Source organism: Hypanus sabinus, chromosome 22 (genome assembly GCF_030144855.1).
Source record: "Hypanus sabinus isolate sHypSab1 chromosome 22, sHypSab1.hap1, whole genome shotgun sequence".
Classification (NCBI taxonomy): domain Eukaryota; kingdom Metazoa; phylum Chordata; class Chondrichthyes; order Myliobatiformes; family Dasyatidae; genus Hypanus; species Hypanus sabinus.
Genome location: NC_082727.1, coordinates 49,705,918 through 50,628,116, shown reverse-complemented (window position 1 = coordinate 50,628,116; position 922,199 = coordinate 49,705,918). Strand labels below are relative to the sequence as shown.

Genomic DNA, 922,199 nt, shown 5'->3' with positions numbered 1-922,199 from the left:
AGAGATGGTCTTTGGAATGCATATGTGCTGGTCCCTATAGACAGAAACACAAGCAGATAAAGTTCTTTAAATGTCATTTGGGATACATTACAGCCTAAGGCATAGATTATAAAAGCAGGGAGGTCATGCTGGAGTCACAGCAAACAATAGTTAAGCCTCAGCTTCAGTAATATGCACAATTCTAGTCACCACACTACAGGAAGGATATGATAGCACAAGAGAGTATGCAGAGGAAGCTTACTTATATGGATACTGCCAGAGCTGAAGCATTGGACTCATGAGGAGACCTGACCAAAATGGGGTTGTTTACTTTGGAATAACAGAAACTGGGAGGAGGGTAGTATGGAGGGGGTATTTAACTGAAGTGCTTTAGATTCTGGGAAGACTAGATATGATGAAAAGGATATGATCTATTTTTCTTGATAGATAGCAAGGTAATAAGCAGATGAACATTTACAATAGCTGGTTGAGGATTAGAGGGGATCTTTTTGCCCAATGAGTCATGTTAATTTTGAACCTAACTGCCTTAAAGTATACTGGAGACAAAATGGCCTTACATTTAGAAGGGTGTCTGGAGAGTCCTGAATAGAGGTCCTTGCGACCTGCATTGATATAATGACCCTCGTTTTGTTAATATTCCATGGTTGAAAATATGGAAATAAGAGATGGACTGTTCTGAAGCATGATGAGATTGAAAAGCACACTGCTAAATTAGACACATCAGACAATTCATTACAGTAAAGTTAAAAACTGACCTAAGCCATGCATTGTGGGACATTGCCTAGGAATGCATGGTGGACTAAAAAGGCTAATTACCACACAAAAATAGCATGCAGTCATCACCAAAGTGGTGGAAGGTGTAATCAAAAGCTCAATCAAGCAGAACCCACCCAGAAATAATCTACTTAGTTTGGGTTTTACCTGGTAAACTTGTGTGAATATCCTTGTCTCAAAGGTAGCATTTGACTGAGAGTGGCACCAAGGAGCTTTGGTAAACCAAAGTTACTGTACAACTTACTGCTTGAAAGCTTGTTGGAGGTAAAATCTCTTCACATTTACATCTGGCATCAGTGAGGTTAGCAGTTTGTTGGTTCAAGGTATAACTTGCATAAGGAAGATAGTTGTGGTTGCTGGAGAATCCATCTCCAAGGCATCACTTAAGTGGGGTTGGCCCAACCATATTTACTTTGTTTTCAGGTCAGAGGTGAGGTATATTGTCACAAGTCTGGAGATGATTATCAGAGCTGGCAAAGATCACTAATAATCAATTCCATTCTTCAACTTTTCGGGCGATGAAGTATTTCATGCAGAAAGAACTGATTAGCGTTCAGTCTTGGATTGATAATTGGAAAAGGGCATTTGTGATGCACAGCTGCCGGGCAATGATAGTTTCTATCTCATGAGATCGAACCACTTGCACTTGATGTACAATCATCATCATCATTATGTGCCATGTTGTATGATGTGGGTGATTCCGGTCTTTCATCTGTACTGTGATTATTCTTAGCAAACTTTTCTACAGAAGTGGCTTGCCACTGCCTTTTTCTGGGCAGTGTCTTTACAAGGTTGGTGGCCCCAGCCATTATCAATTCTCTTCAGTGATTTTTTGCCTGGTGTCAGTGGTCGCATAACCAGGACTTGTGATCTGCATCAGCTGCTCATATGACCATCCACCACCTGCTCCCATAGCTTCACATGACCCTGATCAGGGGGTGCTAAGCAGGTGTTACACCTTGTCCAAGGGTGATCAGCAGGTTAGCGGAGAGAAGGAGCACCTAACAGTTCCTATGGTAGAGATATAGCTCCACCCTGCCACCCAATGATGTACAATTGCATGACCATTACTGAATGTCCTACTGTCAGCATCTTGGTGTTTCCAATGATCAATAAATTAACTGAATTATTACAATATTACAGAAATTCTACACAATCCAATACTTTGCAACCTGCTTGATTAGCACTTCATTCATCAACGTCTGTGTCTACTCCCACTGCCAGTAGCACATCAAGACAAATATTTATAAAATATTTCCCTAAGGTACTGAAAAGCATATCCCAAACTTAAGACCTAAGACATTAGCAAAAAGGATGAAGGCAGCTGGTGACTGGGAACACAATAGAGCTGCAAGTTACCAGCCAAATCACTCCCCATTTTGACATGGAAATAAACCACAGTTCACTTATTTTCACTGGGTCTAACTACTGGATCTCTCTATCTTACAATATTGTGTAAATACTTCCACTCCAAGAGTTACAAGAAGGCAGCTCACACCAGCTTTCTGAAGGACTATTAGTGACGGACCTTTAATGCAGGACCTGACAGTCATCTCAATTCTTTCAAAAATACCGAATGGAGGAAAGGATTAGATGACCAATATGTTAACTTAGTAATTTCTGAAATAAACTATCAAATGCCTGAAAACCGGACAGTAAACGCATAAGTTATAGCCGAACTGCTGGGTAAGTTCAGCAAAAAAGCTCTTTCATATTCATTGGTTGTTTTAACATTCTTCTCTTAAATATTTATTTAATACAATATTTGATTGTTGGGCATTTTTCTATTAAAAATCATTTTCTTTATAGCTAGCTCAAATAAAATAAACATTTGAATAAACAATATTAGTAGAAGCTTTTATTATTACACACATGGTTGAATTTCAACAGGTGGGCCTAAAAGGACCAACTAAAATACCTTTAAGGCTCTATTGATATAATTGGGATCTGTTGACAATTTTAAGGGGGATTGAACAGGGAATATGCTTTCCTCATGCCAATTCAACACAGAGATATATTAAGAACAGAACTGGTCTGAAATAAAATGACCATATTTATGTATATTTACTTGAAAGGGTTAGCAATCCTCCTCTGCCATGGTATCATCTTCCCAACTCTACCATGGAAACAAGGGCCTTGTTTGGCGTATTTTGATAAATGGATCTTCGGAGTCTAGTCAGGGAGGGAGGCAAAAATCCCTAAACACATGTTTATTCTCACTGTTTTGGTAATTAATTGCATTTCCAAAGCCAATTGTTGAAATTGGAAACAAATCTTCCCTGCAGCGTTGTACAACAATAACTTTCAGTGTCCCAGGTAACAGCGACAAAGGATGAAGTGGAATGTGCTTTGTGGATGAGCTTTTACGCAATCCCTTTGAAACTAATGAAAGTGCACTCCATCCTGCTAGATTAGATTCTCAATCACGTCTCTTAATAGCAGAGTATTTCTATTCTGGCCCCAGGAACTTCTGAATCATTGTTTCTGCAGAAGTATACAGAAACTGAATTTTGGCAGAATTAAATGAAAAAGATAAAATATGTGTAGGAGTAATTATGGGAAATATCAAGGGTGCTGTGCCAGTGATATATAAGTTATTATTAAAGAAAAAAGACCATATGCTTCATGTTCCACATGGGCCTTCGATCCATTATGTTTAACCCTATCAGCATAATAGAGCAGCAGAGTGGTGTAGTGGTTAGCACAACACTTTACAGTACAGGCAATCTAGGCTCATTTCCCATCACCACCTGTAAGGAGTCTGTATGTTCTCCCAGTGACCGTGTAGGTCTCTTCCATGTGCTCTGGTTTCTTCCTACAGTCCAAAGATGTACCGGTTGGCAGTCTAATTGATCATTGTAAATTGTTGCAGGATCAAATTGGAGCTTTGTTGGGCAGTGTGGCTCGAAGGGTGAGTGGTCCTATTCTGTGCTGTATGTCAACAAACAAACAAATAAATAAATGTCTTCCATTTCTTTCTTTCTTACATGTCCTACTTGTCTTTAGGTGTATCCATGTTATTTACCTCAGCTGTTCCTGTTGTAACTCATATATCAAGCTACACTCTGTGGCCACTTTATTAGGTACCTCCTGTACTTAATAAAGTGCCCACTGAGTGCACAGTATTGTGCAAAAAATCTTAGGCACACATATATAGCTAGGGTTCCTAAGACCTTTGCACAGTATTGGTTAAAACAGGAAGGTGTTTGGGAAACAGAAACAAGAGTACTTAGCTTTGTATGAGCTCAGTAATATTAAGAGTTATTTGGTAACTGGAGAAATGTAATATACAGTACTGTGCAAAAGTCTAAGGCACTGTAGATGTGTGTGTGTGTGTGTGTGTGTGTGTGTGTGTGTGTGTGTGTGTGTGTGTGTAAAACTTTTGCACAGTACTGCATGTTCATGGTCTTCTGCTGCTGTAGCCCATCCAATTCCAGGTTCAACGTGTTGTACATTCAGAGATGCTCTTCTGCGTACAACTGTTGAGTTACTGCCTGCTTATTTGAGTTACTGTCAGCTTGAATTAATCTTGCCATTTTCCTCTGATCTCCCTCATTAACAAGGCATTGTTTCCCACAGAACTGCTTCTCACTGGATGTTTTCTTTTTGTTTTTCACACTATTTTGTCTGAGCTCCAGAGACTGTTGAGTGTGAAAATCCCAGGAGATCAGCAGTTTCTGAAAGACTCAAACAATCTTCCCTGGCACTAACAATCATTCCATGGTCAAAGTCACTTATATGGTATCACATTTCTTCTCCATTCTGATGTTTGGTGTGAACAGCAAGTGAACCTCTTGACCATGTCTGAGTGCTTTCATTCATTGAGTTGCTGCCACATGATTGGCTGATTAGATACTTGCATTAATGAGCAGGTGTACAGGTGGACCTAATTAAGTGGCCACAGAGTGTACACTCTCTGGGTAAAATAACTTGCCCAGAGTTACCCATTAGATTTATTTGTGACTTTTTGAGATTTTGGATTTTTTGTTTCGTAGTCCCACAAGTGCAAAAATCTCTCCGTTTTTATCCACATTCTGGTACTAAATGAAATATTAGTCCAACCCACAGATATCTATTTATCTGAAAGGACTCCCACTCTATTCAGTTGGTAAATCTCTCATTTCTGTCTTATCTGGAGAACAATCAATATTATGGGCTTTCATGTTGGCTCAATATTGAAAGGAAAATTTGAAACACAATCTCATTGTGAAGGAGGGGATGGGAAGGAGATGAGTTTTAAACTTTTTACTCTGTATGAATCACAGCAGAAAGAATATATATACTGTATATTTTGGGTAACAATGATTAGGGGATCGTATGTTTTCTGTTTCAGCCCATGCTTTAACTATACAGTAGTTCAGCTGATATTTATTGATTTATTTGTTTATTGAGGTACAGTGTGGAATAGGCCTTTCTGGCCTTCAAGCCACACTACCCAGCAACCTCCAATTTAACCCTAGCCTAATCATGGGACAATTTACAATGACTGACTAAACCGTCAACCAGTTCTTTGGACCGTGGGAGGAAAGTGGAGCAAAAAAAGATGCAATCACGTAGTCACTTTAGTACACTTGGGTCATCCAAAGAGTCTGAAAGTCAGTGATGACTTATTACACCTGTAATATGGGAACCACAACACCCAGATTAACACAGTAAATTCCAACATACAATGGGATAATGACCAGTAATTTGTATTTAAGATATTAAATGTATTAAACATGGCAAAGTTGTAGGAATAATTGCTCTACACTAGTGGGATGAACTATACTAAATATTTGTATGCAATTCCAATGTTTCATCAATGCTAGCATGCAATTCTAGATTCACCATGTCTAGGTTTCACAAAGAGAAATATAAATACACAATATTTTCAGTCCTCCCAACAGTAGATGTCAGTGTTAACATTCATACTCCAATATCTGAACCTCTAGATGGCACCACAGCTACACTCTATTTAAATTTTACATGCAATTTATCGCCCTTGCACATTTACCTGCAGGAAAGTACTATTTTAATTTTCTTCTTTCCTTACCACCTTCTTTAATTACTCCTTTTGATTGCAGTAAAGCACCTTGTTAGTTTGGGCTTATCATCTCATTATTGTACTGTCATTGCATATGGATCTCTTTCATTATCTTTGAAAAATTGCATTATCCTTTATAATTACCATAACGCCAATATAGTGCAGCATGACCAGACTTTTTCTTGCAGAGTATTTTTTTTCCTTAGGCTTACATTTCCGATCTGTACCCTTTGTCATCTTAGAGATCCTTCCATATCCCTATGCTGGCTTCATGATCTTCAAGTGAACTGCACTGAGAACATTAAAGACCATTGGTTGCAATAGTGTGTGTGTGTGTATGTGTGTGTGTGTGTGTGTGTGTGTGTGTGTGTGTGTGTGTGTGTGTGTGTGCGTGCGTGCGTGCGTGCGTGCGTGCGTGTGTGTGTGTGTGTGTGTGTGTGTGTGTGTGTGCGTGCCCAAAGGTATGAGGAACAAGGGATGGTGGGGTACAGTTCCTTAAAGATTTGTGAAAGAACAAATGATAGGACAGAAATAGTTTGAGAGTTTATATATTTGTGGAGACAACTATGTGAAAATGAAGAATGTGAGAGATAATTTTTTTCTGGGAAAATTGGATGTGAACACATGCAGAAGAGGATAATCATCCTTTGAGAAGCATTTTCAAGAAACAGCAAACTTCTTTTCTTTAACTGCATTATTTGTGAAAACACTTTCCAAGGATTCCTTCAGGAAACTGCCTCTCTCAGACACCAGATTATGAGAATGCAAAACCCTGCTCTATAATGGGAAAGATTCAACAAATATATTAGATCTGTGGAAGATTAGGTCTGGGATACTGAGTTTATAGCTGTGGTCTCGAGCAAGAACAAACTCAGGTCTCAAAAGGAGAGTCAGCAATACACGCATAAACACCAAAAGATGAATTACTATGGATAAAATTCTTGCTAATTGTTTGTCTCCCTTTTTTCTGTACCTCAATCATTTGTCTCTGATTAGTTCAAATTTCATACAGCAAGTCACAAAAGGAAAGTGGCAAAATAGTTAAAAATGTCACCGAAGTTACAGTGTAATGTTTCAAAATACTTACAACTTTATAAAAGAGCAAGACTGACACAAAGAAAATTCTTACAGCCACACGTACAATAGCAATTTCTATATTGCAAGTTACACATAGTGTTTTCCAGTATATGAGAGTCACAGTGTAGCTGAAATGCTGACTAAATTACAAGCTACACTTCTCAGCTTGAAATTACAACCTTGAAAGTGCAGATTTTAAAATAATTAATATCAGGAATTTCCACACAGCTCATGCTGGATCTGCTATTCTAATCTTAATCAATATTGCGTTCTGTTGTGTTTGTAGAAACTAATGAGATTAAAAGCTATAGAGTATTCATTGTTAAAAGCTACTAAGTATACTTAAAAAGATGATGAATAATATAAAGCATGAGCTTTTGAACATTTTGTGAGTTTACTTTGAAAGAAGGAAATAGTAAATATACATTTAATAATTACATCAGAGTTTATCAATTTACTTTTCATATTAAGCCTAAACAGTACATCTTAACTTGCATTTAATTGACTTGAAATTAATATTCAAAAGCCTGCAATGCATTATTACTGTGCAGTAAAGTGGATAAAATGGTTAAGAATGGATAAAGTCAACTCATCACAATAAAGCAAACTCTGAAGTAAGAATAGGGATGAATAAAATCTGTCTTCTTGCTAATTTGTGAAAATTAAATGCTGGAAATATGATTTGTAAGTTAATAAAGACAAAAAAACTTATTTTTACAAGAGGGTGTTTTACAGGCTGTGGGACCCTAACGTTAGGAAACAGATACCAAATCGTGAAGTTGGTTGAGGCAGGCAAAGCATCATAGATGGAGCTGTAGGACACTTACATTACTAAACAATATTCTTCCACTGTTTACATAGCCATTACTATTATTCATAATTAACTTAACCATTGAACCTATGCCAAAGGTAGAGCCATTTAGCTTGTTGCGCCAATGACCAAACGTCTGTGCTGAGTTCTGAATTCTGTCTGTCCATATTCCTGTTAATCTCTCATGTTAGCTTGGGAGTAATGGACTCTGTCTTTAGAGACACTGGGGTCATCAGAGTGCTTATGATCCCTTGGTCTTCTTTCATTTTATGCTTCATTCATTTCATCACTCTTTTTTTCTCCTCTTTCTATCTTTTGCTTCTTTCTTAAGATAAAGTCAACAAAAACTGCAGATTACATTTGAAGGGTTGCAGTCTGGTAATCAGTCACTTCACATTCTGTTTTTAAGTTGTGCCTTTTTCCACTGTCTCACTTCAACTGCATCTCCCAGTCGTACCTTCTAACCTGATGGTTTGAATATCGATTTCTCCTTCCAGTGAACAAAATTTTGCCCCTCACCGTTCCTTTGTTCCCCACTCTGATCTTTTACTTCTTCACAGCAGCCTATTACTTCCCCCTGGGTCCATTCCTCCTTCCCTTTCTCCTATGGTCCACCCTCCTCTCCTATCAGGTTCTTTCTTCTCCAGCCTTTGCTCTTTCCTACCCACCTGACTTCAACTATCACCTTCCAGCTAGTCTCTTTCCCCTCCCCCCACCTTTTAATTCAGCTATCTCCCCACTTCCCTCTCAATCCTGGAGAACGGTCTTGGCCCGAAACGTCAACTGTTCACTCTTTTCCATGGGTGCTGCAAGACCTGGTGAGTTCCTTCAGCGTTTCGTGTGTGTTGCTCTAGATTTTCAGCATCTGCAGACATTCTCATGTTTGTGATTCCCCCCAATCTTCATGTCTAGATAATGTATTTTATGATTCCCTCTTCTTTTTAAATGATCCAGTGTGTAAAGCTTTAACGTCACCCTCCCACTGTCGCTCAGCTCACCTATCACCACTCATATGCTATGTTATTAGACTCAAAGGGCCTCCCACCCACAAGTAGGTTCATGCCTTGTCCTGAGATACTATAGACAACAGATGTTGGAAGCTGGAACAACAAACACTCTGCTGCAACAGATTGTTTTCTCATTTCTTATGCTGATTTACAAAGCACATAAACAAAAATATTAGAGCACAAATATACGTAATATCAAGCAAAATAGTGCAGACTTAAAAATTGAAATGTTAAGAACCCTCAGCAAGTTGGGTAACACCCACAGAGAGAGAAAGGCTGAATTTCAGTGGACTGTCCTGGATAGTGACCACACTCACTCTTTGGACTTCTGCCATTCCAGTCAAGATTGACCATAGGAGCATGAGATATTGGACCATAGGAGCGTGAGATATAGGATGAAGATAAGGCTCTTTGGCCCATTGAGTCTGCTCTGCCATTCAGTCATGGTTATTTTTTTTTCCCCAAGTCCATCCTCGCACCTTCTCCCTGCAACTCCTAATCCCCTTTACCAAACAAGTATCTTTTCACCTCTACCTTAAATATGCCCGATGACTTGACTTGTACAGCCCTCTTGTGGCAATGAATTCCTCAGATTCATCAACCTCTGGCAGAAAAAGATTCCTCCTTATCTCTGATTTAATGAGGCCCTTTATTTTGAGGCTGTACCTCAGATCCTAGACTCGTCTATAAAAGAAGCATCTTCTCTATGTCCACACTATCCAGGCCTTTCGATTTTCAGTAGGTTACAATAAGATTCCCCTCATCCCCTGAACTCAACTGAGTATGGGCCCAGAGCCATCCAATGTTCCTTATATGCTAAGCCTCTCATACCCAGGATCATTCTTATGACTCTCCTCTGGACCATCTCAGGACCAGCACATCTTTCCTTGGATACTGGGCCCAAAATTGCCCACCATCTTGTGCCCCTTATATAAAAAAAGATGTGTTTGCAAGATGGCCACTGGTCAGACTGTTGTGGGAATCCTGCTGTGAGTGGCAAGGGGGTGGTAGGAGCTGATCCCGACACCTATTTCCTCCAAAACCATAATGGCGACTCAACACTTTGCTGTTGTGGAAGGCCTTTGAATCATTTTTAACTTGTCTTTTAATCAAAGGCATTTAGAATAGGATTAAAAATTAATAAGTAATACTATACAATTCTTCTAAATAGCTTACCTAAATGTTAAAACATTTTAAATAGGGATGCAGTTAATAAAAAAAAAACAATAGTCAGTTTGCTTCTAATTGGATTACAATTATTTACCTTCCTTTCTCCACAGTTGCTGCCTGACATGATGACTTCTAGAACGTACTGTTACTGCGATTTTTGCAACTTATTTTCTGCTTAGACAAAAACATATTAAGTACAAGTATTACCTTGATAACACTTCTGAAATATATTCATACATTTAGATGAAGAAAAACAATTTCACAGCTGGAATGTGACAGGAAATTCTCTTTAATTCAATGGATTATGCTTTAGTGCATTATGGGAAATCAGACACATGCATGCAAAATTAATTCAGAAACACAAAGTAAACATTTCCAGTTCATAACAAGTTTTTAAAGAAAGCTCTTTTGTTCATATAAAAGCTCTAATAGAGGTTAAAATTCACAATGTTTATTTGATGGGTGTATTTTTGAAAAAAGTGCTTTCTTAAAGATGTTTGTTCAAATTATTGTTTCATATGATAGTAGATATCACATACATGTGCAGTCCAGGGCCCAAACTCTCTTGGAACCCAATACTTACTTTTTGTTTCCCATTCTGGACCTGACTTGGTATTATATCCACAGGAAATTCTGCAATTGCTGGAAATTTTGAACAACACGCACAAAATGTTCGAGGAACTCGGCAAGTTAAGCAGCTTCTATGGGGGTGGGGTGGGGAAATAAACAGTTCTGATGATGAATCTCTGCCTGGAACATTGACTGTTAATTCCCCTCCATAGATGCTGCCTGATTAGCTGAATCCTTCTGGCTTTTATGTGTTGCTATTATATCCACCCTATCAAATTTACATTTCTTTCTCAGTCTTGCCCTGGTAATTTCACAATCCTTCTTATCTGATATCTTTCTCTGTGCACCCAAGTTCTGAAGTCCTGCTTCCAACTGTGTTGCTATCAGCTACACAGCTCCTCCGGATGTCTGTTATATGTGACCCAGAAGCCATGATGACCCTCTGGCTTACCAGCCATGTCACCGTGTCCAGGTGGATAAAACTCTCCGTGCTGCCCATGTCAAACAGGCAGCTTGTCCCGCACCCTTCCACCAGGATGTCCATCATTGACCTTGTGAGCTGGTGTGGAGCACTTTGGTCAAGGGTCACGGAGGCCAGAGTTGAATCGCTGTCTTGGTCCGGCGCGGTGGGGTGCCTGGTAAGCACCCGTGGGTCATAGGCGGTGCGAGGTGGCACCGATCAAGATGGCCGCCTCCATGTCTTGCACATGGTGGCGGCGTGCAGGCAAGATGACGATGGCCAAGATGGCAACCCCCATGCCTCACAAGCGGCGCTGCTCGATCCCCGCTCGATTCCGCAGCTAGAGCAGGTAGCTTCACGGGCCAGGCAGCGTTTTCAAGGGTGCTTCCTGAGTCTGCAGAAGTAACACTTCGCAGACTCGAGACTGGCAGCAGCCGTGGTCGATTCGCCAGCGGGTTAAACCATAGAACCATAGAACACTACAGCACAGTACAGGCCCTTCAGCCCTCCATGTTATGCTGACCCATATAATCCTTAAAAAACAAGTACAAAACCCACACTACCCCATAACCCTCCATTTTTCTTTCATCCATGTGCCTGTCCAAGAGGCTCTTAAATACCCCTAATATTTTAGTCTCCACCACCATCCCTGGCAAGTCATTCCAGGCACTCATAACTCTCTGTGTAAAATACTTACCCCTGATGTCTCCCCTAAACTTCCCTCCCTTAATTTTGTACATATGCCCTCTGGTGTTTGCTATTGGTGCCCTTGGAAGCTGATACTGACTGTCCACCCTATCTATGCCTCCCATAATCTTGCAGACCTCTATCAAGTCCCCTCTCATTCTTCTATGCTCCAAAGAGAAAAGTCCCAGCTCTGCTAACCTTGCTTCATATGACTTGTTCTCCAAACCAGGCAACATCCTGGTAAATCTCTGCACCCTCTCCATAGCTTCCACATCCTTCCTACAATGAGGTGACCGGAATTGAACATAATACTCTGAGTGCGGTCTCACCAGAGATTTGTAGAGGGTTGTGGGGTCTGCAGGGTCCACGAGGCCGTCGGGAGATTGTGTGCCTGGAGAGCGTCAGAGTTATGCAGAGTGGCATCCGGCGTGTCGGCCAGCTCAATCGCAGAACGTAAGGTAAGATCGGCGAGTTCCAGCAGCCGCTGGCACACGTACACTGACCTGGTCCCCATGATGAAGGCGTCTCTTGCTAGAAGCTCCGCATGCTGTTCGACCGTCAGCCCCCAGCAATCACAGGCCCGCACGAGTGTCTGTAGGGCCCGGACAAACAGCGCTTGACTCTCCGGGCCGTTGCTGCTGTGTCGCTAAGCGATGTCGTACATAACTGGTGTTTACCAGCTGCAGGTATTATCTTCTGTGGGTGGTCATTGTGCCGTCGTAGCTCGGCTGGTCTCTAATCATTGAGTAGACCTGTGGACTGACCCTGGAGAGGAGAACTCCGTGCTTCGCGACAGACTCGGTCACTTCAATCTCCTCCAGGTATGATTTGAAGCAGGCTAGCCAGAGTTCGAAAACGTTTCTGGTCTCAGGTGTTCATGGGTCAATGTTCAATTTGTTGGGTCTCAAAACATGTTCCATGCCTTAAAATTACTGTTAATAAAATTGATGCACTATCAATTACTCCAAAAGACTGGAAGTAGAGTAAATACTGAAAGGCTTTTATAACAGTAAAATGGATCCACATCCATGCTGTATGTCTGTCCTGGACTGTGAGAGGAGCAATGACACAATCGCCTTTATTCAGGGGTCTGTGAGAGGAGCTACAGGAGCAGTCAGCAGAGGGGCGTGTCCTGCTATGTCCAGACAGATAACCCAGTTACAACCTATATACATGGTTTACCACACATAGACACACAGGAACAACACACACAAAATGCTGGAGGAACTCGGCAGGTCAGGCAGCATCTATGAAAAAGACCCTGCTGAGTTCCTCTAACATTTTGTGTGTGTTGCTTTGGATTTCTAGCATCTGCAGATTTTGTCCTGTTTGTGGGACAGACACAGAAAATGGCTCTTACAGTGTATATGCTAGCAAGAGATTGGTTACTGCATATTAGTCTTCCAACTCCTTCCAACACTGTTGAAGTTAAATGGAGGAAACTCAACTTCCAAGACAATGATTTTCTAAGTCATTTGTCTATTTGACATCTATTGCAGCAGGAATTGTTTTATGAAATCACAATAAAGGTTAATTATCTCTTCCTCTCGATCAGCGCTGCCGGAGGAAGACGCAGCAGTCTTGGGCCTTGGACAAGGTTTCATCAGCACTGTTTGTGGTTTACACACATTTTTAGAGAACTCTGCAGTTGGTGTTACACGTGTTTCTGGTTACACTTTTTTTTTAATTGCTATTTTGCACAATTTCAGTCAGGGCATTTTGATGTGGACTAGTCAATTTACAACACAGCGCTAAATTAAACAGAATTGAACTAAACTACACATTCCTAGACTGTTTTAAGGACTCTGCGGTTTGCTGGTTAATACTCTTTGTGTTACTCACTTGTTTTTTTGTTGTTTGCCCAATTCATTCCTTCTTTTCGCGAGTCGGGTGTTTGATGTTTTCTTTGAAGTGTGTTTCTTTGTTTTGTGGCTGCCTGCAGAAAGATGACCCTCAAGGTTGTATACAGCATACATATTTTGATAATAAATGTACTTTGACACTTTGAACTTTGAATCATAGATCAGGCTGAATAAAACCATTTCTAAAAATAATTTAACTGTCTCCTAGATCAAGATCCAATACATAGCTAAAAGGGTTCTTATCGAGGCAATGTTCACCTGAACCTGCCTCATCTTTTTTATGAAGGGTCAAAGGTTGTAACTACTGTATTGTGTATGAAAGAATCAATAGAACTTGGTTACAGTTCTGCTGCAGTAATTCCATGATGTAAATCGTTCAATAGAATTTTGAAAATGTAAAAAAAATCACAAAATTTATTGTTGTCAGTTTGAATCAAGATGTAAGCATTTGAAGAGCAATAATATCCTGCAATTGAAATATGAAATCAGGTTGTAGATAATTGTGAAAGACTTAAAGTTTTGTAATTGTCCTCTTCTGCCAGCAAGAGTATGGAAAGTTTACTATCCAAAACTATTTGAAATTATTTTTTTCAGGATTCTGAAAAATAAAATTAGAAGTACCCTTCTGCAATGAAAATCAAAAACTACAAAAGCTGGTTATGTGAATGAAACAAAAAGAATATAGTCCGCAGATCATGCAATATTGGATGGGAATGATGTAGAGGCTTCCAAGCAGTAGGTAAGATGTGGGGTTGAGATTGCAAAGGGAATGGAAAAGTCTTGTAATAAGGGTAATGTAATGGGGGAACTCAATATGCAAGGGGATTGTGGAAAAGCAGGTTGATGTCAGATCACAAGAGAGGGAATTTGTTGAATTCCTGTGAGCTGGCTTTTTAGAGCAGCTTGTGCTTGAGCTAACTTGGGGAAAGGCTATCTGAGATTGGGTGGTGTGTAATAACCCAGATCCTATTAGGGAGCTTAATGTAGAGGAACCTTGAGGAGGCAGTGACAGGATGAATTCATACTGCAATTTGAAAGGGAGAAGTACAAGTCACATGTATCAGTATTGTAATGGAATAAAGGGAATTACAGAGGCGTAAGAAAGGAGCTTGCCCAGGTAGATTGGAGGGAGATACTGGCGGGGATGATGGTAGAACAGAGGTGGCTGAAGTTTCTGGAAATAGATCACAAGGCACAGGATAGATACATCCCACAGAAGAAATTATTCTCAGATGGCAGGGGTGGCCAATCACGATTGACAAGGGGAGTTGAGGACTACATAAAAACCCAGTGAGTGGGAAGTTGGATGATTGGGAAGCTTTTAAAATTCAACAAAAGGCAACTAAAAAAGTTATAAGAAGGGAAAGGATGAAATATGAGGGCAAACTAACCAATAACATAAAGCAGGATACTAGATAAAGAGTAAAAGGGAGGTGAGAGTTGATATTGGACCACTGGAAATTAATGCTGGTGAGGTATAAATGGGGGTCAAAGAAATGGCAGATGAACTTAATGGGTACTTTGCATCAGTGTTCACTGTGGAAGACACTAGCAGTGTGCCAGAGGTCCGTGAGTGTCAGGGAGCAGGAATGAGAGCCATTGCTATTACAAAAGAGAAAGTGCTAGGCAAACTCAAAGGCCTTAAGGTGGGTAAGTCACCTGGACCAGATGGTCTATATCCCAGAGTCCTCAGAGAGGTTGCCAAAGAGATAACAGATGCATTGGTCATGATCTTTCAAGAATCACTTGATTCTGGCATGGTCCCGGAGGACCGGAAGATGGCAAATGTCATTCCACTCTTTAAGAAGGGAGGATGGCAAAAGAACAGAAATTATAGGCCGGGTAGCCTAGCCTAGCAGTGGTATAACCTGTATGAAAACAAGGAGATAATGCTAAGGCTTTGTAAGGCACTAGCCAGGCAGCACTTGAAGTATCGTCAATAGTTTTGGGCCCTAAATCTCAGAAAGGATGTGTTGACGTTGGAGAGAGTCCAGAGGAGGTTCATGAGGATGACTCTGGGAATGAAGGGGTTAACATAGGAGGCGCATTTGGCAGCGTGGCCTGCACTCACTGGAATTTAGAAGAATGCAGGGTGATCTCATGGAAACCTGTTGAATATTTAAAGGAATAGACAGGGTGGATGTGGAGAGAATGTTTCCTTTGGTGTGGGTATCCAGAATTAGAGGGCACAGCCTCAAGGGGCAACCATTTAGAACAGAGGGAAACAGGATTTTTTTTAGCCAGAGAGTAGTGAATCTGTGGAATGCTCTGCCACAGACTGCAGGGGAGGCTAAGTCTATAGGTATACTTAAAGCAGAAGTTGAAAGTTTCCTGATCAGTCAGGGCATCAAAGGGCATGCCGAGAAAGCAGGTGTATGGGGTTGGATGGGATCTGGGATTAGCCATGATAGAATGGCAGAGCAGACTCGATGGGCTGAATGGCCTGGTTCTGCTCTGATGTCACATGGTCCTATGGAGAAACAGAATTACACGCACAAAATGCCGGAGGAGCTCAGCAGGTCAGGCAGCATCAATGGAAATGAACAAATTGTCAGCGTTTTCGAGGATTTCCAGCATCTGCAGAATCTACTAGCTTAAGAGAAACAGAGTTAAGATTTCAGGCCCACAACAGATAATCTAACAAATCTGCCAACTGTTTGAAGTTTTTTCATGCATCTACAATTATACATTTACATTATTGATTTAATTGTTTAATTTCTTTGGGCACGTACCCAGATGCCGATGATTTCCTGTACTACCTTTCTTCTAACCTATAGAATGGTAAGAGTGGGTGTCTCTTTATATTGTGATTCTGATAACCGTGACATGTAAGAAGGACAAATTCCAGAACAAATCCTAAAATGAATGTCAAGATTAATTAGCTGGGAGAATTGAAGCCAGATTTGGACAGACTAATACTTTTAACACAGTTATTATGTTAATAATAGGTATGTTAAAAGTATTAGCCCAATGCAGCGGAAGCTCAGACATCCATCCAACTTAATGTAAGGTACCAGCAATTTTCACCATAAAACCTAGCATACAAGTTATTGTAATGGGATACGTGTGAAAATCCAAAATTTATCTGCAGAAGAAAAATCATTAAACAAATAACCATCCCTTGGAGTAGGTTCTATACAGAAATAATGGAAGCAGTTCACAGCAATTTATCTGAAAGTAAGATTAATGAACAACAGCTATCCTCTTCCACATTTCCCAAGTGGCTATTTTTCATGTGCAACAATTGCAAATGTTTTTCTTAATCTATTTCTAACTTATTTGTTGCGTATTAAAGCACTGTACAGTTTTGTCATTATGGAACAAATGTAGAAGTGTTAATTTAAATGAAGATCAACTGTAAAAACCATGCTGATTTTATCACTCTGCCCCAGAGGCAGCAAAGTCAACCAGAGCATTACAATTCCAATCTACTTAAATTAACAAGCAACATGGTCTTGGGATTGAACCTTGGACTTTGCGATTTACTGTAAGTTAATTACGCACTGAATGAAATACAGATTAGAAAATAATTGTGAAGCAAACAAAACTAATAAATTAAAACTTTCTAAAGCACAGGAGATTCTGCAGGTGCTGAGAATCTTGAGGAACACACACACACACACACACACAGAATTCTGGGGGAACCAATCAGGCAGCAGCTATGGAGGGGATAAACTTCCAATTTTTTCAATCTTTAGAGAAGTTAATAGAAAGCATGAACCTGAATCTCTTGAAGATGAGCACAGTATTGCAAAAGTTCCTTTGAAGAAATATATAGATAGCAACAGCAACCTAAAAGAAAGTAATTTCCAACAGGCTGTATCATCCTGGACCATGCTCACTGTGGACCTCTGTCCAGAGAATACAGGCCAATAGCTGTTAGCTCCATACTTAACAGGGATCTGGGCAGGAGGAGCGGGCTCTGAGCAGTGAATGGGTCTCATGCAGTATATCCTGAGTTCTGCCTCAGAAAGCCCATTCTGCACTCAATTAAACATTTTTGAAGATCTTATAAAAGAACCAGGTATGGTTAAATGTAAAATGTAGACTGAAGCAGGCAGCATATAACTGCTTCTTTCAGTAGACACACTTGTGGTTCCTTAAGGTTGTCATAGCCAGGGCAGGTAGTGGAGATAAGCTCCTGCTATCTTATTAAATGCTCCCAATGGCGTGCACCCTAAATAGCCTCTGACAACCAAGTCCAACTCCTGGCCTTCATTTGTGGCTTGGCTACTAAGCCTGGCAGATGTGCTTCTACCGTTAGGAGAAGGCATCTTAAAGCCAGCCGCTTCAGGCAGATGGAACTCGTCGGCCATGGTTGGCAGCTCCTCTGGAGGAAGACTCTGTTTGCAAACCTGCGCTGCCTTGCAGCTACACCCACTCATGGGTATGAGTAAACCCTGAAGACAAATCCAGAGCTGTCGTCCTTAAGGCAGTCCTATGTTGAGTTCAACACTGACTGGCAATTCCTGCCAAGGTGCTGGTGCCAAACTGCATCGGTTTCTACCATTCCTTTGGATTCATCAGCTGCGAGGAGAGAGGGAGCTTGTTGCATGGGCATCAGATTGCTTTCCATATCGTACTGCCCTGGCTTTGCGTTACCGGCTTGTGGGTCACATGGATAGCTTGGACACAATACCCATGGACGAGAGCCTCAAAAAAAAATACTCCTGTGCAGCTGGGTGGCAGTGAAAATGTGAGAGAGAATACGTTAACAGGGAAATAACTTGGGGCATGGGAATTATGGGGTTGATCTGAGAGCTATGATAGACACAATGGGTATATTACATCAGTACCAAGGAGCGGACATGGAGGATAGGGAGATCAGGTCCGAGTATATTGATATGCTAGGGCATTTTGAGATAAAGGAGGAGACAATGTTGGGTCTCTTAAAGAGCATTAAGGAGGCCAAATCCCTAGGGACTGATGGGATATACCTCAGGTTATTGAGAGAGGCAAGAGAAGAGATTGCTGGATCCTTGTATCCTCTCTAGCTATTGTGGAACGAGCTTCCAGTAGAAGTGGCAGAGGCAGGGTTGGTATTGTCATTTAAAGTAAAATTGGATAGGTATATGGACAGGAAAGGAATAGAGGGTTATGGGCTGAGTGCGGGTCAGTGGGATTAGGTGAGAGTAAGCGTTCGGCACGGACTAGAAGGGCCGAGATGGCCTGTTTCTGTGCTGTAACTGTTATATGCTTATATGTGAAGTCCCAGAGGACTGCTGAGAAGCTAATGTTGTTCCGTTATTCAAAAAGGGAACAGGATTAACCCTTGAAGCTATAGACTGGTGAGTCTCATGTCAGTGGTATTGATGTTACTGTGGAGAATTCTTCAGCTTTTTTTTATTAGTTTTTTTATACATTTTACAGATTAAAAAAAACCCAAATCACAATGAGGAACATTAATACAGTGTAAAATTAAGCATACAATGACAATATGATACAGAGAAAGAGAATTTAAAAAAAAGCACCTAAATTGAAGACAAGTAAACTTAGTATCCTCCCCAAGCCCCACAACACAAAAAAAAAACTCCAGACCAACCACAACACAATATAGAGAATATAAATCAGGACCATCAAACTCCCAGACTGTGAATACACTTAGCAACAGAGGATAGTGATGCCTACTACCAGAAAAACAAAGAAGGAGCTGAAAGCAAGGGACCGAAAAGAAGAAAAACCCTAGTCAAGAGGAAGGTTATAAAAGTACTCGATAAAAGGTCCCCAGACCTTATGGAACATTAGGTCCAAATTAAGAACTGAATAATGAATTTTTTTGAGGTCCAAACAGGCCATGATATCATTAAGCCATTGAGCATGAGTGGGCGGGGCAACATCTCTCCATCTAAGGAGGATCAAGCGTCTAGCCAGGAGAGAGGCAAAGGATAATATTCGGCATTTGGTCGGACTCAGGCGTAAATCTGTCTCGCCCCAGAAACTGAACAAAGCAATTAAGGGGTTTGGTTCTAGGTGCTGATTCAAAATATACAATAATGTAGTGAAGACATCTTTCCAAAATTTCTCCAAGCTAGGACAGAACCAGTACATATGAATGAGAGAGGCCTCGCCCCTCTTGCATTTATCACAGAGCGGACTAATGTCAGGGTAGAATTGAGATAGTTTAGATTTAAAACATATGGGCTCTATGAACAATCTTAAACTGTAAAAGGCAATGGCGAGCACAAAGAGAGGTTGAGTTAACCGATTTGAGAATCGAGTCCCAGCTCTCATCAGATAAGGAGGTATTTAAATCATGCTCCCATGCCATTTTAATTTTATCCACAGGGGCCCATCTTAAGGCTGCTAATTTATCTTGGATAATTGATATTAAACCTTTACCTAGAGGATCAATGGAAAGAAATAAGTCCATAGCATTTTTTGCAGGCATTTCAGGAAAGTTAGGAATTAAAGAAGCAATAAAGTGTCTAATTTGGAGATATCTAAAAAAATGAGCATTGGGCAGATTGAACTTAACAAAGAGCTGCTGAAAAGAAGCGAAGCGATTATCAATGAAGAGATCTTCAAAACGTTTAATGCCCTTCCTATACCAAACCTGGAATGCTGAATCGTATGTGGTAGGTAAAAAAAGGTGATTATGTACGACAGGACTGGAAACGGAAAAACCATGGAAACCATAGCATTTTCTAAACTGAGCCCATATACGCAAAGCGTGTCTAACAAGAGGATTAGCTATTGATCTGGACAGACTGCTAGGGAGTGCAGAGCCAAGAAGTGCAGAGATAGATAATTCTTTAGTGGAGCTCAACTCCATTGCCATCCAATTAGGGCACTTGGATTGGCCATGGAAGAAAGACCAAAAGGTAGCACAACGTATATTAAGTGCCCAATAATATAAATGAAAGTTAGGTAAAGCCATGCCACCCTCTTCTTTAGATTTTTGGAGATGGATTTTATTAATTCTAGAGCGCTTATTCTTCCACAAATATGACAAAATAATAGAGTCTAAGGAATCAAAAAAGATTTAGGAATAAAAGTTGGGATAGATTGAAATAAGTATAAATATTTGGGGAGAACATACATTTTAACAACATTAATACGACCTACCAAAGACATAGATAGAGGTGACCATTGTACCAGACTCTGTTTTATAGTATATGAAAGATTGGCAAAGTTTTCACGAAAGAGATCTTTAAACTTCCTTGTGACTGTAATTCCAAGATAAGTAAATTGATTATGGACTACTTTAAAAGGGAGATCACGAAATGTTAATTCTTGTGCCTCTTTATTAATTGAGAAAAGTTCACTCTTATGTAAATTAAGTTTATAGCCAGAGATCTGGCTAAACTGGTCAAGAAGTGAAAACATTGGAGGTAAGGATGTAGACGGATTTGAGAGAAAGAGTAATAAGTCATCAGTATAAAGAGAAACTTTATGTTCAACACCCCCTCTCCAAATCCCGGTCAATTCAGGACAATTTCGAAATGCTATCGCCAAAGGTTCTATAGCCAAATCAAAGAGAAAAGAGAAAGGGACTTAAGGGGCATCCCTGACGGGTGCCACGTTTGAGATTAAATACCTGGGATTTCTGAAAATTAGTTAAAACAGAAGCAGTTGGACACAGGTACAGCAATTTGATCCAAGAGATGAAACTTTGTCTGAGGTCAAATTTTTCTAAGACTGCAAAAAGGTAGTTCCACTCTATACGATCAAATGCTTTCTCTGCCTCGAGGGAAATAACATATTCAGGAATCCCAATTGGAGGTGAGTATAAGATATTAAATAAATACTGAATTTTAAAAAAAGGGAGACAGTTTTTAATAAAACCTGATTGGTCATCAGAGATAATGGAGGAATCTATAAGCCAAAACTTTAGCTAAGATCTTTACATCAACATTGAGCAAAGAAATCGGCCTATATGAGGAACACTCTGTTGGGTCTTTGCCCTTTTTTAATAGAAGAATAATAGATGCCTCATTGAAAGAGGGTGGCAATTTGCCATAATTAAATGAATCAGATAATACAGAAAGTAACTGAGGAGTAAGAAGTGAAGAGAATGATTTATAAAATTCTACAGGGAACCCATCAGGTCCAGGAGATTTCCCTGAGGACAATGCAGAAATTGCAAAAGATATTTCTTCTGATGATATAGGTGCATTAAGTTTGGCTTTAGAATCAGATGAAAGTGAAGGAATATTCAGATTCTTAAAAAATTGATCAGCAGAGATATTGTCATTCGAAGATTCAGAGGAATAAAGCCGAGAATAAAAATTTTTAAATACGTCATTAATTTCTAAATGATCCGATGTAAAGTCTCCGTTCTCCTTCCGGATCTTTGTAATATGTTGTTTGGCTTTGGAACGCCTCAGCTGATTGGCTAGAAATTTACCAGACTTATCCCCATGAATGTAAAAGCAACTCTTACTTTCGAGAAGTTGGCAATCGACAGGTTGAGTAGACAGAAGATTAAATTTAGTTTGGAGTTCAACACGCTTCTTGTATAGTTCAAGGTTCTTAGTTTGATCTGGGATGACACTTCAGGTGATGTATTAGTGTTAAAATAAGAGGTTATCTGATCCTTAATAAATTTTTAAAAATCATCATCCGATAATAAAGTTGAATCAAACCGCCAGTGTTTATTCTTCTGAGGGAGACCAGGAAAGTTCAGCGAGAGAGTAATTGGGGCATGGTCAGAAATCAGTATACTCTGATAGTCACAAGAGTAGGCCAATGGGATAAGTTGGTTATCGAGTAAGAAATAGTCAGTTCTAGTGAAGGTATGGTGAACATGTGAAAAAAAAGAATAATCTCTCTCAGTAGGATGAAGGAAACGCCATATATCAGAGATACCAAAATTAGAGAGAAACGATTGGATAGCTAAGGCAGATTTAGTAGGTGATCTGGTAACAGAAGACGATCGATCCAAATTAGGGTCTAAGCTACAGTTGAAGTCACCACCCAATATAAGAGAGTATGAGTTTAAGTCTGGTAGTGAAGAAAAAAAATGTTCAAAAAAGTTAACATCATCAAAGTTGGGGGCATACAGGTTTGCTAGTACAACTGTAGTGTTGTATAGTTTACCAGAAAAAATAATAAAACTGCCATTTGTATCAGATATTTTATTATGGAGTTCAAAAGGAATATTTGAGTTAATAAGAATGGAGACTCCCCTAGCTTCAGCGGCAAAGGATGAATGAAAATGCTGACCTGCCCACTTTGACAGAAGCCGGGAGTTATCAAAACAACGAATATGAGGTTCTTGAAGGAAAGCAATGTCAGCTTTGAGTTGTTTAATATGTGAGAATACCTTCCTCCTTTTAACAGGGTGATTCAATCCCTTTACATTCCAGCTCACGAATTTAAGTGCATTAGCCATTATCAATTACTAATGCATAAGAGGCAGCAGGCATATAAAAAGTCAAGCAATACGATAGCAGTCTGGGAGCAGAAATGTAAGCATAGATTCGTGAAATCAAAACATAAACATGTCCTGAGCAATAAAGACAAACAATAAATACAGTGAGTGATGTTGGAACTGGAAAATCCACCCCACCCACACAACCCAAAACTAGACGGCTACCAAAAAAAGCAGCTAGCTCTACCAAAAAAATTAACCCAAATATAACTTCCAGATCTGTGTCATTAACAGCAGTTCCATATAAATACTATAACAAATAGTAACTAGTTTATGCACTAGAAAACATAACTACAAATTGGAACATCTTCTGCAGAAATATAAAATTTAATACAGAGAAAATTGGAATTAAACCAAAACTAACCTACCCGTGAAAAATTATGGAAGAATGAAGTAAGAGAAAGGGGAGAAAAAAAAGGGAGGAAGGGGAAAATTATAGATTCAAGAAGAGTACTTATCAACCATTTACAGAGAGGAAAAAAAATCAAAGATTAAAAGAAAAGGTGAAAAAAAAACAAATAAATAAATAAAAAATAATCAGCAGTTAAACTGTGAACCAACAAACAGAGAGGCCTTCAAAAAAGACTTCAAACCTCCAAAACAAGTTAGAGTCAATTGTAGAACTCTATAGATAAAGTTATACAAGAATAAAATAGATTACACAAGTACTATTTAAACGTCCATAGGGGAACATTATGCACAGAATGTCTATTTAAAAGGCACACGAAATCCAGGGAGAGATTGTCAACAGCCCTTAGAGTTTCAATAAATAGTGTCTGAGTGATTCAAGTAAAGTCTGAGTCCGGGAAAAGTAATCTTACTACGAGAAGTACTTATCCACCATTTTAGGTGGTCCGATTGGGTTCCGAAGATGGCTGGATAGCCGGAAGACTTGCAACAAATGCCTCAGCCTCCTTCACTGACTTAAACCACTTATATTTTCCAGTATTAAGCGAGATTCGTAAATTGGCAGGAGTGCGAAGAGAGGGTTTAAAACCATGATCAAAAAGCACTTTCATTACGCCTTTAAACTCAGTGTGCATCTTTAAGGTCTGGGGTGCAAAATCTTCCACAAAGCGAATGATTGTATTTTGGAAAGTAAAAGTACCTCTGCGACGTGCCTTCATAATCAAACGGTGTTTTACCTGGTATTGATGGAAGCATAAAATTACCGGTTGCCGGCGGGAGCCCAGAATTCCGGGGGGAATGTAGACTCGGTGTGCCCTTTCGAGCTCGGGCATATTCGGAAGCAAATCTTTCCCGAATATCTCACAGAGAAATTCGGCGAAAAGCTTCACGGTTGATCCCTGTTCAGTGGCCTCTGGCAACCCAAGAATTCGAAGGTTGCAACGTCTGCTCCGATTTTCGAGATCAACCATTTTAGAAAGGAATTTATTATTTTTTTCTTCTAGGCTGGAACAGAGAGTCTCCAAGTATCGAACACGACTTTCTAAATTTTCAGAAGTCGAATTGATGCGAGATAAGTGTTCAGCATGTTTGTCCACTCTATCATTGATCCGATCCAGTTTGGCTTCCAGCTGTTTGAAAGCGGTTCTAAATTCCTTTAAAATATCGTCGCGGTGTTGTTCCAACGCAGTGAGAGTCTGAGAAGGCAGAACTGGAACTTCCTTTCTCCCGGTTTTAGAACTCTTGCTAGACATTGTAAGGTAGATGTGTTCCCAGGCAAGTAAAAGAAACCAAATAAAGTTCCTAATTAAGGTTTAAAAAATGGAGACATTTAGTGCAAAGATAGCGAAAATAATGGAACAGAAGTTCAGAGCAGCTAAGCAATCGCCATCTTACCGGAAGTCCCGAATTCTTCAGCTATGTGTGGGGCAAGTCATGTCTTACTAACTTGATTGGATGTTTTGATAAGGTGAGGAGGGTGATTAATGAAGATAAAGGTGTGGAAGTTGTCTATAAGGCCTTTGAGAAGGTCCCTCATGGGAGGCTCATCCAGAAGATGAACTTGCATGGGATCCATGGTGAATTTGCTGTTTGGATTCTGAACTGGCTTGCTGATAGAAGACAGAGTGTAGTGGTCTCAGGGACTTATTCTTGCTGGAGGTCTGTAATTAGTGGTGTTCCACAGGGATCTGCGCTGGGCCAAGAAATGGCAGATGGAGTTTAACCCAGTCAAGTGTGAAGTACTGCACCTTGGTCGGTCAAATATAAAGAGATAGTACACTGTTAAGGGAAAGACCTTTAACAGCGTTGATAAACAGAGGGATTTTGAGGTCCAAGTTCATAGCCACACAGGTTAAGATATATGGCCTGCCTGTCTTTATTAGTGAAGCACTGAGTTCAAAAGTCAAGAAGTTATGTTGCAGTTTATAAAATTCTAGTCAGCCTGCATCTGGAGTATTACAAACAGTTCTGGTTGCCCCATTTTAAGAAGGATGTTGTGGCTTGGGAGAGGGTGCAGAAGAGGCTTACTGGGTTAGAGGGCATGTGCTATAATGAGAGACCGGACAAACTTGGGTTGCTTCCTCTGGAGCAGCAGAGGCTGAGGGGTGATTAGATAGGGGCTAATAAAATTATGAGAGGCATAGATAAAACAGACAGACAGTATCTTTCTCCCAGGGTTTGAAATGTCTAAAGCCAGAGGGCATGCATTTAAGGTTAGAGTGTGTGCAAAGGATATGCAAGAGCAGGTTTTTTACAGAGACAGTATTGGGTGCCTGGAATGCGCTACCTGGGGTGGTGGTAGATGTACATTAGGGACTTCTAAGAGATGCTTAGGTAGGCACATGAATGTGAGCAGAATGGAAGGATATGGACATGGTGTAGGCAGAAGAGATTAGTTGAGTTGGCCATTTGACTACTAATTTAATTGGCTCAGCACTACATTGTGGGCCGAGGGTCTGTTCCTGCACTGTACTGTTGTATGATTTATGTTCTGACCTGAAATTGCCATTTTCCACAGCGTTGATGACTTTGCAACGATGTACAGAGTTGCCCATTCATACTCTCTCTGGCTTGGGATACAGCTGACAGCAATTCAGCTTCTCACTGTGCTGGATTCAAAGTAATCACTGTACAATGTAATCACTGCATTTATTTTAATTCCACCTGAGTTCTTCGAAATGGTTTATTTGGTTATCACTTTTGAAGTATTACAATGGTTTACTGCTTACTTCAGGAAGAGTGTTATATTTCAAAGCAAATGAACCCAAGTTAATTTCAATTGATATAACCATGAGATATTTCATAAATAGGTAACATCAGGGCAATTTCAATGTCTGTTAATCTCTTAAAAATTAACAAAATTTTTTAACGCTTTTTGAAATATGTACAGATCTCCTTACAACATTCAGAAAACAAGTTCCCCTTGCACTGAATAAGCATAAGAAAAGTTTTAGTAAGTGAATTGTGTGATCAATAATAGTAATGTGCAGTGTACTCAGACCCTCAAGGTTTCCTATCAGTAACAAAAAAAGAACAAAGATATTCTGGTAGTATCAAATATGCTGTATAAAAGTCTTAAGCACCATCTATTTTTATATACTTTTGGATGGTATGGCCTCTACAGAGCTGTCTGGGATTACCTGGAGAGATAGAAGCAAGTGAGACAGCCAAAATTTGCAGAACCATTGCAAGTTCTCCAAAATGCTTGGAACAAACTACCAGCCAATATTCTTATAAAACTGCATTATAGCGTACCTAACAGATCTGATGCAGTTTTAAAGGCAAAGAGTGGTTATACCAAATATTGATTTGATTTAGTTTTTTTTTACTGTTTACTGCTTTAATAGTAATTTTTTTGATTCTTAGCAACTTTTCACCTCATTATTTTTGAAGGTATCTTTGTTTTACAGAATTGTTTTACATGTGCCTAAAACTTTTGGAAAGTGCTGTACCTCCTTGGGTATCATCATATATAAATACAAATTGAAAAGTTCTGGACAACAAATGTCAATAGATTTAGATGTAGCTTTGATGGCCTAAAATTGTAATGTTGCTGTAATCTATCCCAATCGTAAACTAGTTCAGAACATTTCGGAGGCAGGTCGTCTTGATCCACCAACTAACAGGGGGTTATCTTCTCAAATCCTCATTTAAGTATAACCATGATGTGATTTTGTCTATAGAAACAAGCCATGTAGCCCTCTAAGCTCTCCCATTATTCAATAAGGTAATTCTACATCACATGTCCTTTTTCCAAACCATTCACTCATCCCCTGATTTTCTTCAGCCTGATTGATCTCAACTTTGAATAGTCCCTATTACTGAATACGTCTCAGAACGTAGAAATGGTTTGACACAAATGCAGAGCAGCAGAAAGGATTTAGTGGTGCGCGATCACTTTAATGATAAACTGCAAAATAACAAGCTTTGAAGGGCCACTAAACAGCAGAAAATGGATACTTAACATGACAGGGCCACAAGGTAAATGAAGACTAGGAGAAACTGACTGAGGCTTGCTGGGTGGCTCAATGGGTGAACAAGGACTTTGGATGAGAGTAGGGTTTCAATAGGCAGCAGACAACGAGTTAGAAACTAGTGACAGGTGACTTCTGTTTAGCTGGGTGGAGAATGGGAGGTGCCTGCCTGTACAGACCTGAGAGGACACCCACCCCTCCATCAACCCCACACAACTGGCACCCAGCAACCCAGGATGATCCAGATGGGTCTGGTGGAGCTCCTCAATGAATGATGCATCCAAGATAAAACTGGATGACATCCAAGCCCTCTCCTCTGTACGCTTCCCAGTCAACCAGGTACTGCACACCCCAACCACAACCATGTGAATCCATCAACAGATGGACCATGTATGTGAGACCACCTTCTACCATCCTTTTTTCCAGAGGTGTAGACTCAGTTGAGTTGAGTGGTCTGTGGCCAATAGGCTTCAGGCCGGACACGTGGAAGTTAGGTGCGATACCAAGGGGTAGTGGCAGCTAGAGATTGTACGTTACTGGATTGATGCAGAAGGTGATCTTGAGAGTACTGATAAACAGTGGTGAGAGTTTACGCAACTTTGTGCGTGGGCAGATCTCAGCTGGCCTGGCAACAGGATGTGTGGTTGGCCCTCCATTCCCTCTTTCAAGCATTCCAGCAGCGGCAAACCAGAGCCCCAGTGGATGAGACCACCACCAGTGGGGATGATAACCACGAAGCACTTCAAAGGGTGATGTAGCCATGGCAGAGGTTGTGTGTAAATTGTGGGACAGTTTGGCCCAGAGCAGATAGTTCTTCCATGTGGATGGGTTAGAGGCAGCGAGGTATCACAGAAACTTCTCTACTTGTGGATTGGCTCTTACTGACTGACCTGTTGGTCTCGGGATGATGGGCAGAGAACAAACTCAACGAGATTCAGAGGAGGTAGCAGAAGGTTTGCCAGAAGCAGGAGACAAATTATGGGTCCTGGTTTGACAAAATTTCCTGAGGGAAAGCGTGGAGGCGAACTATATGTGGGAGAAGCAGGTCCACCGTCACAGCAGCTGATGGATGTTTGGGGAGAGCAATGAAGTTGGCTGCCTTGGAGAACTGGTCCACCACTGTCATGGTCACTGTGGCCCCTTTGGAAGGTTGCAAAGCCATGTTGAAATCCATGAGGATGTGGGACCACAGACATCTAGAGTCTGGTAGGGGTCATAGAAGAGAAGAGGGCCAGTAGTTGGAAGAACTAGACTGGGCACATTGATGGCAGGCAGCAATGAACTGATGTACATTCATGATCCTGATGGACCAGCAGAACGGGTGCTGCAGAAAATACAGGATCTACCTTGCACCTGGATAGCTAGAGAGGGGTGAGGAGTGGACCCACTGGAGTCCCTCAGAAGGCACAGTCACCGGCATGTACATGCAGTTGTCAGATGTGTTGGCCGGAGTAGGCTTTTGCTGTAGAGCCTGGCGGATCTGGTGCTCAAGCTCCCAGACGATTGGGGTAGGAATCTGCGAGGATGGAGTGATGGGCTGAGGATCGATCCCCATTTCAGTTGGGTTGAACTGTCATGACAGGGTGTCTGCCTCAGTGTTCTTGGAGGTGGGTCTATAGGAGATGGTGAAGTTGAATTACTCGAAGAAGAGGGCCCAGCAAGCCTGATGTGGTTTGAGTTGGCGGATCCACTGAATGGATGTGAGGTTCTGGTGGTCCATCCAGATCATCAAGGACTTGGCGCTTCTCATCAGCCAATGTCTCCATTCCTCCAAGGCCCACTTAATGGCAAGTAGCTCCCTCTCCCACTCCATAACAGCGCTATGTAGAATTGAAGTTGCATGAGAAGGCGGCACAAGGGCGAGTCTTCCCATCTGTTCTGAGAGAGAACGGCCGCAGTGCTCACGTCAGAAATGTCCACTTCTACCACAAAAGTTCTGGAGGGGTTTGGATGGTGAAGAATGGGAGCAGAGATTAAGCATCTCTTGAGCTCCTTGAAAGCCTGGCCCACAACAGCAGACCAGGTTATCTGTGATGTAGGTGATTTGGTGAGGGAGGTGAGAGGAATGGCAATCTGCCTGTAGTTCCTGGTGAAAATTGGAGAAGCCAAAGAAGTATGGTGGGGGCCATTCAATGATGGTGCATGCTTTCTCTGGGTCCATGATTATACCTTAGGGTGAAAAAATGTAGCACAGGAAGGAAATGACTTGGGTGAGGAACTGGCATTTCTCTAACTTACAGTACTTTGTTTTCCAGACAACGCTGTAGGACTGAACAGGTGTGACAGACCTGGCCTTGGGGATCCTTGGAGAAAATGGGGACGTCATCGAGGTAGAAGAAAATAGAGACATGTAGCATGTCTTGGAGGATCTTGTGAATGAAGGCTTTGAAATGGCTGAAAGTCTGAAAGGCATCATCAAGTATTCATGGGGGCCGGAGGGTGTTATGAACACTGTCTTCCTGTCATGTGGTTTAGATTGGATGCACTTTGCAGTTCCAGCTTGGTGAAGATCTGGGGTCCATGGAGTGTAATGGATAAGTGAATGTGCTATCCATTAAATGAAGAGGGTATTGGTTCTTAATGTTTATTTTGTTGAGTCTTTGGTGTTCAATGCAGTGAGAGCGACCCCCATCTTTCTTTTCAACAAAGATGACTGTGGTCTTTCTCCCTAAATTGCTAATGGTTTAGCTAAGTCAATTATCTCTGTACCCACCTGAACCGTTTCTTCTGCCAGCTCATTCCATGTACTCCCCACCCTCTACAGCACTGTGTAATATTCTTAGACTGTGGATGTGTGTGTGTGTGTGTGTGTGTGTGTACACACGCAGACATTGTGCCTAAGAACTTGTGCGGTACTGTATGTGAAAAATTTACCCCTCAGGTCCCTTTTAAATCTTTCCCCTTTCACCCTAAGGCTGAACACCCTGGCTTTGAACTCCACTTCTCTGGGGAAATGACTGTTATCCATGCATCTCATAATTATTAAACACTCTCATAAGGTCACCTTCACTCTCCTACATTCCAGGCAATAAACGCCCAGAATGGCCAGCCTCTCTCTATAACTCTGGCCTTGGCAGCATCCTCGTAAATCTCTGCACTCTTTCAAATCTTCTCTGAAACAGGAAACCAAAACTGTACACAATACTCCAAGTGTGAGATCACCAACAACTTATAAAGTCACATTTTGAAGGCAAGAGACAGTAAAAACACAGGTATGTATACATTTTTCAAAGTTTACTTTGAATATGTATAAATCAGGACAGTATGTAATAGAGAAAAACTTGTTTTGCTCCTAGCATTGCTTAAATTGCTTTTTTATATGACAAGAGATGTGAGAAAGGAGGTGATGTTGGTATGTCCCCTGTGATTTAACACAGTACCTTAGGTTGATTATATATTTTGCAGCTACAATGCACTGAAATGGAGGAGTTGGATATTAGATCAATAGCCATATTTAGCATCAGAATTTCAGTGATTAATCAATGCTTTTTTGCTTTAATATAATCTAGAAGGAACAAATGCAAAGCTGCTTTGAAGCATGGCCGATAATGGAAAAACCTGTGTTGAATAATAATTATTTTGAATGTGAATATTTGTCTTTTCAGAATAAAAAATGCCATTATAATAGCACAAAATAGTAGCCCATACAAAGTTAATGGGTTCATGTTTGCTATGCTGGGGACGGTGATATTCAGAAAAATGGAATTAGAACCTAATCCAATTAAAAACAAAAGCAAGAAGTTAATAATGTGAGAGAATGAGGGGAAATTAATGGAACCTAAATACTAACCGTAGTGCACCATGCTGCTGAATAATATAGGCAAAGAAAAAAAATCAAATACTAATTCAAATTGACTTCTCCCTTCGGAAAATTCATGCTAACCTAAAGAAGGCTCAATTTTATGTAACTTAAAAAAATCTTTAATACAGTTTTACTATTACATTAAAATAAAGGTATTGATCTGTTATGTAGAAAGTTAAATATGCATTATTTTCTTGAAGCACTTTTCCTAAGGTATTCAAAATGTTGGTAATTTTACCACCCAAATATTGACAGAGACAAACAATTCTGCTTGGGTGTTAAAGATACTTGAGTCTGTGAAATACATACTCAGCACATTCCAGTCTAACACTACAGCAATGATTACTTTTAGTGGACTAAAGTGCAACTTAGCCAATTATTAGAAAACAAATTCAATTAGTTCCCGTAACTGAAACCATATTGAAGTCTTTATAAAACCAAGCAAGAGACCACGTTCCATGCCACAGCTGGATTAGATTATAACATGAGTCAACATCATAAAAATGAGACCGACTTCTTAAGATGTCTCATTGTTTGGCAGTACCAACTAATATGTTACCTGAGGAGTAACAGAAAGTACTGGAGAAATGGGAATTCATGGACTAAGAGGGAAAGCTTAATTATGTATTTTTACTGAATGTATTGGTTTAGCCGAAAAGCAGACATGCAGACATATAAACCCAGTCTTATGTTTACATGGACAGTAAAGACTCTCATTTCACATTACTGGCATTGTTGAATTGGATTTAAAGACTTTTCCAATTTGTTTACACATGACCATGAGACATTTTTATTCCTACATTTAAAAAAATATGTTTATTATATATCTTTAATGGTATAATATATCTTCTGAGCTCACTCAGAAAACTAAACTGGACAAACTGAAGATGGGGAAAATGTTTCAAACATTCTAACCTGTTGTAGATAAAGTATCTGCCAGCTCTAAGGCCGATCAACTAAAGGATGCATGATTTCCTAAAAGTGAATATTAAATACCCTGTCAATGTAACTTCCATTACTCTGACAGACCAAACAATAGACTGATGTAATTTCAATTACCTCATGGTTAATGCTTGCCAGAAGTGCACATTATGTCTTAAATTATTTCTAAGAATGGAAAACTGAACTGATTCTCTTTCTGAGGAATATGAAATAAACTTAATTATACTTTGACATTTTGCTTCACAATAAGCCTAACTGAAGTGTATGTATCTTTGTATTCTTCTTGAATTAAATAGCTGAAAATACAAAGAAAGTGTATTGGATCCAGTTACATTTATTGTAATTAAGCAATCTTTGATGTTTATTTCATGATTCAGTACAATATAGATTTTAAAGTAATCTTTTATTCACAAGCAAATAACTTATGACAGTGCACATGGTAAATGAGATATGTGAAGACAGGAGCTTATCACTTCTTCACTTGCCAATCTGTGATTTTCTGCCCATTAATTTTAATGCCAGGAAAGTCACAGGCTAGCAAGTACAGAAGCAGAATATTTAATCTAGAGAATCTATCATCAGTCAATCATCTTCATGTCACTGTTCTTCACATCAGTACCTATGTATTCTATTGCTATGGCTTCTCATCTGTCTCTCTGAATAATTCTGTTTTGATTCTCTTTACCTTCTTTAGCAGAGGCCACAAATTTTACTATTTCCTTCCAGCTTGGTACTGGAGATTGAAAGCTCTAAGGCAAATTTTCATTGAAGGGTAAAAGGGAAAATATAGGATGCAATGATTGATGTCTTTTCTTTCCCATATATCATGTTTCTTGATGCTTGTGAGCTGTAACCTACTTGCTCTGATTAATTTTCACCTTCAAACTGAAGCCCCGATTTTGGAAATATCCTTCGTTATTTGAATACTGATCTACAATCTGACACTCTCTTACCACCTGTGACAGTTCCTTACCACTTCAAACATAACCCAGTGGAGCCAGGCTATTCGGCCCATCAACTCTGCTCTCCCATTCAACCATGGCTGATTTATTATTCCCCTCAACCTCATTCTCCTGCTATCTCCCTGTAACCATTGATACCTTTGCTAATCAAGAAATTATCAACCATCGCTTTAAATATACTTAATAATTTGGCATCCATAGCCATCCATGGCACTGAATTCCACAGTTTCAACATTGTCTGGCAAAAGATATTCCTCCTCAGCTCTGTGCTAAAGGGATGTCCTTCTGTTCTGAAGCTGTGTTCTGGCACTGGCTTATCACTGCATGGCCATTATAATTGAAGCCAGTATTTCTCTACACCATTTCTTCATTATTCTTTTTCACTCATTACCTGTAAACATTGTTCTACATGGTTTTCTCATGTTTGTAGTTGTTGATTATTATTGGCTGTGCTTTCTGAGGCCTGCATAAACTGGCCACCCACCCATACCATCAGCCACCTCCGCCTCATCTATGGAAGGACCTTCTGTTTCCACATTGGCCTCATTAGCCACCTGAAAACATAGAAAACCAGAGCTGAAGAAAGTTACCCTCGTTATCCTTGAAAGAGTGTCCACATCCTAGTGATGCAGAGCAGTTCAGGTACTTTTCTCCCACTGTACACAGTCATCAGTTGTGTTGGGATCCCACAATTTCATGGAGGAGTTTCTTCTCACTATTTTCGCTACTTTTTGCAAGTTTGATTTTTGACCCACCTAATAAACACCCTGGCACTAAAGTGTGAAGTGACTCCAGCTACTTTTTCTTTGATCATAACCCACGTACCTAATAGATGCCATGTCCACTTCCAAACTCGTGTCTCATTTTCGATGAGTGGACAAAGTCCATGCAGATATGATCAGCTTCCTTTAGTTCTCTGTTAATCACCAATGGGTGCAATTCTTCATTCTCTGCATTTTCAATATTTCTCTGGCTCATTGATTCCTAATAATGTACTCATCTATACTCAAGTGACTAAAACTGAACTACGTCTTATCCACCTTCAATATCTTAATCACCAAGATACCAATCTCTAACTACTTACTAATTTAACTTCCCACTTCCCCTCCTCCCTCTAATCCCACACTTCTCATCCAGTTTCCTTAGATATTCACTTCCAACCTCCAAACACAATCTACCCATTATAAGTCTCCAGTCACTGATAATGTGTCCATCTACTTCCTGCAATTTGCATTTAATAGTGTTGCTCTCACTAAGTTAGTTGCTCACTCTTTCCGCTGACATGTCCCACTCTCATATGTTTTCCTCTGGAGCTCAAAAAGCCAGAAACTAACACAGTTAGTGTATGATACTGGATTCGAATGTAACATAGTTACGTTTCTTGTAACCTTTCCTATACGTGCTTGTGATTTTATTGATGCACCATCAATAACTCACACTGAGACGTAAAGGCGAGATATCGGCTTTTATTGACTGGAAGAAGGAACCAGCAGTGAGTGACCACCATACTACATCCTGGAGACTGAGAGGCCGGCCCCAGGCCTCGATCGCCTTTATACAGGGGTCTGTGGGAGGAGTCACAGGAGCAGTCAGCAGGGGGCGTGTCCAGACAGGCACACGTAGTTCACCACATTTATATAATCTCCCATATACATGTAATTGTTCAGTAAAATTTCTTGTAATTGTAGTTCAGTTGATTCTGTATTTTTCTAGAAGCTTTTTAGTTTTTCTGTAGCAGGTGTCCTTACTTGAAATTGATAATTTTAAGCTTCTCTGTATTTAGCCAAGTTTCTCTCAAGAGCAAGATTTAATCACCTCTGATTGCTCCAGAATTAACTCTGAGGGGAAGAGTATTCAGTTTTCTTTAATAAGATGCATGTTCAAGTTCCTTTCAGTTCTTCTTCTTCAACTAGAAGTTTGTAGACTGCTTCATCTTTTAACCATTCACCACTCTTTAAAATGTTACATACTTTTTCTTTTCTCCCTGCTGCTGGACTCTACCAGCTCTCACTGACTCAAACCCTTGAAATATAAGCCTTGTAGTTTCTCTGTGATCTCTAGTCACACTGCCCAAAACTCATATTTCCACAAGACCAACTAACTCAATCCTAACTCCACAAGTTCTGATGCAGTGTCTCGATCCAAAGTGACAACTATCCCTCTGCTTCCACAGATGCTACCTAACCCATTGAGTTCCTTCAGGGGTTTATTTTCTTTCCAGATTCCAGAATCTACAATCTCTTGTATCTACATCAACCCCATCAAGTTCAATGATCTTTAATAATTGTTTATTTATTTATTATTATTAGTTATTTCTTTTTGTGTTTGCACAGTTTGTTTTTGCACATTGGTTGAATGCCCAAGTTGGCACAGTCTTTCATTGATTCTATTATGGTTATCATTTTATTATGGTTTTTGTCAAAACACTGGTCTAAATCCTTTCAGCTGGGCTCAGTTTTAAGCAAAAGGCTGCACCTCTGTTCCCTACTTTACTCCCTATACACTCACGATTGCATGGCAACATTCTGCTCTGGCTCCATTAATGAGTTTTCAGATATCACCATAGTCAGCCATGTCTCAAATAACCTTAAATCAAAGCACAGGAAGGAGATCGAGAGCTTAGTAGCATGGTGCCAGGACAACAAACTTCCCACCAGTGTCAGAAAAACAAAAGAGATTAGGATAAACTTCAGAAATGGGGAGGTGCATATGCTCCTGTCTTCAGTGATGATGGTGAGGTTCAAGTGCTCGAGAGGGTCAAGTTTATAGGAGTGAATCAGAAGCAGGACTTTTGTGACAGCAGTTCAACATGAGAAATATAGAAAAAACAGAATTACAGTAAGTATATAGGTATATTAAATAGTTAAGTTTTATATATTACATTGTTAAAATAAGTAGTACAAAAACAGAAATAAGTTTTTTTTAAAAAAACTAGTGAGGATCACTAATAGCCTGTTCTGGTCCAACCATGTACAGTAGATGCCACAGCCAAGAAAATTTATCAATGCCTCCCTTTCCGCAGGTGGCTAAAAAAGCTTGGCATGTCCCCATCAACAGCTGGCCCAGGAGTGAGCTTGGATCACTCTGGGAGCCATAAGGAGAAGTCGAAGCCCAGGCAGAGGAGATTCAATTTTGATGCTTGTACAGCTGACCCGGGTGCAAGGTTAGATTGCTCTGGACGCCAAGCTGATTTGAAGAGCTTAGGAGTGGTTTCAGGCTGGGTGACGAAATCCAGGCCCGGAGCGAGTCGTTGGGCAATGTGTGGCCTAGGCCCAGGGCATTTCACAGTAGTGGTGCCTGGGTCTTGGTGCAAAGTGCAATGTGCTGTTTATACAATTGAAATGGCTGCCCAGATCAGAGGCGAGAGCCAATTTTGCTTGCTCACCGCAATGTCCACTCTTCTCTCCAGGGCACCGGAGCTTTTTTGCCGTTCCGTTGTTGGATCAATTTAAACGCTAGCCCAGATAGGCTGAAAAGGCAGGCTGTCAGTCAGAATGACAGCCAAGTTGGCTCGTTCTCTGTGATGGTCGTCTCCCTGATGCTGAGGTTATGAAGACTGCTCAGCTGCTGTACCCCATGCCCACTAATATGATGAACTGAGAAGCAAGGCTTTGGGCCTACTCCGGGCTGCTCCAGGATTCGGATCTGATGACTCATTTTTAGTTTGGACTGCTGTTGTTTGCTTCAATTATTAGTGCATCAAGTGTTTGTCTTTTATTTCTAATCTTTTTTTCCCCTTAAATTGTGTTCTTTTGGGTTTCTTGCTTTGTGGCTACCTGTGAGCAAGCAAATCTCAAGGTTGAACAATTAAGACTCTGATAATAAATTTACTTGAATCAGCACTTGCCAATTTTTATTGATGCACCATAAAAACATCTTATCTGGGTGCATAACAACTTGGTATGGCAACTGCTCTGTCCGTGACTGCAAAAAAACTGCAGAGATTTGTGGACACAGCTCGGTACATCAGCTGGTCTCTATACTTCTCACTGCTTCAATAAAGCAGCCAGCATCATCAAGGACACCATCCACCCCAAATAACTTCTTCTCCTCTTTCCAGGTGAAGATGTAAAAGCCTGAAAGCAGATACCACCAGGCTCAATGATAGATTCTACACCGATGAGACTATTGAATGGTTTCCTAATGTGATAAGATGAACTCTTAACCCCACAATCTTCCTCATTATGATTCTACATCTCAATATTTGCTTAAGCCGCATTTTCTCTGTGGTAGTTACACTTTATTCTGCATTCTGTTATTGTTTTACCTTGTACTGCTTCAAGGTACTGTGTAATGATGAAACACTATGTGCTACGTGAGCGGTATACAAGACAAACTTCTCACTGTATTTCAGTACAAGTGACAATAATAACCCAATTCCAATTCCCTGGCCTCCTCAGAACATTGGGTCAACGCTGATCGCAAAAGATCTCATGAAACATATTCTCTCTCACAGCAGTTCATTGAAAAAAAGAATCAATAAAATCAAATGTGTCATTCTCTTCATTTTTTTCCTCTTATCTACTTCCATGGGACTAGTCTTCAGTGGTTTTGCTTCCCTTACTCAATTAACAAGACTGTTTCCATTCGAAAAAGCTGTTGTTTTCTACATTGTTCTTCTGAAGGTTTTCTTGAATTTCAGTTCATGAAATATATACATGTTCATATCCTCTTTGGCATTTGCCTAAGATGTATCTTTGCTGCCTTCTTATTCTATATGCTATAACTTTAAACACTACATCCGTGCTTACAAATTGTTCCATTTTTGTATTCCCTTTGTACATACGTTCAAAGTATGTTTATTTCAGGTACCATCACTATTCTCCCAAAGTGATGTTATTCCTTCATACATTCATCCCTTTGCAAATTACATCTCAATCCAGACACTCCTGTTCAGTCCCAAAGATGTGTTTTGATGTCACGGTTGCAATTGTTCTGATGAGATATTAAACTTTGGGTCTTTCTGCTCACAGACATCACAGATCTTAGACAGCTATTTCAAAGAGCTGTGGAGTTACCTCCATTGTTCTAGTCAGAAGGAACCTCTTAACCAACACATTAAAACATAAATTATCTGAACAGTATTACATCTTCATCGGTGGGAGATCGTTGTACACAATTTCTTATCATCTTTCCAACATAACCTTAGTGTTTAGTGCTTTGACGTTTCCTTGATTTATGAATGATATTTTGTAAGTGTATGCCTTTATTCCTATATTTCAAAGACATGAAACAAGATCAGCATGTTGGTGATTAAGTGCAAACATATTCTGATTCACAATGACCAAGAGAGTTCCTTTCTTTTGTGAGGCTGCTGACACAAAGTCAGAGGATTTTGCAGTCAGAAATGAACTAACAACATACTCCACTCAATTACACAAAATACCTTGCAAAACTTTTTCAACAGGAGCTTGTGGAAAATGACAATCAAATGGTTCAGCTAAAACTAATACCATTCATTTAGTCAAACTGACCAAACCCTATATTTTTGGAAACAATCTTGCTTTAAAATTATCATCAGTGCACAACAGACAGTCTGTAAAATAAACTCATACATCTGAATAAAAATTTGTGTAAAAAATCATTACAATGAACTGCACCTAGCATCATGCATTAAAGTAGGACCTGAATATTTCTCCTTCTTCTTGTAAAGCTTAATGGCAGCTGGCAGACCAACATAAGGAGCATTACCATCACTTACTAAGTTGGAGTGTGGAGCAAAGAAACAGGAAGTATACCCACTAAATCCTTCCCCCAAACATAGTTAGAAGTCTGGCATGGAATCATTGTCACCTACTTGCCTTTTCCCATAACCCTTAATTCCCCTGAATTATGCATTCACCTCCCAGTTTTGCTAAGACATTACTACATTTATATCTTTTATGCCATTAACATTAAGTAATTGCTTGGCAAGAAAGTCTGCCACCTCATTTCCTTCAAGCCAAATGAAATGTATACAGAAGCCTAGACTGTGCAGCCTCAACAGATGTTGTCCGATCTCAAGATGAATGCCTTGCCCACTATATGAAGTACACAATCTGATTTTATAGATGTCAAGACCGAGAGTGAATCAGAGTACATAAGTATGTCATAATGGTGCACTTCTTCGACCCATTCCAAAGCAAAAATGATAGCAACTGTCTCAGACAGATATTGCCTGAGGTACTACCTGTGCCACTGGTACATAATCATTCTTCATCTTGATCTTTTCTTGAAAGCTTACACAGCTAAAGGGAAAAACCAAGGAGACTGACAGAAAGGGGTATTTTATTACCATATTCCGCATGAAACAACACAAGATTTTGTGCCCATTCATTTCCCATCCCCTCCCCTAAACTGAAGACTTTATGAATGCAGTGCTCTCAACACTCTACTAACGTTGCCAATATTGAATGACCAACTTTAAGTCCTCTTACATTAACTCAGTAAAGAATTGCTAACTGTAACTTGTGCAGATGTACTTCTTTGGTCTTCTGCCTGCTCTGGATCTTTTCACTTCTAAACTGCACCCACACCTCAGTGAACTCTGCGCCTGCCATGATGCAGAGCACTTCTTCCGCTCTCTCTGCCTCCATACCTACTTTGGCAAGGGCTCTCCAACCCGTGCTAATGACCCCTTCTCCCTTCTTCAACTCTCCTCTTCCTGGACACCCCACTCTGGTCTTCTGCCTGCTCTGGATCTTTTCATTGCAAACTGCCGAGTCATCAACCATCTTGCCTTTACCACTCCTCTCTCCAAGTTTAACCTCACTCCTTCCGAACGCACGACTCTCCACTCTCTCTGCACATATTCTAGTCTCACCATCAAACCCACAGATAAGGAAGTGATACTGTAGTAGTCTGGAGGACCGACCTCTACCTTGCGGAGGCCAGGCAACAACTTTCAGACTCTTCCTCTTACTTACCCCTTGAGCAGAATCCCATGAAGGAGCACCATCACTGACCTTATTAATTCTGGGCATCTTCTATCCACTGTCATCAACCTCATAGTTCCCTTACCCCACACTTCCTATTTCTACCTCCTACACAAGACCCACAAACCCGACCGTTCAGGTAGACCCATTGTTTCAGCTTGTTCCTGTCCCACTGAACTCATACCTGCGAACCTCAACTCTGTTTTATCCCCCCACCAGTTCAGTCCCTTCCCACCTACATCCGTGACACCTCACATGCTCTGGATCTTTACAATGACTTAAAGTTCCCTGGCCCTAATCAATACATTTTCACCATGGATGTCCAGTCTCTGTACACCTCCATTCCCCATCAGGAGGGCCTTAAAGCTCTCCACTTCATTCCAGACAACAGACTCAACCTGTTCCCCCTACACCACCATGCTCCTCTGTCTGGCGGAACTTCTCAATAATTTTTCCTTCGGCACTTCCACTTCATTGAAACCAAAGGATCCCAGCTATGCCTGTCGTTTTGTCGGCTGTGTGGAACGGTCTGTGTTCCAAGCCTACACCGGTATCACTTCCTAACTTTTCCTGTGCTACATCAACAACTGCATTGGCGCTGCCTCTTGCACCCACGCTGAGCTCATTGACTTCATCAATGTTGCCTCCAACTTTCAACCTGCCCTCAAGCTTACCTGATCTATTTCCGACACCACCTTCCCCGTTGTTGATCCCTCTGACTCTATCTCTGGAGAGAGGTATCTACTGATATCTTTTATAAATCCGCTGATTCACACAGCTGCCTGGACTGTACCTCTTCCCACCCTGTCACTGGTAAAAATGCCAACCCCTTCTCTCAGTTCCTCCGTCTCCGCAGCATCTGCTCTCAGGATGAGGCTGTTCATTCCAGAACTCTTAAGAAGTCCTCCTTCAAAGAAAGGGGATTTCCTTCTTCCATCATCAGCACAGCCTTCACCCGCATCACTTCCATTTCACACGAGTCTACCCTCACCTCATCCCCCTGCCACCCCACCAGTGAAAGGGTTCTTCTTGCCCTCACATACCACCCCACCAGTTTCTGTGTCCAGCACGTAGTTCTCCGTAACTTCTGCCATCTCCAGTGGGATCCCTCCACCAAGCTCATCTTTTCCCCTACCCCCCCCCACATCACTTTCTGCTTTCCACAGAAATTGCCTCCTGTGAGGCTCCCTTGTCCATTCGCCTCTCTCCACTGATCTCCTGGCACTTACCCTTGCAAGCGGAACAAGTGCCACACCTGCCCCTACACCTCCTTGCTCGCCACCATTCAGGGCCCTAAACAGTCATTCCATGTGAGGCAACACTTCACCTGTGAGTCCATTGGGGTCATCTTCTGTATATGGTGGTCGCAGTGTTGCCTCCTGTATATCGGTGAGACCCAATGTAGATTGGGAGACCACGTCACTGAGTGCCTACGCTCTGTTCGCCAGAAAAAGTGGGATCTCCTGGTTGCCACCCATTTTAATTCTATTTCCTATTCCCATTCCGACATGTCAGTCCATGGCATCCTCTACCACCACGATGAGGCCACACTCAGGTTGGAGGAACTACACTTTATATTCTGTCTAGGTAGCTTCAACTAGATGGTACGAACATTGATTTCTCAAAATTCTGGTAATTGCCCCCCTTCACCATTCCCTTTTCCTTCTCTCACCTTATCTCCTTATCTGCTCATCACCTCCCTCTGGTGGTCCTTATCCTTCCCTTTCTTCCATGGTCTTCTACCATCTCTTATCCGATATTCCCCTTCTCCAGCCCTTTATCTCTTTCACCAATCAACTTCCCAGCTCTTTACTTCACCCCTCCCCCTCCCAGTTTCACCTACCATCTACCCCCTTGTATGTCTTCCTCCCCTTCCCCCACCTTCTTACCCTGAGTTCTCATTTTTTTCCTGTCCTGATGAAGGGTCTCGGCCTAAAACATCAGCAGTTTACTCTTTTCCATAGATGCTGCCTGGCCTGCTGAGTTCCTCCAGCATATAGTGTGTGATACTTAGATGTAAAGTATGTCATCCACTTCTACCAGTAATGCCAAAATTGGGAATGATTTAAAAGCACCACAACATAATGGTTGAGCTTGAACTTCATCTAGGGGCTTTAAGACTGCTGGTGAGGCTGACCCATAAACAGCACATCCATAATCAAAGACAGATCTGATTAAAGCAATTCCATGACCTCCTACTCGCACTGCAATCACACCCAACTAAGTTCCTGAGCACATTAAGGGCTTTTTTTACACTTCTCTAGAAATTTATTCACATGCACTTTCTATATTAGATGCGTCCATCCACATCCCTTAAAACTTTACCACTGATTCTTGTTTAAGACTTTAACCATGTAACTTGAGAACAATTGTGGGTGTAATCTTCCTTTTAGTAAAAACGAATAACTTGAGTTTTTGCAACAGAAAATTTAAACCCCTATCAACATCCCCATTCCACTACTTCGTTAATAGCTGCCTACATTTTCCTAACTGTAAAATTTATATTATTGCTTCTCTTCTGCGTGTTTCTTAAAGACAGTTGCTTAACTTAGCATATTTGCAAACACTCATCAGTGTAACAGCCCCAAATGAATATCCACACTCAAAGGCATAGTCCCTTATGTAGCTAGACCATAGCAATACTCAGTAGATGGTGGCAGCGGGTATGAAAGAAGCTGAGCTGGAATAGTAGAGTCCTCTGCTCTACTGAGAATACATTAAGGCACCAGTGTAAGACACTTTGGAAAGTTTTGTATAAAACACTTCTATCAAGAAGCGGCCTACATAACCTCTACCCAGAGTGAAAACCACAACTGGCCCCTTTCCCACCTGTTCAACCTTCTGAGTTCAGTACCTGAACTCAATGGAGAAGATTGTATTTTCAACCAAAAACGTTACAAGGATGAATATCTTGGTGGAGAGTATCACCATCACAGTCTTCTATTTGATTCACTACACTTGGTACTAAGAAATAATTGAGATGACTAAATATATCACATGCAATGGGACCATGTTGGCTATAGTACTTAAATCTCACACTCCGGAAGTAGCTGAGCATGCAGTCTAGCAAGTCCAGTACAGTCTTGGCATTGGCAACTACCGACATGGAGAATTACTCATGAATGAACTTTTACACATAAAGGACTATCACAAACACACACACAATAAATCCCTGTGAAGGTGGTGGGAAGATGGGGTGAAGGTGGATGTCTGGGAAACGATTGAGATGTGGATAAGGGCAGCATCAATGATAGAGGAGGGGAAATTCCATTTTTTGAAGAAAGCGGACATCTCTGATGTTCTGGAAAGTACAGCCTCATCCTGGGGAACAGATGCCACAGTGCAAATATAAAGCAGGTATACATACACCCACTTCCTCTTCTCTTTACCTACCACCCATGAGCCTCTGCAATCAGCACATTTTTCTCTAAAACTTCCATCATCTTCAATGTGATCCTACATCAAATGCATCTTCACCTCGCCACCCATTATCTGTTTTCCATAGGTATTGCTTTCTCTATGATTCCTCTGTCTCTTTCTGCTCCTTCCCCACTGATCTCCCTGCTGGCATCATGTCAATTCATCTCCTCCTTCAAGCCACCTGTCAACTTACTAATCAGCCCACCAATACTTTTGTCCAAATAATCAGAAACAGAACTGAATCCTGCAGAACATCACTGACCACAGATGTGCATTCAGCATAACATCCCTGTACCACTACCCTCTGGCCTCTGCCAATTTTGAATCTAGAGAATCAAGTTTCTATGGATCCTGTGTACCTTAATCTTCTGGATAAGTCTGCCATGAGGGGCATTGCCAAAAACTTTACTGAAGTCCCTGTGCACAACATCCACTGCCCTATCGTCATTTTTGTCATTTCCTCAAAAAAAAAACACAATCAAGTAAGATACAACCTTTATCACACAAAGCCATAGTGATTATTTAGATAATTATGAGGTGTTGTATTTTGGTAAGACAAATCAGGGCAGGAATTCCACAGTAAATTGTAGGGCCCTCAGAAGTTGTTGAACAGAGGAACCAGGGGTGCAAATCCATAGCTCGTTAAAAGTAGCAAAACAGGTAGATACATTGATGAAAGTAATTGGCATGCTTATCTTTATCAGTCAATTTACTGAGTATAGGAGTTTGAACATCCTGTTTCAGCTGGTGAAGATGTTGGTAAGACCACACTAGAAGTACAGGGTAAGAGTTCTGGTCTCCCTCTTTCGGAAAGATGACTTTAAACTGAAGAGGTGCAACCAAGAGTGTGACTGGGATAGAGGGTTGGATTATAATAGAGGCTGGATAGGAGACAGAGTGATGACCTTATCAGGATTTATAAATCATAAGGGGCATAGATAAAGTAGATAAAGTATTTTCCTCAGGGGAATGGGAGTCCAGAACTAGAAGGCTAGCTTAATGTGAGAGAGACGAGTTTTAAAAGAAATCTGAGTGACATCTATTTCACCCAGAGGGTGGCTAATGCATGGATTAAGCTGCCAGAGGAAGTTAAGAGACAATTACAATTATTGCATTTAAAAGGCAACATTGGCTATTCTTCAGTCCTCTGGGGCTTCACCTATGGCTAAAGAGGATGCAAAGATCTGCATCAAGATCCCAGCAATCTTCTCTCTTTCTCTCTCAATTATCCCCTCAGACCCTATCATCCACATTAACGTTCTTCAAAAGACCCAGCTGGTTCTCTTTCTTGATATCAACATTCCCTAGAATATCAACATAATTCACCATGACCTCACAATTCTCCATGCTCACTCCTCAGTGAATATCAATGAGAAGTACTTGTTGAGTGTCTTTCCCACTTCCTCTGGCTCCAGGTGTGAACTCTCTCTTTGTCCTTCTGTGGTCCTATTCTCTCCCTAACTATCCTCTGCTTTTTAATTTATTTATAAAATGCCTTGGGATTCTGCTTAACACTACTCACAATGATATTATTACTTTACTGCCTGTGCAAGGAGAGTCATGTAAATGAGTATGTGTTTAAATAGCAGTAAGAAGCAAGTATATGGTTTCATAATGGAGAAAAGATAGTTTTCTCATATTTTAATTCTAGTGTCTCCTGTTAACAGCACAATGTTTCTTCAGTAAGAATGAGAATTGTAAAAGACTATTAGCCAAGAAACAAGGTATATTCCATTTTTTACAAGTGCATTTATTATCAAAGTATGTATGTTGCAGACAACCCTGAAATTTGCCTTGTCCACAGGCAGCCACGAAACAAAGAACTATGGAACCAATGCGTTCAAAGAGAAACACCAACACATCCCCCCTCACATGCAAGAAAGATCAAGCAAACCGCAACAAAAAAGAGCAAAAACACAAAATCAAAAAGCATATTCCAGTTCAGCTCAGTGTTCGTTTTCTGCAGGCTGCCCCGATTCAAAGTCGCCCAAAAATAGAAACGGAAAAAAAGAATGATCGGAACTAGAACACATCATAAAGCCTAATCTATAAAAATTCATAATTACAAATGTGATGGATTATAATAACATTTTATTCATTGAAACAACGGAAGAGTTTCATGTCCAGCCATCTTGCCAAATTCAGTTCAACCTTCATTTTATTTTAGAGTACAATTCTTTTTAAATCATCTTTCATCTGAAAAAATAATATGCTGTTACAAATGTTGCCTTAGGTAAAGGAAAACAAATACAATCTATTCAAATAGTGGATCTAAAGACAAGAAACAAATGAAGGTTGGAAGTTAATCCTTATTCATAAAATGTAATATTTAGCCTTGATAATAAGCTCCCTTTGAATTCAATAAATTCAAAGGAATAACTAAATTGGTGATTAATTTTGATTAGCTGTGCAATGTTAAACCACGTTCAAGTACTATAAGTACTTAAAATTGCACATCATGACTACTAAATGTGAACTTGCCTTGTGATTTGTAGTTTGCGCTACTGAATATCATTTAATATATATACAATTATTATATCATTTAAAATATATACAAGTATTAATGTATTGCACCAGGTAAACATAAAATAAGTAAAAATTGCAGCACCGCTTTAGCACATTAACTTAAATATGCTGTACAAGATTTCAAAATAGTTTGAATTTTTGAAGCAAAGCTGCATGTATTTTTTCAAAACGTAAGCGGTAGAGCAGATTCAAAAAAAAATTACCATTGCCTAGATTATTGCTTATTGGGTCACATGTTATTTTTGGAAAGGTTTGTATCTATACCTTGCATCATTCGTTCTATTTTACAATGATTTTTTTTTTGCTTGATGCTTCTAAGCTTTAAAAGATTCATATAAATCACCACAGCTGGAGTGTATTAGGACAGAAGGGTAATTTCTACTATATCCTCTCACTGTGTCTCCATGTCCCTCTGTTTTCATAGTTGTTCAAGATGCCATTAGATACCTCTAAGCTGTAATGGTCATTGTTTTCTTCAATGTTCTAATTCTCTACAAAAGTGAAGCCAGTCCTGACAGACAAATACAGATTTCCCTAAGTGTAGGAGTGAAGACTCTTCCACATCAATTACTTATGTTTGAGATTTTGGATCAGAATGAGAGATTTTTGGGTATTTTCCTAAAGCTAACTAACATGAAAGAGAACCCAAATCTGTTACTGTATGAGGAGAGTACAATAATCTAGCTTGTGCCTTGGTTTACAATTAGTTAGCACCAGGGATTCAATATAAATGTAAAGCTTCTACTACGGTACTTAAACTAAATATATACTGATAATACCCAAAAAAATGCTAGAGGAACTCAGCAGGTCAGGCAGCATCTATGGAAATGGATAAAAAATTGATATTTTTGCCTGAGACTCTTCTTCAGGACTAATAATGTATACTGAGCATACTTGCTTTCATATTTATTTATTGAGAAAATTGTTATTGACTTATTTCTTCGTGGATTTAGTTAGGTATTTTTAGACTTTTAAATATTTTTGTGTGCAGTTTTTCATGATTCTATTTTATTTATTCATTTGACTGTGAATGCCTACCATGGGGTCGTATATGGTGATATGCATATACTTTGATAATAAATTTAACTTGAACTTTGATTTGTAGGTTAGAGAGAACATCCCAGAACTTATCGACCTGGCTCTGAGAAAAAAACAAGAAATACATTTGCGTTGTCTTTAACAAGATTGAGCTTGAACTTCATTGCAATGGATAAATAATAAAAACCCTGAACTAGTAGACATGCATTATTTCTAATAAAGATATAGTTACGCCGAGTGCACCAATGGGCTTTTATGCAACAGCATAATAAAGAACAAACATTTTTCTGAAGTCTGAAACTCCAGACAAACTCACAAAAAAGTAAATTAGACACTAAGGTTTTAAAATTTGAAAGGGTGGAGTTTCATATATTAACATTTTATGAAGTGTGGTAGCTTCAATTATATCAATTCTCTGGTAGCTTTAGTATAAGATCTTCCTATCTTCCTGATGCTTTATGAAAATAGTCATTGTTTCTGCAGGATTTGGTCAAGCAGTTTCTGGAAAGAATGAGAATAAATTAATACCACTGAAAATATAAACATCACTAATACTTAAATGAATAATGAGTTATTCTCTCGTGGTTGCAATACCTTTTTGAAAACCATAGCTCGCAATCGATTTGTTTGGGAAGCAACTCTCTTCTTCTCTTCCTCCTTTTTCTTCTTCACCTCTGGCAGCTTGTTATAAATTCTAACACACAGTTTTGAAATGAAAGCAGACATTAGAAATCATCAACCTCTGTGCATCATATATTGTGTAGAAAAAAGTATATTAGTTGTACAGGCAGATGTTATATGTCAGTGGGAAATGACAGCAAGAAAATAGACTGAGAATCAGGGCTTCATTTTAATATGATGCAGTTCTGTTTCATTTGATTGAGAGAGTAGCTCAATAAACCTCAAGTTTATTGAAAGTCATGATTATAATTGAATATTTTCTCCACTATGCCATTATCATAATTCATTTGACTACTTATTTTTTTCTATAGCATGCTTATATTTTCTTCTGTAGCTCATTTGACTTGCTGCCCTTCTGAGATGCCCCTGAACTCATTTCTGCTCTGTATGTGCATCTCGTTGATAAACGCCTCACCACACATTCTCACTCTCATTCTAAGCTGAGAAGAAAAAATAGTTTGATGTACAGTATATGATGTTTTGCTGCCCCTCACACCAGCAGCATAACAGGCAGCAACTAACCACTACTGTATATGGTGTTGGCCATAGATTTGTCTTCTCATTGCTCGAATTGAATTGACTTTGTTACTTACATCCTTCATATACACGAGGAGTAAAAATCTTTACATCTCTGTCTAAATGTGCAATTTATAGTAATTTATAATAAATATAATGTGCAACAGGACAGTCAATATAACATAGAAATACAGTTAAATCAGTATGAATTAAGCAGACTGATGGCCTGGTGGAAGAAGCTGTCCCGGAGCCTATTGGTCCTGGCTTTTATGCTGCGGTACTGTTTCCCAGATGGTAGCAGCTGGAACAGTTTGTGGTTCGGGTGACTTGGGTCCCCAGTGATCCTACAGGCCCTTTTTACACACCTGGCTTTGTAAATGCCCTGAATAGCTGGGCTGTCCGCACCACTCTCTGCAGAGTCCTACAGTTGAGTGAAGTATAGTACCCATACTAGGCAGTGAAACAGCCAGTCAGGATGCTCTCAATAGTGCCCCTATAGAAAGTTCTTAGGATTTGGGGACCCATACCAAATTTCTTCAACCATTTGATGCTTTTGTCAAATTGCTTGTTTTTAGATTATTGATACGGTGTTTGTATCTTCCCCTTGGACATATTTGCCCAGTCTGTCTTCCCATTAGTTGTATTAATACTCTGTAGAGAAATACTGTAATTAATATACTATAACATTATGTGGTTAAAACTCTTTTTTTTTTTATGTATTCACATGATAAAATTTTAACAATGAGTTCATATGTAGATTTAAACTTTGCATAGTATTTTAAAAAAAATGACTGCATAGTTGCTCCAAACATAACAGCAGCAGCTCAGTGTGAGGTTAGAGATATATGAGACTCGCTGGACCATGCGTTGCTGAGGGGAGTGGAGTGCTTTATATTAAATTGTTCCAGACTAGCTCCAGAGTGATCTTCGCCAACCATATAAAATCGGGTGATCGTGATTCCCACTCAGGCCAATGTGACAGGCACAGAAGATAGGCGTGCAAGCTTCTGAGTAATCCAGTTAGCAAGCTTATCAAAATATTTTGGTGTATGTCCTAATGCCATGGATGAAGCTACCCTTTACTTAAAAGCTCTTTAATAGATTGGCAGATTGATAATTAAAATAGAGCATGCACAAGAGGGAAAGCATTTTTATTAGGGAAATAAGAATCAATTCCAAGACATGGATGATGAAGCTGTTTTTATGTCCTTAAGTTCAATGACTTTACAAATAAATGCGTATTTAGCAAATAACTTAAAACTAAATTGCCCTTACTTTTATCTTCCTTCTTAAATTCCTCAGTATTATCATATTAGAGGTCTTGTCATGGGCCCAGCGCTTAAGTCCAATACATAAAAACTCGGCAGCGTGTCTCCTTCCCTAGAAGTTTGCAAATATTTGGCACGACATCTAAAGATTTGGAAAACTTCTATAGATGTGTGGTGGAGTGTATATTGACTAACCAGATCACACCAATGCCCTTGAACAGGAAGTCCTCCAAAAGTAGTGGACGCAGCCGAGTCCATCACAGGTAAAGCCATCTCAACCTTCAGGGCATCAACACAGAGCATTGTTGCAGGATAACAGCTTTGAACACCATGCCCAGGTTATGCTGTCTACTCACTGCTGCCATCAGGAAGAAGGTACAGGAGCCTCAGGGCTCATACCACCAGGTTCAAGAACAGTTATTACCCCTCAACCATAAGGCTCTTGAATCAGAGAAGATAGCCTCATTCTACTTCACTTCCCCCATCATTGAAATGTTCCCACAACCTAAGGATTCAATTTCAATGACTTCATCTCATGTTCTTGATATTGATTGCTTATTTATTTATTGTTATTATTATTACTTTTTTTCTATCTTTTTTGTCTTTTGCGCACTGGTTGTCTGCCCTGTTGGTGTGTTTATTTCATTGATTCTATTATAGGTATTGGATTTATTATGCCAGCAAGAAAATGAATCTCAAGTCTGTATATGGTGACATATAGGTACTTTGACAATAAATTTACTTTGAACTTTGAACATTGAACTTCAACTAGAAACGTAAACCATTCATGTCAATTGGTTTTCATCTGATGTAGAAAATGATACAAATTTTGGTGTGATTTACAAGGTAATATTTTCAAAAAAAATGTTTAGGTAAACTATCAAATGATAACCAGAACCAAATTATAATCCATTATAATCTTTGTCCCTCTTACCATCCATAACATCTGTAGCTTCAGTTTGATTTATTATTTTCTATTGCAATTAAGCATTTAAGCAATTAAGCATGAGGGAAATTTGTAGTCAAGTTTTGGACTGTTTTACTAGCCCTATATAATAAAAATATTATTATTATTGCAGTCCATGAAACAAAATGTGATTCTTTAGCAAAATCAACAGCTAGATTATTAAACTCCTGGTATTGAATCTGTTGGAGGAGAATGAGGATTGGACTAAAATTCACTCTTGTGGAACTTATGTGGGGAAAAAATTAAGAAACACAAAATTTATTTTGTTTTAATCTCATGTTTCTTGACACCTGTGCAGTTGGCATGGCTTTGTGTTAAAGAAAATTGTGATATACACCATTATCCTCTATATAGTATTGGTTTTCTTAGAGGAAGATTTAATGCAGTTGAAGTAATTCAAAAAAGTTTCCTAGTTGAATTCTGAGAATAGGGTAGGTGATCCAAGGAGGACAATTTAGGAAGGCTAAGTTCGTATATTCTGATAGAGAGTGAGAAGGAATGGTTGAAACATATAATATCCTGAGTAGACAAGACAGGGTGACTCTACAGTAGATGTTTCCTGTTGTGGAAGCGTATCTAAAACTAGGGGATCTCTGGTTAAAAACAAAGCATCTGAGATAGCAAATTTCTCCTGTCATGAGACTTTTGTACCTTCTTCCTCCAAAGGCCTGTGGAAGCAAAGACCTTATATATTTTTAAGGCAGTGTTGGATAAATACTTGAAATGTGAAATGTTACCACTGGTAGACGGGAAGGTGGAGTTGTGGTCACAATCAGATCAGCCATCGGATTAAACAATGGAGCAGGTTTGAGGAGCCAAATGGCCTATACTTGCACTTAATTCATAAGTTCCTAAAGCCTTCACCTTCAAAACTATAAGATGAAAACAGAAGATGAAAATACTGGCACTGTTTCTGCAGTCGGTGTGGAAGAAATTTATTTATTCTCTTCAACGAGATGACATTTTCTCATGGAGCTTCTCTGAGCTTTTCATAACTGATTTTCACTCCTCAGATATCTGCTCCAATGCACCACTGTTTAATAGCATCTTTGGCATGTGAAACCAGGTCATAAAATAGTGAAGCTCTGTCACCAATTTGAATGAGAAATCCTAATATCTATCTACAGAGAGTTTAAAAAGCATTACAAATTACATTTAAATTACATATGGAAATCAACTTTCTCTGCAGTTCTCCAATTTCACATAATTGCCTAAAGTTTTAAGTGCAGCACTTCATGACAATAAATTTAAGGAATATATTAGAGGAGGAGTTTCAACTATTTGTCTTAGTTTCCTTTTATTGTTGACACTGATGTAGTATCGTATGATGTCATGCAACTTAAAATGTTATACTGAAGAGTATATATTTCACTACCTGAATATTAATTGCTGAAGAGTGCCAAGGCCGTGAAAAAGCAGGGTCTCGATGCTGCCTTCATAATTATCTCTATAACTCACATCAAATATATAAGTGATGTACTTCAGAATAGAAAACAAAAAAAGCAACACAGATACAATGGCATACTGCTCTATCATAACAACTGAGACCCGATAGCTTTGGCTGAACAAATTATCACTCCCACTATGATTGGTTCCGCCACCATCAATCTTCTCTGAGCAATTGAAATCACTGGAAACTAAACAGAAAGACAGACCAGCCACTTCTCTGACATTCTCGAGGATGAATTCCAACACACACTGAGCTCTACTTATTCAAGCTCCTAGTGCATCTTTGACTATAAAAAAGCACAATTCCAGTTTATAGGATTTTGCTAAGAGGATTATATATTTCCATTCTTGAAGACATCAGTGCTGCCCAGGGATTCTCCCAAAGGAGAGGGAACTGAGGTCAGAACTGGAGCATTCTCTTCTGTTGAAAAAGAGGTGGAAGGATTTAAAGCAGGGGTTCCCAACCCGGCTATTGTGTATTTTATACTTAAGTAATATTTGCGTAATCTTGAGTATACTGTGTGTGTGTATATATATATATATATATATATATATATATATATACACACATATATAAGCATTCTTGTGCATTTAAATATGGCTTACATGCATAAGTATGTGAATTACATATATCCTCACACTACTACAAGATATGACCATGCCTTGCTTAAAGTAAACTCGAAGAAAGGCCTGAATTCACAGATTCCTTCGAATTAGTTTAATATTTTGAAGTTACAAAACACATCACTGGAGTCCATGACCTTTGGTTACTAGCAGGGGTCCATGGCATAAAAAAGGTTGAGAACCCTGATTTTAAGGTGACACTTGTTCTTACTCCTCTCTTAACGTGAGCATGTCCTCATTAAGAATAAAATTAATCTGTTAGCCCAATACTGAATCCAATTCAGAAAACAACAAGGTTAGAAAGCCAAGCAGAAATACTCTTATTGTTGAAACCTACTTAGCCACTGTTGTAAAAGTACCAACTGCCCAGCCAGGGACAGGCGAGTCACACCTGTGCTGTATTAGGTTAGTGAACAGTCAGGTCACAAAAATACAGACATTTTCAGGTTAGTTTCCAGACATACATCTTTTTCATATTCAGACTAACGGTTACAGTATAAAAGCTTTTCATTCTTTCCATCTACTCTTCCAAGCCTTTTGTCATATTTTGCCAATGTACATTGCAGACAGAAAGCAAGCAAATAATATTTTGTTTCAAATAAACAAAATGGATAAAAATATAACATTTGTGAAAATATGGACACAATTTTATAAAGGACACATCCTAAAAAATTTGTAAATTAGTTTCCTGCAAAGTCACAATTGTGTATGATTTGTAAATCGTTTCTAGTCATTCAATAAAAATTTCAAGTTATAAACTGTATCAAAGGCAGATTAGATTAGTGTACATGCAGTAGATATGATTAAGGACATGACCCACTGTAAGTCAATTATTTATTTTTAATTTTCTTAGCTAAAGCAAAGACAAATTTATATGAATGTTATTACTTTACTGAGTTCTGTTCAAAAAGTTTGCAGATTTGACATCTTGGAACATAAGTCAGTACTCAAAAGCCATGCTATTTCTGGCAACTGTTGCAAACCCTGGGCTTCAGTCACTAAAATGAATGAATCCACAATAAGAAATGTTCAAATACTGTATATTGTTGAGTTGCCAGCCCTCTAACTCACACTTCTGTGAGCAAAGCACTTTGCCAGAAATAGAACTGCTGACATTGTAAAGCTGAATGAAAGTTTTAAAATAAATTGCACTCAGGGTGTCTTTACAGATTAGAAAATGTTCTTGATGCACCATCAATAACTCAGAGACGTGGGTTAAGGTAGGCTTTTATTGGCTGGAAGAAAGCACAAGCAGCAAGTGACCATCACACAACATCCTGGAGACTGAGGAAGGATCTGTGGCTCCAATCGCCTTAATACAGGGGTCAGTGGGAGGAGCCACAGGAGCAGTCAGCAGGGGGGAGGGCGTGTCCAGACAGGTATATGTAGTTCACCACAGTTCTAAGAATAATCTCAAATTACCTTTTGGATCTCATCTGCATTTCTTTCTCTGGAATCATCCTCTCCTTCGGTTTGTATAGATTATCTAAAAATGGAGAGATGTGCACTTAATAAAATGCCATGTTTAATCAGATTGTGTACAATTGTACAATTTCAACTTGAAATTTTGTCCAGTGAAAGGTCCTTGTCACTCCACAACAACTTCTGTTTATGCAGTCCAAAGGTTTCAAGATATAATAACTGCAAGGAGTTTTTTAAAGTTGGAAGGGGAAAAATCAAGGTTTTGGGCTTCAGCAAGGGAATTTAAGGGAACGTGATTGATGTATTATCGATTGCCATCAACAATGAAGCAAAGTTTGGAGCATGATAGACAGAATATAAAAGGTAGAGTGTAGCTGGATATAATAGAGCTATGGGACTGGAAAAAAGCTGTATAAGTGGAATTAGAAAAGCTGATAAAGCAATTTCTGAAGAAGATAAATATTTTGGATTATATCTTTACTGGAAAATGTTGCTTTGTGCAATAGCTTACTGAATAAGCATAGATTGTTCCACTGATACTGTAGTGAGATACATCGTAGCTTACGCTTGATAAATTGCAAAATGAACCACTGGAGAGAAATATAATTGGGGAATGGGGTTGCATAGCGACAATGAAGGCCTCATAGGCAGAATATTAAATATTACATGTAGTTAACTATGATTCCAAGCTTCTGACTAAGATTAAGGGTAGGTAAGTAATCTGTCACTGTGGAAAAAAACAAATAGAATTAAAAATGTTGGATCGATGAAAGATCTCCCATTGATTTATGTTACAGTTAAATCAATAGCAATCACAGAAACATTTGTATAAATTGTTTATGACTGTACAAAGACAATCAGTTTGTAAAAGAACATAAATATACCATACTAAAATGGTGACTACAAATAAAGTAATTAAAAAGGATCTAAGTCATACATCAAACCACAATCAATGCTCTGAAAAGAGTTTTGGCAAAGATGCTGCAATTTTGAAGTGAATGAATTGACCAGTGAAGCAGTAAATTTTGTTGAAATAACCAATTTTGCAAAGGTGCTATCCTCTCACCAGTTTTGGGACTGGGACCAATATCTCAGGCTATAACTCTATCAGCACTAATCAATTATAAACTTCAGCCTTCCTGTGATTGCACGTCAGTGTCCGAGAACTTATTGAACACTAAATCTTACGTTTTCTCTTTAGTAATATGCTTGATCTAAAGGCTGTAAACAGCAAAAACTTCCTTTTTACTATCTTACAACTGAGAATTCTTCAACATCTGCAAAGGTGAATTAAACCTATTGCTGTGTGGCACATCAGAAACATTTTCCTTGTGAGCCCACTGCTGGGAAATCCTGTAGTACTAAAATCCCACAAAACCAGAAGCTACTAAATTTACCTTATATAATGCAAGCTTCTTATCATCATTTATTCACTACATGCCTTGCATGACATAGGTAATTATGGTATTGACCGTGATTGTTCTTGGCAAATTTTTCTATAGAAGTGGTCTGCTTTCTTCGGGGCAGTGACTTTACAAGACAGGTAACCCCAGTCATTATCAATACTCTACAGAGATTGTCTGCCTGGCATCAGTGTTCACATAATCAGACTCTTACCACCTTGGAGAAATTCAGGCAAGGCAAGTGGGGCATAATTTACTGGGGAATTATGCTGCTGGGGGTTAAGGGTGGGTAGGGGTTAGCAGTCAGGAAGGGTATGGTGTTTAGGTTGGCAGTGGCTGGTGGATGGCACAATAGGCAATTATGTGTAATTGTCACTTCATGAGGTAGAGATCAATATTTGGGATGAAGTGCTTGGAGATATTCTTGGGCATATGGGACAGCAGATCAGTGGATAGAGTAAAAGCTGGGCAAAGGTTGCAAGCTTTGCATGTAGCCTCAGTGAGAGGGAGGTAAACAAAGCTGACTAAGCAGGAATTGGGTCATAAAGTTAGCCTGGGATATTCTCTACCAGCTTTTCTTTTAGACACTGAGATATTCTCTTTTTGTTACTTATTGAGATACAGAATGGGATAGGCCTTTCTGGCCCTTTGAGCTACACCACCCAGTAATCCCCCTATTTAATCCTAGCCTAATCACAGGACAGTTTACAATGACCAATTAACCTGCCATCCAGTACGGCTTTGGACTGTGGGAGGAAACTGGAGCACCCACAGGAAACCCATGTAGTCATGGGGAGAACATACAAACTCCTTCCAGACAGCGGCGGGAATTAAACTCAGGTTGCTGGTACTGTAAAGCATTAGGCTAACCACTATGATACTGTGCCACCCACTGCTGCAAGCCTATGTCTGGTTCAGGTCACATATTCTCATTTTAAAGCTAAAGGAATAATGCTACCACTGTTGGAAACTCTAGCTCATATCTGGTTCCTCCAAGTCTTAGCACATCAAATGCACAGAAAAGTGGAACTGAAGATCACAGACTTCATAACTTACTCTCTAAATACATGGTTTAAAGCAAGGTCACACACTAAGGAATTAATGCAATTGACAATTTTAATTTGCGAAATGCAAACACCACAGATTGGTAATCCCTCAGTAACTGTGGCAGGGACAAAATCCAGTTCTCATGCAATATTTTTATTGAATCGCACAAACTATGCACGTGCTGATGAACAAGCAATAAGAACTATTAGTTTTTAATATATCCTATTCATCGGCAGCACTTTCAGTCATGACAAGTTAATTAGGCATTATGTGGCTTGAAATTGACCTAAAAGCAAGCCTCATTTGAATTTCATTTGATTGGGTTGTCTGAAATGATATTTCCAAAATCTTTCAAAACTGTTTTCACCACTACTGATGGCTTACCGCCTGAAGCCACTCAAACAAGGGGCTAAAATTGAATGATTCATACATGTCATAATACTACTGCTAGTGGAGCTGCTGTTTCACAAATCCAGTGAATTGGTTTCAACCCGAGCTCCGGTACTGGTCGTGCGTGTCCTCGCTGTGATTGTATGGGTTTCAACCAGGAGCTCTAGTTTCCACCCACATTCCAAAAGAACAAATGGGTTGGTAAGTAAAATGGTTTGATCCATTATTTTGCAGAGAAGGGATTAAAACGGTCAGCAGCTGATTGGGATGTGGGGAGAAGAGATCACAGAGAGAGGAAATCAGTGGAGGAATGAGATTGTTTGGAGAGCTAGCATAGAGCAGGTGGGCTGAACAGTCTCTTGGAAGGAAATATGAAATATAATTATGTATGTCTGCTGCATAATGTGTAGATAGAGATAAGTATAAATATTCTATCAAATTTAAGTGTTCTAATCTGAATTCAGTTGCGCTGAAAAATTATGGAAGCATATTATCCATGGACAACCAAAGAAGATTACCAGATAGATTAAACATCAAAAGCAAACCTTTCAGACTGAATTGATTTTTTGCTCAAACAAGGAATATATTGTGCAATATTCTACATTTTCTCTCCAATATACTAGTCAGGCTTGCAATTTGAAATAGCTTACCACTCAGGGGGTGTGGTCTAGTGCACTGACGTTTTTTAAATGGGGAGGCTAATGGTCTGATCCTTTTCCTTTGTGGCTGCATGCATTCCTGTATCTGGACTCTCCTCTGCCTTGCCTGAACTTCGAGGTCCTGCAAACGCTTTTGTGATCGAAAGATAAAATCAGGCTTGTACAGCTCCAAAGCCTCCTAGCGTGAAAATAAAATGCAAGTGTTATGATTTGTATGTGGTGTCATACAATAAAGAAAATATAACAACTTTCTTCCGACAACATCTTCTCTATATAGACTAAAGAAAAAATGAAGGTATGCAGGTGTGGCTAATATGGTGACCGCAGAGTATTTTGGTAAACTGGATCATCAGTTCCATGTTACATATGAACATATAATACCTTTTCAGTTTTTATTATATTAATAAAATACTTCCTCACCATTAACTTAGATATTCTCTGAGTTATTTTCGTTAAATGTGTGGAGGAGCAACACCATATATTCCATTTAGATAGCTCAAATCTGATGGCATGAATATTGATTTCTCCTTCCAGTTAAAAAATTTCCCTCCCTCTGGACTCCTCTATTCCCCACTCTGGCCTCGTATCTCCTGCCTATCACTACCCCCTGGCCCCCTCCTCCTTCTCTTTCTCCTATGGTCCACACTCTTCCTATCAGATTCCTTCCTCTCCAGCCCTTCACTGTTCCCACCCACCTGGCTTCACCTATCACCTTCTAGCTCTTTCCCTCCCCCCCCCCCCCCCACCGCTTGTTTATTCTGGCATCTTCCCCTCTCCTTCCAGTCCAGAAAAAGGCTCTTGGCCCAAAATTTCTACTTCTTATTTATTTCCAAAGATCCTGCCTGGCCTGTTGAGTTCCTCCAGCATTTTGTGTGTGTTGCTTTGGATTGCCAGCATCTGCAGAGTCTCTTGTGTTTATGCCTTATGCATCTACCAAGATGATAAATTTAATAACTTGTCCAAATGATGACACCCTTCTAATGCTGTGCAGACTTTCATTAATGCTTTGAAATGTCAACTATATTAATCAGCACAAGGCAGAATTACAAGCAAGAAAACAGATGCTGTATTTTTTGAATGCTTTGATTAAAAAATATCTTCAGAAAAATAACTTCAGGAAATAATATGGTGAAGAAAACATTACTAGGCATTTTTGAATTTGCCAATATTGATTACATTCACAGTTAACATGTACACGTGGAGCAGTCTGTGCCCTACATGATTAATAAGGTACCAAGTAAAATTTAGATGACATAATATCAGGAAATGAATGTAACCCTTCCTTTTCCATCTGGGAAATGAGTCACTGCCTATTACACAGTGTTCAGCAAGATCAGTGGGAACTCCCACAGCATTATTTACCCTGTTGCATTAAAGGAATCCACTTGAAATAAAGAAAAGGTGAAAGGCAGAACAGTTGTTCTGCAATATTATTAAGTATTCAAGCTCTCAGCTGGATTTTTTTTAAAAAACAGGATTACTTCATATGTAACACCATCTGTTTACGCCTCAGTGTGAAATCTGACAGCCCAGTCATTAGAGAGCAGCCAGAAAATGATGAAACAGTGGGAAAAAAATCAACTATCCAAACTAATTATGAAAATCAATAAAGAAAATTTGAAATCAATGTAACTTGCAAAATGCTTCAGAAAAGCAGACAACTTGTGAATATTTATCCAATAGGTAACTCCTGATCCTCACCTCCATATTAGAACCCTCAGCCACCGACCTTTGCTTTTGGACTTGTAACCCCCAACTAGATCACATCACTCCTCCCCTGCAAATACTGTTTAGTCTACCACCTCTCCCTGACACCGATTGGAATACTTGATTAGGCTGCCATAACCCATAGCTTTTTGCTGTCAAGATCCTTGACAGCCAAACCCTTTTCTAATCACCTTATGACCCTCAATTTAGCTGCCTAGTTTCGGAGCACCTCATTACTTCCAGGATCCAATAACCTATGACCCCCATATGGGGCAGCACAGTGGCGTAGTGGTTAGCACAAGGCTTTCCGGTACCTGCGACCCAGGTTCAATTGTCCCTGCTGCTTGTAAGGAGTTGCTATGTTCTCCCCATGACCGCGTGGGCTTCCTCCGGGTGCTCTGGTTTCCTCCAACAGTCCAAAGACACACTGGTTGGTAGGCTAATTGGTGATTGAAAACTGTCCCATGATTAGGCTAACGTTAAATTGGGAGATTGCTGGACAGTGCAGTTCAAAGGACCAGAAGGGCCTACTCCGCAGTCTCTCTCAACAAGCAAATAAATAAGCAGATAGATAAATAAATAAACAGACAAATAAATAAATAAATAAATAAATAAATAGATGAATAGATAAATGAACAAATAGATAAATAAATGGGTATAGATAGATAAACAAACAAACAAATAAATTTAAAAATAAATAAATAAAATGAAACCATTCCAAATCTATATTCCACCATTCTGAGCTTCAGGCAAAAGCCTTAGCCCCTCCAGGACTAATTTGGATGCACACAAAACCTGGATCTGATTTAGAAATATTATTTGTGGGATAAATGTTGCCGAGAGCTCGAGGGTTACCTTAAAAAAACACCAAAGGATCTTTTGTCTCCACAGAAAAGAGCAGAAGGTATCCTAAATTAAAATCTCAAATCAAATGCAACACTTGTAAGAGTGCAGGAGACTTTCATGTGCACTAAAGTGTCAGGCTAGATTCTTGTGCTTTCATCCCTGGAGGGAACTTCAGCCAGGAGTTTTTGATTTAAACTTGAATGGTACTAAATGAGCCTCAGGTAATGCATTAAACTGAATTCTTTTCTCCCTTCTTAAATGGATGTATAATATCCCATAGGACTTTACATTGAAGAGTTGGGTAGAGCTTCTGGTGGAAAGGCCAAAGCTATCAAAATGAATATCTGGAAGTATTACATCATTATTATTTGTGAAAGCATACTGAGGACTAATTGACTGCAGTGATTCCATATTAAATAACAGCGGCTTCACATTAAAGGCATTTTGTTGGATGTGAAGTGTATTTATACACCATGAAGCTTTTGTATTTACTCAGTTTCTTTTATTTAGATTTGTTTTTCTTTCCTTTTTCTCTCTTTCATTCACTTTAGATTTATCTGATAATTTACCATTCTGCAGATGAAGAAGGGAATAATTGAAGTTGAGACAACAGCATACATGAATCATACAATATTTTCTTTTGTAACATACAAAACATGCTGGGGGAACTCAGCAAGTCAGGCAGCACCTATGGAAATGAATAAACAGTCGAGACACTTCTTGAGGACTGAGAAGGAAGGGGAAGACACCAGAATAAAAAGGTGAGAGACAAGGAAGGAGGATAGCTAGAAGGTGACAGGTGAAACCAAGAAGATGAGAAAGGTAAAGGGCTGGAGAAGAATGAATCTGATAGGAGAGAAGGTTGACCATAGGAGAAAGGGAAGGAGGAGGTGGTCCAGGGGGAGGTGATAGGTAGATGAGAAGAGGTAAAAGGCCTGAGTGGGCAATAGAAGTAAGGAGGAGTGGTTGGGGTGAAGAAATATTTTACCAGAAGGAGAAATTGATATTCATGCTATCAGGTTGAAACTACCCAGATGGAATACAAAGTCTTGCTCCTCCACCCTTTCTGTTCTTCATAGATGATACGCAGACTGGCATTTATAGCCCATCACTAATTGGTCTGGAACTGAGAGACTTCCGAGGCCATTTCAGATGACAATTAATCAAATATACTGCTTTTCATATTGTCTACTTCTCTGAAGGAAAGCTTTTTGCAACTATTTTTTCATTTCATGGCTACTATTACACATGTGTTCTTTTTTCCCTCAAATTCCTGTTGTATTTAAATTTGCGCAGATGGTATGGAGTAAATTCATGTCTTTGGATCAGTAGTCAAGACCTCCAAATGATTAATCCAGTAAGCATAGCATCCGGAGTCATAGAACACTGCAGGACATAAACAGATCCTTTAGCCCATCTAGTCTGCGCTGAACCATTAATCCCCTTAGTCCCATCAACCTACATCCAGAACATTGCACTGCATACCCCTTCTATCCAAATTTATTTTAAATGTTAAAATTGAACGCCCATCCAGCACTTGCACTGGTCGCTCGTTCTACACTCTCACTGCCCTCGAAGTGAAGAAGATCCCCCTTGTGTTGCCCTTTCACTTTTCACCCATGACCCCTAATTCTAGTCTCACCCAACCCCAGTCATTAAAGCCTTCATCCATTTACTCCATCTATACCCCTCATAATTCTGTATACTCTATCATATCTCCTCTCAATTTTCTTTCTGCGTTCTAGAAAATGAAGTCCTAACCAATATATCGTTAAATTTTTGTTGCCTTACTGATATAGTCCAAGTCTAATGATGATGATTGCACAGATTTATCCACTCCCTGTGCTAACTATCGCTCACTGCCTTGCCCTATGCAACTGTCCACATAGTGGCTCTATTTAGTATGCAAACAGGAAGATCTTCTTTGAGCTTGTTATCTGTACTGTTCAAAAACAAAAGAGAAACCATTTCTAGAAGGGATTTTGTAAGTTCTGCATACAATAATCATAGAATTCCAAAAGCTTTTATGCAATATTTTCATCAGATCACAAATAATAGATTACTGTATGGGACTGTAACTGTACCAATGTAAATATACATATTGAATGCTAAATATTAGTTCTTTGTGTATCAGTAATCTTTTTTTAATCTTTAAAGAAAATAACAAACTGCTTAAAGAGTAATAGGTTTCTCTTCTTACCACTTCCTAGAAAATGATTTTCTAACCAAACCAAGTCACTTCTGTGCAAAATAAAGGCAGATATTTCTTCACATATAAAGAAGGAAATAAATCAAAGAATGAGTCATACTAGGCTGCTTTCATGTCTCTTAGAGACCAGCTTTAAAGTTGCCATGCAACCCATTAGCTACATGTCATGCATGCCGATGGAGACCAAAAAAGGATAAGGAGTAAAAAGCACCTTTTCAGCGAAGCCAAAATGTCCAGTTGCGCACAGAGATTTGCAATTCTATCAAGCAAAATTATAGCACTGATCTGATTTATGTAAAAGCTGAATTAATATGATTTAAATATATATTGATCAACAACAGTCAATTCATTGATTTAAGAATTTCATTACATCATTCTGTCTTCTCTACCAACATATATTTTTGCAGAAATGTGGTTTTATTTATCTTACAAGATCTCTGTCTACAAGATGTGAAGAAATTGGTGTATTACCTCATTCAATTTCTTCCTGATTCTCTGAAATTCAGTCTTGTGGCTCAGAAGCAATATTATTTGTTGAGCTGATAAGTTTCAATTCTATTCATCAACAAAGTACACTTCATTCACCTATTTAATTTCATTACCTTCCTCCAGACTCTTTAATAATATATAATGTCGTAAATTGAGAATGCAGACACTTCAATTTCTTCTTCATTCTCTAGAATTTATAGGGTGGTGTGAGGTTTGATCAAATGTTTCTATAGAGTCTAAAAAGCAATATTATTTGCAAAGCTGAAAAGTACATGCCATTACTAAGTGCGCGGCACTGATAGAGCCAGTGAACATTTCCCAGTCATCTTCATAATTTTGAATAATTTTATTATTAATGGCATGAAACATTGAAAATAAATTATCTGATTTAATTTCTGGAAGTACTTCTGTTTGTATGCACTCAGTGGTCACTTTATTGTGTATACCTGTTCATTAATGCAAATATCTAATCAGCCAATCATGCGGCAACAACTAAATGCATAAAAGCAAGCAGACATGGGTCAAGAGGTTCAGTTGTTGTTCAGACCAAACATCAGAATGGGGAAGAAATGTGATCTTAGTGTTTTTGACCATGAAATGGTTGTTAGAGCCAGTCAGAATGATTTGAATATCTCAGAAACTGCAAATCTCCTGGGAATTTCACACACAACATTCTCCAGAGTTTACAGAGAATGATGCAAAAAAAAAACATAAAAAAAAGAAACACCCAGTGAGCAGCAATTCTGTGGGTGAAAATGGTTTGTTAATGAGGGAGGTCAGAGGAGAATGGCCAGACTGGTTCAAACTGACAGGGAGGCCACAATAACTCAAATAACCACAACAGTGATGTGCAGAAGGTTATCTCTGAATGCATAACATGTTGAACCTTGAAATGAATGGACTGCAGCAACAAAATACAATGAACGTATACTCAGTGGAGATTTTAATAACTGAATATATTTTGCTCAAGTATTGTCTGCAGGTTCCCTCAAATGACTTTCATATACTTTTAAAGTTTACTTTATTAAATGCAGTATCTGCATTTTTTGTTTGTGCATGATGCTTTGGATTTCTAGCATCTGCAGATTTTCTGGTGTTTGTGAACCAACAGGATGTGGTTTACCTTGAGTAATCAAATATTTACTTCAGTTTTCAGGGAGCAACAAATTGCTATGAGCAAGACTTGTTTGGCATGTTTAATTACAGTTATGTTTAGTTGGCCTTTGCTGGTGTGACAAGCTTCTGGTCTGAGCTGAGATATCAAGCAACCAACTAGTAACTCTGATGAGTTTGCCATGATGAGTTTGAAATCCAGTTATCTTGGTTACCTGTATGTGTATTTCAGCAGCTGACAAAAAAATGGAAGTGACAAAGATGTACCAATAAAGCTTGAAAAGTGAGTAGAAAAGTAAACTGCTTTAAAATATACTATAGTGCAATTGTAAACAAAGTTTCATCTCAGTTTTGGCAGCGAGCATTGATATGAATTTAAAACACCCTTGCTGATACAGAAATCAGAACATTTTTTCAGTCATTTAAATCCCATTTCAAATGGAAGATGTAGAACATTAGAATTCCAAAGACTCCTCCAAGGGCCAACAGGGGTTTTCTCTACAGATATTTTGCAATCAAGGAGGATGTATTCCTGCAGCAGCCAGTTATCACTGTATATCCCAAAAGAGCATTTCTGCTCCTTCAGAGCCTGCAAAAAAAAAAGAATTTCTGTTGCCACTTGATAGCTTCCCACTAAGTCAAAATGATATTTGCCTTGTGATGATATCCCTGAGAACCCACATGTATATATGGAAAGGATCCCCATTAGTTTTATGTAGGTGGCCTTGATGGCTACAGAGCAAATTGTGCAGTTTGAAAGATGGAGGAGAAAAATGATACACTTGATTCTGCTTTCCTAAAATTCCTTAAAGGATATTGAACAGAGGTTATGGAGAAAAATAAAAGAAAGTCTGTGGGAGTCCAACTGCACCTAATGGAACGTGAATATGCAAGATTTTCTTTTAGTGACTCCTTTCAACTTTCCATGTGAACTCTTTAACTGTTTTTTTTTCCACATAGATATCACAGTCTGAAATAGCGGAGAGTGGGAAGAAATGAAATTGAGCACAGTGGAACCCGGGGATTTGAAAGCAGAAGGCTTTTTTTTTCATTTCCAGTTTGTCTTCTTTTGTCCATTGTTCATTTATGTATATTTTTCTTTAAATTCCATTGTATTTCTTTATCTTTTCAATCAATGCCTGCATGAAAATGAATCCCAGTGTAGTATATAAAAACATACGTGTACTTTGATAATCAATTAGCTTGAGTTTTGTTTTATTAGGTATAAATTGACCAACCATTTTCAGCCTTTCGCTGACAACCCATCCCAATGACCTCTTGTTTAACCAGGGCAAACCTCCCCACTAGCTGGCACATCATCCCTCAGACATATCAAAGCCAAATCTTCGATAAGTGTGAATGATAAGTGCAGCAGCAGGCAGACATCTCCCAGGGATAGGGTTGATAATTCAGGATCTAGCTCAAATAATTATACCATCACCATCTCCAACATCCTTGGTAGATGTCAAGAAGCTGAATAATCTGCCATGTTCACCGCCATGACATAAAGAAGCACTGAATAAACAACAACAGCACACAATGGGGGATGACCATGTCAGCTGCTGCCCAGGTCTCAAAGAGTAGCCTCACGATAACCAAGTAAGGTTCATGCACCTCAGTGAATTACACTCACTTGATCTCAATTAGTAAGGACAGACACATAAATGTCACTGTCACTTTTATATTAAATTCCTATTTACCTCTGACTTGAAGTCAGCATGATTAGTGACCCAAGGAATGATATATAACTGCTCACAGGTGGCTGTGTGTGACATTACCAATCAATATGGCTGGCTAATCCACACCCAATACATGCAAATTCAAAGTACGTTCATTCTCAATATATGTCTGCATTATACAACCTTGAGTTTCATTTCCTTTACAGGCAGCCACAAAGCAAAGAAACCTCAAAATAACCCACTTAAAAAGAAAGACCATCAAACCTCAAAGCATAGAGAAACAAAAATGTGCAAACAATAGAAGTTAGCAAATAGCATTGAGCACTGAAGTTCTACACAAAGTAATGGGTCTACATTTGAACAAGAAGGGACTGAGCTCAAAATATTGACTGTCTATTCCCTTCCAAAGACACTGCCTGGCTTGCTGAGTTCCTCCAGCATTTTGTGTGTGCTGTGATTAAATTTTCTGTGCAGAATGGGGAAATTGCGTGTGGTATTTTGATAAAGCAAACACATGCATTTTTGTGTGTTGCTTGGATTGCCAGCATTGACAGATTTTCTCTTGTTTGTGGTATTTTGATATCCAATGGCAATGGTGATGGAAGATGCTGTGACTGCACCACTTGGGGAGGGGAGGTGAAGAGTAGTGGCTGTACATTGCAAGTGTGGGGTGGGGTGGGGGGATTATAGATGGGTAGAACACAGGCTGGCTGAAGGGATGGTAGTTGAGGTGAGGGGGCTACAGGGACTGGTATGTTATTGGGACATGTGCACCCAAGAAAGAAGATGAGCATTTGAATCACCATGCAGATTCTCTAAGGTGGCTCTGCATTTTTAAGATCATGTTGTCCGAGGAGGCTTGACAATTGGTGCCCTGGACCAACAGGGTTCAAGTAGTCAAGCATTTCTCAAAGCGAACATCATCATATGTAGCCTTGGCATTGTTTTATTCAGGAATGCATTGTCTAATTGCATAGGACTGAAAAAAAAAGAGGCAAGTGATATTATTTCAGGCACATGTAATTTAAAGCCCATGAGTATAATAATTGTATTTACCATATATTATCAGCAAAATAAAACAGATATGTTTTAACACTAGTCAGCAGCCTGCGCCCAAACTCCCGTTTATCTAATTTTCCTATGCATACTGACCCACATAGGTTCTTCACTGATCTCACCGATTAAAGCGTTGAGCAAGATTGAAATCGATGTGGTCAAGAGCGGAAAGGTAGTGGGCGCTCAGCGCCGTCTGCCAGCATTTGATCTGTCTCCCTCTCCCCAACACTCGCTGCTGCTGGAGGAGCGTGCAGGAGTCTTGGGTCTTGGACATGCTTTGATTGGCGTGATTTGTGGTTTGGGCTCATTTTTAGAGAACAGTGCAGCTCGTGTTATTTGTATTTCTGGTTTCTGGTTACACCTTTCCCATTGCTACGGCCTACAGTCAAAAAATGACACAGCGCTAAACTGAACTGAACTGAACTACACTGAACATTCCTAGAGTGCTTCAAGGATCCAACATTTTCTATTTAATATTCTGTGTACTATTTGCTTGTCTGTTTGCCATCTATATGATTTGTTCTTTTTTTGTACATTTGATGTTTGATGCTTTTTCTGAATGGGTTGCAGGACTATCTGTAGGAAGATAATTCTCAGGGTTGTAGACTGCATACATACTTTCATAATAAATGTACTTTTGAACTTTCATACTATGAAGTAATCTATTCCAATCCCAAGAACTTCTTAGATATTTGTGTTTCTCCAACTTTGCACTCTTGATCCTATTGGTGTCCTATTAATGATACTGTAAGTTGTCTTGTGATGTTTTACTCTTGTTCATGTTGTGTGAGAATTCCAAGATCATAAGTTATTTTATGCATGCATAAACCGATAGTGAGAGGGACCAATTACGGTTGACTAATCATCATCATATTGTTATTGGTTTTGTTTGGCAAACTTAATGCATATTGGGAAATTGCTTTACATATTACAGCCACTTATCAAAATCAATAAAAAGAAGTGGTCCATTCATCAAAGTTATCATCAAACTTATTTCATAGATTTGTACTAACCCAGTGTAAAAAGAATAAAGAACCCATTTACTCGCTGTATTTCTCTAACAATTTTTATCCCTTATTTCTCTCAGTTTCTGCCAATATACAATCAGGTATCCTGCGGTGCCTCACATCAACACAGTTTAACAATTTGCTGATGACACTAAACTGAGTGGAAAAGCAAATTGTACTGAGGATGTGGACAGTCTGCAGAGGGATATAGATAGGTTAATTGAGTGGCCAAGGTCTGGCAGATGGAATACAATGTTGGAAGGAATAATAGAAGAGCAGATTATTATTTAAATGGTGAAAGGTTGTAGTATGCTGTTGTGCAGAGGGACGTGGGAGTGCTTGTTCATGAATCACAAAAAGTTGGCTTGCAGGTGCAACAGGTTATTAAGAAGGCAAACAGAACGTTGGCCTTCATCGCTAGAGGGATTGAATTCAAGAGCAGGGAAGCCATGCTGCAACTATACAGAGTACTGGTGAGACCACACCTGGAGTACTGCATGCAGTTCAGGTCTCCTTACTTGAGGAAGGATATACTGGCTTTGGAGGCAGTGCAGAGGATGTTCACCAGGTTGATCCCAGGGATAAAAGAGTTAACCTATCAGGTGATTGAGTCACCTGGAACTCTACTCTCTGGAATTCAGAAGGGGATTTTACAGAAACATAAAAAATTTTGAAAGGGATAGATAAGATAGAAGTAGGAAAGTTGTTTCTATTGGTAGGTCAGTCTAGAACTAGGGCCAGCGCCTTAAGATTCAGGGGAGAAGATTTAGGACGGAGATGAGGAGAAACTGTTTCCCCAGAGAGTGGTGAATCTGTGGAATTCTCTGCCCAGGGAAGCAGTTGAGGCTTCTTCACTAAATACATTTAAGATACATTTACATAGATTTTTACATAGTAGGGGAATTAAGGGTTATGGGGAAAAGACAGGTAGATGGAGCTGAGTTATGGACATATCAGCCATGATCTTACTGAATCACGGGGCAGGCTTGATGGGCCAGATGGCCTACTTCTGCTCCTATTTCTTGTGTTCTCAATAAGGAGTATTGGCAGGTGATTCCACTGTGGTGGCTGGAAGTGTGTGGAAAGGGCAAGGTGAGTGGAGTATATCACAGAATCACTTACTGTTTTCCACTGAGATTCACTGCATTGCAGTCACCAGCAATAATCCTGACTACTTCTTTAAAGTGACAAAGTCAGTTATAGTCTATCAGAAACTTGTTTCTCTATGCCAAAGTTCAAAGTTTAAAGTAAATTTATTATCAAAGTACATATACAGTATGTCACCCTATACAGCTCCGAGAATCATTTTATTGTGGGCTTATTCAATAAACCCATAGAATAATAACTATAACAGAATCAACGAAAGACTGCACCAACTTGGCCATTCAGCCAGAGTGCAAAAGACAATAAGCTGCGTAAATCCAAAAGGAAAGAAATAGTTATCCCCTTTGGTTCAAGAGCCTGATGGTTGAGAGGTAGTAGCTGTTGCTGAAACTGGTGCTGTGAGTCCTGTACCTTCTTCCCGATGGCAGCAGTGAGAAGAGAGTATGTCCGACCGAAGACTTAATGCACATTGGGACTATCTCAATGGCTCATTTAGCAAACTCATCCCACAGTGTATTTAGAAAAACAAATTGTTTTAGGTGCATAGGGGTAAAATAATTGTAAGAACATAATAAATATCAATTTAGTTGTGTAAAACACACCTGATAAAAAGTACTTAATGGTCCAATTGAGTAATTTCCTAAAATGCATGAGGGTTCCCGAACAATTCCGCAAATGAAGTAGCTCCTTTAGCTTATTTTCTTTAACTTGATAAACTGCTTATAATATTTAAAATACTGTTGTCTTTCTTTTTTATTCAATATATCACATCCAAAAGACGTGTATCAATTTTACATATGCCACATCTGTAATATGAATTTCTCTTCTCTTATTGCTATCCAATTATACTTACAAGGCTTCAAGGATCTTACCTGCAGCGTGAGTACTTCTGACAAAATTTTCTTATGCTCTGTAGTGAGCTCTGTATCAGTATCAGATACTGACTCAATATCTTCCCCTTCATTTTCAATAGAAGATCCCGTAAACTTTGCCGTCATACTGAGGGCAAATTTTTCTTGGCTTTGTTTCAAAGCACTTTTCTTCTTTCCCCGTAAATCAACATGACTGTTGGAAAATTTCATATCAGCTGTGAAGAAAATCTCACATTAATTCATGCAAGTACTGTCATGTCAAGTCAATATGTAGCAAACATAAAACAGTTTGAAATACAACATCCTTGAGAAAATGCTGTCAAAGAGTGCACTTAAGTCACAGAAAGAAAATTCAATCCTCTGTTAAGAAGATAAATTTCGATAGTTTACTTAGAAATGGTACGATTTTTCTAGGAATTTATATGATGAGTTGACATCCAAAAATTAACCACAAGAACAGTAACATACTACCAAATGCCTGTTGACTTCATTACATACTGAATTCCTCATCCACCAAATTCTCAGGGAATCATAGTTGTGCTGTTGGTGAATGTAAAGGGGAAAATTTGCTGATATTTTCACAGAGCTTGATTGCTTAGGCAGGATTTGGTGTTTTTAGCCAGGGAATGAGGGAAATAGGAACTCTGTCTAGGAATCAGTCAGATTGAGAGGCTTGACTACTTATCAACAGGAAAAGCCTAGAAGAAGTTTGGTGGAGCCCAGACCTTCGGCATTCAGAGGTGCAATGCCTGAGCCCAGGAATGGGAATACCCAGTCTGGAGTGGGGGGAGAAACTTGATTGATGCCATATTTGCCAAAATGTCAAGTAAAAGAAGCATTTAATTAAATAGAGATTGGATTCTTATTGAAAACAATCTCATGAATAGACAATGACCATGACTGATTTTCCAGAATCCCCAAGGATACTAAACTCACCCATCTGATTGGTTATTATTTTTGTTATCTAGTTGCTGCCAAGCAATGGTGTTTGTAATTTGCAGTTTCCAATTTTCAACTGGCTACAATCGTTAGTAATTCTAATCATTGTCTATTATAATAAATAAGATTATTTGATCTTATACTTGAAGTATTTTGAGCAAAATATTTGCAGATCCTAGAATTACTAACACAAAAACAGAAGAATTCTGGAACCACTCAGCAAATAAAGAATGATAGCGAAAGGAGAGAGTACAGGAAAAATGCCTGGTGGTGGAATCCTATTGCAAATGAATGCAAATGCCAGTGGAGGGGAAGGCAAGGACCAGAGAAAAAATCTCTATTCTTGTTCTGGCAGGGAAGTGAGTAAGTAAGAGATGAACCAGCCAAATGGCCTGATCCTACTTGTTCCAAGTGTGGGAGTAGGGGGTAAGTCATCAAGAGGACTGACAGCTTTATCTTCAGTCATTTTCTAGAGTACAATTTGAGATTACGTGTACATTTTGCCAAAGGAAGATAGCTGAATTTTCTGCCCATGGTTAAAAACTCTCCTACAATCCTTATTGTTTTACCATAGTTTCTCCTCCATCCCACAGATTCTCCCTTTTGCAGGGGATATTTATTCTTAGTGTCTCTTGCTCTTTGACTCTTGTATCAAACTTGTTATTTTATACTATTTCCAAATGCTGTGGATTGAAATAAATCCTCCAATTACTTCACAAGTTCAGGAAACACAGTGTTGTTGGCTTTCTTTGAGGGTACCAGATTAGTTAGCATGTGATAATTCCACGAGCAAGTCTTCAACAATTGAAGAGACTTCTTTTAGTCCTATCTAGTATTTTACACATGATCCTCTATTTCCAAAACAGCACTTGCTTAAAAGAATAGTTCTATTCTCTACCTAAATGCTGTGGAATTGTCAAATGTTCGATTGAACGCTGCTGTACATCCAAGGATTATAGTGTTAAACAGCATGGAAACAGGCCTCTTCGCCCAATGAGTCCAAGCCAACCATCTATTTAGAGGAATCATTCATAAACGCAGATTTTTAAATCCTGTCTGCATTTGTGCTATTATTATGTTTCAGCAATCAAGACTTCTTGTGTTCAGATTTCTTGTATTTTATTTTGCTTATCAGCAGCCCTTAACAACCAAGGTATTTTTACTGAGCATGACATACAAGTTTCCGGACTCACTGTGCTCCAGAAATCATTGAAACTTTGACATTTCAGCCACCGTCTCCTCTGTATCTGGGGGTTTAGCAGCTTTTGTGGCCTGGGATGAGTATCCTTGATACCCAGGAGATTCAAAGCATGATATTTTATATCATGCTTGGTATATCATTGGGTCTTTCCCCTTACTATATTCTCTATTTACTGAGTTATATTGGGAAATCATCAAAGTGTCACTGTAAATTATTAATGTAAATTGGTGATCACGGCACTAATAAACTCCAGAAGAGACCAAGAGCTTTAAACTACAGAGCAATACCCACAAAACACTAGAGGAAATCGAGAGTTCAGGCAGCATCTATGGAAATGAATAAACAGTTGATGTTTTGGGCCAAGACCCTTCTTCATAAAGTCATAGAGAAGTACAGTACAGGAACAGCTCTTTGGCCTATCTAGTCCATCCTTTAAAACCGTTTAAATTACCTACTCCCAATGACCTGCAAAGGAAGAGGGAAGATGCCAGTGTAAGGTGGGCGGTGGGGAAGACGCACAAGCTAGAAGGTGATAGGAGAAGCCAGGTGGATGGGGGCAGGATGAAGTAAGAAGTTGGGAGGTGATAGGTGGGAAAGGTGGACTAGAGAAGAAGGTATCTGATAGGGGAGAAGAATGGACCATGGGAGAAAGGGAGGATGGAGGGCACCAGGGGACGTGATAGCCCAGTGAGGAGAAGAGCTAAGAGGAGGCCAGACTGGGGAATTAAAGCAAGGAGACTTCCCTCCATAATTCACTTGTTCATTCGTCCCTCCATACTAATTTGCTCTTGGTACTTACCCCTGCAAGAGGCAAAAGAGCTACACCCAACCATTCTCTTCCTCACTTGTCATCATTCAGGGCCCCAAGCAGTCCTTCCAGGTGAGGCAACACTTCGCCTGTGAATCTCTGGGGTCATCTACTGTATCCAGAGCTCCTAATGAGGCCTCATCTACATTGCTGAGACTCAACATAGACTTGGGGGAGCACTTTGTCAAGCACCTTCATTCCATCGGCAAAAAACAGGATTTTCCAGTGGCCAACCATTTCAATTCCAATCTTCATTCCCATGCCAACAAGTTGGTCCATGGCTTCCTCTTCTTTTCAGCCATGATGAGGAGACTCTCATGTAGGAGGAGCTACACCTGATATTCTGTCTAGGTAACCTGCAACCTGATGGCATGAACAGCAATTTTCTCCAATTTCTGGTAATGTTCCCCCTCCCCCTTCACACTTCTTTATTTTCCCATTCTCTCCAGCATTGTGTGTGTGTGTGTGTGTGTGGTTTGCGTTCTTATTTCTTCTACTCACCTGCCTATCATCTCCACCAGGGGCCCCTCCATCTTCTTTTCCTCCCATGGTCTACTCTTCTTTCCTATCAGATTCCTTCTCCAGCCCTTTCCCCTTACCACCCTCTCACTTCCTAGCTTCTTACTTCATACCCCAGCTCCCACCGCCGGGCTTCACCTATCACTTTCTATCTTGTCTTCCTTCCTCTCCCTCCACCCTTTTATTCTTGTGTCTTCCCCCTTCCTTTCCTGCCCTGATGAAAAGTCTCAGCTCAAAACATTGACTGTTTATTAATTTCCTTAGATGCTGCCTGACTTGCTGAGACCCTGCACCATTCTGTGTGTGTTGCTCTGAATTTTCAACACCTGCAGAATCTCTTGTGCTTTGAATTACCTGTACATGCTAACACTTTAGTTAAGACTAAAAACAATTACTGCATTTACTACATCACATGTACAATTACATCATGATATCAAGTGACTATGTGGAATTGAACTGGTTTACTACCTACCTAAATGCTGGGGAACATTCAAATATCCAAATTCAAACAAGCATCATAATGATTCCATATAATACAATATAGAAGTAGGCCCCTTGTTCCAGTACAAGGCTGGATCCTCAATACCCACCCCAACTAAATCCTCGTACGCTTATGTCTGTGCAGCTAGATTCTGCTCGAACTCCATCTACGAGTTTGCAGATGATACCACTGCACTGGACTCTGTTCTCAAATAATAATGTGTCAGAGTCCAGAAAGGAGCCTGAGAGCCTAGCGACATGTTGTCATGACAACGGCATTTCCGTCAATGTCTAACAAAACAAAAGAGGCAGCCAATGACTTCGCAGAGGGGGTGATGCACATGCCCTTGTATACACCAACGCTGCTGGAGCTGAGAGGGATAAGAGCTTCAAGTCTTTGGGAGTGAACATCACTCATAGGCTGTTCTGGCCCAAACCTTGCTGATGTCATGACCAAGAAAGTTCATCAGCATCACTATTTCCTCAGAAAATTAAAGAAATTTCACTGTCATCAATTGTTACTATGTATTATTCAAAACATCTGATCCGGGGTCAGGGGAGGGGCATCGTGGGTGGTGGGGCTCGAGAAGACGGGGCTCTATTGTAATCAACTGTGGATTGATGGCACAAGTTTTTGGCTTTTATTATGTGATTTTGATACTATTTGTGCTTGCTATCTCATGTATTGTATGTGACTGTTCATACTGCGCTTTGTAACTTGACCCCATAGTAACGCTGTTTCATTTGGCTGTATACATGAATATTCAAGGAAGGTTGAATGACAATTAAACAAATTGAATTGAATTGAATCATGCTTGGTAAGGAAACAGCTCTGCCCATGACTACAAGAAACTGCAGAAAGATATGGTCAGCTCATCATGGAAACCAGCCTTGCCTCAATGGACTACACTTCTCACTGCCTCAGTAAAGGATAATTAAAGACTCCACCTATTTCAGCAATTCTGCCCCCCCCCCAAACAATCAGAATGAGCATACAGTCTAGCCAAAGGGTCTCAGCTTGTAACGTCATCTGCACTCTTTTCCACAGATGCTGCCTGGCCTGCTGAGTTCCTCCAGCACTTTGTGCGTGTTGCTTGAACAGGCAAAAGTCTGAATGCACGTACCACCAGGTATTATAGCACAAACGAGAAGCAACACAGATAAATTGATGGAACAATAACAGTTTATAGTGACACAGGTACAGGTTTCCCCCGCTATCCGAAAGTAGAGTGTTCCTTTGAAACCTTTCATAAGCCGAAATGGCGTAAAGCGAAGAAGCAATCACCAGTAATTTATATGGGAAAGATTTTTGAGTGTTCCCAGACCCAAAAGATAACTTATCAAATCATACCAAATAGCACATCAAACCTAAAAAAAAGGCATGTACACGCATACGCACACACCCGCCCGCACAAGGCTTTATGGTCATGGTAGTCTTTCTCGGGGTAAACACAAGTCTAAGGCAGGCGCCCTTTTTCTATATAAAGTAGAAATGACGTATCTACAGTGTAGTTTCACCTACCAGAGTCGGGAAGATTTAGCCAAAAACTGGTTTGTAGAAAAAAAATCAGTACGTACACGCATGCGCGCACACCTGCTCGCGCAAGGCTTCATAGTCATGGTAGACTTTCTCGGGGTAAACACAAGCTTAAAGCGGGCGCATTTTTTTGTAAACACGAAAATCCTCTTCGGATTTCTTTCAGCTAGCGAAAACAGGTACTAATGGAGGTCTTTCGTAAAAGCAAAGTGGCATAAAGCGAACTTCTGTAAAGCAGGGGACACCTGGTGCAGTGATGGAGAAGGTGCAGTGCAGGTAGATAATGTAATGTAATGTAATGTAGATAATGAAGGGTAGACTGCCCTTCAGTCTAGTGTCTCAGGTTTTTGTACCTGCTACTTGATAGATGGTGTGTGGGAGTGAATTTGAATATGCTGGCTGCTTTCCTGAGGCAGCAACAAATGCAGGCCGAATAAAACACTTAGATACCAGACAGACACTAGTAATTTGTTCATTTGTGGTAATTCCGGCTGCTTCCATGCATATTTGGAATATTCTTTATGTGACAGCCAAAGCTTGATCCCAAATCAAAACAAAACCATTAGCATAGCACGTTATACTTGCATGATGCGCCCACAGCTCCAATTATTGCCCCAGAGTCAAATTCCCTATATCGATCCTTTATTAGCAACTACCCTTATCCCAGTGGTCAGCAAAGATATGACCTCTGCAGCCCCCAGCTGCAAACTATCAAGAAATGAGCTTCAATACGTAATTTAGTCCCTTTGCTTTTACCGCGCCCCCACTCATGTGACTTGTTACAGTAATAAACATGTAACACAGAATTGAAAGCAGTTAGAGAACTTCCACACTCTGTATTGATGAAGTTAAAATCAAGAAATCACATTGACTTACACTAAGCAGTATTTGATAATAAAAAGTCTGAGTTAAAACTCACTCACTGAAGTCACCTCTGGGCTTCCAGCATATCATGAGACCCCACCCTACCATTACTGATCTCCCATCCATATACCTATAACCCCAATCAGAATGCAGTGGGAGATTAAAATCCAGGATACTGCATCACATTTTGGAGTAAGATTCCAATCTATTAAATTCTTGATGTTGACCAGGTTGCTGTGAGTAGCTGATGATTAGAGGCCCGAGAAGAGGGAAAGTTAATCTGAGAATCATTGAATGTAGAAGTTCTGCACTGACGCTGTAATGTAAGTTATATAAATGTTAAAATCTACCTATAATCATCCTAGTGTATAAAGACACATTTAAGTATACATACAGTATATTCAAATGAGGAAGGTTTGACCACGCTATAGGACAGTACAACAGCCAAGTGACAGTACAACATATTGTACCAATTTTTCAAAATCCTTTTTTTCATGTATTAAATGTTAATGTTCTCACATTTTATATGCAATCATAAAATGTTGGCTACAACATTGATTGCAACTTGCATCTGGAAATGATGACTCACTGGTGCTGTTATTAAGAATTAATTGATTGAGCATATGTGAACCCTATGATTCTGACAACATATGCAAACATATTTTCCCAATTATTTTAAAGATTAAATGAAAAGTCAGTGATAGCGACATAAACAAATGAAATATACTGCATCTGAAAGATGGCTCCCTACAAATCATTGAATTTTGGAACACTGAACCCCTGTGCTGAACTGTGTACTGATTTATTTCAACAGTTCAGTGTTTTCAGTTGTCCTTTAAAGGTCTTTCAGATTTTAGTGTGTGACATTGGCATTTGAACGTGCAGCATGTTTGTTTGGCATTCCTCTGCTTGCTGTTTTAATGGAGGCACTGATCCATTTCTCCTGATCTCCTCAATTAGAATCCGTTAAAACTGTTCAGCCACGGTAAATAATCACCTGCTGGTATCAGACCCAGCATGTTGTAACATTTTAGAATGATGAACCTAATGTTCTCATCATGAGACTTCCGAGTGCTGTTCAGGGGGAGACTTCAATGATTAGTGTCTGCGAACATTAATTCCAATATGGTCTGCCACTCAAATCCATAACTCAATATTTTCTGGATTTAATTATTGAGATACAGCGCAGAATAGCCCCTACTGCCCCTTCAAGACAAGCCACTCAGCAACCCCACAGTTTATTCCTAGCCTAATCATAGGCCAATGACCAATTAGCCTACCAACCGGTTTGGCTTTGGACTGTAGAAAGAATGCAGAGAGCACACGGTCACAGGAAGAATGTACAAACTCCTTACTTGCAGTGACGGGAATCAAACCTGAATCATAAAGTCTTGTGCTAACTATTACGCTACCATGCTGCCCCAAAGATCCACTGGCAGTTCACTACAGAGACAAGAACAGATCTATTGATGATGCAGTTAACATTGGTCTGAACTTCATTGTACAGTGCCTCGACTCCCCCGGTACATAAACCGGGATTCTCTTTCTTGATTTTATTTCAACCTTCAGTACCATCAACCCTGAACTTCTGCAGGAAAAATGCTCTAAGTTTAACGTACCAAGTTCCATCCGCAGGTGGACCACAAACTTTCTCTATGACAGGAAGCAGTATGTGAGATTAGACAAGCACATCCCCACATCCCGCACAGTCAGCACTGGAGTTGTGTTGTTTTCCCTCTCCTATTTCCTCAACTCATTAATGGCTGCATCTCCAGTGATCCATTGGTTAAACTGATAAAGTTTGGGGATAGCACCACTGTCATTGGACTAATTGCCCAAGGTGACAAATCCAAGCACCACCAGGAAATAAACAAGCTAGTGCCCTGGTACACCATCTTGGAGCCAAATGCCCTCAAAACTGTGGTGAAGCATATCAACTTCAGGAGAAACATTTCTCCTCCCCACCCTCTCATCATCATCAACTCTACAGTTAGCACCGCTTCAACATTCAGATTCCTGGGCATCATTGCTTTGTATGACCTCATGTAGGAGAACCATATCTCCTTCCTCAACAAGAAGGCTCAGCAGAAGATGCACTTCTTGCAGCAGTTGGTAAAATTCCATCTTCCCCAGAACGTCTTGGTGCAATTCGCTCCTGCCGTCACAGAGAGCATCTTCTCATCAGCCATTACTGTCTGGTTTGGTGAAGAATCCCCTCACAACATGTAAACACTACAGCGAACTGTCAGGTCAATAGAAAGAGTCGTTGGCTGCAGTCTACCACCACTGCAGGCCATGTTTGTGTCCAGGACAAACAATTGGCAGAAAAAATTATTGAGGGCACTACCCAGCAAGCAAATTGCCTTTTCCAAAAGCCTCCTACTGGAAAGTGCTGTAGGGCTATTACAGCAAAGCTTTATGCTTTTTTAAAAGTTTCTTTCCCCAGGCGGTTAATCTGATCAACAATTCCAGTAAGACCCCTCCACCTACATCTATCCATTACCCCATTCTTGATTGTAAACACTACATTGTAAACACTTTGAACCAGTTTTTATAAAGCTGTCTACACTGTAAATACATGCTGGTATTTATGTATTTATGCACATTTTATTCTGTATCCATACCTTAACCTCCAAGTTTTTTTTATATAATTATTTATTCTTTATAACTGTTGAATATTGTTGTTTTCTGTTGCATGTCACACCAACGCACCACAACAAATTCCTAATGCATGTACAGTTCTGTGCAAGAGTCTTAGACACATATATATCGCTAGGGAGCCTAAGACTTTTGAACAGTACTGTAGTAATTTTATGTATTGCGCGGTACTGCTGCAGCAAAACCCCCTCACAAGTTTCATGACGTATGGGAGTGATAATAAACCTGATTCTGATATGGGTCTTTATCATGGGCTGAGAATGGGAAGAGGGCAGGTAGAGGGGAATCATGGTTGAGAAAAGGGGTAGGAAGAGGGGTGGGAGCAGGAAGCACCAGAGAGACATTCTGTAATAATCAATAAACCAATTGTTTGGAATCAGATTACCTTTCCTGAAGTCTAAGGGCTGGGTGTGTCTGCACCCACACCACCCCCCAACACTGGCACTGCTTCTCCCATCCTATCCCATGCCCCTCCTGGGGTGCTCCACCCTCACCATTCTGAACATCCTTTGCTCCCACCACTCCAGTCCATGTTAACAAAAACAAAACAGTGCAAAACCAACAGACACTCTAGCAATACATATGTGCCTAAGACTTCTGCACAGTCCTGTAAAAGTATAGGGTGAAGAAAGTTGATCCTTGATCCTTCAGTTCCGGTCTCCTCATTATAGGGAGGATGTGAAAGCATTAGAGAGGATGCAGAAGAGAATTACCAGAACACTGCCTGGACTAGAGAGCATGTCTTATGAGAGTAGATTGCATGAGCTAGGGATTTTCTCTTCAGAGCAAAGGATGTTGAGAAGTGACTAAACATAGAAGTACAAGATGATAAGAGGCACAGATCGAATGGACCGCCAGAGACTTTTCCCAGGACAAAAATGGTTAGTAATGGCTATAGAGGGGACATAATTTTAAGGTGAATGGAAGAAAGTATGGGGGGGTGGTGGGGGAATGTCAGAGTTAAGTGCTTTACACAGAGTGGAGGGTACGTCAAATGTCCTGCCAGGTGTGGTGATAGAGGCAGACACATTAGGGGCATTTAAGAAAGTCTTAGATAGGCACATGGATGGTAGAAAAATGGAGGGTTATGTAGGAGGAAAGGGTTACGTTGATCTTAGAGTAGGCTAAAAGGTCAGCACAACATCATGGGCTGAATGGCCTGTACAGAGCTGTAATGTTCTACATTCTATGTTTTATTTTCCATATTCATCCAATTCATGCAAGTTGTGAAGAATTGAGAATCAAGTATTTATATGTGTTGCATCTCATTAGCAACAAATTGGAAAACCTGAAATTAATCTACAAACGTTTGTATTTATTCATATTTTTTCTTTAACTAATTCTCGAAATATGTCTCTATGTTAGTCACAACCTTGAGATATATTTCATGTAACAGTATTTTGCATTTAAGCAGTTTTCTTGAAAGTAGCAAAAGTTATTTATTTATATACAAACTATTTGCAATAACATAAAGTGTCCTACAGCTTCTTCACCGAACAATTACCAGAATATATTGATCATGTTGATCAGATATTAAGATATTAAATGACCAAAAACATGGACCAAAAATAAGTCCAAGGGTGCAACAATTGAGGAAAACAGAGAAGTTTAACAAGGGGATTCCAGAATCTAAATCTTTGTTAGTGGAAAACATATAGTAGTTGTGTGAATAAAATCAAAGATTCTTAGGAGCTGAAGTACTTCAGCAAGGGCCCATCTAATATCTTATAAAATTGAACATTAAACTATGTCTTTGCAGTTGAAAACTTTATTTCTAAAACCATGAATTTCTCTCTGGTTTGTAAACAGGCTGACCAGTTTGACATCTCTTTGCAAAAGATTTCTGTTCTCAAGCACACTTTAAAGCTATACCATGTTCTTCATAACTTATCTTCATTTACCTGACATTTCTTTAAATTGCATCTGTTATGTATCAAGGCATTTCTTCAGTCTATCTATATTCATTTGTGTATATTTCTACTTCTTTATTTCAAGTTTTGTGTCATCTTCAAACATTGAATTTATTGCACCATCCAGTTAATTAATAAATTTCATAAAGGGTCCAATTCAAATTTAAGTTACCTATTCAATATTCTGAGTCAAAATTCTGAAATAGTTTTCACCACTACACAAAGCCTAACAAATTAAATTACAAAATATTTGCTTACACCACTCTTCACACATTGCCCCACAGAGTTCAATATTTTTTCCACTTCTTTCCTGGACATAGGCTACATGAAATTCAATAAAGCATTTGAACATCTGGCTGTAATTATTCCAATTATATCCAACTCTATCCTATTCATATACTTCCTCATCTCTCTTCTGACTGAAGTAACTTCATAACTAACTGCCAACTCCTCAAAACCTCTGGTGAGAATCATTATTTTCAATTGAAGCATGCTAAATATTCTAGTGAAGGTAGATAATTTCAAATGCCACTCACAATTAGAACTCTAATTCACAATCATCTTGAGAGGAAATAATTTTTTTCTAATATTATTGTTCCTGAACTCAATTATTTTAGCCTAATTGTAATACAGGGATAACAGTGAACTAGTCTAAATTATATAATTTACAATATGAATAATAGAACAAGACTCAATAAAATATTAAAGGATCAGCATCAAATACATTAGTGCTAAAATTTAAATTCAGTTCACATTTGAAAATTTAATTCAACAGTTGGTGCTCAGTTTGATTTGTAAGATTAAGCATTTTTAAAATTCGTATCTACTTTTTATTAACTTTTTAGTTTACTCATTCAAAGTTTAAGTTAACATTTTAAAACGTGTGCAAAGAAATCACAATACAATCCTGCCATAGACTGGAAGACCACTTCGTGGAACACTTCTTCTCTATCCGCAAAAAGTGGAATTTCTTGATGGCCGACCATTTCAATTCCTATTCCCATTCCCATTCTAGCATCTCAGTCCATGGCCTCTCCTTCTGCCACAATATGGCCACTCACATGTTGGAGGAACATCAACTCATATTCTGCCTATATAGACTCCAGTCTGATGGAATGAAAATCAATTCCTCCAACTTCTGATATTTTACACCTCTCCTCTTCACTCTCCTTTATTTCCCCACTCTGGCCTTTACCTCTTCTCCTCATCTGTCTGTCACCTCCCCCTGATGTGCCTCTTTCCCTTTCTCCCATGGTCCATTCTTCTCCTGTCAGATTTCTTCTTCTCCAGCCCCTAGTCCTTTCCACTTATCACCTCCTAGCTATTTACTTCAACCCCCTTCCCTACCCACCTGGCTTCACCTATCATCTTCTAGCTTGCACTCCTTCCCCTACCCCCCACCTACTTATTCTGGCTTCTTCCCCTTCCTTTCCAGACCTGATGAAGGGTCTTGTCTGGAAACACCATTTGTTTATTCATGTCCATAGATACTGTCTGACCTGCTGAGTTCCTCCAATTTTGTGTGTGATACAATGGACAAGTGAAAATATAAAATATACTGTACAGTTAATATAGCAGCTTCTGGATATCTTGAATGTGGAAGATCTACAGTATCAAATTATTCTCCCTTTAGTTTCACCTGAAGCTTGATTGGTGAAATTTTTGGCTTTAAGTTAGAGGGCTGAGTTTTCAAAGTGCATGTCAGGGTGATATTCCAATGCAGATGGCTTTCCACACTGATGCAGCACAGTCTTTTGGATTAACTGTAAATGTAAGGTCTTATCTATTGGAAGAGATAGAAGATCCTTTTCAAATTGTGTTTGCCCTGTACCTAAACCGGTATTGATCCCTCAGTCAAACAATGCTGTTCGTAGGAACTTCCTCTCCACAAATTTTTTGCTTCATTTCCTATGATACAACAAAATCTACACATCAGAAGTATTGGTGCCATTATCAATAAAGCATTTTTCTATAACCTCAAGAAATATGTGATGTAAATTAATACAAATCTGTATTTTAGTCTCTGTTCTAAAATGGGGACAATGTGTCTTTCCTACATTTTCAGCCCTTACTTCAGTCTTTCAGCAGTTGGAGTTTCCATTTTATATCCAATGCAACTACTACATTTTAAACCATAAACTCTTCAATGGAGGTTTAGGTGCAGTTGTATTTGAAATTTACAAGAGTCAAGGTTATGCCATTACAATCAATGTAGAATTGGCACAACCAGCTCAAATAATCTGGGTAGTATATATGTTGGTGAATCATACTCAAAATCATATGGTTCTGTTCCCCACATCCTTGAAGACCCAGTTAGAAACATAAAAAACCTACAGCACAAAATAAACCTTTCAGCCCACAATGCTGTGCCAAACATTTACCTACTTTAGAAATTACCTCGGGCTAGTATAGCCCTCTATTTTTCTAAGCTCTATCTATCTATCCCGGAGCCTTCTAAAAGGGTCTATTGTATCTGCCTCCACCACTGTTGCTGACAGGCCATTCCATGCATTCACCCTCTGTGTAAAAAACTTACCCCGACATCTCGTCTGTACCTACTTCCAAGCACCTTAAAACTGTGTCCTCTTGTGTTAGTCATTTCAGCCTGGGAAGAAAGCCTCTGACTATCCACACGATCAATGCCTCTCATCATCTTATACACCTCTATCAGGTCATCTCTCATCCTACGTTGCTCCAAGGAGAAAAGGCCAAGTTCACTTAACCTATTCTCATAAGACATGCTCCCCAATCCAGGTAACATCCTTGTAAATCTCCTCTGCACCCTTTCTATGGTTTCCACATCCTTCCTGTAGTGAGGAGACCAGAACTGAGCACAGTACTCCAAGTGGGGTCTGACCAGGGTCCTATATAGCTGCAACACTACCTCTCGGCTCTTGAACTCAATCCCATGGTTGATGAAAGCCAATACACCGTATGTCTTCTTAACCACACAGTCAACCTGCTAAGCAGCTTTGAGTGCCCTATGGACTCATATCCCAATATCCCTCTCATCCTTTACACTGCCAAGAGTCTTACCATTAATACTATATACTTGACCTTCCAAAGTGAACCACTTCACATTTATCTGGGTTGAACTCTTTCTGCCACTTCTCAGCCCAGTTTTGCATCCTATCAATGTCCTGCTGTTACCTCTGACAGCCCTCCACACTATCCACAACACCCCCAACCTTTGCGTCATCAGCAAATTTACTAACCCATCCCTCCACTTCCTCATCCAGATCATTTATAAAAATGTATAAAAATCAGGAAGAGACGGGGTCCCAGAACAGATCCCTGAGGCACACTAGTGGTCACCAACTTCCATGCAGAATATGATCTGTCTACAACCACTCTTTACCTGTGTGTACAAGCCATGTCCCCTTGGATCTCATGCCTCCTTACTTTCTGAATAAGCCTTGCATGGCGTACCTTATCAAATGCCTTGCTGAAATCCATAAACATACATCTACTGCTCGACTTTCATCTACGTGTTTAGCCTCATCCTCAAAAAATTCAATCAGGCTCGTAAGGCATGACCTGCCTTTGACAAAGCCACGCTGACTATTCCTAGTCATATTATGCGTCTCCAAATATTTATAAATCCTGCCTCTCAGGATCTTCTCCATCAACTTACCAATCTTACCTGATGAGTTCCTCCTCATCAGGCTCCATCCATAAAACTAGCCATGGCCCTGGGGTCAAAGCAGTAAGGATCCATCAACTGTGAAAGTTCTTCAAATTTTCTTAAGTACACAGGAATTATTAGGTAAAATTTGAAAGATTTTGCATTTAGAAAATAAATCATTTACTAAGAAATTGTCTTAAAAGATTGGTCACAGTATAGTTTTTAAAGTCAGTTTTTGTCTTTAGAAGGTGGGGAGTTGCACATGTCTGCCAAAAATAAAATAATATGTTTACAGTATTAAAGCTGCACCAGATTACCATTCTTACTCAAGAGAAAAATAAACTTTGTTTTTGTTTAAGCAGCAAGATCAACGAAGATTTTGTGTTTTCTGAAATTCAAATGGGTTGGGAACTCAAACTGTTATGTGCTCAGACCAAAATCTAGTGCACTTTGCATATAATTACCAAATTGCATCTGTTGCAAAACTTAGACTACTCCATATAGTTTGAGGAAAGCACTATACTCGTACACACCTGATTCCCTAATGAGGTCAGAGAACGGGTACTGCACTTCACGGCGACATGGTTTATGCTTCTGTTCCATAATAAAATCATTTGTTCCTTTATTCATATTTAAAAGAGAAATAAAGAGGTAAGAAGACCTTTTGGGTGAACTTAGTGTTTCTTTTTCACTGGAACATAAATGTCCATCATATTGGTATGCAGTTTTAGACACTTTTTGGACAGCTGATGGTTGTTGCAGACTGTTATCTCTGGTTCTGGAGGATATATCTGGGATTTCCTTATTGAACATGATGTAAGAAGCTTCTTGTTTTGTGCTACCGATGAATGAAATTAATTTAAACATGCCATCACCACCATCTGCTGATGAGTTAGCAGAAGTGCAGTGCAGTCTTAAGGACAGAGATGATTTCTGTATTAATGCAGATCCGTTGTCATTTGTAAGAGAGCAAAGATCAACCAAAAGAGATTTGTCGAAGTAGTAAGTACTGTTATAATACAGTGGTGTGACAATGAAATGTACGAAGGAAACCGCAGGATGAAAGAGCTGAGAAGAGAGATTGGTTTTGTCTTCATTGTTGCTTGGTACCATGGTATCATAATGCTTGTTATTAATTTTTAAAGAGCTCACTCTATCTGCTGCTGAAAATAACATTGACTGAGACTGGGAACTCTCTTCTGTAAAAGTATATCCATTACATGGAAACTCATTAATGTTATCTGTCAGAGAATGAATGCACACAATATCTTCAGAACACTTGAAATTTTTTAGGACATTCATTGATCTCTGATGCTGAGTTAAATTATTCTTCTGCAAAGAAGCACTGAGAGTTGGCTTAGAAGGTTTATTAACTGGGCTCACCAGTCTTCGGGCGGTAACTGTAATGTAAGAAAACCCATTCCTGGATTTATTCAAAGTTTTATCTTTCCTGAAAAGCACTGTGGACTCAGGAATACCTTCTGCCTCTGGCATTGTCAACGGTGTCGCGTGTCGTGTGTTACTGAGAAATGTGTTTGGGTATTTTATTGATTCCTGGGAGTCTTTACCCTCAGAATCCTGGAAACAATCAGGCAAAACATCGCAATCTTTTTCTGCTTCCACTCTGATTATCAGCGAGACTAAAGATGATGGATTATTTTCTTTTCCTTTGCTGAATGTTGCATGCTGCAGAAAAGAAAAAAAATGAATTTATTTTCAGTATCATGATAAGAACAAGATCATTTTAGTATTTTCTTCTTTTTTTCTGTACGGTGCACTAAGTTTCTTAAGTGTTTTCTAGCTTATATCTTATTCATTGAAAGAAAATGGCTATTAGTGTGTTAGTGAGTCAATCCCATTAAAGAACACAATAACCATAAATTAAAACTGTAGAGGCTCTTTTTGTTCAGCTAGGTGGCATTCAATTACAAGGAATTACCCTTTCACATGTCAAACTACTTGGCCGTAATTTAATTGAATTATGTATAATTTGAGACATAATCTGTACAATTATTAATGTTGCAACAGGGGAGAAATAGCAGAAAGATAGGGGGGCTAATGCATCTCGTAATCCTTTTAATTAATCTGTATTTGCTAATGCATCTAGTAATCCATATAATTGCGGAAGAAATTAAGTAACAGTGGAATACATTCAAAAGTAGCTAGCAAGTATAAATATCAAGTCTTACGATTTGCATATCATGTACACTGCAGATGTTAAATTATTCCTATTTCATCAATTTTCCTTTATACATTTTAAATACTCATCTTTTAAAGGTAATGTGCTTTGATTTATAATTGCAGGTATACAAAAAGTATGGTACTATTTTTCCTTGATCTCCCTTTGTGTGGAACTAGCTGAGAAATTCAGAGTGCTTGCCTTTCCTCTTTAGGCTTTTGTAATATTTCATCATGTAGAAAGTGACAATGAACTGAAGCGATTGTCCATTGTTTAAATTGTCTGCTATATTTTGCCTAAGTAATCATGTTTATGATTATTCTGAATCTGGAGGAGAAAAGACAGTGTGGTTGTCAAGCAAACAGAAGGGGAAAACAAATCCTTGAGTTTTACTTTGATGATAACTAAATGGCAAGTTTGAGACATGTTGCTTTTTGGTCAGAAGAAGATCACCAATGCAGCTGAAAGATTGCTCCTGACCTGTCACCACATTTGGACTAATGATACTTTTACTGCAACATTAGCAATGCTATTTCTGCATTGCAGCACAGCTATTGCTTTTCATTTCAATTTGGCAAACCAAAGCAGCAGTATTTTGCATCAGACAAGAGAGACACATGCTGATCTTTGTGAGATGTTTGAGTAGGATGCAATTGACATTTAATTTTAAACCCTCCCAGAGTATACCAAAATGTTTAGTGCTTTGTAACTAGATGGACCACTGCATTCAATTAGCCAAATATTGAGGTATACTTATCTCTGAGATGCAGGGTTGACAAAGATTGATTCACTGTTAAATAAATATTCTTATTCTGTGCAGATTGACATAATTTAAGAGTAGCATTAAGTGTATATAAGTGTTGACCACAATTTAAATGCTTACCATTATAAATGATATAAAACTGGATAAAGATGGGTACAGTACTGCAATGGGATATCAGTCAAAAGTACATTAAAGCAAAATATCCTGCAATTATTTTACTTGTAAGTTATCTCATTATTTTATATATGTTTTTCATTTTAGGTTACCCAATCAAAACTTCATAATGCACACAATATATACAAATTTGTAAGGTCAGAACACCAACTAGGATTGTCCTCGAAAAAAACCATTTGTGAAGAATATGAACACAGAAGTTTGGTAGACAGTCACAGTGTCTTTTCTTCTCCAGATACTGAATAATCACTTGATTACTTGGGCAAAATAATTTGTGAACAATGGACAATTGCTTCAGTTCATAGTGATTTTCCACATGAGAGAGCTGCATTTTCTTGTACTATGTTTCTGGTGTCAGCCATTGCAGAGAGAGCGAGCCAGGAAGCCTGTAGGCTCACAGATTGCATTCAAGTGAGCCTTGCAGGGGTGTGAGTGCCTGTACAGATTGAGGAGTTACTGTTTTCACTTCTCTTCTGCTTCCACTAATCTTCAGGATGGATCCAGGAACTGTAGATTATACAGCCTGAAAGAGACTTGGCATTTGCCTCCACCCCAGCTCTTTGTCTCTGTTGCTCTGGTGAAAAAACTGTGGAATGTTCTGTACTACTTTAGTTACAGTCCACCTTTACCTATTACAGGCGTAGGCTATAAATGATGAGAACATCCAGAAATTCTCTGAGAGTTTCATAGCTGTGCGATCAATTCACATTAGGTTTCTTCCCCTTTAATCTTTTTGGTTTTCTTGCCAACTAATATTAGCCAAATGCAACCATGTGGAAAACCTTCAGCCAATTTGTTCATTCGTGGCCAAGTGCTGACTCAGATCCAACCTACTCTTTTTGTTTTGATTCTATACATCCTAACTTGCTTTTCATTTTCATGAATAATCGATTGGACCTTTATACTCATGCCCAAAAGTCTACTTTTAGGGAGATTTAAATAATTTCAAGTAAGCTCTCAATCCAACCTTAAATAGCAAAAAATGAAACTGAGGTAGGAAATGGGCCTCATACAATAGAAAATATATTGCATGAATTTCAACAGTATAGTTACTGTTTTATAATATTTGGCACAAGATTCATAGTGTCTTCTAAGTTCTGGCAATAAATATTTTAAAATCTACTCTGCAATTTAACTGAGTAATATTTTAAATATGGTAATTAGTCCTAAAAAGTTTCCTAAGGTTGTCATAGCCATGGTGGTAGTGGGGATAAGCTCATACTACCTATAAACTGCTCCAAATGGTGTGCGTCTCTAACAGCCTCTGACAACCAAGTCCAACTCTTAGCCTTTAGGTGTGGCTTAGCTACTAGGCCGGGAGGAGCCCTACTGATGAGAAGGGGCAAAGGTAGACCACTGGTGCCTCAAAGCCAGTTGCTTCAGGCAGGTGAGTTCGTCAGTCTTGGACAGCAACCTGCCTAGGAGAAGGAAAACTCTGATTTTAAACCTCCGTTTCTTTGCGGCCATACCCACCCATGGGAAAGGCTTCGGGAGTAAACCCTGAGGAAGAAATCCGGAGCCGGCGTCCCTAAGGCAGTTTGATGTTGCTTACAACTTCACTCTGGCAACCTCTGCAATGACACTGGTGTCAAGCTGTATCGGCGCTTGCCCTTCCCTTGGACTACATCAGTGATGTGGAGAGGGAGAACACGCTGCATGGGCAACAGTTAGTTCTTCAAATCTCCCCGCCCAAGCTTGCATCCTGGAGAGGACACAGTCTACCAGAGGCACAAACTCATCATCCCCTGGGATCGACGGCTGCCTACTTGTCCAAAAAATCAGAATTCAGCAAAGTTTTCTAGACAAATCATAGTTAATTTATTTAGGCTATATTGTCTTTGCAGTCTTGGAAGAAATTATCTAAGTTTATAGTTGTCTATAGTGGTTGTATGCAGTTTTGACTACCATCCCCTATGTTAATGCAAAGTGATTCACATTTTACAGTTCTGATCTATCTCTATCAAGTTCAAGGAAGGGAAACCAGCAGAAAACCATAAAAAATACTGCTCAAGTGTAATTGAACTCCTACCTACACATGACATTTTATTATCTGTATTCAATCTGAATTTTAGTCAATTGCAAATAGGGGCTCTTGTGAAGTTAGCATTTAAGAAAATGTGATAAGCTGTAATGTACTGGCTCATGCTAAACCTTTATAAAACACTGGCTCAACTACGAGACAACTAAAGTAGTTGAGCCAGTACTGGACTCCAGCCCGGTACCATACATTAGAAAAGATATAATGGACTTCGTCTCAATGTAGAAGGGATCCTCACAGCATGGAACTGTATTGGTTAGCACAATGTTTTCAGTACCTACAACTCGGGTTCAATTCCCACTGCTGTCTGTAAGGAGTTTGTACGTTCTCCCTGTGACCACGAGGGTTTCCTCCGGGTACTCTGGTTTCCTCCCACAGTCCAAAGGTATACCGTTTGATGGGCTAATGGGTCATTGCAAATTGTCCCATGACTAGGCTAGGGTTAAATCAGGGGTTGCTGGGCAGTGCGGTTTGAAGGTCTGGAAGAGCCCATTCAGCACTGTTTCTCAATAGATAAACAAACAAACAAATAAGGTATAGCAATTCCACAAATGATGGCCTTCACTCTTGCTAGCAGAATAATAAAGCTAAATCTTTTTTTACTTGGAATATGGGGCCTTGCAAGGTAAATTGTTAAGTTTACAGTGAAAAACATAGTTCTGCATGCCAACCATACAGATTACTTCATTACATGGAGGTAGTACAAAGTAAAACAATAACAGAATATGGAATAGAGTGTTACAGACCAAATGCAGTGCAGGCAAACAATAAGCTGCAAAATCATAACGATGTAGTCTGTGAGGTCAAGCGTCGACCTTTTTGTACTAAGGACCTGTCCAATAGTCTTACAACAGTGAGATAGAAGCTGTCTTTGTACCCAGTGGTATGTGCTTCCAGGCTGTTGTATCTTCTTCCTGATGGAAGGTGGGAGAAAAGAGAATGTCTGGGTGGGTGGGGTCTTTAATTATGCTGGCTGCTTCAGAGAGCCAGCGAGAAGTGTAGGCAGGGTTTCTGTGATGTGCCCAGCTGTGTCCACAGCTCCCTGCAGTCTCCTGTGGTCTCAGGCAGAGCAATTGCCAGACCAAGTCACAATGCATCTGGACAGGAAGCATCAATAAAAACTGGTGACAGTCAAAGAGGACATGCCAGATTTCTTTAGCTTCTTGAGGAAGTAGAGACATTGATGAAATTTCTTGGCCGATTCATCAACACATTTCGACCAGGACAGGGGTTTTGGTGATGTTCACTCTTAGAAACATGACATTCTCAACCCTCTCAATTTCAGCACCATTGATGTTAGCAGGAGCACGTGATCCATCCCAATACTGAAGTCAATGACCATCTCTTTCGTTGATATGGAGGGAAAGATTGTTGCCATAACACCACATCAGTAAGTTATCTACCTCTTTCCCGTACTCTGACATTTGAGATTTGGCCACTGCAGTCGTATTATCTGCAAACTTGTAGGTGGAGTTAGTGTAGAATCTAGCCACAGTCATGAATGCATAGGGAGTAAAGTATGAGGCTGAAGGTGCACCTTTATGGGACACCAGTGTGTGGGACATCATGGCAGAGGTGTTACTAATGTTCCTACTGACTGAGCTCTGTTAGTTAGGATGGCAAGGATCCGGTTGCAGAGGGAAGTGTTTGAGTCCCAAGTCTAGATTCAGGAGAAGCTGGAACTGTAGACAATAAACTATTATTTAATGCTAGTGTCTTTAATGTTCAAAAGCTCCAGAGGTGAGTGTAGGTCCAGGGAGATGACGCTGGCGGGGGGGGGGGGGGGGTGGGTGGAATCTGACAGAAACAAATTAAAGGAATGATAATTCAGACAGCGTAGATAGAACAAAAATGTTCCTATAAGACCATAAGATATTGGAGCAGAATTAGGCCATTTGGCCCATCGAGTCTGCTTCACTATTTCATTATGGCTGATCCAATTAATCCCACTTGCAGAGTGGTTAGTAATTAAAGGAGAGTCAAGGTAAATGGAAAAACAATTAAAAATGATACAATGAAGAAATTTTTTAAACAGTCTGGACTTCCCACTGCCAGGGAAAGTAGAGGAGGCAGAATCAATTCAAAAGGGACACGAAGAGTATCTGAAAGGTTGAATGGGACCTGCTGGAGCGCTCTTACATAGAATCAACTTCTTTCTGTGTTATAATCATTGTCTTATTCTCTAAAGCTGGACAGTAATACTTCACTAAAATAAAATCAGACATGTTATCGTCCTTGACATTGAGCTGATCACCATATGGAAAATGAAATGAATTTACGTCAAGCCAAGTTCCAGGAATTGATCACTGCATTTAAAACAGATTAATATACTGATACTACAGTGCTGCTGGAACTGATTGCTTAGTACAGAAATTCAACAGCAGGCTTACTCTTAAATAGTATTTAAGTAAGTAAGTAAATTTATAAAGCAAGTATTTTAAATTATTTTCACGTCAAATGATATAATAAGGCACTGATGTGTGATCTCAAGTCTAAGCTGATCCAATCAGGAAATTGGAATTGGATCAGTCTGAATCAGATTTCAAAACTGCTTTGGTTCCCCTTAACGTCAAGTAATCAGCTCCTTTGAGTTTGAGAGTACCTTTGTGGTCTATTAATCAGAGAAAAAAAAAAGAAATATTGAACTGGAAGGATGAAACTTCAGTTGTTTTTTCCCAAAAAGCACAGGTGTGATTCATAATATATGTGCAGACTTATAATATATTCCATACAGCTGAAATTTGATCCTAAAATTAAAATGTGTAAGAGGCTTATTAAAAGAGACAAATAAATTGCTCTCCATGCAGGCAGGGGAATCTGCAAGCAGAGACCATTGATAAAATCCTGCACATCCTTTCCACACTTCATTAGAAGGCAGACAATTTTAGTAGATCAGAGGAGACAGCCACACTAGCAACCGCTGCAGATTGCAACTCGCTTTCAAACCACAAATCACAGAAATGGTCTTCTGTGTGTCAGTGCTGAAATTTTCTTCAACAAACATGTGGATCAGAATTCTGTAATTTTCCTCTGTTATATTTTCCCAAATTGGATGCATTGTATTATCGCTATAGATGTCCTTTTATGGCTCCTAAGTAGACTTCTTATAGGATTTAGAGGCTGAGATGGCTCTTCAAATTATGCATTGCTTGCTATTCAGAAACCAAAGTAATCTGCTTTTTCCAATTACTTGTGGAAGATATGTTGCATGTCCCTGTATTAAGGACTAGTATGATCCCAGCCCTTGCAAACCTGCATAGGAATTCACACAGTAACTCATCTTTCTAGGCCAGGTCTATTTTATAGAATTCTGATCCAAACTCAACTGTACCTTCAGTTGAGGGGTTCCCAGCCTGGGGTTGGGAACCTCGTTAATGGTCAGGGTCAATGGCGTAAAAAAGGCAGGGAATCCCGATCTAGCTCTATTTACTAATATCCGGTAGGGTAAGCAGCCGCTCTACAAATATACTTGTGTGGTCCTTTTACTTAACCAAATATACTGTATATATTTTTAAACCATTTTATTTCTTTCTCACAGTCCTCAATCTATGTAATACATCTTACTTAACTAACATTTTCCCTTTTCCAACATACTATGACTCAGTCTGTCCATCAATCCATTCAGTCATCACTTCTTTTATTCATCTTCCAACACTTAATTAAGACAGAAACCCCCAGCAGTCCAATATTGATTATTAGGACTGTTTTGCATATAGAAAAATTGAGTCATTGTGTCACAGACATGGAAACAGTTCCTTTGGTCCAAAAGTCCTCACTGGCCATCAAGCACCCATTTTTACTTAATCCTGCCTTAATTTATTTTTAAAAACAAAAACACAAAATGCTGGCAGAACTCAGCAGGCCAGACAGAAAAGAGAAAGAAAGATAGGGCTGGGGGGAGATTATAGTGAGGGGAGAAGAAAGAGGGAGAAAGAGAACCCCCTCACTATAATCTCCCCCCAACCCTATCTTTCTTTCTCTTTTATTTCCCATAATTCTCCACCTTCCCCCTAGCCCATTTCCCTCCAACCTATCACTTCCTAGCTCTCTACTTTATCCCTCCCCCCACTTCTTATCCCCCCTTGACCATCCCATGTTACTTCACTCCTGATGAAGGGTTTCGGCCCGAAACGTCGTCACTACCTCCTCCCATAGATGCTGTCTGGCCTGCTGAGTTCTGCCAGCATTTTGTGTTTTTGTTTTTATTTATTTCCAGCATCTGCAGATTCACTCGTGTTGCCTTTAACTTATTTTTATTCTTCTTATCGTCCCATCACTTTTTCCCTAGACTCTAACATTCGTATACACACCAAGAATATTTTCACAGTGGCCAATTAACCTACCAGCGTGGAAGGAAACAAAAGCGCCTGGAGGAAACCCACACCCACACAGTCATAGGGAGAATGTATAAATCCCACTAGAGAGCTCTGGATCTCAGGATTGAATTCTAGTTGTTATACTGTGCTGCCCTTTAGTTGAGGTTACCATCATTCATATTTTATAAGTACATTAGAAATTGGATCAGGAATGGACCATCTGGCCAGTTGAGCTTACTCTGCCATTCAATAAGGTCCTGGCTGCTATGGCTGCGGACTCAGTCCCACTTTAGTAACAACTAGAATGTTGTCAACTCATATCACGGAAACCAGCCTCCTTCATTTTACACTGTCTATACTTCTCACGGCCGAGGCAGCATAATCAAAGACTCCACCCACCCTGAACATTCTCTCTTCACCCCCACCTTCAATTGGGTAGAAGATACAAAAGTGTCAAAGTACATTGCAAAAGTCTGAAGGACAGCTTCCATTCCACTGTTACAGTATAAAACTATTGAATGTTTCTCTAGTTCAATGAGATGTTCCATTGATGTTACAATCTAACTCATTGTGACCTTGCACCTTATTGTCTACTTGCACTGCATTTTCACTGTACTGCAATATTTTATTCTGCACTCAGTTATTGTTTTACCTTGTACTGCCTCAATTCATCAATGTAATGATTGAACTGTGCAAACGGTTTGCACGAAAAGTTTTTCACTGTTCCTCAGTACGTGACAAAAATAAAGCAGTTACCGATTTACCAAGTGTACTAATCTATACATTAGTACATGAGCCACTCTCATTCTACTGTATTCCAACAAATATAGTCATAGGCAACTCAGTTTCTCAATTTCAGATTCACATGACTCACTGCAGATAAAATGACTAATCATTAGTCTGAGAACACTTTCGTTAATGTTATGGAGCACAAGGATCTAGCTTTTGTGTAGTGATTCATGTATTCAAGTTGCAGCAGCTTGAATTATTTTGGAATAGTATACTCCTAAGCTGTGATGGCATTAAGGAAAAATGTGTATGAATTTAAGGGTATTAATGGATTTCCCAATTATATTTTGACAAAAAATGGCAAACCTATTGAAATCTGGGCAAGTATTTGAGAAACAGAACTTTGTCCCATTAAGTCCTGTACATGCATGACTGAAAATGTGTATCATCAAGTCACAAATTATTATCTTGTCACTGTTTCATAATGATGGAAGATATGATGATGGAATGGATAGACAGTTCAAGTTATATATGTAAGAGTAGGGAAAAAATTAATTAGATAAGGAACATAACATAGATAGAGGAATGTGGGAACAGAATAAAACAACCTTAAAATTATAAATATAATGATTAAAAATGCAAAATAACAAAATTCTACATTGCAAACTTGCCACAAATATTTTATGTTATTAGTTTTTATAAATCTTTACCTCAGATGTAGGTGCTCTGGAATGAGGATGTGTCATAAAAATAAAATGCTCCAGATTATTCTTAGCTTCTTCAGATAAACCTGAAATATTAAAGATATTTAGAATATTACAAGTTTTATTTGGTGTTGATTTAACAGCCTAAACAAAAAAAAATAAACTATTAACAAGTAATAGCATAAATACACAACACAAATAAATGTTCTAATACTGCACAGAAAAATGAAGAAATAAATGTGGGAATACATATTTTCGTGCTGAAATTTTGTTTGTCTTCCAAGAAGACTCGATTTACTAAACTAACATGTTCACAGCACTCATGTAAATTTGAGCACAAACCATTGAGTGATGAAGGAGAAAGGTTGTTTATGCAGTGAACTATAAAACTACCAAAATGGTTTTGACATCGTGATAGTGACTTTCTAAAAAACATCTGAAGGGTCATAGGTTTTTCTTATAAATAATTTAATATTGTGTTTGTATTCATGGATGGACAGGCAATTTCACAGATGTTAACAGAGTAACCCGAGTCCCTTCTGTTTAAGGCTACAAAAGAATCAAACAGAAAAATAGTGACCCTAGATACTGTGAAGTAACATCCTGGTATCTGGATGGTGCAGCATGTAATATACGGAGACAGCATATTAATGTACTGGTGCTTCATCTGCATCACTGATTTTCTATATATTGAGTTACAAAGCTCAGTCAATATTCCAAAGATGGAATGGGAGACAAACCAAGGGGTTCAATTATACTCCTTCTTTACTCACGCCTTAAAAAACCCTTCAAAACAATGAAAAAAAATATTCTAGTTTGCTTGGGGTTTAAGTTTCTATAACTCCACAATATGCAGGTTCCTTGATAATAAGTCACCACATAAAATTTCAAAGCCTGATGATTTCTGAGAATATAACTTCATTATCTCATGTTTTATTTAACTCCATTGTCATTGTGATTCACTTAAAGAAAGAAAAATAATGTGATTAGTGTAAATAGCACTCATAACAAAAGATAGTTTACAAAAAAGAAATTCCAAAACTGACTGCTTTCAGAATGGTCAGTTGATTGTTGTATTAATATGAGTTCTAGTTCATAGCAAAATAGCAGCATTTTTATTTCACTGACCATAAACGTATAAAAAAAGGTTAAACTACATTATTGTATACTAAGAACAAAAATATTTGAATGCAGGGACTTTAAATGTTCACAATCTCTGTCTGAAGCATCTGTTTAAAGCGTCTTCAAAATCTGTTCTCACCAGTTTCATAAAATGATCTACAAACTATCTTTCAGGAGCTCCAGGCAAGAAATCTTTCTCTTCACATCATGATGTCATTGAAGATAACGTTCACTTCAGGTGACAATATAAAATGTGTGATCTTAGCTCTGCCACTCAATTAAGCACCTGTAAAACGTTGCTTCCATTGACTTTACCAGAAGGGAGGGTTGATGGGACGAAAGCTTAAAGAAAGAACTGTTTAAATGAGCTGGTCAAACTGATATTATACATTTGACCAAGTTCACAGTCAATATTAGCGGCTTACATTCTTCCATGCAATATTCATAAGGGTTAGCCATATATTTGTAATGATTTATTTTTTATATAAAGAATAAGAAACACTTGCATTTTTCAATTTCAGGATAAAGTATATAGACAAGGAATTACAAATGAATTAACTGCGGTACTTTGAAGAAGTCTTAGGCACATATATACATATAGCTGGAGTGTCTAAGACTTACACAGTTCTGCTGGGAGCAAAGGATGTTGGGAATGGCAAGGGTGTAGTGCTGCGAGAGGGGTGTGACATGTGTGTATGTGTGCCTATGTACTTTGTACAATACTGTAAAGAAAGAGTAGGACTCTTGAAGGATCAAAGGAGAAAATCTGAGTGTGGAACCTGGCGACATGAATGAGGTCCCAAATGAATACTTCCCATCTGTATTCACCAGGTGAAACAATGTGAAAGACTGCAAGTTCAGGGATGGCGACATGGATTATCAGGTCAGTGTTAAGATGGAGGAAGTATCAAATATCTTGGGATGCATAAAGACTGATAAGTACCGAGGGCTAGATGAGATCTATACCACTTTGCTAAGGAAAGCAAAGCGGGAGATAGCTGGCAGACATTTTTATTAGCCATAGGCAAGGTACCACAAAATTGCAGCAGATCTCGAGGATTTCTTTCCTTAAGACGTGCAGCTGGGATAAGAATAGCAATTACAAACCAATGAGCCTAATGCTAGTGGAAGGAAAATTATTGAAGAAAACCTACTCATACTCAGCTGGGCCTTGTGTGGGGAAATCCTGCCTCACTCATTTATTTATTTACTTACTTATGGAAATACAGCTCAGAATAGGCCCTTTTGGGCCTTCAAGCTCTGCTGCCCAGCAATCCCCTGATTTAATCTCAGCCTAATTATGGGAACAATTTACAATGACCAATTAACCTACCAACTGGTATGTTTTTGGACTGTGGGAGGAAACCGGAGCACCCAGAGGAAACCCACATGGTCATGGGGAGAAGGTACAAACTCCTTACAGGCAGCAGCAGGAATTGAACCCAGGTCATCTGTACCTTAAAGCGATGTGCCAGCCATTATGTTACCATGCTGCTCACCCATTAAAAATTTGAGTTTTTTAATGAGGTAACTCAGAAGACTGATGAAGCCAGGTTGGTTAGACATGACTATATGAACTTTATTAAGACATTTGACAAGATTCCACATGGTAGATCGATCCAGAAATTTAAGACACATGGGATCCAAGAAGATCTGGTTAACTTGATCTAAAATTGGATTGGTGTAAGGAGACAGAGAGTGGAGAGACAGAGAAAGGATATTTTTCTGACTGAAAGTCCATGACCAGTTGTGTACTATAGAATTCAGTGCTAGGATAAATTATTGCTGGTGATATATGTATATTAACAACTAGGATGTGAATGTATACAACATCTGAATAACAAAATTTCTAGACTCCTATGTATTGACTTTGACTCCGCCTTCAATACAATAATTTCTAATAGACTTATGCCCAAACTCCTAGTCCTAGGCCCTCCCTCTGCAACTGGATCTTTGACACCCCGACCGACAGAATCAGAATCAGGTTTATTATCGCCAGCATTTTTCGTGAAATTTGCTCACCGTCAGATCACCTTCAGTAAGAAGAAGCAGTAACACCTTGAACACAACTTGAAGTGGGTGACCCCTAAGGGTGCATCCTCAGCCCCTTACCTTACTCCCTACAAATTTACAAACATAGCCAGATTCCACTCTAACTCCATCTACAAGTTTGCAAATGTTACCACCACTGTGAGTCAGCGCTCAAAGAATGCTGGGACAGTGTACAGGAAGGAGATAGAGCCTAGTGGCATGGTGCCAAGATGGCAATCATTCCCTCAATGTCAGCAAAACAAAGAGCTGGTCATTCAGGAAGAGGGGCAAAGTACATGTTCTCGCGTACATGTGCCAAGGTGGAGCTAAGACCATAAGAGATAGGAACAGAACCAGGCCATTTGTCCTATTGAGTCTGCTCTGCCACTCCACCATGGCTGATTTATTATCCCGATCAACTTGATTCTTTTGCCTTTTCATAACTTTTACCACCCTTACTAATTAAGAACATATCAAATTCCACTTTAAATATACCCATTGCTTTGGCCTCCACATCTGTCTGTGGTAATGAAATCCACAAATACACCACCTTCTGGCTAAAGAAATTCCTCTTCTTCCTTCTATTCTGAGACTTTCCTACTATTGGAAACATCCTCTCCCCATTCACTCTGTCTAGGTCTTTCAATATTTTGCAGGTTTCAATGAGATCCCCCTCATCCTCCTGAACCCCAGTGCTTACAGGCTCAGAGCCATCAAATGCTCCTCATATGTTAACCCTTCCATTCCTATGATATTTTTTGTAAATCTCCAATGTGAGTACATCCTTTCTTAGATATGGGGCCCAAAATTGATCACAGTACTCCAAGCGTGGTCTAATCAATGCCTTAAAATGCCTCAACATTATACCATTCCACTCTTGTCCTCTTGAAATGGGTGCTGAAATTGCATTTGCCCTCCTTACTACTGACTCAATCTGCAAGTCCTGATTTTACTTTCTCAAAGAATTCCAATAGATTCGTCAAGCGAGATTTCCCCTTCTGAAAACATGCTGACCAGCCTATCTTATTGTGTGCTTCCAAGTTCCCCAAAACCTCATCTTTAATAATGGGCTCCAAAATCTTACCCACTGAAGTCAGGCCACTGGCCGACAATTTCCAGTCTTCTGCCTCCTTCCCTACTTAAAGAGTGGAGTGACATTTGCAATTTTCCAGTCCTCTCGAGCCATTCCAAAATTTAGTGATTCTTGAAAGATGACTGCTAATGCCTCCACAGACTCTTCAGCTACCTCTTTCAGAAGCCTGATGTATAGTACATCTGGTCCCTGGTGACTTATCTACCTTTAGACATTTCAGCTTCCCAAGCATCTTCTCCTAATGAATAGTGACTGCACCACTTTTGCCCGACACTATCAAATCTCTGAATACCACTCCTTGATTCTTTGACTCTAAAACAGAAAATGGTGATAACAGTCAGCAATTACTGCAGTGTATTGCGGAGAGAGAAGTAAAGTTAATGTTTAAGATCAACGGTCAGTGCAGTGGCACACTTAATGGATCTGTTACCTCACAGCTTCAGTGACCCACATTCAATTTTAACCTCCGGTGCAATTCTGTGTGTGTTCAGTGTTCACCCTGTGACCGCATGGGTTTCCCTCATGTGCTCTAGGCTCTTCCCATGTCCCAAAGACATGTGGATTGGTAGGTTAGTTGACTATTGTAAATTGTCTCCTGCGTGATGGTGGAAGAAAATTGGTGGGAAAGTGGGGAGAACAAAGTAGGAACAGAATAAGTGTTGCTTGATTGTTGGCGCAGACTCAGTGGACTAAAGGGGTGCATTTCTGGACTGCTCAAGTTGATGTCTCCTCTGAAGCACCAAGCCAAATCAAGCTGACTGTTGCTGGAGCTTGAACCAGTCACAGGAAAGCAAATTCTGCATTTGGTGCCATTCTCAGGATGAGCTGAGTTTCAGATGCCACCTCTTTATTGGACACTTAATGGATGTCATTGGATCTACCTCTGGAATTCAATGCTATCCAGATCTAACACGATAAAATCTCTGATTCCCACACAAGAGATTTGGAAAGGAAGGTAACCCATGCTAGTTATATTTAATGATTTTCCTTTAACTTGGTGTGTGTACTTAGCTTATTTCTGTTATCATTTCAGTTTTTCGTCATTAAATCACTTTTGTGCCTTTTTGCATCAGAGACATCTCAAAATCTCTTACAAAACTCACAGGCTTCGTCTGAAGTGACAACTCTTCTCCCAGATTTTCTTCCTGCCAAAACTGTGAGGCATTACTGAGGGGCAACCTCAGAGGTACTGTAGCTGAGACCCATTTATCACTAAAGTCTCGCCATTACTGAATGGGTTGCCTGGCCTTATTTTTCTCCTATGTCTTACGTTCTATCTGAATTTTGAGTGAGCAGACCCTGGACAATGAGATCTGCTCCAGGTTAATATGAGAGTGGGCTTGATAAGGACAGGAAGTAGTGTGAATACACTTATATACATTTTCAGCGTGTTGAATTTATTTCTGTCCCTGCAAATGCTGGCTGATCTGTAATTGGCCGAGTGTTGGTTCGAGCAATTTCTGTTTTCCTTCCAGCATCTGTAATACTTTGATTGTGAAGTACATCTGATATGTAGGAAATGCGGCAGTTTGTTTGTGGGAGATGAGCCTGGAGCACAGCCACTTGGGGAATTGTAGTAATAGGCCTCCGTTAGTCTTGATAGACCATGGATTTGCACCTTGGAAAGTTTCCAGGGCGCAAGCCTGGGCAAGGTTTTTTTTTATGGAAGACCATCAGTTGCCCAAGCTGCAAGTCTCCCCTCTCCACACCACCAATGTTGTTCAAGGGCAGGGCATTAGGACCCATACAGCTTAGCACTGGTTTCGTCGCAGAGCAACGTGTGGTTAAGTGCCTTGCTCAAGGACACACACGCAGCCTCAGCCAAGGCTCGAACTAGCGACCTTCAGATAACTAGACGAATGTCTTAACCATTTGGCCATGTGCCAACACACCACTCGGGGAATAAGCCCCTTTAAAATGATGTTACTAGATCTTTTGAAAAAGGATCGATAGGGGCTTGATTTAACATCTTATGAGAAAGATTGTGCCATGGAATACCAACTGCTGGACTGAATATTCTTGCAAAAGATTTTTTTTGTGTGCTCAAGCTTCTGGAGTGGGATTTAAAGGTTAAGACCTAAAGATTAGCTTTATTTGTCACATGTTCATTCAAACCATACAGTGAAATGCGTTGTTTGCGTCAAAGCAACAAAGGATGTGTGGGGCAGCCCACGAGTGTCGCCATGCTTCTGGCGTCAATGTGGCATGCCCACAACTCACCAACCCTAACCGTGCCTCTTTTGAATGTGGGAGGAAACCCACCCAGTCACGGGGAGAATACACAAACATTTTGCAGCATGAATTGAACACTGATCGGTGATCACTGGTTCGTAAAGCAAAGTGGTAATCACTACAGTATCGTGCCGCTCAAACGTACAATCTTCCTGATTTCAGGGTACTCCTAACTAAGACAACACTAACACAATGAGTTGAGTAATGATAGTGTGGAAATGATAGAGATAATTATTATCTGGCTGCATGACAGGAAAGAGGTCAAAGAGCTGTGCTGCCACTGTAATTGAGGCTTGCAGAGGGTATTCTATATCCCACTACAGATTTGTTTTCTCTACCCCTTCACCCCCATCATTCTCCACTCTAATTATAAATAATGACCATATGTTCATGTTATAATTACAACTCCTTTCTAACATTATCAAAACCTCTAAGGGCCTCACCACCCAGTTTGAAAACCTACATAATAGAGTCGAGAGAGAGAGTGCCATTTCCTGAGTAATGTTGCAAATTGCCATGGGAAAGAGGCACACAAGGAATTATGTGCAAATTGAAATTCTACTCAAGTCCAAAAACAGCTAAGAATACGTACATTTCATAGCATTGGTTTTCACATTTTTAAATTACAGGATAAACACAATAATTGTTCATATTTGTTTTAATATCTATTGAACAAACATAGTATTATATCAATAGCAGTTCATTTCTAGGTATGTTTGACTCAGCATTGGAGTACTAATTGGCTCATTTTATCTTCTGCAAGAAATACAGTAGTACAGTCATATCAAAGTAGTTTATGTTTGGTCTGTATAAATAAATCTGAAGCAACATTTATTAGTGCCCCATGTGTAAATATAAGTTGCAGCAGTGAGTGACTTGTATATTAAAGAATTTCCAGCACTTTCTTTTACTGTGGTGAAAACATGATTGATTCAGGATGTTTCAGTCATCTATCTCATTCCTTCATCTGCTGTACTACAACTGATGTAGGGCCAAGATAACGAGCCTCCCTCTGCAGCCTGACTTAATTACACTAACATACGAAGAAAAATACTGCGTTTATGCAGAAGATATGCAGAGATAATAAAAATAGAACAATTGAATAATAGAGTACAATGCTACACTTATCAAATAATGTATGTTTATCATTAACTGCTCCCTACACAGCTTTGCTACATGACAATAATAATTGCTGGTACATCCTACGAATGGGATACAGTGTTACCTAATTCCAATTTACATGGCTTTTTTCATATAAATGACAAGATGAAATGTAATTCATATATATTATTATAGTTTAAGGATAATATTTGCTTCAGCTGTTTGGAATACCAGAGCATTGGGTTATGGACTGAAATTTTTGATGGACTCTAGATGAATGTCTCTTTGGGGGCTTTTGCTATTGCTTGCATGGTAAGGGGGTGCCTTTGCTGGTGCAAGAAGGGGGAAGAGGAGGGTCAATGCTTCTGCTGCTGCTTGCTTGTGGGAGGGTGGGAGGGGGCTTTGGAATTCTGATGTCTCTGTCATTCATTTGCTTTTTTTGTTTCACGGGAGTCTGCAAAGAGTAAGAATTTCAGGTTGTATACTGTTTACATTCTCTGATATTAGATTGAACTACTGGCATGATTTGTGATCATGACAATGAGAAAAATGTGATACTGTGAATTAGGTTAGCAAATTTCTCTACAGTCTAAAGTCAGGAGATTAATATATTCAGGACAAAGGCTGTATCATCAGGTGTTTTTAAAATACCATCCAAGAAATGTGTAGTTTGTTCAAAGATGGTGCAAATTCGATGTGATACAGAAAATGATCAAACTACAGAGTATTTTATTATAAAAAAAACTTTAAAAATGGACAACAAGATACAAGTAGCTACTGATGACAACAAATTACTGGGGAGGTAAGGTAGCTTCGTGGTTACCATAACACTATTACAGTGATAGAGTCTCAGGTTCAACTCTGGCACTCTCTGCAAGGAGTTTGAACATTCTCCCCGTGACCATACGAATTCCCTCCAGGTTTCCTCCCACAATCCAAAGATGTGCAGGTTAGTAGGTTAATTGGTCACATGGTTGTAACTGGATGGTTCGACCCCATTAGATTAGTAGATCCTGTTACTGTACTGTATCTCAAAATTAAAGTAAATACTCTTCTGAACCTAAAGGACCATTGAATTGGAACCAACATCATAATGACACAGAGAGCTTAGAGCACTATTTTGATGCCTAAATACATTGTGAAATGATGCTCTAATCTGAGCAAAAGTTAGAATCAATGGAATGTGAGGAACATTATGGATCCAGAAGCCTCGAGCTTCAAAGGCTGACATTCTTGACTGAAGTCCTGTGGATAGCAGAAAGGCTTTGGAGTGTTAGGAGATGAGTCACTTGTGTCTGGACATCCAGACTTTGATCTGTTCTTGCTAGCATAATATTTATGAGGTTGTCCTAACTGAGTTTCTGGCAAGCATTGCAGAGGAGGAAATCAGCATGATATCAAATCAATGTTTGACAGCAATAATAATGAGAATGAATGGATCAGGCTTTGGCAGTTTAGTGTTCTTGGAGATTGTTGGTGCTTGGTACTAGTGTGCTGTAAGTGTAACTTTTTGCTTATCCGATCAAGTATGAAGTTAGCTAGATCCTAATGAAAGCAGGAGTTGGCTGTTTTATTTTCTGCAAAGTTGCAGATGAAATCATCAGTGAATTTCCACACCTCTGGCCTTATAATCTTATGTATAGGCATCTGTTAGTTTCTGGACACCATGGATTTGTGCCTTGGAAAGTTTCCAGGATGCAGGCCTGGGCAGTTGCCCATGCTGTAAGTCTCCCTTCTCCATGCCACTGATGTTGTTCAAGGGAAGGGCAATGCCAATACAGCTTGGCACCAGTGTCGTCGCAGAGCAATGTGTGGTTAAGTGCCTTGCTCAAAGACACAATACGCTGCATTAGCTGAGGCTCAAACTAGCGACCTTTGGATCACTAGACCAACACCTTAACCACTTGGCCACGTTATTTATTTGGTGAAGCAACTGAAGATGGTTGGCCTATCACACTGCCCTGAGAATTCCTGAAGCAAACCCTTACAGATACAATATTGATCTCCAAAAAACACAACCATCTTCCTTTGAAGTGTATGTGTTTTCCTCTTTGCTGCCCATTGACCCATTGAGTTCAGTTTTGCTGGGGCTCTTGATGTTGCTGTCAGTCAAAATTTATCTTGATATCAACTGCCATCACTCTCACCTCACCTCTGGAATCCAGTCCTTTAAACCATGCCCAGGCCAAGGCTACAATAAGGCTTTCAGCTCACAAACAAATTCAGACAAAATAGTCTACTACACACTTGCTTAACAGAATGTGGACTATTCATCATTGTAAGAAACATAAAAATATACATTAATAGGAAAGAAACAGAATAAATGATAAATCAGGAAGTTTACAGTATTCATAATAGAGGGATAAATACAGAAGAAATGTCAAGAAAAGGTGAAAAATACCCATAACACTAGTGGAAAAATAGTAAATATCAATGTTTTAATGGAAACATTTCCTGTATTGTAACAAAATTCAGTTTTCACATAGTTTAGCAATCTCTTCAATCACTGCAAAAATACTAATTAATTTATCTTCACTAATGCATTAAATCTGAAAAGATTATCCCATACAAGTCATCTCGGATTGAAATTATAATCTGTTAAAGTAATTGGTTGTCTCTTAAGTGGGATCATGCTAGTAAATGTAAGGTACTTGACTCAAATTGATTTACTAATGTATTCATAGTCATTTCCTCGTTTGATACAGTACAGCTACAATATCCACTGAATGGACTGGATGGCGTCATTAGGCAGAGGCAGCAGCATTTTCATTTGATTAACTCATCATGGTGCACAGACGTGGCAGTCCTGTCAGTTCCTTCAACCAGAACATCAAGTGTCATCTGTTCTGTATTCCAAAGGAGTTCTTCACCAACATCCAGGTTTCAGTGTACATTCCACTATTGGCAAATATCAAACTAGCATTTGGGAGGCTGAATACCATGATCAAAAGTCCCAAGATGGCACACCTTGATGGCTTCCCGATCATCACAGGGGTGATCTTCAAAGCCAGCTTGAAGAGGTCTCTGACAAACTACAACCAGCCTATCAAATGCAAAACCAGAGAAGCCAGCGCTGTCAATCACTGTTACACCACCAACCAAAATGCTTACTGTGCCATCCCACTCCCAGCCTTGGCTGAGTTCAATCATCTGGCTATGCTTCTACTCCTGGTAGATAGGCAGAGACTGAGCACCACAGCACCAGTGGGTATGATAGCAGAATTATTTTCAAGAGAGGTGTAAGAACATTTACAGAACTGCTTTAAATTGGTTGACTGGGCTATGTTCATGGAATCGTCTTTGGATCTGAATGAATGTGTCATGCCCATCACCAACTTCCTCGGGACCTGTGTGGTTGAGTGTGTTCCTTTGAGAACTTGTATTTTCCCAAACAAGAATGCCATGGATGGATCAGCTGAATTACAGTCAGCTAAGGGATAGACCTGTGGTGTTCAAGACTGGTGATCCAGAATCCTACTATAAATCCAGGTATGACACAAGGAAGGCCATCACCAGAGTGAAAAGACAAGTCCAATTGAAGTTAAAGAAACAGTTGGATGCATAACAGTTATGACAGTGTTTGCATGCCATTATTTCCCATAAGGTGAAACATAACAACATAAATGGCAGCAATGCCCCTCTCCCTAAATCGCTCTGTACTTTTATGCATGCTTGAAGGGAGAATAATTCCATGCCTGTGCAAATCGCCTCAGTATCTAGCGACTCCATGATTTCTATCTCTTTAAGGTTATCGTCAGGATATCCGTCAAGGGGGTGACTAACAAGGCATTAGGTCCTCATAGTGTACCTAGAAGGATATTGAAAATTGGTGCAGACCAGCTGGCTGAAGAATTCAAGGACATCTCATTGCAATTAGAAGTTTCCACCTGCTTCAAAGGAGAATCAATCATACTGGTGCTGAAGAAGAGTAGGTTGAGTTTCCGCAATGACTATTCTAGTCCTCTCAAGAGGAATGCCAACATTGCATTTACCTTTTTTTATCATCAACTCAGCCAAGTTATCCTTTAGGGAATCCTGCACAAGGACTCTTTGTACAATCCCTTTGTACCTCTGAACTTTTGAATTTTCTTCCTTGTTAGAAAATAGTCTATGCTTTTATTCCTTTTTCTGAAGGGCATGACAATATACTTCCCTACACTGTATTCCATATGCTACTGTTTTGCCCATCCTTCCAATCTGTCTAGGTCTTTAGCAGATGCCCCACTGCCTCAACACTATCTGCTCCTCCACATGTCTTTTTATCATCCAAAAACTTGGCCAAGAAGTCATCAAACCCGTCATCCAAATTATTGGCATACAATGTAAAAAAACAGATTCAAATTCCGATTCCTATGGTACACCGGTAGTCACTGTCAGCCAACCAGAAAAAGTCCCCTTTATTCCTATTCTTTGCATCCTGACAGTCATCCAATACTCTATCCATGCTAGTACCTTTACCATAATACCATAGGCTCTTATCTCATTAAGAAGCCTCTGTACAGCACCTTGTCAAGTGCCTTCTGAAAATTCGAATAAAAACATCCACTGACTCTCCTTTCTCTATCCTGTTTGTTATCTTCTCAAAGAATTCCCGCAGATTTGGCAGACAAGGTTTTCCCTTAAGATAACGATGCTGGCTTTGGGGCTTTGGCCTATTTTATCATGTGCCCCACACCCAAAGTACCCCGAAACCTCATCCTTAATAATAGACTCCTCTTCCCAACCACTGAAGTCAGGCTAACTGACCTATAACTGACCAAACTGATGGCATGATTTCTCAAACTTCCAGTAATGGACCTCTATTTTCCCCTTCGCCATTTTCCATTCCCATTTCCCCCACCTCGCCTCATCTCCTTACCTGCCCATCTCCCTCCCCCACTTTCTTATTACGACTTCTCATCTCTTTATCCAATCCTGATGAAGGGTTTCAGCCCACAAAGTCAACTGTTTACTCTTTTCGATTGATGCTGCTTGGCCTGCTGAGCTCCTCCAGCATTTTGTAGGTATTACTTGGATTTTCAGCATATTTTCTCTTGTCTGTAGCCTACAATTTCTTCTTTTTCCTTCCTCCCTGCTTTCTTAAAGAGTGGAGTGACATTTGCAATTTTTGAGTCCTCAGGAACCATTCCAGAATCTAGTGATTCTTGAAGGATCACTGCCAATTCTCCACAACCTCTTTAGCTACCTCTTACCGAACCCCGGGTTGCAGGTCCCCTGGTTCAGGTGACTTATCTACCTTCAGACATTTCAGCCTCCCATGCACCTTCTCCTTATTAATAACACACAGGCACTCCTGAATTTCAAGCATACCATTGTGGTGTATTCCACAGTGAAGACTGATGCAAACTGCTTATTAAGTTCCATCTCCCATTTCTGTCCCCCATGACTGCTTCTTCAGTGTCATTTTCCAACTGTTTGATATCTACTCTCAGCTCTCTTTTACTTTTTATATATCAGAAAAAGGCTTTTGTGCTTATATTACCTTCACATTTAATCTTTTCTCTCTTTATGACTTTCTTAGTTGCCTTCTGTTCATTTCAACAGGCTTCCTAATCCTCTAACTTCCCATTAATCTTCGTGATATTTATATATCCTCTCTTTTGCTTTTATGCTGTCTTTGACTTTCATTATCAGCCACAATTGTGTTATCCTGCCTTTAAAGTACCCCTTCATCTTTGGGAGGTATCTATCTTGTGCATTCTGAATTGCTCCCAGAAATTCCAGATATCGCTATTCTGCCATCATCCCTGCTAGTGTCCTCTTCCACTCAACTTTGACCTGCTTCCCTCTCGTGCCTCTGTAATTCCCTTTACTCTACTGTAATACTGATATTCCTAACTCTAGCTCTCTCTCTCTCTCTCAAACAGCAGGCTGAATTCTATCATATTCCATTATATTATTATCATATTAATACTCCTAAGGTTCTTTTACCTTAAGCTCCCTAATCAACTGTGTTTCATTAAACAACACCCAATACAGAACTGCCTTTCCCTTACTGGGCTGAACCACAAGCTCCTCTAAAATACCAGCTCATAGACATTCTACAAATTCTTCTCTTGGGATTTAGCACCAACCTGATTTTCCCAATCTATCTGCACTTTGAAATCCCCCATGAATATTATAACTTGGCCCTTTCTATGCCTTTTCTATCTCCATTGTAACTCATATCCCACATCCTGGATACTGTTTGCAATCCTGTATACAACTTCCATCAGGGCCTTTTTACTCTTGCAGTTCCTTAACTCACAAAGATTCCACATCTTCTGATCTTATGTCATCTCTAGCTAAGAATTTGATCTCAATTTTTTAATCAACAGAGCACCCTTTATCCTTTGTCTACCTGCCTGTCCTTTTGATATAATGCGTATCCTTGGATGCTAAGCTTCCAATTATAATTTTCTTTCAGCCACGACTCAGCAATACCCACGTCATACCTGCCAATCTCCAACCACATCATCTACCCTATTCTTATACTGTGTGGTTTCAAATCTAACACCTTCAGATGTACTATTCATCCCTCTTTTTGATTTCGCACCCATGTTGCTTTTCAATTTAAAACACTGACTGCAATTTTGCCGTCCTCTACCTGTCCTTCCTCACAGTCTCACTGCATAATGCATCTACTTGTAGACCAAATGTCCCTTCCTCAGCCCAATCACTCTGGTTATCCTCTCCCTGCCAGATTTGTTTAAACCCTCCCAAACAGCTCTAGCAAACCTGCCGAAAGGATGTTGGCTCCCCCTGGATTCAGATGCAACCCATCTTTTTCGTACAGGTGATACCTAACCCAGACAAGGTGCCAATGATCCAGAAATATGAAACCTTGCCCAATGCACCAGTTCTTCAGTCACACATTCATTTGCTTTATCAGTCTATCTTCACCATTACTAATTCGTGGCATAGGCAGCAATCCAGAGATTACTGCTTTAAAGTCCTGCATAATTCCCTATATTCCCTCTTCAGAACCTCCTCCCTTTTCCTATCTATGTCATTGGTACCAATATGTACCACCACATCTGCCTCTTCACTCTTCCCCTTTAAAATGCTGTGGATCTGATACCAGACATCCCTGACCCGAACATCTGAAAGGCAACATACCATCCAGGTGTCTCTTTGACGTTCCCAGAATCTCTTGTCTGCTCCTCTAACTATGGAATCCCCATCACTATTGCTCTATTCTTTTCCCTTTTCCCTACGGAGCCACATTGTCAGAGATCCGGACCCTGCCCTCCCCCCAACACCCGCCTCCCAGCAGTATCCAAAGTAGTAGTAGTATACTTATTATTGAGGGGATATGGCCACAGGGATACTCTATACTGGCTGTCTTTTCCCTTTCCCTCTCAGTCATGCAGATACCTGCCTCCTGCAACTTAGGGGTGACTCCCCCCCTGTAGTTCTATCTATTTTTTCCTTATTCTCCCATATGAGCTGAAGATCATCTAGCTGCAGCTCTGGTTCATTGTACATGGTCTCTAAGGAGCCACAGCTTGATGCACTTAATGCTGATGTAGTTATCAGGGAGACTAGAGGTCACTCAGAATTCCCACATCTCACACAAAGAACATGCTACTGACCATGAACCTATTCTCACCACACTAGCTATGTACTAATAGACAAAGAAAGAGAAAAAGAAGTTTACTAGAAATTTATTTGTTCTCGCCTAAGTCTGTTGAGTCAAAACCTGTCCCCTCTAACACTATCCACTCCAACAATGGCCACTCCACTTACACCTCACTACTTTTTATCGGTCTTTTCTAAGCGTCTAATAGATGATTATGATTGCAGCCCACCAAAAAGTTCCAAAAAGCCCCAAGCTGTTTTTAAACCTCACGCAGCCTCAGCCAAACGAGTGACTGCTTGTGATGATTGCAATGCACTGAAAAAAAAATCTTGGAGGATCTGTTCTGGGCCCTTCCCTTCTGAATAGTCCATGAACCCATGAACAGCACCTCATTAATGATTTTGTGACTATTTATATATTTCTATAACTTCGTAGTCATTTTCCTCTTGCATTTACAGTTGTCACAAAACAACAAATTTCATGACATCTGTCAGTGATAATAAATCTGAACTCCCATTTCACCAAAACTGAAATCCCTTATCTTACATTCCTTTACAATGCTCAAACTTTAAAATATAGGTTTTATATCAATCATCATTTCCTCATGTACTTTAACTTGATTTTGGTTCAGACATCTTTTCTCCCTTTTGTAAATACCCTTTTCCTTTATTCAGACTTCTCAAAGAAATTACTTGAGGAGGTAATAAAATTGAATGCAATTGGTAATGCGGTTGTTAGTAAGAGAGTGACACTGAAAAGCCACTTTCTTGCACTGTTTATAAATGTGCACATTAAGTTACTTAAGTGACGAGATACTTGACTGGCATATTCAAATCAATCTTTGTCTGTGATAATGGAATTTGACTTGAAACTTAAGTCATTGCACTACAGGGGTCAGGATACGTACCAGAGAGTTTTTTGGCTCCTAAGTGTATTGGCTTATTTCACCAAGTTTTATGGGCCAATGTGATCAGCTATGTTCCTTTTAGGTCTCTCAAAGGAGCTTTCAATCTCCCTTATCCTGATCAGCAGCCTTCTTCTTTCTCTCCTGGTTGTCAGCCTCCAATCCCAGTCATTATAGCCCCAACAAATTTCTGGTCAGTTTCCTAATCTGCGATGGCAATCAAGGTAACTTCATCCATGCTCTTTCAGAAACAAGTTTGGAAAAGATTAAGGGAAATAACTTGCATGAAAACTAATGGTTAATTCCATTTAAATTACCAATTCTGGTTAATATGCCCTATAAAGTGATGGAGAATGGAGTACTGCAGTGAATCACAAACATAAGAAATTCTGCAGATGCTAGAAGCATCTATAGAAAAGAATAAAGAGTTGATATTTGAGGCCAAGACCCTTTATCCAGTTCCTTAACCCAGTCTCTAAGGAGCTGCAGCCTGATGCACTACATGCAGATGTAGTTATCAGGGAGACTAGAGATTACCCAGTATTCCCACATCTCACATGAAGAACATGCTACTGACTATAAACCCATTCTCACCACACTAGCTATGTACTAATAAGCAAAGAACAAGAAAAAGAAGCTTACTAGAAACTTTCTTGTTCTAATCCAGGACTGTCCTGCAGGTCCTGATGAAGGGTCTTGGCCTGAAACACCAACTGTTTATTCTTTTCATAGATGCTGCCTGGGCTGCTGAGTTCCTCCAGCATTTTGTGTGTGTTAAATATTGAACCTTTAGATTGATAATTGTTTTACCAATATAATGGTGAAAATAGCACATGACTCTTTCTGTTCTTTTCCTTCCTGGATTAAAACTTATTGATGAGGCTATTTTAATGATAATGGCAGCCTTAAAACAAGAAATGTGTACAAACATGGCCTTTCCTTTGTTTCAAAATGAAGTATATCTCATCTTGGCAGATACAGAGGTTTGTAATTCTGCAATTGCATACCCCGGATTCTAAAAATATTCTAGTCCCTGCTATTTCAGTCTCGAAGAAAGTCACATTGAAAGTCTCATCAAAAGAAAATTATAGCTCGAGGCCTGGAACACAGACCTATTCTGAAACTCTGTCACATTCGCCTTTAAACATATTGGGGTGGTATCTTTTATTGCTAGTGCAAAAATCACTGAAAGTGTTTAAAATGCAACTCTGGCTTTTTTTCTCTACATACAGCTATAATGCAAGCAAGTAATTGATGCAACATAAGGCATGTGCCATTGCAATCATTTAGAAATGGGGAGTCAGTATTTTTGTGCCTTTTACAGCAATCAAATCAAGTAATGCTTAGATTCTCCCAGTGGGTTCAGCTTGCACTTCAAATGACACCATTGATTTTATGAATACTTCAGATGAACTTCATGGATATCAATCTATAATACAAGCATCCAATAAAAATAATTTGATGAATGGGAAGTCAGAATAGTTTTCCCCAGATGTAGGATTAACGAGTTTCGTAGAAGAAGCTGTATTTGTTTCATTCCAGTAGTCAAACCTACACTGGATTCTTCTCAAGCTAGTCTTGCAATATTCAGGGTCCTGAAGCAATTTCTGCCAGATGAAATGAAAGTTGTAATCGGGTAATCAACCATAATCTCAGCTCCCAGCTTTGTGAAACATCAGGTGCAGCATTTCACTCAGTACTTCGAAAATTCTAATGAACATTTTCAGAAGGCTGAAGAGTTATAAAAGGCATAGTGAGGAGATCATGATTGCCGCATTAACAGTTCTCGATGACAGGAAGGTAAGGTCAGAGGGGAGGTTCTCTGTCTCTACTGAGAAATAGAATATGCTGCATAGAATATGAGGTACACAAGAGAAAGGGACATGAAAGTAGTACAATTGAATGGTGCTTAAAATGCCATAAATTGCATTTGAGCATTACGCTTAGCTGTTACATATATATTAAACATGTTGTGCTATTACTAAACAAATATAGCTATTTTGCTGTTATCATTGTGCTTCAGATATACTTAATGTTATTTTCAATATTGAAAAGAAATACCCTAAGTATGTAATGAAACTAATTGTGAATTCTGACTGAATGACTACTGCACTAATAATAAGCTGTAACTATAATTTTATTTTTCTATGATTTTTAAGAAATTGAAACTTGTTTATTCATAAGTACACAGAATAAAGACCATAAGACATAAATTGTCGTGTTTCAATAGTAACTCTTGAAGAGAAATGAAACCATTTTAGAGGATTATATTGCAACCAAAGAAGCAAAGCCGCTTATTACAAAGATTTCCAGCATGGCAGTTATTAGCATAATGAAAACGAGAAGACACTGATCAGAACCAGAAAATTTCTCAAGAGTAAATTTGACTGAATTCAGAAATATGTAGTTTTAAAATACAGTTTTTCTTCCTAGAAATATGATTTTTATACATCATTAATTTATGAATCAGGATTATTACTAAAGTTTATAACTCTGGCCATATATTATGCCTTCTAAATGGACCCTTGATATTTTATAATAGATGTGGAATTTGTAACTTATGCTCCACTTAGATTTTTTATCAGGCTACCAGATAGTCACTTATCCAAGAGTGGATTAGCTGTCCAAGCAAGACCCAAAATGATGTATGAGCATCCCATTCTATTTGCATCGTTCCTTCATATTCCTTGGACAGATCCATTGATGAATCTTGCATCCATATGCAAGATGTAGCCTTTAGCTACAAGCCTACTCTGATTTGATGACCACATTAAGGGATACATTTCGGGCATTATGGCAATTTCACTAGGAAATTTTATGTATTATGTCCTCTGTGGTATTCATTTGAAATTGGACCAGTTCCAATTTGATCTTTAGAAAGAGCTTGAGCTTTGTTGAATATTCCTCATCAAGACCATTAACTAAGTCCATGGCTTGGGGAATGGAGATTATAATTCTGCCCTCAAGAGTCTGGAGTTGGATGTGGAGAGAGTGTGGGGCACATCTTGGCAGGAGAAGTTCAAGATTGCTCTATTCTCATGTACATGAATAGGCTCTGTGCTTCTTAAGTTCTTTTGTGCTGGCAGATGCATAGGGATCACAAACGGATTGTTGTGGAAAGGTATGATTAGAATCAATGCTAGAAGCAAGGAAAATCGATCACACTTGAGCTAGCAAGCATACATTTAGGGCTTCAGCTGGTATAGTTGTCTTTATCCTTGCATTTAAAAGAACAGATAGATCAAGAAGGTGCAACAGCAGCGATATTTCTTTAGGAGTTTGAGGAGAATTGGTATGCCACCAAAGTGACTCACGGATGTACTATTCTACATTCTAATTAGTTGCATCACTGTCTGGTATGGAGGGGCCACTGCACAGGATCAGAAGAAGCTGCAGAAAGTTGTAAACTCAGCCAGCTCCATCATGAGCAGTAGCCTCCCCAGCATCCAAGACATCTTAAAAAGGTGATGCCTTAAAAAAGGTGGCATCCATCATTAAGGACACCCATCACCCAGGGCAAGTCTTCTTCTCACTGTTACCGTCAGGGAAGAAGTACAGGAGCCTAAATGCTCCACTCAATGATTCAGGAACATCCACTTCCCCTCTAGCATCAGACCTCTGAACCCATGAACACAACCTCAGCATATTTTCCCTCGTTTTGCATTACTTATTTAATTTTGTTTTCTTTTTCATATATATATACTGTTATTATAATTTATAGTTTTCATTATTATGTATTGCAAGGTACTACTGCTGCAAAACAAATTTCACATCATATGCCAGTGATATTAAACCTGATTCTTATTCAAGAAAGGTGTGCACTGCAGAAATTTAACCTTCATCATCATCATTATGTTCTGCGTCATATGGCATGTGCGATCAAGGTCTTCCATCTGTCATGACCATGGTTGTCCTTTGCAAATTTTTCTACAGAAGAGCCTTCTTCTGGGCAGCGTCTTTTACAAGACAGGTGACCCCAGCCGTTATCAGTACTCTTCAGAGATTGTCGGTCAGTGGTCGCATAACCAGGACTTGTAAAATGCACCAGCTGCTCATACGACCATCCGCCACCTACTCCCATGGCTTCATGTGAGCCTGATCAGTTCTGTGGGAGTTGGGGTGGGGGCAAACAGGTGCTTCACCTTGCCCAAGGGTGACCTGCAGGCTAGTGGAGAAAAGGAGTGCCTTACACCTCCTTTGGTCGAGACGTACCTCCAACCTGCCACCCCAAATGTAACCTAAAGGAGAGCAAATATTTTAGGCTAAAACTTAGTCTCTGTTGAATCATTTAGATGCAGATCTCCAAAGGAAAATCAAGGGATTAAGAAGGGTTATAAAAAAACAAATTACTCAGGAAGACTGGATACACAGTGACAGGCACTTGATCTGACATGTAACATTCTGCATGCTTGGGTCATGTGTCTATATTGCTTAATGTACGTGTTACACAAAGGCATGATAATGCACTGACACTGTCCAAGTTGCCAGCGTTTTATAAGTATAGAGAATACAAGAAATAGGAGCAGAGTAAGACAGATGATCCTGTGACCCTGCTGGACCATTTAAAAGATGTGATTGATCTCATCTTGGCTTCAACTCCACTTCCCAGCCTTTTCCCTACAAACCTTGTTTGGTCTCTGTGCTACTTCATTCTATGAAATTTGTGGCCAAAATTATTCTTGCATTAAATAAAGATGAATTAATACAATTCCATAAAAGTTATTAATTGAATTACTCAAAACTACTTACATATCTCTGAAGGAAACATTTGTCATATGGACTTCGTCGTGCATTAGATGAGAAAACTGACTAAAAGCTTACTTGGCCGATACTCTCTCTCATGCTAGGCTGACAGCCCTTGGTATTTTACATTTTTGGAATAAACTTATAGCAATTTGACTTAAAATAGTTTGTATACAGGGAGGATCACAAACCCGTTTGCTTTGTTTTGCCATCTGTTGTTTGTATTGGTCCTAATTAAACATTATCTTTAGCCAAGGATAACACACACAGCTGCAACTTAGAGTTTAGCTTCTACTCCTGCAGTTACGCCTCAAGCATTGCACAAGGGATAACTGTTACAAGAGTGCAGCCTGATTCATTTGAATGAGTAAGAAGCTACAGGTAGTTTACTTACAATACATTATTTTATTTGTTTTGTATCTAGTACTTTATAGTACTTTAATGTGTTTTATGTTAGTCTATTTGTAGATACACTTAGTGGCCATTTTATTAGGTGCACCTTTTTAGCAAATATCTAATCAGCCAATCAGGTGGCAGCAACTCAATGCATAAAATCATGCAGACATGGTCAAGAGGTTCAATTATTGTTCAGAGCAAATATCAGAATGGAGAAGCAATGTGATCTAAGTGACTTTGACTTTGGAACGATTGTTGGTGCCAGATGGCATGGTTGGACTATCTCAGAAACTGTTAATCCCCTGGGATTTTCATGCACAATGGTCTTTAGAGTTTATAGAGAATTGTGTAAAAAATAACAACAAAGAAATTCAGTGTGCGGCAGGTAGTACTGTGGGCAAAAATAACTTGCTAATGAAAGGAGTCGGAGGAGAATGCCCAGAGTGGATCAAGCTGACAAGAAGGCAACAATAACTCAAATAACCATGCATTCCAATAGTACGTGTGCAGAAGAGCATCTCTGAATGCTCTAGTCAAACCTTGAAGTGGATGGACTACAAGCAGTAGCAGACTGAGAACGTACAGTCAGTAGCAACTAATTTGGTACAGGAAGTTTCTAATAAAGTGACCACAGGGTGTATATTAGTTTAAAAATAAATCAAAAGGTTTGACAGTGCCAAACATTCAAAAGGTTGTTCATGTACAGAACATGCCCCCTAAGATCTAGTCACAACTTAGGATCACTCAATTTTGTGGAACATCTACTAGGCCAGGCCTTCATTTCCACAACGTTATTGCAGGTGGGCCAGCTGCGCAAATTGTTACATTTGGGTAATGACAACTGAAGATCAATAAAATGTTATCCATTCTTGAGCTTCCACCATATTCCTTGTAGGATAAGGAGTGCTCCATCAGAAGAATAAGGAAGTGTCCTGTGAACAAGGCACACGTTTAAGAATTTAGGAACTTCTAAATAAACTTCTAAATAGACAAAAGCCACCTGTCATTTATTTCAAACAATACTTGCGAATACATATTAATGACAATGAGATTGTTGACTGATCAATCCCTAATATTTAGTTTGCGGAAGACTCAACTGGTTCCAAAACCTTTCTATACAACCTAATATCTAGAATGGAGTAGATAGCTAGCTGAAAATCTCATAACATGTTATGACTCAGTCAGGAAATAACTTACTTATAATAAATAAAAATGATAAGAGATTCAAATTGCATACACTTTCTATACAATCCCGTGATTTTAAAGGTAAAATTATTGCATGACTTTAAACTGAGGTTTAATTTTCTCGTTCAAATGGATGTCAGAATCAGAATTGGGTTTATTATTATCACTGATATCCTGTATGTCATGAAATTTGTCATTTTGTGGAAGCAGTACATAAAAATTACTATAAGTTACAAAACATAAGTATTGAAAAAGAGGAATAATGAGTTAGGCTATATGTTTAATAATTCAGAAACTAATTGAAAGAAAAGCACAGGAGCCAGGATACTTGTCTGGTCTCCAAATGACATCAGATGCAATCTCTACTGTATAGGAGAGAGGTCCGGTTCTGTTCTTCATCTTTTGATCACCTCTGTAGTCCCTCACCAGGACTGCTTGTCCAGGAGTGAAACATCAAACCTCCTTTTTTGAGGAGTCTTCAATTCGCCTTAGCTGTTTGTTCTCTGTACTCCTTCTGAGATAGGATTTGAGGAGATCCAAAAATGAGAAGAAGGGACAACCCAGGAATGGTATAGCTGCTGAGTAGTTGGTTGTGGAGTGTGCTGCATTATGATATACAAGGAGGGAATTAGCATGCATCTGATTCAGTGTCAGTGTAATGTGTTCTACAGACATTGCTTGCCCTGCGCTCTTGTAAGTTTCCATAAGCTAAGCGATCTCTCAGTGCATCATTAAGTTCATCACCGAACTGGCTGATGATGCTCAGGCAACTTCTTCAATTCAGGCACATAAACTGAAATGGATTCACCTTCCTTTAGATTCCGCTTATGAAACCTAAAGCATTCTGCAATCAACAATAGTTTCATTTCTAAGTGTTTCATTATGTTCATGATTTCAACAAAGCTCATTTCAATTAGTTTGGTTGGAGCAGTTAAACTGAGCAAACTGTATGCTTTCCCACCCATTGCACTAAGCAACACTGACACTCATTTTTCATCAGCTATTTCATCTGCTTCAAAATACTGTTCAATTCGTTCAGTTTGCATCATCTAATTATCTGTTGTGTAATCGAATGTGTCTATCTTTCCGATGTAGTCAGCCATTTCTGCTTTATTTATTACTATTATTATTATTATCATCTGGTAATCGACCCTTATGGTCATACTTGATGCTCATTGATTCTCTATTTTCTGTCTTTTTTAAAAACATGAAGGTTTCTCTCCCCTTCCAAAGAAAAAAGTGCTGCTCTTCAGCAGGTAGATAGTCATTTCGGGTTCATTTAAAAAAACTTCCTCATCACCTCTGTTATGTTTGGTGACTCCGGAAACTATTTGAATAATAAACTGGAGTCGAGATACTGATACTGGTCTGCTTAGATTTCCTTTCCTTTGTTTAGAGAGGTGCTCACATATGATGTGGTAGCATAATGCTGTATGTCATTCGTCTTCTTCTTACATATAACCCATAATGAATTATGTAAACAAAGAATGCTTAATCAAATGATATATTTACAATATTATTCAAATATTACTGAAATACTAAATACACCACATTATTGTGCATTGATCATTCAGAAACCTAACAGTGGAAAGAAGCTGTTCCCAAAATATTGAATGTGAGTCTTCAGGCTCCTGGGCCTTCTCCATGTTGGGAATAATTAGAAGACAGCATGCTCCAAATGGCAAAGGTCCTCAGTGATGGTTGCTGCCTTCTTGGGGTATCACCTTTTAAAGATGTCCTCGATAATGAGAGGGTTGTGCCCATGATGGAACTGGCTGTCTACAACCTCAAATCCAATTTCAGAAGGAGTATACAGCCTCCTTCGATCCTGTGCATTGGAGCCTCTGATACCAGGCAGTGGCAACCTGTCAAAGTGCTCTCCATTTCTACAGAAATTTGCCAGGGTCATTGGTGACATGCCAAATCTCTTCATGGATATCATCTACAGAGCAAAGGTACTCCGGGTGCATGTTAAATTCTTGCAATAAATGCTGAAGATTTATAACTGGATAGTCAACCTAATGGTACTGTTCCTGGAATATTGCCAAGATCGTTCTTTTAATATTTAATATGAAATAGATGGATTGCTTTTAACATTCACAACAAAAAGTAAGGGGTAATTTTGTTTGCCAGGTAGTTTAATCATTGGCAATATTTAACTTGTTACACCAATACAGAGGGTAAAGATAACTAATTTATTTCTTTCTTTTTCATTATCTCAAGACATTTCAAAATTCCTTTCGTTATTGAAGCACTTTTGGAGAGTAATCAATGTTGCAATGTAAGAAAAAGGCTGTCAATTATACTCAGGGAGAGCTCGCACATAGGAATTTGACAATGACCAAATAATCTTTTTAAATTATGTTGACGTGAGTCAAACTCAGAAAATTATTCTGTAGTCTAAGTAGTACGTCAGAATCTTTTACATCTACCCGAAAGGTCAGAAATTTTGGTGAATTATGTTACTTATTCCTTAGTTTAACAGTTCAGCTGTATGATGGTACTGTCAGCAATACAACACTCCATTGAAGAAGAATCAACCAAGATTTGTGCTCAAGTAGTTATGGAATAATTTAACTCCAAAACCTTTCAATTCAAAGGCAAAACAGTAAACTGTTCAGCTACAGCCAGCATAATATATTGAAAAGGTTGTGCTGTAATACTTATCACATCATATTTATATTCTGCTTTGATCTGGACAAGTAATTACAGATTTGCAGCTCAAATTCTCAGTTTTTTGAGATAAAAATATGTTGAAATGAAAATTGGGTAGTAACTGTGAGGTCAGTGTAATTGATCAGTGAGAAACTGGTTAAGTGGGAGAGTCATTCGGGAGTGGTGATTTTGTACAGGGTTTGGTAAACAGAGTGAGTGGTGACAGTCTTTTTTTCCTTATTATAAGAAATTGGGGATGAAAGATATGGAAGATAGAAAAAGGTATGCTCTTCCTTCAGGATGTTGGAGATCAGGGATGATGTTTGCCAGAAGTATTTCCATCTGCAACTCCTGTGCTATTTCATCAAGCACTTGGACTTAATATGAAGTATACAGGAAGTGGAAAATGTTCTGTGCAGTATCTTTAGAGTTAGTCATTCCACATGTACAGAAATAACGGGTTGGGTGACCACCAGGTAGAGTACTAAATGTAGACAGGTTGTGTAGAAGTCCCATGTGGTCAGTCCCCTTGCACACGTGCGCAATGTTCTAATTAGTGCTGTAGAATGGCCTTTCAGAGGAAAGCTGCAGCAGCAACCACATTCATAGTTGGCTCTAATATACAACAGGGGAGGGGAAAATCTAGGTAAGCAATAGTGGTGGACCTGTTGGGGAGGGGGCCATACAGGTGTTTCTGTGATCAAGTGGGAGACTCCAGAATGTTGTGCTGGGATTAGGAACATTTCTGACTAGTGTGAGGTGATACATTTTGGGAAGTCAAATGGGGTAGGACATATACAGCCAATGGTAGGGCACTAAGAAATACTGATGAATAAACAGACCTTGGGGTTAAAGTCTAATTCCTTGAAAGTGGTAACACAGTTAGATAGAAGAATGAAGAGGACATCTGGCATGCTCATTTTTATTGGTCAGGGCATAGAACATAAAGGTTGAGACTTTAAGGTGTAACTTTATAAAAACACAGCTTTGACTGCTTTTGGAGTAATGTTTGTAGATCTAGTTGCCACAGGAAGGAAATGGTTGTGCAGGACAGAATTCGGGGGAGAGTCTCAAGTGTATTTCCCAGACTTGAGGACTTCAGAGAGAGATTTTTCTCCCTGGATTGCAAGATGCTGAGGGACAACTTCATAGCTGTATATATAGTTATAAGAGTCAAAAATAGTGGAGGTAGTGCTGGGGAGAATATCAAAACTAGAGCATATACATACGGTGAGAAAGAGAAGATTTATGTAGGATGTAGTGGAAAGTATTTTTTGTATAAAACATAGGTACTGATGTCTGGAATTCATTGTATCTGATTTTAACCCCTCCTTTGGCAATCCTGGCTTTTAAGAGCTATGTAGACAGACATAAAAGGAGGCAGATCTATGGCCGACAAATGGGATTATGTATATTGGCAGAAATATCAGTATGGACATAGTGATCCGAAGGACCGATTTCTATGCTGTACAAGTCTATGACTCTCGGCCTGCTCAGAACCATCATTATAGATTTGCTTCATTCTCGGAGAAAGTTAAAGTGTCAGCCTTTGCTGAAACGTCCTCCACTGGGATTCAGGTGAATATGTTGAACTTGCTAATTGCCTTTGAGCTCTGTTACAAGCCTTTAGTAGCTCTGAGCACTTCTTAAGTGATTGAAGCTTAGTGAAGGTCACATCCTTTGCTTCTAAAGGAAAATTCCCTGCAATACATTCATCTGACTATGTCAAAAAATGACAGAACCCTCTGCAATATTTGTTATTAGGCTAATTACACATCAGCAATTCTGCTTTTAGACTTGTAAAGACAATTTGGAGAAATTTTTGTTATATCCTCTTTCACACTATCAGTTTATTGTGAATAAGTGATCAACTGCACACGTTTGTTAAAAGATGTATAACCATCATATCAGGCTTAATGAAATGGCTCCTATCATCAGTACTTCTGTGTTCTAAGTGACAGCTTATTATGCAGTCACTCCCAGTGTTGCAAAGGGACAGGCAAGGTATGTCACCAAAGTGCCATCAGCCATTTTAGGAACGTGTAAACATCCAATATTTAGGCATCTTTAACATGAAATTTATTTGATAATTTATGCATTAAAAGGGTCATCTGATCAAAACTGGGTTGGCAGCACTACAAAATGAAAAGATGGATATGTGCAATGGAGTCTGTTTCTGTGCTGGTTTCTGATTCTTTAATTAAATAGAAGTGCAGTTCAAGCGCCAGTCACTTCTACTTCCTTGTAACAAAAAGCTATGGAATAGGGTGTAGGAGCAATGTATCTATTTTTTGTCTGTCTGTATTGTGTTTTGTGTTGCACATTTTTATTACGGGTCATGGTAATTTGTCATGTGAGTTGGGGCACGATAGACGCAAATGAGTCTAACCCAATAGTCACACTTCGGCCTCGTTAGTTTTAGAGAAAACCAGGGTCGGATTTTTTTGTTGACTACTAATTACATTCATTTTGCTTATTTCACTAATTCTGCTAGTTTCGCTGATGTTGCTGTAGAGATTATACATCTGTGCTGGTTTTGTACTAAAGGATCGAACGTACCTCTTTCGAGTCAGAACTCGGTTATTTGGAAGCGCATCGCACGGTGTCAAAGCACATCATGCAGTATTAAATCCCTTACTCAATCTCTCAGCGGTTTTTGTTTGGTGTTCAAGTAACCACAACATAGAGAATTAATTTTAGCAAAACCCAGGAATTATCTTTCTCACCTCCTGGATTCAGACACAGGCACATTTGTTTGTTCTTTGATCTACATCAACGATGCCTCAGTGTTGCCGTTTAATGCAGATGGACCCAACCAAAGATAGGCAGGAACATTCAAAATTTGATGGGAGAAATATTCATTTTGACATAGCTTTCAATACAATGGCATTAAGTAGACTACCCCAAACTCCATAGAAGAATGACAGTTCTTGAAATGGCCAGTAGGTCTTTAAATTTGCTGGTTGCCTGGCATACCTAGCAGATCATATGTAGACTGCTGAATGTACAGTCAGTGCCCATTTTATTAGATACACCTGCTCTTTAATGCAAATATCTAATCAGCCAATCAGGTGGCAGCAAATAAATATATAAAAGCATGCAGACATGGTCAAGAGGTTCAGTTGTTATTCGGACCAAACATCAAAATCGGGAAGAAATGTGATTAAGTGATTTGAACTATGGAATGTTTGTTGGTGCCAGGGAGGTGGTTTGAGTATCTGAGAAATTGCTGATATCCTGATAATTTCTCATACAAAGGTCTCTCGAATTTACAGAGAACGGTGAGAAAAAAACCTTTTCAAAAATGCAGTGAGTGTCAGCTCTGTGGGCAAAAATGCCTTGCTAATGAGAAAGATCAGAGGAGAATGTTAGACTGGGTGATCCTGGTAGGAAGGTGTCAGTAATTCAGATGACCACCTGTTACAACAGTGGTGTGCAGAAGAGCATCTCTGAAAGCACAGCACATCAGACCTTGAAAAGGATGGGCTACAGCAGCTTTTAGGTCCAGGAGGTATATATTGCAGTAAAATTGCAATAATCAGCTGTCTGATTATTCAGAAAGGTACTGATTCCTTTCACAAACTAAGGTCCTAGTTCCTTAATGCCCCATAAAAAGTTGGAGCTCCAGTTCCCACACTCCCATTAATACACCAGAACACTAATTCCCACAATGGGCTGTTTCCTCTGCTCCACTTAAACACAACAGTGTCTTAGTTTTACCAGTCTCTTTGAACTCACGGGAGCCCAATTCGCACAGTGCCTCTAGATCACAAGGAACTGAAGGTTGATGCATTGAACCATCAAATAGAAACAAAAGCAGGAATTTGCTAATTAGTTTTCATTTCCAAGGCAATGGTTTCATATGAAAACACCACAATATTTTTTTAAACACTAGATCAGAAACACTATAGGAAAACAGTCATTGAAAAATCAAACATGATAGAAATTGGAACTGAAACAAAGTACTACACACTCAGCTGGGCATGCTGCATTTAGTGCAAGCAGAAAGAAATATAGTTTTAGGTCAATACATGTTTTAATTTGCAGAGTAAGACAGGACTGGAAAGAACAAAGGGAATGATCTTTCTGAGGTTTCATAACAATTTTTTCAAAGCTGTCTAGTTAATAATTAATTTGCAGAAACTTACTCACATTTCTCTTGGAACATAGGCTACTGACTCCCAGAAAGTCACTGATCTCATCTTCCTTCATAGCAATCTCTACCCCAAACTGCTCATCATGTCCATATATAAACATGATTAAATGGACAGACTCACAAGTGTCCACATTTCTGGCATCATTACACAGGCTGCCCGTGTCCATTAGGATCAAGTTTAAAATACTCTTAATTGTATCTAAGACTCTGAATAATCTTGCTCCTCTATATATTGTTGGAGCGTCTATCCCCTTACATCCATTATCATAATCTTAGATCCGTAAATGCTGTTTTGCTTAGTGTTCCTACAGCCAAGCTTATAAGAAATAATGATGTAGCCTTTTGCTCTTCTGTGCTAAAAATCTGGAATACTCTTCCAATTGAGATACACCAGGCTAGAACTGTGGAATGTTTCAGACACTTCCAAAAACCTACTTTAAAATGTTTCCTTCTTACAGAAGAATTTAGTGCCTGTTGATGTTGATTACATTTATATGATTTTGTATATTTGATTACAGCTTATTCTATATGCTTGTCTTTACTTAATGTTTTTAATTTTGTCACATATTTTTATGACATTAATTTATCTTTTTATCAATGTAAAGCACTTGGAGCCTGCATCTTAATGTGTGAAAAGAACTATATAAATAAAGTTATCATTAAGTGAATAAATGACTTTGAAGAAAAGTCCACGAAGAACAGCCCTGAGCACCCTGCCATTGGTATCTTAATTCTCTATCACACACCCTCTCTTTTGGCACATCACACTGTTCTTCTGAACCTGAAATGGACTGTTATCTTTCATTAGTATACATTGCAGTTCTGGGGATTCAATATTGAATTAAGTAAGTTCAGATTTTTTATTCCCTTTATCAATTACCTGGCTATCTCACCTGACCAACACTGACCTCCAACCTCTTGCAGATATTCTCATTGCTCTCTGCAATTTAAAGCACAGTTTTTTTTTCCTCACATCTCTAGCTCCGATGAGTGGTCATTGTCCTGAAATACTGACTCATTTTCTTTCTCCAGAGGACTCTCCCTGGTCTGCTAAGTTTTTCCAATGTTTTATTTTTACTTCAAATGAAAGGCATCACTGCAGTTGAACACTGGCTTAACCAAATTTAGAATATCGCATACATTTCTGGAATCTCAACATACTTTTGAAAATATGACACTTACAAACCATGGTGTAAAACTGTAATTTATGTTACTGGTTATACACATGCAAAGATCATTTCCAGTATGAGGTTCAGCCTCACTGATTGGAAAAGTTCTTGTCTAATCACAAAAGTTTTACTAACCTCCCAAAAGTACATCAAGAGGTAACACTCAAATTCTATTCTTCGTCATCAAGTGTAACTACAGGTACATAAGTACAGATGCACGTGTTCACAATTACCTCTAGCTCTTTAGCCCATGATCAGTTTAGGCTGCGTTTGGAAATTTTTGTCACATTTCATTACTTCATTAGAGATGTCACCCAAACTCTACTGCCAACTATAAGATTTGTTGTAACTTTGCTTCACCCCAAAGGATTGTAGGCATATGTTGCTACAGTCCTGTGATATCTGATCTTGGGTGTAGCCTGGAGGGTTGTTCTGGATCTCTTTCATAAAGAACATGGCTTATGATCTGCTCTAACAGCACTTCTCTGCCATCTCTCATCACTGTTAACACAGAGAAGAGTCACAGGATAACCCTATATTCAATACTTTTCTGAAAGTTGATGAACAGGAAGAAAACAGTTAATTCCACAAAAGCAAATAGCTCATAACCCTACAACTAGTGAAGGACTCCCAGTAACAGTAACTAAAACAATCACCAAAACACTTACAACCACGGCTCAAAGGGAAGCTTACTCATTTTATCAAGAAGCAAACAGTTCTCAACCAAGTATTCTGTCTTCATTCTATTCTAGACTTCTAGCAACAACAAATGACAAAAATGTTAACACCATTCAATGGAGGTTGACAGTCCAACTTAAAGGTGCATTACTGCCACCAACTGGACTGGAGTGTGGTGTAGAGAGTTGGGAAATAAAGCCCTACTAGTTCTTTATCAACTGAAAACTAAATTACCCCAAAAAGCCCTATGGATTTTAAACGATGAAATACAATATTGCAAATTAAACTGAAGTCACTTCCACAACTTAGTAAAGTTTTAAAATGAAAACTGTCTACCTGGAAAGCTAGTAGTGTAGCTTGCATTTGCTTTCTTTCAACCTTGTATGTTTCACATTGTAAAATAATGTGTTCAGCTGTTTCATAATGATGGCTAAGTGGAAGGTCTATATCCACAGATGAACTTAACTTTTAACAGCTTTTTTGGCCAAACAATCAACCTGCTCATTCCCCCCAACACCTCTATGTGCAGGAACCCACAAGAAGGGGACATGTAGACCAATATTTTGGAAATGAAATAAAGTTTGAAGATTTTCCAGCAGGAAATCACACCTACTGCTAGACCTGGTTTAAGACAAGTTAAAACCGAAAAAGAATCTCAACGAATTATAACTTTGCAAGGAGTGATTTCCTCCACCCACTGTAAGCCGATAATGATGGCAACCAGTTCTACAGTATACACTGGTAAATAGTTATTAGGATGTTTCTTTATTATTACCTGTAATTCAGAAGTAAAAACAGCAAAACCAACGTTTCCCATTAAATTATCTTTTGATCCACCAGTACAGATGGTTAACATATCACAATAATTCTCCTTAACATACCGATGAACCAACAGACTCTCGGGCATATCAGGATCCCTGGTTTGATTAAATCATGCGACCGAAGCTCAACTAAAGCCATTGGAAAAAACCATGGTGGGGTTACTGAGAAAGCAACGGTGGGACAAATCACATAATCCAACAAACCCAGATTCCCCGTGTGATGAGAACTCATCCACCCAACACTAAAAACACTCTTCTTGTGATGATCCCACCAATCTTCCAACACACTCTTAACCGGGTGATCATTCCTCTGCCCCGTCAAGTTAACCCAGTATGTTAATAATAACTTCATCCTCCGCAACTGTAAGGGTAATTGTAAAGCTGAAACAGGAGATGACCTTACTGCACCACAACACATTCTTAAAGCCTGAGCTTGTATCACATACAAACATTTTAAACTTGAAGATGAAGCTGTTCCATAAGCCTCACAGCTATAATCAACTACTGATCTAATTAAACAAATATATAAAGTCAACAGAGATTTTTGTGTAGTACCCCAAGAATACCCACCTAAGGATATTTAACACCCCTCTACATTTGTCAATTATCTTACTGATATAGTGCTTCCATGTCAGTTTATTATCCAACCACATGCCAAGAAATCTTACCACTGACACTTCTTCAGGAGTTTGACTACACAATTTCAAATTAAGTGCAGGTCTATCGATCCTCTTTGTAAAACATATAACTTGTGTTTTAGCTACTGAAAGCTAACCCCCCCCCCCCCATTTGCCCACTGTTCAATCTTATGAATTACTAATTGCATCCTATACACAGTTAAATTGAATTTTTTCCTCTGGTACATAATTCTCCATCATCTGCAAGAAGTGATTTACCCACCCCAGTGCCTATCTCGGAGAAAATATCATTAATCAGAACATTAAACAATATAAGGCTGTAAAGACTGCCTTGTGGAGTCCAATTCTCTATCTGACAGAAGCCAGAAAATATCTTTCTTATCCTTACCTGCACAGATCATCGAAATAAGGAGCTCAGACAAAATTATATAGCCTTCCTCCCACTTCTAATTTCCATAATTTAATCAAAAGATCCACCTTACAAAACATATCATATGCTTTCTGTATATCAAAAAATACTGCTATTGCAACTTTATTTACCTGTGCTTTCCTAATATCATCTTCCAGACATAAAACAGAATCTAATGTCATGCTACCTTTCCGAAATCTGCTCTGATAAAATGCTGTATCACCTCTTTTTTTCAAAATATAATGCAACCAACCACTCTATTACCATACGTTCCATAAGTTTACACAAATGGGACATCAATGATACTAGTCTATAACTAGAAGGATCTGATGGGGGGTTTCCAGGTTTTAGAATAGGCACTACTATTGCCACTTTCCATGAGGAGGGAAGATGGCCTAAGTTCCAATTATGATTCAGAAATTTTAATGTCATCTTAAGAGAGTTGTCAGCCATATGTTTAAACATACAAAACCTTCTTCTTCTACCTAGTCTACTCTAAACAGAGAAATCAGAAAAGGACTGCTTACAGACCTAAATTTACTCTAAAGCAGGGAGTTCTCAACCTTTCTTATGACACAGATACCTGTTATTAACAGAGGGAACCGCTGCTCTAAAGCAGTTGTACCCCTGTCTTTCTTCTGCAAGTAAAGCAGTGTTCTGAGTTATGGTTTTCCAGTTCTTTAATGATCTATTATGCATTCATGCAATTAATATTTTCCTTTTTTTGTCTGTGAGTGATTATGATTTAGGCTGTTAGGTATCTAACCTTGTTTCCACTCTGTTATCCTAAATGAGTTTCTAATCACCACCATGAAAAACATCCAAATATATGCAAAGTAAATTGATTACTTGGAGGAGGAATCAGTGCTATTTCACCCATGCTCAAATAATAAATGACTAAAAAGAGATAGGTATCCATGCACTTCTTTGGCATTAAACATGTATTAGTGACTTTCTAGCTAAACAAGGTTCAAAGGAGTTAAAATTGTTAATGTTAAATTTACTCAACTGGGATTAATAATTTCATTTTTATTTTACAATTTCACAAAATGTTTACTAAGCTTTAATTCTTTCCTCTTTAACAGATGCAAAGACAAGAATGGACCCTATCCTCTCTGCTACGTTTTGTAACATGTTAAATGTTAAGCTAATTCAAAGGAAGACACAGGAGACTGAAATGTGAGTCTTACTTCATTCTTTACCTTAAGCGAGGTGCACACATATCATGTGGTAGCATGATGATGTATGCAATTCACATATTTATATGTAAAAGCCAGAATGACCTACTTAAACAAACAAGAATGCCGAATCCAGTAACATATACACAAGAGTATTCAAATATTACGGAAACATTAAGCACACAACACTCCTCCCTACCAGGCTATAAGCTCCAACTCAAAATAGAATGCATCTCAACTATATACACAGCACACACAAAATTCTAGAGGAACTCAGCAGGTCAAGTAACATCTATAAAATGAATAGATAGTCAACATTTCGGGCTGAGACCCTTCTTCAGGACTGAGAAGGAAGGGGGAAAATACCAGAATAAAAGGTGAGGAAGGAGGCGAGAGGGAGTAGCTGCAAGATGATAGGTGAAGCTGGGTGTGTGGAAAAAGTCAAAGCTGAATAAGAAGGAATATGATAGGAGAGGAGAGTGGACCATAGGAGAAAGGGAATGAGGAGGGACCACAGGGAAGTAATAGACAGGTAAGAAGAAGTAAGAAGTCAAAGTGGGAAATAAAGGAAGGGTGTAGAAAATTTGTTTACCAGAAGGAAAAATCAATATTTATGCCCTCAGGTTGGAGGGTACCCAGATGGAATATAAGGTGTTACTCCTCCACCTACTGGGGGACTACTTCATCAAGCATCTCCACACCACCCGCTGACTGGGGGACCACTTTGTTGAGCACCTCCATACCATCTGCCACAAGCGGGGCTTCTCAGTGGCCAAAAATTTTAATTCCAACTCCTATTACCATTCCAATTTATCCTAAATCCTACACTTTTCCTGCTTAAAACATAGCCACTTTTCACAACTAGCTGCATGATTAACATACCAGAGATTTTCTTAGATATGTTGCCTCGAACAGACTGCTGCTTTCATCAAGTTCATGATTCTTCTGAGCAGTATATCCTTCTTTGGTCCAATATGCTTTCCAACAGATTCTGGCACCAAAACCTGCTTGCCCTCTGTTGGGCAATGGTTCATGGTGTACAGCATGGAGACAGCTGTGGCATTATCCAATACCTTTTTATAATTTGCTTCTAGTTGACTTTATTGTAGAAAATATGGTGGATGAATCTCCAATCAGGCTGTGGTTGTTTCAGCCAATCACACCCATGTAATCCTGGTCTTCCCATTTTTACCATATGCAAGCTCAATGTGGCTTGTTGGTTGTGTACTTCAGTGTTACAAATGTCATTCCCACAGAACTTATCTTTTCTCCAGTGTAAGTTCTTAGTATGATATCTGCAGGCCTCAATTTAGTGTCTTTGAAATGCATTCAAACTCGTTTTGTGGAATGACTGAAACAGCTGAACCTGTGTCCAATTCCATTTTAATTAATTTGTCGTTTACTCCTGGTGTAAGCCATGTTGCTTGTACAGTATATTATTAGTTTTCATACTGTAAATCTTAAGGCTACACAATCCTGTGTCACTGTTGTGAAGATCAGATTTTTCAACAACAGCATGCACATTTTTTTTGAAACTGTAAGTTGACTTTCTAGTTTTCCTTCTTCCCTATGTAGTTGTTCTACCTGACTTGCTCTTTGTATGTGTCCTACATTGTTGCATTTTCTGCAAATTTCACCTTTAAACCTATATTTGTATGGTGCATGTGAGTCCCTGCCACAACAATAACACAATTTGCTTGGCCTGGCCAGTTGCTATTTTGACACTGCAATTTTGTCCATGCACACTTTCATTTGACTGCAATTCAATTCCATCTCTGTTTGTTATTTCCATTGATGCAGCAATTTCAACTGCTCTTTAAAATGTAAGCTGTGCTTTAGTTGGAACCATTTTTGAATGCTTTCTTGTAAGATCCCACAAATGAAATGATCTCTTATTGCAACATTAAGACTATCACCAAACTGATAATGATAAGTTAATCTCTTCAATTTAGCCATGTACGCTGAAGTGGACTCTTCGTTTCAATTCTGCTTATGAAACCTAAATCATTCTGCAATCAGAAATGGATTCAGCTCTAAATGTTCCTGCATTACTTTGGTAATATCCGCAAAGCTCATTTCTGCTGGTTTGGTTGGAGCAGTCAAACTTCTAAGCAAACTGTATGCCTTTAAACCCAATACACTTAACAAAATTGGTACTCAGTTCTCATTAGTTATTTCCTTTGCTTCAAAATACTGTTTAATCTATTCATTATATAAAATCCAATTATCAGTTATGTAATCAAACACATCAATCCTTTTGATGTAGCCAGCCATTTCAGCTTTTTTATATGATAATTATTACACTGTATCATTGTTCATGAACCATTTTTTCTGCCTATTTTATAAGTTGTCTGTCTCAGAGCATGCTATGCTGCACTGCTTTTTTTACTCGCCGTTCATCACCGCCTTTTTTTTAGTTCAAACATCTCGCTACGCTTCAATACGTCAATAGCTGTCTTGGATTCATTTTAAAACCACCTCTTTGCCAATGTTATGTTTTGTAACTTCAAGACATTGAAGCGATTTAAAGGAAGACACAGGAGTCTGAAATGTGAGTCTTAAATTGTTCCTTAAGCGAGGTGCACGTATCATGTGGTGGCACTATAAAGTGTAATTCACGTTTTTATACATATAGTTTAAGATTTAATGACTTATTTAAACAAACAAGAATGCTTAATAAAGCAACATATACTGTATATAAGATTATTCAAATATTACTGAAATATTAAATACACAACACTCTCAGTTTAAAATGCTTTGAAACAAGTACAAATGCTCATAAGTAGACAAGTAAAATATTCATTGTTGCCCTAAAAGGTGAACCATTCCAGAAATAGTTATGACAGTTTGAGTAACTAGCTTCTACTGTGAATTGAGAAAGCACTAATTAGATCAACCATGTGCCTGCACAGCTGGTATTATTTCAGGTACATGTGTGATACAAAATTTAATTGGGGTAGCTAATTACTTTTCTAGCATCTATCCCAATAACAGATGTCCTTCACTAAACTGGTTCCACCAATTGTGTACCAAATGAGTCACTTATAAATAAGGATTTTTATAGGGCAAATTTTCTTTACACGAGGAAGAAGAAGAAACAAAAAGGAAGGACAAATTTCTTCAAGTTGAAGCAATCATGTTCTTTTTCATAAATTGTGCAATTCTGTTTCAGAAGATGGTATTGTAATGCAGAAAAAAATAAAACTGTGTTTATGGCCATGCTGTTATTTAGTAATACTGACAACACTGTAAGTTTGCATTTAATGCAGCATTTTAAACATCACTGTGAAGATTTGATCTACTTTTGAAATCACTCAAAGTGACATAGGGTCATTATCTTGCTAATATTTTTCATAATCAGTTAATAAATGTACAAAAATAAAATGTTAACCATAAACTGGAATGTCATTCAGCACCATCACAAGTCTGCCTTTGAATGAGCACCACCTGTAGCCATAGTACAAAGAACCGAAAATAACGAACAAATTTCTGAAGCTACCAAAATTGTTTCCAAAATCAGTTTTGGTGTTTTCAAAAAAAATATTATTTGCCACATTGTAATGATTTAAAGAACTTCAAGTTTCTGGGCATCAATACCTTAGAGGATCTATTATGCTCCAGCACATCAATGTAACCACAAAGAGGATGCAACAGTGGCTCTGCTTTGTTAGGAGATTGAGGAGATTTTTTATGTCACCAAAGACTCCAGGAAATTTCAACAGATGTAAGGTGGAGAACACTCTGACTAGTTGTGCATTCTGACAATGCACAGACTCTCAAGAGACTGTAGCGGGTTTAGATTCAGCCAGTTCCATCACAAGCACAAGCCTCTTCACTGCTGAGGACATCTTCGAGAGGCATTGTCTGAAAGGTGGATTCATCATTAAAGACCCTCAGCATCCAGAACGTGCCCTATTTGCATTATTACCATTAGGGAGAAGGTACAGCAGCATGAAAATTCTCATCCATGTTTTAGGAGCAGCTTTTTACTATCCCATTCAGATTTCTGAATGGTCCACGAACACTTCTATTATTTGCAATTTGCACAATTTGTTTATGGATGTAACTTATTGTTATTTTTGAGTCATTCATAGTACTGCAGCTGCAAAACAAGTTTCATGACAGCACAAAAAATACTGGAGGAACTCAGTGGGTAAGGCAGCATCTATACAGGGGAATAAACAGTTAATGACTTGGGCTGAAACCCATCATCAGCACATCATAAGACCATAAGATAATGGAGAAGAATCAGGTCACTTGGCCCATTAAGTTTACTCTGGAATAACATAGCTGATCCAATTTTCCTCTCAGCCTCAATCTCCTGCCTTCTCCCCGTATCCCTCTATGTATTCTTGACCAATCAAGAATATGTTAAGCTCTGCTTTAAGAGAACATAAAGACTTGGCCTCTGCAGCTGCCTATGGCAAAGAATTCAGCAGATCCACCACTCACTGGTTAAAGAAATTCCTCCTCATCTCCATCCTAAAAGGACTCCCCTCTATTCTGAGGCTGTGGCCTCTGGTCTTAGACTTTCCCACCATAGGAAACATCCTCTCCACAACAACTCTATCAAGGTCTTTCACCATTCAATAGGTCTCAATGAGGTCACCCCTCATTCTTCTGAATTCTAGTGAATACAGGCCCAGAGCCATCAAACGCTTTTCATCAGCATCTTGGCCTGAACGTTTGACTGTTTATTCCCCTCAATAGATGCTGCCTGACCTGCGGAATTCCTCCAGCATTTTTATGTTACTCTGGATTTTCAGCACCTTCATGATTAAAATTTCATGACATGTCAGTGGTAAACTTGATTTTGATTATTAAGACAGTGACTAAGCAGAATTTTTATATTAATAAAGCAGAGGTGAAGAATCATGAACAGCTTACTTCTAGATGTATTATAACAGCTCCACAACTACCTACAGTATGCTTTGCAACTCTCAGCACAGATCATGTTTAAGTCCCCATGCTTCATGATCAGTAAGGCACCGATGTAGTACTGGAAAAAGCCCGCCAAAAAATTACAAGCAGTAAGTTAGCAACATAAGGGAATGAAATGCAAAATTGTAATCTGCACCACATTACATAATAAAAAAGGGCATCTTTTCTCATCTAATTAGAATAAAATTTTAAATAAGTTGCATGCCTGGAAGGGGAGAAAAGTAAGTAAACCCAGCACACTATATTCGATAAAATTCTTTAATTATATTTATGTTTACATTCTGAGAGTTTGTCAATCAAAAACTGAAACAATTAAAATCCAAGTGTAGAGGAAAAACTGAATGTGCCTTGAATTTATGATCAGGAAAAAAACAAAAATTGATAGCTATTAGCTAATCTTTCCACTACTACAATTTATAGAGAATTCCAAATTCAGCAGAGTTGTGTGAGAAGTTGTAGAATAACAGATGTGCATCTAATGAGGATAATAAGAGAAAAATGCCTTAACAAAATAACATTGTCTTTCCTCCTTCCATTTCTCCTATGGTCCACTCTCCTCTCCCATCAGATTCCTTCCTGACCAGCCCTTTATCTTTCCAACCCACCTGACTTCACCCATCACCTTCTAGTTATCCTCCTTCCTCTTCCCACTTCCTTTCCGTTCCTGAAGAAGGGTCTCAGCCCAAAACATCGACTGTTTATTCATTTCCATAGATGCTGTCTGACATATTGAGTTCCTGCAGCATTTTTTGTGTGTGTTGCATAGTATTGAATGTGTTGGTATTTTCAGCAGCCTGAAAACTTGTCTATGAAGCCAATGGAGCAGCGTGCAAGAACGGATATTAACTGAGGGCAGAGACCAGGGCATATAGGGAAGGGCTGTGTTTCAAAGAATTTGGGAGCTGAACCAGTTGATAGATAAAGTTTACAGAACTAGAGTCAACTATTTGGAATTATTGTAGGTAAGATCAGTGATCAAGTGCTTGGGAGATGAGTTTGTGGCTGGATTACCAGGTAAATAAATGGGAAATGTTGGTTCAGCAGATCAGCAGTTTGAAAATGATCAGACGAGATCCTTGAACTTAGGAAAAGGCTGAGTATTCCTTTTTTGTTTGGGATTAGTGTAATGGTATATTTGGTATTTGGTGCATCGAGAGACAAGTAAGTTTGAAGCCAAGGAACTGCCTTGGCACCTGACCAGCTGTTCTCTTTCAACTTGGGCTAAAGTAGACTTCACTAATGTTGTCGAAAATCTGCTTCTGCATGGACTAAGTACAACATAAATCGTGTATATATTAATGAAAAGTGCAGAAACCCTGTACCAATCTGCTATGCATAAATCACACACACACAAACAAAATATTTGTATCCATTTGATGATGACATCCCAACCTTGAGGAAATTGGACCCAGCCATTGATTCATTCTAAGATGGATGCCATTTTGCTATTGCATTTCACACATATAATTATTTGCCGTAGAAGTTGAATCTAAAGTCCTTAATCTACCACTTTTATTGCTAACACTCAATAAAAAGTATATTGTACTGAGAGTAATGATTATGCATAATTTAAAGTGTTCTTTCTAGGACATTGTTTTAATATTATAATTCCTCCTTAGTCATTTTAATGCATTAAAAATGTAATTGCCATTAGCCTCAAGCAGGAAACTGAAGATTGACACTTTCCTATCATCAGCACCTTGATCAGCACTTGAGGCTCCTTGTGGCACAGTGTTTGGCTTTTCCAGTCCATGTGTCTGGGGTTGCAAGAGAGAGGGTTGGGGTGGATATTTTCATCGAGACACCTACACTCCACCGCATTCCTGCATTGCCCCTCCTGCACCACAATTCCCTGTGATGGTGGAGGATTACAAATACCTGGGAATACAAATTGACAATAAACTGGACTGGTCAAAGAACACTGAGGCTGTCTACAAGAAGGGTCAGAGCCGTCTCCACTTCCTGAGGAGACTGAGGTTCTTTAACATCTGCCGGATGATGCTGAGGATGTTCTATGAGTCTGTGGTGGCCAGTGCTATCATGTTTGCTGTTGTGTGCTGAGGCAGCAGGCTGAGGGTAGCAGACACCAACAGAATCAACAAACTCATTCGCAAGGCCAGTGATGTTGTTGGGTTGGAACTGGACTCTCTGACGGCGGTGTCTGAAAAGAGGATGCTGTCCAAGTTGCATGCCATCTTGGACAATGCCTCCCATCACTCCATAATGTAATGGTTAGGCACAGGAGTACATTCAGCCAGAGACTCATTAAACCAAGATGCAACACTGAGCGTCATAGGAAGTCATTCCTGCCTGTGGCCATCAAACTTTACAACTCCTCCCTCGGAGTGTCAGACACCCTGAGCCAATAGGCTGGTCCTAGACTTATTTCCACTTGGCATTATTAACATTATTATTTAATTATTTATGGTTTTATATTGCTATATTTCTACACTATTCTTGGTTGGTGCGACTGTAACGAAACCCCATTTCCCTCGGGATCAATAAAGTATGTCTGTCTGTTTGTCTGATTCCATCAGTTTTCTTTCATCTCCATAACAACCACCTGTTACCTGCACAAGTTAAGTAGTAATACTTCTTTGAACGAAAAACAAAAATCATTTCTTTAACGCAAAGCTAATCTAATACTGTGATTACTTTTTCAAGATATCTGATTTGAGTTTATTTCAAAATGATTCACCTGCACTTCAGACAAATAGAAGAATCAAAACAAAAATTAGTTACACACAAAATACTGGAGGAACACAGCAGGTCAGGCAGTATCTATGGAGGAAATTAAATAATCGATATTTTGGGCCTAGACCCTTCATCTGTACTGGAAAGGAAGAGAGGAGAAGGTAGGAAGCTGGAAGAAGATAGGTGGAAGGAGGAAAGGGCTGAAAAAGGAGGAATTTAACAGGAGAGGAGAATGAACCATGAGGGAAAGAGAAGGAGGAGGGACACCAGAGAGAGATGATAGGCAGGTGAGGAGAAAAGTAGGAGTAAGAGGAGAGCTAGAATGGGGAAAGGATAAAGAGAGAAATGCTTGCAAGTTAGAGAAATGGATGTTCATGCTGTCAGGTTGAAGACTACCCAGATGGAATATGAGATGTTGCTGCTTCAGCTTGAGAGCGGTCTCGTTGTGACAGAGTAGGTCATGGACCAACATGATGAAATGAGAATGGGAAATCAAATTGAAGTGGGTGGCCACCAGGAAGTCCCGCCTTCTGTGGTGGGTGGAGCAAAGGTGCTCGATGAAGCAATACCCCCTATCTAAGTTGCGTCTCACTGACGTGGAGGAGGTTGCATTGGGATCACCTGATACAGAAGATGACCTATCAGATTTCAAGGTGAAATGTCGTCCTACCTGGAGGATTGTTTGGGGCACTGAATGGTGATGAGGGATGAGGTGAAGGGTCAGATGTAGCATTTGTTCCACTTGCAGGGATAAGTGCCAGGAAGAATAGTGGAAAGGGGCAAGTGGAGAAGAGAGTCACATAGAGATCAATCCCTATGGAAGGCAGATAGTGGCGGGGGGGGGGGGGGGGGAGGGAAAATGTGTTTAATGGTCGGATCCCATTGAGGATGGTGGAAGTTATGGAGAATGGTGTGCTGGATATGGAGGCCCATTGTGTGGTAAGGGCAATGGGAATGCTATCCCTATGACAGTGGGAAAGTGGATGAAGGCAGATGTGCAGAAAATAGAGGAGATGTGGGTAAGAGCAGCATAATGGTAAAGAAAGGGAAATCCCATTCTTTGCAATATCTCAGATGTTCTGGAATGGAGAGCATTATCCTGAGAACAGACACAACAGAGAAAGAGGAACTGAAAAAGAGAATAGCATTTTTACAAATTTCTTTAAATACAAGTTTATAATTAGTTATTTTGTGCAGTTTGATAAAATTCTGAATATTGATTTTTATTTAATTGAAAAGGCATTCTGTAACACACATAAATCCGATGCTGCCCAATCCACTCTTCAGGTAAGACTTATAATGAAGTATGCATATGTTAGAGCATAGAATAATACCGTACAGCACAGGCTCTTCATCCCATTATGTTCTGTACTCCACGATTTGATCTATCCCTTCCCTTCTACACTGGACATTATCTCCATTTATCTTACATCCATATGCCTCTATAAGGGTCTCTTAAATGTCTCTATTGTATCAGCCTCCACCACGAGTCCAGGCAGTGTGTTTCAGGCACCCACTGCTCTTTGTATAGAATACTTACCTCTGATAAGTCCACTCGCTTTAAATGGATTTAAGATCCACTTGCACTTGATCTTTAAATTTTTTATATAACAGTAATTCCTCCACCAATTTGTTATACAGAATTCATATCAGAGTCATAGCACAGAAAAGACCCTTCAGCTCTGAGCTTGCCTACTAACACTAATCCTACCAAAATCCCATTTTATTCTCCTTGCATTCCCCTCAATTTCCACCCAGATTCTACCACTCTCCGACACACAAGGGGCAATTTACAGTGACCAATTAATCCTTCAGTCTGAGGGTGTGATAGGAAACCTTAGCAGCTTAAAAGAAACCCACTTGGTTACAGGGAGAACATAAAAATTCTATGCAACAGCACCAGAAGTCAGAATTAAACCCAAGTCACTAGAGATGTGAGACAACAACTCACCTGACTACACCACTGCACTACCCAAACAGAGAAACAAAGTAAAGTATTCAATATAGTTTGTTCTGATATCCTGAAGCGGAAGTACTTCTGTAAAAATGACTAGTTTCCCTTATAACAAAGCACTTAAATGAAAAACACTTGTATAATATATTAAAATCTTATGAACATAAGGAATTTCTTTTTAACTGTATCTGCTATGAAAACCCTAACCCTAACGCTAATGCGAGAGCTGGGGAGCAGCCAATACCCGCCAAAAGAACATCTGCAGGCATCCTGACCTCTGCAAGGAACTGGCAGCTGTTGGTGAACCTCGAAAGGCAGCTGAAGTTCCCCAACCATACCGCAGCCACCACCCTGCGACCAGACCTTGTCCTTGTGTCTGAGTTTAATAAGCAAGTGGTGCTGCTGGAGCTGACAGTCCCATGGGAAGATCACTTGGAAGAGGCCTTTGAAAGGAAGCTCTCCAAGTACACAGGACTGGTCAGCGACTGCCAGCAGGCTGGATGGAGAGCGAGATGTCCCCCAGTGGAGGTTGGTTGTAGGGGATTCACAGCCCATTCCTTAGCCAGAGAGAGCCTACAGCAATTTGGGCATCGAGGGAGAGAGGAAGAGAGCCATCCACAGTATTACCGATGCGGCAGAGAGGGCCTTAAGGTGGCTGTGGCTCAAGAGAGGAGAGCCAAAGAGTCATGTGTAGCTAGCCACCTGGACACAAGCTGGGGTCTGATCAGCCCTGGCTGGGTCACCTGGAGGAGGGTGTATGATGATGAAAGACCTAAAACACCCAATAATTCCAGGAACATCACTGAAGATGTGTCCAGAGGCATCAGTAGATGTATGTACACAACACCATTGTATTTTGGTAGTAGTTTTAAAGTACCAGGATTTTTAAAAAGTCATGGCAATCAATGCCAAACATTTGACTATTGAAGAGATTTGCAACCCTCTCACTATCTTATTAGCACTCATTCTTGATTGAAAATGAGCTGAAATTTGCTGTTACATCTGGTCTAAATCATTACATTTTGAAATTTATTGATGAATACTTTATTGAACAAAACCACTACAAAATATCGATTCCAAAATTTTCTAATGGATTGCAGCTAGGAGAAATCTGTGTAATTGTTCTCCCAGAATTCGTGTTTCCCCACAGTTACTGACCCATCGATGTTCCTTGATCTGCTACTATGCTTGGTTACAGTTGCCAAGATACAATCAGTACAGATATACATTTGTCAGCTGTTAATTATTCTTGGTTATCTTCTTTCATCCAGCATCTCTGAGAGTTTAATATACTGTGATTGGAGAGCATCTGAAGCAGCTTCCAGTATTATGATTAATCAGACATTTCTGTTGAGTTCTGAGAGTTTAGTAAAATGACAGGAGATCTCGATGAAACTTAAGAGAAATTTTATTTGAAGTCTCAGCTGTCTGAATCTAAAGAGACTGACTCCTCTGGTTGACTGTACGTGCGGGGCATAACCTCGGACTATGGGATGAATGACATAGGATTGAGATACCAGAAATTCTTAATTCATAGCATGGAATTGGAATTACTTTGCTGTTGGAATTGATTGAATATTGTCACGTGCACCAAAATACTTTGATTTACACGGACATCGAGGAAGTGAGAAGAAAACAATGCAGAATATGGTGTAGCAGCTACAAAATAAGGTCCAGGTAAATAAATAAAGTACGAAGAAAGTCAATCAAGAATTAGTCTTTAGCATAAGAGTTATCCATTCAAGATACTGCTAACACTGGAGTAGAAACTATCATTGCTTACCGGTGGGGTACATGCTTTCAAGCTTTTGCACTTTGTCACTGATGGGAAGTCCTCATAGATTCCCTTACATTCTACCCATTGTAATAGCATATTCCCTTTAATAAGGTGACCAGAATTGTACATAATATTTAATGTGTGGTCTAACTAACATTGCATGCATTCTGTGAGTACCCTCCCTTATCCTAAATCCTATGCCTTATAGAGAAACATAGAAAACCTACAGCACAATACAGGCCCTTCAGCCCACAATGCTGTGCCGAACATGTACTTACTTTAGAAATTACCCATTGCCCTCTATTTTTCAAAGCTCCACGTACCTATCCAGGAGTCTCTTAAAAGATCCTATCATATCCGCCTACACCGCTATCGTCAGAGGCACATTCCACACACTCACCACTCTCTGTATAAAAAACTTACCCCTGACATCTCCTCTGTACCTACTTCCAAGCACCTTAAAACTGTGTCCTTGCATGTTAGCCATTCCAGCCCTGGGAAAAAGCCTCTGACTATCCACATGATCAATGCCTCCCATCATATTATACACCTCTATCAGGTCACCTCTCATCCTCCATTGCTCCAAGGAGAAAAGGCCGAGTTCACTCAACCTATTCTCATAAGGCATGCTCCCCAGTACTCCAAGTGGGGTCTCACCAGGGTCCTAAATAGCTGCAAAATTACCTCTCGGCTCTTAAACTCAATCCCATGGTTGATGAAGGCCAATGCACCAAATGCCTTCTTAACCAGAGAGTCAACCTGTGCAGCAGCTTTGAGTGTCCTATGTACTTGGACCCCAAGATCCCTCTGATCCTCCACACTGCCAAGAATCTTACCATTAATACTATATTCTGCCATCATATTTGATCTACCAAAAATGAACCGCCTCACACTTATCTGGGTTGAACTCCATCTGCCACTTCTCAGTCCAATTTGCATCTATCAATGTCTCGCTGTAGCCTCTGACAGCCCTCCACACTATTTACAACACCCCCAACCTTTGTGTCATCAGCAATTTTACTAACCCATCCCTCCACTTCCTCATCCAGGTCATTTATAAAAATCATGAAGAGAAGTGGTCCCAGAGCAGATCCCTGAGACGCATCACTGGTCACCGACCTCTATGAAGAATATGACCTGTCCACAACCTCTCTGCCTTCTGTGGGCAAGCCAGTTCTGGATCCACATAGCAATGTCTCCTTGGATCCCATGCCTCCAATCCTCTGGAACCTCTCCCTTCCCTATTGATGATGCAAAGATCATTGCCAGAGACTCAGCAATCTCCTCCCTCACCTCCCACAGTAGCCTGTGGTACATCTCGTCCGGTCCCAGAGAATTATCCAACTTCATGCTTTCAAAAAGCTCCAGCACATCCTTTTTCTTAATGTCTATATGCTCAAGCTTTTCAATCCACTATAAGTCATCCCTACAATTGCCAAGATCCTTTTCCGTAGTGAATAAACATTTACACTAATATATTTGAGCTATTCTGCTACCTTTAGGGATCTGTGGATATACTTGCTAAAACTCTCTTCTTCCTTCACAGCACTCAAAAACATTCTACTTCTATATTTATGTACTACCTCAGATCTCTGGATTAGATCCGCTTTGTCACATTACATCTTCTTAATTGCATTATCTGTTAATTCTCTGGATTAAATTCCATTTGCTACTTTAAATGTCATTTCCTACAGATGTACCATGGAGAGCATTCTAACTGGCTGCATCACCGTCTGGTGTCTGGGAGCATGGGGGTGGGGTGCACAGAGGCTACCGCATGGGATCGAAATAAGCTGCTGAGAGGTGTAAACTTAGCTCCATCATGGGCACCAGCCTTCATAATATTAAGGAGTGATGCCTCAAAAAGCTGATGTCCATCATTAAGAACCCCATCACCCAGGCCTTGTCTTGTTCTCATTGCTACCATCAGGAAGGAGGTACAGAAGTCTGAAGACACACACTCAATGATTCAGGAACAGCTTCTTCCCATCTGTCATCTGATTACTGAATGGATATTGAACCCATGAACACTACTTCACTACTTTTTTATTTCTACTTTGTACCACTTATTTAATTTAACTATTACGTATTTACTAAAATTCACCATACTTTTTCTATAATTATGTATTGCATTATACTGCTGCCTCAAGAACAACAAATTTCACGACATTTACTGATGATATTAAACCTGATTCTGATTCTTGCCAACTAAGCAGACCACTGTAATGTTCTTTTATCTCAAGCTTTCTTCCTCATTAGCAACAAATTTCTGCAATTTTGGTATCATCACAATATGCTTTAAATCCTTGCTTTTAAGAATTAAGATCCTTCAGTAATTGTTGTTCAGTCCAACATGCCATTCCATTCCATTCCACAAAAATCCAACAAACATAATCCTTTGCTTCTGCCACTTTGCGTTGGATCTAATAAGATATTATTTTCTGACTAGCCTTGTCAACAGTATTGCTAAAATCCACACAGTGGTCCACAAACATATTTCCGTCATCAAACCTCCTTGCTATATTCTCAAAAGAAAAGCAATCATGTGGTTTAGTCAAACTTGTCCTTCTTTTAATTAAACCGTGCTGTGTTAATAAAATAGAACATAGTACAAGCCCTTCGGCTCATGATATTGTGCCAACTTTTTAACCACTCCAAGATCAATCTAATAATTCACTCCCACATAGCCCTCCATTTTTTTTAAATCTATGTATCTATCTCTTTAATGTCTCTAATGTATTTGCCTCTATCACCAACCTGGCAGCATACTCCATGCACCTACTTCTCTCTGTATAAAAAAACAAACTACCTCTGACACCTCTACTACCCTTTCCTCCAATCACCTTAGAATTATTCTCTCTTGTATCAGCCATTCCTGCTAATACATGATAAGGTGCAGGCTGTCCATTCCATCAATGTGTCTTAACAATTTAAACACCTCTATCAAGGCACCTCTCAAAACAATTTTTATTTTCTATTATTTTACTTGTCAGTAATTTTTCATGTCTCTTTAAAAAAAATCTGAATTTCAGTCCCATCGTTTCTATGTTTAGAAGCTTTTGGCTGCATTAAGCCACATGTGCCTGACAGAACTTTGTACTACAGTTTAACATTGGAGATCCCCATGGACTTATCCAGCTGGGTTTTGCTGATGCATAGCTCAAATTGAAGAGAACTTGCTCACTGCTCTACTCTCTCTACAACCATGACTGTGTGGTTAGGCATAGCTCAAATACCATCTATAAGTTTGCGGATAATACAACCATTGTTGGCAGAATCTCAGATGGTGACGAGAGGCCAAATACCAGCTCGTTAACAGGGCAGTCCCAAAAAATATGATAATGATTTGCATTTTGATTTCCACAATTTCTCCAGCAAACAGGGAGGTTACTATCATAATGGGATTTCTGAGAGCGTGTAATAAAATATCTTATCAAGTTTTTCCATCCAAACTCCCTCCATTTCTGTGAACTTGTACACTTCCATTGATATGAGGGGGGATACACAATGCCCTACAAGACATCTTTAAATGTGAAATACCCTTGGAGAGTAAGACCATATATTTTGGATATATACCTCAAGAATGGTTGAAAAGAGATAAATATTTCATGAATATATTGTTGGTGGCTGGTAAAAAGACTCTTACTAGGAAGTGGTTATCACAGGAGAGCCCAACTTTAAATACATGGAAATTACAATGGGCATTTACAAAATGGAGAAGATAATAGCATCTGTTAACCATAAGCTGGAACAATTTGATTCATACTGGGAAAAATGGTTTAACTACATAATGCCTCATAGGCCTGATTTTATTCTCACAAATCAATGAATCTGTTGTAAAAAAAGATCACTCCCTACTTGTACATAGTTCTTTCCTTTTGCTTGTTTATTCTTTCCACTCTTTTCTATAAGTGTATACCTCAGATAAATACTTTGTGGAGATTTGTGAAATATATGATTATATGATATATATGTACAATGTCTGAAATACATCTAATGGAAATGTTTGTTTGATGATGAACTTCAATAAAAAAATAAATTACAAGAAAAACCCAGCTCTTTAAGTGGTGTTGTAGCAACAACAATGTTAGCAAGACCAAAGAACTGATTGTGGTCTTCAGAAGGGGTGAGTCAAGGGAACACAAATCAATCCTTGTAGAGGGATCAGAAGTGGAGGGAGAGATCAATTTCAAGTTCCAAGTTCCTGGGTGTCAATATCTCTGAGGATCTAACCTAGGCCCAACATATTGACGCAGCTATAAATAAGGCAAGACAATGGCTATATTTCATTAGGAGTTTGAGATTTGGTTTGTCACCTAAAACACTCGAAATTTCTTCAGATGTACTGTGGAGAGCATTCTGACTGGCTGCATCATCGTCTGGTATGGGGGAGGAGGGGGGTGGCAACTAAACAAGATTGAAGTAAGTTGCAGAGAGTTGCAAAGTAAGTCAGCTCCATCATGGGCACTAGCCTCTGTAGCATCCAAGACACCTTCAAGGAGTGGTGCCTCAGAAAGGTGGCATCCATCAGTAAGATCCCCCACCACCCAGGACATGTCCTCTTCTTATTGTTACTGTCAGAAAGGAGGTACAGATGCCTGAAAGCACACACTCAGAGATTCAGGAACAGCTTCTTTCCCTCGGCCTCCTAATTTCAATGGGCATTGAACACATGAGCACTACCTCATTGCTTTTTATTTCTGTTTTTGCACAACTTATTTAACTATTTAATATATGTATGTATATATTTCATGTAATTCACTTTTTTCTACGTTTATTGTGCTTTACATTGTAATGCCGCCACAAAGTTAATAAATTTCATGACGTATGTCAATGATATTAAACCTGATTCTGATTCTGTAAAAGCGGGCTAATATTGACTTGTGGCTTCATGCTTTTCAAATAGAAATTCTCATTTATTTTCTTTATTAATTTAGACCATACACTTGAAAATGTATTTAACTTTGATTTGAACAGCTTTTTCCACAGAGGAAGTACTTGGCAACTTTCCACATACTGTAAGCAGAACAGTTCAGAGTCACAAGTAGATTTAATTCAGTTTTGGTGGTGGTAGGATAACAGAATGTTTAGTTATGGTACATGGGCTTTAGCACTTTCAATGGGACATTGTCAGTGTTCATAGATATTACTGTATTCAATACAGTATAGAGCAGCTCTTAAATGTCATGTGGAATAAAGCAAGTCAGGAATTGAGTGATCGCATTATAACACAACCATAAAATTAAGCAAAACCATGTTACAATGAAATACATTTTGAACATGATAATGTTCTGTCAAGGTACAAAATAGCCTTACTCATTAAGATTAGTTATTGGAATTAATGTATGTTTTGACAGAATTTCTGCCCAGATTGTATTTGTAAAATTTTAGATACACATGGAAGAATTTGTCTCCATAAAATGATAATTCTGTATTAAAGGTAATGCATTTTCAAATTAAACATCATTTCATTTTCATTGAAAAAACATGAAAGATAATATAAATGAAAAAGTAACGGCAATGGTGAAAATTTAGAAAAATGCTTGGTTGGAATCTGTTGAGAACAATTCCAGGCATTTGCATACGACACTAAAATACTAAAGCATTGTCAGCCTGCCAGCCAACTTTTGAATACTAATGCATTTTATTCAATTTAAGAATCAGAAATATAATGAAGATAACCAAATCATCTTTCAAGCTGTTTTATAGTTGGATTCATGGTTTAATTATTGGATCCTTTTGTAATTAGTTGCTTCTAATGACAGGTTTCAAAGCCAATTACATCTATTCAATTGAAGTTCCAAAAGCCACATACAATTTTCCATTTCAAAGTTTTTGGCTTGAAGACAATTTTTATTCTTCTTCTTGTTCTTCCTTTCTTCTATCTTTAAAATATTTATTTTCTCTGAAGTATGTCTCAGAAAAGAGTTGGTTGTATTTTGATCCCTCCCAAAGTTACCTTTCTTGACTTCTGACTCTAAAGATGAAGGGCTTACCTAAAAGATTGTGTTCAAAAGTGAACTACTTCCTCACATAGTTTTACATTCTATCAAGAGTGACTACTAACTCCTTTGAATGCAGATGTTATTCTATCTTTATATTGTCCAGCAAATCAACTTAGCCACTGATGCCACTATTACTTGGGTCAAAATATGAACAAACATTGAAAACTGGAATAACTACTCTTGAGATTAAGACAGTGGTTGACCAAATGAGTCTTCAAGAATCCCTGATAAAACTGAAACCAGATGGGAGTTACAAGAAATATTTCCACTGCATGGAGTCTCATAGAAAGGAAGATGATTGTGGTTGTTGAAGATTTCTATAGAGGTTCCAATGCATTGTCGTAGGCGTCTTACAGAGCAGACTCCTAGACCCAGCTACTTTCAGCTGCTTTGTCAATTTTCTGACCTTCCACAATGTTTATTGGTTATGTACTGTTCAATTCCATTCACAAATCCATTCAGTGTGGCCAGCATGGTAGCATAGCGATTAGCCTAACACTAATCAGCCCCAACTGTAAGATGGATGTTCCATTCCTTCTGCTGCCTGTAAGCAGTTTGTGCATTCTCCCATGATCACGTGGATTTCCACCCATATTCCAAAGATATACGGTTATGGGTAGTAAGTTGTGGACATGCTATATTGGTGCTGGAAATGTAGTGAAGTTTGTATGCTGCTCAGCAAAATCCTCACTGATTTGGTTTGACCCAAACAACACGGTTCACAGTACGTTCGATGTACATGTGACATATAGAGCTAATGTTTACATTTTCTTCTTCTTTGTCTCAGAAAGTGAACCAGTACATGTCAGTATACGGTAAGACACAGGCAACAACCAAGCCTGTGGCAAATTGGATTTATAATCACCACCTGCAGCTTCTTCCCCACTGCCATCTGATTTCTGAATGGATACTAAAACCATGAACACCACCTCACTAATTTTTTATTTCTACCTTTTACGCTACTCCTTTAATTTATCTGTTATATATATATATATATATATATATATATGGATAAGTCACTGGGACGGGCTACTGTGGGAGGCAAGGGAGGAGATTGCTGAGCCTCTAGTGAAGATATTTGCATCATCAGTGGGGTTGGGAGAGGTTCCAGAGGATTGGAGGGTCGTGGATGTTGTTTCCTTATTCAAGAAAGTGAGTAGAGATAGCCCAGGAAATTATAGACCAGTGAGTCTTACTTCAGTGGTTGGTAAGTTGATGGAGAAGATCCTGAGAGGCAAGATTTATGAACATTTGGAGAGGCATATTATGATTAGGAATAGTCAGCTTGGCTTCGTCAAAGGCAGGTTGTGCCTTACAAGCCTGATTGAATTTCTTGAGGATGTGACTAAACACATTGATGAAGGAAGTGCTGTAGATGTAGTATATATGGATTTCAGCAAGGTATTTGATAAGGTACCCCATTCAAGGCTAATTGAGAAAGTAAGGAGGCATGGGATCCAAGGGGACTTTGCTTTGTGGATCCAGAACTAGCTTGCCCACAGAAGGCAAAGAGTGATTGTAGACGGGTCATATTCTGCGTGTAGGTCAGTGACCAGTGATGTGTCTTAGGGGTCTGTTTTGGGATCCCTACTCTTTGTGATTTTTATGAATGACCTGGATAAGGAAGTGGAGGAATGGTTTAGTAAGTTTGCTAATGACACAAAGGTTAGGGTGTTGTGGATAGTGTGGAGGGCTGTCAGAGGTTACAGCGGGACATTGATAGGATGCAAAACTGGGTTGAAAGTGACAGATGGAGTTCAATCCAGATAAGTGTGATGGAGGATGAGAGATGACCTGATAGAGATGTATAAAATGATGAGAGGCATTGATCGTGTGGATAGTCAGAGGCTTTTTCTCAGGGCTGAAATGGCTAGCACGAGAGGGCACAATTTTAATGTGCTTGGAAGTAGGTACAGGGAGATATCAGGGTTAAGTTTTTTACACACAGAATGGTGATTGTGTGGAATGGGCTGCTGGTGACGGTGGTGGAGGCAGCTGTGATAGGGTCTATAAGAGACTCTTGCATAGGTACATGGAGCTTAGAAAAATAGAGGACTATCCTCTTTTGGAAGAGGACAGCGAGGCTTTGAGAGGAAGTGCGGCGGCGGCCATTTTCAAATTGTCCAATTGCGTCTCAGATCGGAGTTCTGAGAGGCGGGACTGCGCAGGCGCGTGAGGAAGCCTGGGAAGGAGGGAAGATATAAAAAAGGAGAGACTGAGTGAGGTAGTTCTCTTTTGGAAGAGGACAGCGAGGCTTTGAGAGGAAGTGCGGCGGTGGCCATTTTCAAATTGTCCAATTGCGTCTCAGATCGGAGTTCTGAGAGGCGGGACTGCACAGGCGCGTGAGGAGGCCCGGGAAGGAGGGAAGATATAAAAAGAACGCAGCCTTAAGAAGCGGACAGCATCGTTTGCGGGCAGCGGAGTGAGCCAGGAGCAGAGTTTAGGGCTTGGGCTCAGGGGGCTTAGGCAGAAGAGGGCACAGTAGGCTTATCTTTCAGTTCTTGTTATTTTTCAGTTTTTCGGGAAGTATGAGTGTGAGGGCAGCTTGCTGTTCTCTACGTCGGATGTGGGAGGTCCTGTAGTCTCCGAGCCTCCCGGACGTCCACATCTGCGCCAGGTGCACCGAACTGCAGCTCCTGAAGGACCGAGTTAGGGAACTGGAGCTGCAGCTCAATGACCTTCGCCTGGTCAGGGAGAGTGAGGAGGTGATTGAGAGGAGTTACAGGCAGGTGGTCACTCCGGGACCATGGGAGGCAGATAGGTGGGTCACGGTCAGGAAGGGGAAGAGGCAGGTACTAGAGAGTACCCCGGTGGCTGTACCCCTTGACAATAAGTACTCATGTTTCAGTACTGTTGGGGGGGACAGCCTTCCTGGTGGAAGTGACAGTGGCCGGGCCTCCGGCACAGAGGACGGCCCTGTAGCTCAGAAGGGTAGGGATAGAAGAAAGAGGACCATAGTAATAGGGGACTCGATGGTCAGGGGTTCAGACAGGCGGTTCTGTGGAGGTGATCGGGAGTCCCGGATGGTAATTTGCCTCCCTGGTGCCAGGGTTCGGGACTTTTCTGATCGTGTCGAAGATATCCTGAAGTGGGAGGGTGAGGAGCCAGAGGTCGTGGTAGGAAAGGGGAAGAGGTCCTGAAACGAGAGTATAGGGAGTTAGGAAGGCAGTTAAGAAGAAGGACCACAAAGGTAGTTATCTCGGGATTACTGCCTGTGCCACGCGACAGTGAGAGTAGGAATAGAATTAGGTGGAGGATGAATGCGTGGCTGAGGGATTGGAGCAGGGGGCAGGGATTCAAGTTTCTGGATCATTGGGACCTCTTCTGGGGCAGGCGTGACCTGTTCAAGAAGGACGGGTTACACTTGAATCCTGGGGGGACCAATATCCTAGCGGGGAGTTTTGCTAGGGCTACAGGGCAGACTTTAAACTAGTAAGATGGGGGGGGGGGGCGGGAATCAATTTGAGGAAACTATGGGAGAGGAGGTTAGTTCACCAGTAGAGCAAGTAAATAGACAGTGTGTGAGGGAGGAAAGGCAGGTGATGGAGAAGGGATGCGCTCAGCCCGAAGATGTAGGGGAGAAGAAAGAAAAGGATAATAAATTTGAATGCATTGTTAGGGATGAAAAGAGAGGAGGGGTGGAGAGTATCTTACATGTATCTATTTTAATGCTAGGAGCATTGTAAGTAAGGTGGATGAGCTTAAAGCGTGGATTGATACCTGGAATTATGATGTTGTAGCTATTAGTGAAACATGGTTGCAGGAAGGGTGTGATTGGCATCTAAATATTCCTGGATTTAGTTGCTTCAGGTGTGATAGAGTAGGAGGGGCCAGAGGAAGAGGTGTTGCATTGCTTGTCCGAGAAAATCTTATGGCAGTGCTTTGGAAGGATAGATTAGAGAGCTCCTCTAGGGAGGCTATTTGGGTGGAATTGAGGAATGGGAAGGGTGTAGTAACACTGATAGAAGTGTATTATAGGCCACCTATGGGGAGCGTGAGTTGGAAGAGCAAATGTGTAAGGAGATAGCAGATATTTGTAGTAAACACAAGGTGGTGATTGTGGGAGATTTTAATTTTCCACACGTAGACTGGGAAGCTCATTCTGTAAAAGGGCTGGATGGTTTAGAGTTTGTGAAATGTGTGCAGGATAGTTTTTTGCAACAATACATAGAAGTACCGACTAGAGATGGGGCAGTGTTGGATCTCCTGTTAGGGAATGCGATAGGTCAGCTGACAGATGTATGTGTTGGGAAGCACTTCGGATCCAGTGATCACAATAACATTAGCTTCAATATAATTATGGAGAAGGACAGGACAGGACCTAGAATTGAGATTTTTGATTGGAGAAAGGCTAACTTTGAGGAGATGTGAAGGGATTTAGAGAGAGTGGATTGGGTCAAGTTGTTTTATGAGAAGGATGTAATAGAGAAATGGAGGTCATTTAAGCGTGAAATTATGAGGGTACAGAATCTTTATGTTCCTGTTAGGTTGAAAGGAAAGGTTAAAAGTTTGAAAGCACCATGGTTTTCAAGGGATATTAGAAATTTGGTTCGGAAAAAGAGGGATGTCTACAATAGATATAAGCAGCATGGAGTAAAGGAATTGCTCGAGGAATATAAAGAAAGTAAAAGGAATCTTAAGAAAGAGATTAGAAAAGCTAAAAGAAGATACAAGGTTGGATTGGCAAATAAGGTGAAAATAAATCCAAAAGGTTTCTACAGTTATATTAAAAGCAAGAGGATAGTGAGGGATAAAATTGGCCCCTTAGAGAATCAGAGTGGTCAGCTATGTGTGGAGCCGAGGGAGATGGGAGAGATTTTGAATGATTTCTTCTCTTTGGTATTCACTAAGGAGAAGGATATTGAATTGTGTAAGGTGTGGGAAACAAGTAAGGAAGTTATGGAACCTATGACAATTAAAGAGGTGGAAGTACTGGCGCTTTTAAGAAATTTAAAAGTGGATAAATCTCTGGGTCCTGACAGGATATTCCCCAGGACCTTGAGGGAAGTTTGTATAGAGATAGCAGGAGCTCTGACGGAGATCTTTAAGATGTCATTAGAAACGGGTATTGTGCCGGAGGATTGGCGTATTGCTCATGTGGTTCTATTGTTTAAAAAGGGTTCTTGAAGTAAGCCTAGCAATTATAGACCTGTCAGTTTGACATCAGTAGTGGGTAAATTAATGGAAAGTATTCTTAGAGATAGTATTAATAATTATCTGGATAGACAGGATCTGATTAGGAGTAGCCAGCGTGGATTTGTGCATGGAAGGTCATGTTTGACAAACCTTATTGAATTTTTTGAAGAAGTTACGAGGAATGTTGACGAGGGTAAGGCAGTGGATGTAGTCTATATGGACTTCTGCAAAGCCTTTGACAAAGTTCTACATGGAAGGTTAGTTAAGAAGGTTCAGTCATTAGGTATTAATGCTGGAGTAATAAAATCGCTAGATGGGAGATGCCAGGGAGTAGTGGTGGATAATTGTTTATCGGGATGGAGGCCGGTGACTAGCGGGGTGCCTCAGGGATCTGTTTTGGGCCCAATGTTGTTTGTAATATACATAAATGATCTGGATGATGGGGTGGTAAATTGGATTAGTAAGTATGCCGATGATACTAAGGTAGGAGGTGTTGTGGATAATGAGGTGGGTTTTCAAAGCTTGCAGGGAGATTTATGCCGGTTAGAAGAATGGGCTGAACATTGGCAGATGGAGTTTAATGCTGAGAAGTGTGAGGTTCTACATTTTGGCAGGAATAATCCAAATAGAACATACAGGGTAAATAGTAGGGCATTGAGGAATGCAGAGGAACAGAGAGATCTATGAATAACAGTGCATAGTTCCCTGAAGGTGGAGTCTCATGTAGATAGGGTGGTGAAGAAGGGTTTTGGAACGCTGGCCTTTATAAATCAAAGCATTGAGTACAGAAGTTGGAATGTAATGTTAAAATTGTACAAGGCATTGGTAAGGCCAAATTTAGAATATTGTGTGCAGTTCTGGTCACCGAATTATGGGAAAGATATCAATAAATTAGAGAGAGTGCAGAGACGATTTACTAGGATGTTACCTGGGTTTCAGCACTTAAGTTACAGAGAAAGGTTGAACAAGTTAGGTCTCTATTCATTGGAGCGTAGAAGGTTGAGGGGGGATTTGATCGAGGTATTTAAAATTTTGAGAGGGATAGATAGAGTTGATGTGAATAGGCTGTTTCCATTGAGAGTAGGGGAGATTCAAATGAGAGGACATGATTTGAGAGTTAGGGGGCAGAAGTTTAAGGGAAACACGAGGGGGTATTTCTTTACTCAGAGAGTGATAGCTGTGTGGAATGAGCTTCCTGTAGAAGTAGTAAAGGCCAGTTCAGTTGTGTCACTTAAGGTAAAATTGGATAGGTATATGGACAGGAAAGGAGTGGAGGGTTATGGGCTGAGTGCGGGTAGGTGGGACTAAGTGAGATTAAGAGTTCGGCACGGACGGAGGGCCGAGATGGCCTGTTTCCGTGCTGTGATTGTTATATGGTTATATGGCTAACCTTAGGGAACTTCTAAGGTAAGGACATGTTCGGCACAGCTTCGTGGGCTGGAGGGCCTGTATTGTGCTGTAGGTTTTCTATGTTTCTATATATCGAGCATAATTAAGTTTTTTCTCTATTATTGTATGGTACTGCCGCTGCAAAGTTAACAAATTTAACAAATTTAGCAAAATTAACAAATTTCATGACATTTTCCAGTGATATTAAACCTAAATCTGATTTTGAACTTGAACATTACAGTTACAGCAAGTAATTAGGAAAACTACTTGTCTTTAATGCAAGGGGATTTCAAAGTAAAAACGTCAAAGTACAGTCATATGAGGCCCTTGTGTGGCTGAATCAGGAATATGGCATACAACTCTTATCCCCAATCTAAGGACAGTTATACTTATGACTGACGGAGTACAGCAAAGGATTACCATACTGATTTCTGGAAATTCCTACACCAGAGTGCCCAGTGAAGACAGATTAGGCAGACTGGGTGAGTGGTCTTAGAAAAATGAGATGTGACCTCATTGACACATAGATAGTTCTTATTGGGATTGATTTACAAAAGAGATATATTCCTAGAAGACACTTTGATATGCAACAGACTGTAAATCAAAAAGGCTAGACAACATATACTGTGGATATTTCATTTCAACATATTTGTCTGCCCAGTGAGTGCCACACTATCCATTATCATGAAAAATAGCCTTGTGAATTGATACATATACCGCAGGGAATAAATAATGCTGTAGTGAAAATCTGTCAAGGATACATTTGAAAATTGAGAAATTAATGAAGTACTGATGAAGGTGAATAGAAGGTTTGCAACAATGAAAGCAGATATGAAAAAGTATATGTATTATGAAAGGGTGAATGATCTCTTTTCTCCTGAGAGTGGGGATCTGATAGAGGCTTTTAAAATTGTGAAATGTTTTGACAGGTGATCCAGAGAAAATGTGTCTGCTTGTTTGGGAGAAAAACAACTAGGAATACTCTTTATCAATTAGTTTCAAGAAAAGTCTCTTCAAGATTCTCACTCACGGCTGCAAAATATACTGTTTCTGCCTGTGGTTGTTGTATAAGTAGCCTTTTTAAATTCAAAACCCAATTCCTGTTATTGTTTCAGCAGATTAATTCTTGTACCCAGGCATTTTCTCTTTGATTTTCCCACCTGTCTCTATTCGGCCACCATTCCCCATCTCATCTTGTTCCATCGATCACTTACCACCCTCTGTCTCAGCTCTCCCTCTCTCTTCTATACACTGGCTGCTTTCTCTGTATGATTTCAGTCCCAATGCAGGGTCTCAGCCCAAAATTGCAACCATCCCTTTTCCTCTACAGGTGCTATCTGACCCATTGAGTTCCTCCAGCAGTTGTTCTTTTTGCTCTAGTTTCCAGCATCTGTATTCACTCCTGTCACAAAGTTCATTGACTCAGTGCGCACATGAATATACACGGACTATAAACTTTGGACAGATTACCTTCCTATCCAAATTCCTCTCCAACTTCAATGAGATATCCTTCATCTGGTCCTACAAAGAGAACACATTTTTCAGGATTCTAATTCTTCCCCTCCGAGAATAACATGTTTGTCAATGGTTGCCATATCTCTTTCCAACGACGACTCTAAATTTACACAAACTCCCTCTTTTCCAGATGCCTGAAAACCCAGTTCCTGTAGTACATTGAACAACATCTTCATACAGAGACTGGGCAAGACTATCCTTAAAAGAGAGGCTGCAAAAAGATCTTTTCAACGAGGTGACCATTGTCACCACTTGCTATTTTACATGATTATGGCCGGTAAAGTCATCCTGCTGAAAAATTTTAAATGTATGCAGAGGTGATGTCTGATGAGAACATAACTTCTCTAGACATAAAAACAAATATTCAACTGCATATAACCTGTTGTATGTCTATCCCACACAAGAGAGCAAGTGGGAGCCTAACCATGTGCAAAGTATGCACAAAATTGAGTAATAAGGTATGAATTGAGTAGATTTGGTATCTCAATTCCTTGTCATATTAAAATCCATGATGTGATGCCAAACAAGTGTTCATTGATGCTTCAAAGATTTCTTAAATAATCCTCAATTTTTTAAAACTACAGTTATTCTAAAAAGGGGTAAGAAATTCAGCAGTGTACCAGAAATTTGGCTGATGGCCAAACAATTGTTTAAATTTCTGCAGCTGTTGAAGAGAAAGCAGAGAGCTGCAATATCTGACAAACTGAATATGGACCTGGTGGCAAGTACAAGTGAAGCATGAACAAAGCTCACTCAGGTGTAACACCCTGACTGTCCCTGCACAACATCCATTCAATGGTCTTTTCCTGCTCTCCTTGCTTTGTTGAATATTATTGAGTCTGTTCATACCTTCACATTAATTTAAGTTTGGATATTGACGTCCTGCTAATGGAGGCTCTGCATGTGACCATTCTGCTAACAGCTAATTGGTTACGGCTGTTTGCACTATGGTCTTGTAAGTTGTTGGTTGCTATAATGTTGTCTGCTATGGTATTGTCCTGTGCTTTATGCTTGGCACTGAACCACAATAAATTGTGAAATGTTTCACATACTGGTGATAAAATGATTCTGATTTTTTGTCCCTTTCTGTATTTAGCAGTGAATCAAAGCTTTCAAAATTAATTTACAGTTTAATGCAAGATGCAGCTCTCAGCTGTTAAACAACACGATTTACTGAGACTTAACACAGCTGCTCTTCTCAGCTGTTAAACAACACTGTTTACTGAGACTTAACACAACTGAAGAGTGTTATACCCGAGCACAACTTTTGATTTGTCATCTACTGTACAGGATAAAATCAGACAATTATTCTCACATGTAGTGATCATTAGCTTATAATCACTTGGGACCCATCTAAATCGATGACTATAACTTGATTCCAGTTATTCACACTATACTTAGAAAATTCCCAGAAATCCAACAGCTGCACTTGGAAGGATGAAATCCTGTCAAAATGACCTATAAATCTGTCTACACTGCACTTTAATTCAAGAATTGAAAGGCTTCTTAAAGAAGAAATATGATATACAGGAAACACATTCAGACAGTAAGTTGGTGCAACTCTGACCAAAGCAAGTAATAAATATTAGAATGCATTATTCACAGCTGGAAAAGTATTCTTCAATTTGTAAACTAGTGGTTCTTTGTATTTTTATTAGTTCTGCTGTGCTTGAGACTTAACTGTTATCCAGATATATAATGTGTTAACCTGTCCTAATTACTCCCAGTCCTGTCTGTTTCTCACCAGATACAACTTTGCCAACTGGACCCTGAGAACTAATGTTTGAGTTAAAGTCCCATAAAATTTTTAGTTGGATAACCTCTTTCCTTCTGTACCTCTGTTTGGCCTACTTCAATTCTGCACATGCCTTCATTGTGGACTCCACCCGCCTTTGCATTTCCCATGACCATCCTCTCTCCTCCATCTTCCTTGCACACAAACTCTGGCCGTTAAATTTTCAACTTATTGAACGTGTCTATATATTTTTTAAAAAATCACCCATCGGTTCCTCTAAAGCCTCTTTGAGCTTAATGTAGTTACCAGATTGATAATTCCTTCTCTCTCTACTTCCAGTATGTTGTCACGTCTAAGGTACTTGAAATTATCTATACGTTTAAAGCCATTACATCAGGAAAATTGCAAAGGGGCAGTAAAACAAACCCTTACTGTTCTTTCAAGGTGTTGACGGGGTATGACAGGTTCATTGAATTCATTCTGCATTGGACGATTCAATGCAACTGGGCTCTTTGGCTCTTTCAATTCCAATAAGAATAAAATATGCAAGGACAAGAGCAAGTCTCTCAATCTTGCACCACCTTTCAAAATTATGATTATTATGATCATCTACCTAACCTGGAATATATTCACCCATTTGCATTACAGCTCTCTAACAAAAAGAATTCCAAATATTCAGAACTTTTTCAATCAGCGGATATTTTTTCTCATTTCATTTCAACAAGGCTACACCTTGTGACCAGTACCTCTAGCTTTAGATTCCTCAGGCCATGGAAATAGCTTCTCAGTTGCTAGCCTGTCAAACCCCCTGCATAGAGTACATCAACGAGATCTACTCTCATTCATCTAAATGAATTTCATGAACATTCATGAATTTCTCATCAAAGAACAACATTTTCACCCACGGATCATTATCCTCCTGCAAAATCCATCTTTCCTTGGGTATCAAGATCAAAACTGAACATATTAAATCACATTTGGTTTCACTATATAATAGATTTTCTCATTGTAATACTCCAGCTTCAGTGCAAAAAAACCAACATTTATTTGCCTTTTGATTTGCTGTGTGTGTCTCATAATTTTATCTTGCACAAGCATATTCAAATCCATGAATGCCAGTACTTATGAAAAGCAAAATTCAACATGTTATATACTTGTTCTGCTGCCTTCCTCCCCCTTTGTTAATCCAGTTACAATCACAATTCAGACTACTTTTCCTCCTAACATTGTACACTACTGTGCAAAAGTCTTCAGCACATACATATAGCTAGGCTAACAAAAGACTTTTGCAGGGTACTACAGTAATCTTATATATTGCACTGTACTGCTGTCACAAAATAAAACAGCTTTCATGGCATGTGAGTGATGATAAAGCTGATTCTGATAGGGGTCTCTGTTGTGGACTGAGAGTGGGAAGGTGGCAGGGAGAGGGGAATCATGGTTAGGAAAAGCAGAAGGGAGAGGGGTGGAAGCAGGAAGCACCAGTGAGACACTCTAGTAATCAATAAACCAATGTTTGGAATCAAATTACCTTGCCTGGTGCCTCAGGGCTGGGTGTGTCTGCACCTGCATCACCCTCCACCTTGGCACTGCTTCTCTGTCATCTATTGCACGTCCCTCCTACGGAACTCTGCCCTCGCCATTCCCAATATCCTGTGCTTTCACCAGAAGTTTTAGGCACTCCAGCTATATATATGTGCCTAATATTTTTGCACAATACTGTATATTAACAACGTTTGATTTAGTCCCTTCAATTAAGCAATTGTTCCAGATTATAAATAGCACCAGACAAACCATTATGATTGTTCTAAAACAATTAATTACAATTTGATGGCCCACAAATAATACATTTATATTTTCTGTTTACTGTCATAACCAGTCTTCAAGGTATACTATGCATGAACAGTAATCTTGTGCAATGATTATTAATGCAGACATGTTTATTTATGATATACAGTACTACAAATCAATACATTTACTTAGAATTAGTTCATTTATAGATATTGCTAATATCTGGTTTATCAATAGGTGTAATATTTCTGATATCAACTCAATGGCCACTTTATTATGTACCTGCTGTACCAAATAAAGTGGACACTGAGTGTATGTTCATGGACTTCTGCTGCTGTAGCCCATCCACTTTAAGGTTTGATGTGATTCAAGATGCTCTTCTACACACCACTGTTGTAACATGTGGTTGTTTGAGTTATTGTCACCTTCCTATCAGCTTGAACCAGTCTGACCATTCTCCTCGGACCTCACTCGTTAACAAGTTATTTTCACCCACAGAAATGTCACTCACTGGCTGTTTTGGTTTCTCGCACCATTATCTGTAAACTTCTCAAGACTGTTGTGTGTGAAAATCCCAGGTGTGCAGCAGTTTCTGAGATACTCAAACCACCCTGTCAAACACCAACTATCATTCCACAGCCCAAGTCACTAAGATTACATTTCGTCCCTGTTCTAATGTTCTGTCCGAACATCAGACCCTCTTGACCATGTCTGCATGCTTTTATGCATTGAGTTGCTCCCACCTAATTGGCTGATTAGATATTTGCATTAATGAGCAGGTATACAGGAGCACCAAATAAAGTGACCACTCAGTATATTTATGCAAGCTTATTTTAATTTACTTATATTTTAGCAATACATGTAGAACAGTTTATTGCTTAATCTTGTATGCTGTATATGTGTGGTGAACTACATATACTTGTCTGGACACGCCCCTCTGCTGACTGCTCCTGTGGCTCCTCCCACAGACCCCTGTATAAAGGCGATTGGAGGCACTGCTCCTCCCTCAGTCTCCAGGATGTTGTGTGGTGGTCTCTTGCTGCTAATCGTGGCCTCTTGCAGCTAATAAAAGCCTATCGTTCACCTCCCATCTCCGAGAGTTATTGATGGTGCATCAATATGAGAGTGAACCATGTGTTTTAACTCTCAATACATCTATGTAACAAACACTTATTTGTTTAATGCAGAATGTCTGCAACAGAGGTTCCCAATATTCTTTATGCCATAGACTCCTACCATTAACTGTGGGATCTGTGGACCTCAATTTGGGAACCCCTGGTCTGCAAGAATTTCTTGTTCATAGCTTAATCTAGTATTTGCCTTTTGAATAACAGTACTGAAGACCCAGCTGAGTCACTGCCAATATTTGGAGAGCCTCCACTCTCAAGAAACTCTTCTGCACATCTTCATTCTTTCTGTCGTCTTCAAGGTATAACTCAGAAGGATGCAGCCTGGAATCATGCAGCCTCAGCAACAATCAAAAAGCTTGATACCATTCCGAGCAGAACAATAAGTTTTGATTGGCACCCTATTCACCTTAAGCTTTTCCCCATCAACATCAGGCACAATGATTGCAGAGAATTCTGTCCATGTGATACATGGCATTTGGAGACACAAGAGGAGCTATTTCTCTTCAAAGTTAGCATGCCTTGAAGAAAGTTCATAGCGAGGCATTAAAATGGAGCAGATTAGAGACAAAAAGTCAAATTGCAATTGATCACTTTGGCTATTGCAAGAGCATTGCTTTTGGATAATCATTTCCTAGCCTTGGTAACATTGCAACCACATTTTTATAACAACTATTTTATCATCAATTCATTTATGATGCATTTAGTTAAAGACTCTTTAATTTTGATGTTAACCAATTTTTCATTTTGACTCCATTTGCCGCTGCTGTTATATACTCTGCCCTGTTCTATCACATTCCACTTATTATTTTACATGTCAATATGCTGTACTACCAACATGTTGACTCTGTTTAATTTATTATTCAAGAGAGAGTTAGATAGAGCTCTTATAGATAGCGGTGTCAAGGGATATGGGGAGAGGGCAGGAATGGGGTACTGATTGTGTATGATCAGCCATGATCACAGTGAATGGTGGTGCTGGCTAGAAGGGCCGAAAGGCCTACTCCTGCATCTACTGTTTATTGTCTATTAATTTTTTTTTACTTCGTCAATCCCATCATATTAAGGCTGCTTTGACAGTTTTAGTTATTTGAATGCCCAAATTATGCAATATTTTGCCCTATTGCTGTTGTCTGCTGGAAGGTAGGATCAGCCCATGAGATAAATACTAAACAGGCTTACTAACTCAGTTTAATCAGCGCATTGATCCCAGCATGATTCATATGAAGTTGATGCTAATGAAACAGCTCCACATTCCCCAAGTATTGATGCCTGTATCTTTTGAATTAAAACCCATTTCTCAAGCGCCACTCTGAACCATTCTTACAGCTCTGATTTGTGGAACCATATGCCAATAATCCTGACTCAACCTATTAGAGAACTTACAGTCATTCCACCCATCCACCTTCTCCACTACCCAAAATTAACTTGTTTCTCTTTTTCTCACTTCCCAAGATGCGTCCTAGACCTGAAAAGTTAACTCTTCCTCTTTCCACGTGTAGTGTCTGTCCTTTTGCATGTTTTCAGCAGTTTCTATTCAAATGTTGTTAACCTTTTCTTGTTTATTTAGCATATATAGATATAGATTTTAACTATTTTGCTATTTGTCTCTCTATATATATATATATATTAGTTCTATTAAATTTATATTAAAGTAGTGCAAAAAAATAGAAATCAAGTATTGAGGTAGTACTCATGGGTTCAATGTCCATTCAGAAATGGGATGGCAGAGGAGAAGAAGCTGCTCCTCAATCGTTGAGTGTGTGCCTTCAGGCTTCTCTACCTCCCTCCTGATGGTAACAATGAGAAGAGGGCATGTCCCGGATGATGGGGGATCTTAAGGATGGATGCCACCTTTTTGAGACACCACTGCTTGAAGATGTCCTGGGGACTATGGAGGCTAGGGACTATGATGAAGCTGACTAATTTTACAACTGTCTGGCTTGCTCCAATATCAGACAGTGATGTAGCCAGTTAGAATGCTGTCCAGAGTATATCTGTAGAAATTTGTGAGTGTTTTCAAACCAAAATATCATTTTTATCCTCAGTTAAAATTAATCTTTAAACTCCTTTCATGTAAAATCATATTTATATGAATAAATATGTCATATTTCCTTTGACTTTTTATAGAAATATTTCCATCCTAAGGGTGCAAAAGTTTGGTCCAATTTATTTATCATTGGTGATGATTTATTGTTGTTCTGTATTGGCATCAATCAGGTCTTCAACTAATCATTTAACTCCAAGTAAAATTTTTGGGGTCTGCCATAATGTGCATTGTCAGAAGCAACACACACAAAATGCTGTAGGAACTCATCAGGTCAGGCAGCATTTATGGAAATGAATAAACAGTCGACGTTTTGGCCCAAAACCCTTCTTCAGGACTGGAAAGGAAGGGGGAAGATGCCAGAACAAAACAGTAGGGGGAGGGGAAGGAGGGTTGCTAGGTAAAATAAAGGGCTGGAGAAGAAGGAATCTGATAGGAGAGGAGATTGAACCACTGGAGAAAAGGAAGGAGGAGAGGACCCAGGGGGAAGTGATAGGTAGGTGAGAAGAGATAAGAGGCCAGAATGGGGAATGAAAGAAGAGGGAGTAGTAGGGAAAGTTGTATCATACCAGAAGAAGAAATCGATGTTCTTGCCATCAGGTTGAAGGCTACCAAGGTAGAATAAAAGATCTTGCTCCTCCACTCTAAGGGCGGATTGATCTTGGCACAAGTGGAGGCCATGGACTGACATGTTGGAATGGGAATGGAAATTGGAATCAAAATGTTTGGTTTCCAGGAAGTTCTACTTTTGTGGGCTGAAGTGGAGGTGCTGATAGAATGAATACAATTTACAATGTCTCTCACTGATGTAGAGGAGGTCAAATTGGGAACACTGGACACGATTGATGACCCCAGCAGATTTACAGGTGAAGTGTTGTCTCGCCTGGAGGACTGTTTGGGGCCCTGAATGGGGTGAATGGGTAGGTGTGGCACTGAGGCCACTTGCACAGACGAGTGCCAGGAGGAAGATTAGTGGGGAGAGACAAATAGTCAAGGGAATCACAGATGGAGTGAATCCTGAGGGAAGTGGAGAGAGGGGTGAGGTAAAGATGTGATTGGCAGTAGGATCACTTTGGAGATAACGGATGTTGCAGAGGATAACGTGTTGGATGCTAAGGCTCACGCGGCGGTAGGTAATGACAAGAGGAATTCCATCACTGTTAAGGTGGAGTGAGCGTGGATGTTCAGGAGATGGATGAAATGTGGGTGAGGGCAGCATCAGTGGTGGAGGAAGGGAAACCCCATTCTTTGCAGAAGGAGGACTTCTCTGATCTGCCAATTACAATTGAGCATTTAACACTATCACCCCCTGACTGTGTGGCTAAGTACAGCTCCACCACCATATATAAATTTGCTGATGACACCACTGTGGAGGGCTGTATCAAAGGGGGTGATGAATTAGCGTACAGGAGTGAGATTGAAAACTTGACTGAGTGGTGTAATAGCAACAACCTCTCAATCAATGTCAGTAAGACCAAGGAACTGATTTTAGACCAGGAGAGGGAAACCAGAGGTCCATGATCCAGTAAATATCAGAGGATCAGAGGTGGAGAGAGTCAATAACTTTAAATTCTTGTGTGTCACTATCTCAGAGGACCTGACCTAGATCAATAATATAAATATTATTGTGAAGAAAGCATGACAGTGCATGTACTTCCTCAGTCTGTGGAAGTTCAGTATGTCATTGACAACTTTGGCAAACTTCCATAGATGTGTGGTGGACCATGTGCTGACTGGCTGCATTACGTCTGGTATGGGAACACCAATGCCTTTGAGTGGAAAATCCTACAAGAGCTATTTTATTTGGTCTAGTGCATCCCAGGTAAAACCGTCCCAACCATCAAGCATATCTTCATGAAATGTTGCCATAGAAAAGCAGCATCCATCGTCAAAGATCCTCACCATCCCAGCCATGCTTTGTTCTCTCTGCTGCTATCAGGTAAAAGCTACAGGTGCCCCAGGATTTGCTCTATCAGGTTCAAGAACAGGTACTACCCATCAACCATCAGGTGCCTGAACAAAAGGGGATACACTCATTTAAGGACCCTGTTATTTTTGCTATTTATTTATATCTGCATTTGCACAGTTTATAGTTAACAGTTCCTGGCGTTTACAGTTTACTGTTCCTGTTCTAAAGATTTGCTAAGTATGCCCACAGAAGAAGAATCTCAGGGTTGTTTGTGGTGACATGAATGTACTCTGATAAATAAAGTTTACTTTGAACTTTGAATGGAAAGCCACATCCTGGGAAAAGATGTGGTGGACAAGAAGGAACTGAGAAAAGAGAATAGTATTTTTACAGGAGACAGGGTGGGAAGAAGTATTATCAAGATAACCATAGGAACCGGTATGTTAATAAAAGATATTGGTCAACAGTTTCTCTCCAGAGATGGGGACAGAGAGATCAAGAAAGGGGAGGGAGATATCAAAATTGGACATGTGAATTTAAAAAGATAGAGTGGAAGTTAGAGGCAAAGTTAATGAAATTGATGAGCTCAGCATGGGTGCATGAAGCAGCAGCAATGTCAACGTAGCAGAGGAAGACTTGGGAGCATTATGAGGGAAGGCTTGGAACATGAACTGTTCTACACAGTCAAGCATAGCTGGGACTAATGCGGCTGCCCTTGGCTACCCCTCAAGTCTCGAGTAAGTGGAAGGAGTCAAAGAAAAATCTGTTGAAGGTGAGGACCCATTCTGCCAGATGTGGATAGTGGTGGTGGGGAGAACTAATTGGTTCTTTTATTGAGAAAGGAGAGGAGAGCTTTCAAACCTTTTTGATGGGGGTAGGAGTGTATAGGGACTGTATATCCATGGTGAAAATGAAAGGGTCAGAGCCAGGTAATTGAAAGTTACTGAAAAGATGAAGAGCATGAGAAGTGTCAAGGATGCAGGTGAGAAGGGACTGCACCAAAGGGGATAGAATGGAGTTGAGGTATGTTGGCATGAGATCAATGGGCAGGAGCAGGCAGAGAAAATAAGCCTACCTGAGCTGTCAGGTATTCAGGTAGAACGAGCTGTGCAAGGTAAGGGAACCGTGAGTTTGGGGGCGATGGATGAGTGTTCTCCAGAGTGTGTGAGGTCAGTGATGGTGTGGGAGAGAGTTTTCTGATGGTCCGGAGTGGGGTCCTCTTTGAGGGTAGGTATGAGGTGGTGACTGTGACTTGCCACCTGGCCTCAGCAAAGTGAAGGTCAGTGTGCTCCATTTGTCTGCAGGTTTGATTGGTGAGGTTGGGACTGGTGCAGAGACAGTGGACGGTAGTGTGTTCAGAAGGTGTAAGGTCAGAGAAGGAGAGAGGAGTGCTGAAGTTGAGATAGTTGATGTCTCGTTGGCAATGCGAGATGAAAAGATCCACAGCAGGCAAAGTACCAGAGTGGGGTGTCCAAGCAGAGGAGGAGAGTTGTAGTTGGGAGAAGGGGCCCTCAGTGGGACGGAATGAGGAATTCTTCCCAAAGAATTGGGACAAGGTGTGGAATCATTGCAAAAGAGGTGTGAATTGTTCCCATTTTCATTCGCTCATTATTACTTCCATGCTCCACTTTAACTCCAGTGAGAATTTTGTTTATACTTGCTAGAAATGAGTTTTGTACTGCAGAGTTAGAGTTTTATTTTTGAATCAAGTATAAATTATTTGCTGAACTTGCTGCCTCTGCAAGTATAATTATGTAACTGATCATATCCATCCATTTCAAAACACTTTGCTGAAAATCCTACTTGCATTCAAGATGTTTTGATGAATGACAATAAATATATATTTTTAAAAAGTAAGTCACAATTTGTTAAATTACACAGTGTGCAGCTCTTGTCAGCATACAACAAGAAGGAAGTAATAGCAATGAAGAGAGTGCAGAAGAGATTCAACAGGCCTGGAATGGAGGACTGCAGCTCTGAGAGATTGAATGGGGAGTCTTTATTCTCTTTGGAATATACGACACTAAAGAGTGAACTTATGGGAGGCTTTAAAAAATTATGTGGAGATTAGAGAGAATATATAGCATCTTTTCTGCAATTTAGGTGGGGGTCTAAATCTACAAGGTACAGGTTTAAGGTAAGAGGGGACAATTTTAAGGCAGACATGAGGGGCTTTTCCATACAGAGTCGGTAAACTGGCAGAAGCTGCCAGAGGAGGCGGTTGAGAAAGATAAAAACTACAACATTTAAAATGCATTGGACTGGTAAGAAATACATGGATATGGGTGTAATGTGTGCAAATGGATTTAGATAGTGTAAATGGACATCACAGGTAACATAGGAAAGGGCCCATTTCTGCAATGTACAATTCCATGTGTTTTCGAAGTACAATATGCTCAGAATTAATTTGCACATATGAATGCACAATTCATCAAATGATAAATGTATATCAACTCTTCTATGTAAATTTCTATTGCTACAACTTTCATTAATCATAAACAGAATTTGAGTCAGCCAGATTCTATATGCTTTAATAGGGAATATTCAAAATATAAGTATGTATGTGCCTAGTATATCAATTACCAGTTAATGTAGCTTCTCCTAACACAAAATTGTTTCATATCAAATGTTTCTGAAAGTTATTATGGATTTAAATAGATAATCACATTATCTAAGCAGTTGTCAGTATCAATTACACTGTATCTATATTCAGATTCAATGACCACCTCCACAAAACAGTTTCCTTGCTGAAGTAATGAAATGGAATGTATTACTGCCAACTTTTCAGACTAATCTGCTACCTCTTTGTTGTCATCTTGGCTACTGTGTTTTTCCAATATGAATTCCAATTGGATAAAGTCAGAACATACAAAACCATTCAAACTATTGTCACTGATATCATAATTCAATCCAGGAATCAAAATTGGCTCCATAAATATATGACTAAAACCTTGTAGACATTTTTGTCTCCATTGTATCACAGCAAAATTACTTAGACATTTATTTTCATATTTCAGTTTAAAATAATTGGCAAGAAATTATTTGTCTTAATCTGATATTTGATTTAGAAAATTAGTTTTTATCTTAATTGTCAGGGTAAGATCAATACATGCTTGTTTTACACAGACTAGATTCTTGAAGTCAATAACAAAAATACTGAACTACGAACAAAAAAAGGGACCCAACAAATTCCATCAGTTTTCTACTGGAAAAATATGTCAAGTATATCCAGACTTATTGTAAAATACTGCGTTGAAGAGAGTCTAAAGCAAAATGGTGATGTAATTTACTAAATGTAATTTGTAAATGTCAAAATGTAAGATTTTGCAACCAGTGCTATCTTTCCAGTTAGAGAGATCCATTTCCTGGATCATTGAGATCTCTTCTGGGGGAGGTTTGATCTGTACAAACAGGATCAGTTGCACCTGAACCCAAGGGGGACCAATATTTGTTTGTTTGAGCTCTTGGGTAAGGTTTAAACCAATCTGGCGGACAAAGGGGGTCAGGATCGGATGGAATGTAAAAATGCAAAGAAAGCTTGGAGTCAGACTGTCAGGCAGGGCAGGCAGATGATAGGAGAAAATGGCATCCAGCAAGGTGAGTATCGGTACATTAGGGATGCAGAGTCAAAAAGAGTAGCAAATACAGTACTCAACATGTTATATCTCAAAGCATGGAGTATAAGAAATATGGTGGCTGATTTTGTTGCACTATTACAGATTGTCAGATATGATGTTGAAACTTGGCCGAGGGATGGTTGTAATTGGGAGCTGAATGTTCAAGGTTACGCGTTGATTCAGAGAGATAGGAAAGTAGGCAGAGGGGGTGGTGTGGCACTGCTGGTAATAAATGGCATCAAATCAGTAGGAAGTTGTGACAAAGGATCGGAAGATGTTGAATCCTTGTGAGTTGAGTTAAGAAACCACAAGGGTAAAAGGACCCTGGTGGTGGTTATGTACAGGCCTCCAAACAATAGCTGGGATGTGGACTACTGATTACAATGAGAAATAGAAAAGGTGTGTTTAAAAGGCAATGTTATGATAGGCATGGGAGATTTTAATATCCAGGTTGATTAGGGAAATCAGGTTGGTTAAGAGAGTCAGTTTGTTGAATACCTACAAGATGGCTTTTAAGGCAGTTTGTCATTGAGCCTACTTGGGGATCAGCTATTCTGGATTGGATCAGAGGTGAGTAGGGAGCTTAAGGTAAAAGAACACTTAAGAGGCAGTAGTATGAGAGAGGAGCTGGCCAAAGTAAATTGAAAGGAAATGCTGGCAGGAATGACAGCAGAGCAGAAATGGCATGAGTTTCTGGGAAAAAAGAGGAAGATGCAGGATAGATGTATTCCAGAATCAAAGAAATACTTAAATGGCAAAATAGTATAACTGTGGCTGAGAAGGGAAGTCAAAGCTAATGTATAAGAAAAGAGAAGGCATACAACAAAGCAAAAATTAGCAGGAAGATAGAGGATTGGGAAGCTTTTAAAAACTTACAGAGAGCAACTAGAAGAATCATTTGGAGGGGAAAGATGAAATATGGAGCAAGCGAGCAAACAATATTGAAGTGGATAGTAACAGCTTTTACAAGAATGTAAAAACTAAAACAGAAGTGCGAGTGGATATAGGACCATTAGACAACGAGGCTGGAGAAATAATAATGGGACAAGGAGATGGAAGATGAACTAAATGAGTATCTTGCATCAGTTTGCACTGTGGAAGTCACTAGCAGAATACCAGATGCTGAAGGGTGTGAGGGAAGAGAAGTGATGGTCAAAAAGCTTAAAGACATAAGGGTACCTAAGTCTCCCGGACCAGATGAACTGCACTCTAGGGTTCTGAAAGAGGTAGCAGTAGAGATTGTGGAGGCATTAGTAATGATCTTTCAAAAATCATTGGACTCTCGTATGGTGCCAGAGGACTGGAAAATTGCAAATGTCACTCTACTGTTTAAGAAAGGAGGAAGGCAGCAGAAAGGAAATTATATACTATTTAGCCTGAATTCAGTGGTTGGGAAGACGTTCAAGTCAATTGTTAAGGATGATGTTAGGGAGTACTTGATGACACAGGACAAGATAGAACAAAGCCAGCATGGTTTCTGTAAGGGAAAATCTTGCCTGACAAACCTGTTGAAATTCTTTGAAGAGATTACAAGTAGGATAGATAAAATGGATAAAGGGTTCAGAGGAGGTTTACAGGGATGATTCCAGGAATGAAAGGGTTATCATACAAGGAATGTTCGATAGCTCTGGGTCTGTACTCATAGGAATTTAGAAGGGTGAGGGAGATCTCATTGAAACCTTTTGAATATTGAAAGGCTAGACAGAGTAGATGTGGAAAGGATGTTTCCCATGGTGGGGGAGTCTAGGACAAGAGGTCACAGACTCAAGATAGAGGGGTGTCCATTTAGAACAGAGATACAGAGAAATTTATTTAGCCAGAAGGTGGTGAATTTGTGGAATTTATTACCACAGGCTGCTGTGAGTCCAGATCATTGGGAGTATTTAAGGCAGAGCTTCATAGGTTCTTGATCAGACGTGGCATCAAAGGTTACAGGGAGAAGGCCAGGGAGCGGGGCTGAGAAAGGGAAAAAAATGATCAGCCATAATTGGAGCAGACTCAATGGCCAAATGGCCTAATTTTACTCCCATGGTCTTATGGATTACCACCCTTGAGGTCTTGCTTCTCAGCTTCCTTCCTAACCCCCTGTATTTTTTTTTTCAGGATCTCCTCCCTTTTTCTACCTATGTCATTGGTACCAATATGTGCCATCACTTATGGCTGCTCACCCTCCCTTTTCAGGATATTATGGATGTGTTCAGAAGCATCGTGGACCCTGGCACCTGGGAGGGAAGCTACCACTGGCGTTTTCTTTTCGTGTCCACAGAATCATCTATCTGTCCCCCTGGCTATAGAGTTCCCTATTTCGACTGCCATCCTCTGCAGTTCCCTACCCTTCTGAGCCACAGGGGCCAGACTCAGTCCCAGGGGCACAGTGCTGTTGCTTCTCCCAGTCAGGTCGGCTCCCCCCAACAGTACACAACATGGAGTTCCTACCATTGAGGGGGATGGCCACGGGGGTGGCCTCCACTATCTGATGTTCTCCCTTCCCTCTCCTGATGGTCACCCATTTATTGATCCCAGACAGATGAATTACGGTGGACTAATTCTGCTCCTGTGTTTTATGGTCTTATTTCCCCGATCTGCATCCTTATCCTGCTTTTTTGTGCCTTTAAAATAATTTTCCAATTGTGCAACAAATAACATTATAATTGCTGTTTCACAAGCACGTTGTGATCAAGCATACTTTTTTCCTTAAAACAAGTATAACATGTGAAAGAAATTCTTATAACTTCCACTTTCTCTTCCCTGGTAACTGATGCACCATCAATAACTCACACTGAGACGTAAGGCGAGATATTGGCTTTTATTGACTGGAAGAAGGAACCAGGAGTGAGTGTCTATCATACAATGTCTTGGAGACTGAGGCCGAGCGTCAGGCCGCAGATCTCCTTTATACAGAGGCCTGTGGGAGGAGCCACAGGAGCAGTCAGCAGGGGCGTGTCCCGCCAGGCACATAGTTCACCACAGTAACATACAGGGGTTATGACCTCCAAAGGATTTGCAAGTTAGTGGAGGCAACAGCTCACTATTCTTTCAAACTGTTCTTAGTTACAGGTATCCCTGTCATTTCTGGTACTGGCTATCCCTGATAGTTCAAAATAATTTTTGTTCACATAAATCAAATTATCTTGTATTAGCACTAAAATGGCACCAATACTTTTTATACAATTTGGTTTGATTTTCTTTTCTGGGAATTAAAACAAAATAACTTTGATTTCATAAAATGAATTTATTACACCCAGGGTCTTGTGAGTATTGTAAATACATTCAATATCAACATTGAAAGATTTCAATGCTCTCCAAACACAAAAAGAAACATAATTCTGATAGCCTTTTCTCACTGCTTATTCTACCTGCATTGCTGCTTTGAAAAAGCTGCAGGGTCAGTTTTTGCTCTGATTTTACGGGTACTGACTGAAAGATTGAGATGAGTGAAAATGACTGTAGGGTAGGGTAGCAATGGTGGTGAACAACTGTAGTGGGGATTGAAATAATGCCAAATGTGAAAGGGTCATTTACAGAGTGATGTAATTCAGCCCAGAAATGATTTTGTTCCTATTTCACATTGTATATGAGTGAACTTCAAATACACTATTGAGGAAAAAGAAAACAACAAGTTACAAAATTTTGGAAGATTTTACTCTTCCCCCAATGAATTAGATGCCATGGTAGCATAGTGGTTAGCACAACGCTTTATAGTACAAGTGACCTGGGTTCATTTCCAGCCACTGCCTGTAAGAAGTTTGTGCATTCTCCTCATGACCATGTGGGTTTCCTCTGGGTGCTCCAGTTTCCTCCCACAGTCCAAAGATGTACCTGTTAGTAGGTTAATTGGTCATTGTAAATTGTCCCATGATTAGGCTATGACTAAATTGGGGGATTGTTTAGCATTGGCTCAAAGGGCCAGACAGACTTATTCTACACTAAATTAATACATTAATACATTAATAAATAAAATAATAAATCAGTAATATGACATTACTAATACAGAAGGTGTGTATCTGAATACTTAATTTATAATATCAATTTCTCTTAGTGTTTAAAAGTAACTTCTAATATCAACATTGCTAATCAAAAAATTCAACTAGCCAGTAATTTCAGCAAATAATCTCTTATTGGTTTTGCTTTCCATTCAGAATTTTAAATTAGACAGCCAGAATCCCAAGATAAACCAGAGAGTAAGGGTACTATATGGTAATATAACTGCTGTGCAATTATTTAGTAAAATTCTGTGAAATTATGCAATGATGCTTCCCAACTGAAGGAAGATTGATGTTTGAGATTTCCCAATTGGGATTCACTAGTCTGATGCTGCTGATAACATTTAAAATCATAGCAGGTTGTAAGAGAACAGCTAATTAAGATGTTAAAAATTTGTCAGATTTGGCAAAGGGATTGAGAAACTAATTATAGCTGAGCAAGGACTAAGGAAAACAGAGTAAAGTGGGATCCATAATCTGAGGGCATCCCAATATGCAGAAATGGCTTACGTTCAAATCAGAAGAAAAGAAAATAAGATTTTCTACATTCAAAAAAAGAAATTCCAAAAACACCTGTGTAAATTAATTAGATGGTGGCCATGTTAAATGGTTAAGTCTTCAATAAATATGCTACCTGTTTCAATTTGGGAAAGTAATGAACACAGTACAGAAGATGTCAAACTGAGATACAAAACTGTAGATGCTGGTATCTTGTGCAAGAAGCCAACTACTGCAGCAAGTTCAACAGGTCCAGCAGCATCTATGCAGGGAAAGGGTCAGTTGACATTTCAGTGAAAAACCCTGTATCGGGACTAAAAAAATACCAAGGTTTGAAATTACAGTGCCCAATCAATGTGCTATATTTCACAATTAAGAGAAGTTAAGACCATAACTTGCATTATACTTGCACGAGTCACTGGAAGGCAAATATTCTTCTGATCAGTAGAAAGTATCTCAGTTCAAACCCGCATTTGCAGTTATGTTGCTTTATTTATCTTAAATAAAGGCTAGATATGAATCAAAAGTGTAGTAAGCAATTTCAAGTTTAAAAGTGAATTTATTATTAAACTATATGAGAGAAAATGAGGAGGTGATATCTAGGAGCTACAAGGAGGTAGTCACCCCTAAAATGCAGGAGGCAGGTACCTGGCTGACTGTCAGGAGAGAAAAAGGAAATAGGCAGTCAATACCCCTGTGGGCATTCACCTCAAGTTCAAGTTAAATTGTCATTCAACCATATATAAATACCAATGAATACAGCCAAACGAAACAGAGTTACTCCAGGACCAAGGAGCACAACGTAATACTAACAGTCACACACAGCACAAGGCACGTATCGCACATACAAAGTAGCAAGCACAAATAAGGTATCAGTAAAATACAGTCATATAAAATACAGACCCTGAGAACTATGAGTGCTGCATCGTGCTGCTGTGGAACACAATACAACTTCTCTTCTGCCAAGCAGACACCAGGGAACAGCTCCAACTCCAGCTTGAACACAGCACCACACCACCTCTGGTGCTCTGCACCAACTCCACCTCTCTCCTGGGTGGCTGTAAAGAGGTGACACTGCAGCTTGATGCCCAGTATTCACTGTGACCGAGACCACACAGCTCCCCCACCGTCCGCAAATAAATCAGCGAATCAGACTTGCAGCATTCCACAATATCCAACAGGGTCTTGCAGTCACAGGAAAAGCAACTGAGACGATCACTCACTGCTCAACCGCACAACACCTTCGTGCACAGACCCGCACAACACCTTCGTGCACAGACCCGCGGGGAGCCACAGCGACCGAGTCTCAGGTACCCGGTCTGGCACTGCGGCTCAAAGGGGGAGCAGAGGCGTACTGCAGTGACAGGGAATTCCATAGTTACAGGAACAGACACGAGCTTCTGCGGACGTGAAAGAGACACGCAAATGGAATGTTTCCTCTCAGGTGCCAGGGTCAGGAAAGTCTCGGATGGGATCTATGGCATTCTAAAGAGGGAGGGTGAGCAGCTAGAAGTCTTGGGACATATTGCCACCAATAACATAGGTAAGAAAAGGGAAAATGTCCTGAAGAGAGAATTTTGGGAGTTAGGTAGAAAGCTGAACAGCAGGACTTCCAGTAATCTCTGAACTGCTGCCTATGCCACGTAGGATGATTTGGCAGTTGAATGTATGGTGGAAGTACCACCATAGGGGGCAGGCCCTCAGGTTTCTGGGTTATTGGGACCTCTTCTGCATGACCTGTACAAAAGGGATGGATTAAAACTGAGGCATCCAATATCCTGAGGGCAGGTTTGCAACAGCTGTCAAGGAGGGTTTAAACTAATTTGGTAGGGGAATGGAGTGATAAGGCTGAGGAATGGGGCAGTTGGTATACAAGCAGATGCAGTGTGTAATGACACTATCAAGAAGAACAGGCAGATGATAGGGCAAAATTGCAGTCAGTGAGATGAGTTGCAGTGTAGCATGGGGATAAAATTGAAAAAGGAGAGAAAAACAGGACTGAAGGTGTTATATTTGAATGCATGCAGTATATGGAATAAGGTAGATGATCTTGTAGTGCAGTTAGAGATTAATGTGCGTATCACTGAGTCGTGGCTGAAAGAAAATTATAGTTGGAAGCTTAATATCCAAGGATATTCATTGTTTTGAAAGGACAGGCAGGTAGACAGAGTGGTGGCATGGTTCTGTTGGTAAAAAATGAAATCAAATCCCTAGAAAGAGGTGACATAGGATTGGAAGATATAAAATCCTTGTGGATAGAGTTAAGAAACTTCAAGGGTAAAAAGACCCTGATGGGAGTTATATACAGACCTCCAAATAGCAGCCAGGATGTGGGATACAAATTACAATGGGAGATAGAAAAGGCATGTAATAACGGAAATGTTATGATAATTATGGGGGATTTCAATATGCAGGTAGATTGAGAAAGTCAGATTGGTGCTGGATCCCAAGAGAGAGAATTTATAGATGCCTATGAGATGGCTTTTTAGAATAGTCATCCAAGGGAAAGGCTATACTGGGTTGGATGCTGTGTAATGAACCAGATTTAATTAGGGAGCTTAAGGTAAAGAAACCCTTAAGAGGCAGTTATCATAATATGATAGAATTCATCCTGCAATTTTAGAGATAGACCGAAAGTCAGATGTATTTTTATTACAGTGGAGTAAAGGGAATTATAGAGGCATGACAGAGGAACTGGTCACAGTTGATTGGAAGGGGACACTAGCAGGGATGATAGCAGAACAGCAATGGCTGGATTTTCTGGGAGCAATACAGAAGGCACAGAATACATCTCAAAGAAGAAGTATTTTAAGGGTAGGTTGATGCATTTGTGACTGACAAGGGAAGTCAAAGACAACATAAAAGCAAAAGTGAGGGGATATAATAGCAAAAATTAGTTAGAGATTTGGGAAGCTTTTAAAAAGCAAAAGAAGACAACTAAAAAGGCATGGGGGTGGAATGTTAAACATGGAGGTGAAATAACCAATAATATGAAAGAAGATACCAAAAGTTTTTTCATAGAAACATAGAAAATAGGTGCAGGAGTAGGCCATTTGGCCCTTCGAGCCTGCACCGCCACTCAGTATGATCATGGCTGATCTTCCAACTCAGAACCCTGTACCTGCTTTCTCTCCATAACCCCAATCTCTTTAGCCACAAGGGCCATATCTAACTTCCTCTTAAATATAGCCAACGAACCGGCCTCAACTGTTTCCTGTGGCAGCAAATTCCACAGATTCACCACTCTCTGTGTGAAGAAGTTTTTCCTCATCTTGGTCCTAAAAGGCTTCCCCTTTATCCTTAAACTGTGACGCCTCGTTCTGGACTCCCCCAACATCGGAAGCAATCTTCCTGCATCTAGGCTGTCCAATCCCTTTAGAATTTTATACCTTTCAATAAGATCCCACCTCAATCTTCTAAATTCCAGTGAGTATAAGCCTCGTCGATCCAGTCTTTCTTAATATGAAAGTCCTGCCATCCCAGGAATCAATCTGGTGAACCTTCTTTGTACTCTCTCTATGGCAAGAATGTCTTTCCTCAGATTAGGGGACCAAAACTGCACACAATACTCCAGCTGTGGTCTCACCAAGTCCTTGTACAACTGCAGTAGAACCTCCCTGCTCCTGTACTCAAATCCTCTTGCTATGAATGCCAACATACCATTTGCCTTTTTCACCACCTGCTGTACCTGCATGCCCACTTTCAATGACTGGTGTACAATGACACCCAGGTCTCGTTGCACCTCCCCTTTTCCTAATCGGCCACCATTCAGATAATAATCTGTTTTCCTATTCTTGCAACCAAAGTGGATAACCTTACATTTATCCATATTAAATTGCATCTGCCATGAATTCGGATATATAAAGATTAAAAGAGAGGTGAGTATAGATACTGGACTGCTGGAAAATGATGGTGGGGAGGTACTTATGGAGGACGAGGAAATGTCTGATGAACCGATGAAGTATTTTGCATTAGACACAAGTATATGCTGGAAGTTCAAGTGTGTCAGCGCAGAAGTGAGTGCCATTACAATAACTAGGGAGAAGGTGCTGGAGCAACTGAAATGTCTGAAGTTAGATAAGTCACCTGAACTAGATGGACTTTACCTAAGGTTTCTGAAAGAGGTAGCTGAAGAGATTGTGGAGACATTACTAATGATTTTGCAAGATTGACTGGATCCTGGCATGGTTCTGGAGGACTGGGAGATTACAAATGTCTCTTCACTCTTAATAAAGGGAGGAAGGCAGAAGAAAGGAAACTATAGGCCAGTTAGCCTGACCTCAGAGGCTGGGAAGATGTTAGAAGTTGATTATTAAGGATAAGGTCTCAGGGTACTTAAAGGCACATGAAAAAATAGACCAATCAGGATGGTTTCCTTAAGGGAAAATCTTTATCTTGTCTGAAATGGCCTACCCAGCTGCAGCTGTATCAAAGCCAGTATGCTGAGAACAATATCAAAAATGTTCACCTGTCATCAATCTCAATACTTGGATACCTCATAGTTCCCACACACCACATTTCCTGTTTCTACCTCCTACCCAAGATCCACAAACCTGCCTGTCCAGGTAGACCCATTGTCTCAGCTTGCTCCTGCCTGATCGAACTCATTTTTGCATACCTTGACACTGTTTTATCCTCCCTTGTTCAATCCCTTCCCACCTATGTTCATGACACTTCTCATGCTTTGAATTTTTTCAATGATTTTAAGTTCCCTGGCCCCCACTGCCTTATTTTCACCATGGATGTCCAGTTACTATATACCTCCATCACCCACCAGGAAGGTCTCAAAGCTTTTTTTTATTCCAGACCTAACCAATTCCCCTCTACTACCACTCTCCTCCATCTAGTGGAATTAGTTCTTACTCTCAATAAATTCTCTTTTGGTTCCTCCCACTTCCTCCAAACCAAAGGTGTAGCCATGGGCACCTGCATGGGTCCCAGTTATGCCTGCCTTTTTGTTGGCTTTGAGGAACAGTCCATGTTCCAAGCCTATACAGGTATCTGTCCCCCTCTTTTCCTTCGCTACATCAATGACTACATTGGTGCTACCTCCTGCACACATGCTGAGCTCATTGACTTCATTTACTTTGCCTCCAACTTTCACCCTGCCCTCAAATTTACCTGGTCCATTTCTGACACCTCCCTCCCCTTCTTGATCTTTCTGTCTCCATCTCTGGAGACGGCCTATCTACTGATATCTACTATAAGCCTGCAGACTCTCACAGCTACCTGGACTATTCCTCTTCCCACCCCGTCTCTTGCAAAAATGCTATCCCATTCTCACAATTCCTCTGCTGCATCTGCTCTCAGGATGAGGCTTTTCATTCCAGGATGAAGAAGATGTCTTCCTTTTTTAAACAAAGGGGCTTCCCTTCTTCCACCATCAACTCTGCTCTCAAATGCATCTCTCCCATTTCTCACACATCTGCCCTCACCCCATCCGTCCAACACCCCACTCGGGATAGGGTTCCCCTTGTCTTCACCTACCACCCCACCAGCCTCCATGTCCAACGTATAATTCTCTGTAACTTCAGCCACCTCCAACGGGATGCCACTACCAAGAACATCTTTCCCTCCCCCCCTTTCTGATTTCCACAGGGATCGCTCCCTACGTGACTCCCTTATCCATTCATCCCCCCCCCCCTTCCCTTCCCACTGATCTCCCTCCTGGCACTTATCCTTGCAAGTGGAACGTGCTACACCTGCCCTTACACTTCCTCCCTCACCACCATTCAGGGCCCCAGACAGTCCTTCCAGCTGAGGCGACCACCTGTGGGTCGGCTGGTGTGGTATACTGCGTCCGGTGCTCCCGGTGTAGTCTTTTATATATTGTTGAGACCCGACACAGACTGGGAGACCGTTTCACTGAACACCTACGCTCTGTCCACCAGAGAAAGCAGGATCTCCCAGTGGCCACACATTTTAATTCCATGTCCCATTCCCATTCTGATATGTCTATCCATGGCCTCCTTTACTATCAAGATGAAGCCACACTCAGGTTGGAGGAACAACACCTTATATACTGGCTGGGTAGTCTCCAACCTGATGGCATGAATATTGACTTCTCTAACTTCTGTTAATGTCCCTCCTCCCCTTCTTATCCCATCCTTGCTATATTTTGCTTTTCTCCCACCTCCTTTTTTTTTGTCTCTTTCTGCCCTTCACTCTGCCTGTTCTCCATCTCTCTCTGGTGCTCCCCTCTCCCTTTCTTTCTCCCTAGACCTTCCATCCCATGATCCTTTCCCTTCTCCAGCTCTGTATCCCTTTTGCCTATCACCTTTCTGGCTGTCAGCTTCACCCCACCCCCTCCGGTCTTCCATCATTTCGCATTTTCCCCTCCACCTCCTACTTTCAAATCTCCTACTATCTTTCCTTTCAGTTAGTCCTGACGAAGGGTCTCGGCCCAAAACGTCAACAGCACTTCTCCCTATAGATGCTGCCTGGCCTGTTGCGTTCCACCAGCATCTTGTGTGTGTTGCTTGGATATATCCTTGTTCTTCCAAGCAATTCAATCTCGCAAAGTCCTCATAACGCCCTGGTATCAAAATTGAGAGGGATATATTGCAGCTTGTGAAGCAACAATCTTTGTGTAGTCCTTTGTGGGTCTGTAGGCTAATGTAGTTTTTGTGTTGTTTTACGTAGCCTAGTGTAGCCTTGAGTTGTCTCACATGGTCTAGTGTAGTTTTGTGCTGTTTCATGCAGCACCATGGTCCTGGAGGAATGTTGTTTCATTTTTACTGTGTATTGTACCAATAGTTTATGGTCGAAATGACAATAAAAAGTGACTTAACTTGACCTGACTTGACTTAATAGAATAATGCTTTGCAGCCTATTTCCCAGATTTACCAAAGCAGAAAGTGAAACAGCATAGAATGGACTAGGGATTTTAATGTCCATCATCAAGACTCAGTCGTAGCAACAAACTAATTTGTGGCCTGAAGAACATAGCTGCCATAATTCGATTGTACCAGATGATTAAATGAGCCTACACCAGGGGTCAGCAACCTTTACCACTGAAAGAGCCATTTGGACCCGTTTCCCACAGAAAAGAAAACACTGGGAGCCACAAAACCCGATTGACATTTAAAATGAAATAACACTGCATACAACGTATTTTTTTTGCCTTTATGCTATGTATAAACAAACTATAATGTGTTGCATTTATGAAATCGATGAACTCCTGCAGAGAAAATGAAATTACATTTCTGCATGCAACAAAAACATTTTGAACTCCGAAAAAAAGACATTGGGTTGAAGGTTACTTTTAAGTAAAATACTCAATGTCTATTTGAGTCCTTCTTGTATTTATGAAAAACGCCAAACTTAAATTTTCCACCAGCAGAAAACCAAAAATAACGTCAGCCAGCTGTCAACCTGAAAAATAAAAGGACTATTTCACTGAACAATGAAAAAATATGAATATACGTAAAATAATAGGCAATTAAAATATTTATCATACTTGGTTAATGGGATTTCTGCTCCTGGACCTCAGCGCACAGCGTCTGCACATTAGGGCTGACGTCACCTTCATCTTTACACAGGATCGCAAGCTGTCATCTGTGAGGCGTGTGCGATGTTTGTTTTTAATAAAGTTCATGTTGGAGAACACCTGCTCACATACATATGTGGATCCAAAGATCGACAGGACTCCAAGCGCATACTTTTTAATGTTTACATAAATGTCAGGGATAGCATTCCATGTTTCGAACACAAGTTTGTCCGGTTTGAGGAGGTTTTCAATATCACTCCATTTGTGATTCTGAGCAAGAATGGCCTTCTGACGGGCAACATCTTCAAGGTCTGCTGTCAAGCGTCTAAACCTGGACACCCATATGTCTTTGTCGGCTATGTCGGCCAGTTCCATCTCAAGATCAGGTTGACTCACACCTGCCAATGCAGTCGTACTCAGTAGGGATGGATCGATGCTTAGGGGAGTGACCGGGAAAGATAATGTGTTTTTTTCCTTTCTGAACTCACAGAAGCGTTTCCCAAACAATGTTTGCATTGTGATGATTGCAGAATGTAAATACTCCGAATTTATCATGTCGTGACCTTGTTTGAACTCTCTCAAATTGGGGAAGTGAGACAATGTGCCTTTCTGTAAATCTCTGGCAAGCACTGTCAACTTGCGCTCGAATGCCAAAACATCCTCCTACATGTGTAGGGCTGTACGTCCTTTCCCCTGAAGCCTGTGTTCAGCGTGTTCAGGTGCGCTGTCATGTCTACCATGAAGTGTAGATTTTCCAGCTACTTTGGCTGTTCCAGCTCAGGAAAGGTGAGCCCTTTGCTGCCCAGGAAAGTATTCACTTCTTCCAGACACGCGACAAAGCGTTTCAGCACCTCCCCTCTGGACAGCCAGCGATAAAAACATGTTGTAGCGGTGTGCTACACGCAGTCAGTAATCAGTCAAAGATAACTTTATTCGAACTAAACAGCCTTGCTTTTAAGCCTCCCTCAACCCACCCCCCATGGGCACAGATGCACCAAAAGACACGTACTCACAAACCCCCGTAGGCTATCTCCCTTAGCCTGAACGCTGGCTAATTGTGAGCCGGTTCGGATGTGCCAGGAAATGGGTCGCCACAACGTTTTATTTAGATTGTACAAGATCACTATAATCTTCAAATTTAGAATTACATTTCAAAAACTAACAAACTAACATAAAATACATTTTAATTAAATACTCATCATTTATTTTCCAAAGCAACAGGGAGCTGCAGCACAGAGATGAAAGAGTCGCATGCGGCTCTGGAGCCGCGGGTTGCCGACCCCCCGGCCTACACACATGATAAGCCTATTTGTCATCATTGTCACTAACCTAAAGCTGTATTTTCCCATGACAATGTTGGTAGGATGGCATAGTGGAGCCACTAGAAGTGCATCTGCTTAATAGCTCCAGTGGTTGGGTTTCGATCCTGACTTCTGGAGATGTCTGTGTGGCGTTGGCACTTTCTCTATATAACCACATGGGTTTTCCCCCAGGAGCTCCCGTAAATCAAAGACACGTATGTTTGTAAGTTCTTCGGCATGATAGAAAATGGGACTTTTGTGAGATCAGTGTAAATGGATGATAGGTGCTCAGCGTGGACTACAACTAAAAGTAACTACGATCTTTGCCTTCACACTTGGCATATGTTCTACCATGTTATGTAGGACTTGTGTCAATGGGACACATTAAGAACATGCTTGACAGCACAGCACTGGGCAGTAGAAGTATATTCCATGGCATCTTGAGTCTATGAACTATCTATTTCACAAAACCTCATAAGTGATTTATTACAAAGTGTTCTGTAACTGTAATCTATGGATTTTGAGTTATGCAATGACAACTTGTTTTAAGGCAAGTTATTGCTTTTCATGCTTATTGGCCCTGGATCAGTACTTCATCTATGCCGGCCATACATCTGGAAACATTTCAATTGCGAATATGAGACTGCACAAACAGTACATCACCAAACCCAATGGAAAGTGGTTATTGTTTAATGATAGTCACTTTCATGTTCTGATTTGTGTTTAGTCAATTTCTATCAAATCTAATTTTTTTTCTGTAAGGATAAACAGCATATCATTTTGGAATTATTTTTTATTTTTAAAATGTTTATTAGAAAAAAATCATATAGCAATAAGCTTTAAGATTATTAGGTCTGAAAATAATAAGATTGTAAGCAAAACTATCAAAGAGACTTCACAAACTTCTAAATTATCAGAGAAGTTCCTGCTGGTATGAATAATAGGCAGACATCACATGGTTCCCCAGTATCAAACGGTAATGATGCCCACTCTTTCACTATAAGGAAATTCAGCTACTTTTCTTGCAAATTTCTTCTGAAACGAAAGAGAGATGCCCATACTATATCTGTAGTCAGGCTTGACCAACCTCTCATGTCCCCAAACAAAAGGGAATCATCATCTGGTGACAAGTACAGTTAAGAATTTGTCTGTTTAATCTTGGTTAAAAATTGTTTTTTGCATTATCTGTAACTATCACGGTGAGGTACTAAAACATGGACCAACTTCATTCTAAGTGAACCACATTGTGCCACCAGTGTATGGTGCAGCTACATTGAACAGAATGGTGGAGCAACATTGGTTTCATTGGAATGAAAATTGGTTGCTCTGTATTTATTCAGAGTTACATTGGCTGTCCTGTTTTGAATAGGTCTCATCGACATTGCTTTGGTGAAAAAGGCAGGGCTTATACAATGACAAATTCAGACATTATGGTTGCTCTGCAGAAAGTCATACTCCTGTCCCAAGAGCCAAATCAAATTTTATTCTTTCATCAATTTTAAGATTGAGAGTTATAACTCTGGTTATAACTTAGATATAGTGGACATGGTGACAGCTCCAAAAATAAACCTTAAGATTTGCAAGTGCTATTAAAGCCCAAGCATCAAATATAACTCTATCAGCCTGAGTCAGTACACAGTAAAATTAATAAGATCTACTGTTTCCTGACCAGCTTCTTTGTAAAAGGATTATGAAATCTTTCTACATTAATATCTCACACTGAATTATTATGGAGGGAGAGAAATATGTTATGCTAATAATGAATACAGGCTTTTCAATTGCTTTTCAGAAATGAATTGAGATGATATTTTAACATTGATTATTAATTCAATTAAAAGGTTAATAGGATGTTCCAGGATAAAAATAGTCTTACTGATATTTCCTTAACTACTTTGGAGGCAGTAGGAATTTAAAAAATACACTAAAGTGAGGCTAATAGTCTTGTGTATAAAAATCAATAATTAAGTCACCTTATAAATTCAACCATTATGAACAATCACTGAGAAACTAATTTAATATTTCACATGAAGCTGTGTTCATTTAAGAATTGACTTTAGTGAGATATTTGTCTACTTACTTTTATTTTCAGTTCATTCATATCTTGTACCTGATGCTAAACAGTACTCTCTCAAAAAGCTGCTTTACAGAAGTACAGGATTAATTCAACTTTCATCCCTGTCCCTTTGTATTGAGATATTTTGCTAGACCAGGTTGGAAAGTTGATAGCTTAAGGAATCAAACTTCAATCCCTCACTTTGTGATTTCCAACATATCATGCCATTTATGCAAATTTAAATTTGATTGGTGTGTGATATTATTTCCTCCAAAACTTTTTAATTGTGACATTTCAAGTTATAAGAATTGGTAAACTCTGTTTTTCTATGTTGCCAGCATCTTCTATCTGGGAGGAGGAGTGATCATGTCAAATATAACCACATAATTGGAACTAGTAATGCAGCAATCACACCCACCATTCCTAAACCTCTGATATTCTAAATGTCAAAACTCTGAATATTCTTTTTTTCCCCTTTGGACACACATAGTGTATGCCATGAAAAGAATTTAAAACATTTCTTATATCTTAGGCCAAAAAGGTTGTTTGAAAGCAATTAGTAAAGTTGGTAATGTTTTGTATTAAATATTTCAGTCAGTAATACTGTAAATAGATTGTTTAATTAAGTACTCTTTGTTTAAATAATTAATTATGGTTACATATATGAAGTACATAAATGGCACATCATAACACTGACGCATCATACATATAGGCCTCACTTAAAGTAAACAGAAGTTAGGCCATTATTCCCGGCTCCCTTTTTCCCTTTCAATTAATTTTATGTTTTGGAGTTACAAATCATTGGCGACAAGGTATTTTACAAATGAACTTGAGATGACTACTGAGTTGTTCCAGCAATGTGAGGTATTCAAGTTAAAGAAAAGCAAAGCGAGAAACAGTCAAGTTATTTTTAAAAAACACCGCGCAGCATATGCATCTTTTGAAGGGACAGACACAGTGGAATTTTTCAAAAACAGAAATGGCTGGCTACCTCGGAAAGATAGATGCATTCTGTTGCACAAGAAATAACTGCATATTATAAACTGAGCAAATTGAGCAGTATTTTGAAGCAAATAATATAAGTCAATGAGAAGTGACTGATAATATTGCTGCGTGTATTTGACTTAAAGGCTTAGATGCTTGACTGCTCCAACCAAACCAGCCAAAATTGGCTTTGTCGATATTGTGAAAGTAACTCAGAAACATTTAGAAGAAAAACATTGTTGATTGCAGAACATGTTAGGTTTCATAAGGGGAGTCCATTTCAGCATACATGGCTGAATTGGATTAGTTATCTGAGCATTGTCAGTTCAGTAATTGCCTTAATGGTGCACTGAGAGATCGTTTCCTTACAAGAAAGCATTCAAAATCAGCTCCTAATTGAAGCTCCACTTGTATGTAAAAGAGCAGTTAAAATCACTGAATCAATAAAACAGCAGACTGAGATGCAGTCAGGAATGAAAGCTTGAACAATGTCTAAACAGAAACCAGCCTGGCTAAACAAATTGTGTTACTGGCTCACATACACCAGACCAATGCAAATTTAAAGGTAAAACTTGCAGAAATTACAACCAAAGTAGGACACATACAAAGAATACAAAGTGCATGTCAAACAGACAAAAATAAATGGAGTGCACAGGGACAAGAAAAAATGAAAAGCCAAATTCCAGTTTCAAAAAAAAAACACTAGTCTGCATGCTGTTGATGAAAAGTCTGATAATGATGAGATTGATACAGGACTGAGTAGCCTTGAAATTTACAATGTGAAAACTAACCGTAGACAAGGACTATGCTTACAGCAGTAGTGAATGGAAAATTAAATAAATGGAATTGAAGACTGGCTCAGCTGTTTCAGTCATTCCACAAAATGAGATTGAATGACATTTCAAAGATGGTGAACTAAAGCCTGCAGATATCCAGCCAAAACCTTATATAGGAGAGGAAAAAATGCCTGTGGAAATGATATTTGAAACACAGCAGTAAAATACAACAGTAAAACCAACAAGCCACATTGGGATTTTATATGGTAAAAATAGGAGGGCTAGCATTGTGGGGTTGTGAATGGTTGAGAATACTATAGCATGTTTGAAATTCCATCCACCATTTGCATGTCTCACACCTTGCAATAGAGTTAACTAAAAGTGAACTAAGAAAAGTATTAGGTGATGCTAGAGCAGTGTTCAGGGATGGTATTGGAAAACTCAAACATATCAAGGGTAAAATAATGTTAAATAAAAATGCCACACCCAAGCTTACAAAGCCAATCTGATGCCCTCTGGTTCAAAAGCATGATGGCTGAAGGGTAATAACTTCCTGAACCTGGTGGTATGAGTCCTGAGGCTCCTGTACTTCCTCCCTGATGGCAGCAGTGAGAGGGGAGCATGACCTGGGTAGTGGGGGTCCCTGATGCTGGATGCTGCTTTCTCCAAACAGTGCTTTGTGTAAATGTGCTCAAGGGTGGAAAGGGCTTCACCTGTGATGGACTGGGCTGTATCCACTACTTTCTGTGGGATTTTCTATTCAAGGGCATTGGTGTTTCCATACCAGGCTCTGACGCAGCCAGGCAATATTCTCTCCACCACACATCTATAGAAATTTGACAAAGCTTTAGATGTCATGTCGAATCTTTGCAACCTTCTAAGGAAGTAGAGGCACTGCCATGCTTTCTTTGTAATTGCATTTATATGTTGGGCCCAGGACAGGTCCTCTGTAATGATAACACTGAGGAATTCAAAATTGCTAACTTTTTCCAGCTCTGGGTATCATTTCCCCCGATGAGGACTGGATTATGGACCTCTGGTTTATTCCTCCTGAAGTCAATGATGAGCTCCTTGGTCTTGCTGACATTGAGTAAGAAACTGTTGTTATGGTACCACTCAGCTAGATTTTCAATCACCCTCCTTTATGCTAATTTGTCACCACCTTTGATGCAGCCAGCTGCAGTGGTGTCATCAGCAAGCTTAAATATGGCATCGTAACTGTGCTTAGTCGCACAGTCATAAGTGTAAAACAAGCGGAGCAGAAGACTAAGCACAAAGCCTTGTGCTGCACCTACAGTGTGCTGATGGAGATTGAGGAGGAGATGATGTTGTCAATCCAAAATGACTGGGATCTGCAAGTGAGGATATTGAGGATCCAATTGCAAAGGAGGTATTGAGGGCATGGTCTTGCAGCTTATCGATTAGTTCTGAGGGGATGATAGTATTGAATACCGAGCTATAGTCGATAAAGAGCATCTTTGCTGTCCAGATGTTCCAGGGTTGAGTGAAGAGCTGAAGAAATGGCTGCTTCTGTGTGTTGGTAGACAAATGGTAGTGGGTCCAAGTCACTTCTCAGGCAGGAGGCTTCTTATCCTTCGCCATACTATAGGTACTGCCTGACCAGGGGGGGAGAGGGTGTGGGTGTGTGTTGCTTTGGATTTCCAGCAACTGTGTCCAAGATCTTGCTAGCCTCAAGTATCGGGAGACAAAATCCCTTCTCCTTGAACCTTGGCAAATAATAATGTCCCTTGTGCAGCAGAGTACTTAAGACTGTGATATGCAGCATTGACCAAGCATATCCATCTATGATGATCTGGAATCAAGAAGCTTAGACTTGCCAGTGTTCTTCACCACCACAGGTATGGTGTGCAACTGGACTTCAGGAAATGTCACATGTACAGTATGCCACCAATACACTTGATTACATTTGAAAGTTGGCATTAGATGTTTGGTTCTAGGTAGATTCTTGGAAGATATGACTTCTCAAAATGAACTTTCCTTCCCTTTACCCTTCATAGTGCTCCAGGTAATTAATCTTCCCTTTAGAACTGCTGCTCCTGTTCCTTGCTGTGCTCAAATCCAGTTTGAGCACTACTAAAGTAATTTTGGGAAAAAAATAAAATGAAAATATTGTTCAGTACTCACCCAGACACCTTGCAACTGTTTCTCAGGTTCTAAGATAAAAACAGAGATTGTGACAGGATGTGCCCAAGTGGGGAGAGGGAGAGGGGGGGGAGAGGGGGAGAGGGGGAGAGGGTGGGGAGAGGGAGAGGGGGGGAGGGGGAGAGGGAGAGAGGGAGGAGAGGGGGAGAGGGGGGACAGAGAGAGAGAGAGAGAGAGAGTGAAATGGATCAACAGTTGACTGACTTCAATGTGAAATGTACAGAGAATAAGGGGTATAAGTAAATGCTAGCTCAACAGTGCGATTAACTAGAACTGTCAAACCAAAGCCAATGCCAATACAGTGGCTCAGATAAGGTAGGTTAATACTAATAAATACTGCTACTTAACTGTCTTAAGCTACACGGTAGTCTTCTTTCCCGAAACTAGGACACTGGTAAGTAGGGAGCATAGATGTTGCTCTGTTTTTGGTCAAGTCTCGACAAGATTGGAACAAGAAGGAGGGCATCAAAGAAACATTAATTCGCTGAAACGTGCATACTCATGAGCATGAACATTGCACCCATTCCACAGCCTGCCTGCAAGAGCACACAGTCCCTGCTGTAGATTCTGTGGCTGTGACAGACTGTGCAGTCTGCCCAGCACAATCCTAACAGATTTGATTTGATGCAAGTGATGTACACGTGACAAATACCATAGCTACTCGTATTACTGGCATTTCAGTCTACAATAAAACTATAGATAGGTTAAGGCCTTGATGATACAGTTAAAATATCATTTCCTTTGAGTGACCCAAGTGTTCTCTAAAGAAATAGGATTTCAGCAGGAAGCTAACAAATGAACATTGCATTAAATAAATCTGATTCTGCATCGGAATCATCGGGATTTACATCTCTTTATCCTTGCGTGCCTGGGCATTTGGGTGCACTGAAGCAGAAGTTCTCATTACCTGTGATTTGTTCTATTTTACCATGTTCACATAAAACAAATGCTTCAATTTGAATATTTATTCATGCAGAACTTAAAAAACACAAGTACTGTCTGAGAGAATTTTAGAATTAAGCAGTTTTATTCAAACACAGATTAATTTGTAATTAACAATTACAAAATGCATACTTAAAAAGTTCAGTAACATTTTTAAGGAAATTTTGGTGTGGACTTTGCTGAAACAGGGATAAATGTGTTTGCTAATGATACATTGTGATCCAGTCTATCAATGCAGCAGCAGATAAAATACCCTCTGCAACATGAGTTTTACATCTTGTCTTTCTGGCACCATGCTTCCTTTAAAATGAATTTCTGAAGTACATTTGCACAACTAAATGACCTCATTCTGCTGTCAAGTCGGTTTTAAAAAAACAGCTTCTCCATACAGTCGCAATGGAGATGATATCTTGATAAAATAATCTGACAGTGATTTAAAATTGGCCAGAGAGTACCCCAAGATTCTGGACAATATGTTTTCTGGAGACGATATTGTCTGATTCTAAACTCAGTCCGGATATTAAGTAAAGATAATCACAAATTCTTTCATTTCAAATATTAAAAAATTCAAATAACCATCATATTATGATTATTATTAATTCACTCTGAAGGAAATAGAACCACCAACATGTTGATTCTTGAAGTTAAAACATAATAATTTCAAAAATATCAAGGAGAATAATACTGCATGAGCTATAAATCTCAAACGAAAAACAGATTATCCTGAAATTATTCAGCAATCAGACTATATCCCTCGAGAAAAAAAAGCAGAATTAATATTTCAAGTTGATGACCTTTCTCTCAATAGATACTATCTGACTTGCTGACTGTTTTGAATTTTTTAAAAAATTTGTTTCTATCAGAGTTAAACGTTCCTTTAAAGCAATGTCGTTTACAAATTTAATTGAGATCAGCATGTAGGGAAAGAAGAGAAAATATGTAAATATTTGTCACGAGCATGAATATAGTTATCATTTAAGTCTAAAAGGCACAAAACTCCATATCATAGTTATTATAAGTAATGTGTGAAACAAATTTATTTCTGGAAACCTTAGCCTTGGCTATTAACCAAGTCCATCTCGCTCAACTATTTCACAAACCACTACAGTTCATCATAAAGGACCTCTGGCCTTTTATAAATTTGAGTTTCAGGCAGTGAAATCAAATCTGATTGAGTCCTTCTTTCCATTGCATAATTATGTACATCAGATGGGAATTGAGCCAACTGAATTGGCTAGGATTTTATTTCTGAACGTCATGAGAAATAAAGATTAATGTCCGGTAATGTGGCTTTAATAATCTATTTCTAAATGTAGTTAATTTTCAAAAGAGGTCTGTTAAAAAAAAGGAGAAATGAGAGGGACATTATTGTCCCTGAATCTATCATCTATCATGTTCATAGAAGGAAGACTTCTTCTGCAAAAGGAATCCAAAAATAATGTCAATTCTAAATATGTTTTTTTTTGTTCTCATGGATACATAAGTAGTTGAATTTTTTTCTGTGTTTATTTTATATCAATTACTTGGCTGTGTAGACTGGTACTACTTTTGAAAGCTACTGTATATGAGTAAGGAATTTCAGTATAACGCCAATGTAAAGATTATAAAAATCTAGCAATTGCTAGGCATGCTAACTGACCAATTCTACCGTCATGGCACTGTCCCATTGTAAATAACTTATAAGACTATACTTGCAATAAACATAAAAACTCAAGGAAAAAAAGATTTTAGATGAGCCTATAACTATCCACAACTTCCAACTTAGTTCCCACATAGAACATATTCCAGTACAGTACTGGAATTGGCCTTTTGGCCCACAATGCCAGTGCTGATCAAGATGCAGATCCAAACTGACCTTTTTGCACGTGGTCTACACCCTTCCATTCCCTACATGTTCATGTGCATATATAAACACCTCTTAAATATTGCTATTGTATACTGTAGCTTCCACCAGCGCACTTTGCAAAGCTTTCCAAGCACCTACCACTTTCTACATTAAAAAAAATCTAGCCTCGTAAATTTCCTTTAAAATTTCCCTCTCTTATCTTAAACCTTTGCCATCTAGTATTTGACATTCCCACCCTAGGAAAATGATTCTGGCTACCTACCCAATCTGTACCTCTCATCATTTCATGTACTTCTGTCAGTCTGTCCACCCAGCCCCCAAAGCTCGAGTCTGAATACAAATTTGTCCAACCACTCCTTATAATTGAAATCAAGGCAACATCCTGATGAACCCGTTCTGCACCCTTTCCACAATCTCCCCGTAATGTAAGAGTCAGTACTGTACAATTATTTCAAATGTGGCCTTACTAAACTTTTAGACAGTTGCAACATGCACCTGCAACTTTTATACTCAACATCCCAACCAATGAAGATACAGAAACACATTCCAAATAATGAACAAAATCATTTAGGAAAAGTTGAAAACTATTTCAGCTGGTGATAAGAAAGGCCCTATCACAATCTCTGTATCTTAATGAAAATAATATATTTTCTATACAAATCCTATTTCACAGCACACTTGCAGTTAAGTATGGACTGTGAAAGCTGAACAGAACCTAATCATACTCACATTGTGAGCCAATCATTTCTAAGCAGTAACTTTCATTTCCCCCTGTTATATCTGAATAAAACTTAGCATATCAAAAAGTTAATTATCACATGAACTGCATGTTTTCAGGGCCTCTATTTAGCACAAAGGTATATTTGCTCAGCAAGATGAAGAAACTTATTTTCCAATTCACTTTATGTTTTTAGTCATTCCGGGTTGTCAGGCATAAATCACATTTATATGAAACTTTTTGTGCTGTATGCATCCAGTGCTGTTTCTGGGCTGAAATATTCTTTGTAAAAGTCCTATTAAATATTGCATTTCAGACAATGATAACTTCGTCTTTTACTGCAGATTAATTCTATAATCTTAGTTCAGAATAAGCGTTTCACTTTTACTAAAATAAATGGCTTGAAATTTTCACATCTTTCTATGCTCATATAAAGGAAATCTAGCAGAAAGAGGACTTTGTTTTGGTTAGTTGAAATGATTAAGCATGTTATGCAATAGATGCAGAAGTTGATCTCATTTTGTGTTAGATCTCCAAGCAACTTTGGGGATGTTGATGATATATGAACAGCAAGCAAATGCTGATATACATGATAAACAATTATTGTACTATCTAAGAAGTCTGTATAAAACAAAAAAATCTGCAAATAATTGCTCGAGAAATGATTACTGCTTGCTAGTTTTTTTTAGATTTTAAAGGTAAAAACATATTATTTTACTATGTATTATCATACACAGGTATCTCATGCACTCAGTGCCACTTTATTAGGCGCACCTGCTCATTAATGCAAATAATCCAATCATGTGGAAGCAACTCAACATGTAAAAGCATGCAGATGTGGTCAAGAGGTTCAGTTGTTGCACCGATCAAGCATCAGAATGGGGAAGAAATGTGACTAATGACTTCGACTGTGGAATGATTGTTGGTGTCAGGTAGGGTGATTCGAGTATCTCAGGAACTGCTGATCTCCTATGACTTCCTCACTCAGCATTCTCTAGAGTTCACAGAGGATGGTGTGAAAAATTAAGAACGGTCAATGAGCAGCAGTTCTGTGGGTGAACTTGCCTTGTAGTGAAAGAGGTCAGAGAAGTATTGTACTGGGTCATGCTGACCATAACAGAAATAACCACATCTTACAACAGTGATGTGCAGAAGAGCATCTCTGAACGCACAAGATGTTGAATCTTGAAGTGGATGGGCTACAGCAGCAGAAAACTATGAACGTCCACTCAGTTGCCATTTTACTTGGTACAAGTGGTCTCTGATAAAGTGGCCTCGAGTGTATAAGCAAAGACAAACATCGCCAAATATTACATTTCTGTCCAATTTCCTATTTTGAACAAGCTTCAGCTACAGGAGAAACTGTACTGAGGCTATGTGTACAGCATAGTTTATTAAGAAGTACAAAAGACCAACATCTAGATGTAAAATGTAGAGCAGTGCAGCAGATAAATGGATTGATTGTTTTTTACAATGGCATTGCAAAAACATACGGGGAATGATATTTTCCTTATGTCATTTGATTTCCCACACATTTACTGCTTCTTTCTCTTGGTATGCACACTATCCTAATCCTACCTATACATTTTCACTATTATTCTGCAGGCTCCACATTAACCCAGTACTTCTCCTTGTGCTCTGAAAACTGGTGCAAAACAGAAGGGAGACTCTAAGAACAGCAGGTTCAAACTCACACTGCAAAAAAATACACTTTTATCAATGTTATTATAAGAAGAACCGCATGCACCTTTTGGAGAGGCAATGATGGAACCAGGCATGGACAGTGTTTGCCCATTTTTCTTCCTGTACTTTTGTTCATTTGACTTCATTCAAAATCACACTTAGACAGCCTGGTACTGAAGGATAAATCCATCCATGTCTCATGTTATATGGCATATAACATGTTATATGCAACTGCTCTTGGGAAAATCCTACCAATAATTTAGCCCAATTATTTAGAAAGGAATGATCAATCCTCATTTTAAGCTGTGTTATAATTGATTCCAACTTCTGCAAGCACCAGCACAAAGGTTAGAATCCAGACTTATAAACAGAATGTGTGTTAAATGGATATGCACATCATAGCTGTGTTCAATTAAAAAAAATCAATGGACAGGAAGCTTTTAATTTATTTATTGAGATACAACATGGAATAGATGCTTCCAGCCCTTCACACTGTACCAGCCAGCAACCACCGATTTAACCCTAGCCAATCACAGGATAAGTTCAATGACCAATTAACCTACCAGTTAGGACATTGTTAGACTGTGGGAGGAAGCTCAGGCAATCATGGAGAGAACATACAAAGCCCTTACAGACAGTGGCGGGAATTCAACCCAGGTTGCTTCTACTGTCACACACAAAATGCTGGTGGAACACAGCAAGCCAGACAGCATCTATAGGGAGAGGCACTGTCGACATTTCAGGCCGAGACCCCTGAAACGTCGACAGTGCTTCTCCCTATAGATGCTGCCTGGCCTGCTCTGTTCCATCAGCATTTTGTGTGTGTTGTTTGAATTTCCAGCATCTGCAGACTTCCTCGTGTTTGCTTCTACTGTAAAGTGTTGTGCTAATCACTACACCACCATGCTGCCCATAGCCCCAGTTTCACTAAAGAGGACAGAGATAAAACATTAAGGGCCAAGCTTTATAGCTTTATGTGTATAAAAAAATAAGTGCCAATTTAACAAAACTCTCTACTACTATCTAGTTCTGGCACACAGCATCAGTGTCTACCCATGGATGGTGTGGAATATCTCAATTTTGGAACTGTGCTTGGAACAGATCATGGAACTCCTGTGATTATTTCCCTGTAGATTAGTAGAATAACTAAGGAACAATCTGATTGCAGAGAAGATCATGCAATAGGAATGGAATATGTTGCTATATGTTGTTACCACTATTGTTTCCTATCAATTACCTTATGTACAGCCTAACTTCACTTTATGGACATACAATCAATCTTTTTACATAAGCTATCTTATGTATTTATATTTACGGTGTGTTTTTTATTGTTATTATTGTGTTCTTAATCTTTTGTGATTTTTTTTGTGCTGCATCAGATCCAGAATAACAATTATTTTGTTCTCCTTACACTTGTGTAGAGGATATGACATTAAACAATCCTGAACCTTGCATCTCAATTCAAATGACTCTCTCAAGGTAGTCTTGGTGCAGCCGTTTTTCAGATGACCTGCTGTTCAGTGAAGTGCTGTGAATCATACTCCAGATTGATGATTGCTTTCTCCCACTTATATTTATCATCCTTGATGTTAACTGTATCGTCATAAGACCATAAGATATAGGAGTAGAATTAGGCTAGGCCATTCAGCCCATCAAGTCTTCTCCACCATTCCATCATGGTTGATCAACCCCATAAACCTGCCTTCTTGCCATATCCTTTGATGCCCTGACTGATCAGGAAACGATCAATTTCTACCTTAAGTACACCCATGGACTTGGCCTCCATCATAGTCTGTAGCAGAGCATTCCACAGATTCACAACTCTCTGGCTAAAGAAAATCTGTTCTAAAAAGTTGCCCCTCAGTTTTGAGGCTGTGACCTCTTGTTCTGGATATCCCAATAGGAAACATCCTCTCTATATCCACCCTATCTAGGCCTTTCAACATTCAGTAGGTTTCAATGAAATCCCCCTGCTTTCTTCTAAATTCCAGTGAGTACAGGTCCAAAGCTGCCAAATGCTCCTCATATGTTAACCTCTTAATTTCCAGAATCATCCTCATGAACCTCTTCTGAACTCTCTTCAATGGCAACACATCCATTCTGAGATACGGGGCCCAAAACTGTTGACAATACTCCAAGGGTGGCTGGACTAGTGTCTTATAAAGCTTTAACATTATCTCCTTGTTTTTGTATCTTATTCCCCTTGAAGTAAATGCCAGCATTGCATTTGCCTTCTTTACCACAGACTCAACCAGTGAATTAACCTTCTGGTAGCCTTGCATAAGGACTCTTAAGTCCCTTTGCACCTCTGATGTTTGAACCTTCTCCTCATTTAGATAATGGTCTGCATTATTCTTTTACCAAAATGCATTATCATACATTTCCCAATGCTGTATTCCATCTGCCATTTTTTTGCCCATTCTTCCAACTTGTTTAAGTCCTGCAATTGCATTGCCTACCTACCTACCCCTCCACCTATCTTCATATCAATCGCAAAGTTTGCCACAAAGCCATCAATGTTATCCAATTAATTCACAAATCATTTACCTTCACTCTCAGGATGAAAATCGTCATCCATATTTTGTTTTCCATTTCATATTAACATGTGCATGACACAGAAAGCTACAACAATAAACGAAAAGCTGTTGGAGGAAGCCATTGAACCTAACCAGCCAGCGAGTTCATTGTACAAGGTCTCAATTGATCTGCAAAATGACTTTTCAAGTCAATCTATGGTCCTAATTGAGGTGAAACTTGGCAAATGAGAATACATTGCCTTGAAGGGGCATTAATCAGGTTGCAGCAATAGCTCTTTAAGCAGTCAGTTTTTCATTTATGTGTACAGTCATGTGTATAGTTATATGTATAGGGGTTAACAAAGGAATATTTTAATATTAAAGTGTCATAGCAAAACCACCTAAGGAGACCATGGAACAGCTTCACACTGTGGTCCTTGCCGTTTATGGAGAGAGTGCACATGTTGACTTTAGCTTGGCATCAGCTATCTAGCACATTCGAATATGCATCGTAGTTTATTCCATATTGAGAGTACCTAGGAAATTAAGTGCTGTGATCACTTTGGCTCTGATACACTGCAGTATGTTATTAGTCTGTCTTTCAAAACAGTCTTTCAAAACATACTTAAAGAGGATACATTTTCTAATGAACCATTATTGTGAGAAATTATGATACACTATGGAGTGCAAGAATATCAGTGAACACTCCTCTTAGTTTGTTTATCTTAGCTAAAACTACTCCATTTTTACCCCCGCATCATGGTCTTTCAGCCTTTTGTTAATACTGCCCAGCTTATAGCCAGGATGGAGTGGCTGAAAGCTAAAATAATTTCCAGTTCATGCTAGAGATGACACTTCTTCTCCTCTTTCACCACCACCCTACACGCTCCCCCTGATCCTCAACTTGGAGATTATGTGGTGGTTGATGAAGTAATAACAGCCCCACAAAGGCAGACAAAAACACTGGCAATAGGATCCCAAAAAAACATGACAGTCATGACTTTATTAATTTTGACTTTTCTTAAGTAGAAGCAAATGCAACAATTCAAGATTGTCTTAAAATTACAATAACTATATCTCAAGACTCATGCTGGAAAATGACCCCAGTTTTATTTTTGATAATGAGATTAGGAAGATGAATGCAAATTTTTGCTGTTTCCTGCATGGTGCAAGCATTTTACTTATTGACTTATTGCAACACTCTAAGAGAGCATTCAGTCCATTATGTCCATGACGACTCCCAAAAGACCAATCTCACTGGCCCCATTTCTCCCTCCTCATGTCTCTGAAGCCCTGCAATTTACTCTCCCATGCCCATTATCTCCCACTTGATCCTCTGCTAACACAGGAAAGTAATTTACAGTCATCAGATAAACTGCCCCAGTACATCTTTGCAAACATGAGTAAAATGTCACTGGATTGCATCATCAATAGCTCATCTCTGATGTCTTCTAGTTGGATATGACTCTGATAAATTTAGACTACTTTTATCTTCTGACAGTGAAATCAGTACAGATACCCTACTAATTCCAAACATATTTGTTGTGACTCTCAGAAAAAGCCACCAGAGAGACATGCTGATGGTAGAAAAAAAATATTTATCTGGCACACACACAAGTTGACAGTATTTGGAGACATTCTGGAGAGTGGCTCCCTGATGCCATGAACATCATATTTTAATATGCTGAAGATCGAAGGTAACAGCAGAACAATTCTATAGTTACAATGTATTCCTAATGTTCCATTTGAATTACATATAATTTCAAAACACATAGATCTTCACACCAACAATCCATATACCCAAAATGACTGTTAATCACTGCTGTCTCTGAGCTGTTTTCATGCATATGCAGGCATCTTGGGTTAGTGGGGTGTTTCTTGATCAATGGGGTGTTACCTGTTTTGCATTTGACCCCAGTCTGCTGCTGCAGGAAGACCGTTGTTCTGAGCTGCATTTTAAATTCAATATACGATTGTCATTCAGACCGGAAGACTGGTTGCTGTTGAAGTTGATATTGACTATATACTGTAACTCCAGAATACACCCTAACAATATTTGTGTTTCCATTTGTGCTACAATTATGTCTGTAACCTTGTACTCTCTGTAAATAAGCTCACAGATTATGTAAATAATTGGTCTGCTTTGTGTATTCTTGGACTGCATGTTAGACACAAATCTTGCCGGCTAGTACATTTTGTTCTATGTGCATGGAAGCCAATGAAGTAATAATTCAACTTCCTTTTTATTTGCCATAGCAGCCTCCAATGAAGTAGCAGGTTTTAGTTTAGAAAGAGAACTAGCAATACTTGACACAGGAAGATATTTGCCTTTCATCTTGAATCTGTTAACTCTTAGCATCATATGGTAAGGAAACAGTATGTCAAAATTCCACAGGTTTGGCTATAAAATGTAAGATACATTCATGAAGGAACAACATCTCTGAAAAGGTGCTCTGAAAACAGTCATAGAGAGAGAAAATTATTAATATTTAGATTTGTCCAAGAATATTCCCTTTGTTTTAAAGCCCAGATTTGATCTTAGCCATTTTTGTAGGCTAAGTATAAAATTGTATTTCAAAGACATTATTTATTTTCTGTTCCAGTGTTTACTGGTGACAAGGGATTTTTGTGGGATTCATCTCTGAAGAAATAAGCGATGAAGGATCATAGATTAAAAACATTCCTGCACTGTTCCGAATATTTATAATTTGCAATTAACTCTGATAGCTTGATTGAATCTGATATGAACATGTTACACCACAGACTCCAATTATTTCTCCAGACAGCTTAGTAGATTTATAGAGTTTTATGCAGCATGGAATCAGACCCCTTGGCTCATCTCATCGAAGCTGACCAAGATGTCTACCTGAGCTAGTCCTATTTGTCTGCATTTGGCCTACATCCCTCAAAACCTTCCCTACCCATAACACAAATTTATTGACAATATACTTTTTGAAAAACCTTCAATACTGCACAACATGCATGTTTGTGACATTTGCTTTTCTCACCTTCCTAAAGAAATGAAGTAAAAATCATAACAGCATTCGTTTACGAGGTTTTTTTTTCATAAATAAATACTAATTAATCTTCTAATTATTTGCTGAAGTATTCTAAGAAGATAATGCTGTATTCAGATATAAATTCAGCAATATCGTGACACCAGATAACTGGGAGCAATTTCAACAGAAAATATTATGGGACTTCTGCATACTTGGCTGGTGGCAATTTTTATTTCAGATTGCATGAATCATGAAAACTTGGTAACTTGACTTTGATTCCCAACTCTAAGGTCACTGAGTACCCGTCAGATAATTTTAGCTGGAAGAGGTTCTTATCAGTGTTGGAAACAAGGAGCATCCCACCCTGGGGGAATCTGATTACACTGCTATTGTTAACAATGGCAGTAATAACGAAAATCTGAGAGAGATCTGATGAGAAGCTCAATTGCCTGAAACATTGGCTCTGTTTATCTCTGCACGGATCCTGCTTGGTTTGCTGTGCCTTTCCAACAATGTTGTTATTACTTCATTTCTCAACCAACAGTAGTATTATTCTACTTCTTGAGAGAATGCACTTTGTCTAATGTGTAAACAAGTTTTAAAGAAAGCAAATGAAACAAGAACTTTGTAATTTGTTTCTGGACGGTTTTAGTCTGTCATATATTTTTCTTTGGATTTAAAAATGTCATGCGGCTGCAGTAATTTACTTCCATAAGGCTTTGAAATCTGGGAGCAATTATTTTTGACTGCCACATGCCTAATAATTATACTCCTTATTACATGGAAATGGCCATATATAATACAAATATTTGTAATATATGTCTGTGGACAAAAATAGGAAAGATGACAAATTAGCATGGGGGGAATAGAAATACCTTGGGGGTTATTACTAGGCTGTCATTAATTAAAAATGTTTTATGTTGTGTATTGAATAGTTCAAACTAAATATGCACGACGCCTTCCTTGAAGGCTCATATAAAATAGTTGACACAAACATGATTGACATACACAGCCAAATGACTATGTTGTAAATATTATGTAAGTAACACTCATTGAGATACAATATTTTTATTTTTATTATGTCTCAAGATGGTGCAATGGATCATCCGCCTGATAGCAATTCAGCAGCATGAAGGAAATAGTGCCAACCAACTGTTAATTCCTCTCTAGACTTCCTCCTGAGACCTAACTAAGGACCAACAAACTAAACAGATGCTGAAGGCACTGGAAATGTGAGATTAACAATGCTGTTAGAATTTTGAGTGTGTGACCTGTTGTCAGAATAAGCCAATTCGAGCGCAAACTGGAAGGCTGGTTATCTGAATTGTGTGTGTTCATTGCTGAGTGCTGAGGGTTGCAACAAGCCTAATGGAAGATCAAATGAACACCAGGCTTCATTGAAGCAAATGTTACAGATCAAAAGCAGAAGCTTTAGAGTAGAAAAGGAAAATTAAGCTGAAACCAGATGCTCAGTTTCACCCTTGTAGACTGGCTGATCATCCAATCTGGGTTTGACTTTCTGAAGGAACTGGAAACAATATGAAGAAGAGTAATGACTGCAGCACACAAATCTGGATGAAGTTCAATTTTCCATTGAGAGACTTGTGCCCCAGCACAGCCCAGACAGTAAGAGAGCACAAGACCCTTTCCTGCGTGTAACCATCTCTGCTGACAGAAGAGCATTGTGAGACCCCATCTACAGACACAGTGTATGCCAAAGTTACCTCTGTCACTAAATGTTAAATACCATCACAAGCATTCAAAATCACATAGTATCTGGTTAAAAATTGCTAAAACAATTTAAACTAATTTTACAAAATTCCAAAAGTACACACAGTGTATGCACACATGAAGACCACTTATGAGCCAATTATATTATTAGAACACAGAAAACCTACAGCACAATACAGACCCTTTGGCCCACAAGGCTGTGCCAAACATGTCCTTACCTTAGAACTACCTAGGCTTACCCATAGCCCTCTATTTTCCTAAGCTCCATGTACCTATCCAGGAGCCTCTTACAAGACCCTATTGTATCTGTATCCACCGCCACCGGCGGCAGCCCATTCCACAAACTCACCACTCTGCGTAAAAAACTTACCCCTGACACCTCCTCTGTACTTATTTCCAAGCACCTTGAAACTATGCCCTCTCATGCTAGCCATTTCAATCCTAGGAAAAAGCTTCTGACTATCCACGTGATCGATGCCTCTCGTCATCTTCTACATCTCTATCAGGTCACCTCTCATCCTCTGTCGCTCCAAAGAGAAAAGGCCGAGTTCACTCAACCTATTCTCATAAGGCATGCTCCCCAATCCAGGCAACATCCTTGTAAGTCTCCTCTGCACCCTTTCTATGGTTTCCATGTCCTTCCTGTAGTGAGGCGACCAGATTTCAGCACAATACTCCAAGTGGGGTCTGACCAGGGTTCTATATAACTGCAACATTACCTCTCGGCTCTTAAACTCAATCCCACGGTTGATGAAGGACAATGCCCCATATAGCTTCTTAACCACAGAGTCAACCTGCACAGCAGCTTTGAGTGTCCTATGGACTCTTACCCCAAGATTCCTCTGAATCTCCACACGGTCAAGAGTCTTAGGTTAATGCTATATTCTGCCATCATATTTGACCTACCAAAATGAACCACCACACACTTATCTGGGCTGATCTCCATCAGCCACTTCTCAGCCCAGTTTTGCATCTTATCGAAGTCCTGCTGTAACCTCAGACAACCCTCCACGCTATACACAACACCTCCAACCTTTGTGTCATCGACAAACTTACTAACCCATCCCTCCACTTCCTTATCCAGGTCATTTATAAAAATCATGAAGAGTAAAGGTCGCAGAGCAGATCCCTGGGGCACACCACTGGTGACTGACCTTCATGCAGAATATGACCCGTCTACAACCGCTCTTTGCCTTCTGTGGGCAAGCTAGTTCTGGATCCACAAAGCAATGTCCCCTTGGATCCCATGCCTCCTTACTTTCTCAATTAGCCTTGCATAGGGTACCTTATCAAATCCATATACACTACATCTACGGCTCTACCTTCATCAATGTGCTTAGTTACATTCTCAAAAAATTCAATCAGGCTCGTAAGGCACAACCTGCCTTTGACAAAGCCTTGCTGACTATTGCTAATCATATCATGCCTCTCTAAATGTTCATAAACCCTGCCTCTCAGAATCTTCTCCATCAACTTACCAACCACTGAAGTAAGACTCGCTGGTTTATAATTTCCTGGGCTATCTCCACTCCCTTTTTTGAATAAGGGAACAACTTCCACAACCCTCTAATCCTCTGGAACCTCTCCCATCTCCATTGATGATGCAAAGCTCATCGCCAGAGCCTCAGCGATCTCCTCCCTTGCTTCCCACCGTAGCCTGGGGTACATCTCATCTGGTCCCTGTGCCTTATCCAACTTGATGCTTTCCAAAAGCTCCAACACATCCTCTTCCTTAATATCTACATGCTCAAGCTTTTCAGTCTGCTGCAAGTCATCCTTACAATTGCCAAGATCCTTTTCCATAGTGAATACTGAAGCAAAGTATTCATTTAGTACTTCTGCTATCTCCTCAGGTTCCATACACACTTTTCCACTGTCACACTTGACTGGTCCTGTTCTCTCATATCTTATCTTCTTGCTCTTCACATACTTGTAGAATGCCTTGGGGCTTTCCTTAACCCTGTCCACCAAGGCCTTCTTATGGCCCCTTCTGGCTCTCCTAATTTTATTCTTAAGCTCCCTCCTGCTAGCCTTATAATCTCCTAGATCTCTATCATTACTTAGCTTTTTGAACCTTTTGTAAGCTCCTCTTTTCTTCTTGACTAGATTTACCAAATAGCCTTTGTACACTATTATTCCTGTACCCTACCATCATTTCCCTGTCTCATTGGAACATACCTATGCAGAACACCATGCAAATATCCCCTGAACATTTGCCACATTTCTTCCATACGTTTTCCTGAAAACATCTGTTTCCAATTTGCTTCCAAGTTCCTGCCTGATAGCCTCATATTTCCCCTTACTCCAATTAAACATTTCCCTAACTTGTCTGTTCCTATCCCTCTCCAATGCTATGGTAAAGGAATAGAATTGTGATCACTATCTCCAAAAAACTCTCCCTCTGAGAGACCTGACACCTGACCAGGTTCATTTCCCAATACCAGATCAAGTACAGCCTCTCCTCTTGTAGGCTTATCTACATATTGTGTCAGGAAACCTTCCTGAATGCACGTAGCAAACACCACCCCATCTAAACCCCTCACTCTAGAGAGATGCCAAACAATATTTGGGAAATTAAAATCTCCCACAACAACAACAGCCTGTTTATTATTACATCTTTGCAGAATCTGTCTCCCTATCTGCTCCTCAATGTCCTTGTTACTATTGGGTGGTCTACCAGGCTTACAACTTCAAGATGCAATTAATCATCATGATAGCCAAAACCTGCCCCATGTATAAGTAGCCTTCATTCTTTAAAGTAAGTCTAAGACTAAGTTTATAGTCAGTTGCACAATACATGTATGCACAGGTGCAATGAAAAACCTTGCAGAAGCAACATGGGCACGTAACATCACAAAAACAACAATCACAAGAAAAACATAAATTATATACATTTTTACCAGAAAGGAAACAATTATAACAATAAAAATGTCCAACTTAGTACAAAGTGTCATGGTCTTGCTAACTGTAGTGATTAGTATTTCACTGGCTAGTTCAGGAATGGAAAGGTTGAAGGAAGTCACTGTTTTTGAAGCTAGTGCTGTGGAATTTTTGGCTTTGGTTGCTGCAAAAAGATGGCATGGCCCAGCTGGTTGGATTTTTGATGATGAATGTTGTATTCTTGAGGTAGAACCTCTTGTAGATTTTACCAATGGTGGGGAAGGATGTGCTCATGATGTATTGTGCATAGTCCACTACTCCCTGCTGTGGCTTAGATCCCTGAGCATTTGAACTGTCAGACAAGACAACCATGCACCCAGTTGGAATACTTTCAACGGTACATCTATAGAAAATTGTTAGAGTGTTTGGTGAAAAGCTTAAAAGCATAAAAGGGACAGGTCATTTAATAAGTTAATGCCCGGGAATTTAAAGCTGCTGACTTTCTCCACCACCAATACCCCAATGTAGGCCAGAGCCTGTTCACCTCTTTTCTCTTTCTGAAATCAATAGTTTTGCTGATGTTGAGCAAGAGGTTATTATTACAGCATCACTCAATCACAGGGGCGAACCTGCCGTAAAAATTGCCAAATGCAAACAACACTAATATCAGAACATGCTTTTTAGTTGCCTATGCTTTTGCACCTGTCTAACTGCAAAACGTCTGATTTCAGAAGCTTTTCTTTTACGCACAAGGCTTTGGTCCGTACCTTGAGTAAGCTGGTCTTCACCCCTGGTCCTCAATCTATTTTTGTTGTTTTGAACTGATGGAAAGGCAACTTCCATTTTCTTGTTCTGTTGCAAACAAAATTAGAATCTGATTAACATAGTATATTTTTTCATTAGCACAGCAATTTGATTCAATTTTAATTAAGGCTTTACTGCATTTACTAATTGTTAATTTAAAAAAAACAGAAAGTGGATACATTACAAGAAGCTCTCATTAACTTGAAATTTGTAGTTGTATGGCTATTTAATGACTTTAATACTTCTGTTCAGAGCCTCCTCCTGTCAGTTATTCCTAACCTTCAAAAAGAAAGTAGACTCGATAACATGGTGCCATTAAAAAACATTGCTTTCCTGAGAGAAGTATAACCACGGTCATTTCTAAATCATTTTATATCACTGGAAATTCAACTAAGCATTTCTGGAGTGATTTGTACTTGCATGCTTGGCACAGTTTTAGCATCAGACTCACATTAATGATGCCAGGCCCATGTACAGCCAACCTGTGAGAAATAATTTTTATTTATTTTATTTTTTGAGATACAGCATAGAATAGGTCCTTCCTGCCCTTCAAGCTACACTGCCCTGCAATCCCCCAATTCAATGCTAGCCTAGTCATGGGACAATCTACAGCGACCAACTAATCTACTAACCCATCCGTCCTTGGACTGCAGGAGCAAACTAGAGCACCCGAAGGAAATCCACACTGTCATGGGAAGAATGTACAGACTCCTTACAGGCAGCAGTGGGAATTGAACCCAGATCAAATAATCAGTGATCACTGCTGAAACAATCATGCATTCATCACACAGCCAGAAGCTAAGACCTGTGCTCGACTTAAGTCCCATCTTCATTCACAAACCTCAAGTTACAATTTGCCAAAACTGGCCCCTCAATTGCCTAACAACCAATCAGCACATCCCTAATTCTAAATCCCAACAATCTGATACCTTAATTAGCACATGTCCCAAGTCACTGGCTATCAACTCCTCACCAGCCCTTCCCCATCTCCCAAACCTGACCTTAATTCTAGATGGCATATTCTTCTTTGTGTACTCTCCAAATTCTATTCAGTTAACTCCAAGACCCAGATGAAGTCTGCAGTAAATCTTACAGCACTTGCAGAAGTCCAGACATATATCTTCATAGGTAGCAATATAGCCAGGAGAGAAGGATTGCAGAAAACATTCAATTAACTTCTTTGGCATTTTTTTTGTTTTATGACTCATGGATAGAGTGAGCGCACGCATGCTTTCCACCCTCAGGTTGGGCGAATCTAGAATTCGAGGTTTAGGTGCGAGCTGAAATATTTAGAGGGAATATGAGGGTCAGTGGGTAGTACGAACGTGGAATGAGATATCAGCAGAAGGATAGATGTGGTTCAATTGTTTCCATTTAAGGGAAGTACATGGATGAGAGCTATCTGAAGGGCTATGGTCCAGGTCCAGGTAGAAAGGACTAAGCAGAAAACCAAACATGGACTAGAAGGGCCAAAGACCCTGCTTCTATGCTATAGTGCTCTCTGACTTTATCTTTTAGAAATCAGGTGATACAATTTCTCAAGCCATTAGATCCAAAAGAGATTAGAAAACCAAACTTCAGCTTTTTATGAACATCAGGCGTGAATTAGTGTTAGGGTCCGGTCCAGAGCCCGCCTTCCGGGTCTTGCTCCAGTCTGAGGACTCCGGACTCCAGGCCTTGCAGCCAGCCCTCTTGTCACCCGGAGCCATTGGATCATCTTGGCTTAAGGAGGTACACCTGTCACCTATTAGGGGGCAGGTGTTTATAAGGGGCTCGGGGACTGAGCCTAGTTTGTGGGGGGTTGTCCTGCTCGGAATCTGGTTCTGCTCAAGTTTGTCTTGTTTTCCTGCTTCTCTCATGTGTTCTGGTTCTGCTGTATTTGCCTTGGCTGTGCTGTCTGCTTGCTTCTCCCTATTTACTGGTGTATCCTGGTTGTCCTGCTGCTCACCCTGGACCCAGTTCCCTTGCCTCTGTTGGGCAAGCTAGGCTGTTGTTGTTGCCTCTTGGGTGGTTCTGTCCCTTTCCTCTGTTGGAGAAACCAGGCTGTCTGCTATTGCCTACAGGTGGTACTTGGTCCCCTTCCTAACCCTCACCTCAGATGGGTTGTACCCCACACCTGCCCAGGTGTCTGTGCCTTGCCCAGGCCTCCGTGTTCCTGTCTGGGAGACACTCCTGCCCAGGAGTTATGCGCCTGCCCCAGGGGGTTCTTCTGCCCTGCCCTGCTGGAACTCTGGGATCTAGCCCTGCCTGCATTCCCCCTTGCATGCCATGGCATCCCCATCCTGTCCTACCCCTAGTACTTCAGTGCCTGTGTCCTGCATTTGGGTACATTCCATGTCTGCTCCTGACAATTAGATGGACTAAAGAGCCTGCTTCTGTGCTATAGTGCTCTATGATTCTGTTGAGGACTCTGTCTTTAGGAAATCCGCTGATGCAATTTCTCAAAAAAGCCATTGGATCCAAAGGAGATTAGAAACCCAAACTTCAGCTTTTTATCACCTCTAATGAACACTGATGATAGCATGAGATCTCTAATCATTCAAAGGTAGAAATAAAATACCCCACAATTTTCATGATCAAACTGCTCTAACTAGTTACGCAGTCAAGCCTGTATCCAAAGCAGAAATCTGAAAGATCAAGTTCTACTTAATGGTTTCAACTCCAACTTCTAATTTCAGTTGGTATTTCCTGCATTGTTAAAACGAAGGGTTTTTAAATTGCCTTTTAAACTAAGCCTTTGGTTGTCTCTTTGGAAATATTTCCTTGGCACCATCTAAGAAAGAAGAAAAAATTCAGTTGTTTTCTGGCCAATGCAATGTTTCTCAACCAACATCAAAACTGATTAGTTGTTTGTGGGATTAGGTGATGTGTTTACGAACACATCCAGTGGATGTAGTGTACCTAGATTTTCAGAAGGCATTTGATAAGTTCCCACATAGGAGATTGGTGGGTAAAATCAGAGCTCATGGCATTGGGGGGAAGATATTGACACGGATAGAAAACTGGTTGGCAGATAGAAGGCAAAGGGTAACGGTGAATGGGTGTTTCTCAGAATGGCAGGTGGTGACTAGTGGGGTGCCACAGGGATCGGTATTGGTACCACAGCTATTTATGATTTACATCAATGATTTAGATGAAGGCATTGAGAATAACATCAGCAAGTTTGCTTATGATACTAAGCTGGGTGGCAGTGTGACATGTGATGAGGATGTTAGAAGAATTCAGGGTGACTTGGATAGGCTGAGTGAGTGGGCAGATACTTGGCAGATGACGTTTAATGTGAATAAGTGTGAGGTTATCCACTTTGGGAGTAAGAACAGGAAGGCAGATTATTATCTGAATGGTGTAGAGTTAGGTAAGGGAGAATACAAAGAGATCTAGGAGTACTTGTTCATCAGTCACTGAAGGTGAATGAGCAAGTGCACCAGGCAGTGAAGAAGGCTAATGGAATGTTGGCCTTTATTACAAAGGGAATTGAGTACAAGAGCAAGGAAATCCTCTTGCATTTGTACAGGGCCCTGGTGAGACCACACCTGGAGTATTGTGTACAGTTATGGTCTCCAGGGTTGAGGAAGGACGTCCTGTCTATAGAGGAAGTGCAGCATAGATTCACGAGGTTAATTCCTGGGATGTCCGGACTGTCTTACACAGAGAGGTTAGAGAGTCTGGACTTGTACACGCTGGAATTAAGGAGATTGAGAGGGGATCTGACTGCAACATATAAGATTATTAAGGGATTGGACAAGATAGAGGCAGGAAATATGTTCCAGATGCTGGGAGAGTCCAGTACCAGAGGGCATGGTTTGAGAATAAAGGGTAGATCATTTAGGACAGAGTTAAGGACAGAGTTCTTCTCCCAGAGAGTTGTGGGGGTCTGGAATGCACTGCCTCAGAAGGCAGTGGAGGCCAATTCTCTGGATGCTTTCAAGAAGGAGCTAGATAGGTATCTTATGGATAGGAGAATCAAGGGATATGGGGACAAGGCAGGAACCGGGTATTGATAGTAGATGATCAGCCATGATATCAGAATGGTGGTGCAGGCTTGAAGGGCCTACTTCTGCATATATTGTCTATAATAATAAATGGTTGTGAAACTAAATAGGATATTTATAGTGTATTACATAAATGCAAAGTCTTCTCACTGTAATGTAGATTCTTCTCAAGTGCTGGAAATGTACTAATTTCAAATAAATGCTGGCTGGATACCAGAAAAGTTGATCATCATTAATTAATATTGCATTTTCAACAAAGAGGCTCAAAGGATTTTATTTTGAAAAATTGCCAGGACTTGAATTTCAGAAATACATTAAAGTAAGCTAAAGGTCATTTCATGAATAGTTAGAGTTATAGTGTCAAATGTCGTGTCAATTTCCTCAGTGGTGTGCCTCAGGAGTTGGTACTGGTCCTACTGGTGTTTGTCATCTATTTAAACAATCTGGATAAGAATGTACAAGGCATGGTTAGTAAGTTTGCAGGTAGCGTGAAAATAGGTGGTATCTTGGAAAGTGGAGAAGGGTAACAAATTTCAGGGGAATCTTTATTAGGTGAGAAAGTGGGCCAAGAAATGGCAAATGGAGTTTAATTCGGACGAATGTGGATGTTGCATTTTGGAAAGTCAAATCCGCATAGGACTTTCAGAGAGAGAACAAGCTCCTGTGGAATGTTGTAAAGCAGAGTGACTCAGAGAACATAGTTCCCTGAAGGTGGAGTCACAGGTAGATGGGGAGGTGAAGAACTTTTTGGCACAGTGGCCTTTGTAAGTCAGAGTATTGAATATAAATGTTCGGAGTACAATCGTGAGGCTGCACTCATAATCGTGAGTATTATGTTCAGTTTTGGTCACTCTACTTTTGGAAAGGGTGCAGAAATATTGGTAAGGATGCTACCAGGACAAAAAGGACTGAGTTATATTGAGACACTGGATGGTTCAGGATTTTATACCTTGGAGCATAGGAGACTTATAGGTGATCAGTTAGAGGTTAGAGGCTGAACATGGGGTTGAGAGGGTAAAAATAAATCAGCCATGATCAAATGGGGAGCAGACTCAATGAGCTGAATGACCATGTTCTGGTCCTATATCTTGAGGTCTTATAGTTTTATAGATGTGTATAAAATCATGAGGGGCACAGATCGGGTCTTTTTCCTTGAATAGAAAAGTTTAAAACAAGAAGACATCAGTTTAAGGTGAAGGGGGAGAAGAATCGAGAGGAATTTAGGAGCAACTTTTGTGCACAATGGGATCTAAGAATGTGGAACAAGCTGTCAGAGGAAATGGTTGAGGCAGGTATAATAAAACACAAGTACATGGATTGGAAAAGTTTAGAAGGTTTCTGACCAAAGGCTGGCAAATGGGACTAGCTTAGATAGGTCACCTTGATTGGCATGGACCAGTTGGGCCAAAGGGCCTGATTCTATGCTGGTTGACCTATGATTCCATACCAGGCAACATCCCTATAAATCTTTCCTGCACTCTGAATTTGTACCATATTCTTTCTCGAAGTGGCAACCAGAACCATATATAATACTCCAAATGTTGTCCAGTCAATATTTTGTACAGTTACAACATGACAGTCCAACTCCTATACTCAATGCCTTGGCCTTAGAAGGCAAACACGACGAATGCCTTCTTCATTACTCTTTCTACTGGTGTCACCACTTTCAGTGAACTGTGGACTTGCACTCAAAGTCCCTTCTATACACTGATGCTCCTAAGGTTCCTTTTGTTTACTCTATATGACTGACCAGAATTTGACTTTCCAAAATACATTATATTGTAATTTTCTGGATTAAATTCCATCTACCATCATTGCACCCAACTTTCCAGCTGATCTATTACCCAAGTATCCTTAAATTGCATTATTGTGATCAATTTGTTCTTAAGCTTATAATGACACCCACTTACATTCTCATCCATGACAATTGCAAACAAAAAATGTTCCCGTCCCAATCCCTATGGTACATCTCTGTTACAGACTTCGTCAAAAGGGCACTCATCCACTACTACTCTCTGCCACTAATCATCGAGCTAATCTTGGATCCAGTTTTCCTTAACCCTATGGACCAGTCCACCACGCAGAAGGTATTGGTGCAAGGCCTTCCTGAAGTCCATGAAAACCACATCTGCAACTCTGCCTTCATCAGTTTTCTGAGTTACCTGTTCAACAATCTCAACCTAATTTGTGAGATGGGATCTCCTCTGCATAATACCATACTGACTTCTCCTAATTATCCAGATCCTATACATTGGCTAGTCCAGTCCATATACTGGAAGTATCCAGTCCCTATACACTTATATCCTCCATCAAGAAATCCTTAAAGCTGACTGCTTCTTTCTTGACAACATACCCAACCAGTTCCCTCCACCATCACCCTCCAATGTCTGGTGGAACTGGTCCTCAGCCTCAATAATTTCTGTTTTAGCTCCTCCCATTTTCTCCAAACTCAAGGTGTAGCCGTAGACACCCACATGGGTCCTAGCTATGCCTGTGTTTTTGTTGACAGTGTAGAATAGTCCACATGCCAAGCCTTCCCAGATTACTTCCCAATTCTTTTTGTGCTACATTGACAACTTCATTGGAGCTGCTTCAGGCACCCATGCTGAGATCATCAATTTCAGCAGCTTTGCCTACAACTTCCAAACTGGCCTTAAATTCATTTGTCCCATTTCTGGTACCCCTCTCCCCTTTCTCAATCTCTCTAAATGCATCTCAGGAGACAAACCGTCTACCAATATATTTTATAAAGCTACCAATTCCCGTGGCTATCTTGACTATAACTCTTTTCTGTGTAAATGCTGCTCCCTTTTATCAGATCCTTTATCTCCACTGCATCTGTGACCTAGGATGAGGATTTCCTTTCCAGGACATCTTCAAAAAACGGGGCTCCCTTCTTTCTCCATTAATGCCGCCCTCACCGGCATCTCCTCCATTTCCCAGACATCCACGCTCTTCCCATCTTCCCGCTTCCTTAAAAGAGGTAGAGTTCCTCTTGTCCTCACCTACAATCGCATGAGCCTCCACATCCTATAAATCATTCTCCACAACTTCCACCAGCTTCAACAGGGCCCCACCACCAAACACAACTTTATCTCCCCCGACATCTGCTATTCGCAGAGATCACTCCTTCCAAGATTCCCTTGTCTATTCATTCTTCCCCACTAATCTCCCTCCTGGTTCTTATCCCTGCAAGCTGCAGAAGTACTACACCTGTCCATTCACCTCCTCCCTCACCTCCATTCAGAGCCCCAAACAGTCCTTCCAAGTGAGGCAACCCTTCACTTGCTAATCTGTTGGGGTCATCTGCTGTGTCCAGTGCTCCCGGTGTGTGAGACCTGACATAGATTTGGGAGCTGCTTTGTCCAGCATCTCCGTTCCATCAGCAGAAAGTAGAATTTCCCACTGGCCAACCATTTTAATTCTTATCTCCATTCCTATTCCAACATGTGTGTCCATGGCCTCCTCTTCTCCGTGATGAGGCTACTCTCAGGTTGGAGGAGCAAACCCTCATATTCCATCTAGGTAACCTGATGGCATGAACATCAGTACTCTATCTTCTAGAACTTTCTCCTCCCCCTTCCTTCTTTCTCAGTTCTCCACTCTGGCCTGTTACCTCTTCTCCTTACCTGCCTATCACCCTCCCCCATGTCCATCTAGTTTCCCTTTCTCCCATGGTCCACTCTCCTCTCCTATTAGATTCCTTCTTATCCAGCCTTTCTCCACCTATCACCACCCAGCTTCTTACTTCATTCCCCAACCCCACCCCCCCATCCATCTGGCGTCACCTATCACTTTCTATCTTGACCTCCTTCCCCTTGCCCCACCTTCTTATTTTAGCATCTTCCTCCTTCCTTTCAGGTCCCGATGAAGAGTCTTGGCTCGAATCGTCAAATGTTTATTCATTTCCATAGATGCTGCCTGGCCTGCTAAATTCCTCCAGCTTTTTCTTTGTGTTGCTCTGGACTTCCACTGTCAACTGAATCTCTTGTGGTTATCCTCTCTTAAAAATTCCCTGTTACCCTAAGTGAATTAAGTCATGTTCATCAAAATCATCTCCAACAACTTCCCTACCACTGACGTAAGGCTCACTGGCCTACACATTCTCATTCTGATTTCTTCTGCCCCTTTTTCGGCGATGGAACAACATTCCCCCGTGGCTAACAAAAATTGAAAAAATCTGTCAGAACTCCAGCAGTCTCCACTCTTTCTTCCCTTTGCATTCAGTGTTAGATACCGTCAGACCCTAGGGATGTCATCCACCCTAAACCATGCCAATTCCCCTTTCCTTATATAGACATGTCCCAGAACTTCCTTACTTCACCAGCCTCCACATCCTTCTCTCTGGTGAATACTAATGTAAAGTAGTCATTTCGGATCTTGATCATATTCCCTCCATCCATGTTTAAATTACCCCTTTGGTCCCTGAGGGATAACTACATTCCATTTTGAGATTGGAAATTTAATTTAAATGGAGACAATACTTCACTATAATAATCAATGATTATAATGGTGAAGAATTGTCTCCATTTAATATCCACAATTATAAATGTAATGGTATAAAAAACAAATTAGAATGTCGGCTGAAACCACAAATGATTCTCTGTCTACAGGAGAACATTATTAATATTATTCTCAATATCATTGAATTACAATCTGTACTTTATTTCTAGGCTTACCTCTGTGCAGTACCATACTGGTGTATTATTATCATATTTTTCATTGTTGATATAAGTTGCAAAACATCGCTTGGGTAATTGATGGCATTTTACCGTATCAGATGTGACTGGTGTAATATACTGTTTCCTTTGTACACAGGAGTCTTTTATTTGTACTTTCTCAGTTCTTGCACCAAAATCAATTTCAGCATTGGTTGTTCTGTAAACTGTGGAATCTTGGGTTCTCTGGGCAGTGGTTGCAAAAGGCTTATCTGAATAGTTCAATTTAGACATGTACTTTGTAGAACCTGAATAACACTGATTCAGTCCTTCGCTGTAGCCAAGTTTGTCATTTACATTCTGGTTGTTCAGACTTCCCGTGTATGTAATGTAATCACTCGACAGTTCTGGCATTGATACACGTTGTGAAGCTGGTGAAGCAGCTCTTTTTCTGAAGTCCCCTGTGACCCCTTTTTGTGTCTTTTGTGCCTGCAGTGAAATATTTTCCAAACTAATGTTTGCCATAAAAGGCCTGGATGGCAAAATCTTCACCTGAGACATCATAAAATCCCAGTAGCTGCTCTTATATTCTTCACTTTTGTAAGATGTAGGCACACATTCAATAGACAGCTCCATTGTTCTGAATTCATGAAATAAACATCAGTTATTTTAGAATATCACAGGTTCATTACAGTATTTCATATTCTGCTTTTTTGATGATCTGATCAGGAAGTAAAATTCTTTCAGGTAGAGACTCAGCTCCAGTGTTCAACCCAGATACAAAACAGGAGCATCTGCAGAACCTAAGAATGAAGAACACATTGTATTCCATTACTGATAAATGCCAACTTTGTTAATGTGATCAAATGCAACAAAAACAGATCATTCCTTAGGGTCATTCCCTGATAAATTACCATGTTATAACTCTAACAAATACACATACCTTCATTTCCAATGCAGGATGTGGCTTTTATCTGCTGAACGAGAGAACAGTTGATGCAAATAAATGTTTTATAACGCGAAGAAGCTTTGTAACCCAATCTGCTCACTTGCTTTGGGATTGATTACGCTATGAAGGCTTTATAGCTTTGCTCAGTCTGCATAAGCATTATACAAGTTGACCCAATAAAGTATATAAATTGTTTTCCAGCTTTGACTACACTTAAAACTTGTTTACTCATCATACGTTTATAACCATCGGAAAATTTTCAAGTCATGCGGGAAATAGCCAAGAAAGTCTTCCCTCATAATGAACAAAAGACAGCTCTGTTAGAATTCAAGGCAGAGATCACATGGGTTCCATTCAGAATGGAACTGTTATCTTTTTAGGTTGAATTACTTCTTTATTTTATTTTGTGTTGCTATTTTCAATCCAAACATGCTATATATACTACAGTTGTTTTGCAAAATCATATGAATTTTGATATAAATATCTTATTTATTTTATAAATAGATTTGCTTTTAAATTCTTTGGTAATTCCTTACCGACTAATATTACTACGTGCAGTTTATTTATTTGCTTCAGGGGTTTGCTTCTGATTTAGCAAGACTTAATTTTTCTGAACACTACATGAGTGCAGTGGAGATTGGCAATGGTGCTGCTGGGACTCAAGGGACTGAGTTAAGGAGAGAAGTTAAGCAGGTTTGACTTTATTCATTGAACTGTGGGAAACTGAAGCGATAGAGGTGTATATAGTCATGATGGGTACAGATAAGGAGAATGCATATCCATATGCCAACCATAAACAAATGCATACAGTCTTTATCCCAGAGTGGAACTCAGAAACCTAGGTTTAGGGTGAGAGGGGAGAGATTTAATAGAAACTCGAGAGGCAATATATTTTGCACCTTATTCTGGTGGTCAGTATATGGAATAAACTGTCAGAGGAATTGATTGAGGCAGGTACATTAACAACATTTCAAAGGCACTTGGATAGGAACATGGATAGGAAATGTTTAGGGTAGGGGGTTTTTCCAATCATTTTTTATGCCATGGAAACTTTCCATTAACCAAGGGGTCCATAGACCCCAGATTGGGGACACCTAGTTTCGGGGAATGCTGGCAAATGGGAGGGTCTTAGACAGGAATCTTGGTCAGCTTACACCATTTGGACCAAAAGGCCTGTCTGCACGGCAAATGACTCTATGAATCCATAGTCAACCAGATAACAAAATATCTTCAGTCCATAATGGTCTAGGTTTTGTTCTAAGCAAGAAACACGTCTAAAAGAAAAGCAAGTCAGATTGGAGAGTTAATATTTCAGATCTGCAACATTTTGATGTTCATCTCACTGACAGTTCCTCAGAGACTTTTGAAGACTTGTCAGTTGATATAACACCCGGCTTGCTTTTGTTCAAGGCCTTCTACCAGCATGAACAAAACAAGCATTAGAAAATACTGAGGATGGAAGAAATCTCACCAAAACACAATTGTAAACCACAAAGTGAGAAACATAATTACATGTAAACTGACTTTAGTCATTTAATCTGATATCGCTATGGCTGGTAAGGTCAGCAAGGATGTAGTGCAGAGGCTATATAACGCACGGGTGAGGCCTCACTTGGAGTATTGTGAGCAGTTTTAGGCCCCTTATCTAAGAAAGGATGTGCTGACATTGCAGAAGGCTCAAAGGAGGTTCACGAAAATGAAACCATGAATGAAAGACTTACTATATGTGGTGAACTACATATACCTGTCTGGACACGCCCCCTGCTGACTGCTCCTGTGGCTCCTCCTACAGACCCCGGTATAAAGGCGATTGAGGCCTGAGCCCGGCCTCTCAGTCTCCAGGATGTAGTATGGTGGTCACTCACTGCTTGTTCCTTCTTCCAGTCAATAAAAGCCGACATCTCGCCTTTACGTCTCAGAGTGAGTTATTGATGGTGCATCACTATATGAGGAGCATTTGATGGCTCAGGGGCCTGTACTCACTAGAATTTAGAATAAAGGCAAATCTCATTGAAACCTGTTGAATGTTGAAAGGCCTAGATAGAATGAATGTGGAGAGCATGTTTCCTGTAGCTGGGAGTCTAGGCCCAGAGGGCATAACCTCAGAATAGAGGGACGTCCACATAGAATGGAGATGAGGAAGTATTTCTTTAGTCAGAGGGTGGTGAATCTGTAGATTTTTTTTGCCACAGGCAGCTGTGGAGGCCAGGTCATTGAGTGTATTTAAAACAGAGGTTGATAGACTCCTGATAAATCAGGACCTGAAAGATTATGGGGAATAGATAAGTGAATGAGTTGAAGGGAAAACAGATCAGCCATTATCAAATAGCAGAATAGATTCAATGAGCCAGATGGCTTTATTTTGCTCCAAAGTCTTATGCCGTTATGGATGCTCTCCTGTTCTCTGTATCCCTTTGGCAGTAGTTTGCGTGAGTTTAGGTTATACTGTTGGAAAGGCCCAATCAAGTAACAGCAGTGAGGAGATAAATACTGCAGCTTCTGTGAGTTGGTGATGTAGGGAAGAATGTTTAATGTAGTTAAGAGGTGCAAATCAAGTGGTGCTGTTTTGATTTGGAGGGTCTTGGGCTTGCTGAGCATCGCTGCCACGGTGCTCATCCAGATGAATGGAAAGTATTCCAACACAATCCTGACATTTGCTTTGTAAATGTGTGTCAGGAGGGAAGTTAATCACCACATGATACCAGCTTTAAACCTGCTTTCACGAGACAGCTTTAGCTGATCTAGTCACCTGGGTGTTTTGTTTATTTTTGCTTTACTCTTTCTTTTGGGTTTCCCCTGCATTTTGTAAAAAATGCATTAACTTCCTTGGCTGAGTGCCAACTCTAACTGTACTGAAGCTCTTTGACGAGAGGAGCAGCTGGCTCTGAAGTGCAGATATTCAATATTATCATTTAAATATTGTCTGTTCCTATCACCTCTGCTGTACCCATTGCTTTTAGTCATTTTTTTATCATGTTGATCAAATTGAATTGGCTAAGACTTGCATCAATGATGCTGGGGCTGGGGGTCAAGAGGAAGCTGAGATGGATAATCTTTTGGCACCAAGCTGAAATAGTTTATATTTGTCATTATCACCTACATGTCAGTCCACATCATCATCAAGGATAGATATGTTCTTGGGGTTTTTATTTCCAATCAGTAGTTTAATTGTCCACTACTATTTATAACTAGACATGGTAAGACTGCGGACCTTTTGATTTTATTGATTAGAATACGGTCTTACAAGGTTAAACCTCATCCGTGTTATAATGCCTGGTGCTACTCTCAGTATTCTGCACCTCTCTGTCCCGATATATGCTAGCAATATCAAAACCCAAGTGCGGAGGAAAGACAGACTTTGATGTAGAGACGGTGGTGAGAGTTTATTCATCATAACCACAAAAGAACATCAGTGGCTCGGCTGAGCAACATCGAAAGAAATAACATTCTCAAAACTAGGACCCCACAATTAACAGTAATCAGGTGTCCACTTAATTACTACAACTAACATGGAATCCCCTAGCCTATCAAAATAAACTTAAGAACCTTAAATAGAAAGCACCAGGAGACCACATTGCAAACAGCGAATCACTGGAGAAAAACACAAGGAACTCTAAACAATTAATGACTCCCCTTAAACAACAATTACCCAATTCAGGGGCTTTAAAAGCCTCAGAGCCCGATGTTCTCTGGCACCCCACGTAGGCCTGAAGAGCTCATTACATTCTCGTTGATCTCCTGGCCTGGGAATAGTGTGGAAAAGTTGGTATGTTGGACCATGTTTCTGGTGGGATACTGTACATTCTTACAGCAGCAAGTGATCCATAGCCACTGGTTGATGCTCAGCCTCAGCTGTCAGCTCTGAACTGAATCTATCTAATGTAGCCTGAGTGTGATGCTACAAACCATGATTAAAGGGTTCTCACTGCAGAAGCTGGGACTAGGTACTGGTCACTCCTAATAACCTTATCATGCAGAGATCCATCTTCTACAAATATGTTAGTGGGGATGAGGTCAAATCGGCTAATTCCTTGGGTTAATTCATTCATCACCAACTGCAGACACTCAGGCAACTATGCTCTTCAACACTTGACTGGAGTTCTTGCTAACAAGCCACTGTTGCTTATAGACATTCAGAGTTTCCCAGCCAGAGTGCATTCTAAGCCCTTGTGTATTAATAAATCTTCCAAGTGCTGTTCGATATGGAGGAGTACTGATTCATCAGTTGAGAGAAGGGGAGGTGGTAATCAAGAGGTTCTTCTACACAACCTAATGCTAAGAGACTTCATGGGGTTTAGAGTCAATGTGGAGGACTCATACCTCCTGCATGTACACTCAGTGGCCACTTTATTAGGGAATTCCTGTAAGTGGCCATAGAGTTTATGTCGGTGGTCTTCTGTAGCTGTAGCCTATACTCTTCAAGCTTTGAAGTGTTGTGCATTCAAAGCAGCCCTTCTGCACACCACTTTGGCAATGTGTAGTTATTTGAGTTGATGTTGCCTTCTTGTCAGCTTGAACCAGTCTAGCCGTACTCCTCTGACCTCTCTCATTGACATTGACAAGGTGCTTTTGCCCATAGAACCGCTACTCAGAAGATGTTTTTGTCTTTTGCACCTTTCTCATAAACTCTCGAGACTGTTGTGTGAGAAAATTCCAGGAGATCATCTGAGATACTCAAACCACCCTGCCTGGCACCAACAATCATTCCATAGTCAAAATCACCATTCTGATATTTGGTCTGCACAGCAGCTGAAACTCTTGACCGTGTCTGTATGCTTTTATGCATTAGATTGATGCCACATGATTGGCTGATTAGATATTTGTACATAAAAATGTGGCCACTGAGTATATAGCACCAAGCTGTCTCGTATTAGGTATTGCTGCCCTGGGATAAAAGCACATGCTGAAAATATTCATAAAATAACACTGGATAACAATTTTTTTTGTTAGTGTTGCTTCCTTGGAGTTTTGTTGTGATTATGATAAACTGCTTGAAGCCGAACACAAATATAATTTCGGACTACTTGTATCACATGGAGCTTCGGGGAAACAAGAAATTAACTTTTATTGAATATAATGTGTTTAATTACATAACACTGCTGATGCTTTGTAATAGTTCAACTTAGATAAAGTGTTTAATTGATGATTTTCATTTGTGCTCAGTGTCTGAGGTTTTTTGCATAAGTGTCCAATGATAATCAGCCAGCATTAATGGATTCCAATTGCTCTGATACTGTTTGTCTACAACCACAAAATCCTGGAGAAACCTTTCACCAAGCTTGTCACTGACAGTGCCGAGGCTTGCAGGAAAATGCAGAGTGGGAATGCAGAAAATAAATCTTTAGTGACATGCTGCACTTCATGGTTTTGTATGCTTGAAGCATGTAGTTTGATGGTCTGTAGTTGCCAAGAATCTTTTCAACAATATCCTTGTAAGCCTTCCATTCGATTTTCTCCAGTCCTACTAGCTCTTTGAGCTGCCTATCATTAATGACCTGTTTATGAACCTACAAAGCTACATTTCTTAATCTTGACATGGGTTATTCTAACTTGAACTATGAATTGAAATAACAGGTATATGCAACATTTTTTTTTAAAAAGTGATGCGTGAAAGAGAAAATTCATGGTGATTTTCACGATTAGCAACCCAAAATCCATAAGATACACCCAAAAGTATTCAGGGAGCAATTCAGTGTAATCAGTTGAATTACCTAATTGCCCAGGGATCCCACAACACCACTCTCTCTCTCTCTCTCTCTCTCTCTCTCATTTATCTCCCATTCACATAAAACAGTCACCTTAATTCTTTATGGATATTAATATTGATTGGTAATGACTAACACAGTATTAAACACATTTGCTTCTAAATGCACTAACTTTATTTAGCCAATTTTAGTCTGGAATATGGTTCAATGTCATAAGCTCAGTTATCTTAATATCTTGCTTAATAGCAAAAACTACAAAATTGCCCAACCCACCTCAGTTTGGAACTCAGTCAACCATTTCCAGACTTTCATGTTTACTGCAGGGATGCAGGTGTCAGGTGTTCTGATTAAGTTTATTTTGTAGCTACTGTTTGAGGTAGTCTTCACGTTAATATTGCAGCCAAATTCATGCCATTTATTTTATCAGTGTTTTTATTTAGAAGTTGTCAAAAATTAAATGATAATCTGTTCACAAACAATGTTTAGTGTCAGTTTGTGGGAAATGAATTTGAAAGTAGCCAGTCTATAATCTCCAAACCACCCCCACACCCACCCCGAATTTGAAACTTCTAAAACACCTAACCATTATATAAAATGGCACAATGAAGGATCTCAGAATTGACATGTATCTTGAAAATGAAAGAGGCTGCCCATTGAAACACTAGCATGCAATCCCATGGCCGCTTTATTAGGTACACCTGTATGCTTGCTTATTAATACAAATACCTAATCAGCTATTCATGTGGCAGCATTCAATGCATAAAAGCATGCCTACATGGTCAAGAGGTTCAAATGTTGTTTGGGCTAAACATGAGAATGGGGATGAAATGTGATCTAAATGACTTTGACCCTGGAATGATTGTTGGTGCCAGATGGGTGGTTCAAGTATCTCATATAAACTGCTGATCTCCCAGTAGTTTAATGGACAACAGTCTCTAAAGGTTACAGAGAATGGTGCAAAAAACAAAGAAAAACATCCAGTGAGGGGCAGTTCAGTGGGTGAAAATGCCTTGTGAATGAGAGATATCAAAGGACAATGGCCAGACTGGTTCAAACTGATAGGAAGGTGCCAGTAACTGAAATCAGAATCAGAATCAGACTTTAATCGCCAAGTACCTGTGCACATACAAGGAATTTACTTCCGGCAGATGTTGTCTCTCTGCTCATAACAATAATAATGATAAATATAAATGAAAATATAGATTATACATACAGGTAGTGCAATCCAAATAATAGTTAGCCGACAGTTAACCGGCAGTTAACTGTTCAGCAAAGTGACCGCAGTAGGGAAAAAACTTCTCCAGTGCCTATTAGTCTTAGTCTGGAGGGATCTGAAGCGCCTACCAGATGGAAGCAGTTCAAACAGTCCATGCGCAGGATGGGAGGAGTCCTTTATGATGTTCCCCGCCCTCTTCTTCAACCTGGAAGAGTACAGGTCCACAATAGAGGGCAGGGAGGCTCCAATGATGCGCTCAGCAGTCCTCACTGTGCGCTGTAGTCTGGTTCTATCCTGCTTGGTGGCGGCTCCAAACCACACAGTGATAGAGGTGCACAGGACAGACTCAATGACTGCAGTGTAGAACTGCAGCAGCAATTCCTGAGGCAGACCATATTTCCTCAAGAGCCGCAGGAAGTAGATCCGCTGATGGGCCTTCTTCAGGATGGAGCTGATGTTCTACTCCCACTTCAGATCCTGAGAGATGGTGGTTCCCAGGAACCTGAAGTTCTCCATGGTGGACACAGGGCTGCTGAGGACTGTGAGGGGGGACAAAACGGGGGGATGTCTCCTGAAATCCACTATCATCTCCTTTGTCTTGAGCGTGTTCAGCTCCAGATTGTTCCGACTGCACCAGAGCGCCAGTTGGTCCACCTGCTGTTGACATGCAGACTCATCACTGTTCTGGATGAGTCCGATAACGGTGGTGTCATCTGCAAACTTCAAAAGTTTCACATAGGGGTTGGAGGATGTGCAGTCATTGGTGTAGAGGGAGAACAGCAGTGGAGAGAGGACACACCCCTGGGGGGGGGGGGGGGCGCCGGTGTTGGTGATTTGAGTATCCGAGGTGACCTGTCCCATCCTTACCTGCTGACTTCTGTTGGTCAGGAAGCTGTAAATCCAATCGCAGAGGTCAGGTGGCACAGTGAGGGGAGACAATTTGGAGCAGAGGGTATGAGGGACGATGGTGTTAAACGCCAAACTGAAATCCACAAACAGCATCTGAGCATAGGTCCCAGGACGATCCAGATGTTGCAGGATATAGTGCAGTCCCAGGTTGACTGCATCGTCTACTGACCTATTTGCCCGGTAGGCAAACTGCAGGGGACCCAGCAGGCTGCTGGTGAGGGTCTTCAGGTGGTTCAACACCAAGCGTTCAAAGGATTTCATGACCACAGATGTCAGTGCGACAGGTCTGTAGTCGTTCAGTCCTGTGATGGTAAGCATATGTTACAATAGTGGTGTGAATTTCTAAATGTACAACACATCAGACCTTGAAGTGGATGGATTACAGCAGCAGAAGACCATGAACGTACATTCAGTAGATACCTAACTAGGTTCAGGCTCCTACAAAATCCTACCTTGGCACCTCACTGTGGCGTTGGAGTGACACGGGTCGAACATCAGCGAAGTACGGTGGAGATTCATTCTCTGGAAGGTCTAACCTAGCCGTGAAGGTGATGTTCCATCAGTATACTACTAGACTAGATCTAGTAGTAAACTTGTGGGTAGCTAAGTCAAGGAGGTAAGCATGCCTTTGCTACTTTGTAGGTTATGCCTCTTCAGGCAAAGGCTGCACCCAGTGAGGATGCCGGCAACAGGGCGTCTGATGGTGTCTGTGGCAGATGAATCCAAAAGGGTCAATGGTACAGCCACCTTGGTGGCATGCAGAGGAACCAGCGTGCTGGTCAACGGATGGCATCACTAGACTAGTTAGTTGTCACTGCGGGGCAGCTTCCTTATCCGGTAATTCTGTTACACGCCTGTGTACCACTTAGCATCAGATTTGGAAGCCCAGAGAGACTGTATGATGGGGGCATGACACCGTCTTTCTTATTACTGTGCAAGGCGTGTTGGAGTAGAGTTTCTGAATTGGCCCATAAATGTGCCTGCAGAGACTAAACTCTCAGCATAGTCAACATCGAAATCGATGGACAGCTGAAGAACAGAGGAATTAGGTTCAGGAGGTACCTATAACATGATGACCATGTACACTTCGTTGTTATTTACCTTTAATCTTCAAAATATGCAACATGTTGATACTTAACAGATGAAGAATGTACTCCAATTTCTGGCAGTGATTGCATGACCATGATTGTGATATTTTTAATATTATTATCAAGTTAATCTGCTAAACCAATTTTCATTCATTGAGCAGAAACCCAAAAGTTCCCAAGGGCTACATTCCAGAATGTTTGCCCCTAACTCTCACATTGCATGAAGGATGACCTTTCATGAAAAAAATATAAAGGAAAATCTGAAAGATCCTCACAGCTGGTGGACAACAAAATCTAGGGAAGATGGCCAGTCCAGGAAATTTCCAAGCTCACCACCCTTAGTTCAAAGCAACTTGATGCTGCCCCCAAGTGGCCGGTTGGTTTGAGAAATTAAAGAAAATAAAATCTTATTGTCTTTAGGATCCTATGAAACAATTATTGTTGTCAGAGAGGCATATTTGATCTAAAGAGTTATTATTTTGCCAACTACTTGTCGTGTTCCAATGACGAATCAATGTGTGGATCTCCATGAATACAAAATCCATCTCATTTTCTTCAAAGTCAAGCTTCTCAGGAAGGAGATGCAAAAGACAGCAGGTGCTGGAGTCTGGAGCAGCAATCTGCTGGAGGAACTCAGTAGGTCAAGCACATCTGAGAGGGAGAAAGGAATTGTTGGTGTTTCAATTGGAAATCATGAAGCAGGATTTCAACCCAAGACATCAACAATTCCTTTTCCAAGTCAGATGCTGTTGGACGCATTGAGTCTCTCCAGTAAACCGTTTGGTGCTCGATTCTCTCAGGATGTCATTTTTTTTAGGGATTACATTTGCCTTTGCAAATGCCTGTTATTCCAAATTGCAGACAATTATGGGAGCTTGTAGCAGTCAGCTGCCTGCCCTTTGAAAGCTTGAGCTCATTATGCTTGTCTGCTTTATAATAAAAAGGCTTGGCTCTTCCTGCTGCCATGTAGCAGCCAAAGAAAGAAAACTTTCATCACTGTATTAGGGCAATCTGCCCTAATTGGAACATAGTAGAGTGAAACTAGGAAAAAATCTGTACTACCAAAATTTTTTCTAATTCACACTTCTATTAAAATCACACTTTGGGGAAGTAATGAAAGGTATAGTCAGCATTAATTAAACTCCCAGTTGGACCAACGAAGTACAAGTTCTCATAGCTTGCACAATATTCCATCAAGATACAGTGCAATATTGTCTACCTGTAGTGCCCAGCTTTCTCTGAATCACAGACACAGGATTCTTTCTTTCTGAGTGTTGGTCCGAGGCTTTAGTAAGGTGTTCAATCCTATTTCCAGGACAAATCTCCCCTCCCCAATTCCTTCTCCCCTCCCCAATTCCTTCTCTCTCCCCTCCCCAATTCCTTCTCTCTCCCCCCCAATTCCTTCTCTCTCCCCCCCCAATTCCTTCTCTCTCCCCCCCAATTCCTTCTCTCCCCCCCCCCCCCCCCAGTCCATTTCGGCCATCTTCACTCCGTTGCAGCTAGCAAAGTATCAGCTTTATTTTCCACTTAATGACAATTACATAGCATCTTAGCTATTGGTACTGAGCTGCTCTTGTCTGGAGAACATGAAATTGATTGCCCCTTATCATTCACACAAGAAACTCTCTCCAATGTTTCTGAAAACTAGGCCTCATCATTTAAGTATTTCGATGTCTTAACTATGGGTTCTAATTATGTTTTATTGCCATTGTAATAACAAGCTCTTCAGCCTGCCATTGAGATCTAGATGCAATAAGAAATGTCTTAGAGTTGGCCCGTTGTTTATTTTTCATTTCAACATAACTATATAGAACTGTCTATATTGACTCCAATTTATTATGCCCTGCAACCTTGGGTCTTAAAGTGAGCTTACTTCCCAATGCATCACTGTCACTTAGTAAAGCTGAAAAAATGCTACATGAGGTATTGTCCCTTATCACATACCAGTCTGCTCCCAGCCTGTAGTTATGTTTATTTCTCAAAACAATTCCTGACTGAAAATCCTGTGATCAATTCTGGAGATTTACAGCTTCAGTTAATTCATTATCAATCTCCTTTTCTTATACTTTTTTTACATTGTTATATACCCCATAACTGGGTGTCAGACCAGCAAAGACATAAGTATCCATTGGAGTCTGGTGGTAGCAAAACTAAAGGTGTTTATTAGTAAAATAAGCAAAACAATACCAATAATGCAAATATACATATAACACAAGTTAGCAGTAATAAACCTAAAAGTGTAGAAATAATAATCAATAATAAACAAGCTCTATCGATGTCTAGGGGTAAATGAATTGTCATAGGAAAGTATAGAGTTCAGTTCATAAATGCTGAGGTAGTTATGGTTGTTGTGTTGAAATCATTGGAGAGAGAGCAAGCCAGATGTTACAGCTACAGCAGTCAAACCTTCCGTTGCTTTCTTAATCCGTTGTATTGTTGTGGTCATTCAGTTATGACCCCTCTGTTCTTCAGCTAGACCGTTCTTCTGTGGTGGATTTGTCACTCTGGCATGAGTGGACACACACACATGTCCCCACCGGCCCTGCTGTAACACTGTGAGCTTTACTGACCGATCTCCTGGTTCGGTCTCCAAAGCCCCCACCTTTCTGTGGGTTCACAACACTCAGTCAGTGTCCACTGGTGTGTCTGAAGGATGTCTCTCCAGACCTGTCTTTTATCCCCACTCACGGGGTCTCAGCTATCCATCAACTCTGAATGACCGTGTCCATCAAATCAGGCCACTCCTGCTATCTCCTGAGGAATGTTAACAAACAAAGTAAAGTCCTTGTAGTGAAAGGTAAATAATCCAGGAAGAGTTAAAATGCAGTAAACCAACAGTCTCTCTCCCCCTCTTATCTGTAGCAGATGTTCTTGCCTGTGTTTCATCTCTCTCTCTCATGAGCAGCATAGCAACAACAATAGTTTGAGTTCTCAGAAGGGGGTTGGGAATGGTTAACTCTACACCCCATTGTCCATCAGGTCTGTTCATCACTCATAACAACATTCTTAGAGAACTTCAGGGATTAGCTGCTCTTGCAGCAACTTCAATAATTGACAAATGTACAGACTGTTCTATTGTCTAATCTATGATGATTGTCCTAATCCTCTGACTCCCAAACTGTTCAATAAGATCATTTGTTCTTGGCCTCAATTCCACTTTCATGCCCAAAAATCTATGCATCTCAGCCTTGAATACATTCAAGGTCTCAACCTTCTCAGATCTGCAGGGTAGAAATTCCAAATACTTAAAACTCTCTGAGAGAAGAAATTCACCCTTATTTCCTTGTAAGCTGAACTATCTACTCAGTATCAGCCCTGGGAGGGCTCCCTTGAATCCTTTACTTTTTCAATAGGATCAACACTTATTCTTCTAAACATCAAGTATTTTAGCCAGGAATCAGTCTTATTACAACACAAAAGGAGACCATTCATCTTATCAGATCTTTGCAGGCTCCCAAAAGAGCTTCCTATCCCTCCCATTCGTTCATTCGTTTCCCCCTGAAGTCTTGCATTTTTTTCTCTCTCTCAAACACTAGTCAACTTTGATTTATTTGCAATTTATCTGAGCTAAAGGCCATTTATGGTCAATTAACCTGCCAGGACTTCTTTGAGATAAGGAAATAACTGGAGCAAGCAGGGAAGCTCACATAGTCTAAGGGAGAAACTGTAAACTCTACACTTCTCACCCAAGGTCTACACCATTCACCCATAACGCTGTACCATTGAGTCCCAAGATGGACTACAATGCTGGGAATCCTGTTTTTCAGCAGCTGCAGTCTCTCTTACCTCTCTAAGTCCTGATGAGGGTCTCGACCCAAAATGTTGACTGTTCACTTCCCTCTGTAGATGATGCCTGACCCATTGAGTTCCTCCAATATTTTGTATGCAAATGTGCTTTGAACTGCCTCTAATGAAAACATATCCTTGCGCAAGTAAGGAGAACAAAACACTTTGATGTAGTTCAGGTGTCTCAGCAATGCCCTGCTTAATTTTAGTCGGACTTTTGTACATCAACCACCTTGCAATAAAGACTACAAATTCCAAGTGACCCACAAAGGAAATGCATATGAACATAGTAATATAAGAAATGGTAGCAGGACTAGGCCATCTGCCCTGCGATCTTGCTGATATGGTTGTGAACTAAGCTCCATCTACCTGCTTTTTTTTACCATAATCCTTAATTCTCCTGCTATACCAATATATCTATCTGCTTCTTAATGAGACCTGTATTTAATGAGGTAGCCTCTACTGCTTTCCTGGGCAGAGAATTCCATAGATTCACTACTCTCTGGGAGAAGAAGTTTCTCCTCATCCCTGTCCTAAATCTATTCCTGCAATTCTTGAGATAATGTCCCATAGTTCTAGTTTCATTTACCAGTCAGAACAACTTTTCTGCCTCTATATTATCTGTCCTTTTCATAATTTTATGTTTCTATGTTTCCCTTCATCCTTCTGAATTACAGTGAGTATAGTCCCAGCTGACTCAACCTCTCCTCATAAGTTAACATCCTCACCTCCAAAATAAACCTCATTAACCTCCTTTGTAACACCTACAAAGATGGTATGCATTTCTTCAAGTAAAGGAATCCAGAACTGCATGTAGTTCTCCAGGTGCACCACCAGTACCCTCTACAGTTGCAATATAACCTCCCTGCTCTTAAAATCAAAGCTTTTAGCAATGAATGGCAACATTCCTTTTGCCTTCTTGATAACCTGTTGCACCTGCAAATAACTTTTCGTGATTCCCAAATCCCTCAGCACCACAGCATGCTGCAATCTTTCACCATTTAAATAATATCCCATCTTCTATTTTTTTCTTCCCAAGTGGATGACCTCTTATTTACCAACATTGCAATCCATCTGCCAGACACTTGCGCACCTGTTCCTGGCTGTCCAGTACACTCATTATATCCTCAAAGAACTCCAGTAAGTTTGTTAAAGAAGAATCCATGCTGTCTGTCTGATGGAACCACTTCTATCCAGACATCTTGCTATTTCTTCCTTAATGATGGCTTCCCCCACCCCCACCCCCAAACTGTTGGTTTACTTGGATTTTCAGAAGGTCTTTGACAAGGTGGCACACATGAGGCTACTTAACAAGAGACCATGGTATTACAGGAAAGATACTAGCATATATAGAAGATTAGTTGACTAGCAGGAAGCAAAGAGTGAGAATGAAGGGGGCCTAATCTGGTTACTACTGGTCTCTAATGGTGTTCCATAGGGATCATTGTTGGGAAGCCACCTTTTCATGTTATAGTCAACAATGTGGATAACAGAATCGATGGCTGTAGCCAAGTTTCCAGACAATACAAAGATAGGTGGAGGGACAGGTAGTGTTGAGAAAGCAGGGAGTCTGCAGAAGGACAGACAGATTAGGAGAACTGGCAGATGGAATACAGTATAGGAAAGTATATGGTCATGCACTTTGGTGAAAGGAATGAAACCATAGACTAGTTTCTAAACATTTGCTTCTAAACTCAAAAATAAGAATTGCAAAGGGACTTGGGAGTCCTCATGCAGGATTCCCTGAAGTTTAACTTGCAGGTTGAGTCTGTGATAAAGAAGGTAAATGCAATGTTAGCATTCATTTTGAGAGGACTTGAATATAAAAGCAAAGATATAAAGCTGAGGCTTTATAAGGGATTGGTCAGACCATATTTGAAGGATTGTGTGCAGTTTTGATCCCCTTATCTAAGAAAATATGTGGTGGCATTGGAGAAGGTCTAGAGGAGGATCATGATAATGATTCTAGGAATGAAAGGGTTAATATATGAGGAGCGTTTGATGGACTGGGCCTATACATGCTGGAGCTTAGAATGAGTTGGGGGGGGGGGGGGATCTCATTGAAACCTATTGAATATTGAAAGCCCTAGATACAGTCAATGTGGAGAGGATGTTTTCTATAGTGGGGGTGTCTAGAACCAGAGGGCAGAGCCTCAGAATAGAAGGACATCCATTTAGAACAGAGAGGAGGAGGAATTTCTTCAGCCAGAGGGTAGTGAATTAGTGGAATTCATTGCCACAGATGGCTATGGCAGGTAAGTATATTTAAAAGAAAAGTTGATAGGTTCTTGATTAATCAGGGCATCAAAGGTTACAAGGAGAAAGCAAGAAAATAGGTTTGAGACAGATAATAAATCAGCCACGAGGAAAAGGTGCAGCAGACTTGAGGAACTGAATGACCTAATTCTTCTCCTGTGTCTTGTGGTCTTAAGGGTAGCTTCTAGCATTTTCCAGCTACAGATGCTAAGCTAATTGGCCTATATTTACCCGCCTTTCATCTACATCCATTTTTTAAAACAATAACATGATATTCACTGTCTTCCAATCTGCCGGGATCTTCCCAAAGCCCAGTCAATTTAGTTAAATTATCATAAATAGTCTACTATAACTTCTGCCATTTTTTCAGTTCACTGAGATGTATCCCATCAGCACCCGGGAACATGTCTACCTTTAGGCCCAGGACTTTGCTAATTCAGATAAAGTACCCTCAAATTCATTGAGCTTTTTGAATCTAGTGACCTTTGTGTCCATTGCATTTGACTTTTCTGTACACCACTCTGACTTTTTCTAACTTTTGTTTTTTTTCATTGCTTCCCTGCCTGGATTCCCAACCAACTAGCATATTCTTTGCTCAACAGCACTAGCAAGCAATCACCCTGCGATATTGATCCCAGTCCTGCCCAGGAATAGACTATCACTTTGTACTGGTTCACCTCCCCAGAACAGGTTCCAATGCCTTAAGAAACTGCATTGCTCCCTCCTGTACCACTGCAGAAGCCACATATTCATCTTAACTATTCTGCTATTTCTACTCTGGCATCAGTAGCAATCTGGAAATCATTTCTTTTGAGGTCCTCCTTTTCAATTTCTCTCCTAGCTCCCTAAATTTGGCTTGAAGGGCCCCTTCCATTTTCTTCCTATATTGTTGGTACCTGCATGCACCATAACAACTGCCTATTCAGCTTCCCCTTCCCGAATGCCCAGCAGCCATTCTGAGACGTCACTAACCCTTGCATCTGGGAGACAACAGAGCAACCGTGAATCCCATTTTGTGGCCACAAAAGCTATTTTCTGTTCCTCTTGCCACGGAATTCCCTATAACAATAGCTCTGATGCTCTTTTCCTTGCCCTCCACTGCAGCAGAGCCACTTATGATCTTGGCTGCTGCTGCCTTCCCTGATGAGCCATCTCCCTCAACAGTATCCAAAGAGTTATATCTGTTTTGGAGAAAGATGTATTTCCTGCCCTACCTTCCTGCTACTGCATATGCCTTTTGATCACCTTTCTTTCCCTAGGTCCTTAAACTTGAGTGTGATTGACTCACTGAATGTGTTATCCACAACATTCTCAGAAAACGGATACTCCACGTGAATCCATGTTCAGTTCCAGAGCCATGATGCAGTTTGTCAGGAGCTGCAGCTATAAAGGATTCTCAGTGTTTAAATAGACTCAGAGGCCACATACACCTATACACCTGCTCATTAAAGCAACTATCCAATCATTCAAACATATGACAGCAACTCAATGCATTCAGACATGGTCAAGAGATTCACTTGTTATTCAGACCAAACATCAGAATGTGGAAGAAATGTAATCCGGGTCACTTTGACCATGGAATGGTTGTTGGTGCCAGGCAGTGTGGTTTGAGTATCTCAGAAACTGCTAATCCCCTGGGATTTTCATCCACAACAATCTCTGGAGCAGCGGTTCTCAATCTGGAGTCCATGGACTCCTTGCTTACTGGTATCGGTCCATAGCATAAAAATAGTTGGAAACCCCTGCTCTGGAGTCTACAGAGAATGGTGTGAAAAACAAAAAAAAACATTCAGCGAGCAGCAGTTCTGCGGGCAAATATGCCTTGATAATGAGAGGGGTCAGAGGAAAAGGGCCAGACTGGTTCAAGCTGACAAGAAGCCAACTGTAACTCAAATATCCACACATTACAATAGTTGTGTGCAGAAGATCATCTCTGAATGTACATGTCAAACCTTGAAGTCGATGGACTACAGCAGCAGAAGACCATGAGCATACCCTTAGTGGCCACTTAGTAAGTACAGGAGATACCTAATTAAGTGACTGCCAGGTATTTATCTACATATTATTACAATGTTGATATTATGCTAGGAATCCATTTTACTTTGGCTCAAGTGTGCAGACCTTCATCCTTGTATCAACTGTAGAAGCTGGACCTTGATAGGCTTGTAGATATTGGAGTTCAGAACAAGGATATGCGACTTGTATAAATGTTTACGGTTTTGTGCCATCTTGATAGGATAGATGTTCAGAGGATGTTTCCTCTCACATGAGGGATTGTTGAGGAAAAATAAGGGTCTTCCATGTTAAGGGTGGTTTTACTTTTGATTTGTCTAGTATGGAGTTCAGTTGTCTTGAATGTTGACACAGGGGTTTGAGATGCTTGGATCTGAGGCAGCAAAAATCAGCTGGTAGAGGAACTCAGTGGATCAGGCAGCAACGTAATAGTTGACATTTTGAGTCAATTGCCTGCATCAGATGCTGACTGGTCCACTGATTTCCTCCAACACATTGGTTTTTCTTTTGGTTCCAAATGATGATCTGCAGAGATACCAATAATGAGAATGACACCAAACAGAGAGGAATCCGGTCCCAAGGCCTTTTTTTCACTGTTCAGTGCTGTACTTACTGGTATGCAGAACAGCCTTGAATAGATAAATGAATTAACAGGTGCCTATTATATTTATAGTTAACCTTAACTTAAGCAACTACTTTGAAGGAATCCCAAGTGGCACCTTATTAGCATTAATTTGTCAATGGTAAATTATTACGATACAGATCTCCAGCAAGGCATGTTCTCGGGTCTGATTGCTGAGTTATAAAGCTAAAAATTCTTGATGGTGACAACAGCTAGTTAAACTCTATAAGGCAATATTCATTCCTTGCTGGATGGTGATATGGATCAATGTCAAAATAGTCTGATGATAATTCTTTTGGAGGAACCAATGCACCAGACACTTGCATAATGGAACACTTGTGAGAATAAAATCTATTTACTTGCGTCTGTATTTCTAGAGCTAGTCTCTGATCAAGGACACAATAATGTTACATGATTATAAAATCCCTTCCTGCCATGTGCAGCTTTGAGCAATCTTGATCAGTTATCCTCTTACAATGATACAGTATTTCAGTAGTTTAAATGTGTGATGTTCACTACAGCTGAAGGGAATATTAGCCATAGCCCAGGAATATTTTGTCACATCCCTTTATCAGTTGAGACTCCCATCACATCCTCAGACTATGTTGGCAGCTGACGCAAATGATGCATTTCACTGTTTGTTATGATGTTTTGATGCATATGTGACAAATAGAGCTAATCTTTAGATCTTTAATCTTTCATTCTCCTCGTATCCAGAAATCCACCAATCTCCGTTTCAAATGTAATTATTTATCAAGACTCCACAGCCTTTCAGAATAGAGAATTTCAAAGATTCACCCACCAGGAATAATGAAGGCAATTTTTCTCATTTCTTTTCTAAATAGCCCGTGATTGATCTAGACTCCTCGGCCAGGGAAAATATTCCCCTGTATTTATCCTGTCATGCCCTCTAAGAATTTTAATAAGGCCATCTCTCAGTCCTCTAAACAGTAAAGGATAGAGGCCTAACTTACTTAATGTGTCCTCATATTGAAAACCTGTCATCCTAGGGACCAGTTTTGTCACGTTATATTTATAGTAAGTTTATCTACTTTTGGGAAGGCCCATCAATACTGTTTACAATACTGCAGGTGCAGCCTCACTGGTGACTTACTTAGTTTAGTAAGAAAGCTTTACTCTTGATCTGAAATTTCTCAAACAACTAAGGTTAATATACCATTTGCCTATTTTTATTATGCGATATCAAGATATATATAAAATAAAAGTACAATTGATCTATTATAATGGATTTATTAAAAGGAAATCATCCTTGACTAATCAAATGGAGCCCCAGTTACACAAGTACAGGAAGAAGGTTGGCAAAGTGGATTCCTTAAGATTGTAAGCAACATCTTGAAACATGATGTCGAACATTCTCCATTATTGAGGTATTATTAAACCTCAGGAGTGGTGAAGAAATCTGGGTTCTGAAGGGGGGCAAAGGAGCTACATGAACTTTAGAGAAAACAGCAATACTGGAAGATCTAAACACAAAGTGCACTGCAGATGCTGTGGTTAAATCAAGACGTATAAAAAAGCTGGGGGATGAACTCAGCTGGATGCTGCCCAACCTGTTGAGTTCATCCAGCTTTTTTGTATGCCTTGAATACTGCAAGATCGATGCCCTGCCTCATACTAGTGAAGGAAAGGTAGAGTAAATTCCTTTTCCTGGAATATAGTACACCAGATAGTTCATTAATGATGCAGGGAGAGTAAACAGGTCAGCGTCAGCCACCCGAAAAGAGTATGAGGGTATAATGTTGTGTACAGCGGTCAGCATGATACCTGAGGGCTGAGTAGTGTAAGCAGTGGGTATGGGTTGCCCTCACAATGTCACATATCTCTATGTTGATTGAATCAGAATCAGGTTTATTATCACTGGCATGTGACGTGAAATTCGTTACCTTAGCAGCAGCAGTTCTCAGCAATACATAATATAGAAAATAATAATAATAATAATTAAATCTTATTCAGTATACTTTATACAGTATACATATATTGAATAGATTAAAAACTGTACAAAAAACAGAAATACTATATATTTTTATATTTTTGGACTACTTCGTGTCCAAGGGTTCAATGTTCATTTAGGAATCGGATGGCAGAGAGGAAGAAGCTGTTCCTGAATCACTGTGCCTTCAGGCTTCTGTACATTCTACCTGATGGTAACACTGAGAAAAAGGCATGCCCTGGGTGCTGGAGGTCCTTAATAATTTTTGCTACCTTTCTGAGACACCGCTCCCTGAAGATGTCCTGGGTACTTTTTAGGCTAGTACCCGAGATGGAGCTAACTAAATTTATAACCCTATGCAGCTTCTTTCGGTCCTGTGCAGTAGCCCCTTCACCCCCATACTAGACAGTGATGCAGCCTGTCAGAATGCTCTCCACAGTACATCCATATAAGTTTTTGAGGGTATTTTTTGACAAATAAAGTATTGCCACTGTCTTGCCTTCCTTATGACTGCATCGGTATGTTGGGACCAGGTTAGATTCTCAGAGATCTTGACACTCAGGAACTTGAAACTGCTCGCTCTCTCCACTTCTGATCCCTCTATGAGGATTGGTATGTGTTCCTTTGTCTTACGTTGTGATTGGTGTGTGTTCCATTGAGATTCCACCTGCTGTTGACCTAATGTGGTGACAGGCAAGTTGCAACGAGTCCAGGTCCTTGCTGAGGCAGGAGCTCAATCTAGTCAGGACCAACCTCTCAAAGCATTTCATCACTGTAGATGTGAGTGCTACTGGGCGATAGTCATTAAGGCTGCTCAAATTATTCTTCTTGGGCCCTGGTATAATTGTTGCCTTTTTGAAGCAAGTAGGAACTTCCACCCATAGCAGTGAGAGGTTGAAAATGTCCTTGATTACCCCTGCCATGGATAACTCACTCTATGGGGCTATTGGTCTTCAAAATGATCATGGGAGTACAATGGAGGCATAAGAGACATGAGATCCTGGAAAATGCAAGATGATCTCAGCAGGCCAAGCAGTATCTGTAGATACAAGGATAGTCAACATTCTCTGCCTCAGCACTTACACAGTGTCTCAAATCAAAATGTTGACTACCCTTTTGCTTCTACAGATGCTGCCTCACCTATTGAGTTTCTTTAGCAGATAGCTTTTAGGTCAAGGTAATCTGTGGGGATAGGTTCTTCTAACTTGAACACTTCTTGACCTCCTCCCTTGAGGTATACAACTTTGCCAATGATGCCAATGGTGCTAGGTCTCATTCTAAGTGCAATAGGATCATCACATTGTAAGAAATTTCACTGTGTTGAAACGACACTGGAACATGAGGGTCTCTGTGAAAAAGTGGAGCAGACTGAGTACTCACTCCATAATTCTCTGCAACACTCGGAGTGAGTCCCTTTAAATGTGCCTCTACCAATTAAGCACTGCTTTGGAAATCAAATGGTATGGCTTACACGCAATGGAATTTTGTAACCTAGTTTCTACTAGCTTTGCTCCAAAATGGTGATGCATGATGTACATTACTTCAAATGTTGAAAAGCAGAAAAAGCCTTCAACATCTTTGGGTCCCTAACACTCTTCAGTTCTAGGACCATCTGGACTGACTTTCTGGTTTGGGAGAAGGTAAATAAGAAGGAATGAGGAATGTAAGTGGTAGATGTGGACAGTTGGTCCACTTGGGAAAATCCAGAAGATCACTGCTAGCTGTAAGCCAGGCAAATAATTTTCAGTCAAGTATCTTTCTTTGGATAGACAGCAGCAGATGTTGTTTTGAATGCTATTAATCTTAGAAAAAGCTAACAAATTAACTTAAAGATGAACTTACAAAAATAACCAGTTATTTTTGATCTTGTAATACAAATGACATGGTGGAGATATGTACATCTCTACCAAAGGACTCCTTCCCCCGCCAGTCTGCAGGTCAGCCTTGCGCAAGGTGTAGCACCTACTTAGCCCCCCTCCCCAGTCAGTATTACATGAGGCTATGGGAGTAGGTGGTGGGTGCTCAGCAGTCTATGGCAATGAATTCTACAGTTTCACCTGGTTAAAGGAATTTTTCTTCATTCCTGTTCTAAAGTTGCGTCCTTCTATTCTGAGGCTGTGCCCTCTGGTCCTAGAAAAATTCCTCTTCATCGCTGTTCTAAAGAAAAGTCTTTTCATTCGGAGGCTGTGTCATCTGGTCCTGAAGTATCCCAGTATTGGAAACATTTGTGTATCTCATCTATCTAGGCCTTTCAATATTCATTAATTTCAATAAGAGCCTCCCTCATTCTTCTAAACTCCAGTGAGAACATTGAGAGAACTGGCGGGCTGAGTAGATACACTTGCATCTTAGACCAGGTAAAAAGAGGGAGAGGGTGTTGGAGTAGGACCCAGCAATCTGAAGGCTGAAATGTTCTTTTTCAGAAGAAAGTAGAGCACCCAGGCTTCAAGGAAGTGCCTTGTATACCTAGCTGGCTTCCTAATTTGATTGTGTTGGAAGAAATCAAAGTTTTTCTAAAGTTGCTCAGCAACAATGAGCCAAAGGACTAGGGGTCCAATACTCTTGCAAATTTCCAATTTTCCATTTAGGGAGTGGTATTATCCCTTGTGGCCTAACACTAAATTCATGCCATGTTACAAAAGGCTCTGACATCAAGAAGTGTTCAGTTGTGTTCAGGAAGTTTGTTAAAAAATAAAACAGCATTCTGAAATTAGTTTCCAGATCTGGTTAAAAACATGGTTAGGTAGCATTAAGAGGATCCTCAGAGTCCAATAACTTTTATTTATGTTCAAGGTTTAGTAATTAATGAATAGCACTGAAGTAGCAAACCCTTACCAAATGGAACTATTATTGATTTCAGAAGAAGGTGAAAAGCATGAAATTATTGATAAGTAAATAGGAAGGGTAAAAATATAGACACAAGTTCAATTCCCGCCACTGGCTGTAAGGAGTTTGTATGCTTCCCCCATGATTGTGTATGTTTCCTCTGAGTGTTCCTGTTTCCTCCCGCAGTCCAAAGACATGCTGGTTGGTAGGTTAATTGATCATTGTAAATTGTCCGTGATTAGGCTGAAATTAAATCGAGGGATTGTTGGCCATGCAGCTCAAGAGGTCAGAGGGGCCTATTCTGCACTTTAACTCAATAAATAAGTAAATTGAAATTTAAATAATTTAAAAGCAGAATTCAGCAATATTGAATATTATGAATTAAAAGAAAATTGTTCAGATTTTAACACAGATATAAATCATTCTTTGTTTACCTCAACAAATGAAACATTTACCACTGTCTTTCCACTGAGAAGGTTTGCTTTGTCATATGCAAACCAGTCAAAGTGGCATTCATGAAGATAGGGTTTTTCCTAGGTTGTATTTTAGCTAGCTTCTGAAAACACACAGTAGCCTAATGCTGTCACCTACCTCATCTTCAAACAAAAGACCTGAACTGAAGACCAGTTCTCCATGGCAACAACAATACAATCATGAACTTAGTTAAATAAGGTTGAAGACTGCACCTTACAGTACATCATGCAATACAATAATATTCAAAAGCTAAGACAAGAAAGATTTTATTGAGGCTTGATTTCATTTTCATTCTCCTCCTCAACACAGATTTCAGTGAGAGCTTGCAGCTTTTTAAGGACACATTACAATAAATTTTCAAGAAGTGTTTAAGAAAGATATTCAGTACCTATTAAGGTAATTACTTTTTCAGTAATTGTCTAATGTGTATTTACAACAGTGAATAGAATACTTCATGGATGTCCTGGATTTCTTCTTTCATCTACAGTCTACCATAAAAATGGTTCAATGTGTTGACTCAATGTGTTTACTTAATGAACCATTTAAATGAAAGCGCAATATAGAAAAGGAGAAATATTCCAGGTGAAAATACTTCGGTGCATTAAGTACATCTACATAGATAACTGGCTACATTCTTAATTTCTTAATGCTATGAAATAGCTTACCCATGTGAAGTCCCATTCCGTCACTCTCCACATTTAAGATTTGGCATGAAAATATCAACCGGCATGCAGAAAGGCACCAGCACTTTCCAGACTACTTCCAATAATTAGAAATAATTTAGGGATTTAATTTTTTTGGAAAAAAACTAAATCCATATGTAACAAATACCTTCTTCTTGCGAGAACTCAATCACATATGAAAAGCTTTTTAAGAAGTTTGAAGTTAACAGAATGTGTTTTGAGGACCAAGTTCAATCAGTCATGCATTCATAACATTTAAGGTTCATTTAATGATTAACACTGAAAAGCTTGTTTGCAGTGCAAAGATGTTTTAAGCTTTTTGTTTGTACTATTTTAAAGGATAGTGCAACAGAAATTAATTTTCTGAAGTTGAAGCATTCATTTTTATAATCATATGTGCCTAATTTTCCTAATTTTTGTCATTTTGTCAATGATAAGTAAAGTAATGATCATGAATTCATGACTTATTAAAGTCCTACTTTATCAATAATTGTCAGATGCACATTACAACAATGAATGGAATTCTTCAGAAGTCCTTGATTGCTTGGTTATCTGCCATCTGTAATAAAAACCTATTTTGATTCCATGTGTTTATTTCATGAATCATTTAAATGAAATGCAATAATGCAAAGGGAAATTAGTAATCAGTGTAATTCAATAAAAAGAAAGAAAACAATCTATTATTCCTCTACAGGTTCACTTTGTATGTTTTACCTTCCCATAATCATACCATTTCATTCACTTCAAAAACAACAGATGTTTATGTTTTTCAAAATTTTGCAAAATAACTTGTACCATAGAGGCTCTAAATTACAATATTTAAGTGAGAAAGAAAATGGAAAGTTACAAATCTGTTAGTAAATTATCTAAGTGGAGAAATTACGGATATGAAGACAGAACTCAAGTATATTAAATTTTTTTAAAGGTTCAAAGTGAACACAATGTGCTGTAGGGAAATAGTTGGACTGTACAACTGAGGATAAAGAGAGCATTAACAGTAAATTTTCTATTGATTTTTGGAATGTGGTAATGACTGACAAGGCCAATGTTTACCTTGTACCCTTAAGAAAATGATGTGAACATTTGGTGAAGGTGTCTCACAGTTCTGCTTGATAATGAAATTCAAGATTTTGCATTAGCAATAATGGGACAGAAATACAGTCAGTGGCCATTTCATTAGGGACAGGAGGTACTATTTCTGTATGCTCATGGTCTTCTATTGCTGTAGCCTATCCACTTCAAGGTTCGACATGTAGTGTGTTCAGAGGTGTTTTTCTGCACACCACTGTTGTTTGAGTTACTGTCACCTTCCTGTCAGCTTGAACCAGTCTGACCATTCTCCTCTGACCTTTCTCATTAGTAAGGCATTTGGCCCACAGAATTGCTGCTCGCAGGATGTTTTCTGTTTTATTCACTATTCTCCATAAATTCTAGATAGATAGATAACTTATTGAGCTCAGAGGAAATTACAGTAGCATTACAAGTGCACAGCTATACAAATATTAGAAGGTAAATAAGAAAAAATAAACAATTGTTATGCATGAAAGCACATGGAGATTGGCAGATTGTGAGATAGTCAAACTACCCCGTCTGGCAGGAGCAATCATTCCATGGTCAAAGTCACTTAGATCACATTTCTTCCCCATTCTAATGCAAATGAAGAACAACCAAACTCTCAAGCATGAATACATGATTGTCACGCATTGAGTTGCTGCTACATGATTGGCTGATCAGATATATGCATCAATGAACGGGTGTCCCTAATAAGTGGCCACTGAGTGTACATATCCAAGTGTGTAGAGGTGAACCCCCCTACTTCCATTTTTATCTGAAGTGTTATTTCACTTGTGTAGTGCTATTAATACCATCTTTGGTGAGATGGTGATATTATCTTGTGGATGTCACACGTGGCAGCCAAAGTGCATTAATTGTTGAGAGAATTAATGTCTTAAGCTGGACGTCGGGTTTTTTTAATTAAGTGGATTGCATTGTCTGAATGATGGCAAGCATTCTGAATGTTACTCCAGCTGTACTTATCCAGATAAGTGGAACGATTTCATTACTCCCCTTACTTCTGCTTTCATCTGCAGAAAGGTGTTGAAAAGTCAATGGTGAGATCCTTACTGTACAAAACAAAGTCTCTGGTTGGCACTTATAGCCACATTCCTTATGTGACAATTCCAAGTTTGTGAGGAATTCAATAAAAATAATGTTGTTCATTCTCAATTGCTCATGTTTATGTTACTGCTATTAGAGCTGGTCAATATCTGTTGGTTGAGTGGTAAGAACGTTTATGATGATCAGATATACAGATACAACAAATCATTATTCAATCAATATGAACAAGTAAGGAAAAACCTCCATGTTTATCAGATCATCATAATGCTCTGATTTTTATATACATTTGAGACAAGCGTACTGATTGAGCCTAACAGATAGACAGGTAACCATTTTAGCCCCCTCCATTAACCCTATGTTGTTCCCTTCACCCTGCACATTGCCCTTTATTCTTTTCAAACCCCTACAATTACTTATGGTTCCCACGCATCTAGTCTCCTTCCGCCCTCATCTCCTAATTCTCAATATAACTAGTTAATACTCCTGTACAAATGTGCTTATCCAAATGTTCTCAAGTTTGGTTCGGCTTCATCTGCCAACACTGAATAAATAATCCCCTCTCCCACAATGAAGACTAACATGCCTTTTGTTCTTCTAATTGCATCATGATGATTTTTAGTGACAAATGTACAAGTACACCCAAATCCCTTTGAACAGCAATACTACCCAATCTTTCACCATTTAATATTCTGTTTTGCTTTTATAGGCACCAAAATAAATGATCTCATATTCTTTCCACATTATATTCCATCTGTTATTTACTCACACATTCATTCAGCTTATCAATTTCATTTGAGGATCTTTTTAGTGTTCAGTATTTACAGCAGACTTTAATATGACATTTTGTCTCTTCAGTCAAATTGTTAATATCTGGGTCCAAGAATAGTGCTATCCCTTTAGTCTCATCCCATCAAGGTTTTGGTTATTCCCAGGTTTTGCATTTTCTCCAATACGTTTATCTTAATCTTTGCCTACACATAACCCTAAATTTCATGTGCTCTTAACTCATTAAACAGCCTCCAGAAATCCACCATTTCCCTTTCTTTTAGTTTAGTGGCCACATTCACAAAGATCACCAAGGGTCAATCAAACATAGTTTTCTTTTTATAAATCCAGGGCATCTTTATTCAATTGAATATTTTTCTTTTCCTACTGGTGTTTTGTTACATCTTTCATTATAGATTTTCACATTTTTCCTATGACTGACATTAGGCCAGTAGCTCCCTGTTTTCCCTCAAAATATTTGGATCACATTTGTAAAAGGAACATTTAAAGTATCCACTGTCCCTAACCCCACTTCTTTCTTAATTCTGGGATGTAAATCATCAGGTCTTCAGACTCTATCAGCTTTCAATAGATCACACCTATAGATTGAATTGTTTGACCAAGTTATTTTCATTCTCAATAGAATCTTTGTTTATATCTGTTAGGAGTTTTGCATATCTTTGTTTCTGAAGGCAGGTGCAATGTAACTGTTCAATTTCTCTGCCATTTGCTCACTCATCTGTCTGTAGTTAAGTTTCCATATATGTCCTGACTAGTCTTCTCCTTTTCCATACCTATCATAATGAGTACAATCTGTTGTATGCTTCTTGCCAGTTTCCACTCCTATTCTTCCTTGCCTTTCTTAATTGATTTCTTGTCTTCCCCCTTTGTAGAGTTCTAAAATGCTTCCAATCCTTAGATTTGCTATTTCTGGCAAACTTAGAAACCGCTGATGTTGGGTTAATAGTGTATTTAATTTTTCTTGTCACCAAAGATGAATCAGTGCCAGCTTGATGAATACAGCTTCAACCTCTGCATGTTGCAGCATGCAGGACTAAATGTGGAATTCTCCAATTATTAGACAACATGCTCTTTTTCTATTTGTATCTGAGCTTGTCAATTCTGTCTATTATCATCAGTCTGATTCTTTTTTTTTCTGTTTTAATATAATCTGCACTGCTGGACACATTCCTCAGCCTTACACATTATACAGGAACTTGAAGGTCCACGCTCAGTTTTTCGAAACAGCTTCTTTCTCTCTGTCATCAGATTTCTGAATAGTCCAATGAGCCTTATGAAACTATGTTGCCACTCCACTTTTGCACATTTTATTTATTCATAGGCAGCATTTATTTATTTATTGTTGTAACTTATAGTAGTTCTTTATGCCTTGCATTGTACTACTGCTGCAAAACAACAAGTATCAATGATAATAAATGATATTGTGGATGAACGTGACGAATATTGCTGTGTTATCACAGACTGGAATTAGTAGGGTTGCCAGTCTTTGATTTGATTCATTGGTTTTGACATCATTTAAGTCTTTATGCAGCAATTTGCTTCTGTTACTTAAAGCACACATAGTTCTGCAGCTTCACCAGATTAGCACATCATTTTCAAGTTCAGCTGCTCTTTGTACTCTTGTTGAACAGTGATTAATTTCTGAGTTTGTTACCAATGGTACAGTAAAAAATGTATGTACTGATTAAAGACAATCAATACATTTGGAAACCATTCTGGTTCTTCTGATGACTTGCAGTCCCTCAGAAAAGGTCAGTTTTGACCAATTTCATCTGTGACATTTGTAAGAATTAATTCTCATTTCATTGAAGATAAACTGATGAGTTATTGTAGAAGACTGAATGTAGAAACAAGATTCTGTGTTTAATTTAGGAAAGAGATGGCTAATGGTACCCCACAAGGATCAATGCTACTCACAAGGCCTTCATAAATCAACGTACGGAGTACCAAAGATGGGATATTATGTTGAAGTTGTATAGAGCCCTAACGAGAAGTATTGTGTACAGTTTTGGTCATCTGCCTACGGGAAAGCTATAAACAAGGTTGAAAGTCAAGTCAAGTCAAATTTATCTAAAGACCACATTTAAAAACAACCCACATTGACCGAAGTGCTGTACAAACCGTAACAGGTAGCTAAAATCACAAATACAAGAAACATAGATATAAACAACAAGGCACTCAGCTTATAGGCACAAAATAAACAGTGCATGAGCCTAGGCCCAAGGCAAAAATCAGCCACATCAGGAAGATTCAAACGCTAGGGAATAAGGGTAAGTTTTGAGCCTGGACTTAAAAGAGTCAATGGAGGGGGCTGATCTGATAGGGAGGGGAATGCTTTTCCACAGTCTAGGGGCTGCAACAGCAAAGGCATGGTCACAGTGCAGAGAAAATTTACAAGGAAGTTGCTGGGTCTGGAAGACATAAGATAGAAGGGAAGATTGAGTAGGTTCGGACTGTATTCTTTGGAAACATGAAAAGATTGAGAGGAGATTTGATAGAGGTATGAAAAATTATGAGGGGTATAGACAGTGCAAATGCAAGGAGGCTTTTCCCATTGAGGTTGAGTGGGATTATGACCAGAGGTCATGGGTTAAGGGTGAAAAGTGAGGTTTAAAGGGAACATGAGCGGAAGCTTCTTCGCTCAGAGGGTTGTGAGAGTGTGGATTGAGCTGCCAGCACAAGTGATGCATGTGAGCTCAATCTTAATGTTTAAGAGAAGTTTGAATAAGTACATGGATTGTAGGGATATGAAGCACTCTGGACCTGGTGCAAGGTAATGGGAGTAGATAGTTTAAAGGGTTTAGGCATGGACTAGATGGGCCAAAGAGCTTGGTTCTGTGCTGTACTTCTCTATGACTCTAAGTGCTATTCTTCATATTTACTCATAAATTGGAAGGTGTTTCATTAACAAAACAGAGAATCAGATTTGCTAATGTCACAATGATAGGTGCCATGGTAATTTATGAAGATGGGAGCATATAACCTCATTTACAGATTAATTAGTGACTGAATCAGTGGATTTTAGCAGAGGTGATCAGGTTCCACTCATTTTGTATCAAACAGGATAGATCTTAATGATCGTTAAATGATGAAAGCTAGTTTCAAAGATTATTAAATTATTGTGGCCAGCTACATATCAAAAACATTAAGGGAATTGAGCATTTATATTAGTGTGGTGAACTACATATACCTGTCTGGACACGCCCCCTGCTGACTGCTCCTGTGGCTCCTCCCACAGACCCCAGTATAAAGGCGATTGGGGACTCCGCCCCGGTCTCAGAGTCCAGGATGCAGTGTGGTGGTCAATTGCTGCTTGTTCTTTCTTCCAGCCAATAAAAGCCGCTATATCGCCTCACGTCTCGGAGAGTTATTGATGGTGCATCAATTAGTGATCTGGAAAATAGAGGGAAATATTTTTTCTACCTTTTATTCAAGAGGTGGTTAGACTAAATCCATTGAAGTGCATACAGTTTTAGGCCTTAGAAATACTTCCCTTTCAAGTAGTGCAGCTCAGATTCTTCTGAACAGCAGATAATCATGGTTTTATAATTTATTTAAACTGGTTTTAACAATTCTGAATTATTTTTAATGGGTATATGTTTTACTGTTCGTAAAGTGCTTAGGCATGGATTGTCATTAACTATTAAAGCAATTCTATGAATGCCTCCAAAGCAGGAATTGTTTTATTGGCAACAACACCCAGCGTTGCTGCAAGCACTTTGCTGAAGTGAGGTTTCCACTTAAAAATAACTAATGGACTTGCTTTAGCATGCTTCTTTCTGGATAAGCTGTATTGGCAGCAGCCGTGAAGTATCAATCAGATTCTGCATTCCTTTGAACTGGTCAGTCCATTCCTTTTGACGACAAGTCTCCACAAGCCTTGTTTATAACAAATTACCAATTTATTTCTTTCTTTCTCTCCCCCCTCCTTTCCCTCCCCCCCTCTCTCTCTCTCCTCCTCTCCCTCCCTCTCTTACACTCCCTCCACCCTCCCTCCTTCTCTCCCCCCTCAATTTCAGTTTTTGTGTATATTATTATCTATTAATATTAATATATTAATAATTTTTAAACGATGTGTAACCACCTGGAGTATATTTATGACATTCTGAAGTGCACAATTAACCAATCACAGTCATTTTATGAACTCACAGAGCTTACAATGTTACTCTGTAAGTGAAGCTATTTAATTAATCTGGGAAAAGGCTAGGAATTGTCAAAACGATTGCCAGAGTCTTGATATCCTAATATTAATTTTCATGAAAAGTTTCAAACTGCTTGTTTTTGTTTAATTAATCAATGATTCTGTATGATACTGAACTGCTCAGAAATGATTTTTTTTCAAACCTCATGAAAGAAAAATACTTAGTTCAAGTATTTTATACTAAGATAATTTGCCAGATTCTTCTATAAGTAGGTAAAGATTTATCCTACAATTAAATTTACCAATAAAACGGAGCTGTCAATATTCCATTGCACCAAAATACATTGAAAAATGTGTGTTGCATACTGTTCATTCAGATCAAATCATTGCACAGTACAGTGAGGTAGAATAAGGTAAAAGAATAATAAAAACAGCCTGCAGAGAAAGGGCAGTGCGGGTAAACAATAAGGTGCAAGATCATAATGAGATAGATTGTAAGGTCAATAACTCATCATATTTTACTAGGAAACCATTCAATAGTCTTATAGCAGCAAAGTATAAGCTGTGCTTGACCCTGATGTTATATTTTTAGACTTTTTTATATTTTGCCCATTGGGAGAGGAGAGAAGCACTGCTTTACTGATGCACTGAGAGTTCACGGTAGAGTCCATGGAGGGGAGGATAGTTTCTGTGACATGCTAATCTGTGTCCAAAGCTCTCTGCAGTTTCATGTGATCACATGAAGAGCGGTTGCCATACCAGGCAGTTATGCATCCCGGTAGGATCAATAAAAAGTTGTACAGGGCGACAAAGACATGCCAAATTTCTTTCAGTTTGATGCTGCTGGACTTAATTTGGTAGCCTCTTAAAGCATGGAAGCTCTATCACAACTGACAGTTGGTGGGTGATGAGATTTTGGACTGATACTGTCTCTTGGCATCTCTGATAGATTTACAAAGGTTGTGTCTTGATTCCTGGCCTAAATTCCAATATCCATTGTATAAATACATTAAAATTATACCATTAAATTGTAAATGACTAAAAATCACAAACTTGTCTAATCAAGTTCTTTCTTGAAGCAGATCATCTGAATTGTCTGCCTATTTTTTCATGACCCCAACTAAACAGCAGCAGGCATCCAAGTTTTAGCGCTCCAATTCCCGGAGTATGGTTCCCTTTGAGACTCAAATTGCCAGTTATTGCCTGCCACATTCCTTCATGGAAAATCTGTACTTAAAGGCCTCGTGCGGCGTGTTCAGTGCTCAATTATAGGAATTCCATTTATAGTGCTGCTGTTTGTGGATTTTGTCTTTGGATTTCATTTGTGTCATCTTGTTTATTTTGAGTCTGAGTCAATTCCAGACCTTACTCTTCACTTGGGTTTACTATCTCTTGCTACAATTTAAAAGATGTTTTACATTTAGGATGGCCAGAAGAATCAAACAATGAATGTGCTATTTCAAATGAGTTAATTGGTGCCAGTTGGACTGTGAACACTATCAGAAGAACAAGGTTAGAGTATTTACAATTTTCCATTCCTCCAGGACCATTCCAGGATCTAGTGATTCCTGAAAGAACATTATTAATGCCTCCACAATCACTTCAGCTACCTCTTACAGAATTCTGGATCAGTCCAGCTGATCCGTGTGATTTATCTACCTTTGGACCTTTCAGCTTCCCAAGCACCTTCTCCTTAATAATAGCAACTACACTCACTTCTGCCCTGTAACTCTCTCAAATCTCTGGCATACAGCCAATGTCTTCCAGATGCATATTGAAATTACCCTTGATTTTATCACAACACTTCCCTTTTGACATTCCTTTTCCATCTCCCATTGTAACTTGTATCCCAGATCCTGGCTACTGTTTGGAGGCTTGTATATAACTCCCATCAGGATATTTTCCCTTTGTACTTTCTCAATAGTATCCACAAGGATTCTATAGCTGCTGATCCACTTTTTTCCAAGGATTTGATTTGATTTTTACAAACAGAGCCACCCCACATTCTCTGCCTACCTGCCTGTGTTTTTAACACATTATGTATCCTTGGGTATTTAGCTTCCAGTTATGACCTCCTTTCAGCCACAATTCAGTGACGTCCACGTCATACCTGCTCAATTCTAACTGCACTACAAAATCACCTACATTATTCCTTAGACTGCATGCAATCAAATATAATACCTACAGTCCTGTATTCATCACCCTTTTCAATTTTGCCCCAGTTCTACATTTCAGCTCATCTTACTGACTGTAATTTTGTCCTATCATCTGCCTGTCCTTCCTCAGTGTCACTCCACAATGCAATGAGTTCTATACCAACTACCCAATCTCCAGCCCTATCACTCCAGTTCCCACCCCCAGCTAAATTAGTTTAAATTCTCCCTAACAGCTCCGGAAAACCTGCCTGCAAGGATATTGGTCCCCTCAAGCTCAGGTTTAACCTGTCCTTTTTGTACAGATCATAACTTCCCCAGAAGGAATCCTAATAGTCCAGAGATTTGAAACCTTGCTCCCTGGAGTTCTTGCTCAGACATTCATTCATCTGTACTATCATCCTGTTCCTGACTTGATTAGCATGTGGCATTGGAAGTAATCCAGAGATTACTACCTTGGAGGTCTTGCTTTTTAGCCTCTTCTCTACCTCCCTATCCTCACAGCGCTGGACCACTTCCCCTTTTCTACCTATGCCATTGGTGCCAATGTGCTGGTCACCCTCCCTCTTGAGAATATTCTGCAGCCACTCAGAGATACCCTGGAAACTAGCACCTGGGAGGCAACACACCACTGTAGCTACAGAATCTCCTGTTTGTCCTCCTAAGTATCAAGTCTTCCATCACTATTGCTCTAACCTGACTTTATCCTTTTCTTCTGAGCCCCAGAGCTGCTGCTGCTGCGCCCTGTTAAGTCATTCTGCACCCCCCACACACACCAAGCAGTATCCAAAGGGGTATACATGTTGCTGAGGAGAATGGCCACAAGAGAGCCCTACAATAGCTGCTTATTCCTCTTACTTCTTCTGCGGGTCACCCATCTACTATCTGAAGACTGCATTCTGGGTGTGATTCCCTTCACTAAAAGTCTCATCTATGAAATTTTCAGCATCCCAGATGTTCCAGAGTACATCCAGCTCCACGTCCAGTTACTTGACATTGTCAGTCAGGAGCCAGCATTGGATGCACTTCCTGCAGAGGTAGTCATCAGGGAGTCTGTTAGGTACCCTACAATCCCAAATTTTTATAGAAGGAGCATTTCACTGCCTTAATTACCATCCTGCCTAAAGCTACAGCTTTCTTTGAGCTATTTACCCAGTTGGTTCAGTTAAGTTTCAGTTCAGGTTAAGGTTCAGTTCAGTTAAGTTAGCTTAACTCTGGATATTGACAGTGGGAAACATTGTGATGATAAAGTTTTTGAACATCAGGGGCTAATGGTTGGTCTTTCTCTCCATGGAGATGGTTGATGGTTATTGCTTAATATTGTCTTGTTCAAATGTTACCAACCACTTATCAGCCATGTTTTCCAGTTCTTTCTGTAGATATCATACTCTAAAGAAAATGCAAATATGATTAAGTAATATTCAATCATCAACTAAGGTGCCCACTTCTGCTATCAAAATTAAGCTGGTGAAACTATTAGGGGACATTGTCTGAAGAAGCACCTGCAACCATGACTTCAGAATGGGATGATTGACCTCGACAACTACAATCATTGTCTTTTGTCTGAGGAACTCCAGTCAGAGGTGAGTTTTCCATTTGATTCCCATTTAACCTAATTTGATGAAGATTTGTGGTGCCCAGAATGCAGCCTTGAGGCTAGGGTAGTCAATGTGACATTGCCTCTGTTACTGAGATCTTGTCAATTTAATAAAGTCTGGAACAAAATGGTAATGGCAAAATCCAGACTGAGTAATGCCGAACAACTTATTGTTGAGTAAATGCTATTTTATAGTATTGTCGATAACGTCTTCAGTCATTTTGTTGAAGATTGATGGCAGACTCATGGACCAGTAATTGATCAGATTGAATTTGTCCTTCTTTTTATACACAGAACAAATGTGGACATTTTTTCATATTATTTTTGAGATGACAGTATTGTAACTGTAGCTCACATAAGATGCTGGGGGAAATCAACAAGTCATGGAAATGAACAAACAGTTGCCGTTTCAGACTGAAACCCTTCTTTAGGACTGGAAAGGAAGGGGAAAGACACCAGAATAAAAAGGGGGGGGGGGAGGGGAAGGTGGATAGCTAAAAGCTGACAGGTGAAGCCAGTTGAGAGGGAAAGGCAAAGGGTTGAAGAAGACTGAATCCAATAGAAAAGGAGAGAGGACAGTGGGGAAAAAGGGGAGATGACAGCACCAGCGGGAGGTGACAGGCAGGTAAGGGGAAGTAGTAAGAGGCCAGAATGGAGAATGGAAGAAGAGGGAAGAGGGAAGAGGAAGGGGGAAAAATACCAGAAGGAAAAATTGATGATCATGCCATCAGGTTGGAGGCTACCCAGATGGAATATGAAGTGTTGTTCTTCCACCCTGAGAGTGGCCTCATCATGGCAGAAGAGGAGGCCATGGGACTTTACATGTCGTAATGGGAATGGGGATAGGAATTAAACTGGTTGACCACCAGGAAATTCCACTTTTGGAGGACAGAGCTGAGGAGCTCGAGCAGGTGGTTCCCCATTTTATGTCGGGTTTTATCAATAGAGAGGAGGCTGCATCAGGAGCACTGGATAGAATAGATGACCACAACAGATTCACCGGTGAAGTCCTTGCCTGGAAAGACTGTTTGGGGCCCTGAATGAAAGTAACGGTGGAGGTAAATGGGCAGATGTAGCATTTCAGTTGCTTCCAGGAGTATGTGTCAGGAGGGGGATTAGTGGGGAGGGATGAATAGACAAGGGAATCATAGAGGGAGCAATCCCTGTGGAAAGTGAAGAGTAGGGGGGAGGTAATATGTGTTGGGTGCTAAGATCCTGTTAAGGATGGTGGAAGTTGTGGAGGATGATGTATTGAATATGGAGGCTTATGGCCTGTTAAGTGAGGTTAAAACCAATTCTATTCCTGTCAAGGTGATGGAAAGCGGGGTGAGTGTGCATGTTCGAGGAACGGAGGAGATGCAGATCAGGGTAGCATCAGCAGCGGGGGAAGGGATGCCCTATATTTTGAAGAAAGAGGACACCTCTGATGGCCTGGAAAGGAAAGCCTCATCTTGGGATCTAATGCAGGAGAGATGGAACTGAGAAAAGGAAATAGCATTTTTACAGGAGGCAGGGTGGGAAGAAGTCTAGTCAAGATAGATGTGGGAATCACTATGTTTATAAAAGATGTCCAGAGACAGTTTGCCTTCAGAGATGGAGACAGAGAAATCAAGAAAGGAGAGGGAGGTCTCAGAAATATACCAAATTAATTTAAGGGCAGGGTGGAAGTTGGAGGCAAACTTAAAATTCACAAGCTCAGCAAGGAAGACTTGGGGAGCATTACCATGGACGGCTTGGAACACAGACTGTTCTGCAGTAAAACTATATTTGGATAGGTTTATAGGTAATGTAGCTAGATCTAGAGTGCAAGTCTTTTGCACTACAGCCAAAATATTGCATGTGTCATACAGGGGTGTTGTATCAGGACCCAAATGCAGGACGCAGACGCTGCAGTGCTAGGAACAGGGCAGGGTGAGGGACTGGGAGCAAGGAGCCTGGACTCCGAGCCTGAGACTGGACAAGGACCCAGAACCTGGGTCTTGCCTCAGGCTTGGACCCCAAAACCAGGCAAAGAAGTGACGAGGCTTGGCTGGAGGCTTGGGGCTGGGGCCTCGGGGCTCGGCCGGAGGCTCGGGGCTGGGTCCGAGGCTTGGCTGGAGCTTGGAGGCGGACTAGGAACTGTACATAAAAATAGAGCCGCGACTCATCTTTAACAAGACACGAACATGAGACTGGACAGCACATAGACATAGAGCCAGGACTTCTCCTTCGACAAGCCTGATCTCATCTTTAACTCTACACCAAGGTGGGGCAGGACAGTCCGTCGGGTAACAGCAGAACGGCCAGACTTACCCGACGGAGGCAAAGACAAGAAAAGACAAGACAGATTCCCCCCGCAGGGCAACGGCAGAACGGCCTGACTTACCCCACAGAGGCGTGGACAAAGCAAGACAGATTCCCCCCGCAGGGCAACAGTAGAACAGCCTCACTTACCCCACAGGGCAAGGACAGGAAGAGACAAACACCAAAGAATGACAGACAGTTCCATCTCTATATCGGGGCTACTCCAAGTAGCCGTTATGGCTGGCAGCCTTGGCTGGCCATGGAAACAACCGGATCCCTACCTAGCTCGGAGTGGCTGACGGCCACCCAGCTGGCCCGGGAAACAGCTGAATCCATACCGCAATGACAGCTCCGACTACTGACAGTAAGGCTCCAAGAAGCAATGGTTCTCCAACGCAGCTTAAAGATGGCAAGTGGCCATACCAGCCTTCCACCAGCCATTTGCTCCATGAGAATCTTGCGAGGGAGGCAAGGTGAGACAAGATAACCCCACCCACACTCAATCCCAGGGCCACTTATATTCCCAGCCAACAAGATGAGCATCAGGTGTTTATGATTTAGTCCAACCGAATCAAGGGACAGCCGGAGTCCGGAGCTCACAGACCGCGACCCAGAATGCAGACCCCAGACTGGACCATGACAGCATGGTCTCGTAGCCTTATTCTATTCAGTACTCCAAGATGCTTAAATAATCACAAGAAACTCAAAGCAAAGGAGACAAAGCAAATCATTCAGATTGAAGATGGATGCAAATTTTTTTTAGTCTTGTCTTTGGCACACATGTCTTGGATACCTTCTCAAATTGTATTTTTTAACTGACCACTTTCCTGGTTAGATGTAGCTGAACTGCAGATCTCTTGATCTGAATTGATGCTTATGGAATCACTAAGTTTTGTCAATTGCTTTCTGCTTTGCATCTTGTAGTAACGCAGTTTCATTAGGTTGGTTCCTCAATTACACACGCCAGCTGCTGTTCTCAAAGTTTACTGCACTCCTCACAGATCAAATATTGTCAATTTTTGTCATGACTTCATGTTACTGAAAATTGTGATTTTCTAGGAATGCATCCTCCCCAGGAACATGAGGGTGCACCATATATTGCAAAAGCTCGGGCCCTGTGGAACCCCTTAGGCAAAAGTTTTTGATTCACCATTAGCAGTGAACCATTAACTTTTGTTTCTGGCAACCATATGGCATGAATATTGATCTAGTAAGTAAAATTCCTTCCCCTCCCCTCTTCCATTCCCTACTCTGGCCTCTTACCTCATCTTACCTGCCTATCACCTTCATCTGGGTCCACTCATGCTTCCCTTTCTCCTATGGTCCACTCTCCTATCCTATCAGGTTTGTTCTTCTCAATCCCTTTAACTTTGCTATCCACCTGGCTTCACCTACCTCCTCCTAGCTGTCCTCCTTCGCCTCTCTCCACCTTTTTATTCTGACATCTTCCCCCTTCCTTTCTAGTCCTGAAGAACAGTCTTGGTCCAAAACATCAAATTTATTCCTTTCTATAGAAGCCATCAGAATTGCTTATGTTTATGAGTCAAACTTGGTGTAGGTTTGCTATTTGGACCTACTGTAGATCCTATGGGCTATTACTTCAATTAAAAGACTGCCATTGTGCTTTGGGTTTGGTGGCAAGGGAGGAGGTGCAGTTCTTTAACCTGTGGGCCAGATGATTTCCCTCTTCTTGAATAAAATCAAATTTTCACTGCAATTGTGAACTTGCCAGCATTAATGAAACTCGCAATTTTTTAGAAACTCAGTTACTTACTTTCTTCAAATTGTTAGCCCAACCTACTAATTTACTATTGTAATAAATTAAAGATCTGCAATTGTTTTAGAAGCTCAGTGTGAAGTAATACCACAGCCTCCTGCTTCCAAGGTCAAACTATATGAAAAACACTGAAGTATTATTGAGGTACAAGGCCTCGTCTCCTTTTCCTCCATCTCTTCAGCACACCATAGAATTCATGCTTGAGAATCGTTTTTTTTTGTGTGGAGTCAGCCCATGAGGAAAAGACAGTCTGACACTTTGTAAGACACCTTTCCAATACCTTTCCAATAATTGGAACTCAACATAATTGAGTATTTCCAGGCAAATTAATTGTGTAAAGGTGCAGGAAAATAGCTGTCTGAGCTCTGTAAAATTTCCCATAATCCAATGACTTTCATGGGGATTTGAGACTGATTGCAATGTGTAGTGTATGGACAAGAGATATTTGTGGAATTAAAGGAAAATTAATTTCATAATTTTGAATAAAGCTTACACCTTAAATCAAACTTGAGTGATCCCAGAGTTTGAGGAAACCATGAATGCAAAATCATTGATTTCACCGAAGGAGTTGTCTGTCTTTGTCCTTCTTTGCATGCTGATTGAAATACATTGCTTATCAGACAATTTTCACAGCTGTACCATATCATAAATTGCTGTTATAGATGAATATATAGTGCTTTATGTCATTGTGTTAATAGGTCATTACATAATCTCATAATCTGCATTTTAATGGAAGCATTAAACTACTTAATTCTTTGTTGTAGGTTAATACCTCCATTATACTCGTGCACATAAAAATCCTTATTAACAATCAGCATTTGCAGTTATTGAACAATATCACTATTACTGCACCTCACTTATTTTATTCATTTGATCCCATTTATAAAATCACTTTGTTTCCTCTGCAAAAATAAAGTCCATTGCATGTTATTAATTTTGAAGAAGTTTTTGAAGGGCTGAACTTTCTGTTGCAGTAGGATTAACTGACTGACACAAAAGTAAAATCAATTGTTGCTACATCTTGCAATTCTTTGTGGGTGCTGACATATTAGTTGGAAACTGTGGTTGTCTTTCAGATTAATGAATAGTAAGATAAAAGGACCCAATCACAAATTGATAAACATACTGAGAAATGCTTTTTAAAAGTCTACGGAATAGTTGTGGGTGGTGGAGGCAACCTGCTCATGTTACTTGTTTCTCTTTGGCATAGGAGGTATTGAAATCCAAGATCTACAGATAGGTTATCTGTAATAGTTTATTGGAAAGAAAAGTGGCAAACCAATTATCAATTCAAATTTTCAATCACTTTGCAGTGCTTTTTGTGAACTCCTGCTGAAGAATCCCAAATGTATTATAATCTGGTTGTCATGGAGATATGAGGGGAGAAAGACTGAAAACTGTATTGTTAATTCAGTTAATCAAAGGGATAGTGCAGTCATTTTTCACATTTATTTATATCTGAATTTGACAGTATTTATTGAAAATTCCAAATTATCCCAAAAAGGGAGCATCTTCTTAAAACACTATATCGCTGTCCTGGTGACTGTACTCATGAAAACCTTGAGTGAGAAACTCTAGGATCTAGACCAAATAACAAAGAAGAAGTGGCAGTACAATTCCAGGATCAGGGGGTTTATAACTTGGAGAGAAGTATCGTGGTGTTACCATGCATCTTAAGTTCTTCTCTTTCTTGTTGGTATAAAGCAAAGGATTGGTGATGCTATCAAAGTAGCCTTGGCAAGTAAACACAGTGAGTTATTACAGAGCTCAATGGGGTAGCAATCAAGTGTCTTCAAGCTCATTGATCTTTGTGAGTCTGCACTCACCCAAGCAAGATTATTCCATGTGCTCATGACTGAAATAATTCAGAATGTGATATATCTTTGGGTTTTCAGAGGTGAGTCACTCACCACCAGATAATCAATCTCTCATGTTCTTGTAACAAACTATAGATGTAATACACACAAAATGCTGGAGGAACTCTGCAGGTCAGGCAGCATCTATGAAAATGAGTAAACGGTCGATATTTTGGGTTGAGAAAAGAAAGGAGGAGATGCCAGAATAAAAAGCAGGGGTTAGGGAAGGAGGCTAGCTGGAAGGTGATAACTGAAACCAGGTAGGTGGGAAAGTTCAATGGCTGGAGAAGAAGGAATCTGATAGGAGAGGAGAGTGGACTGCAGGAGAATTAAAAGGAGGAGGGGACCCAGAGGGAAGTGATAGTTAGGTGACAAGAGCTAAAATGTCAGAGTGTAGATAGAGGAACAGGGGAATGATGAAAAAAACTATGTATGTGGCTGTTCCAGTTGTGTTACTGCTCATTGGTGACCCTCGGGATGTAGATGATGTAGGAAGGAAGGGGTATATCAGCAATGGTAATGCCTTTGAATGATAGGTGGATGATTTGACTCCTCTTGAAATAGTAATTGTCATACAATTTTGAGGTCCACATGCTACTTGAGTTTGTGGTAAAGTGAAGGATATATACCACGAAATGAGGTTATACAGTATCTCATGGGGAAATAGATTCTGCTACTGTTTATTGTAAATGACATTCTAGTTTTGAGTTGCCAGATCTATTATATTTACGAGGACTGCAGAGCTACACAACATGGACTTTAATGATTCTTTCCCCCCACTGATGCAGCTCGCCCCACTGAGTTCTTCCAATAAATTGTTTGTTTCATCATCTGCAGTCTCTTGTATCTCCAAACTCTTTCCAGCCAAACATTTGACTTCCCAAAGCTCATTTCTTTTATGGCATACCTGCATTTCATCTTTCTTTTTTAAATCATGTCTGCGGTTGAGTGATACATACTGCACATCTTCTCATTTAGCTTTCCTCTCTGTAATGTAATTTTATGAATGTACACTGCAAGAAACATGAATGATAAAAATACAATAACATGGAGTATGAAGCCCAAATTAATTGTGAGATAAGCTATTGAAGGACCTAAAGGAGAATTGACATTGAGGGAGTAAGAGATGGAACATTTAGTAAAAAATCATTACTGCAAGGAACATCCAATTACATCATCAGAACCATCCAACATATTCTCCATATAAATGTCAGGCCATTTTTAAATAGACCATGCGATTTATTGGTTTGAACACCAAAGAAACGTGCGCATGAAAAGTAGCTCTTTTCAGTTGTACTTGCTATAATAAGGTCTTCACTAAGATTCAAATAGCTGCTCCCTTTATTGATAAATAATAATTTTCTAGATGTTAATATGTTAATACAAGTAATTTTCTTGCCTTTTTTCCACCTTTTAACAGAACTTATCCTGTACTCAGGCCTGTTAGGCATTAATGTCAATATAAATCTTTTGGAGTTACTTGTATTATATTTAGTTCAATAATTTGGAATGTTATGGTGCTAGTTACTAACTATATGCTTCAAAAAGCATCGTGTTTTATTCACTTTGGAAATAAACCCTTTCTTCTGTTTCTTTGAGTGGGAATTGCAACTTGTATTTAAGTCCTAATGAGCTAAGGATTGTGAATTAGAAATTTGAAAACAAACAAAATGACAGAGGCTGTCTGTCTCCTTAATAAACTGGTGTACAAAACTTGTTTTGTTGACAGTGGGAAAAGAACCAAAAGAACTGCAGAAGTGGGCCCAGGCAAACATCACAAATAAGTGATGTATTATGAGCAGACACTCATTTGCTTGTGCATTTGGAAACAAAAAAAGGATTATGAAATTTTTGCCATGCAAGCCATGCTCCTATTTTACAGTATACCATTAAAACTGCAAAACTATCTTTGGAGCTACTGAGATTCATCTCAAGATAATTTCAGTTTTATTTTGCCTGTGGGGTTGAATAATCTGAGCTTTTGAGATATCACTAACCATAAAGTAATTAATGTGGTTGTACTCTCTCTTCAGATTCAATTAGCATCTAAGAGAGACTAACAAAAGGAACAGCAAGTTGAGTGATCCATCATTTGCTTATGGCATTGAGTCATATTTCATAGACAGTCTGTCAGATGACATTGTACAATTACATTTCTCTCGATTCTAGGGTGACTAATGAATCCTATGTGAGATCCACAAATTTTACCTGGGTATGAAGTCAGGCTTGACAGGGCTTTTAGGTGTATTATTGAATTATTGGATACTCCTGTCAGTGAAATGAAGCACTTTGTGCTTTCCTGGATGCTTCACTGCCAATCTGAGAGGTGTTCAGTTAAGAATTGTTGTAAAGCTTTACAACTTTAAAAGGAGGTATTCTTTGAAAGGTTCTGTACTTGTGCAGAGTTCTCAACAACTTGACATCTTCAGTTGGAGAAAACAACGGCTCAGAGTTGAACTGTTATCAGCAAAATCTAGGTCAAGGTAAAAATACACAAAAATAACAATGTAGTTCAAAAGCAAAATACTGTATTAGTGGAAGTCTGAAATTTTAAAAAAGCAACATAAAAGCCTAGAAGGGTCTATGAAGGAAGAAATTAAATTAATATTTCAGCTCAGTCTATTTGGAGGTTCAACTTCAGCTTTATTCTCATTCAACCACATACTCTACATGTTTACCACCAAACATAACAACATTGTTCTGGACCAAGGTGCACAACACGGTACATACAACTCACACAGAACACTTCAAGTAAAATTGGCTGAAATAAATTAACAAATAATAAGATGTATTCCAGAAGACTGACAGTTAGCATAAGGTGCATTTATGACACAAGTTAAAAAATAAACAGTTAATGGTGCTTCATATGTGATTAGACCTGGGTGGTGGCAACACATTCAGTAGTCTCACTGCCTGGGGGAAGAAGCTATTTCCCATCCTAACAATCCTTGTCCTAATGCTATGGTACCACCTGCTGATGGTAGGGGTCAAAGAGATTATGGGAAAGATGGGAAGGTTCCTTGACAATAGGAAAGACCCTGCGTTGGCAGCACTCCTCATAAATATCTCAGGTGAATGGAAGGGAGACCCTGATGATCCTTGCAGCAGTCTTCACAATCCTTTGTATGCCCTTGTGGTCAGTTGCCTTGCAATTTCCACACCAGATGGTGATGTAGCTAGTCAGGATGCTCTTGCTGGTGCTCCAGTAAAACTGGTGAGAGTGGGGGCTGGAGCGGAGGCTTGCTCACCTCATTCTCCTTAGGAAGTGAAGATGCTGCTGCGCTTCATTGACTAAAGAGGTGGTATTGGAGGACCAGATGGGATTGTCCATTCTGTGCACTCCTAGAAATTTGATGTTCCTAATTCTCCATGCAAGAGTTGTTTACTGTATGTGCAATAAGGAGTGATCAGCCTGCGCCTTCCTAAAGTCCACAATCATCTCTTTAGTCTTGTCCATGTTGAGACTTAAGTTGTCATGCTCACACCGTTCTACAACCTGCTCTACCTCCTCTCTGTACTCAGTCTCATATTTGCTGTTGACGAGGCCAAGCACTGTTGTGTCATCAACAAAATGGATGACAGTTTGAGTTTAGTCTAGCAGTAGAGTCAGGCATTAGCAGCATGAACAGCAGTGGGCTGAGCACGCAGCCTTGGAGTGTGCCGGAGCTCCTCCTGATGGGGCTAGAGATGTTGCTGATAACTTGGACTGACTGTGGCCTTTCTGTCACAAAGTCCAAGACTCAGATACAGAGGGAGGTGTTGAGACCCAACGAGGACAGTTTACCCACAGGCTTCTGAGGGATGATGATATTAAACGCCAAGCATCCAGGTGTATGAAGCATAATTAGCCAGGTGGGACAGGATGGAGTGGAGGTCAGAGGCTATGCCATCATCAATGGACTGGTTTTGAGTAATAAGCAAACTGGAAAAGGTTCAACGTAGCAGAAATATGAAAACTAATTTGATCCATAGCCAACGGTTCAAAGCACTTCATAATTGCAAAGGTCAGTGCTGTGAGACTGGAGTCGTTAAAGCAGGTTACTGTCACCCTCTCAGGCATGAGGATAATGCTGGCTGCCTTAAAGCCTGTGGGGACAGTGGACTATTCCAGAGCGATGTAGAAGATGTTGGTTAGAACCTTTGTTAACTGGGCTATTCAGCCCCTCAGTCCTGCCCAGATATGTTACCAGGCCCCGCAGCTTTACATGAGTTGACTCTGGTTTCAACTCATTGCTCTGTACATCAAACCATGAGAGAAAGACATTCAACCTATCAGGAAGAGAGGCATCACTGTCTTTGAGGTACAGGGTGAACTTGTGGTCTGTTATGGTCTGAATGCCCTGCCACATGCACCTTGTCTCTCTGGTATCACAGGACTACTGTATATTCTTTGTGACTAATACTGTATTGCCTTCCTAATGCTGCAATCAAGAGCCATGGGAAACTGACAAAGAACAGGAAACAATGTCAGAAGCAGATTATCGAATGTTTGCATTGGCTTGAGGACCCAAATGCTGACCCAAATATCTTCTTATGTTCCTAGTGCAGCTGCTGTAATGGGAAGAGGAGAAAAAAATAAGCAGAAGAAGATATGGAGATTAGCTCTGTGAAGCAGAAAATGGTTAGAATGATGGGTCTCCCCAGAAGGAGATCGAAGTGAGCTGCATGTACTTGTGACTCTAAGGTAGAAGCTGTAAGGAGAAGATCTTCAGAGAAAATGAGGTGGGCAACTGAGAAACGATGACACAATTTGTGGAGGAAGATATAAGGTGGTGTCAGAACTCCCATTCAGCTTCTGCAAGTTAGATAGATGTCCTTTTGCCAAGTAACCACAGCTCTGCTCCTATCATTATTTCAATTTTGTTTCAATTTGAGGTCAAGAATGCTACAGTCCAGTATAGGCAAAAAAAGCTGATATGTTGACACATACCTACTTTGATAATAAATTTACTTTGAACTTTGTACGTATCAGTGGGCTGATTACAGTATTTCTCTTCTGTGTGTAAAGCTAAGTGCTGTAATTTGTATATCTACCCATCATTAACCAGTGGCAGTAGTAAAGATGACAAGATTGGGATTGATATGAAGTGAGAGTAATGCTTCCTGATTGGAGAGGTTGGGGTAATGGGAGCATTAGAGGAATAGAGGTGATTGACATAAATGGAAATGAGGAGGTCATGAAAGACCTGAGGGGGTGCCAAGGGGAAGTTGTAGGGCACAGAATCTCAACCTCAGAAGAAGAAGAATAGCCCTTAACTCGGCAGTGGAGTTATCAGGGCACCGTCTTTTGACGGTGTTTCCATAGCAAGCTATTCTTGTTTTTATGAGGCTGAGTTGCTAGCTCAACGCTCAACCCAACTTGGATTCGAACTCGGGAACCTTCGCTCCAGAGTCCGGCGCTGATATTATTGCACCACCAAGTGGGACAATCTCAACCTAACGCATTGACTAAGTCTCTCATTCCACTGATGTTGCTTGACCTGCTGAGCTCTTCCAGTGTTTGTATCAAAATGAATTGACTTTATTATTTACATCCTTCAGATACATGAGTTAAAATCTTTATGTTACGTCTGTCTAAATGTGCAATTTATAATAAATAGTATGTACAACAGGACAGTTAATAGAACATAGAAATACAATTGCATCAGCGTGAATTAATCAGTCTGATGGCCTGGTGGAAGAAGCTGTCCTGGAGCCTGTTGGTCCTGGCTTTTATGCTGTGTCACCATTTCCTGGATGGTAGCAGCTGGAACGGTTTGTGGTTGGGGTGACTCGGGTCCCCAATGATCCTGCCGGCCATTTTTAATACCTGTCTCTGTAAATGTCCTGAATAGTGGAAAGTTCACATCTACAGATGCACTGGGCTGTCTGCACCACCCTCCGCAGAGACCTGCGATTGAGGGAAGTCAAGTCAAGTCAAGTCACTCTTATTGTCATTTCGGCCATAACTGCTGGTACAGTACATAGTAAAAATGAGACCACGTTTTTCAGGACCATGGTGTTACATGACACAGTACAAAATCTAGACTGAACTACGTAAAAAAAAAACAACACAGAGAAAGCTACACTAGACTACAGACCTACACAGGACTGCGTAAAGTGCTCAAAAACAGTGCAGGCATTACAATAAATAATAAACAAAACAATAGGGTAAGGTTCAGTCCAGGGTCTGGGTATTGAGCAGTCTGAGAGCTTGAGGGAAGAAACTGTTACATAGTCTGGTCGTGAGAGCCCAAATGCTTCAGAGCCTTTTCCCAGATGGCAGGAGGGAGAAAAGATTGTACAAGGGGTGAGTGGGGGTCCTTCATTATGCTGTTTGCTTTGCAGATGCAGTGTGTGGTATAAATGTCCATGATGGCAGGAAGAGAGACCCTGATGATCTTCTCAGCTGACCTCACTATCCGCTGCAAGGTCTTGCGATCCGAGATGGTGCAATAATGTAGGCAGTAATGTAGCTGCTCAAGATGCTCTCAATACAACCCCTGTAGAATGTGATGAGGATAGGGGGTGGGAGATGGACTTTCCTCAGCCTTCGCAGCAAGTAGAGATGTTGCTGGGCTTTCTTTGCTATGGAGCTGGTGTTGAAGGACCAGGTGAGATTCCCCGCCTGGTGAACACCAAGAAATTTGGTGCTCTTAACGATTTCTACTGAGGAGCAATTCTATACCAGGCAGTGATACAACCAGTCAGGATGCTCTCAATTATGCCCCTGTAGAAAGTCCTTAGGATTGCGATTAACCAACATGAATACATTATATATTCATAACCATATAACAATTACAGCACGGAAACAGGCCATCTTGGCCCTTCTAGTCCATGCCGAATGCTTACTCTCACCTAGTCCCACCTACCTGCACTCAGCCCATAACCCTCCATTCCTTTCCTGTCCATATACCTATCCAATTTTGTTTTAAATGACAAAATCGAACCTGTCTATACCACTTCTACTGGAAGCTTGTTCCACACAACTACCACTCTCTGAGTGAAGAAATTCCCCCTCGTTTTACCCTTAAACTTTTGCCCGCTAACACTCAATTCATGTCCTGTTGTTTGAATCTCCCCACTCTCAATAGAAAAAGCCTATCCACGTCAACTCTATCTATCCCCCTCATAAATTTAAATACCTCTATCAAGTCCCCCCTCAACCTTTTACGCTCCAAAGAATGACCTAACTTGTTCAATCTTTCCTTATAACTTAGGTGCTGAAACCCAGGTAACATTCTAGTAAATCTTCTCTGTACTCTCTTTATTTTGTTGACATCTTTCCTATAGTTCAGTGACCAGAACTGTACACAATACTCCAAATTTGGCCTCACCAATGCCTTGTACAAATTTAACATTACATCCCAACTCCTATACACAATGCTCTGATTTATAAAGGCCAGCATACCAAAAGCTTTCTTCACCACCCTAACCACATGAGATTCCACCTTCAGGGAACTATGCACCATTATTCCTACATCACTCTGTTCTACTGCATTCTTCAATGCCCTACCATTTACCATGTATGTCCTATTTGGATTATTCCTATCAAAATGTAGCACCTCACACTTATCAGCATTAAACTCCATCTGTCATCATTCAGCCCACTCTTCTAACTGCCCTAAATCTCTCTAATCTAATTGAAAATTAGATTTTTATAATTGGATAAATTGTACCTGAGAACAACAGACTTTGCAGCTGTTTTTGTTTCTTGGTTCAAAACCAAGTAATTTGTTAAGAGTCAGAGTCATAGAGCCAAACAGGCCCTTCAACTCAATGAGTACATGCCAGTTATATCGTCCACTGAGCTGGATCCAGCTTTCCGTGTTCTGTGTTCAAATCCCTCCAGGCCCTCTTCTCCATGTACTGTACCTATCCAAGTACCTACTCTTCAATGATAGTATTTTACCTGCCTTAACCACTTCTTTTGGCAGCTCATTCCATATGCAGTTTTTGCCCTGCTTCGTTCCCAAAGAGGAGGTATATCAAGGTATTGCTTGAGTAAGGTGACTCAGGAAACCTTCCTGAACATACATTTCACAAATTATATCCTATTCAACCCCTTAACTCTCTGGGTGGCCCAGTCGATACTGGGGAAATTAAAACCTCCCACTAATACAACCCTAATATTCTTACAACTATGAGCAATGTCTCTCTACATCTGCTCCTGAAATCCCTGCTGACTATTGGGGGGGATCTATAATACAGCCCTTCTAGAGTGACACTCCCCTTCTTTCTTCTAAATTCTACCCATATGGCCTCAGGAAAGTCATCTCTCAGTACTTCTGTTACATCCTCCCTTAACAAAAAGGCAACATCCCTCCTTGCTTACCTGTACCTCTCTCATGCCAGTAGCATCTCTATTCTGGGAATATTGAGCCATCAGTCCTGTCCTTCTCTCAGGCATATTTCTGTTACAGCTATAATATTACTAATATTCAAATCCATACTCCAAGTTCAACTGCCTTACCTGTTAAACCCTGAACATTGAGAATTGCCAGTCTAGAAAATTAGAAAACTTAAGTTTGTTCAATTATCATTCAACTGCACATGAATACCCATGATTACAGCCAAATGAAACAGCCAAGGTACAAAACACAATACCAACTGTCATACATGGCACAAGCCACATATAGCACATATGATGGCAAGTAAACATAAAAAAGTATATTTATCCCATATCCATGTCCTGTAAGTTGATAGTGCATGGGTGTTGTCAGCAAGAACAAACAGTTCTCAGCAGTCCACTGGCAAATACACACACACATAACCCAGCTTGTCTTCCACTGAGCAAATGCTGGTGCGCAGCACTGACAGGAGGGGTTCAGCTCCCAACCTAATATGGACACTGCACGACACTGCCTCCAGCATCTCTGCTCTTGGACTGCTGCAACAGGCAAGCCCACGGCACGAGGCTTAGTCTTTGCTACAACTGAAGCCAGGCAGCTTCCCTGCCATTGGTCTTTTCAATAAACCAGTAATCTGGACTTGCAGTATTTTATATTACCAATATTTAACAGGGTCTTGCAATCACAAGAAAAACATCCAAGACAATCATTTGCTGTTAGACTGCAGATGCCCTTTACACTCCGACTCCAATGCTTCTCCAAAGCAGGAAGCAACATGGTCTGCATTAATCCAGCTCCTCCATTATTGTTGAAGAGGTAGACCAGCAGTGCTTGATGTTCTTAATGTACAGCAGCATGTTGCAATCATTAGAAAGGCATTTAAAAAAGAGAACAACACCTCTGCTTGACCCTGGGAAGAATATTGCGTCTGAGCATACTGCCATCTTACTAGAAGTCTTCTGTTTTAACTCCCCCAGAGTAATCCTACCTCAGAGGTCCTGCTTCTTAATTCTGTATGTGACTCATAATATTCATTCTGAAGGGCCTTCTGCCTCATTCTATTTAAGTCATTTGGACCAACATATACAATGACATCTAGCTGTTCACCCTCCCCTTTCAGCATGTCTGCAGCTACTCAGAGACATCCATGACCTTGGCATCTTGGCATCTCATGTACTTAAAGAATCTACTGCCTGTTCTCCTCTCTATTGAGTCTCCTAGCACTATTGCCATGTCTGATTACAATATCAAGGAATATGTGGATTCTGCAACCAGCTGCACAGAGAAGTGAATTGAGGATTTACTGTCATGAAACATATCAGGGTGAGGGCCTATCAGAAGTCTTGGCTTACTGCAGAGGTCCGTGCATGCCTGAAGGATCGTGATGTTGCCTTTAGTTCAGGGACGTGACAGTCCCTCAGGGAAGCAAGAGCTGTGCTTTCCTGCTCCACCAGGAAGGCGAAACGGAAGCATTCTCAGAGAATATACAACCACTTCTGCAGTACCAGAGACACAAGGCGCATGTGGCAGGGAATTCAGGGAATTACAGTCTCCAAGTCTACCCTGCGCGTCAGTGACCAGCACACTCCCTGAGAGACTGAATGCCTTCTACACCCAGTTTGATGCCTAGAACAAAGTGCTGGAGAGAAAGGCACTTATTCTCCCCCTCCACCCCTGCCCCCTCCCCGGGGAGCCGACACCCTCTGGCTGAAGCTGAGGTGAGGAAGACCCTGGCCAGAGTCAACCCAAGCAAAGTTGCGGGGCCTGATAATATAGCAGGCTGGGTTCTGAAAATCTGTGCAGCCCAGCTAACTGAGGTGCTGGTGGATATATTCAACATCTCTTTGGAATCATCCATTGTCCCCTCTGTTTTCAAAGTGGAAACTATCAATCCAGTGCCAAAGAAAGTGACAGTAACTTGTTTAAATGACTATCGTCAAGTGGCATAAACACCACCACATGAAATGCTTTGAGTGGTCAGAGAGTTCATTAAAGCCTTTCTCCTGGCTACATTGGACCCTTTCCAGTTCACTTATTGCTTGAATTGATCCACTGAAAATGCAATAGCCTTTGCTCTCTGCTCTGTCCTGTCCCACCTGGAAAATAGAGTCTCATAGGCCAGGCTGGTATTTATAAAGTTTAGTTTGGTGTTCAACACCATCATACACCATAAGCTGGTGTGGGGGGGGGGGGGGGACGACTTGTCCTTGGTGGATCTCAACACTTCTCTTTGTAACTGGATCGTAGACTCCTTAACAGAAAGGCCACGGTCAGTCCACACGGGCAGCAACATCCCTAGTCCCACGCTGCTGAGCAATGGCGCTCCCCAGGGCTGTGTGCTCAGCCCGCTGCTGTTGCAGGATTCAGCTTAAACTGTGTCATCAAGTATGCAGATGTACTGAGAGGAAGTGGAGCAGCAGGTGGACTGGTGTGAGAAGCCCAACTTAAGTCTGAACATGGAGAAAACCAAGGTAATGAATGTGGACTTTTAGGAAGGAGCTGAAGAACCATTCCCCTCTGTGTGTACATGGCTGCTCCGTAGAGAGAGTTAAGTGCACCGAGTTCACATCATGGGTGACCTCACCTGGTCCCTCAGTGTCACCTCCCTGAATAAGAAGGCACAGCAGTGCCTCCACTTCCTAAGGAGATAGAGGCAAGCAAGGCTCATCCTCCCCATCTTAACTGTGTTTTACAGGAGCACCATTGAAAGCATTCTGACAAGCTACACGGGAGCTGGTACGGGAGCAGCCAAGCACTGGACTGGAGGTCCCTACGAAGGACTGTAAGAAAGGCTGAGAGGATCATAGGTGTCTCTCTACCATCCATTTGGGATATTTATCAGGAGCACTGCGTGTGCAGGGCCCTTGTGTTATCCCACCCATCCATCCACCATCCTCTTTAAATTTCTACCTCCAGGCAGGAGACTTTGATGCATAAGGATGAGAGGGGTCAGGTCAGGAAACAGTTTCTTCCCTCAGGCTGTTAGGCTTCTGAACTCCCTGTTGCATCACATTCAAAGTGTCACTGATGAATCTGTTCTGTACCTTACAATATTTGTTTTATGCACTTGACCTTGTTTATTTATGCATGATTCATTTGTAGATCTTATTCTGACTTTCCTCAGTTATTTTGAGTTCTGTGCATTACCGTGCTTTACACCCTCATCTGGAGAACCATTGTCTCATTTGGCAATATACTTGTATTCAGTTAAATGACAAAAAACTTGGCTTGAGACTTGAGACCCCGGACTTCTGAGCCTAAGATCTGGTCACAATGCCAGAGATCTGACGACTGCTGCTAACCCCTGAAAATTCTAATCCCCCCACCCCAACAGTATCCAAAGGGGTTACTTGTTAATAAGATGGAATGGTCACAGGGGAACCCGGCATTAACTGCCTGCTTCCCTTACTTTTCCTAGTAGTCACCTACCTATCTATAGCCTGGGTGTGACCACTGAAATGAAGGACTCCTCTTTGAGGTTCTCAGCCTCCCAAATTATCCCGAGTGTATCCAACTCCAGCTCCAGCTGCAGTTCCTTTAGGAGTTCCCAACCTGGGGTCCATGGACCCCTTGCTTAATGGTATTGCTCCATGGCATAAAAAAGTTGCGAGCTCCCTGCACAGTCGGTCCATAGCTGAAGCTGGGTGCACTTCTACAAATGTAGTTATCAGGGAGATGTTGAGGTTTCCTAACTTCCTACATCTTACAAGAGATGTAATGCACATTGCTAGAGATGTCTGGCTATATTTCTGGAAGTTTTCTGTGGTTCTCAGATTCTCATCCAAAATGAACATGTCTCCTGCCAGCACCACTATTCAACATCTTGTTTGGGTCCCTCTGATCCTTTGGGAGCACGTTACCACCCTCCTCCCATCACTGCAGTGTCCATTCAATCATTGGTAATATTCCCAAATATATGTAAGAGTGTTTCCTATTAAAACTGCCTGCGAGGATCACAGATGTTGTTTTCATACTGACGACAATGAGAACTGAAAACACAACAATGAGAATGTTGTGCTGAAAATGAATATAATAGTTTCAGTGTGGCATTACACAGAGAAATATGACAATCCTCCTTTGTGCACCTCCTGCACAGAACTGTTCTGTGCCATATTCTTCTATGTTCTACGAAGTTCTCTGCCTTGATGTAATTTTCAGAAATAGCATGAAGGTGATTTGCAATGCTGTTTTAACACCAAATAAAAGGCACAAAGCAAATCCTATGACATTATGCCTCACTGGATTCCTTCATTGTTGAAAGATAAATGAAACTTTCTGATCTTAGCTAATAATGATATTTTCTCTGCAAAATAGCAAGAATAAAAACTCTGAAATTTAAAGCAAAGAAATAGACTGTTACCTCCATGAATGCTATCCTCAACTGCATATCTTTCACTTCACACACATTTGTCCTCACTCCATCCTCCCGCCACCCCACCAGCGATAGGGTCCCTCTTGTCTTCACCTACCACCCCACCAGCATCTGTGTCCAGCACATAATTCTCCGTAACTTCGGCCATTTCCAATGGGATTCCACCACCCAGCACATTTTTCCCTCTCGCTCTCTCTCCGCTTTCCACAGGAATCGCTCCCTATATGACTCCCTTGTCCATTTATCTCTCCCCACTGATTTCCCTCCTAGCACACCCTTGCAAGCAGAACAATTGCTACACCTGCCCCTACACCTCCTCCCTCACTGAATTCGGGGAGCCAAACAGTCCTTCCAGGTGAGGCGACACTTCACCTTTAAGTCTATTGGTGTCATCTACTGGTCTCCCGTGTGGGCCCCTGTACATCGGTGAGACTGGATACAGACTGGGAGACAGTTGCACCGAGCACCTGTGGTCCTCCAGAAATATCAGGATCTCCTAGTGGCCACCCATTTTAATTCCACTTTCTACTCCCATCCTGACATGTCATTTCAACTATCGTGATGAAGTCACACTTAGGTTGGAGGAGCAATTCTTTATACTCTGTCTGGGTAGCCTCCAAACTGATGGCACGAACATTGATTTCTCGATCTTTCAGTAATGCCCCTCTGCCCCTTGGCTTGACCTTCCTCTTTTTAAAATTTGTTTTCTTCTTTAAGTGTAATCCCAAATAAGTGGCTGTCCCAATTAACCTGAATCCACTATATTTTCTTATTTGTGTGATCTTGTTTGCAGAATATTTTTGCAGCTGTTTCAAAATAAAGAAACCTACCTGAAAAGAAAGCAAAAACACAAGAAATGAAACAAATTTTTGATGTTGATTTCTTACTAAAGATACTTTTCATTTTAAAAAGGGAATTAAATTTTTAGTTTTATAATTATTTGAAGATTATATATTTACTGTTAAGCGTTTGTACCTTTTAAGCACATTTAAAAAATCTATACCAGAATACTTAGTCAAGTTTAGAGGCTTCTGTGATGAGAAACTCCGAGATATGACTTTATAATGAATGAGATGATCTTTGTACTTTACATCTTGGTATCAGTATATTATGTTAATTATTAGGAATGTTATAAATATTCAAATTTAATACAAATTGTAAAGAAATCTTCCTTGGTAGTTGAAAAGTGAGATTTTTATGCTCCCTTGTGAGACAATTAGTTTCATTTCCTTAGTAGATCAGCACTCAGTTGTGTAGCTGATAGTTTTATTGCACTTAGCACTCTGATTGATTTGTCTGACTTGTGAAGCAAAGGTTGCAGGAGTAATTGTCAGTGCTTACCTTTGTTTCTGATTGCAAAGAGTCTGAATCCCTGAACTGCTCATTTTCTGACTTACTACCTGCTGTTGGATCAAGTCCTTTAGTAGTCCCTCTTCGTGCCATTAGAAGCTTAACCTCCTAGCATGAGCATCAGCAGGAATCCTCCCCGTTCAGAAATCCAGGCTCCGCAGAGACTTTTCACATTGTTGATTGGCAAGAGAACTCAGAGTAAGGTTCTGGTGCAGTCTGGAACTTGGGGAGGTGGGAGGATAAGTCCAAGAATAGGGAGGGCCTGAAGTGGGAGAAGGCTCCAAGATCTCTTGCATATGGACTAACACTTGGAAGATTTGGCCCTTTGCCTAATTAGCATTTCATACCTGTCAAATGTTCATTCTTTACCTAAGCAATTTTAGGTATTGATAATGATTATCATGTAGCTTTAAATGTGCCTTTTGTTACATTTTGTTACATAAAGTCCTTGTTAACTCCTTAATAAAATTGCAGAATAATTTACTCAATCTGCTAAAACACATGAACCCACACAGCAGAGAAGCTACCAAGGACTATAAACCTGAGAAATACAGTATATTCTAGTCTTCTGGTATTAATTTGCATTTCGCCAGTGTTGTAAAAAGTCTCATTACAGAGGAAACATCGCATGATTGATATGTGGTGAAGCACAATTTAAAAAGCTCATATTCAAGGACTGTGGAATAACTATAATAATAATTACTAACAACTCTCAATCACTATTCTATAATACAAGTCTACGTGGCAAAAGATTTTGGAGCAGGTAGTCAGTCAAATGGTCAGTGGTCATATGCCCGAAATAAAAACTGCATCATAAAGGGCACAGTTTTAAGGTGCTTGGAAGTAGGTACAGAGGAGATGTCAGGGGTAAGTTTTTTACCCAGAGAGTGGTGAGTGTGTGGATTGGGCTGCCTGCGATGATGGTGGAGGCAGATACAATAGGGTTTTTTAAGAGACTCTGGAATAGGTACATGGAGCTTAGAGAAATAGAGGGCTATGGGTAGCCTTAGGTAATTTCTAAAGTAAGTACATGTTCAGTACTGCATTGTGGGCCAAGGGGACTGTATTCTGCTGTAGGTTTTTTATTTTCTATATTCTATGTTCTAAAATGTTGCATGCAATCAACATCTGTGCAAGATAAATAACAAAATTTACCTAGAAGTTAGCGGACATGCAGAAGGGGGAGGAGGAGAGAGAGAGAGAGAAAGAATAACGCAAGTAAAAAGAAGAAATGAAAGTGCGGGAGAATTGGAGAGAACCAAATCAGAATTCTTGCAGGGTATTAAAGGCATAAGAATGAATTAAAGCTATAGCAGAAAATAGATTATTTTAAATCTTTGGAATTGCAGGACCCTGCGCATGTGCATTTTGTTTGTTTACAGTTTCTGCACTCCTCAAGTTCTCACCTCTTGCATGCCCTCCATTTGTATCAGTCAAATACTTGCAATTGAATGTTCAGTTACCTGAGCACCAATACCTGCAACTGATGATTTATTTCTTTGCTGTCACTTTGACAATTCTGCTTCAATTCTCTCCAAATGACAATGAGATAACAACAAGATCATATGTTTCTTTCAGTGAAGTGTTGTGTATTTAATATTTCAGTAATATTTTGATTAATCTTAAATATTTTGATTAAACATTCTTGTTCGTTTAAATGATTCATTAGGGTTATATGTATAAATACGTGAACTACATACATCATCATGCTACCATGTTATATATGCATGTCTTGCTTAAACACAAAGTTAGACTCATATTTCAGATTCCTGTAACTTCCTTTGAAGTGCAGCAAGACATTCAAACTTAAGAAAACACAGCAAGGAACTGGAGGTAAAAAGCTGCAGCACAGCATGTGCAGAGATGGTTGAGTTAAAAAATAAACAGTGCAGCGTGTGTTTTTCAGAAGCGAAGACATGATCCAGGTTTTTTTTAAGTTAGAACTGGTAGAATTTATGGGTACATAAAGAATGAGTACTGGGTGATGATAATCATTTTAAAAAGGAGCAGAAATGGTTGGTTTCATTGGCAAGATCGTCGGGTTTGAGTTCTCAAGAAGTAACTGTTTCATGTACACTGAGCTAGTTGAACAATATTTTGAAGCAAATGAAATAACCAATAAGAAGCAAGTAATAATTTTGTTGAGTGTATTGGGTTTAAAGGTATGCAGTTTGCTTCAGATTTTAACATCTCCAACCAAACCATCCAAATTAAGCTTTGCTGATATTATCAAAGTAATGCAGGAACATTTAGAACCAAAGCTATCGCTGATTGCAGAACACTTTAGGTTTCATAAGCATAATCAAAAGCAAGGGGAGTCCATTTCAGTACTGGTAGCTGAATTAAAGAGAACATCTGAGCATTGTCAGTTTGGTAATGGTCTTAGTGATGCATTTAGAGATCATTTTGTTTGGGGAATCACACAAGAAAGTATTCAAAAATAGCTCCTAGCTGAAGCACAACTTACATTTAAAAGAGCAGTTGAAATCACTGTTTCGATGGAAACCGCAGACACAGATGCATTTGAGTTGCAGTCAGGAATGAAAGTGAGCATGAACAAAATTGCAGTATCTAAGCTGAACAAACTGTGATACTGTTGTGGCAGGTGCTCACATACACCAGATCATTGTAGATTTAAAGGCAAAATGCAGAAAATGCAACAAAGTAGGAAGCACCTAAAGAACATGTTAGTCAGGCAAAAATAAATGGACTGCACAGGGAAAAGAAAAGCTAAAAAGTCAAGTTGCAGTTTCAAAAAGAGCACTAATCTGCATGCTGTTGATGAAAAATCTGATAATGATGAGATTGACACAAGACTAGCTAGCCCTGAGATTTACAATATGAAAACTAATAATAGACAAGCAACATCACTTACACCAGAAGTAAATGTAAATTAATTGAAATGAAAATGGTCACTGGCTCAACTATTTCAATAATTCCACAAAAAAAGTTTGAATGGAATTTCAGAGATACTAAGCTGAAGTCCGCAGATGTCCAACTGAGAACTTACACTGGAGAAGAGATAACTTTCTTGACAGTGAAATACAATAACCAACAAACCACATTCATCATGTATGTGGTAAAAACAGGAGGACCAACATTGTGGGGATGTGATTGTTTGAGACAACTACAACTTAATTGGAGATCCATCCACAATTTGCATGCCACATTCCCTTCAATGCAGCTATCTGAAAGTGAATTAAGAAAAGTATTGGATAAAGCCACAGCAGTGTTCAAGGTTAGCATTGGAAAATATATCAAGGGTAAAATAGTGTCAAATGAAAACGCTGCTCCCATGTTTTGCAAAGCTAGTCTGGATTCTTATACCATCTGTGATAAAGCTGCCAGTGCTTGGAGAATGAAGGAATTCTTTCCAAGTGTAAAGGGAGTTTCTTCTTTTTTCTTTGTTACTGTGTATGTAATCAAAATGGTTTCTTTGTTTTGTTAAAAGTCGGAATGCTTCTTTGTTGCGAGAGAGTGCTGGAAGCTTGTTTGAGTTAAAATTTACTGATAACGAGAATTGTATTCCTTTGTAAACCAATTGGGATTAATGTTGTTCTTTTTTCTGAGTCTGTAAGCTATTGTTGGCGGGCTTTTGGGGAGATCGGCGCAAGGGGGTGAGAGAGAGAGGACGCGATGCTGTAAACTGGGCGAGGAACGGACCCCAAGCGGGGGTCCGAGGCCAGGAGGTACTCTGAGGAGAGGAGATTAAGCTAGATGTGCTTGGTTGACCACTTCGGATAGTCCTAAGCTGCGAGTCGAGGAGTTCAGAGGGGATCGAATGGTGGCCAGAAGACTTCAGTAATTGAGCTCCAACAGTTGTGCATTTGTCCAACGGTTTGGACTTTGATAAGTTTGGCGCCTTTTCTTTATTTTTTTTCTCATATATACTGTATCGTTATTAATCACTTAGTTATAGTAACCTTTATAAATTGTACTCATTTAATCGCATATGGTGTACTGTCTGTTTTTGGGCGAGGCGGGGACATCACACAGCATCCACACCAGCTGATTACCCAGTTTGGCGGGGCCGAAGGCTGCTCCCCCGAGACGGGAACGAGGTGAGTGAGCCTGAGGCGACCCAGGGGGTTACACAAGGTTGAGTGAAGCCTAGGGGCAATGCCAAGGTCCCAGTAGCCAAGAAGAATGTATCGCGATTTCTGGTGATTTTAAGGTTACCATCAACACTCATGTCCATTTTCTGTCCATAGAACGATGTTCCACTTACAGCAGCAGCATGAATACAGAAAATGTTTCTTGGAAGACACAATTAGAAGATCGAATTCTAGGGGATAACTAATCATGGAAATGCTGATGGATTGTCCCATTTGTGCTTAGAAAAGGAAATACCAGAGTAATTTACAAAAAAAGACACCCTTCTTGAAGTATTCTCCCTAATGCAAATTGAAAACTCACTATTACAACAGAAACGATCTGAAGGAAAACCAGAAAATATCCTATACAGTCTCAGGTCAATATGGCTATGCAAAATGTTCGGTTTGCTCAGCAGAAACTCCAGTTCCCCCATTTTTACCAGTGTTGTTATGACCTTGTTTTTGTATAGTGCCTATAAAATGTATTCAACCCCCCCGCCCGGAAGTTTTCGTGTTTTATTGTTTTATAACATTGAATCACAGTGAATTTAATTAGGCATTTTTGACACTGATCAACAGGGAAAGGCTCTTTTGTAGTCAAAGTAAAAACAGATCTCTACAAAGTGATCTAAATTAATTATAAATATAAAACACAAACTAATTGATGGCATAAGTATTCACCCCCTTCAAGTCAGAATTTAGTAGATTCACCTTTGGCAGCAATTACAGTCTTGAATCTGTGTGGATAGGTCTCGATCAGCTTTGCACAACTAGACACTGAAATTTTCCCCATTCATCTTTACAAAACTGTTTAAGCTCTGTCAGATTGCATGGGGATCATGAGCAAACAGCCCTTTTCAAGTCCAGCCACAAATTCTCAACTGGATTGAGATCCAGACTCTGACTTGGCCAGTCTAGGACATTAATGTTATTGTTTTTAAGCCATTCCTGTGTAGCTTTGGCTTTATGCTTGGGGTCATTGTCTGACTGGAAAACAAATCTTCTCACAAGTCGCAGTTCTCTTGCAGATTGCATCAGGTTTTTCTCCAGGATTTTCCTGCATTTTGCTGCATTCATTTTACCCTCTACCTTCACAAGCCTTTCAGGGCCTGCTGCATGAATCATCCCCACAGGATGATGCAGCCACCACGTTTCATGGTAGGGATGGTGTGTTTCTGATGATGTACTTTGTTTGGTTCATGCCAAACATAGCGTTTAGTCTGATGGCCAAAAAAGCTCAATTTTGTTTTCACCAGTCTATAAAATATTCTTCCAGCTGACTTCAGAGCCTCAGGTATGCCTTCTGGCAAACTCTAGCTGTGATTTCATGTGAGTTTTTTCAACGGTGGCTTTCTCTTTGCCACTTTCCCATAAAGTTGCGACTGGTGAAGTACCTGGGCAACAGTTGTCGTATGCACAGTCTCTTCCATCTCAGCCACTGAAGCTTGTAACTCCTCCTGATTTGTCAGGACTCTTGATGGGCTCCCTCACTCGTCCTCTTCTTGCACAGTCACTCAATTTTAGAGAACGGCCTGCTTTAGACAGATTTACAGGTGTGCCATGTTCTTTCCATTTCTTGATGATTGACTTAACTGTACTCCAAGGGATATTCAGTGACTTGGAAATTTTCTTGTATCCATCTCCTGACTTGTGATTTTCAATAACCTTTTTGTGGAGTTGCTTGGCATGTTCTTTTATCTTCATGGTGTAGCTTTTGCCAGAATACTGACTCACCAGCAGTTGGACCGTCCAGATACAGGTGTATTTGACTACAATCAATTGAAACAGCTTGACTGCACACAGATCTCCATTTAACTATTTATGTGACTTCTGAAACCAATTGGCTGCATTGGTGATGATTTAGTGTGTCATATTAAAGGGGGTTGGGGAGAATACTTATGCAATCAATTATTTTCTGTTTTATATTTGTAATTAATTTAGATCACTTTGCAAAAATCTGTTTTCACTTTGACACGGAAGAGTCTTTTTTTTGTTGATCAGTGTCAAAAATGCCAAATTAAATCAATTGTGATTCAAAGTTCTGAAACAATAAATCATGAACCTTCAAAGGGGGGAGTGAATATATTGTGTAAGCGCATTGAGTTGAAAGGCATACAGTTTGCTTCAAAGTTTGACTGCCATAACCAAACTATCAGAAGTGAGCTTTCCTGCTATTGTAAAAGTATTGCAGGAACATTTGGAACTGAAGACGTTGCTGACTGCATAAGTGGAATCAAAAAGAGGTGAGTCCATTTCAGTGTAAGTGACTGAATTCAAGAGATTGTTGGAGTATTGTCAGTTTGATAATGGGCTAAATGCTGTACTGAGAGATCGTTTAGTTTGTGGAATCTTAAAAGAAAACATTCAAAAATGGCTCCTAACTGAAGCACAATTTACATTCAGAAGAGCAACTAAAATTGCTGTTTCAATGGAAACAGCAGGCAGAGTTGCAATTGAGATACAGTCAGGAATGAAAATAAGAGTGAATAAAATGGCAGCATCTAAACAGAAACCAGCCTGGCCAAGCAAATTGTGTTACCATTGTGGCAGGAGCTCACATTCGCAAAACAATTGCAGGTTTAAAGACAAAACTTGCAGAAAATGCAACAAAGTAGGCAACATACAAAGAGCATGCCAAGTAGACAAAAATAAATGGACTGCTCAGAGAAGAGAAAAAGAGAAAAAGTCAAGTTGCAGTTTCAAAAAGAACACTAATACGCATACTGTTGATGAAAAATCTGATAATGATGAGAGTGACACAGGATTGTGTAGCCTTGAGATTAACAGTGTGAAAATTAAAAATAGATAAGCATTGAGGCTTACACCAGAAGTGAATGGTAAGTTAATTAAAATGGAATGGGACCCTGGCTCATCTGTTTCAGTCATTCCACAAAATGAATTTGAACAGCAATTCAAAGATATCAAATGGAAAGCTGCAGATATTCAACTAAGAACTTATAATGGAGAAAAGATAACTCCAGTAGGAATGTCATCCATAACAGTAAAATACAACCATCAATAAGACACACTGAGTTTGTATGTAGTAAAAACAGAAGGACCTGTATCGTGGAAGCATGATTTGCTGAGACAACTACAGCTTGAATGGCAATCCATCCACAATTTGCATGCTACATTCCTTGCAATAAAGTTGACTGAAAGCATAACTGTCTCCATGCTGAACACCATGAACCATTGCCCAACAGAAGTCAATCAAGTGTTAGTGCCAACCTCTATGCCCTGGCAGGAAAGGATATTGGACCAAGGTGTGACCATGCAGCACAGAGGAATTGTGAAAGTTACGAAAACAGTGGTCTGACTACAACAGTTTTTGCAGCCAACAAATCTGAGGAAGCTTCTGATGTGTTGATCAGGCTTTTTTTTTGCAAAACGTGGCTTGGTTTTAATCTGGAAGAGAGTTCAAGGAGCTTCAGAAAGTTGCAAGCATTCAGCTTTGTGGGTATAAAGATCCAGAATCTACCCTGCATGCATTATAGTTATTGCATGAATTTCAAGTGGGATATAAAAAAGGTGCTTGAAAAAGTAGATGCAAAGAAAAGGCCCAGCTAGAGGAATGCAAGGCCAAAAAGAAAGGAGTTAATGCAGATACCAAAACAGAGGATCTGGCAGATGATGTTGTGGATCAGGAAACCGAGAGGAGATATCAGATCTTTTGAAGGATCAATTGAAGGATTAATAAGAGAACTCCTGTGAACTAAATGCACCTTCCCAAGATCAAGATGCACAAACTAGAAGAAGAAAAAGGAAGGAAAAAGGTGTCCAGAGCTGCCAGAGCTATTCTCAACTTGCCTCAATGTCCTTAATACCAACAACTGTCAAGAACTGAACATCATCTAACACAACCAACCATTCCACATAATCATTCACTTCAGCAATGACACAGAGTAACTGGAGAATTTACCATCTAATTATTACAGTGCAGTGAGTCACTTAGACTATCCAACTGCACCTCCCAAACAAATGTCCTATACACAGGAAGGATAAGGGCAGAAAGTGCATGGGAACATATCTCTCCAAGGCACTCAACATCATGATTAAGGAGTAGATCACAAGTAATTCATTATCGCCAAGATTTTAGCCCTCCTCAACAGCACAGTGGGAAAATCTTCATTGAAACGATTACAACAATTCAAGAATGCAGCTGATCACCTCCCCATAAGGACAACCAGCAATGAGCAGTAAATAATGGTATTGCCAGTAGCATCCACATCCTTAAAATGAATCCAGAGAAAAAGAAATAAAGTGTTGTCAGTGATGGAGTAGTGACGAAGAAAACAGCATGATAAAGATGTCAACTGAGAAAGAGTTAAGAAGGCTGGTTAATGGGAACACATCTATCCAGTCCATGTTTAAATAGAGGAATGATACAGGAGAAAGTAAATAAAACATTGCTGGAGCAATGAGACACAGAACACAGTCAATGCTGTGATAAAGGAGAATATGTGCAGAGACTGAAGAGCTGAGAACTCATGATGGTGACAGTGAAGATATAGTCAAGAGAGGCAGAAGAACATTTATATGACTGCTTTGAATTGGTGAATTAGACTATATTCAGGGATTCATCTTCAAATCTGAATGAATATGACACAACTGGCACTGAAGAACTGTGTGGATGTGTGTATGTCTTTGAGAACATATGGAGTCCTACCAAACCAGTAAGTCCAGGATGAATCAGGAGATTCACAGTATGCTGGGGGCTAGATCTGTGGCTTGCAAGACTGGCGATCTACAAACCTAAAAGGAATCCAAGTATGACCTATGGAAGACAATTATGAGAGCAAAAAAGGCAACTCTGATTAAAGCTAGAGATAGAATCAGACACACAACTATTGTAGGATTTACATGCCATTTGTTCCTATAAGGGGAAACCTAACCGCACAGGAACCTGAGGATTATTTCAGCAGTCAGACTTCACTCCCCGATGAGCTCTCTGCCTTTTATGCACACTTTGAAAGGAACAGTTAGACTACACCTCTGGGAATCCCCACAGCTTCTGGCAATCCTGTGACCTCTGTCTTGGAGGTCAATGTCCAGTCATCCTTCAAGAGGGTGAATCCTTACAATCAGCAGGCTCCAGCAGTGTACCTGGATGGGTACTGAAAACCTGTGCCAAAAAACTGGGTGGAGTATTCAAGGACACCTTCAACCTTTCACTGCCTCAATCTGAACTTCCCATCAATCATTCAGGAGCCCAAGGTGAGCTGAATCAATGACGATCACTTGTATCACATTTATCTGCCATAATACAGTGTTTTCAGAGGTTGATTATGACTAGAAAAACTCCTGGCTGAGCAACAACCTGGACCCACTGTAATTCACCTACCATCACGACATATAAATGGATATAAATATAACAATGAATGTTGTAATTATTCAGCAGGTCAGGCAACATCTATGGAGAGCCAAATAGAAGCAAAGTCTCAGGGTTTTAAACCCCTTTCTGAAATTACATTGAACCAAAATATCAACCCAACCCCAGCCACCCTCCACAGCCCTGACAACAAATACTACCCATTATGACGAGCACATCAACCATTTCCAGCCCTTTCACCACATGAAGCTTGTTCTGACATAGAATGGAAAGATTGGTTACCACAACTAAACATGCCTCAGGCTTATTGTTGGGTCTCATTTGATCACTAAAATACTTTCAGACTTTAGCTTCAACAAAGCCCACTGAATTATTGTTCATCTTCCACCCGGACATGCAGCATTTGTGTTCCTCCAGCAGGTTGCTTATTGCTGCAAATCCCAGCTGCTGCAGTTTCTTGTGCCTCCATTTTTCACTTGATGGGTTAACCCCTTTCTCCAAAACTGAGTATAGCCTCACTAATTGACTGCTCTTCATGTGATAATTAGAGCAATAACTCCATTGAATTTATAATAGCACCCTCTCTAATGCATGCATATGAAAACTGCATTTAGTACTCCAGGTCTGGTCTCAGCAAAGCCATTTATATTTGCAGCAATAACTATTTACACTTGTACTCTAGTTCTCCTGTAAAAGTGCAGTTAATTTTTATTTTTATTCCTTCTTATTTAGAGATAGAGCATGGAACAGGCCCACGACCCACCTACTTAACCCTAGCTTAATCACAGGACAATTTACAATCACCAATTAACCTACTAACTGGTACGTCTTTAGACTGTAGTAGGAAGCCAGAGCACCCGGAGCAAACCCATGTGGTCATGAGGAGTAGGTACAGGCAGGAGTAGGATTTGAACCAGGGTCACCTGTACTAAGGTGTTGTTCTAACCACTGTGCTACCATGCCATCCAAAAGGAGAATATGTGCTGTAGACTAAGGACCATAGAGTCCATGAAGAGGACAGTGAAGATATGGTCAAGGGAGGTAGAGGAACTTCTGGATTGTGGGTGGTAACCAGAGAGCCCAGAGCAAACCCATGCATTCCACAGGGAGAATATGCATACTCCTTACAGAGGATGCCAGGATTGAACTCTGAACTCCAGTGCCCCAAGCTGTAATGGCATTGCATCAACCGCTACACTATTATAATACAACATTTGTTCAAATAATGCCTACCTAAATGTATTTTCTTTGTGCTTGTCCAAGTACACTCAAATTATTCTAAACATCAACATTTACAATTTCTCACAACTTTAAAGAAACCTCTGATTTCCTGCTCTTCTGATTGAAATGAATAGCCTAAAGTGCTCACATTTTCTCTTCTACCTACCTCTTTCTTGCTCATTCACTTAATTTGTTTAAATACTTCAGCAGGCATTTTACATTCTTCTCACATCTTATTTCCCCAACTAGTTTTGAATTATCTGTATATCTAGACAAACTACATGGTCCTTTCATTTAAACAGTATAGAATTCAAAAGAGCTGGGACTTCACTGATCCCCTGTGGCAATCCTTTGGTTACTGCAGAAACACCAAATAGTGCATTACTATCTCTGCAGATTGATAATACTACACATCAGCAAGAAGCTCCAGGAGAACTGTAGTCTGTTAGAGCCAGATCTGGAGGGAGTATGCATTGACTAAAGACTTTGCATCAAAGTACATTAAAACTGGAAAGCTCTTTTGTACTTTCACTTTATATCTTCATTATCAAAAAAGATTGTAAAATGCATGACTTAAGTTATATTAAGTGTATAATTGTACTATGAGAACAATGCATCTCCCTGTAAGTAGTTTTAGACTAGAGTATTTACATAGGATTGAACCAGTTACCTATCTGGGAGTCATCATCATCGTCATGTGCTGTGTCATATGACGGACTGAGGTGATCATGATCTATCCATGATAATGATTGTTTTTGCCAAATTTTTCGAGAGAAGTGGCTTGCCATTGCCTTTTTCTTGGCAGAGTCTTTACAAGACGGGTGACCCCAGCCACTATCAATACTCTTAGAGATCGCTTGCCTGGCATCAGTGGTCAATTAACCAGGACTTGTGATATGCACCAGCTTTTTATACAACCATCCACCACCTTCTCCTATGGTTTCACATGACCCTGATTGGGGGGATAAGCAGGTGCTACACCTTGCCCAAGGGTGACCTACTGGCTGGTAGAGGGAAGGCAGTCATATAAGAAAGAAATGATCTGTCCATCCCAGTACTTTCTTTTTTTTTATTTTTTTATTAGTTTTTCAAAACATTTTAGAAATTAAAAACCCCAAATCCCAATGAGGAACATTAAAACAGTGCAAAATTAAGCATACAATAACAATATGCTTCAAAGGAAGAGAATTTAACAAAAAAAAAGCACCTAAATTAAAGACAAGTAAGCTTAGTGTCCTCCCCAAGCCCCACAACACAAGAAAAAACAACAGCAACTCCAGACCAACCACAACACAATATAGAGAGTATAAGTCAGGACAGCCAAGCTCCCAGACTGTGAATACACTCAGCAACAGAGGATAATAATACCTTCTACCAGAAAAAAAAAGGAGCTGAAAGCAAGGGACCGAAAAAAAAACCTAGTCAAGAGGAAGGTTATAATAGTACTCGATAAAAGGTCCCCAGACCTTATGGAACTTTAGATCCGAATTGAGAACTGAATAATGAATTTTTTTGAGGTCCAAACAGGCCATGATGTCGTTAAGCCATTGAGCATGAGTGGGCGGGGCAGCATCTCTCCATCTGAGGAGGATCAAGCGTCTAGCCAGGAGAGAGGCAAAGGATAATATTCGGCATTTGGTCGGACCCAGACATAAATCTGTCTCGCCCCAAAAACCGAACAGAGCAATTAAGGGGTTTGGTTCTAAGTGCTGATTCAGAATACATGATAACGTAGTGAAGACATCTTTCCAGAATTTCTCCAAACTAGGACAGAACCAGTACATATGGATGAGAGAGGCCACGCCCCTCTTGCACTTATCACAGAGCGGACTAACACTAGGGTAGAATCGAGATAGTTTAGATTTAGACATATGGGCTCTATGAACAATCTTAAACTGTAAAAGGCAGTGGTGAGCACAAAGAGAGGTTGAGTCAACCGATTTGAGAACTGAATCCCAGCTCTCCTCAGATAAGGAGATATTTAAATCCTGCTCCCAGGCCATTTTGATTTTATCCATGGGGGCCCGTCGTAAGGCTGCTAGTTTATCTCGGATGATTGATATTAAGCCTTTACCTAGTAGATTCATGGAAAGAAATAGGTCCATAGCATTTTTTGCAGGCATTTCAGGAAAGTTAGGAATTAAAGGAGCAATAAAGTGTCGGATTTGGAGATATCTGAAAAAATGAGCATTGGGCAGATTAAACTTAACAGAGAGCTGCTGAAAAGAAGCGAAGCGATTATCAATGAAAAGATCTTCAAAATGTCTAATGCCCTTCCTATACCAAACCTGGAATGCTGAATCGTATGTTGTAGGTAAAAAAAGGTGATTATGAGCAACAGGGCTGGAAACGGAAAACCCCTGGAAACCATAGCATTTCCTGATCTGAGCCCATATACGCAAAGTGTGTCTAACAAGAGGATTAGCTATTGATCTGGGCAGACTACTAGGGAGTGCAGAGCCAAGAAATGCAGAGATAGATAATTCTTTAGTGGAGCTCAGCTCCATCGCCACCCAGTTAGGGCACTCGGGTTGGCCATGGAAGAAAGACCAGAAGGTAGCACAACGTATATTAGCTGCCCAATAATATAAACGAAAGTTAGGTAAAGCCATGCCACTCTCTTTTTTAGATTTTTGGAGATGGATTTTATTAATTCTAGAGCGCTTATTCTGCCACAGATATGACAAAATAATAGAGTTTAAGGAATCAAAAAAAGATTTAGGAATAAAAATTGAAATAAAGATTGAAATAGGTATAAAAATTTGGGGAGAACATACATTTTAACAACATTAATACGACCTACCAAAGACATAGATAGAGGTCACCATTGTACCAGACTCTGTTTTATAGCATATGAAAGATTCGCAAAGTTTTCACGAAAGAGATCTTTAAACTTCCTTGTGACTGTAATTCCAAGGTAAGTAAATTGATTATGGACTACTTTAAAAGGGAGATCATGAAATGTTAGATCTTGTGCTTCTTTATTAATTGGGAGAAGTTCACTCTTATGTAAATTAAGTTTATAGCCAGAGATCTGGCTAAACTGGTCAAGAAGTGAAAACATTAGAGGTAAGGATGTAGATGGATTTGAGAGAAAGAGTAATAAGTCATCAGCATAGAGAGAAACTTTATGCTCAACACCCCCTCTCCAAATCCCAGTCAATTCAGGGCAGTTTCGAAATGCTATCGCCAGAGGCTCCATAGCCAAATCAAAGAGAAAGGGACTTAAGGGGCATCCCTGGCGGGTGCCACGTTTGAGATTAAATACTTGGGATTTCTGAAAATTGGTTAAAACAGAGGCAGAAGGACACAGGTACAGCAATTGAATCCAAGAGATGAAACTTTGGCCAAGGTCAAATTTTTCTAAAACTGCAAAAAGGTAGTTCCACTCTATACGATCAAATGCTTTCTCCGCATCGAGGGAAATAACACATTCAGGAATCCCAGTTGGAGGTGAGTATAAGATGTTAAATAAACGCCGAATGTTAAAAAAAGGGAGACGGTTTTTATTAAAGCCTGTTTGTTCATCAGAGATAATGGAGGGAATGACGATTTCTAATCTATGAGCCAAAACTTTAGCTAAGATCTTTACATCAACACTGAGCAGAGAGATCGGCCTATACAAGGAACACTCTGTTGGGTCTTTGCCCTTTTTTAAAAGAAGAATAATAGATGCCTCACTGAAAGGGGGTGGCAATTTGCCGTTATTAAACGAGTCAGATAATACTGAAAGTAACTGAGGAGAAAGAAGAGAAGAGAATGATTTATAAAATTCTACAGGGAACCCATCAGGTCCAGGAGATTTCCCTGAGGACAGTGCAGAAATTGCAGTAGATATTTCTTCTAATGACATGGGCGCATTGAGTTTGGCTTTGAAATCAGATGAAAGTGAGGGGATATTCAGATTCTGTAAAAATTGATCAACAGAGATATTGTCATTCAGAGATTCAGAGGAATAAAGCCGAGAATAAAAATTTTTAAATGTGTCATTAATTTCTAAATGATCCGATGTAAAGTCTCCGTTCTCCTTCCGGATCTTTGTAATATGTTGTTTGGCTTTGGAACGCCTCAGCTGATTGGCTAGGAATTTACCAGACTTATCCCCATGAATGTAAAAGCGACTCTTGCTTTCGAGAAGTTGGCGTTCGACAGGTTGAGTGGACAGAAGGTTAAATTTAGTTTGGAGTTCAACACTTTTCTTGTATAATTCAGGGTTCTTAGTTTGGGCATATATTTGATCCAATTCTTTAATCTGGTTAATGAGGTCTAATCGATCTGCACGGGATCTTCTGTTGAGATTTGCTGTATAAGAGATTATTTGCCCCCTCAGATATGCTTTCATGGCATCCCAGACAATCTGGGATGGCACTTCAGGTGATGTATTAGTGTTAAAATAAAAGGTTATCTGATCCTTAATAAATTTTTAAAAATCATCATCCGATAGTAAAGTTGAATCAAACCGCCAGTGTTTATTCCTCTGAGGGAGACCAGGCAAATTCAGAGAGAGAGTAATTGGAGCATGGTCAGAGATCAGTATACTCTGATAGTCACAAGAGTGGGCAAAAGGAATAAGTTGGTTATCGAGTAAGAAATAATCAATTCTAGTGAAGTTATGGTGAACATGTGAGAAAAAAGAATAATCTCTCTCCGTAGGATGGAGGAAACGCCATATATCAGAGATACCATAATTAGTGAGAAACGATTGGATAGCTAAGGCAGATTTAGTAGGTGGTCTAGTAACAGAGGACGATCGATCCAAATTAGGATCTAACCAACAATTAAAGTCACCACCCAGTATAAGAGAGTATGAGTTTAATTCTGGTAGTGAGGAAAAAAATCGTTCAAAAAAATTAACATCATCAAAATTGGGGGCATACAGGTTTGCTAGTACAACTTTAGTATTATATAGTTTGCCAGAAACAATAATAAAACGGCCATTTATATCAGATATTTTATTATGGAGTTCAAAAGGAATATTTGAATTAATAAGAATGGAGACTCCTCTGGCTTTAGCGGTAAAGGATGAATGAAAATGCTGACCCGCCCACTTTGACAAAAGCCGGGAGTTATCAGAACAACGAATATGAGTTTCTTGAAGGAAAGCAATGTCAGCTTTGAGTTGTTTGATATGTGAGAATACCTTCCTCCTTTTAACAGGATGATTCAATCCCTTTACATTCCAGCTCACGAATTTAAGTGCACTAGCCATTATCGATTACTAATGCATAAAAGGCAGAAGGCATGTAAAAATCAAGCAATACAATAGCAGTCTGGGAGCAGGGATGTAAACATAGATTCGTAAAATCAAAACATATACATGTCCTGAGCAATAAAGAGATATAATATATACAGTGAGTGATGTTGGAACTAGAAAATCCACCCCACCCACACACCCCAAAACTAGACGGCTACCAAAACAAGTAGCTAGCTCTACCAAAAAAATTAACCCAAATACAACTTCCAGATCTATGTCATTAACAGCAGTTCCGTGTAAATACTATAACAAATAGTAACTAGTTTATGCACTAAAAAACATAACTACAGATTAGAACACCTTCTGCAGGAATATAAAACTTAATACAGAGAAAATCGGAAGAGGACCAAAACTAACCTGCCAGTGGAAAAATTATAGAAGAATAAAGTAAGAGAAATGAAAAAAAAGGATAAAAAAAAGGAGAGGGAGGGGAAAATTATAAATTCAATATGAGTATTTATCAACCATTTACAAAGAGAGAAAAAAATTCAGAAATTAGAAAAAAGGGGGTGAAGAAAAAAGTATAATAAAATAAATAAATATAAAAAGAAGGAAAAATAGATTGGCAATTAAACTGTGAACCAACAAACAGGAAGGCCTTCACTGAAGACTTCAATCCTCCAAAACAAGTTAAAGTTGGTTGTAGCACTCTGTAGATAAAGTTGTATAACAATAAAAAACAGATTACACACACACCAAATCCAGGGAGAGATTGTCAACAGCCCTTAGAGTTTCAATGAATAATGCCTGAATGATTCAAGTAAAGTCTGAGTCCAGAAAAAGTAATTTTACTACGAGAAGTACTTATCCACCATTTTAGGAGCTCTGATCGGGTTCCGAAGATGGCTGGATAGCCGGAAGACTTGCCACAAATGCTTCAGCTTCCTTGGCTGACTTAAACCATTTGTATTTCCCAGTGTTAAGCTTGATTTGTAGATCAGCAGGGGAACGAAGAGAGGGTTTAAAACCACGATCAAAAAGCACTTTCATTGCACCTTTAAACTCAGCGCGCATCTTTAAGGTCTGGGGTGCAAAATCTTCAACAAAGCGACTGGTTGTATCCTGGAAAATAAAAGAACCTCTGCGACGTGCCTCTATGATCAGACGGTGTTTTACCTGGTATTGATGGAAGCACAAGATTACTGGCCGCGGGCAGTTGCCCAGAATTCTGGCGGGAACATGGACCCGGAGAGTCCGTTCGAGCTCAGCGGGTTCGGAAGCAAATCTTTCCCGAATATCTCACAGAGAAACTCGGCAAAAAACTTCACTGTTGATCCCTGTTCGGTGGCCTCTGGCAATCCAAGAATTCTAAGATTGCAGCGTCTGCTGCGATTTTCGAGATCCACCGTTTTGAAAAGGAGTTTGTTACATTTTTCCTCCAAGCTGGAACAGAGAGTCTCCAAGTATCGAACACGACTTTCTAAATCTTCAGAAGTCGAATCGATGCGAGATAAGTGTTGGGCATGCTTGCCCACCTTGTCGTTGATCTGATCAAGCTTGTCCTCCAACTGTTTGAAAGCGGTTTTGAATTCCTTTAAAATTTCGTCTCGGAGCTGACCGAGCACAGCCAGGGTCTCGTCTGAGAGAGCCGTAGCTTCCTTTCTCCCGGATTTAGAGCTCTTGCTAGACATCGTAAGTTAGATGTGTTCACAGGCAAGTAAGAGGTACCGAAAAAGTTCCCGACTAAGGTTTAAAAAATGGAGACATTTAGTGCAAAGATAGCGACAGGAACGGAACAAAAGTTCGGAGCAGCTAAGCAATCGCCATCTTACCGGAAGTCCTCCCTAGTATTTTCTTTAGTTAAAAACATTGTTAGTTTTATTTCCTCTAGTATTTTAGAAAATAATATATATAGTGTCAGAAATGTTGGTTAAGGAATCTAAGAAATTTAAACCTTGTGGCTGAAGATTAACTTAATAGACAGATTTGTGCAGAAAGACAGTGCTGGGCATAATTTAAATTAAGATTGTACTCCATGGAACAAATAAAGGAGGAAAGCAAAAATCTGCAGATGCTCCATTATCTGGGATGAACTAAATACTATAGACGATGATCACCAGGTCTGGCAGCATTACTGGTAAGAGGAACAGAGTTAGCATTTCAGGCTGAAGACCTATCATCAGAACAAATAAAGACACCCATGCTACTGAATTCCCAGGCATGTAGCTTGTCTAAAGAATGGAAGTAATGCACAGATGTATATACACCCTACATTAAACTGGTTATGCAAGACACATCAAAGCAGATAAAAGTAAAGATGCTACTAGATCTCATTACCCATAGGTTGTGGAATTCCATTCTACAATACTGCTCTCAAAATAAATTCTGGGTAATATATTAGTTATAATATATATTGCAAGTATATACTACCAAATATATTACAATAATTTATTTATTACACCGCAGAACAGGCCCTCCCAGCACAATGACTCATGTTGCACAGCAACCTACCTATCTTTAACTTTAGCCTAATCACAGGACAATTTACAATGGCCAATTAACCTAGTAACTGATTCATCTTTGGATTATGTGAGGAAACTGGAGCACCTGGAAGAAACTCATGTAGTCACAGGGAGAATGTACAAACTCCATATGGACTGTATGGGAATTAAAGCCCGAACTTAGACGCCTCGAGTTGTAATAGCATAGCGCTAACTGCTACATTACCGTAGCCCCCCAGAAATGAAAGATTCAATCATTTATTGCTTCTTGTTTGGCTAGTCACCTGGCGCATTGAGCCATATAATTTATAGTGACCATTTTTCAGCCTGAAAATAACTTGATATTCTCAGTACTTTTGTTCTTAAATGGCCCTCTAACCAAGCTAATGCATTTACTTGAATTTCATCACGATGCTCTCATACTTCACAGCAGGTTCGGTGTTAATTACTCTGCTTTCAGTTAAAATTCATATAAGAACCACAAGAGAGATGGAAATCATTGGAAAGGTATAGCTTGCATGAAGCTACACCCACCCTACATAGGTTTTCAGAATGAAAGCAAGCTTCCTAGACAAGTGTAAGCAATCAGTGCTGTGCAAAGTTTCAGGACATTACAATGAGCATTGCCAGATGAACCTAGTGGTCTTCTTTTGCTAATGCCTGCCATTGTCACTATCTTCCTTAACTTATTTGCCTCAGGATGATTGAAGAACTCCTCCAGGGACTTTTACAGGAACTCAATGAAGGAAATGAAGAACATTGATTGTGTGTTGCTCTGTGTCTGCAGCATCTGCAGAATCTCTCAGGCTATTGATTACTATTTGCTTTTATTCAACAGCTAGCAATTATCAACCTCAATTTCAATGATACCAATCAGAATGAGCAAGCATTTGGGTTTGCCACTCTGACAGACTTCCCAAAGGATATTATTGACTCCATATATGTGCTAATTATAGCATCACCTGGTCGCCCAAGAGTATCTGTCACATTCAGTGATACCTAATCAATGCCCTGCTAAAGTGTAAGACTTCAAGGCAGTTGCATTGATGCTGATGTTACAAGGTAGTCCATCCTCCTAAACATCTGTATTACCGGAAGCAAGAATGAACAACTAACCACTCAATGGAAGGTACACTCACATAAAACATAGCTGATAATACTTCTCAGAAACCAGAGGTATAAGACATAGCCATCTGAGCTCTAGTGCCTTACCAGAGCTGAATGTGCCTTTTAGTTCACTCAAGCAGGAACCTCATAATAATAATGTTCATACAGTTATATAAGGCAGTTCAGCCCACTGCATCTGCATTGACCATCCAGCACTCATCTTCATTAATCCTACATCAATTCCATTTTCCCTCACATATCCCTGTCAACAGAGGCAATCCCACACCAACTTTCCTACACTAGCAGTAATTTAAAGTTCCAGTTTGGTTTACCAATCCACACTCCTTTGACGTGTTTGAGGATATTGGAGTACCTGCAGGAAACCCATTTGGTTAAAGCAGTGTATGTAAACTCAACACTATCACAGATAAGGTCAGCATCAAACCCAAGCTTCTGGAGTTGTGAAGCAACAATGCTAAACACTGCAACACTACGCTGCCCCAACAGCAAAACTTATGCCTGCAGGAGGGACAATGCTAGGAGGGCAAAGCCACCATCAGTAATTCTGAAGGTAAGGAGGTTTATTAGGAGAAAGCAGAAGTAAAAAAAGAAACAGGAAGAGCATCACAATCTGGACATGGTTTTGTTTTGGAAATCTATTTACATTCCATAACTTTTGTTCTGCTCTTCCATTAACACCTTCCCTTCCCCCACATATGTCTAGCCAACAATAAAACTTCCTTTTCAACCCACAATTGTTCAGCTGCTCATAGCCTCCTTTTCAATGTCACACAACTGAAAAATGCCACTTGCCTGACAGCAACCATATAGGTTGGAAGATCATATTTCTATAATTCACAAAGTATTCTAATAATGTGTAACTCACCATTGTGCAATACAATCATAGCTTTTCTTTGCAGAACACCTTTCTTCAGTCCATGAGGGTGATAGCATTATTTAATTTCTCTTTACCCTCTGATCTCTCTGTTTTTGACCTCCTATATTGCCCTAATATCTCAATGTAACCTCAAGTATCTGTGCCACATTGTAGTCCTTGGAATACAATACTAAATATAAGAATCCCAGTTAACCACTCTTTTTCCTATGGGCCTGGCTATATACCTCTGTTCCACTTAGTTTCTTTTTTTCTCTCTGCCGTCTGTCTCTAGCTTGCATTTTTCAAAGAAACTGTTACCTTGATCTTACCACTGACATTTCCTCCATTCCCTCCCACCAACTCTCCCTTGTGGTTTCTTACTTTTCCAGTCCTGATGACATACCTTTGACCTGAAACATCATCTCTGTTTGAAAGGCTGAGTGCTTCCTGTATTTTAAGCTTTTGTTTCAGATTTCTAGCATCGGCAATTTTTCACTTCAATGACTTGTTCCTTGCCATGTCCACAAGATACAACTGCTTGGCCTTGGCAGAAAGGAAAGCTTGCTCAGATGCTTTTTTCCAGGTCATTTCCCATGTTTTGAAGACTATAAAATCCTCCAAAGACTGCTTTATGTGCTTCTTTATCAGAGTAGGTTCAGAACACAAGGCCACACGTAGACTCACTGAGCTAGAAAACAAATGAAATGAAAGTTCTCTGATGCATATTCCCTTTTACCCTTGTTGTCTTTTGATCCAGCTATTACTTTGTGCTAGGAACAAGTTGAAGAATTCACTGCTGGAGATCAGTAGATGCCAATTGGTCAATCATATTTGTTGGTGCTAATTTGGTGGGAAATAGTAATGACTGATTTAGAATGTTGTTAACAGATACATTACAATCATCTCACATTACTTTTGTGCTACCAGATTTGGGTTTTTTAGATTTCTTTTTCTTTAATATCAAGGAATGTATTCAGCATACAACCTGAAATTTGTACTCTTCACCGACATCCATGAAACAACAGACCCCGTAGAATGAATGACAGAACATCAAAGCCCCTAAACCCTCCTATCCCCACCCATCACAGAAGCAGCAGCAAAAGAATCAACTCCACCCCCCCACTCGTGCCAGCAAAAGCACCGATGCCCCCACCAAGCAAGCAATAGCAAAAGCCCCCCAAATAGACCTTGACCCAGAATCCAACGAAACTACAGTCCATAACCCAGCACTTCAGTATCTCAGACAGGCTTTCTCTCTCCAGCAAGGGAGAGTGAGGTCGTTCTGCAACGATGCAAATTCACCAACTCTCAGTACGCGTTGTAATTAAAACCCATTCATAAACAAAAAACTAGGCTGAGATTTCCAAGACAGTAATAACGACAGCTGTACATCAGAAGTGTTACCTTTCACATGACATTAAACTGAGGCCACACGTCCCTTCCCAAGTGAATCTAAAATATAGCAAGGAATGATCTTAAATAATAATTATGGAGAGAACTCTGGCTTTCTAGTTAATGTTTATCTCAATCAAAATAATTATGAATAGAAATGTAAAGATATTAAATGCATTGTGAGTTATCATAACAATTTACTGTCATTCTGGAAATCCAGATCGCACTTCCCAATGTGAGATTTGTTTGCGTATCAAACTATGTCATTTCTTGTTTCTATCTAAAGCATTCCTTGTGATGCCATGGATAGAAATTAGATTACCTTATCTCTGCCAAGGCAATTGCTGGTCACTCCAGAGGTAACAAGACAGTGCAGGGTCTCAGTAAGGCCCAGAATTACTACCCATTGCCCTGCAGGCCCAATCCTTCTCTGTTACAAAACTGCCCTACCTGTAATCACCATGGGCTTGAATTCCCTCCATTCTCTGACCTCTCCCCAGACTTCCACTATCAGTTTAAACCCTACCTCTGTCTACAACCCCTGATCTTCACATCCACTCCCCGATTGGTTCAAACACCAGCATTCCTGTATCTGATCTTTTTCTCAACTCCTTCAATACGTCCAAGACCAGATACTCACCCATTCACTGATTACTAATTACCTTGCCTTCCGAGTCATCTAGGATACAAGCATTCTCTATGCTCCAACCACAAGCCTCTAATCAACTCCATAGTGTCAGAATCAAATCACGTTTATTTTCTCTGACTTGTATGTTGTGAAATTTGGTGTTTTGTGTCAACATTAAACCTTAGGCATAAACATTACTATAAATTACAAAATAAATAAATAGTGCAAAACAAAAGAATAATGAAGTAGTGTTCATTGGTTCATGGATTATTTAGAAATCTAATGTTCCTAAATCACTGAGTAAGAGTCTTTAGTCTCCTGTAGCTCTTCCCTGATGGTAGAAATGAGAAGAGGGCATGTCCCAGATGCTGAGGGTTATTTAAAGATGAATGCACTATCTCTTGAAGATGCCCTTGATAGCGGGGAGGATTGTGACAATTGTGGAGTTGGCGGAGTTCAACCCTTTGCAGCCTCTTGCAGTCCTATGCATTGGAACTTCCATACCAGACTGTGATGAAACCAGTCAGAATGTTCGCCACCCTTCATCCATAGAAATTAGCAAGCATTTGGTGACATAAAATCTCCTCAAACCCTAAAATGAGGTAGAGCTATTGATGTGCCTTTTTCATGACTACATCAATGTGTTGGGCCCTGGATAGTCCCTTTGAGATGTTGATACCCAGGAACTTGTAGCTGCTCACCCTTTCCTCCACTTACTTCTCAATGAGGGCTTGTGTGTGTACTCCCAACTGCCCCATCAATTCCTTGGTCTTGATTATGTTAAGTGTGAGGTTGTTGTTGCAACGCTATCACACTCCTGTATGCTTCCTTTTATGAATAACAGTGATCCTCCAACCCATCCCCAAATAATCCCTCCAATTTTTCTGATCCCTCCACATGTACTAATTTCCACCCCCCAGCTACCTGTCTGATCACTGGCCTTAACCGCTATCCTCTCCCAGTAATTACATGGTCAACTCAATCATCACACTCCTGAAATGCCATATCCAATCCCCTCAACTTTTGATTGGATTTGCCTCAATACTACTTACCTAATAGCTGCTTTTTGGCCTTAACTTCCTTGCTTACAGCTGCAACCCCCCCCCCCCCCAATCAAAATCTCTTTAATCACTTAGCTGATCACTGATCATAAGCTGAGGCTGGTCACCACTGGTCTGCCCACCACCACGACCATCTCACCCTCCCCCACCTGGACAACACACTTATCCTCAGTTATGCACAAAGCTCATTCAGTACGGGAGTAGGGTCATGACCTGAAAGATTGTAGGTGCACCAGGTTTCCTGTATAACAATTTTAAAAAGCATATAGATCTTAAAATACTTTCAAGCCTTTCCAAAACTTGAGAAAGGTTCTACTTAATTGCAAGATCCGTTTTTTAGTATAAAAATGTTGAAATACCTTTGAGACATTAACTGCATTTTTATTTATTGATAAGCCTGATAGGCTAGCCATTAAACATGAATAGGTCCATTTTCTATCTTTCTGACTTTTAAAATCTTATTTATTTGTAAAGGAGTAATGTCAGAACCTTCATGCATAATTAACAAATAACATTTGAATTTGAGAAACTCTGAAATTCTGGATGTTGGCTTACTTTTCCAGGAACTTTCTTGTGACTTCCCAGAGTCAGAACTTATTCTAAGGTTGGATCAAAAGCCTCAACTTACTGTTAAGACCCAATATTTACTCCTTAAAAACATACTGTAGGAATCATTCTAAATAAATAGTTAGGAAATCCAAATATCATCAGGATTTTGATGTGAAAATTGATGTGGATCAACCTTCTTTACAGGCTGGAAAAGGATTCCTAGGAACTTGCTTCCTGTGAGAGTTCCACTGGGCATGTTTTTACTGACCTTCCACACACTGCTAAGCTGCCTTACTACCTGATCTTACCAAAAAACAAGCTACTGGAGCAGGTCAGGCAGCATCCATGGAAGCAAAGGGATAGTCAACATTTTGAGCTGAGAAGACAGAGAGTGTTAACGAAAGATAGCCAGTAAAAAGGGGTGAAGCAGAAGGGCAAAGCAGGAGCTGGAAAGCTGTACTGTAGGTGGACCAGGGTGAGAAGCTATTGAAGGACAGATGGAACCGGGAGGAAAAGAAAAGAGTGGAGATTCATTACCTCCTCAGATTATACTTGCCTCCACAGATGCTGTCTGACTCTCTGAGTTCCTCTAGCTGCTTGGTTATTGTCCCAGATCAGAATCAGAATCAGGTAACTGACATATGTGTGAAATCTATTAACTTTGCAGCAGCAGTACAATGCAATCCATTATAATATAGGAAAGTAAACTGTGAATTACAGTAAGTATATATGTGTACATCAAATAGTTAAATTTTAAGAAGTGTGAAAACATAATTTAAAAAAGTGAGGTAGTGTCTGTGGTTTCCATATCCATTCAGAAATCAGAAGGCAGAGGGAAAGAAGCTATTCCTGAGTTGCTGAGTGTGTGCTTCAGACTTCTGTACCGACTTCCTGATGGTAACAGTGAGAAGAGGACATGTCCTGTGTCTACAGTCATATGTTAACGTTTTACTGTCGTTATCCATTCTGGAGACAGGAATAAAGAGGGTGGTGTCAAAAAAATCCAAGAACAAATCAAGATAAGTTTATAGATTAAATATCCCTCTCAGCAGATGTAACATTTTAAATTGACATTTGTTCGGCATTTCAAAAACTCATGCTGAACAAAGAAAAGCACTAGATAAATGGCCTTTGTTTTGAACTTGGTGAAATCTCATTCTGATTCTAATCGTCCTTTTGGTACTGAACATTTTTTTTTAAAAGCTTAGTTTTATTATACAAATCATATACAGTAATTAGGTCTCAGTGGATACAGACCAAAGGCAGGGAATATAAATTATTGTAAATAACTATTCCCGATGTGGACTCAATAACAGACTTGTAGTTCACATAGTTAAAGGCAGGGAACATATACACAGGAAGAAGAAAGAGGAACAGGGCATTTGTCCCTTTGTGTCTGCTCTGCCATTGAATAAAATCATGGCTGATCACTTACCTCAGCATTCCTCTCCTGTGTTTCCCCATATCCCTTGATTCCTTTAACATTTAAAAATATGACAGCCTATGTCATGAATATACACAAAGACTAAGCCACCATAACCCTCTAGCGTAAAGAATTCTAAAGATTCAGTACTCTACGAATGAAGGCATTTGCCTCTCATCTGTGGCAGAATAGCATACCCCATTTTTGAGACCTTGATCGCTGCTTCTAAAACACTTGTGCAGGGATTAACACCAATTATGCATCTACCCTGTGAAGCCCCTTAAGAGTTTTGTATGTATGCAAGAGAACTGATGTGCCAGATACAATATCTACGATTTGTCTTTCCTTGATTCACTGGTAGAATTCAATGACTTAATTATTTGTGTACTGCATTTGTGTATTGTAAACTCATGCTGAAATGTAAATAAAATCATATTTACACATGATATGCAATAACTTGAGTGGATGAAAAATCTGGACCTGCAGCCAATGATTTCCCTGCTAATGTTTTCAAAGATAATCGTTCCGAGTCTGAAGTCTACCCCAATCAGGAAATCAACAATTATCTAAATAAAATGTGCAGTTATAATGAACATTTCAAAGAAAAAAAAACATGGGAAAGTAATGGAGTGGACCTTATGCCTGCCCCTGATCCCATGCCAGAACTTAGAGCAGTTTAATTTGAATATTTGAGTAAGTATTCATTATTGTGTTAACATCACCTAAGTGTAGGCTATCTGGGTAGCATAAAGTATTCACCACTCCCTTGGAAGTGTTCATGTTTCATTGTTTTATAACTATGAATCATGGAGGTTTTAATTTGGCTTTTTTTACAATGATCAACAGAAAAAGACACTTTCATGTCAAAGTGAAAACAGATCTCTACAAAGTGATCTAAGTTAATTACAAATATAAAACACAAAACAATTGATTGCACAAATATTCACCCTCCTCCCTTTAATATGACACACCAAATCATCACTGGTGCAGCCAATTGGTTTTAGAAGTCACATAATTAGTTAAATAGAGATCTGTTTTTAAAGACCATGTGCATTCAAGGTGCTTCAATTGATTGTAGTAAAAATATATCTGCATCTGGAAGATCCAACTGCTGCTGAGTGAGTCTCCTGGCAAAATCAACACCATGGAGACAAAAGAACTCTCCAAGCAACTCCAGGAAAAGGTTATTGAAAGCACGTCAGGAGATGGATACAAAGAAATTTCAAAGTCACTGAATATCCCTTGAAGTACAATTAAGTCAATAATCAAAATATGGAAAGAATATGGCTCAGATGTAAATCCGGCTATCCTCAAATACTGTGCAAGACAGAGACTAGTGAGGGGGCCACCAAGAGACCTGACAAATCTGGAAGAGTTACAAGCTTCAGTGACTGAGATTGAAGAGACTGTGCATTCAACTGTTGCTTGGGTATTTCACCAGTCACAGCTTTATGGGACAGCGACAAAGGGAAAGCCACTGTTGAAAAAAACTCACATGAAATCTTGGATAGAATTTGCCTGAAGTCATGTGGGAGACTCTTAAGTCAACTGGAAGAAGGTACAATGGTCTGATGAAACTAAAATTAAGCTTCTTGGCCATCAGACTAAACATTACATTTGGTGTAAGGAAAACACTGCACATCATCAAAAAGACACCATCCCTACCGTGAAACATGGTGGCGGCTGCATCATGCTGTGGGGATGCTTCACTGCAGTAGGCTGTGGAAGGCTTGTGAAGGTAGAAGGTAAAATGAATGCAGCAAAATACCGGGAAATCCTGGAGGAAAACCTGATGTAGTCTGCAAGAGAACTGTGGCTTGGCTGAAAATTTGTTTTCCAGCAAGACAATGAATGCAATCATAAAGACAATGCTACACAGGAATGGCTTAAAAACAACAAAATTAATGCCCTGGAGTAGCCAAGTCAGAGTTCAGACCTCAATCCAATCAAGGATTTGTAGCTAGACTTGAAAAGGCTGTTCACTCATGATCCCCATTCAACCTGACGAGTTTGAGCAGTTTTGTAAAGAAGAGTGGGGAAAAGTTCAAACAACAACACACACAAAATGCTGGTGGAACACAGCAGGCCAGGCAGCATCTATAGGGAGAAGCACTGTCGATGTTTTGGGCCGAGACCCTTCGTCAGGACAGCACTTCTCCCTACAGATGCTGCTTGGCTTGCTGTGTTCCACCAGCATTTTGTGTGTGTTGTTTAAATTTCCAGCATCTGCAGATTTCCTCGTGTTTGATGGGGAAAAGTTTTAGTGTCTAGATGTGCAAAGCTGATAGAGACCTATCAACACAGACTCTAGGCTATAATTACTGCCAAAGATGCATCTACTAAATACTGACTAAATTGTATTTTATATCTGTAATTAATTTACATCACTTTGTAGAGATCTGACATGATCTCTGTCAATCAGTTTCAAAAAAGCCCATTTAAGTCCATTGTGATTCAATGTTATAAAACAACAAAATGTGAAAACTTCCGGGGGGAGGAGTGAATTCATTTTATAAGCACTGTATTGCTGCTATAATGAAGTATATGTTGGGTCAAGATAGAGCCAAGGAAAAAGACAGTAAAAGAGCAGGAATTCCTCTCAATTCATAAGAAAATATTAAGTTCAAGTCTACTGATGTCATAGGCATACATATGGTGTATAGAAGTATACAGTTATACACTCTGGAACAAAGAATAAAGGTATTAACTATTTTGAAATGGGGAGTAAATTCATAAATCAGAGGTGCAAAGGAACTTAAGAGTGTAAGGTTCCATAGAAGGTTAACTTGCAGTTTGAGTCAGAAGTAAGGAAGGCAACTGCAGTGTTAGCTTTCATTCAAAGAGGATTAGAATATAAAAGCAATGATGCAATGCTGAGGCTTTATAGGGCATTGGTCAGATCACACTTGGAGTACTGAGCGTAGATTTGAGCCCTATGAAACTATGTGTGGGCATTGGAGAGGGTTCAGAAGAAGTTTGCGAGAATGATCCTGGGGATGAAAGGGTTAATACATCAATAGCTTTTAATGACCCTAAACCTGCACTCCCTGGGGTTGAGAAGACTGCAGGAGGTTCTCATTGAAACCTGCTTAATATTGAAATACCTAGACAGAGAGGATGTGGAGAGACTTTGTCCAGTGGTAGGAGAATCTGGGACCATTGGGCACAGCCTCAGAATAGAGGGACATTCATTTAGACCAGAGATGAGAAGGAATTTCTTTAGCCAGAGGGTGGTGAATTTGTGGAATTCATTGCCACTGAAATTTATTAAAGTGGTGGTTGATGTTCATGATTAGTAAGGACCTCAAAGTTTACAAGGAGAAAGCAGGAGAATGGGGTCAAGAGCGATAATAAATCAGCTATAATTGAATGGCAGAGTTGATTCAATTATAGCTGGGTCAAATAGCCTAATTCTGTTCTATGTCTTATGGTTATATACACAAAAGTTGAAGTTGAGGAAGATTCCAGGAAGTGCTCGGAGTTTCTATGAAGAAGTGTAGACGCAGTATCCAGACTGTTATTGAGGACCTTAAAAAACTGTACACCAGATGATCAAGGAAGACGTGCATAAGCAGTGGAAGGAGCATGTTACCTAACAAGTTCGCCATCTGTTCATCTATCCTCAATCTGCTGCCCCTACTTGTGGAAGGGTCTGAATTATTTACACTAGATATCTGAGAACCCACAAACTGGAGTGGAAGCAGGTCATCCTCAGTCTCAAGGGTCTGTCAAAGAAGAAAATACATTCCAATGTATTGGGATGCTAATGCCATGCTGGGATACTGGGAAAAATTAAACAGAAGTATAATCTGACATTCATTAATTTCTAAAAGGCACAAGTGACAAAGACATAGTCAGTCATATGCTTTTGTGGATAAGTGAGGAAGAAAAGGACCTTAAAACAGCTGGGATATAAGTGGGTTGGGAAATGACATAGTTGACAAGATCTTTGAAAAATTCTGCACAAACCTCAAATGAAAATTGAACTACTGGATCCACAGATACCAGCACCAAAGCTCTTGGCAGGATCAATTGAACTTGTTGAGGATTTCCTTACAAGGCTGAGAATTGCAGCTATTAAATGTAAGTTCAAGGAAATGAATAAAAGGATAATGAAGCAACTCACCAGGGACTCAGCATACCCAGGTATACAGATAGTGCAAAATATAGGTACAGGTAGAGCCGGCACAGGCAAGAGCCATGGGATGCCAACTGCTTAAATAAACAACATCCAGATCAGTTCTGGGAAAGGAGGCAAACAACAGGAACAAAAGAATTTTAAAAACTGTGTGACAGGTGTCTATGCAGGAGCAGTAGATTTACCATAGGTACATAGGGGGAAAACGCCTGCATCGGCCACTGAGATAAAATGTACAAATCAAAACTGAAAGCATAAAAGGAAGATTAAATGGATTGATACAAAAGATACAAAATCAAGAAATCTTTGCCATGGCTAATGATAGAACATCTGAGAATACACAAAATACTTAAACCATATGTTAGCATAGATTAATTGAATGTGTCAGTACAGAAAGAAGTGAAATATATGCAGGTGAAAAAGGGGTAAGAAACAAAACTAGTTCAGAAGTTCAAGTTCATTGTCATATGAATATACATATATATGAAACCAAATGAAACAACATTCCTCTGGACCACATTGCACCCACAATACATATATCACATACAGCACATAAAACAAAATATTACCACAAACAATTCAAAATCCATGTGAAATACACAGCACAGATAAACAGTAAACAGATCACTGTCCTAGTGACCAGATGTCAGTTGTAGCAGAGTATTCATTAGTCTCAAAGCCTGTGGAAAGGAGCTGTTACCCAGTCTGGCAGTCCTAGACCTGATGCTCCTGTACCTCCTTCCTGATGGTAGAGGGTTAAAGAAATTGTGGGGTGGCTGGTAAGAATCCTTAACAATGCTTCACGCACATACAACGCTCACGGTAAATGTCACAAAAAAAGGTGAGGGAGACCCTGTTATCTTCTCAGCTGTTTTCACTATCCTATGTAGGGATTTCTGTCTGATGTCTTGCAGCTTCCATACCGCACAATGATGCAGTCTCGATAGTGCTCCTATAGAAAGTTTTTAGAATGGGATTGTGGAGCCTTGCATGCCTCAATTTCCTAAGAAAGTGTAGACATTGTTGCTCCTTCTTGACTAATGAAGAGATGTTGCAGCTCTGTGACATTTAAAAGATGGGTATTAAAGTCAAGGTCACTAAATCTGAACTCCTATGTGTTGACAGGGAAGTCCGACTGACTTGTAATGATATCCCTAGACCTAAAAGGCATGGATCAAATGATCATAGGGGACTACTACTCAACTCCAACTCTGTATCAGTGGGTCATTATTTTAATAGAGAAAGTACAAATTGTACCTCTGAGCTTGCAGTCTGAAAGCGAACACAATATAATCTGTAGATTTAAGTCTTAAGATATAATTTAAAGCATAGCACACTGAGAGGAAAACTTGCAAATCTGGCAAAGTCAAAGTTGTTATACATAGTATTCCCCAGCTTTATTCACCAGTATGCATCAACAATAATTGGTATACTTAATATTTAGCATTATATTAAGGTTTTATAAATGCAAGGGTCAGAATTTTTCCTTTTATTTAGCTCCAACCAGCAAATGGAGATAAATTAATTACGCTGTTGAAAATTTGCGTTTTGGACTGCCTGGAGCAATGCACACCAGTTTAGTGAATTTGTTATTTTTCTCTATAGAACTTGGTACACCTTGATGTACAGATGTTAATGACAGTATGCAATGCTGAAAGAGATGGCAAATCTCAATTATTTCCCTGGTGAAACAAAACCACTGAAGATACTATTTCTCACATGAAGTAGAAAGAAGAAAAATGTAACAACATTTACTATTGTAGGTAAAATTGACAATACATTTTAACCAACATGTTGAGTTGAACTCATGCAGGAAACTACCTTAGAATTGATATTTGGCAATTTCAATGTAGTAATCCCTTATAAATAGGTGTTAGATTTAATTCTTCACGCATAGATTTCCTGTCCTTCTTGGAATTCACTGGTGAAACCAATGCTCAAGGTGAGAGCCTAACTGCATTGAACAGTGAGTCAAGAACTCATAGGTAAATTAGGCAACTGAAAACAGTAGTCTCCTACTTGCTTTTTAGAGTGAAATATTATCTTCAAAAAAAAGTTTTGTTTCTCAGAAAATTTTATAGTTTTTTTGTTGGAATTGAAGTTTACTTTGTGAACTTTACCAATCTGTTTGAACACTATGGAAGTACCCATTTGAGAAATTTGTATCTTTGCATTGCCACAGAATGGTGTGTAGTATTTCTGCTGTGTTACTAGGAAATCCAGGGAACTGGAATTGACAACATCAATTATCATTTCAAAAACAGCAGGAAATCACTCATGTATATACCTGCAATTGCAGAGGAAAGAATAGACAAACAAAAGAATCCCTGCTTGTAAATATTGCAATAGTTTTTTCTGATATATGATGAACACCATTGCTACAAGAAAATGGAAACATTGCATGGGATGATTCAGATCTGATAATGTTTACAGAAACATGACCAGTTGGCATGGATCTGGCATCCATGCCTTCTCTCATAGCAATGGGATCTTTCCAGGAATATAAACAGAAACTGCTGGAAATATTCTGCAAGACAAGCAAATACTGAAATATTAGCACAGTCTGGCAATCAGGCAATCGTTAATGCATCTGCTTGTAAAAGCCAATAATGAAATCACCTTTGCTTATGCTAAGGGTGATCAAAGGAATTGGTGGCCATGCGGCCAGCACTGGGTGACTTCTCATGGCTGCAAGGGCATGCCGGTTAATCAAAATACTCAGTACTCACTCTGGAGTGTTTACCAATTAGAAGCAGCTGATCAACAATGAGGTCTGGTCTTTGATGCTGAAACATCCCATGATGTCATTCTGAGGTATTTTCCTAATGATTCCTGCCTGATTTCTTCTAGAAGATTTGTGCACTAGAAGATTTATTAGCAGTTTTTTTTTGAAGAGGCAATTAAATGTGACCTATTGCTTAATTTTTGTACACTTTCCTTTGAGGTAGGAAGTTATATGTTCAAATTCCACTCCGGAGAGCAAGATTACACACCGTTGGGAAAATGAGAAGATGCTGTACATTATTAGGTGTCGTTTCTTAGGTCAGTGTTAAAATAAACTCTAGTCTAGTATAAGAGATCCACATATACAAGTAAATGGAGTATAATGTGGGAATATCCCTAATTCCTTGACCAACATTTATTGTCCAATTCAGAAAAAAAGAATTAGCTGCAAATTATTGTATTGCATACTGTGGGAGCACTCTGCATACAGATTTGCTGAAAAATTCATTGGTTGTAAAATAACAGTGTTGGCCTGAGGCCATCACAGGTATTAATTAAATGCAATTGATTTTCTGAATTTTATATCAGGGCATGGAACTGCAATAACACTGTGTAAAACTAAAAATTCAAATATCCACAAGCACACAATCAAATTCAAAAAACCAATGCCCTGCACTGGGAAATTTGCCACATGTATATAAGTAGTAGAAATTGAGAGTTTGAAAATTGATTTTAAGAAGCTTTGAACTGAATTTCAGAAACATAATTCAAAAGATATATAATAGATGTTGCATGCTTAGTACAAAAAAACAGGATTTTTTCCCTTTCATTTTTGCCTAATTACAGTATACATGTAGAGCTGAGTGTACTGCATTTTGTTTACCCTTGCGAAGACTTTTAAGTTGCACTGTAGTTTTAATCGGAAATATTAAGGTGATGATACAGCCAAGACATATTAAGTTGTATCTCTAGCAAAAACTTTAGATTGCTGAATGACAATATTATCTGCAGCAATTTGAGAAGCAAAGGAGTTCAACTTCAGGTGCATGAGGCTATTTTTATGGAAATCATTATGCCTTTCTGAAAATACTCTATCAGCAAAAGTGGGTCCCATATTTAAGAAAGGATGACATTAGAGAGGGTCCCGAAATGGATTATGATAATGATCCAGAAATTAAAGGGATAACATTTGATGGCTCTGGGTTTGTAATCACTAGCATTTTGAAGAATGAGGGGTGATCTCATTGAAACCTAAGTGAATATAGGAGGGCCTAGATAGAGTGAATATTTCCAATAGTAGGAGTCTAGACTAGAGGGCACAGCCTTCAAATGAAAGTACATCCCTTTAGAATAGAGATGAGGAGGTGTTTTTTTTAGCCAGAGGGTGGTGAATCTGTGGCATTCAATGCCACAGACAACTTGGAGGCCAAGTCACTGATTATGTTTAAAACAGAGATTGATAGTTTCTTGATTAGTAGGGGCTTCAAAAGTTATGGTAAAAAGGCAAGAGAATGAGGTTGATAAGAAAGTAAATCAGTCTTGATCAAATGGCGGAGCAAACTCAGTGCTGAATGGCTTAATTATGCTCCTGTGTCTTATGGTCTAAAATTAAACCACAAAGAAGCTAGCAACAGAAACAAGAAAGGAAAAGATGAACATCTGCAGAAAGATGATTATCAAAATCATCCTTTGATGCCCTTCTGGCTGTCAATAGCAAACTACTGACCTCTGAAACCATGTATACCACTTGGTTCTAAGTTCCATGCTTGTGAAAATCATTGCTTTAAAACCATTAATACTTGGGTTTTTTTTTGCCACTTTGGTAGTGAGCACTGAGCTGAAGAATTATATGTAATTAAGGCCAAGTAACATATTTCACACTTTTGTGATTTGAGCATATCTCAGGAAGATTCTGCTTGCTAATGACATTTCCACTTTGGCTTTCATATTGCTGCTTGGTGGACCATGCCAGTCTCAAGTATTTCACTTATTTATATTTTGTGAAAAAGCATATTGCTTGCCTAGCAGAATTTAGTATGCTAACATCCTGCTTGCAGGTGGCCCTGCCTGAATGAGTTTAGCATGAAGCTATCAATATTCAGAAACTGTCGCCACTGCGGCTACCAAGTTAAAACAAGTGGTCAGGAATAAACTGTATAAAATTTGCCTTAGATAGTCATTTAACAGTTTCATTAAAGTTCTGATTTTTTCTTTCTTTATTTAATCCTTATATAGATAAAAACAATTAAATGCTGTAGATGAAAGTATAGCTCTATTCTGCATTATGCACGGTTATTACAAAATGACCTTCAAATCATGAATCTATGGTGTCTAATAGGTCAGAATTTATTAACTGAACTGAAAATTTATTATTTCTGTATTTTCTCTATAATTAAGTGGCTTATTGATGTTCATACTTACTATTCATAGACCACACATCTAAGAACTAATATGTTTTTAATCCAATAGCAAACATCTAGGGTGCCACAGTAGCACAGCAATGTTTTTCTAGCTGGGGGCGGAGTTCGGAGTTCAATTTAGCATCCTCATTAAGCAAGTTTGTGTATTCCATCCAGTGTGCACATGGTGTGGTGAACTACATATACCTGTCTGGACACGCCCCCTGCTGACTGCTCCTGTGGCTCCTCCCACAGACCCCTGTATAAAGGCGATCAAGGCCTGAGCCCGGCCTCTCAGTCTCCAGGATGTAGTATGGTGGTCACTCACTGCTTGTTCCTTCTTCCAGTCAATAAAAGCCGATATCTCACCTTTACGTCTCAGAGTGAGTAATTGATGGTGCATCACATGGGTTTTCTCCAGGCGCTCCAGCTTCCTCCTGCAGTCCAGATACATACCAGATAGGTTAATTGGTTAATGTAAACTGTCCCATGATTAGGCTATTCTAGGCTAAATAAAAATAAATATATGTTAAAATACCCCGTAAAGGTGCATAAAAAGGTCCCTTGGGACAATGTTAAAAATCCATTCTACCTTCTAATTTTCGCAATATATACTGAGAACTTGAGATAAAGAGTTCTTGAAAGTGAGTCCATAGGTTGTGTCAACATTTCAGTGATGATGCAAGTAGAATTGAATGAACTTATCCCTTCCGGTTCAAAAGCCTGATGGTTGAGGGGTATCAGTCCTGAGGCTCCTGTACCTTCCTGATGGCACCAGTGAGAAGAGAGCATGATCGGGGTGGTGGGAGTCCCTGATGATGGATGCTGCTTTCCTGCAACAATGCTCTATGTAAATGTGCTCAATAGTAGGGATGGCTTTACCCATGATGAATGGGCTGTATCTATAATTTTTTGTAGGATTCTTCACCTAGTAACATGCATTTTCAAAGAGGTCATCAATCCTCACTCTTTTCAAATTAATATTTAAAATGATAAATGAAATGTAAGAAGTATAATTTTTACAATGAAAAGTCTGGCTTATAGCACATGCCTAAAGAATTAAGAACTTAAAATACTTCAAACCTGGAGTGTAGCCTCAGAAGCTTCAGTCCTTAATTGGCTTCAAACCACCAAGGATCAAATATTATTGAGAGCAAGTTGATGGATTGTTTAATGTCCTGAAGGCCGAGTGAACAGAGCACTGATGGATGCAACTTAAGTTTGCAAGACAGCAGTCTAAGATGGTAATGCAGGACACATACCACAGAAAGAAAGGCTGCTTTGCAGCAGATAATTTGCTTATATCATAGCAAATTCGATAGTGTAATAGTTGAAATGACTGTCAATTCCATGACAATCCAAATTTTGTGTATATTGGTGCAGAGTCCCATGCACCCTGATATCTTACACTTATTCTCATTGCATCAAACATTCAGTTGTAAACACTTAACAACTCAACTGTAGTCACAGTCATCAAAATTCTTTGGTGATTCTTTTACAGCAAAATTACTATGAGCACCTAGTGTTGCTGGGTTATGTATTGTCAGATTATCTTAACTACAATGCCATTATGTTCACTGACTCATCACATGTGAATTCCTCCTTTTTTTCTTAACTTTAAAATAAATACAGTATTATTATCTGGGCTTCATGGTCTACAAGAGTACAATCAAGTGACAGAGGTTCTTCAAATCCAGTTACGTTTCTTTTTCCTCTTCTGAGGAAACTCCATTCTGAAAATGAAAAAGGGTAAAGATAGGATTGTAAAGACAGGTGGGAAGAAGGTAAAAACGCATCATTTGTAGTTTGTCAACAGAGTGATTTTGGGAAGAGAGAGAAGTAGAAAGAGAAAAGGAGAGAATAGTTATGAGGCTCTCACCATCAATTCATCCAGTGCCACCATTAGGCATTGCCTCTATGATATTCTTTCACGAAACCTATTTCCACCTTCACTATTGTCATTAATGTGTGTACATGGTCTTGTTTTACTCCATACCCTACCGCTGCCTCATTTTATCAGACATCTAAACTACTTTGGGTACAGCCTATCTGTGACTTTAGGTCCTTATTACCGGCCATCTGATTTGGCCATACAGGGAATCAGTTGTTTCAAATGCTACAGTTTTCACATAAGATAGGAATAAAAACAACCAAATCACCCAGAATCAACCTAACTGCTACATTGAGATGGCAAAGTTACCTCTAGACCAGTTGGCTTCCTCACTACCATCAAGGGAATAACATCTAAATGCAATTCTATTCAATGATAAGATTGTATGTACATAATCATCCTTTTCAGCAAGTGTCCTAGATTCCTCTATCAAAATCCTTGGATTATAATCAGTGCCACTAGCAGGACTAACTGAGCAGACATGCTGACATAGTATTATACAACTAGGAAAAAAAAAATAGCTGTGTATCCTCAATATTGAGCACAGACCCATATAGTCACATGACATTATCAATTCCAGGCACGGAAACCTCCTGCTGTTTACCACCTGTAGCTCAGCTGATAAATCAATACTCATCCATATTGAATAACAAATGGTTTAAGCACTAGTGTATGAAGGGCAGAGGATGCACTCTGTGTGAGAGACTTCAATCAAGTCAAACCAAGTCACTTTTTATTGTCATTTCAACCTGTGGTGAACTACATATACCTGTCTGGACACGCCCCCTGCTAACTGCTCCTGTGACTCCTCCCACAGACCCCTGTATAAAGGCGATCAAGGCCTGAGCCCGGCCTCTCAGTCTCCAGGATGTAGTATGGTGGTCACTCACTGTTTGTTCCTTCTTCCAGTCAATAAAAGCCGATATCTCGCCTTACGTCTCAGAGTGAATTATTGATGGTGCATCACAACCATAACTGCTGGTACAGTACACAGTAAAAACAAGACAATGCTTTTCAGGACCATGGTGCTACATGAAACAGTACAAAAACTACACTGAACTACGTAAAAACAACACAGAAAAAAAACTACATTAGACTACAGACCTACCCAGGACTGCATAAAATGCACAAAACAGTGCAGGCATTACAATAAATAATAAACAATTTCATAGGCACAGTAGAGGGCAGTAAGTTGGTGACAGTCCAGGCTCTGGGTATTAAGGAGTCTGATGGCTTGGAGGAAGAAACTGTTACATATCCATCAATATCCATCACCATATGCCTACAGAAGATTGAGAGCCTTGTGTCATTCCAAAATTGGTTAACAGATCCCACCATGTTAACCAATTCCAATTTAGAAACTTGGAAGTCATTTGGCCCAGTCGTGTTGGAACTTACCAACAAAAATGTTTTGTTGAAATGAAATTTATTGTTTTACAATCCAATACTACCAGAGGATTTTGGGTAGCATTAAATTCAACACCAAGACTTGATTGAGACATTGAAGTACTGTAAAATATAAATGTTAGGCCTGGTTGAATGAAAAATGTAAGCGTGAAGTTATATTTTTATGAAATTCTGGAACAATTTCTTTGGGTTTCTGCATCTGCATCACCTAACCGAAGTTCTGTTCAAAAACAGGGTTGTAGCATTTAAATGAGATTGAGCAGTTAAAATGATCTGATCGAATGTAAGATGATTTTCCTTCCCAACCTATATTAAAACAGATAATTTTCTATCATAAAGTGGCAAAATTCAGCAACTGTATTGAGAAAAATGACTAGATATGCATCAGTTTCAAAGCACATTTTTATATGCCTCTTGATGTCAAGGGATGCATTGATCCACCACTTAATGTTCAATCAAACATCTAGCTTGGAACTAGAAGCAATTTCCCAGTGGAACAAAAACTGTTTGCTAATTAAAAATAGAATCTACAACTCACTACCTAATCAATTGACAGACCAACTTTATTCCACCAACTCAATCAACAGCCCTACATGGCTTGAAAATGTCACCTTAATATGATAGTAATTTAACATTTCAAAAATATAATCTTCTAAAAATCAGGAAAATTCTTAAGTCTGTAATCCTTTCACTTGAGATGGGAAAGATTTAACAATGATACTCAACGTCATTGTACAAAATTTCTTTCTTTATCTGCATTCAACCTTTCACTCCCAGTCTCTATCTCCTAACTCCACCTTTCCTCCTCCTAGCTTCTTCTCCCCTTCATTCCTCATCCCACCTGGATCTACCCATCACCTTCCAGCCCCTCCCTGTTTCTCCTATACACTGGCTATCCTCCCTCTATGCACTCAGTCCTGATGCAGGACCTCAACCAATTCATCAACGAATCCCTGTCCCTACACAGATTCTGCCTGATCTCCTAGGGCTGTCCAGCAGCTTGTTTTTTTTTGCCGCAGATTCCAGTATATGCAATGTCAAGTGCCTCCAAACTCTCAACGGTCCTGGCATTTACTGTATACTTACTTCGGTATCCCAAAGCGCAATACCCCACACTTGTTTGGATTAACGTGCATCTGTGACTTTCTGCCCATATTACCAATTGATCTACATCCTGCTGTATCCTTTGATAACCTTCCTCACTCTCCACAAGTCTGACAAGTTCTGAGTCATCTGCAACACATACGTCCTAAATTTTCACCCTGTTGTCCAATTACTGGTTGCTGCAGAACACTGTCGGTCACAGATCCCAAGTCAGGTTACCCCTCCATCACAACCCTCTGTTTTCTATGGCCAAGCCAATTTTGAATCTAAATTACAAACACACATACTTTGAAAATGAAATATTAGTCTGAAAATTTGTTCGACATTTTTTGATGGGTCTACTGCAGAGTACAGAACTCAGTGGTATTAAAATGAAGGGAAACAGTGGTTGTCCATTGTAACTGACAATAATATGAAACCTGTGAAAGAATGGATCCAGGTTCTCAAATTGTTTAAACAGTTGATCCTTATCTAGTATTGAAAGCAGTTCCACTCTGTCAACCTCAGAAGTCCGGTTCCAATGGTATGAACAAGCATCACAAACTGGGGAACATACACAAAATGCTTGAGGAACTCAGCAGGCAAGATAGCATCTATGGAAGAGTACAGTCGATATTTCAGGCAGAAACCATTCAGCAGATGAGATTTCCAACATCTGCAGATTTTCTAATGTTTATGATCTCAAACTGGGGTCTTCGTTCACTGCAATGGATAACCATGATGTCTTCCGAGCCTTATCATCCCCTTCGCTCTCCATGGAGTGTTGCATACCGCCTTCCTGGCCTCTGGATTTTGCTGTCGATCTCATCTGCCCACTCCACTGGAGCGGGCTTCACATGCTAGGACAGGCATATCGGCTGGCTACCCTCACCTGGTTTAGTCTGCTTATTGAAGCAGTGTGCCAGGTAAGAGTTATTAATATACTTTGAAATGTGCTCACACACAGTATATAACATTAATGAATGTCCATATTTAACATGAGAAGCAGGAACAGCATTTGCAATACTGTCCAGCTGGCCAAAGATGACTTAAAACTTTTCTTCAACTTGAACCCAGCAATACCAGACATTTTTATTCCTGCTCTCCAACATAAATCTCAGGGTTTGCAACTTATTTCATCCTTCTTCTAGACTAAATGGCTAAACTTATCCATGGGTGCATTATTGACTGGCGCCCATAAATACAATGCTTCAGGATCTTTCCAATGTGTTATATCAACCTCCAATACATATGGGAGTCAGTATGTTAATTTTATTTATTTTAACAAATCATTTGATCTCCACTCATCCAGACAGCCTGCAATAAGGTGACCCTGCTGTGAAAATTTGCACGCTGGTTTTCTGAAGAGCAGGGAGATTATAGATCAAGCCAATGTGTTTTAATTGAAAAAATATCATTATCCACTCAGATGGCATGGATTTTGTTCAGACTGCTTAGTTTGTTTGTCACCATCATAAGATTAAGCAATTGATTACTCAGTAACCCATTAATACAATGGCTTGACTTTAAAGTAGCTCACTGCAGCAAATTTTGACCCCCAGAGTTGTCAAGGTTATTTCCGTACAATCAAGGCTCTCATCAGCAGCTTTGGCTCATTCACATATGCAGCATCCAAGGTCACCATCTGCAAACAAACAGAACGAGATAGAATGCCCAGTGTAATCATACAGCAAGCCACTAGAATACTAATGCACTACTTCAGGTGCAGTTGCAGATGTGTGCCTGTAATAGCTGATGATCATACAATCTGCTACATAGAATCTGCTGTAATATTTTCTTGTGAAGAGAAAAGGAACATGTCATTATGTCAATTCTAACATTCTCAGGCACTGGCTGAAAATTAAAAGGATGAAGTACTTTTGAGCTGCAATCATGTAGCAAAATACAGCAGCCAATTTTGCTCAGCAAACTCTCAATCTGAAGTGAACAAATGATTATAGAAATGAAGAGTCAGCTACAATGTCAGTAAAATATTTTTATTGTATGAATTTTAATACAGTCACTTGGAGAAATAAAATTTTGCTTTTAATGTCATTGTCAATATATAACATTGAATCATTTAGATGTGTGTTCAAATTTCTGGACTGAGCTACAACTTTTATTACCAAGCCATGTTTGTGTCCTGTCTATTAGCAATGCAAATGAACAGACATCCAGAGAAAATATCGAAGGGCCAACAAGAGTGCTGGATGGCACTGAGGAATAGGGTCCTAGCAATACGTAATGCAAAAGGGATAATTGTACTAACTGATCAGCTAATTAATTGCCAACTGAAAAGAGACAGTACTATAGAAGTTTCCTTGACAGTAATATATCATTCTCTGCAAGCAAAATCTATCATTACTATTTCATGATCAGTACTTTAATTTCTTTGATAAAAGGTGCATATCTCATTTACCTATAGATAAAATAATTATCTTCTTTATGTTACTTCTGATTGATGACTTAGGGATTAGATTTTTAAATTGATATGATCTGCCCCCTTCTAGAAACTGTTGGTTAGGTAAATATTTTGATCAAAACTAAAGGACCAAGTCAAGTGAATGTCACTCATGCTGCTCTATAAATCTGGACTTTTACTCTATGGTTAAGAATATTGTTATAAGCTGGTGAGTCTGCAAAAGGTTAAGTGAATCTATTGCAACAGCTTATTATATATTAAGTCTCAATATTGTACATATTAGTAGCTTTTCTGTTTCACACACTTTTATTTGAAATTCAATATGTAAAGGCATAGTAGGACAGTTGAAAAGAGTGTTAACTAAATCTTAGGAAATGTGTATTTCAGAAAAGGCTGGGGATAAAGGAAAACATTCCAGCAGAACTGTCTTGGAATCAATCAAGCTTAATGTTGTTGAGCCTAAGGGATAGTTCCAATAAGCAGAAGATGGACAGTTTTCTAACATACAGTATCTGTTCTAAAATGTGACAATCTTCCACAAGAAAATGGAAGTGGATGGACAAAACAGTAAGAAAGAAATGCAGTTACTGTCTGAGAATATTGGCTTTGCAGATACTCAATAATGAGCATCGATACCAGGGACAGAGATTCAGCTCCATCAACTCGATGGTCCCTTGACTGAATAGCTTTCCAAAGGGAAGTCTCAACAACAGCTACCATAACTTGAGAAACAGACATTTCTACAGAAGTAAATACAGTGGATTCCAATTAATTGTTCAAAGTTCAAAATAAATTTATTATCAAACTGCATGCCTGTATATGTCACCATATGCAACCCTGAAATTTGTTTTCTTGTGGGCATGCACAGTAATAAAAAAAAAACCCACAATAGGATCAATGAAAGACCATAGCCAACAGGATGGACAAACAACCAATGTGCAAGAGATAACAAACAAAAGAAAAACATAATAAATAAATGGGATGAAGTGTCCTTGAAAGTGAAACAGTAGGCTGTGGGAATAGTTCAGTGATGGGGTGAGTGAAGTTGAATGACGTTATCCTCACTGGTTCAAGAGCCTGATGGTTGAGGTGTAATAACAGTTCTTAAACCCAGTGGTGCGGGTGCTGAGGTTCCTGTAAATTCTTCCTGATGGCAGAAACGAGAAGAGAGCATGGCTTGGATGGTGGAGGCCCTCGATGATGGATGCTTCTTTACTGTGACAGCGCTCAATGTAGATGTGTTCAATGATGGGGAATGCTTTACCTATGGTGAACTGGGCTGTATCCACTACCTTTTGGAGGATTTTCTGTTCAACGGTATTGGTGTTTCCATACCAGCCTCTGTTGCAGCCTCTCCACCACACATCTACACACAGTTTTCATAGTTCTAGACATCAACAACAGTGGTGTCATCAGCAATCTTGAATATGGGATTGGAGTTATGCTTTGTCTCTCAGTTATAAGTATAAAGCGAGTAGAACTGGGGCTAAGCAAGCAGCCTTGTGGAGCACCTGTGCTGATGGAGATCATGGGACAAGTTGTTGTGCCAATCCAAACTGACTGGGACCTGCAAGTGAGGAAATCAAGGATCCAATTTTACAAGGAGATATTGAGACCAAGGTCTTGAAGTTTATTGGTTAGGTTTGAGGGGATGATGGTATTGAATGCCAAGCTGTAGTCAGTAAAGAGCCTCCTGATGTATGCATCTTTGCTGTCCAGATGATCCACGGTTGAGTGAATAGCCAATAAAATGGCATCTGTTGTGAACCTGTTGTGCCGGTAAGCAAACTGAAGTGCATTCAAGTTATTTCTTTGGATGGAGTTGATACATTTCATCACTATCAACAACCTTCATACAACGCTATCAATGATTGCATTCTTCAAATCTTCATTTTCATTGTAATGTTCAAGATGATTGTTGATACTTTCAAAATCTCTGTAATTCCCAACTTGCTGACATAGTGAAGTTGTTTAATTTTCACTTCCACCTGTTTCTGGCATATGCAAGCCTGAATGCTTAAAACCACCGTAAGCAAAACAGTTATGTGTTGTCTTCCTGCTTATTTCTCACCTGACAACAAATTACTGCGTGTAAGCAAATGCGACTGACAGTATTTGAAAACTGTTCACTCTAAGCACAGCGTTGTTTCTAATGACCATGCCTACATGCTTTTGATGTTAGCTAGAAGCTGTTTGGTAATAGATTTCTGCCCCAACTAAGTGGCATAGTGTCTGAGGGAATCTTGGCTATTTTCTCGATTAGTTTTTGTCCTTTAAGCGTTGTCCCAAATAACTGGCTTCCCTAATAAACCAATGGCCCAAATAACTGGATTTCACTGTATATTTTTCCAATGTGGGATGCAGGCATCATTGTCAAGTCCAACATTTATTATTTAATGTCCTTTAGAAAGGTATGATAATTTGAAGGAATTTCTGTAATACCAGTGACGATACTTGCAACATCTAAGCAACCTTCCATTTTCTAGCTTTTGTCATACTCAACCACTCATCATTTCTCACCTGGTTTTAGATCACACTGCAGCTTTGCCTATCCAAATCCACTTTTCTGTAGTTATTTGTGTCTCATACAGTAGCTGTCAAACTAGATTCCCAGATTCCACAATTAATCTGTTCCTGGTTGCAGATAAAAAAAAATCTGACAGCAAAGGTCATGCATTTTATTCCTGTGTATTTTTTCTCTTTGCACTGAACTGTGGTATACAGTGTGGTTATGCATAACTTAAATTATATGTTGCTTGTACCTACATGCCTGTGATGCAACTGAAAGATTTCATTGTACTATACCTCACCATGCTTGTGCAGATGAAAATAAACTCAGTTTGACAATAATACTCACACAGGGATTTTCAGCGCACAATACATTTCTCTACTGCCCACATGTCCACTGTTGACGCAATGGAATCCTTTTGATTTCAGTATCTCACAGATACAGTGCAGCGGATTGGAACATCTAGTAGCGGTGCTGCTTCAGTGCTCCAGGAACCCAGGTTCAATCCTAACCTCCAGCACAGTCTGTATGGATTTCTCCCTGTGACCACTCAGATTTCGTCCAGAGGAAAAAGTCAATCTCACTGTGTCTGAAATTGCATTGAATAAGGAGTCAGAAATATGCCACACCAGATAAAGACACAGACTTCTTTGCCTAAAGACTTTATACAATTTCATGGTAGTCTCATGATTACTATTACCAATATGTGACTTTTAAGTATTTTTCTCAATATATTTAATTAAGTTAAATTCCCCAGTTTGTGTGATAGAAGCTGAACGCATTCTCAGAATCCTCTGATCATATTTAATTGTGTCCCACCATGCCCAGTAAAAGGGAACAATGAACACAATGTTCAAGTTCATTTGTCATTCAGCCACACACATGACTATGGCCAAACAATGCACAGAACCAATAGTCACAAACAGCACATATAATTATGACAGCAGGAAAAACATACAGTTACAAAAAGTACATAATATAAAAAATGATGATATAGCTTAAGTCCCTGATAGTGCATGGATGAAGTCCTGGAGCCAGGCTTCTGCAAGAACAGCCTGCAGCAGTCCCTCATATTGCACAGAAATGAAGAAATGAAGAAATCAAGAAATGAAGGCAATCCAGCTTGTCTTCCACGGAATGAGCACTGGAAATCAGCACTGGTGGGACAGGGCCAGCCTCCAACCCATTGTGGAATCCAAAGGCATATGCCAGCTCTAGTGTCTTTTTTCCCCAGCAGCTGCAGAGCCTGTACTTGATGGAATTTAGAAGAATGAGGGGGTATCTCATTGAAATCCACTGAATATTGAAAGGCATAGATAGAGTGGACATGGAGAGGATGTTTGCAATAGTGGAAGAGTATAGGACCAGGGGCACAATGTCAGAGTACGAGGACATTCCTCCAGAACAGAGATGAGGAGGAATTTCTTTGGCCAGAGGATGGTGAATCTGTGGAGTTCATTGCCACAGATGGCGAGCAGGCCAAGTCATTGGGTGTATTTAAAGCAGAGTTTGAACAGTTCTTGATTAGTAAGGGCATCAACGATTATGGAGAGAAGGTAGAAGAATGGGGTTGATAGGGAAAATAAATCGGCATGATTGTATGGGGGAGTAGACTTGATACTCCTACTCCTATGCCTCCTGATCCTACAGACCTGAAGTCATCCAGGCAAATGGAGAATACTGAATGACAGCTTCTTGTGCTTTTCTCCATTTGAATCATTTCAGTTGATTGCAGACAATGGTGTGTCAGTTGCTTAATGAAATTTTGCCCATGCTAAGCTTCTGCACAAAGCTAATAGCTCCTTGATCGGGTTACATCACAGTGGTTAGTTCCCTACTAATACAGCAAAACAGGTGAACTGTTGACTGGCAGAGCAGAAAGCTGAAAGGGTTCTCAAAAGAAGAATGTACCAGGCATTCTGAAAATAATTCTAATTCCACGCCAGCAATGAACTAGCAATGTTGTGATGCAGGATTTTGACTCAAAATGTCAACAATTGCTTTCCTCCCATAGATGCTACTTGACTTACTGACTTCTTCCAATAGATTGTTTATTATTCCAGATTCCAGCATCTGCAGTCTCTGTATTTCCAATGAAATACAGTACAATGTATTTCTCCCTCCTGCCATCTGGCAAAAGGTACAGAAGCATTCGGGCTCTCACGACCAGACTGTGCAACAGTTTCTTCCCCCAAGCCATCAGACTCATCAATACCCAGAGTCTAGACTGCCATCCACATCATTTATTATTATATTGAAACTTGTCCTCTGCTTTGCCTATTGTCTTGTGTATTATTTATTTATTTATTTATTAGTTAATTATTGTACTGCCCTGAACTGTTTTGTGCACTTTATGTAGTTCTGTGTAGGTCTATAGTCTAGTGTAGTTTCTGTGTTATTTTACTTGGTCTAGTGTAGCCTTGAGTTGTCTCACATAGAATAGTGTAGTTTTGTTTTGTTTTATGTAGCACCATGGTCCTGAAGAAACGTTTCGTCTTGACTTGACTTGAAAATGCAAGGATCATATATCCAATCCCTGGCCAGACGACCATTCAATTATATTTAAATTGACTTTGTTTGCTTACAGTCATTGACAACATGTCATCATTTGCCATGCATTGATTTCTCTGTTCAAAAGACACAATTCCACAGACAATAAAACAGAACAGTACAGTTCAGTTCAGGCCCCTTGGCCCACAGTGTTAGGACCATAAGTCAAGGCAGCTGAATTAAACCATTTGGCCCATTGAATCTGCTCCGCCATTCCATCATGGCTAATCCATTCCCCACCCCCCCTCAGCCCCACCCCCTGGCCAACTCCCTGTATCCTTTGATGCAGTGTTCAGTCAAGAACTTATCAAGTTCTGCCTTAAATACACCCAACAACCTGAGTTTCGCAGCTGTCTATGCTAACAAATCTCACAAATTCACCACTCCCTTGCAAAAGAAATTTCTCCACATCTCTGCTTTACATGGATGCTCCTCTATCCTGAGGCTGTGCCCTCTTGTCCTACACTGCCCCACCACAGGAAACCTTAGATGAGTAGCCCAAAACTGTTCACAATACTCAAAGTGAGGCTACACCAGTGCCCCAGAAAGCCTCAGCATCACATCGCTGTTCTTGTATTCTGGACCTCTTGAAATGAAGGCTAACATTGCATTTGCCTTGTTCACCACCAATTCAGCTTGTCAGTCCCTCTGATTTTTGGGTTCCCCCTTGTTTAGAAAATAGTCTGCACATTTATTTCTACTACCAAAGTGCATGACCATGTATTTTCCAACATTGTATTTCACTTGCCACTCTCATGTCTATTTTCCTAATCTAAGTCCTTCTGCAGCCTACCTCTTTCCTCAACATCACCTGCCCCTCCACCAATCTTTGTATCATCTGCAAAGTTGTCAACAAAGCCATTCCATCGTGTAAATCATTGATATACAGTAGAGAAAGAAGCAGTCTCAACACTGACCCCTGCAAAACATCGCCAGAGAACATCACAGCCAACCAGAAAAGGATCCTTTTATTCCAATTCACTGCCTCCTATCAATCAGCCAATGCTTTAACCATGCCAGTAATTTTCCTGTATTACCATGGGCTCTAAACTTGATAGGCAGCCTCATGCATGGTACCTTGTCAAAGGCTTTCTGATGTTCCAATAGGCAACATTCACTGCAACCCTTTATCTATCCTATTTGTAATCTCCTTAAAGAATTCCAACAGGTTCAGTGATAGTGCAAGTGAAGTTATCCCCATTGGTTCAAGCCTTGGTTGAGGAGAAATAACCATTCCTGAACCTGGTGGTGTGAGTCCTGAGGCTCCAGTACTTTCTTCCTGATGGCAGCAAGAAGAAAAGAGCACGGCCTGGTTGGCAGGGATGATGGATGCTGCTTTCCTGCAACAATGTTCTGTGTAGGTATGCTCAGTGGAGGGGATGGCTTTACCTGTGATGGACTGGGCTGCATTCACTACTTTTTGTAGGATTTTCCATTGAAAGGCAGTGGAGATGATAGTGCCAGCAAACAAGGCAGCATCCTTCACATAGTTCATGAAAATACTTCTTCTTTCAAATATGATTCTACTACTGTTGGAACCCATAGTTTACATTTTGATGGTGTGTTTTCAGGCCGATTAAGCGATCTGGTGCTTTGCTGTCTCTGAGGCTTGGAGCGAAGTGTGCAGCTTAGAGACAGGGTGTGAGCACATGGTCGACCCCATTTCTCACCAATCTCACTAATTAAAGTGTTGAGCAAAATTTTAGATCAACAAAGATGTGAGCAGAAGGCGAGAAGTTTAGTGCTGTCTGTCTGTGGTCTCTCTCTCTCTCTCTCTCTCTCCCTCTCGCTCCATGCTGCCAGAGGATAGTGTCAGAATCTTGGCAAGTTTTAATCAAAACCGTTTGTAGATTGAACTCTGTGTTTCATGTTATATGTGTTTCTGATTTCTGGTTACTTCTTTTTTTATTGCTATTTTGTGTGATTTGATCAGGGCTGGCATATTGGGTCTGTGGCCTGCAGTGAACAAACATCACAGCGTTAAATTAAAATGAATTGAAGTAAATTGAACATTCTGAGATTGTCTAAATGACTCTGTGGTTTAATGTTTTATATTCTGTGTTTTTTGTTGATTTTTTGCCGTTTGCATGTGTGGTGTTTGACGTTTTCTTGAATGGGTTCCATTGTACTTTGAACTTTGGTGCTTCCATACCAGGCTATGATGCAGCTCATCAATATACTCTCCAGCATATATCTATAGAAGTTTGCCGAAATTTGAGATGTTATGCCGAATCTTTGCAAACTTCTGAGGAAGTAGAGATGCTGCCATGCTTTCTTCGTAATTGAATTTATGTGCTGGGCCCAGGACATGATAACACTGAAAAATTTAATTTGCTGATCCCTCTCCACTTCTGATCCCCTGATGAGGATGGGCTCCTGGATCTCTGGTTTCCTCCTCCTGTAGTCGGTAATCAGCTCCTTGGTCTTGATGACATGACTAAGAGATTGTTGTGGCTCTAGTCAGCCAGATTTTCAATCTCCCTCCCGCATACTGATTTGTCACCATCGTTGATTTGGCAGCAGGCTGAAGGTAGCAGACACCAACAGAATCAACAAACTCATTCGTAAGGCCAGTGATGTTGTTGGGTTGGAACTGGACTCTCTGACGGTGGTGTCTGAAAAGAGGATGCTGTCCAAGTTGCATGCCATCTTGGACAATGACTCCCATCCACTCCATAATGTACTGGTCAGGCACAGGAGTACATTCAGCCAGAGACTCATTCCACAGAGATGTAACACTGAGCGTCATAGGAAGTCATTCCTGCCTGTGGCCATCAAACTTTACAACTCCTCCCTCGGAGTGTCAGACACCCCGAGCCAATAGGCTGGTCCTGGACTTATTTCCACTTGGCAAGATTAACTTCTTATTTAATTATTTGTGGTTTTATATTGCTATACTTCTACACTATTCTTGGTTGGTGCAACTGTAATGAAACCCAATTTCCCTCAGGATCAATACAGTTTGTCGGTCTGTCGTATGACAGTGGTGTCATCAGCAGAAGTTAATGTCGCATTGGAGCTGTGCTTAGCCACACTTTTATAAGTGTAAAGCGAGTAGAGCAGGGGGCTAAGCACATAGCCGTGTAGTGCACCTGTGCTGATAGAGATTTGAGAGGAAATCTTGTCGCCAATCTGAACTGACTGGCATCTGCAATAGAGAAAATAGAAAATCCAAATGCAAAAAGAGGTATTGAGACCAAGGCCTTGAAGCTCAATGATTAGTTTTGATGGGATGATAGAGGCAAAAGGAAAAATTAATTAAGGTCCATAATATTTTGAGGATCCCAGAAATAGTGTATATAAAGGACCCATTTCCCTTGGCTGAAGGATCAAAAAGTAGGGGAAATAATTTTATAATACTAGGAAGAATAGAGGGGAGGTAAGGGTGGTAATTGTCTAGCACTCATTTCCTGAGAGGGTGATGAAGTCAGAAACTCTCACCATATTTTTAAGAAGTGACAGTGTATGTACTTAAGGAGCTGGAGCCTGCTGCATTGCAGTTCAACTACTGAAAGGTAGGGGTAGATTGGGTGGTACCTTCTTGGTTAATGGGATATGATGAGCTATTTACTCACCATGTTGTAAGTTTTTACGATTCAATGAAATGCACATTCAAATGCCCTCTGTACACCCCTCATAGTTTTGCAAAGCTCTGGATCATGCTCTGGAATTGATCCAGATTATTGATGACCGATATACTAAGGAGTCATGCTGACTCTGCTTCATAAGATTACAATTCTCATCTGCTATTACTTACGTAATAATTAATTCTACCTTAGATGTTAGGCTAATCAGCTTATAGCTAAATCCTTTATCACCTCTCTCTGTCTTTTTGAATAGGGGTGTCACATAAACAGTTTTCTAATTCTCTGGCTTTTCTCCATAATCCATGAAGTTTTGGAAGATTATAAATATTACCATGATTATTTCAGTAGATCCTAGTAAACCCGCCAACCAGACTCAGTGAATTATCAACCTTTTGCCCTGTTACTTATCATATTCCAGATTCTGCAGCCTCTTGAACCCATTTATTACTATCCAGCCTCTTAGCACTTACTCCATCCTACCCTTCCACAATATCCCCCCCATAACATCCCCCCAACTACCCCCTCATTTATCTTTTCTTATCTGTCTCTAGTTATCATCCACCTGACTTCACCCTTCTCCTCCCCCACCTAGGTTAATTGACTCATCACCTCCTTCCTCACTGGGTTCCACCCATCAATTGCTAGCTGCTGCCTTCCCATCTCTCTTATTCATTAGACTGGGAATCGTTCCTTTACATTTTCAGTTCTGCTGCAGAGTCTCAACCTAAAATATCAATTATCCCTTTGCCTTTAAAGATGCTGCTTGACCTGCTGAGTTCCTCCATCAGTTTTTATTTGCTCAAGATTCCGCCATCTGCACTCTCTTATGTCTCCATTTTAGTTTCATTTGTTTGTCAAATGGTAATTTTCTAGATGTGGTGAAGGTATTTAATTCCTCCCCAACATTATTCAGCACTTCCCAGGAAGTGCACTTTGTGAGTGCATTGCACAAAATAATAAGCTACAATAAATCCACAGAATTCTAATTACTCTTTTTCTGTTTGTTTATGAGTACATCTGAATCTCTATTTTGTGTTGTGATTTCAACTAAACTCTCATTAACTTATAAAAATAGGCAACTTAGGCACAATGAGATCATGATGGCTCTTAAACCTGAACATCATTTTTACAAACTTGAGGAAATCTGCAGATGTTGAAAATCCAAAGCACACATACAAAATGCTGGAGGATCTCAGCAGCATCTATGGAAAAGAACGAACAGTCGGAGTTTCTGGATGAGACCTGAAAAAGGGTCCTGAAGAAGGGTCTCAGCCTGAAACGTCATCTGTTTACAATTGATACAAAATCATTGAAGTATTATTTATTGATAAAATGTCTGCTAAGTTCAGAGTCAAATCAAAAGTTATAGAGTACTACAGCACAAAAAACAGGCTCTTTGGCTCACCTAGTCCATGCCGAACTGTTTTTCTGCCAAGTCCCATTGACCTGCACTTGGACCATAACCTTCTACATCCCTCCCATCCATGTACTTAGCCAAACTTCTCTTCAATTTTGCAATCAAACCTGTATTCACCACTTCCGTGGGTGGCACATTCCACACTTGCCCTGCTCTCCGAGTGAAAAAGCTTCCCCTCAGATTCCACTTAAATGTTTCACCTTTCACCCTTAACCTGTGACCTCTGGTTCCAGTCTCACTGAAACTCAGTGGAAAATGACTCCTTGAATTTACCTGATCTATACCCCTCCTAACTTTGTATACCTCTATCAAATCTCCCCTCATTCTTCTACATTCCAGAGAAAAATTTCCTACCCTATTCAGCCTTTGCCTATAACTCAGGTATTCAAATCCAAGCACCAACCTTGGAAATTTTCTCTGTCCTCTTTCCATCTTATTTATATCTTTCCTATAAATAAAAGACCAGAAGTGCACACAATTCAGTACTCCAAATTTGCCCTCACCAATGTTTTATACAACTGCAACAGGAGATTCCAATTCATGAAAGTCAATACCTTGATGCACGAAGGGTAATGTGTCAAAAGCTCTCTTTATGACACCATCTACCTGTGACACAACTTTCAAGGAATTAGAGATAGCTATTTCCCAATCCATCTGATCTAGATCCCGTTCCAAGCTTTGAAAATATTCCTCACTGCCCACTGTGCTTCTAAACTTGCTGTCACCCAAAAATTTGCTGATCCAGTTTACCACATTATCAAACAACAATGGACCTAGCACAGATCCCTGAGACACATTACTAGTCACAGATCTCCAATAAGAGAAGCAACCATTTACTACCACTCTTTGCCCTTTCCCACTAAGACAATGTTGAATCCAATTTACTATGTCATCCTGATTTCCAGGTGAATGAACCTTTAGGTACAGCTTTCCATGTGAGATTTTATCAAAGGCTTTGCTAAAGTCCATGTAGACAAAATCTTAAGATTCAAGGTACATTTATTATTGAAGTATGTATGTAGTGTACAACCCCAAAATTTGTCTTCCCCACATAGTCATGAAACAAAGAACAACCATGGAACCAATCCATTCAAAGAAAACCATCAAACATCAGTCCCCCTCCTCCACCCTGCCCATTACCTTTCCTTCATCAATTTTCCTCAAAAACCTCTATAACATTGTTTAGATATGTCTTACCACCCCTGTCTCCTGAATGATCCAAAGGGCATCCTGGTCAGTTTCCCTAAAAGAATCTGTAAGAAGCTGCAGCTGGATGCATTTCTTGCAGGTGTAGTGGTCAGGCATACCGGAGGTCTCCCAGTCTTTCTACATTCTGCAAGAGGAGCACTCCACTGCTCTAACTCTCATTCTCACCACTCTAACTGTGCAATAAGAAAGGAAGAAACTTACCAGAAACTTATCTTACCCTCTGCTTCTCCTTGTCAATTCCTCTTGAGCTAAAGCTTTGTCTCCCAATTCTAAACCCTGGTCTACTTACATAATGGGCATTCCAACATTGGCTACTATGGTTAAACCTAACTTCTTTTTATTGGGCCTTGCCAGTTGCCTAATAACCCATATGATCTCAAGTTCCTCAGACAGTCTCAAAAGGTCCTGCTCCATTTTTAAACCTGGTGCATTTCTCTCCCACAAGTAACTGACCTAAACAATCTCAAGCTCCACAGAAAGACCTTTCAGGCCTGGTTCACTTTTTAAGTCAGGTATCTGACACACTCAGTAAGTCACTACACAATAAGTTTCATGCCAATTCATCTCATGCTAATCTTCCAAAAATATTCCCCAATTTTTTGTGCAAGTTTGTTGTGGTTATTCCAGTGAATATGGTAAAAGACCAAAATACCAATAGAAAGTATACTGAATTCTAATAATAAATAGAGTATAATTGTGTCTGAAATACTTGTCCTGTTAACTTTGGAGCTAAAGCTTGACTCCAAGCACTATTCTGCTTTAGCATTAAAAATATGAAAGTATCTTTGGCAAATGTAGATAACTCTCTTCCCTCAGTTGAAATATTTTTTTATTGTATCCTTTATATTATACAAAATCGAACAGTCATTATAAATAGAATAAGGTGCATGCATTGTGCCACTGAAATATATCAGTATGTACAATATGTGTAGCTAAAACCATGGAATAAAAACAACAATTCAAATTCAAATATCTTCTGTACACCCCTTGCACAATTGCAAAGTTAGTACCAAGCTTTGGTAGTGGTATAAATTATTTACCTCCAATATATTAAGAATTAAGAACTTTTATCATATTCATAATGATAAATGTAGAGATATATTTCACAAAATTAGATCATTAAGATCAGATGGAAAATTTTCACTTGCATTTTTAAAAACATATAGACATCTGATTACCTAATTTTGATGTAAAATTAATTTTGGCTAAGCATAACTGAATGTATCAATTTACACCTTGAAGTTACTAGGTAGAACGATTAAGACCCAATACAACTGGAGTGGCTTCAGATGTGGCAAACTATTTATGAAAGATTTGTGTATATTGTTTATGGATGTCAATGGAAAGGACAACTTAAGAGATGCTACTGCATCTTTTTGATAAATTATCATTGTGTGGGACTCTAGTGGTGGAACATTGTGTCTGATGAGTTACTCTGAGAACACTTCAAGCTGAGAGCAGCAGCTATACTTGAGATGGTAAGAAAACTCAAATGGGATGTGTGTACTGTAGTTGGATGTTCTTGGCAACATATTGTGAACAACTAAAAGAAGCAATGGGGAAAGCTTGGGATAAAGCTGCCACCTTTGCTCTTGTGTGGGGGAAGTTAAACTTACACATGAGCAAAAGAAGGAAAATTGACTTTTGAGTAAACTATATTTTAAAAATACACTGAATTATTTCCAAATTTCAACACTTTCACCCCAATGCAGCAATATTTCCATTGATATCTGTTTTTGGTTTTATGGTACTTTTAACATTAACTGAATTACATTGAATTAGACGGATTCTAACAGAAACAATATTGTAATCATTTTCTGACCTATTACTTTACTGCTCTATCAACTCATATGGAATTTCAAAGAATATAAGTGGAAGCAAGACGTCCTTGAGTCAAAATACTTAGAAAAAGATAAATAAGTGTAATTCTGATTAACCAAAACTTATGATTACAAGGTCCATATTTATTTGGTATACTTGTTGCCATTCTGGACATAAATTTTGCCTGCTTTATTAAAGCACTAAGTACAATCATTGCTACTTTTTATTCATGTATTGCTCAGAGTTCTTTCTTGGAACTATTTCTGTTTTTGTACATAAACTATATTTTATTCACTGATAATGGTACTGGATTTCATGCTCCCTTTTACTGAATCATTATCTTCATTATATTGGGGCTGAGGCGGAAAGATCAAATTGTGCTATGCAATTTAGAATTGATCAAAGGAAGGGAATTGAGCATTTATCCATTTTATGCTTATTGTGACATCCTGAATAAACATTTTTAATAATACCTAATCAACTATAATGTGAGAATTTTCAAGTTTATATACTACATGTGGCTCTTTCAAAACCGCCACAGAGGCATACCTAACTATAAACTTCCATTGTCATGCATGTTTTGACCTCAATTGAAAATAACAGGCTGTTATAAGACAATCAAGGATAAACCTTAGCATAAGTAGATGTAAGTAGATTTGCAGCTTTGTTTTCTATTGATCACAAAATCATTTATTAGCAATTGGTCTGTCTACTCTGTTACAATATTTCCATAAAAAAACATTTGACTAATTTTTAATCTTCAGTATACATGGTTCATGAATTAGCAATCTTAGAATTCACTTCTTATCTATCATATATATTTACAAAAAATTGGATGGGCAGAAAGACACATCTCTGATTCACAGATGACGTGACTCAGAACAATAGGCTTCAACGTCTCATCTCGACGATTCATGTACCTGAGGAATTAGTGTCACTTGTGCCTCCTGCCTGAATGGAACTCCAATCACAGAACAGGCCGGTAACTCACTGAGCTGGGGAGGTGGGTGACAACCAGGTCTTGCTGTCACGGGCCTGCCAGACCTGACATAACAACCACAGATATCCTTCGTCTCATGCCCACATCACTGGTCTTTGAGCATGAAGCAGATGCCTGGACTGTGGATGTCATCAGTCCATGTCGTTGGCCTTTAAACACTAACCTGACCCCTAACAAAGCCATCCCTATGAACCAAAAAAACCCTTATCTAAAAGCAAATATTTAGGCAATGAACCTGTGGGTGCAATTGCTCACACAGTCAGGAGATGCACTTTAAATAGAAGTTTTTTTTAAATTTCGGGTTTGTTGTTTTCTAAATTTTTATTGTCCCTTGTTGATACCTACTGCAACATCTTTTTTCTATTGGAAGAGTAGGGAACTGTATAAATATTACATTATCTACAGATAAATTAGCCTTTTTTTATTTGGAATGAGGATAAAATCAAGAAGCTATAATTTCTAAGATTAACTGCCAGAAGAGGTAGTGGTTTGGCATTGCAGAATTTCCTATGATGCTTTGGCAACACTGAATCAATCAAATGACGGGAAATTTTATTAGCCTTAAGTGAATCACTTTGAAAGAATATTTCAATTGTTAAAACTTCAAATTTTAAGTGAAATTTTGTTGTAATTTTTAGAAGCTGTGTTTAGCTTTGGAGGGTTGGGAGAGAGCAAAGTAGGAAGGAAAATGAAATGATGACTGAAAACACTAATTACAAATGTATCTGACGTGAGCTTTTAATTTGTGGTTTGGATTCTGATATTTGTTTAAATATTATGCATTTTATAGAGTCACAACATCTGCCAAACTTGCATTGGCACCCGAAGAACCATCGGAATCCAAATGGTACATTTTAGTGTGAAGAATACAGCCGAGCTTCAATGGGTAAAAAATCCAAACAATGTTAATAAGCTTACACACACAATACTGGAGGAATTCAGCTTGTGATTGGACTTAGTAAGCTAATATATGGTATGCATTTCTGCTCAGAAATTTTACTAGTCATCATTTTGAATTAGACTTTTCAATTTTGAACTGAAATTTCTTCACTTAGAGTTTTAAATATTTGGAATTCTCTACCCTCTATTCAGAGTTAGCCACTAATTGCTTTCAGAATTACAGTAATGGAAATCAATGAGAAACAAGCAAAAATCAATTTAAAAAAATTCACCTTCCTTTTAACAGTTTTTGAAGTGCTAACTGTAGGGAAACTCAATTAAAAACTATATATAGCATGAAAATACACAATCATCCAGTATATGAGTGCTTGTAGCAGCAAGAGTAGGCCACCAGGCTCCTCGAAACTTCCCACATTCAATGTGAGCATGGCTGATCTATGCTAGTGTCAATTTCTCCTCTGCTCTGTGCCAGTTACACAAAGCCCTCAATTCCAACATTTCATAGACATGGATTCAGATTCACATGCACATTGAAACATACAGTGAAATACATAATTTGGATTAACAACCAACACAACCTAGGGATGTGATGCGGTAGCCTACAAATATTGCCTCATATTCCGGTGCCCACAATGCTCGGCAGAGCAACAGAGGACACAATAAAACAACAACAGCAAGATAAGCCTCTTTCCTCCTTCCTACCTATCCACACACATAGATGGTCCCTCAACTCCAGTATAGATCCCCAGCCTTTAGTTTCCAGGTTTGGCCATCTTATGGACTTCTGATTGACCTTCAGCGCTGATCTTTGGTATTGGCTCCTAAACTAGCTGATAATGCGATCCTGAACCACAAATGAACTCCAGGCACGCTGACTGATCGGCCCTCATGTTTCCTCCTCATGTGGACTTTGAGCATAGAGTGGAGGCCTGGTCTGTGGATTCCTTTGTCACCTATCCATGTTGCTGGCCTTTGATTGTGGAGTGGAAGCCTGGACTACGGATGTTCTTCGTCACCCATCCATAAAGTTGGCCTTTGAGTGTGGGGCAGAAGCCTGGACTGCGGATGTCCATTGTCACCTGTCCACATTGCTGGCCTTTGACTAGGGAACATTGAGTATGGAGCTAAGGCCTGATGCATAACTCTTCTATTTCCCTGCCCCTAAATGCAGAATTACCTCTAACATCCCCATATCACTGTCGTTAAACCCTAACCTGATTCTAAACTCCCCTCTCTGTCCCCAAAATCATCCATATAGACAACTAAATCTAAGCCCCGATATTGACAGAGATTGCAGATCAGCGCCACCTTGAAAAAAATATATTTAATCATCTTTACCTTAAATGTATCTAATGGTTTAGGCTCCCCCTCCTTCAGGGCCAGAAAATTCCAGAGATTCACTACCTTCTAAGAAAAGAATCTTCTACATTGCTGAGTTTAAAGGAGTAGAACCTTATTTTGCAGCTCTGTTCTTTTGCCTGTGACTCTCTCATTCTAGAAAACATCTCAACCTCTATCTCATCATGCTTCGTTAGGACCTTATATGTTTGAATAATGTCACCCCTCAATCTTCCAAACTCCAAAGAATACAAACCAAAGGTATTAGTATGTGCTAAATTGAACAAGACAACATTTATCCAAAATACATTAATGCAGAAACATAAATAAAGCAAGCACAGATACAGAGATGATACCTGGCAGCTAAAAAGTGTTTGTGGACTGACCAGAGGAGATAACTGATGAATAAAGTGGACTGGTGGCACTTGACAGATTAAACTATAACAACTTGTGCTTTGTTTGCCTTCAATAAAACTCTTCAAGGCATTTCACAGGAGCATTATCAAATAAAATGTGATACAGAGCCATATATTGGAACATGATGATTGACATGTTTTAAATAGATAATAAAGCAGAGGTGACAGGCAATGCCATTCAGGGAAGGAATCCCATAGCCTAGGTATAGATAGCTGAAGGCATGGCAACCATTGATGATGTGACTAAAACAGCAGAAAGTTTAAGGAACAACACACACAAAATGCTGGTGGAACACAGCAGGCCAGGCAGCATCTATAGGGAGAAGCGCTGTCGACGTTTTGGGCCGAGCCCCTTCGTCAGGACTAACTGAAAAGAAAAATAGTAAGAGATTTGAAAGTAGTGGGGGGAGGGGGAAATGTGAAATGATAGGAGTAGACCGGAGGGGGTGGGATGAAGCTAAGAGCTGGAAAGGTGATTGGCAAAAGTGATACAGAGCTGGAGAAGGGAAAGGATCATGGGACGGGAGGCCTCAGGAGAAAGAAGTGGGGGGGGGGGAGAGAAGCACCAGAGGGAGATGGAGAACAGGCAAACAACTAAATATGTCAGGGATGGGGTAAGAAGGGGAGGAGGAGCATTAACGGAAGTTAGAGAAGTCAATGTTCATGCCATTAGGTTGGAGGCCACCCAGCTGGTATATAAGGTGTTGTTCCTCCAACCTGAGTTTGGATTCATTTTGACAATAGAGGAGGGCATGGATAGACATATCAGAATGGGAATGGGATGTGGAATTAAAATGTGTGACCATTGGGAGATCCTGCTTTTTCTGGTGGACCGAGCGCAGGTGTTCAGCGAAACGGTCTCGCAGTCTGCATCGGGTCTCACCAATATATAAAAGGCCACACTGGGAGCACCAGACGCAGGATACCACACCAGCCGACTCACAGGTGAAGTGTCGCCTTACCTGGAAGGGACTAGAAAGACTTCAGCTTTACACAGACTTTACAGAGAAAAGTGAAAAATGTAAACTAGGTGGAACTTAAGTATAAAGCAGAAAATCATTAGCTCCCAGTTCAGCTGGTTTATATGTCTCCTAGTGCTCCAAAATATCTTTCATCCTTCACATTCTGTTCTCCCACCCAACAACTCACAGAGCTACAAATGTGTCTTAGCATATTTCAGTCTTTAAATTGCAATCCTGGTGCTTCCTCATTTCAGACCCATCTCCAATGCTCATTGTCTTTGATACATTGGTTGCTAACTCTTCCCGATCCTTCCAACACAAAACAGGATGTTATCTTAATGTTCCCAATATTCTCTCAAAGTGATCTTGCCTCAAGGGTCTTCTCACCACTATTAGATTCTGAACATACATAGACCCTGTTCCCAATTTCAATCACGCAGATATAAAAGGTCTGTGTCCCAGATAACACTTCTTGGCATTATATTCTAAAGGGAAATTTTTGCATATGCAGATATTGCATTTACTGTTTTATATAATGACATTTATCAGAAGCATTGTATGTGAATGGCCTGAAGCATTGTTAAAGATCCCTACCACCCACCTCATAATCCCTTTGATTCACTACCATCAGGAAGGAGGCACAGAAGGATCAGGGCTAGGATAACAGCTTCTTTCCCAGGCTGTGAGACTAATGAACACTCTGTCAGCACTGAGGTCTTGTTACTAGGACAGGGAGCTGTTTATAGTACAGTTTACTCTCTATCTCTGCTGTGTACTTCACATGTATTTTGAATTATATTTTATTAACTTACATTACTTGTAATATTTTGTTTCATGTTCTGTGTATGATACATGTATTGTGGGTGCACTGTGCTCCCCAAGAGAGTTGTTTCATTTTGTTGTATGTATGTACAGTCCGATGAAAATAAACTTAAACTTGAAATTTAGAAATACATTCCTAAAATTGAAGTTAAAATCCAACAGTATGCATAATAAATCATTAAGTATTGTAAAACAGTAGTCATCCTTTAATATTAGGCACACTTGTACACTGTATAAACCAAATGCATTCTCTGATTCATTCTAGACAAATTGATTTTGCGCATAAATTATTTTTCAAAGAGGATGTGGTCAATGTATTGCGAGTGCACGTGCGGATACCGTTCACAGTTGCCCAGTTCACAAACCGTGACACCTTCATGCAAATCCTGTAACCACCACTTTGGTCCAAAACAGCTGAATTAACTTATCTTATCTGATTCCATACACACAATACTTGCAATGGAACCTATTCAAACAGATATCATTAATGGTAATGACCATACTTCCTGCACTTTATAGAGTTCTATCACCTTAATAACATTCTCTGTAGTTATCAAAGTGTATTATTTAGTGGTTTGAAACCATCCCCCCCCCCCAGCAAAATGGATGATGTCCTGTATAGACATTGACTGTTACTGTCCACCATTGTTGAATTCAGAATTGTCAAGGACAACGTAATTGCCAAGAATTTCTCCTAGCTATGTGCATATTTGATCACTACGACAGATAATTTTCAGCCATTTCCAGCATTATATTTCACATTTCCAATATTCGGTATTTTCTTTATGTTCAAAGTTTAAAGTTCAAAGTAAATTTATTACCAAAATACATATATTCCACCATATACAACCCTGAGATTTGTTTTCTTGTGAGCACGCTCAATAAATACAATAACCATAATAGAACCAATGAAAGACCACACCAACAGGGTAGACAACCAGTGTTCAAAAGACAACGAACTGTGCAAATACAAAAAGAAGAAAAATAATAAGCAATAAATATTGAGAACATAAGATTGACAGTCCTTCAAAATAAGTTCATAGGTTGTTGGAAGAGTTCAGTGATGGGGCAAGTGAAGTTGAGTGAATTTATCCCCTCTAACTTCACTTGCTCCATCACGGAGCTTTCCCCACAACCCATAGACTTATTTTCAAGGACTGTTCATCCTATGTTTTTGATATCATGCCCTCTGGTTCAAGAGTGTGAGGGGTAGTAAGTGTTCCTGAACCTGGTGGGTGAGTCCTGAGGCTCCTATATCTTCTCCCTGATGGCAGCAGTAAAAGAGGAGAGCATGACCTGGATGGTTCAGATAACTTTAGATTTTCCCGGACACACCTTTATTGATTCACGCTTTTCCAGCCAGCACTAACACCACTTGCAACGACAATTTTTAAATTTTTATTCTCCCCAATTATCCCCCACAAATTAAACTTGCTTTTATTTATAACCTTTTTAAAACATTTTCTAGTTCAGGTGAAGCAAGACCTGGAACCAGATATCAACCTCCCGCTGTTGCTCCACCCTTTTCCTCCACCATTCTAAACAGGTTATCTCCATCGATGGTGTTGACCCTTTGAGTTCCTCCAGCGCCTCATGTGTTAATTAAAAATACACTTCACTTACTGTCAAGGGCATTGTCTTTGAGCTGTGGAAGATCATTGTCTGAATTCAAAAGTAGAACAATTAATGACCGCTCATTGGAAACTTTCTTCCTCTTTAGTGACAGTTGATTTGCGTTTCCTTTTACGCACTCTGCCCGACTTTCTGATTATTTTCATTATTCTGAGTTTTGTTTCAGACTTCTAACACCTGCGACGGATGTATATTCCAGTCTATATCCTTTATTAAAGGAATACATCGTCATGAGTATTTTTTCCTCAGCTCGGTGGCTTCCCTTATAATTTGAGAACAAAAACACCCTGATCGTTATCGCAATGAACACGATATGGTCTTAAACTTCCCCAGCCAGAAAGTTTTTTTTAAAAAACCTAACATCTGACTGATAGGATCCCTAACCTTTCGTTCTATTATCCGCCAGGCTGCGGGCAGCGCCCGACTGGGAGACTTGTTTTGAAGAGAAGCGAAGTAAATTTTGCGGGTTCCAAGCGGGCAAGGGGACAGACAGTGCGAGCCGGCGACGTTGTAGCGGGAGGGAGGCGCAAACTCGTCCCGAAGTTTTTTTGGAAAGTTGCCGGCCGCTTGCTCACGCGCTGATCGCCGCCAGCTTTACGATCGGTGACGCTCGAGACACATGACTGGAACTTTCTTTTTCCTCCCGTGGAAAATGGCGGCTTGGACTTTCCAGGACAAATGAGGAAAGCTGGAAAAAGTAGAAGTTGAGGAAGTTTAAGCCACAACAATGACGCGTTGGGTCCCAACCAAGAAAGAAAAATATGGAGTCGGTGAGTGGCATTCCTTCACGGAATTCCAGCCATTTGTATTTTCCGATTTGAAGATCCAGCAGTTTAAAACAATTTTAGTTGTTTTTTAAAAAAATCCCCTCATTTTTTTCCTCCTTCCACATATCCACATCCCGGGCCTTTCGCACTCCTTTCAAATGAGTTGCAGACGCAGATATTAATCCTTTGGTCTTTCGGAATCGCTTTTCTTTTTAGGAGAATAATTAACAAGGAGAGTGAGTTGATGCGGGGAATCCGGTCTCCTTCCACTTTACTATCAAATGAGATCAATTAGGTTCGAGGTGTGTCGGTTTCAAAGGCCAAGTTCTCGTTTAATTTTGTGGCGTTCTTCAGTATAACTTCTAAACAACAGGCTCTTGGATTTAAAATATTTAGTACACGATGCTTTAAGAGAAATGTGCACATTATTTTGTAATCTGTTATTCCTGTTTTGCTTAATCTCACTGTAATTGCACACACCTGAGATTTTCACTGAGTGGTTATTTACTATCTTTTTTTTCGTTGGTAAATGTTGGTGATCTGATCTGGAAACTGTCTAAAACGAATCAGAACATATTTTTAAGGAAACAGTTTGGTTCGTCGTTTATTGATCGCTTCTGTCATCGTTTCTGAATAGAGTTTTTCAGTGCACTTGGCGTTTTCAGTTCACTCATTTGTGAATGATGAGTGATTTAATAAGTTTACCATTTTGTGCATAGTTTTTGTATATTTTCTTTAATCAAACTGCTTGTAATAAACAATTATAAAAACAGAAAACCTACAGCATAATACAGGCCCTTCGGCCCACAATGCTGTGTTGAACCTGTACTTACTTTAGAAATTACCTAGTGTTACACATAGCCCTCTATTTTTCTAAGCTCCATGTACCTATCTAAGAGACTCTGAAAAGACCCTATCGTATCCGCTTCCACTACCGGCAGCTCATTCCATACACTCACCGCTGTTTAAAAAAAACTTACCCCTGACATCTCTGTACCTACTTCCAAGCACCTTAAAACTGTGCCCTCTCGTGTTAGCCATTATATTTGAACGATTCTACAGAAGTAGTTTAGTTTAAGAATTACACACCCTATTTAACAGAGTTTGTCGTTACTTTGGGATTAGTCATGACTGGGCAGGGCTTTGCACTCTATTAAGACACATGAAACTAGTAGAAACAGGCCACTCAGCCCCTCAAGCCTGCTCTGAAATGCAGTGTGATTGTGGCTGATCTGTCATGGGGCTTATCTGTTCTGTTTCTCATAGTTTAATTCCCTAATCTTTCAAAAATGTAACCACTTCCTCTTACATGTCCCCAGTAATCTGGACTCCATAATCTTCAAAGGTAGGAAAATGAAGAGGTTCCCCACCCTACACAAAAAAATTGTTCTAATGCAACCTCAGTTTTGTATGACCACCCCAAATCTTATAATTATGCCTTCTAATTATTAATAGAAACATCTTGACATGTGGCCTGTCATTGCCTCTTAATGATCTTATCTGCTTCAATGAGATCATCCCTCATTCTCCTAAATTCCAAAAAATATAGAGACATTTCTTTAGCCTCTCTTAATAGGACTATTTTCTTATCTCTGGAATTAGCAAAGCATTTTGTATTCTCAAGACTTCCAGTGTACATCTGAACCAATTATTAACTTATTGAAGTGCAAGTTTACTCTTGTCAGATAAGATTGCCATTTTGTGGGAAATACTGCTGATGGTGTTTGCTGGGTATCATACAACTTGGTGTTTTGAATAGTGCAATTTATTGATGTATCAAAATATGCACATTTAAGTGTTAATACTTAATTTGAACTGTGATACCTCCAAGCATTTATTAATATAGGTTAAGAACTTGGATCCTGGATTCATGCTTGACCCTGTAAAGAAAAAGTATTCAAAAATGAACAACTTGTGCCTCCACTAAGTCCTTCTTGCTGATACAGAACATGCTCATTTGAACTGTTTTTATTTTTCCTCCTGTTTATAACTCATCTCTCTACCCTTGAAGCTTTTTTACTTTTGCATGTCAGTGTGCTTCCTTTGAATTTTTTCATCTACTTAAAGATGTAACACCTTAATTGGTCTGCAAATTCTTAATATCCAAACTATGTTTTTAATGCAACTTGTTATCAATCATTAATTTGGTACAGCATATAAACAATTAAGTGAGGAAACAAATCATTTTAGGGGAGAAATTTCATTCAAGTGTCTAAATTTTAAAAAGAAATTAGTTACAATAACATTTTGAGTTGTATGAGATTATGCATGTCCTTTAAAGTAGTTTATTTTGTTCTAGCTTTATTGGTATCAACAGGAAGATGAGAGAAGTATGGAATAAAAATCAAGAAATAACAAGTTGGGCATAATCTCTGTAGAGATAGTAAGAGTTAATTTGTGAACTTGAAACAGTAACATTACTTCCATTGGTGCTGCTTGGAAATTTGAATAGTTCCGTCATTTTCTGTTGCTGTTTCAGATTTTACTTTCAGAAATATTCTATAGATATGATTTTGTATGAAATATTTCAATTTGTAGGAAAGATAATCAGTTTCCATAATGCTTTACTGGAAAGTGATAAAAGAAAACCTTGAAATTCTGCAGCACTTGTGTCCCATTCAAGCTGTCCCAAGAACACTTTAGAGATAATTAAGTGCTTTGAAATATAGGAACGTTGTAATTCAGGAAAAATGGCAGAAAAGTTGCATAGAACAAGATTGCATGAACAATCCTGATAAACTGTCATTTTATTGAAGTTAATTTAAAGAGAAGTTAATTTAAGCAGTTACTGAAGAAAGCATTTGAACACCCCTATCTACCATGGAAGAACTATGATGAATTGTAGATTAGTTACAGCAAAGGAAACCTTTGCTGACTTTTGTAAAACAATCTATTCACTCCTGTGGTGAACTATGTGCCTGTCGGGACACGCCCCTGCTGACTGCTCCTGTGGCTCCTCCCACAGGCCCCTGTATAAAGGAGACCTGCGGCCTGAAGATCGGCCTCAGTCTCCAGGACCTTGTATGATGGACACTCACTCCTGGTTCCTTCTTCCAGTCAATAAAAGCCGATATCTCGCCTACGTCTCAGTGTGAGTTATTGATGGTGCATCAATTTTATTGACTGGAAGTTTTAAAACATGGAACCCGTTTTGCGTCCGGACCGGTTGGATTTGGACCCTCAAGACCCTGACGCAGCTCTCGCTTTTGAACACTGGCTTGCATGCTTCCAATCGTACTTGGCGGAGCTTCGTGCGACTGAACCCGCCGTTATGCACAGAATCCTACTCTCGAGGGTCTCCTCCAAAGTTTACTCCTTTATCCGGGACCTGCCGACCTACGAAGGGGCACTGGACGCCCTCAAACGACAGTACCTGCGGCCGGTGAACACCGTCTACGCAAGACATCGCTTAGCTACCCGGCAACAGCGGCCTGGCGAATCGTGCGCTGAGTTTCTCCGAGCACTACAGACACTTGTCCGAGCTTGTGACTGCAAGACGCTCACGGCAGAACAGCATGCGGAGCTGCTGGTGCGAGACGCCTTTGTGACGGGACTGAGGTCAATGTACATGCGCCAGCGGCTGCTGGAGAACTCGGATCTTACCTTAAGCTCGGCGATAGAGAAGGCCAACGCTCTAGAAGCTGCGCGGCATAACGCCGACGCTGTCCAGTCGCGCGATTCCCCGCCGGTTTCGTGGACGCCTCAGACCCCGCCACCGCCGGCTCCCGGGAGCGAATTCGCCAACGCCGCCGCCAGTCGCCATTCCACGAACTCCCCGACCCAGACCACGGCTGTGGCCCGTAAGAAACTCGTGCTTTGTTATTTCTGTGGCCAAAAGAAACATCCTCGACAACGCTGTCCAGCGCGAGAAGCGACCTGCTCCAGCTGCAGAAAGCGGGGCCACTTCGCCAAGGTCTGTAAGTCTCAACCTCGAGCGGAGTGCAGCGCTGCGGGTGAAACGTGGGGGCCGCCATCTTGCATGCCGGGATGTGGGCGGCTATCTTTGTCGACGTCAGCACGCCCCGCCCCCGACCCTCGGATGCTTACCGGGTACCCTGGATGTGAGCGGCCATCTTTGTCGGCGTCAGCATGCCCCGCCCCCGACCCTCCGATGCTGACCGGGTACCCCGACGGCGATCCAACTCTGGCCACTGTGACTCTCGACCAAAGCGCCCCACACCAGCTTGCAAGATCCATGTTGGACATCCAGGTGGAGGGGCATTGGACTGGATGCCTGTTTGACACGGGCAGCACTGGGAGTTTTATTCACCCGGACACAGTGCAACGCTGCGGACTTGCAACGCGGCCGGTCAGTCGGAGGTTCCATTTGGCCTCTGGGTCGCAGTCCGCAGACATCCGGGCGGGTTGTGTAGCGACTTTGGTGGTGCAAGGCACAGTATATCGGGACTTTGAATTGCTGGTCATGCCTAATCTGTGTGCACCTGTGCTATTGGGGCTGGACTTCCAGAGCCATCTCGAAAGTGTGACTATGGTATACGACGGGCCCCTCCCACCACTTACTGTCAAGAATCCTCAGTTTTGTGGGACTTCTTCACATACCCCGCTACTGACCACACACACACATGGACACACACATCCCATCCAGAACCAGGCCAACAGCTGCGCTACCGACACTTGCAGCCTCTCCACTCTCAAGATCCCTCCCCCATCGCTGTTCGCCAACCTGACCCCCGACTGTAAACCTGTGGCAACCAAAAGCAGGAGGTACAGCGCGGGGGACCGGGCCTTCATTCAGTCGGAGGTGCAGCGGCTGCTCAGGGAGGGGATCATTGAGCCGAGCACAAGCCCTTGGAGGGCCCAGGTGGTTGTTGTTCGGACTGGGCAGAAAAATAGGATGGTGGTGGACTATAGTCAAACCATCAATAGGTTTACGCAGCTTGACGCATACCCCCTACCCCGCATCGCGGATATGGTCAACCAGGTTGCTCAGTATAAGGTGTACTCGACAATAGATCTGAAATCCGCTTATCACCAGCTCCCCATCTGCCCAGAGGACCGCCCCTACACCGCCTTCGAGGCGGGCAGCCGGCTCTATCACTTCCTGCGCGTCCCTTTCGGTGTCATGAATGGTGTCTCTGTCTTCCAGAGGGAAATGGACCGGATGGTAGACCAGTACCAACTGCAGGCCACATTTCCCTATCTGGATAACATCACCATCTGTGGTCATGACAGGCCAGATCACGACGCCAACCTCCAACGGTTTCTCCAAGTGGCCGCAGCTCTGAACCTTACTTATAACAGGGACAAGTGTGTTTTTGGTACCACCCGCCTTGCTATACTTGGGTATGTCGTGGAAAACGGGGTTATTGGGCCTGATCCCGAACGTATGCGCCCCCTGTTAGAGCTCCCTCTTCCCACCACTCTCAAGGCCCTCAGACGGTGTCTGGGGTTTTTTTCCTATTACGCCCAATGGGTCCCCCATTACGCAGACAAGGCTCGCCCCCTGGTCAAGTCTACCTCGTTTCCCCTCTCTGCTGAGGCCTGCGCGGCCTTCAACTGCATTAAAGCGGACATTGCCAAAGCTACGATGCATGCAGTGGACGAGACCGCTCCCTTCCAAGTGGAGTGTGATGCCTCCGATTTCGCTCTGGCTGCTACCCTTAATCAGGAAGGCAGACCAGTAGCATTCTTTTCTCGCACCCTCCAAGGCTCTGAAATTCGGCACTCCGCGGTGGAGAAAGAAGCCCAGGCCATAGTGGAGGCTGTTAGGCACTGGAGGCACTATCTTGCTGGCAAAAGATTCACTGTGCTGACCGACCAGCGCTCGGTTGCGTTCCTGTTCAGCAACCAACAGCGGGGCAAGATCAAAAATGATAAGATTTTGCAGTGGAGGATAGAACTCTCCACCTACACCTATGATATCCTGTACCGGCCTGGCAGACTCAATGAGCCCCCTGATGCCCTATCCCGGGGAACATGTGCTAGCACACAGCTCGACCAGCTGTACGCCCTTCATGCACAACTTTGCCATCCGGGGGTCACCCGATTTTACCATTTTGTGAAAGCTCGGAACCTGCCGTACTCCCTGGAGGACATCAGGACGATGACCAGGGACTGCCAAATTTGTGCCGAGTGCAAACCGCACTTCTACTGTCCTGACACGGCACAACTTGTCAAGGCCACCCGCCCTTTTGAACGCCTGAGTGTTGACTTTAAGGGCCCCCTTCCCTCCACTGACCGCAATGTCTATTTTCTCAGTGTTATTGACGAGTTCTCACGGTTCCCCTTTGCCATCCCCTGCCCCGACACCACTGCCACGTCCGTCATGAAAGCCCTGCGCCAGCTCTTCACTCTGTTCGGGTATCCCTGCTATATCCACAGTGATAGAGGGTCCTCCTTTATGAGTGAGGAGCTGCGCCAGTACTTGCTAGCTAGGGGCATTGCTACCAGTCGGACCACGAGTTATAATCCCCGGGGTAATGGCCAGGTAGAGCGGGAGAATGCCACAGTGTGGAAGGCCACACTTTTAGCCCTTAAGTCCAAAGGGTTGCCGGTCTCTCGATGGCAGGAGGTCCTCCCTGAGGCACTGCACTCTATCCGCTCTCTGTTATGTACGTCCACCAATGCCACCCCTCACGAACGCCTATTCTCTTTTCCCAGGAAGTCTGTCACTGGGACCACCCTACCAGTTTGGCTGACGTCCCCGGGGCCAGTGCTGCTCCGGAAACATGTGAGGAGCAATAAATACTCCCCGCTGGTGGAGAGGGTTCACCTTCTCCATGCGAACCCCCAGTATGCTTACGTGGTCTTACCTGATGGGCGGGAGGACACGGTCTCCATCCGCGACCTGGCACCCGCAGGTGCAGCAGACCACTACCCTGAAGGCTCTCCGGTAACTGTGAACCGTGCACCAGAGGTGACACCGTACTCACCAGGCCCTACACAGACTCCTCACGACACTTGTATACCGGGCGTTTCGTACGCATTTATACCAGGCGCCTCGCACATGCATGAGGGATCACCGGCGCCTAGTGGGCAAGAACACGCGCAACCCCCGTCCCCTGTGCAATCGCCAATGTTGCCGGCACCTATGCGGTCACAGCCGGTGCTACGTAGATCGCAGCGACAGATTCGACCGCCTGATCGGCTTGACTTGTAAGAACCTTTGCTACATGAGGACTTTTTCAAACGAAGGGGGGGTGAATGTGGTGAACTATGTGCCTGTCGGGACACGCCCCTGCTGACTGCTCCTGTGGCTCCTCCCACAGGCCCCTGTATAAAGGAGACCTGCGGCCTGAAGATCGGCCTCAGTCTCCAGGACCTTGTATGATGGACACTCACTCCTGGTTCCTTCTTCCAGTCAATAAAAGCCGATATCTCGCCTACGTCTCAGTGTGAGTTATTGATGGTGCATCAACTCCCTTTCTCTTGGTCTTCCTCTGCAGTCCTACACTTTCTTTCCTCTCATGCATTTTCAATTCCTTTCTGAAAATCTTAAATACATTTTCATCACCTTTGCAGGAAGGAGTTCCAGATTTTAACACCACATCCCATTCCCATTCTGATATATCTATCCATGGCATCCTCTACTGTCAAAATGAATCCAAACTCAGGTTGGAGCAACACCTTATATACCGGCTGGGTAGCCTCCAACCTGATGGCTTGAACATTGACTTCTCTAACTTCTGTTAATGCCCCTCCTCCCCTTCTTACCCCATCCCTGACATATTTAGTTGTTTGTCTGTTCTCCATCTCCCTCTGGTGCTCCCCCCCCCCTTCTCCCAAGGCCTCCCGTCCCATGGTCCTTTCCCTTCTCCAGCTCTGTATCACTTTTGCCAATCACCTTTCCAGCTCTTGGCTTCATCCCACCCCCTCTGGTCTTTCCCTATCATTTTGCATTTCCCCCTCCCCCCCCCCCCCCCCCCCCCCACTACTTTCAAATCTCTTACTATCTTTCCTTTCGGTTAGTCCTGACGAAGGGTCTTGGCCCGAAACGTCAACAGTGCTTCTCCCTGTAGATGCTGCCAGGCCTGCTGTGTTCCACCAGTATTTTGTGTGTGTTGTTTGAATTTCCAGCATCTGCAGATTTCCTCGTGTTTCCAGATTTTAACAGTTCTCTGCATAACAGAATTTCTCTGCTGTTCACATTTTGCTTCTGCCTCTTAATCCCAATTCTTTTGTCTGTGTTTTGAGTTCGTCGTTTGTATCCCTTGATTCTTGAATTATCTACTAGTGGTAACAGTTTCTTTCCATTTACCCTCATTTTATACTTTCTAGCACATCATGATGTTGTGCACGTAATGGAGTATTCATGCTGCCTTGTTGGACTGAGGTGGTCAATCCCATCTTCTCCATAAGATACAGAAGCAGGATTTGGCTGTTTGGCTTCGAGTTTGCTCTGTCATTTGATTGTGGCTAACTTGTTTTTGGTTCTCAACCACATTCTCCTGCATTTTCCCTGTAACCTTTGAGACCTTTACTATGCAAAAACCTATCAACCTCCACTTTAAATAAATCAGTGACTTAGCCTCCTCAACTGTTTGTGGCAATTATTTCACAGATTCCTACCCATCTTTCTAAAGGGATATTCTTTTATTCTGAGACTGTGCTCTTTGGTCATAGAATCTCCCACTGCTGGAATAGTTCTCTTCACCTTCACTCCATCCAGGCCCTCCAATATTCAGTAAGTTTCAATGAGATATTCCCTCGTCTTTCTAAACTCCAGTGACTACAGGCCCAGAGCCATCAAATGCTCCCCACACATTAACTCTTTCATCGCCGGGAAAATTCTCATAAACCTTTGAATACCCAGCACACCCTTGCTTAGATATAGGGCCAAAATTGCTCTATTCTCCAAATGTGGTTATGAATGCATTATAAAGCCTTAGAATTACATGCTTTTTATATTCTAGTCCTTTCAAATATGAATTATAATATTGAATTTGCCTTCCTTATCCATCTCAACCTGCAAGTTAACCTTTAGGGAATCTGGAATTAGGACTGCAAAGTTCTTTTGTACCTCTAACTCCTGAAATTTCTTCCCAATTAGAAAGACGTTTATGCCTTTATTTTTTCGTATCAGAGTTCATGATCATCCACTTCCCTACACTGCATTTCACTTGCCATTTCTTTGGCAATTCTCACAATCTATCTAAGTCCCTCTGCAGACTCCCTGCTTCCTCCACACTTTCTGCCCTTCCACCTTTCTTTGTATCATCTGCAAACTTGGCTAACAATTCAATCAACCAGATCATAAACATACAATGTGAAAAGTAGTAAACCCATTACTGCTGCCTGCATAAATTCAAAGTAAATTTATTATCAAAGTACGTATATGTCACCATATACAACACTGATTAATTTTCTTATAAGCATTCTCAATAGATCCATAATAGAAAAATAGCCATAATGGAGTCAATGAAAGACCACACCAACTGGGCATGCAACAAATGTGCAAAAAACACTGTGCAAATACAACACGAAAAAAAAGCAATAAATATCAAGAACATGAGATGAAGGGCCCTTGAAATTGCTGGAGTAACTCAGCAGGTCAGGCAGCATCTATGTAAAATAGTAAAACAGTTGACATTTTGACCTGAGACACTTCATCAGGACTGGGGAAAAAGGATGAGTAGTTAGAGCAAGAATGTATAGGTACAAGGTGATAGGTGAAACTGGGAGGGGGGAGGGTGATGTAAAAAGCTGGGAAGTTGATAGGTGAAAGAGATAAAAAGCAGGAAAAGGGGGAATCTGATAGGAAAGGGTAGAAGACCATTGAAGAAAGGAAAGGGGAAGAGCACCAGAGGGAGTGATGGGCAAGTAAGGAGATAATATAGGAGAGGGAAATGGGAATGGAATGGTGAAGGCTGGGAGGAGCAATTACTGGAAGTTTGGGAAATCGATGTTCATGTTATCAGGTTGGAGGCTACCTAGATGGAATGCAAGTTGTTGCTCCGCCAACCTGAGTGTGGCTTTATCATGGCGGTAGAGGAAGCAGAGATTGACATGTCAGATTGGGAAATGGAATTAAAATGGGAGGCCACTGGGAGATCCTGTTTGTTTCAGCAGTTAGAGCTTTGGGCCTTGGCGAAGCAGTCTCCCAATCTACTTCCCATTCCCATTCTGACATGTCAGCCCATGGCCTCCTTTACTGTTGCAATGAAGCCATACTCGGGTTGGAGGAGCAACACCTTGTAGCCTCCAAACTGATGGCATGAACATCGATTTCTTGAACTAACAGTAATTCACCATTCACTCTTCAAACAACATTCCTGTTTCCCTCTCATACCTTATCTCTTTTCCTGCCCATCACTCCCTCTGGTGCTCCTTCCCTTCTCTTTCTTCTATGGTCTTTTTGCCCTTTCCTATAAGATTCCCTCTTCTCCAGCCCTTTATCTCTTGCACAAATCAGCTTTTCAGCTCTTTACTTAATTGCTCCCTCTTTCCCCATTTCACCTGTCATCTACCACATACTTCTTCCTCCACTCCCCCCACCTTCTTCCTCTAACTTTTCAACTTTTTTTCCAGTCCTGATAAAGGGTCTCTGCCCAAAACATCAATTGTTTATTCTTTTCCGTAGATGTTGCCTGGCCTGCTGAGTTCCTCCTGCATTTTGTGTGTTTTGCTTGAATTTCCAGCATCTGCAGATTTTCTTGACCTTGGAGATGAGCCCGTAGATTGTGGGAACTTTTCAGTGATGGAGCGAGTGAAGTTATCCCCTTTGGTTCAAGAGCCTGATGGTTGAGGGATAGTAACTATTCCTAAACCCTGTGGTATGATGGTGGCAGCAGGAAGTGAGCATGCTCGGGGTGGTGGTGGTCCCTGATAATGGATGCTGTTTTCCTGTGACAACGCTTCATGTAGATGTGCTTAATGGTGGGGAGGCCTTTACCTGGGATGGACTGGACAGTATTCACCCCTTTTTGTAGGATTTTCCATTCAAGGCATTTCTGTTTCCATACCAGGCTGTGATTGCAGCCAGTCAGTATAGTTCCCCAGTCCATCGAGGACTGACTCATGTACCCCTGGTTCCCTTCTTCTGAAGTCAATAATTAGAACAACATTAGTAATCAGCAGCCAACCAGAGAAGGCCTACTATATTCCCATTCTTTTCCTGCTATATTTTCCCAGTCTAAGCCCTTAGTTGAAATCCTGTATCCCAAGAATCATTCTGTTAAATCTCATCCATATCTTCACAAGGACTGGAGCATATATTCTCAAGTAGTGAACAGATTAACCATAGTGTTTATTTGTGACTGAACCTGTGTTGTTCACAAATAAAGCTACATTTTAAAGCAATTTGTAGCAAACTGCATTGTCCATTTTAAAACTTATCTAACATACCCTTTCATTGTTTTTAAATAAATGCCTTAAATTAAATCAAACATGAAATTGTGCAAGATGCTTGTTGATAAATAGCAGCCCTGTCAAGAACAAAATATATTCCAATTCTTTTGAAATTAACATGACTAGTTAGTATAACATTTGTTTTTGTTTTGTTGCATTTTGCACTTGTTGATATTCACTTTTTTTCCTAATTTGGTGTAGAGTGGCATTTTCCCATGTAATTCAGGGAACACATCCTTTATAGTATTTTTCCCCAGACTATAGTACCCAGAGCATTGCAGAAATGGTAAATTTTTATTGGCTGTCATTAAGAGCCATTTATTTGCAAAAATGAATACACTTGAGTACCTAGCTTTGTAATAAATTCAAATAATGTGCAGCTGGACAGTGAGCAATAAGAATAGATGTAATCTGAACTTGAACACTGTGTCGTTGAGAACAGTATTAGAAATTATTCTTGGGTAAGCTTGCTGCAGATTTCAAAGGCAAGGAAAAGAATGAGGATCAGAAAGGGGATTTGTGGGAGACACATGCATCCATATTTGGTTGAGTACACATTATAAAAACAGGGAAATTGACCCAGTCAGTATGCTTTGCTTGTATCTTTATTCTTAGCTAATTCTACCAATGCAACAATCCATTTCCGGCTGTCTCATTAATTTATCTTGTATTCTCAAGACTTCCAGGGTACACCTGAACTAATTATTAACTTATTGAAGTGCAAGTTTCCTCTTGTCAAATAAGATTGCCATTTTGTATAAAATACTGCTGATGGTGTTTGTTGGGTATCATACAACTTAGTGTTTTGAATAGTGCCATTTATTGATGTATCAAAATATGCACTTTTAAGTGTTAATGCTTAATTTGAACTGTGATACCTCCAAGCTTATATTAATGTTTCTTAAGAACTTGGATCCTGGATTCATGCTCGACCCTGTAAAGAAAAAGTATTCAAATACAGCAATGCCACTATAATAAGTAACCTCCCAGAGCAGAGTTGGATGGTCATATTTGTATATTTTTTGTGGAAGTAAAAGAAAGACAGCTTAATTACTGTTGTTAAATGAGCAGCTTATCTTTTGTAGTACTTGTGCAATTCTTTTAATAAAACAGAATTTTACCTTTCACATTATTTGTGGGTCAGTGGTAGCATTCTTATCTCCAAATTGGAAGATTATAGTTTTGTATCACAAAGAATCTACAGCCCATTGTATCATTTTAGATATTTAGGACTGATTGGTTCAGTATTAACATCCATTTCTTTCTTTAACCTGGTTGCATAGCAGTTGATGCTGTTGCTTCAGTTTGAGAGCTAGATTTAATCCTGACTTCTGCTGATGTTTGTGTAGAGTTTATAGTCGGATTGCTTCCTTAAGATTATGGATCTAATTGACTGATTTCTTTTTGTTATATGAACAAGGTATGAGGTATGTACCTATCTTTTGACAGTTATAGTGAAACTTGAGTTTTCTTGACATTTTTTACTTAATTTCCTCCTTAGCCAGAGTGTTTAAATGCTTTCCTGTACTACTCTCTCTCTCCCCTCCCACTCAGTATTTCATTAAAATATATAATTTGTTACTCCAGTTTGTCTTTTTTATTTACATTTTTAACTATTTTCATGAAACTCCTGTTAATTGTGGCAGCTGCTTAATTGGGCCAAAATGTAATGGCCCCGATGTGTCCCAATTAACTGGAATCCACCGTACTTATTTGAGGTTTAGCCAATTATTATACAATTTCTTGTGCCACTTTATTTATCTTTAATAGCCTATTTAGTATCTCAGTTCCACCATCTCCCCATCTACATGGAAGTCGGTGACTAGTGGTATTCTGCAGGGATCTGTTCTGAGACCCTTCCTCTTTGTGATTTTTTTAAACAAATAAAAAAAATATATAATGACCTGTATGAAAAAGTAGAAGGGTAGGTTAGTTTGTTTGCTGATGACACAAAGGTTGGGGGTGTTGTGGATAGTCTGGAAGGTTGTCAGAGGTTACAGCGGGACATCGATAGGATGCAGAACTGGGCTGAGAAGAGCCAGATGGACTTCAACCTAATAAGTGAGAAGTGGTTCATTTTGGTCGGGTAAATTTGAAGACAGAATATAATAATGGTAAGACTTGGCAGTCTGGAGGATCTGAGAGATCCTGGGGTTCATGTCCATAGGACACTCAAAGCTTCTGCGCAGGTTGACAGCGTTGTCAAGAAGGCGTATGGTGTATTGGCACTCATCAACCATGGGATTGAGTTCAAGAACTGTGAGGTAATGCTACAGCTATGTGACACCTTGGTTAGACCCCACCTGGAGTACTGTGTTCAGTTCTCATCACTTCACTACAGGAAGGATGTGGATACTATAGAGAAAGTGCAGAGGAGGTTTACGAGGATGTTGCCTGGATTGGAGAGCATGCCTTATGAGAATAGGTCGTGTGAACTTGGCCTTTTCTCCTTGGAGTAGTGGAAGATGAGCGGTGACTTGATAGAGGCATATAAGATGATGAAAGGCATTTTTCGTGTGGATAACCAGAGGCTTTTTCCCAGGGCTGAAATGGCTAACGTGAGGCACATAGTTTTAAGGTGCTTGGAAATAGGATTCAAAGGGATGTCAGGAGTAAGTTTTTATGCAGAGAGTGGTGGATGCGTGGATTGCACTGCTGGCGGTGGTGGTGGAGATGCAGTAGGGTCTTTTAAGGGCCTCTTAGATAGGGACATGAGCTTAGAAAAATACAGGGCTATGCATTAGGGAAATTCTAGGCAGTTTTTAGAGTAGGTTGCATGGTCAGCACAACAATGTGGACCAAAGGACCTGTAATATGTTGTAGATTTCTATGTTCTATATGAACTTTGGTGTTTGTAATCGTAAGGTGACTGGCAACTGGAAGCGCAAATCGTCTTTACGGATTGAATGTAGGAGTCTTCCAGATCATGGGTCCCAACCTTTTATAAGTCATTGTCCAATACCATTGAGCAAGGGGTTTGTTGACCCCAGGTTGGGAACCCTTGGTCCAGATTTGACTTCACTGTAGAGGAGATCACATTGTCAGCACTGAATACAGTCCAGGTATGCACCGCCTAATGTCCGAAAGCATGTATGTCCGTGGTCCCAATCAGAGAATGTGACACAGTGGACATAACCAATCTTGTGTATCGTGCATCTCTTGAGTGTAGTAGCGTTATCTCTCTGTTTAATTTTCTTCTGAAAATATTACCGTAAAGTGTATCATGGCTTCCAAATGCAGCAAATCCACTCCTAGTGATAGCAGCAGCAAGAGGCAAAGGAAAAGAATTGATTTGGAAGTGAAACAAAAGGTTATTAAACAATATGAAGGTAGAAAGCCAGTGAATGCTATTGCTCGGGAGTTAGGCATGTCACACTTGACAATCATGACGATCCTGAAAAACAAAGAAAAAATTCCTGAAGAAGCCAACACCATGAGGAAGTTGAGAACAGAGATGTGGATGATCCTGATCCTCTTTGATGCATTGTGTGTGTGATATAGGCTAAGAAAGTGTTTACATGAAGGTTCAAAAAGTGAAAAAAAATTAAAAGTTTAAAATGAAATAAAAGATTATAGTGTACATTATACAGTATTAGTGTAAGTTCTAGGCTATTTAGTCAATACAGGTACACTACAGTACTTCATATAGGTTTGCTACATACACAATATGGTATTCGCACAACGTTTCGATCACATAACGTCTGATTTCACAGAACGTATCGTGGACGTTAAGCAACGCATACCTGTACAGTAAATGGGAGGTAAACACTAAATAAATACAGTAAATAGAATAGTTGTTTGACCTGGAAGGAATATTAGGGTCTTTGGATTGTGAGGAAAGGACAGGATACAAAGGCAGGTATCAGCAGAAATGCAGAGGGAATGGTCCCTTCAGATTGCTGAAAGGGGAGAGCCGTGGAAGTAAGTCTGCTAGTGGAAATCTTTTGAAGATGTGGAAATTGTGCAAGAGGATTTGTTGAGCACGTTACATTACATGGTTGAAAATGAAGATGAAACCTATCCTTGCTCTGGTTTGAGCAGAGGGATTGATAGCAGAAATGCAAGAAATGGAACACGTACTGTTGAGAGTCCTGCAGTTAATGGGAACTTGTTTAGGAAAAATGAAGATATATTGGAAACATTTGTTTGGAAAATATTATCATTAGATCAAATGTGACAAAACTGGAGGAATTGGGAAAATGGAGTGGTTCTTGCAGCAAACCAGTTTGGTTTGTCATGGATTTTGGTCACTAGCTTGAAGATAGAAAAGTTAAGGAAGAGTCAGAGATTGACAATGTAGTAGAGAGAGGAAAGGTGAAGAGACATTTGAAGTTTAAATTTGGACCTTCTCTGGTTCCCACAGCTACATTATTGATTTGATGGAATTTCATGGATGTTTAATGTGACAAGTTCAGCTGGCAAATAGAATGATGGTGGGGGAGACTGGGATGCCAGTGCCAAGAAGGAGAGGGAAAGAACTGAGTTAAGATTTAACCTACAACTTAAGTGGCTTTAGATATAGTAAAACTTTGCTACCCAACTATTCAGAAGTGGTTTGGCATCTTGTATATGAGATGACGTTTCTTGTGCTCTCCTGAAGCTTGGGGTTCCACTGCTCTTACATACCTGAAACTTCGACTGCTCCCTTGAATCTCAACTTGGTTCACTGGACAATTTACTATAATACAGACAGACAGACATACTTTATTGATCCCGAGGGAAATTTGGTTTCGTTACAGTTGCACCAACCAAGAATAGAGTAGAAATATAGCAAAATAAACCCAGAAATAATTAAATAATAATAAGTAAATTATGCCAAAAATAAAGTTAATATTTATTATCTGATGTATTTTAAGATCTTGTTAGAGTTAGTGATCACAGCCTGGAAAATTTTTCAACTGTAAGTGAGTTATTTTACTGTTTAAGAACTGTTATACTTGTACAGTGAGGTATAGATTATTGTGACTTTAAAAATGATGTTTACTTAAGTCATTGGCCAGAGGAATAGAAATAAAGAAATATCAAAATGTAAATGTAATAAACCACCTTGTAAAGAGTTGCAACACTCCTGAGCAGGTGTCAAAAATGGCTGTCGTCTTTAAAGCAATAATGGCCAACATGAGTAATTTCACTATTATTGCAAATCTCAAATTTCAAGCTATTATAATTGTAAATATCCTGTTGTGCTCATACTGCAATCACTGTCTTATTTCATCATGAGGTCCTATTCTGCTGCTGTTTTCTTGCTGTATCTACTTTAGCCCAGGCTAATAACTCCTAATTGCTTTTTATTTTTACTTATTTACAGATGCAGTGTGGTACAGGCCCTTCCGGCCTTTTGAGCTGTGCCACCAGCAACCCCAATTTAACCCTCGCTAATCATGAGACAATTTACAGTGACCAGTTAACCTACTAACCGATATTCCTTTGGATGGTGGGAGAAAACTAGAGCACCCCGAGGAAACCCATGTATTCACTGGGAGGGCCTACAAACTCCCTACAGATGATGCCAGAATTGAACTCCAAACTGTGATGCCCTGAGCTGTAATAGCTTCGTGCTAACCGTTGTGCTGCTGTAGTCAGAGGTTCCCACCTGCTTCACAAAAGTGACAATCATACCAGTGCCCAGGAAGAGCACAGTGAGCTGCCCCAATGCCTATTGCCCAGTGGCACTCACATCTACTGTGATGAAGTGCTTTGAGAGGCTCGATCAACTCCTCTCTAAAAAAAGATCTGGACCTGCTGCAGTTTGCCTATCGCCACAATAAGTCTAAAGTGGATGCAATCTCATTGGTTCTCCACTTGGCATTAGATCATCTGTACAATAGCAATACCTACTTCAGGCTATTGTTTATCTATAGCACAGTGTTTAGTGCAATCATACTACCAGTTCTAATCAACAAGCTCCAAAAACCTGGCTGCAGGAGGGGCAGGACTGGCAGCTTAATATTCCGGAAATCTATTGTTTTAGATGCAACAGAGCGGGAGGGAATAAAGGAGGAAGGATGGCATTAGCAGTCAGGAAAAATGTCACAGCAGTACTCAGTTAGGACAGACTGAAGAATTGGTCAAATGAAGCTTTATGAATGGAGCTGAGGATTAAGGAAAGTATGACTACATTAATGGGGTACTAAAGTCTGTGGAATTTAGAGGATAAAATCTGTAGAGAGGTTGCAGATTGTGGCAAGAAACATATGAATTTGATAGGTGATTTTAACTTAGCACATAGTGGAGTGCTGCAGAGATTGGTGTTGGATCTGTTGTTGTTTGCCATCTGCATCAATGATCTGGATGATAATATGGCTAACTAGATTAGCAAATTTGTGGGTGACATCAAGACAGGTAGTGGACAGCAAGGAAGGCCATCAGAGCTTGCAGTGGAATCTGGACAGCAGGAAAAATGGGCTGAAAATGGCAGATGGAATTTAATACAGAGAAGTGTGAGGTGTAGGTTTATAGTTGGACCAGAGTAAGTCCTGCACTGAATGCTGGGGCACTGAGAAGTGCAGTAGAACAACAAAAAATACAGGTCCATAATTCATTGAAAGTGATGGCACATGTAGATAGGGTCATCACATTGGTCTTCATAGATCAAAGTTTAAAGTACAAGAGATGGAATGTTACTTTGAAGTAGTACAAGAGGCCTAATCTGGAGTATTAAGAGTGCAGTTTTGGTCACTGACCAAAAGATGTAATAAGTTTGAAAGAATACAGAGACAATGTACAAGGGAGTTTCTGGGACTGAATGACGTGAGTAATAAGGAAAGATTGAATAGCCGGTAAGAGAAACTTTGTAGATGCTGGAAAGCCAAGCAACACACAAAATGCCGGAGGAACTCACTAGGCCAGGCAGCATCTGTGGAAAAAATAAAAAGCTAATGTTTTGGATGTAACAAAACACATAGATGAAGGTAGAGCAGTGGATGTAGTTTAATTTGATTTCAGTAAGGCAGTTGATAAGGTTCTCCATGCGAGGCTCATTCAGAAAGTAAGAAGGCTTGGGATCCAAGGAGACTTTGCTTTGTGGATCCAGAATTGGCTTGCCCACAGAAGACAAAGGGTGGTTGTAGATGGTTCGTACTCTACTTGGAGATCAGTGACTAGTGGTGTTCTGCAGGGATCTGTTCTGGGACCCATCCTCTTTGTGATTTTTATAAATGACCTGGATGAAGAAGTAGAAGCAAACACGAGGAAATCTGCAGATAATGGATATTCAAACAACAACACACACAAAATGCTGGTGGAACACAGCAGGCCAGGCAGCATCCATAGGGAGAAGCACCGTCGACGTTTCGGGCCGAGACCCTTCAGGACGAAGGGTTCCACCAGCATTTTGTGTGTGTTGAAGAAGTAGAAGGGTGGGTTAGTAAGTTTGCTGATGACACAAAGGTTGGGGATGTTGTGGATAGTCTGGAAGGTTGTCAGAAGTTATAGTGGGACATGATAGGATGGTAGGTCATATTTGAAGACAATATAATATATTGATAGTAAGACTTGGCAGTGTGGAGGATCAGTGAGATCTTGGGGTCTGAGTCCGTAGGACACTCAAAGCTGCTGCGCAGGTTGACACTGTTGTTAAAAAGACATATGGAGTGTCAGCATTCATTAACCACAGGATTGAGTTCAAGGGCCGTGAGGTAATGTTACAGCGATATAAGACCTTAGTCAGAGCACACATGGAGTGCTGTGTTCAGTTCTGGTCACCTCACTACAGGAAGAATGTGGATACTTTAGAGAGAGTGCAGAGGAGATGTACAAGGATGTTTCCTGAATTAGAGAGTGTGTTTTATGAGAATAGGTTGTGTGAACTCGGCCTTTTCTCCTTGGAGTGACAGAAAATGAGAGGTGACCTGATAGAGGTATAGAAGATGATGAGAGGCATTTTTCGTGTGGATAGTCAGAGGCTTTTTCCCAGGGCTTAAATGGCTAACACGAGGGGGCATAGTTTTAAGGTGCTTGGAAGTAGGTACAGAGCAGAAGGGATGTCAGTGGTAAGTTTTTCACACGGGAAGTGGTGGGTGCGTTGGATACACTGCTGGTGAAGGCGGTGGAGGAGGACACAATAGGGTCTTTTGAGAGCCTCTTAGCTAAGTGCATAAGCTTTGAAAAATAGAGGGCTATGTGTTAGGGAAATTCTAGGCAGTTTCTTGAGAAGTTTACATGGTTGGTACAACATTGTGGGCCAAAGGGCCTGTAATATGCTGTAGATTTCTATGTTTCGGGCCAAGACTCTTCATCGGGATCAGAGAAAAATGATGAGAAAAGAAGGTGGGGGAAGGGAAGAAAGAAGTACAAGGTAGTAAGCGAGAGGTGAAAACAGATGAGGAGAAGGGGTGATATAAAGAACTGGGAAGTCAATTGGTGAAAGAGATAAAGGACTAGAGAAGGGGGAATCCTATAGGAGAGGACAGAAGGTCATGGAAAAAAAAACAGGAAGGGGAAGGAGCATCAGAGGGAGCTGTTGAAGGAGATGAAATGAGAGAGGGAAACAAGAATGAGGGAATGGTGAAGGAGGGCAATTACCAAAAGTTTGAGAAATTGATGTTCATGCCATCAGATTGGAGGCTACCCATACGGATTATAAGATGTTGTTCCTCAAACCTGAATGTGGCCTCATCGCGGCAGTTGAGGAGGCCAGTGTCTGATATGTCAGACTTTGTTCCTTGGAATGTAGAAGATTGAAGGGAGATTTGACAGAGATATACAAAGTTACGAGGGGTATAAATAGGGTAAATGTAAGCAGGCTTTTTCCACCGAGATTGGATGGGATTACAACCAGAGGTCATGGGTTAAGGTGAAATGTTTAAGGGAACATGAGAGGAAACTGCTTCATGACAATTTTGAACGAGGTTGGAGGTGATATCAGATCCACAGCAACTCTGGCAGGGACTGCAAGATGTTACTTACTACAAAGTGAAACCCAATAGTATGAATGGCAATGATGCTTCACTACCAGATGAACGCAATGCCTTCTATGCATGCTTTGAAAGGGAGAACACAACTACAGCTGTGAAGATCCCTGCTGCACCTGATGACCCTGTGATCTCTGTCTCAGAGGCTGATGTTAGACTGTCTTTAAAGAGAGTGAACCCTCACTAGGCAGAAGGTCCCGATGGAGAACCTGGTAAGGAACTGAAAACCTGTACAAACTAATTACCGGGAGTATTCAAGGACATTTTCAACCTCTCACTGCTATGGGCAGAAGTTCCCACTTGCTTCAACAAGGCAACAATTATACCAGTGCTAAAGAAGAATAATGTGGGCTGCCTTAACGACTATCGCCTGGTAGCACTCACAATTACAGTGATGAAATGCTTTGAGAGGTTGGTTATAACTAGACTGAACTCCTGCCTCAACAATGACCTGGACCCATTGCAATTTGCCTATCGTCACAATAGGCTAACGGCAGACGCAATCTCCATGGCTCTCCACACGGCTTTAGACCACCTAGACAACACAAACACCTACGTCAGGATGCTGTTCATCAACTATAGCTCAGCATTTAATACCATCATTCCCATAATCCTGATTGAGAAGTTGCAGCACCTGGGCCTCTGTACCTCCCTCTGTACTTGGATCATCGACTTCCTAACTGGAAGACCACAGTCTCTGCATATTGGTGATAACATACTGTCTTCACTGACGATCAACACTGGTGCACCTCAGAGGTGTGTGCTTAGCCCACTGCTCTACTCTGTGTATTCATGTGACTGTGTGGCTAGGCATAGTTGAAATACCATCTACAAATTTGCTGACAATACAACCATTGTTGGTAGAATCTCAGGTGGTGACAAGGGGACGTACAGGAGTGAGATATGCCAACTAGTGGAATAGTGCCGCAGCACCAACCTGGCACTCAACGTCAGTAAGACAAAAGAGTTGATTGTGGACTTAAGGAAGGGTAAGATGAAGGAACACATACCAATCCTTATCAAAGGATCAGAAGTGGAGAGAATGAACAGCTTTAAGTTCCTGTGTGTCAAGATCTCTGAGGATCTAACCTGGTCCCAATACATTGATGTAGTCATAAAGAAGGCAAGACAGTGGCTATACCTTATTAGGAGTTTGAAGCGATTTGGCATGTCAACAAATACACTCAAAAACTTCTATAGTTGTACCGTGGAGAGCATTCCGACAGGCTGCATCACTGTCTGGTATGGAGGGGCTACTGACAGGACCTAAAGAAGATGCAGAAGGTTGTAAATCTAATCAGCTCCATCTTGGGCACTAGCCTACAAAGTACCCAGAACATCTTTAGGGAGCAGTGTCTCAGAAGGCAGCGTCCATTATTAAAGACGTCCAGCACCCAGGGCATGCCCTTTTCTCACTGTTACCATCAGGTAGGAGGTACAGAAGCCTGAAGGCACACACTCAGCGATTCAGGAACAGCTTCTTCCCCTCTGCCATCCGATTCCTGAAAGGACTTTGAAGCTTTGGACATTCCCTCCCCTTTTTAGTATACAGTATTTCTATTTTTGCACATTAAAAAAATCTATTCAATATACATAATTAATTTACTTGTTTATTTATTATTATGTTTTTTAATTTTTTTTCATTTTCTGCTAGACTATGTATTGTATTGAACTTGCTGCTAAGTTAACAAATTTCAAGTCACATGCCGGTGATAATAAACTGATTCTGATTCTGGTTCTGATTCTGACTCACTCAGAGGGAAGGGAGAGTGTGGAATGAACTGCCTATTTAAGTGGTGCATGTGAGCTCGATTTCAATATTTAAGAGAAGTTTGGATAAGTACATGGATAGGTAGGGGTATGGAGCACTATGGTCTGGATGCAGGTTCAGTGGGAGTAGGCAGTTTAAATGGTTCAGCATGGACTAGATGGACTAAAGAGCCTGTTTCTGCGCTGTACTTTTCTATGATAGTAAATGACTCTATAAATTTACCGACTTCACAACTATTATTGGCAGAATTTCGGATGGTGATAAGGCGGCATATAGGAACAATAGATAGATCGGCTGGTTGAGTGGTGTTGCAGCAACAAACTTGTGCTCAACAGTAATAAGACTAAGGAATTGATCGTAGACTTCTGGAAGGGTAAGTCAAGGGAAAACACACCAGTACTCATTGAAAGATCAGAAGTGGAAAGGGTGAGTAGTTTCAAGTTCCTGGGTGTCAACAGCTCTGAAGATCTCTCCTGGACCCAACATATTGATACAATTATGAAGAAGGCACAACAGTGGCTGTACTTTGTATGGAATTTGAGGGGAATTGGTATGTCACCAAAGATGCTTGCAAATTTCTACAGATGCACTGTGAAGAGCATTCTGAGTGGTTGCTTCACTGTCTGGTATGGATGGGCCGCTGCACTGGATTGAAAAAAGCTGGAGAAAATTGAGCCAGTGCTATCATGGGCACTAACCTCATGAGCATTCATGGTACCTTAAAAAGATGATGCCTCATTGACTATCGTCCAGTAGCACTTACATTCAAGGTAAAGTGTTTTGACAGGTTAGTGCTGAAGTTTATCAACTCCTGCTTGAATAGTTGATCTGCTTGGATCTGGTCCAGTTTGTTCCCCAGCAGATGCCATTTCATTGCCTCTTCACTCAACCCAGGAACATCTGGACAGCAAATGTGCATACATCAGGTTGTTCTTTATCAACTACAGCCCAGAATTCAGTACTATCATCCTCTCTAACCTAATTAATAAGCTTCAAGGCCTTGGGCTCAATATCTCCTTATGCAATTGCATTCTCAATTTCCTCACTTGCAGACCCCAGTCAGTGCGGATTGGCAGCAAATTCTCTTCCACAAGCTCAATCAATTTATGGTGTGTCATAAAGCAGTACACTTAGTCCCCTGCACTACTTGCTTTACACTTTTGACTGTGTGCTTAAGCACAGCTCCAAAGCCATATTTAAGTTTGCTGTGGACATCACTGTCATAGGCTGAATCAAAGGTGGTGATAAATCGGCATTTAAGAAGGAATTATAAGCCAGTTAGTTTGACATTAGTCAAGATGTTAGAGTCCATTGTTAAAGCTGAGGGTTCAGGGTACTTGGAGGTATGTGATAAAGTAGACCCAAGTCAGCATAGTTTCATTAAGAGAGTATCTTGCGGGAAAGATCTTTTGGAATTCTTTGAAGAAATACCTGGCAGGATAGACAAAGGAGAGTTGGTGGATGATGTTCACTCAGAGGGCCTTTAACAAGATACCACACATACGGCTGCTAAACAAAATATGAGCCCCTGGAAAGATATTAGCATCAGTAGATTGGCTAATTGGCAGGAGATAAAGATTAGGACTAAAGAAGGCCTTTTCTGGTTGGTTGTCAGTGTCTAGTAGTGTTCTGCAGGGGTTGGTGTTGGGATCTACTATTCACATTATATGTTAGTGATCTGAATGATAGAATCAATGGCTTTGTGGCCAAGTTTGTGGATGTTACAGAGATAGGTAGAGGGTCAGATACTGTTGAGGAAACAGGAAGTCTGCAGAAGATCTTGGACAGATTGGGAGAACAGACAATGAAGTGGCAGATGGAATACAGAATGGAAGAGAGAAATAAAGGTATGGATTATTTTCCAAATGGAGAACAAATTGAGGGTGTAAAGGGACTTTGGAGTCCTAGCATAGGATTAACTAAAGGATAATTTGCAGGTTGAATTGGTAGTAAGGAAAGTAAATGCAATGTTAACATTCATTTCTGGAGGGCTTGAATATAAAAGCAAGATGTCATGTGGAGTCTGATAAAATGTTGGTCAGACCATATTTGGAGTTTTCTGATCAGTTTTGGGCCCCATATCTAAGAAAGGATATTCTGGCATTGGAGAGGAATCAGTGGAGGTTTACAAGAATGATCCTGGGAATAAAGAAAAGTTAACAAATGAGGTTTGTTAATGACACTGGCCCTGTACTTGAAGTAGTTTAGAAGAATGAGGGAGGATCTCATTGAAATTTCCTGAATATTGACAGGCCTGGTAGAGTGGATGTGTAAAGTATGTTTCCAGAAGTAGGAGAGTCTAGGATCAGAAGCACAACTTTGAAATAGAAGCATATCCCTTTAGAAAAGAAATGAGCACTAATTTATTTAGCAATAGTGAATACGTGAAATTCATTGCAGCAGGTAGCTGTGGAGGCCAAGTCATTGGGTATATTTAAAGCAAGGGTTGATAGGTTCTTGATTAGCAATAGGTTGAGAAGGAAAATAAATCAGCCATGATTGAATGGCAGAGCAGGCTCGATGGACTGTATGTTTACTGCTCCAATGTCTTATGGTCATATAAATTTGTGTATTTTTTTTCATAATCTGACCTGACCCTAATATATTGGAGATAATGGTGTAGTAAGTTTGAATATTTGAACATAAATTACAACTAGATTACGATAGTAGGATATAGTACTAGATCGTAGTTTAACAGATTTTTCTTGAGCAGAAGCTCTGACTGCTTTTGCTCCATTTATGATGGTTAAATTCCATATGACGTTTGTATGATCTTTAAAGTTTAGTGATAAGTTTTTCTATTTGGTGCTGGTGAGGAATGGAAACACCTGTTTGAGAGCTATTTGTTGTTAGGACCCTTAAGTACTATTGCAGTTAACCAATGAAGAGTAGCAACAGCTTCAAAATAAATGTTGTCGTCTACATTAAAATGTTTGAATTGAAGTAAATAATACATGAAAAGGCCAAAAAAGAGGAAAGCTAATTAAAGAACTGTTTTTAAATATACTACTTAAGGAACTATCCTGGATACTACTTTCACAGAATTGAAAGCGGTGAGAGCTTTTCTCTTGGGTAAATGATGTCTGTGGGCCAGGCAACCAGTTTGGACTACACCTTCCAGTTGTGTATATCTTAAATGTGGAATAAAGGACAATCTTGGTTTCAAAGAAGGTAAATTGAATGAGTTGTGGGGTATTAAGTTGAACTTTGGATGATTCTGTGCCCTGACTAGTGGCACTAGTGACTAGTGTTGAAAGCTTTCATTGTAGCAGCACAATAAACATGAAATTTCCCCTTATCCTGGCCTGTGAAATATATTTGATGCCACTTGTTATGTGGCTTTTTTCCACAGATATTCAAATACAAGAATTGGTCATTTTGCTAATTTAGAATTTTTGGAGTGAACTGTAGAAAGTGTGATCTGCGTGCTCTTACTGTTTAATTAGTTAGTATAAACCTTTCAGTTTGAACTACAGAACCATACAGAAGAGACACAGTCCCATTGGCCCACCTTTTCCCTCTGAAATGTGATGTCTATTTATGCTCATCATATCTGCATAAATTAGCTCAGTATACCTCTACAGGTAGTCCCTGAGTTATGAATGTCCGACTTACGAACAACTTGAGGAAGGAGAACGCCGTCCGCCATTTTAAGTTGGATCACAGCGCCATCTGCCATTTTAGGTCGTTGCCGTTGACACTGTGTTGAGTGTGTAACTTTGTATTTGGCTTAAATTTTTCTTAGCAAGATTCACCCTGATCCCCCCCCTCCCCCTTTTCCGGTTGGCTGGTAGCGCAGTGAGATCAGCGCCTGACTTGAGAACGAAGGTTCCCGAGTTCAATGCAGTGACAGACTGCTCCCAAGCTTGCCGGGTTGATGTCGAGCTTGCAACTTGACCTTGTAAAAAAAAAAGCACTGCCACCTCCAGTTTAAATTCCCACGCAGAATATTGAGGAGGATCAAATACCCAAATCCAACACAACCCCCACTTATCCCATTTAATCTGTCTCAGTGCGGTGGACTTTAGGACCCGGGGAAGTCAGTATGGTGGTCCTTAGGACCCAGAAGACTTCGGGAGCCTGCGCAGGTCGGGACCTGTCGCCTGCAGTGTTTCTGTTCCGTTGACGGGAAGTGATCATGGTGGAAAATAAAGTGGAAATAATAAAGTGTTTGGAAAGAGGTGAAACGTCATTGGTCATTGAACAAATATTAAGCTACAGTCGGTCAATGATTGGAACAATTTTAAAGGATAACGGATAAAGAATAATGGAGCGTGTGAAAGGCCCTGCCCCGATGAAAGCTACAATTATTACTAAGCAGTGCAGTGATTTAATTATTGGAATATATATGTTTCTTAAGTGTTTTATATGCATAGAAAGGTAAAATATATACTATATACCAAGACAAGCGTTTGACTAACTGACGCTAAATAATACTGTACTGGATGTACTTGTTCCAACTTAAGTACAAATCCGACTTAAAGACTGACTCAGAAACAGAACTCGTTCGGAACCCGGGGACTGCCTGTATATGGCTTTCCTATGTAAGAACCTGTGCAAATGCCTTTTAAAGACAGTAATTGTATTTATCTCTGTCAAGTTGTCCAGCAATAACCATAATCCTCTGCATGAAAACTTGCACCTCAGATCTCTCTTAAATTTTTGTATCCTCATTTAAAATTTGTGCCCACTTGTACCAGATTCCATTGACAAAGGAAAACAATGCCATATGTCTATCTCTGTAGCCCAGGTTTATAAACGTCTAGTCACTCCTCAGGCTTTTGTGTTCCAGTGAAAATAAACCCAATTTTCTTATAATTACAGCCCTCCATTTCAGGCAACATCCTGGTGAATCATTTCGGTGCTCTCTCTATTGCTATCATGTTCTTTCTGTAGTATGACAACTGGAACTGTACAGATAATTCCAAATTCTGTCCAGCCAATGTTCTGTATAGCTGAAACATAATGTCCTAACTCCCATACTCAATGCTCTAGTGTATGATTAAAGGCATGCCAAATGCCTTCTCAACAACTCTCCTTCAGTAAACTATGGACTTTCACGGCAATGTTCTTCTATATCTAACTCTACTAAGGTCTCTGCATTGTACTCCAAATGTCTGATGAGAATTTGACTTGACAATGCAAAGTCAAATTTGGATTAAATTCCATCTGCCATCATTCCATTCTACTTTCCAACTGATCTGTGTCCTGCTATAGCCTTTTTTTTTGCTATCTGAAACTCCACCAATTTTCATGTTGTATGCAAACTTACTAATTAGTCTACCTATCCAAGTTATTTATCTATTGTTACTCCATATCACCCTGCTGGCATTTAGGAATGCATTGAAGGTCTTCCATCATTGTCCATACTATTTCACACAGGTATAGAAGGATTCTTCATTGTTGTTTCTGTAAAATTTTTTTTTTGACCTGTCAGGGTTGTTAGCCCTGAGCTGAACCCCCAAAGCTGGAGGACTGGTGAACCACTCTTGATAAGACCTCTACCATTTGATCTGTTTGGCATGGGTGATCCTACCAAGAGCTAAAACACAAGGCCCTGACTCTACTCAACATAGGCCTCTGGGTCATTGAGGCACACAAGCCTCCAAGTCTTGTGACAAATTTGTGGTCCTCTTTATTACAAACAACAATAGGTTCCACTGACACACAACTTGTTACAAACTTTCCTTTTCACTAAAACACACATCCACCATTACCCTCTGACACTTATCACCATCAATTTTGGATCCAGTTTGCTAGCATGTCTTGGATTGCTTGTGCTTAACCTTCTGGCCTAGCCTATCATGTAGGACTTTGTCGAAAGCTTTTTATGAAGTCCACATGTACCACATTGACTACCCTGACTTAACTTATTTTCTGGGTTGCTTCTTCAAAAAATCCTCAATTAGATTTGTGAGACTTGACTCTAATATAATTATAAAAGTATTTTTCAACTAAACGTTAATAAGTAAAGTTGAAAGGAATCTGTCCTTTTTGCTGTATGATGACTACTTAAAATAAAAGAGAAAAACAACAAACCACGGATTGTAACAGCATGCATCTACTGTAATTGTATAAGTGTGAATGATCGAGTAAGCAAGCATAAGCTTGTTCAGTTATGTATTCATACCTGCATAATCTTTCACATACCATTTTTGGGTGGGAGTAGCAAGCTTGTATGTATCAAGATTAGAGTTTATAATCACTTCCAGTTGAAGAAATTGTATAACATGTTAGTGTTTTCAATTTTCTCAAAATTCATGTGAAATCATGCATCTTTTTATGACTAATCATGTAATGATTACTTGATGGGAAGGAATAAATCTGTGTTATGTAGAAAATACTGTATTGACATTATAAATGTTTATAGTTTTGCATTTCTTCTGTAGCATAGTGGTCATATAATTCAAGAGATGTTGCTAACATTTTGATTAATGCTAGCTTTAGACATATATGATGTTAGTTTACCTGCAGGGTTGGGTAAGTAATCCATTGGCATTATTCTCAACTGCATACCTTCCATCCCAAGAATGATGCTGCTGACTCATTTGGGTTTTAAAACTGCAGAAACATACTTAGAGCTGGCCGGCATAATTCCCCCCCCCTTTATTAATACTAAACATTTTTTTATTTTACATATTAAATAGTAGTCTTTCTGTAAAGGCAACACACTCAAAATGCTGGAGGGACTCAGGTCAGGCATTATCTGTGTAAAAGAGTAAACAGTCGATGTGTTGGACTGAGACCCTTCTTCAGGAAGAGTTCCTAAATAAATTCTTTAACATATTACACTATGTTATAATAAATTTGGGAATAAGCCTATAAATTTAAATGGAGCAGGAAATATACCAGCACTCTGGTCTTCTGGCTCTTGCTGCACACCGTTGTTACATTTTAGTCCTGGGATCACATACCACACTAATGAGTAAGTTGAACCATCAGGATTTTAAAAAAGCATCACGTCCCAGATGATTGGAATTTTATGTATCGAGTCCTTTTAAACAACAGTTTTTTCCCCCAACAAATTATTTTTTTGACAGTAGTTTCTTCCATTGTGCCTTTGCACTTCAGTTATCTACTTACAAGCCACTTTTCAGCTGAGGGTCTTTGTGCAGTATAATAAAATGGATGGGTTTTTTAATGGCCTGCTATACTTCGAGAATGGCTTTGACAGCTAGTCTGTTTTCACCATCATGTCCACCAGCTGTCCAAACAATTCACTGATTGGTGAAAAGGGAAACAAATGCAATTCTAAAATCCAAGCAGAAAATGTTGGGGATGCACAGGGGATCAAGTATCATATGTGCAATTTTTCAGGCTGATGATCTTCAGTCGGAACTGGAAAAGTTGGAAAACAAGAGTTTTAAGTTGCAGAGAGTGGAAGGAGTGTGAAGAACAAATAGCATTTGTGATTCTTCCTTCTAGGCAGCATTTCCTCGGGTCAATTCTGTAATTCAACAATTTTTCCTAACTAGCCTTTCATGTTAGTCAGAATGGAACAATTCTGATGCAGGATCATCCAGGTGCAGTATTAACTCAGCTTTTTCATCTTTGCAGATACTGCTTGATCTGTCAAATTGTTCTTTTATTTAAGTTTTCCAGTATCTACAGTGTACTGTATCTCAGAGTTCCAGCATTGTTCTTTTCTCTACTACACTCCTTCATCTTTCTTCATTTATATTTCTCTCACAGGTCAACAAACATTCATCAGCCTCTTCTGGAAGGACCCAATATTATTTATGTCAACTGGATAATCTTGTGCTTCACCCTGTTACAAATACTCTATTTCTTCTCAATACGTTCTCCTCTCTACATTTGAAAGTTCTGTTGTTTTCTCACTTTTTAGTTCTGATGAAAGCTTATTTCTCTTTCCATAGATACCAAATTTAAGTAATTGCACACATTTGGAATAAACTCATTGATTTAAAACAAGTGAAAAAAAACTTGCACTTTTTCACTCATTTCAGTGAATTTCTTAATTTTCTAGGTCTGTCCTGGTACAAACTCAACTTTATTATAATATAGTGTAACATGTTCAATAATTTATTTCCCAAGACCCTTCCTGAAGAAGGGTCTCAGCCCAAAACATAGACTATTTCTACGTTGTTCTTTGATTTACAATGGGAATCTATCAGCACATCATAGGGAATCTTGACTATCACACTTCTCTTAAAAGCTGGCTGTTCTGTATTTTAAGCCAAAGATCTGGACTAATAATTGCTATGTTTGGAATTGGTCTCCAGACGAACCTGAGCACTGAATTCTGCTTTACCATTATGTACTTGTTTGACTTGCATTGTAAATAATTTAAACAAACTTTTCAAAAATAATTGTTAGAAATTAATCATTCTTTGAAACACTGTTTGCTTCTATCTCTTAGGATCTGCCATTGAAAATGGAAATAATTAATTTTGCACATTTCTCTTTGTACTTTAAAGACTTTATTAATGAGTTTTCTTTTCACTATTTTGATGATGACATAAATTTGTTCTTATGGTGAAACATCCTGATGTACATTTGAAAATAAACCAAATCCAGAGCTCAGCAGAATTACATTACTTTCTGGATAGTGTTGATTCTGGAAGATGTGACCTCTGACTTCAGAGCAGGATTTTTGGTGACAGTAGAATCGTAATTCAGACAGAAATGTCTTTAGCTGATGCCAACAGCAGTTGCACAACTGATTTTTAACATGTGGTTTTCAACTTCATTACCTTAGAATGTGATAGCTACTGTTAATTTGTGGACCAACCAACTTTTTACTAATGCTTTTTATTTTGAAATTATGCTAATGGGCCAATCCCAAACAGCTGCTGCATTGCGATCTGCAGTTGATTGTTTACTTTGTGGACTGCTTTCTTGTCTAGAGCTATATCTGTTGTAGCTGGATGACACTGGACTGGAACATAGGTTTTGGAGGCATCCACAAGGAACATACAATAGGCAGCATACAAGGACCTTACTCAAAAGATTATTTTCCGATTGTTTACTGGGAGTCATACTCTCTTCAAAATTCCATTGCAAGGCATTGCGCTTCAACAATACAGTCAAGATCCAGTCTTTTAGATAATAATTGCAGATCTGCACATTTTCTGTACTGATCTTGTAATTGAAGTCAAGGTTCCTGCTATTCTCAACTTTTTTGCCTTGGGATTGTTCTAGATTGTTGCAGTTGGTTTATGTTACATCTTACAGCTTGCTGCCTACAAATGCATCAAACTTTATTCTTCATTATAAAAGAATTAATTTACTTTTCCTTTAAATTGTAGGTTCTGGTAGACTAGGGCATGGGATCTACTAACACTGTAGGCTTCCTTAAAGCTATAGTTTAGATCCAAAGTTATTGTTTAATCTAAGAGTCCTTTCAGTCAGTGTGCATTCTTTGGTCTTAAAAGCTTCACAATGATCAAATCAAGTTATATTGACATACTAATGAAAGTTGTTTTCTGACCAAAGAAAATGCAGAGTCAAAATGAGTTTGTTTTTGGCTTGGCAGTTTGTGGCTAGTGGTGCTACCATAGGGATCATTGATGGATATCTTAACTATTTACAAATTATCATCATGACTTGAATGGAGAGATTGAATATCTGCTCCTGATATAAAGATAAATGATTAGTGTGGTGTGGTTGGCAAATAGAGGATAATGCAGGAAAATTTGAGATTATTTGCTCTGAAAAGAAGGATGAAAAAAGGTTAGTCCTGACGAAGGGTCTCGGCCTGAAATGTCGACTGTACTTCTTCCTATAGATGCTGCCTGGCCTGCTGTGTTCCACCAGCATTTTGTGTGTGTTGATGGAAAAAAAAATTATTTAAATGAATTGTGATGATAAAATGTTGTGTTACAAATGAATCTGTGGTACTTTGTGTATGAAACACAAAAGGTTCATGTGAAAGTACACTGTGTTGAAATTGCAGGGCATGTTGGAGTATGGAAGTCGGCAATTTTGATGCAGTTTTACAATGTGTTTATGAAAGTAATACATTTATCATTAATCTCCATGGCAAAGGATGGGCATACTTGAATTGGACGCAGTGGAGATAGAGGTTCACTCGATTGATTCCTGGAATGAAGGCTTTGATGTAGAAAGGTTGAATAGATTAGAATTACTTTTATTGGAGTATAGTAGAATCATACGGCACAAGATTTTGAGGGTATTGACATCAGGAACTTGGTGAAAAATTAAGTTCATAGAGCTTCTCAAAATAAGATTTTTCCTCTCCATTATTCTGGAGGTCAATAAGGATGTCGTATTTTGTAGTGATCAGCCTCTCATAAAAAGCATAGATATAGGAGTAGATTTGGGCCATTTGGCCCATTTAGTCTGCTCTGCCATTCGAACATGGCTGGTTTATTTTCCCTCTCAACTCCATTCTCCAGCTTTCTCCTTGTAACGTTTGAAGCCCTTACTAATCAAGAACCTACCAATCTCTGTTTTTAATATACCCAGTGTCTTGTCCTTGACAGTTGAATGTGGCAATTAATTCTATAGATTCACCACCCTCTGGCTGTAGAAATTCTTCCTCATCTCTGTTCCAGAGGGCTATCCTTGTATTTTGAGGCTGTGCCCTCTCCTCCTGGACTCTCCCTCTATTGGAAATAACCTCTGCACATCTCTTTTGTCTAGGCCTTTCAGTATTTGGTAGGCTTCAATGAGATTTACTTCCCCCCTCATTTTTTTACTTAAGTAAGTACGGATCCAGAGACATCAAACTCTCTTGTGTATTAACCTTTTTATTCCCAGGATCATTCTTGTAAACCTGCTCTGGACCCTATCCAATGCCAGCACATCTTTTCTAAGATAAGGGGCCAGAACTGCCCTCAGTACTCCAAATGCAGACTAACCAATGCATTATATTGGTCATTACATTCTTAATTTTAAATTCTATTTTGCTCGAGTATTCAGGTTAAAATTGAGATGTATAATAATAAACATTAGTCGAAAACAGAGTTGGAATAAAAGGCCTTTTTCAGTTTGGGAGTCTGATTGGTGGGATGTTGCAGGAATTTGTATTGGGGTTCCAGTTCAGAATCCCTGATAATGATTCAAATAAGACAAATGATACAAACCTATCCAACAATGTGGATGTGAAGAGTCCATTGGAAAGCTTCAGGGGGATGGCAGATGGAATATCATGTATATAAACGTGAAGTCATTCATTCTGGTAGGAAAATAGGAAGGTGGAGTATCTTATTTAAAGGGGATAGATTGAAAGTGTTGATGTTCAGTAGGTCTTGGGTATCCTTGTGTAAAAACTACTGAAAGCTAGCAGGTAGTTTCAGCAAGCAACTGGGAAAGTGTTAGCTATGTTGCTCTTTATTGCATGATGATTTGAGTACAAAAACATTATTGCTTCAATTATATAGAACCTGGTGAGCCCCTTTTATGCAATGTTGTGACAGGTCTTGTGTCTTAGGCAGGATATACTTCTGATTGAGAAACTGCATGAAGGTTTACCAGATCAACTTGTGGTTTGTGGGTTTGTTCTGATAGGAGAAATTAAGCAGAGAGGGCCTTTGAGTTTAAAAAGGAGAGGTGTACAAAATTTTAAGTGCTTGCTGGGATAATTGAAAAGATAACATTGTCCCTGGTTGGGTGTCCTGAACTAGGTGACACCATCTTAAAATTAGATGCTGACCATTTGGGATAGAGCTGGTGCACCTTTGGAAAACTGTACATCAAGGGTCAATGGAGAGTTAGTCACTGAGTGCATTTATTGCACTTGGGTTACATTCTGGTCTAATTAATTGGCTGCTCCAATTAGCTGCTTTCATGGAAATAGTTTAAAAAGGTGTAAAGAATACAAACTACCATTTAATTAATAAATTATGTATTTGATTAAAATACTGAGCAAATTAGAACACTATCAATACTACAGTACCATAAAATTGTTCCCTGTAGTTATTGTTGGAGGAATTACACAGCTGTATTATTTTGATTGACTAAATTAACAACATCAGCTCAGGCACCTGGTGTAGATAATAGACTGCCTTCATACCATTTTCAAAAATTGTATCATCCAAATATTCATTTTCATTGTAACATTCAAGATGATTTTGAAACCTTCAATTCTTCGTAGTACCTAGCTTGTTAAAAGTAGTGAAATTCCCTCACCTGCATCTCCTCCAGTTCCCGCACTTCGGCCCTCTCTCCATCCTCCTGTCACCACACCAGGGACCATGTTCCCCTTGTCCCCACCTACACCCCACCAGCCTCCGGATCCAGCATATTATCCTCCGCAACTTCCGCCACCTTCAACAAGACCCCACCACTAAGCAGATCTTTCCCTCTCTACCCCCTCTGCTTTTCGCAGGGATCATTCCCTCCACGAGTGCCTGGTCCACACGTCCCTCCCTGCAGATCTCCCTCCTGGTACTTACCCCTGCAAGCATAAGTGCTACACCTCCTCTCTTACTATTCAGGGCCCCAAACAGTCCTTCCAGGTGAGACAACACTTCACTTGTGAGTCTATGGGAGTCATCTATTGCATCTGGTGCTCCCGGTGCGGCCTCCTCTACATTGGTGAGAACCGAAGTAGATTGGGGGACTGCTTCTTCAAGCACCTCCGCTCCATCCGCCACAACAGACAGGATCTCCCGGTTGCCACCCACTTCAACTCTGCTTCACATTCCCATTCGGATATGTCCATTCATGGCCTCCTCTACTGCCATGATGAGGCCAAACACCTCATACCATCTGGGTAGTCTCCAGCCCCTTGGTATGAACATCAAATTCTCCAACTTCTGGTAATTCCCTCCCTTTCCCTTCCCCCATCCTACTTTCACTCTGACTCCTCTTCCAGCTGCCTATCACCTCTCATGATTCTGCCTTCTACTACTACCCACAGTGCTTTCCCCTTACATTGCTTCTTCACCTCTCCTGCCTATTCCCTCCCTGCTTCCCCTCCCCCACCCCTTGATCTTTCCTCTGATTGGCTTTTCACCTGACATCTTTCGCCCTCCCCCCACCTTTTTTATGGGGCTCCTGCCCCCTCCTCCTTCAGTCCTGCCGAAGGGTCTTGGCCCGAAACGTTGACTGCTTGTTTCAATGCATGCTGCCCGACCTGCTGAGTTCATCCAGCTTGTTTGTACTTAGTGAAATTATTTCATTTTCACTCTTGGTCGTTTCTGGCATCTCCAGGCCTGAATGCTTGAAACCATGATGAGCTAAACAGCTTTGAATTGTCATACTGCTTATTTCTCGTCAAAGATCACTGCTTTTTAATCACAAGCACATGCAACTGATGCACCTTAAAAACTCAAACACGAGGAAATCTGCAGATGCTGGAAATTCAAACAACACAATTTAAAAAACAAACAATTTAAAAACTGTTCTCTCTAAGCATGGTAGTGCTTAGTGTCGACACAAGAGCATGCATATGACTCTGGTTAGAAACTGTTCAGTGAGTCTCCTGTCCCAATTAAGCAATATAGTGACCCAACTAAACAAAGGGAATCTCAGCTTTTTTCTCGATTTAGTTTTTGGTTTTTAAATGTTGTCCCAAATAAGTGACTGCCCTGGTTAACCAATGGAGCAGTTAACTGGAATCCACTGTATACTGTTCCTCAGATAGAGAGGCTAGGCTTGAGCATGTTCAAGACAGATTGATAGATTTTCTGGGATTAAAGGAATTGACGAATCTTAGGTCAGCCAAAATTTTAATTCATAGAACAGTAGAGCAGGCATGGAGGGTTCAGTGGCCTCCCTCTGCTTCTGTGATTTATGCATGTTTTTTTATGTTATATTAGCACTAAAGATGTCATCAAAGAAAGGGTTTGGCTGATCTTGTACCAAAATGGTCTCTGGGAAGGCTGGTCTATTGAAGAGAAATGCCATTTGTGGGGTGGACTAATAAAACTGCTTGAGTTTAATGGGATAATTGTAGAGAGTATCTAATAGTAGTAGCCAGATCTATAGGCTTTAAATATATGGTAATCACAGTTATCTTTCGTTGACCATTCAAGGGAAACATCTTGACACACACTGGCAATAGTTTAGGCAAGAAGTAAAGACATTTAGATTGTGAAGCCACTCAGTCCTCGTTTATTGTCATTTAGTAATGCATGCATTAAGAAATGATACAATGTTCCTCCAGTGTGATATCACAAAAACACAAGATAGACCAAGATTAACTGACAAAAAACACATAATTATAACATGTAGTTACAACAGTGCAAAGCAATACCGTAATTTGATAAAGGTAGACCATGGGCACAGTAAAAAGAAAGTCTCAAAGTCCTCTATAGCCCATCATCTCATGTAGACGGTAGAAGGAAGAAGAACTCTTCCTGCCATGAACCTCCAGCGCCGCAGAGCTTCCCGATGCAGCCTTCTGGAAGCATCCGACCGACCACAGCCAGCTCTGAGTCCGTCTGAAAAACTTCAAGCCTCCGACCAGCCCTCCGATACCGAGCACCATCTCTGATGAGTGCTTCAACCCCAGCTGCCAAGCAACAGGCAAAGCCGAGGATTCGGGGCCTTCCTCCCCGGAGATTTTTCGATCGCACAGTAGCAGCGGCAGTGAAACAGGCACGTCAGAATTTTCACCAGATGTTCCTCCGTGCTTCTCATGTCTGTCCCCATCAAATCAGGATTGTGCATGGCCCTTACAGATAACAGATATTCATTCCTGAAGTGGCTGCGCCTGCTGCTGTCACGCCGCCATCTTCTCTCAACATTTAAAAGGAAACTAGATATATTTCCTGGAGAAAGGAGTAGATTGTTGATGTGATTAAATGAAAGAAGACAGAGAACTGGTTTACGTCAGACATAACTATGGTATGAGGTTGTGGGGTGAATGACTTGCTCTATCTGTTGAACGCTGTGTAAAAGAAGGAAGTTAAATCTTGCTTTACTAAAGAGGATGATTCAGTTACTGTTTTCACTGAAGAAGAAGATGATGTCAATGTTAGATAATGGAAATGGCAGAGAAATATGAAAGGAACACTTCATTTTGGCATGCCTTGAAAAAGGAATTACATCACAATGGCACTGGTGAACCATGGTGATGTTTTCTGGGCTGTGGCCAATGCTTCTAAATACTTCTTTCTAATTACTCTCACTGCAAGCTATAGCATGTCATTCTCCGCTAAGCATTGTAGTTCTAAATTAGGTTAATGATCTACAGACTTCATGATTGTCTAAAGGTCTCAGCAGACCAGACAGCTTACAGCACTTTTCATCACTGTGGCCAGAAGTGAGGCAGGAGGGGGGACTCCAAGCCAGGCTGAAATGCAGATAGATGAAGTTCCCCTACCCAGCATCTTGTAACCAAATTAAGGACCAGAGGCATGATTGCTGTATCGGAGGGAAATGAGGGACTGTTGTATTCTGTTTGATTGAGACTAGGCCTTTTCCCAGCACACCAGATTCAGCGCAATTGCAAGGCTACTCAATTTAATGCATGGACCGAACTGCTGATTCGGAAAAAGCAAAAGATGGAGGTGTGTGTTTCATGATAAAATCTCGGTGGTGTTCCAGTGTGGCAGCTTTGTCAAGCTTGTACTCCCCTGTCCTTGAACATCTAATGGTCAAATGCTGTCTGTTACATTTACCTAGGTTATTTTCCTCCATAATCCTGAGTGCAGTTTGCATACCACCAGCAGCCGACTATAATCAAGTGGTTGAGATACTGCACAATGCCATTTTCAAACAAGAAACAGCCCATCCTGAAGGATTTCAAATCATTGTCGGGGACCAACCAGACTTGTTTGAAGAAAACCATGCCCAAATACCACATTTCGATAAATCTGATCATTTGGGTATGTTTCTCCAACCTGCACACTGGCAGAGACTAAAGAGCAAGGCTCCAGAGATATAGGACAATTAAGAGGTGGTTGGGGGAGGCAGAGGAGTGCTATGGGATTGCTTCGAGTCAATAGACTGGGCTGTGTTCGAGTACTCATCTGTGGATCTGAATGAGTACACCATGGTCGTCACAGACTTTATTAAAACAGTTGTAGACAAGTGTGTCCCCACAAGTGATTCAGAGTTTTGCCCAATCAGAAGCCCTGGATGAACCATGAGATCTGCAATCTGCTGAGAACCAGATTAGAGGCATTTAAGTCTGATGTCCAAGTAAGTTACAAAAGGTCCAGGTATGATCTCCAGAGGCCATTTCACAATCAAAGTGGTAATTCTGGACTAAATGTAAGACAACGAAGAATTCTTGATCGTCGTGGCAAGGTATGAATACTATCACCTCTTATAAAGTTATATCAGGCAACATTAATGAGAGCAGGACTTCAGTCCTATGCTTGCTTTTGACAGTCAAAACATTGAGGAACCACTATGAACTCCCATAGGTCCCAATGATACTTTGATTTCAGTGTCTGAGGCTGATGTGTGAGCAGCCTTCAGGATAGTGAACCCACAAAAAGCATCAGACCCAGACAAGGTACCTGGCCAAGTCTTAAAGACCTATGTTGGTCAACTGGCTGGAATGTTGACTGAGATATTTAACTTTTGTTTCGACAGTCTGAGGTACCCACATGCTTATAGCAGGCTTCAATTATACCGGTGCCCAAGAAGAATGTGGTGACCTGCCTCAGTGATTATAGTCCAGTCGTACTTACATCCACAGTCTGGTATGGATGGGCCACTGCACAGGATTGGAAAAAGCTGCAGAAAGTTGAAAACTCAGCCAGCAGTATCATGCGCACCAGCCTCCTCAGCATCCTGGATACCTTTAAACACCTTTAAACAGGCGATGCCTCAAAGACTATTGTCTAATAGCACTTACATTCAAAGTGATGAATTGCTTTGAGAGATTGCTGATGAAAATTGCTGAGAAGCAACTTGAGTCCATTCCAATTTGCCTACCAGAGCAACAAGTCCACAGCAGATGCCATTTCTTTGACTCTTCACTCAACCCTGAAACATCTGACCAGCAAAGGTGTATACATATATCGGGATGGTCCTTATTGACTACAGCTCAGCATTCAGTACCATCATCCCCTTAAAGCTAATTAATAAGCTTCTAGATCTTGGCCTTAATAGCACCTTGTGGAATTGGATCCTCAATTTCCTCACTTGCAGACTCCAGTCGGTACAACATCTGCTCCACGGTCTCCATCAGCACAGGTGCACAACAAGGCTGTGTGCTGAGCACCCTGCTCTACACATTATACTTGCGTTTTACACTTACAACTGTGTAGCTAAGCACAGCTCCAATGCCATGTTCAAGTTTGCTGATGACACTGCTGCCGTAGGCTGAATCAAAGGTGGTGATGAATCAGTATATGGGACGGAGACTGAAAATATGGATGAATGGTGTCATAAGAACAGTCTCTTATTCAATGTCAGCAAGACCCAGGAGCTGATTGTTGACTTCAGAATAAAGAAACCAGAGGTCAATAATCCAGTCCCTATCAGAGGATCAGATGGTGGAGACGGTGGGCGACTTTAAATTCCTCAATGTTATTATTTTAGAAGACTTGTCCTGGGCCCAGCATGTAAGTGCAATTATGAAGGAAAAAAGGCAGCTTCTGTACTTCCTTAGGAGTTTGTGAAGATATGGAATGGCATCTAAAACTGACAAACTTCAACTTCGATAAATAGGTAGTGGAGAATATGTTGACTGGTTGCTTCACAGTCTGGTATGGGAACATCAGTGCTCTTGAATCAGAATCAGGTTTGATATCACCAGCATGTATCATGAAACTTGTTGTTTTTGCAGCAGTAGTACATTGCGGTACATAATAGCGAGAGGGAAAAAGAGCGTGTTGTGTCCTTGAGCACTTAACCACATATTGCTCTGCGACGACACCGGTGTCAAGCTGTATCGGCCCTTGCCCTTTCCTTGGAAAACATCAGTGGCATGGAGGGGGGAGACTTGCAACATGGGCAACTACTGGTCTCCCATACAACCCTGCCCAGGCCTGCGCCCTGGAAACTTTCCAAGGCGCAAGTCCATAGTCTCTTGAGACTAATGGATGCCTATATATATATATATGTGTGCGTGTGTGTGTGTGTGTGTGTGTGTGTGTATGTATATATATATATATAAAAATTTGACTAAATCAGTAGTGCAAAATATAAAAGTTAAAACAAAGTAATAAAAAAGCAAAATATAAAAATAAAAATGTGTTCATGGGTTCAATGTCCATTCAGAATTTGGATGGCAGAAGGGAAGAGGCTGTTTCTGAATCATTGAGTGTGTGCCTTCAGGCTCCTGTATCTCCTTCCTGATGAGAACAGGACGTGTCCTGGGCGATGGGAGTCCTTTTAAAGATGGATGGTGCCTTTTGTGGGATCGCTCTTTGAAGATACACTAGATACTACAGAGTCTAGTGTCCATGATGGAGTTGACTACAGTGGTGCTGGAAAGTTTGTGAAACATGTAGATTTTTTCTCAATTTCTGAATGAATAAAATGTGATCAGATCTTTGTGTAAGTCCTAAAACTTCAAACCCCATTTCTAGAAAAATTGGGATATTTTCCAAAATGCAATAAAAACAAAAATCTGTGATATGTTAATTCACGTGAACCTTTATTTAACTGACAAAAGTACAAGGAAAAGATTTTATTGCATTTTGGAAAATATCCCAACTTTTCTAGAAATGGGGGTTGTAGATAAAGAGAATCCAATTAAATAAACAGCACAAAAATTCCACTATTGTATTTGTTGGAAAAAGTATGTGAACCTTTGCTTTCAGTAACTGGTGTGATACCCTTGCACAGCAATAATTTCAACAAAATGTTTCTGCTAACTGTTGATAAGTTCTGCACATTGGTTTAGAGGAATTTTAGGCAATTCTTTCTTACAAAACTGCTTCAACTCTGGGATGTTGGTTGGCTTCCTTGTATGAACTACTTGCTTTCAGGTCCTTCCACAACATTTCTAAAGGTCAGGACTTTGACTTGGCCATTACAAAACACAAATATATATTTTTAAACCATTCTGTTGATTTACTCTGGTCTTTCAGATCATTGTCTTGTTGTATTATCCAACTTTTATTAAGCTTCAGGTGATGAACTGCTAACCTGATATTCTCCTGTAAAATGTCTTGATACAATATTGACTTCAATGTTCCTTCAATGATTGCAAGCTGTCCAGGCCCCAACACAGCAAAGCAGCCCCAAACTGTGATGCTCCTTCCACCATGCTTCACATTTGGGATGAGGTCTTAGTGTTGGTGAGCAATGCCCTTTTCTCTCCAAACATAGCAATGTGTATTTCTGCCAAACATTCAGCTTTTGCCTCATCTGTCTGCAAAACATTGTTCCAGAAGTGCTGTAGAACTTCCAGGTGGTCTTTTGCAAACTTGATGTGCAGCATTTTTTTGTTTTGAGAGCTGCAGTTTTCTCTGTAGTGTCCTGCCATGAACATAATTCTTATAATTTCTTCATTATTTTGATCCTGTGCATTAGCAACCCCCCCACCATACCAAACGGTGATGCAGTCATTGGAATGCCCTCCATTGTACATCTGTAGAAATTTGTGAGTGCCTTTGGTGACATACAAAATCTCCTCAAACTCCAAATGAAATATAGCTGCTGTTCTGTCTTTGTAGCTGCATTGATATATTGGGCCCAGGATAAATCCTCAGAGATATTGACACCCAGGAACTTGAAATTGCTGACTCTTTTCATTTTTTGTTCTCTTCTGAGATTTGTATTCCTTCATCTCACCCTTTCTGAATGGAAAATCCTACAAAAAATTAGTGGATATGGTCCACTATCAGTAAAACCCTTCCCACAATTGAGCATATTTACATGAAGTGTTGAAGGAAAGCAGCATTCATCATCCCTCCCTTTCTTTTTGTGTTTGCAGTTTGTTGTTTTTTGCAGACTGGTCGAACACCCAAGTTGGTCTTTCATTGATTATCTAATGGTTATTATTCTATTATGGATTTCATTGATTCTCTTATGCGGTCTTTCATTGATTCTCCAATGGTTATTATTCTATTATGGAATTATTGAGTATGCCTGCAAGAAAATGATTCTCAGGGTTGTATAGATGTTGACGTATATGTACCGTGAAAATAAATTTAGTTGGAACCTTTGAGGTTTACAGGAAATTTTATTAAAATAATATACGGAATCTTAAAAGTGAATTAAAAATCTTGGGTGGTGTGTGGCATGGAGTATACAGCATGTAAACAGGCTTTTTGGCCCAAGTTCTCCACGCCATCCAAGGTGCCCAATTAAGTCTCATCCATTAGCCCATACCCTCCAAGCATTTCTCAACCATGTACATATTCAAGTGCGTCTCAAATACTATCATTATATTTGCCACAATTACTTCCTCTGGCAGCTCATTTCACATATGCACCACCCAGTGGGTTCTTTTTTAAATCTTTCCTTTCTCAGATCCTGTCTAAATCCAATTTCTTTAAGTCAGAAGGTCTGTATTCTAAGGTTACCCATATCAGATCTCTCTACATTCCCTTGCTGTACTTGCATTTCATCAAATATTTGCTTTAACATTACCATTAATTAAGCCAATAGACTGTACACTGGCCATTTTATTAGGTAAACCTGTACATTTTGCTAATTTAAATATCTAATCAGCCAATCATATGGCAGCAACTCATGCATAAAAGCATTCAGACATGGTTAAGATGTTCAGATGCTGTTCAGATCAAATATCAGAATGGGAAAGAAATGTGACCTAATGACTGTGACCATTGAATGATTGTTGGTGTCAGAAGGTGTTTGAATATCTCAAACTGTTGATCTCTTGGGATTTCCATACATATTAGGCTCTAGAGTTTAGCGAGAGTAGTATAAAATAATCCAGGATAAAAAAAAGAAAATCTGCAGTTGCTGGAAATCTAAGCAACACACACAAAATGCTGGAGGAACTCAGCAGGCCAGACAGCATCTATGGAAAAGAAAACAGTCGACGTTTTGGACGAGACCCATAGATGCTGTCTGGACTGCTGAGTTCCTCCAGCATTTTGTGTGTTTTGCTTGAACATCCAGTGAGTGGCAATTCTGTGGTTGAAAATGCCTTGTTAATGAGAGAGGTCAGAGGAAAATGGCTAGACTGGTTCAAGTTGATAGGAAGGCACCAGTAATTCAAAATGCCATGCGTTTTAACAGTGGTGTGCAGATGAGCATCTCTGAACAATAACACATCAAACCTAGAAGTAGATGGCTACACCAACAGAAGACCACAAACATATTCATCTGGAAAAGTTGCTATTCCAGCATGATTAAAGCCTAAGCATGTAGCATTTATGGAATTTCACAGTATAATCTATGATATGGGTTGATACCAGGAACTAGTAAATTGTTGATAACAATGGAGTATGAATAATTATGTTGATGTTTTGAGGAGACAGCACAGATATGATAAGTTGAATATGCTCCAGTGCTGAACCATTTCATGATTTTCTAATTTCCATACCATCTTTCACAATCTTGGACCATCCAAAACACTTAAACAATTTTGGCATTGGTAATATGTTGTCAGTTGAGCACTGAAATGTTGAACTAAGAGTTAAAATAGCTGCTGTATGATAACAATCAGATAAACTGTTTTTGTATTGGTGATTGGGATATAAAAATACTGACTGAGGTATTGTGCCTTGAGATTTGGAGATAATGTGTGATTTTTTTTTGTTAAACCTCACCTTGAATAGGTATATGGAGCTTTTTTTTATGATTACATCAATGTGTTGACCCCAGGAAGGATAGATCACTAAGATGTTGATATCGGAAGCTTGAAGCTGCTTGACCCTTCCCTGAGAATTGGTATATGTTCCTTGACTTCCCCTCCCTGAAGTCCACAATCAGCTCAGTCTTGCTGACATATATCGTTTGTTATGTTGTTGACAGGATTACCAGTTAAAATGAATAAGCCAAAAAAGCTGTCTGTTGGCAATGAACTTTTGAATATCTAAGACACTGCCTGACTGGGCATAAATCATGGAACACATGATGTCATTACCCTTCTATTCAGCATTTGTAGTACATTCATTTAAGAAAATCTTTAGTGGGAGTTACTTCTGAAGTTTGTTTTTTTTTAATAGAAATGATTCATGTACATAAAGTCACCGGATTCATACTGTGCATTATTCTAAATATATTTTCTGCTTTCAGATTTCCTGTGATTGTCACCTGTCTTGTGTTGTTTAGTTTCACATTCGAGAAAGACTGCAACATTAATAACATTACTTTCTTGCTCTCTCCTCTTACCCGCTGATGTCTTTGAAGTTTGGATATCTATAAATCTCTGCAATCTGCAAATTCAATAACTTCATCTCCATAGTTTCTTTGGTAGAGTATTCCAAAGGGTATCAATCCTCAGAGAAAAAATAAGTCAATCTTAAATTGGCTGTTCTTTTTCTGAAACCATGTCAAGAGGGGGAATGTCCTCTAGCCATCTACCCTGTTAATCCCCTTTGGAATCGTATATGTTTTAACAGAATCAAAGTAGTGCCGAATCAGCATATAGGAAGGACACTGAAAATCTGGCGCCATAATTAGTGTCAGCAAGACCATGGAGTTGATTTATTGAATTCAGGTGGAGGAAACCAGAGGTCCATGAGCTAGTCTTCATTGGAGGATCAGCCGCTATAAATTACTCTGTTTTATTATTTCTGAGGACCTGTTAGGCCCAGCATGTATGTACAATTACAAAGAAAGCATGGCAGCCCCTCTATTTCCTTAGGAGTTTGTGAAGATTAGGTATGACATCTAAAACTTTAACCAACTTCTATAGATAAGTCATGGACAGTATACTGACTGGCTACATCACAACTTGGTATGAAAACACCAATATTCTTGAACAGAAAATCCTACAAAAAGTGGTGGATGCTGCCCATTTCATCATGGGTAAAGCCGTCCCCACTATCGAACATATCTGCACGAAGCCTTACCACAGGAATGCAGCATCCACCATCCTGCAAACCCCACCATCCAAGACGTGCTGTCTTCTCACTGCTGCCATCAGTAAGAAGGTACAAGAGCTCCAGGACTCTCACCATCAGGTTCAAGAATATTTATTTCCCCTCCACCATCAGGCTCTTGAACCAAAGGGAATATCTTCACACAACTTCACTTGCCCCATTATTTACATGTTTCCACAACCTATGGACTTATTTTCAAGGACTTTTCATTTCATCTTGTTGAAAAACCCAAGTTGGTGTTGTCTTTAATTAATTATATTATAGTTATTATTCTATTATAGATTTATTGACTGCTTGCAAGAAAATGAATCTCAGGGTTGAATATGGTGTCATATGTACTTTGATAATTTACTTTGAACTTATTAGATTACATCTTATTGTTGAATTTGCGTATGCCTAACCTGCTCAATTATGTTTATACAACAACTCCTTAGTCACAGAAATCAAGCTACTGAATTATTGGCACTGCCTCCACTGGAGACCAATTCTGCATCCTTTGCTAGTATTCTATTAACCTTTCTAATTACTTGCTCTACTTTTCAGTACTTGCTTTACTGTTCTTCTTGTTCTCGGTCTCCAGACCTTCTGTACTATTTTTTTGTAGAATTACTGTGTGTAATTAACTATTTGTTCTCATTCTTTTAAAGCAAACATTTCCCACATTATACTTGTCTATATAATGCACTAATTCTCCAATATCACTCACTCAATCTCTTTATATCTTGTTACTGGCTCATTTTGTGTCTTATTCACAATTTGGTAATGCAGTAAATTTAGCTTCAGCATATTCGGTCTCTTCATCCAGGTCATTATTTTAGATAATGAACAATTGGGATCCCTGCCCTGGTCCCTCATGGCAACTCACTGGTCACATTGCTAATCTGAAAATGCTTATCTGTTTTGTTAATTAGGTATGTCTCATCATTATCTTGTTATCCCCAACCCTTGGCTTTTCTGCAGTAACTTCCCATGTGTTACCTTATCACATGACATCTGGAATTCCAAATACATTGTACTACTGGTTTCTATTTATCCACCGAGTTTTTTGAAACTTCAAAGTTTTCTAGCAAATTTATCAAACCAGATCTCCTTTTCCTTAAAACATCTTGACTCTGAGTAATAGTATAAATAATTTTATTAGTTTTGATATAATCTATCTGGTAAATAATTCTAATGTTTATCCAATGATAGATGTTATACTAACTGACCATTAATTTCCTACTTTCAGTGGTATTCCATTTACATTTTGATCCTGAGGGATTTACATATCCATGGTAGACTACAATCAGTACCCACTACCTCTGCAGCCACTTCCTGTGAGACCCAAGGATACATGTCATCAGATCCCAGGGACTACCGTAGATTCCGGACTACAGAGCGCACCTGATTAAAAGCCGCACGCTCTAATTTTAGGAAGAAAATCAATTTTGTACTTGTACAGGCCGCACTGGATTTTAAGCCGCAGGTGTCCCACGTTGTAATATGAGATATTTACACAGAAAGATATTACACGCGAGGATTTTTTAACTTTTAATTAAATCCGTATGGTAACATAAACAAATATATATTGCAAATGCTTTTTTCCGAACAGTGCCTGTAACACAGCTACTTTTAAATATACATACGTATCGGTAACACACAAATTACGCTGTGTATACTTTTTTATTGAACAGTGCACGAACAACATTCCAATATCTCCTAACGACTGGTAAAAAAAAATATATATACTGCAGCCTACCAGGAAAAGTTATTGATCGCCTTCTTCATCTTCCTCCTGCGCACTAAAACCATCAAAGTCCTCTTCTTCAGTGTCCGAATTGAATAAAACCTCAGGATCTCGTCACTCACTTCAGTCTCTTCGTTGTCGCTCTCACTTGAGCGCACGCGGTCCTCTTCATCACGCAGCAGTCCAGCCTTTCGAAACCCAATGGTGATGGTGGATGTTGTGACACGGCTCCACGCATTTAGGATTCACTGGCAGACTTGAGTTAAAGATGCTCTTCGCATGCATCCTGTTTTGGTAAAGGATTTCTCGCCGCTCGTCATCCAAGCCTCCCACTCAACGAGCAGTGCCACTTTAAGTGCCCGGTTCACGCTGATGTCCAGTGGCTGCAAATACTTCGTGGTGCCCCCAGGAATCACAGCTGGAATTGAGTTTGTACTCTTGATGGCAGCTTTCACTGAACTTTCATTGTCAGCCGCTTAAAAAATCACCATCGGTGGAAGCTTTAGTCCGGATGCTGTGCAGCTCAGAACACAAGTAAAATGTGTTCTCTCATGGCCACTTGTTTTCAGTGTGATGGACGAGTCACCTTTTTTATTAACAGTCCGAGTGAGAGGCAGGTCAAACGTCAAAGGTACTTCATCCATATTTATGATATCATCTGGCCCGATGGAATTCTCCGCTATCTTTGTTTGAGTGAATGTGCGGAAGTTAGCAAGCTTTTCCTCGTGGTCGGGAGGGAGCTGCTGACACAGAGTCGTGCGTACCCTGACGGACAGGCCTTTTTGTCTCATAAATCTAAAACACCACGATGGCCCACCTCTAAAATCTTCGATTTTCATTTTGGTGGCGATTGCTTTAGCCTTCAGTCTGATCTGCACGGTGGAAACACCGCGACCGCCTGCTCTCTGTGTGTTAACCCAGTCTTCAAGAAAGTTTTCAAGTTCGGGCCATCTGCTATGATTACCTCTGAAAGCTTTTGTCGTCTTTTTGCATTGACTCAGTTCTTCACGCTGGCGTTTCTACCGTCTCAACATCGATTCATTTATGCCAAGATTATGTGCAGCAGCTCGATTTCCTTCTTCAACCGCCAGATTGATCGCCTTTAACTTAAAAGCTGCATCATATGCTTTTCTTTGAGTGTTTTCCATGTTGATGAGGGTGAGTACAAATGACTGATTTACAATAATTTAATTGTGAAAGTGCGCTCGATTTATCGTACAATTTCATTGGACCTCTGTGAACTACTCATCAATTTTATTGGTCTACTGTTACGAGGCAAAATGTTTTTGGCGGCATGAAAAAAAACATGCATTAGCCGCACCGTAGTATAGGCCGCAGTGTTGCCGCAGTGTTCAAAGCGTGGGAAAAAAGTAGCGGCTTATAGTCCGGAATTTACGATAGTTGGATTTCAGACCAATTTGTTTGCCACTGGTTCTTTCATTTGTAATAGATATGTTTCCTTCCACCCCATCACTACTTTATGACAGGAATATTTTCCATTGTGAAGATCAATCAACTAGCCATAATCTATGGCATTTTTCTATTTCTCATTAATTCCCTGTTATTTTACTGCATATTATTTAGAGATAGAGCACAGTAATGAGTTATTCTGGCCCAACGAGCCCATGCCGACAAATTCCATCCATATGACCAATGATCCCAATGATATTTCTCTGGAATGTGGGCAGAAACCTGAGCACCTGAGAAAACTCAGGTGCCAGTGGGGAGAGCATACAAGCAGTGACGAGAATTGAACGCAGGTTGCTGGCATTGTAATGCATTACGCTTACTGCTAAGCTATCACATAGTGCTTCTTTCATCCTCTAGGGAACTAGATTTTTTAAATATATCTTTGTAAGCACAAATCCTGTTTACTTATACTAATGCTCCATTTTTTTCTTCACAACCTTTGTTTGTCATACTTATTTGTAAAAGATCTCCCAATTTTCCAGCCTGTCACTACGTTAGCAATATATTACATTTTTCAATTTGATACCATCAAACTTCTTTAAGTATGGATGGCTCAACAGTTTTTTAGTATTTCTTATTGAAATGTACCTTTGCTAATATTTATGAAATATTTCCGTAAATATCTGCTCATGCTGATCTACCATTTTACTCAGTATACCTATTTTCCCCCATACATTTTAATGTTTAGCACATTAGTTTCAGACCCATGTCTCTCAGCATTAAATTGAATTCTACATTCTACTTTGCTATCACCTCATAATTTTTCCCCCAATTTTTACTTTGTGATCATATATTAATCCTGATTCATGACTTGATCTACAGTCGTCAGTTCTCTGATAAATTCCTGGACATCTTACTGCTAGATACTATCGTGAATATACTATGAACTTTTCCTCAAGGTTACTCATTCATAAAGCTTACTGATCCCATTTTAGACTTGTCTAGATGAGTAGATCAGTTCAAAGGCAGATTGAAATAGCATGTGCAGGGAAGCCCATAAGGGTTTGATTTATAGAATAAACCTGTTGCAATCACTTGTTCAGAATATTAAATTGGTTTAAGAGAGTAAATTGTACCCTGTGTTCTTTGACAGGGTGATATGGAATTCTTAATCCAGCCTAAAGTGTTGGATTACTGATGGATTACAAGTGTAAAATATTTTACAGAGTGATCTTTTACTTACCTGACTGCCCATTTATATACACAACACTTTGTCTCATGCCTGCTCTGTTAATGTTAATAGCACCAAGAATCCTAAAGTATTTAATAGTTATTTAATTTAGAAATGGTCCAAATATTAAATAACATCACCATTTCTTTAATATAACTGGAAGAATTCATCAGGAAGTTTGTATATAATATTGATTTGTGTGAACTTGAACACTTGATTAGATCACCTTAGTGTCCTTGGATTAAAGTAGCTTGTATATAGAATAGAGAGTTCAGGTAGCAAAGGAAACATTCTTTTACATTCACAAACAAAATTTATCTAAGAATATAATTTAAGTTATTTATTTTCTGCATTCTTTCTTGTAAAATATCAGTAAAATAAAACATTGCCAGAATGTTAGTAAATGAACTTCTTTCCCATTGACCCCTATTTGGTGAAAGTTGTTGATGTTGGAATAATTTGGTTAGAATGCAGAGCCATGAAAAGAATACATCAGAGCCCTCCATACCCTTCCATGTATTTATTTAAATGTTTCTTCAATTTTGCAATCGAACCCCCATCTAGATGAAGTGGTAAATGTCGATTCGATTGCAACATTTAAGAGTTTAGGTAAGTACATGGATGAGAGGAGTGGGCAGGGCTATGGGTTCAGGTGTAGGTTGATATGACTAGGCAGAATAATAAGAACTTTATTTATATAGCAACTTTCATACATTAAGATGCAGGCTCAAAGTGCTTTATATTAATTGTATAGATAAATGTAGTCTATTGTGTCCAGTTCTCCCAATGTGGATTCCTTTACATTGGTGTGATCTGTTTTAAATTGGGGAACGGCTTTTTCAAGCACCTCCGTACCATCTGCCACAAGCAGGACTTCCTGGTGGCCAAACACTTTAATTCCAGTTCGCATTCCAATTCTGACATGGAGATCTATGGCTTTGTCTTGTGCCAAGATGAGGCCACTCTCAGAGTGGAGGAGCAACACTTTATACCCTCCAACCTGATAGTATTAATATTGATTTCAACTTCCAGTGAACAAATTTCCTCCCTCCCCTTCTATTCCCTACTCTGAAGTTTTTTCTTCTTCACTTCTGCCTGTTACTTCCTTCTGGTCCCCTCTTTGCCCTTTTCTTCTGTCGTCCATTCTCTTCTCCTATCAGATTCTTTATTCTCCAGCCCTCGACCTTTCCCACCCACCTGGCTTCACCTATTGCAGTTAGCAGATTAGTTAGGCCAGGGGTCAGCAAGCTTTACCACTGAAAGAGCCACTTGGACCCGTTTCCCACAGAAAAGAAAACACTGGGAGCCGCAAAACCCGTTTGACATTTAAAATGAAATAACACTGCATACAACGTGTTTTTTTGCCTTTATGCTATGTATAAACTATAATGTGTTGCATTTATGAAATTGATGAACTCCTGCAGAGAAAACGAAATTACATTTCTGCATGCAACAATAACATTTTGAACTCCGAAAAAAAGACGTTGGGTTGAAGGTTACTTTTAAGTAAAATACTCAATGTCTATTTGAGTCCTTCTTGTATTTATGAAAAACGCCGAACTTAAATTGTCCGCCAGCAGCAAACCAAAAATAACATCAGCCAGCTGTCAGCCTGAAAAATAAAAGGACTATGAATAAAAATATGAATATACGTAAAATAATAGGCAATTAAAATATTTATCATACTTGGTTAATGGGATTTATGCTCCTGGACCTCAGCGCACAGCGTCTGCACATCAGGGCTGTATGACGTCACCTTCATCTTTACTCAGGATCGCAAGCTGTCATCTGTGCGGCGTGCGCGATGCTTTTTAATAAAGTTCATGTTGGAGAACACCTGCTCACATACATATGTGGATCCAAAGATCGACAGGACTCCAAGCGCATACTTTTTCATGTTTACATAAATGTCGGGCATAGCATTCCATGTTTCGAACACAAGTTTGTCCGGTTTTGGGAGGTTTTCAATATCACTCCATTTGTGATTCTGAGCAAGAACGGCCTTCTGACGGGCAACATCTTCAAGGTCTGCTGTCAAGCGTCTAAACTTGGACACCCATATGTCTTTGTCGGCTATGTCGGCCAGTTCCATCTCAAGATCAGGTTTACTCACACCTGCCAATGCAGTCGTATTCAGTAGGGAAGGATCGATGCTTAAGGGAGTGACCGGGAAGGATAATGTGTTTTTTCCCTCTCTGAACTCACAGAAGCGTTTCCCAAACGATGTTTGCATTGCGATGATTGCAGAATGTAAATACTCCGAAATTATCATATCGTGACCTTGTTTGAACTCTCTCAAATTGGGGAAGTGAGACAAAGTGCCTTTCTGTAAATCTCTGGCAAGCACTGTCAACTTGCGCTCGAATGCCAAAACATCTTCCAACATGTGCAGGGCTGTGTGTCCTTTCCCCTGAAGAGCTGTGTTCAGCGTGTTCAGGTGCGCTGTCATGTCTACCATGAAGTGTAGCTTTTCCAGCCACTCTGGCTGTTCCAGCTCAGGAAAGGTGAGCCCTTTGCTGCCCAGGAAAGTTTTCACTTCTTCCAGACACGCGACAAAGTGTTTCAGCACCTCCCCTTTGGACAGCCACCGGACTTTGTTGTGCAGCAGGAGACCAGAATATGCGCTTTCCAGCTCGTCCAGTAACAAACGGAATTGACGGTGATTTAAACTTTTTGCCATTATTTTATTGACAATCTGAATGACAACATCCATTACTTCTGTGCATTCTGGAGGAAATGTTTGAGCGCACAGTGCCTCTTGGTGCAAGATGCAGTGAAAAGTCAGCAGCTTTCTGTCCAGCGACTTCTGCAGTAAAGCCACAAATCCCTTGTGCGTTCCCGTCATATTCGGTACCCCATCAGTAGCTACTGACACCAGATGGGTGGTCTTTATTCCTTTGGCTCTTAAACAATTCAAGACAGCCTCACAGATGTCCTCCCACCGTGTTTGGTCTTTTAGAGGTATCAACTCAATCAGTTCTTCCTGTGGCCCGGCAGAGTTTACATACCGGCAGAACAACGCTATTTGTTCAATATCACCTTTGTCTTTAGACTCGTCACAGGCAATCGAGTAGGCCACAGCTGAATTGATGTCTTTAATTTGCTGTCTTCTGCCATTTTTATGGTTCTGTCTTTGACAGTCTTTGCAGAGAGGGGCATATCCCTGATTTTCTGCACAATTTCACTCTTGTTTTTAAAGTCCGTGAATATATGTTCTGAAATCTTAATGAAAGATTCTTTTATATATTCACCATCTGTAAACTGCTTCCCGTGCCTGACTATTTCCTGAGCGGCAATATAACTAGCGTATGTCGTTGATTTTCCAGACATCATCCATTTCTGGAAATGATTTTTGCTCAGATCAACCTTCCGCATCAGTTCCGAAACCGCTTTTTTTTCTCTCATCTCCATCCGGATATTTTTCAGCAAAGGCTGCCTGTTTATTCTGGAAATGCCTTGCGATATTTGACTCTTTGTTGTTTGCTAGTTTCTCATTGATGTATTGATTAAGCATACCGGTAAACCAGTCTCGTCAACAGTGAAAGCAAATGAATCTGCCCTCGTATCATTAAACGTTCTGTTTTCTTCAGTCACTTTTCTTTTTTTAGAATTCTCCATAGTTGGCTTACCTTGGATCGAAAAATTAAAGAAATCGCGCACTGACGGGTGTCAGGTATTGGCAGTGGTGACGTATATTAATAGCGATAAAAACAATTTGTAGCGGTGTGCTCACGCAATCAGTAAACTGCAGTCGAATAACTTTATTCGATCTAGACAGCCTTGCTTTTAAGCCTCCCTCAACCCAGCCCCCATGGGCGCGGATGCTGCAAAAGGCGCGTACTCACAAACCCCCGTAGGCTATCTCCCTTAGCCTGAACGCTGGCTAATTGTGAGCCGTTTCGGATGTGCCAGGAAATGTGTCGCCACAAAGTCTTATTTAGATTGTACAAGATCACCATAATCTTCAAATTTAGAATTACATTTCAAAAGCTAACAAACTAACATAAAATACATTTTAATTAAATACTGACCAATTATTTCCCAAAGCCACAGGGAGCCGCAGCGCAGAGGTGAAAGAGCCACAAGTGGCTCCGGAGCCGCGGGTTGCCGACCCCCGAGTTAGGCAGTTGAAAGCAGAGAACATGGAAAACAAGTTTTGTACTCAAATTGGGAGTGATTGTGTGAGTTCATTGTAAGGATTGTTGCTGATGTGTTCTTTTTTTCTTCTTTTTTTTTCTTTTTCAATCTTTTTATTAAATTTCATATATAAAAAAAACAACACATAATAATGAATAGATTACAAATTCAATAAACTTGAGATTACATTAGTAATAGGATAATAATATCCTATTAAACATCAATCAACAAAAGGTACATAAATCAATCAAGTCTATATAAATATATATGAAAAAAAAACAAAAATAATCATCGAAAAAAGAAAAAAAAAATTGAAATTATATATGAGAAAAAATATATATTGAAAAAAAAATACTAAACTAAACTAACATGGGCAATAATAGCACTTTATAAATATATGAAGGTGTCAAGAAAAGAACTCCGGAACTCCATACCTGAACAAGGATAAGTAGAGAAAAGGATCTGAAATAGGCCAAATTAATTCATATGAAAGTGTCGAATAAATGGTCCCCAGGTTTCTTCAAATTTAATTGAAGAATCAAAGATAGTGCTTCTGATTTTTTCCAAACTCAAATAAGAAATAGTTTGGGAGAACCACTGAAATGTAGTAGGAGGATTTACTTCTTTCCAGTTTTGTAATATAGACCTTCTGGCAATTAATGTTACAAAGGCAATCATTCGTCTGATTGAAGGAGAAAGCTGATTGCCATCTTCATTTGGTATACCGAAAATTGCAGTAATAAAATGGGGTTGTAAATCGATATTCCATACTGAGGAAATGACATCAAAAATGTCCTTCCAATAGTTATGTAAAGTGGGACATGTCCAAAACATGTGAGTCAATGAAGCCACTTCTAAGTGACATCTGTCACATTGAGGATTAATATGCGAGTAAAATTGGGCAAGCTTATCTTTAGACATATAAGCTCTATGTACAATTTTAAATTGTATTAAAGCATGTTTAGCACAAATAGAAGAGGAATTAACCATTTGTAAAATTTTTTCCCATTTATCTGTTGATATATTACATCGAAGTTCTTTTTCCCATTTTTGTCTAATTCTATCCGATATTTCTGGCTGTATCTTCATGATCATGTTATAAATAAAAGCTACTAATCCCTTCTGACAAGGATTAAAAGTAAAAATCAAATCTGAAAAATCCGATGGAGTTGAATTAGGAAAAGATGGAAGAATTTTATGTAAGAAATTTCTAATTTGTAAGTATCTAAAAAAATTAGATTTAGGTAATTCAAATTTGTTGGATAGTTGATCAAAAGACATCAAAGTACCTTCAAAAAAAAGATCACGAAAACATTTTATACCTTTCCTTTTCCATATACTAAAAGCTTGATCTGTCAATGAAGGTTTGAAAAAAAAAATTACATAAAATAGGGCTGTCCAGAGCAAAGTTTTTCAGATTAAAGAATTTGCGAAATTGAAACCAAATTCGTAGTGTATGTTTAACAACAGGGTTAGATATCTGTTTATTGAATTTGGCTAAATCAATAGGAAGAAAAGAACCAAGAACGGAAAATATAGAATATCCCTTAACCTCACTACATTCCAAATTTACCCACTGTGGGCACACAGGTGAATCCAAATCTAGTTTCCAGTACATTAGGTTACGAATATTATTCGCCCAATAATAAAATCTAAAGTTAGGTAAAGCTAGACCACCATCTTTTTTAGACTTTTGTAATTGCCTTTTGCTTAACCTAGGATTTTTATTTTGCCACACAAATGAGGAAATTTTTGAATCAATATTATCAAAAAAAGATTTAGGAATAAAAATTGGTAAAGCTTGGAATAAATATAAAAATTTCGGTAAAATCATCATTTTAATAGCATTAATCCGACCAACTAATGATAAAAATAAGGGAGACCATCTTGTAGTAAGTTGTTGAATTTGATGAAGCATAGGTAAAAAATTCAGTCCAAATAAATCTTTATATTTCTTGGTGATTTTTATACCTAAATAGATAAAGTTATCAGTAACAACTTTAAATGGCATCCTATCACTCAATAAGGTTTGCGCGTTTAAAGGGAATAACTCACTCTTATCTAAGTTTAGCTTATAACCAGAAAAGCTACCAAATTGAGCCAACAAGGATAAAATAGCAGGAATAGACCTACTAGGATTAGAAATATATAACAACAAATCATCAGCATAAAGCGATAATTTGTATAACTTCTCATTACGGGTAATACCAAAAATATTAGGAGACTCTCGAATAGCAATAGCTAAAGGTTCTAATGCAATATTAAATAATAAAGGACTTAAAGGACAACCTTGTCTCGTACCACGAGATAATTGAAAAAAAGAGGATCTATAATTATTTGTAAGAACAGAAGCAACAGGTTTATAATATATTAATTTAATCCATGATATAAAATTAGGACTAAAATTAAAGTTTCTCAATGCATTAAATAAATATGTCCATTCAACTCTATCAAAGGCTTTTTCAGCATCTAATGAGATAACACATTCTGGGGTTGTAGGTGATGAAGTATAAATTATGTTAATCAATTTTCTAATATTAAAAAAGGAATACCGATTCCTAATAAAACCAGTTTGATCTTCTGAAATAATCTGTGGTAATACCTTTTCTAATCTAATGGCTAAAATTTTTGTAAGAATCTTAGAGTCTACATTTAATAATGATATAGGGCGATAAGATGCACATAAAGTAGGATCTTTATCTTTTTTAAGAATTAGAGAGATAGTAGCTTCATAAAACGATTGAGGTAATCTCTTCTTAACAAACGCATCATTAAAGATTTCACATAGCCAAGGAGAAAGCAATAAAGAAAAAGTTTTAAAAAATTCTACAATAAAACCATCAGGACCAGGAGCTTTCCCTGAATTCATTGATGAGATAGCCTCTCTTATTTCATCCATAGAAATAGGAGCATCAAGCAAGCTACAATCTTCATCTATCAGTTTAGGAATATTCAAGTTATTAAAAAAATTATCCATCGTAAACCGGTCACCGTCAAATTCTGATTGATATAAAGATTTATAAAAATCTTGAAAAGTGTTATTGATTTCTTTATAATCAGTAGTTAAATTACCGTCTTGTTTACGAATTTTAATAATTTGTCGCTTAGTCGAAATAGCTTTTAATTGATTAGCTAACAATTTACCAGTTCGATCACTATGAATATAAAATTGAGCCCTAGTCTTAATTAATTGATTCTCAATTGAAGAAGATAATAATAAACTATGTTCCATTTGAAGCTCAACTCTCTTCTTATAAAGTTCTTTGGTAGGAGTAACGGAATAAATCTTATCAATTTCTTTAATTTTATCCACCAATAAAGCTATATCTGAATATCTTTGTTTTCTTTTACCAGCGGAATATGAAATAATTTGTCCACGAATAAAAGCCTTGAAAGAGTCCCAAAATATTCCTTTATCAATCTCTTCATTATAGTTTGTTGAAAGAAATAAGTCAATTTGTTGTTTTATGAAGGTAATAAATTCTGGATCTTGAAGCAAAGTAGCATTAAGTCTCCAAGATCTAGTATTGATAGAAGAGTCCGGAATCTTGATAGATAACTTCAAAGGCGCATGATCCAAAATAGCAATAGAATCGTATTTACAATCAATAACATCTGTTAATAAACGATGATCAATAAGGAAATAATCAATTCTAGAATAACTATGATATACATGTGAAAAAAATGAAAATTCTTTATCTATAGGGTTCAAAAACCGCCATATTTCAGTAATTCCAGAATCAACCATAAAAGAATTAATAAGTAAAGCTGATCTATTCGGAAGAGTTCGAATATCCATCGAAGGATTCAAACAACAATTAAAGTCTCCACCCATAATCAACATATATTCATTCAAGTTAGGAAGAGAAGTAAATAAACGTTTAAAAAATTCAGGACAATCAAAGTTTGGAGCATAAATATTAACTAAAACAACTTTCCGATTAAAAAGTGAACCAGTTATCAACAAAAATCTACCCTGTGGATCAGAAATAATTTCATAATGTGTAAACGAAATTGAGGCGTCTATAAAAATAGACACACCCCTAATTTTAGCAGTACAATTTGAGTGAAATTGTTGCCCTTTCCAGAACCTAAAAAAACGTTGATTATCCTCCCTCCTAATATGGGTCTCCTGTGCAAAAATAATATTAGCGTTCAATCTATGGAATACCTTAAATATTTTTTTACGTTTAATCGGATGATTTAAACCATTAGTATTCCACGAGATAAAGTTAATAGATTTATCCATCATACCAATATTAATTGTGTGTATCATAAAAGGTTAAAAAGACACATAACCCACAATTTAGGAAGAAGGAAAATTGATTCAGGAGCAACCGGAGATCCTGACACCTCAACAATATTAACAATTTAAAGTCAGCCCATAAACTAAAAGCAAAAAAATAAAAAGCAAAAGCGTGAAAAAAGATCCCTCCCCCCTCCCCCCACCCTTTGAAAGAAAGCCAAGCGGCAGGCGCATAAACTAATACTAATATTACCCCCATTTCAAGATGGCAGCTCCATAAGAAAATTTTTTTTAAGAAAAAACTATATAACACCCTAATTAAAATATAGAGTTGCAAAAAAAAAATATATATATATATATATACCTACATATATATATATATATATATATATACATACACATACACACACACATCAGTCAAGTCAAAAAAAAAACTAAAATAGTAAAACCAGAAAAATCATTAATAAAAAAAAATGAACATTAAAGTTTAAAAATGTAATACACCTTTAAAAAAGAAATTCCATATTCAGATACAAAGATGACGTTTCACAAGCCAAGACTTATGGGAAGAAGAAACGACATTTTGAGAAAGCCATATTACAAAATATGAATATAAATTCAGCAATCTAATAAGAAAATTTAGTAAAAAAAAGTTATCAAAATAGAATTTTTTTTTAAAAAAAAAGATTTAATAGACACTACAACATATATAAAAAAAAGACTAAAAAAAAAGAATTCAAAACCTTTGTTCCATTTCTAAATACAGGCAAGCAAATAAACGCTTATAAAAAGTAAAGACTTATGGGAAGAAGAAACGACATTTTGAAAAAATAATTCATTATTACAAAATACAAACGTGTATAAAAAAGGATATTATAAAAATTAAAACAGCATCTATAAGCAATAATAATAGTAGTAAAAAAAAACCCAGACCCATAGTTCAAAATAAAAAGTTATAACCCAACTTCCAGGGTTAAAACTTAAAATGAAATGGCATCCTCTCTCCAAAAAAAAAATCTTCAATGTAACTCATAGTTCAAGTTGCACTAGAGGATCGATATTCTTCAACAAATTTCTTCGCTTCTTCCGGAGTGTTAAAAAAATGTAGACTGTTGTCGTGCGGCACAATTCTAAGCTTCGCTGGATACATTAAAGCTTGTTTAAATCCAATCGAATGAATCTCTGCCATCACTGGTTTAAAAGCGATCCTGGCTTTCATTACTTCATACGAATAATCCTCAACAATTCGAAATAAGTAGTTTTTGTAGGAGATCATACCTTTTTTACGAGCTAATCGAATTAGAAGCTCTTTCTCACGAGGATAATGAAGGCGAACAATCACCGCTCGTGGTTTATCAGACACAGACGAAAACCTCGCAACTCTATGAGCGCGGTCGATAACAGGTTCATTTTTCAAACCTTCACCACCGAAAATTTCCCACAGTAATTTAGAGAAAAATTCAGTTAAATCACCGGACTCAACTTTTTCGGGAATTCCGATGATGCGCAAATTCTGTCTGCGAGAACGATTTTCAAGATCAGTAATTTTAAACTTATACTGATCTAAAGTTTTAGCAGTCGACTCTATCTTCTTCTCTAACACTTCAATTGTACGTGCTTTTTCACAAATTGATTGTTCAAGAGTCGTGATCTTATTTCCATGCTGTTGAACCTCTAACGCCTGCGACTGAAACTTAGTTTCAAGCGATTTAACAACTCCTTCAAGATCGGATATTTTCGTAGTAATCCTCTTTTCCAAACTTAACAGTTTACTGTCCAATTTACCTTCTAGTCTGCCTTCCAGACCCGCAAGTTTAGCATCCAGTTTACTGTCCAATTTACCTTCCATACCCGCAAATTTAACATCCAGTTTAATGTCCAAAAGACCAGAAATTGCGTCGATGGATACAGGATCCTTAGCCGATTTCTTACTTGTAGCCATTTTAGGTTTGACAAGATTAGATCAAATATTATTTTAGGAAAAAAGGGTCAATCAAAGGTAGCAACTCATATGATTAAGTTCGAAAAGATCTAATTAAAGGGTGATTATAGTTGAAAAAATAAAGAGCGCCTAAAAGGCAGTTGCTTACGTCGCCATCTTGAAACTCCACCCCCGCTGATGTGTTAATTATTCATTATAGTCATTAGTGATTTAGCTGATAATTCAAAATGGAGAGCCGTAGGTCTCGGTCCTCAAGGTGTAAGTGAGGGGAACATCAACATAAACTAAATTTGTATTTCCTGCTATAAAGGAAGGTATATAGTTGTGTTATTTAACAATTATTAGGGCAAAGCTGTAATTTTCACAGTGATTGGGAAGTCTAAGTGGAGCTGTTCAAAGGGAGAAACAAGGTATAGTAGTTGTCATAGTGATATAGTCATAGAACACTATGGCACAGAAACTGTCCCTTCAGCCCATCTAGTCCATTCTGAACTATTAATCTGCCTAGTCTCATCAACCTATATCCATGCACCTTCCATCCATGTACCCATCCAAATTTCTCTTAAATGTTGAAATTGAACCTGCATCCACCACTTCCACTGGCAGTTCTTTACACTGCTCTCACCACTCATGACCTCTTTTTGTAGTCTCATCAAACCTCAGTGGAAAAAACCTGCTTATATTTACTCTATAATCCTCATAATTTTGTGTACCTCTGTCAAATCTCCACTCATTCCTCTACACTGTATGGGATAAAATCCTAACCTATTCAACCTTTCCCAATAACTCATTTCCTCATACCCAGTCACGTAATCTTCAAAATTTTCTCTGTGCTCTTTTAATCTTACTGATATTGTTTCTGTAGGTAGGTTGACTGGAACTGCACACAATACTCTGAATTAGGGTATTCTGTTTATGATTACCATTGCTGAAGTGTACCCCCTGCTCTACCAGCTTTACACCTATGACTGTTTGGCTAAATACAGCTCCAACACTATGTACAAGTTTGCTGATGACAGTCCTGTTGCAGGCTACATCAAAAGGGGTGATAAATCAGCATAAAGGAGGGCAATTGAAAATTTGGTTGAGTGTTATAAATACACCAACCTCTCACTCAACACACACAGCATGCTGGAGGAACTCAGCAGGTTTCACCTGTCACCTGGTGATTCTTTCTCCCTTCCCCACCCCCCCACATTTTAAATCTACTCCTCAGCTTTTCTTCTCCAGTCCTGTTGAAGGATTTCAACCCAAAATGTCGACTGTTCTTTTTTCCATAGGTGCTACCTGGCCTGCTAAATTCCTCCAGCATTTTGGATTTCCAGCATCTGCAGATTTTCTCTTGTTCGTGGTTTGACCTCTCACTCAATGTCAATAAGATGAAGGAACTAACTGTAGATGTCAGGAGAGGGAAACCAGAGGTCCATGAGCTAGTAATCATTGGAGCATCAGATGTGGGGAGGATCTGTAACTTTAAATCCCTGGTTGTCACTATCTCAGAGGACCTGTCTTAGAACCATCATTTAACTATTATTGTGAAGAAAACATGACAAGGCCTCAACTTCCTCAGGAATCAGAATCATGTTTTTTATCACGGGCATGTGATGTGAAATTTGTTAATCTAGTAGAGAGGAAAAATAATTTAAATAAAACATAATAAATAAATGAGTATATCAGTTACATATATTGAATAGATTTAAAAAAATGCAAAAGCAAATACTGTATATTTAAAAAAAAAAGTGAGGTAGTGTCCAAAGCTTCAATGTCCATTCAGGAATCAGAAGGTAGAAGGGAAAAAGCTGTCCTGAATCACTGAGTGTGTGCCTTTAGACGTTTGTACTTCCTACCTGATGGTAACAGTGAGAAAGGGGCATGCCCTGAATGCTGGAGGTCCTTAATAATGGACGCTGCCTTTCTGAGACACCGCTCCATGTGTCATTAAAAACCTTGGCAAACGTCTATAGATGTGTGATGGATAGTGTGTTGACTGGCTGCTTTACAGCCTGGTATGGGAACAGCAATGGCCTTGAATGGAAAATCCTACCAAAGGTAGTGTCAGTTACATCATGGTTAAACCCTCCCAACCATTGAGCACATATACATGAAACTTTGCTATAGAAAAGCAGCATCCATCGTCAAAGGTCCTCACCACCCAGGCCATGCTCTGTTCTCGTTGCTGTCATCAGATACAGCTGCCTCAGGACACGCACCATCAGGTTCAAGAACGGTTACAAATCCTCAACCATCAGAGTCCTGAATAAAAGGGGACCGCTGCACTCATTTAAGGACTCTGTTATATTGCTATTTCATATTTGTTATTTATTGCTATTTATTTATATCTGCATATGCACAGTTTGTGTACAGTTTATAGTTCCTCATGTTTACAGTTATTGTACTATAGATTTGCTAAGTATGCTGGCAGAAAAAGAATCTCATGGGTGTATGTGCTCTGATAATAAATTTTACTTAGAACTTTTGAGTTATGGAATTATGTGCATATACCAATCATGTGTAAAGCTGCATTTGCACCAAATAATTTACTTCCATTTTGTCAATTTGTATCATACTGCTGTGATACAAATCTTCCGATACATTGAAAGTAAACCTACAATGAGGATTGAACTTCAAAAATTGGAGCAGAGTTCCAGTCAAAAGGACAAAATTGTGGGACAGTATTATTAACTTTTTATAATTCCCAAAATTCAGTGAGAGTATATTTTCAGGGAGATGAATAGTTTCAACAAAATAAATACTTCATATACATTTAGAGTATGATGCTAAATCAAATCTGTGGGATATTTTACCCTAGGAACTGTTTTTTCCATTACACATACTCTGTAGTCTGCATGGTTCCAATCCAAAGTGAGATTAATTTGCTGAAGAAACAGAGTCTGATGTTTGGAATTGGGTAGATGATGCTTTTGATACAGTGCCTCATAAAAGTTTACTGCACCAAATTAGGCATCAAGGGGTTGAGGGTATAGTGCTAGATTAAGCAGAGAGATAAGTGGCCACTTTTATGAAGAAACATTCCTGTATGCTACTTTGGAGTTTAGTGCTGTGATCTTGGATGCTTACAATCTTTATTGATAACTGAATGTTGTGCATCTACATTTCCTGCTGACATGAGAAGTGGCAAAGCCAGATTGTGACCTACACAGGTGATCAAAGTAGTGGTAAACATAGAATAATGTGAAAAATACAAACTTATCCACACAGACAGGAAGAATGAAAAACATTTAAAAAAAAATTATATGGCTAGATGTTTATGCTTGAAGCGATCTGGGCATCCTGAAAAAATAAATTTCTGGATTACAAATATACCAAGTAATTAAAATGACAAAAGGAAAGGACATAAATCAGTGAAGACAGTCAGGAAAGAGAGAAACAATAGAAATGGTAAATGTAAAATACAGGTAACGGGAACATTGTTAGGAAGCAAATATGATCAGGGTTAGAAAAATGTTTGAAGAACACATTTGACTAAACTACTTCTAACTGCCAACATAGCAAGCTAGATGAATTAACAGCAGAATAGTCATAAAAGAATAATCTAATTGCCATCAGGTAATTTTTTTTTTCTGTAGGGCTAATAAAGCTGGAAATTGAATATTTCAGTGTATTTAACATTTAGGAAGGAGTGCTAAAGGGGAGATAGCGTAGTACTGTTAATAAGAAATGAATTTTATAGATACGAGAAGTATCTTGACTTGGCAGATTATGGTATAGTATAGGACTGGTTTGAATGGAACCAAGAAACAGTGGGGAAAACATAGTATTGATGCAGATTGTTTAATAGATTTCTAAATAGTAATTTTGATGTAAGATGGTATAAATGAGAATATTAGAGATGCACAAAGGTTATCATTTGGGTAATATGTAGATTGGAAAATCAAATTAATTCCAACTCCCTAGAGAATGAATTCCCAGAAAATACACATGATAGGTTTCTGAAGGATGAGGAACCACCTGTAAGACAGTCTATTTTAGACCTTGTACTGCTTAATGAGAAATGATTAATTAATAAGCATATGAAGAATTTTTAGGTATGATTATATCAAATTTTACATCATTTAAAAGTGATCAGTTCAATTTAATACAAGGGTTTCCAGTCAAGTGAGTAGACTCTGAAGGCTCTGGTGGTTTGGGGAAACTACAATAATGCACATGCAATAGCTAGCATTTAGAAATAAAAAAATACATGGTTTGCAATAAGTATTTTTTCCTTCAATGAATCAAGCAGATAAAGAGCCAAGCCAAGCTGATAAGAGTCAGATGTTCCTTTCTCATTCCTTTCTTAAATTGGAATGGATTGGGGTTGGAGGGATAGGTGGAGAGAGTTACATTAGTTGCAATCCATATGCAGGAACAGGTTCTTCCCTTCCACCATCAGATTTCTGAACAATCCATGAACACTACATTGTTATTAAAGTAAGTCTGTCTGCTCTGTACTACTGAAAAACAATGAATTTCATATAATGTAAGTCAATGATAATAAATCTTTCTTACAGAGAAACATTTCTGGAGTCTACAAAATTTGGATGATGATCAGTAGACCATGCATTGCCCATGGCTACCTTTTACAAAACTATTGGATGTAGAATAACAGACTCATAGAATTGATCAGTTTTCTGGTTATTTAGCTTCAGAGATAGCATTTCTTTACTTACACCAGTTTATTTTTCTTAATTTCACTGGACACTTGTCTTTAAATATTCACATTTCCCCTTGCTATTCTTGCATTTTGCATGCCTGTTGAAAATAAGTGGCTTAGACTGTTGACTCTTTTAACTACTTCACAAAATACATAATATTTATTGTATGTAAAATTTATTTGGAAAAAATATGGGTTCTTGTTTTCATTAAAAAAGTGATAACAGAGATAGTTGTCAGCATCTAAACAGTGATCTCTCTCTCTGCAGTTGAATGATTTGACTTTTGTATTAAATCAAAATTATTAATTATAGAATATTTTAGGTTTTAAAATACAATTTTTTAAGGCTTTAGGTGTCGGCATGGTAGCATAGTGGTTTGTTATTAATGTTATTACAACACCAGTGACCTGGGTTCAGTTCCACTACTGTCTGTAAGGAATTTTTAAACTCAGCCTGTGAATGTATGAATTTTCTTTGGTTGCTCTGGTTTCCTCCTATGTTCTAAAGGCATATAGATTAGTAGGATTATTTGAGAACTGGAGCCAGGTGTCACTTTCCAAAGGTGATGCCTCAAAAAGGCAGTATCTATTATTAAGGACATCCATCACCCAGGATGTGCCCTCTTCTTGTTGCTACCTTCAAGGAGGGGGTTGTCACAACATATTTTATGACGTATGCCAGTGATATGTCACCTTTCTTTCAGCTTCTCTTTCCTTTTTCATTCTCTTCTGAACTGTCATTAACAAGGCATTTTTGACCACTGAACTGCCGCTCACCTGATGTTTTTAGTTTTTTGTACTCTTTTCTGTAGTAGACTGTAGAGACTATTATGTGTGAAAATACCAGGAGATAAACAGTTTCCGCGATACTCAAACCATTCCTAATGGTACCAACAATCACTCCACTTGGATCATGTTTCTTCTTTATTCTGATGTTTGGTTTGAACAACAACGGAACCTCTTGACTATGTTTGCTTTTATGCATTGTGTTGCTGCCACATGATTGGCTGATTAGATAATTACATTAATGAGCTGGTGTATAGGTGTACCTAATAAAGTGGCCATTGAATGAATGTCCCACTTTTTTTCTGAGGGTTCTTAATTTGAATTAATCTACATAAGCCAGTGGTCAAGGTACTTAAGTGTGGTTATATTTTACCAAAGATACAAATGTCTTTGATCATTGCCATGTTCCTCTCTGTCCTGCTTTACCTGCCTATAATCTTCAGTGTAATTGACCGTAGATTATTGTCACAGGGCTTTTCAACTCGCCAAGGCTGCTCTTGCTTTGATTTATCCTTATCTATGGAATCGTGTATAGAGAATTGGCTGCAATGGTTTTTTAACAGTCCTGCACTATTACCTCTCAAACCTTGATGATATCTTTCAGAGATGCACAGACATTTATTTGTATGTTGATAACTTGGTTCTGTTGTACCACCCACCTTTCTTAAATGTTCCATGATCTCAGATTTGTCACTACCTATCAACCAATAAATGGGTGAGCAGAATTCTGTACAAGTGGATGGGAAGGCTGAACACATTGGAGTCTCCTGCAATGTTAGCTTTCACATTGCCATTCATATCCTGGGCAATTTTTGCACTGTGTCAAGCCATTTTAAAACTCAAGTGAGTAAAACTCAAGTTCAGCACTGAGCTCAAGTACAGTCTATATCAGTAGCATGTGATGATTCCTACCTCCATGTTAATGCCTGACTCTCCTTTTCTCAGCTCACTTGTTGAAATCTTTATTCATGTTTTGTTGCCTTAACATTTGACTGTCCAATGCTCACCACTTGGCAAAATACATGCTTAATGCAAAACTTGGTAAAAGGAGTGTTTTCTATTCTCTTAAATTCCTAATTATCTCAACTGCACTGATGTGAGTAAGCTTACACTCTAGCAAAGTTGGTTTTGAAACCTATATCCTTGTTTGCAAGTACCTACTGCTTCTATGCAGCCTTCCATCCGTATATCCTAAAGAATGTCTTGACATCTTTTCATTGCAATCGAGATTCTGTGTTGGTGCAAATTGTTATTAGTAGTGATCCAATATTTTAAGTACAGATTTGTTGCTTAGCATGTGTTAGTTGTGTGTGTTGTACAGTAGAAATTTCATTTAAATGAAATGAATGCAGTTCATTGAAATCAGTACCAGCTTTTGTATTTCTGTACAATTATTTATAAAATAAATATAAAATAATCAGCTTGATCTGTAACTAAATGAGCAATATATCATGGACATAATTAAAATAGCTTGCATATTTGAAAAAAGTCTTTATTAAAAGTTTAAATGAATGTTAGAAAATCTTATTCCTCACAAGTCAGATACACGTATTCTACAACATCCTGTTTACATATGGAGTAAGGGGAGATTTTGTATTAGAAGATGAGATTATATATTTAACTTGAAAATACTAATAATGTTTCAGATTTATATACAGTTTTATTACAAACCAATAAGCTGGTTGTCATTTTGATTCACGATTCATGTCCTTGAAGAATGGTGACTTGAACTTGAAAATGAAGTCTACTGATGCTGGAGATTCATTGTTAGTTTTGTTACTCATCCACTGATATGTTAAATTAAAATTAAAGAAAAACTTCGGTTTCAACCCAAATTGAAAATGAAGGTCCTTTCTAATATTCCTTTTATAGTAAGATTTGTTTCTCTCTCTGTCATTTCCAAGAACATTCCTTTTTTAAATGAAAATTCATCAAAGTCATAGAACTTTTAGTTTTACTGCCTTCATGTTGGGATAAAAATGGCTTCATAATTCTGATGAAGACATCATTTTAAGACTTACAAGTGAAATTGTTGCTTCAGCTGCATGAAGAGTCCAGAATGCACAGTTTCAGTTGTAACGTAGCTAAATCTAGTAGATGTATAATAGCAGTGGGAACAAGAGATCCTTGTGTTGTTTTTACGTTTTATTTTCCTATTGCAGTTCATTTCTGAAATCTTATGCATTACACAGTGAAGTAAAATGTACATCTTTTGGTGTGGGTTAATTTAAAGCATATGTTAGAGAAAAACATCACGTGGAAATGCTTCAGAATTGTGAAAATTAGAAGTAATGGATTTTTGAAAAAAAAAGCATACATCACATTGGTCCTACACGCATAGTTTGCCACTTACTGTATATTACATTCAAATACTGTTGTTCTTTTGGCATGTATGGTTGAATAAATGTAGATAAGAAGATCTCATAAGTAGTCATCATCATGACGTGCTGTGTCATATGATGTGAGCGATCATGGTCTTTACATGACCACGATTATTCTTTGTAAATTTTTCAACAGAAGTGGTGTGCCATTGCCTTCTTCTGGACAATGTCTTTGCAAGATGGTTGAGCCCAGCCATTATCAATACTATTCAGAGATAGTCTTTTTGTCATCAGCGATCACATAACCAGGACTTGTGATATGCACTAACTGCTGATATGACCATCCATCACCTGCTTCCATGGCTTCACGCGACCCTGATCGGAGGGCATATTTCTATAATGCACAGCCAATATGAGCAATATCATAAGCAACAAACATGCTTGGTGAAGTTGTTTTTCAATACACCAGAATACTCAGCTGGAACAAAATGTACTTAAGTTATTTTGCAATTTTGCTGCCCTGAAGAAAGAGCTAATAGAATTGCCACAGAATTCTACTTACATTATCAGTCATAATGAAGCAGAACTACAGAATTAATTCCCATTTAATTATTTTTTCTTAGTCCTGTCCATCATTCTTTTCACTTCTTCCTTTCATCTGCTTTCAACTTCTTTCTGTTCCTGCTCTCCCATATTTATTAGTATTATTTTTCATGCAAAATGTTAAATCTTTGAAACATACTAATATTGTGCATGTAGAGAAAAAGAATCAGAATTGAAAAAACTGTGTAATTTTATTATGAACAAATGAACATTTAAGTATATGTCATTCACTGTTTTTTTTTATTTTAGCTATATACAATTATGACTCCAAGGTGGAAATGGAACTTTCTCTACAGATTGGTGATACAGTGCACATACTGGAAACCTACGAAGGCAAGTACTAGTATTTTGTGAACCCTAAGGTGATAGTTTAAATTGAAAAGAACATTTATTCTCTATATTTTTTAGTGATGGAAATAATGTTCACATCTTAAGCATGTTTTATCCTTTAGCCACTCTTTATGTTATGATAACATTGTGATGACCCACTTTCTGCTCAGGCGAACTGGCTCACAAATAGCCAGCGCGCGGTGAGAGACTTTGGTAATGCACCTCTGAAGTCATTTCCGCCCGGAGAGGGCGGGCACTAGGTATTAAATGCCAGCGCCGCGAAGTTTGAATAAACTAGTCCTGAAACGACTTCCCGACTGTGTGTCGTTATTTCAGCGCTGTGTGTAGCACGTCGCTACAACATAATCAATAATTTGTAATAGCTCTAGCCAGAGTTACTAACTTAGAATTCTGGAAAGGACATTCACTGCTTTGTGATGTTGTGAACAAACTTCAAACTCCTTCTCAAGTGCATCATGTCAGGTCTTGGGCAATTTATATTGATTATCCATAAGATGATTACTATTATTCTAGTAGGACTATATGAGATGAAAATCAAAGGATGGGTTCTGGATTTCTTTGTATATTTGCTTATTCATCATTTCACCATCTCACAAAATTGTTTTTAATTGCTGTTTAAACATCAGATGCACAAAGGTTTGCAATAGTGCGGATTATTATTCTGATAGCTAACTTTTTAAACTCAATTTATTGTACATTTGCCTACACCATATTTGACCTTGGCATCTCTTTATGAAAGATCAAGCATTTTGGTGACAAAATGAAAACATTTAATTTAAATTCTGCGGTGTGGATGAGCTTATTGTTGTTGAAATTTGTAGAAAACAAATTACCTAAAATATATAAAATTGAGATAGATCTTGTAATTGCCCTTTGAATAAAATTTAGAATTTTTGCATCAATCGCTGTTTGTAGATGTCTCTAGCATTTCTCTTAAGTTTACGAGAGGGAAATCTAGTGGTACATATTTTCCACTGCATCTTCCTACTTATGCTCTGCTTTGGACTTTCTCCCATTTAATGCTCATTTTCTCTCATAACACTTTGATTGCCTTACAGCTGTTTTAAAACATCTATTGACATACAGCATGGATTAGGCCCTTCTGGCCCTTGGAGCTGCACTGTCCATCAATCTCCCAATTTAATCCTAGCCTAATCATAGGACAATTTATAATGAACAATTAACCTACCAATCAGTACAGCTTTGGAATGTGAAGTGTAAAGTGTTGTGCTAACCACTACGCTACCGTTCTGTCTACCTCCCTTACGGTCATGAATCTTGAGTGTCTGAAATAATCCATTTGTACTTGAAATTTTACAAGTTAAGATCAACAACCTATGTTCAAAGACTCAGCAGCCAGTCGAGATGAGTACGTTGCCATTGTAATGGGCTCTTTCAGCAAGTGTGCAGAGGACTGTGTACTAAAGAAGTCAATCCCAAGCTGGAAACCATGGATGAACTGGGAAATCCTCTTCCTATTGAAGTCCATGGCTGGGGCATTCAAATCAATTGAATCTGACTATATAAGAAATCAATGTCCAACCCTTAGAAAGCTATCAGGGATGCCAAGAAACAATACTAGTCCAATATAGAATTCCAGTCCAGCCATCAGCTTTGGGAGGTGTTACTTACGATACCACACTACAAAACAATGTTGGCTAACGTTGCCAACACCAGTACAGCACTTCCCTTTGGGCTTAACCCTTTCTATGTATGTTTTAAACAGTAGGGAATTGGAATGTCACCACTTAACCTGATAGCCTCCAATGTGCATGAACTTACAGTCACCATTGTATCAGTGTATCTGAGAGTTGCCTGCATAAAACAGCTGGCCCAAATGGTATCCCTGGCCATACCCTTAGATCCTTTGTAGGCCACTAGTTGGGGTATTTGCAAGCATTTTTAACCTCTCTCTATTTCAATCTGAGTTTGCCACATGCTTCTGTCATCCTGGGACCCATGGTAAATAAACCAATCTACATTAATGCTATTGTCCAGTAGCTCTGACGTCTGCCATCATGAAGTGCATTGAGAGGCTGGTCATGGCACATTTCAACTCCAGCCTCCCAGCCAACCTCAACCCACTTCAACTCATTGACTGCTAAAACAGGTCTGTGGTGGATACCAATTCCCTGGCCCTACACTTACCTGGAGCATCTGGGTGCTAAAGGCACCAATGTTACACTGTTGTTTATTGACTACAAATCTGTGTTCAATACTGTAATTGCAAACAAACTGCTCTCTAACTCCTAGACCTGGAACTCAACACCTTCCTTTGCAATTAGATCTTTGACATCCTGGCTAAGAGTCCGCAATCAGTGACAATAGGGAACAATAATTTGACTGCTATTATTCTCAACACTGGTGTCCCACAAGGCTGTGTCCACATTACTCTGTATATACTCAGAACTGTGTGGTCAGATTCTGCTCTAGCTTTATCTACAAGTTTGTAGGTGAGGCTGGGTGGGAGGGGGAGGTGGTGCAGTGTACTCGCTCCTGTTTATGTAAGTGTTGCTATAAACGAGAGGGCTGAGATATGAAGCATTTTAAAAAATGTGAATGTTGTTTAATTAGATACAATAGAAGTCATTGATTTATAAAATCCTGTCCAAATTCATATAAGGCAAATTAGTGTTCCATTGTTTCACTTTAATGGAAAAGTAATGAAATGGCAGGTAAATATGGCAAAAACTTTATTTGTGAGGCATTTTCATTATTGATCCAGTAAACAATTGCACAATTGCCTTCCGGTATTGATCACACTCCTTATTTTGAGTGTTTTGTTTTCCATTTAGAGCTATAAAGTCAAGAGAGTTGAGTGAATTTCCATTTAAACTTGGTTTTAAAAGCTTATGCTGTTAAAAAACATAGAAACTTAGAAAACCTACAGCACAATACAGGCCTGATATATCCTAGGGTATTATAGGAAGAAAGAGAGGAGATAGCTGGGGCTGTGGCAGAAATCTTTTGTAAATTCATTAGCTGCTGGTGAGGTACCAAAAGAGCTGGAGGATTGCTAATGTTATGCCCTTATTCAAGAAGGGCAGCAGGGATCAGCCACAAAACTACTGGCTATTGAGTCATACAACTGTGCTGGGGAAGCTATTGGATGAGATCCTCAGAGATGGGATTTGTTTGCATTTGAAAGGGCAAGGACTGATGTGGACTTTGTGCAGAGGAACTTGTTGCTCAAATATGATGACAAAGAGGACTGACAATGATAGGTTGGTTGACATTGTCCACCCAGAATTAGCAAGAACCTGCAAGATAGCTGGTCTGGAAGGTTTGAATGTGTGGGATCCAGGGTGAGGTAACCAAAGAGATGAAAAATTGATGTGCTAAGAGGCAGGGGTGATTTTGGAGGCTTGTTTTTTTAGATTGGAAGCTTGTGACCAGAACTGTGCCAGAGTATTTGGTGCTGGTCCTTTGCTGTTTGTCATATGCATTTATGATTTGGATGAGAATGTAGGTAGCATAATTAGTAATTTTGCAAAATTGGTGGTGTATGGTGGACAGTGAAAAAAATTGCCTAAAGTTTCAATAAGAACAACTGGGGAAAGTGGCTGAAGGAATGGCAGATGGAATTTAACTTAAGACAGTCGTGAAGTGATGCATTTTTGGGAAGTGGAACCACACTAGAAATACACAGTGAATGGCGGGCTCTGGGGAGTGTGTTGTTGAACAGAGAGCTCTAGGAGTATGTTCATAGTTGGATAGGGTGCTGAAGAAGGCATATGGCTGAGGCATTGAGTATCGAGAGTAGGATGTCATGTTACAGTTGTGCAAACATTGTTTAGGTCATACTTGTGGTGTTGTGTGCAATTCTGGTTGCTGAATGACAGAAAGGATGTGATTAAGTTCGTGGCAATGCAGAAAAGGTTCACAAGAATGTTGCCTGGATTGGAGGACTTGAATTATAAGGAGACATTAGATAGCCTAGACCTGTTCTCTTTGTATAAAAGTGGCTGAGAGGTGACGTGATATAGGTATGAAGTTATGGGAGGAATAGATAGGGTACATGTGGTGAACTACGTGTGCCTGTCTGGACAGGCCCCCTGCTGACTGCTGTGGCTCCTCCCACAGGCCCCTGTATAAAGGCGATCGAGGCCTGATGCTCGGCCTCAGTCTCCAGGATGTAGTATGATGGTCACTCACTTCTGGTTCCTTCTTCCAGTCAATAAAAGCCGATATCTCACCTTTACGTCTCAGAGTGAGTTATTGATGGTGCATCAGTACAGAACCTGAGACTGTTTCCCATGGTAAGGTTTAGATGTGATCTGAGGGAATACCTTTTTCAGAGTAGTTGATATCTGTATTGAGCTACCAGAAGAGGTGGTGGAGGCAGAAATGGTAACAACATTTATGGGGGACCTGGCCAAGTACTTGAATGAGCAACGTGTAGAGGGGTAGGTAAGTAATGAAAGTTGTTTAGAATTGGCATAATAATGGTCAGAGAGCCAGAAGGCTTCGTTATATGCTATACAACTTAATGACCCTATGATGCTATAAATATACATGAAAAGCAGTTGATGATGCTTAATTTTTTGTGTAAGTAAGCAAACTGGTGAAGTGCTCTAAGTGAATGTTTAGCTGCATCCCAAGATAAATGTTTTCGGTAAAGAAGTGCTCACCAGGGATTGGGTTTTGTAAAAGAGCAGAATTTTCTAGTCTACTGGCCAGTAATTATACTTTCAATGAGGTATAAACATACAAGCTTATTGGATCAATATTGTATTCCTGTTTGTGGAGACTTGTGAAACAATCAACTAGCTTTTCTTACTTATGTCAGTAGTCACTCTACAAGATTATTTAATTGTCTGTAAAAGACTGGAATGGCCTGAAGTGATGAATGCAATTTAGATAAGACCCAATACCAACTTTACTGTAGGTTGTTCTGATCATATTATTGCGCAAATATCTTTAACTTTGAAATTTTTACATCAAATGCAAAATTATTTAACATGCAAGGCGTGCTTCATTTATTGTTTCTTTCACAGGGAGCCTGTTAGAAATTAAACATATCTATAAATAGTATGTTGTCTTGCAATTAAAATAGAAACAAAGTTAATTCTATAGTTTTGTCTTCAACAGAAGCTGCCTGTGCTGCTGAGTATCTTCAGCCTTTCTGGTTTTTAATTTCAGATTTCTAGTATCTGCAGTTTTTAGCTATTCAGATTGCATAATTTTCGTTTGATAGAATAATACCTTTTGAATGTCACCTTTTGAATTGTGAATGCAAAATTCTAAATATGAAATGAGTAATAGATTTATGTTGCCTCTCTGAGCTGTGGAAGTTTTAGATAAGTGCTTTGATTTTATTTTAAATTTACATAAATTTTGTTTATAAAATGAATTGATCTATAATGAATAATTTGAAAGTGCTTATTTATAATGAAACTGTAGAGAATGTGCGCAGAAAACAATTTATTATGCTTTTTACAAAAAGGTAGAAGCTGTTTATACCTATTTTACCGAGTGAGTAATTCATCATGCATTTGTCAAACTACAAAATGCCATGAGCTTGATAGGTGCATTGTGGCATGAAGAATATGTTTGCTATACTGTATATCTTGTTGAAAATAATGTTTAAAATGGGAAAAGTGATGATGAGCTTTGGTGCTAAGAAACAAGGTGTATTCATCCAGTTAAATGTTTATTTTATTGAGAGATACAGTGTGGAAACAAGCCCTCGGGGCCCAATGAGTTTGCACCACCCAATTACACATATGTGACCAATTAACCTACAAACCCATATGTCTTTGGAATGTGGGAGGAAACAGGAGCACCTGGAGGAAACTCACACGGTCATAGGGAGAACATACAAGCTTCATACAATGGCAGAACTGAATGCAGGTAACTGATTGCTGTAATAAGGTTGTGCTAGCCACTACACTACTATTCTACCCCTATACTGTTGTGCACAAGTTCTTGGTAGTGACTTGGAGCCATCGTGATAATCTACAGCTGGTTACCTTTCATTCATTTATGTGAGATGTTTGTTGTGCAAGTTCAGAAAAGGTATTTTGATTTGATGAAGAGTGACTTTTTTCTTTCCCATTTGCTCCTCAAAAATGTTTTTTATGAAAGAAACTTAACTCCCGTGGTTTCCATATTTCAGTAACTTACATTTGAAGAGTGATGCTCCTAGTTTGTGTTCATCAAAAATATTTTCAGTCAGAAATTTGATTTTTTTTTTAATGTCATAAGAATTATTTTTTCATTTGGGCTGTAACATGAGCTACAGAAATTCCTTTCACTCAGGACCAAAGGAGTTTCTATCACATATGGTTAACAGAATTAGATCTACAGTCTTTGGACTTTAAAAGTGAACAGTGATCTTATTGAGATGTAGAGGATTCTCAGAGGGGATGGCAGTTAGGTTGAGGTAGGAGAATATCAAATGAGGGGACATGTTACAAGAGTAGGTGATGAAACATCTGAAGGGTTCTAAAGGTAAGTTCATTGAGGGTATTTAAAGAGGAAGTAGATCAAGTTTTGAAAGATTTGGGAATTGGGTGCTATGGGAAACTGGTACAGAGGCTAAAAAGCACAGGGCAAATCAGCGATGGTGGGACAGGTTTGAAGGGCTGAGTGGCCGAGTCCTTTTATTTTCTTGTGTTTTCATAATATATCCTTTTTAAAAATTTTGATTGCTCTGTTTGGTTCATGGTGCTGATTCTCTTCATTCAGATGCATAGTTGAGATGCAGATATTACAAAGGTAAACAAAGAAATATTTTAATCTCAGATTATTAACAGTATTTAATATTTTCTTTTTAGGGTGGTATAGAGGATACACACATAGGCGCAAAGCCAGAAGGGTGAGCATTATAAAGTTTATATGTGTATCTATCATAGGATTTAGTAAACAGCTTCTTTGTATATTAAAATCTGTTGTGAAAATTCTCTAATGAAAGTGTTAGAACATAAAAATCACTAAACATGAAAATACCAAGGGCATCTACTTGTCTCTTCCAAGCTTACGACACCTAGTATATGTCATGTCTCAAATTACTTATATTTGTGAACTTGTCTAATTTGAATGAATAAGTACTGTCAGCTTCCACCTTCTCTCTAGGGAGCCTGTTCAATAGATTTACTACTCTCACTAAAATACTTCTGGAGATTAATTTTGATGTCAGCACTCCTGACTAAGGTTACTCTTTACAAAACAATAGATGATATTATGTATTTCAGCCTATAAAAATGCCAGACACCTATGCGCTAATGTAATTGATTTAATCGCCACAGAGTAATTGCTCTAATTATAAATGGTTTGTACTGTGTAATGTGCGAAGGATTTTAACTATTGATTTGGTTGTCTGATCCTGGTGATGGGAGACTGTATCAAATATAAAAGGCAAAACTGGGGAGTTACTGGAATTTGCTGGTACACCACTGGCTATGCTGGAGATAACAGCCGAGCACCTTTACTCCATCCACCAGGGTTGTCTGGATTCCCATTTGCCAGCCATTTTAATTCTCCTTCTTACTTCGTACCGACATGTCTTCTTGTCCATCTGTACTGCCAAGTTGAGGCTAAATGCCAATGAGGAACCTCTTATTTCACCTACACAGCCTCCAACTTGGAGATATGAACACTGAATTCTCCAACTTTCTGTAATTGTTTCCCTTCAGTTCGTTTTCTCTCCTGCCCTATCTCTTGGTCCCACATCACAATGTCTGCTTTATCCTCATGCATTATCTCAGTCTGCCCATCACCCCCACACTCCTTCCTTTGGTTTCCTTCCCAGTACTCCCTTCTGCTGCCCCACCTCCCTATAGTCCACACCTCACTTTACTGTCCTATCAGATTCTGTTAACATCAGCATTTTGTCACCTCTGCCTATCACCTCCCAGCTTCTTGTGTCATTCCCATTCTCTCCTCCCCATATGCCTATCTGTGAATTCACCATCTTGACTGCCTTGCCTACACATTACATGCACTGGTTCTTGCCTCTGTTCAAAATGTACTTTCATCACCACTCAACTAAAAAAAAGTCTTTCTGACTCCTTTATTCATATCCAGCTTGCTTTCCCTCACAAATCTTTGAAATAGTCATAAGAAAAAAATTATGTTCATTTTTAGTGAAATTCATGGAACATTGAAGATTACAGCACAATACAGGCCTTTTAATCTGCTTTAAGATCAATCTGACCCTTCCCTCCACATAGTCCTCTATTTTGCTTAAATCCACATGCCTATCTAAGACTCTCTTAAATGTCCCTAATGTACTTGTCAGCCTCGCCCATCACACTCTGTTATTTAAAAAAAACTTAATCTCTGACATCCCCCCTTTACTTTTCTCCAGTCACTTTAAAAGTATGCTCCCTCGTATTACCCATTTTTGCCTTGGAAAAAAGTCACTGGCTGTCGACTCAATCCATACGTCTTATCATCTTAACACCTTTCATACAGTTACCTCTCGTCTTCTTTCGTTTCAAAGAGAAAAGCCATAGCTTGCTCATCCTATCCTTATATGACATGCTCTCCAATCCAGGAAGCATCCTGGTAATTTTACATTCTTCCTATAATGAGACAACCAGAACTGAACACAATATGGTTTTATAGAGCTGCAACATTACCTTGAGGCTCTTGAACTCAATCTCCCGACTAATAAAGGCCACACATCATATGCTTCCTTCATCACCCTATCAAACTGTGTGGTAACTTTGAGAGATCTATGGACATGGACCCCAGGATCCATTTGTTCCTCCATACTGTTGAGAATCCTGCCGTTCTGCCATTAACTCTGCATTCAGCCTTCATAGTTGACCTTCCAAATACTCGTAAATCCTATTTCTGAGAATTGTCTCCAATAATTTGGCTACCAATTCAGTAAGACTTACTGGTCTACAATTCCCAGGGTTATTCCTACTCACTTTATTGAACAACGGAATAACATTTCCCACCTTTCAATCATCTGAAACTACTCATGTGGCCAGTGAGGACTGAACAAACATTGCCAAAGACCATAGCAATCTCTTCCCTAGCTTCCTGTAGTATCCTGGGGCATATTCTGCCTGGCCCTGGGGATTTATCTGTCTGAATAGTTTTCAAAAGTTTCAGTATCATCTGCTTTCTTAATGTTGACATGTTTCTTAATGTCACCCTGATTGACACTATCATCATATTTATCAAGATCCCACTCACTAGTGACTGCTGAAAGCAAAATATTCAGTAAGGACCTCCCCTATGACTCCAGGCACATTTCCCCTTCTATTCCTGATCGGTACTATCCTCACCGTAGTCATCCTCCTGTTGTACACATACTTGTAGAATGGTTTGGGCTTTTATACTTATAACGATGCTTAGTGAGGCACAGAGAGATCTGTATTTATTGACAAGTACCTTTATTGTTTAGACTAAAAAGTACGTGAATTCATACTCTAAATACCTTGTGTGCACACCCACGAAGTATCCCTGACTCTCCTGAATAGTCAAAGAATAGCAAATGTATTACCCCGGCAAGGGAGTTTATGCTGGCCAGGCATTCCTCGTTGTCCTGATTGACTTGCCACGTGTTTACACAGGGTTGCTTACGCTTGTATCTATGATGGTTATTCTTTGAAGTTACCACTATCAATACATACAAAGCATTCAATTTTATATCCATTCCTTATCAATTCAAATATTGCATTCCAGTGTCATTGGCCACAGGTCATTTGTCTGTCCTTTAACACCTTGTTATTGTCTCTGGTCCAAGCCAACATCAGTTTATTTCCCTCTTCCCATTAAGCGACGGTCGATAATTTATGGCTGTTTGTTCTCAATCAGCAATGAGCTCAAATCTCTTCAGACAGGCATCGACCCCAACATTCACAAACTTGCATGTTATAGCCTACCAAAGAACATCTCACAAATAACTTCTTATTTGGAAATGATCTCCAGTCCAGCGGATTACCTGAAGAATCATTGTGTCTTCTTTAAAGCATGTCAAGCTCACAAAATGGAGAATAGAGTGTCTTCACAAAATGGCAGCCTCCATCCCCAAGCATGTGGCAAGAACAAAGATTGCTTCCATTGTCTTTGATTCATTTGAATTCACTGATTTGTAGATTGTCATTCTTTCCTGCCAACAGTCCTGTTGTCTACCTATCCTTCCCCACAGTCTCTCTGCATTGATTGTATACCAACTTCCCTATCCTCAGCCCTATCACTCCAGCTCCTATCCCCTTCTCAACTTGGTTTAAACCCTCACCAACATCTCTAGCAAAACTTACCTCTTGGGTTCAAGTATAACTCAAGGTCATACTTTCCCCGGAAGATATCCCAATGACCCAGAAACCTGCCCCCTGCACAACCTTCTCAGCCAGTCATTTATCTTATTCTGCGTTGAATAGCACATGGTACTGGGAGTATTCAGAGATTACTACCTTGGTGGTCCTGCTCCTCAGTCTCTTTCCTAACCCGCTATACTCACTGCGCAGGACCTCTTTTCGCCCTTTCTACCTATCTCATTGGTGTCTCTGGCTGCCCACCTACCCTCTTGAGAATTTTCTGCAGTTGCTCTGAGCGACATCCTGGACCCTAGCACCTAGGAAGCAGCACACCATCCTGGTTTCTCTTTTGTGGCCACAGAATCTGCTGTCCATCCACCTAACTATTGAAACACATTGGTATTGCTCTGCCTGACCTTAACTCTCCCCAACTGAGCCTCAGAGCCAGCCAAAGTGCCACTGGACTGTGCCGTGATAGGTCATTCCCCTCTCCCACCCTTCCAGCAGTGTCATAAGGGTTATATTTGTTGTTGACAGAAATGGCCACAGGGGAACCCTGCATTAACTGCTTACATCCCTTACTTCTGGTGGTCGCCCAGTGACCATATGAATCCTGAACTCTGGGTGTGATCACCTCAGGAAAGGTCTCATCTTTGAGGTTTCCAGCTTTTTGGATGGTCTTGAATGCATTCAGCTCCAGTTCCTTGACCTAATTAATCAGGAGGCAAAACTCAAATTTATTTATTTAGCGATGCAGCGTGAAGTAGACACGAAGTCGAGCCATGGAGCCTCAGTAATCCCACAACCTTGATTAAGCTTGACTAATCATTGGACAGCTTGCAATGACCAATTAACCGACCTGGTTTGTCTTTCGACTGTGAGGAAACCAGAGCATTGAGGAAAATACACGCATTCCATGGGGAGGACATACTAACTCTTGACAAACAGAGCAGGGATAGAACTCTAAGCTCTGGCATGTCTTAGGCTGTAACAGCACTGTGTTACCCACGAAGCTACTATGGCAGCCATGAAATTTTTTTGCATTATTGACAGGATATCATAAACCTCTTACGGAAACAATAATTTTAAGAGTTTGCAAGGGATGAAATTTATAGTTCCTTCATGTTCATCTATTTTTGACTTTTTCAAGATGTTCCTGTGTACTAGCAGTATAAATAAATTCTGCTATCATTTTAGATGGTGGTGTTTGTTATCTTGTATTTACCCATCTGAGATTGTTGACAAAATGAAATCGCTTCATTGCAGTTTTGGAACATTGACTACAGTATTTGATTAATGTGACTCTTTGGTACATTAATGAATACATTTGTAAGGAATGTGTGACAGTAACATACTATAATGTTAACTGATTTATTTTCTTTATTTCAATTTGCTGTGAACATTAATCTTGGGCAGAATATGTAGTAACTTCTAAGATCTGATGTTAATAGTAAAATGTCACTTCTGATTGTAGAATGAAATTGTTCTAATTAAGTATTGTTTTCTTGTAGGGTATTTTTCCAGCTACATATATTCAACTCAAAGAAGCAACAGTTGAAGGCAAAGGGTGAGCTTGTGAATCCAAGTGGACACTTAATTCCAAACAGCTGTTTTCTATTTTAGTTAATCAGCACTACATGGCTTTCATTTTGTCATGTATTAAATCTACTTACTACATTGTGTATGAGGATGATGTTAAAACCAAGGTGGCTTGTGATGAGTAAGGAAATTGAAGAAGCAATACAACAACAAAGTGAAAATTGCAGGACTGTGTAAAAGTCTTAGGCACATATAAAGAAATCTAAAACAAAGATATTTTCAAAAATAATGGAACAATGTTTCTAAATGTCAAAAAATTACTATAAAAAATAAATCAAGTCAATATTTTAGGTGACCATCTTTGCCATTAAAATTGCATCAAATCTCTTGGGTACATTATCATACAGTCTTGTTAGAAAATCGGCTGGTAGGTTGTTCCAAGCATCTTGGACAATAGTGCTTCTGCAGACTTTGACTGTCTTGGTTGTTTCTGTTTCTCTAGTTCATCCCAGATAGTCTTGGTGCTATTGAGATCAGGGCTCTGTAGAGGCGATACCATCTTAAACAATATATAATCAGTCTAGGGTGCCTAAGACTTCGCCATAATACTGTATATGCATTTGTCATTACTCAACAACAAAAGATCAGATACAAATGTTTACAAAATAGTTAGCATGTTGGTAACACTTTACTTTTGGAAGATTGGGTTGTTAAACTGCAATGAATTTTGGAAGGAGAGTGGTAGTTGATTGTACTTGCTGTAGGTTTCCTGGTGGTTCATATTTGTCAGACTGATTCCTGATATAGATATTCAAGTATTAAAATAATATTAAAGCTATGGAATTTATGCAGCCTCAATTCAACAAGTTGCTGCTGAACACGCAGCATCAACTATAAAGGAGTAAGTGATACTAAGCCTTGCTATATTTCAGTCAAGATACCCAAAAAAGTTTTGAGTCTTGATTGGATTAATAGGGAAAGGGTTGAGAACTGGAGGCAGGTGTCACCTTCAAAAGGTAATGCCTTAAGAAAGGTGACCTCCATTATTTAGGACCCCCATCATCCAGGGCATGTGTTTCAGGTACAACATATTCCCCTATGCCATCAGATTTCTGAATGGACTATGAACCCATGAACACTACCTCAGTATTTTCCCTCTCTCATTTTGCACTGCTTATTTAACTTAATTTTCACTTTTTATATATACTTACTGTAATTTATAGTTTTTATTATTATGTATTATAATGCACTTATGCCACAAAACACCCAATTTCCTGACATATGCCAGATAGATTACACCTTATTCTGGTTATATTCAAAAATAACAAAGAAGATGGCAGAAATTTTATTTTGTAGATTGCTGTAACATGGAATACTGTAGAAAAGAACAGAATTTCTCTTAGTGGTGTGATATAAATTTGGCAAAAAGAATAGCAGTGTGAAGTATGGAAAACGTCGGATCAGTTCCAGGGAGTGTCTTCTTTGAAGCTGAGATCAACGGGATATTTTAAATTCTATATTTAATAATTATAATTCTTAAATTCAAATTATTTGATAGGTTGTTGAAAAATGGAAAAAAAAAACAGATTTTGTGGGGAATTTTTGGATTTCTGTGTGTAATTTGATTTCTGCATGAAAGTAGATTAAGCAAGATTCACTAATGATCAAAGCTATATTTAAATGAATATGTTATCTGATAACCCCAGTTAAATAGACGTCAGTGTAATACAGAGAAAATTAATAGTCCTCTCCTGCGCACAAACAGGTGATTATGTTTATTGGAGGTCAGTCATCATAACTACAGGGTATTGGTACATGAATTTCTCAGAAGTGGCACAGGCCCAAATATCTTCAGCCACTTCATCAATGACAACCCTTTTGAGGTTCGAATGGATAGGGAAAGTGCTGCTTATTGATGATTTTAATGATTATTCCATTCACAGTTCTTAAGGAAATAAAGCAGCCTATTCCTGTGAGAACAAAATGATATTCAGCCTGGGTGATGATTGGCAAATAGTGTTTGTGCCAAGTGTCACCCACTTCTGATATCCAATATATTGCCAACTCCAAATTTCAGTTTTTCAACACACACAAAATGCTGGTGGAACTCAGCAGACCAGGCAACGTTTCAACTGTACTTTTTCCTATAGATACTGCCTGGCCTGCTGTGTTCCACCAGCATTTTGTGTGTGTTGCTTGAATTTCCAGCATCTGCAGATTTCCTTGTGTTCAGTTTTTCAATATTGCTGGGACCACCATTCCTTAAAGCAGTCAAATGAATAGGCTGAATATCCTGAGACAGATTGCTTGATTCTTGACTCTTCAAAATCATTTTAGCATTACTAGATCCAACACAAGTGTATAATGGAATTCTTCCCGGTTACCACTTGCCATTTCAGTTATGTTCAAGAGTTAAGTATATAGTATGACTTTCAGGATTAATAACTTAAAGGAACTTTTTCTTCCAAGTGAACTCTAGACTGTAAGTTGAATTCTGAAGTGCAACATTTCCATTAAAGAATTTAACTTAATCACATTCATTGCTGTTGATCAAAGGAAATGGAAACAATTTTTTTTTATTAGTTTCATGAAAATCAAAAAAAAACTGCAGATCATACAGTCAGCATGGAACACTGCCCAGGTGGATTGGAGGAGGATACTGGTGGGGATGAAGGCAGAACAGAGATGGCTGAAGTTTCTAGGAATAGTTCAGAAGGTGCAGGATAGATATGCCCCACAGAAAAAGTTCTCAAATGGCAGGGGTCGGCAACTGTGGTTGACAAGGGAAGTTGAGGACTGCATAAAAGCCGAGGAAAGGACATACAAAGTAGCAAAAGTGAGTGGGAGGTTGGATGATTGGGAAGCTTTTAAAATCCAACAAAAGTCAACTAAAAAAGCTTTTAAAAGGGAAAAGATGATATATGGGCAGACTAGTGAATAATATAAAGCAGGATACTAAAAGTTTTTTCAGTTATATAAAGAGTAAAAGAGGGTGAGAGTTGATATTGGACCACTGGAAAAAGATGTTGCTGAGGTAGTAATGAGTGACTTTGAATTTGAATTGACTTTATTACATTCTTCTCATACATGAGGAGTAAAATTTTTTAGATTACGTCTCTATCTAAAGATGCAATGTGCAATTTATAGTAATTTGTAGTAACAGCAGGACAGTCAATATAACATAAAAAATACAATTGTATCAGTGTGAATGAATCAGTGTGATGGCCTGGTGGAAGAAGCTGTCCCAGAGTCAGTTGGTTTTTATGTTGTGGGACTGTTTCCCAGATGGTAGCAGCTGAAACAGTTTGTGGTTGGAGTGATTTGTGTCCGCAGTGATCCTCAGGCCCTTTTTACACATCTGTCTGTGTAAGTGTCCTGAATAGTGAGAAGTTCACATCTACAGATGCACTGAGCTGTTTGCACCAATCTCTGCAGAGTCCTACAATTGAGGGAAGTACAGTTCCCATATCAGGCAGTTATGCAGCCAGTCAGAATGCTCTCAATTGTGTCCCTGTAGAACGTTCTTAGGATTTGGGGGCCCATAACAAACTTCTTCAACCGTCTCAGGTAAAAGAGGCGCTGTTGTGCTTTTTTCACCACACAGACGATATGTATAGACCATGTGAGATCCTCAGTGATATGTGTGTTGAGGAATTTAAGAACTGTTAGCCCTCTCAACCCCAGATCCATTGATTTCAATAGGGGCTAGCCTGTCTCCATTCCCCCTGTAGTCCACAATCAGCTCCTTTGTTTTTGTGACATTGAGGGAGAGGATGTTTTTTTGACACTACTGTATCAGGGTGATGACTTCTTCCCTGTAGGCTGGCTCATTATTATTTGAGATTAGGCCAATCAATGTATCATCAGCAAATTTAATTAGCAGATTAGTGCTCTGGGTGGCACCACAGTCATGGGTATACAGAGAGTAAATGAGGGGCCTTAAGACACAGCCCTGCGGGGCACCTGTCAGAGGGGGATTGCATTATATGTTTTTGATCGTGTTCACGATATCCTGAAGTGGGAAAGTGACCAGCCAGAGGTCGTGGTACATATTGGTCCCAACGACATAGGTAGGAAAAAGGAGGAAGTCCTGAAAATAGACTACAGGGATTTAGGAAGGAAGTTGAGAAACAGGACCTTGAAGGTATAATCTCAGGATTACTGCCTGTGCCATACGACAGTGAGTATAGGAATAGAGTGAGTTAGATGATAAATGTGTGGCTGAGGGATTGGAGCGCGGGCAGGGATTCAGATTTCTGGATTATTGGGACCTCTTTTGGAGCAGGCATGACCTGTACAAAAAGGACGAGTTGCACTTGATGCCGAGTGGGACCAATATGCTGGCAGGGAGGTTTGCTAAGGATATTAGGGAGACTTTTAAGCTAGAACTGCGGGGGGTGGGGCTGGGAACCGAACTGAAGAGACAGAGGAAGGGGTGGTTGGTGTACAAATAGAGAAAGCCTGGAGACAGTGTGAGAGGGAGGATAGGTGATGCAGAATGGATGCGCTCAGACCGATGGTATGTGTCTATTTTAATGCAAGAAGCAACACAAACAAAGCAGACGCGCTTAGAGTGTGGGTCAGTACTTGGAGCTATGATGTTGTTGCCATTACAGAGACTTGGATGGCTCAGGGGCAGGAATGGTCACTTAGAATGCCAGGCTTTAAATGTTTCAGAAAGGACAGGGAGGGAGGCAAAAGAGGTGGGGACGTGGCACTACTGATCAGAGAAAGTGTTATGGCTGCAGAAAAGGAGGAAGTCATGAAGGGGTTGTCTACTGAGTCTCTGTGGGTGGAAGTTAGAAACAGGAAGGGGTCAATAACTCTACTGGGTGTTTTAATGGACCACCCAATAGTAACAGGGACATAGAGGAGCAGACAGGGAGACAGATTCTGGGAATGTGTATTAATAACAGGGTTGTCGTGGTGGGAGATTTTAATTTCTTAAATATTGATTGGTATCTTCCTAGAGCAAGGGGTTTGGATGGGGTGGAGTTTGTTAGGTGTGTTCAGGAAGGTTTCTTGACACAATATGTAGATGCCAACAAGAGGAGAGGCTGTACTTGATCTGGTATTGGAAAATGAACCTGGTCAGGTGTCAGGTCTCTCAGTGGGAGAGTAATCACAATTCTATCTCCTTTACCATAGCATTGGAGAGAGATAGGAATAGACAAGTTAGGAAAGCGTTTAATTGGAGTAAGGGGAAATATGAAGCTACCAGGCAGGAACTTGGAAGCATAAATTTGGAGCAGATGTTCTCAGGGAAATGTATGGTAGAAATGTGGCAATTGTTCAGGGGATAGCTGTGTGGCATTCTGCATAGGTACGTTCCAATGAGATGGAAAGGTTGGTAGCATACAGGAACTGAGGTGTACAAATGCTGTTGAAAATCTAGTCAGGAAGAAAAGAAAATCTTATTGAAGGTTCAAAAAATGAGGTAATGATAGAGATCTGGAAGATTATAAGGCTAGCAGGAGGGAGCTTAAGAATAAAATTAGGAGAGCCAGAAGGGGCCATGAGAAGGCCTTGGTGAGCAGGATTAAAGAAAACCCCAAGGCATTCTACAAGTATGTGAAGAGGAAGAGGATAAGATGTAAGAGAATAGGACCAATCAAGTGTGACAGTGGAAAGGTGTGTATGGAACCAGAGGAGACAGCAAAGGTACTTAATGAATACTTTGCTTCAGTATTCACTACAGAAATGGATCTTGGCAATGGTAGGGATGACTTACAGCGGATTGAAAAGCTTGAGCATATAGACATTAAGGAAGAGGATGTGCTGGAGGTTTTTGAAAAGTTGGATAAGCCTCCAAGATGACATGTACCCCGGGCTACTGTGGGAGGCGAGGAAGCAGATTGCTGAGCCTCTGGCAATGATCTTTGCATCATCAGTGGGGTTGGGAGAGTTTTCAGAGGATAGGAGGGTTACAGATGTTGTTCCCTTATTCAAGAAAGGGAGTAGAGATAGCCCAGAAAATTATAGACCAGCGAGTCTTAATTCAGTGGTTGGTAAGTTGATTGAAAAGATCCTGAGAGGCTGGATTTATGAATATGTGGAGAGGCAGAATATGACTAGGAATAGTCAGCATGGCTTTGTCAAAGGCAGGTCATGCCTTATGAGCCTGAATGAATTTTTTGAGGATGTGACTGAACACATTTATGAAGGTAGAGCAGTGGATGTAGTGTATATGGATTTCAGCAAGGCATTTGATAAGGTACTCCATGCAAGGCTTATTGAGAAAGTAGGAGGCAAGGAATCCGAGGAGACTTTGCTTTGTGGATCCAGAACTGGCTTACCAAACTGGCTTGTCCAAAAGGCAAAGAGTGGTTGTAGACGGGTCATATTCTGCATGGAGGTCGGTGACCAGTGGTATGCCTTAGGGATCTGTTTTGGGAACCCTTCTTTTCATGATTTTTATGAATGATCTGGATGAGGAAGTGGAGGGATGGGTTAGTAAATTTACTGATGACACAAAGGTTGGGGGTGTTGTGGATAGAGTGGAGGACTGTCAGAGGTTACAGTGGGACATTAATAGGATGCAAAACTGAGCTGAGAAGTGGCAGATGGAGTTCAACCCAGATAAGTGTGAGGTGGTTCATTTTGATAGGTCAAATATGATGGCAGAATATAGTATTAATATAGTATTGCAGTGAGGTGGATCAGAGGGATCTTGAGGTCCGAGTCCATAGGACACTCAAAGCTGCTGTGTAGGTTGACTCTGTGGTTAAGAAGTTATATACTGCATTGGCCTTCTTCAACTGTGGGTTTGAGTTTAAGAACTTAGAGGTAATGTTGCAGCTATATAGGACCCTAGTCAGGCCCCACTTGGAGTACTGGTCACCTTACTACAGGAAAGATGTGGAAACTATAGAAAGGGTGCAGAGGATATTTCCAAGGATGTTGCCTGAATTGCAGAGCATGCCTTTTGAGAATAGGTTGAGTGAACTCAGCCTTTTCTCCTTGGAGCAGTGGAAGATGAGAGTTGACCGTACAGAGGTGTATAAGATGATGAAAGGCATTGATCGTGTGGATACTCAGAGGCTTTCTCCCAGGGCTGAAATGGCTCACAGGAGTAGGTACATAGGAGATGTCAGGGATAAGCTTTTTAGGCAGAGTGGTGAATGCGCAGAATGGGCTGCTGGCGACGGTGGTGGAGGTGGATATGATAGGGTATTTTAAGAGACTCCTAGATAGGTACATGGAGCTTAGAAAAATAGAGGGCTATTGGGAACCCTAGGTAATTTCTAAATTAAGTACATGGTTGGCACAGCATTGTGGTCGAAGGGTCTGTATTGTGCTGTGAGTTTTCTATGTTTCTGTAGCAAACCCTGTGGGATATAGATGGAACATTTTTTGAGAAACTCCCTTTTTTTGATGAAAAATTGTGTGCTGGAAGCAGGGATTATAAATTGCAGTTATTTATAAATTGGAATGTAATGATACTATTCTGTATTTTATTCAAGGCAACATGAAACTGTTACACCAAATGATCTTCCACTGGTTCAGGAAGTTACTACAACCCTTCGAGAATGGTCAAGTATATGGCGGCATTTGTATGTTGTGAGTGAAATACAATATTTTTTTAAAACTCTTGTGGTTAGAGTTTTTAATATTTAACCTGATGCACTTTGGTTACCTACATTGGTAGTGCCATTTCATAAATATGACAGTGAAGGCTACTAAAATAAATTGTAGCCTAAAAACTTTTAAAGTTGCAAATCTCTTAGTGCCTGAACAAACAAACTACAAATTGGAGAAGTCCAGATTCAATGGATTCTGGTTAAATGTACGATCGGTTGATTGGGGCAGCTGCTTATTTGGGACAATACTTTACAAAACCAAATCAAGAAAATAGCCAGGATTCCCTTTGTTTATTTGGGACACTCTGCTGCTTAGTTGAGACAGGGGAAGGTCAGATATGTGCACTTGTGTGCCTGTTAGATACTACACCATGTGTGGAGTGAACAACTGTGTGTGCTTGTGTTATTTTGGGCTGATCGCTGCAGATTCAAAAAGGCATGCTTTTAAAATTTTTTTTCATAACTAAAAATGTTTTTGAGACCCTTGCTAAGATGCCATGGCAAGCTTTGACACTAGTTTAAAAAAAAATAGGTTACTGGACCAAATTAAAGGTCATCCATTTATCACCACTCATCATCAGCTGGCAGAGATAACTGGAGTGCCAAAATTTACAACTACATGTGCGATACGTCCGCAAGATAAACTGCGAGAAGAATCTGCATTATATGAGGGACAACAGAGAACATCCCAAAAACAAAGGTGTTGAAGGTAAAGATTTAGATGTTGAAGAGGCCCTCAATCAATGGATTTCCATTACAACTGGACGAGGTGTATCTGTCAGTGGGTCAGTGTTTAAAAAAAATTAAGAAGAGTTAGCTAAGAAGCTGTGTCACAAAGATTTTAAAGCAACAGATGGTTGTCTTGTTGGAGGTAGGCTCCACGTTATTTTCAAGAAAGCACACAGTGCGAAAAGTAGTAATGCTGTTGTAAGTGCAGAAACATGCAAATCGACAGAACTCCCCAACTTGCTTCAAAAATTTTGTGCAGGTGATATCTACAATGCCGATGAAACAGGCCTTCTTTATTGTGCCATGCCGGAAGGTTCCCTTTGCTACAGACATGCAACACCATCGGGTTCAAAGAAAGCGATGGATCGAATAACTGTGTGTAGTTCAAACGTGAAAGATAATTGTGGATTGTTGGGAAAAATATTAAAACCTTGATGCTTTAAGGGGCTAAGCATGGTTAGTTTACCAATTGAGTAGTATGCTAATAAGAATGCATGGCTTACTTCCAGACTTTTTAAGAAATGGCTGACTAGTTGGGATATGGAGCTACTGCGATCCTTTTGCTTGTTGACAGTTGTGTTGCACTGTCAATAAGTAGAATGTCTGAGAAACATACAGCTGGGATTTCTGCTAGCTAATTTCCTCACCCTCGGTGCAGCCAGTAGATATGGGAATCACAAAAATAATTTAAGGACTTATCATAGATGGCTGGTGAAACAAATTCTCGAAGCAATTGAAGAAAATCTACTTCAACAGCCACGGAAGTGAGTGCAAGGGTTAACCTTTTACAGGCAGTAGTTAGTCAGTGATTGTTCAAAGGTTCATTTATTATCAAAGCGCATATCCCCATTTATCTCTGAAATTTGTTTTGTCCATATAGCTATGAAATAAAGAACATTCGAGAACAATAAAGAACTTTCGAGAGAAATATCACCCCCTCTCCCCAGTCAAAAAAGAATGGCATCCGGATCATCAACCCTTCATCCTGCATAAAACGAACAGGAACGTCGACAACCCTCCCACCCCCACCCCAAACAATCTCTCTCCTGCACAAAAAACTAACGGAACATCAATCCCAAAACCATCTCCCCTCACATAACAAAACAGAAAAGGAATGGGCAATTAAAAAAAAACAGAATATAAAATCCATCAATCTGGGGAAAAAAAAGTTCACAGTGATAGCAGACAATTTACAGCTGTTTTTGCTCATTGCAGTTTCAAGCAATGGGGTTTTGAAATACTAGAAATGGCTAGGATGAAAATGAAGCAATTTTACTACGTCAATAAGTTAGGAACTATGAAGAATTTGAAGGTATTGATAATCATCTTGAATGTTACAATGAAAATGAAGATTTGGGGTTGCAATCGTTGAAAGCATTGTTTTGAAACACCAAAATGGGGAATATGAAGATGAGGAAAGTGACGAGAGTGACACAACTGAAGCTGAGCTAATGACTACACATGATGCTAGGAAATTTATTGTTGGTAATGAAAATTATTGAAGGCAAAGAAGGCTGTCTATTATCTGCATAAGGTGTCTGCGCTGATTTTGTTCATTCAAAAGAACATGGCAGTGTACACTTGACAAATTCCTCTCTGTAACCATTATGAACTAACACAGTTTTATAGTACAGTAGCAGTATTAGTAGTGTTCTAATTTGTTCTGCATTGCATTTAAATACATAATTTATTACTTAGTTAAATAGTAGTTTGTCTTGTTTATACCTTTTCAAATATTTCCATGAAACTTCAAACAATTAGGGCAGCCAATAAATTGGGTCCCAATGTACTGGTCCCAATGTGTTTCAGTTAACCTGCAATTTGCTTTGCTTTACTGTGCTTTTTTGAAAAAATAAAATGTTTCAGTATATGGAAGGAGAATATTATAATTGTTAAATTGTTTGATTACATTTCCTATGAACGTGGGAAAAATTTCAACCAACATTAACTGAAACTTGCTTTAGTTTTTATACTTTTCCTGTTATCTTACAATTTTCCCTTTCTTGTTATATTTTCATTGTCTTTTAATTTTTTAATTTTTTTTTCATCTTTGAGTACACCTAGCAGTCCCCAACCCAAGGTTATGTGTATTGGACAATTAGCATCAAATTTTCAGAAAGTGTTCAAGATTGTCTTTTGGACCATTTGAAAAAAAATGTTTGTCTACATGAGTAGAAAGCTGGTTGATGCTCAAGGATTTAAGGGATTCCTTTTGAATTTTGTCTCTTTTATGTAAATAAAAGCTTTGACTTTAAAGCAAGTTCAAGGGAGTATTGGGCTAGTGCAGGGGTGGGCAAACTTTTTGACTTGTGGGCCACAAAGGGTTCTAAAATTTGACAGGGGGGCCGGACCAGGAGCAGATGGACGGAGTGTTTTGGTAATACACCTCATAAGAGAAAATAAAATATCATGGGATATGTAGAAAACGTGCTTTAATTTCAATTGAAAATGAACAAATGCATTACAACAAAATATCTGTCTTTGAAGTCCCATGGTATTTAGCTATTTATTGAAATGACTTTTAAAACACTGAAAATTAAATGAATAAAATACAGCTTTTTTAATAGTAACAGTTATTATTTTAAAACACTGAAAATTCTGTTATCCTTCAAGATATTATCATCATCACTCTCCTCCTGCCTGTCTTTATTTCAAAAACGGTAGGAGATGCAGGTCTACTTGTCCTGCTCCTTCTTATTCAATTGTCCCCTGTGCCAAAACTCAACAACGACCAGCACAAGGACACAACAGTGACAGCGCGCCAGTATGCGGAGCGCGTTATTTGATCTGGAGCGCATTTTTTATTTTGAGAAAGTACGTGCACCTGCGCACTACTCATGTCCATCACTTAACAGAAATGACATGTAACATGTAAGGCTTATTGAAAAAAGTATTTTCAAATGCATTTTTTACATAACACAACGAAGAAACTTATTTTTAATTTCAGTGGGAACAGTGTTATTGGTCTCCCTTTTTAACCAGCGGATCAAAGTCTGGATTTAGTTTTGTTGTGGCAATTCTCAGGATGGATCTGAGGTGTTGGTCAGTTAACTTGGATCTGTGGCTGGGTTTGTTGATGTTCATGATGCTGAACGCCTGTTCACACAAATAGGTCGAGCTGAACAAAGAGTAAAGTGCAAATGTGGAGTAATACGCTGCACCTCAACAAAGGTCAATGTGTAGCGGTGTGCTACATGCAGCGCTAAAATTACGACACGGAGTCGGTATCTGCAGTCGAAGAAAAAAACTTTATTCGAAATCCCCAGCCTCACTTTTAAGCCTCCCTTAACCTGCCCCCCGTGGCGCAGAGGCTCCAAAGCTCTGTGCTCGCAAATCCCCGCAGGCTATCTCCCTTAGCAGGAACGCTGGCTAATTGTGAGTCGGTTCGGATGTGCCAGGAAATGGGTCGCCACAAATGTATATAGAGTGCGTCATCTATTGGGAAAATGCCAGAATTGCGGGGGAAAAAACGTTAACAAGGTTTATTAATATAATTTCATCAAGTTCTGCGGGCCGGATTAAAAAGCTTAACGGGCCGCATATGGCCCCCGGGCCGTAGTTTGCCCATGCCTGGGCTAGTGTCTGATGTAACTTGCAGTGATTACTTAGGATTTAGAATGCACGCCTGATGCATGTGATTGAAACAGTTTCAGTGGCTAGGAAGTACAAGCAAATTAAAAGGAATTTGGTAAACATTTGTTGAGAAGATTTGGCAAGGTAATGAAATCAGGTTTATTATCACTGACCTGTAAATCATGAAATTTGTTTTTTGCAACAACACAGTGCAAAGAATTATAAAGTACTATAAATTACAAAATAATGCAAACAGAAAGGAATAATGAAGTAGTGTTCATGAGTTCTTAGATCATTCATGACGGAAGGAAAGAAGGTGTTCCCGAATTCTTAAGCATGGGTCTTCAGGCTACTGCACCTATTCCCTGATGGTAGTAGCAAAATGAGACATATCCCAGATGGTGAAGCTCCTTACTAATGGAAGCTGCCACTTTGAGGGGCCACCTTAAGGCATTGCCTTTTGAAGATATCATCAATGGTTCAAAGGATTGTGCCTATGATGGAACTGGCTGAACCTAAAACCTCTGCAGCTTCTTGCAATCCTGTGCATTGGACTCTGGTGTTTCAAAGAATAACAGGGTTTCTCATTAAAACCAATAGAATATTGAAACGCTTAGATGGAGAGTTTGTAGAGATGATGTTTCCAATAGTGGGTGAATCTAGGACCTGAGGGCACAGCCTGAGAATAGAAGGATGTCTCTTGAGAACAGAGATGAGGAGAATTTCTGTAGCCTGAGGGTGGTGAATTTGTTGAATTAATTGCAACTGATGACAATGGAGGCCAAGTTATGGGTATATTTAAAACAGAGGTTGATGTGTTCTTGATTAGAAAGGGTATCAAAAGTTAAGGTTAGAAAGCTGGAGAATGGTGTTGAGAGGGAAAATAAATCAGCCATGATCAAATGGTGGAGCAGACTTCATGGGCTCAATAGCCTAATTCTGCTCCTATGTCTTATAGTCTTATACCAGGCTGTGATGCCACTGGTCAGAATGCTCCCCATTGTGTATCTATAGAAATTTGCAAGTCTCTGTTGACGTACTAAATCTCTTAAAGCTCCTAATGAGGTATAGGTGCTGGTGCCGCCTTTGTGGTTGCATCAGAGAGTTCAGCCTAGGATAGATCTTCCGAGATATTGACCTCTAGGAATTTGAAGCTGCTTAGCCTTTCCACTGATGACCTCTCAATCCGGGCTGGTTTGTTCTCCCATCCTCCTTTTATCTGAAGTTCACAGTTAATTCCTTGGTCTTGTTGATGTTGAGTGTAAGGTTGTTGTTGTGACACCACTCAGCCAGCCAAAGTATCTCAATCCTAAATGTTTCCTCGTCACTGTCTGAGATTTTGTCAATGACGGGTGTTATCTGCAAACTTATAGATGGCATTTAAGCTTTGCTGTTTTTCCTTGAGGAGGGGATATTACCATTGCATACTGACTGATCTCTCAACAAGGAAATCAGGGATCCAAATGCAGAGAAAGCTGTAGTTGATGGTGTTGAATCCCAAGTTGTAATCTACAAACATCAGCCAGACATATAGTATGGTTTGCTATTGTAAAGCAGAGCCAGTGAGATTGTGTCTGCAGCAGATCTGTTGTGGCAGTTGGCAAATTCCAGCGGTTCCATGTCATTGCTCAAGCAAGAGTTAATTCTAGCCATAACCAACCTCTCAAAACATTTCAATATAGATGAGAGTGCTACCTGGCGATAGTCATTGAGGCAGCTCATCCTGCTTTTTTTGGGTAGCAGTATGATTGCTGCCCTTATGACACAAGTGGGAACTTTAGACTGAAGCAGTGAGAAGTTGATTTCTTTGAACACTCCAGCCAGTTGTTGGCACTGATTATCAGTACCTGGCCAGGTACACAGTCGAACCTAATGCCTTGCAAGGGTTCACCTTTGATTTTCTGACATCAGCTTCCGGGACAGAGATTGCTGGGTTGTCAGATACTGTAGGGATTCATGCAGGTGTCGTGCTATTCGCTCTTTCAAAAGCATTGAATAAAGGGTGGTGGAGTTCATTGTGGAGTGAAATAATACTGCCATTTATGCTTTTAGATTTTGCCTGAAATTAGTGCAAACCCTGCTATAGCTGTTCTGCAAGTGATTATGTCTAGCTTCACACGGATGTGCCTTTTTGCTTTCACGATGGCCTTATGTAGGCCATATCTGGACTTGTTGGATTCTGGATCATCAGTCTTGAATGCCACAGATCTAACCTTCAGCAGACTACAAATCTTCAGGTTCATTCAGGGCTTCTGTTTTGGGAAAACTCTGTTCTTAAAGACACGTGCACATCTATGTAGATCTCCGAAGGTTCATTGTATTGTCAAAGTTTGCATGCCGAATACAACTCTGATATTTGCCTTCTCTGGATAACCATGAAATACAGAAAGACTGTGGGAGTTAATGAAAGAAAATACATCAACTCCCCCCGCACGAAAAAGAAAAACAAAACCAGCAGACCTCAACATCTCCCACTTCCTCTTTTTCAGAAAAAAAAGTTACAATAGCGTCAAATTACCCACCGCTCTCTTGCAGAAAAAAAGCAGCGATGATAATAATCCCTGACCCCCTCACCTGCAGTAAAAAAACTGCAACAATAACAATCCTCGGCCCTCTTACTCGCAGAAAAAGTGCGATAATAACAATCCGTGAGCCCCTCACTTGCAGAAAAAAACAAGAACAATCCCCAACTCCCTCACTTGCAGACAAACAGCAATGACAGTAACAACCCCTGACCCCCTCACCTGCAGTAAAAAAAAGCAACAATAACAATCCCCCAACCCCCTCACTCACAGAAAAAACAATAACAGTAGCATCAAACCACCCCCCCCAAATCTCCCTCAACAAATTAACAGATCACCCACCCACCAATCAGCCACAAGAAAGAAAACACCATAAAGCTGAAGGAAACCAATATAAAGTACAGTTCAATAATCGCATAAATCTCAGTATCAGAAACATCTTTTTGTCTACCCTCGAGGAGAGTGGCCACTAAAAACTCAGTCCTCCGTTACAGAGTGATTGCCGACCCGGGTCTGAACCAGTTCGGCTGCTGACCTTTGGTGGCCTTCATAGGGAGCCATCACTCACCCCCTGCATTCAACTTGATGCTTTAACCTTCAATCTCCAATCTTCCATCTAGCTTTGAGATTAAGTTGTTCATGACAACTCCTTCATCTCATCATGCTAGCTTAGGTTCTTGGGCCTTTTTGAGCCCCCCCCCCCGCCCCCCTGGTCTGTCTCTGATCCCCATGAGTCAACTCACTGGACACAGCAGAGCGCTGGATTCTTCGATCGTGTTCCAAACTATATGTTGCCATCTCCAACAGCTTCTGTAACACAAGCAAGACAAAAATAACAAGCAGAAGGCAAACAAAAGTGAAATAATTGGAGAGATTTCCTATCTGGAGAATGACACCTGAAGAATTGTTGCTTGCAGGTGCCATCTTGATCTTGATGAAATTGGTGATGGCTGCAGCATTATTCATTCGGATCCGAAGTTGCATCCCTGAATATGGTTTTGCTCTGAGGTCTTCAGATATATTTTCCATATTCTGTATTTTTAGCATTGTACGCAATGAGGAAAGCATAGCGCAGTTGGACTGACTCTCTGAAATAGCTAAACTTGTTTTAATTTTTGACTTTCTGTATATGTAATTCAATGTCATTTACTTGAAGTCACAATTCACTTCTCTGATCAGACGAACATAATTCAAAAATTTGCATAAAATGAGGCCATTTGACCAATAAGGTCTCTTGGGTCTTTAACATACTTTTCTGTTCTTCTTTTGTATCCTGTTGAATCTTGTTACTCTCCTCCATTGACTGTGTACTCCATTATGTAGAGCTTTTCAAATCCTACTCAAGCTCTTAATTATTGCATTAAAAAGTGTAATATACTTATCACGGTTAGGGAATTAGCAAACTAACTGAAAACCGAGATAATTAGGTTTACTGTTTTCAAGTAATGTCATTCTCCATTGATTTAAGCGAGGATATAAAAGCTGCATTCATACTTTTAAGAGGGGGAAAATATATTGCAGTCAAGTACTGGTAGATGGGGAAGTGTCTTATGAAAGGGTCCCAGTCTGCAAATGATGAAGGTAGATTGAGTGAGGAAGATATAACCAACTGAATATGATGTAAGGAAGTGTGAAGTTAGCAACTTTGCAAGAAACAGTAGAAAATTAGAATGTTAGAGTAGTTGCAGTCTCTCATAATCTTCACTAACGCATTTTCAGTGCCAGTCTGTTCTCTTGCTTTCTTCTATTTGGTAGATTATAAAATATATAGAATTGCATAATAATTCTGCAAATGTTTTATAATTGCAGCCAAATAGATTCGATCGTTGGAGAAAAAAGATTGTTGGAGGAGCTCAGCAGATTGAGCTGCCTTTCTGTGAGGAGTGAGGAATTATTGATGTGTCTTTTTTTATTTTTCCTTATCGTTCCTGAATAAACAGTAAATTGGGAAGATAAAGCAGTTGAATTTATTTGGAGCAAGGTCACAATTATCACTATATCATATTATTATTTGGCTATTTGCACCTTAGCAACCTTATTAATTACAGTTAATCTATTTAAACATCGGCATTCTAAACCTAATTTAAATGTTTCATTTTCATCAATTTCTGCTCAATTCTGTATTGCATTTAAGTCTTAATTGTATGTATCAGTAATGTTTGATGTCCCCTTTTTTCCCTCTTTCCCATTTATTTGTGATCAACACTTTGCTAAATTTGCTAACTATTCTCATAATATGTTTGTTTTCTTTATGCAGGTATATTGGTTTCAATTCTGTTTGCAGGCCCATCCAGCTTGAACACCTTTATAGCTCCTGCTGCAGGACTGCTCCCAATTAAACTCTGTCTTGTACTGTCTAATCATGCATTAGCTTGCTATATCCTTCCATTTTGTCGTTAACTAGCATCTGACACTGGAAGTAATCCTTCTTAACATCTCTTTGGCTGCAAAACCTCTTTTTGCTTCTATTTTAGGTATTGATGTGGATCATTATGGTCTTTACCCTTCCTTCAGAATGTCTTGCACCAGCTTCATAATGGTTTACCTATGAAGCTTTTCAGCTTCCACTCAGCTGAAAACACAAACACTTGTAACTTGTTTATTTGTTACATGTGCGAATGTAATCATGCCGTTCAGTTTTGAGATATTACTTAGTAATATTGAGTGAAATTAAGTATAGTCTATCAAAATTGTTTCTTGTATTTAATTTCTTTTTAAAATTTATCTTGCATTAGAGTAATAACCAAGAGATGTTCAGCCGAGTTAGGAACATGATGTATGATCTTATTGAATGGCGATCACAGATACTTTCTGGAACACTCCCGCAAGATGAGCTGAAGGAACTGAAGCAGAAAGTCACTGCCAAAATAGATTACGGCAACAGGTATATCTAGATCAATTAACATTTTCTAACATGTAGAGAAATTGGTCATAATATTCCTAATGCAATATTAGAAATGCTAAATACAAATGATTGAAGCCCTATAAATTTTATTATATGAGTATTTTAGTTGGAGCAGTGTTTTGCTGGTCCTTTGCTTCTGTGGGGCAGATAATATGTATTTGTGCCCATCTTTTTATTTTACTCTATTTTCCATACATTCTTTGCTAGTTTTAGATATATCATATTTATCATTCTGGTAGGCATCTCAATTAAGCAGAAAACAGTTGTAGAAAAGTATATAATGAATTATGTATGTAATTAAGAATTAGTGGCTTAAACGGAAATGGGTATTCCCCTGCTGCCTTCAAATTGGTGCAGCCACCAATATTTGGCTCCATTCCAGATGATCTCTTCAGGCTCTTCCCTTAAAGTAATTGTTTCCCAAGAATCCAAGCATCTGTGGAAAGAGAAACAGTTAATATTTCAAGTTGAAGAACCTTTGTCAAAAAATGTTAACTCATCAGAGTTCAAAGTAAATTTTATTTATAGATTACATATATGTCACCACATACAACCCTGAGACTCACTTTCTTGTGGGCATACTCTGCAAATGGATAGAATAGTAACTATAATAGGATCAACGAAAGATCCACCAGAGTGCAGGAGACAGCAAACTGCAAATGCAAATATAAATAAATAGCAATAAATAACAAGAAGATGAAATAACAAAATAAAATATCCTTAAGTTGAGATCATTGGTTGTGGGAACATTTCAGTGATGGGTCAAATAAGTGTATTTTAGCCCCTTTTGTTCAAGAGCTTGATGGTATGGGGTAGTAATTGTTCTTGAACCTGGAGGTGAGAGTCCTGAGGTTCTTGTACCTTCTACCTGATGGCAGCAGCAAGAAAAGAGCATGGCCTGGGTGGTGAGGATCTCTGATGATGAATTCTGCTTTCCTTCGATTGCATTTTATGTAAATGTGTTCAGTGGTTGAGAGGGCTTTACCTGTGATGTACTGGGCTGAATCCACTACCTTTTCAAAGGCATTGGTGTTTCCATACTCAGCTGTGATACAGCCAGTCAATATACTTTGCACTACACATCTCCAGAAATTTGTCAAAGTTTTTGATACCATGCCGAATCTTCACAGACACCTAAGGAAGTAGAGGTGCTGCCGTGCTTTCTTCCCAAATATATTTATGTGCTGGGTTCAGGATAGGTACTCCGGAAATTTTAAAAAAAAAATTGGATAGGTATATGGACAGGAAAGAAATGAAGGGTTATGGGCTGAGTGCACGTAGGTGGGACTAGGTGAGCGTAAGCGTTCGGCATGGACTAGAAGGGCCGAGATGGTCTGTTTCCGTGCTGTAATTGTTATATGCTTATATGGTTATATGTTATATGGAAATAGTTACACCAAGGAATTTAAAATTGCCTCTGCACCTCTGGTACTCTAATGAGTACTGGCTCATTCATATACTTCTGGTTTCCCTCTCCTGAAGTAAACAAATCGGTTCCTTGGTCTTGTTGACTTTATGTGAGAGGTTGTTGTTATGACACCACTCAGCTAAATTTTTGATCTCACCACCTTTGATACGGCTTGCAGCAGTGATGTCATTCATCAGCAAACTTGAATATGGTGTTGGAGATGTGTTTAGCCATACAGTTACAGGTGTAAAGTGAGTAGAGCGGGGGTGGGGGGAGGCAAGCACAACCTGTGGTGCACCTTTGCTGATGGAGATCATGGATTGTGGATATATTATTTTTTCCCTAGAAGCTGCTTGATTAGCTGAGTGTTTTCAGTAGTTTTAGATGTTCAGCATTTCCAACTATCTTAAATTTTGTATCTAAGCAAAGTTGATTAAGGTATTATTTGAGGTTGGGTTTTATTAATGACATGAAAATCCAAAAACTGCAGATGCTGCAAGTCATATGAAGGCAGCGATCAAAGTGGACTGAGCTTTCAGCTGCATTTCATCTATTTCTCTTATCTCTGGTCTCTCTCTCTCTTCTGGATAGAGCAATAAGTGTTCTGTGGGTCTTACCTTCTTGCCAACGTCTCAACATTGCTGAATCAAAATTTGCGATTTCTGCCAGTTCCAACAAAATTTCACCATCAGACATAGCATCCCTTGCCCTCCCTTTTCAACACTTTACAGGGATTGCTGTCTGTCCAACCCTACTGTTTTCTCACTTTACACCACTTTTCCATGCAGCTGCAAGAGATGCAATACTTGCCCTTTCACCACCTGTTCACAATATCCTTGGGCTCAGTACTCTTTCCAAGTTCAGCAATGATTCATTTGCATATTTTCTAATCTGAATGCTGTGTTTGGTGTTCGCAATAGCTCTTTATTTGTGGAGAAAATCTGCACAGATTGGGTGATCACATCTATTTTTAGTCTGCTCGTTACCTTTTGTTTTAATTTAGCATCCCATTCTTAGTCTGACCTTTTATACAATCTAGCCTCCTGCACTGTTAAATGCTTGAGGAATACTATCTTTCATTTTGGCATGTTGCTCTCTTCAGGACTCAACATCAAAATCTTTAACTTTAAGTAATTCATTCTTTTTGTGTTCTTATTAATGTCAAATTTAGTTAAGCTTCAAAACCTAATTAAAGTTATTCACTGCTTACATTTTCTACCTCAGTAGTGAATGAATTGAAACTATTCTCAGTATACTGTACATGTCATCAACATCAAACTGTTATCTTTATCCTCAGTCATCACAATGATCTGTTTTACTAAAAATACTTATGCAAATTTCTTTTGATATTTAAAATTATTTTTAAAAGTCTCATGTCCCAATGGTATGATGACCTTCAGAAATACGTTGAAAGCAAATGAATAATTTCATGACAAAAGCTGATTCCATTTTGTAGCTGCATAATAGGCTGTTTGTGGCATAAATTTACATGTTAAATTTATGACAATACAGATAGAAATAATTTCAAAATTATTGGCTCTGTTATATTAATGAACAACAGGTGGAGAATGATATAATGTATTGATTAACCCCAGCAATGGAGGAGATCTTCCTAAGGTCAATCTATTATGAATTATTTCTAAGGTATAATTTTGTACATACTATTCTGCTTGGTTTGATATTGCTTGGCAGATAAGACCTAAATAAATCACAGAAAAGAATATCAAAATTACTGTTTTAAGGCAATGCTAAATTGAAAGTAGATGATGGAATTACAGTTACAAGACATGACACGCAAACTCAAGGAAATGTGAGCATGCGGGTTCTTCATACTCAGCATGGTATGCATTTATAGCTGCTGGTGCTTTTCATAATTGCAGTTTTTTACTATATGCTGCAATTGTAGTCCACATGATATGGCAAAAAAAGTGTTTGGTCTGTGTTGGTTAATGGGGAAGGTCATCTTTCATGCCATGCTTACCAAAACTCCAAACTGTAGTGGAGTATTATCCAGCAATATGAGAATATTTTGTCACAATCCAGGATCTTGTGAATGCCCACAACATAGAAGTGGTCAGAGTCAGGCAGTACCATAATATGTGCAAACCTGTTAACCAAGGGAAATATGTGCAAAAGAAATAAAAATACATAAATCAGCATGGATTGTGCTTTTGCAGGAGTTAAGATAGTTTTAGAAGGAAATCTGTTATTTGATGCTACTGCCATTCTGTTCTAATTGATCTTAGAATCCTTGACCTGGATCTGGTGGTTCGCGATGAAGATGGCAATATTTTAGATCCTGATCAAACTAGCACCATCAGTCTGTTTAGAGCTCATGAGGTGGCATTAAAAAGAATAGAAGAAAGAATCCAGGAGGAAAAGGTAAATAAACAAATAAACTGCTGGTAGATCTAAATTTGTTTCTAATATTTATACATAATCTGTTAATTGTGATTGTGTGTCAGAGTACTTTTAACAGATAAACCTTTTGTTTTAATATCCAAATAATGATGGATAATTTTGAGATTTGCTTAGAAAAATAAATATATAATGTGTCCTTTAAGCCTTTTACATTCTATGTGTAAACTGTAATCAAATGAGCAGGAAGGATATTATGAAATTGACTACTGAGATAAAACAATACATTTTCCTACTAATACATATAACTTGTTTATAATTCCTAAATTCCTGTTTCCCCCAATTTCCACTTTCTTTCATATATTTGTTCACATGTAAAGCAACTGAAATAATTGCATTATTGACTGCATGTTATATCTCAAAATTAGCGTTTCATGTTTTTTAAACATTCTAAGAAATTTGATAATAAAATTTAAAAGAAACAAATAATGGTCTACAACCACCAGATATGACCCTTGTTTCAATTAAGAAGTAGTACTGTAGGGTGTTTCAACAGCTAAAACCTTTTATTCCTTTTGAATGAATTTCCTGTAAACTGTCAGCCGAGTTCATTTAATTTCCCACATGTGTGTCTGTGCAGACCAGGATAAAGGACACTTTGTCATTGCCTGTTAGTCATACTACTTCCGCGGTAAAACTAGAGTTATTTGAAGATATAACTATTTTCAGAAATGTGCTTTCTTTTTTTTAAATTCCCTACTTGACAGACACCAACTGAGATGCGCTTGATTGTTTTTTTAAATTTGTAAGCAGTTGTTGATTACAAAGCCATAACTGTTGTGTGAAATTGGATAATTCAGTAAATAAGATATGTGGTTGAGTAAAAAATAGATTTATGTTGGCCACTTTAGTTGGAATCTCCTGCCACTCTCTCTGCATATTCAATTTTCTTTATACAATATCTTGAATGATTCTTTTTATTTCCTTTGTTTCAAGGAGGAGAAAGTAGATTTCTTAGTTGCTCCTAGGCCGTTTAGTGAAAAGCAAGATCCTGTTGCAGGAATTCAATCAATTCCCTCCATAGATGGTGTTCAACCTTCAGCGGATTCATTGTTGCTAATGAAAAGCACTGTCTATTTTGCAGGAATGTGTAAAATACGCAAACAAAACCATTGCTAAAGAAAAGTATTTTTGAACTAGTCCTCCAAATGTTGTTTGTGTTGCTTTGTATGTGGTGCTAGTTTTCTGCGTTTGAGGATTGTCTTGTTAATTTTCCTTACTATGATTACTTAACTGAAATTGAATTTGTTTCATAGATCATATTTTAACACATAGTCTGAAGTTGTTTAAAAATAGTGTGATATACGGAGGATAAAACACTGATATATTTAATCACTAAATACAGAGAAAGATTTCTCCTTGAACCTTAGTTATTGTCTAGTGGAATCCTGTTGGTTTAATTTCAAACATTAGATAAAATGAGCTAGTTGTATGCTGCATATTGTACAACCTTGCAATTTGAAGACAGCAACAGGTGCTGATGCTGCACAAAGAACAGCCTGCAGCCCTGGACAGAAGCTGTTGTTGGCAAATGTGCAGTAAAAATGTCAGTTGAGCTTTACGTGAGCTCACCTTCAAATCACCTCCATATTCACCATTCATATTCAGAGATGCACTTAATGACCCTGTGATCTCTGTCTCAGAGGCCAATGTTAGGCTGTCTTTGAAGAGAGTGAACCCTCACAAGGCGGAAGGTCCCGATGGAGTACCTGGTAAGGCTCTGAAAACCTGTGCCAATCAACTGGCGGGAGTATTCAAAGATACTTTCAACCTCTCGCTGCTTCAAAAAGGCAACAATTATATCTGTACCTAATAAGAATAATGTGAGCTGCCTAGATGATTGTTGCCCAGCAGCACTCACATCGACAGTGATGAAATGCTTTGAGAGGCTGATTGTGACTAGATTGAACTCCTGCCTCAGCAAAGACCTGGACCCATTGCAATTTGCCTATCACCACAATAGATCAACGGCAGATGCCACACGGCTTTAGACTATCTGAACAACACAAACACCTATTCAGCGTGCTGTTCATTGACTAGCTCAGCATTTAATACCATCATTCCCACATTCCTGATTGAGAAGTTGCAGAGCCTGGACCTCCCTCTGTAATTGGATCCTCGACTTCCTAACCAGAAGACCACAATCTGTGCGGATTGGTGATAACATATCCTCCTCGCTGACGATCAACACTGGCGCACTTCGGGTGAGTGCTTAGCCCACTGCTCTACTCTCTATATACACATGGCTGTGTGACTAGGCTCAGCTCAAATACCATCTATAAGTTTGCTGACAACACAACCATTGTTGGTAGAATCTCAGGTGGTGACGAGAGGGCGTACAGGAGTGAGATGTGCCAAGTCATGGAGTGGTGTCGCAGCAACAACCTGGCACTCGACATTAGTAAGACAAAAGAGCTGATTGTGGACTTAAGGAAGGGTAAGATGAAGGAACACATACCAATCCTCTAGAAATGGAGAGAGTGAGCAGTTTCAAGTTCCTGGGTGTCAAGATCTCTGAGGATCTAACCTGGTCTCAGCATATCGATGTAGTTATAAAGAAAGCAAGACAGCAGCTGTACTTCATTAAGAGTTTGAAGAGATTTGGCATGTCAACAAAATACACTCAAAAACTTCTGTAGATGTACCGTGGAGAGCATTCTGACAGACTACATCGCTGTCTGGTATGGAGGGGCTACTGCACAGGACCGAATAAAGCTGCAGAAGGTTGTAAATCTAGTCAACTCCATCCTCGGTACTAGCCTACAAAGTACCCAGGACATCTTCAGGGAGCGATGTCTCAGAAAGGCAGCGTCCATTATTAAGGACATCCGACATCCAGGGCATGCCCTTTCCTCACTGTTACCATGAGCTAGGAGGTACAGAAGCCTGAATGCACACACTCAGCGATTCAGGAACAGCTTCTTCCCCTCTGCCATCCGATTCCTAAATAGACATTGAACCCTTAGACGCTTACTCACTTTTTTTTAATATACAGTATTTCTGTTCTTTTCGTGTTTTTTAATTTATTCAATATACATATATAATTGATTTACTTATTTACTATTATTATTTTAGTTATTTGCATTGAACTGCTACTGCTAAATTAACAAATTTTACGTCACATGCTGGTGGTAATGAACCTAATTCTGATTCTGAACTATGTAGGAGTTAATATTGATAAGAGTTAAAGATTTCTTTGATATGTAATCCTGAACATTATCTGAAAGGCTGTAGTTGCTGTTTCCTTAAATAATTCCAAAAATAATTTGTGAGTTAGTACACCTTCAGCCTTGGTCCTGAAAGGCAAGCAATCTTAGAAAGTGCCAATCTTGTAGAATTTACCTACTTGAAACATGTTTTTCAGATATTTGCAAATGATCTAGTTACAATGGACTGCATTGCAAAATAACCTGCTGTCAGGTTTTTAACATTTTAATACTAAGGAAGATTAAAAATGATGTAAAAATTATCCAAGTGAATTTCACAGCATGACCATTATTTTACAAATTTGTGCTGTGTAAATGTTGTACTAAGCAAGTAACAATACAGCAAGGTAATTTGTGGACATCTTTTAATTTTCGGTGTCTGTGCTATGTAAATATACAACCTAATATCGGGTACCTTTTTTCAATATTCCCTTTCAATTAAGTGATATTTTGTAGCTGCCTGCTGGATGATTTTTATAACCTCTTATGTTTTGCATTGATAACACTTTAACTCATTTAGTTAATGCAGTCTTGTTTTAAAATGGAGTCTATGTAACTTAAGCTGCACTGATGTAATGCAAGTTGCTTAGGACTCTGTTATGAATATAAGAAGCGTTTTCAATATGTAACAATAGTAATCTGAGAGTGGTTGAATTATTTTCCACTTGCTAAATAATTCCACATTTTTCTTTATCATTGTATGTTCATTTAGTGCATTTTCCTTAAGATAGCACATATCATAAAGGTAGCAATCTGAAAATATATTTCCATTAGTTTGTGCCTCCCTGAATCCTGAAAAGAGGCTGCAAAGAAAATAATGTCATTTTCAGAAAATTTTAACAGTGCTTGTCTTTGAAAGATCAAATTTGTCTTCACTACTATGCAAAATAAATAATAGCTGCTATCGAGAATAAACTTAACATTGTAAAGAAAATTAGATTTGGAAGGGGTGAGGCAAACCAATGTTGTTTTTGAAGTTTGTGACATCACAAGTAAACTGTGACTGGACTTATTGCCTAGAAATTGACCTGTTTGTGCCTGTTTCTAATTCACAAGTCATACATAAAAGACAAAATCTGATGAAGGGTCTTGGCCTGAAACATCGATTGTTTATTCCTCTCCACAGATATTGTCTGACCTGTTGAGTTCCTCTAGCATCTTGTGCTTGTTGCTTTGGGTTTCCAGCATCTGCAGAATCACTTGTGTTTAAAGGCAAAATCTGCCTGCTTTGGATGTGTTCAAGCTTATTTCTGTCATCTTTAGATATTTTTCACCCTAATAGTTGCCATTATATTTTTGCCCATTATATTTACTGTGTTAGGCATAGTTCATTGTAATGAATGACAATCAATGTTCAATGAAAATAATGAACTATATTATTTTAAGTTGGTTATTGTTCCGTGTTTAAAAAAAATCCTCCCATTATTTTTTCATTAATAAAATGATCAATGCTGCAGGCCTTTGTAAAAATTATAAATCTGGTGAATTCTTCAGTTTGTTTCACAGACCATTTGATCTGTAGATCTGATGTTTGCTGCTGAAAATTGGAGCTATCGGTGATCTTAGAGCATCATAGGTCCTTTTGTTAGTTGGGAGAATCTTTCTTAGAGGGCTTTTGCTCAGCTTTCCCTTTGCCACACTTTCCATAATCTGGTCGCTGCAGAGATAGGATCTATTTATGAGCAATATGGGTCAGTACATGAATGGTATGCCAGGTACCTGCCCCCCTTTCGTAGCAGCTGTTTATGAAAATGCTCAGATTGGTTTCAACACTTAAAAGGGGATTTAAGTCTTCAAGTCATGATGATGATGTCATAAAGCAAGGATGGCCCAATTTTATAGTCTGCTTTTTATGCTTTCTGACTTGGGGTTGACACAATTTGCAGTTCCGAAACAGTGAATAAGAAACGAAGTCCAATTTCTCAGCAAGTACGTGTGTTCCATTGTGCATTAATAAAATTATATGCAAATAGTTACAAATTTGACTTCCCTCCATCAGATTTCTGAATGGTCCATGAACATTTTTTGTTTTGTACTTATTATATATTTTGCAATTTATATCTTTGCATTGACTATTTCCACAAAACAAGTTCAGTTCAAGTTTTTGTCATCTGACTGTGCATATATACAACCAAAGAAAAGAACGTTTCTCCAGTCTATGGTAGATGAACTAGAAGGGATCCAATGCAGCTTGAAGGCAGGATTTTATATGATCTGTTAACTAGCTGCTCAATGCACTTTATGATTGTTAAACTCAGTGCCATTGGGCAGTAATTGTTTAGGCTCAATGGCACCGGGCAGAAATCATTTAGGTAGAAGTTTCGCAGTGTACAAGTCCTTAATAATAAACCTGAATCTGATTCTTCGAGAATTTTAAAGTTTGACATGGAAGTGGAGGAAGTTGTTGATTATGTGGTCCAGTAATCTGTTGTGGAATTGCTGCTATTTTTAATTTGCATTGTTACATTGAGAAATAGATTTCTTATGGCAGGTGCAATGACTAAGAAGGTAGTTGATTTTGTTATAAAGAACAAAAGTATTTCTGGAAGTATAATATTTTAGTCACTGAAGTTATTTGAATTTTGTCTTTTGCCAGGATGAATCTCTTAAAACCATTCTTAAATTGGCTTTCAACTGGTGTGAAGTGTATACAAGCTCATATTTAACGTCAAAGGATAGAGCAAGTTTGCATACGTTTTGTGTAAATAGAAAATCTCTGTTGGATTTAGAAACCAACAATATGAATCAATTTAAAGTTATGATTTTAGATTCAAGTCTCAAAGAAACTATTGCTGTCTTCCATTGATCAATAACGACTGAACAGCTGACCCTGCATACTGTTGTGCTTATGTGTGGGTATGTATGTATGTATGTGGCATAATTAATTCCATGGCTTGTTATTCTTTCCACACATTAACATGTTAGCAATTTCAGATCAAAGATATTCAAAATGGAACATCTGTTTCAAATGAGATATATGAGGGGTGATTGATAAGTTTGTGGCCTAAGGTAGAAGGAGTCAATTTTAGAAAACCTAGCACATTTATTTTTCAACATAGTCCCCTCCTACGTGTACATACTTAGTCCAGCGGTCGTGGAGCATACGGGTCCTTACTTTGTAGAAGTGGTCCACAGCGGGGTGATTGATAAGTTCGTAGCCTAAGGTAGAAGGAGAATTATTAACTTTAGACTTGCTGCATTATCACTCAAAAGAGTTGAACTACACGTGCGTGTAACAAGAGTTTCTTGGACCTCCAGGTGGTCCACAGCAGAGATGAGTTATACAGCTCTCGTTACATGCACATGCAGTTCAACTCTTTGAGTGATAATGCAGAAAGTTTGAAGTTAATAACTCATCTCCTTATACCCTGGGCCACTAATTTATCAATCACCCCATGCTGTGAACCACTTCTGGAGGTCAGAGACGCCAACCTCTAAAAGAAGGGATCCGTATGCTCCACGACCACTGGACTAGGTGTGTAAGTGTAGAAAAAATAAATGTGCTAGATTTTCTAAAATTGACTCCTACCTTAGGCCACAAACTTATCAATCACCTCTTGTATTAACTGTAATATTTATGCTAGCAGCTATTTAGTGATGTCCACTTACTAAGAAAAGGTACTTTAGTTTTCCACAATTGTTGTCTAAAGATTAAAGAATCTTACACCTTAACATAGCCCATGACACATAGTTCATTGCTTTCCCGTTATTCTCTGTTTGGAATTTTCAATCAGACATCAAAGTACATTTTTGAGAAGAAGAGCTAAACCTTCCACAATTTGACAGCTATTGCAACTTTTTAAAATGATATTTCTGTTTTATGTCAGATAGTATTGAACTAAAATAATTTTGTAAAAAAACAAAGCCCTTTTAAAACATTCAAGTGTTTGACATGGATTTTCGCAGTTGCGTAAGAAATTTGTGGTTACTTATCTGTCCTATTTACTTTTTTCTTATATTTGAAAAATTACATTTTTTTCATTTTGTCCTGTCAAGATGGTGCCTGTGTACAATGCTTCCTCTGTCAACATCTTCCAGATAGACCACAAACTGCTTATTTCACTTCTTTTATGTCTGTTTTTCATCTTAAATATGTTTGTGGACTGTTAGAGTCTGTGATTTACAGTTTGGAGATCAATTGAGTAATGCAGCACTTTGCTGTCTCCAAGAAGATTCTGGGAAGCGAGCGTGAGCTCTGGTTCGAAACCCTGAGGCCTTGAGGTGAAGAGCATTTGAGATGGGGCGCAAGCTGGTATTCGATTCAAATTCATTGATTAGAGCATCCATCCATTATTTGCCAATTAGAAGTGTTCTATTTCTTTACTTTTTCAATATTTTAATTGATTTCTTTTATTGTTGTCTCATTTTTATTTGCATATATCTCCCTATTGTGATAGGTGTAACAATGGGGAGGCTTCATTAATTCATATGTTCTTGACATGTCTGAGTCTTGAAAAATATTGGAAGGATTTCAAACTTTTTCTGTACTTTTTAAAGTAAATTTTAAACCAAACCCTGTGACTTCTTTGGTATCGCTGGAGGAAAATATATTATCTTGGACACACCAGATTTGCACATTTTGGCTTTTATTTCTCTTATAGCTAGAGGGGTGTTGTTGCTTAGGTGGAAGGATGTTGCTCTGCCTACTCATGCTCAATGTTTAGGCAAAGTTATGTCATGCTTAAATTTAGAGAAGATTTGTTGTTCAATTTCTGAATCAAGACAAGACTTTCTAACACTGTGGGGACCTTTTTTGAATTATTTTCAAAATCTTTGATTTGTTATCAAGTACAGATGTTGGCTAATAATATGTTTTACTATATGATAAGGATTTTTTTTGTCCTTTTTTCTTTCTTTACCAAACTGCTTTTCTTGGTAGTGAATTTAGATTTTTTTTGTATAATAAAATTCAAAATTATGATTCAATTTAATTTACATGAATATGGGGTAATGAGACTATAAGTGTGATTCAAATATATTGTAATTGATAAATGATAAATACACTCAGTGGCCACTTTATTGAATATAGGGGGTACCTAATAAAGGCGCCCATTGAGTGTAAGCCCTTGCTAGCAGACATAAAGTGCAGAGGAAGTATGTAAATTTTAATTCAGCAGTAAAGCTTTCTATTGTGCTTTTGAAAGTAATGTATCCTGCAATGTAAGAGTTTAATGTGAGAATCTCTTGGTTGCAGTCAATTGGAAGTATTGGCACAAGCAGATACAATTTCTGTCAGTTCTGGGGGCGGGTTCCAATCTTCTTTATACCATGAACCCCTATCGTTCACCGAGGTGTCTCTGCAGCCCAGGTTGGGAACCCCTGGTCTAGGCTGTTTAAAATCTGACCTTATAAATTCTACTTAACTGTAAAGTTAATTTGTTGGTTGTTATATTGGGAATTGATAGTATTATGCAATATTAAATGATTTGCAAACAAGATCAAATGCACAAATCATTACAGTGCTGATTACATGATCAATCCATTGAGCAGATGATCAACTTGCTTATAGGTTATCAAACCTAACATAATGTTTATAGATTATCAAGCCTAACAAAATTTTGTGCGTGGTAGTTGGATTTTCATTAGATTACCTGGTATAGTTAGCTTTTTGAACAAATATTAGGAGATTTTGGATTTACAAGGATATTGCCTGGATTGGGAAGCATGCCTTATGAAAACAGGTTGCGTGAACTCGGCCTTTTCTCCTTGGAGTGACGGAGATAATAGACAATAGGTGCAGGGATAAGCCATTCAGCCCTTTGAGCCTGCACGGCCATTCACTGTGATCAGGGCTGATCATCCACAATCAGTACCCCGTTCCTGCCTTCTCCCCCATATCCCTTGACTCCACTATCTTTAAGAGCTCTGTCTAACATTTTCATGGAAGCATCCAGAGAATTGACCTCCATTGCCTTCAGAGGCAGAGCATTCCATAGATCTACAACTCCCTCGGTGAAAAAGTTTCTCCTCAATTCTGTTCGAAATGGCCTACCCCTTATTCTTAAACTATGCCCTCTGGATCTGGACTCCCCTGACATTGGGAACATGCTTCCTGCCTCTAGTGTGTCCAATCCCTTAATAATATTATATGTTTCAATCAGATCCCTTCTCATCCTTCTACCTTCTAAATTCCAGGATGAGAGGTGACCTGATAGAGACGTATAAGATGATGAGTGGCATTGTTCATGTGGATAGTCAGAGGCTTTTTCCCAGGGCTGAAATGATTGCCACAAGAGGACACAGATTTTAAGGTGCTGGGGAGTAGGTACAGAGGAGATGTCAGGGGTAAGTTTTTTACTCAGAGAGTGGTGAATGCATGGAGTGGGCTGCCAGCAACGGTGGTGGAGTTGAATACGATAGGGTCTTTTAAAAGACTTTTAGGTACATGGAGATTAGGAAAATAGAGGGCTATGGGGAAGTCTAGTAATTTCTAAGGTAGGGACATGTTCAGCGCAACTTTGTGTGCTGAAGGGCCTGTATTATGATGTAGGTATTCTATGTTTCTGTGTTTACCCCCAACCTTTGTATCATCAGCAAATTTACTAAATCATCTGTCTTTTACTAAATTTTACTAAATCAACCACTTCACACTTATTTGGGTTGAACGCCATCTGTAACTTCTCAGTCCAGTTTTGCATCCTATCAATATCCTGCTGTAACCTCTGACAGCATTCCACACTATCCACAACACCCCAACCTTTGTCTCATCAGCAAATTTACTTCCTCATCCAGGTCATTTATAAAAATCACAAAGGGTCCCAGAACATACCCTGAGGCACACCACTGGTCACCAACCTCCATGCAGAATATGACCCGTCTGCAACCACTCTTTGCCTTTTGTGAGCAAGCCAATTCTGGATCCACTAAGCAAGGTCCCCTTGGATCCCATGCCTCCTTACTTTCTCAATAAGTCTTGCATGGGGTACCTTATCAAATTCCTTGCTGAAATCCATATACACTACTCTACTGTTCTTCCTTCATCAATGTGTTTAGTCACATCCTCAAAAAATTCAATCAGGCTCATAAGGCACTACCTGCCCTTGACAAAGCCATGCTGACTATTCCTAATTATATTATACTTCTCCAAATGTTCCTATATCCTGCTTCTCAAGATCTTTTCCATCAACTTACTAACCACTAAAGTAAGTCTCTGGTGTATAATTTCCTGGGCAATCTCTACTCCCTTTCTTGAATAAGGGAACAACATCTGCAACTCTCCAATCCTCCAGAACCTCTCCCATCCCCATTGATGATGCAAAGAGGATAAGACATGAAAGAATAGGACCCATCAAGTGTGACAGTGGGAAAGTGTGTATGGAACCAGAGGAAATAGCAGGGATACTTAATGAATACTTTACTTCAGTATTCACTATGGAAAAGGATCTTGGTGATTGTAGTGAAGACTTGCAGCAGACTGAAAACCCTAAGAATGTAGATATTAAGAAAGAACATGTGCTGGAGCATTTGGAAAGAATCAAGCTGGATAAGTCTCTGGGACCAGACGGGATGTACCCCAGGCTACTGTGGGAGGTGAGGGAGGAGATTTCTGAGCCTCTGGTTGCCTTCCTTGTGAATGCATCTATATGTTGGGCCCAGGACAATTCAGCTGATTTGTAAGTGCCCAGGAATTTAATGATGCTGGTTCTCTCCACTGCTAATATCCCAAACGTAGACTGGTTCATCCTTGCCTTCCTTTTCCTTTCTTGATGTCAACAATCAGTTCTTTACTTTTACTGCCATTGATTAAGAGATTGTTATTGTGGAATGTTAATGAACAGAGGGACTTTGGGGTTCAAGTGGATAGTGATAAAGGCACATTGCAGTCTTGCCTTTACAGATTGGAGCATAAAATATAAAAGATGTCATGTTGCTTATCTATTTTGAAAGATTTTGTGAGACAACATTACTGGTGTTTTTCCAGCATCTTGAGTTACCTGCTTTTATTAGACTAGATTTTAGAAGTTTACAAGAGGGCATGGAGCACTTTTGTATGGTTGGTCATAAATGTTATGTCAGATCTCTGGTAAATCTGGAACTGTTTTTAATAGATTTAAGGCTGTGATGCTATCTTGAAGGTGATTGAATTTCATCAAAAATACTTCCTGTTTGAGCATTATAACTTGCTTCAGGAAATAATGATTATTCTTTGTGCTATCTTGTGTTGTTGTATGTAGTTTTGCTACCAACTTGTAATATGTATATGAAATGCTGAATTGAAAAAAGAGGCTAATGAAATGCATGGTATTTTCTTGGTGTCTAAAGTGACCTTTTCTCATTTTTCTTATTTGCAGTCTCAGAAACACAATATTGACATAAACAGACAAGCGAAGTTTGCTACTACACCTTCTTTCAGTCTGTTTGTAACTCTGAAGAATGTTGTCTGCAAAATAGGGGAAGACGCTGAAGTATTGATGTCTTTATATGACCCGATTAAGTCCAAGTTTATTAGGTTGGTGGTCAGCTTAATTATGAAGAGAGTAACTTGAGGGTGTGATGAAATACGGTAAAAAAAAGATACTTTAAATTTAATCTATCAATGAAAACTGAATAATCAATGAATTCCAAATCAAGAAGATCACGTATTCTCTTCTGCATTTACACAGAGAGAGTAGTATTTAATTTTCTCTTCCTCTCCCCCTCCCTCCCCCTCTCCCCCCCACCTCTTTTAAAAGCATGAAAGATGGGTTATGTTGTTCACTCATAAAATATTGTATCCTGAATTATTGTATGGCACCTTGCTGTTATAACTCTTCAAGATAAGATGGCTGTGGAATATTGCATTGATTATGTTTAGTACTGTTATTGTAATTTCAGACAGAAAACTGTTTTGTAATCTGAAGAACAAAGCATGCATCACCTGAATTGCTTATACTGCTTTTAGAACATATTCTTCAGTAGCACTTTGTTTTGGAATGTTAATTAAAATCTGTTCTACATTCTCTGATTTAGATAGTTAATTTGGTTTAAGAGAAATAGAAATAATAAAAAAAGTGCATTGGTGCAATCTAATTACATTGTATTTGGGCAGGTAATTTGTTTACATAGGAGTAGAAAGTCATTTGACTTCTATACCATTTTCAGCCATTCTGTTCATCTTCCTCTTATTCTTTTTCTTTATGCTTACTCAGCAAAAAAGATCTTTTAGTCTCAGTTTGAAAGTTTCATTTGATCTAGCATTATCAGTAAGAACACTCCACTTTTCCCCATCCTATATGTGGGAAAATATCACTAGTTTTCCACCATGATGGTCATGTTCTAATGTTCCTTCCATTGTTACTCTGTTCCAGTTTCTTCCACAAAAGAAGTTGTAACTACCCTATTGAACAGAATTAATTAGATCTATACTTAACCTTCTGTGCTCAGCAGAGTATAAGACATGCTTATGTACTAGGTCTTTTAAATTTAAGGCTTTAATTCTTTCCAGTGATTCTGCTGAAATTGTATTCTAACCAAATAAGGTCAATATTTTCCTTCCTTAGAAGCAGTATTAATTTATGTACATAGAGCCAAAAGTCTGTTTTTCAATCATTTTATACACTAACTTCCTTAGTGTTGATTTTAAAAATGACTTTGTAACAATGTTTCTCATTTTATAAATCTTGAAACAAAAATCTTTTCAATTCCATAGTTTTCAATTCTGCATTACTAAGGAAATATAGCTTTTTTTCTGGATGCGTTCTGGAGGAATCTTCTACCTTATGGGATTTTGTTCAATTCATTTAACAGATCGATGTCCTAATATAATTTCTCACTCTGCTCCATGCTTCCTTTGCATCTTGGTGTAATTTGTAAACTTAAGTATACAAAACACTTCTCCTTCATCCAAATCACACACATAAAATGCTGGAGGATCTCAGCAGGTCAGGAAGCAGCTTTGAAGGAAAATAACCAGTCAGGGTTTCAGGCAGAGACCCTTTATTAGGGTGGGAAAGGAAGGAGCAAAAGCTGGAATAAAAGGGCAGGGGAAGAGAGAAGCAAGAATTGGTAGGTGATAAGTAAATGAGAGGAGGAGAGCTGGAGGGTGGTGGGGTGGGGGTTAGTAGGAAATAATGTGAACAATTGGGATAGGTGTGAGGGGCAAAGAGTTAAAGATGGCAGTAGGCATCGAATAAAGGGAGATCAGGAACCTGAGAGGAACGTGAAGATGAAGTGTAGGTCTTGGGAGTATGAGAGAAAGGTTAACAGAGCCACAGATACAAGGGAAGTCACAGGGCAGGTATTGGGAGGTAGTTAATTGAAATTAGATTTCATATCATCAGGTTAGAGACTACAAAGATGGAATATGAGGTGTTGCTCCTCTATGTCTGGCTTCATTATGGAAATGGAGGAGACATGTGGTGCGGTTATGAGAAGTGGAATTAAAATGTTTGGCCACTGTGAGATGCTAGTTGATGTGATGGACAGAGCAAAGGTGCTTAATGAAGAAATCCCCCAGCTGCGTGGGTATCACCGATGTAAAAAAGGCCACACCAGTAGCACCAAATACAATAAATGACGCTGGTGCTGTCTCACTTGGTGAGACTGGTTAGGGTGCTGAATAGTTACGAGGGAGGAGATGCAGCACTTAAAGTGGTTGCAGGGATAAATGCCCAGAGGGTGACTATGCCTGCCCAGATTAATACTTTGTCTTAAAATTTAATTCTTTGTAGCGGTACATTGTGCTGCATGATTGAATATTCAACCTTGTTTCTAAATGCATTAAAGGAGTAGAATAGAGTAGTTTAGAGATATAGATAAAATAACAAACAGGTAACTAAAGGAAAAGAAAATTCAAATTTTAAATTTGTATCTAAGGGGATATATTTTAGAAACAATTATATTGAATTTCTCTCTTGCCTTGGCCAACGTGCTTGCCTATTGTATTTCTGATGATATACTGTTGCCAGATGTTGTTGAAGTTGACTTGTTGTTCTGAACTGTCCTGATCTAAAGCAATTCATGGGGCTTGCTTAATGTACTGCCTGTGTGATAAGAACTAGACCAAGATGCACTCACAAATAGCCCAAAATAAAGCTGCAATATATGGTCCTTGACTTTATCAACTGTAAAAGCTGTCAAGATCATTCCGAAACATTATTCCAAACCCATCAAAAATTAAGCACTGAAGATTTTAAAAAGTTGTTTTTAAAAATCTGAATTAAATAATGTAAAACTTTGGAATACTGTATATAAAGCTATGGTACTTATCCTTCTTGTGTTTATTCCACTCTATTTAAACAAAGGGCTTGCTGACTCACCAGAATTTACTTGGTGTAGGCTTGTTGGGAAAGTTCTTCATGCAAGTGTGTAGAGATTGCTACAGTTTTAAAGTAATTCACTGGCTTCCTAATGGAATAAGTATTGGGCCTCATTTGGAAAACTAGTCTATGGGACGTGTCCAACCAGAAGTTTGGATTTTTCTCGTTCCCTGAGTTCCTGTATTTCCCAGTGAGCTATGGCCCAATGTAATAAAGGTCCAGAGACACTAAAGGAGCTGTGAGAAATGATTTGTTTGTGTGGAAAAAGTTTATAGGTTAAAGCTTTCTTTAGGAAAATACAACTGTACTGGGAACATAATTGCAATAAATTATAAAAGAGTTTGTTCAAGTAAGATGATGTTTCTGCTTGTTGGGAAACATAATAATCATTCATAACTACCATTTAGTCATTAGAAAATGAAGCCTGGTATTTATTTGAAACTTTTTAACAAATACAATATTTGGAATGTGGAAAATAGCACAGATAGTTTAAAGGTAGATATGTAAATAACAAAGAAAGGAGTGGAGAGATGATACTGGGATTAGCTGAGGAATGACATGAGGAGGCATGAGTACAACAGAGATGTATTGAGGAGGAGGACCTGCTATAGTTAGGTAAAATATGATTCTCAAGTACTCCATCAAAAATTATTTACCTCAGTAAAATTCTGTTTATTCTTCAAATACATCACAGTTCTGCTTTCTATCTTCATTTTCAAAAGCAAATGCATTTTGTATGTGATAGTGCATGCTCATTAAATCTTTAGTTATCACAAATTAAGATTTCTTTTTTTGATTTTGTATTTTGCATGTTTAAAACATTTGAAGTTGTCTAAATGATTACTGTTGTGAAAGTGAATTAAAAACACATTTTAATTTGCTTCTGATGCATCAGTAGGAAAGACTAGGAAGGTTTGTATGCTGAGAATAACATTTATGAACTTATTTATGTAGTGAAAACTACCTAGTTCGATGGGCAAGTTCAGGCCTTCCTAAAGACATAGACCGGCTAAACAACCTAAAAGCTGTATTTACAGTAAGTTATTCACATTTTTTTAAAGTAATAGTTGATGCTCTTTTGTGTACTTCCTCTGCATTTAGCTTTATTTTAAATTGGTGTTGCAATGATTAATGATGATGCTTGTCTACAAAATAGTTAAGTAGTTAGCATGTAGAAAACCAAACAGATTAGTCACACCATGGAAAAAGTGGACTTAATAGGTTGTCACTAACAGAAAGAGAATATATTGCACATCAGGAGATAACATCAAATATCTAGTGCTTTCCTGGTGTATATAACTAATAAACGTAATGGGTTTCCAGCTAGGTACAGATCTTGATTATAACTGATATTTTGAAGAAAATCTCCATCATCTTCATCAGGCATGATGCTTGGGCATGTCTAGTCCAGTGGTATTTACTCCTGTATTCTGTCTCTTCTGATTAGTTAGACCTCACCCAATCAGGTTTCTGCTCTTCCAACTTGTTTACAATTGAATTTCTTTCTTAGAGCGAGACCTTCATCTTTGTTAAAATTCTTTTCCTTCAGTTTTATTTTAATGCTCTCCTTTACCAGGAGATCCTAAAAGCCATTTGGGGGGATGGGATAGTGAGAGATGGAAAGAGTCAAAGTCCATCTTATGGCCGTTGTGAATGTAATGTTCTGCAAACGCCTATTTCTCCAAGTAATCCTGATAGATACAGCTCCTGGACTCCTTGATGTGGATTTCCACTATGTGTCCCATCTGGTCAATACATGCTGCTCTGCACTCACAGGGAATCCTGTGAACGCCAGCCGACATGAGTCCCAGGTCATCTGACCCACAGAAGCTGTGATTTGCATTTCCTTATGGCCAATGGCTTTTGGGACTGCCTGGTAAAGGAAGCCATTGAAGTAAAACTGAAGAAAAGGAATTTTCACGAAGACAAATGCCTCGCTTTAAGTAAGAGCTAGAATTCAATTGCAAACAAGGTGGGAGAGTGGAAACCTGATTGGATGATATAAGAATCAGGTTTATTATCACTGGCATGTGTCATGAAATTTGGCAATTTAGCAGTAGTAGTTCAATGCTAATACAGAAGAAGAAAAAAAAAACAAACTAAAATAATCAAATATAGTATGTGTATATTGAATAGATTAAAAATCATGCAAAAACCAGAAATAATACATGTTAAAAAAGTGAGGTAGAGTTCATTGGTTCAATGTCCATTTAGGAATTGGATGGCAGGGGGGGAAGAAGCTGTTCCTGAATTGCTGAGTGTGTCCTTTCAGGCTTCTGTACCTCCTACCTGATGGTAACAGTGAAAAGGGCATGCCCTGGGTGCTGGACATCTTTAATAATGGACATTGCCTTTCTTTCTTTCCAATATTTTTATTAATTTATCTATATAAGAATACAGAGTACAGTAAAAAATATACAGTCAATGCATTAAACTAAATCGCATATAAAAACTCCTTACCCTGTATTCATACATTTTTCTTTCTTTACAATATTTTTATTAATTTAAATATATGAATACAGAGTACAGAAAGACACTGCCTTTCTGAGACATTGCCCCCTAAAGACGTTCTGGGTACTTTGTAGGCGAGTATCCAACAAGATGGAGCAACCTTCTGGACCTCCTTTGGGTCCTGTTCGGTAGCCCCCCCATACCAGACAGTGATGTAACCTGTCAGAATGCTCTCCACGGTGATAGGCAAATTGCAAAGGGTCCAGGTTCTTGCTGAGGCAGGAGTTCTGTCTAGTAATGAGCAACCTCTCAAAGCATTTCGCTGCTGTAGATGTGAGTGCTACCGGGCAATAGACATTAAGGCAGCTCACATTATTCTTAGGCACTGGTATAATTGTTGTCTAACCAATCAGTAGGAGTGGACTACAGGGGTAAAAATACCACCAGACTAGACATGCCCAGGCATCATCCCTGATGAAGATGGTGGAGTTTGTCATCAAAACCTTGGTTATAATCGATACCTGGCTGGAAGACCCGAGAAGAGTTTACTCATACATCAGATATGTTCATTTACGTGTCTTGAATCTACAGAAGATCTGTCAGAAGTGGCGTAGGTGGCTACTGAAGAGAAATTTCCAAAAATAATATGATGTATTTATATAATCAGAGATTGTAGGGTGCAGTGACTTTACACACCTGATTTATCTGGTGAATTTACACAGGGTTAGGTTCTTCATTTTACTTCCCAATGCATTTTTATACTTGTAATCCCAGACAATAGTTTGAGTTATAAGATAGTTTCCAAATAGAAACATTGCTAAACTATAAAATTAGAGCGGAACTTTTACCAAACTTTTACACTGGCATTTCTATGATGAAATGGACAACGATTGTGTAGAAAATTACAAATTGTCATTTTAAGATTGGCTCAAATATTTTGGAAGGACAAATAATTTAATTTTGATGCAATTTTCCTTCACAGCAGTTCTGGTCTGATGATCAGATGCCTGAACTGAAAAATTAAAGACGTTATAAACTTTCTATTTCTTTGTGGGCTTAACGAAAGAACTTTTGTATGCTTGCAAAAACTCTGCAATTGTTGGGTTATAAACAATGTCAAGATATTTTTCACACAATCTGTGGAAATAATTAAATGCCAGCAATACTTATCTTTGTTAAGGTGAATATGCTTCTCAATGTTTAAAATGACTTTTAGATATATAGGAGAGTCTATATTTATAAAGGGGGAAGAGAGGTTAAGTTATTTATGCATATACACTTCTTCAGTGATCTTTTTTAATTTGAGTTATTCTCTCTATATTTTATAGGATCTTGGCAGTAAAGACCTTAAAAGAGAAAAAATTAGCTTTGTGTGCCAGATTGTCAGAGTGGGTCGCATGGAGCTGAAGGACAATAACACCAGGAAATTTACAACAGGATTGAGAAGACCCTTTGGAGTTGCTGGTAAATCCTTAGCCATGTGATAATGAACCGATTGAAGTTTTTGCAAGAGAAAAACAAATAGCCTAGTACTTATACTTGTTCATTTATTTCTGTTAAGATTATTTCAGATCTCCATCTAATTTAGTAAGCTGATAGAGTATATATGGACTTTAAGTTTTTCAATGCTTTTATTGAAAGATCAATGTAACTTTACATTAGTGACAAGGTGATCAGATGTGCTGCAACATTGAGGGCCTGTGGGTGAACCCCAGTAGGGGCAGACTATTCAAATTTATTGTGACATAGGCATAGGTATACAAACTATAAATGCCATTAAAATTAGCCTTTTGAAGAATGGTACATTATAGTATACATTACAATTGGACACAGTGGTTTTTTTGTGCATAGTCATATCGATGTATTCTGAATGGAAATGTCTAGAATCTCTAATAAGTAACAAGTATTCAATATAATTGAGTCCATCATGACTTTCCATTCAAATGTTGTAAACCAAATAAATATCCTGTGCAAACCCCTCAATTATATGAAAACATTTGTTAGTTGAAACTAATTTATCTTTTGTTATGATGTCACACTTCCTTTTTATTAAAGTCTAATAATCTTAGAAAAAATGTAAACAACTAATGGTTTTCAGAGAATTCTTCCAAATGGATTGAAAAGTAGTTATTTTTTACTCGAAAGTGGAATGCACCTAAATGTAAAGTATTTTCTTATGGGAAGAAAAGAATATACAGCAAATTTACACTAATCCATTCAGGAATCCCATACTTCCCTTCCACGCAGACATTTCCCATGTTCCCTTCCACTCAGCCAGAGCCCTGGTTCCTTTAAATTGAGTACGGTCTTACAGACAATCCTCCTTTTTAAACTTGCCAGATTCACTGGGATATTTATTATACTGAGCAACTAATTATTTTTTTCACCAATTTCCTGAGAACAATCAAAGTTTTATTGAATGTTACAACTTAATTAAAAATAATGATAGTGTAGGTGCAGTAAGTTGTAGTTAAGTTACTGAATTATGTAAATTCAGAATTTTAAAAAAGCTGTTGTCAGGAATTGTGAAAGTAAAAGCAGCTGTCTGTTGTGCTAATTCATGTGGTTCACTGGGCTTTATGGACACAGCATTTGTCTATCCTGCCCAGCTGATGGTTTCCCCTTAAAATCTCTTATTAAATTACTCAGAATACACACTCAAAAATCCTATACATTAAAAAAAATAACTCTAAGCTGAAATTTTGTGGTTTCTGTAAGATCTGTTTAGCTGTGAAATTTCTCTGCACTTTCTGTAAGTAATGGATTTAAGAAAAAAATGCTTATAAAGATTTCAGTCATTAGAACTATAGTGAAAACTTATAAGAATTTAATTGATAGTTGCTTGCAGTTTTTTTTATAAATGGAATATAAAAGTATAACTGAAAATACTAGCATGAAATTGACTTTCCTAATCTTGTGTGAATATGGGATTGATTCATTTTACATGGATTTGAATGTGGTTAATATTTATTTTGGGATTAATTCACTTTATTTGACATGTTGAAGATTTCAAATACAACTAGATTATCCAAAAGGAGCTTGTCTCTAAGGAGTGTTTGTGGAAATGAAAGTGCTGAACCACCTAATTTATAACAAACATGCCCAATATTTCTTTATTTCCAAATAATTGTAGGAAACTTTATTGTAAGCAGGTAGATAACAGTTTTTTTCTTATTATTTCAGTTATGGATGTCACTGACATAATTACAGGGAAAATTGATGATGAGGACAAACAACATTTCATTCCATTCCAACCGTAAGTAGTTTTTTTTTTAGGTATTTCATATTTTCAGCCAAAAAACTGCAGTCAAACTAAATTTGGTTTTGTTTTGGCTTTAGGTGTAGAAATTTGTCCTTTTGCTCCAATTCTGAAATTTAGTTCCATTAAATTCAATAACATTGAATTTTAGAAATACAGTATAATAGGCATGTACTAATGTATGTATAGCTTTTCTAATTTCTTTTCACTTTGTATTTTATCTGCATTTTGTCTGTATTCATCAATCTTATTATTTATTTGAGGATATTTGGAAGTGTTTGATTCATAGTGCAGTATCTGTGACTTCCTTTCTGCAATATTCCGTTTGCTATTTGCTGGACTGGCATGTTAAATTTTTGTAGTCCTTAATAAAGGAACAAGTTTTTCTGTATTACTATGATGCAGATCATTTGCTGCCTTAAGTTACTGGCTGCCTGTACTGAACTGTGCTTTCTCCAGAGTAGTATGTGAAGACGTGACTCCTGGGCTGTAAAGTGCAGAGCTTTGCATTGCAAACCTCTTTTATCCTTAATCATCTGGCTGCACTGACAGAAGGTATTTAATGGCCAGAGAGACTCTGTGGTCAGGTACATTTTGCAGAATATTTATATAGATTGGGATATTCACTAATTTTCAAACATTTTTTACTCAAGCCTTCTAGTCCTGGCAGTATCCTTGTAAATTTCTTCTGCACCCTCTTCATCTTGACAATGTCTTTTTAATACAAGGAGACTAAAACTGTACATATTACTCCAAGTGTGATCTCACCAATGACTATAGAACTGCAGTGTAATGACCCTACTCCTAATCTCAGTGCCCTGACTGATTAAGAGTATCATGCCAAATGCTGCCTTCGTACTTTGTCTACTTGCATGTCCACTTTCAGAAAACTGTGCACTTGTACTGCTCCCAGGTTCCTCTGTTCCACAACACAATTCATTATCTAGGCCCTATCCTGGTCTGACAGTCTGAGATGCATCACCTTACCTTTATGCAAGTTTAAATCCATTTGCCATTCCTCAGCCCATCAACCTGATCAAGATCTCTCTGTAATTCGTCATAAACTGCTTAACTATCAAGGCCCTCTAGTATATAATTATTGGCAAACTTGCTAATTGTCCCTTATACTGTACGTGTAAATCTAAATGTTTTAAATTAATAATGAATAACAGGTCCCAACACTGATCCCCGGGAACATTACTAGTTACAGTCCTCCATTTAGGGAAATTGATCTTTAACCATCACCATGTGTTTCCTATCATCAAACCATTTCTGAATTCTCCTTGTAAGCTCCCCTTGGAATTCTTTGTGACCTAACCTTCCTAATCATCCTGTCATGTGGGACCTTGTCCAAGGCCTTACTGAAGTCCATATGGACAACATCCACTGCTCTACCTTTATCTATACCCTTAGTTACTTCTTTAAAAAAACTCAGACATGACCTCCAATGCACAAAACCATGCTGACTACGCTAAACTGTCCAAGTGATCTTGTCTCAGGATTCCCTCCAGTAATTTCCTTACAACTGAGTGAGGCTTACTGGCTTGTTGTTCTCGAGCCTCTCCTTGCTACGCTTGAACAGTGAAAACAAAATTAGCCATTCTTCTGGAACCTCAGTAGTGGCTAATGACAAAGCAAATATTTATTACCCTCATTTCTTTGGAATCCATCATACTACCTTTAGGAAACACTAAGGAGAAGTAGACATCAAAAATCTTGGCCATCTTCTGTGGCTTCAAACACAGGCAATTCATAGGACCATGAGACCATAAAGGAGCAGAAGTCGGCCATTTGGCCCATTGGGTCTGCTCCGCCATTTTATCATGAGCTGATCCATTCTCCCATTTAGTCCCACTCCCCCGCCTTTTCACCATAACCTTTGGTGCCCGGCTACTCAGATACCTATCAATCTCTGCCTTAAATACACCCAATGACTTGGCCTCCACTGCCGTCCGTGGCAACAAATTCCACAGATCCACCACCCTCTGGCTAAAAAAATTTCTTCGCATCTCTGTTCTGAATGGGCGCCCTTCAATCCTTAAGTAATGCCCTCTCGTACTAGACTCCCCCTCCATGGGAAACAACTTTGCCACATCCACTCTGTCCATGCCTTTCAACATTTGAAATGTTTCTATGAGGTCCCCCCTCATTCTTCTAAACTCCAAGGAGTACAGTCCAAGAGTGGTCAAATGTTCCTCATATGTTAACCCTCTCATTCCCGGAATCATTCTAATGAATCTTCTCGGAACCCTCTCCAACGTCAGCACATCCTTTCTTAAATAAGGAGCCCAAAACTGCACACAGTACTCCAAGTGAGATCTCATCCCTGCTCCTATACTCTATTCCTCTAGAAATGAATGCCAACATTGCATTAGCCTTCTTCACCACTGACTCAACCTAGAGGTTAATCTTAAGGGTATCCTGCACGAGGACTCCCAAGTCCCTTTGCATCTTAGAACTTTGAATTCTCTCATATTTAAATAATAGTCTGTCCATTTATTTCTTCTACCAAAGTGCATACACTTTCCAACTTTGTATTTAATTTGCCACTTCTTTGCCCATTCTCCCAATCTATCCAAGTCTCTCTGCAGACTCTCTGTTTCCTCAGCACTACTGGCCCCTCCACCTATCATTGTATCATCAGCAAATTTAGCCACAAAATCATCTATTCCATAATCCAAATTGTTGATATACACTATAAAAAGAAGCGCCCCCAAGATGGACCCCTGTGGAACACCACTACTAGCCGGCAGCCAACCAGAATGGGATCCCTTTATTCCCACTCTCTGTTTCCTGCCAATCAGCCAATGCCCGATCCATGTATGTAACTTTCCCGTAATTCCACGGGCTCTTATCTTGTTTGGCAGCCTCATGTGGGGCACCTTGTCAAAAGCCAGCCTCAGGAACCAGGCCAGAAACTATTGACTTTTGAAAGATCATTGCTAATGCTTCTGCAGTCTCCGCACCTACTTCCTTCAGAACATGAAGGTGCATTCCATCTGGTCCGGGAGATTTATCTACCCTTAGACTATTCAGCTTCCTGAGTACTTTCTCTGTCGTAATTGTGACTGCGCGCACTTCTTTTCCCTGACATCCTTGAGTGTCCGGTAAACTGCTGATGTCTCCTCAGTGAAGACTGATGCAAAATACTCGTTCAGTACCTCCACCATTACAGTTTCTCCAGCATCATTTTCTATCGGTCCTATATCTACTCTCATCTGTCTTTTACTCCTTATATACTTGAAAAAGCTTTTAGTATCCTCTTTGATTTTATTTGCTAGCTTCCTTTCATAGTTCATCTTTTCCCTCTTAATGACCTTCTTAGTTTCCTTTTGTAAGCTTTTAAAAACTTCTCAATCCTCTTGTCTTCCCACTAATTTTTGCTTCCTTGTATGCCCTCTCCTTTGCTTTTACTTTGGCTTTGAATTCTCTTGTCAGCCATGGTTGTGTCCTTTTTCTATTTGAAAATTTATTCTTTTTTGTAATATATCTGTCTTGCACCTTCCTCACTCCTCGCATAAACTCCAGCCACCGCTGCTCTGCTGTCCTTCCTGTTAGTGTCCTTTTCCAGCCAACTTTGGTCAGTTTCTTTCTCATGCCACAGTAATTTCTTTTACTCCACTGAAATACCGACACATCGGAATTCGGTTTCTCTTTTTCAAGTTTGACAGTGATTCATTCCGTCTTTATGCTCTCCTGATTTCCCTCTTAATCCTGCTGTTAAACTTATTATATTCATTGACAGATTAATTTGTGCGCAACTTCTTGAAATCAATGTACACTTCCTCCTTTTTTGTGTGTTTTTTTTTATCAGCCAGGATTCACTGAACGTTGTATATATCTATTCTTTACTCTAACAGGACATACTGCCTCTGGACTTTTGGTATGACCTTTTTAAAAGCTTCCCATTTGCTAACTGTTCCTTTGCCTTTAAGTAGTCCTTGCTTAATGCCTTCAAAGTTGGCCCTGCTCCAGTTCAGAACATTAACCTGTGGACCTGTTCTATCTTCTAGTACCTTAAACTAACAGAAGAATAGTTATTAGACCTAAGGTACTTCCCAAATGCCACGTCAGTTTCTTAGCCCACCTCGTTCCCTCAGAAGAGGCCCAGTATTGCTCTTTACCAACTACGTACCTCAAAATATTGCATGAGGAAGCTGTCTTGAATGCACCACGCAAATTCTGCCCCCATCATTCTCTTTGTATTCTGGGTAGCTGAGTTGATATCAGAAAAATTTGTATCTCCCACTTGCACTGCCCTACTATTGTCACAACTACATGCAAGTTTTCAATACATCTGCTCCTCAAGTGCTCACTGACTATTGGGGGGCGGGGGGGGGGGGGGTTATAATATAGCCTTGCCTAGGTGAACATTCCCTTTATATCTTGTAAGTCCTACCCAAATAACCTCATTAGATGGTGCCTCAACAATATCCCCTTTAAGTAATGCTATTATGGCCTCCATTATCAAAACTAACCCTCTACTCCTTCATGTTTCTCTATCACATCTAAATCATTGGTATCTCAGCAGATTGAGCTACCAGTCCTGCTGTTCCCTCAGCAGCATTTCTGTTATGGTCACAGTATCCCGCCTTTGCAGGCAATACATGCCTTCAGCTCATCTGCTTTACCTGCTAAGCCTGGTGGATTGAAATTGATGCAGTTTAAGGCAGTGGTCTTATCTGGCCTTTTACTGTAAAAATGGCTGTCCTGATTGTTAAATCTATCAGCAGGTCAGCTGAAAAGATCATCGGGAAGATCTCTCTTCCTGCCATCACGGACATTTACACTACACGCTACATCCGCAAAGGAAACAGCATTATGAAGGACCCCATGCACCCCTCGTACAATCTCTTCTCCCTCCTGCTGTCTGGGAAAAGGCTCCAAAGCATTCAGGCTCTCACGACCAGACCATGTAACAGTTTCTTCCCTCAAGCTATCAGACTCCTCAATACCCGAAGCCTGGACTGACACCTTGCCCTACTGTCCTGTTTATTATTTATTGTAATGCCTGCACTGTTTTTGTGCAGTCCAGTGTAGGTCTGTAGTCTAGTGTAGCTTTCTCTGTGTTTTTTTAAATTACGTAGTTCAGTCTAGTTTTTTGTACTGTGTCATGTAACACCATGGTCCTGAAAAACCTTGTCTCATTTTTACTATGTACTGTACCAGCAGTTATGGTTGAAATGACAATAAAAGTTGACTTGACTATCTATTTTGGCTCTTTAACATACCCCTGTCTCCTGTTTTCTCACTGACTTTGTTCTTGAGTTCACCACCCCCCCCCCCCCCCCCACCCCCACCAGTCTAGTTTAAACTGTCCCTGGTGTTCAAAGCAAATCTTCTGTTGACATTTTGGTGCCCCTCTGGTTTGAGTGCAACATATCCTGCTACCCTAGAGGAGATCCCAGTGATCCAAGAACCTGAATCCCTGACCCCTGCACCAGCTCGAGGTCTTCATTCTGACATTCGTTTGGACTATCTTTCTGTGCCTGGATTGACTGGCATGTGGCACCAGAAGTAACTTATTGATCATTACCCTTGTGCTCCTGCTTTTTAATTTCTTATCTTTCTTCCTATACTCATCATGCAGGACATATTCTTTGTTCTGTCTGTGTTGTATGTACTAAAATGTACAACAACCTCTGGCTGTTGACCCTCCTCAAGATTTTTCTGCAGCTGCTTAGAGTCACCCTTGACCCTGACACCTGGGAGGTAACACACTATTTTGAATTTTCTACTGCTACTACAGAATCTCCAGTCATCCCCCTCTTTGAGTCTCCTATTACTACTGTGACCAAACTATTTTCCACTGGGTCACTGTGCCAGAGACCTGGAGACCCGACTACTGTTGCTAGCCTCTGAAAGAATATCCTCGGCAACAGGGTATAGCCCCAAATTCTCAGAGGGCTAGATGGCGCTGGAGAACCATAGTGACATGTTGTGGGCAGCTTACAAAACTTATAGATATACTTCTTTTGAATTACTTCTCACTGTAACCTGCAGCTTGTAATATCCCTTTAAGTAATGTACTTTTCAACTGTCTTAAACTAGTGATTTTGACAGTCTTCTGAACGACTCGGTGGACTTAACTCTCAGACATGCTTTAGGTGGATGAAGGTACACCGTCATGGCTGAAAGAAAGATGGGGAGTACTCCAAGGCTAACGAAGGGGCATGAAACTTCCTCTACCCAGCATCTTGTTAGCAAATGTACAGTTGCTGGAGAACAAGACTGAAGGCCTGATGGCAAGATTGCTCATCAGGCAGAAATGAGACTTGTCTCCCTATGGACAGGCAGAATACATCAATAAGACCTGCAGGCTTCTAGATGCATAGGATAGACTGGACTGTTGATTCAGAGAAGGCAAAAGGTGGGGTTCTGTGTGGCACAATAAACTCAATATTCGAAGTACGTTTATTATCAAAGTATGTATGCAGTATACATTCCCCGAGGTTTGTCTTCCCACAGACAGCCACAAAAGAAAGCATCAACCCCCCACACTAAGAAAAGAACACATCACGCAAATGGCAAAAGAAAATGAGTGGACAAAACAGAACATAAAACACAGTATTAAAAGAGTTCAGGCATATTCTGTTCAGCTCAGTCTAGTGCTATCGTTCAATATCTGCAGGTGCCCGAATTAGCAACAAAAAAGGAGCAAATGGAACCAGAAACACACTATAGTGCATACTATAGAGTCCAATCAACAAATCATGTCGATTAAACCTCGTTTAAGAGCCAGGACTCCAGCACAATTCTCCAGCAACATCGAGCAAGAGGGGGACAGACTGTTCAGTTAGAGAGACCTTCCTCCAAGAGCAGCGGATGAGAAGGAGAAAGAGAGTGCCACATGCAGACTCCTTCCTCCAGCAGCAGTGAGCTAGAAGCTGGTAGCTGACACTGAATACCTACACGCCTTAATTTCAATCTTCTTTAAAGCTTTAATAAGCGAGATAGGTGTGACATGACCTTGAGGCTGCATGCTTCACTCAACCTCATCAAACGCACTTGGAGACAGCAAAATGGTAGTTTGCTAACTGCTAAACTTGCTTTATAATTATGGCTGTGAGGCTAAGCACAGCTCCAATGCACTATTTAAATTTGTTGATGACACCAATGTCATTGGCCAAATAAAAAGGTGTTGACAAATCAGCATATAGGAGGGAGACTGAAAATCTGCCTAACTGCTGCCACAGCAACAATCTCTCACTCAACATCAGTAAGACCAAAGGCTGATTATTGACTGACGGAAGAGTAAACCAGATGTCCATGAGGCAGTCCTCATTTGGGCATCAGAGGTGGAAAGGAGCAACAGCTTTAAACTTCTCTGTATTGTAATTTCAAAGGATTTGTCCTGTGTCCAGCATATAAACTCAATTGCAAAAACAAAACATGGCAACACCTCTATTTTCTTAGAAATTTGCCATGATTTGGTAAAGCCCTCCCCACTATGGAGCATATCTACAGGAAACACTGTTACAGGAAACACTGTCGCAGGAAAGCAGCATCCATCATCAAGGACCCCACAATCTGAGTCATGCTCTCTTCTTGCTGCTGCTATCAGGAAGAGGATACAGGAACCTTGGGACCCACACTGCCAGGTTCTGGAACTGTTATGACCACTCAACCAACAGGCTCTTGAATCAAACTCAGCTTCACTCAACCCATCATGGAACTATTCCCATAACTTATGGACTCACTGTCAAGGAGTCTTCATCTCATGTTCTTGATAGTCATTGTTTGTTTGTTTATTTATTTATTCCCCCCCCCCCCCCCCCCCCGTGCATATTGATTGTTTGTCCATCCTATTGGGAGCAGTCTTTTGCTGATACTATTGTGTTTCTTGTACTTATTGTGATTGTGCGCAGGAAAATCAATTTTAGTACATCTAGAAACTTTGATAATAAATTTACTTTGAACTTTGAGAGGAATGCTACAGGGGAACCCTGCACTGACCGTCTACTTCCCTTATTTCTTCTCGTGGTCTAAAAGTCAGAGCACAGTACATTTATTATCAAAGTATGTATGAAGTGTACAACTTTGAGATTTGTTCTCTTATAGGCAGCCACAAAACAAAGAATCACAGTAGAACTCATTAAAAAAATTGTATTCAAAAAGAACAAGTCATGTCCACAATTAAGAAAAAAGTAAACAGGTATCACATAGAACATTAACTGCAGAGTGTCCGAAAGTGAGTCTCAGCTTCAGTCAGTTCAGCACTGAAGTGATGGAGCCGGTCCAGGAGCCCAGTGGCTGCCATGGAACTAGTTCAGCGCTGAGGTGGGTATTGATGGTTACAGTCCACAGCTGTAGAGTCAGTTCAGCACTGAAGTGAGCAAACCTCATGTGTAGTGAGCTGTACACTGGTTTGTCTGTCACCCTGAGCCCTGTTGATTAGATAATGCAAATATTAAAATGAGTGAACAAAAATACATGGAATGAGAACTACAGAACTGAAAGTGAGTCCACAACTGTGAAGTCCTTCAATGAAGCTCATCCAGGAGCCAGTGCTTTCAGAGCAACAAACATTATCAAACTTAGTGTGGGACCCAAGACTCCTGCACCTCCCACCCGATGGTTGTACTGAGATGAGAGGGAAACTGATCAAGTGCAGGCAAATGGTGCTGAACATTTTGTTTTCTGCTTTTGTCTTTGTTGATTTTAATCTTGCTTAGCCCTTTAATTGACATGGAGTAATGGAGCTGATCATGGGTTCGTCTTATGCCATTAGGTCTCGACGCCAGTGTATCTCCTCAGTGATGGCTGCCCTTGCCATTCTTAGACACTTGATGGTCCAGTTTGCCCAATTCACCAGGAAATTGTTAAAGCGCCAGATCATTAGTCAGTTCAAAAGTACATCCTTAAATGAGAGATTACAGGCTTCAGACTGCAGCGATCGAAGTTCAGAAGTATATCTACTGGAGTATCTAGTAGTTTCATGAGCTGTTTGCAATACATCTTCATTGGTCGCTGATACCATCTTACATCACCCATTGTTGAAATAGGTCAGATAAATCAATAGTTTCAAGAATTCAGATAGATTGGTCACCCATCTACCTGAAGCCTGTATCTTTGGTGTGACCACCTACATAAAACTCTTGCCTATGGGATTCTCAGAATACCAGATGATGTTGTGTATCTCCGGCTCCAGCTCCGGTTCCAGTTCCAGTCCTGTTTCCTTGACCTGGTTTGTCAGGTGTTGCAGCTGGGTGCACTTCTCATAAATGTAGTAATCAGGGACACCATGCAGTTCACGAACTTCCTACATCTTGCATGAAGAGCATTCCAGTACTCTATCATCCTGCCTCCACTAAATCAAGTCTTAATGATTTAGAGACAACAAGATAAAGAGCTACTCTCATTCCCATACCTGAAGGCAGTTGAGCCAAAGTGTCACCTTCCCAGTACATGATTGGCCCACTGCGCTTGACCCTAACTGTTATTTTTACTGATTGCTGTTAATCAACTGAATTAGGTAATCTAATAATTTACATACAAGAGACTCTTGAATAAAAAGGGAAAATAAATGAGAATAACGACACTCAACTTCACTTGTCCCATCATTGAAATGTTTCCACAACCAATGATCTCACTTTCAAGGACTCTTCATCACATTATCTCATGTTTTCGTTATTTATTGCTATATATTTATATTTGTATTCACACAGTTTGTTGTCTTTTACATTCTGGTTGATCTTTCATTAATCCTGTTGTAGTTACTATTCTATAGATTTGCTGAGTATGCCCACAAGAAAATGAATCCCAGGGTTGTATATGGTGACATATATGTACTTTGATAATAAAATTTACTTTGTACTTTTGTACTTTGTTTTAGGCTCCTGTTCGGTGAAACTCATCACCAAGCCTTGATGAGTTTTAAACACTGACACCTCTTGTCCAAATCCCAGTTCCTAATCCAGGAGTTCCCAAGACCTACCTCTTTTAAACTCTCAAACCTGTTACTCTTGTTCATTGTCCCATCTCAAGTCCCAGCTCTTGTTCATTGAAACTCATCTCCTTTATTCTTCAGCTATTATATTGCAGGTAGTGTACTTCCCCACCCCAAGATTTCGTACTCTGGGAGCGGACTGTTACAGCTGAGGTGTCTGATGATTTGTGCTGTGCTGTGGTTCACCAATTGCAGTAAAATATCTTAGTTACAGGTTTAATATTATAGTAGAAATTCTGTCACATTGTTTTTCTCAACGCCATGAACACACACCATAATGCAGTGGTCTTTTAGGTGGCACTGTATTAAATGTTTTTAGCAAATGCAGATACTTTGGGTTGAGCGTTGAGCTAGCAACTCAGCCTCGTAAAATAGATCTTTAGTTAGTTACTGTACATTTACAATGTAGTCTGATTAAAAACGACAAGCACGTTCATAGAACGTTGTTTCCACTATTTTTAACTTTGCTAAGTGCTCAGTATGACAATGGACAAATGTTGTTTTCATCTGTCAAAATTTTGCACAAGTTGCCAAAATGAATTTCTTTAAGCTACAAAAGAATTATCAGGCAAAGTAATTCATTTGGGCTGACAGGATAGATGAGAATTTATAAAGTAAAAGTTGTGTTAAATCTAAGGAAAACGCTTATAAAGTTGCCAGAAATGTGATAGATTTGAGGATTTTGATTTTAGAACTCAGTGAAGGAGGACTCAGAATTTGATATAAAGAAAAATAGAACAAGTGGTGATTTTTGGCCAGAAACAAATACAAACTGTCAGTGTTTATACTGTGCATTAAAAGCAAATGAGTAGTCAAAGCAAGTGTCCGTTGTTTACAGAGATCAGACAACATTTTTTTGGAGAATATAAAATTGGCAAATAAATTAAGCTATTACCTTGCATCTGTCTTCACAAAAGAGGGCACACACAATACGCCAGAGGTAATAAAGAATTAAGGGTCAAAGGAGAGCAAGGAACTGAAGGATATAATTATTAGTCAAAAATTAGTACTAGAGAAGTTGGGAAGTTAATAAATCCCAGGAACTTGATTGACAGCTCAAGAGTTTTGGAAAAACATAGCAGCTGGAATTAAATAAAGAATGTAAAATTAGAATGCCTTGGAATAAATAGTAATATTTAGTAGACTCAAAGTAGATTTGTGGAAGTAAAATCATGTCTGACTAATCTGCTGGAGTCCTTTTTTGAGGATGCAATAATAGAATGGGGAATAGCAAACCAGTGTTTGTGGTGTATTTGAATTTGCAGAAGGCGTTCCCAAAGGTCCCTCCCAGGAGGCTGATAATTAGAGGATGTTAAAACACTGGAATTAACAGTAATATACTGAAATGAATTAAGAATTGGTTATTAGACCAAAAGCAAAGTATGGGTATAAACAAATTGAGTTTAGATTTTTAGGATTATGTGCTTCACAGTCCATATCAATGACTTGTCTGAATGTTCAATATATTATTACATTTCTAAGTTTACTGATGTTACATGTCTAGGTGGGAATGTGAGTTTGAAGATGTAAAGCTCTTTCAAGGGGATTTTAACAAGTTGAATGAGTTGCCGTAAACATAACGGGTAGAATATGTTATGGAAAAATGTGAGTTAACCACTGTGGTGCACATGATATAAAAAGCAGAGTATTTGTTAGTGAGGGGTTGAGTGGAGTGGTTTCAATAGGACTTAAATTGATTTGTAAGAAAATTGCTGAATGCCAACATGTTGGTGCAGCAAATGATTGAGGATGGATTGCTTGCTAGACATTATTATGAAAGAAATTGAATCCAGGGCTAATAAATATTGCAGTTGTGCAGGGTCTTAGTGAAATCATGCATGGAGATTTGTGCATCATTCTGCTCTACGTACAAAAGAGTGGATGTCATTGAGAGTGCAGTGACGATTCTCCATATCGGTTCAGGTGATGGCAGGTATTCTGTATGATGAACAGTTGGCAAGATGGGTGTGGCATTCACTATAATTTGCAAGAATTGTAGGAAATATCAATATATACTGAAATTTTAATCATTTGATGGGTTACAAGCAGGGATTTTGTTTCATAAGGCTGTGAAATCTGGGATTAACGGCACAATTTTCTTCTTTTCTATGTTTGAGGGTGTGAAAGTTTTGTTATGATGTTAATTGAAAACAAAGGTCAATGGATTTTTAGGTATTAAGAGGTATGGAGATGTGGTCAAATACTACTTTTCAGAGAAGGTAATTTCAATATACTTCAATATCTTAATTCATTATTGTTCTACCACTTTTAGATTCTAAGGAGTAACAGTAACTGTCACCCCACTAGATCTTTCCATGTGCTTGTTGAAATTCTTAAATCTAATTTTAATTTCTAACTTGTATTCTAATTTTTAAAAATTTATTTTAAAAATTTTCCTTAGATGGTTAAGATTCCTTCTTTCATCTGGCCTGTTTTCTGGCAATTTTTAATTTGTTTTCTTTCTATCTGGAACTTTTCCCATAGAGTCTCTGTTTCTTAATGGAATGTATATACATTAAGGATTATAAAATATTTTATATTGTTTGCCACTCCTTATTCATTATATATTTTTAATCTGAATTCCCAACCTATCATAGTCAATTTGTTCTCCATACTAATATAGCTTTCTTCCTTCAGTTGAGTATTAGTTTAGATATTTGCCTCACTCAAACAGAATACTGTGCAAGCTCAGTCACTGAGTCTATTCAAGTCTGAGATTGATAGATTGAAGCAAAAGTATCTACTGGATGAACTCCAGCAATGTCTATGAGCCTCATCCAAGTCCTGCATCAGGACCCTTCCTGATCTTCACTGTAGCTGTTCAGTTTCTACACCTCTATCCCCCATCAGGAAGGTCTTAAAGACCTCAATCTCTTTCTGCAGTGATCTCCTTGCCTCTGAGATTGATATGAGGAGTTACAGGGTATGTTTTTATACAGGGAAATTTTAGCAAAAGGATTATACTGAATGGCAGAGTAGGCATGAGGGATATTTTTGTGTCTGATGGCTTCACGTTCTTATCAATTGTTTGGAGTCTTGGAACTTCCACTGATCTGGAATCTGACTTAATCAACTGACTATTTACTGATCATAAACTGTAGATAAGCAACATGTTCCTGCACATGAAAGAAATGTGAAGTTTTAAACTTGGCTACTTGTTTTCTTTAATTCAGCAAATATCAAATATAAGGAATATGGCTTGTAAACCTCTAATCCTGTTAAAATGGAACAACTGATATGTTCAGTGAAGTCTGCAGAGCAGTACTGTTAGTTATTTCTGTCCTCTTTTTACTTCTCCCTAAGGCATGGCACTAAAAAATATTAAATGTATTTGTTTTCTGATTCCCAACCTGGTGACTAATTTGTAGGAGCTAGAAGTGATTTCAGAGAGTCATCATGTCAAGGATAAGAGATGAAAACTCTTAAAGTTATTTATTACCTATCTCTGCAGAGTAGAAGGTAATCTATAATTTAAAACATTTCAAAGTTGAAACTTCACAATCATGTATGAACTTAGAACAGAACTGTGTATTTTTGTATACTGATCTCAAAATGTGAATGTAATTATTATGATCAAATACTCATTGGACAATAATTGATCTTGCAGTTGGAGGCCAAATTTATGACAATTATTAAGCTTGTTTTTAGTTGCAAGTAAATGTAAAAATTATCAGCTTAGAAAACTGGCTCTGTGCTCAGTTTTCTCTACATTTATTGCATTAAATTGCATTTGTTTTAATTTGCTTCAGTTAGAGTTTGGATGAATTTTGTAGCATTAAAAACTTGTCCATAGCTTTTACTAAATATTACCATTTAATTTAGTGAATTGTCCCTTTCATAGCTTTTCTGTTATCTCAGCTAAAACATCCCTATTGGATAGTTCAGTGAACTTTCGTGTTACAGACAAGTCGTATTTTAATAAGGAAATTAATTTATTCATAATTTCCAACAAGTCAAAAGAAATGGGTTATCTGATTTTAGTGTATTTAAGGGTAACCAGCTTTGATATTAAATTCAGTAAAATTCATACATTCAGAATAGGTTGTTTGCATGTTGCTGTCTGGCCACTTGGCTTATTACCTACTCAAAAATTTTGGATTACGTCAGTTTTTGAAACACGAGTATGGTCGCCTGTTATCCTTTTTACCTCTGTACTTCAGTCAAAGAAAACATTTTATATGCTCTAATACTCTATCATTACAGCATTCTAAGTTGTCTATCCTCTCTGTCAGGTACAGCTGTAACCATATAAAGGACCGTTTCTATGCTAATTAAATATGATGTCTTTGGTAATGATGCATGTGGGAAGGCTTTGTTCTGCAGAAATATTATCTCTTAACCTGTTTTTATCTTGCAAAGTGCTAAACTGACCTTGTAAATTGTTTAATGCAAGCAAACATGAGACTAGGAATCAAGCTTTGGCAATTTGTACTTTTTCTAGAACTAAAATATGCATGTAGACTTTTTAATTGAGAATGTAAGTTATCATAATCAATCAATATGAAGGATTGAAAAGATGAACCTATTTTGGTTGAACAATCATTATCATATTCTTACAACAGATGTTCCATGTAGATTAAATTACTCTTTCTTTTCTAATTAAATTAGTATGGCTCGCTTGTATTTTGAAATTACTCTTGTGTGCTTGCAGCTTCTATGCATATTGGGTGACTTTTTTTTATTATGCCCCTGAGAAAAGATTTTAAGGTGGTGCATGAAAATGTTTGTAAATGACAATTTGCAATTATTTTTGAGCATTCAACATTTTCTTCATTAATTGTCTTCCTGTGTCTTCCTTGTTATTCATCTGTCTTTCCATTTGCATTGGCTTATGATAACTGTTTTATTTATGGAATGGTATTTCGTGAACCCTTGTACTGTGACTTCTGTTTCCTGTTGTGTTAGTCATCATGTGCATCCACCAGGCTAATGTTGGGTGATGCCATTTGACATAAGCAACTGAACATATCCTATTTTTCATCCAGGGTAGCAGGGGAGAATGATTTCCTTCAGACTGTGATCAATAAAGTCATTGCTGCCAAGGAAATAAACCACAAGGGTCAAGGTATGTTACAAAATAGAATTGTGCATTATTATGTAGTGATTAAAATACCTTCTACTCAATCAGAACTTTGATTTTAACAACTATACAAACTTGCATTAGCACTGAAAAAAATGGCAAAACATTAAGTGGCCAATTGGATAGTTATGCCTGTATTGAAGCTCTCCTTCGATCTAGGCAAAATCATACCTTTTATTTATAATGGTGGACACTATTATGGTGGAGCAAATACTGCTGCTGCTTTGCATTTCCAGAAAATGTGGCTTGGATCCAGGCCTGTGGTATCTCCATTGCAATTGCTTGGGCATTATGACGTGCTTCAATTCCTCCCAATTTCCAAAGACATGATTAGATGTTTAATTGGCTATTTAAAATCATCCAGGCACTTATCTCTGCAAATAGTAGAACTGCCACATCTGTCCATTCACTTTCTCCCTCAGCTCTAAACAATCCTGCCAAGTGAGGCAGCACTTCAGCTGTGAATCTCTTGGAGTCATCTGTATCCGGTGTTCCTGATGGGGTCTCCTCTCCATTGGTGAGACCTGATGTAGATTGGGGAACTGCTTTGTTGAGCACTTCTGCTCATCCCCCAAAAAAGCAGAATTCCCCGGTAGCCAACCATTTTAATTCCTATCTCCATTTCTTTTTGGACATGTTGGTTCAGGCCTCCACTTCTGCCATGATGGGCCGTTCTCAGTTTGGAGGAGCAGCATTTCACATTCCATCTATGTTACCTGATGGCATGAACATCGATTTTTCCAACTTCTGATTATTTCCTCCCATCCACCCCTTTCTCTCTTTTTCAGTTCCCTACTCTGGCTTAATACCTCTTCTCATCTGTCTGTCACCCCACCTCACCCCACCCCCTCCCGGTGCCCGCCCTTCTTCCCTTTCTCCCATGCTCCACCTTCCTCTTCTATCAGATTCCTTCTTCTCCTTCTCAAGTCCTTTATCTTTATCACCAATCTCCTCTCAGCTTCTTACTTCACCCCCCCTTTCCCCATCTATCTGGCTTCACTTATCACCTACTAGTTTGTCTTCATAAGCCCTCTCCCCATCTTATTCTGACATCTTACCCTTTCCTTTCCTCTCCTCTCCTGATGAAGAGTCTTGTCTCAAAATGTTGACTGTTTGACCTGTTGAGTTCCTTCAGCATTTTGTGTGTGTTGCTTTGGATTTCCAGCATCCACAGGACCTCTTGTGTTTATAATTAAAATATCCTATTATTTGATTTGGGGGGTGAAGGATAATTGTTTGCATTTGGGTCGGATGAGGAAGTGCAGCTGGGCTGATGGATGCATGGTTGACAATAGCTGACCAGGGACCAATAATGGCTTCTATGAAATGTAAAAATATAAATCTGTGTTAGTTAGAGACTAGTTTGAGCTTGATGATCTTTATACCCTTGTTTGAATTTCCATCTGGTATTAGATTGGTGCCTTAATTCACATTAATCACTTAGCTATCATATTTCTTAAAAGGACATGTAAAGCTCAGCAGAGTTTTCATTTTATTTTTAAAAAATCACTTCTGGGTGATGGAGTGGAGATACATCTCTAACAAAGGAAGTGTAATGTACTCCTTCCCTCTGAAGCTGTGGCAGCAGCTGGTTGATGGTTGTAAAAGCAGCTGGTGCATATGTCAAGTCCTGGTTATGCAACCATTGATGCCAGGCAGACAATCTCTGAAGAGTATTTGTAATGGCTGTGGTCGCCCGTCTTGTAAAGACACTGCCTCAAAGGATGCATCACCAAACCATTTCTGTAGAAAAATTTGCCAAGAACTATCATGGTCATAGAAAGACCATTATTGCTCATGTCATATGACAAGGCATATAACAAACGAATGAAGTTAGCAATTGCATTTATTAATTTTCCTCGATTGGATGTTGTTGGTAAAGTAAGTAATTATTGGCAATTTCTAATAGCCAGTGAGAAACTGGCAGTAACCCACTGCTTGAATTGTTGCAGGCTTTCTAGAGAAGTTACTTGTACTGTACCGTTAGGTTTGGGTTGTAGGATTTTGACCTAGTTTTATTCCGATACTTAAAGTGTAAAAGAGAAGTGAGAGTGGATAGTGGACTGCTAGAAAGCTATGCTGAAGAGGTTATAATGGTGGACAATTGAATGCCAGATCAACTGAATAGTAATTTGCATTAGATTTCACTATGGAAGACACCAGGAGTATGGTGGAAATTCAGGTGTTGGGGCTCATGAAGTGTGTGAACTTACTATTACTAGGGAGAAGGTTCTTGGGAAACCGAAAGGTCTGAAGATAGGCAAGTCACCTCAACCAGATGGTGTACACCCCAGGGTTCTGAAAGAGGTGGCTGAAGAGATCGTGGAGACATTAGTAATAACCTTCCAAGTATCACTAGATTCTGGAATGATTCTGGAAGACTGGAAAATAGCAAATGTCACTCCACCCTTAAAGAAGGGGGAGAGGCAGAAAAAAGGACAGTTAGTCTGACCTCAGTGGTTGTGAAGATGTTGGAGTCAACGATTAAGGATGAGGTCTCAGGGTACTTGGAGGTACATGATAAGATATAGGTCATAGTCAGCATGGTTTCCTCAATGTGAAGCCTTGCCTGACAAATCTGTTGGAATTCTTTGAAGAAATAAGCAGCATTGACTAAGAAGAATCAGATGATGTTGTGTATTTGGATTTTCAAAAGGACTTTGACAAAGTGCTGCACGTGAGCTGCTTAACAAGCTACGAGCCCATGGTATTACAGGAAAGATTCTAGCATAGATAATACAGTGGCTGGTTGGCAGGAGGCAAAGAGTGGGAATAAAGGGAGCCTTTTCTGGTTGGCTGTCGGTGACTAGTGGTGTTCCACAGGGGTTTGTGCTGGGACTGATTTTTTTTTCAGTCAGTGATTTGGATGGTGGGATTGATGGCTTTGTTGCAAAGTTTGCAGACAATATAGAAATGGGTGGAAGGGCAGGCAGTTTTGAGGAAGTAGAGAGGTGCCAGAAGGACTTAGGCAGATTAGGAGTATGGGCAGAAAAATGTCAGATGAGATGGAGTGTCGGGAAGTGCACGGTCATGAGTTTTGGTAGAAAATAAGACATGAAAGGGTTGTATGTTTTTTAACTGGAGCGAAAATGCAAAAAAAAACTGAGGCTCAAAGAGACAAGGGAGTCCTTGGGCAGGATTTCCTAAAGGTTTGTTTACAGGTAGAGCCTCTGGTGAAGAAGCTAAATGCAATGTTAGCATTCATTTCAAGAGGACTAGAATATAAAAGCAAGGATATAATGTTGAGACTTTATAAAGCACTGGTGAGTCCTCACGGAGTATTGTGAGCAGTTTTGGGCCCCTTAGGATGTGCTGAAACTGGAGAGGGTTTAAAGGAGGTTCATGAAAATGATTCCAGTATTGAATGCCTTGTCATATCAAGAGCATTTGATAGCTCTGGGCCTGCATTCAGTAGAATTCAGAAGGATGAAGGGTCTCAGTGAAATCTATTGATTGGTGAAAGGCCCTGATAGAATGATGTGTGACAGGATGTTTCCATGGTGGGAGAGTCTAAGACCAGAGGACAGAGCCACAGAATAGAGTGAGCATCCATTTAGAATGGAGATAAGGAGGAATTTCTTTAGCTAGAGAGTAGTGAATCTGTGTAATTGTTTGCTGCAGGCAGCTGTGGAGGCCAGGTGTTTATACTTAGAGAGTTTGATAGATTCTTACAACACACACAAAATGCTGGTGGAACACAGCAGGCCAGGCAGCACCTATAAGGAGAAGCACTGTCGACATTTCAGGCCGAGACCCTTCATCAGGATAGATCCTTAATTGGTCAGGGCATAAAGGAATACAGGGAGAAGGTAGGAGATTAGGGTTGAGAGGAAAATTTGATCAGCTGTGATGAAATGGAGCAGACTCGATGGGCCAAATGGCCTAATTCTGCTCCTATATCTTTTGTTCTTATGACCAAGTAACAATGGGGAACTGACAATATTTCTAAATCACAGTGTGTATGCAGGAAGGATATTGCACCAATGGTGCTTGGTATGATATTCCTTATCATTGCTCTCAATGATAGGGATTAGGAGGTACTGGTTAACTATTCTGGGCAAGTACTGCGGTATATTTTGTGAATACTTCACACTGTGGACTGGCAGTGAGAGGACTCAGGTTCTTAAGGCAGCTGAAGATGATGTTTGTGGCTGGTCCAATTGGGTTTCTGATCTGTAGTGATATTTAAGGTGTCGATGGTGGAGGACTTGGCAATATCAGATAGTTTCAAAGGTATATGTAATGTCAGAGAAAAGTATACAATATGCAAAATGCCTTTACTTCTGCAACCATTCACGAAAACAGAGGAGTGCCCCATAGAATGAATGACAGTTAAATGTTAGAACCCCAAAGCCCCCCCAGCTCCCCTCCCACGCATAAACAGCAGCAAAGCAACAAACCCCCTCCCCCACCAGCAATAAAAGCATCAGCGACCCCCCACTGAGCACTCAAGCGAGCAGCAAAGCATCAGTAAAGACACAGACTTGTAGTATCCCAAAGACTACTCGTTCATCTGGTAATTCTACATACCACAGGCTCTCTCTCTCTCTCCCTAATATGGAAAAACGAGGTGTCTCCATTTCACAGCGAGAGGAGACACATAACAAACAACTCACTGATTTATGATGTTAAAAGTGCATTGCGTCTCCTTTTTCTGAGCTCTGTGCCCAAAAAACTCCGGCCTCTGTGCACACAGCCAACTTGCTGCTTTTGATCTTCTGTCTCCCATGATACAGCAATTCCCTGCAAAGGCACCAGCTAGGACTCCGCCCGCCTCCAGATCCACGATATCCTGGAACTCCAAAGGCGATCTAATCTTCTAGGGCATGTTCTTGGTATATGGAATTGTGGCCAGTCATGAGACTCCGAGAGTGGGTCCCATTCCCGCAAAGAACCGAAGTCAGTGTGTAACTCCAGGTTAGGGTCTTCAACAGAACACTGAAAAGGAAAAATACAGGTAATAAAGATAGAAGTAGAGCTGTTTCCAAAGATGTAAGGCTATGTCCACTCTAGAACGAATAATTTTGAAAATGCAGGTTTCGCGTAAAAACGATAGGTGTCCACACTATGCGTTTTTAAAAATACCTCTGTCCACATTGGAACGGAGATTTCGGCAAATCTCCTCCTACTGCGCATGTGCAGGACACAGCTACCGAAAACAAGCAACATGTTTGGTGTCGAATCTTGCTGTGGAAGTGCGTGTTTGTGCAGTTACAGACTAGAAAAACTTAAAACGATGGACAGCTGTTAGCTCTCGCACAGGAGAACTTAAAAGTAAAAAAGAACACAAATACTGGAGTGTACAGAGGCAACCGACAGGGAGTTCACGGACAGATTGACCGGGCTGATGATGAAAAACTGCCTAACTCTGTTGCATTAATAAAGCACCTTGTTAAATGTATAAAACATGTCTGCATCAGTGTTATCTTGTATTTCCATACAATGTTACATTAGGCTGTTACACATCTATTGTCAGAAGTACTTGCATAAATAGGTAAACTACTTTCATACGAGCAAGGACAGAAAACAAGGCAAAGTGAGTATACTTATTTATTCAGTAAGTTATGGGTCAAAGTATTTGTTGAGTACATTTCTAACTTCAGTCTCGTTGCTGTCTGTTCTGAAATTGTTAGGTTGCGTTCAAGAAAACAATCAAATAGCGTGCTGCCGTCTGACAGCGTTTTCAGATTTCTCCGATTACCTCGTCCACAATGATCCGGCCAATCCAGCATTTTCAAAATTACACACTTTGGAGAGCGCTTCTGAAAAGCTCCGGTTTCGGGGGACAAAAATGCCGTTTAGTGTGGATGGAGGGTAAAAACGAAGAAAAAAAGCTTCAGTTACAGATTTATCAGGTGTAGTGTGGACATAGCCTACGTAAAGGATTTGCCCGTTAGGTGCCATTATCATTATCTGATGACAGTCATTATCTGATACTTTTGTGGTGTGAATGCCTCATGCTACCTATGATCTAATGCTTGAATGTCTTGGACCTATCCAGTAGGCATTGAATGCTTCACTTGGTGAAGAATTGAAAATCGAGTTGCCAGCAAAAACCTCACTTAGTGTCATAAGATTATACAATACTGAACCAAACCCTTCAGGTCAACTTATCAATGCCTATGTAAGTCCCTTTTGACATTGTGAAAGGGAGGTCATTACAGAAGCAGCTGCAAATTATTATTTTGGCCTCTTCAGAGGCCTTGAGGAGCTTCTGTGGGAATGCCCTATAACTGACATAATTGGCCTCTTAGCAACCACAACTATCACCTTTTGTCACAGTCACTGGAATGTTTTTATTTAGATTGGTAATGATTTCTGTTTTACCAGGACCTCTTGATGCTAGACACAGTGAAATGCTATTTTTTTGTTAAAGGCAGCAACTCTTGACCATATCTGGAATTTAGCTCTGATCTATTTGGATCCAGGTTGTGAGAACAACCAGGTCAATTGCCATCTCAGCACAAGTGAGGAAGTGCTGTCATTGTCATCTTCTGCTGCTTTTCTAGTGATTGAGAATAGACTGTGTGGTAAATTGCTCTTTGAATTTCTGGTTTTGGTGAACAAGGCAACTACAATGTCTGGGTAAATGCCACTGTTTTGATTATACTAAAACTGCTTGGTGAGAGATGTGGCTGGGTCTGGAGTGCAGATTTTCAGTCCGATAGATGAAATTCTGACTTTGCTCTATCCAGTTCTATGCAAGCTTTGTTGCAACCAGTGCACTTTATCCAGCTATTTTTGTTGCCAAATGAAGTGATACTGGCTCCTGTGCCAATGGAGATCTCAGCAGGAAGCCCAAAGTGGATTATCTTATTCAGCATTTATGCTTCTGCCTAGTTTTAGGATTTGTATGCTGAGCTATGCAATCACTGAGGATGGGCACAGGAGGACTGTTACGCTTAAATCTAGTCCATTGATTATGGGATCTCAATTGTGTCTGTAGCCTGCACTCTTCAGCTACCATGTGTAAGACTGTGGTGCAGCATTACTTGTCTTGAACTTTATCATTTTTAAGTATGCCTGGTGCTACTCACAGCATACCACTCTGCACTTCTCATTGAACTGTGTTGATGTCCTGTCTTGATCATGATGGTGGAGTGAGGTCCTCAATATTAAGTCATGCTTTGTCGCCACAAGAATGTGCAGTGGTCAATTTTATGCATATTGTCTTACTTAATTCAACTATTCAGTTCTTAAAATCAACCAGCAAAAGTAATCACTGCAGTTATGCAACTCTGTGAACACTTTCTGCACTAAAATGGACTTTGTTTTTTTTTGTTTAATCGTGTTTTTTCTTGTAAAATGTGTATAATTTATATTTAATTTATGTTTTTTTTGAGAAAGCTGATTATATGGTGCCATGTGCCTGTGATGCTGCTACAGGTTTTATGTTGTACTTCTGCACAATGTATATGTGTGTATGACATTAAACTCAACTTTGACTTCATAGATAAATGTCACTATGTAGAAAGATTGAGAGAATGAGGATAAGTAGGTTTATCACTTATGCTGGTTCACTCACTGCGTCTACAGACCCAGTCTAATGTCTATGTTTTGCAGGGCTAATGTTAGGAATCCACTCTTGGGATAAGGATTGAAAAACCTTTCTATATCCTTGTTAATTTCAATGATTCTTTGAGGTGTTGTTCAACAGTGAGATACACTTATTCATCAGCTGGGAGTAGATGATAGTTGGTGAACAGGAAAAGCTATGATATGGTGCAATGAGATGTCATGGGATTTTGAGTCAATGTTGTGGACCCGAGGAATATTCTCTCTAGCCTGTATATTACTCTGCTCCCATGTCTGATGGGTCTAGTCATCGAGAGGGACAGGAAGAACCAAAGGACAGTGATAGATGAGTGCAGCATGTTGGTTGTGAGGTAAACAAGAATGACTGTGTAGCTTTTGCTTGATCTGTTTGCATTTCTTCTCTTCAATTTGGAACAGCACATAATCTGCTGGAGGAACTCAGCAGGTCATATAGTATCTATGAAGAGACAAGAGTAGTCAGTGTTTTGGGTTGAGACACTTTGTGTGAGTCCTCATGGGTCTTGACCTGATGCGTTGATTGCTCATTTCTCTCCACTGATGCTGTCTAATCCATTGACTTTCTCCAGCATTTTCTGTATTGCTTTAGATTTTTAGCATCTGAAATCTCTCATGTTTCCATTTTGTTGCTCCACTGTGAAGTCTCTTTGAGGTATGCCTACTTTGCAAATTTCTGCCTCAGTCCTGGTGAAGGTTCTCGACCTGAAACATTGACTGCCATTGCTCTTCATAAATTCTGCCTGACTAACTGAATTCTAGGACTTTGTGTATTGTTCCAGATTTCCAACATTTGCACTCTCAAGCATCTTTAATTTAAGATGCCACCTCCCCAGATTTTGTAAGAAGTACTTTGCATGATGGACTGGGCTGGGAGCATCATTGCATTGCCCATATCCATATACAGCATCTAAGCTAATGCTAGGAAAATCGGTCTAGTATTTTTTTGCTTGAAAATAGCATAAATGGCATATTGACTGATGTTCTGCAAGAGTGGCTTGCTGAATAGTTATTAGTACCTTAAAAGGGATTTAAAATCAACTACTTGAGGTGGGTAAGTATTTACAAAGTAAATTTATTATCAAAGTGTGTACATGTTACCATATACTACCTTGACATTCATTTTCTTTCAGGCATTTACAGGAAAAAGGAAAAAAAAATAGAATTTTATATACAAAATATATGTAGACTGTCCAATATTAAAAAGAATGTTGTGCATATTTAAATAATCCAGAGTACATGAGTTGTAAAAAGTCCTTGAAAGTGAGTTTTTCGGTCGTGAAATCAGTTCATAGTGGTGGTGAGTGAGGTTACCTAACTGCTTCAGGAGCCTCATGATTGTGGTTAATGTAGGCTAGCCAAGGTCAGGATGACAGATTTTTTTTGTCTTGGTGAACTTTAGTGAACCAGATTTTTTAATAGGGCAGTCAAGTGGTGTTTGTGGTTGCTATTATTTAATATTAAAGTAAAAGCAGACAATGTTGGAAATGATCTCTGGGCAATCTGTGGGAAGAGAAGCAGCTAATATTTCATGTCCAATTTCAGGCTTGTTTCTTCTAACATGTCAGCACCTTTTCTTTTAACATAGATAGAGCCTGAACTGCATTTCCTGGTTTTATTTTAGATTTACAGCATTTGCATATTTTAATTACTTAAAGCTTTTTGTTTTCAAATTCCAAATTATTATCTGAATGTACAGTTGTTCTATAAAGTTTGTGAGCACTAGTATGTTCTCAATTTCTGCATTAGTATCACCTAAAATGTGATCAGATCTTCATCTAAGTACTAAAACTCGATAAAGGACCCAATTAAGTAAATAACACAAAAAACATTATATTTGTTTTTTATTTATTGAGAAAACTGATCTAGTATTACATGTATTTGTTGGAAAAAAGATTGTGAACCATTGCTTTAGTAACTTTAGAAGCAATAACTTCAACCAAGCGTCTCTGGTAACTGTTGATAAGTCCTGCACATTGGCTTGGAGGAATTTTAAGCCATTCCTCCTTACAAAACTGCTTCAACTCTGGGATGTTGGTGGGCTTCCTTCCACAAACTGCTTGCTTCAGGTCTTTCCACAATATAGGATTAAGGTCAGGCCATTCGAAAACACATATTTTCTTCTTTTTCTTTCTTTTTAAATCTTTTTATTAATTTTAAACAAACATAAATGAAACATGAATACAAAGTGTTTGAGAGTACATAATTAATAGTTTAAATAGACATTCATATAATAATAAAATATATAACCTCCCAAACTCATAACATTGATGAACAAAGAAATAAAAAGAAAAAAAAAGACCCCAGAGAAAAAAAAAACACTGACCAACATGGGCCATTGAATAATATTAAGTACATATACCGTAGTGCCAATAACTCTGAACCTCCATCCAAATAATTAATAATAATATAAGTAAGGTTTAGGAAAAGACAATTCAACTCATATGAAAATGTTGAATAAATGATCTCCAAGTTTCTTCAAATTTAACTGAAGGGTCAAAAACAACACTTCTAATTTTTTCTAAGCTCAAACAAGAAGTGGTTTGAGAAAACCACTGAAATATAGTTGGAGGATTAATTTCTTTCCAATTCAATAGAATAGATCTTCTGGCCATTAGTGTAACAAATGCAATCATTCGTCGGGATGAAGAGGATAGACAACTATTATCCACCATTGGTAAGCCAAATATTGCAGTAAAAGGATGCGGTTGGATATTAATATTCAAAACTCTCGAAATAACACTGAAAATATCTTTCCAGTAATTTTGTAAACAAGGGCAAGACCAAAACATATGGGTTAATGAGGCAACATCAAAATGACATCTGTCACAGGTTGAATTAACATAAGAATAAAATCGAGCAAGTTTATCCTTAGACATATGAGCTCTATGTACAACCTTAAATTGTATTAGAGCATGTTTAGCACAAATAGTGGACGAATTAACTAATAGTAACATTTTCGACAATAGTAACATTGCGAATCTGGTTTCAATTTCGTAAATTTTTTGGTTTGAATAAGTTTATTCTATCATGCCCTATAATATCTAATTATTTTTTTTGGCCTTCCTTTATGGATCAATTTTTTTTTATGGAAAACAAAAGGCATAACATGTTTTCGTGATTTGTTTTTAGATGATAACGTTACGTCCTTTGAACAGTTATCTAATAAATATAATTTACCTAAAACTCATTTTTTTAGATATTTGCAAGTTAGAAATTTTTTGTATAATGAGTTACAGTCTTTTCCGAAACTAGGTCCATTGGACATTACGGAAAGAATTTTGGCTCTGAATCCTTCTCAAAAGGGTTTAGTAGCTGTCATTTATAATATGACTATGAATATACAGCCAGATGTATCAGAAAAAATTAAGAAGGAATGGGAAGAAGAACTTCATTGTCTTGTATCCACTGAGCAATGGGAGCAATTTTCTTCTTTTTAAACCATTCTGTTGTTGATTTACACTTGTCTTTCAGTTCATAGTCTTGTTGCATTATCCAGCTTCTATTAAGCTTCAGGTGATGGACTGATACCCTGTTTAATACCTTGCTACAATTTTGAATTCATTGTTCCCTCAGCAATAGCAAGCTATTTGGCCCTGAGGCAGGAAAGCAGCCCCAAGCCATGATGTTTCTTCCACTGTGCTTCACAGTTGGGATGAGGTTTTGGTGTTGGTGTATAGTGCACTTTTTCCTCCAAACATAACAGTGTGCACTTCTGCCAAAAATTTCAATGTCTGTCTCATTTGTCCATAGAACATTGTCCTAGAAGTGTTGTAGAACATTCAGGTGGTCTTTTGCTATCTTGAGACGTATAGCAATGCTTTTTTTTTGGAGAACAGTGGTTTCCTCTGGTGTCCTTCTATGAACATCATTCTTGTTCAGTGTTTTTCTTATAGTGGACACATGAACTTTAGCAAGTTCTAGAGATTTCTGTGGTTCTTTGAGGGTCTTTTTCTGTGGGTTCTTTTTCACCTCCATCAGCATTGCACATTGTGCTCTTGGTGTGATCTTTGCAGGATGCTCACTCCTAGGGAGAGTGGCCACAGTACTGAGTTTCCTCCATTTGTAGACAATTTCTCTTGCTTGGACTGATGAGCATTCAGGTAGCCTTTTGTAGCCTTTTCCAGCTGCATACATCTCCGATTCTTCTCAGGTCATCTGAAAGTTGTTTTAATTGAGGGATGATGCACATAAACATATCTTTCTTGAGAAGAGTTGGTCTGTCAGTAACCTGACTTTGTGTCCTTTCTGTAGGGCAGGGCACCTCTACAACCCATACCTCCAATCTCATCTCGTTGATTGGAACATCTGACTCCAAATAGCTTTTGCAAAAGGCATTACCCCAGAGGTTCATATACTTTTTCCAACAAATACATGTAATATTGGATTATTTTTCTCAATAAGTAAATGAACAAGTACAAAGTTTATTTTGTGTTGTTTATTTAATTGGGTTCTCTTTATCTAGGCTTTGGACTTATGTGAAGATCTGATCATAGTTTAGGTGATACACATACAGAAATAGAGAAATTTCTACAGGGTTCACAAACTTTCTAGCACCACTATAAATTCTATAGTTGCTGTTGTGGGATTTCAACTTGGATCTGTGAATTATTAGTCAAGGCTCTGAATGACCAGTTGTGTAACATTTTAATTGCAAGGTGACTTGTTTGTAATGTTGGGTTTACATGAATAGAGAGCGGCATGGTAGCATAGAGGTTAGCACAAGGCCTTACAGTGCCATTGATCAATGATTGGGTTCAATTACTGCCGTTTTTTGTAGGGAATTTGTACATTCTTCTTGTGATCACTTGTGTTTCCTCCTGGTGCTCTGGTTTCCTTCCTCATTCCAAAGAGCTACTGATAGGGGTATATATACTATGTTGATGCTGGAAGTATAGTGACACTTGTGGATTGCCCTCGGACTGTGTTGGTCATTGATGCAATCAATGCATTTCACTATGTTTTGATGTATCTGTAACAAATAAAGCAAATCTACAGGCATTCAACATGTCAATAAATTTGGTGAGACACATGCACTAATAGCCAATAGAATTATGAACTTTTGATCAGAGCTCAAATGTAAAGGAAGTCCTTGGAAGAAATAAGAAAATTGTTTTACACACCACCAAAAAATGAGGGGAAGGTAAAATAAGAGCAAATGACAGGGATTTGTAAAAATGACAGGTGATATTGGGGAATTTTGCAGTTGATGTAATGATACTGAAGTGAACGATCATAAGGGAGGACTTGCACGAATGTATTCATGAGAAGTTCTTTGATCTTTATGTCTCACTGTAGCATATAGTTCTGGGGAATTAGTTGGGCAAGTGAGCAATGTGTCAATAGGGAAAACACTTAAAATTCAATGTTTCTGTGACTGAATCTCAAAAGCAGCTTTTTCTTTAATAAATAAATCTTACTTGGCAAAATAATTTGGAATCTGGTTCAATTTTATATTTAATTTTCTTGTTCAGGTTTGTGGGCTACAATGAAACTGCTCTTAGGGGATGTTCATCAGATCCGAAAAGATTTTCCCCACCTTGTTGACAGAACCACAGCAGTTGCAAGGAAAATGGGTTTTCCTGAAATAATAATGCCTGGTAAGTTTAAGGTGTGATTTAAATGTGATTATCTGTTGCTTAAGTGTAGACTTCTGTTTATTACAACTTTATTAATATTAAAATATACCATGTGTTAAGAAATAGCAGAATGATTTTACTATTATTGCAATAATCAAATTGACCAAATTTGGGTTTGTAGTACACTCAGTACATCTCCTCGTTAATGTAAATATCTAATCTGCCAGTGATGTGGCAGAAACTCTAAACATAAAAGCCTACATCCCTTATTTATTTAACTAGTTGTAATTAGTAAGCTTTTTAGTTAACTGCTATAACAAGAAGCCTAAGCCTTATCTGTTCTTACCTGCTCCTCAACTGTGTTTTCTTGCCGAAGCCATTTAAGCCAAAGCCTCAGGCCTTGGAGACTGCTCCATTGTCCCACTCATACAATCCATAATAGCCTCTGAGACCTAGGCCTCTGCCTCTTCACGTTGAATTGCCTTGAGCAATCCTCTCAAGGGAGAGAAGTCATCTGTCCTTTCCTATCAGACTCCCCCCTTCTCCAGCCCTATTTCCCTTTCACCAACCAACTTCCCAGATTTTTACTTCTTCCCTTTCTGGTTTCACCTAGCACCTTGTGTTTCTCTCTCCCCTCCCCCACCTTTTAATTCTACTCCTCATCTTTTTTTTTCTCCAGTCCTGACAAAGGGTCTTGGTCTGAAACATTGACTGCCTTGCTTGCTGAGATCCTTCGGCATTTTATGTTTAAATTGCTATAATCACCTACTTAACTTTAACATTTAGAATGTAGTCAGGTAAATTAGCAGAATTGCATATTTATAATCGTAGCATATCCCAAATGGCTATTCAATACTGGCATCTGTTCCAAAATCCCCTTGTGTATTAACTTCCAACATCCAAAATGAAAAATTTTGAAGGGTGTTTCCATGAATAAACAGCTAACCAGAAGCTTATATGACAAAAATAAGTGGCGGGAATACATCTTTAACAATGTGTAAGTATAAGGAACGTTCATCTGTTGTCTTTCCTTGTGCAGTTTCAATGGGACAGTATTTGAATGTTCCAAACAAAGTGATTGGTTTCACCAGCCACAAAATATAAATTGGAAAATAAATTATGTGTAGGTTTTATTTCCTGAAGATTGACTCTCATTTTAGTTAATCCATAATTATGTTATCCATAAGTGTTAACCCCAGAATGATCCCTAACATTATGTGCATATTTGAATTGTGAAGCTTAGCTGCCTCTTCAGATGTCATTGCAGCATTAAGTTATACTCAGGTGCCTGGAATGATTTTGAACTTCACATTTGACAGAACTAGAGAAGCAGTTTCACACCAGAATTGGGTAGGAATTTTTCATTGTTGGTTTTACAGGAGTTCCCAACGAAAATACTTATTCTTTTTCCCCTTGCTATTGGGTTCAGAATTTTGTTTAATTTGTGCTGCTCAAAGTCATTTACTTAACTTTAAAATGTCTCCTTTTTCTTATATTATAGAAGAAGCTATTAAACCATCATGTGTATGCTGGCTGTCAGAGCAGTCCCATTTACCATCGTATTTTCCTATAACTTATTCCCTCTTATGTGACTTTCAAAACTCCCAATTCTTCTACCAGCTTTACAATCATTAGTAAAGTTTTATAGTAGCTAGTTAACCTACTAACCAGATCAACATTTGGGCTGTGGGAGGTAAGTCTACTGACTCAAGAAAAACCCATGTGTTCTCTGGCACGTGCCACACAGATGTCATTGGAAGTCAGGATCAAACCTGAATCGTTAGAGCTGTGAAGCATCAGTCTTTTTGTTGCATCTGTGTGTCACTACTTTATATGATGATATCTTTTTTTTTACAACATATAGCTGTAAAGATGTCCTGTTGTTGCTCAGGCAACAGTTTAAATTTGTTCTTTTGTAAGTTCGAGTCTGTACTGTTGACTGAACAGATATGGTATTCCATGATTTCCATGAATTCCAAAATTCCATGATTTCTGGATATGTCTGCCTGATCTTTATTGATCAGGGTCTTAGTTATGATTACCAATATCTTGTATATGCTGGGGAATTGCCACAATTTTATTTGATGATAAGATCAATCTGCTGCTAAACCATATTCACAATTGTGTGACAAAATGTGTGAATTCCAGTTGTTTCAGGCGGTTAAGGTAATAACCCATTGTCTTGTTTATCTTCATTTGAAGAAAAATCTAAGAACAGTTATCACAAACTAAGAAGCAAAAGATACTGGTGGGATTCTTGCCTGGATTAACTTTGCAATTAGATGCTATAAAACCTACTTTTGAACATTTAAAATTTTAGTGCTGGATGTAGGGTCATATGACCAGGAAACAACAGCAAATTTACCATTTTGAAGACATTTGAGAACAAGATGACTAATGTTTAACGTCAGACATTTGTACAACCGTACGCAAATTGTTTTCTGCAAAATATTTTATTCCCAAAAAATCTCAAAAATATGTTTATTTTAGGATTGTTTATTCTTACTTTTTAAAGGGGATGTTCGTAATGACATCTATGTTACACTGTTGCAAGGAGAGTTTGACAAAGGTAATAAAACAACATCCAAAAATGTGGAAGTCACAATGATGGTGTATGATGAAGAAGGCAAGCGTTTGGAGGTATGACTATTCTGTATCGTACACCTGTAGTAGTGTAAGTGGTTTGGATTCAATTCCAATGTTCAGTTCAATTAATGTTTTTATACCCTGAAAATTAGGATACTGTAGCGGTGTGCTACACGCAGTGCTAAAATAACGACACGGAGTCGGCAAACAGCAGTCAAAGATAACTTTATTCGAACTAAACAGCTTTGCTTTTAAGCCTCCCTCAACCCGCCCCCCCCGTGGGCGCGGATGCTCCAAAAGACACGTACTCACAAACCCCCGTAGGCTATCTCCCTTAGCCGGAATGCTGGCTAATTGTGCGCCGGTTCGGATGTGCCAGGAAATGGGTTGCCACATAACCCCCCCCCCCAGAACAGGCGATACACCCCCCCAATGTCCACAGTCTGGGCTGGAACCTGTTTGGGAGGTCGGCCTCTGCGCCACGGTGCCGGAAACTTGACCGGTTGCGCCAGGTCCACATGGGCCGGTTTGAGTCGGTCCACCGTGAAACCCTCCTCTCTCCCCCCAACATCCAGCACGAACGTGGACCCGTTGTTCCGGAGCACCGTAAACGGCCCCTCGTAGGGCTGTTGCAGCAGTGGCCGATGCCCGCCCCTTCGTACAAACACAAACTTACAGTTCTGCAGGTCTTTGGGTATGCAGGTCGGGTTCTGCCCATGCTGCGAAGTGGGTACGGGGGCCAGGTGGCTGAGCCTCTCGCGTAGTCGGCCCAGGACTGCTGCGGGTTCCTCCTCTTGCCCCCTTGGGGCTGGTAGGAACTCCCCGGGGACGACCAGGGGTGCACCGTACAACAACTCGGCTGATGAGGCGTGCAGATCATCTTTGGGCACCTTGCGGATGCCGAGTATGCCCCAGGGAAGCTCGTCCGCCCAGTTAGCTCCTCGCAGGCGGGCCATGAGAGCCGACTTCAGGTGACGGTGGAAACGCTCCACTAGCCCATTCGACTGTGGGTGGTAGGCAGTGGTGTGGTGCAGCTGAGTCCCCAAAAGGCTGGCCATAGCTGACCACAGGCTGGAGGTGAACTGGGCGCCTCTGTCGGAGGTAATGTGGGCCGGTACACCAAAGCGGGACACCCAGGTGGCAATCAGTGCCCGGGCGCAAGACTCGGAGGTGGTGTTGGTGAGCGGGATCGCCTCTGGCCATCTGGTGAACCGGTCCACGATAGTGAGGAGGTGCCGCGCTCTGCGCGACACTGGCAGGGGGCCCATGATATCCACATGAATGTGGTCGAAACGCCGGTGGGTGGGGTGGAACTGCTGCGGCAGAGCTTTGGTGTGCCGCTGCACCTTGGCCGTCTGGCAGTGCATGCACGTTTTGGCCCATTCACTGACCTGCTTGCGGATCCGTGCCAAACGAACCTGCTGGAAACCATCCGGACAGTTGTCCGGATGGAGGGGTGCGCCAAGTTATGAATGGAGTCGAAAACACGTCACTGCCAAGGTGCCGGGACAACGGGACGGGGTTGGCCGGTGGCGATGTCACAGAGTAGGGTCCTCTCACCTGGGCCTACAGGGAGGTGCTGGAGCTGCAAACCGGAGACTGCGGTTCTGTAACTCGGGATCTCCTCATCTGCCTATTGTGCCTCTGCCAACGCCTCAAAATCTACCCCTTGGGAAAGGGTGAGAGAGCGCATCCGCCACGACATTGTCCTTACCCGAGACGTGCCGGACATCCGTCGTGTATTCAGAGATGTAGGACAGATGGCGCTGCTGGCAGGACAACCAGGGGTCGGACGCTTTTGTAAACGCAAAGGTAAGCGGCTTGTGGTCCGTGAACACGGTGAAGGGCCGACCTTCTAGGAAGTACCTGAAATGCCGGATTGCCAGGTAGAGCGCCAACAGTTTCCGGTCAAAAGCACTGTATTTGAGCTCGGGTGGCCGCAGGTGTTTGCTGAAAAACGCCAGGGGTTGCCAGTGACCCTCGATGAGTTGCTCCAGTACCCCACTGACTGCCGTGTTAGATGCGTCCACTGTGAGGGCGGTAGGGATGTCCATTCTGGGGTGCACTAGCATCGCGGCGTTTGCCAAGGCTTTCTTTGTTTGAATGAAAGCGGCGGCGGACTCCTTGTCCCAGGTAATGTCCTTGCCCGGACCGGTCAGCAGGGCGAACGGGGTGCATGATCCGGGCAGCTAAAGGGAGGAAACGGTGGTAGAAATTGACCATACCTATGAATTCCTGAAGGCCTTTGATCGTGGTGGGTCGGGGGAAGTGGCGGACTGCATCTACCTTAGCGGGCAGAGGGGTTGCCCCGTCTTTAGTAATCCTGTGGCCCAGGAAGTCAATGGTATCGAGTCCGAACTGGCATTTGGCCGGGTTGATCGTTAGACCGTAGTCACTCAGCCAGGCATAGAGTTGACTGATGTGGGACAGATGCTGCTGACGACTGCTGCTTGCTATGAGGATGTCGTCCAAATAGATGAACGCGAAGTCCAGGTCACGTCCCACCGTGTCCATTAACCGCTGGAACGTCTGTGTGGCATTCTTTAGGCCGAACGGCATGCGGAGGAACTTGAAAAGGCCAAACAGGGTGATGAGAGCTGTTTTGGGGACGTCGTCCGGATGCATCGGGATTTGATGGTACTCTTGGACGAGGTCTTCCTTGGAGAAGATCTGTGCGCCGTGCAGGTTTGCTGCAAAGTCCTGAATGTGCGGCACAGGGTAGCGGTCCGGTGTGGTAGCCTCGTTCAGCCTGCGGTATTCGCCGCACGGTCTCCAGCCCCCTGTCGCTTTGGGTACCATGTGCAGGGGGAAGGCCCATGGGCTGTTGGACTGCCGGATGATCCCCAATTCCTCCATCCTCTTGAACTCCTCCTTTGCCAGTCGGAGCTTGTCCGGGGGAAGCCGCTGAGCACAGGTGTGGAGGGGTGATCCCTTGGTCGGGATGTGGTGCTGTACGCCGTGTCGGGGCATGGCCGCTGTGAACTGCGGTGCCAGAACCAATGGGAAATCTGCCAGGACCCCGGTGAAGTCGTCGTCGGACAGCGATGGAGCCGAGGTGAGGGGCTGGCAACTGGGCTGCACCCAGGGAGAACATCTGAATGGTTTTGGTGTGGACCAGTCTCTTTCTGGGCAGGTCGACCAGTAGGCTGTGAGCCTGCAAAAAATCTGCACCCAGAAGCGGTTGGGCTACAGCGGCCAGAGTGAAGTCCCACGTGAACTGGCTGGAGCCAAACTGTAGCTGCACCTGACGGGTGCCATAGGTCCTTACTGTGCTGCCGTTCACGGCCCTTGGGGGGACCCGGTGCCCTGCTGCGGGTGTCGTAACTCGTTGGAGGTAAGACGCTGATCTCGGCACCGGTGTTGACCAAAAAGTGGCGTCTTGACCGCTTGTCCCACACATACAGGAGGCTATCCCGATGGCCAGCCGCCGTAGCCATCAGCGGTGGCTGGCCCTGGCATTTCCCGGGAACTTGCAGGGTGGGCGACAACGGCGGGCTTCTGCGCCATTGTTTGTTGGACTCCTCACCCCTGCCTCTGGGGTCAGCGGGCACTGCAGCCGGGCCTGGTCTGGTTTGCTGCTGGGAGCGTGGCCGGGTGATCTGTGTGATTGATGCCCCACTCGCCTTCTTGGCGTTCCACAGCAAGTCCGCCCGGGCTGCCACCTTCCGGGGGTCGCTGAAATCCGCGTCGGACAGCAGCAGGCGTATGTCCTCGGGCAGCTGCTCTAGGAATGCCTGCTCAAACATGAGGCAGGATGTGCGTCCGTCGGCCAGAGACAACATCTCATTCATTAAAGCTGATGGAGGTCTGTCGCCCAAGCCATCCAGGTGCAGTAAACAAGCAGCCCGCTCATGCTGTGAGAGTCCGAAAGTCCTGAGGAGCAGGGCTTTGAATTCCGCGTACTTGCTGTCCGTCAGGGGAGACTGTACGAACTCCGCAACCTGGGCCGCTGTGTCTGGGTCGAGGGAGCTCACCACGTAGTAGTAACGGGTGTCCTCTGAGGTTATCTGCCGAACGTGGAATTGGGCTTCTGCTTGTTGGAACCATAGGTGAGGTTGTGGCGTCCAGAAACCGGGCAGTTTCAACAAAACTGCATGAACCGAGGCGACGTCGGTCATCTCTGGTCCAAAAATCGTTTGGACCGTCGGGGCCACCAATTATAGCGGTGTGCTACACGCAACGCTAAAATAACGACACAGAGTTGGTAAACTGCAGTTAAAGATAACTTTATTCGAACTAAACAGCCTTGCTTTTAAGCCTCCCTCAACCCGCCCCCCCCGTGGGCGCGGATGCTCCAAAAGACACGTACTCACAAACCCCCGTAGGCTATCTCCCTTAGCCGGAACGCTGGCTAATTGTGAGCCGGTTCGGATGTGCCAGGAAATGGGTCTCCACAATACTTCCATTTTATCTTGAAAGATTGATCAATAATTTTTATAAAAATTATATAGTTATGAAACATGGCACATACTTGGTCACATTGTTAATTAAACTTTTCAAATTCTGAAACATTTTAACATGGCTCTGAAAGTGAATTGACGTTTCCTTTTTTTTAAAGAACGTAATTTTTCCTGGTGCAGGAGATGAAGGTATCTCTGAATATAAATCTGTTATTTACTATCAAGTAAAACAACCCCGATGGTTTGAGACTGTAAAGGTACGTTTTTCTTGTTGTAACCTGGAAGTATGTCTCTTAAAATCCCCATATTTAATTATCTTTTTAAACCATAGCTGAAGTATATAATATCTTAATTTTGTAGGTGGCAATCCCGATTGAAGATGTAAATCGGAGTCATTTAAGATTCACGTTCCGACATCGATCATCTCAGGATTGTAAGTGCTGAAAGTGATTGTTACTTTTTCCTATATTATTCATTTTTTTAAGGAAGTGGCAAAATTATTTTGACAAGATTTCTTCAAAGCAGATATGCTGGCAAACTGCAGCTTACAAATTTAAGATGAGGTTCAGTGGTGTTACTCTCAAGCAAGATCATGCTCCTGTTATTAAGTGATTTAGCTCAAGGAAAGTTTGAACAATGCTTTTAGCAATCGCAGTAGGGTTGTAGCCAATAAATATACAACAATTAAAACTGCTGAAGTGATAACCGGAAAATTAGTTGATGATGTTCAGTATGTTCCCTGATCCCATTCTTCCATAAAATGAGCTCACAAAGCTCACTTACCACATCTTTCAAAGGGATGTTCAATAAATATCCAGTTAATGTTGTTGCTGTACAGCTCCAACAACCCAAGTTTGATCATGACCAGTGGTACTGTCAATTATGCTGGTAAGTTAATTTGTGTTTGTAATATGCCCAAGTGTTGCTGAGTGTCAGGTAATTAAGGGAATTGAAGGATATCTGATAGATTGGTGGGAAATAAATGGAACTAAGGGAAACCTTGAGCGATGGCACACATTCTATAGTATTATTGGCTCCTCTGTCACAAAGAATTATAAAATATAATATGAAATATGCTATCACCATATTTCAGCAATATTGGGTTTAGGATGTGACCATTGACAGGATCTTTCTGGGATGTACTGCCTAAAAGTGGAAGTAATTTTTATTTGATGAGCATTTTGAACAAACTAGATAATTTGGATACTTGTTTTGTGAATGGAATATAAGAATTTCCTTGGCATTACAATGATTCCATTACCAAATACAAGTTATATGTTCTCTGCATTTTAAATTGTTCTTTCTGACGCATCATAAAGGAAAGTATTGTGAGGCATTTTGTTGGATCATTTATACTGTGGTGGCCTTGAATCTATTTTTTTAAAGATAACGTTACACAAAAAAAAATTTTTCTTTTATTTAGCTAAAGACAAATCTGAAAAGATATTTGCATTAGCATTTGTGAAATTAATGAGGGCTGATGGAACAACGCTGAAAGATGGAGAACATGATCTTATTGTATACAAGGTATGTTGGTTTGTAATGGCCTTTAATGGGCAGCTCTGTAGCAACTTAAAGATTTGCATAAAAGTTCAAAACGTTTATTATCAAAGTATGTACGTGTCATGGTATTCAATCCTGAGATTCATTTTTTGTGGGTGTACTCAATAAATCCATAATAGAATAATAACCATAAGAAAATCAATGAAAGACTGCACCAACTGGCTATTCAACCAGTGAAAATACAAAAAGAAAGGATAATAATAAATAAGCAGTAAATTTTGAGAACATAAGATGATGAGTCCTTGAAAGTGAGTCGATAGGTTTTGGGAACGTTTCAGTGATGGGGCAAGAGAAGCTGAGTGAAGTTATCCCCTCTGGTTCAGGAATCTGATGGTTGAGGGATGATAACTGTTCCTGAACCTAGTGGTGAGAGTCCTGAGGCTCCTGTACCTTCCTTTTGATGGCTGCAATGAGAAATGAGCATGACCTGGGTGGTGGGGGTCCTTGATAATGATGCTACTTTCCTGCAACAAAGCTCCATGTAGATGTGCTGAATGATGGCTCAGCTTTACATGTGAAGAACTCATCCGTGTCCATTACATTTTCCATTCAAGTGCATTGGTGTTTCCATAGCTGGCTTGATTCAGCCAGTTAATAGACTTTCCACCACTCATTCATTGCAGTTTCTCAAAGTTTTAGATGTCATGACATCTTCGCAAACTCATAAGGAAGTAGAGGTGCTATTGTGCTTTCTTTATAATTGCACTTACATACTGAGCCCAGGTCAGGTCCTCTGATAAAATAGAAGTGCAATATTTGGTGAAATATAACATATAGAGTCTTTTTCCTGAACAGTGGGATGCCAAAAAGCTGGAAGATGCATCACTGTATTTAAATCTAGTCGCAACTAAACCAGAACTTGAGGAAAAAGGCTACACTGGGAAAAATATGCACGGTTCTGGAAATTTAGCCATCAGCAAAGACTCTTTTCAGATTTCCACTTTGGTTTGTTCAACAAAACTCACACAGAATGGTAAGATACAAAAAAGAATGACTTGAGTGTTGAATGTAGTTCAGTTTAGAAAGTTGATTTTGTGAAAAATTACATTTAAAAAAGTTTAAAAAAATATATTAAACATTCAGTTATCTGCTATCAGAATTTTGGATCTTTGTGTGATGTATTATACACATTTCCAAATTTTTACTATAAGATTTATTAGAGTGATTTTATTTTCTTTTGGTAATTTAAACCATTTGTTTTTATGATATGAGTAACAAAAGAAATTATCCAAGTATAAAGGCATCCAGATGGATACAGGTGTCAATTTTATCCAATGTTTCAATGTTAAGTTCTGCCATCTTCATCAGGGATGATGCCTGGGCATGTCTAGCCGAGTGGTATATATACTCAGCTCCCATTGTCTGCCCCTCCCAATTGGTTAGTCCTCAACTGGTCAGGTTTCCAGTGTTCAACCTGTTATAAAGGTACCACAGCTCTGAGGGGCCAAAGGAGCGGGAGCAGCCCCCTCCTTCCGGAGAATCGCAAGATCGCTATTAATTCAGGTCTCGGAAGTGAGAGACAATGCAACGGTTCTGGCCATTGTTCTTAAAGGCACCTGTGTCACGTGCATGTCCCTGCTACGTGACAGCTACCATGGACATGGACACCCTCGGGCAATGTGGGAGTGGAGATTGCATCACCCTACTTTGATGGACATCTACAACTCTGCAAGTAAAGATAAAAGCGGACTGCAGGAGGCAGTACCTGAGCGACGCACCAGAAGAACTCGCTCACTCAACGCTCCCGTGAGAGCTGGAAGCCACTCAACACCACGTGCGCTCCTAGCTCCCTTGGCCTAGGGAGCGGGTGGCTGAGGATACCAAGAAGGACTTCGAACGAACAACGGGGAAAACAATGCTCCCCTGATTTAACGGAGTGGCTTCGTAAAGACCCGGGCAAGTTTTCTTTTCGTTTTCACCGATCCCTCTAAAACACGTGAGACCCAGCAATTCCTTGAAAGGCTAAAGTCTGCAGACTTCTGAATGACTTTTTTTTATATTTCCAATGGACAAAAATATTATCCCCTAGACAACAGCCGAGATTACTTCTTAATGATGATTATTACTATACCCGCGCTTTAGATTGAGTGTTGGTGACGTGCATTATCTGAATGTTTGTATTAACCTTACTTTTGTGCCCCTTTATAAATAAAAACGTTTGAAAATAGTGACATCAGACTTCAACGGACCTCTCTATCTTTGCTGGTAAGTTATCCAGTTACGGGATACGTAACAAACCTTGTCTAAAATTGTAATTCAGTTCTTATTTAGAATGAAACCTTTGTCTTTGCAAAAATTCTTATTCTCCAGCCTTATTTTAATGTCTTCCTTCACCAGGCAGTCCCGAATTCATTTGCGCAGCACAGTAGTCTTGTGCTGTCGAAGTTGGTCTTGTGGTCATTCCACATGCAAAGTTCTGCTATCGCTGATTTCTCCGAATAACCCAAACAGATTCACCTCCTATGCACCTTGATGCAGATTTCTACTGTGTGTCCTGTCCAGCCAATATACCTGCTCTGAATTCACAGGGAATCATACAAATGCTAGCTGTCCTGAACCTAGGTCATTTTTGACACTCATAAGCTGTCAGCATCCTGGCGATCCTTCCGGATACTGTGGAAAGTATCTTTGGCTATACTTTGGCTAACTGGGCTTCGGCGTAAGGGGACTTCGGTGAGCCTGTGTGATTGCTCGCTGAGGGGAAGAAGGTAAGGTCGCTAGGTGCTTTTTAGACTTATTCTATTAATCCAGTTCAGGTATCGGGGAGACAGTCAGAGCAGTGGTGTGCTCCGTATGCAGTATGTGGGAAGTCAGGGTCAACACAGTTGTCCCTGATGACCACACCTGCAAGAGGTGCGTCCAGCTGCAGCTCCTAACAGCCCGAGTTAGGGAGTTGGAGCTGGAGCTGGATGAACTACGGATCATTCGGGAGGCAGAGGCAGAGGTAGATAGGAGTTATCAGGAGGTAGTCACACCAAAAAACCAAGAAGTAAGCAGATGGGTGATGGTCCAGAGAGGCAGGGGGAGCAGGCAGAGAGAGCAGAGCACCCCTGCGGCCATTCCCATTAACAATAAGTATACCGTACTGGATACTGTTGGTGGGGATGACCTACCAGGAATGAGTTGTAGTGGTCCTGCCTCTGGCACAGAGGTTGAACCCTCAACTAGAAAGGGGAGGAGGGAAGAGAAGAGAGCGATAGTTTTAGGGGATTCTATAGTCAGGGGGGCAGATAGGAGATTTTGTGGGGCAGATCGGGAGTCTCGGATGGTATGTTGCCTCCCTGGTGCCAGGGTCCGGGACATCTCAGATCGGGTGCAGGCTATTCTTGAGAACGAGGGCATGAACCCAGATATAGTGGTCCATGTAGGGACCAACGATGTAGGTAAGGTGAGTGAGGGGATCCTGCTTAGAGAGTTCAGGGAGTTAGGAGTGAAGCTGAAAGGCAGGACCTCCAGGGTGACAATCTCGGGATTGCTACCTGTGCCACGTGCGAGTGAGGCGAAGAATAGAATGATTATGCACATTAATACGAGGCTGAGAGCATGGTGCAGGAAGGAAGGGTTCAGGTTTTTGGATAATTGGTCTTTGTTCCAGGGACATTGGGATCTGTTTCGAAGGGACGGTCTACATCTGAACCGGAGGGGTACTAACATTCTTGCAGGAGTGTTTGCCAGTGCTGCTCGGGGGGGTTTAAACTAGATGTGCAGGGGGCAGGGATCCAGATCCAGAGGGTTGGTCAGAAGGAGCATGGGGTTAAATGTGTAGAAGGTTTGGGTGATCTTGAGAAGGTCATCAAAATTCAGGGTGCAATTAGCCCGATGGAAGTTCAAGGAGCTGGGTTAGGTACAGTAGACAGTGTTTTAAGCAAAGAGAGGAGGAATGGGCTAAGAGTTCTATACTTGAATGCGCGTAGTGTCAGAAAGTGTCAGAGCTTGAAGCTCAGATGAAAATGGGGAACTACGATATTGTTGGGATAACGGAGACATGGCTGCAAGGGGATCAGGCCTGGGAATTGAGTGTACCAGGGTATACGTGCTATCGTAGAGACAGAAATATGGGAAGAGGGGGTGGGGTGGCCCTGTTGGTAAGGAATGAGATTCAGTCCTTAGCAAGAGGTGACTTGGGAACAGGGGAAGTAGAGTCTGTGTGGATTGAGCTGAGGAACAGTAAGGGTAAAAAGACCCTAATGGGTGTTGTGTACAGGCCCCCAAACAGTAGTGTGGATATTGGGTACAAGTTGATTAGGGAGTTAACATTGGCATGTGCTAAAGGTAATGCAGTCGTTATGGGAGATTTCAACATGCAGGTGAATTGGGAGAATCAGATAGGTGCTGGACACCAGGATAGGGAGTTTGTGGAGTGTCTAAGGGATGTATTTTTGGAACAGCTTGTGCTTGAGCCAAGCAGGAACGAGGCTATTTTGGACTTGGTGATGTGTAATGAACAGGAATTGATAAGTGGTCTTGAAGTTAAGGAGCCATTAGGAAGTAGTGATCATAACATGATAAGTTTTTATCTACAATTTGAGAGGGATAAGGGCAGATCAGAGGTGTCAGTGTTGCAATTAAATAAAGGAGACTACGGAGCCATGAGGGAAGAGCTGGCCAAAGTTAAATGGGCGGATGCCCTGGCAGGAAAGACAGTGGATCAGCAGTGGCAGATATTCTTGGGGATAATACAAAAGATGCAAAAGCAGTTCATTCCAATGAGAAGGAAGGATTCAAAGAGGGGGAAGGGGCCATAGTGGTTGACAAAGGAAGTCAGAGATTGTATAGCATTAAAGAAAAAGAAGTATGACAGGGCTAAGATGAGTGGGAATACAGATGATTGGGAAAGTTTTAAGGAACAACAGATCATAACTAAAAAAGCAATACGGAGAGAAAAAATCAGGTATGAGCTCAGTGTAGCCAGGAATATAAAAGGGGATAGCAAAAGCTTTTTTAGCTATGTGAAGAGAAAGAAGATAGTTAAGAACAATGTTGGCCCCTTGAAGAGTGAATTGGGAGAAATTGTTATGGGAAACAGGGAAATGGCAACAGAATTTAATGCGTACTTTAGATCTGTCTTCACCAGGAAGGACACAAGCAATCTCCCAGATGTATGGATGGGCCAGGGTCATAAGATATCAGAGGAATTGAGACAGATTGACATTAGGAAAGAATCTGTGATGAGTAGACTGGTAGGACTGAAGGCTAATAAATCCCCAGGTCCAGATGGTCTGCATCCGAGGGTTCTAAAAGAGGTGGCACAGGAAATTGCGGATGCATTGGAAAATGATTACCAATGTTCCTTAGATTCAGGATCAGTTCCTGAAGATTGGAGAGTGGCTAATGTTATCCCACTTTTCAAGAAGGGAAGGAAGGAGAAAACAGAGAGCTATCGCCCTGTTAGCCTAACGTCAGTCGTGGGGAAGATGCTTGAGTACATTATTAAGGATGAAATAGTGGCACATCTTGATGGCAGTAATAGGATTAGGCCGAGCCAGCATGGTTTTACCAAGGGCAAATCATGCTTGACTAATCTGTTGGAGTTTTTTGAGGGTGTAACAAGGATGTTAGACGAGGGTAAGCCGGTGGATGTTGTGTACCTAGATTTTTAGAAGGCATTCGATAAGGTGCCACATAGGAGATTGGTGAGTAAAATCAGAGCTCATGGCATTGGGGGCAGGGTTTCAACATGGATAGAAAACTGGTTGGCAGATAGAAAGCAAAGCAGTGAATGGGTGTTTCTCGGACTGGCTGGAGGTGACTAGTGGGGTATCACAGGGCTCTGTATTGGGACCACAGCTCTTTATGATTTATGTCAACGATTTAGATGAAGGCATTGAAAACTATATCAGCAAGTTTGCTGACAATACTAAACTGGGTGGTAGTGTGACATGCGAAGAGGACGTTAGGAGAATACAGTGAGACTTGGATAGGCTGGGTGAGTGGGCAGATACTTGGCAGATGTCATTCAATGTGAATAAATGTGAAGTTATCCACTTTGGAAGCAGGAACAAGAGGGCAGAGTATTGTCTGAACGGTGTAGAGTTAGGTAAGGGAGAAATGCAAAGAGACCTCGGAGTCTGAGTTCACCAGTCAATGAAGGTGAATGAGCAAGTGCAACAGGCAGTGAAGAGGGCAAATGGAATGTTGGCCTTTGTTACAAGGGGAATTGAGTACAAGAGCAAGGATGTCCTTTTGCATTTGTACAGGGCCCTGGTGAGACCACATCTGGAATATTGTGTACAGTTTTGGTCTCCAGGTTTAAGGAAGGACATTCTGGCAATTGAGGAAGTGCAGCGTAGATTCACTAGGTTGATTCCTGGGATGGCAGGGCTGTCTTACGCAGAGAGATTGGAGAGATTGGGCTTGTACACGCTGGAATTGAGGAGATTGAGAGGGGATCTGATTGAAACGTTTAAGATAATTAAAGGATTTGATAGGATTGAGGCAGGAAATATGTTCCAGATGTTGGGAGAGTCCAGTACCAGAGGGCATGGATTGAGAATAAGAGGTCAGTTATTTAAAACAGAGTTGAGGAAGAGCTTCTTCTCCCAGAGAGTTGTGGAGGTGTGGAATGCACTGCCTCGGAAGACCATGGAGGCCAATTCTCTGGATGCTTTCAAGAAGGAGCTAGATAGATATCTGATGGATAGGGGAATCAAGGGATAGGGGGACAAGGCAGGGACTGGGTATTGATGGTGAATGATCAGCCATGATCTCAGAATGGCGGTGCAGACTCGAGGGGCCGAATGATCTACTTCTGCACCTATTGTCTATTGTCTATAAATACAGGGAAGACAGTAGAGTTCCTCCTCATTGTTAGGTTTCCTGATTTTTCCATTGTCCTTTTTATGGGCCAATTGACTTCTTTTACCTTGCAGCCATTCTGTACTACTGTGCCATGCCAATGGCTTTTGGGACCGCCTGGTGAAGGAAGCCATTGAAATAAGACTAGAGAATAAGAATTTTAACAAATATGAATGTCTTGCTGTAAGTAAGAATTGGAATACAATTTTAAACAAGCATAAACCAGATTGTTGAGGGCTAACCTATCAGGAGGGATGGACAATAGAAGCTGAGTATATATATCACTGAACTAGTTGTGCCTAGGCATTATCCCTGATGAAGATGATGGAGTCTGTCATCAAAATGTGTACCTGGCTGGAAGCCTGAGAAGCGTTTATTCTTATTGTATGTCGGTAAAGCACTATATCCTTTGTTAAGTTATCCAAGTGTTCAACTATAACTCTCAGGTTGTAAATGAATAGAAATTTATTGACAGAATTACAATTTTACATAGAAACATAGAAAACCTCCAGCACAATACAGGGCTTTTCGCCCACAATGCTGTGCTGAACATGTACGTACTTAGAAATTACCTAATGTTACCCATAGTCCTCTATTTTTCTAAGCTGCATGTACTTACCAGGAATCTCTTAAAAGACCCTATCGTATCCGCCTCCACCACCATGACCAGCAGCCCATTCCATGCACTCACCACTCTCTGTGTAAAAAAATATTTAACCCTGACATCTCTATACCTACTTCCAAGTACCTTACAACTGTGCCCTCTTGTGTTAGCCATTTCAGCCTTCGGAAAAAGCTAATTTTCCACACGATCAATGCTTCTCATCATCTTAAATAGCTCTATCAGGTCACTTATCATCCTCTGCTGCTCCAAGGAGAAAAGGTCGAGTTCACTCAACCTATTCTCATAAAGCATGCTCCCCGATCCAAGCACCATTATTGTAAATCTCCTTTGCACCCTTTCTATGGTTTCCATATCCTTCCTGTAGTGAGGTGACCAGAACTGAGCACAGTACACCAAGTGGGGTCTGACCAGGGTCCTACACAGTTGCAGTATTACCTCTCGGCTCTTAAACTCAATCCCATAGTTGAATAAGGCCAATGCACCATATGCCTTCTCAACCACAGAGTCAACCTGTGCAGCAGCTTTGAGTGTCTTATGGACTCTCACCCCAAGATTCCTCTGATCCTCCACATTGCTGAGAGGCTTATCATTAATACTATATTCTGCCATCATATTTGACATACCAAAATGAACCACCTCACAGTTATCTGGGTTGAACTCCATCTGGCTCTTCTCAGCCCAGTTAGGCATCCTATCGATGTCCCACTGTAACTTCTGACAGCCCTCCACACTATCACAACACCCCCAGCCTTTGTGTCATCATCAAATTTATTAACCCTCCTTCCATTTCATTCGGGTCACTATAAAAGTCACGAAGAGAAGGGTTCCCAGAACAGATCTCTGAGGCACAACTCCATGCAGAATAGGACCTGTCTACAACCACTCTTTGCCTTCTGTGAGCAAGCCAATTCTGGATCCACAAAGCAATAACCCCTTGAATCTCATGCCTCCTTACTTGCTCAATAAGCCTTGCATGGGGTACCTTATCAAATGCCTTGCTGAAATCTTTATAAGCTACATCTACTGCTCTACATTCATCAATGTGTTTAGTCACATCCTCAAAAAGTTCGATCAGGCTCGCAAGGCACAACCTGCCTTTGACAAAGCCATGTTGACTATTCCTAATCATATTATGCCTCTCCAAATGTTTATAAATCCTGCCTCTCAAGATCTTTTCCATCATCTTACCAACCACTGGAGTAAGACTCTCTGGTTTATAATTTCCTGGGCTATCTCTACTCCCTATCTTGAATAAGAGAATTACATCTGCAACCCTCCAATCGTCGGGAACCTGTCCCGTCCCCATTGATGATGCAAAGATCATTGCCAGAGGCTCAGCAATCTCCTCCCTCACTTCCCACAGCAGAATGATCCCGGAGACTTATCCAACTTGTTGCTTTCCAAAAGCTCGAGCACATCCTCTTTCTTAACATCTATATGCTTAAGCTTTTCAATCTGCTATAAGTCATCCCTACAATCGCCAAGCTCCTTTTCTGTAGTGAATATTGAAGCAAATTACTGAGCAGATTGAGCATAATCAGTGGAAAATGATACAGAGTTGAAACCAGCAGGCCAGGAAGCATCTATAGAAAAATGTAAACAGTTGATGTTTTGGACCAAGGCCCTTCATCAGGACTTGGCTCAAAATGTTGGCTGTTTACTGTTTTCCATAGATGCTGCCTGGCTTGCTGAGTTCATCCAGCATTTTGTGTGTGTTGCTTTCGATTTCCAGCATTTGCAGATTTTCTTGTGTTTCAGTGTCGAAATTATTGGCTTTCCATCAGAATTGTGGAAAGGAGAGAGAAAAAGAAAGAACAGATGGGAATATTTATGAAGCATAGAAAACAGGGCAGATTCAAGAACATCAGGGATGATTGGTGAAAGTAGGAGCCTGTTGACATGACAGGATGATAGGAATTTCAGAGTCACATTTGTGGACTAATTTGAGATGTTTCACAAAGTGCTCAACTATTTTGCTCTTGGTTGAGGAGAGCTCATCTTGATTAGATCATTAAATTATTAAACTGAATAAAGCATATGTCATTTAATGTTTTACTTGGAAAGATTTTTTTTTGATTATTAACAATGAAATGATAGATGTTAAATGTTGTACCTCCTGCATTTTCTTGGAAGTGTTGCGGGAAAGTGTTAGTGACGATTGAAGGCTAAATCAACACGGCACAAAGGAGACAGTTGCTCAGAACGCTAAAAGGAGAGAAGAAAAAAAAACATTGCCAGGGAACAACAGGTGTTTTGCTTCTTACGGTTTAATTAGAGCAGGTGCACTGAACCAAAGAACATGGACACTAGGACTATTCTCATATTGTTGTATGTGTCCTGCAGGATATGCAGGCTTTAGTGCAACACCAGATGGGCACTGGTAGAGGAATTCCTTTCAGTTATGTTACAGATTTGAATGTGGACTGTCTGAATTGCAGTTCTTATGGATTAATGATGTCCTAAAGAGTTTTGAAGGCCATAAGGTCTCCCTGCTTGCTGTGAAATGAAATGAACCTTTGTTGTGAATAATTGGAATATGTGAAATGAGGAAAGAGGTTCTGCTGAGGGATTTGAGCAGCTAGGAACTAAATTAAAAAGCAGAACCAAAAGGGTGGTAACCTCTGAATGAATACCTGAGCCATCTGCAAATTGGCACTGTGTTAAGAAGATTAGAGAGTTAAATACATAGCTCAAGGACTGGTGTGGGAGAAGTGGATTTGAATTCATGGAAAACTGGCAGCAGTATTGGGAAGGAGGCAGCTGTTCCACCTGAACCTGAACCATGATGGGATCTGGATCCTGGCGAGTTGAATAACTAGAGTTGTGTATAGGGCTTTAAACAAATAGTGGTGGGTGGGGGAGACGGGTGAGTTTAACAGTTTGTAGAGGTATGGTTAAAGTAAAAGAGAAAAGTGTGGATAAAGATAAAGTAAAAACAGAAGTTTAAAAAAAAGAAAAGTAAGCGCAAAGTACAGAAAAGTCAAGTGTGTAGGAGACAAAGATTACTAGATTTTAAAGGCACAATGAGTATAAGGCCACCTTACCTGAATGCCTGTAGTTAGTATTCATAACAAGGTCAGTGAATTTGTGGCACAAATCAGTTTAAAAGGGGCCATTACAGAGATGTGGTTGCAGGGTGGAGAGGTTTAGAAATTAAATATCTAAGGATATCAGGTAATACAGAATGATATGCAGGAAGGTTAGCGAGGTGGGGCACTGCTTTTAATTAAGTATGAGATCAGGGGGATAGTGAGAGACTTATATAAGATCTAAGGGGCAGAATGTTAAAGCCATCTTGGTAGAGATTAAGAATAGTAAAGGGAAAAAAATCACTGGTGGGAGTTGTCTATAGGCCACTGAATAATAATATTACAGTGGCACAGGCAAGAAACTGAAAAGTATTTGAAGCATGTAAAAATTGGAATAGCTGTTATCATGGGGGACTTTAACTTGCATGTAGATTGGGTGAACCAAATTGGTTGAGGCAGTCTTGAGGAGGACTACATAGAATGCGTGTGTGATATATTTCTTGAACAGCATATTACTGAACCTACAGTGCTATCTTAGATCGAGTCCTGTGCAATGAGACAGTTAAAATTAGCAATCTTGTAGTTAGGGATCCTTTTGGAAAGACTGATCACAGTATGATGAAGTTTCTCATACAAATGGAGGGTCCAGTGAATTATGCCTAAACAAGGAAGACTGCAACGGGATAAGGGAGTTGTTGGATAGTGTAGATAGAGAACACAGGCTATATGGTGTGAGCGTTGAGGAGCAGTGGAAGACGATTAAAGAGATTTTGCAGGGTGCTCAACAAAAGTATACTCCAGTTAAAAGCATAGACAGTAAGGATGGGGATAGTCAGCCATGGATAACATGAAATAAAGGATGGCATCAAACTAAGAGCTTGTGCGTACAAAGTCGCCAAGAGTAGTGGAAAACTGGAAGATTGGGAAAACTTTAAAAAGCATCAAAGAACCACTAAGCAAGTACTAAGGAAAGGGAAGATAGATTATGAAAATAAACTAGCACAAAATATAAAAATGGATAGTAAAAGTTTTTTAATTGTATGAAGAGTAAGAGGGTTGCCTAAGTGAACGTAGATCCCTTGGAGGACAAGAAGGGGGAATTGATATTGGGTAATGAGGAAATGGCCGAGGCTTTGAATGACTATTTTGTGTCGGTCTTCATGGTGGAGGACATGTCTACATACCAAAGAGAGATGATATGGATGCAGTCAGAGGTGGGGACCTCAATACAATAGCTATCGCTAAAGAGGTAGTGCTGAGCAAGCTTGTGGGCCTAAAGATAGACAAGTCCCCTGGTCCTGATGGAATGCATCACAGAGTACTGAAAGAAAGATGCTTTGGTGATAATTTACCAAAATTCTCTGGGCCCTGGGTAGGTCCTGGTAGATTGGAAGATGGCAAGTGTCACACCACTGTTCAAAAAAGGATGTAGGCAAAAGGAAGGTAACTATAGCCAGTTAGTTTAAGATCTGTAGTTGCGAAAATGCTTTAAGTTATTATTAAGGAAGAAGTAGCATCCGGAAAGAAATGGATCCATCATGCAGATGCAGCATGGATTCAGCAAAGGTTGGTTCTGTTTGACAAAGTTACTGGAGTTCTTTGAGGATATAAGAAGCACAGTGGGTAGAGGGGATTTACTTGCATTTCCAGAAGTCGTTTGATAAGGTGCCAGATAAAAGACTTATCCATAACGTAAGGATGAATAGAGTTGGGGGTGATAGCATAGATAGAGAATTAGTTACCCAATAGAAAGCAGAGAGTTGGGATAGTGGGTGTTTCTGTGGTTGGCAATCAGTGGTGAGCAGTGTGCTGCAGGGGTCGGTACAGGGCCTGCAACTGTTCGTGATATACATTAATAATCTGGAAGAGGGGACCAAGTGTAGTGTCTCTAAGTTTGCTGATGACACTAAATTGAATGGAAAAGCAAATTGTGCAGAGGATACGGTGAGTCTGCAGAGAGATATAGATAAGTTAAGATTGAGCAAAAGTCTGGCAGATGGAGTACAATGTTGGTAAATGTGAGGTCATCCACTTTGGAAGGAAAAATGGATGATCAGATTATTATTTAAATGGTAAAAGATTGCAGCATACTGCTGTGCAGAAGGATGGGAGTGCTTGTGCATGGATAGCGAAAGGTTGGCTTGTAGGTGCAGCAGGCTATCAAGAAGGCAAATGGAATGTTGGCCTTCATTGCTAGAGGAATTGAATTTAAGAGCAGGGAGGTTATGCTGCAACTGTACAGGGTACTGGTGAGGTCACATCTGGAGTACTGTGTGCAGATCTGGTCTCTTTACTTGAGGAAAGATATACTGGCTTTGGAGGCTGTGCAGAGGAGGTTCACCAGGTTGATTCCAGAGATGAGGGGGTTAGACCATGAGGAGAGCTAGGAGTATATGGCAGGCAGCGACAGGGCAAAAAGGATCTGTTTTTCTCAGTGTAGGCATGCCAAATACTAATGGTGTGTTAAATCATTACCTAACACTCAATCAAAAATTGCCTTTTCCCTAATTGACTCAATTACCAGGTGCTCGTAGGCATCTTAGAAATACTTTCTCTTAGGATCCAGCACAAACAGGAATTTTCCTATCAACCTGTATATTGATATTTTCTATGACTATTGTAACATTGCCATTTTTACATGACTTTTCTATCTCTTGTTGTAGTATATACTCCACATACTGTTTGGAGGCCTGTATATATATCCCATCAATGTTGGCGCGTGGCCAAGTGGTTAAGGTGTTCGTCTAGTGATCTGAAGGTCGCTGGTTTGGGCCTTGGCTGAGGCATCGTGTGTGTCCTTGAGCAAGGCACTTAACCACACATTGCTCTGCAACGACACTGGTGCCAAGCTGGGTCCTAATGCCCTTACCTTGGACAACATCAGTGGTGTGGAGAAGGGGAGACTTGCAGCTTGGGCAACTGCCGTTCTTCCATTTAAAAAAAAAGGTGCAAATCCATGGTCTATCGAGACTAACGGAGGCCTACACATATATCCCATCAGGGTCTTTATACCCTTGCAGTTTCTTAAACCACAAAATTCTACATCTTCTTATCCATGTCACCTCCTTATAAGAATTTGATTTCACTTTTTTCCAATAGTTACTCCATTCCCGCCGTCTATCTGTCTATCCTTACGATACAATGTGTACCCTCAGATGTTAAATTCCCAATTATGATCTTCTTTCAACCATGGCTCAATGATGCCTACCATGTCATACCTTCCAATCTCTTAACTGTCCTAGAAGATCTTCTACCTTATTCTACATACTGTGTGCATTCAAATATATCACCTTCAGTCCTGTATTCATCACCCTTTTAGATTTGCCCCAATGTTACACTTGAACCCATTCCACTGGGGCAACTCTGCCCTCTCATCTGCCTGTCCTTTTTCACAGTCTCATACACAGTGCATCTATTTGTATACCAACAGCCCCATCCTCAGCCTTATCGCTATGATTCCCAGACCCCTTCCAAATTACTTTTTAAGTCCTCCACAACAACTCCAGCAAACCTATCTGCAAGGATATTGATCTCCCCCCCACCTCAGGTGCAGGTGTAACCCATGCTTTTTGTATAGGTTATACCTTCCCCAGAAGAGATCCCAATGAGCCAGAAATCTGAAACCCTGTCCCCTGCATAGATTCCTCAGGCACACATTCATCTGCCAAATCTCCAATTCTTACCCACAATGCAAAATGGTAGAGGCAGCAATCCAGAGATCAATTTCCTTGAGGTCTTGCTTTTTCGCTTTCTATTTAACTCCCTGTGTTCTCTCTTCAGGACCTCATCCTTCTTTTTACCTGTATCATTGGTACCAAAATGTACCACAGCTTTTAGCTTTTCACTCTCCCCCTTTGGAATGCTGTGAACCCGATCTGAGTTATCCCCGGATCCTGGCACTTCGGAGGCAACATAACAACCAGGTGTTTCTTTCACATCCATAGAATCTCCTACCTGCTGCTCTTCTACTCCTCTTCTCTTCTGAGCCACAGAGCCAGACTCAGTGACAGTGACTTGATTGTCTGCAGCTTCCTACCTGGTAATATCCAAGGCAGTATACTTAACATTGAGGGGAATGCTGCACTGGTTGCCTATTCCCCTTCACTTTTTGGACAGCCAGTCAGGTACCTGCTTCCTTTAACTTCTATGTGACTCCATCCCCGTAGCTCCTATCTATCACATACTCATTCTCCAATATGTGTCAAAAATCCTCGATCTGCTGCTCAGTTCCTTAAAATGGTCTCTAAGGAGCTGCAGCTCGATGCGCCCTTTTTATTAGGGGGACTGGAGGTCTCCCAGAATTCCCACATCTCACACGTAGAACATACTATTAACCCTGGATCCATTCTCACCGCATTATGTGCTAGTAGACAAAGATAGAGAAAATTAACTTAGTAGACACTTAGAGCCTGTTAAACAAAAACCGTTGAGTCAAAACCTGATCACTTTAACCCCAGCCCACTCCGACAGTGGCAGCTCTGTTTAAACCTTATTCTTGAGTGTCTAAGAAAACTGAACTGTGATCACTAACTGAATGATATTTGTTTAATAACTTGAGGGTTTGTTCCAAACATAGCAGTACAGCGTTTAATTGCCCTCTGTGGAAATAAAACAAAATGAGCATTTTATTGCACGTTGTGGCCACAATTGATTAACGTGCCTACTCAGAACTCTAGCAGAGATACTAGAGGATTGAAACATAACCAGTGTTATTCTACTGTTTGAGAAAGGCTCTTAACATCAATTAGGAAATTATAGGTTGGTGAGTCTGACGTCAGTTTGTGGGGAAGTTATTGGAAGATATTCTGAAGATCCAGAGATACGTATATACTTGGACTGATTAAACATAGACAGCATGATCTCGTGCATGCTAGGCCATGTCAAATCAATTTTATAGAGTTTTTCATGGAGTTACCAGGAAAGTTGTAAGGTAGTGGACTTCAGCAAGGCATTTGACAAAGTCCTTCATGGGAGGTTGGTTAAGAAGGTACAGTTGCTCAGAATTCAAGATGAGTTTGTAAATTGGTTTAAACATTGGCTCTTTGGATGAAGCCAGAGAGTGGTAGTAGATGATAGTAGACTGGAGGCCTGTGACTAGTGGAGTGCCACTGTGATTGGTGCTGGGTCCATTGTTGTTTGTCATCTTTATCAGCGATCTTGATGATATAATGTGGTTAACTTGATCAAATATTTTGTAGATGATACTAAGATTGGGGGTGTGGTGGACAGTGAGGAAGGCTATTATACCTTGTAGAGGGATCTGGACCAGCTGGAAAAATGGGCTGAAATTGGCGGATCGAATTTAATGCAGAGAAATGCGAGTTGTTGCAGTTTGGTAGGACCATTGGGGAGGTCTTGCACAGTGAAGAGTAGGACAATAAAAGTATTGAATACAGGAGATGGGATGTTATGTTGAAAAAGTATAAAATGTTTGTGAGGCCTAATTTGGAGTATTGTGTAAATAAGGTTGAAAGAGTATAGAGAAAATTTACAAGGATGTTGCCAGGTCTGGAGGACCTGAGTTATAAGGAAAGATTGAATAGGTTAGGACTATGTTCCTTAGGACGTACAAGATTTGAGAGGAGATTTGATTGAGGTGTACAAAATTATGAGGGATATAGATAGGGTAAATGCAAGCAGACTTTTTCCACTGAGGTTGAGTGGGACTACAACCAGAGTTCATGAGTTGAGGGTGAAAGGTGAAAAGTTTAAGGGGAACATGAGGGGAAACTTCCCCACTTAGAGTTATGAGAGAGTGGAACAAGCTGCTAGCACAGGTGGTGCATGTAAGCTCAATTTCAATTTTTAAGCAAAGTTTGGATAGATACATGGATGGAAGAGGTATGGAGGACCATGGTCCTGGTGCAGGTCGATGGGAGTAGGCAGTTTAAATGGTTTCAGCATGGACTGGATGGACTGACGGGTCTATTTCTCTGCGGTAATTTTTTATGACTGTGAATCAACAATATTAATATTACTTTTGAGCAATCTCTGGTGATTTATCTGGCTTTCATTTCCAAATCTTGGATTTCTGAACTTCATCATAAGCAAGAACCAGGGTTAGAATTCAAGATAGTGAATTTTGGCATCACTATGGATCACCATTGCCTGGTCAGAAGAAATATTTGTACTGTCATTTTCTATCACCTGGAGGTTCTGAATAGAAATGCTTATTTACCAAACACAGAACTGCTCAGGGAGGAAAGCTAACCTTTATCCATAAATCTGACAATTGATTCAAAGACTTGATTCAGTAGTGAAAGAGCAACACTTATTCACAGGCACATGCTCACCATAGATATCAAAATACTTCTGAAATGACAGAACCCTAATAATTTGTTAAGTATTTCTTTTTATCAGTCGTTTGTCATTATTTTTACTGCTTTGTCTATCACTTAAGAGCCTGCCGGAATATCAGTCTGTGTTCAACCCTCTCACCAGGCTCGTTACCTAACTTCCACTGACAGCCATGTGACTCAGCAGTGAAAAGGCCAGCTTTCATAAGCAACATACATCTAGAGTCATTATGATTTGGGGTTCAACTGAACAGGAAAGTTGGGATCTTCTGGGGAGGAACATTGATTGTAGCGAAGGCGGTGTAAATAATGCATCATGCAAAGAAATTAACAGATTGTATACCAAATAAAATTACAATGTAAATATGTTTACCAAATTTTCAACTTTCTTTTCTTTTTCCATCTTTTTATTATCATTATTAATAACAACAAAATAAAATTGGTACATAGATAATGGGATTACAAACATATTTCAACTAACTATAAAAGATTACAAAAACAATGATTACAGTATAAATGAGTATTCCCACGTCGTAAAAGATACAATGTACAAATAGACAAGGCAAACCTAGGTGTATCATAATATAAAATAAAAAGAAAAAATAAAAAGGAAAAAAGAAAAAAAAATCATCATGCAAAAACTAATCTAAAAATCTAATAACTAATAGAAGAAAAAAACAAAAAAGAAAAAAAGAGAAAATTAAAAAAAGAGAGAAAAGAAAAAGAAAGGTTGTTTATAATATCTCACAAAAATACAAAATCAACAGTGTCGTCAACTCCGATCCTCTTGACATATATGAAAGCAAAACTGGAAAATCAAATAGGCCTGGAACAGGGTCCTATTACATCATATGAAAATATTGAATAAATGGTCTCCATATCTTTTCAAATTTAGTAGGAGTGTCAAATACACCTCTTCTAATTTTTTCTAAACTTAAACATAACATAGTTTGAGAAAACCAATGAAATACAGTAGGAGGATTAATTTCCTTCCAATTCAACAAAATAGATCTTCTAGCCATTAGTGTAAGAAATGCAATCATTTGACAGGCGGAAGAAGATAAATGAAGTGAGTCCATCATTGGTAAACCAAAAATTGTGGTAATAGGATGAGGTGGTAAATCAATGTTCAATACCGCAGAGATAACATCAAAAATATCTTTCCAATATTTTTTCAAAAGCGGACACAACCAGAACACATGAGTTAAAGACGCTATTTCAGATTGACATCTATCACAAATAGGATTTATATAGGAATAAAAATGAGCCAATTTATCCTTGGACATATGGGCCCTATGTATGACCTTAAACTGTATTAATGAATGTTTGGCACATATGAAATTTTCAACTTTAACAAACAGTTACAGAAAAAGAAAAAAAAAATTGGAAGGACCCATTAGAGTTAAATCTGTCTAAATGTACACCTAAACGTTGGAGCTCATTTCTGGAGTGGTTGGGTGTATAGCTTTACTCACGCACTGACCGGAAATCTGTGTTAAGGCAACAGCCACAGTCCCGATTTCCCTTGAAGACCATCTTGAATCAACTGGCTCTCTCAGGAATATTGGCGCTTCCTATTTGGACCAATTCATCTGCACAAAGCACTTCCTACAGTGGGGTCTCTCTTTCGAATGGAATTTTGTGGCATATTTCCTTGTGACCTGCTCCGCAGCTCCTGCCAAAAACAAAACAAAACAAAACCAGATTACTGTCCTTCAGAAATCTCTTCCTCCCTGCACTCTGGAGCAGAAAGTTACAAAAGATACCAAGACAACCCCGATTGGTTGAAACCGCATTCCTAAGTTGGACAACATGGCTCCTTGTCCTTAGCCGAAGCCGGAACACTCTTACTAGCAGGATACATCACTTTTACAGAAAAATGCCAAAGTAAAAGCACCTCAGCATAGGAGTAGGAATCCTAAGTTTAATTACTAAAATACTAAGTAGCAAATTTGAAAATGAACAAATTTTGTTACTTTATGCAAGAAAATAATTCCTCCACATGAAAAAGTGACAGCACTGCTTTATAATAAATAGGTACAAAAGAATTACATGAACTTGGCAGTGGTTGAAAGTTGCTGAAATCTCTTCCAAATCTAAAACATGCACATCAGCAATTCTGGTTCATGATATTCACAAAAATTAATTGCTATGTTGTTGGCCTTCCAATGCTAAGGCTCTTGCTTCTGAAATTGCATCATTAAAATTTGTTTCCTCTTTACTTATCTCTTATTCTTTAAAATATCCGTTAAAATCTGACTCTTTGGCCATGCATTAAACTATTTAAATGTGTGATCCAGTGTAAAATATTTGAATGATCTGTTAAATACTGAAGTATGCTTTGTAAAGTTAAAGGTTCTAACCCGTTATCTTACAGAACTACAGGATCATTATACTAGAGACGTATGACATTCAACCTATCACAGTTGTGCCTCCTTTTCATAAAACAATCTAGTTCACTCTATTCCCCCACTCCTCCCCTTTCATCCTCCATATACTTTACATTCAAATACTTTATCATTTTCTTTTAGAAAGCTACAATTGATTTTGATCTTAAATTCAGGCATTTTATCTCGTTACTAAATGTTTTCCTTAGATCAACTCCAGATAATTTGCTACAAGTTTTTAATGTCTTCATACTTTTGTGAAATGAAAAGGTTTTTCTCTGCTCAACCTATCTAAACGTAGCTATCTCAAATCTCTCAATCTTTTCCATTATGAAGAGATCTCTCCAACTTCCTCAATTGACTTCCATTCCTTGCTTCCTGTAACTATTTGAACAGAGCTTTTCTGCATCATCCTTGGTGATTTCACAAGCTTTGGAGAATGAAGTGAGCTAAACTGATACAGTTGTCTAGTTGGGACCTTATAGTGCAATATCAAGGCTTTCAGCAGCTTTTTGCTTCTGTATGCCTCTGCATCTCTATTTATGATACATATTACTCCTGTCCATTAAATTCATATGTATTCCAGCATAATCAAGTACTTATCCAAAATTATGCCAAGGACTCTGTCCCTGCGGGCATTCTAAGATTGCATCATTTACACTGTCTCTCACATCTCTCCATTAAATGATACTGTGTCTGCCAACTTTTAAATTGGAAAAAAATCCTCCCCAATAGTCACCCATTAGTCCCAGCAAACCTTGAATTTCTACTCTCCATAACTATATAAAAGAACTCTAAGCAAACAGCAAAATATCAGAAGACCAAGCACACTCCCTTGCCTGCTCCAGTTGTTCTAAGTGTGCTATCCAAATACATATTCCATCCGTGAGCCCTGTCAACAAATCCTAGAAGGATTTTGAACCTGGATTTGTACAGAATAGTAAATCAGAACTATTAATGGGGAAAAGAAAACACAAAGTTACTAGGACAACTGTCCTTGAAATGAAAATAATGGTTTTCCTTCCAATGCAATTTGCATTTACTTTAGGGTCTGTGATGATATGTTACCTGCACTTTCACACTTCCATCATTTCGTCTAACCCTATAATCTTACAGGAAATCTGAGCTATTCTGTTTTTTTTTCATCAAGTCCAATTTTAATTCCCCAATTATTGGCGCCAATGGTTATGGTTCTAAGATTTGAAATTCATTATTAGATAGAATTTATAATAATTCAGCTCAATAATACAGCCCTTTGGCCCACTGTTTTTGTGCTGAACTTTCAAAGTGCCAACCTGAACTAATCAAATGGACTTCAAATGGTCTGTATCCCTCAGTTTACTGCCTGTTCACATGTCTGTCTCAGTACCTCTTAAGCACTACTATAGTAGACACTCTTAGGCACATATGTACAGCTAGGGTGGCTAAGAATTTTGCAGAGTACTGTAGCAATTTATGTATTGCTGCTGTGGACAATACACTAGCAAGTAAATGTTCTATTTTGTTTCATTTCCATAGATCATTGTGGACAAAAGAAGTTATAAGTACCAGTCACACATTGCAGTGAGATGAAACTGCAGTTACATAATACATTTTGTTTATATTGTTTCAGAGTTTTTAAAATTGCCTTTTTACTTTGTTAATAAGAAACATCCTTGTATGTGGTTTGTTTACAGTGGACCTCTTGGGACTTCTGAAATGGCGGTCAAACACAAATTTGCTGCAGCAGAATTTGAGGCAGTTGATGAAAGTGGATGGAGAGGAGGTTGTTAAGGTAATTGGCTTCCATTTTCTGAAAAAAATCAGATGTGTACGTTAAATTTCTTAAGCTAAGATTTGTGTGCATTCATGTGTGAGTGTAATTTAAGATAAAAAGTAGCCACTCATTAAGATGCAAAGTTGCAATTAGTTTTAATACTTAAACTTCAAGTGTAATTTTGCTTTTGAAATGAAAGGACTTAACTGGATTTGGCAAGAGTATATTGCAATACATAGTAGGAATTACATGACAATACATGTACAAAGACTGTTGTCGTGCTTTCTTTGTAATAGCATCAATATGTTGAGCACAGGACAGATCCTCAGAGATGTTGTTACTGAGAAACTTCTGATCCCTTGATGAGGACTGGAGTGTGTTCCCTTCGCTTGTCCTTCCTGAAGCCCTCCAAACAATTCTTTGATCTTACTAACATTGTATGCAAGGTTGTAGCTGTGATACCACTCAATCAGCTGATCCATTTCACTCCTGTACACCTCTTCATCACCATTTGAAATTCTTCAAACAATAGTTGTGTCTTTGGGAAATTTATAGATGACATTTGAATTGTGCTTAGCCACACAATTGTGCAACTAGTACAGTAGGCTAAGCACAAGTCCTTGATGTGCGCCAATGCTGAATGTCAGTGAGGAGATGTTATTTACGATCTGCACAGACTGTGGTCCTCCAGTGAAGAAATCAAGGATCCAGTGGCAGACACGGAGGTACAGAGGTTTTGTACTTAAAAAAAAAAACTGAGGATATGTATGATTGTGTTGAACGCTAAGCTGTAGTTAGTAAACAGCAGTCTGACATAAGTATTACTATTGTCCAGGAGATCTGAGACAGTGGATAGCCATTGAGATGGCATGCATTGTAAACTTGTGGTTAATGAAACTAACTAACTTACAGCATTTCAGATTGAATGATTAACTGCTTTAGAAACTCTACTGATGGATACAAAGAAAGATGAAGGAAATTGGGCATCACTGGCACTCATCCCAGCATAGTCTGCATGGCTTTTTTCTTGTGCTTGTGTTTTATTAAAGCAATGAAATATTCAGAGAATGTGGTGCTTAACCAAACAGTTTAAAAAAAATAAAAAACAACTGTAATTTGGTTTGTATATGTTCAAATCTATATCTATGTTTCAGTTTTTGCAAGATACACTTGATGCACTTTTTAATATCATGATGGAGAATTCTGACAGTGACACCTTTGACACATTAGTTTTTGATTCTTTGGTAAGTAGAATCTTTGGTGCTATTCATATTTTCATATTACTTATGTTAACTAGCTTAGTGCTAAATAACAATGAATTGATTAGTTCTGTAATCATTAGTGTTCAAATAAAGTTAATAAATTGATAAAGGTAAAATTTGCTGCCATTTCATGTTTGTTCTCAAGCTTCAGGATTTTCTTCACAGTAAAATACAAACTAATAATAAACTTAATTGTTACAATGATATTGGAGGTCAATCAAATCTTTTTTCTATCAGCCTACTTTGAAATATTAGATATGAAATATTATGCTAATATTGTGGATGGAGTTGAATCTCATCTTTTTGTGTTGTTACCTTGAGGACAGGTTTTTTTAATAAGTTTTCTGTGAAATTTTAAAATTTCATTCTTGTTTTCAGCGTTTCATTGCCTTATCTCACTTTCTCTGTGACTCCTTCTCTGGCACTGCAACCCTCCACAATAATGTACTGTTCCAGCATTGGCAGTTATTGTTTTTGCTGATTTTGCTTTCATCTATTAATGACAATTCCTTCAATTGTCTGGGCTTTAAACTCTGGTCTTTTCTTCCTTGATCTCTTTGCTTTTCTGGAACAACACACACAAAATGTTGGAGCAAGTTAACAGGTCAGGCAACATCCATGAACAGAAGTAAACATTCAACATTTTGCATTGAAATCAGACCCTGTTCTTTTTCCTCCATATGTGCTGCCTTACCTGCTGAGTTCCTCCCAGAATTTTGTGTGTGTTGATTCAGTTTAATAGCATATGATTTTGCAGTTATTTTCTGTCTTAGCTCCCAGCGTAAATCATTTCAATTTATTTTTGAAATTATTCAGATTTTTAAATTTGTTGTACAAATTTAATACAAAAGAATCTATCAACCGCAATTTATCAAGTAATTAGATGTAGACTTATTAAGAAAATGGTCTCAATAAAATAATTTTATTCATTTAAACTAATTTGTTTCTTTTCCCTCTACAGGTATTTATAATTGGACTGATTGCTGATAGAAAATTCCAGCATTTCAACCCTGTTCTTGAAACATACATCAAAAAGCACTTTAGCGCAACTTTGGCTTACACGTATGTTTTATAAAAACTGATGTTTTATGTTTGTGTAACCCCCTGGGTCACCTCAGGCTCGCTCAGCTCATTCTCGTCTAGGGGGAGCAGCCTTCGGCCCCGCCAAACTGGGTAATCAGCTGGTGTGGATGCTGTGTGATGTCCCCGCCTTGCCCAAAACCAGACAGTACACCATATGCGATTAAATGAATACAATTTATAAAGGTTACTATAACTAAGTGATTAATAACGATACAGTATATATGAAGGAAAAAAAATAAAGAAAAGGCGCCAAACTTATCAAAGTCCAAACCACTTCGTGCGCAACCGTTGGAGCTCAATTACTGAAGTCTTCTGGCCACCATTCGATCCCCTCCGAACCCCTCAACTTGCAGCTCAGGACCACCCGAAGTGGTCAACCAAGCACATCTATCTTCGTCTCCTCTCCTCGGGGTACCTCCTGGCCTTAGACCCCCCCCCCACCCCTTGGGGTCCATTCCTCGCCTAGTTTACAGCATCGTGTCCTCTCTCTCTCACTCCCTCGTGCCGACTCTTCAAAATGCCCGCCAACAATAGCTTACAGACTCAGAAGAAAGAACAACATTAATCCCAATTGGTTAACAAAGGAATACAATTCTCGTTATCAATAAATTTTAACCCAAACAAGCTTCCAGCACTCTCTCGCAACAAAGAAGCATTCCTACTTTTAACAAAAACAAAGAAGCCATTTTGATTACATACACAGTAACAAAGAAAAAGAAGAAATCCCCTTTACACTTGCAATCTTATATATTATGATTAGAATATATTCTGTTTCATTTCTACCTTAGGTTAAAGCATGTTTTCAAGATTTTTGTTATAAGTAATATATATTTCTTCTATAAGAAGGTTCCACAAAACATGTTCACTTTCTTTATTTTATGACTAATAAAAGGATTCCTGGTTCAATTAAAACTCTCCTTTAGGTCACTAATTCCTTGGAATTCTCCACGTATCTGGAATACTTCAGCATAATTCCTATTGCTGCTGATGGCTTGCATTTGGCAGTCTTAAATAGGTAGTCTAAAACTCATTTGAGTGGACATTCACAAAGAGTATTTCATTATTGGAAAATTGCTGGTGCCATGCATGTTCTCATAAATATGTTTAACAGTATTTTGAATGTCTTAAGGAAAAAGGTGAAAGGCAGCCTTTTAGGTGTAGACAGAATGTTTTAATTCTCAAATTATAAGTAGAGGTAAAAAAAAATCCAATTTAGAATTTTACCCAAGTAAGTTACAACAACATTCCTTTTTCATAAGGGATGTGAAGCTGGAAAGCACATTAGGAAAAAAGTAGAGAGAGAATTTCAGTTTCAACAATTACATTCTGCAGTTCTACAGCTGATTATAACTGCTGATTTTGAATGAATTAGGTGAGGATCAAGGAAGCAATATTTCTCCTACCAGCCAATACTTGATTGGCTATGTCTGAACTAAGTGTCAATGAATGCTTAAACAATCTGTATTCATTACCTGTGGTTTATCAAGAATATATTGTATCCTTGAATCATGAATGATCAATAGCAGATGTTTTATTTTGCTAATTGCTGAAATTCCTGCAAAAGGTGAACCTCACGGAGAACTCCCTGCCGTAAATTTGGTCAGAAAGCTAGCTTTGACCTTTTTTGTGTCGTCTGGGCATAAAATAACATCTTGAGAAAAGGCAGAAATGAGCATAAATGCCGTGACAACACATTAAACCATATCCTGGGTTGCCTCAACTGTTGAAGGTGTCAGATATTTTAAATGTGTGTAACATTTTTGTGCATTTCAGTTTAAAATTTAAAAGTAGTTAAAGTTAAAGCTCTTAAATATTTCAAGTACTTTGCAACTTACTAATTGAATAAAACTTGACTGGCTCCCTTGAAGACATTCCACTTCATGAAATGAATGGAATCACTGAACCTGTGCCATGTCAAACCAGGTGCTGGTTCAGTTGGCAAATGTTTCAGCATAGTCATTTGGTAACTGCAGGAAGTTGGTATAGTGTATGTAGTTTCAAGAGGAATCCAACATGATGAAGGACATTTCAAAATTGGTCAAAATCTAGGCCATGGATTGTGCCCAATGAGTTGTTCTTTAGATTTCAACTCCTTTGGTAACATATATTGAATACCTGACTTAAGCACTCAGTTTTCTATCACATCTATATGTCACCAGTATCACTGAAAGTTACAAACCTTATGATATGATATAATCAGTTTTTCAGTTAGGCGTCATAAACTATGAGGAGGGTAAGAATAAACTTCAAGGGACTGTGGGCAGGTGGATGGAGAGAGTAGACAAATGCAAGTAAACTTTAACAGAAAAATATGTTGGTGCATTTTGTTAGGGTGAATGAGAATGGACATTCAAATCTACTCTGAGTTGTTTAGGAACAGAGACCTCAGGGCATATGGCATGTTCATAAATTTTCTTGCTTCACTCTCTGTGCCATGGTTCTTCTAGTCTATTCAAACTTACTGGGTTCATAGGAAAAAGGTTTTTAGAATGCGTACAATCTATAAAAAGTGAACTAACATTGGGACATTAGTAACGATAACATTAATAATCAATAAATTCTGCCCCTTTCTGCCATCACCAAAAACCCAAGTTTGCTAGATTATCAGAATTTTTAATCTATTTTGGTTTCCCTAATTATATGGAATTATACCTCTGAAACACCGGCACTATGCCTACCTTATTAAATTTTCCATAAACTTAATTATATTCTGTTACACCTCAGTTTTGCCTATTGTTAGAAAGGAATACTTAAGAACATTCAAACTTTTCAGATAACATTTAATTTCTCAGTGTAGGTATCATTATAGATTATCCTTGGAAGGCTCTTCAGAGCTATTTTTGAAATGAAAATCAGAACACCGAAGTTTGGGTTTCAGGTAGATTGATTAGACTCATAATTAGGCTTGTACTTTGCACCATCCTTTGGTGCCTTCTGCTAAAAATGGATACATCTTAAATGTATCATTCTGTAGTATATTGTGGAGAGAATTAAGGTACCTTATTGTGAAATTATACAGAGTAAAAAAATTACAAGATCTTATGTCTCTTGTTTGGCTACTAGTCATTGTATCACAAGAGATGAGGGAAGTGTTGCATCATAAGGGTTCAGACGTTGAAATAGAAGCATTTTTAAAGATTAAAGTGTAATTAAGTGATGGATTTTGGAATTGACAACATCATAATTTTCATTTAGGAAGCTCACCACTGTTTTGAAAAACTACGTGGACAACTCGGAGAAACCTAGCGTGACAGACCAACTGTTCAAAGCAATGAAATCCTTAGAATATGTCTTCAAGTTCATCGTTCGTTCAAGAATACTCTTTAATCAGTAAGTATTAAGATTTTTTCCACGAATTTAATAGTTGTACTCGTGCACCCATGGAAAATTGTTTTACATATTGCTAACTAATTTGATTTCAAGTCACATAAAATAATGAATTTTATTTATGAAAATTGTACCTTCCGTATTCATATTTAAGACTACATAACAGAGTTCAGTTTTTTTCATAGATTCTTTACATGTCTAGTTGAACTTGACCTCTGTTCATCAATCCTTCAATCCATCTGAAGATTTGGTCATGAAACCAATCACACTACTGATTTTCAAATGCAGTCCTCCAGTTTTGTTCATTTGGGAGTTCATTTCTGGCATGACTTTTTAAACATTCTTTTGTACTTTTTTCACTAAGTCAGGATAAAAATTGACGGAGGCAATTTATAGAGGGGAATTGTCTGTCAAAATCTACATTGACGTCAGTGTAGTTGATAGGTTATTGTAGGACTGTTCAAAACCAACTCAAATTCCTCATGTCAAATATTGCATTTCTTGGTTGTGTTAGCTTTACCTTAAAACTAGCAGTCTTATCTCTGAATCAGAATAATGGGATGATTGAAATTATCATAGAAATCTTAGGATATAATATGGTTTGACTGCTGAATGCCAATTCAAAACTTCAGCACTTTTGGAGATCTTTCTTTTGAAGAGATTTTAAATAGGCTTGTCACTAGGCATGAAGAAGCTGGCAGTGCTTTTTGCAGAAGACCCAAAGCGATCTTTAGAAGTTTGTCAAAGTTTTATCAATCTTCAGTTGATAGTTAATTGTATAATTATTTAAAATAATTAAAAAATCAAAACAAAAGTTATACAAAACTCTGAGGGCTATAGATAGGGTTAATTGCAAGCAGGCTTTTGCCACTGAGGTTGGGTGTGACTAGAACTAGAGATCATACGTTAAGGATGAAAAGTGAAATATTTAAGAGGAACAGGAAAGGGAACTTCTTCACTCAAGAGTAATGAGAGTGTGGAATGAGCTACCAGTGGAAGTAGTGGATGTGGATACATTTAACAGAAATTTGGCTAAGTACATGGATACTCATTGATTCTATTATATTTGTTTTGTTCTATTGTGAATGCCTGCAAGAAAATGGTTTGCAGGTAGTATATGGTGACATAGAGTGTTTTGATAATAAATGCACTTTGAATCTTTGAGGTGCAGGTTGATGGGATGAAGCAGAATAACAGTCTGACATGGACTAGCTGTGCTGTAGTGGTATTTGACTCTAAATGGAGACAGAGAGACTGTTGATATTGAAACCTAGAGCAAGCAAACACAAAAAACTGGAGGAAAGTTAAATCAAAACTTTAATTTCTTCTGTTGTCACCAGCTTATTTGTAATCAAATGTGGTGAAATGCCACCTTCTATATGGTACATAGGATGGATCATAGAAGTTACTGCTGTATAGAAAGCAGGTACTTATTAGGTGTGAGGGAACATAGGTGGTGGCATCCTGAGAAAAGGAGAACTTGAATATATAATAGGAAGTAAGAAAGTTCAGCTAATACAATGGAGTGTATTTTTCTGTAATTGGCATCACGCCTAATTGAATGATTTGTCTTTTTAAATATTATACCACTGGTTTGAAGGGTAAGACAGTAATTTCTGTATGTTCTTCATTTATTATAATGATGGCAGCTAATGTACACATGAATGAGAGTGAGGTATTCATCTTTTTGTACTAGTTCTATTAAGACTTTATAAAGAACATTAAACAGTAAAAACAAAACTAAACTAAACCAATATTTGTTGAGACCACCCTTTGACTTTAAAACTTCACCAATTCTCTTAGGTACACTTTTGTGCAGTTATGTAAGAAAATTGGCTGTTACGTTGTTCCCAGTATCTTGGAGAATGTGCCACAGTTCTTCTGAAAAATTTGGCTCTCTGTCTTGCTCCTGTCTCTCCCGTTAATTACACACGGCCTTGATGATGTTGTTGTCAGGGCTCTGTGGAGGCCGTGCCATCTGAAACCATATAAAAATCTCAGTCTCTAAGACTTGCACTGTACTGTATGCCAGTGATATGAAACCTATTCAGATTATGATAATCAATTAACTTAGTTTTCTCAGGAGGGTTGTTTGGTGTTGAATCTGAAGCAGAATCAGGTTTTTAATATCACTGGCATATGTCGTGAAATTTGTTTTGCAGCAGCAGTACAGTGCAATACATAATATCAAAAAAAAATTACAGTAAGAAGAAAATATATAAAGAAATTTAATTAAATAGTGCTAAAAGAGAGCAAAAGAGAAAAAAAAAGTGAAGTAGTGTACATTCTCCATTCAGAAATCTGACGGCAGAGGAGATGAAGCTGTTCCTTAAATGTTGAGTGTGTCTTTAGGCTTCGGGCAGATGTAAATAATTTGAAGAGTTTTCAAATAAAGTCCGTGAAAATGAAAATAAAACACATTAGAGCACTACAGATAAGTAGAGATAATGAAATAAACTGTTATGTTGCACACTTACTTTTTCCAACTTCAAGCTGCATCCAGCAACGGAGTATTGGTCAGCTACAATGCTGTCAATCCTTCAGCACATGTTTTACTTCACTTTTTGATCAGGAACACTGAAACTTAAGCCACCTTGAAGTACTAATAGCAGATCTCAATCCACTGCAATTGTACCACAGATTAGACAACATCTGTGGAGAGAGGAACACAGCTGATGTTTCAGGGTGATGGTAGTTCATTAGACTGAACTCCGTTCTAATGGAATGTCGTTGACCTAAAATCGATTGCTTTGTTAGCCTTTAGTAACTGATTAGCTGAACATTTGTAGCATTTTCAGTTTTATTTGAGCTTTGTATATCATTGCGATGATATTTTAAATAAGACCATAAGACATAGGAGCAGAATTAGATCATTTGGCCCATCAAGTCTGCTCCACCTTTCAATCATGGCTGATCCTTATTTTTCTCCTTCTCAACCCCAGTTCCCGGCCTTCTCCTCAGAACCTTTGGTGCCATGTCCGATCAAGAACTTATCAATCTCTGCCTTAAATACACCCAACAACCTGGTCTCCACAACTGCATGTGGCAACAAATTCCACAAATTTACAACCCTTTGGCTAAATAAATTTCTCTGCATCTGTGTTTTGAATGGACACCCCTCTATCCTGTACCTTCTTGTTCTAGACTCTCCCATCATGGGAAACATCCCTCTCACATCTGCATTGTCCAGGCCAGGGGTCGGCAACCCTTACCACTGAAAGAGCCATATGGACCCGCTTCCCACAGAAAAGAAAACACTGGGAGCCACAAAACCCATTTGACAATTAAAATGAAATAACACGGGGGTGGGTTTCAAGATGGCGACGTAGACATCTGCCTTTTAGGCGCTCTTCATTTTTTAAGCTACAATCACCCTTTAATCAAATCTTTTCGTACTTAATTACATGGGTTGATATTTACGATTTATTTCTCTTTTTAAAAATAACACTGGATTTAATTTTTTCAAACTTAAAATGTCTGTACCTAAGAAATCGTCTAAAGACCCTATAACTCTCGATGCAATCTCCAGTCTTCTGGATACTAAACTTGTAAGTCTGGAAAACAAACTTACTGCGAAAATGTCGGAGCTTGAAGAAGTCGTTAAATCATTTGATATCAAGCTTCAATCGCAGGCAGCAGATATTGAGCGCCATGAAGGAAAGTTTGCGGCTCTTGACAAGATAATTTGTGAAAAAATACGTACAATCGAAACTTTGGAGGAGAAGGTACGGTCAACCGCTAAAATAGTGGAGCACTATAAGTTTAAAATCACCGATCTCGAAAACCGGTCTCGCAGACAGAATTTACGCATTATTGGATTTCCCGAAAATCTCGAGTCTGGTGACTTAACTGACTATTTCTCTAATTTATTGTGGGAAATTTTTGGCGAGGACGCTTTGCGGGTTAAACCTACTATTGATCGTGCCCACAGAGTTTCAAGATTTTCGGCTGCGAAAGATAAGCCACGAGCTGTGATTGTCCGTCTCCATCATCCTCGGGAGAAAGAGCTTTTAATTCGATTAGCTCGTCAGAAAGGTATGATTTCTCACAGAAGCAACAACTTTCGTATTGTGGAGGACTATTCATTCGAGGTAATGAGGGTGAGAATTGCTTTTAAACCGGTGATGGCGGAGGTTCATTCGATTGGACTTAAACAAGCTTTAAGATACCTAGCGAATCTCAGAATTATGTTGAGCGACAACATTCAGCGTTTCTTTAATACTCCGGAAGAAGCGAAGAAATTCGTTGAAGAATATCGCTCTTCTAGTCCAACTTGAACTATGTGTTATGAAGAAGACCTTTTGGAGAGAAGACGCCATTCCGTTTTAGGTTTTAACTTATGAAGCTGCGGTATAGCTTTTTATTTTGGTCTGTAGACCTGGTTTTTTTTATTATCATGATATACAGATACTTTTTTAACTTTACTATAATGTCTTTTTTCTTAATTAATTTTTTTTTCCCTCTGGATTAGATATACATGTTAAGACTTTGTAATAATGATTTATTTTTTAAGATGTCGTTTCTTCTTCCCATAAGACTTTGTTTTCCGTAAGCGTTTATTTGCCTGTATTTGAGAATGGGACGAATGTTTTGAATTTTTGAACCTTTTTTTATTAATATATTGTAGTGGTTATTGAACCCTTTTTAAATTCTATTTTGATAACCTTTTTTTTAAAAAAAGATTGGTGAATTTACATCTATATTTTGTAATATGGTCCTTTCAAAATGTCGTTTCTTCTTCCCATAAGTCTTTGTTTTTGAAACGTCATTTCCTTATATTTGAATATGGAATTTTTTTTAAAGGCATATTACACTATTTTAAACTTCAATGGTTATCCTTTTTTTTATTAATGATTTTTTGCTTTTTTATATTATTTTTTCATTTTGATTGATATATATTCTTTCTGTTTACAACCCTGTATTTATATCTGGGTGTTATATAGTTTCTCTTTTCTTTCTTTGCATGAAGTCGCCATCTTGAAAATGGGGCTAATATCAGTGTTAGTTTGTGCGCCTGCCGCTTGGCTTTTTTCCGTGGGGTTGGGGGAGGGGGTAGGGATCTTCTTTCACGCTTTTGCTTTTTATTTTTTTGCTTTTAGTTTATGGGCCGACTTTAAATTATTAATATTGTTGAGGTGTCATGTTCTCCGGTTGCTTCTGAATCATTTTTCCTTCTTCCTGAATTATGGGTTATGTGTCTTTTTAACCTTTTATGATATACACAACTAATATTGGCATGATGGATAAGTCTATTAACTTTATCTCCTGGAATACTAATGGTTTAAATCATCCGATTAAACGTAAAAAAATATTTAAAGTATTCCATAGACTAAATGCTAATATTATTTTTGCACAGGAGACCCATATTAGGAGGGAGGATAATCAACGCTTTTTTAGGTTCTGGAAAGGTCAACAATTTCACTCGAATTGTACCACCAAAATTAGGGGTGTGTCTATTTTTATAGACCCCTCAATTTCGTTTACACATCATGAAATTATTTCTGATCCACAGGGCAGATTTTTGTTGATAACTGGTTCACTTTTTAATCGAAAAGTGGTTCTAGTTAATATTTATACTCCAAACTTTGACTGCCCTGAATTCTTTAAACGTTTATTTATTTCCCTTCCTAATCTAAATGAATATATGTTGATAATGGGTGGAGATTTCAATTGTTGTTTGAATCCTTCAATGGATAGATCTAAACCTATTCGAATTCTTCCGAATAGATCAGCCTTACTTATTAATTCTTTTATGGTTGATTCGGGAATTACTGAAATATGGCGGTTTTTGAACCCTAAAGATAAAGAATTTTCGTTTTTTTTTACATGTATATCACAGTTATTCTGGAATTGATTATTTCCTTATTGATCATCGTTTATTAACAGATGTTATTGATTGTAAATATGATTCTATTGCTATTTCGGATCATGCACCTTTGAAGTTATCTATCAAGATTTTGGACTTTTCTAATAATACTAGATCTTGGAGACTTAACGCTACTTTGCTTCAAGATCCAGAATTCATCACCTACATAAAACAGCAAATTGACTTGTTTTTCTCAACAAACTATGCAGAAGAGATTGACAGAGGAATACTTTGGGACTCTTTTAAGGCTTTTATCCGTGGACAAATTATCTCATATTCCGTCGGTAAAAGAAAACAAAGATATTTAGATATCGCTTTATTAGTGGATAAAATTAAGGAAATTGATAAGATTTATTCCGTGACTCCAACCAAAGAACTTTATAAGAAGAGAGTTGAGCTTCAAATGGAGCATAGCTTATTATTATCTTCTTCAATTGAGAATCAATTAATTAGGACCAGGGCTCAATTTTATATCCATAGTGATCGAACTGGCAAATTGTTAGCTAACCAATTGAAAGCTATCTTGACTAAGCGACAAATTATTAAAATTCGTAATCAAGATGGCAATCTGACTACTGATCATAAAGAAATCAATAACACATTTCAAGATTTTTATAAATCTTTATATCAATCAGAATTTGATGGCGATCTGTCCATGATGGATAACTTTTTTAACAATTTGAATATTCCCAAACTGACAGATGAAGATCGTAGCTTGTTTGATGCTCCTATCTCTTTGGCCGAAATAGGAGAGGCTATCTCATCAATTAATTCAGGGAAAGCTCCTGGTCCTGATGGTTATATTATAGAATTTTTTTAAACTTTTTCTTCTTTGCTTTCCCCTTGGTTATGTGAAATTTTTAATGCATTTGTTAATAAGAGATTACTTCAGTCTTTTTATGAAGCTACTATCTCTCTAATTCTTAAAAAAGATAAGGATCCCACTTTATGTGCATCTTTTCGCCCTATATCACTATTAAATGTAGACTCTAAGATTCTTACAAAAATTTTAGCCATTAGGTTAGAAAAGGTACTATCACAGATTATTTCAGAAGACCAAACTGGTTTTATTAGGAATCGGTATTCCTTTTTTAATATTAGAAAATTGATTAATATAATTTATACTTCATCACCCACAATTCCAGAATGTGTTATTTCACTAGATGCTGAAAAAGCTTTTGATAGAGTTGAATGGGTATACTTATTTAACACTTTGAGATATTTTAATTTTAGTTCTAATTTTATATCATGGATCAAACTAATATATCATAAACCTGTTGCTTCTGTTCTTACAAATAATTACAGATCTTCTTTTTTTCAATTATCTCGTGGTACGAGACAAGGTTGTCCCTTAAGTCCTCTACTGTTTAATATTGCATTTGAACCTTTAGCCATTGCTATTCGTGAATCTCCTAATATTTTTGGTATTACCTACAATGAGAAATTATACAAGTTATCACTTTATGCTGATGACTTGTTATATATTTCTGATCCTGACAGGTCCATTCCCGCTATTTTATCCTTGTTGGCTCAATTTGGTAGTTTTTCTGGTTATAAACTAAACTTGGATAAGAGTGATTTATTCCCTTTAAACGCACAAACTTTATTGAATGAAAGGATACCATTTAAAGTTGTTGATGATAACTTTATCTATTTAGGTATAAAAATTACCAAGAAATATAAAGATTTATTTACATTGAATTTTTTACCTATGCTTTATCAAATTCAACAACTTACTACAAGATGGTCTCCCTTATCCTTATTTTTATTTGGTCGGATTAATGCTATTAAAATGATGATTCTACCGAAATTTTTATATTTATTTTAAGCTTTACCAATTTTTATTCCTAAATCTTTTTTTGATAACATTGATTCAAAAATTTCTTCATTTGTGTGGCAAAATAAAAATCCTAGGTTAAGTAAAAGGCAATTACAAAAATCTGAAAAAGATGGTGGTTTAGCTCTACCTAATTTTAGATTTTACTATTGGGCGAATAATATTCGCAACTTAATTTATTGGAAATCAGATTTGGATTCACCATTGTGCCCACAGTGGGTAAATTTAGAATGCAATGAGGCACAGGGATATTCTCTATTCTCCGTTCTGGGTTCTTCTCTTTCTGCCGATTTAGTCAAATTCAATAAACAGATATCCAACCCTGTTGTCAAACATACATTACGAATTTGGTTTCAATTTCGTAAATTTTTTACTCTGAAAAACTTTGTTCTTGATAGCCCTATTTTACTTAATTTTTTTTTCAAACCTTCTTTGACAGATCAAGCTTTTAGCATATGGAAAAGGAAAGGTATAAAATGCTTTCGTGATCTCTTCTTTGAAGGTAGTTTGATGTCTTTCGACCAACTTTCCAACAAATTTGAGTTACCTAAATCTAACTTTTTTAGATATCTACAAATTAGAAATTTTTTACATAAAATTCTACCATCCTTCCCCAATTCAACTTCAATGGACTTTTTAGGTATGATTTTTACCTTAAATCCCTATCAGAAGGGATTAGTGGCTTTTATTTATAATATGATTATGAAGATACAACCAGAAATATCAGGTAGAATTAAACAAGAATGGGAAAAAGAACTTCCAATATAATATATCAATAGAAAAATGGGAAAAAAATTTACAAATGGTTAATTCTATATGTGCTAAACATGCTTTAATACAATTTAAAATTGTACATAGAGCTCATATGTCTAAAGATAAACTTGCTCGATTCTACTCTCATATTAACCCTCAATGTGACAGATGTCATTCAGATGTGGCTTCATTGACCCATATGTTTTGGTCATGTCCCACCTTATATAATTATTGGAAGGACATATTTGCTACCATTTCCTCAATTTGGAATATCGATTTACAACCTCATTTTATTACTGCAATTTTTGGTATACCAAATGAGGATGGTAATCGGTTTTCCCCTTCAATTAGACGAATGATTGCTTTTGTAACATTAATGGCCAGAAGGTCTATATTGCAAAATTGGAAAGAAGTAAATCCTCCTACCACATTTCAGTGGCTCTCTCAAACTATTTCTTATCTGAGCTTGGAAAAAATTAGAAGCACTATTTTTGACTCATCAGTTAAATTTGAAGAAACTTGGGGACCGTTCGTTCGACATTTTCATATGAATTAATTTGACCTCTCCCAGACCTTCTCTCTGTCTATTCTTGTTCTGGTATGGAGTTCCGGAGTTTTTGGCACTATCATATACAGATAAACTGTTATTATTGCCCATGTTAGTTTAGTTTAGTATTTTTTTTCTTAATATATACTTTTTGCTTGTATTTTTATAATTTTTTCTTTTTCTTTTGACGATTATTCTTATTTTTTTCATATAATTATTATAGACTTGATTGATAATGTACTATGTTTTTCTGTTGATATTTTAATAGGATATTGTTATCCTACTATTAATTCAATTTCAAGTCTTATGCATTTATAACCTATTCATTATTATGTTATGTTTTTTTTAATATATGAAATTCAATAAAAAGATTGAAAAAGAAAGAAAGAAATAACACTGCATACGTTTTTTTTGGCCTTTATGCTATGTATAAACAAACTATAATGTGTTGCATTTATGAAATCGATGAACTCCTGCAGAGCAAACGAAATTACATTTCTGCATGCAATAAAAACATTTTGAACTCCCAAAAAAAAGACGTTGGGTTGAAGGTTACTATATCGTTAGCCTACCTTGGATCGAAAAATTAAAAGAAATCATGCACTGGCGGGTGTCAGGCATTGGCAGTGGTGACGTATATTAATAGCGATTAGAATGCGTGGTAGCGGTGTGCTACACACAGCGCTAAAATAACGACACGGAGTGGTTAAACTGCAGTCAAAGATAACTTTATTCGAACTACACAGCCTTGCTTTTAAGCCTCTCTCAACCTGCCCCCCGTGGGCGCGGATGCTCCAAAAGACACGTACTCACAAACCCCCTTAGGCCATCACCCTTAGCTGGAACGCTGGCAAATTGTGAGCCGGTTCGGATGTGCCATGAAATGGGTTGCCACAACATTTTATTTAGATTGTACAAGATCACCATAATCTTCAAATTTAGAATTACATTTCAAAAACTAACAAACTAACATAAAATACATTTTAATTAAATACTCATTTATTTTCCAAAGCCACAGGGAGCCGCAGCACAGAGTTGAAAGAGTCGCATATGGCTCCGGAGCCGTGGGTTGCCGACCCCCGGTCTAGGCCTTCTAACATTCAAAAGGTTTCATTGAGTTCCCATTCATTTTTCTAAATTCCAGTGAGTACAGACCCAGAGCCACCAAATGTTCCTCATATGCTAACCCTCTCATTCCTGGAATCATCCTAGTGAGCCTCCTCTGGACCCTCTCCAATGCCAGCACATCTCTTCTATGATGAGGAGCCCAGAACTGTGTGCAATACTCAAGGTGAGGCTTCAGCAGTGCCTCAGCATCACATCCCTGCTCTTGTATTCTAGACCTCTTGAAATGAATGCTAACATTGCATTTGCCTTTCTCATCACCAACTCAACCTGCAAGTTAGGTTAGGTTAGGCCACAATTAGAATTCCTCCAGTTTGCCTACCAGCCCCAACTAGGAGTTGAGGATGCCATCGTTTACCTGCTGAACCATGTCTACGCCCACCTGGACAAGCCGGCGAGCACCGTGAGGGTCATGTTTTTTGATTTCTCCAGTGCGTTCAACACCATCTGCCCTACTCTGCTGTATGAGAAGCTGACAGTGATGCAGGTGGCTGCTTCCCTGGTGTCATGGATTATTGATTACCTGACTGGCAGACCACAGTACGTGCACTTGCAACACCATGTATCAGACAGAGTGGTCAGCAGCACTGGGGCTCCACAGGGGACTGTCCTGTCTCCCTTTCTCTTCACCACCTACACCTCGGACTTCAACTACTGCACAGAGCCTTGCCATCTTCAGAAGTTTTCTGATTACTCTGCCATAGTTGGATGCATCAGCAAAGGAGATGAGGCTAAGTACAGGGCAATGGTGGGAAACTTTGTCACATGGTGCGAGTAGAATCATCTGAAGCTTAATGTGAAAAAGACTAAGGTGGTGGACCTGAGGAGAGCTAAGGCACCAGTGACCCCTGTTTCCATCCAAGGGGTCGGAGTGGACGTGGTGGAGGATTACAAATACCTGGGGATACGAATGCACAATAAACTGGACTGGTCAAAGAACACTGAGGCTGTCTACAAGAAGGGTCAGAGCCGTCTCTATTTCCTGAGGAGACTGAGGTCCTTTAACATCTGCCAGACGATGCTGAGGATGTTCTACGAGGCTGTGGTGGCCAGTGCTATCATGTTTGCTGTTGTGTGCTGGTGCAGCAGGCTGAGGGTAGCAGACACCAACAGAATCAACAAACTCATTCGTAAGGCCAGTGATGTTGTGGGGGTGGAACTGGACTCTCTGATGGTGGTGTCTGAAAAGAGGATGCTGTCCAAGTTACATGCCATCTTGGTCAATGATTCCCCTCCACTCCATAATGTACTAGTTAGGCACAGGAGTACATTCAACCAGAGACTCATTCCACCGAGATGTAACACTGAGCGTCATAGGAAGTCAGTCCTACCTGTGGCCATCAAACTTTACAACTCCTCCCTTGGAGTGTCAGACATCCTGTGCCAATAGGCTGGTCCTGGACTTATTTCCACTTGGCAAGATTAACTTATTTAATTATTTATGGTTTTATATTGCTATATTTCTTCACTATTCTTGGTTGGTGTGGCTGTAACGAAACCTAATTTCCCTCGGGATCAATAAAGTATGTCTGTCTGTCTCTCTTAACCTTTATTCCAGTCATGGAATCAGACAGCATGGGAAATGACCCTTCAGCCACCAACCATCAATTATCCATCTGTGCTAATTCCATTTACCTGCACTTCGTCCATAGGTTACTATACTCTGCTCATTCTACTGAACCTCAAGGAGCCATAGAAAGTACAACACAGAAATTGACATTTTGGCCCAAATTGTTAAGCCAACCTTTTTGTCTGTCTACTCTAATAGCATTTTCCCTATAAATGTATATATCTTTTATCAACTGAACCTCCCCTCAAATCTTCCATAAAACACCTTCCTTTCACCTTTAAACCCATGCAAACTTGATTGTGATTCCCTTGTATCAAATATTGTACAAGCCCATGCAAAAAAGATTATGATTTTCTAACTTCATCTATGAATTTAATAACTTTATATGCCTCTATTGGGTCACCCCTCAACCTCCAGGGAAAATAAACCCAGCTTATCCAATCTCTTCCTATAACCGAGTACCTCCAATCTAGGCAATATTCAGGAGAAATTCCTCTGTACTCAACAACAAAACCACATCTTTCCTATAGTGTGGTAAGCAGAATTGCACAAAAATATTCCATGTCCAGACTAACCAGTGTTTGTGCTGTTGTAACACAACATTCCAACTTTTATATTCCACGCCCCAATCTGTGAAGACAAGCTTGTTGAATGCCTCCATTGCCACCCTATCTGCCTGTTATCACTTTCCGGGAACTATGGATTTGGAATTTGTAGTCCCTCTGTTCATCAACATTCCTTAGTATCCTTGCATTAACTGTATATATCTTACCTGTACTTGACTTTGCGAAATCTGCTATCTCAAGTTCATAAGGATTCGTTTTCATCAGCTTGTGTTGCATCCAACTTGGAATCTGTTCTACAAAATGCTTTAGTCTTGGGTAACCATCTTCGCTATGCACAGCACCAGGAAACTGAATGTCCACTACAAGATTGCAGAATCCTTCAGGATGAGAAATATCCCCTCAGTATCTAGCAGTCAAGCAATCTCGAAACCTTCTATTTCGCACTTACTTTATTTTAATCTCCAGGCAGTAAAAGTCATTTCTGCTCAATATTCTGTCATAAGATAGTATTGTCATCTGATTTAAAATACTGCTCTGCTTTATTATGCATCCTACCAAAGTGGATATATTCCCATTTTTCTGCATAATATTCCATCTGCAAATTTTCACCGAAGTTAGTATAAAGGGATCAAATATAATGTTACAGCTAAGGAATTCATACATAAATTTTTATTTTTAAAGATGGTGTTGGAATTAAGTTATGGGTAAAGAAAATAATAAGCTCTTTAGATATCTTTTGCAGAATAACAGAATTGCATGCGATTCAGTTTCTGAAATTTAAAGGAAAAAGTCTAGAGTAATATTGTATAAACACGATTTTACTTATCACTAAATCTGTAATACTGTTGCGTTGCTCGGACTTAATAATAAATCCATGTTGTTAACAAACTTAAAGCTTGAATGAATATTTCATTGAAAATTATTTTGAATTAATTGACAAGTTAATTCATTTGTTTTACCGAATTTGCCAGAATTATAAAATGTTAACCTGGTTTGTTTGTTTCTTTCAAGATTATATGAAGATAAAGGTGAAAGTGACTTTATGGATTCTTTGAGACAGTTGTTCAGATCAATTAATGACATGATGAGCAGCACTTCAGATCAAACAGTAATAGTTAAGGTATATTGTGCTTGAAATTTTTAAAGTTATTGAAAGCTTCTCCATATATTTTTCTAAGCTTGATTTAATTGCAAATATGAATTGTTCAAAGTTTGGAAGATTATTTCTGGAAACATACATGAGGTCTGCAAAGTGTATGTTAAGGATTGTATTTGTATTTTAATATAACTACAAATACAATCCTTTATAGATGTTAATATGTATGAATAGTAATACATATTCGTAATATAAAAGCACGTTTTTCTCTCCCTTGCCCCCAACAATTCCTAGCTCTGGTTGCATTGGTGAACAACTTTATAGTAGGAATCTTCTTTTGGGCATTTGAGCTCTGGTACTCTTTAAGATATTAAGATCTATTTTAATATCTTACAATCACTGTGGCTTTAACAGATGCATATTTAGTGTTGACATGCTTTACCTAGCAGAAGACTTCCATTTGCACCATGCATTCTTCACTGCAACCTGAATCTTCTGCAGCCATGCAGGATTCAATACACCCTAGTCTTCTACTCCATGGTACTTCTGTGGAGCAGAAAGAGCCATGAAATGGTGACCAAGCATGGGGAGGGAATCTGAGCTTCTGGCCATTAGAACCTTCCCTTATGACCTTTCTAGAGCTTGCTATATCAAACTTCTGTTTCTCTGGATGTATATATCTCTACTATACAGAGGTTTACATTTTTAAGGAAGGTTAGTGATCATATTCAATTAGATGGGATTGTCAAATGTACATCAGTAAAGTTCATAATCGAATGGTCCTTAGTTCAGTATCACCTGGAACCTTCACTGGACTGTGGGATCCAGCAACAGAGCATCAGGTAAGATGCAGAAGAATCTGATCTGTTACATTTCAACCTAGTATTTCCATGTCTAAATATCAAAGTTGAAAATATGTTGAACATCTGAACCTTTGCTATTTTCACAGTATGATCTGATTATTTTATATATTGTCTCATTATGCTGATTTCCTCAAGAAAAAAATGAGCTTATGTAACCTTAAAATTTTCATAATTCTTGTAGAACTACATTTTACAAATCTTCTCTAGTGAAAATAACAGCATTTTTCGAAAATCCCAGGTGGTCCAGTGAAGAGTTTGTCTATTCAGTCTGCATCGTAATTGAGCCCTAAAGACAATTCAGTATAACATTTTGATTCAGTTAACAATAAGCATAGAATTACTTCATAGCACAGCAGCTCAGTATCTGAAGGAATTTCTGCTCTTATATTTGAGTGTCTAAAATTTTGTGATCCATTAAGAGAATTGTTTAGTTGAGAGAGTGGTATCAACAGTTTTGGGATTTTACATGCTAATTTATTTGAGTAGTTACAAAGAATGGATACATTAGAGTACAGTGGAGAAGACCAAAAGTTGATAAATTGGGAGGGGAAATGAAAACACTTGAAAATCCTAAGACATTGTTAAAAATGTTTCACTTTATTCTTAATGACAAAATTCTGATTAATATATTGTGTCTAGCATAAACATGTTTAAAACTTTGCCGAAGCATATTTTATACTTATGCAAACAATTTATACTAAGATACTTGTATATTGTTGATCAAAATATTCAGTGTTTAATGCTGTGTATTTGAATAGCAGTTTCTCTTCAGAGCTATGTTTATTTATTTATAGGGAGCAGCTCTGAAGTATCTTCCAACAATTGTCAATGATGTGAAGCTGGTGTTTGATTCCAAAGAACTTAGGTAAGGAATGAGTTGACCCAAGTGATTCTTATCAAAGCTACTATTTCTACACTCTAAACACGAGATACGACAGAAAGTGACTATTTGGAATTAGTAGATATATTTTGTAATTTAGAGCATTCAGTTTGCATTAGAGATTAGGTTACAAGATTGTGTGCTCCTGGAAGGTGCAGGCTGACCACTCCTCACTGCATATAAATGGCTTCTTTGTGGAGAGAGTTAGGAACACCAAGTATCTGGAATGCAAATAGTGGACAATCTCACATGGTCCCTCAGCACCACCTCTCGTCAAGAAAACACAGCAGCGTCTCCACCTCCTGAGGAGATTGAGGTGGGTGAGGCACCCCCTTCCCCCGCCACCCCCATTCTAACCAGTTTTTACAGGAGTGCTATTGAAAGTCTCCTGACCAGCTGTATTACGGTCTAGTCTGAGCATCTGACTTCAATTTCCTACACAGGGTTGTGAAGACTGTTGAGGGGATCATGGGGTAGGGCCTCTCTTCAACCAATCAGAGATATTTAGCTAATGGCATTGCATTAGCAGGGCAATTAGCATTGTCAGCAACCCTTCCCAGCCATCTGACAATCTCTTTGACTTCTTACCGTTAGGCAGGAGGTACCTTAGCATTGGGTCAAGGTCTTTTAGGATGGGAAGCAGTTTCTTCCCCAAGGATGTAAGACTACTGAACTGCCTGGCACCCCCCCCCCCCCCCCCCCCATGTCTCATGATGTATGAAGCACCAGTAATATTATATAGTTTACTTTTAATTTGTGTCATAAATGCATCTCATTATATGTTGATGTATGTTGTTATGTTGTGTTGTATGTGAATTTTATGTACTCTGTAATGCAGTGTTGTTTAATTTGGCAGTACCCATGTGTACAGTTGAGTAACAATAAACTTGCGCTTAAATGATCTGGTAGTGAATTGACAGACAAGCTTAAGGAATGTGGGCAGATGAGAAATATTGAGGCGCTGGTCAAGAAAAAGAAGGAAGCACAAATATTGGGTTTAGGAAGTCAAGATCAAGCAAGTCCTTTGATTATATAAAAAAAGATAAAGATACTCTGAAGATTTACAATCACGAGGGCAAAGAGAGCATATGTGATAGATCTAGCAGGTAAGGTTAAAGCAAATACTAAATGGTTCTTTAGTGATATTAAGAGTTAAAAAGGTGGCTAAGGCAAGAGTAGATCCACTGAAAGATAAGCAGGGTTACCTACATCTTGAGCCACAGGAAATGGGGGGATTTTTACTTAATATTTCTCTGTGTTTATTGATGGGAAAAAAATCAATGTAGCTCAAGTGGTAAGGGAAGAAAATTAAGATGTTTTAGAGGGCATTTGTTTTATCAGGTAAAAGGTATTTGCTGCCATACAGTATGTTAGATTTCAATACTGATCAACATGGGATGATACATTTCAGAAAGTCAAATCAGCTTGGAACTTATACAATGAATGGAAGGGTGGTGAGTGTATGGAACAAGTTGCCAGAAGAAGTGGTTGAGGCTGGTACAATAGTAGCATTTTATCATTTAAGTGATCAATGCTTAGAGAGATATTAGCTGAATGTAATAAATTGGGATTAGCTGGGTGGGTACCATTGTTAGCATGGACTGATTGCGCTTGAAAGCCTGTATCCATGCTGTATTGCTTTGACTCTGGCAAATGGCAAAAAAGTAAATTCATGAAGTTGATCCATTTCTTTGTTTAATGGTATAATGGATCTGAAAGAATAGGAGACAATATTTGTAAGTTTAGATATTGTATTCAAAGAAGAATTGTATTTGCAAATGCTTATTAATGAAATTTTGCACTGAGGTGATGTGCATTATATTACTTTTTGAAATTACAAGTGGTAGCAGGTAGTGTTGGGATTTATATTTTAGAAAATTGGTCTGGTGAAGGGTTTTATTAAGAGTGCACTTTAAAAAGTGTTTTTTAAAAAATCTGTTTAGGGCTTGAATTGGATTATAATTTACTCATGGGTATCTAATTACCTTTCTGACAGCAAATTATTTACAGACTTCATTCACAATGTTCCACCGGGTAGACTTGTGCGTCAGAAGCTTTACTGTTTAATAGAAATTGTACACAGTGACCTCTTCACTCAGCATGGTGAGTAGGACCTTCTACTTACTGAAATGGCATTTCTGTGGCAATGGAGCTTTTGCCAGGCTTTTATGCATATTTCTATTCTTAATGTTGACGAGGCTTGAGCCAATTAAATTCCCTTTACAAAAGCAGTAATATTCTTTTATTACAAGTTTTGTTTCTTATTTCTCCAGGCAGAAATTTAAGGAAAATGCCATTGTGTAAATAAACCCCTTAGAGACCTAGAAGTTTTATTTTACAGGATACTCTGAAGAAATTCCAGAGCTGATACATAAATTAACCATGCATTATTTTTCTGGTTTTGTTTCATCCAGCAACTTAATGGCTTTCAAATTAACATAAAAATCACTAAAATGTAAATTATCATGGCTTTGGGGTTGATATTAAATTTGGAATGAGGCAATGAAGCCATTGCTTGAGTGCATGGGAAATATTTAATTTTCTATTGTGCTTTATCTACATTATGACTTTCATATTAAAGTATGTGTTTACTGCTGCTGAAGCAATTGCCTTGAAAATTTAACTATTTCACTTAGCTTTTCAGGCTTAATCAGTGTAGCTGGTTTTAAGTTTATGCATACAGTGCATGTCTTTAATTTTGTGATTAAAATTAATGTCCTATTCAAGCCCCACTCAATTAAACAAAATAATGTTTTACTATAGATGAATTACTAAATTTGTGTCAATGTTATAGGCTAATTATGACCACATATCAATTTTGCTGCTAACACAACATTCAAAAGCTGCAGATGCTAGAAATTCTGAATAAAAGAGAAAATATTGGAAGTGCTGAGATCTGGCATCATTTGTGGAAAGATTACCTGTTAATATTTCAGGTCTGGATCTTTCATCAGAATTGGTAAAGAGAGGAAACAAATTATTTTTCAAGAACAAATAAGGTGGGGGATAGAAGGGTAGATGAAGAAAAGTGAACAGCTCTGATAAATTGAGACTAAGTGATTTAATGTAGCAGATTGAGACTATATTATGCTTGTTTCTCTTTGTAGTGTGTTGCTACTGTCCAGTAAAAAGCTCTGAATATTAGCATTTGCTTTCTCTTACTGAGCCCTTGGTAAACTAACCAGCCATTTCCCGTTGAATCAACATACCAAAATACCAGAGGAGCTCAGCAGGGCAAGCAGTATCTCGGAAGGGAAATGATCAGTTGATGTTTTGGGTTGAGGCCCTTGGTCAGTCCTAATCCAGAGTTGCAGCATCTGCAGTCTCTCTTGTATTTTCCCTTGAATCCCTTAGAATTTTGAATTTCTGACCAAACTCAGGCAGAATGCATGGTTTGCCACTCTGAATGATACTTTTTCTTCCTCTTAACAAAACTTTAATGACTGTCTTTATTAAATTTATGCCTTTCTAGGCTGATATTTTATATATCTCAGAACCTTTTACAGTATTTTTCCATAATCATTGCTAGTCTGTATTAATTTCTTTCTTCAAACTCTCATATCACATTAACCATGTGGAAATCTACTTACAAGTATATTGCAAAAAGGTAGTCAGAGCCCGTTTCACCAGAGAGGACAATGAAAGGGCTGGGATATTTAAAACTAGTTAAGTTAGCAAATCCAGCCCTGTGCCTTACAATTTATCCAGTTTTTAAAATAGTAGACTCTTGTTTGTTATTTGTAGTGAATGTGCATTTTCCTTCTCAATAACACAAATATCTGTAAAGCATTAAGTTTTGGCATTGTCTTGAGACTTAGTACTTCCACATCAGTATATTGAAATCCTTATCAATTAAGAAAAAAAAGCCTGCAGTTTTCACTAACGCATACTTGAGTTAGAAACAAAATTGACAAGACTAAAGCATAACATCAAACAATCTTGGAGGGTAGAAACACAGTGGTAGAATGAAATTCCATACCACAGCCTGTATATAATTCATGATAATCCATGACAAAGACACAAGCAATAACTCAGGATGGAAAGAGCAGAGAATTTTGTGCAAGAATACGGAATTACACTGTTATTTTAATTAATTTGTTTCAGATTTTGTATTACGAACTAACTGCTTAATTAATTCTGTCAGTAACTTCAAATAAATTTGATGTTATGTTAAAAAGTAATTTTTCTGTTATAGCTATTCTTTGTTGAAAAATTCAAATTTTACCATTGTGAAGACTCATAACTTGTAATACATTAGTATTTGAAGGTCTCATGTTTTGCAAGAATGACACACAGGTGAAATACTGTTCAAGTGTGTATGTTTTTAGGTTATAAGCAATGCTGTTAAATTAAGTAATTTGAGTTAGCAGATTTTACTATTTTGACTGCAATTATTATTTGTGTCTAGAATGCAGAGACATCCTTCTACCTATGATGACAGACCAGCTGAAGTATCATCTAGAAAAGCAAGAGGAGCTGGAAGCTTGCTGCCATTTGCTTAGCAATATCCTTGAAGTACTCTACAGGAAAGATGGGGTTAGTATAATTTTCAAGGATTCCTCATCTCATGTTCTCAAGGTTTATTGCTTACCCATTTATTATTATGTACTTATTTTTCTTTTTGTATTTGCACAGTTTGTCGTCTTTTGCAGATTGATGTTTATCTAGCTAGTGTGTGGTCTTTCATTGATTCGATTGTGTTTCTTTGTATTTGTGTGAATGCCTGTAAGAAAATGAATCTCAGTGACATATATGTATTTTGATAATAAATTTACTTTTAACTTTGAACTTTGATTCCTCAAATATTTTTCAAATATAACTTTTCATTTGAACTGTCTATTATGTCTTTTTATATCTGTTTTTTATATTTGTTGTGCATGTTGTGCTCTTTATACGTACCGTGGGTTACTCATAAAGAAACATATTCTGGAAGAACATAACTAGAACTTTTATTTAACAGCAAACCGCAACCACGTTTAACACTGCCACGCTTCTAGATCATTCTGTCACTTCTGCGCTTGCTCTGAACTCTGTCCAATCACTTTCTTACACGTGACACGTGATATCACCACATCTACCTTTCCTTAAAAAGAAAAACAATTAGCAGCATTAATCAAAACAAAAGCATAATTTAACATGTCTCTATCAGTCTCTCTGGGGGTTTACGAACACGAGTAGACCTTTTAAGTGGTTCACACATTTCTTGTGTTTCGTTATTTTCATGTTTCAGCTGGTCTGCATCAGTTAACTGAAACTCTGAAGTTGGCTCTTTGTTGAGGTCTTTATGAAGAAATCACAATTCATTCATTATCTGTGTAATCTCATTTTTTTAAATGCTGAAACTTAATCATTTCATTAAAACTTCTCAATTCCTTCACTTCTGCTTTCTGTTCTTCAGTTGGATCCTGATTTTTGTCACTCTTTGTCTTCAGGTCAGTATTGTACTGTACCGGCAAGTTTGGTTTTATTGGCAATGCTTTGTCAGATGCTGGTAACAAAGGGATAGGTCTGGGATTTTTCCTTATGACTTCTTTTACTTTTGCTGCTTTGGAATTAAATTCTGTTCTCTCTTGCTCTTTCGTGAAGTCACTGTATTTTGACTGTGTCACTGTCCAGGACAAAGACTTTTTTTTTAAACCAAATTCAGTCTCACAGGCAGATAAAACTAGTATTGACTATACATTTTTTTGCACTACCACAAATGAAAGTGTGTGCTCAATATTTTTGTGTGATACTTTTGCCTCACATGTTCCTTTAACTGGATGTCTGCACCTGAATACCCAGTCACTTTTGTATTTGTCTGATGTAACTTTGGTTTTGGCTTTAATGCATTAAACTCAGATTCTGCAAGAACATTTACATGTGCTCCAGTATCAAGTTTAAACAGAATAGTGTTTTGGTTCACTTGCAATGAAATAGTCCAGTCATTCTTACCTTGTTTGTTTTCACAAAGCACATCTATATAAAACTCCTCACATTCATTTTCATACATTGCATTTATGTGTTCTGTTTCCTTTCTACTTCTGCAACAGTGTGAAAAATTATTACTCTCACCTCAGTGATTGCACATTTTTCCATACGCTGGACACTTATTAGGTCAATGCTCCTGCCCACAGCGATCACAAATTTTTCTTTCAGATAATGTCTTGCTCTCTGTCAGTTTCGTTGTCGTTTTATTATTTTTTCTAATATGTTCGCGCTTTACAGCGTCTATGCAGCTCTAAATAAAAATCTCTTTAGCCTGCTACTTTATGGTTTCCGAAGCTTTGCAGAGAATCAAAGCTTTTTCCAAATTTATGTCTGGGTCTCTTAAGAGTCTTTCTCTCAGAGCATTAACCAGAATGCTGCAAATAATTATGTCTTTAATGAGAGAGTCCATCAGCTCTGCAAACTTGCAAGTTTTACTGCATTTCCTCAACTCGGTAACAAATTGATCAATCGTCTGACCAGCTTTCTGCTTGCATGTAAAGAATTTGTACTGCTCATTGTGCTTTGGTATACAAAACGCTTCAAACTTGTCGATGATCACTTTTAGATTCAAATTATCTCCATTTTCAAAAGTACCATGGTTCTATACCTCAGGTGCATCATCCCCAATTAACATGGAGTAGGATCGCAGCTTTCATTTTTTCCTATTTATTTTCTGCTCCGATCACCAACAAATAAAATTCAAATCACTGTTTAAATCTTCTCCAGTTTTCAGCAACGTTTCCAGTCAGCTGAAACATCGATGGGGGTTGCAAAACTTGCATTTTTAAAACTGTTAGCGAACACCCAAACTGTGCGTGCTCTTTTTTTCCTGATTATTTTCGGTTCTCCCGTGTTTAGCAAACATATTATTCTTCCAGACCGACTTCTGACACCTTTTATATACCTTTATTCTTTATACATACCGTAGGGTACTCATAAAGAAACATATTCTGGAAGAACATAATTAGAACTTTTATTTAACAGCAAGCAGCAACCACGTTTAACACTGCCATGCTTCTAGATCATTCTGTCATTTCTGCTCATGCTCCGAACTCTGTCCAATCATGTTCTTGCACGTGAGATGATATCACCATAGTGCACTTAATCTGATTATGACTTTCACAAGAGTGTAATGGATTCTGGTTAATTGGGCAATCAGTTAATAGGGGCAGCCGCTTATTTGGGACAACTGTTAACAACAATTTAATTGAGAAAATAGCAAAGATTTTTTTCATTCATTTGGATCACTATGCAGATTAACTGGAACAGGAAACTGTTGCCGACCATTTCCTAACTGGCGTCAGTTGCATACACTTGTGTGGCCGTTAGACACTTCACTGTTCTTACACAGAATAGTTTTTAATTACCATCAGTTGCATGTGTCTGTGTTCAACAAGCAGTGATTTTTGTCACTGACAGTTGGCGAGAAATAAGCCATAAGACAATTCAGAATTTTTTTTGCTCATTGTATTTTCAGGTATGGAAGCTTGGAATGCCAGAAATGGCTGGGAGTGAAAATGAAATCAATATACTATTTGAACAATTAGGGATTTCAAAGAATTTGAAGGACTCAATAATTATCTTGAATGCTACAAAGAAAATAAAGTTTTGTGAATGCAATTGTCTAAAGTATTATACGAAGACAGTCCGATATCTGTCCTAGGTGACTGTACTGATTTTGTTCATTTGCAGTCAATCAGAAGAACACGGCAACATAATTCTTTCATCGATAACTATAGGGAACTAATACAGTTTTATGGTACTGTAGTTGTATTGATAGTGTTCTAATTTGTTCTGTATTTCATTTAAATACATAATCTATTACTCAGTTTGTCTTCCTTTTGGATACCTTTATAACTATTTCCATGAAACTTTGGGTAATTTGGGCAGCTGCTTAATTGAACCAAAATGTTGTGGTCCCTTTGTGTCCCAATTAACTGGAAGCCACTATATTTATCTCTCATTTGGTTTTCTCTATTGTAATTGACTATTGTCTTTCCTATTTGGTTATCTTACTGTGCCAATGGTTTTCCTCAATTATATATTTGCAACAATAATAGAGCATCTAATTCTGTTCGTCAAAACATTAATGAATATTGTTATAAACATATAGGCATCATGGCAGCATTTCATTGTTTACCTTCTAAAAACCTTGCAGAATAGTTTTATTAAAACTGATGTTCATTCTATTTGGTTGGACTTTGTAACTGAGCATTCAACAACCTTTAACAACCAAAAATATAATTTCAGAAGTATATCATACAAAATAATTGCAGAGCATTTTATTTATTTAACGGTGAATAAATACCTTATCTTTATATTCCTCTTATCTGTTGTATAGCTGATGTGAAATATTTTATTTTTGTTCAAGATCATTCACTGATCATTAAGATCACGAATGCCTATTTATATTTAATTTCACAATTTCTATCAGGTCTGTAATTAATGCAATCAAATTGCAAAGCTAAGAACTTTCTCCAGTTCCTTGATGGTGGTACAATGATGGCCTTCCTATCAACACACCAGGGTTCAATCAATGAATGCATGATTAATAAATAACTCAGAAGTTAATTATTGTGCATTGAGGCACATGTATAAAGAACATAAAGGCACCAGAGTTAAATATGGACTTCAGTCTTGCTACTGTGCCTTTTGAAGGAATAAAATAAAGTTCTGGTAGCCATCAAAAGAAGGAAAGCGTTAGGCCTGACTGGGAAATTCCCAAGTTCCTAAAAACATAAGACAGGGACAGTGTACTGGAAACATGCTAACCTCTGTCAAGCATAAATAAATCAGATTTCAACAGAAATTAAGAACACTTTTAGCATTCTTAACATTCACTCTGCTTGTGATGCTGTTTGGCAGAAAAAAACGATGAGAAACCTCTCCAGAGTCTTGATTGTCAGGCTTCCATCTGGCTCATAGCAAGGATTTTCAGTGACCAAGGGAAATAACTTCTATTTGTTGGTTGAAACCAGCTATTCAAAGAGGACATTTAACAGACTGACGCAAGGCTTTGCTTTTCAGTCTTATCATTCTGCTTTAAGGCAGTGGAATTGTCAAAGTTGCAAAGCAAATTTGAAAGTTAGTATTGAAACTCCAGTGCAACTTCCAAGACTTTCACTGAATACTTCAGATTTTTTTGAATCTGGGGGTGGATGTTGTGGTATTCCTCATTCGCAATTTCAAATTCAAGTGTCTGGAAATCATATGAGGTCAGCAGTTCCTTTGTCATCAATAAGTGTTGAAGCCAAGAGTTGCCATTATTTACCTGGGAGATCATTGCAGAGTTTCTTTGCAAGCATCCACAGCCACCACCTTCACCTGCTGTATTTGGTAATTACTCTTGGAGCTGATGTAGAGAATTAACTGTTTGTTGATGATTTAAATTTGTTCAAGTTGGTCACAACTCCTCCTGTAATAAAGCTAATTATACATTTGGATAAGATGAGGTTGATTTGATGAGAGTTATGTAACATTTGTTTATTGTAACTGCTTATGGTATGTAGTTAGAAGAGAAATGCCCAAACAATTACAAATCTAATAATTTGTTTTCAGTGGATAGGTGAAGTTATGGTTTTGCCTTTTGTGAAACATTTATTAATATTTTATTTTCATAGCTGCTTTCTAAATCAACTTAAAGGATGAAATTTATTCAAAGACTGAATACCAATATCCAATCACCATTATTACTGTTAAAAATCAATAATGCAAAATTTCAATTTTTGTTTGGAGTTACTATTTCAAGTGGAAAGAATGAAAAGAACATCAAATCAGATTCTCCTTATAGGCACAGCAAGCTGTGCATTGATAGAGCTTTATGAACAAAAGTTGATTTGCTTTCAGTTAGTATGTAGCCTTTATGCTCCATTATGAGCTCGGGTTTGATCATACGGTTTCTTGTTTCTGATTTCTGGGTGATTATATTAATGCTTTCAAAGTGATTCACATAAAATAATTTTTTGACTATTTAATGATTTAATCCACTTCTTTGCTATTAACTTCAAAAGTAGTGTTTGGCATGAAATTTCTTACCAGCAAACTATTCTTATTCACAGCTTTTTGCATCTGATCCTGCAAGCTCTACATGAGACATTGACATTATTGCTATTTTGAATGAGTGCAATTAAATGGCATTGGAACCAGAGTGCCAGAACAGTTAGTGGAAAAGTTGCGGAGACAGACGTTGGACAGACCTCAGACAATGAGGAATCCAAAGGTTGAGCATAGTGCAACTAGTGTCTTAAGCTACGTATATTTCAATGCAAGAAGTATTGCAGGAAAGGCGGATGAGCTCAGGGTCTGGATCAACACCTGCAATTATATTATAGCCATTAGTGAGATTTGGTTTCAGGAGGGGCAGGACTGGCTGTACAATATTCCAGAGTTCTGTTGTTTTAGAACCAACAAAGCAGGAGGGATTAATAGAGGTGGAGTGGTGATACTAGTAAGGGAAAATGTCACAGCAGTGTTCAGGACAGTCTGGAGAATTTGTCTAGTGAGGAACAGAGAAATAATAAAGATATGACCACGCTAAAGGGGCTATATTACAGATTACCAAAGGGTCCACGGGACTTAGTGGAATGAATTTGTATAGAGATTGCAGATTGTTGCAAGAAACATAATGTGTTATAATGGGTGATTTTAACTTTCCACATATTGACTGGGACTCCTATACCATAAGAGGACCAGATAGGATAGAGTTCGTAAAATATGTTCATAACAGTTTCCTTAATTAGTACAAAGAGCTCTCAGTGACAGATTGTGTGACACTTGATCTTCTAGGGAATGAGACAGGGCAGGTGACTGAAGTTTGTGGAGGGAAACACTTTGTATCTAGTGACCACAATGCTATTATTTTCAAAACAATTATGCAAAAAGATAGGACTGGTCTTCGGGTTCAAATTCTAAATTGAAGGAAGACCAATTTTGATGGTATCAGAAATGATCTGGCAAGTGTGGATTGGGTCAAGTTGTTTACAGTACTGGTAAAGGTGTAATTGGTAAGTGGGAGGCTTTCAAAAATGAAATTTTGAAAATACAAAGCTTGTATGTGCCAGAATAAAAGGTAAAGATAACAAGTGTAGGGAACCTTGGTTTTCAAAAGATATTGAGGCCCTGGTTAAGAGAAAAAAAGGAGGTACATAGAAGGTATAGGCAAGTTGAAATAAATGAGGTGCTTAAGGAATATAAGAAATGCAAGAGAAAACTTTAAAAAAAAATTCAGGAGGTTCTAAAAGAAGGCATGAGGTTGCCCAAGTAGACAAAGTGAAAGAGAATCGGAAGAAATTCTTCAGATATGTTTAGAGCAAAAGGATTGCAAGGGACAAAATTGGTCCTCTGGAAGATCAGAATGATAATCCATGCATGGAGCCAGAAGAGATGGGGGAGATCTTAAATAAATTTTTTGCATCTGTATTTACTCAGGAGACGGACCCAGAGTCTATAAAAGTGAGGCAAAGCGGCATCAACTTCATGGACCCTATACAGATTACAGAGGAGGAGGTGTTTGCTGTCCTGAGGCAAACCAGGGTGGATAAATCCCAAGGGCCTGACAAGGTGCTCCCTCGGACCCTACGGGAGGCAAGTGCAGAAATTGCTGGAGCCCGAGTAGGGATATTTAAATCATCCTTAGTGACAGAGGAGGTATCAGAGGATTGGAGGATAGCCAATGTTGTTCTGCTGTTTAAAAAAAGACTCTCAACATAAAGCAGGAAGTTATAGGCCGGTGAGTCTGACATCAGTAGTGGGAAAGTTATTGGAAGGTGACTGGATATATAAGTAATTGGATAGACATGGACTGATTAAGCATAGTCAGCATCGCTTTGTGCGAGGCAAGGCATGCCTAACCAAACTTAGTGTTTTTGAAAAATTTACCAGGAAAGTTGATGAAAGCAAAACAGTGGATGTTGTCTACATGGACTTTAGCAAGACATTTGACAAGGTTTTGCATGAGAGGTTGGCCAAGAAGGTTCAGTTGCTCAGCATTCAAGATGAGCTAATAAATTGGATTAGACGTTGGCTTTGTGGGAGAAGCCAGAGAGTGGTAATAGATGGTTGCCTCTCTGAATGGATGCCTGTGACTAGTGGAGTGCCGCAGGGAACGGTGCTGGGTCCGTTATTATTTGTCATCTGTATCAACGATTTGCATGATAATGTGATTAACTAGATCAGAAAATTTCTAGATGACGTCAAGATTGGGGGTGTAGTTGACAGTGAGGAAGGCTGTTGTGCCTTGCAGAGGGATTTGTATCAGCTGGAAAAATGGCAGATGGAATTTAATGCAGGCACGTGAGTTGTTGTACTTCGGTGCGACCAATGAGGGTAGTTTTTGTACAGTGAATGGTTGAACATTAATGAGTGTGGTAGGACAAAGGGAACTGGGAATACAGGTCCATAATTTGTTGAAACTGGTGTCACAGGTAGATAGGTTCATAAAGAAAGCTTTTGGCACATTAGCCTTCATAAATCAAAGTATTGAATACAGGAGATGGGATGTTATGTTGATGTTCTATAAAATGTAGGTGAGTCCTAATTTAGATTACTATGTGCAGTTTTACCTACCTACAGGAAAGATGTAAGTAAGGTTGAAAGAGTATAGAGAAAATTTACAAGGATGTTGCTGTGTCTGCAGGACCTGAATTATAAGGAATGCTTGAATAGGTTAGGACTTTATTCCTTAAAATGTAGAAGATTGAGAGGAAGTTTAACAGAGGTATTCAAAATTCTGAGGGATTTTTACATTTACATAAGGTAAATGTAAGCAGGCTTTTTCCACTGAGATTGTGTGGGACAACAAGTAGAGGTCATGGCTTAAGGTTGAAAGGTGAAAAGTTTAAGGGGAACATGAGGGGAAACTTCTGTACTCAGAGGCTTGTGAGATTGTGGAACGATCTGCCGGTACAAGTGGTGCATGCGAATCCAATTTCAGTGCTTAAAGGAAGTTTGTATAGGCACATGGATGGTAGAGGTATGGAGGGCTATGGTCTTGGTGTAGGTCAATGGGAGTAGGTAATTTAAATAGTTTTGGCATGGGCTAGATTGGACAAAATACTTGTTTCTATGCTGTACTTTTCTATGACTCTATGCTTTATTTCTTGGCAAAAAAATGGTTATGGATAATAAATACCAATCTATTGTTTCCATCATTGCCTCTATTAATATACTGCATTGATTTCTAACTTAGGGACCAACACAGCGACATGTCCAGATAATAATGGAGAAGCTGCTGAGAACTGTAAACAGGACAGTCATCTCCATGGGACGTGATTCTGATTTAATAGTAAGTTCCTGTTGAAATCAGTGTTTGAAATTGTATTGAAGGTGTTGTAACTGGTTTTAAGTCATGTTAGCTAGATTAAGTATTGGTGCAATGCAAAATAATTGAAACCTTGATCCTGTACATTTTGAATGGCCATTGCCTGAAATGAAGTATATTATCTATATTAGAATGATTTCTAGGTTAGAGTTTGTTTTATGATAAGAGATTAAATAAGATTACCCTATCCCTTTTGGAATTTAGAAAAATGATATTATACAAAGTGCAAGATCCTAAGATGGATTGAAAGCATGGAACTCGATAAACTATCGATAAAAAACAGGCCACCACTCAGAGTAGCAATCCTCCACTACCACTCTCTGGCTTCTTCCATTGAGCCAAAGTCTAAACCAATTTACTACCCCTCCATGTATACCTAGCGATTGAATCTTCCTAACTAACCTCCCATGCGGGACCTTGTCAAAGGCCTTACTGAAGTCCATGTATACAACATCCACTGCCTTCCATTCACCCATTTTCCTGGTAACGTCCTTGAAAAACTCTAATAGATTGGTTAGACATAACCTACCACGCACAAAGCCATGCTGACTGTTTCTAATAAATCCCTGTCTATCCAAATACTTGTAGATCCTATCTCTTAGTATTCCTTCCAATAATTTACCTACTACCGATGTCAAACTTACCGGCCTATAATTTCCTGGCTTACTTTTTGAGTCTTTTTTAAACAACGGAACTACATGAGCTATCCTCCAATCCTCTGGCACCTGACCCGTGGATATCGACATTTTAAATATTTCTGCCAGGGCCCCTGCAATTTCAACACCAGTCTCCCTTAAGGTCCGAGGTAGTACCCTGTCAGGTCCTGGGGATTTATCTACTCTGATTTGCCTCAAGACAGCAAGCACCTCCTCCTCTTTAATCTGTATAAGTTCCATGACCTCCCTACTTGTTTGCCTTGCTTCCATAGACTCCATTCCAGTTTCCTTAGTAAATACAGATGCAAAAAACCCATTTAATATCTCTCCCATTTCTTTTGGTTCTATACATAGCTGACCACTCTGATCTTCAGGAGGACCAATTTTATCCCTTACCATCCTTTTGCTCTTAACATACCTGTAGAAGCTCTTAGGATTATCCTTCACCCTGACTGCCAGAGCAACCTCATGTCTTCTTTAAGCCCTCCTGATTTCTTTCTTAAGTATTTTCTTATCTTTTTTAACTCCTCAAGCATCTTATTTCCTTCCTGTTGCCCCTATAAATGTTGTACATCTCTCTCTTCTTTATCAGAGTTCCAATATCCCTCGAGAACCAAGGTTCCTTATTCTTACTCATTTTACCTTTAACACTGACAGGAACATACAAACTCTGCATTCTCAAAATTTCTCCTTTGAAGGCCTCCCACTTACCAAACATATCCTTGCCAGAGAACAACCAGTCCCAATCACGCAATCTGTCCCTTTCTCATTTCTTCAAATTTGGCCTTTTTCAAGTTTAGAACTTCAGCCTGAGGACCAGATCTATCTTTATCCATGATCAAGTTGAAACTAATGGTGTTGTGATCACTGGAACCAAAGTGTTCCCCTACACACACTTCCGTCACCTGCCTTAACTCATTTCCTAATAGGAGATCTAATATTGCATCCTCCCTAGTTGGTACATCTATATATTGATTTAGAAAACTTTCCTGAACATGTTTCACAAACTCTAACCCATCTAGACATTTAACAGTATGGGAGTCCCAATCATTGTGTGGAAAATTAAAATCCCCTACGATCACAACTTTCTGTTTCCTGCAGTTGTCTGTTATCTCTCTGCAGATTTAGTCCTCCAATTCTAGCTGACTATTGGGTGGTTTATAATACAACCCTAGTAATGTGGTCATACCTTTCCTGTTTCTCAGCTTCACCCATATGGCCTCAATAGACAAGCCCTCTAATCTTCCCTGCTGAAGCACTGCTGTAATATTTTCCCTGACTAGCAAAGCCACACCCCCCCCCCTTCATCTCTCTGCCTCTATCACATCTGAAACATCGGAACCCTGGAACATTCAGCTACCAGTCCTGCTCCTCCTGTAGCCAAGTTTCAGTAATGGCTATGATGTCATAATTCCACGTGGCAATCCAGGCCCTCAGCTCATCTACCTTTCCCACAATACTCCTTGCATTGAAATATACACACTTCAGAAGATTGTTGCCACCACACACAACCTTACTATTTATGACTTTGCATGAACTACTAACATCATTTATTTTACCCCCGTTCCACTATCTACTCTGGCACTGTAGTTCCCATCCCCCTGCAAATCTAGCTTAAACCCTCCCCAATAACACTAGCAAACCTCCCTGCAAGCATATTGGTCCCCTTGTAGTACAGGTGTAGCCCGTGTCTCTTGTACAGGTCCCACCTGCTCCGGAAGAGGTCCCAATGATCTAGAAATCTGAAACCCTGCCCCCTACACCAGTTTCTCAGCCATGTGTTCATCTGCCAGAGCACCCTACTCTTACCCTCACTGGCACGTGGCACAGGCAGCAATCTGGAGATTACTACCCTCGAGGTCCTGTTTTTCAACTTCTTACCAAGCTCTCTGTACTCACTCTTCAGGACCTCTTGACTCTTTCTACCTATGTCATTGGTACCGATGTGTACCACAACATTTGGCTGATCACCCTCCCACCTCAGAATGCTGTGCACACGATCAGAGACATCCCTGACCATGGCACCCGGGAGGCAACAACCCATCCGAGAGTCTCTGTCACGACCACAGAACCTTTTGTCTGTACCCCTGACTACGGATAGTCCCCTATCATTACCGCTCTTCTCTTCTTCTTCCCTCCCTTCTGCACTGCAGAACCAGACACAGTGCCAGAGATCTGACTGCCGCAGCTTGTCCTAGGTAAGCCATTCCCCTTCCCTCAACAGTATCCCAATCGGTATACCTCTTCTGGAGGGGAATGGCCACAGGAGAACCCTGCAATACCTGCCCCTTCCCCTTCCCTCTCCTGACGGTAACCTGTGCCCTGTACCTTAGGTGTAACTACCTCCTGGAAGCTACTATCTATAAACTGCTCAGTCTCCCGAATGATCTGGAGGTCATCCAGCTCCAGCTCCAGTTCCCTAATGCAGTTTATTAGGAGCTGCAGCTGGATGCACTCTTGCAGGTATCGTTGTCAGGGATGCCAGAGGTCTCCCTGACTTCCTACATCCAGCAAGAAGAGCATTCTTACATCCTGCCTGGCATATTCTCTAGTCTGAACAAAAACAAAAGAAAAGAAACTTACTGGAACCTACCCTCACCTCTGCCTGTTTCTCGCTGAAGCCTGATGGAGCCAAAGCTGTCCCACTCCGACTCAGTCCACTCCAACAATGGCCGCTGTATATGGCGGTCTCCCTTTTAAACCTTGGCGCGCTATGTCACACGCCTGCGCAGTAGAGCCTCTTTTTCCCCGATCAGTTAAAGAAAAGAAAAATGACCTTCCCTCCGTGATGCTTCAGTCTTTCACCCTCAGCCTCTTGCCTCGGTTGAAAATCATCTAAATCATTGATATACAGTATAAAAGAAGCAGTCCCAACACAGATTCCTGCAAACCACTAGTCACTGGCAGCCAACCAGACAAGGATCCTTTTATTCCCATTCAATGCTCTAACCATGCCAGTGACTTTCTTGTAATTCCATGGGCTCTTAACTTAGTAAGCAACCTCATGTGTGGCACCTTGTTAAAGTCCTTCTGATAAGTCCAAATATACAACATTCACTGCATCCCTTTTTGCTTTCCTACATGTCATCTCCTCAAAGAATTCCAACAGGTTCATCAGGCAAGATCCTGAAGGAAACCATGCCAACTGTGTCCTATCTTGTCCTGTATCACAAAGTACTCCGTAATCCATTCCTTAACAATTAATTCCAACATCTTCCCAACCACTGAGGTCAGGCTTAACTGGTCTATAATTTCCTTTCTGCTGCCTTCCTCCTTTCTTAAAGAGTGGAGTGATATTTGCCATTTTCTAGGTCTCTGGCACCATACCAGTGTCCAATGGTTATTGAAAGATCATTATTACTGCCTCCACAATCTCTACAGTTCCCTCTTTCAGAACCCTAGGGTGCAGTTCATCTGGTCTGGGAGACTTGTGTACCTTTAGGTCTTTCAGCTTTTTGTGCACCTTCTTGTAATAGTAACTGCACTCACTTCTCTCACACCCTTCTACATCTGGCACACTACTAGGTCTTACACAGTGAAGACTGATGCAAAATTCTCACTTAGTTCATCTGACAGCTCCTTGTCCCCTGCTGTTATTTCTCTGGCCTCATTTTTTAGCAGTTCAATATCAACTCTGATTTTTCTTATTTTCATTTGTTTGCGGACTTGAAAAAACTTCTACTGTCCACTTTGATATCGTTTGCGAGTAGGACCGATGAAGGGACTTGGTCCAAAACACTGACTGTACTCTTTTCTATTGATGCTGCTTGGCCTGCTGAGTTACTCCAACATTTTGTGCATGTTGCTATCCTGCACATTCCTCATTTTTCCTAGAAATTCCCTCCTTTGCTGCTCTGCTGTCATCCCTGCCAGCATCTGCTTCCAATTTACTTTGGCCAACTCCTCTCTCATACCACTGTCACTTCCATTACTCCACAGAAATACTGCTACGTCAGACTTTCTTCTTATCAGATTCCAAGTTGAACTCAATCATATTGTTATCACTGCCTCCTAAAGGTTCTTTAACCTTAAGTTCCCTAATCACCTCTGGTTCATTACATAACACCCATTCCAGTATAGCTGATCCCCTAGTGGGCTCAATGACAACCTGCTGTAAAAAGCCATCTTGTAGGCATTTAACAAGCTCAAACTCTTGAGATTCATTACCAACCTGATTTTCCCAAACGACCTACATGTTGAAATCTTCCATGATTAACATAACATTGCCCTTTCGACATGTCTTTTCTATTTTCTGTTGTAATCTGTGGTCCACAACCCAGCTACTGTTAGGGGGCCTGTATATAACTGCCATCAGGGTCTTTTTACCCTTACAGTTTCTTAACTCAACTCACAAGGACTCAACATCCTCCGGTCCTATTTCACATCTTTATACTTATTTGATGCCTTTTTTTTTTACTGGCAGAGCCACGCCCACCCCCTCTACCTACCTTTTTATCCCTCCAGTACAGTGTGTAATCTTGGATGTTCAGCTCCCAACTGCAACCATCTTTCAGCCATGTTTCAGTGATGGCCATAACATCATACCTGATAATATGTTAATAGTGCAACAAGATCATCCTCCTTATGTCTTATACTCCATGCATTGCGATATGTAATACTTTGTACGCTGCATTTGCTACCCTTTTTGATTCTGCATCCCTACTGGCTATACTTATGTCTCATCATCTGCCTGCCTTCAGGCAGTCTGACTGCAGGCTATCTTTGTTTTTTTTTACCATCCATTCTATCCCAAGTCTCACCTCCCTGCTAAATTGGTTTAAACACTCCCCATCAGCCCTAACAAACAAGCCCATGAGAATATTGGTTCACCATTGGGTTCAGGTGCAACCTGTCATTTTTGGACAGGTCAGAACTCCTCCAGAGGAGATTCCAATGATCCGAGAATCTGAAGCCCTGCCCCTTGCACCAGCTTCTCAGCATGCATTAATCTACGAAATCATCTTGTTCTACCCTCATTGGCACATGGCACAGGTAGCAATCCAAAACTACTCCCTGGGACGTCCTACTTCTCAGCTTTCTACCTAGCTCTCTAAATTCGCTATGTCCTTTTGTATTAGACAAAACTACTATGGGGAAATATTTCTTACATTCTACCTCATCCACTTTCAACCTCCTTTACTTCAGGGGATACACTTCCACCCAACCAGTCTCTTAAGTGTTTCAATGTACATAACAACCTGGTAAATTCCTTCTTCATTGCAATCATGCTCTTTGTTATAATGAGCAGAGCTGTATATAGTACTTCAACTATAGCTTTGTTCATATTTTATAAATTTCCTATCATATTCTGGAAGTAAGGTCATTCATGATGCAAATAGAAACCCTGGCCTGTGGTGTCTGCCCTGTAGCCCACTGCTTTGACTGTATTTTATTATACTCATTTCGTTATGCTACCTTACATTCATAAGGGAAGGAAACATATTGAGGAATGACAACTCAGGTGTTTAAATGCATACCAAATCATTTCTGCATTTTTGTTTTAATACTGGATTGTGATTTGGAACAATTATTCTCAGAAATTTAGTGTGGACTTATTGGATAAAAATATTGGTTGAATTGATGTGTGATATGTTAATATTCCTGTAAAAGATAATACAATTGAGGAATTTAAACTAGACAGAGCGTATTTCACTTTGGTTGAAGATTGTTCTTATAATCCCATCCTGGTGCTGTTGTAGAAAAATTGACGTAAACTAGACCTTTAAAACTTTTAGTTGAGGGTAACACAAGGCTTTACAGCAGACAATAGGATGAAAAAATATGTAAGAAAGTTTTGATAATGTCAAATTTAATTGAGTTGGAAGTAAAAGCATTTTGTTGGTTAAATGGTTAGTTATGTAATTTTACATTGTGATTTCTGATCCTGCACTTGTCATGAGAACCAATTTGATACATGAGTGTTCTCCAAGTGATCTGTTTTTAATTAATTTGCTTACAAGACTATATTTATTAAAAAGAAGTGTCGATTTCCATTTGATTTTCTATGTTGTGCCTTGTAGTCTTAATGTGCTTGTCACTGGAAGTCTTTTTTAATTTTGTTGTAATTGTATACATGTCTTGGAAGCATTTTAGAGGCGATGTCTTTTGCCATTATTTTGAACAAAATAAAATTTGCCAGGATGATGGATCAAAATTGTAATACTTCATGTGTGGATATGATATAGCTAACTCATTATTAATGTTATTATTTCAATGTGTTTGTCAGTGTTAATTTTTACGCCTATCGATAATTAACTTACTATATCAGTTTTGCAGATTTGGAATAATTTTTTTGAGTTCAGTCATTTTTTTCGAGGATTTGAGGGAAGATCAGAGATAATTGCGCAGCTCTATATGCCATTGAGGGCATGATGAGCCATCACCCTGAAGCCTTTCAATGAGTTTCAGCATTGTACAGCCAATGATCATCAAAGATTGGTTAAAAACTTTCATGTCAGGAATATGTGCATCTTGAGGGGACCCTGCAGATTGTGGCATTCCCCTGTTTTTGTGATCTTTTTCCTCCTTGTGTGGAGGTTGTGGTGTTGGAGTAGCCTGAATGAGGTACAAAAAATCATGGTGTATTTTGTAGTCCACTGTGCGCTGATTAAAGGTGAGATAAATGTGGTGATGGACGTGGGATTGTTTATGTTGACTGCATTGTACTGGATAACGTCAGGCTTATGTGTTCTTGGAATTGTATTCATCCAAGTAAATGACGAGTCTACTCTTGTGCTCCTAAGCTATGAACTATAGGTGATGGAAAGGCTTTGGAGTGAAGACATGAATATCTGCAGAAAACCAAAATTTTGACTTGGTCTCATAGCTACAGTCTTTAATATGACTAGTTGAGCTAAATTTTTGGTAAATGATGACCACCAGGGTGTGACTGATACATAATTCAGTTTTGCAGAAGGTAGGCGGATTGATTTTCTCTTAGAGGTGGTTATTGTCTGATACTTTATCTTAATTTGCTTTATTTGTTGAGGAACTTGTGAATGGAATTGAACATCATGCAATCATCAGTAAATATTCTTGTGACCTGTATAACATAAGGAAGGGTCATTGGGTCGACATCTATGCTGAAGAAATAGAATAGTGATATTCTTTGGCTGGAATGATTGGCCTCCAAACATGACAGCCTTCTTTCATTGTAGGAGGTATGACTTTAGCACCTGATCAGCTAATTAACTAGTTGAGCCAACTCCAGCACCTAATGCCTCAGTACCATATTCCTCCTCTTTCCCTGTACCTTTTGATGGCTTTTAGATTGTGCCGCTCCCAAATATATTCATTAACGTTGTCTTCATCTCCTTCTCTGGTAGAGAATTGCATGCTCTGTGTTTCCTGAGTGAAGAAATCTTTCCTCGCCTCTTTCCTAAATATCTTACTAATTCCCAGGGTTTGGACTCCTTATTTTAGGTGACCTCACATATTCTACCCTTATCTAATTTGTCAAGCCCTGTTAAATTTGTTTCATTGAGATCCTCTTTCATTTGAAGTACTGGTTAGTATTAGCCTAGTTAGCTTATTCTTTCCTCTTATGACAGTTCTGACATCCCTCTTTAGCAAGACATAGGCCTAGTCGGTGTATTTTAATCTTATATGAGACTTACAAAAACCCCTTGTGAAATTTGAACTTCACCACCCTCACTCGTCCACCTTTATCACTTCTACCATTTACAAACTCTAATAACCTTATCAAATATGATTACTATTTGTAAGTGTATATTCTGTTATTGCACCCTTTGCACCAACAGCATATGACATATTCTTCTGATCTTAATGACCAGTCTGTGATTCCCCGTTTTCCCCCCCCATTTTTTTAAATAGTGAAGTTGCATTTGCTAACTTTGGCTGTCCAGAGACTATTCCATAATTTAGCAAGAATTTTGGATAGTGGTGACTTAGGTCTCTGGAAGCTCGTCAGCTTCTTGGGATTTACCTACTTTAAGTGTCATTAATTTGTCTAGCTTTCTGACCAATACTAATTTAATTTACTTTCTCCTTTCCTTTGAACACTTGGTTTCCTAGCATTTCTGGGTAATTATTTGTTCCAGCTCTGTGGATATTGAGTCACTTGCACTTCAAACTAGAATTCTGCTCCTTTTTTCAATTAGTGAGCTATGATGACGTCTGCAGCAGGATGGTTCTGGTGAAACTCAAAATGATCATTGTGTGTATGTCATGTTATTGTGCGTAATTGCCACTTGAAAGCATAGTTGAAGATACCTTCCATTATGTTGTGCATAGTTGGTAGTTTTCTGGATTGGATTTGTGTTGCTTTTTCTGAACAGGATATTCCTGAGCAACTTTCCAAATGGTTGGATGTGTATCTGTACTGTAACTGGACTGGACTACAGTAAGTTCTGGAGTGTTGCTCTTTAATACCACTACTAGAATGTTGTTTAATAGTATCGCTCCTGTATCCACTACTTTGAGCTAACCTAGCTAATCATTCCTTGCAACCTTCTGCAAGAGCTGGAGGAGTATTAATATGAATTGGTAGCTGTTGCGATGCTGTTGTAACTCTTGCGTAAATCTCAGAACTATGGTCAATGAATCAGGGTGGCATATGAAAATCAAAACTGATGCCGAAAACCTAAATTAAAGCAAAAAAATGTTGTAAATACTTAGCAGGTTAGGCTCATCTTTGGGAAGAGAAACAGTTAATTAAAATTTAACATCGATGAAGGGCATTAACCTGAATTGTTAACTCTGTTTCTCTTCTTACAGGCATGGTCTGGACCTGCTGAGTATTTACAGAATCTTTTGCATATTAGACAGCACACTAATTGGCTTCAATTATGTGCTTATGTTGGATTCTTGATGAGTATATGTGTTGGTTGGGTGGCATTTCGATAGGTTTCAACAGGTACATTTAACGTCAGAGAAATGTATACAACTTATGGGTGATTTCACTAACTTCAACTGGGCAAATAAAATTAATTTCTACATTGGTCTGTTAGGGCTCACTTTAGACATCTCAGTAATAAGAGTTCACCTTAGTATGAAGTTGAGATGGATTGCACTGGTACAGTGTTGCCTGTTACAGAGTTAACAGAGCCTGTTAACCTCAGTGTTACAGAGGTTAAAGTAACTTCTGACTTCAGTGGGAAACAAGAGAAAATCTGCAGATGCTGGAAATCCACGCAACTCTCACAAAATGCTGGGGGAACTCAGTAGGCCAGGCAGCATCTGTGGAAATAAGTACAGTCAACATTTCGGACCAAGAATCCTGCCAAAGGGTCTTGGCCCAAATTGTCGACTTTACTTTTTTCCGTAGGTGCTGCTTGCCATACTGAGATCTTCCAGTATTTTGTGTGTGTTTCCTTACTTCAGTGGAACAGGTTTTATGATGTGGATCACTGCACATACCTTGCTGTATCAGCATCAGTCAAGAAAAGGAGATTTCCTTAACTTAATAATAAGCTACGTATTCTTGATGGGATAAAGTGAATAGCTATGATTGATTTATAAGATTATTTTTGTCAGGTCCTATTACGATTGAGGGATTTTTTCTGCTTCAGTGGATGTGTATTAATTCACATTGGCTCTTCTTTCCCAGGTCCCAAATTACTCCTTCATGCTTCTCAATTGTTTCTTTGCATCTTTGTCCCCTCAGAGTTATTGATGTGTTGTAGCCTCTGAGCTCTGGGTGTGTCAAGACAATTCCAAAGTCAGTCTGCTACCATCTTAAAAAAATATAGTGAGAGTTAAAAGACTTATGTCTCAGCAAGATCTAGAAAAACTCATCTGTGCATTTATTTGACTAAGCTTGACTACTGTAATGGGGTTTTTATAGGTCACTGTAAAAACAAATCCCTCAGACAGCCGTAGCTCATTCAGAATACTGCTGCTAGAGTCCTCACTAAGACCAAGAAAGGGGGAACATATTACTCCAGTTTTCAGATTACTATACTGGCTTCCTGTCCATCAGAGGATTGACTTTAAAATATTACTACTGGTTTATAAAGCACTGAATGGACTAAGGCCAAACTACATCTTCAATACACTGTTGAACCTTCCTGAGCTGGCAGTTCTGCTTACCATCCCCAGGGTCAAAACTAAACATGGTGAAGCAGCTTTTAGATATGATGCTTCACATATCTGGAATAAACTTTCATAGAATCTGAAGTCTGCCCCTAACTTTAAGCTCCTTTAAATTAAAGTTAAAACTTTTTTTAAAATTTGAATCTCCTGCACTGTAACTTCTATTCATCCTATCTATTTTTGTGTGATTTTATTCTTTTATATATTGTCTGAAATTTGATGTTTGATTTTTATATCTTGTTCTATGTAAAGCACTTTGAATTGCCTTGTGTTTGAGAAAAGTGCTATACAAATAAACGTGTTTGCTTGTATAAAAAAATTGCATTTTATTTGACAGCACCCACTATCCTAACCAAAATCAAAAGTTACATTCCAAACTTTCATGCCTTCTTGCCTTTGCAGCTAATTCCAATGTGTATTATATAGTGTAAGCTTGCTATTTTGTTTCCTTCTAATTGCCCCACTTGGCTCAACGTACTTCAATGCCTTTAAGAACATGTTTGATTGGTGTTGCTTATTTAAATTGTTCCAAGGGTGGAAATAGATTGACTTCCTTGAAAAGGCATTGAAAAACATAATTTCATGAAATACATAAAATGTAAAAAAAATCTGATAATTCATCAAGCCTGATGATTTGGCAACTGGTTCACTGGGTGCGTTTCCTGTGATTTTTTAAAAAAGAAAATCACTGAAAATAGCTTTCCATGCTCATTTTAAACTCACCAGCATCTTCTTTCCTGTGGCACTTTAAACAAACTGGATTCCAATTTCCTGTACACCCTTTACACTCTGTGGGGCCATATTTCTTGCACTTTCTTTAGTTTCACCAGTTGTTGTTACCCTTTAAACACTTTAGGGGCTATGTTCCTGTGGCCTCTTTATACACAATTGATTCTGTTTCCCCAACTCTTTGAGTTCAAAAGTCAAGATGTTATGTTGCAACTTTATAAAACTCGAGAATTGCTTATAGATTTGGTTGCCGTACTACAGGAAGGATGTTGAGGCTTTGGAGAGGGTGCAGAAGAGGTGGAGTAGGATACTGACTGGTGGTATCGTGAAAAGCTGGATAAATGGGATGTTTTCTCTGGAGCAGTGGAGGCTGAGGGGAGATCTGATAAGTTCATAAGATTATGAGAAGCATAGAATATGAGTAGACAGGGAGTATCTGTTTCCCAGGGTTGAAATGTCTAATACCTGAGGGCATACATTGAAGGTGTTGGTAGGTTCAAGGGGGATGTGAGCATTAAGTTTTTCACTCAGAGTGGTGGATGCCTGGAATGCGCTGCCTGATATGGTGGTAGAAGCAAATACTTAAGAGGCTTTTAAGAGATGTTTAGGTAGGCACGTGGACGTAAGGTAGTTGGATATCGACATTGTGTAGGTGGGGAGGGGATTCATGTTTTGGTGATTTTGATCTGCGTTTTAGCTGATTCAGCACATCATTGTGGGCTAAATGGCTGTCCTATGCTGTATGGTTCTATGTTCTTTTAAATATAATGGGCCTCATTTGCTGCACTACTTTTAAACACAGTGGTCTCCGTTTCACACACTGCTTTTAAGAACACCGCTCCCTCATGGCTCTCTCCCCATTTCCTGTGCTCACTTTAAGCTCATCTGGTTTACTATAAAAAAAATTATAATACTATTGTGTCATATCCAAGAAGAAAGCAATTTAAAAGTATGCTGGTGAATTAATAGCAATAAAATTTCATCTGCTGGAAAATATGCCTCTCTGGAACCATTGAAATTCAGAGGGTGGAAGTCATAAAGTCAAGTTCATTATCATAAGTACTTCCTTGCAAAGGTGAAACACTTACTTGAAGCAGCATCATAGTGTGGTGCCTCATCCTTCTGTGATTCCTGCCCAATCATAGCAGTGAGAAGATGGCATTGTCATGTTAGCGGGGATCTTTGATGCCTTCTTGAGGCAGATCCTCATATAGACACTACCAGTGATGGGGAGTGGTATGTTTGTGATGTACTGGGCTATTGCGTTCATAGCTTACATTCTTGATAGTTTATCAAGAGGTTTACTATTGTTAAAGTAATAAAAAAAATGCACTGTGAGCATTGAACAGTTTTCATATGCAAATTAAATCCAATTGGAAAAACCTAGATAGAATGGAAGTGGGGATAATATTTCCTATAGTGGGGTAAGCTAGAAACAGAGGGCACAGGCTCAGAGTAGAAAGAGGTCCTTTTTAAACAGAGATGACAAGGAATGTCTTTAGCTAGAGGGTGGTGAATCTGTGGAATTCATTTCCATTGACAGCTGTGGAGGACAAGTCATTGGATATATTTAAAGCAGAGGTTGATAAGTTCTTCATTGGTAAGAGCATCAAAAGTTACGGGGAGAAGGCTGGATAATGGGGTTGAGGGAGATAATAAAACAACCATGATAGATTGGCAGAGTATACTTGAGCAGAATGGCCTAATTCTGATCCTATGTCTTAATGTCTTATGCATCTTTCACATTCTTGCATAATAGGAATATTTTTCACTGGGTACAATTTCTAATGAAAAGTTATGATTTAAATCAATATAATTATGAAAATATACATTCTATACCAGTTTGCCACCATAAAATGAAAGATGGTATTGATATTGATATGTCTAATTTTCCTGCTTATCATAAGTGAGATGTGGTATATGTTGCTTTTTCATCGAGTTTTAGGATTTTAGTGGGGTTCTTTCTGCTCCTGAAGCCAGGTTTTGGAGTTGTGGTATGCCTTCTCAACTTCTCATCAGTTAAAAGTGGTAGGCAGCAAGGCTGGCATGAGTATGCTGATGTTGATAGAGTTCAGGACACATGTTCTGTTTGGGGGATATTTTAAAATTTCCTTTCAGTGAGTATTTTCTGTCACTGTCTTTGAGTTTCACCTCTGTTCTTCATTCTCATTGGGATCGAGATTTTGGGATGTAGGTACATTTTGAAAGTTCAAATTAATTTTATTAAAGTATATTTATATGTCACCATATACAACTATTGAGATTCATTTTCTTGTGGGCATTCACAATAAATACAAAGAAACAAAAATACAAGCAAAATAATAATAATAATAATAATAAGTAAACAATAAATACTGAGTACATGATATGAAGAGTCCTTCAAAGTGAGTCCATAGGTTGTGGGAAGTTTGGTATTGGGGTGAGTAAAGTTATCCTCTCTGAGCCAGGAGTCTGATGGCTGAGGGGTAATAACTGTTCCTGAACCAGTTGGTGTGGGTCCTGTGGCTCCTGTATCTCCTTTATGATGGCAATGATGAAAACAGAGCATGGCCTAGCTGGTGGGGTTCTTTGATGATGGATGCTGCTTTCCTGTGACAGTGCTCCATGGAGATGTGCTTAATGGTGGAGGAAGCTTTACTGATGATGGACTAGGCTGTGTCCACTACTTTTTGTAGGAATTTCCATTCAAGAACATTGGTGTTTTCATACCAGGTTCTGATCCAACCAGCCAATATACTCTGCACGCACATCTACAGAAGTTTGTCAAAGTTTTAGATGACATGCAGAATCTTTACAAAGTTCTAATAAAGTTAAGTCACTGGTGTGCTTTCTTCGTAATTGTAGCTACATGCTGGACCCAGGATATATCTACTGAAATGATAAATAACACTGAGGAATTAGAAGTTGCTGATCCTCTCCACTTCTGATCCCTTGATGTATTCTGACTCATGAACCTCCAGTTCCTCCTGCTCTAGTCAATAATAATTATTTCTTTGGTCTTGCTGGCATTGAGTAAGAAGCTGTTGTTGTGGCACCATTCAGTCAGATTTTCATTCTCCCTCCAATATGCTGTTTCGTCACCATCTTTGATTCCGCCAATAGCAGTGATGTTGTCAAAAAACTTAAATATGGCATTGGAGCTGTGCTTAGCCTCATGGTCATAAGTATAAAGCAAGTAGAGCACAGGGCTAGTGGGGGCTAAACACATAGCTTTGTGGTACATATGTGCTGATAGAGATTGTGGAAGAGATGTTGTTGCCAATTTGAACTGGAATCTGCAAATGAGGAAATTGAAGATCTAGTTGCACAAGTAGCGATTGAGCCCTAGGTCTTGGAGCTTGTTGATTAGCTTTGAGAGGATCATGGTATTGAATATCAAGCTATAGTCAATGAGCAGCATCCTGATGTATGCATCTTTACTGTCCAGATGTTCCAGTATCCAGATATGTCATAGTTGTCAGTAAATTGCCGAGCTCTTGCATTCATACTATCCATTGTCTCCTTTTAGATTACAGATTTTGTGCTGGATCTCTGGCTTTGGAAACAGTGATCCCTGTTCTCCAAATCTTCTTTGCTACCCACAGTCAGTTTCTAAATGCAATGGAAAGTACTACTTATGCTGTCTACATAAAATTCTCTAAATATACTGGAAAGATAGTAAATCAAAGTTGGAGTCCTCTTGGCTAATGAACCAGCACTAAGGCTCAAGTTAAGCAACACACACAAAATGCTGAAGGAACTCACTAGGCCAGGCAGCATCCGTGGAAAAGAGTTGGTGTTTCAGGCTGAGACCCTTCATCGGTGCTGAGTTTTTAAGTTATGTTGTATTCTGTCTATTAATCTTCTGGCTTTTGGTTGGCCTTGACTCTGCCTTGTGCCAGCACTGGTCAATCTGTTTCATTGTGACTGAAATTAGATGCGGTGAATAGCCAAATGACTCTCAGGTCTGTTTTGTACTTGCTTAGCAGTTTTTCCTCATATCTCAAAAATAAAACAAATTCTCTAACTGTTATTGTAAACTGAAATGTCCTACAAATGTATTGGCCTTTGGAGTCATAGAACACAACAGCACAGAAACAGATCCATCTAGTCCATGCAGAACATTATTCTGCCATGAAACTGTCTTTAGTAAACCTTTATTCTTCTGTAAAGCACAAATGCAAGCTACAAAATTCTAAATCTAAATTGTTTTACATTTTGTCAGTGTATATGTGTCAACAAAATATTTGAATTTCTATAAACTGGACAGCTATGAAGCACTTTAATATCAGATTGCTTTTGTGGATTTACTTATTTATTCTACCTTGTTTATAAAATAGATTGCCTAATATTGGGTACCTAGTTAAAAGTAAGCTAAGCAAAACATTTGTTTTTTCGTTGGGGTACGAGTGCATTGATAATTTTGGCTTTCCAAATGACTTCACAGATCCTGGAAAGGATATGAATAAGTTGAATAGTTATAAGCTAATAGATTGCTTCCTAAGTAAAAAGTATTAATTTATTTCATAAATTACACACAGATAACCAGTGAGTGGCTTTGACTGACAGTGAATTACTTTGATTGACAACAATTTGATGTGTATTATTTTACTATTTCTGTCAAAGTATACAATCAATTCTGTAAGTCACAAAAGCAGAATTATTAATAATATATTAAAATGTTCATTAAAACTTACTTTTATCAAGTATATTTAGCTTTAGTGATATGTCTAATCTATTAAACTGGTATGATACTATCAGAATAAATCTCACTTCGTAAAAGAGAAGCTAATATTGGAAAAGTAATTCCTGTCAATCATATTTTCTAGTGTTACCTAATTTTGAAATTCGAGATGCATAGTCTTGATTACTTTATGGAAGAACAATAAAATGATGTAAATTTTGACTAAGAGAATGTAGACGACTATACACAACATATAATGCTTCTGTAATATCACTGCATGATGATATTTTAAAATTTTAACTTCAGATTTTTAAAAATTTCAAAATAACTTTTGTAAAACTTTTTCTGAGAAAATTTGTATTTGAATGCATCCGTTGTCTTATTCTTTAAAATGATATACTATAAATCTGCCTTTTGGGTCTGTTGTGCCATTTAATTAGTTGATGTATGATCAGCATCTCAATTCTGCTGCATTTTTCAGTGTATCTCTTTTGTCTTGGTTGAGTAACAATCAGAATCAGAATTAATATCGTTGGCAACTGTATGTCCTGAAATTTGTTGTTTTGCTGCAGAAGTAAAATGCAATATATAATTAAAAAACTATAATTTACAAAAATTTCATAAAATATAATTAAGTAGTACAAAGAGAGAGGGAAAATAGTGAGGTAGTCTTCATGGTTCTCTGTCCATTCAGAAATCTGATGGGGGAGGGAAAGAAACTGTTCTTGAAACATTGAGTACGTTTCTTAAAATTCCTGCACCCCCTCAGCTTTTTCCGATCCTGTGCAGTGTCTCTAACCATACCAGAAAGTGATGCATCCAGTTAGAATGCTCTCCATGTTACATCTATTGAAATTTGTGAGTGTCATCAGTGACATACCAAGCCTCCTCAAACTCCTGATGGTCAGCGAGGAGATCTTATTTTCAATCTACACAGACTGTGGTCTTCTGGTGAAGAAGTCAATGATCCAGTTGTGGAAGGAGGTACTGAAGCTCCGGTTTTGGAGCTTGTTGATTAGAGCTGAGAGTATGTTGCTGCTGAATGCTAAACTGTAATCAATAAACAGCAGTCTGATATATGGTGCCTATAAAAAGTATTCACCTCCCCCCACCCTTGGAAGTTTGCATGTTTTATTGCTTTACAACATTGATTCACAGTGGATTTAATTTGGCTTTTTTAATACTGATCACAGAAAAAGGGTCTTTCATGTCAAATGAAAACAGGTGTGTACAAAGCGGATCCAAATTAATTTCAAATATAAAACACAAAATAATTGATTGTTTCGGTATTCACCCCCTTCAAGTCAGTATTTAGTAAATGCACCTTTGGCAGCAGTAACAGCCTTCACTTTGCGTTGATAGGTCTCTATCAGCGTTGCACATCTGGACACAGTAATTTTTCCACATTTTTCTTTATTAAGATGGCTCAAGCTCTGTCAGATTGCATGGGGATCATGAATGAACAACCCTTTTGAAGTGCAGCCACAAATTCTCAATTGGACTTGGTCACTCCTGGACATTAACTTTGTTTGTAAGCCATTCCTGTATAATTTTGGCTTTATGCTTGGGGTCATTTTCTTGGAGAATCCTGGTTTTCAGCCAGGATTTCCCTCTATTTTGCTGCATTCATTTTATCCTCTACCTTCACAAGCCTTCCAGAACCTTCTGCAGGGCATCATCTTCACAGCATGATGCAGCTCCTATCAGGCTTCACGGTAGGGATGGTATGTTTTTGATGATGTGCCGTGTTCAGTCTGATGGCCAAAAAGCTCAATTTTGTTTTCATTAGACCATGAAATGTTCTTTCAGCTGACTTCAGAGTCTCCCACGTGCCTTCTGGCAAACTCTAGCTGATATTTCATGTGAGTTTTTTTTTATCCATGGCTTTCTCCTTGCCACTCTGTGACTGGTGAAGCAGCCGGGCAACAGTTTTTGAGGACAGCCTACTCTAGGCAGATTTACAGCTGTGCCATATTCCTTCCATTTTTTGGTGATTGAAATGTACTCCAAAGGATATTCAGTGACTTGCAAATTTTCTTGTATCCATCTCCTGACTTGAGCTTTTCAATAACTTTTTGTGAAGTTGCTTGGAATGTTATTTTGTCTTCATGGTGTTGTTTTTGCCAGGATACTGACTCACCAGCAGTTGGATCTTCCAGATACAGGTTAACAGTGACTAATTGAACATGCCTTTGAACACTTCCACCAGTTGGTTGGCACAGGTTTTCAGGTACACCTTCAGTGCTTAACACCTTGCGAGGGTTCACCATGTTGAATGATGCTCTGATGTTGGCTTCTGAGACAAAGATCACAGGGTCACAGGTGCCTCTGATTCGTACATGTGTCATTTTATTCTCCTTTACAAAGTGTGCATAAACAGCATTGAGCTCATTGGGAGTGATGAATCGCAGCCATTAATGAAGTTAAGTTTCACTTTGTAGGAAGTATTAGCCTGCAACTCCTGCCATTGCTGATGTACATCAAATTCTGTTTCTAACCTCAATCGGAGTTTTTTTTTGCTTTTCAAATACCTGAACTTCTTGTGTAACTGTATTATCGATCTTGAATGCCACAGGTCAAGCCCTCAGCAGACTACGAATCTCTTGGTTCATTCACAGCTTTTCATTTGTGAATGTTCCAATGGTTCCTATATGCAATGCCTTTGGGATGGAGGAAAGAGACTGGTACTGGAGGGAGGCAGTTTTAGAACTACTCTGCAGCCTTTTGTGGGGATAAAGTGTAAATAGAAAAGATTTTAAAAAATGCGATAATTTTTAAAAATTCAACCTATAGTTTTAGATGTAAATGCTTTTGTTCCTCTCATTCTCTCCAATTGCCTCCATCCTCACTAAATTCCAAAGTATCTAAATGTTTGATTCTGACCTCTTGAACTTATCTGGTCTTAATTAAATCAGACACTTAGGCAGTGAGCTCTGACATTTCTTTCTGAATCCTGTTTATTATATTGGATACATTCCTGAAAACTTCCACCTACCCTAATATCTCAATCTGTAATTGATGAAGTATTCTGTATGATATTTGTGAAATATCTCGGGATGTTCCACTAGATTAAAGGTGTACTCTAAGTATAACTTGTGATTGCCACCCCAGGTGCATTTCGTTCCAGCTTTCAACCTATTTGGAAAGCAGTGGGAAAAATAGAGGCTTATCCATACAGAAGTTGTTGTACAGTGATTTGTTGGTTGTGGAAAATTAGCTCTGATGTTTGGCCCTGGAAGCTGAATCCATGGCAGAACTTGATTAAAAATGAGAAAACTACTTGTTTCTTCCTGTCCATTAATAAACATAGCACAACTGCACCACATAATCTCAGACTCAGTCTTGACCATTTAAATCTATGTGGATTTTGCACATTTTCTTGTGAACATGTGAGTTTCTACATGTGTCTGGGTTTCTTCTCACATTCCCAAAAATGTGGTGGTTGGTAGCTTAATTGACTACTCTAAATAACCCTTTGCCTAGATGGTTGGTGATAGTCAACTCAGAGGGGAGTTAATAGGTTACAGGAACATTAGTATGTGAATGGGATTGATGGGATTCTTCTGAGAGATAGCATAATCTTCATAAGTTGGATGGCCTTCTGTGAAACAGAAATTTGTAACAGATAATTCATTAGAAATTCTTTGAGGAAATCTCTGCAGAGAGTAGACACATTGCATTTGGACTTCCAGAAGGTGTTTTAAAGAAAGGTGCTTTACAGAATGAGAATCCATTGTCTTGGAGATAATGAGGCTGGAAAAAGGGCAGGAAAGGGGGCATTGAGGAAGTCAGATCACCCATGATTCTACTGAATGAAGACTAAGCTAAAATGACTGAAGGCCAATTTCTGTTCTCACCATTTATGATAGACTCGTAGTCTGATGAAGCAACCTGTGAATCTAGATAAATGAAGTCAAGGCAAATAGGACAACCAAATATTAAAACAGGAATGGTTCTAATAATTGGTTCAAAATGTAGTGTACGACTGGTTGATTAAAATCTCTGCTGTTGGTGACTGCTCGAAATTACTGTCATAATCTGATAAACTCTTAGAAATAACCTTTTATTGTAATAAGGTCATTACCGATATTCTGTACTTTCAGTTAGAGGAATAATACAAGGGATATAAAATTTCCCAATTATTCCATTTATTTTCAATTCTCCATTCTCTCAATCCCACCCAAACACATTTTTCTGACTAGTAGGCCATCTTCTGGTCATGAATGTTAAGCTGGGAATGTTGTGTTTTAACAGTTTTAATTATTCTATCACAGCAATATAATTTAGAGATTATGTTAAAAACTTTTTTTAATGTTGAGACATAAACTCTCTAGTTAGGAAAAAATCAATAATAAGATGAAAATGCTGAATAATTTTGTATTTTTATGTAAGATATGACTCTGGGGCATACTGAAATCTGTAATCTTTAGATAGGCTATCTGGTAGGGTTTTCCTGATCTGTGAGCACACCAATGATGAAAACAAAGAATATTTTAAAACCTTAAAATATAAAACTTATTTTCTCAAGGCAACATCTCTCTCTCTGGTAAGCTCTCTTGTTCTGAAGATCTATTGAGTGAATTCATCTACCACATAATCATTTAAAATATTAAAGAAATCCAGTATAAGATTGCATCTTCAGACTGTTTAATTATCTTTTTCTTGGCATTAAACTATTACTTTTAAAGGGGCATTTATTTATTAAATGGGGGGTATAGTGGTATAATAGATAGTGCTGCCATTTCACTGGTCCAGAGAGCCAGAATTAATCCTGATATCAGGTACTGTCAGAAAAAGAATTCCAGGATGTATATTGTACACGTTTCTCTGACATTAAAAGTACCTTTGAAGCCTTTGAGCCATTGTTTATGTGCTGTTTGCCCTTCATGATTGTGTGGCTTTTTTGTGGTGCCTGCTCATTTCAATGATTTCATTTTACAGACAGGGCTAACCAACCTGTTGACTGGACCTTTTGAAGAGAAAGTATACAGTGGCTGAAGCAGATGTTGGCAGTCTTGCAGGAACATAGTCTTTCTTGATGCATGACTCAGTATTGGGGGTGAGAATAGACACCATTCATTTCAGAATGCACTAGATGCCTTGATTGAGGAATTGCAAAGTGGAGGTCTTGTATTCCTAAGGTGGGAAGGAAACCTCTAGAAACACACTAGAAGGACATTAAGAACAAATAGTTACAACAGTCTGTTGTAGTATTATCATTAAAAGCACCTGGATCTTTACAACTGCATAGAATCACTGAGCTTGCATGATTGACAATCAGTATCTTCAAATGCAATATTATACAAACTGCATCATTAACCACAGATGATACTGTATAGTATTCCCTTATCAGTCAAATCAACAGCCAACGGATCGTATCAATACTCCTACTCATACTGTGCCCAGTCATGAGTATAGAAGAACATTTACTCCATCGAAAGGAGAAGAACACTTTAACAACATCTGCATGATGAATGATGCTGGACTCTGGGATGTGTACCCAAGATAGGGCGGAAATACTTGCAACAGGTTTAAGCTACAAAGTGCAAAGTAGTTGGCCTCCTCCTAATGCCACCCCCCTGCCCCACCGCTCCCCTTCATCTGTCGTTAAGTCACTTGCAACTTATTCACTTACTTATGTTCAAACTTTTAAAATGATGGGATAATTCCCTTCAAGTCTCCATTATAACCTTGGTTAAAGCATATATTTAAGAAATTTCCTGAGTAGGATTATTGCAGCCATCCTGAACTTGGCTGGATTCATGCCTTATGAGAAGGAAGGTTTAAGTCTATCATCTCATTTCTGGGCATCACTTTGGGAATCATTCAGTCATAGGTCCAGTGTAATTCTCAGGTGCTTTATCAGTGACCTTCCCTTGTCAGAAGGCCAGAAGTTTATCTGTTTAAAGTCTTGTAGGATTCAGTTGCTTTTGCAGCTTCTTAGATGCAGAAAACATTTGGCATTCATTAATGGTTGTTGAGTAGCATTCACATTGCAGAAACATAAGCAGTGGTCATCTTCAATATGCAAGTCACCCACTTTCTCATAATTTAACTGGACTACACACAGGAATGCTGTAATTGCAAGAGCAAATGATTAGACTTTCCACCTTGTGGTTGGGTGAGGAATGTAACAGAATGATCTGAATATGTGCAAACCCATTGATACCCGAATAGCTTGATAGCATCTGACAAAGCAGCCTATGTGATTGGCACTGAGTCCAGCATCCTGAACATTCACTTAATGGACTGCCACTATGTTGCAGTGCATAGCACCTGGAAAAAAATGCATTGCAGTAATACACTAATGTTGCTTTAACAACAGAATTTGTGAACTCTATCTCCTAGAAGTTCATGGGTAGTGGATGTATGACAAAAAATGCAATCAAGTTTCACTTTCAGCTGCATACTGTGCATATTTGAAAAAATTGTTGTTTCCCCTTTGTTATCAGGGCAAAAAATATGAAGTCCTTCTATGATAACTTTGTGGAAGTATTTTCATGACCTGATATATGATGGTTCAAATAAAGAGCTCATCTGTGTTCTTCAGAGTAATTAGGAATGAACAAATAATGGAACTTTGCCAAAAACACCAGCAACTGTAACTTGGACCTAATGTATACATTGTACTTCTGGCAAGCATTGTATTTATATCACTGAGCTTGAATACACTGCTAGCTATTATGACAACCAGTTCATATAAGTAATTTCATGCACCTGTATCCTCTTGACTATAAACAATAGAGGTTGTTTTTAGTCAATTCTACCCTAATTCCCATTGAAAAGAAATGGCACACTTTCATTAGAATAGCTAATGAAAGTTTGATAATATCAGGACTGAATCAGCTGGTGCTATAATCTGTCCTTGTTTCACTGTATTTTTCCCTTGTCAGATATTATTGCTTGATTTCCAGACAGTGTGGGGGTAAACATTCCCCCACTTCCTATATCATAATCCCCCTAATTCATATTTCATTTTGGATATCCAAGAGTTACAACTTGTCAAGGTTACAGGATGGTCAACAGGAGTAATGCTGAAAGCACTATTATTTGATTTCACATTCACTACTGGCACCTCACTTATCAGCACTGCATGCATCTCTTGAGAATATGGCCAAAGGTGAAATCAGTAAATCTCCAGAGATTAGTTTCAAGTAATGATATATCTGCCAGTTATTGAGGAAAAGGTATATTGTGAACTCATAATGGTGAAATGTTACCTTAAGGCTCTGCTCAGGAGAACTTGGAGTGCAGAATTCAAAGAAGCAGTGTACTGACTAAAGTGCATACATGTGTGCAGAAAAAAGCTTTGTATATTGGTAGTTCTGTAAGAAAGTTTGCTTTTGAGCTAATCACAGACTTTGCACAGAGTTTTGTGTGGAATGAGTCCATCTTTTCCATAGTGATAGTGGCTTATTTCTGTAGACTTAACCATTCTGCCATGGAATCTCTTGCTTGGAACAAGTAAAAGTAATTTACATTCAGGGGAGCTTTGGTTGCTGTGGATAACAAAGTACTAAAACATGTTTAATGGCAATCCAGCAATTTCCTCTATAACAGATTATTAGGTTTGCTGGTGTGATGGCTTGAGAAAAAGCAATAGCAATTTGGATAACATTTATTTTTGCACTATATTGCTGTGTAGTTGACTGTCTACTACCCAGCCTAGATCACTACTGCCCTGATGTTTTTCACTTCAGAGTTGGTTAAAGTAATTTAAGGCCATTTGAATCATAACTGCAGGTTGGCAGTCTTCCTCAATGATGCTATGGCCATCAGGGATGCATGTAATACATAGGTGCTCCTTCTTTTGTCTTATGCATGCAATGTGGCATGATTTCAAGATATTTTATTTGGAGAATTTGTTGGTTGGTGGTTGGATTTGCTCAAAGGTCAGTTGCAGAGAAAAGGTAAGATTTGGGATAGATGGTGTATAGTTGTAGTTCCTGGTACTTGAATGAGTTTATCCTAGATGGCTTAGGCAGAAAGGAGTTTCTCTAGTTTCTTTTTTCAGCTTTTCATTCAACCTCTTTTACCTCACTACTTGTTTGGGGCAACAAGAACTCTTGTCTTCTCCCCACTCCCTCACCAGTCTTTATTGTATGTAAAAGAGAATTGGAAATTTTGAGAATCATTCTTTAGTCCTTCGGAGCATCCAGAGATGGGAAGCTATATTTTGGCATATTAGTGATACAACTTTGAACCCAAAGTCATGAACCATGTTCTCACTGGCGCTTTAGTTTGTTCACTGGTAGAGTAAAAACATCATGACTGTTTTGAGAATTTGAGATATAGCTGTGTATACTTGCACATCAGCCAGATGAAGTGGAATCCTTTTGAGTTTTGGTGGAGCTGATGTGGAGCATTTGCAAATAATGTGTGCATGGTCAATGCTACTCTGCTTCATTTAAACCAAGATAAAGCTATGCATTTTCCCTATCTGCTAGGCTCTGGGAGGAGAATGAAATGTAATTGACACATTTGGATTCAACATTGCTGGTGCCATTATTGATTGAAAACAATAGAATATTATGAATATCTTAATTTACATCATTTAGGAAATCAGATGTATTAAAATTGATTTCTAAATTCATTTTGCTAATTCATCAATGTTGTCCTTGTGATATGTGGTTACATTGTACGTGTGGCTGTGTTGAGACGTCTATTTCATTGAGTATGTTTGTCCTTTAATTCCTTCCTGAGGTTCAGATAGGAAGGAGAGTTGTCAGAACACTCTAGATTGAAATGGTGTTTCTAGAATTCTTTTAGCTTGTACGTTCACCCTCTTTTAGCAGTTTGATTTGATCTGGAAGCCCTCAGCCCAGTCGTTAGTCATGCTATATTCCAAAGGGAAAACCATCCAATCCATTCAGAAGCAACTTTGAAAACAAGAAAAAAGTAACTTGCGCTTGCTACTGATATTTACAGTTGACTTAAGCCAACAACCAATTTGTAAAGGTGTGGATGATCCCATTAAGTAGTGCTGCTGAATTGAAGCTTGGCTGTGAGGCTAAGGAGCAGCAGTGATTGGTGTATTGATCATCAAAGAAATTGGTATTGGTCTTAAGGCAATGTTTCATGGATTGATGTAATCAAATTTAAGTACTATGTACTTCTGGGAAGCACTCACTACAAGTGCAGTTCATTGTCCTCCACAATATGGCATTTGGTAGATTATCACAGGGCACTTCCATCATAGTAAATATTATGGAGTTCTGTGCACACTTGTAGTATTCACCGGAACATACGTTTTAGTTCCTCACCAATCGTTGAACAGGAAATATATTTTCAATGGCTGATTTTTAATTTTTCATGCGAACTCTGTCATGCTAGGGTTTTGTGCTTTCACAGACACTCTACAGCTATTTTACACCTTGCAGTCTTATTTTTCTAATTTTGAATATTTTAGTATCTTCCTTTTTTCCTTGTCTGAGAGAGGAAAAGTCAGCCTGTATTCCAAATTCTTGGGATACAACACAAAAAAGATAAAGATTGGTTATGTTTCAAGTGTCCTTTTTAATAGAAGAATGCAATTAGGCAGTTTTGTACTTAGAAAGGTTGAATAAAAATGTTGAGATGTTGGATTTTCTTGTATAATAGCATATAAGAATTTCGTAACCTTTTTTAGATCAATACCTTCAACTGTGCAACAATGTGATAACTCATCTTCCAATGGGGTTTTTGTGAAATTTGTAAATAACTATTACATTATCTTAAAATGTAGTCAGTAACAAATTTAGAAAATTAAAATTGAAAATCGGTAATTTTATATTGAAATTTGAAGCACACTAATATTTGGATCTTGCCCATAAACATACAGCTCAAATACTTGATTTACTTCAGTTTACAAATTTGACTTTAAAAATAATAATTAATGGAATTTTAAAAAGAATATTAGGAGCGACATGATAGTGTAGCGGTTAGCGTGATACTATTGCAGTGCTAGTGGCCTGCATTTGTATGTTCTCCCTTTGACTATTTGGGTTTCCTTTGGTGCTCTGGTTTCCTTCTGCATTCCAAAGATGTACAGGTTACTAGGTTAATTGGTCACATGAGTTTAATTGGGCAGCTCAGGTGTGTTGGGATGGAAAGGCCTGTTACTATGCTGCATCTCTAAATAAAAAAATAGAATTAAGCTGCTTTTTTATAGTAGCAAAAAACCTTTCTTAAAATATTATTGTTTTAAGATTTGCTTAAATTGGATTTACTGATTAAAACAATATTGAAGCTTATGTAAAATTAATGGCATTTATTATGATTTACAAAGATGTTAAAATAATTTCATAAGATTGCACTAAATATGAAAGTTCTATTCATCGTGTTTACAGTTAAACTGCTTCATATTCATATATGTTGCTTTACAAATATACACTTGTTACATTAATATTTAACTTCAAATGCTTCTTCCAGCTTGTTAAACAAAATGAAACATTTTTGTAGTGCAAAATACTTATGTGAAAACTTGTGTTTACATATAACAAAAGACACTTCATATTTTCTAATAATCTGTGACATTTAGTAGTTATAATAAAGAGGAAAGAAATCCATATCCTATACACTGAATTTTTATGCAGCTTGTAAAGCCATTATCGTGTTTGCTAATAGTTTATCCCTCACCTTGCTTTTCGATAAGTGCATTTATTTATGGCTGATATTTTCATTCAATCAAAATTTTGGTTACTGTTGAATGAAGATATTCTTCATGACGAAGAAATATATCCTGTGCCAGAGTTATCAACTGGAAATGCTTAAAGATGTAACATTACTTATACATAAGAGAACACTTAATACTTTTTACAAGGAGAATACATAATAGCAAATTTGGAAAAAGTTATGCCTTATTAATGTTGGGTGCGATTCTTTATAAGCAGATTTATTAAGTTATCTTTTGGTATGTAAAGCTTTATAAGGAACATTGTTGATGCTTGCCTGGACACTCCTATTTAAAGATCTGTGCTTTTCCTCCCAAAGCTGCAAAGTGCTTGAAAATGTTAATTTTATACCTTCAAGATTTATGAATGAAACATAAATGTGAAATCCCTGTAAAAGTAAACTTTTCTCTAATTCTTTGCAGCATTATTTAATGGAAAAAGGTATTCTAGAATATGATATGGCAGATGAACATCAACAGGCCAAACCATATCATTTAAAGGATTAATAATAATTATTTAATAGATTGGAATTGTTAACTTTGCTGTCTGTCCATGAACTATCAATTAAAAAAATACTTTGTTTCTCTATTATCCATGGCATTAGATCTAAAATCTTGAATATTGCATGACTTGAATTAAATGCTGCCTTGAATTGACTGATTTTAAATTTCAGGTAATTTTTGAAACAATTTTTGAATCAGTTTTGAAACAAGTCAAAAAGGGTTCACTTCATATGAATGGAGTTAACATTTATAAATTTTAATGGATTTATTTAAAGAAACCACAGTTTCCATTTCCCATGCTTTTTTGATTCAGTCTTGCTAGGTTTTTGCTTTTGATAGGCAGATGAACAAAATTCTTGTGAATAAGGCAGGGTTGAAACCTGAGTTTCTTCAGTCGAATGTAGTTTTCTCATAATGGGCTGAAACTTGTCCTCTTGTTGTTTGAAATCCAGTTCAACACTAGGAAATAATAAATGTAATTTTAATCAATTAACTGGTGGTTACATCATATTTATTGTATATTCTAATGAGACATTGTATCCATAATAATTGTAAATTTCGCTTACACAAATTCATTGAAGATTTGTAACAAAGTTAAATTCTTGCTGGCGTTAGAAATGAAGTTTCCTTTTCAATTTATTTAGACCATAAGCTGATAAGATATAAGAGCAGAAGTAGGCCATTCGGCCCATCAAGTCTGCTCCACCAGTCAACATGGGCTAATCCAAATCTTCTAGTCATACCCACTCCCTGCCTTCTCCCCATTCCCTTTGATGCCCTGGCTAATCAAGAAGCTTTCTATCTCTGCCTTAAATACACCCAATAACTTGGCCTCCAAAGCTGCTCGTGGCAACAAATTCCACAGATTTACCATCCTCTGATTAAAGTAATTTCTCCTCATCTCTATTCTAAATGGACGTCCTTCAATCCTGAAGTCGTGCCCTCTTCTGAATTCCCCTACCATGGGAAATAACTTTGCCATATCTAATCTGTTCAGGCCTTTTTTCATTCAGAATGTTTCTGCAAGATTCTCCCCTCATTCCCCTGTACTCCAGGGAATCCAGCCCAAGAGCTGCCAGATGTTCCTTATACAGTAACCCTTTCATTCCTGTAATCACTCTCGTGAATCTTCTCTGAACCCTCACCAATGTCAGTTTAGCCATTTGAAAATAAGGAGCCCAAAACTGCACACAATACTCCGTGTGGTCTCACAAGAGCCTTATGGAGCCTCAACATCACATCCCTGGTCTTATATTCTATACCTCTAGAAATGAATGCCAACATTGCATTTGGCTTTTCATCACGGACTCAACCTGTAGGTCCCACACTGACCCCTGTGGAACTCCACTGGTAACTGGCAGCCAGGCAGAACATGATCCCTTTATTCTCACTTTCTGTTAGGTTGAGTCCGTGGTGAAAAGCCAAATGCAATGTCTTGAAAGATCATTGTTAATGCCTCCACAATCTCTCTAGCTACTTCCTTCAGAACCCAAGGGTGCATTCCATCAGGTCCAGGAGATTTATCCACCCTCAAACCATTAAGCTTCCTGAACACCTTCTCAGTCATAATTTTCACTGCACATACTTAAGTTCCCTGAAACTCTTGAATGTCCGGTATACTGCAGATGTCTTCCACTGTGAAGACTGTTGCAAAGTATGCATTCAGTTCCTCTGCTACCTCTGTGTCTCTCATTAAAATATCTCCAGCGTCATTTTGTATTGGTCGTAACCTCGACTCTCTTTTACCCGTTATATACTTAAAAAAGTTTTTAGTATCTTCTTTGATATTAGTCACCAGCTTCCTTTCATAATTCATCTTTTCCTTCCTAGTGACCTTCTTAGTTTCTTCTGCAAGTTTTTATAAGCTTCACAATCCTCTATCTTCCCACTGGCTTTGGCTTCATTACATACCCTCTCTTTTGCTTTTACTTTGGCTCTGACTTCACTGGAACATTTCTGGGATATTTTTAATACTGTGCTTTTACTCACTTCAAGAAGTATGCTTGATATAATTAGGGAAATGTAATTTTGATCAACAGTATTAATGTAAAACTTGTAATGAATGCTGGACTCCATTTAAAAAGGTTGGAAATGCTTGTCATTTTATTCACATTATTGATCTCTGAAGTTTCAACACTTGTCTTAACCCATCTAAGCCATAGTGAATTAAACACGTGATAAAAATAAGTAGGAGATGCCAAGGCCATGAGATGATTGATCTGTATTACCGTACTGCAGATTAGTGGCTGATTGGATTTACTTACTTGGTTTCACTTGCAATCCAGTAATGTATTCATTTTATCCATGAATATACTGAACGATTCAGTATTTGTAGCACTCTGGAGTAGATAATTCAAATGGTTTACTTCTCTAAGAGATGTAACTCTTCCTCATCACAGAAACAGCTGATACCCGTTTACTGAGGCAATGCTCTCGGTTCTACACTTCCACATCAAGAAAAATATACACACAGTATCTATTCCCTCAGTTCCCTTCAGAATGTTGAGAGACTCATTACATCTCGTTGTCATGAGCTCTGGAGAATATAGGCCAAATTTTATTTTATCTTAACATGCACAAAAGCTGGATGAACTCAGCAGGTCGGGCAACATCCGTTGAAATGAGCAGTCAACGGATGCTGCCCGACCTGCTGAGTTCATCCAGCTTTTGTGCATGTTGATTGGACCACAGCGTCTGCAGTGTACTTTGTGTTTATTTTATCTTCCGATGTCATGAACCAAACTGAAGTCTTGCCAGAACCCTCTGTTCTTGTGTTAAAGTGTGCAATATTTGCATTTAGTGTAAAATACCCTGCTTTTCTATTTTCCCTACTTGAATATAACTTACCATTTTACCTGAAAGTGCTTTCACTAACCATCTTTTTATCCACATATATTGAAATATACCCTTTTCCTCTCTATACACTTTATATTATCCTACTTACTTTCTCATCTATTTTATATCATCAAACACAATTCACTTGGTCTCATTACCTAGGTTAGAAATAACTGAGGGTACCTCACTAGCTACACATGCAAATTGTTTTCTGCTTGTAGCTAATCCTGTATCAGTGCAAAGTAATTATTCTCAAATTCAGCAGCCTTTGTGATGCAAATTTTGTGAAAACCTAATGATGCCATTTGAAAATGCAATTACAGTATCTACTGATTGTCATTTATATACTGTATGCAGCTCATTGCATCCTTCAAAATTCAAATATATTTGAAACTATTTCTCTTTGATAAAGTCATGTTGAGTTAACTGGATCAGGTTTTTTTTCAAATGGTCTATTATTTTCAACGGTTAACAGATGTTCAGATGACATCTGTTCTCGAATGTTGTTTTTCAGTTTGCTGGGATCTCTGCAGAACTTTAAAAAAATGGACAATGACAATCAATTCTTCACTCTCTCTGCAGTCACCTCTTTGAATTTTAGAATGCAGATCCAGAGATTTCTTCCCCTCTTTAGCTCATTAGCTGATTTTGTACTTTCTTAACTGATAGTAATTGTGTTCGGTTCCTTATTTTATTGTGTTCTATGGTTACTTAATTTCTTGACATTTTTTATCTTTCTGTATAGTGAGAAACACAAACTATGTTTTTAATGTCACTGCTACTTCCTTGTTCCTCAGTATTAAATATTTTGTAATTCTAAACAACCAGTGTTTACTTTTGATTGTAGTTTTCTATAAGCCTTTGTAGATTTTGCAACCTAATTACTGTATTTAATATGTTTTCATATTTTCTCCTTTAGATATGCTTAGATTAGTTAAAATCTTCTAGTGCTTATGCCCAATGCTGTACTTTGCTACTTTTTCTTCCCTCTTTATACAGGTTATCTCCCTCTCAATTTTTAGTCCTGATGCAGGGATTGACCCAAACATTGATCGTTCCTTTCCCCCAATAGATGCTTCTTGACTTGCTGGATTTCTCCATCAGTTTGTTGCTTCAGATTGAAGCACTTGCAGTCTCTTGTGTCTGAGCAATTTGATTTACCTATCCTATGTAATTTAAAGACTGACTCCCCAGAGATTATTGCATTATTTTTGTTTCATGTTTAGCTTATATTATGGGGCTAGAGTTACTACTGCCAGTGTGTTCTTTGCTCTTGTTTATTTCTTCTCTGCACCCAAAGTACTGCTGGTTTCTCGATCTTTGGAGTTCAGATCCTTACTTAATGCTCTGTTAATAGCATTTATTACCAGAAATGTTCTCCTTTTCTGTTTGCCCTTCTACCAGATTGTCATCACTTCATCCTTTACCTTTCATTGTCACGTGGACTTAATAGCGGGACTCCAAACTCAACTATACTGGGATTGTCATCACTTTCTTAAGGGAATTTGTGATGTGTTTAAAAATTGTTTGTGTAGAATGCAACCACTTTTCCCCTGGTGAAGGATCTCAAGAACAATGGACAAAATCTTCAAATTATCTGCAGACCTTGATGTATGAAATTATAAGAAATACATAATTGATCAAAAAGGTATAATGATGTTCCAGAGCTGTATAGAAGGTAAATGCACCACAATGCATGTTTTAAGCAATGAAAGTCAGTGCAGCCTCTAGATTCAAAACTACTTATGGGTACAGCCACCTTGATTGGAACAATGAGAAGAGGGCACGTCCTGTGTGACGGGTGTCCTTAATAACAGATGCCATCTTTTTTTGAGACTTTGCATTTTCAAGGTGTCCTCGATGCTGGGAGACTAATGCCCAGATTGAAGCTGTCAGAGTTTACATCTTACTGCTGTCTTTTCTGATCCTGTGCAGTTATCTCTCCAAATGAGATTGTGTTGCAACCTGTTAAAATGCTCTCCATGATACATCTGTAGAAAAGGTTAGACTATATCTATGGGAGTGAAAACAGAACTAATGTTCTAGGTTGAAGACCCTTCTTCAGGAAGGTGTAGGACTTCCTTCCCAGTTTTGAATTAGGATCTTTGACTTGAAATATTAATTTTCGATCTCTTCCCAAGAGGTGGCCTGCTTCTGAATATTTACAGCATTTTATGAATTTATATTAAGTGATAGTCATTTGATAATTTCTGGTTAAAGTTAAACATACAATAACTACATTTGATTTTGTGCACTTAACTTGAAGTTAGGTATTTAGTTGTTTTTTCTGTAGCTCTCAGTGCTTAAAAGTGTTTAGCTGAGATCTAGGAAGAAAGGTTCATGGGGTCATAATATGTAGACAAGCCAACTACAGGAATGCCCATACTAGATCTGATACTTGGTAATGAACTTGGTCAGATGACAGATCTCTCAGTGGGTGAGCATATGGAGCAGTGACCACAACTTTCTGACCTCTAGCACAACCTTAGAAAGGGATGGGACAGACAATATGGGAAAGTATTCAATGGGGAGAAGGCAAATTATGTTGCTATTATTCAGGAACTTGAGAGCATAAATTGAGAACAGATGTACTTGGAAATGCGCAAGGGAAATGTTGAGATTGTGTAGGGAGAACTTGTCTGGTGTTATGGGTAGTTGTGCCTTATTGGGGCTGGTAGGGTGAAGAAACCATGGTTGACAAAAGATGTGAAACATCTTGTCAAGAGGAAGAAACAAGCATATTTAAGGTTTAGGAAGCTTGGATCATTCTGAGCTCGAGAGAGTTGCAAGGTAGCCAGGAAGAATTTTAAGAAGGGGCTTATGAGAACTGGAAGGGGATATGAGAAGGGCTTATTGAATAAAATGAAGGAAACCCCAAGGTACATGAATGGACAGGTGACTAGAATGAGGGTAGGTCCAGTTTGAGATAAAAGAAGAAATGTGTTCCTAGAGCTGGATGAAGTAGGGGACCTTATTAATGAATACTTTGCTTCAGTATGCAGCTGTCAGAGGAACCTTTACAAATGTGAGAATAGCATAAAACAGGCTGATATGCTGAAATATGTTGATGTTAAGAAAGAGGACCTGTAAGATTTTTGAAAACCATTATGATATTTAAATCCACAGGGCTGGATGGGAAATACTTTAGGTTACTAGGGGAATTGAGGTAAGATTGGGATTGGCAATGATCTTTGTATTCTCATTGGCCACAGAATGTAATACTAGAAGATTGGAGGGTGGTATATGTTTTTCTTTGTTCAGGAAAGTTAATCATGATAATCCTGGGAATTATAGACTAGCGGGTTTTCCGTGGTGGGCAAACTATTAGAGGATTTTTACTGATAGGATTTGCAATTATTTGGAGAAGCCAAATAGTCAGAATTGAGATAGTCAGCATGTTTTTGTGAGTTCCAGGCTGTGTGATTGAATTCTTTGAAGAAGTGTCAAAACAAGCTGATGAAGGTTCAGCCGTGGATATGGATTTTAGTAAGGTGTTTGACAAGGTTCCTCTTTAAGAAAGTCAGGAAGAATAGGATCAAGCAAAACTGATGGCATAGATTCAGAATTATCTTGCCCATAAAAAGGCAGGGCCTGTTTGTAGATGGAGCAGGTTCTGTCTGGAGAATGATGACCAATGGTGTTCTGAGAGATTTGTTCTGGGACCCCTGTTCTTTGTGACCTTTATAAATTACTAGGATGAAGAAATGAAAGGGTTGGTTAGTAAGTTTGCAGATGACACAAGGTTGATGGTTTTGTGGATAGTGTAGAAGGTTGTTGTTACAATAGCATATAGATAGGATTCAGCTTTGGGTTGAGAAGTGGCAGATAGCATTTAATTCGAGAAAATGTGAGTGATACACTTTGGAAAGTTGAACATGAAGGCAGGGTATGGGGTTAATGGCAGAATTCTTGGTAGTGTGCAGCACCTGGGATCTTGGGATACATGTCCATAGATCCCTCAAAGTTGCTCTGCAGTTTGAAAGGGTGGTTAAGAAGATATATAGTGAATTGGCCTTCATTAATTGGGGGCTTGAGTTCAAGGTAATATTGCAGCTCTATAAAACATGTTAGATCACTCTTGGAATATTATGTTCAGTTGTTCTGAGGAAGTATATGGAAGCTGTAGAGAAGTTGCAGTGGAGATTTATCGGAGTGCTCCCTGAATTAGAGACCATGTTGAATGAACTAAGGCTTTACTATTTCAAGTGAAGGAAGATGAGACTTGGTAGCTGTACGGTTTATAAGCTAAATGGCATAGATAGAATGGTCAACTAGAGACTTTTTTCCCCAGGGCAGTGGATAATAAGATGGGGCATATTTTTAATGGTGATTTGGTGGGAAGTAAAGGGGTTGCCAGATGTAGGCTTTTTTTTTACAGTGTGGTGGGCGTGTGGAATGTGCTGTCAGGGGTGATGGTAGAGGCAGATACATTAGAGACATTTAAGAGACTCTTAGCCTTCCATTTTTCTTGCATCCATGTGCCTGTGTGAAGATTGATCTCGAGTAGGTTAGAAGGTTGGCACAACATCGTGAGCTGAAGGACCTGTACTGTGCTGTACTGTTTTATGTTCTAATAGTGAACAGTGTGACATCAAAATTTCCTGGGTTGTATGCTTCATGATCCCTTAGAAAGGCATGATAAATAAGAATTTATTAACTTTTCCTCTATTAAAATCCTCTAAATCTGTCATTGCAGAAGTTATGATTCTGTGTATTTCTTGGAAGTTTTGAACCTGTAAAACCCAAGGAATTTACAGAATCAAAATATTGAAGATACTAGACTAAACAAAATAATGGAACTCTCAGAGTTCAGCCAGTGTCTGTGTAAAGTAAAACATGATTAATATTGTTGGCCATTGAACTTTTGTTGGAATTTTCAATATAGTGAATAATAGACCTTGACAAATTCATGATTCAGTGCACCATATTACCACTTTTGGGTTTTGGTTCACACAGTAGCATTATTTAAAAATATATTTAAGTTAATTTGCATCTAGCTGGAAACTGTCATAAAGTTTTAGTTTGGCTGTGATTTCTTGACTAGCTGTTTTCCATAAAGTTATTATTATTGTTTTGTAATTTCAAGGTTGCCTTGTATGTTATCAATATGTTATAGAAATATATGTATTCAAGTTCACATTTTCTATTGACATAATGTCTTTCAAGTTGAACCATTTTAGGTATTAAGATGCCTTTGTAATGCTCTGAAATGGAGACCATCTTCTTGTTAGACTGCAACTGGTTACAGTTGAATGGAAATAACTGATTCCATTATTCATAGGTCATTTTAATAAATCACAGCTGTGGAGAAAGAAAGACATGAATAGCAATGTCTCTGACACTGCAATGTTTACAGGATTATAATGAGATACTGTATGTATGAATGTAATGTAGTTCACAACTTGGTATACTTTGGAAAAATTATCAACTCTTTCGTCTTCTACTTGGATCAAGCAAATAATACATTTTGACATAAGTATCTCACACAAACTGCTGGACTATTTTTATTTTCATTCTTTCTAAAGTGTGAAAGCATTAGGTGAAGTTTTGGTTTAAATAAGATGGGATCCATTTATAGGTTTTAATACTTGGTGCTTCTGTTTATAAAGACCCAAGTCCAAACTGACTTATTAATCTCTCTACCACTTTTCAAGATTCATGCATAGATGTCCCAGGTTTCTCTATTCTTGAATTTACCCCTTCAATAATATTGCCTGTGCATATACTTCCTATTGAAAACCATTGTTATCAGTTTTACACCCGCCAAGTCTGTGGAGTACCTTGAAGTCTAATATATCCTCGTATACTACTACCCTTTCAAGTTCTTTTGTCACCTTCACATTTAAAAACTCAAATGTTCTTCATATATATATAAGTATTGAAGAAGTGAACACTGAATATATCATTCTCTGGTAGGGGATAAAATACACCAGAATGCAATTTTTGACCCTTAGTTGAAGTTGTTAAAAAAACTTTTTTTGTACCAAGGGTTTTGATCTTGCTAACAAGGACAATGCATGATTTTTATCAAACTTTGAGCTTTATGAGATCATATATGTGATGTTAATTACTATTCCTCATTAACTTATTTGTTATTACATCAATTTTAAAATTGTTTAAATATTATTCACCCTGAAATGCCTGCACTGACTGCTAATAGTGTTGACCTGATTTCTTCTCAATGTGCTCAACGTTGCTTTATAAATATTTAAATGTTTACTTTTGATGAAAGCTTTGTGCATGTGTGCATTGATTTTTCCTCTTAAAATGGCATCTGAATTTTCAGTTTGGATCACAAAATGTGGCTAGTAATCTCATCTATTTGTTATAACAAAAGGACACTTTTACATTGCATAAGTAATTTAGTAAAAAATCCATATTAATTATCAAAACCAAATTTAACACAGGTTTCAGAAGATGTTGTGACAGGTAGCCAACAGATTTGTCTTAGAAACAAGGTTTGTCAGAGAAACATTTGTTTCTAAAGTATCTTAAAGTAGGTGACAGAGATAATATAAAGAGACTTGAAGAAAGAATTCTTCAAGAATACTGAGGAAGGAATGACCTGTACAAAATCCTTCACTTACACCTGCACTTGAGAGAAACCTATATCCGTATGGGCAGGTTTGCTAGAGCTGTTGCGGAGGGTTTTATTAGCAGGGGTATGGGAACTGGAGTGATCAGGCTGAGGATGGGAAAGCTGCAAAACAAGTAGATGCAATGTGTAGTGAGACTGAAAATGGACCCGTGAATGACAAGTCAAAATTGCAATCAGTGGAATGAGTTAAAGTGTAACATAAGGGCAAAATTGAAAAGGGTGATGAATACAGGACTGGAGATGTTATATTTGAATGCTTGTAGTATCTGGGATAAGGTAGATGATCTTGTAATGCAGTCACAGGTATGACATTTTTGGGCATCATTGAATCATGGCTGAAAGAAGATTATATTTGAGAGTTTAACATCCAAGGGTACACATTGTATTGAAGGGATGGGTTGGTAGGCAGAAGGGTTGGTGTGGTTCTCTTGGTTAAAAAATGAAATCAGATTCTTCAGAAGAGATGACAAAGCATCAGAAGATGTAGAATTCTTGTGGGTATAGTTAAGAAACTGCAAGGCTCTGATCGGAGTTATGTACAGGCCTTTGAACAGAGGCTAGGATGTTCGGTACGAATTTCAATGGGATGTTAAAAGAGTAGTGTTACAATAGTGATGGGGATTTTAATGTCAGGTAGATTAGGAAAATCAGGTTATTGCTTTATCTCAAGAGAGGAAATTTGTAGAATGCCTACGAGATGGCTTTTTAAGACTAGGTTTTGGTTGAACCCACTAGGGGAATGGAATTTCTAGTTTGTTGTTGTCTAATGGACCATGTTTGATTTGGGAGATTAAGATAATGAAATCATTAGGCGGCAGTCATCATAAAATGATAGAATTCACCCTGCTTGTTTGAGAGCGAGAGGATAAAGTTAGATATATCAGTATTGGAGTGGAATAAAGGAAATTACAGAGTCAAGAGAGAGGAGCTGACCAAAGTTAATTGGAAGGGGGCACTAGCAAGGATGACAGTAGAACAGCAATGACCAGAATTTCTGTGGGCAATTTGAAAGACACAGGATTGATGCATCCCAAAGATGAAGTATTCTACTGGGAGGGTAATGCATCCGTAGCTGACAAGGTAGGTCAAAAACAGCATAAAAACAAACGTGAGGGCAGAAAATATAACAAAAAATCAGATTCTGATTCTGAAATTAGTGCAAAGTTGGAGCATTGGGAACCTTTCAAACTTCACCAGAAGGCAACTAAAAATGCAATAAGGAGAGATAAGATGAAATGTGAAGGTAAGCTAGCCAACGTTTTTTCTCAGATATATGAAGAGCAAAAGAGAAGTGAGAATCAATATTGGACTGCTATTAAATGACGGTGAAGAGGTAGTAAAGGGGGCCAAAGAGGTAGTGAAGGGCAGATGAATTTGTATTTTGCATCAGTCTTTACTGTGGAAGACACTGGTAATATGCCAGAAATTTGAGATAGGCAGAGGTGCGTGTAGTTGCTATTACTAAGGAGAAGGTGCTTGGGAAGCTGAAAGGTCTGAAGGTAAATAAGTCACCTGGGCCAGATGAAATACGCCACAGGGTTCTGAAAGGGAGCTGAAGAGATTGCGGGGGCATTAATAATGATCTTTCAAGAATCACTAGATTCTGGAATGGTTCCAGAGGAGTGGAAAATTGAAAATGTCACTCCACTTTTTAAGAAAGGAGAGAGACGGATGACAGGAAATTATAGGCCATTTAATCTCACTGCAGTGGTTGGGAATATTTTGGACTCCATTATTAACCATGAGATTTTGGAGTACTTGGAAGCACATGATAAAGCAGACTAAAGTCGACATGGTTTCCTTAAGGGGTAATTTTGCCTGCCAAATCTGTTGGAATCCTTTGAGATGAAAAAACAGGCAGGATATACAAAGGAGAGTTAGTTTATATATACTTGGATTTTCAGAAGGCTTTTGGCAAGATGCCACAAATGAGACTGCTTAACAAGATGAGAGTCTGTGGCATTACAGGAAAGATACTAGCATTCATTGAAGTTTGTCTTACTGGCAGGAGACAAAGTGTGGGAATAAGGGATGCATATTCTGATTGTTTGCCAGTGACTAGTGATGTTTTGCAGGGATGAGTATCGTGACTGCTTTTCACATTATATGTCAAATGACTTGGATGAGCGAATCACTGGCCTTGTGGCCAGGTTTGCAGACAATATGATGTTAGGTTGAGGGGCAGGTAGTGTTGAGGAGGCAGAGAATCTACAGAAGGACTTGGACAGATTGGGAGAATAAGCAACGAAGTCGCAGATGGAGTATGGTGTAAGGAGGTTTATGGTCGTGCACTATGGTAAAAGGAATAAAGGCGTAGTGGAGTGAAAATTCAAAAAACAGGATTTGGGAGTCCTTGTATAGGATTCTTTAAAGGTTAACTTGCAGATTGAGTTGGTGGTAAGGAAGGCAAATGCAATGTTAGTGTTCATTTCAAGAGGGCTAAAATATAAGAACAAGGATACAATGCTGAAGCTGTATAAGGTATTGGTCAGACTTCACTTGCAATATAGTGAGCAGTTTTGGGCCCCATATGTAAGAAAAGATGCGCTGGTATTAGAGAGGGTCCAGAGAAAGTTTCACGAGAATGCAAGGGTTAATAACGACCATTTGATTGCTCTTGGCCTGTATTTGCTGGAGCTTAGAAGAGTGGTCGGGGGAGGGGGAGAATCTCATTGAAAGCTATCAAATACTGATTAGCCTACATACGAGTGGATGTGAAGAGGACTTCTGCTTTAGTGGGTGAGTCTATGATCAGAGGCCTCAGCCTCAGATAGAGAGACATGCATTTATAACTGAGATGCGGAGAATTTTCTTTTGGCAGAGGGTGTTGAGTCTGTGGAATTCACTGCCATGGACAACTGTGGAGCCTAAGGCATTGAGTATACTTAGAGTGAGGTTGATACGATCATGATTAGGCAAAGTGTCAAAGGTTAGCGGAGAAGGCGGGAGAATGAGGTTGAGAAGAGTTACCAATCAGCCATGATGGAATGGAGAACTGGTTCAATGGGCTGAATGGCCTTGTTTGTTCCTATTACTTATGGTCTTATTGTCTTAATTTAACAGTCATTGTGAAAATTGCAGGAAAACCAAAATCATGTTTTTCTCCACCATTTGTCACTAGCTTTTCAGAGTAGAAAGTTATTTGTTGTTAGGTAAATAAATAATTTAGATGATGGAATAGATGCCTCTGTTGCCAAGTTTGCAGATGATATGAAGATTGGTGGAGGGGCAGGTAGAGTTGAGGAAATAGGTAGGATATAGAAGGACTTAGACAGATTAGGAGAATGGGGAAGAAAGTGGCAAATGAAATACAATGTTGGAAAGTACATAGTCGTGCACTTCTGTAGTAGAAATAAAATGTGCAGACTATTTTCTAAACAGGGAGAAAATTCAGGAATCTGAGATGCAGAGGAATTTGGGGGTCCTTGTACAGAACAAGAGGGTTATCATATGAGGAACATTTGTTCGTTCTGGGTCTCTACTTGCTGGAATGCATAAGGATGGGGAGAGGGAATCTGACTGAAACCTTTCGAATGTTGAAAGGCCTAGACAGAGTAGATGTGGAAAGGATGTTTCCCCTGGTGGGAGAGGATAGGACAAGAGGACACAGCCTCAGGGTGGAGCGGCACCCTTTCTAAGCAGAGAGATGGAGAAATTTCTTTAGCCAAAGGGTGATGAATTTGTTGCCACAGGCAGCTGTGGAAGCTAGGTCGTTGGGTGTATTTAAGGCAGAAATTAATAGGTTATTGATTGGACATGGCATCAAAGGTTACGGGGAGAAGGCCAGGAACTGGGGTTGAGAAGGAGATTAAAAAAATAATCAGTCATGATTGCATAGTGCAGCAGACTCGATGGGCCAGATCGCCTCATTCTGCTCCTATGTCTTATGGTCTCTATTTTATGTCAGTTGGTTTTATTCTGATTTCTAGCTCAAATCATTGTGGGTTGAAGAAACTTGAGGTTTATACAGGCAGTCCCCGGGTTACGTACAAGTTCCGTTCCTGAGTCCGTCTTTAAGTCGGATTTGTAGGTAAGTCGGAACAAGTACATCTGGTATTATTTAGCATCGGTTAGTCAAACGTTTCTCTAAGTATTTAGTATATATTTTACCTTGCTATGCATATAAAACACTTAAGAAATGTATGTATTCCAATAATTAAACCACTGCATTGCTTAGTAATAATCATAGCTTTCATCGGGGCAGGGCTTTTCACATGCTTCATTATTCTCACTTTATCCATTATCCTTTAAAATTGTTCTGATGGTTGACCGACTGTAGCCTAACGCTTGTCTAATGACTGATGCTGTTTCACCTCTTTCCAAGTGCTTTAGTATTTCCACTTTATTTTCAATCGCGATCGCTTCCCGTCAATGGAACAGAAACACTGCGGGCGTCAGGTCCCGGGCTCTGCCGGCTCCTGAGGTCCGCCAAGTCCTAACAACCACCGCACTGAGACAGGCTGAATAGGACAAGTGGGGGCTGTGCTGGGTTTGGGTATTTGATCATCCACAATATTCCGTGTGGGAATTTAAACTGGAGGTGGCAGTGTTTTTTTTACGAGGTTGAGTTGCGAGCTTGATATCAACCTGGCACAGATAGTACGGGAGTCACTGGATCGACATCAACTCGGAACAGGAGCGGTCATCACTGGATCGAACTTGGAAACCTCCGTTCTCCAACCCAGCACTGATCTCATTGTGCCATCAGCCGACCGGAACGGGGGTGGGGGGTGGCGTCAGGGAGAATCTTACTAAGAAAATTTTAAGCCAAATACAAAGTTAAACACTCAACACAATGTCAACGGCAATGAGATAAAATGGCGGAGGGCGTCGGGATCCGATTTAAAATGGCGGACAGCGTTCTCCTTCCTCGGCTCGTAAGTACGAGTTGTCCGTAAGTTGGATGTTCGTAACTCGGGGACTACCTGTACTAAAGTTCAATATGGAGTGTTATCAACTATGGCTTCTTGGGGTATAAAGCTGAGGCACTCTACTCATCAAGATTGAGCTAAAATCATATACACTAGAATGATTTTCAAGAGCAGGGAGTTATTCCTGGTCTATTGGCTAATTTTAATATTAATGAAATTATTGAAATAGATGATCTAGACATTATCAGTTTGTTGTTTCTGAGAGAGAGTTTTATATAACTTGGCTGCTACATTTCTTCTGTTACAACAAAAAGTACTTGATTGACAATTGACCACTTTGAGATAGAAAATGCATTATATAAATGCAAATGTTACATTCCTTCTCTGTGCAATAAAATTGAGCATTTTTAAATGTGCCAGACATGGTGTGCTTGCCAAAGGATGACAATTAATCTTAGTATTACATCCATATTGCTCTCCTGCCTGATCTGAATGACAGTAAGCACTTTGTTGACAGTTTATAACATAAGATAACCTCGGGCTTTATTTACAAGTATGAAAATTAGACAAGCACAAGTGGAATGAAAATGAGATTGCTGGGATTCATGAAGTGTTAAATTAAGGTAGTTGGAGGCTATTTCATGTTCTTCAATGTACCATGATGTAATTCAGTGTGATGTCCATTGTTTTGTTTCTATGTGGATGTGGAGGTATTTCTGGCCATTGTAGAATGGCAGAAATGCAGAATTCATTAATATTTGTTACCGGGAGCATGGCCTAGCCATATGAATGGAGCTTCCATTTGGAATATGTATCAACTCTTCATTAACTGATGCTGCGACCCATTAACACATTCCAATATGAGTGAGACAATCAGGGGCTTACAGCAGATTCTTATCATCCCTTATCTTTTCAAAAATAATTATCTACTACTGGTTTGTAGTTATATTGCTGGACTCATTCCAGGGCTTCTGACTTGGAGACACAAGTTAGAGTTCTATGAAGATAGCAGGAGAGTTAAAATAAAAAGCCAGTTTTAATCATGAAATTATTCAATTGTTTTAAAAACTCATCTTGTTCATCAGTGTCTTTCATGTCTTTACCCCTTATGACCCTTTTGTGACCCCCAGGCTCTTAACTGCCCTCAGTTGAGGGAGAAGTAAGAAAGAACAATAAATGTTACTCTACCCAGTGATGCAAGATCTTGTGAATGAATAAATAAAATAAATTGCAAGTGAGTCTGGTCATTTGCGCCCATAATATATGTGGCAGCCAAATGATGCTGAACTTGTTCCTGAAAACAGCAGTCTGATACAACTCCATCATCTGTTTTTGAATTTTATTGAAATTTTTCTTAACACCTGCAATTGATTTTTATATATATATATAGTGGTTCATTGCAAGTAAGGATCCACAGAATAATAATACATTTGAGCCAATTTGCCCTAAAGAGACGTCTTCAATATTCTTTCTGCTAAGTTCTCCAAATCCACAAGCGGGATGAACAAGCTATTGTCAATATCATATCCAGATTGAAATTCACGGATTCATTTAGGAAGCCACATATTATTTGCTTGTACGACACCAGACTCCCAGATAGTATTCCAAGCTCTGTTCATTAAAAGATTACTAGGCGGATAGAGGAAAAGGTTTTAAAGAAGTGTAAGATCTCCACAAATTTAAGCTTATAGAATGGCATTGAGAATCCCAAATCTATTAGTCAGGAGCACATGAATGGTAGAAGGAGTACACCATCATCCAAACTACCACCCTCCTGCCTGATCAACCACCTCTTGTCCCACCTCTGGCAGAATCTATGGGTTCCACGTTGGCTTCATCAGCCATCTCAGAACCCGCAGAACTGGAGTCGAAGCAAGTCATCTCAATGCCAAGAGATTGCTTAGGAAGGAGAAGAATATCACAAATTATTCTCTTCATGCACAAATCATACTGTACTTTTAAACATGGTGTGAAGTGCATATAGTCAAAGACATTCAAAGAATGATTGGAAATAAAATTTTGTTACAGATAAGTAATGTTTAAAACTTATGTTCTTGATAGTTATATAGAATTTTTTTTCTTTTGTTTGCAAGCTTACCTATAAATGATGCATGCACTGTTCCGACAAGTGTCACAGTTTGCAGTGTCCTGTCCTGTCCTGTAGGAGAGACTGTAAAGATAAAATTGAGCATTGTACTTTAAAGCTGTATTTAATTTGTTTCCAGAGAAATGCTACAAAATAATTAGGGAGAAAAGGTTTTGATTTCCGGATGATAAACAAAAATCTGATATTAAATTTAATTCTTTTATCTAGCTTAGTTTATAAGACTATGAGTTGAGAATCCTTTTGATTAATGAGGTAGACATAGATTCAAATCAGCCATGGCTGTTGGGACTGTTAAATTCAGTGATTTAACTTGCATTAAATAAAAATATATTAGTAAGAAGAATGGCTGAAATAGAATCAAGAGTTGCTTCTTGGAAGCTTAAACCTGTTCTGCCAGTCATTAAGATCTTGGCTGATGCTATGCTCCAAATCCAAGATCTTCTACTCATTTGAGTTCTAAATTATTGACCTGTTGTGTATTGATGTACTGTTGTGTATTTCTAGATTCTCCAAATGGAGGAAACATTTCTTAACATCTATCTTGTTAGTCCAATTCCAAGTGAAATTAAATACACAATTGGATGCATGACAGCTGTGGCAGAGTTTTGCATATAATTATTTCCTATAAGGCTCAAAATGATTTTATGCATGCTTTGAAAGGGAGAATAATGCTGCACCTATGCAAATTCCCACCGCATTCAGCAATCCTGTTATCTCCGACTAAGAGGCTAATGTCAGAACATCCTTCTAAAGGGTAAACACTCACAAAATGTCAGGCCCTGGATACTGAAAGTCTCTGCTGACCAACTGGCTGGGGTGTTAATGGACATCTTTAATCCCTCACTGCTGCTGTGTGTGCTTTCCATCTGCTTCAAATGGGCAGTAATCATACCAGTGCCCAGGAAGAGCAGGGTGAGCTGCCTCAACAAATATCGCCCAGTAGCACTGGCATCTACCATAATTAAGTGTTTTGAGTGGTAGGTTATTGCTAGAATTAACTCCTGCTTGAGTAAGAAACTGGATCTGCTGTAAGTTGCCAAGTGCCACAGCCGGATTAGTGTGGGCACAATCTCACTGGCTCTCCACTTTGTGTTGGAGCACCTAGACAATAGTAACATAAGGCAGGCTGCTGTTTATCAATTAAAGCTCAGCGTTAAGTACCATCATTCCTTCAGTATTAAACACAAGCTTCTAAATCTAGTCCTTTATACTTCCCTCTGGATCCTTGACTTTGTCATTCTGAGACCTCAGTCAATACAGATCGATGATAACATTCTTCTACTTAAATCAACAGAAGTGTACCTCAAAGATGTGTGCTTAGTTCGCTGCTCTATTCTCTCTACACTCATAACTTTATAGCTTAGCACAGCTCAAATTCCATTTATAAATACACAGATGATACCGTTTTGGTAAAATTTTAGGTGGAAACAAAAAGGTGTAGAAGAATGAGAGAGATTGGCTGGTTGAGTGCTGTTGCTACAACAATCTTGCACTTCATGTCAGCAAGACCAAAGAATTAGTTGTGGACTTGACGAAGAATTTAGGAGAACATACACCATTCTTCACTTAGGAGGGGTGAGAAATTTTAAGTTCCTGGGTGTCATCATGTTGAAGGATTTATCCTGGGCCCAAAACATTGAATCAATTATGAAAAAAATATACCAGAGTCTCTACTTAAGAATATGAGGGGATGTAGCATATCACCAAAGACCTGCAAATTTCCGTATATCTACATTGCAAAGTATTTTGACCGGTTGTATCACAGTCTGGTGTGGAGGGTCCAATGCACAGATTTGTAGACTCAGCCAGCTTCTTCATAGGCACAATTCTCTTCCACCATGGAGGACAACTTCAAAAGGCAGTGCCTCAAAAATGTGGCATCCATCACTAAGGATCCTTACCATCTGGGACAGGCTCTATTCTCATTACTACTATTGGGGAGGAAGTTCAGGTGCCTGAAGACCCACATTCAACAACCCGGGAATAGCTTCTTCCTCCCTGTCATCAGTATTTTTGAACAGTCATGGTCTTTAGTCATTTTATTTGTGCTAGTTACTTACATTCATTCATCTATCTATTTATTTATGTATTTATTTACATACAGAGATAATTTTTATTTTTTATTTTGTACTGAACTGCCACTACAAAACAGCAAACTTTACGTAATTCAAGACGGTGATTAAAAAACCTGTGATCTCTTATCCTCCTGAAATGCAGCAGAATGTGAGAAAGCCAGCATAAAGGGAAAACCTGCTTGACTTCATATTTACCACCCTGTGTGTCACAAATACATCTCTCCATGATTATTGACCATCATGCAGTCTTTGTGGAGATGGTCCTTTCAGCATTCTGCTACATTGTGCTTGTGCTACCATCATGCGAAAAGGGATAGATCAAAAATTGATCAAAACTTGGCATCTGTAAGGACGAATGGAAACAACAAAACTTTCACCTAAATTTCACCACAATCTGCCCTTGAAGCCTAATTAACCCTTATTTTACCATTGTCCTCAAGCCAGGTAATTACTGTTTTTCAGCAAAGAATGCAGAACAAGAGTCAAATCATGCTACTGAAGTTAATATTGAGTCATTTGTCTTAAATGGCAGATATGGCATGTTATAAGAGATACAAGATAATCCTACAAGGCACTTTCATGTGTGGTCAGAAATGGTAATGACAGCTAATAAAAAGAGAAGGCTTCTCCCTCTGTTTCATCACTGTGAGTGCGAAGGACTTATTAGAATAATTTTAGATAAGGAATTATCTTCATCATCACAAAGGCTATTCTTGGCAAATTTTATTTATTTATCTCAACTGTTGCACCATATACTTGCATTTTAGAAGTACCTGTGCCACTTTTCCATGACTTGAGTACAGTTAAAAATTTTACAATTTGACCAATAATCAATCCTGCTACCTCTGAAACATTGCTTGGTATACTTAATCCATCAAAGCAGAGCAAATTATTTCAAACAATTACCACTCTATAGTTCAGTCTCAACCTTCAGAAAAGTGGAATGTGTTGATAATATTGCTTAGCGGTGTATAACTTCATCCACGTAGTTAATTTTTTTTCCATGCCAAATTATAACTTAATGGTAAACGTGGATAAAAGATCTGAATTCTAGAAATGAGAAGAGTGTGAATCTCTGCCAAGGCAGTACGTGACATTGAATAGTCTTAGTGAAGCAAAGAGAAAACTATCCAATATTCATAGTCATTGTGGTTCACCCAATATGTACCAAGTCTGTTAAAGCAAGTTAAAAGCTGATATCCAGAGATGGCTGGTTCAATTCCTGACTCCCCATAGATTTTCTGCAAGCTGTAAGGCACAAGTCAGGGTAGTTATGCAATTCTCATCATATTGATGAATGAATGTAGTTCTCAATGACACACTTATATTTAAAGCAACCTGTATGACTAGCACATAACTTACCATTCACCACCTGTGTGCTGAATGAACTGTATGCACCACAAAACACATAATACTGCCTGAATCTTAGGTCAAGTCACACATCAACTTTATTTGTAAAAATTTTGTTATTCTTCCATACTTGAAACCATTTCAAAGCGAGATCTGGGAACTGTTTCAAATTTCCTTGTGAGAATACCTTCACTTGCAGAATAATTTCAGCTTAACAAGGCAGTATCTTAGGGTTGAGAGCGATATGTTTCCAGCATTTTTATGTGGGTTCTGTGATAATGAAGTCCCAGGTGGGTTCTGCATACTGTGCCACAGGTGGGACAGAAGGAGTGTCGTGGGAAAAACAGTTATATTGATTGGATTATTTCATGACATTCTGCTGTTAGCAACATAATGCTCACTGATTTGGATGCTCTTTTGCCAGTTTGAGGATTCTTGGACCGGTGATTGTCATGAATCCATATAGTGTGCATTTTTCCAGAATTTATAAGACCATATGATATAGGAGCAGAAGTAGGCTATTCAACCTATAAAGTCTGTTCCGCCATTGAATCATGGGCTGATTCAATTATTCTAGTCCTCCCCACTCCCTTGCCTTCTCCCCATACACTTTGATGCCCTGGCTAATCAAGAACCTATTTATCTCTGCCTAAATACACCAATGTCTTGGCCTCCATAGCTGCTCATGGCAACAAATTCCACAGATTTACCACCCTCCGGCTGAAGTAATTTCTCCGCGTCTCTGTTCTAAATGGACATCCTTCAATCCTGAAGATGTGCCCACTGTCCGAGACTCCCCTACCATGGAAAAAAGCTTTGCCATATCTAATCTGTTCAGGCCTTTTAACATTTGGAATGTTTCTATGAGATCCCCCCCTCATTCTCCTGAACTCCAGGGAACACAGCCCAAGAGCTGCCAGATGTTCTTCATATGGTAAACCTTTCATTGCTGGAATCATTCTTGTGAATCTTCTGAATCCATTATAATATCAGCACATCCTTTCAAAAATAACGAGCCCAAAACTGCACACAATACTCTGTGTGATCTCACGAGTGCCTTATAGAGCCTCAATTTCACATCCCTTCTCTTATATTCTATACCTCTAGAAATGAATGCCAACATTGCATTCACTTTCTTCACTACTGACTCAACCTGGAGATTAACCTTCAGGTTATCCTGCACAAGGACTCCCAAGTCCCTTTTGCACCTCTGCATTTTGAATTCTCTCCCCATCTAAATAATAATCTGTCCGTTTTTTTCTTCCACCAAAGTACATGACCATATACTTTCCAATATTGTATTTCATTTGCCACTTCTTTGCCCATTTCCCTGAAATATGTAAGTCTCTCTGCAGGCTCACTGTTTCCTCAACACTACCCGCTCCTCCACCTATCTTTGTATCATCAGCAAATTTAGCCACACATCCATTATTCCCATTGTCCAAATCATTGACATACATCATAAAAATCAGCGGTCCCACCACCAACCCCTGTGGAACTGCACCAGTAACCGGCAGCCAGCCAGAATAGGAACTCTTTATTCCCACTCTCTGTTTTTTACCGATTAGCCAATGCTCCACCCATGCTAGTAACTTCCTTGTAATTCCATGGGCTCTTATCTTGCTAAGCAGCCTTATGTGCAGCACTTTGTCAAAGGCCTTCTGAAAATCCAAGTATACCCCATCCACTGCAAATCCCTTGTCTACCCTGCTCGTACTTTCCTAAAAAAAAATTGCAGTAGGTTAGTCAGGCAGGATTTTCCTTTCAGGGAACCATGCTGGCTTTAGCCTATCTTGTTATGTGCCTCCAGGTTCTATGTAATTTCATCCCTAACAATCAATTCCAGCAGTGTTGTGGAGGTGGCATTTTTGCTGCTGCTGCATTGCTTTGAGGTGTCCACTGTATCTGGTTGCACACCAAACCTCAAAAATGTGATCGATTGAGTCGGAGTAGCAAAAAGGACAGTGCAGTCTGTGCATCTTAAAACTAGTTTTCCCTTTAAAATTTACAGATTTTAATGGAAGTACATTGACCTGAAAGACAAATATGTTTCTCTCTTCACAGATGTCCCTTGATGCCCTGACTAATTCAAGCATTGTTTGCTAAATGATTTTTTTGATAGTGTAAGATCTACCTTTTGTAAGCAATGCAAAAATTATAAAGAAAAAAGATATTGTGGTTTTTTAAGGTTAAAAAGAGTTCATACGAAGTGAAAAGCTCAGGCACATAAGTATTAGCATATGTCAGAGCTCAAAGCTTCCTTTTTTTGTAGTTGGAAGTTAGAAACAATTTCCCCAAAGAAATAGAAATATCGTAAACAATATTGTATTTGCAATTTGTAGTGGCCCTTAGGCAGCAATGAAATTTAAATTTAGACGTATTGAGGATTGCTAACAACAAAAGATAGCTGCAGTGTGTATTTTGAAAGAAACATTTGTTGTATTTCCCTTTAATGTTATTGCAGTGAAATGGCTCTGAATATAATATTCTTGGTGCTTACAATAGTGTGGATTTTGTTCATCGATTTAAAAGGAGAAGGAATTTTGCTTTTGGTAGAAGTTTAACTTAAAAATTAAAAAAATGTTTTGTATGAAGTGATTTATGCCACCAAGTAATGATTGTGGCATTTTTCATTTTTGTTGGAATTGTATTATCAGTTGTGATTATCAGAAAAAAATATGAGTGCACCAAATTTTCAGGATTGTTTATATATCTGTGAAGTCACAATGCTCAAGATAGTTTATCCATTCCTTAATAGAGCTGTCTAAAACTGCATTTTAAATGTGTCTTGTATTTGTACTATGATATTATTGAAAGGTTGCATACCTTAATTAGATGTTCTACAGTTTCATTCTTTGAGCCTGCATATGTTTGTGGATCTAATTCATTGTTTTCTCCCTTTCCTCCCCTGTCCAAAAAGAGGACATGATTGGTATTAAAATAAAGCAAATTGTATTTATCATTAATTGCAGCAAGCTTTTTAAATTCTAAGCCTGTATTTGCAATGTGCTGTCCTAAAACAAAATAATGAAATAGATTAACTTATTGAGTGGTGCCACAGCAACAGCCTTGCTTCTAACACAAGCAAGACCAATGAGTTGATTGTGGACTTCAGAAGTGGAAGATGAGAGAACACACACCAGTCCTTATCGAGGTTTCAGCAGGTGATAGAGTGAGCAGTTCCAAGTTCCTAAATGTCAATATCGCTGAGGATCTAATCTGGGCCCAATGTATTAACACAATTACAAATAGTGGCTATATTTCTTTACGAGTTTGAGGAGAATTGGTATGTCACCAAAGACTGGTCCAGATTTCTGCTGATGTACTGTGCAGAACATTCTAACTGGTTCCATCACTGATATGGAGGGGGCACTGTACAGGATCAGAAAAAGCTGCTGAAAGTTGTAAACTCAGCCTGGTCCACCCTGCATGTAGCCTTCCCAGCATTGAGGGTTACTTTCAAAATGTGATGCCTTAAAACACCAGCATCTATAAGTAAAGATCCTTATCTACCACCTAGGACATGTCCTCCTATTGCTACCATCAAGAAGGTGGTACGGGTCTCTGAAGACTTGCATTCAATATTTCAGAAACTGATTCTTCTCCTCTGCTATCAGTTTTCATGACATACGCTAGGGATATTAAACCTGATTCAATTTCACCACTATTAATTGTGTTGGCATATAGCATCAAGTGTGCAAAAAATACCATAAGGGATAAATTTGACCTTGCCGTCAGGTATCAGTCTTTAAATTTATGTATTCATGATTCTTATGCAAGTTCATTTTCACTCTGAGAACATCTCCCTTGGTGTTATGTGCCATTAGAATTATATAATTAATTACACTAGATCTGGCAACTGAAAACTGGATGTGTATCCTTCACATTCATTGACATAAGCACTAATGAGTTCACCCTCCCCCCCCCCCCCCCCCGCCCCACTGGCAAAGTGCTGAGAGTCACCAGTGACCAGAAATTCAACTGGACTATCCATTATTACAGCTGCAAGAGCATGTCAAAAGCTGAGCATGCTGCCGTGAGTGACTCATTACTTAACTTCTCAAAGCCATTCATTATCTATACGGCACAAGTTAACTGCATTGTGGAATATTGGCCCCTTATTCGGTTGATTATATTTTAATAATATTGAGAAACTTGACATGGGACAAAGCAATTGGACTAAATGGAATCATATTCACTCTCCTAAATATTCCTTTTTCACCATGGAATAGTCATTCCTTGTCTAGATTCCCTTCAAAAACTGGAACCTCCAGTAACAAGAAAGGTAAGGGCATCAGATGCATGAGAGTACCACCAATGTAGGTTCCTATCTATGTTAGACGTAACCCTAATTTGGAAATCTTTTGTTCTTTAATCATTGCTGGACCTTAATGCCATCGAAGACCATTGTGGGAATACTTTTACCAGAAGGACGGGCTTTTTTGCAAGGTAACTTACCATCAGCTGTGGGAAATTAAAGTAGTGATCATGCCACAAAAAAATCTTAGATTTTTCTAAGAGATCAGGCAAGCAATCTTGATCTAAGGAATAGTTCTTAAAGGAGAATCATAGAGAAGGAAATGTAAAATGATGAGGGTTTGAAGAAATGTGTAGGTGTAGGAATAACTTAGGGAGTGAGGTCATGCTAATGGGGGAAGGTACATACTGAGTGTCTATTACAGGTGTATAGCCTGCAACTGAACTAGCCAGAGATTACAGAGATGATTTAAAAAAAAAAATTCTGCCTTTTTGTTTTGTTGACCATAACTGAAATAATGATCAAAGTGTTCATCTTTTGTTGTTAATTTGGTGGAGGAATGCACCTCTTCATGCTCCCCACTATCCTCAAGCTGATATCAGAGGCTTGATCTTGCATGGAACAACTTATAATTTAAAACAAAGGCCACATAGTATGTTAGTAATATAGTGAAGGTTAAACCGAGGTTGCAGGCATGCAACGTAATACTTACACTTCTGTTATCAGTGAATATTATACATCTGATTAAGTAGTTTCAGTAAATGCTGTCCTTTAATATTTTCATGTTTTGCATTTCCCTGTTTATATTATTTATTTTTGAATGTACCTACCTGCAAGGAAGTTCAGAAACATTCCAGACAATTTGACATACATCAAAATTGAAGGCATGGCTTGGTTGGCTATAATAAGTTTATTTCAGCAGTTTTGTGGACAGGCCTGTTTTTGACCTAATTATGGCATGGCACATAAGCTGTACAATACTTTCTTTTGATTAGATCCAGGACTATGGATCAGTAAATTGCAGATGAGCAATCATGATAGAATCAGTAGCGTCTCCAGCATGCATAACTTGTTTTTGGTTCTGACAAATCATCCGTAGCGTGCAGCATGAACTCTTTTCCTCTTTTCACAGATGCTGCCTGTCCTGTTGAATTTTTCAGCATTTTATTTTTATATATTTTATTTTAGTAGAGTTGCTTTTACTTTAATTGATCCATATTTTAGTTTTTGTTTTTCTTGAATCCGGGCTACAAGCCTTGTTTTGAGGGCTATTTTATAAGTGAGGAGCTTTCCATAGTGTTTATAAATAAGAATGTTTGTAAAGGACTTGAAAAAGCATGAAATGGTAGAGGTGAATTCATGGATATGTATGTTGAATGTGGCTTGTTTGAGTAAAGATAACATAAAAAGCTAGCTGCATCAAACTGAAAATATGACTGCATGAAACATCAGAACTGGAAAGTACCGAATTCATGGTTTTTGGAAATCAGTGGTTTGCATTTCTCTGGTTGAGAGGGAGAACAAGACTCCAGATTTTTTGTTAAGAGTTAGTTGCGAATGGAAATAGCACTAATTATACAGAATGTAAAACACAATTGCCAGTAATTATTTTCTCCAGTACTCTAACACAGATTTTCCTTAATTTTAGAAAATAAAATGGTTAAATATAACTAACATGCTGTTGTATTGTGATGTGTCAAGTGCTGACTTTCAAGTTTGGAGATGCAATCATTCCTCAAGTAATCACTTTATTCCACTTCCCATATGCACAAATGGCGTGCAAATCTAATGTTCTGCAATAATGAGCTACAATTACACACATCACCTACAGAATTCCCATCACGCACAGCTACCATATCCAGTATCCATCAGGAAGAAGGTACAGGAGCCTCAGGACTCACACCACCAAATTCAGGAACAGCTATTACCCCTCAGTCTTCAGCCTCTTGAATCAAAGGGAATAACTTCACTCAACATCAATAGCCCATCACGGAGCTTGTCCTGCAACCTACCCTTCACTTTCAATGACTCCTCATCTCATGTTCTCTATATTTATTACTTGCTTATTTGTTTGTTTACTTAGTTATCTATCTATTTATTATTATGATTTTTTTCTTTCTATTTTTGCACATTGTTTGAGAACCTGTTGGTGCAGTATTTTATTGATTCTATTGTGGTTATTGGATTGAGTATGCCCACAAGAAAATGGATCTCAGGGTTGTGTATGGTGATATATATGTACTTTGATAAATTTACTTTGAACCTGGATGTTATGAATATATGGACACTTCTCTATTAGTATTCACTGCTATGATATCAGAATCCCATCTGCATTTAAGATTGGGTAATAATTAATTTGCTATATACTGCTGCATAGTTGGCTGTACAACTTCAGTCCACTGGCTGTACACTGCATCCCTTCATTCTTGCTCGGAGGTGGAAAATTGCTGTTAACGTTACTTGAAAGTTTAGGATTTTTGTATTGCGTTGTGAATCCCATATTTTGCATATCAGTGAAATCTGTATTAGGCAGTATGCATTCATTAATATTTTTGATATTGGTTCTTTGTTTCTACATAACTACGTAATAGATCTATGTATTCTATTATTGGCACATTCATTTCTATGCAAACATATATAAATTGTGCCGTGTAGTCTTACCCTTCTCTGAGGGCTTCGCCTTTTTCTAATTCTTGAATAACCCCAAGCAACACCTTAATAGTTTCCTGACTGGAACTGATCAGGTTTTCCATTATTTGTAGCTGAGCTTTCAGATCCACAGCTTCTGTAAGAGGTACAATTTGTTGATCTGAATCCAGTACAGATACTGTTGTTTGATTAGACTGATCTTCATCTCTAGGTGCAGTATTTGTCACAGCTGATTCAGAGAACTCTTCTCTTTGAGGAGACTGTAGTGAACAGAGTTGTCCATTCACTGATTGAGGTTGGTGACTGGCTGGGGACAAAGTTCTTTCAGGCACTTCCCATGCAGCCAGTTTTTGTAAGGAGTCCTGTGTAAAGGAATTTGAGGGATCAGTCTGAGTAAGTTCACAGATGCTGTCTGTTAAATGGAAGGAAGTGAGATCAGCTAGTTGCAATTCAGTTTGATTAAAGTTCTGATTTCTTGAAGACACCTTATCATACATTGTAATATTGCACTGTTGGTGATTTTGTTCATTTGAGTCTTCAGTAAAATTATGCATTTCGTGGACTTTGTTACTGGGAGTATCCAGTCTCATGCTGCCATCTTGTTCATTCAGTTTGTTGAGGTTATTAGTATGTACACTGGTGTCTTGATTCTTCTGGCTGCTTCTCTTTGAACTGCTTGTATTACGTGCTTCCAAGTCATTGTTGAGGTTATCTTTAATTTCAACTGCCAAACTATTGTTTTGTTGCCTGAATGTTTCTAAAGTGGGAGCAATTTTAATGATATTTACTTTCTTCCTTTCCAAAGGAAATGTCTGATAACGCTTTTTGAGGTCAGGAGATGTCTGCACACCTGTGCTTCTGGTAACATTTGGAATTGACCTTCGTGCAGGCACTGTCATGTATTTGCGATAAGCTGCCTTACAAGAAATAGATTTCATTGTTTTTTTGTCCATTTGCTGTGTTGCAGCAAGTCTCTTCTCCTGTTCATTCTGAGCTTCACGGATATCTTTAAATCTCACCTGTAATGCTTTATTCCTTTTTTTAATATGTCTATTTGGATCTTGAGCATATTTCATCTCCGGTGCTGGTGAAGTTGTTTGCTCAGTTTCATTCTCCTTTCCTGTGAGTTGGCATTTACTTGGTTCCTTACTCACCATGTTTTACCTACAAATGAAAACAACATTTCAAAGGTAAATTTAAACTGAAAGAATCATTTCTATTAAATTGATATCATGATGCACTTTATATAAATGCAAAATTGTGTAAGTTGCAAACATAGACAAATATTAAAGATAGTAATATATTAGGAGGAATTGTAGTATGGTGGTTATGCTACTAGACTAGCCATGCAAAAGCCTTTTTAAGCAACACAGAGGCATGAGTTTAATTATCATTTATAAAAAATGGTGGTCTCTAATGACTACCATAACACCCATCTGTTTCGTTAATTCTTCAATTGAGGAAATTTGCCAGTTTACCTAGAATGGCTTGTGTGTGATTTCAAATCCACAGCTATGCTTAATTCTAATTGTCATGCTTAAACAGAATAAGAATAACTCCAGACTACCCAGCCATGTCAACCTTGAGACATAGGAGCAGAATTAGGCCATTCAGCATATCAAGGCTGCTCTGCCATTTCTTCCTGGCTGATCCTTGATCCCACTCAACCCCATACACCTGCCTTCTCATCATATCCTTTGATGCCCTGACTGATCAAGAAACTATTAACTTCTGGCTTAAATATACCCACATATTTGACCTCCACCGCAGTCTGTGACAGAGCATTCCACAAATTCACCACTCTCTGGCTAAAAAAATTCCTCCTTACCTCCATTCTAAATGGTCGATTTTGAGTCCATGTCCTCTAGTTCTTGATACCCCCACCATAGAAACATGCTCTCCATGTCTACCTTATCTAGTTCTTTCAACATTCAGTAGGTTTCAATGAAATCTCTTGCATTCTTCTATATTCCTGTGAATACAGGTCCAAAACTGCCAAATGCTCCTTATGTGTTAACCTTCATTTCTGGAATCACCCTCGTGAACCTTCTGTAGACTCTCCAATGGCAACATATCCTTTCTGAGATATGGGGCCCAGAACTGTTGACAATATTCCCAAGTGCAGCTTGACTAGTATCTTATTCCCTGCTTTTATATTCTATTCCCCTTGAAATAAATACCAACATTGCATTTGCCTTTACCACAGATTCAAGCTGTAAGTTAACCTAGGAGTCCTGCTCAAGGATCACAAATTTCCTGTGCACCTCTGATTTTTGAACCTTCTCCCCATTTAGTCTGCACTTCTTTTCCTTTTACCAAAATGCATTATCATACATTTCCCAACTCTGTATTTCATCTGCCACTTTTTGCCCATTCTTCCAATTTGTCTAAATCTTGCTGTAATTGCTTTGCTTCCTCAGGACTGTGTGTCTTTCCACTTACCTTCATAACATCCACAAACATTGTCACAAATCCATCAGTTCCATTATCCAAATCATTGACAAACAATGTGTAAAGTGGCAGTCCCAATACTGACTCCTGAGGAACATCACTAGTTACTGGAAGCAAACCAGAAATGAACCGCTTTATTTCCACTCGTTACCTCCTGCCTGTCAGCCATTTCTTTATCCATGCCATGTATCTTTCTTGTAACACCATGGGATTTTATTTTGTTAAGCAGTCTCATATGTGGTACCTTATCAAATACGTTCTGAAAATCCAAATACAGTAAGTGACTTCCACTGCCTCTCCTTTGTCCACTCTGCTTGTTACTTCCTCAGAGCTCTAACAGATTTGTCAAGCAAGATTTCCTTTTACAGAAACCATGCTGACTTTGACTTATTTTATCATTAGTTTTCCCAAGTACCCCAAAATCTCATCCTTAATAGACTCCAACAATTCCTCAACCGCTGAGATTAGGCTAATTGGCCTGTAATTTCCTTTCTTTTGCTTTTCTCCCTTCTTAAAGAGTGGAATGACATTTTGTCACCTTCCAGTCCTCCGGCATCATGTCAGAATCGAGTGATTCTTGAAAGATCATGACCAATTTATCTGTTATCTCCTTAGCAACCTCTCTCTAGACACTGAAATGTAGTCCACCTGCTCTAGGTGACTTAACCACCTTAAGACCTTTGAGTTTGCCTAGCACTGCAATGACACTAACTAGTGCTCCCTGACCCTCAGGAACTTCTGGCGCACTACTAGTGCCTTCTATAGAGAAGTCTGATGCAAAGTACCCATTAAGTTTATCTGCCATTTCTTTGTCCCTCATTTCTACCTCACCAGCATCATTTTCCAGTGCTTCAATATCAACAATTACCTTCCTTTTACTCTTTATATAACTGAAAAAACTCTTAGCATCTTGCTTTATATTATTGGCTGGTTTGCCCTCTTTTTTCATCTTTCCCCTTCTTAGAGCTTTTTAGTTGCCTTCAGTTGGATTTTTAAAGCTTCCCAGTTATCCAGCATCCCACTCAGTTTTGCTACCTTATATGCCGTATTATTGGTTTATATGCAGTCCTTCACTTGTCAGCTATGGTTGCCTACCCCTGCCTTTTGAGAACTTTTTTTTCTGTGGGGTATAACTATCCTTTGCCTTGTGAACTATACCCAGGAATTTCAGCCATCTCTACTCTGTCGTCATCCCTGCCAGTATCCTCCTCCAATCCACCTGGGCAAGCTCCTATCTTGTGCCTCTGTTATTCTCTTTATTCCATTGTGATACATGTGACTTGTGCTTCTCCCTCTGAAGTTGCAGTGTGAATTCCATCATATTATGATCACTGCCTCCTAAGGGTTCTTTTACATTAATTTCCCTAATAAGATCTGGGTTATTAAACAACACCCAATGTAAGATGGCCTTTCCCTGAGAAGGCAAAAGCACAAGTTGCTTTAAAAAAACCATCTCATAGGCATTCAATAAAGTCTCTCTCTTGCGCTCCAACACCAATCTGATTTTCCAATCTGCTTGCATATTGAAGTCCCACATTATAATTGTGACGCTGCCCTCCGTACGTGCCTTTTCCAGCTTCCTTTGCAATCTCAACCCCACATCTTCACTACTTCTTGGTTGCCATTATATGATTCCCATGGTTTTTTACTCTTGCAGTTTCTTAACTCCACCCACACAGATTCTACATTTTCTGACCCTGTGTCACCACTTTCTAAAGATGTAATTCCATCTCTTGCCAGCAGAGCCACACCACTGCCTATGCGTTCCTGCCTATCCTTTGATGTTAAGCTCCCAACTGTGGCCTTCTTTTAGTCACAATGCAGTGATAGGCACAATATCATACCGACTAATCTCTGATTGAGCCAGAAGTTCACCCACTTTACTCCAAATACAATGTGCATTTAAATACAGCATCTTCAGTTCTGCATTCTTCACCCTTTTGAATCCTCTCACTTCAACTGGTACTTACATTTGGAAGTCAGTCCAACAGTCAATCAAAGCAACAATTTGATAAAGATGCAGAATTTTCCTTTCAGATAATACCAGATGCCTCCATCACAGTCTTTGCAAACCTGTTATCCCACTGGCAGTTAGGATTACCCAGAGATGGGATTCAGCTGTGAAATAACATTTAAATACTTGCAACAGAACTGTTGAGTGTGATTCTTGTAAAAGAACTGTTGAGTAAGTGTCATTGGAGATCAGAAGGATAATTTTGTTGTTCACTGACTCCAAATCTATTCCACAAGACAATTCCATTCATTCCATGTGATATATAGAAACAGCTAAGAGTTCTAGATACAGCAAAGGCTGTGTAGCCAGACAGTGCCTCAGCAGCAATATTAACAGTTTGTATTCCAAAAGCTAGCTGTACTTTCAGACAAATTGTTCTAGTATGGTTTCAACATTAGCATCAATATACAATGTGGTGAAAATGCTCATCATGTCCTATATGCATATATAGAGCAGAACAAATCCAATCTGGTTGAATAATGCCCAGTCTCTTTTTTTATTCAGCAAAAATATTGTTAACAGGTATATCAAATGGAACATTCACACAGATGATGCTTCAGTGTTAGCAGAACCATTCAGTTCCAGATACCTTTGATTGTGAACCAAGAAGCTGAATTTCAGAGAGCAGGTGAGATTGCTAAGGCAGCATTTAACTAGGTGAGCTGATAAGAATCCCTAGTAAAATGAAAGTTGGGGTTTTAAAGAGGTGATATTGCAGCGGTACTTTGCACAAAGGTAGTTGGTTATATAGGTGTTGGAGGTAAATCATTGCAGCATGCAGCACAAGACATGTTTGCAGGAGTTCTGTTTTTCTGAGCAGTGTCTTAAGTCATTGGCGTGACCACTAGCAACTTAACTGAACCAACCTACTAAAGCAGTTCACAGACTGCATATTCTGACACCATAAAGTTTGTTTCATCTAAAAAGCACACACGAGAAATTTAATGGCATTCTGCCCATTTAACTCGATGAGTGCAACTCCCAACAATGTTCAAGGAGTATTAATACCCTACAGGACAAAGAAACTCACATGATTGATACTCAGTCCATACTTAGATACTGTGTGTATGATTTACAAAGTATATTGTGGTTACAGGTGCAGCTTTCCAGTAGCAGCTCCCAAATCCTAAATGACTGCCACAAAGAAGGACAGTAGGAGGAAGATTGTGGAATGCCATTACCTACCGATCCTTATTTAAATAGCAAACCATACTGACTTTGAAATATATCTCTATTTCTTAATCGTTATTGAGACCAAATCCTGGAACTCCCTACCCAACATCACTGTTGGATTCCCATCACCAGAAAAATTGTAGCTTTCCACCACTTTCTCAATAAGAGTTGGGTTTGAACAACTAATACAAGCATTGCCTTTAACTCATATATGCTTACAGAAAGAAATATTAGAGATTATAGGGAACTATTTTTCATCGTAATCATTTAAAATAAGTAGTTTTTCAAACACACAAAGAGGAATCTGTCTTCTCACCTAAGTTTCTTCAACATTGGGTCAAAATGTAACTGACAATTAATTCTAGGTTTCGTCTTTGTTTTAATACATTTTACCATTCTGCCTCTACTACCTGGCATTGCAACTCATCTCACTGGAAACTCTCAAATTCTGAATTCACTGTTGCTTAAACTTCCATGATAAGTGTAGAGCTTGTATATCAATGATTTTATTGAACCGGAAAGGGCTGCTGTTATTAGTGCTTTGGATCATGCCTGGTTTGACTTAAGAATAGAGAAAACTATTTGAAATGAAAGATTGAGCATTTATTTCATGGAAGTGTATTTCAGGATACAGCAACGCAATTGTTCATGATCATGCTTCATTTCACATGTTCCATTGCTGTAGGTCTGTATCTGAAATGGAAACCAACCAACACTGGAAATGAGTGATAGAATTCTTACAAGGAATGTATGATCTTTGATTGGGTGAATGCACGTTCTAAGTATAAACATACATCATTCAAAGAACCAGCAGATGAAACCGATTCATCTGCTTAGGAAGTTAAAATTTGCTAGTTCAACAGCAATGCTGTAGTTGTCTGTTTTAGATAAGAATGTGCACTTCTTCAAATTTGAATAAATATCTCTTGTGATTGCTGATATTATTTGTTTACTTTATTGGGGCCAGGAAAGGGAGGAGAATTTATCTGAATCTTACATGGAAATTTTAATCCATTCCTGTCACAAACATTCTTTCCATTGAAACCTTACTGTAACTACTTTTCCAGCAGACTTATTTGTTAAGTCAAAATATGTTTCCCAAGTCAATTACATATAGACTGAATTTTATCTTCATATTTTAGATGCATTTTAGAACTTCAGTACAGAGAAATTATATTCTCATTGATGCTCTTATTCTTCTTGGAACCTTTTCCATCATATCCTAAGAATGATTAAAGGCATTCTCTGGTTTCTAGGTATACTGGGAAAGTTTGGGTGAGAGCTTAATGAAGGCACAGAAATAGGTTTTCTATGCTTAGCCTACAATTCTAATGCAATTTTAAGGTTATGATAGATGGAATGAGAATTGCAGAATGACGTATACTTGATCTACTTGGTGCTAAGTACTTGACATAAATTGGTTTTTGTGCATTTGAAGAAACTTTGTTACCCCAACAAAGTGCTGTAGGATTGATATTTGAGAAAGCTGGGGGTATATATTTATATTTTTTCTTGATCCACTAAAAAATCTTCACATGCTATGATTCGTATCTCAGTGCTTTCCTTTAAAATATCACATTTCTTGGCACCTTCTCCAAATAGTAATTTGCATTTTTTCTTGCTCAGCAATAGCAGTGTCCAGATGATTCTGTTGTGACCCAGCCTAAAAGATGATCGGGCCAAAGACTGATGTTATCGGGTGGGCAACAATTCAGAATGCTCTCATCCTAAATTATAACTTTGGAACTTGATCACAAAGATATCCTATTGTTAAAATAACGAAGTTGTCAAAAATTTCTGTTCTTTTTTTCTCTTCTCCAATTATAAACTTAATTTAAGTATTCTAACACAAATAGCTCTCAACTTAATGCCAAGTTATTTGCATTCAAATTGCATTTAAAAGGAATCTAAAAATATCAAATAAGGTTGCAAGGATCTAATTTACACTATCACGGGCTTATTTTGTTCAAAGTTAAACTGGTGACTATAGAAAAATAAATAATTTCAACTTCCAGAATAAAGTTTCCTATTTTTATCCCAGTTAACTGTGTACCATTGCAACAGATTTGTGTTTACATTCATACAGTTCTCTTAGAAGTTTTAAGTACATTATTATTTATATAATGTGTAATTATTTATTTTAGCATGTATTTTACATCGTGCAACATGAAAATGAAAGACTTGGTTTATTAAAGCTACTGTATAATTCTAAGCACTTTATAGCCAATGAAGTATGTTGGAAGTGTAGTAACAGAGTTGGTAGAAAAGACAGCAATAAATGCAAATACAGTAAAAACCTACAAGTAATAATTGATAAAGATAGTATAATTTTGAGCAGAGGTGGATTAATGAATTAATATTGGCCTGCACAGTTAAGTTTCCTTCTCTTCTGTGAATTGTTTCCAAATAAGAGAGCAGATAGGGCTTGGGTTATGCCATGTACTCATGACATTTCCTCAGTAATGCACTGGAAAGTCTGCCTACATTAAAACCAAAGATTACATTTCAAAGGATGGATCTTAAACCCTTAGCCCTGATCTGGAGTAAGATGATTGACAGGCCATTATCTGTATTGTAGCTGATCATTATAAACTGATAAATTAAGCAACAAAAGAGGAATGGGAAAATTTCACAGGCAATCATTTAGATTTCCTCCTTCTGTATTCTGAGGTATGGATTTGAGGAGTGTAATAATGTGTTAAAAGCCTTGAAAGCACTTGTCATGTTCTGCAGTTGCTTTCTCAAAAGCATACTCCATCTTTAGGAATGCATACATTCTAAACGAAAGTTGGGAATGCTCATTTAATGCTGGCCTTGCCAGAATTTCCAGATCCCAAAATATGAATTTTAAGAAAGTAGCATGAATAAATATTGCTGTAATTCCTCATGATTCTAGAACAATCACTTTGAGTATTTTGAAAAGTGCTATTGTAATGTCTAGAAACTAGGAACAGGAAACTTAATAACATGACTTTGAAATTGATACAAAAATGGATGCTCTACAGATATAAAGTGTACATGTAAAATAACTTACTTGAGGGATTGTGGCTTGTATAATCCTTTCAGATTTTGTGGGATTTAATGGGCACCACAATAGCAGAACGGTTAACGTGACTCAATTACAGCTTGTGGCATCGGAGTTCAGAGTTCAGTTGCATTGTAAGGAGTGTCTGTATGTATTCCCCATGGAATATGTGTTTTTTTCAAGAGTGCTCTGGAGAACATGAACCTGGTAGGGTAATTGGTCATTGTAAATTGTCCTGTGATCAGGTTAAAGTTAAATCTGTTGTCGGGGGTCGCCAGGGCAGCAAGACTCGAAGAGCTGGAAATTTCTACTCCACACTGTATCTCTAAACAAAATAATACAGAAAGCTGACTGTTCTGGTTTGAACTATTTTTTCATCAGATAAATGATTTAACACATGCTGTGAATATTTCTAGCTAATGAATAAAATGATATATAAAGAATACTAAACTTCAAAGCCAAGATAAATTGCAATTATTTATTAATGTCCTGATCTCTGGTTTTGCCTTACCAGTTTACTTTTGAGGATTGTCCAGATAGTTTAGCTACATATAATATGACTATTGAATTAAATGGGATAGTTATCTTAAAATAACAATTAAGTTATGATTTTATATGAAGAAGATTGTGCATCATGTATTACTTTTGGGTTGGAGATGTGTTTCTGGCTGTTTTTTTATTCCCCAACTATGGCAGGAATAGATTTCTGGTATCTATTCAAAATCTTTTATTAAATCTCATGTTCATGTAAAGCTATTAAGCTGTTTTGAGAGTATTGAATGACCTTAATTTCGATTTAGATCCTTCCTATAGAAATTTCTTTGTGCATATTGATTCTAGTTTTAAAACATTGAATATTGGATAAATTAGTATAAAACAGTAATTAAGTTTATCCATGAATCTGTAAAGAATTCATATTAAAAAAAATAAAATCTTATTTGCATTTTTCATTGTAAAATCATGTATTATGATCATTCCCAGAAATATTTAGTGAATTTTACTTCATAACAATTAGAATGATTACAAAATAAAGGCTTACTTTTTATGTTTACATTTAGAGTGCTAAAATATAAGTGAGGAGATTAATAGACTATTTCTTACAGAAAATAAATACTAAAAATTTTGTTCTTAAAACTTTCAGATAGTTATAATTTGCTTAAACCTAGATAGTTGATCTTTACTTTTATCATTTTGCTCTTAGACATTGTTAAGATTAATTTTGTTCTCAATTTGTTGCTGTAGGAAAATTTTAAGTGAATTATCAGTTCATTGTTTAATTGACACTTGCTTAACAATTCTGAAATAATTTTAACAGGTGAAGCATGTTGTTAACCATCATTTGTTAAGTCCCATTGATCTATTTCTGTTGTGATCATTTTTTCCATAGAACCTAAACCTGGTAATTAATCTTAAAATTTATTTCCAAGAAATAATTTCAAATAAATCATATGTAACAAAAATGTCTGTAAATGACTGCACTAGTTGCTTTTAAAGAAAGATAATTCACCTTAGCTAGATTGCAAGACTTCTTGCAGTAAGCAGAGGATGATCTCATAATTTACTGTTTAAACAGAAAAAACAATTGTTTCCTTAAGCCTCACTTACAAACCTCATGAAGTACATCTTAAATAATACTAATGTGAGTGGTTAAAATAACCTTTAATAAGGAAATGAAGGGGTTAAACTGAAGTAATTCTTTCCATGCAGCCAACCAGTGATATGAAACCAAATGGTAAAATGGACTGCTGTTCTTTTCAGCCCGACCGTTTGTAAGACGCTAGAGCATTGACATTATGAAATTCTTTCTAAAATTTTTGCATTATTATGGAAGAATATTTTAATGAAGTTCCTGTGAAGAAACATTTTTAGGTAGGGTTTAAAGGCAATAGAAATTATTCATCTTTTCAGTAGCAGAGAAAATGCTGGTTTGCTGCATCTTATAGGGAATTTCTGGGTTAGCATGCACACAACCAAAAACATGGTCCCCAATTAGTATGTTGATAGTTCCAGTTATTACAAATTGTTATTTTTTATTTTCTGCTTCTCTATGTGAACCATTGGACCTCACTGGACATTGAATCACGAAGGATATTTGTGCTCACCTCTTTTCTAAATTACACTTCTGTCCAGCAGACACTTATAAATTATTAGATGATAGGAAAGCAACTGCATTCAGGTGAAGAAACTCACTTGAGTTGGGTATTTTTACAACACTCTGGTTTCTACATTAGTCAAAAACAATCCAGTTATCTTACATCTGAAAGTAACTTAGGTTGCAGTCATAAAGTATTTGCATATCATAATTTTCATTCAAGATAACCTTAAATATTTGTATTTCTGTTAATTGATATACACGATCATGAACTATTTTTAAACTGGATACGATAGAATTAATTTTCCAACTAGACTCTAAATGATAGCTTACCTTTAGGTAAATTAGAAATATAAGAGTGATGTCTGTGCACTGCTTCTGTTGTGGATATCCATGTGTACGTAGATTCTCTGTAATAATCCAGTACTGTAAAATATGAACTATCAGTTTACTTTCCAGGCTGCATTTTAAGCTATTGCTTAAAGTTCCCTCCACTCCATAGCATTTAGTCGGCACCTTTCCCTTTATAATACTGAGACATCTAGCCAGCTGTGACCAACGGTGCATTCGCTAGAGGCAGCCACGCACTTATGAAATTTCCTGTTACTGAGATTGCCGTATGCAAGCTCTCCAGGCTGCCGGGGAAGACCAATTCCTATCAGCTGCTACTGGCAAGCTGTGCATGCAAAGCAAGACCTCGCCTCCTTATCATTTTGGCTGAAGATGTTTCTATAATGGATACATGCCAGCAAGCTTTTACACAAACTGATTCCAGGCTTCTTGAAGTGAAACTGAGAAATGATATTTTGCTGCAGTTTTTTTTAATTGGATGTTTTCTGCCCACATGTTCCATGCTGACATTTGAGAGAAAACAATCAATTCTGGAAGTATTGCAGGCTGCTGGCTCCCCACTAAGGAGATTTAGAATATTACTGCTTTTTAACCCCTTTCCTAATATAACTGAATTTTGATGAGGAACTTGTTGAATCTGACATGCAGACCACTCAATTGTAATGGAGTATTGTACAAATTTTCAATATGCTATAATATTATCTTTTCAGTTAACATGTTTCTATTCTTTTGATTTGTTAGACCATCAAGAGTTATTGTATATTATCAGTTTAACCATAGCTTCATGAGTATTTTATTAATCATTGCTTTGCCCTGTAATTTAGTGGCAGGACAGTCTTAAAGTAGTACTGTTAAAAAGATTTCTTTAAAATGTTTTTTATATGTGAAGCTACATTTAAGTTTTGTTTTAAGCAAAATTACAAACCCGTATGTCTTATTTGCATTGAGATAAAACAAAGCTAGGGGTCGTGTGAGAGCTGTGCATCTTGAGAGTTAGCAGCTTTAATTGTGGAAAGACTGCTGTCTGCATCAGTTGACGCATACAGTGTGAACTATTGGGAGTCGTTCATCAGTTTAGTCAGTTGGGAGCACTAGGATCATTAGTTGGTGAGCTAAAAGCAATTCTTTTCATATTGCTGCATCTTCAATGACATTAAATAGGTCACTGCTCTTAGACTTGTAATGCGACTCTGGAGATTTTTTTCTTACTGAGGATCATAACTTGTAGAAATTGCAGATGCATTTCATTTGAATTGCTGCTAGTTAGTATCTGTCTTTTGTTATTATATATATGTGGAACTAAATTTTGCATGTTGCCCTGGACAACTTTCTCATATGACCCCTTTTAGCCTAGGTTAATTTTTTTTCAAGTGACTTTTTAATTACACATCAGCTCATGGAATATTCATGTTATATTTCATCAGAATCTATTAGTTTAATTTTTGTGACTATTTTTCTTACTGCCCGTTATGCCTGCTGGCATTTAGGGCGGCAATTTAAGTCTTCCATCTGCCTCTCAGTGTTCAGGGCTTTATTGTGTCAGTGGCTTCACTTGATTTTCACTACTGTCAGCCATGCATGTCCTGGGTGAAGACTCCGGAATGCCAGTGCACACAGACATAGAAGGAGTCTTTATTACTGTTTCCGTAGCAATTTTGTTTGACTAGTCAAGGTTGTTAGCTCTAGACTGAACCCCCGAAACCTGGAGAAACTGAGCGACATTTTGTCTGACTTCTACCCTCTGAAGTGTTTGCCATCGGTGACCCTACGAAGAGCCAAAGCATAAGGCCCTGATTCTGGGTCACTAAGGCACACAAGCCTCCAAACCACAACAAGGTCCTCTTGGAGGAATAAATGTGAATTAAAACAGAAATTATTTTTTCTCAATGAAAAAAGAATTTATTGGAGTTTTGTAGAATTAATCAACACACAAAATGCTGGAGGAACTTGGCAGGTCAGGCAGCATCTATGGAAAAGAATAAACAGTCAATGTTTCGAGCCGTGACCAGTCTTCAGGACTGGCAGTCATGTGATACTGTCGTTTGTAATTTAAATAAGTTGTCTGAATGTAATTTTTGTGGTTAATCAGCATATCATTTGATAGATACATCAAAGTGACTTGCATTGCCATGATTAGACATTTTGTGTTTATGTTCAAAAATCATTTAAACTTGTCATTGTTAGTGATGATTTCTGTCTGTAAGGTCTTATTGATTGTCCTCCTGAAGGCCTTAATGTACGTGGCGAGTTATAAAACTTCCTTAGGTGACATGTTCAAGAAGGCTCTTGACATGTAACAGAGAAGTTTATGAGGGTTGTTAAAGGGCTGTAGGAGACATTTTTATCACAATGTTGTACTGAATGAGTCTAAATGCACTTTGTGTTCTGCAGGGTTATTACAGATTTCTGGATGCAAATTCCTTCCAGATGCTTCGCATTTTTAATCAATATACATAATTTACTTCAGCTTCACATCAAGTAAAATGTTTGCAGTTGCTTGGAGTTGACAAATGCTATACAGGCAGTCCCCGGGTTACGAACGAGTTCCGTTCCCAAGTCCGTCTTTAAGTCGGATTTGTACGTAAGTCAGAACAGGTAGATCTAGTATTATTTAGCATCAGTTAGTCAAATGTTTGTCTTAGTATATAGTATATATTTTACTTCAGTTCTTGGGGTCTGAGTCCATAGCACACTCAAAGCAGCTGTGCAGGTTGACTGTGGTTAAGAAGGCGTATGGTGTATTGGCCTTCATCAATCGTGGAATTGAATTTAGGAACCCAGAGGTAATGTTGCAGCTATATAGGACTCTGGTCAGACCCTATTTGGAGTACTGTGCTCAGTTCTGATTGCCTCACTACAGGAAGGATGTGGAAGCCATAGAAAGGGTGCAGAGGAGATTTACAAGGATGTTGCCTGGATTGGGGAGCATGCCTTATGAGAATAGACTGAGTGAACTCGGCCTTTTCTCTTTAGAGTGAAGGAGGATGAGAGGGGACCTGATAGAGGTGTATAAGATGATGACAGGCATTGATTGTGTGGATGGTCAGAGGCTTTTTCCCTTTGCTGAATTGGTTGCAACGATAGGACAAAGATTTAAGGTGCTGGAGAGTAGGTATAGAGGAGATGTTAGGGGTAAGTTTTTTACTCAGAGAGTGGTGAGTGCGTGGAATGGGCTGCCGGCAATGGTGGTGGAGGCGGATACGATAGGGTCTTTTAAGAGACTTTTAGATAGGTACATGGAGCTTAGTAAAATAGAGAGTTATAGGTAAACCTAGTAATTTCTAAGGTAGGGATATGTTCGGCACAACTTTGTGACCAAAGGGCCTGTGTTGTGCTGTAGATTTTCCATGTTTCTATGTTTCTTTCTGTGCATATAAAACACTTAAGAAACATATGTATTCCAATAATTAAACCACTGCGTTGCTTAGTAATAATTGTAGCTTTCATTGGGGCAGGGCCTTTCACATGCTCCATTATTCTCACTTTATCCTTTAAAATTGTTCCGATCATTGATCGACTGTAGCCTAATGCTTTTCCAATAACCGATGGCATTTCAACTCTTTCCGATTGCTTTATCATTTCCACTTTATTTTCAATCGTGATTGTTTTCCGTCAACAGAACAGAAACACTGTGGGCGGTGGGTCCTGAGCTCCGCTGGGTCCTAAAGTCCAACACACTGAATTTCCCAGGTCCTAAAGTCCACTGCACTGAGACAGATTAAATGGGACAAGTGGGGGCAGTACTGACTGGAAGGTGGGGGGTCAGGGTGAATCTTGCTAAGAAAAATTTAAGCCAAGTACAAAGTGACACACTCAATACAGTGTCAACGGCAACAACTTAAAATGGCGGACGGCGTTCTCCTTCCTCGGTTTGTAAGTACAAGTTGTTTGTAAGTTGTACGTTCATAACTCAGGGGCTGCCTGTAATACAAATGAAAATATGATGTTTTAAAATTTTATTGTGCAATTGAAGGGAAGTTTAGAAATCGGAAAATTTCAGGAAACTTTATTCTGAATTTTTCCTTTGAAGAGGTATTGTAAAGCATGAAAGTTACTTGTTTAATGCCTCAAAAGTATAATGATAGTTTTCCCAGTCATCTGGACACAGCCTGAACAATTTGCCAGATCAAGTTTTTGTCTACTTAAAAAATCATTCTTCAGTGTTTTAGAGCTCACAAGCACAGACAAAAATATGTGACCTATCAAGTAATGTTTGTTTTGAAGAAGCACTAATGCAGTAGGAAGGAGAAAAAGGTGCTATAGATTAGGACAAATAATATGTAGAGTGAGCAAACTTAAAGATTGAAGTTTGCCGGATAGTTAGCTGCAAGGATATTTGGAATTGAAAAGAATAAGAATACACATTTCTTCTTTATTTGCAGAAGAAATAATGAAGTAGAATAACAATAAAATGCTGGAGGTCAGGCAGCACCTGCGAAAATTAATAAGCAGTCAACATTTCAAGCCAGTATCCTTCATCATGAAGTAGAATAATGCAGATTAACAATTTATGCTATGGTAGCTTTTAGTTATGTTACTAAACCTCAATATGATATTAGCATCAGTAGGTGTAAAAATTGGTTGATCTTCCAATTTAGAATCATTATTTGTAACAATATTTTTAATAAGGAAAAGGGATAGAGAAACTTCAGAAGAACTGGAGAGAGTCAGGAACTTTTAATTTCTAAGTGTTACTATTTCGGAGGACTTATCATGGGCCCAACATGTAAGTGCAATTCTGAAGAAAGCACAGCAGCCCCTCTGCATGACATCTTGACATGACATCTAAAACTCAGACAAATTTCTATAGATGTATAGTGGAGAGTATATTAACTGGCTGTATCACAGCCTGGTATGGAAACACTAATGCACTTGAATGGAAAATCCTACAAAACATAGTGGATATGCTCAGTCTATCACAGCTAAAACCTTCCCAAACGTTGAGCACATCTAAATGAAACATTTGCAGGAAAGCAGCATCCATCGTAATGGAACCCCTCCAACCAAGTTATGCTCTTTTCTTGGTGCTGCCATCAGGAAGAATGTACAAGAGCCTTGGGACACACCACCAGGTTCAGGAACAGTGCTACCTCTCTGAATCAAATGGGATAACTTCACTCAATGTCACTTGTCCCATCATTGAAATGTTTGCACAACCATTGGACTTACTTTCACGGAATCTTCATTTTACTTTCTCAATATTTATTTCTTATTTATTTATATTACTGTTTCCTCTTTTTACATTTGCGCAGTTTGTTGTCTTCTGCAATCTGATTGTACCCCTTAATTGGGTGGTCTTTCATTGATTTTGATAATAGTCATTTTTCTATAGATTTGTTGACTTTGCCCACAAGAAAATGAATATTGAGGTTGTATATGGTTACATACAGTATTTGAATTTATTTATTTAAATTTTACATTTTTTCCACAACGTGAGGAATTAAAAATCTTTGTGTTATGACTCTCTTGCAGTGTACAGACATATGAATTTATAAGTCTAATGGCTTTTACAAAGAAGCTGTTCTGTAGCTTGTTGATCCTGGCTTTAATGCTGTGGTACTGTTTGCTAGACAGAAGCAGTTGAAACAGTTAATGGTTGAGATGACTGGTGTCCCCGATGTTCTTCCAGGGCTTCTTTACACATCTTCTGCTGTAAATGTCCTGAATGGAGTGATGTTCATATCCGCAGATGTGCTGGGCTGTCAGTACCACTCTCTGCAGTGCCCAGCAATCAAGGTTGGTGCAGTTCCCATACCAGGCAGTGATGCAGCTAGTCACAATGCAGTGGTGTCCCTGCAGAAGGTTTTGAGGATTTGGGGGCTCATACCAAGCTTCTTCACTCACCTGAGGTGGAAGAGGCGCTGTTGTGCTCTTTTGTCACACAGCCCACGTGTGCAATCCAGGTGAGATCTTTGGTGATGTGTATACTGAGGAACTTGAAACTACTCACCTTCTCAACTTCAGTCCCATTGATGTTGATTGGAGCAAGGCTGTCTCTGTTCCTCCTGTAATCCATGGTCAGCTCTTTTGCTTTTTTGGACATTGAGGAAGAGGTTGTTATCTTGACACCATTGTGTCAGGGTGTTAACCTCTCCTCTAAAGTATATGTACTTTGATAACATATACTTTGAACTTTGGAAGGAGTAAGATACTGATAGCAAAATGTTCTGCTACCATGAAAAGTGAAAAGATGGGGTAGGATGCAATGTGCAATAAGTTAAAATCACTCGAAAACTTAAGCTGAGATTATAGTGAAGTGTAAGGCTGGAAAGATTTGAAATACCAGGAGATCTGAAGTCAAAATATGATTGTAAAATAAAGTAATCAGGTCTGAAGTGTTGACAAAAATAAATATTCTGTAATGTGGCATTTAATGAAGCCATAAGGGGTTTAGTGCAGGATGGAACATAGAAAATAAAATATAGAATATTACAGTATAGTACAGATTCTTTGGCCAGCAATGTTGTGCGAACCTTTTAACATTCTCTTAAGATCAATCAAGGTCTTCTCTTTTACATAGCTTTCCATTTTCCTATCACCCATATGCCTATCTAAGAGTTTCTTAACTACCCCAATATACAGCCTCGACCATCGCCCTTATAGGTGTTCCACACACTCACCACTCTGTGTAAAGAATTTACCAGAAATTTCCCTCTCTATACTTTCCCCCAAGTACCTTAAAACTACGCTAACTTATGCTAGACCAGAACTGAACATACTATTCCAAGAGTGGTCAATCCAAAGTTTTATCGAGTGGCAACAGTACTTCACAGATCCTGAACTCAATTTGCTGACCAATGTCTTCTTAACAATCCTATCAACCTGTGTGGCAGCTTCGAGGGATCTATGGATGGGAACCTCAAGATCCCTCTGTTCCTCCACATTGCAGTATCCCGCCATTAACCTCATACTCTGCCTTCAAATTTGACCTTGCAAATGAAATCATTACAAAGGTTCAAAGTATACAACTCTGAAGTTTTGTTCTCCAGGTAGCCAAGAAACCAAGAAAGAAGAGAACGGCAGCACAGTCTTCAACCCCCAAATCCCTTTGCCCTGCACACAAAAAACGAGAAAGACTGGATGAAAAATGGGGAACAGAACAATCTCACCAGTGATTAAAAAGGCAGAATACAAAAAAACCCATGACACCCATACAAAAAAAAGTCCGCAGTTCAACTCCACATCCAAAATGCAGAAAACCTGGACAGCATTCTCGCTTTCCATTGCAGAACAATCTCAGTAGTGATAAAAAGGCAGTCTCCCCGCTCTAGCAACAGCGATTTCCCCCAACGATAAAAACGCACACAGCTGGCATTTCAATTTCCCTCATCACTTTAATCAGCGAGCAATGGAAGCTTTAATTAGTAAAATGGAATCGAGCATCGGCTCATAGCCTTTTTGCCACAGGATTCCCACATGCTGTCTTTGTCTCGCAGAATCCCCTTGAAGACTGCAGAGCATTGAAACACGCAAACGATCTCCCAACTGTAAATCACAGGCTCCAACAGTTCGAGAATCATATTCAAGATAAAAAAGCAGACATAAAAGTACAGGTAGTCCCCGAGTTACGAAAGCCCGATTTACAGACAACTCGTACTTACGAACTGAGGAAGGAGAACGCTGTCCGCTATTTTAAGTCGGATTGCAACGCCGTCCGCCATTTTAAGTCGTTGCCGTTGACACTGTGTTTGAGTGTTTAATTTTGTATTTGGCTTAAATTTTTCTTAGTAAGATTCACCCTGACCCCGCCCCCCCCAATAATGCTCAAACATGTACAATAATGGAGCACGTGAAAGGCTCTGCCACGATGAAAGCTACAATTATTACTAAGCAACACAGTGGTTTAATTATTGAAATACAAATGTTTCTTAAGTGTTTTATATGCATAGAAAGGTAAAATATATGCTATATACTAAGACAAATATTTGTCTAACTGACGCTAATTAATACCGGATGTACAAACGTTTGTACTTGTTCCGACTTACGTACAAATCAGACTTAAAGACGGACTCAGGAAACGGAACTTGTACGTAACCCGGGGACTGCCTGTAGTGAAATATATGGTTTCATGATCTATTCCGAAGATGTTATCTGAAGGAGCATTGTATGCAGACATCATCCTGACCGCATTTCACATTTTTCTGGGTTGAACTCCATCTGCAACTTCTCAGCCCAACTCTATACAACATATTTAAACATAATTGACAATGACTTTGAAGCCTGGAAAATTAATAGGAAGAATTCTGAATAGTGCAAATAATTGTCCCTGCATGTTGATCAGTACTTTATCAATAAACAGAAATTTCTTATGCTTTGGTTTCAGCAGTTTTGGTGGCAACAGTTTCCCCCATTTTTCCCTCCTTTCTTGTATATCAGTTTTAAAATTTCTATTCATTAATCTTGGTTTAATGATTCTGGAAAGATTCTGGAAATTTTGGGAATTGTGGAAGGCTAATTGTTTTTAGCTGTATCATCCAGCTATTTTAAGGGTTGGGGATATTACTAACTCTGCTAGTCCTGGTCTCTCCCCAACTGACCAGAAAATTGAACCTTCTGACCAATCTAACCCAGTAATGAGTTAGTAACAGTTCTCTGCAGTTATTGAGTATGTTGCAATTTCTCTTTACACCTTATCCTGGTTATATGCAGTGGATACGTTCCTCGTCGACGCATAATGTGAAATCTCACAATGTGAATAATTATTTAAATGGAGAAAATAAGGATGTGTACCAGAGTGCTTCCTAAATATGTTTTATCTGTAATTTATTCACATTTTCATTCTAATATGACACAAAATCAGTACCACAAGGCAACATTTGTATTATATTTCATCAATTTAAGGTAATATTCAATGTAATAAATCATAGAAAGTTAACATACTAGGGTATACAGTATTTACCAACAATGGCAGGTGTGTTCACTCCGGGAGATGAGTGGTTGATGTGGTGTCGGGCTGCTTTACATGGGTGAGGTGGATGGTTGTGGGTCATCCGGATCATATCAAGCTCAGCAAGGGGTGAAGGAAGACTCACAGAACTCTTAGAACTGCCAGCTGCAGATGACGACACCGGTTTGAAGAAAGTGTTGAGGGTTGTTCGCTTGGCAGCATTCTGTTTTCCATCATAAATTTGCTTGTAGGGAAGAATGGTTGACAGCAGGGAATGACTGAAATGCTGACCCTGTTCTAAACTTGGGTCCATGTCCATCACTGTTTGTGCCAAGTGTTCCAACTTACACCATTTCCTCACCGTTGGTAAACTCCTGGGATATTCAAAATCGACTATTGCTTGCAGCATCTGAGAGATAGTTTGCCGTAAAAAGATACGCCATGAATGTGGATCACACCTTGGTTGAGTGGTTGAAAAAGCGATGTTGCGTTAGGTGGCAGGAAACGCACGGTTATATTATGATGAATGCTGTCCAGATGTTTAGGATGGGCTGGCGCATTGTCAAGCAACAAAAGAACTTTAAAGACAAGATTCTGTTCCAGGCAGTAGTGTCCCAGAGCTGTGTTACTTTCACCTGATGCCGCACTGTTTATAATTTCCAACTTTTTTTCAAGTGTTAAAGCGGTTCTCTGCCACTCGGCTGACGGCCCAGCACATGACATCGGATGCTTAGGAGGCACAGTTAAATATTTCAAGCACAAAATCACTGTACCATAGGTAAAACCAACAAAAATTTAAGAGCACAAGATCGCACATCCACACCTTCCCAAAACCAATGCGGGACTGGCAGGAGTGAGACTGTAAGGCATGTATGGCAGGAAAGCAGGGCTCCTCGCATAACTGTGAATTTTGGATGCATATAAGGAGATGTTGGTAGAAATAGATTCCTCGCATAACTGTGGATCTGCATAGTCTGAAGATGCATATAACGAGGATAGGGTGTACTTTGAATTCAGTTTGAGATCTTTAATATTAAGAGTACAATAAATGTTGAAGGATTTTGTGAATAAACCAGTTGAGAGCCGTTTTATGTGCTTACCAAAAGCTGCAGCCCTTTACTTCCATAACGATAAAAAAAAATGTTGCCTTACACGGATGTCACTATATCAGACACAGTCTCTTAAAGTGAACACAACAATTCAGTGATGGTGTTTGTGAATTATTTAGAACGGTTTCTATTATAAACAATATGTGTCATGTGTCTCCTATTACATTCCCCTACACAGGCCTCCCTAGAATTCACCTAATTCGCCGGCATTGTGAGTCTATCTGAAGCTCTAATGAGCTACTCAGCTCAGGTCCAGGGTACCTTAGTTAGAATAACAGCAGATGCCTCAGGTTTGTCCAGAGGTTTGCTGACACACACATGGTCATCTCATGATGCAGGGGCTATGGCAGTGGAACCATCAAAATCTTGGTGGACCTGTTTAAAGTGTTCTACAAAAATACCTTCAGCTTTAGACTTCCTATTTCCAATAAAAGTCATTTCTCCCTGTTCTGAAGCACAGAACGGGCCATCATAAGGGGGCTAACAGGTGCATCATGACAGACAAAGTTATTGAGGTAGAATGTAGGTCAACTGGAACCCAGGAGTGCTCTGTGTCATGAAGGGAGGCAGGATTAGGTGTAAAAGAATTGCGTTTACTGAGGAGGATGGAATGCTGCTGAGACGCCAATCTGGCGGTCGTGGCATTGGGAATAAAACCATTCAGCACCCGTAGATACGCTGTGGTGTGATTTGTTTTAATTTAATGCTGAGGTTCTGGGCCAATGCAGCCCAGAAGTCTATTATGAATTGGGAATGGTGTCAAAAGAAATATCAGATAGGGTGCCGAACTGTGCTATCCAGATGATGATGAAAGCCCAAGCCACATCCACAGCTGTCATTGACGCTGGAGAGACAACATACAAGAAGAGCATCAGTTAGCAGTTCGTGGAATGAAATGGTGATAAAAATTCACGATACTTAAAAACTGTTGCAGGGCTTTGGTATTGAAAAGTCCATAATAGCGGTGACTTTTTGACAGCAAGTGTGTCACACCTTCTGCAGAAATGAGGTGGCCGAGAAAGTCAGTGGTAGACTACCTGAACTGGCATTTAGCAGGGTTAATAATCAGCCCATGTTGGGTTGAAGCCATTGAAAAGTGTGCGGGGATGTGATAAGTTTATGGTTTTGGATGCACTGGCAACAAGTTTGTCAATTGATATTGTCCATGGTGTTACTTGCAGCATGACTTGGGCTTCTGTCTGTGCAAACCACATGGTAGCGTGCCTCTTCCAAAACTCCGGAAGCTTCAAAGCGACTGTGTTGGTTGACATGTTGTTGAGAAACTCTGGACTCATCTGACTGTAGAGGGGGTCACTATTGTAGGATATTGTGAACAAAGCATGCAAGAGCCATTTTATGTGCTTAACAAAAGTCATAGTCCTTTACTTCCGTTACAAACAGACAAAAAGCAGTGGCCTTTTGCACTGAAGTCATTATGTCAGACATAATCTGTTAAAGTGAACACAGCAACTGTGACTGTGAATTTTGTAGAACAGTTTCTATTATGAATAGTATGTGTCATTTGTCACCCATTACACTACTGTAGTGTTCTCTTTACATGCTGGGCATGTGGTTTATATTTAAAGATGTATATTGGGGCTTAATCATTTTAGCCCATTATTGCATTCAGGGCAGACTAGATAGCATCTTTTACTGAATTAACGGTTTTCCGGCAGTAGCTGATGTTCATCTCGTGCATCCATACGCAGCCTTTAGAGCAAGCATCCTGTGATACATGGTTACTGGAAATGAAGCTCAAACCAAAACCCCTATGTCTCTTCCAAGAGAAAGGTAGCATGGTGTCTTGCAATATTTCAAGATGCAATGTGAAGGGCCTTTCTTGGCAAAATCTAAGGAAGGTGTTGGTGTTTCTTTGAAACCTTTGAGTGGCGTTTTCCAAATAGCCTTGAGAACTCACTCAGGACCCACATTTTTTTTACCTGCAAAGCTCTTTGTTTTGTATAGACTATGATTAACTGATTAAAGGGTAAGTGTTCTAAGAGATAGGTGGTGCAGATCAGTAGAACCAAAAGGAGCATTTCAAGTTGAAGAACTCAGTGTAAAAGTATTTTTTGATTCCTTTGACCTTCATGCTGTGAGGATGTTACTGATCCATTCTTTTATTGCTGCAGATCCCATCCACAAAACATAGCATTCCACCGTAAAACATAGTGTACAATCTGCAATGCATAGCAACCCCTCCACAAAACATGGCATCCATCCAAGGATGATCTTGGAGGATTCTGTAGCAAGGACTGAGAGCTTTTGGAGCTCTATACATCTGCCCCATTGACTGGAGGAGTACAATAGATTCTGAATTCTTTGGATTTTTGAGGATGTTATCATGACTCAATGACTCAGTTACAGAGAGAGATTGAGCAGGTAGCACTTTGATGGTAGGATATGAGAATGAGGGATAATCTTATAGACATGTATAAAATCATGAGGGGGATAGATTGAGTAAATGCACAGTCTTTTTCCCAGTGTTGGGGAATCAAGAACTTGAGGGCATATGTTTAAGTGTGAAAGGAGAAATTAAAAACAGGAGCCTTTTGGCAACTTTTTTCATCCAAAGGCTGCTGAAAATGTGGAATGAAATGCTAAAAAAAGTGTGTGAGGCAGATACATTAGCAACATTTAAAAGGCACTTGGACAGTGCATAGATAGTAAAGGTTTAAAGGTTTATGAGTTTAATCTGAATAAATAGGACTGACTGACACTTTGAAAACCCTTGAAAATGAACAAATTTTTGATATTCTTCTATGGGTATCATTTTTTCAAAGATAACCTTTATCTGTAAAATATGCAGTAAAATAATTGAGACACATAATTATCATTCATTATATCAAGCAATTCAATATGTTCACTAGCAATATGTTCACATTAAGATTTCATTTTTAACCATAGAAATGTCTGCGAGGCATTTGTAAAGGATCCAGCCCCTCAGTGTTCATTGCTTGCAGGGCTCTAGGCTGTGGTCTTTTCCCACAGAGCTTGTGCAGTAACTGCAACAAGCTTCAGTGCAGCCCTCAGCATATTTCTGTACCTTGGCCAATATGCCAATCAATAGCATTTAGTTGTTCTGGGAAAACAAACTATCCCTTTCACTGAATTCATTATTTTCCAGCAGCCATTAATAGTATTTCAATATACAGTTTTTCATTAATAGTTTTTCAAGTGAACTTTGTATAAGTACATGGACGGAGGGGTATGGACAGCCATGGTCCAGGTCGATTAGAAGTTTGCTATGGACTAGGTGGGTCAAATAATTTTTTCTGTGTTTGTAGTCTTCTATGATTCTCGTGTGTCACTAGGAATAGCCTTAAGAGCTCTCTCTGTGAATCTTGTTGAAAAAGTATTGTAAGATGCCTTTGGGAAACTCTGAAGCAAAATGCAATGTTTTCTTGCAATTTACTTCGAGGAATTCCTTTTCCACATACATATCCTATCAATTACATCAGGAAGAGATTATGGTTTCAATTCTGTCTGTCTCCAGCTTTCTGAACACCTTTGAACTTAAAGAACCACCTCCTGCCAGTGCATTAGAATCATTGGAGGGTTTTATGCTTCTCTAGCCTGTAAAGTACTTTAGAGGTTTTGAGGTGGAGGCAATAGTGAACACTGGTCAAAGGTGAACACTGCTGTGATGTATAAGGCTGCTGAGAACTGACCCAAGCAATTTGTCCACAACTGGGGCTCCACTTGGGGGTTGCCAAAGATTTCCATGTGGTGACATGAAGTTTGCTTTAACTCAATCAGATCTGTGATTCACATTGATAATGCAATTTAAGTCACTGGATAGATTGACTAACAGTTATTGTCAGGAGTGCTGCATGCTGATAGAAGGTGATCAGCCATTTTTTTCCTTGAATCTGGTTGTATACATTGAGCAACTGAAAAGGAGAGCTCTGTACTCTGGATATGCTTCAAGAAGATGGCCACCAACCACTTGACTTCAGTAATAGTGAAGTTGTCTCTTTGTACAGAGAGAGCAGCAGTAGTAACGGAGAAGCAGCTGTAATTGCTTCAGGACAACATCAACTGCCCATGAGGCCACTATCACAACGAATGCCTGGATGTTATATCTTCCTCCTCTTCCTTCAATGTTAATGTTTCTTTCTGTGTCTAGCTTTGACCTATCAGTCAGCCAAAATCCTCAGATCAGAGGAAGCTACTGACTTATTTTTGAGATACATGCTGCATTTTGCCATTGCTCTTGTAGTTGTGAGGGCCCTTTAAGTTTTTTGTTCCTTTGCTTTTTGCCATTTTATTCTTATTCTTCTGGACTTTTGCTTCCATTGACCATCTACTTGAGAAGAGGCGGGGTAGGGCTTCTCAGGTATGTACTCAACTAGGAATTTGGGAAGGGGATGAAAGGTGTTTCTCTTCTTAAAACATTTTACAATCATTCCTTGCTTTGTGTAGTGAAATGAATGGTTGGATAAGGTTTTAGTCTTGAAAATAGATTGTTACGCTTGAAGGTTTCAATTTTGTAGATGGGGTAGGGGATGTAGATTGAGTGGCTTTGAGATTAAAAAGAGGCAAGGGATAATTAGAGCTTCAGTCAGATGGAGAAGAAACCTGAAAACTTGAAGCTTTATTTGGGGGCATGGATGATGTTATGGTTCTAAGAAGAACAACTAGATGCAGTGTCATGTATGACTATGGTGGTGGATAATCAGGAGTATGCTGAGAATCAGGAGAAGGGAGGTCTGCAGACTGAGGAATAAACATTTCATTAAAAATAACCAACTAAGTACTAAAGACCCAGTGCCTTGAGCCTGAGCAAGCAGGTTACCTTTTGTGTTTTGCTCAAGCAAGCCTAAATTATATCTGAGTGATATGTAAATATCCAGTGCCTATAAAAAGTATTCATCCCCCTGGAAGTTTTCATGTTTAGTTGTTTTTCAACATTGAATTACAGTGGATTTAATTTGGCTTTTTTGACACTGACTGACAGAAAAAAGATTCTTTCATGCCATAGTGAAAACTGATCTCTACAAAGTGATCTAAATGAATTACAAATATAAAACATGAAATAATTGATTGCATAAGTATTCACCCCCCCTTTAATATAACACACCAAATCCTCACTGGTGCAGCCAGTTGATTTTAGAAGTCAAATTATTAGTTAAATGAGCTCTGTTTTTGGAGTCCTGTGTGCAGTCAAGGTGTTTCAATTGATAGTAGTAAAAATACACCTGTATCTAGAAGGTCCAACTGCTTGGTGAGTCAGTATCCTGTCAAATCTGCCTAAAGCAGGCTGTCCTCAAAAACACAGTGACTGTGCAAGACTGGGACTAGTGACGGAGGCCATCAAGGGACTATGACAATTCTGGAGGAGTTACAAGCTTCAGTGGCTGAGATGGGAGAGACTGTGCCTACAACAACTGTTGCCCTGGTGCTTCTTTATGGTAGACTGTGCATATAACAACTGATGAAAATAAGTCTCACATGAAATCTCAGCTAGATTTGCCACAAGCCATATGGAAGACTGAAGTCAGCTGGAAGGTTCTATGGTCTCATCAATAGGAGGTTATTATCCCATAACATTCAATCTGGTTTTCTTTCTGCAGATACTGAATTTTGCTAGCATTTTTTGTTTGTATTTAAAAGCAGAGTTATACTAACAGATGCATCTAACAGATGAGTCTGAAAAAAGGAAGGGCAGTACAAGGCTCTAGAACCAATAACTTCTGTTTTAAAATAATTAAAAGCTTCAAGCTTCTTTGCCAAATCTCTAGCTTATAGGTTTATATGAATTCCAAAGTATTTCCTTCAACTCATTAATCCATTTATTGATTGAAGTAAATGCAACAGACAATGCAGCCATAATATTGTGTACAGTATTTGGTATTGGACAAGTAAGGAAGAAAGACATTGAAAACACCTCTATGTAGCTGTCGCAGTACTGGTGCTCATCATAGACTACTACTGACAAGTTCACTTGGAAGCACTCTTTACTGTTCAGATGCTTATGGAAATGTAACTTCCAATTTTCTTTTAAATATTAAGGAATGAGCCATAAATAATATAAAGGCTAATAGATTGGAACTATTACATTTGAGGGGCTAGAACAGATTGTGAATTAACAAACTGTCAAATGGTCAAATACAGTATTAATAAACATGTTTAAATACCTTTGTCTTGAATTTAATGAATATTACCTATTTTGAAAGGTTCATCTTCTGAATCTGAGAGTTTTTGGCCAAGAGTGTGTTAAGTGGTACTAAACTAAAATCTGGATAACGGGATATATTGAATCTGTCTGTTTTATGCCTAAATAAAGACACATTGACAAACTGAAAAAAAAACGTATATTACAATATAACTAAAAAGATTTAATTTTACCCTATTATGTTCATAATCATTAAATATTCAGCTGATTAAATCCATGATTCAGGTATTTTTCAAAATGGTTCAAATGCCTTTCAACATTTTGATGTAAGAATTATAAATGTCTATGTTCTTCATATCTGGATTATGCATGCACTCCTTTCGCAGCTCTGGTTTTTGGATTTGTTACCGGTTTGCAAAATAGTGTATGCTTTAATTTCTTCTACCAAAGTGCATGACCATACACCTGCCTATACTGTATGCCATCTGTCATGTCTTTGCCCAATCTCCTAAGATGTCTATATCCTCCTGCAGACTCCATCTTCTCCAGCATTACTTGTATCATCTGCAAAACTTGCCTCAAGGTCTTCAATTCCATCATCCAAACCATTAACATAGAACGTGAAACTTAGTGGACCCAACACACACACAAACACATATATATAAATTCCACAACTTCACCACCCTCTGGCTAAAGAGATTTTTCTGCATCTCTGTTTGAAATGGATTCCCCACTATCCTGAGGCTGTGCCTTCTTGTCCTAGATTCCCCACCATGGGAAGCATCCCTTCCACATCTACTCTGTCTAGGCCTTTCAACATTCGAAAACTTTCAATGAGATCCATGCTTATCCTTCTAAATTCCAGCAAGTACAGACCCAGGGCTATCAAGTGTTCCATGTATGATAACCCTTTTATTCCCGGAATCATCCTTGTGAACCTCCTCTGAACCCTCTCCAATGCCAGCATATCCTTTCTTAGATGAGGAGCTCAAAATTGTTCACATTACTCAAGGTGAGGCCACATCAGTGTCTTATAAAGCCTCAGCATCACATCCCTTCTCTTGTATTCTATGCTTCTTGAAAGGAATGCTAACATTTTAATTGCCTTCCTCACCAGTAATTGTACCTGCAATATTAACTTTCAGGGTGTTCTGCACAGGGACTCCTAAGTCCCCTTGCATCCCAGATTTTTGGATTTTCTCCCTGTTTAGAAAATAGTCCGCACATTTATCTCTACTATGAAAGGGCATGACCATTCATTTTCCAATTTTGTATTTCTTTTGCCACTCTACTGCCCATTCTCCTAATCTGCCCGTCCTTCTGTAGTCTACCAGTTTCCTCAACACTACCTACCCCTCTACCAATCTTCATATCATCTGCAAAATTGGCAACAAAGCCACCTATTCCATCATCTAAATCATTGATATGTAGCACAAAAAGAAGTGGTCCCAACTACACTGACCCATGTGGAGCACCACTAGTCACTGGCAGACAACCAGAAAAGCATCCTGTTATTCCCACTCGCTGGCGTGGTTAGAGCCAATGCTCTAACCATGCTAGTAACTTTCCTGTAATACCATGGGCTCTTGTTAAGCAGCCTCATGTGTGGTACCTTGTCATTGGTCTTCTGAATGTCCAAATATACAACATCCAATACATCCCCTTTAACTATCGTACATGTCATCTCCTCAGTCACTTCTACAAGGTTTGTGAGGCAAGATTTTCTCTTAAGGAAACCATGCTAACTTTGTACTATCTTGTCCTATGTCACCATGTACTCCATAACCTCACCCTTGACTCCAACATCTTCCCAACCACTGAGGTCAGGCAAGCTGGTCTATAATTTCCTTTCTGCTGCTGTCCTCCTTTCTTAAAGAGTGGAGTGACATTTGCAATTTTCTAGTGCTCTGGCTCCATGCCAGAGTCCAGTGAGGTTTTAAAGATCATTAATTCCTCCACAATCTCTACCGCTACCTCTTTCAGAATCCTAAGCTGCACTTCATCTGATGAAGGCAGCTCGTGGCACAGTGGCATCAACGCCGGACTTCGGAAGCGAAGGCTCCCAAGTTTGAACCCAGTCGAACCCACCCCCCACCCCCCCGGGCACGCTTTCCATCTGTGCTGGGTTGAGTGTCAAGCTAGCCACTCGGCCTCATAAAAAGCGCGGGTCGAGTCAGGAGCGTTCATATCGTGACCCAGTTAATCCGAAAGGAGACCAATCCTGACACTACACGCCAGATAAGAATGGCTGACTGTTTGGTGTGACAAGCTATGATATGACGAATTGATCTGGTCCAGGTGATTTATGTACCCTTAGGTCTTTCAGCTTTTTGAGCCCATTCTCCCTTGTAATAGTAACTGCTCACACCCTTCAACATCTGGCACACTGCTAGTGTCTTCCACAGTGAAAACTGATGCAATATTATTAACTAGTGTACCTTCAAATTTCATCTTTTCTGTCCTTATTGTTTTAGTTGCCTTCTATTGGTTTTTAAAAGCTTCCCAGTCCCTAGAGTCCAACTAATTTGGCTCCATTCTATGTCCTCTCTTTGCTGTTACGCTGTCTTTGACAGACACAGTTACCTCATCCTCCCTTTAGAATGCTACTGCTTCTTTTCAATAAATCAATCTTGTGTCTTCCCAATTACTCCAACCACTGTTGCTCTACTGTCTTGCCAGCTGGTGTTTCCTTCCAATCAACTTTGGCCATCTCCTTTCTCATGCCTTTTTAATTATCTTTACTCAAGTGTAATACTGACTCAACCAATTTGAGCTTCTCCCCCCCCCCCCCCGCCCCCAGACTGCAGGGGAAATTCTAACATATTCAGTGCCTCTGAAGGGTTGCTTTATCTTAAGTTAACTCATCAAATGTGGCTCATTACATAACACCAATCCAGAATTGCATTTTCCTTAATGGACTTTAACATTTTTTCTACCTCCTATTGTAATTTGTACCCCAGATCCTAGCTACTGTTTGGAGGCCTACATATAATTCCCATTGGAGTCTTTTTACCCTTGCAATTTCTTATCGTTCCCACAGGAATTCTATTTATGATCCTCTATCAATTTTTTCTAAGGAAGTTACCCCACCCCTCTGTCCATCTTTCTTCCCTATTGATGTCCACAACATCTTATCTGTCAATTTCTAAATGTGCTGTAAATCATCTACCTTATTTCATATACTGCATGCATTCACATATAACAACTTTAGTCCTGTATTCACCACACTTCTTTTCAATTTTGTCTCCATCTTGCTTGAAATTAAATTCGTATCACTTTCTGAGCTTTTTCTTATTCTTTATTCTGGAGACTAGTAACTTCTGCTGCACTCTCCTTCTGTTTTACTGTGCCCATAATTTTCCAGTCTGTTAAATCTACTCTCTTACTACTGACTTTAAAGCCATCCACAGCCTAGTTATTTGATATCCTATGACCCCAGTTCCATCATGGTTCTTGTGTTACCCATCCCATCAGAACAGCTGCTTTCTTCGCAATACTGGTGCCAAAGTCCCACAAATTCAAAGGTACTACTCCCACATTAATGCTTGAGCCACATATTTAGCTCACTGATCTGATTAACCCTGTATGTACTGTATTTTGTATTCCCATTAAATCCCTTAGATTATTAACACGTTACTTTGCTGTTTATGTTGTTATTCTGGGTCTCAGTCTGTGCAAGTGAACTAGTTTAGAGCTTGAGGCTGAGCTGTGCTGTTGAAATAGTTTTATTCTAGTTTTAGATTTCCCATATCTGAACAAAGCAACTTGTGGCTAAAATAATGAATCATTCCTTCAAAGAGCATTGATGATCAGTAAGATAAAAGTATTGTGGATACTTTAATGAAAATTATCTTTAGAAGGATGTTTTTATATTTGAATATGCTTTGTTCAATCACAGACACAAGAATGTCTGCAGATGCTAGAAAAGAGTCCTGATGAAGGGTCTCAGCTCAGAATGTCGACTGTTCACTCTGTTCCATAGATAGAAACATAGAAAATAGGTGCAGGATTAGGCCATTCGGCCTTTTGAGCCTACACCGCCATTCAGTATGATCATGGCTGGTCATCCAACTCAAAACCCTGTACCTGCTTTCTCTCCATACCCCCTGATCCCTTTAGCCACAAGGGCCATATCTAACTTCCAGATGGTGCCTGACCTGCTGAGTTCCTCCAGCATTTTGTGTGTGATGCTTTATTCAATTCACCCTTTATTCTTCTGATGATTACATAGCAGCACACAGTTGATAAATCAATAGGGCATCTAAGGTTGCGGGGAGAAGGCAGGAGAATATCGTTGAAAGCGATATTAAATCAGCCATGATGGAATGGTGGAGCAGACTTGATGGGCTGAATATCCAAATTCTACTCCTATGTCATAAGGTCTTTTAACTAATCAACCATTAATTGATTTAAATTTAAGTAAAACATAAATGTTAGAATCAGTAAAAGATGAGCCTTCCCTGTTTTACTGTTCATTAAAATCTCAGCTGATCTCTTACCTCTGGGGCACTACTGTAGTGTAGCAGTAAGCACAATGTAATTTCAGCTTGGGGCATCAGAGTTCAGAGTTGAATTCCAATGATATCTTTAAGAAGTTTGTACATCCTCCCCATGAAATGCATTAGTTTCTTCTGAGTTCTCTCGTTTCCTCCCACTGTCTCAAGACATACTGTCTGGTAGGTTAATTGACCATTGTAAATTTTCCTGCAATTAGGCTAGGGTTAAATTAGTAGGTTGCTGGGCAGTGTGGCTCTTTGGGCCGGAAGGGCCTATTCTGTGCTGCATTTCTAAATAAAATAAAATAAAATAAAAGTAAATGCTGATTCCCTGACTTAATTGCCATAAACCAGCGCAATTCATTAAGGATTTGGAATATAATTTTTACTGGTTGATTAACATATTTAACAGTGATACCTTTATGCATTTGGATTATTGTAGATCAAAATTAGTTTACTTGACAAAAGGCAACACAAGTGAATCTGCAGATGCTGGAAATAAATAAAAAACACAAAATGCTGGCAGAACTCAGCAGGCCAGACAGCATCTATGGGAGGAGGTAGTGATGACGTTTCGGGTGGGTTTCAGCATTTTGTGTTTTTGCTTACTTGACAAAAGCAAACTTTCTTTAATCAATGCCTACGTAACCCTCAGTATAACCTGATATTAAATAATTGGAAATGACTTTTAAAAACTATACAAGGCTAAAGTATACTGTACTGTGGTTGGTTTCTCAATAGGTTCAACAATAGGGATATTAAAAAGCTTTAATGATGTCCTAGTGTCTCTTCAAAAAGCTTGGCTTTCAGAGCATTCCCAAAAGACCATATGCATACAGCATCTGCAAAAAGATGAAGTTTCAGGTGAATTTAAATGAAAGTTCATACTTTTGCAGAAGAACAAGAAAGTACTCCGCAGTATATTTACCAATATCCCTCAAGCAAATTTTTTAAAAATCTTGGGCAATTATGATATTGCTGTTTGAAAGTTATAACTCTGTACATAAAGCACTGCAGCACCCTCAGCATTGGAACAAATTCAACACTTAGAAAATTCTCAATTTTCCAACTGTGTTTACATTTTAATATCTATTGACCAAAGTAAAAACCAATTACAGGTAGATCTCGAGCTACGAGCGTCTGACTTATGGGCAACTCGTACTTATGAACCGAGGAAGGAGAACGCGGTCCGCCATTTTAAGTTGTTGCCATTGACACTGTATTGAGTGTTTAACTTTGTATTTGGCTTAAATTTTTCTTAGTAAGATTCACCCTGACCCTGCTTGCCCCCCCCCCCCCCACCCCCGGCTGTTCCTCTCGACTGGTGGCGCAGTGAGATCAGTGCTGGCCTGGAGAATGGAGGTTCCCGAGTTCGATCCAGTGAGAGACCGCTCCCGTGCCAGGTTGATGTCAATCCAGTGACTCTCATACCATCCGTGTTGGGTTGATGTCGAGCTTGCAACTTGACCTCGTAAAAAAAAACACTGCCACCTCCAGTTTAAATTCCCACGTGGAATATTGTGGAGGATCAAATACCCAAACCCAGCACAGCCCCCACTTATCCCATTTAACCTATTTCAGTGTGGACCCAGGGAATTCAGTGCAGTAGCCCTTAGGAGCCAGCGAACCTTGGGACCCACCACCAGCAGTGTTTCTGTTCCATTGACGGGAAGCGATCACGATTGAAAATAAAGTGGAAATAATAAAGCGTTTGGAAAGAGGTGAAACGCCATCGGTCATTGGAAAATCATTAGGCTGCAGTCGGTCAACGAATGGAACAATTTTAAAGAATAAAGTGAGAATAATGGAGCATGTGTAAGGCTCTGCCCCGATGAAAGCTACAATTATTACTAAGCAACGCAGTGGTTTAATTATTAGAATACATACATTTCTTAAGTGGTTTATATGCATAGAAAGGTAAAATATATACCATATACTAGGACAGGGGTCGGCAACGTTTACCACTAAAAGAGCCAATATGGACCCATTTCCCACAGAAAAGAAAACACTGGGAGCCACAAAATGAAATAACACTGCATACAACGGGTTTTTTTTGCCTTTATGCTATGTATAAACAAACTATAATGTGTTGCATTTTTGAAATTGATGAACTCCTGCAGAGAAAACGAAATTACATTTCTGCATGCAACAAAAACATTTTGAACTCCGAAAAAAAGACGTTGGGTTGAAGGTTACTACATAGGTAGCCTACCTTGGATCGAAGAATTAAAAGAAAGCGCGCACTGGCGGGTGTCAGGCATTGGCAGTTGTGATGTATATTAATAGCGATAAAAAACACGTTGTAGCGGTGTAGCGCTACACGCAGCGCTAAAATAAAGACTGCAGTCAAAGGTAACTTTATTCGAACTAAACAGCCTTGCTTTAAAGCCTCCCTCAACCCGTCCCCATGGGCGCGGATGCTCCAAAAGACACGTACTCACAAACCCCCGTAGGCTATCTCCCTTAGTCGGAACGGTGGCTAATTGTTCGGATGTGCCAGGAAACGGTGTCTCCGCAAAGTACAAGATCACCATAATCTTCAAATTTCGAATTACATTTCAAAAGCTAACAAACCACGGGGAGCCGCATCACAGAGATCAAAGAGCCGCATGTGGCTCTGGAGCCGCAGGTTGCCGACCTCTGTACTAGGACAAACGTTTGACTAACTGACAGTAAATAATACCGGATGTACTTGTTCCGACAAGTACAAACTTAAAGACAGACTCAGGAACGGAACTCTTACGTAACTCAGGGATTTCCTGTATCCAGTAATTTGCGGTTGTGAACTAATTTGATTGTCTTATGGCAAGACTTTGTGTATCAGGAGGGTAATAATGATATAATGTTATTATGCTGGATGGCTAGAAAAAAAACAAACTACAGAATTGGTTATAAAACTTTGCCAATTGGCTATACAATATTAATGGGCTGCTCTTAATCCTCCCTTGAATATACCTCAGCATTTTTGGTGTAGAATTCCTAAGATTCTCCGCTGTCCAGAAAAAAAAATTCCTCTGCATTTCAGTCTTAATTGAGTATTTTTATACAGAGACTTCTCTCACCCACCCCACCTCACCCCACCCCCGCCCCAACCCCCGCCCCACCCCACCTCCCCTGCCCAATTTTTGCATCTTCTCATCAGTAAAAGCCAACTCAGGTTATCTACTTAATTGAACTCTTTTAGATCTTTTTCCTTCAGTTTCTTATGTGTTTTAACTGTTGTGTCATTATTATATTTCCCCCCTTTCCACATGCAGTGATTTGATCCTGGTTTTAAATATTTGCATAGATCTCATCCCTAATTGTTTCTGAATTGAGGCAATTATTTTTCAGTCATATTGTATTTTAGAGTTATTCAGCTAATGCTAGTTCTGTTGAAAATGTATTATAAAGAGATCAAATTCTGTAGTGTGATTTTTTGAAAATAGCATCATTTTCAATTTGCAGTGAGATCCTGGCCTCTCCAGAAAAGATTGTTAGATATTCTTTAATATCTATTCTGTCTATTGGAATTTGACTATCTATTCACCTGTTATGATACTCAACAAGGAGCAATAATATAAAATAGTTTTGTAAGATACTAGAGTGGTGGCTAGAGGCTTAAATTACTTAATAGGGATACAATTCAATCCAAACATGGCAAGTGGGGAATTTAAGTTCAACATATTAAATATTAATATTTATTATTAAACTACTATTTATTAATAGAAACATCTATTTTACTAATTTCTCTTGGGGAAAGAAACCTTTCAGCTTTATTCTAGTTCATCCTTCTTTGATACCAGACTCACTATTTTAGTTGACACTTTCTTCTGAAACAGCTCAGCAAGCCAATCAATATGGGACAGTTCGGGGAGAGAAAGAGCCTAGTCCGTATCATGTGGGTAACAATAAATATCAAATTAAAATATTCAGTACTTGCAATAAGAGATTCCAAACAGGAGCATTCCAAGTGGTTATATTGAAAGTTGGGTATGATAACTTAACATTGGGGATCAATCTTTACTTTTTAGTTTTGTCAGCATAAATTTGCTATTTAATTAGCTGAAGAACTCCAAAATCAATATAACATTTATTTACTTGACATTCACACGATATTATTCTAGCAGTTTCATTGGATTGAGATCAAGTGCAGGATCTCTTCTGCATTGGAACTTTTACAGTCTGTATACTTTTGTGGATTAATAGCTAATATACTTTATGTAATTCCATAATTCTTCTGAACAAAGTTGAATGCAGATTTTAACAGTATAGGTCTCCCCCGTTTTTCAAACATTCATTTTACGTCAACTCGCTGTTACAAAAGATCTACATTAGTTACCTATTTTTGCTAACAGCAAGTGTTTTCACTGATGAAAAAATGGCAAAGCGTGCCGAGCAGCCAATTTCCTCCCCCGGAACTGCATTCTAGCCAGCATTGCTTAAACATGTGCCTGTGAGCATCCGTCCTTTATGTCAATTTATTTTGTGCATCTGTTAGCAAGCTGAGTTCTAAGGTATCAGAAAAGCCTAAAAGAGCACGTAAGGGTGTTACACTTAGCGTAAAACTAGACATAATTAAGCGTTTCGATCGTGGTGAACAAAGTAAGGACATAGTGAGTTTTGCTAAGGGTTTGTGGAAGTTGATGAAGATGATGTTGAAGAGGTTTTGGCATCCCATGACCAAAAACTGAGAGATGAAGAGCTGATGAAGAGGAAAGGATAACAACTGAAGCCGAACACAGTAGCGAACGGCACGAAAGTGAAGATGTCCAGGAACAGAACAGGAAGCAATTGCGTGAGATTTTCGCTGTGATTGACAACGCTGCAATGATTGCAGAAAAGTATGACTTTAATTTTGAAAGGGAACGTAGGTTTAGGGCATATTTGCAGGATGGTTTGCATGCTTACAAAGAACTGTATGATGGAAAAATGCACGAGGCTAGGCAATCAAGCATACTGTCATTTTTCAAGCCTTCCACATCAGCCACAGCAGACGATGAAACTCGACTTTCGACATTGAGGCAGGCAGACATAGAAGGAGGTGACCTGCCTGCCCTAATGGAAACAGACGACAATGAGATGACACCCCAGTCTCGTGTACCTCCCACCACCCCAGCCACTGATGACTCAGCCTAACACACCATCATCAGTGTGCTCACTGACTTCCTGGTTCCAGTAAGTGAAAGTACACTGGGCGTACATTATTTCTACTTTATATAGGCTGTGTATTTTTATGTGTTAATTTGGTAGCTTCATAGCTTAAAGGTTACTGGAAAGAGTGCTTCTGTCGGGGGCGCTTGCGCCATGTGTTGCTGCCGGGAGCACTTGCACGGTGTGTTTTTGCCACGAGTGCAGCTGAGAATGCCTGCGTGAGATTTTCGTTGCGGTGGATAGTGCTGCAATAGTTGCAGAAAAGTATTCCTACATTATATAGGCTGTGTATTTATCACATCATTCCTGCTTTTACTATATGTTACTGTTATTTTAGGTTTTATGTGTTATTTGGCATGATTTGGTAGGTTATTTTTTGGGTCTGCGAACGCTCACAGATTTTTCGCATATAAATACATGGTAATTGCTTCTTCACTTTACGACATTCCGGCTTACGAACCTCTGGATCCTCACCACTAGGTTCAGGCACAATTATTACCAGTCAATCATAAGGTCCTTGAACCAGAGGGGATAACTTCACTCACCCCAAGATTGAACTGTTCCCACAATTTTATGGACTTACTTTCAAGCACTCTTCATCTCAAGTTCTCCATATTTATTGCTTATTTATTTATTTATTATTGTTTTCAGTTTTTTTTTCTTTTTATACTTGCACTGTATGTTGTATTTTGCTCATTGGTTGTTTGACCATCTTGGGTGCAGATTTTCATCGATTGCTTTGTCTTTTTTTGTATTTACGGTGAATGCCTGCAAGAAAATGAATCTGAGTAGGATATGGTGACCTTTATGTACTTTGGTAATAAATTTACTTTGAACTTTGAGCAATTCTTAAGAAGCCCAATGTGTTTAAGAACAAACCAACTCTTTTGTTTGGCATCCTATCAACCAATTTAAATATTCATTTTCTCCATGATCGGCAGACAAAAGGATTGTCAAAATGATTGACAATTAGTTAGCTATATTGCATTGTAAGTATTACCAAAAGTCATGATCTCTGTTGCCAATTTGACTAAATTGCTTAGGGTCATCACCATTTTCTCCAAATTACACAACAAACGTTTGAAAATATAGATGATTTTTGATGATTGTTAAACCATGAAATCCCTCTTTAACAGTATATGGGAGTATTTCACCAAAAAGAATGCAGTAGATCAAGGCAGTGGTTCAACTCCATCTCTCTAAGGCCCATTAGTGATGAGAAGTGACTACTGTCCTTAGCAGCAAAGTCAAATTTAAAAGAAATTAATAAATTGAATAAAATGATTGAAAAGGAAAACATTAACTGGCAAGTCAATGAGAAGTAAATAAATGTGGATTGTATACATACAGAACAAATTAGATTATTAATGCAGTTATTTTAATGTAATGTTGAAGTATCTCACTGATGATAGGTTAGAAGTAAAATTTTCTTTCATCTGTACATCTAAATTCTTAGTGCAAGGATAATGATTTTGGATTAATACTGTCTTTTTAGTTAAATATGTTCATTCTCACTCATTCAGTTTGGATGGCTGTTGGCCCTACAATCCCAAGATCCCGTTAGTTTCAAATATATTAATTTAATTGGGGCATTTAGGCTTGTGGGAGGCAACATTTAGGAGGCAATAGTCATGGCAAGTTACCTTTTATTTAATTGTTTTTTGTTGTTTTTAATTGCTGTGGTTTAATTGTTATTTTTCTAATTATTTATTAACTTAAAATTGCTAATTTGGCTTTTAATAGTTGTTGAATATCTCTGATCTCCCCATGCTTGAAGAACAATTTCTTGCGGCAAACAACAAACATTCTGACAAATGCCATACAATTTTGCTTTGGTTTTTTATTGTCACATATACTAAGATAGAGTAAAAAGCATGACTTGCTTGCAGTTTATGCAGATTAAGGGGATTCAGGTAGATTAAGGTAAAACAATAGCAATGTAGAGTGGAGTGTAAATGCTACAGAAAGAGTGTACTGCATGTAATAAAAAGTGGAAGATTTTTATGAGGTAGATTGTGAAGCCAAGAGTCCATCATATCACACAAAAAGTATGTTCAAGAGTCCAATAATAGTGGGTTTGAAGTGTCTTTAAATTTGGTATGTGTTTTCAGGTTTTTGTATCTTTTGCCTGATGGGAGAAGGGAGGAAAGAGGATGCCTAGGATGGGTGGAGTCTTTGATTATGGTAGCTACTTTACTGAGGCAGTGAGAAGTATAGATAAAGTCCATATAGATGAAGCCAACTCCCATGTTATGCAGAGCTATGTTCACAACTTTTTGCACATTACTTCAAGAAACTCTAATGATTTGTATGGTGCATTGATAAAAATTGGTAAGTGCCATGCTGAAAGAATGAACTGCGGTGAAGTTAACCATGGAGCACAGAATTTAAAGCTACAACAGGCCTAGCACCATCAATCAGATTGTCAATCTGCTCTCAAAGGTGACATCCAATGACAAGGACTTACTTCACAACTGTCTGTGGCTGGAGCCCTGAGGCCCCTCTATCTCAGCTTCTCTCTTAATTTCTATCTCTGTAGTTGAGTGTTTGAACCTTTTGCAAAATTGACAGTTTGCCTGCAGTTATCCAACATAATAATTCAAAATATTATTTTAAATCAGCTTCCCAAAGAAGGACCCATATGTAACACAGATACATAGGAAACCTACATGTACTTACTTTAGAAATTACCTAGAGATACCTGTAGCCCTGTGGTGAACTATGTGCCTGTTTGGACACACCCCCTGCTGACTGCTCCTGTGGCTCCTCCCACAGGCCCCTGTATAAAGGAGATCTGAGGCCTGACGCTCGGCCTCAGTCTCCAGGACATTGTATGATAGACACTCACTCCTGGTTCCTTCTTCCAGTCAATAAAAGCCGATATCTCGCCTTACGTCTCAGTGTGAGTTATTGATGGTGCATCAAGCCCTCTATTTTTCTAAACTCTATGTACCTATCCAGGAGTCCTTTAAAAGACCCTATTGTATCTGCCTCCACCACCATCGCTGGCAGCCGATTCCATGCACTCACCACTCTGTGCATAAAAAAACTTACCCCTGACATCTCCTCTGTACCTACTTCCAACCACCTGAAAATTGTGCCCTGTTCTGTTAGCCATTTCAGCCCTGAGAAAAAAACCTCTGACTATCCGCATGATCAATGCCTCTCATTATCTTGTACACCTCTGTCAGGTCACCTCTCATCCTCAGTTGCTCCAAGGAGAAAAGGCCGAGTTCACTCAACTTGTTCTCATAAAGCATGCTCCCCAATCCAGGTAACATCCTTGTAAATCTCCTCTGCATCCTTCCTGTAGTGGGGGCGATCAGAACTGAGCACAGTACTCCAAGGGGGGGTCTGACCAGGGTCCTACAGAGCTGCAACATCACCTCTCGGCTCCTGTACTCAATCTCACGGTTGATGAAGGCCAATGCACTGTATGCCTTAACCACAGATCCTCCACACTGCCAAGAGTCTTACCATTAATACTATATTCTGCCATCATATTTGACCTGCCAAAATGAACCATCTCACACTTATCTGGGTTGAACTCTATTTGCCACTTCTCAGCCCAGTTTTGCATCCTATAGATGTCCCGCTGTAACCTCTTGACAGCCCTCCACACTATCCACAACACCTTTGTGTCATCAGCAAACTTACTAACCCATCCCTCCACTTCCTCATTCAGGTCATTTATAAAAATCACAAAGAGAAGGAGTTCCAGAACAGATCCCTGAGATACACCGATCTCCATGCAGAATATGACCTGTCTGCAACCACTCTTTGCTTTCTGTGGGAAAGCCAGTTCTGGATCCACAAAGCAAAGTGCCCTTGGATCCCATGTCTCTTTACTTTCTCAATAAGCCTTGCATGGGTACCTTATCAAATGCCTTCCTGAAATCCATATACACTACATCTACTGCTCTACCTTCATCAATGTACCACATTAGCAGAAAATTCAATCGGGCTCGTAAGGCACATCCTGCCTCTCAGGATCTTTTCCATTAACTTACCAACCACTGAAGTGAATAAGGGAACAACATTTGCAACCCTCCAATTCTCTGGAGCTTCTCCCGTCCCCATTGATGATGCAAAGATCATTGCCAGAGGCTCAGCCCTCTCCTCCCTCACCTCCCACAGTTGTCTGGGGTACATCTCCTCCAGTCCCGGTGACTTATCCAACTTAATGCTTTACAAAAGCTCAAGCATGTCCTCTTTCTTAATATCTGTATGCTCAAGCTTTTCAGTCCACTGTAAATCATCCCTAGCATCACCAAGATCCTTTTCCATATTGAATAATGAAGCAAAGTATTCATTAAGTACCTCTGCTATCTCCTCCAGTTCCATACACTCTTTTGCACTGTAAAACTTGATTGGTCCTATTCTTTCACGTCTTATCCCCCTGCTCTTCACATATTTGTAGAATGCCTTGTGGTTTTCCTTAGTGTTGCCCACTGAAGCCTTCTCATGGCCCCTTCTGGGTCTCCTTACTTCATTCTTAAGCTCCTTCCTACTAGCATTATAATCTTTGTTTTGTTATAATATGTTTTGGTTTGGCTTCATCAAGTATATTAAATGTCATATATTTGAAATTCATCTTGAAGAATATCTCCCCGCACGGTATGTTATAAGACAAGCTGAGTATATAATAATTAAAGCTGATAAATGACAACATTGTTTTAGAAAGAAGAGACAGTTTTGTTTCCATTGTGATTCACAAATTTAATAGAATTGCTTTCTGTTGAGCCATTCAAAAATATTAGTCTTATATTATTGCCTAACTGCATTTAGTACTGTCATTAAATCCAAATAAATTATTTTAATCTCATTTTGTAATTTAAGTTTAAGAAATTTTCTTTCAATGGAAACAACTGAGATAGAAATGAGTCAGCACTGAATTATTGACATTTCTCAGCATGTATACTTATAGTATTCTGGATGTCTCAAACTTATAGACCTGTTCCATCAACCTTTTCCCAGATTTGAGTGACATTGATGTCCACTGGAATCTAGTAGTTGAGCTGATATTCCATAACCTTTGTTTTGGGAACATGCCCTCAGATCTTGCACTGTGTTAGATGTGGCCTGAGGATTGATTTCCATCAGGATTGGAGGATAAAATGCTAGACACAATCTGTTTTCTTTAAAGTTTTTTTAGCTGTTTTCTAGTTTTTATTTCTTTATTAATCATTTGTAAAGAGGAGGTGTTTATTAATTAAGATTGTGATCCACATAATGGTATGAAGTGATCTTGGTTCAGCAGATCAGTTGCAGGATTAGAATCATTTTGTTGGAGTGGAGAAAGAGCAAAGGGCCGAAGGCAATTCTGCGATTTATGTACAGGGCACAAAATAGTAGCTGTCATACTGGGAATGATATCAAGAAAGTAAATATATCTTCCTACAGTGGGCTTATCCTGAGCAAGAAGTGTGCAAGAAAGTTTTCTCTCATGGCAGAATCTTACTACCAGTATTGCTGACGACAAAAGCTGGCAAAGACTTTATTAATTTTTAAATGTTGCTGCAATCAAACATTAAAAATACTACTAAAATTGAAATGCATAATTTAAAGCTTTTAAGAAGCATTTGGAGGCATAAGGTTAATTTAGAAATGCCAATACCTAAGCATTTAAAAATGCTAAATGTAATAAAAATAATATTTTGTGCGATATTCATCTTGCTGTTGCTTTTATACAGCCTGAGATTTTAAATAGAAATTGTTGCAGCTGCAATTCCAGTGCCAAATCTAACTTTAATGTGAGGAGTATTTTTCGAGCTGAAGTACTGGGAAATCAACATTAACTAAAACTGGTAGAATCAGCATTCTGTTTTTTTTCCCCCCAGTGAGTTTGGGACTTGCAAGTTGATAGCATAAAAGTAGGGCCAGCATTTTAATGTACATGTATTTGTGTTTGATGTATTTTCAAAAGAAAGATCTAATCTAAGTTTTAAACTCTTAATACCTGATGTAAATTTGATGGATTTTGATAACTACATTTAGAATATTTTTATTGGATGGTATCAATTTCTGTTTATCACATATATATATTCTAATTAAATGGTTCTATTGTCAAACTGTAACCTCTAAATAGTGTCCATATGATCATGAAACTAATGTATTTATTAAGCCACTTTTTATTTCAAAAATGTACGTAAGGAGCTCCTTTTTATTTCCCTTTTGTCTGACAACTCTTGCATTATGTTGGTTTTGCCACCAAATATATTGTGATTTATCTATTTTAAGAATTTTTATGAGAATTGACTATCAGAGTTGAAGTCAATTTAGTGTCGGTTTCCATTTTGACTCTTAATCGTGCTAAATAAATGAAGTATGAAAAGCAATATCTAGTTATAACTTTACATAACCATGATTTTCCTTTGAAGTGAAATTTACGATTGCTCAATTAGAACTTTTTTTTTACAAAGCCTCCCTCTTATGTTGCCCACCTGGAAAAATAATTGAAAATTGAGAAAGTGAAAGTTACTATCAAGTCAATCTACAAAACAAGGCTTTTTAGTTAATAGTGATGTATTCCCACATCCTCAATGTATAGACAAATGCCGTGTTTTCAGTCTAAATTGACTTGGTTTGGCAGTCTATATTTGTAGCTAGCTGAGGCATGTTTCCACCTTTTATTTATAGACGGATGAGGAAGTAAGAGATGATAAGAGGGGACACAGACCTTTTCCAGAAAATAAATTGTCTATCTGATAGCGCTAGATTATAATAGGTGCCCTCCTCTGCTGCCATTCTCCATCTTGCATTAGGTTAATTTATCTGGACTCAGGCATTGTTCAGGCTCAAACTGTGAAAGGATCACAAGAAATCTTGAGACGCATGCCCTTAAATAGGCAGTTAGAAACATTAACCATTGAGTAGCAACTACATGGTGCTATGACTGCTTCCACATGGCCAGTAGCAAAGGTAACTCGCACGGACAGCTTTGTTCAGGAGGGGCTGTGTAACAGGGTCATTATGCTCCCTGCAGTTCTTACTGTCAGAGAAAGAAGAAATATTGTTGTTTTGGCATCTTTTATGCCAAGTCTGAAATTCCTGTTCAGTCTATTGCAAACTTAGATTGTAATAGTTATGATGGCATGTGCTATGTTTTTTCTGTGTTTTCTACATTCAGTTATAGGAAGTACATTCATTTGACTTAGTTATAAATGCTTGTTTTATCTTTAACATATTAACTATCGTGTCTGTTTAGTTTTGTCTATTTTGGAATATGGTGGTGGGGTAGAGATAAGACTCTACCTTTGGAGGTGTAAGGTGCTCCTTCCCTCCGTGAGCTTCCAGGTTACCCTTGGGCATGATGTGGCACCTGCTTTGCCCCTGATCAAGGACACATGAAGCTATTGGAGCAGGTGGTGGATGGTCATATGAGCAGCTCGTGAGCACTGATGCTGGGCAGACAATCTTTGAAGAGTATTCATAATGGCTGGGGTCACCCATCTTGTAAATACAGTGCCCAAAAGGCAGCATTGGCAAACTGCTTATGTAGAAAAATGTGCCAAAAACAATGATGGTCATGGAAAGGCCATGATTGCCTACGTCATACAACATGGCACATAACGAATGAACAAATTTTGAAAATGGTATTAGTTTTTTTAAGTGAATAAATAGTTTATTTTAAACAAAAATCATTCCTAATCAGGTTGTGGAGCTGAGTAAAGAAGTTTCCAATAAAGTTCAGTTTCTGGATCATAAGTAACTTATGATTCCATGGTCATGGGAACATGTGAACCTTTAACAAAGAAAATAGCTCAATAAAAATATTGCAAAAACTTAACTATGTAAGAGTAAGGAAGGCTAGCTGAAAACTATAGTATGGGATTACTGCAGAACAGACAATTAAAGAAGATGGGTTTTCGTATCGCTGAGAAAATTGACCATCAAAATGTACATGATTCTGACCTGATAACTTTAACTGTGCATGCATTTTTATTACACACGTATATTGAAGAAGTCAGATAATGCCATGTTGTCAGTTGGGTAAATACATAAGCCCAAGGTTGAGAGAAAGCAGAAGGTGAACACCTGATTGGGTGGGAAAGTGGAGATAAAAGAAAGAAATGGGTAATCAAGCATTTAGAGTGGTAATAATTGGGCATGATATTAAAATTTCAGAAAAGAACTTGCTTTGCCTTCACAAACAAGAGAAAATATGCAGATCACACACAAAATATTGGAGGAACTCAGGCCAGGCACCATCAATGGAAAAGAGTATAGTTGATGACTTGTGTCGAGACCATTCATCAGGACTGTGGAAAAAAAAGATGAGTAGTCAGAGTAAGGAAGTGGGAGGGGAGGGGGAACCACAGGGTGATAGGTGAAGCCGAGGGGAGGGGAGTGGCAGGGAAAAGTGATTTCAAAGACTGGGAAGTTAATGAGTGAAAGAGATACAGGGCCTGGTGAAGGGGGATTCTGATAGGAGAGGACAAGGCCATGGAAGAAAAAAAAGAGAGAGGAGCACCCAATGGATGCAATAAGTCGAGGGAGGGAAATGAGATTGTGGAATGGTGGTGGGGGGGGGGGGGGGGGGGGCATTACCAGTACCAGAAGTTCGAGAAAGCAATGTTCATGTCATCAGGCTGGAGGCTACCCAGACAGAATATAAGGTGGTGTTCCTCCAACCTCCTGAGTGTGGCATCAAGATGACAGTAGAGAAGGCCATGGACTGACATGTCTTAATGGGAATGGGAAGTGGAATTAAAATGGGTGGCCACTGGGAGATGCCACATTTTCTGGCCAATGGATTTCCTTGTCCATTTGTTCCTCCCCACTGTTCTCCCTCCTGGCACTTAACTTTGCAAGCAGAACAAGTGCTACACATGCTTCTGCAGCTCCTTCCTCACTACCATTCAAACCCCCAAGCAGTCCTTCCAGGTGAGGCAACACTTCACCAGTGAGTCAGTTGGGATTATCTACTGCATCCAGTGCTCCAGGTGTGGCCTCTTGTATATCGGTGAAACCTGACGCCAATTGGGAGACTGTCGAAGACAGGGCTTCCTGGTGGCTACTTATTTTAATTCCACTTCCCATTCCTATTCTGACATGTCAGTCCATGGCCTGCTCTACTGTTGCAATGAGGCTACACTCAGGTTGGAAGAACAATACCTTGTATTACGTTCAGGTAGCCTGATGGCATGAACAACGGTTCTCAAATCTCTGGTAATTCCCCCGCCCCCCCCCCCCCCCTTCACTATTCCTAATTCTGATTTACGTCTCACCTTATCACCTTCCTGTGATGCTCTTCCCCCTTTTCTTTTTCCCATGGCCTTCTCTCCTATCAGATTGTTTTTTTTAAGCAGTCCTGATGAAGGGAGCTGAAGCATCAACTACTTTTTTCCATAGGTGCTGCCTGGTCTGCTGAGTTCCTGCAGGATTTTGTGTGTGTTGCTTGCTTCGCATTCCTATATTTTTAGCTATGGACTTCAAGCCATATAACTGTTTAAACATTTATTTCACTAAAATATACAACTAAATTAAATTTGTAGAAAATGTTCGAATTGATTGCAGCACATTTGATATTATGCCTTCTAAGAAACATGGCTTTTCTGCTTTAAAAACAGAAAGATGAAAAAAAATACTTTAAGAACCCACTTTAAAAATCAAGTGAATCAGCATAAGGGAACTAAGGAACTCTGAATGCTGCAGTAAGTGGTTCCACTGAGTTTTCTGAGGCTTTTGGTGAACCTGCAATAAGTTGTTATACAGAAGATTTTTGAGGCTGTTTGTACTGTGAGTTTGAAGAAAATGAATGATCAAGTAACATAGGCAAAAATTTATTTTCTATTCTGTTATCTATCCAGTCTTTTTCTCAAAACAAAAACCATTTGTGAGTTCTGGAATGACATCTACACAAGAATGCAGACAAGATCAGACTAGGGATAATGGCTTAGGAATATGGTAGTGGAATATGTGTACTAGGACTGATGCAGGGTAACAGTTTATGAGATGTCTCTGAAGTTCAGTCCCTTTAGCTGAAATAAATGAATTATTGTTGGAGGAAAAAGGTAAGACCATTCACTGGTATGTGCCATCTGTGCTTGAAGTAGACTGATAGGTCGCCGTAAGTTTATTATTCTCATAGGCACAACTGGGCCAGCTAAAATTGTATTAACAAATGACAGCAGCCAAAGACATTTGTTTCTAGGACATTGTCCTGAAGAACTCCTACCATGATGACAAGGGTCTGAGATAATTGGTTTCCAGCAATCACAACTATTTTCCTTTGTTTGGTATGAATTAAGCCAATGGAGATTTTCCCTCACATACTTGTTGAAGTTTGTCCAAAGCTATTTAATGTCTCATGTGATTGAAAAGTAGGTTAATTTCAATGTCTATACCTCAGCTGTCTATTTTGGGATTGTTTCTGTCCTTATTTGGTCAAAACCTTAATATGTTCTGCAGTGTATAAATTTAGTGTTATAACTAAAAGGTTGTTAGACCACATTAGTTGTATCCAGAGCACATTTGATGTCAATAGAATTCATGTTAAATTGGCAGTATACTGGAATTTGTGTTGGTTTGGAGGAGACAATAAGCAATACTGGATGAAAATAATTATAGATTATTTGGTCTTGTCTTTTTTTTGTAATTTTTTTATTGAATTTCATCCAACAAACATTTCCATAAGATGTATTTCAGACATTGTACATATACATCATATAATCATATATAACACAAAATCTCCACAAAGTATTTATCTGGGGTATACACTTATAGAAAAGTGTGGAAAGAAAAAACGAGCAAAAGGAAAGTACTATGTACAAGTAGGGAGTGATCTTTTTTTAACAACAGATTCATTGATTTGTGAGAATAAAATCAGGCCTATGAGGCATTATGTAGTTAAACCATTTTTCCCAGTATGAATCAGAGTGTTGCAGCTTATGATTAACAGATGCTGTTATCTTCTCCATTTTGTAAATGTCCATTGTAATTTCCATCCGTGTATTTAAAGTTGGGCTCTCCTGTGATAACCATTTCCTAGTAAGAGTCTTTTTACCAGCCACCAACAGTATATTCATTAAATATATATCTCTTTTCAACCATTCTTGAGGTATATATCCAAAATATATGGTCTTACTCTCCAAGGGTATTTCACATTTAAAGATGTCTTGTAGGGCATTGTGTATCCCTTCCAATAGTTTTTGATAACAGGGCAGTCCCAAAAAATATGATAATGATTTACATTTTGATTTCCACAATTTCTCCAGCAAACAGGGAGGTTACTATCATAATGGGATTTCTGAGAGGGTGTAATAAAATATCTTATCAAGTTTTTCGATCCATACTCCCTCCATTTCTGTGAATCGGTACACTTCCATTGATATCTCCATACTGTTGTCCATTCTTCCTCAGATATAATTATCCCTCCTTCCTTCTCCCATTTTGTTTTAATGTATGAAGTAGAATGTGTTTTAAGATTTGACAATGCCTTATACTTGCTTGAAATGATTCTACTACCATTATCTGAATTATATGCTTTTCTAAAGAGCTCTATCAAGCATGTATTTGCCTTGGTTACATTATTAAGCATCTTATTAACATATTGTCGCATCTGTAAGTACCGATTAAAAATCTTGTCTTTCTAATACGTCTTTCTCTTTAAGCATTTCAAACTGAACAGTGTTCTTTCTTTCATTATATTGCAAAGAACTGTTATTCCTTTAGCTGTCCAGTCCTTAAATCTAGCATCAATTTATTTAGCGTAAAGTCAGAGTCATATACACACCATTTAAGAATTGCAATATCTCCCTCTAGATTATATTATTTTACAGTGGTTTTCCATATTTTAAGAGTCAGTTTCACCCATGGGTTATCAATAGTATTTATGTACTTTTGCAGGTTGTTATCAGCCAAAGTTGCTTGTATGGGGATGGAAAGTACCCACTCCTCAATGTTTTTCCATTGACCATCATATGATGGGTTGCACCAACATATCACAACTCTCAACTGTGCTGCAAAATAATAATCTCTAAGAGAAGGCAAGCCCCATCCCCGCTTTTCCTTTGCTAATTGCAAAGTTTTGAGACGAACTCTAGGCCTTTTACCCTGCCAAATATACCTTGATAGCATCTTGTTCCATTCATTGAATTCATTTTGATTAATCTCTATTGGTAGGGTCAGAAAGAGATATACCAGTCTGGGCAGTATATTCATTTTAATAGACTCAATCCTTGGACTGAGACTGAAAAAAGAAATCAGGCTCCATCTTGCCACATCTTCCTTAATTTTTTTTATATAGAGGCTGATAATTACATTCTGATAATTCTGCCAAATCTTTTGGCACAATGATGCCCAAATATTTGAAAGACTCTGTGTGCCATGCCCAGGGGTATCGACTTTCAATTTCTCTTGCTGGGCTATAGTAATATGAAAGTAATTGGGTTTTATCTATGTTGATCTTGTATTCTGATAATTGACCAGATTGTTCAAAGGATTTAGGTAAAGAGTATGTTGGCTGCCCTAGATAGATCAAAATGTCATCCGCATAACAAGCAACAAGCCATTTATGCTCTGTTCCTTTAATAGTAATTCCCCTGATATCTTCATTTTGTTTGACGTATTGAGCTAATGGTTCCAGATATAACACAAAGTGTAGTGGTGACCATGCACAACCCTGTCTTATGCATCTTTTAGGATAAAACTATTTGATAAATATCCATTGATTTTAATCCTAGCAGTAGGATTGTCATATAGTATCTGTATAGTTTTAATAATTGTGTCCTGGAAACCAAATCTATGTAAAACTCTGTAAAGAAAATTCCAATTAACCGAATCAAATGCTTTTTCAGCGTCCACGCTCATCACTATTGCTTCGATTTTATTTTTTTGTATATGGTCCATAATGTGAAATGTCTTTCGTATATTGTCTTAAGTCTGGCGTTGTTGTATAAAACCTGTCTGATCATTACGTATCAGTATGGGTAGAAACTCCTCTAATCGTTTGGCCATGATGGAGGTAAATAACCTATAACCTACATTAAGAACAGATATTAGTCTAAATGACCCGCATTCCATTTTATCCTTGCCTTCTTTCAGTATAGCTGAGATTATCGCTTCCTTCCAACTGGGTGGCATTTGTGCCTTTTTTAGAGCCCAGTTCAGGAATTAACTCATTTTTAAATTCTTTATACCACCCTGCTGAATACCCATCTGATCCTCGTGACTGGCTTAATTTAAGCCTACTAATTGCAGCTTTTAATTCAACTTCAGTTATGTCACAGTCATCGTTCTATTTTCTTCTTCGCTTAAAGTGGGTAACTCTAGAGAATTCAAGAAGGTGTCAATTTCGGTTATGCTTCCCCCTGGAACTTTGGAATATAGCATTTTGTAAAACACTTCAAAAGCTTCTTGAATTTCACTTAGCTTATTTTTTATCATTTTTCGTTCTTGGGTCCCTAATTCTATGAATTGTATTTTCTGCTATTTTTTTTTCAGTTTCCATGCCAGTATTTTCATAGATTTCAATCCACTTTCATAATGTCTCTGTTTCAGAAACATTGTTTTTCCTTATTTCTTGCTGAGCCAAATTATTTATTTCATTCCTAATTCTTTTAATTTCCCCTAATGTATCCTGTGCCAAATTCAATTTCTGTTTTTCTCTAGTTCCTTCAGCCTATTTTGTAATTCCTCTAATGTTTTATTCCTTAGTTTTTTTCTTATATGAAGAAAATTATAATTTTCCTTCTTAAGACCGCCTTCAGAGTATCCCATAAAATGGGAGGTGAAACCTCTCCATTATCATTAAATTCTAAGTAGAGACCAATTTCTTTTTTAATTTGTTCCTTAAAGTACGGATCAATGACTTGAATTTAGTTTCCAAATAGTGTTCTTTGGTTGTAGGTCAAAATCAACAGATAAATATATAGGTGCATGGTCACTTACATCTATTGTCCCAATTCCACAGGTGTTTATTTTGTCTTTGTCTTTTCCAAATGTTATGAAATAGTCTATTCTTGTATATATAGAATGGGGAGCAGAATAATGAGTGTAATCCCTCCTGTCGGGGAAAAGGTCCCTCCATATATCAATTAAACCAACATCCTCAAAAAGTGTATTAACTTTCTTATGTAAAGATTTTGTTTCATAGGTTTTTCTATTGGAAGAGTCTAAGTTTGGTTGTAATTGTAAATTTAAGTCTCCCCCACATATCAGGAGACCTTCTGTTTCCGTTACCATACTATCAGTAATTTTCTGAAAGAAACCAATATCACTTCCTGGGGGTGCGTATATATTCAATAGAGTAACTAATTTGCCATCTATATTCCCCTTTACCAAAATATATCTGCCTTCTTTATCTCCCATTTCGCATTATTTTTCAAAATTTAGCTTAATTGAGATAAGAATAGCAACTCCTCTCCTATGACCTGATTTATATGAGAAAAACAGATTAGTAAAGCCCATTCTCTTCAGTTTTTTATGCTCATTATCACTTAAATGAGTTTCCTGTAAATATACTACATGGGCTTGTTCTTTTTTCATTTTGAATAAAATTCTCTTACATTTGATTGGATTTAATAGCCTATTTACATAAAAAGAAATGAATTTTACCTTGTCCTTAGCCATCTGTATTTATCTGTCAACGTATTATTGAAATTAGAATAAAACTTAATCGATCTACTCCCTGAACAAATAAGAACCAAGAAACTCAAATAATAACAAAAATGGCAATGAACTTGTGATTCCAAGGCTGAGGTCTCTAGTAAATGACCCTCCGTTGATCTAGAGGAAATGTCTAGCTGTGGGGGATAACCCCTCCTATCTGTGAGTTGAGGGCCCCCATTGCAGTATTCATAAAAGTCAGTGAACAAACCCATTACTCAGAAAAGATTTCCGTGTGTACTCCTGTGTTGCCTTCAAGGCATTTGTTAAGTTTATTATATTTTCGCTTTAGTAATTTGTTTGTTAACGTTTTCTAGTTAAAGTTAAGGTTGTTTAAAGGAAATTCATTGTCTGTGATATATTGCGGCATGCGATGACATCACTCCCGGTTTCGCCGCGTCTTCTGGGAAAATACTGGTTTGGAGAAATGGGAAGGAGGGGGCTTATGTGGGCAGTATCAGCGCGAGAAAAGTTTTCTTTCTACGCACTGGAAACATTAGTGAAGCAACGCCATAAGTTCATGAGATAATTGATACATTGAATTTAAAATGCTAATGCTGATTCTGATAAAAGTAATGACGGTTGATAAAGTTTATGTTTTTTGTAATTTAGAGAGTTGCAGATAGTTTGTGTTGGTGTATTTAAAGCCAGTCGATAGCGTAGGTAGATTCTGACTGTATGTTGCACTTTAATGAAATATAGTTGTTGTAGTTTTACTTTTGCAAGTATTTATGATGTAAATGTGATGTCAAGAAGGAAACAAACACTGTATATATTTTGTATTGTTTTTATCAACAGTTTTCACCATACGTTAATGTGGAAGAGTGAACAGTAAAAGGTTAATCTTACTGGAACCACCTCATTGATTGGTTTATGCTTGGTGTTTAGTTCAGAGTTCTTTTACACCTGTGCGAGAACACTACAACCTCTCTCTCTCTCTCTCTCTCTCTCTCTCTCTCTCTCTCTCTCTCTCTCTCTCTCTCTCTCTCTCTCTCTCTCTCTCCCCTCCCCCCTCCCCCCCTCTCCCCCCCTCTCTCCCTCTCCCCCCCTCTCTCCCCCTCTCCCCTCTCCCCCTCTCCCCCTCTCCCCCTCTCCCCCTCTCCCCCTCTCTCCCTCTCCCCCTCTCCCCCTCTCTCTCTCTCTCTCTCTCCCTCCCCCCCCCACACACACACACACAAATGTATATATATGCATACACACACACACACACACACACACATGTATACTCATTTTGGTGGTGGAAAAAGGAGTAAGTGAGCGAATAAAGAATAACAACTAAGTAATGTAAAATCCACATTATAATAAGTATTTCTCGAGATAGGTATATCACCGTGTACTTTTGCTTCTGTTTAGCTTCTCAGCATTTTTAAAGTTAGTCAAACCTTATGGCTCTTCTGAAAGGGGTGAAGACTGTCTTTGGGAAACTCCCGGCCTCTTCCTGATATGTTTCTTTCGGCTTCCTCCTGTCTCCTGCCTTCTCGATTCTCGCACTATTTCCTAAGCCGAGTGAGACAATTCCTCAGCCAGGCTTTCTTTCATTTTGGTCATGCTGACGGGCAACCCTCTGGTCCTCATGTCTGCAGTCGCCCCTTCCACTGTTTGGTATATCTGCGTCCCGTTGTCATAAAACACTCGAAGTTTAGCAGGGTACGGAGTTTGAAATCTAATCTTATTTTGCTTTAGTATTTGCTTTACTTCAGAGTATTCTTTGCGTTTCTGGAGGACCGCGGGGGGGGGGGGTGTAATCTTCATCGAAATATATTAATTAGTCCTCTAAAAACACTTTTCTTACCCCAGGCCCTTCGTAGTATCTCCGCCTTGTTGCTGTACCGAAGGAATTTAATTATAATTGATCGTGGCTTTCTCTCCTGGGTAGGTTTTGGGACGAGTGCGCGGTGCGCTCTTTTGACTTCCAGCTCCATAGCTGAGGGAAGATCCAGCGCGTCCCTTAGTAACTTTCTGACAAACTCCGTCATAGACGGGCCCTCCGCTCCTTCGGGAACGTTTTAGATTCTGGTATTTTTCCACCGTGATCTTCCCTTCAGATCAAGCAGTTTACCTTCTTGGTGATGTATGATTTTTATTGTCTTGCTCAGTATTCGTTCCACGTTTTAAAAGCGATCTTCCACCTTCTCAATGCGAGTCTCTGCCACTGCTATTTTTTGATTAACACTGGCGAGCTCTGCCTTAATATCATGGGGCTGCTGCTTTATATCTTTCTGGACCTCCATTATTTCAGGATTTCGAAGACATTTGCCGCTTCGCTTGCACGCGGTCGGGTCAGAGAGCTGCTGGCTGCACTCCTAACGGACACAGGCTCTACAGTGTCGCTTTTTAAATTTCCATTTCTTCTCCCCATTCTTGCCCCTCTTTTCGGTTCAAATATTTTTCGAAAAATATATTTGACAGGTTAATGGGGCTTAATACGCATTTTTCCGGAGGGGCTAGTGACTTAAACTGCCATTCTTGATGATGACGTCACTGGAAAACCCTATTTGGTCTTGTCTTAACCTTCCGATTGTTGCATTGTAACATCACTGTTGTGGCACTATCCATGAGCTGACCCTCCTGTTAATTACTGGACCTATAAAAGTCAAAACAAAAATAGAATGTTAAAAGCAATTTGCAAATCTGGGGAGAGAAGCAGAATTAATGTTTTGAATCAAATGCAAAAGTTGAAAAAATAAACAAGTGTATTAATTGCAAGATGTTGTGGTTGTGGAAGGGCAAAGTGACAGAACAAAAATAATGTCTTTAATAGATTGCAGACCAAAGTTATAGAGTCCCAGTAAAACAGGACCATTGGATCATTAAGTCAGAGCAAATCATCAGTTTTTCATTTATACCAACCTTACAATCTCTCATTCTTTAATTTTCTCTACATATTCAACAACTTCTCCAGATTTAACTGCTCAGTTTCTAGTTGCTGGTTAACCTACGAACATGATATCTTTAGGATGTGGGAGGAAACTGGAGCATCTGGATGAAATCCTTGCAATCACAGAGAATGTGTAAACTTCTCACAAAGAGCACCATTGTCAAGATTGAACCTGTGTTGCTGGCACTGCGAGGCAGCAATACTAGTAGCTGTATTCTGTCCAAACATTTGTTAAGATGATGTTGTGTAAAATCAGCAGTTGGAGGAAAAAGTGAATCAATGTGATATAGCAATATCTGCAGAGAAAGCAATATAAAATGGAATGGTCAAATGAAGCTGTTGAATTCATTACTAACACTCCCAGCCTGAAAATGAGCTGATGTTCTTCAGACTTGATTGTAGGAGCAATTTTGAAAACAAATACAGAGGTTAGAATGGCAATAGGTCAGAGAATAAAAGAGATGGGTGATTAGAAACTCAGGCTCACTCATATTAACTTATCAGATGTGGTCTGCAAAGCAACTCTTTCAAGTTCAAGTTTGTTGTCATCTGACTACATACTGTATGTACAATAAAATGAAACAGCCTTCTTCCATGCCATGGTGCGCCCGGCAATATTATCATAAATCAATGTAACACAAAATGCATGTGAAGTCTGCAGCACAGTAAACAGCTCGCTGTCCTCATGACAAGACCTCAGTGGTGGTCAGGGTGTTCACTGGTGTCACAACGTGGGGAAGAAGCTGTTAACTAGTGTGGCAATCCTAGTCCTGATGGTCCTGTACTTCCTTCCTGATGGTAGTGAATCAAAGAGATTGTGAGATGTGTGGTAAGAATCCTTAACAATGCTTCAGGCACTTTGTATGTAACACTTCCGGTAAATGTCGCAAGTGGTGACCTTGGTGATCCTCTTAGTGTTTTTTACTGTCCTCCGTAGGGTCTTTGCCTTGCAGCTTCTGTACTACACAATGATGCAGCCGGACACAACACTCTTAATGGTGCTAGAAAGTCGTTAGAATGGGTAGGGAGTCTTGTGGGTCCAGGTTAAATTGTCTTTTAATGTGCACACCAAGGAACTTTGTGCTCTTCACTCTCTCCACGGCAGACACATCGATGTACGTTGAAGAGTCGTTGACCTGTGCCTTCCTGAAGTCCGCAATTATCTATTTTGTCTTGTACACATTGAGACTTGGGTTGTTCTCACACCATTTAACAAGCCTCTTGACCTCTGTATGTTGACTCATTATTGTTGCTGATGAGGCCGACCACTGTTGTATCATCAGTGTGCGTGATGATGCTGTTTGAGCTGGGTCTGACAGTGCAGTCATGAGTCACCAACATGAACAGTATTGGGCTGAGCACACAGCCCTGGTGGGCATCAGTGCTCAGCGTGAAGGAGCTTGAGATGTTGCTGCCAGCTCAGATGGACCAGGGTCTTTCCATCAAGAAGTCCAAGATCCAGTTACAGAGATGGGTGTTGAGTTTGACAGTATACCCACCAGTTCTGAGAAATACTCATGTTTTCTGGCCCCACAACTTTGCGTAGTTTTATCCTGGCTAAGATGCTTTTTACCTTGGCTGTGGCCAGACAGTGTTCCTGTATCCTCGAGGGAAAGAGGTCTTTTCTCAATGTCATTTCATTTATTCCATCAAATCGTGCATAGAAGGCATTTAGCTTATCAGGAAAGGAGGTGTTGCTGTCAATGACGCTCAGGGTGGATTTGTAATTTGTTATGGCTTGTATACCTTGCTATATGCACAACACGTTCCTGGTGTCACAAGGTGTGTGTGTGTGTGTGCGTGTGCGTGTGTGTGTGTGTGTGTGTGTGTGTGTGTGAATTTTCTGAGAGTACTTCGGCTTTGCCTTCCAGGTGGCACAGGAGAGTGTGGCTCTCGCTAACCTTAAAGTTATTTTATCCTGAGATCTGAATGCAGCATCAGGTCCCTAAGCAGAGCTTGAACCTCTGTGGTCAGCTATGGTTTCTGATTTGCCTTGGTAATGTAGTATTTAATCACAGTAACCTCCTCAATGCATTTTCCTATGTAGCCTTTCATTAATCCCGCACATTCATCAATGATGACAGACAATCTGCTCCAGTCTGCACTTACTGGCCAGGTCCTGGTTTCCTTGAAAAGCTGTTTGACTCATTTAACCAGTGAGTGGGTCTGTATGCAGGGATCAGCAAAATAGATATGTTTTCTGAGTATCTGAGGTGGGGGCTGGGACAGCCTTGTAGGCTCCATGAACTTTGGTATTGACTAAGTCTATTCTCTCCTCTGGTTGTAAAGTGCTGGTAGAAGTTTGGCAGGAATGTTTCTAAGTTGATTGAAGTCACCAGCAGCAATAAAGGAGACTCCTGCAGCACTTCCCCAGCACAAGCATAGGGGTAGGAGCTGAAATGTATGAACAGCAACAATCACAATCGCTGTGAACTCCATCGGTATGTAGAAGGAGCTACATTTCACCATTAAAAATTCTATCTGCAGTGAGCACTGGGCTGTTACTACTGAGGTGTTCACACTCCAGTTTTGATTGATGTAGACATACAGACCACTTCCACGGCATTTTTGTCCGCCCGAAAAGCGATCAGGCCTTTTAATTGGATGGCTGAGTCGGGATTGGTGTTCTGGAACCATGTTTCTGTCTGGATGAGTGTGCAGCTCTCGCTCATCTCCCCCTGGTTCCGATGCAGACGCAGGTAATCCAGTGTATTTCCTAGCAATCAGAGAGTAGTGAACAAGATTGTCAGGAACATGGGCCTGCTGGGGTCATCTTTAAGTCTGGCTCGAATACCAGTGCGATTACTGGGCTTCTGCGTCATTGTGCACTGCTTCCCTGAGTAGCTATAGCAGGCCGTGACACTGCGAGGGCCCACGCCTTGCATTAGGCCGTAACTGTGCAGCACCTTTGTTATCCAGCTCATTAGGCTTGCAGATTTTAGTGTTCTTTATGATCAGCCGTTTTTGTTAATCGTAGAAAAGTTGAACAAGATGAGAAATTTCACTGTTGACTGGAGCTAGAGCGGCTGCTGTGACCATGCATGTTGCCATCTTACCATTCACTTGTCATTTTAATTCTGTGCCTATTGCACCATTGTTCCAATTATTATGTTATTATGTCCATATGCATTATATGCTACATATAGTTGTCAGATAAAAGCAGACAAAAAGGATGGCATGCAAATACTGTAAAACTTTGTTTTCTTTCCTTTTCTTTCAAAGTTGATATGCCATTAAATAGATTTATTTTCTTTGAAATTGCCTCATTTTACCAAATGTGGAATTTAGAATTATATAGATTCTCTTGAGACTGTGTCAGATCAAGGATTTATTTCTAAATTTAAGAAGTAAACATGTTGCCAGCAAAAAAAACAACATTGTACTGCTTCATATGTTGAGCCTCTCTGTCTTCCTTGCTTTATTTATCCAAAGATCAAAACATTTATCAGTCACACAATTCCATCTTGCTTGTCAAAGAAAGGAGTATGAAATGCTTTCAGGAAGTCTTCATTGGCAGCTCCCAAAACTCTTGTTAACGGATTGAACAAAAATCTACAAGAGCCAGATGACTAAAATTGTTTATATCATTAAATGAATTTGCCTCTGTACTTTTCTGAATGCCAAAGATCTTTAAAAAGTAAACTTGAATCTAATTACCTCCTACATCATGAGATTTTACTTTCTTCAATAACCTTTGTTGTAGCACCTCATTAAATTCCTCTACAAAACCTAGTTTGAGTACATCCACAGTAATTTCTTGGAGATTTTGTCTTTTGTTGCATGAATATCAACTTTTCCTTTTGTGTGCTGAAGTTTTCTTCTTGGTAATTTTGAGCTAATGCAGAAGTATCACCATTAATTCTTATCTGAATGTTTGTTGTACTTCCAGAGAAGGAACCACACCATATAACATCAATTATCTTGTTCTGCATTCTCAGTTTAGATTCATTGATTGAAGGTGTCTCTGCTGCTGAACTTTATTCTCTCTCTTCCTCCCCTCCTGCATTTAATCTCTCATATTCTCTTCTACTTCTCCATCTCCCCTTCTACCTTTCTTTCTTTCTCTCCTCTCATTCTTGTGACTCTCCATCCAATTTTTCTCTTCTCACCTTCTATTTCCTGATCACTAACATCTCTTTCTGCCCCTTATCTTAGAAAGGATGTGCTGAAACTGGAGAGTGTTCAAAAAAAGTTAATGAAAATAATTCTTAAGTTTGAACTGCTTCTCTTATGAAGAACATTTGATGGCTCTGGGCTTGTATTCACTGGAATTCAGAAGAATGAAGGGTAACCTCATTGAAACCTATCGAATATTGAAAGGCCTTGATAGAGTGGATGTAAAGAGGATGATTCCTATGGTGGGAAAGTCTAAGACCAGTGGACACAGCCTCAGAATAGAAGGCATCCTTTAAGAACGGAGATGAAGAGGAATTTCTTTAGTCAGTAAGAGGTGTATCTGTGGAATTCTTTGCCACTTGCAGCTATGGAGGCTAAGTCTGTATGTATATTTAAGATAGAGGTTGATAGATTATTAATTGATCAGGGCATGAAGGGATACAGGGAGAAGGCAGGAGATTGGGGCTGAGAGAAAAAAATGGATCAGCATGATGAAATGGTGAGCAGACTCAAGGACCAAATGGCCTAATTCTGTTCCTATGTCTTATGGTCTTAGGGAGGCTGGTTTCTGTGATGTCCTGTGTGTCCACAATTCTCTGCAATTGATTGTAGGCAGAATAATTGCCACACTAGTTAGTGTACATAGAGATAGGCTATTTTCTATGGTGCATCAATGGTACATGCCAAATTTCTAGCCCGCTGAAGAGGTAGAGGCGCTGTTACATTTTCTTGGTCATGGCTTCAACATGGTTAAATCATGTCAGGCTATTGGTGATGTTCACTCTGAGGAACTTGAAGCTCTTAATCCTCTCAACCTTAGTACTGTTAAGGACACAGGAGCACATACACTGCCCACCTTCGTGATGTCAGTGACCTGCTCATTTGTTTTGCTGACTTTGAAGGAAAAGCTGTTGTCATGATTCCATGTTATTAGACTCCCTATCTCCTTTCTGTACCCAGACTCATCACTATTTGAGAAACACTCACTGCAGTGTTATCATTTACAAACTTGCCAATTGAGCTAATGCCGAATCTTGCCACACAGTTATGCATATATAGAGGGTATAGTAAGGGGCTAAGGATGCAAGCTAGTGGAGCAGCTGGTGGAGCACCAGTGTTGAGAATAATCGTGGCAGAGGTGGTGCTGCCTATACTTATTGCATTCTGTTAGTCAGGAAGTTAACAATCCGGTTGCAGAGTGAGGTGTTGACTCCTAAGGGAGTTGTTTGGAGATGAGTTTGCTTTGAATTGTAGTATGATGCTGGAGCTGTACTCAATATGCAGTAATTTAACATGGGTACCTTTGCTGGCTTGGTGTTCCAGAGATGAGAGTCAGGCCAGGAAAGTGGCATCTGCTGTAGACCTGTTTCAGTGGTAGCTGATTAGCAGTGGGTTCAGGTCTTGGAGGCTGGAGTTGATGCATGTCATAACCACCCTTACGAAGCACTTCATTATGGGGGGGGGTTTCAGTAGTAGTCATTAAGGCACATTATCTTGTTTATCTCAGATACTGGAATGATAATAGTCTTCTTAAAGCAGGTGGGAACCTCATATTGAAACAAGTGGTTAAAAATGTCTGCAAATCCTACCAGCAGTTGATGCAGAGGATCGAAGGACATGGCCAGGGGTAACATCTAGGCTAAATGATTTGTATGGATTCATACAGCAGAAGACTGATCTTGCATCCACCATGTTGGCAGTGGGTTCAAGTGACTGGAGGTTGTTTGGTTGAGTGGTGGCATACAAGTCCCCTTCTGGGATGAACTCTATTTGGCGATGCTGCACAACTTTGTTTAGTAGGCCATTGTAGAGTGCAATCTCTGCCACAACTGATGGTTGATCTGGGACTTGATTTTGGACTGATAATTGTCTCTTACTGTTTCGGATAGCTTTACAGAGTTTGTATCTTGACATAAAGGTCGCGGTCACCTGATTTGAAAGCTGCAGTCTTAGACTTCATAGTGAGTGAATCTTCTTTTTCATCCATGGCTTCTGTTTTGGAAACCCTCGGATTGTCCTCTTTCTTACACAGTCCTTAATACACATTTAATCAAAGTCACTCTTTATTTAAAGTCACACTTGATCCAAAGGAACTGAAAACTAATTAACTAATCAATTCTCTTGAGAGCAGCAATTGTGCTCTAATTTTTGTTTTCTATTCATGTAACTGAATACACATTAAAGAAAATCCTTCCCGTTTATAACCTTGCGTGAATCAGCTGTGTTCATTGACAGGCCTATTTTTGGTGTTCTTTGTTTAAAAAAAACAACTATACTTTTATCTCATGATAAAAAATTACAGATCTGTTTGATGTTAGCTGTCCGACTTTCATCTTGTGCTTCCTGCACATTAAAATTAACTTGCTCTGCCACTTATCTAGTCCTAATGTGATATAATTATCAGAAATATCAAACTTAATTTCAGTTATTAAATCCAATTTCCACCCACCATCTCAGGTGGACATAGAAAGTCCACAGCATAGTTTGCTAATGAGCAGGGGCGTTTTTCCAAATAGTGCAACTTAATCTCAGTCTCCTTAGTTAAAGAAAAATGGTCACAAATGTGATGAATTGTAAAAACTAATGAAACTGTTTCATTAACTCCTGTATTTGGTGAATCGTTACACATTGTCACAATTGTACATGGTTTGATGCAGAATCTGAGGACACAAGGAAATGAACTTGGGGAGGAAAGCTTAAATTGTGAAACATTTAATGTTGCAGGTATTGTTTATCTATCAGACCTTGGTCTCAAATCATACCCTATGTAGTCTGGTTCGTTCTCTTTACCTCCCCTCATATCTGACAAAGTAAGTAATGCACGAAAGACCTAGCACCAAGGGGTGGCAACTAGCCTAATGATTTATATTGACTGGGTAAGTTGATGTGGAAATAAACATTTTTCACAGTTTTTCAGATTTTATCAATGTTCTGCTAGTAGAATTCTGGAATTGCAGTGACATAATTTTAAAAAAATCATAAACATAAGCATACAAAAAGTTTTGAGGAATAATTAATCAAAATAGATTATCATGTAAGTAATATGGACACAAGCTGCTCTGGCAGTAATTTTCCAAGAGTTCTTCATTTGTATAGATTGTAAATATGTAAGTTTTGTAGGATGAGGCAATCACTGTCACTTTATAAAATTTATTGTAGTTATTATCTACATTATGTTTATTATCCAATGGACATATCACAGAGAAATGGCCTTTCTGCAGAGACTGGTATGTTTTTATACCGTCTTTATCACCAATACAGTCATTGATGTCTCAATTTGCCTTTTATCTTTTACCAAGGTTGATGAGATCATGGTGCTCCAAAAGAGAGATGATTTCATTGCCTCTCAGTACATTTTAGAAGAAAAACAAGATCATGGTAGTCTTGGTCACAATAATGTCAATATAAGTGTCTTGAACTTCAAATCCATAAAGCGTAGAATTATTGTTACTTCATAACTTTGCCTGTATTATATAGCAGAACTCCAACTTGTGCTGCAAAGAATATGAAATTTATATCTACTGTGCACGATGAAATACAATGTTTATGTGGACATTCACTTAATAATCACCAGCTATTAATTTAATGGATTTTCTCTCTTGACTATAGATGGATGCATCTGTTAGATGCTATTCTATATTTGGTTTAATTTTGTAAGTCCAACTGTTGTTACTTATCCTCAGCAAGAAAGTTCAGTTATTCTCTCTGAGAAATGGTCCTAATTAAAACTTAAATTCCAAGTTACTTGCCAATGATACCTAATGGGATAAACATTAGTTTTATGTATTGCACTTTCATGCATTATTTTTGCCTGCTCTGTCACTACATTTATTATAAATAAAACAAGTCGATTAAATCCTGATATTTTATGATCTGTACTTAGTTGTAGAATACTGACTGCCGTATCTTGTAAACACTACCTTCAGCTATGTTGTCAGGCAGAGCTACAAAATGAAGTAAGATTTTGTTAGAACGAGTTAAATTGATCATTAAATTTGAGATAGCAATTGTTTTGTTGAATTTAAAAAATGTAGATTGGGATCAAATCGTATTGTTTGGTCTAATTGCAGACAGCAACTTCTATTCTAGTGGGAAATCGATGCCAATATCCCAGTTACATAATTTTAAGTCTGCTTGACAAAGAAAAGTATTAAATTTGGTTGAAATCTGAGACCTTGTAACACTTTATTCATTCTGAAACTGTAAAAACCTGTTTGTAGAAAATGGGTTTTCGTGCATCTGGTGAGACAACTATCCTAACTGCATGCATGCAGAATGATTTTATGCTGCTTTCATACATATTTTTATATGGATAGGTACCTTCAGAGCACAATTTGATGGATGAAAGCAGCAATGTGACGTGACTGGAAATTCACATTAATGCATTTTCTTTGGAGTGGTGACAGAATACAGTTAAATATATTTTACCAAGCTCTAATAATACCTTGCATATGTTATGTAGAATATGTTACATTTCTTAACAGCCTTTTGTAGCATTGTCTGAACAAGATTTCTCCATTTTGAGTAAATGATAGTGATAAAGGTCATCTTGTTAAAGTGTTCTTCTTTCACCATCAGTCTTCTTTGACAAGTCGACCCTGGACAGAATCTGTCTGTTTTTTAAATGGGCTGTTTCTGTTTATTTATATTTATTTTTGTGTTATTCAGATATTGGTGAAATATTTATCTTATGCGCAAATGACTAGATATTTAAATATTCTGAGGCATGTAGTTACATATTTATCTTTACTCACAAATTTTTCAAGTGCAGTACATCTTGCTGCTGACTACTAAGTAAAACTCACTGTATGTTTATCATCTTAAAATATCAAAGTACTATTCATATTTCAAGCATTTATCTATTTTGGATTTGTTTCTTGACAACACAGTAATAATCTTTATAGCCTGTGGACCGCTTCAGGTTTAACATCTCCACAATCACCAATCCATCTGTTTTTATAACTGCTAAAATAAAACACCATCGAATGAGCATGTGAATATATAATCTTGCCCTTCTAATACTAATTGTGTGTGTGTATTAAAAAATATATATATTAAAAACTTATAATATTTCTACATTATATACTAGACCAATGTAGAAACCAAAGACTCAAGGACATGTAATAACCCAGAGACATGAAGTTAAGTCCCACCATGCAGCTGGAGAAATTAAATGTTGTTAATTAAATGAATATCAGCAACTGTTAACCTGTAGAAATATGATTAAAATACATTTGGTTCATGTACATCTTTGGGAAAGGAAATCTACTGTTTTTAACCTAGACTTTGACAAATATGATTGAATTTTACTATCCACTGAATTGGCTTTAGAAGTCATTCAGTTATATTGTTCCTGCATGATAAAGCATCATTAAACTGAAGCTAGACTAGCTAGCTATATGGCATAAAATGTGGACATAACAGAGGCGCAGCAGATGATCTTGTAGGATATCTTTACTGAGATTTATATAATCATGCTAATCAGTGAACTGTTTCAGGTTAGTTAAGCAATAGCCTATTTAATAATTGACACAGAATAATACCAATAAAGGTCCTGTCCCACAAATTTTAATGAGTATTTTGTGGATGTGACAAAGGTGACTGTTAAGGGTAGGACAGCGTATAAGACCATAAGGTATGGTTGAAAGTTCAAAGTAAATTTATTTTCAAAGTACAAATGTAAATATCACCATATACAACCCTGAAATTAATTTTTTAAGGGCCTTCATAGTAAATACAGGAAACATAATAGAATAGAAAGACCACCCCAACAGGGCGGACAAAGAAATACTGTGAAAAAGACAATAAACTGTGCAAATACAAACTAATAGTAATTACTATAAATAAGCAATAAATATCAAGAATATGAGATGAAGAGTCCTTGAAAGTGAGTCCATAGGTTATGGGAACAGCTCAAAGTTGAGGCAAATTTAGTTGAGTAGTTATCCCCTCTGGTTCAAGAGCCTGATGGTTGAGGGGTAATAACTGATCCTAAACTGGTGATGTGGCTTCTGTGGCCCCTGTACCATCTTACTGATGGTAGCAGTGAGAAGAGAACATGGCCTGGATGGTGGGGGTTTGTGATGATGGATGCTACTTTCCTGCAACTGCGCTCCTTGTAGATGTGGGGAGGGCTTTACCTGTGATGAATTGAACTGTATCCATTATTTTGGAGCAGAGTAGGGCCATTCAGCCAAAGAGTCTGCTCTACCATTTGATTTCCTTTCAACCCCATTCTCCTACTTTCCTCGTGTAACCTTTGACAAGAGCTCATCAACATCCACTTTAAATAAACCCAATGATCTAGCCTCTCTGGCAATTAATTCCACAGGTTCACACCCTGTGATTAAAGAAATTTTTCTTCATCTCTTATTTAAGAGACATCATTCTATTCTAAGGCTATGTCCTCTGTTGGAAATTTTTACATGGCCACATGGACTTTAAAGCATTTGACAAGGACCTTTTGATAATTTTGTCCAGAAGATTAAACCATATAGCATCTATGGTAAGTTGGCTACAAAATTGGCTTGGTCATAGAAGAGAGTGGGTAGTAATAGCAAAGTGTTTTCCTGGCTATGGTATGCAAAGACCTCTGCTGTTAGTAACATATTCGATGTTAATGTAGGTGGTCACATGGTATTTTCGCAGTACACCCTTGTACCCTACATTTATGTAAATATCTAATCAGCCAATCATGTGGCAGCAACTCAATGCGTAAAAGCATGCAGACAAGAGGTTGCATTGTTGTTCACACCAAACATCAGAATGGGGAAGAAATGTGATTTAAGTGACTTTGACTGCTAAATGATTGTTAGTGTCAGATGCGAGGAAATCTGCAGATGCTGGAAATTCAAGCAACACACACAAAATGCTGGTGGAATGCAGCAGGCCAGGCAGCATCTAAAGGAAGAAGCACTGTCGACGTTTCGGGCCGAGACCCTTCGTCAGGACTAACTGAAAGGAAAGATAGTAAGAGATTTGAAAGTAGTGGGGGGAGGGGGAAATGTGAAATGATAGGAGAAGACCGGAGAGGGTGGGGTGAAGCTGAGAGCTGGAAAGGTGATTGGCGAAAGTGATACAGAGCTGGAGAAGGGAAAGGATCATGGGACGGGAGGCCTAGTGAGAAAGAAAGGGGGAGGGGAGCACCAGAGGGAGATGGAGGATGGGCAGAGAGAGAGAAAATAAGGGGGGGGGGAACTAAATATATCAGGGATGGGGTAAGAAGGGGAGGAGGGGCAGTAACGGAAGTTAGAGACGTCAGTGTTCATGCCATCAGGTTGGAGGCTACCCAGATGGTATATAAGGTGTTCCTCCAACCTGAGTGTGGCTTCATCTTGACAGAAGAGGAGGCCATGGATAGATATATCAAAATGGGAATGGGACATGGAATTAGAATGTGTGGCCACTGGGATATCCTGCTTTCTCTGGCGGACAGAGTGTAGGTGTTCAGCGAAATGGTCTCCCAGTCTGCGTCAGGTCTCACCAATATATAAAAGGCCAGACCGGTAGCACCGGACACAGTTATGACACCAGCCGACTCACAGGGGAAGTGTCACCTCACTTGGAAGGATTCCACCATTCAGGGCCCCAGACAGTCCTTCCAGGTGAGGCGAGACTTCACCTGTGAGTCAGCTGGTGTGGAATAATAGAGGAACAATTGTTGAGAAGTTAGAGAATCGGGATATTTTTTAAAACAACGTAAGGCAAGTTTTAAAAAAACATTGGGGAGAGAAGATGAAATATAAAGGATAGCTAGCCAATAATGTCAAAATAATACAAAAGTTCTTTTCAGATATATAAAGATTAAAAGGAAGATGTGTGTAAATATTGGTTTGCTAGAGAATGCTGCTGGAGAGACAGTAATGAAGGGCAAGAAAATGGCAGATGAATTGAATAAGTATTTTGCATCAGTCCTCATTTTGGAAGACACTAGTATGCCATGGGGCAGTCGTGCGTGCAGTTACTTTTACTAGGGAGATGGTGCTTGGGAAATTGTAATGTCTGAAGCCAGATAAGTCACCCAGCCGTAATAGACTACATCTCAAAAGTTTTAAAAGAGGTAGCTGAAGAGGTTGTGGAGACGTTAATAATGGTCTTTCAGGAATCTATAGATTCCAGCATGGTTCTGGAGGACTGGAAAATTGTCACTCTACTCTTCAAGAAGGGAGGGAAACAGAAGAAAGTAAATTATAGGCCAGTTGGCCTGACCTCGGTAGTTGAGAAGATGTTTGAATCAATTGCTAAGGGTGTGGTTTCAGGGTATTTGAAGGCACATGATAAAACAGGCTATAGTCTGCAGGTTTTCCTCAAGGGAAAATTTTGCTTGACAAATCTATTGGACTTCTTTGAAGAAGTAACAAGCAGGATAGACAAGTGAGAATCATTGGGAGTTGTGTACTTGATTTTTCAGAAGGCCTTTGAAAAGGTGCCACACATCAGGCTGCTAAGCAAGGTAAGAACCCAGGATATTATAAGAAAGATACTATCATGGATAGAGCTTTGGCTGGTTGGTTGCAGGCAAAGAGAGGAATGAAGGGTTCTTTTTTGGATTGGCATTAGGGTTCTAAGGGTCTGTGTTGGGACAGCTTCATTTACATCCTTTGTCAATGATTTGGCTAATGAAATTGATGGCTTTGTGTCCAGGTTTGCAGACAATACCAAACTGGGTGGAGAGGAGATAGTGTTGAGGAAGAAGAGATTAGGAGAATAAGCAAAGAGATGGCAGATGGAATTCAGTGTCGGGAATTATATAGTCACGCACTTTGGTCCAAGGAATAAAAGCATGTTTTCAAAATGGGGACAAATTCAAAAATCCAAGGTGTAATGGGATTTGGGAGCCCTCGTGCAGGATTCCCTAAAGGTTAATTTTCAGGTTGGTGGTGAGGAAGGCAAATGCAATGTTAACATTCATTTCAAGAATATAAAAGCTAGGAGCCCCTGAGGCTCTATAAATCTGGTGAGTCCTTCAAGTATCCTAAGCAGTTTTGGGCATTGGAGAGGGTTCAGAGGAGGGTCATGAGAATAATTACAGAAATGCAAGGGTTCCCAATGTGGAGAGTTTGATGGCTCTGGGCCTGTACTTGCTGTTATTTGGAAGAATGAGGGTCAATCTCATTGAAAACTATTGAAAGTTGAAAGGCCTAGATCAGGGGTTCAGCAACTTTTTTGCCTCTGTGGGCTGGATCGTGTATTAATGAGCGGACAGTGGGCCAGATAAATGCCATAAAAAACTTAAAATATGGGAATTATCCATTTAAATACATCTAGTTATGTTTTGCCTCAAATTAATGAATAACACATGCTAGAAAATCATTTGTGCTTAACCAAGGATGCCAATTAGTAATCAAACAACTGAGTTGCAATTTATTTTAGTCAAGGCATCTTTTGAATCTATTAAAAGGACACAAAGAATCTTTAAACATAAAACGTATGAACATGATGCATTGAATGGTGTAAATTAAGTATAATAAAAAAGAAAATTTTAATACAAGCTCTTGATAAATCAATGTGAAACTTGATGCTACACATAAAATGGTGGTGGAACGCAGCAGGCCAGGCAGCATCTGTAGGAAGAAGCACTGTCGACGTTTCGTGCCGAGACCCTTCGTCAAGACTAACCGAAAGGAAAAATAGTAAGAGATTTGAAAGTAGGAGGGGGAGGGGAAATCCAAAATGATAGGAGAAGACCGGAGGGGGTGGGGTGAAGCTAAGAGCTGGAAAGGTGATTGGCAAAAGGGATACAGAGCTGGAGAAGGGAAAGGATCATGGGATGGGAGGCCTAGGGAGAAAGAAAGGGGGAGGAGAGCACCAGAGGGAGATGGAGAACTGGCAAAGAGTGATGGGCAGAGAGAGGAAGAAAAAAAAGAGGGGGAAATAAATAAATCAGGGATGGGGTAAGAAGGGGAGAAGGGGCATTAACGGAAGTTAAAGAAATCAATGTTCATGCCATCAGGTCAATGTGATTTATACAGTCATTAAGGAGAGAGTTCCCCGAAACAACGATTCCTTCGAAGTAATGACGAATCTGCCGATCCCACAGCCAGTAGATGCCTTGTTCAAAGAAATCATGAGGAAGTAAAAAGGAATTGACCTTTTGACTGGAGGGTAGCACTGCACAAACCTTCCTGACTTTGCAGGGGTTTAACTCAAATGTGCATGCCACAATTCCTGAATGAAGTTACCAAGGTCTATCATTCCTCAAAACACTGAAAGATATTAACTTTATCCAATCCTTTGAATTCGGATATCTCTGGTACTGCCTTTACTCTCCGATACTGGACTGTAAGGGAAAAATAAATGTGCATCAAACAAAACCTCCAAACCTCCAACCGGCAACAGCAACGTTGCACAAAAATAAAAACAAGAATTACGTCACAAACCGCAGCTTGGTTTAAATACGGTTTGGAACATGCCATCACATGACATAACGTCACCCCACGGTCAAGAGACATATCATCCCACTGTCCCATGTGAGCATGTAACAATCTTCAGAATGAAATTTCGATCTCTATACGTCATCACACTGTGTCTCAATCAACTCCATTTGAAAAATTTCTGATGCAGTGTCCACTTCCGCATCCAATGGAGTAGCAAACAGCTTGAACTCATCTGCATGCAAGTGAAAATCAGCAAACTGAGATGAAAACTCTTTTCTCAATTTTTGGACCATATTCACAAAAATGCCTGGATCTTGTGCTTTACTTGTTTGAAAAGTGGGAAAATGTGTACAACTTCCTTTTTGAAACTGGTACTTCCACAATTGCAGTTTTCTTTGAAAGGCCATCATATGACCAGACATCTCATGTATCAGCTGAATTTTTCCCTTGAAGTTGTAAATTCAAGTTATTTAAATGAGATGTAATGTCCATAAGAAATGCTAAGGTTGCAAGCCAATCGGAATCCCGAAAATGTGAAGCATCCTCATTTTTGCGTTCAAGGAATATTGCCACTTCTTCATGCAATGCAAATACTCTTTCCTGTATTGACCCTTGGCTAAGCCAGTGTACATTGCAGAAATAAGCCAGGTCCCCAAATTTTGCCTCCATATCCAACAAAAACTGTTGAAATTGGCAATGATTCAATCCATGAGGTAGGATCAGATTCACCGCTTTCACAACAATGTCCATAACATCCTTTAATTTCAAAGACTTGGCACATAATGCCTCTTGATGGATAATGCAATGAATTTTAACCAGTTTCTGTGCGATTCCAAGGTTTTCCATTTGTCCCTGCAGCAATGTGATGATGCTTTTTTTCTGTCCCACCACTGCTGGTGCCCCATCAGTTGTGATGCCAATTAGCTTCGACACATTAAGTTTCATTTGTGACATCATTTTCAACAAAGCTTCAAAAATGTCTGCTCCAGTAATTGTGTCCTTTTTAGGAATTAATTGAATAAACTCTTCAAAAATTTGAAAAGTTGAGGTCACTCCTCGCACAAACACTGTAAGTTGTGCAGTGTCTCTCAAGTCTGTGCTTTCATCAAACGTAATTGAAAAAGATTGCAATTTGTTGCAGGCATCACTTAAACAACTTTTAACATCTGCTGACATTTCTTCAACTCGCCATGTGATCGTTCTTGCTGACAGGCTAATAGATGCAAATTAAGATTTCTTTTCAGGACAAATAATATCCACCACTGCCAGTAAACATTCTTTGACAAACTCTCCATCTGTAAAAGGCTTCATCTTTTCTGCAACATGTTTTGAGTCTTCGTAGCTGGCACAGGTATTTCCTTCATTTTCACTGCTTTTCTTGGCAAAAAAATGACGTTTCCTGAAACTAGCCTTCATTCGGTCAGCTTCATCTTTCCTTGCATGCTCAGTAAACTTGTTAAAATTTCCACTATGGCAGGTCTTGTAATGTTGCCTGATATTTGCCACCTTCTTCACAACAACATTTTTTAGGCAAATGAGACAAGCTGGTTTCCCAGCTTGCTCGATGAAGAAGTAATCTAATGTCCAAGTGTCTTGGAAATTCTGGCACTTAGTGTCTACCTTCTCACGTTTTGCATTCATTGCTATTGGAATTTTTTCTTTGATTTTATCTCGAAACGCGAGTTATTGAACAAGTATCGTAGCACATTTAAGTATCTGGATATTTAGTGTGGATTTCTTGTTAAAACACAGTGATGCTGTTTCTGTTTACAAATTTGAATGATTCCATCTGAAAGCCTGTACGTGCACTGAGTGTGTCCAATACACGTTAATAAGGTAGTCGGCATTCCCATCATTCATATATACCAGTGTTTGGTTTGGAACAAAACGGAACCTGGGGCCAGTGTAACAAGACGCGATGCATGTCCATCAGTGTGGCCGCGTGAAACATTCAGAATAAGGAAAAATCACTTGCGGGCCAGATAAGAAAGGTATCCAAATATTTGCTCGTGGGCTGGTCAAAATACTTTTGCGGGCTATAGGTTGCCTACCCCTGGCCTAGATAGAGTGGATGTGAAAGGGATGTTTCCTTTGGTAGGGGAGTCTAGCACCAGAGGGCCTCTATCTCAAAATAGAAGGACGTCCATTTAGAACAGAAATGAGGAGAATTTCTTTAGCCAGAGTTTTGTGAGTCTGTAGGATTCGTGGCCACAAGCAGCTGTTGAGACCGGGTCACTGGGTGCATTTAAGGCAGAGGTTAATAGGTTCTTGATTAGCCATGCTGTGAAAGGTTATGGGGAGAAGGCAAGAGAATGGGGTTTAAAGGGAAATAAATCAGCCTTGATGAAACCATGGATCAGAAACAGTTAACATTTCGATTCTCTATAATTTTAAATGACTTTCCTCAGAATTAAAATTGATACCTCTAGTCCTACATTCTTGTTTTTTTTCCTTCCTTTTTGTAATCTTTTCCTATTCTGTTCTGTTTTAATCTCATTGTTAATACTGTCTTAATTTTTCTCGACTTTTATTTCATCATTACTCCTGTTTCTTTTCTTTCTCCATTCTCTCTGCTCGTAATCTTTTTTTCCCTTGTCTTTGTTTCCTCATGTATAACATTTATTTTGTAAACCACTAACTCTGTCATTAGCATTGCCAAACAAGAAGGTGGCAGGTTTGAAGATCAGATCTCTATGCCAGAAGTTCTACAGGGAGATGGATAGGATGCTAAGTATCTTAAAAAATCAAGAAGGTTTGGTTAATTACTTCCCCCCCCCCAACCTTAATATCACCCATAGAATGAGCAAGTTGATGCTCATTATGAACATCTGAGACTACATCTCCTCATCTCGGTTTTTCCTGGGAAATGTAAACTATGGTCCTCATCTTGGTAGTAGAGGAGGCCATGTTGGAATGGAAAATGTAGTAGAGGACACTATGGACTGAATGGTAGTGAGCGGGCATGTGTAGGAGCTGGTGTGGCACTTGCTCCGCTTGCAAGGATAAGTGGCAGGAGGGGGATCAGTGGGGAGAGACAAGTGGACAAAAGAGTTGTATATTGAACGATCCCTGCGGAAATTGGGAGGGAGGGAAAGATGTGCTTAGTAGTGGGATCCCATTGGAGATGACAGAAGTTACGGAGAATTATATGCTGGATATGGAGGCTTGTGGCATGGTAGGTGAGAATAAGAACAATCCTATCACTTGTGTGTCAGTGAGAGTATGGGGTGAGGGCATATGTACACGAAATGGAAGAGCTGCAGGTGAGGCAGAGTTGATAGTGAAGGAAAGGAAGCCTCTTTCTTTAAAGAAGGAGTTCATCTTAATTGTTCTTAGAGCAGCTGCAATGGAGATGGAGGAACTGAGAAGAGGGAATGGCAAATGACAGAGTGAGACGAAGTATAGTCCAGGTGGCTATGATAGTCAGTGGGTTTATAAAAGATAACAGTTGATAGATTGTCTCCAGAGGTGGCAAAGAAGAAATTGAAAAATGAGAGCGAGGTGTCACAAAAGGAACAAGTAAATTTGAGGGCAGCATGGAAGTTGGATGCAAAGTTGATGAAACTGACTAGTTCAGCATTGATGCAGAAAGCCACATGAATGAAATTGTCAGTGTAGCTTAGGAACAGTTGGGGAGTGATGCTGGTGTTGGCTTGGAACATGGGCTGTTCCACATAGTCAACGAAAAGGCGGACATAACTCGGACTCATGCAGCAGTTCATGGCTAAACCTTACCTTTGAAGGAAGGGAGAGGAGCCAAAGGAGAAATTGTTGAGGGTCAGTTCCGCCAGATGGAGGAGAGTGGTGGTGGAGGGAAACTGGTTACATCTGTTGTCCAGAAAGAAGTGGAGAGCTTTAAGGCCCTCCTGATGGGGGATTAGAAGTGTATAGGGACTGGACATCCATAGTGATTAGGACCAGGGAACATAAAGTTATTGAAAGGATTGAGAGTGTGTGAAGTATCATGAATGTTGGTAGAAAGGGACTGAACTAAGGGGGATAAAACAGACTTGAGGTATACAGACCTCAGTTATACAGGTATACAGTTCTGCGGAGCTAGAGCAGGAAGAAACTCTGAAATTAAGTCATCCAAAATAATTCCCTTTGTATAAAATAGCAGCAGTATTTTGTATTATCATGTACATGTGTGTTCTTCATTTATTGAATAAATCATTTGTAGTATCAGTAAGTGCTATTAAGATATTTGTACTGTAGAGTTACAGTCATAGAACAATACTTCTGTGCTATTGAAGCATACCCTTTTTTGTGATAGAGCTCCCCTGAAATATAAAACATGGGTAATTTGCAAACATTGGTTTTCAACCTTTGACATTTGTACATTTTAGTAGCTGTTTTCTCTCTGAAAAAAATGAATGAATTTATCATTTTGTAAAGTGGCCCCTGAGTTGAGGATAGAACTGAGAGCAAAGTTGTTCGCCTATATTGTATTTTTTTGCATTAGGCAATCTGACAAATGCCTTTTGGTAACTAAATTCAGTCAAACTCGTTATGAGTACCAAAGATTCAGTACCTCATTGAGTGTATAGGATAGATCATGAATTTGAATTTCCTTTACCAATTTGGCAACTGTAAAACTGAAATTACACTCAAATTTAAGAGAGTTTATGGAAATATTGAAAGGGATACTTACAGGTGAAAATATTATGGATGATACATATATTGAAAGGGATATTGAAAGGGATACTTACAGGTGAAAATATTATGGATGATACAATGCATGATGCTTAAAAGGCATTGATTTCTGTGATCTGAAAATAATAACACCGTGGGTCTGTTTTAATTCAGGGGAACTTTGTTGCTTGTATGACTGCCATCCTTAGGCAGATGGAAGATTATCATTATGCCAATTTAATCAAGACCTACGGGAGTATGCGATCAGATGTTGTGGTAAGTAGAAATGACATCTTTCACATATTTGTTCATTTGATTTTCAGAATCAAGATTTGTGGATGACTAACAGGTGCATAGAAGTATTTGGAGCACATTTGCACCAAAATATTATGATGAACTTAAATCTGCTTTAACCTGGAATGCATTTCAAATATATTATGTAAAAAAAAGCTTAGTTTTCTGAGAAGTGTGCTATAGTTGCTCTTTCAGGATGCCATAAGTTGCTGCTTGATTGTTGTCATCAATCAATCATGCTTCCTATGCACCATACTTCTCATTGCATTTAGAACCCTTTTGACTTTTTGTTGTTTCCCTTCTGTCATTTTCGCAAGCCTATGACTTTATCTTTCTTTTACCTTTTGAACTTCCTGTGCTCTTCTTGCTTACTGCGTGATTGCCACTCACTAAATCCTTAATTGTCAGAATATGCTCTCTATCATTTCATTTAGCAGTCATAAATAGAACCAGGACAGAGGCTCCTAGGCAATAGATTTATTTTCCCCAATTCTCTACTGTTCTTATGGTGCATTGAACAGAAAACAAAAGGTGTGCCTATATCATCAACTCATTAGGACTGATTCTTTCATTATCTCCCAGTCATTGATTGTTCTTTCCTATGTCACACTGCTCATTCTCACATGGTGCACACTGTAGTCTCCTGCAGGAATGCCACCTCATGCTTATCACATGCTTTTGCATGGTAATGTTTGAAGAATGTATATGTTTCAAACTTATTTGAAGAAAAGCTCCTAGACAAAAGTGGTAGCTGCTGAAAAAAATATATTCCATTGATAAAGTTGATTAGACCAATATTAATTCAGTCTGAAAGATCAGGTATATCTCAGGCGACACAATCTCATTTAGGCTCTGTCAAAATTCTGAGCAAATATATCAAATCTAAGCATGATCTTAAAGAACAGAGTCAAAAATTACATTTAAGTAAATGCAAAAAAAGTTGGATGATACTTTTGTTGCAAAATATGAAAAAAACCCTAAACTTCAGATTTTAAAAGCTTCAGATGATAAATATATTAAAAATGTTACTTGAAGGCATTTTGTTAAGTGAATCAATCTAATAGCTGTATAATATAGACTTGCTGATAATATAGAACTTGTTCTGCAGTGACACAACTCTTTAACATAATGAAAATGTATCAAAAGCTAACAAAAGAAATGACTTTTTTATTGTACACTGGAGTGCCAGACTGGATTTGTGTGAATTCTTCAGGTTGGCACTTGAGTATACACCCATTTCAGAGGGGAGAATGTTTTCACTGGGTTGTAACTTGTGTCAATCTTGAGCATTGATTTTCATTGATTGAATTTGAACTCATATTTGAAGTTGTAAGAAAAAGTTAAATTTGCTTAAAATGTATAATTTGCTAAAATAAAAGTATTAAATTTATGTGGTATTTACTTTAAACCATTTTACCATTTGGAACTATTATTTGAAAACTTGAACAATTGTGCTGTGTTATAGGATTTCCTGATGGAGACATTCATCATGTTCAAAGATCTTATTGGAAAGAATGTTTACCTTCCTGACTGGGTTATAATGAATATGATGCAGAATAAGTAAGTATTATAGCTGCTGAACTTTTACTGGGATACATCTATTCCAGGCTTGATTGAAAATGGTACTTTTCCCTGGAAAAAACAATTGAGTATTGTTACAAACCCCGTAACTGGGTGTCTTACCAGCAAAGATAGGAGTATCCGTTGAAGTCTGATGATACTATTTTTAATACTATTTATTAATAAAAATACACAAAAATAATATCAATGCAAATATACAGATAATATACGACATCAATACTAAACCTAAAAGTGCTGGTATAATAATAATCAATAAGAAATAAGCTCTATCGTTGTCTAGGGGATAATGAGTTGTCCGATGGAAATATAAAGTTCAGTTCAGTTCATGCAGGCTGCAGTAGTTGCTGATCACTCTGTTGCAATTGTTGGAGAGAGAGAGCAGGAGAGAGAGAGTAACAGCTAGTAACTTGCCGACTTTCCTTTTACGATCTTGATCCGTCGATGCGTTACTGTTGTGGCCATTTACGTATGACCCCTCCGTCCTTGAGCTAGACCGTTCCGTGGAGGACTCATCACCCAGGCAAGGGTGGACACACACACAAGCCCCCACTGGTCTCGTAGCATCTTTCCCGGTGTGTCTGAGGGGTGTTCCCCAGACCCTACTTTTATCCACACAGGGTCTCAGGTGTCAATCAGGTTGGGATGATGCAATCCCTCAACCAGACCACTCTGATTGCCCCCAGAGGGGTTTCAATGACTAGAACAGTACTCAATACACAATTCCTTCTCCAAGAGACAATAACAGTAATCCCTCTCTTTACCAATAGGAGACATTCCAACCTGTGCTGTGCCTCTCTCTCATAAATTTGTCTGAGCTGTTTATCTCTCTCATTTCCTTTGATAACAGCATCGGAATAATAGCAATTTGCGATTCTCCAAGGGGGGGGGGGGCATTGGTGATTCTGTACCCTTCTGCCCATCAGAGTTGCTCCTCATTCGTAACTGTTTAATTAACCAGAAATTGAAAGGTCCAGTTTTCTGGTAGTGGTTTTCTAGTGGATCATTTTTGAAATACTATTTTACCAATTATAAGCAAATTATAGCATCTGGGTTCTTCAAGCCTTTTTTTTCTTAATTCCTTAAGATAGAAAATACTAAATGTACTGAGTTTCTGTGTGCAAGATAGTTGACGATCTAGGTTAATGAGCCTCCATTGAAAATCAGAAAAAAGTTGGAAGTACAGTTTTTCTCCCATTTTAATGTGCACAGAAAATTGAATTGTGCAGAGGAAACAAAAATAAATATCTTGTGGTAAACTGAAGACCAGAAATGTAGAGAGGTTGCATTTTCAGCAACCCTGGTAAAAGAAAATACAGAAAAATCAGACCAAGAAAAATTTATCTGAACTTGATGAGGCGAATGAATGTTAACATTCATTTAGATTTGTATTCAGGCAAAAAAATTGAAGAATATAGTTCTATGTTAAACAAAGAGTTTCTTGCCCTATGAAGAACTTCTACAAAACTAAGATGAACTTTTAAACTGTGAACCATTTAGACACATCAAAGGCAACAAATCAAAGTTTTTTTTTACCTTTAGATGGCATAATATTACGTAATCTGATTGCTGAACAAGCAACTGATGAGATCAGAAGTTATGGAAAGGTCAATAATGTTGAGAACTAAAGGCACAAAGGAGAGAGTATAGCAGATGGAGTTGTGCACTTTCATGTAGACTTGCTTATATCCCTTTCTCACATTCACAATGTCATTTCATAAGAAATGTGCATCAGGAAGTTATCTGGCTCTTTGAGCCTGCTTCATCATTCATTGAGATAAAGGTTGATCTTCTAGCTCAATAGCTTTGCCTCACTATCTCCATTATGCATGTCCAGAAATCAATCTCTGTTTTGAATGAACTAAATGTCTGAGCCTTCAAAGGAGAATTCCAAAGGTTCACCATCCACAGGGTGAAAAATTTTATCCTCTTAGCTCTCAATGGAGACTGAAACAAGGTCTCCATTTTGGGGCAATGATCTTTTACCGGGACTAAAAATAAGTTAGAAAGCAAGCATATTTTAAGTTGTAGAGAAGGAGGTGGGTTAGAGAGAACAAAATGAATCTAAGAGAATGGATCAAACACGAGGAAATCTGCAGATGCTGGAAATTCAAGCAACACACACAAAATGCTGGTGGAACACAGCAGGCCAGGCAGCATCTATAAGGAAGAGCACTGTCGAAATTTCGGGCTGAGACCCTTCGTCAGGACTAACTGAAAGGAAAGATAGTAAGAGATTTGAAAGTAGTGGGAAGAGGGGGAAATGCAAAATGATAGGAGAAGTCCGGAGGGGGTGGGATGAAGCTAAGAGCTGGAAAAGTGATTGGCGGAAGTGATATAGAGCTGGAGAGGGGAAAGGACCATGGGATAAAAGGCAATAGACAATAGGTGCAGAAGTAGACCATTCGGCCCTTCGAGCCTGCACCACCATTCTGAGATCATGGCTGATCATCTACTATCAATACCGGGTTCCTGCCTTGTCCCCATATCCCTTGATTCCCCTATCCATCAGATATCTATCTAGCTCCTTCTTGAAAGCATCCAGAGAATTGGCCTCCACTGCCTTCCGAGGCAGTGCATTCCAGACCCCCCACAACACTCTGGGAGAAGAAGTTTTTCTTTAACTCTGTCCTAAATGACCTACCCCTTATTCTCAAACCATGCCCTCTGGTACTGGACTCTCCCAGCATCTGGAACATATTTCCTGCCTCTATCTTGTCCAATCCCTTAATAATCTTATATGTTGCAATCAGATCCCCTCTCAATCTCCTTAATTCCAGCGTGTACAAGCCCAGTCTCTCTGCGTAAGACAGTCCGGACATCCCAGGAATTAACCTCGTGAATCTACGCTGCACTTCCTCTACAGCCAGGATGTCCTTCCTTAACCCTGGAGACCAAAACTGTACACAATACTCCAGGTGTGGTCTCACCAGGGCCCTGTACAAATGCAAAAGGATTTCCTTGCTTGAGGCCTCAGGAGAAAGAAAGGGGGGCGGGGGGGAGCACCAGAGGGAGATGGAGAACAGGCAAACAACTGAATATGTCAGGGCAGGGGTAAGAAGGGGAGGAGGGGCATTAACGGAAGTTAGAGAAGTTAATGTTCATGCCATCAGGTTGGAGGCTACCCAGCCAGTATACAAGTTGTTGTTCCTCCAATCTGAGTTTGGATTCATTTTGACAGTAGAGGAGGCCATGAATAGACATATCAGAATGGGAATGGGAAGTGGAATTAAGACGTGTGGCCACTGGGAGATCCTGTTTTCTCTGGCGGACCGAGCATAGGTGTTCAGCGAAACGGTCTCCCAGTCTGCGTCGGGTCTCACCAATATATAAAAGGCCACACCGGGAGCAACGGACACAGTATACCACACCAGCCGACTCACAGGTGAAGTGTCGCCTCACCTGGAAGAACTGTCTGGGGCCCTGAATGGTGGTGAGGGAGGAAGTGTAAGGACAGGTGTAGAACTTGTTCCGCTTACAAGGATTGTACCTCAGACAGTTCTTGCAGGTGAGGCAACACTTCACCTGTGAGTCGGCTGGTGTGGTATACTGCATCCGGTGCTCCCGGTGTGGCCTTTTATATATTGGTGAGACCCAATGCAGACTGGGAGACCATTTCGCTGAACACCTATGCTCGGTCCGCCAGAGAAAGCAGGATCTCCCAGTGGCCACACATTTTAATTCCACGTCCCATTCCCATTCTGATATGTCTATCCATGGCCTCCTCTACTGTCAAAATGAATCCAAACTCAGGTTGGAGGAACAACACCTTATATACCGGCTGGGTAGCCTCCAACCTGATGGCATGAACATTGACTTCTCTAACTTCCGTTAATGCCCCTCCTCCCCTTCTTACCCTATCCCTGACATATTTAGTTGTTTGCCTGTTCTCCATTCCCTCTGGTGCTTCCACCCCCACCCCACTTTCTTTCTCCCGAGGCCTCCTGTCCCATGATCCTTTCCCTTCTCCAGCTCTGTATCACTTTTCCAACTCTTAGCTTCTTCCCACCCCCTCCGGTCTTCTCCTATCATTTTGCATTTCCCCCTCTTCCCACTACTTTCAAATCTCTTACTATCTTCCCTTTCAGTTAGTCCTGATGAAGGGTCTCGGCCCGAAACGTCGACAGTGCTTCTTCCTATAGATGCTGCCTGGCCTGCTGAGTTCCACCAGCATTTTGTGTGTGTTGTTCTAACAGAATGGATGATGCAGTTGGCTGTGGTAAAAGCTGTCTTATTACAGATGATTTGGATGGAGGACATGCTAGGATTAGAAAGAGGTGAATGAGCACAGAGCACAGTGCAATTGATGGAAATTTGAAGTAAGGGAGAATTCTGGAGACATTAATCTGGTCACGCTGTGTGTGTATATATATATATATAAATATATATATATTTTGCAGTACAAGTGCTAGGCTTGAGAATGTCTCAGAGTGGCTGCAGAACATTCTCAAAGGAGAGGCTAAACAACCTGAGATCCTGGTGCATATTGGTACCATTGACATAGATAGAAAAGGAGAAGAGGTCCTGCACAGTGAGCATAGGGGATTAGGAAAGATGGTGAAGAAGCACATCCTCAAATGTAGTGATATCTTGATTACACCTAGTAACACGTTTTAGTCAGGTTAGGAATAAAAAGCAATAATTGCTGAATGAGTGGTTGAAGAACTGGTACGGGGCAGGATTTCACATACTTGGATTATTGAAACTTCAGGATTAACCTGAAAATAGGGAGAGTTTGCACCTTAACTGGAGGGGAGCTGTGTGTTTAAACTATTTTGGCAGCAAATAGGAACCAGAGGATCAGGTTAGATAATCGTGGAATTGAGAGGAAATGAAGGGATTGAGAGGAAGGTTGGTGTTATACCCAGTACAAACGGGTGGGAGAAAGTTAATAGGCACAATGTGGCAGATGGGTTGAAGTGTAAATATTGCTGGAAATATTAAGGATGAGGGAGATGAATTCGGAGCATAGATCAGTATGTGAAACAATGACTTTGTGGCCATAACTAATTACTAAAAATGCTTCTCTGTTCAGCCAAGGTGGCATGCAGAGGGTGAGAAACGTTGTCCAGAATTGCCACGGTTTTCCATAGGGTCCTTTGTTCTACCACAGCCTCCAGTGTATCCAGTTTGACTTTTATAATGGTGCCAGCTTTTCTGATCAGTTTATTGAGCCTTTTGGCATCACGCATGTTGATGCCTTTGCCCCAGCACACCACCGCATAGAAGATTGTACTGGTAACAACAGACTGGTGGAACTTGTGAAGGAGAAGCCTGCATACTCCAAAGGCTCTCAGTCACCTCAGGAAGTAGAGATGACTCTGGCCCTTCTTGTACACAGCCTCTGTGTTGGTACTGCACTTAAATCTGTCATCCAGGTGTATCCCCAGGTACTTCTAGGTCCTCACCACATCCATGTCCTCACCATCAATAGTAGCAGGGAGCAAGGCAGACTTAGTCTTCCTAAAGTCTATCACCATCTCCTTTGTCTTACTAATGTTGTGTTGCAGATGATTCAGCTTGCACTATTTGACAGAGTCCTCCACCAGGGCCCTGTATTCATCCTCCCGTCCTCCCTTTAAACATCCACTATTGCTGAGGCTTCAGAGAATTTCTGGAGATTACATGACTCAGTGTTGTATCTAAAGTCTGAGGTATAAAGGTTAAACAGAAAAGGAGGCAATACAGTCCCATGTGGGGCCCCAGCACTCCTTTAGCACACAGCTCTGAAGCCACACATATTGTGATTTGCCAGTCAGTTAGTCCATTATCCAGGATAAAATAGAAGTCATGTCTTACTAACTTGATTAAGGTTTTCAAGGAGATGATAGGTGATGATGAAGGTAGAGCTGTGGATATTCATGAGATCCACAGTGACTTGGCCATTTAGATTCAGAATTGGCTTGCCAATAGAAAACAGAGAGTAGAGGTCAATAGGACTTATTCTGGCTGGAGGCCTGAGTATGGTGTTGTTGTGAATAGTGAAGAAGACTGGCAAAAGATACTGTGAATAATAGATCAGGTGCAGATGCAGACTGAGAAATGGCAAATGATGTGGAAGTCTGTCACTACATACAGCCCTGGGATCCTTTTTCCTGCAGGCATACTCAGCAAATCTAAATAGTAATTGAATAGGATCAATGAATAACAAGCTGTGTAAATGCAAATATAAATAGACAGCAAGAAACAACAAAAGCATGAAATGACAAGATAAAAAGTCCTTAAAGTGAACTCATTGGTTGTGGGAACACCAGAAATAGAATGAGTGTAGTAATCCTCTTCTGTTCAAGACCCTGATGGTTGATGGGTAGTAAATGTTCGTGAACCTGGTGGTGCATTTCCTGAGGCTCTTGTACCTTCTACCTGATGGCCTGGGTGGTAAGGATCTTCGATGTTGGATGCTGCTTTTCTATGGCAACATTTCATGTAGATGTGTTCAATCGTAGAGGGGGTTTTACCCATGATGTACCGGGCCAAATCACTACCTTTTATAGGATTTTCCAATGAAAGCTATTGGTGTTCCCATACAGTCTGTAATGCAGCCAGCCATCACACTTTCCACCACACATCTATTGAAGTTGCCATGGTTTTTGGTAACATGGTGAACCTCTGCAGACACCTAAGTGCTGTCATGCTTTCTTTGCAATTTTATTGATTTGATGCATCCAAGACAGGTCCTCTGAGATAATGACATCCAGGAATTGAGTTACTGACCCTCTCCACCTCTGATTCTCCAATGAGTATTGACTCATGTGCTTCTGTTTTCCTTCTCCTGCAGTCTACAATCAGTTCCTTGGTCTTATTGACATTGAGTGAGAGGTTGTTGTTATTACACCACTCAGCCAAATTTTCAATCTCCCTCCTGTATGCTGATTCATCACCATCTTTGATATGGCCCACAACAGCGGTGTCATCAGTGAACTTGAATATGGCGTGGAGCTGTACTTAGCCATACCGGCTATGTCCACACTAGAATGGATAAATCCATAACTGAAGCTTTTTCTGTTCATTTTGACCCTCCATCCAAGCTGAAATGGCGTTTATCTCCCCCAAAAACGGAGCTTTTCTGAAATGCTCTCTGGAGTGTGTAAATCTGAAAACGCTGATTGAGTGGTGTAGTGTGTACGGGGTAACCAAAGCTTTTTAAAAACGCTGTCATGACATGCCAGAACAGATAGTGGCAGCAGCACGGTATTTCATTGTTTTCTTGAACGCAACCTCCAACGCCACAAGAACAATGGCGGACGGCTTCAGGAGACTGTCCCTGAGCAGAATGTTACTGCAACTTTACAGTTTGACGGATAATTTCAACCACCCCCTCCCCCCACTCAAACTAACAATTTCAGAGCAGACGGCAACAAAACTGAAGCCAGAAGAGTTAGAAATGTATCCACCAAATACTTTGACCCAAACTTACTGAATAAATAAGTACACTTACTTTGCCCTGTTTTCTGTCCTTGCTTGTATGAAGGTGGTTTACCTATTTATGCAAGTACTTCTCTGACAATAGATGTGTAACAGCCTAATGTAACATAGTATGGAAATACAAGATAACACTGATGCAGACATATTTTATACATTTAACAAGGTGTTTTATTAATGTATTGCTTTTGCAAACATTCAATAGGTGCAATTGTCACTACTTCCAAAATGTTACTTTTAAGTAGTAGCTTATGTTTGGCATAGATGTGAAAATGTTAAGGACAAAAAGGAAAATTGTAAATTTCACTTTTACTTGGGTAAAAATAAAATCACTTTTGCCCAGTAACTCGTTTTATTGCACATGTTAAATACAACAAAATAATACAGAATGACATGGCAAAAGTAAAGGCAAACAAATAAGGAAACAGCAAATTTCACTTTTGCTCAGTAACAAGCCTTATTGCATTTAGTTGTAGCTGTCGTCCCTTTCATCAGTGAAGAGACTATGGCTGTAGGAAATGTTTCCAGGGTGACCCCTCTGTGGGAGTGGGGAAGATGTTGGTGGGGCCACCCGGGGTCTGTGCGTTCGTATGTGTAGTTGTTGTAGTGGCTGTGAGGCTGGTATTGTGGTGATGAAAATTACTGGGGTGGTGGAGCCATCATATTCCTCATCCTTGCAATTCCCTCTGCGACACAGTTAGCCAGTTTTTCCATGTTTGTCATCAGCCAGGTCATACTATCCATGAACTCACTGTTGGTTGCTTCCAGTATTTGTTTTTTTAGTTTTAAGTCTTCCTATGCGAGAGCCAACAGCTGTCCAGTGTTTAGCAATTTCCTTTTAAGCTTTTCTAGTTCGTAACTGGAGAAATGCGCACCAAGTCTTTTATGGTGAGATTCAACACCAAACATGTGGCTTGTTTTCTGTAGATGTGTCCTGCGCATGCCCAGTAGGAGGAGATTTGCCCAAATACTCATTTTAATGTGGACAGAGGTATTTTCAAAAACGCCTGGTGTGCATGCCTATCGTTTTTACACGAAACTGACATTTTCAAAATTATCAGGTCTAGTGTGGGCATAGCCACAGTCATAGGTGCAAAGAGAGACTTTCCTCCAAGAGGTTCATGGACATATTACAAAGCATCCATATTGCAGATAGGACACAGTCCGATCAGCATAATCCATAGCAACAAATCTGTTTCAATCAACTATTTTTCCTTCTACAAATTAAATATATGAAAGCCTAGCCATATTAACACCAACAGTAGAAAAACCTAGATTCACTTCAGTGAAAATGATAAATTACGTTGTGAAAGATCTTCCGCTATCTTGAATTCACCAGTCAACCTTTGCCTTTGATCATGTTGTTCCTTATGGTGTGCTCCAGGGTGCAGTCTTCCGGTACAAGTCTGGCTGCTGGCCGTCAGTGAGCTGCAGCACTGGGTCTCTTCCAACACACAGTGACAACAACACTATTGACAGCTCATTGGTTGTCACACCTAACCAAATTGAATGTCTGTGAAAAAATTAAAGGAACAAATAAAAATCCATTTAAAAGAATAAGAACATTTAAACCACCTTTACTAAAAATAGGTTTTATTTACTATTCTCACTACACTGCCCCATTGATTTCAATGTGATAACCTGACATGGTTTCAGCAGGGAAGGCGGATATCTGTAGATGTTTGTACGGGATATTTTTGTGCCCACCCACCATACCTAACTACCGTGTAGTTCTCACAGGATTTATCCCATGCACATATAAACTGCTGGAGGAACTTAGTGGATCAATCAACATCTGAGAAGGAAAAGAAGTTGCATTTCAAATCGGAACCCTGCACCAGGACCATCCCTTCTACAGGCAGCTACTTGCTAGTTCCTCCATCAGGTTCCTTGTTGCTCCAATTCCAGTATCTACTGTCTTGTGAGTTTCCCGTGCACAAAAAATGCTGAGAAGACAGACAGACATACTTTATTGAAACCGAGGGAAATTGGGTTTTGTTACAGTCGCACCAACCAGGAATAGTGTAGAAATATAGCAATATAAAACCATAACTAATTAAATAATAATAAGTAAATTATTCCAAGTGGAAATAAGTCCAGGACCAGCCTATTGGCTCAGGGTGTCTGACACTCCGAGGGAGGAGTTGTAAAGTTTGATAGCTACAGGCAGGAATGACTTCCTATGACACTCAGTGTTGCGTAACCTTCGATAAACTGAAAAGTTGTGCTTCATCTTTGAGGTCTTTGAAATTCAGTGTCTCTGAATACCCCGAGTTGTTGCCATTTTTTGGCATTTCAACCTCTATTTATATGAATGGGCTTGTTACAGATTCTGCATCATATCCAAACTGGAACAAGAGCTTTGAATATATTTCCCAGTCTGAATTCCAGCAATAGAACATGGTGACAGATATGCTAGTGGGTACTTGATAAAAACTTTAGGACTTCCATGCTTCAATTCACATGTCAAAGCTCACTTGCATATATGTGAGTAAATGCTGACAGTTGACTCCAGAACTGTCTGTAAAGTTTGGACCACTAGGTTTTGTCTGACTGAAATTGATTATAGAAAGGAATTTGCTTCATCACTGCTGCTGGAAGCTTCAAAGTATTTTTCTTTTAAACCATTGATCTCAAATGCAAGATAGATCATAGAATCAATTTGTATTTGCAGACAAAAAAACTTCTTGCTGTGACTGAGATAACTTTCAAGAAATAGAGCAGCAATAATTACATCCATTTATGAAGCAAACTTAACAAAGTAAAAACATCTCAAAACATTTTGCATATAAGATAGGCCAGAAAACATAATGCTGAGTAAGAGAATTCAATAATGATCACAGGCTTGTTCAAGAGGTAAAGTATATCTTAAAGAACAAGGAGAAAGTAACAGAATGTTTTAAGAACATTATTTCCAGTGCTTAGAGCTTTGGCAACTGGGAGCACAGTTGCTAGTGCTGCAAAAGTAAACTCTGGGGCTAGTTAAGAAGATTTGTAAATTCTGCTTTTTACTAAGCTCGTTCAGGAGCAAATTATATTAAATTATGGCAATGGAAATGGAAGTTGGTGGTTTTTATGTTGCCAGCGATAAGCTTCAATATTGAACTCCATTTCTTAAAAGATATTAAATTTGCCAGCAGTCTAGATCACTTACAAGCAGTTGACAGGTTAAAGATGGAGTAGAACCACAAACAACCTCTCTGTGTAAAGATTATCTACTCCTCCTAAATATCATGATGTTACAATAAGGAATAAAGAAAGGAATTGAAGGCTAAATCTCACTGGCAAATTATCAATATAAACAGTAGCATGTAACAGTAGCATCTATACATTATTGCCAAAACTGAAATTCCTGAATTCACAAACTGAATGAAAGGCTGAAATGGTCCTGAAAACTTTGAGATAAAGTTATGCAGTCAGGTTTGCTGGCCGTAAAAAATGTTCATATTTTTTACATTTTCAGTGTCTGATATTTAGAGATTTTGAAATCTTTTTAGATTGAAATTTGTTAATAGAAATAAGAGGATGATGGTGGGGCAATTAAGAGATAATGGAAAGGCAAATATTAGAGGGGCAGAGAAAATAGTGTTGATGAACAGTGTTGAAGGGTGTCCTTTTAAGGTGGGAACACCCATATCTGCCATATATCCCACCTCAGGTGTAGCAGCTGCTTTCCTTCCTAGATAAGTCATCTTCACTGTAGGAAAAACAGACACAAAGTCTTCAAAGGCAAAAAAAGTTGTCAGTTGTAGCAGGAAAAGAGAGGGACTAAGACTGTAAAAGTAGTATAAAGAGATCAGGTAAGAGATCACCCTTGTCAATTAGTCATGTGTAATCTCAGGTGTGTGCATACACGGATGCAAGAAGCTTAGCCAGTGGTATGCTAGTTTTTTTCATATCCCAGAAATGTAGCTAATCTCACAACTAATTGGTTACCAATCTAAAGTATGGGAAATTACTAATAATGTGGGGAGACTATCTTGATGAAGGGTCTCAGTTCGGAACATCGACTATTTACTCCCCTCCATAGATACTGCTTGATCTACTGAGTTCCTCCAGCATTTTGTGTTGCTCCCGAGACAGTTGGAGATGTTAAATGCAGTAGGTTCCAATACTACACATGTAAATACTACATGTAAGAGATTCAATTTAACAAAAATTTAATTTATGTTATTGTTAAAGGTCCATTATTAATTTTTATTGTAGACTTATTCTTCGGAGGTTAGCTTTTTAAAAATATTTATTTGCTTTTGAGATATAAGCATTGCTGGTAAGGCCAATATTTATTATATGCCCATAATTGGCCTCAGAAGTTATTACTGTATTCCTTTCGTATTTTCTTTTGTTCAGCAGTCATTGTTATTAAGCAAACAAATAAATCTTTTGAAATATATTAAATAGCAATATTACATTCTAACAAAATAATAGACACTTTGAAATCTATCTTTTGCATATCTACAAGACTTTGGAGTACTGTATTTGTTCAACTATCTGACAATTAGTTTATGAGTGGGCTAGCATGATTAGTCTGACAGTATTCACAGTAAGATATTCTATAGAAATTGTATAGAAAAATAATGAAAGTGATACTCGGCAGTAGTTACTGAAAAGCAGTTTGAAGTAGCAAGTATCAATGTGCTTGTTATTAGGTGTAGTTGGCTGCCTTTCGAAAACAAAAGGTTGAATTTCTTTGTGATGAACTTGGACATGTAGAATTTGAGTGAAATAGTTCTTTGTTAGGGATTAATATACTAGTTTTATATCAAATATTGAAATATTTGGCATTTTAATTTACGTTATAGTTCAATGTTTCCCTGTTCTGTTTTTGATCTTCTATATCACAAACCTTTCTCTGTCTAGCATCACATCTGTCATGTTGTTCCTAAGAGCAGCATCTGTGAATTAATTTTTAACACACCAGCTGCTCTGTTCGTAAGCTTTGCACACATGAAGCTCATTCCCAAGAAATGGTTGCAGAGTAGTTTCATAAGATTTGCCAGTCCATTACAAATGAACCTTCTGTATGCATAGTTTTTAGCTCATTTGTTCTATTTCACAGTGAAGGCTCACTTGATACCTCTTGCATAGTGAATCTGATTCTAGAGTTAAGGAATTATATTGGCAAATTTTGAAATATATCTAAACCTCTAAAAATAGATGTAGCAAATCATTAAGTTTATTTATGCTTTAATTTATCTTCATTTTGTCCAAATGTATGTAATTTTAAAGCTCAGGCACTGTACTAGATGAAGAACGTTTCCTATTGTTTTTCTGTCAGCAGTTGTTCCTCAGTGAGACAATACCCTCATTTAGCAGAGTAGGTGTAAAGTTTTCTCTTTAAAAGTTCATACTTGTAAAGAAAATGTCTAAAAATAACATTATAAGCATTCTTACCTCTCAAACCCAGTGGCCTAAATCCATTTTTGCACTTTTCCTCCTCTTCAAGTAGTCTGGCAAAAGAACATTTGTCACTAAATGAAGCTGGTAACAGAAAAGGGGCTGTTACAATTAAACCAAAAATGCTATAAAACCATTACAAGATGATGATAGCTCCTAAAAAATCACATGGAATAAATTATTTCCTGCATTTGGGAAGTGAAGTACTTCAAATTCAAAAGACATCAGTTTCAAAAGAGAAGATCTTAGGAACGATCAATGCACTGCTGCAGCTGAGCAATGGAAAGATGGAGCCTCGGATCTGAATATATTATATTAAACTTCCATGATTCCAGACATCGAGTGATAACTTCTAACTGATCTCTGAAATGGCCAAGTAAGCTACTTTGTCTGGGCAATAATTGCTAGTGCAACTAGCAACATCAAAATCCTGTTAATAAAAGTAGTGCTGCTGTTGCTGAAGTGGCCTCTAGATAGAGGGAACTAATTGAAGATTAGATAGCTGTTTTAAGAAATACTTTCATTCTGACTTTTCTGTCTTTCATGCCATGCCATTCCAATGAATCTCAGTGTTAGCTCAAAGAAAATAACCTCCACTTTTGATCTTTCATATTGGGATTTTTTTCAAAATTGGTGTTTAATTTAAGAAATTAATATTTAAACCTAACAGCATGAACATTTATTTTGTTCTCCATTTTCAGGATTCCCACAACCCCTCTGTTCCTTCCCCTGAACTCTTGATCTACCTAGTTCTTCCTGCACCACCTTGGTTTCCAAAGCCATTCGGTTTCTTATTTTTCTCCCAAACCCCACCTGGATGGCATATCACTCAAAGACTCCACCCCCTCAGCCTACTGTCCTATCCTCTTCCCTTCCCCTACTGCTCCCTTCTTGCTCGCTCAGCACCTCCCCCAGCACCTTCCTTTCTTATTTGATTCTGTAGCCTGCCAATAGATAAATCAAACAGTGCAATGAGTTAGGTTAAGGCTGAGCCTGAAGGCTTTTGACAAAATGCTACGCATGAGGCTGCTTCATAAAATATCCATGGTAGTTTAGGAAATACCATGGTATTATATGTATTTTTCTATCCATGGTATTTTAGGAAAGATACGAGCATGGATGGAAGATTGGCTGACTGGCAGGAGACAAAGAGTGGGAATAAAAGGGGCCTTTTCTTCTTGTCTGCTGGTGAAACTGAGGTCCTTTAACATCTGCCGGACGATGCTGAGGATGGTCTAGGAGGCTGTGGTGGCCAGTGCTATCCTGTTTGCTGTTGTGTGCTGGGGCAGTAGGCTGAGGGTAGCAGACACCAACAGAATCAACAAACTCATTCGTAAGGCCAGTGATGTTGTGGGGGTGGAACTGGACTCTCTGACAGTGGAGTCTGAAAAGAGGATGCTGTCCAAGTTGCATGCCATCTTGGACAATGACTCCCATCCACTCCATAATGTACTGGTTAGGTACAGGAGTACACTCAGCCAGAGACTCATTCCACCGAGATGTAACACTGAGCGTCATAGGAAGTCATTCTTGCCTGTGGCCATCAAACTTTACAACTCCTCCCTTGGAGTGTCAGATACCCTGAGCCAATAGGCTGGTCCTGGACTTATTTCCACTTGGCATGATTAACTTATTATTTAATTATTTATGGTTTTATATTACTATATTTCTTCACTATTCTTGGTTGGTGCGGCTGTAATGAAACCCAGTTTCCCTCAGGATCAATAAAGTATGTCTGTCTGTCTGTCTGTCTGTGACTAGTGGTGTTTCACAGCAGTCAGTATTGGAATTGCTCCTTTTTCCATTACATGTCAATGATTTGGATAATGGAATTGATGGCTTTGTGGCTAAGTTTGTGGATAATTCAAAGAAAGGTAGAGATGCAGGTAGTATTGAGGAAACGGAATCTACAGAAGGACTTAGATAGTTTGGGAGAATGGTAAAAAGTTGGCAGATGGTCATGCACTTTGATAGAAGGAATAAAGGTGTAGACTATTTTCTAAGTGAGAAGAAAATTCAAAAATTAGAGGTTTAAAGGGGTTTGGGAGTCCTTCTGCAGGATTTCCTAAAAGTTAAATTGCAGGTTGAGTCGGTGGTAAGCATGGTAAATGCAATGTTAGCATTCATTTCCAGAGAATATTACAGCAAGGATGTAATGCTGAGGTTTTATAAGACATTGGTCATATTATACTTGGAGTATTGTAAGCAGTTTCTTATCTAAGAAAAGATGTGCTGGCATTAGAGGGTCCAGAAGTTGTTCACGAGACTTATGTCAGGAATGAAATGGTTAATGTATAAAGTGTTTTTGATGGCTCTGGGACTGTACTCACTGGAGTTTAGAAGAATTGGGAGGAGGTGTCTCATTGAAACCTATCAAATATTTAATAGCCTAGATGGAGTGGATATAGAGAGGATCACAACCTCAGAATAAAGGGATGTCCACTTAGAACAGAGATGAGGAGGAATTTCTCTAGCCAGTGGGTGGTGAATCAGTGGAATTCATTGCCACCGACGGCTGTGGAACCCAAGTCATTGAGCATATTTAAAAAGATGGTTTATAGGTTCTTCATTAGTCAGGCCTTCAAAGGGAGAGGCAGGAGAATGGGGTTGAGAGGTAAAACAGACATAATGGAATGATGGAGCATACTAAATGGGTTGAATGGCCTAATTCTGCTGTTCTCTGCATTTTGCAACAGAAGCTGACCTTGAGAAATTGCTCTGCAGATCATGCAGAGAATAGAGAACAAAGTTAACACTTTTGTATCACTTGTATTTGCATATGTAAGTTTTAGATTCTACTATTGAAAAAAAGGCCAAGAGCCTGAATATTTTTGCTGAGTGTAGTTTGTCACCTGCCTATGCTGCTGATGTGAGTTTTGGTTTTATTGTTAAGCATTTAGTATTTGGAAAATGGAAATTCCTGCAAACCAATTTCAGATGCTAAATTATGAATATTATTAAGTGTAGGAAAAAACAGGTACCACTCCTGAAATAACTTAGAAAGGCTTTGTCAGGTGGGAGAGCCATTCAGCTATCCTTCAAGATTTTAAAATGCTTCTGAATTTCTGTTTCATTTAAAGCTAAATGTCAAGTTTTTTAAAAATCAGAGAAATTGCCAAAACTATTTTAAAACAAATTGTAATGGCAAGAAAAATGCAGTATGTGACCCTTACAATATATTTATAGAAATCTCCATTCAGATTAAAGGACAGGTGGATCCTTTACTTGCTTTAATCTGACACAGGTCCCAGGGGCAAATACTAAGCATAAATATTGACTAATTGCAGCAGGGTTGTGCTCCACTGATGGATTCCACTAGTCGAGTGTGGTGACAGATTTGCCACTGAGACTCTGTTCAGCAAATTCAAAACTTGTGCACTCTCAAAGTGGGGGCATGTGCTGAAGTCTCAGATGTGCTAATATCACACAGAATTATTAGCATATACAAACAACTTCTGAACCTCTATTTCTCTTTCCATGGATACTGCCACATTGAGTAATTTCTTTCTTCCAGTTTGTTGTCTGCTAAATTTACTATCAGTAGGAATAATCTCGGATTACAGAAAAGTCATTAACTTCAACTCAGTTTTCATTTGTCATTTACATGTGCCAATGTGCCCATTATAGAAACTGATATCAATTAAAGTATCTTGCTTAAATACATAAGATATTATTACTGCAGTCAAGAGATCAAGTTAGGCTTTTGCATACAGTAAAACAAAACTGTCAAATATATGGAATGTTGCTTTCTCTAGCATTTCTATATCACAGTATTTCTATAGATGAAAAGCTGTTTTCAAAAGTTATTTAGCTGGTGGCAGTTTTGATACATATTCATTCTGTAGTGTAATGTCATTGATAAGGTTTTATTTGAAAGTTGACGTTCCAGTCTAGGATGTTAAATATTCATGTTATGTAGAAGCACATAGATGCTTCTTACATCATTTTTCTTGGTTGCTTTTTAAAAAATGATCCAACCACTTAATTTATCAGCAGATTATAATACTTTGTTACTTACTTATGTTGTGCCTTATTTTGCAATCCCTTGTGATATATTTTAACATTCTTGTTTCTTATGATCATTCTGATTAACTTTACTAATGTTCAATAAATGCTGCCTGATGGAACACGTGGACAGGGAACGTTGCACTCTAATCATATATTAAATATCTGCATTAACCTCTTGTCAGTTTTTCACATTATATATTCCACTGACTGCATTTATAATGCAAAATGCCTGTGTAAGCTTGTAGCACTATAATTACACCAACCAACCATGTTCACTTGTATGACTTCCAGTGCATCAACTTGTATAGCAGAAGTGTTCCAGTTAGTACTTACTTCCTATGTTAATATTTGGGTTGCTTCTTTATGTATGTAGTAATGGATAATCAGCCATGATGGAATGGCAGAACAGACTCAATAGGCTGAACGGCCAAAATCTGCCTTTATGTCTTATGGTAATACAGTCTATATATAAAAATATATATTTATATTGAATAAAGTAAGAATAAAATAAAGGATTTAAAACCCAACATAAAGGTAGCGTCCGCACAATACTGATTGCAATGAGGAAGAGCCTTGGAAAGGCAACATTGTCAGGTTTATGTGAATTGATTGCAGGTAAATATAGTAAGGTAGTTGCAGTACCTGGAAGTTGGTAAAAATCATTGTGACAAGTGGCAACAATATGTATATAGATTCTGCACCTTGAGAAACTTCGATTCGGAGTTGATAAAATTCAGAGAATGTGATGCATTAGAGAGGGAAAGGTTAACTAGACCTTTTGTTCTGAAGCAGGCATATCTTGGATTAAATGTTGTTGATGTAGTTAGTCAAGAGGGATGAGAGGGTGACTGAGTGAGGCAGGCATATGGAGAAAATGAAAGAGACTTAGAAGTGCTTGTAACCTTGCAAAACTTCCATCTACATATAGGCCAGGTAAACCAAATTATTATTAATAGTATGAAGGACAAATTCATGGAGTATTTAAGAGAGGTTTAATTTCAAATTGGTATGTTAAGAAATCAATGAGGGAACAAGCTATTTGAAATCCAATCTTGTTTATGAATAATGATAAATTAGTGATATGAGTGCAAAGGGGCCTTTTGGGAACAGTGATCATAATACAATAGAATTTCATGTATTATAGATTGGAAGAGATTCAAATAAATCTGAAACTAGGGCCTTAAATCTGGAAAAAAATAAAGCCAAATCTAGAAGGCACAAGGCCTGAGTTGGCTATGATAAGCTGGTAAACTTTATTAATCAGTATAATAATAAGCCATCAAGGGCTAATTAATAGAGGTGATATTTATCCCTTTAAGATAAAAATGCACCAAAAGAATAATTGATCAAAGCATGGCTATCAATCGAAGTTAGAAATAGTATTAGATCAAAAAAAAAAATAGAATGTTACCAACAAAGGCAGTAAACCTGAGGATTGAGAAAATTTTGGAATTCAGGTAAGGAAGATCAATTATTGGTAAATAATATGAATGCTAAATAGTGTAGTAAGAAAAAAGAATGGACTACAGAGATTCTACAAATGTATAAAATGGGATAGATGAGTTAAAGTTCAATGTGGACTGACATAGGAGGAATTATATCAGTGAATAAGGAAATAACAGAACACTACAAAACTTGTCAGTGTTCATTGAAGAAAACATTTAAATTCTACAGGAAATAGGGAGATACTATTGGTTTGGTGTGAATAAAGATCTGCAGTGAGCATTAGAAAAAATATTGGAGGACTCATGGGATCGAAAGGTAATGAATACCTATGACTTTGTGCTAGTGTTTTGAAAGAGATGTCCACAAATATAGTAGATGCATTGTTTTGTGTTTTAAGAAAGCGGGTAGAAAGAAAATTGTGTCATATGCTGGTGTGAATTAGGGAAAATGCAGACAGCTATTATTAAGAGGGTGATAACTGGACATTTTGAAACCATTATAGGATGAGCACAGTCAACTTATAAAGGAAAATCATGTTTGACAAATATGTTAAGAACTTTTTATAGTTACATCTAGCATAATAGATTGTGGTAAAACAGATTAGTATCTTTGGATCTTATTAATTGCCACATGAAGTCATTTATAAAATATAGCACATGGTATTGGGAGTAGTTCACCAGAATAGAATGAAAATTGGTTAATGAGCAGGAAAAAGCAAGTGCAAAAAAAAACCCTTGAGAGAAGCTCAGTGGATCAGGTGGAGGGATGGTCAATGTATTCTTGGTCGGTGCAACTGTAACGAAACCCAATTTCCTTCGGGATCAATAAAGTATGTCTGTCTGTCTGTCTGTTTTGGGATGCTTCAAATTACTCCATTTGTAGTCCCGTGTCTCCAGGAATTGACAGATGATTTTCAGCATTGGATGCCTGTGACCCCAGCTATATGAGTAATTTGGCTGAGAAAATGAACTATGATAACCAGATGATATAACACTTTGAGGCAGTGTGAATAGTGAGGGAACTGCAGAGAGACTCCAGGGGCAAATTGGCAAGCTAAGTGAATGGCCAAGGACGTTATAAACAGAAGATAATGTAGAAAAGTGTGAATTTTGGTAGAAATCATACAAAGGTGGAGTACATTTTAAATGATGGTTTGAGAGGAATTACTGTTCAGAAGGACTTTGGGAATCCTTGTACACAAATTATTGTATGTTAGTAGGCAAACAATTGATAAGTTGTATTTTATTGAAAGAGGATTTAAATACAAGAGAAAGGATGTCTTGCTCTTAATTCTGAAGTGCCCTGTTGAGAAGGCATCTGAATTGTCATCTACTTGTACCTTCTCACTGTCAAAGTAATTGTAACAGATGGAGTGCAAAGAAGGTGAGATTGTGGGTCTAGTGCATGAGGAGACAAAGTATACTGGGATTGCATTCTCTTTAATGTGGAAGATAAAGAGGTGATCTCATTGACACATTCAAAACTTTTACAGGACTTGACAGGGCAGATGCAGATTTCGTGTATCTCAAGAGTTTATGGATTTTTAAAACCAAGGGTCATTGTCTTGGAATAAGGAGTCTGTCAATCAAGATAGAGATGAAAAGAAATCTTTGTATCCAGATCCAGATTGGTGCAAATTGTCGGTTTTCTGCACACAAATGAAGGTTGCAAAACCTCAATGCTGATCACATCCAAGTGCTACATTTGAGATTCATGAAGGAAAATGGTACAGGAGTGCAATTGATTGTTATTTAGTATTTAACAAAATTTTATAGTTTTATGCTGTTTGTCTTCATTTTCCATCTAGCAGCTCTCACATTAGTCATTAAGATAAATAAGCGGCAGATATAGAGGAAAACAGAGAGTGGATGTTACTAATTTTAATCTCATGTATTACTGATGTATACTATATACAACCTTGATACTCGGCTTCTTGCAGCCAGCCACAAAACAAAGAAACACAATAGAACCAACTGAAAAAAAATACACAATGAAGGCTGTCAAAGACCCAATGTGCCAAATAAGAAAGAACAAATCATGCATATAGTAAGAAAGGAAACAATACGCAACATTAATCACAGAGAACCCAAAAACCACGAAGCTAGTTCAGCGTTGCAGCTTGTCCAGGAGCCCGATTGCAGCAGACGGCAGCACAGAGCTAGTCCAGCACTGAGGCATGTGAAGCCAGTCCAAAGCCCGTCAGCGCTGAGACAAGCAAATCTCATGGAGTAGTGAGCTGAACAGTGGTTTATCTTTCATACTTTGATCTTTTTAATCTGGCTCTGCACTTAAGTTGGCCACTGCCACCTCAGTCCAGCCCCAAGTCCACTATAGCAATGGGTGCCATGGTCATACCTTCATTCTCAACAGTCCAGTTCGCTGAATTCTTCAGGATCCTGCAAAAATGCCAAATCCTGTAAATGGTTCAAAAACACACCTCCCAAAGAGAACTACCAGGCTGCGAATTGCAGTGATAGTAGTCCAGAAAAAGTGTAATTAATAAAATAGTGGCTTTGTTTGATGCCTGGAAAGCATCACTGAGTCTTGCCAGCACCATTTTAGTTTTGGAAAACAAACAAAATTCTCCTGTTACAATTCAATAATAGCAATGAATCATATCATTTATGAAAGAACCATTCATGTAACCAAGTGCCACCTTTAATAAGACTTAACTTGAATATATGCAATGAACCTGTTTCTTCTGATATAGAGTGCACTTGAATTTTCAGACCACAGTACTGTCACCATTTTAAAATACAAAGGTAGACCTTTATTACAGGTTTAGACAAACCTAAGTAAAGTAAAGAAGAAAAAAATAACAAATTAACAATAGCTATTTCATTTTTGAACTACTTTTCACTTCGGTGCAGATACAAGTTAAAACCTAACCTCCAAAACTTACATTTAACACCTTCAAGTTGTTCTGAAAATACTTTACAGGCAGTAAAATGTTTTTTTTTTCAAAATTAATGTATAAAACATGAGGGACATTTTGTACATAGCAAACTCCCACACAATGATGTTTTAATCATGACTGTATAATCTTTTAGTGATATTGGTAGAGAGATAATTATATACAATATCATCAGGGTTAACTGCCCAACCTTTCTTTGATATGGTATCTTTTAAGCTTCATCTGAAAGGACATATTGGGCCATGGTTCAATTCTTCATCCAGAAAATGAAGAACTTCCACCCATATAGCAATCCTTCAGTAGTCAGAACTTTTTAACATGCCTTGTTTTTATTGATTAACTAAGAATGCAGCAAATTTTGGGTTGATTCAGCAATAATAAGATGAAAATGCCGGTTTTCAATTTATAGCAGATGAGATAGATTTCATGTTGCTTCATCTAATGTCTATGTAACATTTAAAATAATATAAATGGCAACTCTAAAATTCATGTTGATACAACACCCAATCATTAAATCACGCGTCTGCAGATTCACTCATGTGCCATTAAATCACTTCAGCAGTTTATGTGACTTTTTGATAATTTCAATTTATAGTACTGTGCAGAAGTCTTAGGCACAAACAGTTGCAAGAAAAAGTTGGTGAATCCTTTGCAATTACCTGGTTTTCTGCATTAATACTCATAAAACATGGTCTGATCTTCATCTCAAAGTCACAATAATAGAAAAACACAATCTGCCTATGCTAATAGCACATGAACAATTGTACTTCTCATGTCTTCATTGAATACATTGTTTAATCATTCACAGTCCAGGCTGGAAAGATATGTGAGCCCGTATATTTAATAGCTGGTTGTACCTCCTTTAGCAGCAATAATCTCCACCAAATATTTCCTGTAGCTGTTGATCAGACTAGAAGATGACAAGGAAGAATTTTAGACTATGCCTCCATGCAAAACTGTTTCAGTTCATCAGTATATCTGGGGTACCTTGCATGAACAGCCCTGTTCAGGTCATGTGACAGCACTTCAATTGGGTTAAGGCCTGGACTAGGCCATCCCATAACATGAATTTTCTTACTTTTGAACAATTCTGTTGTTGATTTACCCTTGTGTTTCAGATCATTGTCTTGTTCTATTAAGCCTCAGGTGATGGACCACTGCCCTGACATTCTTCTGTAAGATCTCTTGATATAATTTTGAATTAATTGTTCCTCAACAATTGCAAGCTCTCCAGGCCCTGAGGCAGCAAAGTAGTCCTCAACCATGATCCCTTACCACCATGCTTCAGAGTTGGGAAGAGGTTTTGGTGTTAGTGTTGAGTACTCTTTCTCTTCCAAACATAGCATTGTGCATCTCTGCCCAAAAGTTCAACTTTTGTTTTATTTGTCCACAGGATATTATCCCAGAATCATTGAGGAACATTCGGGTGGTCTTTTCCAAACTTGAGACTTTTTTTTTGGAGAGCATTGGTTTCCTTTGTAGTGTCCTTCCATAAACCCCATTCCTTTTCAGTGTTTTTCTTATAGTGGACATATGCACAGAGACTTTAGCAAGTTCTAGAGATATCTGAAGGTCTTTTGCTGTTACACTTAGGTTCTTTTTCACCTTTTCATCATTGCACGTTGTGCTGGTGTTGTGATTTTTGCAAGATGCCCACTTCTAGGGAGAGAAGCAATGGTACTGAATTTTCTCTATTTGTAGACAATTTACTGTGGACTGATGAACACTCAGGTCTTTAGAAATGCTTTTGTAGCCTTTTCCAGCTGCATGTATCTCTACAATTATTCTTCTAAGGTTGAAAGTTGTTTTGATCAAGGCATGGTGCACATAAACACATCTTTCTTGAGAAGAGCAGGCTCTGTCAGTAACTTGACTTGGTGAGCCTATTTTATAGGGCATGGCGCCTCTACAATCAACACCTCCAATCTCATTGACTGGAACACCTGACTCCAGGTAGCTTTTGTAAAAGGCATCACCCCAGAGGTTCACATACTTTTTGAACCTACACTGTCATTGTTTAATTGGTATACTCAGTATTGACTAGAAATACAATTGTTTGCATGTTATCAGCTTAGCAGGTTGTGTTTGTCTATTATTGTGACTTAGATAAGTATCAGTCATCATTTTATGACTAATTAATGCAGTAAACCAGGTAACTGGAAAAGGTTCACAAAATTTTTCTTGCAACTGTATATGTAACTAAGACTTCTGTGCAGCACTTCATTTGTCAACGTGGAGTGGTGAGTGAGTTGGTAAATCTGGCAGCAGGGAGCATGAGATGCTGAGAACTGCAAGCGTGGAGCACCGCAGGAGGAGTGTAGGACAAGTGGCAGAGTAGGAGTGCCAGGGCAAGAGGTGGCATAGGTGCAGACACGACCAGCCCTGAGACAACAGGCATGGTCATTTGATTCCAATCAATTGGTCTATTGGTTATTACAGAATATCTCTCTGGTGCTTCCCTCTCCCTTCCCCTTTTCCCAACCATGATTCTCCTCTCCCTGCCCCCTTCCGACTCGCAGTCCACAAAAGAGACCCATATGAAAATCAGGTTATCATCTCTTACATATATCATGAAAATTGTTTTTTTTTGCACCAACAGTACAATGCAATACACAAAATTATTACAGTACTGTGCAAAAATCTTAGGCGCTATAACTTAGGCACTATATCTATATAAATGTGCCTAAGACCTTTATGCAGTACTGTATGTACAGTAATTGTTTGATTACATTTTATTTTTGCTTGAGCATTTAAGCTCCTGCCTAATTTTTCATCGCTGAATCAAATCAGTGTGCAACGTTTTGTAGGAATTGTGCTCAAAGAGGAAGTATGAATTACACCAGTTTCTATTTCTAATGTTTCATTTAGTGGACAGCATGGAAAAGCCCATATGGCTCTTTGAGCCACACTGCTTCAGCAACCCCAGACAGCCCTGATTAACCCTAACCTAATTCTGGGATAATTTACAATGACCAGTTAACCTCCCCGATATTTCTTTGGACTATGGGAGGAAACCAGAGCACCCGAGGGAAATCACATATTCTACGGGGAGGACATATAGAGACTCCTTATAGGCACCACCATAATTGAACTCTGAACTACAATGCTCCAAGCTGTAATAGTGTCGCTCTAACCACTACACTACTGCAGCACCCCAAAGCATCGAAATGTTACATTGCTTTAAGATTTCCAAATGAGGATTTATTTTTTTGTTGTTTATATATTTAGTAGTAGGCCTCCATTCTTTTTGAATATCTTTTATGCTGATGACCTACATTTTATATTTATTTGAAGTCATACATCTGTTTCTTAACTATGGATGCATAATAAATATTTCATCCTGTGCTCCTGTTTCATGAAAGCCTTAAGGACGTGATCAAAAAAGGTGCCTGACATGAAAAAAAAGCTTTAAGATTGCTGTTAAAATTCACTGCTGAAAATGCTTAACTTTCTGGTTGCACGTTAAAGATATGTGAAGCAAGTTTATTGGAATTGTGGTGGCACCAGCCATCTCACTGTGTAGTTGTTAGACTACCTGCAGTCTTGCATAAATCACATTGCTCCTTTCCTAAATGATGTGGTTCATTGCTATTGTTAGAACTGTAACGGTTCTTGATCCTTGAATACTTTTCTTCAGATTGTTAAATGCTGTGCTGGCATTTTTATAAACTAGGCTGAATTTCATCAGAACGTCTGGTTCGATAACTTTCTAGCTTTTGTAAAAATGGAAAGTGGTCTGCATATTGTACTGTCTCTTTGTGAACCTTTGTTTCTCTGCAGCTATTTTTGCACTGGGAACAGGCTGGTAGAGGATATTTGAGTTGCTGATACTTAACTTAAGGGTCATGCTATTGCATATTTCAAGTCAAATGAAGTTTATTGTTATTTAACTACATACATGTATATAACGTTTATAACCATATAATTTATAGAGAAGTGAGACAATGTTTCTTCGAACCATAGCACACAATAACTTCTGATGGTAAGGATAAAATCTACAGATGAATAACACATAATTAACAAACTAAAGTACACTAATATTAAATATTATAAGACCATAAGTCAAAGGAGCATCTGGCCCATCGAGTCTGCTTTGCCATTCAATCTTGGCTGATCCTTTTTTTTGGTCTCCTCCTCAACCCCAGTTCCTGGCCTTCACCCTGCAACCTTTGATGCCATCTCCAATCAAGTACCTATCAATCTCTGCCTTAAATATATACCCAGCAACTTGGCCTCCACAGCTGTGTGTAGCAACAAATTTGCCACCGTTTGGCTAAAGAAATTTCTCCACATCTCTGTTTTGAAAGAGCGCTTCTCCATCCTCTTGTCCTAGACTCTCCCATCATGGGAAACATCCTTTCCACATCTACTCTGTCTAGCCCTTTCAAGATTCAAAAAGTTTCAATGAGATTCCCCCTCATCCTCCTGAATTCCAGTGAGTACAGACCCAGAGCCATCAAATGTTCCTCGTATGATAACCCTTTCATTCCTGGAATCATCTTTGTGAGCCTCTTCTGGATTCTTTCCAATGCCAGCACATCTCTTCTAATATGAGGGGCCCAAAACTGCTCACAGTACTCAAGGTGAGGCCTCACCAGTGCCTTATAAAGCCTCAGCATCACATCCCTTTTCTTATATTCTAGACCTCTTGAAATGAATGCTAACATTGCATTTGCGCTCCTCACCACTGACTGTACCTACGAGTTTAGGATGTTCTGCACAAGGACTCCCAAATCCCTCTGCATCTCAGATTCCTGGATTTTCTCCCCATTTAGATAATAGTCCACGCATTTATTTCTACTATAAAAGTGCATGACCATCCATTTTCCAACATTGTATTTCAATTGCTGCTTGCTTGCCCATTCTCCTAATCTGTCTTAAGTCCTCCTGCTTCTTACCCATTTCCTCAACACTACCTGCCCCTTCACCAATCTTCGTATCATCTGCTAACTTGGCAACAAAGCCAGAAGGTATTATAAGATATGGAACAGATTAACCAGTGCCAATTTGAATACAATGCGGCTGGGAGTTCAGAAGCCTAATGGCCTGGTGGAAGAAACTGCCTCTATGGAGGAGCCGTGTATTTGCAGAGCAGCTGCTCCAGTATTTCTCTATACACCATCTAGTCATCATTCTTGATAAGGTGAGTCACTGTTGTGTCATCCGCAAACTTGATGACAAGGTCTAAGCTGGATGCTGCAACACAGTCATGTGTCAGCAGTGTGGACAGTGGTGGGCTGAGCACACAGCTTTGGGGGCTGCCAGTGCTCAGCGTAATGGGGCAAGAAACATTGTTAACTGACTGTGGCCTTACTGTTAAAATGTCCAGTATCCAACTGTAGAGGGAAGTGTATTGAGACCCAGCAAGGACAGTTTTCCCACAAGTTTCTAAAAGTAATTAAAATTAAAGCTAATCATCTTTAGAAAATTAACTCAAAACAAGTAGTATGTTTTTAAGTAAGACATGAAATACAAAATCTTTAAGAAAGTACTTCACCTTTCCCTTAATTTCCTAATCCACTGTAATTTCCATTGATATCAAACCTGGCATGTATAGTATTTCAAGAAAAATATTTCTCCAATATTCTTCTGGGAAACCTTAGCAGGACTTGTTTTCCAAATCTGTAAGTTCCAAACTTCTGCACTTACAGAATGTATATTAATATTCAGATGTTATTTCAGTTTCAGCAATGTCAGCAATTCCAATGCATATAAAAAAGTAATAGTTAGCAAAATCATCTCACATAGATGATTTTGCTTCCAATGTTTATTTTGACAATGAGGGCATTAAGTGATAATTTTATTGATAATCTGCACTCATTCGATTTAATTCTCTACCCAATTTGTGTGCTCTACTTATCTATCTATGGATGCCTGCACAGTTCAAGTAAACCTCTAGAAGCTGCACATATTTTCATTTAGCATTATGTAGCTTCCTAGACTCAACACAAATTCAGTAATCACAGATCATAACTACTTCTCAGACACTGATTGTAGATAATGATTCTATATTTTTGCCTCTGAACCCATCATTTGTAGATTTACATGTACATTAAAATCTGCATTTGCCATTTAAACATTTCTCCCTTGCATTCTGTCATAGATTTTTCCTCTTGATTTTTAATGTCTCCATTCAGTTGTTTTTTTTGGAATGATAGATGACATTTTTTCATTCCCAGAATATTGGGTTCTAAGGTAGACAAAGACATCCATGCAGGATCAACAGAATATGTTGCAGGTGATGGTTGATGTGATTGGTTAGTGAGTTGATTAGAATATTGTTCATTCCTTCTACTGCTGCATCTGTGTGAACTTTCTGAGACTTCAGGTACTCTGAATACCTAGACGACGCTTTTGCATTTTAAACATTCTAGGACCATGGATTCCCATGACTCATTTTATATATTACATTTTTTAAGAATTTCATCTTTCCTTCTGTCCTCAGAATCTCCCATCATGACACTCAAAGGTAGATTGTTGCTTCAGAAGTCTCATGTTCGACGTGTAGGTGATGTGGCCTTTCTATTAAAGTTGCATACAAGCATGACTAATGTCTTCATGTTGGGGATGTTGTCCTAGAAGCTGAAGCTGGCAAAGATATGCTGCTACTGTCAGGAGATTTGGAAGATTTTACAGAGGCAGCAGTAATGGTATTTCTCAATCACATTGAAGTGAAATGAGAGGACAGGTTGTCTATGAGTATTTGTGAGAGAAATGAAGATCGCTAATTGGAGAATTTAGGCTTTTTAGAGACAGTAGGCTTGGAGCCAGTTTTAAAGTCTTGGTTTCTGATCAGATCAGTCTACCTGTACATTACAGGGCAGGAGATGGTAGTGAGTTTTGTTGTCGGTGCTTGCCTTTGATGAAAGTTAACACCTGGATATGGAAAGTGTTTCATGTTTCCAGTGTTTTGCCATGGTCCAGGGGTGATATTATACAACAGAGGTGTGGTTGTTATAGATCCATTTTGTTCTGGGTATTTGGTTATCCTTTATAACCACTGGTGAATGAATTGACTTGGAGCTTACTTTTCACATTTCCACATATGCAAATGTATACATTCTGTGGTACAATGAGGAAATTAAGTGGTTTGGAAGGATGATGCAGACTAAAAAACGCTTATGTAATTAATTCAGCTCTGCTGTAAACCACAAGCTTTGAATCATTGAATCCAATGATTGTAAGCATTAATTGTTCCATGAGAATTAGATGTGCATGATCCCATCTGCTTAGCAAGGTTGCCTCCAATTCTGCATTCCTTCATCTTGCAAGAGAGAGGGATGTTTATTAGTGGATATCATGAATCCTGCTTGGGCAATATGGCTATCTTGGTTCAAAACGTTGTTGTATGTATTAAGTTTCCATTTGTTTGTTGGAAGCTTGAGGAGTTTATGAATATTATGTAGGAATTTTGTTTTAGTTAATTGGTTGACAACTGACTGATATGAAATGCAGAAACATAGAAAATCTACAGCACAATACAGGCCCTTCGGCCCACAGAGTTGTGCCAAACATGTCCGTACCTTAAAAATTACTAGGCTTATGTATAGCCCTCTATTTTAGTAAGCTCCATGTACCTATCTAAAAGTCTCATAAAAGATCCTATCTTATCTGCCTCCACCGCCATTGCTGGCAGCCCATTCCATGCACTCACCACTCTCTGAGTAAAAAAACTTACCTCTGACATCTCCTCTGTACCTACTCCCCAGCACCTTAAACCTGTGTCCTCTTGTGGCAACCATTTCAGCCCTGGGAAAAAACCTCTGACTATCCACATGATCAATGCCTCTCATCATCTTATACACCTCTGTCAGGTCACCTTTCATCCTCCATCACTCCAAGGAGAAAAGGCCAAGTTCACTCAACCTATTCTCATAAAGCATTCTCCCCAATCCAGGCAAGATCCTTGTAAATCTCCTCTGCATCCTTTCTATGGCTTCCACATCCTTCCTGTAGTAATGCGACTAGAACTGAGCACAGTACTCCAAGTGGGGTCTGACCAGAGTGCTATATAGCTGCAACATTATCTGTCGGCTCCGAAATTCAATTCCATGATTGACGAAGGCCAATACACCATACGCCTATTTAACCACAGAGTCAACCTGCACAGCTGCTTTGAGCGTCCTATGGACTCGGACCCCATGATCCCTCTGATCCTCCACACTGCCAAGAGCCTTACCATTAATATTATATTCTGCCATCATATTTGACCTACCAAAATGAACCACTTCACACTTATCTGGATTGAATTCCATCTGCAACTTCTCAGCCCAGTTTTGCATCTTATCAATGTCCACAACACCTCCAACCTTTGTGTCATCAGCAAACTTACTAAATCATCTCACCACTTCCTCATCCAGGTCATTTATAGAAATTACCAAGAGTAAGGGTCCCAGAACAGAACCCTGAGGCACCCCACTGGTCACCAACCTCCATTCAGAAAATGACCTGTCTACAACCACTGTGCCATCTGTGGGCAAGCCAGTTTTGGATCCACAAAGCAATGTTCCCTTGGATTTCATGCCTCTTTACTTTCTCAATAAGCCTTGCATGGGGTACCTTATGAAATGCCTTGCAGAAATCCATATACACTACATCTACTGCTCTTCCTTCATCAATGTGTTTAGTCACATCCTTAAAAAATTCAATCAGGCTCATAAGGCACTACCTGCCCTTGACAAAGCCATGCTGACTACTCCTTATCATTTTATACCTCTCCAAATGTTCATAATTCCTGCACTTCAGGATCTTCTCCATCAACTTACCAACCACTGAGGTAAGACTCACTGGTCTGTAATTTCCTGTGTTATCTCTACTCCCTTTTTTGAATAAAGGAACAACATATGCAACCCTCCAATCCTCTGTAACCTCTCCTGTTGCATTTGATGATACAAAGAGCATCACCAGAGGCTGAGCAATCTCCTCCCTCACCTCCCACAGTAGCCTGGGGAACACCTCATCCAGTCCCGGCGACTTATCCAACTTGGTGCCTTCCAAAAACTCCAGCACATCCTCTTTCATAATATCTACATGCTCAAGCTTTTCATTCGGCTGAAAGTCATCACTACAGTCACCAAGATCATTTTCTATAGTGAATACCGAAGTAAAGTATTCATTAAGTACTTCTGCTATTTCTTCTGGTTCCATACACACTTTCCCACTGTCACACTTGATAGGTCCTATTCTTTCATGTAACGTTATGAGTTAGTTCCTAAATCATTTTTAGGAAGAGTCTGACTTAACTCTTTATGTTTTGCAAGATGTACAAAATCTATATCATTTCTTGATTACTTCAACTCAACATAATAATTTAACTTAATGTGCCCTGGATGGTAAAAACGATAAGACACAGGAGCAGAAGTAGGCCATTTGGCCCTGTAGGATCCTCATATCATCTTTCTGTCTGTGTTGTATTTTGTGGCACATTTGTTAAGGTAATCTGTCATGTGGGTTGGGACGTGGTAGAAGCAAATATTTATTGTTGCGTTTTCACACCGTCTTAGTTTCGTTTAGTGGAGAGGGGGTGAGCTACAGGAAGCTAGTTTTTGTTGACCGCTAATTGGAACATTATTAGACCATTAATTACGTTGTTTTGCCACTTAGTGTCTCTAATATCACTGTTGTCATATTGCTAGTTCAGGTTTGTTTGTTTTTCATCGCAACAGAGTCACCGTCTTACCTAGTTTCATAATAAAGGATTTGATTTGTAAATTTATTGTTCAGAAACTTGTCATTCAAATTCATTTTTGCTGGTCATTGTCTGAGGCTGGTATTCAGTTTACCTTTGAGCTGCACTTTCCAACTCAATTCTGTTACCAAAACTATCTCTGCTTCATCCTCTCTGTAAGAAGCTGTTGTTTTAATCTGTGCCATTGTTCAATACTTCACTGAGCTGGCCTTCCACTTTACATGCTTCATAAACCTATGCCATTGAAAATTCTGTTACCCCAAGTCCTATTCACTATTCATCATTGACCTGTACTTCAGCCAATCTGTCAGTGCATTGAATTTCTATTTAGTCTGCCTTTAGATTACTCTTCCCGAAGTCTATTTCCTCACACTTTGCAACATTAAACTTCATGAACCACCTCCCCCCCACTAGTTTCCTTGACTGCATAAGTCTAGGGAGGACGTCCTCCAGTCCCGCCCAACTCGTGAGATTGAGGCACTCTCCCACCCCAAACCCCAGTTTGTGTGGATGCTGTGTAATTTGCTACCCTGTCACAAATTGGTGCCACAAAATAACAGACAGTACGCTGCATATGATTAGAGGAATTATATTTATGAATCTTAACTTACCTAAAGAGTTAGTAAAGAATAGCAAAAAGAAAAAGGTCCATTCTAATTAAACAGTCAAATGTGCAGATGTTGGAGCTCATCTTGAACTTCTTTGTCACTCACGAGCTGAGCCCTCATCAGCATGAACATCCACAACACCTGAGTGTCACTCGCAATCCATCTCAAACAAACGGGTCTCCCTTCGGATCGTAGGCTACGACCAGTTCTCCCCAATGTTTTCTCTCTTCATCTCCACCAAACAAAAGCCCAAGACCAACCTTACTGTCCCTCACCAAGAACTCTACCCACTAACTGCATGGCACACATTCCACATCATCCCTTATCTTTAACAGTAACCCAAGCAAGCTGAAAACAAGCTGCCCTTACAGAACTGCCAAAATGAAATACATACAGCATAACAGTAAAATTATGAACCAGTGCATTGCATACATTTACCAAGTTTTGGCCTATTCGGTGAACCTATCTAAATTTGGTTAGCACAACATTCTAATTCCTGCCACTACTTTTAAGGAATTTGTATGTTCTCTCTGTGACCGCATGGGATTCCTCCGGGTACCCTCCCACAGTCTAAAGACGTACCTGGTGTTCAGTTAATGGTCATTGTAAATTATCCTGTGATTAGGTTAGGTTAAATCAGGAGTTGCTGAGTTGCATGGCTCGAAGGGCCTGCTCTTTGCTGTATCTCAATAATAAATAAAACAATAAATCTTTTGCCATGTCCAAGTATCCTCATAAGGACACATTGACCAACATTGTTTCATGACCTCAGCAGAATTTGTTAACTTGAACTCTACTTCTTCCCTAGGTCATTAATATAAATAATAAATAATTGAACTCCAAGAACTGACCCTTGGGATATTCCACTAGTTACATCCACCCAAAGCGCAGGAACATAGAATTTGGATTCTCAAAAGGTATCACAAACAGGCTGATGCACTAACTAATCTAAATGCTAATACATTTTCCCCAATACCATGAGCTTTTACTTTTCGAAAAACCATGTTAATTTGGTTTGATAATTTAGTTTGAACTTGGTTCGCTAAAAGATTAGCTATTTCGGCCTTGATTATAGACTCCCAGCATATAGGAGATGTGATAGTTATTCTGAAACAGGGAGTATTATGAAAAGGTAGAAATAGCAATGGGCAAATGAAGATTGAACATTGGAAGAAAATCAAGTGGTCATTCGCATTAAAAGAGTAAAGGCTAATCTGAGGACAAAATATTGGAATCATAGAAGCAGAATTAAGCCATAGTACTAAGCTATTTCTGCCTTAAAACTGTTCTTCTCCCACAAGATGAAGCATTATCTCATCCACCCCATAATATCCTTCATATAGGGCCTGCTCTTTTCTAAACTTCAGTGGTTGCAAGCCTAGCTTGTTCAACATTTCCACATAAGACAGTTGAGTGACTTCATCTGTAAACATCAACTCAAGAGGAAATATTGATCACCAAAAATTGATGGCCATATCTCTAGAGTGAATGTTCAGTCAGTAATCAGATTTACTGAGGATGTTACTGAATATATTTCTCAGTTATTTCTGTTCGTTATTTTAGTGAAATATCTATATCGTACAATGGGAGAAATGGCAACATAATTAAATCCAAGTTAATATATATGTCAAACATCCCTTGAAAACAAATACAAATTTTAAATTGATGCTGTTAAAATTTGAAGATAAATAAATATAGAACTGATTATAAAGTTGTAATTCTTAAAAATAACTGAAAGCTAACTATGTAAAAACTGTAGAAAAATTAATTAATTTTGAATATACTTTTATAATTGTCAAGTAAAATTTAAGCTTGGAGAGACAGGTCAGAAGTTCACAATACAAGTCGTCATCTTTTCTATCATATATTCAGCAAATTTGGCTTTTGTTTCATATTGAGTAATCATGATTGGAATTTTCAAAATGGGGGCATATATAAGTACTATTACCTCTGATTCTGACTGGTCATATGTTGATATGAAAACATGTTCATAATATACAATTGACTTTGCTTTGAGGGATTATGGACTCATGAGTTCATAACCATGCATGCAAATAATTTTAAGAAAAAAACATAGAAATCTGATATCATAAGTTTCAAGATAAAAAATCCTTCTTAAATACTGTTAGATGTATGCTGTTAGATGGTTTAAAATTTAGAATATCATTCACCATGCAGTTGATGTAGTCCTAACTACTTCTGTAATAGACATGCATACTCTTTTTGGTCATGTGTGAATATCCACAGGATTTTCTAGTAGAATTAATAAAACAGAGCTCAACATTCAACAATTATGTCTTAAGCAATAAGCCATTATGTCCATCATCACAAGATTTAGATTGTTTGTGAATTAAATTTCTTACTGTTTGAAGTTAGGCTAGAACATTTTATTTGATAATAAATTAAGTTGATAATAGAATTTTGGTGTAAAGTGATGAGCTGTAAGTATTAGCCACAAAACAACAGCATTGAATATTTATTTAGGAATTGAATAGTTTAAAATATGTGAGATTGACTATGTATGTTCCAAGAAAGAATCATATATGGTAATTATACTAAATGAAATCTGTTTTTTTTAGTGTAGTATTTTGTTCAACATTATATATAAGTCGCTAACCTTCCTGATTTACTCTGGAATACTATCTATTTTGTCATTGGAATCCTCCTATTACTGGTTTATGTACTAATTTCATAGATCCTGGAAACTATGTTCAGGAATAGAAAATTAATATTTCACCAGATAAAAGATGCTTATCTAAAGTTATTTAAAAAGCTTGATGTTTCATGTATTTCAAATATGCTAATATTGACAAAGGAAAATTATTTTGAATAAAACAATTTAGACATTCCAGTTAACACAGCGTTATCATAAATCTGTCCTGCTTGCAATAGATAATATGCTATCTTGCAGAACTGATTGTTCCATGCAGCATGTTGGATTTAGAAAGCCAAGGGAGTAGCCATACAGAGTGCAAGAGACAACATTATGATCTCTAGGCTATTTAATGCTCCAGTTGACCTGAAACAAAGTGTCAAGCTTCATTGCAATAGGAGCATATATTACCTCATTCCCCTAATGCCCAGGGGTAGTTAAACTGATTTATAATCCATTAGATCTTAGGAGAAATAAATTACAAATGCTGTATGATAGAGAATTAATTTAAATTCTGAATTGTATGCATAAGCACTCTGAGAACTTCTAATAAAGATGATCTTTTTCAGGGCTAATTACTACTTTTTAACTTATTTTAATGACATTTATTGACTTAACTGAAAGATGCATTTGTGGCAGATGTGACTTTGTGATATAATTGTCTGACCTGCAAAGCAGCAGATTGATGTTAATAACATCAACAGTAGCAACTTGCAGTGCATTATAATAAATGTCAAGATAAATCCATGGTTTGCTCTGAGTAAAAGGTTCTAGTGTGGATTTTCATTTACAAACAAAATTAATAGTTGGAATTTAAATTAGTGGTTTTCTGAATCAGACAAAGAAGTTTTTAAATGAAGCCTTCTGCAAACAAATTGTTGTTTTAGAATAGTGCATCAAGCTCGTAGATCAGAATCAGAAGAACATGGTACTTGAATTGCAAAAAGTTACATTAGAGAGCTTATGGCATGGTGTGAATACAATGTCAGCAAAACAAATGAGCTGGTTATTGACTTCAGAAAGCAGGGTAAATTATACTTCCCTATCTGGACCATGGTGCTGAGCTAGAAATGTTTGAGAGCTTCGAGTTCCTAGGTGTAAATATCAACAACAACTTGACCTGGATCAACTATGAGAGCACAACAGCTAAGAAAGCATGTCAATGACGCTGCTTCCTCAGAAAGTTAATAAAGTTTGCATGTCCCCCGTGACGCTTACCAATTTTTACAGATGCACGATAGAAAGCATTCTATGGATGCATCACAGCTTGGTATAGCAACTGTTTTTACTTCCTCCCCTGCCCCTGCCCCCAAGATCACAATAAATTGTAGAGAGATATCAACACAGACCAGTCTGTCACAGCAAGCAGCCTTCCCCTCTGTTAAATCAGGCTTTACTTTCCACTGCTTCAGAAAAGCAGCCAACATAATCAAGGATCAACCCTCCCCTCCACCCAACCTCAAGGTATTCTCTCCTCTCTTTTGGGCAGAGAGAGGCAGAGATAAATGTTTAAATGCATACACTACCAGACTCAAGGAGAGTTTCTGTCCTGCTGTCCTCAAACTCCTGAATGAACTTGGCATGTGATTAAGATGAACTCTTGATCTCCCAGTCTACCTCATTGTGGCCCTTGCGTTTTGTATCTTTTATCTCCACTGATCTTTCCCTGTAACTATAACACTATAATATGCATTCTGCCTTTTGTTTTACTTGTGTGTGTCCATTATTGTGACTTAGATGAGGATCAGATCATATTTTATGAGTAATTAATGCAGAAAACTAGGTAATTGCACAAGCTTGTCCCAGAAGGCACCTTCAGCCCTGTGAAATTGTCTGTGAAATAGTCAGATGTGCCTACATTTACCACATTAGTCACATCACAGAACTGGAGTCAGCTTCAATCCTGGAGGACCATCTATGAAGACCTTTCACATGTGCTGAATGTTGTAACTTCCACCATCCTCTTAAGCAGCGCATTCTGGACTTCAGTTCTTTAAGTTTACTAATCTTGAGATCTCAATTGTGTATCATTAGTGTCAGAGTGAACATATTCCGCTTAACAATACACTGATTGTGAAACAAGCATAGATCTATCACTGCAAACTGAAAATTAAAGGTACAGCAAGCTGGTTGCTGAAGTTTAAAAGGCATGGCATTAAATATCTCTGTTGATCATGAAAATCTCGCCCCAGAATCAGTCTACGATTCTGATTGTTTTTATAGCTTACATAACAGAATTAAACTTTTAAACCATTACTTATGAAAATCTTAACACCAGAACAAGTCTACAATGTTGACTCTTTCTATTCCTTGCATAAAATCTAAAAAAAAGTAAAATACAAATAATGTGTACTGAAATCTTTTAACCAAAACATGGCTTCGTAGGTGGAGACTGGAAGCCTGCCATTGTTTGTCGCTGTTCAACAGCTGATTCAGGTATTCTCCTGATGCTGCTGTGCTGCTTCTGTTACCCAGCTCATGTTATAGTTTTGTTGCATTAATGGTATGCAATAATTTTTACTGTTAGTACACATATGTGATGCACATAAGACAAACAAAGACTGCTTACTGGTAGCACATAAATTCAGAATGGGAAATGATTTCAAAATTTAAAAAAATCCTAAAAACTTCTCACTCCAAGCATTTCAGATTAGGGATTCTCAATCAGTACCATTTTAAAAATTTTAGCCAATGGACATTATTATTGAAGATAGCAATCTCAGGTCAGTCTTGGTGGTAACTGGCTGGAAAAAGGCTAATTGCCTATTATTGAATGCATTGAATTTAGTTTTTAAATGCTGCAGTATTCAATAAGGGTGACATGAGCTGAATGCTTTTGAGTGACCTTAACTAATTGGGGTGAATAGCCCAGAATGTACTTTAACATAAACGTACCTATACTCCCTGCCAGCTAGTGTACGAAGCTCATATTTAAGTAATACAGTTTTCACAGCGAAAAAGAAACTCACCATTCAGATCTTGTTTGTTCCTCTGTGCATTGTCAAGGCCTTCCTAGGCTTAATTTCCTATTTTTAATATGGGAAGCTGGGTGAGATAGGGCAGGAAAAAGGATCAGGAGCAAAGCGACGAATATCACTGATGATGAAAAACAACTTTTGGCGAAGTCCTCTGAAAGCTATCAAATATTTTCAATGTTTTTCTGACTTTAAATAGTTCAGAAAACTGTGATAAATAACTATTTAAACATTATTGAAATCTTGAAAATAATTAAAACAGGTTATCAGCAGTTAAAATGCAGATGTTCAAATACAGGCAAACAACTTAAGAGATTTAAATTGAATATTATTTAGTCTCTTCTGCCTGTTACAGTTTGTAGAAATGCTAGTAATATTAGCAAAGGTTGTTAGGCATATGATTTACCATAGTTAGTGAGAAATTGATGCAATTTTGTAATAATTTGCTGAGTTTCTTGAAGAGGCTATGGCAAGAATATAATTGGAGTAAAGGTGGCAAAATCCTGACTACAAATTCACCATTGGATGCATTTCCTGGAAATCCTGATATTGTCCATGTTGTATAGGAAAATGTCGGCAGCTAAATAGAGAAGCTTTTAAGTAACTTAGCTCTGTTATCAATGTTTGCACTTTCTAAGGGAAATGACTTGCATTGAGGACATGTGGTTTCTACTGATGTCTTCTGGCAGCTCAGTGGTTAGTGTTCCACTGTTACAGCACAAGTGATCCAGGTTCACTTCCACTGATGTCTTGAAGGAGTTTGTATGTTCTCACACATTCCAAAGACATACGGGGTTAGTAGGTTAATGGTCATATGAGCTTAATTGGATAGTGCAGTCTGTATGCTTAGCCTCTACATGCTTTGTACATATGACTGTGAGGCAAAGCACAACTCCAAAACCATATTTAAGAGTTCTGACATCACCACTGTTATTAATTGACTCAAAGATGATGACGAACCAGTGTATAGGACGGAGATTGAAAATCTGGCTGAGCGATGTCACAATATTGGTCTCTGACTAATCAGCAAGACCAAGAAGCTGATTATTGACTATAGGAGAAGGAAACCAGAGGTCTATGAGGCGGTCTTCATTGGGAGATCAGAGTTGGGAAGGATCAGCAACTTTAAATTCCTTGTTGTTATCACATCAGAGGATCTGTCCTTGGTCCAGCATGTAATGCAACTGCCATTACCAAGAAAGGACAGCAGTGCCTCTACTTTCTTAGAAGTCTGTGAAGATTCAGCATGCCACCTAAGACTGTGACAAACTTCGAAAGATCAGGGGTTTTACTGGTTGCACCACAGCCTGGTGTGGAAACACCAATGCCCTTAATTGGAAAAGGCCTCAAAAAGTAGCTGGTACAGCTCAGTTCATAATGGGTTAAGCCTTTCCAACCATTGAGTACATCTACAAGGAGCGGAGTTGCTGGAAAGCAGCATCCATCATCAAGGACCCCCACCGTCCAAGCCACGATCTCTTCAGGAAGAAGATACAGGAGCTTCAGGACCTGCACCACCAGGTTCAGGAACAGTTATTAGCCCTCAACAATCGGACTGTTGAACCAGAGAGACAACTTAACTTCACTTACCCCAATATTGAACACTTCCCATAACCTTTAGGTTCACTTTCAAGGTTCACTCTTCATCTTATGTTCTGAATATATATGCTTATTTATAAACTATTATTATTTTGTTCTTAAACACTTTTTTTCTTTTTGCTTTTACCCGATTTGTTGTCATTTGCATGTCGGTTGTGTGTCCATTTTGATGTGTGGTTTTTCATTCTTTTATGGTTTTGGATTTACTGAGTATTCCCACTACTAAATAAATCTCAGGGTTCTACATAGTGACATATATGCACTTTGATAATAAATTTACTTTGAACTTTGGATCAAAAGGACATATTACTGTGCTGTATCTCTATATAAAATAAATAGCATTATTTTGGCTAAGATGCTAACTGGATGGAAAAACTGACAGTAGCAAATGTGGAAGTAAGTATTTCCAGTTTTTACAAGTTCAGAGAATTAAATAAAGATTGTGACATGTTGATTTTGCTAGAAGTTAGAACGTTATAAACTAAATTATCATTGTAAGGTCCATCAAATCTTGATTGTGGTGCCAGAATGAGGAGGGTGAGTGTTTCACAGTAACTGTGAGAGTAAGCAATTGCAAGCTCTTTGAGCAATGTACAATGTCTAATTTTTTTATGGTAACAAATGAATGAAGACTTGAAGTTGATATCAGATTAGTGATTCTGTCTTGATAGTCAGTTGCACACTCTTTGGAGAAAGGGTAGAATTGGAATAACTGCATCTTTTAGATTATTTTCAGTTTGGTTTGCATCTTCAAAAGCTAAAAGTTACTGTTATTATCAGAGAAATGATTCTGAATGCTAGTCAACTTTACAACCAAATATTCCTTCCATTAAGCTCAGTAGATATTGTTCATTAGTTTTAAAAACAAACTGTTAGCAGCACTGACTAGATCAGGCAACATCATAGTAAAAAAAATATAGCTAATGTTTCAGGTGAAAGACCAACCTTTCATTGATACAAGTAAACTTTGAAGTGAAAGTGTATATTAAAGAATTGAAACTGATCTTGGGGTGTGCCACCCTTTGACATAACTTTAACAAGCACACAAAGATTCATACAGTGTCTAACAAATGTCAGCAATTTGTAAGCTTTGAACTGAGCATACTCAATTCTCCTGAGCAACAAACACAAAAGAAATGCTTTGATTTTCTTTTGCACTGGAGTTCCTTTTCTCCTCAAATTTGTTTGGTTAAAACTTGTGGTAATATCATTGCTGCCTCAAAATATGATTATAATATAGCAATATTCATTGCAATCATAAAGCTGGTGGATAATGCATTATCCAAAAGGTGATTTCATGTTTTTGTGGTGGTAGTTTCAAATTCCCTGAAGTTTGCTGTATCTCTATATGCGTGCGTGTGTGTGTGTGTGTGTGTGTGTGTGTGTGTGTGAGAGAGAGAGAGAGATTGTTATTTAAGTTCAACATAATGAGGAAGTTTATTTTTATGTCTTCTGATTTACGTAATGTGATAAATTGGCATTGTGGTTACGTTACTGGATAATTAATCCAGAGACCTGGACTAATGATCCATAGGCATATGTTTGGGTCTCGCCATGACAGCTGGGGAATTTTATTTCAGTTAATTAATTAAGTAAATCTGGGATATAAAGTGAGTGTCAATAATGGTGACCATGAAGCTTCTGTTTTGTCGTTAAAATCCATATGGTACGTTAATAACCCTTCAGAAAGGAAAGCAACCATCCATACCTAGTCTGAACTATGTATCACTTCAGCTTCATGACAGTCTGCTCAATTCAAGGGCATTTGGAGATAGACAGTTAATGCCTTGGTATTTCTGTATTTCACTAGCTGTGTAAATGAGTTAAATAAATTAAATCCCCACTGTTTTAGATGTCTTTTTTCTTATGCAATTTCTTCAGAAATGATGTGTATTTTGATTGTTTAAAATGAGAAATTTGTACCCCAAATTCTCAGTTCTTGCACTGTTTAGAATTGTACAGATTCTGTAGTTTTTCATTCTTACTAAAGAGTGACATTCTGCACTTCTGTATGCTAAATCTTAACTTTCCTATGTCAACACATTCCATTACTCTCAGTTCTCCCTACATTTCGTTTGTACTTTTAAGTTTTGAGTACATCACAATTTTAATGTATATTGACACATGAATGCTTTACATCTGATGAATATTTTAGTTATAGTTAGGAAATTGGATAAACAGTTCAAAAAAGTAACTATATTTTGGAAAAGGTTATCCCAGTTGGAGAATTAGCACCAGAAAAAGGCGCAGGTGGCTGAATACTATGTGTTGTCATTTCCATTAACAATTACTGCTCTCTGTAATCATGCATTAACAGATACTAACATTTTTTACAATATTTATGCTTTGGTGGGTTGATATTTCTTTTCCCCTGAAGGTTTTCTAAATCGAAGCTCGCAGTGTCAATGGCAGTTATTTAACCTCCCATATAACTGTAAAGGTTGATGACATTAATTCCTGTTATGAAAGCATAGCTGCAGAAATCCCTGGAACAGGGCATGCATATAGCAAACTGGAGTAGCGCGATGCCAAATAACAGAACTGCATGTACTCAGTAATTTGAGTATCATGTTAAAAGCTTTCCACTGCATGAATTAAGTGCCTGTGTTTGAGAAGCACTTCTAATTTTAGCATCTTAAGCCTCTGACATCCAAGTCTTTGCCTTCCCAAGATTTGAGAGGATGGTTTCACTTCTGATAAGCAGTTTCCTGGGCTGTTGCCTACTGTTAAATGTTCATGCTGAATGTGTCATCAAAGACACAGATAACTCATTTTCTAACCTTTCCATGTGGTAATCTGCAGTCATAGTTGGGGAGGATGTAATGCATGCTGCTACTGTGCAGGTTGTGTTGTCTTCCTTTAGGGTGGGAGATTACTATTCCTTAGTATTCTAAAGAAAAGCTTTCCATGTATGGACTGCACAGCGGCATTTTTTAAAATGTATCTCGATGCTGTCAGGATAAATGTTTTCATGAGCTACAAGAGAAAGGTCCTAATCATATATTTTCTAGCACAGAAAGCATAAAGAAACCTTCCAGGCCTTATATACCTCTTCACATTGTCTAGAAAGAAAAGTCATTCTTTTTTTTTCTGATGTTGGGTATCAGTAAAATTCAACAAGCTTTCAAGGCACAGAGCCACAAAATCGTACATCATGGCACCTTGTTCACCAAACTCATGCCGACCATCATCAACTCAAGTAAATTAATCCTACACAAATCCCATTTCACAAGAAGGTTTCTGAAAAATAAAGTTTAGTTGTGCTCAATGAAATTAACACTGTGCTATATCATTAATTAAATTGTCAATTTTAAATATACAATATTAAACTTTTGGGTCATTTGTCATTATTACATTTTGTGTGGTAATTCAGTATGTTTATTTTGTCTTTCAGAGTCTTCTTGCGTGCAATAAATCAGTATGCAGATATGTTGAACAAGAAATTTCTTGATCAAACTAACTTTGAACTACAGGTAAGCAAACAAAAAACAATGACGCCACAAATTACAGTGAGGGAAGGGAATGTGTTCCAAGAATATGGGCTGCATAGTGATTTTCTGCAGCCTGAAACTGCATTGTCTGTTCATGGACCCTGAGTTGAATTGTTTTTCAAATTTTTGGATAATGATTTGTGAATTCTGTAAGGACAAATTTCCAGTAACCGATTGGCCAAAAAAAGGGAGTTGTCAGTATTGTAAGCAATACTTTATTGTAAGTGTTCCAGGTAACACTTTTGGAGAGGAGATATTTCTGTTGGAAAGATTAAATTACATAAAATAAGTGAATATATTACAGCACAATATAGCCTATGACAGAGTACACTTCAGTAATCTAGTCTTCATGAGAAAGAGACTTTTCCATTCTCACTGCAAATCTTCAAGGCCTTTCATACTTTTAAACTTTTGCAATTACCATGTTTCCTTGCTTTTCCATGAGACCAATCAGATGGATGTTTTGGTGGCAATAACTAGGAATGTTTTAAGGAGATAATTACTACCATTTCAAGCTTTGAATTTTTATCATTTGAAGCCTGGCCAGTTCATGGGGTTTAATTTAGAAAGAAGGAAAAAATAACAGGAATGTTATTTTTAAGTGACATTTGTGACTGCATGATATTCAGATTGTTTCATTGGCAGCAAAAGTGTGGCCCTTTTTTTTAAAACAAGCAGTATTAGCATAACACTTCACCATAAGACCATAAGGCAGAGTCTGCAACTTCTTTGTCCATTCTCCTAATCCGCCCAAGTCCTACTGTGGACTCCTTGCTTCCTTGACACTACCTGCCTCTCCACCAATGTTTGGGTCATCATGAGCCTTTTTCTTAGTACATTGATATTTTTTCAAGTGATCATTTTACAGAAAGACTCAAAAGTAAAATCTTTTTCTGTTAATCTTGGTGAGAAAGATATTTATGTGTTCATCATGTTTAGAAAAGTGGTTTGACAGACACAGGAGTGTGATTCAAATAAGCAGTTGGATTAACACTCCTCCAGCAAAATGGAAAATCTAAACTCTTGAGAATATTGATTTACATATATCCTGCAAAATGCAATGTCATTTCTTTAGGTAGTATAACATCAAAAACTGGTTTGTTAAGTCATTTTTGCTGATTGACTCATACCTTCGTAGTTCTCCCAATGTGCAACTACAGCAAGAAATTAGGAAAAAATTCTAGCCCATGAAATATTACCTTTTTGCAAGTTTGTATTTATTGTAACTAAAAAATATGAAGAGTTAACTATAAATTTTAGTAATTTTGAGATTGTTTCTGTTGTTCATCAATAATTGCAAAGATGAAGGTATTTCAAAAGCTTGAGCTTAGTATTTACTTGGAGAACTTTATTGTAATGCAGTGTCAAAGCCTAGCGTGTCTAAGTTAATGTGAAGGTAACTATTTCACACTATTGTAGAAATACAGATTTATTTTTAGTACTGCATACCAAAGTAGTTACAGACAATATCATTGCTAGCATTAAAATTACTATGATTCCACATTGCACATTTAGATGGAGATGTAATATTTTTGCTACTCATGTATGTGAAGGATGTAATAAATAAAGTCAATATGATAGTGAAAGTCATAGTGAAATATGATATTCATGTTGAATACAAACTAGTTCACCTTCAGATATCTGAGGGAGAGGAATGGAATTGGTGTTTATGGAAAGGAGATTGTAACTAGGGCCAAAGTCAATCTTCTCAATAGTTACTTGGAGAATGTTATGCTTCTCTAGTATTGGATATTCTGGCAGTTGAATCTCATGGGAAGTATCAACAAGATGATTATGAGGTTTAGCTGGGTATTGACAAATTATGAATGGAAAGTTACAGTAGATTGTTTTGGTTGATACTTCCTGGGGCAACAGTACAGTTGAGAAATAAGAGATGCTAAAAGGAGGTCCTGGGGATAGGATGGAAAGAGAAACTGTTGTCAGTGTTTTTTTTAGCTTTGACAAAATAGATACAATTAAAAAGTTGACTCCAGTTGCATCTAGCTAGATTACCAAATTAAGGAATTTGGAAAAATGGTAGTTCTCGTCAGCTGTGTTAGTAGCAGGAAACAGATTAAGGATTTTCAGAGACAGTTTATCTTTGTTATAAACAGACACATTGTCATTAGATCACTTTTTCTAAGGTCAGTTTTAGTAATAAATAGTCATATAACATTATTCCTCTTATGATTAGTAGGAGCTCCATTCAACTGTACTCAAGATAGTACTGTTTAGATATTCACTTTGAGAACACTGTCTTTTGCAATGCTATGCAGTTAAAGATTGATTTAATCCATGGCAGAAATTTCCAGGTTAATTTGTAAAATTTAGCAGAGCCACTTTTGCAACTCCAACACAACTTCCATGGCAAGCATACAACAATGACATAAATACATCGCAGATTCTTCATTTTAGAGCATTGCTAGGCATTGTTTTCCTGGGGAGCTCATTATGGACACCCCAGATTCATCAGAGTTTTAGTCCTGCAGCTAAGTAAAATTTTTACTTTGATCTTTACTTTTTTAACCACTTTATTGTACCATTGGAATAATTTTGATTGACTGTGAAATGCAACAATGGTTGTTTGAATTGGAAGTGGTATATGACATTTGGGTTGTTGATAAAATATCACATAATGTGACAATAAATCACAAATCCATCATTAAGGATCCCTTTACTGAGGACATGTGTTGGCACGTGACCTGGTGGTTGAGGCGTTCGTCAAGTGATCTGATGGTCGCTAGTTCGAGCCTTGGCTGAGGCTGCATGCGTGTCCTTGAGGAAGGCACTGAACCATACGTTGCTTTGCGACGACACCAATGCCAAGCTGTATGGGTCCTAATGCAACAGGTGTGATCTTCACTACCTAGCAGTTTTAAGAAGTCAGAAAATAGTGTCAACCATTGTGCATGATAGTTTTTGACCTCATAGCAATCTTTTACTTCATCACTTGAGAAGGACTTTGGAGTATCAGTCTCAGATTTGACTGCTCTACAATGGCATGCATGTTGTGATTTTATTCAGTGAGTCCACAGTAGATCCACTGCTGGTGAAGGCTGGTGCCAAACAAAGCGGCATCATTAACCTAATAGTTTTTCCTCATTGCAATATTGCTCTAGATCACCGGGTGGAACTAATCTATGGAACATATTGGAATTGTTTTTCAAATTACATTGCCTGCACTCCAGAACCAAGGTGACATAAACCTTGCAGTCAGCATTTGCTTACACTTGCATGATTGTAAGGCTAGCTCCAAGGTCGTTATTATTTAGTTTACTAAAACAAAGTTCTGCACTACCCCACCCCTCAATATGAAAGGTCTATGATAGGTCCGTGGATCATTTACCATGGCTTGGAAACACCTGCCAGCAAAAGCAGATATCACTGTTGAAATTCACTATCACCTTTGTTGAGCCACCTTGGCCCTTGTCTATCTGTGGCAATGTTTTTGATCATCAAGATCTTGTACTAGCACACACCTCATATTCTACTGGGTTACAGCAATCCCTGTCCTTCTATATTCTGAAATGTGGACTATAAGCACAGTTGAGACATAATCATGCAAAATCTCCAAATTCACTGCAAAGATAAAGGATTATCATGCACTTAAAATTTATCTAGCACTAAAATAGAAAAGGGTTAACTCTTCTGGCATATTTAGTAGAGATCTATAGTACTGTGCAAAAGTCTTACTACATATGTGGTGCGTAAGACTTTTGCACAGTACTGTATTTTCAATGTGAAGCAGAGAACGAGTTTGTAAATGTGGCAGGAGCAAAGACTGTTGGGAATAGCGAGGGTAGAATGCCATTGGAGGGGTATGGGACAGGTGGCAGAAAAGGAACCTCAGGAACGGCGGTTGACATGGCTGCAGACACTCTCAGCCCTGAGACACCAGCAAAGATCATTTAATTGCAACCAATTGGTTTATTGATCATTACAGTTCTTCCTGCTCCCTCCCCTCTCCTGTCCCCTTTTTCCAACCATAATTCCCCTCTTCCTGTCTCTTTCCTACTGTCAATGCACAATAGAGACCCATGTCAGAATCAGATTTTTTATCATACACGTATGTCATGATTTTTTTTTGAGGTAGCAGTACAATAAATCACTTCAGTAATGTGCAAGAGTCATCCTAGCTCTATATTTGTGGCTAAGACATTTGCATAGTACCGTATATTGTTGCAGCAATATTACTAATTCATTGCTGCCTCAATGAGACTTTTGTACTAGTGTGAACAACTGGACAGAAATTTCCACATTTACGTAGTTGATTTTGCATATACTATTTCAGGTATTTTTGATCCAATTTGATATTTAATGATAAACAGTGACATCCTCACCGTTATTTCTGTTGTATAATTTGGGGAAGTATAAATGCAGTTCTGCAAATGAAAAATCAAAGCCAAAAACCATAAATAATTGTTATAATTCTGCATTTCATGTATTTGTTTTTATTGTTTCAAACTTTACTTTACTATCTAATTTACAGTTATGGAACAACTACTTTCACCTGGCTGTTGCTTTTCTCACTCAAGAATCACTTCAGGTGGAGAACTTCTCCAGTGCAAAACGTGCAAAAATAATCAGCAAGTAAGTCCAACACATGATAAACAGATTTTTATTTAAGGAACTAGAGTATTTTTTCTGTTTGAGATGAGCACATTTTCACTTACAATTTCAACAACTGTTCACTGTAAATTTGTTCTTTCAAAGGATCTTGAAAGATGATCATCTGTGATCCTTCTAAACCCAAAGAATGTATGTCTAATTTCTTTAGATGCTCTTGTTCTGACAATTCTTTCACCCCAGGCGCTAACTTTTTGAAGTGTCTCCAGTTACAGTATATATCATTTTATATATAGGGACCAAAACTGTGCACAGTACTTCAAGTATTGCCAATTGTAATCATGCTGTTCTGTTTCTAATATCCAGCACCCTTGGAATAAAGGACAATTGGGTAATTTGCAGTTTGCCCCTCTAATCCCCTGCTGCACCTGCCTGTAGCATTTTGCAATTCAAACACCAGAATACTGAGATCTTTGTGTTTCATTCATGTGCTACATTTTTCTATTTAATTAACAACTGGCTTTTAGATTCCATTTATCAAAGTGCATGCTGTCGTACTTTGTCTGATTTCTGCCCTCTTCCTCAACCCTTCATTGAAGTGGGATGGGAGTTACACTTGCCTTGAGACAACAGCTGAGCTTAGAGCTGATTTTGCATCTTGGCTTATCAGACCTTCAAGGGCTGACGAAGCTCGCAACCGCAGGAAAGGTATGTGGTAAAGGTGATTCCTATTATTTAGATATATTGGTGCCTGTCAAAAATGAGGCAATTTCAATTTTGATTTTGAGTGCCTGCACAGAACTGTGGGCAAGGACTGCCTACTATTAAGGAATAATTTGTTGAGGATCTGAGATTCGGAGCCAGTCTTTCCACTAGTCACACTCTGCTGACGTGCCAGTGCTGTTTCCAAGGAAAAACTTCTACAGGGCCACAGCTAAATCAAACAAGTGGCACAAGCTACTGAGCTGATATGCTCTGGGATATGGATATTGTGTTTGTATAAGGTGAGATGTAGTATCAATACTTTTTTGATTATATTTTTTCAGGCAGATGACTAAACTAATGCTAGAATATTAAACTGCAATGTAAATAATTTAGGTCTTGAAAACATTGCCCGATAGTTCAACTCATGACTACATGACTACAATACAGTTTTTGACAGTGTAAGGACCTCTCAAAAGCATTGGATTAGTGAGGATCAACATTCACTTAACTGAAGCAAATTGTCATGTCTCTCTAGTACAGTTGCCCTGGTTAGCATAACTCTGCTGAAACTCTAGCATACTTAGAAATTCCAGGTCATATTTTTGTGGTGTTTCTTTGTTGTGCTGGATTAAATAATGTATGCTTACTGTTAGGAGCAAGAAAACTTTATATTATTATCCACTTTTCCTTCTCAGCTGATGAACCAGTACTCCTCCACGTTGAATTCAAGTTAATAGGAATGCTAAGGGTAGTGAGAGCACGATGTGATGCACTTGTGCAGAAGGTGGGTCAGGGCACTGGTATTGGTGGTGGTGGTGGTGCAGAGTTTGAAGGGGATGTGATTCTCCACTATCAGGTATCACCATTATCAAGAATGATTCATTGGCACTTTTGCTAATCAGTCTGAAGATTCCTGAATGATGTAACTGCCGGCATGATTTTGCTTCATGTGATGAGATGAATAACTAACACTAAGGAAAAGTAATTGAGCTCATTTTCACAGTATTGCTAAAAAAAAAAGCTTCAGCATAGACACAGCTAATTTCACAACTAATAGATCAGATCCAACCTCTACAATCTTTTAATGGTAGTGACAATTAAAAACAAGCTGAAGTAGGAAGCTCTATGAGCATCCCTTTCTCAACAACAAGCATCTTCACCCTATAATACTAATTGAATGATCCATCTCAACGGCTTACTGGAGTTCTGTCCGACACAGAATCCAATTCGACATTTACAAATTAATGCCAAGAAAACAATTGAGTACACCAGATAAAGCAATAACTACGGGATCTGCCAATGCAATTATACTTCAGAACTAACTTTGTCAGTAATCAAGCTGCTCCATTACAGCAGCCCCATAGGGTCATTCCTCACATATAGAAAGATGATTGTAATTGAGGCAATTCATCTCTACTTCAGAACATCCAACAAAACTATATCCATTTTCTTCGTTGGTGACTTATTTTATAAGCTAAAGGTATGGAAGTTTGCGGTTTACTGCTTTCTGTGCACCTTTCACAACTCCTAAGATACTGAAGCAGCTCATGTGTTAATGGAGAACTGACATAATATTCATGCTTGCATTGAAAGTTGGCATGTAATATTCAACTCACACTAGTAATGAGCAACTCTCAACAAAGAAGAAAGACCTCGCATTTTACCAGGGAGGCACTATTAACCATAAACACAGCTCTCAGGATAAAGGTTGGTTATCCTGTTACATTTGCCTGTTCACTGTCTATGAAACACTCAGGAATGTGATGGAACATTTTCCGCTTACCCAGGTAAATACAGCTCTAACACCCAAGCAGAGAAGCACCCTTTTAAGCATTTCATCTATCCATCATTGGTGCAATATGCCACGTAATGTGTCATCTATGAGATCTAATGTAGCACATCTTGAAGCCTTCTTCAGAAGCACCTTCCAATGTCAAGGGCATCCAGACATGCAATTCTGTCAACTCCCCCTTTTATCTCTTGGAGCATGGTCTCCCACATCAATTCATGTTCAGTGAGTGACACCTCTTTTAATTGGGCACACTGGGACTTTGCAGACTCAACATTAAATTTCAATTATTTCTGGTAGTCCACTATTCTGTATCTCATTATTTTTTAATTCATGTTTTTTTTTTCTTTCCCGGTAATTTTGGATTTTATTCCTCTTTCTATTTACAGCAAGAGTCATGAGCTCATCAGTGGGAATGGTGAGATGAAATTGGGTATCTGCAGAAGATCATGAAAGTAAATACACAAAGGAAACCTGCCTGAGTCAGATTGTTATAGCCATGCAGGAGTTTACTCAGTGGGTACACCCTGACCTCCTTAACTGCTACAGAAGTGACAGTCCTATTAAAATTTCATTGGGCTGAGAGTGCACAATGACCAGCATAGTTCAAAACCATATTAACGAGTTTCTCTCTGGAACACTTCCAAAAGAGAAAAACGATTTAGCAATCTGAATATAATTTACAACCAGAAATGCTGTGTTGATTTCCGTGAATGGCATGAATCCACTATAATCATGCTTCATTCTGGAAAATAATGATTTTTCATACATGTAGCACTGAATAAGGGTTATTTACTATATAATCTCAATGTTCACATCCTTATCTATTTAATTTTTCCAGACGGGTCATCAAATAATCAAAAATAGTCATCTTGCCAAAAGGCACATCATTACCATTAAGTGTAATCTAAGGAAAAAATAGCTTCAATTAAAAACAACTATGCTACAATTAAAAGCATGAGAGTGCAGATGCCAGAGCAACAGGCAATTGGCTGGAAGAACTCAGTGGGTCAAGCAGCATCTGCGAGGAAAGTAATTGACATTTCAGGTCAAAACTCTGTATCAGGACAAAGAATGGAGAGGAATGATAGCCAATATAAAGAAGTGAGGGGGAGGGAGAATGGTGAAGCAGGGGTCAGACATATTTGGTATACTGGTGGGAGGGAGGGTGTTGAAAGCATATTTTATTTTTATTTAGAGAATCAGCATGGTAACAGGCCTACTAGCCCCAATGAGCCCATGCTACCCAATTTTACCCATGTGACCAATTAACCTTCTAACCCTCATGGCTTTGGAATGTGGAAGGAAACCTTAACGCTGAGAGAAACCCACATGATGATGGGGAGAACATACAAACTCCTTACAGACGTCAGTGGTACTTGAACCCAGGTTGCTGACACTGTAAAGCATTACGCTAACCACTGTGTCACCATGCCATGTATTATGGACAAATTGAGCCAGTTTGGGAGGGTGGTGCTGAAGTTTATAGACAAAAGCAGTAGGAGAGAGCTTCTGCAAGTATGTGAAGTGCAAGAGGATAAGATGCGAGAGAACGGGACCAATCAAGTGTGACAGTGGAAAAGTGTGCATAGAACCAGAAGAGGTAGCGGAGGTACTTAATGAATACTTTGCTTCAGTTTTCACTACGGAAAAGGACTTTGGTGATTGTAGGGATCACTTACAGTGGACTGAAAAAAGCTTGAGCATATAGACATTAAGAAAGAGGATGTGCTGGAGCTTTTGGAAAGCTTCAATTTGGGTAAGTCACTGGGACTAGATGAGATATACACCAACCTATTGTGGGAAGTGAGGGAGGAGATTACTGAGTCTCTGGCAATGATCTTTGCATTATCATTGGGGGCAGGAGAGGTTCTGGAGGATTGGAGGGTTGGTGATGTTGTTCCTTTATTCAAGAAAGGAAGCAGAGGTAGCTCAGGAAATTATAGACCAGTGAGTCTTGCCCCAGTGGTTGGTAACTTGATGGAGAAGATCCTGAGAGGCATGATTTGTTACATATGGAGAGGCATAATATGATTAGGAATAGTCGGCAAGGCTTTGTTAAAGGCAAGTCGTGCCTTATGAGCCTGATTGAATTTTTTGAGGATGTGACTAAACACATTGATGAAGGAAGAGCAGTAGATGTAGTGTATATGGATTTCAGCAAGGCATTTGATAAGGTACCCCATGCAAGGCTAATTGAGAAAGTAAGGAGGCATGGGATCCAAGGGGCATTGCTTTGTGGATCCAGAATTGGTTTGCCCACAGAAGGCAAAGAGTGGTTGTAGACAGGTCATATTCTGAATGGAGGTCGGTGACCAGTGATGTGCCTCAGGGATCTGCTCTAGAAACCCTACTCTTCGTGATTTTTAATAAATGACCTGGATGAGGAAGTGGAGGGATGGGTTGATAAATTTGCTGATGACACAAATGTTGAGGGTGTTGTAAATAGTGTGGAGGACTGTCAGAGGTTATGGCGGGACATTGATAGGATGCAAAAAAGGGCTGAGAAGTGGCAGAGGAGGTTCAGCCCAGGTAAGTGTGAGGTGGTTATTTTGGTAGGTCAAATATGATGGCAGAATATAGTATTAATGGTAATACTCTTGGCAGTGTGGAGGATCAGAGGGATCTTGGGGTGACAGTCCATAGGACACTCAAAGCTGCCGCGCAGGTTGACTGTGTGGTTAAGGAAGCATAAGGTGCATTGGACTTCATCAACCGTGGGATTGAGTTCAAGAGCCAAGAGGTAATGTTCTAGCTATATACGACCATGGTCAGGGCAGGGCATTTGGTCCCTGAACCAAATTCAGACATTCAGATATCGATAATTTGTAACATAACTCCATATTTCTGCATATATCCATGCAAAATAAAAACAACCAATATAACAGAAAATGAAAAATGAAACAGATGTAGGCAGACTTTCTGACATGAGCATGAAAGTTATTTAGTATGGACATTGTATTCAGCTCGGTAGAATTTCCATGCATTAGATCAATGGTTCCCTTTTTTTATGACATCCAGAGTCGCATCATGTTTGGTCTATTCATCAGATGACAGAGTATGTCAGAAAGCAGGTGTACTTCCAGACACTACATCTTTATCAATCTCATTATCCAACACTCAATTCCCCCCCACCAAATTGCATTGATGGTAGAGGATAGTCACTGGAATTACATTGGCATGAGGTAGCACCTGAAAAACCTGAAACACAAGAAATATATTGGCCTGGGAAAGTTTCAAAATGTCACACACCTAATATATTATTTCTTTTTCAATATTTTATTATTATTATTAATATCAACATAATAAGATTGATACATAGATAATGGGATTACAAACATACACATTTCAACTGAACATGAAAGAATACATAAGCAATAGTTACAGTATAAATGAGTGTTCCCAAATCATGGACGATACAAGTACCCAATAGATAGATAGATAGATAGATACTTTATTCATCCCCAAAGGGAAATTCAACATTTTTCCAGTGTCCCATACACTTGTTGTAGCAAAACTAATTACATACAGTATTTAACTCAGTATAATATGATATGCATCTAAAATCACCCTCCCAAAAAACATTAATAAATAGCTTTTAAAAAATTCTTAAATAATTTACTAATGTGCATTGAGTGGCAACTTAAGCTCGGTCCTAACCCCGGCACTTAACATGTCTTGCCCCTGGTGGTTGAATTATAGAGCCGAATGGCATTGGGGAGTAATGATCTCTTCATCCTGTCTGAGGAGCATTGCATTGACAGCAACCTGCCACTGAAGCTGCTTCTCTGTCTCTGGATGGTGCTGTGCAGAGGATGTTCAGGGTTTTCCATGATTGACCGTAGCCTACTCAGCGCCCTCCGCTCTGCCACCGACGTCATACTCTCCAGTTCTATGCCCACAACAGAGCCCACCTTCCTTACCAGCTTATTAAGACGTGAGGCGTCCCTCTTCTTAAAGGCAAACCTAGGTATATCGTAATATATATTAAAAAAAAAGAAAAAGAAAAAAAAATTATGCAAAAAAATCTAATCTAACAATCTAATAACTAATAAGAAAAAAAAGAAAAAAGGGAAAAAGAAAAATTTTTTAAAAAGGGCTGCTTATAATATCTAACAAAAATACAAAATCATCAGTGTCATGAACTCCAATCCTCTCAACGTATGTAAAATCGAAACTGGAAAAGCAAATAGGCTTGGAACAGGGTCATATTACATCATATGAAAATATTGAATAAATGGTCTCCATATCTTTTCAAATATAATAGAAGTTTCAAATACAACACTTCTAATTTTTTCTAAATTTAGACATAACATAGTTTGAGAAAACCAATGAAATACGGTAGGAGGATTAATTTCTTTCTAATTCCACAAAATAGATCTTCCAGCCATTAATGTAAGAAATGCAATCATTTGACAAGCAGAAGAGGATAAATGAAGTGAGTCCATCATTGGTAAACCAAAAATTGCAGTAATAGGATGAGGTTGTAAATCAATGTTCAATACTGTGGAAACACCTAACATATTTGGTGAGTTTTTTTTACCACTGTAGAGAACATTTCCCTCCTCCCTCACCCAGTTCCCTGCCCCAGATACCAACCTGTGTCAAAAAAAATCAAAAGATGCACTTCAACGGCTATTTTAATTCCCTTGGAGTGCTGTGTTCACTTCTGGTCACCTCATTACAAGAAGAATATAGATGCTACAGAGAGAATGCAGAGGAGATTTACAAGGATGTTGCCTAGATTGGAGAGCATGCCTTATGAGAATAGGTTGAGTGAACTTGGCCTTTTCTCCTTGGAGCGACAGAGGATGAGAGCTGACCTGATATACTGTATAAGACGAAGAGAGGCATTGATCGTGTGGATAGTCAGAGGTTTTTTCCCAACACTGAAACGAGAGGGCACTCGTCTTTGGAAGTAGGTACAGAAGGGATGTCAGGGTTAAGTTTTTTACATGGAGAGTGGTGAGTGCGTAGAATGGGCTGTTGGAGATGGTGGTTGAGGCAGATACAATTGGGTCTTTTTAGAGACTCTTGGATAGCTACATGGAGCTAGGGAAAATAGAGGGCTATGGATAACCCAAGGTAATTTCTAAAGTAAATACATGTTCAGCATGGCTTTGTGGGCTTAATGGCTTGTATTGTGCTGTAGTTTTTTTTATGTTTTCTGTGTTTCTATGAAGAGCTGAAAGCAGAGAAAGCTAGGAGGGTGACAACAGAAACACAGAAGCTATCAGTTTTGTAATATGATGAATATGGAAGTTGATTATGAGAGCCATTGTGAGAAAAGTGTAGGGCAGATGGGGCCAGAAGCAGTTGGAAGTGTGGGTGCCAGTGAGTGAATTATGTGGGTAGTGAATGGATATAACCAAGAAGTAGATGGATATGTAAATTGGTAATGTGGCTCTGGAGAGGGAGTATGGGAATGGGGCAAAATGGAGTGACCAGAGAAGGGTCAGGGGGATATGAGAAGAGAGTTTATTATGTAATACACTGCATGTAAGAACTGCCTGAAATTGAAAAGCTCAGTGTTTTTACCATTGAGTTGATGACCACACGGATAGAATATGAAGTCTCATTCCTTTAATTAGTATTTAAAGTCACCCTGGCACTGGAAGAGGTCAAGGATCGGCAGGTCATTGTCAGTACAGGAAATAGAAGGGGAATTAAAATGGCATGCACATGGAAGCTCAGGATAGCCATTATGGACAGAACATGGGGCGTTGCATATTAGTTGCATTTTCTGCAATTCATCTTGTCCATGTAGAGGATTACCATATGCCATCAGCAAGTGCTGTATATACAATTTTTTCTTTCACCTGCAGGAGCCGTGTAGATTCATGAATGATGGTGAGGGAAAAGATGTAAGAAGAAATGTTGCACCTACAATTGCAAGGGAAAGTGATGAAGTTCTGCGAAGAATGCGTGAGAGGGTTTAGCAGATTGTGGAATCACAGAATGTGTGGTCCCCATGTAAGGTAGAAAAGGGTGGGATGGAGAAGATGTGACTAGTGTTGGAGGCTTATTGCAGCTGACCAAAATAACAACCTGCTTCAAGCAACTTCTGCCTGAGAAGCGACTTGGGTCAGCTCCAATTTGACTACCAACACAACAGATCAACGACAGATGCCTTTTCATTATCTATTCACTTACGCCTGGAATATTTGGACTGTGAAGATGCATTCATCTGGATGCTCTTCATTGACTGCAGCTCGGAATTCAGTACTATGGTCCTTGCAAAGCTAGTCAATTAGCTTCAAGAGCTAGGCCTCACTACCTCCTTGTGCACTAGATCTTCGATTTCGTTACCTGCAGACCCCAATCAGTTCAGATTGGCAAATATATCTCCTCCACAATCACCATCAACACAGTTACACAAGGCTGTGTGCTTAGCCCCCCTGCTCTACTTGCGTTTGTAACTGTGACTAAGGCCACATCCACACTACACCGGATAAATCCATAACTGAAGCTTTTTCTCTTCATTTTTACCCTCTGTCCACACTAAAATGGCATTTTTGTCCCCCGAAACAGGAGCTTTTCAGAAATGCTGTCCAGAGTGTGTAATTTTCAAAATGCTGCTTGGGCAGATCAGTGTGGACGGGGTAACCGGAGAAATCTGAAAACTCTGTCTGGCGGCACCGCGCCATCTCATTACTTTCATGAATGCAGCCTCCCACACAATCTTAACAATTTCAGAACAGACGGCAATGAGACTGAAGCCAGAAGAGTTAGAAATGTACTCACCAAATACTTTGACCCATAACTTACTGAATAAATAAGTATACTCACTTGCCCTTGCTTGTACGAAGGTGGTTTACCTATTTATGCAAGTACTTCTCTGACGATAGATGTGTAACAGCCTAATGTAACATTGTATGGAAATACAAGATAATACTGATACAGACATGTTTTACACATTTAACAAGGTACTTTACTAATGCAGCAGAGTTAGTCAGTTTTTCAGTGTTCGTCGTCAGCTGGTTCATACTGTCGGTTGCCTCCATGTGCTCCAGTATTTGTTTTTTTTACTTTTAAATCCTCCTGCGCGGGGTTTCTGGTGACGTCATTGCCAAGAATGGCAACTTAAGTCGCTAGCCCCTCTGGAAAAACACGTATTAAGCCCCGTTAACCCATCAAATATAGTATTTTTTGAAAAATATTTGAACTGAAAAGAGGGGCAAGAATGGGGTAAAAGAATGGAAATAAAAAAAGCGACACAGCAGAGCCTGCGGCTGAGAGGAGTGCAGTGAGTCACTCTCCTACCCGACCACGTGTTAGCGAGGCGGACACTGGGCCTCGTTCAGGTGAAGCGGCGAATATGATTGAAATCCTGAAAGAGATAAGGGACTTCCAGAAAGAAATAAAGCAGCAGCTACATGATACTAAGTCAGAGCTCGCCAACGTCAATCAAAAAATAGCAGTGGCAGAGACTCAAATTGAGAAGGTGGAGGATCGCGTTCAAAACGTTGAATGAATACTGAGTAAGACGATAAAAATATTGAATCACCGAGAAGGTAAACTGCTTGACCTGGAGGGAAGATCACGGTGGAAAAATATCAGAATCTACAACATTCCCAAAGGAGCAGAGGCTTGTCTATGACAGAGTTTGTCAGAAAGTTGCTGCAGGGCTCGCTGGAGCTTCCTTCAACTATGGAGCTGGAAATCGAGAGAACGCATTGCGCGTTAGTCCCGAAGCCTACCTGAGATAGAGCAGATAAGCCATGCTCAATAATAATTAAATTCCTTCGGTATTGTACCAAGGTGGAGATTCTACGAAGGGCCTCGGGTAAGAAGAGAGTGTTTTTACACGATAAAGTAATATATTTTGACCAATATTACCCCTCCCCCCCGCGGTCCTGCAGAAACGTAAAGAATACTCTGAAGTAATGCGAGTACTAAAGCAAAAAAAGATTAGATTTCAACCTCCGTACCCTGCTAAACTTTGAGTGTTTTATGACAACGGGGCGCGATTGTACCATTCAGTGGAAGACGCGACTACAGACATGTAGGCCAGAGGGTTGCCCGTCAGCGTGACCAAACTGAGAAAAAGACTGGCAGAGGATTTATCCTGCTCCACTTGGGAAATAGTGAGAGAATCAAGAAGGCAGGAGATGGGAGGAGGCCAGGAGAAGTATATCAGGAAGAGACCGGGAGTTTCCCAAAGACAGTCCTCACCCCCTTCAGAAGAGCCATAAGGTTTGGTTAACTTTAAAAATGTTGAGAAGCTAAACGGAAGCAAAAGTAGACGGTGATAAACCTACCTGGAGAAATACTTATTATAATGTGGATTTTATATTACTTAGTTGTTATTCTTTATTTGCTCACTTACTCCTTTTTCCCCACCAAAATGAGAATATATATATATGTGTGCATATATGTATGTATGTTATGTATATATATGTGTGTGGGTGTGTGTGTGTATGTATATATATATATATATATATATATATATATAGGAGGAGTACACAGGGAAATCTTTTCTGTGTAATGGGTTTGTTCACTGACTTTTATGAATACTGTAATGGGGGCCCTCAACTCACAAGTAGGAGGATTTTATCCCCCACAGCTAGACATTTCCTCTAGCTTAATGCAGGGTCATCTACTAGAGACCTCAGCCTTGGAATCACACATTCATTGCCATTTGTGTTATTATTTACATTTCTTGGTTCTTATTTGTTCAGGGAGTAGATGGATTAAGTTTTATTCTAATTTCAATGATACATTGACAGATAAATACAGATGGCTAAGGGCAAGGTAAAATGCATTTCTTTTACTGTCAATGGGCTATAAAATCCAATCAAATGTAATAGAATTTTATCCAAAATGAAAAAATGAACAAGCCCATGTAGGATATCTACAAGAAACTCATTTAAGTGATAATGAGCATAAAAAACTAAAGATAATGGGCTTCACTAATTTGTTTTTCTCCTCATATAAATCAGGTCATAGGAGAGGAGTTGCTATTCTTATCTCAATTAAGCTAAATTTTGAAAAAGTATTCGAAATGGGAGATAAAGAGCACAGATATATTCTGGTAAGGGGGAATATAGACAGAAATTCAGTTACTCTATTGAATATATACGCACCCCCGGGAAGTGATATTGGTTTCTTTCAGAAAATTACTGATATTATGGTAACAGAAACAGAAGGTCTCCTGATATGTGGGGGAGACTTAAATTTACAATTACAACCAAACTTAGACTCTTCCAATATAGAAACCTCTGAAACAAAATATTTACATAAAAAAGCTAATACACTTTTTGAGGATGTTGGTTTAATTGATATATGGAGGGACCTTTTCCCCGACACAAGAGATTGCACTCATTATTCTGCTCCCCATTCTGTATATACAAGAATAGACTATTTCATAACATTTGGAAAAGACAAAGACAAAATAAACACTCATGGAATTGAGACAATAGATGTAAGTGACCATGCACCTATATATTGATCTGTTGATTTTGACTTACAACCAAAAAATACAATTTGGAAACTAAATTCAAGTCTACTCAATGATCCATACTTTAAGGAACAAATTTAAAAAGAAATTGGTCTCTACTTAGAATTTAATGATAATGAAGACGTTTCACCTCACATTTTATGGGATACTCTGAAGGTGGTTTTAAGAGGGAAAATTGTAGCAATATCATATAAGAAAAAAAAGGAATAAAACATTAGAGGAATTACAAAATAGGCTGAAGGAAGTAGAGAAAAAACGCAAATTGAATATGTCACAGGATACATTAGGGGAAATTAAAAGAATTAGGAATGAAATTAATTGGCAAGAAATCAGGAAAAATTTAATGTTTCTGAAACAGAGACATTATGAAAGTGGATCAAAATCTTTGAAAATACTGGCGTGGAAACTGAAAAAAAAAAAGATAGCAGAAAATACAATTCATAGAATTAGGGACCCAAGAACAAAAATGATTTAAAAAAAAAAATAAGCTAAGTGAAATTCAAGAAGCTTTTGAAGTGTTTTACAAAACTCTATATTCCAAAGTTCCAGGGGGAAGCACAACCCAAATTGACACCTTCTTAAATTCTCTAGAGTTACCCACTTTAAGCGAAGAACAAAATAGAACGATGACTGCTGACATAACTGAAGTTGAATTAAAAGCTGCAGTAAGTAGGCTTAAATTAAGCAAGTCACCAGGATCAGATGGGTATTCGGCAGAGTGGTACAAAGAATTTAAAAATGAGTTAATTCCTGTTTTACTCCCCACACTGAACTGGGCTCTAAAACAGGCATAAATGCCACCCAGTTGGAAGGAAGCGATAATCTCAGCTATACGGAAAGAAGGCAAGGATATAGTGGGATGCGGGTCATTTAGACCAATATTCGTTCTTAATGTAGGTTATAGGTTATTTACCTCCATCATGGCCAAACGATTAGAGGGGTTTCTACCCATACTGATATGTAACTATCAGACAGGTTTTATGTGACAACGCCAAACACAAGACAATATGCGAAGGACAGTTCACATTATGGATCATATACAAAGAAATAAACTCGAAGCAATAGTGATGAGCTTGGACGCTGAAAAAGCATTTGATTCGGTTAATTGGAATTTTCTTCACAGAGTTTTACATAGATTTGGTTTCGAAGACAGTTATTAAAACTATACAGACAGTATATGACAATCCTACTGCTAGGATTAAAATCAATGGATATTTATCAAATAGTCTTACCCTAGAAAGGGGCATGAGACAGGTTTGTGCATGGTCACCGCTACTCTTCGCGTCATATCTGGAACCATTAGCTCAATATATCAGACAAAATGAAGATATCGGGGGAATTACTATTAAAGGGACAGAGCATAAATTGGCTTGTTATGTGGATGGCATTTTGAACTATCTAGGGCAACCAACATACTCTTTACCTAAATCCTTTGAACAATATGGTCAATTATCAGAATACAAGATCAACATAGATAAAACCCAATTACTTTCATATTACTATTGCCCACCAAAAGAAATTGAAAGTAGATACCCCTAGGCTTGGCACACAGAGTCTTTCAAATATTTGGGTGTCATTATGCCAAAAAAAATTATCACAATGTAATTATCAGCCTTTATATAAAAAAAATTAAGGAAGATGTGGCAAGATGGAACCTGATTCCTTTTTTCACAGTTCAAGGATTGAGTCTATTAAAATGAATATACTGCCCAGACTGTTATATCTTTTTCAGACCCTACCAATAGAGATTAATCAAAATCAATTCAATGAATGGAACAAGATGTTATCAAGGTATATTTGGCAGGGTAAAAGGCCTAGAATTCGTCTCAAAACTTTGCAATTAGCAAAGGAAAAGGGGGGGGACCTTCTCTTAGAGATTATTATTTTGCAGCACAGTTGAGAGCTGTGATACATTGGTGCAACCCATCACATGATGCTCAATGGAAAAACATTGAGGAGCGGGTACTTCCCATTCCCATTCAAGCAATTTTGGCTGATAACAACCTGCAAAGGTACATAAATACCATTGATAACCCATGGGTGAAATTGACTCTTATAATATGGAAAACTACTATAAAAGAATATAATCTAGAAGGAGATACTGCAATTCTTAAATGGTGTGCATATGACTCAGATTTTACACCAAATAAACTGGATACTAGATTTAAGGACTAGACAGCTAAAGGAATAACAGTTCTTTGCAACATAATGAAAGAAGGAACACTGTTCAGTTTTGAAATGCTTAAAGAGAAACACATGTTAGAAAAACAAGATTTATGTCGGTATTTACAGATGCGACAATATGTTAATAAGAAAGTAACCAAGCTTAAAAATGAAAACAAGGCATGTACATGCTTGTTAGAGCTATTTAGAAAAGCATATAATTCAGATAATGGTATTAGAATCATTTCAAGCATGTATAAGGGGTTGTCAAATCTTAAAACACTTTCAACTTAAAACAAAATGGGAGAAAGAAGGAGGGATAATTATATCAAATGAAGAATGGACAACGATATGGAGGTATCAATAAAAGTGTACCAGTTCACAGAAATGGACGAAGTTTGGATGGAAAAACTTGATAAGATGTTTTATTACACCCTCTCAGAAATCCCATTATGATAGTAACCTCTCTGTTTGCTGGAGAAATTGTAGAAATCAAAATGCAAATCATTATCATATTTTTTGGGACTGCCCTGTTATCAAAAAGTAGGGGGATACACAATGCCCTACAAGACATCTTTAAATACGAAATACCCTTAGAGAGTAAGACCATATATTTTGGAAATATACCTCAAGAATGGTTGAAAAGAGATATATATTTAATGAATATACTGTTGGTGGCTGGTAAAAAGACTCTTACTTGGAAATGGTTATCACTTTAAATACATGGATATATATATATATATACACACACACACACACACATACAATGTCTGAAATACATCTTATGGAAGTGTTTGTTTGATGATGAACTTCAAAAAATAAGTAAATCCTCCTGCCCGAGAACCAACAGCTGCCAGTTGTTTAAGTTTTTCTAGTCTGTAACTGCACAAACAAGCACTTTCACCACAAGATTCGACACTAAACATGTTGTTTGTTTTCAGTAGATGTGTCCTGCTCATGTGCAGTAGGAGGAGATCTGCCGAAATCTCTGTTTCAATGTGTACAGAGATATTTTTTAAAATGCCTAGTGTGGATGTAACTTTAGAGGCTAACCACAGCTACAATGCTATACTTAAGTTTGCTGATGCACCACTTTTGTTGACGGAATCAAAGGTGGTGACGAATCAGCATATAGGAGGGAGAATGAAAATCCAGCTGAGTGGTGCCACGACATCAATCTCTCACTCAAAGTTAGCAAGGCCAAGGAGATGGTTATTTGTCGACAGGAGGTGGAAACCAGAGGTCCATGAGCCAATCCTCATTGGGGACCAGAGGTGGAGAGGGTCAGTAACTTTAAATTCCTCTGTGTTATCATTTCAGAGGACCTGTCCTGGGTCCAGCATGTAAGTGCCATTACAAAGAAAGCACAGTAGCACCTCTACTTTCTGAGAAGCTTGCAAAGATTCAGCAGGTCATCTAAAACTTTGACAAGCTTCTATAGATGTGTGCTGGAGAGTACATTGTTTGGTTGCATCACGGCCTTATAAGGAAACTCCAGTGCTCTTGAACGGAAAAACTTACGAAAAGTAATGGATGCAGCCCAGTCCATCAGGTAAAGTCCTACCCACCAAGCACATCTACATGGATAGCTGTCACACTGAAGCAGCATCCTTCATGAAGGACACCTGCCTTCTAGGCCAAGGGTTCACAACCTTTTTTACGCCATGAATCCATACCATTAAGTAAGCGGTCCTTGCACCCCAGTTTGGGAACTCCTGATCTATGCCATACTAAGGATGTCATCTTATTTTCTCAATATTTATTGCTTATTTGTTGTTGTTATTATTATCATTATTATTTTCATTTATTTGCATTTACTGTGAGTGATCGCAAGAAAATTAATTGCAGGGTTGTATCTGGTGACGTATGTATACTTTGTGAATAAATAAATTTTGAACTTTGAAAGGGTGATGTCCTGGGTCAGGGGTGAAAGTTGAAGACTAGGAGCATTCTAGACAGATGGGGTGGGATGCTACAACTAATTTATTTTACTAGTAAGGTGCAGCAAAACTCAATTTTTATGTATTCTAATAGGTTTTGAACACAGTTATTTGGGATCTAATGAAGAAAGATTTTTTTTTAATCACGTATTATTTTTGGAAAGCAATGAACCTTGATATACAGGTTGATTGTCAATGATAGCTCAGGCAGCCTTTGTGACACAGCACTTTCACAGATGTGAATCTCTTCAGCCGCTAAGTGTTAGGCCCTTTGTACCATAACAAAATCCATTTTTAATCTATTAGAACTTATCAGGCAAGGAAAATAGATATTCTTCTAAGCTTAATGAGACATCAGTTGTGTGCCAGCTTGTACAGTGGTTTATCAGTGAACAGCATAGCAAAAGACGACAGCTGTCAACATATATACAAAAAAATTAGGTCAACAGGCATGAAATTTGTTTAATCAACTTCCATAGTTACCTGTCCAGTCAAATCATTTGTTCTATAAATCTACTGAACTTTGTGTCTTTTGATTAAATTGTGTTATCCTGTATCTTGAAACCTATTTTCTTACTAAGAAAATGTAGACATCCAGGGCAGTTGTGTCTTTTTTCTTTGAAAGGATCTCTTGCATTTTATGTGTAAACAAAATAACAGCATGTGCTTAATGCTTTTTATTCCTTCATGTGTGAAATGTCATGTCAAAGAAAACATCTTAACATTAATTTCCTGCAAAACTATTGTTTTCTCTTTTGGTTTTACTGAAATTAATTGAGTAGGAAATTGGTGAATTTAATTATAGTGACGAAATTGGATTGTTCCACCCAATTCCAAATTGCAGTGAATCTTGGCTAGAGTGGAACATTATGCTTCCAGTGTAAAGAGAGGAAACTCAGACATTGATACATCATGTGCTGAAAATGGAAAACAACTGAAAACATAATTGGTCTAGTTTATGGTTGACAATCAAATACGTGCTGACATTCTGTTGCGGATTTTAATTTGAGTGAGTGGAAAAAGTTAATTTTAATTTAAAGGCGGCAAGCTCTATCTGACTTACTAGTGGAAAGGAATTGTAGGGTACTGATTAGAAATAGTACTGCAAATGCCATATATCTGAAATAAAAGAAAATGCTGGTGGAACACTCAACACATCAGGAGACATTTGTAGAGATATAATACTGTGGAAAAAGCCTTAGGCACATATATATAGCTAGGGTGCCTAAGTCTTTTGGATAATACTGTTTTGTCAATGTGGAGAAGAAAGCAAGTTTGCAACTCTAGCAGGCGTGAAAGATGTTGCAGGTGGCAGATGTGCAGACGTGCCCAGCCTTGAGACACCAAGCAACGCCAATTAATTCCAAACAATTAATTATTTTTCATTACAGAATGTCTCTCTGGTGCTCCCTGCTCCCTCCCATCTTCCTCCCCCTTTTGCCAACTATGAGTTCACTCTTCCCGCTCCCTTCCCTTCTCCACCCTGCCAAGCAACTTATTTTTCTTCAACTATAGTTCAGGACAGGGTGTTGGCCTACTGATAATTAATACTGTACTTGAATGTTCCTTGTGAAGCTTCAGCAGGAGTTAATATAACTGGCATGTGAAACTGGAGATGGAGTGTGATTGACTCCATGAGAAATATCTGGGGGCAATCACTCATAATATTCCTGCTGAAATGAATATATTTGTCTTTTCAGTAGGCTGAAATAAAAAGGTGAATGAATTTTTATTTAGATGCAAGCTTTCTTCTCAGCCCCTGAACTTGATATCCTTGCAGATGCCTTCCATGTCTGCATCCGGTCATTACAGTGTCATGAAATCTAAAATTAAAGCAAAATTGTGTAAAACACTCACCAAGCCAAATTAGTTCCATGAAATGAGAAACAGAATTGATGTTTCAGGTTGGAATTCTGATGCAGGGGCTTCAACCTGAAATACCCCATTTTCTTTCCACAGATACAGTTTAATCTGTTAAGTGTTTTCATCATTTTGACCTCTGTTTCATTTTAGTGAGATGATGGGTAAGCATTACCACCTTCGTAACTATCTGAATAGAACCCAATGTTTTCAGAAGAAAATTGAAAAACAGTGATAGCTTTAAAACAATGATACTTTAAATAAATGTATATGCTGTAAGAGATGTCTTTGACCATGAAAAGTACTGAAATAAATGCTTATGAATTTCATATTTAATGTGGACACCTGCATAAGGTATCAGGAAACTATATATTATTATCTTGGGGTCTACAATTGCAATTGTAAGCTATTATAATTTTAAGTCAAATTATGCATTTCACAATTCTCCAAAGAATCTCAGGTATTTAATTCTAGTGTTCATGCAGCTTTTGAGTTGCTTCAATTAACTGATCACTCTGTATTATAATTATGCTGTGTCATTCTACCTCACTCTATAGTTATGTGAAAATAAAGGTAGAACTTAGTGGTATTTCTTTCAGATATTTTGCTTGTTGCAGCAGTTAATACTAAATAATGATGTTCAAAGGTCAAATTTAATACAATGTACATCCTTAAATGCTTTTTCTTCGCAAACATCCATAAAAACAGAGAAGTGCCCCGAAGAATGAACAACAGTTAAATGTGAGAACCCCAAAGTCGTCCCTCCCGCGTGTAAGTGGCGGCAAGCAACAATCACTGGCAAAATAAAGCGCACCCGCTACCAAGCACAAGTGTGAGCTACGTGTTAGCAAAGACACAGACCAAAGTTACCCCAAAGGCTTTGCATTTCATCCGACATTCAACAACCCACAGGTTCTCTCTCTCTCCCTAGCAAGGGAGAGGGAGGTGTCCCCCATTTTCACAGCGAGTGGGAGACATAATAACAACCCACTGGTTTGCAATGTTAAAAGTCTGTTCTGTTGCCTTTTTCGAGCTCTGTGGCTGAAGATCACAAAGACCTTGGGTCTTCAGGTCCACAGCGAAAGCAACACACAAGTCTCCTGCCGTGACGCCAACCCTGGATCTGCCCATCTCCAGAGCCCCAAGATCTTGGGCTTCCAAACACGATCTAGATTCTCAGGCCAAACCCGTGGCATGTCGAATAACAGCCAGCTGTGGAACCCCGAGAATGGGTCCCATTCCCACAAAGAACTGAAGCCTGTGTGTAACTCCAGGTCAGGGTCTTCAAAAGAACCCTGAAAGGGAAAAATAAAGGTGGAAATAGAGCTGTTTCCAAAGGTGCAAGCAAAGGAGTTGCCATTGGATGCCATTATCCTTCCTAAGCTCCACCTTCTGATTGCCATGTCTCCAGAAAGAAGCTGCTTAAAATCTTTTCTTGTGTGATAGTGGTACATATCATGCAGTATGATAACTGTGAATGAACTTCACTCCATGCATTTTTCTAGTGAACAATCAGTCTTTAGGGAGTCTCTGGATGTATTGCTTCAATCAATCCAGTTCTTAGTTAGTTTCTCTTCTGATGAAGAGTCTTGGCCCAAAATGTCAACTTTTTGCTCTTTTCTATAGATGCTGCATGACTTGCTGAGTTCCTCCAACATTTTGTGTGTGTTGCGTGGATTTCCAGCATCTGCACATTTTCTCGTGTTTTTGGTATCAGAATCAGGTTTAATATCTCTGGAATACATCGTGAAATTTGTTGTTTTGCAGCAGCAGTATATTTGAATACATAACAATAATCAAGTCAATCAAGATTTGAATAGCTCAGCAGAAAGCCGTTGATTAGACAATCAAGATTTGAATAGCTCAGACTCAGCAGAAAGCAGCTGATTGGGCAGTTGAGGTCAGGTGACCAAGCAGTTTGAAAAGCTCAAACAAATAAATAGAGAGTTACCTCAAGCGGAATGGCCTGTGGAAAGCGGCCAGTGAGTGAGAGGGCGGGTGGGCCAGCCAGCCAGCCAGTGAAGGAGTGGAGATTTGGGGCTTTGACTCGAGAGATTCTGGCAGTTTTAGCAGTTGGACTGTGCAATCAAGTCAATCAAGATTTGAATAGCTCAGCAGAAAGCTCGAGAGGCTGAGGACGAGCTTCACTCCAAGTGACGTAAGGCCAAGTAAGTTCCTTTCAAAGGAGAAAGTTTCAAAAGTTGAGGCAAGTGTTGGGTAGGTAATAGCAGCTGAGATCGGCCCCGTGGTTTGTTCATCCTGCAGCATGTGGGAAATCAGGGATACTTCCAGTGTCCCTGATGACTATGTGTGCAGGAAGTGTGTCCAACTGCAGCTTCTGGCAGACCACATTGAGCATCTGGAGCTGCGATTGGATTCATACTGGAGCATCCATGATGCTGACAAAGTCATGAATAGTACGTTCAGTGAGTTGGCCACACCGCAGGTAAAGGCTACACAGGCAGAAAGGGAAGGGGTGGCCACTAGACAGCGTAGCAGTAGGCAGGTAGTGCAGGAGTCCCCTGAGCTCATCTCATTCTTAAACAGATATACTGTTTTGGATACGGTAAGGGGAGATGTCTCATCAGGGGAAGGCAGCAGCAGCGGAGTTCATTGCACCATGGGTGGCTCTGCGGCACAGGAGGGAAGGAAAAGGAGTGGGAGAGCTATAGTGATAGGGGATTCGATTGTAAGGGGGATAGGTAGGTGTTTCTTTGGCCGCAAGCGAGACTCCAGGATGGTATGTTGCCTTCCTGGTGCAAGGGTCAAGGATGTCTCTGAGCGGCTGCAGAACATTCTGGAATGGGAGGGTGAACAGCCAGTGGCCGTGGTGCACATAGGTACCAACGATATAGGTAAAAAACGGGATGAGGTCCTACAAGGTGAATTTAGGGAGTTAGGAGATAAACTAAAAAGTAGGACCACAAAGGTAATCATCTCTGGATTACTACTAGTGCCACGTGCTACTCAGAGTAGAAATAGGAGGATATTTCAGTTGAATACGTGGCTCGAAAAATGGTGCAAGGGGGAGGGATTCAAATTTCTGGGGCACTGGAATCAGTTCTGGGGGAGGTAGGACCGGTATAAACAGGACGGTCTGCAGCTGGGCTGGACTGGAACCAATGTCCTAGGGAAGCATTTGCTACTGCTGTTCAGGAGGCTTTAAACTAATGTGGCAGGGGGATGGGAACAAGTGCAGAGAGACAGAGCGGTGTAAAATGAGGTTAGACGCAAAAAGTAGTAAGGTGAAGAGTAAAAGTGGCAGGCAGGCAAATCCAGGGCAAAAAGCAAAAAGAGCCACTTTTCAACATAATTGTGTAAGGGCTAAGAGTGTTGTAAAAACAAGCCTGAAGGCTTTGTGAATCAATGCGAGGAGCATTCGTAACAAGGTGGATGAATTGAATGTGCAGATAGTTATTAATGAATATGGTATAGTTGGGAGCACAGAGACATGGTTCCAGGGTGACCAAGGATAGGAGCTCAACATCCAGGGATATTCAATATTCAGGAGGGATAGACAGGAAAGAAAAGGAGATGGGGTAGCATTGCTGGTTAGAGAGGAGATTAACGTAATAGAAAGGAAGGACATTAGCCTGGAGGATGTGGAATCGATATGGGTAGAGCTGCATAAGACTAAGGGGCAGAAAACGCTGATGGGAGTTGTGTACAGGCCACCTAACAGTAGTAGTGAGGTTGGGGATGGCATTAAACAGGAAATTAGAAATGCGTGCAATAAAGGAACAGTAGTTATAATGGGTGACTTCAATCTACATATAGATTGGGTGAACCAAATTGGTAAGGGTGCTGAAGAAGAGGATTTCTTGGAATATATGCGGGATGGTTTTCTGAACCAACATGTCGAGGAACCGACTAGAGAGCAGGCCATTCTAGATTGGGTATTGAGCAATGAGGAAGGGTTAGTTAGCAATCTTGTTGTGCGAGGCCCCTTGGGTAAGAGTGACGATAATATGGTGGAATTCTTCATTAAGATGGAGAGTGACATAGTTAATTCAGAAACAAAGGTTCTGAACTTAAAGGAGGGTAACTTTGAAGGTATGAGACATGAATTAGCTTAAGATAGACTGGCAAATGATACTTAAAGGGTTGACAGTGGATATGCAATGGCAAGCATTTAAAGATCACATGGATGAACTGCAACAATTGTTCATCCCAGTTTGGCAAAAGAATAAACCAGGGAAGGTAGTGCACCCGTGGCTGACAAGCGAAATTAGGGATAGTATCAAGTCCAAAGAAGAAACATATAAATTAGCAAAAAAAACGGCACACCTGAGGACTGTGAGAAATTCAGAGACCAGCAGAGGAGGACAAAGGGCTTAATTAGGAAAGGGAAAAAAGATTGAGAGAAAGCTGGCAGGGAACATAAAAACTGACTGTAAAAGCTTTTATAGATACGTGAAAAGAATAAGATTGGTCAAGACAAATGTAAGTCCTTTACAGTCAGAAACAGGGAACAAAGACATGGCAGACCAATTGAATAACTACTTTGGTTCTGTCTTCACTAAGGAGGACATAAATAATCTTCCAGAAATAGTAAGGGACCGAGGGTCTAGTGAGATGGAGGAACTGAGGGAAATACATGTTAGTAGGGAAGTGGTGTTAGGTAAATTGAAGGGATTAAAGGTAGATAAATCCCCAGGGCCAGATGGTCTGCATCCCAGAGTGTTTAAAGAAATAGCCCAAGAAATAGTGGATGCATTAGTGATAATTTTTCAAAACTCCTTAGATTCTGGATTAGTTCCTGAGGATTGGAGGGTGGCTAATGTAACCCCACTTTTTAAAAAAGGAGGGAGAGAGAAATCGAAGAATTATAGACCGGTTAGCCTGACATCGGTGGTGGGGAAAATGCTAGAGTCAGTTATCAAAGATGTGATAACAGCACATTTGGAAAGAGGTGAAATCATCGGACAAAGTCAGCATGGATTTGTGAAAGGAAAATCATGTCTGACGAATCTTACAGAATTTTTTGAAGACGTAACTAGTAGAGTGGATAGGGGAGAGCCAGTGGATGTGGTATATTTAGATTTTCAAAAGGCTTTTGACAAAGTCCCACACAGGAGATTAGTGTGCAAACTTAAAGCACACGGTATTGGGGGTATGGTATTGATGTGGATAGAGAATTGGTTGGCAGACAGGAAGCAAAGAGTGGGAGTAAATGGGACCTTTTCAGAATGGCAGGCAGCGACTAGTGGGGTACCACAAGGCTCAGTGCTGGGACCCCAGTTGTTTACAATATATATTAATGATTCAGACGAGGGAATTAAATGCAGCATCTCCAAGTTTGCAGATGACACGAAGCTGGGCGGCGGTGTTAGCTGGGAGGAGGATACTAAGAGGATGCAGGGTGACTTGGATAGGTTAGGTGAGTGGGCAAATTCATGGCAGATGCAATTTAATGTGGATAAATGTGAGGTTATCCACTTTGGTTGCAAGAACAGGAAAACAGATTATTATTTGAACGGTGGCCAATTAGGAAAAAGGGAGATGCAACGAGACCTGGGTGTCATTATACACCAGTCATTGAAGGTGGGCATGCAGGTACAGCAGGCAGTGAAAAAGGCAAATGGTATGTTGGCATTCATAGCAAAAGGATTTGAGTAAAGGAGCAGGGAGGTTCTACTGCAGTTGTATAAGGCCTTGGTGAGACTGCACCTAGAATATCGTGTGCAGTTTTGGTCCCCTAATCTGAGGAAAAACATTCTTGCCATAGAGGGAGTACAGAGAAGGTTCATCAGATTGATTCCTGGGATGGCAGGACTTTCATATGAAGAAAGACTGGATCGACTAGGCTTATACTCACTGGAATTTAGAAGATTGAGGGGGGATCTTATTGAAACGTATAAAATTCTAAAGGGATTGGACAAGCTAGATGCAGGAAGATTGTTTCCGATCTTGGTGAAGTCCGGAACGAGGGGTCACAGTTTAAGGATAAAGGGGAAGCCTTTCAGGACCGAGATGAGGAAAAACTTCTTCACACAGAGAGTGGTGAATCTGTGGAATTCTCTGCCACAGGAAACAGTTGAGGCCGGTTCATTGGCTATATTTAAGAGGAAGTTAGATATGGTCCTTGTGGCTCAAGGGATCAGAGGGTATGGAGAGAAAGCAAGTAAGGGTTCTGAGTTGGATGATCAGCCATGATCATACTGAATGGCGGTGCAGGCTCGAAGGGCTGAATGGCCTACTCCTGCACCTATTTTCTATGTTTAATAAAAAACCTATAAATGACAATAAGATACATTTTTTAAAAATAAGTAGTATGAAAAGAAAGCAAAAAAAAGAGATAATGAGGTGCATGGGTTCACTGTTCATTCAGAAAACTGATGGTAGAGGAGAAGAGGGCATGTTCTTGGTGAAGGGGGTCTTTATTGATGGATGCCAGCTTTTTCAGACGTTGGCTTTTGAAGATGGCCTCGGTGCTGGAGAGCTTAGTGTTAATGCTGGAGCTGGCTCCGTTTGCAACGTTCTGCAGCATTTTCCAATTCTGTTCAGTGGCCCTCCACACCAGACAGTGATGCAATCAGTTAGAATGTTCTTGACGGTACCTCTGTAGAAATTCGTGAATTTCCTCAAACTCTTTATGAAATACAGCCATTGTTATGCCTTCTTTATAACGCATCAATATTTTGGACCCAGGATAGATCTTCAGAGATGTTGACACCCAGGATCATGAAACTACTCCCCCTTTCCACTCTGATCCTTCGATGAGGACTGGTCTGTGCTCCCTCAATAACTTCTACCATTTGTCTCTACCATCACTCCTGACAATACTTTCCACCCACCCACCGCTCTCTGTGTAAAAAACATTACTTTTGATTTTCCTCCCTTTATTTTCCACAATGAACTAAAATTATGCCCTCACGTAATAGCCACTTCCACCCTGGAAAAAGGCCTTTGGCTATCGATTCAATCACCTATATTAAGTCACCTCCTTCGCTCCAAAGAGAAAAGCTCTGTTTTACTTAACCTGTCCACTTAAGACATGGTCTCTCATCCAGGCAGCATCCTGTTAAATATCCTCTGCACCCTTTTTAAAGCTTCCACATCATTTCTATAATGAAGCAACCAGAACTAAGTGCAAGATTCCAAGTGTGGTCTAACCAGGATTTCATAGAGCTGCAACATTACTTATGGCTCTTGAGCTTAATCATGTGACTAATGAAAGTCAACACGCCATATGCCTTATTAACGACACCATCAACTTGTGCAGCAAATTCAAAGATCTATAGATATGGATCCCAAGGTCACACTGTTCCTCCATAGTGCTAAATATCTTGCTGTTAACCCTGTGTTGTGATTTCAAATTCAACCTTCCACAGTGAATCACTTCATACTTTTCCTTGTAGAACACCAGCTGTCACTTCTCAGCCTGGCTCTGCATCCGGTCAATATCCCATTGTAACCTGTGACAGCCTTTTGATCTATCTGCAGCTCCATCAACCTTTGTGTCTTCTGCAAACTTAATAATCTACCCTTTCATTTCCTCATTCAAGTCATTTTTAGAAATCACAAAGAGCAGGGTTCCCAGACAGATCCCTGTGGAATGCTACTGGTCAGTGACCTCCAAATGAAATGCATTCCATTTATAAACACCTTCTGTAGGCAAGCAAATTCTGAATTCATAACAACCTGGATCCATTGCATCATAAATTTCTGAATGAGGCAACCATGAGGAATCCTATCAAACACCTTCCTATATGTATAACCATAAACACTCCATCTATCTTCATTAATGTGCTTTGTCACATCCTCAAATAATTCAATCAGGCTCATGAAGGTTGATAGATTACTTGTCAATCCTAATATACTCTCATTTATAGTTGCATGAGCAATATATTATTTTAACAGCATTTGGATATGCTGAGAATTGTAATTCTGAAGGCATTGTAGATGAAGGTATGCTTTTCGCTTATCAATTCAAAAACCTACAGTGAGCATTATTGGTGTCCTGCAGGGGTCAGTGTTAGGACCACTTCTTTTTATGCTGTATATAAGTGATTTAGATGATGGAATAGATGCCTTTGTTGCCAAGTTTGCAGATGATGATGAAGATTGGTGGAGGGGCAGGTCATGTTGAGGAAACAGGTAGAATACAGAAGGACTTGAATAGATTGGTTCAATGGGCAAGAAAGTGGAAAATGAAATACAATGTTGGAAAATGCATGGTCATGCACTTTGGTGGTAGAAATAAATGTGCAAACTATTTTCTAAATGGAAGAAAATGCAAGAATCTGAAATGCAGAGGGACTTGAGAATCCTTGTGCAGAACACCCTGAAGGTTAACTTGCAGGTTGGGTCAGTGGTGAGGAAGGCAAATGCCATGTTAGTATCCATTTCAGAGGTCCAGAATACAAGCGCAAGGATGGGATGCTGAAGCTTTATAAGGCACAGGTGGGGCCTCGCCTTGAGTATTGTGAGCAGTTTTGGGTCCCTCATCTTAGAAGAGATGCGCTGGCATTGGAGAGTGTCCAGAGGAAGTTCACAAGGATGGATTCCATGAATGAAAGGGGTATCATACGAGGTATGTTGGATGGCTTCTAGGTCTGTACTTGCTGGAAATTAGAAAGGTCATTGTAATCTTTCGAATTTGAAAGGCCGAGACAGAGTAGATGTGGAAAGGATGTTTCTCATGGTGGGTCAGTCTAGGACAAGAGGGCACAACCTCAGGATAGAGGAGGGCCATTGCAAAATAGAGATGCAGAGAAATTTCTTTAGCCAACAGGTGGTGAATTTGTGAAATTTGTTGCCACATGCAGTTGTGTCGGTCAGGTCGTTGGGTGTATTTAAGGCTGAGATTGATAGGTTCTTGATTGGACATGGCATCATAGGTTATGGGGAGAAGGCTGGAAACTGAGGTTAAGAAGGAAATAGAAAAAAAGGATTCACCATGATTGAATGGCAGAGCAGTCTTGGATCTCTTTTGGGGAAGGTACTACCTGTACAAAAGAGTCAGGTTATACATGATCCAAAGGAATTGACATATCCTTGCGGGCAGGTTGTCTAGAGTTGTTCAGGAGGGTTTGAACTAACTTAGGAGGGGATGGGATCTGGAGTGACAGTGCTGAAGATTAGCTGGTTTATAAGCAGAGACGTTATGTAATGAGGAGGGGCTGTCAATAGGACAAAATTGCAGTCAACAGGATGAGTTGCAACGTAAAAAGTAGACAAAATCAAAAAGGGTGAATACAGGACTGAAGGTGTTATATTTGAATGCACACAGTGTACAGAATAAGGTAGATGAATTTGTAGAACAGTTACAGGATTAGCATGTATGATGTTGTAGGCATCACTGAATCATGGCTGACAGGAGATTATAGCTGGGAGCTTAATGTCCAAGGATACACTGTATCGAGAGGACCTGCAGAAAGGCAGAGGGGACGGCATTGCTCTGTTGGTAAAATATAAAATGAAGTCACTAGAAAGAGATGCTATAGGGTCAGAAGATGTTGAACCATTGTGAATTGAGCTAAGGAACTGCAAGGGTAAAAAGACGCTGATGGGTGTTGTATACAGACCCCCCAAATGGTAGTAGGGATGTGGTTGACAGATTTGAATGGGAGAAAGAATATTCACACCAAAAGGGCAATGTTACTATAGTCTTTGGGGATTTCAATATGCAGGTAGATTGGGAAAATCAGTTTAGAGCTGGATTCTGAGAGGGGGAATTTCTAGAATGCCTATTCTAGAGCTGCTTTTTAGAGCAGCTTCTGGTTGAGCCCACTGGGGTTCAGCTATTCTGGATTAGGTGTTGTGCAATTGTTTAGAGAATTTAAGGTAAAAGAACCCTTCGGGGCAGGTGATCATAATAAGATTAAATTCACCTTGACATCTGAGAAAGAACCTAAAGTCAGATGTTTTAATATTACAATGGAATGAAGTTAATAACAGAGACATTGGAGAGGAGTTGGCCAGAATTGATTACAAAAGAACACTGGCAAGGATGATGGTGGGGCAGCAATGGCTGGAATTTCTGGAAGCAATTTGGAAAGCACAGGATATATACCCTCCCGCCACCCCAAAGAAGAAGTATTCTAAAGCAAAAATGTCACAACCGTGGCTAACAAAAGAAGTCAAAGCCAACAAAAAAACAAAAGAAAGAGCGTATAATAGATCAAAAATGAGTGGTAGTTAGAAGATTGGGAAACTTTTAAAAACCAACAAAAGGTAACTAAAAAAGTTATAAAGAAAATAAAGATGGAAACAAAAATAAGCTAGCCAATAATATTAAAGAGGATACCAAAAGTTTCTTCAGATACATAAGTGTAAAAGAGAGGCAAGAGTGGATATCAGAGTGCTGGGAAACAATGCTGGAGAGGTAGCAATGGATGACAACGAAATGGTGGATGAATTGAATAAGTATTTTGTATCAGTTTTCATTGTGGAAGACACTAGCTGTGTGATGGAAGCTCCAGGATTCAGGGGTCACCATAACTATGCAGAAGGTTCTTGGGAAGCTGATAGCTTTGAAGGTAAATAGGTCCACTGGACCAGATGGTATACACCCCAGGATTGTGAAAGAGGTGGCAGAAGAGATTGCGGAGATATTCGTAATGGTCTTTCAAGAATCACCAATCTATGGAATGCTTCCGGAAGACTGGAAAATTGCAAATGTCAGTCCACTTTTGAAGAAGGGAGAGAGGCAGAAGAAAGGAAACTATAGACCAGTTAGTCTGACATCGGTGGTTGGGAAGATGTTGGAGATGATTATTAAGGATGAGGTGTCAGGGTACTTGGAGGCATTGAGCAAAAATTGTTGAGTTAGCTCAGCTTGATCTTTTTGGGTGCTGAAATTACTGTTGCCCTTTTGAAGCAGGTTTTCAGTGCCTGAGGATGTGATTGCATTGGAAAGAGATAATGTAATCCCTTTTTCCATGTTGACATAACATGAAAAATTATAGTATAAAGAAAGATTGGAGAATTGGGGTTAGACACTTTGGAGCAGAAGAGGCTGTAAGGAAGTAAATTAAGGTGTGTAAATTAGGGTAAATAAGGGTAAGGTAGAGCAAATAGGAAGGAATTGTTTCCCATTACAGATGGTCTAGAAGCAGGCAGTATTGATTTAAACAAATTTGTAGGTAGATTGAAAAGAATTTGAAGAAAATCCTTTCACCCAGAGGATGTTAGGCACAGAGTTGCACTGTTTAAACTATCTCTTAAGAATGGCACAAATATTTGATTTGATGCTAATTTTGAACTCTAATATAAACCAATAATAAAAAGTTGCTGTTTCAGCCATAGTTCTCTGGTTGAAAGCTAGAGTTGGAGCTAGGGAACAGAGGTTAGGGTTGAAACTGAAGGCTTTGGTCTTGCATGCTTAAGACTGATGAAAATTTCTGCCTACACAAGAAAATCTGCAGATGCTGGAAATTCAAGCAACGCACACAAAATGCTGGTGGAACGCAGCAGGCCAGGCAGCATCTATAGGAAGAAGTACAGTCAACATTTGGGTTGAGACTCTTCGTCAGGATTTCTGCCTATCCACTACTCAATATCAGACAACTAGTGTGCCAATCTAAAGGCAATGAAGCAGTCAGGAGATGTATTAGTGATTACATTAACAGCATATACTGATTTTGACTAATAATTCTGTGAAACATAAGGAAGGCCAATATATTTTCTGTTCATTCTACTATTAAAATCTTTAGTTTTCTGGTGATTTTTTTAATAATTGTATTTACTGTATAATAGCTGATAATGCATAGTAATAATCTTTTTTGCATTTATTAAACAAAGCTCTGTAAAGTACCTCAGTTGCTTTGAATTGTGATGAAAGCTGAAGCAGTTTGAAGCTCTTTATAAATCTCTTCAAAATTTTAAGTGTAGATTGTAAATTTTATTGTTTAAATTAGTAGATACGGTTTGCTGAATAAGTAAATATCTATGATGGAGAATTAAGGTACCAGAGATAGTGTGAATAACTGTATATGCAGGGTCACAATACATAGTTATTAAAAATAACAGTTGCTAATAACTATGGATTAATTGAAATTCAGGATCTGATAACATGCAATTCTCCAAAGGATTCAAAGGTCATATCCAATGGTTTATTTTGTAATTCCTGCTATCAAGAAAGAAGGTACCTTTCAAACATTTTCCTGAACATTTTACTGCCTTTGTGTTGTGCTGTTCAACTAGGAATATTACTGTATTTAAGGAATTTTCATTTCATGTATCCAATATGAAATCAAGATTTCTTAAATATAATATAGCTGATTGTAAAGTAAAACCCTTCCTCAATTACCTCCAAAACATACTGCGCCAGCTCCTTCAAACGCTGCTTGCTACTGCATCATTATAATGCTTGCTCTTTACTCACACCGAAAAATTGGCAAGTGCAACATGATTTTCATCTGCAGTTTTACTATTTGAAGACAAATTGTTTCATTAAGTCTGCCCTTGCCTGGGACTCCAATGCCATTAGGTGGTGTCTTGTCCACTACTGTCAAAATTTTAGACACTTCTATTTGCAGGCAAATGTATTTTAATGTTTTTTTAAATAATCCATATATCTTCCCGTAATAGTTTATAAACCTAAAGCCAAATAACAGAATTTGATGGGAACACTCAGTGGGTCAATGGATATCTATAGAAAGAAAGTTTGTTTTTATAATTTTTATCTTTCTCTTAGATATGGTGACATGAGAAGACAAATTGGATTTGAGATTAGAGACATGTGGTATAACCTTGGTAAGTTGTGCATTTAAATGAGTATAGACTGTTAATGTTCTTTGAAATGGAATCCATTAGTCCACCCAGTCACCCATTCTCAGGATATCCCAAAATGCTTTAAATCTTTTGATGTTTGTTTTAAAAATAGTTAAGTATTTTGTCGGCAAAAACAATAACCTATTTGTAATGGAAGTAAGGTTCCGAAAATAGCAATTACAGTAATGACTAAATAATCCGCAATAAGCCTGCTGCAAGTAAGTTTTTCATTATACCTGTGCATATGACATTAAATTCGACTTTGACTTTGTTGAGGGATACATTTTGGAGTTCAGCAGGAAAGCTCCCTTATTCGTTTTTTGGAAAGGAATAAACCTCATAATATAGTATCCCACAGTCCTACACAAAGTTCTGGCACAAAGTTGAGATTGCTCCTGTTGGGATCAACACCAGCCTAACAACTTGGTCTATTAACCCCTGGAGTGTTCCAAAAGAGCTTTGTATGGGAAATTAAATAGCTTAGATACACATCTGTCAGCAAAAGTGTGACGGAGACTGAAAAGTAACTAGTTGAATTTCTGGAGTATCGCAAAGGGACCTCGAAATGGTATTTAACAGACTTCATTTCTGGGTACTTTTTGTACTAATATAAATAAAGCAATGCAGTGTAAAAATTAGCAATAAGATTTCTGATTTTGTGAGGGACTTAATGCAGCAGAAGAGTTGAGGCATCAGCTCAAAGATTTGTCTATAGCTTAAGCATTCATATACTTTAGAAAGCACTTAAAGGTATGATGCAAAAGGCAATTATTCTATTTTACATGCCCAACCATTAGATGTTGAAGCAGTTCCATCTGACGATGCTGATGGGGTCCAATTCAGGGTAACTATTCTGTAGTCCTGTAGGACTAGAGAAAATTACAGATAAACCAGTGTATCATTATTTTAAAGTTGTCTGTTTGGAAGAAAATAGGGCAATGGTTGAACAGAACTTTGCTCAAATAGGACAAAATATAATCTACAAGGAGCGCGCGTCAGGGGTGTGTGTTTAGCCCATTGCTCTACTCCCTCTATACCCATGATTGGCTAGTTGTAGTTCAAATGCCTTCTGTAAATTTGCTGATGATATACCAGCAAGTTGTGTGGTGTCGCAGCAACAACTTTGCAGTCAATGTCAGTAAGGTGAAAGAGCTTATTGTGAACTTCAGGAAGGGTAAGATGAGGGAACTCAAACCAGTCCTCATAGAAGGCTCAGAAGTGGAGAGAGTGAGCAATTTCAAGTTCCTGGGTGTCAAGATCTCTGAGGACCTAACCTGGTCCCAACGTATTGATGCAGCTATAAAGAAGGAAAGACAGCAGCTATATTTCATTAAGAGTTTGAAGAGATTTAGTTTATCAACTAAAACTCTCAAGCTTTTATAGGTGTACCACGGAGAGCATTCTGATGGGCTGCATTACTGTCAGGTATGGCGTGGAAGAGCTACTGCACAGGACCGAAAGAAGCTATAGAAAGTTGTAAAATCAGTCATCTCTATCTTGTGTACCAGCCTCCTTAGTATCCAAGATATCTTCAAAGAGTGGTGCCTCAGAAAGTCAACATCCATTATTAAGGACCCCTATCACCCAAGGCATGCCTCCTTTTCATTGGTACCATCAGGAAGGAGGTACAAAAGTCTGAAGACACACACTCGGCGACTCAGGAACAGCTTCTTCCCTTTGCTATGATTCCTAAATGGATATTGAACCACGAACACTTACTCACTTTTTTTAAAATATATATATTATTTCTGTTATTGCACTATTTTTAATCCATTCAATATATATGTAAGACTATAAGACATAGGAGCAGAATTAGGTCATTCAGCCCATCAAGTTGCTCTGCCTTTCCATTGTGGCTGATCGTAGATCCTACTCAACATCATACACTTGCTTTGTGGTTATATCCTTTGATGCCTTTTACCGATCAGGAAACTATATAGGGAGTTAGGAAGGGAGTTGAGAAGGAGGACCGCAAAGGTAGTAATCTCAGGATTACTACCTGTACCACGCGACAGTGAGAGTAGGAATGGAATGAGGTGGAGGATAAATGTGTGGCTGAGGGATTGGAGCAAGGGGCAGGGATTCAAGTTTCTGGATCATTGGGACCTCTTTGGGGGCAGGTGTGACCTGTACAAAAAGGAAGGGTTTCACTTGAATCCTAGGGGGACCAATATCCTGGCAGGGAGACTCAACCTGTAAATTAACCTTCTGGGAGTCTTGCACGAGGACTCCCATGTTCTCTGCACCTCTGATGTTTGAACATTCTCCCCATTTAGATAATAGTCTGTACTTTTGTTTTACCAAAATGCATCATCCTACATTTTCTATCTGCCACTTTTTTGCCCATTCTTTCAATTTGGCTATGTCCTGCTGCAATCATGTTGCCTCCTGGGCGCTTTCTACCCCTCCACCTATCTTTGTATCTCCGCAAAGTTTGCCACAAAGCCATCAAGTCCAATATCCAAATATATACACTTACTGTGATTGATGACAGATTATTTATTTATTCTTTCTTTATTTGTGTGCATTGAATTGAACTGCTACTGCTAAGTTATCAAATTTCGTAGCACATGCTGGTGATAATAAACAATTCTGATTCTGATCTCTAATCTCAAAAACTAAATCAAAAACTTGGGTGGTTTAGAAGCAATTAAAATAGAGAATATTAGAGAGTTAGTTTAAATCATCAAACTTTTTCTAATATTATCCCTGTGTTATTTTTCCTCATGATTTTCTCCACAATATTTCCAATATCCTAGTTACAGTGAGGTATTTTCATACTGATGCGTATCTAACAGACTCAATGTGAAAGCAAATCTGTCCCCTTGCAAGTCACTAGAGAAGATAGATTAAATCTTACAACAGTTCAATAGTTTCAGGATCATCTTTATCATATCAGGTTAGTTAAATTTGTATCTGCTGTTGTAGCATTGGAAAATAAACTTTTACTTAAGGGCAATTATTTCCTTCAAGGTCAACACAAAATCAAATTTATCCCGGAAATGGTGGGTCCAATCTTGGAGATGACCCTTATTCCAGAAACAGAACTGAGAAAAGCCACAATTGCAATATTTTTTGACATGATGCAATGTGAATTTCACTCAACAAGAAGTTTCCAGATGGTAAGTGATCTTCTTGAAATCCTGAAAGTTGTAACTTATTACATCACAATTCTATAATTAAGATTCAGAAATGCAAAAGACTGCTATAAAATAAATAAAAAGGATATATAGTGAGTCAATTTATTTGATCAAAATTAATGTTATTTTCAGAATTATATTGATTTTGCACCCTATGCAGTGACATTTATGAAGTGTGTGTAGTGTACCAGTAAAGTCACACAAGCATTCAAATGGAGAACACATCCTCCATGTTTTACTGCCACAGATGTTTCTCTAGTTCTACATGGTGCATTCAACAGTTGTAAAATATGAATTTTGTAATCAAGATAAAATATAAATGAAGCAGATGGTGTTTCATCTTTCATTTTTGATAGATATATTTTTCTCCCAGATTGTATTCATAAATTAGATATTTCAAAAATATAAATTCTGATAAAGCCACACCATCAAAGTAGTCTAATCACTTACCTTTTAAAATACATTAGACCTCTGTAATTAAAGTGATAGGAATAAGTTGCTGTAAAACTATTGATATTATTAATCTAGTATTTCAGTAAGTAAATATTATATAGAAATTATATGTAAAGCTTGCAGTTTACAATGTCCTTTGGAGTTGCTAACAATGATTTGTCAATGCTGTAAATATTTATTTGAACTCATGTTTGTGCTCTGTTATTTTACTTATACATTTTGCTGTAATTTATGTATTTGTATTGACATTTTATAGGTTTGCATATGTTAAAGGAATACCTATGTTAATGTTTATGATGAACATCATTTTAATGCATTGAAACATATGCTTGCATTTGTGCTTTTATTACTGATGTGTTGTCAGGCTGGATTTAGAGGCATAAGTTTTTAATTTTCATCTACGTGGAAGAATATTGTAACAAGTGAAGCATTTATCAAAAAATAGATCTTTTGCGATACCAAAAACTCCAGTGCAACAAGTTATTAGATGATGGAACAGCAGGTGTTACACCTTTTTAGGAAGTCCCTCAGGATTGAGGGCATCATACATCCACTCCAATTTCTCAGAGAGTTACTAATAAGCCGAATGTAAAAACTACACCTTTCATCTATGGGATGGGTAATGGGCAATAAGGTTATCAGGCGGGTATTTACTGAGGTGATCAGCTCCTTCTACTGTTCATATAGGACCTTTTGTGTACAGTGTGTGGCCTTAATCTTGTCACTATCAGTTCAAATGCAGTTTTTCTAGTTGGAGTTTTATGGCTCAGAAATTCCCAGGAGTCCATGAGAATATTTAATTTCTGCCAAGGAGGCATTAGGCACACTCTTGAACCTTTTAGTGTATCTGCATGATGATTTCTTCCCATGACAAAGTTAAGAATAATGTTTGCTTCAGGAATCTGATATCATTGCAGTTAAACCCACTGCCTCACTGTTTAAAGCCCTATCCACAGACCAAGTTATGTGATTTGCCAAGACCCTAGTTTCAGCATGTTTCAGGTGGAGCCCGTGCCAACAGAACAGTGCTTTCATCCCCAATACTGGTGCCAATTCCCACAAATTCAAGTTCACTTCTCCCATGGCAATCTTTGAGCCACGCATTTAACTCTTGATCTTATTCACTGTGTCAATTTGCATGTGGCCCGTGTAACAATTTAGAGATTGAGGTACGACCTTAATCAAAGTATTGTGGGCAACTTTAGGCATCATATTTCAGATATAAACCTTTTAATATGCATGTAGGAATAGTTTAGAAGGATTTTGTCGCAGGTGAAATAATTCATTTTGGAGAAGAGGGTTAAATATGAGAACTATTCTTGGAGCTAATAAGGTTAAGAGAGGACCTAAACAATACTTTAAAAAGATGACAGTAAGTTTTGATAATCCCCATTCTAGTTACCCTCTCACCTCTTCGCTACACCTGCCCATCATCATCCTCTGGTTCCCCTCGTCCATTCCTTTCTTCCATGGGCCACTGTGCTCTCCTGTTAGATTCTTTCTAATTCAGCCCTTTATCTTCTCTATCTATCACATCCCACTTCTTATTCATCTCCCCACCCCCACCCACCCACTCACCTTCTCCATCTCCTGGTCTCACCTATCACCTGCCAGCTTTTACTCCTTCCTTCCTCCAACATTCTCATTCTAGCTTGGGCCCTCTTGCTTTCCACCCCTGATGAACGATCTCAGTTCAAGAAGTTGGTTGATTATTGCCCTCCATAGACGCTGCTTGACTTGCTGAATTCCTCCTGCATTTTGTGTGTGTTGCCCAAGACTTCCAGCATCTGCAGAATCTCGTGTTTACATTGTTATTTTTATCTATGGGAAAATATGATGAAAATCTTTGCTGTGTTTTACACACTCATAATCATAAGGAAGATTGTATCCAGTTATTTACACAGCATGATATCAGTGTATAATCGGTGTAAAATACTTGAAGCTACTTTTCGTATTTGATGGCAACAAAACATCAGAGTTTTATTTCAATCTACAGCATGACAGCCAAGATTCTAATCCATATTTCCTATCATTTTGTTTTTCCTACTACTCTCTAGTTGATTTGCTCATTAGTCATCTCCACAGCCTAAACATTTTCAGAGTGCCACAGCTTTTATCTTCATTCACATTCTGCCCTACACTTACGCTGCCTTATTTATTTGTCAAACTGCTAGCTCTTAGTGAATATTGATTTTACCATTCATATGTTCATTTTCAAATCTAACATGCTCTCTGGTTGCTCGTCAGTTTATAGGCCCCTCCATCAGTTTTCTACCACCACAGTTCCACTTCTGTCTTGTCTCTCACATTATCTGTTTCACCAGCAGTAATTCTTATTTTCGCCATATTACTTCCACACTGAAATTTAACTTCTGCTTTGTTTTCGTTGCCATTTTCAAATGTCTCCTTTGACTCGCTCATCCCCAACTATATTCATCAATATGGAAGAATATTATAATAAATGAAGTATTTTTCAAAAAATACAACTTCTATAATACCGTAAACTGTAGTGCTGTAATGAATAGATGACAGAACAGTGGTGTCACGCCTTTTTAGGAAGTCCCTCAGGATTGAGGATATCATACTTCCACTACAATTTCTAATAAGCTGAATGTTTTATGTAAATATTTGAAACAGAACTTAACATTTGACGCTTATAGTAGACCATAGAACAGTAACAGTGCTTTCGGCCCACAATATTGTGCTGAACCAAATAAATTAGTAATCAAGTGACCAACTAAACTAATCCCCTCTGCCTATACAGTGTCCATATCCTTCCGTTTTCCTCACACTCATATGCCTATCTAAATGTCTCTTATGTATCTGCTGGTACCACCACCCAGGACAGTACATTCCAGGCACCCACAACTCAGTGGGTTTAAAAAAAACCTGCCACTCATATCTCCTTTGAAGTTACCCCCTCTCATCTTTAATGCATGCTTAGTGGTTTTAGCCCATTCAGCCAATTGAGACTACTCCATCATTTCGTCATGGCTGATCCCAGAAGCCATTCAACTCCATACACCTGCCCTCTCACCATATACCTTAATGGCCAGACCAATCAGGAATCTATCAACTTCTTGAATATACCAACGGACTTGGCCTCCACCGCAGTCTGTGGCAGAACATTCCACAGATTTACCACTCTTGCACTAAAAAAACTCCTCCTTACTTCTGTTCTAAAATGGCGCCCCTCAATTTTGAGGCTGTGCCCTCTAGTTCTGGATGCCCCCACCAGAGGAAAGGTCCTCTCCACAGCCACCATATCTAGTCCTTTCAATATTCATTTGGTTTGAATGAGATCCCCACACATTTTTCTAAATTCCAGTGAGTACAGGCCCAAAACTACCAAATGCTCCTCATATGTTAACCCCTTCATTCCTGTAATCATCCTCGTGATCCTCCTCATTTCTCTCTCCAATAACAATGCATCCTTTCTGAGATATAGGGCCCTGAATTGTTGACAATACTACAAGTGCAGCCTGACTAATGTCTTGTAAAGATTCAGCATTATCTCCTTGTTTTTATATTCTATTCCCCTTGAAATAAGTGCTAACATTGCACTTGCCTTCTTTACCGCAGACTCAACCTGTGAATTAACCTTCTGGGAGTCTTGCTTGAGGACTCCTAAGTCCCATTTAGATAATTGTCTGCACTATTGTTCCCAACACTATATTCCATCTACCACTTTTTTGCCCATTTTTCCAATTTGTTGAATTTGCCCTGCTCCAATTTAGTGCTGTCCCGTACTTATCAGGAACAATATCACTGCTGGTGATATTGTCACATAATTATCCATACTTACCTTTATTTATAGTTACCTTAAATCTTAAGGAGCAGTGGTCATTGTTCTCTATCTGCTCACCCATTGAAAGGTCGGTCATCTGGCCAAACTCATTACCCAACACAGATTCAGTGCACAGTCCCTCCTCATGTTGGACTTTCTACATAGTGAATTAACAAAGCCTCCTGGATACACCTAACAAATTCTGCTCCATCTAAACTTCTTGCACATAGAACATCCCAGTTTATACTAGGGAAGCATATATCCTCCATAACAACAACCTTATTGTTTTTTACACCTTAATCTGGCTGCATATCTGTTCCTCAATATCCTACTGACTATTTGGGGTCTGTAGTACAACTCATCAGACTGATTACACTCTTCCTATATTTGAATTCTACCCATGAAGATTCAGTGTACGAACCCTCTATTATGTCCCTCTGAATGCAGTTGTGCTATTGCCTCTGAATAGTAGTGCAACTCCCCCTTCCTCACCTTACCTCCCTCTCTATCTTTTCTGAAGCATCAATCTTGCGTAACATGAAGCACCCACTCCTGTCTCTCTGTCAACCAGATGTCTGTAATGGCCACAACATCTTGGTTCCATGTACTGATCCATGTTCCAAGTGTATCACCTTTCCCCATAATACTGCTAGCATTAAAACACACACTCTGCAATCTATCCATTCTATTGTATCTGTTACTTTGTACTGTCTGTTTTTACTGGCCCTGACATCTACCTTCCTCTCCATCCCTCCACTTTCTGACCTGGTTTTCTGCTTCCCCTGCAGTTTAGATGCAACACGTCCCTGTTGTACACCACTGCCGTGAAGAGGTACCAATGATCCAAGAACCTGAAACCCGGCCCCCTATACGAATTACTCTGTCATTCATTCTTACGTACTTTCTGAACTAAGGACTATGGATTTAGAACCATAGAACATCACAGCACAGAAAAAGGCCCTTCAATCCTTCTTGGCTGTGCCGAACCATTTTTCTGCTCAGTCCCACTGACCTGCACCTGCACCATATCCCTCCAAACCCCTCTCTTCCATGTACCTGTCCAAGTTTTTCTTAAATGTTAAAAGTGAGCCCACATTTACCACTTCATCTGGCAGTTCATTCCACACTCCCAACAATCTCTGTGTGAAGAAGCTCCCCCTAATGTTCCCTTTAAACTTTTCCCCTTTCACCCTTAACCCATGTCCCCTGTATTCTTTTCTCTTCTAGCCTCAATGGAAAAAGCCTGCTTGCATTCACTCTATCTATATCCATCATAACTTTGTATACCTCTATCAAATCTCCCCTCATTCTTCTACGCTCCAGAGAATAAAGTCCTAACCTATTCAACCTTTCTCTGTAACTCAGTTTCTCAAGTCACGGCAACATCCTTGTAAACCTTCTCTGCACTCTTTCAACCTTATTAATATCCTTCCTGTAATTCGGTGACCAAAATTGCACACAATACTCCAAATTCAGCCTCACCAATGCCTTATACAACCTCACCATAACATTTGGATTTGTTTGCAATACTCAAACATTAATCTATTGTGATGTTACCAGGAATAAATAAAGTACTGAAATATCCAGTACTAATAAAATATTTGTTAAATATTAACATATGTTAATGTTAATATTACAGTTTGAAAATGAGATCATCACCAAGCTTGATCATGAAGTGGAAGGAGGCAGAGGGGATGAGCAGTACAAGGTGTTGTTTGAGAAGATGTAAGTTTCAATTGTAAATAATAAAGTATTGTATATTTAGGCCTTGTAACAATGAACAGTTTGTGAGCATTGGGAAATATTTGTGAGATGTTCATTATATTGCTTATAATTGATATTACTTTTCTGTATGCCTAAAATAAAATATGACATTTACTGTTTTATTTAGCCTTCTGGAACATTGTCGAAAGCACAAGTACCTTGCTAGGAGCGGAGAAAATTTTGTCATGCTAGTCGTCAGACTTATGGAGAGGCTTTTGGATTACAGAACAATTATGCATGACGAAAACAAAGAAAACCGAATGAGCTGTACAGTTAATGTATTGGTAAGAACTTTTGTGATTTTTTTTGTCATCTTCTGGAATGTATAGTTCACTTCTTTCATAACTACTTATTTAGTCCCCAAATATTGTTCAAAGTTCAAAGGAAAAATTTATTATCAGGGTACCAGGGTACATACATGTCACCACGTACAACCCTCAGATTTCTTACTTAGCATATCCATAGAACGGTAAACAGGATATGTAAACTGTACACATCAGGAACTGTAAGCAAATTGTACAAGTGCAGTAATAAATAAATAACAATAAATAGGAAGCATGAAATAACAACATCATGATATCATAAAGTAAAAGCCCTGTGGTGTTTATGGACACCTATAATGATCTAAAGTTTTCTTTCTGCAAAATAAAAGGCTAGAGCAAAAAATAATGCATTTAACATTCAGCATTTGATTCTCTTCAGGGTAATTTAGATGATTGCTTGGTTTTCATTGGGAATGACTGTTTCAAGTTAACAGCATAGAAGTTTTAGCTCCAGCCTGAGTTTGTTTTCATTGCAGATACTTTTGGAATTGTTGAATTTAATTTACATTGCACTGAATAGCTATTCCCAGTGTAATAATGATCCAGTAATCCATTAAAGCCTCCTCCACCTAAACTCAAGATTGAAATTGTCCTATTGCTGAGAACATGATAAAAGTGATTCTAAGAATTTGAGCAAAAAATACATCCAAACAAAATCTTTTAGACAATATTCAAGGTGGAGTTTCAAGATGGCGACGTAAACATCTGCCTTTTAGGCGCTCTTCATTTTTTCAACTATAATCACCCTTTAATCAAATCTTTTCGAACTTAATCATATGAGTTGCTACTTCTGATTAACTTTTTTTTTCCTAAAACAATATTTGATCTAATCTTGTCAAAATTAAAATGGCTACAAGCAAGAAATCGTCTAAGGATCCTTTATCCATCGACATAATTTCTAATCTTCTGGATGCTAAACTTGCGGGTTTGGAAGGCAGGTTAGAAGGTAAATTGGAAAGTAGACTGACAAGTTTGGAAAATAAGCTTACCACGAAAATATCTGAAGAAGAACTTGTTAGATCGCTTGAAACTAAGCTTCAATCGCAGGCATCAGATATTCAGCAGCATGAAGATAAGATCACGACTCTTGAAAAATCAATTTGTGTAAAAGCACGTACAATTGAAGCGCTGGAGAAGAAGATAGAGTCGACTGCTAAACTATAGATCAGTATAAGTTTAAAATTACTGATCTCGAAAACCGATCTCGCAGACAATTTGCGTATCATCGGATTTCCCGAAAAAGTTGAGTCCGGTGATTTAACTGAATTTTTCTCTAAATTATTGTGGGAAATTTTCGGTGATGAAGGTTTGCATACTAAACCTGTTATCGACCGCGCTCACAGAGTTGCGAGATTTTCGGTTGTGACTGGTAAACCACGAGCGGTGATTGTTCGCCTTCATTATCCTCGGGAGAAAGAGCTTTTAATTCGATTAGCTCGTAAAAAAGGTGTGATTTCTCACAATAGCAACACATTTCGAATTGTTGAAGATTATTCATTCGAAGTAATGAGAGTGAGAATCGCTTTTAAACCAGTGATGGCAGAGATTCATTCGATTGGACTTAAACAAGCTTTAATGTATCCAACGAAGCTTAGAATTACGTTGAACGACAACAGTCAGCAATTTTTTAACACTCCGGAAGAAGCGAAGAAATTTGTTGAAGAATATCGATCTTCTAGTGCAACTTGAACTATGTGTTATGTTGAAGATTTTTCGGAGAGAGGATGCCATTTCATTTTAAGTTTTAACCTATGAAGCTGGGTTATAACTTCTTATCCTGATCTACGGGTCTGGTTCCTTTTTTTTTACTATCATCATTGTTTATAGATGCTCTTTTAATTTTTATAATATTGTGGCGACCCATTTCCTAGCGTATCCGAACCGACTCACAATTAGATAGCCTACGGGGGTTTGCGAGCACAGAGCTTTGGAGCCTCTGCGCCATGGGGGGCCGGTTGAGGGAGGCTTAAAAGTGAGGCTGAAGTTTTCGAATAAAGTTTTTTCCTTCGACTGCAGTTACCGACTCAGTGTCGTAATCTTAGTGCTGCATGTAGCACACCGCTACAGTATCTTTTTTTTATTCTTTTTTCTGTTTCGGATACACACGTTTATATTTTGTAATAATGATTTATTTTTTTTCAAGATGTCGTTTCTTCTTCCCATAAGACTTTGCTTTCTGTAAGCATTTATTTCTTTGCCTGTACTTAGAAATGGGACGAATGTTTTGGATTTTTTGGTCTTTTTTTTATATATTGTAGTGTCTATTAAATCTTTTTTTAATCCTATTTTGATAACTTTTTTTATTAAATTTTTTTAATAGATTGCTGAACTTACATTTATATTTTGTAATATGGCTTTTTCAAAATGTCGTTTCTTCTTCCCATAAGTCTTTGCTTTTGAAACGTCATCTTTCTTGTATTTGAACATGGAATTTTTTTTTAAAGGTTTATTACACTTTCAAATTTTAATGTTTATACTTTTTTTTATTAATGATTGTTTGTTTTAGTATATTAGTTTTTTCATTCTGACTGATATATATTTTCTCTTTGCAACCCTATATTTAAATCTGGGTGTTATATAGTTTATTTTTAATCTTTTTATGGAGCTGCCATCTTGAAATGGGGGTAATGTTAGTGTTAGATTATGCGCCTACCGCTTGGCTTTCTTTCGAGGGGTGGGGGGAGGGGTAGGGATCTTTTTTCACGCTTTTGCGTTTTATTTTTTTTGCTTTTAGTTTATGGGCCGTCTTTAAATTATTAATATTGTTGAGGTGTCATGTTCTCCGGTTGCTCCTGAATCAATTTTCCTTCTTCCTGAATTATGGGTTATGTGTCTTTTTAACCTTTTATGATACACACAACTAATATTGGCATGATGGATAAATCTATTAACTTTATTTCTTGGAATACTAATGGTTTAAATCATCCGATTAAACGTAAAAAAATATTTAAAGTATTCCATAGATTGAACGCTAATATTATTTTTGCACAGGAGACCCATATTAGGAAGGAGGATAATCAACGTTTTTTAGGTTCTGGAAAGGTCAACAATTTCACTGGAATTGTACCGCCAAAATTAGGGGTGTGTCTATTTTTATAGACCCCTCAATTTCGTTTACACATCATGAAATTATTTCTGATCCACAGGGCAGATTTTTGTTGATAACTGGTTCACTTTTCAATCGAAAAGTGGTTCTAGTTAATATTTATGCTCCAAACTTTGACTGCCCTGAATTTTTTAAATGTTTATTTACTTCCCTTCCTAATCTAAATGAATATATGTTGATAATGGGTGGAGATTTTAATTGTTGTTTGAATCCTTCGATGGATAGATCTAAACCTATCCGAACTCTTCCGAATAGATCAGCCTTACTTATTAATTCTTTTATAGTTGATTCGGGAATTACTGAAATATGGCGGTTTTTGAACCCTAAAGATAAAGAATTTTCATTTTTTTCACATGTATATCATAGTTATTCTAGAATTGATTATTTCCTTATTGATCATCGGTTATTAACAGATGTTATTGATTGTAAATATGATTCTATTACTATTTCGGATCATGCACCTTTGAAGTTATCTATTAAGATTTCGGACTTTTCCAATAATACTAGATCTTGGAGACTTAACGCTACTTTGCTTCAAGACCCAGAATTTATCACCTACATAAAACAGCAAATTGACTTGTTTTTCTCAACAAACTATACTGAAGAAATGGACAGAGGAATTATTTGGGACTCTTTTAAGGCTTTTATCCGTGGACAAATTATCTCATATTCCGTTGGTAAAAGAAAACAAAGATATTTAGATATTGCTTTATTAGTGGATAAAATTAAGGAAATTGATAAGATTTACTCCGTGACTCCTACCAAAGAACTTTATAAGAAGAGAGTTGAGCTTCAAATGGAATATAGCTTATTATTATCTTCTTCAATTGAAAATCAATTAGTTAGGACCAGGGCTCAATTCTATGTTCATAGTGATCGAACTGGTAAACTGTTAGCTAACCAATTAAAAGCTATTTCGACTAAGCGACAAATTATTAAAATTCATAAACAAGATGGTAATTTAACTACTGATCATAAAGAAATCAATAACACTTTTCAAGATTTTTATAAATCTTTATATCAATCAGAATTTGATGGTGACCTGTCCATGATGGATAATTTTTTTAACAATTTGAATATTCCTAAACTGACAGATGAAGATCGCAGCTTGTTCGATGCTCCTATCTCTATGGCCGAAATAGGAGAGGCTATCTCATCAATGAATTCAGGGAAAGCTCCTGGCCCTGATGGTTATATTGTAGTATTTTTTTAAACTTTTTCTTCTTTGCTTTCCCCCTGGTTATGTGAAATCTTTAATGATGCATTTGCTAAGAAGAGATTACCTCAATCTTTTTATGAAGCTACTTTCTCTCTAATTCTTAAAAAAGATAAAGATCCTACTTTATGTGCATCTTATCACCCTATATCATTATTAAATGTAGATTCAAAGATTCTTACAAAAATTTTAGCCATTAGATTAGAAAAGGTACTATCACAGATTATTTCAGAAGACCAAACTGGTTTCATTAGGAATCGGTATTCCTTTTTTAATGTTAGAAAATTGATTAATATAACTTATACTTCATCACCCACAACCCCAGAATGTGGTATCTCATTAGATGCTGAAAAAGCTTTTGATAGAGTTGAATGGACATACTTATTTAATGCATTGAGAAATTTTAATTTTAGTCCTAATTTTATATCATGGATTAAATTAATATATTATAAACCTGTTGCTTCTGTTCTTACAAATAATTATAGATCCTCTTTTTTTCAATTATCTCATGGTACGAGACAAGGTTGTCCCTTAAGTCCTTTATTATTTAATATCGCTTTAGAACCTTTAGCCATTGCTATTCGTGAATCTCCTAATATTTTTGGTATTACCCGTAATGAGAAGTTATACAAATTATCACTTTATGCTGATGACTTGCTGTTATATATTTCTGATCCTGACAGGTCTATTCCCGCTATTTTATCCTTGTTGGCTCAATTTGGTAGTTTTTCTGGTTATAAATTAAACTTGGATAAGAGTGAATTATTCCCCTTAAACGCGCAAACTTTATTGAATGACAGGATACCATTTAAAGTTGTTATTGATAACTTTATCTATTTAGGTATAAAAATTACCAAGAAATATAAAGATTTATTTAGACTGAATTTTTTACCTATGCTTCATCAAATTCAACAACTTACTACAAGATGATCTCCCTTATCCTTATCATTAGTTGGTCGGATTAATGCTATTAAAATGATGATTTTACCAAAATTTTTATATTTATTTCAAGCCTTACCAATTTTTATTCCTAAATCTTTTTTTGACAACATTGATTCAAAAATTTCCTCATTTGTGTGGCAAAATAAAAACCCCAGGTTAAGTAAAAGGCAATTACAAAAATCTAAAAAAGATTGTGGTTTAGCTTTACCTAACTTTAGATTTTACTATTGGGCGAATAATATTCGTAACCTAATGTATTGGAAATTAGATTTGGATTCACCATTGTGCCCACAGTGGGTAAATTTGGAATGTAATGAGGTAAAGGGATATTCTCTATTCTCTGTTCTTGGTTCTTTTCTTCCTGCTGATTTAATTAAATTCAATAAACAGATATCTAATCCTGTTATCAAACATACATTACGAATTTGGTTTCAATTTCGTAAGTTTTTTACTCTGAAAAACTTTGTTCTTGATAGCCCTATTTTACTTAATTTTTTTTTCAAACCTTCCTTGACAGATCAAGCTTTTAGCATATGGAAAAGGAAAGGTATAAAATGTTTTCGTGATCTTTTTTTTGAAGGCACTTTGATGTCTTTCGACCAGCTTTCCAACAAACTTAAATTACCTAAATCTAATTTCTTCAGATATCTACAAATCAGAAATTTCTTACATAAAGTTCTACCATCTTTTCCCAATTCAACTTCAGTGGATTTCTCAGATTTGATTTTTACTTTTAATCCTTGTCAGAAGGGATTAGTAGCTTTTATTTATAATATGATTATGAAGATACAACCAGAAATATCAGATAGAATTAAACAAGAATGGGAAAAAGAACTTCAATATAATATTTCAACTGATAAATGGGAAAAAATTTTACAAATGGTTAATTCCTCTTCTATATGTGCTAAACATGCTTTAATACAATTTAAAATTGTACATAGAGCTTATATGTCTAAAGATAAGCTTGTTCGATTCTATTCTCATATTAACCCTCAATGTGACAGATGTCATTCAGAAGTGGCTTCATTGACCTACATGTTTTGGTCATGTCCCACTTTACATAACTATTGGAAGGACATATTTGTTACCATTTCCTCAATTTGGAATATCGATTTACAACCTCATTTTATTACTGCAATTTTTGGTATACCAAATGAAGATGGTAATCAGTTTTCCCCTTCAATCAGACGAATGATTGCTTTTGTAACATTAATGGCCAGAAGGTCTATATTACAAAACTGGAAAGAAGCAAATCCTCCTACCACGTCTCAGTGGTTTTCTCAAACTATTTCTTATCTGAGCTTGGAAAAAATTAGAAGCACTATTTTTGACTCATCAATTAAATTTGAAGAAACTTGGGGACCGTTCATTCGATATTTTCATATGAATTAATTTGGCCTTTTCCAGACCTTCTTATTCATGTTCAGGTATGGAGTTCCGGAGTTTTTTGACACTATCATATACATATAAACTGTTACTATTGCCCATGTTAGTTTAGTTTAGTGTTTTTTTTTCTCAATATATATTTTTTTACATATTTTCAAATTTTTTTTCTTTTGACGATTATTTTTGGGGTTTTTTTCATATATAATTATATAGACTTGATTGATTAATGTGCTTTTTTTTGTTGATGTTTAATAGGATATTATTATCTTATTACTAATGCAATTTCAAGTCTATTGTATTCATAACCTATTCATTATTATGTTATGTTTTTATATATATTTATGAAACTCAATAAAAAGATTGAAAAAGAAAGAAAGACAATATTCAAGATTCATGACTTATTTATTATCAAAGAATGCATAAATTATACAAAGTTGAGATATGCTTTCTCACAGGTATCCACAAAGCAAAAAAAAACAAAAGAACCCGATTAAAGAATAAAAAATAAAAGACCAGTCCTTGACGCGCAAGAGAAAAGAATAAAAATAAATATCATGCGAACAAATGTTGAGCAACAACATTCCACATGTTTTATCGTGCAAAAAGTTGTTGGTTTATTTCATACATGAAGTTTGAAATCATGGACCCTTGTTATCTTTTGTAAGATTTTCAGTGGTTCTGTTATGGCAAAGATTGCAATGAATTTCATTTGCCTGTTTAAGGTAAAATACTGTTGAATATGATTGCAAGGACAATAAAAATTACAACAAAAGGTATTTGAAATGATAAAATGATTATACCTGGAACTTCTTTTAAAAAAAGCTGTTAGTTTGCTTGAGTTTATTGTGGTCTTTGAAGAATTATACTCTTGAATAATCATTTTCCAAATTGATACAGAGTAAGTGCATATACTTTAGATATAACAGTGGTATTTAGATATACCAGTGGTCAGCTAGATCAGTTTCGGCTGTGTCATTGATGTTGATTTACAGAACTGAGAAATTAAGTGTATCTAATCTCACTGAATTATTTTGTCCATCACCTAGTTTCCATAACTTTTGGTTACAAAAATCCCCAGTTGATCTTAAATTTAATATAGCTATTTGAACTACCATTTACTGCTTTGGTGGGATTATATCCATTACATGCTGCATTTAGAAATACTTACTTTATTTTTTCACCTGAATGGTTTGTTAATGTGATCTACTGATTCTTCAGGTATTGAAAGATTGCTGTTCATTTACATGAGGAACAGATGGACCTATCAGAGACACTTGGTGTCCCAAAAATTGCTCATTACTTTAGATAATGTTCTCAGTTTTATCATTAGTGGAAAAACTTATCTTTAATAATTGAAAAAAGCTAATGATGCTCCCTTTTGTGTCATGTGAAATTCCACTGGCACTTGGATGCTCGTAAATTATGCTTGTCTTTGAATATGCACTCCCAGACCTCTTGTCTATTCTCTGCTAATAACAATGCATTTAGAAAGTTTTGCTAAAATTGTTTGTTTTAATAAAACACATTACCTGAGTAATAAGCAAATTGGTGATTGATAATAAAATTTTGTGAAAATACAGTTTGACATCCCAGCACTTAGCCTCTTAAGGGAATAGTTCTCAAATATATTCCATGAACTTTTGAATGTAGAATGAAGAAAATATTTTCGATAAATAATAACCATAAAGAGGGACCAGATTGATTATTCTCATGGGAATCTGTCTGATAATTTCATTGCTCTTATGAGAGCATTACAACTTATATTTAAAACTTGAAGTATATATAAATTCAATGCATCTATCAAACTGGTTGGAACCATGATAAGTTGTCATTATAGCTCTTTAATTCCTACTTCTTCTGTGGGAACACCTGCTGTGAATAACAGTTTTGAAATTGACTTCAATCTCTTGGGTTGGTTATATTTAGAAGCAGGTGAAATTATGTTCTAGTTCTGCCTGTGAACAAAGATTCAGAAATTTATAAGCTATTATTTTTAAGTACTTATTTTCACATTTGAAAAGCCCGTGTGTGTTAGAAAACTGGTAAAAATCCTTTGATCTGCATTTCAGAACTTTTACAAAGAAATTGAAAGAGAAGAAATGTACATCAGGTATGCAAAATATTTTCACAAAATATTTTCACAATCATGCCTTACGAGCCTGATTGAATTTTTTGAGGATGTGACAAAACACATTGATGAAGGAAGAGCAGTAGATGCAGTGTATGTGGATTTCAGCAAGGCATTTGATAAGGTACCCCATGCAAGTCTTATTAGAAAGTAAGGAGGCATGGGATCCAAGGGGACCTTGCTTTGTGGATCCAGAACTGGCTTGCCCACAGAAGGCAAAAAGTGGTTGTAGATGGGTCATATTCTGCATGGAGGTCGGTCACCAGTGGTGTGCCTCAGGGATCTGTTCTGGGACCCTTACTCTTTGTGATTTTTATAAATGACCTGGTTGAGGAAGTGGAGGGATGGGTTAGTAAGTTTACTGATGACACAAAGGTTGGAGGTGTTGTGGATAGTGTGGAGGACTGTAAGAGGTTACAGTGGGACATTGATAGGATGCAAAACTGGGCTGAGAAGTAGCAAATGGAGTTCAACCCAGATAAGTGTAAAGTGATTCATTTTGGTAGGTAAAATATGATGGCAGAATATAGTATTAATGGTAAGAGTCTTGGCAGTGTGGAGGATCAGTGAGATCTTGGGGTCTGAGTCCATAGGACACTCAAAGCAGCTGTGCAGGTTGACTCTGTGGTTAAGAAGACGTACGGTGTATTGGCCTTCATTAATCGTGGAATTGAATTTAATGTTGCAGGTATATAGGTAATGTTGCAGCTATATAGGACCCTGGTCAGACCCCGCTTGGAGTACTGTGCTCAGTTCTGGTCGCTTCACTACAGGAAGGATGTGGAAGCCATAGAAAGGGTGCAGAAAAGATTTACAAGGATGTTGCCTGGATTGGGGAACATGCCTTATGAAAACAGAAAACTCAGCTTTTTCTCCTTGGAGCGACAGAGGATGAGAGGTGACCTGATAGAGGTGTATAAGATGATGAGAAGCATTGATCATGTAGATAGTCAGAGGCTTTCTCCCAGGGCTGAAATGATTGCCACAAGAGGACACAGGTTTAAGGTGCTGGGAAGTAGGTACAGAGGAGATGTCAGGAGTGAGATTTTTACTCAGAGAGTGATGAATGCGTGAAATGGGCTGCTGGCAACGGTGGTGGAGGTGGATTCAATAGAGTCTTTTAAGAGACTTTTAGAGCTTAGAAAAATAGAGGACTATGGGTAAGTCTAGTAATTTCTAAGGTAGGGACATGTTCAGCACAACTTTGTGGGCTGAAGGGCCTGTTTTGTGCTGTAGGTTTTCTATGTTTCTAATTAAAGTTGAAGTTCTGAATTGCCAGAGAAAATATTCCTTTCCATTATATGAATAACAATTGGTCAGTATGTTTTGTTGGGTTATCATTGAACAAGCAAATTCCAATTGGCAATCAGGCTTGATTTATATCAGAACTTGGATTTCAGGAAAAAAGATAGGAAGCTACTTCTTTATTGACATTGCACTAATTAGAAAATATTTGACTTTTAGCCTGCGATTTGTGCACTTTCATCAATTATTTCAGCAGTGATTCTCGGTGAACTCTTGTCAAACACAGATCATGAACACAAAATGAAAAGGTAGAGAGAGTCCAATACTAACCCAATAGATGCAAAAACTATGCTATAAATTTCTGAAAAAATAAAATCATAAATATGCTCCCTTTAACATTCTTTACATGAAGCCTAGATGGTCTTTATACCCAGTAAATGCAGTTTTGAAGTGTTGTAGATATTAGCTGAAAGATGATACGATCAGAGTACCACACAGATTTCCAAGTTTGAACCCAGATAATTCTAATTCAGGCAGAAGTGCTACCAACAGAGCTGTAGCTGACACCGATCTGCATAAATTGCACAAATATATTTTATGAGAAACTGGTCTTACATCCTCATTATGCATTGAAGACAATATATGCCACTGCAATATATTAAGCGTTACTAACTTTCCATAGCATAATGCTTCTATTTTCTGAAATATTCAACTATATATTTACTCTCACAACACTACCACACCTTTAATTCCAATATCCTCTTACTAATCTCCACTGAATGGAATGGCTGATTAGATTGTATTCTCAAATCCACATTCCTGTATGTACACAGTAACCTTTTGCCCTTTACTTATCAAGATCATTCTACGTCTGTGTTAAAATCATTTGAAGACGGTTTCCATTTAATATTTTCATTTCATTTTCTTTTGTCAAAAGACATTCCATGGGCTCATGACCCTCTGAGAGAAAAGTTTGGTCTCAAGTGCCTTATGTTTAAACTGTAACACCTAGTTGTAGATTCTCTACGATTATCTCCCTTAGTAGAAACATCATTTCTCATGAACTCTGTCAAAACCACTCAATATCCCATATATTTCAATGAAATCCCCTGTCATTCCTCTAAACTTCAGAAGATACAAGCCTAGCCTGTCCAATCTGCACATTCCAAAAATTAGTTTGTATATCTTCTCTGAATGGCTTGCAATGCAATAACTTTCTTAATTGAAGAAACTGATACTTAGGCAGGAGATTGGGGCTGAGGGGGAAAATGGATCAGCCATTTTGAAATAGTGGAGCAGACTTGATGGGTCAAATGGCCTAATTCTGCTCCTATGTCTTGGTCTTAAATAGTACACTGGGTGTACTCTGGCCAATGTGCATATAGCTGAAGCATTATCTTCCTAAGTTGAATTTAGCAATTTTACCAATTACTCATAGTGCCTGAATATTAAAGTTTGGTGAATCATTCTCTAGGACATGCAGGTTCCTCAGCAATTTCTCTTCATTTAGTTATTGCATTTTTAATTTTTTCCCTCCAAATTGAACAACTTTGGATATTCCGATTATTTTCCCCTATTTGCAAATGTTTGCCATTCACGTATTCTATCTGTGTACCTGTGTATTTGTTTTTCATGTCTTCTTCACAACTTACTTTTCTGTCTATAACTTGAAAATTTAGCAACCATACATTTGATTCTTTTATCTAAATCATTTATATGGATTGTTCTGTGTTGAAGCTCTAGTACTGATGCTTGTGGCACACCACTAGAACCAGAAATGCCCATTCATACCTTCTTTCTCTTTTCTGTTAGCCTGCCAATCTTCTGTTCTTGTTACCTCCCAAAACATTGATGCAACAATACATTCTGGAAATCAATGTGCATTAGATCCACCTTGTCCTCTTTCTCCATCGCTCTTTTCAAGACACTCCAATAAGTTGGTTAAGACGACTTTCTTTTAACAAAACTGCACTGAATTTACCAGGTTATATCATTTTATTTCCCAAATGCTCTGCTATAACATCTTTAATATTAGCTTCTTAAACATCTTCCCAGTGACAGACTGCCTGCGCTCCTTGTTGATACCTTAAGTAGTAAATCATGATCCTGTTCTTACCTGAAGTTAATTCAAATGTAGTTACAGCAAAGACACTCAGTAATTCCAGAGCCAGACCTATTGAGGCTAATTAAAGTGCCCATCGTACAGTACAGATAAATATTTATTTAACAATAAACAGTATTTGATATATGAGGTTGTTATTCAGGACACTGTATATGAACACATACTTTGTATCTCTTCAAAACTGATTATATTGCATTCTTAGATATCTGTACAAGCTGTGTGATCTGCACAAAGAATGTGATAACTACACTGAAGCTGCCTACACATTACTACTTAATGCAAAGCTGCTTAAGGTACTTTTTTAAAATTCAAATCAAATTACTTTCTAAGCTTATGAAAACTATTATTATGATAATGGTGTCAGTAACATGAAGGAAACAAAATAAAGCAGGTAATAGGTTTAGTCAGCAACGTCTGTCTTTGTTTATTTTTAAGAAAATACCTTGCATTCCAAATGTCAACTTTGTTTCACAGATTTGAAAGCATCAATCAGTTCATATGTTGCAAGTTGTTATTATATCAGCACTTATGTAAAAATGAGGAGCTAGAAGAAAACAGTAATTTTCTTTGTAAAATTGTGGTTTAAAAGCCATGTCATAATGCTATCTCTTGAACAAATGAAAAATTCTGTCACTTTTCTGATTTTCAATCTTCCTCTCACATGACCGCATTGCTTTCTTCCAAGTCATTGCTTCTTGAATTGCTGGCAGTTAGTTAAAAGTATTGCCACCGGAATTCTCAGTTCAGATGAGGAACTGAGTCATGGAAAATCTGTCAATTCTACTGAAATCAGTGTTGGCCCAGCATCAGTTCTAATTAATGTGGCAGTTCCTTTCATTAGCTGTCTCACTTCAATTCCAGAGCACTCTGCTAGTTGATGTTATTTTTCTCAATATGGTTGTTTAGTGGAAGTATGATATATTTTGTTTCTTTATTAATATGGACGATGCAGAGGAAATGGGATTTTTTTTCATTCCAAGTAGTTTGTGTAAATACAGTAAAAAAAAGGCCAAGATGCACCACTATCACATCTTTTGAACATGCCTTTTAAATTTGCCATTGAAATGCTAGTGAGCAGGCATGCACTTCTTTGTAAGTAAATTGAAACTACTATGAAGCCAAATTTGATCTTTAGCATTATTATCCTTTACAAACCTTCTCTCCAGCCTGTTGTTGCAAACAGTCTCTCTGTAAACATTTTTGTAAATTGGATTTCTCCTTACTTCTTTCTTATTACAGCATCCTAATTAAGTAGCCATTCTTTATTAGTTGTTCGCAACCATTTTGATTTTTTTCCCCTCAGCCATGGTCTTCTGATTAAGTCAATGCATCAAAAACCTTCCTTGAGGAATACAGATCCCTCTCATTTCTCACCATTGCTGCTTATCTCCTAATACCCAGATTTCTACTCCCAGAATGATCCTGAACAAATTATTGCTCTTCAGATCCTGCTGCCTACTACCTAATCTTTTACCCAAGTGATGCTCAGTATCTCCACAATCTGATTTTCTCAAATTTTAAACTCAGCTAACAATGCTTTGTATTATCTTGAAAATTGTGAATGTCATTGCAAACAAGATTCTCACTCCACAAAATGTTATTGTGATTGAGTCTTAGTACCAAGTTCCAACAGAAATTTACAGTCAATAGTGACTCCTTTCACATCAATGAAGTCTTCCAACCTAGGCAAACTACTATGTGGTTCACTTTAAGGCTTTACTTCTACATCTTGTACGTTAATCACCAATTATTAAATTTAATTTGGTATATGTCCCCTCATTGCACACTCCAGATTTTCATCATTACTCTCCAAGTCTCATGGAAGCAACTGCCTGCAGTATTTTCTGTGAAACTAACTAACCACTGGTTTAAGTTGAGAAGGTGTACAAAATGAACCATTGGCTGCCATAGTTTTCTGTTTCTACTGGCATCTGAGACATTGGCATTGTTGTAATGTTTGGTGGTCCTCCTGACCTTATAGATACAGCATGTCATTCCTCTCTTGGTTTCCATTGCAGTGATGGAAAAACTACTTTCTCCTATGTTAACACATGGCTTAAATGTTCCCTAAGTAACAATGGTTGTACGGAACAATTATATAACTTAGCTTGCTAGATTCATGGAGTTATTACAGCTCTGAAGTGAACTCTTTGGCTTAACCTATCCACGCTGACCAAGATGTAGATCTAAGCTAATCCCATTTTCTTGTGTTTGGCCCAAATTACTCCAAATCTTTCCTATCTATATTCCTTTATGAATGGTTTTTTAAATATTCTGTTTGTACCTGCCTCTACCATCACCACTAGCAGCTCATTTCAAATAGCCACCACTCTTTTAATGGAAAAGCTGCCCCCTCAGATCTCCTTTAAATCCTTTCTCTCTTGCATTTACCTGCTAGTTATAGACTGCCTCTACTGTTGGGAAGAGGACTGAGTATCTCGTCCTATCATCATTTCCTAACCCTCTGAAAGGTCATCCCTCAACATTTTTTGTCTAGCATATGCAGTCTCTCCTCATAATTCAAGTCTTCCAATCCAGGCAACGTCCTTGTAAGTCTTTTCCACACCCTTCCCAAGTTTAATCGCATCCTTCCTCTTGCGTGTCAACCAAATCTGCATACAGTACGCCAAGTATGGTTTAGTCAAAGTTTTGTACAACTGTGACATAATGTCTCAACTTCAGTTCCCAATGCCAGGGCCGAAGAAGGCAAGCATACCATACATATTCTTCACCACCTTGTCTGACTTTGCTCCCTCTTTCAAGGAATTGTGTGTGCTGGTATCCTTGATTCAGCAACACTGCCCTGCCATTCACTGTCTATGTCCTAGCCTACTTCCCAAAATGTATCACTGTGCACTTATCGAAATTCCATCTACCCTTCATTTGCCCATTCTCCCAGTATATCATTATCCTGTTGTAATCTGAGATAACCTTCTTAACTGTCCACTATACTATGGATTTTGCTAGAAAATGGAATAATTGTGTCACTTAAATTCTTATTCAAAATATTAATATATATGACCAACAATAGGGGAGCTACTTCTGATTTCTGTGGCACATCTTTGGTTACAAGTGTCAAATCTGGAAAACAACCCTCCAGTACCACCTTCTGACTCCTTTGACGAAAGCAATACAATATCAGCTGGCTAGCTCACTCTGGATTCCATTTATTATAGCCTTCTGGGCCAGTCTACCATGCAGTGCCTTGTCAAAGGTTTTGCTGAAGTTCATCTGGAAAATGCTTACCATTCTTGACTTTGTCAGACCTCTTCATCATTTGTTCAAGGAAACAACAATCTAATTCATGAGATATAATTTCCCACACACAAAACAATGCTGGCAGTTCCTTTCCAAATGCAAATAAATCCTGTCTTTCAACATTCCTGCCAATAAGCATCCCACCTTGGACGTAAGACTCACTGGCCTGTTAGTTTACTGGCTTGTTCTTGTAGCCTTTGGTCCATAGAGCACAACATTAGTCATCCTCCATTCTTTTGCCAATGAAGCCATGGCTCAAGAAATTTCTTCCCTTGCTTCCCACAATGTTCTAAAGTGCACCTGCCTGAGCCCAAGTGACTTATCTACCTTTATGCACTTCATGACCGCCAGTACCTCCTCTTTCATAATGTCAATATGTTTCCAAATATCACTGTTCTGTCCCTGAGCTCACTAGCTTCCAAGTCCTTCTCCATTTTCAATATGGACAAGAAGTATTCATTTATAACCTTTGTTATCTCCGATATTTTAAAATTCTCCTTTACCTTATCCAGCAAGAGATCTCATGTTCTCTTTTTGCCCTACTAATTCTCTTCTTAACTGTATTCTACATCACCTACTTTTGTTAAACTTGTTCAAAACTAATCCCAAGCTCTATTCTCATTATATCTTCTTTTCCTTTCCTCAGTTATCCTGTATATGTTGATGATGCTGTCTTGATTGATGTTGATCAATGTAGATAGATGTGTGTCTATGTGTATTAGCGTATCCAATCATAAAGTACAGTAAATACTTTATGTTGCTCATTTATTAAAGTGGTCTGAAGAGCCATGTGCAGCTCACCTGAATCAGAGAGATGGCTATCAAGCTCAAACTCAAGGACAGTTGAAAGAACAGCTTTACCACGAGATTATTCATTACTTCGATAAAGGAAAGGTAAAATGATTTTGTAAAGCTGTATCAATATATTGTAAAGATGTAGTTTTCAATTGAAATATTTGTACATATTATGCAAAAGTCTCAGATACATGTAAAAAAATCTGTAAAGCAAAAATGTTTTCAGAACTAATGAAATGAACATTTTCTAAATATAATTTACTATTTACAGCAGTAAACAATCAAACACTAAATCAAATCCATATTTGACCATATGTGTCCACCCTATGACTTTAAAATTGTTTCAATTCTCTTAAGTACTCTGTATTGAAGTTTTATAAGACAATCAGTTGGTAGATTTTACCAAGCATCTTGGAGAACTTGCCACAGTTCTTCTACAGACTGTCTTACTTGATTCTATCCCTCCGGGTTATTCTAGACAGCCTCAATGATGTTGAGATAAAGGCTCTTTGGAGGCCATACTATATAAGAAAATCTATGGTGCCTAAGACTTTTGCACAGTATTGTGCCTTTTGCCTAGGTTACAGGTTTAATATAGTAATTACATGTATACATTGAAAATTCAAAACTCTTGAGGTTCCATTAACCAAATAATAGAGGAAAGACAGTATTCATCAAGTTTAGAGTATGTAGCTCTAATACTGTAGTCCAAAAAGTGTGCTGCCTTGATTAATTCCACGTGTATTGGCTCAATAGCTATTAAATTATTTGGAACTGGCACAGCCATATGATATCAAAAAACATAAAAGAATATTTGAACTAAATCAGAAACATTTAACTAAGTATTTACATTTTCTGTATTTTTATTTACCTTCATAATGTCAAGATTGTATAGATTTTCACTGTTAACAGACAGACAGACAGGGAAATTGGGTTTTGTTACAGTCGCACCAACTGAGAATAGTGTAGAAATATAGCAATATAAAACCATAAATAATTAAATAATAATAAGTAAATTATGCCAAGTGGAAATAAGTCCAGGACCAGCCTATTGGCTCAGGGTGTCTGACACTCCGAGGGAGGGGGAGTTGTAAAGTTTGATGGCCACAGGTTGGAATGACTTCCTCTGACGCTCAGTTTTACATCTCGGTGGAATGAGTCGCTGGCTGAATGTACTCCTGTGCCTAACCAGTACATTATGGAGTGGATGGGAGGCATTGTCCAAGATGGCATGCAACTTGGACAGCATCCTCTTTTCAGACCCAATCATCAGAGAGTCCAGTTCCACCCCCACAACATCACTGGCCTTACAAATGAGTTTGTTGATTCTGTGGTGTCTGCTACCCTCAGCCTGCTGCCCCAGCACACAATAGTAAACATGATAGCACTGGCCACCACAGACTCATAGAACATCCTCAGCATCATCCGGCAGATGTTAAAGGACCTCAGTCTCCTCAGGAAATAGAGACGGCTCTGAGCCTTCTTGTATGTATATCAAAGTGATGAAAGACTACATCAAAGTTCGAAGTTAATTTATTATCCAATTACATATATGTCACCATATATAACTTTGGAATTAATTCTCTTGCGGGCATTCAGAGTAGATACAGGAAGCATAATAGAATCAATGAAAGATTGGACCATCCCAACAGGACAAATAGCCAATGTGCAAAGATAACAAACTGCAAATAAAACATAATAATAATAAGTAAGCAATAAATATCAAGAAAATGAGTTGTAGATTCCTTGAAAGTGAGTCCATTGGTTGTGGAAAGTTTAGTGAAATTATCCCCTCTGGTTCAAGAGCTGGATAGTTATGGAGTAATTCCTATTCCTGAAGCTGATGGTGTGGGTCCTGAGGTTTCCATACCTTCTTCCCGATGTCAACAGCGAGAGTTTAACCTGGATGGTGGGTTCTTTCATAATGTATGTTGCTTTTCTACAGTAGCATTCTGTGTAAATGTTACCAGCGGTAGTGTGGGTTTTACCCGTGATGATCTGGGCCAAATCCATTACTTTGTGTAGGCGTTTCCATTCAAGGGCATTGGTTGTGATGCAGCCAGTCAATATACTTTCCACTTCACACCTATAAAAGTTTGTTAAAGTCGTAGATGTCATGGAAACATAGAAAACCTACAGCACAATACAGGCCCTTCAGCCCACAATGCGGTGCCGAACATGTACTTACTTTAGAAATTATCTAGAGTTACACATGGCTCTCTATTTTTCTAAGCTCCATGTACCTATCCAGAAGTGTTTTAAAAGACCCTATCGTATCCACTTCCACCACCGTCACCAGCAGCCCATTCCACGCACTCACTGATCTCTGCATAAAAAACCTACCTCCGAAATCTCCTTTGTACCTACTTCCAAGCGCCATAAAGCTGTGCCGTCTTGTGTTAGCCTTTTCAGCCCTAGGAAGAAGCCTCTGACTGTCCACACAATCATGCTGAATCTTCTCAAATTTCTAAAGAAGTCAAAGCACTGTTGTGCTTTTTTTCATTATGGCACTTATCTGCTTGTCCCAGAAATGATAACATCGAAGAATTTAAAGTTGCTGACTCTCTCCACCTTTGATCCCGCCGATGAAAACTAACTAATGGACTTCAGGTTTCATTCTCCTGAAGTCAATAATCAGCTATTTTGTCTGGCTGACATTGAGAGAGAAGTTCTTGTGGCTCCACTCAGCTGTAATTTTAATCTTCCTCCTATCACCACCTTTGTACTGGCCAATGACAATGGTGCCATCAGCAAATTTAAATAAGGCTTTGGAGCTGTGCTTAGCTTCACAGTCATAATATAGAGTGAGTAGAGTAGGAGGCTAGGCACACATTCTTATGATGCACCTATGCTGATGGAGATTATGGAGGAGATGTTTTTGCCAATCTAAACTGGCTGAGATCTGCAAGTGGGGATATTGAGGATCCAATTGTACAAAGCGGTTATTGAATCCTACAAAAGGTCTTGAAGCTCATTGATTAGTTTTAAGGGGATGAAAGTATTGAATGCTGTGCTGTAATTGATAACAAGCATCCTGAGGTATGCATCTTCATTGTCCAGATGTTCCAGATTTGAGTGAAAAGCCAATGCTTTTCTGCTGCTGTTGCCCTGTTGCAACGGTAGACAAATAGGAGCGAATGCAAATCACTTCTCAGACAGGAGTCGATACATTTCAATCACTAACTTTTAAGGCACCATCATGGTGGATGTAAACAATAGGCAGGCTACCATTGCACTGATATAATTGAAGCCTGCAGTGGAAAATACTTTGTTGTTGTTCAGTTATTAAGTTGAGTCCGACTCTTCATGACCTCATGGACCACAGGGTTTGTAGGGTTTTCATGGCAAGATATGGAAGTAGATTGCCAGGCCTTTCTTCCGTGCAGATACTGCTGCTGCCCAGTTTGGGAACCAGCTGGGTTTGAATTCAATACCACCTGCCTAGAAGTCCAGTGCTGATGCCACTATACCACCAGCCGACCTCAGAAAATACTAGAGATTTCATTTTGAATATGTTAGCAAAACTGAACCAAAAAAACACATCCTATTCTTAGAACTAGATAAAATTTGGTTATTATTTACGTTAAGCAGTATGACATATTTAAATTTAATTCTTTCAGGTAACAAGCTGATTTCAACGAACAGCTTCAAAATTATCTTTCCTAAGGAAAGCAAAAATTCTCAGGAAAAATAGGCCATTCAAGATTATTCTGGCATTCTAGAGTCTGTTAGTTATGCAGACTGTATATTCTGAAATACATAATCATACTTAAGCACAATATACTTTGTTAATATCTGCCAATTGTATAATTTTTAAATTCATGCTATTACTTCAGTTGACACCCCATAAATACTTGGGGCACTTAACAGGGTCTGGTTTCCAGGAACTAAATTATGCTAATTAAAATGCTCAAATGCTTCCCATGCAATTTTGAACTAGATCAGAACGGTTTTTTAACTGTCTCATTTCTTGAATTGCCAACACCAACAATATAATTATAATCACACAATTTTTCATTGATTGCATGATAACATTAAAAATTAAGTGTTGAAAGGTCATATTTTCTGTTTTTATATTCTTTCAATATATGTATGGAGCTAACAGGGAGATTATTACATGATGGCACTGGTGATGCGTGTTGACTTTTTGTGAACAGTTTACAAAACTTAAAATCTATTTCTTCTGGACTGCTGTCACTGCAATCTGCAGCCTGTAATTTCGCTTTAAGTAACATACTTTTGAACCACCTAAGTGAACTTTTGAAGGACTCGGCAGATTTAACCTTCAGGAATGCAGATATAACACCTTTATGCAGACAAAGGCACATAACCACAGATGGAAGACAGGGAGGTTAAACTAAAATGGTAGGCTGTAGAGGTTCCTCTACCCAATACCCTGTTAGCAAATATACAGTTACTAGAGAACAAGATTGAGGATTTAAGCACAAGATTGCAGTATCAGGGGGAAATGAGGTATTGCTGTGTTCTGTGTTTTGCGGATACATGGTTCACTCAAAACTGGATATGCCAGTCCAGCCTGAAGGATTCCTGATTTATCAGATATATAGATCTGCAGAACATTTGGGGAAGGCAAGAGAAAAGGGTTTGTGTTTCATGATAAACTCTATGTGGCGTTCAGACATAATGGTCTTGTCGCACTCTTGTACCCCCAACCTGGAACATCTAATGATTAAGTGCTGTCTATTCTACCTACCAAGAGAGTTCAGGAAAGCAGCATCTATCATCAAAGACCCCTACAATTGAGGCCTTGTTCTCTTCTCACTGTTGCCATAAGGAAGGTGGTAGAGGCGCCTCGAGTCCCACACTGCCAGGTTCAGGAACAATTATTACCTCTCAACCATCAGGCTCTTGAACCAGAGGGGACTCATGGAATCACTGAACTGATTCCACAACCTATAGATTCACTTTTAAGGACTCTAAAAACTTGTGTTCTTAATATTTATTGCTTGCTTATTTATTTTATTTTTCTCTTTTTGTTTGCATAGATTGATTAGTTGTCAGTCTCTGTTGTTTTTCGTTGATTCTATTGTGTTTCTATTTACTGTGAATGTCTGCAAGAAAATTAATCTCAGGCTAGTATATGGTGGTATATATGTACTTCAATAATAAATTTACTTTGAACACGGAACTTCAAACATAGTTAAAATCTAACTAAATTAGGAGTTTCTTCTTAATTATGGTGTTGCCAATGAAGATGCAAGAAACATAATCTGTGTACCTTTTCAGGAAGCGCAGTTTATTGTTTTCAGGGCAGTACAGTCGAACTAACAGCAATCTCTAGAAATGAAATTGTGCCATTAAAGATGGGCTGTTCAGTAGTTGTGAAACAGGATAAGATGGGGCAAATTGTAATTTCAGTCATCTCTTGCAAATGCAAGCTTTGGTAGCTGGAAGAACTTGGGTTTGACTGAAGTGGCATCTCAAAGGAGAAAGATGATTGTCTTATGATTAGAGAAAACTTTCAAATATGTTGCTGGGACTTACTGGCCTGAGTTATAGGGAAAGTTCAATAGGTTAGCACTTCATTCTCTGGAGCATAAGAGAATGAGAGGAGATTTGATAGAGGCATGATAATTTATGAGTGCTATAAATAGGGTAGATGCAAGCAGACTTTTCCAACTGAGGTTGGGTGAGACTAGGACTCTGTATGTCCTGGGTTCTGTATGAAAAGTGAAATGTTCAAGGGGAACTTCTTCACTCAGAAGGTGGTGAGTGTGGAACTATCTGCCAGTTGAAAGTGGTGAATGCAGGCACATCTTCAACATTGAAGATAAATTTGGATAAGTACATGGAGGTAAGGGGTAGAGAGCATTATGGTTCAGGTGCAGGTCACTGGAACTAGGCAGAATAATATTTTGGCGTGTACTAGATGGGCCAAAGAGCCTGTTTCTGTGCAGTAGTGTTCTCTGACTCCATATGTGTGCTGCTATATTTTTTCAGATTTTTAACATTCATGCAAGCTTGATGCGTTTGTTAACGGTACTCTGATTTTGCATATTTTAAATATTGCATTAACTCATCTGTTTCATACATTTGAAGTTCCTGACCAGCAGGGCTATGAGCTATTGTGGTTTTATTGTTAATTTGATTTTACTTTGTTTTAACCATAAATGTTTTCTGCCTGTTGCCACACATACCCCAACCTTTCCTATTATTCTACCATTTATCCTTTTTTCCATCTATGCTGTGATGACATTTTCTTCTCTTGTTCCCCAAGCTTATTTTTAAACTTCACCCTCATTAAATGAAGGAATAAAGAAATGGTTCAGATTTTGAGCAATTATTTTGCTTTGCATTTATCATTATAGTGTGAAAAATAGATGCCTAAAATATTTGAGAACCAGGGACTTAATGAGAGTAAGGAACTTAAATTATATTAGTTTTTATAAAGTACTGGAAGTATAGGATTAAAATTTAGCAACCTCCAGTTCATTGTTAATATTCTAAGATTGTAGAAGTGATAGCTGTAGATTCATCAATTGCAATATTTCCCAGATTCTTCTCCAGACTTAAAAACCATGGAATTAACTTCAACTTTACTAGGACAGCTTGATGACACATTACGTTATATGATATCTTTATGTCAACTCCTAGACCTAAGACCTTTTTTACTTATTTGAATCAAGGCTGCAGTGAGATCCAAACACAAACATCTTAGCCCATTGAACATATTTGTCTAGGTTATTGGGGAAATACCGACTTTATTGACTATTGACTGCAGAACTGCTGACATTTACTCTTGTAAATGACAACCAGAGTTTCTAGAGTTCTGAGTTCACTTGAGAGTCTTGGACATACCAAACTCTGTCAGCAGTGTTTACTCTTGCACGCCACCGCTGTATATTTGATGAAATCCAGTGGGAAAACATTATTTGGCTGAATTTTCCAGCATTTACACTGGGGAATTAGTCTCCAGGGACCTTTGCCACCGAGATCTGACACAGTGTAATTTGAATAAAAAAGACTGTGAGAGAGAATAAAGTAAGTTATATGTATTTAAGTAATCTGTTAAATGATTTCACTTTTTAAAACTTAATATTTTAAGTCTTTTATTGTTTAATTGATATTTGATAATTAATCAAAAACAGTAACTTTGACAGCAAATCAGCAGCAGCCATCAGTTTTTCACAAACCTGTTGGAGGAATCTTGTCTTTGGCCCATACTCCATGCGTGGTCGTGTTACCTAAGTTATGGATCATGTTTCACCAAACATGTGAGAAGTTTGTAGTTATCAATCAGCAACTCACTCTTAGCAAGCTCTCAGCTGATATATATTGTTTTATTAAAAAAAGCAGTGCCAGTTGGAATCATAAGACATAAGGAAGGTATATGCAATGACTGAATCAAAATTTTCTGAGTAAGTGAATACACAAAGGTGCCAACAAGAGTAATATCTGAGAAATTGAGACTGAATCTGATAGGAAGAATAAAAGGTCTTTTTTAAAAAAAAACCTTTTAGTTACCCTGCTGTATAAAATATTGGAAACTTAGTTTTAAGACACTGTAATCAAAAAAGACATGGTATGTTAGCTTTCTTGGAAAAAGACATCGGAGGATAAAAGCCTGCAAGTCTTGCTGCAGTTGTACATGACTCTGGTGAAATAGAACCTGAGGCAATGCATTCAATTTTGATTTCTGTACCTAACTTACAAAAGATATTCTTTGCAGAGCATGATTTTCAGATTGATTCTTGGGCAGGAAAGAGTTGAGTAGGATAATTCTATACTCTAGAACTAGAACTTAGAATAATGAAGATGATCAGATTTAATCATATTCCTGTATGCTGTTTACCCTGGCTGCAGAGTCTAGAACTAGGAAGTACAATCTCAGAATGCAGATTCAGGCATTCTGTACTTTCTTCAATTACAGAATTGGGAGGCAGAGGTCAGGGGATACCTGATCAATAAACTGAAGATGGTGATGAGTGAAAGAGAGTCATAAATGGGGCTCTGATGGAAAAATGAATTTGATATATAACATAAACTATGATATAAGAAATAGGAGCAGGAGTAGGCCATCCCCAGTTAAGCCTGCCCCTCCATTCAATAAGATCATGGCTGATCTGGCCATGGACTCATCTCTACCTACTTACCTTTTCCCCATAACCCTTATTTCCCTGACTATGCAAAAGTCTATCCAACCATGTGTAAAATATATTCACTGAGGTAGCCCCCTCTGCTTCATTGGGCAGAGAATTCCACAGATTCACCACTCTCTGGTAAATGCAGTTCCTTCTCATCTCCATCTTAAATCTACTCCCTGAACCTTGAGTCTATGTCCCCTAGTTCTAGTCTCACCTACCAGTGGAAACAGCTTTCCTGCCTATCTTACCTATCTCTTTCATAATTGTATATGTTTCTATAACATCTCCTGTCATTCTTCTGAATTCTGAGTACAGTCTCAGGTGACTCAATCTCCTCATAGTGAAATCCCCTCATCTCTGGAACCTCCACTGCACCATCTCCAAAGCCAGTTACCCTTCCTCAAGTAAGGAGACCAGAACTGCACACAGTAGTCTAGGTGTGGCCTCACCAGTGCCCTGTACACTCTGCTCATTCTATCTCCAAAGAACACCAATAAGTTTGTCAAACAGGAACTGCCTTTGCTGAATCCATGCTGCTTCCTTTTCTCCAGTTTATCATATAGAACATAGAATAGTACAGAGTGCAAGCCCTTCAGCCCACAATGTTGACCTGACTCTTAAACCCTGCCTTCCATATAACCCCCCACCTTAAATTTCTCCATATACCTGTCTAGTAGTCTCTTAAATTTCACTAGTGTATCTGCCTCCACCACTGACTCAGGCAGTGCATTCCACGCACGAACCATTCTCTGAGTGAAAAACCTTCCTCTAGTATCCCCCTTGAACTTCCCTCCCCTTACCTTAAAGCCATGTCCTCTTGTACTGAGCAGTGGTGCTCTGGGGAAGAGGCGCTGGCTGTCCACTCTGTCTGTTCCTATTAATATCTAGTATACCTCTATCATGTCTCCTCTCATCCTTCTTCTCTCCAGAGAGTAAAGCTGTAGCTCCCTTAACCTCCAACCAGGCAGCATCCTGGTAAATCTCCTCTGTACCCTTTCCAATGCTTCCACATCCTTCCTATAGTGAGGTGACCAGAACTGAACACAGTACTCCAAGTGTGGCCTAACTAGGGTTTTATAGAGCTTCATCGTTACCCCACAACTCTTAAACTCTATCCATCGACTTATGAAAGCTAACACCCCATAAGCTTTCTTAACTACCCTATCGACCTATGAGGCAACTTTCAGGGATCTGTGGACATTTAACCCCAGTTCCCTCTGCTCTTCTACACTACCAAGTACCCTGCCATTTACTTTGTGCTCTGCCTTGAAGTTTGTCCTTCCAAAGTGTACCACCTCACACTCCTCCGGGTTGAACTCCATCTGCCACTTCACAGCCCACTTCTGCATCCTATCAATGTTTCTCTGCAATCTTCAACAATCCTCTACACTATCCACAACACCGCTAACCTTTGTGTCGTCTGCAAACTTGCCTGCCCACCCTTCTACCCCTACATCCAGGTCATTAATAAAAATCACAAAAAGTAGAGGTGCTAGAACAATTCCTTGTGGAACAGCATGAGTCACAACCCTCCAATCCGAATGCACTCTCTCCACCACGATCCTCTGCTTTCTGCAGGCAAGCCAATTCTGAATCCACCTGGCCAAATTTCCCTGGATCCCGTGCCTTCTGACTTTCTGAATAAGCCTTCCGTGTGGAATCTTGTCAAGTGTCTTACTAAAATCCATGTAGATCACATCCACTGCACTACCCTCATCTAAATGCTTGGTCACCTCTTCAAAGAACTCTGTCAGGCTTGTTAGACACGATCTGCCCTTCACAAAGCCATGTTGACTGTCCCTGATCAGACTATGATTCTCTAAATGCCCATAGATCCTATCTCTAAGAATCTTTTCCAACAGCTTTCCCACCACAGATGTAAGGCTCACTGGTCTATAATTACCCAGACTATTACTACTACCTTTTTTGAACAAGCGGACAACATTTGCCTCCCTCCAATCCTCCGGTACCATTCCTGTGGACAACAAGGACATAAAGATCCTAGCCAGAGGCTCAGCAATCTCTTCCCTCGTCTCATGAAGCAGCTGGGGAATATTCCGTCAGGCCCCGGAGACTTAAATGTCCTAATGTATTTTAACAACTCCAACACCTCCTCTCCCTTGATATCAATATGCTCTTAAACATCATCCTCACTCATATTGTCCTCACTGTCCTCAAGTTCCCTCTCATTGGTGAATACCGAAGAGAAGTATTCATTGAGGACCTCGCTCACTTCCACAGCCTTCGGGCACATCTTCCCACCTTTATCTCTAATCGGTCCTACCTTCACTCCTGTCATCCTCTTGTTCTTCACATAATTGAAGAATGCCTTGGGGTTTTACTTTACCCTACTCGCCAAGGCCTTCTCATGCCCTCTTCTTGCTCTCCTCAGCCCCTTCTTAAACTTCTTTCTTGCTACTCTATATTCCTCAATAGACCCATCTGGTCCTTGCTTCCTAAACCTCATGTATGCTGTCTTCTTCCACCTGACTAGATTTTCCACCTCACTTGTCACCCATGGTTCTTTCACCCTACCATTCTTTATCTTCCTCACCGGGACAAATTTATCCCTAACATCCTGCAAGAGATCCCGAAACATCGACTACATGTCCATAGTACATTTCCCTGCAGAAACTTTATCCCAATTCACATCCTCAACTTCTAGCCTTATAGCCTCATAATTTTCCCTTCCTCAAGTAAAAATTTTCCTGTCCTGTCTGATTCTATTTTTTCCATGACAATGCTAAAGGCCAGGGAGCGGTGGTCACAGTCCTCCAGATGCTCACCCACTGAGAGATCTATGACCTGACCAGGTTTGTTACCTAATACTAGGTCTAGTATGGCATTCCCCCTAGACAGCCTGTCAACATACTGTGACAGTAATCCTTCCTGGACACACTTAAGAAACTCTGTCCCATCTAGACCATTGGAACTAATCAGGTGCCGATCAATCTGAAGCCCTGCCCCCTGCACCAGTCTCTCAGCCACGCATTCATCAGCTTGATCCTTCTATTCTTGTCCTCGCTAGCACGTGACACGGGTAGCTATCCTGAGATTACTACCCTGGAGGTCCTGCTTCTCAGCTTCCTTCCTACCTTCCAGAAATCTCTCTTTAGGACCTCCTCCCTTTTCCTATCTATGTCTAGGAGGGCCAAGATGGCCTGTTTCCGTGCTGTGATTGTTATATGGTTATATGTCATTAGTACCAACATGTATCAAGACAGCTGGCTGCTCGCCCTCTCCCTTCAGAATATTCTGGACCTGATCCAAGACATCCCATATCTTGGCACCCGGGAGGCAACACGCTATGCGAGTATCTCCACCAGGCTCACAGAATCCCCTATCTGTTCCCCGATTATGGAATCCCCTATGACTACCACATTCCTCTTCTCCCTTCTTCCCTCCTGCACAACAGCGCCAGGCTCAGTGCCAGAGACCTTGTCAGGTCATCCCCCTCATCAGCATCTGAGGGGGTCAGCCACAGGGGTGCTCTGCACTATCCGGGCATTTCCCTTTCCTTTCCTGACAGTCACCCAGTTTTCTGATCCCTGTAGCCTAGGGATGACTATCTCCCTGTAGCTCCTGTCTATCACCTCTTCACTTTCCCTAATAAGCAGTAGGTCATCGAGCTGCAGCTCGAGATCCCTAACACGGTCTCTGGGGAGCTGCATCTCAGTGCACCTGGCGCAGATGTGGCCATCAGGGAGGCTGGAGGTCCCGCATCTGACACCCTGAACAAGGAGGAAAAAAGACCTACTTCTAGTTAATTAGATTAATTAAAGGAGCTGACCGGCCTTACCTGACTGGGAGCAAGCTCGTCCTCAGCCTCTGCTCACCGAAGCCTCTTGAGCCAAAGTCTTCCTACTCTGTCTCCCACTACTCTGTCGCATGCTCCGTTAATCTGCTCACTTTTTAAACCCTCCCGCTGTTCTCACAGGCCGACCTACACGCACTTGAACATTGTGCCCTGTTCAAACTGCCGAAGAAATGAACTGAAGTTTGCCCAGATACATTCTTTTATATTAGTCATAGCTCCTGCCAGCCGACTCTACTAAAGATGATTTCTACTGCACTCCATTGACGGGAATTTTAAATGGCAGAAACTTGTTACAAGGTCATGAACTTCCAGAACAACACAGATGCTGCCTGACCTACTGAGTTTCTCCAGCTTCTTGTTTGTTGCTCCAGATTCCAGCATCTGCAGTCTCTTGTGCCGTCATTAATTTTAGTTGCTATTTTGCAGCATTATTAAAATATGAACTATAAAATCTAAGTTCCTTCTCCTGGTCTCCTTGTTACCTGCTAAACTAAATATTTTTCAAAGTAACCTATTGTATTACATTACATTTCTTATTAGTTGGCATGTCTAAAACATTAATTTTATAGTCACAAACAAAAATATAATTGTTCAATGAACCCATTCAAAAATTAAATTAATCATTTTTTGTTATTTTGCACAATAGTTTATTAGTTATTAATTTGAAATTATTAAGAAATATATGCACAGCAGAAATTTTGTTATTGATGTTCAATCGACTATAAATTGAACTGGTAGCTCTATTTCTCTGCAAATACAAATTCCATGATTTCTTCAAATGAGAGAGAAGGATTGTAAGTACACACCCGGTTACAAATGCATCATTTCTTGAATTAGTTCAGGATGATCGAGGTATATATTAGTCGCAGCAAAACATATTAGGATCTTTTGATATGCAAATATAGGATCTGATGTCTGCAACTGATAGCTCCTTTTCAGGCTACTTTAAGAAAAGCGTAGCCCAATGCAGTACCTACAACAGAGAAGGTACAAATCTGTTTAGTTTTGATACCAGGACTGATTCACTCTTGGTCTACCTATGTTAAGGTAGCTAAATCTCAATTTATCATCTTGATGCCTTTATCTCCTAACCCAAACCATGAATTTAATGAAAGGTCATGATTCTCAAATTCTCCAACTGCAGTACCATAATCTTTTGCATCGACTTGCAAGTCAAGAGCATATATTAATTGCCACAGATGGGGTGCAATATAATCTAATTCTTTTAAGTGTACAGTGATCTTAGTAATAGTTGACTGTCATTTTCTAGGCAATAAAATATTAAAATAAATGACAATGATATAATCATTCAAAGCAAAAGACTTGGAACATATATTCTGAATCTTTACTAACAGAAAGAATTGTTGCAGCAGGATGCACTAACCTTTGCGTGACTTATAAGTGCACTGAGATTCTACTGATTATTTATTTATGAGTGATTGTAAATCATTAATGTTTTTATTTTGTGTTCCACATTTTCTCATACATATCAGATGTGGGAAGAGGCCATTTCTTTAGGCAAAGAACTGGCAGAACAATATGAAAATGAATTGTTTGATTACGAACAACTCAGTGAATTGCTGGTAAGATATTAATTGCAAATCATTTAAAAAATAGTAATTATTTCTTGCTTTTGAACTGTTAATTAATTAAATTACTTTGCATTAATTTTACAGCAAAAACAAGCTCAGTTCTATGAGAACATTGTCAGAGTGATACGAGCAAAACCAGATTACTTTGCTGTTGGATATTATGGTCAAGGCTTTCCTTCATTTATTAGGGTAGGAACATGTTCATATTTAATTTTGACAAGCTAGAAATTATTTTCACTACAGTTAAAAAAGGAAGACTTGGATTATTTATTTAAATATATAGATATACATTGTACAGAGATGTCACTGCCTAACCACAACTTTCTTAAGAACCAGAAATGTAGAAAGAAAATGTATTGTGCTTTGGATAATTAATTGGAGAATATAAGAAACTTCCGGAATATTATAGCACATGTTAAAGCTTAAATTATAATTATTCTGCATTAAAAACACTTGTAAACAAGACTAAAACAATGTTGTGATCCTACTTGTCAAATCTGATGTGACAGTGCAGGAGGCACATTCACTGTTGTGTTGCTTCTATTCCAATTTTGTTATCAACACAGTACCTCAACATTTTTTTCTTATAGATGAATTTTTGAACTAATTTTTAATCTTGGAGCATGCTACAAGTATATCTTAACTGTTATTATTTTTCTATGCTTTTCATCCACTAATTCTGCATCAGTCACTCCTATTATAAATAGCAGAGAGGAGGCATCACCAACACACAGTTGAATTACTGAGTTTCTTTTAAGGGTTGTTTCATAAAAAGTAATAGCATATACCAAACAAAATTGTTTTTATAATTTTGCATAAACGGAAGGAAACACTTGCTAGTTTGCATAATTTTAAGATTTCCTTGTTGTATGTATTCACAAGGTTGGCTACTATAAACTTTTCAAAGTATGCTGTGAATACTGAACAAAGATTTCAAAGATCTAGCAAAATCTCACAAGCTTATTTGCGGACTTCCCATGCATTTCAGATTAAATTTCCAACACTATATTGTGCTATGTACTAGTCTACACTCCTCTACAGTAAAATGTATCAGCCACTGTTTATTTTTACTTTTTTGTGCCTGTTTTTTTTCTTCTTTCTGGCCTGCTTTGTAATCCTTCACATACCAACTGACATTACTGGAATTAAGTACACATTCCTCCACTCTATATTACAGGCTAGGGCAATACTCTTTCTTTAATTTTTCTTTTCAAACTATCAGTTGCACATGTAACAATTTTGTTTGAAGGTATTTTTCAGAAAGTTATATTAGGACTTATTATTGACAAGCATGCTTGTATATTTTCTGCACATTTTTGGATGAGAATATAATAACACGTTGTGTTAATATAGCAAGGAAACATCTCAGAGCATTACAAGTGCGTTTAAAAATTGGCACAGCTTCAAACCACTAACTTTTAGGCATATGCATCAAAGATAGATTTTTGAAGAGGATCAAAAATAGATGGAGAGGCAAATGGAGAGGTCCTGAAAAGAGAATTTCGAGAGGTAGGTAGAAAGCTGAGAAGTAGGACATACTGGGTAGTAATTTCTGGATTGCTCATCTGTATACATGCCAGTGAGGGTAGAAACAGGATGATTTGGCAGATGAATATGTGGCTAAGACTGTAGCTCCTAGTTCTTTTGGGGAGATATGACCTGTTCAAAAGTAACAGATTGCACCTGAACCTGAGGGGAACCAATATTCTCATGGGCACGTTTGTTAGAGCTGTTGGAGAGGGTTTAAACTAATTTGGCGGGTGGTGGGGGAACCAAAATGAAGGGACTCAGGATAGGACGGATGGTTTAAAAAAAAAAGCAAAGATAACATGCAGTCAGACTGTCAGGAAGGGAAGGCAGATGATAAAACATAATTGCAGCTAGCAATGTGAGTATCAGTGCCTTAGGGATGCAGAATCAAAAAGAGAAGCAAATACAGTACACAAAGTATTATACCTCAATGCACAGAGTATAAGAAATAAGGTGGATGATCTTGTTGCACTATTACGGGTTGTCAGGTATGACATTGTAGCCATCACTGAATCATGGCTGAAGGATGACTGTAGTTGAGAGCTGAATGTCCAAGTTTACATGTTGTATTAGAAGGATAGGAAAGCAGAGGGAGTGATGTGGCTTTACTGGTGAAGATGGCATCAAATCAGTAGAAAGATGTGATATGGGATCCAAAGATATTGAATCCTCGTGGGTTGAATTAAGAAACTGCGGAGGTAAAAGGAGCAAAATTGCAGTTATATACAGGCTTCCAAACAATAGCTGGGATGTGGACACAGATTACAACAGGAAATAGACAAGGTGCATCAAAAGGGCAAGATTATGATAGCCATGGGAGATTTCAACAGGCAGATTGATTGGGAAAATCAGGTTGATAATAGTTCTCAAGAGAGTAAGTTTTTGAATTCCAATGAAATGGTTTTTAGAACAGTTTATCATTGAGCCTTCTATGGGATCAGCTATACTGGATTGGGTCTTATGTAATGAACCGGAGGTAATTAAGGAGCTTAAGGTAAAAGAACCCTTAGGAACCAGTGGTCACAGTATGATGAAGTTCTACTTGAAATTTGATAAGGAGAAAGTAAAGTCTGATTTAGCAGTATTTCAGTGGAGTAAAGGAAATTATATTGGTATCAGAGAGGAGTTGGCCAAAGTAAATTGGAAGGAGCTGCTGGCAGGGATGACAGCAGAGCAGCAATGGTGTGACTTTCTGGGAAAAATTAGGAAGGTGTAGGATAGATGTATTCCAAAAACAAATGCTCAAATGACAAAATAGTACAAATTCAGCTGACAAGTGAAGTCAAAACTAATATAAAAGCAAAGTAAAAAGGGCATACAACAAAAATTATTGGGAAGCTTTTGAAACCCTACAGAGAGCAACTAAAAGAATCATTAGGAGAGAAAAATGAAATATGAAAGCAAGCTAGCAACCAATATCAAAGTGGATAGTGAAAGCTTTTTCAAGTATTTGAAAAATAAAAGAGAGATGAGAGTGGATATAGACTGCTAGAAAATGAGGCCAGAGAAATACCAATGGGAGCCAAGGAGATGGCAGATGAACTAAATGAGTATTTGCAGCAATCTTCATTGTGCAAAACATTAGCAGTGCACTAGATGTTGAAGGGGGTGAGGGAAGAGAAGTGAATGCAGTTGCTGTTACAAGGGAGAGGGAGAAAGTGCTCAAAAAGCTGAAAAACCTAAAGGTATACAAATCACCCAGACCAGATGAACTGCACCTTGGGTTCTGAAAGAGGTAGCGGTAGTGATTGTGGGGGCATTAATAATGATCTTTCAAAAATCATTGAATTCTCTGAAACTACAGATGTCACTCCACTCTATAAGAAAGGAGGATTGCAGCAGAAAGGGAATTATAGACCAGTTAGCCTGACCTCAGTGGTTGGGAAGATGTTGCAGTCAATTGTTAAGGATGAGGTTATGGAGTACTTAGTGACACAGGACAAGCTAGGACAAGGTCATCATGTTTTCCTTAAGAGAAAATCTTGCCTGACAAACCTATTATAATTCTTTGAGGAGATTACAAGTATGATATTTAAAGGGATGCAGTGATGTATATTTGAACTTTGAGAAGGCTTTTGACAAGGTGCCACACATGAGGCTGCTTAGCAAGTTAAGAGCCCATGGTATTACAGGAAAATTACTAACATGGTTAGAGCTTGGCTTATTGGTAGGAGGCAGTGAGTGGGAATAAAAGGATCCCATTCTGGTTGGCTGCCAGTATCTAGTGGTGTTCCGCAGTGGTTGGTGTTGGGACAACTTCTTTTTATGCAGTATATCAATGAGTTAGAAGATGGAATAGATGACTTTGTTGCCAAGTTTAAAGATGATACAGATTTCTGGAGGAGCAGGTGGTGTTGAGGAAACAGGTGAGCTGCAGAAAGTCTTGGACAGATTAGGAGATTAGTCAAGAGAATGGCAAATGAAATACAATGTTGGCAAAAGCATGGTCGTGCACTTTGGTAGTAGATAAACAATTTTCTTAATGGGGAGAAAATCCAAAAATCTGAGATGCAAAGGGACTTGGGAGTCCTTGTGCTGAACACCCTGAAGGTTAATGTGCAAGGTTAACGTCAGTGGTGTGGAAGGCAAATGCAATGCTAACATTCATTTCAAGAGGTCTAGAATACAAGAGCAGGGATGTGATGCTGAGGCTTTATAAACTGAGACCTCACCTTGAGTATTGTGAACAGATTTGGATTCCTCATCTAAGAAAAGAGGGTTCAGAAGAGGTTCACATGGATGATTTTGGGAATGAAAGGGTTATCATACGAGGATCTTTTGATAGCTCTGGATCTGTACTCACTGGAATTTAGAAGAATGAGGGTGGATCTCATTGAAACCTTTTGAATTTTGAAGGCTAAACAAAGTAGATGTGGAAAGGATATTTCCCTTGGTGGGGGAGTCTATGACAAGAGTGCACAGTCTCAGGATAGAGGGGTGTTCATTTAAAACAGATATGGAGAAATTTATTTAGCTAGAGGGTGGTGAGTTTGTAGAATTTATTACAACAGGCAGCTGTGGAGGCCAGGTCATTGGGTGTATTTAAGACCGAGCTTGATAGGTTCTTGATTGGATATGACATGAAAGGTTACGGGGATAAGGCAAAGGAGTAGGGCTGATGAGGGGAAGAAAGGATCAGCCATGATGGAATGGCTGAGCAGACTTGATGGGCCAGATGACCTAATTCTTCTCCTATGTTTTATGGTCTAATAATCAGAGAATTTCAAAGTAGAAGGACAAGATGGTTGAAGCCCTAACTGGTAATGGTCAGAAACAAGGGAGTAAAGAAAGCATTGAAGGCCATAGGTGGGGAAACATTCAGAGAGCTGTGCAGTCAATGACCCTTAGGAGTCTGCAACAGTATGAAGAGACTTACCCTGTGAGGACCCTGATTTAAGAATCAGAATTTTAAAATTGAAGCTTTGGTCATCATCGGGAGGATTCTGGGTGAACTGGCATTGATGCAAGTTAAGATAGAATGGAAAAATATGCTCTTGTATGACTATTCAGTATTAATTGTTCTGTAGAAAAAATTAAAATGCGCATTTGAAATTATTTGTCGAAAGGTGAATTCTTGTGTTTGTGGTGATACAGTCTCTTTACAATTGGCAAATGATTTTGCCAACAATAATGCAGTGTATGAATATCTCTACAGAAATGCGGATCCCCTGTAACTGTATTTTTAAATAATAATTCAGATTCTTCCTTGGATGTTTTCTGCTGTTCGTATTTAATAGTAAATTTATATTAATGACTTGGTGACATCTATGCTTAAACAATTTACTTTCCAAACCTATTTTGTTTCATTTGTTGTAAAACAAAACATTGCCAAAGACCAGGACCTAAAGAAACATATTCTTTATTCAGTCAAGGTACATGAAAAAAGAGAATGTAGATGATGTTAAAAGCCATCAGGCCATATATTTTGGCAGACTTTTATATTATAAATGTAATATAAAATTTGGAATTTCTCCAAAATTAGTTTTAGTGCAAAGGGTTACTGTAAATTGTATTTGTCCCATTTGTAAGTTGTGTCAGAAAGTCCAGTGCATCCTTATGAGGATCATATGAGGGACCGCAAATGGTTTTAATACTTGAATGATGCAGCTTAGGTAATTCAGTTAGTGTTTCATTGACATTCAGAAAATATTTTAGATAGCCTTGAGTAGCAGAATCTTATAATTTGAACACAGGCATCAGTGTTCCTGTGCTTATTTGTAGGAAGGCACATTTGTAATTCAAAGTCTCATTCTTTATAATTACATGACTAGTTTTCAATTAATTTAATGAACATTTTAACTGTTGATTTGTATTTCCAAATGTCATTTCTCAGCTGGATAATCAGCAAATTTTCATTTCATGAAATGATAGTCTTGTCAAAAGGAACCAAGTAATATGTAAACTAATTCAGTTTTTTAAAAATACAACATTCGGGCAAAAATCAATATTTTAAAACATTATAATATCTTTGTTTTAGATTGTTCTAAATAATAAGCTAGTTTTCCTGGGAAACATCTCTCAATATAATTTACTACTATCAAGCTTTAATCAAGGATTGTATTCATTATAAAAGTACTTTTAAACATATTCAACATTCAGAGCAAATAAGTTGAATAAATGCATGTCATGCACCATAATCTTTGAGCCCAAACATTCATGCCAAGTTGCAAAATTGGAAAAGTCTGATGACAAAATATAAACTAGAGAAGGTTTATAACATGTGAAATAAGCATTCTAAGGGTGGAAGTATTTGATGCTATCTTATTTAGCTGGTCATTCAAATAATATTTTCTAGTAATGGTCCTTTTTTGGCTCAGTCTCAATAGTGGGAAATGTTTTCTTCCAAATGTACAAAGACGAACTGATAACTTGAATCTTGCAGTTTAAATCAGTTTCCTAAACTTAAGTTCAAGAGGAGAAACATACAGAAATTCTAAAATACTTTTTATTAGTTTGATTTTCCTCTGTCCTCGTATGAAATTGCATTTTCAAGAAAGTATGATTTGGCTTGTTCACATATACCAGCAGGAGTTAGCTGTGCACACTACCAACACCTTCACCAAAATACCAAACATCACAACTTGTGAAGGAGGAGGTTCTTTGGAGTGGCATTTAGGAAGAGGAAGCTGGTTATGACATTTAAAGGTAGAAGGGAAAATGAGAAAAGACAGCAAAAGTATTTTGCTGATGATGGAAGACAGGGACCAGAGGCAGGGAAGATGATGCAAAATAATCAGTGAGGTTATATTCAGATCAGCAATCAGCAAGACTAATGTTGAATCCTCTCTTAAATATTGCAGAATGATATCAGAAAATTCATTGTTTTTTCCTGAGAAAAAAGACATTTCAAATAAACCAAAAAGTTAACAAGTTCAAATAGTAATAAAAGAATTGTAGAGACAGTCATAAAGTAATTAACATAGAGAAAATCATTACATGGAATTGACTGGCAATGGTTAGGTAGATGGTTGGGAGAGAAAAAATTGGAAGGAAATCAACCAGGTAGATTATAGGTTATTCAAGTAGGTGTGGGAGTTGGGATGAGACAGATGATCAGAAAGAAATTTAGGACATCCGTGATGGAAAGTTAAAGAAAATTGGGCCACTTAACCAGTGCCAAAAGAAGTTTCAGCTTTGTAATAGACTTGTATACTCACAAAAGCTCAGTGCAGTGTATTGTACACTATTTAACATCACTACATGTACATAGTACCCGTGCTCTTGCTGCCAACTACAATGTATGCATTGCAAACTGTTTCAGTACCACACAGCTTCCTGTAGCAATTGCAGAGGGCTGTACAAATAAAAAGGTCAGAATCAGGTTTATTATCACCAGCATGTGACATGAAATCTGTTAACTTAGTAGCAGTATTCAATGCAATACATAATATAGAAGAGAAAAAATAATAAATAAATAAATAAATAAATAAATAACAGTATGTTGAATAGATTTAAAAAGTGCAAATAACAGAAATACTGTATATTAAAAAAAAAAGTGAGGTATTGGCCAAAGGTTCAATGTCCATTTAGGAATTGGATAGCAGAGGGAAAGAAGGTATATGTAGAACTGCAATTGTGACAGTAGAAATGGATAGGAAGAAATCTAGGAGTAGTTGATTATCTGTGCTCATAGAGCAGAATATATTGAGAAACATTTCCCTTGTTGTGACTATCAGTGGGGAAATTAGATCAGGATAAACACCTAGCTATCAGAAAGGAAAAGGGAATACATATACTATAAGAACATCAGCACAACATTACTATAGAGTTAAATATCCCTCAATGACTGCATGCTCACAATAGAAGTGGCTGCTGAAGTCACTATGCCCGTCAGCTTATGTATCAGGGACCTCTTTTCTGTAAGAAACGTAATTGCACCAGGGTGGGTTATGTGGTTTCTTAAGTCTGCCCCTTCATTCAGTATATCAGTGGCTGATTTCAGGTCTTCCTGCCCCCCATAATATTTGATTACTGTAATTTTGTATATATCTTAAAAACTCAGCATCCTCTGACATAGAAAAATGTAGAACATTGTACAGCATAGTGCAGACACTTCAGCCCACAATATTGTGCCGACCTTACAAACTACCGCAAGATGAATCTCGCCCTTCCCTCCTCTTTTTCTTCCATCTATGTAATAATATCAACTAATTTATTATATATTAAAAATGTATAAGTGTTGCAGGTCAACTGATACCTAGGATCGAGATCACCAAATATGAACATTTCTCTGAGAAATTCCACTTCATCTTAGTTGATACCTTTCCATAAGAATTCAGTTCAAAGAAGTAACTTCACAACATCTGCTCTTATCAAGCCATCTTTGCAGAGTTATTGGTGGTATCTGTACAATGCATTAAGAAACCTGCAACAAGTAGCTTATGTTTCAGAACTGCATGGAAGGGCAGGGATCACTATTGCCTGTAAACTGAGTCTTTTGCCAAATCTGAACTCTTGTTCTTCAAATGCTTTTTGTCAGGTGGCCAGAGGCTACACCGTTGCACAAGAGGTGAATTTCATTTTGGTTGCGTGCTTTCATTGAAAAATTCCTCCCAAAATATGGGAAATAGGCCACTTTTTCCACAGTTTCATCTTAATTCTTTAAGATGTAAATATTTGGTAAAAAAAAATTGTTTTGGGGCATATCTCATGTTACAACAATGAGATCTGCCACACTTAGAAAATTCTTATTTTTATATACAAAATTAGTTGATGTTTTTATTCACTTGATTTAACTTTGCTTCCATCTAATTAATGTACTGAAGGTTACATAATATTCAGCTCAGTCTATCATGAGTTTTAATGTCAAAAATGACACATTTTCTCTAAACACTAGATATAATGTAATTGCATAATCTTTAAACTGACATAAGCCACACAACTACTGGAGATACAGAGCAACATTTCTTTTTCCCTCTACACCAAGTTGCCATACTTAGCTTATTCGTGACTTTTTCCACACTGTTGAAATCACTCCTCTATTTAAATTCAGAATGCATATTCACATTTACTGTTACATATGGAAAGTCATTTAATCTTTTTGAGAGGCCTGACTGTATTTCATTCCCTCTTGAGGGAGCAAGCGTTTCCATTGCTTGGATTTCATGTGTCCCATAGTGCAGGGTCATATTGATTAGATGTACTTAATTTGCAGGCACCTCATTTCAATTCTGAAATGAAGCCTTACCCAAAACCAATCAACAACATTGCACTCCTTCAATTTCCCCAACCAAGCTTATCCTGTTTCGTTCCTGAATGTGACCTAACTCATTGCACTCACCAACTTTATTCCAGGTATTCTAATAGCAGTCATTTTATCTTCATTCTGCAGTAGTCTTCAGTGTCTTTTATTTAAGACTCCATAGCTAATCCAAGGCAGTTAATGGACAACAAAGGCCGTATATTGATGACATCACTTTTGCATCTTGGCTGCAATTTATATGAATGAATGTTATGCCTTTGTTTAATTTTTAAAGAGCAAATCACTAGGAGAGCCGCTAGTATTGAGCAAGAGTGAAACTCAGATTCATTGTGTTCTTCTCTGTGCTCACCATCATGAAGCCTCACCTCATGAGGTGAACTACAATGCCCTTGAAGTCAGGATATCACTTGATTAAGTTAACATCAAGGAGTTTGTATAAAACTTGTCAATGGAATCATCGGAAGCGGTCCACTAATGAAATTTATATGACACACAACACAAAAGTTGTTGGCTGTTAGTCTGTGTCTTTAGGAGACTAATAAAATTTGAAATATCCATATTGACATTCAATATTTTTTACATGTCCCAAAGAAAACGTACTATCCAGATTCATCATGGATGAGCATGGTATAGCAGCTACTCTACCCAGGACTGTAAGAAACTGCAGAGAGTTGTGGATACTGCACAGCAAATCACAAATACCAGCCTGCCCTCCATGAAATCTCTTTGTACTTCTCACTGCCTCAATAATGCAACCACCATAATCATAGACCCCTTCCACCCCAGGCATTTTCCCTTTTCTTCCTTCCCAACAGGCAGAGGATTCAAAGGCCTGAAAGCATGTACCACCAAGTTCAAGAACAGCTTCTGTCTGTTCAATAGTCTTATAATAAGATTATTAAACAGAGCTCTTGTGTTTAGATGGACTCTTGACCTCACAAACATTCCACATTCTCATACTGCTTTTCCCTTATACTACCTCAGCGTACTAATGTGATGAAATGAACTGTATGAATGCCATGCAAAACAAAGTACTTCACTCTATCTTGGTATATATTTATTACGTGACAATAATAAACAAATATACCAGTTTACCAATCAATCTTTCTCAGCCCCAGGGTATTTATGCAGAACTTCCCAGATTAGTGACCTGGTTGCAACCACCTTCACCCATTTTATTAATGACTTTCTCAAATATCAGAATTTTTGCTAAAGAATGCACAGTGTTCAATTCCATTTACAACTCTCAGAAAATAAAACAGCCTGTGACTCCCTAACAAGCCCAAGAATACATTCATATACAGGCTGGTAAGCAGCAAGCAATTTTCATACCAGGCAATGGCCTCTACCCTTTAAAATTCAGTAACATTAAAATCACTTCTTCCCCTATCATTAACATTTTGAAATTTACCATCAGACAGAAGATGAGTGAAAAACCACCACACATAATTTTCCAGTCACATACCAGCCAGCATTGCTGTTCTAAACATAGAAAACCTACAGCACAATACAGGCTCTTCGGCCCACAAGGTTGTGCCAAACATATCCCTACTTTAGAAATTACTAGTCTTACCTATAGCCCTCTATTTTACTAAGCTCCATGTACCTATCTAAAAGTCTCTTAAAAGACCCTTTCATATCCGCCTCCACCACTGTTGCCGGCAGCCCATTCCATGCACTCACCCTTTGAGTAAAAAGACTACCCCTGACATCTTCTCTGTACCTACTCCCCAGCACCTTAAACCTGTGTCTTTTTGTGGCAGCCAGTCCAGCCCTGGGAAAAAGCCTCTGACTATCCTCATGATCAATGCCTCTTCTCATCTTATACACCTCTATCAGTTCACCTGTCATCCTCTTTTTGTTCCAAGGAGAAAAGGCCAAGTTCACTCAATCTATTCTCATAAGGCATGCTCCCCAATCCAGGCAAAATCCTTGTAAATCTCCTCTGCACCCTTTCTATGGCTGTTCTGTCATTATCTCCGGGTCCATATCCATGAACTCACTAATTGTAATATGATAGTACCTTCACCAGATGGACTACAGTGGTTTATGTCCATTTTCTAAAGGACATTTCAGTAGATGCAAGTCTTCACAGCCTATTTGGCAAGTTCCACTCTTTCAAGGAAATAAAGCCTGGATTTGACCACAATCCAGAAGGTCCTTTAACTTCATCCTTGAGGGTATGGTCAAGGGAAGCAGAGGAGCTTTTTCAGGATTGCTTTGAATCAGTGATCTAGACCATATTAAGGGTTCCTTTTCAGATAGGGATGAATATACTACAGTACCACAGTTGTCATTGACTTATTCAAGACCTATGTAAATGGGTGTGTGCCTTTGGGAATATACCTGACATATCCAAAGCGGAAATTGTGAATGAACAGTGTGATTGACATTCTGCTGAGGACTAGATCTGTGGCAGTCAAGACTGGTGATCCAGAACTCTACAAGAAGTCCATATATTAACGACAGATTATCTTAGGAGTGAAAGAGCAATTCCAGGTGAAGATGGAGATGGAATCAGATGCATGACAACTTTGGCAGGGTTTGCATGGTATTACTCCCTATAAGGTGAAACCTAACATCTTAAATGGTTGTGATGCTTCAGTCCCCGAAGAGCTGAACACCTTTTATGCATGCTTTGAAAGGGAGAATGAAACTACAGCTGTGCAAATCCCTGCAACACCTTGTGACCCTGTGATATCTGTCTTAGAGGCCGATGTCAGACATCTTTCAAGAGTGTGAACCCTCACAAAGCATCAAGCCCTGATGAAGTACCTGTTAGGGCACTGAAAACCTCTTCCAACTAACTGCTCAAGTAATCTTTCACTACTGCAGTTGGAGATTCCTGCCAGCTTCAAAAGGGCATCAGTCATGCTGGTGCCCAAGAAGAGCAGGGTGAGCTGCCTCAACAACTATTGACCAGTAATACTCACATAAGACATAGGAGCAGAATTAGGCCATTCAGCCCATCAAGTCTGCACTGCCATTCCATCGTGGCTGATTTATTATCCCTTTCAATCCCATTCTCCTGCCTTCTCCCTGTAACCTTTGACGCCCTGACTGATCAAGAACATATCTACTTTAAATATATCCCAAATTGACATTCTCAGCCATCTGTGGCAATGAAATCCACATATTCACTACCTTCTGGCTAAAGAAATTCCTTCTCATCCCTGTTCTAAATAGTTGCACTTCTATTCTGAGTGTATGCCCTCTGGTCCTAGGCTCACCCACTATAGGAAATAGCCTCTTCACATCCAATCTATCTAGGCCTTTCAATATTGCAATAGATTTCGATGAGATCTCTCCTCCCCAATTATTCTAAACTACAGCAAGTATAGGACCAGAGCCAACAAACGCTCCTCACATGTTAACACTGTTACGAATTCCCATAACTGGATTACTTACCAGCAAAGATAGAGAGGTGCGTTAAAGTCTGATGATACTATTTTTTAAAGTCTTTATTTATAAAAGGGCACAAAAATAAGATTAATACAAACATTCAGATAATATACGTCATCAATACTCAATCTAAAAGCGCGGGTATAATAATCATCAATAAGAAATAGCTCGATCGTTTGTCTAGGGGATAATATATTGTCTGATGGAAATATAAAAGTCACTCAGTTCCTGCAGGCTTCAGCCTTTGGGGACTGCTGGGTTTTCACTTGTTGGAGAGAGAGATTTGTGAGAAAAGAAACTTGCCCGGGTCTTTTATGAAGCAAATCCGTTGAATCGGGAAAGCTGGTTCCCTGTTATTAGTTCAAGAAAATCGTTTCTGTGGTACCCGCCACCGGCCCCCAGGCGAGGGAACCGAACGCACGTGGCTTCCTTAAAATGGCTTCCCGCTACTAGGGGATCGTTAGCGTTTCTTCTGGTGCATCTGAAAGGGGTTGTTCCCCCAGACCCTCTTTTATCCTTCCTCACAGGGACTCAGATGTCAATCAGGTTGGGATGATGCAATCCCTCTCTCAACCAGCCCACTTTGCCCGAGGGCTTGCACGTAGCACAGTCCCCAATCCACAAACGTGGTCTCCAGGAGACAATGGCCAGGTCTCTCTCATTCCCTGAGTCCTCTGAGCCAGCCCAATATTGCTCTTGCGATTCTCACAAAGGAGTGGGCTCTCCCCGCCCCTTCGGCCCCTCAGAGCTGTGGTGCATTCATAACAACACAAAATATACTGCAGATGCCGTGATCAGATCAAGACGTACAAACAAGCTGGATGAACTCAGCAGGTCAGGCAGCATCCGTTGAAATGAGCAGTCAATGTTTCGGGCCGAGACCCTTCGTCAGGACTTCTCACATGTTAACCCTTTCATTCGTTGAATCATTCTTGTGAATCTGATCTGAGCCATCTCCAATCCCAGCACATCTTTTCTTAGATATGGGGCCCAAAACTACTCTGAATGCTCCAAGTGCAGACTGACCAAAGAATTAGAAGGCTTCAGCACTATATCTTGCTCTTATATACTAGTCCTCTGAAAGGAATGTGAATATTGCATTTGCCTTCCTTACGATCAAGATACGCAAAAGATAACCTAGCTAGTGATCCTGCATATGGACTTCCAATCACAAACAAGACAAAACCTGCAGATGCTGGAAATATGCACCCGAAATTCTGGAGGAACTCAGCAGGCCAAGCAGCATCTATGTTGTCCTTGCTGATGCCATGCTCAACAACACCTTACATTCCGTCTGGGTAGTCTCCAACCTGATGGCATGAACATTGATTTGTCAAACTTACAGTAATGCCCCCCATCCCTACCATTCTACATTCCCATTTCCCTCTCTCACCTATCTCCTTACCTGTCCATCACCTCCCTCTGGTTCTCCTCACTCCTCCCTCTTCCCTTTCTTCCATGGCCTTCTGTCCTTTCCTATTTAGATTTCCCCTTCTCCAGCCCTTTACCTCAATGACCAATTGACTTTCCAGCTGTTCACCTCACCCCTCCCACTGTCTTGTTTTCACCTATCACCTGCTACCTTGTATCTTTTCCTCCTCTTCCCCCACCTTCTTAATCTGATCTTATAATTTTTCTCCCATTCTGATGAAGGGTCACGGCCCAAAACATCTACTGTCTACTCTTCTACAGATGCTACTTAGCCTGCTGAGTTCCTGCAGCATTTTGTGTGTGTTGCTGTGGACTCCCAAGTCCCTTTGCACCTCCGATGTTTGAATTTTCTTCATGTTTAGATAATAGCTTACACCTTAATTCTTTCTACCAAAGGCTTGATCAATCATTTCCCGGCACTATATTCCACCTGTCACTTATTTCCACATTTTCCTAATCTGTTGGTCCTTTTGCAGACTCCCTGCTTCCTCAATAATATCTGCCCCTCCATCTATCTTTGTATCGTCTGCAAACTTAACCACAAAACCATCAATTTGGTCATCCAAATCATTGACATATAACATGTTAACAAGCGCCACTAGTTACTGACAGCCAACCAGAAAAGTCCCCCTTTATTCCTACTCTTTGCCTCCTGCCAGTCAGCCAATCTTCTATCCATGCTAGTATCTTGCCTGTAATACCATGGGATCTTACCTTGTTATGTATGTGCATCACCTTATCAAAGGACTTCTGAACATCCACCGACTCTCCTTTGTCTATCCTGCCTGTTATTTCCTCAAATAATTCTAACAGATATATCAGATCTAACAGATACAAGGAAACCATGCTTAACTATAGTCTCTTTTATCATGTGCCTCCAAGTACTCTGAAACCTCATCTTTTGTAATGGACTCTTCCCAACTACTAAAGTCAGGTTAACTGGCCTATAAGTTCTTATCTTCTGCCTTCATCCATTCTTAAAGAGTAAAGTGACATTTACAATTTTTCAGTCTTCTGTAACCATTTCAGAAACTAGTGATTCGTGAAAGATCATTACTAATGCTTCCACAAACCCTTTAGCTACTTCCTTCAGAATCCTGGGCTGAGATCTATTTGGTCCAGATGACTTATCTACCTTCAGACCTTTCAGCATCCAAAGCACCTTCTCCTTAGTAACAGCAACTACACTCACTACTGGCCCCTGACACTCTCGATTTTTCTGGCTTACTGCTACTGTCTTCCACAGTGAGGACTGATGCAAATACTTACTAAATTCGGACACCATTTCTTTGTCCCCTGTTGCTACCTCCCCAGTGCTATTTTCTAGCGGTCCAATATCCACTCTTCATGTATTTGAAAAAAACCTTTGATACTGTCTTTTATATCATTGGCTACCTTACCTTCATATTTCATCTTTTTTCCCCTTATGGCTTTTCAGTTGTCTGTTGTTGGTATTTACCAATTTTCTAAATTCCAACTAATTTTTGCTATAATATATACCTTTGCTTTAGCTTTTATGAGGTCTTTGATTTCCTTTGACAGCCGTGGTTGCCCAGTCAGGGAGGACTGGGAGTTAGAATACTTCTTCATCTTTGGGATCCTGTGCTTTCTGAGAAACTGATCCTATTCCTGTTCTGCCTTCATCCCTGCTAGTGTCCCCTCCATCAACTTCAGCCAGCTCTTCTCTCATGCCTCTGTAATTTCCTTTACTCTGCTGTAATACTGATCCATCTGACTTTAGCTGCCCCTTCGCAAGCAGCAGGGCAAATTCTATCATATTATGATCACTGGCTCCAAAGGGTTCCTTCACCTTTAGCTCTAATCAAATCTGGTCCATAACGCAATAGCCAATCCAGAATTGAATGTCTCCTAGTGGGTCCAATCACAAATCCTCATTGAGGGATCAGCAGTGGAAAGGGTGAGCAGTTTTAACTTCCAACAACTCAGAAGATCTGTCCTGGGCCCAAGATATTAATGCAGTGGCTATATTTCATTTTGAGTGTGAGGAGACTTGGTATGTCATCAAAGGCTCCAACAAATTTCTACAAATGTACCGTACTGGTTGCATCACTGTCTGGTATGGAGTTGCCAATGCATAGGATCTGAAAAAGCAGCTGAGGCTTGTAATCTCAGCAAATTCCATCACAGCCATTAGCCTCTCTAACATCGAGAACATTTTCAAAAAGTGATGCCTCAAAGCAGGTGACATCATGATTTTAAAAAAACCCACCACCCAATGCATACCCTCTTCTCATTACTAACACCAGGGTAGAGGTACATGAGCCTGAAGGCACACACTCAACATTTTAGGAATGGCTTCTTTCCCTCCATCATCAGACCTCTGAACGGTTCATGAACCAATAAACGTTAACTCACTATTTTTGCTCTGTTTTCATTCTATTTATTGATTTATTTATTTGTTTATTTAGAGGTTCTTATTGCAACTTATAGTATATTTTATGTACTTCTGTTGCACGACATATGTCAGCAATAATAAACCTGATTCTGTGTGTGTGTGAGAGAGAGAGAGAGATGGATAGCCTCCTTCAAAGACCAAATATCCTACAATAATTATTTCTCAAGGGCAACCTTATGTTATTGTTAATCTGTAGAGACTGTTGTCACCTTTTATTTTGGACATACAGATTAGTTTTCACTGGTGTATGCTCGTGTTAACTGATGTCATAAATGGAGATTTCAGTTCAAAGATAAAAAGCTAGCAAGCAACATGGTTCATGCCGACTACATACAATAACCTTGTAAATGAACTGGCAGCTCAAATTTGCTGTGTAGCTTCCATCAGAAGTGATGTGCTTATCGTATATAGCAGCTCTTGCATACAAGATTATTCAAGTTTGAGTTAGTGTCTGTATAATTTGACTGGTGTTTATCAAGCAATCAACAGCACATTTTTGAGCAGTTACCTGCAAATTTAAATTTACCATGTGATTGTTGATGTCACAGAATTTCCTTTATGCTGACTGCACTTTAAAGCTGTACACCTCATTGAAACTAGCATGTGCTTTGAATGCAGCAAGAATGTCAGTTAAAGATTATGGGGTTTCCTTGTGTCACAGTTTTTTTTGTCAGTCAAGTCATCTGAACTATGGATTCTTAAATCCATAAGAATTAAGAACTATTAATCTTAAAGAACTATTTAATTCTTAAATCCACTATAAGTGTGAATAGTCCATTTGGATCTACATTGCCTTTACGTCATCCTACAGTGTCACCCAGAATTCAAGGTAACACTCCAGGTGTCACTGAACCAGTATTTTTTAAGTGTTCGGACAACTTTTTTCTTGTCAAGAATTTTAGTCAATTCCTATCCGACTACTAACCACAACCACTCAAAATTAGAGCATGGCACAAAGCACCAGTCATGATGCATATGAGTAGAACTATTTCAGGAAAGGAGCAGATGAACAGTTAAATTAACATATCTAAATGTCCAAGATTTGCCATTCTACCTGTTATGTCTGTTTGTCGTGATGTGGGTTATTATTTTATTTCTGATGACAAGATCTCACTGCTTAATTGTAAGTTCACAGCTGTTTTTGATTACTCATTATCGCATTGTTAAGCAATTAGCTTTCGTTATCAGGGCGGCCATTTTATATTGTTTGTACATTTCATTTAGTAGTTCGAAGCACTTGTTAGAAGTCAGGAATTTTAATCAATATTTGAATCCACTTTTCATTCGGATGTCGAGAAAATGCTGTCTTTTTACACTGCTCCTTGCGTACTCTAACACATTGGTAAATAAAAAAAGACCACCTTCAACTACAACTACGCTGGAAATGGTATTATCTATCTGTCAAGCTTGAGAAAACGGGGAAAACCCTTGAGTGAGAGCAGAAGAGTCAAAAGATGCACTCAACTACGATTCCATCCACAGTGGATTTCATATTGATTCTGCGAACTCCTGCACAACATAAAGTTAAAATGTTGGCAACAGAGAAGAGAAGCTTTGAAACCAGGTCAGCTTGATTATCTAGACCGTCTAATGGATCAGCGGCAAGCCTATTAGTGATGGAAGCCTGTGCAAGGGTCGAAGTAGTGCTAGCTAGGGCATCATTTGCAGAAAGAGAAATTGCTGTTAAAGTTTGACAGGCTGAACTAAACATAGAAAAAGCCATTGGGTGAGGGACTGTAAAGCGCTCATCCAGTGCTCTATTGCAACAGCAACAAACATATTACAGTTCTTCATGTTGGTCCACTTCCCTGGTCTATGAAGAACAACATGTACTTGCTTTTAGCATGCCGAAAAGGGAGATGAATCCCCTTCCTCTCTCATCTCCAGCTCTTCCTATGCTGCAGTCTGAGGGGAAAGCTATCAGTAAGTCACATTCAAAGACTGGCCTTGTCAATGTTTACCCCATCGGCCCTCATGAAAAGAGTATGAGGATGCATGTTGTCTTAGATGATCAGAGCATTAAGTCCCTAGCTAATCACAATTTTTCAATGCCTTCAACATAATCGATGGTACCTCACCTTATACAGTTAGGACATGTGCAGGTGTGTCAGAAGAGGCTTTATTATTGAATCTGTGATGAAAAAACTCAATTAGCTTACTGAGCATGATGAACTTCCGGACAACAAGAAAGAAATCCCCACTTCAGATTCTATGACTCATCACCTTCACCTCAAGTCCTGAGCCATGTAGATACTGTCATTCAATCCAAAGGCTGAGATCCTTGTCATGCTAGGAAGGAACATCATTCAAGTACACAAAATACTCAAGCAATGTAATGGGCCTCCGAAAGCTCCTTTTGCACAGATGTTAGCACTGTGGTGGGTCAAAGTAGGAGATGTCTGGCTAGGGAGTGCACACAAACCTTCACCTGTGAACATCGTCAGAACTAGCTTTCCAGAAAACGGGTGCCCCAGTCTCTTATCCTCCCATCTCTCCTGCCTTGACCTAGCAACAAAGAAGTTTGACAAGAACCACAGCAAGCATGGGTTCTTTGTTCGTACAAACGATGACTACAAACTAACTCCTTCAGTGGATTACCTTACTTTCCTGAGAATGACAGATAAAGTGTCCCATCAAGACGGTAACGCCCCCTTCCCTAGCCCCTGAGTACTTCTCTCAAACAACAGTAGGCAAGCAAGCAGCTGCTTTCCTTCATTTACACACATGCTCGAGAAATATCCTAAAATTACTTAGGAAGAAAAGAAGAAAATGAACAGTATAAGTGGAAAAATAAATTGTCAGAAAATTATTACATGAACTCTGGTTACCAAACTGTGAAAACTAAGACAATATTTTAATTTTGCACAGATTCTACATCTGTCTTGAATTATCTGTTTTATACTTGATATGATCTAATTGGCTTATTTTGAAGTTTGGGTAGTGATCTTGAAGGACAGAATTTTACTCATATTATTCAAATCCAGTTGATGGTCTTAGTACTCTTTAGTATTTGACTATGCTATTCATTTGATCAGGAGCATCAACTCGAATGTGTTTAATGTTTTTTTTGTGAAAGCCATTGGTTCAGTTGGTGGCACCTTTTACAGATACCAGGTAGGGAGTGCTATGTTTTTTTTCCTGATTTGGATTCTTATTTCTAATGACAAGATCTTACTTCTTAGTTATAAGTTCACAGCCTTTGTTGATTTTTTTGTTGTCACTTTGTTAAGCAATTAGGTTTTCCCATCAAGGTGGACATTTTATATCATTTGTACACATCATTTAGTAGATAGAAGCACTTGATAGAAGTTGAAGGAAGTTCACCTGTATTTGAATCTGCCTTTCGTTAGAACACCAAGAAGAACTGTCATTTTACACCAGCTCCTGGCGTACTGTAACGCATTGGTGAATAATAAAACTGCTTTCAACTACAACTATACTGAGATTGGAGTTATCTATCTGTCTAACTTGAGGAAACAGGAAAAACACGAGCAAGGGCAGAATACCACTTTTCATTCACGAAAGCAAGACCTCACCATTATCTTGAAATGAACATCATGATTTTTTTTTCAATGATTGATACAAACCAAACTTGTTTCAATAAAGTCATGTCCATTCTACTGCAAATACACAATATGCAGAATACTCATTACTGCTAATCAGATTCTCTGGCAATTAGTCAATAATTACAAATACCTCAGATGTATAATTGTTACTGGTGTTTTTTTTAATGCAAATATTTTACATTTTTTTTAAAACAGTCTTTCCCTCTTTTTCTACTTGCCATTGAAATCATGTTTTTAATTTACTATTCATTTCAATTCATTTCATTTCTGTTATTTATTTAACTATGCCTTAATCTGATTGTATAAGAATAGACAATCACTTGACCAGTTTATTCATATCCCTGATGTCTCATTCATGTTACTTTCATGCTGCATCAAAAATTCAGACATGTCAGAGAAAAATACATTTCCCTAAAGGAAATCCAATTTATGCAGATACTGTTGCATGCTACTTAATACCAAGTTTTCAAAGTTCAAGTTCGGAGTAAATTTATTATCAAAGTACATATATGTCACCACATACAACCCTGAGATACATTTCTGGGTGCTCCAGTTTCCTCGCAAAGCTCAAAGACAAACAGTAGTTGGCCATGGTAAATCAGTCCTCATATATTGAGTGATAAAATCCAAGGAAAGTTAAGGGGAATAAGGGAAGAATAAAACTGGGCTTGATGGTTGGTTCCATTTGAGATCACCTGCTTCAAGCTGAATGACTTAAATTTGCCAAGTTTCATTGGTGAATTTCTAAGGCATTCAGAACTAAATGTGAACGTACTTGTTGGATTCAAATTAAGTCTTCTAAATTTAATAATCTCCCACTGTATGACACGGTAAATATCAACATGATTGAAATTATCCTTTAATTACCTAATTAAATGTAATTAACATAATCAGCTAAAGCAATTAAACTTTGGAGGAACATACTGCATCTAGAGGAAAATGGTGTGCTGATAAAAGAAATAATAATATTGCACAGGGAGAATATCACAATATATTATTTTTCAGAACTGCAGTATCAGTAGTTTAATATTATGGTTATTTCTTTTGAGTGTTCAATAGAATTATGAACAAAAACTAGTCTAAACTAGTAAAGCAAACATTCAAAATATATTCTCAATGTAAAAACAATTGTAATACTGTAGTAAGCCTCTGCGATGCCAAATGAAGTTTATCACGTTCAAGAGCTTAATTCAAGTAGAACTTGCATTGAAAATAATGGGATCAATCTTCTTAACAGTCATATCAAACATGTGCTTCATCAATTTCTTTATATAAAATAAGGCAGAAATAGATTATCACTTTACCAATTCATTCATATCCCTGATATCCATTCCTGTTCCATTCATGCGGAAGTTCACAGATTGAAAGGTGAGGATTGGGGAAAAGCTGTCTATGTGCGGTTTAAAGGAAGGTGGCTGAGAGAAGAGGAATGAGGTATGGAGTAGATGCAAGAGGAAACACCTCTGTCCTGGGCAGCTATAAACAGGTGATACTGTGGCTTGAGGCCTAGTCCTGGCTATGTCCGAGGCTACATTATCTTCCCTCCCTTACACCAATAAATTAGTGGATCAGATATACTTAAGGGTCAAGTAGCCTTCTTCTCTTTCTAATCTACTTTATAAATCCATATGTATCATTATGACTACCAGCAAAACTTATCCAAGCATCATATTATAAAAAAAAATCCTGGAAAGGCCAGAAATGTGATTGCATAACAATTTTTTTTGCATTCTGTGTATGAAAATGGTATAACTAGAAGTTATATATTAAGCTCCTCTGAATTAAATTTTCTTGTTAGGAAAATTAACATTTCCAGGTTATATTTCCTAACTCACCATGATTTTGGCACAACACTGTTTGCAGGCAATGTTTTCTCAGACCGACTTATTTTAGTGCTCTTCCAGAAAAAATATCATGTTAATTCTAATTCATCAGTCGGGGCATCTTGTGGAAAGATAAATAAACTACTTATTTTTATCTCCTTGGCCACTCACATCTCAATCACACCCTTCCCCACCTGATCACCAGTTTATCCCCTGATTTCTTCCAACTTAAGCAACTTCTTCCACAAATACAAGTTCAAGTCATGTTCAAATTTAATTGTCATTCAACATAACATGAATACCCATGAATACAGCCAAACAAAATGGTATTTAGTTCTGCACTTCTGATTCTGCCCAGCTCTTGATCCACTCCGTGAAAATGACTACTTAGCACTTCATTGCTCCTTTCCTGATGCCACAAGCAGTGTCTATAGTTCCTCTTGATACTAAACAGCAACATCTCTGATCAACATCCTGAAGCAAAAGTCACTCTAATACTTTATCCCATTTCCATTCTGTAATACCAGCTTTGATTGTATTTTTTCTTAAATTCTCTTGCTCCTCAATCAGTACACTACCAATGCCTTGAAGCAGTATATTCCCTGTCCTCCCTCAATGATCCCAGCCAGAAGAGAACAGGATAGCAGACAGAGGATCAAGAAATTATTCAATATCTGATGGCTTCTGATTTAAGCCTTAATCAGAAGTTACTTTTGATGTAGTAGGAGAACAACTAAAACAATAATTTTCCATTGCATTACCACCATTCCTTTCAGGTGCACTGGAGTTTCTAAGCAGCAGATTTTCCACCTTGGTCTTTAAATCACCAAGTTTAAAATGCTATGGTTTATGTTACCAATCATTTACTCTGTCAATTTATTGGTTTGACCTTTACAGAAATGTTAAGTGAACTAGAATAATCGAATCAATACAACTGTTCAAGATCTTTGAAAAGCATGAGCTCCATTATGTTAAGGTTAAAAAGACTTAGATTTCTCCTGGAGTTTAAATTACAATCAAAAAGAATATTCTTTCTCTTTCTTCCTGCATTCATTAAGTGGCAGATGTTATCTCAGTGAGAGGTATTATTGACATTGAGTAGTTTGTGAATATGTTAAGAAATTGTACATTTCCTCATGTATTTCCTGGTACTTCAAGTAGAAATCTGCCTGCATTTGTAATGATGATAAAAGAGAACACAAAAAATATGAAACCTTAACATGTGTTTTATTGATAACATTTTAACATAATGTATTTGAACATTTAAAATATTTTAATTAATGTATTTGCATACAGTAAGTTCCATTTTCAATATTCTTAAGTGAGAAATCTATCTGTAACAAAATCAGCATAAAATTGATTGAAAGGATGCTTTGCATCTTAATACTTTTGCTTGCATGATTGAAAATAATTCCTTTTGAACACGGTCTCAGCAATGTGTTTCTGCTAATGTGTAGGCATCAGACAGATGTTTCACAGCAACCTTCCAGTTCCAGAAGGGTGACACTGGCTAGCAGCTACTTTGAATTCTGAGGTGCCCTTCGTAGGCTGGCAATAGATTGGAGAATTTAAGAAACCCCAAAAAAAGCCTTTCCTGGACTATATTGTGAGCAGTCCCATGAGCTTCTTTGTAGTTAATGACAACAATCATTTTTGATGTCCAACTATTGAATTAGCTTTCCACACTAACATTGAAGTGGTGAGACTAAATCAGATCCATAGATGTGCTGCCGAATTCCCATTGTAATAATTCATTGTTCTCCTGACATTTGCTTATGCGGAAGTCACATCTGGCATTTCTCAGTCTCATCAATTACAGCTTCTGTACCTATTTTGTCTCACAACCACTTCAGGCAGGTGAGTTTTCAGCTTGTCATTAAATGACTTTAAGCCACCTTTGGCTTCAGTGTATGCGTGAGATGCCAATTATACCTCTAGATTTGGAATGGATGGCAATGATTTTTTAAATTATCTCTAATTCTTTCATCAAAATATAGACAAATCTTTTACCTTTAAATAATCTTAACTCAGTAGTACTGCTAAGAAAAGTGTTATTAAACAAACAAAATCTTCTCACTACTCTCGCTGTGACTCTATGATTCACTAGCTAGATAGATATCTGATGGATAGGGGAATCAAGGGATATGGGGACAAGGCAGGGACTGGGTATTGATAATGAATGATGAGCCATGATCTCAGAATGGCGGTGCAGACTCGAGGGGCCGAATGGTCTACTTCTGCACCTATTGTCTATTGTCTTATCCTTCCCACTATCCCTCCCTGTCCCAGGCCCTTTCATCTTCAACTGAAGGGGCTGTAATGCATACTCTACATGTGCTCACCACCATCCAGGGCCCTAAACAGCACTTACAGGTGAGACAGAGATTCACGTGCATCTCATTCAACTTTCTTTATTGCATTCGACGTTTGCAATGTGCTCATCACTACATTGGTGAAGCCCTTTCAAGCACAGACTCAGTCCTTACCGAACACCTATGCTCCAAACATCATGGCCATCTGGAGCTCACACTTCCTAGCTATTTTAATTCTCCACATTCTCACTCAGAACTGTCTGTTCTAAGCTTCTTCCACTACCAGGGTGAGGATAAGTACAAACTAAAGGAAAAGCACTTCATTTTCTGTCGGGGTAGACTATAACCTGAAGGTATAAACATTAAATTTTCTAATTTCACTTAATCTGCCGCGATATATCCCTTTTTTCCCTCCTCTTGATCTGCCCACCAACACCCTCCCCGACCCCAATCATCCTGTTCCTTAACCCCTCCTCCATCCATTCTTATCTATTTAACACCAACATACCTCTCCCACTTAAAGGAATAGTAGGATACCTTCGCCCTAATATTTCTGTCTGACCTCCATCCTCCATAATCCTTTCCAATCAGACTCCATCATCTGCAGCCCTTTATTGCTCCATCTGTCACTTTACAGGCTCTGTCACTGTTTCCACATTTCCTTTCTCACCTGGATCCACTTACCAGTTCTTACTTCCTCATCCACTTTATTTGGTGATGTCCCTCTGTCTTTCAATTCAGATGAAGGGCATCAGTCTCTTGTGCCTCCAAAGATAAGTTTGTACTTATAAAATTCAATGGGAGTTGTCAAATTTCAAGAAGTTCAATGTTCAAAATAAATTTATTATCAAAGTGCACGTATGTCAACATATACAGCCCTGAGATTCATTTTCTTGCAGGCATACTGAATAAATCCAATAACCATAATAGAATCAATGAAAGATCACACCAACAGGGTGGACAGCTAGTGTACAAATACGAAAAGAAACAAAAAAAATAAATAACAAAGTAATAAGCAATCAATATCGAGAACGCAAGATGAAGTGTCCTTGAAAGTGACTCAATAGTCAGTGGGACCGGTTCAGTTACGGGGCAAGTGAAGTCATCCCCTCTGGTTCATGAGCCTGATGGTCGAGGCGCAATAACTGTTCCTGAACCTAGTGGTGTGAGTCCTGAGGCTTCTGTGCTTTTTTTCTGATTGCCACAATGAGAAGAGAGCATGATCTGAGTGGTAGGGGTCCCCTATGATGGATGCTGCTTTCCTGTTACAACATTCCATGGAAATGTACTCATTGCTCATTATTGGAAGAAAATATTGAACTATATTTAATCAGTTGAAAATATTTTTATTGGTTGGGGAGTTTAAAGATTTGTACAAGCCCTATCAGCAGTGAAGACAGAGCAGCATACATCTCAGTAAATTTAGTATTGGAGGAGATCACATAAAAGGAGGAAGGCTTTCTGTTTTAAAGTCTAGGAAAGGCTTTTAAAATAAAATTGAGATGAAGATGACGAAGTTAGAAGTGAAGTACAAGGGGTGATTGTAAAGTTCGTGGCCTAAGGTAGATGGAGTCAATCTGAGAAAACATAGCACATTTATTTTTCAACATAGCCCCCTCCTGCATTTACACATTTAGTCCAGCAATCGTGGAGCATACAGATCTTGGACCTCTAGAAAGTGTCCACAGGTGGGTTATTGATAAGTTTGTGGCCTGGGGTAGAAGAAGATAAGCTATTAACTTCAAATTTTCTGCTTAATCACTCACAGTTGACCTGCATGTGCATGTAAAGAGAGCTGTATAACTCATCTCCTTCTACTGTAGGCCATGAACTTATCAATCACTCCTGCGGTGGACACGTTCTGGAGGTCCAAGAACTGTATGTTCCATGACTGCTAGATTAAGTGTGTAAATGTAGGAGTGGACTATGTTGAAAAATAAATGTACTAGATTTTTTAAAATTGACTCCTTCTACCTTAGGCCATGAACTTATCAGTCACCCCTGTAGATGAGTAGAGGCAATGAATGGAAATACAGTGGATTCCAGTTAACTGGGCCATCATTTAACTGAGACACCTGCTTATTTTGGACAATTCTTAAAGAACAAACACTGACCAATGAAATATTCAGGATTCCCTTCGTTTATTTGGGATACTATGCTGCGTTTTGGGCTAGGAGACTGTTGCCAAAGTTTCTAACTAGCATCAGTTGCATGTGTTCGTCTTCAAAAAGCAGTGCTTTTTGTCACTGATAGTTTACGTATGATAAGCAGCTAGAGAATTTAGAACTGTTTTGCTCACTGCATTTTCAAGCATTCAGGCTTGGAGATTCTAGAAATGGCCAGAAGTGAAAATGAAACAATTTAACTACTTCAACAAGTTAGAGATTATGAATACTTTGAAGGTTTTGTTAATCATCTTGAGTATTACAACGAAAATGAAGATTTGAAGCATGCAATCATTGAATGCATTACATAAAGGCAGTCCATTATCTGTACTAAGTGTCTATGCTGATATGCTCACAGTCAATCAGAAGAACTCAGCAGTGTACACTGTGGATGAATTCCTCCATTAATATCTATTAGGAATTACAATTTTATAGTAGGATTGTTAGTGTTCTGATTTGTTCTGTATTTCATTTAAATATGTAATTTGTTACTAAGATAAAACAGTAGTTTGCTTTTTTTAAAATATGTTTTCAACTATTTCCATGAAACTTTGGCTAATTGAGGCAGCTGCTTAATTGGGTCAAAATTTACTGGTCCTGACATGTTCCAATTAATCAGAATTCCACTGTATAAGGAAAAAATAAAAATGGGTTTCATTGTTACGGATAGGACAAAAAGATTATAAAACTGAATGTCCCTACATAATATTGAATTGTCTTAGAAATTAAGACTTGAAAGCATGAAAGCAAAAAGGAGATGACTACAGAAGAATAGATTGCAGACAAAATTATGGAGACAAGAGTTGGCCAGAATAGGTGGGGAGTGTATAGATTTTATTTAGCTTGAAAAAAATCCAAAAAATAATATTTGTGTCAATAATATTTGTTGTGCCAAGAAAAAGATTCAACTTTGCTCAAGGCATTGGAGGAGGACATTCAATCCATTGAGTCTACAACAACTCTCAGACAATTCCATTGCCCCACTTATTTCCTTGTCTCTTGTTCTCATGCCTTAAGGTGGCAAAAGTTTATTATCAGTATGGTGCAACATTAAAAATGCAAAACACTTAACTGAGCTGAGCAGCTTTAAAGCTCTATAATTTTTGTTTTCTCTTTTTCCTAGAACAAGATGTTCATTTACAGAGGAAAAGAATATGAGAGACGTGAAGACTTTGAAGCAAGACTTTTCACCATTTTTCCCAATGCTGAAAAAATGAAGACAACTTCTCCTCCAAGTGATGACATTAAAAATTCTTCTGGGCAGTGTATCCTTGTTATGTGCTGGATGTGTATATTTCAAGTGAATGTATTATTTTTCTGAACAAAGAATATCTTTTAAGGGTGGCATTATTGAAGCATCTGAAATCCTAAAGTGACAGGACTGGATAGATATTGAGTAAGATTCTGTGCCCCCTTATTTCAGAATAAAGGCTGGTCATTTAAGACAGAGGTGCTTCGAAATTTTGTTTCACAGAAAGTAGTGAATCTCCAGAATTCTACATCCCAAAGAATTGTGGAGGCTAGATCAGGAGAAGCAATTAAATATTTTGAAAGATCAAGGAATTGTATGCTGTGAAGAACTGGTACAATAGAGGAGTTTAAACCTGAAATAGATGAACCTTGGTCATATTGACTGTGAGGATCTGTGGCCTGCTCCTGTTTTATTTCCTTGTTTTCTTATGGGTATGCTATTTTGAATGTTTATTTTGATGCATTTAACAGGAGTATATACTGTTAGATATGGATCTGAACTGTGTGAATTTGCTGTTCCCTCAATTCCACATCTCGCATTAAGTTGTTATGAATATAGCGAGCCAGATAAGTCCCATATCTAACAGGCAAAGCAGAGTACCTACCTTCAAGAATGCTCTGAAAACCACCTGATATCACAATATTATAGAAGTCTTTTAATTGTTCTAAATGTCTTTGATAGGTGCATAAATAATAATTAGACATAAATAAACAAACAAAATTATTAGAAAAATGATGTCAAACTAAAGGACTGAAAACACTTGTTGACAAAATCACATCGTCCTTATTTTATGTATCTCAAAATGATTGATACAGCTCAAACTTAAAAGAATAGAATGTACATTTCTATGGCTGGGTAATTTCAGCAATTTCATTGAAAGTTTCACCAACCAATTGTACTTTACTAAAATCCTGATGATAGCATTATTATGTTCAAATGGTGTTGTTTCAAACTTCATAACATGACATCTTGTTCCATTGTTTGCTTTTTTTGTTTAGGAATACAGAAATCCTTAATCTTACTGAAAGCATATTTGTATCAAAAGAATTTCAGGAGGATTCATTGATAAATATTTATTTCAGTTAAAAACAAATCTGACATATATTTTGGTGCTGTCTCCTGTACTCATGCAGAATTCAATAGTTTCATTACCTTTGCTGTCAATTCCCACCCTGCTCTCATCTTCCTTCCTTTTTTTTTGGATCTCTGTCTCCTCTGAGGAGATGGACTGGCTATTAGCATAAATTACACGCTGACCAACTAGTACAACTACTTTGACTAGCCTTTACCTCAGCCTGCCTTCTGTAAGGCTTCTTCTCCATTCTCCTAATTGTCTGTCTCCACTATATTTGGTCTAATGATGAGAATTTCTATGTACATGATGAGACTTTCTGAAATATCTTCTTTCTTCCAATGTAGTGCAATGGATTCAGTGTACACAATATGGTCTCTTCTGTAATGGAGATTGGGTGATAGAATGTCATTCTGTTCACAGGGCTAAAACTGAATTTCTCATTGCCTGCCACAATAATTCCCCATCTCACTCCCACTCTCACTTGTCTGTCTGTAACCTGCTATGCTGTCATAGTGAGGCTCATCACAAGCCTGAAGAACAGCATCTCAATACTGAGTGCTACAGCTTCAGGTAACTTGATGTCTCTGTCGATGTCAGTCATTTTTCGTTCTTTCTCTGAGTGTAGACATGACCAACTTGACGTGCTGAGAATGTCCTCAAGTCTGCATTTTACAACTCTGACATTATTTTGTCTATATTCCTTTGTCTATGTCTTAACTCTCTAAGTGCTCCCATTCACTCCCAGAAAATCTTGATCACAGGTTATTCCCATGATCACCTTGGTTTCACCTAACAGGCACGTCTCTCAACAGTTTTACAGTGAACAAGAGCTTTTGCATATAAGCATTCATTTCCAGATCTCCAACCACAGCAGTTTTATTATCTAATGCAACCTCTAGTAAATTATATTATTTCTATAGTCACTGAATAATTGCCTAAATTGAGAGATGTATTCCTCACCCATATCCTATAAAGATACAGTTTCTCTTTCATCTGCAGCATGTTTTATTTAAAGCAATGAAAATTAGAAATGTAACAGATCATTCTTTTTTAAGGCATTGTTGACATACCAGCATTTATACTTTTCTCTATGGATTTACTATTTTAATACACTTACAGTATTCTTATAGTTAGATTTCTCGTGTTGTTTCCAACATGATTGACGTATTTGTTTTAATATTATTTGCTTCAAATACCACAATAATACTTTTGCATCACTTTGTAATGAAACTACAATGAGGAAGATAGAAACTGCAATTTTTGAATGTAATTGCATTTGTACTTTATTGTTTAATGTGAAACAATAGCATTTTATACTTACATGAAGCTTAAACATATACATCATTGCAGACAATTTGGTATAATCGATCAGAAATAATGTGAGTCAAATAAGTGAAAGTAGAAGAGGGGAAATGCTTGAATTGCTGATTATTTTAAGGAAAATAAGTTTTGCATTAATTTTTCAGACTATGTCAAGCTATAAAACAATAAGACCATAATACATAGGAGCTGAATTATGACATTCAGCCCATCAAGTCTCCTCTGCCACTCCCATCATCCTTCTCAACCCCATCTCCTGCCTTCTTCCCGTGTACTTTGGCACGCTGATTTATCAAGAACCAGCTTAAGTATACCTAATGACTTGGCCTGCACAGCCATCTGGCAATTAATTCCACAGATTCACCACACTTTGGCTAAAGTAATTCCTCCTCTTCTCTATTCTTAATGGATGTCCCTCTATTCTGAAACTGTGCCCTCTGATCCTAGATTCACCCACTATAGGAAATATCCTCCTCGCATCCACGCTCTCCAGACCTTTCAATATTCAATAGGTTTCAATGAGATTCCACTCTTATTCTTCTGAACTCCAATGAGTACAGGCCGAGCCATCAAACGTTCCTCATATGTTAATCCTTTCATTCTCAGAATCATCTTTTCTTAGATAAACAGCCCACAACTGCTCACAGTACTTGAAGTGTGGTCTGGCCAATGCCTTATAAAGCCTCAGCATTACATCCTTGCTCTTAAATTTTAATCCTTTCGAAATTATGGTCACAGTGCATTTGCCTTCCTTACCGCTGACTCAACCTGAAGTTAACCTTTAGGAAATCCTGCACAAGGACTTCCAAAAGAGTTGTTGCAGGGTGCTTAAAAGTTGTCATAAGGTTGTCATCAAGGTATTGGAGCTCTTTTTCAAATACAACTACTTTATGTTAATGCCTTAACAAACTCTTGCAGATATTCAGTGTTTCACAGTGCAAACCATACGTGAATTACCACCAAAGTTCAAGAACAAGACTGTCTCAGAGCAAATTTTAAGGTAAAAGTTTCTCTATTTTTATTGAGCGTGGGTTCTGGCGCTGATGCACTGTTTAAACTACCAACTAGTAATTCAGAAACCTGGGTTAAAATCTGGAGTTTGCAGAAGAAAACTAGTTAAGTAAAACTGATCATAACAGTTATTGGACTATCATAGAAGACCTTTTGATTTCCTAATGTCTTCTCTCAAAGGGTAATTGAGATGAACTATAACTGATGGTCTAGCCTTGCCAACAGTATTCGGATCCAGATGGCAATATCCTTCCAGATGAGAAAAATTATTCCACCTGTTTAATCCACCAAAGCAAGTGACCCGCCCTCATCCAATTGCATTTTAGACTGCATTTTATTTACTTTTCCCTTTTCTCAACATCATTGCTTCCATTATGCTCTGATACCCATTAAAACTTTTTTGTAATTCTATGTTTCAAAATATTCCTAGAATAATTTCTCTTTTCTGGGAAACTCAAATCCCTCCCCTCCCTTTGTCCCTTTGTCATTTGAACCACTGTTTCAGATTGGCCTTTTATATATCATTTAGTATCATATATACTTTCGAGATAGTATTCCATGGATATAATTCTTCAGATGAAAACCAGCAAAGTGTATGCCAAACATGCACAAAAGTAGTGACTACAAGGGAGCTATATTGCATAATCAGAGTAAAAGTCAGAGCTACTGTTTTATTAATGTGACACGTTACCTGAGAGCAATCTATTCTTAAGACCAAATGACCAATATTTCCCCAAAGTTCAGACCCCACCACACAGGATAAACCTTTGTGACTTCTGCTCATTTAAATGATTGGTTTCAGCTGGGCAGATTACTCTTTGCAATTGCATTATTAATTATGTTTTCTGACATGTTACTGAAAATGGATAGGAGTATGTGAACTGTATATATTGAAATTTAGAATTAAAGCAGACACTTGCTGAAATTTTTCAGTTTAATTATCTACTATGGAGAGGGTGGATTAATTAGCTTTGATGAAAAATCCATAAGCAAAAGGTTATCATTTATTCTTCCCACTACCCTTGACTGACTGGAGAGTGTTTCCATCATTTTATTATTTTTCCTTTCACTAGTTTGGCTTGTGTATTGGGATTTTTTTTTTTGTAATTGTTGCCGTGCCAGGCATTTTATTTTGTAATACTTTTTCCTCAATTCACTTAAAGTATTCATTTACTTTTCCTTTCCATCTACAATATTCTCCCTGTTTTCATTCTTTCCATATTTCCTTATGATAGAAGGAGGAGGCTACTTTGACCCAGTGAGTCTGCATCTGCAAATAGAGCAATCACATTCTCTACTAATTTTCCCAAATACCAATTCTCCCTACATGCTTGGCCAAATAACCTACCAACTCACTGGTCTTTGGGATGTAGAAGAAATCCACTTGGTTATCAGAAGTATTTATGAACTCCACATAGGCAGCATTGAAGGTTAGTGGTGAACTGTGAAGTAGCAATCAGCAGCTCTACTGTGCTGTCCCATCACTACCCAACAAAAAGCATTCTCTTTTATGAGATTACAATATTATCTTTAAAGGAAGTTTTTTAAAAAGACAGTATCTTAAATACTGTCCTTAACTTTTTTAAAAATTACTCTCAATCAAATTGTTCTCTGCAGCTAACATCAATGCCTTCTTCCCTACTACAGGCACAATGTGGCATTATTACTTTTGAATAATATTCTATAACAAATAAAGCACAGGGTAATATAGTAGTGCATTAGGCAGTTTTGTTGCCTCACAGTTTCTTTGATCTGTGTGAATTTTGCATGTTCTCCCTGTGACATTGTGAGTTTTCCCTAAGTCTTACATGTCAGGTTAATTGGTAACCATAAATTGCCCTGAAATTAGGTGGATGGTAGAGAGAGTCAGGATGGAGATGACAGCCACATGACTAAGAATAGGTTACTGCCAAATAAGTAGGTGAATGTGGGGACTGGCATTGTCTTGATTGCCCAAATGGCTACCTCCAATGTCATAAGGAAATATGAGAAATTTGGAAAATTAATATGTGATAGAGACTTACAGGCTTTGAACACCCTGCAGTGCTATTCAGTTCATTGATGAGTGTAATTTCCATTTAGCTCTTCATGTTTTAGCATTTATAGAATCACAAATGTTTTATAATTTCCTTACTGATATCTAGTGCAAAGTATTCCATTTTTATTCTTAGTAGGCATATCAGATTTTGGCACAGTTCCAAATAATCTGCAAAATTGCCTTATAAAGATCTCTATCGATCAGTGTTTTTAACAGCAATTTTACAAAGCCCCATCCTCTTCACTAAGCAGCATTTCAACAAATAAGCTATCATGTACACTAAGTGTGTCTACATTCACTAGGCAGCCCCCCTCACTCTTGGGTCCCATTACAAGGAACATTCTGCCTCCCTCTGAACCTCCAAACAAACATAGGCCTGATAAATCATCATAAAGGATATAACATTGTTTGCTCATAAATGATTAATCCATCATCACAGATACCTCTTCTTTCAGCCCTTTTCCCTTCTGCACTGAACAACATTCTGACTAGTGGAATCCTTCAGTAAGCACAGGTTTTTTTCACTAATTGAATCTTCCACTATTCATGCTCATCCCCACTGAACACCAGATCCATAAATGCCAAAATTTCCAATGAGCAGGTTGTTTATTTCTTGAGAAAAATGTAAACTACTTACTCTTTTCCATAGATGCTGGCCTGCACTGAGTTCCTCCAGTATTTTGTGTGTGATACTACAGATGAAAATTCAGTTGGTTAAATGGGAGGTGATGGAATTAGTGATGAGAATGAGTGTTTGAAGTGGAGGAAGATTTTATATATGCACTTTCCTTCATAGTGAATGCTGAAATGTTTAATGGACAAATAGAAGAACAAATATATTGCTTTAAAAATGTTGATTGAGAATACTCTCAGCCATGCAGCATCAACAGGAAATAGGGATGATGCCAGTTGCATTATTATGCTGGTTGAATGGGAATTACTCAAAACATTTCTTTAAAGCCCTTACTTGTATTTTATGCATTAATATTATAAAATATTCTTGAATTATATACCATCCTTCTAAATAACAATGTTCTACACTGCAACTCTATTATTAAGACAAGGCAGTATTATTATAAAGTACAACAAAAACAAATCAAGTATTATATTAGTCACTACCATGCCAATTCTTCAAAGAGGATTTGAAGATTTGCTGCTACTCTGTCTACAACTGAACACTCATTATTATTAATGATGGAATCATTAATTAACTAGAAATATTTTTTCATCTATTTTACATTTTGGAAAAATATGAAATTGCTTAATATTCTTACAGTTTTTTGCTGGTTATATGAGAATTTACATCCTTATATATCAGATAAATGTAGATTTCCACTGTGGCAACACATTGTTCTTTCTTTCAGTGTTTGTTTTGCCTTAGCTATTAGAGTCTAGTACTCTTTTTTTTGCTCCCACACTGTTTACCAGTCATTTTCTGACCCTGTCAACAGCTTGTGTTTGTCTGCTATCAAAAAATACTTCCTTTAATATTAGCAAATGTAGGAAAAATTCTTCTGAATCATTAATTCTTTATTGGTCTGATCACTATTAATTGTTGATTTTTAAGCCTTTTTCAAATTATGGCAATTATTACAACTGTCCATGTGGTCTATTCCTTTTTGATATTTGATTTCTTCTGTTACGAAATTGTTCTAGTGAATTGAACCTTCTGCTTTCTTCTGCATTTGTAAAAGTCATCATTGATTCTTGCTACTCACTGAAATCCATGAGAGTAGTTTAGAGAATAATGGGTTTCAGACTTGACCTGCTGCATCCATTTATTTACATTACAGAGAAAGTTTTATATTCAGCCTTTGACAGATTCTTCTCTAATCATTCTCCATTCCTACCATGTATTTGAGCAACTGTAAAAGTAAAGATTCCTTGATCTCAAGACATCTTTGGGAATTTTTAGGATCTTTCTTAAGAAGTGTTTAGGAATGTTGAAACAATTTTTATGGGGTAGATTGGACTAGTCTAAAAGTGCTACGTTTTTTTTTACTGCAGAGCAGCAATTGGAAGCAGAAAGAAAAGATTTTTAACACACAGTGCTTCAAGATAGGATGTTAAGGATACACTGCCAAGCTTATTTCTTAAATAACTTGAAGCCTTCCCAGCCTTGGTTAGTGACTTCCATAGATTCACTATCTTCTGGGTAAAAGAACCTTTTCTTATTTCTCTTGAATGACTCTCCCCATTTTGAGACTGACATCTAATCCTGCACATCACACCCACCATGGTACACTCCAGAAAACTTAGTATATTCTCATAAACTCATGCGAGAACAGGCCTCATCTGCTTAGGCTATCTTCATATGACACATCTACCATTCTAAGAATCAACGTTCTGAACCTTCACTGCAATCTCTCAGTTGCAAACGTACTTCTTTTCTTTTTCATTGCTTGTGTAGCTTGCATGTTAATTGTATATTTAGGGAGAGAGAGACTGAATTGCATTTTAATATGTTTCTGGCTAAACTGCTTTCATATTCTGTATTCCTTTTCTTACCAGAATTCTCCTTTTCTAAATTCAAAATTTTCTTCAACCTGAAAGGTAAAGACATATAATACTGCATTTTAGGCAATGTTATAAGTTTTTCACACCATATAAGACAGTGAAAATAACTCTAATTCTGATTTACATTCTATTTTGTAAATCTTGACTGAACCATCTTGCCCATTTTTAATTGCCTTGAAAAAATATATATTATGTGCAAACTATACATTCATTCCTTAAAAGTTAACCATTGCTGGTTTACTACCATTACTTTTATTGTAGTTCTCAATCTGCATCAGCTGACTCATGCCTTCATTCTTGTTTTATTCAGAATTAAGACAACTATTTCCAATCAAACTAAACCACTCCAACTTTAATATAGAATCTTGTCATGCATATTGTTTTCTTGAGGACATTTAAATAGATCTCACCCTCTACTAAACATAATGTTCTAAGGTCTTATCTAGTGGATTGGATTAAACAATTGATTTCTTCCTCTAAATTTGGAGCTTTATCAGTTCTTTTCTTTTTGAATGGGTATTCTGATATATATGAAATGATAAATGCACAGGCGTGAAAATGTCTTAGAAAAGGGAAGGACTGGGAAATTGGACCCTCCTTCATAGTATGAGTCAGAAGTGGGATGATGTGCCTGGGATACCAGAATACAGTCATGCTGAATGATCCCTGATCCACCATTGAGCACAACTGCCATAGTACCCAGTACAGCCAGTACACTTACAGGATACACATCTTTTGAGTGTAGAAATGGTTTTCTTCAGCCTACTACAGTGTATAGTTTTGAGCTACTTTCTGCTAAAGAGCAAAACATTTTAACATGTAGTGCACTGTCTGTGTGTGTGTAATGTCAATCATGTGGGTTGCTTGAGTACATTAATAATGAATTTACAATGTAGTGAACATTGAATGTAGTGGTATATTAGTATCTACATAGATTTTGACCAGACACATGAAATCTTTGAACTTCTTCACACCAGAACTAAATTCTCAGGTATCACTTCTGGCAGTGATCTCTCGAGTTACTTCTTTCTACTGATGCTTGAGCTCTGCCCAAGATTGAGGTGCTGTTTTCCTGGGTCTACCAATTTACAGATTGTAACTAAGTTTCCTGCTAATTGTATAAGCCACAAGAGTATTCTGTAGTTTTAAAATGTTTTGAACTGACTTGGCAAGCTTGATTAAATACTCAGCCAAAAGTTTCTGAAGGCCAGGAACATTGGAGTCATTACTCATTGCTGGCTTTTCAAGTCAGACCAAATGGTATAAAGACATTTGGCTCTGAACATTGGACAATAATAATAATTGCTTTTTAACCTGGAGAATTGACTGACAGAACTGAAGGGTGAACTCAAAAATTACTTAAATATGATAGTTAGTTATAAGTCAAATCGCTTCTTGTAGAAGGGGTTGTGAGCAATGTGGGGAGGGCTAACGTGGTCATTTGTCCATTGTCAGATTTGTTATGCACAGTTGCATCAGTATTTATGAACTGCCAATCATTGTTTCCAAAGAAAAATGAAAGTCAGTATACTCTGATAATTATCTGTCTTTTTTCTCCCTTGGGGCCCCACTCTCTGAAAGGATATTTCATGTGTGGAATTGCTGGTAGGCGCTTGTGAAGATTCCATTATCTCTTTCCACTTGGTTATCAGATGAAAAGGAAAGACACTAATAAGGACAGTCATACCAAATGGGTCACTCTCAATCTTACGAAAGGTTTTTGCTTTTGTTTTGAATGAACTTCTTGCTAGTTTCCAGACAGATAGCCAGATTATAGAATATTTTCTGATCAGGCCCAACTTGGGATTGCACAAACTGTTTCTAAACTGACAGATGTTGCTGTTGGTGTTTAATAAACTGCTTCATTATTGAAAGGGTTTTATTCTGTTGATATTAAGACCATTAGACATAGGAGCAGAATTAGGCAAGTTGGCTCATTGAGTCTGCTCCACCATTCAATCATGGCTGATCCTTTTTTCCCTCCTCAACCCCATTACTAAAAACAACAGGTTATTTCCCCTGAAGACTATCTTTGTCATCTTGGAGAATGTTTGTTGACAAAAATCACCTCCATGCCCTCCAACCCCACCCCCCCCCCACCGCCCGCACAAACACACACACACACACACACAAAATTTCTGATCAAGTGGGAGTTTATGTAAAACATACTTCTTCCTCTACGACTGAGTGTCAGGGTCTTAGAAGACCTGTAATTTCCCATCTGGGATCAGGTGTTATATTCTTGAAGAGGATTATGTTACTGGAAAAAGGATCAGATGTAGGACTAATTAGGATGTTCATATGTTTTATAAATAAGTGCTTGACCTGTTGCAACACAATTGTAAGCTACTGAAAAGACTAACCACAGAAATCTGTTGGGAAACGAGGAAAAGCTAGTGGGTCCATCTAATGAGTGTTCAAGAGTGAATTTCTAGTTGAATGGTGGTTAAAGCTACCAACAGTAAAATACCTGACACTAAGTTATGATTCAGCATTGATTGTTTATTCAGTCCACACATTTGTGAGTTCTAATTTGCCTGTGCATGTGACAAAACTCACTTCTTAATTAGTTTGGACTAATCAGAAACTCTACCCAGTCATTAGCTTGGTGGAACTTACCACTAATATAAGTTATTTTTTAAAGCCTATTCCTGCATGAGGTCTAAAATCTCCTTTGTTATTCAAATGTTAACCCATTTCCTTTGAAGTATAAGAACTTGGTTAATGTGGCATGGGAATGAATTTTGGTGCAGTGGTGCACAAATTCTCTTTGAAATTATGAAATGTGGCACGTTTTGGAGCAATTGCAGATGTTTTGGTTTTTAGACTGTGGCTGTTCTGGCAATACCTAGTATGCCAGCTGTCATTGTCAGAACCTAAGAAACTAAAATGATTACCTCAGAGTTTGTGAGTACATATCATGGGAGTGTTTTGAAAGCAGTAACCTCTACAACATGTTTTAATGATGATTATTTCATGCCAAACCCCCTTGCTGCCTTATTAATAAATTTGCACAAGGAATAAATGATGTTTGCCAGTTTTACTTTCATATTTGATTCATTAAGTTTTAATGTCAGGATATAAAGTATTAAAGATATTTTACAGAAAGGTGGCTGTACTTAAATAAACTATACTTGTAATAAACAAAATTTTAATTCTTTACTTAGCATGGGAGTACTCTAAAATTTATAGTAGAATTTGAAATGCTCAACTTTATCCTATTTTGGCTTATTTACATTTTTGTAATGTATTTGTTGATCTTGTTTTACAGTTTTTACACTGTGAATGAAGTGCAACGATTCCAGTATTCAAGACCAGTCAGGAAAGGAGAGAAAGATCCAGACAATGAATTTGCTGTAATAAATTATGTTTTTTCTAAATTGTACATTTATCATATAGATACTTGTACTTGCCAACAAATTCTTATTCAGTTTTGCTATGCATAAATTCAGTAACCTCATAACTGTCATTTCCTTTACTTATTCCCTTTTAATTGGTAAGCTAATTTATTAAACTCCCAACTAATAGTAGCGTTAATGAAAGAAGAATATATTCCAGCTGGTAAAGAAATGTGGTTTTCTCAGCTGGTTTGAGAAACAAAGCAAAACATGCTGCTTACTAAGCCTGCAAGTTATTTCACTGTCATCTTGAAATAGAAACTAGGATAAACTATTCATCTTTTATTGAGTTTCACCCCTGTTTATAGATTTGGTGAATCATTTTGTCTTTGCTTTTCAAAACAATGAAACTGATTAAGTTTTTATATGCAGTGTAAACATTCAAGGCCTTAGCATTGTTCCCAGGGTACCTCACTAATTGCTATCCTTTGCTACAAACCACCTTCCAACTCTAATTCAACTTCATTGTGTTTAGTAAGCTAAATTCTGATCCAGTCAGAAAGCTTCCCACATTTATATACATGATACAAATGAAAAGGACTTTTTTAATGGATGCATGGAAAATGCAAAAAAGGCACAAATGTTAGAATAAAGAAGAAATAGCTGTTAATAATACTTTCTAACAATGCTAATTTTATAGTGCATTTTTCTGTAAAACAGAAAAATGTTCCTCTGCTAAGAGAGGATGATGTTGCAAATATTAGTTGTTCAAAAAATGTTATTCTAAATTACTGTTCAACCGTACTTTAATTTCTATAAACTCATTTAATTTTCCATACCAGTATGATTTGTCAGTGTAGATATTTATGTTTGTACTGATAAGTAGTCAATATAAGAAACTGCAGAATGATTATTATAGATTGCAATTTATTGTAGTATTTATGATCACTCAAGCTTCTCTGTATTTTGATGATCTAAACTATTGAATACAATCTTAAATGTCTGTTATTTTGCCAGACTTTTGATTATTTAAGCATTCATTCGTCAAGAAAATTTCTACAACACAGATTTTATAATCCACATCAGTGGCAAATAATCCTGTTTAGAAATGATTGTACTGACTTTTTACACTTGTGTTCACTGTAGTAGTTAGTAAATAATTAAACTTGCTATAATTGTAGCTCCCAAACATGACATGAATAAAATCTGATACAATAAAGTGTATAGTATTTTGTGTTATACAATATGAATAATAATCAACAGGAGTCAGGTATAGTTTAAATTGTGCTGTTGCTAGTGCAGTTAAGGATAGAATACATTTACAATGTCAAAGTGGTGAGTGATTCTACAAAACTTTGCTTTTCCAAAGCTCAGGCTAATTGCTTGAAATTGTTTCCACAGAATATGTGGATTGAAAGAACCACTTATGTGACAGCATACAAATTACCTGGCATTCTGCGATGGTTTGAAGTAATTTCTGATTCAATGGTAAGCATGACTCAAATATCCATATTAAATTGTCTTCCTAATTGAGCATGTAGGTAAGATGAATATAATTTGTCTGCATAGTCTTTATAGGCAGCTTGGTCAAAAGATAGATGTGAATATGGTACATGCAACAAACTAAATCATGTTGAACTAAAGAGGGAAAATGCAGGCTGGAGAACGGTGAAGCCCCTCTTTGACTCCTCAACATACTGGTGGGTAAACTTCATCCTCAAAGGTGTTCAGAAAGTAAGCAGTTTCAAAGAGAATTGCATTGAGGGGAATGGATGTGAGAAAGGAACTCCAATAGGTGACGAGCCAGCAAGCTTTGCTCTTTGTTCCTAAGATTTTCTTCCACTCCAGTGTGCACACTAAGGCACAGAATGAGACATGCTTGCACTTCTTCCACAAGGTTCACTAGGAGCTTTCTTCTCCAAGATTTCTTTAATATTGAAGCAGTTAAAGTAAAGTTGATACTCCATTGAGATCAGCTAAACTGGTAATTGAATGGCAAAAAGTAAACTTAAGGGGCCTAATTGCTTACTGCGCCTAACTCATTCGTCTTTTAGTATATTCTTCAAGGGCACCTTGAAGTGCGAGCATGACTTAACGAATCGGTAGCTGTAGTGGTGTTATAGCATATGAAAATAGTAAACAAATTGAAGCTGAAGTAACTTGTACATGCAATATTCCAATAATTTGCAGTTATTATTATGTTCTTGTTCATGTTAATAGTTTATACGTGATAAATGGGTGACGCTGAAGAACAAAATAGAATATGTGCTGAGTTTCTACACAGTTTAAAGCATTGTAAAAGACTTGTTAATGAACTGGTCCTTTTTAAAGTATACTTGAATAATTTTGTGCTGCTCCTGTGAGATCTCCTTTTAAGGAAAGCCTTCTCTGAAGTGCATTAATAAAGTGCATTAATTTGTAATTGTGATTGACCAGTTCATTTTCTTACCCTATTTAAATCAATTGGTCAAAAGCTTACTCAGAAAACTTTGTTACTGCCTCAAAAATATTCTTCAATGCAATTGGGAAAACATTGAATTGATAGAGAATTGATAAAAATGGTTAACATTTTCTTTGTCAAATATTTAACTTCAATCCCAGATGCAGCAATGTTTTACTTTAGCATTTCTTTGTACCTGTTAATCATGCATGATGATCACAGTTTGGAGTTAAAATAGGGGTGCCAACTGCACGGTTGTAAAATGCCAGTAGCCATTAATAGTACTGTATGTGTGAGTAAGTTGGAGTAAGAATTATTTTTATGCTTCCAGCTCTTTGTCTATCTCTCCACTTTAATTTTTATTATTTGAAAGGAGTGGAGTGAATTAAATCACCACTATATTAAGTCCTAAAATATCTTTTGATATAATTTGTCTGTTGCTGGGTTTGCTTGAAGTGGTATGTATTTGGAAGAGCTCATCAAATTATCCTGCTTGCAAGATTAGCTTAATGGAGGAACATTGCTAAGAGATAGCTCAGATGACCTTACAGTGAATTAATTTTCAATTTGTATTTTGTGCAGGATAGTACAGGTAAAATATTTGTTATTTGCGGCATAGAAACAAAATTATATTCTTATTTGTTGCAATAGCATTAGTATTATTTTTGAAGTATTTCTGTTGACTTATTCACAGGAGGGCAGTATTATATTTTACTTTCCAATCTTATCAGCCATCTGTGAACACTTCAACCTAGTTTTGCAAATTGAAAATCAGATACATTTGAAATTTTGTATGTGAGAATCTGACCATCTGTCCAACCATGACCAGTACTTTCACACCCAAATCTCTAAAGATTATATTTACCAGACTCTTTGTGATATTGCTCTAAAATATATATCTGCATAATTATACAAACCCTGGAGTAATATAGCAGTATTTTGATACTGTTAGCAGAAATTCAGAAAATACATATTAAACAGCTATCCTGTATTGGTCTTTACAATAGAGGATATGAACAAAAGCAATTTAAAAATGTAACAGCAGAAGCCAGCTAGATTCAGTACAAAATTAAAAAATATAATGGTAAGTCTGAAGATAGACAACCATTGTCAGTAAAGGTATCTCTAGATGTTAGGTGTTAAGGATATAGATGCTCAAACATAATAATATAAATCTGTTAACTACAATGAGATTGCTTGGAATTAGAGTAATATATTTGTTTTGGTTTGTGATTGAATGGATGATAGGAAATAGAATACAGGTAGTCCCCGAGTTACGAACGTCTGACTGACAGACAACTCATACTTACTAACTGAGGAAGGAGAATGCCGGCCGCCATTTTAAGTCGTTGCCGTTGACACTGTTTTGAGTGTTTAACTTTGTATACTTTGTATTTGGCTTAAACTTTTCTTAGTAAGATTCACCTTGACCACCCCCCCTCCCCCCCACCATTCCAGTCGGCTGGTGGCGCAGTGAGATCAGCGCCTGGCTGGAGAACAGAGGTTCTCGTGTTTGATCCAGTGAGAGACCGCTCCCGTGCCGGGTTGATGTCAATCCAGTGACTCCTGTACCATCCGTGCCAGATGTCGAGCTCGCAACTGGACCTCACAAAAAAAAACACTGCCACATCCAGTTTAAATTCTCACACAGAATATTGTGGAGGATCAAATGCCCAAACCCGGCACAGCCTCCACTTGTCCCATTTAACCTGTCTCAGTGCGGTGGATTTTCAGACCTGGGGAATTCAGTGCGGTGTTCCTTAGGGCCTAGTGGACCTCGAGACCCGCCGCCCACAGTGTTTCTGTTCCATTGACGGGAAGCAATCGTGATTGAAAATAAAGTTGAAATAATAAAGCATTTGGAAAGAGGTGAAACGCCATCGGTCATTGGAAAATCGTTAGGCTACAGTCGGTCAATGATAAGAATAATTTTAAAGGATAAAGTGAGAATAATGGAGCATGTGAAAGGCCCTGCCCCAATGGAAGCTACAATTATTACTAAGCAACGCAGTGGTTTAATTATTGGAATACATACGTTTCTTGTGTTTTATATGCATAGAAAGGTAAAATATAATATATACTAAGACAAACATTTGACTTACTGACGCTAAATAATACTGATTGTACTTGTTCAGACTTACGTACAAATCCAACTTAAAGACGGACTCAGGAACGGAACTCGTACGTAACCCAGGGACTGCCAGTAATTATATTTGTTCTTCTTGGCAGATTATAACATAGTGTCAACCAAGGATCATAATCACACTTTGCAGCATTTCACTGTTTTTAAAAATGACTTTAAGAAAGAGCTATATACTGTACCTTGATTTGTGGATTGTTAAGTGGCAAAGTAAATAATGTAGATTGGTGCAATAAGTTTCAATGGAAGCAAAATTGAAGCAGTTGGTGTTCAATGGAAAAAAAGTGAGGCATAGTTTGACCCCAAAAAGGAATTGGAATTTTTCCCGAAGTGTGAGAAGCTGGAGGTGAATTGGATGAAAGATTTAGGCCTCAAATTTACTAATCACTAGCAGACAGGTACACAAAATAAGCAAAAACATGTTGCCTTTCCTGCAGTAAGAACAGAATATCATGCACCATTTATTAGTAATAATCAACAATGTCGCATTGCTACTGCACAACTGTTTATAAAGCAAACTGCTAAAGATCATTTAACTCGATAGAATGCTAAGGAAAGGATACTGGATGGTAAAAATACATTCTTACATGTTTTTTCCTTAATGGGGATGCCAAAAAACACAGATGCTGTTTAGCTATCTGACTTGCAAGACGGAGCACTTTTGCTTTCAGGGTATATTTTTGCATTGGTGGGACATTGTTACCAAATTCATGAGTTCCCTTAGGTAATCTTGACTGTACTGTTTTGCACTTTCCTTTGAAAATTGAGAATAAATTCTAGCAGATTTATGCATGGCCAGTTAATGGTGTATGTGCATGATTATGGTGTTCAAGAAGCAAAATACTGGAGGAAGTCAGCAGGCCAGGCAGTATCTATGGAACAGAGTACAGTTGACATTTCTGGCCAAGACCCTTCATAAGGACTGGAGAAAAAAGATGAGAAGTTAGAGTAAGAAGGTGGAGGGAGGGAAGGAAGAAATACAAGGTAGTAGGTGATAGGTGAAACTGGGAGAGGGGGAAGAGGAAGCAAAGAACTGTGAAGTCAATTGGTGAAAGAAATAAAAGGCTGGAGAAGGGTTAATCTGATAGGAGAGGGCAGAAGGCTGGAAGGGGGAGGAGCACCAAAGGGAGGTGATGGACAAGTGAGATAAGGTGAGAGAAGGGAATGGGGAATGGTGGGGGGGGGGGGAGTCATTATAGGAAGTTCGAGAAATTGATATTCATGCCTTCAGGTTTGAGGCTATCAGGCAGAATATAAGGTGTTGCTCTTCCAACCTGAGTGTAGCCTCATTGCGGCAGTAAATGAGACCATGGACTGACATGTTGGAAAAGGAATGGGAAGTAGAATTAAAATGGGTGGCCACTGGGAGATTCCACTTTTTCTAGCAGAATGACCGTAAGAGCTTGGCAAAGCAGTCTCCCAATCTACGTTGGGTCTCCCTGATATACAGAAGGCCACACCGGGAGCACTAGATACAGTAAATAACCCCACCAGACCTACAGGTGAAGTGTCACTTTATCAGGAAGGACTGTTTGGGGCCCTGAATAGTAGTGAGGGAGGAGGTATAGGGGTAGGTGTAGCACTTCTTCTGCTTGCAAGGATAAATACCAGAAGAGGGATTCAGTGAGGAGGGATAAGTGGACAAGGGAGGTGCATAGGGAGCGATCCCTGCGGAAAGCAGAAAGAGGTGGGAGGGAAAGATGTGCTTGGTGATGGGATCCAGTTGGAAATGGTGTAAATTACGGAGGGTTATGTGCTGGACGTGGAGGCTGGTGGGATGGTTGGTGAGGACAAGAGGAACACTGTCCCGGGTGGGGTGGTGGGAGGATGGGGGTGAAGGCAGGCGTGCGCAAAAAGGAAGAGATGTGGGTGAGGGCAGTGTTGATGGTGGAGGAAGGGAAGCCTCTTTCTTTGAAAAAGGATGAAAAGCCTCACCCTGAGACCAGATGCAGCAGAGACGGAGGAATTGAAAGAAAAGGATAACATTTTTACAAGTAACAGGATGGGAAGAGGTATAGTTTAGCTAGCTGTGAGAATCAGTGGGTTTATAAAAGGTAAAGTAGATAAGCTGGCTCCAGCGATAAGGACAGAGAGATCGAGAAAGGGGAGGGAGGTATTAAAAATGGAGCAAGTAAATTTGAGAGCAGGGTGGAAATTGGAGGCAACATTGATGAAGTTGGCATGCTCCGTATGAGTGCAGAAAGCAGCGCCAATGCATTTGTCAATGTAGCATAGGAAATGTTGGGGACTGATATCATTGTAGGCTTGGAACATAGACTGTTCCACTTAAAGGCAGGCATAGTTGGTACCCATGTGAATGACCATGGCTACACCTTTTGTTTGGTAATGTATTTAGGAGAATCGCAGGATGGTTAAATTGTTTATGATTGTACATTTGGAAAGGGCTTCCCTTCCACTGTGCTGGTTTCAAACAATGGAAGGGAAAGCCCTTTCAAATGTACAATCAAAAGCAACTTAACTATATGGCAATTCTCCTGAATGCCTTACATTTAAGCCCAAAGGGGAAAAGAAGAATATTTCCCCTTGGGGCATGTTCTATTCCACCTCCAGATCATTCTTCCTCTTCCTCTAGTTAGTCAGGCAAGGGCTAAGTTATCCTTTTGGGTATTTTGTGCAGGATGCTGCAGACAATTGTGAATCTGTTGAGTGTGCTTAGTGTGACAGTGGACTGGTGCAAACACACCAATTCATATGGAGTAGACAGGTGACTGCCTATTCCAGTCCTTTTATTGTAACTAAAGTGGTGTTGATGGCTGGATATGGGAGCTACTCTCAATACCCAAACATTGGTAAAGAGGTATAATATAACAGCTTCCATTTATGTTACATTATATATAAGATACTTCACATGACTCCCATCTAAAAAAAATTGATGCTGCACCAGATAAAGAGAGATGACAATAATTTGGCAATGTAAGTTGATTTTAAGTGATGAATCTGCATATAGGAGGTACATTGAAAATCTAGTCAAACCTCGCTCAACATCAGCAAAACCAAAGAGCTGATTTTTGACTATAGGAGGAAGATGCCCCATAGTCCATGATCCAGTTCTTATTGGAGTTGAAGGGGATCAGTAACTTAAAATTTCTTGGTATTATTATATTAGATAATCTATCTTGGGACCACCGCCTAAGTGCATCTGAAAGAAGGAATGACAGTCTACCTACTTTCTTAGATGTTTGCGTAGCTTTGCCGTGGCTCCTAAAACTTTGACAAACTTCTATAGATGCACAGTAGAGAGTATTGTAACTGATTGCATCACAGGCTGGTATTGAAACACCAATGCCCAGAAAAGTCTACACATGGTGGTGGATACAGCTCATTTCATTAAAGGCAAAGCCCTCCTCACCATTAAGCACATTTACAAGGAGCACTGCCACCAGACTTTGATTTTTGTCTTTGAAAAGGGACAGAATTCAATGATGCTACAAGTGTCTTAGTGATGGCACAGGTATGAGATTCAAAACTCAAATTGTTGCCAAAATTACACCAAGGTTGTGAAGGCATTTTTGAAGAGTTGCCAGGGAGAAAATTGGAGTTCGCAGCTGAAGAATACTGCTTGTGTTGGGACACAAAGTGGATTTTTTTTCTTAGTTCCTTGGCCTTTTCAGAGTCCTTGAACACCAATGAAGCATTCTGCATTCCATCAAACTCTTACTAGCTTGGATGTCACTCACAAGCATAAAATTTCTATGAGAAATGTAAATATAGCATTATCATTCATTCAATGTTTACTACAAAGTCTGGGTCATTTTTCTATGCAATATTTAATGATGCTGGTTAAGAGTGAATAATTAGAGATCTGATTAGAGATTATAGAAGTGGCTCAGCATTGACTAGATGAGGAAAAGGATTTCTTTCTAGTGCTGTACTTTTCTAGAACTCTGTGTCTGACTCTATGGCTTGATGTATCTTAATGGTTTAAACCTGGTTGTTGAATAACAACTCACTAAAATCCAAAAACATAGATTATCCACAAGGTGACTAATTGCTTTAGGAACAATGTGGTAACATTGTATCGAGCAAATTAAATCATTTCAGTGTGCTTAATTTTATATAACTCATCTGATTGTACCTTATGCACAATTCGTAGCTTGGTGACTTCTAAGAGAAATTGCTTTGAGGAAAATAAACTGGAGCTGACATAATTTGAAATAGTTGTGTCTCATTATGTTACAGAAAATTTATTGTATCTGTTTATAAATTTAATTGTATCCTGAATTTTGATTCTGTTTGTAAATATGATAGATATTTAATAATGGGAAAAACATAAAACCTAAAAGAAACATAGGGTTTTAATATACTGCTATAGTTTGATGAACATAATGCCAGATTATCAGAACATATTTAGAAGTGTTTAAATAATTATTTAAAGCAAAACATACCATTTTGACGATTATGTACTGTCTGTCTTGCAGGTTGAGATAAGTCCTTTGGAGAATGCAATAGAAACAATGCAATTAACAAATGAAAAGATCAATAACATGGTTCAACAGCACATGAATGATCCAAACTTGCCTATTAATCCTCTCTCCATGTTGCTGAATGGAATTGTGGATCCTGCAGTAATGGGAGGTTTCACTAATTATGAAAAGGTTTGTTTAACCACTTATAATATATTTAAAAACAAGGATATATTGCTGAGGAATTATAATGTATTGGTCAGATCACACTTGAAATATTGTATATAATTTTGTGGCCTGTTTATGAGAAAATATGTGCTGGCTCTAGAGAACGTCCAGAGGAGGTTAACAAGAATGGTTTTGAGAATGAAAGGCTGAATGTATGAAGAGCATTCAATGTATCTGGGCATCTACTTGATGGATTTTTTTGGAAGGATATGCGGCATTACAGAAAGGCCTAGATAGACTTCCATCAGTCGGGGAGCCTAGGATCCAAGGACACAGCCTCAAAGTAGAAGTATGGCCTTTTGAAATTCTCAGTTTTAATTCCTGCTATTTCAGAATTTCTTCAGCCAGAGTGTGGTGAATCCATGGAATTAGATGTCACATAGGGCTGTGAAAGCCAAGTCACTGGGTGTATTTAAAGTAGAGATTGATCGGGTCTCGATTTCGGTTTATGGGGAGAAGGTGGGAGAATGAGTTTCAAACAAAGAATGGTTTAATGGTGGAGCAGACTCAGTGGGCTAAATGGCCTATTTCTGCTCCTTTATTTACTTTATTACTCATACATTGGGCTAGCCTTTATTACATTATTAATTACCCTTGCTGAGCCTTCTAATGGCATCGGTTGGTCTGAAATCACATAAAGGATAAACAAAATAAAAATGAGAAATTATGCCTTTAGTTTTGTGATCATGGTGACCTTTCCTTTTTACTTAATTCATGATTATTAGTATATTTAAATTCTACAGCTGCTCTGATGAGATTTCAGCTCTGGTCTCCCGATTACTAGTCTGGTAACTTAAACTTTGAAAACATTTTTAAGTTTCAGTATCAAAATTCATTTTTTGTTCTAAATAATGTGCTCATGTACTGTGTACATCATCAGTAAATAACTGTATATCCATTATTGCCATTGTTAGTTTCACAGGGTTTCATATCACTTCTCTGGTTCTGTGGTTATACACAGGCAGATGAGCAAAGGAGATTTAGGTGAAATTTTTAAGCAGCTAATTAATTGGCTTTCCGTCACCATTTTTTTCACATAATTGCCTGAATTTGATTCACACCAGCTGCAACGGAGGGATTTAAAGCCATTTTTTGAAAACTTTACTAGTTATTTAACATTAATTGATACTGATTTATTATTGTCCCATGCACTGAGATACAGTGAGAAGCTTGTCTTGCATACTCTTTGTACAGTTCAAATCATTACACCATACATTGAGCTAAGTATAACAGCTACTGAAAAAATGTAGTGTAGTTAAATAAAATGCAAGATCATGACAAGATAGATTAAAAGGTCATCTTGTCATTACAAGAGATTCATTTAAGGATGTTCTAACAGTGGCACAGATGCTTGAGCCTGGTGGTACGTACTTTCAGGCTTTCTTATCTTCTGCTCAATGGGAAAGGAAAGAAGAGAGAGTGTGGGTAGGGTCTTTGATTATACTGGCTGCTTTACTGAAATAGCGGGAAGTATAGGCAGAGTCTATGGATGGGAGGCTAGGAACATGAAGCTCTCAACCCTCTCCACCTCAATATCGTTGATATAGACAGGAGCATGTGCACTGCTCCCCTTTCTGAAGTCAAAGGCCAGCTCTTTTGATTCATTGATATTCAGTGAAAGGCTGTTGTCATGACACCTTGTTACTAAGCTCGCTATCTCCTTCCTATACTCCAATTTGTCATTAATTGAGATGCAGCCAACTACAGTGATATCATCTGCAAACTTGAAAATGGAATTAGATTAGAATTTGGCCGCGCAATCATAGGAGTACAGAGAGTAGAGTAGGAGGCTAAGGATGCAACCTTGTGGAGAACCAATTGTGGTGGTGTTACTGTCTGTCCTTACTGATTATGTCATTTGGTCAGACAGTTAGGATCCAATTAACTACCAGGGTCCAGAGTTTGGTGGTGAGTTTGGAATAATAGCCCTGAAGACAAAGCAGTCATCAATAAACGATAGTCTGACAGCAGTGTCTTTACTGTCCAGATGCTCCAGAGATGAGTGTAGGGCCAGGGAGGGCACATCTACTGCAGACCTGTTTCAGCAGTAGGCAAGTTACAGTGGGTTGGGGTTGTCAGGAAAGCTGGAGGTGATGTATGCCATGACCAGCCTATCAAAACTTAAGGAAGGTAAATGTTAGAGCCATTGGCAGTTGTCATTAAGGCACATTATCTTGTTTTGCTGAGTGCCGGGAAGATAGTAAAGCAGGAGAGAGCCACAACCTGAAACTGGGAGAGCTTAAGAATGTCTTCACATACCCTCTCAGCTGGTTTGCACAGGGTCACCATCGGAGCCCGATATTTTCTATGGGTTCACCCTCTGAAAGACTGATTTTACGTCTTTGACAGTAAAATCAGTAACAGCAGAATCAGGAGCACTGGAGTCTGTCAGGGTGGGTTGCCCAACCTAGCTGCCCTGTCCTTTTACATAACATTTTAAAATAGGGGTTTAGGTAAATTAATTTTTTGATCAAATCTTTGTATATTGTTCATAATATTCTTCAAATATCAATTCATGTGTGTATACTAATCTTGGGAGATATAAGCTAATATGTTTAAGTTCTAATTCCCATCACATCTCCAGTCATTTTAGTGTCACTTTAAGACATACAAGCTCTATTGTGAAATACTATTTAAAAATAGATTCTAATTGCCTTTAATAAAAATTGTTTGTGTGCTCCTTTTTTAAATTAGGCATTTTTCACTGAAAAATACATGCAAGAACACACTGAAGACCATGAAAAGATTGAAAAGCTCAAAGACCTGATAGCATGGCAGGTAAAGCCTTTATGAATTTAAATGTTGAAGGGGATAAACTTAATTCATTGGTGATAGAAAATAAGCTCAGCAATTTTCCTGGTGGCAAGTTAGCTGTCATTTCATCTGACAAAATAAATGTCACGAGATCATAAGCACTGATTGTGCCACAGAAACGACAATAGATAATCCCCCCATGGAAATAAACAACATAGTTATGTTTTCAATGTCAATGTATATTTCCTCATATTCTATCTTTCAGTCATAGCTTCTTGTGATTCAGTGGCATTTTCAGTCAAATCTATGGTAGGAATTCTTAAAATCCTTCACCCAGGATGTTATAACCTTCAGCATTTTACCATCTTTGTAGACAGATGGAACATTATTATACCTTTTCCTAAAGTTCATAGTAACCTTGCTTTCTTTCTATAACTTTCTAATCATTATATTATGGCCTAACTTTCTCATTCATGTCGTGGGTGATGATAGAACTAATAATGAAAAGTAAAAATTTATTGGAAAAACCTGAAGAGTTCCAAACAGTGTACAAAGGAAAATAACATATTATTTCTATTCAAGATAATCTGTTACTCAATTTTAAATGCAGGAGAGCTAACAGTTAGCTGGAATTAAAATCTTGACTTCAGTTTTGGAACGGCTCTCAGATATTTAGTTTATTTTTAGAAACAAAAATGCAAATGTTTCATTAGTGAATTGCAGACAATTGAAGATGGGCCCATTTCCGAAGCTAATCCATGCTTACTCTCTGGGTATCCATCTGTGAGGTTAGCCTAGCCAGTAATTTGCCTGTATTGTCACTGTGCCCAAAGTATCTGGCTTCAACCAGAGTATACAATAATATATACTCACAGATTTTTTGCACTTTATTCCATTAGGATGTCAAGTTACTAGATGCAAAAACTGTTCTTTATTTGGTTATTTTATTTATAAATATGTAACATCTGCTAATTATATCTTTACGTGAAGTGAACAAAAAAAGTCAATCTCTTAAGCGAAGTTCCGGCTGTCAAAACACCTGAAGTATCAGTGAATTATAAATGGGTTCTTTACTCTGTTTGTCAGATTATGGTTCTGGGTAAAGCATCATATGCCCATATGTTAGGGAGGTGAGTACTGGAGGTATTACTTCCTATCGTGTTTGAAGTTAAACCAAATATTGTGCCATGGAATATAAAAAGCATGGTTTTTGGATAATAAGCTAATGGAGAGTGATTTAAATTCCTCAAAATAGGTTGTTTGGTTTTTGTAAAATAAATTAAGCTTGTGCTTCATTTTATGTTAGTTACATTAATTAAACTCTTGAAGGACCTGATGAAAATGGTTTTAAAGTGCATAAAGTGGGAAGAAAAGATATTAAATAGTTTTTTTTATAAAACAGATACCTTCCATGATAAAATATAAAAGCAAAACATTATGGATATTAAAAACATGAAATAAAGATTACAGAAATAAATTTATTCTTATGAATTTATTAAAAAGAATACAGAAACTGCTAAAAGTAATCAGCAGGTCAGGCCACATCTGTGGGTAGATAAACAGAGTTAATATTTTAGACCAAAAGTCCCTTTGTCAGAACTGAGTATGAGAGAAGAAGAAGCTTGTTAAGCTGCAGGGGGGATGGAGAGAAGGTGAACTTTTGATTGGTTAAAATTGGAGTGATTTCAGAGATGAGCACTAATCAAGATGATCAGGTCATTGAGTGAATGGTGCAGTTCGAGAGTGAGAACATAGACAAAAAAATTTATGAGGTCCAAATGTAGAGTAGGAAATACAGCAGGTCAGGCTGAGCATATCCTCCAATTCCCCACTTCAAAAAGAAGAAAAAGGGGAAGCAAACAGCTGAGTCAGTGTCAAAGATGGAGGATGACTGACCCAGATAGAAAAATTAAGTTAACTGAAATTGTAGAATTTACTGTTGGGTCAGGAAAGCTGTATTGAGGCCAGAAAGAAGATGATCTGTTCCTCACGCTTGCAATAGGTCTCATTGTAAAAGTACAGGAGGCCACAGACCAGTCGGCCTGAGTGACATTGGGAATTAAAGTGACAGGACCAGGAAGTTCAGCTCCATCCCTGTGGTTTGAATGTGGATCCTTCACAAAGTGGTCACCCAATTTGCCTTTAATCTCCCTAAGTGCTGAAAACATATTGTGAATACTGAATATAGTACACTGGATTGGAAGAAGTGCAAGTAACTTGGAAGTGCAGCATCACCTGAAAAGATGATTTGGGTCCATGGATTATAAGAAGAGAAGAGCTGAAAGGACAGATGTTGCAGTACAAGGGAAAGTGCTTTAAGAATGAGGTGATTAGTGGGTGTGTTTCAACAGATCGTTCTCTGAAATTTCTGCCAAGAGATATTTTACTACCAGACACATCTTCCCCTCTCTTCAGTTTTCAATATTTTACAGGAACTATTCCTTTAGTAACTTCTCTCCCACAATAGGACGACTTGCCAACCTGACATAGTTTACATCTACTTCTGCTCTACATTATGCAATTCTTGCATTCTTATGGCCATATTTTTACACTGTGAAACATCCCACTCACTCTTTGACAAGATAAAGCCTTACAGCTTTATCCTCTTTGTGACCACAGCTGTATCTGCCCCCACCCCCACTGCCTACCCCCCCCCCCACAGCCACCTTGTAACCATTTAACAATTACAGCATGGAAATAGGCCATCTTGGCCCTTCTAGTCCATGTCAAACGCTTGCTTTCACCTAGTTCCACCTTAATTAGTTTTTTCTTCACAGTTCTGACAAAAGATGTTTGACCTGAATCATTAGCTGTTTCTCTTCCCAAAGATGCAGCATGATGTTTCTGTAATTTACTTTAGATTTCCAGTATCTTTTATTTTAATTCTCATTCTAAGAAGACAAGCGGAGTTAGAAATTGTCATCAGAATTTCAAAGTTGGAGATGTAAAAGGTTTTAGACAAGGATGGAGACGGGAAAAGCAGAGATGAAAGGCAAGTTATGTAGTATGGTAAAATGCAGGAATAATCAAATGACAAAAAGTATGGCATGCAAGGTAAATGAGAATAGTTTGTGGAGATGAAGCAGGTGTCATTGACAGCATCTAAAAATGTCAATCATTACTAGCAATTACTGTCTGAAAATAAATAAGAGTTGCTGAGTATTTTCAACTTTTTAAATAATATTTTCAATATCCAAGGATTTTGCTTTTATGTTTCAATACTGTAAAATATATTCTAGCCCCACATCTGGCCAGCCTCAGAGAGATCAGAATTTCTCTGAATCATCTAGAACTGAAATGGTTAAGGCACTTGAATCTCTTTAAAGTGAAAACAAGCAATGCATACAAATGGCAGAAAGATGTGGAACAGGAAAACTTAATTTTCTCCATGGAATAGCTAAAATTGAGATGAGACAGTCAGTTACTGCTGTGTCAATTAACATTTACAAAAAGAGCTGGATGATTGCCTCGTTAGGGCTATGATTAACAATATTAAGATAAGCGCAAATAGAGATAATTAAATGCTGCAAGCAGCACACTGCATTGGAAGCTAATAGGATCACAGAAATGCCATTACAAAGACAAAAGTTCTGATGCTGGCGTGCATTCCCAATAGGTGTGGACAAGTGGTGAAGCTACTAATTAGAACAAAAATCCATTTTACTGAAAATTGATTGAAGTGGTAACAGTTGATAAACTGTAGTGATTAGGGTTGTACTGATTGATTCAAGAACTGAATGACTGAAGGATTGTTATTGGAAGTAATCTTTGGATAAAGGAGTACTGCAAAAGGATCTTGGGCATTGCAGAGGCCAGAGAGAATTCCTGATTACAGTACAGGCAGTCCCCGGTTTACTAATGAGTTCCATTCCTGAATCTGTCTTTAAGTCGGATTTGTACGTAAGTTGGAACAGGTACATCAGGTATTATTTAGCGTCAGTTAGTCAAATGTTTGTCTTAGTATCTAGTATATATTTTACCTTTCTATGCATCTAAAACACTTAAAAAATGTATGCATTTCAATAATTAAACCACTACGTTGCTTAGTAATAATTGTAGCTTCCAATGGGGCAGGCCTTTCACATGCTCCATTATTCTCACTTTAACCTTTAAAATTCTTCCAATCATTGACTGACTGTAGCCTAACGCTTTTCCAATGACCGATGGCGTTTTACCTCTTTCCGATCAATTTATTATTTCCACTCTATTTTCAATCGTGATTGCTTTCCGTCAATGGAACAGAAACACTGCAGGCGGTGGGTCCCGAGCTCGGCCGGGTCCTAAAGTCCACCACACTGGATTCCCCGGGTGCTAAAGTCCACTGCACTGAGACAGGTTAAATGGGACAAGTGGGGGCAGTGCTGACGGGAAAAGGTGAACCTTGCTAAGAAAAATTTAAGCCAAATACAAAGTTACACACTCAACACAGTGTCAGCAGCAGTGACTTAAAATGGCGGACAGCATTGTGATCCAACTTAAAATGGCAGACGGTGTCATGATCCATCTTAAAATGCAGACGGCGTTCTCCTTACTCGGTTCATAAGTACGAGTTGTTCGTAATTCGGTCATTCGTAACTCAGGGACTGCCTGTATAGGCAAATGGGTAGTGGGTCCATGGAATTAGAGTTGAGATCCTGTAAGTTCTAGGGTTCATGGGGATTAAGAAGGTCTCCTGTACTTTTGACATTGTTGAATTTGATGGTATTGGATTGTAGTTGAGGGTCACAGAAGAGGGATGTTTTGATGTAGAGAGAAAAGAAAATAAGTTCCTAAGTGTCATTGATCTTTTGCCAGACATCTACATTCTTTATCCCTGTGTTCTTTACTCTTCTGCCAATGAAAACAGTTTCACTCTAAGTACCAGGTGGCACAATAGTGTAGTAGTTAGCATTATCACAATCAGGTTTATTATCACTGGCATGAAATCTGTTAATTTAGCAGCAGCGGTTTATGCTTGACATAACCAAAAATCATGGTTCAATTCTTGTTGCTGATATAAAGAGTTTGTACGCTTTCATTGTGACTATGTAGGTTTCCTCCAGTTGCTTTGATACACTAGAAAGGCATACTGTTTAGTAAGTTGTGGGCATGCAATGTTGGCACACAGAGAATCATGGCAACATTTACGGGCTGCTCTCAGCACATGCTCGGAGTTTGTTGGTCGCTTTCGCAAGCGAAGAATTGTACTGTATGTTTCAGAGTTTCGATGTGCATGTGATAAATAAAGCTAATCTTTACTGTTAATATTCATCTTTATCTAATCTTTATCAAAGTTCAAAGTACATTTATTATCAAAGTATGTATGCAGTATACAACCCTGAAATCCATCTTCCCCACAGACAGTCACAAAACAAAGAAGGACCATGGAACCAACCCGTTTAAAGACAAACGTTAAGCCCCTGCACATGATATATGAGGCATATGATAGGCAGAGCTGGGATCAAGCAAACGCCTTGATGAGTATAAGAGATGTAGCAGAACACTTAGAAAGGAAATTACAAGTACGAAAAGAGGCCATAGCATAGCCTTGGCAAATAGGATTAGGTTAAAAGAATATCTTAAAAGATTCTAAAAATATATTTAAGAGCAAAAGAGTAACTAAGAAGAGAATGGATCCCCTTAAAGATCAATGTGATAATCTACATTTGGGGCCATGGGAGATGAGCGGAGTCTTAAATGAATACAGTCAGCCCTTCTTTCCACGGGGGATTGGTTCCGGGACCCCCGCGGATACCAAAAGACATGGATACTCAAGTCGGTGGACCTTAGGACCTGGCGGAGCTTGGGACCCGCTGCCCGCGGTGTTTCTGTTCCGTTGATGGAAAACGATCACGATTGAAAATATAGTGGAAATAATAAAGCGATCTGAAAGAACTGAAATGCCATCTGTCATTGGGAAAGCGTTATGCTAGTCCTCCCGTATACGTTAAATCATCTCTAGATTACTTATAATACCTAATACAATGTAAATGCTAATAGTTGTTATACTGTATTGTTTAGAGAATAATGACAAGAAAAAAAGTTTGTACATGCTCAAACAACAAGTGCTGAAGAGAGAACTTCTGGGTTTTCCCGATCTGCAGCTGGTTGAATTTGCGCATGCGGAGCCCGCAGATAAAGAGGGCCAACTGTATTTCTCTGTATTTACCATGGAGTTGGACATAGAAGTCAGTGAATTCATGGAAGGGAACAGTGATTAAAATTACCTCAGAATAAATCATGTCTGTAGCCATTTCTGGGTAAAATCACAACAAATAACATGTTGGTGACACAGCAGAAAGAAAAGGATAGGTTTGGTCCGCAGGTTGAGATTCTAAATAGGAGAAAGGCAAATTTTGGTATCAGAAAAGATCCGGCAAGTGTGGTTTGGATCAGGCTATTTTCTAGCGGAAATTTTGAGAATACAAAGCTTATATGTGCCTGTTAGAATAAACTATAAGATAACAGGATTAGTGTATATTGAAACCCTGGTAAAGAAAAAAGGAGGTGCACAGCAGGCTCAAAAAATAAACCAGGAAGTTATAGGCCAGTGAGCCTGACATCAGTAGGAAAACTATTGGAAAGTATTCTAAGGGACCTAATATACAGGTTGACCACTGATTTTCCCAAAAGTCATTGAAGTTCTTTGAATTCAGATGAAATTACGAGACAGTTTACTGGGTGGCCACCAATGGCACCATGTGTAGCGCACGCAGCACCATCTGTGACAAGACTCATTTGAACAAAAGTATGCTATTTTTATTATTTACATTGCACTTGGTGGTAGTCCCAATATTTTGTCCTCAGTTTTGCTTATTTTATGTAAATTTAACCCTAGCTATGGCTTCTAAGATATTTTTCCAAAAAGCTTGATAATGGCATCGGAAGAAAAGCTTGACGATAATTTTACAGGATTTTGTGTACCAAAAGAGAAAGTAGTTGTTCGTGATTTGCTTGCACATGCAAGAAGTGTTACAGAGCCTGCTTTCAAAGACATAGCAAGTAGTCTTAAGAAAACCTAAGGGAGTGGATGATTGTTGGGGATGAAACACCTGTTGTCTATCAACTTACAGACTCAGAAGTTAGTGTTCTGAATGCTGATAAAAACATTGCAAGTGAAACATAGAAAATAGGTGCAGGAGTAGGCCATTCGGACCTTCAAGCCTGCACCGCCATTCAGTGTGATCATGGCTGATCATCCAACTCAGAACCCTGTACCTGCTTTCTCTCCATACCCCCTGATCCCTTTAGCCACAAGGGCCATATCTAACTTCCTCTTAAATATAGCCAATGAACTGGCCTCAACTGTTTCCTGTGGCAGTGAATTCCACAGATTCACCACTCTCTGTGTGAAGAAGTTTTTCCTCATCTCGGTCCTGAAAGGCTTCCCCTTTATCCTTAAACTGTGACCCCTCGTTCTGGACTTCCCCAACATTGGAAACCATCTTCCTGCATCTAGCCTGTCCAATCCCTTTAGAATTTTATATATTTCAATAAGATCCCCCCCTCAATCTTCTAAATTCTAGTGAGTATAAGCCTAGTCGATCCAGCCTTTCTTCATATGAAAGTCCTGCCGTTTCAGGAATCGATCTGGTGAACCTGCTTTGTACTCCCACTATGGCAAGAATGTCTTTCCTCAGATTAGGGGACCAAAACTGCACACAATACTCTAGGTGCGGTCTCACCAAGGCCTTGTACAACTGCAGTAGAACCTCCCTGCTCCTGTACTCAAATCCGTTTGCTATGAATGCCAACATACCATTTGCCTTTTTCACCGCCTGCTGTACCTGCATGCCCACCTTCAATGACTGGTGTACAATGATACCCAGGTCTCGTTGCATCTCCCCTTTTCCTAATCGGCCACCGTTCAGATAATAATCTGTTTTTCTGTTCTTGCAACCAAAGTGGATAACCTCACATTTATCCACATTAAATTGCATCTGCCATGAATTTACCCAGTCACCTAACCTATCCAAGTCACCCTGCATCCTCTTAGCATTCTCCTCACAGCTAACACCGCCGCCCAGCTTTGTGTCATCCACAAACTTGGAGATGCTGCATTTAATTCCCTTGTCTAAATCATTAATATATATTGTAAACAACTGGGGTCCCAGCACTGAGCCTTGTGGTACCCCACTAGTCACTGCCTGCCATTCTGAAAAGGTCCCGTTTACTCCCACTCTTTGCTTCCTGTCTGCCAACCAATTCTCTATCCACATCAATACCATACAACAATACCATGTGCTTTAAGTTTGCACACTAATCTCCTGTGTGGGACCTTGTCAAAAGCCTTTTGAAAATCTAAATATACCACATCCACTGGCTCTCCCCTATCCACTCTACTAGTTAAATCTCCAAAAAATTCTATAAGATTCGTCAGACATGATTTCCCTTTCACAAATCCATGCTGACTTTGTCCGATGATTTCACCTCTTTCCAAATGTGCTGTTATCACATCTTTGATAACTGTCTCTAGCATTTTCCCCACCACCGATGTCAGCCTCACCGGTCTATAATTCCCCGGTTTCTCTCTCCCTCCTTTTTTAAAATGTGGGGTTACATTAGCCACCCTCCAATCCTCAGGAACTAATCCAGAATCTAAGGAGTTTTGAAAAATTATCACTAATGCCTCCACTATTTCTTGGGCTACTTCCTTAAGCACTCTGGGATGCAGACCATCTGGCCCTGGGGATTTATCTGCCTTTAATCTCTTCAATTTACCTAACACCACTTCCCTACTAACATGTATTTCCCTCAGTTTCTCCATCTCACTAGACCCTCGGTCCGTTACTATTTCCTGAAGATTATTTATGTCCTCCTTAGTGAAGACAGAACCAAAGTAGTTATTCAATTGGTCTGCCATGTCTTTGTTCCTTATGATCAATTCATCTGTTTCTGATTGTAAGGGACCTACATTTGTCTTGACCAATCTTTTTCTTTTCACATACCTATAAAAGCTTTTACAGTCAGTTTTTTTGTTCCCTGCCAGCTTTCTCTCATAATCTTTTTTCCCTTTCCTAATTAAGCCCTTTGTCCTCCTCTGCTGGTCTATGAATTTTTCCCAGTCCTCAGGTGTGCCGCTTTTTTTTTGCTAATTTATATGTTTCTTCTTTGGACTTGATACTATCCCTAATTTCCCTTGTCAGCCACAGGTGCACTACTTTCCCTGGTTTATTCTTTTGCCATACTGGGGTGAACAGTTGTCGTAGTTCACCCATGCGATCTTTAAATGCTTGCCATTGCATATCCACCGTCAACCCTTTAAGTATCATTTGCCAGTCTATCTTAGCTAATTCTCATCTCATACCTTCAAAGTTATCCTTCTTTAAGTTCAGAACCTTTGTTTCTGAATTAACTATGTCACTCTCCATCTTAATGAAGAATTCCACCATATTATGGTCACTCTTACCCAAGGGGCCTCGCACGACTAGATTGCTAACTAACCCTTCTTCATTGCTCAATACCCAATCTAGAATGGCCTGCTCTCTACTCAGTTCCTCGACATGTTGATTCAGAAAACCATCCCGCATACATTCCAAGAAATCCTCTTCCTCAGCACCCTTACCAATTTGGTTCATCCAATCTATATGTAGATTGAAGTCACCCATTATATCTACTGTTCCTTTATTGCACGCATTTCTAATTTCCTGTTTAATGCCATCCCCAACCTCACTACTACTGTTAGGTGGCCTGTACACAACTCCCACCAGCGTTTTCTGCCCCTTAGTGTTATGCAGCTCTACCCATATCGATTCCACATCCTCCAGGCTAATGTCCTCCTTTCTATTACGTTAATCTCCTCTCTAACCAGCAATGCTACCCCACCTCCTTTTCTTTCCTGTCTATCCCTCCTGAATATTGAATATCACTGGATGTTGAGCTCCCATCCTTGGTCACCCTGGAGCCATGTCTCTGTGATCCCAACTATACCATATTCATTAATAACTACCTGCACATTCAATTCATCCACCTTGTTACGAATGCTCCTCGCATTGACACACAAAGCCTTCAGGCTTGTTTTTACAACACTCTTAGCCCTTATACAATTCTGTTGAAAAGCGGCCCTTTTTGCTTTTTGCCTTGGATTTGCCTGCCTGCCACTTTTACTTTTCACCTTACTACTTTTTGCTTCTACCCTCATTTTACACCCCTCTGTCTCTCTGCACTTGTTCCCATCCCCCTGCCACATTAGTTTAAAGCCTCCTGAACAGCAGTAGCAAACGCTTCCCCTAGGACATTGGTTCCAGTCCAGCCCAGCTGCAGACCGTCCTGTTTATACCGGTCCCACCTCCCCCAGAACTGATTCCAGTGCCCCAGAAATTTGAATCCCTCCCCCTTGCACCATTTTTCAAGCCATGTATTCATCTGAAACATCCTCCTATTTCTACTCTGACTAGCACGTGGCACTGGTAGTAATCCAGAGATTATTACCTTTGTGGTCCTACTTTTTAGTTAATCTCCTAACTCCCTAAATTCACCTTGTAGGACCTCATCCCATTTTTTACTTATATCATTGATACCTATGTGCACCACGGCCACTGGCTGTTCACCCTCTCACTCCAGAATGACCTGCAGCCACTCAGAGACATCCTTGACCCTTGCACCAGGAAGGCAACATACCATCCTGGAGTCTCGTTTGCGGCTGTAGAAACGCCTACCTATCCCCCTTACAATCGAATCCTCTATCGCTATAGCTCTCCCACTCCTTTTCCTTCCCTCCTGTGCCGCAGAGCCACCCATGGTGCAATGAACTCCGCTGCTGCTGCCTTCCCCTGATGAGACATCTCCCCTAACCGTATCCAAAACAGTATATCTGTTCAGGAGGGAGATGACCTCAGGGGACTCCTGCACTACCTGCCTACTGCTACGCTGTCTAGTGGCCACCCCTTCCCTTTCTGCCTGTGTAGCCTTTACCTGTGGTGTGGCCAACTTACTAAATGTGCTATTCACGACTTTCTCAGCATCACGGATGCTCCAGTATGAATCCAATCACAACCCCAGACGCTCAATGCGGTCTGCCAGAAGCTGCAGTTGGACACACTTCCTGCACACATAGTCGTCAGGGACACTGGAAGTATCCCTGATTTCCCACATGCTGCAAGATGAACAAACCACGGGGCCCATCTCAGCTGCCATGACCTACCCAATACTTGCCTCAACTTTTGAAACTTTCTCCTTTTAAAGGAACTTACCCGGCCTTACCTCACTTGAAGTGAAGCTCGTCCTCAGCCTCTCAAGCCAAAGCCTTCCTACTCTGTCTCCCTCTAGTCCGTCGCCCGCTCTGTCTACTGTTCTCTTTAAATACTCCTGCTGCCTCACGGTCCAACTTACACGCGCTTGCGTAGTCGTGCCCCCATTAAACTGCCGAAGAAAATGACCTACTTCCACAAACTGCTCTCTTTAAATACTCCCACTTCCTCACGGTCCGACTTACACGTGCTTGCGTAGTCGTGCCCCCATAAAACTGCCAAAAAAGTGGTGAAGATTGCAGCAATAATGATGAAACTGAAAGATTTACTGTTGACAAGTTAATTGAATTGTTGGGTGATTTAATCAAAGGGTCAGAGAAACATACATTTGTGACAGAACAAGAGAAAATTGCACAGGGAGAGATCAAAATACATGAAACAACTTTGCCTAGATGAAATATTTAAAAAAGATAACTGAGGAGCAACATTCCTTGTAAGCACAGTAGTTAATAAATTTACATTTAATTTTTGTTTAATTAATAATCCTTTTTAAGCTTCTATAGTCCATTTTTGCCATTATTACTGTGTGACCTCTTTTCGTCCAGCAAGGCTCAGGAAGTGAGGTGGTCAACCTGTATGACTATTTGGATAGACATGTTCTGAATAGGGATAGTCATTGTGGCTTTATACGTGGTAGGTTGTGTCTAATCAATCTTATAGAGTTTTTCGAGGAAGTTACCAGGAAAATTGATGAAGGCAAGGCAATGGATCTTGTCCACATGGACTTCAGCAAGGCATTCAACAAGGTCCCGCATGAGATGTTGGTCAAGAAGGTTCAGTCACCCAGCAGTCAAGATGAAGTAGTAAATTGGATTAGACAATGGCTTTGTGGGAGAAGTCTGAGGGTTGTAGCAGATGGTTGCCTCTGACTGGAGGCCTGTGACTAGTGGAGTGCCACAGGAATTGGTGCTGGGTTGTTTGTCATCCATATCAACGATCTGGATGATTATGTAGTTAACTGGATCAGCAAACGTGCAGATGACACAAAGATTGAGGGTGTAGTGAATGGTGAGGAAGACTGTCAGAACTTGCAGCGGGATCTGGACCAGCTGCAAAAAGTTGGCTGAGAAGTTTGTAGATGGAATGTAATGCAGACAAGTGTAAGATGTTGCACATCAGTAGGGCACTGAGGAGTGCTGTAGAACAAAGTGATCTGGGAATACAGTTTCATAATTCATTGAAAGTGGTGTCACAGGTAGATAGAGTCGTAAAGAAAGCTTTTGGCACATTGATCTTCATAAGTCAAAGTATTAAGTGTATAGGTGTTGAAATTGTATAAGACATTGATGCAGCCTTATTTGGAGTATTGTGTGCTGTTTTGGTCACCTACCTACAGGAAAGTTACAAATAAGATTGAAAGCGTACAAAGAAAATTTACAAAGATGTTGCTCAGACTGGAGGACCTGAGTTATAAGGCAAGATTGAATAGGTTAGGACTTTATTCTTTAGAATGTAGAAGATTAAGGAGAGATTTGACGAAGGTAACAAAATTATGAGGGGTATATATAGAGAAGGTAAATGCAAGCAGGCTTTTTCAGCTGAGGTTGGGTGGGACTAGAATGAGAGATCATCAGTTAAAGGTGAAAGGTGAAAAATTTAGGGGTACATGAGGGAATGTTTTTCACTCAGAGGATTGTCAGGGTGTGAACCAAGCCAGCAGCCCAAGTGGTGCATGCAAGCTCAACTTAAAGGTTTAAGAGTAGTTTAGGTAGGTACATGGATGGTAAAAGTATGGAGGGCTATGATTCCAGTGCAAGTTGATGGAAGTAGACAGTTTAAATAGTTTTGCATGGATTAGATGGGCCGAAGGGCCTGTTTCTGTCCTGTACTTCTCTATGACTCTAAACTTAGACCATCCATCCAAAATCCCAAATTCAAATCCCATCACAAGACCAATGGAATTTAAATTCAATTAATACTGTAGGATTCAGACAAAGGGGAAAAAATGGTCTGAACAATGATATCCATGAAAAATTACTGGATTGTTAGAAAAATTAATTTATTGATATTCTTTGGTAGAGGAAATCTTAACCTGACGCACTTCGCTGGTTGCCTCTGAAATGCATTCTGTTCTGTTCTGGCTAAATTTTACCAATACCCTTGTGTATAAAGTACATTCGGCCCTCCTTATCCGCGGTTTCAACGAACCGTGGATCGGGAAAACTCGGAAGTGCACTCTCTAGCTCTTGTTGTTTGAGCATGTACAGACTATTTTTTCTTGTCATTATTCCCTAAACAATACAGTATAACAACTATTTACATAGCATTTACATTGTATTAGGTATTATAAATAATCTAGAAATGACTTAAGAATACAGGCAGTCCCCGGGTTATGAATGAGTTCCATTCCCGAGTCTGTTTTTAAGTTGGATTTGAAGTCGGAACAGGTACATCCGGTATTATTTAGCATCAGTTAGTAAAACGTTTTTCTTAGTATATAGTACATATTTTATCTTTCTATGCATATAAAACACTTAAGAAACATACGTATTTCAATAATTAAACCACTGCGTTGCTTTGTAATAATTGTAGCTTTCATCGGGGCAGGGTCTTTCACATGCTCCATTAAGATTGTTCCGATCGTTGACCGACTGTAGCCTAACGCTTTTCCAAGGACTGATAGCTTTTCACCTCTTTCCAATCGCTTTATTACTTCCACCTTATTTTCAATCGTGATCGTGATTATTTTTGTGAACAGAAACACCACAGATTCAGAGCTGCACTGCCAGGTCCTAATGTCCACCGCACTGAGCATTTTAAATGAAGTCTGGTGTTCCGCTGGGTCCTAAAGACCAATCCCCTGTGGGTAAGGAGGGCCGACTGTCTTAAGAAGTAAAGCTAGATGGCTTTCCTGGCATTGACCTAGACACCAAATTTAGGTACAGCAAGATGTTCCCAGTCCGATCAGCATTGCAGGATCTTCCTCAAAAGCATGTGATGTGAAGCCTGTGATAATCTTGGAAAAATCATATGTTACAGACAACATATGAATGTCAAATTCAAATCATATAGCATGAAAAACTTTTGGATCAACTTGCCCATGCCAACCCAAGATCAAAGTCAATGTTGAGTTTATTTTCATTCGCACATGTATGCACAGGAGCAATGAAAAACTTACTTGTAACAGCCTTTCTCAGTTAGTCCCATTTATCTGTGTTTTATCCATATCCCTCTGAAACTTTCCTAACCATGTAGCTGTTCAAATGCTTTTTAAACATGACTCTACCACCACTTGGCAGCTATAGAATCTGTTAATCATTCAGAGCTAGTAATATTCTGCTATGCTCTTGCAACTTAAATAAAAGCAGAACATGGCTGTAACAACTTATCAGTTTAGACATCAGCCGTGAAGAAGAAAAGAAAATTGTATTTCCACAAAACTTTCAAATTTAGAGATCAAGTATGGTGAATTAAACAGTAATTGAAAACCAAAAATCATATTTGATTTACATTTTTATTCTGTTCTAATAGAGGACCATTGACCTGAAACAATAATTCCTTTCATCTCTCAATATATGGTGCCTGACCTGCTGAATCTTTCCATTATTTTCTGTTTTTATTTTAGATTATCAGCCTCTGCAGTTTTTTTTTATTTGTTTCTGAAATGCCTTAACAGGCCTCTCGGCATTGAGCTTGGCATTGCTGAGGTCTTCACATCACTTTCAGAGGACTTGGGTGGCAATGTATCCATGAAGCCAATATTAATACCATTTCTTCAAACAGTGATGTTTTAATACCCCCGATTTATATCAAACTAATTTCAAGGTTATAGTACTTTAATGTTGACACAGTCTAGGTTTAAACTGAGCAACAAGGAATGCGTGATGTATATAGTGAATGCAAAAATTAATTGTAAAAATCATTTTCTGTAAGCATGCATTTTATTGTTGCAAATCATCCAATCCAAAGAAAAGAAAACGTCACATTTTATGTGCCATATATTCAGCAAATTTCTTTGTTATCAGTACATACTGCTCAAATCATTTAATTTCAGTCCAATAATACAATTATAAAACTATAAAAATTGCATTGAGAAATGAACAGAATTTGTTAATAACACAAATTTAGAACATTAGGCTGAAATTAACCATTGAAAATATAGTAAATCAATCTGGAAATGTATGAGCTTACATTAAGCACTTAATTTTAAAAAATGACTTTTTATCCATTTATATAAATGAACAAATATCAATAATTAGCCAGGATGCTTTACTTAATAGTAAGTGTAAGAGAAGTAAAACTAGATGAGGTAGCATTAAAAATCAGTCTCTGGACTCAAAGTGAAGTTTAACTTAATTTTTAAAAATTAAGATAAATAGAAACAGGAATAGTCATTCTGTCTTATGTCAAAATGTTGGCTTATATTTTACTTCAAGGTCAGTTTTTTTTTAATCCATCCATATTCCTTGATCCCCCTGAAAATACATTGACTTATCTTGAATGATGTCAATACTTGGGCCTCCTTAGCTGTTTGGTTTAGTGAATTACAAAGATTCACTTCCCTCTAGTAAGACTGTGTCTCCTGGTTCCAGGCACACTTCTTGGAGGAATCCCCATCAACCCTATTAAACCATAGGCTTGTTAAGGCACTGAAGAATAAGTATCTGGAAGTATTTTAACTGTATTAATAAATTGTGGGTATTCACACATTTGGAATGTCAACTGGTTAGTTTCTCCAGGTGTTGATTTAAGCCAATTAATCTCAGCTAGCATCACCACTCAGTATTAATAAGTTCATAATCTACTCCTTTGATGCTGTTTCTGATACTCTACAACCTCAAGATCTTGTTTAAACTACAAAGAACAACAGCTTTGTTAACAAAACTATCTGTTTTGTCCTTTGCAACTTTGCACATCTCCACCTAGGTCTCACCCCAGCTGCTCCTGAAATTTTCATCGAAATTTTCATATTGCGGCTTGATTTATCCCAGCTGTTCCTTCGCAATTTTACTTGTATATACTTCAATTCATCCAATACGCTTGATAATGTTTTTGGACTGGGTGCAAAATGCACTAATTTTCTGAACTGCCAGAGAGCTTAAAATTTTTCTTCAAATTCCTTTCTAAGTCATTTGTTCAACATCTTTAATGAACCTGAGTTTTACTGTTTAATTTAGAAATCCTCCTTGACTGTTTAATTTATTAATCTGATGTAGTTTATGGATTTATCACCAAAAATATGCTTTTTAAATTAATTTATCTCTTCTGAGTAACTTTTTAATAACTGAAAGTGACTTTAAAAAAATTACAACTATATTTATTGGCAAGCACTAATTAGACTTGTGTATTTTCAATACAAAGTATGATTAATATGATTGGAAGGCAGAGTAATTTTGGGGCTGGCTTATAAAGCATTTTTATTCCAAGCTCAACATGAATCATAGTCATTTGATCAGCGTTAGATGTAGTTCACTCATGAAATTCCATTACCTTCTGCTTTTGGGATAACCTTCATTGAATCTGACATAATGTTCTATAGTTCTGTATTAAATTCCATATTTTTGTCATCTTGGCCATTGTCATTTTCTAGATCCCATTCCTTAGTGAGGGTGTCCGAATTCACGGTGAGAAGGTAACAGAAGCATTGCGGCCTTTCCATGAGAGGTTGGAAACCTGCTTCAAACAGTTGAAAGAAAAAGTGGAGAAGCAATATGGAGTCAAAACTTTGGTAAAACTTTTTGTTATATATTGTTCTCAAGAGTAAATTTAATGCAAATGTTTTCTTTTTCCATATTAATTTTCTCATATCTTTCTTCACTGAAATAATTGATTCTTGCTGGGTACAGTTCCTAACTTCCAATGCCTTCCAGAATAGTTGCCAAGTAATCTTTTATTTGAGGTAAAGATTAATTTCACCTTGATAGGGGGTAAAATTTCCTGACCAATGTCAGTGTTTCCAGCCTGGTTATTGAATACCAATCCCAGGCAGAACGGAGTTGCAATGGTAGGCTTACTGTCCTGGAAAATTAATTCTGAGCTCTTGTTCATCTATCCACAGATGTTGCCAAATTTGGTAAATATTGTAAACACAAAATATTCTGCAGATGCTGGAAATCTTGAGCAACACACACAAAAAATGCTGGTTGCTGCCTGACTCGATGAGTTGCTCCAGCATTTTATGTGTGTTGGCTGAATATTTTAAGACTATTATTTCTGTTTTGCATTTTTAGATTTCTCAGAACATTTTCTTTGCATTAGTGCACTTTTATGCTCCTTAGTTAAGATTCTCTGATGTCAATTATAGCACTTGAATATCAATATATTCAGCATGAATTAGTTGATATTAAGGTGCTATAATTAGTATCAGAGAACCCACTGAGCCATTGAAAAAACCCAAATACTTCTGTAGTTGTAGATCAGTAATCTGCTATATTAATTCTTTTTATCTTTTGACCATTAGCCCTCTTGGTGTTCCCACCACTTTATGATCCTGCATGTCAAAGGGGAGAATGGTGACAGAAGTCTCAAAGCTTATATCTGCCCTAGGGAATAATATAAAAATGATAAACACTCAGCAGTGGAGCAGTACCCATGGGGGGAAAGGAATTGTTTACACTTTGGGTAAAACCTCACATCGCGTTTCAGATGGAGGTGGGAGATGATTACAAAGAGGAAAGAAAGAGTGGTGAGATAGGTGATTGACTGGTAGATTGGAAGGGGAGAAGGGTCATGGCCAGATAGAGCCGGGTGTTTTTGCGATTTGGAGGCAGTTAGATGATAGGTAAAGACAGGAAGGAATGGAAAAAAATGCTGATGTCATCTTGGCCATTGTCATTTTCTAGATCCCATTCCTTAGTGAGGGTGTCCTAATTCACAGAGGGAAGAGGAATGTAAAGGTGGAGACAGCTTCTGGGGAGTGATATTTAGGAACACAAATGCAGCAATCTGCTAAGGAAGGAGATAATGAGAATGCTTAGGGGAGTGATAAGCAGATGGGACCAGACATGGGAGGAGAGGGTTTTGGTTAGAACAGGGACAGGTTAGTGAGGGGAATACAAAATGTGATGGGGGTGTGTGGAGAACCCCATCCCCACCTCTTTTTCTAATCCACCTTCAATTTCCCCATTTTTGTCCCCTTTCCCATACCTCTACATCCCCTATCAGTTTTGCTACCCTACCCCCCCCGCAGTTCCATCCACCTACTACCCACACATTTTACCCCCCCACCGAATTTCCCTACTCCCTATCTAGCCTCTAAAGGTTCTCATTATCACCTTCCTTCAGTAGTAGGCTCCAACACTGGTAGCTTTTGTGTTCCTACCTGTCACCCCAAACTCTCCTCCCCCACCTAGCTTTGTTTCCTTGCCTGCCTTCACTTGCCTCTGCCTCTCAACTCCACCCTTTCCCCCCACTCCCAACCCCAATCTGGCTAAATCTACCTGTCATTCTCCACTATGCCTCAATTCTCCAATCATCTGCTGGCCAGTAAGGAGAGGAGGGCAGTGGCCAGTATAAAGAGGAGAGTCTCCTCCTGGCCATCTGCCCTCTCCACTCACAGTCCTAGTGCAGAGATTCATTCTGAAACATCAGCATTTCCTTCCCTCTTCCCATGCCCCCCAACAGAGTTTGTCTAGAAGATTGCTGCTTCATATTCTCTTATATCGCCAGCGTCAGTCTCAGTGATTCACTTCTGTTGCTAAGTAACTGTTTTTTAAATTGTCACCATAATGGGGTACCGGAGCTGTAGAACTTCCCTTCCACTTAGGAACAAGCAAGTGTACTTTGCCTTTGATATTTAACGGGCCTTTGTTGGATACAGCAACATTAATACTTTTCTGAACAGTAAAGTCTGCAGATGCTGGCAATCCAATGCAACACACACAAGGTGCTAGAGGAACTCAGCAGGTCCGGCAGCATCTATGGAAATCAATGAATGCTCAATATTTTTCGGCTGAGATCCTTCTTCAGGACTGAAAAAGAAGGCAGTGATGCCAGAATAAAATGGTGGGGGTGGGGGTAGGAGGATAGCCAGCAGGTGATAGATGAAGCTAAATGGGTTGGAAAGATAAAGACCTGGAGAAGGAACCTAATAGGAGAGTAGAGTGGACCATAGAAGAAAGGGAAGGGGTGGGAGACCCAGGGAGAGGTGAGAAGTGGTAAGAAGCCAGAGTGTGGAATAGAAGAAGAGGGAAGCAGGAGGGAGAGGGAATTTTTTTTTTTACCAGGAGAGGAAATTGATATCCATGCCATCAGCTTGGAGGCTATTCAGATGGAATATAAGCAGTTGCTCCTCCACCCTGTTGATGACATCATTTTGGCACAAAAGGAGGCTGTGAATTGATATGTCAGAATGGGAATCGGAATAACAATATTTGCCCACCGGGAACAAAGTGGCCATTGACTATACATTGGGCAAACCAAATTCATAATAATATGGTGACATACAAGGAAGTTATATTTTAAAGGAATAAAGCAATAGAGGAAAAATACTATTAATCCAGAGAGGAGACATACAAAATTTCCAAAAACTCTAATGAAAGCAGTTTAGAATTCAGTAAAGGATTTCAAATGGAAAAAATGAACTATTAATTCCAATTAAGACTTGAGAAGAGAATAATAAAAATTTGTGGTGTGAAAGATTAAGCTGTAAGGCCATCTGGTTTATAAACAAATGCATATGAAGATTATTTATTTTTCCAGGGAGCAATGTGATTACAGTCATTTTCAGTTTGAATAGTGCCGCTCTGGGATTTGGGTGGCAAATCACACTTGTAGAGATGATGCATTTTCCATGTCAGATACACAGTGAATGATATTACTCTTCATGCACATCTGGTAAAATCATTCTGTGGTGCATCTATTGTTAGCCTTTCTCAGAACAACCTGATTTTAATAGTACTACTTGATCTGCAGCAGAATGATGTAAAGGAAGCCTCCTTAATCATGTCTTGTCATGGTATTGGAAATCCATCTCGTGAATTTCCTCATGCTCATCATACCTCTGTGCCAGGACAAAGATACAAATCCCCAATTGTGCACAGTTCTCATATTTCTTGACCACCCATTCCATCCTCTGATTTGTCAACCCAACCTACCTACCAGCCTCCAGGCTGATCTACAACTCCTCTTGGAACTGGCCACAATCCTTTTAGGCACCCATCACTTGAAGCCACTCCCTGACAACCCCATATTCCCTTGGCTGATTTACCTAACATTTTGCTTTGGGTGTGTCAGTTTAAATACATAATGCTAATTTAACAGCCTCAATGTCTTGGGCTACAGATATTAACGTTTTCAAGTGATAAATCTACTTTCAAAGTGGTCATTGATGCCGTGCAACAAAGTACCTATGTAGATGACAAACAATTTCTTGGTCTGCATATTGGTTTGATACTTAATGCTTCTATCTTGCAATGTTTGGCTTCAGTAAATTTGAAGTATAACATTAAAAAAGCAATGCAGTCCTTCAGCCCTGTTTGCCACCTTTTCTACCCCACCTCACATTACACAGCACCCCGTCCATCACCCACCGCTCCCACAGTCTGATACCCAAACCCTGAGTTTCAACTGTCAGCTAACCATATTCATATTAGCTTTGTTCTGATATGCTTAAAGCATGGCAAGAAAACATGAATAACACTAACTACAGCTGGCTGTACATAGGCAATACTATGGAAAGTCTAATCTATATTGCTGCTTATTGAGCAACAGTTTCAGTTGTTGCTCCTGTTTAGCAATATTTTCTTGTTTTGAGCAGTATAATGTTTTTCCCTGTTTCCACTGACAGAATAGTAAGCAACCAGATAATTCATAACAAGGTAAGGAGAGTTTTTTTTATCTCAGTAATTTGTTACAGGCTGAAATGCATTATCTTATAAGAAGCTGGAAGCATTTATTTCCAACAATCAAGGAAATTGATATGTACTTGAAAAGAAAATATTTACAGGTTTTGCAGAAGGAGCAGGAGAACGGATGTTATCTGTAAATCTTCCAAAGAGCTTTGGAAGCACAACTAGCCAGATGGACCTCTGTGCTACATTACTCTCTGCTTTTAAGTATGCAGGAGCATTATTGAAACAAAAAGGGGTTTCAATTTTCACCCCAGTTTTCATTGATACTTAGAAACATCTTGGGGAACTGGGAAGAAACGTGTATCACTGGGCTATAAATTCTATACATCATGAGATAACTAAATATGGTATGCATACAAATATGGTTCATTGTGTCCATTAGCGTAATAGCAATTCTACTTTATTCATAAGTATTAATCATTATATATTAATGTAAAATTAGCTATCAAATGACAAGAATTATTTATTTTTAAAGCATAGAGTAACAATGCTGCAGGTAGCAAGCAGCTTTTTTTTTTTACAAGTACATGTGGGAAAGTTTGTGATTCATAATATGTTCAGTAAGTCTCAAGATTTTTGATAAATGTCTAGAAGTGAACAGTGTAGCAAGTAATGTGTTTAAATTTGTGCACCAGCAGTGTGCACAAACAGCAGTGAAGTTAATCAGTTTGTTTGGTAGTACTGTATTTACTGTAACAGACTTTTCACCAGAAGTCAAACTGTTGGAAGAACTCAGTTGATTGAGCAACATTCATGGAGGACAAGGAATTGTTGATATTTCAGGTTGAGACCCTACTTCAGGATTTGAGAGTAGAGAGGAAAGATAGCCGGTAAAAAGAGTAGGGGATGAGACAGGAGCCAGTAGATGATAGGTGGACCAAGAAGTGGTGAATGATGACAGGTACATATATGGAACCAGCTGGGGGAAGGACAGAGATGGGGGACAGAAGCAGGTGGGTAAAAAGTGATAAGGAGAATAAAGAGTGAATGTGTCACTCAACACTGTCTCCTAACTCCAGACCTCCCTTTTCCCCATCTGTCCATCATACCCCCCCACCCCCAAATCACCTGATTTCACCTATCATTTACCAGCCCTCTGTCACATCCTCAGGGTGGATTTTCTCTCTACATTCTCAGTCCTGATACATGGTCTTGACCTGAAATGTTGATAGTTCCTTACTCCCTGAATATGCTGGGTTCCTCCAACAGTTTGATTCTTGTTCCAGCTTTCAGCATCCCTCAGTCTCTTGTGCTTCCTGTTCACCAACAAATGGCACCAAAGATGCTTTTCTGATGAGGCGGACTGAACCTTGGTTTAAAACTTGCAATAATGATGTAATTCTAAGAAACTTACCTACTTTACAAAGCTCCTTCTCCAAGAGTGTATATTGTCTAAGTTCATGTGGTAGTCAGAGATGAAAAGAGATCGGTTTATATCCTTTTTTCCTTGATTCCTGATTATACTGTTAAAACATATTCTCATAACTTAAGGACTGGAAACATAACAAAAACTGCTTCCCATCAATCTACCTTACTGGCTGAGATAGGGAGCCATAATCGTAACAAGACTGATTGCCTAATACATTCTCTTGAGAGTTATAATCTATTCCAATTTCACCAGCAGTCAAAAGATATATATAGGCTTTATTGATATATGATGACTTATGAAGCTCGTAACATAATGTAAAGTATAGGATATAGGCCCATCGATCCTGCACTGCCATTCAATGGGATCATAGCTGATCTCTTGATAAGTTACTACATTATGATGTCAGATCTTGTGTCTGGATCGAGAGCTGGTGAGATTAAGTCAAGCATGACTTAAATATAATATAGGCTAACCTTTCTTTTCAATATGTAAATAGAGCTATATTGAATGAGCAGATATCTTTCATATGACAGCAAGTTCACTTTTTCAACTAGATTTCAATATCCATTCATGTTATTTCTGTTGCCAAGATCAAAAATCCCCATGAACAAAATAAGATACAATCCCTTCCCACAGGTCACAAAGTACATTACTAAGTTAGCATTTGGGTGCAACAAACTTCTTCAAATAGAATGGAACAAGGTTACACATCATTACTTAAGTAAGACAGGCACTTGAAAAACTTCTGGCTGAAAATGTTATATTTTTTATTTTTCAGAACTACAGCTGTAGACAAAATGTACCATGTCTCTCACATTTGCTCAAATTTAGCATCATCAATGAATCATGCAAATAGATAATGTTTCTATCTTTCTGAGATAAACTGGCACTTCTTGTTCCTCCTCCTATAGACAGCTAACAGTTAGGGAAATGACAAGAACATGATAAAAGGATTCAATAGCATTGGATAAGGTGAACTATTTCCTCTAAGGAGCCTGGAAGAAGACATCAAAATCTTAAAAATAAGAACTTGAGCATCCAGGTCACTGCTGCCAAACTCATGGTCAGATGTTCTTAAGGATTTGACCAGCAAGTCACATTTGGTGATAGACATTGAAGACACCCATCCATAAAGCATTCTGGTGTTGCTTTCAGTGTTTTTTTTCCCCAAGTGCTTCATCAGAGTGAGTAGCAGATTGCATTCAGTGAGGTTTGATTCAGTATGTTGTGGTCTGTCCTGCAACCCAAACACAGAACTTAGGCTGTCAAAGCAAACTTCCATTCCCAGCTAGGTTTTGTGGGTCATAATTCCCTGCAGATGGCAGCCTCCAGATTGATAAGCAACCAATTTTGATGTAGAAGAAAATATTTAAATACTGTAGTGAATTAAAGAGCTTAATTTTGAGTTTTCTCATGTTATTGAGCAATGTTCAATTTGTTTGGAATAGCTGCATGTAACAGGATCATGTTTATTCTTGAAATACCATTAACATTATGTTTAAATATATTCAAAAGGTGATCTGTTTCTACAAAGTAATTCTTGTACTCTCAGGCTGAGACTCTGGATGAACGCAGAGGAAGTCGGCCTCGTTCAATGGTACGTTCCTTCACAATGCCATCAACTCCAAGACCTCTGTCTGTTGCATCAGTCTCCTCCATGTCATCTGACAGTACCCCGTCCAGGCCAGGTTCTGATGGGTATGTTTTACAATTAATGTGATCACATTATATTATTTGTCAAATTTCTCAGAAATTAGTTGGAGCAGGAAATTGGTGAGGTCACCTTATAATCCAAGGAATATAAATGCCTTGAATTATTGTGTCCTATCTCATATCCATTGATCTAAGAAATACAAGCTCATTACCAAAGTCTGGGAGCTTGATGGACATAACCATAGGAAATAAAGATGGGAATTATTTTGTCCTGCTTCATCCATGCATTCTGAGGTAACAAAGCCTAATGTCACCTGAGATCACACTTTTCCTGTAATCTGCACATGATTATATTAAAATAACCATATACCATGAACTGCAGTGATCCTATAACTGATCCTTCTAAAACATTGTGAAAAGGGGATAATTAAAGCATTAGAGGTAAAAGTTAAACCAATAATGTGTGGGGAGAAGGTTAAATAAAACAAAACAAAATAGTTAACAGCTGTAACATAATAATCATTTTTTTTTTGCCAATAAATCCCTTTTGTGAACATTTATGGATAGCCTCTGTAGCTTCAAGATACACACCAATTCCATAGGTTCTTCATTTGCTATTCTTATAACTTCAAAACAAAATACCAGATATGTTAAATACGATTTTTTTTTTTAAAATACACGTTGACTTTGCCCGACTCTATAATTTATATGTTCTTAATTACCACTTGCTTAATAATCAATTGTAGTATTTTCCCTACTGACATCAGACTGGTTAGTTGTATCCTGTTTTCTTACACCCTTTTTTATTAATAATCAAACATTTGCTACCTTGGAACTCTGGAATCAATGGAATTTTGGAGATTTTATTATTTGTTAAAAACAAACTACAAAATTGGATGATTGTTAAGGAATGAAGCATTAGATAATTTTAGTACTAGCAGTAATAAATTTGGAACATATTGATAGAAGTGATTAATGACAAGCAAAACAGTTGTTGAAGACCACCAGAGAGAGATTTTAAAAAATTGTTTGATAATAAGAACAGCAGAATTGATACTACAATACGAGCACTCTATAAGATGCGCAAATGTGCAGATCCTACATTGTGCATTTTATTTAACAATTTACCAAAGCTGGTTAATAACCAGTACTTTAGTGACCACCCAGAATGTAATGATCAACACAGTAAATTTTGATTGTATTAGACTTTGGGCAGCAAATCCTGGACTCTGATAAGAACCTTATTAGGAACTAATTGTATAATTGGAACATAATAATAGTAAGTTACTTTGCATCACTAAGAAGTGAGGAACATACTCTATTTTCATTCCACACATTAGTTTTCACAAAGAGGACTAACAATGGTCATAATGTTACACATTTCAAAAGTAATAAATGAGACCAAGCAATTTTAGAAGCTCTGAAATCTTAATTCTAATCTGCTGAAGTATTACTGAAATAACAAGCAAAAATTAGTTTGATTTCCTAATTCCTACTCATAGTAACATACAGTGCAGTAAAATGGCCACGATCATCATGAAGGATCCCACACACCCTACTCATGGAATGTTTGTTCCACTCCAATCAGAGAGGAGGCTACGTAGCATCCACACCAGAACCACTTCACTCAAAAACAGTTACCTTCCCCAAGCAGTAAGGCTAATGATCAATACCTTCACCCACTAATCCACCCCATCACCACTACTTTATTGTCCCCTGTCAAAGTCACCCTTATGTACCAACATTACAGTGCCTAGTGTCACTTCATGCACACACAAAAAATCTATGTATATAAGCTACAGTTGAAGTCAGACGTTTACATACACTTAGGTTGAAGTCATTAAAACTCTAGGTTTAACCACTCCACAGATTTCATATTAGCAAACTATAGTTTTGGCAAGACGTTGAGGACATCTACTTCTTGCATGACACGAGTAATTTTTCCAACAATTGTATACAGATTATTTCACTTTTAGTTGACTATATCACAGTTCCAGTGGGTCAGGAGTTTACATACAAAATCAAAAGAAATCAGCCAAGACCTCAGAAAAAAAAAAATTGTGGACCTCCTCAAGTCTGGTTCATCCTTGGGAGCAATTTCCAAACGCCTGAAGGTATCGTGTTCATCTATACAAACAATAGTACACAAGTATAAACACCATGGGACCACGCAGGCATCATACCACTCAGGAAGAAGACACATTCTGTCTCCTAGAGATGAATGTACTTTGGCACGAAAAGTGCAAATCAATCCCAGAAAAGCAGCAAAGGACCTTGTGAAGATGCTGGAGGAAACAGCTAGACAAGTATCTATATCCACAGTAAAACGAGTCCAGTATCGACATAACCTGCAAGGAAGAAGCCACTGCTCCAAAACCGCCATAAAAAAGCCAGACTACAGTTTGCAAGTGCACATGGGAACAAAGATTGTACTTTTTGGAGAAATGTCCTCTGGTCTGATAAAACAAAAATTGAACTGTTTGGCCATAATGGCCATGTTATGATTGGAGGAAAAAGGATGAGGCTTGCAAGCCAAAGAGCACCATCCCAACCATGAAGCATGGGGGTGGCAGCATCTTGTTGTGGGGGTGCTTTGCTGCAGGAGGGACTGGTGCACTTGACAAAATAGATAGCATCATGAGGGAGGAAATTATGTGGATATATTGAAGCAACATCTGAAGACATCAGCCAGGAGTTAAAGCTCGGTCACAAATGGGTTTTCCAAATGGACAATGACCCCAAGCATACCTCCAAAGTTGTGACAAAATTGCTTAAGGGCAACAAAGTCAAGGTATTGGAGTGGCCTTCACAAAGCCCTGACCTCAATCCAATAGAAAATTTGTAGGCAGAACTGAAAAAGCGTGTGCGAACAAGGAGGCCTACAAACATGACTCAGTTGCACCAGTTCTGTCTGGAGGAATAGAACAAAATTGCAGCAACTTATTGTAAGAAGCTTGCAGAAGGCTACCCAAAGCATTGGACCTAAGTTAAATAATTTAAAGGCAATGCTACCAAATTCTAACAAAGTGTATGTAAACTTCTAACCCATTGGGAATGTGATGAAAGAAATAAAACCTGAAATAAATCATTCTCTCTGCTGTTATTCTGACATTTCACTTTCTTAAAATAAAGTAGTGATCCTAACTGACCTAAGACAGGGAATGTTTTCTAGGATTGAATGTCAGAAATTGTGAAAAACTGAGTTTAAATATATTTGGCTAAGGTGTATGTAAACTTCTGACTTCAACTTATATATTTATATTGATGGTGTTTCTTTTGTTATAGTGTCCTTTATCTTATAGTATTTTTTGTGGTGCACCAGATCTGGAGTAACAATTATTTTGTTCTCCTTTTCACTTGTGTACTGGAAAGACAGTAAACAATCTTGAATATTGAATTAGTGTAATAATTGTTGATCATTGGTTGTATAGTTTGAATTGTGAAGCAGTTTTGATTTGTCAACAAAACAAAACTGGTTTTAAAAATCCTGTTGGTTGAAAGTAATAAATCATTTAAAAAATTTGTAAGTCATAAACAATATAGCCAGAGGCTAATCAGATGTGATTAGAAATTAAGTCATCCAGTAGTATGGAAATACATTTATAATGCTTATTATTTTTCCTAAGCAATTTATAAATAATTTATTGGTTCAGATTAATATGTAATTTATTTCTTGCATCTTCTTTTGGTTAGCCATAATGCTTTGATCCATATCACATAATCAATAATTATTCCAATTTAAAATTCTGCAGTAGTTTTAAATCATTGTGGTGTGGAGGATGAACATAAATGCTTATTTTACTTCAAAGAAATAATTTTATTTTTTGATATTCTAGTCTGTCATAGTCATAAAACACATTAGAATGTATTATAATATCTTAACATACATTTTCTGAATTGAAATATTGTCATGTATTTTACAGAGAAATGGTAGCACTTAATTTATATGTGTCAAGAAATTCACAACAGCAGTGTGGTAACTTCCTACAAGGTTAGATTTGTTTAGAGGGAATCCATCCATGAGATCAGGTGCAGGGACAAATTTAAAATGGAGAGGAATAATTGTATTAAGTATTACAGTGTTCAAATTAATTTAGTTTACTTAAATGCTTCCAATTGGCTTTAAATTTTTTATAAGTACAGGGCTCATAAAAGGCACCCTTCACCCTTTGGATGTATTTATGTTTTATTGTTTTACAACATTGAAACAGTGGATTTAATTTGACTTTTTGGACACAGGTCAACAGAAAAGCTCTTTTGTGTCAAAGTGAAAACAGATCTCTACAAAGTGATTTAAATTAATGACAAATATGAAAAAAAATAGTTAATTGAATAAGTATTTACCCTCTTTAATATGACACACCAAATCATCATTGGTGCAACCAATTGTTTTTAGAAGTTGCATAATTAGTAAATGGAGATCACCTATGTGTATTCAAGGTATTTCAGTTGATTGTAGTAAAAATACACCTATATGTGGAAGGCACAACTGCTGGTGAATCAGTATCCTTGCAAAAACTACACGATGAAGACAAAAGAACACTTCAAAAAACACGACGTAAAGGTTATTTATTGAAAAGCCCAAGTGAGGAGATGGATACAAGAAAATTTCGAAGCCACTAAAAATCCTTTGGAGTACAGTTCAGTCAGTTATCAAGAAATGGAAAGAATACGGCACAGCTGTAAATCTGCCCAGAGCAGGCTGTCCACAAAAACTGTGTGACCATGCAAGGAGGTGAGGGAGGCCACCAAGAGACCTTAGAACTCTCTGGAGGAGTTACAAGTTTCAGTGACTGCACATACTGTCATGAATCCCATGACCAGTTGAAAAGGACCAGCAGAAACGGAACACACCTGGAGGTCTCGTTTACTATAAATTAAGACTATATTTATTACTACTATGAATTAATATCATTAAAACCAGATAATATGATATAGGTTATAAACTATAGTTTATAACCTGTATCATATTATCTGGTTTTAATGATATTAATTCATATACCATAAATGAGTATATATCCATAAATGTAAATGTATAATTTATATATCCATAAATGAGTGTGTGGATACAAAGATAATAGTCCCGGAGGTAGATATCGGTCTTACGGTGTCAGGTAAGTTTAAGCAGTTCAGTTCACTTTGTGTTGCGTCTAATTGAGTTGATGTTTACGTTGGCAGCCTTAGACGTTCTTGCTTCCGAAGTCTTTAGAGTCATTTCGTGTGAACTCCACACAGACACAGATGGACAGAGCCTCTTCTAGGGAACGGTCTACTAACTCACGGCACGGGTTCACCACCAGCAGACCCCCACAGGCAAGCTCTTACCCACACTGGTAACCACAGGTCGAAATTAATCGGTCTGTGGCCTCCACATTCGTGGTGGTCTTAAACTCCACCAGTGGTTTCTCGGGTAGCTTATGCAATTCTCCCTCGTCTCCTCTGCCGTTATCAGACCAAAAGCCTCAACTGTTTATAATCCATTCGAAATTCCAGCCGTCCATTAGCTCAACTGCTCTGAGCTGTTACCATGGTGACTTCCCAGCTCATGTCTCAGCTGGCGCAGTACTCTCTCTCTCAAGGTCACAATTAAAAGTGTTATCAAAGCCAAGTCAGAGTCCTCTCTCTCTCTTTTTAATTGCCTCCTTGTTCATTAGACTGCTGAATTTTCTAGCAGTGTCTCACCTGCGTGACAATTTAATACCTGTTATCCGGGTGCTTCACCAGTCGCAGCTTTATGGGAGAGTGGCAAAGAGAAAAAAACTCATGAAATCTCAAGCTAGAGTTTCCCAGAAGGCATGTGAGAGACTCTAAAGTTAGTTGGAAGAAGGTCCTATGGTTTGATGAAACTAAAATTGAGCTTTTTGGCTATCAGAGTAAACACTATGCTTGGTGTAAGCCAAACACCACACATCATCAAAAATACACCATCCCTACCTTGAATCCTGGTGGTGACTGCATCATGCTTCTCTGTGGCAAGCCTGGAAGGCTTGTGAAGGTATAGGGTAAAATGAATGCAGCAAAATTCAGGGAAATCCTGATGTAGTCTGCAAGAAAACTGCGATTTGGGAGAAGATTTGTTTTCCAGCAAGACAATGACTTCAAGCGTAAAGCCAAAGCTACACAGGAATAGCTTAAAAACAACAAAATTAAGTCAGAGTCCAGACCTCAATCCAATTGTGAATTTGTGGTTGGACTTGAAAAGGGCTAGTCACTCAATCTCCATACTATCTGACAAAGCTTGAGCAGTTTTGTAAAGAAGAATGGGGAAAAATTGCAGTGTTCATTTGCTGATAAAGACCTATTGACACAGATTGAAGGCGGTAATTGCCATCAAAGGTACATCTACTAAATACTGACTTGAAGGGGGTGAGTACTTATGCAATCAATTATTTTGTTTAGTAATTGTAATAAATTGTGACCAATTTGTATAAATTTGTTTTCACTTTGACACAAGAGTCTTTTCTGTTGATCAGTGTCAAATAAGCCAAGGTAAATTCACTGTGATTCAATGTTGTAAAACAATGAAACATGAAAAACTTGCAAGGGAGGCAAATACTTTTTATAGGCATGTTATCAAGCTATTAAAATTTTTGAAATGCAGGAGTCATGGACTATTAGGCTGTAAAATTTGTTTTTGACATTTCTCTTAGAGGCGTGTTTTGGCATCAGAAATCTGATGAGGTTTATGTCAGGAAAGCATTGATAATGAGAATTTGGATGGCTGCTTCAAGGAGACCCATTCAAGGGAGTCATGGATTTAGCAGATGGTTAAGCAGCATGCTTGTGGGCGAAGTCTGGCCAATATCACCAGCAAAAAAATTATTGAGAACATTAAAATGGAAAATTCAAACAAAGTACTGACCTCATTAGGTTTTACATTCTTTTCAATAAAGAAAGAATGTCATAAGTATTTTAATATCCAGATTGCTTAACAAAATTATTTAGATTATAGATGCTGCATTAGAAATTTACAGATTCCATGAGAAATACATTTGCTCCAGAAAATAGATTATACTCTGCTCATTTTTTTTCATCTAGCAAAACAGGCTCTTCCGGCCCAGTGAGCCACGCCGCCCAGCAACTCACCTATTTGACACTAGCCTAATCACAGGACAATTTACAGTGACCAATTTACTTATTAACTGGCATGTCTTGGGAAAGTGGGAGGAAGCCAGAGCACCAAGAGGAAACCAAGGCGATCATGGGAAGAATGTACAAACTCCTTGCAGGCAGTACTGGAATTGAACTCTGAAATCTGACACACTTAGCTTGTAACAGCACTAGCCACAATACTACAATAGCACCCTTAACCAGTTATAACAAGTTTATTTATACATTTTCCTTTGCTCAATATCATTTATTTTAGATTTATTCTAGAGCCTCTTCTCCCAAAGAAGATGCATTCAAGATCTCAGGATAAATTGGATAAGGATGATTTTGACAGGGATAAGCGAGAGAAAAAGAAAGAGAAAAGGAACAGCAAACACCAAGAAATGTTTGACAAAGAACTTAAAGCAACTGATACTTCCAGCCAATCTACAGAAGCAGTGATTCTCTCTGAAACGGTAATTGCATGATAATTTGTGAACTGAGTTTCTGTCAATTACTGTATTAAATAACTCTTCTAAATATTCACCGTTTTTTCTGTCTATTTAAAATGCAGCTACTGTGAGCCATGAAATAATTAGGAGCTACTGCTTTAATGACTGCAAGAAACATTTAGCATTGTACTTTATAAGTACAGATGAGGCAACATAGCATTAAAAATCTGAACAGTTGACATTGAAAAATGTTATGCAAATTGCTATTGAAAATTTTCATCTTGGAAAAACTCTCTCTACATTTTGAGTAGTAAACTACCTAACATCCTAACCTCACATCTGATCGTCAATGAAGGATAATGGATTTGCATTCAGTGTTCACAACATTATGTTTAAAAGTACAGATATTTAATGAAGAAATTCAGTGCTTAAGTAAAATGCCTGAAAAGTAACTAAGAGCATGGCAGTGGTCAGTTATTGAGAAATTAGAAAAAATAGCAAGTGGACGCAAAAGCAATATCACAAAACATAAGAGATTCAGGATGAGTATTTAATCCTTTTGATGTCTTAAGCTAGGTACATTTCAAAACAAAATTGGTAAGGTACCCGGATCAAAACACACTCATCCAGTTACTCACAAGTCCCATTTAACCATTGTGGCCAATTAAGCTCTTACTACTAGTAATAATTGCTATTTTCACCCTTTGTAGCAGTAGAAACCATGAAGTTAGAAACGTATGGATTAAATTAGCATTTGATTCAGTTGCAATCAAAAGATAGTTCAATACCAACAAGTTAAAACTTCAGCTTGTTTTTTTGCCTTCCTTAGTTTAGAATACTAGAAATGCAACATTCCTTTTACTATTCTCACTAAAGACATCAAAGTTTGGAATATCCTCTCTGCCCAGCCCAGTCCCTTGCCCATTTATAATGTGAACTAATGCTGCTTTTACATGAATTGATATGATAATATTAAGTTGGCATGAATCAGAATTGATCCTTAAATTCTCACGTGACAACTTGCTCATGATTTGTAATAGAAGTTGACTCTACTAAAACTGTAGGGCTTTTCATGATGGCACAACTTGCCTCTTCCTTTTCAGATCAGTCCATTACGACCACAAAGACCAAAGAGCCAAGTGATTAATATACTGGCAGCTGATAGAAGGTTTTCTGCATCTTCAGCATCAAATCCAGGAACTCCCAGAACTAAGTTGTCATTTGCCTTACAACCTGGCCTGAGTAAGTACTTTACTGTAAGTTCAGAAACAATTTTTATGAAAGTAAGTTTTTTTCCCATGTGGGGTTTCAAAATCAAGATGGTTTAAAGTGAGAAGAACAAATTTAAAACGGGACGGAAGAGTTAAGTTTTGAACACACTGGGAGGTCAGTATTGGAATCAAAATGCCAGAGGAAGTGATAGAATCATATGCAATTAAAATTACTAAGTAACATTTAGGCAGACACTTAGAGAAGTCATTAAACATATGGCACTATTTCAGGTAAATAGATTGATGGTTAAAAAGCTCAGCATGGTTGTGGTGGCAGAAGGGCCTGTTTCTATGCTTTATAAATCTGTGGTTCTATTGTTTCTTTGGAATGTTCAATTATGTATCAAACTTCTAGCTAGTGAGTGGGGAAATTGCCTGGAATTAGATTGCGTTGGGTATTCAATTCAGTATTCTATTTAACACTGTACTTGCCATGGAGTTTAACATGATAATATCCATTTCCAAGTCCTTTTGCATCCCTTTGCAAGATGTAACTAGGTGACATCCTGACATATGTTGTGCCTGCACATCTGACATAGAGTAGACCAAGTTGTCCCAGGAGCAAACATCTTTACATACTCCTAGTGGAACTAGATCTTCAGACAACACACACAAAATGCTAGAGGAACTCAGCAGAGCTGGAAAGTTGACTGGTGAAAGAGATATAGGGCTGGAGAAGGGGAAATTGGATAGGAGAGGACAGAAGGCCATGGAAGAAAGGGAAGGGAGATGAGTACCACAGGGAGGTGATGGGCAGGTAAGGTGAGAGAGGGAAATGGGAATGGAATGCTGAAGGGAGGAGGCAATTACTGGAAATTTGAGAAATTGATGTTCATGCCATCAAGTTGGAGATTTCCAGAACGGAATTTAAGCTGTTACTCCGACAACTTGAGTGTGACCTCATCGCAGCAAAAGAGGCAGCCATGGACTGTCATGTCAGATAAAATAAAATCCCAGGTTGTTTATATATCAGCAGAAATTACAACATCAGTTGAATAGAACAGGTTCTGCCTTCTCCAGCCTTTTCTCTCTTTCACCAATTGACTTTCCAGCACTTTACTTCACCCATCACCTACTACCTTGTATTTCTTCTTCCATCCCACCTTCTTACTCAGACTTCATATCTTACCCTCTCCAGTCCTGATGAAGGGTCTTGGCCTAAAGCATCAACTGTTTACTCTTCTCCATTGATGCTACCTGACCTGCTGAATTCCTCCAGCAGCTGCAGATGTTCTCTTGGTTGTGTTAAAACAGGATTTTACCAGTTTTATGTTAAAATGGTATCCCACTAAATTGAGTCCCATACATAGCTTCTACCCTTCAAGCCCTCAGGAGCCCTAATGCCACATTCTTGATCGTCAACCCAAACACATCTACAATTCCTGACAATTGTATACTGCTAGGAAGTCCAGGGCAATATGTCCCTGAAAAAATGAGGTGCCCATTGGGCAAGTGCCTTGGACACTACCAATATTTGATGAAATAGTCTTTGTCACACAATAGCTAAAGACCATCTAGTGTGCCCATTGGAGCATAGCAACATGTATAGGTCAACAATTGAAAGTGTAATGTTAACAAGTATTTACTAGAACTTGGGATCTTTCTGAATGGATTAAATCCAAAATCAGCATGAATTCACTGCATTCACTTAAATGAAACAGTTTGAAGAGCAATAGGAAGATAGTACACAACAACCATAGAATGTACAGTAGACTAGGACTGTAGAAAAGAAATACAGATTTGTTGGAAGTGTTTGGAGTTGTGAGCAGTACACAGAGTAAGAAAATAATTCCGTTGGCACAAAATTACCACAGCCTAAAAAAAGTGGGGGGGAAATCTGCACAAACTATTCTTGCTTTAACTTTCAAATGGGGCAGAATCTATTACAATTTATATTTTACAATCAGTGTTAAAATTGATTTCTTGATGTTAATGCTGACTACACAGTGGCGATTCTATTAAGTACACCTGCTCATTAATGCAAAAATCTAATCAATCATGTGGCAGCAACTCAGTGTATAAAAGCATGCAGACATGGTCAATTGGTTCAATTATTATTCAGATCAAACTTCAGAATGGGGAAGAAATGTGATCTAAGTGACTGACTGTGAAATGACTGCTGGTGCCATATGGGGTGGTTTGGGTATCTCAGAAACTGCTGATCTCCTGGGATTTTTACATACAGCAGTCTCCAGAGTTTACAGAGAATCGTGCAAAAAAAACAACAAAAAAATTCTAGTGAGTGTCAGTTCAGTGGGAGAAAATGCCTTATTAATGAGAGGTCGGATGAGAACAGCCAGACTGGTTCAAGCTGATACGAAGACAATGGCAACTGATAAAAACGTGCTAAAACAGTAGTGTGCAGAAGAGAGTCTCTAAATGCACATGTCAAACCTTAAACTGGATGGGTTACAGCAGCAGATGACCACAAACATACAGTATACTCAGTGGCCACTTTATTAGATACCATAAAGTGGTCACTGAGTGTTGTTACTGCCTGCATTGTCTTTGAATTCTGTACATTGGGTAGGCAGACAGAATTAGTATTAGATGGAAAACACATTGCCCAGGGTTGTCAGTGAATGATATGTTAGCAGGGTAATCATCAGTAAGTTGCATATCACTTATGTCTTTGAAATTTCATTTGAATTATTTTTTTTATAAATTGGATACACTTAATATGTCCACCAGTTACTCATGTAATACTCCTGCAGCTTTACCTGACGCCTCTTGCTGACATTTATCCTGGAGGTGTAGATGCCATGGCTGTTCTCCCAAAGTAGAACGGTCTGTGAGTGATGGCTAGGTCTCAAAGAGCGGATCCCGAGACCTTGTTCTCAAGTTCATCTTTTGTTCGTTCTTGGATATCCAAGAACGTCGCACTGCTTGAATTCATTGAAAAGAATTTCAATTTCGTGTCAGCAGTCCCTTCATGTATGGGAGGCAAAACAATTGTACATTGTTATGTGACATTATTTCTTCATAAAGTAGATACCATGTTTGTACCTGCATGGAAGGAATAAAAGTTTTTTTTTATTTTAGCCATAGGTATCAGACATTTAGGAATGGCTCTAAAGGATTTAAATGGTAAACCACTAACCTGCACAATTTCCAACCAAGGCCAGCGACCCCATTCAAATGAAATATACACAATTTTAATATGTGCACAATATTAAAATAGTGTGAAGAAATGTGGAAGAACGCATGTTTTTTTTCTAGCTTTATGAAAATATTTATTTCACATTTATAAAGGAACAATTCTAGTGCTTATTAATAGTTACTTTTGTACTGTAAAGACAATATTTTATATGTTGTATATGGACATCCACATAAGAAATTAGTCAAAATTAATCAATTTAAAACATTCTGAATTATTTGGTTTTGTGGCTCATGCATCTGAAGGTAGTTTCCGACAAAATTACCTCAGAATGGTCACCAATGGAAGTGAGGGCAATATTGATAGAATATATATCCAGTAACTTTACCATTATGAGGCCAGGACTAATAATGCAGGATGAGTTCATTTTGAAGCATGACAGCTTGGGAGGGAGTTTACATTAAATTCATAAAATAATCTGGAATCTAATAAAACCTGGGGAAAAAAGTTAGAATTGAATGCATCCTGATGAAAATTCCAACGTTATTTCAACCTGTTCGTTTCTAGGTATGGAGTTGAATGGTGCTGTTACTTCTGAGCAGACTGGAATACCGCCTCCTCTTCCCATCAAAGGCAACACTAGTGATTATGGAACTGTGACTGATAGCCAAGAACTCGCCACGCCAACCACACCCCTCCCTCAAACCAGGGTAACTACTGATCTATAATTAACCAGCAGGACAATTCTCCTTTCTTATTAAAAGTATTTCTATATATTCTGAAAAGTTTTCTTTTAAACTCATAGACCACTTTTGGTCAATAGACTGATGCCAAACAAATAGTCTCAATGTCACAGCCTAATTAAACAAGAAGAGTAGTAAATTACCAAGCTCCTTGTGGCTGATCAATGCTGCTGCCAACTGTTAATCATGCCAGTACCCATTGTTTTGAATTCCTTGATCTGTCAAATATTTGTGTCTCTCTCTACTTTAAATACCCCTAATGATCTGGCCTCCACCACCGATGTCAATGTAGAACTTCAGAGATTCACTGAGAGGAAGTACATGTGCAATACTTACATTCTAAAAACGTAAAACTTATTGTATATTAAACTAATAACATAAGAAAGCAGCAAAGCAGTTTGTTAACCAGCAATTTTGCCACTAGCCTTTATAAGTGAATTATCTAAATTAACATTTTTGTGCTAAAAATGTATCACCTGATAGAAGTGGAATATCACTTGGTCTGCTAAGTGTTAAAGTTAGTGTTAAAGCTGCACTGTAACAGTTAAATTTCAAGCATTTCTGCATGGCAGTTTGCTCATTTTGATCTTTTAGACTATTTGGCTGACTATATCAAGCAATTGCATATTCCCTTACTGGTGAGCTGGAGATATTTCAAACTAAGCAATGTAAGGATTTGGGCAGAAACATGCTTAATCAGGTATATTAAAAGGGAATGAAAGGCTGATTAAGTGAAATAAGGAATATATTTTAAAAAACAGAAATTAAAACTTGAAGGAATGAAACTCCTCATTTCAGTGTTCGATTTTCACTGACAAAGTGGCAATATTTAGTATGCATACACAAATAAACATAGCAATATCAAAGTATCCACAGAATTTCGATATTGAAACCAAAAGTAAAATGCTGCTTTTGCCCAACCAATGTGTGGTATAATTCAGAAATCAGCTTTTGAATTTGTATTTTTAAATACATTTATCTCTAGTCTTTTGTAGTTATGGTAATATTTGCACACAAGAATTGTCACACCATGTTAAATTCTGATCCATTGTTTGTTTACTTATTGAGATACAGCACGGAATAGGCTCTTCAAGGCCTTTGGGCTGTGCTACCCAGCAATCCCCCAATTTAATCCTGGCCTAATCATAGGACTATTTACAGTTACAAATTAACCTACCAGCGGCGCACCTTTGTGCTGTGGGAGGAAACCCGCACGGTCACAGGAGAACATTCAAACAGCCGCAAGAAGAAAAACAGAAATTAATACCATCAATGATTTGAAATTGCCAATAATCTCCAGTGTGCTGGTACACTAGCATTAAATGTATTGTCTACTCATGATTAAAGACTCAAAGGTCACTGCCAGAAATGCTACATAAAAATAGCAGCTCACCAAAATTATTCTTTCCAACAGGGTCCTCCTCCTCTGCCAAGCAAGACACCACCTCCACCTCCTCCAAAGTCAGCTCGAAGGCAAGCATCTGTAGATTCTGGAATTGTACAATGATGCTCTGATACTGTATTCACTCCCAAGTCTGGCTCATAGAATTCAATTCCAAAAGGCAGGAATTTCAGTCATTTCCATTCTTTTCTCTTTTCAGCAAAGAAACTGTACTAAATAATTTACCCCATTTTTACATACGATGTCAGCAATTGGAATTATTTTCTACAGCAGTAGGAGAAAACCACTTTCTTCACCTACAGATTCTGTTGCTGTAGTAAATGTTAACTTTGAGTTAGCTTATAAACAACTGTAAGTTAGAGTGGAAACTTCTTTTGTGGAATAAATATTGAGAAGATTGCCAAGTGGATGACATTTCTGCCATTTGTTTGGAAACTGATTTAAAATCACTCTTGCATTAGAAGCACAGGAATATATTACTTGCTTTATGTTTAAATAGCTTTTTGACAATTACTTCATTCTCAGATACAGAGATTTGCTTACTTTCAAATAAGACGGGTAAAATGATCAAATTTCTGCTTTGTTCATGGGGTGTAATCATTATGTACAGAAGTTTGTATATATATATGATGCTGAAAATTTTAATACTTGTTTTATGGTGTCAACTTTTCTTACATTGGCTTAGTATAATTCTGCAAATGAATTCTTTATACTAACAGCTTTTAGATTTTGAAGCTTACCGACTGTAAACTATTGTATTTTTTATTTGCTAAAGATCATGTTTTAGATTTATTTAATAGGGTCAAACATGGGAAATGGAATATGCCAAGTAATGCTAACTCTTTCTTCAGTTTTTTAATCTTAATCAATTCTGAACCACAATTTTAACATTTTCTGTAATAATGGTAACCATGAATCTAGATCATTCATAATTCACAACTGACTCTATAAATAAAGACAAAAATATTAACAGTTTCAGAGTTTGAAATATTTATTCTTAAGTAGATAATATTTACTTTATGTGCCATTACGCAGAAAAAGCACAACTGTTACTCTAGTACTTGTGAATTGGAAAATATTTCATAATTTGAGAAACCCTATATAGAATGATTCCAGTCTTATTATCGTTCACTTACCTAGTATGTTGAATTATGTTTGTTTTCCCCAACTATAGAGCCTGTATTACTGATATGTACATAAGTATACCTGCAAAAGACAAGTAATTTTATGTTCTCTAAATATAAAATTACGTGGACCTATCAGCTGTAAATACAGTGGCATGCAAAAGTTTGGGCACCCCAAGAGATTTGAGCTCTCATAACTTTTACCCAAGTTCAGACCTTAATTAGCTTGTTAGGGCTATGGCTTGTTCACAGTCATCATTAGGAAAGGCTAGGTGATGCAATTTTCAAAGCTTTATATGGTGGCATGCAAATATTTGAGCACCCCTGGTCAAAATTTCTTTTACTGTGAATTGTAAAAATCATTCAATACATTGACAAAGGCAGTAAGTGCATATCTTCAGGGGTACAAATTTCAAATTATTACCTCAATTAGCAAATTTAAGATTTTTTTTTATACAGGTAGTCCGAGTTACGAACACCTGACTTACGGACAACTCATACTTACAAACTGAGGAAGGAGAATGCCATCTGCTATTTTAAGTTGTTGCCGTTGACACTGAGTGTGTAACTTTGTATTTGGCTTAAATTTTTCTTAGCAAGATTCACCCTGACCTCCCCCCCCCCCCCCTCACCTGGTTCCGGTTGGCTGGTGGCACAGTGAGATCAGCGCCAGGCTCAAGAATGAGTTCAATCCAGTGATAGACAGCTCCCATGCCAGGTTGATGTCAAGCGCGCAGCTCGACCTCTTTTTAAAAAAAATACCACCCCCAGTTTAAATTCCCATGCGGAATATTGTGAAGGAGCAAATACCCAACCCCAGCACAGCCCCCACTTGTCCCATTTAACCTGTCTCAGTGCAGTGGAGTTTAGGAGCCGGGGAATTCAATGCAGTGGTCCTTAGGACCCAGCGGACTTAGCCGCCCGCCATGTTTCTGTTCTGTTGATGGGAAGCAATCATGATTGAAAATAAAGTGGAAATAATAAAAGCATTTGGAAAGAGATTAAATGTCATCAGTCATTGGAAAAGCATTAGGCTACAGTCGGTCAATGATTGGAACAATTTTAAAGGATAAAGTGGGAATAATGGAGCATGTGAAAGGCCCTGCCCCGATGAAAGCTACAATTATTACTAAGCAACGCAGTGGTTTAATTATTGGAATACATGTGTTTCTTAAGTGTTTTAGATGCATAGAAAGGTAACATATATACTAAGACAAATGTTTGACTAACTGACGCTAAATAATACTGGATGTACTTGTTCCGACTTGCATACAAATCTGACTTTAAAGATGGACTCAGGAACCGAACTCATTCGTAACCTAGGGTCTGCATGTACAGGAATATAAAAAGCTTTTTGCTTGTCTTAACAGATTCATTCAGCCAGTGGATTTAAAATGATATTAAGTATGGGATAATTTTCAAGTTAAGGCTCAATTTACAGTCATGAAACCGAAATTATTAGAATTTCATCCTTTGTTTAAGTTTCTGTTGGAAGAAGTTAGTATATCACAAGTAAAATCTGTGAAAGAGCATAATTGTGTAAGGTTTTAGAATGCGGTATTTTTAGAGATAAATTGTCCTGTAAGTTAAGTGTTAATGAGTGAAAATGTAGGACTACAGTGTAAGTTAACACTGGCAAACAGTGTCACATGAACATATGTTATTTTAAGCAACTGTTACAAGGTGTTATTTTAATTGCTCAACAATCTGTGGAGAGGCAAGTTAAGGAAAGTGAGTAATTGTGAAGTTACAGTTGACATTTAACATGTCCCCCAAATAGGAAATGCAGAGTGTTTTAGTACTTATATGAATTTAATTCTGAAAAAGACCAGTGTTTTAACAAATTTTGAAAAAAATGTGGAATCAGTTACAAACACAAGAGATTCAACAGGTGAGTGTGCACACACAGAGCAAGTCAGGCTGCATCTTTGGAGGTGGAAAAACATTTCAGACCAAGACCCTTCTTCGCGGCGCGCTTCAGTCTTTGAGAAGTTGCTTGCTTTGAGTGACAAATGCAGTGTTGGAAAATGCATGGCAATGCACTTTAGTAGTAGAAATAACTGTGCAGATAATTTTCTAAATGGGGAGCAAATCCAAAAATCTGAGATGCAAAGGAATTTGGGAGACCTCGTGCAGAATACCCTTGCAGGAAGAGTCAGTGCTGAGGAAGACAAATGCAATGTTAGCACTCATTTCAAGAGGTCTAGAATACAAGAGCAAAGATAGGATGCTGAGGCTACATAAGGCACTGGTGAGGCCTCACCTTTGAGTCTTGTGAACAGTTTTGGGCTCCACATCCGAGAAAAGATGTTCTGGCTTTGGTTCAGAGGATCTCAAGGATGATATCGAAAGTGAAAAGTTTATCATAGGAGGAATGTCTGATGGTTCTGAGTCTGTGTGATATTTCCCATGCTGGGGGAGTCTAGGACAAGAGGACACAGCCTCAGGATAGAGGGGCATCCATTTAAAACAGAGGTGCAGAGAAATTTCTTTAGCAGAGAGTGGTGAATTTGTGGAATTTGTTACCAAAGGCAGCTGTGGAGGCCAGGTCATTGGGTGTCTTTAAGGCAGAGCTTGATAGGTTTTTGATTGGACATGGCATTAAAGGTTATGGGGAGAAGACCAGGGAGTGGGGCTGAAGAAGGAAGAAAACAATCAGCCTTGGTGGAGCAGACTCAATGGGCCAAATGACCTAAAATTCTTCTCCTATATCTTATGGTCTCTTGCTCTGAGCCATCAATGGTGATTCACTCAGAATAATACAGCACTGACTGAGATCTTTCAATTCATTCTGAAGACTCACTATTCAGTCTGGTCCGTGAGTAGCAAAGAAAAAAAGCACTGCAGACATAGCCGGCAAACTACCCACCCCCGAAGTTTGTTTAGTTAAGTACCTGTTAGTCATATGCTTACTTCTTGGGTTACATATCAGGCAGGTTTAACAGCACCTGTTCATTTAAAGGGTAACAATGTGTGGTGTAGTGGTTTTGGATAGCTAAGACAAATACTTGTTTAACTAGATACCCAATTTAGTGTTTCACTGTTTGTTAAATAAACACCTCACACACCCATTTTCAAATCAGCATCTCCTGTTTCATTCATCAGATAGCTATGCGGCAATGAGTTCCATAGGCCAAGTCATTGAGTATGTTTAAGATGGAAGTTGATTGGTTCTTGATTATTTAGAATAATACAAGACAGGAGAATGGGGTTGAGAGGGATAATAAATCAGCCATGACTGAATGGTGAAGCAGAATTGATAGAGCAAGATTGGACCATTCGGTCTGTCTTTTGGTCTCAGTCTGGAAAGAAAGGAGACGAATGAGGGTCGGGAGAGAGAAAGGAGTACAAGTTAGCTGTTGATCAGTGTGTGAGTGGGGGATGGGTGGCTGAAGAAGCTGGAAGTGGTAAAGTGCTGAAGAAAAAGGAATCTAATAAAGGACAGTGGACCATTGAAGAAAGGGAAGGAGGAGGGGGAAAAAGGGAGCTGATGGGCAGACGGAGAGAAGTGTTGAGAGGGTAACCAGAATGGGTGATGAGAAAAGGTAATTACCAGAAGTTAGATAAATCAATGTTCATGCAATCAGGTTGGAAGCTACCCAGACAGAATGAGGTGTTGCTCCTTCAACTTGAGTATGGCCTCATTGTGGCTGTTGGTGAGCCCATGGACAGACATATCAGGATAGGAATAGGAAGTCAAGTTGATTTGGGTAGCCAAATAGAGATCCTGCCTTTTAAGATAGAGCAACGGTACTCAATTAAGCAGTCCCCTAATCTGCATGAAGTGCCATTGACAAGCTGTACTGAGAACACAGGATATAGTAGACGACCTTGACAGACTCCCAGGTGAAGGAGCATCTTATCCGGAAGAACTGTTTATACCCCCTTATGCTGGTGAGGGGGAGGTGCAGGGGTAGGTGCATACAGTGATAAGTGCCAGGAGGGAGATTAGTGGGGAGAGATGAGTGAACAAGGAGTACATGGAGCTTAGAAAAATAGGCTATGGGTAATCCTAGGTAATTTCTAAGGTAAGGACATGTTTGGCACAGCTTGTGGGCCAAGGAGCCTGTATTGTGCTATAGGTCTTCTATGTTCTAAGGGAGGGAAGGATGTGCTTAGTGGTAGAATCCCTTTAAAGATGGATGGAATTTGCAAAAGATGTGCTAGGTATGGTGACTTGTGGGGTTGGAGGCAAGGACAAAGGGAACTCTTACACTGTAATGACAGCAGGAGGATGAGGTAAGGAAGATGTGCAGCAAAAATAGAGGAGAGACAGTTGGTGAAAATCCTTTGAAAGAAGAGGACATCTTTATTGTTCTAGAATGGACAATCTCATTCTGAGAACAGATGTAGTGGAGACAGTGAGAAAAAGGTTACAGAAACAGTTAAGATGTATGCAAAAGCAAACTGCTGGAGGAATTTAATGGTCAACCCAGAGTTCATCCAGCTTTTTGTTTTTGTTCTAAGTGCTGGCATCAGCAGTCTCTTGTGTTGAAAAGATATTTGCAACATGGTCCGTATACAATTACCCTAGCAAGAAATGCTATAGAATTCTGAATTTTAACATTATTACTGAGCAATATCTAAAACAATAGAGGAGGCCTCATGGAACTGTTGGCCTTCAGACTGAATAAATGCAAGAGATGTGACCATCACAACAAATTAAACTAAAAGGTCTCTCTAGGTTCTCTTGAATTTGTCCATGATTATTAATAGGGACTTTGTATAGATAGCTAAGAGCAGTGCCATGGTATTATGGAGCAAAAACAAACAAACTTCAAAAAAGGTCAGGAAGGTAATGCATAAAAGGGCTTCCACAATCATAGAGCAGGGTCAGGATTTTGGAAGATCAAAGACCAGGTCTTTGATAATACTTTTGAGTGGCAGGGGCAAGATATAATGGGAAGGGCAAAAACTCATAAGTGAAAATAAGTACCCAGAGGTTATAATTCACAGGAAATCAATCTTGTATGAAAGATTATTGTTTGAGAGGTTATACATTGAATTATATGGCGTATGAAGTATCAAGCTCAGGATTATTACTGACTTCCCATATTGTACCAGACTCCCAAAAACACACTAATGTAAATAGTCTAAAGCCTCCTTAACAATGTCTAATATTTAAAATGATCCTTAGGCATCCCAGACCCATGATCACTCAAGGTGGAGAAATAGCTTTCAGATTAGAATTTGAAATCGGTAGTTTTGAATCACAAGTACACAGCAGTTCAGCACGAACAGCAAAAGAGGTACATTACCTCCCAAATTACCCTTTGGGTGCCTCAGAACCTGCAGGCTTGGAAATGGAAGCAAGTTGTCATCGATCTTGAAAGGCAACCTACAGAAGTAATCAGATGTAATGATGATGAACTGCAGTATTAGATTTTCCTAGAATAAATTCTCTAAAATTTGTAAGATAAAACTTCAATCAGTAAACAATGTCAAAGACAGTCATTCTTACACTATCTCTGATCAAGACTGAATACAAGTGATCCTGTTAATACAGAAATTCATTAAATATCATGTGCAGTAAAGTAAAATGGCTGAAGAACAGCTTTTGTGATGATGTGGAAATCCTGAGGAAGGTTAGGTAGATCAGAACTTCAGTCTTAAACACTTCTGGCCCTTCTTGTAACTACTGAGAAATTCTTGGGCTTCTCAACAAGGAATAATTAGAAATTTCTCCTAAAAGACTGCTTGATTATATGGAACCAAAAAATTCAATATTTTTAGCATTTCCAGTCATGCTAAACCTTAAGCAGTCAGAACCAATTTAATGGAAGTTATTTTGAAAGAGATATCAAACATCCAGCAGTAGAACTTGTCTCCAATTTATTAGAGCATCAACAGTCCCACAAATGTCAACTGCTGTATTGCCCTGTAACCTGCATTCAGTTTGTATAACATTCAGGAAATGTGAACACTTACACAATAGCTATAAGGTGCAAGATAATGATCATTCCCACTGGCCTGGAAAGTACCTTTTAAAGGCGGCTGAATTATAGGCTGATGCAAAAACAAAGACCATTGCTGCAATATGCATATGCACCTTATTCCATGATAAAGATCTGCAAATTATATTTTCTCATGACTATTACAAAATATTTATAAAATATGTTTTAGATTCATAATTTTATATAATATTCACATTTATTTATGTAGAACATATTGAGCACTAATCAGCTACACAATGATCCAAGATAATTGTGTATCAAGCTAAAGGAAACCAAATATGTTTAGAATAAATTTACAAACTGATTATTTCCAACTTATCTGAACCTCTCTGAATCTCTCTGAATGCAGACTGAGCCGTTACCTGTAATTAACCTTTTTACTTGTTTGTGAGATATGGATGTCACTAGCCAGGATGACATAGTGTGCATCATTAATTATCTGAATTGAAGAGGTGTTTAGAGAGTCAACCACATCACTGATTTGGAGTCATACTGAGACTGGGTCAGGTAATACTGGCAGATTTAATTCCCTGAAGGGCATCAGTGAGCCACATTTGTTTTTTTTATATAACGGTTTGGTAGTTTCATGGTTACTTTTACTGATACTAGTTTTATAATTACAGATTTATTCAATTGAACTTAAATTACTCTGCTGATATCTTTGAATTTTAACATATCTCCAGATTAGAGGTCTGACCTCTGGATACAAGTGCAGTAATTCAACCACTATATTGATGCAACTTCAAAGAACAGAGAGGTTTCCATTTCTTTATGATATTGAAGTGGGCTATTCTTCACCTTTGTGGGATGGAGGAAAAATACAACCTCCCACAGAGAGCACAAGAGGTCAGAATTGAACCCAAGTGCTGGAGCTGAGCTCTATTGATTGTACCACTCATTTTAATTTTATTTTTCAAATTATCTGTTGACATCCCTAACAATCCTTAAACCAAGGGGGCATTATGAATCAACATTAGTAGATTTAGAGTCATATTTAGGTGAAAACAGGGAAGGACATAACATTGCCTCCTCTGAAATACTTTGGTGAAGCAGGTGGAGCAGGGTTCCAACATTCCAGCAATCTCATGGCTACCTGTATTTATATTTGTTTTATTCCCCAAGCTTTTAAATGATTTGATTATCATCCCTCAGCTATCATAGTGGGATTTAAATTCATATCTTGTGCTGCAAGTTAGCTGCTACACTATCAAGTTATAGATTTGAGTAGCACAGAAACAGTCTGTTTGGTCTGCCGTGTTCATGCCAACTATTGTATCCATTTATACCAGCCCCATTTGCCAGCATTAGGTTGTCTGCCTTTTGTACTGTGGCTATCCAACTGCATGTCCAGATATCTCTGAAACATTGTGATTGTGTATGCTTTTACAATCTCAGTGTATTTCAAATGCCTACATACTTGGTGTGAAAAACCTCCCCCCTGATCGTTACGAACTACTTTCTTCTCACCTTAAATACAAGAGATTCTGCAGATGCTGGAAATCTAGATAAAATGATAGATTAAATCAGCAAGTCAAGCAGCATCTATATAGGCAAATAAACAGTAAATGTTTCAGACCAGGACCTTTCATCACAATCAGAAAGGGGGCAGAAGCAAGACGAAGAATGTGGGAGAGTGGGGAAAGAGTATAAGCTGGCAGGTGAGAAGTTGTGTGGGTAAGGGAGGAAGAATGATGGGGATGGGTGGAAAAGTTGTGGCTTCTACTTTGAGAGACACAGAATGGAGAATCATTTTATCGAGCATCTTCACTCAGTCTATCGCTGTCTCCCTGTCACTACCCATTTCAATTAGACATCCCATACAATTCTGATAAACGTTCCTATGTCAGTCCTCTATTGCATGATGAGACCTAACGCAGATTGGAGATGCAACACTTAATATTCCATCTGGGTAGCCTCCAACTTGACAGCATGAACATCAATTTCTCCAACCTCTGCTAATTTCACCCCCTCCCACCTTCACTCATTTTCCATTCCCATTCTAGTTACCCTCTCATCCCTTCTCTTCTCCATATCTGCCCATCACCTCTGTGGTTCCCTCCTCCTTGCCTTTCTTCCATGGTCCACTGTCTTCTTCAGCCCTCTAACTTTTCCAGTATCCCCTTGCAACTTCTCATATCATCCTCTCTCCCCCACCCATCCACCTTGCTCGTAACCTGCCAGCTTGTGCTCCTTCCCTCCCCCACCCTCTTATTCTAGTTTCTGACCTCTTCCTTTCCAGTCCTGATGAAGAGTTTCAGTCTGAAATGTTGACTCTTCATTTCCCTCTGTAGGTGCTACCTGAGTCATTGTGTTTCTGACATTTTGTGTGTGTTCCTCATACCTTAAACCTATGTTCCCTTAAACACTCCCACCACGCAAAGAATAATTCTTGCTATTTATGCTATACCTCTAATAAACTGTTTCCCTTCATAGTATTTGTTTCTCAGCCCCCTTCACTCCATGTTGTCTCTAAATTTTCCATTATCCTTTCCTCACATCTACTTTCAAACATAACTTAATAATATACAAGTACTTTTCTATGTAAAGTCAGAGTACTACAGCACAAAGGCACTTCAACTCATCTTTTCCATGCTGACCTAATACGTGTGCTTAGTCCATCTACCTACATCCAGACCAAATCCTTCCAAACACTCCTCATCCATGTACCTATCCAACCCTCTTAAATATTACAGTTGAACCCACATCTACCACTTACGCTGGAACCACCCTCTATATGAAGTTCCCGCCTTCTCAGATTCCCCTTAAACATCTCACCCTTCACCCTAAACATTTGACCACTATGACGAATCCTATCTATACCCTCATGCTGTTGTCTATCTCTACAAGATCTTCCCTCATTCTCCTGAACTCCAGGGAATAAAGACTTAACCTATACAACCTTTCACCATAACTCAGGTTCTCCAAGTCCTGGCAACGTCTTTAAGTTTTTTCCTGCACTCTTTCAAGTTTTTTTGATATCTTTCCTGTAGGTAGGTGACCAGAACTGAACACAATACTCTAAATTCAACCTCACCAACGTCATGTAAAACTGCAACATAACACCTCTACTCCTAAAAATACTTAGCTAGTTACGTCAAAATAACCCATTCTGTTCAAACACATTCAAGATATAATTATACTGAATTTACATATTTGCAGATTTACATAGATATTTCACATTAATTTTTTAAACTCCCATTCTTCTTGCTCCTGAGTAAGAATTTAAAACTGTACAATACAATTGCATTTTTAAATGCATTTCAATTTTGTCTTTTGCATTTTATCTTAAGTTTCCACTGTGCCCTTTATTTTAATAATACATGAAATATACTGTAATCATACCTACTTGATTACAATCTCCTCTTATTTTTATAAACTACACACTCAACTTCCCATCAGAACATAAGGACAGATCCACAATTACTATTTTTGCTCCAATTTATATTTTGCTTCTCTCTGTATGCAGTGCCTTGGGGTCCACCAGTAAAATACTAATACCACCAAGGCCTTATGCACTACACATCATGATTTGACTGCAAAATTCAAGGCATTTTCAAATGCACTGAAACAAGACATTGGCCAGTAAAAATCAATATTATTCGAGATGATCCAGACTGATCAGCAACCTCAACTCTTATTTATCTGCTTTTAATCCAGGGGTTCCCAACCTGGGGTCCACAGACCCCTCAGTTAATGGTAAGGGTCCATGGCATGTAAAAGGTTGGGAATCCCCATTTGATCCTTTGCTGCTGTTTGTCAGCAGAACCCTATGAATCTCTGAAAGCTGTAGACTTGGACATTTTCAAATGACTCAGCATCTATTCCAAGCACATAGCCACAATAGTCAATGTAACCTGTCCGGTGGAGAAAAACAACTTTCTGTCTCTGCTTCCAAGTACATATTTATATCTTGGAAGCTGCCACTATTTTGATGGCTCACCACTATATATTTCAGAAAGCTGTGTCAAGATAGAAGCCAAGAACAGATCTATGCTTTCCCTGAAACCAGCCAGACAAAATGTAACAAAAGTATATAATTTCAAGTTTGGCTTCAAATATTTCAGTGAATCAGGGAGCATCTTACAGTGTTGTCTATTAAAGGTGTAAAGCATTTTATTTTGCCGACCTTCATTCAACAAGAAAATCACCTTAAACATACAAATTAAAAATATAAATAGCCCAACTTGTTCCTCAGAACTGTTTGGCAATTTAATAAGAACATAGCTGATCTGACTGCCACCCCATTTCTGCATTCTCATCCATCCCTTTCCTTACAATACAGACAAAAACTGGAGGAACTCAGCAGGCCAGGAAGCATCCACAGAAAAGAGTAAACAATCAACATTTCAGGACAAGCTCCTTCATCAGAACTGGAGATAAAAGATGAGAAGTCAGGCTTTATTCTCCAGTTCTGATGAAGGGTCTCAGCCTGAAATGTCAATTGATTACACTTTTCCATAGATACTGCCTGGCCTGCTGAGTTCCTCCAGCATTTTGCATGTGTTGCTTGGATTTCCAGCAACTGCAGATTTTCTCGTTTGTGATTAGATATCTCTTTCCTTAGATGTTCTATCAAATTCTGTCTTTAAAATATTCAAAAATCTGTTGCACCATCCTTTGAGGAAGAAAAAATAATCACACCCCTCCGATTCCCCTTTGAGAGGAAACATCCTTACCACATCTACTCTGCAAGGATCAGGATCTTGTGCTTCAATCAAGTAGAGGTTTCATTCCAGCTGGAACCATATCAATCACAAAGGTCATCCAGAACTGCAGCTAATGTTGTAATAGAAGCCTGGAGAAACCAATCACAGATGTCCTGGGCTAGAAATCTCTATCTACAGCATTCTGTGGGGCTACAAAGAGTCTCCAAATGATCCATAACCTTCTGCAAAGGTAATATCCAAGTGTATGCAGCAGTGAAAGTAAAAACAAACTACATTTTTTTTAAACCTCTGGGTCTTTCCGGCTGCACCTTTGAAATATACAGTTCAGTGTAGTACATGCAAAATATTAGTTGTCATACAGCACTAATTTGATATTTCTCCTGTCATACTGGATCACAAGAATACAACTGATAACTATTTCCTTCATTGCAGCTAGATAATTGCAGGGAATGGTTCCCATTTCTCTTTTGCAACTTGCAGTTGACCTTTAAGTGTGCACTTGCCAAAGGTTCTCTGGGAAGAGGTATGGTTCTCCCTATACTGTGGCAGAGAGCTGTAGACAATGTAGGGCCTTGCTAATAATCAGTTGTAATGAAAAGTGACAAGTTTCCACTGTGCCTGCCAATGACCATTGCCAGCAAAGAAGAAACACTACATTGGATTTCAAAGGCATCAAGAAGCAGGCAAGGTTCCATTCATTAACATAATTAACAGATTTTTTTTTTTAACTCATCATGTTCAAGTTTAATTATCATTCAACCATACATGAATACAACCAAATGAAACAGCATCACTCCAGGGCCAAGGTGCAAAACACAGTACCAACAGTCATACATAGCAGAAGGCACACTTGCAACATTCGACACCAGCAATTTCCAACAGGGACCTGTGATCACAAAAAAAGCAACTAAGGAGACTTAACAGCTCCCTCACACACCAATACCTTTCTATCACAGGCAGCATCACAGTCCACTCCAAGTCCAACTCCTTCAGTTTCTCTGCCAACAAGCAACTCACTGATGAGATAGAACTGCAGTATATTAAGTTCTTAATGTCCAGCAAGGTCTTGCATTCATTAAAATATGTTTCAAAAAGACAAAAACACCTTTGGTTGACCCTGCAGAAGCTGCTGTACTTGAGCGTGCCGCTATCTTCCTACATATAGTCCATGTACCACATTCCAATAAGTCCCCTGCTGTGTTTATGATCCCGCTGGCACAAAGCCTCAAAATAGCAAATGTCTACAAAGCATTATCCCTTTCCTAGACCCACAGCCAGAGCTTGACCAGTGCAATACTGCAGAGCCTAGGATATGCCATCCCTCAGACAAATAGAACAACTGTCAGTGCGGTGCTGCTACATCCAAAACTCATTAGAGGCCGAAGCTAATGCAGCAGTACTCAATGTATACCTTTGCGATTACTTAAAATCAGTCACCAGTGAACTGCAAACATCAGTAACACTCCATCAGTTCTACAGCCTTACAATTATATTTAACCTTGTTTGTCACATACTGAATGTGATGTTGCCAATGTATTTTAACAATTATAATAAACTTGAAATGTACAAACATTGGTGCAGCAGTTTGTCTTCACATACAAAATACTCCGATTGTATGTTTTCCTTTATTCATTCAAATGGAAAGAGATTGTGTGATTAAGTAAATATGAAGGTAATTCAGAATGGTTCTCGTTCAAATTGATTAAGGCAGATTTTGATTCCAGCATTTAACACACTGTCAAATATTAACATAGAAATAAGCAGCTTATTTAGCCTAACCTGTTACTTGAGACCTACAGCACAGACGTATTAAAATAACAAACCACTTGAAATAAAAAGTACGTTTTTGGCTTCTTTTTTCTTATTCTCCCTAAAAAGCCATGTATATATAAAAATTACACCCAGTTATATTATGTTGATCTTTTATAGGAGTTTTCAATGGATAGCTGGAAGATTGCTCAATTACATTTAGCAATAAGGGGAAATACCACAAAGTTTTCTCATTTGTAATTTTGCCATGTGGTTAGTCACCTCTTCAAATATAATTGAGTGAGTACATATGACAGAGCTGTCGTGGGCTGAAAGTATCAGGCTTCATGAACAAAATGTCATCTCAGCACTGCATGTATTTGTTTTTTTCATTGTTATCTCACTGTCAAACGTGGCAGCCAAGGAATTCAACCACAAAGCAAAACCGTTTTAGAAGCTGCTCCATGGATTACAAGTCTAAAACCAATCATGAAATGCAATTGTGTCCTTACAGATTCTCAAGGACTTCACTGCACGTTTTACTAGTCGTGACACCTGTACACAATATGCACACCGAGTACGTGTCAGTGACTTCAACGTTCATTGAACATCCAATTGGTGGAACCACCATGAAATTAAGTCATAAATATCTAATTAATAGCCAATGTACTCGAAAGGCAGGAATGCTGGTTGCCAAGAGTGGAGGAAGATTTTTCTACCTTACAATGTAATTACACTAATGTGTGTTTGGGATTGATTTGGAGGAGAGCTCACTTCATATCACTGGATTTAAGACTGTGGGTTGAAGTTGTCCAGTGTGTCTGGGAGAGCCCAAAGGTTACTGAAGCCTTTTATTGCTTTAGCTGTGGTCTCACTGGGTCTCCAGTTCAACAGGAGTAGACAAAGAGGCATTGAGAACTTGCCAGAAGATGGAGGATCTTAGCAAAGGCAAGGTATCCACCAAGGTGCTTCCAGTTACCATGTTTCTCATTCTTCAATAATATACTGGTTCTCAGAGCATTTTCATCAGTCCCATTCTGCCACTTATTTATCTGTTACCCATTCTTTCTTACCTGCCCATCAATGCTCCCAAATTTCCTGCCAAGAAGGACAAATTACAGTAGCCACTAAACCTACCAGCACATCCGTATGAATTGGAAGGAAACTAGATTACCTGGGTGAAAGGCAACCTCCTCATAGACAGCATCGAAATGAGATCTCTGGCCCCATGTCACTTCACCACTTGTTGCACTATTGTGTTGCCCATGCTCCTAGCGACTACTTTTTGCAAAGCATTCAGAGATGACCACCAAGCTGCAGAATGTGCCATTGAAGTGTGCCCATTACTGCTCCACCTGTACAAGTGAAGGTCACAGTCACTCTGAACGACTTCTCCTATGAAGCGTTCGTTTTACAGGCTACAGATCATGGGGTTGTTCTTTAGCGCAGTGTCATTGTTCGGCACACAAGCAGACTTCTCCTTCAGAAACTAACAGACAGCATGATTGCAGATTTCCCAGAATTTCAGGCAATGGTGGCTGCAGTTCTGTGACACTCCAGGCTCAGAGTTCTTAGTGAATGACAGGGCTTGTCACTCCCTGAAAGCATGCAATGTGTCGGAGTCCCACTAATAAAACCTTTAATAGAAGCATCCATAATATGCTCATTCTGGGCCAATCGACAGCACTCACTTCCTTTCAGTTGCTGCATAGGATGGGTCCACTAGGAGCACCACAGAGAATAATTTCAGAGGCAGGAAGCTACCATCTGCTTTGCTCAGAGAGTATGCAGCAGTGATCTCCAAATAGGATCACACAGTTCTGTTAACATTTCCAAAACAATGCCCTTGCTCCCTATATATAGTCTCTTCTGACACAGTTAACAGGGTTCTCAGCTACATTTGTTCCATTGCCCACATGTCAATTAACACTTACTTTATTCCCAGCTAAGGATGGGGTTCCCCTTGTCATCACCTTTTACCAACCAGCTCCCAAATTCAAACAAATTGTAATTTCCGTCACCCTTAATGTGAGGCCACCACCAGACACATCTTACTGTCCCCAGATACCTCAGCAATCTGTTTCCTCTGTGCTTTGGTTCCTTTTCATCTCTAACAATCTGTTCCCCTTCTCACAGCAAGTTCACAAGCAGCTGTGGGGAATGCAATACCTGCCCATTTACTCTGCCCTCACCAAGTCCAAGGGATCTAAGCACTCTTTCAAGTTGAATCAATAATTCAGCTTGCATCTTTTCCAATTCAGTGCTCCTAGTTCAATGCTAAAGTAGTGTTGCACTCTACAACAAATGCTGAACATAGAACAGTCTAATTCATCCACCTAACCCTGAGAAGCCAGTTGAATATTACTTTAAGATCCATCCACTCTGCCCTCTTACACAATTTTAATGAAACTCGAGGCACACATTTCTTCCTTCATCTCAACAGCTTAAAGCTCTCAGGACTTTACCCCATGTGTTTCATAAATAACCAGTTCTATGGTCAACTTGAAACATTATCCATATTTCTCTCTCCACAGATGCTGCCTTACCTGTTCAGTACTGTCGCTGTTTTAATTTCTGATTTACAGCTTGCAGTGTTTCACATGTCACTTCTTTCACTATTTCACCAACATTATTACATCAACTGTACTTCACCCCATAGATGCTGCTTGGCCTACTGAGTTCCTCCAGCATTTTGTGTGTGCTGCTTGGATTTCCAGCATCTGCAGATTCTCTTTTGTTTGTGATTATACTCCAACATTTCTTTTTCTATTTTACTGTCCTGTTTCAACTACCCCTCATTTAAATCTCATTCGTACATCTGCAATTAACCAGATCTCACCACCTTCCCTGCCAGCACCATGACTTGTCTTATTCCAGTCTTGTCAGACTGCTCTCTCCATCCCTTCCTCAGCTTGAAGCAGTAACTGTATTTCCTTCCAAGGATGTTCTCTGACCGGTTTAGTATTTCCAGTTTTCCTGTTTTTATTTTTCTTTTTCTTTTGTCTGTTTGTCATCCTGTATTATCTGGCAAGAAAGGGCAGCTTTTTCCATCCAAAGTGGCTGAGACAGTCACTTAATGCATTTAAAAAGTACTTGGATGGGTAGATGGATAGGAAAGATTTAAAAGGATATAGGCCAAAGACAGGCTTAGCTGGCAACTTGGTTTGTTATTATTGTTAATGACATGTGCCCAAGGCACAGGGAAAAACTTTGTTTTGCATGGCATTCTTACAGACCATTTGATCACATCATACATTGGGGTAGTAAAAGGGAAAGCAATAAAAGGTACAGAATAAATTGTTAGAATTACAGAAAAGATGCAGTGCATGCAGACAATGAGGTGCAAGGCTCTAACTAGGTATATTGTGAAGTTCAGAGTCCATTTTATCATACCTGGGGACTGCTCAATGGTCCGGTAATAGTGAGATTGAAGTTGCCCTTGAGCCTGGTGGTGAGTGTATATTCAAACATATGCGTCTTCTGCCTGATGGGAGGAGGGAGAGGAGAGAATGGGAATGGAACCTCAGTCAGTACAGATCAGTTGGGCTGAAGGACCGTTTCTGTGCTGTGTGACCCAAAGAGGAGAGCCCTTACCCTTCAGCAGGAAAAGGAAATGCCTCTGGATATCTACATCCCAGAAGCAAGCTGTGCCCAAATGAAGTAAACCTACAGATGCACACTGATGGAAATCTGAGCACTTCCCAGATGGAATAACAAGCAGCAATTTTCTGACTTGCTATATTGTAGTACAGCAGTGTCTGACAGTGACTGACTATTTAACTGAAAAGAGCAGGTTGTCTTATAAGCATCAGTTAAATAGGTTAGGCTCATATCCATTGGAACTTGGAAAGAGGCAGCTTCAAAAAACTATAAAATTCTGAAGGGTTCTGGTGATGCAAGGGAGATTTATTCCTCTTGTGGGAGAACCTAGAAACAGGGAAGTAAAGGGTCACCTATTTAAATACTTCTTTTCTCTCAATACATTGAGAGACTTTGGACCAATCTTCCGTAAAGGGTGGTAGAGGCAGAATTTGAATATTTTTAAGGCAGAGATTGACAGATTGAAATGCAAACATGAACTGAAAATCATATTTGTCATCATCGTATTGAACAGTGAAGCCAAATTTACAGTAACTGTTCTGTGTAACCAAAAAATAGCTGTGGCAGCAATTACCTTTAAAATGCTTGCCATGTGATTAATTTATATAATAATTCAGCTTAAAGAATCAGCTGTCATAATAAAAGACAATTTCAATGAGTTTCTTTTATATCCATTAACACAGTTGCAAGAAAATTTCAAAACACTACACTGGTAGTAAGACTAAAAAATCTACAACTTAATGAAAGCACAACAGCAGTGAAACTTCACTCTTCTTGGAATCACTGGATCAAGGCTGAAAGAGATCATAGTCTGAAGCTTAACATCCAAGGATACACATTGTACTGAAAGAACAAGCAGAACAAGTTGGTAATGTTACGAATGTGCCACAACTCTGAGGGGCCGAAGGGTACAAAGTAGCCCCCTCCTTTTTGAGATTCGCAAGATCGCTATTAATTCGGGTCTGGGACCCAGGAAATGAGAGAGAATCCTCAAGGTTTTGGAATGTGTCCTGGCCTCAGCAAGACAAAGCCACGGATAACAGCCATTGTCTCTTGGAGAAGGATTTGTGTATTGAGTACTGTACTATTCATTGAAGCCCCTCAGGGGATGACCAGAGTGGTCTGGTTGAGGGATTGCATCATCCCAACCTGATTGACATCTGAGACCCCGTGAGTAAGGATAAAAGAGGGTCTGGGGAACAACCCCTTTAGACGCACCAGGAGAAACGCTGGAAATCCTGTGACAGCGTTTAATAGCGACAGCCAGTGGGGGGCTCGCGTGCATCCTTTTCCCTTGCCTGGCAATTGGCGGGCTCGCCATGGAAGAACGGCTTTAACTAAAGGAGAGGCCACACCAACGGAACTCTCGAAGGATCGAAATCATAAAAAGGAAAAGCTGGCAAGTTTCTAAAAATCTCTCTCGACTCCAACCAAAGGCAGCAGCCTGAATGACTTTTATATTTCCATCAGACAATACATTATCTCCTAGACAAAGATAGAGCTTATTTCTTCTTCTTATTATTATACCCGCACTTTTAGATTTAGTATTGACGATGTATATTATCTGTACATTTGCATTGATATTACTTTTGTGTATTTTTACCAATAAATACTGTTTAAAAATAGTGCCATCAGACTTCAACAGACCTCTCTAACTTTGCTGGTAAGTGACACAGTTATGGGGTTTGTAACAGTAAAAAAAAAATTAAATCAAATCCTTTAAAGAAAAAAGGGACAGGATTGGAAGAAGTAGAATTTTTACGGGTGGAGTTAAGAAATGGCACGGGTAAAAAGATGCAGATGAGAGTTATATACAGAGCCTAAAAAGCTAGGATGTGGGATATAATTTTCAATGGAAGATAGAAAAGGCATGTAATAAGGGCAATGTTATGATAGTCATGGGGGGATTTCAAATGAGGGTACTATAAACTGGAAAAAATAAAATAAAATCGGGTTGGTTCTGGAACTCGAGAGAATTTGAAGAATGCCTATGAGATGGCTCTTTAGAGCAGTTTGTGGTTGCACCCACTAAGAGAAAGACAATTCTCGATTTGGTGTGGCATAATGAAGCAGATCTGATTAGGGAGCTTCAGGTAAAACAACTCTTAGGAGCAGTGATCATTATGTGATAGAATTCACCCTGCAGTTTAAGAGGGAGAAGCTAAAGTCAGATGTATCTGTGTTACCGTGGAGCAATGGGAATTACAAAGGCATGAGAGGGGAGCTGGCCAAAGTTGTTTGGAAGGACACACTAGCAGAGATGACAGTAAAATAGTAATAGCTGGAGTTTCCAGGAGCAATTTGGAAGGTGCAGGGTAGATACATCCCAAATAAAGTATTCCAAATGTAGGATGAGGCACTATAGCTGACAAAAGAAGTAGAAATTAGCATAAAAGCCAAAGAGGGTATATATTATACCAAAAATTAGTGGGAAGTTAGAGGATCGGGAATCTTTCAAAAAGCAACAGAAGGTATATGGAGAGGAAGGATGAAATATGAATGTAGCCAATAATATCAGAGGATACCAAAGGTTTTATCAGATATATCCAGAGTAAAAGAGAGGTGAGAATGGATATTGGACCACTGTCCAATGACTCTGGAGGGGTAGCAATGTGGGACAAAATGGTGGACGAACTTAAAAAGTAGTTTGCATCAGCTTTCACCGTGGAGGTCACTAGCAGTATGCCAGCAATTCAAGAGTGTCAGGGGGCAGGAGTGAGTATAGTAGTATTACTAAGGAGAAGGTGCTTGGGAAGCAGAAAAGTCTGAAGACAGACAATAACCTGGACCAGTTGGACTGCAAAGCAGGGCTCTGAAAAAGGTTGCTGACAAGATTTTGGAGGCATTATTAACGATCTTTCAAGAATCTCTTAAGTTCTGGAATGACCCTGGAGGACAGGAATATTGTAAATGTCTCTCTACTCATTAAGAAGGGAGGAAAGCAACAGAAAGGAAATTATCGGCCAGCTACCTTGACTTCAAGAGGCTGGGAAAATGTTGGGGTCCATTACGAAAGATGAGGTTTCAGGGTACTTGGAAACATAGAAACATATAAAATAGGTGCAGGAGTAGGCCATTCAGCCCTTCGAGCCTGCACCACCATTCAGTATGATCATGGCTGATTATCCAACTCAGAACCCTGTACCTGCTTTCTCTCCATACCCCCGATCCCTTTAGCCACAAGGGCCATATCTAACTTCCTCTTAAACATAGCCAATGAACCGGCCTCAACTGTTTCCTGTGGCAGAGAATTCCACTGATTCACCACTCTCTGTGTGAAGAAATTTTTCCTCATCTCGGTCCTAAAAGGCTTCCCCATTATCCTTAAACTGTGACCCCTCGTTCTGGACTTCTCCAACATCGGAAACAATCTTCCTGCATCTAGCCTGTCCCATCCCTTTAGAATTTTATACATTTCAATAAGATCCCACCTCAATCTTATAAATTCCAGGGAGTATAAGCCTAGTCAATCCAGTCTTTCTTCATATGAAAGTCCTGCCATCCCAGGAATCAATCTGATGAACCTTCTTTGTACTCCCTCTATGGCAAGAATGTCTTTCCTCAGATTAGGAGACCAAAACTGCACACAATACTCTAGGTGCAGTCTCACCAAGGCCTTGTACAACTGCAGTAGAACCTCCCTGCTCCTGTACTCAAATCCTTTTGCTATGAATGCCAACATACCATTTGTCTTTTTCACTTCCTGCTGTACCTGTATGCCCACCTTCAATGACTGCTGTACAATGACATCCAGATCTCATTTCACCTCCCCTTTTCCTAATCAGCCACCATTCAGATAATAATCTGTTTTCCTGTTCTTGCAACCAAAGTGGATAGTCTCACATTTATCCACATTAATATATATTGTAAACAATTGGGGTTCCAGCACTGAGTCTTGTGGTACCCGACTAGTCACTGCCTGTCATTCTGAAAAGGTCCCGTTTACTCCCACTCTTTGCTTCCTATCTGCCAACCAATTCTCTGTCCACATCAATACCATACCCCCAATACCATGTGCTTTAAGATTGCACACTAATCTCCTGTGTCGGACCTTGTCAAAAGCCTTTTGAAAATCCAAATATACCACATCCACTGGCTCTCCCCTATCCACTCTACTAGTTACATCTTCAAAAAATTCTATAAGACTCGTCAGACATGATTTTCCTTTCACAAATCCATGCTGACTTTGTCCGATGATTTCACCTCTTTCCAAATGTGCTGTTATCACATCTTTGATAACTGACTCTAGCATTTTCCCCACCACCAATGATAACCGGTCTATAATTCCCCGGTTTCGCTCTCCCTCCTTTTTTTAAATAAGTGGGGTTACATTAGCCACCCTCCAATCCTCAGGAACTAATCCAGAATCTAAGGAGTTTTGAAAAATTATCACTAATGCATCTACTATTTCTTGGGCTGCTTCCTTAAGCACTCTGGGATGCAGACCATCTGGCCCTGGGGATTTATCTGCCTTTAATCCCTTCAATTTACCTAACACCACTTCCCTACTAACATGTACTTCCCTCAGTTCCTCCATCTCACTAGACCCTCGGTCCCTTACTATTTCTGGAAGATTATTTATGTCCTCCTCAGTGAGGACAAAACCAAAGTAGTTATTCAATTTGCCTGCCATGTCAGAAGGCATGATAAAGTAGGCTAAAGTCAGCGTGGTTTCCTGAAGGGCAGATCTTGCCTGTTGAAATTCTTTGAGTAAATAACAGATAGGATAGTCAAAGAAGGGTCAGTGCATGTTGTTTATTGGATTTTCAGAAGGCCTTTAACAAGGTTCTGCACATAAGGCTGCTTAACAAGACAAGAACAATGGTATTACGGGAGAGATGTGAACATGGACAGAAAACTGGCTGACTGGCAGGATGCAAAGTGTCAGAATAAAGTGACTCATTCTGGTTGGCTGCCAGTGTTCTGCAGGGGTCAGGATTCAAACCGTTTCTTTTCACATTATATGTCAATGATTTAGATTGTGTAATTGTTGGCTTTGTGGTCAAGTTTGCAGTCGACACAAAGAGCGGCAGATGATGTTGAGGAAGCAGGGAGTCTGTAGAAGGACCAGGACAGATTGGAAGAATGGGCAAAGAAATTATGCTGGAGAGATAGTAATAGGGGACAAGGTAATGGCAAGAAATGGCAGATGGAATATAGTGCGGGGAAATATATGATCATGCACTTTGATTGAAGGAAGTTTGAGTCAGTGGTAAGGAAGGGAACTGCAATGTTGGCATTAATTTTGAAAAGATTAGAATATAAGAGCAGGGATGCGACGCTGAAGCTTTATAAGGCACATAGGTCAGATTGTACTGAGTATTGTCAGCAGTTTTGGGCCCCTTATCTAAGAAAGGATGTGCTAGCATTGGGGGCAGTCCAGAGGAGATTCACGAGAATGATTCTATGAATGAGATTGTTAAAGGTTGAGGAGCTTTTGAAGCTCTGTTCTCCCTAGGCGTTTAGAAGAATGGTGGTGGGGGTGGGGGGGGAATCTCACTGAAACCTATTGAATATTGAAAGGCCTAGATAGATTGGATATGGAAAGGATTATTCCTATAGTGGGTGGGTCTAGGACCAGAGAGCACAGCCTCAGAATAGAGAGGCATATATTTAGAACAGAGATGACAAGGAATTTCTTCAGCCAGAGGGTGATCAATCTATGAAATTAATTGTCATGATCAGCTGTAGAAACCAAGTGTCATAAGGTGGGCATTGAGAGCGGACCTAATTGCAAGACACAGACACTGAGGTACCAAGGAAAGGACGAGGTGTGTCAAGAAAGCAAGGGAAGTGGGGAAGAAACAATGCTGGACAAGACACAGGCCCTGAACGAGACCGGGATACAGGGCCTGGGCTAGGACTAGACTAGGAAAGCAGGACCTGGATGAGGAACTTTGAACTAGGAACCTGGACAAGGACTCCGAGCCAGAGACTGGACAGGGACCCGGAACCTGGGTCTTGACTCAGGCTCGGACTCCAGATCGAGGCGAGGACAAGACATGGCAAGGCAACAGGACTGGACCTGGGGGAAGGATGCAGGGCTCCAGGGCTGGACGAGGACATGAAGCTCAGACTTTGACTTGGGAGACAGGGACATGGAACGCAGAGCCTTGGTCTCGGGAGATAGGAACGCGGAACACAGAGCCGGGACCCCTCCTTGGGAACAGGATGTAGGGCCGGGACATACACAGAACGCTGAACACGATGAGACAGTTCCCAACACTAGGTAGCGGCAAAAGGCCAGACCTACCTAGCGAAGGCAAGGACACAAAGAGACAGTTCCAAGCAATGAAAGACAGTTCCTTATCTGGACACAGCAAGGCTCCAGTCTTGCTCCGGCCGTAGAACTTGACGGCGAGATTAGGCGAGGACGCAGGCAAGGCTCCAGCCAAGGGCTACAGAAAGAAGTGGAAGGGATGGGAACAGTCCAGCTTCAGCAAAGATGGCCTGACTTACCCAACGGAGGCAAGGACAGGATATTGACAAGACAAACCAGCACCTACATTCAAACCCAGGGCCACTTATATTCCTATCACCAAGACGAGCATCAGGTGCCTGTGATTAAGCCCAACTGAAACAAGGGACAGCCGAAAGACCTGGAGTCTGGAGTCCACGGACCGGACCATGAACCGGAACGCAGACTTCACGGACTGGACCATGACAGTATCTCCACCCTCCATGGAAACCTCCGGGCGACTTAACAGGCTCTTCGGGACTAAGGATGACCTGGGCAGGTTGGGGGGAGGGGGGTAAATCAATCAGGAGGGAATGCCTGGATGACGACAGTTAGATGACAGTGCCTGTGTTGCTGGGTCCATGTATGGCCGGTTCATTCTGTCATAAGGTGGGCATTAGGAGCGGACCCAAATGCAAGACACAGACACTGAAGTACAAGGGACAGGACGAGGTGTGTCAAGAAAGCAAGGGAAGTGGGGAAGAAATGATGCTGGACAAGTCACAGGCCCTGGACAAGATTAGGATACAGAGCCTGTACTACGACTAGACTAGGAAAGCGGAAGGTAGCAGACGAGGCTTCAGCCAAGGGCTACAGAAAGAAGGGAAGGGAACAGTCCAGCCTCAGGGTAACGGCAAAGACAGCCTGGCTTCCCCAATGGAGGCAAGGACAGGAAGGGTCAGATCCAACCGCAGGGTAACAGCAAAACTGACCTGACTTATCCCACAGAGGCAAGGACGAGACATTGACGAGACACTGACGAGACAAACCAGCAACCACACTCGAACCCAGGGCCACTTATACTCCCAGCTCCAAGACGAGCATCAGGTACCCGTGATTAAGCCCAACTGAAACAAGGGACAGCCGGAAGACCCGGAGTCCACGGACTAGACTGTAAACCGGAACGTGGATTTCACAGACTGGACCATGACACCAAGTTACTAGATACGTTTACAGCAGAGTTTGATAGATTCTTGGTTAGTCAGGTATCAAAGGTTAGAGGGAAGGCAGGAGAAGGGGGTTGAGGGGGATAATAAACCAGTCATCATGGAATGGCAGAGCAGATTCAATGGGCCATGGCTTAAGTCTGTTCCTATGTCTTGTGCTTTTATGGTCTTCAATACAGGTGACCCCTGTTTTATGGAGAAAGGGAGGTGAAGGGTGTTGGTTGCATTCCTAGAAAATGGGCAGTGAAGCAAAACCCATCATCTGCCTGTATCAAAAAATACAAGCTGACAAAAAATATTTTGTGTTGCTGTGATTGGGATTTTTCAAACAAATCCCATTTGAGTGAATTTTTTTTCAACATTCATTTCTGGACAGGGATTTGTGAATTCTTTAAGAGTGGATTTCTGTAACTACAGCAGCCATAATACAGAAGTTGGCCGTACTGAAGCAAGTGGTATGGGAGAAAAGGGCTCAAAGCAAGAAGGCAGGAATGATTCAAATGGCTTACCAGGGGAAATTCAGTAAACATGACAGAATGCAACTGTGATTCTGTATTCATCTAGACGGACTAGGTATGCTCTTCGAAGCTAATAGCACTACAGAAGTGAGAGAGACAAATGCCAAAAAACAAAATGTAATGATCTGTGGAAAATGTGCCATACTTTTTAACGAAATGAGCTCAAATACTTAAACAAAGCTCACTAATTTATGGGCTCTATGCCGTGCATCTAGGCAATGTTCTATTTGATGAACTGGTCAGGAAAATTATTGTCAAAGTCAAACCAGCAGCAACTGAAAAATTTTATAGGTCCGAATTTTATACTGGTAACAAATACCAAAGAATGAAATCAGTAATTGAGATTGCTGATTTAAATCAACTTGAGAGATCTAAAGACATTGGAATCAGAGTTGCTGAAACACAGGGTGCCATTCAGACAATTGTGCCTTTGTAATTTTGAGATGATCTTGGATAGAGCAAAGGAGGTTAGATTAGCATGCAGATTAGCTGATGACTGAATACAAATCAGGCTCTTCAATGCTTCAGATCTGATGACAAAAAGTCATGGAGGTTGTTCTTGTAGTGGAATAGGCAGTGAACAATGTGATAAGCTGAACAAAACATTAAGATGGAAATAAAACAAAAGTAATGATTGCTGAAAATGCTAAGCAAGTCATCTTGTGATTTTAGCCCGTACACGGTGGACTGATCTCCAATAGAAACAAACACATCTCTCCTGTGTACCAGATACAATTGTCCCCATTATAGAAATGTTTGAGTTCCTTAGCAATAATCATTTGATATGAAAGCTGTTGCTACCTAGTCCCTTCTGACTTCATTTCTGCCTTACTGTGTACACAGAACATCCTTCCTATTTTGTAGCTCCACCAGCTGAAGACCTCCGAGCCACCCTTCTCCACGATACAGGGTCAGGTTCATTTCCTGCACTAGTGGCAGCACCTGACCCAGGCACAATGTACATGTCCCTTTTAAGCAATGGCAGTTAAGCTTAAGTAGTGCTGACTAGTTTGAACTGAAGCCAATCATTCATGATATTGCGCCCCTTCGCCCAGTGATCTGTACAATAAACCAGCTGGATGCTAAAATCAACCACGCTGGCTCTCTGCCTATACTGCAATCAACGGGTGCAGGTCAATTACAAAACCACAATCTCCACTCTCTTTCTCAGAGGCTGTCAAATTCCATTCCAAACGCAGAGTGTTTAATCCGTTACTGGAAGCAAACCAAGTAAAATAGGTGCCACCATCTTCTACTGGCCTTTTCAATTATCAAATGTGCTTTTCTTGCATTTAGGTTGGCTAACCTAAACCGGAATTGTGCCAATTATCCTTTCAAGTGGAACTTATAAACAAGGTATTTTGGCATTAGAGTTAAATACAATACATCTTACTGTGACAAGCATTACAAAATAGATTCCAGAAAACTTCAAAATATTACAGGAGATTTTGTGATGCTTGAAAATTTGATAGAGCTTCTTTGAGGAAGTAACCAAGAGGATTGATGAAGACAGGACAATAGACACTATTTATGTGGACAGAACCCCATATGGTAGAGTCTATGGGATCCAGGGTGAGACAGCAAATAGACAGAAATTTAACTTGATGGCAGGAGGCCAAGAGGTGGTAGGGGAAAGTGACTTTTCAATGTGGTGACCTGTAACCAGTGGTGTGCCACAGGGAATCTTTATTGCTTCTCATATACAATGATTTGGAAGAGAACGCAAGTGGCAATATTGGTAAGTCTGCAGATGATACAAGAATTGGTGGTATAGTGGACAATGAAGGTTGTCTAAAGTTGCATCAGGATCTAGATCAAATGGGAAAGTCAGCTGTTGGAATTTAACTCAGACAAGTGCAGATTGTTAAACTTTAAGTTTAATGAAGCCAGTGAATGGCAGAGCTCTGGGGAGTGTTAATAAATAGTGAGACCTTGGGGTACAAGGGCATAGCTCCCTGAAAGTGACATTGAAGTAGACAGAGAGGTGAAACTGTACAGTATGCTTGCTTTCATCATTCAAGACATTGAATACAAGAGTTCAAATGTTATGTTACAGTTCTACAAGTTTTTGCTAAGACCACACATATTTTTCACCTGATCTTTCTCATCTTTTTGTGTGCGGGCGGGGTGGGGGTGGATTTGGGAGTTGATGTGCCTGATCCATTCTTGTTCGGTTTTTGTGTAGGAAGGAGGGATTTGGGGGTTGATGATCGTGCTGCCAATTCTTTTCTTTCTTGGTTTTGTGGCTATCTGGAGAAGAAGAATTTCAGAGTTGTATACTTCGGTAATAAATGAACCTTTGAAACTTTTGAGTATTGTTTGCAGTTCTGGTGTGCATGTTATAGGTAGAATGTGCTTAACCAAAAAGAGAGTGCAGAGAAGATTAACACCCGAGGTGAACAGATAGGGTAGAGAGTCACATTCTTTACTTCCAGAATAAGGATATCTAAAACCAGACGACATAGATTTAAGGTGAGGTGGGGAGATGGAATGAACTGCTAGAGAAAGTGCTAGTTTATGAAAGTATTTGGATAGGTACTTGGATAGGAAGAATAGAGGGATTTATGCCAAACACAGGCAAAATACATAAATAGACACCTTAGTCAGCAAGGATGTTCAAAGGGTCCACTTCTGTGTTCAAAAACTTGAATCTATGCAATATGCAGCATCAGAAATTATTTTTACCTCCAAAGTAAAAAGTAAGCAGAGGCTTCAGGAGGAAGGTATATTCAATTTAATTAGCATATGAATAATCCCTGACTACTTTATACCTTTAAAGTAGAAATCCTCATTATATTAAAAAAAAATTAAAAAGTGAGGTGCCATTCATGACCTCAGGAAATTCAAACTACAAATTTAATTAAATATGAAGAGTAACTACTGTTGTGGTGTAGAAAATGAGAAAATCAATTTCCATACAAAAGAATCTCATGAATGCTATGCTGCTAATTACCCGATATTGACTCGATTTCAGAATCACAGTGTATGATTTTTTAAGCACCACCAGATTGAATTGGAGCATACAAATGATCACTAAATATGTTCAGGATCCTAGAATAGATAATAAGAATTTATATCATGCCATTCCTTGCATGTACTGTACATAGAAGCAGAGTTTAAAGGGGTGAAGTCAATCGTCTTTCAAAACAACTGCTACCTCCCCTGTGAAAATGATTCACAAATATGCAATTACTACACTGTGCATTCTGCTCAGGGGAACTTATAAGGCTTAAACAGCAGGGACAAGCATTATGTGTCTGATGCTTAAAGAGATTATTCATTTCTTACGGGTTTTTTGGGAATTCATTTGGCACAGAGCACATTGGAGAAAGATAGGCAGGAATTTAAGAAATTTGAGACTTTTATTAGACATTTGATGCGAGGCTATTTGTTTTCTGAAAAAAATAGGTCCTTTAATTATGGTTCCATTGGCCTACTCCAAGTTGTTTTGGGGGCCCAAAGTCAAGGCCAATCTCAAAGTTCAAAATTCTGATCTTGCAGATTGTCATGTTCGTTATTGAGGGGTAGTTCAGAGCACACCAGCATGCAGGAGTCTCAACTGCACCTTATTGATCCCCTACTTGTACAGTATTTGATCTCCTCTCATATTGGAGTGGCTAACTGAATGGCAGATGAATTACACTATTAACTACCAGTACACAAATGAACTAGGACAACCTCCATTTTTCTAGAAGCACCACTCCACATTTAAAATGTTTTCAGAGGCAGAGGTACTGTGTCTGTAATGGAGAAATTTGTCACCTATTATGACAAATGCTTCCCATTTTGCAGCAAGTCACTTCACATGGAAATCTTAGGTGTGCTCTATTCAAGCAAACACAAGTTCCTCTTCTCCCTCTGTGGTGCATCAAGCCATGTGGGCATATGAATTTCCTTAAGTTTCCATCTTTCCAAATGATAGACCAGTCTGACGTTAGCCGCTCATGCCAACTCACAGCTCTTAACCCTGAACATGCAGACCATGTCTGAACGGCCTCGAAAGATCCATGTAGATAATATCCATTATATAAACTCATGCTGTACCTCATTCACTCCAAGACACTCTGCTGTAGCCATTAAAACATAAAAAGAGTACGGTCAGCTCTTAGGCACATAGTGTATATCTGTCTCCTTCCCACCTCAACCCATTTGTGGCTTCTGTTGGTGTGATGATCACAACAGCAACTCATTTTTTTCACATCTTCCCATAACATACAAGGCCATTCTTTGCTGGAGCAATCTTATTGCCCACTTATTGTCCTGTAATTTATTCTCTCTTCCACGTCCATCAACATCCTCCATCAATCCTGTCACTCTCCTAAACTAGGATTTACAGTAGCCATCAGCTCCTTGGGATGAGTCATCTCCTCCCACTCCATTTTAATATCAATGATTAAAATGCACCCTAACATATAGGATGTCTGTCCCACTGCCCATCTTTCAAATGGGATGTCCAAATCTACTCCAATCAGATGGGATCATTGCAGAGCTTCTCAAGATACACAACAGATTGCACCATTGTAGCTGTGTTTGGGTCTCCTGAAGTTACTTCACATGCTAATGAAAGAACTTCACAATTGGTACCTCTAAAGTACATACATGGAAGCACATACATGGAAAGAGTACACCAATTCCATTGGGACAAAATAGTACCAATAAACCCAGACAGCTGCATGATATGCAAAATAGTGTTTTGAGGTATTTTATGATGAATGGAAAGTACAGACATGACTTCATGTCAACACTGCATTGGAAAGGCAACATTCATTTACTCTCTCATGAATTTAGTTACTTTGCTTCAGTAGGTCTACATTTTTCGAGAATCCAATGCTTGATGAAATAAAGTTAACCTATATGATTTCAAGCTGGATTCCCATGAAAATAGATGGCAACACTGAATATTTAGGAAGCAAGTTTTCTTTTAAGCTACTGAACTGCATTCCAAATTTGATTAAGGAACTTTGAAAATAACTTAAACACTCAACTGCTGTATTGTGACAAATGTGTTTAGGTTGCTTTTTTTGGTAGCTCAAAATATTCTGAACTAAGTTTCTCCCTGTTCCAAAGTAAAATACACAAGAAATGCATTCTGCTCATTATCACAAATCTCAGTGCAATACCAAGGTGTCTATCAATGGACAGATTCATGACTTTGGTGGATGAATGAGTTGAAGTCCAATCTCACTAGTCATTTGCTAATTGTGGACTGAAATTGCCTGTGGCAGCAGAAAGTAATATGCTGCTAGGAAACTGAAGACATTCTGAAAATTAAACAGGGTACAGGAATAACTGGATCTCCTAAAAGAGATTCTACATTTTCATACAGAAAGGTAGTGAATCTTTGTAATTCACTGCCCCTGAAGATAGTGGAGACTAGATCATTAAGTATATTTAAGGTGAAGATAGATAAATATTTGTAAGATCAAAGAATTGAGGGTTAAAGGGAACCAGCACAGAAGAGGAGTTGAGGCCAACATTGAACAACTAAGATGACCCTGAATGCAGGACAAGCTTCCAGCTGCTCCAATTGTCATATGACCTTTCAAGAACTAAAAGGCCATTTTTGATTAGAGTCCTATGATGTCAGAGTTTCAGTGAGGTGCTTTCAGGTCACAAGCTTAATTTGCTCTGCTTTCAAAGACAAAATGCCAATAGGGTGTCTGAAGTAAATACTGATATGGACTAAATCACAGGGAATGCTGGATCTAACTGGTCAGCTAAACAAGTCCTTTTCCTGTGTCAGAAGAGTGTCCCCTTCACTCCTGTCTGCCCTGAACAGGTTGAATTTTCTCAAAAGACGTTCAGATCTCTCAGTGAATGGAGGTCAGCTCAAAGTATTGCTGGAGCATCTTTAAGCACAACACTAAATGAAATACTAACAATGAATATTCAGCTCTGAATGAAATGACCTGGTCCATTCTCCTATCAATTAGTGGCTTATTGTTGAACATGTTCAGTTTCCTGATGCTCCAGGTTTGCAATTCTCTCAAAGATTAAAGTCAAGTGACAATTTCTATTGGATTCACAAGTGCCCAATATAATTAATTTGTAATGAGAGACCAGGTTACTGTGTCTGTAATTCGATATTAAAATCTTTAGTAATTCCTTTGCTGCACAGAGGTCTACGAGCCAGTACTCTGAGATGGAGAAGGTCAATAACTTAATTCCTGGATGCATCATATAGATACAATTGTAAAGAAAGCACGACAACACCTTTGTTTCCTCGGGTCTGCAGAGATTCAGCATGTCATCAAAAACCTTGGCAAACTTTTATAGGTGTTCAGTGGAAAGTGAGCTGACTGGCTGCATTGTGTCCCGGTATGGGAACACCAATGCCTTTCAGCAGAAAATCCTACAAAAGCTAGTGGATTCGGTCCCTTACATCACAAGCAAAACCCTCCCAACCATTGTGCACATCTGCATGAAACATTGCCTCAGAAAAGCAGTATCCATCATCAAAGATCCTCACCACCCAGGCCATGCTCGTTTCTCACTGCTGCCATCAGATAGAAGGTACAGAAGCCTCAGGACTCACACCACCAGGTTCAAGAACAGTTACTACCCCTCAGTCATCAGGCTCTTGAACAAAAGGGCCTACACTCATTCTGTTTCTGGTGTTCACACCTCAAGTGTCATAGGGTGGGTGTTGGGAACAGACCCAAATGCAAGACACAAATACTGAAGTACTCGGGCAAGTGGGACCTGGATGAGGAACTAGGAACAGGGAGCTAGGAACTAGGAACCTGGATAAGGACCCCAAGCCAGAGACTGGACAGGGACCCAGAACCTGGGTCTTGACTCGGGCTCTGACTCCCGATCCTGGCTCGGACTGGACGTGGGGGCAGGATGCAGGACTCCAGGGCTGGACGAGGGCAAGAAGCTCAGACTTGGTCTTGGTCAAGGGAGAGCAAAGCAGAAGCGGGGAGAGGTGTAGCTGGACACAGACACTGGCCCTGGACAAGACCAGGACTCGGACAGGAACCTCCTCGGAGCCTTGGACTTGATCACAGGAACACAGAACAGGGCCGGGACCCCTCCATGGGAACAGGACACAGGGCCGGGACTCATACACAGACACTAAACACAGGGACACAAAGAGACAGTTCCAAGCTCAACGATAGATAGTACCTTCTGTTGGCGTGGCAAGGCTCCAGTCTCACTCCGGCGGCTGGACTTGACTGCAATACAGACAGGGCTACAGGCAAGGTAGCTGGCAGGGCTACAGACCAGGCTTCAGAGGGAAGGAAGGGAACAGTCCGGCCTCAGGGTAATGGCATATACAGCCTGACTTACCCAACGGAGGCAAAGACAGGAAGGGACAGATGCCACCATAGGGTAACAGCAAGAATGGCCTGACTTACCCCATAGAGACGAGGACAGGATACCGATGAGATGAACCAGCAACCACACACAAACCCAGGACCACTTATATTCCAGCCTCAATATGAGAATCAGGTGCCTGTGATTAAGCCCAACTGAAGCAATGGACAGCCGGAAGACCCTGAGCCCAGAGTAGATGGACTGGACCATGAACTGGAATGCAGACTTCATGGACCGGACAGTTCATGACAGTTACAAGGACAGGATACCGACGAGAGACTCACTCTCTCTCCCTCTCTCTCTCTTCCCTTCCTCCCCTCCTCTCCCCCCCAGCTTAGTGGTGCATTACCGCTACCTTCTGCTCTGGATAGACTCATTCTAAATCCCTTTATACTCTTATCTTTGGCTGTCCCAGAACCCTATTCCTATTTATCCATCATATCCCATAAAAACACCCTTGTACCCCTTAAGCTAAAAATACCTTAACCTGTGCCCTCTCACCCATGCCCAACAACCCTTTTAATGCGAATTCCTGCACCCCCAATTCCCTTAGATTAATTCTCATATTCTCTCTCTGTATCCCATACTTCCTGCAACTCAGAATTACATGTTCTACTGACTCCTCTTCCTGACATTCCTCACACAATCCTGTTGTTTCCCTATCATTTTCAATGTTTTGTGCACAGTGCCCCAGCCTTAACCTAGTCCACAGTTTCCGCTCTTCTACCTACCCGAGTACCTGTAACACTTTTGTATTTGATATAAATGTCTCCCTTTCCCCTCCCTGTCCCATCTATCTTGCCACATTTGGTTGATTTTTTTCCCAGATTACACACTTAACCTCTGCTTTACTAATACTAATGGGCAATTTCTATATTTTCTTTCTTTAATGCCCTCTTTACCAACTCATCCACCCTCTCATTCCCCTTCACCCCTACATGTGCTGGAACCCATAGAAATTTAACCTGACCTCCCTGATTTGCAACTGTTGTGACTGACTGAAGAACTTCATAAAGTACATCTTGCTGGCTGTTTGAGTGAAAAGACCTTAAACTTGCCAGAACTGAGGATGAATCTGAGCATATCAACACTTTGACTTGTCTAGCTTTCTCCACCCAACACAACCAACACTGCCAACATCCCCACTGTATACACCACTAACTTATCAGATGTTCTTCTGCTGATTCCAATTTCTTTTGCTGGAATAGCCACCCCAAACCCTGTCACTCCTGTTTCAGGTTCCTTAGCACCATCCGTACAAATCTGAGTATAATCACTGTACTTTTCCATCACATGACAGTTAAATGCACTTACCAAATCAGTTTTATATTTGCCTTTCCTTTTTACCTCTAACAAATGCCCATCTATGTCAGGCCAAACAAGCTTCCATGGAGCTCAGCAACCCCACTCGAACACAGGGCCACTTATATTCCAGCCCCAATATGAGAATCAGATGCCCGTGATTAAGCCCAACTGAAACAACAGACAGCCAGAAGACCCGGAGTCCGGAGTCCATGGACCGGACCATGAAGTGGAATGCAGACTTCATGGACCGGACCATGACATTAATGCCTCTTTATCTTGTTTCTTTATGCTTGTTATTTATGGCTGTTTGTTTATATTTGCATTTGCACAGTTTGTTGTTCACTGATCCTGCTTACAGTTACTGTTAGCTAAGTATGCCCGCAGGAAGAAGAATCTAATGGTTGTATGTGGTGACATGTACTCTGATAATAATTTTTAAATTTTGAACTACAGTATCACCTACGGAGAGCCACTATTTAATGAACCACCATGCTATTGAGCTGCTGGCGTCTTGATCACAGAGGTGGCATTCAGAGGAGATTATTGTTATCAAGGTGTGTTAGAGGATTTGGAAGCACAAGAAAGAAAGATATTCTGGTTTTATACATACAGCATGATCATCCTCTCAGGAACATGCCATCTCTGAGCGAAACAATCCCAATAGTCTATTCCTTCTTTCCTTATTTCCATGCATCTTCACAACTATTCTCTCTCACACATGCTTATTCACATTTCATTTTTGTTCCTATTAACCAGTGCTATATTTTTGGCATGACATCAAACATTCTGACAAACTTCTATAGATGTGCGATGTAAAATATATTGACTGGCTGCATCACAACCTGGTATGGAAACACCAATGCCCTGGATTGGAAAATTTTACAAGTAGTAGTGAATATGGCCCAGTCTTTCACGGGTAAAGCCCTCCCCACCACTAAGCACATCAACGTGAAAAGTTATTGCAGGAAGTGGCATCCATCATCAGGGACTCCCCCCACCACCCAGGTCATGCTCTCTTCTCCCTGCTGCCATCAGGAGGAAGCTGCATGAGCCTCAGGGCTCACACCATCAGGTTCAGAAACAGTTATTTCCCCTCAACCAACAGGCACTTCAACCAAAGGGGATGACTTCTCTTGCACCCCCATTAAAATATTCCCACAACCCAGGGACTCATCTTCATCTCATGTTGCTTATTTATTTATTAAAATTCTTTCTTTATTTTTGTATTTGCACGGTTTGTTGTCTTTTTCACACTGGTTGAACACTCAAGTTGGTGAGATCCTTCACTGATACTTTTATGGTAATTATTTTATTATGAATTTATTGAGAATGCCTGCAAGAAAATTAATCTCAGGGTTGTATATAGTGACATGTATGTACTTTGATGATAAATTTACTTTGAACTTTCTAAACTTTATACTAACTTAGTGGTCAGCCAAGTAACCTAGGATGTGAGACAAAACTGAAGCAACCAAAGGAAATCCACACAGTCCCAAAGAGAACATATAAAACTTGCACAGTCAGCACTTAAGACCAAGTTCAACCCCAGCTCTCTGCAGCTATGAGCCAGCAGGATAACTGGTACTTTTGTTTAATAAGTAGTAATATATTTCAGTGGCACTTAATCTTTAGGCTTTTATCCCTAGAGAGACTTCTGCAATGCATGTATGCCCTTTGAAGAATCAATTTCTCAATGGGGAAGAGAAATGAGTTCTCCAACAGTTATCAAATAAACAAGCTGTGCTTGAAAGCAATAAGAATTATTTTCTCAAGCAGAAGATCTTTCAAATAATTTGAGAAACAATTGGATTTTACAATGGAATTACCTGGATCTCTCGGGATTGATGAATGAAGGTGAGTTAATGTTCTTTTGAAGCTGAACACTTTATGTGATCTATCTACAGAAGACAGAGTTACAGGAGATCCTGCACCCACTGTGTCTTCAAGAAATCAACCAGCTTCTCATATTTAATTCTGAACAGGGATTGAAACTGCCACAGGAAGAATAAATTACAGTGCTTCCCTGAAAACCGCACATCAAAATACAAATCTAAAGTCCAAAGAACATATATGTTACCATATACTACCCTGAGATTCATTTTCTTGTAGGAATTCACAGTAGAACGAAAAATAGAATCAATGAAAAAGAACTGCTCACATGCAGAATGACAAACCACAAATGTGCAACAAAAGACTAACTGCAAATGCAAAAAACAATCAAGTAAATAATACCAAAAACAAGAGTTGTAGATTCCTTAAAAATGAGTCCCATAGGTTGATGGAACAGTATTTTAATAATTATGATTGCATTTTAATTGAAGATTAAACAGGTGAATAATTTTTGTCTCATGTATGAAGGGTTCACATGGGTTGAAAAGTCATGAATGCTCTTAATACCTCCAAATGATGCTGTGATATGATCATTAATGATCATTCCTCCTCATCTTGCATCAAATGTAATGAACAGAAATAGGCTGAATTGGTAAACACTAAATTAATCACTAGCCTTATGCAAAAATGAGTATGCAATCAACACAAGGAGACCAAAACTCATTGCCTTAGCTGTGAGATTTACTGCAAGGGATTTAGAGCAGAGAACAAGACTAACATCTTTACACATAGCTAAGAGATGTTGAAAACTATGATTGATAGCACTTAGTGAAGTTATGACAATAGAATGGGAGAAGCCCTGAGGAAATACGACACAACAGCAAGCTCCTACTCAGTCACTGTGGTCATGTTCGACAGTGAGGTATAGTTGGAAAATAGCCACTGATTAACTGTCTGAATGGCTAGGACCTCCAGGTTTATAGAGATATGCTCAAACATGCTGTAATTTTTGTTGAAAAATTCCAGTAGTTCCAATCAGAGCTGCTTAAAGAAAACAGCAAATTCCTAGTTACTGTATTTATTTTCGCAGTTCTTCTTTCTAGAACATAGTATATAAAGATAGAAATCTCCTTTGTGAAACTGCTGCAATGATATAGGCAGTTTTGAAGAAATGACCCAAATACTAACAAACATAGTTTGTGAAAATTTTCAAATGAAATGGGGATGCCACTGTGCCTATTTTTAACCCCACGATGAAATACAACAGTCACCAAAGATTAGGTTATATGGGATATATTTTAGGTTGAAAATGATAAACTTGGGATCACTTTTACATTCTGTGGATTCTAGCATGGAACTTGAGTGCAGCCTACTGTAAGACAGTGAATCACTTTCCTTTCCTCATTCTGACCTACAACCCATACCTCATTAGATACAGCTGCTGGTTTTATACACCTTCAAACCAAAATAAGTTCTGGGCAAACCTTTAAGCCTTAAGTCAAATTTAGTTTTATAACTGGAAAACAATATCCTTGATGAGGTACAGGCATGATTCACAATTTAAGCTAATTTTATTTTCATTTCATTTAGTTTAATGTCATAGTTAATGTGAATTTAAGGCCAATCATCAGGAAGATCTTCTTATACAGAATAATCAACATATGTAATAAGCTTCCAGACAGAATAGAAATGGAAATCCTATAATCACTGAAGAAATAATTAGATACTGCATTCACGGAACTTAAGGGTCATTTTAGAAGGATGAATTAGGGTGGGCTAAATTGGTTTCCTCATTGTAATTATTGTCTGAATGATCTGCTGATTTCAGTTGTATAATTATAAAAGACTGTACAAAGAGCAAGCAAACTCTCGAGATGATAGAACAGGAAGTTTTCTCCCTGAGAATGACCAGAATTATGCACACACTTTTAAAGTACATGAATCTTGGAAATCACATATTTGTCATACGATTTTTCAACAGGATCATGGGTAATATGGTCTCCTGTCCAGCTTTCAGTGGATTGACAGTGTTGAGTGGAATTTTCCATTTTCATTCCATCAAAGAAGTTTGTTTATTTTGATCTTTTGTGGTCTATATTCGAGGCTATATGGATATTAGTATGTCAAAGCCCAATATTTTATCATTTTTGTGGTCTTTGAGACTATATGGATATTGGTGTGTTGAAGACCAATGTTTCATATGCCGATCTGTCATGCAGCAGATTTGCTGAACAAGGCGTTTTCATTTTGCATGTTTATATGCTGAAATAACAACAAATGACACAGAAAGAGACAAAAAAGCCAAAGTTAGTTTCATGCTAGTCATATTGAAACAATATGGAGTTATCAGTATGCTGAACTGCAGAATCAATCTAGTTGAATACATCAGAACAAATCATTATCAAATTCTACAATGCACAGGTCAGATCATGTCTTGAGTGCCAAGTCCCACACTAGCTATTGAAATGTGACAGCCATTCAACTGATAAAGTACGTACAGGTAGAATCCTCAAGTCAGTACAAGACTTGACCTTTTCAACCTGACTAGTCATTTCACAAAGGAATACATGGTAGCCAATAGTCTGCAAATAGTAAATATAGAATTAATTATTTGCAGCTAAATTTTCTAAGAACGTCTAGAAACTGATAAAAGGATGAATGTTATGTAGTTATTCTTCTACATAGTTATTAACATTTCCACTATACCATCTATGCAGTGGTGCAGGAATAGACCTTGAATACATCTGAGAAACAATTAGCTACTGTAGTGATGGAGTGCAGGGTGTTTCAGAATGGATAAACCAAATGACTCATACACTGTACTTACCTTTGAAATAAATTATACTTGACACATAAATACACCTTTGTGCATATCTTCATTGTTCTCCAATTTGAAAAATCACCTAGTCATAATAAGAATAAAATTTTATAGATATAGCTTGCACCCAGGCAAATCTGGAAAAGGCTGCGGTATTTTCACCTGTTATGTTTACCCAAATACTCAGCAAACCCTTCACTAAAATAGCAGAGGTATTGATTTAATGCTAGAATAGGTATTTTTTAACATACATCGCATGGTGGAGATCAATACTAATTTGGCAGGGAATGATTTTATATAACCATGAATTTCAGCCACTGAATATAGGACCTTAATTTTAAGTATCCTTAGAATTTGCTTCTACGCCTCCATTAAACATCAATGTGTTTAGTGAGCCTTGAAGCTCGAGGTTTTACAAAGAATACCATTTACACTTAAAATTTATTAAATTTCTATACAAGCCAACAAGGAAGTTAATATTAAATGAATTCAGTAACAGGCAAGCAAAATATTGAAGATATACTTCATATTATGGTTTGCATCTAACCAATACTGACAAATATGCCCCAGTTAGAAAGCATATAATCTTTTAGAAATCTTTAAAGTGGACGAATCATACAAAGTATGTAATTTGTGGGAAGAATATTTTAGAAAATTAAGGAAATGTCACAGCAAGCGGCTTTCCCAATCAAATCTTGTTGTAACGTGGTGGACTGTCACTGATGTTTGTTGCAAGTGAATTGAATTTTTAGCTGATGTATCAATGCCAATCAGACAGGGGAGAAACAGAATAAAGAGAAATTTTTTTCCTAATGTTTTCTCTATCAATAACTAGTGTTGTCAGGACTTATTGGGAACTAAAGCAGCTCAGGCCTCATAATCACAGAAAGAAAGATTTTAATGCTTGACCTTGCTATTTTATTTATAGACAGATAATCCCTTTTCAATAATTTCACACAATGGTGCCTTCATTTCAACACATTCCCATCACTAGACTTTTCTCTTTAGAGAATGCTCTGGGACTTGGATACCAGCATGGGTAATGTACAACACCTGTTAGTTGAATCTTCTACAAGCACATGCTGTGGATGCAGTGGATGGTGTCTCAGCTCTCCTTTAACATCCTCCTACGCCACTCGCTCTTCCTCTTGGGTGCCATTATTGAACAGTTGATAGAGCTGGCAAACTTGCAGCATCAGAGGCCTAGGTTGAATCATGACTTCCAGTGCTGTCTTTGTGAATCCTTCCTGTGATAACATCTCCTGAAAAACAAAGACATGCAAGTTTGTATGTTAACTGTTCACTCTAAATTGCCTCTAATATAGTGATGAATTCTAGGAGGAGCTAAACTGTAAAGTTGGAAAATAAACAAAAATGAGATTGACATTAGATTGGTTTAAATGTGTTGTAGACAAGGTGGGATGAAGAGTTTATTTCCATGCTGTATCTTGTTATGACTCCTCCTCCAGTATCTCCTGCTTCATCTCTTCCTGGAGCCCCTCGGGCAAGGATTCTGATCAGCAATTTGTTAAGTTGCACAGTAAGCAAAATAGAATAGCTGGTCTTGTGAGTACTGGGGGTGGGGAGGGGTGTGGGGAACCTCTGAGTGATCCAGACAGCTCATCTCATTTTGAAAAATGCCAAGAGCAATGTCAGCTTAACTCCTTCGGTTTTGTTATAACAACACTCAGCTGCAATGGCTGCAGACCGTCAGCCACCGCTGAACATCAAGGCTCTTGCAGCTCAGGAAGAGCTCCAGGTTCTGAAAGGGTGCTCAAACTGTTGTCATTATGCATGACGATCTGGAGCATGGTGAATCTGGCAATGTTTAGAGATTCACACAATTCCTCTTTATAAGTAGAAGTTGTTCTTCCTCGGGGAGTTAACAATAATCTGTCTTCTGTTAACACCTTCTAAAGACGAGTATAACTTGTTTCCATAAGTTATGGGGCTCCAAGATGCTTTAAGAATGATATGCAAGACAGAGAAGTGGGGTTTGACAGGGTGAGTGGGTATGAAGCTAAAGGTCTTTGTGACTTCCAAGATGCTTTGTCTTGATTTTGAGAAACGACAAGTTGGCAAGTATGGGACATTTCTCCACAGGAGGTGTTGTGTGGGAGAAAAGTAAATGTCAGAGCCATGGTGAAGTTGCTGCACTCAAAATAGATCAACTGAATTCCAAATATTAAAACACTTAGGAGTATAAGAAATTGAAAAAGAATGTCCGAGATGGTAGATTAGCCATGATATTGTTCAACAGTGCAGTAATTTCAAGGAACTGATTGGTCCAATGCTGCTTCATATAATCGTATGTTTTTTTTGTGTGAAGTTCTGCTCTGTTCTTAGTTCTTAACATAGTTTGACCTACTGATTGTCCTGACAGTGCAGAAGGAACTGTGTACAAGAAAAAGCTGATGTATCTCCTGAACTTACTCTGCCCACAATTTGTTCTTGAGGTCAAGGATATTTTATTTTGCCCCCTAGGACTTCAGGTCCCTGTAAACTTGTTTCTTTTATTTTCTCTCCTTGAGAAACAATATTTCTTGTCCAAGAAAACCTCACTTTTTCAATAATTAGCTCTCATTAAACCAATCTTGACTTTAAAAAAAAAATCAAACCATCTTTGTAAGTGCCTGTTGTGGTGGGCTTCCGAGTAGATCAACTACTGTGGACATTTTGCTTTTGCCATTTGGCGATATCAGACTTTCTGAGTGAACTAGGCTTCCTTTGCAAACTTTGCGTCTTTGGACACTATTTTTCACTGCAGTGGTATTCCTGCTAATATTAGTGTGTCAGGGTGCAGATGATGAAGACGACAAACCGGATTAGATAGTGATCAGACCAACAATCATCAGCATCCACTAATGACACCAATGATGCAGTATCCTTGAGGCCCCTCATTTGTATGAAGACATAACCTAGGATGCCTGGCTCAAGAATGGTTCATGTGCTTCTGATTTAATAGAACAACATCATGCAAGCAAATATTCCAGGTATTAAGAGGACAAGGACTCCACCAGAATTAGCTTCTCCTATTCTTCCCTTGCCATTCATAGTTCCAAAGATACATGCTCTTTCTAGTTCTGGCATTGATGACAGAAGGAGAATCAGTGTGTCTCCCACTGTGATTCATTTTACAGGTTATACAAGGTCCAGTAGAACACTTTATCTCATCCATTGCTTCTAATGCTGGGTGTGACAAGCTGTTTCATTGTTACTGTGGGTCAGACTGTCATAAGACTTTTAATTGTACAAGGAGGGTCAGGAAATCAGCAAACCATGTCATTCTTGATGGTGAGAATGTTCCCATGAGGACAGTGTTTTCCTTGTAGTTTGCCCCAGGAGTAAAAGACAGACCAATCATCTTGTACTTTGAGTTGACCTCCCCTCTCCTACCTTGTCTCATTAGTGGCAGTGATATTCACCATGAAAGCGACTGAGTTTCCAAGCTACGATAATGTCTGCTGGAAATGCCAAAGGGGTTCCCAGTATTCCAGCTCCTCAGATTTGTTTTCAGGGGTAGGAAGTGCCTACATTTGAATCCTTGTTACAGAGGTGACTGTTGCACCCCCAGCCACCTCATGGTCCTGAAAAAGCCTTTTATGTCCTCCACCTCAGGAAATGCTGATGGCTCCCACCAACGCCTGCACTTCAGTTTCAAATCATCCAGCAAACTCTGCAGAAGCAACCACTAAGAAATCACCAAGTTCTGAAATTCTAGTGGAGGAAAGTACAGTGCTGATCGGTAGTATTAAGAAAGGGCAGAATGCTGTCAGAGCAGTGCAGCAGGGTACAGAAATTTTAAGTGAGTAAACAAAAGGCCCTTTAAATTTACACATTGAAGAACAGACTGATGAAAAAATGAATTGGTTTGTAAAGGACTAATGACAAGTAATGCTTGGGAAAACAAAGTTTCACCAGGTAATAAATTAGGAATGGTGCCACTCCGAATGTAACACCTTTTGCAGGAGCAACTCCTGAGCACATCAGTTTCCAAAGCAATCTAATTGTTGTTCCTCTCTGCACATTAGAAACATAGAAAACCTCCAGCACAATACAGGCTCTTCGGCCCATAAAGCTGTGCTGAATATGTCCTTAACTTGGAACTACCTAGGCTTCCATGTAGTCCTCTATTTTTCCAAGCTCCATGTACCTATCCAGGAGTCTCTTAAAAGACCCTATCGTTTCTGCCTCCACCAACACCACTGGCAGCCCATTCCACGCACTCACCACTCTGTGTAGAAAAAAACTTACCCGTCATTTTCTCTGTACCTATTTCCAAGCACCTTAAAACTATACCCTCTCGTGCTAGCCATTTCAGCCCTGGAAAAAAGCCTCTGACTATCCACACAATCAATGCCTCTCATTATCTTGTACATCTCTACCAAGTCACCTCTCATCCTCCTTCACTCCAAGGAGAAAAAGCTGAGTTCACTCAACCTATTATCATAAGGCAAGCTCCCCAGTCCAGGCAACGTCCCTGTAAACCTCTTTTGCACTCTTTCTATGGTTTCCATGTCCTCCCTGTAGTGAGGTGACCAGAATTGAGCACAATAGTCCAATTGGGGTCCGGCCAGGGTCCTATATAGATGTAACATTACCTTTTGGCTCAAACTCAATCCCATGGTTGATGAAGGCCAATACACCATACACCTTCTTAACCACAGTGTCAACCTGTATAGCAGCTTTGAGTGTCCTATGGACTCAGACCCCAAGATCCCTCTGATCCTCCACACTGCCAAGAGTCTTACCATTAATATTATATTCTGCCATTGTATTTGACCTACCAAAATGAACCATCTCACACTTATCTGGGTTGAATTCCATCTGCCAGTTCTCAGCCCAGTTTTGTATCATATCGATGTCCCACTGTGACCTCTGAGAGCCCTCCACACTATCTACAATACTCTAACCCTTTGTGACATCAGCAAATTTACTAATACATCCCTCCACTTCCTCATCCAGGTCATTTATAAAAATCATGAAGAGAAGGGGTTCCCAGAACAGATCCCTGAGGCGCATCACTGGTCACTGACCTCCATGTAGAGTATGACCTATCTACAACCACTCTTTGCCTTCTGTGGGCAAGCCATTTCTGGATCCACAAAGCAAGGTCCCCTTGGATCCCATGCCTCCTTACTTTCTCAATAAGCCTTGCTTGGGGTACCTTATCAAATGTCTTGCTGAAATCCATATACACTACATCTACTGCTTTACCTTCTTCAATATATTTAGTCACATCTCCAAAAGATTCAATCAGTCTCGTAAGGCAAGCCCTTCCTTTCCCAAAGCCATGCTGACTATTCCTAATCATATTATACCTCTCCAAATGTTCATAAATCCTGCCTCTCAAGATCTTCTCCATCAACTTACCAACCACTAAATTAAGACTCACTGGTCTATTATTTTCTTTGCCATATCTACTCACTTTCTTGAATAAGGAAACATCCACAAACCTCCAATCCTCAGGAACCTCTCCCATCCTCATTGATGATGCTAAGTTCATTGCCAGAGACTCAGCAATCTCCTCCCTCTCTTCCCACAGTAGATTGAGGTACATCCCATCTGGTCCCAGAGACTTAAGCAACTTGATGTTTTCCAAAAGCTCCAGCACATCCTCTTCCTTAATATCTACATGCTCAAGCTTTTCAGTCGGCTGCAAGTTATCCCTACAATCGCGAAGATCCTTTTCCATAGTGAATACTGAAGCAAAGTATTCATTAAGTACCTCTCCCATCTCCTCCAGTTCCATATACACTCTTCTACTGTCACACTCGGTTCGTCCTATTCTCTCACATCTTATCCTCTTGCTCTTCACATACTTGAGCAAGGGGTTTTCCTTAATCCTGTCTACCAAGTACTTCATATGGCCCCTTCTGGCTCACCTAATTTCATTCTTAAGCTCCTTCCTGCTAGCCTTATAATCTTCTAGATCTCTGTCATTACCTAGTTTTTTGAAACTTTCATAAGCTGTTCTTTCCTTCTTGACTAGATTTTCAACAACCTTTGTACACCACAGTTCCTGTACCCTATAATCCTTTTCCTGTCTCATTGGAATGCATTTATTCAGACTCCACACAAATATCCCCTGAACATTTGCCATATTTCTTCCATACATTTCCCTGAGAACATATGTTTATGCTGCCAAGTTCCTGCCTGATAGCCTCATATTTCCCCTTACTTCAATTAAACACTTCCCTAAATTGTCTGTTCAAATCCTTTGCCAATGCTATGGTAAAGGAGATAGAATTCTGATCACTATCTCCAAAATGCCCTCCTGCTGAGAGATCTGACACCTGACCAGGCTCCTTTTCCAATACCAGATCAAGTACAGCCTCTCCTCTTGTAGGTTTATCTACATATTGTGTCGAGAAACCTTTCTGAACACAGCTAACAAACTCCATCCCATCAAAACCCCTCGCTCCAGGGAGATGCCAATCAACATTTGGGAAATTGAAATCTCCCACCACAACCAACCCAGTTATTATTACACCTTTGCAGAATCTGTCTCCCTATCTGCTCCTAGATGTCCCTGTTACTATTGGGTAGTCTATAAAAAGCACCTAGTGGAGTTATTGACCCCTTCCTATTCCTAATTTCCACTCACAGAGACTCTGTAAACAACCCCTCCATGACTCCTTCTATTTCTGCAGCTGTGACACTATCCTTGATCAACCGTGCCACGACCCCACCTCTTTTGCCTCCCTCTGTCCTTTCTGAAACATCTAAAGCCTGGCACTTGAAGTAACCATTCCTGCCCCTGAGCCATCCAGTCTCTGTAAAGGCTACATCATTATAGCTCCAAGTACTGATCCATGCTCTAAGCTCATCCGCTTTGTTCATAATACTCCACGCATTAAAATAAACACATCTCAAACCATCAGTCTGAGCGCAACCTTTCTCTATCACCTGCCTATCCTTCCTTTCACACTCTCTCCAAGCTTTCTCTATTTGTGAGCCAACCTCCCTTTCCTCCGTCACTTCAGTTCGGTTCCCATCTCCCAGCAATTCTAGTTTAAACTCTCCCCAAGAGACTTAACATAGATCCCTATCAGGATATTGGTCCCCCTGGGATTCAAGTGCAACCTGTCCTTTTTGTACAGGTCACACCTGCCCCAAAAGAGGTCCCAATGATCCAGAAATCTGAATCCCTGCCCCTTGCTTCAATCCCTCAGCTATGCATTTATCCTTCAACTCATTCTATTCCTATACTCACTGTCACTTGACACAGGCAGTACAATAATCCCGAGATTACTACTTTTGAGGTCCTGCTTCTCAACTTCCTTCCTAACTCCCTGTAGTGTGTTTTCAGGACCTCCTCCCTTTTCCTACCTGTGTCGTTGGTACCAATATGTACCACGACCTCTGGCTGTTCTCCTTCCAACTTCAAGATGTCATAGAAACATCCCGGACCCTGGAACCTGGGAGGCAAACTACCATCCGTGTTTCTTTTTTGCATCCACGGAATCACCTGTCTGACCTCCTAACTATAGAGTCCCCTATCACTGCTGCCATCTTCTTCCTTTCCCTACCCTTCTGAGCCACAGGGCCTGACTGTGCCAGAGGCTTCCCCCAGGCAAGCCATCTCCCCCAACAGTACTCAAACAGGTGTACTTATTTTTAAGGGGGATAGCCACTGGAGTTCTCTCTAGCATCTGCCCCTTGCCCTTCCCTTTCCAGCCTGTGACCCACTTATCTGTTTCCCCAAGCATCGGAGTGGCTACCTGCCTATAGTTCCTCTCTATCACCTCCTCACTTTCTCTGACCAGATGAAGATCATTGAGCTGCATCCCCAGTTCCCTAATGCGGTCCCTAAGGAGCTGCAGCTCGATGCATCTGGTGCAGATGTGGCTGTTCGGGAGGCTGGGAGTCTCCAGGACCTCCCACATCTGACACCAAGCATAGAAATCCGACCTCACACACATGCTTGCTGTCTGTATTCTACACAGATAACCTACCTCACATC

General features: G+C 39.0%; 3 protein-coding genes and 1 long non-coding RNA gene across 8 annotated transcripts; 2 read left to right on the top strand and 2 right to left on the bottom strand.

Moving 5' to 3' along the window:
* The first annotated feature begins 30,235 nt into the window (after window positions 1–30,235).
* Window positions 30,236–154,768, top strand: LOC132379599 (uncharacterized). Its single transcript, XR_009507481.1, has 5 exons — window positions 30,236–30,408; window positions 90,289–90,393; window positions 96,049–96,112; window positions 128,732–128,825; window positions 154,366–154,768. It is a non-coding gene; the product is annotated as an uncharacterized LOC132379599 (long non-coding RNA).
* Window positions 44,886–327,479, bottom strand: c22h10orf90 (chromosome 22 C10orf90 homolog). Of its 4 annotated transcripts, XM_059947700.1 has the most exons (13): window positions 327,313–327,475; window positions 310,016–310,256; window positions 300,725–300,792; window positions 241,050–241,252; window positions 210,499–211,280; window positions 201,791–201,875; window positions 94,759–94,838; window positions 84,383–85,535; window positions 69,309–69,523; window positions 57,218–57,404; window positions 53,728–53,791; window positions 47,395–47,494; window positions 44,886–47,301 (listed from the first exon to the last, which is right to left on the bottom strand). In XM_059947700.1, exons 5-13 carry the CDS (start codon window positions 211,111–211,113, stop codon window positions 47,269–47,271), a joined length of 2,532 nt encoding a protein of 843 aa, XP_059803683.1. In that variant the 5' UTR covers window positions 211,114–211,280; window positions 241,050–241,252; window positions 300,725–300,792; window positions 310,016–310,256; window positions 327,313–327,475; the 3' UTR covers window positions 44,886–47,268. The 4 variants fall into 4 exon arrangements, with proteins under 4 accessions (XP_059803683.1, XP_059803682.1, XP_059803681.1 ...); XM_059947699.1 differs by lacking the exon at window positions 310,016–310,256 and having other exon boundaries at window positions 327,313–327,479; XM_059947698.1 differs by lacking the exons at window positions 241,050–241,252; window positions 300,725–300,792; window positions 310,016–310,256; window positions 327,313–327,475 and adding an exon at window positions 234,938–235,176.
* A 431-nt stretch (window positions 327,480–327,910) lies between these two features.
* On the top strand, window positions 327,911–876,919 carry dock1 (dedicator of cytokinesis 1). 2 transcript variants are annotated; one of them, XM_059947695.1, is made up of 53 exons: window positions 327,911–328,091; window positions 396,243–396,326; window positions 403,124–403,164; window positions 408,076–408,131; window positions 415,567–415,663; window positions 425,243–425,391; window positions 429,067–429,202; window positions 440,736–440,893; window positions 444,636–444,717; window positions 447,461–447,596; window positions 449,316–449,388; window positions 464,326–464,405; window positions 477,446–477,571; window positions 480,066–480,190; window positions 484,695–484,793; window positions 484,897–484,969; window positions 485,960–486,063; window positions 486,895–487,072; window positions 506,908–507,005; window positions 508,142–508,231; window positions 509,211–509,311; window positions 512,528–512,662; window positions 525,935–526,043; window positions 527,677–527,747; window positions 529,759–529,865; window positions 532,171–532,298; window positions 539,160–539,315; window positions 540,919–541,014; window positions 668,685–668,786; window positions 670,270–670,364; window positions 712,487–712,565; window positions 717,073–717,173; window positions 747,710–747,768; window positions 750,760–750,908; window positions 756,806–756,891; window positions 757,058–757,214; window positions 765,973–766,013; window positions 769,601–769,691; window positions 773,431–773,550; window positions 786,867–786,956; window positions 787,050–787,154; window positions 814,436–814,577; window positions 817,878–817,959; window positions 825,797–825,881; window positions 827,265–827,351; window positions 834,883–835,059; window positions 837,790–837,873; window positions 854,608–854,745; window positions 861,790–861,935; window positions 869,257–869,455; window positions 870,535–870,673; window positions 874,367–874,509; window positions 875,957–876,919. In XM_059947695.1, exons 1-53 carry the CDS (start codon window positions 328,049–328,051, stop codon window positions 876,047–876,049), a joined length of 5,721 nt encoding a protein of 1,906 aa, XP_059803678.1. In that variant the 5' UTR covers window positions 327,911–328,048; the 3' UTR covers window positions 876,050–876,919. The 2 variants fall into 2 exon arrangements, with proteins under 2 accessions (XP_059803678.1, XP_059803680.1); XM_059947697.1 differs by lacking the exon at window positions 539,160–539,315.
* Window positions 567,636–606,403, bottom strand: LOC132379598 (inhibitory synaptic factor 2A). The gene is made up of 4 exons (XM_059947702.1): window positions 606,138–606,403; window positions 595,062–596,213; window positions 584,709–584,780; window positions 567,636–568,765 (listed from the first exon to the last, which is right to left on the bottom strand). The coding sequence occupies exons 2-4, from the start codon at window positions 596,204–596,206 to the stop codon at window positions 568,576–568,578; spliced, it is 1,407 nt and encodes a 468-aa protein (XP_059803685.1). The 5' UTR covers window positions 596,207–596,213; window positions 606,138–606,403; the 3' UTR covers window positions 567,636–568,575.
* Window positions 876,920–922,199: the final 45,280 nt, after the last annotated feature.

Bases quoted from the DNA above. Each gene is read 5' to 3' on its own strand.
- c22h10orf90 (XM_059947699.1), bottom strand. From the start codon at position 211,113: ATGGAGCTGTCTATTGAATGTGTGCCTACATCTTACAAAAGTGAAGAA. The intron at 201,876-210,498 runs GTAAGCCTAGAA...TGTTTGCAACAG, and splicing joins CAGTATGGTACTGCACAGAG to AACAAGAAAATGGAAGTTGC. The intron at 47,495-53,727 runs GTAATTTGAGAT...ACTGTGTGTTAG, and splicing joins ATGCAGATGAGATCCAAAAG to AATTTATAACAAGCTGCCAG.
- dock1 (XM_059947695.1), top strand. From the start codon at position 328,049: ATGACGCGTTGGGTCCCAACCAAGAAAGAAAAATATGGAGTCG. The intron at 670,365-712,486 runs GTAAGTATTATA...TTTGTCTTTCAG, and splicing joins ATGAATATGATGCAGAATAA to AGTCTTCTTGCGTGCAATAA. The intron at 854,746-861,789 runs GTAAAACTTTTT...TTGTACTCTCAG, and splicing joins AATATGGAGTCAAAACTTTG to GCTGAGACTCTGGATGAACG.
- LOC132379598 (XM_059947702.1), bottom strand. From the start codon at position 596,206: ATGGTGAGTAAGGAACCAAGTAAATGCCAACTCACAGGAAAGGAGAAT. The intron at 584,781-595,061 runs GTAAGACTACAC...TTATCTTTACAG, and splicing joins GGCGAAGCCCTCAGAGAAGG to TCTCTCCTACAGGACAGGAC. The intron at 568,766-584,708 runs GTAAGCTTGCAA...ATTATTTCCTAG, and splicing joins AGTGCATGCATCATTTATAG to TGTTGAACTGGATTTCAAAC.